Source organism: Macrotis lagotis, chromosome 1 (genome assembly GCF_037893015.1).
Source record: "Macrotis lagotis isolate mMagLag1 chromosome 1, bilby.v1.9.chrom.fasta, whole genome shotgun sequence".
In the NCBI taxonomy this organism is placed as follows: domain Eukaryota; kingdom Metazoa; phylum Chordata; class Mammalia; order Peramelemorphia; family Peramelidae; genus Macrotis; species Macrotis lagotis.
This window is the reverse complement of record NC_133658.1, coordinates 408,784,844-409,938,276: the sequence shown is the minus strand read 5'-3', so window position 1 is coordinate 409,938,276 and position 1,153,433 is coordinate 408,784,844. Positions and strand designations below refer to the sequence as shown.

The 1,153,433-nt window shown below is 37.2% G+C and overlaps 4 protein-coding genes, 5 long non-coding RNA genes, 1 other non-coding gene and 1 pseudogene across 19 annotated transcripts in view; 6 read left to right on the top strand and 5 right to left on the bottom strand.

Annotated features, from left to right (window-relative positions):
* Positions 1-12,104, bottom strand: part of SPRY4 (sprouty RTK signaling antagonist 4) — a 17,070-nt gene extending 4,966 nt beyond the window's left edge. The window contains exons 1-2 of the mRNA XM_074212719.1: positions 11,925-12,104; positions 1-496 (exon numbers count right to left, since the gene is read on the bottom strand). The exon at positions 1-496 is cut by the window's left edge and continues 4,966 nt beyond it. Of these exons, the coding sequence (XP_074068820.1) occupies positions 1-447 (447 nt within the window). The 5' untranslated portion in view covers positions 448-496; positions 11,925-12,104. The remainder of the gene's footprint in view (positions 497-11,924) is intronic.
* Positions 12,105-23,858: 11,754 nt separating this feature from the next.
* LOC141506187 (uncharacterized) lies at positions 23,859-132,818 on the bottom strand. Its single transcript, XR_012473788.1, has 3 exons — positions 132,703-132,818; positions 99,025-99,156; positions 23,859-24,088 (listed from the first exon to the last, which is right to left on the bottom strand). It is a non-coding gene; the product is annotated as an uncharacterized LOC141506187 (long non-coding RNA).
* LOC141510513 (U6 spliceosomal RNA) lies at positions 72,785-72,889 on the top strand. Its single transcript, XR_012474990.1, has one exon. It is a non-coding gene; the product is annotated as a U6 spliceosomal RNA (small nuclear RNA).
* Positions 132,819-166,814: 33,996 nt separating the features above from the next.
* Positions 166,815-167,156, top strand: LOC141504013 (pancreatic progenitor cell differentiation and proliferation factor-like). The gene has a single exon (XM_074208885.1). The coding sequence runs from the start codon at positions 166,815-166,817 to the stop codon at positions 167,154-167,156; it is 342 nt and encodes a 113-aa protein (XP_074064986.1).
* Positions 167,157-271,796: 104,640 nt separating this feature from the next.
* On the top strand, positions 271,797-307,583 carry LOC141518496 (uncharacterized). The gene is made up of 5 exons (XR_012477214.1): positions 271,797-272,229; positions 274,333-274,453; positions 288,568-288,645; positions 305,152-305,202; positions 307,410-307,583. It is a non-coding gene; the product is annotated as an uncharacterized LOC141518496 (long non-coding RNA).
* A 23,902-nt stretch (positions 307,584-331,485) lies between these two features.
* On the bottom strand, positions 331,486-481,814 carry FGF1 (fibroblast growth factor 1). 5 transcript variants are annotated; one of them, XM_074212718.1, is made up of 5 exons: positions 481,439-481,814; positions 471,864-472,167; positions 383,397-383,601; positions 358,964-359,067; positions 331,486-336,789 (listed from the first exon to the last, which is right to left on the bottom strand). In XM_074212718.1, exons 3-5 carry the CDS (start codon positions 383,563-383,565, stop codon positions 336,598-336,600), a joined length of 465 nt encoding a protein of 154 aa, XP_074068819.1. In that variant the 5' UTR covers positions 383,566-383,601; positions 471,864-472,167; positions 481,439-481,814; the 3' UTR covers positions 331,486-336,597. The 5 variants fall into 5 exon arrangements, with proteins under 5 accessions (XP_074068819.1, XP_074068818.1, XP_074068815.1 ...); XM_074212714.1 differs by having other exon boundaries at positions 331,490-336,792; positions 481,439-481,809; XM_074212716.1 differs by lacking the exon at positions 481,439-481,814 and adding an exon at positions 474,442-474,464 and having other exon boundaries at positions 331,490-336,792.
* LOC141506186 (uncharacterized) lies at positions 334,103-416,365 on the top strand. Its single transcript, XR_012473787.1, has 3 exons — positions 334,103-334,288; positions 400,641-400,754; positions 416,282-416,365. It is a non-coding gene; the product is annotated as an uncharacterized LOC141506186 (long non-coding RNA).
* Positions 340,011-340,626, top strand: LOC141506184 (prefoldin subunit 3-like; annotated as a pseudogene).
* A 124,110-nt stretch (positions 481,815-605,924) lies between the features above and the next one.
* Positions 605,925-1,110,884, top strand: ARHGAP26 (Rho GTPase activating protein 26). Of its 5 annotated transcripts, XM_074212711.1 has the most exons (25): positions 605,925-606,110; positions 747,090-747,185; positions 749,413-749,474; positions 752,952-753,023; positions 764,272-764,373; positions 777,019-777,129; positions 786,804-786,908; positions 788,632-788,761; positions 792,123-792,223; positions 795,940-796,034; positions 818,953-819,031; positions 878,721-878,757; positions 905,719-905,784; positions 909,776-909,850; positions 921,605-921,692; positions 925,417-925,475; positions 927,863-927,968; positions 982,596-982,755; positions 1,001,393-1,001,531; positions 1,017,321-1,017,474; positions 1,017,934-1,018,158; positions 1,086,402-1,086,512; positions 1,093,126-1,093,217; positions 1,105,202-1,105,256; positions 1,110,386-1,110,473. In XM_074212711.1, the coding sequence occupies exons 1-24, from the start codon at positions 605,957-605,959 to the stop codon at positions 1,105,222-1,105,224; spliced, it is 2,442 nt and encodes an 813-aa protein (XP_074068812.1). In that variant the 5' UTR covers positions 605,925-605,956; the 3' UTR covers positions 1,105,225-1,105,256; positions 1,110,386-1,110,473. The 5 variants fall into 5 exon arrangements, with proteins under 5 accessions (XP_074068812.1, XP_074068811.1, XP_074068810.1 ...); XM_074212710.1 differs by lacking the exon at positions 1,105,202-1,105,256 and having other exon boundaries at positions 921,617-921,692; positions 1,110,386-1,110,884; XM_074212709.1 differs by lacking the exon at positions 1,105,202-1,105,256 and having other exon boundaries at positions 1,110,386-1,110,884.
* LOC141506180 (uncharacterized) lies at positions 732,804-761,347 on the bottom strand. The gene is made up of 4 exons (XR_012473784.1): positions 761,240-761,347; positions 747,304-747,406; positions 736,383-736,590; positions 732,804-733,018 (listed from the first exon to the last, which is right to left on the bottom strand). It is a non-coding gene; the product is annotated as an uncharacterized LOC141506180 (long non-coding RNA).
* On the bottom strand, positions 788,585-839,129 carry LOC141506181 (uncharacterized). Of its 2 annotated transcripts, none has more exons than XR_012473786.1 (3): positions 838,995-839,129; positions 806,416-806,529; positions 788,585-788,821 (listed from the first exon to the last, which is right to left on the bottom strand). It is a non-coding gene; the product is annotated as an uncharacterized LOC141506181 (long non-coding RNA). The 2 variants fall into 2 exon arrangements; XR_012473785.1 differs by lacking the exon at positions 788,585-788,821 and adding an exon at positions 805,424-805,562.
* Positions 1,110,885-1,153,433: the final 42,549 nt, after the last annotated feature.

Below are 1,153,433 nucleotides of genomic sequence, written 5' to 3'. Positions count from 1 at the left end.
TTGGGGTGGCATCCCCTTCAGGTCCAGGGGCTTGCAGTGGATGGCCTTGGGCTGAATGCGCACTGCCCTTGGGGAAGCCTGGTCAGCCACAGGGGCTGGGGCCATGTGGTCCAGGAGCCTCTGGTCTGAAGATGTGCTGCTGCTGCTACTGATAGAGCTGGGCCTCCCACTGAAGGAGATCCAAGGATGGGTGACATCCTGGTCACATCGAGAAAGGCCTGGGGCTGGCTCAGGATACCCTCCCCGGGGTCGCTTAGAGCCAGTTGTTGGGGCCAGGCCAGGGTTGTCGATGTAGTCATTTTCTACATGGGTTGTCTTCATCTGATCAATGGGCAGGATAGTGAGTGGGTGCTGAAGCCGGCCATATGGGAGGCGGCTGTCCAGCAGGGGCTGGACCATGACTGAGCTTGGGCTGACAGGGATACTATGGGGGACTGGAGGCTCCATAGGGGCCAGAGATCCAGTACTGCTCCGAGAAACTTGACTTCTAGGGGTCCTAAAAAAAGAGAGTCAAGAGAAAGAGAAAGAGAGAAAAGAGAAATTCATTATCTCAATTGCCAATATGTTCATCAATTTTCTGATAGACTGGCATTATATATTGCCACTACCTTCTAAGGTAGATTTGTATTAATATAACTTGAGGCACATACAATTACTGTGCAAGTAGACCCTTCACTGGAGGGAGGCCCATAAAAGGAGAAGGTAAAAAAATATCATTTCTGACCTTTCTCCTCGGGGACCCAGAATATCAGTGTATACATACCACTCTCTATAATAGTAGCCCATCCCTTTGTGGCCATCTAATTCCAGGGGAATTACAATAAACTAAGGGAAAATCGAGTGTTACCAATTTCTAAACGCAGAGCAGAATAATATTTAGGATAAATGGTATTTACTAGAATAGCTAGCCAGACCTCACTTCAGTTTCTGATTTCACTGGGAGAGTGCAATTTTACATTGGAATGGGGCCAGAGATTCAACTGCAGAGCCTGACACGGAACCCCAGGAAGTAACTAAACTTAAATCAAAGAGCGGAAACTGCTTGGTTCAAATTTAGAAAGTGCACATTGTTTTCTATTAGAAGTGCAATTTCCTCGCCTGCTGACCTTTACTTTTGGAATTCCGCTGCAGATCAATTTAAAGTAGCAGTCGTTTGAGCATGAGTCTCAGAGACCTTTGCCCAAGGGACAGTATTTGGAATCCAAAAGGAAAAGGAAAAAAATGGCCCAGCCTGGGAAGATTCCATCCCAAAGTTCATGAATTCCAGGGAAAAGGGAGGGTGGAATGAAGAAATATGTTCCCCTAAATCTCTATTTGGACCAATGGTACAAGAGTTTCCCATACAAATTTTTTGGTTTGATTTTTGTTTGGGGTAGGGGTCTGGGGAAGGGAGAAGGAATCAAGAATCTGATATTATTTATATGCCCAGGAACCATTTCTTAGTACATCTACTCATCCTAACTTAAAAGGCAGTTTTCCTTCATTCACTTAAGTATCGAAAGAATGTTTGAAAAAGCTGTAGCCTTCCTGATGGTTGCTATTTTTGACAAGTCATGCCCATTTCTCTGTTCTTCAGGAGAACTGGCCACTTGGGTCCGGACATCCTCTGTCTATAGAGAACAATTCCAGTCCTTCAAAGGATAGGCCTTTTAGGTTATTTGTTTCCCCCTTTTAGATATTTTTACACTGAATACTTTCTCATTAATTCTTAATTAGCAACTGATCCTTTCTTATTCATGAGAAGAGCCTGGTCAGAAATATGAAGTCATCTAAAGATCAGCTCATTTAAAGAAGGCTTGAATAGAGTACTCAGACCAGAGATAGAATGACTTCCATTCCTCCCTAAAATCATCATTGAATCACCTCAAAGTGATTAATATCCCCATGTGGAAAAAAATGCTATTTCTATAAAGGAGTGATTAGGAGAAGACAATTTTTTCCCTTGCTAATCTATAGTCTAGCCAAAAAGCAATTATTTTGCTGCAGTCAATACTGGACAGATTTTACATTCCTATAGAGCATGAATGATCAATTAGCTTTGACAGTTCTACTTCAAGGAAATGGGATTTCTGTCAGAAAAGAGAAAGGAAAAGAAAATTGGGAGGAAGGATTCGATTCTGTTCAGTAACAGATTTCTCCCCAACCTTGCATTCATGTGAGCCCAAAGGCCTCTTTCCACCCAGAGAAATTGTTGAATTGACTATTCCTGGCAAGGGGAGCAGTTCTCATTTAAATCCCATTGCGCCTACTCTTACTTGAACAAGTTAGCTGAGGTCCCCAAGAGACCTTGAAGTCTCTAGGTTTGTGCTATGCAGTGGTTCTAGTTCTCCCAAAGTACTCAGGAAATAAAAGTACTGCTGGGGAAATGGTGGAGAAAGGGATAGAAAGAAAAACATTTCCTTTCAAAGGAATGAAGGATGGTGACCCTAACTAACTGAATCATGTATATCTATCCAATCTCAGTCTTCTAGAAAGTATGGTGCTTTTCAGCAGAGTTGAATATCTCAACAGAGTCTGGTTCAGAAAGATGCAAACTTCAAAATAGAAATTCAGAGTTGGGAGGGACCTTTGAGATCAAGTCTATCACCCTCATTTTAAAGAAGGAAAGAATGACCTGGATGGGCAGATATGAAACTGTCAGAGATGCTTCAGTTTTGAGTCCACTGTAGCACTAAAGTACTTTCTTGGGTCAAATACAAGAACATTCCTTTATGAACAAATACTTTATTTGGGGCTAGTGGACCTGAATTTCAATCCAGGTTTTTCTACTATGTGAGAATTGTTCAACTGTTAATCTTCAAACAGAAGACTGAGCCTATGTCAACCTCCCTGCTCAAAAACTTTCAATTGCTCCCTCTGACCTCTAGACCAGAAATAGAAACTGGCTTGGAAAGTCCTCCACAATCTGATTCCAACTTTTATCTTCAGATTTATTTAAGTCTCCCTCCTGCACTTTCCATTCCAGACCCAATAGCCTATTTGCTGTTCCTTGTACATGGCATCCATAGTCTACCTCTGGATGTTTACAAAGGATACCTTTCTGTTGGTAATGCCCTCTCTCCTTGCCTCTACTTCTCAGAAGGAAAGGTGCTGAATACATTTGATGAAACCAAGTTGAATTGGAAACATTTACTCTCTCCAGGTACCTGTGTCTCTAAATTTCTTTTGAGTATCAAATTTATAATACTAGTTATTTTACTGGTAAATTCAGCCCTTCAGCCTCAAAGTCCACAAAACAAATCCTGAAGGAAAAGGAAAATCTGAGTGAAACAAATTATTTCATTCTTTAACCCACTACTAAACTAAGACTAGACTCTTAAAAATTGCTACTTCTACTGAGACCACATATCTAATTACTATTGTATACCTGGCAAACTCTTGGATACTGCAACATAACTTTAAGACTCCAATCCTAGAATCATGGGGCACTAATTAAGTGGGAAATCCTACCAGGGAATCCTCTGGGTAAACAGCTTTTGTCTCAACAAAGTAACTTGTACAGGAGCTAGTAACATAGACACACAGAATGTTACATTTGGAAGGAACCTTAGAGTTACATTGAATCCCATCTCCTCACTTTGTAGAGAGAAATCTAGGCCAGCAAGAAAAAGCTATTTGTCCAAGGTCATATTATCTAATTAACCAGTTATTGGCAGAGCCTAGGTCTCCCTAATTCTTTCTTTGGTAAGGTCTTTCTGGACCATTAACCGAAGTCATGGAATTCAGCCCTGCTCCAAAATATTCTGAGTTGAAGGTAGAATGTAATATCTGGGATTAAAATGTAAACTGTGATATAGGTATATCTATCTGTATGTTATTCTTTAAGACAGGAACTAGCACCAACAGAAAATCTTAAGGTATACTCTTGTTCTAGCAGTATCATTTTCCTTAAGCTTCCTTCCGACAAGAAGATTCAGATTTTTTCATCATTTCTAATGCCTCAAACTTTCTCATTTGGTGTCATCCTTCTTCCTGATTACTGTAACCAAAATAGACAAAAATTAAAGAAACTTTCAATGAATCTGCTTAGGTCACACCATCTGACCAAAGATAACTTTCTTCTGTAGCTATTCTGTAGCTAATCGTTGGAGTTAAATGATATTTCTTTAATAAATAAATAAGCAAATAAGGCTTCCTTCATGTTGACCAGAAGATCAATGTCCCTACTTCTTGTGACACTATCTCACTGGATAGTCTGAAGCTAAACTAAAGAACGTAAGTGGAGTTTAATAGGTAAATTATTTCTCTACAAGGAGGAAAAAGATTTACAATTAAAGTAGAAAGTAGAGATTATGCTGCATTGGGGTTTCTTAAGGAGAGATTGTTTGCCAATTTGATAGATCCTGAACAGACAGTCCAAAACCAAAATTACATTTAGTCAGAGAATCCATCTTGTTAAGTTTTAGATAGTAAGGAAATGGAGCAGCATTAGCTAAGGATGCATGTACCAACCATTCAGGAAAACCTCCTTCAGAGAGAATGGCTACAATTTGCATTAAGGGGGAGAAAGGTAGAAATGGCCTCTCAGACTTCCAGAAACAATCAATAATCACATGATGAGGCTGAATACAGATTCAATACATTTTACTACCATGAATTTCCAATACTTCTTTATCTATCACCAAACCTGTGGACCACTGAATAGTCTATAAACTCCAAGGGCTTTGTATCCCTGAGCCTTAGCACAGAAATGTACAAATGATTTGTAAATGCTCCTTATGTGAAGTTGAGGTCATCCATATACCTGGATATGAGTCTCTCGTGACTTTGCTGTGATAAAGCAAAGGTTAATTAGTAATATAAACTCAATCAGGGTGAAACATGGTTAGTTTAGCTTTTCAAGAGGTCACCATATAGTGGGGGAATAAAGGAAAGGGGAAAAAGGAATGTGGCAATATGTTGGGTTCAAGGGAGCCAGATTGGTACATCTTTACAGGATACCTGCTAGGTTTTCCAGTATGGAAATGATGAGGCTTTCAACTCTCCTAGAAACAGGCTAGAGCTTTTTCCCTCCCTCTCAATAATATTGGGATATTAGAAAAAAACCTGTCTAAAAAGACTCATCAAATCAATTGTGTTTCCAAAACTACAAAATAATGAATAAATACTCATTTCTTTGATGGGCCTACATTCAGTTATCATGCAAACTTTTTTTTTTAGGTTTTTGCAAGGCAAATGGGCTTAAGTGGCTTGCCCAAGGCCACACAGCTAGGTAATTATTACGTGTCTGAGACCAGATTTGAACCCAGGTACTCCTGACTCCAAGGCCAGTGCTTTATCCACTGTGCCACCTAGCCGCCCCTTCATGCAAACTTTTAAAAGAGGAAAATTTTCCCCAGGCAACCTCAACTTTCCAAGGGCAGTGAAACCCAGTCAGCTGAAGGGACTATGGGATCATAGATTCAGAGTTGAGTTCAACCCCCTAGCCTTACAGATGAGGAAACTGAGGCTCAGCAATGTTAAGTGACTTAATCTCTCCAATTACATGATAGGGTCATAGAGATATTACTTAACTAGTTGAGCAAGGACCCAGGCCTCTAACCCCAAATCCAGTGCTCTTTCCACTTTCGAGGCATGGTGTCATGCTCCCCTGGAAGATCTATGATTCTTCAGGGCAACGTTACAGTCCAGCCAAGCCAGATCTCAACTTCATTTACCGAATCTAAAAAACTGAGTAGTCTTGAACTAACTTTCAGAAAAAGGAGAAATGAACATTAAAGTTGAAAATGAGAGTCACTGAGTGATTAGAATTCAAAGGAATTTGAGATTTCTCCCTTCCTTTCAAAGATGCCCTGAATGGCTAAGTGATTTGTGTCTAGTTAGGCAGCTGATTAGGAACAGAGCTGGAAACTCTTTAGTCACCCTACAATTCAGTTACCATGCAGACTTCTAAGAGAGGAAAATTTTGTTAGGGCATCCTCAGTCTTTAAGACTAAGCAGAAGGGATTATAGGATGAATTTTGAGCTGTAGTGGACCATAGAAGTAATCAAGTTTAACCTTCTTATTTTACAGATGAGGAAACTGAGGTTTAGCAATGTCAAATGATAATATCTTCTCTTTCCTTCCTCCAAGTCCTATTTCTACCACAGAAGGGCAAAAGAGCATTCGATATGAGTGTACAGGGTAGACATAGGTTCAGATCCTGACTTTGCCAGATACAAGGTGACCCAGGACAAGTTAATAAATATATATAATAAGAGTTAACAGTTTTATGACACTTTAAAGTTTGTCAGGCACTTTACATTTATTAGAGACAGCTAGAAGATGGTGTAGTGGATGTTATATTTGTAATAAAAAAAAAATCTAACTGAAACTTCTTGGGTAAGTCACAACCTCTCTGAACTTCAGTTTCCCTTATGGTAAAATGGGAATAATAGTTTCTATCTCCCTGGGTTGTTGCAAGGATCACATGTAAAATGCTTGGCAAACCTTAAAGCATTATAAAATACTAGAGCTATTATCATTACCTTCTCTTTGATTTTTACAATGACCTGTGAGGTAGATGCTAGAAACATCATTTTATAGATGAGGAAATTGAGACAGAGGAAGGTTAAATGGCTTGATGTACAAGAGGGTCCCTGAGGCAGAACTGACATATCTTCCTGTCTCCCCAGTCAAATGCTCAGTGCACTATGCCACCTAGTTGCCTGGTTTTATCTGTAAAATGAAGGGGTTGGATTAGATGACCTCTGCTATTCTTCCCAACTCTAAATCTAAGATCCTCTATTCTGGAGTGGTGTGGAAAATTGGATTACTCTGCTATAACTGAGAAAGAAGCCACTTGAGTCTAGAGGTAATAAGTTTCCTGTCACTGGAGAACTTCAAGTGGAGGATGGATGACCTCTTGTTAGGGGATATTTAATGGGGCATCCTGCTTCTGGTAGGCATTGAACTAGATACCCGCTATGGTCTCTTCCATCGCTAAGAACATAAACCTTTCCTCCCTCCCACCCAAGAATCACCTGTTAGTTAAGATAGAGAATCACAAGAATAATTTCATTTCAATAGTCAACTCTGTCATAGGAAGATGCTCCAAAGTCACTCCAAATTCATCTGAGCTTTCAATTAATCAGTTGAAAGAATGACAGAGTTCTGAGACTGCATTCCAACCCAAAACTTCTGACCCAGTCATTTGAATGGTTCTTAACATATGACTTGAAGTCTGCTCATAACTTTCAAGTTTTGTTATGCTAACCCTGCAGGTTATTTTCTTAACATTCACAAATTAAGCACCTAATGCATCCAGGGAAACATTGGCCTAAGCTAGGTTCAGTGTCTTCTTCAGTCAAAGAGCAAAGGCTCATCCTTTGAACAAGGGGTTGAGGGAGAAACCTAAAAGAATTTCTTTCATTTTTACTTCTCACCCCAGGATTAAAAAGATGATAAGGATATCACTGAGGCAGAAATATTACATGACTAAATGCTATCCAAAGAAAGCCACTTCCAGGGGGTGGTCCAAGATCAGCCTACACTAGGGCTATTCCATCAATTAGAACTGAAAATTCCCTTTACTTCCAGAACTAACTATCCTAGTCTGCTTCCCTAATTTCTCTGTGAGCCTGTATGCCAAAGTGAAATATGTGTAGTGTGGACCTGTGAATTTGCCTAACAGTAAATTCAATCTGCAACATACTTAGAGAATTGTCCTCAAACACAGGAAGATTAATTGACTTGCCCCAAAGTTTCAAAGCTATATGTCAGAGACAGGCCTTAAATCCAGGTCTTCCTGAAACCAAAGCCTGTCAGTCTTCTTTCCCGGTTTTTCAGAATAAGCCTCTCCATCTACCCCTTTCTTCTTTTGCCCTGTTCAAGTCTATAGAACAGCCTGAGGTCCCAGAGCTCTCCTGAAACAACCCTCTCCTTTTGCAGGATGATCTTTAGAAGCCTTAGACTTTGCCATTCTGGGGAATAAGAAGGACACTAAGTATCTCCCAGTGCTCCCCAGAGGTTTGGCATTAGCTGCAGAATCCCTTATCGTCCCCAAGGGGTAATAGTCTCCCCATTTTGCATATGGGAAAATTAAGATCTAAAAGTTAAGGGTCTGCCAGCATATAAACTGCTTCTTCCCAAGTCAGTACTAAGGAGTAATAAAGCTATTCCATCATTTCCTACTTCTGTACTTCACTAGAGGCTTCTCTTCAATCAATGACAAGTAAATGGAGCTATAAGACTGGCTCTGGATCACTTCCTGAGAAACCTCTATTGGTATGGCAAAAATAACAGCTAACACATACAGTGAGTTAAGGTTTGCAAAGTGCATGTAGTATTTTCTACCTAGGTCAGAATTCCTTCTCTATAAGACAGATCTATAAAAGATCAACAAAGTGATTATTTATGCTGATTTATTCTTCCTTGACAAGACATAATACCTAGGGAGAACCATTCACTCACTCAAATCAATGCCCCCAAACTTTCCCTCTCTCTTCACTGGGGATTAGCCTTCTCAGTGTGTCCAGGGGATTCAAAGCCAAGGTGCTCTAAGGCCAAAAACTAGCTAAAGACATCAGTTAATTCACCAGAGACTCCACAATGAGATTATCACTTGCCACTTGCTCAGATGGGGATAGGAACCCAGACCCAGGGGCAATAAATCTCCCATGAGTAATGAGGGCAAGGAGAAAAAAGCAACTTTCAGATGCAGATACTGGATAAGCTTTGAGTGCTATATCAATCAATCAATCAATCAATCAATTAATCAGTCAGTATTTATTATTACTATGTGCCAGGACCTATGTTAGATGGGGAGGAGGGTGGTGATTCAAAAACAATGAAACAATTCCTGCCCTCAAGGAGCTTATATTAATCCAAGGAAAAAAAAGGACACCCCTCCCCCCCAAATAGTAAAAGCATTTCTGATTCATCGTTCTTTAAAATCAGATGAATCTCTTAGTATAAACAGTGACAAAAATCTAGTGGCCTAGCCTTAAATTGAAGAAAATCTAAATTCAGCTGGAAGAAAAACTATAGATTTGCTTTTTGGGCAGCTTAAACCAGGAAGGAAGCAAAATCAAAAGGAAGTTTTTGCATCTCAAAATATTAGCTTCTCCAGCTTCCTTCAAACCAGCTGGGATTAAAAGGCCATATTATCAATTTATTTTAAATAAGAGTCACAATATTGGTTAAGTCAAAGGACCTGGGTTTAAATTCCACCTCTGACCCCTCCCCATATGATTTTGGACAAATCATGTAAACTCCAAGTCTCATTTCCTCATCTGTAAAATGAGAGGGTTGGGAAAGATGGCCTCTGCTCTTTGATTCATTAATATTTAATGACCATGGACTAGTCATTTAACTTCTCAATCACAGTTTTCCCATCTGCAAAATGGAGCCATTTTGATGCTTGTACGGGAAAGCTCAAGTGATAGGGCATAAAATGCTTATAACCTAAGTATCAGTTATTATTATTATTATTTATGTCATTCCCCCTTCAATTTTTTAAACTTATCTCTGAAGATGCTACAATTTCAAATGAGGAAAATTGAATAGGGAAAAGACTAGTTCAAAGCCATCTGAAAGGGAGAAATGATACTGGAGCTTACAAATTGATAAGAGCTTCGTTTCTTAAAGATATTCCCTCTATAAAGAACATTTGTCAGATATGTAGGATGAATTTCTCAAATCTAGTACCAAAAGGACCATCCTACTTGACCCAATCTTAGTGACTCAGCTTCTCAATAAAGTCCTGCTCTGTGGGGTCAAAGGGGGGAAATGCCTGATGAGTCCTGGAAATGGATTAAACTCTCTAGGGGGTTGGAAAAGAAAGGAAATGCTACTTCCCATTAGACACTTCTAAATATTCTCTCTACTCTTTTCCCCAGAGAACCAAATGTCAACCCTCTCTTGCTCTCTCTTTACCCTCTGCCTTAAAAAAAAAAAAGAAAGAAAGAAAGAAAGAAAGAAAGAAAAGAGAAGGGAAAAAACTGAGACCTCTCAGTGTTTGATGCTCTACTTGGGTGAAGATCCAGGGAACTCTAAATATTGTGAAATCTACTGCTGCAACACTGGAGAAGGCCTTCAGTCCGTATCATCTTATCAGAGGTTGATAACCCAACATTTCACAACTGATCCAGCAGTTCCATATCCTTTCCACCAGCTAGTCTTTAATTTACTGTTAATCTAGTGGAAGAAAGAGGAGAAGATCCTTAACTAACCCCTAGGGCCCAGGCACTTGGGGGGGGGGGGGGTAGGGTGGGGTGGAGAAGGAATGCCTCACAGCTTCCTAAAAGCCAGTTTCACATTTCTTAACAATACTGCTGGGCTTCTCTCAACATCACCTGTCTGCCCCTGTTTAACATGAAGCAAAGCTTCCAGAAAAGCATCAAAAAATGTCATCAGAGCTCCTCCTTTCGAATATCTCACCATTTTCCAGGCAGGGGGTGGGTGGGGGGACCTAATAGACTGGAGAATTCATGGGAGATCCGATTCACAAGACTTCAGCTCCACGACTTAATTATCAAGCCATCCATGAAAACATGGATTCCCCCCCAAATCAGCCGTGATATAGGTGAACTGGAAGCAGCCCTTCCACGTCTTGCACTTCTCTTTCCAACTCACCTCAAGCGAGATTGGGGCACGTCCAACCAAGCTCCCTCTCGCCTCTCCTCAACACCTGGGCCAGGAAAAGCAACAATTTTCTTCTCCTCAAGATCTCTTTCTCCTCACCTCTCTCCCCACCCCTTCCCAAGCTAAAGAGAATTGAGAAATCTCTTGCACAACAGAAGCTACTGTCTAAATGCTTTTTGATGGTCGGCATGGGAAAGGAGAGGAGACATGGAAACCCCTTCCCTAGTGATGCGGCCGGGATTTCTCCACTGGCTAGAACTGCCTAAGCCGGTGCCCCTGAGCTTCACCTCCAAGCCTTTCTCTGAGTTTTCCATTTCTAGATCAACTATGAATTTTCAGAATGTAAGGTCTCTATCCCTTTCTTTCCCCGGTGACGTCAAGACTGGTACCACCAAGAAAGCAGGAGGAAAAAAAAGCCTTATCTTTGCTACGCATGCAACCGTTTCCTCTCTGGATTTCTCCATCTCGGCATTATATAAACCTACTTCCCTCTCCACCCCCTTTACAGCATTGCCCCCCAACCCCACTCCTCAAAATCCAAAGGGAATCCCAGGGGCAAAGCAAGGCGACCAGAATCTAGAGAAGGGTGGGGATGGGGCCCGAGGAAACCGGAGCCCTACTCAGCCCCAAGGAAAAAAAAGGCGACTGCGAAACAGTTGCCCAGAATAAAATGCGAAGGAGCAAAGGTCAAACAGTAAAGATCTTACACGCTCAGGAGCCGAGATCAAAAGTGCCCCGGGAGGGAGACACCTTGGGAACCCTAAGCTCCGACGAGACCCACCCAAGGGGCTGGTAAGGGATCCCATCAGGGATCCAAAGGAGAAAAGGAAAAATATCTACGTCGAGTGCTTAGGCCACTGCAGTGGGGGAAAGAAAGTTAGGGCGAAGCGATCCCTCTCGGCAAAGGGCGACGGGGCGGGTGAACAGACCTATCCACAGGGAGCCCCCCAAGCCCCAGGAGGCGACTCCTTCGCCCCTGTCGGGCTAGGGGCAGATGCTAGCTCCCCGCGTCCGAGGCGGGCGAGCGCAGGGAGAAGGGAAGCGGGGGAGCCAGAGGGGGAGTTGGAGGAACGCGGAGATCCGAACACAGAGCGAAAGCTGGAAATGCCCCCTCTGGAACAGCGCATCCCTTGGCCGTGGACACTCGCAGCCCGGTGACCGGCAAGGATGGGAGGCTGCGGGAGCGGGACTTCCTCGCGGCTGCCTCCCAGCCGTCTGCGGGGACAGAAAAGTTTAGAGGGACGTGCACCCAAAAAGGGAGCAGGCAACGTTTGCCCCTTTTGGAGGAAGGGAATGGCCTTCAAGATCAAATTTGTCGGGGGAAGGAGTGGGATCTCAGATCCTTAAATCAGCTACTTACTTTAAGTAATCCAGTCAGGAGCATGTCTCCATAGGTACTTAATCCTAAATTCCAAACAAGTCAGTGGCTGTCCCTGCAAACCCCAGCCAGATGAAACAGCATTGATCCCGGCGACCTGAAACGCCTGCACAGTGCTGTCAGCTTTCCCCGCTCCGCCTCGGTGTTGCAACTACTGCCTGGGAAAATGGCTTTTTTATGAATGGGAGGGAAGGGGGCCTCTCTGCGCATGCGCGCCGTCCCCAATTCTATGAATGGGTGGGCACAAGAGACCCTCCAGGCGCATGCGCTGCTTCCCTACCCTCCCCCTCCCCCCTTTTTTATGAATGGGGGGCCGGAAAGGAACTTAACCCATCGTTGCTGGGGGCTGTCGCTCCTTACCGGGCTGTCGCGCCTTACAAAGAGGAATGATTGTTGGTCTTTTTTTTTTTTTTTTTAATGAATGGAGGGCGGCGGCAAGCAGCAGCTGCAGCTGGATCAGCTGCGCGTGCTGTACCCCACCCGGCCTGGGAAAGAAGGTAAAGAAAGCCTTCACGCCGCGGGCCTGTCCAGTACGTGTGCGTGTGCGGCTGAGCCCCGCGCCTCAGGCCTTGGGCCCCGGGGCCCCAAAGGGGTCGGGGAGTTGGGGAGGGGAAGGCACACAGAGCTCCATATGGAGACCTCCACCGGGCCGCGACGGCCTTCAGACAGCAAGACTGGAGAGGCCCTGGGAGCGGGGAGCCAGGGAGGAGGGGGGCACCGCCGGGCGGCCCGCTCGTCGCCTCCCGCGGAGACAGCGCTCTCTGGGTCTTTCTCCTCCAAGCCCCTCGGAGAGACCTAGCAATACTTGAATCCTACAGACCCACGTGGAGGACGTGCCAAAGTCTCATCCCTGTGTCCCTGTCTGCAGTGGGGACCGCCCTAGGCTCCTCGGGTGTGTTCAGTGGTGGGGAAGGAGATGCTTTGGCCCCTAGCTACCGAGCAGCTCAGAGGCTGATGAAGGAAGATGCAGGGATTGCGTTTCTCTCACTCCCTGGGTGACCTAGAGAGGCCTTCTTCCTTTGATCTGACGTTTCTCCTCTTTCTCAGTGAAATTACCGCAGCGACTTTCAAGTCCCTCAGGAGCATATCCCTAAGCATCCCTTTCCCACCCTCCCCCACCAGTCCCAGTAGGGTTCCCTGCCCTGCAGATATTTTTTGAAAACCTATAACCAAAGAGCTGGGGATGGGGGGGGGGAGGATTCCCGTAGAAGGTGGAGGGGCTACCATGAAAGGGGGATGGTGGTGGTGGTTGCCTGAGTAGGGTTGACTGCTCTCCTCTGCTCTGGGTGCGGCTCCCAGATGCTGCAGTGATGGCGACCAGATTGAATAATAAACAGGACACTTTGAAATCCTTTTCCCACCTTTTAAATCGGTGTGATTGTTAGAAATAAACCTTAAGTAGAGTTGGAGAAATGTGAGCCACCTCAGCAGATATTTTAAGATTTAATTGGCCCCTTCCCTCTTTTTTTTTTTTTTAATCTGACATCTGTAAGGCCTAAACTCACAAAGATTGTGGCAGTGGCTGGTGCAGTAAGAGATCAATATGGCACTTGCTGGTGGCCTTTCAGCTAGCTTGAATTGTAGAATAAGGTTAGAACAGTGGCCTAGGATTAGGGAAACTTAGAATCATAAAATCTAAAGTGGGAAAGGATCTTAGAGTTCATCTAGGCCATTCTGTTTTCTTGAACAGACTAGGATATGGAGAGGTTGAGTTGAAAAAGTCTACTAGTTCCAAAGAAAGACACCATGATCTTTCCACTATATGTGGTTAGGAAGCTACTTAACAAGGATCTGGTGTTCTTGCTAGTGGACCTTAGGAAAAGAGACTGAAAGGAATTTGTTAATGTTAGGCCACCCACTCACAAAGCAGAGAAAGCCTTGACCCAAAGAACAATTTTATATATAAATGTATATGTATATGTTTATTTATTTTTATTCAGAGATTCTCTCCTTGCTTTATGGATATATCTTTCATAAGGAAGTATGATATATATGCCAGGAAGACTCAGAAATAATTGACATAAAAATAACCCAATATAGCCTTTTTTCCTTCTCCAAATTGGTTACTTTAGGTAGACATTTCTTTAGTGCTTGCAGTCTAACTTGATTTGAAGTAAAACCTAGTCACTGGAACTAGGAAGAACTTTTAAGTTCATGTGATCTGATTCACTGCAGTTGGGTAGTAGGAACTAAGTATTAAAATAAAGAAAATAAAATCAACCATTTAAATCAATCAGTGAACAAATAAGTCACCTGACAATGGATGCTTTACATCCAGTCCTGTCATTCCCAAATTTTCCATCTTTTTTACTCTTTCTCTCTTTTGCCTATTTTAACCAGGGACAAAACCTCCCCGTATATTCCAAGTCTCCTATTCTAAATAGGGACTAGTCTCTGCTCCCTTCTTCTTAGAAGTTCCTTTTCTGTTCCTTTTGCTTGCCGACTTGCTCTCCTAAGGACCCTGACTTCTTAGACCAAAAAGGGCCCTGGCCCTCTAGGGAGTCTTTGTCTTTCCTTCAAGGCCAAGCCTTTTTCCTCTGACTAATAAACCTTCCATCTCTGCTCTTCGATGCTATCCCACGATGGAAACAGCTACTTCTCAGGTATTGCAAACAGCCATATTATTTCAGTATTTTTAACAAAGGAAGGAGGAGCAATTAATTTTCCAGCAGGTGGTTAACCCAGTTGTTCTTGCTTACACAATGAGAAGGTTAAACATAAATAAAATCGTTCTGGAGCCTTTCAGAAAAATGAGGCAAGAAGTTTTGTCTATAGAGTCTTCCTGATAGCATTTCCTCTATCAAAGGCATTAGCAAAGAAAGGGACAGAGATGATTCCATTTCCTGGTCCTTTCTCAGCTTTCGGAAGGAGGATGAGGGAAGCTCATGTTGCCTGCCCTCTGCAGTGTTAAGGATGAAGGAGAACATATTTCTGAGCAATAAATGTAGCAGTTTCATGATAGAGACACAAAACTGAATTTGTGATAGGGCTAAAGGTATAATACTGTGAGGAGGAAATTTTTGACATAGCTGGCTATTGGATAATGTTGAATATTATACAGATAGATTATAATAAAGCTAGACATATTTGGTAAATTAAATTTTAATAAATCTTCTGGATTTGGCATTTCCTGCCTACTCAGAGTAATTGAGAGATTTTATTTGGTCTATGATACTGTAATTCAGTTAAAATCATCCAGGTTACTGTTCACCCCATCTCTTCAGCCCAAAGCTGAAGACTCCTCCCCTTTCTGTATGCTTCTGAGGTAGAAAATTCTGTCCATTGATAGTTGATAGTGAGAAGGAAAAGAGAAAAATTAAGATATGTTGACCTTTTGTCACTGAATTATCAGCCCATAGCATAGTTCCTGGCCTTCTGTCAGTGCTCAACAAATTCTTGTTGAGCTCTACTTGAAATTGCCTGAGAATTTACCCTTATTTATACTTATATAAATCACACATGGATAACGTTGTCCATATAAATCACACATGGACAACACTGTCCCTCTTCTTTCTCTTAAACTTGAATGTGCTTCTCAGGAGAAGCTAAAAGAAAATAAATTCCCTAGGGTTGGAATTGGGAGCTTTGCAGAGCTAGAGTGCAGAGTCTCATTCATTCATTCGTTCACTCCTTTGGAGATAGAGAAGCATCCCACTTTACCTGCTTCACAATTAGTTCTGCTGTCCTCCCTGACCTTGTTACCCTATTAACTCTAAACAATAAGCTGACATTTATTTAATTTCTTAACCTGTGCAGAGTATTTTATATTCATCTTTTCATTTGAACCTCACAATACTTCAATGAAAACTACAGGTATTATTCCTATTTTACATATGAGAAAACTGAGATTCAGAGAGATCATAATCTTTCCCAGGATTACTCAGTAAATCTTAGAGGCAGTATTTGTGCCCTAGTGTTCCTGCTTCCTCATCTAAGCATTCCCTCTGTTCTGCCATCCTGCCTATCATCTTTGGCATTTGGTATCACAAAGGTTGCTAGCCTCACTCAAGGACAACCCTAGCTATAATGGAAAGAGCACTGAATTTCTTTTTAGCATGCTTAGATTCTACTCTGCAGACAGCTAGGTGGCCATTTTGGACCTGGACTCATGAAGACCTGGATTAATATTCAGCATTAGACATCTACTAGCTGTATGACCCTAGGCAAGTCATTTTACCTCTGCCTACCTCAATTTCTTCAACTGTAAGATGAAGAGAATAATAGTACCTACCTTCCAGACTTGTAGTAAAGAATTCAATGAGATAGTTGTAAAATGTTTAACTCTATGGCTTCCCTTCCCCCTTTTTGCTTTGTCATAGTTCACCTCTGTGATGTTGGTAGTCACCATAACTTCTTGACTCCTTAATTTTCTCTACTGTAAATTAAGTTGGCTTGTGAGAATGGTCTCTACAGTTTGTTCTAGCTCTGAATCCTTTAATGCCAAAAAGCAGTTTGATTAAATGTTCTTTAAAATCCCTTCCAAGAAACTCTCTTTGAGCAAATCTATCCTGGAGATGACATGAAGAGGAAGGGCTTTGAGATATACTTGTTTGCAGAGCTCTGATCACATTCCATGTGGGAACATTTAATAATTTTCCTCACTGTATACTGTCTGTTCAACCTGGTGGTACAGGCTGTCTAAGTCACTCATCGTGGAACCATGCATAAATATTCAGTTCTACTTTGTTTTTATTAATTACATGCCCACTATGTTCCTGTTACCTTCCATAACCATATGAACTAGCTAGACCTCAGAGTGTGTCTAACTTGACCCTTTCATTTTACTGAAGAGGAAATCAAGGATGTTAACTTCACTCACCTTAGACTGCACAAATAGAAAGCACCAGAGGTGGCATCTGAATCCACATCCTCCAACTTCATAGTACCAAATTACCTCCTTTATGAGAAATATCTATTATAGCATAGTTCTTAGCTTCTTAAGAGTCTATAATCTGTCATACCCATTTGATAGGGTATGATAGAGGAAAATGAGGCATGGAGGTGTTACAGTCTAGTTGAAGAAACAAGAGACAAAGCAGAGAACAATAGGAAAAAAATAATGAGCCTGAAATGTGTGGTAAATACCCTTTCTTAGCTTCTCAAAGAGATTTTTAGGGTTAGGAATTTTCCTCAGGGAATTTGGGACTGGTGGCATTGTAACTTACATTGACTATTGATTTAGTCCCTAGGTTGGGATGAATGATGCCTTAGTCAATCAACTAACATTTATTAAGCACCTACTGTGTACAGCATGCAGAGCTTTAAAACATTTTCACATAGCTAACCTGCTATATAAGTGAAAGTTAGGGGGAAGGGAATATCTTGTTTCTCTGCATATCCTCTATTTGACTGTTCTAAGTCTTTACCTGTCCCAGGATTCTTCCTGACTCTTTGAAGTTGTCTTGTTCTTTTTTTCTTTACCACCACATTTGTTTTTTTTTTTATTCATACAAACCACCTCTTTATTACTCCAATTGTACAGTCCCCCTCAGGCTGTTGTTGTGTGCCCTCTCCAAAGTGGTCAGACCAGCTTATTCACTGGATTGGTGTAGGTTGGTGACCAGGTCTGGCTGGCCTATTACCAGCTGATAGTAAGTAGTGTGCCCATTAGCCCAGCTGGGATCTAAGACAGGTGGAGGAGCTTGGTCTTTTAGTCTATATAAAGTGCCATATGCTTCTGTGCTGAACCTTGGGATACAAAGCTTTGTCAATAGGAATAAAATAGACAATAGATAAATATTTCTTGACTAGTCAGCAATAATTAGATATATTGCATTTATACAGTGAAGTTTTTAAAAAGTCTTTTTCTAAAAGACTATGATAAATATTAGCCTACATTTAATCCTGACAACAACCCCACGTGTAATGTAGGACAGGTTTTAGTTCCCTGTTTACTGTAGTTTATTCTTTCCCTAGAGGGGATTGGGGGAAATCTCATTTGTGGCAGATCCCTGATTTCTGCAAAAATCCCTTCAGTATTACTATCCATACAAGTAGTGTTTTAATTTTATTTCAAAGAAGAGGCAGCTGAAGTCATCAAGTACCTCACTTGAGTGAGAAATTCTAGAATTTTGAACTGGAATGAACCTCAGGGTGCATCTTGTCTAACCCTTACATTTTCGTAATTGAGAGCCTGGAGCTCAGCAATGTTAAGTGATATTTCCCAAGTCAGCATAGATATCACATACAACACAGTCAAGGGAATTTTGAGATACTCTAGTCCAAGTCTTTCATTTTAAAGATGAAAAAATTGAGGTTAAGAAGGAAAGTAACTTGTCAAAAGACACAAAGGTAATATAAATAGATATATGTGATTATGCTTAATCATATATACTATTTGTAAAATTTTGGAGGGGTGGGGATTAGGGTTTAGAGTATGTATCCATGACTATTGAGTTGATCCCACTATATTTAGAAGGTAGTGAGATGCTTGGGGGAAAACGCTGAATTTAAAATCGGTCTTAGTTCTGCTGCTGTAAGGCTTTTATATTCTTATTTATAAATGCAATGAGATGACCTCTAAGATCCCTTCCAGCTCTGAAGAAATGAACCTAAGATCCCGTGATATGATTAATGGTAGATTAGGAAATAAAATCCATGCTTCCTGTCAAATTTGGTAACAGAGGTGGGTGATAGCATGGCTCAATGAATAGAGCCTTGAACCTATAGATAGGTAAGACCTGAGTTCACATCTAGTCTCAGACACTTACTTACTTACTTACTGGCTGTGTGACCCTGGATAAGTCATGTCACCTCTGTTTGCCTCAGTTTTCTCATCTGTGAAATGGGGATAATTATCTCACAGGATTGTTGTGAGATTAGATGAGATACTATTTATAAAAGTTCTTCACAGGGGCAGATAGGTGGTGCAACAATAGAGCACTGTCAGGAGGACTTGATAATTACCCAGCTGTGTGACCTTGGGCAAGTCACTTAACCCAATTGCCTTGCAAAAACCAAAAAAAACATTTGTACTAAGAAAAGAACTATTATCTAAGATTTAGAATTAGAATTCAAAGATACTTCATGTTATCTAGTCTAAGTGTCACAGCGAAAAGAGTGGCAGGCCTGAAGTCAGGAAGATCTGAGTTCAAATCTAGCCTCAGATTCTTCATAGGTGACTTATTCAACTGACTGTGTGACCTTCAGCAGGTCACTTCAACCTCTGTTTGCCTCAGTTTTCTCATCTGTAAAATGGGGCTAATAATAGAACCTGCCTTCAAGGGGTTCTGTGAGGATCAAATGAGTTAATAATTGTGAAGCATTTAATATAGTGCCTAGAACACTGTAAGTTCTATATAAATATAAGTTGTTGTTGCTATTATCAGTAATAAATAAGGGGGAAAGCCCCAGAGAGATGAAATGGCTTGTCCAAAGAAGTTTGCCCAAGCAGTAAGTAATGGATATGGAATTGGAACACAGGTCCATTAACATCTTTCCCACTATATCTATCAACTTTAGACATAGCCTAGAATTCAATGACACCTGAAAAATACTTTCCCCAACAAGACAGGGAACTCTGGTGCCCTTCAAGAAGAAAAAGAACTCACATCTTGATCAAGCTGGAACGGTTTAAAAATTGCTTATTTTTATTCTGAACTGAAACAAATAAATAATAGAAGAGAAAAAGAAGATTATGTGTGAAACTGGTAGGTTTATGTGACATGCAGTTTTTCCTTTTGTAATATATAATAAAATTAACATGTAGCTTAAAGTGTCCTGCTGCATGAAGATCTATAATATGCTTTTCTCACAATAATCAGTACATGATTGTTAGTACAAGAATTCTTGTCTCCATTTTATAGTTGAGGAAACTGAAGCTCATTGAAGTGGTGGCCTTATTGGTAGTCACAGAGGAAGTGGTAAAGCTGAAACTGAAATTTCTAACTCCAAGTCCAGGGATCAAGTCATTCATGCACCTATTTCCTCAAGACAAAAGTACAAAAGGAAAATTTTTTAAATGATGAACTTAACAAAAACAATATGTTCTGAATCATTGATGATGATGATGATGTTTGTCATTTATTCTCAAAGAAGACCATGACATCAGGGGAGGGGATGTTATGAGAAGCATGAATTGAATTTGAGTGAGAGAGTGAAGTGCTAAGTCACCAGTCTCACTTTCTCCTCTAGAGCCATCGGAGTCTGGTGATCAGATATAACTCAGGATGACTGGAGATGGCCCTGGATTTGAGGCAATCAGGGTTAAGCAACTTGCCTAAGGTCACACAGCTAATAAGTGTCAAATGTTTGAGACTGGATTTGAACTCTTGTCTTCCTGATATATTGTGCCACTTAGCTGCATCATTAGACATATAGAAATTGATTAGTGAGGAATTCAGTTCTGTTTACAGTGAAATTAAAGAGAAAATTTACAAAGGGAAAAAAGTTCATAGGCTTTATCTATGTCATCCTGATGCCCATTTATAAGTAAAGGTTAAAATTTTGAGCACACAAAGAATGATAGATTCAAACAGGTCAGATTTATCTGTAAAGTGCATTAAAATTCTCTTTGGAATTGCGTGGGGATTTTTTCCCCCCACTGTACTCTATAAGATTGGAAATTTCAGTGAGCCAGAGAATAAAGAGCTCCAAGTCCACATCCCAATAACTTACCTGGGGCAAGAATCCTAATCTCAATTTCCTCTTCCAAAAAATGAGCACAGGATCTTTCCCTTGAAGATTATACAAAAAGTCAAAATCAATCAAGAAGCATTTATTTAATACCTACTATGTAATCAGCACAGCACTAAGTAATAGGGAAAGAATAAGAGGCAAAAACACAGTTGTACCTTCAAAGAACTCAGACTAAAAGGCAAGTAACTTGCAGATACATAGAAAACATATTCAGGAGGCAGCTAGGTGGCACAGTGGATAGAGCACCGATCCTGGAGTCAGGAGTACCTGAGTTCAAATCCGATCTTAGACACTTAATAATTACCTGTGTGGCCTTGGGCAAGCCACAGAACACCATTGCCTTGCAAAAAACCCTAAAAAATAAATTAAAAATTAAAAAAAGGAAAAGAAAACATTCAGTATAAATATGAGGTAAGCACAAAGCGTAGACATGGAACGAAGGGGAAAGGGACCAGAAAAGGTCTCATGTAGAATAACTTTTGAACCAGGTCTTAACAGTAGCCAGGAGGTCAAGTTGAGGCAAGGGAGATAGCCACTAAAAAGGCATGGAATTGGAAGATGGAACACGGTCAATTTATCACCTGGTTGTAGAGAATGAAGGGGGGCGGGGAAATTCGGCAAAAAGATCAGGAGAGTAGGAATGGACTAGATTGTGAAGGGTCTAAAAGCCAAACCAAGGACTTTTAGAGGTAATAGGGAGCCAGTAGAGTTGCCAAGGTGGTGGTGGTGGTGATAGTAGTGGTGGTAGTGGGTATCAGACCTTCACTTTAGGAAGTTCATTTTTGTAACTATGTAAAGATAGACTGAAAAGGGAAGAGACTTTTAGCTGGAAGATCAACCAGGAGGCTACTGAAATAGTTCACATGAGAGGTGATGAAAACCTGGACTAGGATGGGGACAGTGTCACGGGAGAGGAGGGAATGTTTAGAAAAAAAAATTGCAAAAGATAGAAATGACAAGACTTGGCAACAGATTGAATATGAGGGGGTGAGGAGGAGAGTGTAAATTGGAAGATGACACCAAGTTTTGGAGCTTGGTTGATTGCATGACAGTGATAGAGAAGTTGGGCAGAAAGGCTGGGTTTTGGGGAAAGATAATGAATTCTGTTCTGGATGTATTTAGATGTCCAAGAGACAATTGGTGATGTGAAATTGGTTCTCAAGAGAAAAGTTAGGTGTATGTGTGTGTGTATATATACATATTTACACATACATATATACATATATGTTTAGAGTTGGGAATCAACTGTATGGAGATGATAACTGAATTCTTGGGAGCTGATGAGATCACCAAAGAAGATAGTACAGAGGGAGGAGAGAAGAATTAAAAAGTAAAAATAACAGCAAAGCACTTTTCAAATACAAAGAACTGAACTGGCATAATTTGTCTAATATTATATGATATTAGGAGAAAGTATTCCATAGGAACAATGTTAGACTGAACTTCAGTGGCTCTCATCCATGAGGGCGGTTCCTTGAAATCTACATAGCACCATGGCACAGTGGAAGGAACATTCATTTTAGAATCTGAAGACCTGATTTTAGATACTGGACCTCAAATACAATTGATAAATAATATGTGAAAGAAATCTGTGTGACCTTGGGCTAGTCACGTAATCCCAATGGGCTAATTTTCATCTATAAAATGGGAAGTGGGGTAATTGGAGCTAGATGTCTTCTAAGGTCACTTTCAGTTCTAAGTATATAATCCCCAAATCCACCTAATCCTTTAAAATTCTTGACCACATGCTTTCATGTCTTTCACATATTATTTATCAATTGTATTTGAGGTCCATTACTAGGTCTTTTAATATTCTATGCAATCACTGAATAATTATGTTGCTTATTGAACCCTCCCACTTCCAGTTCTAAGTATGTTCTTCCTGGGTTTTATACAACTTTAGGGTGCAAGTGGCCATTGGTTATAGGTTCCTTAAAGTGATTCTTGACAAGTTTCCATAGGTATGCCATGAAATTTCTCCTCCCACTGTGAGACTTCCAACATTTACCAACTTCCATCTATCCCTGCACCTTGTGTCTTGCTCTTTCTGACTTGATGCTGGGAAGATCCCAGTCACAGCTCTCTCCCAAGAGGTTCAGAGCTGCCTCCTTTGCTGTGAGTTCTAGGGAGGTAAAGGAAAAAAAGAGAGAGAATGGAAGAAGGGAAGAGGAGGCAGAAAAGGGTCTTCACCAAGAGTCCAGGAACTCTTCTTTGTTTTGAACTTAACCACTTAGTGGACCGCCAATTCTTTAAAGAATATGTCTGGAGCTAAAAAAAAAAAAAAAAAGTTTAAGAACCTCTTCACTAAGATACTACTGGGGTCTCCATGAATGAATTACCTCCATTTTGATTCTTCATTGATTAAAGTGCTACATGATTCATTATCCTATAGGATCACTTGGAAGAATATTAGTGTTAAAAAGGTGTATTTTTGTATTAAGTAGTAGTTTGGGATGTTTGCAGGCTCTGCACGATTGATCTCTTCCTCTTTGCTTTTCCATGAATAATAACTCTTTGTCCCAGATTTTCTAGGCCAGACTTGGTTTCAAGGAAAGTAATCAAATTAATCAACATTTGTTAAAGCATCTGCAGTGTGCCATGTACTGTGCTAGACCATGGGTATAAAAAGACAAAAACACAGTTCCTGACTTCAAAGCTCAATGTTCCCTTACTCCAGTAATGTATTTGAGAATACCAGATCCTTTCCCAAGAACCATCTTTGACTACATGCAAATATATATCTATATATTATATATGACATATATAATATAATATATATTCTAGTGGATGAAACAATATGTAAACTAAACAATATGTAAACCTAAAAAATAAATGCAAAATATACACAAAGTAAATAATAAATAATCTTGGGGGGGACAAGCAGCTGGGGTGAATGTAGAAAGGCCTTTTGAAGGAGGTGACACTTGATTTGATCTTCATAGGGAGATAAGAATTTTAAGAGGCAGAAATGAGGAAGAAGATCCATGCTGCTCATGGGTGACATATGGCCTGTTCAAAGGTTAAAGGACAGAAGATAATTTACTAGATGTAAGGAATTGCCAGTAAGGCAGTTTGGTCATTTGTTGGTAATTTGCATAAAGCATGACCGGGAATAATTGAAAGGTAGGGTAGAACCAGGTTTTCAAACTCTTTTTTAAATATTTTATTTAATTTTTCCAATTATAAGTTATGGAAGTTTTTCAGCATTCATCTACTTGCCTTTTTATGTTACACATTTTTCTACCTCCCTCCCTTCCCATTCCCCATCCCTCAGCAGTCAACAGTCTAGTAAAAGTTGTACATGTTCATTTGTGTTTAGCATATTTACCTATTAATGATAATAATTCTTGTCCTTCATTCTTGAAGAAGACATCAGGTTGCTGATGCATAGTGGTGCAGTGGATAGAGCATCAGTCCTGGAGTCAGGAGGACCTGAGTTCAAATCTGCCTCAGACATCTACCTGTGTGATCTTGGGCAAATAACTTGACCCCATTGCCTTGTGCAAAAACTAAAAAAAAAAAAAAAAAAAAAAAGATAAAAAGCATAGTTCATGTTCTTTTCTAGAGATACTAGGGAGCTACTAAAGTTTTCTGAGTAGGGGAAAGCCTTGTCCAGACCTGTACTTCAGGAATAACATCTTGGCAATTGTATGAAGGAATGTAGAAAAAGAGAAGACTTAGATATAGACCTCAATTAGAAGACTGTCATACTAATCCAGGAGAGAGGACTATTCCTTTTCTTTTCTTTTTTTCTTTGCAAGGCAATGGGGTTAAGTGGCTTGCCCAAGGCCACACAGCTAGGTAATTATTAAGTGTCTGAGACCAGATTTGAACCCAGGTACTCCTGACTCCAAGGCTGGTGCTTTATCCACTACGCCACCTAGCCGCCCCAGACTATTCCTTTTCAATGGTTCTCTCTCCTCATCTCTACCTCCTGGCTTCTTCTAGGATAGTGGCAGAGTGGGGCAGAGAAGAGATGAATGTGAGGGAGGGAGTCAGGGCATATTGCAAAAGGAATATCTTTAGTCTGTGTATTTCAGGTTTTGTAATTATTAAAATAAGGACTTTATAGGTATAGTTTGTTGAGTACTCTTTGACTGCATGCAAATATATATGATATATATAAAATATATAGTTGTATTATATATGTCATATATAAAATAAGGACTTTATAGGTATAATTTGCTGAAGAAACATATATTTGTATATAGGTATAATTTGTGGAAGAAACAATATGTAACCAAAACTATGTAAACCTAAAAATAAATGCAAATATACACAAAGTAAATAAGGGAAGAATGGACAGAGGGCAAATGTGTCTGTCTCGCACACACATTTCCAGACCAGGCAGCAAAGGCTGTTCATATACTTTGTTCCTTACTCTATGATGGCCTATTCCCCCCGCCACTTGAGAGTATTTTGTTGTTTTCTAATTTTTAAATAGTTTTTCAACATTGATTTTTAAAAACATTTATTAATTATCTCAACTATATGAAAGGAAATTTTCAACATTCATTTTTCTTTGAAGTTTTGAGTTCCACATCTTTCTCTCTACCTTCCTTCCCCCCTTCCCTTGACAGTGATTAGACTGCTATAGGTTATACATGTACAGCTATCATTTTTTTTAGGGTTTTGCAAGGCAATGGGGTTAAGTGACTTGCCTAAGGTCACATAGCTAGGTAATATTAAGTGTCTGAGGTTGGATTTGGACTCAGCTACTCCTGACTCCAGGGCGGGTGCTGTATCCACTGCGCCATCTTGTCTCCCCTATCAATATTCATTTTAAAAAGATTTTAAGTCCCAGTTTTTTCCCCTATCTCTTCTCTTCCCCCACCTCAGGACAGCAAGCAATTTGATATAGATTTTGCATGTATAATCATGTATGTTAAACATATTTCCACATTAATCACATGTGAAAGAAGAATCAGATCAAAAGGGAAAAATCATGAGAAAAAAACAGCAAAAAAAGTGAAATTAGTATACTTCAATTTGCATTCAGACTTTATAGTCTTTCTCTGTATGTGGATAGTATATTATTTTGGATCATTGTTATTGCTGAGAAAAGCTAAGTCTATCATCGCATAGTGTTGTTACTGTGTACAATGTTCTTCTAATTCTGCTCACTTTATTCAGCTTTAGTTCATATAAAACTTTCTAGGTTTTCTGAAATGCACTGGCTCATCATTTTTTATAACAATAGTATTTCATTACATTCATGTACTACAACCTATTTAGTTATTCCCCAATTGATGTACATCCTCATAATTTCCAATTCTTTCTACCACAAAAAGTTGTTATTTTTATACATGTGGGACCTTTTCCTTTTTAAAAAATCTCTTTGTGATAAAACCAATAGTGGTATTGCTGGATCAAAGGGAAGGGACAGTTTTATAGCCCTTTGAGCATAGCACACAATTGCTCTTCAGAATGTTTGGATCAGATCAGAACTCCACCAATAATGAATTAGTATTACAATTTTCCTATATATTCTCTGACATTTATCAATTTCCTTTTCTGTCATATTAGTCAATCTGATAGTTATGAAGTGGTACATCAAAGTTGTTTTAATTTACATTTTTCCAATCAATAGTGATTTAAAGCATTTTTTCATATGACTATAGATAGCTTTAATTTCTTAATCTGAAAACTGCCTATTCATATCCTTTGACCATTTCTCAATTGGGAAATTTTATATTCCTATAAATTTGACTCAGTTGTCTATATATTTGAGAAATCAGGCTTTTATCAGAAACAATGGCTATAAAAATTGCTTCCTACCTTTCTGCTTTTGTTTTCTAATTTTGGCTGCATTGGTTTTATTTGAGCAAAACCTTTTTACTTTAAGATAATTAACACTGTCCATTTTGCCATTCATAGTGTTCTCTATCTCTTGTTTGTTCATAAATTCCTGATGTCCTATTCTTTTGATCTGTGAAATGGAGATGATAATACTTAAATTATCTTTAAAGTCAAGGGCCTGGGTTCAAATCCCACCTCATATAATTACTATGTAACTATAAGCAAAAATCATTCAAAATCCCTAGGCTGAAGCTGCTGCAACTATAAAATTAGAAGGATTGGGTGGCCTCTGAGGGCCCTCCCACCTCTACAGCAATGACCAGTGACTCTTCTACTCACCTCACAGAGTTGTTATGAGGAAAATGTACTTTGCAAACTTTAATAAACTCTAGAAATGTATTTTGTTTATTGTTGTCATCATTATTATTAAGATGAAACCAAGCCAAATTGTATCTGTCCATCCAAGAAACTCAAACAATTTCATTGCAGGAAGAGCCTTGGGTTCATCAATCCTTAACCTGCAGGTTGCCTGGTGAATTGTGTCAGGCATCAACTAAAGAATCAGCATAAACTTTTTGCCAAAAACTCAGTTGGAGAGGAGGGAAAAATGAGGAAGTGGAGGTCAATGAGCAAAAAAACCCCCAACCAAACAACAACAACAACAAAAAACAACCCTGCCTGATTTATAGTGATGAGACTTAAGGATAAGACATGAGGGATTGAGACAGATCTGAGGATGGAGGGGTCTTGAGGTGATTTTATAATTTTTCTGTTGACTTTTTTGCATGAAATCAAAGATCTTGTGAATGGATCTCATATTCTAAGGTGCATTATTGGAGGAAGGGGATGCTGATGGGACTTTGAAAATAAATAGTCATGCTTAGTGGCTTGCAAATATATTTTCATCCATGCCTTGATCCAGGCAACCATGAAGAGACTGTATGCTTTAGTTGTTCCCCCAGGTGCTGGGATGACCCTGTGCCAGGCTGTGTTGAAGAATAAATGATTGGCTTAGGATATGAAATGAGTCAGCAACAGTGCTACGCTTAGAGAATACTTTGATTCCTGTACTCAGTAGGCAAAAGGGTGGGGATATGGGAGGAAGGAGTAAGAGAACAGGTGTTGGATGTTGGGTTCAGACAATAGCCTCAAGTCATCAATGATGAAAATTCCCATGTTTGCCTCCTCCTGCTTTTGTACATATACACATATCTTCCTTCTCAGAGACCAGTTTTATCCCCTTTGCCCAATAAAACAGCTGTTGTTGTGTCTCATTAACCAAAAACCCATTTCCTTCCTTCCCTTTGGCTTCCTCAGGGTTACTTGACAACATGTCCCATTTTCAAAATCCCACAATTAAGTGGCATGTGAATCTGCTTCTGGGATTTCCCCCTCCAACTTCTAGAGCAGAAGAATCATGAAATATTGGAACTTCTTTTGAGCATGGATTAAAAAAAAAGCAGTTGAGAGGATTTTCTCCTCTCTAAGCTAAGAAGGGAGATGTATAGATTTTTTTTTAGATTTTTGCAAGGCAAATGGGGTTGAGTGGCTTGCCCAAGGCCACACAACTAGGTAATTATTAAGTGTCTGAGGTCGGATTTGAACCCAGGTACTCCTGACTCCAGGGCCTGTGCTCTATCCACTGCGCCACCTAGCTGCCCGGGAGATGGATAGGTTTAAACAGAACCTTGTACTAGGGTGCTATGAACAGATACAAAAGAAATAGAATACAGCGTTCTCATTCTCAGAAAGTTTACTTGGGGAGATAGACATGCCCATGTGCAAGTGAAGTGTATATGAAGTGAAGTGTTAAAATCAATCAACAAACATTTATTAAATTTCTTCTATGAACCTTCAGATACTTTGCTTAGTGCTAAAAAGCTTATAAGGTGCTGTAGCTTACAATTGCACTATTATTTTTGGTACACCTTATATAAAGACAATCAAAATAGTCCCTGGGGCAGCTAGGTGGCACAGTGGATAGAGCACCGGCCCAGGAGTCAGGAGTACCTGGGTTCAAATCCGGTCTCAGACACTTAATAATTACCTAGCTGTGTGGCCTTGGGCAAGCCACTTAACCCCATTTACTTTGCAAAAACCTAACTCCCCCCCCCCAAAAAAACCAAAACAAAATAGTCCCTACCCTTAAGAAATTTATATTTGATTAGGGTACAGTATATACACACACAACATATTTCCAGAAGAAATATGAGATAATGTTTGAGGGGGAGGCAATAGCAGCTGATAGAGTATGAGATATGATGGGGTGGGGGGAGATGAATTAAGAAAGACCTCATAGAAGAGGTGAGAGGAGCTGAGCTTTGCGGAAAAAACAAAGAATTCCAAGAGGATGTAGACTCCCAGCTCTCAAGTACCACTATCTTCCTCTACTATTATACTCCTTGAAGAAGTGATTGTTTATGGATAAAAGGGAGGTGGCAGTGGGACTGATGAATAATACTGGTTTATAATTAAAACACTAAATCTTCTTAAAGTCCCAGATTTGAAATTTGGAGTACTTATCAATCAATCCTCAAACACTGATTAGGTGCCTACTATATGATAGGTGCTATACTAGGTGCTAGGGAATAGAGAACCTGGGAAATCTCAAAATATTTATTGGGTAGCAACTATGAGCTTAGTCAGCATTAAGCTAGATGCTAGGGATGAGGATGGTGGAAACACAAGACATGATCCCTGACTTCAAGGAGCTTCCCTACTGTTGGGGAGCCAAGACTAAAACACTTCAAAGAATGATTTCCCAATGGAAAATAATGAAATTAATTAAAAAGACAATGTAATTAATTACTAACTTGAACAATACAGAATATCTGTACCGTTTGGAGATCAAGGATGGTAAAAACTAATGAGAATGGAACTATTCAAAGAAAACTTCATGGAATAAGAGATGGAATTGAACTGGATCTAAATGAGTGGCTAAAATGTTATAAGGCAGACAAGGTATTCCAGACACAGGCTATGAAAGGCTATTAATTTGGAGAGTGAGAGAACAAACTTGACCGAAAAAGAGGTGCATCCCAGGGAGTAGGAAATCAAGCTGGCTGAGTAGAATAGGATGAAACAAGAAAGGTCCTTGAAAGTCAGGCTAAGAAGTTTGGATTTGATGCTACGGAAAACAGGAAACCATGGAAGATAATACACTCACATATGTAATTATATATATATATATATATATATATATACATGTATACATGTATATACATTTTAAGATGAAAGTGATATAATGGTTGGGATATTTAAGGAAGTTAAATAGGGCAGTGATGTTTGGTGATGGCTTGGAGGCAGAGATACTAATGAAGATGCTTTTGTAACCAGAACATTGGCTCCATCTAGAAAATCAGCAAATGGGGAGACAGTATGGAATAGTGGAATGAACACTGGATTTATAATTAGATAACCCCTATTTGAACTTCAGTTGTGTTACTTAGTAATATCTAATAGCTAGCAAACACACATACACCCAGTACTACCTGTGAGACCTTGGGCATATAACTTAAATTCATTTGGGTCTTATTTTTCTCTTTTCTAAGATCTGAGTTCAAATATAGTTCTAGATACTTTTACTTGTGTGACTCTGGATTAGTCACCTAACCTTTGCTTGTCTTTGGTTCCACTTATATAAAAAGGAAATTATAATAGCACCTACTTTCCGGGGTGGTTGTGAGGATCAAATGAGATAATATTTGTAAAGCTCTTTATCATTGTTTTTATTTTTTATTAGAAGCTCTTTAATGGCCCTTCCAGCAGTTCTAAATACTGTGAGCCTATGAGAAGTGATGAGAGCCATAGTTTTAGAGTTGGAAAGCACATTCGGGTACATCCTGTAGAACTCCCCTCTTCCCCTCATTTTACAGATGAAGAAACTGAGGCCCAGAGAGAAAATTTGATCTCTCCATAATCATTCAGCTAGTAAGTGACATAAATGGGATTTGAACCACATGTCTTCTTACTTTTAAAGCAGCTGTCTTTCCCTAGTGGCACACTGTCTCTAAGAGACTTATAGAAGACCTATTTTTGAAGGGAGAATCAACATGATTTGATCTTTGACTGAATAGGAGAGATAATTCAAAAGAACTATAAATTTTCAAGTCTAGATAGAGAAAAGAATGTTGAGTCCATCGATAAAGATGGCTGGTAAGGGTTCTATTAATAAAAGGAAAAAATATAAACTCCTTGAGAGCAGGAACTTTTCTGTTTTTATCTTTAGATTTATTTCCCAGTACCTGGGAATAAACATAGTTGATATGCTTTTGCTTAGATTGAACTTTGTGCATGAGTGGTGTGAGAGAGGGGTAGATTAGGTTTTTTTTTTAATTTCTATCCTCTATCTTTCCAAAATAGATAAACCACTCAGCCTGAGCTCATTTTCATTTATAGTTTTCTCTGGTGACAGGCCTCTCCTCTGGATCTATTTATCACAACTTTGCTATGATATGCTCCTCTGAGTTTCTTCTCTACTATTCCATTTCCAGATCTTGAGCCTGGTATCTCCCAAGGGCATATGTCAAAATTGTTATTACAGGTCAAATATCATTATGACAAACATCTCTATATAAGGGAAAAAATTCCCGAGTTCCAAACTCTAACCTACTTTAAGAAGCATTCAATACAATAAAATTCCAGACTGATCAAAGAATTTGGATAGCTTTTTGAACTGTCTGCAGGAAGCTGTTCTGACCTATAATCATATGTACAATCACCACTCAAGAAGCTTCTGTGAGGTTTGAGGTCCACGATAGAAGGGCACCCCCAGGGTCTGGGGAGAGTTGGTTGGAGGGGCCAAGAATTTAAATGTCCACAGGTGTAGCCATATATGGAAAGCAATGGGGTGTGGTGACAGTTTCAAAGACAAGGAAGCTGTGTGGAATGAATCGTAGCATCACATTTCAAAATGACTGTCTTTCCCTCTCCATCAAGTAAGTCAATCATAGGAAGAACATTTCTAGCAGTTAAGCCCTGCTTACCAATTAAGTGCTAGAGCTGCCTTCCCTTGTGACTTCTTGCCTGCCAGCAACTAAATGAAAAAAATGCAAACACATATGGGGGAAACGTACAATGTGGCTGAGGCTCACTCCTCCTGAACTTTACCCCAGCTGGAACAAGTCAGGTTGTGAGTCTGTCTGGGTAGGTTTCAGTGGATTTGAAAGAAGTGGTGACTATTCCTAGAACATTTGCTTTCTTAATTGATGGATGCAAATTGGGGTTGAGGATGGAGTAAGGAGCCAGATGTTCCCTAGTCACAAGGCCAGGGAGAATATATGGCTTAAAACTTAGTCTAGGCTAAACATGTGAACTGATGGTTTTGCTACCCCTAGCATCTACTTTGCTTTATTTTGGCCTTGATCTGTGATTTCATTCATGTAGGACTCTCCCAGAGTGAAAAATCTCTTCCTGAAAGAATATCTGCTATTCTTCTGTAACTTAGAGCCCTCAAGAATTATATTGGACCCTGAGAAGTCAAATGAGATATGCAGGGTCACAAATCAGTGTATGCCAGAAGTGGGACAGTGATCTAAGTGTTCTTGTCTCCAAGACTGGCCCTCAAATTCTTTCCAATGGCAGCTTTGACATTTGTTTTACTAGTAAGCCACAGTATAATGGATCTTGAGCTGGAAGGCACCTTAGAGGTTATTTAGCTCAGTTCTTTCATTTTACTTTAAGGCCTAGAGAGGGAAAGTGACTTGTCCAAAGTCACACAAGTAATGAGTAGCAGAGCTGGAGCTGAAGGATTAATGCCACAAAGTTCAGAGCAAATTGAATACATTTTACTGTTGTTTAAGGCTTCTTGCCTACCATCAATAAAGGTGTTCCTTTTTTCCTTGGGAACTGGTAGAGTTTCTTCCCTACCCTGACCACCAGCATTACCCTCCTCATCCCCACCCCCAACCCCCGATGAATTTTAAATGCCACTGTAAAGGGTTGGCTGGTGACCTGGAAAATTCCAGCTTGCTTTGTTACTGTGTTAATGACCCATCAGTTTAAATCTTAAACCCCTATGAACCCTTCCCCCCCTCTTTTTTTCTACAGGATCTAAAAGTCTTTCCTGAAAAGATCCTTTGGAAAGGCAAAGGGAAAGGGAAAGGGAAAGGGAAAGGAAGGGGGAATTTAAAAGAGCTTTTAAAAAACTCTAGCTGATAGGGAAGTCATTCTGTATCACAGTATAGGGCTGCAAGGGAGTAAGGCCTTTAAAAATTCTTCTAAATGGTGTTGATACATTTTCTGAAGAAATACTATCATAATCTTGTGGATTTTAGGTTATTTATTGGGGGAAACTGAGGCACAGTGCAGAGGATTACTTTTGTCCTGTAATTATTACATAGCTTCTGAATCTTCAATCCTGTTGTAATTACTGAATCATCTTGGGACTCTAGAGACAAAATGCAATTCGAATATTGTACTCACCAAAGGCAATAGTGTGCTTCTGGAGATAAACAGTGGTCCTCCATGTCTGGAATGCAGGTCCTTCTCTCATGCTCCCATACCTTCCCTTTTTTCCCAAAACCCTGTTTCTGATCTCAGTTCATACACAAGGCATTCCTGATCCTTTTAACTGTTAGCACTTTGTCCTTATTTGTATTCAGTGTCCTGATCCATATCTGTCCCCTGGACCCAGAAGGTTTGGGAGGGGAAAGTGAAACTGGTGACTTTGTTCAGCATTCCCTTACTTAAATCCAGCTCATCTTAGCATCACTTCCCTGATGTCTTGGTCTTCTTTGAGAACAAAGGACAAACATCAATCAAAAGCCAGGTGCTGTTATATTTCCATAAGAGAATATAAATTTCTTGAGGGCAAGGACTATCAGTTTATTTGTCCTTGTATCCCTTAAGGGGACACAGTTATTTGTTGATTTGAATTGAATAAGAGCTAAATTCTGATTTTGGATTCCTGAAGCCAGGGTTTGATCATTGAACCACAAAGCCTCTTAACAAAATGAAGTGGGGGGTGGGGTGGGGAAGAAAGGAATGTTTATTAGATTTCACTTTTCTATTATAAAAACAGGAATCTGAAGTTTAGACACCAAGGGAAGACAGGATTTGGAGATGCTCTGCTACCCTGTTTGTATATATTACTTTTAACTTTTTTCTTACATTTTTTTTTCTTTTTTGGTGGGATAGTGAAATTCATACATCCATCTTCTCCAAGAAGAACCTGTATGTATGGTAGCTATAAAACCTAAAAAATAAGGTAAAGCAGCAGCAGAGCAGAACTACCAGAGGCAAATAGATGGGAGAGCCAGATTTATCTCTAGGGCTTAATTTCCTTGAAAATGAATTTGTTCCCTGGGTAATGCAACCACACAAAAGATTGGAACCATCTGCACTTGTCTAGAGACCCAGAAGCAAAGAGGATGCAGGTTGCCTAGCCTGAACAAGGCTTTCTTGGCAGGTCTACACACCTCTCTTTTCATATCTTTTCCCTACTGTATATATGCACTCCTAGGACCTATCCTAGATTCCAATCTTGGCCTGTTCTCAAGCAATGCCCCTGCCCAAAGGAAGAACATCATGGAGAGTGTGGCTAAAGGTGAAGGGAAGGACAGGAGTCAGCTGGAATGGCAGCAGGCGTTTCATGTGTCCTGCCCCCACTGATATTTGGGGTACATAGGAAGTTCATCCATTCTCGTTAGCAGATCCACCAAATGGTGCCTCTGTCTAGTTAATGCAAATACCCAGTGTTTTATGGGAATTATCTTTGAAAGGAACCAAGAGAATAAACAGAGAAACTGAAAAGGTGTCTAAGATTGTTTTCTTAACACATCAGTTTTAAGCATAAAATCCTTGCTTTAGAAGGGATCATTGGAGGTCATCTACTTCAATTCTCAAGGAAGGGATACCAACTGATCTGGAGTTAGGTGACCTAGGTTCAAATTCTGGGCCTGCTTACTGTGGTCTTGGACAAGTCATTTAATCTTTTGGAACTTCAATTGCTTTATCTGTAAAATTAAGGGGGTGGGAAGAAGGAAATGGTTGAATTAGTATCTAGATTCTTTCCAACTCTAAATAATATGAATTTTCCCTCAGTATTTAAAAGCTCAATAAAGTTCTTTCTTACTTCTAACCTCAATTGTTCTTGCTGCAGTTTGAATTTCCACAGATAAATGTGTCTGTGTATATATGTGTGTGTGTGCATACATTCAGATAAACACATGTATACATATGAAATATCTATAAATCTAAAGGGATTTTAGTGGTTACCTAGTCCAAACTTTTTATTTCAGAAATGAGAAAAGGGAAATAAATTACTTAAGATCCCACAGCCTGGGCAGCAGAAGTGGGTCTGGAACCCAGGGCTGGGAGAAACACTCTTGCTTTTCCCCTATTGGCCATGGCCCAATTCTTTGCTCTGTAGTGAATACATTCTGCATCTGCACAGCTTTTAGGACTCCAGTGGAAAGAGTATAGTTATGACTGGCTCTTTATTTTTATTTGACTGCAGTATAATAACTTTCATTTCTTTTATTAACCCTCCCTCTGCCCAAGGGATTTTTCTCCCTTTCTTGATCAGAGCCAAAGTCCCCAAACCATACACCCAAGTTCCTCACCTTGGGTCTGGGAACTTTCTTTTTTTTTTTTAATTATATCTATTTCACATTACTCATTTCCTTTGCAATCCTACATATTTTATGTATTTTAAAACATTAGTTTGAAAAGGGAACCACAAGCTTCATCATCTGGCAGAGGGGGTCCATGAGCTGAGAAAGGTTAAGAATCCTGGTCACAGAATTGCTACACTCCTATAGGGGAGTCCCCACTGCATTACTGACCAACTGCAGGTCCAATGATGCCCTCTGAACAGTGTTTAGCAAGAGCCTCCGCTGGCACTGGAAATATAAATATATGGCAAAATAAAGCTGGGTATGTCTGTCTAGATATATCCAGCATACACACACACACACACACACACACACACGCATATATATATATATATATATATATATATGCTGTCTATATCTATGTAGATATAACCAGTTTATATGTAAGGAAGCATATATATATATATATTATATATGCTGTCTATTACCTATCTAGAGATACCCAGCATATAGTTATTTTCTATATCTATAGAAAAGATGTATATATGCTTTCTATATCTGTCTAGATATAGAAAACACATATGTATATATATATACATATATATATATATATATATATATATATAAAGCTGGGTATATGTCTAGATATTCCCAGCTCACATATATATATATATGTATGTATGCATGTATATTCCCATCATTTTTAAAGGTTTACACATCGCTTCGTTTTTAAGACTCAGCTGTTTAATTGTGGAGTTCACAAAGCTCTGTATGTTTTGAGGCTGGAGAGGCAGCAAAGGAAAGGCAAGCTGTGACGGGAAAACAAAACACGGAACCCCCCAGGCAGCCGGGCTGCGCCGCTGGGAGGGGCCGCTGCTCCCGTTCGGCTCCCGCCTCGGGATGCCGCCCCCCGCCCCTCCACGGAGGATGGCCCGGATACTGCCATCAATCACGGATCTCTGCGGCAAGCTCTCCTTCGCCTCCCCCCTCTCGGGGCAGCGTTCAGAGGGAAGAGATGCGGGGGGACGAGATTCAGAGAAAGGAAGTGTGGGGGGGGTCCCCCTCCGTTTTGCTGCAGTGCTCATCCTCCCTCCCTCCCTCTCCCGCTGCTGGTCCTCCTCCCTGGAAGTCGATCCGACCTCATTAAGTTTTCGGAGCAGATGCTCGTGCGAAAGGGGGCGGGCGGGGAGGTCAGGCGGAGCCCCCTCCGGTCATTCTCCGCATTCCGGCTGCGCCCCCGGCTCCTCCTCGCCGCCCGGGGTGGGGCCGGGGGGCTGGCCCCCGCCCCTCCCCCGCCCGGGCTGCCCGCTCCGGGTTCCCGCAGCCGCCTCCTCTGCCGGCGGCGGGGCGGCTATGGCTTTAAGAGCCTGGGAGCTGCCTCCGCCTGGCAGGCGCCCGGAGCCTCACAAAAGAACAGGATGTTGTTGATTTGTCACCAAACCACAGAGAGGAAATGATTGTAAATTTCCTTTAAACATCCCCACCGCGCTCGGCCTCCCTCGCTTCCGCCTCCGCCTCCCCCGCCGCAGCCCGGGAGCTGCCTCGGCGGCCTCGGCCTGCCCTGGGGCCGCCGGCGCTGCTCGCCCGGCCGGGCCGCTCCCCCGCGCCTCCGGAGCCGGACTGGGCAGACCCCCCCCATGCCCCCCCTTTTCTTGTGCCTCCTTTTGAGGCAAAGACGCATCAAAGGCCTTAGCCCCTGCCGCCTCCCTGCATGTGCCTTTGTCTTTTTCTCTCCTTTCCTGCCTGCTCTTTCTCTGTTTCTTTCTGCTTTTTTTACATGTATCTACTCTCACCGTGTGGCCTCGAGCGAGCCACCAAACCTTTGGTCTCAGTTTCTCCATCTGTACATCGAGGTGAAGCCCCAGGATCCCCCCGACCCGAGGGTGGTTTGCGGTGGGAGCCTGTTGAGAACCTTCCTTTTAACATGAAGTGCATGTATGTGTGCACACACATCTCAAATGAAGCCTTTTCCTCTGAAACGTGATTCTCTACTCCTCGAGGACTGGATGGTGTCATTCCAGCGTTCCCCAGAAACCTTAGACTTTTACTCCATTTTAAAAAAAGTTAGTTGATTGAATGAATAACTGGATACTCTTTAAGAGCGTGATTAACACAATTAACCAGTATTACTCCTGTCCCTCAAGACCAGTCTTCTAAAGGAGTTGTCTTGGTTGGGGGGAAGTGTAATTCGGTGAGTCTTTAGTGTAAACGAGGGTACGACAGTGCCTTCAATTCCACACAAATAGCCCAGAGAACGCTCCCAAAGTGGATGTGTTTTTAAAAGCAAAAAACTGTAATGATCTCTGGGCCAGTTGTGGTGGTCTAAATGCAGCTGTCTGTAGCATTTCAAATCCGAATGCATTTGTTTATGGATTTCAGGAGCTGCCATACCCCCCCCCCCCACCTGTCCTTACCCGTTCAGCTTTCCTTTAATGCTAGTTACTGAGACACTAAGGCCATTTGAGTTTTGAGATCCATCTGTTTAATTATTTCCATTCTACCGTTAGGAGCCTAAGGCATCGGAAGGTTAAATGATTTATCTTTGGACACACACAGTTGGTTGGTCTCAAAGCTGGTTCCAAACCTTTTCCTTTTATTTATTGGTGATAAAGTAGGAAAAAAAGCCTGGGCCCTTTCCACAATGACCTGAGCACAATTATTGAAGGATCTTGTGTATTTGGGGATGGTTAAGCTCGGAGAAGAGATGACCTAGGGGACGAAAAATGAGCTGCCTTTTAGAAAAGGCAATAGATTTGTTTTGCTTGATTCCAGAGGGCAGGACTAGAATGAGTGAGTGCAAGTTGCAGAAAAGGATTTTTCAGTTCTATATAAGGAACTTATAATTAGGGCTACCTCCTGAGGTAATGGGCTCCTATATTATTGGAGGTCTTCCATCGGAAGCTGGATTCAGTTACTAGGACATCTTTTAGAGGGAATTCCTGCTCAGACTCAGGCACTCTCTCAAATTGCTTCAGGATCAGATATTCTGTTATTTTCAGTGGATATTTCAGTGATGCCTTTGTATATGTGTTGGGGGAAAAGAGAACTGTAATTCTCAAAACTGGAAAAACCCAGAAGGAAAACCCTCCATAAAAATATAAAGAGGAAAAAGGGTCACTGAAAATGGGCAAAAAGTTTTCTCTTTTCTATCTCTGGATTAGCCTTAGTGGTCAACTTTCTTTCCTGAGTAAATAGTGATCATCACAACATCTGGATTAATCAAATGAAAATTTAAAGGAAAACTAGAACAAATAGGGTGAATTTTGCATCCATGTTTATTATTTAGTCAGTTAGCTAACAATTTAGTTTTCTTGTTCTTACTAAAATTTCCCTTAAGAGGCTGTGAGGTATAGGTGAATTCAGTTTATGGACTTGGAGTCAGGGACACCTGATGTTATCTCTTGCTTCTAACACTTGCTGTGTGGCCCTGAGCAAGTTACATCTCAAGCTTCATCACTGAAATAAGGGTAAGAATAAGCATAACACCTATCCCACAGTGTTGTTGTGGGGATAACACAAAACAATGTATACAAGGCTCTTTGAAAAATCTTAAAGCTCATATAAATATCAGCTACTATTTATCTATTCTGTTTAGTTAAGCTCTTTCTCTTTAATTTTACTGTCTATAATTATATGGCCTCCAGTGTAGCAGCTCAGCAGGTTATGAAGCAATACAATGAACAATTTCCCTTTACCCAGAGAAGATATGAGTCTGCAAAATGGTTTCTGGAGGGAGTGGAGACAGTTTATCTTAGGCTGATGCTTTGTATCAGTCAGAGAAAGGAGCCTTCGAATCTCCATTGTGGAATGAAGAATTTCAAAGAACCAGGGTGGGAGGGGTAGGAGGTGGGAGGAGAGAGAGGACAGGAAACTGGGCCATTGCCCAACTTTTCTTAAATCAGGTATTCCCAGTGTTGCTTGCTTGTTTAGGTGGAAGTATCATGAATTCCCAGAATTAGACACACCCATATTCAAATGTAAGTGCAAAAACATACTCCAAAGCCAAATAAGAAATGATCTTTAGATTATCTACTCCTACCTTTTTAAAAATGTATGCTGGCTACTGCTGCTTTTCATTCATGTAGACAGTATGGTAGCCTGCAGTGGTTCTCAAACTTTTTGGTCTCAGACCCCTCTGTACTTGAAAAAAATTATATTTCTTTGTATAGATTATACCTATCAATGTTTACCACATTAGAAAATTAAAGTTTTAATATTATTATGAAATTAGTTTTAACCTCACAGTTTCCCTTAAAAGGTCTTAAGGATCCATAATGTTCCTGGAGCACATCTTGACAACTGCTGATGCAATAAGCAGAATGTCTGAGCTGTGGTTAGGAAGATCTGACTTCTTGTCCTGACTCCAGACTTACATTGAGCAAGTCAATCCTTCTGATTTTTTAAATCTGTGAATTGAAGGTGATAACAATAGAAACCAAGTCACATGCATGCAACATGTTTTAAAGCTATTAGGGTTAGCAATAGTGTAGTATTGAACAGTTAATATACCATCATTGTGGGAATCAAGAAAGGGAGGTAAAACAGAATTCAGATTATATGGGACTTCTTAGACCACCTTTTTGGTTTGGGGACATAAAATGGGAGACTAGGAATTCAAGTCAAGTGCACAAGGGTATATTTTTGAGTATGTATAAAGGATGTTTTGTAGTTAACATCCACTTCATAAATAAATAGGACAACAGAATTCCACATGCTCCTTACTAATCACCTGCTTTGTACTCTGCAAAATGGTAGGCACAGAACAAAAATTCCTGCCCTCAAGGAAGTTTCAGTCTATCTGGGCTGAGGGTGGTGGTGGTTCTTTTGGTGGTAATGGTAGTGATGGTGGTGGTGGTGGTGGTGGTGGTGGTGTGTGTGTGTGTGTGTGTGTGTGTACCTAGCATGATCACACATTTCTTATAGTTCAAGAAGAGATCACCTACATTTACCCACAGCCTCGTTGGCAGGGCTGCAAAAATTAACCTCTAAATTTCCTAAGCAGGTCACCCTGGAGTTTGTTGTGGAATAAAATCACAAAAGAAGTAAGATTTAGATTGAACACAGGTATCTGGGAAGTTTTTCTGCAGTAGAGAAATCCCAGAAGAGTGACTCACTCATCTAAGAGACCTCAGGAAGTGGCTATTTCCACTTCTTTAGCCGAGATAAACATTATCTGTGGGAGATATTGGCAGGCCTAAGGCACTGGGGTGGGGAGGGGGGTGGGTGGAGGGGAGGAGGAGGAGGAGAGGAGCCGAAGTCGGAAGTAGAAGAAAGGAAACATACACAGCAGGGCTAACTGTCACCAGTACATACAAATATACATACACACACACACACACACACAGATATATATATATATATATATATATATATATATATATATATATATATACCTTCAGTTATATTCATTTCTTGAAAGATCTTTTTAAAAGTCTTTAGCATATATTGCACTGCTATGTCCAATTATCTGCCAATAACACAGATTATTTAGAAAGAAATACATATATATGAGACTTTGGTCATGAGTCTTTACAGAGCTCTTTCATGTATGGGGCACTTGAAGATACAAAGAAGATATGATCCCTACCTTTTAGGTGTTTATGTTGGAATATATCTATTTTGGTAGCAAATCCTGCCCTGTCTGAAGGGCAGGGCCAGACAAGCAGTTAGTCCTTTTCTATCCCTGCTTCTTAGGATTCTCTCTATTTCTTCCTGTGCATTGTGGGACAGTAATCACCTCTCTCAATTTTCCTTTGATGAAAGAGTTTCTGACCCTGTAAGTGTCCTTCATCAGGTCCTGCCTTGGCAAGGGGAGCTTAACTCTCTGCTTCTCCCTTCCTCCCATCCCCCCAGTAGTTAACCTCTGCCTTTCCCGGCTAAGAACCCTTATCCCTGCTGCCTTTGTTGACTGTATCTAATGAAAATAATTGATCCTGTCTCCATTGATAACTGCCTGAGAACAAATAACGCCCTACCCCAGTCATCTGTCTCTGAACACACCCACTTGCTAAACCTTTCCTCCTGGAGCTTATTTAATAATCCTAGGGATCTAAAGACCAAATAGTTAAATAAACATTCACCAGTGAATAAATTAACTATAGAGAGTGGCTAACACCCTATTGGATAGGCTCCCAGTTGCTGAAGGGTTTGAGTCTCAGATATTTGGCAAAGAGAAGCTGGGGCCAAGGGGTACAGATTCTTACACCACTTGTTGCTATGGAGTGTTGGACCAGTCTTTATCCCCTTGGCTCTCCCTTCCCTACTGCACCCCCCCCCCATTTTGTTCTGCTGATGATACAAGGAATACAGTACAGACATGTTTCAAGAGTTACATTAAATAACTTTTTAAAAAATTGGATTGATATCTTGTTTTTACATTACTTGCATTTCCCAACATATCCTTCCACTCCCACCCAGAAAACCATTTCTTATAATAAAGAATAAAAAAGAAAGAAAAGCAGTTCAGCAAAACACATGAATCAAATCCAAAGGTATATACAGAATTTCACATCCATACCTCCTCCCTAACAAACCTCTGCAAAGAAGGGAGGGAATTGCATCCATTTGTCTCTTCTCTGGTGTTATAGAAAGAGGCTGCTGGAAAATATAATAGAAGAAAGCACTGATTTTGGAGTCAAGAAGACCTGAGTTCAAATTCTGTTTTCCTAATTATGTTAGAAGGATCAAATCAAACAACTAGTGAAGCACTTTGTAAATGCTAGCTATTATTATGTAATATAGTCTCTTTCCAACTGTTTGCATTCATAAGTGTGACAAATACAAATCTTTTAAAATTTATTTATTTATTTTTCCGACTACACGCAATGATAGTTTTCAGTAATCATTTTTTTCCCCTGAATCAATCAGCTGTTTATTTGGAGGTGGATAACATTCCAGTATGAGTATTTTTAGAATTGTGGTGGATCTTTGTGTTGATCAGAGTTACTAAACCTTTAAAACTTGTATATCTTCTTTTTAAATTTATTTTTATTAAAGATAGTATTTGAGTTTTACATTTCCCCCCCAGAAAGCACTCTGTCAGTCTTTACTTTGTTTCCATGTTGTATCTTGTTCCAAATTGGGTGTGATGTCAGTAATCATTTTTTCAAGGTTTTGAGTTTTACATTATATTCCTTCCCTCCCCTCTCCTATCCTCTGATAGAAAGTAATCTAATATAGTCTATACATGCATAACCATGATAAACATAGATCTATATTAAACATTAAAGAAAAAACAACAAAATAATAAGACAATTTTTAAAAACTGAACATGGTAGACTTTGGTCTGCATTTAAACTTCACAGTTCCTTCTCTGGATATGAATGGTATTTTCCATCACAAGTCTTTTACAATTGTCTGATTATTTTACTGCTGAAAGGAACAAGTCCTTCATAGTTGCTCATCACCCAATGTGGCTGTTAGTGTGTATAATGTTCTTCTGGTTCTACTCACTTCACTCATTCAGCGAATGCTATTTCCAGGCTACTTTGAAGTCTCCTCCCTCATGATTTCTTTTAGAACAATAATGTTCATCACATTCATATACCATAAATTGTTCAGCCATTCCCCAATTGATGTGCATCTTCTCAATTTCCAATTCTTTGCCACAATGAAAAGAGTTGCTATAAGTATTTCTGGACATGTGGGTTGGTTTTTTTTTTATCCTTCTTCATGATCTCTCTGGGATACAGACCTAGTTGTAGTATTGCTGAAAGGGTATGAAGAGTTTTATTGTCCTTTGGGCTTAATTTCAAATTCCAAATTAATTTCAAAAACTCCAGAAAGGTTGTATCAATTCACAACTCTATCAACAATGTATTAGTGTCCCAGTTTTCCCATATCCCCTTCAAGATTGATCATTTTCCTTTTTTTGTCATATTGGCTAAACTGATAGGTATGAGGTGTACCTCAGAGTTTTAATTTGCAGACAAATATGAATCGTTTGGATCAGTTAGGTCGTTCTTTCTTTCTTCCTTCTTCTTCTTCTTCTTCTTCTTCTTCTTCTTCTTCTTCTTCTTCTTCTTCTTCTTCTTCTTCTTCTTCTTCTTCTTCTTCTTCTTCTTCTTCTTCTTAATATTTCTTTTATGATAAAGCCCTGGCAGTGGAATCACTAAGTCAAAAGGTATGATCAGTTCTGAGGTTCTCAGCCTAAATTACCTTCTCAATTTCTGAAACTTGTTTAAATTCTCCCAAAACAATTTCAACAGACTTGCTAACACTAAATTTTGTTATTTTTGTCATTCTAGTTGTGATATCAGAGGCATTGTTCTGATGTACCTTTCTTTGGTTATAAAGTTTGTATTTCTTTTTGTTTTTTGTATTTTATTTTTTCCAATTACATGTAAAGACAGTTTTCTACATTCCTTTTTTGTAAAATTTTGAGTCTCATAGTTTTCTCCCTTCTTCCTTTCCCTCTGCCCTCCCCAAGACAGCAAGTAATCTGATCCATGTACAATCAAGTTAAACTTATTTTCATATCATTCATATTGTGAAAGAAGAATCAGAAAAAAGGGATAAAAACAGGAGAAAGAAAAAAAATTTTAAAAAGTGAAAATATGCTTTGGTCTCCATTCAGATTCTGTGGTTCTTTCTCTGGATGTGATTGGCATTTTCCATCATTTGTATTTCTTCTTGAACAAATTGTCTGTTCAACTCCTTTGACCCTTGTTCTTTTGAAGAGTGTAAACTATTACTGTTGCAAATATGTCACTTCTTTAGAGATTTTGGATGTTGGAGCTTTGTTTGATTTATTTACTTCAAATATTTTCCCCAATCACTTTGTCAATTTCACATTTTTTTTTTTTGCTGTGTAAAAATCTTTGTATAAGCTAAAGTATTGATTTTGTTTCCAGTAAATTTTTTTTAACTGATGAAAATATACCTCCTCTGAATAGATGAAGCAAATCTATTCCTCCAAGTTTGGGGTGTGTGTTTGTGTGTGTGTGTGTGTGTGTGTGTGTGTGTGTGTGTGTGTGGTTTGTTAATTATATTTAAACTTTGGCCAGTTAACAGCTTTCTGTGGTCCATAAATCCAAAGCTTATTCTTCCCCCCCAACTCCCTCCAATCCTCCCAATTCGCCTCCCCAATCCAAATCTATGTAGTTTCCTCAGTAGATTTTGTTGAATAGGGAGTGATCTTGTTCAAATATATCTTTATCATTCTTGGTTCTCTATTCTGTTCCAATATTTGTTTATTTTTTTAAGTACTAGACACTTTTTTTTATCATCAATGGTTTATAATGCAGTTTGAGATCTGGTAGGATTAGTCCTTTTTTTGTTAGTTTTCTTTTTATAATTCCTTTTGATATTTTTACCTATTTTTTATATATACATTTTGTTAAAATTATGTCTAGTTAGGTGAAATAGCCTCTTGCTACTTTGATTGGTATTGGAATAAATTTTTAAGTACATATAAGTATTGTTGCCATTTTTAATTTGTTTGGCTTTGTCTGTGAGCTAAATATACAAATCTGTTTGTTTAGTTCTTTTGTGATTTCTTTCAAAATCATTTTAAAATGATATTTAGAACTCTTGTATTCTTCAAGAATTTATTCTCCAGTATTTGATGCATTTTGCCATTATAGTAAAAGGTCTTTCTGCTTCTGAGAATTTTTTCTATTTTTGGTGAAAGCACGTCAAGAAAAACAAATAATTTTTGTGGGTTTATTTTCTATTTTGCTATTTTTAAACTAAAATCATTGGTTACTTCCATTAATTAATTTTGGGGAGTTAATTATCTTGTATTTCTAGGCATCTAATCATGCCTGCAAATAAGAGATTTTTAAACTTTTAGTATTTTTTCGTACTTTATTCCTTTTCATAAAACTGTGCTAGATACAGTGGAGGTGGACATCACTATTTAGCACCAGTTTTTAATGGGAATACTTTGAGTATTTTTTAAATTGTGCACAATATCTCATGGTTTCAAATATATTCTTTTGGAAAGAGCCATATTTTCCTATAATTTAAAATAATTTGAAGTCATGAAAGAGTACTACATTTTATGGAAGATTTTTTTTTGCTATATCTAGTGATATTTATTTGCTATTTTTTTTCCCTTTTGAGTAAGATCAATTATATTGAATTCCTGGTGTCATACCACCATTGAATTTCATTTTTATGTTTTTTTTGTTCATGATAAATTTTTAAATATTCCTCTATTCTTTTTGTGAATATTTTATTTATATCTTTGTGTTGGTATTCATTAAGATATTGATTTTTATTTTTTCTCTTTCAGCTTTGTTTTCCTTTAATTTATGTTCAAATTCTGAATTTGTCTCATAGGAAGAATTGGGCCCCCCACTATCTTTCCCCATATTTTGAATCTATCTACGTATTATAGAAGTTGGTGTTCTTTAAAAGTTTAGGGGAATTGTGCATCTGTCTGGACTGGATCAGGTTCTTGGTTTTTCAGAGACCCTCTGATAGCCTCTCTGATTTTTCTTTCAAAAGTTTTTCTACTTAGATTATCTGACCCTTTCTTTTAAATTCCCAAATTTATTAATTTAAGAACAGCATATGGTAGTCCCTGACAATATTCTGAAATCCTTTTGATTTCATTGTATTCACTCTTTTTCTAATTTCTAAATTTGATTTGGATTTGCTATACCTGAGGGGAAGCACCATGAAGGCACTGAAGCATAGAAGAGCATAGAAGCTCTTTGGTGCTAGAGTTTCCTTGATTATACTTTACCATTACTACCACTTTAAGAATATTAGTGTACTTTATTTATCTCCACTGGTATACCAATTTGTTTCCAAACACAACATTCTTTCTATATAGCAAATTGTCACTGGATTTCAATGACTTTGGAAGAGAAAGAACTGACAACTTTGTGTAACTCTATGTCACTTCAATCTAATTTAGAAAGCCAAGATATCACCCTATGAAGTCATTGGTCCTCTTCAAAAAAAGAAGGCCTGATAATAACAATCAATTAAATCATGAACTGGACTCTGGCCCTGAACCTCTTGGCCAAATACACACCAATCTTAAGGGCTTAATTCTTGAAACCATATTTGATTTTTTTCTCTGCTGCCGAGTGTTTTACTCCTCAAAGTCAACTCTGCTGACTAGATTACTCCTTGGGTCTCTTCCTTCTAGCATCTCCAATTAAGCTGCCAAGATGACATGACCAATAGGAAGAGAAAAGGAAGGAGAAATTCCTTTTTTCCAAGCTACCCTCAGGTAACTCAAGGGAAAAGGGCAACCCTTCTGAAGGTCTTGAATCTTTCTCTGTATTTGTCCTTCCAGGCTGAGATGAGTCACATTCCACAAAGTTTTCTTGTTTTTTATACTGTCTCTACAAGTGGCAAGTTACCAGTTCTAGAGATAGAATTTAAAGGCCATCTGGGGTAAAGCTAATCTTTGACTAGCCATCAACAAACCATCATACTAGACCAATGTGATACATCAATTTATCAGGAGTGTCCTAAGCAATACATACCCCCAAAGTTATATTTCTTTTTTCTTTTTTTTCCAAACATCCTTCTAGAAAAGTTCAGTGTGTTTCTGATAATTATTTCTTGGTAAGTGATTTTCTGCATTTTTTAATATGGAATTTCTTTTTGATTATCATTGTACTGTTAGAGCTTATCAATGATATATCTAGAAGTGTTACTTCTTAGATTCTTCCCTGGTCAGACTATGGCTCTTTTTTTTCTGGGTTTTATTTTATTTTTCTATTGTTTATTACCAAATCTTCTGCCTTTGCACATACATAGGCTGTTCTCATTACTGGAATAAAATCTTTACTCCTGCTTTGCATGGTTCCTAGATTCCTTCAATTCAAATACCACTTCTTATAGGAAGCTCTCCTATTGCCTTAGTTCAGTGATTCACAACCTTTAAAATTTTTTTCTTTTAATAAATAGTACAGCTTTCTTTGCATTGGAAAACTGTGGTACACAGCATGATTATAGGCAAATTTTGTTCGTTTTGAGAATTCGACATTTACTGTGTTTTATGTATTGTGTCAGTAAAAGAAACATAAAGCAGATCATCCTTCTTACCTGAGATCTAGTCTTAGGCTCACCTAAAACAAGAATACGTTCTTTTTTTCTTTTTTCTTTTTAAATTTTTATTAAAGATATTATTTGAGTTTTACAATTTTCCCCCAATCTTGCTTCCCTCCCCCCACCCCCTCCCCACAGATAGCACTCCGTCAGTCCTTACTTTGTTTCCATGTTGTACCTTGATCCAAATTGGGTGTGATGAGAGAGAAATCATATCCTTAAAGAGAACAGAATTCTCAGAGGTAACCAGATCAAACAATAAGACATCTGGGGGTTTTTTTTCCCCCCGAATTAAAGGGAATAGTCCTTGTACTTTGTTCAAACTCCACAGCATCTTATCTGGATACAGATGGTTACTCTCCTTTGCAGACAGCCTAAAATTGTTCCCAATTGTTGCGCTGGTGGAATGAGCAAGTCCTTCAAGGTTGAACTTCACTCCCATGTTGCTGTTAGGGTGTACAGTGTTTTTCTGGTTCTGCTCATCTCACTCAGCATCAGTTCATGCAAATTCCTCCAGGTTTCCCTGAAATCCTATCCCTCCTGGTTTCTAATAGAACAATAGTGTTCCATGACATACATATACCACAGTTTGCTAAACCATTCCCCAATTGAAGGACATTTACTGGATTTCCAATTCTTTGCCACCACAAACAGGGCTGCTATAAATATTTTTGTACAAGTAATGTTTTTACCCTTTTTCCTCATCTCTTCAGGGTATAGACCCAGTATTGGTATTGCTGGGTCAAAGGGTATGCACATTTTTGTTGCCCTTTGGGCATAGCTCCAAATAGCTCTCCAGAAGGGTTGGATGAGTTCACAGCTCCACCAACAGTGTAATAGTGTCCCAGATTTCCCACATCCCTTCCAACAATGATCATTATCCTTCCTGGTCATACTGGCCAATCTGAGAGGTGTGAGGTGGTACCTCAGCGTAGCTTTAATTTGCATTTCTCTAATAATTAATGATTTAGAGCATTTTTTCATATGGCTATGGATTGCTTTGATCTCCTCATCTGTAAATTGCCTTTGCATATCCTTTGACCATTTGTCAATTGGGGAATGGCTTTTTGTTTTAAAAATATGACTCAGTTCTCTATATATTTTAGAAATGAATCCTTTGTCAGAATCATTAGTTGTAAAGATTGTTTCCCAATTTACTACTTTTCTTTTGATCTTGATTACATTGGTTTTACCTGTGCAAAAACTTTTTAATTTAATGTAATCAAAATCATCTAATTGGTTTTTAGTGATGTTCTCCAACTCTTCCTTAGTCATAAACTGTTCCCCTTTCCATAGATCTGACAGGTAGACTAGTCCTTGATCTTCTAATTTGCTTATAGTATTGTTTTTTATGTCTGTGTCCTGTAACCATTTGGATCTTATCTTGGTAAAGGGTGTGAGGTGTTGGTCTAATCTAAGTTTCTTCCATACTAACTTCCAATTATCCCAGCAGTTTTTATCAAAGAGGGAGTTTTTATCCCGGTGTCCTGACTCTGGGTTTATCAAACAGCAGATTACTATAATCCTCTCCTGCTTTTACACCTAGTCTATTCCACTGGTCCACCACTCTATTTCTTAGCCAATACCAAACAGTTTTGATGACTGATGCTTTATAATATAATTTTAGATTGGGTAGTGCTAAGCCACCTTCGTTTGCATTTTTTTTCATTAAGCTCCTGGCAATTCTTGACTTTTTATTTCTCCATATGAATTTACTTACAATTTTTTCTAACTCATTAAAGTAATTTTTTGGAATTTTGATTGGTAGGGCACTAAACAGATAGTTTAGTTTTGGTAGAATTGTCATTTTTATTTTATTAGCTCTCCCTATCCATGAGCAGTTGATATTTGCCCAGTTATTTAAATCTGATTAATTTGTGTGAGAAGTGTTTTATAATTGTTTTCAAAAAGATTCTGAGTCTGTCTTGGCAAATAGACTCCCAAGTATTTTACACTGTCTGAGGTTACTTTGAATGGGATTTCTCTTTCTAGCTCTTCCTGCTGTTTCTTGCTAGTCATATATAGGAAAGTTGAGGATTTATGGGGGTTTATTTTATAATGTACAACTTCGCTAAAATTGCTGTTTCCAGTAGTTTTTTAGATGATTTCTTGGGATTCTCTAGGTAGACCATCATGTCATCTGTGAATAGTGAGAGTTTTGTCTCTTCCTTCCCAATTCTAATTCCTTTAATTTCTTTTTCTTCTCTAATTGCTGATGCTAACATTTCTAATACAATATTGAATAGTAGTGGTGACTATGGGCACCCTTGTTTCACCCCTGATCTTATTAGGAATGCCTCTAGCCTCTCCCCATTGAGTATAATGCTTGTTGATGGTTTCAGATAGATACTGCTAATTATTTTAAAGAAGTCTATTTATTCCTACACTCTCTAGTGTTTTTGATAGGAATGGATGCTGTATTTTGTCAAAAGCTTTTTCAGCATCTATTGATATGATCATATGGTTTAAGAATACATTCTTAACATCACTTGTAGGCAATCACCCGTGTTGCCTGGAAGATGGACAGGGAACAGAAACCTGTTAAAATCCCTCTTTGGAAGTCTCAGGAAGAGACTGTCAGTATTTTAAGCAACAGACACCAAAGATAGGAAAAAAGGGAAGGAAAATGATAGAAAGGAAGGAGTTACTTCTTTTAAACACCACTAAAAGGACTATTTTTTCTAGACCTATGCACTTTGTCACATCCCTTGGTCATTGAAACACATGAGGAAGAACCAAGAACCTCTGGTCACCAGAGTCCTTTGGGAAAGGGCTATGGTACAAACTAATCCTTGTGCTTACTCCATTGAATAACCTAAGCAGTTTGGGGAGAGGGGAGGTCCTGACTAACCCCAATACACATATATTTTGTATTTATTTTTCTGAGCATGTATTGTTTCTTCCCAATAGAATGGAAGCTCCTTGAGGACAGGGACTGTTTTATTTTTCACTTTACATCCCCATTGCCTAATACTGTGCCTGGGACATAGTAGATACTTAATATACATATGCTTGTTGAAAGGATGAACTCTGAGAAATTTTATTTGATGATTTCATGGAGTATTGTGTTTACTTTCCATTGTTTTAAATTTCCCTTGGCTGTCAATAATCCTGAGATTTTCCTTGTCATGATCTATACTCCAAGTCTATTATTGTATCTGATTATTTTCCAGTTATATGAATAATTCACTGATTTTTTTAACACCCCCCCCCCCACTCTGTGAAGTTTCTTCTGTGGTACTAAGTCAGCTGGTTGTTGCTCTAGAGTTGTGTGTCTATGTGTGTCTGTGTTTCTACTGTAGTCTCCATTTTGGTCATTTTCTTCATTACCTATCAAATCAATACATTCAGTCTGATTGTCAGTCATTTTTTCATCTATACTCTAGTTCTGTCCAATTTCTCATTGGACATCTCTACCTAGATAACTTGCAGGTATTTCAAACCCAAGATGTCTAAAACTGCCTTGCCTCTCTAATCCCAATCCTCCTTCTGACTTCTCCATTTCTTTTGGTCTCTGTACCATTCTCTCAGTCACCCAATCTATTTTGATTTTTCCCCTTTTTATGCTCTCAACCCCACCCCATTCACATCCACTTAATCTCTAAATCCTTTTGACCACCTTAATCCTGACTCTTACATTGTTACCCTTCTTTTCACTCACATTGAGATGGCCCTGTTTTCAGACCTTCATCACTTTTTACCTGGGCCATTGTAATATGAACTGTTTTAACTGTTCACCCTGACTCCAGTCTCTTGCAACTCTATTCCACCTTTCATCCAATTGTTAAAATAATCTTCCTAAGGTACAAACCTCACAAATCTCATGAACCCTCAGTGACTCCCTAATTGCCTTTAGGATAAAATGGCCCTTCACAGTCTGCCTCCAACTTGCTTTTTTGACCCTTGGTTCAAATTTTCTTCTTTATACATTCTTCATTCCTTCCATTGGAAACTGTATGCAATGTAGCATCTTCCATCTTATTGTTTACATACAGGCACATCCATGACATATGAACCATATCTGTGATTCATTGGTACAGGGGCTCAAGTAAGGAAATTCCCTCTCTTAATGAACTCCCTTTTTGTTTATATCTTTCAGAATTTTTCTCTTCCTGCAAGTCCCAATTTAGATGTTTTCTCCATCATTCTGTCCTCCTACCCTGTTTATGCCATATTGAATTTCCTAGAGCATCTTGCCTGGATTTCTACTTTTTCCCCTTTTAATACAGCACATTGTACTGAAGCTTATGTGTTGAACTTATCATAGACCTTCTCTTACCTGCCTCAGCCCAAGTAGAATGTAAATTTCTTGATGGTTCAGATTTTGGTTTTGATTTTTCTTGGGTTTTTTTTATCTCTGTGTCTTGCACTCACTGCAAATGATGATATTGAATTAACAAGCTCTTTAAAATTCAGTTTCATAACATTGTATTTAGGTGTTTTTATTACTGTTCTTAATCTCATACAATGGGCTTGTATAATAAATAGGGTCATTAAGGCAGTTTTATCATCACTGTTAGTAAGATATTTTTATTAAGCATGTAGTTGCCCAGGGGCAATACTTCCTGCCATTCAGGTTAACAGCTTAAAGATAGCCCCACTAGTATGACACCTAATATAGCATATAAACAGATGATTGACATATTAAACCAAAGGCATGAGTGGGCAAGAGGGGATTTACATCACTAAAAACTTATGGACAATCAAGCATTCAAGTACATTGGTCTGAAGAACCAGGAACAGTTGTGTACAATATGTTAGATGTGATCTGCTTAAGGTTATTTAATATAGTCTTCTTCATTAGGGGCAGCTAGTAAGTATAGTAACCCAATAGCCTGCTGTGTCCTTCACTTCAGGTAACTATGAAAAAGATACCTTTGAAGATTAGAGATAAAATTGATAAAAATGCTTATACTGGACTTTTAATGTTCATCATAGTGTGATTTCTTTCTACCTTTCCAGGATGCTAATATTTTACTTCCTTCAACTCACTGGAATAAGGAAGACTTATCTTTCTTAGTTCAAATCCAGCCTCAGGCACTTGCTGGCTGTGTGACCCTGGGCAAAGCACTTAACTGTTTGCTTCAGTTTCCTCAACTGCAAAATGAGCAGAGGAGGAAGTGGCTAAAAACACTAGTATCTTTGCCAAGAAAACCCTAAACAGTTCATGAAGAGTGGGTGTAACTGAAATGACTGAACAATAATTACAGCAACAACTTCTCCAGTAGAATATAAGCTTCCTGAGGGCAGGAAATGAGTTCCATTTTTTTCCTCTATTTTTTTTTATCCTTAGCAACTGGCCTGATACATATTTAAAAATGTTTGTTGAATGATAGAGCTAAAAAAAAATGTATTGGTAGAAGCATCAATTAGATCTATAACTCAAAAGGATATCAGTAGCCACCTAACCAATTATCTTACTTTATAGGTAAAGAAACTTAGTTGTTTAATTGATTTGTCCAGGGTCACACAAGGTAGTAAGCATCAGAGACAAAATTTGAATGCAGGTCCTCTGAATCTGGATCTAGTGCCATTCTTTGCTTTTTTTTTTTAAGTTTTTTTGCAAAGCAATGGGGTTAAGTGGCTTGCCCAAGGCCACGCAGCTAGGCAATTATTAAGTGTCTGACACCGGATTTGAACTCAGGGACTCCTGACTCCAGGGCCGGTGCTCTATCCACTGCACCACCTAGCCACCCCTCCAGTGTCATTCTTTACCATACTACTTCTAGTTTTGATTTTTGAAATCGGTTCCATCTCAATGACTACATCCAGAGTTCTCCCATATATTTAGTTATAGGCTGCATAGTTAAGATAATTTAACATCTTAGCAGAATATTTTTAACCCTTCTTCCAGGAAGAAGAGTCCCTCCAAATGTTTGGAGAAGATTGATGTGATTGGACCTTTCTTATTGCTCCTTAGAATTGTGGGATGGAGAGGATGAGATCTATACAGGCATGTGTGAGGAAAGGGTGGCAGATCAGTCAGAACTGAGTCTCACCTCTGATTGCAAAGGGTAGAGTGCATACACCTTGCACATCCCTGGATCTAGAGCAGCCCAGATTTAGATCTGGAAGGAATCTTTGGGACTATCTGGTTCAGTGGTATTCTCAAATGGAAACAAATCCTTGCTGACTGCATATTGACTTAGAAAACCACAGATTAATATTATCTATATTATGTTTTATTTTTATTTATTTTGTTAAATATTTTCCATTTACATTTTAATCCAGGCCCAACTTGGAAGTTTTACAGGTATTTGGTCAATTTGACACCTCTGAACTAGTTCAACTTTCTAGTTACGTTATTGAGGAAATGGAAACCCAGAGGTTTTGTGGCTTGCCTAAAGTCACAGAGATTGTTATGTGAACTGGGTCCTCTTATTCTAAATGTAACACTTTTTTTTTTACTCCATTATGGTTAATAGATGGCACAATATATAGAGCACTGGGCTTGAAGTCAGAAAGATCTGAGTTCAAATTTGCCCTCAGATGTTTCTTAGGTATGTGACTGTGGGCAAATCAATTAACCTTGTTGGCTTCAATTCCTCATCTGTAACATGAACTGAAGAAGACAATGGCAAATCACTTCAAGATCTCTGCAAAGAAAAAAACTCCAAATAGGGTAGAGAAGAGTTGGATATGATTGAACATCATTTTATACCTTAGAAATTAGCAAATTATAAATCAGAACTTGATTTATTATTTTGCTGATTGTCTAAACTTAAGAAAGTAATTGGGAAATTGTTAATGCATACTAAACTTAAAAGTTTGTCCTGTATATGTTGTAAACACTCACCAGAATACCCCTGGGGTTTACTGTGTAACTTCTAAAGCCCCTTCCATCTCTCAATCTTATAGTCCAAGAAGTCTTAGATAGCAAGTAATTTTTCTTGGGTTGACAAATGAGACCCTTAATGTAATCTTGTCAACTAGTTTCACAGATAATATATCATAACCTGCCTAACAGATAGATGCTGCAGCATCTATGTAGAGTTTTTAAAGTTTGCAAATTGTGTTACATTTTTTAAATCATTTAATCCTCACACAGCCCTATAAGGAAGGTATTATTGTTATCCCCATTTTACAGATGAGGAAACCAAGGTTGAGAGGGTAAGTAACTTGATCAGGGTCACTTAATTGGTAAATACCTGGGGCAGGAATTGAACATGCCATAGAAATTCTGTGCTCTCTACATTTCATTTACCTGTTCAGATGGGGTAGATCAATGGAAAATACCTGAACTGATGATTCAGTTCATCAAGGTGTAATTTATATGATATAGTGGAAAGAATGCTGGATTGGGAGTCAGAGAATAGAGCTTTAAATTCCATAGTTAATTCATATGATTTTTGGAAAGCAGTGAAAAAAAGAGATTAGATTAGATTAGCATTCTCATATTGTAATTTCTAAAGGGGATCCTTTTAAGGCAATCTGTGAGGTCATAATTTTCATCTTAATACCAAGATGCATTTGTCCATTTCACTCTCTTGCATTCATTGATATGGTTTCAAATTCTACATAACAATTAACTTTTAATTTACTTTTGGAAGAAGTATATACCAAAGAAGAAAATTCAAAATTATCAGTAAAATCTAGGAAAATACTCCTCTTTTTTCTATTTATGTGAGATTGAAATTTCCTTGTATACATCATCCAAAATAGTATATAATAATGAACTGAATGCACAAAGCAGACCTAAGAATCTAACTCTGTTCTTTTAAGCCAGGCATAAGGGATTTCCAGAAAGGTAAAACAATGCCACTTTTCTCAATAGAATTATTTTAGTTTTGGAAATGTATTTCTCATAAAATGTATTATTTATGTTAATATATATACACAATTATATAATAAATATATAATTTATTATTGTTATTTTAAAATAAATTAATGAATATTTTCAAATGCATCAGTTTCAGGGCAACTAGTTGGCACAGTAGATAGAATACCAGCCCTGGAGACAAAAGGGTCTGAGTTCAAATTCAATCTCAGATGCTTAATACTTACTTAGCTGTGTGACCTTGGCCAAGTCACTTAATCCCGTTGCCTTGCAAAAAAACAAATAAAATATATCAATTTTATTTTCCAATGTGGCAAATATCATTAAGAAGAAAGAACTTTGAGGTCCTCCATAATTTTTAAGAGTATAAAGGAATCCTGAGACTAAAAAGTTTGAGAACTGATGGAATAGAATAGATGATCTATAAAGTCCCACATCACGTTAATTCTCTGAAGCTAGATTTTATATGCATGAAAGATGGACCTCACATTGGAAAAGAGAGCTGTAGAAAGTAAAAGTAGAAGTAGAAAGTAAAAAAAAAATATTCTTTTTTTCCCTAATAATCTGGATTGTGGATCTATCATTTTCTGCAAGTGCATATATTTTAAAATTCATATAGCAGAAGAAGGTCCTTTAACAACATTCTACCAATATCACAGAACCCCCAGGAGAATAGGAATTGTGGCATAATCTAAATGTGCCCCATTTTGAATGGTTTTTGTGCTTAAAGAAACATAATAAAAATAAATAAAAATTTCTTTTATAATAAATGATTATAATGATTTTCACAGTATAAGCATTATAATAATTAGGAATATAATAATAAACTATAATTGTTGTTCAGTTGTGTCTGATTCTTCATGACCCCATTTAAAGTTTTCTTGAGAAATATTCTAGAGTGGTCTGCCATTTCCTCCTTCAACTCATTTTACAAAAAGAGAGGGAAACTGAGGTAAACAGGGCTAATTTGACTTGCCCAAAGTCACTGGATTTCAACTCAGGTTTTCCTAACTCCAGGTTTACCACTATGCCACCTAGCTGCCTCTAAATTTTAATAGTTATCTTTAGGTTTACAAACATTATACTATGCATATATTATGCATTATAATATATGTTAATAGTTTTTTACAATATATTATGTATTGTAATATATGTTAATGCTTGCCCTATATTCTATACATTATTTTATTTAATATCCAAATTATCTATAACAGCCATAGTGACTTTGCATCTCAGAGATCTCTGGATCTCAGACTCCTTATCTGTAAAATTAAGAGTCTGAACCAGATTATTTCTGAGGTCCTTCTTACCTCTCTAACTCTCTGATCCTGTTATCTTAAAGGTCATCCTATGAAATAATGCGATTATTATATCCCTTTTGGTGAACTCAAGAACTAGACCAGGCCCCCAGGACACCTGGAGCCATCCATAAGGATTTGTCTTCTGTGAAGCCACAAACTTCCTAAAGCCTCAATGAGTTTCAGCAAGTTGTTCTAGAGATGTGGTTTGTTAAGGCTTCGGGAGGGGGAAGCACCACTTTGGAAAATGATGGGACTGTATCATCCAAGTTATTTTCCACATGTATAGTCAGACCTGAGTTTTTGCTACAGTTACCAACCCGATCACACTTGAATGCACTTGCCCCTGGTGCTTCACCTTCTTATTCTCCCCCATCTGGGTTCTCTGGGACCAGGGAGAAAAGAAACAGCTAGAAGAGGAAAGGTGAGTAGTTCTTTGCAATAAAAAAGGAAGCCAGAAAAAACAAGTGTGTAAGATTGATGGCTTTGGGGCTTGTGTAGCTTAGACACGGACTCTCCCTTGAAATTATTGACATTCCTGATTGAGACTTACAAGTTGCAGACACTCCCAAGTGTGCTCTTAGTTCATGGCTAGCTGCCTTCCTAGATCTCTGCTATCCTAGTGGTCTTCATAGAGAGGAGAATCATAGGAGATTAGAGCTGGAAGGGATTTTGGAAATTATAATATAATTTCCCCTTCCCCCTACTCCCACTTCTCCCTGCAGTGGATGAAGCACTGGTCCTGGATTTAGGAAGACCCAAGTTCAAATTTGGCCTCACATACTTACTAGTTGTGTAATCTAGGACATGTTATTTAATCTCTTTTTGCCTCAGCTGTTTCATCTGTAATATGGGCATAATGATAGCACCTATCTCTCAGGGTTGTTTTGAAGATAAAATGAACTAATATTTGTAAATCACTTTGCTAACTTTAAAGTTCTAGCTATTATTATTATATTTACACAGTAGGAAACTGAGGCTCAGGAAAGGGAAATGATTTGCCCAAAGTCACACAGGTAAGTAAATGACTAAACTAGAATTCCAACTCGAATCTCTTGACTTCTAGGACTTCTCAATCCCTTGAATTATGAAGAGTGGCTCAGCCACAATATGAATTAGATTTGTTTTTCTTTCAGTCTCTTCTCTAAAACTTAAATGTCTGATTCTTATAGACTTTTAGCTAATAGCTACAGGATCTTAAACCTTCTATGTTATCATAAGAAGCCACAGGGTTGCCCTACGTGGTACTTTTTTCTTGGGTGGGATGTGAGTTGGAGTAAACGTTCTCTTTTTTAGGAGGGGGAGGTCTTTTGTCTTTTAATATAGCAAATTTAGGATGTTGCAACCACAGTTTCCTGACTGATTCCCTCAAGCTGTGTAATAATATTTATATACAAATGCTGACTCTGTCTTTCCACCGAGGAAAACATCAGATGCTATTGAAAATCTTTTTTTGTGTGTGACAGAAAGCAGAGGGCTGGGGCTCACACATGCCTGTCTCCTTAAGCTTCTCTGGAGAGTGTTCTTGGACTAGAAAGTGATTTTGATTTGTGTTTTTCAGTGACATCCCAATGATGCATACAGGCAAATAAAGAAATATTTCAGAGCCCAAAGAGTCCAATTCTGTCTAGAGGAGGCTCAGAATCATTGGTCATTATGGACTGAGAAAAAAATCCATTTTTGTGGGGCATTAGATTCAACCTCCTCTCAAACTATTCACATTTCAAATATGGAAACACAAAAACCTCAGCTGTATTTCTAAACAATCCTTTAGAATGCCAGTGGTAAATGGGACCTCAGTGACACTCTTGATTAACCCTGAAAGGAAAAGATTGGAGCCAAGACAAATAAAGCGCCATTGAGATAAATTAGTCAAGGGCAGACTGAATAATTGTTCTTCTAGTTGGCTGAAAGTAATACATAGGATAATTACTTTCATAACCAGTTACCCTCCTGAAATCCCACCTTCTCCAGGAAGCTTCCTCTATCTAATTGGGAGAGTGATGGTGATTTCCTTGACATATGACCCTGAGGCCTCCCCCTTCACTCACCACCCCACTTAATGCGTTTACTTAAGGCATTCATGTATTTAATTTATGCATCTGTTTAACTGTCTTTTCCTGGAGTAGACAGAGAGCTAGACTTGGAGTCTAAAGATTTGGGTTCTGGTCCCAGCTCTATTTATTAAATAAGCTGTGTGGTTTTAGGCTGGTTCCTTAAACCCCTCTACCTCACTTTCTTCATATGTAAGACAGAGATAATAACAAAACTACCATCAGCTTCTCAGGGTTGTGAAAAACTCAGGATATCCACAACCTATGATTTCCTTGGCATGGGATTTTCTCCAACACTAACCGTATCCTGTTTATGACTTAGTGGGTAAGTCTGAGGTATCTGACAAATGAATTGCCCAGGGTCGCACAGCACATAAATCTCAGAGGTGGACCATGATCCCATGTTTTGCTGACTACAGATCCAACATTCTAGACTGTCTATACACCAGCTGCTTCTCAATTGTGAGGGAAGTACTTTGCCAATATTAAATTTATATGAGTTATTATACATATATGTCTCATATATATATCATAATAAATATTTCTATATAATGACATATATAAATATATATATTTGATAGGACCTATGATTATATGATTGTAGGGCAAATTATGATCTTAAGAACTACTGGGATACTGAGAGATTAAGTAATTTACTCAAGGTCACACAGCTAGTGTCACACATGGGACTTGATCTCTCAGGTCTTTTTGACTACCAGGCTCTCCTGATCACCTCCACCAGGATTTCTCTGATTACTCCTCCTTCTCCTTCTTTCTCCTCTACCTCCTGATCTCCTTCCTCTTCTCCTTCTACTTCTTCTTCCCCATCCTCCTCCTCCTCATGATCATGTCCTATTCCAATTTAGCCTGCTTTTTTGAAATTAATTCATGTAACAGGGAAAGAGGCATGGAACTTGCAATTAGTTTTGCACTATGTCTATCAACTGTGGTGCAACAAACAGGTGCTTAATGAAGACTTCAATTAAAAAAACTTGTTGAGTCCCACCTCTGACACTTAGTTGTGTGACCTGGGCAAGTTCCTTCGTCTTTCAGTCTTAGTTCCCTCATTCCTAAAAAGGTGATGGAGATACTAGCTTTACTTACCTCCAGAAATGGAAAGAAAATGTTTAAGCCTATATAAATGTAAACTATTATGACAATATGATGATAGGCTAGGCCATTTGTAAAACTCATATTTAAAAATTTTGTGATCCTAAGGTCTTAATGCAGGTTAATTATTATCTGAGCAGAAATGCCATTTCTTACTTTCAAAAGTTTGTTACCTTCAGAGCAATCAGAATTTATCAGTTTGTTTTGTTGTACTGTGGTCTCCCTCCCTCCCTCCCTCCCTTCCTTCCTTCCTTCCATCCTTCCTTCCTTCCTTCCTTCCTTTCTTTTTTCCAAATGTTCAAAGGGCTGGGAAGAGGGACAGAAATCTTAGTGCTTTCCTCCACCCAATTTCACTGTCTTTTCCAGAGACATAGTAAGCAGCTAAAGCACTCTTTAATTTGTTTTCTCAAGAGCCTACTCCCTCCCCCCAACTAGAAAGAAGACATCCATTTTCTAATGGGCTCCCAGCTGTCTCCAGCAGCCGGAAAGGCATCCCTAGAGTAGTGGGTGTGAATTGGGTAGTTAATTCCAGGCCTTCCTGCCCTGAAGTGTCCCTGGGACTGGGGGCTTCACTGCATTCCCTTCACACCTGGCCTATTTGGGGGAAGGCAGCCTTTGAGAAACAGCCAGGTTGGTGGGAGGTGAGGAAACAGACAAATGCCCAAGTATTGTCTTCCTTTTACTTTTTTCTGAAATTTGATTGCCTTGTGTCCCGCCCCTCCACACTCCCCTCCTCACTCCACACCACCCCCCACTACCCCCTCTGTGGACAATTTGGTTCTATTATTCCAACTTCTTTCATTATTCAATGCTGTACTGCTTTCTACTGGAAGAAGATAGCTCTGCTTTAGTTAAATTTCATGTGCTAGCTATAATTTTGCCAGACTTCTAAGAGGGAGGGGAAAACAGACACTTATACATGACTGTGAGCCTAATAAATAAAAATAAAGATTATTTTTGTGTGTGACCTGTTGTATAATGCAGCAAACCTTAGAGGAAAATTGTGAAGCACACTGAAGTTGCTAGTCACGGTCCCTAATTGCCCCCATCTACATCCTTAGCCCCCTGAGGTTGCCACCCCCTGCTCTCGTGCTCTTCCCCCACCCCATCTTTCAGGAAAGGTTTTGATAAGCCCATTCACTGGGGTGTGTAAATGACTGTGAAGTCTTCCTGTGTTACCCCTCCCAGGGGTATTTGCATTTTAAAACCTTTAGCCAAAGGGAAACTCCAATACTGGAACTGGAGACTTTTTGGAGCTTAATGGAAGGAAATGTGTGGCAGAGGAGAGCTTGAGACCCCACACGGGCAAAGCAGTCCCCTCCATCATTTTTTTTTTTTTGCAGCTGGTCCTGCTTCTGAATCATCAACTCCATTAAAACCAGGACCATATCCCATTTCTCCTCTTCCACAATTCAAATCTGGCCTCAGATACGTATAAACTGTGTGACCCTGGGTAAGTCACTTAACCCTGTTTGTCTGTTTCCTTACTTGTAAAATGAGCTGGAGAAGGAAATGCAGACTACTCTAATATCTTTGCTAAGATAATGTGTGATGAAGTGTCAGACCCACCTGAACAACAACAAAGTGCAGTGCTTGCACATCATGGGCACTTTAATAAATGACTTTTATTGATTTATTAGTAGAAAATGAAATTGATTTAAGGCCTTAAAATTTCATCTTTTCTCAGGGGACTCTAGGAAGGCTGTATGTCCCTGGCCATTGCTGCTGTTACCGATGATAAAGATTTCACATCAAGTCCAATATTGTGCTCCAGCCCTGGATGAAGTTAGGGTCAGAGAAGTATTTATCCCACAAATAAACCCTTTTGAAGGAATTTCCCATTATCAGAAGTCTTGTGAGAAAAACCAGGAACCTATGGGCAGGAAACTTCTATACTCACATTTCCCCTAAAATTCTTTATTTTTGCACTTATTCCCTCCCTGCAAATCTATCCCAGCCTAGCCAAAAACTTTCATTTTAGTTTTGTCTTTGTTCTAATAGAATTCGTAAGAGAATTCTTTGTTTCTAGAGGAAGCATTGATGTGGTACAAGCCCCTTCATCCTCTCAAGTTATCTCTCATTTTCCTCTTACTTAAAAAATTGCCCTAAGGTTAACATGCCAGAATTTGGAGTAACCAACTGGTCACTCAACCTTAGCCCATAGCAACTTGACCAACACAATTCCCTGTGTCAAAATTGAGAAAGAAGTCAGAATACATATGTCAACTTCCTGGGGCTGACAGAAGCTGGTAGGAGAGTTGTTAACAGATGGGAAACTGGGGCTAGGTAGAATTATTTCATTTCCCTTTAATTATAGTTTCAAAAAACCCACTTGGAAGCAGATTGAATGTGGGAGGCCAGGTGAGCAGATTGAAGAACTGAATGAAACCTTCTTGGTTGGGTGAGGGGAAGGTATTAGGCTATGAAGGCCCCACTCTTGTTCCATTATTGGATTAGACCAGAATTTAGAAAGTCTTTTTCATCTTTCCACTTTCCTAAGGTTCTAGTGAAATGGTGCTGCATTAGGGAGAAGTCAAAATCAGTCTCTTTTTTCAATCTTTTTACTTTTTAATTAGCATTCATTTTCTTTTACTCCCATCCCAACCCTCCATTTAAAAGAAAAAAATAACAAACATGAATATTCAAGAAAAATGATTCACACATTGACCAAGTCCAATCTACATTTTGGATCCATCATCTCTCAAAATCTGTCTCATTTAAGAAAAATATTCCTATCATTCATCCATTCTCTTATTAGTTTTTTTTTTTTTTAGGTTTTTGTAAGGCAAATGGGGTTAAGTGGCTTGCCCAAGGCCACACAGCTAAGTAATTATTAAGTGTCTTGAGGCCCTATTTGAACTCAGGTATTCCTGACTCTAGGGCTGGTGCTCTAGCCGCCCCCATTCTCTTATTAGTAATAGTTTATTAAGTAGTTAATAGATACTAGGCAATCAGGGATAAAAAAATTCAAAAACAAAATAAATCAGGTCTTATCAAGAATTTATAGTTTATGGGAATGGGGGGAAGTAAATATAAAGTAATAGGTGTGGGCTCTAACAACTCTTGTGTGTGTGTGTGTGTGTGTGTGTGTGTGTGTGTGTGTGTGTGTTATGAATCAGGAAAGGCATGTACACTTGAAGCAAGAGTTGAAGAAAACTTGAAGAAAATGAAGGGTTGAGCTGTCTCAGGTAACCTAGTCTTTCTCAATTCAAATTTGACCTCAATCACTAACTCTGTGACTCTGGGACACCCTTTGGTCTCAGTTTCCTCATTTGTAAAATGCGCTGGAGAAGGAAATGGCAAACTACTCCAATAGATTTGCTAAGAAAACTCCAAATGTGATTAAGAAGAACTGAATATGACTGAAATGACTCAACAGCAACAAGGTTTCCAAGGGAGAGGTGTGAAAGAGGAACCAGAGGAAGAATTTGCTTTCCCTTTCCTCAACTTCCAATTCAGAAAAAGGGAGGAGATTTGCATAGTTTAAAAGAAAGGATATTGAAGGGCCTGAGAGTGGGAAGACCTAGATTTCAGTCCTGGCTGTGCCAGTCATTAGTTGTATGGCCTTGGGCAAGTCATCTCCATTTTTCATTTCCTTATTTAGAATAATGAGGGGTTTGGAGCTGACTTCTGACACTTTCTGCTTCAATGGTTAACTTTCCTCTTCCAGTCACATACCTGTCTTTGTAGTCGGAGTGAGTAAACACTTTCTAGAGGCCTCAGGGAGGAGGAAAGTGATCTAGTTTTAGTTTAGAAGGCCACTGTGTGGGAGAGCCACAGCCAGACCTACTCTTCCAGCCCATTCAAAGCAGTTTTAAATCGGATTAGCATTTCAACAAACATTTCTAGGTTTACCCTCCTCCGAGGGAATCAAAGGTCTGAGGAAGTGCATCAGCTATTTTGCTTTTCCTTTGTAGAAGCTGGGGTTGTTGCTATGGTCAGCTTTTGCCGCCTTCTCTCTCCAAGTTAAAACTCTTTTCACATGACCCTGTTGAATGTTTCAGAACTTGAGAGCTGAGGAGACATTAGAGATCTTGGGAGGCTGATACGATATTCTCATTTGACAGAGGGGGCGTGGTCTCAAGATCACACAGGTGTCACTGTGGAACCCAATCTGGAACCCAGGTCTCTTGATACACAGTCCAAGCAGGGCTTTTTCTACTGCTTTCCCATTGTGGTTTTCCTGGGGCAGAAGGATAGAGCCAGCTGCTCAGGTCATGAAACACAAGAATCTGTCTACAAGTCTCATTTCAACTTCTGTCCCTCAGCTCAGCTGTTTTGGTCATGAATGTGTTTGTGAAAGGAAAGATTGCTTTATCATGTGAAATAAAGGAGTCACCCTGGTGGCAAGCGGAAAGAAGGATGTGGCTCTGAAAGAAAACCCCTGGGTTTCAACCCAGGCTCTGTCATTTACTACACCTATGTGACTGGGTAAGTCCCCTCCTGCTTTTGCTCTGTTTCCCTATCTCTAAAATGAGGGGCTAGGTAGTTTTCTTCATCACTGGCCCTCTAGAATCATGTTTGGTCATTGGATTGATTTGAGTTCTTAAGTCTTGCAAAGTTGTTTTATCTTTATAATGTTTTTATTGTACAAATGATTCTCCTGGTTCTGCTCATTTTACTATGTATCAGTTCATACAAAACTTCTCAGTTTTCCTGAAACATCCCTTTTTGTCATTTCTTTTGGTAATGACAGAGTGGTGGATTCAAGATGCAGACATTCAAGGACATAGCTAATGTGGCAGTTTGCTTTTCTGTACTCTGCATAGCAAGACGTTTGTTTTCATTTTTTTTCCCCAATTGATGGGAGGAGATAGGAAGGAGGGAAAACAAATATCATTCATTAAAAAAAGCTTTAAACTTTAAATGAGGGGCTTGGACTAGATGACTAAATGACCAGCCATTGAGATCGTTTCCAGCTTTAGATCTATGAACCCTATATACTTAAATTATCTCTTGCCTCCATTTAAAAGACAGACAAATAGAACTGGCTTCCTTTCCCTAATGGAAGAGAAAACAATGAAGATGGAAAAGTCTTTGCTTAATGTTGCAGATTTAGATAGTTCAGGTGAGTGGTTACTGGAGCCAGGTCTATAGAAATATAAAGAAGGTTTATTTTCCTCCATCTTTTTGCTATTTCCCAGTCATTTTTGTGAGATGTTTTCAGTCTCATAATCATTGTTCTTAAAAAACAGCAGTACAAGATATTTATCACTATTGAGTTGAAAAAGATAGACTAAAAAAGATGGAAAAGGGAGTTTGGGATAAATAAGATTTGAATTGTCCTGGTTCTGCTAGTTGCCTTTCCTATAAAAATATTTTCTTCAGGCCCTAGGACTGAGTCAATTATAGTCTGTTTTTTGCTACCTGAAACATAGGATTGTAGATTGAGAAGTGGAAGGAATCTTAGAAGTCATATAAACCAACCCTCTCATTTTACAGATGAAGAAATTGAATCTCAGGAAAGTAAACTCTTCTTTTAAATTGGATTGAAGTCTCCTATCACACTTAAGCACAGAAAACACTAAAATGACCAAGAAGAACACAAGGCAAGTATATGCAAGTATAACTTAAACCCTTCCCATTTTATTTTCTACCCCTTGGATGATGCAGAATGACTGTTATTGTCTTCATCATTTATTGAACCAGGCTTTGTAAGTAACCTCAATTCCTTTGGAGTCTCCAATAATTGGAATATTAGACAGGAATGGCATAATCTTTGAATTCAGCCTTCTCTACTCTTATGAGCAGAGATCCCTTCTGACCTGGGACAGTATTTCCCTAAACTTCTAACGAGTTGCAAGATGCATTTTCTGTTTTCTACATCTTGTAGTCCAAATTTCCCAATATAGGCCTTCAACTGGTATCAATCATTCAGTTACATCTGGTAGGTGGGCCCTTCATGAATCTTGATTTCCTAACTGTTCATTGAATCTATCTTTCTGGGTTATCAGGGAATCTAACTCTCCCATGGAGGACAGGTGGTGACCTAGCTTTGCCTGGGGCTCTTATTTTGGTCAGGTAGATTTCTTTCTTTTCTTTTCTTTTTAGGATTTTGCAAGGCAAATGGGATTAAGTGGCTTGCCCATGGCCACACAGCTAGGTTATTAAGTGTCTGAGGTCAGATTTGAATTCAGGTCCTCCTGACTCCAGGGCTGGTGCTCTATCCACTTCGCCACCTAGCTGCCCCAGCCAGGCAGATTTTTCAATTACTTGGTATGGGTTGACCCTCCACTGGTCAGTTATCTTTCTATCTTTTATTTACTTTGAATATTAAGATTTCATAACAGGGAACTTCTGACAAAGATGGTTGCCAAACAGCTACTTCAGAAATCACCTACAAATTGTACTATACAAATAATGAATGATAAGCCTCTTCCATCCCATAATTTCATTAAAAATCAATCCAAAGCCCATAGGCCATAAGAAAGAGGGTTTTCTCCAAGGCCATCACTAGTACAGATGGAGCATGCTTGCAGTTTTCCAGTGAAGTCAGATATAGAGGAGAGAAGAGGGCATATTGGAGAGATATTGCAAAGAAGACTCTGGTAATAGCTTGGATATGGTGAGTGACAGAGTGAGGAATCCAAGATGACTCCTAGGTGGTGAACCTGTGGATCTAGGAGGATGTTGTTGCCCTTGACAAAGGTAAAGAGGTAGAGAAGGTAATTGAGTAAGCTTTTGAAAATCGGGCTCTGAAAGATGAAAAGAAGACAGAGCAACTAAAATCTAGTTTAAAGAGGCTACCAGGGAAGGTAGATGGGAAATATGAAAAGATAGCCTAGAAGTTGATCATTGAGGTAGGAGGGTACTAATAAATGGTTAACAACCAGCTCTTTAGGGGGAAAAATGTACCCAGGACAAACTTAAATTTAATTTGCATTATTAACATCTTCCTATCACTTTCTTGTTGTTCAATTGTGTCCAAATCTTCATGACCCTTTGGATTACAGCACTCCAATTCTGTTCAGGGGGTTTTCTTGACAAAAAATGCTCTTTGCCATTTCCTTCTCTAGTGGATTAAGGCAAACACAGGTTAAGGGAAACCCAGGGTCACCCATCAGGTAGGTATTTGTTGTCAGATTTGAATCAGGTCTTCTTCATGCCAGACCCAGTGCTCTGTCTAATGCATCATCTATCTAGCTGACTTCTAGACAACCAACAAAACATCGTGATTCATAACATTTGCTTAATTTCAAGGTTTTAATACAGTTAAAATTTAATAATTGCCCTAAAGCCCATACCACCAATTGAAAGAAAACTTAGAACCACAGAGGAATGAACTGAGTTGGTTAAGTCTCTTTGCCGGGGACTCAGATTGATGAGAAGGGCAGATTGATGGAGCAGAAAGTGTTTGAATGTGAAATGAAGAAAACTCAGAAAGAAAACAGATATTAAGATGAGAAAAAGCTACTCACTCAAGAAAGCCCAGACCTATGCTGAGTTTGCTGAGAGATCAGTAACGAAGCTGAAAAAAAAATTGATTACCAGGAAGATGATTTCTGTGTCCAGAAACAGAAGAATTAGGCCAGGGCAGGGGAATGTCCTGCTTGCAGGTGGTATAAGGCCCACAAAATCATTTGATCCAGTGGGACATGAAATTCAATAAATCTAGGAGCATTTTAGTGATGAATTAAATGTTTGACCAAATATAGCTAATTTTTAAGTTGATAATTTTGTATGACCCATGAATGATGTTATAAATATCCAAATGATCCTTGGCAGAACAAAGATGCCCCACCCCTGTATTAGATCATTAGCAAGAAAATGGGACAATGCCCTCAATGACGTGACCTCTGAGTAAGTTCTTACCATTTTTTCTGCTCTTTCTGGATTTGCCTCCTCTAACTTGAGGAATCCATCTGTCTCTGCAGACAATCCCCTTCCTTTATGTTCTTTCTGGTTTCTATCTCATTTGGCCTGAGTGGTCTCTTGGCATTGGGTCTGAAGATCACAGAGCAGTTTATATATTCAATCGCCTCCCTTTCCTACACTAAATAAAAATATTCAAATTCAAATTCAAATAAATATTCAAACAAAACACCTTTAGCTTCTTTTGATGGACTTTGTTATTGCTATTCTCCAGCCTCTGGAAAGAAGTCTTTTTGTCTGACTGAAAGAAGCAACTCTGAGCAGTGGCTCAGCAGCATCAAATCTGACTTGGACTAAAAAGGTCAACCCCCAATTGAATCCCAGTGACCCACACAGAGGGGTTTACCTGGAGCCCTTTAGGGTCACTTTTTACTATCTTAATTTAGGAGACATGGGAGCTATTCCCATGCTGATGGGTTACTACTACTACTAATAAAAAAATAACTAACAGTTATACAGTATTTACTGTGCTAAGTACTTTTTAATTATTTCATTTGATTGTCATGACAACGCTGGGAGGTAGTGAGTATTATTATCACCATTTTACAGATGAAGAAACTGAAGTTAAGTGACTTGTCCAGGAAGAGTCAGTCTTTTATGGTATATGTACCTCACAACCATGTGAACTTTGATTATGGCCCTTTGGAACAGCTTCTCCAACTTTATTCCCAAGGTCAAGATCCTCTTTCTCTCCTTGGGAGAGAAATTAGAACTTCATATAGTTGCCTTCAGAGGGCAGGTGGTGCAATGGATAGAGTACTGGGCCTAGAATCAAGAAGACCTGAGTTCAAATTTAGTCTTAGACACCTATTAATTGAGTGTCTGGGCAAGATACTTAACCTTGTTTGCCTTAGTTCCTCATCTGTAAAATAAGCTGGAGAAGGAGATGATAAGTCACTTCAGTGTCTTTGTCAAGAAAATCCCAAATGGGTTCATGAAGAATCAGACATGACTGAAAAATGACTGAACATCAACAGCAAAAGAGTTTATAGCATACTTTAAAATTACTTCAGTTTCTTCATTGTCACAGGCAGAGGGTACTTTCCAAAATGACAGTCCTTCATGAGAATCTAGATCTATGACTTGGACAAAGTTATTTCAACAAGGTACCACAACATTTAGCTTATGTTGATAGGACTAGTTAACACATTTTCTTCGGTAAACTTATCATAGGCATAACTATCTGGTACAAAAAAGTCCTGTACCTTTTTTTTTCTTTCTTGACACTTCCCTTCCCTCTCAGAGGATGTCCCCTAGGTTCAGCAGTAATGTTTAGGATTTAGACTGAGATAAGAAAATCCCATTCATCTTCTGACTCTAGGACCATGAAAATAACCTTTGGTAGCCCTGGATAGTGCTGGCAACATCAGAGGGTGGTGTTGTGAATTGAATTATTGCCAACACTCCTAGGTCCCAAAACTCCTTTTCATTCATAAAATGTTAGTGTTGGAAGGGAAGCTAGATAGCATTAATCCAACCCCCTATATCTTAAAGACAGGGAAACTGAGGCCTTAGGAGAATGATGTGTTTAAGGGCTCATTGAAAGTGAACTTTTTTGAACTTACTAAAATCTAGTGGTTGTAATTTCAGATATTCCCTTTCTTTGCTCTGGTACCTGACCTCATTTGAGCTGATTGCAACTCTGACCTGGGCAGGTTATTAAAAGTTAGTGTCTACAAAGTGGGACTGAGAAATCTGCAGAAACCACTGGGCAGTTCAGTAAATCCAGAATTCTCCAAGAGCAAAGTGGACTGGTAGGAAATCAGTGTCCCTTTCAAGCCTAGGATAGCTATTAACAACACTAACCCTACTGAGTTCTTTCAAAATCTTGTGCTTGTTGTATGGGTCCAGTATTATTTGGCAGCACATGGGCCAGAAAGTAGAATGGAAACATGCAGAGAGCCACAGACCATTATTCTCTTTGCATGCCAAGCCCTGTTGAATGTTGGAAGAAGAAAGAATATTTTTCTGGCTTTTCAGCTATTACATCCTGTGGGGGGATAGACTTAGAACAGATGGGGCCCTGAAGAATTTGTTTTTTTCTCTCCCCCCCTTGAGATTGTTTAACTTTATTTTCCTATTGAATATTATTCTCTAAAAATGAAATACTCTGGTAAAAATGTAGGGGTGAGAAGATACCACAGGGTTAGGAGACAAGAGACCACCTTTTTTTTTTTTTTTTTTTTTTTTTTTGCATTTTATTAGCCATACCAGTTTGGACACAGCTACTCCTCAGCTGGCTCTGTATTCTAGGGAGGGAACAGAAAAGGATGTGCAGGTAAAGTTGTAAGCTTGCTGATATGAACCTCCCAACAAAAGAACAAACATTGAAGGCAATGCATATGTGAAATGTTTACTGCTGCATCTGAGGAAGCAGAGACTAGGTCTTTAAATGGTTTTTAGAACCAGAACTCTTTGAAAGCAAACTTTCTGCTATTAGTATTGCTGTAGCTCATTGGCTCAAAAACCACAGCAAAGTATAGTCGACTTGATGATTCATAATAGCACACAATATATTTTCTTAACTTAAAAAAAGGTCTCTAATGAAGTATTATCTCAAATGGGAACCTCCCCCACCTGCCACAAGGCTATTCTTTTCCTACTGACTTCTTTTTTTCCCCCCTCCTAACTTCAAAATGAACACAGGTTCATTTTGTGCAAGAGATCTCTGGAGTGTGTATCCTCTCTCCCAGGAAGGAGATGTAGGTCTGGGAAATACAGTTGTACTGTAAGCAGCTGAGATAAACAGCTCCTGTGAAGTTTTAGGTTCTCAGAAGAGACGAGTGATTGATTGACTTTACAAAAGATCAGGGGGCTGTCTGATATTTTCAGATAGATTGTATGATCCTTTCTTTTTTTCTTTTTGGTTTAGATTTTTTTCACTCTGCTTTATCTTTCTTAAAGAGTCTCAGTGTTCCCAGGTTTGACTGGTTGAGAGAGATTAAGGTGGGAGTCTGAGAGGAATTTACTTCTTGGGATTTGGATAAATAATGATTGCTACTTGATTTGTTTGAATTACACCAAGTGGTAATTGGCAACTGCACATTGATACTCAAAGGGTTGTGTGTGTGTGTGTGTGTGTGTGTGTGTGTGTGAAAATCAGAGATAGCTATTTGGATATCTGGATGTCTCTATTAAGGTAGAAATACTTTTTCTTCTTTTAAAACTATTAACTCAGTTCATCTTGCAATATTAATGTTCTAATGAAACATATACAGCTTTTGAATATTTGAGACCATAAGATATTTCTAGCTGTATTTACACCATAGGGTTTCTCCACATGTCTTTTTACTCCATAGTCTTTGAAACTAGAAATTATGATTCAGCATTGAGTAATAGGTGGCAGCTAGGTAGCACAGTGGATAGAGCTCTGGACCTGGAGTGAGGAAAACTCATCTTTCTGGGTTCAGATCCTCCTCAGATACTTACTAGCAGTGTGACGCTAAGCAAGTTACTTAACTCCGTTTGTCTCAGTTTCCTCATCTGTAAAATGAACTGAAGAAGTAAATGACAAATTAATCTACTATCTTTGCCCCCCCAAAGTCGGGAAATAACAACTGAATAATAAAGGCAGGGAGAAACAACTTAATGTAGGGGGATATTCAGGATAAGGAGGAGGTAATCTCAGAAGGAAGGCACTGTCATTGAAGTCGATTTGTGAAAATTTCTCGTAGCAAGTAAAATTTTAGATGGAATTTGAAGAAGTTCCAGGAGGAGGAGCGTAGGAGCAAAATAGTGTATTTGCTATTCAGTTAGATTCAAATCATTATGTACAATGCACCTCCTATGTGCAAAGTATTGCATTAAATACTGGGGAGGCCAAGACAACCAAAAACAACCTTAATATCATAGACTTAGAACTGGTAGTAACCTTAGAGATAACTGATTCTTAGTTACCTCATTTTACAGATGAGGAAAATGGGATAAAGTAAGTTGACTTGTAAGTGATTATGGTCATTATAGTGGAGCAGGGATTTCAACAGAAGTCTTCTGATACTTGTCCCTCTGCCAGGAATGATCTATTCAAGTTCCTGCCTGAAGGCAAGGGCATTGGTTGGATGACCTATAGAGTACATTCTAGACCACATGCTTCACAGCCTATTTGCTGTGTGTGGGGTTTTCAATTCAGTGACATTTATCTGACCTACTAAAGAGCTGATAGATATAGACAAAAGGAGGTCTAGTGTAATTTTTCTGTACATTAAAAAAAAGGACAAGAGGGAGCATCATGGGTGGGGAACCATAACCTTTAACTTCAAAGCCTGTCACTACAGTGCCAAACTTCTAGTAGACAGGTAAGTCTTTTAAGGCTTGCTTGATGTGGATATAGAACTTTATTTGAGAAAGGTATTTTATCACATGACCAGTGGGACTTGTCTGTGTATATATCACAGTTTCTGGGGCATGCTGGTTCAGCCCAAGAGAGAAAAGCAAACTTCCAACAGAATGGTGGACATTTTTATTTCTGGGGAATGGAGCAGTAGGGGTCTTGATCCACAGTGAGAGAGAGAAATGATTCCCACCCCTTATCCTGAATAAACATAAATGTAAATAAAGTCCAGTTGGAAAAGGCCTTAGAGATTAGCTAGATCAACCAATTTTCCTGATAAGGGAATTGAAGAATAGATGGGTGAGTGAATGGACAAACTGCAGGACATACTGCTAGTAAGCAATAGAAGTGCCATTTGGCTGTAGAAGAACTATTATTAGAATCTAGGTCACCTAACACCTGGTCCCCCTCTTCTCCCCTCCTCTTCCTACATTTTATTTCATTTATAACTCCTCTGTCATTTCCATCAGGCTTCCATAATGGCCAAACAGGATTGTTGAGGCTAAATGATAGGTGTCTGCAGTCATCTGGTCTCATGGGCCCTTTGCCACAAGGAGAAAACTATTTATAAGCTGCATTGCAGGTCTTTCCAGAACGACTAGTTTTTCTGAAAACACCTGCTTCCCAGTCCCCCCCCCCCCCCCCCCAGCAATTACAGTTGTATGAGAACTGGATGCTCTTTAGGATAAAAGATTTAGAGGTGGAAGGAAACTTCAGGGTCATCTAAACCACCTGCCACATTTTATAGGTGAAGAAACTGAGGCCCACAGAGAGGAAGTTATTTGTCCAAAGTTTGAGGGAGGTGGAACCAAAGGGATTATCTTCAGGAGATTTTAAAACTCAGGTCTTTCCATCCCAGACGAGTGCCATGATCACATTTCTTCTTTTCAGTTTGGTAGATGGGGACCATAGGATATCTTGGGTCAATCTCTTGTTTTCTACATTAGTAGAGTTTTTCATTTCAGCAAAAGTAACTGAAGTTCTATAAACAAACTTTTCTCATTTAGAGGCAATAGTTTTTTGGTTTAAATAGAATTCTTTTTTTTTTTTAAAGTTTTTGCAAGGCAAAAGGGGTTAAGTGGCTTGCCCAAGGCCACACAGCTAGGTAATTATTAAGTGTCTGAGACAGGATTTGAACCTAGGTACTCCTGACTCCAGGGCGGGTGCTTTATTCACTACCCACCTAGCCGACCCTAAATAGAATTCTTAATCCTACCCCCACTTTTTACTTTCCTCAGAGAATGAGGTTTAAGGGAGTCTTTATGAACTCCTAGAATCATAGATTTAGAGTTGGAAGGGATCTTAGAAGCCTTTTGAGTCTACTGCTGTAATTTTACAGATGAGGCAATTGAGGGCAAGGAGGTGGTCGTGTAGCTATTAAGTGTCGAAGACAGTGTGTTCCCTTCAGCAGCACATATACTAAAATTGGAATTATACAGAGAAAATTAGCATGGTCCTGCACAAGAATGACATGCAAATTTGTAAGGATTCCATGTATTAGGGGGGCAACTAGATGGTATAGTGTGTAGAGAGCTGACCCTTAAGTCAGGAGAATCTGAGTTGAAATCTATCCTGAGACACTTGTTAGCTGAGTGACCTTGGGCAAGTCACTTAACCTCGATTGCCTGGAATCCAGGGCGATCTCCAGTTATCCTGATTCATACCTTGACACTGTACCCAGATGACTTTGGAGGAGAAAGTGAGGCTGGTGACTTTGCATAGCACACCTCACTTAAATTCAATTCACTTGCTTGTCATGACATTACCTCCCTGATGCCATGGTCTTCTTTGAGAACAAAGCACAAACATCATCATCATCAACAATAATATAGATAAATAATGAGACAGTATGGTTTAAAGTCAATCTTGGAGTCAGGAAGACCTTAAATCAAATCCTACTTCTAGCATATTAACTGTGTGACTAAGGCAAAATCACCCAACATTTCAATGACTTTTAGGCAATTTTAAGACCATAAATAATAGATGAGTTCCTGATTTATATTAATGAATGGAATTTCCACACCAGGACTACTCCAAATCAATAAAATCACAGTTCTAGACCAAGAGAAAAGGGGGGGGGGGGAAGGAAAAGGTTGAAATTTCATAGTACTTTATGGTTATTTTACATGCATTATTTCCTCTGATCCTTATAACATCCCTGTAATGTAAGTGCTATTTGTATTATGATCTCCAATTACAGAAGATAAAGCTGAAACTTATTCAAATTAAGTGATTTATTCAGGGTCACATAGCAAATTAAGTATCTGAGTTGGCAAGATATGAACTCAGGTCTTGCTGATCCTTTAACTAGCTCTATCCACTTATTCTATATTGCTTCTCAGGTATCCTTTATAAGAATATGTATTTGTGGGGCAGCTAGGTGGTGCAGTGGATAGAGCATTGGTCCTGGAGTCAGGAGCCTGAGTTCAAATTTGGCCTCAGACATTTAATAATTTATCTAGTTGTGTGGCCTTGGGCAAGTCAATTAACCTCATTGCCTTGCAAAAGCCTAAAAGAAAAAAAAGAATATGTATTTGTACTATATTTTGGTTTGATGGCAAGGGGGTCTCTAATTCTCTTCATGATGTACCTGACATAGTATGATACTTAAATTGACCCTTAAATATTTCTGACCCATGTGTTTGAATACATACATACACAGGCATGCACACATAAAATGCATATCCATTCACATGCAGCTTTCTAGATAAGTCATTTTAAAGGTGCTGTCTCCTAATATGCACTATCTGAATTGGCTTCATTTTAAAAATCACCTTCCTGAGTAATCTCAGAAACTATCCCCGTCTTTTTTCTTCCCATTCTTTATTTATCTCTGTCTCATCACCAGTGAGGATAATCCTAATGAGAATTTGACCATCATCTTGTCATTCAAACTGGTGCTTGAAGATTATAGTTTAGTGCCTTAGAGTAATAACCATCTGATAAGAATGGTGCTGATATCCCTCCTTGGTCCCTAAGGGATCACCTTGCATACCAGTGAGTAGCATCCCCTGGAGCAGGAGAGGCAGTCAGTCGGACCTCCCTACAGTTCTATAATCAGCAAATAGAAAAGTGGTACTTAAAATGAATTTATTCAGGTGGGAGCCATGTAAGGCATGAAAATAAGGCTCTTGAGTTGCTACACATAAACTTGAGTGTAAATGAAAAGCTTTTTATTTGGTTTCTGAGCCAGACTTTGAGAAGCCAGTGTGGCCGTGTGGTCTGGAACTAAATGTTATGGGCAGCAGGTCGGAACAGGGGGCACTTTGAAAGGCAAAGAGAGAGAATCTCCCTTGTACAGCTGGAAGAGCTGAAAAGTCAAGATGTTAGTAAATGCAGAACCATGACATGGAGGAGTGTTTCCCCACCCCCCCAAAAAAAGGAAGAAAGAGAAAATTCTTCCTTTAACTTGGTGTGTATTTAAGAAGGAAAATGCCCAAGTTAACCGATGTCGGCAACTTTTACTGCTTCCTCCTGTTGTATTGTGCATATCCCAAACAGGCTTGCATTTTATTTTCATAACTGAATGGGATTAGGGAAAATTCTCCCAACGGCTGCTTGGCTGGGTCTCTGCCAAGGCAGTGAGGTAGGATTTGCCTCAATGTCTTTCCAGTTCAGTCCTTATAAGGAGCAAGGCTACTCAGCCCAGTGGACAAAGCAGGAGGCCCAAGCCAAAGGACTTTCAAGGGGCCAAAGTGGGGCTGCCCTTTTCTTTTTTGTGGCTTGTTTGCTTTGACACTGTCCTCAAACATAAGGTGATTTTATGGTTGATGGTGGCTGGGAGGGAGGAGTGTTGCCACTGTGAGGAAGCCACTTTAGGAAGGAAGGAACAAGGCCTGGTAGTCTAAACATTGTTGATGGGATATTGAATAGGGACCTATACCCTAAAGAATTGAAATAGTGCTCATTTGTGCCCCTATTTGCTTTTCACCATGGTTCTTTTTATAATTGAGATGAATATATATTTGTACATTCCTGTTGTTTTTGTTTAATCTTATGATTATATATGTATATATATGTATTTATATGTGAAATATCAGCTAATGAGATATGTATATGATTTCAAGTGGAAGTCTTATATTGCTTTTTTTAGTACAGGAATCTGGAAAGAGCCCTAAACCAACAAGCGGGCATTGGACAGATGAGCTAACACTTTTAGGATTTGAAACTAGAAGGGAACCTAGATTTTCTGGTCCTACCCATGTTTTAAGGATGAGTAATCTAAGACCCAAAGGAGTACAATGACTTAAAAAATCCAGCAAACATTTATTAAGCATCTACTCTGGAAAAGGCATTATACTAGTCCCAGGGATACAAGAACAAAAATGATGTAGTCAGTGTTTAAATGCTTTTTGCCTTGATTTGTTAACTCTATTCCAGGAATTAGGCAAGGCACTAGAGGTACAAAAACAGTGAATGAAGCAATTGCTATTTGCAAAGAACTAATATTCTAATGGGGAAGACAAATCCATGTATAAGTATCTACAGAATAAATGTAGAAAATAATAAATACAGCTCAGTTTGAAAGGGAGGGCACCAACAACTGATGGGATAAGGAAACTCTCCATGTAGAAGGTAGTTTTTGAGAGTGAAGGGATGGAAGTTTTCATTGAGACAGAGGTGGCAGGGGAGCTATGGAAGACATCCAGTCATGGATACAGGAGAGAGTGTGAGCAATAGAGAGAATACAAGGTGGTCTGAATTGTTTATCTGTGGAGTATGGTGGGAAAGTATAATGGGGCTGCCTTGTCATTTGATTGACTTTATGCTTCTCTCAAAATATAACAAAACAGTCTGTGTGTATTTATGTATATGTATGTTTGCATAGATATATGAATGTCTGACTTATTTCATGTATTAATACATTTATCTAAAATAGGAAGTAAAGATGAATAGTGAGCTAAGCTTTGAACTGAATAGTCAAAAGAAAGAAGACAAGATTGCACTTGGGAAACTGTATAACATTTTTTAATAATCCCAAGCTGCACATCATGTGACAACTCCATGAATAAATATAGAGAATAATAAATACATCTCAGTTTGAAAGGGAGGTCATCAATAGCTAATGGAATAAGGAAACTCTTCATGTAGAAGGTGGTGCTTGGGTATGAAAGGGATAGATACACAAATCCAACTTTAACATAAATATATCTCCAGTGTTGCTATATGACTGAGAACCAAAGAATAACCAAACTAAACTAAACTAAGGAATCAAAATTGTGAGTTATCCAAATGGCAATGAATGACACGAAGGAGGGAAAGGTGGACTGCAGCATAGGACTAGTGTTGACTCACATGTGAGTTGGAATGTAAAATATATAGCAAATATATGAGTGCAAAAGGAGGTGAACCTATCATGTAGTGAGAGTGAGGATAATAGAAGATCAGCCTAGTGCTGTTCTAGTACCTGAAAGAGAAATGCTTCTGTCATGTTGGGTCATTTTTTTAATAGAAGATTTATGGCAGGATATGAATAAGAATTGCTTAAAATGAGAGGGCATGGATGGATTATGATTTGTACCATAGGAGAAAGAATTTACATGGATAAGATAATAGATCCATCAAAGGTGGAGGTAAGGGAGAGAAGGGAATATTTCTTTCAATGTACTTATAAAGACTTATATGTCATTATAATTATTTTATAGACCTATAACCTCCCTCGTATGGTTACTCCCTTCAATGGTGTAGGTGCAACTCCTCCTATGAGACTTGTATCCATTTCTAAACTATTTATAGCAGATCCTACATGTGTTGGGCTCCATGCTTTAAATCCCACTTTGCTATTGGATGCCACTGGAGTTTGTAGGCTGTCATGTATCCCTCACTTTGCTATATGACTGGTTGTTTTCCTTTTCCAGTCATACATCTTTTTGTTGATTTATTTTATTTCTTCTTACCAAGTTTTGGTTGTCTAGCTTAGTTGCAGCTGACATCCTATGCCATTCCATTGCCGTCTTGGTGTTCTGTGATGTTTAATCTTCAGAGATACTGATAATTCATGGAAGGACTCACAGCCATCTAGTTTCACCAGAAGAATATCAATGCCAAAAATGCTTTACTTCATAGAGAAACTTGGGGCATTAAAAAATCTGTTCCATTTCCCAAAGGTCATTCCCTTGCTTCCCTCCTGGGCCCAGTCTGTGATGTCCATAAAAGCAATAAATAAATAGATATGCATATATATATATGTACATATTCAGATATCTTTTTATATATATTCTTTCACAGACATGTATCCATATATTTATGCATACTTTTATACATATACACATACCTACATGTGTGTGATAGTATCAACAGAATAAGTATATAGATGAATAAAATGTAAATATATAGATAGATATCTGAAAATGTTATCCACTTATATTGATATATATAAGACAGATAGATGATACAATGGCTACTGGACACAGAGTCAGGGAAACTCATATTCTGAACTCAAATCTGGCCTCAGATACTTCCTAGGCAAGTCACTTAATTTCTGTTTGTTTCAGTTTCCTCATCTTTAAAATAAAATATAAAAGGGAAGGACAAACTAACCTATCTTTACCATGAAAACCCTAAATGGGGTCACAAAGAGTTGCACATAACTAAAATGATTAAAAAACCAGAAAAACTATACATATATAACAGTTCTAGAAAGATAATCTCTAGACTGTCCATCTACCTGCATATCATAGTCTTGACAACAGAAATTTTTTTTTCACTTTGTTTTTCCTAGATTGGTAGTTGTACAGATTTCATTTGAATGATTTTATGTTTCATTTAAAGAGACTGCTGTACTGCAGGACTTGATATAATCAACATAATGTCATCTGAAATATTCTGGAAAACTTCACCCTCTCTAGAGATTCCCACTTCTATTTGTCCTCTGAACTATGCATGTTCTATGACAGTAGCAAAAGCCTCTGATGAGCATGCAACTCCCTGTTTGACTTCTCACTTGTTATTTCATCACAAGACTTTCAGAACACACCTGAAGACAGACTCCATGTATCAGGATGGGAATCATTGATAGTGCTAATTGATCCCTTATTCACAGTTTGTCCTTAGGGATTCTATATCCAGAATCTGTCTTATTTCTCACATTGTCCTCTGGCTCTTTACTCTGTAAGACTTTGGTTTGAATCTACTTCTCTCCCTCATAAAGAATTTATCACTCTTTATGTCTTATCTATCCCTTAAATTCTTGTTTCCTTAACTATAATCTCCCATAGGTCATTTATTTTCACATGATCCTGGCTTCCAGGTCTTGCCTAGCTTCTTTCCTCAATTTCACGGGTTCTATTCTGACTCAAGGTCAGGGGAGTTGGTCAAAGAATTATTGTAGGAACTGGGGTAGTTTACCAGAATCTTACAATTAACTGCTGCTGGACCCAAGGAGATGGAATACTGCATCCCTTTCCCTCTCTGCTAAGGGTTTCTGCTCCAAACCCAGGCATTCATTTTGGATAGGGTTTAACCCTTGGTGGGAGTTCATCATAGTCACCTGGAAGAGGGACCAGACTCTTTGGTTCATCATCCCTTTACCCATTTACCCAGGTGAAAAATATTTAAAACTTAGGTTTAGTTCATGTCTAGGGTTCCCCCAAAGAGGGGGAGAAGTAGAAAGGTACTTGATGTGCAATGTGAATCAAGCAAGAGATTGATATTTATTTCCTTTATATAAGAAAAGCGCTAAACTCACAAGTGTTTATCGTTAGAAACATGATTTGGTAACTTATACTCTCGCAGAAGGTTGAGACTGAAATCTCATAAAGCCATTTGTAGAATTGTTGAATTAGACATTGTTGCTTTTCACCTAGATGCTGCATTTTCCCACCAGATGCCATGTCTGCTGGAAGGCCTTCAGTGAGGCCAGGGCTTGGACTCCTCTTGTCAGCAGTCAAAACTTCCTTTGCCTCCAGTCACAGGCCTCTAAAACCTCTCAAACCCACAAGTTCACTGGTTGATATTCAGTCATCTATACTCATGAAAAAACAAAACAAATCTTATCTAGAGCTCTGAGATCCAATGTCAGGTTATACTAGGTAAGGTGTATACTTTAGTTGCCATACACCAAAGTGGGGAAGAGATTGAGTTGTCTTTCATCCCAATTCTTGCCAGGTTCTGAGATTCTTGTTTATGCTCTGAGGATGGGAAGAGAAGAACTGTGGAACTTCCTTCTAGCTCTTACTCCATGATCTTAAAATCCTAAAACATAGCATCTTCAGAGCAGAAAGGGTAATGACTCCCCTTTAAAATAATCCTGAAAGAACTAGATTAAAGAGTCATCAATCCCTTTGTGATCAGTGGCTAAAAGGAGTATTGCTTTATCATCCCTTTTGAATGGTGGGAAGTAGACAGAGTGAGTTATGTGTGTGTGTGTGTGTGTGTGTGTGTGTGTGTGTGTTTGTGTGTGAATTAACACATTATGATTAGCTAGAATCAGGAAAGTCAGCTTGATTAATACCCTGATGGATGAAGAAGAAAAGATTTAGAAGAAATAAAATTGAGGAGGCACCATGGTATAGGATAGAGAATTCTAAGCTCTGCCAGTTACTAACTATGTTGATTTTGTGTGAGTAGCTGAATTTCTCTGAGCTTTAATTTCCATACCTGTAATATAAGTGAGATGAGCTAGATAATACCAAAGTTCCCAGTCATCTTATTTTTGTCTTAAAATATTCTAGAGACTTTCACTTGGAAGAGGTGGAATCCAAAAGCAAGAACTAGTACTCAGGAAGAGTTGGAAGTTTGAGGGAGTCATATCTAGTCAGCTTTCCTTTCAGAATTGTCTGGTGATAGAATTTTGTTGTCTTAATAGGCAGTGGATTTCCCATACTCAGAAGCATTTAAGCACAAACTGAATTAATCTTACTTGTTAGGATTATTTTAAAAGGGAGTCATTACCTTTCAGCTCTGGAGATGTTATGTTTTAGAATTACAAGATTATAGAGTTAGAGCTAGAAGAAATCTTAGAGGTCAACAACTAACTCCCTTGTCACACAGTAGGGGAAAATGAGGCAAGAAGGATTAAGTGACCCACCTAGGGTCACACAGCTAGTAAATGAGTAAGACAAGATTTTAATTCAGGTCTTCCTGACTCTAGTCAGGTTCTTGGCCCTAAATCACTGGTTCATACTGTCTCTCAGATCTCCCATTGTACCAACCCTCTAGTGCCTTTGAGTCATAAATATCTAATAACAGGAAACAAAATATTAGAAATCCATGGGGAATATAGGGAACATAGGGAATATCCACAGTGATCTATTTTCATATGATGCCTTCCAGAATAAGGGGGTCTTTAGTTTGTTTTTTTACCCTGAATCTCTTGGGCAGAGAAAACTTATAAAAAAATCACAAACTCGCCATATGATCAGTCTCTTCACTGCTAAGGGTATTTCATGTCTTACATTTCAATTCTACTTTTGGCTGTTTTTTCTTTCCTCTCTCCTTCCTTCTAGTTTTATTAATTTTTTTTTTAGATTTTTGCAAAGCAATGGGGTTAAGTGGCTTGCCCAAGGCCACATGGCTAAGTAATTATTAAGTATCTGAGGCTGGATTTGAACTCAGGTATTCCTTACTCCAGGGCTGGTGCTCTATCTATTGTGCCACCTAGCCACCCCTATTTTTTTAATAGAATAATCATTTCTGGATATTCATCTCCTCCCCTTTTCTTAGTGAGCTTTTTCTTGTCTCAAAGAAAAGCAGATAACAAAGACAATGGATACAGAGACTACATCTGACTAGATATGCAACATTTTGTTCCCTCAGTTTTCCACTTCTTTAATAAAAGATAGGAGATGTAGTCCCTCATTTCCTCATCTCTTCTAGGGACCAAAATTGATCATTCAATTGGATTTTTACTTTATTGTTCTTTTGGCTTACATTATTGTATTTTGTTTTTTGGATTTATTTTTCTTCTCATTCAATTTGTTTGTCTTCCCCAGTTTTATAGAACTCTTTATGTTCACTGTTTCTTATCCTTATATTATATTTACATATCAAAACTTGTTCATCATCCCTCAATCAGTGGGCAACCACTTTGTTGGAACTCACTTCTCTAGGAGTTTGGGATAAACAGAAAAGTCTAATTCTTTGTCCCTTTAAGCCTTTGGAGCCTCTTCAACTTAAGAAAAACAGATTTGTGGGGTTTTACAGGCAAAGTGATCTTGTTTCTTTAAAAAAAAAACATGGTTGAATATTTGACCCTTGAAGTAGCTGTACCTAAGTTTTTACAAGGTTTTGTACACATAGCCACGGGAGTGCAGTACAGTGTTGTTTCAAGCTGACAGATTTGCCCCCTTTCCTTGTAGTACATTTTTCAGAAATCCCAGATGTTTGTGCCATTCTTATTTGGCCTAATGGTTGAGTGTGTGTGTGTGTGTGTGTGTGTGTGTGTGTGTGTGTGTGTGTTTGTGTGTATGTGTGTGTGTGTGTGTGTGTGTTTGTGTTCCTGCTCATGCCTCTTGAACAGTTGGGAGCAACCAAATTCCAGCTGAAGCCCTGGGCCGCCCTGGAGCCTGGTGAATGACTCCAGAGCTCTGCAGCTGCACCTGGTTTAGTTGCCGTGGGGGTTGGGCTGAAAAGGGGGGCCAGGATGAGGGAATGACTAATTCACAGGGGTGTTGGCTGAAACAGCTGTGAGAATTAGGTCTGCAAGTGAAAAGGCAGGAGTTTCTAAATGGCATTACCGCCCCTAACCTTATTACTTGCTGGTTCCTGTCTACTGTTTCCCCCCGGGGCAGGGGTCTTGCAGAAAGAGGGGGCCCTCTATTCTCTCACAAGTGGCCCTCCAGGGTCTTGAGGAAAGGGGATGGAAGGAGGATTAATTTGGCTCCCCAGGGTCCTGTACTTCCTTAGCCTCACTCAGCAGAGGCAGATATTGTGACCTCTGGTATTCAGGGGCAAACAGCTGACATTTCTAAACATATGGATGGACCAGCCTGGGAAATGTGTGGGCCCATATGCTGGCAGGCCATGACCTCAGGTGAGGGCTAGACAAGGCCCAGACTTATTAGCTATTGAGTAACTCAACTTATGGAAATGGGTTCCAGGACTGAAAATTTTAAAAATGATTGGTATCTTTCATTTCCATCACCTTCATTTCTCAATATATCCCTTCCCCTTATTTTATTCATTCATTCCTTACAACAAAGAATAAAAAGAGAGGGGGAAAAAAAGTTAGCAAAACTAACCAGTTGAGTATGCAGTAAATGCATTTTCTTGCTTAGAAAGTTCATTCTCATTTCTTTATGTACAAGTTTGGTTTATATAATATGAATTTCCTTCCTCCCTCCCTCCCTCCCTTCCTTCCTTCCTTCCTTCTTCTCTTCCCTGCCCCTTTCCCTTCTCTCTTTGGGCAACATCATTGCATAGTTATTGTATATATTGTTTTCCAGGATTTAAATCTGAGATCTTTTCTGCTACTAGCTTAATAATAACAGTATGACCATAATGACAAAAAAGGAGAAATTTTTTGACATCATTGTCTCAGTACAAACCAATTAAAAAGTTTGCACAGAAACAATAAGCAAGTTCAGAGGAGGCCTATGATATCACTATTTGTGATTGACTTTGGATCTACTGGGAGCTAGATCATGACCCCTCCCCAAACACAGCAGCCCCATTCATTAAAAATCCTATATGATATCTAAGGTTGCTAGTTGTGACTTAATATGAATGGTTATAATTGGAAGATTCTTTCTATGTAATAGAGTTAAAGCAACTATTGAAACTGAGGGGCAGTAATATAAAGCCATGTATTTATCTGGACTATTAATTCTATTATATTAAAGTAGTACCAGTGTCTAGTGCAGTAGAAAAACATTCAGTTTTAGAGACAAGGTTCATAGTTAGAATTCTTATTCTACCATCTACATTTTTGTTTATTTAAAAATTAACAATTAAAAAAATCTTTATTTTCAAGAATATCCTTCCCTCCACCTCTTACCAAAGAGCCACTTATTACTTGTAACAGGGAATCAAAAAAGAGAGAGAAAAATAAGGGAAGAGCTAAACAGTTGTACAAAATGAGACATTCCATAGTCCCCCCCCCATCTCTCCAAGGAAAGAATTAATTTTTCTATCTGCTCTTTGGGGCTAAGCCTGGTCATTTGTGTGTGTGTGTGTGTGTGTGTGTGTGTGTGTGTATGGTTTTTTTTTGTTCTTTCCATTTATGTTTTAGTCACCCTGTATATTATTTTCCTTCTGTTTACTTCATTTTGCATCAGTTTTAATGTCTTTGATGATCTCTAGTTTTCATATGCATTATTTCTAATGGTATAGCAATATTCCATCGCATTTGGGTACCACAATTGGTTTAGCCATTCCCCAACCAAAATCTACTTTGTTTTCAATTCTTTGCTACTATTTAAAGTGCTACTAAATAATAATAACATTAAGAAACTACTGCTGAACCGAGCAACTGGGATACTGTGCCAATTCCCTCTCTCTAAGGGACCGTTCTCTTCTAGCCTATGAATGTGGTTGGACTAGGGTCAATTGTGAGGAGGGGGTCCTTGTTTTAATGGCAGTGGAGGCTAAGCTCCCTTTTCCCCACTTATTTAGCTTATTAAGTACCCTGCTTAGATATGAGTTACTATATGGGTAGTCCCCAAACAGAAGGAGGGTGACTAAAAAAGATTCTTGATGTAAAATATGAATCAGGTATGGTACATAATATATTTTTTTCCTATGTACAAAAGAAACATTAAAAATAAAACTGTATTGACATGATAATTTAAAAGAAGACCCAGTAACTTATAACTATGATATATTCTCCTGGGAGTTTGAGACTTAAACCCTATGAAAGTTCATAAAGTGGTTTGTAAGATTGCTGATTATGCCTTTTGGCTCTGCATTGTCCAAACAATAGTACATGTCTGATAGCCAGTCTTTGACTAGTTCTCTTCTTGTAACTGGTTCATCATTTTTTTTAGAAAGATTTTATTTATTTTGAGCTTTACAATTTCCTCCCTAATCTTGCTTCCCTCCCCCCATCCCCCACAGAAAGCAATCTGTTAGTCTTTACATTGTTTCCATGGTATACACTGATCTAAGTTGAATGTGATGAGAGAGAAATCATATCCTTAAGGAAGAAAAATAAAGTATAAGAGACGGCAAAATTACATAAGATAACAGTTTTTTTCTCTAAGTTAAAGGTAATACTCCTTGGTCTTTGTTTAAACTCCACAGTTCTTTCTCTGGATGCAGATGGTTTTCTTCATTTCAGATAGCCCCAAATTGTCCTTGATTGTTGCACTAATGGGATGAGCAAGTCCATCAGGGTTGATCTTTACCCCCATGTTGCTGTTAGGGTGTACAATGTTTTTCTGGTTCTGTTCATCTCACTCAGCATCAGTTCAAGTAAATCCCTCCAGGATTCCATGAATTCCCATCCCTCCTGGTTTCTAATACAACAATAGTGTTCCATGACATACATATACCACAATTTTTTAGGCCATTCCCCAACTGAAAGACATTCAATTAATTTCCAATTCTTTACCACCACAAACAAGGCTGCTTTGAATATTTTTATGCAAGTGATGTTTTTACCCTTTTTCATAATCTTTTCAGGGTATAGACCCAGTAGTGGTATTTCTAGATCAAACAGTATGCACATTTTTGTTGTCCTTTGGGTGCAATTCCAAATTACTCTCCAGAAAGGTTGGATGAGTTCACAGCTCCACCAACAATGTATTAGTGTCCCAGATTTCCCACATCTCTTCCAACATTGATCATTGTCCTTTCTGGTCATATTGTCCAGTCTGAGAGGTGTGAGATGGTACCTCAGAGATGCTTTAGTTTGCATTTCTCTCATAAGTAGTGATTTAGAGCAATTTTTCATATGACTATGGATCGCTTTGATTTCCTCATCTGTAAATTGCCTTTGCATATCCTTTGACCATTTGTCAATTGGGGATTGGCTTGTTGGTTTTTTTTTATTTGATTCAGTTTTCTCTCTAGAAATATTAGTTGTAAAAATTGTTTCCCAATTTACTACATTTCTTTTTTATCTTGGTTATAGTAGTTTTGTCTGTGCAAAAGCTTCTTAATTTAATATAATCAAAATTATCTAGTTTGTTTTTAATGATGTTCTCTATCTCTTTCTTGGTCACAAACTGCTTTCTTTTCCATAGATCTGACAGGTAGACTTACCCCTTGATCTCCTAGTTTGCTTATAACATTGTTTTTTTTTTTATGTCTAGATCCTGTATCCATTATCCATTTGGATCTTATCTTGGTATATGGTGTGAGGTGTTGGTCTAATCTAAGTTTCTTCCATACTAACTTCCAATTTTCTCAACAGTTTTTATTGAAGAGAGAGTTTTTATCCTAATAGCTGGACTCTGGGTTTATCAAACAGCAGTTTAATCCTTTCCTGCTGTTGTACCTAGTCTATTCGACCATTCCACTACTCTATTTCTTAGCCAGTACCAGACAGTTTTGATGACTGATGCTTTATAATAACTTTTTTTCATTGAATCCCTGGAAATTCTTAACTTTTTATTTCTCTATATGAATTTACTTACAACTTTTTCTAACTCAAGGTAATTTTTTGAAATTTTGATTGGGGGCACTAAACAGGCAGTTTAGTTTTGGTAGAATTATCATTTTTATTATATTAGCTCTACCTATCCATGAGCAGTTGATGTTTGCCCAGTTATTTAAATCTGATTTTATATGTGTGAGAAGTGTTTTGTAATTGTTTTCAAAAAGTTTTTGAGTCTGCCTTGGCAGATAGACTCCCAGGTATTTTATATTGTCTGAGGTTACCTTGTTATGTTTGGGTTTTTTAGGGTTTTTTTGGCAAGACAATAGGGTTAAGTGGTTTGCTCAAGGCCACACAGCTAGGTAATTATTAAGTGTCTGAGACCAGATTTGAACTCAGGTACTCCTGACTCCAGGGCCAGTGCTCTATCCACTGGGCCACCTAGCTGCCCCCATCTGAGGTTACTTTGAATGGAATTTCTCTTTCTAGCTCTTTCTGCTCTATCTTGCTAGTCATATATAGAAATGTTGAGGATTTATGAGGTTTTATTTTACATCCTGCAATTTTATTAAAGTTGCTAATTATTTCTAGTAGCTTTTTAGATGATTTTTTGGAATTCTCTAGGTTTATCATCATGTCATCTGCAAAGAGTGTTTTGTCTCTTCCTTCCCGATTCTAATTCCTTCAATTTCTTTTTCTTTTCTTATTGCTGAAGCTAACATTTCTAATATGATATTGAATAGTAGTGGTGATAATGGGTATCCTTGTTTCACCCCTGATCTTATTGGGAATGCCTCTAGACTATCTCCATTGCATTTAATGCTTGTTGATGCTTTCAGATAGATACTGCATATTATTCTAAGGAACAATCCATTTATTCCTACACTCTCTAGTGTTTTTTAGTAGGAATGGGTACTGTATTTTTCTTTTTTTTTAGGTTTTTGCAAAGCAAATGGGGTCAAGTGGCTTGCCCAAGGCCACACAGCTTGGCAATTATTAAGTGTCTGAGTCCGGATTAGAACTCAGGTACTCCTGACTCCAGGGCCAGTGCTTTATCCACTGCGCCACCCAGCTGCCCCATGTACTGTATTTTGTCAAAAGCTTTTTCAGCATCTATTGATATAATCATATGATTTCTGATAGGTTTGTTATTGATATAGTTATACTAACAGTAACTGGTTTATCTTATCAGATGAAGAAACTCACCTTGTTACCAGCAAGCTTCCCTTGATGGATTCAGGACCTCTGTACCTCTTGAACTCACAAAGTTTCCTCTAATATGGGACTCATACTCTTTGAGGTTGATCACTTGATTATTTATATAGGAAAATTCATACAAAGTAGAAAAGACAGGTCTGTGTATAAGGTCATTTAACTGAGTCCATAGAACATGGATGGACCTTTATAAACCAATTCAATCTCTTAAATCTATGACCCAGTGATCATGCTTTTTGGTGATAATCCTGAAGATAATATATCTAAAAATTTTCAATCACCAGGCTATTTCCTTCTCAGGGATCATGGGTTCTTTGATTTTTATTAGTGTGTTAGTTCTTTCTATTTGAACAGATCACATTCCTTTCATTTATGCATTTCTGAAAATACTAATTTTCTGGTGACCAACTTTCCTTTGATAAGCCTTTCCAAACTGAGCTTAGCTTGCCCTTCAGTTCAGCACTGGATCCATATTTGAAGACATTCCAGGTTACTTATTTGGGAACATTATGCCCTTCCATAAAATGTAAGCCCCTTTAGGGCAGGAACTGTTATTTTTTTTATTTGATTTCCTAATGCCAACACATTACTTGACTCAAAGCAGAGCTTAATGTTGGATTGTTTGATTGGTAGGAATAGTCAGAGCTTAGAGAATGGCCAGAGACTGGAGAAAGCTTACTTTTCCATAGTAAGGCTTCAGAAGAGGTCTTTAGTGGATGATCTCAATGAGAGTATTTTTTATCTTTTTGGAAAAAAATTATTGATGTCAAAATCATAGTAATTTCTGGTTATAGCTCCATTCTTTTTCCCCCATCCCCATCATTGAATTTTGCCTTATAGCAGAAAAGCAGAAAAGTATCTGAGGCTGAATTTGAACTCAGGTACTCCTGACTCCAGGGTCAATGCTCTATCCACTGTGCCACCTAGCCTCCCTTACATGTTATTTTTAAGTCCTCTATACTTCTGAGTCTGGCAAGAGACTATGTATGGAATTCAGTCCTGACTTTCCCAAGAACTTGGCACTCTTTCTCACCTTCATCAGTAAGTTTCAACATCTGTTTTCTGGAATGGATCATTATTCTAGCTTAAGCTTAAGTTTCCTTTATATTCCTGTGGCCATTCTGTATAGAAGGGTTCTACTTAGATTTCTCTGTATCAATTCACATAAGTCTTCCCATGTTTTTCTTATATTGATTTTTGAGGTTCAATAATAGCCATTACATAAAAACATCACAATTAGTTCATTCCTCAATCAGTGGATACCTACTTTATTTTAATTAAAAAAAAACTATTACAAACATGTATTACCATGAATACTTTGGTATAATATAGCAACTTTCTATCTTTAATAACTCCATGGTGGTTTTTGCCCTGCAGTGGGATTAGTCACTTTTCTGACACCATTTGAAATTTTATTTTAGAATTTCTCAAATTGAATAAGATCAGTTGATTGAGTAGGATAAATATTGCTGTAAAGAATTTATTAAGGATTCATCTGAGTTATTAATTATTGTGATAATAATACTATAGTGTATACTGCATCTTCTTAAAATTAAAAGCTTTTTCAATCCCCTGATTATATTTCATTGTCATCCCTGAGGAGGAGAGAGACAGGTAATACAAGACAACATGGTCAAAATGATGACTTTCCCAAGTTCACCCATCAACACTACAGGGGTCAGTTGTCTCCAGTGCAATAAATAGATTAGAGCTGATAAACAGAATCCTACCCAGAGGAATTAACACCACAAGTGTTCCAGGGTTAGCTTGTATCCTAGTCAGCCATCTTATTTACATAACAGGCAAGAGAAAGACATTCTAGTGGTGTTTGCTTTGATGTTTTAATGATATTATTATAAGAGGGCAGTAGTCCCACAGCACACGAGGTATATCTGTCTATTTCCTTGGCAAGCTTCTGTTCCTCAATACCAACAGATGGACCTCTGCTTTATCAGGAAAATTGGAAATACTGGAAAGGAGATTTGGACAAGTTGGCAACAATAATTATAGTACAAAGGACCTTGAAAGTCTCACTGTAGGATTCCAATATCAACAATTATTATGACATTTACCCAATAGCTGCTTTAATCTGAAGCAGCCCCAAGTGCTGGACTATTGTTCATACAAATGTAGGGAAGAGAGGTGAACTCAGAGAAACTGGAAGTCCTAGTAGCTAGGATTAGGTTATTGCATTCATATATTACTAAAGGATTTCCCTAAATCCTTGAAGGCTAAATGAGAGGAATACAAGTTCTGGCAGGTTTTTGCCAAGCTAAAAAGACTTTAGGTACTGGGTTGGTTTTGGAATTTGTGACTGGCTTGAGGGCATCCCCCAAGGTTTCATCTTGGGTCCATTCTCTTTTTTTTTTTGTTGTTGTTGTTTTTTCAAGGCAATGGGGTTAAGTGGCTTGCCCAAGGCCACACAACTAGGTAATTATTAAGTGTCTGAGGTCGGACTTGAACTCAGGCACTCCTGACTCCAGGGCCAGTGCTCTATCCACTATGCCACCTAGCCACCCTCCCATTCTCTTTTTTACTCTATACTATATAACTTTGTGATATTATTGGCTCCCACAGGGTCTATTATCTTTGTGCAGATGATTCCCAAAGTTATACATCCTGACTTAGTCTCTCTTCTGATACATAGTCACACAGAAACATGTCCAAAACAAAACTCATTATCTTTTCCCTCAAAATCTTTTCTTTCCAAACTTCTCTTCTTTTTTGAAGGTATCTTTCCAGTCACTCAGGTAGTCTTGGTGCCATTCTCAACTTCTCATTTTTACTCACTTCATACATCCAATCCATTAGCAGAACTTGTTTCTGACTTTACAGAAATCTCTTAAACATATCTCCTCTCCTCTCATACAGCCACAAAGCTACTTAAGGCTTTCATTATCCCTGGTGTAGACTACTGCAAAGGCCTTTTAAAAATACTTTATTACCCCTCCAATTATATGTAAAATTTTAATATTTATTGTTTTTAAAGTTTATAGTTTCAAATTCAATCCTTCCCTCTCTCTCTCCTTTCTTTCCTCTCTGAGGTAGTAAAAGTAAGATATAGGTTATATATGCAAAATCATGGGAAAACATTTTTCCATATTAGTCATTTATGGAAGAAAACTCAAAAGAAAAGAAGGAAGGAAAAAAGGGAAAAAAGTGGGAAAAAAAGCATGCTTTACTATATTTAGATACCATCAATTCTTTCTCTGGAAGTGGATAGCAGTTTTCATCATGAATTCTCTGGCACTCATTGTACTATTGAGAATAACTAAGTCATTCACAATTGTGTACAATATTTTTGTTACTGTGTACAGTGTTCTTCTGGTTCTACTCTGCATCAGTTTGGTTAAGTCTTCCAGATTTTTCTGAAGTCATCCTGCTTTTTATTTCTTATAGCACAATAATATTTGATAACTTGTTCATCTATTCCCCAGTTGCTGGACATCTCCTCAATTTTCAATTCTTAGTCACCACAAAAAGAGTTGCTATAAATATTTTTGTATATAAAAAGTCTTATTTAAGTTTTATCAGTCAAAAAACACTTATTTTTAATTTATGAAATAAAGCAAACAATTCCATAACATAGTACAATAAAAAGATAATTACATAAAATTGTAAGTCTGCTTTGCATAACTTGCTATTCCTTTCAATTATACAACAAAATCACCCAGATAGCTACCACTAGACACAAATAGTATATAGATATAAAATTATTCTTGTATTTATCAGTTTTCTCTCTGAATAGCATCTTTCTTCATGTCTTTTATAGTTAATTTGGGTAATTATAATAGACAAGATAGCATCTTCTCAAAGTTATCTTAAAACAATATTTCAATATCTTGGTTCAGCTAATTTCACTCTTCATTATTTTGTGCTAGTCTTTCCATGTTTTTCTAAAATAATTGTGCTCATCATTTCTTATAGTACAGTAGTATTCCTTTACAATCATATACTACAACTTGTTCAGCCATTCCTCAGTTGATGGGCATCCCTGAAATTTCCAGTTCTTTGCCACCACAAAGAGAGATGCTATAAATGCTTTAGAACATTAGAACATAATCTTATTTTAAAATAAAAAATTTTTTTTCTCTTCCTCCAACATCTTATACCTCTTTTGGAAGCAAACAAGAAAATAAAAGCCTTTGTAAAAGAGATGCATATTCAAACAAAAATGAATCCCTCTGTTGTTTATGTTCAAAAATATGCCTTATTCTTTAACCTGAATCCATAACCTCTACATCAGATGGGATGGTTGGTCTTGTCCTTCATTGTCAAAGAAGATCAAAATGACATCACTATATTTGAGACAAATTACAATGTGGCCAACTGTGACTGATTTGATCAATGTGAGTGAGCTCAGAATGTTCTACCACAGATTATACATAGTCCATGTGAACACTTCTATTTCACTGATGAGGGCATGCTATGCTGGGTTGTCCTGTGCCAGTGTCTCATACTACACAATCAATTCTAAAGTCCTTAAAAGAGATTTTCAGGGTGTTCTGGTATTACTTTTCTGACTCCCTTGTGAGTATTTGCCTTTGTGTAAGTTCTCCATAAAATAGTCTTTTTGGTAAACGTATTTTCTGGCATTCTAACTGTGCCCAACCCATTGTAGTTGCACTTTCTGTAGAAACTCTGAATGTTTGGCAGTTTAGCTCAAGAAAGGACCTCAATGTCTGTGATCTTCTTCTGCCAGGGGATCTTCTCAATCTTCCTAAGACAATTTTACTGGAAGCAATTCAGTTTCCTGACAGTCCTGGTAGACTGTCCAGGTTTCTATTCATTTGTATTCATACAGCAATGAGGTCAGCACAATGGCTCTGTAGACCTTCAGTTTGGTAGGCAGTCTAATACCTCTTCTCTCCCACACTTTCTTTTGGACCAAATACTGAGTTAAATCTGGCAATGTGTGAGTCAGCCTCATTGTTCATATGCACCTCTCTGGAAAGGACACTGCCAAGGTAAGTGAACTTATCCACAGTATTCAAAACTTCTCCATTTGTTGCAGCTGATGGTTCTATATATGGATGGTATGGTGCTGGCTGATGGAGCACCTGTGTTGTTTTTTTTTGGTTTTTTTTTTTTGGTGTTAATTATTAGGCCAAACTAGCACAAGTAACAGAGAATTGAGATTGCATCTTAGCTTCAGAGGCTGCATTGAGGCACAGTCATCTGCAAATAGCAGCTCATGTACCAACACTCTCCCCACTTTGGTCTTGGCTTGTAATCTTTTCAAGTTGAAGAATTTACCATTAGTGTAGTAGCTGACCTTGATAACTGTGTTCATCCTCAGTGAAGGCATTTGGTAATATGACTGAAAACTTCATGCTAAAAATATGGGAGCAAGGACACAGCTTTGTTTCACTCTATTGGTGACCAGAAAATCTCAAGAGCATCATCCTCTATCCAGAACCTGGGCAAGCATGATGTCATGAAATTGATGTGGATGTATGTTTGTGTATGCATATATATTTTTCCAAAAACTCTCATAACTAACACACACATACATCCACATCAATTTCATGAAGGCATGCTTGAGAACAGAAATCTGTATATAATGTTTGTAAATCTGACCAAGGCCTTTGAACTCAGGTCCTCCTGACTTCAGGGCCTCCTGACTCCCTGCCATGTCTGGCAATCTAAGCCAATGCTAGCATTAAAGTCACCCAGAATTATAAGCTTGTCCTCTTTTGGTACATCAATGATAAGAGTCTCCAGGTCTTCATAAAATTTTTCTTTGATTTCATCAGGGTTTGTCATGGTGGAAGCATAGGCACTGATGATGGTGGCATGGCATTTTCCTGCAAAGTGGTAATCTCATTGTCATGAGCCTGTCATTCATTCCTTTTGGTAGACATTCAAACTTGTTGACTTGATTTGTTTTGTTTGCAAAACTTACCCTAACTTCCCTGCAGCCACTCCAGAAGAACTTGTATCCAGCTCTAACTTCAGTAAGCCAACTTTCATTTTCTAGCCTTATTTCACTCAGGCCTGCTATTTGGATATGATACCTGCTAAGTTTTCTTGCAGCAAGAACTGATTGCCTTTCAGGTCTATTAGATCTTGTGTTGTCTGTGAGTGTGCACACATTCCTCGATGTGCTGATGGAGAATGGAATCTTCTTTGAAGAAGTTTTTGTAGATTTCTGCAGATCTTGACCATAGGGTGGGATCCCCATCTGCCGTGGTAATCATGTCAGGGTTGGGCAACAGACAGTTTTTAGGGCATCTTTTCTAGCCTCTTTCTCACATCAGGAGGTGAGCACCTGTATTTAGGCTTGTGACTACAGCTCCCAGTGTATCCACACCTGCTACTTTATCACTTGCCTCTCTCCCCATAGGACTTTGAGATAGTATGGTAGAGTGATATGGGTGATATCTTTGGATTCATGCATAAATTCAATTTAAGTGAAGCAGAGTTGCACAAAGTCATTGGCCTCACTCTCCCAAAGTCATCATGATCCAGTAGCAAGATGGAGTAAAAACAACTGGTGCTGGCTTTAGATTCAGTGGGTGACCTTGGCATCTTCAATGTCTAACTGAGCTCTAAGCGCTCCACTGTACCGACTACAGCTGTTGTATTCTCATCCACCCATTCGACCAGTGGAAGACTTCACATGCTTTGGATAGATGTCCCAGCCAACTCACCAATGAGTTTGAGATTCCCTTGGTTACCCTTAAATCTAGTTTAATCCAACTGCAGAAATGATTTATTGGGGGTGTAGTTGCTGTACATGCTACAGCTTCTTGGAGTTGTAAGTGAGAGTTAAGTGGCTTGGTGGAAATCAGAGGTGGAAAGCAGTCCTGAAAAAGGCTCAATAGATGCTAGTCTTCCTTGAACACACCCTCCCTCCTTCCCGCCAACCGCCCCCCCCCAGGTAATGGGTGGTACATTGTGTTAATCAGAACTCTTTAGTCTTTCAAAATTATGTCTTTATAATGTTATTGCTATGCATAAATTATTCTTTTGGTTTTACTCACTTCACTCTAGTTGATATAAATTTTCTAAGGTTTTTCAAATCTCTTTCATTATTTATACAGTAGTATAATAATATTACATTATATCCATGTAGCATAATTCATTCAGTCATTCCCTAGTTGATGGATATCTCCTTGTTTGCCATGACAAAAAGGAATTGCTATAAATATTTTTGTAGTTATGGGTCATTTTCATTGTCTTTTATCTCTTTGAGTCACAGACCTAGTAATATTAGTGGATAGTAAAATGATTTTGGGGTCATAGATCCAAATTCCTTTACAGAATGGTGGTACCAATTCATTACCCTGCAAGAAGTGAACTAGTATATCTGTTTTCTCACTGTCCCTAAAATATTTGCAATTTTTCTTTTTTGGTCAACTTTTTAAGTCTATTGGAATGAGGTGAAATCAGAGTTGCTTTAATTTGCATTCCTCTAATTATTAATAATTTAGAGCATTTTTTCATGTTTATTAATAGCTTGGATTCTAAGAAAATTGCATATATATATCTTTTGACCATTTATCATATTGGGATGGCTTTTTAAAAATACATTTGAATCAAGTTCTTATATAGCTTGAGCAAAGAGACCTTTATTAGTGAAACTTAGGAAGATTTTTCCCTCAATTCTTTTCTTCCCTTCTAATATTAGCTGTGTTAGCTTTGTGCAAATTTTTTTTAGGTTTTATGTAATCAGAATTGTTAAATTTATCTGCAGTGATCTCTTTTTCCATTGTCTGGTCATAAACAGTTTCTCCACATATAGATCTGAAAACTAATTTCTCCCTTACTCCTCTAATTTACTTATAATACCCTCCCTTTATGTCTAAAACAGATTTAGAATTTATATTGGCATTTAGTGTGAGAAGACATTCTATCCCTAATTTCTGCCAGACTGTTTTCTAATTTTCTCAGCAGTACTTTTTGAACGAGTTCTTTTCCTTGTAACTGGGTTCTTTTTTAAAATAGTTTTCTACTGTTTACTTCAAGTCTGTCTCTATTCCAATCCATCTTTCACTCAACTACAAAGGTAAATTGTTATGAAGTGTTGGTCTGATTGTTCTCCTGCTTGGTGAACCCCAGTGGTTTCTTGTTATCTCCAATTTAAAGTATTTCAAACTTGTTACAACCTGGTCCCTTTTCACCCTTCCAGTCTTTTTATACTTTTCTAGCTTCTATCCAATCTGCAATCCAGCTACATTAGTCTACTTGTAATTCCTTGAACAGGACAAATTGTCGCCTTCATGTGTTTGAATGAGCCATCTTCTTTGTCTAGAGTACTCTGTTTTATTTCCCCTCCTACATTCCCTTGCTTTCTTCAAGACTCATCTCAAATCTCACCTTCTGCAGAAGACTTTTTCCAGGTCCCCTAACACCTAATGTCTCCCCTTTCAAATTGTTTCCCTTTTACTCTCTATATATCTTGAATAGATCTAGTTATTTGCCTGTGGTCTCCCTTGTTAGAATATGAACTTCTTGAGAATGGGGACTATTTTCTTTTTATTTTAATTGTATCTCCACATGGCACAATTTGTGGCAAATTGAAATGACTTAATAAATGCTTGTTGATTAAAAAAAAAAAAGACATAATTAAGTGTGAGGAGGCTCATCACCAAAAAGTTTGGCCACCAGATGAGTTTACTGAACTAGAGATAATATGTGTAGCCCACAAGCAGTTTGCTTTACCAGTCAATCTTGTGGGGACTATCAAGAATGATAGAAAATGGGAACAGCTAGGTGGCACAGTGGATAGAGCACCAGCCCTGGAATCAGGAGGACCTGAGGTCAAATGTGACCTCAGACACTTAATAATTACCTAGCTGTATGACCTTGGACAAGTCACTTAACCCCATTGCCTTGCAAAAACAAAACAAAAAAAAGAATGATAGAAAACAGAGATTCTTTCAGTGAGTATGGAGGTCAAGGGGGATTTTGTAGTGATGAACACAAGGTAGATATATTTGTATCCCTCATGTGATTTCTATGAATCAATGGAGCACAAGTTGGTCACCTTCTTAATTTGAAGGTAAAAAAATCTGGAGAAATGTTTTTCTTTTCACTAGTTTATCAGAGAAAATGAGTATGTCTTGAAAGACTCAAGGATAAAGCAATAACAGAAAAAATCCATCACCCTTGAGTAATGGAATACTGATCTGTTGGGAAATTAAAGAGAGAAGGAAGAAGAAGAAAAAGAAGAAGAAGAAGAAGAAGAAGAAGAAGAAGAAGAAAGAGGAGGAGAAGGAGAAACTGGAGGAAGAGAAGTACTAAATAAATCACCCAAGAAAGTCATGAATGAGTCAGTGTCAACATCAATCAACAGTTCTTATTATAGGCCAGGCTGCACTAAGCGCCAAGGTTACATATGGAAAGAATGAAACAATATCTATTTGTCAGCGGCTTACATTCTAATAAGGAAGACCAGTTCATAAATATGTATTCAATCTGCAGAATAAATATAAAGTGAATAAAATACAAATGAATGCAAATAATTCATTAGAGAATAATTTGGGAGAATACTAGCTGTTGGATGAAATGTCTGAAAAGGCTTCAGACAGAAGATAATGCTTGAGCCTTGTTCTGAAGGAAGAGAGGTTGTGAAATGCCAACAAGCAGAAGGAGAGCACTACAGGCATGGGGACTGACTAATGGGAAGACAAAGAGGTGGAAGATGGAGTGTTGTGCGTGAGGACCATAGAGGAGTCCTAAGAGGTGATCAACCAGCCGGTGCTTAGAGCCTTTCAATGAAGGGGATGCTCTGGTACTGACTCCAATTATTAAATGTTTAGTATGAGCATTTGCACCTTGGAAAGAAAAAGTGCAGAGTCTAAGTTTCATTTATTCTTTTGTTGATTTTTAGGCTCAAGAAAGTGATGGAGAAAATGTTAATAATGCAGATTAAACTTAAATTGTGGCAAATGGGGGGGAAGCAGTTGTGAAATATTAACAACATATCCCTGGGGAAATTCACTATTTGCCAAGGCACCTCATTTCCTTTTTTGAACAATGCTTTACACACAGTGAGCATTTAATAAATGTTTGTGAAATTGAATTGAACCTTGAATGTGAGGCCCTGAACAACTGTACAGTCAGACTTGTTATATAAGTGACATGTGTGTAGCACTCAAATGCTTGACAGATGAATTAGCCAGAGTCACATGGTCTGGTGAGGGAAAGGGGAAGAAATGGTTCAGAAGGAAATAGAGCCCAAGGATGGAAGAGACTTAGCTAGAGAAAAATGAGAAAAATTTCACCTGAGTGGAAAGAAAGATGAAGGATCTGAAAAGTTGGGAAAGAAATGTGACATGGGAATTATTTCAATATGATTATATAGCAATTGGCTTTATTTTAGTGTTTTTATTTACATTGTTGTTTATTCTTCCTCCCCTTCTTCTTACGTAACTTCACATCAATTCATATCGCTATTCCTTTGTTTTTTTGAAGTCCTTACTATTTATTGTTTCTTACAGTTCAATGACATTCTATTTTATTCATATACTTCCCTTTGTTCAGTCATTCCCCAACCAAAAAAAGCAGTGCTTTGATTCTAATTCTTTATTACTGCAAAAAAGTGCTTCTTTGAATATTTGGTATTTAAGGGGCATTTTTTTTCTATCTTTGATCCTTTTGAGGCATATGCCCATCAGCGGAATATCTTGATCAAAAGTTATGAACAGTTTAGAATCTTTTCTCACATAATTTAAAGTTGTTTTCCAGAAAGATTGAATCAATCACAGTTTAATCAACAGAGTATTAGCGAATTTGTCTAAGTCTAATTTCAAGAAGCTTATGTCAGGGGTGGCTAGGTGGCGTAGTGGATAAAGCACCAGCCTTGGAGTCAGGAGTACTGGTCTCAGACATTTAATAATTGCCTAGCTGTGTGGCCTTGGGCAAGCCACTTAACCCCATTTGCCTTGCAAAAAAAAAAAAAAAAGAAGAAGCTTATGTCTCCAGACCTATAAAGAAGATTAATGAATGAATGCATTAATAAGCCTTACCTTATAACAATAATTAATAGTCACATCCCTTTATTATTGAGAGACATCAAGGAATAGTAGAAAAAGTGCTGAACTTAGAATTGGTTGAGACCTGGGTTAAAATCCCATCTATGATATCAATTCTGTGACCCTAGGTGAATCACTTAATTTCTCCAAGTCTCAGCTTTCTGTAAAATGGGACACTAATACATGCAGCACCTATTTATGCAGGGTTATTATAAAGATTAAATGAAATCATATATGTATAATAATAAATTGCCACTAACACAGGTAAGGTGGAGATATTCTTTCCCATAAAGGGATTCTGGGCTCCTAAGAGCTTAACTCTGGGGAACATGGCCTCTAAAAGGAGGTCACACTCCTTCTTGCTGTCTCTGGCTCATTATTCCCCTATCCTGCAGTAGAACTCTGGGGAAAATCACTTAAAGCTTAAGTTTGGCTTATGTTTGAGGTCTCCCAAAGAATATCAGAAAGATGTTTAGTACATCAGATATAGGACAACTATTTATTTCCCCCTCACAAAAAATGCTTAAAACACAAAAGACTCAACTATTCATTGCATCATCTCAACTATTCATCAACAAGACTTAAAACAAGAAATAGTTCTTATGCTTATGCTCTCTTGGAGGTTTGTGCTAAAAAACATTAAAATATGAGTGGCACCATTGAACTGCCATTTCACCTTACACTATCCAGACAACTCCCTCAAGTTCAGTATCTCCCAGTAAGCTAAGGCATGTTTGGGTTCACTCTTGATGTTAGACTTCTCTGAGGAAGGTGTGATTGAGAAAATTCCCTTTGCTTCAAGTCAGTTCCAACTGAGGAACCCAGAAACTTCAGTTATAAAGCTTGGCTTCAAGACTGGAAATGATCACCTAAGGATCATTGATCCATCACCCAAACAAAGGTTAAAAAAAAAACCCCATCAAAACAGAAGATACAACCAGGAATCTTAGGCTCAGGCTTACCTTGGTAGCATGTGTGCTTCTTGTCATGTGTGAACAGTCTTTGTAGTTGCTGGGGGTGGAGGAGGAGGCCCTTATCCATCCATGAGAAAAATTTAATCAAGAACTTCACAGGGTTCTCATATTCTTGGAAGACTAGAGAGATCATCAGAAAGAGGGTGGAATTACTCCTTTTAAGGTTTACTGAGCAAACTACTTTTATTGACTCATTAGACAATTCTTTTTAAAACAGCCCTTTTTCTTACTGCTATCACACAGATCAAAAGATCGTTATATCATTCTAAAGTCCTTCAGTGTTGAGCATGTGTCCCCAGAAATCCTAAGAGAAGGTCAGTTCATTTTCATGCATGACCCATCCAATGGCTTCTATTTCTACCACATTTGGAGTGACATAAATGTGGCTATGATTTGGGTTTAACATGTTCAGTCAGATTTTTTTCATATGGCTAAGTCCATCCCCAATAGTCAGTTTAACTGCCTTAAAATGGCACAATTTTCTCTTTTGAACTACTTGGTACTATTTTATTCAGTGCAATAGATGTACTTGGATAGTATTGTTAAATGTCATAAAAATGGAGAAACTCTGAAACTCAATTATGAAACAGTGGCCATTGATGGAACAGTCTTTGGGCAAAGTCTCATTTATGGTTCTATGGGGAAGACAAAGAAATGAAAGGCATGATATCTACCTTCAAAAAGCCGAGGGTTTAGGGGTAGCTAGGTGGTGCAGTGGCTAGAGCACTGGCCCTGGAGTCAGGAGTGCCTGAGTTCAAATCTGGCCTCAGACACTTAATAATTACCTAGCTGTGTGGCCTTGGGCAAGCCACTTTACCCCATTGCCTTGCAAAAAAAACCCAAACAAACCTAAAAAAAAAAGTCGAGGGTTCAGTCGAAAAAACAAGACAAATACTAACCAAACTCTCCTCCCCTCAAAACTTAATAGGCAACTAGGTAGTCCACTGGATAGTGTGCTAGATCTAGATATGACTGCTACTAGCTATGTGACCCTGGACAGGTCATTTAACTTTTTTCTGCCTTGGTTTCTTTATTGGTAAAATGGAAGTCATAATGGCTTCTATCTCCAAGTTGTTTTGAAGATAAAATGAGATAATTTTTATAAAGTTTCTTGCAACCTTAAAGCCTTATATAAATGTTGTCTATTATTAATAAGGGATAGCTAAATGGTACAGTGAATAGAAAACTGGGCTTAGAGTCAGGAAAACTCCTCTTCTTGAGTTCAAATCTGATCCGAGACACTTACTAGCTATGTGACTCTGGGCAAGTCACTTAACTCTGTTTAACAAAATAAATTGAAAAAGAAAATTGAAAAACCATTCCAGAATATTTGCTAAGAAAACATGAAATATGGTTATGAAGAGTCACACACAACTGAAATGACTCAACAGCAACAAAAAATTATTAATAAGAGAAAACTGTTTAACATAGCAAAAAATAGTTATCATAAGCCAATAAATAATTGACTGATAAATGGATGCCATATTGTCTTCTATTGTCTTTCTTAGTAGATGTAAAATCAGAAATGTACCAAATAAAAAATAGATAATTAAAAAATACAATTAGAGTCACATTGATCAGGAGAAATACGGCTTATCTCAGTAGAAGGAAGAAAGTTATTGGGCCACACATATGGAAATTCATTCCCATACAAAGCCCTTTGATTCTTATTTGGGGCACTATCAGACCCAAAATACAGAGAGGGAATAGGAAATCAGTAGAGCTTCAGGCAGAATTAGATGTCACTGTACTGAATTCAAATGGCTGGGATTTAATGGAGATGGGAGCAGAGCCAGGAGATAAAATGAGTCAATGCCTGGATTGGGAGAACTTTGATGCAGGGTTGGATAGTGGGGAAGGGGCAAGATTCTGAAAGCATGACCTAAAAGTCTCTCTGTGTAATGAACAGAAAATAATGGAGGGGTGAGATCTGAGACCCTCAAAGCACCTGTCTGAAGCTCCACAGCCAATAGCTTGTCTCTGTTCCAAGGGACCTCAAGTTAGCTCTGTGGGAACTCACAGCCATCAAGTTACCTTCATTACTCACTGAAAAAACTTCCTAGGTGACAGACTGCCTTCTACAGGAGTACTGTCCTAAAGTTAGTTATTTTATTGCCCTTTCTCTGAGTTTTTCTCTCTAGAGCAGAAGCACAAAGTTGATGGGCTCACTCTTTTGTTCTTTGAACATTATTCCCAACTTGTCCAGTCATAGCTTTTGGGAGGTGATAATTTGTTTAATTCTTCAGTCATTGTGGTTATGTCTGACTCCTCATGACTTCAATTGGGATTTTGTTGACAAAGATACAGAAGTAGTTTTACATTTCCTTTTCAGCTCATTTTATAGATAAGGAAACTGAGGCAAATGGGGTTAAGTGACTTGCCAGGGTCATACAGCTAGTAAGGTCTGAGACCAGTTTTAAACTCAGGAAGATGAATCTTCCTGACTTCAGGTCAGGCATGCTATCTTCTGACCCAACTAGCTGTCCATGGAAGAGTATAAAGACACTCCATATAAACTAGAAGTGTAGTGGTTTAAGTTTTATGCTTATTTTTTTTGTTTTGTTTTTTGTTTTTTAGTTTTTTGCGAGGCAAATGGGGTTAAGTGGCTTGCCCAAGGCCACACAGCTAGGTAATTATTAAGTGTCTGAGGCCGGATTTGAACTCAGGGACTCCTGACTCCAGGATCAGTGCTCTATCCACTGTGCCACCTAGCCGCCCAGTTTTATGCTTATTTGGCTTCAGTTTTCTGTCTTGTGAAATGAAGATGAGATTATAAATAAAGGAGGGCAGTCCTCCATACATAGGTAAAGGAAGGGAGTAAATATATGATCCTGCTTCTCAGAATCTGTGAAGAGATATTGTGCTAAGCCTAGATTGCATCAGGTAGAAGAGACAGTGTATGCTCTTTATAGTCATAAATGTTAGAGCTGGAAGGGACACTTGAATTCATCTAGTCGAACATTTTATAAATGAGGCCACTAAGGTTCTTAGTAGATAAGTGATTTACCCAAGGTCACATAGGTAGCAAGTGGACTCTGTTAGGGGTAGAGGAAAACCACAGTCTATTTGGCAAAATGATATCATGAGTATCTCTTTTCTATCACTGCCTGCTCTTAAGACTCTCAGAATTATAAAAAAAACAGACCTATTACCTCCCTTTAATGAACCTGCACTCTATTTGGGAAGGTGAATATTATGTCTCTAATACATGTTCCAAAGCAGTTCTGGATTTACATAGAATGGAGTTCATATCAATGAATCAACATTTCTTAATTGTCTTTTCTGTGATCTAAGTGCTGAGGATACAAAAAGAGGCAAAAAATAGTCCTTGAGCTTACAATCTAATGAGGGAGAAAACATGTAAACAAATATAGCAAGTTCTATACAGAATAAATAGGAAAAAATAACTGAAGTCAGGCACTAGAATTAAGAGGTTTTGGAAAGGCTTTTGGTGAAAGATGGGATTTTAGATGAGATATAAAGGAAGTCAGGAAGGTCAGCAGGCAGAACAGAGGAGGGAGAATGACTCAGGCATGAGAGATAGCCAAGAAAATTCTCAGATGGAGAGAAGCAAACCCATCAGCAGGCTCCTGCAATAGTCCAGGGATGAGGTGATGAGGACTGGCTATAGAGTGGTGGCAGAGTCAGAGGAAAGGGGAGGCATGTTTGAGAAATGTTGTAATGGTGAAATTTTTTTTAAATTGATATTTTATTTTTCCAATTACATACTATTGTAGTTTTTCATCATTCATTCATTTGCAAATTTATTAAGTACACATTTTTCTAATACTGTCACTTCCTCCCCTCTTCTCCTTGGCAGTGAACAGTTTGATAAAAGGTGTTCATGTACACTTGTGTTTAACATATTTACATATTAGTTATTTTATGTAAGAGGAATTAGAGCTAAGGGGGAGGAAAGAAAACCATGAGAAAGGGAGGAAAAAAAACATAAGGGTATTTTTAAAAAAGTGAACATAGTATATACATTCAAATTCCATGATCCCCCCCCCCCCCCCCGATGTGGATGGTATTGTCTATAACAGATCTCCCAGGATTGTCCTTGATCTTTGAACTGAAGAGAGGAGCTACATCGATCATAGTTTATTAACTCACAGCACTGTTGTTATTGTGTACAGTGTTCTTTTGGTTCTGCTCCCTTCACTTAGTATCAGTTCACTTAATTCTTTCTATGCTTCTCTAAAGGCCAACCACTCATGGTTTCTTTTTTCTTTTTTTAAGGTTTTTGCAAGGCAATGGGGTTAAGTGGCTTGCCCAAGGTCACACAGCTAGGTAATTATTATTAAGTGTCTGAGGCTGGATTTGAATTCAGGTACTCCTGACTCCAGGGCCAGTGCTCTATCCACTGTGCTACCTAGCCGCCCCGCCACCTAGACGCCCCAATGGTTTCTTATAGAATAAAAATGCTCCATAAATTTCATATACCATAACTTGTTCAGCCTTCCTCAGTTGATGGGCATCCCCTTAATTTCCAATTACAAAGGTGAAGTTGACAGACCTTAGCAACAATTTGGGTTAGAGATAGCAAAAAGTCCAGGATGACTTCTGACTTGTGAACCTGAGGGACTGGAAAATGGTGTTTCCCTCTACAGTGATAGGACAGGTAGGGAAGGATTTATGAGGAATTTGGACATATTGAGGTTAAGATGTCTTGGAAAATTCTCATTTGACTCATCTTGCTGCTAATGTACTGGAGACATGGAATGTCAGGCTGTTCGGGTGCAGGAACCCTTTCCCAGTCTCCCCTTTTGCTCCCTCTTTGCTTTTGATTCTTTATTCTTCTATTACTCTGAATAGACTGGAATTGGTTCCAATTAATGGTAAAACTCTGAAGATTCTTACTTAGATCTGGATATATCAAGGTCATGAAGGATTGAATGAAAAATAAATTAAGTGCTTTCTATGGGGTTTCAAATAGAAAAATAAGATAATCTATTTTCAAGGGGCTCACACTCTAATTGGGGAAGACAATCCTTATAGTAGGATTCACTCAACTACAGGGCAGATGGAAAAGTGCAGGAGTCTTTTAGAGTACATTGAAGTAACTGCTGCAAGGTGGGGAGCCTGGAAGATGATCAGCCCAACCCCACTGGGAAGAGTGGATCTAATGGTTAGAGTGGAACAGCGAAGTTGGGTTCCCTCCAATAAGGATAGGAACAAATTGAGGAAAGGAGAGTTGTCAGTATCTGGATAGGAAAGGAAAAAGTTGGAAGAGAGATCTAGGTAGCTTGAGGGAGGGAGAGTGGCACTAGCTCCTAGCTAGGATCTTAGCTTCTCACTAACACCTTCAGCTTCCTTTGGAAACTGAACATATGATATTTTTGTTTTTGAACTGGTCTGTCATTTGTTTCCTCCCCTTCTAGTGAGGAAGGTCCCTTTATCCATGAAGATTTGTATCACTTATGCAACATATGGTCTTAGTTGCCTGGGACACTGATGATTTGTCCAATGTCACACAACTAGTATGTGGCAGAATTCATGTCTAACTCTAATGCCAGCCTTCCATTCACTTTACCACCCTACTTACTTCATAATATATCCAAGATTTCAGTAGCTCTTACTTAGTCACAGGGCATCAACCCCTGAATGAATGAATAAATGCCTCAATTTATGCTTCAGATTTTCTTCATAAAGCAATTAGTTTAAAGATTTTCTTCATAAAGCAATTAGTTTAATACAGAAATATGTTTCACATGATTGCACATATATAACCTATGTCAAAGTGCTTACCATTTTAGGAAGAGAGGAGGGGAGGGAGGGGAAAAATTTGGAAATCAAAATTTTGTAAAAATGAATGCTAAAAAATGTCTTGACATATAATTCTATGAGATTTGATATAAAGTACTTATTAAATGATTATTATATGCAGGCACTGTGCTAAGTGCTAGGGATGAAAATACAAGCAAGCAAGATGGGCTTTGTCCTCAAGGAATTTTTTTGTGTAGAGGATGACACATAAAAGGGAATTAGCTGAAATCTGGAGAAGATGACCCAGTAGCATGATGAAAATGGAGAAGTTATGTGGAGGCTTGGTTCCTAGCAAAAATAGTGTGAAAGCTCATCTCTCAGAATCCAGTGTGGTTTCCCTAGAAAGGGGAATCTAAGATTCTGGAGGGGAGGAGGGGGGAGGCTTACTGAAGTGAAGATGCCATATTTGGGGGTTCACAGTCAATAAGTGAGTCCTAGTGGCAAAAACCCATGAAACTCTTCACAACTTCACTCATTTCTTACCCATTCCTTCCAGTTTTCTACATTCCTATCCTTGATTTTACCCTAGTCTTCATTCTCCCTCATATCACATATACAATGATTAAGTCTTTTCCTTTCTGCCTCTATAACATTTCTTGCATCCAACCTTTTCTTGCCACCTCTACAGCCTTCATTCTCACATGATTTGTGTAGTCCTGGGTTCCCCAGTCATTTCCCCTTTGACCCCAACCTTCTGTAGCAGACTTTCCATCCTTAGGAAGAAGTTAACAAATGTCTTTCTTTCCCCCAAGTGGTGATTAGAAGCATCACTTAGGCATCCTCTGTGCCTTCAATCATTTAAAAACTGTGACCAAGGAATGTTTTGTCTTCAGGATACATATAATGTTGAAAGGGCACCCCTGACATTCTCTTATACTGGCCTATGTTACTCTGTTCCAGTTCCTTGACATTCTTTTCTGGAAAGATGTGAATTTAAATCTGGCCTCAGACACTTAGTATAATTATGAGAAAGTCATTTGATCTCTATCTGCCTCAGTTTCCTCAATTATGAAAGGGTAATAATAATAGAACCTACCTCCTAGGGTTATTGTGAGGGTAAAGTTAAATAATATTTGTAAAGTGCTTAGCATAGCAATTGGTACACAGCAAATACTTAATGAAATACTTATCTTCTTCCCCTGTCTGTAGTATTTTCTAGTCAAGTAGGAAAGGTGTGTGTATATATGTGTCCTACTCTCCAAAATGGCCATAATTATCCAAAGTAGGACTTTTTGAATTATGCTGATTACTTGAACTTGTCCCTTGAACAGAGTCCCTTCCTCTGTTAGGACTGGAATGCTGATAGAAGACATGAGTCTTACTCTCCAGTAGTCTCCTTATATCTTTCACTAATAGGAACTTATATATCATTCAATAATTCATAGATAGAAATAAAGGAGTTTGTAATTAATTTCCAAATTTCTTCCCTTTCTGGGTTTCTCTTTTTTTAAATTTAAATTTAATATTTATTCTCATTTTGTACAAATGCTTTTTATACATTAATAAAATATTCTTGTTTAAGAGTAAGTGAAATACTCCCTCCCCCCATAAATATAGACTCGCTTGAGTGATAAAGTAAAGGGGAGAGAAAAAAATTAAAATTAAAAAAATAATAGTAATAATTGTAGGTATAGCTAGGTGGCACAATGGATGGAGCACCAGCCCTAGAGCCATGAGCACCCGAGCCCATATCTGGCCCCGTACACCCAACAATCACCCAGCCATGTGACACGCAAGCCACCTGAACCCCACTTCCCTGCAAAAACCAAAAAAAGAAAAAAAAGACCCAAAATAAAATAAAATAGTAATAATAATAGGGGTGGCTAGGTGGCGGACAGAGCATTGGCCCTTGAGTCAGGAGCACCCGGGTCCAAATCCAGACTCAGGCACCCAAAAATCACCCTGCTATGCGGCCCCAGGCAGGCTACCTAGCCCCATTTGCCCTGCACTCCCCCCCCAAATAATAATAATAATAAAAAATGTGCTTGAGTCTTTGTTCCAACACCAGCAACTCTGTCATGGGTGGCTCACATTCTTTTTTTTTTTTTTTTTTTTTTTTTTTTAGGTTTTTGCAAGGCAATGGGGTTAAGTGGCTTGCCCAAGGCCACACAGCTAGGTAATTATTAAGTGTCTGAGACCAGATTTAAACTCAAGTACTCCTGACTCCAGGGCTGGTGCTCTATCCACTGTACCACCTAGGCGCCCCCAATCACATTCTTTATGATAAGTCCATCACAAAAGTTACTTCCATATTTTTTCACTGTTGCCATTGCTGATTGCAACTCCCTCCTTTCATATTTCTCCACTACCATGTACTATATTTTCTTTCTCCTTTCACTCTGACTTTGCTGTAGGGTAGCTGAGTGGTGCAGCAGACAGGTCCCCAGCTCTGGGGCCAAGAGGCCCTGAGCCCCCATACCACCCCTTAGGCCCAGCATCCACCTGGCCCTATGGTCCTGGACAGACCTTCCAATCCCAGCCCCTTGCAAGAAGTAAAAAAAAGAAAATGTGTTATATCTGACCACTCTCCCCGCATGGTCCATCCTCTCCTCCATCACTCACATCACTCCCCCTTCTCCCTGTTCCCCCCTCCTTCTTACTCCAGATGCCTATACCCCATTGAGTATATATGCTGTTTCCTCTCCTAACCACCTCTGATGAGAGCGAAGATTCCCTCATTCCCCCTTGCTTTCCCTCCTTCCATATCATTGCAATAGCTCATTGTAATAAAGAAAAATCTTATTATATGAAATATCTTGGCCTATTCCCCCTCTCCTTTTTCCTTCTCCCATTACATTTCCCTTTTTTCTATTGACTTCATTTTACACCATATTTTATCTTCAAATTCAGCTTTCTCCTGTGCTTCAACTATAAAAGCTCCCTCTCCCTGCTCTATTAACTGAGAAGGTTCATATGAGTATTATCAGTGTCATTTTTCTATACAGGAATACATGCAGTTCATCATCATTAAGTCCCTCATATTTTCCCCCTCTCCTCCAATCTCTATGCTTCACCTGAGTCCTGTATCTGAAGATCAAACCTTCTGTTCAGCTCTGGCCATTCCAGCAGGAACATTTGAAATTCCCCTGGTTCATTGAAAGTCCATCTTGTTCCCTGGAAGAGGACATTCAGTTTTGCTGGGTAGTTGATTCTCGGTTGCATTCTAAGCTCTTTTGCCTTCCAGTATATTATATTCCAAGCCCTATGAACTTTTAATGTAGTTGCTGCTAAGTCCTGTGTGATCCTGACTGTAGCTCCATGATATTTGAACTGTATCCTTCTGGCTATTTGCAATATTTTCTCTTTGACTTGGGAGTTCTGGAATTTGGCTATAATATTCCTAGGGGTTGGTTTTTTGGGATCTCTTTCTCTGGGGGATCGGTGGATTCTCTCCATTTCTATTTTGCCCTCTGCTTCTAGAATATCAGGGCAGTTTTCCTGTAGTAATTCTTTGAAAATGATGTCAAGGCTCTTTTCCTGATCATGACTTTCAGGTATTCCAATAATTTTTAAATTATCTTTCCTAAAATCTGTTTTCCATATCAGTTGTTTTTTCAGTGAGATGTTTCACCTTTTCTTCTAATTTTTCATTTTTTTAGTTTTGAAGTATTGAATCCTGGTTTCTCATCAATTCATCAATCTCCCTGAGTTCTATTCTTTGTCTGAAGGATTTGTTTTCCTCAGAGAGTTTTCTTTTCTCTTTTTCATCTGACCAGTTTTGCTTTTTAAAGCATTCTTCTCCTCAATAACTTTTTGAACTGTTTTATCCATTTGACCTAAGCTGGTTTTTAGCATGCTATTTTCTTCAGCATTTTTTTGGATTTCCTTGAGTAGGCTGCTGATTTCATTTTCATGTCTTTCATGCATCTCTCTCATTTATTTTCCCAGTTTTTCTTCTAACTCCCTCATTTGATTTTCAGAGTCTTTTTTTGAGCTCTGTCATAGCCTGAGCCCAATTTCTCTTTTTCTTGGAATCTTTAGATGCAGGAGTTTGTGCTTCCTCATCTTCAGACTGAGTGTTTTGATCCTTCTTGGGCTCACAGGCAAAATATTTCTCAATGGTGTTCTTCTTCTTTCTCTGCTTGCTCATTTTCCCAGCCTTAGCCTGTTTTTGGGGTGCTTCCTGAGCTTTTGGGACACTCCCACAAGGGTCTCAGTGTGTGAGGCTCTGTCCTCTCTCCTGGTCTGTGAATGACAGACCATATGCGCCCTCCTCTGCCACGGGGCTGAGGTGGGGGGGGCCCTGCTGTTCTATGGGTGGGGCCTAGACTGCAATCAGGATCTGAATGTGGTCAGAGCCCCAGAGTCCTGTTCTCAGGGCAGAGAACAGAGCTCTGCAGTCTCTCTCTCTTCACTCCCCTCCCTAGGTTCAATGGGCTCATGCCCTGGGGGCTCCTGCTTACCAACTGCGCCTGCTTCTGTTTCCTGGAATTTGGCTGCTCTGGCCATGCTGCTATCTGTGTACCCTGAGGGCTGGGCTTCACATACTCACTCTGGCAGAGGTACCCCTGCTGGTCCCCCAAATTGTACCCGATGCTCCCCAGGGCATAGCTCAGGAAACTCCCCCGCTGCTGTGAGCCGTGGCTCCCAGTGCCCTGGGGCTGCCTCTGGGAGGCTGAAGTCCTTTCATTTTGGCTGGCCATCCCTGTGGTGGGCCGCTCCTCCAACCCTGGGGAGCAGAGCCTTTCTGCTCTTTTCCAGGTTACCTTGAGTAGGAAAACTACCTCGTTGGGTCCCTCTGTGGGTTCTGTCTCTCAAAAATTTAGAGTCCTTAGCTTATAAGTTTTATGAGAGAGCGCCTAAGACATGATCTGTTCTTGTTGCCATCTTGGCTCCAACCTTCTTTAGAAATCAGGGAAAGCTCCAGTATTCCAATCAGTCAATACAAATCATCAGCTGCATTATTTTCCCCAGTACTTTGTACTCTCACCTCCCCAGAAAAATCCATATTTTTGTAAAATCCACATTCATTGTAGGTCCCCCAAAGTGCCCATATCAAAATCTATAATCACCCCTTTGCAGTAATAGTCTTTGTTGAGGTTCTATATTCAACTCAGCAGTCATGCTGATGATTCAAACCAAGGACATGGTCATAGAAAGTTATAGAAGCTAAAGCCTGACTGATTGTTGACAAGGTTTACATAGAATAGTCTACTAATAATATAGTACTGGCAAGCTGAGAAATTCCTCCCACCCCCACCAAAAAAAAAAAGAAAAATCAAGTTTCTCAGATGATCCACTTCCCAATGAGAATGTAACCTGTGACCTAAAGGAATCTAGGACTTACTTAGACCTAATTCATTTCTTAGGAGTGTCTCAATGATTAATACTCTCATATAAATGGTTCATATCTTATCTCTATTCAAAGCCAGTCTCTCTCTCTCTCTCTCTCTCTCTCTCTTTCTCTGGGAATCTCTGAATTTAATTTGTTTCTAGGTTTTTTGACTTATCTCACCTGATAGCAACTGAGGCAACCAAAAAACATTTTTTTAGGTTTTTTCAAGGCTTTATTGCAAGGGTTAAGTGACTTGCCCAAGGCCACACAGCTAGGTAATTATTAAGTGTCTGAGGCTGGATTTGAACTCAGGTACTCCTGACTCCAGGGTTGGTGTGCCACCTAGCTGCCCCCCAAAAAACATTTTGAAAATAAATATACTTATTAGAAAAAAATGAAGACATAAATGGTACTTGGATCTGCATTCAATAGCAAGGATCAAACTCTCACCACCAGTACAGTAGGAAGGTAAGTTTCCCTCTTGAATGCAGTTGGTGCTTAGCATTCAAGTAAAGAAATCTGACGTTTACATGGCTTTCCCTTGGAGATGTTTTACTCGACTTTCTCTGCTTTCATATGACTAATCTGGGTCTATCAACTCCACTCAAGTCCATCCCAAGCAGCTGCAATTTGTCTATGCTCAGGAAGTCTCAGGCGCTAGTCCTATAATTCCTGTCTACAACAGCTGTTCCTTGCTAGTCTGTTCGTGGCTTCTGGGCATGTTGCTTGTTTTTCTCTTGTTGCATTCTCCTTCCCTAAACAGTAGTACCAGTACTCTGTTCATTATTCTGTATACCTTTGACACATAGTATTCTGGGAAATGTAGCTTTTGCTTTCCTCTGATCTATTTGCCATCTCCCTTGCTTCCATGAGAGGCTGGGTAAAGAAAAAGGAGTAAAAAACTCCCACAAAGGAAGTCTGCCATACTTTGTAGAAAGGTCACAAGTATTCTGATCTCACTTTTCCAGAGAGTTCTAGGGATATCCCTGAAGGGTTAAGGGTGATATTTAATGCTATTGACTCAAGCTCTTATTCTAATGTAGTTCTCCCCACATTTAACCACCAGTGACTAGTCCCTGATTTCCTTTTTTTGTTTTCTTATTTTTCCAAATTTATTTTATTTTTAATTTATAGGATAACAGGCATTTCTATAACATAGTATAATAAAAAGATGATTACATATGAAATTTCAAATCTATTATGTACAGTTTGTTATTTCTATTACAGGTATAATACTTAATGATGGAAATTTTTTTTCTTTCTTTTTTCTTCTCTACTTCCATTTTAGAGATGGCTACCATTAGACACAAATAGATATCTATATCTATATGTGTGTGAGAGAAATTATTCTATACATACTTCTGTTAGTTTTTTTTTCCTGGATACCGATAGTGCCTTTCTTCTTATGTCCTATTTAGTTAATTTGTGTATTTATATTAGTCAAAATTATTTGCTCAAAGTTGTTCTTAAAACATTACTGTTACTGTATACAATGTTCTCTTGTTTTGCTCATTTCACTCTTCATTATTTTATGCAAGACTTTCCATGTTTTTCTGAGATCATTAAACTTTCTTATAGCAAAATAATATTCCATCACTATTATCTGCCACGACTTGTTTAGCCTTTTGACCAATTAATATCACTTAGGTTTTTACAAAGGGATATACAGGGAAAGGAGGTGAAAAACCAATTTATTAAGTATGGGCTATACTTTACAAATATAATTTTATTTGATTATCACAATATCCTTGGGAGGTAGGTGCATTTATTATCCCCATTTACAGTTGAGGAAACTGAGGCAGAAAAAGGTTAAGTGCTTTGCCCAGGAAAACACAGTTATTAAATATTTTCCTGACTCTTAGCTGCCTTCGCTTGAATTATCCACATCATAAATGCCATGTGGATGTGGAATAGGGTCAGAATGAAGGGCAGATGGTCAGTCAGAGAAGGCTTTCCAGAAGATGTCCAGGAAAATATGTGGTAAAGGAGCATCTTTTCAGGGAGGAAGGAAAGAATAAAGTCAAATGTTCTTATTCTTTTTAGTTTTCTGTGACTTAACACGTGTGAGAAAAGAGACAGGGGCAGGATTCTATAAAGAAGAGGGGAAAAAGCAGATGTGGGCTTTATGTCAGACTTTAGTCCTCTTTCAGGAACTTTGCCTTTCTTTATTTTATCTTTTATGCATTTGATATCTGTCTACTTATGCTGCTTTTACATTCCTGGGCTATGTATCACTTCATTCTTAGGGGATAAAGTATCAGAAGTTTAAATAGAAGGCCCTCAAGTGAAACTTTTCAAAGTTCCCCTCATCAGCTCATCTTCTTTAGAAATATCTTTTTCCAGGGATTCCTTTTATGGATCTTCTGGCACACAGAAGAAAGGCTGATAATGTGGTGTTGATTATAGATCAGGACATCTGACCTACTTTTTGTGATCTTGGACAAGTCACTTGCCTATTTCCTCTTCTTGTAAAATGGCTATAATGATATCTCTGCCCTTATCTGTCTCTCAGAGGAATGAATTGTGAGATTTGATAAGTAAAAGAACTCTTGGTTCCTTAGAGGTTATACAAAGTCAAATCACTTTACAAGGAGCTCTGAGCTCCTAAATCTAAATTCTTTGGTTGTACTGTAATTCTGCTCTGTAGTGTATAGCTTAAAATAACAGTACCTAAAATTGTGTGGGTCTTAGAAATCCTGGAGTTGTACAGGAACATTGATGGTAATGGTATTTATTAAAACTGAAATTTGACCTGTATTTCTCTTCTGTTGAAGACTATTGTGAACATACCACATAGAGGTTTAGTAGTAACTGAATTCAATTCAACCTTGAGTCTGTGAAATATTTTAATTATTAGGGCAAGTGAATAGAGTGCTAGGTCTGGAATCAGGAAGACAAGTTCAAATCTAGCTTCAGACTTATTAGCTATTTGATCCTGAGCAAGTCACTTAACCCTTTTTGCCTCAGTTTCCTCATATGTAAAAATGAGTTGGAAAAGGAAATGGGACAGTATCTCTGTCCCAAGGAATCAGATGTGACTGGAAACAAACAACAACCACCACAATAGGCTACATCTTCACTCCAGGTCCAGTTCTCTATCCACTGTGCCAATGAAAGGATGATGGTACTATGGGCAAGAACAGGAAGGTTTTTAGAGGGATATATTTGGAAGGATATAAGTGAAAGATGCCTTCAAGATACTCAGTACAAAATGTCCTGTAGGCTGTTAAAATGGAAATCAGAAAAGAAATGGGGAAGTGGGGGTTTGGGAGTGGGCTAGATAGTAGGGTCTTGGAGTCATTTGTATAGATACGATAATTAAACCCTTACAGACTAATGATATGGAATGAGGCAGAGAACAAATATTTATTAAGCACCTATACTGTACCAGATACCATATTAACAAATATCATATATCATCTAGTCCTTGCAACAACCCTGGTGGTAGGTGCTATTATTATTATTATTATCCCCTTTTATAAATGAGGAAACAGACTATTAGAAATTAAATAACTTGCCCCCAGAATCACATATCTCAGGTCTTTCTGATTCCAGGCTCAGTACTCTATCTACTACACTAATCAGCTAACTCATTAAGTGAGAATAGGGAAAGAAGAGAATCAGATTCAAGTTAGACTTTTGGGGGTAAAGACATAATTGCACCCTAACTGTGGACAGTCGATCTAGCAAAGGAGATCTTGAAGGAACTGTCAGAAAGATAGGAGAAGCAAGAGATCCTCCTGGTTCTTAGTTTTTTCATTTACAAAATGAAGGGTTTGGATAAGACCAGGGTTCTTAATTGTAGGAGGATTTGATTTGATTTGATTTGATGTCATTGATTCTTTTGTCAGTCTGGTGAAGTCTCTGACCTCCTTCTTAGAATAATTTTTTAAATACATAAATTAAAATGGAAACCAATGATATTGGGATATTCTTATAAAAATACTTAAAAGAACAAGTGCATGGACCTTAGATTAAGAACTGTTGGCACCAGACAGAATCTGAGGTAACTTCCAGATCTAGCTGTTAATCCTTAGTCTTCCTTCATTAATCCGTCGAGGCATATAGGTGACTTTGAGTTCTAAAAGGATATGGTAGGAAAAGATAAACTCTGGCTTGTTGACCAGAGGGTTGGCGACTTCAGGGAAGAAACTTTTGGGGGGTATAACTCCCAAAGACATGTAGGGGTTTCAATCTGCAAAGATGAAGGAGTCTCAGTAGTTTTGAAATCATAAATATTGGAGCATAAATGTCAGAATAATGCTGTTCTAGTCTTGTTAGGGGCCATGAACTGCTTAAATTAAAAAAATGACTCAATCTCTACCCTCTGGGAGTTTACAATCTCCTCTAATTTTAGATTTCCTGCTGTTGAATTTCAGAAAAGGGATGGGCTGTTTTTCTTAGATTTTGATTGCTTGATTCCCTTTTTGGTATTTCTATTCTTTTCCAGGTTCCCTAAAGCTTTCTTTTTATCTGTCTATATCTTTGACTTCCTGCCTCATCTCACACATACTTCACTCCTTACCCCCCCCCCCCCCCCCAACTCTGCCCCAAGCCAGTTTAGGTGCAACTTGGTGGCAAATCAGAAGGAGTCCTGGGACTGGGATTAGGAAGACCTGAGTCAAAATCTGATTTTTAGCTATTTACTATCTTTGTGAATCTGGACTAGTCAGATTCACTTAACCTCTATTTCGAACCAATAAACATTTATCAAGTGCCTACTAGGTTTTAGGCACTGTGCCAAGAAAAGTGGGGTTAGAGGAGCATAGAATAATGTTATTCTAGCAGAGGACTGCAAGGATTAAAAAATAATATAGTCCCTGGCCTCAAGGAGCTTACAATCTAAGGGGGGGGGGAGATCACATACATACACACATTTATATTTATATAAATAAATATAAATATGTATAAATATATATATATATATATATATATATATATATAAATATATGAAATAAGGCACTAGAATTAAGAAAGATTTGGAAGATTACCTTTGGAAAAGGTAAGATTTTAATTGGGATTTAAAGGAAGTCAGTAGGTAGCTGAAGAGGAAGAGCATTGCAGATAGTTGTCTCAACTGTAAAATATTTCCCAAGGTTATTGTAGGGATCAAATGGGATAATTTTTGTATAAAGTGGTAGGTCTTCCTGACTCCAGGTCTTGCTTTCCCTTTTTCTCCTACTAACTTTTAATTATTATTTACCTTGTTAACATTTTATCTATTTCTAGACAACCACCAAAACATTCAGACAAAGCCCTGATATACCATTATCTCTCTATACCAACTGCCTTAGGCACACTTTTGCCTTCTGGTTTCCCTGAGCCATCCCTAATTCCCCTCCACTTTTTATGCATTTCCTCCCCCAGCCTCTCCTTTTTCTAGTATCCTTCCTGCCCGGGCAGCTGACATTTGCATCATTTGAAAGTGACCTAGTTTAAGTGAAATGTTGGATTTTTCAGAGAGCAAGAGAGAGAGAGAGCTTCAATAAGTTGGCCTGGCAGGCTGCCAGGAAGCTTAGGTCACCTAATGACTTGTGTCAATCCCCTTCTTTCCTGTCTTCCTGTTAGTAAATATCCCCAGGATGCACCCCAGAACAGCCAGAAAGGCTAGGAGGCCTGGGGAGGGAGAGATGGAAAAGGAAGAGAAAAGAAAGACAGCAGCCACAAGAGCTGGACCCAAAAGCCAGAAATGTACAGACAGTAGGAACAAGCCACCTGCCTTGGAAGTGAGGGAGGAAGACCTCCAGTGAGGTTTCTCTTGGGAGAACAGTTTCACTTTAAGAAAGGTGTAGTTTTAAAAAATATTCTTTTCTTCAATGCAATTCTAATCTCCTTTATTTTACCATTCATGCCTTTCTTTCCTGTTGGCTGTTTTTGAAGTGATGTTCTTTCTCATGAGCAGTTGTTGCATGCTGAGAATAATACCTGAGGCAGCCTCCTTCCTGGGGATCCAAGTATATTTTTTGGTAATGATCTCTCCCTCCTCTTTCACTTCCTTTACTTTTCTCTACAGACATTTTCCTAAAACCTAGCAGGAAAGGCTCAGATTGAGTGGAGTGGTGTTGTTGTTGTTGTTTCTTAAGATTACCTATCTTTTAGGGACTGCCTTTGCTAGACTCTTCTGAGGGCTATATCACACATTGGTTATGTCTGGGAGCCCCCCCAAATTGCTTTATATCCCGATGATGCAAGTTCCAATGTTTGCCTTTCATGTATAAAGGAGGAAGCCTGGATTAAGTGACTTCCCAGGAATATCCTTTGAGATTTGCCACAGGAGGTCAGGGCTCACCCTCCTAGGTGCCCAGTAATCTGCTTTTATCAAGGATCAGTTGCTTATGCTTCTAAGAAAAATGAACAGGGTTCATGATAAGCCAGGACAATCTTTTAATGACCATATAGGGTGGCTTCAGGGCCTGCTTCCAGGGGATTTGAGGATCCTCTTGACTGCCCTTTCTAGGGGTTGTTCAAGTTTACTTTGGCAATAATAACAAAAAAGATTGGATTTCTCTGCATGGATTTTGTTACTTCTGTATGAACTGAAATTAAAGTATAGGGGTCCAGGAAAGGAAGTGGAGAATGGGCCAAACAGTATCTAATATAGCTCTCCCTTATGAATTCATCTGTCAACACCTAGAGGCAGCCAGGTAATGCAATGGTTAGTGAGCTAGATTGTGAATCAGGAAGACTTGAATTCAGGTCCTCCTGACTCCAGTGCTCTATTCACTGCACCATCTAACTGCCCCAAGACCTGAATTCAAATGAAGCTTCAGATACTTACTAGCTATGTAGTTCTGCGCAATTCACTTAGCCTCAGTTTCCTCAACTGTAAAATGGGTCTCATAATGCCTATGTCCCAGGATTGTTAGATTGGAAGGGATTGGAATAGATGATTTCCAGGCCTAAAAGTGAAAAAGGATGTGGAGTGGTCATGTAGTAAGAATGAGACAGAATAGATGAACATTTGGAAGGAGAATACTGGTACCCTGGAGAAAACTAAAAAAATCAGAGGATGACCCAAAGTAGACTGAATTTGTGTTGTTGTTCAGTCATATTCCACTAACTGTGACCCCATAGTCACATGTGACACCAGGCCCTGTTCTCCTACACTGTCTCCTGAAGTCTTTCAGAACTCAAGTTCATTGTTTCTGTGATATCTCTCTAACTCATCCTCTGCTATTCCCTTTTCCTTTTGCCTTCAATCTTGTCCAACATTAGGATCTTCTCCAATGAGTCCATCTTCTCATTGTGTGGCTAAGCATTTAAGCTTCAGCTTCAGTATTTGACTTCCTATACACCTATTCAGTTGTATAGCCTGAATGAATTTCTTTAAATATTGGCTGATTTGATCTCCTTTCTTTCTGAGGGACTCTCAAAAGTCTGTAGATGGTGTAAGAGACATGGACAACAATCCCCTAAGAGAGAATGTTGGGGAAGAGTTGGAATCTGAAGGTCACCTGATATATGAACTGAAGGGCTGAATGCCCACTACATTGGTTGCATTGTACAAGGTTCATCTGTATACCCAGGAAGGTGAATCACAGAGTTTCAGCATTGGAAGGACTCAGAGAGGCCATTTCTTATAACCTGAATATAGATTTGATTTATAATATTCCTTGCAAGGGGTCCTCCAACCTTTGTTTAAAGCCTTTAAGGGAGGGGGTAGAACCACTTCCTAAGGCAGCCTATTCCCTTTTGAATAGTTCTCATTCTTAAGAGTTCTTATTTACATTGATTCCAAATTTGATTCTTATGGCCTATATTTTGCAGATGCTCCTCTATATCCTTTTTTCCTCCCTGCAAATAGGAATATTTTGTTTTATCTCAATGTCTCTGACTGTTCCACTTCTCCAAGAGAGTTCAATGTTTATTTGTTAATTCTGCCTTCTGGGACCTCTTTACTGTGACAATCCTTCAAGACCTTGTAGATAGTTCTTCTGTTCTCTCCTTTTAGTCTCTTCTTTAGGCTTAACATCCCTAGTTCATCCTCACATGTCCCCATTCCAAATCCCTTCACTATTCCCATTTCCTTTTGCTAGATACTCTGCAGCTTATCAATGTTCTTCCTAAAACTTCCCAGAACTAAGCAGAATACTCCAGAGATAGTCTGATTGGGGCAAGGAGTATGCAGGACTCTCACCCATCTAGTCCTGAACACTAGGTCTCCCACAGTGTACCCTAAGATCATGTTGGATTTTTTTTGGACTTGGTCATATACCTTCATCCAAATAATTGACAAAAATGTTTTACAAATTCTTGAATTTCTTGTTTGAAGAATGTTAATAACTACTGTTTGACCCTGACATTTGTCTAGTTTGGTATTTTCACCTGGCCCATTCTCCTGTATGCTAACAATAAGAATCAAATGAGAAACTTTGCTAAAATCTAGGTAACTATATGTCCAATATTTCTGTAATCTTCCCAACTAATTACCTTTTCTGAAAAGGATTTAGTGTTAGTTTTGCATGATATATCCATGAATACACTTTGTGATTACTGTTTGCTTTTCTATATGTTGAATAACATCCCTTTAATGATATATTCTGGATTTTTTCCTGGAATAGAAGTCAAACTTATTTGTCTGTATTTTGTAGATTCCTCTTTGCATCCTTTTTTTCCCCCCTTGAAAACTGGAATGTTTTATGCTTTGTCTCAAGGTCTCTGGCTCTGTTCCAATTCTCCAAGAGTGCTCAAGAATCACTGACAGTGGTTCAGCAAATAAATCTGCCAGAAGGCATAACCCCTGCCATCAAATATACACACTGGAAAAAGTAGAGAACTGAGCTATTGGAAATTACAAACAAGTTCTAGAGTGCCTTAAATAATCTGCATATTCTAGGTTTGGAGTGGATCTGAGCAAGAAAGAAAGGAAGGAAGGAAGAAAATAAACATTTGTTAAATATTTATGGGCTGAGAGATATCAGGGAAATTCAAGCAAAAAGACAATCCCTGTCCTCTAGGAGCTTCCATTCTATTGCAACAAAATAATGTACAAAAGAGGGTTGAAATGCAGTTGGGGCATAGTTTTGAAGTCTAAAAGCTAGAAACTATGCCTGGGAAGGTAATGGTCCAAGTAGTGTGCAGGTAGTCTAGATGAATGTCTCAGTAAGTGAGGTTTGGAGTTGCTTAAGGGCCAAAGAATACCTTATATGTGATATAAAATTTTTCACTTAATAATGCCCAACTTGTCATGGAACCCTCTTAGAATTCTTGTTTTAGTTGTATGGCAGGGGAATAGATTTTTATAGCAGAGTTTTTGATGATCTAGTTTATTAGGATTGTAAATTTTTGCCTGGAAGGAAACTTAGCAGTCATCTAACTCAGCTTTTAGAGTACCTAGGTGACACAGAGGATAGAGTGTGAAGCCTAGAGTCAGAAAGAGTCTCTCCTTCCTGTGTTCAAATTTGGCCTCAGACATTTATTAATTGGGTTACCCTGGATCAGTCATTTAACCCTATTTGCTTCAGTTTCCTCATCTGTTCAATGAGAGGAGGAAATGGCAGACCACTATAGTAACCCTGCTATCAAGAAAACCCCAAATGGGATCATGAAGAGCCAGACACAACTGAAAAGTCCAACCTTATCATTTTACAGCTGAAGAAACTGAGTAACAGAGAGGTGATGGGACTTGCTCAAGAGCTAGAATTCAAATCCACTACTTTTCCCCCAGGTACCACACTGCCTTGGCAAATGAAAAAGTAAGAACATCAACATCACTCTGTCAAGCTGAGGGAGTAGGTCAGATTTCCAGGACAGGGTCAAAATCTAGAAGGAAGTAAAGGTTTTGGTTGTCAGCAAAGTCAGGAATTGCAGATTTGAGTTAGAAGGGAAGGAGGAAGCACTATATTTCAGACTCACAGGGCAGAGATGAAGAAGCAATCAATCATTCAATCAAGATGTATTTATTAAATATTTACTGTATGTTGGGACTATGCTAAGTGATAGGGATATGAAGAAAGGCTAAGTAGTATCTGATCTCAAAGAGTTTATATTCTGAAGCATGTCATAAACTCATAGAAGAATCTCTGGGAACCTTGAATTTATTTCGCCACTTAATCCAACTTACCTTGAAGGTTAATGCCTGAGTACCTACCTACCTGTCCAGCTTGCTTCCCTAGGGTGTCCCAACATGAGGGAGGACCTCTCCCATCTCCCTTAAAGTCTGATGCTTGAGACAAAAGTTCCCACAGCAAAAATCTGGTGGTTTTGAGATCCTTGGTGGTAGGAGATTGTTTCGAACAGCAAAGACAAAGATATGCTTTCTCTTAAAGTTTGGGTTTCAGTTTGGAGCCTCTCAAGGCTAATGAGGGACAGAACTCTAATAAGAAGGAAAGGACTTCAGAAAACTAAATTTCCTGGATCCAGAGAACATGTCATGCAAATCTCACTTGCTCATCCCTTGCTGGCTATACTTCAAAGAAGAGTCCTAAGTTGAAATGCTCAGATAGAGCAAAGCTGTATCTTTTTTTTTTTTGGTGGTGGTGTTATTATTTAATAAAGCATTTGTTGTTCCAGGTTTGGCAACTGGACCAGAGTAGCTGTTCTAACAGGTGGGGAAGTAACCAGACCCAGAGCCCCTGATCATTGCATTAGAACTCCTTAGTTGATTCTTTGATATCATACTACAAGAGGACAAAAGAATGACATAGGACACTTCCTAACCCAAATGGGACCATGATATAGGACACCTGAAACAACAAGCAGACAAAAAGTTTCAAAGAGCTGCTCCAGGAATGCTTAGCCTCTGGCTCCCATATGATCAGCAAGAATTCTATTTTGTCTTAGTCCAGAAGCTTTTTGGGAGGAGGTGGATGAGCAGAACCAGGAGAGGGAGCCTAAAGGAAGCCCTGACGCAAATGAGCTCAGGCACAAAGATCTGAGCCTTAAAGGAATGTAGGCAAACTCAGGTATGTGTGTATGTGTGAATGTTAATGAGAATGGGAATATCAGTTCCTAGAGTTAGTGGGTCTGGACTCTTTCAAGCTTCAGTCTTTCACTGCCATGAGAAACATTATCCGCATAATATGAGCTGAGTCGGAAGGGTTGGTGGAAGGTCTATCTGAGGAAATTTTAAAACCTTTTCAGAGGCTGGATTTGTGTAACAGGACAAGGGTGGGTAGAGGAGAGGAATAACCTTATCATTGTACAATGAAAACTACTTGGAAATGATCTAATTTCCTAGAGAAAATCAAATAAAGATAAAAATTTTAGGTTGGTCTATATCTGAATTAATAATTTATTCCTAAACCTGTTTAGCTGGAGAACACTAGACTAGGAGCCAGGAAACTTGGGTCCTGATCTATAATTTACTAATTGGTTACCCAGTCTATCACTGTTTCATCATTTTATGTTGCTAACATAGTATAACATTAATGGTGAAGGTGTTAGACTTGGGACTTCAGGACAACCTGAGTTTGAATCCTGCCTCTGAGAGTTACTATGGTTACATTTATGACTATGGGTGGGGGGGGAAACAAGTTACAAACCTCAGTTTCCCTATTTGTAAAAAATAATGATAGTAATTTACAAGGTTTTCAAGACTTAAACAAAGCACTCAGTAAATGTCAATTGTCTTTGTTAATCATAGAGAGGTCACAGTGGGTACTATTTGTAAAATGGAAATAATCAATTCCTTGTACTACCTGCCTACTTTATGAGGGAGAACTGTCTATGTCTCCAACTTCAAAGTATTATTTTGAGAAATAGTAGAGGAATACAAAGGGTTAGGATAGTGAATGTAGACTGGTGGAGTTTCTGAGTTTCTCCCCAAAGAGGGAGTCTGGTACTAGATTTGAGTCCAGAAGTCCTGAGGCCAGATTGTACTTCTGACAAGTGTGACTCTGGACAAGTCTCTTAACCTTCCCTGTTCTTTCACCAACTCCTAAGGACTTTATGAGATAAGTTACACACTGGTTGCTTTGTGAGTTAGGGCTGATAAATACCAGAACCTTCTCTAGAGTCCCATGGGCCTTAAACAGAGGACAGTGTGGTGCTCTGAGCATAAGGACTGCCTTTGGTCTTAGTGCCAATGGACTTGAGAACCTTTTTAGACCTTATACTCACTGTGTGACCTGTAACAAATTATTTCATTCATGCAGGCCCCATTTTTAAATGAAGGAATTTAGACTAGGTGACTTCTGAGCTCTAAATTTATGATTTGCTGATAGTGCATTGCCTCATTTCCACCCACTGATTTCCTTTCATTTAATACTAGTATTAAAAGGTTATTTCATCATCATGGTCATCTTCTAGTCTCAGGATAGGGGGGAGGGTGCTGTAAATCTTCCATTTCTTGACTTCAAGTCTCTGTCTTACTGATGCTTTCTCCCTTGAAACCTACTCCAGGTCTCTCAAACTGGAAACCAGACCCTAGGCTCAAAAATAATCCTAATAATGATAATAATAGCTAAAATTTATATATTATTCGCTATATGCTAAGAACATGACAAGTACTTTACTATCATTTAATCCTCAAAACAACCCTGGGAGGTAGGTACTATCCTCATTTTCCATTTACAGATAAGAAAACTGGGGCAAACCATTTAAGTAATTTGCTCAGGGCATACAGTCTAAGGCTGGATATGAATTCAGGTCTTCCTGACTCCAGGTACTTCATCTACTGTGCCATCTAATTACCTCAAAAGAAAAGATAAAATAATGATGAATATAACAATTAGACTTGATTGGCTTGTGCTTTGATGATAGCAGCACAACAGTTCCCAAGTATTTTGTTGCCATCCCTATCACACATGCTGATACAGGGCAGGCAAGGCTGAGGCAAGTGAACTCTTCTGATTCTGATTCAGCAGCCCAAGGAGCCTCCTTGTGCTGAGAAAGATGTGGAAAGGAAAGAAAGCAGTATTGTAAGAGAGTCTCTCCTATGGTCTAGAAGGTGGAGCTGCACACATAATCCATTCCTTGAACTTCATGGTATGCTACTTATTTGATTCCTGTAGTTCATATATTAGCATATTCTTGATAAGATCCATCCTTCCTGGTTTGTTATCAGCCTTAGATTATAAACAGCCAGAAGGCAGGTTTAGGAACTATTAGTTGAGGTCCTTTAGCTCAATATCATGCATATAAGTGTTTCAGAATCTAAGGATATCAGGGCTTAAAGGGATTTTTGGAGATTATCCCATCTAATCAATTAATCAGTTGATAAGTATTCATTAAGCATGACTCCATATGGGCCAGATATTATGCTAGGGGCTGAAAATGCAAACACAAAAACAACACCACAGTTCCTGCCCTCAGGGAATTTGAGACATTCTGTTAGAGGAAAAACAGCATGAACACACATATGGAAATATAAAGGACATAAAAGGAAAATTCAAAGAAATTTCATGATAGGGAAGGCAGGAGCAATGGGGCAGGGGTGGGGGGAAGGAATCAGAAAAAGTTTCCAGTAGAAACTGGTACCTGAGCAGATCTTTGAAAAGGATTCACCTCTCAGCAGTGGTGAAGAGGGGAATATATTCCATTCATACAGTCAGTTTGGCTAGAGAATAGAGTTTGTGTGAGAGGGTATGATGTGTGATAAGCCTTAAAAACAGTCGATTTCTTTTATTTGACAGAAAAGGAGTCTAAGACACAAAGAAGGGAAGTGACTTATTTAAAGGTCAAAGTATGTCTAGTGGTAGAACCAGGTAGGGTGATTCTCCTTTTACCCCCATTCTAACATTTTTTTCAGTCTTGGCAGGATGAAACATGTCTGCCACTGGAGTTCTGTATACTGGAGTTTCAGAATACCAGCTCCACCACAGTGGGAGGCTCCTCCATAGGTAACTCTATTTAGAGGGAGAGAACATTATTAAGGGATCTCTTCCCTCTACAACAAGGTTTAGGGAACCTCTTCCATGATTGGTAGCTTATGTGATGTCTGAAACTTGAGATTCCTTTCCCTTAGGTGGCAGATTGAACTGGTCTGCCCTGGGCATCTAGTTCAGACTTGGAAGAAAACAGTAAGATGGAGATGAGAGAGTTTGTTGGAAGAATCTCTTAGCAGCAGAGAATATTTGAAAATCACTGGGCATTTCCTGCTCTCCTAAGGAGTAATGACACAGGACACCTGAAATAACAACCTCCCCTCATACCTTCATTACAAGTCACAAGCCCATTCTCCTCTTCATTTCTCCTCCTTCCCTCCCCCATTCTCTGGCTTCCATTTGTCAAGTTGGGAATTTGTGTGGAAGTGTGTGGATGATGGTGGAGGGAGGCACAGAGAGGAACAGGAGTTTGTTTTCATTCTCCTGTACCATGCCAAGTCTCTGCTAGAGACAGGAAGTTCTATAATCGGAAGAATTTTTCTTCTCTATTCCTTTGCCTGCTGAGACAATTAGGGCATTACTTTGTTTGAATAAATGTCCCTTTTTTTTTGTGGAGACCTGAGTCAGCCTTGATGTCAGCATCTCTTCAGTTCTGACCTTTGGAGTGTCTCCTTCCAAAATGAGCCAAGTAGAATCACAAGTTTGGGGAAGGACCTCTTAGGTCCTGAGACCAGTTTGGATAGGTATAGTCCAACTTGTACCTGTTGAAGAAGTTCTTTTATAGCATTCCCAAACCACGGGCCATTCAGGGTTCACTTGAATGAAGACCTCACTGCATTGTGAGATAGCTGGTTATGACGTTTTATTTTACTTAGTCTGGATCTTTGCAATTTCTACTCCATTCCTCCTAGATCCATCCTCTGGGGTCAAGCAGACTGAACAAAACTCCCTCATCCACATGAAAAGCATTAAAATACTTAGACACAACAATCATATTGTCTCTCTTTCTTCTCTTCTCCAGGCTTAACATTCTCCATTTCTTCAGCTGATCCTTGTATGCCAAAATGTTAAGGCCCTGCACCATTCTGGTACTGGACTCTCTGTAGCTTATCTGTGTCCTTCCTTAAATGCATTGCTTAGAAGGGGACTCGAGGTAGTCAAATGTGGTTTTACCAGGGCAGGATGCAGGATACCAGAGAAAGATACAGATAATACAGATTATCTACCCAGTACCAGATACTATGTCTCTTTTGGAGGCTACTATATCATGTTCTTGAATCACATTGAGCTTGTGGTCCCCTAAAGCCCCAAGATCTTATGTTTTACTTGTGTGAATGTGAATTTTTGAAAATATTGTATAAGACTTTATAGCTATTTTTGTTAAAATTTAAAATTGTTAAAAAATTGTTAAAATTTGTTAAAATCAGTGTTCTAACCTGTGGAGATTCTTTTGGTTCTTGATTTTCATCCAGTGTGTTAGCTATCCCTCTTTGTATCACCTCCTACTCTAGTCTTATGCATTAATCATTCATATAAATCTCATAAATTTGAAATCTTAAAGTATCCATACACTTTAACCCAGGGATTCCATTACTAAGCTGATTCCACAGGGAGGCTATTAAGGGTAGAGGTCCCTTATTCATCAACATTTATAATAGTACTTTTTGTGATAGTGAAGAATTGGATACAAAGTATATATCAGAAATGGCAGAAATGGTGCATGAATGTAATGAAATATATTGGTATTTAAAAGAAATGATGATTATGATGAATCCAGAAATAATCTACATGAACTGATACAGAGTGAAGTAAACAGAGCCAAGAAAACAGCATATACAAGATCTTTTACAGTGCAAGTGGAAAGAACAATCACAAAAATCTTAAGTAAATGTGACATTAAAAAGAACAAGCATGACTGGAAAGAAGAGATAGAAGAAGATTCCCCTTCCATAACTATTTGCCTTGGTGGAAAATCTATGAGGGTGGCAAATTACAAATATTTTTAGACATTTTTGATATATGTTGATCAACAATGTTGAATTTTATCCTTTTCCTTTTTTTTTTGTCTTAAAATATTTGTTATATATGATGGTTTTCTGGGAGAAGGTGGGAATACCAGGGAAAATTATGGTGATATAAAAGAAAAAAGTAATATCAATGAAATTATCTTGTTTTAAGATAATTTCCTAGGACTTTGCTCTTGGAACCAATGAAGGTAGAAGAAATATGAACTGTTTTTAGGCAATTCCTCTGCATTTCAAAAGTGAGATAGGCATCTTACACTCATCCATCATGTTAGCAAAAATAGCTAAAAAAATACAATTAAATGTTGTTTTTCAATCTTCAGTCTCTCCCTATCAACTAGCTTCTTTTTCTGTTGACCTCAAATGTATCCAGATTTCCCCCATCCTTTAAAAAACTTTTATTACCATACCCTCAAACTATCATTGTATACCTTCCATTTCTCTCATAATAAAACCGCTAGGAAAAGCTGTCTACAACCATTGTCACCACTTCCTTTCCTCTTATTTCTCATTCCCTTGTAATCTGGCTTCCAATCTCATTACTCAACAAAGACTACTATAATTGCTAAATTCATTGGACTTTTCTCAGTCAATAGATCATCAGTTTAGAGTTGTAAGGGACTCCAAAGACCATTTAGTCATACCTCCTCATTTTTATAGATGAGAAACTAAGACCCAAGTGGCACAAGCAATAAGTGACTAAGGCCTTAGATGAATTTATATCTTCCTGAACCAACTAGGTGGATTGAATATTGGACTTGGAACTGAGTTCATATTTTTCCTCAGGTATTTATTAGCTTTGTGACCCTGGATAAGTCACTTAACCCTGGTTGCTTGAGTTTCCTCATCTGGAAAATGAGCTGAAGAAGGAAATGGTCAACCACTCCAATATCTTTGACAAGAAAATCCCAAAATGGGGGTCACAAAGAATTAGACACAACTGAAAACAAGTGAACTACAAAACATTCAGAATCAGGGAACTTTCTATTGTACTTTCTATAGCATTTGACATTTTTTGACCAGACTCTCATCCTGAATTCCTCTTGTCTCCACATTTTCACATTTTTGTGGTACTATTCTTTTCTGATTCTCCTATTGTCTGCAGCATCATTGAAGTCCTGATCCCTAACTGTGGGTTCACACTAAGGTTTTGTCCTTGATCCTTTTCAATTTTCAATTTCAATTTCTCATCAGTTCTTAGAATACAGTTTTTATAGAGTTCCAGATCTCTATCAATTCAGTCCTAGTCTTTCCTAATAAGATATTCTATAGGTATCTCAAACACAATATGTCCAAAATTAAATTAATGCTCTTTCCTCTCAACCTAATCCTATTTCTAATTTGCCTATTTCTGTTAGTATTGATAAAAAAAAAAAGACGTATTTCTGTCTTTCAGGACACCAAGTTTTGCTGCTCTGAAGTTATTCCCAATTCTTCACTCATTCTCATTCCCCATATTCAGTTTGTTTTGTTGAGTTTTGTTGATTCTACCTTCATAAGATATCTCACACTAGTCCCCCCCCCCCCCAGATGGTCATTCCTTTGGTTTGGTTCCTCTGACTTAGACAATTGGACTAGCCTCCTAATTGATCTTCCTGCCTAAAAAGTCTCTCCTCTCCAGATCATCCTCCACATAATTTACCAAAGTGAAATTCCTTAGTATGGCTCAGCCCTGTTCAAAGTGCTTCTGTTACTCCTTCTTGCTTTTAGGATAAAACACAGACGCCTTTTTTGTGGCATTTAAAGCCCTTCACAACTTGGCCCCCAAACTCCTATTCCACCCTCATTACACATTCCTCCTCTTCCTGAACTCTGTGATCTATACAAACTGGTCTATCACAATTCTTTATAGATAGCATTCTATCTTCTGTCTCTATGTCTTTATACAGATCATTGGAATGCAATTCTTTCTCCCTTCTTCACCTCTTAAGAGCCCTAGTTTCTTCTGCTAAAGTATCACCTTCTACATAAAGCCTTCCTTAATTTCCTCCAGCTTTGAATTTCTCCCTCACCCAGGAAATAACTTTGTATTTATTTTTATATACATTGACTTTTAGGTATACACTATCCTCACCCCTCACCCTTATAAAGCGCAAGCTTCTTGAAAGCAAGATCTGTTTCATTTTTATCTTCGAATCCTCAGCACTGAAGACAAAGCTGGCTTGAGTGGGTGCTTAAAAGATAGTTGTTTTATTAATTGAAAGAAATCAGCCCTCTCTTACCTGTGTTTGTGGTATGGTAGGTTGTTGCAAGGATTTTGGAGAATGTTTTACCCATAGGCTAAAACAGACACAAAACTAATATTACCTTTTCATGCATTACTGGCACTAGACCCCACAGATATTAAAATGAAGAAAGATTCTCTATGGACGAAGATATTCACAATTGTTTTACATGAAATAGGAATAGATTTATAAATTTGCTTTTTAATAAATAAATAAATCCAATGAGAAGACTCTCTCAATACAGGTTTGTCCCTTCCTTGCAACTTATGGTCTAACCTAGAGCATTGAGAATTTTTAAAAGACTTGTTCAAGGTCACATAACCAGTACATATCAGAGAAAGTACTTGAATGTAGGTCTTGTGACTGGTTCTCTGTCCTCTATACCATGAAATCTTAATGTGATGATGATGAGGGGAAGGAGAAAGAGAATGAAGGAGGAGTTAAAGTGACTTGCTCAGGGTAACACAGCTAGTTTGTGTCTGAGGCTAGATTTGCCTCCAGGGTCAATATTCTATCTACTGCATACTCAGCTGCCCCATCTTGTTATTATGTGCAATAATAAGAACTTGATAGGAAAATTGTGGAATGACTGCATTCCTGATATTATTTTAGTAAATTGAAATGTTGCTATGTATTAAGTACAAAAATGAACAATATTTAGAAATTTAGAAAGATTCATACCAAATGATGCTAAGTGAGGTCAGCAGAATAATATTATATATATATATATATTAACCACAACTGTATTAAAAAACATAAAGCAACAAAATCTTCCAAGTTCACAGATGTATTCAAAGAGGGCCAAAGTACTAATAATATAGTTTATATTTTATTAAAAATCATGTCATTTTTCAAATATGGTACACACAGATTTGCTTTTGAATCTGTCCATTCTTTTTTGTTGTTGTTGAGTCATTTCAATCACATATGACTCTTTATGATCCCGTTTGGAGTTTTTGTGGTAAAGATTCTATAGTGGTTTGCCATTTCCTTCTTCAGTTCATTTTATAGACAAGGAAACTAAGGCAAGCAGGGTACTTGCTCAGGCTCACATAGCTAGTAATTGTCTGAGGATAGATTTGAACTCAGAAAGATGAGTCTTCTTGATTACAAGCCTGGCACACTATCCACCATGCCACTTATCTGACATATCCATTTTCCTTTTACCCAGAGGTTAAAAAACAGTATAAAGAGTTTATATGGGAGTTGATATTGGACTATTGTCCATATCTGCCTCTAAGGCAGAATCAAGGACTTCAGACCCAAATGAAGGAGAGGGAGCTACAACTGCAGTGAATTCAGAAAGATGGGTCTTTAAGACTGGGATCCTGGCAAGGGGTTTGATGCTGTTCTTCTAGGCAAATTATTGGTATATAACAAGGAGTTGAACCAAGATAGATAATATGGCCTAGTGAAAAAACAAACAAACACTGCATTCCGGTCTAACTTCTGCTACCAATTAGCAGTTAGACCTTGGACAAGTCACTTAACCCCTTGGGGTCTCATCTGACAAGTGAAGGGGTTGAACAAATTGATATTTAATACCTCTTCAAAGCTTTAAAGTTCTATAACTCTCCCTCTCTGATATAGTGTCACCTCGAATTCTGTGAATGGAAAATTGCTTTACAGAACAAAGGAGAATAACCTTTGTTAAGATCAATGCAATTGGACACAATTGCTGACAGATTCAATGAGTTATTCATTTCACATGAACCCTTCCTTCTGGAAATGACACTATTGATCTTGGGAGAAGACACTGAGCCTTCTGCTCACAATAGATATCTGCTTAGAAGGGTATCCTCTCAGAATTTAAGGGTGAAGAGCACTTTCTCATCTCCCTCTCTCATGCCAGTCACTGTACAGAAACCCCATTTTTAACTCCTTATAGCCCTCTGTACATTTAAAGCATCCTAATTGAAGGTGGTATTACAATTAATACTAATTTCATAAATGCCAGTTAATACAATTTGTTATGCAGAAGGTCTTTGTATTTGTCAACATCTTTGAAGGTTTCTTTCTTTCTTTCTTTTTTTTTTTTAGGTTTTTGCAAGGCAAATGGGGTTAAGTAGCTTGCCCAAGGCCACACAGCTAGGTAATTATTAAGTGTCTGAGACCGGATTTGAACCCAGGTACTCCTGACTCCAGGGCCGGTGCTTTATCCACTACACCACCTAGCCGCCCCATCTTTGAAGGTTTCTAATTAGATCCACCACATTTTGCTGTTGTTGTTGCATATAAAATAAATAAGATTTTTAAAATAAAAATTTTCATCTCTTTAGTAGATCTGATCCCATTGATTTGGGTACTCCCTAAAAATGGTATAGATAATAACCCATCTAAGCCTCATCTAGTGCAAAGCTTGTTCATGTACTCCCCCAAATCCTCCAAATGTACTCTGAATCTCCCTTTAGGTACTCATGGATACAAGGGTTGCCAAAAAAGTTATCCCTTATCCTTTTTATTTTTTAAGGTTTTTGCAAGGCAAATGCGGTTAAGTGGCTTGCCCAAGGCCACACAGCTAGGTAATTATTAAGTGTCTTGAGGGCGGATTTGAACTCAGGTACTTCTGACTCCAGGGCCAGTGCTCTATCTACTGCACCACCTAGCTGCCCCCCAAATTTTTTAAAAAGGATAAGAGGATGTGCTGGGTGGCACACCTAGCTGTGTGACCTTGGGCAAGCCACTTAACCCCATTTGCCTTGAAAAAACCTAAAAAAAAATTTTTTTTTGCAAGGCAATGGGGTTAAGTGACTTCCCCAAGGTCACACAGTTAAATAAGTATTAAGTGTTTGAGTTGATTTGAACTCCGGTCTTCCTGATTCCAGGGCTGGTGCTCTATTCTCTGTACCCACCTGGCTGCCCCACCCCTTATCTTGATTCTTGCTTCCTGATTGACCCATCTCCTTTTCTGTTTAGCATACTGTTTGGCACATAGTAGGTGCTGCTCTAATATCATCACTGTGCTGCTAATTTAAGTCTTTATTGTCATCCTTCCCTGAGTTTCTTCTCCCCTCTGTTTGAAGGGTTAGAGGGTAGGATGTCTAGATCACTGGATTTGAAACTAGGACTCATCTTTTTGAGTTCAAATCAGTCCTCAAACACTCTATCAGTTAAATAACCATGGACAAGTCACTTCAGTTTCTCATCCTGTAAAGTGAGAGGGAAATGGCATATTACTCTAGTATCTTTGCCAAGAAAACCCCAAATAGAGTCATGAAGAATCAGACATAATTGAGCAACAACAATACCAATGGTGAAATGCCAGACTTCTCAATGCCCTCCTTTATAGATAGAAAAAACAGAAAATAGATTCATCTCACTCTGCATCTGTTATTTTTCCTGGCTTCACTCCCATGGGAAAGGATGCCCCTCACTGGGTCTCTCTGATCTTCCATTTTTCTTTCTACTTTCCTGTCTATTATTTCCCTTCAGTAGATTGAAATCTCTTTGAAGGCAGGGACTGTTTTTTAAAAAAATAATTGCTTCCCCAGCACTTAGCTTAGTGCTGACACATAATGAGCATTTAATGAATGTTTATTGAACTGGATAAATTGATTGGTCATATATCTTTCTGATCATGTATGACCCTTCTGTATAATTCTTGGTTGATAACGTGTTGCAACCTACATTGTCTGCCCATTGTTCTCTGAGAAACTTTAATTCTTCAGAGACTGTGGTGTTTTATGACTTGAAGTCATGTAGCATCACTTGGAAAGATAGTGATACTAAAAATATGGGCAGGAAAAACTTAGATTCTATTACAGATACAATCAAAAATGCATCCTGGTGGGGCAGCTAGGTGGCGTAGTGGATAAAGCACCGGCCCTGGAGTCAGGAGTACCTGGGTTCAAATCCGGTCTCAGACACTTAATAATTACCTAGCTGTGTGGCCTTGGGCAAGCCACTTAACCCCATTTGCCTTGAAAAAACCTAAAAAAAAAATACATCCTGGAGTGGTTTGCCATTTCCTTCTCAAGTATATTTTTTACAGACGAGGACACTGAGGCAAATAGGGTTAACTGATTTATTTGCTCAAGGTCACATAACTAGTAAGTGTCTGAGGCTGGATTTGAGTTAAGGTCTTCTTGAGAGTTCTATGCACTATGCCACACCTAGTTCCCTCTATGTTTATATGTATGTATGCTTATATGCTTGTATGTATATTTACATATACACACACACATATATATAGTTATAGACACAAATATAATTATGTTTATACATCTTTTGGTTTGTGTGTGTGCCTGTAGGTATATATGCATATATCTATGTATATGCACATATATCTGTGTATATGCATATATATATATATATATATATATATACACACACACACACATATGTACACACACAAACCCCCCCAATTTTATGGTTTGTTCAAAGAGTACTGGACTTGGAGTCAGTGAGCCTGGATTTCAACCATATCCACAATACTTACTATTTAATACTTGGGAGAATCACTTGACTTCTTTGGGCTTTAGTTTCCTCATCTGTCAATGAAGGAATTAAGTTCCACAACCCCTAGGCGCCCCTTCAGTTCTAGGGCTACCTTCCCATGACCCCATGTGCATGGTTAGGGTGAACCCCAAGCGCCCTCAACACAAACTCACCTGAAAGAATGAGCCTCTGGAGGATATCGCCTTGTAGTGAATTTGTCTGCAGGAAATTTCTTTAGTTTCATATTGAATTAAATGTTAAAAATCTCATATGAAATGAACACATTGACCTTTTTGCTCTCCCCAATCTGGTGCCTCCCTGCCCTTCCTGTCTTATCTCATTCTACTCCCTTCCACATACTCTACATTCCAGCAGAACTGGACTGTCTCCTGTCCTCACCCCACACTTTCCTATCTTGTTGCCTCTGAGCATGATGTTTCCCGGTCCTGGAATAGCTTTCCCCATCCTCCACCCGTCCCTGCTTCCATGCATCTCTACCTCCAAATGCCCCCTCTTCCCATGAAGCCAATGACCTTCCTTTCTCCTGCATTTCACTCAGCACATGGTCTGTTTCTCTCTTATGTACTTATCATGGATTGTTTGGTGCCATAATTATCTGCTGTGAGTCTCATTAGAACAGGGACAATATGTTATCTAAATCATGGATCTCCTTCAGCATTAGGCAGTGCCTAGTACTGATCACTGCAGAGGAAACAATAAATATTCCTAAAATCACAGATTTAGAGCTTAAAGGTCCAAAGATATTACCCCTTCATTTGACAGGTGGGGAACTGGGTCTCAGAAGGGTTAAAGGATTTATGCAAGGTCACACAATTAATAAAATACAGAGGTGGGATTTGAACTCAGATTATCTTTGATTTTTCCTCCATTTTGTTTTACAGCATTCAAGATGTTTTTAAATATGTTTAGTTACATTTAAACCCCCATTCACTTTAGATTGTCAGCTTTTATCCTGGCATTTGGTTTACCCATTGCTTTTCCTAAGTCTGAGGGGGACTGGATGTGTTCCAGGGTTCTTTTAATCCTCCTTGGGCTTATTCCCTGAGGGAAGCTGCTGCTGCATTGACCTCTGGACCTGGGTCATTATTCATTCATATTGTCATTCATTCATCAAGAATATATTAAGCCCACCAGGTACCAAGCATTGTGTAGGCATTGAAAAATGACCAATGAGTCCTGAGTTAGTCTTCTGTCAGTCACTAGAGCCTAGGGGAAGAAAACTTAAATAAGTAATATTTCACAATAGCAATTCCCATTTCCATAGTGCTTAAAATAGCTGTTTTAACAGTTGTTTTAAATATTATTCATTATTAATATTAACTTCAAAATGGTGGTAACAAAAATAGTTCAATTGTTTCCATAACATTCTAAATTCTTTTATGCATTTTTTAATATTTTTATCCTTTTGGTATTGTTATTTACAGTTATCATCAGTAAATGTATTGTTTTAAACCTATTCTATTTTTTCTTAGTACATTAAGATTGATAATTTACTTCACTCTTTTTTATTTTTGCAAGGCAAATGGGGTTAAGTGGCTTGCCTAAGGCCACACAGCTAGGTAATTATTAAATGTCTGAGGCCCGATTTGAACTCAGGTACTCATGACTCCAGGGCTGGTGCTCTTTCCACTGTGCCACCTAGCCACCCCTAATGTACGTCACTCTTAACCACCAGGTGATGTGGTACAAATGGTATTTCTATTATATTGATAAGAAAACTAAGATCTAAAGAATCTGAATATGCCCTGAGTCACCCAGCTATTATATTTTGGAGCCAGGTCTTGAAACTAGATTTTCCAAGGTATTCTGAACAAGATTTCCTGATTCCATTCAGTTCAATCCATACCTGAAGCAAGAATTCTCTTTTTTGATATTCTTGGCAGATGGTCATCCAGCATCCCCTAGAAGACCTCTGGATCTTGAGTACTTACTAATTTTTTTTAAGAAGTCTTTCCATTGTCAGACAACTCTAAATCTTAAGAAGTTGTTTCTACCTTTCTTTAACTTTTATACACTGTACCCAAGCAACTAGGTAGTGTAATGGATAGAGAACCAGTCCTGGGATCAGGAGGACCTGAGATCAAATATGGCCTCAGATCCCTGACCCTTAGTAGCCCAAGTCACTTAGCCCTGATTGCCTCACATCTAGGGCCAACTCCCAGTCATCCTGATTCATGTCTGACCAAGGGACCCAGAAGGCTCTGGAGGAGAAGGTGAGACCAGTGACTTAGCATAGCAGCCCCTCGCTCAGATCCAATTCACGTGCTTATCATGTAATCACTTCCCCTGAGATCATGATCTTCTTCCAGAAAGGACAAACTTCATCATCATCCATTATATCTAGTTCTTTCTTTTGTGCCCAAAGAGAATGTGTCTTTCCACAATATTCATTTGGATGTTATCATGTCCCTTCAGGTCATCTCTTCTTTAAGCTAAACATTACAGTTCTAGATCCTTGTAAGGCATATTTTTTTAATAAATTTTTTTTTCAATGATCAAAAATCAATTTTATTCCCCCTTTCCCCTCCCTCTTCCATTAAAAAAGAAAAAAAACCACCTTTGCAACAAATATGCATAATAAAACATAACATTTTTTCTTTCACTATATCAAAAATCCTTATTTTCATTCTGTTCCCTGAGCCTGTCATGTCTCTATTAGGTGATGGGATAGCATGTTTCTTCATACATCCCTGGGAATCATGGTTGATCATCGCATTAATCAGAATTCTTTGCCTTTCAAAATTGTTTGTTTTTACAATATTATTTGTTATTATATAAATTATTTTCCTGGTTCTTCTCTCTACCCTCTGCATTGACTCATATAAGTCAGTCCAGGTTTTACTGAAACCACCCCTTTCATCATTTCATATATTTCATATAGTATTCCATTCCATTCACATACCAAAGCTTGCTCAGCCATTCCACAACTCATGGGCATTCCCTTTGTTTCCAATTCTTTACTATAATAAAAAGAGCTATTATAAATATTTTTTCTACATATGGTGTTTTTTCCTCTTTTTTTTTTTTGGATTTCTTTTGGCTATAAGCCCAATAGCTAGTGGCAAAGTCCTTTAAACATTTATCATTTTCCTTTTTAGACCAACTTTGGCAATCTAAATGTGATGTCGAAACTCAGAGCTGTTAAATTTGTATTTCTCTGGAGTACCTAAGGCACAGTGTTGAGTCCCCTTTGCCCTTCTGGTCCTTGAGGAGTAAGAGTAGAATTTGTTTCAGGAATAAGACAGAAGATACTTTACCCAGTAAGCATAACCTTCATAATAATTCTTAATTTGGAAGCCATAGATTTTTTGTTTCTTGTCAGTGTAAAATGCATTCTGGAATAAGGGCAAAAATGTTACTTTATTAGAATTGTCCTTGTCCTTAATTCAACACTGGACACACTGTATCTTAAAAAGGTTCCTGAAGCACAGAGAAAAAAATTAGGTTACATGAAATTAATAACCAAGTTAATCATCATATTTTTAAAGGAGATAGGAAAAGATTAATTCACCTGATGTTTACATTAAAATAGGGAATACAGGAATGAGCATTGGACTTGGCAGCACATCTGCTTTAGAGTTTTAATATTGATACTTAAATAGTTGTATGATTACATAGGCATGTCATTTTCTCTTTGAGTCTCAGTTTCTTCATTAATTCATCCATTTATTCATTCATTCAATAAACATTTTAAAATTATTTAATATCTTTACTTCCCCTAGTTATATGTAAAAGAATTTTTAATATTAATTTTTAAAAAAATTTGAGTTCTAAATTCTCTTCCTCTTTCTCTTCTCTCCCCACCAGTCTGAGATGGTAAGCAATTTGATATATTATACATGGACAGTCATGAAAAACATATTTACATATTAGTCATGTTGTGAAAGAAAACAGACTCAAAAAATTCCCAAGAAAAAATAGTAAAAATATATGCTTCGATATGCATTCCAATTCTATCAGTTTTCTCTGGAGATGGATAACATTTTTTATCATAAGTTCTTTGGAATTATTTTGGACCATTGTATTGCTGAGAATAACTAAATATTCATAGTTGATCATCATCTAATATTGCTTTTAATGTGTATAATATTCTCCAGGTTCTGCTTATTTCACCTTGAATCAGGTGATCATATAAGTCTTTCCAATTTTTTTCTGAGACCATCCTGTTTGTCATTAGTACAACAGTAAATTCATAACAATGATATGCCATAACTTGTTCAGCCATTCACCTTTGAAGACCAACCTCTCAACTTTCAAATTCCAGTTCTTTGCCACAAATAGCTACTGTGAGTATTGTTGTACACATAGATCCTTTCCCTTTTTATTATTTATTCTTTTCGGATACAGACCTGGTAGTAGTAGTATTATTGCTGGATCAAAGGGTATTTATAGGACAACTAGGTGGCACAGTGGATAGAGCACCAGCCCTGGAGGCAGGAGTACCTGAGTTCAAATCCGGCCTCAGACACTTAATAATTCCCTAGCTGTGTGGTCTTGGGCAAGCCACTTAACCCCATTACCTTGCAAAAAAAAAAAAAAACAACTGAAAAAAGGGTATTTAAGGTTTTCTAGTCCTTTGGGCATAGTTTCAAATTGCTTATTCAGAATGTTTGGATCAGTTCACAACTCCACTAACAATGTATGAATGTCGGGGCGGCTAGGTGGCGCAGTGGATAAAGCACCAGCCTTGGAGTTAGGAGTACCTGGGTTCAAATCTGGCTCAGACACTTAATAATTACCTAGCTGTGTGGCCTTGGGCAAGCCACTTAAATCTCATTTGCCTTGCAAAAAATACCTAAGGAAAAAAAAATGTATGAATGTCTCAATTTTCCCAAATCCCTTCCAGCCCTTGTCATTTTCTTTTTCTGTCATATTAGCTAATCTGATATGTTGTGGATGGCACCTCAGAGATGTTTTAATTTTTATTTCTCTAATCAGTAGTAGGATTTAGAATATTTTTTATATAACTATATATAGCTTTGATTTTTTGAAAACTGCCTGTTCATATCCTTTGACCATTTGTTAATAGGGGGAAAACTCTTTCAAAAAGCATTCATAAATATCCTCATATGCTAGGTACCTTGTTAGTCACTGCTAAAATCCTGACCCCATTAATGAATTATTTTGCATTAACTACTTAACTCTCTGGGCTGCAAGGTTTTTCATCTGCAAAATGAAAGAGTTGGAATAGATAATCTGTAATATCTCTTCTTCTTTTTTTTTAATTTATTTTTTATTCTCATTTTGTACAACTGTTTTTTTTTTACATTAATAAAATATTCTTGTTTACAAGTAAACAAAATACCCCTCCTCCCCCATGAATATAAATAGACTTGCTTGGGCGAAAAAAGTAAAGGGGAGAGAAAAAAATTAAAATTAAAAAAATAATAGTAATAATTGTAGGTATGGCCAGGTGGCGCAATGGACGAAGCACCAGCCCTGGAGCCACGAGCACCCGAGCCCATATCCAGCCTCGTAAACCCAACAATCATCCAGCTGTGTGACTTGCAAGCCACCCAATCCCCACTGCCCTGCAAAAACCAAAAAAAGGGAAAAAAAAGACCCAAAATAAAATAAAATAGTAATAATAGTAGGGGTGGCTGGGTGGCAGACAGAGCATTGGCCCTTCAGCCAGGAGCACTTGGGTCCAAATCCAGCCCCAGACACCCAAAGATCACCCTGCTATATGGCCCCAGGCAGGCCATCCAGCCCCACTTGCCCTGCACCCTTCCCCAAATAATAATAACAAAAAATGTGCTTGAGTCTTTGTTCCAACACCAACAACTCTGTCATGGGTGGATCTCATTCTTTATGATAAGTCCATCACAAAAGTTATTTCCATATTTTTCCACTGTTGCCATTGCTGATTGCAACTCCCTCCTTTCTTATTTCTCCACTACCATGTACTCTATTTTCTCTCTCCTTTCACTCTGACTCTGCTGTAGGGTCGTTGACTGGCTCAGAAGACAGATCCCTGGTCCTGGGGCCAAGAAGCCCTGAGCCCCCATACCACCCCTTAGGCCCAGAATCCACCTGGCCCTATGGTCCTGGGCAGGCCTTCCAATCCCAGCCCCTTGCAAGGAGTAAGAAAGAAAATGTGTTATATCTGGCCACTGTCCCCCCATGGTCCATCCTCTCCTCCTTTATTCACAACCCTACCCCTTCCCCCTGCTCCCCCCTCCTTCTTACTCCAGATGTCTATACCCCATTGAGTATATATGCTGTTTCCTAGCCATCTCTGATGAGAGCAAATGTTCCCTCATTCCCCCTTGCCTCCCCCTTCCATATCATTGCAATAGCTCATTGTAATAAAAGAAAATCTTATGTGAAATATCTTGGACCATTCCCCCTCTCCTTTTTTTTCCCTCCCATTCCATTTCCCTTTTTTTCTATTGACTCCATTTTTACACCATATTTTATCTTTGAATTCAGCTTTCTCCTGTGCTTCAACTATAAAAGCTCCCTTTACCTTCTCTGTTAACTGAGAAGGTTCATATGAGTATTATCAGTGTCATTTTTCTATGCAGGAATACATGCAGTTCATCCTCATTAAATCCCTCATATTTTCCCCCTCTCCTCCAATCTCCATGCTTCACCTGAGTCCTGTATCTGAAGATCAAACCTTCTGTTCAGCTCTGGCCATTCCAAAAGGAACATTTGAAATTCCCCTGGTTCATTGAAAGTCCATCTTTTTCCCTGGAAAGAGGACATTCAGCCTTGCTGGGTAGTTCATTCTTGGCTGCATTCTAAGCTCTTTTGCCTTCCGGTATATTGTATTCCAAGCCCTACGAGCTTCCAGTGTAGTTGCTGCTAAGTCCTGTGTGATCCTGACTGCAGCTCCACGATATTTGAACTGTATCCTTCTGGCTGTTTGTAATATTTTCTCTTTGACTTGGGAGTTCTGGAATTTGGCTATAATATTCCTAGGTGTTGTTTTTTTGGGATTTCTTTCTTGGGGGGGATTGGTGGATTCTCTCCATTTTTATTTTGCCCTCTGCTTCTAGAATATCAGGGCAATTTTCCTGTAGTAATTCTTTGAAAATGATGTCAAGGCTCTTTTCCTGATCATGACTTTCAGGTATTCCAATAATTTTTAAATTATCTTTCCTAAGTCTCTTTTCCATATCAGTTGTTTTTTCAATGAGATGTTTCACATTTTCTTCTAATTTTTCATTTTTTTTTTGTTTTGAAGTATTGATTCCTGATTTCTGTTAAATTCATCAATCTCCCTGAATTCTATTCTTTGTCTGAAGGATTTGTTTTCCTCAGAGAGTTTTCTTATCTCTTTTTTTCCATCTGGCCAATTTTGCTTTTTAAAGCATTCTTCTCCTCCATAACTTTTTGAACTGTTTTATCCATTTGACCTAAGCTGGTTTTTAGCATGCTGTTTTCTTCAGCATTTCTTTGGTTTTCCTTGACTAGGCTGTTGACTTCATTTTCATGTTTTTCTTGCATCTCTCTCCTTTCTTTTCCCAGTTTTTCTTCCAACTCCCTCATTTGATTTTCAAAGTCTTTTTTGAGCTCTGTCATAGCCTGAGCCCAATTTCTGTTTTTCTTGGAGTCTTTAGATGCAGGAGCTTGTGCTTCCTCATCTTCAGACTGAGCATTTTGATCCTTCTTGGGCTCATTTGCAAAATATTTCTCAATAGTCTTCCTTTTGTTTCTCTGCTTGCTCATTTTCCCAGCCTGGGACTGGTTTTGGGGTGCTTCCTGAGCTTTTGGGACACTCCTACAAGGGTCTCAGTGCTTGAGGCTCTGTCCTCCCTCCTGGTCTGTGAATGACCATAAGTACCTCCCTCTGCCACGGGGCTGAGGTGGGGGGGGGGCCCTGCTGTTCTATTGGGGGGGGCCTAGACTGCGATCAGGATCTGAATGTGGTCAGAACCCCAGAGTCCTGTTCCAGAGGCAAAGGACCTAGCTCACAGTCTCTCTTCACTCCCCTCCCTCAGCTCAATGGGCTCATGCCCTGGGGACTCCTGCTTCCTGGCTCCACCTGCTTCTGTTTCCGGTTCTGGGCTGTAGAAAGACCAAGCTGCTCTCTATATGCCCTCTGGGCCGGGCTCCACGTGCTCCCTCTGGCAGAGGTCCCCTGCTGTTCCCCACTTTGTGCCCGGTGCTCCCTGGGGTGCAGCTCAGGAGACTCCCCCGCTGCTGTGAGCTGTGACTCCCAGTGCCCTGGTGCTGCCTCCGGGAGGCTGAAGTTCTTTTGCTCTGGTGGGCCACCCCTCTGGCGGGCCGTCCCTCCGACCCGGGGGACCAGAGCCTTTCTGCTCTTTTCCAGGTTACCTTGAGTAGGAGAACTGCCTCACTGGGTCCCTTTGTGGGTTCTGTCTCTTGAAAGTTTAGTTAGGGTCCTTAGCTGATGAGTTTTATCAGAGAGCTCCTAAGACGGGATCCCTTCTTGTCGCCATCTTGGCTTCACCCCCTTTGTAATATCTCTTCTAACTGTAGCTTTTAAGATATTTGAATCTAAATATAAAGTGATTTCATCAGGGTTGCTAGAGTGAGCTATCACCTGGGAGGAATTGGGAAAGACCTCAGGAGATGGCATTTGAGTTGAAGGAAGCCAAGGATTTTGAGAGATGGAGGGGGGGACAAGGAAATATATTTCAGGTATAGGGGATATCCTGTTCAAAGGCAGAGGTGGGAAACCAAGACCTTTCCAGTATTCTTACACTTTACGTCTTTATGCATGACCAAGTATTCTATGATCTGGTGACTTTGGCCTATTTGCTGGTCTCCTTGCTTTTCCTTGAAGAGAGCTACATTTCTTAACTCTGAAAATTTTCTTTGTCTCCACTGCCTCTGTCTTAAAAAAATTTCCTGAACCACAGGAACTTTCCTTCCTCATCTCTACCTAGCTTCCTTGGGTTTCCTTCAAATCTCAGTTAAAATTCTACCTCCTGGGCAGCTAGGTGGCGTAGTGGATAGAACACCGGCCCTGGAGTCAGGCGTACCTGGGTTCAAATCCGATCTCAGACACTTAATAGTTACCTAGCTGTGTGGCCTTGGGCAAGCCACTTAACCCCATTTGCCTTGCAAAAACCTAAAAAAAAAATTCTGCCTCCTGCAAGAAGTTTTTCCTAGTCCTCCTTAATCTTAGTGCCTCCCCTCTGAGATAATCTTTCATGTGTTTGAATTGGATTTAAGTGAGGTAGAGTTACACCAAGTCATCAGACTCTTCTTTCCAGAGTTATCTAAGTCCAGTGGTAAGACCAAGGTCAAGAAAAATGGCAATGACTCTTAAGGCAATGAATGACCTTGGCGTCTTCTATTTCTACCAAGCTCCAGTGTTTCACAGAACCTGCTTCAGCCTCCTTCATGACCATTGGAACAAATTGTTCTCATCCACCTATGCTGCTGAAGGGGAAAGCTTCACATGCTTGATACAGATATCCCCTTAATTCACTAATGGATTTGAAGCCTGTTGATTACTCATGTACCTAGACAATATGATTACTGTGCGTATTACAGATTCTTGAAACAATAGATGAGAGTTGAGTGAGAGATAGACACCAAACGAGGATGCATAGATCTGAAAAGGGCTCAGAAAGCCTTTACACCAGAGGCACTAGTCCTTCTGATCACACTAAATGTCAAACCGGGAAGGGGGGGAGGGGGAGAGAGAGGGGAGGTAATAATACTGACTCTACCTACATCCCAGGGTTCTTGCAAAGAAAGCACTTTTTTTTGAAAAATATTTGTTTTATATTTATTGACTATTTAATCTATTTAAATATTTTCTTTTTTAACATCTGTACTTCCTTTTTAGTTGAATTTTTACACATATATTTTTAACTAATATTTTATTTGTTTTCCAATTTTATACAATAGTAGTTTTTACCTATAATTTTCTTTAAGGTTTTAAATTTTACAATCTTTCCTCCACCCTCTCTTCCCTCCCCCATCCCCCTCACAGAAGGTAGTCTGGTAATCCTTACATTGTTTCCATGCTATACACTGATGGAAGTTGAATGTGTTGGAAGAGAAATCATATCCTTGAGGAGAAAATAAAATATTAGAGATGGTAAAATCATGTAGTACATAATTAACTTTTTTATAAAAAATATTAAAGAGTAAATGTCCATCAATTGGGGATGGCTTAGCAAACTGTGGTATATGTATATCATGGAACACTATTGTTCTATTAGAAACCAGGAGGGATGGGAATTCAGGGAAGCCTGGAGGGATTTTCATGAACTGATGCTGAGTGAGCTGAGCAGAACCAGAAAAACACTGTACACCCTAACAGCAACATGGAGGTGATGATCAACCTTATTGGATGTGTTCATTCCATCATTGCAACAATCAGGGACAATTTGGGTCTGTCTGCAATGGAGAATACCATCTGTATCCAGAGAAAGAACTGTGGAGTTTGAACACAGACCAAGGACTATTACCTTTAATTTAGGGGAAAAAACTGATATCTTATTGTCTTATCTTGATATGTCTTATACTTTATGTTTCTTCCTTAAGGATATGATTTCTCTCTCATCACATTCAATTGGATCAATGTATACCATGGAAACAATGTAAAGACTGACAAATTGCCTTCTGTGGGAGGTAGGGGGAGGGAAGTAAGATTAGGGGAAAAATTGTAAAACTCAGAATAAATAAAATCTTTTTCTTTAGGTGTTTTTTGCAAGGCAATGGGGTTAAGTGGCTTGCCCAAGGCCACACAGCTAGATAATTATTAAGTGTCTGAGGTCAGATTTGAACCCAGGTACTCCTGACTCCAGGGCTGGTGCTTTATCCACTGTGCCACCTAGCTGCCCCTAAATAAAATCTTAAAAAAAAATTGAAGGTAACTTTGGTATTTGTTTTAACTCCACAGTTCTTTCTCTGGGTACAGATAGTATTCTCCATCACTGTGCTCTAAAATTGTCCCTGATTATTGCATTAATGGAATGAACACATCCAATAAGGTTGATCATCACCTCCATGTTGCTGTTAGGGTGTACAGTGTTTTTCTGGTTCTGCTCAGCTCACTCAGCATCAGTTCATGAAAATCCAATGACCTTTCTGGTCATTGGCCAATCTGATAGGTGTGAGATGGTACCTCAGAACTGCTTTAATTTGCATTTCTCTAATCAGTAATAATTTAGAGAAATTTTTTGTATGACTGTGGATAGCCTTGATTTCCCCATCTACAAATTGCCTTTGCATATCCTTTGATTACTTGTCAATTGTGGAATGGCTTTTTTTTTTTATAAATTTGACTCAGTTCTCTATATATTTTAGAAATGAGTCTTTCATCAGAAATACTGGTTGTAAAAATTGTTTCTCGGTTTACTACAGTTAAGAAAGTACTTTGTAAACCTTAAAGTACAACAGAAATGCAGGTTATTATTCAGTAAACACAACTAATTTATAAATGTTATTGCATTCAAGTGGATGTTTAGTGCCTGGGGGGAGATGAATAAGAAAGGACAAACATTGAAATACAAGAAAAAAAAAGAGAAAGGTAGATCTTATGTGTAAAGTCAGAGATAAAAGTTTTGCATTTTTTTTACTCTTAACTCTTACAGCACCCCAATCTTCTCTTGCCTGTAATCACTACTCTTATCATTATCTGTTAGCTATTGATGATAGCACTTAAACTGATCTTTGTCCAATATCTTCAATCTTCAGTAATCAGGTTATGAGAGGGATAGATACACTGAAGGGAGAAATTGTTCTTTGTATTACAGTGGTATTATCAGAGAAATATTATCCTAAGATATGAGTTTGGAGGACTAGCATTATAACTTCTATTCGAAATTACTTTTATACCATGACTCATTTGAATTCAAGAGGTTGCCAACCACTGGCAAATATAGCAATGATCTCTCAATTATCCATAAAGCTGAATATGAGTAGAAGAACAAATTCTCCATAAGCTATCTGTTATTAGCATTAGATGGTAAAAAGAGGAGGGAATGGAGGGACTTTTTTTTAGAAATGGGTTTTACTCAGGCTAATCCTCAAAATCATTTGAGCATACACCAACTGATGGTGGGAACAGATGACCCAAAAGCCTGCTTCGTGGTAGAGTGGTCTTTCATGCCTCCCTGCAGGATTTCAAAACTTTTCTGTAGAGAAGCCACAAAGTCATTTTCAATAGAAGGCATTTCCAAATAATCTCCCTGGCGAGCATTTAGACCAGGATCTTCTCACTCCTGCCTCATATTTCCTGTGGTTGCTACACTTTTCTCAGAAATCAGTATTCCTTGTTTGGAAGCTCAGAGGTTTGCCATGGGGGCAACCACTTCACTGTATACTCCATTCTCTCTAGGAATATATAGTATCCTGAGAAAGAGAGGGTTGCCATTCACATTCATTGCTTGGGTATCCTGACAAGGGGGGAAGAATAACTATGATTTATGAAAAAATCATTTTCAGGCAGTGGTCCCCAACCAGAGGACTGGGATCTACTGGTACATTTTTCAAGTCTCTGGAAACTCTCCAGACTGCTTTCCTGTTTTTCACCCCCTCTCTTATATCCCACTATAGAGGATTTTCCAGGATTCCCAACTGAGAGAGAAATAGCTGCTCTTCCTTCTCCTGCCCTGTTTCATTGAAAGTCCTGCCTCATCTCAAGGACTGGGGTGGGAATGGGGGGTGGGGCAAGATGAAAACTTGATTTCCCTCCCTTCAAAGTCAGAGGCCTCGCACTTTAATTTCTTCAGAAGAAGAGTGATATAACCACAAATCATCAGTCATATCATTTCCATCGTCACTATTAGGCATTCTAGATAATTAGTTGCTCTGGTGAGGGCTCTTTTCCAGTGAGAAAACATTGAACACACTCTAGGATGTCCTGGATTAAACCTACGGTGCCTTAGAAATAAAAGGTTTACTTAATGGGCTTAGCTTGATTTAGTCCTCATGCACTTTCTATCCCAGGATCTTGGAGTCACTTGGTGAGCAACTTAAGTAAGACTAGCTCTGGTCTTTGAGGCAAATGATTTCACGGGTTCACTTTAAGTCTGGAGAAAATTTAGGCCAAAGGGAAGTCTGATGCTGAACCAGAAGTGATTGACTATTCAGATGGGCAATAACCAGGCTTATCTTAATGCTGTCCAGGAGTTTTGATGACCCCTCCATCAGTGAATTGTTTAATATTAATTAAGCCTACTTAACTTTAAATAAAAAATAAAAAAGATAATTTTCAGTAAAAATAATATTAAAATATACTATATGATGGTTATTCTATGAAGCACTGGGGATTCAAAGAAAGTCAACCCAGGGTCATAACCTGGCCTTCCCCTACCTTTCTAGTGTTCTTATACCTTATTTCTTAACATGTACTTTTTGATCCACTGACATCCTTCTTGCTATGCTTGTCTCTTAGGCTTGGGCATAGAACACTCTCTCCCCTCAATTCTGCCTTGTGACTTTCTTCAAGACCCAGCTAAAAATCTCACAGGAAGCCTTTCCCAATCCCAATCTCTCCTAATTCCCGTTTCTCTCAATTAAATCTTAATTCTAGTGCCTTCTCTCTGTTTATCATTTCTCTTCTCAAAAGCCTTTATGTACATATTATTTGCATACTGTCTCCTTCATTAGACTGGTAGCTCCTCAGGAGCAAGGACTGTCTTTTGATTCTTTTTGTACCTGTTATGTTTAATACAGTGACAGGTTCAAAGTTGTAGATGCTTATTAAATGTTTATTGACTGATCGACTATGATCAAGCGTCTTGGCTTTTAGGCATTCCTCCAAGGGGTGGCCTTTCTTCCTCTCTCTTTTCCTTCCTTTCTCTCTTTTTTAACTTCTCCCCTTGGTCTTTGATGGGAATTTTGAAGTCAGATCCTTTAGCTAGAGAAAGTAGAGGAATCAGAAGATTCTGGTGGACTTTTATCCAGTCATAGGTTTATAAGGAAATCCCTGCTTTAGGATGGGTACCTAAGCTCAGTAGACTGAGTACTCAGGTGATGTTGGTCTGAGGATTGTCACAGGGGGCTGTCAGGGAGGTCTGGCTGACCTCACCTTTCTGTCTGACAAGGTATTGATCTGACCCATGGCCAAGGCAGGAAGGAAAGCCCTTAAGTCCAGTTTTTTGGAAGTGAAAAATAAATGAGGTCTGGGTCTTCTTGCTTCCTCTCTTTCTTCCTCTCTGTGTCTTTATTGACAAAGTACTCATGCCCCACCCCCACCCCCTCCAACTTGTTAGCATTGGCTTTCAGCAACCCTGACTCTAATCCTGGGAAGGTGGCAGTTCAGACAAAGTAGTAATATCATCAAAGAGAAGATCATGAATAAAAAACTGCTTTATGACATGTCTTCAAAGTGCCTTTTTAAAAGTTCAAAGGACAAAAGAAAGGAGAGAAGGGATTCAGAGAAAGATGGAGGGGGTTGGTAGACCGCCGAGCAATCAAATCTCCTAGGAATCAGGGTTTTACTTTCTCTTCCTTCCTTCCTTCCTTCCTTCCTTCCTTCCTTCCTTCCTTCCTTCCTTCCTTCCTTCCTTCCTTCCTTCCTTCCTTCCTTCCTTCCTTTCCTCCCTCCCTCCCTCCTTCCTTCCTTCCTTTTTTGCTTTTTCTTGTTTTTCTTTCTTTGTTCCTACCTTCCCCCATTCCTTTTTCTTCCTTACTTCATTTCTTTCTTTTTTTCATTTCTTTCTTTTCTTTGTTTCCTTCTTCCTTCCATCTTTGGATCTGCATCTTCTCTTTGGACTATAACTCACTATTGTGACCTTGGGAAGGAGAGTTCAGTGTTGCAGACAATTGATTATTAACTTATTCAAAAGAAATGAACCCCCCAGTCTGTGAAGAAAAAAAGGAACTCACAGCTCCATTTCTTTCTTTCTTTCTTTCTTTTTTTTTAGCAGAAGCAAAAAGGTTATCTAGCCTTAGCTAGGGATCCTGAAAGTTTGGAGTAGATGGAGAAAACATTAAGTTGATGGGTCATCTGGAAACCTGAGTCCTGCCTGCACAGGAACCTGTATGCAAGTGGGAAAGTCTTTATATTCTCTGCACTATAGTCTCCCAAACTTTATAATAGGGATAATAGAACAAACTCCCCATTAGCTGATTCATGAAGTCTCCTCTTGCTGTAGTAAGTGAGCTTTTCTCATCTCAATGTACTTTTCCCCATCTCCATAAAACCTGTTTTTAATATATTTGCTTTGTAATATCACGTGTTACAAAAATATGGATTAATAGTTTGTTCCCCTATTAAACTGTCATTCTGTGATTGAAAGGACTATCTCTGTTATCAACTTTTGTAGCTTCCCCACATAATGTAGCCTTCTCTCCCCAATCTTTCTTCCACTGGCCTCTTATTAAATGTTTAGTGAATGGGGAATCACCCCAGAAATAAGTGGTTTGCCCATAGTCACACACTTGGCTTATTTTTGGGTCCAGACCTGTGATTTCTTTGGTACAGGAAATTTCTAGTTTGGACATTCCATTGGGGTTATAATTGAAAATCTTCCCCTTGTCATCAGCACCTCTTCCTCATCAATGGCAATAGGGACTTTCCAATATAGTTGACTAACTACATAATATATATATATATATATATATATATATATACATATATATGTATATATACACACACACACACACACACACACACACACACACACACACACACACACATATATATATATATAATTATATATGTTAGAAATAAAACTTGAACACATAGTGCTGATTCCAAGGTAAGTTTCCTATTCAGGACATCATGCTGTTTTTCACATGTGAAACTATCATACACAGCAAAAAAGAAATACAAGCAAAGGTCTTTGTGAGGCCAGAGATGGAAAGATTCTCTGGGGTTCCAAAAAGAGATAACATTTGAATTGAATTTTAAAGACAAAACAAAGGATTTGGAGTAGGTGATTTCCAAGATCCTTTCCTTAACGATAGGAATTGAGGGACAGGAATTCACTGGGATTGCAGAGCAGAGGACATCCTTAGCATAGATTATGAGGTCTTTTAGGGCAGGGACTATTTGGGGCTTTGTCTTTTTATTCTCAGAGACCAGCAGAGGCTAGTGGGTGCTTGATAAATGCTTGTCGATAGATTGATAGAGAACCATCTAAGAGGAATAGTGGAAGGAAAACTCAGAATATTTGTTGGGAGGAAGATGAGTACTCCATTATGACCTGTATGTAAGAGAGAGTAGAATGGAATAAGACTGGAAGGCAAAATGGCACAGAATTGAGAAGGGTCTTGGATGCCAGGCAAAGGAATTTTGATCTTGACTTGGAGAGCAATAAGATACCATTGAAGGATTTTAATTAGAGGAATAAGATGACTTGCTTTATGCATGAGGAAAATTAGTATAACCTTGATGTAAAGGATGTTTTAGCAGAAGAGGGGGCAGAGAAAGGAAAATCTGGCAAAGACGTCACATAAAACTCATAAGGATAAGGGGAAAAAACCCTGAACTTATTTGTGAATTGCTAGTATGAGACATGAGCTTCTCTTTCTGCATAAAATAGGATTCCCAGAGGGGTTAGGTCAGGAAGTCAATTTCTAGTTCATTTGAATCTATATGAGAAAAATAGAGCATAATGACCGAAATGGAGTGTGGCAATGCCTTCCTGAGAGCATCTTGTGAAAGGTGCTGGGCAAGCATTCATATTCACAAATGCTGCCCCTCAAGTTTCCAAGTCTGCTTTCCCATACTAACTTCAGCAGTGCCATCCTCCAGGCTTACTACTTACTCTTGAGACAAAGGGGTACTCCTTCAGGACTTGCTAACTAACTTAAAAAGAAGAATCCCACCTAAAATGAATCATCCATCCCACTTCCTCAGCTTTCCTTGGTGGTCCCTTGCCCACACATTAACCACACCCAACTTGGCACTGACCAATGGGGTCAAAATTAGCTTCTGAGGCAAGATGAGACTCTTGGTCCAAAGTCCTGTGGGTAGTGGTTGAGACACAACCGGACACAAAGACATACAAGACCCAGACACTGATCAACTAGCTGTTTTTGTATGCTTAGAAATTTTTATACAAAAAATTAAATTTTATTTTTGACCCAAATCTACGTTTTATCACTCCCATCTTCCAATCTGAACAAGAAAAACAAAGCTCTTGTAACAAGTATGCTTAGTCAAGTAAAGCGAATTCTCACATTGACCATATCCAAGTGAGATATGTGTGTGAGTATGTGTGTGTATGTTCTAAGTGTGTTTGTGTATATTCCCCTCTATCTGCATTGAATTTATCTCCTTTCTGTCTGGTGGGTAACATGTTTCAAAAATGAATTCTTTGGAACTTTATTGCATTGATCAAAATTCTTAAATCTTTCAAAGTTGTTTGTTTTTACAATATTTCTATTATATAAATTGTTCTTCTGGTATACTTGACATCAGTTCCTAAAGTCTTCCCAGGTTTCCCTAAAACTTTCCCCTTCATTGTTTCTTACACAATATTCCATCATATTCATGTGCTATAGCTTATTTAACCATCCCCCAATTGAGAGGCATCTCTCAATTTCTCATCCTTTTCTATCACAGAAATTGTTGCTTTAAATATTTTTCAGCATATGGGTCCTTTTCCTCTTTCTTTGATTGCTTTTGGGTAGACTTCAGCAGTGGTATAGCTGAGTCAAAGGCATGTACTGTGTCAGTAATTTTTGGGGCATCATTCCAAATTACTTGCCAGAATGGTTGGACTAGTTTCATAGTTCCACCAACAGCTTATCAATGGTCCTTTTTTTTTTGCCAGCCCCTTCAACATTTGCCATTTTCTTTTTTTGTTCAACTTTTGCATTCTGATGGATCTGAGGAGGAATCTTATAATAGTTTTAATTTACATTTCTCTAAACAGTGATTTTAAATTTGGTTTTTGATAGCTTGGATTTCTTCCTCTGAAAGCTGCTGATTTTTATCTTTTGAACATTTTTTTGAATTGAGGAGTGGTTCTTATTCTTTTAAATTTGAACAAGTTTCCTATATATTTTAGAAATGAGAACTCTGCCATTTTGGAGAGAGGGCATAGAGTACAATCTCTAGCCACCCTAGACAACCAGACACATTTCTCAGAATACTTGGCCTCCATCTCTTCACTTTTTCTTTTATCATTCCTTTGTCAAACTGAATCTGGAATAATGGGTTCTGTTCTGAGCACTGCATTTTAGGAAGGCTGTTGAAAACCTGGAACCTTTACAGGAAGAGCAACTAGGAAGTTAGGAGAATAGAGAACTTATTATATGAGAATAAGTTGAAGGAACTTGGTGATGGGGCAGAAAGTAACCCATTGTACTTTTGGTCCACTCTTAATGACATAAACTTTAAACCTTTCACCATCTTCTAGTGGATCTTCTGAACAACTTTCCCTTTCCTCAATCTAAAATAGTGGTGCCTAAATTTAAGACAACAGGTCTGATGATGGCAGAGAGCCATGGGTTATCAACTCCTTTTTCCTTGAAGATATGCCACCTTTATTGAAGTCCCAAATCATATGAGATTTTTTGGCTGCTATATCACATTGATGATGCATATTAAATCTTCAGTCCATTAAGACTCCCATATTTTTGGAGAACACATCTCCACCATCTTATAATTGTGAAGTTCATTGTTTTGTACAGGTGTAAGACTTTACATTATTTTACAGTTAAGGAAACCTAAACCTGGAGAAATTGTCAAACCTCAATTTCAGCTTAGGTCTTTAGGCTGCAAATCTAGTGCTGTTCCTACTTATTTCACATGATGACTATGAGTAGGAGAGTTTAGATGAACCCAAAGAAACAAAGTGGATATGAGAAAAACCTTGAAAATAGCACTAATAAAGGTTAAATTAGAAGATGTAATTTATGATAAGAACATAATTTAAGCAATATTAATTAAGGTCTTTTTCATTTTTTAATTTAGGGCTTTGTCTGATTTATATGGTGTTTTGGGTAGGATAATTTTAAAAGGTGAACATGTGTATACAATTTATAAAGGATATAAATTGAGCTGGGAACCAGTGAAATAATACTTATAAATGGATATTTATATAGGTACCTACCCTGCTTCTAAGAGATATATAGATTTTATATATTTATTTTAGGAAGGAGGCAGAAAAGTAGCTGGAAATCTATGTGAAAATTGGAATTAAGTGATCATAAACAACTACATCATATATAGGAATCATTTTATAATATGATGTGTATATGGGATGTGCGATATCATATTTATCTTTAGTATCTACAGGTATCATTTATTATATATGTGATTAATATATCATATATTTATCATGTAAATATATAGATGGATATATATGTATATAATTTTATATATTTGGTATCTACATTTGTTTTTAGTATCTATTTTATCTATTGGTATCATTTCAGAGATATAGAATATATATTATATACTTGCATTTGTCTATCTTTGTACTAAAGATCAGAGTATCATAGATTTTGAATTAGAAGGTATCTCAGAGACTATCATCTAGTCTAACTCACCTGTTTTCCAGTTGAGAAGACAGATGACCAAAAACATTAAATGAATTGCCACAAGGTAGCACAGGTAGGAAGCATGAGACAAGAGTCAAACAAGTTCTAATTCCAGAGCAGTGTTCATCCTGTTTCTGTGTCTCCTTCTATGTCTCTGTATCTCTCTCTTTTTTCTTTCCACATCTCCCTTCCTTCCCACTCCCCTTTCTCTCTAGGTTTAATTTAATATATATATATATACACACATACATATATATATAGTATATAACTGTACTTATCTAACTGTGTCTATCTCTCTCTTTCCCTCTCCTTCTTCCCCTCCCTATCTTCCTTTCTCCCTCCCTTCCTCCCTCCCATTTCTCTCCAGTTTTAATTTTATATACATATACATATATATATACATACACACATACATATACATTATTATATATAATTTATACAGATGGTATATAACTACCTTATCTGTCAATTTATTGGCATCACTTTATATATTTAACATATAAGTATACACACATGTTTTCTAAACTCATATATATCTATATATGTGTGTATATCCATATGTATATGTGTGTATGTACACATAAATACACTCATACATACACATCCTTCTTTATGAATGTATATATATAAGTGCATGTAAATATACACACATGTATATAGCCAGATAACATTATATAGATATGTCATATAGCTATACACACATATATGCATATGGAGAGAGAGAGAGAGAGAGAGAGAGAGAGAGATATGTGTGTGTAGGTGTGTGTATCAGGAAGATATAGGATTATTTCTGACTCTGATCTGGGCAAGTGCTTCCACCTCTCAGTGCCTCATCTAAGTTTCTGAGCAGATGATGATCTGCATTAGTATGTGTGTATTCAATGATATGTATATATGATTGAATATTACCTTCTTGGTGCCCCAATGAAAGTCTTGGAGACTTAGGAAAGTCTTTGACTATAGCTCAGAGGGATAGGAGAAGAGAAGAAAAACGAAAAGAGGAAAGAAGGGAAAAAAGTTAGAAAAAGGAGAGGGAGAAAAGAGGAAAAAGGAGATTTCTCTAAAAGGAAGGAAGTGAATGGTGACCCCAACTGAAAGACCAGTGGGCAGTTGCTACACAGGTCCTGGGTAATGAATAGTGTCTGATGAGCACAGATCTACACACACAGATCAGAAATTGGGGAACTCTCTAGAGGGCTTGGGTCTAAAGACGAAAGGTATATAGAGAATGGGAGAGAAAAGTTCAACAACTGATGAAGCATCTACTTATTTCTACAATGCTTTAAGTGGGAAAAGCAGGATGATAAAATCCAGAACTGCCTCTATGAACACACACACACACACACACACACACAACCAAAAAGATAAGAAAATCAATATTTTGTTTTAAGGAAAACTTAAAATAATTATTTCTGAGTGGAAGGACAGAATTGACGGGGGCTAGTGAAGCTAGCTGTGATCTGATTATTATTCAAAACCTAGATCCCAAATATCCAATTCCCCAATTCTCTCTTAGGTGACAACCAGATACTCTATTTTCTTCTAAGTAAGTTCTAGTCACTAAAATCTTTAACATCATCAATATTTGGGCTATTTGGGGAAATAATCAAGTATAAACCATGTCTAGAAATCATAAATCACCTCTGAAAATAAAAAATTAACTTACACATATATTCTTATTGATACCTCTTCCACTGTCACCAAATTGATTTTCCTAAAATTTAGGACTCATTTTGTCATATACATCTCTCCCTTACACTAAAAAAAATCTCCAGTGGTTCCCTATCACTTCAAGGATCAAATACAAAATCCTCTGTTAGGTAGCCTTTCATAGCTCAGCTTCTCCTCTCTCCCTTGTTTCCAGTCTAAATACACCTTATATGTTGCTGAATACCCTTGGATTCTGTGATACCAGCTTCTTTACTGTTCCATGAACAAGATATTCCAAGTCTCAGCTCTGGGTATTTTCTCTGGTTGACAGCCATGCCTAGAATGCTTTTCTTACTCATTTCCACCTACCCACTTCTTTCAGGTCTCACCTAAAATTCTGCCTTCTTTAGTCTTTCCCAACTTCTTAGCTCTGATGTCCTTCCTCTTTTAATTATTTCTTATTTATTGTATATAACTTGTTTGTGAATATCTGTTTGCTTCATTAAATTGTGAGCACTTTGAGGGTAGGGACTGTCTTTTGTCTCTTTTTGTAACCCCTAACATTTAACAGGGTTCCTGGAACATGATAGAGGCTAATAAATGTTTATTGACTGACTGACCTCATAGCATTTTAAAGTTTACAAAAAATAACCAGTCTGCGGGATAGGTGGTACATGGATTTCTATCCCCATTTCATGGATGGAGAAATTGAAGATTAGAGGTTTGTCCATTGTCACATAACTGATAAGTATCAGCATAAGGAAGTAAGAAAGATTGGGGATGGAGGAGTGAGATATTTTAAGCCAACTATTTACTCTCAAGGATTCCTCACTGGCCAACATGTAATGATGATCTGCAAGGGCAAATGGGAATGAAGACCCCTGATGAGAATTCCAGAAGCCTCCAGGCTTATCCAGTCACAGATAAATAATTGAATGTTTAACTTTCTAGCACTACAGTTTGGTTCATATGCCTGACATATGCCAGCCTTGCTTATTAGCTAGAGGAATGCAGTTCCTGCATAGGGTCACATGGCTGTAGAATCAGATTTTTAGAGCTAGAATAGGTCCTTGAATTTATTTAGTTCAACTTGAACAGGAATCTTTTATACAACATCTCCAATGCATGCTTCTCTAGTTTCCACTTATAGACCAGGAACCCACATTCTAAAGCATCCCATTCTCCTGTCAGTTAAGCTATTCAGTTTTTTCTTACGTGGAGTTAAATTTACCTCTCTACAATTCTTCTTTTTGCTTAGTTCTTCACTAAGTGACCAGGCTTTACAACTTCTACATGACAACCTTGAAAACATCTCTTGTGTCCCCTCTAAGTCTTCTCCTCAGACAACTTCTCTGGCTCTTTTAGTCAGTCTTTGTATGACATGACATGGCACTTTCACCATCCAGTTAATCAATGTTCTTCCTTTGCATTGTATACAATGCAGAATGGAACACAATGTTATGGCTAGGATCTGACCAGGAGAGTTTTCTTGTTGTCTTTCAAGTTGTATCTAACTCTTTGTGACCCCATTTTGGGTTTTTTCAAGGACCTATTCTAGCTCTAAGAGAGTACCATAATAGAAATAAAAGTAATGATAGTAACTAACATTTATGTAGAATTTACTGTGTGGCAGTATTTACTTTGCTTAGAACTTTCCAATTATTGTCTCATTTGGATCTCACGATGATCCTGGGAGAGAGAGAGAGAGATGCTATTATTATCTCCATTTTATACATGGGGAAACTGAGGCAAAGAGAAGTTAAGTGACTTGCCCAGGGTTCCACAGATAGTGTCTGAGACTGGATATCAACTCAGTAATTTCTGACTCCAAGCTTGGCCTTCTAGCTTTTGTGTCTCTTAACTGTTTAAGCACAGAGGATATCCCTGGAAGATGGCAGCCACAGCTTGGTCAGTAAGGGTCAATTTAGAGGTGACCAGAGTGGCAGTTGCAAGACAAACTTGGGGATTCTACATGATAACTTTGAGAGCCAGAACCAAGAAGCAGAGAGGCTTACACAGAGTCACAAGAGGGGTTCCAGTTGTGATGTGACCCTCCTTCATCTCAGAGCATGAGTTGCCTGAAGAAGTGTTCCTCTCCTCTCAGGTAAGGGAGTCAGTCAGACATTGTACCCTCTAGGGAATGGGGGAAGGGCCCAAAAAGATTTTATTGCTTGATTTTTTTCTGTAATTTATTTTGCTATTCAGTCTCAGTTAAATGCTTTGCTTTTTGATTATGGTTCCTGTCTTATTTGTAGCGAATGGAACCATACACTGTTTTTGTATGATACTATTAGCCGTAACACTCCTTATTGAAGATGTGGGAATGGAGACTTCTCTTTTACTAAACATTCTGTGTGGAACATTGTACCTACTCAGAGAGGAGACACAAAATAATTAAAATATGGTCCATTGTGTTCCAATTAGAAAGTTTTGATTGGCCTTCTATTTTTGATCTGAAAAAGAAAAGCCTTCTGCAAATCTGTGGCTTCTTGTGCTTATTCCTGTCCTCTTCTTTTACTCTTAATTCCCCTCTAGGATTTTAAGTTGTAGACCTGGAAGGGACTTCAGGATCAACTAGATTTGAGGTTCTTATTCTTATTAATTTTGATAACTGCATTTCAATTTAATTGATTTCCTTTGCAATCTTTTGTATTTTATTTTATGAATTTAAAATTATCATTCTGAGAATGAATCCTGTTTGTCAAAGGGTTTCATGATATAAAATTAAAGCATCTCTAGTCTGGATCAATGTCCTTGCAGAAACTGAAGCTGAGGTCTCAGTTAGTAAGAGAGTGCACCATTCAAACTTCAGTCCTTGGACTCTATTTCTCCTCTTCTCTATTCTCTTCTCTGTGCAGAAAATAGTACCTTGGTGGTTTGAGTGGGAGGATGTACCAGTTCATTCCCACAGTTTTTCTGAAAGGACAGGAAGATCTTGGTGACTCATAAGCCCTAACAAGATGTTCTCTGTGTGTTTGTCTTTGTTGTTTATTATCTTTAATTTCATGGTTTTCCTACTATTGAGCCCAGTTTTATATTTTAATGTCCAACATAATTTTATTGGAACAAGTTTGTCTGTGGTTCCAAAAGCCCAAATAATTTTGATGGTTACTAAGAATACCATGGTTGTCTGCTGGTGCCAGCTCTTCCCACTAAATACAATACACAAACACACACTTACTCACATCACAAAAACATATCAAACACTTACAATTCTGTTCATCCAAATGATAAAGTGAAACTTTGGAGTTATGCTCAACTCATTCCTCTCCCTTACCAGTCCACATCCTATCTGTTGCTGGATCTTGATGATGGAGGCATCTGATGAAACAGTGGAGACTGTTTCATCCCTAGGAGAGTGGGAGTTAGAAAATCCAAGTGTGAATCAGATACTTCCTAGTAATATGACCCTAGATTAATCACTTTATCAATTTCTGCCTCATTTTTTCAATGGAAAAATGGGGATATCTTCCTCCCAGTGTTTCTGGGTGGATGAAATGAGATAATGTTTGTAAAGCATTTAGGACAGGGTCTGACACATAGTAGACACTTAATAGATGCTTGTTTCCTTTGTTGATTCTACATTCACAGTATCTCTTATATCAGCTTCCCTTTTTTCCACTCCTGTGACCACCTGAAACTAGTCTGGTCCTCATCCTCTCTTGTTTGGATTTTGACAGTAGCCCTTTGTTTCTGACCTTTCTATCTTTTTCTGTTCTAATACATCTATATTATATCACACATTGCTAGAGCCTAGCTCAGTATTTTGGAGACTCCGAAAGAAAGTGTGGGAGAGAAACAGTATTAGACTGACTGTCAAACTGAAGGTCTACAAAGCCATTGTACTGACCTCCTTGCTATATACTTGTGTGTGAATCCTGGACATCTACCAGCTTCGTGTCAGGAAACTGAATTGCTTCCATTTAAATTGTCTTAGGAAAATTCTGAAGATCACCTGGCAGGAGAAGATTCCAGACACTGAGGTCCTTTCTCAAGCTAAATTGCCTAGCATTCCAACATTACTACAGAGAGTGCAAATACAATGGGCTGGACTTGTTAGAATACCAGACGTAAACTTGCCAAAAAGACTATTGTTCTATGAAAAACTCATCCAGGGCAAGCGCGCTCTCAAGGGGGTCAGAAGATGTGATACCAAGACACCTTGAAGGTCTCATTGAAGAACTTTAGAATTGCTTGTACAGCATGGGAGACACTGACACAGGACTGCACAGCATGGCATGCCCTTATCAGTGAGGGGGCTGCACTCTATGAGGAAGGTAAAATGGAAGCAGCTCAAAAGAAACATGACATCTGTAAGTTTAGAGTACCCACCCCTGGTGTTCCCATGGACTATTTGTGCTCAACCTCTGGTAGAGCATTCTGAGCTCATATTGGTCTGATCAGTCACAGTAGGACACAATGTAATTTGTCTCAAACATTGTGATCATTTTGGTCTTCTTCGATAACCAAGGACAAGAACCAAATCATATCCATATGATCCTGATCAAGACTCTTGGGGTAGTTCCTTTTTGGTTTTTAGGATTAAATCCAAACTCCTCAGCTTGATGTTAAAATTCCTCCTATTTTGACTGATCAACCTTCCCCAAGATATTTCATATTATTCTCCTATTCCCCTAAATCAGGATTCTATTTCAGCCATGCTGGCTGCTGTCCCTCTCCTCCTCCATCTTTCAGAATCTTTAACTTCCTTCAGGGATCAGTAACATTGCCATTTTCTGGGAGAAACCTTTTCCCATTCCATCTAGGTGACAGTGTTCTGGAAAGTAGTTTATTAAGGGAAGTAATGTGAAATAAAACTATAATTGCAGAACAGAGCCAAATTCTGTAGTTTCTTAATTGACAAGCATTAATAAAAGTTGAATAATAATAATTAACATTTATATTTTGATTTATAAAAATTACTCATTTAATCCTCACAGAAAGCCTGAGAGTTAGGTGTTATTATTAATCCTATTTTATACATAAGCAAGCTGAGTCGAGTGACTTTAGTAGTATCTGATGTCTGATTGAATTTAGGTCTTCTTCATTTTAGATCCATCACCATTATCCCTAATTAATCAATCTTAGCTGTCAATTTTCAGCTTCTTTCTTGACACCAACATAGTTATGGCAAAAAATTACCTTTTCGTTATGTTGCAATCCTTTTTATTTGTTAAGGATCAAGAAAAGAAAGGTCAAAAAGAAGTCTCATGCCTATTTAACATAAATGCTTTTAAAAAAATATTAGAAACTTCAGAAGTGAACACTAAGTAAAAACAGAAATTGACTATATCTTAAAAGACAATGGCTAACTGACTGATGATGTGACAATCATTTTTGAATCATCTTTCTGTGTAAAATTAGACTATTTATTCAGAGCAAAGATAACAAATAATGAAACAGAGAAGAAAGGATAAATATGGCTTGTAATTAATATAGCTCAATCTGACCCATTCAACAATATAGAAATATATAAAATATTGGAAATGAACAAAATAATAGATATTAACAAGGACTGCCACCATTTCATAAGAAAGTTTAATAGATATAAATTAATGACCACAAAATGAAAGGCAATATAATTTAGAAATCACCTCAAGTTTATAACTGGTGAAGTGCAGAGACTTGGCAGTCAAAGACAGTAGTGGGTTATACTAAAAACTCATTTAAAAAACATATTTTTATAAGTGTCTCATAAAATAGAAGACAATCAGAGGTGAAGGAGGCTTGATGTAATATCCAATTAAGCCAGATCATCTCAACTTCATTTAAAGATAAAACTGGAAGGATGACAAATAGATGAAAAGTTGGAAAAGATGTCAATATTTCTCAAACAAAATGTTTTCTTTTTTCCATAATATGGTTTATTTCATTAAAATATTTCTCAATTACATGCAAAAATTTTAACATTAGTTTAAAAAAATTTTAGTTCTAAATTCTCTCCCTTCTTACCTCCACTCTTGTACAGCATGAAAAGACAAAGAATTTGATATAGATTTTATATGTGAAATCATGCAGAAAATTTTTTCACTTTAGCCATATTGCAAAAGAAACTTCAAGAAAAATGAACTTTAAAAAGTATACTTTAATTTGCATTAGGCTTCATCACTTATTTTTTCTGGAGGTGAATAACATTTTTTCATCATAAGTCCTTTGAAATTGTCTTGGGCCATTTTATATATATATATATATATATATATATATATATATAATATGTATATTATATATTACTGAGCTAAATTATTCACAGTTGTTCATTATATAATATTGCTGTTACTGGGTATGATAACTCCAGGTTCTGTTCATTTCACTCTACATCAGTTCATGTAAGGCTCTCCAGGTGTTTTTCAAAGCATACTGCTATAATAGTAATCCTTCACACTTATAAGCCACAACTTATTTAGCAATTTCCCAATTGAGAATTCCCTGTTTCCAAATCTTTGCTACAACATAAAGAACTGAAATAAATATTTTGAATATATAGGTCATCTTTTTGTATATATATATATATATATATATATATATATATATATATATATATCAGCTTCATCTTTTCTTTGCTCTCTTTGGGATATAGACCTAAAATTCATATTGCTGGGGTAAAGAGTATACATAGTTTTATATCCCTTTGGGTTTAGTTTCAAAATGCTCTTCAGAATGATTGGATCAGTTCACAACTCAACCAAGGGTATATTAGTGTCCTAATTGTTCCATTCCCTACAATATTTGTCATTTTCCTTTTCTGTCATATTAGCCATTCTGATAGATATGATATAATATCTCAGAGCTGTTTTAATTTGCATTTCTCTAATCAATAGTGATTTAGAGCATTTTTATATGATTATAGATAACTTTGATTTCTTTGTCTGAAAACTGCCTGGTCTTATTTTTTGGCCATTTACCAATTGAAGAACTACTTGTATTCTTATAAATTTGACTCTGTTTTCTCTATTTGACTCTGACTATATTTGTGAAATAAGATCTTTAACAGAGAAACTTGCTATAAATTCCTCCCTCTCAATTGTTTACTTTTTTCTAATTTGGCAGTATTGATTTTATTTTGTGCAATCCCTTTTTAATTTAATGAAATCAAGATTATCTGTTTTACATTTTATAATGTTCTCTATCCCTTGATTACTCATAATTTTTCCCTTATTCATAGATCTGCTTATGGTAATTTGCTTTGGTATCATCCTTTATGTCTAAGTCATGTATCCATTTTGATCTTATCTTAGTATATGTGTAAGATTTTGATCTATACCTAGTTTCTATTATACTCCTTTCCATCTTCCCAGCAACTTTTGTCAAATAATGAATTCTTGGTCCCAAAGCTTGGATCTTTGGGTTTATCAAACACTAGATTACTGTGGCCATTTATCATTATGCATTGTGTATCTAATGTATTCCACTAATCTATCACTGTATTTCTTAGCCAGTACCAGATTGTTTTGATGATTACTACTTTGAAAACAGTTTGAGATCTGGTACTGTCAGACTACCTTCCTTCCTATTTTTTTTTCATTGATTCCCTTGATATTCTTGATCTTTTATTCTTCCAGAGACATTTTATTATTTTTTTCTAGCTTTATAAAATACTATTTTGGTAGTTTGAAACTAAAGAAGTAAATTAATTGAGAAAGAATTATAATGACTCTTCCTACCCATGAGCTGCTAATATTGATCCACTTATTTAGATCTGACTTTGTGTGAAATTGTTTTATAATTGTGTTCATAAAGTTCTGGAGTTTGTCTTGCAAGTAGATTCCCAGGTATTTTATATTGTCTGCAATAATGCAGATAAGGGAATTTAAATGGAATTTCTCTTTCTGTTTGTTTCTGCTGGACTTTGTTGGAAATGTATAGAAATGGTGATGATTTATGAATGTTTATTCTGTATTCTGCAACTTTTCTGAAGTTGTTAATTATTTCAAATAGTTTTTTAAGTTGATTTTCTAAGTATATCATCATCTTATCTACAAAGAATGTGATAGGTTTGTTTCCTCATTGTCTATTCTAATTCCTTCAATTTCTTTTGTTCCCCTTATTGTTATAGCTAACATTCCTAGTATAACCTTGAATAATAGGGGCAGCTAGGTGGTGCAGTGGATAGAACCCCAGTCCTGGAGCCAGGAGGACCTGAGTACCTGAGTCTCAGACACATAATTCTTAGCTAGCTATGTGACCTTAGGCAAATCACTTAACCCCATTGCCTAGCAAAAAAAGAATTGAATAATAGTGGTAATAATGGGCATCCTTGTTTCACCACTGATCTCATTGGGAAGATTTGTAATTTATTCACATTACAGATAATGTTTGCTGATGATTTCTCTACTTATCATTTTAAGGAAAACTACATTTATCCTTATACTTTCTAGATTTTTTTATTCTTATATTTAATATTTATTTATTCTCATTTTGTACAAATAATGTTTTTTATACATTAATAAAATATTCTTGTTTAAGAGTAAACAAAATACCCCCTCCCCCCAAAAATATAGACTTGCTTGAGTGATAAAGTAAAGGGGAGAGAAAAAAATTAAAATAAAAAAATAGTAATAATTGTAGGTATGGCCAAGGTGGCACAATGGATGGAGCACCAGTCCTGGGGCCAGGAGCACCTGAGCCCATATCCGGCCCCATACACCCAACAATCACCCAACCGTGTGACGTGCAAGCTACCCCCAACCCCACTGCCCTGCAAAAACCAAAAAAAGGAAAAAAAAGACCTAAAATAAAATAAAATAGTAATAATAGTAGGGGTGGCTGGGTGGTGGACAGAGCATTGGCCCTTGAGCCAGGAGTACCTGGGTCCAAATCTGGCCTCAGACACCCAAAGATCACCCTGCTATGCGGCCCCAGGCAGGCCACCCAGCCCCATTTGCCCTGCACCTCCCCTCATAATAATAATAATAATAATAATAATAATAATGCTTGAGTCTTTGTTCCAGCACCAACAACTCTGTTGTGGGACCACATTCTTTATGATAAGTCCATCACAAAATTTACTTCCATATTTTTCTACCATTGCCATTGCTGATCGCAACTCCCTCCTTTCGTATTTCTCCACTACCATGTACTATATTTTCTCTCTCCTTTCACTCTGACTCTGTTGTAGGGTAGCTGAGTGGTGCAGCAGACAGATCCCTGTCCCTGGGCCCAAGAGGCCCTGAGCCCCCATACCACTCCTTAGGCCCAGCATCCACCTGCCCTATGGTCCCAGACAGGCCATCCAATCCTAGCCCCTTACAAGAAGTAAAAAAGAAAATGTGTTGTATCTGACCACTCTCCCCACATGGTCCATCCTCTGCTCCATCACTCACATCCCCCCCCCTTTCCCCTGCCCCCCCTTTCTTACTCCAGATGCCTATACCCCATTGAGTATATATGCTGTTTCCTCTCCTAGCCACCTCTGATGAGAGCGAAGATTCCCTCATTCCCCCTTGCCTTCCCCCCTTCCATATCATTGCAATAGCTCATTGTAATAAAGAAAAATCTTATTATATGAAATATCTTGGCCTATTCCCCCTCTCCTTTTTCTTTCTCCCATTACATTTCCCTTTTTTCTTTTGACTACATTTTTACACCATATTTTACCTTCAAATTCAGCTTTCTCCTGTGCTTCAACTATAAAAGTTCCTTCTACCTGCTCTATTAACTGAGAAGGTTCATATGAGTATTATCAGTGTCATTTTTCTATACAGGAATACATGCAGTTAATCATCATTAAGTCCCTCATATTTTCCCCTTCTCCTCCAATCTCTATGCTTCACCTGAGTCCTGTATTTGAAGATCAAACCTTCTGTTCAGCTTTGGCCATTCTAACAGGAACATTTGAAATTTCCCTGGTTCATTGAAAGTCCATCTTTTTCCCTGGAAGATGACATTCAGTTTTGCTGGGTAGTTGATTTTTGGTTGCATTCTAAGCTCTTTTGCCTTCCAGTATATTATATTCCAAGTCCTACGAGCTTTTAATGTAGTTGCTGCTAAGTCCTGTATAATCCTGACCGCAGCTCCATGATATTTGAACTGTGTCCTTCTGGCTGCTTGTAATATTTTCTCCTTGACTTGGGAGTTCTGGAACTTGGCTATAATATTCCTAGGTGTTGGTTTTTTGGGATCTCTTTCTTGGGGGGGATTGGTGGATTCTCTCCATTTCTATTTTGCCCTCTGCTTCTACAATATCAGGGCAATTTTCCTGTAGTAATTCTTTGAAAATGGTGTCAAGGCTCTTTTCCTGATCATGACTTTCAGGTATTCCAATAATTTTTAAATTATCTTTCCTAAATCTGTTTTCCATATCAGTTGTTTTTTCAATGAGATGTTTCACATTTTCTTCTAATTTTTCATTTTTTTTGGTTTTGAAGTGTTGAGTCCTGATTTCTTGTAAATTCATTAATCTCCCTGAGGTCTATTTTTTTTTGTCTGAAGGATTTGTTTCCCTCAGAGAGTTTTCTTATCTCTTTTCCATCTGGCCAATTGTGCTTTTTAAAGCATTCTTCTCCTCAATAACTTTTTGAACTGTTTTATCCATTTAACCTAAGCTGGTTTTTAGCATGCTATTTTCTTTTTCTTTTTTTTTTTAGGTTTTTTTGGCAAGGCAAATGGGGTTAAGTGGCTTGCCCAAGGCCACACAGCTAGGTAATTATTAAGTGTCTGAGACCGGATTTGAACCCAGGTACAACTGACTCCAAGGCTGGTGCTTTATCCACTACACCACCTAGCCACCCCTAGCATGCTATTTTCTTCAGCATTTTTTTGAATTTCCTTGACTAAGCTGCTGACTTCATTTTCATGTTTTTCCTGCATCTCTCTCATTTCTTTTCCCAGTTTTTCTTCTAACTCCTTCATTTGGTTTTCAGTCTTTTTTGAGCTCTGTCATAGCCTGAGCCCAATTTCTGTTTTTCTTGGAGTCTTTAGATTCAGGAGCTTGTGCTTCCTCATCTTCAGACTGAGTGTTTTGATCCTTCTTGGGCTCATATGCAAAATATTTCTTAATGGTGTTTCTCTGTTTGCTCATTTTCCCAGCCTAAGCCTGTTTTATGGGGGTGCTTCCTGAGCTTTTGGGACACTCCCACAAGGATCTCAGTGTGTGAGGCTCTGTCCTCCCTCCTGGTCTGTGAATGACCATATGCTCCCCCCCTCTGCCACGGGGCTGAGGTGGGGGGGGTCTCTGCTGTTCTGTGGGGGGGCCTAGACTGCAATCAGTATCTGAATGTGGTCAGAGCCCAAGAGTCCTGTCCAGGGGCAGAGCTCTGCAGTTTCTCTCTCTTTACTCCCCTCCCTAGGTTCAGTGGGCTCATGCCCTGGGGGCTCCTGCTTACAGGCTTGCTGTGTGCCCTGAGGCCTGGGCTTCATGTGCTCATGCTGGCAGAGGTCCCCCAGCTGTTCTTCCAATTTGTGGCCGGTGCTCCCCCGGGGTGTAGATCAGGAAACTCCCCCACTGCTGTGAGCCCCGGTTCCTAGTGCCCTGGGGCTGCCTCCGGGAGGCTTAAGTTTTCTTGCTCTGACCGGCCACCCTTCTGGCGGGCTGCCCCTCCAACCCCGGGGAGCAGAGCCTTTCTGCTCTTTTCCAGGTTACCTTGAGTAGGAGAACTGCCTCCCTGGGTCCCTCTGTGGGTTCTGTCTCTCAAAAATTTAGTTAGAGTCCTTAGTTTTGAAGATTTATGAGAGTGCCTAAGATACGATCCTCTCTTCACTTTCTAGATTTTTTAATGGGAATGAATGTTAGATTTTGTCAAAAACTTTTTCTGCATGTATTGAGATAATCATATTTTTTTGTTGGTTTTGTTATTAATATGGTCAATTATGCTGATAGTTTTTCTAATATTGAACCAGTCTTGCACTTCCTAGTATAAATGTCACCTACTCATAGAGTATGAACCTTCTTAAATATTGCTATAACCTCCTTAACTAGTATTCTAATTAAAATTTTTGAATCAAGATTCTTTATGAGAATTGGTCTATAGTTTTTTCCCCCCTCTTTATGTTTTTATTCTTCTTTTATTTATTTTTATTTTTATTTATTATTATTATATTATATTATATATATATATATTATATATATATATTTATTTATTTATTTATTTATTTATTCTTCTTTTATTCTTTTTATTCTTAGGTATTAGCACTTTATTTGCGTCACAATGGGAATTTGATAGGACTGCTTCTTTTTCTATTTTTCCAAATTTTGGAATTAATTGTTCTTAACATGTTTGATAGTATTCACTTGTGATTTCTTCTAGTCCTGGGATTTTTTTCTTAGGAAGTTCATTTATGGCATTCAATTTGTTTTCCTAATGGAATGATTTGAGTATTCTATTTTCTTTTCTTTTAATCTGGGTAATTTATATTTTTGTAAATATTTATCCATTTCACTTAGGTTGTTAAAGTTATTAGCTTATAATTGGGCAAAACAGCTCCTAATAATGGTTTTCATTTCATCTTAATTGGTGGCTATTTCACCCTTTGCATTTTTGATAATGGTAATTTGGTTTTCTCCTTTTTTAAATCAAATTAATCAATGGTCTCTCTATTTTATTGTTCTCCCCCATAAAACCAGCTCCTAGTTATATTTATTAGTTCAATGGTTTTCTTACATTCAATTTTACTAATTTCTCCTTTGATTTGTAGGATTTCTAATTTGGTGTTTAATTGGGAGCTCTTAATTTGTTCTTTTTTTTTTCTACTTTTTTTATTTGCATGTCTAACTCATTAATCTGTACTTTTTATTTTATTGATTTAAGTATTTAGTGATAGAAATTTTTCCCTAAGTACTGCTTTGGCTGCATCCCATAAATTTTGGTGTGTTGTCTTATTGTTGTCATTCTCTTTAATGAAATTATTTGTTGTTTCTATGGGTGAACTAATAAATAAAACCAGGAACTGTTTTATGAAAGTTTGCTCTTTGAAGACAGGATCTGTTTCATTTTTATCTTTGCCTAATACAGTGCCTTATTCATAAGTTGTATAATTAATACTTGTTGAACTGAATAATAAAAATTGACATTTATAAAATACTTTAAAATTTGCAAAGTTCAAAACCCAAAGAACTCTCTCATTTTTCCTTACTGTGGAATTTCCTATTGTGATCTCCTTTACAAATGGGCTCTGTGGCCTAGCACACCCTTCCCCTGAGCCAGGTTACTTGTGATTGTCCGCCCTACCCCTCTGCCTGACAAGGGGCTGCTCAGGGGTCAGCACTAAGGTTTACATCATCACAAGAAGAACAAGCAACATGGCAACAATCTCATCCAGCGGTTCACCTGTATCACCCCATGATTACTACCAAAGGCATCTGGGTTCCACTTCCAGCAACAGCTCCTGTAGAAGTGCTGAGTACTCTGGGGAAGTGATCCCCCACCATCCAGGTCTTCCTAAATCAGACCCAGGCCATTGGTGGGCAAGCTTCTTTGCAAAGTCGAATCATCCATTCATGACAACTGTATTAGAATCCCCAGAGAACTCAGGAACTTTCCAGGTTGCTTATGGCATGATCACCTGTGACCTGGCTCAGGAGGCCATGAGGAAGCAGCATGTCAGCAAGCCCAGTAAAACCAACAGTGGGCCTTCTGCATGAGCAGCAGAACCCTCCTTGCTGCTCCCCCCCCCCACTTCTGAAATGTGCTAGGCATCAGAACCCTTATCTCCTTCCTCTCCCCTCCCCTCCCCACCTCCCCTTTCCTCTCCCACCTATTCCCTTGGAATAGATGGGTTGTTTAAGTGTAGAAGTAGTTGTGTTGCGTGTGTGTGGTTTTTTTTTTTTTTAAAGGAAAACAAAAGCAAAACACCAAAAATCAGTAAAAGAAACCACACTGCTTTTTTTTTACTATCTGAATCACTTATATGCTTTCCAGCAGTCTACTTTATTCTCAACAGAAACTAATAAACTTTGAGCTGCCTTTTAATGAAAAAAATTTGCAAAGTTCTTTGACAGAAGTGGGACCTGTGGGGTTAGGGTAAGATGTTATATGAAATCTTTGAGGAGAAGAAGGAACCCAAAGTTATAAGTGTAACAAAGGTTAGGAGGCTGAAAGCTACATGTAGCAAGAATTACATTGTTGATTCCCTTCCCTTACTAATTCAGCCCACTCAATCTTCTACTTGACTCATTCTCATATCTTATCTCACCATTCTGTGTTCTAGGATAATCTAGTGCTATGTTTGAAAGTTGCTTCATTAATTACTAGAAGCATAACATGTCTTTCAATTAATTAACTAAACTCATAGCCCTCAACCCAGTACATCAACTATTCATTCCAAAACCGAGGAATCTTTCTTTTCCAATGGTACTTTCTAATATCTCTCCATATAGTAAATTCTTTAAACTCTTAGGAGTAAATGCATATTTTTTTTAGGGTTTTTTTCCCAAGGCAAATGGGGTTAAGTGGCTTGCCCAAGGCCACATAGCTAGGTAACTATTAAGTGTCTGAGGTCAGATTTGAACTCAGGTACTCCTGACTCCAGGGCCCATGCTCTTATCCACTGCACCACCTAGCCGCCCTCCTCCCAATTTTTATTTTTACACAAGAAATCAGCTAAAAGGATATCACTTAGGAAACATGACAAGAAATGGAGATGGGTCAGTCATGGGTTGGGAATTAGTCATAGAAGATAGATGGCTCCATGGTTGCTTTAGTATCTAGGATGTGTTTAAAAGAACTAGCCTAACTGGATTGATCCTCAGTGAAGGATCTAACAGCATGGACAATAGTTCCATAAAATGAGAAGGCATAGAGAGGTTTCAGTCTATGGTGGTGGAGGGAGAATTCCATGAGATCAGTAAGATCTCAGATTCATTCAAATAGTAGTGATAAGGCACTACTGGTCCAGGGGGAAAATGTCTTGATTTGGAGAGAGAGGACATTTCAACTTTGCCATTTTCTGCTTGGGTGACCTTTGGGTAACTGACTTAACTCTCTGGCTCACAGTTTCCTCAACTATGAAATGAAGGGGTTAGATTGGAAGCAATTTTGAGGTTGCTTCCAACTCTTAATTTAGATTATGCCAATCCAGACCCCCATGTCTTCTTCCTTCACATTGTTTGTTGAATCTTGGTAAAGATGTCAGCTACCCACTGTATGAGTAATTTTGGGTTGCTTACTCATCATGGTGTCTTAAGAAAACCAGATCTATAAAAAGCCAAACTTAAAGGCAGATAAATTTGGAGGTGGTTATTTGCATTAAAAAAGAAGTCAACACATGGAGAAAATCCCAGCCTGAGGTGCTATGGGACTATTAAAATTTCTGGAAAGAAAGTGAGATTCTAGTCAATTCCCTGCTCCACCCTGTACCCCAACTTAAACCAAGAGCACCTCTAAAGGCCCAGAAAAAGAGAAAAAAGGAACAAGAAAGGAAGAGAACAATCTACTCATCGAGTAGAATCATTGAGTGGAAGGGGACATATCATTCAGGGTTTTTAAAGGAGATCAGTCTTATGGTGAGATTCAAAGGAGAAGGCAACAAGTACCCACACAGGGATTCTGTTGTGGGAACTTTGAGTCATTGGGGATGACTCTTAGACATTTTTGCCGAAGCCCAGATGCCAACAATGAAAGAGTATGATGTAGGCTTTAAGAGTGAGGGAATGTATGACGTGTTTTGGAAGAAATATTTGGAAAAAAAAAAGAAATGAGAACTCCTGGCTTGATTTGGCAAGAAGAATACTAAGCAAGCCAAGCATTACATGTTATTCAGAAATGAAATGGATGCTTGAGAAGACATAATAATAATAATAGTTGACATTTATTTATAGGGTGTTTTAAGACTTTTACATATATTATCTTACTTGATTTTCAAAACAACTCTGTAAGATAGGTACTATACGAAGAGCTTTAACTTACTCAGAGCAACCAGGGCTTTGTTCCAGTGCATCCACATAGATGAGGAGGTGTACTATTTTCTTGGGAGAGTAAGTTTCCTTTCAAAGGTAACACATTAGTGTACTTTATTCAACATCATATATTGTACAGGTCCACATGCTACATTAGATATTAACTTTTCATGCCAATATACCTGGTCCCATTACCATGGGTGCCCTGCTCTCCAATGACCAGCCTCTCCCCCCTTCCCCATCTTCTTTGGGGATAGAAGCTGGATTCTCTAGAAGATGGGTTATATATCCTCTAGGCATGATCAACAGGGTCAAACTGCATTCTGGGCCCTGACTACCACTTCCTGCCACCTTCATTTCCCATACAATATAGTACTATGTACAATGATGACTAGTTTTGGCTGTGACTACTTGTGTTATTGTGTTATTTTATAGTTGAAAAAATTGAGATAAAGAGAAGGTAAGTGATAGTGAACATGAACACACAGCTAGCAGGTATCAGAAACAAGATTGGAACCTATGTCTCTCCTGCCACAGGTCAATACTCTTCCCATTACCTCCCTCTGCCTTTCTTTGTGGAATAATAGTCATAAACATATGACTGGTATAACAGTAATACTTAAAGGTATAAGTAAGACATTGGGCAGATTGAGGAAATGAGTAAGAATGGGAGATAGAGGAAGAGAATGAAATTGCCTTCTGGATTTTATTCAGGAAAATGATATTACAACAATATATTTATTTATGTAGCATATCAGGAATAGATACTTTGTGCTTTAGGTGTGAAGAGAAGCATATCATTTGTGTTAAGATAGAAAGAGCATCTTGGAATGATTCATAGGAGGATAAACTTGAAAGATACCTGTACAATATCTGATTTTTTTTATCTTAGTTCTCTCTTGACTCTGTAATCTTAGCATGCTTACTCTTAGCAGCTCAAGGGACTAGTACTGGGAAGAAAAGGGGAATTGGAAGTTGAGAAGTTGAATATAGGAAAGATGAGAGTATAGAGGAATCAGCTTTAGTTAGCAGTAAAATAATTTACCTGTGCAGCTTTGAATTGGTTCTTCTCCTCTGAAAAATAATTTGGAATTATATGAGAAAGATTGCCAAAATATCCAAGAAGTTTGATCTAGCAATTTCTTTGGTGGTTTTATATATTTTAGGAAGTCAATAAAAAAACACACACATATAAAACACACATATACAGATTGTGGCATGACAATATACATATATATATATATATATATATATATATATATATATATATGATAAAGACAATAATATAAATGAAGAGATTGCCAGGAAAATAACAAAACATCAGACATAACAGTGTTTATTAAAGTGTTTTTTTTCTGTCAACAATTTACAAAAAAGTGACATGTATTATTAGTTGTAATCACTGTTTTAAATGATTTTGATTAATATTTTAGTGGAAAAGTACTATGATGGGGGAGTTTTGGGAAGTAACTAATGAATCCAAAGAAAATATTTAATTTTTAAAAGTAGTGCTGACAAAGTAATATATAGATTCAGAAAGTTGAGAAAGACTAGTTTAGTTCCCTTATGTTCATAATGTACTATCTAAATTGTGATTCCCAGCATTGAATAAAATAATCGAGATGTAGTCTGCTTACAGTAGAGAACAGAAGAATATTCATTTCTTTTTTTCCCTTAAAAGTTATATCTTTTTGAATGTAGCCCAAGATTGCATTGGTTCTATTGACCATCAAATCAAACTATTGACTCATGTTGAGCTTGCAGTTCATTGAACTCTCTGATCTTTTTAGACAAATTGCTATCTAGCCATGCCTCCCCTATCTTGTACCTGCAAAGTTGATTCAAAAAAAGTAATGTTAGGACTTTGCGTTTATCTGTATTGAATTTCATCTTCTCAGGTTTGATAAGGTTTACAAACACAGATCCTGGAACATTGCCAAGTTGATACTGAATCATTAATGACTGCACATTCATCCAGCTCATGGTCATAGGTGCTGAACTGGAAGAGAACTTAAGAGGCCTCTAATTTTGCCTACAGGAAAACTAAGGCTCAAAGGGGTTAAGGAATTGTACAAAATTACACAAGTTGTCAGTGGTAGGGCTAATTCTTCAAGCTTTGTTATTCATAGTTTTAAAATATTATTTTAAAAATATTCTCAGTTTAGTAACATCAATGGAAAGGACATTGCCACACATAAAATAGAAGAGAAAAAGATTATATTTGAAATTATGAAGCTCTATTATGTACTACTTTTAAAACTAAAAAGATCAGAAATGTCAATTGACATGTTTTCTTTTTAAAGAATTTAGGTAAAGAGGCTTAAGTATTTTTATTTCATATTCCATGCCTTTTTTGAATCTTTATTATGTACACTCCTTAGCATCCTAAAGCTTTGAATAATGAAAGAAATAAAAATATGATTCTACCAACAAGAGCCAGATATATCAAATGATGAATATACTTTAACACTTTACTTTTCTTATAAATAGGGGGAATGTTCCAATGCTTATTTCTTTTCTTGAGTAATATTAATCTTTCTTTTGGAGCATTAGTAGAATCCATCAAACATTGGCTAAACTTTATGAATAATGTATCTGTGGAGTAAAATAAAATTTTATCTTTCCTTACATTTTCCACTATTTTTTAAATTTTTTTGCTTCTTCAGGTTTTCAGAATTTATAATTTTATTTATCATAAGCACTACATTTTCTCTGATAAAATGTCCACTTTCTGATGTTAGATTTTAGAAATAGTAAGTAATTTCCCATTTGATTCATCTGATGGTGAATTTCAGATGATAAATTTAATTATGTAAGTGATATAATTGCAAAGTGTAAGGCAAAGGAGGTGTATTCTTCAATTGATTCCAGTGAGTTTGAGTCCATAAGTAGAGTTAGTTCTACTGCTGACAATTGAAAAAGTAAAGAGAAATAGAGTTCTCATAGGACCTAAGTTTATAACAGAAGAGATAAAGAGTTACAATATCTAAAAAGTAAAGATAGTTCTTCTCAATAGGCTATAGCCTCTCAAGCAGTGCAAGGACACTTACAATAATGAAATATTATTATTTATTAGGTAAATATTACATTTTAATTTGGTTGTAATGCATATTCTTGACAGCCTATATCACAAGAAGTCCTGGTTCTTCTTTTAAAATTTTATTTAGTGACTCAATGCTTAGGAATATTCAGAAATGTACAAATGTTGAGGGACAATGAGTAAAAAGTTCATGTTACCTTCTAGTTGCATCTGACTTTTCATGACCCCATTTTGGGGTTTTTCTTGACAAAGATACTGGAGTGACTTAGCATTCTAGTGGAATGGTTTAAGTGACTTACCTAGGGTCTCACAGCTGGTAAGTGTCTGAGACTGGAGTCTTCCTGATTCAAAGCCCTGTGCTCTGTCCATTGTTCCACCTAGAGACCCACTGTCTATTACATTAAATGAATTAGAAAAGTGTATTGCTCTTATTGTTGCTCACAATATAATTGGTGAAAGAAATCTACCCATAAAATATGGAGAAGAGCTTCTGTGGGTGTTGTTTGTACAATAAAATGGTGCCATGCTATTGATTCCTAGATCTAATGAGATCTCTTTGCTTTGGTCTGAAAACTGAAAAGAAGTAAAAGCTAGCCCAGGAGGGGAAGCTAGGTGGCACAGTGGATAAAGCACCGGCCCTGGAGTCAGGAGGACCTGAGTTCAACTCCCACCTCAGACACTTAACAATTACCTAGCTGTGTGATCTTTGACAAGTCACCACTGCCTTGCAAAAACTAAAAAAAAAAAAAAAAGCTATCCCAGGAGAACTTTTTTTCCTGCATCCTCATTGTGGAATCCTTTTATTGAAAATTGTCATAAGGCCCTTATTCCTAATCTATGAATAATAGTTGTTGAGCAGTTGATGCCTTGGAAATTTATTCAACATATGCCAAATGAACCAAATAAATTTGGACTGAAATTTTGGTGGAGAGTAGTTGAGAACAAATACTTGTTTAATGGACTCTTTTACTTGGAATAAGATGACCTGGGAAGAAATGATTCTAGTGTCTGTTTTTTAGGTTTTTGCAAGGCAAATGGGGTTAAGTGGCTTGCCCAAGGCCACACAGCTAGGTAATTATTATGTGTATAAGACCGGATTTGAACCCAGGTACTCCTGACTCCAGGGCCGGTGCTTTATCCAATATGCCACCTAGCCACCTCGATTCTAGTGTCTTTACAGATGTAGTGTTGAAATTCATTAAACCAATACTATTCCACAAAGGTACCTTGTGGCAAGTATTTTACACTCCTTGAACCTTTCTTATGACTTGCAAAACAAAGGTGCAGCATAGTTGGGACTATGTTAGAATTGTAGAGAAATTCCTGAAGAAATGAAAACACATTGACCACCTGTATTTTGAAACCTCCAGAGAAACTGACAGTGATGCTGACTTCATGCCAGTAAGAAAGATCCACATCTGGAAATCTTATGAGTTACCCTCATCCAGATGTTCAAATTCTGTTAGAGACCAACTCAAAGCAAAAACCTGATTCTATCTTATTTTACAAGAAGAAAAAAGTAGGAGTAAACATTCTTGAGCAAATGTAAAGGTGTTAATGAGTGAAAGCAGCAAGGAGATGGCCTATGCATATTTTTCTACAACTTTCTACCTATGACACTCATTGGTACGTAGATAATATATTTTAAAAGTCATAATTCAAATATTAGCCTTTGAGAATGCATTCAAGAGATGAAGGAGGATCTTACTGGAGAGTTTCCAAATGGCAAATTAGAAGTTACAACAATCGGGGATGAAGATGTGAATACTCCTCTGGACAAAATTTGTGATAATACAAAATGCCAGAACAGGATCAAAGTTGTCAGCTTTATTTGCCAAAAAAACCCCAAAAAAACCTCTTTCTGTGGCAAATGTGCAACAAATAGTGTGCCAGATTAGATTCCTAAATAGGTGGTTATAAAGAAATGAATTTGATGAGTATGTTCTCTCTCCTTTTGGTACAAATATATTTTAAGTACAAATAACTAAAACAGATATATTTTGAAGTAAATTTTTTGATTCTACTATTTCTGTTTTCCTTACCTTATAGATTAAAAAAATTCTCAGCATCAGGGGGTGTAGCTTGGTCCTTGAGGTTCTACTTTTTAGTGTTAATTTACTTAAAGACTGAGCTTTGTTCCTGCTCCCCAGATACTTGCTTTTTGTGACACAGTTAAGTTTTCTGGTTCCCTTTTGTTCTTGTTCTTGATTAAACAATTCAGAGAATACACTGATTTCAGCAGGCTAGATCACCTTTCCTCATGGGTGACAGGATAGCTCTGACTCAAATTATATATAAGTATGAACCCTTTTTGGCTTTGGGGGATTTGCTGCAATCTGAGTCACCAGGCTGCCTGTGGAACTGAGGCAGTTATAGACACCCATCTACATTGTACTAAAGTGGCAGCTGTTCTCTTTACACAGCTGTTATCCTTGTATAATAGTGTCTCACTTTGAGAATAACTCCCTCCCCCTTTACCCTGAACTTTATAATTTTTTTTTTGTTGTATAAATCATTTTCCTGGTTCTGCTCTCTTTGCTCTGTATCGACAGTTCATACAAGATATCCCAGTTTTCTCTACAACTGTTCATTTCATCTTTGCTTATGGTAAATAATTCCAATACATTCATATACTTTATAATTCATTAAACCTTTAATTTTCAGTTCATTGCTACAACTAAAATAGCTTTTCAATTTTATGTAATTAAAATTGCCTATTTAATGAGTTATGATCTTCTATATCCTTTGTATGATGCAGTGGATAGCATACCACTGTTTGGAAGGCTCATCTTCCTGAGTTCAAGTCTGGCTCAGCTGCTACTTCCCAGCTGTGTGATATAGTTTCCTCACCTGTAAAAATGAGTTGGAGAAGGAAATGATAAACCACTCTAGTTTCTCTGCCAAGAAAACTCCAAATAGGATCACAGAGAGTTGGACACAAGAGAGACAAAAACTACAATGATAATATCATTTACCTGTTCATGAATTCTTTCCCTATCCAGTCTTTTCTTCTGTCTTCCTCTAATTTATTTATTATACAACCTTTTACATCTAAGTCATGTATCCATTTTAGATTATTGTAATATATAGTATGAGACATTCTAAATTCAATTTCTACCACACTGCTTTCCAGTTTTCCCTAGCAGTTTTCATCAAACAGTACATTCTTACCCAAGTAATTATATATAGTCTTTGTGTTTATTAAACATTATGTTACTGTATTCAATCACTTCTGGATGTTATATAACAAATCTGTTCTACTGGTTAATTTTTCTAATTTGTATACCCCCTTCTCATTGTATTATTTGAGTTCTGGTACTTTTCTTCTTTCTTCCTTTCCACATTTTTTCATTATTACCCTTGGGAATTTTGATATTTTGTTCCTACAGATGAATTTTATAATTTTTTCTAGCTCTGAAATCATCTTTTGGTAGTTCAATTAGTATGGAACTGAATAAATTAATTTAAGAATATTGTCATTTTTATTCTAGTGAAACAACTCTGCCTAATTATTTAACTCTATTTCTTTAAAGAATTTTTGGGAGTTGAATTCATATAATTCCTTGTATATGTGCTGATAAATGAATATTTTATAGATCCTGCAGTAAATTTGAAAGAATTTTTTTCCATCTCTTCCTGATGAATATGATGGGTAGAATATAGATGAATGTATGGTTTTTATGCATTCCTTCATATCCTGCTATTTTCCTAAGGTTATTATTTCAATTAATTTTTATGTGGCCATGTAGGATTATCTATATAAATCAACATGTCATCTGCAAAAGAAATAATTTTTGTCTCCTCTTTGACTGTGCTTATTCCCTTAATTTCTTTTCTTTAATTATTCATTAACTAGCCTTTCTAGCACTATCAAATAATAGTGGTGATGTTAGATATCTTTGTTTTGCCCTGATTATACTAGAACAGTCGCTGATCTTCATTACATATAGCACTAACTCTTGGTTTTAGATAGATAGTTGCTATTTGTCCTTCGTTTTTTTTTTTGCAAGGCAATGGGGTTAAGTGACTTGCCCAAGGTCACACAGCTAAGTAATTATTAAGTGTCTGAGGCCAGATTTGACCTCAGGTCCTCCAGACTCCAGGGCCGGTGCTCTGTCCACTATGCCACCTGGCCTTCATTTTTGAAGAGGACCAGTGGCATCATGGGATGATGTCTTAAACTCACACATGAATTGGATTTAAGTGAAGCAGAGTTGTGTGAAGTTGCTGACTTCCTTAGTTCTTCTAGAGTCATTAAAGTTTAATGACAAAACAAGAGTCAGAATGGTGATGACCTAGGATGCAGTGTATGACCTTGATGTCTTTGATGTCTGACCAAGCTCTAAGTGCATTCCAACACCTGCCTCAGTTGTCTTCATGGCCATTGGAATAAATTGTCTCATCTATCCATTCTGCTCTGGGGAAGTCTTTACATACTTGGAGAAGTCATCTTCTTAATTCACTGATCGGTTTTAGGCCTGTCTTTTTTTCCTCAAACTGGTTTAGTCCATCTACCAAGATGGTTTTACCAGAGCATGGTTGTTGTGCATGTTGCAGCAGCCACAGGAGAAACTTGTGTTAAGTAGACACCAAAGGCAGAGATGAGCAGCCCTGAAAAGGTCTCAGCAAGTCCTCACATCAAAGGTGTGATAGGATTTACTATAGATAGATAATATTTACCATATAATGGAAGGATCCATTTATTATTATTTTTTAGTATTTTTAACAGAATTGGATGTTGTATTTTATTTAAATTTCTTCTTCAAGTATTAATATGATCATATGATTTTGATTGTTTTTGTTATTAATATTTTATATTATGTTCATACTTTTCTTACTATTGAACCAACATTCTATTTTGTCATAGTGTATAATATTTATGATGTTTCATCATTTTTGTTAATATATTGTTAAAATATTTGTTAATATATTGTTAATATATTTTATATAAAAATTTTCATGTTGATAGCAGAAATAAGCATTTATTTCAGGTACTCTGCTAAGTATTTTACAAATATTATCTCATTGGGGCTTCATGACCATCTTATGATCTCCATTTTTGCTTTTGAAAAACTCGAGGCAGACAAAAGTTAAGTGACTTGTCCAGGATCACATGGTTAGAAAGTGTCTGAGACTGGATTTGAACTCATGCCTTCTTGTCTCTTGACCCAACCCTCCATTCACTTTGCCCCCTTAGCTGCTATAGGCTGAGAAATATATGTATTCCTTTCTGGTCCTATTCAGTAATTCCAAGGAGTTATCCTGTCTACTTTTAAAGAAACTTCTCTTAATTTTCCTCATATATTTTTGATCCATTGTTCTGGAAAGATTTCCGTTATTATAGTTTCACTATTTCTTGTTAAGTTGATTAATTTTCCTTTAGTATTTAGCTATGCCATTTGATGCATATATTAAGTATTTATATTGATATATTGCTTATACACTTCCTTTGAACATAACATAATTTCCCTATATATCTTTTGTTGTTCCTTGTCTAAGATCATAGTTACTATCCCTGGGCTTTTTTTAAAATTCTGAACTTAAGCATTCCCCAAAAGCATTTCCATGAACACCAAAGACAAAAAAAGAATTGCATATGAAACCATGAATCTTTATTTCACAGCACTTTGGGTTTTTTTAGAAATACATAATAAATTCTGAACATTAATTTCAAAGCTGTCTTGTCTATGCTTTCTTTTGAAATTCCTTCTGTACTCTTTTGTGCATTTAAAAATGTTTCAAAAGCCTTTTTTAAATTACTTTTGATAATTCCTTTCCCTCCCCCTCCCCCCACTAAGACCAAGAAAAAGAAAGCAAAGAATACTTATAGCAATTAGTATAGTCAAGCAGAAAAAAATTCTTTCTGTCAATTCTGTCAGAAGGTCAGGAACGTGTTTCATCATCGGATCTCTGGAGATATAGTTGGTCATTGCATTGCTCAAAATTCTCAAGCCTTTCAAATTTGCCTTTCTTTGCCATATTGTCATCCATAGATAAATTGTTCTCTTGGTTCTGTTCACTTCAATCTATCAGTTCATACTACCTAGGATTTCTGAAATCATCTCTTTTACATTTCTGTTTTTTAAACATTTTATTTATTTAAGGCAAGGGGGTTAAGTGACTTGCCCAAGGTCATACAGCTAGGTAATTAAGTGTCTGAGGCTAGAGTTGAACTCAGGTCCTTCTGACTGGTCCTCTACCCACTGCACCACCTAACTGCCCTTCTTTTTCATTTCTTATAGAACAATAATATTACATTTTATAGCCATTTCCCAGTTGTCTATATGGCAATTTAAGGAACCCCATTAAATTCTAGTTATTTGCTCTTCTTTTTGTTCCCTTTTAATCCCCCCATTCGTAATCAGCAAGTTTGTTTTGCTTGTAATTATTCCTCCATTAATATTTTCTCCATCTTAATTCTTCCTTTCTTTTGCTTATTGTTTTCCCAATGAGTTATACATATATATATACACATATACATACATACATATGTATATATGCATATATGTATTTTACACTAAACTGGAGTATATGTGTGTGTGCAAATTTAGATAAGGATGAGACTAATCTCATGCCCATTCATCCCACTCCCTTCTGCCATGTTTGTATAGTGTTCTCATTCATCCCAATTATGAGAAATAGTAAGCTCTAGTCCCTTTATCCTCCTTTCTGTATTGTATCCTTTTACCATCCCATCTTCAGACCCTCAGAACAGAACCAAACCACCCCAAGTCCTCCATTTTTCAATACAATGTAAAGAGATTAAAACTCAAAAAAGGCATTTGTTTTTCCCCATTCGAATTTTTGAATATCATCATACAATTTCTTATAATTTATCAAGAAAATTTACCTTACTAGATTTCTCTAAATGTTTGTGTTTCTATTTCAAAGTGCCTATTCAATTCTTATCTTCTCATCAGAAATGCTTTAAATCTTCTATACCATTAGAGGTTCATTTTTCTTTTCCTTTTGTAGGGTTACACTCAGATTTGCAGGGTAAGTTATACTTGATTGTAAGTTTATATCTTTTACCTTTTGGATAAAGTCTATAAGAAATGAGTTCAAATGTGGCCTCAGACATTTATTAATAATGTGATTCTGGACAAGTCACTTAAGCCTATTTGCTTCAGTCTCCTCAGATGAATTAGAGAAGGAAATGTCAAACCATTCCAGTAGTTTTGCTAAGAAAACCCCAAATGAGATTATGAAGAGTTGAACATCTCTAAACAATAACAATAATATTAAAAATCTGTTGTTTATAGAAGGAGACTTCCAGGTCTTATGTGATCTTAACTATAGTTCTTGTTACTTGAACTCCATTCCAGATGGTTGCAGTATTTTTTTCTTTATCACAGGAGCTTTGGATTTTGGTTATGATATTCCAGGGACTTTTTCATATCAGATTGACTTAAGGAAATCATCAATAGATGTCTATTTATTTTCACTTTGCTCTCTGGTTTTACTTATCTGAAGAGTTTTCACATATATTTTCCTTGAAATATAGTGTTCAGGCTTTTTTGTTATAGTTTTTTTTGTTATAGTTTTCAGTGATTCTTAAATTATCTCTACTTGACTTGTTTTCCAGGTCAAATTAAAAAAAATACCAGATTCCTTACATTTTCTTCGATTTTTTTCAATCTTTTGATTTGTCCTAATATCCTTTCTGTCTCATGGAGTCGTTGGTTTCTGTTTCATCTATTCTAGTTTTTTAGGGCATCCATTATTTAGGTAAGTTTTACTACCTTCCCAATTAAGTTATTTTTTTCTACTTCCTTCAGAACTTCCATTTCATTAAAAAAACCCAAACCAAAAATATCTTGCTTCATTTATTCTAAGTATTCATATAGACCTTGTAGATTAATTTTTTCCTATCATTCAATTCTATTTTGGGGATTTCCAGATTTACAATAATTTTTTTGATAATAGTTTGGTGCTATGTGATTTAATCAATGCTCCAGCTTTAGTCCCTGAATTGGGACTTTGTGCCAAAGGCTAGGCTTTGCCCCCCTTTCTACTTATGGACAGGATGGTTGTCTCTGCTTGGGCTCTGCCTGTATCTACTGGGTCCTTGTGCTGACCTTTACTTCCTGGGTTTAGCATCACTGCCATCCTTTACCCCACCCAGATAGTTTTAGTAAATTCATCCTGCTTATTTTTTTTAAATATTGGGACTAGGCTCTGTGCATTTCTTGAAATAGGGGTGGGTCTTTTTTAGTACTGATCTATATAATTAGGGGTTCTAGGTAATGAATGCCTTAGTCTTCAAGTACCTTAGGAATGACTGACCAGCATACTATCCAGTTGGGATCTACTCTGGGATCTGTCAGCAAATCAGGGCAATGTTTGTAGGTTACCTGTGGGACAGGGAGATGTACATGGTAACCTGGGCTTTGGGGGTATATATGAAATTTGTTTTGGAATGGAGGGTGCTTCTGGGGCAATCTCTGTAGGGAAAGTCTGTTTTGGGATTGTCTGACCCAGGACATACCCTTATTTCTGCCCTCCCAGGCTGAGCTCTAGTCTGTTGTCAGAGTGACACAGACACTTTGCTCCAAGCATCCTTAACTAGAACCTTACCTGAGTCCTGTGTTCTTGCCCTTGGTACAAAGTTTGACCCTAAACTTTCCTGGTTTGTCCTTAATCCCTGAACTGGAAGACCTCCATGACCTCCACTCTCAGGCTGGGCTTTTCTCTCTAGACCTCTTCCCTAGAATTCAAAGGCTTCTGTCTGTCTTATGTAGTTCTTTAGAGCGATAATTCAACTTATAATAAACTTCAGCTAGAAAAGATGATCATCAAAATCAGTCTTTCCATTTATTTATTCCTCATTTTTCAGCATCAGTAATGGTTTTGTTTAGGTGTGAACTTTTGTGTTTGCATCTAATGGTTTCTTTTCTTAATCTCTTTCATTTCTTCATTCCAAACCACATTTCCTTCCTTCCTTCCTTCCTTCCTTCCTTCCTTCCTTCCTTCCTTCCTTCCTTCCTTCCTTCCTTCCTTCCTTCCTTCCTTCCTTCCTTCCTTCCTTCCAGGAAAATCAGTCAATATGTTATCAAACTCTGACATTATATTCAACGTTCTACATTTATGGACTCCACACTTTTGCAAAGGAAGGGGGAAACTATCTTCTTGTATCTCTTCCACTCATAGGATGGCAAGCCAGCTGAACTGAAGCTGCAAATCACCCTGAAGGAAAGATAGGCAAATTAAACCACTAGCAACAATTTGACAAGACTTTATAATAGAGATAGCCTAGGCACCTGAACTCTAGTAACAATGCTTCCAACCCACCATCCACAACCATCTTCCTGGGAAGCAAATCCTGTGGACATAGAGCACCTTTTCTTGCAGGTGCTTCAGATACACTTATTGAGGATTTGGGGAAAAAAAGTTCTTTCTATCAAAGTCCTTGCTGCTGTCAAAAGGTTCAACATCAGAAATTGCTATGATTTTATTTGTGGAAATAACATTAAGAGGCATATTATCTGCTTTGATGCTGCATTTAAGAACCATAAAACTGTTTCATCTGACTTGTATCTGAAACCTTCCATATATGGCGTCTTTCCCATTAGAATATAAGCTCCACAAGAACAGGAATTGATTTGCCACAGTGCTTTGCACATAGAGCTTAATACATGTTTGATTAATTAATTCTTTGGAACCAGACTTTGAATCATTATTTTGTAACAGAGGGGTAGCCGTTCCAAACAGCAATTCTAAACCATTCTCATCTATTTCATTTATTCACTCACTAATCATCTGTTATGTGGCAGGTGAGAGGCAGTGTGGCATTGGAAAGTTCCATCTCTAACACAAACTGTCTTGTAAGACCTTGGGAAGGCAAGGCAACAACAGATACCAAGTACCAGGTGCCAAGCACTGACCTGTCTTGACTGAATCATTTAATATATTAATACCCCAGATAGTAAGTTTCAGAACAATTGCTTCTCTGCTTGGTAGAAGGGGTTTCCTATGGTGGTTCCTGACATTAATGAAATCAGAGTTACACACTCCATTCCATACCTCCACCCCAAGATGAACCATATGGAAGCTTTATTTAGAGCAGGGTATCTTACTTGGGTACCTGTGAACTTGTTTTTTTAAAATAATATTTTATTTTTTCTCCCCAATTACATGAAAATTTTTAAAACATTTGTTATGTTTTTAAAGTTTTGAATCCCAAATTCTATCTCTTCATCCTTATCTACCTCCTCCCTGAGATTGTAAGTAATCTGATGTAAATTATATACATATAGTTTTTGTAAGGCAGTGGGGTTAGATGATTTGTCCAAGGTCACATAGCTAAGTAATTATTAAGTGTCTGAGGCTGTCTTGAACACAGGTCCTCCTGATTCCAGGGCAGGTGCTTTGTCTACTGCTCTGCCTAGCTGTTCCCTTTAAGTTATATTTGTGATAAGATATAAAACATTTCCACATTAGTCATTTTGTGCAAAAAGGAAAGCAAGAGAGAAAGGAAGGAAAAAAGAAAGGGTGAAAATAGTATGCTTCTATTTCTCTGATAGACTTATGATAAAGAATGCTACCTATCCCAAGACAGAGCTGATGGTGTATGAATACAGACTGAAGTATACTTTTTTCTCACTTTATTTTTCTTGAAGTTTTGTTTTCTTTGTGTTTGAGGGGTTATGTTTACTTTTAGAACATGACTATTGTGGCAGTGTTTTTCAATGGCTACACATTTTTAACCTATACCAAGTAACTTCTTTCTCAATGAGGAGAGTAGGGTGGGAGGAAGGGAGAGAATTTGGAACTCAAGGTTTTGGAAGTAAATGTAACTTGCTTTTGCATGTAGTTGGGGGAAAAATTTTAAAATAAAATAATAATATGCTTCAGTCTGTATTCAGATAATAGCAGTTCTTTCTCTGAATGTGGATAGCATTTTTTTCATCATGAATTCTTCGGGATTGTGTTGGATCATTGCATTGCTGAGAAGAGCTAAATCGTTCACAATTCTTCATCACACAATATTGCTAATACTGTGTAAAGTATTCTCTTGATTCTACTCATTTCACTTTGTATCAATTCATGTAAGTCTTTCCAGGTTTTTTTTAAATCATCCTTTTTGTCATTTCTTATAGCACAATAATATTCCATTACAATCATATACCACAACTTGTTCAGCCATTCACCAATTATTGGGCATCCCCTCAATTTACAAATCTTAGCCACCATAAAGAGAGCTTTGATAAATATTTTTGCACAAATAGATCCTTCTTCTCTATCTCTCGATCTCTCTTTCTGTCTAAGTCTTTCTCATATTTCATTGGGACCCAGATCTAGCAATGGTATTGCTGGATCAAAGGATACGTACAGTTTTCTAACCCTCTGGACATCATTTCAAATTGTTCTTCAGTAAGAATTAAAAAAATTATATATAATTGATTTCCTAGGTGATCCTTATGAATTTTATTTTACTTATTTAAAAATATTATTCTGTCATATGCTTCACCAGACCACTCAAGGAATCCTTGACACAAATATTCTAAGAACTCCTGGTTTAGAGTTTCTTATTAAGTTATTGGTGGAATTTCCTTACTTTTTCATTCTTTGTAAAAGATGCTGGTACTTAAGCAGCAATTATCTTCCTGGTGGCCTTTTTTGTTTATGCTCATCATGTGGACTGTGAGGTTAGATGTCCAACATTCCTGTAAAATGGTGTTTCCTATTGCCTCTGTTTGTAAGATGAAACTTCACTAATTCTTTATTTACCTATCCAAGGAGAAAATGTGAGTCATCCTTTCATTTCATGTCAACTTCTTCATGTCTTCTGTTTTTATTTTTAGCAAGCTTGTCAATTTTCATAAAGTTTATTTCCTCCAGTAATGCATTAACATATGGGTCTTTGGACAAAGTTTTAACATTTAGAATTTTAAAGGTAAAATTAATGCTGGGAGATGGTCAGGAAATGGTGACATTCTTATCTTTCCTATCCTTTGTCACCTTTATTGCAGAAGCAGAAAGGGGCTAGATTGAAATGAGGCACATTTTATATTTTTTTTTCATGAGTTTCATGAGAAAAGAATTCATCACCTAGTGACCAATCTACTGACAAAGAGCCTCTTCTTAATCAGCTCAGCTGGAACAAGAGCGACCTTTCTGAGATTGTTATGGGGAACATTAGAGGAAACTAGGAAGTGTGATGAATAGAACCCTGGACCAGGAATCAGAAAGTCCTGAGTTCAAATTAAGCCTCAAACATTTATTAGCTGTGTGACCTTGGATGAGATACTATTTCTGTTTTCTTAGATTTTTTTTTATCTGTAAAATGAAGATGATTAAAAAGTAGCACCTATCTCTCAGAGTGGTTGTGAGCATTAAATGAGATATATTTGTAAAACACTTTGTAAATCTTAAAGGGTTATATAAATTCTAGTTACTATTATTATTATTTTCAAATTAGCAGAGTTAGAGAGCTGGCATAGCTTACAATAACCCCAGGTTCACAATAATGCTATAATGGGACATCAGAGTAAGACTTTTATTTCCAAGTATATTATATTGATTGGAGAAGAAGAAGCCATATTTAAGATGACCTTTCTGACACCCACCATCAATACTTCCTCTGCCCAAGCAACACTAACCCTAGAAGACTTGCCTCTAGACCCTTGCCCACTAGCCTGGCATCATCGACATATATGGCCACCCTATTAAAGGGATGAATCTAAGGAGGGGGAAATTGCCTACCAATGGGATCAGGGAAGAAAGAAATGAATCAGAAGAACAGAAGAACCTGGGTTTGTGATTATTCTGTTAAACGATAGTTCTGATAGGTTTTAAGATGAAAGGAATGTTATAAACTCAATATAAGTGGATATGTGTGAGGGAGTAAATAGTATTCTAGGAAAATAAAATAAAAATTGAAATTGAGGAATCTTTATAAAAATATATTAAAGACTTTATATTTGTGTTTGTTACCCCACAAAACAATTTCTAGTAAAATTTTTTTAAAAAACCTGATGATTTATATAACATAGGTGATACACTTGACTATTTTTGGAAGTTGGAGGTGAGCATTCAAGCCATCTTTGTTTTATTTTGTTACTGAATTAGCTTTCTACCTACAGAATCTAAGATTCTAATAATAGGTCTCGCCACTGAAATGGAGTGCAAATGAATTTGTGGACCATATCCAAAGTCCCACAGCATTTTCTCTGAAGCCCAGTAAGCTTCTATGATACTCCTCTAGGAATATAAAAACAATAATTTTAATACTTACATTCTGCCAACTGTGCACTGAGTTCTGTACTGTAATAAACTCGTTTAACATTTATGTAAAGCTTTCCATCTAAGCGTTACCAAATACTTGGCCAATATATTTGCTGGCAAATAGTATTAAGCTATTCTACAAATAGGGGAAATTTAGGTACAGGAAGTTTAAATAACTGATTCCATGTTATGTCTTGGGTCAGTGGCAAGGAAGGGATTGTTTTCTATTATTATTCTAAAACACCTTTTTTTGCCCCAACACCTTCAATACATAGCTATGAATCCTGTCTCAAATATCAATGGCTTTATCCACAAAGTTCAGTAGCCACAAATTAGTGATATCTCAATTGTAAGAAAGGAAACATTGTAGTGTCATTGAATCTAACCTTAGGTACTTCCTAATGGGTCATCATGGGTAAGTAGTGAAAAAATGACTAGATCTGGAGTCTGAGATTATACTGACTATGTGATCTTGAGCAAGTAGCTCTCTGGACCTCATTCTTCTCATCTGTAAAATAAGGGACTTGGGAGATGATGATGGTTTCTTTACCTCTAACATACTTTGACTCTTATTCACAGAGAATGGCAAAGCTGGCAAAAGATGGTCTATAGAAGACTCTTGGGAGTTTAAATAGTGGGCTAAATATCATGTTATTCTGTCCTGCTACAGAGTCAGTCATCAGTCAACTAGAATTTATTAAGTGCCTACTAGCTGCTAAGTGTGGGACAGACACATAGATACTGTACTTGGAGAATCAGAGAGGTCAACCCAGGCACCAAGAAAATGAGTTAAAGGGCAAGGACCAAGAACAAGAGTCATGAAGAATGAAAAATTGACTCCCAGTTCCCTCTGAGCAACTCCTCCAGCTGCCTTTGATGATTCTTTTCCTTTATTGTCAATTTGAGTTTTCACTGATATTGGCAGCACCCTACTGAATTCCCTCTACCAATGCAGATGGTCATGGGAAGAAAGCATTTATTCAGAACTGACTGTGTACAGGCACTGTGCTAAACGCTTTACAATTATTATCTTATTTGTTCCTTATAACATCCTGAGAAGTAGATGCTGTGATTATCTCTCCTGTTAGTTGAGGAAACTGAGGCAGACAGGGTTAAGTGACTTGCCCAGGGTCACAAAGCTTGGAAATGTCTGAACTCATTTCCTTTTTTAAAAAAATTTATTTATTTAAAGCAATGGGATTAAAAGTGCCTTGCTAAGGTGATTATTAAGTGTCTGAGGTCAAATTTGAACTCAGGTCCTCCTGACTCCAGGGTTGATGCTCTATCCACTGCACCACCTAGCTGTCCCTTACCTCAGGTTTCTTTGACTCTAGGACCAGCATTGTGCCACCTGGCTACCTCTGTGGGCATCATCTCTACAGCTTGGTCACTGATAGTAGTCGGAAGGGCTGAGAAATTAAGTGACTTGTTCAGGGTCTCACAGCCAGTATGTGTCAGAAATGGGATTTGAACCCAATCTTCCTGAGTCGAAAGTTAGGCTGATTTTCTCTACAATGCTTCCCTTTTTCTTGGTTCCTCCTTATTACATGTCAAGGGGTTAAATCATGGATCTAGGGAAATAAGGTATATAGTTAATTCCAGGAGATTATGGAGGGGAAAAAAAATCAACTTCCTTTTCAAGATTACACTCTTAACCTTCCCCTCCCACACAGGCCATATGCTCTCTCAAAGCCTCAGCACCCAGCCAGAAAAGCCCTTTGTGTTTTCTTGGCAAAACTCTGGCCCAATAATTAAAGTCCATATGCAAAGCTGTCTACATCCAGCCCACACTGAGTCTTTTAATTAGTATGTAATTGGTCAGAGAGGTACTATCAAATAGCTCCCAGTCTGGTCGGCTAGAAATACAGTGTTTGAAAAGTCCCAGACCAGAAGGGGATAATAAAAGCTTAAAGACCCATCTGTTGGAATGATTTGTTTAAGGTATGAATTTCAGTACTGTTTCTATTTTTAACAATTCTGCTTATAGCATTTTCCCCCATATTCTCTAATGACTACCAGAGCACATACACCTTGGAGGCAGAGGAGAGAATAAAGGGTATGAGAAGTGGAGAAGAGGAGAAGAGGAAAAAGAAAGTACGGGCTCTGCTAATTTTGTCTGTGTGATTGACCTGGTGACTATGCTGATTCCATACACTTATTCATAAAATCTTGACTTTAGATATAATTGTAGACTCGAAGGATAGATGGGTCAACTGCTGCAAAAGCTTTTGAAATAAAAAATTCCCATCCTACTTTGCCGTGTGGCTGAAAAAAATTGCACTTGGCCAAATGACACAGTTGGTCCTTTGAGATATCCTTTGATTCTGATCCTTCTAGCGCTAGTCCAACCCACTCATTGTATAGATTAGGAAATTGGGGCTCAGGGAGGTAAGCTGATTTGTCCAAGATCACACAGGTAATTAAGTGAGAGATGTAGAATTCAAACTCAATTCTTCAGAATCTAAATCTATTGTACCACCATGTCTTCTTGAGGCTGTCACTCAAAACTGATTGTTATCCATTTTGAAAATTCTGAAATAAATGATTGTCTTTTCCTTTGCACTGAGGTCAGTGAACCTTATTCTAGAGACTTTTAATTCACTTTACTGGGACATCTGGTTGGGTGGTTACACAAGCTACTTATAGGTAATAGTAGGTTGTATTCAGTGCCAAAGACCCTCATGGGACTGAATATGAAATAGTTAATGCCCCATCTTACAGTCAAACTCATTTAAATCAAAATCATTAAAATCAGATCTTTCACTTGAGAAAGTGAAATTTGGAGCTGGGTGAAGTTTGGGTTCTGAGTCACCATCAGGTCAATTTAATAGATTATTTTATATGAGAAGCAGAAATCCAATATCTCTGGAAGGAAATGAGTTCCCTGTCACTATAGAGGTCAGAGGATATTGTGGAGGGAAACCAGAGGACTAGGTGGTCTTTGAGACCCTTTTCCATTCTGAGATTGAATAAGACCCGATTCAATTTTTTTTTTTTAGATTTTTGCAAGGAAAACGGGGTTAAGTGGCTTGCCCAAGGCCACACAGCTAGGTAATTATTAAATGTCTGAGACCGGATTTGAACCCAGGTACTCCTGACTCCAAGGCTGGTGCTTCATCCACTACGCCACCTAGCCGCCCCGTCCTGGTTCTATTTTAATGGTTTTTAGAACTGGGGCCATGATTAAGAGGAATGGTCATATTGTGAGGCTAGAAGTGAAATTTTTGCACTGGCACAACATGGACCAGAGTGAAAGCATTTGCCAAAATTGTTTTCATTAATCAAAAGCAAAAGTTGGAGATTTGAAGATCAGATATCATCATAGTTCTAACCATAAACAACATGGACTAACAATCTGGCAGCATTATTCCCATGACCTTCCCAGCAGCTTCTGGGAAACCAAAGTTGTTGAGTGCCAGGGGAAGTATGCTGCAGAACTGAATAGAACAATTTAATCACTTAACTGATTAGACTATTGAGAGACAGGTTAGCTTTACCTAGCATTTTAAAAGAATTGTAAATGTGCTAGGCTGACAGACCATCAAGAGACAGTTTAGCTCCATGGAGTTGTCTCCAAAAATCATCAAACTGGTGTTATGCCCAGTGTTTCCGGAACACTGCTATGCCTCAGTGATGTGGGAGAGAAACCATATTCATAAGTACAAGGACTCCTATTGCATCCAGACATCATCAAAAGTCCTATTTCCTATCAAATCAGGCCAAGGGGTTCTGGAAAAGGCAATGAGAAGGATGTCGTTGCACCTTTCCTTCACCAAGATAAACATAATATGCAAGTCATGTCATCATATACATGAAGACATGGTCCTTTTTGATTATGAAAGATAACTACTAGACTAGACTTATGCTAAGGAACAAAAAATAGAGTGGTTAAAATGAGACGGCTCTACCATTTGAAGAGAACTGAACTCTGGAATTTTTTTGAAAGGGATCATCATTAGTTTTCTATTTCAACTTATTTTTGAAGCTGAATACCCATGACAACATACCTGGATAAAGGATCCTACAACTTCTATTTAAAAACTTCCAATGAGAGGGAAACCCTAATCTTCTGAGGCTGCCATTTACAGACAGCTCTAATTATCAGCAAGGGTTTCCTGACCTCTGGAGTCAAACAGAACAATTCTTCTGTGAGATTCCCTTCTATAAAATAATCTTCAAATCTTTGAACATGTCTCCACTACCATGTCTCCACTCTTTTCTCCATGCTAGTTGCCCTTCTCTGGACCCCCCCCCCTTTTTTTTGACAAGGCAATGGGGTTAAATGACTTGCCCAAGGTCATACAGTTAGGTAATTACTTAGTACCTGAGGCCTTATTTGAACTCAGATCCTCTTGAATTCAGGGCTAGTATTCTATCCACTGTACCACCTAGCTGCCCCAACACCATGGTAAAGTGATTTATTCAGGGCCAAACAGCTATTAAGTGTCTGGGTCACATGTGAACTCAGGTCCTCCTGTCTCACAAGGCCCATTGTGCCACCTAGCTGCCCTTGGATACTCTTTAGCTTATATAGTTTTATTAAATGATGGCATCCAGAATATTGGCAGTGTGACCAATATATATTTAAATATTTATATTTAAATATAAATTTCAGATGAGTAGCTGATCTATATCAGTAAACAGGAGTTTCTGTTTCAGGAGTCCCCCAAGCCAATGAAATCACAATTCTGGAGGCTCTTCCATACCACCACCCAAAACAAATAAACAACAACAAAATGATAGGAAATAGGAAGTCTGGGGTCAAAGAGACTGCATTGTCCTTTGGAAGCTAGGCATAGTTCTCAATGAAACCACATAATAGACATCGTTAGCATCCTGGGTCAAAGAGATCTTTGGTCTTAGGAACATTTGCTATACGGAAGTGGTGAGCACAGCTGACAGCTGGGCAAGGCAGCTGAGCAGAAATAGCTGTCTCTATGATATTGGGTGGTGTGTGGTGTGTGCTTTGAGGTAGGGAAGAGTCAAGGGATATTGGAAAAACCATCTGATGGCTAGATCAAAGGAAATGGGAAAAGTCTGGCTTAGAGACTTGATACACTGAACAATGAAAAGAATAAAAGCTTTCTTCAGGTTGGATAAGGAAAATGAAAAGAAGAGAAAATCTGTTGGCTTGCCTACTTTATTGTTGTTAAATTGATGAATAAGTTCAACTTCTGTAAAATTTCAGTTTATTTTCTATATAATATTTTCTTTTCCCCACTTATACATAAAACAATTTTAACATTTCTTTTTATTAAAACATTTTTATTTACAAATTTTTTCCTTTCCTCTCTTTCCTTTCCTCTCCTTGAGATGGTAAAGCAATCTGATATATACATTATACATGTGCAGTCATGTGAAACATGTTTCCATATTGGTCATTTTATGGTAGAAGACTCAAAAGAAAAGAAAGGAAGAAAGAAGGAAAGAAAGAAGTAAAGAAGGAAGTAAGAAAGAAAGAGAAAAATGATGTGCTTCAGCCTGCATTCATGTTCCATTAGTTCTCTCTGGAAGTGGATAGCATGTATCTGCATTTGAAGTTATTTTGTATATTATATTACATTATATTACATTATACCATTTGGCTACTTATTACATATAAAGTAAAATTCCAAATTCTTTGCCTGGTATTCAGAATTTTCCACCATCTGCCTTTTCTGTTTTCTCTCATGACTTCCTTCCCTACAGGCTATGCTTCAGTGAAACTGAAAAAAAAATTCTGTCACTTCTTTTTCTCTCTGGCTTTTACTTTCTATAATTCTATTGTAACCCATGTGCATTTGTAGATTTCCTTAATACAATTCTCATTCTCACAGATAAATTGAATCCCCAGAGTTTGATTATATCTCATTTTTTGGGTTCTAGGGGTACATCTGAGTGGTCAGAGTAGTTTCTCTAATGCCATTGACTCTAACCTACCTTTATACTATTCAAGACCCTAATATTTGTGCAATATCTTGGAAAATTCTCCAGTAGAATATGAACTCATTGTTATTAGAGACTCCTTTGTTTTTTATATCCCCAGTGGCTAGCAAAATATTCTTTGCACTTAGTAAATATTTGTTGGATTTGATTGGCTCCTTCTCTCCCTCCCCCCTCAGCCCCCCCAAGTTCTGGTCTCTATGCCTTTGTTATGCTAGAATGCTTTTCCTACCTTCTTTGCCAATTGGATTCCTATCCATTTTTTATATAAAACTTAAAAATCACCTCTTCCATGAAGCTTTCCTTGATCTTGGTTAACAGCAACCTTCCCACTCAGATATTGTGTAGCACTTTGGTAATTCTTGAATGGATTTTGGAAAAATTGCTGTATATTTTATTGTCAAATCATCTTAATTTTCCAATATATCCTTTTCCCTTGCTCACTCACAGAACCATTCTTTTTTTTTTTTTTTAGTTTTTGCAAGGCAATGGGTTAAGTGGCTTGCCCAAGGCCACACAAGCTAGGTAATTATTAAGTGTCTGAGGCTGGATTTAAACTCAGGTACTCCTGACTCCAGGACTGGTGCTCCATCCACTGCACCACCTAGCCCAGAACCATTCTTTATGAGAATATGAGAGAAAGAGAAAAAAAAAAAGACCACCAAAACTAAACAACCCATCAACTAAATCTAATAGTACAGAAGAATAACAATAATAATTATCATTTATATAGAAATTTGTACTTTATGAAGTTCATCTTAATTTTCTAATATATCCTTTCCCCTGCCTCACACTCAGAATCATTCCTTATAAGAATCTGAAAGACAAAAAAGCAAACGAACAAAACTAAACAACCCTTCAATAAATCTAACAGCATAGAATGACAATAATAATAATTATTATTTATATAGAATTTTGTACTTTGTGAAGTTCTTTACATATGTTATCGCATACAATTCTGTGCTTCTGTAAAAGAAGAAAGGAGATATATGGATTGAATTTACATATAGTGTTTTAGTTACCTCATTTCCCTACATCCTGTCTCATGAGATTAGGGACTGGTTTTATTTAAATTCTGGATTTTCCTAAGTACTTGCTAGAGTGATTTGTATGTAGCAATTAATTAATGAATACATTTTCTTGTTGTTTTTTGATGAGGTGAATTAGGAAAACAAATTTCTGAATGGAAGACTGAAAATTTTGTTTTCAATAATCAATCACTCATTTCATGTTCTAAACAAATAAAAGAAGATCAAAGCTGGGATTAGAGCAGGAATATACTCATGAATGTTTAACAACCATCTCTTTGAGGAAATATATCTGCTTTTACATTTAAAATTTAGTCTGCATCATTTGAGATTTCTCTATCATTGTGTAGTCTATCAACTGAAGAATAAATCTGACCTTAATTTGTAGTGTTGGCTTATTTCTGAGGAATAACTGCTCTTTTTATTATATAAATATTTTATTTGTTTTCCAATTATATGCAATAGTAGTTTCTACTTATCATTTTTTGGTAAGGTATAACTGCTTTTGCTGAAAATTTAGCTATCCTCTCTCCCTGGTTAGAGCTGATTCCAGTATACTCTTAGATCAAAGGCAAAGAATTAAAATTCCATAATGAAAACCCACCTTATAAGGAAAATCTTAGCTATCTCTTATCACAAATCAAATATTTTTAAGTGTCTACTTGGATCTTGACTGGAACATAATCCTGAAATTCCTTTGGTTGTAACAACAGCTGACAGCTCCCTAGGAGAGCTATTTATAATGCCTAATATTTTTAAGCAGCTAAAACAATAAAAGTGATCTCCTGATTTTTTCCTGTGTTAAATGAATGAGGTTGAGGCTTGTCTTATCGCTTTTAGGTCAGGAAGTTCTCAAAGGCTAAGATCTAAAGACACATATTTGTGTATCAGTTATAACTGTAGGATCTGAGCTATAGATGCATATTAATTTTAATTAATATTTAATGTATTTAAGATTAATTTTTGATATTACTAATATACTAATTAATTCTATTTTAATATGGATAGTAACATGCAAGATATATTCAAAGAAGCCTGAAAAGTATTCTGAAAAGGGAGACATTTGTAGCTGGAGGGTGGTTGTGGAGAGACTAGGAAAGATCTCTTACAGGAACTTTGAGCTTTTATCTGAGTCTTAAAAGAAACCAAGAAAATGGCAGATGCAGATAGAATATTGTGTTGGCAGAACTGTAAGGAGGCCAGTGCATTGATTGTGGAATGTGTGGAGGGAAATACAGGGCAAAAGGGCTAGAAAGTCTAAAGACTTCTTGCTCAGGTCACTGCTGTTCTTGTTTAGTCATTTCAGGCTCTCCCTGACCCCCTTGGCAAAGATATTGGAGTGGTTCACCATTTTCTTCTCTAGCTCATTTTACAGATGGGGAAATGGAGGCAAAAGGAGTTAAATGATTTGCCCAAGGTCATATAGCCAATAAGTGTATGAAGACAGATTTGAACACAAGAAGAGGAATCTTCTTGACTCTAGGTTCTCACTGTGGTCATTGTGTCACCTAGCTGTCTAGATCAGTATATGAAGTTTAATATGAAACCAATTGAGACAGTGTTATCAGGATGTATATCCTGAGTAGACTGCTGATGAACAATGAGCTGGACCCAGAACAGAATAGGAGAAAGGGAAGAGAGTGATTTGGTTCTCACTTGGGAAATAGTGAACTGTTTTAAGAGACCCCAGCTTCTCCCTGAAACAAAAAAAAAAACCCTTATTTTCTTTTTAACGAGAATATTCTTCTAGAAATGCTGTATGACTAAAAATACGGAAATATCTCAATCTCCACAGTACCAAACTGCAGATGATATGAGGAACAAAGGAAAGACATATGGCAGGAACAAATGGGCTGCAGCAGAGTACTCAGATGACCTATTGAGACAAGACTGTCTTGGTGTAATAGATATCATTCAAGAGATGAGCAAATGGCCATTAATGTAGTCACAGAGAAGCATAACAGATGGAGGGCCAACAGATTGCACTGGTACTCATGTAATATCAGTACTAAAAGACCAATGTAATCCCAATTCCCATCCTCAACCCTATCCCTACTATGTGCTTTAGATGCTTGTATGAAGGATTGGGGTAGCAGTTCTTTTTTTTTTTAATTTAAAGCAATGGGGTTAAGAGTGACTTGCTGTATTTGAACTCAGGTCTTCCTGACTCCAGAACTGGTGCTCCCCCCCCTGTGCCACCCAGCTACCCCGAAGTAGGAATTCTTTCAGGGAAATAGCCTGCATACTCCTATCTTCTCTTTCCCCCCACTGCAGGCCCCAGACACCATAAGGAAACCTTGAATGCTGTAGCTGGTGTCAGGTAGGACCACCCTCTCCTTTACTTTCTCTAGAATCTATTCTTGATCTCCTTGCCTGTACTACCTCAATACCATCTTCCCTTTAGATGTCCCTTTAGGACCTCTTAACTTTCCCTTTGTCCTATAGTTGAACTGTCCTTCATGGGTTATCTTTTCCAATTAGGATGTGAGTTCTTCAATATCAGGGGCCATCTTCTTTTTCCCATTGTATTCCCAGCACTTAGTACTGGCATTAAGTAAGCATCATAATTTTTTTTATTCATAGTTTTCTTCATTTATTCTTTCCCAACAATACCAGTATCAACTGCTGGACAACTGATCCCCTCAGGAAGAAAGGTCCAAGAACCCCAGGAATAGTATCCTGGAGATCACCAGTCCTACTTTCCATACCACTCCCTACAGCCATCTTTCAAGAGAGCAGTCTTTGGAAATATGTGACCTGGTGGCTGCCGTCTTTGCAGGTACTGTTATATCCCACCTTCTCAGCAATCATAGCTGAGAAAAGAACCATAAAAGAGAATCTTTGATCCTATTAAATGATCCAACATCATTTTTTATCAGTGGAAATACTATTAAAGAAGATGCATTTCTATCTGTTTTGCTGCTGGTCCCTAAAACCACCAGACTTTTCCATCTGCCCTACAAGTAAAACCTCCAATATGTTTGTATCATCTTTCCCTATTAAAATATACATTCCCGAGATCAGGATTTTGCTTTTCTATTTGTATCCTTGGTGCTGAGGACAGAGTTTTGCACATTGTAAGCACTCAAAAAATATTTTTTCATTCATTTAAGAGTTGCTCAGGATGAGAAGACATGGATAGGCTGTGATCTCCATGACTGAAGGGAATACAAACTCATTCAACCCCAGATCTATTGAACCATAGCAATATAGCCACACATATGCTCTGTCTTCACTCCAATGCAGTATCAGCACGATGTGAAATTCAAGGTAGGAAAAATAGCTGGTAGAAGCAGGGAAAACTTCCTGAAATGAGCTTTCTCATAGACAAAGTGTTTATACAGACTAGATACTTCTACTAAGTAAACCTATCTGAAGGGTCTTAAATTTCATTGACATATCTATTTGTAGTTGGTATAATGGAGAGAATGTTGGACTTGAAAACAAGAACTGACTTCAAATTCCTTCTTATATTCACAGAGAGATTAAGTGACTTGCCTAGATAATGAGAAGAGATTTGAACCCATGCCATGGTTTCCTAATCTGTCAAATGAATGGGGTAGGATCTAAAGTCTCTGGGAACTCCAAGAGATCATCTATGACCTTATAGATATGTTCTCTCTCTCTCTCTCTCTCTCTCTCTCTCTCTCTCTCTCTCTCTCTCTCTCTCTCTCTCTCTCTCGGTTTTTGCAAGGCAAATGGGGTTAAGTGGCTTGCCCAAGGTCACACAGCTAGGTAATTATTAAGTGTCTGAGACCGGATTTAAAGCCAGGTACTCCTGACTCCAGGGCCAGTGCTTTATCCACTGAGCCATCTAGCTACCCCTATCCATCTTTTTTTTTTATCAAGATGAAATTGGACAAGATAATGGAGGTGATATGTACTTCATCCTGTTCTCATATATTTTGGATTGGAGGGGAGGGAAGGAGAATTTGGTAAGTTTAATTGGATGAGCTTCATAGATGAATATTGTTTATACAAGTAATAAGAGAAGATTCAAGCTTGAAGCCTTCAGTCTTCTTTTAAGTTGTTGTTGCTCAGTCATTTCAATCATGTCCAATTCTTTGTGACTCCATTTGCGTTTTTCTTGGCAAAGAAAATGGGAGTGGTTTGCCATTTCCTTTTCCAGCTCATTTTACAGATGAGAAAATTGAGGCAGAAAGAGTTAAGTCACTTGCCCAGGATCACACAGTTAGTAAGGGTCTGAGATTAAATTAAAATTCAGATATTCCTGACTCCAGGACTCTACCCACTGTGCCTTATATATTTTATACTTGAGTCAAAATGTCATTTTGATATCATTGGAATAAGATGATACAGGTTGATAGAGCACTTTAATGTATTCTTTTTTTGATGGAGGGAGATACTTGATATCATCCTTATATACTGAATTTGATTTGAATCATTAAGATATTTTGTTCCTATCTTCTCTTTTGTGTAGAGAAACCATACTAACTTCTATTCAGAAAAACATAATACATTTAATATTAGGCAGGGCCATAAGGAGTTTAAATGCTTTCCCTGAAAAATAGCACATTTTATATGTATTGTGCTTGACATCATAGTATTAGTGGCATATTTTTTTCTTCATACATTTAAAAACTTTGAATTTTTTCAGGTTTTTTTTAAATTTATTTAAGGCAATAGGGTTAAGTGACTTGCCCAGGGTCACACAGCTAGGCAATTATTAAGTGTGTGAGGTTGGATCTGAACTCAGATCATCCTGACTCCAGTGCTGGTGCTCTATCCATTATGCCTTCTAGCTGCCCCATGCATCATCTAGCTTCCCCCAAAATGTTTGAATTTAATAAAAATAAACTAAAATGAGCACTTACTCTCTTCTGGAATAGCCAACAGAATGTAAAAAATAATAACAAAAGTAATCTTATCCCAGGACTATTTCTATTTGAACTATATTGAATAAGAAGAGAATAAGATGATGATGGTGATGGTGATAATTATAATAGTAATAAATTTTTAAATAAACTTTTAAAATTTTATTTTTTATTTAATATTTTATTTTTCCTCAGAACAATTTTTAATATTCATTTTTAAAACTTTGAGTACCAAATTCTTTTCCCTTCCTCCCACTCCTCCCCCACATTAAGAAAGTAAGCAATTTGATATTATAATATAGTCATGGAAAACATTTTCATAATAGTCATGTGAGGAAAGTTAATTATAGTACCCCCCAAAAAAAGTAATCTTAAGAAAAATAAAGTTAAAAAAATAAGCTTTAATCTGTATTTGGACACCATCAGTTCTTTCTCTGGGTTTAGATGGCATTGTTAATCATAAGTCCTGCAAAGTTGTCTTGGGTCACAATATTGCTGAGATGAGCTAAACCATTTATTGCTGATCATCCTATATATTATTGTTACTATGTACAGTATATTTCACTTTGCATCAGCTCATGTAAGTTTTTATAGGTTTTTCTGAGAACACCCTGCTTATCATTTCTTATAGGTGAATAGCATTCCATCTTAATCACATACCTCAATTTTTTCAGCCATTCTCCCACTGATGGGGGAGGATGCCCCCACAATTTCCCATTCTTTGCCATCAGAAGAGTGACTATAAATACATATAATTCCTTTTCCTTTTTGTTTTTCATCTCCTTTCTTTTCATCTCTTTTGTTTTTCATCTTCTCTACAAAATTGCAAGACATTGGGGCCAGATGAAATCTGTAATTAACAGTTTCAGAGTGATCTATGAACACTAATAAAGCATTTTACTCACTTTCTCAAGACTCAAGTCTGATTCTACATATCTTAGGAGAAGATAATAGGTATCTATTATCAAAAAATGACAACCCTTTCAAATATGAGCAGATTGTGAGGTTAAATTTTTTTACCTAAAATATTCAGAGCTTATCCCACTAAAAAAAAATCTCCAAAAAGAAAACAATATATTGCCTGGGGAGCAAAAAGCATGTGCCAAAAAGTTTCAAAGGAGAATATTTCTTATCAATTGAGTAATTATTGAACAAAACTGATCAAATACCCTATAGCATTTATCCTGCTCTTCTTAACTCTCCTTAAACCTTTGACTCAGTTCCATACTCATGGCTTATCCATAACCTGTAAATATATAAAATAAATCTTACTATAGTTAGAATAATAAAGCATTTTATATCTACATGAAAACTTTTTTAACTATTCCACCAATGGAAGGGATAAAATCCAAATTGGATAGCTTTGAAAAGAATATATTAAATTTATTATATGCTTAAAAAGAATTTTTTAATAATTACAGTCCATTAGACTGTGAGCTCCTTGAGAACAGAGACTCTTTGTCTCTTTATGTATCCTCATTGCTTAGCAAAGTTCCTAACAATAAATAAATATTTATTGTTTGATCATTTGAAAAGGAAAGATAAGTCTTACATGAAAGTGATTTGCAGTTTCATGTACAACCCTCTATTTTTTTTTTACTGTAAATGTAGAAATTGAGCTATGTGAATATCCCTACATAATAATGCTTGTTTTTCATTTTTGTAGGAGACCACAACATCAGGGAGGTGATGTCATGAAAAGCATTGAGTGAGGGGGATGCTGTGCTAAGTCATCAGCCTCACTTTCTCCTCCAGAGCCATCTGGGTCCAGTGGCCAGATGTGAATAAGGATGACTGGAGATGGCCCTGGATGTGAGAAAATCAGGGTTAAGTGACTTGCCCAAGTTCACACAGCTAGTTAGTGGCAAATTTCTGAGGCCAGATTCAAACTCCCATCCTCTTGACTTCAAGGTCAGTGCTCTATCCACTGTGACACCTAGCTGCCCTACCTACATATTTTTATATGACTCAAAGTAGTGGTCCAGGCTATTTCCTTCTTAATCTCTTTGATACTTCTGGGGATTTAAAACATTTCATAATTTTTTCTCTGATTCTTATTTAGCAGATACAGAGATATCACAATTAGCTTTCATGGGTTGGTTGGCCCCCAGAGTTGATGAATGGTTGTCCTAAAAAAAGGAGTGATCACAGAGAATCACAGAATCAGAAGAAAATTCAGAGATCATTTAGTCACAAACTCTAGCATTTATAATTAAATAGAATCTCAGAAATTATCCAGTTCAATTTTCTCATTTTATGGAGAACAGAGGACCAGAGAAGTGAAATGGCTTTCTTAAAATCACTTCAGTAATAAATAGTCAATAGATTTTAGCCCTAGTCCTCTATTCCACTTCAACTGCTTTTTCCACTGGTTAAGTGTGAATAGTTGATACCAGTGGTGACAATGGAAGACATTGTCCATTTATCTATTTAGGCACATTTCTAGATTGACTTTATTTTAAGAAAATATATTTCAGTATTAGTAGTAGTGGTTTATCATAGAGTACCTTTATGGTTATTCAGGCAGCATTTTTTTAGGTTTTTGCAAGGCAAATGGGGTTAAGTGGCTTGCCCAAGGCCATGCAGCTAGGTAATTATTAAATGTCTGAGACTGGATTTGAACCCAGGTACTCCTGACTCCAGGGCCGGTGCTTTATCCACTGCACCACCTAGCCACCCCCAGGCAGCATTTTCTTGGCAAAATTACTGGAGTGGTTTGCCTTTTCCTTCTCCGATGGAGTACCTGAGCACTTTCATATAATTTTGTAATTGAATAAGGAGATAGCAATAATTACTGAGATTAGAAATAATAATATTAGCAATACCAGGATAATTATGGTATTCAATATTCTCATCTTTATCTAAAAATCTTCATTAGGAGGTGAAAGAATAGACAACATTTTAATTGCTGGATAATATCAATATCTCTGTTTCATAAGTAAAACTAAGGGTAGAGTGACTCAGCCAAATCCACAGTGATGAACAGAAACTAGGAATCAATCCCATTACAGCTTTAATACAATTTTTTCTTTGTCTGAGATAATAATAGCCAGGATTATTGTGAAGATGAATTACTATTTGTAAAGCATCATATAGATGCTAGTTGCTGTTGTTGGTATGGTTTGAAGGACAACTGGCACGAAATTGAGTTTTAAAGTTAGTTTAAAGGTACCAGCATTCTTTCAAAACAAAGTCCCAGCCCAGAAAATAGAGGTAGCCATCATGAACCTCAGCATCCAATTGGAAGGTGGCCACCATAGCCTTGGAATGTATATGTCTCAAACAATCACTAATATATGACATATTTGACAAATATGTGGTCAACGAGCCTTTGCTTGAAGACCTTGAGTGGAAGAGAACTCATTTTCATTCCCATTCCACAGTTTTATTTTTCTGATTATTAGAAAGCATTTTCTTACATGAAGCCTAAAATTGCTTCTTTGCAACATCTACCTATGTTTCCTCAGGACCCCAATAGAGCAAATTTAATTTTTCTCCATATACAACTCTTCACATACTTGAATGCAGCTATCATGTCCCCTCCTAAGTTTTCTCTTTTCAAATCCAAGCATCTTTAGAGTCTTCAGTTGATCTTCACATGTCATAATTCAAGACCCTTCAGTATTCTGGTTGCTTTCTTTTGGATTCTCTCTAGCTTAACAACATCCTTTGAGGAAAACAAACATTTATTAAGCACTTTTTGTATGCCAAGTATTGTGATAAACACTTTACAAGTATTATTTTATTTGATTACCACAACAACCCTGTGAGGGAGGTGTTGTCATCATCCCCACTTTTACAGAAGAAACTGAGACTCACAGAGGTTAACTTACTTGTCCAGGGTCACACAACCTGTAAGGGTCTGAGGCTAGATTTGAATTACTGACTACAGACTCAGAACTCTATCCAGTGTGCTAACAGTTGCCTCTGGATGACTTTCATAGCATCTACAGATTACATTCATGTGTGACCTGATCAGGGCAGAGGATAATGGGATCTTTCTGTTCTGGTCATTTTCTCTATTATATCCTGTTATTTAATGTAACCTGAGATAGCTTTAGCTTTTTTGACTGATTGATTACATTGTGAATCATCTTGAACTTGAATTCTACCAAAAACTCTAAGTCTTTTTTAGATGAATGACTGTAGCTATGACTCACCTATCTTGTACTTTTTGGAATCCAATGATAAGATTTTATTCGCCTCTAAGACTGTTAGATTTTATTTTATTTGATGTGATAAGAAGGTATTGAAATGTTTTGGAATCCCAATTCTGTCATACAATATGTTAGTCATCTCTCCTACCTTTGTGTCATAGAGAAATTAGAAGGGTACTATTTATCCCTTTATACAAGTCATTAATAAAAAGGATGAATGGTATAGAGTGGTATAGGTAATTCCTCTGGAGACATTGAGCCAACTCCATTGAATCATGAGTCACTCCTCTCTGACCATTCCAATAGTTCTCATTCCACCTAGCAGCATTATTCTGCAATTCACATCTCCATCTTATCCAAAAGGGTGGTCTGACAGAATCTATCAATGTATTGTCTAAAATCTAAGCAAATTTTCTATAGAATTACCTTGACCTACCTTCTACAAGAAGCCTTTCCCAATCTCCCTTAATTTTAGTTTTTTCTCTTTGTTGATTTTTTTCCAGTGTATCACACACACACACACACACACACACACACACACACACACACACACATATGCATATATGTGAATTAAGCTTTCATGGGCTGGTTAATTATAAATGAGTGAATGAATGAAAGTTGATCTTTACATTGACAAATCTAGTAGATTTTTCTCAATCCTCAGCTTTTTTGACCTCTTTGCAGCCTTTGCATGGTCTATCAACTTCTCCTTGATCTTGTCTTCTCTCTAAGTTTTTGTGATTCTCTCTTCTGGCTCTTCTCTTATCTATCTGACCTCTTCTTCTCAGTCTTCTTTGCTGAATCTTCATTCAGGTTTTCACCTTTTAACTGTGGATATACAACAACATTCACTCCAGAGTGAGATACCCATATCTTCTCTTCTGTCTGTTTACTATTTCTCTTGGTGATTTCATCAGCTACCATGGATTCAACTATTATCTTTCTGCTGCAGATTCCTTAAATTTACTTATCTAATCCTAATCTCTCTAGTGACCTTAAATTTTTGCATCTTAGACATTTTGAACTCAACATGTCTAAAACTGAACTCATTATTCGACCCCCACTTCCACCTCCCCAAACCTCCCCTCTTCCTATTTCCTTATTACTATTCAAGTTATCATCATTTTCCCAGTCTAGGTTTACATCCTATATTTCATCTTTGATTCCTCATTTTCTCTCTTCCTCCTCCATATCTGACAATATATTACCCAGATTGGTCATTTTATTTTTTTAATATCACTCATATATGCCCTCTTCTCTCCTCTGATACTGCTACCAACCTAGTGCAGGCTCTCTTTAAATTGCACATAGACTATTGCAAGTTGATTTCATAGGTCTCATTTGTGTGTGTGTGTGTGTGTGTGTGTGTGTGTGTGTGTGTGTGTGTGTATTTGAAGGAGAGAAGGAAAGCAAGGGAAAGGGAGAGGGAAAGATAAAAAGATGGACAGAGAGAGACAGACAAAGGGGGAGGGAGAAGACAGAAAGGGAGAGAGAGAGAGAGAGAGAGAGAGAGAGAGAGAGAGAGAGAGAGAGAGAGAGAGTTTGTACAAGGTTGTTTGTGTAACTTCAAGCCCATTTTCCCCTGCCCTTTACAGGACCAAAGATCATTTTGCCAATCAGAGAAAAAAATCAATCAATTCATTTTAGCAAGTATTTACTATATGGTAAGCACCATACTAAACACTGAGTAAACAGAGATGAAGAAAAGCAGTTCCTGCCTTCAGTGAGTATACAATTCTAATTGGGGAGACAATATGAACATAAATAGATGCATACAAATTACAAATAGAATGGATAGAAAATTTGGATAAAAGAGAAAGCACTAGCAGCTGGGGAGACAGAGGACCAGAAAAAGTCTTGAAGAAAGTCAGGGACTAACTAAAGAGGCTGAGATGAAGAGGGAGAGAATTCCTGACCTGGGAAACAGCCCGTACAAGGGCACAGAGATAGAAGATGGCATGTTTTAAATGAGGCTAGGAAGCTGAACCAGAGGATGAAGGAAAGGAAGTAATATGGAAGAAGATTGGAAAGCTATAATGTGAAGAAACTAACAAAACCTATATTAAACATCTGTGCCTTCTCTCTCTCTTGTCTGTTAGCATCGAGTTATTCTCCATTTCTTCATCAATCTTAACTGAGACTTGGGAAATGACCTTGATTTAGAAAGGCCAGGGTCATCTACCGCATCCCAGTCCATCACAGTCATCTTGACTTTTGTCTTGCCACTGGACTTTGATGATTCTGAAGAGAGAGTGAGGCTGATGACTGTGCAATTCTTCTCCACTTAGATTCAGTTCACTTGAAAGTCAAGACATTACTCTCATGATGTCATTGGTCATCTTCTAAAAAAAGCACAATCAAAAACAAATTTCCTGTTTATCTTTATCTTTTCCTAAATACCCTAAAATAATTCCATTTTTTCATCCTTAGTTTTCTTTGTAAGATTCAGTTCATCTTGAGATTTCTTACCACTAATTTTATACCATGTCAAACTTAAAAAATTCATGTTCTGTTTCCTGTTCTTGATTTTGTGTTCTGAAAGTGAGTTTAAAATCTAATATGATCACTAAGTTACCTTGTATCTTTCCACATGTGTCTTTAACAGCTCCTTTTATTCCTCATCAGAATTGTTTATGTATCTTAAAAAGTACTTTTATTTATTTCTTGCCAAAATAGCTAACTGAATAGGAGACAGCTGTCTCCTTCACACCAACTCCAGTGGAATCTTGGTTTCCATTTGATTGAATAATAATCAGGAAATCCAATGAGAAATTACAGAATATGACACCAACCAGGATGGCACAAAAAAATCAGAAGTCCATTGACAATAGGAAAGGGACTCCCAAGTGACTGCTAGCATGAGGAGACATGTTTAGACAGTAAATCTCTTATACTTTCAGGGAGAAAGAGTTGAGGGCTCCCTTGAGAAAACGAAAGTTTGGGTGGTTACAAAGACCCAAGTTTATTAGAATCCCCAGGTGAGAATCTTGGGAGCTTCAGGGAGTGAGAAAAAGCAAAGATCAATCATGTGGCAACCAGTGTGTTGTCTTAACACTCAGATAAGAATAATGCAGACCTGGGGTCTCTGTTCTAAGCCTCCAGAGAGGACCCTGAAGATCCATTACTCTGTATCTCAAAGATCTAAAGGTGTTTAATCAAGAGGCAGTTGGGTGGTGCAGTGGAAAGAGCATTGGAGCTATAGTTAGGAAAACATCAGTTCAAATACATCCTCATTTACTAATGCTGTAGCCCTGGGCAAGATTCTCTTCCTCTGTCTGCTTCAGCTCCTCAACTATAAAATGGGATAATATCAACTACATCCCAGGATTGTTGTAAGGATCAAATGAGTAGAAATTTATAAAGGGTTTTGCAAACCTTTAGTGCTACATAAATGTTAGCTAGCATTACTAAATTCTAGTTTAATTCTAGGAAGTGGAAGGCAGCACAGAAACCAAGGGGACTTAGAATAAGATCAAATAGGACAGAATATCCCACCCCAAAGAGTTACAGGAGACAAAATCTGGTCCTGGGACAAAGCCCTAATTCAGGAATTAAAATTAAAAAGATGAGTTAATAAATTGACTACCATAAAAAATCAACAGATCTAAGTTTCTATCAATGACATATAGAGACTCAAAGAGGAAAAATGGATTTTTCATAAGCAAAACATAAATATCTAGAAGAAAGGAGGAAAGAAATAAAGAAAAAATTAAATCTATAGAAGAAAAATTGAAAGAACAAGAAGCTTAGAAAAGAAATTGGTAAATTTTACCCAAAGTCAAACTATCCCTAAATTCTAAAATAGAAATCCAAGACTCCATGGCAATAAGATACAGAGTCAATTACAGTAAGAAATATTAGAACAAAACCAAAAGATTCAATGCACAACTGACCTGGAAAACAGGTAAAGAAGAGATAATTTAAGAATCATTGAACTTGGGGCAGTTAGGTGGCCCAGTGGATAGAGCACCAGCTCTGGAGTCAGGAGGACCTTAGTTCAAATCTGGCATCAGACCCTTAATAATTACCTAGCTATATGACCTTGGGCAAGTCACCTAACCCCATTGCCTTGCAAAAACTAAAAAAAAAAAAAAAAGAATCATTGAACTCCCTCAATACCATGATAAGAAAAAACCTTGGATTCTAAATTTCAAGAAATCTTAACAGGAAATTCTCTAGATATATTAGAACCAGAGAGGTAAATAAAGATAAAAAGAATAAAATGTTCTTCTCCTGAAAGGAAGTAAACAAAGAAAAAGTTCCATGAACATCTTAGCCAAAATCCAGAACAAAGAAAATAAACTGCAAATACCCAGAAAAAAAATAGTTCAGGTACTGAGGACCTGTAATCAGATGGATCACATGAGACCTAGAAGCTTTTACCAAAGCTTGGAATCTTTTTTTTTTTGCAAGGCAAATGGGGTTAAGTGACTTGCCCAAGGCCACACAGCTAGGTAATTATTATGTGTCAGAGGTCGTATTTGAACTCAGGTACTCCTGACTCCAGGGCAGGTGCTCTATCCACTGCACCACCTACCTGCCCCCAAAACTTGGAATCTTGTATCTTGGAATACAATATTCTTTCTTTTAGAAAGATTTTATTTATTTTGAATTTTATAGTTTTTCCCCTAATCTTGCTTCTCTCCCCCCACTCCACAGAAGGTAGTCTGTTAGTCTTTACATTGTTTCCATGGTATACACTGATTTAAGTTGAATGTAATGAGAGAGAAATCATATCCTTAAGGAAGAAAAATAAAGTATAAGAGATAGCAAAATTACATAATAAGATAACAGTTTTTTCCCTCCTAAGTTTAAGGTAACAGTCTTTGGTCTTTATTTAAACTCCACAATTCTTTCTCTGGATACAAATGGTAGTCTCCATTGAAGATAGCTCAAAATTGTCCCTGATTGTTGCACTGATGGAATGAACAAGTCCATCAAGGTTGACCATCACTCCCATGTTGCTGTTAGGGTGTACAGTGTTTTTCTGGTTCTGCTCATCTCGCTCAGCATCAGTTCATACAAATCCTTCCAGCCTTCCCTGAATTCCTGTCCCTCCTGGTTTCTAATAGAACAATAGTGTTCCATGACATACATATACGGTTTGCTAAGCCATTCCACAACTGAAGAACATTTAATTTAATTTCCAATTCTTTGCCACCACAGATAGGGCTGCTATGAATATTTTTGTACAAGTGATGTTTTTTATCATTTTTCATAATCTTTTCAGGGTATAGACCCAGTAGTGGTATTGCTGGATCAAGGGGTATGCACATTTTTGTTGCCCATTAGACACAATTCCAAATTGCTCTCCAGAAAGGTTAAATGAGTTCACAGCTCCACCAACAGTGTATTAGTGTCCCAGATTTCCCACATCCCTTCCAACACTGATCATTGTCCTTTCTGGTCGTATTAGCCAGTCTGAGAGGTGTGAGGTGGTATCTCAGAGATGCTTTAATTTGCATTTCTCTAATAAGTAATGATTTAGATCAATTTTTCATATGACTATGGATCACTTTGATTTCCTCATCTGTAAATTGCCTTTGCATGTCCTTTGACCATTTGTCAATTGAGGAATGGTGGTTTTTTTTTTTAATTTGACTTAGTTCTCTGTATATTTTAGAAATGAGTCCTTTGTCAGAAATACTAGTTGTAAAAATTGTTTCCCAAGTTACTACATTTCTTCTAATCTTGGTTACAGTGGTTTTGTCTGTGCCAAAGCTTTTTAATTTAATGTAATCAAAATTATCTAGTTTGTTTTTAATGATGTTCTCCATCTCTTCCTTGGCCATAAACTGCTTTCCATAGATCTGACAGGTAAACTCCTCCTTGATCTTCTAGTTTGCTTATAATATTGTTTTTTTATGTCTAGATCCTATATCCATTTTAATCTTATCTTGGTATAGGGTGTGAGGTGTTGGTCTAATCTAAATTTCTTCCATGCTAACTTCCAACAGTTTTTTTTTTTTATCAAAGAGAGAGTTTTTATCCCAATAGCTGGACTTTGGGTTTATGAAACAGCAGATCACTATAATCATTTCCTGTTGTTGCACCTAGTCTATTCCATTGATCCACTACTCTATTTCTTAGCCAATACCAGACCAGTTTTGATGGCTGATGCTTTATAATGTAATTTGAGATCTGGTAAGGCTAAGCTACCTTCTTTTGCACTTTTTTTTCATTGGATCCCTGGAAATTCTTGACTTTTTATTTCTCCATATGAATTTACTTACAGCTTTTTCTAACTCATTAAGGTAATTTTTTGGAATTTTGATTGGTAGGTCACTAAACAGGTAGTTTAGTTTTGGTAGAATTGTCATTTTTATTATATTACCTTGACCTATCCATGAGCAGTTGATGTTGGCCCAGTTATTTAAATCTGATTTTCTTTTGTGTGAGTAGTGTTTTGTAATTGTTTTCAAAAAGTTTTTGAGTCTGCCTTGACAGATAGGTTCCCAGGTATTTTATATTGTCTAAGGTTACTTTGAATGGGATTTTTCCTTTCTAGTTTTTTTCTGCTGTATCTTGCTAGTCATATATAGAAATGTTGAGGATTTATGAGGGTTATTTTATATCCTGCAACTTTACTAAAGTTGCTAATTATTTCTAGTAGTTTTTAGATGATTTTTTGGGATTATCTAGGTATACTATCATATCATCTGCAAAGAGTGAAAATTTTGTCTCTTCCTTCCCAATTCTAATTTCTTCAATTTCTTTTTCTTCTCTTATTGCTGAAGATAACATTGCTAATATAATATTGAGTAGTAGTGGTGAGAATGGGCATCCTTGTTTTACCCTTGATCTTTTCTTTTTTTATCATTTTTTCTAAGCTAAAAATTTTGAAACATTTTTATTTAAATTTTGAGTTCCAAATTTTATTTCTCCCTCCCTTTCCCCTTCCCTTGGATAGTAAGTAATCACATATGGAGTATATATGTGCAATTGTGTAAAACATTTCCATATTAGTCATTTTTGTACAAGAGGACTCAAATAAAAGAAAAAAATGAAAGAAAGTGAAAAATAGCATGCTTCAGTTTGTATCAAGTCAATTTATTTCTTTTTCTGGGGGCAGATAGTATGCTTCTTCATCACTCCCTTGAGAATGTCCTGGATCATTGCATTTGTGAGAATAGCTAAAGCATTCATAGTTATTCATCACACAATGTTGCTATAATGTGTACAGTGTTATCCTGGTTCTGTTCACTTCACTATGCATCAGTTCTTGTCTTTCCAGATTTTTCTGAAATTAGCATTGTTATTTATTAGCACACAGTAATATTACATTACATTTCTATACCATAGCTTATTTAGCTGTTCCCCAGTTGATATACATTCTTTTGATTAGAAAGAGCTGCTATAAATATTTTTTTACAAATAGGTCCTTTTTTCCAGATATAAATGTAGCAGGTTTGCTAGATAAAAGGGTATGCACAATTTTATACTCCTTTGGGTATAGTTTCAAATTGCTCTCCAGAATGGTTGGATCAGTTTACAACTTCACCAATAGTGCATTAGTATCCTGGCTGAAATACAATATTTTTAATTAAATTAATTTTTTCCCAATTACATGCAAAGATAGTTTTCAACATTCATCCTTTTGCAAGCTTTTGAGTTCCACATTTTTCTGTCTTCCTCCCATCCCATTCACCTGCCCATGGGAGTGACCAAACTGATATAGATTGTGCATGTAGAATAGTACTTAACTTGTTTCCATATTAGTCATATGTTGTGAAAGAAGAATTAGAACTAATGGAGAGCAAAACCATGAGAAAGAATGAAAAAAGCAAAAGAAGTTTAAAAAGTGAATATAGTATTCTTTTTTCTGCATTTAGATTCCCTGTTTTTTTTTCCTCGATGCAGATGGCATTTTCCCATAACAGGTCTCTCAGGATTGGTCCTTTATCTCTGAACTGCTGAGAGGAGAGGCAACCATCATAACTGATCATCTCACAATGCTGCTTTTGAGTCCAATGTTCTCAACATCAGTTCATGCAAGTCCAATCACTCGTGATTTCTTATGAAAGTTCTCCATAGCATCCATATACTATTCATATAGTCATTCCCCAATTGATGAACATCCCCTCAATTTCCAATTCTTTGCCATTATAAAAAGAGATGCTATAAATATTTTTGTACATGTGAGTTTTCCCCTTTTTATGATCTTTTTGGGATATGGACTGAGTAGAAGTATTGCTGGATCAATTCCAAATTGCTCTCCACAATGGTAGGATCAGTTTACAGCTCCATCAGCAGTGCATAAGTGTCCCAGTTTTCTCACATCTTCTTCAATAATGATCACTTAACTTTTTTTGTCATTTTAGTCCTTTGATGGGTGTGAGGTGATACCTCAAAGTTGTTTTAATTCACATTTTTCTAATAGTTAATGATTGGAACTTTTTTCAAATGACTATAGATAGTTTTAATTTCTTTATCTGAAAACTTCCTGTCCTTTGATCATTTGCCAATTAGAGAATGACTGGTATTCTTATAAAGCTTGACTTAGATTTCTAGTTTAGAAATGAGTCCTTTATCAGAACTCTTTACTGTGGAAATTATTTTCCACCTTTCTGCTTTCCTTCTAATCTTGGTTGCATTGATTTTATTTGAGCAAAACCTTTTTAATTTAATGTAGTCAAAATTATCCAATTTATAATGTTCTATCTCTTATTTGTCCATATACTCCTCCTCTCTCCATAGATCTGACAGATAGACTCTGGAATTCAATATTCTAAAAGGCAAAAGGTACAGGATTACTATTAGGAATAATTTAACCTGCAAATCTATGTAATGCTACAAGGTTAAAAAAATGAATTTTTAGTGAAATAGAGAACTTTAAAGATATTCTGTGAAAAGAAATAAAGAATTTCGAAATAGAGGTACGAAAGTTCAGATAAACCTGTAATGGTTTCTGTGAAGAACTGAAAGGAGTTGTGTGATGATGTAGTGCTAACATCCTAATAGGGAAAAAAGGAAAAAATGGCCCTTAAGAATCTTGATGTTTTCAAATATTGTTGAGGTATGCATACAATATGCTGAAGCATATGAATGTAGTAACCTTGCATTCAACAAAGCCAAAGATTCCCCCAAACTATGAGAAAAACTGGATAGTCATCTGGGAGAAATTGAGTTCAAAACAACACATTTATGAAAATAAGCTCCAAATGATCTTTAAAAAAAAAAGATCTTACATTAAGATCTTACATGATCTTAAAAAAAACACATCCAGATTAAAGGAAAAAGGAAGAATTACCTTTCAGATCTATGGATATAGAAAGAGTTCACAACTATACAAGGGACAGAGAAAATCACAGAAGATAAAATAGATAATTTTGATTATATAAAATTTTAAAAGGCTTAGCAAAAGTAAAATTAATGAAGTTAAAATTTAAAAAAGCATGTAAGTAGGAAAAGTTTATTGTGGCAAATTTCCCTGATAAATATTTTAATTCTAACAAAAATAAGGAATAGATTAAACTTTAAAAGAATGAGAGCCATTCCTTAATTGATAAATGTTAAAAGATTATGAATAGGTAGTTCCTCAAGGAAGAAATAAGATACTATAAATACTAATAATTAAAGAAATGTGAATTGAATAAACTTTGAAGTTCTACCTAATACCCATCATTTTAACTAAGTTTGCCCAAAAAAGGTAAATGACAAATGCTCTACAGATTGTGAGAGAAATTGGCATTATAAATTACATTAATAGCTAATATTAATTTGTGATGCATCCTCTTCCTTCTATTTTTAATAAAACCTCACTCCTGAAAAAGTTAGTCTCCGACAGGCATAACTGAGTGATTTGATTATTTTTAGTCCCCAAGACACATAGTTGTTGCCTAGATTGGACTAGACCCCACCCAACTGGAAAGCTGATTTCTGTTTATGGTATAGAAAGAATCTAGTCTGGAGGAGTTCTATCCCTAGTTGAAAGAATTCCCTGTCCTTGATCCCTTCCATTAGAGTTTGGGGTAATTCTAAACTCATGAAGAAGAAAACTAGTGAGAGAAGTTTGGATGGAAAAGACTTCTCTGCCCAGACACCTTGAGGCTATTGCGAATCATGATCAAGTCATGTTTCAGCAGGTGAAACTTTTAGCCTACCTCCTCAATAAATATCCACCAATCAGGGTTGAGTTTCATTTGTTAGGAGAGTTCCCTCTTAGAAAATACACTCCTGATTTAAGGTGTTTCAGAGTCTCCCTTTATGTTTTTGATTGCCAAGAGAATTACTGGTCATTAATTTATTAATTATTGGTCAGATTTAATTTATTTAATAAATTAATTTTTTTCATTCCTGGATCTCTGGCTTGTAATTTTTATTTGCCATATATTGTGGGAAAATTAATTTACTCTTAGTAGAGTAAAAAGCAATTTGAAATCATGACCCCAAAATTACCTTATCTTTGTATGTAGTGCATAACCTTTGATCCAGCAACACCATAACTGGGACTCTTTCCTAAAGAAAAAAAGGGAAAAATCCTATACATACAAAAAAAATTTATAGCGGCACTTTTTTTGTAATGACAAAGAACTGGAAATAAACAGGGTACCTATTGATTGGGTAATGGTCAAATAAATTATGGTTTATAAATTTAATGAAATTCTATTGTGCTATAAGAAATAATGGAAAAGACAGTTTCAGATAAACCTGAGAATACTTGTATGAACTGATTCAGAATGAGGAGGCTTCTTTATTCCTTTGCCTTTTTCTAAAAGAAGCATCAGACTAGAATTATATGTATCTAATCCTTCAAATTTTCATAATATAGGGAGATGACTGGTTCAGAAGGGAAGTCACTTTACTCATTCTTCTTAAGGAGGAGCTTAGGCCTTAATTATACTTGCCAATTTCTCTCCTTAGTAGACAAAATACTATCACAAATAGTGAATAGAGAATAAACCCAAATAAAAGGCAAAAAGAAATTGGAAAAAACAGATTAGGATGTAACAAACAATATATAAGAGTATACTCTCTAGCTGAAAGTAAGGTGAGATCCCAGATTAAACCAAGTGAGAAGGCCTGAATTCACTCAAAGAGAACAATTCTAAGTCTCTGCAAAGACAAACTGGAAATTGTGGACATGTTGAGAAGCTGGTTTCCCCTACAAGTCTACTGTTTCTTCTTCTCCTAAAGAGTGGAACTCTCTCTCTCTCTCTCTCTCTCTCTCTCTCTCGCTCTCGCTCTCGCTCTCGCTCTCGCTCTCGCTCTCGCTCTCGCTCTTGCTCTCTCTCACTCTCTCTCGCTCTCTCTCGCTCTCTCTTGCTCTCTCTTGCTCTCATTTTCTACCAATCTCCTTCTACATATATAGCCATATGCAGAACATCCCAGGCTTGAATGAAAACTTGGTAATATTTTTTACATGGTATATATATTGTAAAACTTTATTCTGAAATAAATATACATCAATAAACATGAACATTTCATTAGAGAACAGAAAAGAGAATTGTACGTGAACTGTGTACTTCAGTTATATAACTTTTTTGAATTATACATTAAATTTAACATAATAGCAACAAAACCTCTCTGCTCTTCTATATTCTTCCTGAACTTTTCTCTGCCCTCTTCCATGTATTTTTAATGTTTCATTGATGCTCTTTTTCTTTTTTGACATTACTCTCTTCTTATCCCAAAAGATATTTTCCTTTATAACAAATTATTATAGTCAAGCAAAATAAATCAGTGCATTACTTTCATCTGTAAATACACATCAGTTTCTATATCAATCCATAAATCTACCAACAGTTCATTAGTGTAAGGAGATGAAACTCAGTTTCTTTATTAAGATTTCTCTATTAGTGATTTGGAACATTTTCATGTATTTTCACAGAACTGCTAATAGCTTAAATTTATTCCTTTGAAAAGTGCCCATTCATATTCTTTGGTCATTTATCAGTTGAAGAATGGTTTGTTTCTTCAAATTTAAATCAATTCCTTACAGAACTTGCATATCAGACCTTTATTGGACAAACTTGCTACAAAAATTTATCCCAATTAATTATTTCCTTGTATTGATTTGCTTTTTCAAAATATTTTCAATTTTATGGAATCAAAATTGCTAATTTTATCTTCTGTGATTCTCTCTATCCTTTACTTGGTCATGAACCCCCTATACATAGCTGTGGAAATCAATTTCTGCTTTGATCCATTGATTTGTTTATGATGTGAAATGTTACATCCATGTCACACAGTCATTTGGAGTTTAGTGTGATATATGATATGAATTCTTTGCCTAAATCTAATTTTTTTTTGTCAACTTACTTTCCAGTTTTCCCAGTAGTTTTCATCTAAATAGTGAGTCCTTACTCTAGTGTCTGCGGTCTTTGGATTTATCAAACACTGTGTTCATTTGCTTTAATATTCTGTATACCTAACCTGTTCAATTGATCAAATTTTCATTTTTTTAATAGCCAGTAGCAAGTGATTTTGATCATTCCTACTTTGTAGTATTATTTGAGAATTGATACTATGAATGTTCCTTCCTTCTTACTTTTTCCCCATGATTTTCCATCAAAATCTTGATCTTTTGTTTCCCTAGATAAACTTTATTTTTATTTTTTCTAGTCCTATAAAATGATCTCTTTAGGCTTGAATTACCATTTCTCTGAAAAGTTTGAATCTTTAGATTCCTTTTAAGTTTAGAGTACATATCAGACTATACCTACTTTTCTTCTTCTTTATCATAAATTTTCATATGGATGTGTAACTGTATCCAATGATGAGAAGTAGAGCTATGATAGACTTTCTCCTTAATAGTTTCTTCATCTTTAAAAGAATGAACTTATCATTAGAGCAAGTAAAGCATTCTGCTTTTGGCAGAAAGAGAACTCCAGAAGATTCTAAATAATTGAAGTCTCCCTGTTGTTTTAGTATCATGTCTTGGCTGTTTCTGAAAGTCATCATCAGTTTCTTCTTTCTATAAAGGTGTTCTCATCAGATTCCCTGGGTTCAATTATAGTCTCTAAGTGAATGATACTCAGGAAATCTGAAGTTCTTATTCTTAACTGTTAATTGGACACTTCCAACTTGATGTCCAATATGCTTCTCAAAGTCAATATGTATGAAACAGGATTCATTATTTTCACTTTCAAACTGCCTAACTTCCCAACTTCCCAAATGTTAATTATAAGTTTTAGTGATATAATTTGTTTTTATATATTCCCCCTCCAAAAAGTGACTCAACCCTTATAACAAAGAATAAAAAAGAGGGGGGGAAATGGTTTGGCAGAACTCATCAACACATTGGAAAATGTTTGGTATCATAAGCAGTGTTCTATACCCAAAGATTTGTATCTCTGTTAATGAATGGAAGGAGATCTTACTTCTTTTCTATGGTGCTGTTTATTATAATTTTATAGCATTCAAATTTAATTGTTTCAATGTTATTTTTCATTCCATTACTTGTTGTAGTGATTGCATATGTTGTCTTAGTTTCACTTACTTCAACTTGCATCAGTTCTCTGATCCTTCTTGCCCCAGTTCAAGGATTTCACCTCCAACAACACAGTATAAATGGTTGAAAATCTAAAAGTAAAGGTGGTACTGACAATTAGTTCATTAAGAGACAAGTTTGAATGTATTAGATTGTCACAGCCCTATTTTGCTGAAACATTACAGTGTCTTTTATTCAATGGGTTGCTATTTTGCCAACAGATATCACATACTGGCATTTTATCCAGCATGCCAAGGTGCCATGCCGATATGGGAGAGGAAACCATATTCAATGGAAGGGACTCCAACAACATTCAGATCATCACCAGAAGGCTTGTCTCCTATCAAATCAGATCATGGAAAAGGCAAGTGAGAAGGATATCTTTGTGCAATTCATTCCATAAACATAGTTGGCATGCTCTTCTTTGAAAGTCAAAGGAGGGGCAGCTAGGTGGCACAGTGGATAGAGCACTGGCCCTGGAGTCAGGAGTACCTGAGTTCAAATTCAGCCTCAGACACTTAAAAATTACCTAACTGTGTGGACTTGGGCAAGCCACTTCACCCAGCCCCACCACCATTGCCTTGCAAAAAAAATACAAGAAAGTCAAAGGACAGCTATTAATATCATCATCATCATCATCATCATCATCATCATCATCATCAGCAGCAGCAGCAGCAGCAGCAGCAGCAGCAGCAGCAGCAGTTCATATAAGTCTTCTCATACTTCTCTTTATCTCTTTTCATTGTTTCTTGTGGTATAGTAATTTTTTTTCACATTCATGTACCATAACTTAATTAGCTGTTCCCTATTTGATGGACATCTACTTTTCCCCCCAATTCTTAGCTACTATAAAATTACTACTATAAACATGTTAGTCTATGTGGAGCCTTTTTATTATTGTTCTCCTTGTCATATGCATCTAATAGTAGGGTCAAAGGATATGGATATTTTGGGATAAAGATTTTTCACTTTCCTAGCACAATTCCAAATTACTTTGAAGAAAGGTTGGATGAATTCACAACTCTACTAATAATTCATCAGTTTGTCAATTTTTCTTCAGCAGATTAAATTTGTGTGAAAAGATGCCTCAGAGTTGTTTTGATTTTCATTGCTCTTACTATAATTGATTTGTGTCATTCTTTCCTTTGTTTGCTAATAATTTGCTATTTTTCTTTTGAGAACCATTTATGTTGTTTGACTATTTAATTTTTGAGGAACGGCTTTTTGTCTTATATATTTCTGTTAGCTGTCCATATATATCTTGCATGTTGACATCTTAAAAATTTTTGATACAAAATCTTTTTCCAACTGATTGCTCTATTTTTTAATCTGTATAAAAATTTTTCAGTTTTATGTAATCTTAAATTATCTATTTAATGTTTTATGATCACTGATATCTCTTGTGTGGTTAGAAATTCATTCCCTAATGCTACTTGGCCTCCTGTCAGAAAGGTCATAGACTTAAAATTCAGAATGAGATACATATTTTTTAAACATTGCCAAAATAGGAATTTATTTTGCTGAGCTATGCATATTTGTTATGAAGGTTTTTTCTTTCTTCTTTTTTTAAATTGTTAATTGTCAATTTTTAAAATTGTTCAGTGAAGGGAAAAGAGAAAATCAATACTTGAATTTAAAAAGAGGAATTCATTCCCTATTCATAGTTGTGATACTAATTCTCTTCTCATTTTTAATGGTATTAATCTATTGCTGTTAAGGGCAGTACTGTGCCACTCATGTTTAAACTTCACAATTTTCCTCAATTTGTCTCTCAGATTCATAATCAAATCGTGTCCATCTTCTTCCTCAATGCCTCTTATATTCATCTCCTTCTTTTTGTTCATATGGCTATTAGCTTAATTCAAGGCTTATCTTCTTAGCTAGACTATTGAATAGCACATGCTCCTAATTGGACTCCCTTTCTTGTTTCTCCTCTCCAACCTTCCTTCACACAGCTGCCAAAATGATATTAATAAAGCATGTGCCTGACATGAACTCCAATGTTCAAGAAGCTTCCTTTACCTTTAGTTAAGACACAGACTCCTCTTTTATATTTTAAAATCTGTGTAATTTGGTATCAGCCCACCTTTACAGGCTTATTGCATATCACTCCCTTTTATCATTCTACAGTCTAAGCGAAACTGTTGCTCTACATTCACAAGGCTTTATTTCCTGTCTCTACACCTTTGTACAGGTTATCCTTTCTATCAGGGATACCCTTCCTCCACATTTTCACCTCTTAGTATCCCTAGATCTTTTTGAGTGCCACCTCCCCATTGTCTATCAGTATGCCTCCTAAGCAACATGCATTCCCTGACTTCACAATCACTTTTCCCCCTTTGTATACATTTTGAATTTACTCAGTTGTATAAATTTTGCTTGCCTGCAGCAGAATAAAAGCTCCTTGAGGGCAAAAACAATTTCATTTATCTTTGTATCCTCAGCACTTTGCAGAGTGCCTAGAACTTAGTAGGTGTTTTAAAAATTCTTGTTGAATGAAACTGAGTAGAGTGCATGAGGTTCACCAGAAGTGGCCAGGACATGCAGCTTAGCTGCATGGAGTGCATTCTGCCCACAGTACAAGTGAATGAATGCTGGGACAACTCCTCTTGTGAAAATACAATTTTAGTTTCTGCGTCTCTTTCCATCCCTCCCCAAACCTCCCATACTCTCCTTCCTCCTACTCTCTCAACTGAGAATTATTCCTCATAATTATAGAAAAAATTGAGACTAGTTGCTATAAGTTCCAACTTCTCTCCTCTTCTTCCTCTCCTATCACTCATATGCCTTCTGTATCTTCTTCTTCACCTTTTTACACGATGAAGTGGCTTTATTCTTTACCAAGGCTAATCTCTCTACTTCTTCAAATATCTTATTTTATTCCTCCATTAGATTGTCCCTTCTGTCATCTCTGTTTTTTCATTCCTTTTCCATCTCTTCCCTATCTATTAGTTCATATCCTACTGACCACAAACATGTGCATGCTTCCTTTTTCTTGAAAAAAACTTCACTGGATCCTTCCATCCCTAATAACTGTTGTTCTATATCTTCTGCCCATTGTAGATAAATTCCTTTTAAAAAAAAACCATCTGCAATAGATGCCTCCACTTTCCTCTCATTTTACTCTTTTTAACCACTTATAATCTAGCTTCTGACTTTATCATTCCACTGAAATTGTTCTCTTCAAAATTACAAATAATCTTTTAGTTGTCAATTCTCCTTGATTTTTCTGCAGTCTTTAACACAGTCTATTATTCTCTCCTCCTTGATAATGTTTACTGATTTATTGATTTTTACCCAAATACTCATTCCCTTTTGGTTTCTGCAGTCCTGACCATGAGAGTATCACTTACATATAACACTATGCCTCTTCCCCTATATGTGGTTTTCCTTTTGAATAGAATATACTCTTATAAAGTCATATTCCAGGAATGGGGTTCATTTAAACAATTCATTTAACAAGTTTCATTTTAACAAGATATCTAAGTTCAAATTTATCTTCTTGTATTAGGATCTCTAGTTCACCTTCAAAATATCCATCGTTGGTTCATGTACAGAGACTCTGTGTTTTCTCTCCATTTTCAAGGAGAATTAATGATAAGTCAAGCTTTTAGGGGTTGTCAACTTTGTAGAATCAGATCATTTGGGTTTAAAACCCAATGTCCAGTGACTTCTCTAGGCTAAGATGCAAGTTCTTCTGTTTAGCTTATTAGAGAGGCATACTACCAGACATACTACCCACTACTCCCTTTCATGCTCACTTTCCCACTTGCCATTCTTCATACATGGGGTATCTAGAAGGCACAATGGGTAGAGGGTTGCCCTGAAGTCAGGAGAACCTGAGTTCAAATCCAGTTTCAGATACTTACTAACTGTGTGACCTTGGGCAAGTCACTTAACCCTGATTGTTTCATATCCAGGGCCATCTTCAGTTGTCCTGGTCCATATTTGGCCACTGAACTCAAATGACTCGGGGAGAATATGAAGCTAATGACCTAGCACAGCAACCCCTCAGTTCAAATCCAAATCACATGACTGTCATGGCATCACCTTACTGATGTCATGGTCTTCAAAAATGAAGAACAAATATCATTATTATCATCATCTTCAAATTTCCATCTCCCATTTCCATGAGTTCTTTTACCTGGAGTGAACTCTTTTCTCATCTTTGCTTTATACCTAGCTTTTCTTAAATTTCAGTTCAAATATCACTTCTGGTACCCATCTAGTACCTTCTCCCCAACCTTCACCCATGTCATACCTTAATATTTACTTTGTTTTTATTTTAAATGTACTTTTTGCCCCACTTGGAATGTAAGCTTCTGGAGATAGGGATTTTTCATTTTTCTATTCCAAGTATTCCAAGTATCTTTGAGTTATTTATTTAATAAGTGTTCAATGAATCACTTACTTAGTTGGTCAGGTTTACTTATGCCATTCTAGTCTCATTTCTAGCAAGTCTATGTCACAATTTTGTGGCAAGATCTGGCACAGAATTTTGTACACAGTAGATATTTAGTAAATGTTTGTTGAATTTAATTCTAATTTGGTGCTTTGAAATGTGAAAAATGATAGAAATGTTCACCTGACTGAAAATTCTAAAAGACTTCAACTCTGTGATGGGTGGTTGGGGAAGTTTTTATGCCCCTGATTGAAACTTCTTTCATACTCTTTGCTTTTAAGAACTTTTCTTCAAAAGTTATCTACCCATAAGTTCTGGTAATATGCATACTTCACTAACTCTGAATATATATGTCTTCCAAAATACAATCTGAATGTACTTAGTACTCTCAAAAGGCTGGAGGCTTAGCATTTCTTGAAGTGATATGAGCTGGGATGGGGGTGGGGAGAGGAATAATTCCTTCTTATTCTAAACTTTCTGTGCCTTTTTGAAGTAAAATGCAGAACAAAGAGAAGTCTGGAATTTCCATCTCTTCTTTACCTAATTATTGGCTTCCTCCCTAGGGAGGCCTTTCGAGTCACTGACCCAGGACACTTCCAGCTTCCCAGAGGATGAACACTTCCTTTTATAAGTAAGGCAAACAAGAAAATAAGTTGACTTACCAATGAAAGGAAAACAGAGCCTGGGAATCTGCCAAGGGCAAGGAATCTTCCAAAGCTCTGGGACCAACAAGTCAGTCAGTCAACAAACATTTAAGTGCCTACTAAGTATCAGACTTAAACTGGGGAAACTACTGAGGATACAAAGAAAAACAAAAACAAAAATAAAAGTCTCTACTATCAAAGAGTTCACTATCTAATGGGGGAGGCAACATGCAAACAATTATGTTTGTTGTTTCAGTTGTATCTGATTCTTTGATCTCATTTGGGATTTTCATGACAAAGAAACTGTAGTGGTTTTCCATTTCTTTCTCCAATTCATTTTATAGATGAGGAAACTGAGGCAAAAAGCATTAAGTCACTTATCCAAGGTCACTCAGCTAGTAAGTGTGTGAGACTGGATTCGAACTGAAGTCCTTTTGATTCCAGCCCAGCATGCTAGAGAATCGGGCCTGAGTCAGGGAATCTCTCATCTTCATAACTGAATACAACAAACAAGATATATACAGGATTTCTTGTGAATAGCCTTAGAAAGAAAGAATTAAGATTAAGGAGAACTGGTAAAGGATTTTTGCAGGAAGTGGGACTTCAGCCTCAGCTTAAGGTTAAGCCACTTGAAGGAATCCAGGAAACCAGGAGATGGAGATGAAGGAGAACATTCCAGGTATGGGAGAGAGCCAGGGGAAATGCACAGAGCTGGCAGATAGAACATGGTATGTGAGGAACCAGGGATGTTGGTGTCATTGGACTACAGCATACATGGAGGAGAGAAAGATGAAAAAGGTCTGGAAAGGTAGGAAGAGGACAAGTTATGAAAGTCTTTTAAGGTCAAAGAGGATTTTATACATGGTCCTGAAGGTTACAGGGAGCCAATGGGATATATAGTTCCTTTAAAGTGGTGCAACTTCCCCATTGCTGAGTCACACCTAATTTCCCCCTCCTATTTCTTTAATACTCCAACATTTAACACAGTGTTTTTCAGTAAGCAGGTAGTTAAAAATGGTTGCTGAATTTAATTTTAGGGATAGGAATTACCTTTTATTTGAAATTACAGCAGTTTTTTTTTAAATGAGGATATGAGAGAAGAGGTGTGTGTATCTCTCTCTCTCTGTCTCTGACTCTCTCTCTCTCTCTCTCTCTCTCTCTCTCTCTCCTGTTTCTCTTCTTGTTTGTCTCTCCCTCCCTCCTTTCTTCATCTCCTTTTCTTTTTTATGCTCCTCTTTTCTCTTTCTCATTCTCTGGTGCTCTCAGAGAAAGTTTTAGCCAGTTAGTCAACAAGAACTTAAATATGGAATTGTAAATAAGCTCATCCAGGAGCTTCTGATCATCTGGAGAGATGTGATCAACACAATGTTTTGAAATAGTATGTACAATTAAGTTCTCAGTCTTGTCACATATTGAAAGTCCTTTTGGAGTTACAATAGAAGGATGGGTTTCCACTTTTATAAAAATGAGGTTACTATAGGGTAAAAATGAGATAAATTATGTAAAATATTTTGCAAATAGTAATCATCATATAAATGTAAATTATTGATAATAAAAATTATCAAATGGCCTATTGCTTTGTTCTATGGATCCAGATGATGCTGGGACAATTTGCTATCCTGCTATTATTCTTTTATAGTTAATGTTCCATGAACAGTTGTATAGGAGGACAAAATAACTGCTTTTTTGGTTGAATAAGAATATTAGGATATAAGCTCATTGTCTATAGACTCACCAAGAGCATCCTTAGTGTAATTCCAATAGTGGAAAGGAATGATAGAAGTGATATACATCTTATCCTATTCCCACAATTTTTGTTTTTTTTTTTTATGGAGGGGGGGAGAGGTAGGGATTTGGTAAGTTTTATTGAATGGGCTTTGGAGATAAGTACTATGCTCAGAAGGAACAAGGGAAGATTCAAACCTGAAACTTTCAGTCCTCTTTTTTTGGCATACATTAAATATTTTATGTGATATCATGATACTATTGGAGAAATATCTCACAACTTGAAATAATTTAATAGTTTTCTGATGTATGTTGGAGGGGATGTAAGGAAAATGAAGCATTAATGCATTGTTGGAGGAGTTGTGAAATGATTCAACCATTTCTGTAGAACAATTTGGAACTATTCCCCAAAGGGCTATAAAATCAAGCATATATATCTTTTGATTTAGCAGTTATGTTATGATTCTTCTTTCATAATTTGACTATTATGAAAACTTGTGGAACATGATTATACATGAATAACATATCAGAGTATTCACTGTCATAGGGAGAAGGAATGGAATGGAGGGAGGTAGAAACATGTTGAACTCAAAAACTTACAGATGAATGTTGAAAACTGTCCTTACATGTAATTGAAAAAATAAAATATTTTAAAAAGTTTTTTGATATCATCCTTGTTCACTGAGTAATTCATTAAGTGATTTTTTTATCATCTCATTTGGAAGTCATACGAAATTCTATATGTGGGAATGATAATGGATTTTCGGTTAGGTAAAGTCACAATGGGCTCTAATTGTCTCCCTGAAAATGATATATTTTATATGATTTGTTCTTAACATTTTTGCTTTGTGACATATTTTATTTTATTTCTTTATTCATTTTAAAAAATGAATTTAATAAAAATCAGCTAAAATGAGCACTTCCATATGCAAAGTAAAGCAAAAATCAATGAAACTTTCAAATGGACATAAATATTCTATTGCTCCAATTATCATTAGGTTTATTTTCTGTATTTAAAGGAACTAGATAAACTATGAGTATGGAACTGAGTCAAAAGTTTCATGAAAGGGGCAGCTAGGTGGTGTAGTGGATAAAGCACCAGCCCTGGAGTCAGGAGTACTGGGGTTCAAATCCGGTCTCAGACACTTAATAATTACCTAGCTGTGTGGCCTTGGGCAAGCCACTTAACCCTGTTTGCCTTGCAAAAACTTAAAAAAAAGTTTCATGAAAACTAACAAGAACAGCATTAAATGTTACGATGTTTTGGGCCATTTTTTGTCCAATATTTAATTAACTGATAAGTAATTGATTTTTACTTCTCTGAAACTTTTTGGCCACTTGCAAACTATTCTCTTTTTAAAATATACCACTACCCAAAGAGACCACAGACAGGCAAGATAGTTTTGAAATTAACAAATTGAATTTATTATATACTTTAAAAGAAAAGTAAGTTTTATATGATAGAGAATTGAAGTTTCATGTACAATTGATTTTTGTTTTGCTTTGTAGATTCTTTGCTACTCAGTCATTTTAATGTTTCTGTTTTTGTAGATTTTCTTTTTTTCTTTCTATTTATTTATTTATTTTTAGTGACAAAAGCTCTGAATATTTTGTGGAGGGGGAAAAAACCAACTTACATAATTCATTTATAATTAGAGGGATAACCAGTATTTTCATTTTCTGCCAAGAAAGATAGAATCAGATTTGCCTCTGTGAGGAAGCCAGTTCAATGCTTTTTTTTTTGGCCAGGCAATGAGGTTAAGTGACTTGCCCAAGGTCACACAGCTAGGTAATTATTAAGTGTCTGAGGCCAGATTTGAACTCAGGTACTCCTGACTCCAGAGCCGGTGCTCTATCCACTGTGCTGTCTAGCCACCCCAGTACAATGCTTTTTTAAAAAATTAATTTATATACCATTCTGAAGTCAAAAGTTATGGTTTATATCTGACTCCACTGTTTTCCAGTTTTGTATAGAAGCTAGTGATTCAGTCATTTCTCTTGATACAACTATTCTATCACTTTGAGCAACATAATGAATTGGAGAGAGCACAACATTTGTGTCAGGAGACCTGGGTCTGAATTCTGACTCTGACACTTAACTTGCTGTGTGACCTTGGCCTAGCTAAGTTACCTTTTTGAATCTCAATTTTTATTTTCAAAATATGGGGACTGAATTAAATTATGCTTCTAAGGGTCCCCCAAGACCCTTTCAGGAAGTCCGTGAAGCCAAAATTATTTTATAATAATAAGGAATTTGAATTTCTAATATTGTAAATAGTGGTAGCCATAATCCACAAAATAAAAACTCTTTGGAGAAATCTTAATAGTTTATGAGTGGGGAGACAGTGTCAAGATGGTGGGGCAAAGGCAGAGACTCAACTGAATTCTCCCTCAAACTATTCCAAATACCTTTAAATAATAATTCTAACCAACTTCTAGAGTGGCAGAACCCACAAAAAAAGACTGAGTGAAATAATTTTCCAGGGCAAGACACCCTGGAAGATCTGCAGGAAGGGTCTGTTGCACCAAGGTTAGAAAGGAACTGAAGTGCAGCCCAGGCTGGAACAAACTGGTCCCAACAGTCTAGGAAAAAAATGTGGGGTGGCTGGGTCCATGGTGGCAGTGGTGGTTTCCAGATCTTTCAGTCCAGGAACTATCAAGGACAACTTGGAAGGTCAGCAGGAAAACTCTGCCACACCAGGGTAAGAGTGGAGCATAGTTCAGTGCAGGCCTCAGCAGCACAGACCCCAGGCCTTGGGAGCCACTTCTGAAGTGCTCAGTTCATGAATGGTGGGGGGGTGGGGGGTGGAGTAGGAGTCAGGGGAGATTTCAGAGATTTCTTTGCTATCCCCAAGACAGGACTCTGTTGCTTTGCTCATACTCAGATCTGGGTCACAGTCTGGGGCCCCAGTCCCAGGGGAGCAGAAGCATAGTAGAGCTTACAGCCTTAGCAGAGCAGGGACTCTCCTCATGGTTCCAGGGTAGAAAGGAGTGCTTGTGGTCATCCAACACTGGAGTACAGGCTAAAAGAGTAGTCATAACCTCTCATAAAAGCTTGAAGGGACTGAAAACTTGCAGGTACCTGGAGTATTTCTGAAAACAGCTGCAAAAACTCTCAAAACCCTAGAAGCAGAACTGCACCTTAACAAAGAGTTAAAATCAAGCCATTGACTGGGAGAATGAATAAAAAAATAGAAAAAAAAAGTCCGATCATAGACAATTACTTTGGTCATATGGAAAATCAAATATACACCCAGAGGAAGATTACAAAGTCAAAGCTTATGCATCCAAAGTCTCCAAGAAAAATATGACTTGGTCTCCAGGCATGGAAGAGCTCAAAAAAGATTTTGAAATCAAGTAAGGGAGTAGAGGAAAAATTGGGAAGAGAAATGAGAGCAATGTGGGGAAATCATGAAAACCAAGTCAACAGCTTGGTGAAGGAAATACAAAAAAAAATTCTGAAGAAAATAATGTTAAAAACTAGACTGGGTCAAATGGAAAAAGTGGTTCAAAAGACCAATGAGATGAATGCCTTTAATAGCAGAATTGGCTAAATGGAAAAGGAGATACAAATGCTCTCTGAAGAAAATAATTCCTTAAAATATAGAATGGAGCAAAGGAAAGCTGATGATTTTGTGAGGAATCAAGAAGCAATAAAATAAAACCAAAAGAAAATATGAAATATCTCATTGGAGAAACAATAGACCTGGAAAACAGATCCAGGAGAGATCATTTAAAAATTATTGTACTTCCTGAAAGCCATGACCAAAAGAAAAGAGCCTAGATGTCATTTTTCTTGAAATTATTAAGGAAAACTATTCTGATATTCTAGAAGCAGGGAGTAAAATAAAAATCAAAAGAATCCACCAACCATTTCCTGAAAGAGATCCCAAAATAAAAACTGTTTGGAATATTAAAGCCAAATTTCAGAACTCCCAAGTCAAGGAGAAAAAAATTACCAAAAAAACCTAGAACGAAACAATTCAAATATTATGGGACCACAGTCAGGATAACACAAGATTTAGCAGCTTCTACATGAAGGGATCATAGGGTTTGGAATATTATATTCCTAAAGACAAAAGAGCATGGATTACAACTAAGAATCAACTGCCCAGCAAAACTGAATATACTTTTTTGGGGAAAAAGATGGATATTCAGTGAAATAGAGGCCTTTCAAACTTTCCTGATAAAATGACCAGAGCTGAACAGAAAATTTAACCTTCAAATACAAGACCCAAGTGAAGCATAAGAAAGGTAAATAGGAAAGGCAAATCATAAGGAACTTAATGATGTTGAACTGCTTATATTCCTGTTTGGGAGGATGTTATTGATAATTCACATGAACTTTCTCATTTATTAGGGCAATTAGAAGGAGCATTTACATATATTTATATATATGAAATATATACATACATATACATATACATACACAGGCAAGGCACAGGTGGGAGCTGAAATTGAAGGCAAGAGGGGAATTTAAAAAATGGAGTTAATGGGCAAGAAAGGAATGTAATGAGAAAAGGGAAAGGAGAGGTAGGATGAGATAAGTTATTTCTCATAAAAAAAGGTAATAAAAAACTTTTGCAGTGGAGTGAGTGAACCTTGCTCTCATCAGAATTGGCTCAGAGAGGGACTATTATATACACTCAATTGGGTATAGAAATTTATTTTACCCTAGAGGAAAGTAGGAGAGAAAAGGGTTGGGGAAAAGGGGGGAATAGGTGATAGAAGGGAGGGAAGATTGTGGGAGGGGGTAATCAGATGCAAAACACTTTTTGAGGAGAGAATAGAATAAATTGGGGGTGGGGAGAATAGGATGGAGAGAAATACAGCTAGCAATACTAGCTGTGGGGGGAAATATTGAAACAAGCTTCTGTGATAAAGACCTCATTTCTCAAATATAGAACACTGAGTCAAATGTATCAAAAATAAGAGCCATTCCCGTCGATAAATGATTAAGAGCTATGCTCGGTTTTCAAATGAGGTTATCATTGCAATATATTTAAATTATTCTTAAAAATGTCCTTCCTCATTATTGATAAGAGAAATTCAGGCTGTAATAATTCAGAGGTACTACTTTATACCTATTGGATTAGCTAATAGGACAGAAGGAGAAAATGTCAAAAGTTGAAAGTGATAAAAGAAAATTGATGCACTATTGGAGGAGTGGTGTGATGATTCAACAATTCTGTAGAGTAATGTGGAGTTATGCCCAAATGGATATAAAACAATGCCTACTCTTTGGCCTAGGGGTGCTACTGCTAGGTCTTTATTCCAGAAGAAAAGACTGAAAAAGAACCTATTTGTATAGGGATATTTATAGCAGTTCTATAAATATAGATAGCAGCAGATAGAGGGGATGCCCATCATTTGGGGAATGGTTGAACAAATTGTGGTATGCGATTGAGATGAAATGCTGTTCTGTTATGGGAAATGATGAACAGGATGCTGTCAGTAGAAAAACTTACATGAACTGATGCAATGGGAAATTTGCTGTTTATAAATAAGGTAAGAGCAATATTGCAGAATGATCAGCTGTGAATGACCTACCTTTTCTCAGCCTTGTGACCCAAGAGAACTCTGAGGGACTTATGATAAAGAATTTATTCATTTCAAAGACAGAGCTGATGGTGCATGAATATACATTGAAACATGCTTTTTTATTACTTTATTTGTCTTGAGGTTTCTTTTTTTGGCTGCGGGTTATGTTTACTTTTATAACATGACTATTGTGGTAATTTTTTCATGACTATATATTTTTAATCTTTTTATCAGGTAACTTGCTTTCTCAATGAGGGGGAGAAAGGAGTTGGGAGGAAAGGAGAGAATTTGGAACTCAAGGTTTTGGAAATGAATGCTGAAACTTGTTTTTGTATGTAACTGGGGTGGGGGGGGAGGAATAAAAGAAAATAAAGAAAAAAAGAGAAAAAACAGTTTATAAAAGTAGCCCTGAGATCCAGAAGTTTCAGACCCTCTGGATTAAATAAATCTCTGAAGACTCTTCTAGTCAATGTGTTGGTATGTTTAACAATGAGGTGCACAATCCTCCCAAACCTCTCCCTCCCAAATTAATGTAATTGTGACAATCTTTTTAGGTTAACCTGCATTGTTAACATTTTCTCCATCATTTTCTTAAATCTAGACTGTCAACAAAATAAGAAATCAAGTTCTGATTTGCAGCATTTGTTGATTTCCAAAATGTAAATTTTACACAGAAAATTTAATAATGAGCTCTCAAGAGCCAGTTGGAAGTGACCCCAGCACACTCCCAGGTTCAGCTATAAATCCATAAAACTAAGATTTATGTTTAGGACTGAGGGGAGTTGCAGAGAATAATTTTAATTTGGAATATGACAATGTAAGATCCTATGACTCCTAACTTCATACCAATAATATGCCATAGGCAGCCCATGGGAATAGAGTGCTTGTTCTGGAGTCAGGAAGATTCTTCTTTCCTGAATTCAAGTCTTACTTCAGACCCTTTCTAGCTATGGGTAAATCATTTAACCCTATTTGCCTCAGTTTCTTCATCTGCAAAATGAGCTGTTAGATGGAAATGACAAACCATTCTAAAATCTTTGCCAAGAAAACCTCAAATGGGGTCATGAAGAATCGGACATGACTTAAAAAGGACTGAAGAACAACAACAAATGATATACCATTCTTTCTGTATTATTGCTCATGAAAATCTCCACTTCTCTGATATGCATATGAGCTTGAGTCCTAGATCAATGACTCATTGTAGGCATCTCCATTAGTTCCAGCATCCCCTCCTTTCCCCTTGAGCATAAGGGAGGTTAATATGACACAGCAGCCAAGTCCAGGGTGACTATTGTTGGAAATAGCATTCTCTACAGTTACCAGGTCCAGGAAGTCATGGATCTTGTAGCAAATTGGGGGTCTCTAGAGCCCTTCCTTGGGCCCATCTTTTGTGGGAGCTGAGCCAACTGCAGCAGGTTTGGAAGGTCCAAAGAGGACCCAGGTGGCAGGCAGCCTGTCAGGAAGGTTCAGGCTCAGGTAGTTTATTTTCTGGCAAAGGCTTCCCATCCTGAACAAACACATCCTGTCTTAATTCACTTCAAAGGATGGAGACGAAAGGGCAATAGTTTGTCCTTGTTGCAGAGATAGGCAGAGATGCTAGGACAGGAGACTGATTAAAGGAATGCAGGAGCCCTGGAGCCCAAGTTGCATGTGGCTGAAGCCCTTGCCAGAGGATAGAGTGTGTTTTCAATTTCATGGAAAGGAAGTGACTCTGTAGGAGGCAATGGTATTCTGGCATCCTTTCCCAGGAGGGGTTAAAAGTCTTCCACCTTGCTGCTCTATATCTCTCCTTGCCTCCCAAGACTCCTAGGACTCTAAGCTAGTCCTATCTGCCTGAGTCAGATAGTGGTATAACCCCAAATAAATTGAATAGATACCAGTTGGTTTCAGGCTCCTGGTCACACAGATGTTTAGTTATCAGATTACACAACATGTGCTAATTATACCATATTATACCTAGGAAATAGTTTATTTATGATATGTCTAAAATCTGGGTATTTGTGCTGATGTGGCAAAATCAGAGCAGGCCAGAGTAGGCAGGGACCTAGTCCATCCCCCTGTCATTATTTTTATCTCTAGTCCTACCCTCCACCACTTCCTGCACGACCACATTGCAAACATAAGAGAAACAGGTTTTTACCCAATTTTTAGAGGAAGAAGAGTAATTCTAGTCTGCAATGTGCTTGTGTTCGACAAATCATTCAAAACTGATGAAATACAAAATGCAACTTAATAGCCTTTGGCCCCCTTCTGTCTTGTTTCCATTTTAATGGCACATAAGTTGAAAAGGGGACAAAGAATATTCAGTGTAAAAATAACTATATTTTTTCAGGTGTAGAGGATGCAACCAGAGGCACATTTCACCATTGCTTGTCCATGAGACACCATTAGCTGTTTTAACTCCTCACCTGTGGTTGTCTTATCTGTCTCAGGGCATGATTATAAAGTGTCTGAGTTCTCCAGACAAAGTAATAAATGGTGATGCAAACAAACAAACAAAGCAAGAAGAAAAAAAAAAAGAAAAAGTGTCAGTGAAAAAATACCCAGAAGAGAGTGGAAGGAAATTCAGAAGGGGAAACAGGCTGGAAGAGTAATATTGGTACTAAAGTTAAAATTAATGTATACTTTTAAAATAAGCTACATATGGTAAAGTTATATCTCATATGGAAACTTCTTTTTCTTCAGTCCTTTATATATATATAGAAATGTTCATGTTTATTGATGACTGTCAAGTGCATGATTTAAAAAAAATATTCCTTTAAAAAAATTCTCCAGCATCTGGCTTCCTCCCCTCTTCCTGCTTTCCATGTCTGCTATCCAGTATTGAGCAGACCACAGAAGGACTGAAACTCAAATAACTTGGCTACACAACTCTTGTTGTTTTTTTTTAAATGGTAGAGAAGATGTGGAAATCCATTATTTTAAAAGAAACTAAGGATTATCTATGGAAGTTACCTTCTCTGTCAAATGGTCTAGGGTATCTCTTAGCTCTAATGTAGTAGGGTTCTATGATTTCATTCAGTGCTCTTCCTACACCCTTCCTATGTTCTTGTTTAGCATGGATGATTAAAAAGTAATTGTATGCATTCATAGCTAGAAAATTCACATGGAAACTTGATTCACATGAAAAACTAGCATGAAACTGGGTGCTGAAGATCAACACTGTTTAAGACTTTTGCTGGAGAAGATGCTCTAATCTAGAAGCTTTTGTCCCTCAGGGTTCACTCCCTGGATTGTAAGGTTCCAGGACCACCCAGAGCTATTCCCAGGCTTTTAAAAGACCTTGGAGCAGAAGCAGGCCCTGGGAGAACTGAGGCCCTAAACTAGTAAGGGTTTTTAGCATTCTAACTAAGACCCTGAACCTCAAGGGAATCTAGTGCTTTGGAATCTGTCTGCCACCCCCATGGCAGGAAGCCTTCTCAGGAATGAGTTCTCAGTAAAATGTTTTCTAATTATAGAAATTGTTTTTGCAAATATTTTCCTCTGAAGAAACCATGAAGATGTGGACCAAAGAATTGATAGTGGGCCGCAAAAAGTCAATGAATAAGCCTGGAATCAAAATTAAATTGTATCCTTCCTTAGAATTTCAGTATAAAAAATGACCAAATTAGTTCAAAATGTAGCTTTCTTTTTATCTATTTGAATTAAAATGGTGGATTGAACTCTATTGTAATAGACTAATGTATTCACAAGGCTTCATCTATCACCCCTATGCACCTTTTAAATAATTCCAAATCCATGTAGTTATCCCACAATCAAATTAAAATTTTCCTTGGAGTCACTACAATAAGTGAAACAATGGGATGGTGACCAGTACATTCCATAGAAACTATGTTGTAAGTAGGTAGTTTGTTGAAAAACGTTATGGATGGTTTGGTAGTGTAGGTGGGCTTTAGTTATAATGTATTAATGTCATTACAATGGAAGACCATCAGTCAGGATAACATTTTTCAGGGAAGGTTCCTGTTTATAGTTTTACCTTAGGAACATACCACAATCAAATGGAAACAAAAAAAAAATCCCAAATCTACTATGGAAATATCTCATCCATGGAAATATTCAGTGTCCATGATGGGCCTAACCTAATAGAGAGGAGAAAATTGATATTTTTTGTTGTAACTTAAAAATAATAAAGATGAAATTTATGATTTTTATGAAATAAAAATGATCATTATGAAATGAAATCATTAAAAGGTCAAGAAGTCTTCTTTTTTTTCCCTGTCTGTATCTCTATTCTACACTCTCTCCCTCCTTACCACCACAATGTTTTTCCATTAGAATGAATTTTGGGGGCAGGCAGTGTAACAATATCTTTATTCCTTTATTGTGCTGCTAATGCCATCCTTTATCAACTTTTTAATTTATTTTATGAATACATAATCTGCAATATGGTTTTTTCTCTTTTGGATATCAACTCCTTGAGGGTAGAATCTGTTTCATTTTCGTCTTTTATCCCCAGTACCTAGAAAAGGATTTGGAACATAGCAGGTGCTTGGCTAAAGCAAATTGATTGAACTAACCCATCCTCATCCCTTTCTCTTATTTGTATATTTAGGCATCTCTTCTAGGAATAGAAGCATCTTTCAAAAACTCACATAGAACTTCAAGATTTACAATTACATCATATTTATTATTTCATCTAAGCCTCCTAACAACCCCTTGAGGTGGGTATCACATGTATTACTCTCCCCATTTAAACATGAAGAAACTGAGATAGCAAGAGTTTAAGGAATTTGCCTATAGTCACATAGCTAGTATATTTCAATCCAGATCTCCTTATTTGAGTTCTACTAAGCCATACTACTTTTCTACTTACTAGGCAATACTTTCTTTCCCTCATAGAAGGAGCTTCATTAATGACTGAAGAAATAATGAAATAATGGCAAGATGCAATTAATTCAGTCAGAGCTCTAAGAAACAATTTAATTTTACTGAGGGGTTCTAGCTGCACCAAGAAGAGAATGGAGATAAATTAGTACTTACCAAGATATCCAGAACCCCACTGATTATTTGGGGAAATAATCAGTTTCTATACTTGGGATTTACCTGTTCAATTCAATTCAACACACATTTATTAAATGCTTAATATAGGAAAAGTACTATGTTTAGTGTTGGGGATACCAAGACAAAAAAAAAGCTTCTGTCTTCAAAGAACCTACATTGTATTAGGAAGGGAGAAAATCAATCAATCAGTCAACAAGGATTTATGAAGTTCCAGGGATATAAAGAAAAGTAAAAAACAGTCCCTGACTTCAAGGACTTTACTTCCTAATCTAAGAGATAACATGACCACAAATGAAAACATATAAGATACTTACAGAGTAGATTGGAAGGTAATTTTAGAGGGGAGATACTGGCAACTGGAAGGGCTGGTGGGGCATGAGCTGAGTCTTAAAGGAAGCCAGGATTACAAAAGGCAGAGACAAGGAGGGAACACATTCCAAGTCATCAGAAAGACATGGATAGAGGAAATAGAGCATATTTTGTGAGGTATAGCAAGGGGGCTGGGATGGAATGGCCAGATTAGGAAAGGTGGGCTAGGAGAGTAATGTATATGAAAGTGACAGCAACTGATGACCACCTATTTCAGGCAAGGACCTTAGAGATTTTTTGAACTAAGTCTCTCATTTTATAGTTGAGGAAAATGAATCATAGAGATGATAAAGACTTTTGGGGTCATAGAACTAGTAAGAGTCTGAGGGAGGATTTGAATCCAGGTGTCCAATTGCAAGTGAGGGGTTTCTAAGGGAACAGATTGTGAAGAGCTTTAAATGCTAAACAAATGAGTTTATATTTGATTGCAGAGGTCATTGAGAACAATTAGAGCTCGTTGAAGCAGGGCAGGGTGACATGGTCACACTTGTGTGTTAGGAATATCACTGTCATCAGTGTGGAGAATAGACTGAAGAAGGGAGAGAAAAGTCAGGCAATACTCAGGTTATTGTGCTAGTCTAGGCAGAGAAGTGAAGGAGATCTTTAGATGGTATAGATACTCTTTGAGCAAAGAGAAGAGAATATTGTAAAGATAGAAACGACAAAGTATAAGATTGGATATATGAGGTGAGTATGAATGAAGAATGGAAGAAAATAATAATAGCAAAAATAACAGTATTTACATAGTATTTTAAAGCACTATGAAAACCTTAAGGTTCTCAAAATGCTATATAAATATTATATCAATTGATCCTTACAAACAATCATGGGAAGTAGGTACTATTATTATTTTCATTTTACCGATGAAGACACTGAGGCAGATACAGATTAAGTAACTTGCCCAGACTCAAATAGTTAAAATAAGTATTTTAGGCAGAATGACTTGATGTGAGCTTGGGTGACTAGGAGGAAAGAAGGGAAAATAAAACCTTGTATTAGTTTGGTGGTTAAGAGAAAGAGGGGGACATGTAGGAGACATATCTATAAAGCAGCAAATAAATAATAATGATAATAATAAAAAATAATAGCTAAAAATTATATAGAACTTACTATGTGATAAGCACTTTATAATCAATATCTCATTTGATCCTTAAGACAATCCTATAGGGGCAGCTAGGTTGTCCAGTGAATAGAGCACTGGCCCTGGACTCAGGAGGACCTGAGTTCAAATGTGAACCCAGATGCTTGATACTAGCTTGGGCAAGTCACTTAACCCCACTTTCTTGCCAAAAAACAAAGCAAAACGAAACAAGAGAGGGGAGAGAAGAAGGTCCAGAAAGATCAGAAAAGGTATGGCACCTCACCTGTGCCTTAAAGAAAATTTTAAAAAATGGAGGGCAGGCATTTTAGACATAGACAATGAGCTTGCCAAGACACGGAGTTGGAGATGAATTCTCCAAACTCATCTGTTTTTCTGTTTGTCTATCTATTTACCTATCTCATCTATCATCTATCTGTCTGTCTGCTGTCTCTATCTCTTCTATCATCTATCTGTCTATCTCTATCTCATTTATCTATATATACATATATATGTGTCCATGTCTCTATGTCTATATGTGTACATTTTCACATTTCCTTTGAACTCAAAGGAAACATGAGATGCACAAGCTTAGAAAACCTACCTTGGGTGTTCACATGGACTATTTGTACCCAAACTGTGGACAAACATCCCAAGCTTGTATTGGTTTGATCAACTACACATTGTAGCTTGTCTCCGACATAGTTGTTTTAGTCTTCTTGGACAGCAAAGGACAAGAATCAATCATGTGAATAGATATGTTTATATATAAATATTCATATAATATGCTAATGATGAACATAATACATACATATTTGTCTATACTTGTGTGTGTATATATACGTGTATATGCTGTTATTTGTCCTTTGTACTTGAAAAAGACCATGACATTAGGGAGGTGAAGCTATGACAAGCACATGAATTGGATTTGAGTGAGGGGTGGCTGTACTAAGTCACCAGCCTTACTTTCTGGGTCCAGTGGCCAGATTTGGATCAGGACTGGAGATGGTTATGAGGCAATGAGGATTAAGAGATTTACCCAGAGTCATAAAGCTAATACATGTGAAGCCTCTGAGACTGGATCTGAACTCAAGTCCTCCTGACTCCGGGGTTGGTGCTTTATCCACTGCACCACCTGAATGTCCATGGATGTATGTCTATACGTGGATGTATGTCTATACATGTATGTATTAATGGACTCTTCCTATCCTTCCTCTCCCCCCCTTCCATTAGACATAATTTATTTGGCTAAGCCTTTTTGTTCACAAACACATGTATTCTTCTTGTTAATAACAGCAGACATGGGACTAAGATATGGAGATGATCTTACTTGATCACTCTGATAGATAAACCAAGATAGGTAGAGAAAACGAGGGCTCTGAAGAGCACCCCTGGGGTTTTGGAGGGTGACTCCTTCATCTTATTCTAGCTAAGGGTTAAAGGTAGCCCACTTTTTTTTTTTACCTTGGGAAAAAAATCAGGAAAGATAATTATACCACCATCTATTTAGCTGCTGAAGAATTTACCATTCAAGGAGATAGGGTCCTGCTTCTCCAGAGCTGTGTAACAGTCCAACAATATCACATTACCCAGATTGTACAAAGAGTAGGCATGATTTCCGCTCACAGATATAGGATGGAGGTATCTCTTTACAAAGCCCCTACTTCAGGCCAGCTGAAAGCCTCAGCAACGTCTCAGAAATCCCGCAGTCCTAATCCCTTTAGCAACAAAGATCTGTTTCTTTGCTTAGCATGAAGTAGACCTCAGAGGCCTGTGTGTGTCTTAGCCTGTAGGCCAAAAGCCTCCTGTTTACAATTTCCCTATTCCTGTTTTTAATGTTGTTCTGAGAGCAGCCACAAAGGGCTAGTTTTGTCCAGTAGGAACAAGGGAGCTATTAGAGAAGGACGGAGGAAGGAAGGAAGGGAGATCCAAAGGGAGGAGTCCTGGAGGGATTAGCATACACAGCTGTTCCCTAAGGGAGAGAAGCTTTATGCTGTTTATAATTTCCCTCACATTTACATGTTTTAGTATCTTATTTCCTCCCAATCTCTCCCACCCCCCTCATCCCGCCACCTTAAATCTGATTTCTTGATCATCACTATTTTCCTGGACACTTTTAAAAACAAGTATCTGACCATTCCTACCAATGAGCTATAGATAGGAAATGCTGGGTCTTGGGTTCAGTTGAATATCTATATGCACCAGCTAGTTTGTGGGTCTCCAGCCTGTTTTTTTTTTTGAGACTAATATCCCCTGAACTACTAGGAGCTAGGAGAAATCAAACATCAGTGTTAGTTTCATAATTTCATAATTTTACATGTATATTTATATTTATATATACACACAAATACATATAAGTTTTGTTGTTGCTGTTCAGTTTTATCCAACTCTTTGTGATCTCACTTGGGGTTTTCTTGGCAGATGGACTGGAGTGGTTTGCCATTTCCTTTTCCAACTCATTTATAGATGAGGAAACTGAGGCAAATAGGATTTAGTGACTGGCAATGCTGAGAGTGTCTGAGGCTGAACTTGAATTCAGAAGGATGTCTTCCTGACTTCTAGGCTTTATTCACTGAGCCATCAACTGCCCTGGCACGTGTTAGCAGCGATGATAATGATAGTCACTGTTCTCAAGAAGTTCACAACTTATTATAAAAATTATTAACACTATTATTAATCATTAATTTAAGGTTATATTTATTATATAATATTATAATAATTCTTTATTATAAATAACCATTAATTTATATTATTGTTTTAATTATCACTACTGATCAATTAATGGTTATTGATAATAATATTGATAATAATCAGTGTATTATCCACTGATTTAATTATCTATTCATCCTTCTATCTTTCTCTATCATTTCTATCTCTATCTAAAATCTACCTTCTATAGGAACCTTTTTTTGATGTCCCTTCATTGCAGTGCCTTCCCCCTTTGATTATTTCAAATTTATCCTGGATGTGGCTTGTTTGTACATTCTGTTGATATGTTATCTTCCTCATTGGATTTTGAGTTCCTTGAGAACAAAATCTCTCTCTTTTATCATTCCTTGTTATTCCAGTGAGTAGCACAGTACTGGGGTCTAATAAAAGATTATTGACCAACTGACTAAACTCATATCATATTAATCTATCATCTATCTATCTCTAGCTCTCTATTTGAAGAGCTTCAGAGAAAGAATTGGTGATTATTTCACAGATCCAGCCCAATTGCACATTGCTACTAAAAGTAATTTTTCAGACTTTGTCATCACTGATATCCTTCTGACATAATCACTTTGCTGAAGAAATATTCTTAAAGACATTCTTGGACGCTTAGGAATATGCTACTATCTTCTTCAGAGGCCCAAGCTGCAACTAAGCCTGTTAAGTAATGGGAAGAAGGGGCAGTGATTAACATTCTCTTGACCTGCTCAGGGACCGCTGCTCCAAAGCCTTCCTTCCTGCCCAAAGCAGTAACTAGTTTTCAAGAGGAACTTTTTTTTATTGTTGTTGAGAAGAATATGGAGTTCTTCCAAGATTGCTCAATTTTTTTTTCAAATTAAAATAGTTTGAACCATATGCCAACACAAATGCACTCCCTCTGTAGTGCTTCCTAGTAGATGTGGATGGACCACAAGATAAGCTGCTCAGCCTTTGGAAGAGTCTTTTCTAGAATTGCCCAGAAAAAGTCACTTTCTCCAAAGCCACAATTGCAACTCTTTATGTATCATATCCTTTTTTGAAAGGAATCACACAGAAATTTTAGGAACCACAAGCTCCAATGACCCTCTGGCAACTCACTCTTTCTCCGGCACCAGCTTACTTGGCAAGATGACAAATCTGAGGCAGTGATTATAGTTTTTTAGGATAACAACATGCACTTTTCAGAGTCATTATTTTCAGATGAAATTTTAAAAAGACACTATCTCTTTCCTTTCCAAGAGTAAATTGAGGGGCTTGAGGAATTCTACAAAGTACATTTATTAAAGAATCTAGCATTATCCAATATTCATATCTCTTCAAGTGGGTTTTAAGCTAAAGAACAGGATGGTTTTATTAGGTTGTACCATATAGGATATGATACAAAGATGATGAATTTGGAAAGGACACATAGAAACCTTCTGGCTATGCCACTTAATTGTCAGGGTGACTGTGGGCAAGTCCTTTTACCTCTCTGGTCCTCGGTTTCCTCGATTGTAAAAGAAGAAGGGCTCTGGGATCTGCAAGCTCTAAATCTATGATCCTGTTTATTGATTTGGGATTGATTAGTTAAAGTCACAATTTAAATTAGGATGACATTTAAGCTCTGAGATAGTGTAGTATTGTAAAAAGATTAGTGGATTTGGAGTTAGGAGAGACCTAGGTACAAATCAAAATTACTTGTTCTGGAGTTAGAGGATCTGGGTTTAAATCCTATTTATTATGTGATCTTGAGCAAGTCACTTAATTTCCCTGACTCATCTTCCTCAACTGTACAAGGATAAGCATTGGACTAGATAGTCTGATGTTCTTTGCACATTTGAATCAGAATCCTAAGGATTTTTTTAATCCTGTCTCTGGAGCTTACTTGTTTTTTGATTCTGAGCAAGTCTCACTTTCCCCATCAGGAAAACAGGTTTAAATAATTTCTGTAATGTGCACCTTGCAGATGACAGGAGAGCCATCCTTAAGGCACTTGTGATTATGACAAGCATTTGGAAATATTTAGGCTCTAGAATCTTCCAGATTTCCAGTCTGCTGGAAAAGACTAGAATTGGAATGTTTTTCTGTATTGATTACTAAGGGGGAAAACTGTACTGGGGTGGCTCTTCATTTAATCTCTCTGTGCATTACAAATCAACACAGAGCCTGGAGAAGAGTTTACAGTAGGAAAAACCACAATGAACATCTGCACCCAAAATATTAACAGGAGTTGTTGAAAAATCTCACTGGCAATTTTAGCCCAACAAACTCTGTTGGAGGAAGCAATCAGGTGTGCCTTCTTATCAATGAGGTTATCATTTTATCAGTATGATATTGCACCCTCCCCTTAGATCATAGGTAAGGTTTTTGCTCAAGGCTCTTGTACAAAATTAAAACCATATGTGGTGATTCCTGCCATTCTGTTTATATCCAGTTCTAGCTTGTTTGTGCATGTGAAAGTAAAGAGAACTAAAAGGTGGGTTCTTCAGTCTTAACATGAACAGAGAGTTGTACCTACAATCCTTAATAGATTATCCTTTGTATTAATAAATTACTGCTAAATCATTTATAATCACAAGGGATAACATTGAGATGGTACAATGATTCCTATCATAACTCATTTTCATTTGTTTCAAAGCATTCCCCCAAATGTGTCCTTTGTGGCTAAAACTTTTTATACTTCATCTCAACTCAAAGGTGAATTTATTTTGGAAGTTCACATTAATCCAGTTCAGGGGGCTGGGAGTGATGTAACAAAGAAAAAATATACTTTTCTGCTCTTCAAATAAATGTGAGACTTTTTTTGGTCACAGCTAACTCAAGAAAAGCTGAACAATAAACATTGACATTTCATGTGAGGCTCTGTCATCTTCCTTGAGGAATGGAATCTGGACAAGATTCTTTCAGAAAACATCTCTTGAAATAAAGCAGGTTGAAGTGATTAAATACCCGTTTCCTGTATATGTGGAAGAGTTTGCTGCTTGTTGAAGTTATTAGATTTCTTACTGGATTATACAGTCAGAATATGAGACTTCTGGGCTTGGATAAAATGGGGAAGAATTGGTTTAGTTTGGACAAAGTGAAGTAGTTGAATATCTAAATGGGTTGAAAGTCTATAATTGTACTGGGAAGACTTTTCTCATTTTAGCTAGAACTCAGATTTCATTGGTTTGGGGAACTCCTAGTTAGGAAAATCTCTATCAATGTATATCAGTAACTAGTTATAATTTTAGAGAGCTGGTTGGGGGCACTGAGAGGTAAGTGACTTTTCCAGGGTGACAAAGCTAGTATGTATCAGGACTGGAATTTGAACGCAGGACTTCTTGATTCTGATACAAGCTGCTGCTCTACTATGTTAATTGACCTCTCTTACTCCATTTGAAAAGGAAAGAACTGGAAAAAATAACAATGTTCTCATTATGACTGTTCTGCTCAATCCTAAAATGTGATGACCGCCAATGATAGTCACCAAATAAACACCAAATCTGAGTTAACTTCAGAGGTCCTAGAATACAATTCCTATTTGTATATTGATCTCCTATCAAATATCTCTGTCCAGTGATACTCAGTCTTTAAGAGGTTCATGAAGGGGAGTCCATTACCTCTAAAAGCATCTGGTTCTACTTTTGGATTGCTTTAATTATTAGGAAGTTTTTCATTATTTTGAGCCAAATTTGGCTTCTCTGCAACTTTGATCCTTTGCTCCTGATTTTGTTCTCCAGAACAAATAGGGAAAGTTAAATCCCATACATCCACATGACAACCTTTCAAATATGGAAGGGCTGCCATCAGACTCACTCTTCCTTCCCTGCTCTGCATTTTCTTCTTCATGGGTAAATAACAATTGTTTTCTGCTTTGACCAGAGACACCAAGGGTTTTCTTCTCTGAGAATGAGTCTTTTGTGATGGTAAACTAGTCCATCTTCTATCTTAATTTTTACCTAGCCCTTAATGATTGCCTCAGACAAACTGAGACTTGGGAAAGACCCTAGTTTAAAAGGTCAAGGTCTCCCTTGGTATACTGGACTATTGCCAATTGTCTTGACTTTTGTCTTGATTCTGGACTCTGATAACTAGAGAATAGAGTGAGGATGATGACTTTGCACAGTTCTGCCTCATTTAAAGCCAATTCACAAGCAAATCAAAACATCACCATTATGATGTCATTGGTCCTCTTCCTAAATGAAGGAAAAATGACAAATGTTCCCTTTTCATTCCTTGTATGATATGATCTTCTGTCTCTTCACCATCTTAGTCGTTCTCTTCTAGTTACAACTTGGTTTGTTGATATCCTTTCTAAACTGTAGTTTACAGAATATGTAATCCTCCTGATGTGATCTGACCAGGTAGTTATCTCCCTTGTTACAGATATGATAATTATCAATGTATATGAATTTCTCATTCGTGCTATTGATATTAAACTTAGAGTCTACTAAATCCCCAAAATAATTTTTCAAAGGAACAGTTATTTATGCTTCTTCTTGTTCTTGTTGTTCAGTTGTATCTAACTCATGTGACCCTGCTTGGGTTTTTCTTAGCAAAGATACTGGAGTGGTTTGTAATTTCCTTCTCCAGTTAATTTAACAGATGAAAGAAATGAGGCAAACAGGGTTAATCAACTTGTCCAGGGTCATACAACTAGTAAGTGTCTGCGGTTGGATTTGAATTTATTTAGTTATGCCTTCCCAATTTTTGTACTTAAATATTTGACCCTCTGAACCTGAGTGTAGGATTGTATACATTTCTATTCAACTTCAGTTTAGTGTTCTCTTTCAAAATGTTGTTGACTCTTGATTCTGGCATCCAACATGTTAACTATCCTTCCTGGTTTCATGTTATTTCCAAATTTGATGAGAATTCAATCTATACCTTCACACATCATTGATAAAAATGCTTAAAAGTGGGGTGTCTAGGTGGCACAGTGGATAGAGCATGGGCCTCAGACACTTAATAATTACCTAGCTGTGTGGCCTTGGGCAAGACACTTAATCCTATTGCCTTGCAAAAAAATTTTTTTTTAAATGCTAAAAAGCAAAGTGCCAAGCACAAATCCCTGGAGTATTTCACTAAAGACCTCCCTTCAAGATGATATTGACCTGCTAGTGACTGTTTTTCTTTACATATGAACATTCAATCAATTCCAAAACCAATAAATTATATTACTGTCTACCTCATGTATCACAATTATATTCATAAGGTTAGCATGAGAAACTTTGTCAAATGATTTGATGAAATAGCAGGTATATTTTTTTCTACAGCATTGTCCAGATCCAACAGTCTAGAGTCTATCAAAAAAGGAAATAGGGTTTGTCTGATATGATGTCTTCTAAATGAAGCTATGTTGGTTTTTATTGATCATCTCTTCCATTTCTAAATCTTCATAAATCCCTTTAATATATTCTAGAGGTTTCCAGGAAAGTCAGGTTTACTGGCTTGTAGTTTAGAGGTGACTATTCCTTTTTTTATATAGATTGGGAATCTTAGAGTACTTTTGGTTCAGCAATTATATCTGCTGTTTCATTGGCAACAGGGAGGTTCTCTCACCACCCCTTTTTTTTCTTTTAGGTTTTTGCAAGGAAAATGGGGTTAAGTGGCTTGCCCAAAGCCACACAGCTAGGTAATTATTAAGTGTCTGAGGCTGGATTTGAACTCAGGTACTCCTGACTCCAGGGCTGGTGCTCTATCCACTGCACCACCTAGCTGCCCCTCACTACCACTTTTAACTTGACTATCAGTCCCTGTTACCCAATTTTGTTCTCTACTTGTAAGGTACCACAGTGTGTGAGAAGGGGAGTGATATATAATCAGGTTGGAAAGGTAAGCTGAGGCCAGTTTGCAGAGGATTTTAAAAGCAAAATGGAGAAGTTTATATTTAGTCTGAAATGTAACAGGGAGCCATTGAATTCCTTTATTCCACCCCAATTCTTGCCTTCATATTATAAGACTCTGCTATAGATAACTGATGCAACCTCAAAGCCCCTAACTTTCAATCTACTAGTTCTTCAATCTTCATTCCATTTTAGCTATACACAGATATAATTATATTGTTGATCTTGTCACCATTCACAGGTATTCCACCTTCATGTTTATAAACTCCACTGTATTCTTTGATCATTCCAATCTTCCCAATGCCTCATGACCTCTTATTACCTTTGTTTTTGGTCCTATTAGTTCCATTCCATTCTCACTGCCTCTCAGCTCTTTTCCAGCTCATCATCCTTTCACTGGTTGCCCTCTTCATTGCTAGCCCTCTTGTCCTATCTCTGTGCATTGCCAAACCCTGATCATTTATTATTGCAACTATCTACATTACTCACTCCTCTTCACCTGGTACTGAAGGGAACTAGAGAAAATCTGGAACTGATGTTGATTAGGTGCACTACAATTTGGATTATCTAATCTTAACTGAACCCTTAGTGCAATAAGGCCATCATTTTACTCCTCCTTAATAAATTTTCTACTTCACTCTCTACAGAAGTTGACCCAAACTTTTTCATCTCTCTTTAGCCTCCTATGCCATACTTCTCCATACCTTACCAGCTCTACTGAGAACCTTGCTTCATACTTCACTAAAGAAAAATTGAGGTCATTTGCAAGTTGCTGTTGTTCAGTTGTGTCCATCTCTTAATGACTCCATTTGGAGTTTTCTTGGCAAACATACCAGAGTAGAAAAAGTCTTCCAGATTATTTTACAGATGGGCAAACAGAGTTTTGCTCAGGGTCATCCGCCTAATAGTGTCTGAGGTTGAATTTGAACTTAAGACTTCCTGACTCCAGGTCTGGTGCTCTATACACAGTGGCACCAAACTGCTCATTTGAACAAGCCCCCATTTTTTGACTCCTCCTCAATTCTAAGACTTCCCCTTCTATTGCTTTCATCACCTCTTCTCACAGGAACAGGTGGCCCTTGACCCAATCCCCTCCTTTCTTCTCTAGTACATTGCCTTCATAATCCATCCCACCCTTTCAATTATCTTAAAATTCTCTCCATTTTTCTTGTTCCCTTCCTACTGCCTGTAAACATGCCCACATCTCCTCAGTCCTTAAAAAGTCTCACTTGGTCCTACAGCCCCTACTGTTGTTCTCTATCTCTCCTCAACTAAACTCCTTAATAAAGTTGGCTACACTGGGTCTCTATTCCTTCTCTTACTCTCTTTTAGACTCTCTACAGTCTGGCTTCTGGCCTCTGTGCTCTCCAAAGTTAATAATTATTACTTAATATCCAAATCTAATGCCTTTTCTCAATCCTCATCCTTCTTCACTTTTCCACAGCATCTGACACTGTGGCCCACCCTTTCTCCCTTGATACTCTCTCCTCTTTAGGTTTTCATGATACTGGTCTCTTTGGTTACTCCTGCAACTTTTCTGATCATTCCTTCTCTACCTCCTTTGCTCCTACTTCTTCTAAATGTGAGTATTCCATAAAGTCTTTCTCCTTTCTCTCCATAACATCTCACTTGGAAATCTCATAAACTTCCATGATTTCAGTGATCTTCTTGATACATATTATTACCAGATCTACATATTCAGCCTTGAATTCCAGTTCCTCATCATCAACTACCTAATGGATATTGCAAAACAGATGTCTCAGAGACATTTCAAACTTGCTCTGTCCATTATCTAAACCAAACTATGCCCTCTTCCAAATTTTAATATAACTGTTGTGGGCACCACCATTCATCCTTCCAGTTAGCCAGGTTGGCATCTTGGTATCATCTTGATGCTTCTCTCTAAGTCACCTCCCATATTCAGTTCATTGCTAAGTCATGTTGATTATACCTTATACTTCTTATATATGTTCCCCTTTCTCTTCTGACATAGATGCCATGTTAATTCAGGTCCCCATCCTGAATTATTACAATACCTTTCTAATTTGACTCTCTGACTTTTATCTTCTTTCCACACTCCAATCCATCCTCCACTTAGTTTTCAAAGTGATTTTTCTAAAAGTACAGGTCTATCTTATCTTGCTACCCAATAAACTTCAGTGTTCGCTGTCATGTGCAAGATCTTATACAAGTCCTCTGTTTGCCATTTAAATTTTTTCATAACTCAGATCCCTCTTAGCTTTTCAGTCTTTCCATACTTTTGTGCTCTCTTCCTTGTTACCTATGGCCCAGTTTCATTGGTCTACTCACCATTCCTATAATATCATTCACCTTTTTTGTTAGAGCTTCATCTCATTCATCCCCAGTAATAGTGGGTCTCCCCCAAGGCTCTGTCTTGTGTCATCTTCTCTTCTTCCTCTACACCACTTCACTTGATGATCTCATTAACTCCCATGGATTCAATCAGCATTTCTAGGTATATATGTTAGACTGTTGTTGTTCAGTCATATCCAACTCTTCATGACTCTATTTGTGGGTTTCTTGGCAATGATACTAGAATGGTTTGACATTTTCTTCTCCAAATCATTTGACAGATGAGGAAACTGAGGCAAACACAATTAAGTGATTTGCCCAGGGTCATGTGGCCAATAAGTTTTTGAGGCTAGATTTGAACTCAGGAAGATAACTCTTCCTGACTTCAGGTTAGCCACTGTACAGATGGGTTAGAATCTGGTTAGAAAGTAATTAAAGTCAGGAAGTTCATGAAAATATGGAAAGAAAGAATATACAGGAGAAATGGGTGATCAATATTGTCAAAAGCAGTTTTTTCATCTGTAAAGTAGGTATTTTAATGCTTGCATTACTTACCTCACATAGCAATCAGGAGTGAATACTCTGAAAAATCTTAAATTACCACAGAAATGTGTTATTGTTATAGTTATTTTCTCCTTCCATCAATTCATATTCAGTGGTCAGGGAGGTGGTCCAGTGGAAGGATAATAAGTATTCCCTAATGCAAAAAGAAAAGGGAATAATGGAATGATGGTCCAAAGATTCACAAAAAGCATTTGTTGTTGTCTTAAAAGGAAATAATTTCATTTACAAACAACAGTTCTGACTAGTTAACTTCAATAGGGATAGAAATTTTCCCTATAGTTAGTTATCTGAGTTCTTTTTTGAAAGAATTCACAAATTTTCATATAATCAAATTCCCTTTAGGCGTAAGGAATCTTGGTTCTTTACCTATTCAGTCTGCCTGGGCAATGCAAACATGAGAATTTTGGTCAGAAAATTTTATAACTCATTGTTACTGGGGATGACTGAGATGAAGTATATTTTCACCGAAGATACTGGATGATAATAGTGAAATAAGTTGTCTGCTCATTTTTCTTCATTCTTCTGTATGAAAACATATCTCACAGACGATCTTTGGTTTTCTACCACTAGACTAGGAGCTTCAAGAGGCCTGGAATTTGGTTTTTACTACAATTCAATCTATTATGTATTTGTTGGGAGAGGCAGTGGCAGAAGCAGACAGAAACCTGGTTTCTACCCGGTCCCATTGTCGACATTTACTGGTTTGTGACTCTAAGCAAGGTAGTTAACCTCTTAGTACCCTTCCAATTCTACAAGATAATAAATTACAAAGCAGGTACTAATTTGTCCTGGCAGAGAAAGTTTCCTACCAATGAAATTCCAAGCAAGGTTCAAAAAAAGAAAGAAAAACCATTGATCATTCACCATGCATTGACTAGGTAAGAGAGAAACAAACACCTACCCCAGTTAAATATTATCTTATGTAATCCTCTCAACCAACTTGGGAGGTAGGTACTCTTATTATCCCCATTTTATAGTTGAGTACACTGAGGCAGACAGAGGTTGTGACTTGCCCAGAGTCACAGTATCTGAATCTGGATTTGAACTCAGATCTTCCTGACCTCACATTTAGGGCTCTGTTCAACTGCATCACCTAGTTTCCTCTGAAAGATTGGCATTACAAACACAAAACCAAAACAATCCATGTCCTCAACCCTTACATCCTCTAAACTTTCCATCTCTTCTAGTTTCGAGGACAAAACTGTATGCATCCACAGTAGGTGCCCAATTAATGTTTATAAAACGTCTGGCCTAATGAAGACTTGGAATTTGCTCCATTTTATTCCTCCTACTAAAATGTCATTTTCTTGAGAAGAGGACCTGTTTCCCTTTTTAAGTTTCTGTTACCTTTCTGAATAGTAGTGCATTATAGATAGATGATAATTAATGTTTATTGACTTGGATTGCTAGTTGATGTTCTGTTCTTTCCCCATCTGCCACATAATGGTGGTCCTCTGAAATTATCCATTCTAATGACTTTGGCTTGGGATCAGTGATTCTAAAGTCATATCCTTCCAGCAAAACCTCAAGACTCAAGTTCAAGGAAAAACAGTCATTTCCACTTTCCAAAATTGGAAATTCCAGAGATGTGTCATTGATAGTATCTTTCATCTGGTCAGGACACACTGTACCTCTTCTACTTTCTAAAATGAAGTTCACTGACCTACCAATGTTAGAAAACTAACTTGGGAAGGGGATAGGGCAGCTAGCTGTAACCCTGGTTAAAGTGCCAGGTCTAGGGTCAAGAAGACTCATCTTAAGTTCAAAAATTGACCTCAAGTACTTACCAACTGTGTGACCTTGGGCAAGTCACTTAACCCTGGTTGTCTCAGTTTCCTCATCTGTAAAATGAGTTGGAGAAGGAAATAGCAAACCACTTCAGTGTCTCTACCAAGAAAACCCCCAAAAGGATCATGAAAATTCAGACATGACTGAAAAACAACTTAACTGAATATGACTTAAAGAAAAGGAAGAAAGAGGAAGAATTATTAGGGTTGTGTCATCACTGGAAGACCAGATGGAATCAAAACACTGAATATTAAAATTGGAAGTGGCCTAACAGATCATCCAACTCTCTCATTTTCCAGGGGGGAAATATGAGGTACAGTGAGGTCCAGAAAGGGGCACCCAAGGTCACCCAGCTAGGAGGAGGCAAAGCTGGGGCTTGAGACCAGGTCTTCTAAGTGCTCTCTCTCCCCTCTCTGGCACATCACTGAGGTCTGTTGCCTTCCCCACCCACATGCTATTATCTTGGAGACAGGCTCTTCTGACAGCTTGTCAAGGAAATGGCTTGTGGAATTATTTCAACCAACGGAGAGAGCTCTACAAGGTCATCCGTTCCATCCTACTGTGTCGGGGAGTGGTCCCACTATCCCCGAGCCTTCTCTAGAAACCCAACTGCAGCCAGCACGCATTGTACACCTGTCATGAGATAATGCGAGATTCCTGCCAAGGTTTGCACTTGGGTTCCATTAACAGGGCGGAAGAGATCGTCCAGTGAAGTGCATTGATTTTTAACCCTTTAATCAACCGGCCATTTACTTTTAGCAGAGAAATCTGCTCCCAAGCAAATCATCCCTGAATCTTTCTTAATTAGTCAGTAGGGTAGTATGTTTTTTTTAGCTTTTTCGTTTGGAACCAGGGAAGAAAGATGAAGGTGAATCGCATTAGACCCAAAGGAAATGTCTTCAGGACTCTTAAGCAAGTGAGAGTCAGACCACTACCTCTGTCCCCAAAGATTTTATTGGCAGAGATGATATAAAGCTGCAGAGAGGCCCAAATCACATTAATGTCAAATGTTTCCTTCCCTACAGCTGCAGCCAGAACAGAGCCCAGGAGTGAGTGGATGGGAGGCCTAGAGATCCTTTTTCTTAGAGCAGCAAAATAGCATTCATATCCTCTATTTCTATGTGGAGAGAACAAGAGATAGACAGACAGGAAAAAAAAGGCAGAGAGACAGGAGAGAGAAAAAAATTTACTTTTAGAACAGGAAGAAATTATTTCATCTTTGCATTGTGGGTTTATATTTTTAAATCTCTCTCTCTCTCTCTCTCTCTCTCACACACATACACACACACACACACACACACACACACACACACACACACACACACACACAAACACACACACCCCTTACCAAATCACATGTAGATTTGGGATGCACCTAAGTCTGCTCAATGCCAAAGTAGAGGAGCTGTTTGAATTAAATTGTAGAAATGCTAATGGATCTACAAATCATTCTACCCTCTAGAGTCATAGGCTATTTTGAAGAGACTTTAAGTCTACAATCCTGTGGGGGAGTAACTCAGATTACCTGCTTATCAGGGTGTTTAGTCACCCAGAGAGGGGGAACAGGATGAACAGGATGTCAGGATTGTAGACTTAATGCTTGAAGTCATTTAAATCAACTCTAATTTTTACAGATGAGAAAACTGAGTCCAGAGAGGTTAAATGATTTACCACAGGTATGAATAGCAATAGAAATGTTTATCATTCTCTAGATTTAACAGATGACTAAATGAGAGATAAATGAGAGAGCAGAATATAAACCAAAATTTTCCTATGCTTACTTTTAATCCCCTTGATATGGAGTTCTTAGAATTCCTAAGAAATGACAAGAAGGAATGTTATATTAGAGGAAGCAATATATAGCAGATAGAGTTGAAGACTTGGTATCAGGAAGATCTGAGTTTGAATTCTGCCTCTGACACTTATTAGTAGGGTGACCTTGAGCAAGTCACTGAAATTCTCTGAGCCTCATCTGTAGTCTCTGCCAGATCTGAACTGTTGTAAGGTTGAAATGAGAAAAGGAACACTTTGCAAACTTTAAGGTTCTGTGAAAATGGGATGGAGGAAATGCTGATAAATGTAGAACAATCTCTGAGGGAGGCGGGAGGATATATGCATAACACGCTTTTAATTTTAGTCTGCATTATCAACATTTTCTCTGCCACTTTCCTAAGTCCAGACAGTCAACAAAACAATAAATCAAGCCCTGATTTGTATCTTTTGATGCTTTCTGAGGTGTAAATGCTCACCCTGTCTGTAAGACTTCCCTTGTGGGGACCTGGACAGGCACTCTGGTTAAAATGAAAATTCTGACCTCCAGACAAGGAGAATTGGCTGCTGCAGCAAAACCCAATTATTTAAATTTGTGGGTTATGATCCTGCCCAATTTTTGAGTGGTGAAATAGGCTCAGGGATCCAGGGTATGTCCAAGCCAAAGGAGCTTGAGCATTCTCTCATGAATGACTTTTGACCCAACAGAGCAAGAGTTTGTCCTCTTTAGACTATAGGGCTGATTGCAGAAGCATTTTATTATAATATGTGGAGATTTCAGTATACAAATCATATTTGTGTCCAATTCCCCTTGACTTTTTAACAGGTAATGTGGCATAATGAAAAGAGTCTTAGATTTGGAGTCAGATGATTTGGGTTCAATTCTGACTACTGTCAGACTTTGGGAAAGTCCTTTCATATCTCTAGTTCCATTTCCTGTTCTGTAAAGTGATCAGATTACAATCAATGAACATAGTTAAGGCTCATCCCAGATATGGAGCCTATGAGCTTATGCATTTATTGTCGCCTGTCTGACCAACCCCTTCCACATTTCATTCTCTTCCAACTTAGCCTTGCTACTCTTCTATCTCAACGCTGTTAGTCAAGCAAGACCTCTTTATGTGGAGTTTCCCCAGGTTTTACAATAAAGCTTTTGGGCAACATTCTGACATTTTATGTACTAATGTTCCCCTAAGTCTCACAATTCACCAAAAAAAAAAAATCCCTAGGGACACTGCTTATTTTCCTGGGCTTATAGCCTCCCCAGCCATTTCTCTTGAACAATGCATTACTCTCAAACTAAATTTGCAACCTTCTGATCAGAATCCAATCATTTGGCTTTCTAGATTCATATTATATTGGACTATTAGAGACCTTCAAAAATCATCTGGTCCAATTTTTCCATTTTATAAATGAGAACACTGAGACAAAAAGGGAAGAAAGTATTTGGTCAAAGTCACCCAGAGAATCCTGAATCCTGACCTCCCAGGTGATTTTCAATACTTTTATATATATAAATCTATGTATGTGTTTATGTATGTATATATACATATGTATGCATGAAAACATATTTTGATTTCTGCTTTTGGCCTTCTTATCTCAAAGTTTCAGGGTTTGTCAAAGAAGTCATTTGTTACATCCTTTCCCTCTCTTTTGAATTTAATTTTTTGTCATTTTATTTTATTTTTAAATGTTCATTGCTACCTTTGGTTTTTACATCACTTTCCTTAACAAGTACATATCCCTCCTTGACCCAGTTTTCTCAGAGACTCATCCTTTGTTTGAGATTCTAACATTATTTTGTGAAATCTGCTTTAATCACTCTGGTCTCAATTCCTTTCTTTTCAAGGGTTGAGAATGAAGACATTTGCAGCCTTTCTGCCAACTTGCTGGCCATGTAATCTTCACACCACCAATCCTCTCAATACAAACCCTATGAATTATCCGTACATTAATACAGATTTCAACCCTTCCAAAGAATTAGAAGGTCTTTAGGAGTTGTTATAACCAGAAAATTCATCACTCTGAATCTGAGATAACTTGAGTTTTCCTTTCTGCTGTAGGCTATTGCTGGGCTCATATAGAAGATTTTCAGGGTTGATATTGGACCTGTCAGAGCTTACTAGAACTTTTGGGGGCCCAAGGGTCCCTTCCTGCAGGATGAGATACTGGAGAAAGACTTCAGTCTTTCAAACCTAGTCTTCCAAAAAAACAATAAAAAAACACATTTATGTTTTCATCACTCTTGCCTTTCTTAGTCAGACATAGTTCTACATAGAGGTACCTAAAGTGAGTTCCAAAGAAGGGAGTGGGGCAGGATCAGTTCTCCAAACCTTGTTTTCTGGCCAGGAAAAGATGTTTTGCCATACTGATATTCTGTCAACATCATAAAGGGCTATATTTTAGAGGGAAAGTGGTTCTCCAGCTGTGCAGGGTGGACACTCTCATTCCTTTGTCCATTTCTCAACAAGACTGGGGTGTATTTTTCCCCTGGGAGAAGATACAGATGGTCTGTGTGGCTGGAGCTGCTCACTTTTCCAGCTTCCTAGATGAAGAGGAATCTCAAATTCCATCAATCAATGGTCACTAGCAGGCCTTTGTACAACAAATGTTCCTATTCCTAGGTAGAGATCTTTTTCCATTAGGACTAGCCTTAAATATTAGGTGGCTTAGGGGCAGCTAGGTAGCGCAGTGAATAGATCATTGGCCCTGGAGTCAGGAGTTCAAATCTGTCCTCAGAAATTTTATACTAAGCTGTGTGACCTTGGGCAAATCACTTAACCCCATTGCCTTGCCAAATTAAAAAAAAAGATTAGGTGGCTTCCTATTGATAAGATTTCAGAGGTGAGAGAAAGACCTCATCTCCCTCCAAAATGGCACTCACACCTTGATTACTGATATATCAGCTTAATTATGGCAGGGTTACTGAATACCAATATGGAGGATAGTCTCTTCTTCAGAGTGGTCTCAAACCCCATTGATCCTTGAACTTTTGTCCTTTGCTAATTTTCCCAGTCCTTACCCCTTGCATATTCTCTAGTCAACCCTCAGAGGTCTATCATGGTGGAACCTCTCTCCCAGGGCTGTGCTCCTGCCTGCTGTTCTCTCCCAAAGATTGGGAGGTTGATAGGTTTTAGGGGTGGGAGGCTGAACGACCACCCTTTCTTCTCCAGTAATAGTTCTCCACTGTGTCACATAACTCTGAGATGTGCCAGATACTATAATAAATGCTGGCTCTTATGTCAGAGATCTGGGTTCAAATCCTATCTCTGATAGGATCTGAACATCCCTGGATTTGGATAAGTCACTTAATGTTCCCTCATTTTCCTTAGTTAAATTGAGGCCTTTGAACTTGATGGGCTTTGTGGTACAGAAAAAAAAGATCACTAGTTTAGGAGTCTGGGGATCTGGGTTTAAATCCTACCTCTTGTTTTTGCTATGAGACTTTGGTCAGGTTATTTTTCCTTTTGGGTCCTCAATTTCCTCATCTGGAATAGTGGATAGAGTGATGTACCTGCAATCAAAAAGAGTCATTTTTCTGAGTTTAAATCTGGTCTCAGACTTTTACTATTTCTGTGACTCTGGGCAAGTCACCTAACCTCTATTTGCCTTAATTTCCTTAACTGTAAAAATGAACTAGAGAAGGAAATAACTAACCACTCCAGTATCCACCAAGAAAACCCCAAATGGAGTCACAGAGTCAGACAGAACTAAAAACAACTGAAGAACAATTCTTCATCAGTAAAATGAAAGAGATCTTCGAGATGACCTTTAAGGCCCCTTTCCAGGTCTCCAACAATAATCCTAAGGAATCTTTGGGGGGAGCGGGTCAATCAAACAAGGTACCACCACATTGTTCTGTCTCTTAAACTAACTTGGTGCCTTTCAACTTCCTAACTGGCCACTGTCAGCCTGGCTCTCTCTGATTTTAGTTAGCCCCTTAGTCATAGCATCATATTTCAGATTGAAACTGTTTTCTATAGCTTCTCTAATCCCTAACATATAAATCTCAGACCATAGAGATAGAGCTGGAAAAGACCTCTGGCCCATTAAGTCCAACCTCTCATTTTACATTTGAGAAAACCAGAACCCAGAGAAGAAGTGACTTTTCAAAGGTCTCTTCCCATACCAAGTTAAGGGTCAGAGGTGGGATTTGAAACCAGGTCATCCTGCCAGTACTCCATGTACTGCTTCACACTGATAATCTTGCCTCTTTCTTTCCTGGGCTGGAGCTCCCCTGAGATTCTTCTCTTTTCCTGCTCTTGGAACTTTTAGATTTTCCCTAATGGCTGCTTCCTGTAGCCACTCATACTGTTCCCTAATCCAATTTCTCTAAAAACACATCTTCTATCTCTTCATATCTTCACCTTAATGGCTCCTGGTTGTTCTAAAAAGCTTCTATATTTCCTTTTCCTCATCTGCTAAATGATCTGTGAGGGCACTGCTAGCTCTCAAGTTAAAATGCCCCTTTAACCCACCCAGAGACATGAGGTTGTACCTTCTTTGGGTAACACAAAGCCATGTTCCTCTCCTAGACCAGTCTAGTCCAGCTCAATACAAATATTTGTATTTATGAAGCCAAATTTAAATTACAATTACTCCTGCCTCCTCATACTAGAGTATTCTCGTCAACCCACAAATATTTTAGTGAGGATGTTTTTGTTTTGAAACACAGAAAAAAACAGGATTACAACAGTCTCTTCTGACATCTACATTTTTAAGATGGCTCCTTAGGAAAAAGAAAAAGTCAAAGTGAAAGAAAGTGACTTGCTTTTTTTCAGCTAAAGAGGGGATAGGTGGGCAGCTAGGTGGCAGAGAGAAGAGAATGCTGGACCTGAAATCGGGAACACTCATCTTCCTAAGTTCAAATCTGTCTTCAGATACTTAGTGTGTCCCTGGGCAAGTCATTTAATAATGTTTGCTGCAGTTTCTACATCTCTAAAAATGAGTTGGAGAAGGAAATGACAAACCACTCTAGTATCTTTGCCAAGACAATCCTAAATGGGGTAGCAAAGAGTTGGGCATGACTGAAATGACTGAACAGCAACAACCAAGAAGGTACCATAGAGTAACTGGATTTGGCATCAGAAGTCATGGGTTCAATTTCTGGCTCTGTCATCATTACCTATGGGGCAAATCACTTCACCTTTATGGGTCTTACATTCCTCATATGTAAGATGGAAATTGTGGATTAACTGATCTCTAAGGTATCCTCTAGCTCTCAATCTTACTAATGGGTTTGGAGGACAATGATTCTGGTTTAAGTTTCTGAAAGAGAATTATGGAATCTCCAAGTGGGTACTGATTCACAAGAATCATCAATGCCAAAGGTGAGAAAGAGCAGGACCTCAGAGGTCAATGAATTTGTCCTGTACTTGAGTTGTCCCCTCCATAATCATCTAAATTTTTCTTGAAGGACTGCAGTGAGAGGGGACCCATTTTTATATTAATTCTAAATATTCCTCTTTGGAATTGCCATCCATTCCTATTACCAGACACACAAGTCACTCCCTCTTCCATAAAGTACACCTTCAATTATTAGGATATCATTATTTATTCATTTCTGTGACAAGCACATATTAAATTACCTATTATGTGCTTAGCTCTGGGGATCCAAAGAGGGAAAAAAAACAGTTTCTGGGAGAAAACAACACATTCACAGTTATTCTATGTATTCCCTAAGATTTTTCTTTTTTCTGGCTAAATCAATCCTCTTGTGGCATTAACTCAAGGCTCTCCACCACTTTTCCTTGTTACCCTCCTAAAACAGTACTGAACACAACATCCCATATAATGATCAGAGCTGAGTAAATGAAGTATGAGGGATAGTTACCTCCCTAGTCCCTGGATTCTAGGCCTTTCTTAAAATGCCTTAAAATTGCATCAGATTCCTTGGCTTTCATAACACACGATCATCTCATACTTAGTGGTATACTAGTGGACTACTAGTCCACTAGTATTACTGGATTTTTTTTTAAGGCAAATTCTATCTAACTGCATATTCCCTATCTTGTACTTGTGAAATTGCTTTTTTAGATCCCAAGTTCAAGAATAGGTAATTTAGTTCAACAATTAGCTGATTAGTATTCTCTTTACAGTATTCTTGACAAGTGGTGACATATTATGGTCTTTACTTGAAGTCTTCAATGCTTGAGAATTTACTATATATATCAGAGATACTTTATAAAATACTGACTGACCAATTGATTGACCTCCTGAAGAAGCCCATTCCATTGCTGGACAGCTCTCATTGTTAAGAAATTTTCCCTTATAGTGGAACAGGATTAATAATTTTAACTTCCTCTTTTTGGACCTAGTATTGCCCTTAAGGGCCAAGAATATAAAACCACATGAAAATTCTACATGATTACTGTGATAGTTGACTATAATATTTCTGCCATGTCATCTACCTCTTCACTCCCACACATTTTTAAGATGAACTTTCCTTAGTATCTTCACAGTCTTTGTATGATATGGTGTCTAACTCCTCCTTTGGGTGGTTAATAGGATAGGCAGCAGAGAGGGTCAAATTCTCATTTAATAGATGATTTTCCTGAGTCACAAGAAGTTAAGTCATTTGCCCAAGATCATATAAGTAGTAAGTACTAGAGTCAGGATTCAAACCCAAGACTGATTCTGAATCCAATTTGTTTGGAGGCGGTTTCATGGGCATCAGATCCATTTATCAGCACTCCCTACAAAAGAGAGAATGAGGGAGAAGTTAGGTGGCACAGTGGATAGAGCACAGACCCTGGAGTTAGGAGACCTGAGACATTTAATACTTACTTAGTTGTGTGACCCTGGACAAGTCATTTAACCCCATTGCCTTACAAAAACCAGAGAGAGAGAGAGAGAGAGAGAGAGAGAGAGAGAAAATGATACCTGAATGATTGGTGAGATTGATCTGTTGACTGATCCAAGTGGTCCAAGGCTAGAAAGTGTCTCTTACATATGATGTTGCAAATAAACTATATTTAAGATGATGAAATTAATCAGATAAAGTTTCCATCAAAACTCACTTATCTTTCAAATGTTAAATGAGAGAATATTTGTAAAGCATTTAGGACAGGGTCTTTCTCTTTCCCTTCTCTACTGACACATAGTAGTTCCTTAATGCTTTCCTTCCTTCTTTTAATCTTGAATTAAAAAGTAGTTGATGATTTCATCATCCTTGATTATGAATGGCTTCAGCTTTAGCAGTTGGCATGATTCTCTAAAGGATTAATCTGTGGAGCAATTCCCAGCTTTTCACTGACTTGTGGTAGGCAAACTATTAAGCATCTATGAGTCTCAGTTTCTTCTTCTGAGAAATGGTGAAAATTTTCTTCAACCAGATAATGATGTCTCAGTCACATCTCAGGGGTGAAACTTAATGGATACCATCTGTTCCATGCTTTGTAGAAAAGTGTTTTATGGAATATGGCAGAGAAATGCTTCTTCCTGAATGAGTGAAAAGGCAGAATTTCAATCTTGATGTGGCTTCCATAGCATTTTTATCTTTTGCCAAAAAAACTACCGATCAATCACTTTTCATAAATCAAAAGGGGAGACAGAGTGAGATGTCTCACATAACAAGACTTCTTTTTATCTAGGACTTGGGTCATCATTAGCCCACGTACCTTGGGACCCCAGTCTCTGTATTCCTCCTGAGGAGCTCAAGTTAGCCTGCTATGCTTTCAAGAGGCTTAGTGAATCTCTCTCTCTCTCTCTCTCTCTCTCTCTCTCTCTCTCTCTCTCTCTCTCTCTCTCTCTCTCTCCCCTTTCATCTTGGTCTCTGTATTTCCATGTGTATGTTTATTTTAATTTTTTTTAGGTTTTTTTTTGCAAGGCAAATGGGGTTAAATGACTTGCTCAAGGCCACACAGCTAGGTAACTATTAAGTATCTGAGACTGGATTTGAACCCAGGTACTCCTGACTCCAGGGCTGGCTCTTTATCCACTGCACCACCTAGCCACCCCACTATGTGTGTTTATACACATACATGCTTCTCATACTGTTTGAGAATCTGTCTCTAATCAGTTACTAGTCCTGGAAAATTTATCTATGTAACATCTATCCAATTTGTCTCCCCTTCTCTATTCCTACCCTCCAAGTCTAGGCCTTCATTACCTCTTGGAACAAGTACAATAGTTTCTTGGATTATCATAATAGACTTTAAGTTGATTTCCTTATTTCTAGTCTCTCTCCAATCCCCACTCCCAGCCTCCTTCATGCCAATGATAGATTCTTCCTCTGAATGCATAATTCTGATAATTCTGGATCTTGTTACTCTTCTGCTCAATAACCTTCAATGACTCCCCCTTTGCCCAACAAATGAAGCTCAAACTTTTTAGTTTAGTGTTTCAGATCTTCCACAACTTGATACTTCCCTTGCTTTCTAGCACAATAGTAATTATGTAGTATTGTATAAGGTGTCCTGAAAGTCTGAGAATAGTTTTAAACTTTAATAGCTTAAACTCCAAAATTTAAACTTCAATAGCTTGAAATTACTCGGTCTTTTGGGACAGCCTTTCTATAAGCTTATGCATAATATTCATCCCTGAAAGACTATAAGTTCTATTAGGGCAGGAACCATCCCTTAATTTTATTTTTGTATGTTTCTAAGCACTAAACCCCGAGTTTGGGAAATATCAAGTATAAGTGGTTGTTGAATAAATAATTGAATACATAATTATCATAGATAATAAAAGGATTTAAGAGCTCATATGTTATCATGCAATGAAATGCTGTGAAATAGTTTTATTTCTTTAGTTTTATTATCTTAATTTTCCAGATAATTCAACTGAGACATATATAGGAGTTGATGGAATTTAAGTGTCTTGCTTCTGCTCACCCAGTTAGGTAATATCAAAGTAAAAATTAAAACTCAAGTTTCCTGAATCCAAGTCCAAAACTCTTTTCAATATGCTTTGCTTTCTTCTCCCAGCACTTTATCAGGTCTCTGACTTGGGGAATCTTGTTTATCTTTTTTTTCTTAGTCCAGAATTCCACTCTGTTGTGCCATGATAAGTCAAGTCCCAGACATGATAAAGTCAACTTATATGAAACACATCTTTGCAACATCTCACTGATAAAGATCCTTCTTTCCTCTGACCCAGTCATCATCCTGGTTCTCACCCCTAGACCCGTTGGATGATTGCTTACCACTAGTCTCTCCCCACTACAATTCATCCTCCATTCAGCTACCAAAGTGATTTTCCTACATATTGTTCCAACTATGCTACCCGCCCCCCACATCAATAAACTCCTGTGTCTCCCTGGATCACCTCCAAGATCAAATACAAAATCTTTTGGGGGTCAAATTCCTTCATAATTTCATTCACCCCCCCATCTTTTCCAATCATCTTATACCTTACAATATTACTCCCCTCCACACAACACACACATATACTCATCCTTACAATCACACTGGCCTCTCTATTGTTCCTCTCTCAGCTCCTGCATCTTCCTTAACTATTCTTCAAACCTGGAATGTTCTTCCTCCTCATCTCTGCCTCTTGGTTTCCTCAGTTTTCTTCAAGTTTCAGCTAAAATTCCACCTTCTGCTGGAAGTCTTTTCCAGTTGGTTAATTCTAGTGACTTCCCTCTGTTGATTATTTTTCTATTTATCTCATATATTACTTGTTTGCACATAGTTGTTCACATGTTAGATTGTGAACTTCTCAAGGGTCTGCCCTTGCCTTTTTTGCCTTTCTTCAGTATGGCACATAGTAGGTGCTTAATAAATGTTTATTGAATAACACAATTCAAACATCCTTAAGCTCCCTGGCCCTATGAGGAACCCTAATGGGCAGAATTCTCAGATTGCTTGCTTCCAGAGACAGGACTGAAGCCTCATTTCCTAAAGAGGCCAAGCTGTGTCCATTAAAGGCCTGGGATGCACTGCATCTACCTCACAGGAAATAGATTGTTGATTTTTTTCAAAGCAGTGGAACTTTTAAAAATAGTTATAAGAAGTTGCTTCCTTATGGCTCACTTCCTCCTTTAAGTTAAGGCAGCAGAGTTGAAACCATGGTATGACCATCTTCCCAATCCTCCCTGGTGAACAATGAGTCCTCACTTATTTTTTTCTTTTAAGAGGAAAACAGTATTCCTCAGAAGCATGTATCAGGGCTGATATGAAATTGTTGAAGCTTTCATTCCTCTATTTATTCTTCCAATTAGAATACCTACAAAACCAAGATGTCAAAGCTTCTAGAAGCTGAAAATTTATGGAAAGGGGGAAAGGAAGAGGTTTTCAGGATGGGGGAATATTTTAAGAAGACTGAGCAGAGGTAAAAATCTCTTTGAGTATTATGGAAGGGACAGATATTTTTTGAGTCAGAAGGAGAATTTTGGAAATAAAAGAGGGTCTTGAGTTCATGGGAAACCAAGAGGGAAAGGTTACTTGTAAGTCTATTGGAAGAGAATAAAGAATCAGAGAAAAGTAGAAAATAGCAAAACCTTTCAGATAGTCAACCAGTCAATAAACATTTATGTGCCAGACAATAAGTGCTTTATAAACATGAATTGTTTAAGGGGATTCCTACAATTCTGAGACTGTCACTGTCAGACAAGAAGAAATGAAGTTCCCAGTTTTAGACTCTAATAAGTAAGATATTGAGAGTCTATATTTGATGAAAAAAGATATAAAAGACCATTGCAGAGATAAGTGAAATCTCCCCATTGTTGTATGGAAGATGTTTCATACAACTTCCAAGAAGAAGCATCTTTGGAGCATGTTAAAATTGTTGTCAAAAACATCCCCCTTGCATATATCTCTCAAAGACAGTCACATGGTTTATTTCTGATATTCTCTACCTTCAGCTCCTTAATCACAAAAATCATAGAATCATAACTCTACAGTTGACAGAAATCTCCGAGGTCATCCAGTTCCACCTCTTATTTTACAGTTGAGGAAACTGAGGCACAGAGTAATTCAGGGACTTCTCCAAGATCACAAAGCAGTGAGCTTCAGAAGTGGCAGCATTCAGGAAAAAAATGTAATAGGGTTTCCCTCAATTCAGGGGGATACAATTTGTATGTATGTTTATATGCATGCATATTGTCTTATCTTTCTGATAGATCATAAATTCCTGGAAGGCAGGAGTTGCTTAATTTTTTTATTTGTATTTCCTGAACCTAGCACAGTGCCTGTAAAATGGTATGAGTTTAAACATACTCGTTTAGGATTATGATTAGGAGCTAGGTGGGCAGTAAAGTGGCTCAGTGGATAGAGGGCTGGGCCTGAAATTAGGAAATTTAAATTTGGCATCAGATATTTACTAGCTGTGTGACCATGGACAAGTCACATAATCCTATTTGTCTCAGTTTCCTCATCTGTAAAATGAATTGAAAAGGAAATGGCAAACCACTCCAGAATCTTTGCCAAGAAAACCTCAAAGAGGGTTGTGAAGAGTTTACATGACTGAAATGGTTGAATAACAACAACAAATGATTAGGACTCTCATAAGAAATCCTTATATATGTCTCTAACCCAGGACAGTCTCCTCCCAGTCATCAGCCTGTTGATCTTGCTACACTGGCCACCTCTTTGGTAGAGATAATTAAATTTATTCGATTCATTTGTTGTCTCCTGTTATTGGTAGAGGCTAGCCTAAGAACCTCCTCTGATGTCTTGTCAGGATGTAAAGGTGAATCTGAATTCATGAAGTAGAAACCAGAGGAGTGGAAGCTCCTCCATATGCTATCAAAGTGCAAAGTCTGAGAATATGGATACTGTTAAAGATTGTGTGGCTGTCTTTTATGGATTAGACTAGCTAAATTCAGGAGATTTATCCCAGAAGCCTGGCTGCCAGGTGGGGAATTTCTTCAGTCACATCCCCTTCTACTAAAATTGAGAGACATTCAGTCTGCTTTGGGGGAGAGAGTATTCATTTTGATGAAGTCCTAGACCCTTAAAGTGTTAAAGTTAAAATGTAACAAGGTTAGACAAACACAAACCTCTCAGGTGAACATGTATTAAGCAATTTCTGTATGCTATACCAGACACTGTGCTTAGTCAGGAAAACTAGGAAAAAAAATTCCTTGCCCTCAAGAAGCCTACATCCTAAAGGTGAATAGAACATGTAAACAGCTAGTTAAGTATAACATATACACAGAGGAGATATAAGGTAATTTGAGAAAGGAAGGAGCTATCAGTGGATAGAACATTAGGCCTGGAATCAGAAGACTCATCTTCCTGAGTTCAAATTCAACCTCAGATAGCTGTGTGACTCTGGGCAAGTCACTTAACTCTACTTGCTTCAATTTCCTCATCTGTAAAATGACCTGGAGAAAGAAATGACAAATTAAGCTAGTATCTTGGCCAAGAGGACCCCGAATGGGATCACAGAGAGTTGGACATGACTGAAATTACTTAACAATGGCAACAACAAATCAGCTGTACATGTGGTGATAGACATCTTGCAGAAAGTGGGGTTGTACAGTGTCTTGAAAAAAATCCAAGGAAACTGAGAGGTGGGCGTCAGGGGCAGAGCATTCTAGACATGATGGATAGCCAGTGTACAAAGACATGGAGGCATAAAGTGGAGGGTTGTAAGGGGGAAAAAAGTAAGCCAGTATAGCTCAAATATAGTGTATATAGAAAGGGGAAGACTAGAAAAGTTTGTTTATTGAGTTGTTTTAGTTGTTTCTGACTCTTCATGACTACATTTGGGATTTTCTTGGCAAAGCTATTGGGATGATTTTCCATTTTCTTTTTTACAATTCATTTTACAGTTGAGGAAATTGAAGTAACCTAGTTAACTGCTTTGTCCAGGGTCTCAGGGCTGATAAGTGTCCAAGGTCAGATTTGAACTCAGGAAATTGTCTTCCTTATTTAGTTCAGGTCTGGCACTCTTTCCACTGTGCCACAAAGTCTCCCAAGGAGCTGTAATGCCAAACAGAATGCTTTCTATTTGATCTACTATCTGTTTACCTTGAAATTGCAATTTTCCAGATATGAGTATGGTTACTGACAGTCTACAACTTCATTTCTTATGAGATGCCTTGTCAGGGCATGGAGGTGAATCTGAGTTCTTAGAGTGGAGGCCAATGGAGTAGAAGCTCTTCCCTATGCTACCAAGGTGCAAAACCTGAGAATATGGATATAGTTTTAGGCTGCATAGTATAGGAATTTTGTCCTAACAATAAGATAGAAGACAGGAGGGAACTTGGATGTAGAAGACATCCAACTGGCACCTAGTAGGAAAAAGGGGACAACAACAACCTCATTACAGAGGTGGGAGGAACTATAGGTGCATACATTATCATACTCAGTTGATATTTTGACTGGTTTTTCTGAATTGATTTTTTTTTCTTTCTTATTTGCCAGTAGGGGATGAGGGTGGATTTATTTGGAAATGAAGGTTATGGAAAAACAAAAATAGATCAACAAATATGTTAAAATAAGGTCCCAGTAGAACTTGGATAGGGGCTTGATTCAAATAAAGTACATTTATCCAAATACCCCTCATCAAGCCCAATCTTTCAGAGTTGAGTGGCACTGGAGTCATATAAGTATTTGTTGAGAGAAGCCTTATGTGTTACACATGTCATGACTGAAGACCTAAGCCTGTTCTGTGTCTACATCAGGAAAGAATAATGATCCCATTCATTAATTGTATTTCTGCTTATGCTTCTATTCCCAAAGTTAATTGTTTAAGTAAGAGGTTCTATCTGGCAGATAGCCATTAGTAAATGGAAGTGTGTTTTAATTTCGACAAGTATATTTAAATTTCAAAAGTCTTACATTTCATAACAGGAAACTCATCCTTTTACAAACACCTCTAATCAAGGTACAAGGCCTTAGTTGGGCAAATAATTGGACTTCAGTATAAAACTGTAAGCAAAACTCAAATTTATGAATTTCCATGCTAGAGACATTAGCCTTTGTTTTGTTTTTAGTCAGAATCTGTATACCATATGCAGCATACAATAGGGGCTATGAATGTGAGATTTAGTTACTCCTTGTGGGATAAGAAAATAGGAGAATTGGTCACCATATTTGTTTCCTAGTGCAGATGTATTCCTATCATTCTGCCACATTCTTTCCTCATAAAATTATGCAAGAGGTGAGAGGAGAAGAGGAGAGAGGACAGGAGAGCTATCCTTTAATGTGACTTTTCTTTCAGAGACTTAGTACTATAGTAATCACTGAATGATGGACATCCTCAGTGGTAATATTATCTCTCAAGGTCAAAACATTGGCTTTTCTTTGAGATCTTTACTATCAGTCAGATCTATTAATATGACTTCATCCAGGTACAAGACAGAAACACAAATCGTTTTAGTTTTTCCGAGCTCATAAGACCACAGATTTAGAATTGAAAGAAACCCTCAAGGTCCAATCTCCTCAATTTACAAAGGAGGAATCTGAGACTCAAAAAGAGGTTAAAGGATTTGTCCAAGGCCACCCAAAGAGTAAATGACAGAGATGGTATCTGAACACAAGTCCTTTGATTCCAGGACTAGGGCTCTTTCTAGTTGACCATCCCAGTTTGGTTTTGTCATCATTGTTGTTATTCCTTATCCTTAGCCAAGATGATGAATAAATGTTATAATGTTGTTAGTAGTTTTTCAGGATTCTCTTGACAAAGATATTGAAGTAATTTGCCATTTTCTCCCCCAGTTCATTTTACAGATGAAGTAATAGAGGCAAACAGGGATAAGTGACTTGCCTAGTAAGTGTCTAGACTGGATTTCAACTGACAAATTTGATCTCAGAGCCCAGCACTTAATCCATTGTTTCACCTAGCTGCCCAAAATATTATAATGAGCCTTGAATTGATCATTGGATTGAGAGCTAAAAAGGACTTCAAAGGCTGTCTTGTCAACCCCTTCATTTTATAGATCAGGACACTGAGGTGTAGAGATCTAAAGTAATCTGCCTAAGGTCATATGAGGCAGAGCAGACGTAAAATTGTCCTATTCCACTTCTAAGACTCTCTCAACTACATCAAATTGTCTTTCCTCTGACTGCCTCTAAAATTCCAATTTTTCTTTCTGTGATTCATACTTCTTGCTGAGAACTTTCTGTAACTCATATTTTTTGCTGCCACTAACTGGATTTTTTCCTGGCCAATCTGATCTACTGTCTGACCTTTCAACACCACTTAGTTTCCTCTATCAAACTATTCTGTGGGCTTACTTTTGCAATTCCCTGAATAGGGGAGGAAGCCTCTATTCCTGGTGATTTAATTTTACATCCCTATTTGTAAATGTTTTAAATGGGAAAAAAATTTCCCTTAAATCAAAGTATTTTCTGTGATTGGTCTGTTTATACTTGCTAACCTTCAAAAAACATAAAAAGCCCGCCCCCCCCGGTGCACGTTATTCAGTTGAGTAGTAGATTTTTACTCTTGGTTTTGTGTCGAACTACTTGTTAAGAAGCCGCAGGCTGCAAATGATCTCTGGGTTTCTTTCAATGGAAAGACCAAATAGCTATCAGGCAGCAGTTTCTTCCTCCTGCTTTTCTGTTTTTGTGCTGTTGATGTATGAGCCAAGACTTGTGATTTAGAAGAAATTTATTTAAAGGGGCTTATGGGAATGCAATTGAGTAGAAGCCTAAACTTTGAGTTCTGGACTCTCCTCTTGCCCAAAGTACCTGAAGAATGTTAACCTATTGACAAAGCTGTAGCAGAGCACAGTGTCTAATTGGCGTCCTCATTTAGTAATTTGTCTGCTTTCTTTCCTCTTCCCCTGCTTCCTCTCCTCTTGTAAAGTGATAGCCCTTACCTTTCAAGGGACTGATAGAGATCCCCTGGGGAATAACTAAAGGGAGGGAGAGACCAAAATCCCAAGTGAATATTCATTTGAAAGTGTAACACACACACACACACACACACACACACACACACACACACACACACACACACTCGAGTTTTAAAATTCCTCTTTATCCAGTTTCTTCTTTCCTTCTTATCTTTCTCTTTTCTTTTTTCATTTTTCATTTCTTTTTTCCTATTTTCCCTTCCTATTTTACTTTTTTCTTGGAAAAATTGGTTTCTTTTCTTTATACTTCTTTATGCTGGTCTATTATTTTTTTATTTTGTCTTCTTTTTTTCTGATCTTTCTGTATTCCTTTTCTTTTTTCCTTCCTTCACTTGCTTCACTTCTTCCCTTTCTTCTTTCTTTATTTCCTTCATTTCTTCCCTCTCTTCCTTCACTTACATCCTTTCTTTCTTTTCCTTTCCTCTATTCCTCCTTTTCTTCCTCTTTCCTTTTCTTAGCCTCTTTTTCCTTAGTATTTTATCTGGTTCCCCCTATCCTTCCTTTTCTTCCTCTTTCCTTTTCTTTGCCTCTTTTTCCTTAGTATTTTATCTGATTAAGTCCCTGCATAATACAGGAAACACGACATGTGTTAAGGTTAGTTTAAATTTTTTTTCCTCTGAGGAGAAAATAATTAAAAAAATTACAGGCAGCACATTTTCTCTCTTCCTGGCACCCTCATTCTTTCAGATGCATGTGATTTGATTCTTTGGAACCTTAGGATAACTACATTTCTGGCTCCATTGAAAATGCAGATGTACCACTTGGAGTATAACCTCTGACCTAGAGCCTGGCTGTCTGGTTTCAATTAACAAGTCGTTTTTACTCTCCAGGTGGACCAATGATCATTCCAGAGCTAACTTTAGAGCAGAGCTCACTTGAATGCAGGAAGAGTCAGAATGATTATCTCTGGCCCTGAAGTTTGGGGAGGCCTGCAGAGCTGCCTCCTCATTTCTCTTGGCTTCCTCTTCCAGATGGGGATTTGGCACAACCCTCAATAGCAGTGGGGGAGAGTCCTCCCTCTACCTTCTGGATTCAGCAACAAATTCAGTGAAACAAACTCAATTTATTGAAGTGCCAATGATGTGTAAGGTCCTGGGGACATAAAGGTAGATACCCTTAAGGAATCAGTGTAAAAAAGTGGATAGAATGCTGTCTCCGAGTCAGGAAAACCTGAGTTCAAATCTTGCTTTCATCGTTATCTAGCTCTGGGCAAGTCCCTTAATTTCACTGAGCTTTAGTTTCCTCATTTGTAAAAATTCTAATAGTACCTACCTCTTAGGGTTATTATAAAATTCAGATGAGGTAATATATTTTGAAGCATAAAATCTAATAGGGAAGGGGAGGCTAGGTGGTGCAGTAGGTAAAGCTGGAGGAGTACCTGAGTTCAAATTCGACCTCAGACACTTAATAATTACTTAGCTGTGTGGCCTTGGACAAGCCACTTAACCCCATTTGCATTGCAAAAAATTCTTTAAAAAATGTTTACATTTAATTGAGGAATATTTAATGAAATAAGTAAATTTTTTTAAAAGAATAGGATTTTAAATATAGGATTTAAATAAAATAGGATTTTAAAAGAATAGTTAGAGAATAGGATATTATTTCTGGATTCATTCTAGGTCACATGAAATAATACTGAATAAGATAACTTTATTATCTTTTTAAAAGGATTAACATTTGTGCCTAATAGATTTGCAGTGTCATATATAATCCCTTTTTATTATGCTATGTTATGGAAATGCCTATTTTATTCCATAAATTTTAAAAAATGAAAAATAATTTTAAAAAAATTTTTTTAAAGATTATAATAGCATGTTGGGTAAGATTACAAAGGGCCTTCGGTTTTAGGATCAAAAGCTTGACCTTTATTTGGTAGCAATAGGGAACTGCTAGAGGTTTTTAAGTCAAAAATGATTTGATCAGAATGGTGTGGTAGGAAGATTACTAGGTAATAGAGATGAAGGATGAATTGTATTTTGCTCTCTTCCATATCCACTATTTTCTCTGCCCTTACTATCTCAGATGAGCCAGGGGAGGCTCCATGAATTATTTGTTTCTAGCCGTCCCTCCCTCACCCCTGCACAGATTGAAGGTCTAACTCAGGAGGGAAAGGGAGAGCTGCCTGCTCACCACATCTGTACATTCTGTTCTTCTTAGATACAATTTTCAAGTTGGCATCTAGGAGAGAGAGGAAAGGAATGCTTCCTCCTTTAACCATTGGAGATGTGAGTCCTTGCACTACTCCGAGCTATCCTAAACAAATGTTTTAAAATGGTCTTCATTGGAGACAATCCTGAAGAAACCAAAGAAAACACAGCCTGCTGCCAAACCCAGATTTCTGCCCGTGGTTTCGGAAGCATGTAAGATCAATTTTTGTTTAGCAAAACTGATTTCAAAGGTTTGGGGTTTAGGGTCTCTTTTTTCACCCTCGATGTTGGATTTTGGCTAAGGAATGGAGGGTAGGCTTCAGCATAAATCTTGTAAAGTGCTTCTCCAGACCCATGACTGGGCTCCAAAAACCCAGGCAGCTAGAGTTTGAAAAGAAATGCAGTGCCCTGGCACTGGGGAGAAGCATCCTCTAACTGGAGGTGAGGCAGTTAGCCTATGGGCAATGGGCCATAGGGTACATTAGCACCAGAGAGCATTGCTGGTCACGATTGCCATGGCAACAGAAGGCTGTGCCAGGAGATCTGGAGGAGGTATTAAAAAAAAAAGGAAGGAAATTGCTGGTACTCTTAAAAAAAATCAAAGGCAGTTCCTTGGGAATCAGTCATGTTTTTCTTTGACCTCCAGGGGAGTCAAGGTGACTGAACACAAGGATCCTATCTTTAAGGGTCTCCCTACTTTTTCCCAGGGAATGCCTTTCTGAGAAGCAATCCTCTCATGCCCAAATCACAGCTGCTGACCTTCCTGGTGGCCAGCCCAGGAATGAGGAACTCCACATCACTGGCAGCTACCAGGGACCATTGATAGCCAGAATGGCAGGGCTCTATCTTCCAGCTCATCCCACATCTGTTGAGCTCACTCCGATGGGACGTGATGACCTGGAAACTTACACACTGCTCTGTTTCAGAATAAACTGTATAGAAAATAAACATGTGGGATAAATAAAGCACGGGGCAGGAAGCAATGGTTTAAAAACGTTACCAGAAAAACCACGGGTGAGGTCAGAGGCAGAAAACCTACCACTCTCAGAGGCCATTAGTTCTGACATCACTCAAATTGCTCAACCCGGACCTCCAAGTGGAGCAGTTGCTTTTGGACTTGACCCAGCTCTGTACCAGGCAGAAGAGCTGTGACCTACTTTCTTCTCTTCTTCTTTTTTTAAAAAAAACTTTTGCTGCTTGCTGTGTGGCCATCAGTAGGTCTGGGAACTCTATAGCATTTGTCTGTTGTTGCATTATTGCCCTTCTATGCCAAATCCTCCAGACTCAAGAGAGCAAAGACATAGGGAGAAGAAAGACTCCCAAAGGGTCTGGGAGATGATAGGGTCAGAGTCAGAAAAACAGAGCTACTCTTTGGGTCATCTCCCTCACTCTGCCCTAGCTATTTGGACACCTTCTTTCAGCTACTTTCTCAGCTACATTCTTGCCACTGTGGAATTAGAAATTCTGAGTACAGGCTACTGCTTCTGCTGATGAAAGGAGAGGTCTTTGTAGGGATTGAGTCAACTTTCCAAAATGTCATCAGAAAATAGAGATACTGATAATTCATGACCAAGATTTTTTTTTTCTTGGCCCATTTGGTCTGATTGGAAACTCTGAGGAATCTTTCTTTCAAAGCTTGTTCCTGAGGGACCTTGGGCTAGATTTGCTCACCCAATGGGAATTATATAATGAGATTATCCTTTGCTTATTTTCAGTTTGGAGGTTACATAAAGTTGCTTGAGAATATGGCTTGTAAATGTTTCAAATCAAGATTCAAAAAGAGATGGAATCTTGACTAGACTGGATCCTGAGAAAATATCTAAACATTCAAGGGTCACCAGAGTCAAAGGCCACAGTGAATAGAACAGAGAAGAGTGTGGGTGGAAAGAGAAGGAAAACAGAAAAAGAGGAGGGAAAAGAGGAAAGTGGATCATACTTACAGTGGAGAGCAATAGTATCAAGGACTAAATAGGATCCAGGGTCCTAAGACTGATTTAATTTAGCCAATTTCTCCCCCTTCTAGCAGGTTGTCCTAAGTCATCCCCAAGTAGAATGGTATTCCCTCTCTTCTTAACAATTTGTAGAGAGGTGGATTTTGTCAATAATATAATATTTTAAATTAAAATTGATTTTTTAATCAATGAAAAATCTATCTTTTCTTCTTCCCACCTTTTCTCTCAACTCTCCCTCTTCCAATTGAGAAATTAAAAAAATAAATAAAACTCTGCTAAAACATGTGTGAAGAAAAACAAGGAAAAAGATTTCAAGAAAAGAAATTTCAATAAAAATTAATTCCCTTGTTTTCTATGTCCAAAATATTATATGTTTCAATTTGCACTTTTGAGTTAATAGGCTCTCTTCAGGCGGTGGCCAGTCTGTGTTATTTGATTCTTCATTGCTTTGATCAGAGTTTTTAAGTCTTTAAAATTTGTTTGTTTTTACAATATTGATTTATTGAATGATTTTTCTCTGAATTCTACCCACTCCACTCTGTATCAGTTCATAAAAATCTTTGTAGTTTTTTTTCCTAAAACAAATCATGCCCTTGATCATTTCTTATAGCACACCAGTATTCCCATTATATTCACATGGTATAATATGTCTAGAGTTTCCCTAGTCACTGGTCATGCCCTCAATTTCCAAGTTCTTTGCCACTGCAAAAAAGATGCTGTAAACTAATTTTGAGATTTGTTCATTTTGTGGATTTGGGGGACATTCTGTTTTGTGACTTCATGGGGTATTTTCTTTGCTACTTTTTTTTTGATAGAAATGCCTGATACAATTACTCTTATCCTTCATGAATATAGATAAATTTGAAGTTTTCTTGATTTTCTTCATATATGTTGCATGATCTGGTATTTTTTCTCCCATTAATGTCACCTAGTAGAATATAAGTTTCATGAGGGTAGGAACTACTTTTCACTTTCTATTTGTATCCTTGAATGGTGCCATTTAAATACCTTGAATATATCCAATTCTTATTGAATTTTTAAATCCAATTTGTTTCATTATAGCTGTTTTCATAAGCATAGATTTATTTAAATGCCACAGGTCTCTTTTCTCACACAAAAGTACCAGGAAAGATAAAAGGTTTGACTTAATCAAATATAACTGGAATTTATTAAGCATTCAAAGCTCCATCCACACAGCAGCACTGCACATTTAATTCTTGTACTAGTGAAAAATAATTGTTCTTCCATGTTCCAGAATCAAATCCCATCAGGACAAGGAGACAGCATTGTGTAAGTGGGAGAATACTGGTTGCCAAGGGCTGGGGATTCAAACCCTAACTTTGTCCTTTTCAACCTCAGTGACTTGTACTCTAGTGGGTATCAGTTTCCACATCTGTAAAATGGGAGAGTTGGACAAGATTTAAGATCTTTTGAAAGGCTCTTTCAGAGCCACAGACTTAGAGCTGGAAGAGACCCCTGAAATACATCTCAGAGAACCCCTTTATTTTATATATGAAGAAACTGAGACCTAGGGAAATGAAACAACTTGTCAAGGTCACACAGGTGACCTTCAAGAAGTGGGAACTGAAGTCAGGTGCTCTGATTCAAAAGCCAGCATTTCTTTCAGTTCATTTCAATACCCCCAACATCTCACTCTGAAGGACCAAGGTTATCCTGTGGCATAAGAGACTTTGCTTATATTTGGAACTTCATTGTGACTGACTTGGAAGAGTAAAGGTCAGAATATTTTCCAGTTCCTGAAGAGAGAGTTGCAATATTCCTTCTGCAACCAGGCTATTTGGCCATCTGCTGAACAATCACCAGGGCCCCCATAAAATGCAAGGGATGTGGGCTATTTGCTTGGCTTCAAAGTCCCAGGAGAATGAGCTAGAAATGGGGCCTTGTCCATCCTGTCCATCCGCTATGTCTCCAGGCTGAAATGAAGCCAAGGACAGGGAGGAAATTGGATTTTTTTCCTTCCCCATATTTTACCTCCCTTGGGGAGAAAAGATCATAAAATTTTATTTATTTATTTTTAAAACTATATCTTATAGGGTTCCTCAATCTTTTGTACAAAAAAAGAGAAAGAATGCAAATCTGTTCTGACACTCAGAGTCCCTTTGAACCTTATTAGGGAATTAATTAAGTGTTGGATCAGTTGTTTTACTTTGCTTTATTTTGGTTTTTGGTGTTCAGGCCTGTGTTTTCATAAGTGAGGGAAATTCCTAGTGTGGAAAGTCCCTCTACTTTTAAAACTCCCTCTGTACATGCAGATCAGAAATTCCTTTGTGACTTAGAGAATCATGGATTTAGCACTGGAAGGGACTTCAGAGGGCATCTAACCCAACCTCCTTATTTTACAGATGAGGAAACTGAGACCCTTGTCTTAAGAGTGGACTTCATTACATGGGACCATATCATTTTCCTAAAATTTACAAATTTAAGACTTGTCTGAGAGTACTATGAGATTACCAAGGTCACACACACACTTAGGGCAACAGCTAGAGGTGGGGAGTCAAGAAGACTCATCATCTTGAGTTCAAATCTAACCTCAGACACTTCATAGTTATGTGATCCTGGGCAAGTCACTTACCTATTTGCCTCAGTTTCCTCATCTGTAAAAACAGCTGGAGAAGGAAATGACAAATCACCCCACTGTCTTTGCCAAAAGAATCCCAAATGGGGTCATGAAGAGTTGGACACGATTGACAAATGACTGAGACAGTTAGGTTGGGTGTCAATGGCCAGACTTGAACATGAGCAAGAAAGTCCTTCTGACCTGGTACTTTGTATTGCTGCCTCTTTAAAATTTAGTATAATTGTAAAATGTACTACAGGGAAGCCACAAGGACAGGGCCTGCTCAGCAAATACTGGCTCTCCACTTACACTCTTAGATGGGCATGCATATTTAATGCGCTTATCTCCTCTCTACCCAGTTTCACTCACATGATACAAAATTTACTGCCATTCACTTTGACTGAAGACCTGGGAGGGCCCATATGACTCAGCAAACCAATTTTGTTTAGTTTACCTATGCCCACCTCCTTCCGAATGGTGTTTTCCATGGCTTCAGTCAGCAGCCTCTTCCCAGGGGAGGGGTTGGGTGGGCCTGTGGTCTGGGCAACTGTCTTGAGCTCCCTAGACTCCCTGGCACCACAGGAATGATGCAGCCTTTCATGATTCGGAGGCAGGAAGATTGAGTTTCTTATGCTTGTGGTGTGTTTGTGTGTGTAGGAGAGTTATCGGGTGGGGGCCAGCCCATGGATAAAACAAATGCTGCTAACAAAGAATTGTGCACTCAAGATCGTTAAAAGAGAGGAGGGAAGGAATACAGGTGCTCCCTTCCTGGGACAGGATGGAAGACCAGATGAAGCCTCTGGGGACTCCCCCCACAGTATTTGCTTTGGGGCTTGGGTAAGAGAGATGCTGGTTCTCATTAGGGGTGGTACCTTCCTATTGGAAGCTCCCTCTGCTGAATTGACTTGACAGCTTTCAACAGCTAGTGTGCTTTGCAGACTGAGGCGAACCACTGGCAGCCTTCTAGTCTTCACCCTCCTGCATTTGCAGCCTGATGTCAGGTCCAAGAATGGAAACAAAGGGGAATCTTGCCGGATGAATGTGTACCAGGAGTAAGTGGCCCTGAATAGCATTTCTAACAACCAAATGTTTTTGCTTCCGGCACTTTTCCTGTGACGGTGCTTGGAAAATTCCACCCTCCCCATTTTTGGGGGGGTGGGGTAGGGTGGGGAATGACACTTGTCTTTTAATAGATTTCATGGTCAAACAAAACAAACCCAAAAAACCCCAAAACTTCCACTTGTTTTCTTGGTCCTAAATATTATTTTTTGAGTCCTAGATAATTATGGCAAGGGGTGAAAAGTGATTCATTTATGCACAAGTATGAGTTTCTTTTGGGAAGCCACTTGGTAAAAAAACCCAGGAGAAAGGAACATTTTTTTAAAACAGGTGCATTTCTCTTTTCTCTCCCTTCCCCATCTCTGTCTTTCTCTGACTGTCTATCTCTATTTCTGTCTCTGGCTCTCTCTGTCCTCATCTTTGTCTCTGTCCCTCTCTCCCTCTGTCTCTCTTCTGACTTTTTCTCTATCTTTCTGTCTGCCTGTCTCTCTAACTCTGTGTCTTTCTTTCTATCAGTCTCTCTCTCTCTCTCTGTCTGTCTGTCTGTCTGTCTGTCTCTCTCTCTCTCTCTCTCTCTCTCTCTCTCTCTCTCTCTCTCTCACACACACACACACACACACACACACAAACACAGAGTTTCACTATCTCTGTGCATGTATCTCTTCTCCCTCTTGTTTAACTTGCTTATTCACTCTCTCTTGAGAAATTCTTTTCTATGTATTTACATGATGTTGACAATGTGGAGTGCACATCCTTGGCCACAGATAAAACAGAACTGCATATTGCTCACCTCTTTGGACTTTGTACATTGCCTGGACACTGATTTGTAAAACTTGGTGATCTTTTGGTGTCTGGAAGTCTTTAGATGTTGGCTACTTTTTTTCCACACACATTTAAATACTTAGTGGGGAGCTCAAGGCATGCTTATTCATGGCCTTTAGACTTTATTGTTGATATAAAAGTGATTACAGTATTTAATAACATCTATATGTGTATGACATATGGGAGTACACATACCATGTAAGAATGGAAGTAGACCACATCAGTGAGGTTTATAAATTTGTGTCAACCATCCATTAATGCCATTAGCAAGCATTAGTAAGCTCCTCTTGTAGCTCAAGTACCAGGGGTACACCCTGCCCTCAAGAAACTTGCATTCTTTTGGGAGATTAATATGCATATATCCATACAAAATAAATCCTAGGTGATTTCAGGGAGGGGGGAGGTCCTAGCGGCTGGGGGTGGTGGTAGGAGTCAGGAAAGGTAGGAGGTGGAGCAGATATAGGTGTTATGCTCAATAAACAAATCAAGCACTTGTGAAATGTAGTAGAACCCTGTTTTTCATATCTTCTTATTAAACAAGTTTGGATAGAGGTAACATGACCTAGTGGGAAGAGTTCTGTATTTAAATTCAGAGAACATTTGTTTAAATCCAACTCCAACTCTTATTTCTTATCTTGGACAAGAAATAAATGAAACAATCCCTACTTGCAAGAAGTTGGTGCCATTAGGAATAAGGAATATTATTATTTCTTATGTTATCTTAAAGTTTCCATGTTACATTATTTGGCAAGATAGTGTGGGTGGAGTGGGAGCGTAGAGGAGGAGGGATGACCTCCAAGGTCCTTTGTGCTCTAAATATGCAATGTGGTATACTGAAACATAAAAATTGCATTTTTGAAAAATCTATATGTAACATGTAGGTAATATGTAACAATGGCTCTAATGAATAGTAGTCTCATCTATATTTTCCCAGAATAACTCATTCTAAGGGGGCGGCTAGGTGGTGTAGTGGATAAAGCACCAGCCCTGGAGTCAGGAGTACCTGGGTTCAAATCTGATCTCAGACACTTAATAATTACCTAGCTGTGTGGCCTTGGGCAAGCCATTTAACCCCGTTTGCCTTGCAAAAACTTAATAAAAAAGAATAACTCATTCTATCATTCTGGATAAAGAAGAGACCTCAACAGTAAAGACTGAGGAACCTATTGTATTTTAATGTGTGTAATAAGAATGACTAGCATTTACAATATATTCAAGTTTGCAAAATACTTTATAAATGTCACCTCATTTGATACAATAATTCCATCTTACAGATGAGGAAGCTGATAATTGAGTGACTTGCTTAGCGACACAAGTAGCAAATTTCTGAAGTAGAATTGGAACTCGGGTCCTGCTGATTTCACTTCCAGCACTTTTAACAATTGCTTTACCCAGGTAAGGATGCTGCCTCAGACCAAAGTATTAATGTTGTTGTTCAGTCATTTCCATTCATGTCTGACTTCTTTTGGGTTTTCTTGGCAGAGACACTGGAGTGAGTGGTTATTTTCTTCTCCAGGTCATTTTACAAATGAGGAAACCAAGGCAAATAGGGTTAAGTGTCTTATCTAGGGTCACACAGCTAACAAGTGTCTGAGGCTGAATTTGAAATCATGAAAATAAGACTTCTTGATTCCAATGTCCTATTAAGTGACTTGCCCATGGTCACACAGCTAGGTAAATATTAAGTGTCTGGGGTTGGATACAAACTCAGGTCCTCCTAACTCCAGAGCTGGTGCTCTATCCACCTAGCTGCCCCCCCCCACAGTATTAATAATATCTTGAATGTCCTTCATTTTCAAAGAAGAACACAACACCAGGCAGGTGATACCATTACACTGAATTTGGGTGAAGGGGTGCTGTGCTAATTGAATTTGAGTGAGGGAGTGCTGTGCTAAGATACCAAGCCTCACTTTCTCCTCCAGAGCCATCTGGGTCCAATGACCAGGTATGAATTAGGAGGACAGGAGATGGCTCTAGATATGAGATAATCAGGGTTAAGTAACTCACCCAAGGTCACACAGCTAGTAAGAGTCAAGTGTCTGAGACTGGATTTGAACTCCTGCCCTTCTGAATCCAAGGCCAGTGCTCTATTCACTGCACCTTGATAAGTCTGGAAGAGGTCCTAGTGGGATATATGGTTAAGGCATTGCCAAATGTAAGGCATCTAACCATGATTAATAATATAGGCCAAATTCAGCTACAACAAACACCACAGAAATGAAAATCTCTAAATAACAAGGAGATTCTTAAGACCTAGACAATGGGCTATTCTTATCAAATTGTACTCAATACAACAAAACAGTTTAAACTGTCTCTTGAAAGTAGGGGAAATTAAATTTGAGAGGTCACCTAGATTCATAGTTCAGTTCTGAAAGGAAATCATTCTAGGAAATGAGATGAGACATTATTCATCAGTGGGAAGAATTTAAAATCAAACCCTTTTCAACTTGGAATCTAATCCATTTCACAGAATCAAAAATTCCAGAAGGGATTTCAGTCACCATATGGTCTAATCTATGCTTGAAAAGGAATTCCTGCTATGACATCCCTGAGAAGTGGTCATCCAGCTTCTGCTTGAAGACCAGCAGCCCATTCCACTTTTTTTTCTTTCTGTCTGTCTGTCTGTCTGTCTGTCTCTGGCAATTGAGGGTTAAGTGACTTGCCCAAGGTCATAGCTAGTAAGTGTCTGAGGCTGGATTTGAACTCAGGTCCTCCTGACTCTAGGGCTGGTGCTCTATCCTCACATTACCTAGCTGTCCCACCATTCCACTCTTTAGCTGTTCAATCATGTCAAGTTATGTCAGATTCTTCATGAGTGGGATTTTTGTGGCAGTGATACTGAACTGTTTTGCCTTTTCCTTCTCCTGCTCATTTTACAGGTAAGGAAACTGGGATAAATAGGGTTAAGTAACTTGCCCAGGGTCACAGAGCTTAGTACTTGCCAGCTTTGAAGGTAGATTTGAAAATTCAGGAAGATGAGTCTTCCTGACTCCAGGTAGACACTATCCATTGCACCAAGCAGATCCATTCCACTCTTAGACAAGTCTAACAGAAAGTCTTCCTAGACATCAAACTTATATTTGCCACTTTAAAATCTTCACCCATTGCTCTAGGTTCTGCCCTTTCAGATCAAACAGAACCAGTCTAATTCCGCTTTCATTTCATTCCTCTTTAAATATTAAAATCTAGATATCATGCTCCTTTTACTCCTCTCTCTCCATTCTCTTTTCTCACTCAAACATCAACTGATTCTCAAATGACATGGATTCAAGGTTCTTCTTCATCCTGGATATCCTTTTCTGGATGTTCTAAAGCTTATCAAGATTCTGTTTAAATGGTGTTTCTAAAAACTGGATAAAATTCTGTTGGTGTGGTCTGACCAGGGAAGAATGTAGAGGGATCTCCTTATTGCAGGAAACTAAGCTTCTTTAAATGTAGTACCATATCATATTACATTTTTAAATACTGCTTCATAATTTTGATTCTTAAGTTTTCAAATGCACTGAAATTCTCAAATGATTTTTAGATAAACTACTATCTACTCATGACTCCTTCATATTGAACTTAGTAAGTTGACTTTTTGAACCAAATGTAAGACTCCATTTATCCCTACTGAATTTCATCTTCTTAGATTCCAGCCTCTCAGAATACTTTTAGATCCATACTCTGTCATCTAACATGTCAGCTATTGCTCCCAGATTTGTGTCTTTTGCAGATTCAGTGAGCATGCCATATATGTCTTTCTGTCTTTTCTTTTTTTTTTAAGGTTTTTTTTGCAAGGCAAATGGCTTTAAGTGGCTTGCCCAAGGCCACACAGCCACACAGTGTCTGAGGTCAGATTTGAACTCAGGTACTCCTGACTCCAGGGCTGGTGCTCTATCCACTTCGCCACCTAGCCACTCCCATGCCATATATTTCTTACTCAGGTGACTTTATAGTAATGTTAAATAGCAAAATGCCAATATTCTTTCTAAAAAGAGATGGCTCTCTGGGAGGAGTTGGTGAGAAATCCTGAGAGAAATGCAATGCAAAAACAAAAGATAGTAATATTTTTTTCAAAAGAAAGCAAAAAAAAATAACAGAATAAAGCAATACCTGAGACACTCCATTTGAAATCTCCTGTCAAGTTGACATTGAACTTTTTGAACTAGCTTTTCAATCAGTTCCAAATTCAATTTCATATGGTCCAACCCATATCACTTCATATTTTCCTCAAGAATAATATTAGATACTTTATAAAAAAGCTTTACTAGACTATAGATAAATTATTCTACTGGTTTAAGATTCTTTCAGAAAGAAAATAAAGGAGGGAGAAAGCTCAAATAAAAAAAAGGAAATTCGTCTGGTATGACCTATTCTTGATAAAGCCACGCTAGTTGGCCATTTCCTTTTCTAGTTATTTACTTAACCTCTCTTTAAATTTCTATACTAGATTTTTTCCAGGAATCAAAGTCAAGCTCAGTGTCCTATAATTTGTTGATTTCCTTTTTTTGAAAACTGGGACATTTGCCATTCCACAGCCCTTTGGATTCTCTCTCATGGTCTTTCAAAGATCACTTACAATGATTCAGCAACCATGTTCATTAGCCCTTTCAGGATCCCTGATTTAGTTCATGGGTGCCAAGGGACTTAAATTCATAGAGGGCAGTTAAGATGCCCACTTGCTATTTCCTGATTTATCTTGGGTTTCAATTCTCTGCTAGTCATTTTTGTTTTAGTCATTTCCATTAAGAAAGTCATTTGTTGCAGAGAAAAGAAAGGGGAAATAAACAGCTCTACTTTTTTCTGTTCAGTCCACTTCACTTTGCATCTGCTTCCTGACTGATTTCAATAGCATAGCACAAGATACCCCTGTGCCCAGGTATCCTCTGATGTCTCCCCCACTTCTGTCTTCTTTTCTGTGTTCTCTCCCCTTTTAGATTGTAAGATCCTTGAGGGCAGGCAGGGACTGTTTTTCTTTTTTATTAACAGTATCCCTACTACTCACTACAGTATCTGCCACATAGTAAAGGTTTATTGAATTAGATTGGTCAGGTACCATATCCCATCCACTCCTTTCTTTAAATCTCTTCTCCCCCCGCCCCATATAACTTTTCTTAAAAATTCTTTTGAGTGACCTTAACTTTCCTTGCTAGGCTCAATTCATTCATAAACACGGCACTTTCAGCATTAATTTTGTAAGACAGTGCCACATTCTTGTCCTACTCCTCAACTACATGCCCTTACTTCTACATTTCTATGTATTGTTTTAAAGGTCTAAGAAGTTGATGAACTCCCTCTGAACCCATACTGATGTCTCCAACAAGCTCCCCTTTTCCCTCTTCATCAGAGTTGTTGTTTCCCTTTTCTTCATGAATTTTATCCTTGAATTTTCCATCTTTCCTAGACTGAATTTTTGCTGTGTAATTTTAGTCAGAGGAACTCTGCCTCTACTTCCTCTGAACACTTTGAAATATGTTTTCCAGTATTCATGACTTGGTCCTTTGTACAAGATCCAACTACTGAGTACTAGAACTGGAAGGGAAACTGAGGATTACATAAGTTAATGCCCTACAGAAGGTCACCCTTCTAGAAAGTGGCAGAACTGGGACTGGAGCCCAGGTCTTTTGGGTTCAGCTGTGATTCTTCCCATCTTCCTGGCTATTCGCTTTCCTAGGACTAAAGCCAGGGTGATAAGGGAATTTCCTAATAAGATAAGGTTGACCATGTGTGGAAATCAACAATTTGTTGCCTCTCTCTTTTTCTTGAGATTTTTTTTTTCAAGTTTCATTCATTTTTGTTCTTGGTATTTTTGTGTTTCATCAGGAATTACATTGAGACTCTGATATGTGATGGGAATCAGATCTTAATGGAAAAATTGCATCTGAATTCAGTTCCCAGGAGTCCCTCTTTATTTAGAACTCTGCCACTATGTCACAACTGCAGAGACAGAAATGGCCTTTGGAAGACTTTAGACAAGCTCATTCTCAATTTTGCCTCTTCACTCATATTTTCATTCATTCTTTCCACTTTTCCAGACAGAGTTAGCTACTGCTATGGAGAAACAAATATTTTAAACAACATAGAAAAAAGAAGCAAGCCCCGACTCCCTGTCTTAGATTTTAAATCTAAGAACACAGATGAGGCCTGGGATATTCTCGGCTTGTTTGACCTGGAACTAAAGTGGGATCAGAGAAGAGGCTATATGCCCTGACTCTGGGTGGGGACAAAATGCAATATGGAAAACGTGCCTGACTTGGTGAACACGGGCAATTACTGACAGCCTAGGGAAACCCACTGCCATTCAGGCCAAGCAAGCCTGGTGTGAGGCACTGGGTTGGATAAGATTGCTGGGGGAAGGAGGAACAGGCCTAATTCTGAAGGAAATAACAACTGAAGCCAGGAGGAAGAAGAGAGTGGGAGGAAGGGCTGAAGCTCAGGACAGCAATTTCCTCATGTGTTTCTGCCATCTCAGAGACTCAGGTCCCCAAATTCATCATAAAAACCATCATTTCCTCTCAGACAGAAATGCCTTTCCTCAAGATTATGCAGAAGAGAAAAGATGAGTTCAGGAATTGGGGGCACCCACTTCTTTATGTCAGCATTCTGAGATGATTGATGAACTTTAGTGATTATTTATTTAATAGGATAATAATTCAAAATTCTGCCTAATCTTTGTTTAGTAACTGGGAGATTGCATTGGAAGGAAAGTGAAGTACCTGGCACTTTTTGATCTATAGATCTCAGAGCCTTTTCCAAGTGTGATTAAGTCATTTCTTTCCTCCCTCACAACCAACAATGAAATGAGAATGCTCAAGGTTGATCCAAGACATGATCCAGACTGAAAACAGATATAACTTTTCAGTCTACATCTATACCTTCAGTTATCCAAAAGGCTCTAGTTGAAGTAGACTGTGTTTGATTCCCTCATGAAATTAGAGTAATATAGGAGAATTAAGAATACGAGTGCTATTAGGTTGTTGTCCTGCAGAACAATCTTTATGTCTTCTTTTCCAGGGACAGAACACTTGACTGACTGGACAAATCATTTTAATCCATTGTGTTATTTCTGATGTTTTTCAGTTATATGAATGGCTCAAGAGAGGCTACTTTGTAGATCAGATTTAGACACAGGAATAAAATTCAGTCTTACTTTTGAGTGCTATCTTTGTTTAACTTTGGAGCTAGAATTGGAAGGATCTTCAAGATCATCAAATCTCCCTCATTTTACTAAAGTGGAAACTGAAGTTTCAAGAAGGTAAGTGATTTGTCCAAGGTCACATATCTAGTTAGTGGCAGAACTAGAATTAAATCCCATACCTTTGGGGTCCCAGTCAAGTCTACTTTCCATAGATTCTCCAGTAGCTCTCCAAATTACTTTTCACTTACATAGCATATGTGTTATGTATTTACATATGTGTATATGTAATGTATATGTTCTCCATATATAGGCACACATATACATATACCTATGCACATACTCACATATGTATATGTATATATACACGCATGCAACACACATCTATGTATATTCATATAAGGTCTAGCTGGCTTATGGTATAGAATAGAACATGGATGTCCAACCTTTTAGCTCTTCTGGGTGACATCACTCAAAAAAAACTTGTCAAGGGCCACATATAATTTAATATTTATTTATGACTACAATGTAACCCATATTATCAATAAGTATAAAAATAAAATGTAATAATATTGCATGAACGGGCTTTGGGCCGCAGGTTGGACATACATGGAAGAAAGATGTCAGGACATAAAGGGTTAACTACATCGCCACAGAAGGAAAAGTAATTTGAAGGGACCTAGTACTGAGAATCAGTCTTTGAGAGAGCTGTACCACAGGAACAAGAATGAAAAACGGGTGAGAATGCCTTTTGGTGAAGAAGCCAAATGGTCAAGTTCTGAAACCTCAAATCCACCTAGGGGGTTTAGACTTTTATTTTGGTTAATAAGCAAGAAGAAAGATAAGCCAGTTGCTCTCAACCCAATGAGGTTTCAGCCTCTAAATAGTAAAATTGATCCATCTGGGGCATTTAGCCCCAGTTGCTGACCACTCCTCCTGGTGAGCAGAAAGGAAGTTAATTGGTATCCCTTGATATTCCCAACTTTCCTTCTCTCCATTCTCCTCCCTCAACTATTGAGTCTTTCTGCCTAAATTCCGATATAAAAGTCTTTTCAGCATGGACCTTGAATCTTTTCACTAAGCACCATTTAATTTTCAAAACTAATAGGGAGAACCTTGTAGAATTTATGGAGAACCAGATGGTTCTCACTATAGGGAAGAAGCAGTGGTATGATGAAAAAAGTATTGTCTGGAGTCAGAGGATCTAGGTTCGAATGCAAGTACTACTTTCTATCAGTGTAGAGAAAATTGGATTGGATTAGATTATTTCTGAGATTTCATCCAGCTCTAAATCTATGATCCCACGATGCACAGGACAGCAGAGGGAGGTAGATAGCAGCATCCTTGTGGGGAAGGTTTTGCCAGAGGAAGTAGGGACACGGAAAGTCTTCATTTTGTTTCCTCCTAAACACTTATGACTCTTTTTATTAGCAAGGAGGGGACCTGGCTCTGGCCCCAACTTTCAGAGCAGAGAGTGAAGATGGAAGTTCAAAATGCAAAGTCCCACAGTTGGGAAATGAGCTGTAAGACCTCAACACCTGAAAAATATTGACTGTTTCTTTTTTTAAGCTAATATTCCAAATTTCTTATGAAAGTCAACTTTAGACATCCAGGACACAGGAAGTAAGGAAGAGATTGACTGCCAACAACCTCTGAGGGCTCAAGACTTTTTTTTTTTTTAATAACATCCAGATGGATCCACAGAAATTGTTAGCATCTTAAAAAAAATCAGCTGCAGAAGAAATGAGATTCAAGTGGTTTAGGGAGGGCAGCCTGGAGGAGAAGTATATACTTGAGAGTCCCAAGGGGTCTGAGACTAAGTGAAATATAAAACCTGGTGGGGATGGGAAGACTACCTCCTAAGAAAACCCTGAAAAAGAGATGGTGCTATAGACAGAGGGTTTCAACTGGTAATGCTTCTAATGGTGAGGTTCTGTAGGGAGATGTAGCTAGATCTCTTTATACTTTTCCCACTTCTTTCCCCTGGAAGAGGAAGTGCCTTTTTCCTGGATGCTGTTTGCATGCAAATCCCTGATATAGAATCAAAAATGAGGAAGAGGAAAGGAGGACCCCCAAAACCTGTCTTAACTCTAATCTTCTCTCATCTAGCTGCCTTATTGTTCCAATGCAATTGGTCCTTGCAGTCCCAGAGATCTAGCCTCTCACCTGTGGTACTTCAAAGCCCATTAAGAATCAGCCATCTGACAGTTAGCCCTACGTAATCGGGTTCTGCTGCATTGTTTGCCTGTGACAACAAGAGATTAGAGCTGTAGGAAAGGAGTTGGGGGGTTGGGTCTGGGAGAATGGAGATAGCTTTGTTTTGCTATAATCCCATAGTCCTAAATCAGGAAATCTACGGGAGGAGGATGTGAACAGCTAGAGGATTCATATCCTGGAACTTCCAGCATGTAATGCCTGGGGCAGTCAGTGAAAAATATATTTGTATATCATTTGCACCCTGCTTACCTAATGTGGCAACCCAAGTTTCCTGCAACAAATAACATTACCAGAAAAAGACTTAGGGCCAAAAGGAGCCAGGACTGGTTATACAGCATTAGCCAGGTAAAGCCATTACAAGGAGTCATCTCTTTCCTTTGGGATTACACTGACATTTAAGCTTTGGCTTCCTGGTATTTCACTATAAGATTCTTCAGTGGAATGCAATGACTCTATGACAGGCTGCTTCTTCCTTCCTCCCAAAATGAAGCCTGCCTGGGTTATTGCAATACCAAATGAACATATAGTCCTGCCAAGTTAATAGTAAGTTAAAATGACAGTGTGGGTTCCCACCACTAGGGATGTTAGAGATGAAATGCCTAGGGAATAAGAAAAATTCCCCTTGTGAATTCCAGTCCTTGCTATTTTTATTTTCAGGGCATTGGATTTTCATTCAGCTTTGTGTGCAGAGAATTCAGTGTGGGATTTCCACTAACAGCTCTAAAATGAGCATGTGGCTTCTTAGCACAGCCCTAATGATCTAGGGAGGGAGTGAGGAGGAAAGGGAAAGCAATCTGGGCTTTGAGTCAAGTTTGTGTCCCAGCTACAGTGCCTCTTCTCTATATAACTGTAGGCAAGTCATTTATACCTCTCTAAGGCATCAGTTTCCCCATCTGTAAAATGAGGATTCCCACAATGGCTAACCTGCAAGTTTTATTTTTCACGTTATTTTTAGCCTGGTCCTAGGATGAGAACTCTCAGTGTGAACATTCTTTCCACCAATGCAGAAATTCTTCAATTTAGAGTATTGGAGAATTGCCTGGGGATATTGAAAGCGTCTTGACTGTGACTCCAGGACTATTATTCTTAGAATTTTCATAGAATCATAGATCCAGGTCTAGATTAGGACCTCAGAGGCCTTCTGGTCAAAACCTGTTTTTTTTTTAGAGAGGAGGAATGTCATAGGGTCAGGACTTAAAGCTAGATTTTTTTTTAGTTTTTGCAGGGCAATGGGGTCAAGTGACTTGTCCAAGGCCACACAGCTAGGTAATTATTAAGTGTCTGAGACTAAATTTGAATTCAGGCCCTCCTGACTCCAGGGCCGGTGCTCTATCCACTGCACCACCTAGCTGCCCCATTAAAGCTAGATTTTGCTAACTCCTCAGCCAGCCCTCAAACCACTTTGCCACATTGCTACTTAGCACTATAAACATGAGTCTTTTTTACTTAAACTATGTAAAGATTAAATCTCGTTTTTAGTAAATACATAAATCAGGTCACCAAGAACAAGTACTGGTATAATTAAGATGATGATAGCTAGCATTTATATGGTACTTTAAAGTTTGCTTTTATGTATTTTATTCATTCTATATGTATATATATACATACATACATAAATTATATATATAAATATGCCACACATATATTATTATCAAATTTGATCTTCATAGCAACTCTGTGAGTTCTTTACTATGTTTTAAAGTATTTGCAAAACTGAAAGTACTATATTAATGCATTATTATCATCATTTTACACATGAGGAAACTGAGGCTGAGAGGTTAAGTGACTTGCCCGAAATCATGCATCTATTAGGTATCAGGTCTATGTTAAAGATCTGAGATTAATTTCTATTTTTTCTAAAATGTCTCATGGAGGGGGTAAGATTTGACTTCAAGAGGAGAGATAAAACTTTGGTGAAATGTAACAGGAAGAACGACTAAGGTCTCAGAAAAAGGGGCAAATTATAGGAGGGGTCACTGGGTAACTATGGCCTTGAGGAAATAAGGAAGGTAAGAGTGACATTTAAATTATTGGCCTGTTTGGTGCACACATCGCAGAGGAAGGATGGTTCATAAGAGGAAATTTGCCATGGACATGTCACCTTGAGTTTGTGGGTATTTGATTCTGAACATCAGTGGTGTAGAGCACAGCCCAGGAAAACATTTGCTACAGCCCATTCAAGGGAGTCCCTCAAGGATGGAGGCCAAGTGTGAGGTCACTCTGCTGTCAAGCCCAGAGTCCTTGTGATCTCTGCCCAGATGTAAACTAGTAAGGTTGTGTGCCCTAATTTCAACATTTTGTGCTCAAGAAAAGTTTCAATGAGTTAAAAGGAAATCTTCTTTGAAATACCAATCCTCTGAGCAATATATAATTTGGTTATTTAGTCTATCTTGTTTGTCAGTGTTTTTCTGCTTTTATCTATATGCTTCCACACAATTTTATTTAGGAAAGAGTTTTAAGGTTATTTCTTTTTAAAAAGAATTGGGATCCAGAAATACTGTTGGGTTCTTTTGAGGTTTGAACATTGGGTTTTTTACTGTTAACACTTTGACCTTTTGGTTGGAAGACTTTTTTATATTGATATACATATGAGCTCTATACCTCCACAGAGACCTCTGATGATGTTTCATAATAGCTCACATTTAAACAATTATGGTTTGCATAGCACCCTACATACATTTTTTTCTCATTGGATCTTCATAACAAAGCTGAGAGGTAATTGTTTACTACCATCCTCATTTTACAGATGGAGTCACTGGGAAGCAGATAAGGTAAGTGAATTGGGATGATACAACTAGTAAGATTCAGAGAGAGGAGTTGAACCCAAATCTTTCTGCCTACATTCTATCCTTTAGTGCACTAAACCACATCCAAATGGAGATGACTCCGTGTTTGTCAAAGTTAATCAATAGAGTGAAAGCTCAGGTATATTGTACCAACTTGGAAAAAAAGTTCAGACCCAGAAAAAGGGTGAGGATGATACTAGTTAAGGCTGGAGATGCTCATCATCATATTGACTAAGGATGATGATTTTTTTTTGTCATGACAACTGAGTCTTCTACCAAGTCATAAGAGAGTCATAATTCACATGAATAGAGGGAGTACTCACACTAAGAAAATCCTTAGCTCCTTTCAGGACAGAGTTTTTCCATATTCTCCAACTATTAATACACTCCAAATTTCTTTGTATTTTTTCTGCATATATATTTAATTGTAGAAACATTCTTCTCTCCCTCATAGCCCCATAGATTATCAATTCCTTGAGAGTAAGGATTGCTTCATTTTTGCCTTTGTTTTCCTAGTGCCCACCATTGTCTCTGGCATATAATAGATGCTTAGTTACAGATCCTTCAGGTATTGAAGTATGTGGGTGAACATATATATTTATTTTAATTGATTATATAAAACACATCTATAATATCATTCATGCCTATATTCTCACATATAAAGAATGTGATAACTTGATCATTAAGGGCAGGAGCAGCAGAGGTAGTCAGCTGGCTGGAAAGAGATCTTTAATGGACCCCTAGACTTTGTTTACTTCTTATATAAATTGTATGTAGTTTGGTAGCAGGCACAAATGCCTGAAGGTCATGGTGGCTATCTTCCCATAATAGGGGTTAGTCTTTCCAATGACTCAGAACCTCTAAGACCGAAGTTCTTGGACCATCTTTGCTTCCCCATTCTGTGAGTTTCTATTTGCCTTACATCCTTTGCTGAATCCCCTTTCCCTTGAACTTTTAGATCCAGAGTTCTGTAGGCTCCTTCTATAATATAACATCCAGTTCATATATATAAATAGAATATTATCTCCTTGCAGGAAATGCTTTCTGATTTATTTCACAGGTGGCTTTAGCTATATTTGATATTCATTGAGAAGGCAAAGGCTCTGGCTATGAGAAAGATTATCTTAGTTCCCACCTCTCTAGGAGCTCTAGGAGTCTCTTTGGGTCTCAATTTCCCCTTTTGCAAAATGATGGGATCAAACAGATGACCTTAGGATACCTTTTAGCTCTAAATCTATGATCCAATGATGCGATCCATTATACTAGGGGTATTGGAACTGGCAGAAGGAACTGGAAGGACACAAGATAATGAAGCATCTGGCTTTCATTTAGCTGCAAATGATTTAGCAGGAATAGAGTTCTTAGTGATCCTTTTTATTTCCCAAAGCACTTTGTTAGGCATGAAAACTTGGCAAAATTCTCCAGTCTTTCTTTGTCCATGCCAGAGGCAGCATGGCATAATAGAAAGAACATTTGAATGGGAGTCAGAGGATCTGGGTTCAAATTCTGATTCTGTCATTCCTGTGTAACTATGGTCAAAGACCCTTCCCCCCTCTCTGCCTCTGTTTCTTTAGCTCTAAAATGAGGGTATGGGACTCCATGACCTCCAATGTCTCTTCCACCTTTATGGCTGGGATCTTATAATTTGCTAGAACAAGAGTTTCTTTAAAAATGAAAAAAAATGGTTAGACCAAGCTAACTTCTACTCTGATGTATTGTGAATCAGCAGTATTCTTTAGGGTGCCATTTTTGGCTGATATTAAGAATTACAGACCCAGTCTCTCCTGCCAACAGTGATTCATAGTCCCTGAAAGCCAATTAAGTACAAAATACTAGGGAAGCCATTCTCTGTATTAGGTGATATAAGGCACTCTACTTTCTACCTGAACACCAAAAAGCTAAAAATACTGAATGACTAATGAAATTTGTGTCCACCTGGCCCATCAGCCACCGGGGCCAGGTCTCAGCACGATGTACTTCCTTCAAAGTTTTCCATCTCTCTAATTTGAATTCTAGATATGAACTTCAGAATTAGAGACATGTCCAACTGCCGGAAAAAAGATTTGCTAGGAGGTTTCTATAGAACTCCCGAGGGCAAAACCCCTCCAAATTAGTCCTGCAATGCCTCTCAATGCCAGTGAAAGAACTTGCCACTCTCTCTGGCTGATTTATAAATTCAGGTTTCCATCTGGGCCAGGATTTGAGAACAGATTTATTTCTCATTCACTTAGTTCTTTTGATTTGGTAGTTGCTGCCCAGAGAAGGCATGGCCTCTGATTTTTAAAATGACAAATTGGAAGCAGGTATATAAAAAAGGATCAGCTAACTATATCATTATGCTATAATAAAAATATTGGACTTTAGATTCTTTATAATACATCTTTGAAAGATATGTGTTAAAGCATATCCCTAGGAAAAAAACAGATTTTCCCATTTTCCAAGATGGTAAAAAGCACAGAAGTAAGTGCTTTGCTAAAGGTCACACTGTCGGTGCTAAAGAGAAGTCTCCCAAAAGTTTTTCACAGTTGTTCTAAAAATGAAAAAGGAAGAACTTTGACTATTACTGGAATGGTATTGGAGGAATGCTGAAACTGGTGGTTGTTGTTTTCAGTCATTTCAGTTGTGTCCAACTCTTCATGACCCCAATTTGAGTTTTCTTGACAAAGACCCTGGAGTGGTTTGTCATTTCCTTCTCCAGCTCATTTTAGATGAGGAAACAGAGATAAACAGGATTAAGTGGGTTGCCCAGAATCACACAGCTAATGAATATCTGAGCTCAAATTTGAACTCAGGCCTTTTTGACTTTCAGCTCTGTACACTATCTATTGTATCACTTAACTGTCCTTAAGAAAATGGGAGCTAGTTCATATAAGGACTGAAAATTGTTCTTCCTCCAGCTCTTTTTTCTTCTCATCCTCCCTTTCTTCTTCAAAGAAAAAAATGTTTTGTTGATTTTCATCTTTACTAATTTTTTACTTTGGTGGTATTTCCCATTGACTCATATCTCATCCCCTCCATCCACTGAAACCCTCCTTTGTCACAAAGTACAGTTAATCAAAACAAATCAACACATAGACAATGTCTGATAATGTATTCCTCATTCTGCACCTGTAATCTACCACTTCTCTGCCAAGATGTAGAAGATATGCTTCATATGTGATCTTGGAAGTCACAGGTGATTACCACGTTAATCAGGATTCTAATTTTTCTTTCATTGTTGCTTTCATTTGCATTATTATGGTCATTGTGTTAATTGCTTTGATGCTATTTATTCTTCATCAGTTCATACAAGTCTTTCCAAGTTCCTCTGAATTCTACTTCTTTTTTCTTTTTTTTTTAACTGCAAAATAATTTTCCAATCCATTCAGTTACCACTCTTCCTTTTTCAGGGACTGCTCAAGACAATTTTGATGCTACCTCAACTAATCCCTGTTTCAGCTTCCATGCATCCTCTCAGAGTGCTCTGGGTGAGTATTTGGAATCAGACTCCAAAAATCTCCATTTGCAATCCAGATCTGTCTGCTTATATTTCCATGTTGCCTGAATCTTTCTGTGACTACTTGACTTTACCTGGCAGCACAATGTTGTACAACAAGGTTGTTGGTGAAGAGTATTTCCTTTCAAGCTGGCACAAAGAGGATGAATGAGTTTTGAAAAGGAAGTCTCCTGTTTGTACTTAAATCTCAGTCTCATTTCAAAAGCAAGCAAGCACTGCTGTGTAAGCTTCTATCTCCTCTGAACCGCTACTGTCTTGGAAGTAGGTAGCACCCTCTTCTGGGCTAAGTCCAAAGACCTTCTGTTTAGTTAGAAGGTAAACTGGGACAATACCAACAACAATAGCATCTTTCTCAGCTCTTCTGCCCTATCACTGCCCCCTCCTGGCTTACTGTTTGAATGCCACCCTGAAGCTGTCACAGGCACAAATAGTTAGATAGATGTCAAGGCTTGGGAAGTATTTGCAAGCTTAGTATTTATTTGAGTACTCTTTGGATGCAAAATGTGGGCTTGGGTCACAGGAGCCCACCAAGGAACTAAAAAGATTCGGTCCCTGAGGTGAGAAAGGGTAACTATCTATCACTGCCTCCCTAGTTGCTAGCAGAAACACAAAAAGCCATGAAGCACCCTGTAAACAATTACTGAGCAGACCCACAAAGGACAGGTGCTAAGTGCTGGCTATTTAATAGATGCTAAATTGATATATAAGGTCAAGAGTCTAAGGCAATGATGGGGAGAGAAGTTCAAGTTAACTATGTAAAGGACCATTGATTTAGAATTGAAAGGGATTTATTGAAGTCATTTAGATCAACTTCTTAATTTTGCAGATCATGAAACTGAGTCCAAGTAATTTGCATAAGGTCACACAGATAGCAGATGACAAAGATTCAAATAGTTCAGAGGCAGATAGACAATCACTGAGTGAATGGGGTACTGGACTTGGGTTCAACAAGACTCATCTCCATGAGATCAAATCTGGCTTGGATACTGTGTGATCCTGGAAAGTCACTTACCCCTGTTTGTCTCAGTTCCTCATCTGCAAAATAAGCTGGAGAAGAAAATGGCAAAGCAGTCCATATCTTTCCCAAGAAAATCCCTAAATGGGGTCCCAAAGACCAACTGAAAGTCTATTCCCCCTCTGACTACAAATCTTTCACATTTCCCCCTGAGACCTGTTGTTTTCCACTGGGAAAAAACCCTAAATGTTGAGCAAATTTCAAGTCATAGGATTTTAGTTCTAAAACTGGAAGGGATGTTAAATTCCTTAGCTTCCTAATGAGGAAATTGAGAGCCAGAGAGGTTAAGTGATTTGTCCAAGTGATTACTACAGTTAATGAGCAGTAGAGTTGAAATTTGAACTCAGGACCGATGAATTCAAATCCAACTCTTTCCACTCACCATGTAGCCTTCACTTGGACAGCCCTGGAGGGGAAAGAATGTTACCCATAATATGGCTATCAACCATATGACTGTGAAAGGAGGATGCACATATCAGGGAACAGAGATCCATAGGGTCTCTGCAGGCTAGTGCAACAAATACTATTAAGCATAGATAGTATTGGTATTTTAAGAACACACTACCTCCTTCATGTAATTGATTTATATTACCTTTTTTAGTAGTTCATTTATTTCAATCATATCTTACTTTTTGGGGCCCTATTTGGGGTTTTCTTGGTAGATATATACTGGAGTGGTTTGCCATCTCCTTCTCCCACTCATTATTACAGATAAGAAAACTAAAGCAAATAGTGTTAAATGACTTGCCCAGGGTCACACAGCTAATAGGTGTATGATGCCAGTTTTGAACTCATGAAAATGAGTTTCCTGACTCCAGATCTGGCACTTCATTCACTGCTCCACCTAACTGCCCAAGTCACCCAGCTGTCTATATTAGTTTACTCCTTTTTTTTTTAGGTTTTTGCAAGGCAAATGGGGTTAAGTGGCTTGCCCAAGGCCACACAGCTAGGCAATTATTAAGTGTCTGAGACTGGACTTGAACCCAGGTACTCCTGACTCCAGGGCTGGTGCTTTATCCACTGCGCCACCTAGCCGCCCCATTACTTTACTTCTTAATAAAGGTTATATGAAAAAAGAGGATTTGTGATTTTGATGGCAACTCCCCTCCTTTCTTTCATTTGTTAGTTCTTTCCTTCCTTCCTATCTTCTTTCCTTCCTTTCTTAATCTATTAATTCAGCCTTTGGAATAGTCTTATAAACATTGGTCTACATATATGAGTATAGATTTTAGAACTTTATGGAGATTCAGGAATGATCTTGGTCTAATCTACTCATTTCATTGAGCTTACCCAAGGAGGTTAAGGAATCATCTCAGTTGTAGAAGTAATAGAAACAAGATGCAAAGTCAAGTACTCTGTTATCTTTCTACCACTCCATATTGATTCTGTCATTGATTCTGTGTGCCATTCATTCCAAATAATAAAATAGGCATCATCTTTTTAAAAAATATTGGGATTTTTTTGTTCCTTGCATCACCTTCATAAGTAACATTTATGCCATGCTCCTTTTCCTCTAAAAAGACAATGAAAATTTCTTCAAAATTTAATTCAAGGATTAAGGCAAGAACTCTTGACTTGGTTTTCTTATCATCTAAAGCACAAAAAACTCAACACAGGAGTCAAGCTTCCTCAGATTTGACTGACCTTTAATTGCTGGAAAAAATCAACATACTTTTCTGATTTGATGTGTTACCATGGCAAATGTGCAGATGGTTGGACACTGAAAGCTGTGTCCAACCAAACTAACACTATTCTTACAGAATATCTTTTCTATGCTATTAATTAAAATTAAAAAAAATATTCTCCAAAGGTCTTACTTTATTCAAATTCCAAGCCTGTACCTTGTGACCTGTCCTGTATCAGGCCTGACCCACAACACTATTTCTCAGGAAATTCTTGGTGACAGCTTGGGAATCTCTGAGACATTTTGTTGGTATTGAACAACCTTGATCATAAGCATTGTTCCAACATTAGCAAATTGCCCCTGGTCAGCTTCTAACCATCAAACCATCATTCCCCATGTCTTTTTTTTATTTTGCATTTTCAATATCCAGATTCAAGTCCTCTCCCTCCCTCTACACTGTCCTACCATTGAGAAGGCAAGAAGTAAGATACCCATAACACATGAAGTCTTGCAAAACATTTTCTATTAACCATGGTGAAAAAAAATGCTTCTATCCATAATAAGAGTCTTTCAGTTCTTGGGAGGTGGGGCAGCTAGGTGGCACAGTCGGTGGCAGCTAGGTGGTGCAATGGATACAGCACCAGCCCTGGACTCAGGAGGACCTGAGTTCAAATCTGAACTCAGAAACTTAATAATTGCCTAGCTGTGTGGCCTTGAGCAAATCACTTGACCCCATTGTCTTAAATTTGAAAAAATCTATCAGTTCTCTCTAAGTGGTTTCCCCTAAGTATTTTTTTTATTGTGAATCCTTTGGGATTTATAGGATTATTATATTGAACAGAATAGTTAAGTCTTTCATAGTTGATTATCATTAAAATTATTTCTATAGCTATATATATATGTATATATACCATTCTCCTAGTTCTTCTCACTTTACTTTGTATCAGTTTATATCAATCTTCTAAATTTTTCTGAAACTACTCCCTTTATCATTTCTTACAGCACAATAGTATTTTTTACAATTATGTATACCAATTTGTTTAGTTATTCAGTTGATAGGTATCGCATTGGTTTCCAATTCTTTACACTATAAAAAGAAGTGCTATAAACAATTTTGTAAATATTTATCCTTTTCCCATTTATTTGCTCTCTTTTGGATACAGACTCAGTAGTGATATTGATGGGTCAAAGGGTATGCATAGTTTTATAGCCCTTCGGGATAGATCCAAATTGTTCTCCAGGAGGATTAGATCAATTCCCAATTCCAATAGTAGTTTATTAATGTCCTGGTTTTTTATATCCCCCCCCCAGTCTTTGTCACCTTCTTTTGTTGTGAATCAAAATGATGAGTATAAGATGGTATCTCAGAGTTATTTTAATTTGTATTTAATTTGTATTTCTCTAATTATTAGTGATCTAAATTAGTTTTTCAATAATTTTTAGATGATAGCTTTGTTTTTTTTCCTTCTGAAAACTGTTCATAGCCTTTGACCATTTATCAACTGGGGAATGGTTCTTATTGTTTTTCTTTTTAAATTTGGCTCAGTTCCTTTTATATATTTGAAAAAATAAACCAGAGAAACTTGGTGTAAAAATGTCCCCCAATTTCATGCTTTCCTTCCAGTTTTGTCTATATTAGTTGTTTGTGCAAAAGTGTTTCAATTTAATGTGATCAAAACTATCCATTTTACCTCCTATGAGTTTCTACATCTCTTGTTTATGATTCTTACTTTAACCATAGATCTGGCAGGTATTTTTCCCATGTTTTTATGGAAATCATAATTTTTTTTTAATATCATCCTTTAAATCGTGCCCATTTTGAGCTTAACTTGGTGTGAGGTGTTGTTCTATGCCATGCTTCTATCTCTATGCTTTCCAGTTTTCCCAGCAGTTTTGGTTAAATAGTGAGTTCTTGCCCCAATAGTTGAGATCCTTCGGTTTATCAAACACTAAATTACTATGGTCATTTATTTCTCTGTCATCTTTTTTAAAGAACTATATAATGTTGGGTGAGGTGTTTCTCTTTCATTTGTGACAGCAGCATTCTGGTAGGTTCTACCCAAAGTCAGTCAGTCAACTAACATTTATTAAGCACTTATTATATGACACACACCATGTTACATGCTAGGAAAATAAGGAAATTTTTTGTAAAAAGTCATTTCTCTCAAGGAACTCACAGACAAATGGGAGAGACAATGCTGAAATAGTAAAGACATGTACAGAATTATAGAGGGTACACATCAACTTGAAAGGGGATCAGGAAAGGCTTCCTATAGAAGGTAGAATTTTAGTCAGAAGCCAGGAGTTAGAAATGAGGAAGGAGAACGTTCAGGCAGGGGAACAGCTGATGAAAATGCAGACTATAGGGAGCCAGAGTATCTTGCCTCACAGGAGTGTCCTTGCATCTCAGCAGACCTGGTAGAGAAGTAGAACTTGAGCCTGGGGGTTGTTTGATTGACTCAAGGTGGTAGATGTTTCTTAGTTTCAGGAGCTCAAGAAGATTGGGATGTCAGTCCAGAGAATGCTGGCTCCTATGAGATCACTTATTTGTTGAAGTATTAAACTATGAGGTGTTTCTGAAGGCTAGGCCAATATGGCCTGGTTTCAAGAAAAGAAAATATAAGGAGGATTTGCAAAAACTGAATGTGAGGATGCAGTGTAGTAAAGTGGAAAATCACTGACTTTGGAGTCAGAAGAATCATGTTCAAATCCTTGTTTATTTATTAATTATCTGTGTGACTTTAGGGAATTCAGCTCAAAAAGCCTCTCCACTACAAAAAGAGTAAGGATGTGAATGACAGAAGCAAAAAGTAGTTCCTGCCCTCAAAGAACTTTCATTCTTCTGGGGGAAAAGTCACTTAACCCCTCTTTGCTATTGATTCTTGATTTATAAAATGGGGAACCTGAATCACTCACTAACAAATCTATAGAACTCTTTGAGGACAAATACTTTCATTTTTTACCTTCATGATCCCAGTCCTTCTTGAAATGCTCATACTAAGTGATTTTTCACAGATTGCTTGGTCAATAATCCTCAGTTTTGTTAAAAAAAAGTCAGCTTAAATATATATGTATGCATGTGTGTGTGTCTGTGTTTGTGTATATGTATGTAGGATGTGTGTCTTCTTTGTCTTCAGTAAGAAACCAGGGACCTGTGTTTGACCTCTTCTGAGATTTTTGCAATCAGGAAAGCTTAGAAAGGCTTACCAAGGTTTTCTTGCTTTTTTCTGAATGGAAGCATAAACCTCTCAGCCTCAAATTATACAAAAATCTGGGGGTGGGAAGTAGAGGAATTGTAGAAATGCAGCTAATGTAAAAATGGTGTTTCTTGTGGTTGATTCACTGCAACTCTAAGCAAACTGGGTGGGGGGGTTAAGAAATGTAAGCAGGAGGTCTGCAGTTTCTAGGGTCCTTTTCAACAGACTGACACTCTCATCAGATTGCTTTATGAGGGCAGCATCCTGCTTTTTTCCATATGGGACCATTCCTGAGAAGGCCATCTCTCCTTGCCTCTTAATCGCTCCCTTCCTGCCTTCATCCCACACCCTCAGGCACAGGAGACTTCCTAAGTCACTTTTGAATTGGTTTCAAGGGTTAGCACGGAGGGTGGCCTGCCAGGACCCAACTGAGTGATTTAGTCTAAGTGGCCTGTGACCCCCGGGGTCAAGGAAGCTTCCAATATGTTTGATCTCTTTTCCCAGGAGGCTTCACCAAGCCCACCCCCCTTCCACTACTCTCCTGATTTCTCCTGTGAGATTAGGAAGGGGATGGGGACAAGTCAAACTTCCCAAGAGAAGAACATCTTCCTTCCCTATGTTTTGGGGTGGTTACAGACTTTAAGGGATCAAGGCAGACAGGGTGGAGCCATGGGATTATTTTTCAAAAATATATTCTTATAGATAAGATCTTATAGATACTTTTTCTTTCAACAGATCATGTAAACCTCTAGTGTTCTCCCAATCAAAAACCTGGAAAACAGTTCTGTAAAATAATAGAAAAGAGTAACAGCCTCTAATATCCCGTGCATCTTTAGTACGTTCCCATTTACTAATAGAAACATTCAATTCAATAATCATTTATTAAATACCTACCATGTACTGAACATTATACTAGGTAATAAAGATAATTATAAGAGTAATGGTAATTATAAGAAAGAAAATGGTAATAATAATAATAATGATGATAATAACAACAATAATTTTAAAACTCCAGTCTCTGCCCTCTGGTGGCTTACAATTAGATATCTAACTGTCTTCATTGCAAAGGTTGGGGAAGGGAAAAAATCATGGGAGTGGAATATTATATATATATGCATATATATATATATATATATATATATAGTTAAAGCAATGAATATGTAACCTGGGTTTACTGAATTTTTTTAGTCTTTGTTACATGGGAAGACTCAGAAGAAGGAAGAGGGAAAGGATTTATTCAGAAATAAATGTGATGTAAAGATAAAATATATTCATTGAAACTAAATTAAATCAAGTTGTAAGCATTAAAAGAATAAATATCATTATTAATATTTATTAGTACCCTTCTTTTTCAATTTTTTATTTGAATTTTGTCTTTGAAAGTTGTCTTCATTTACAAAGTTTTAGTAGCTGTATATACTATTTTTTGATTCTGTTTATCACATCATATGATTCTTCTTACATTTCTTTGAATTCTTCATATTTGTCATTCCTTGCATATAGCATAATTCATTCTGTCATTTCCTATTCATTAGATGCCTTATTTGTTTCCAATTTTTTGCTACCATAACTCTGCTGCTATGAATATTTTCATTCAGATGTATCTTTTATTTTTGTCATTCACTTCCTGTAAGTCCAAACAATAAATACTGGGTAAAATGATAGGAATAATACCTTTTCTTGTAAAATTCCAAAATTATCTTCCAGTTTGGCTGTACCAATTCACAGTGGGGTAGTCTGTGACTTGGAGCATTCCAATGACTACCCATTGCTTCCAGAATAAAGGACAAACTCCTCAGCTGGATATTGAATCCTCAATCTACCTTTCTAGTCTCATTTATTCAGATTAAACAGCATCCAAATCAGTCTACAGCTTCTTTCCTGATCCTGTCTTGGTTTTCCAAGTTACATGTTTTTGTTCATGATGTATCCTATACCTGAAATCCCATTCTTGGAAGTTTCCCCCACATCTCTAGCTTTTGAAATTTTTTCCTTCCTTCAGGTCTAGCTCAGATATTGTCTCCTTTTTGAGACTTTTCTTAATCTCTCCAACTATATGTGGTCTGAAATCTCTTCTTTGAATCTTTCCTACTGTTAGTTTAGAACTCTCCCAAGAATTTTTGTTCAGTCATTTCAGGCATGTCTAACCCTCTGAGACCCTATTTGGAAATTCTAGGCAAAGAAATTGAAGTTATTTGCCATCTTCCCCATCTTATTTTACAGATGAAGAAACTGAGGCAAACAGGGTTAAGTAACTTGCCCAGGGTGGCAGAACTAATAAGTGTCTGAAATCAGATTTGAACTCAGGCAGATGAGTCCTCTGATTCCAAGATCAGTGCTCTAACCATTGCACTAGAGGATGCACAAAATTACAGTGCCATGAATTTACCATGTTACTTATCTAGTAGAGGATGAGCTCAATGAGGATTTAAACCTGGGAGCATAGACACTGAGTAAGCTTGCTCCTAGAAGTGGCTGATGACAGAATATGGGCAGTGATTTCTGTTCTGTTAATCATGTAGGGAAGAAAAGTTCGTTTGATTAGGTATTGAGCCAGAAATAGGTTTTCATTCTCTTTTTTTTTTTGTTGCCTGTGTAATGGAGATTTGACTCATGCCTGGATCACCTACCATGGAGGCATCCACTTTGGAGAATAGATACATGTATGGACATTCTGTGTTAGCTTGCTAACACATGGGTAGGGGCAGTCCTATTTGATTGATTAAATAGCTAGAATTATGTCTTTAAGCCTCCCTGAAACAGAATTTCTCTTCCCCAAGTGGTTCTCACCCCCTTTCTGTTGATATTCTGGATGAAGAATTCATTTGCTCACAGATGCAGCCCTGAGAAGTGGACTTGGAGTTTTGGTCCTTTTTTGTCCTTTTAAATTCTAGGTACAGGAAGTAGAATTTTGAACCATGAACTTCAGCCAATGGGACCCTAGAGCCCAGGATTCTAAGCCAGATGATGCCATTAGAGAGAGAGAGACAGAGAGAGAGAGAGAGAGAGAGAGAGAGACAGAGAGACAGAGAGACAGAGAGACAGAGAGACAGAGAGACAGAGAGAGACAGCAGACAGAGACAGAGGGGAGGAGGAGAAAAAATAGTAGAGAAGAGGAGAGAAATAGAGTCAACTAGCTACTAATATTTTTAGCTATGTCTTTTCCCACCTCAAGAATTTCTGAGGAAACAATTGAGGTGTAAGTGCTCTTTTCAAAAATAACAAATGGGGGTGGCTAGGTGGTGCAGTGGATAGAGCACTGGCCTTGGAGTCAGGAGTACCTGAGTTCAAATCCGACCTCAGAGACTTAATAATTACCTAGCCGTGTGGGCTTGGGCAAGCCACTTAACCCCATTGCCTTGAAAAATCTAAAAAAAAAAATAACAAATGATTCTCTTCATGATTATTTTAAATGTTTAGAGCACAGAAAAATGCTGAACATAACAAATCTGAATTGTCTTAGAAGATGCTGAAACTCCTCCAGAGGGATGTAAATTAGATTTCCAGGAAGGGAATAATCCCAATGCACCAAGTGAACCATACTTTGAGGTAGGTGCTTTGAGCAAGTCTCCAGGCTCATGTCATGGCATTTTTTTTGGTTGGGGGGTAGGGTGTTCTATTTTAAAATTTATTAGCCTGCCAAGTTCTCAAGCCTGAAAAGATCAGGAAAAGAAGCTTCTCTCATTGTATTCATTGTTTATAGAGATAAACTGCTGAGATACTGAAATTTGGTACAGGAAGTTGTTCAAAAATGCTGTCATAGACCTTTGGGTTAGACATGTGCTTAACACCTGTGAGTGGATATATGGTATGGACACTGTCTTTGTGCCTTCTCTAGAAAGAAATATTGACTCTGGAGAGTCTTTTTCATATTATATACCCTCCTCTGCCTCTCTGAAACACATGCCTATTTTTCCAGGGTCTGTTTTGGGAAGTATCAGTAAACATGCATAATTTGTTGAGTCTGAGATGGGGAAAGTCAGAGATTCTGGAATCACTGTCAGGGATCAGAAATTTACCTAGCATGGGGTGTATTGGCTCCAATATCCAGTTGGAGGAATAGATTTCCTCCCTAGGGAAGTGTCTGCTTTCTTTTGTTAACTTTTGTACCCATACCTCCCTTTAAGGTCCTCTAGTAGTGCATGGTACAGCTGATCCCAGACCATCTTCCTTTGCTGTACCCCTCAATCTCTATATGAATGCTTTAGGAAGCAGAGCATCCCTTCTAGTGTGATAGCAAATTCAGTTAGATGGCCCTTTATGCTGGCACCATCACACTGTTCTCTGGGCATGGGCCCTGCTCTGAACAGATGTTTTTTTATTCAGGTAAAAAGAGTTCCTAGCTGCAGTACTATTGGGGACTGGTATCTAGATATCAGAAAGAGTGATCTATTTTTAGAAATGTGGAGGAGTCTCAGTTCTTCATTTCTCTTCCATTTATATTTAGAAAAAGAATTCTCTCACACTAATCCTGACCCTTCATGATCTCTCTTCCCTCTACTCCAAGGCAATTTCTCCTTCCATGCCTCTCCATTAGATTTTGAATGAAAAACAGAATTCATCTCCAAATGAAGAAGAAAAGAAACACCAATTAAACAAATCCACTCTGTTGGTACAAAAATACTCACTGATGACCAGTATTTTTACCATTCATGGGCATGTTCAGGCTGTCTCTGAAGGATATATGAGCCAATTAATTCCAGATTTACATTCTTTTCTAACAAATGTCTGGGCTTCTGAAAGTTTATTTATTATAAAGGGCAATTCGAAAGTTGGAAAGGGTGAAGAGGACCCTACAATTCTGAAGGTTCCATGAAGCTTCATGTCACTCCTCTGAAACAAAATAAATGGAAAGGGAATGGAGATGGGGGAAGGGGTATAGTTTTGTCTTAGGAATCCCACACAAATTGGGTCTTTGATGTTTCTGATAAAGGGCAAAATCTGTCTAGGAAACTGATTACTTTTTAACTGTAGTGTTTATTTAGCTAGGTCATAGAATGAAAAATCTGCAGCTATCAGGAAGATCTTCTTGTCTAACTCCTTCATTTTATAGATGATGAGACTGAGGCCCAGAGAGAGAAGTCATTGAAACCCAAGTCTTTTGCCTTTTCTGTATTATGTATTACCATTGTCTCCTTTGATATTTTTTGAAAAACCACAAATATATTGACATATTGTAGCTGTGTGACCCTGAGGCAGTTATCATCCCTGAACTCTAGTGTACTCCTCTCTAAACTGGCAATGATAATAGCAATAATAGAATAATAGCAATGGAGTATAGTGTAAAAAGGGCAGACTCTGGAGTCATAGGATAGGACCCAGTTTAAATAACATCTGGGATACAACCTATGTGACCTTGAGTTTATCACTTTACCTCCAGGAGCCTTTAGTTTCCTCCACTGGAAAATGAGGGAGCTGAATGGTCTCTGAGGCCACTTTCAGCTTTAAAACTATGATCCTATGAGCATATAAATGAACATGTTTCATTTGTCTATCTCTGGTTAAGTCTCTCTCTCTCTCTCTCTCTCTCTCTCACACACACACACATACATACACAGAGAAACAGAGAGAGAAACAGAAAGAGAGAAAGCTTAAACAGAGAAAATACTTCCTAGTTAAAGGAGAAAAAAATAGGTAAAATGCAAAGTGACTGATAAAAATGGAAATAACAACCAACGAGAATTGTTCAGCACCTATTATTTCCTAGGCACTCTATGAGGTATTGAGGTTACAAATACACAAATTAAATAAACTATCACAAAGATGGTTACATTTGATAAGGGAAACAACATGGATACACAAAGCTGTACAAAATAGAGATGAAATAAAGACAAGATTATTTTAGTAAAGAGAGACACTAGCAGCTAGAAAGATCAGAAAGACTTTCTGTAGATGATGCTAGAGCTGATGTTTGAAAGAAGTTAGGGTTCTAAGAGGGCAATGAGAGGGCTGAGTATGTTCCAGGCATAGTAGAGTAGGGGTAGGGTAGCCTGTGCCAAGGCAAAGAGTTGGAAAGTGGAATGTCATCTGTGAGAAATAGCAAGGTCAGTGGCTAACATTTAATAGTGCTTATTGTTCACTAAGTATATATATATATATATATATATATATATATATATATACATTTATAGATGTCTATATATGTAAATATGTATGTTGTGTGTGTATGAATGTGCTTATTTAATCAACAAGTGGCACAATGGATGGAGTGCCAGGCCTCAACTCAGGAAGACCTGAATTCAAATCTGACCTGTCTGATCCTGGGCAAGTCACTTAATCCTAGTTGCCTCAGTTTCCTCACTTGGAAAATGAGCTAAAGAAGGAAAAGGAAAACTAATCTAGGATCTTTGCCAAGAAAACCTCAAAAGAGTCAGATCAGACATGACTGAAACTACCAGATTACAACATCAACATTTGTATGTATAAGAAAACGGAAGGAAGGAAGGAAGGAGGAAGGAAGGAAGGAAGGAAGGAAGGAAGGAAGGAAAGAAGGAAGGAAGGAAGGAAGGAAGCAAACTAGAATGATCCAGAACATATAGAATGTTCACCAGAGCTCCTTGGGAAATTCTCTGAATCAAAACATATTGTCTAGGAAAAGATGGGAAGCTAAATAAAAATGGATAGAATGGATAAGCAAAGAAGTACTGGAAAATATTTAACAATTGCCTCTCAAAAAGAAGTATGCAAACCACAATTTTAAGTTTAATTTGCATTTTCTTTTTTAATTTTTGGAATAAAACAAACATTTCCACAGCACATTACAATAAGAAAGAGGATATATATAAAACTGCAAATCTTTTATGCACAACTTACTATTCCTTACAAATATCCAACAAAATTATCATGTATTTTTTTCTTCCCTTCCCTCCCCTTACTCAAGAGATGGCTACCATTGGACATAAATAGATATTCATATGTAAAATCATCCTGCACATCTATTTTATTAGTTCTTTCTCTGGATGCAGATAGTGTCTTTCTTCATAGGTCTTTTATTGTTAATTTGAGTATTTAAAGTAGACAAAATAACTTATCTACTCAAATCATTCTTAAAACAATATTGCTGTAACAGTATACAGTGTTCTCTTAGTTCTCATTTTGCTCTTCATTATTTCGTACAAGTCTTTCCATGTTTTGGAGGGGTTTGTTTTGTATGACATTTATTTATTATTCATTCATTCATTTGTTTGTTTGTTTGTTTGTTTATTTATTTATTTATTTTAGGTTTTTGCAAGGCAAATGGGGTTAAGTAGCTTGCCCAAGGCCACACAGCTAGGTATTTATTTAAGTGTCTGAGATCGGATTTGAACCCAGGTACTCCTGACTCCAGGGCCGGTGCTTTATCCACTGTGCCACCTAGCCGCCCCTTATTTGTTTTCTTAACATAACTACAATAATCATGTTGTAAAAATAAACATAACCACCCCCCAACAAAAAAAGAAACATAGAGAAACGATAAAGTAAAAAAAAAAACATGGTTCAGTCTGTACTCAGATACCATCAGTTCTATCTTTGGGATAGAAAGCATTCTTTATCATAAGTCCTTCAGAGTTCTTTTGATCACAATATTGCTGAGAAAAGATAGGTCATTTATTGTATCTACTCATGTTAGTTTTTTACTGAGAACATTGTGTTCATTATTTCCTATAACAGAACAGCATTTCATTTCAATCACCTATCACAGTTTGTTCAGCCATTCCCCAACCAATGAATCCCCTCAATCTCCAGCTCACTACCACCAGAAAAGAGTTGCTGTAAGTATGCCTACACATAGTTTCTTTTCTTTCCATATTTCATTTCTTCTGGAATATAGATTGCTAGGTCAAAGGGCAGGCATGGTTTTAAAGCCCTTTGATCACAGTTGCAAATTATTCTACAGAATGGTTGAATCATTTCACAGTTCCTCCAATAGTGCATCGATGTCTCAGTTTCCCTACATTCCTTCCAACATTTGTCCTTTTCTCCTTCTGTTCTATAAGCCAATTTAATAGGTACAAGGTAGTACCTCAGAGTTGTTCCAACTCTCATTTCTCCTATCAATAGTGAGGTAGGACATTTTTTAAAAAATGTATTTAAATAAATTGCGTTGATAACCTCATCTGAAAACTGTTCATATCTTTTGATCATTTATCAATTGGGAAATTGCTCTTATTTTTTATTTGACTCAGTTCTCTATGTTTGAGAAATGAGATCTTTATCAGAGAAATTTATTCAATATTTTTTCCCACAGTTGCTATTGCTAGCTGTATTTCCCTCCATCCCATTCCCACCATTCCTATTTACTCCATTTTCTCTCTCTCCTTTCACCCTGTCCCTCCTCAAAAGTGTATTACATCTGACTAATCCCCTCTTCCATTCACGGTCTTCCCTCCCTTCTATCACCTACAAGGTGTTTGTGGGGGATGCGGGGAGAAAGCTTTCCCTCTATTTTTCTCTAGGGTAAGATAGGTTTTTATACCCAATTGAATGTGTGTGTGTGTGTGTGTGTGTGTGTGTGTGTGTGTGTGTGTGTGTGTGTTATGCCCTCTTTGAGCCAGTTCAGATGAGAGCAAGGCTCAGTCACACCCCCTCACCTTCCTCCTCTTCCACTCCACTACAAAAAGCTTCTTCCTTGCCTCTTTTATATCATTTGCATTTTCTCCTTCATTTTAAGTCTAGATAATTGGCAAATATTAAATCAAGCCCTGAGTGGTAGCATTTGCCAATTTTTGAGTTGTAGATGATTACACTGAAAATTTAACAACTGGATGATAGGTCCAAGCTTTCTCCAATATTTATTTCTGATGGAAAGTGAATTTTAAAGAGATGTTGTCAAAAGCAAGTTACCAGAAGGGTAGGAAAACTGGGACCTGGAGATAATGTGGAGATAAAGAAATAACAATCCTTATATGATTGGGAGGGCAAATAGTGTCAAAAATGAAAAAGGAGCTTCAAAATTTGGTTGCATGTAGTTGAAAGAAACCCAAGAATAAAAAAAAAATAGACAGTCTTTGGCTAAGGATATTTATTGCAATATAGGCCAAAACCACTCATAAATTGCATGAGACTGTTCAATTGATTTGGTTGTGCTGGAATTATGTGGTATTTAATATTGCTGGAATAAATGGCCACTGGTGGAGCCTCAATATTTTTGCTCTAATGACATTTTTTTGCTAACAGGATTTAAATGGTACAAACCCCACGACACTGTCAACTGGTACATGTTAAAACTCTTATGTTTGTGAGCTGGTTTGGGGCTGTCATTTTAGTTATTTTTCAAAATCATAATGAGTCAGTTAATCTACATTTTAGACAATCATAGAGAGCTTAAGTACTTGCATGAAATCATTCAGCAAATTAGTAATAAAACTAGACTAATCCTTCCAAACTTTCTATAAAAATCTATGAATGAGTGCTTAGAGACAAATATATTCAGCTGTAAATATACAACTGACATTTTAAAAGTTTTTATTGATATCTTTGTTTTCCTCTATCTTCATTGCCAAACATATCCCTCTTCTCTCTCTCTCACCCTAGAGTCAATCCCAGTCATAAAAATTAAGAAAGAACAGGCATGAGGTGGGGGTGAGGGCAAAGATCCAACAAAAGTAATCAACACATCTTCTTTTCTATGGTACTTAATGATCATCTAATCTGTTTCATATTATAGATGAGAAATTTGAAGCCCAGAGAAGCTGGAGGATTGTATAAAGGTCACATTAGATTATAAGCTTCTTGAGGGCAAGGACTATCTTTTGCCTTTTTTCCCCTATCTTCCTCACTTAACATATTGCTTGGTACATAACTGATGCTAAATAAAATTTATTGAATATAATTGAAAAATGTTCTGCTTTGTTGTAGTTGTTTAGTTGTTTCGATTATGTCAATTCCTTCTGACCCCATTTGGAGTTTAGTGGAAAAAATCCTGGAATGAATTGTTCTATTAGAAACCAGGAGGGACGGAAATTCAGAGAATCCTGGAAGGACTGAGTGAGATGAGCAGAACCAGAAGAACATTGTACACCATAACAGCAACATGGGGGTGATGATCAACCTTAATGGACTTGCCCATTTCATAAGTGCAGCAATCAGGGACAATTTTGGGGTATCTGCGATGGAGAATACCATCTGTATCCAGAGAGAGAGAATTGTAGAATTTGAACAAACACCAAAGACTATTACCTTTAATTTTTTAAAAAAACTCATTATCTTATTATGTAATTTTGCTCTTTTTTATTTTTTATTCTTTTAGGTTTTTGCAAGGCAAATGGGGTTAAGTGGCTTGCCCAAGGCCACACAGCTAGGTAATTATTAAATGTCTGAGACTGGATTTGAACCCAGGTACTCCTGACTCCAGGGCCGGTGCTTTATCCACTGTGCCACCTAGCCACCTCTGCTATCTCTTATATTTTATTTTTTTCATAAGGATATGATTTCTCTTTCAACACATTCAATGTAGATCAATGTATAGCATGGAAACAATGTAAAGACTAACAGACTGCCTTCTGTGGGGGGGTAGGGGTAGGGAAGTGAGATTTGAGGAAAAATTGTAAAATTCAAAAATAAATAAATAAATACATTTATTTTAAACATTAAAAAACTGACATTCCAAAAAAAAATATAAAGGAATGACTTGCCATTTGCTTCTCCAACTTATTTTTTCAGATGACCAACCGAGGCAAGCAGGATTAAGTGACTGCCCACGTCATACTGCCAGTAAGTGTCTGAGGTCAAATTTGAACTCAGGAATATAAATCTTCCTGACTTCAGACTTGGCACTCAATCCACTGTACCACCTAACAGCTATGGCTAAGTAAATCTTTTGTTAATTGTTGAATAAACTGAGAGTCTCATTTTGTTCCATTATCAAGCCTGACTACTAGGTGACTAGTTTGTGCCAGACTCAACCCAGAGTACCATACAATTCTTTTATTCACTAAATAAGCTTTAGTAATTCCCTTACATCTTGGACAAAGTATATACCAGTTAAAGCCCTTCACATACCACACTAGTGTTGCTGTCCCTCACATAGTACATGCTACCCTCCAATCCTTGTAGAATGGACACTGGAATGCAACTTCATTTCTACCTCATAGAATTCCTTACTTCCTTCAAAGCTAAGCCTATATATGAGACTTTTTTGTGATTCTCTCCAGCTATTCTTTAATCTAGGGGCTCTAGTGTTGTGTCTCTTCCTCATACTAGCCATTCCATCTCCCAGTTCTGGGGTACTTCCTCATATCTGGAATTCTCACCCTTCTCATCTCCATCTCCTGTCTCCTTCATTTCCTTTAAGCCCCAACATTCTCCAGTTCCCCTTAATATCAGGGTCTTTTCTCTATTGATTATTTCCAACTTATCATGCATATATTTTGTTTATTACTAATTATTTGAATGTTGTCTTCCCTGCTAGAATGGGAGAGTAAGGACTGTTTTTTTGCCTTTCTTTTTATATCTAGCATGCTTGGGATATAGTAAGCAATTGATAAATATTTTTGTTTATTTTATATAATTTTAATATCCTTTTGTAAAGGAGGTATTAAGGAATTCTTTACAACCCCACAAGACATAAAAAATGTGTGCTAAGGTGGTAAAGAGTTTACCTAAAACTTTTTTTGCAAAGTATGAAGAATTCTCTGATTAAATTAGAAAGAAAAAAACTTGATTGACTTAGCTTATTTCCTACATAGAAAAGGCCAAAAATGGGAAGAGAGAGACAGAGAGAGACAGAGAGAGAGAGAGAGAGAGAGAGAGAGAGAGACAGAGACAGAGACAGAGACAGAGAGCCAGAGACAGAGAAAGAGACAGAGACAGACAGAGCCAGAGAGCCAGAGAGAGACTGAGAAACAGAGAGAGAAAGAGAGAGACAGAGAGAGACAGAGAGTGAGCTAGAGAGAGAGAGAGACAGAGACAGAGACAGAGAGATACAGACAGAGAGAGAGACAGACAGGCAGAGACAGACAGACAGAGAGACAGAGACAGAGAGAGAGAGACAAACAGAGAGATACAGACAGAGAGAGACAGACAGAGAGAGAGAGAGAGAGAGAGAGATAGAGAGAGAGAGAGAGAATATAATATGGCAGTAAAGGCTTAGGTGCCCTTGAGGGGAAATCCCTTGTGGGGAGTGGGAGATAATGAAAGAATTAATACCCCCCCTATACATTGGACTCTATAGCAATACTTACCCAGAAGGAAATACTCCATCCCACAGTTCCAGATTTCATCAGTTGATGAAGATTCCATTTTTCCAAACCTAGCCTTGATTATAGTCCATTGTCATTGGAATTTAAATAAAGTAAGTTCCTTTGTCATTGAATCTTATCATTTATGTCCATCATTTCGATAAAGTTCCTAACTTTTAATTATGTTTGTTCTCCTCCCTTAAAGCACTACAAACTCCAATATTTTATTTTCTTTATTCTCATAAAACTCCTTTTCTCAAAAGGATATTGGATTATTTAAGTAAAGAATTTCACTGTCAAGTATGAATGATCAATAGGTGAGTATTTACATTCCAAAAGAGGAGTAGTTTAATATAAGAATCTCAATTTGGTGGAAATCTGTGGGAAATAATTCACCTTCACTAATATAGTAGAAGGAGCATTAAATTTATAGTTTGGGGTGTCCTGGATTTGAAGACTGATGCTAATACTGTGTGCCATGGAAAATGTCCCTCAATCTCCTTGGGCTTCAGGTTCCTCAAGTGCCAGATAGGCTTCATAATACTGCCTCTCTTACAGGATTGTTGGGAAGATAGCACCTTGTGAACATTAAAACATACAGAAACATAAGGTGCTGCTCTTATTTTACCTAATTCTGACTCAATTGGAGAACAATAGAAGAACAAATCTGAACTTGGGACTTATTGCTCAGGCCAATTGGACTACTAGATATTCCCTCAACATACTGTTTTCTGCCTCCAGGTATTTCTACAAGTCTTCCTGCCTTGAGTGAACTCCCTCCTCATCTCCACTTCTAAGAACTCTTAGCTGTCTGTTTTTTGAAAATAAAGGATGAACAACAAAAACTTCAACACTCCACTCAAATGTTACATCTTTTTTGAAGCTTTAAGTGATCTCCCTGGCTGATGTTGTTCTTTCTTTGCCAAATGACTGTATATATATATATATATATATATATATATATATATATATATATATATATATATATATATATATATATCTGTTTTATGTGACTTCCCCTTAGTATTCTGTAAGCTTCATGAGGGCTAAAGTTCTTGAATTTTTGTCTTTTTTTTTTATCTCAACCTAGCACAATGACTATAACAGTGCCACATATTTTTATTAGATTAAATTCTCATATATTACCCCTGCATTTGCATCTTCCCTTTTAATAAGGAGTCTCCCACATCTGAACTCATATAGTACTTCTGTTGCATACACATTTATTATATGTCACCTTGTATTCTAGTTATTTAATTTGTGTCCTATGGGTCAGTCATGTGCTTCATGTGGGGAAATATTGTATCTTATTTAATTTTATTTAATTCCTCTTGAATTCCTCTAGCAGAAAGAAGTATGTTTTAGTATGTATTCTCTGCATAATAAATATTCAGCAAAGATCTGTCAAAGTGAAATCATGGTTGTAGGAAATCAGCAAAGTCTCCTATAGTCATAAAAAACACCTTATAGAGTGAGAGGCCAGTTCAGTCATTTGAAGAGAGACCAGGTTTGGTCTTTGGAGGTTAGGTTTCTGAGTGCCTTGTCCTCTCTAGGTCTCCAAGCAAAGGAATCCTAGAAGTGTAGAAGGAACCAGGTTTTTTGCATAATCCCTTCCTTCATTCACCTTCAGACCAGACAGACTGACCAACTTGCCATTCCTTGTATGCAACATTCCTTTACTCTTCTCTGAACCTTTGTCCAGGCTTTTGTCTCTACCAATATATACTCTTTCTTCTCCTCTACCTTTCAAAAGCCCTAGGTTCCTTCAAGATTCATATCAAGTACTGCCTCTCCAGAGGGAAGGAAAGAAAGAACGACCAAGGATTGAGGGAAGAAATGAAGGAATAAGGGAAGAGAGAAAGAGGAAAGGAGGAAAATGGAGAGGGAGAATGAGACTGAGGAGAGAAAGAGAGACAAGGACAGAGAAAAGGAGACTGAGACTGAGACAGAGAACCAAACTTCCCTTTTAGAGACCATGGAAAGGTAGCAACTCCATCAAGACAAGCAACTCCTTGATTGTCAGTCAACCAATCATCTTTTAAATGATGATTTAAAGTAAGCTGAGTGGATTTTATAGTGAGGAGGAATGGGTTCCGGGCATGAAGATTTCCTTGCCAGCGCAAATGGGAGATGTGTGTGTTTTGTGTGAGTAGGAGAAAGAAGGCAAGTTTGGCTAGATAATGGAATGGGAAAGTTGGAAAGCTAGGTTGAGGCCAGGTTACAAAATAAAAGCAACAAACACTTAAGCTATGCCAGAAACTATAAGTGCTGTGGATACAAAGAAAGTTAACAAATCCCTACCCTCCAGCAGCACACAATCTCATGGGGGAGACATGAAAAACTATGTACATTCAAAAATATATATATATATATATAATGAATAATTTAGAGAAAATAAGTGTAAAGAAGCATTAAGGGGGATAGGAAAGACTTCTTGTTGATGGTATTTTAGTTAGAAATTAAAGGAAGTCAGGGAAGTCAGGAGATCAAAACTAGGGGAGAGAGAATTCCAGGCATGAAAGACAATCAGGAAAAATGCTCAGTCAGGAGATGGGGTGTTATGTGTGAAGAACTGAAAGAAAGCTGGTGTCATTAGATCATGGAGTAAATGTGATGAGTAAAATGTAAGAAGACTGAAAAGATAGGAAGGGACTGGGTTATGAAGGGCTTTGAGTACCAAATATTTTGGTACTCAATTCCAAATACCAAAGGATTTTCTATTTGATCTTGGGCCATTGATAGGGTAACATTGGAACTGATTGAATAAGGGGGTGGAGGAAACAATTTGATCAAATTTGCACTTTAGGTAGATCAGTTTGATAACTGAGTGATGGATGGACTGGAGTGGAGAGAGACTTAAGGCAGCAGACTATTGCAATGGTTCAAGTATAAAACAATGAGAGCCTGTATTAAAGTGGTGGCAATGTCAGAGGAGATAACAAGAAATATTATGAAGATAAAATCAATAGAACTTGGCAAAATGACTAGATAAAGGGCATGAGAAATAGTCAGAAGTTAATGATGACACCCAAGTTGAGTGTCTTAAGTGCCTGGGAGGATGTGGTATCTTTGAGAGTAATAAGGAAGTCAAGAAGAGTAGGCTTTGGGAGGGAAATAATGAGTTCAGAACCTATTGAATGTAAGATGTCTGTGGGACAGTTTGAGATATCCATTAGGAAGTTGGATATACAAATCTGGAACTTAGGAGAGAAGGTTGAATGAGGTGATCTGAGAATCATAAACACAGATACTGAATTCATGATAGCTGATGAGATAATGAAATAAAATAGTATACAGGGAAAAGAAAAGAGAGCCTAAGACAGCACCCTGGGCAATGCCCACCATTACCCAATATGACCTAGAAAAAAATTCAAGAAAGAGGAATGTTAGGAAAACCTAGAGAAAAGAGAGTATCAAGGGGAAAAGGATGATTGATAGTATCAAAGGTTACCAAGAGATAAAGAAGTATAAGAATTGAGAAAAGGTCATTAGATTGACAATTAATTCAAAAAAGATCCCTGGAGAGAGAGAGAGAGTAGTTTTAGTTGAATGATGAAGTCAGAAGCCAGACTGCAGAGGTAAGAAGAAAATGAGAGGAAGGAAGTGGAGGCATGGATTGTAGACAGTGTTCTCCAAAGAAGGAGAGATATGGGATGACAGCAGCAGGAATGGATAAAGCAAAGGGTTTTTGAGAGTGGAAAAATATAGGTTTGTTTGAAAACAGTAGGGAAGCAGTAGGAAGAGATTGGAGTCTTGAACCAATTAGGAGGCTGTTGCACCAGTCTAGGTGAGAGGTTGTACATATCTAAATGAAGACAATGGTTGCTCTAGTAGAGAAAAGGTGTGCATTGAGAAGTATCCCTCAGATATCTCCAAACAAAGACCCATGCCCTGAAATCTCATCAGATTGTTTGAAAAACTCATCAGATTGATCAGGGACTCCTCTGCCCCTTACTCTAACTGTATATCATTCTTGTCTACTTACTTGTGCTCATGTTATCTGTCTCATTTGAAATAATATAAACCCTCTGAATCTATAGACTATTAAATCTTCATCTCTGTAAATCCAGTATAGCAAATGTTATATAGGAAGTAGTCAATAAATACTTATCAAATGACTAAATAGCCAAACCTCACTAATGTAAGATTCTTCACAGATGAGAAAACTGAGGCCTAGAGAGAAGTGATATGGCCAAGGCAACATGTTCATTGTTGTTGTCCAGTCATTTTTCAATTTTTGTCTGAGTCTTCATGACCCTGTTTGGGGTTTTCTTGACAGATTCCAGAGTGTTTTGCCATTTCCTTCTCCAACTCATTTTATAAATAAGAAAACCAAAGCAAGCAGGGTGAAATGTCTTGCCCAGGGTCACACAGCTAGACAATATCTGAAACCAGATTTGAACTCAGAAAGATGAGTCTTCCAGACCCCAGGCCCAGCACACCATTCATTGTGCCATTAAGCTGCTACTGGTGTTCAAGTCTTCTTTATGCATTCTGCCACTTGTTTCCTGTGTGTGACAATGGGCAGGTCATTTAACTTGCCCATCCCCAATTTTCTCATTTGTAAAATGAGGGGATTGACTTTTATTTTTGAATTCCTTTTCAGCTCTATTATCCAAGTTTGTGAAATTGACAGAGAAAAAGATTTATGGAAGATTCAATACTGAGAAACAATGATATATATTTATTTTTCATTGAGAGCATTTCTTTGGAGCATATATTTTTGGTCCTCCAAATGAGAAGGGGCTACTTAAGTTATTTATAAAGAAAAGTACATCCTCCCCTACAACTGTAGTCATAATAGTAGTTGTAGTGGTAGGAATAGTAGTAGTGGTACTGGTGGTGATGGTGCTGATGATGGTAGTGGTGGTAGTAGTCATAGTGGTAGTAGTAACTTACATCTGTAATGTGTTTGAGGGTGTTGTTAAACTCATTTTGTAGATAGAAGAAATATGCCTATCGAGTTACAGATTTGGTACTTCAAGGTCAGTGACATGAGGTGTCAACACAGACTGATGCCTGTTGACCTTGGCTCCAGCCCAACGTGAATGGATTGACTTATGGATCTAATGCAGCATATAGGAGAGATGAGGAGATCAAAAGAGAAAAAAAGAAGTAAAAAAAAAAACAGCAATAGCTGATGATAGCAATAGGGAGAATGGACCAGCATGGCCTCATCCAGGTATCCACCTTGCTCAGCCTCTGGGTCTGGGAAGGCAGGAATCCCTTTTCTCACTCAAGGTGATAGAAGTATCTGTGTATGTGATCATTCCTATCCTATGGATCAGAGTAGGCAGAGGTTACCCAGCATAGGGAATCAGCATGTGCTGAAGCGAACCATTCTGCAGCTGTCTGAGTCAGATGGAGAAGCCTCCTCCCTAGCTGGTACATCCCCCACCTTAGTTTCAGTTCCCATAATCATCTCCAAAAAGGCTGGTCACCTACTTCCCAAGCAACTGTCCTAAGTGACTGTCAGCACCTCCTCCCCCACCCTTATCCTTCCTTTTTGATGTCAGGAGGCAGGAAATTTATATTAAACAGGTGAAATTCCTCATTTCTCTCTCTGCAGGGCAAGAACTACAAGGGAGTGGGCAAAGAGTGAGAATTGGGATGAAACATGAGTTCTGAGTTTTGTTGTATTTTCTGTTACTATGGCTACTCTGTCCCATTATGCCCTTGATTTTACTGATCAAATTAAATTGTCTATTCTACTATTAGCTTGAGGTTTGACTCAATTCTAATAGCCTAGACCTACAATGTTAAGATGATGATTTAATAATGATAATAACAATAAAGATTATAACAATAATTCAGCTAGTATTCATATAATGTGTCAAGGTTTGCAAAGCATTTTACAAATATTATCCCATTTTAAAGAGTGGCTAGGTGGCACAGAAGATAGGATGCCTGGTCTGGAGTCAAGAAGACTCATCTTCCTGAGTACAAATTTGGTCTCAAACCCTAGATGGGTGACCCTTGACAAGTCCTTGTTGCTTCCGTTTCCTCAGCTATAGAATGAGCTGGAGAAGGAAATGGCATAACTACTCCATTATCTCTACTAAAAGAAGTTCAAACGGGGTCATGAAGAGTCAGACATAATAAAAAACTGAACAACAGTAATCCCATTTAATCTTCACAGCAGATTTTGAAAGTGGGTGCTATTATAAGCTCCATTTTACAGATAAAGAATCTGAGCCAGACAGTGGTTAAGTGACTTTCTCTGGGTCACATAGCTAATAAATATCTAAGACTCAATTTGCTAAGTAACCTAGTAGGTTACTTGATAGGGAGAAATAGTAGGTGGGGGAAGAATTCTGAATGACTACTGGTCTGCATGTAGAACACAGCCCATTCATTAACATCATGTTCTGCCCATAAGCAGAACACACCTGCTATACAGATGAGGAGTAAAGTAAACTGAGTCTCCATTAGAATATGAACTCCTATCTTTGCCCTTTTTTATTTCATCCCTAACACTTAGCAATGCATCTTGCATATAATTATTAAATGACTGACTGAATAAAGTAACTTGTCTAAAGCCATACCTCTAGAAAATGGTTGAGCAGGGACTCCAAAGTCAGGTTTTCTTACTCCAGATCTCATACTGTACCTCTCTAAATAAAAACTAATTTATATGTAGCACTTTATATTTTTAAAAGCATTTCCCCATCTATCAGTCAGTCAATAAGCATTTATTAAACTCTTATTAAGTGTTAGTTAGCCAGTCAATAAACTTTTATTAAGTGACTACTATATATCAGGCATTATACTAAACTGGAGATATTTAAAAAAATGACAAAAGACAAAAAATGCCTTCAAATTCACAATCCCTTAGAGCACTATGTTGGGCTCTGGGGAAACAAAGTTAAAAAAGAAATAATCCCTGACCTCTAGGAACTTACATTCCACCAAAAGAAATAAAATGTACATACAAGATTTAGGGATATACAAAAATAGATTAAATTAGTTTTGGAGTTGGGAGGAGGGCACTAGAATCTGAGGAAATCAAGAAAAACTTCATGTATTTGTTTTGTTTGGCAGTGGGTTAAGTGACTTGTTCAAGGTCACACAGCTAGGTAATTATGAAGTGTCTGAGGTCGGATTTGAACTCAGGTCCTCCTGACTCCAGCTCCATGCTCTATCCACTGAGCCATCTAGCTGCCCCCCAAAACTTCATGTATAAGGTAGCAACTGAGATGAGTCTTGAGTCTTGAAGGAAACTTTAGATTTTAAGAAGACAGAGTTCATTCCAGACAAAGGAAGCAAAGACACAAGAATGAGAAATAAAGTGGCATGTATGAGGAATTATAAGAAGCCAAATTGCCTGGATTGCAGGGAGCATGATGGGGAGTAATGGATAATAAAGCTGAAAATATATGGAATGTTAAGTTGAAAAGAATTTTAAATGCCAAGTAGAGTTTATCTTTGATCCTTAAGGTAATAGGGAGCAAATTGGGTTCATTATAAAAGCAAGTGAAATAGTTATACTGGTACTTTTTGAAAAATCAGTTTGGCAGTAATGTGAAGAAAAGATTGGCTTGGGAAGAAACCCCTACTCCAAGAGAGAGTGGACAGAGAGGACAATTTGGAAGCTGTCCAGGGAAGAGGTAATAAGGGACTGAACTTGTGTTATAAATAAAAGAGAGGAAAATAACTATTAAACAATTAACATGTACTGAGCACTGTGCTAATTATTTTACAATTATTACATCATGTTCACATGACTAGTAATTGTCTGAAGCAGAATTTGAATTCTGATCTTCCAGACCACAGGCTCAGCACTTTATCCACAGTACCATCTAGAGGCCTCTAAAAGAAGAGGAGAAAGATACAAGAGATTAAAGATAAAAAGGAGATCTAGTAACTTGTTGGCTATAGCTAGGTGAGGATGAGTGAGGACTTAAGAATACCACCCATGGGTCTCATCTTAATAATAATAGATCAGGAAACCACAAAATGTTATACAAATTCAAATTGTCACTCAATAGAAGACCCGAGTTCTTGTTCCAGCAACACTAATTTCTATTTATAACAATCCAGGAGATTAGAAATTCTAGTGTTAGCAGTTTTACTTTACAGATAAGGAAACTGAAACTCAGAAGTAGGAATTAATATATTTATTCATACATATAGAAAACATCTGGCCTGGGACTCAAGGTTTATTGATATTGCAATAAACAAGTCATTCAAGAACTATTTGTGCTTGGAAATCAATGACTACCTTGAAAATAGAATGGAGAGAAATCAGTGTGGAAACTTTGTGAAGCCGAGTCTATAAGAGGTAGTGACTTGGGTGAAGAACTTATGGGATAAAATCAGTTGTGTTGCCAATGTACTATAAGCAGGCTACATGGAAAAGAACTGCTCGTTTAAGGAGAGCTCTTTTGTTGGACATGAGAGACTGGGGCCAATGATTTTATAGGAAATGGAACTGAAAGAAATTCAGGCCGAAATTCGGAGTTTGGAAAGTTATGATTGATGTTCCAGTAGAAGATTCCATGAGTATTTGAATAAATGTAGATTTCTGTACATGAGTAAATGTGGAGTTTTATATATGAATAAATGTAGATTGTGGAACATGAAAAAATAATAAGACATCCCCTGAAAATGAATCCTTGGGGCAGCTAGGTGGCGCCATGGATAGAGCACCAGCCCTGGAGTCAGGAGTACCTGGGTTCAAATTCAACCTCAGACACTTAATAATTACCTAGCTGTGTGGCCTTGGGTACGCCACTTAACCCCATTGCCTTACAAAAAAACTAAAAAGAAAAAAAAAAAAGAAAATGAACCCTAAAGCATCTTCTGGTAGCAAAGAGTACCCTCAATTGGAGTACCTATGGAAATCATTTCATCGTGGTATGATACCTAAATATGTTTATTGGTCATTTTACAGACTTATAGAAAACCTATTCGTCTCCATAGGAGTATTCTGTAGTAACAGTATGTCCCCTTTTGCTCAGAAAGTTATACTCTAGCATCAGGTTTCATTCTCAAACTCCACTTAAAACAGAGGTAGGGAGGGAAAGAGTTTTGACATGACAGTTCACATGAAATTGAAAGGAACTATGAATGAATAAATTAGTTAAAATATAAGCAAAATGACATAATTTTATAATTTTCCCTGAAGAATTTAAAAAATACCAGCTTTTAAACTTCTGGTAAAGAGTCAGGAGAGGAACTTTTACCAGTGGTTTCTAAATTGTTTCTGGAAAGTAGCCATTTTTGCAAATGAAATAAATACTTGGTTAATATAGGAAAGTTTCTTCACAATATGTTTACAGAGTTGTAGAATTCAACTCCATGAGTATCTTTGTCTAGACTGTAAAGAATGGTGTTGAAACCCAACTGCCCATTGCTGCCTTAGTTCTTCAGAAGAGCAGAAAGTACTTTGCAAAGGTTAAAGTGCTATGTAAATATGGGCTATTAGTAGAGACCTCACCAGCCATCTCATCCATCACTTTCCTGGCTGAGCATCCCTTTTGCAGAATGCTTAACAATCTAACCTCTGTTAGAGGTCTGATGAGTTCAGGACCTGGGCTCATTTTTTGTCATTGTTTCTCTAGCACCTAGCAAAGTGACTGGCACATGGTATTAATAAATAATGGTTGAATTGAATTGAATAGCACAAGAAAAAGAGCCCTAAAATGAAGCAAGGCATTGAGGAATTATAATGACCAATCTTGGCCCCAGATAAGAGAAGGGGAAGCACTACTCTTTACTTTCAGTGGAGAGTTGGGGCACTACAGGTATGGAATTTCATATACTCTCTCAGATATAAACACTGTCACTTGTCACTGTTTTTCTTTGTTACAAGGCAAGGTTCACTTTAGATGTATGAGTATATATATCTAGAAAAATATCAATAAAACCTTTTTTTTTAGATGAAGGCACTTCTATTTCCTATCCAAATTGTTAGAGGGAAGAGGAGAATTTCTATTGTGCAGTAAAATTCTTACCTTTTCCTGATTCTTACCTTTCCTCCCTCTTCCAAATCTCTAGCTGAACAACATGATTCTCCCTTCTTATTTTTGTTTTGAACTGGGCATTCAGGCTCATTTTCCTGCTGTATGTTTTAGCAAAGAGTTTGTGAAATGAAATCTCAGACATCCAGGCACAGTGCTGCAAACTTAAACTCAGGGCCTCCCAAGAAAAACTTTCAGCAAAGAAACTTGTTACCATTTATTTGTCCTCTCCCTTGAGGTTTATACAACAGGACACCTCTACTATGGACTGTTGTTAGTGCAAACAAGCTCATCCTCTCCCCCAAACTGGTTTTTCCTCTCAGCTTTCCTGTTTTTGTCACTGGTACCTGTTATCAAGGGTCAAAATCCTGGAGTCATTTTATAAAAATTATGTCTCCTTTATTTTCCCTTTGTATAATCATTTGTCTAAACTGGTCAAATCAAAATAATTCTCATTAGGAAGATGTGGTGTAATATAAAGAAATTAGTGCTAAAGGAGTTAGAAATGAAAATTAGTTCTATCCTTTTCTAGTGGTGTGAAATTAGACATTTTGTTGTTCTAGTTGTGTTCCAATTTATTTATTCAAGAAAATATTGACCTAGTTTCATTCTGAATTGATTTAATAAAACTCATCTTTCATTTCCTTTCATTTTCTTTCCTTTCTGTTCCTTTTCTTTCCCTTCCCAAAAGTTTTCTTTTTCTTTTTTTAACATAAATTTAGTTTAGTGTTCAGAAAACTCAGCTCAGCTTTTGGTTCACTGTTTGATTCATACCCCTGGTATCAACATAACTGTCATTATCAGAATTGCAATCATCTCCTCCTTCTTCTGTATTTTATTTATATGTTTAAACTACGGTTTATTGATATTTTTAATATTATTGTTACTTTCCACCTCATAGGACCCTTGAATAAAGAAGTATAATTTTTTCAAAAGTATTTATTGTCCATGTTTGAAAATATATGCCTTGTTCCATACCTATAATCCATGATCTCTGCCAGGAGGAAGGAAGCATGCTTTTCTATCAGTTCTCTAAAGTCATTATTCATAACTGCATTGATGTGATTTCATTTTATATTACTGTGGACATTTTTCTACTGGTTCTGATTTGCATTAATTCTTGCAGGTTTTTCCAAATTTCACCTAATTCTTCAAGTAATTAATTAATTCAATTAATAGGATCCTATTTTGCTTTCAGTAATTTGCTATCACAAAAGATGTTTCCAAAAACTTTTTTGTTTATAAGGAACTTATCCCCAGGTCAAAGGATTTAGTCATTTTCTATTATGGTTCCAAATGGTTTTTCAGAATAATTGAACCAAGTCATAACTCTACCATTAGTGTATAGGGTGCTTGTCGTCCTACAGTCCCCTCCACTTTTGTCTTTTGTCCCTTTTGCCAATCTGGTGGACAGGATATAAAACCTGAGTTCTAATTGCCTTCTCTATAAAGAAATCTAAACCTTCTTCTCTTCCATTATAAATGTTTAGAGAAATGGGCTACCTATTACTCTTATATTTTTCCTATCTATTTTCCTACTGAGGATAAAGACCCTATATGGAATCAACCCTAAATAACCTTCATATCCATTTGCCCCATTGCCCTAGCTTGTTCAAAACCTGAAACAAATCCTGTGGTTTCATTGGAGAATCGTTTCTCAGGCAAAGTGGTTACTGTTTTTCTCTTCTTGGGTATAAAGGATACATCTGAGGTGGTAATTCCCAAGTCTTGTGCTCTGAGCAGAAGGCCAACCCTGAGGTTAATGAGGTGTTAGAAGACAGCAAATCTACCTCCAGTGTTGTACTTTCCAACTTTTTAATTGGGAATTTGAATGTGTCAGTTATTTATAACCCCCCCCACATATACATACATATGTATATGTGTGTGCGCACGCACACACACACACACACACACACACACACACACACACACATTTCCTCTTGCTGAATGATACTCCAGGTCAAGGAGGAATAACAAACAAGTAAATGGTGAGATAGAGCAGGTCTGTCATTCCCTGTTGGTTTCACCCAAGTGTGTCCCAGCTCACATCTACAGGTTTGTGACTGCCATAAATAACATCTCAGGGTTTCCAGAGGCCAGGGCTGCCAACACAGCATGTATTACCAAGGAAACCTGAGATGACTGGAATCTTTCTCTTACCTTTCCCCCTCTTCCTGGAGCCTGTTGGTTCAGCTCCAAGGTTTCCCACAAATTTTCAGTGTGTTTATTAGATGGAGCACAGTTTTTGGCCTTTGTGAGGTTGGCTACCGCCAGGTGCTCCTGGTGTTTAAGTCCAAAGTGTTTTAGTGGCTATCCATCATTATTAAGCAATCTGAGTGCATCGTGCTGTGAGAGCCTTATTTCTGAGCAGATACAGTTCAAAGGTTAGAAGTTGGTATCCCTGGGATGGAACCCAATAGTTGCTCTTTGCTGCAACTGTTCAAGGAGTGTTCTTGTTGCAGTGGTGTGATAGGTGGAGGTTTATAGCATTTTAAAAGCTATAATGTTTTTTTTTAAATGATCTATAGATGTTTGAACAACTTATTTTAATTCCATGGGTCTTGGTTGTCTTTATCTATAAAATAAGGACATAAATGGCCTCTGGTAATATGATCATATACTCTATGTTTGTATTTCTCTGTCCCCTAAGTGAATATATTGTTAGTAAGGATGACTCAAGATGAATACAGTTGGGGCAGCTAGGTGGTGCAGTGGATAGAGCACCGACCCTGGAGTTAGGAGTACCTGAGTTCAAATCCGGCCTCAGACACTTAATAATTACTGAGCTGTGTTGCCTTGGGCAAGCTACTTAACCCCATTGCCTTGCAAAAATCTTTAAAAAAAAAGATGAATACAGTTGAGAAGCAGAACAAGGCATGACTTCTGGGAAGAGTCCAAGTCAGGACTTTCATTGTGGGTTTACAAAACAAGTTTCTTAAGGTTTCTGGACTACCAGAAGAAATGAAGTAAACATAGGAAAGGACTACTTCTGAGGAGGAAATCATTGTCAGAGATTACATAAGTGGTGTTGTTGGATAATGCCATTTTTCTTTTGTCCATCTCCACTTTGCTTTTCATGAACTGAGCAGAGGTTAATGCTCTCTCTGAGAGTTCCTAAAAGTTTTTATTAATTAAAGCATACATCTTACTGAAAATGTGGTGTCTGCTTTTGATTTAGGTTTTATTTAGGGAAGAAGGGACACAAATTATAAATAGTTTTGCCTTAATTTTCCTTGTATTCAATAGTCTCAAAGAAGTTGAAAAATAATTTCCTATTTTTCCCCATTAATCTCTATAATTCTTATTTAGGAAAAGAGTGACTGCAATTCTTTATAAGGAAAGAGAATCCATAGATTTGGTCAAAACCTGTCAATCAAGCTCTTCCCTATGTGTAAGGAAGGCACCTTCTGGGGCAAATTAACTTTAAACATTTTTTGTAATCTTATTTTTTACTAATACTTTTTATTTTTACATCACATTCATTTCTGAGGTTAATGCTATCTACCAAACCAAACACTTGAAGGAAAAAAGAAAAAGGAAAAAATAACAGATTGGCAAACTTATCAACACAATGAATTGAGAGTTTATGCAATATTCTATATCTGTAGTCCTCTATCTCTTAAGAGAAAGGATCTTGAGTATACTAAATGTTATAGGACATAGCTTTCACAGTGTGTGCCTAGGAATTCTATTCACAGGAACATTAGATCATAGATTCTAGAGCTAAGAGGACTTTGGAGACCATCAATTTACCCTTCTGCTCTGTCTTGTCTCATATCACTTAGGTAATAACTATCTATTTCAGAATTTGAACCCAGTTTCTTCTGACTTCAATCCTACTATTCACTTTGCCAGTCTGCCTCAATTCAATAAACATTTTAAAAGTACTATTTGATATAGTCAATCCTATCCAAACCAAGCCAATGCAACAATCATTTCTAGTTAGATCCTGATTAACACGAATGAGGAATCCCTTGAAGGATTCATATTATTGGAATTCAAGTTGTATACTTCGATTGGACTGGAATGAATGGTCATATTTTACATACTTATAATTTGAACCTGTGTAAATTCAAATCCATAAAACCACTCTATGGGATTCATTTTTACACTAATCAAAATCTAGCTGTATTGTTATCTTGTTATGTGCTTGACTGAGAGGGAGAGAATTGGAGAGACAGAACACAAAGAAACAGCCCTTTCCACAAAAATGTTTACATTCCATAAGGAATATGATGCATAAACCAATATAGACACACTCATGTGTATATTTGTATACACACAAGTGATTATAAATATATATGTATATATGTTCATAAGTATATATGTTCCCTAAAAGAATTAAGAAAAAATTGTTGGTATAAGTTAGAATATCAACTGAGTCTGGATGTTAATGAGGATGTGAGATGAGGAGGGAAAATATTCCAGGCATGGTAGATAATCTAAACAAAAGCACTGAGTTAGAAAATGGAATGCCAAGTTTTACTGACAGTAAATAGATCAATATGGCTATAATATAGAGGGCAGGAAGAAAGTGATAATAAAATAATTTTGAGAAGATAACTTATATTTTAAGTAATATTAAAGCTACATACTCAAATATATATATATGTATACACACACACTATATATATATATGTGTATATATATACATATATATATATATATATATATATATATATATATATATATATGCTTAATGACCAGGCTAGGGCTTGAGTCCAAAGTCCTTACAATGTTTATGCTATATTATGTATTATGTTATGTTGTGTTATATTAATATTAATGGATGCTCAGCCTATCTTGTTTGATTTGCTAGACACACCAAAACTTTTTGGGGCTCAATGAATATTTCCTTCTTACTCTTTTTGATTCTTTGATGAATCTGTCATCCCTTGAAGTAGCTTCTCTTTCTGACAAAGCAGATCATAATCTAGACATGCTTTCTCATCTCATGCCATTCTTGGACAAATCCTCCTGTAAATGCTCCATGGGGATCCATACTTGCTGCAGGTTTTCCTCTGAATTTCTTGACATTTCTTGGAATCCAATGAATCATATCATAACTTATTTCTTTGTAATAATTGGGACTGAAAGAAGATTTGGAGAAGAAAGATCAGTCTGAATTACATAACAATTGGAGAGAAGCTCTGCTTTGTAGTTGTTAAGAACATATTGAAACTGAGAGGCAGTGTGGTGCAATGATGGAAAAGCTGGATGACACAATGAATAGAATGCCAGACCTAGAGGCAGGAAGACTAATCTTCCTGAGAACAAATTTAGTCTCAGACATGTCCTAGTAGTGTGATCCTGACTGAATCACTTACTCTGTTTGTTTCAGTGTCTCATCTGTAAAATGGGCTGGAGAAGGAAATGGCAAAGCATTCAGTATCTTTGCTAAGAAAACCCCAAATGGGGTCATGAAGAGTAGGACACTACTGAAATAACTGAACAACAGGATGCATTGGCAAGACCTACATTCATATCCTGTCTCTGTAATATATTAGCTATGTGATCACAAGCAGGTATACATAGTGCTATAAATTAAAGACTAGTTCATGCAAATGAATTGATCTATATGAGTAAAGGAAATTTCCATTCTAGGAGTTTACTACATTTCTGAAATCACAAATGTAGACCAAAGCCTTTTGAAATTAACTGCAAAGACAATTATCTTTATTATAAAAAGTATATGTATCACATATGAAATTTTCAATGTTAATTTGTAAGCAAAAATTAAGATACTAATGGACTTAGAAATCGTTTCTGTTCATTGATACTCCTGAAATCTTGTTTGCATTATTCATTTGTTCAGCAAATGCTTACTTCAGAAAGTAAGCTTCAGTCCAGCTCCACAAATTTCCATTTAGTAGAGTCCAAGACAAGAAAGTTTCCACATGTAAGCAGAATTTGTGTAATTCAATATAAGAATGATGAAATGCTATTTTACCTCTAAAATATCTCCTCAACTTGTCTACTATAGAGCTGAAAATTGTCATGATTTAGGTAATTCCTTGGGGACCATAATTTCCAGAAATATAAGGGTTAAAATGTATATATGCTATCTGAAAGGAATACTCCACTAAACCATTAGTTTTACTTTTTACACCAGTACTCATTTATTTAACAAGTTATCTAGAGAACCCTTAGATGAGTTGAGATTGACTAAGTATATTGAATACCGAGAGAAGGGAGTATTGATTGACAAGAGAAAGCATTGAAGTAGAGATATTATTGTTCATTCTTCATTTTTGAAGAGAATCAGTGATATCACAGGGTAATGAATTGTGCATGAATTGGCATTAAGTAAGGCAGAGTTGAACAAAGTTATTACCCCCTCTCTTTCTTTGAAGATGCCAAAGTCATCCACTGCATTCTGTGTCATCGACAGTCATCTTGACTTTTGACTTGCTACTGGTTTTCAAAGACTTTGCAAAGGAGAATGAAACTGAAGACTTTGTGCAACTCAGGCTCATTTAAATCTAATTCATGAACAAATCAAGACATCACTCCTTGATGTCACTAGTCCTCTTCAAAACACAAACAACAAGTTATCAGCCTCTAACTTACAAGGTCACCCCAATCATCTGCAACTACTTTTTTCGATTTTCTTTGCTGTAATGTTTGATGGCACTATGGATAGCATGTTGTTTCTGGAGTCAAAAAGACCTGAATTCAAATTTGGTCTCAGATACTCATTAGCCATGAGACACTGAGTAAATCACTAAATCCTGTTTGCTTCCTTTATTGTGAGGATCAAATGATAATTGTAAAGAGTTTGGCACAGTTCCCAGCGCTATGTAAGGAGTACATAAATGCTTATTTCCTTTCCCTTCTTCCCACTTGTCCAAGGTCAGATAATAAATAACAGAGTTGGAATTAAAACTAGTCTTCTAAATCCACTGTTCTCTTTACTGCTCCACAACCCAATTCTTCGTAAAAGACTGCCACACTAGTAGATATAAGGAATGCTGGGGCATCATAACCTGAATTTCAGCAAAGGCATTTTTGACCAATCCTTCCTGACATCCTGAGAACAAGAAGAAAAGTGAGTTAAATGATAGTCCAATAAGGTGGATTCAGAACCAGGTTGAATGAATAGACCCCCCAAAAGAAATGATTAATGAATCCCTAGCAAGCTGAAGGGATCTTTAGTGGAGTGCTCTGGAGACTTGTACTTGGTCCTTTGCTGTTCAATCATTTATTAATATATGAATGAAGGCACAGTAATCAAATGACACAAGGTAGGAATCATAAACTAACAATATGGAATCAGTATCTAAAAATATGTCATCAAGTTAGTAGGGAGAGTTATATCTAATGAGGTAAAATTTAATCAAGATGAATCCTCCTATTTGTGTACAAAAAATTCAACCACACACATACACACACACACACACATATGAGGAAGCATAAATGAATAATAGTTTCTGTACAGAGACAGTTAGTTGCTACAATGAATGAAATGCTGAACCTGGAATCAGGAAGACTTGAATTCAATGTAAGTTCACCTTTACTACCTTCATGACCCTGGGCAAGTCATTTAGCTTTGTCTGCCTCAGGTTCCTCAAATATAAAAAGAGGATAATAAAAGCACCTATCTTCCAGGGTTGTTGTGAGGATGAAATGTGATAATTGCTTAAACTTTAAAGTGTTTTATTGGTCTTAAAATGCTATATAAATCCTAGCTATCATTTAAAAAATTATTTGCTGGGGATTTTAGTGAATTACAACATGAATCGCTATGTAACATGGTGGCCAAAAAAGCTAATCTAAAAAGATTGATCCAAGGCTAATGTAAAAACTAATCTAAGGTTACATTGAGAGGACTAGGGATATGGATTAATTTGATAAACTCTTTTTCCTAGAGGGGTAGGGGATATAAACAGGTAAAAACAACTAATTGTTAATAATTTTCAGTGGTGTCTGACTGTGACCCCTTTTGGGATCAAGTTATTGATGTAGTTTGCCATTCCTTCTCCAGAATATTTTACAGATGAGAAAAGAAGGCTAACAGAGTTAAGGGACTTGCCTAGAATCACACAACTAGGTAGTGTCTGAGGCTACATTTGAATTGTCACCCAGCACTTTATCTATTGTGCCACCTAGCTGCCCCTAATTCTGAAACCCACTGGCTATTTAATCTAGAACAAACCCCTTAACTTTTCTCTGTCTTCAGAAATTACTAAGACTTTAAGTTGCAGAACAGTTGCTAAGATGTATTAATAAAGAGAATTTCTTCATCAGTGCAATCATAGGTATGCATTCTTTCCCCCTCAAATAGAATGAAAATAAATGACAATTAATAAAAGTAGAGAATTCTCTCACAGAATCTGAGGGAATGGAAGTAGTCTATTCCCTTGTAATTTTTTTCTTTTATGGCCACTATTTGGAGAGAAAGTCTCATACAGCACTTTTCTGAAGGATGATGTGGATGAGTGAGTTTCCCTTCTTAGATGTATGTAAATATGTTCTCATTGTTCATTTGCATACCACCTCTATTAACATGGTAGGCATCTGGTCCTTCCCATCAACATTGCCCCTAACCCAGAAATTGGCACCAGTTCTAAAGGTTTTATAACTTGCTTCCTTGTTTTTCTGTTCAGAGAAAGATTTTTTAAAAAATAATAAACAAGTCCAAGCATTTGTTTTTGGATCAATTGATAGCATTGCTATCAAAACTTAGAAGAAAACTTCTGAATAAGAATCTCTGGAATTACAATCATTAAAACTCAATTATAATATGTTTATTAATGAGAAATTAATACACAATATCTACTCTACTTTTCTCTCCCCCTCACTTGACTGCTTTGGCAGTCTTGTGCTTTGGGCACAAGGGACTTCGTTGAGAATGAGAAGCATTTTCCTTTGCTCCACCTGCTGGACGAAATGAATAAAAGCCACTGGGAATAGTCCAAATATTAGCAAGTACAACCTTGGCCCCTAAAACTTCTTGTCTGGAATGCATTTCTCAGAGCCTATGAGTTGAGCAGGGGCCAGAAACGTGCACTTCAGTATTTATAATTTGTGTTCTTTGGCAGAATGTCTAGGGAAGTGCTATAATTCAGCTCTCTGTGTGTATGGGTGAGTATGTTTGCATTATGTGTAAGAAAGGGAGGTGAGGAGGGAAGAAGGAAGAGGAGAAGACCTATGATCATATAAACTGATTCTCATATTATATAGTCTCCAGATTTTTTCCATTCTGTTTACAGTCCTCTGAATAAACCCTAGTTTGCCAATGACCCTTCTTAAATGGAATATCAAGAGTTAAATATTTTTGATGTGATTGACCATTAGGACTATCACTTCCTTTGAGATAGATATTATATTTGTATTAATGTAAACAAACATTGTTAGCATTTTAGAAGCAATATTACACTATTGTACTTGTTACAATCAAAATGATTTTTTTTAAAAATGCAAATTTAGGAATTGTAAGAAATTTCATTCCATTTTTGTTTTTCCACTGAAAAGCAGCATGGTGTGGTAGATGGAAAGCTAGATTTGGGGTCAGGAAGACCTTCCCCTAAAATCCTATCTTTTTTTTGGTTGCAGTCTAGCTGGGTGACTATGATGAGCAAGTCCTTTAATCTCTCAGTACCCTCAGGTAACACTCTGGGAATCTAAATTACTGTTGGCCCATCTGCATCAATGGAAGGAATTTCCAACCAAGAGTTCTCTACACTGATGAAATCACAGATGCAGACCAAAAAAAAAAAATGTCTTTAAGGGAATATTACGAAGTTTCAGGTTGTCTTGGTTTTTTTAATTTGTTTTTGTTTTTGAGATTGCAAAAGTTCTCAGATTTCAATAGTACATCACTTGCAGGCTCTACCAATAGTGACCTCTAAGGTCTGTCCAGCTATGAATCCAGGACCAATCAACTAATAAGCATTCATTAAACACTACATTTACATGCCAAGCACTGTTTAAGACTTTGAATCCTATAATCCTATGAATTGATAAGGTAATTTTTTTCCCCAAAAGCTCAAAGCATCAAGAAAATATTGGCGGGAGGAGCTATTCACATTTTGGAAGGTAAATTAGTCTTAGAAGGTAGGATTATGAATTATTGTAAAGGTTCGGGCTATTTATTGTTCATACTTAAGAATGCTGGAGAGTACTAAGCAAAAAACTCTTCTCAAATACTAACATCATTTGGATCCACTACAACTCTAAACAATAAGAATAAAACTAGTTCAGGTCCTCACTACTGTTAATTATAGCATAATATATTTTAGGGGGGGGGGTTTGCAAGGCAAATAGGGATAAGTGGCTTGCCCAAGGCCACACAGCTGGGTGTCTGAGGCCAGATTTGAACTCAGGTACTCCTGACTCCAGGGCCGGTGCTCTATCCACTGTACCACCTAGCTGCCTCCATAATGTATCTTGATAGAATAAAGCATGGATGTCCAAGTTTAGCTCTTCTGGTCCTCATTGCACAAAAAAACTTATTGAGGGCCACATATAGAATTTAATATTTACTTATGATAACAGTATAACCCATATTACCAATGAATATAATAATAAAATGTAATAACACCACATGAATGGACTTTGAAGGTCTATGACCCAAGGGCCATGGGATGGACACACCCACCTCTGCTTATGGCAGAGGAGTGAATTTTTTTGTCTCTCTTCTTGATATCATTGGGGTTACAATTTCCTCTAGTATATAGCAGAAATAGCCACATTACTATAATTTCCCAGGACCATTAATATATTAGGGCCTTCTCTTGCAGATGTTCTCTTGTGTGAATACTTCAGGTTTTTCACTTTTTTTCCACTGGGAGTCCCTAAACTAAACACATTTGACTTTTCCAGGCTGTAACCATTCTTAGTCCTCTGTAAGCCTGGCAGGGTCACATAAAGCTTATTCTGTGAACTAGTCTGTTCTTACATCTCAGGGGACAAAATCACAGTTTTATTTCTATTTGGTTTATCAATGAAATACAAATTACATGTGGTACATGCACAGGAGAAGAATACAGCAATTGTAACTATCAGTTTTACCAGCCACTTCAAATCCCATCCATGTGTCCCACTCTGTGAGGCAAAGTGGTTCTTGATCTAGTTCCTGCCCAGGAACTGCTCCAGTTCTACCCAGAATTGCAGGTTGGATTTGAGGAGCCCCAGAATTGAGGGCTCATGCAGGTTTATAATAAAAGGAACTCTAGGTCCTTAAAGCAAAACAAAACAAAACAAAAAGTACCAGGCTGGATTAAATCTTTCTACTACCCAGCTTTTGAGTGTCAGGGTCTGAATTTAAAAGACTCATCAGTCCTTCTTGCTGTTTCTGCCTACATTGCTACTCTCTTCTATCAGGGGGATGGAGCTTGGGTCAATTGTACTAACCAGAAGCTATTCTATAGAATATTTTGAAGGATAAAGGGTCTGAGCTGATGCATACGTAACAGCAAAATTTCCCCTCTATGGGTTTCTGAGCCAGTCTTTAAAAGTGAATGTCAGAGACAGGAAATATATAAAACAGGGAGGGCTACGGTGAAATATATATCTGTTAAGTCATGCACAACATGCCTGCCTCTGTCTTTATCACCAAACACTGTGGCAGAGTAAAGTAAACCCTTAAATTTAACATTGGTTCAAATAGGGTGTGCCCAACCTTTAATTAAGGTTGATATAAAAGACTTCAAGGACATATTGAGGTTTCGAATGTTTATATAATAAGACAGACACCAAGTTTCAGCAGCTGAACATGTAAATTTAGCCTCTATGACAGTAGAGATTTAGAGGTAAGGAAGTAATTGGGGAAACAACTCTTCTCCACATTACAAACATTCTGGGTCCATTAGTGGACCAAAAAATAGGCCCGACAATGGAGTCATTTTATCAAGCAAACCAACTTTGTGGTTTTAGGCTATGATGTGATTTTTCTCTTTTAATTTTCTAACTGTGGCAGAAAACCAACAGGGTAGAATGTCATATCCAGTATTCCAGCCACAACATAACTACAAAGTTACAAAGAAAGCCTACAAAGTCTGTCTGCTTATTTCTCATGTAACCCAAGAAGATACTGTATGAATCACGAGGGGACAGGTGATGGATCAATGACATAAAAGGTCAAAGTCCCCTGAATAGGTTCAGAGGTAAGCTATGACCAGTGGTCAGGACAAGTTTCCTCCATGCTATGTCGGAGACTTAGACTTTTTTTTTTTGGATGCTGGGCTGGGAACATGGGGGAGGAAAGCGAGTGAGATGCAATTTCCACAGACCACTCAGTTAGTGGTTATCAATCCAAATGATAAAAAGCAGAATGTTACCATAAATAGTTTCAGGACAGGAGTTTTGAAAAACGATTCAAATCCTATCTCTCATTTACTAACGTTGGAGCCAGAGGTGACCTATATAATCTCTCTGAACCTAAGGTATCTTCCTAGGTCAGATGAATGACAAATCTGGAATGGTAAAGAAGTTTCCCAAGCAGATGAAGTCATAGATTCTTCATTTACACTCATAATTCAAACTGTAATCCTTGGAGATTTTCCAGTGAGAGACATGTTTACAAATCCTGCTGTTTGGTCAAGTTTTCCTAAACTGCATATATTTATTTTTAAGAAATAAATCCTATTTACTATTGAGAAGGCAGAAATATAGATTAAAAAATATGTATATAAGATAGGTTGAGACAGGTGACACTGACTGTTAAGCCTGGAGTCAGAAAGACCTGAGTTCAAATATAGCCTTGGGTACTTGCTAGATATATAATCCTAGGCAAGTCACTTAACTCTTTTTGCCTCAGTTTCCACATCTATAAAGTGAGTTGGAGGAGGAAATGGCAAATCACTCCAATATTTTTGCTAAGAAAATACCAAATGGGGTCATGAAGTGTTGGATGCTACTGAAAACAACTCAACAACAACTATATATGAAATGTGACTCTCTTATCCCAATCGTCAATGTATAAACCCTAAAGATGCAAGAGATGTGGGAATTTTCCACTCTGGAAGATGGCAGATCATTCAGATAAATTACCATGGTCACACTTTCTTTTCTTTCTTCATTTAGTGAAAAGAATCACCCAGAAAAGGGCAGTTCTATTTACCCCTTAGTCCACCTAAATTCTTGAGGCAAAATGAAATTTTAAAATTTGTTCAAACAAGATTAGAAATTTAAAAACCTGGATCATCTGTAGCCCCCTATAAGCGTGACTACTCTCCTTTGAGAAGCAGCTAAATAGACATCTTTCTATGACTAATTGACAATTTTCTAGAAATGGATTGTTTGAGATTGGGGTTTAGTACTTTCTCTTAGCATATGTGGAGAGTCTTCTATGCGTAGTTTAGTGATTATTTTCAAAAGGGTTTGGCAAGGAGGATCATGGGGATAAGGTAAGGATTATAAGATTGCAGATTTAGAACTGGAAAGGATTCCAACTATCAGCTAGTCCAACATTTTATTTTACAGAGAGTAGAAATTTGGGCCCAGGGAAGTTAAGTGATTTGCCCTATATCACACATTTAATAAGTGTCTGAGGCAGAATTTGAACCCAGCTCTTCCTGACTTCTAGTCCAGAATTCTATGCACAGTATTCATACTGCTGGAGGAAGTGGTTATAGGTGAGGAAATGGCATCCAAAGTTATGACTAGCAATGTTATGCCCTTAGGCAAATAATTTATTCTTCTAATAAACCTTGTAATCCATGATTTAAAAATAATAAAAGAAAAAATTAAGATAAATTCAATTGAAAGAAGTTTCAAGTGGCTCATAGGTGAAAGCATCTAGTAACTGAAACTAGTTTAACTAAACTCAGTTGTTTCTATAAGGTTTCTCCAAGAAATTCTACAAGTTCATAAATTAAATTTTCATGCTCTTAAATTTTTCTACCTTAGGACAAAGGCTTATTCATTCTTCCCTAGTCATAGCAGCTCCAATGACAATTTCCTATTTGGGGCTCTTCTATAAGGAGGATTTCAAAGCTTACGGGAGAGAAGTTGAGGAATCAGAAGTTTTAAAATAGCCTTCAGGCTTCCTGAGTACAGAATTCTGCTGATTCCAAGCCTGCACTCAGTTGTGGTTACTTATGGAATTTTCATTATTACATTCATTTTACATTATTAGTAGCAGATCAGGATGGCAGAATTGTGCTGCTGCTAACTTTAGAACAGATGGTTCCTGGGAAACTGGATGTCTTATCATCATGTTTGTTCAGAAACAAATTGTGGCTTTGAAAACACTGAAATACTGTGATGATACAGGATTGATCAGGCAAGGGAAGGGTGGGGAGAGGACTAAACCATCTCTGCTGGGAAGAGCTATTACTCAAGGCAATTTGGAAAGCTAAAAGAAAAATGTTATATCTCATATGTAGACAGCACCAAAACATATAATGTTTTCCAGTAGTACATTTTTGACCTTGTGGTGGTAATGGTGGTGGTAGTGTTTCCACTGAGTCATTCAGTTGTGTCCAACTCAATTAGACCCCCATGGCTCCCTGAAGTTTTTTGGACAAAGATACTAGAGTAATTTCTCACTTCCTTTTTCTTTGATTTGTGTACTTGAGTTTTACCACCACTTTGCCAGACATTGATATACTGTTCCATGAAGATCTGGAAAGAGTTGCGTGCAAATATTTGTTTACAAAGAATTTTGATTGGTTTGACAACTAGAAAGTTTGATAAGCAAAACATAACACTCCTTTACCCCCCCCCATAGATATATCATAATAGATTTTTTATTCACCTTTTAGTAAGTTGAATTCCCTTAGCTTCCCTCAAAGCACAAGTCAGGTGCCACTTCCTACCTGAGGTTTTTTCCCCTGAGCTTCTGAACAATAAGTTCTTTCCATCTTGAAATGACCTTTAAATATATTTTGTATTTATTTGTTTGTTTCCATTGGATTGCAGAATTAGAACTGGGAGGCTCCTCAGAAGCCATCGAGGCCAACCTCCTTATTTTATGGCTGAAGAAATTGAGTCCTGGGGAGGTTAAGTGACTTACCCAAAGTTTCAAAATAATGAACTTCAGAGTCAAAATTTGAACCCAAAGTCCTTTAGCTCCAGTATTGTTTCTTTTACCTCCTTTCCCCACCCTCAAAAAGACTGGAAACTCCTCAAGATCAAGGATTCATTTCTTCTTTTTCTTTACATCCCTTATTACCTAACATAGTGCCTTGAATACAGTAACTATTTAATAATGCATATTTGTTGATATGAATTAACTTGAAAGAAAAATTCCTACTGCCCTTTATTGAAACATGCTAATTTAAAGGAAATCTTGGTATTTTTGAAGGCATACATCAGTTAGTTCCTTAGGGAAGCTATACAGACACTGGTCATCCATACAGATACTATTCCATTGTGATAGGATTGATAATAAAAAGGAATGAAAGCTAGGCTGTAGGACTAATTTCTGGAGAGGGGTTTGGAGGGTGGAATATTCTTCTTGGGTCATTCTTCTTGTTGTTCATTTTTTCATGTTTCAGTCATGTCTGACTCTTCATGACACTATTTGAGATTTTCTTGACAGAGATACTAGAATGGTTTGTTTTTTTCTTCCCCAGCTCATTTTACAGATGAGGAAACTGAGGCAAACAGGGTTAAGTGACTTGCTCAGGATCACACAGCTAGGAAGTAAGGTTGGATTTGAAATCAGGTTTCCTAACTCCAGTCCCACTGGCTTATCCACTAGACAATCAAGGTGTCCTACTTCTTAAATCACAGATCCCCAAAGCCACAAATAAGAGATTCTTACTTTTCAATACATGAATGAAATTGAAAGAAAGATGTCTCAAAAGACATTTCTGGTCAGTGATGCTGAGGGGTATCCTTTAATGGGAAGCTAACTGGACATTAGATATTGGAATATTAAAGGCATTCTCAGGGAGTCATTCTGATATTGACCTTTTATTATCTTTGGTAAGATTCTGAAACATACAAAATGGAAAAGCACATGGGTGCAGCCCCTCAAATGAATACCAGGTATATTGCTAGTGAAGCCCTGGTCATGACTTTCATACCTTAATGAACTGTTAGTTTCCCATGATTAAAAGGAAAGTCTCTACTTTAGCTCCCTCCTGTTTCCCTAGCATTGGTCAACTGATAAGCTCACTGATGGTCTCAATGGGGTCACAATGGGAGAAAAAACTACAAAACAATGGAAAATCCAAGGGTTCCTGACAAGTAAGTAGGACAGTAGTATCAGACAATAAAATCATTAAATGGATTTACAAACAGGGCCACATTACATAAAGGCCACAGAGAAGGATACACATAAGGGAAAAAATAACAAACTAGAAAAAGTTCCAAGTAGAGCTGGGAAAGAAGGACCCAAATTGTAAGGCCACTAGGCTTTGGCAAAAAAATTTTTTTTGAATTAAAGCTATTTTCCTGGATTACTAACACAATTAACTGTTGATATGCATACTATGACATACTTTGACATCTTTTGGAGATCTGAAGGGACATTACATTAGGGGATAACATGAGGTCTTTTTCGCTGATGGAAGTTGTTCAATCTTTAGAGAACAGGATATCTGGTACTCAATTTCATTTCCTTAGCCAATTGAGTAAAATGAACGAATCAGGCCACTGATTTTTATATAACAGAAAGGAATGGATCTGCAATATGTTTCTTATATAACAAGCATCATGCCCTGGGAGAGCTCATAATGGCAAAATTTGGTGTTAGTGCATGATGACTCACTCCAGTCACAAACCAGCCAGACGACATGACTTGGCAAACAGGTACCAAATTGTTGTCACCCCCTTTCCCCATAGATTTCTTTAGTCATAAAAGTAAACTGAATCAGGTTATGGAAAAACTCTTCTTCTGTGCCATGGAGTCTCAGGTACTGGCAAAATGGTGTCATAGAAACAGTGGCCCTGGGTTCAAACCTCCATTTTTCTACTTCCTAAGTGTGGTGACTCTTGACCCCTCTGGGCTTCAATATGTCATCTGTCAAATGAGGGAGTTGAATTTTTTGGTCTTTCAGGTAACCTCCAGCTTTCATTCTTCAGTCCTAGGATTCTTGAGCCATAGCCTTGGAAAGAAGCGGTTTCTAGATTAAAAGTTTCTGTGACAATGAGGGTCTACCTCTAAAATGACAAACTCCTTTCTTATCAGTTAGCATAAGCAATTAATGGGGTTTTTTAAACTAAATTCAACAATAAATCATTAAAGACCATTAGAAATCCTTGGAATTCCCTCTTTGGATAACTTTTGTTCTGGTTGTGATATAATGTCCAAGAGATATTGCCAGGATTGCACTATACCTAGCTTCTTTATGAGGTTTGTTAATAGGATCAAATAGGATAATTGATGTGAAAGGATAAGGAGAGACCAGGGAAGGGAAAGGAGTGTAGAGAGGCATTATTAATTATAGTCTTAGTCATTTTATTTGAATTATTCAGCAGCACAATGACTTTAAACACCTTTTTTGGGAGCTGTAACTTTTCCTTCCAATCTCAATGTGAGAATTCTGTTGCTAAGGTATTTTCTCACTTCACATTGGCTCAGTTCTCTCATAAAAACCCGTGATCGAAGTTTCAGTCAGACTTTGTTCAAGGTCCATGAGACCTTGCTCAAATTATGGTATTGTCTCCTCTTGTCTCAGACAAGACACCCTTTTTTTTTCTGATAGGAATTCATAGTAGCACAGCAGAAAGCCAAAGACAAGGAAGAGAAAGATACCTTCATCTGTGAGTAAATGTACTATGAGTTCAAGAAAATTTACTATCTTATAATACAGATACAGACATCATTCTTAATGAGTGAATATTTAATGAGGTTTAATTGTAGGTGGTCTTTAGATAGTTTAAGTATACGATGAAAACATATGCTCTCAATAAATAATATGGAATAGTAAAGTTGTTAACAAGATACCAGTATTGTAAGTCAGAGATGAGCTACATTTCTACTAGCTCACTAGCCATATGGTTTGGGTTTACTTCAAGCAGAAAGCATATTAATAATAATTGAAATACTACTTTTCCTTTAGTAAGATAGTAGCTAGAGTTGTACCATTTGTGAAATGTACCTTTGTAAGACCTTGAGATCTGTCCATAGGGTATCATATCACCATTAGTGGAGCACTTAAAGTCAGTATTTTTTTTTCTAGAGCAGGAACTAGGAATTTTTTGTGCCTGGCAGAACTGTAATTAGCATGGAGTGACTAGGATTATCATCATCTCAAGACTGAGACATTCTTCTTATATGCCACAGATATCCCCGACCTATGCTCACTGGTATAGTTCCCATCCCTGTTCCTTCACTGCCTCCATTAATTTCAGCCTAATGGTCTTGTTACTCTAGATAAAGCTCTTCCCCACTGTTGAATCAATATATCTCTAACCAGGATCCATTGGGGGATAAACAGGAAACATGTATTTTTTGTAGTATATATATATACTGCCTCCTACCCATGCATACATATACTTTACTTTCCCACCTGCTGGAATTCCTAATTATATCTTTGAAAATGAGGTGGTGGTAGATGAGGCAGGGGTGGAAGCATGAGTCTGTCCTAGTCAGTGCAATCTGTTGTTCCTCAGAGATTCCGAGAGTGCTTCTACAATACGGTGTAGTGATATGGGGGAGTGAAGCAGAGAAGGGGCAGAGTGGTAAGGTATAGTAAAGGGGAAATGACTCCAAAAGCGGGCTGCCATAGCAACAACATCCTGGCAGGGGCCTAACCAGAGATGGAGAGTCTTCTGGACTGTTCTGTGAAAGAAGAATGACCCACCCCTGGAGGTTGAAACTCTATATTATAATTCTATTCTGTTACTTGCTTTGACTTTTTAACAAAGGCTTAAGCAGTTCCTTGGAATGGTTGGGGGGCCAGCTGAAAGCAAGAGTTCCCCCAAGGTGCATGACTGGGGCATTTTAAGGATGACTGACTGAAAGGGAGAGGGTCTCTTTGCAAAGTTTTGTTGAAATTATTCTGAAGCTCCACAACTCTCTTCTGCTCATTCATAGTCTCTTGGGGCTCCCAACATCTCTACATACTGAAGTCTGCAAACTACATGCAGTAGAAAGAACAATGAATTTGGAATCAGGAACTCAGATTCAAGTTGCCTCTACTCTTTACTAGCTAGTCCAGCTCTAGAATCTTATGACCTCTGCTCATAAAGGGTGAAAGGTTCCACTATTTATATAGTCACTTTCTCTTTTTGTCTCTTTTCTAGTCTCCTCCTCCTACTAGAAGGCTACCAGACCCTTTATTACAATCTGCCACTTAATTGATCAACTCTTGTTTTTCCTGCTTTTTCAAATCATTCTCCTCTTGTATCCAACCTAAAACCTTTCATTGGTATCTCCTCTTCTCAGCAACATCCTTCTCAAAACCTTGGAAGACTGAAGAAGCCTAAGGATTTCTAACAGTTGATTTTCTTCCTCTTCCTTTGTTCTTTCTACCTTGAGATTCTCTTCCTTCCAGAGTCCTGTTGGGGCCTTTCCCATTTGCAGCCTGTTCACATCGACTTGCTTTCTGTGGGTGGCCCTTCCCCTACCCCAATCTTGTAATAAGCTACTCTGCTAATATTTGTGGGGTGTTAAAAGGAAGAAGGCTTTGAGCCAGGTGTTTGGGGAAAAGAGCAGATGGGGTTTGCTTCCTCAGAGAGGAGTTGTATGCACTTACTAATGACTCATTTGGCATGACCCTTAACACACTTCATTTGGCCCTATGCATGCCCCTTTGCATTTGAGAGGCCCGTCCTGCTGCTGAGATCCACATAACAACGGAAAATCAAAACACAGCCTGGGACAGCCTGGCCGGTTGACCCTAGCAGCATTTTGGTCCATTTGTGCCAAGCTTTACTGGAGCAAACAGCTTTGCATAAGAAGGACTAGGAATTTAATAGCACATAGCTTGCAAATAGAGGTGGCTGTTGATCTCAGGGTCAGGCTACCCAATAGGCAAAGGGACATTTAGGGATCCAGAAGAGAGGGAAGGAGGTGTTTGAGACTCCTGGGATTATTCTGGAGTGGCCAACACCTGGTTCAGATTCCCTTACTCAGAGGACACAGGGAGGGGAAGGAACAGAATGGCTTTCTGGCCATAGTGAGTCCTGGGACCTCTTTTGCAGCTTCCATTCTTCTTGAGGCCAACAAACCAATTTTTCTCCGCATGCTTTTTTGATATGTAGGTATTGTAATGATTTTCCTCCAACCTCTCCAAGAACAAACACTCTTCAGAGGGTGTCTGCTATAAAAAACAAAAAACAAAAACAGAAATGAAATCCATTAGAAATGGTTCCTTTTCTATCTCTAGGACAAAGTGGACAGAACACTTAGGGGAAGAAGACTGTAGTATACAATAGTCCATGTTCTAATACTGGAATAGTTTACCATATGTAGCATTCACTAAGTGCAAATTTCAAGTCACTTTTGGAAGGAAAATGGTGAAATGCTAACATTTCAACGAGTTGATTCACTGAAACAAGGTCACATTTGTGTAGAACCTCAGGATTATTATTGTGAATATAAATACCCATTTTATACAAAACTGTAGACTTGGAAACGGCAGGAAATCTGACTGCATTTAATTCTACTCGTTTAGACCATGTCCAGGAAGTTACTTTCTAAAAATAAACCTCTGATATCATATTTTTCCCCTCTAACCTGACCTCTCTCCTGAGCCCAAACTTTCATTTCTATTGGTATGATGGGCTGACCCCTAAAATCCTTTCTAATTCTGAGATTTCAGGATTCTGTCTTCAGCTATATATATATATATATATATATATATATATATATATATATATATATATATATATATGTATATATCCTACTAACACCTTAAACTCAGCAAGTCTGAAAGCAAACTTTTTCTCTTTTCTGCAAAATCTGCTCCCTTTTGCCTTTTTTTTGTTTTTGTAGGGCAATGGGCTTGTGACTTGCCTAAGGTCACACAGCTAGGTAAGTATTATGTGTTTGAGGTCACATTTGAACTCAGATCTTTCTGACACCAGGACCAGTGCTCTATCCATTGTCCCACCTAGCTGCCCCTCCCCTTTGCCTTTTTAATAAAATGATTTTTAACCATGGTCTAATACATTTCTAATCCACTCCACCACCATAGAATACAAAGGAAAACAGGTCAAAGATGATTAAAAAGAAACCAAGTCTGACACAACAATCTGCACAAATAGTTACATACCTCACTAGAAAAGGAGGGAATCTTGTCTGGACCTAAAATTGTTCACTTCAATTAATCTAAATTCAGTTGTCTTTTAAGGTTGTTCTCATTTACCTGACTTTAGTTATTGTGAATATTTTTTAACCTAGTTCTGTTTACTTGACTCTGTCAGTTTATCCAAATCTTTCTACAAATTTTTATTATTTATCATTTCTTATAGCACTTCAATATTCCATTATGTTATCAATAGGTACCTAAATCCTCTCAAGTTAGGTGCTTTGTTTTGTTTTAATTTTTTGCTACCACAAAAAATGCTTTTATGATATGCTCACATATGTGGAATATTTCTTACTGTTTTTTTGTATCTAGGGGTACATATCCAATTATGGGATCGCTGGTCAAAATATATGAAAAATTTTAACAACTTTTCTTGAAGAATTCTAGATTTTTTTCTCCTGATTTTTAAATTGTTATCAATTGTACTGCCAATTACCTTGGTGGAAACTTTGATGTTACTGTAATCCAGAGATGCCAAATATACAACCCACAGACCACATGTGGCCCACACACTCCTGAATGCTGCCCGAACTAGATTAAAATGTAGTTGCTATCTGATTTTAATGTGCTGCTATAGTAATAAAAAAGAAATATATAAAGTGTGGTTTTCTAAGTCAGTGTGAAGTCCACAGGAATTTATATACACAGTTTAGTGAACCTGTTTCAATTTGACTTTGATACCACTATTATAGGCTCTTCATTTCTCAAGTCACCCACATGATAAAATTCAAGACTTGTCATATCTTGTCAACATCTCTCCCATCTTCCCACCTCCAGGCCATTATTGCTATTTACTTAGACAATTACAGTAGCACTCCAACCAGTCTTCTCATCTTCAGCTGCCTTTTTCTTCCTTCAAACATTGGCTAGATAAATTAATTTCATCATAACATGACTAATTTCAAAGTCCTAAAATGGATTTCTATGCCCTCCTAAGCAAGATATTTCAGTTCAGTAGGGAAAGTGTTTGAATTAGGAACTAAGTTCTAATTGTGTTCCTTTCACTTACTATCTTTGTGTGTGACTTATTGAACAAATCATTTATCCTATCAGGTTTTCAGTTTCTTTATTTGTAAAATCAGGGAGTTGGACTGGATGACCTTTAAGGCACATGTCCTAAGGGAAATTCAAAAGCCACATTTTAGAAAGGATATTGATATACTGAAGAGTATCCTAAAAAGTTCAACAGGAATGTCAAAAAATCTTGAATTTCTGCCATATAAGGATTGGCAAGTCACTTAACCCTTCCTCAGTTTCCTAACCTGTCAGAAAAGACAGAAAGAAATGGCAAACCATTCTAGTATCTTTGACAAGAAAGCCCCACATGGGATCATGAAGCATTGGACATGGATGACAAATCTAACTTTGTCAAAAGTATTGGAAAAGATTAAGAATCTTTAGACTATAGTAGAAAAGATTTAGCAGGCTGGAGAAGCAGGCTAGCTACCTTTAAGTGTCTGGAGGCCTGACACAAGGTCTCAGAAAACAGAATTGGGAGCAATGAATAGAAGTTAAAATGAGGCAAATTTAGGCTTGAGATAAGGAAAAACTTCCTAACAAAGATGCAAAGTGGAATTGGCTGCCTTGAGAGAGAGAGAGAGAAAGAGTTCCATCTTATAAGAACTTTAGTCAAACGCTGCATGACCATTTCTCAAGTATCTTGTGGAGGGAATTCTTATGAAGGTTTGGGATGGACTAGAGGGTCCTTCCTCATCTTCACCTACTTCTTCCCTGGCTTCCTTTAAGTCTCAACTATGGGGAGCCTTTCCCAACTCTTCTTAATTCTAGGGCCCTCCTTTTCTTAATTATTTCCCATTTGTTCTATATAGAGTTCATTAGTACATATTTGTTTCTCAATCCCCTTAGATAGTAAGCTCCTTGAGGGCAGGAACTTTCCTTGCCTTTCTTTTTGCCTTTCTTTGCACAATAGTTGGTTCATTGTAGGTACTTAATAAATGATTATCAACTAGAAAAGAAAGGCAAAAGTCAGTCCCTGCTGTCAAGAATCTCATAGTCTCATGGAAGAGACAACATGCAAACTATGTAGAAACAAGACATAAAAACCTATAACCAATATATCTATAACCAATATAGAGAGAAGTCACTAGAATTAAGAGGTTTGGGGAAAAATTTCTTGTAGAAAGCTGAGTTTTAGCTAGGAAATCAGGGAGTTCAGAAATTGAAAATGAGGAGGGAGAGGATTCCAATGAAAATGCTTGAGTCTGAAGATGGCAGCCGCCAAGGAGCACTCGGGGTCGGGCGACTCGGCGGGGGGAGTCAAGCGCCACGGGCACCTGGGCATCCTGGAGGCCATATTCGTGGAAGATGTAGATGCTTTTATGAAACAGCCTGTGAATGAGTCTGTAGATATTGTACTCAAGAAATTGGATGAGCAGTATCAGAAGTATAAGTTTATGGAACTTAACCTTGCTCAGAAGAAAAGAAGACTAAAAAATCAGATTCCTGAAATCAGATAGACATTAAACATTTTGAAATATATGCAGAAGAAAAAAGGGTCCACAAAGCCCATGGAGACTAGATTCTTACTGGCTGATAACCTTTACTGCAAAGCATCAGTTCCTCCTACAGATAAAGTTTGCCTGTTTTGGGGGGCCAATGTGATGCTGGAATATGACATCAATGAAGCCCAGGACCTCTTGGAGAAGAATCATTGCACTGCCACCAGCAATCTGGAGTCTCTTGAGGAAGACCTGGACTTCCTGCGTGATCAGTTCACCACCACTGAAGTCAATATGGCTCGAGCTTACAACTGGGATGTCAAGAGAAGAAGCCAAGATGAGTCCAACAAAGCCAAAGCGTAGCTCACCTCCCTGGGTCCTGGGGCTCAACGCACTTCCAGAGATCCCAGTGTTTGACCTGGGAGTAGAAATGCTTTTCAAACAAAAAAGACATTCTATCTAGAGCAAAACTGAAGGTAGTTAATAGGCATATGTTTTATTTATAAAGCTAAAACCTGGCTTCATTAAGAATGATCATAGTTGTTCACAGTCATACTGGAGGTGGACTCAGTTATCCCTAAGGTTAACTTTGACACTGTATCTATCAGGCATTGGTGAGAGTGGGGTGGGAAGGGAGGGGACTCGCTTTTCTATTATTTCTTATAGACATCCTTTGAAGAAGTGAAACCAGTGTAGAGGTTGGGGAAAAAAACAAAAAAAAAAAAAAGAAAATGCTTGAGTCTGGAGAGAGTACTTTGCTTGATGATTAGAGCAACAAACAGTGTCACTGAACTGAAGAGCACATGGAGGCAAGAAAAGTGGAAGGAGACTGGAAGAGTGAGGGTGTTGAATTATGAAGTGTTTTGAACAACAAATAGGGGGATTTTATATTTGACCCTGGAGGTGATAAGGTGCCACTAGAGTTGATTGAATAGGGAGGTGACATGGTCATACCTGTGTATCAGGAAAGTCAATTTGAGAGCTCAGCAGAGGATGGGCTAGAGATAGAAGAGACTTGAAACAGGAAGACCAACTGACATATTGCATGAGGCAATGGAGGATTAAAGAATGGAGAGGAAGTGACAGAGGAAAAATCGGCAGCCCTTTGCATCAGATTGGATGTGTGAGGTTAATGAGAGGAATTGAGGATGATACCTAAGTTATAAGCCTCAATGAAAATGATGGTATACTGGACCATAATAAGGAAGTTTAGAATACAGGAAAGTTGGGGAGGGGAGTGGAGAGGAAGATAATCATGTTGAGTTTAAGATGTGGTATATTCAACTCAAGATGTTCAATAGGTAACTGAAGGTGCAGGAAGCTGAAACTTCATGGAGGTGAGGAGCAAGTTTAGGAATGGATATGTAGATTTGAGAATCATCAGCATAAAGACAGTAACTGCATCTATGGGAACTGATGAAATCATTAAGTGAAAAATAATGAGGGAGAGGAGAAAAGGACCAGGAGAGAGCCCTAGAAGGTTCATAGACATATAGATGAAGATTCAGCAAAGGAGACATAGGAATGGTCATACCAATAGGAGAACCAGGAGAGAAAAGTGTTGTCAAAACTTAAAGAGAAGAGAAATAAAGGAGAAGATGATCAATTGTAGAAAGACTGGAGGCAACTAGTTGACTCATAATGCTGCTCCTAGAGTCAGAAAGACCTGAATTCATATGTGGTCTCAGATACTCACTAACTGTGTGAGCCTGGGCAAGTCACTTAACCCTGTTTGTCTAATGCTGGAAAAAGAAATGAGAAACCACTCCTATATCTTTGCCAAGAAACCCAGTCCAGGATCGCAAAGAATCGGATGTCTTAATGACTGAACAACAACAACAATCAAAAGCAATCAGAAGTAGAGCGATCTCAAAGGAAAAGAACTGAAGAAAAAAACCATTAGATTTGACTTAGATTAAATCCTTAATAACTTTGAAGAAAACAGTTTCAGTTGAATGATGAGGTTGAAAGCCAGTCTATGAAAAAGGAAGTTATCAGTATCTTTCTATATTGATTAATGGTATAGTAAAAGGACATCTTCAACAGGATGTCTATAAAGAGAACCATAACTACAACTGTCCTTTCCAACAGTTTCTTATCTTAACAGCCTCATATTGTCCCCAGCAACCTTGTATCCCTGGATCTCACCCATAATAAAGTTCATAGTAAATGTATCCCAAAAAATTGATTTAAGGATGCATTCCAGGCTACTGTACATCTTGTGTGAAATTTATTGTAGGTGTCAAAATTGCTGGCTATATGTCTACCTATATTGAAATTAAGCATCTACTAATATGGAAATCATTGAGGGCTCAATTATGTGAGGAACCAAGGTTAATAACCTATTCTTGGAGAAGAGTGCTCATTCATATTTTATATACATGTACATATATATGCACACATAACACACACATACATATATATATGCAATGCTTATGAAGTATATGAATAACACAATTCTTTCAGGATTTGAAAAAAGGCTCCTTTTCATCTGCATATCATAGAGCTATATCTAGATCAAAACTGATACTGCAAGGCACAATGAGATTGAGTTACAGAGTGAATTTGAGGTTAAAACTGGAAATAATCAACTGGTTAAGTACTGAGTATCTACATTCAGCACAAATCTAAACACATATTGGTTGATCAAAATACTAAAATATATACAAATTGATGTTGATGTCAACAATTTGGGTATTCCTCCCAAATATGCAGCTCATGCCAGGACATCCTATGTGACTCTTTCTACCATAAATTCAACACTGATGGACCACCAATTGTGCTGGGGGTCCTCCTTAAGTTCCCTGACATTAAAAGAACACCAACAAATCACACAATCTATTATTTTCATGCTCTAACCATGTGACTAAACCAACTTTTCTTTTAATTGTACATTTCTTTGATAATATCCTTTTAGATTTGTAATTAATTCCATTTTCTGAATGCCTACCATATATAGACTAGGCCTTGTGTTGGGGGCGGGGGGAATAGCAAGAAAAGGATGATACTCTCTTGGTTTAACACTCAAATTTTATAGATAAAGAAAAGGAGACCCACATGGATTAAATGATTTACCTAAGATTATACAAGTAATTGGAGAGAGCCAGGATTTGAATTAGGCTATCTGTTGTCAATTCCACCATTCTTTCTCCAGTATGATCCTGTGGTACTGAACCAAGTGTATTGATTCCCTCAACCAATATCTGTAGATGGGTGAAACTGTATTATAATGAAAAAAATCATTGGATTTGGAGTCAGTGTTGCTAGGTTCAAATCCTTTCTTTTGTTGTCTATTACCTGTGTGTCCTTGGATAATTCATTTAACATCTCTGGACTTCAATTTCCTCCTCTGTAAAATGAGATGTCTGCTAAAGTGTCTTCCAACTCTAAATCTCTGATAATATGATCCTTTGAGATCAGGTTAATAATAACTCCTAGTTGCATGGCATTTTCAGTTTTGCAAAATAATTGACAAATATTGTCTCATCTGAACTTCACAATCATCTTGTAAAACTGGTGCTATTATTATTATTACCATTTTATAAATGAGGAAACTGAGTCTGAGAAAGGATAAATGCCCAGGGTTGCACATCTAGTAAGTGACTAAAATGGGATTCAAATTCAGAGCTACCTAGCTTTCTGACTTAGATTACTATGACAAAGGGAGACTTAAGGGGGGAAAGTTACTAAGAGCATCAAACCTAAAAGAGAATTGATGATTTGGGAATGGGGGAGGTTTACAGGCAGATTGCATATTATTTGAGATGTCCAAGTTGTCTACTAGCATCATTTCCACCCCTTCTGTTCTCTGCCTGCTCACTCCGTTACTTCTTTGCAGCTATATATAACCCAGAATAATTTCAGATTCCCCTAATTCCCCTTGCCCTAAGGAGAGCCATTTTCCTCTCTGGTGATTTCATTTGCTGCACTTGCTACTGTGACAAGAGCATTAAGTCTTGGAGCATCTAGGTTGGAATTTCAGCTCTGTCACTTAATCTGGGTTTCAATATCCTCATCTGTGAATTGAGAAGTTAAATGAGATTCTCTCTAAAATTCCATCTGACACTTAATCTTATGACCCTAGGAAGCTTAGCAAGGAAAGGTTTATGAGGATTCTTTCATAATAAGCCAATCTGTTGATTTTTCAGAGGAAGAAATAGAAGCCAATAGAGGGTGTATGATTACCAGACTTCCAAGAATTTGTCATCAGGTCAAATACTGTCTTTTCAATAAACCCATTAAATTTGTTTGTTTGTTTGTTTCAAAAAAAGAATATGCATGTTAAATGCATTTTTCATTATTTATAATATACATTTTATAAATGGTAACTTTTTTGTACAATTTGTTGTTCAGTCATTCAGTCATGTTTGATTCTTCATGATCCTGTGGATCATAGTACACCAAAGATAATCATGGGATTTTCATGGCAAAGATATTGGAATAGTTTACCATTTCCTTCTCCAGTAAATTAAAGTAAATAAAGGTTAAGTGACTCATCCAGGGTCAAATAGCTAGTCAGTGTCTGAGACCAAATTTGAACTTAGGCCTTCCTGACTTCAGGTCCAATATTCTATCCACTGAGTCACCTAGCTATCTTCTTTTTTGTACAATGCATATCAATAAATATTTTGCTTTTAACACAATTAAGTACCCACCCTGATCTATAATGGGCAATAGGAATAGATAAAAATGAAATGGTACCTGTCATCAGGGAGATTACATTCTATTAAGGGAATAACATGCACATAAACTAGTATATGTAAAATATGTACCAAAGATGGGCGGGGGGGAGAATAGTAGCAGCTAGAGGGGAAACATATTAGTTGGCATTTACAAAGAGCTTTCAGATTAGCAAAGTGCTTTATACTTTCAACCACCCTGGGAATTAGGTGAAAATTTTGTCCCCATTTGACAGATACAGAAACTGAGGTAAAGAGAAGTCCAATAATTTGTGCAGGATCACACAGTTATGAAGTATAAGTATTTAGATTCAGATCTTCCCAACTCCAAGTCTAGAACACTATCTACTACACTACCTGGCACCAACTTCCTATAGAGGTTTCACATGAACAGAACTTTGAATGAAACAAGGGGAGGAGCTAAAGTATAATTATATTTCATTCTTGGGGGACAGAGTGCCCAGGGATTTGCTTTTTCTCCTTTGTTAAATAATTTAATCAATGATTTGAATGATATATTTATCAAATTTATAGTTGACATTAAATTGAGAGGAATAAGCTAACAAGTTGGATGATAGAATCAGGATCTAAAAAAAGATTCTTGCTAGAGTAATAGCAGAAAATAATGGAATGGATCTAATTTGAGCCATATAAAAGGAATAAGTTTAAGTCTTTTACTTGTGTTCAAAGAATCAAATCCACAAATATAGCATAATACTCATGTATGTTCTCATTTAATACCCCCACAACATCTATGAACTGTGTTAAAGAGAGATCTAGTCATAAAGTGGGGTATAAACACTTCATGATGTCACACTTGGGACCTCACACCTTTTGGCTACTGTGTCTAATATCCTGACTTCTCTATGGGTTCTGCTTGATCCTCTAAACTTGCTCTCATACTAGCAGGTCTACATTCTTAGAGATAGACCATCATCATCACATGGTTACATTCAAACTTTCTCAGGGTTCTAGAGAAATTCTAATAAAGGGAAACTAGACAACGCATCCACACAATGTATAAAATTCATACACTCACAATAATGTCTTTAAATCTTAAACACAGCCATTTTCTTAACAATAGGGCAAAAGAAATATTATAGATACTAAGTTAAATCAAAAATACAAATTTATATGTGTGTGTGTGTGTGTGTACATATTTGTGTATCTATACATACATTATAAAATGGAGCTGGGGCTGCAGTGGTTAGAGTGCCAGACCTGGAACCAGAAAGAAACATCTTCCTGGGGTCAAATCTGACATCAGACACTTATTAGCTGTGTGGTCCTAAGCAAGTCATTTATCCCTGTGTGCCTCAGTTTCCTTATCTGCAAAATAAGTTGGAGAAGGAAATGGCAAACCATTCAAGTGTTTTGCCAAGATAACTTGGAGTCATGGAGTTGGACATGATCAAAAAACTACTAAACAACAAAATGAATAATTAAAATAAACTCTAAGTAGACATGTGAACCCAGATAAGAGTCTTACTAATATACTCAATAGCTATGTAAAGGGTAGATACACATTTATAGAAACCTGACAGGGAAACACATGAGGAAAGAAAATTAATGTGTTTAAGATAACTCACAACTCTAGTCTGCAGGCTTCCATGTTATTAGTTCATTCAGGAACATCTGATCATACATGACAGTCATTACACATCACTTAGGAAAATCACCTTTTGTCTACTAAGGCATTAACTCTTTTTTTTTAGGTTTTTGCAAGCAATGGGGTTAAGTGGCTTACCCAAAGTCACACAGCTAGGTAATTATTGTCTGAGACCAGATTTGAACTCTGGTCCTCCTGACTCCAGGGCCAGTACTCTATCCAGTGAGCCACGTAGCAGCCCCCTGAGTAACTTTTCAGAAGCAAATCCCACTTTCCTACCTCATCTACTTCAGCCAAAATTCCTATTCCCTTGTTAACTGCTGCTGCCATAGTGCTTACCCTTCATTGTCTATGCTCAATGACATAGAGAACTTCCTGAATATTAATGACTCACTTTTCACAAGTCACAATTGATCCAATTTTCCTTATCAAATTTATAGTCTTTTAAAAAAATCATACTTCAGACTCTAAATATTTATGACCTCATTTTCTTAGTTTTATTCTTTTAAGTCACAAAATATGGATATAAAAGATGTGCAAATTATGAGAGGTACCTAATCAGTCCTTAATTCTGAAGTCTCTAACAAGACAGTGTATCTTAAAAATGTGTTTCTTTATGAAAAAAAAATTATTTAGGTTTTAATAAACAAACAGTCTTTCTCTGCCTCTTTATAAATGTTCAAGGTGGTATAATATATGGATTGTTCACCTTGAACTCATAAAGAGCTGTGTACAAATCCCTGCTGCAGATTCATACTAGCTATGTGATCCTAGACAAGTCACTCTGTGCCTCAGTTTTATTATCTGAAGGACTATAAAAATAATTTGCCAAAAAAAGTGCTTTACAATGTCATCTGACAAGAGGGGGAATCCCTATCCACAAGGAATCCCTTCCTGGTCTGGTTTCAGATCCTGATACTTATTTTCAGAGGGGCATTCAACAGTGTCATTTCTGTTGTTAGCTCTTTCCAGGAATATTGAATGACCTTGCTATATGGAAAATTGGATGGAAAGAGCATATGTTTTGTCCTGTGGAATTTAGTAATCAATAAACAAAATGAAAAAAACCCAGTGCTTTACAAACCATAAAAAGTACCATGTAAATATTAGTTATTATTATTATGGAGTAGTTAGGTATATAGTGAATAGAATTTGAATTTGAAGTCAGCAAAATCTGGATTTGATCCTGCCTCAGGCACTTATTATATGTGTAACCCTAAGCATGTCACTTAACCTCTCTCTCTCTCTCTCTCTCTCTCTCTCTCTCTCTCTCTCTCTCTCTCTCTCTCTCTCTGTCTCTCTCTCTCTCCTGACTGCAGGGCCAGTGCTCTATTCACTGCGCCACCTAGCCGCCCCTCACTTTCATAGTAACAGCATCTACCTCCAAGAGATGTTATGAAGATCAAATGAGACAACATACCTAGAGTGCTTTGCAAATCTTAAAATGTTATATAAATGTTAGCTATTAAAATATTCCCACCCAAGTGAAGCATCATTCTTCATTGTTAACAAAAGATCCAAATCTTTAGCTCCATACCACACATAATTTTCCTCTTGAAATTGTTCAAAATTCCAACTGAAAATTGTATTTCTTCAAATGCATATTTTTAAAATAACATTCACACTAGATATCAAATGTCCATTCATAAGAGTAACAATATCTTATATCCTTTGATAATTGAAATAAATCTTTTTCTTTACACAAAATCATTTTTTCTGCCCCTTTTATCATTAACTACTCTTCATGAAAAAAAGATCTTAAGGAGACCAAATGACTTACAACAACAAGAAAAAGAATAGCTAGACATTGTGTAGAGAAGAATTAGGGGGTTTTAGATGAGTGCAAATTCAGTGAGTCAGCAGTGTTATTTGACATTCAAAATATATAAAATGATCTTGGGCTCCCTTCAAAGAGAAAATGTGAACTGAATGATCATCCCAAAGTATTCTGCCCTAGTTCACCACATCTGGAATATCATGTTCAATTTACAAAGGTCATTGACAAAATGGAATGTGCCCAGAGGAGGGAAACCATGATAGTCAGGAGCTTAGAGACTACAACCTAAGAGAATCAATTAAAGGAGCCAGAACTGTTTGCCTAAGGAGGAGAAAATTTAGAGAGAATCCATGGAGTCAGTGCCTCAAGAAGCAGAGCTAAGAGTAATTGGTAAAAGTTACAGGAAAGCAAATTTAAATTTATTGTTAAAAAAAAAACTTCCCGACAATTAGAGGTGTCTAGAAATTAAATGGATTGCCTCAGGAAGTAATGAGTTTCTCTTCATTGGAGGTGTTCAAACATAGAATGAATGTTCACCTGTCAGGATTATTGTAAAGGAATTCAACTAGAAGATCCCTCATATTCATTCCCCAACTGAGATTCATTTCCTTTAATCCTGGCTCTAATATTTGCTAGCTATTGGTCCATAGAAAAGTCATTGTTGATTCCTGGATAGAACATGCTTTGACAAATTTCCATAATTATTTGGAGATAGTTTGTTAAAAGAAAGCTTCTATGTCTCTGATTATATAGTTATTATAATAATGATAATGTTCATCATCATCATCATCACAATGATAGAGAGGTGTATCTATGGGTGGACTCCATATTCCCATGATACTTGGGAACACAAAAGAACTTCACGTATTGGAAGGAAATTTTCAAGACTATACTTCGCAGAAGACTGTGTGAATCATAGAAATGCAATAACACCTGGAGTAGGATTTGTTCCAGTAAAGAAGGAATGTAATAGAGAAGCTATGAGTATCTTCTGGAGTCAGCGAGACTTTAGATAGCAATAAACTACAGGTGCAAACAGGTTCATTCTCTCCTTAAGATACAGAAAGACATCCACACTCTCAGGAGGAGGCTATGGCATGATCTGATAAAGAATAATTGAGAAAGAGTTGGGCAGTGAATGATGATCACAAACAACATCAAACCTTGTAAGTAGCAGTGTTCAAGAATGGAGAGAGGAGGGTGAGCAGTAGCCTACTCCAAGATATCTCAGATTTCCTCTTAAGTTTATAAAACATTTCACACACATACACATACACAAAAATACATACCACCCTGTGAATTAGGTAATCAAGTATTGAATTTATCTTATGAAATATGGATCTTTTCTGGAAGAAACTGCCTCCAGAGTAGGTATAGAAGAAGTCCTGTAACTGGTTCCTAGTGACTAGTGGTTGTCATGCAAATGACTGACAATTTAGAGAGGGTGAATTCTTCTTGGGGGAGCCTCTTTTAATTAAACCATGCAAATAAACTGTATATATAAATGCATCTATGAGGCCTGATCCATTCTTTAGAACTTCCCTTTCACCTTGCACCTATTCTTTCAAAATACTGCTAAGTTTGTTTTGGGTAACTTCTATCTTTGCCATCTCCATCAAGACAAGTTGATGGCTACTTGCCCCAGAAGCAAATAAAAGTAGTAAATACGTTTGAACATAAACCAAAAAAAAATTTAGAAAAAGAATGCCTCCACAGAGTTTTGGAGGCATCTTGGTGATATGTTTAACCTAGAATGAGGGGAAAGATTGAGCTTTTCCCAATATCACATGTGGCAGCAACTGGGACAGAGAGATTTCCTGCACAAATATGGCAGAAGCAGATATGTCCAAGTATATGTCTAAGTTTTTGTTGTTACCTTGTAGGCTCAAACGCTCTTGAGTGCAAGCGTTTGAGTCCTGGACCTTTAGAGAGAGATGTCCTGTTGTCATGGACTCCTTGGAGAAAGAAGGAAGGAAGGAAATAAGCATTTATTGAGCTCCTATTATTTGCCAGGAACTGTTAAATGCTTAATAAAAATTGTACCTCATTTGTTCCTCACAAAAACCCTGGGAGGTAGGTATTATTTTCTTCCCCATTTTATAGTTGAGAAAACTGAAGCAGACAAATGCTGTGACTTGCACACAATTACACAAATAATAAGTGTCTAAAGTCATATCTGAACTCAGGTCTTCTTGCCTCTGGGCTCAGTGCTTTATCCACAGTACCAACAGCCTGCAAGAGGATAGTGCAACTGGACCCTGTCCTGGGTCCAAGTAGAAGAACAAAAGCTAATGAGTTACTTAAACAAAATTGGTCCAACAGAAAGGGAATTATTTGTTCAGTAGTTCCATATTTATTCAACATACTTTAACATAACATAGAAATCACAGGTACTATGAGACTAGAAGGGATTGAATATGATGCTGAGGGAGAGAAGATTTTGCTATAGTGTCAGGGATTACCTTGAAAGTGACCCAAACTCTAATTCAATTCCCTTCTGAGACCTGAAGTGGGGCAAGAACTGAAGGGTTTCTTGAGGACTTTTTGTGTTTACATATCTCTTTATCTACTTTGGGACTTCTATGAGTTGTCAGTGGTATGCTAGCAAGTTTTTAACAAGTGACTTTTCAGGAAAAAGAATATATATATATATATATATCTCCATAAAACACTTTTAAAGATTAGTCACATTATTGACATTTTTATCCCTTACTTCCTTAAGTCTAGACAATCAACTAAACATTAAACCAAGCCCTGGTTAGTGGCATTTATTGCTCTCTGACAATCAGTGTGAAGTCACTGAGCTGACTCAGCTTCCCCCTGGTCCTCTACATCTTATGTAACTTACATGGGGGATAAAAGAAAAGTTTTGTCATGTCAGATATACATTTAGTACTAGGAGTTGCTGTGAAGGTGATGGAGAAACATAGATATGAGTTATATCAAGAGTATATATTTTGAGATTTTCCTAAAGCACTTTAGCTAAAGAAAAAAAGTGATCTTTTGAAATTAGGTCACTAGGATCAATCCTTTCTTCATGCACCAGTAGGAGACTGGTAGCTTTGAGAAAAGGGGATAAAATGTCATTCATCACACTAGATCTTCTGCCCAGTCTCTAGCTTCCCTCAGGAAGAGTAAAAACATAATTTCATTCCCTTTTAGGGAAGAGACAAAAGGTCATTCTTTCAAGTTTCTTACCTGATCTCCTGTCTTGAGGAATAACACCATTTCCTTCAGTTCTCAGCACCAGTACCTCAACTGACCTACCTAATGCCCTCAGAGAACTTTACCTTGAAGCAAAATGGCTATTGACAATGAAATTCTACATGAACTGATTCATTGATGATTATTTAATGAATAATAAATTCTCCTCTCATCAGACTTTCCCTATTTTAGTGATTCTAATCCCTCCAAATCTTATTATTCACACTTCATTTTCTATTCTCCTCTGTCTGCTCCCTTTCCCTCATTTCCTTCAATCCAATTCCCTCTCCTATAATGTCTCACCTTAAAGCTACCTATACCTTCTTCATTGCTCTTTTGGAATGCCTACTTGTTTTTATTTTAAATATTTTGGCTTTTATTACATCTTCCATCTTCTAACTCTCATTGAGACCTGACTTCCCCTTAATTATACAGCCTCCCTGGACTACCTTTCTAATTCCAGCTGCACATTCACTAAATACCTTGCATCCACCCATTTATTGATCAAGGTAGGCTAGTTAGACTACTCCTTGTTCCTCATTACCACTTCCCATTAGTTAATATCTCTCTCATTACCACTTACTATTAGTTATTATCTCCCAACCTCTATGACATTTCCCTTCTTTTCTATATGAATACAATTCCTAATTCACAGTCTTTCTCTCCTTTTCAACTTCAGCCTTCAAACTGTGAGACTTAAACATACATACATATCAATACTCTCACAAATTTTCTGACCTCACTCCCATCCTATCTCAGCTAAACATAAAGAAAATCCACCTTTTGTTCTAAGCTGTTGTTTTCTTTTCAGTATTTTCTTCCTAAACTCTAATTGCATTGATTTGTCTTTTTTTAGCTCTTCATCTCTGGATGAAGCTACTCTTTTTGTCCTTATGGCCAAGCCATTTCTTTTCTCTGAGATTCTTGTCATAGTTATTGTGGAGTTACTCTCTTCATCTGGGTTTACATCTTGAGCTCTTAACACATGTTATGTCTCCATTTTGCTTGGTGTTTTCTTCTGTTTACTCATATTGTCAGACCACTCCCCTCTGACACTCTTGGAGGGTCTTGTTTTTTCCCCACCCCTTTTTTAATGTGTATAACCTGAATGAAATAATAGAAACTTGCCCTCTACCTCAATTTCTGGTTACTATCTTAGTTTCTTGGTGATCCATTGAAGGTGCTTTATAACTTTATTTCTGTCTTTGCCTCCTTGCATTGTCCTTTTATTAGTTCTATGCAGTGGCCCTGATAGATCCCACTGAAATATTGGAGCTCAAACTCAACTTGGGCCATCCACACAACAACTTTTGTGTTAGTACCCAGGCATTGAGTTTTTTGACACAGCCTCTGTTGTATCTCCCAATGTTTCAAATAGTGCATATCTATATCCTGTCTCCCTGGGCAGTGAGCTAGAGAAGCTGCTTCTGTCCACTGCTTCTATTTTAGCCAATCAGGGCTGGAATATGGCTTCAAGTATCCAATTACTAGAGCTTCTGCTCTAGTCCTGCGACCTTCCTGTTCAGTGTCCAGGCTGACTTCTTTTCTGTTTGTGAGAGCTTGTGCTGTGGCTACAGGTATAGCTCTGCTCCTCTCTGGCTTTAGTCTTCTTAGCTGGCTTCTCTATCATGATCTTTCTCCCGGTTAAGGTTAGTTTCTGCATATGCCTTAGCTTTCCACCTTCAGTCAGCTTCTATCAGCTTCTGGTTATCTTTTTTTATGGAGTTTTGCAGTGGATAAAGGAATTTAATTATATTTCCTTATTATTGGTTTTTCTTGGGCACTTTTCATATATTTGTTGAGAGTTTTTCTTTCTTTTTCATTCTTCTTTCTTGGCTGAATGACTTTCCTCTACTCCCCACTTAAGCATTATGAAGTCTATCTTTTTAACTTTTTCTGCTCTGTGGATACCAATTTGAACTGTTATATGAATTGTGGGCTAAAATTTCCTTTAACTCCTACCATATCCCTAGAGAAGTAGTCTAAGTTGCTTTCAACTTGTCCATAGGACTTAGAGGCAGTTAGGTGGCACAGTACATAAAGACCTGGCCCAGGGGTTGGGAAGATCTGAATTCAATCTTCACAAAGAAAATCTAATTCACTAAGTCAGTTGACATGGTTTTCCAATAACAAAGGCAATGACTAGACTGATATTCCCAAAGACCAGGCAGCCAGGGACTCTTAACTGACTCCAGTTGGCCTCCATTTTAGACTTCTCTTTTATTTTCCTGGCTATTTTCTGCTCAGATAAACCTCCAATCTATCACTAAACTACAACTGCCAGAGTTGTTAGTCTTCTTAATCCAATGATTTCATAGACTTTCAAAATCTGTCCTTATTCAAGGTTTCTTGAAAAGATCAATCAGTATTGATTCTTCCAAGTCTCAAAACCCTCAAAACTCTGCAAAGTCCACTAATGTATTCAATTATTTATTGAATAAATAAAGGTTTACTCCCCTGCCTTAGTCCTATCAGTAAGGTTGTAGAGTCTTTCCATCTTTGTCTGCAGGGATCCAAAGGTTTTGAGGAACTCAAGATCTGCATACAAGACTCTTAGACAAATAAAGAGGACATAAGAGATCTTGATTCATCTCCTTACTAGAGGAGTATCACCTCTAGAAAGTAAAATATGACCAAAGCATGATTTGAAAGACTGTGGCAATTTGGAGAGGTACTTAATGAGAAAGGGATGGAGCAACCAAACAAGGAAAATGACTTTGACTGGTTCCTGGAAAAAATATAGAATACATTATTAGAGGAATGGTTAGTGAACCCTTAGAAAAGGAAGAAGTGGTCTCAAAGAGGAAGCTTCATCAAGAACAATCATGTTGGGGCATCTAAGTAGCACAGTGGATCCTGGAGTCAGGAGATCTAAGTTCAAATCCGACCTCAGACATTTAATAATTACCAAGCTGTGTGACCTTGGGCAAGTCACTTAATCCCATTGCCTTGCAAAATAAAAACAAAAACAAAAACAAAAAGGAGCCCTTTCAAATTAATCTTACTGCCTTTTTTTGAGACTACTAGGATGGTAAATTAGAAGTAAAGTGTAGCTATAATTTACCTAGATTTTAGCACAGTATTTGATAGAACTTCTAGTGGTTTTCTTCTGGAAATAATTGGAAAATGCTTCTAATATGATAGTATAATTAGGTAAATTAGGAACTTTTGAATGGATCAATAAGCATTTTCTAAGCACCAAGTATGACAAGTACTATGTGCCAAGTACCATGCTAATGACCCTATTTACATAAATATGTACAAAAAGAATACAAAATAACTTGGAGAGGGAGAGCTAGGGAGGAATAGGAAAAGTTTCACAAAGAAATTGAAGTCTGAGCTGAATATTGAAGGAAGCAGGGAATCAAGAGGCAGGGGATAAGAGGAAGAATATTTTAAGCCTCTGCAGACAGCAATGCAAAGACATGGAGATAGAAGACGGAACATTGGGTGGAAGTGGGTCAGTGTGAAGACCTTAGAAATGTGGAAGGCAATAATGTGTAAGAAGATTAGAAAGGTAAAATGAGAACAGTTTAGAAAAAACTTTAAATGCCATTAAATGGATTTAGATTTCATCTCAGAGATAATAAGAGATTAAATAGAGATAGATGATAGATAGATAGATAGATAGATAGATAGATAGATAGATAGATAGATAGATAAGACATTTATTAGGTACTTTACTGTGTACCTGGTCTGGTGCTCTATGCTGTGAATATAAATAGTAGCAAAAAAATAGTCTTTACCCTAAATTCTAGTTGGGGAAGATAACATACAAAAGGGAACAGAAAAATGGAGGAAATAAGGGAATCACATATAAAAATCTGGAGGGTCAGGAGATGAACCAGGAGCAAAACAAGCATGGATAGCCTCAGCATTTCCTCAAAACAGAAGTTCCAAACAGGAACTCACCAATCAAACAAGGGGTGGAGGCATCCCTGGAGTGAGATGGCAGTTGAGAAAGAAGCAGAAAAAGTTCAGAGTTAGGAAATTATCTGGGGGGAAAGTAAACATGAGAAAAGAGCCATTGAAGTTCAATGGTCAAGGAGACGGGTAGCATGGTTAGATCTAAGCTTAAGGAATATGAGTTTATTAGCTAGATTAATGATGGAAAAGACCAAATACAAGGGAAACAATTAGGAGTCTACTGTAAATGTCTAGGCAAGAGGTTGCTAGGACCTGACTTGGATACTTATAATATGAATTGGAGGAGAGGGGGATGCCAGGGTAAAGATACAAGTGATAATAAAAAGGTAGAATTAATAAGACTAAGCAATTGATTGAATAGGAAGAAGAGACTAAGAGTGAAGAGTTAAGAATATCCAAAATTTTAAATGAGAGTCACTGGAAGAAAAAAAAATAGGAAAGTAGGAAGGAAGAGTAGTTTTAGGGAGAAAGATAATGAGTCTGTTTTTGAATATGTTGAGCTTGAAAAAACATGTCACATTCAAATAAATATGAATAGTTAACACATCGGATAAAAGAGGGCCAGGTTTCAAAAAAGATCTTGATAGATTAAAGAAGAGATTAGTAAACTATGGTCCATGGACCAAATCCAGTCTACCTTTTTTTTATGAGACCTAGAAGCTAATTTTTTTTTACATTTAAAATACAATAAAACCTTATTTTTATTTAATACCATTTTAGCTCTCCAGCCATTCAAAAGCAGGCTCAGGTCAAATTTGATCCATGGGTCATATTAACCAGCTTTAAACCAGATGAAATCTAATAGGAATGAATGTAAAGTCTTAGATTTGTGTTCAAAAAACCCAATTCGACAGGTATAATATGGAAGAAGAATAGACAAACAGAATTTTATCTAAAAAAAGTTCTGGAGTGTGGTAGATGAAAGTTTCAATATAAGTCAATAATGTGATATGACAAGCAAGAAAGCTAATGCAATCTTTGTTATTTAGTCATTTCAGTCATTGCATAACTTGACTCTTCCCAATTATGGTTATTTTTTGGCAAAGATACCAGAGTGGTTTGCTATTTCCTTCTCCAATTTATTGTATAGATGAGAAAACTGAGGCAGACAGGGTTAAACAATTTGCCCAAGGTCATACAACTAGTAAGTATCTGTGGTTGGATTTGAATTCAGAAAGATTAGTCTTCCTTTTTCCCAGCCCATTTTCCTAGCTTTATCCACTGTGCCACCTACTTGCTTGATGCATGCTTAGGCTTATGAAAGATGGAAATAGTGTCCAAAACTAAGAAGGTCATTGTCCAAATGTATTCTGTTCCATTTAGACAATATCTGGAGTAACAAGTTGGCAATCAAATTTTTCAAAAAGTTATTGATAAGCCAGAAAAATGTCTAAGAGAATGATGAAAGGCCTTGAAATCATTCTCAATGAAAATTGGTTGAAGGAACTAGGAATGCTTAAGTTAAAAGATTTTGGTACAGGAAAGACAGTTTTTAAATATAATTCCAAATTTAGATTCATTTTGTTTGACCTGAAGGGGTAGAATTAGAAACAATGCACAAAATTTTCTAAACATACAAGCTATCTAAAAGTGGAATGAGTTCAAGAGATATTCACCCTTACAGAGATTTTTAATCAAAGAATGGATGACCCACTTTTGAAGTATGTGTAGAGTAGCTTCCTTGCTTAAGTAAGGGTAGCTTCTGAGTTCCCTTCTATCTCTGGCATTTTATTATTTTGTTTTTCTGTGAATTATTGGAGAAGGGGAGAGAAGCAAGGATAGATACAGAGAGAAATGTAGATGATGTTAAAGGAAAAATTTAATTTAAAAATCAAATGTATCAATAAAACATTTAAAAGAGAAAGCCATATGTAGAATAAGTAAGAGGGAAGTTTGAAGGAGGAAGAAATTTTATACAACAAATATATCCAATAAGGCTCTGAGAACCAAGATATAGAGATAATTAATACAGATATAGAATATAAAGTGTCATTCCCCACTGAATGCATAGTCAACTGATAAGGGATGGGGGGGAACACTTCTCAAAAGATTCATAAACTATTAATAGCCAACTAAAAAAGTTAATTCAAATAACCAATAATAAAATAAATACAAATTAAAACAATTATAAGGTTGCATCCAAAAAATTAACAAAGATGACAAAAGATGGAGACTTTGTTGAGGTGAAGCACAGTGCTATAGAAAGACAGGCACACTAATACGCTCTTGGTTGAATTCTTATTTTGGAAAGCAATTTGAAGTTATGCCTAACTGTCTCTGCTACTCCTGGGAAGATACACTGTCAGGAAGATAGACGAAATAGTTTTAACAGCAGATTTTTTTTTGCTATAGCAGCAAAGAATTGGAAACAAGACCCATTGACTGGAAAATGGCTAAATAAATTGAAGGACTTCAAAATAATAAATTATGTAGCATACAAAACAATAAATATAAAGAATACACATTGTAAAATATAAAATAATATATGAAAGCCAACATTGTTATATTTCTTACGATGTGCCAGGTACTTGTACTAAGAACTTTACATTTCATTTGATCCTTACAACAACATTTGATACCTTATGCAAATGAGAAAGCTGAAAGTCAGACTCAGTTGATGAAGTCAGTTGACTTTAGGTAATGTAATGGAACTCTGAACTAGATGTTAGGAAGACCCAGATTCAAATTCTGTCATATACATACATACATACATATATATATATATATATATATATATATATATATATATATATATTAGCAATATGACAACTAACCTTTTTCAGACTTAGTTTCCTTATCTGTAAAATGGAAATAATAATATGCCTGACTCAAAGGTCATTATATCAAATGAGATGATATATATAAAGTACCTAATAAACCTTAAAATACTACATAAATGTTCGCTATTACTATTATTATAATAAATGTTTCCTACCTCCCTCACTCCTTATCCTACCAATTTTTTCCCTTTCTTTTTTTGGTACAGGGCATGATTTGCATTGTAAAGAGGAGAGATATATTCAGAAATTAAGGTGGTGTGAAAATAAAATGAATCAATGTCAGTTTTTAAAAACAAAGAAAAGGATCAGTGTTAAAAGTTCCATGTTTGACTTTTAGCAAAATAGTCGTCCATCATGAATCTTGAAATTTATGCATGCAGAAAAGTTTAAGAGGCACATTGCTTAGGGAAATGGCAATATTACAGACAGGACGAAACTTTCCAAAAATGCTTGAAGAGTTGGATCATGCCCCACAAGAGAGTGACTGGTTAACGCTAACAAAAGCTTCCACCAAAGTTTCCTCTTCCAGATGTGCATGATAATATAGTTCAGGTTTTGAGACAATTCTGCAAGCTCTTTAATTTTTTTAAACCTAAAATAAAGCAGGGTAGGGGGGTGGGAATTCAATTGGAAAAATAACAAACAGAGACTAATTGTTGCTTCTGTGTTACATTACTCAATACTACAAGATTTCTGGAAACCTCAAAACTTCCCTGTGTCTGGTACCGTGTAAACCTCATACTTACTGAGCCGTATAAAAGTCCATCGGTGTCCATAGCCAAATACTGGCCAGACTCAGTACTCTTTATATACACCTCACCCACGCTTTCCGCGCTTAGTTGCAGTTGAACTGAAATAAAAATAAAACAAGAAAAGTAAATAAACACCTAGCTGCTACAGATATGGCCAAGCAGCAGGGACGGCGAGCCACGGAAAATTAGGCTCATTCATATCCCAAAACCCTTGAGAAAGAGACCCCAAATAATAAAAACATAGAAATACGACCTCTTTTCTTTCCCCTCCAAAAAAAACTGTCCTAGGGAATTAATGAATGATTCTATGCTAATCCAGAAACCTAGCAAGAAGATACTGAGCTTCACAATGATACCTTCCCTTGAGCTCCTCTTCTTTACTCCTCCCCAACCCCCAAATCTTGTAAATTGAGAGGTTGAAAGAAATGACATTTCAGAACTGACATTCTGATTTCTTTATAATCCCTTCTAACTCTGACATTCTATTCTAAAGATCCCTTCCAATGCTGAAGCTGTGTTCTGTGGTCTAAGGTACATGTCTTCCAGTTCCAACTCTATGTTCTAAGGTCCCTTTCAGTACTGACATTCTGTGTTCTTTGTTCTAAAGGATGAACCTTCAAGCTCTGACATTCTATGGTCTAAGGCTCCTTCTAGAGTTGACATTCTGTGTTCCATTTTCTAAGATTCCCCTAGATTTCATGACCCATATAGATAAAGGATGCCGAGAACAGCAAACAATTATGTCCCAGACAAGTTCTATTCCAATAAGTAGTATTTTATCTTTCGATATCTAGATTTCTATAGGTGTGGGATCAGGGATGGGGAGAGGAGAAGCAATTTTGATTTAACCATTATTTTTAAAAAATATGTATGTTTATTTTTTTCTCTAAACAGAAGGGGGTCCTACAAAACAGCATGAATCTTTGTACCTGGAACACAGGGAAACTACCCATCATGTGGTTTGGCTAAACGATAGTGTGTATGGCTACCTGGTTTTGATACAAGCAAGAGTGAAATGATTGAGTGGGAACAAGTAGTTACTTGAGAGTTCTTCTCTGCTTAAAAATGACACTTTGGGGCAATTAGGTTGCATAGTGGCTAGAATACTGGCCCTGGAGTCAGGAGGACTTGAGTTCAAATCCAGCCTTAGACACAATAATTACCTAGTTGTGTGACTTTGGGCAAGTCACTTAACCCCATTGCCTTGCAAAACCCCACCCCAAAAAATGATGCTTTGATTTGCACTGATTAGACATGCCTTAGGAACAGGTGTTGGATGCCAAATGGCTTTGTGTGCCATGGGTCCTTGCAATCTCCTTGGCAAACTGTAAGAGTTCAATATGTTTTCTGAATGAAAACCATAGAAAGGAAGTTTGAGGGAGTTTTGCATGTAAAGACCTAAATCAAACCTTAGTTTTTCCCACTCCTATTTTATTGATTTTCCTTAATAAAACATGGTACAAGGATATCTATCTACAGTGGGCCTGATTAGAATAGGCCCTTAACTTTTTTTAATAGACTTCTTGGGTATCTAGGTGGCACAGAGCACCAGCCCTGGAGTCAGGAGTACCTGAGTTCAAATCCGGCCTCAGACACTTAATAATTACCTAGCTGTGTGGCCTTGAGCAAGCCACTTAACCCCATTTGCCTTGTAAAAACCTAAAAAAATTTAAAAAAAATAATAAATAAATATTTGGTCACTAGATTTGGTCACTAAGATTAAATTTAAAACTTTTTAAAAAAAAATTGTATGTATTTATGTGTGTGTTTTCCAGAAAGATAACTATAAACATTTACTAGCACACCCCTAACTTTGATCAGAACTAAGGGAACGTAGCTAGGTGGAACAATAGATAGAGTGCCTGACTTGGAGTCTCCAGTATCTTTGCCAAAATAAATTCAAATAGTCAGACACAACTAAAAATTGATTGAAAAACAAGGAAGATTTTTGAAAAGGTAAAACTGAGATTCTCTTAGATCCCAGGAAATCTTGGCTACTAGAACTTAGGCCCCTTGCCTGTGTTTCTTTGAAAAGTTCATTGAACACAGATGAATGGACAATCATGAGTCTATTTTCTTCTTAGAGCATTATGCTAGTAGAAGTTCTTACTACAATCTCCACATTTTAAAGATGAGAAAAGTGAGACACCCAAAGAGATTAAGCAACTTGCCCCAAGTCACACAGAGAGTGACAAATCTGGGACTTAAATCTTTTCAAGCCCAAATCCAACATTCTTTCCATAGCATCACTTCTTCAACAATGTTCTATTAGGCAGGGGTAACAAAAAAACCTTCTTGCCATTATTAGACTAATATGCCATGTGGGAAATGAAACTAGTGACCAATAATAGGCAGAGTGTTTCCTTTAACTTGTACAGCCTATAGTGGGGATGAATAAATATGTGCTTGGACACTTTTTTGACCAATGACTATTGAGAGTGAAAGATACAGTTTGTGCCCGTGATATAGAGTAGAGCTTAGGAAATATGGTACAGTGACCAAAGCAAAGAATTTAGAATTTGAAGACTCAGGTTCTGGTTCTCTCTGTTACTTAGTAATATGGCTTAATCATTTTCTTCCTTCAGGCCTCAGTTTCCTTACATGTAAAATGAGAGAGATAAAATATCTTGCCCACTAAATTGGCAAAAATAGTCAAGAATTTAATGATATTTAATATAGGTTGGCTGTGAATAAACTCTAGTAATAATAATAATAGTAGTAGTAGTAATAATAATTTAAATTTCTATAGGACTTTAACTCCACTTGGACCCTGGATCAATCTTGTATGAGAGGCTCCTTTTCATTCTTTCAGGTGAAGAAACTGGCTTAGATGAGCCAAATGGCACTTATAGATAATTCAAACTCAAGTCCTCTGACTCCAAATCCAGTGCTGGCACCACAACTGCATCCAGGTAAATTAATTGACCACATTTAAACTATTAAGGCTATTCTGAAAATGAGAGTGATTGAGGACTTTCCCTTCAGGCTATTTTCAAAGAAGAGGCAAATAACCACTATTTAATAAAGCATTATATTTAGAGTCATAAAGACCTAAATTCAAATCCTGCTTCTGACATTTAACAGTTAGGGTACTTTGTAGGAGCTATTTAATTTCCATATGCCTCAGCTTCCTTATCTGTAAAATGGATAATAACAACAAAGTTGTTGTGGGAGTCAAATGAGATAATATATGTATTTTACAAACTTTAAAGTATTTTATTAATGTCAGTCATTTTTTCAATTGTATGAACAGCTACCTGGGCAGCTAGATGGCACAATGGATATTGAGGCAGTCCTGGAGTCAGAAAGATTCCTCTCCCTGAGTTCAAATCCGACCCTCATTACCTATGAGACCATGGGAAAGTCACTTAAGCAACAGTTTCTTCATCTGTAAAATGACTTGGAGAAAAAAATGACTAACCACTCTGGAATCTCTACTTAGAAAATTCCAAATGGGATCACAAAGAGTAGGACATGACTAACATGAACACATAGAAAGTTACTTGCAAACTAAATAATTAAATAAAATTGACAAGAATTTATTAAGTCCTATTGTGCCAGATAACAGGGATACAAAGAAAGGCAAAAGCCAGTCCCAGTACTCAAGGAGTTTACGATTTACTATTTTATTGTTTTAGGTTACATAAAGTGCATTTTAGGGTCTATGAGGATTCATGCAATGTGCAATAATATCACAGAGGGCCTAGAGTTTATTATCTTATGACAAACTTCTACTTAACACAACTCTGAACAACTATAGAAAAAAACTGCTTCTGCCATCCTGAGGATGACAACATTTCAGTTGTCCTGGGGTAGATAGAAGTTTACTAAGTCATGCCCAGTACCTTTGAGGACAATGGGAACATCTCAGGGAAAGGGAAAGGAGAGCTGTGGGGCCTGCTAAGCACATGATTCAGTGCCCAGACATGAGCTCCTCCACCAGGGTTATTCCACTGGCGAATGTTCCCTTAAGGAGTTCCCTCTGTAAATATTGTTTCTTCAGGATATCCAAGTTTAATAGCTCATTTTCACTGGGTTCCTTTCTGGCAAAAGTTTCCAAACATATATCCTTCAGCAGGCCTGGCTGGCAGCAGTGAGTGACACCTAGTCTGTGCTGTTCATGTTAGCTAACCATGTTTCCTTCCTTTTAGCATAACTGGAGTCCAGGTTTCCAAGCTTACATCCTTCTGCAGCTTTTGCTAAGGAAGAGTGGTTAGGAATGAAAAGGGAGTGTGATGTGGAAGAGGGCCAGAGAGCTTAGGAAGGGGAGGGGGTGTAATTTTCCCCAGTTCCTTGACTTAAAAATACAAATTGGGAAGCACAATTGAACCCAGAGGACCTGGGACCTGAGGACCTGAGTTGGGGTCAGTGACTTGTTAGCCTTCCTTGCTCAAAATCAATGATCCTAAATGTACTAAAACCAGGACCAAGGAAGAAGGTAACTGGGGTTCCAATCTGTCTCTGTGACCTCTTCAAACTTTTTTAAATCAGTTTCTACACCAGACTTGCACACAGTTAGGTGTTTTAGAGGCTAAGAGAAGATCAATAGATGCATCTCACTCTATTTTGCTCCCTCTCTGTACTTCTAACTGGAAAAATTGGAAGCATGAGGATCGAGATGGGGGGGGAGGGTAGAAAAGATGAGTCACTTTTTCCCTAGGCCAATGGAAACCTTAGAGATGAGTCTGGAGAAGCATCCATTGTAACCAAGGGTTCAAAAGATATTCGCATAAGCTTCGAAATACTCCAGTCACTGAAGACAATGATTTTTGCAAAGCAACTCACTGGAGCCCTCGAGTGCTCACTCTGTCTGTCTTTGAAGAAGTCAATGGTTAGCTAGTCTACCAGTCTGGTAACACTTCTCAAAAATTGCCAACAAGATGAATATACACTTTGCCATACAACTTTTGATAATCCTACAAAATTGAGTGGAAGATAGTGGATGATGTTTGATACCACCTATAAGGAGGTCCTTCCTGAATTCAACTTGATTAAATTCATTTTCATTTTTTAATCAATTAATAATGCCAGACTCTATACTGAGACTCTTGGATACAAAGATAAAAGCAATCCCTGCACCCAAGGAATTTACATCTCCTAGAGGGAAAATATAAACTCAAATTAATAGATGCATACATATAAACCCATATATGTATGTAGATAAATGTTTATATTCATAAGCATATAAATATAAAATAAATACTTGATAATAAAATTATTACCAGGTGATAAAAATAAATACTATGTAATAAAGAACATTTTAAAGGAATTGGAGAAGAGTTATCTAACACTAACATCTAGGAAAATCGGAAAAAGATGTGACACTGGATTCTAAGAAGCAGAGATGAGGAAGCACAGCCTTCTAGGCTAATTCTACTAATTTCCACTTCCACAAGCAGGTTGGTCCTCTAGATTAGATTAGATGACTTTTCCCTTCAAGGTTTTAGGGATAACTACCTAGTGTACTCCCATTAATAATCAACCAAATATCCTTTCCAAGCAGAGGCACACTCTTCCTACAAGTACATATAGTCTCATACAAGTACAAACAGGAAAAGTAGATGCAGGCTTAGAGAGCCAAGGGTTATTTTACAGATCTTGGGTGGATGGAAGTCCCTTTGTTGATCCCTCATAAAGCTTCCTGAAGTGTGAGTAGCTCTTTGATGAACTTTGAGTATTAGTGTCCTTGTATGGTCCTCAAAGCTGATAGTCTTTCATGTTTCTGGTTTGTTCCTGGCCCCTGATGTAGACTCTTTAACAGTCACTGCTGTTTTGGGGACACTGCTATAGGATTACAATGGTAAATCCAAATCTCCTGACTTTTTAAAATTCATATCATCCTCTGGTGGGGGAAAAAGAGATAGAGACTTCCTTCTCTCCACTCAAACAGTCCTCTCAGGGACTTAACTGGAGTTGCTTCACCATAAGACTAGTATAGTACAGGAATGTCAAAAGCCCAAATGACTTTGTGTTTTATCCAAACCTTAAAGGATATGACTGATTTTCTTTACCCGACTCTAAGACATTTCCTATTTGGTTTCATCTGCTTCCATTCAATTAGTTTCTACATCTCAGGGGTTAGGGGCATGGAGCCCCTGCAAACTGGAAAATCCATGTTAAACTTTTTGGCCCTTCCTTCATACCAAAGCAGTATGAATCATTATGTTATTAAAGGATAAAATATGTTGCTATTATATAATACCAACATCTATTTTATGCATGTCTGGGTTTCTAAACTTTTTCTGTGTTGTCTGCTGGCCTTCACATGTCATCTGTGGCTTTCGCAAAACTCCCCCCCCCCAAATTCCCATGTAATTTTTTATGCTGATATACAATATATCAAACCTGTGATGGGGAAAGTTGAGATATAGAAAGGATAACTGTATCTCATTTCTTTGATGAATAGATGGACTGATTTTATAACTCAATCAAAGAAGTATTCTAATAAAAGTAACTGCATACAGCATTGTTAATTATATTAAATGGGATTGAATCCAGTGGTATATCCCTTATACATGGGCAAAAGGGACAGGCCACAAAGACATGGAGGTAGGAGGTGGAATGTCCCATAAGGGGAACACCAAGTTAGCTAGTTGGCTAAAATGCAGAGTGTGTGATGAGTAGTAATGTATAGTTGGCCTGGAAAGGTAGAACTAGAACCAGACTGTGAGGGGTTTAAAAGTCAGACAGAGGAGAAAACTTGCCTTTATAGCTGTTCTGAATTGGCTCCTTTTTTTCATCATTAAATCAGGGAAATTTAAACAGAGTTATTGCCCAGACTCATGTAGATCATATCTTTAGATTGGATGGAAATAAATATGGAATGAAGGCAGTTTGACTATGTCCCCTTATGGAATCATAGTTTTGGCTTGAGAATGAGATCAAATATATTAAATATTGAAAAAAGCAGACATTTTAAAGATATATATATATATATATATATATATATATATATATATATATATTCCTTCTCTTGATTCTGAGCAATTTCTGTCTCCCATGCCTGGAAAGCTCCCCCCCCCCCCCGCCGCCATGTTACCTTCCCTGAATTCCTTTGAGTACAACTAAAATCTCACCTTCAATAGGAAGACTTCCTTAACATCTCTAAATTCCAATGCTTACTTCTCCTATTTCCTATTTATCCTTGCTTTTTATATATTTGCTTTCATGATGTCTCCCCCATTAGACTGTAAGCTCCTTGAGGGCAGGGACTATCTTTTGCCTCTTGGCATCTAACACAATGTTTGATACATACATACATACATACATATTTCAACTGTTTGTTGAATTGTTTAATTGAATTGCAAATGTTCTATATGTGTTATATCTATATATATACATACATGTACAAATACAAATATATGTATTTGTGTTTAGAGCAGATGACTTCAAAATTCCCTCCCAACTCTGTATTTTTGAACCTATGATTCCAAAGGCATATGATCCAATTAGAAGTAGCTAGGTGGCATAATGAATGGATTTCTGAGTTCAGAGTTAAACAGACCTGAGTTCAAATCCTTTCAGACATTTACTAGCTGTATAGCCCTGAACACATCATTTGATTTGTTTGCTTTAGTTTCTCAGCTATAAAATGGAGATAATTAATTGAATCTACCTCACAGTAATGTTGCATAGCTCAAATGAGATAATATTTGTAAAACACCTGGGTCATAGTAGGGGCTTCATTAATGCCTATTCTGTTCTTTCTTTTCTTTCCCTTCTCTTATAAGAACCTATGACTAAGGCCATAAAGACTCAGTTACTGTAAGACCCTAAAAACCAAGGGAACCTTGGTTTCTAAGGGGAAGCATATTAAAGAGCTGAGCCTCCTGAACTGGCCCCAGGCCCTGAGAAGAGAGCTCAGGAACCTCTGAAGTATGACATCCTGTTTCAGAGCACCAAGCCATCCTAGCATCTTCCTGTTCAGCCCCAGGAATATTTTTAATAAGGTTACAAGTGGTGCGCAGAGCAAGAAAAAAAAATGTGGTGAGAGGCTCCTGCTTTCCTCAGATCCTCTGCTGCCTCAGAGTTTGCTTTTCCACCTTCACTCCCTGAACAGGGGCCGAACAAAATTACGTGCCAGTTTATTCTGGGTCGGAGACTTCCCGTCCCTTGCCATGTTTACCCGGAGTGAGGTCATCTTCATTGAGTCCACTGTGAGGTTGTTTTGTGTCAATGGCATTTATAATTAAAATGTGGTCACAGATTGGACCTCATGAAGGAAAAGAAAAGGGAGGAGGGGTAATAAGTTTGGGAAAAATTCCAGTGGTTTAATATTTTTGTATTATACATATAGATATATACATACATTTTATATAAATTATGAAAAAACTGTCCTATGTAAAGCTGTCTATCCCTCTTTTAGGAGCTGGACAAGGCTGCTTGGAAAATTTGGTGTATTCCAAGAGTGTTTGAAAAGTGATTAAAAAGGCCTCCCTACTCTACACAATCAATTAGCTGGCATAATACCTCCTTTGGCAGAGCATATAGTTGAAGTTAGAGTCTTTCAGACTTTTCTTTCAGACTTTCTTCAAGAAGTTCTGGGCTGGGGGTGGCTAGGTGATGCAGTGAATAGAGCACTGACCTTGGAGTCAGGAGTACCTTGGTTCAAATCTGACCTCAGACACTTAATAATTACCTAGCCATGTGGCCTTGGGCAAGCCACTTAACCCCAATGCCTTGAAAAAAAAGTTCTGGGCTGCTTGGAATCTGTTATCCCCTCAGTCACCAGACATTCTCCCCAAATTTGCTTGTCATCTGAAAAATCGGTTCACTTCTTTTTAATCCCCAGTTGATATGGGAGTCAGAGTATCTTTCTACAACTTATCTAAGAGTTTTAAACCACAACATACTTAAACAAAACCCAAGAAAGGGACATAATGGAGTAGTAAAGAGAGAACTGGCCTTGAAATCTGGAAAACCCAGGTTGAAGTTCTGCTTCTGAACCATACTAACTGTATAACCCAGGGCAAGTCACCTAATGTCTTGAGGCCCCGGACATTTCTAAAATTATAGAATATAGATAAACTATCTATCTGCATAGGTAGAGGACATTTCCACCCTAGAAGGTACCAACATAGATGAAATCTAGGTCTTGTCCTCCCTAAAACAAAACAAAGGAACATAAATGGCAGAATTCCACATTTCATGAAAGAATTCAATGTAAGACTAACAAAAGACTCATAGAACAAATATGAACTCATTAGATGCAGAAGGGATACTTGTGTTTGAACTCATCTTATAGGATAATAAATTTAGAACAAGAAGGAACCTTAGAGGTTGGTTGATCCAAGACCCTCATTTCACAGTCAAGGAAAATGTAGCTTAAAGAGGGAAAGTGATGCCTGGAAAGATTAAAATTAAAATTAAATATTATTCCATGTTAAATGGCTCAGACTCTCAAAGAGGTATCTAGTCCATTTAATATATGATTCTCTTTGAAAATATGTGATCAATATGCAACTTTTCAGGAATTGATCTACAGCACAGAAGGAGAAGCAGTAGTTGTTGAATACAAAAGTATCTATAATGTTCTCCATAAAATTCAGAGTTTGGGACATTGGAAGGAATAGTGTTGAGTCAAAGGACCTTGATTAAAATGGCACCTGAGATTCAGTTTCATCACATATGAAATGAGGAGTTTGGAATAGAATAAACTCTATAGTCCCCTCTAGCTTTAAATCTATGATTGTGAGATCTGTTGAAATAGGATAATACTACAGCATCTCCTGCATCTGGTGGGTTTGGGGTTAATTTTGTGAGTTTTCAGTTATCATTGTTCATTGAGGAATTCCTCTTGAGGAATAAACTGTTTTTCCATACCCATCAGAGAAGTCCAGGATAACAAAATGGAATCCAAACGATTTCTTTGCCTTTCCCCACAACCAAGATGGGAAAACTATGATTTTTTTGTCACAGTGTTCCAATATCTAAGGTTTCTTCTTCTTGGTAACCCCCTGGTCCATGTGGCATAATCTTCCCTTCTTCATTTAACTTTAGGTTTTCTCCCCTTGTATTCCCAGAGCCCCATCACTATGATACCCCTCCCCTAAGGCTTCCTGCATAGTCTCATTTTTATACCTAGAACAAATTAAAAAATACTTTGAAAGAATTTAGAACTTTGATAAATGCAATGATGACCCATGATTAGACAGGACTGATAATATATTGAACATGCTATGTCAGAGAAATTATAGACTGAAAATTCAGAATAAGACATTTGTTTTTAGAAATGAATAAAGTAGGGATTTGTTTTGCTGGACTATGTATTTTTAGAGGATATTAGAGGAAGAGATGATAAATGCTTATAGAATAAGCAAAAAAAACCCAAGTAAAATAGATTTTTTAAAAAAGAATATAAGCTGCTTGAGGTCAGATACTACCTTGCTTGGATGTATTTGTATCTCTGATGCTTGACAAGGAAAATAAAGGACTTACTAGTAAATGCCTAATAAATTCCTTTTCATTAAATTCATTTGTTCTTTCATTCAATAGAGCATGACAACCTCAAGCTCTGGATAGCTGAGAAGCAGTTTGAAACAATCATGTGGCTAGATCTTAGTAATGAGATATCCCATATAGACCCTGGAAAAGGGGGAGAAAGTACTAAGTCCATTGATTTCTTTCTTTTTTTTTAATTTTTATTTATTTTAAGCAATGGGGTTAAGTGACTTGCCCAAGGTCACATGACTAGGCCATTATTATGTATCTGAGGTTACATTTGAACTCAGGTCCTCCTGACTCCAGGGCCAGTGCTCTATCCACTGCTCCACCTAGCTAACTGCCTTCACTGATTTCTTCCACTGTGGGAAGCTTCCAGTGATACTTGTCTTATCTATGGATGCAATATGAATTCAAGAGATCATGTTCTATGCCTATTCCCTAGTCTTTTCAAAGCCATGATCTATACTTTTGAGCCTGAATTTACCCTAATGTCAGAAATTTTTTTTTTCCTTCTGAGAATAGAGACATAGATGAGGAACAAATAATCAATTTACCAAGTCTTCATGAAAATTTGGATACAAGACCAAAAAAAAGTCTAATTAACAGGAATCATTATTTGGAGTCCTAAGAGTCATCTCTGTAATTAACTTGTACTTTCCCTCAGAATAACATAGCCTTCTGCACACAACAGTTTCTTCATAAAAAAAAGTAATTGAATTGAATGTTAGTATTTCTGTCCCACAGCTACATACATCCCTGTGCTTCCCATGATTTCTAAAGATTTTTTTATTTTGGCCATTTTGCTTGTTACTGGTTATGTTGAGTACAAGCAACAAACCCACCAGGAAAGATAATTGTGCTTTGTCTGTCAGCATGTATTGCAGACTGAAGGAGGAGGCAAGAAAGTCTATGAAGAACTTGAAAGAAATCAAAATATGCATAGTCAAATAGATAGATGACAGTTGATCAGGTAGATAATAAAGAAATTATCATTTGGAGGATAAATAGATAATAAGATTTATGATAGATTAAAGACAGGTGAATAGGTAGATTATATAAACATATGATTAGATTGATAATAGATAATTAAAGAGATGAGAGATAAATGGTCAGATGGATAATATATAAATGATAGTATTATAGACATATGATAGTAGGTGATAAATTATAGGTAGATGATATGATTGGATTAATGATAAATTATTATATAGATGATGGATTATTAGAGAGATGATTAGATAGATAGATATTCATTCAATGCAAAAATAGGCACAGAAGAAAATGATGAAAAAATGTCATAACATGATCTCAAATTAAAAACAAAAAAGATCCAAGACTTATAGATTCAGCAATTTAATGTCTATTTTTCAATATACTTTCTTTAAAAACAAGAGTTGGATATGACAAGTAGTGAATAATACCACAAACAAAGTGAAATGGGTTGATGTGGGCATCATTTCAAAACAAACTGTTAAATCACTGACTACTTCAAAGTAGAAAATCAATACAACAGTAGAAGAAAGGATAAGATAAGCAGATAATGAGAGCAATGGCAATTACTCCAATATGACCCATTGAAACAAATTATTGAATGGGCAATGAATTTTTAAGAAAGTGACTTTTTTTCTTTGGGTGGTAGGGTGTAGGTGAGGTCAGACCTATGATTGCTTTGGTGTGGGAAAAATCCCAATGAAGAAACACTCTACCAATTCAAATGAGCAACTATTCTTCAACTTGTAATCTTAGTTACTGAAAAACTAAGTGAATTGCTCAGATTCATGCAGCCTTTATGTATCAGAGACTAAACTTGAACCCAGGTTTTCCTGACTTCAAAGTCAGCATTCTAGTCATACTACATGCCTCTGACAACCATTTCCTACAGAAAAAATTTAATCAGTATAAAAGCCATCACCACAACAAGTAGTACAGGTCAAAAAAAAAAATCCCAGAAACTACATCAACCAGAAACCATTTAATCTCCTTGCCAAGAAAACAGACATTACAGCCAAGAACAATAGCAATTTCTAATATACATTCATTTACCAAATGTTTTGGAGAAACATGTGAGAGGTAACATAGAAGAGTGCTTAGAGAGCTTTTCCTGGACCCAGAAAGACCTAGGTTTGAGTTCCACTTTTAACACTTACTTCTCAGAGTTCTAGGCAGCTATCTAAGACAATAAATTGAATAGAAGATAAGCTGAATTGGTAAAGGTGGTTAACTAATCAGAAGTTTCCTGTCTCCCTATCATATCTCCTGTAGCTTTCTCTATGGAGAAAGTTTACAAGTAATGCTGCTTCACATAACAGCAAAGAATGACAGAAGGGAATTTGAATCTTCAGAAAGTTGGGTATAAACCTTTGCTAAATGTTAAATCATCCCAATAGTGACAATCATCCCAACAGTATTTACAAGTGAAGCTAGAAAGAAGACAACAAACCAATGAAAGAGACCACAACAGTAGCAACAAATACTAGTATTTCTATTAAACTTTTCTCATCATAAATGATAAATAAGGGGCAGTTAGACCTTAGGCAAGTCACTTGCAAAATAAAAAATAAAAATAAAAAAATAAATGACAAATAACCAACTACACTTGGATCTATACATGTCAGACTCTGATGTGCTAAGGAGGAAGTAGGAATGATGTTAAAGAAAAAGATAGGTAGTATATCTGGATCAGAGACAGAATACATAAGAGATATCCAAGGCAAAAGTGAGATAATTTTGAAAAAAAAATCCTGACTTATTCCCTATTTGTGGGGCTACTGTAGAGCTCTGTCCTGGGTCCTCTCATATTCTTTCACTACATTTTCTTTTGGTGGTCTCACATAGATCCATTATCATTTCTATATAAATGACTGCAAAATCTGCAAATCTAATCTTCATTTCACCTGAACTGTGATCCTGAATCTTCAAGTGCCAGCTAGAAATTCCTGACTATCCTATAGGCATCTCAAAATCATCACATTCACAATGAAATGCATTATCTTTACCCCTAAACTCAATCCTTTTTCAAATTTCCCTATTTCTTTCTAGAGAAAAATTATCTTTCTATTCACCCATTTTAGCAAACTTGATTTTTCAATCTCATTCAACCCTCAAATATCCAATCAATTGCCCGATCATTTCAATTCCACCCTCTAAACATCTCTTTTTCCAACCCCTTTTCTCTACTCATGCTACAATTCTATTTCAGGCCTTCATTATCTCTCACCTAACTTGCCATAGATTCCTAATGGATTTCTCTGCATATAGTCTCTTCTCTCACTAATATGCACTATTAACAATTGCCTATTTGATATTCTTTAAATTTAGGTATAATCATAACAATTCCCCAATCAGGAAACTTCAATGTCTCCCTGTTATGTCCTGGTCAAAATGCAAATTTCTGTCTGATATTTTAAAGCCCTTCACACTCTGACTCCAGGCTGTCTTTCCTGACTTACAAATTATTTCTCTCCAGGTATTTTATGCTCCAGAAAAACTGACCCACTTCTTGTTCCCAGTGCATAACATTCTATATCTTGCATCTCTGCTTTTGTAATGGTATCCCCTTTGAATGGAATGCATTTCATCCTTATCAGTATCTTTTAGAACCCCTAATTTTTTCAAGGCATGACCCAAGCACCATTTCCTTGAAGAGTCCTTTCCTAATTCCCTTAGTTGTCAACACCACTTACTTAGAAATCACTTCGCATTTTTAAAATATTTATGTAGTCCTTCAAAAAAGTCCTTATTGCAGTGCTTCATCAATGGTATGGAGATAATTCTCAAAGTCTCTGTCACTTGTGACAGGTTCTATCATGCTGCAAAAACTTCAAGTATGCCTCATTGACAAACAATGTTTTCTTTTTAAATTTTTACTTTTTTAGTTTTAATTTATGGAATAAAACAAGTATTTTCATAGCACTGTATAATAAAAAAAAGATCGCACATGAAACTGGGAATCTTTTATATAAAATCTGCTATTCCTTTGAACTATATAATAAAGTTATGTAAATTTTTCTTTTTTTTCCCATCCCTCCCTGTAATCTTTTCTCCAAAGCCCACTGTAATGAATTATGGAGAGGCACATAGCTAATAAACCGGCCACCTGGTGGTGATTTTTTTGGCCTTGTTAACTTATGAAACAAAGAAAAATAAAAATTGGTCTTCCATATTGTGAGACTTTATTCCACTTCCACTGTTATGCTCGCAGAGTGGAAGGGAAAGAGTTAGGAAGGGGGAGTTTTTAGGCCAGAAATAAATTTTAACTTGACCATTGATACTCAAAATGTAAAGTTGTTGTTCAGTAAATAGCAAGTAGACATTTTTTTCTAGAAGAATTGACTTGTATAAATCTTGACATTCTTTCTATAAAGGAAACCAGAAGAAAGAAGGATATTATAAATAAATGGAAGGATCATTCACAGGTACTCCTTGTAGAGGCAAAGGAAGGAATTGTTGAATGATTAATATCAATCTATGTTTAGCATGGTTATACATGTATAGCTTATCTTAGATTGCTTTCTGTCAGGGTGAGAGGGAGGGGAGGGAGAGAGGGAGGGAGAAAAATGGAAAATTTAAAACCTGACCAAAAAAATGATTGTTAAAGAAAGGAACTGTTGAAATGAATATGCACAGAAGCAAGAAGTAACATTATTTATTAGAATATCTGGGTCACTGTATATTGTGATTCTAATGATACATATTTGAAAAAAGACTTCCATGAAAATAATTGTAGCCTATGCACCATCCTGGGTTGCAGAGGATGAAGAGGCAGAGAATTCTGTGAAGATTTTGACATAACCTTTCAATTCAATGTCTATATTCCTGCAGCAAAGGTGGGAAAAGGTGTGAGGATTGGAAGAAATAAACAAGAAAGCATTGTTCAAGAAGGAGTGAAAGAGGTGAAAGACTTGTAGATTATGTAGAAACATCATGTCTTTTTTATCATGAATGAGTTATTCAAAAAATTGGTAGACATATGGATATAGTGAAACATCAGAATAAAGCACAAAATAGAATAGTTTTAAAAAGTAGGAAGAGATCTGTTATTAATGAGGGGGTTATCCATACCAACTTTTCAGATCTAAGATTAAAAAAAGATGGAATATATAATTGAAATGACTCAATTCTGAATTATTTAAACAAGTCATTGAAAATCCAAAATGGACAATGGACAAGAGAAATGACATTGACACCAACTATAATCATTCTATCTAAAAGTTTAACCAATATAAATTAATTACCTCAACAAGAAAACCAAAAGTGTTCAGAAAGCATCTTATTCTACAAACATCTAACTCCCTTGTGGCTGCCTAATGCAACTCTGGGATAGAAAATAAGTTTATTTGTAAAATCATACAAAAAAGATAATGAATGACTAAAAGTAGTTTTATAAAAACTACAAACTATCTCATAAAAAAGAGAGAAGCAGTTAAAACTAGTTTAAGGAACATTTGACAAGATATTCACATAAGCAAAATTATAACAATGGTATTCAAAGATGAAAATGAGAAGTCTACAAAGAGAAGAAAAATGGAAATGATTCGCAAAAAGAAATTTAACAAGTTTATTAATGATGATTAAGCTACTACCCTAACATTTAAATTCCAGATATGCTAATAAGGTAGAAATGGCACTAAGAACAAAAACAAGAAATGTAGCAGAGGCGATCTATACTGGAAACACTACAATACTGGAAATATTAAGGAGCATTAAGTATATATAAAGTAAATACTGAAGGAGAGGAAGATATCAAAGACATTGAGAAAATAACTGGGATTTCATTAATACTGAAAAAGGTAGCTAATATAACATCAGTAAGTATTGACCTCCATGCCTACTCTTACAATTAAATGAAATATTTTTAATAGCACTATTAATATTATCTAATAGTGCTTAATAAATGCTTGTTAATTGATTCAATAATGGTTTGATTCTCAAAACATCTGAAATATGCTGAACAATTGATAGTATTACTCCCAACCAAAAGACAAACAAAAGGATATTAATTATTACTGATCCGTATACCTGCTTTCTTTATAAAATCCTTATGAGAACAATTTAGATACCCATCGAAGACCCCCATTACTTTGATAAATATTTGAGAAGAAAACAACCAGGGTTTAATGGATAATTTTCCATAGAAGACCACTTATCCACATCCATGAAGTTGCCCGAAAAATGTAGAGATTTGCTATGTTTATCATTTGATTTTTTTAAAAGCATTTTGCTCACAAGAAAAAAAAACAACTAGAAAGACTTCTCCAGAAACTTCTTTCTCATCCAAACGGCTAAGATCATGGCATAATCTTGATCATATTGTCAAGATTCTTTTGGTAAATGTAACTAAAAACATAACTCTAGTCAGTTGTTTACTGGTATCAAACAATGTACAAAACAAGGAAATATTTCCTGACCAAAGGTGTTTGCCACTGCTGTAGTAGATAATCTATGCAGTGCTCTAATGAAGAAGGGATTCCATTCATTATGATGAACTCCTATAGGTGCTGTTATTTGCTGATGATATTGTGCTGATTCTATTAAGGTCCAGAATGCTACAATAATTCCTCAGTAAGATACGCAGTTATTCAAGAGAGACTAACCTAGCATTCTACACTGGAAAAACTAAGTATATTAAGAATATCTAATACGATGGGCAGCTACATGGAGTAGTGTATAGAGCATTGGTCCTGAAGTCAGGAGGACCTGAATTTAAATGTGGCCTCAGACACTGGCAAGTTGTATGACCTTGGGCAAGTCACTTAATCCTGATTTTCTCATATCAAGGGCTATCTCCAGTCGTCCTGATTCATATCTGGCCACTGAATCCTGATGGCTCTGGAGAAGGAAGCGAGGCTGGTGACCTAGCATAGCACCCCCCTCACTCAAATCCAATTCATGTAAATGTCACAGTATCACCTCTCTGATACCATTGTCTTCTTTGAGAATGAAGGACATAGGGGCGGCTAGGTGGCGCAGCTGGATAGAGCACTGGCCCTGGAGTCAGGAGTACCTGAGTTCAAATCCGACCTCAGACACTTAATGATTACCTAGCTGTGTGGCCTTGGGCAAGTCACTTAACCCTATTTCCCTTTCAAAAACTAAAAAAAAAAATCCTAACTGAGAATGAAGGACAAAAATGGCAACTCTTCTGAAACTTGGAAAGATACTGAAAATGGACAGTTAAAAAAAAGAAGGAAAGAAAAGAACACTTATTAAACTCAGTATATGCTAGGCATTATGCTGAGTATTGGAGATATAAATACAAGCAAAAAAGAAAATTCAAGAAGTTTACATCCAAATGAATGAAAGACAACATATAAATGTAGGAGGAGGAGCAGTGGGACAATGAAAGGAGAGATATTGAAGTCTAGAAGACAGAAGTAGGGTCCAGAATTCAAGAGCCAGAAGAAAAGTCTAGGTTGCATTTAGAATACTGATTAGTACTCTTAATAATCTCAAATTGAATCCTGATATAAATTCCATTTCTTTTTAACACTGATGTTCTTCCAGTGAAGCTTTATTGCTATTAATCAAGTAATACAATAATCTCTAAATAAATAAAATTGAAAGTGGTTCAAAAGGTAATAGAAAAACACATGGTGGCTGTAATCAGGGTTGCAGTACATGCTTCTTGAACCCAGGAAATATGATACAGTGGAAAGTGTACTTTATCTACAAGAACTTGCAATATTCCCACCTTGGATGTCAATGACTTGTGTTACCTTGGAAACATCACTCAATTTCTTGGGGCCTTAACTTAGACATGTGAAAGATGAGATATTTGGATTAGATCTTTGAAGGATCTTTTACCTCCTATGTCTATAATCCTTACATAAGTGGCATAGAAATATCCAGAAATTGTCTGATCAGGAATGTACTAGTCTTGTGATCAGAGTAAGGGATAAGAAATATCCAGATGAAATGTCTAAAGACTTAGAGAAAGAGAACTAAATGGATTGTTTATGAAGGATTTATGAAATATGATGAAAGCATGAGAAGATATGGATGGATTGCACCATTAAAGAGACTATCAACATCAATTAATCCAACAACCAAATATTGACTGAGCACCTACTAGCACTGTGCTAAATACTGGGGGGTATAAATATAAAGAATAAAACAATCCCTACTCATAAAGAGCTTAAGCACTAATGGAAGATACAAAAATACATGTGTAAATATAAGTAGCATAAATATGAATTAAATACAAATATTTACATAGTAATAAAATACAAAGCAATTTAGTAGGTAAGGCACTAGCATTTGGAGGGAGAATCAGAAAAGGCTTCATGCAAAACAATGGTGCTTGATATATGTAAAAGTCTGTCTTATTTTATTTTATTTTTAATCCTGCTGACCTCTTCTGAAGTACTCTCAGACCAAGGATTTGTGAAGTAAAGCACTGCTACAAATAAATGAGTTGGCTAGGGGCGGCTAGGTGGCACAGTGGATAAAGCACCAGCCCTGGAGTCAGGAGTATCTGGATTCAAATCCGGTTTCAGACACTTAATAATTACCTAGCTGTGTGGCCTTGGGCAAGCCATTTAACCCCATTTGCCTTGCAAAAAAAAAACCCTAAAAAAAATGAGTTGGCTGATAATCAAGAATAACCCAATGGCCAAGAAACATACTAAACACTGTCATCTTTGTTGGGTTTTGTTCAGTGCAACCATACAGAGATTTTTAGAGCTGTAAGGAAAATTAGAGGTCACTGAGTTCAAGGATATGCATATGAGTAAACTTCGATTTAGAGAGAGTAATCAATTTGCTCTTGGTCACAGAGCTAGTAAGTGTTGGATGGGATTAGAATCCAGGTCTTCCTGTTTCCAAGGTCAACACACAATTCCTTTTCTTGGTTAACAATGATGGGCTGATTAATAATGACTGCTACAGTTTCCAAAGATTAATTAATCCCTCTCCCAACTAGGAATTAGGGAAAGCTAAATGGCACAGAGGATAGAGTGCCAAACCTGGAGTTAGGAAGAATCATCTTCTTGAGTTCAGATCTGGCCTCAACCATTTACTAGTTGTATGACCCTAGCCAAGTCACTTAACCCTATTTTCCTCAATTTCTCATCCATAAAAATGAACTGGAGAAGGAAATGGAAAATTTGCCAAGAAAAACCCAAATGAGGTCATGAATAGTCAGGCATGACTGAAACAACTGAACAAAAACAAAAACTAGGAGTTGGCATTTGGTGGGGGGGGGGGGTTACCCTAATTTGCTCTTGCTCCACTGAGGGTAACCGTACACTTTCCTTGGAGGAAGTTGCTGAGTCTCTGAATGGGAGGTGCTGAATGTATATGACTATGGGTTTTTGATTTTGTGACCCACATCACACTCATTTTCCATCCTTAAATCTCAACCTAGAATGTTCAGTGAAAAAAAAAAAACTTGGTTTCTGCTCCCATGAACAAATTAAGTTGATGCATAAGCAATAAACTGTAGTGTCACAAAAGAGAATCCATGCCCAGGTGATGGGGGGAGGGTGGGAAGGAGGTGTAACAGAGCCATTTACTGAATTTAATACAGATCATAGAACTAAGGACCACAAGTGTATAACTGGGAGAGATATTAAAGATAGCCTAGTCGTCACTAGGCTTTGAAAGATGAGGAAACTGAAAACTAAAGAAAACAGTAATTTTACTAGTCACATAGATAGAAACAACACAGGCAAGTATGGAGCAGTGGATAAAGCACTGGCTTTGGAGTCAGGAGGACAGGAGTTTGAATCTAGCCTCAGACATTTACTAGCTGTATTACCTTGGATAAGTCACTTAACCCTGATTGCCTTGCATCCAGGGCCATCTCCAATCATCCTGATTCCTATCTGGTCACTGGACCCAGATGACACTGGAGGAGAAAGTGGGACCCCCTCACTCAAATCCAATTCACGTGCTTGTCATGGCATCACCTCCCTTATGTCATGATCTTCTTCAAGAATGTAGGACAAACATTATTAAATGTTTAACAATGTTTCTGCACAGTCATATACATATATATGTAAATTTAATGGCATCATTAGCCCTTAAATCTATCTAGATAATCAATTGTTTTATAAATCAAGTCCTGATTTTTCAGTAATTACCAATTGCTCCATTTCTAAGGTGTAAAGCACTCACACTAATTTAACATTAGAGCTGACTCTAGTGTAACCCCAGCATAGGAATTTGAGCCAACATGCTTTTTTCCCCAAAAAATCCAAAGCTCTTTCCACTGTACCATGTTGGTAAATGGCAATTTAGAATGGGAAGTAGCCTTAGAAATGATCTGGTCTAATTCCCTAATTTGACAGCATCACCAGACATTATACATTGAGGTATAATAGTAGAATAACCCCAGAGCTGTACCAGTATCCATCAAATGTTAAAAGCCCTAAAGGAAGGCCTCCTGGGCACAGGCTCTCAGCATTCCTCAGAGAAAGTCCCTAGAATTAGGAAATACCACAAATATTATCCTGGACTGAGTCGTGGAAAGCTGAGGTTTGCAGTTTTCCAAACTAGACCTGATATCTTAATTCATGCATGGATAACCTCGAACCAAAATAGAGGATCAGAAGCCTTAACATGCTGCCATGTATGGAGATCTTCAGAAATATTTATTATGATAAAAAAAAGAATGTAACCTATACAGAAATTTGATTCATTCCAGACTGCTGCAAGTTCCCCACTTTAAAGTTTCCGTATATATAGCTTAGCACCCTAAAACATGTGATCAAAGCAATTTCTTTCTCCCCTCCAGTTCAACAGTTAGAGAGTGTTTCTTTTTCCCCTTTTATGTCTTTGTAGTCATCGTGCTTAACATAAGACCTTATACATAGTAGATCCTTACTAATGTTTTTGTTTACTTGAATTAAATTATTTTCACCTGTTCCTGAGATTCACCTACTACCATTAAGTTATTCCCTAATTTAAGAGGAAGCAGGTCTTTTAGCTGAGAATACAAGCTCAGGGTCCTTATTCTTTACTTTCTTTACAATGCCACAGTCACAAAAAAAAAAAAAAAAACCTCATGGACTAGCAAACTAGATAGAACCTGGAACCTGAGCATCATTAATCTTATTCCCTCATTTTACAGATAAGGAAAATGAGTTCCAGTGAAGTTGTGACTTTCCCCAGATCACATAGCTATTAAGTAGCAGTTGCAGAATTGGAACCCAGATCATAGCATGATAGGATAATCTATAGAGCTAGAAGGGACCTTAGAGACAATTGAATCCAACTCCTTCATTTACACATGAAGAAATTGAGACCTATAAAACTTTAAGTAACTCACTCAAAGTCATCGAGACAGTAAGTGGAAGAATCAGAATTTGAACCCTGGTCCTCTGATTCAAAATGCTGCACCATATTACTTTGATCTACTATTCTTTTTTTTTTTCTATTTGATCACACGAATAAGAAATCTTTTGTAAAGACAGCTTTTGGAACAAACCAAATATTTACTTATCTCCAAAGTTACCTACTGTGGCCTCTACCCCTAAGCCAAGAATTAGCTTGGTGTGGGGGAGGCGGGGTTGGAATTAGGTGAAACAAAGTACCAGATTGAAGTCTTAATAGCCAGCCTCCATCCCTATCTCCCCAGTCAGTTGCATAGAACTTTATTACTGCTAAAGTGCCATAAAAATACAGGCATCATGAAGATATGCCATTTCTGAAGTATATTATTTCCTATCAGTGTGGTTATCAAGAATCCTTCTATAAATATTCATCACATGAATAAAGCCTTGATACCAAACTGAATTCCTTCAAAAGTCCATTACTTACTCATCTTTGTCTAGCTATATTTTCTACTCATTTCTTTTTTCTCTATTTTTTCCTTCCCCTTGGCAAGTTTATTTAGATAATAATTTCTTTAAGAAGAGACAAACTCAGGGTAGCTAGGTGGCACAGTGGATAGAGTACCAGCCCTGGAGTCAGGAGTACCTGAGCTCAAATCTGGCCTCAGACACTTAATAATTACCTAGCTGTGTGGCCTTGGGCAAGCCACTTAACCCCATTGCCTTGCAAAAACTAAAAAAAAAAAAAAAAAAGACAAAGTCTAACTCCAGCTTCTATAACTACCTTTGTTGTTCAGTCTTTTCAGTTGTGTTTCATTCTTCCTGATCCCACTTGGTGTTTTCTTGGAAAAGACACTGAATAGTTTGCCATTTCCTTCTACAGATCATTTTACAGATAAGAAACTGAGGCAAACAGGGATAAGTGATGCTCAGAGACACAGAGCTAGTAAGTTTCTGTGGTCAGATTTGAACTCAGTTAGATGAGTCTTTCTTTCTCCAGGTCCAATACTCTATCCACTGTACCTTCTACCTGCCTCTTCTATAACTATATATTATGTCAATACAGAAAGTATCTGTGATTTCATCACTACAGAAAGTTACTTATTTATGCACCAAGGAAGATTACCATTCTTCCTCTATATTAATATGTAAATCTTGCTAGGAAAGTTGTCTAAGGCTCAAGCAAGTTGAGGAACTTGCCCCTGGATATATGGAAAGAAATCTGCCCTCATACACTTACTATCTATGTGACCCCCGGAAAAGTTATTTAACTTCTATTTGCCTTTGGAGAAGGAAATGACAAACTATTCCAGTATTCCAGCCAAGAAAATTCCAGGAGTAGTATTGATGTGATATGGTCCATGGGATCACAAAGAATTAGACACAACAGCTAAATAACAAAAAAAGATATATAGGTAGACAAATGATAGATGATAGAAAGTAATGATAGATAGCTGATTGAAAGAGAGAGAGAGAGAGAGAGAGAGAGAGAGAGAGAGAGAGAGAGAGAGAGGTGATAGAGGACGAGGGTCCCCTTTCTCAAAATCATACATTCATTTATCAATACTGCCTAAGAGATGGTCTTGGGGGCAAGTTCCTGGCAGAACTATTACAGAGAATTGGCGGGAATCGTTACTGTTCTCCAGTTACTGCAGGTCTGGAGAAGTACTTTAACACTCTTAGTGACCACAACCACATTCTGCATGATGCGTAGAAGTAAAGCTGTGTAATTTATTATGTGTAAGGCTAGGGTTATAAACTGGGATTTCACAAATCAAACCCAGTGTAAGCATAGCCTGGACAGCCATACTTCCTTGAAATGAAGCCTATGTATCCACGCAGGAGTTACCTTCCCTGTCCCATCTGGCTTCTCATATTACGTAGTAGAATCTGGGCTGGAGCTAAAGCTGGATCCTTCGTTAGCTACAGAACCTTGGGACAAGGCATTGAGCTAGGGAGACATTTCATTCTGACCTGTTTTCTCCACCTTCTCAACTAGAAAAGAATGTCAAGTTTTATATTTTTCCATAAAAATCTTTCCAAACTTATCTATGTTCCTTATACTTATTGGTTATAATTACATTACAATCTATTACATTAATATGCCACAGTTCATGTAACCATTTCCCTATTATTGGACATTTTGAATATTATTTTGATTGCTTCCAGTATTTTTTTATAACTACACGAAGAATAATATCTTCACTAAACAGAATCACATGAGGAAATGTGAATGAGAATGAAAGGACAAAGAATCCTAAGAGAAACTTAGGAAAATGGACTAAAAAAAGTCTTTTGATACTTTGTTTTGAAATTATTTAATTTAAATTAAAATAGTTACTCAGAACATTTTTGTTCAATGTTAGGTTTCCAAGAAAACATTTATTAAGAGCTTGCTACAGGGAGAAAGTGCCCTGGATATGGAGTCAGAGATTTGGGTTCAAATCTCAATTTTGTTACATATCAGCTGTGCAACCTTGGATGAGTTGTGCTTTCCTGGCCTTTGTTTCCTCATCAGTAAATAAAGGGATTGGATCAAGTAATGTCTGAAATCCCTTCAATCTCTCAGTCTATAATCCAATCATCTTAATCCTAGAAGGGAAAGAAAGAAAAGGAAAGAAAAAAATGGAAAGGACAGAAAAGGAAAGCCAAACCCTTCTGTGAGCCTAAAAGAAGAGAAATATAAGATAGTATATTATAGTTGTGCTTACTGTGTTGATCGTTTCTGTCCCTTGTCCCATCCACTTTGCCATCAGGAAGGATCCTCAAAAAGTGGCCCCCATTGCTACAGTAGAGAAGTTTGGGCTTCTTGTAATTCCCCAGTGGCAGGTTAAATCTTTCGGTCAGGGCTGTGAAGGTTGTAATCTCCCCTTCGGCCATGTCTCAGTTGTTTGACTTTTACAGGCCCCTTCAAGACTGAAAGAAATTCAACAGGCTCATAGTTAGCACAGCAGCCAAAAAAATGGGACTTCTACAATTTAAAGGGCACTAGAGAGACTCATAGATATAGACTTTCTGATAGCCAGGGCTATCAGAGTTCCCAAGTGGCAAGTGGTGACAGAAAATGGGGCTTCTTTTAAGGGTAGCCTGTTCTCAAACGTGGGAGGGTTTCTCAGTGCATCTCACAGATCCCAATTGGACATAGGTTTGGCAAAAGAGGCATCCTTTTTTAAGCTTCAATTTTAATCATTTGGCCAAAGAAAAAAAAAATGTTGAGGTCCCTCCTTCTGATCCACACATATCCACAAATTAAACACCAAAATGGCACTAAAATAACACCAGGGGACTGGTTGAAAGCCACAAAAACCATTGAGGCCAGGGCTGAGGCTTTCTCCCTCCACCCTCACACTGTTTTGACTAGGAATCATTACAGCATCAGTGAACAGATAGCACAGATGGCCTTTGAGGCTTTGAGTCTCCAAGCAAAGGTACAGGAAGTCGTTTTGGTTTTGGAGGCAGTCTGGCCTTCCTTCAGTGACTGGGGAGGGAAAACCACAACAGTGAACCCTTTTATAACCTCTCAAATGACTGGAAAGAATAAAGAGTTAAGGCAGGAAGGACATACATCCCAGTTTCAGGTCTCAGGGGTCAGGAAGAATTCAGTACCAAGGAGTATTTGACTGACTAAGCACTGATAGAATGGAAGTTTCCTCAGAACAGGGAATGTTTCATTTTTATTTTTGTATTTGCAACACTTAGCACAGTCCCAAGAACAAGGGAGATGCTGAGTAAGTTTGCTGAATGATTATTTTTTTCATTATGAAGAACACCTCTGATTTAGTGCCTATCTTAAAAAAATCAAAACAAAACTTTACAGATATCTCCACAATACTCTCACCTAGAATGTGAAGACAAATGAGGTAAAATAAAAGGTTAAATGTCCCAGCATCCTATAGTTACTTAGTAAGGATATCAGGATTGGTCTCCTTATTCACTGGACTTTCACTGTTTCTGATGTTTTACTCCCTTCTTTCCTTCCTCCCTTCTTTATTTCCTTCACAAAATATAGAATTTCAAATATCTAGTCCTACCCATAAAGCCAGGAAAAAGTTTTGCTGAGATGGTTTTACTGGGGTGGGGCCTCTGTGCATGCCATAGCTTCTTGGAGTCACAGGTGAGAGCTAGGTGACAGGTGGACACCAAAGATAGAAAGCAGCCTTGAAAAAGGCTCACATCAGAAGTGATAGTCCTCCCTCAACAACTCCTACATCCCAAACCAAAAAAAAAATCTTCATTGCAATACCATCCAGCTTATGACTGAAGACCTTAAGAGAAGGGAGAACCAAAGTCTTCCTGAGGTTGCCTTTTCCACTTTGAGATAAATGCAATTGCTAAGGTTTTCCTTCTCAAGCCTAACTTGACTTCATTTGTTGCTTCTGGTTCTGTCCTCAGAAAAATCTATTTTTCACATGATTGCCTTACCAGTATGTGAACAAAGATATTATTCCCCCCCTTCTGAAGTTAAATATCTATAGCTGCTTCTTCTGATTCTCATATGACATGGATTCCCTGGCCTCCTTCAAGTCGCATCCAAAATTCCATCTCCTATGAGAAGCTTTTCCTGACCTCTTTAATCTTATGCCTTTATATATTCATTATCTCCCATTTACCCTGTGCATATCTTATTCACTGCTCATCCACTTCACCCAATGTGGTTCCAAGAAGTTATAGTATGTACCCCTATAAAACTGCCTCAACAGAAGGACCAAATCAGGTAACTGATTGGTTACAAACCCATTATAGATTAGAGCAGGGAGGGGTAAAGGGGAGCAGGTGTCTATCCCAAGCATGTGAATGGTTGAATGGGCAGATGAAAACAATTTTATTCCAATGGCCATGAAAGCACTTAGAACTTGGTCAGACATCAAAGATGCTAAGGTCATTCAATGTATCTTTGATCTTTGCCAGTTGTCTTAACTTTTGTCCTGCCATTGGACTTCGATGACTCCAAAAGAGAGAGTGAATCAGTTGGCTTTGTGCAACTCTGCCTCAATTAAATCCAATTCACTCATGAATGAATACATCACCCCATGAAGTCATTGGTCCTCTTCAAAATGAAGGACTAACAACAGTTGTTTTCACACAGTCTCTCCCATAGACCATGACTCCTTGAGATCAGGGACTATCTTTTGCCCTTCTTAGTATCCCCAACTTAACATAGTTCCTGGTACATTGTTGTTCTTATTCAGTCATTTTTCAGTCATGCTCAACTCTTCATAAATTGCTTGGAGTTTTCTTGGCAGGAATACTGTAATGGTTTTCCATTTCCTTCGCCAGTTCCTTTTACAGATGAGGAAACTGAGGCAGAGCGTTAAGTGACTTGCCCAGGGTCATAGCTAGTAAGTGTCTAAGGCCAAAGATGAGTGTTCCTGACCCCAAGTCTGGCATTCTATCCACCTCAGCACCTGGCTGACTTGCCTGGCATATAGATTTACTGATTTATTGATCGACTGCTTCAATGACTTTTTACTATTCAGATCATTCTCCTCACAGATTTTTCTCCAGTTTATCAATGTCTTTCCTATCATGGTTCTCTAAATCAAACAGCACTTCCTGCCTTCCCTCCAACCAGAGGTCAGAATAAAACTAATTGGGGCATAGGTTTTATTTAGTTCTAAATAATGCCAACAGTATATAATGGACCCTGGGTCCTAACACAATGATTGAATATTTTTCATGCCTTAAATACAAAGAAAGATGATTCACGATTCTATCTCTTCTTTATCTTTTCCTTAGTGAAAAGAGGAGCATTTTTGGAGACCTTCATAGCTATTATTCAGACACCACTGTGTTTACAGAAGATATTTCAGAGCTATAATTTAATTCCTGACATCAACACAAAGTTTTCTGAAAGTAAGGATGCAGGAAGCAAAGTAGTGAAGAGTTTGGAGAACTCCAGGGGCCAGATATTGTGCATTAACTAATAGAGCTTAAAACTGCACTAAGACTTTGGGGACATCTTGTAATAAAAACTAATTCCTTTTTTGTTTTAATCATATAAAGAATGAAGAGGGTTAAAGAAAAAAAAGTTATTTCTTAGTTCTCTGCCTTTCTGTCTACCTATATTTTAATCAACAGGCCAAAATTCAAGCCAATAGTTCAATTCAACAAGTACTTTTAAATACTTACCATGTGTCAGGTTACTCTACAATATGCTGAGGGTATAAAGACAAAAAAAATGAAACAGTCCCTATCCTCAAGGAGTTTACATCCTACTGCATTTGGAGAGTGGTTACGACATGTACAGAGGTAAGTAAATGTAAATTCCACTCAGAATAGATTCAAAATCATTAGAGCACTATAGGAGGTGGTCCTTGAGCTCACCTTAGAAAATGTCTTTAAAGAGTATACAAAAGTATTAAGAACTAATTAAATTTATGAAATCGTATAAAGCAGAAGGCAGCTAGGGGCACAGTGAATAGAGTACCAGGCCTGGAGTGAGGAAGACTCATCTTCCTAAGTTCAAATCTGGCCTTAGACACTTACTGTGTGTCCTGGGCTGTGGGACCCTAGGCTGGTCACTTAACCCTGTTTCCTCAGTTTCCTGAGTTTCCTCATCTGTCAAAGGAGGTGGAGAAGGAAATGGCAAACCACTCTAGTATCTCTGCCAAGAAAACCCCAAATGGGATCACAAAGTATCAGAAGCAACTGAAAATGACTGAACAGCAACAGCTTAAACAGAATGTCTACTATCTCCATGAGGAGAGTCATCAAACCAATTCAAACTCTGCCACTTAATGGATTAGCAGGTGTTATCTTCACCTCTCCATCATCCTGTCTCTGACCTTGGTTCATTTCCTAAAAGAAATCAAACAGCAGCCTATTAAATCTGTCACTTGTTACTGTTACCTTTAACTTTTTGTGGGCATTCAAGCTTGAGAGGAAGTCTATGCAAAATGCATAATAATATGACATATTTATTATCTTTAATAGGCCTAGTTGTAAAATAGTTGCAGCAAGAAGTAGCACTTAATGGACTGGTAAAATTTTTCATGAACCAGTGGCTTTTGTTTAACTTTTCTACAATTTCAAAATGAGACCTGCTAAAGTCTTCTTAGATTAGTTATACAAAAGCCCATGCTTTTTGACATTGATTATAATTCAACAAGCATTATTAAGTGCTAAATTCATATATGCTGCTGTGTCATTTGGATTCTGGAAGGCCACCCACCCACAGCTACCCAAGGAATATACTGTTAAGGGTCTAACATTGGACTGGAGGCAAACATTATTGGGAATCTTCCAAAGTATGGAATTGGTAATTCAAGTCCAACATACAAGTTATATACATACATACACGTTTTCTTCCACATTAGAATGCAAGTTCCTTGAACTCAGGGCTTATAAACTCAGAACTTGGCATAGAGCCTCACCCAAAATAGTTGTTTAATAAAAGTTGTCTGTATGATCCTGGGCAAGTCACTTAATCCTATATACCTTGGTATCCTCATCTATAAAATAGGATGGAGAAGGAAATAGTGAACCAATCCAATATCTTTGCCAAGAAAATCTCAAATGGAATCTAGAGTCAGACACAAATGAAGCACTAAATGACTAAATAATAACAAAAAGCCTTTTTTTGCAAAATCACAGAAATTTAGACCTAAAAGGAACCTCAAAGATCATCTTTTCCAAGCCCCTCACTTCATAGATGAAGAAACTCAATCCACAAAGGATACTTAAGATAAAAAAGGTAGTAAAGGGGGAAATGGGGGGAGGGTCAAGAATCACTCGACCTTTTTGCATATCATTTTCCTTACCTATAAAATGATGATATTTCCTGCCTTAACCACCTGTTAAGGGCACTTAACATCTGGTAGGTTCCATTTCCTCAGTTATAAAATAAAGACAATAATAGCATCTATTCCCAGTATTACTGTAAGAATCAAATAAGATAATATTTGTTATGTGCTTATCATAGCTTGATACATAGTAGGTGTGTAATTAATATTTGGTCCCTTCCCCCTTTCCCAATGAATGCAAAGTGCTTTGCAAAACTTAAAGTACTATATAAACTATTATTAGTATTAATAGAGTTTATGTCAAGAAAGGCTTATACAAATGCCTAATGATATAAAGGAGAGTGAAATAAAAGCAAAGAAAAGATCTGACAAAGGCCCCATGAGAAATTGAAGGAAAGAGAGATGTTATAGGAAGACTATCCTGCAGCCCTGCTTTTCTGATTAAAATGAGATATACAGATCAGTTCACTTCAAGTAGTCTTTAGATCAGCCTCCAAAGTGCCATTATCTGAGCCAATTTGACTTCTCTCAGAGTTGATCACTGGTATGAAGGGAAGCCCACTGCCTGAAGGCTTTCAAGCAAGCCAAATGAAAACCAGTTAGTCATTCAGACTTTATTGTATCAATTCTGCTGGATGAGGGGGCTACCAAAAAAACTGTCCCTAGCTCAAGGATCTTATTTTTATGAGGGGGAAAAACCAACACACACATATAAGTAAATACAGATAATTCAATCTCTGGAAGCAACACATTTGCTGTTTTTTTATATTGTCTATTTTCAGTAGTGTCTGACTCTCTGTGAACCCATTTGGGGTTTTCTTGGCAAAGATGCTAAAGTGGTTTGCCATTTCCTTCTCCAGCTTATTTTACAGATGAGGAAACTAAAGCATTCAGGGTTAAGTGACCTACCCAGATTCACACATCTAGTAAATGTCTGAGATCAGATTTGAAGTAAGGAAGATGAGTCTTCCTGACTCTAGGCCCAATATTCTATCCATTTCTCTACTTAGTTACCCAATAGTATATATATATATAAGTAAATTAAAATGCTATCAAAGATAAATATAAAGTAATTTCTGGGGTGGGAGTGGGAATAGCAGAGATCAAATGTGAAAGAAGGCACATAAATTGAGTTTTGGAGGAACCCAAGCATTATAAGAGATAAAAACAAGAAGGAAGTACATTCCATTGGGGGGGGGGGGCAGCATCTGAGTGCTTGATAGAAAGGTCAGAAGATGGAATGCTACATAAAGAGATCACAAGTAGGCTAGTTCAGCCAGAATATAAAATGTATAAAGAAAAGTAATATGGAAAAACCTAGAAAATTAGACCAGAATATACTCCAAAGAAGTCAAAGACAGAGGGAAAAAATCTCATATGAATAAATATATTTCCAACAATATTTTTTGTTCCAGATGAAGAAATTGAGGTAGGCAAAGGTTAAGTAACTTTCTGGAAGTCAACCAGTTAGTAAATGTCTAAGGTGAAAGTTGAACTCAGGTCTTCCTTACTTCAGGTCTGTAGTCTATCCACTAAGTCACACAGCTGCCTCTAATTTATATAATGCCCCCGGTAACATGATGAAGCATTCTCTTTCCTTGTCTCTTGGTAGACTGGTGATAGACTGGTGGTGTAGAAAGAGCTATATTTCAGATGTGGCTGCTGTGTTGATGTGTTTTATTTGACTCTATATATTTGTTACAAGGAAAAGCATTTATTGGGGGACCAGAAAGAGTTAGTAGGAAATAAAAAGCAAAAATACAAACAAAAAAGTATCAACAAAACAAAAAAGAAAGTAGAAAGAAGTTAAAAGTTTTATTACTATTTTGTTAAATTTAATATATATTTAAAAACCAAAATGTATATAAAAGAAGTTCATCATCTCACATATAATCTTTGTTTTGTTCTTTGTATTAGGATAGGGTTCACTAAATAAATCAGTCAAATTGCCCCATCCTCACTTCCATTAATTGATGATACCCAGATACTTTAAAGAGGTGAGAACAGGTCTCAATAAACCAATCAAATATTTTAAATTGAATGTAAAATGTCCTTGAATGAAATGGAATGACCCTGACAGAAGAGTATTTGACTCAGGAAATTTAGTCACATCCAAAAAGTTGTCTATAAAACAGACTAGTTCAAAATTCATTCAACCAAGTTAAAAAGGAAGCAGAAATCAGAGAAGTTATACGAATTAGAATATATGAAATAATTAGATTGAGGAAGCTCTACAGCTGAAAGAAAGATAAGATCTTAGCTCCCATAAAGAGTAAGAGGGCCCTGATCTAAAGTAAGAAAAGATTCTTTTTGGAAGTATACAGTCAGGCAAACTGAGAAGCAGAAACATGTTAAATAGCTAACTTCCTCAACATGTCTGCAGCTTCCAAAGTCTCTTTCTTCTCCCTGAAGTAATTTCTGGTCACATGTCTCTCTCCAAGAATATCTGGAACCAACTCTGTAAGTCCCTTATTCAGGTATATAAAATCAAGTTCACCATTCTCTTTCTAATATTTAGAAGTCACATTGTTTCTTTTCAAGTATTATACAACTGGTCCTCTCCCATCTTTCTTTGAGATGAGCCAAGTTCCAGTTATAAATTGGAATATTTGGGTTTGTTGATGATTGTTAAGCTCAAAATAAAATAAAAAACATAAAAAATAATATATAATAAAATATATATAATATATAATATAAATATATAAAATATATAATATATATAAAATAATAAAAAAACATAAAACAAAGTACACTTAGAGCCAGGTTGTGCCTGAAGAATTAGTATTTGATGTCAGAGATAAGTATGGAGCCACTATAGCTTTTTTAGTAGAAATGCAAAATAGATCAGTGCTTTAAGAATATCATTTGACAGATATGAGCAGAACAAAGTGGGAAAGAAGGAGTTGAGGCAACATGTCCAATTAGGAGGTTATTAGAATAATCCAGGTGAGGCATGTTGAGGGCTTGACAAAGAATAGTGACCATTTGAGTAGAGAGAAGGGGTACATATTAAAAAGAGATGTTAAAAATGATAAAATCTGCAGTTCTTGGCATCTGATAGCTATGGGGAAGGAGGAATGGTTAGTGAAAGTGAAGAGACAAGAATACTATAATATCACCATATTCTGATATGACATTAGGAATGATATATATCATTCTATATCATAATACATTATAATATTATATGTAATATATATGTTCTATATTTTATATATAACTATATTTAATAACACCAAGGAGTTGAACCTTGGTTACTCAAAGGATGGTGGTATTTTCAGCAGAATTAGTGAAGTAGAGAAGAGGTTTTGAGGGATAGATAGGCTCTGTTTTAGGCAAGTTGAATTTGAGATGTTTGTGGGATATCCAGCAAAATGAGCCAATAAGAAATTGATGATTTGGGACTGGAGACAAAGAGAAAGATGACTGATTTTCAGGGATGTTATAGAGTAGTATGGATATGGGTTGAATTAAACAGTTTCTGAGGTCCCTTCCAACTCTGGGATTGGGTTAAATGGACTTTGAGATCATTTCCAAGCCTGTTAATCTGAGATTCTATGATTCTGTGGATTGAGTTTTATAGGGCTGCTTGATTTTGGCTAGGGTTAAGAAACCCAATGGAATTTCAGATTTTGTTAACTCTGACAGGAAGTGTCAGGTTGGCAGAGAATCCCTCACACCCTCCAGTACAGGAAAGTTTGCCTGAATAGACAGAGACAGTGTGTTCTTCACTCTGGTCTTACTCCACCCTCATCCCATTGCCCTAGGCTTGAAGATAGGAATGTAGCTATAGTTGTCTGTCATGAGTTGCAGCCAACATGCCACCAAAAGTTATACAGTTCTGCTCTATGGACTGAAATGTTATCTGCTAAAAGATCCATGTACTCTCTACAGCTTTCCCTAAACTGTACAACTGATTTATGTTGGAATGAGTTGTGAAGCAGTTGGCAATTCCTGATAAGCAAATTAAAATTCCATGACAGTTTTTATCTGCCTTTTATTTGCAAGGTGAGAGAGAGTATAACATAGGATCTAAGGCTGGACTTAGAGCCAGGAAGAACTGATGCTTACTAGCTGTATTCAAAGCATGCCACTTTACCATTTTAAGCCTCAGATTATTCTTATAAGATAATATGCTTCAGATGGGTTACAGTCTGCCTTGGTGAAGGTAGAGTCTCCATACCAACAAGATCCTTGACATACTGACATATATATATATATATATATATATATATATATATATATATATATAAGGCTGTGCTGAGGATATATAGATCAAGAGGGGGAAATGGTTCCTATCCTCAAGAAGATTACAGTCTACTAGAGTAACATATGAAATATAAATTTTTCTCAGTAATGATGAGTCATCTGGAGAATTTATAGCAATTATCTTCTACTATTTGCTTAAGTGTATAACCTATTAAAGCCAGGATACTAATGGCAATAATAATAACTTAAATATTTTATAATGCATTGAGGTTTACAAAGGCATTTTCCTGACAATAATCCTGCAAGGTAGGTAATATACATCATTCCCATTTTGTTGCTATTGTTATTTAGTTCTATCTGCTTCTTCATGACCCTATTTGGAATTTTCTTAGCAAAGATACTGGAGTGGTTGGCCATTTCCTTCTTCAGTTTATTTTAGAGATCTATAAACCGAGGCAAACGGGGTAAGTGATTAGTCCAAGGATATAACTAGTCAGGGTCTGAGGCAAGATTTGAACTCAGGAAGATGAGTCTTCCTGACTCCAAACCCAGTATTCTATCTACTGTGCCACCTAGCTGCATTAATTCCCATTTTACAGATGAGGGAGAGGAAGACTCAGACAAGTGAACTATCATGATTCAAACTACCAATAAACCTCAAAGGCAGGAATTGAATCAAAATCTTCTGGAGTCCTGGTTCTAGAGGTTCTAGATACAGAAGCTCTTTTAGCTGTGCCTCCTGGTGACTTTTCTTGATATGTAACTTCAGTAAGACTAAAAGAAGTGTTCTAGAGAAGTAATAACACAAATTCAATGTCCTTTGCTTCCATTCTTTGACCTGGGATCCTTCTAATGCTATTTCTAGGCCACAGTGACAATAGACCTTCCTCTTACCATAGGAAGTAATTGCTCTCAAATGACCACTGTGTGCAGAAAAGGAAGAAGGAAAGGACAGCTCCTTATACAACTCAATCCAACTGGTCAAGAGAGGTTACAGATACCAAGAGAATGAAGTATATGAGGGCACTAAACACCTTGCAGACAGTTGAGGTTGATGAAATGATGTCACCTATGCTGCCCACAAGTAGAGTTGTAGAATTCTTTTCTGTGTATGGATTTTGTGGAAGTACTTTAACTTCTCAGAACTCTTTATGAAGTTAGACATAGAAAAAAATCTGTACTGATTTTTCATAGGATCCCAGTTCTGGACCTGGAAGAGACTTCAGAAACTATTTACTCAGCCACCCTCCCATTTTACACATAAGAGAACTGAGACCAGAGAAGTTAAGTAACTTGTCCAAGTTCACATATAGGTAGTAAGGTAAGAGGTATGATGTGAATCAAGCCCTTCTGGCTCTGGAATCAGAATGCTTTCCACTATACCATCCTTCCCTTTCTTTCTTGATTTTATTATGGGTAGTCAGTTCTTTTCCCATCTGGCCTCTCTACTCCTGGCATGCTCCCTAGCCAGAGGACATCATTCTATCAGATGTCAAGAATACTTAGTAAGACCTTAGAGAAAAACAGTCTCCCCTCTGAGAGAGAAAACAGAGATGCCTGGCTTGGCATGCTCGGAGAGCCCCAGTTTCTGTCTGAACTTTAAATCCAGTCCAGAGCTTCCCACAGGCTCCTAGCCATCATGAAAATCAGCACATATCACAAATGTAAATATTCTTTCTGCAGACCAATGTATTAAATCACTGGGGCTTTAAGCTGAATATAGAGTTATTATGCAGTGTCTCTGGCAGCCCCCTCTTTCTCCCCTTCATCTTACCTTCTTTTATTGATGTTCCTCCAAAAAATCTTTTGAATCTGTTATGAAAGTTACAATGTCCAGAACCAATGCAGGGAGCACATTCCTTTATCTATTTCAACAGACCTTCCAGAACATAGAAGGGGGTGATGTTTTTTTTTTCCTGCTCTCCCCCTGACCTAGACATTTTTTCACTTTTCCAAGACCAGCATTTGTGTGTCAGTTCTTGGGGAATGCCTGGGGTTTGTCCCAACATTGTATGTCTCAACCAGCAGCCTATTTTGGAACCTTGCATAAAGCAAGACTTGATTCACACAGCTTTTACTGAAGAAATGCATGAAAAATAGAGGAAGGGGAAAGAGGAAGAGAATGACCCTTTAACCAAAGTCAATCATTGACCTCCCTGCTCTTTTTATGTTCTACACTAGCCTGACAAATTTTGCAGCCACATCAGACACTTTCCAGGAGAGATTTGTTTTCTTTGAAATGGGGCCTTGAAGACTTCAAATCTCAGGAACTAAATTATCTCTTCCAGAGATAACGCCTCTGGGGAGGGAGGATTGAGTGGTATATTGCCTAAAACATCTTTCCTGGTGATCTGAACACAGCCCAGACATCTTCCCTTGGGCGACCCAACCCAGCATGGATCCACATTAGATCTATTTTATCATGGTTCCTCTTGAATCATGTCATACTAGAACAGTGAGATAACCTGGGTAAAGAGCTCAAGATAAATTGATGGTACTGAATGAGGGGTCCCACTTCAATCAGTGCTGTAGGAGACTAGTTAGCCTTGAGACCAGAGACCAGAGACTGTCCTTCTCTGGAACTGTTTTTTTGCAAATGAAGGAGTTGAAGCAGATGACTTTTTTCTACAGGTTCTGACAGAATTTTGCAGATTAAGTTGGAGCAAATAAACATTTATCAAGTGGTTATTATTGGTACAGTACAAAGTTTTGCAGTCCTATTTCTCACTACTCATTGTTAATTTACCAATTGCAAAACTACTGAATCATAGGGTCATTGAGAGGAAAGATCTTTTACCTTTACTCAGTCAAGACCCATTTCTCTGTGGGCCCTTGGTCATCACATCTATAAATTCAGGGTGTTGGGCTGGAAGATCTCTGAGTACTATCAGTCCTAAATGAATCTTCAATCTCCATCTTTGTAGTAGAATTGATTGGGCCTGTTTTTTTATTTGGCTTGGTATTTCCAGTCCCTAACACAATGCTTTGCTCATAGTAGGCACCTAATAGTAAACACTATTTGAACTGAACTAAGTGGAATTGAAGTCTCAGAAATGTGAGCTGTTACTGTATTTGCCCTTATTCTATGGCTAGTATAGAAAGGTCAAGTGCTTATGTTGAGACTACACAGCAAGTCTGTGCCATAAATGTACAGCATTTGTATACCCTGAGCAAGGTTTAAAAAAATGTGATTCCTGTGTGTTATTGTCCCAAGGCAAAGTCTTTGCACCTTTTCTGCAAAACAGACAACTTGACATAATAAAACAGAGACCTGCACACAGTAAGGAGTGGAATTATTTGTAATCAAAAATATACAAATTCATCAAAAATAAGTAATCCCCATCAGACAATCAAGAGTCACATATCCTACAAAACGGGAAGCTCACAAATCACAGAACTGTCCTTCAGGAAACTGCCTGCCCTCCTGGGAGAGAGAAGGTATTACAAGTAAAACCTGAAAATGTTCCTCCTGGCACTCCCTTTAATTTGCACCCTTGGCACCTGCCCTCCTTACCTACCCCTAGTGTCAGCTCTGGCTCTGTCTAAGCTGTCGTGTTGTTTCTCATCAACATTGTCTCTTCCAAGGGCCTTGTGTTCATTCCAAACTTTGAAATAAAGGACAAAACTCACATTTCTGCCAGACAGATTGTATCCAGGCTCCTCTGGAGGAGTAGCTAGCAGTCCTGGAGTGTGGTTTTGTATTTAAAGAGGCTGGATACCCAGAAAGAATCTAAAGTCCATCAAGCTATTTCACATGTCAGAGCCTATTCCAGGTCTTGAAATTGGGCCATGGAGGCCAGAGGCTTTTACCCAGAGAGCTACATTCCTGCTAAGGCAATGGCATCCTGTGCTAGACAGGAAACAAATGGGAGATTGGGGAGCTTAGGGCTGTGGCTTTGTAAAGATGGCCCAGGAGGTGTAAGAGCCAAATGGCAGAGAGAGAAAGCTGTCCTCTATAATTACCTGCCCAGAGACCTAAGCCTTTCTCAGGGATCGTTTTTGCAGAGCCTCTGTAAAGGAAGTGTAGAAATTGGTTCTTTATTTCACATCAGTTCTTTTTAAGGACTTTGGCTATTTTTAGAGGCCCCTTTGGCTTGCCAGCTGCCTTTGACTCTGCAAGAAAAGTTGAATGAAGACGACTTTTCCATCTGCATTGTTTTCTTTTTTTCCTGGTTCCATGGCCATTCTCATACTTCTGTGGCCTTATAGTTGGTATTCCACACACAGTTCTGCTCCCAGTTCTCCCTTTAGACAGTTGGCAAGGATGTACTGGTCTTTACGGGAATGAAAGGGAGAGAGTAAGAGAACGCCAACCAAAGACAACATGAAATGACTGATTATTTTATTTTATTTTTCTGGGTAACAGCCTAATTTTTTAATGATGAAATAACTTGGAGGGGAGATAAAATCTGCATCCAAGAAACTGAGCTGAGAGATCTGTCCATCCCTTGGTGCCTGGGTCCCCTACAAAGAAAACAGATTCTGAACCTAAGAGGAAACATATTTGAAATCCTGCAACAGTAACTGGTCCAAGAGTACAGTTCTGAGGACAGAATAAGTCTCATGTCTCAACCATCCCATCTCAAATCAGTTCTCTTTGTAACTGGCAGGCAGTTAAATGTTAATGCCACTTCACACCTTCTTCTCTGAGCTGACTTTTTCCCCAGTGTTTGCTTTTTATTTTTTTAACTGAGCTTTCCCTATCATTTCCATCACCCTTTTAGACCTGAATGAGTTTGTCAGGGTGATAGAAAACACATCAGATTTGAAGTCAGAAAACCTAGGTTCAAATCCCAGTTCTGCATTTAGGTCACCTTGGGAAAAATCACAAGAACTCTCCAGCTCAGTTTCCCCTCTGTAAAGTGAGGGGGCCATACTAGATGGCCTTTAAGATTCCCTCAAGTTCAATATCTAGGAGTCTATAAACTGAATCCTGTTTCTTTCTCATAGAGCAAAGACTCGATATGGGGAAGTCATATTAAAAATGTACTCTCTAGGATGTCAAATTCTGTAGTTCTATGAAGACATAGAAGAAAAGGAGAAAAGTCAGAGTGATTTCTCTTTCTGCTGTCATTTTGTCTACTTGGTCATGGTTCAGTGGATCCTTTAAAGAACTGACTCAAAGGTCAAGTGCTTCATTTGAATTGAGGGAGAGCATGAAAGTGGACATTTAGGTAGAGAATACGAGCATTCTGATTCAATATTCATATAGGGTCCTGTTGGGTTCAGATGTTGAAAAGGAAGTCACTTCCCTGATGTTTTGTTGCTATCTATTCTAGGTCCCCTCTGGCTTAGATAATTGATAGATGACTATATAAATGAGCAACTTAATGAATAAAAATCCATATTTATGAAAAATTTAAATTGCGTGCATTTGCATATGTGGTAAAAGTGGCATATCCATGGTAGATGATAGCTTTTCAAAAAGATTCACCATAGAATTCTTTATTAAATTGTGAATATCATCATGGACTTAAAACATGTTTTGATTTGTGAATTTCTGTCTTTACAGTACAGTGAAAGGAGAACTGGATTTGGAGTCTGAGGATCAGGGTTCATGTAAACATCTTTGTCACTATTTCTTGCATAGTATTGGGCAAGTCACTTTGGCACTATGGTTCTCATTTTTATCATTTGTAAAATTATGGAATGTGTCAGAATATATGGAGTTTTTGGATAGGATAAATCATTAGGTCTTTCAGCTCTGAATTTTATTTGTTGTTCAGACATTAAGGAAAACCACTCCTCCACTTCATTTCATAGATGAGGGAACTGAGGTGAACAGGCATAAGTGATTTGCCCAAGATCACACAGCTAACAAGTACCTCTGAGGTCAAATTTAAATTCAGAAAAGATAAATCTCCTTGACTCTATCCACTGCATCACCTAGCTGCCCTCTGAATTTTATGCTCCTTTACTTTTCTTAGGAATATGTCTTCAAGTCAGGTAGCTGTTGTGTAATAGATAGAGAATTGACTTTTGAGTTAGGAAGACATAGTTTTAATTCCTGTCTAGGAGATATACTAGCTATGGTACATATAAACTCCCAGTATTTGAGTCATCAAAAATTTTAAGTCACAGATCACGATTTTCTCACATCAGTCTAGGTTGGTAGAGGGAGTGTCCACACTGGAAGTCCTCTATACCAATGAAATAGCAGCCCTGGTTCCTGAAAAATTAATAATAAATCCAGGTAGCCCCATATCTAGTGCCTTGGATCTGGAAGCTTGTGCTTCCATTGAATTTAAAGAATTGAAAACCCTCATCCTCTGAAAATGACACATTTTTAGTGGCAGATTGTGATAAGGTAGATAGAACACTGGGTCTGGATTTCAGAAGACCTGAGTTCAAATCTTACCTCAGATATGTATTAGCTATTGACATGTCATTTTCCCTCTCTGAGTCTCAGTTTACTCAACTATAAAATAGAGCTCACAATATCATCTATTTCTCAGGGTTCTTGTTAGGATCAAATGATATAATAATTGTAATGTACTTAGAACAGTCAGTGCCTTGTACAGTGGTGGGATTCAGTCAGTTCACATTGCTTCAGCAGAACCAATACTTAATTTTATGTTGAGTTCGGTGAACTGGTTGTTAAAATGTCACATGTTAAAATGGATGCCTGGGCAGCTGTCCTATGTGGAATCAGAAATTTGTATCCCTAACTCTTTAACATTCATATGCTCCAAGGTATTTTTTATTCTGTCCATAGGTGAAAAAAATTGATGGAATTATACTTGTAATGTTTGTTTGTTTATTTATTTATTTAAAATAATATTTCAGTAATATTTATTTATTCATTTCTTAAAACTCATTATACCTTTAATGAAATACTGCATTTTAATTTCCTAGCTTTTGTTACTTGAGTAAACAAACATATAATGTAAACAGAAAAAATGTCAAACAACCAAAGGGTGACAAATTGTCATTTGTTTCTGATTTGTGTTACACCTGAGATATTATGAGTGTACTGGTGTTCCCTATATGGTGAAACTAATAGGAATCTGGGACACAGTGAACCAACAGAAATATTGATTTCAGGGTTATTGTATTGCCCATTTTGGAAACCATGGAAGTAGAAGAAAAAAGAGAATAGGTAGAATGAGTTTTGGTTGTGCATATGTTCCCAACATAGGATGTTATGGTCATGTGTCTGCTTTCACTCCATAAGGATATGTTTGCCAACTGTGAGTAATATAATCTAGTTTTGTATATCCTTTCTATTGTTCTTATTTGAATATTAAATGCATGAAATATTAAACTACCTTTTTGGTATGTCTTTTGTATACTTAAAATAGTCATTAGAGTAGAGAGCTGATTGTTAATTTGACTCCCACCACTGGTTTTGTATATAGTATGGGCTTAATAAACATTTGTTCCCTCCCTGTACAAGAAAATATATTTGTAGGCCAGTTTTCTCTACTGCTATACAATTTTTATTTTGGGGGGACAATTAGATTTTGACTAGCCATCTAGTAAGTGTCTGAGAACAGATTTGAATTCACATCCTCATAATTCCAGAGTTGAGATACTCTATCCACTGGGCCAACTGGCTATCCCCACTGTATATTTTAGGTATATATATATATATATATATATATATATATATATATGATATGGGGTATATATATATATATATATATATATATATATATATATGTCAAGAAGAATTTGCCAGATTGTTTAAATTCACTAATTTTCTATATGAAAGTTCAGGTAGATGATAGAAATACTTATCAACTTTATTAGGGCTTGTCATGAATTTTTCTCATTTCTGTTGTTTCAAAAAGTTGCACTCATGACTTCAAAAATGAAAAGACAACAAAATGGTCAAAAAACAGAATGATGAAGAATGGGGATGGTGTATAGGGGTTAGCATATATAAGATAAAGTAAAACAGTTTGAATAGAGAACTGGCCTCAAAACCAGGAAAATCTGGGTTCAAGTTCCACCTCTGACTCATAGTCCTTGATAAGCCACTGAATCTTTCAATGATCTCTCTAGGCAACTCTCTCTGGATTGCTGAGAAGGTACCAAATTGCAAAGGAAGCCTCCTCACCTGGAAGTTCTGTATAACAATGACATCACAGGCCTAATCCAGATCCCTTCCTTCATTTTGTAAGTAGGGAAAGTAATCTGGGAGTTAAGCATATAATGAGTGAACATGAGTCATTCATTGGTTGATTGGTTGTGTCTAGTGAAAGAGGCTAAACAATTAACTTTTTTTATTTGGTTTTTCTTAAATACTTTTTAACAAAGACCCCTTCAGCGATTTTCTCCTCCCTGTCAGAGTTCAAAAGTCATCGATTAGTCAACAAGTATTTCATGGGAAAGAATGCTAAATTCAAAATCTTAAGAAACTGGGTTCAAATTCCAACTCTTCTATTTACTTCTTATGTGACCTTAGAGAAGTCAAAGATTTATCTCTGGGAATAACCATAGTGGTCATAAAATCCAACCCATTATTTAACAGATAGGAAAACTGAAGTCTAGAGAGGTGAATGATTTGCTCAGTCACATAGCTAATAAATACTTGAGGTAGGATTCAAACTCAGATCTCAGAGTTTCATTAGAGAAGCATATAGCAAACTGCTCATTTCTTTGCCAAGAAAACACCAGTAATAAAATTATAATATAATTTTTTAATTTATGAAAGATATGATACCAGTAGATGAGTCCCTCAAGTGAAAAAGTGTTCAATATTGGTGAAGAGCAGAGGACAACTGCAAGTAGCTCCAGTACTAATGAAGCCACTTGTCCAAAGACTACAGGAAGTTAATGAAAGCAGTGTCATATTTTATATTCTTGGGTTCAAATATCATTGTAGATAGTGACTGCAGACATGAAATTAAAAGATGCCTACTCATTGGAAGGAAAGCCATGGCAAAGCTGGACAGAATATTAAAAGCAGAGATAATACCTTGCCAACAAAGTGAAAACTGTAGCTTTTTCAGTAACAATGTATGACTGAGAGGTAGACTATAAGGAAAGCTAAGTGCCACAGAATCAATATCTTCAAAATGTGGTGCTAGAAAAGACTTTTGAGAGTCCCTTGTAGATTTGAGATATTTAATGTGTTAACTGAGCAAATCTATTTGCTTTTCTTAATCTTTGTTTTCTTATCTGTAAAATATAGATGATAAAGCTTGTCTTACCCACTTCACAAGGTGGAGGAATGACAATTATCTTAAGACCCTTGAAGTCAGAGCAAGTGATCAAAAATAGGTCAAGAGACTATTGAAATAATCTAGAAGAGAGGTGATAGGGACCTGAACTCAAGTGGTATCTGTGTGAGTGAAGACAAGGAATCAGATAAGGCAGATGTTGTGAAGGTAGAAATAGAAAATTGGGCAATTGATTGGCTATGTGGGGTGAAGGAGAAATGAGGAATTCAAGATAATGTCAATGGTATTATTCAAGAAAATTTGATGGTAGAATATAGGTGAAGAATGAGACATACTTTTGCAGATATGGACAAGGTACTGATTTGTTTAATTAACAGTACCTTATTAAAAGCTCAGGTTCTGGTACAGTGGTTATGGGAAGAATATTTTGGAAAAAATAGCAATGTACATTTTAAAAACTTAATTAAAATAGGCAGGAAGGAAGGAATGGAGGAAGGAAAGAAAGGAGGGAGGGAGGAAGAGAAGAAGGAAGGAAGGAAGGAAGGAAGGAAGGAAGGAAGGAAGGAAGGAAGGAAGGAAGGAAGGAAGGAAGGAAGGAAGCCTAGAGTTCTTTATGCATCCTCCAAGTCTTGCAGACTTAGCTGCAATAAATTCTGTTCTGGAAGATGTGCCATGTTTGCCCAGATTTCATTTACAGAATAAAGTATTATACCTCCTGTTCATCTTTCTCCACCCCCTCATCCCAAAGAAAATCTGTTTAGGAAAGGAGAGGAATAATTATTGATTCTATTTTATCAAGTTTCAATTCACTATTGCCTCCTATAGAATCCCTGGTAACCACAGGAAATAAACACACTGACCACTTTAAATGCTCTTAGAAAACTAGATTTGAATTGATCTTCCTGTTGAAGGTTCTCCTGATCCTCAGACAATTTTTCCAAGTGAATCTAATGCATTCTTTAGGGCCCTTCTTCTCTTCTCTTCTTCACCCAATAGAATTTGATTGGGCACATTTAGAGTAATGTCACCAGGAAATGTTTTTCCTTACCCTCTCCACCTTCTATACCAGTTTACCTCCCCCTCTAATGCAGAGATTTAGAGTGCAAATAGAGACAGGAAATGATATGACACATTAACTTTTTGTTTGAGCTCATCAATAAACCTATAAACAGACATTTATTGAGTCATTATAATGTAATAGGCACTGTGCTCCTGATCAAACATTTCTTTATCCACCTTCTCTGTGACCTAAAGATATATATATATATATATATATGTATATATATATATATATCTTTAATCTTTGCATATATCAATATTTATTTATCTGCAGAAAGGCCACCAGGTCCTTGGTCTGAATTATTATCTTACCTATAGCAATTATCCATTTTATATCAATTAATACTTCTTGTAAACAGTCTTGTATTACTTTCCAATGTTTCATAGGTCTATGCACCAAAAGGGCTGTGCCCATAACATATATTTTGATATCTCTTCAAGTATACCTAGTAGATTGCTTGGTACATAGTAGATGCTCAAGGAATTCAGTGCTGATTAAGTTGAAATACAACTGTGGAGATGAATTAGCCTCTTTAGACTGGTTTCAGATAGCATTTTTACAAAAGACCTTTGAGTGTAGTTATCAGTGGGTCAAATTCTCATTTCTAGCATGGTAGGAGGAGGGTTAGCTGGATTGCAATCTACACCAAAGAAAGGAATTCTCACTTTGATGAGATCAAAGATCCACTCAAGTGTATATTTCCAATCTCTTGGGACCTAAAAAAACCATTTGATTCCTGGAAAATCACCATAGAATTCCTTAAATTTCTGGATTATTTGGGTATCACATCCTATTGATATAATCTATCTTTCATTGTATGTCAACCTTTGGAGTCCAAAGCTGATAGCATTGTATCAAGTCAGTGGAATGGGAGAGGGTGGATATCTACCTAGAAATGTTCAACTAAGTAGGGTGAGAAGAACGGAAATTAAATTACTTAAGCAAATTTGAAATGGCTAGTTTTTAATCCTAGTAACTCTCTCCCACCCTCCATACATCTCCTCATTTCCTTTTTGATTTAGAGGTCTACTCTTCAAGGTGCAGGGGAGTTTAATAAGAAGCCTTCAGAACTGCTACTTATGTACGGCTCATAAAAAGCTCTCCTTAATTGGTTTCATAGCCACCTCATAAAATGGGGCCCTGCTCCCCTCACCTGAACCTGCTCAGCAGACATAGCAGTATTTGTGGAATTTAAATGGTAGCTATTTAACTGTATGCTATGGAACTTCAGATAGCCAAGTGTAGCCTTAAAGATTATGAATATTTAATATTAAAGTAGACCTGTGACTCATGAGGTCGATAGAAGATAACATCCAGAACAAGGGAAGTGATAGCCTTTTTGTTCCCTGTCCAAATCACCACATTTGAGGAAGGACTTGACAGACTGGATTGTGTCCAAAGAAGGCTAATTGAGATAGTGAGGAAACACGTCAACTTGCCCAAGATTTGTTGACAGCACTGGGGATTAAGTAGACTGGAGAAAAGAAAAATGGAGATTCTGTAACTGTCTTCAAATATTTTCAAGGTCATCCTGTAGGAATTAGATTTGTTCTCTCTGATCTCAGAGGGAAGAATTAGAACCAATGGGTAGGAGTTGCAAGGAGACAGCTATGGCTTATCATTAAGAAAAAACTTTCCAAACCTCGCAGCTGTCTAAAAGTAGAATAGGTTTCTTTTGGGAGATACCAAATTTCTTATAAACAGTCTTGTATTACTTTCCAATGTTTCATAGGTCTTCTATGACATAGGACATATGACTAAATTACTTCAGAGGCCCTTTAAAAACTTTAAGAGTCAATGATTCTTTTACTTGAGCTATACAGACTGAATGTTTACTGTACTTGGATAGAACTTCCACTGAGTATGTATCTGAAGGTAACAAAATAATAAACAGATATTGTCAAAGTAAACATTGTATGAAAAAAAAGACTCACAGTCTAGAAATTGCCTCTGAACTTTTATTTATGCCTGTCATCCTCACCATCTAAGATGTCCTCAGATCTTTTCTCTAACAAGAATGCCTGCTTCCTCAATCAAATACCTGAGTAATGCCCTCTTCCTCTATGAAGTCTTTCATGATTTGCTCTCCAAAGATAGATTATTTAATATTGAACATTTATATTCAGTGTATGTGTCATTTCTGCAATAGATTTGGAAGCTCTTGGATGGCAAAGATGCACATAGCCAATCTCAAAAGATACTGTGGAATTGAAATCAATTCCAAATTAACTGAATTAACAGAATGCAGGAAACAAATCCCTTGCATTTAGCCTTGGGAGGTGTATATCTTTTATATTTTGAGAATTCAAAACATTTTTAAAGAGACAATGTATACGAAAAGTTTTGCAGATCTTAAAAGGAAATATAAAAGTGAATTAACCTAGAAACTACAAATTCATTGAATGCAGAGACAGTTATAGTTTTTTAATCTCTGTATCTCCAATGCCTAGTAAATAACAAGTGCTTAATATATACATATATATGCTTGTTGAAAAAACTGTAAAAGAATGAAATATCATTATAAAATTTTGCCTTTGCCCAGATGCTGGTCAAAAAATTTGTGTTTTTACTATATTATTATACTTGAATGTTGCTATTCATAAAAATTACAGATTTTGAACTGGAAGGGACTTTTAGAGGCCCTCTAATTTTACAAATGAGGATCTGAGACCCAAAGAAGTTAACAAAGGTTACTTATTAAAATCAGGATTTGAACCCAGGTCCTCTGACTCCAAATACTTTATCCCCTGATCATAAATATGTTTTTTTAGGCTTAGCTACAGTGTATAATACTAGCTAGAATGATAAATGCATTAACGGAAATGTTAGAATTGACAGGTGGCACAGTGGCTAGAGTGCTGGGTCTGGAATAAGAAAACCTTATATTCTTGAGTTCAGATCTAACCTCAGTCACTTACTGGCTATGTGATCCTGGACAAGTCACTTGACCTTGATTGCCTCAGTTTCCTCATCTTTAAAATGAACTGAAGAAGGAAATAGCAAACCACTCCAGTATCTCTGTCAAGAAAACACCAACCAAGGTCACAAAGAGTCTGGACATGACTAAACTGATTGACTTGTTGAAACTGGAAGAGATCTCAGGGAGCATGGAGTTGAACTCTCTCATTTTACGGGTGTGAAAACAAAAGTCCTGACAAAGCTACTTAGTGACAAAAGTAGGACTACGTCCATGTCTCTTGATTCCTTTACTGCCAGTACCACTGACTAGTTTCACAGTTCCAGGAAACCTTCAACTTTCCTATTTCTTTATCTTCTAGAATATAGACTATGGAGCTGGTGAAAGGGACTCAGAGAGAAAGCAGAGTGTGAGGTCCCCTCCTTCCCAATCCCCCAGAAATAGTTACATCTACTTGATTTGTTTTCTTTAAAGGCAGTGGCCCTGGGGATACTGCCCAGTTTGATATGTTTATTTTTTCCCCATTTCTTTCCATTACTCAAATTTCCTTTACTGAATTATTGTTTGTCCCTGTCAGCAGTAGGGAAGAGGAAAATAAACCATCTAGTGAGCAGGGATAAGTGGAATCTCTGCTTCTTTCTCACTGAGTTAGCTACACCCTAGGGTTGAAACAGGAGGGCTCAGTGTCTGAGCTGCTGGAAACTGAAGGAAGACAATCAGAAAATAGAGCCAGTTCCTGAGACCTTATTAGCTGGCAACCTTTCCCCCGAGAGCTCTCTGCTTGTCACAGTGACACCTGGTGGAGAACTCAAGCCTCACTGACCTCATTAAGAAATGAGTAGCTAAGGATCAAAGAGGAGTTCCAGTTTCACCATAAATGGTTATCCCATTGTGCCCTATTCAGATAAAAACAGATTTGAGAAGACATTTAGCTTCATCTTGTTCAGAAATATAAGGAAATTCATATCACTATTAGGTCTGTTTCCTAAGGTGATTAGGGAAAAAAGGAAAAGAACTTCTATATTCTAAAGTATCTAAAGCAGCTCTCTTAGTGTTGGCAAATAAGTGGAAGTTGAAGGGATGCCCATCAACTGGGGAAATGGATAACCAAGTTATGGTGTATGATTATGATGGAATAATCATTGTGCTGTAAGAAATGATGAGCTGGTTAATTTTAGAAAAATATAGAAAGACTGGCAAGAACTAATAATGAAGTTTAGTGAAGTGAGCAGAATCAAGAAAATGCTGTATATAAGAAAACCAATATTGTTTAAAAAACAATTGTGAATAACCAAGTTATTCTGAGTCCCATAAATACTCAAATCAGCTATAAAGGACATATGAAGGAAAATATCCACCTTCAGAAAAAGAACTGATAAATAGAAATATGCATACAATGGTTTTATACAAATTTATCTGTGTCAAATCGTGGCCTCTTTTGTGGGATAGGGAGAGAGTAAAAGGAGACAGTTTGGAACTTAAAATGTAACAAAAATTAAATTATTTTAAAAATGGAATATAATGGGACTCCATTGTATTCCAAGATAAGCCTCTGGCTTTCTTTTCTTTATGATGCTTTTTTGACAGTACAAGGGTCTCTGTACTCAACATCTGTAAAAAATATATCTGAATTTCCTATGGAGAATCAATGAATCAAAAATTCTCCAAGATGTGCCATCTCCTGGGGAAAATTGTAATTCATAAGCATCCTTGGCCTGTGCATCTATGTGACCTCGCATTAGAAAAAGATCCATAGCCAGGTGGAGAAAGGGGAAAAAATGGAACCTCAGTAAAAAAAAAAAAAGGAAAAAAGGAAAAGTAGGCTGTGATACATGGGGAAGAACTGTTGTATTTAGTACAGCTTCCCAGCCAATTTTTTTTGGCTTCCCTAGATTAATTGCTTTCTCTGTATGTGAGAGAGAAATATAGCAAGAACACGACCTTGGGAAATGGACTAAATAGGAGATTAAATGTTTAAGGCAATGACTTGGAATCATAGCTCTGAGCTTAAGTGGACTAAGTTGGATATTGAAGTCTTCTCAATAATAATTCAATAGTCATTTGCACTCTTGCCCATGGTTTCCCCTAGGAACATAAGAATTGGGTTTTATTTTTCCCTAAAAGAGTCCTCAGCACTATACTAAGACTAACAAAACATTGAATACAAGATAGACTTTATTACTGACAGAAAACACAAGCAATCATACCCACCCCCATAAATAAGACTTCTCTAGTAGTTTCTACCTCTCCCAGAGACCTTTATGTTTATTCCAACTTATAGTGACACAAGTTGAGGTCCTCTAATCATTTGAGTAAAGAACTAGAAGTTAGTAGGGAGTCAAAAACCCTTCCTTCTGGTGGATTCCACCTTGCCTTGGGACTATACAATTTACATGATTAGTACCATCACATGCATCAGTTTGGTTCTTACATGCCAGGCTTAATACACTGCTTCTCCTTCTTCTCTTATTGACTTAGGGAGATATTATGACCCCAGGACCTTTCTCTAAATATGTTTCTGTCTCTTCACCTACTTTCTTTCACTGAGATTTCAGCTCTTATTCCATATTTCTACCAGGCTATAGCCCTTCTCCCCACCCCCACCCCAGGAAACCATGTGAATTCACTGGCCAAGGAAGATTATGTATTATAGTTGTTCACAGGAGGTAGTGCAGTGTATCTTGATAATTTAGGATTCATTGATCTTCCATAGGAATATCAGAAATGAAACACAAAATAATCTTTCCTGGTGACAAATAATGGGGGGTCAAAATTCTCAGAAGAAATATAGGATGAGACATTAAAAAGCCATGACTTCTAGACTCAATTTTGTCCTGGACTCAGTGGCTTACTTGGGACAAGTCATCTTTCCTTCTCTGGGCTTAATACCTTTTCAATGAAAATAAATTCAATGTCTCTGAAGTTGGAGCATAATATTTCTACTTCCATACCTACTTCAAATCAATGATTTCTGAAATGCTTTATCTCAGAACAGAGATAAAACTGTTAAGAGTTCATTCCTTCTAATGTCTGATCAATTTATTTCTGGCTCCTGATCTCCCCTCATATTCTTGAATTAATGCCAATAGTTAGATGATAGAGGAATTTTTAAATACCTTACATTTTTGTCTTAATATATCACAATTTTCAAAATACTTTTACAAATTTCATTTGGTTTTTACAACCTTGTGAGGAAAACAAAGTTGACATCATCATAATCTTCACCACCACTATTTTAGAGATGGGAAGCCAAAGTTCAGAGAAGTTGACATACGTCCAAGGTCACACAGCATAGTCAATAGCATAGTCAGGATTAGAACTCAGGTCTCCTAGTCTTCCTTTTCTATAGTCTTTTAAAAATAGTTTTTCTTACCTTACCTTTCTTTTCTATAGTTTTTTTCATTATACTTTACTTCTCCATAGAAATACTATGTATAGTACCAAGGCCCTGACTAACTAGAACAATCTAATTGAAAAAAGAAGAGAGGGGAGAATATTATCAAATCCCATTATAAATCAGATGCTACTGGCTGTTTCCTCAGATGACAAAGGAAACATTATAACTAATGCGATAGTAATATGAACACTATAAATGAAGTTGATGAAGGCCATTTATTCAAAGAAGGAGGAAACATACTGATAGAGGGAGAGTGACTAATGAGTATCCAAGATTGTGGACTCTGATTCCAAAGGAAAACTCCTATCCCTGGTGTTTATTTAACTTTATCTGACAACTCAAGAGTAGCACATTTGTAAGAATCCTCAGTTCCCTTTGTCTAGCTCCATGGAAAACCACACAGCTCCTAACTTCTTCAGGCCATACACTGATCTGGCTGTTTCTATGTAGATTGGTTTCCTGGGAGTAATTGCTTTTGTAGCTTGATTTTACTGAAGCAGACAGACAAGGACATAGAGGTGACAGCAAAGTGAAATGAACATTGCATGAGTATTTTCACATGGTTTTCACGTTATTTTTCTAAAACTCTTAATTAATTAAGATAAACTGAGTATGAAATTTTATTTCTGTCCTCTGAAATCTAGGACCTGATTAGCACATTCATTTTATTAGGTAGATGTGTTCCTTACAAATATAAATCAAATTTATTTTTAAATGCACTAGAGGTTCTTGCTAATTAAAGAAATCTTATTGTGAGACCCTTTGCAAGATGAATAATTATTTCATTGGCAATCCCGGATTTTCAGGTATAGAGTTTGCTAAAAGGGATAAACCTACACATCATTATCATTTGGGGAACATGATTTTATATAAACCGATGGCATGGCAGGGTACTTTATAGTAAAATTTTGCAATCTCCAATCTTCTTTCTCTGGCTTATTCCTTATGTTTATTTCTTTCAATTCCCATTTCCCACCACTTATGAGAATAACATTTTTTATTACTCTACAGCTGTATCATGCCTGTTCCCAATCAAGTTAGAAAGATGAAATTGTGTAATATTTAAAGCATCTGAAATACCATTCAGTGTTCTTTCATCTAACAATTAAAGAAGGCCCTATAGATTTTTAGATGGAGCTCAAAAATCAGAGTCCAGAGTTAAAAGAGAAATGTAGAGCTTTCATAGCTCTCTGGCTATACCCAGCAGAAAGGACAGTTTGAATGATCTCTGATAGACATGATCTGCACTGACATCTATTTGACTTCAGGAAAACATCTGTGAAATGGGGTGATGGGAGGAGGTAGGGCAGAGGCCTCAGCAACAAAAGGGTTTCATGAAGGCAAGGGAGGAAACTGAAGAGAAGAGCCAGGTGTTTTAATTCCCTCTTTGCTGTAACTTATTAACTAAACTCAAGTTCATTTTCTTTGTCCCTTTGGACTGGGGTAAAGTTCTGAACATGACCGGAGGGGATATTTTTGTGGGGCCTTTTTGGGGTCAGAAAACACATATTCAAGGATCTTTGGCTGCAAATCCAGCTACATTATGTGAGGACTTTGACTGCTGCTGGCTCCCAATACAAAACAGATGTCTGAGGTCTTGTGTATGAAGGGAACACCCTGAGATCCTGCACTGATGGGGTTTTGTCTTGTTTCTTAGGAAGACAAGGAGATAGATTCTCCTAATGAAGTCCATGAAGAATCCATAATGAAAGAAACAAAAAGACCTCACTCATGCTCTCTGTCTCAGTAACCGCCTTGTGAGTTTTGTAGCATCTAAAAAGCAGTTTAAAAAAAATCAACCTTGGGGGCAGTTAGGTGGTGCAGTGGATAGAGCACCAGCCCTGGAGTCAGCAGGACCTGAGTTCAAATGTGACCTCATACACTTAATAATTACCTGTGTGACCTTGGGCAAATCACCTAACCCCACTGCCTTGCAAAAATCAAATGAATTTTTTTCTAAAAGTCAGCCTGCATTAATGACTCTTGGACCTCTAGATCCATGAAGGAAATAATAACAAAAATAATCCTTTTTATTCTAGAACCATAGACGTTGGAAGGACACTCAGTCTGTGCCCTCTACCTGAATCATGTATTTAATCTCCAGCATCCCTGACCAGTGGCCATATACTTTTTTATTAAATTTGGAAGAGTATGTGGTACAACTGAATGATTGCTGTTTGGAGAGGGAATTATATTAGTATATAAAATAAAGTCCTTTTTAGCGAATATTTTTTCTTCAATTAAGTGTGTCTAGGATTAATGATATTAGGGTAACTAGATGACACGGTAGATAGCAAGTTGGACCTGGGGTCTGGAAGATTTGAGGTCAAATTATTCTCAAACACTTCCAAGTTGTACGACCCTAGACAAGTCACATACCCCTGTTTGCTTTAAATTTATCATCCATAAAATAAGCTGGAGAAAGAAATGGCAAACCACTCGAGTATGTCTGCAAAAAACTCAAATGGGGTCATAAAGAATTGGATATGAATGAAATGATACAAGGAATAATGATTATTTATAATCTATTGCCCTTAAATAAGGCCATTTTGAAAATATTAATAAATGATTTCTATAAAATGACATCCCAAGCCACTTTTTAAAAAGAAAAACAATTAACTTGCTTTAAATTCTGAGTAATACAATGGCAATTAAACTATCTCTATCTTTTCTTGGAGAGGTTTAATTCTGTAAAATTGTGCTTTAAGCTATTTTAGGAAATTATAATAGAATTTCTATTTTACAAGCCAAATTGATTTCATAAATGTTTATTTACACATCATATATCTTAATTTTATATTTCTTAGCTTTTGAATTGAATATGTGTTTGCATACTCTGCCTAATTTTTCATCTTGAAAAATTTCATCATTAAAAAATTAAATTAAATTAAATGAGGGGTTTGAAGTAACTGACCTTTGATGTCTTTTCTAGTTCTAAATTTATGTTCTCATAAAGACTTCTAGTAACAGGGAACTAGCTCACTGTCTCTTGAGCTAGCCTTTGTCATTTAGGGATAATCATAATGGTTAGGAAAGTTTTCCTTATATCCAGTCAAAATCTACTTTCCTATAACAATAACTGTAACATTAATAGCAATAACAATATTCATCTATGTAGCACTTTAAAATTGTCCAAGTGCTTCACATAGTAGTATTAATTTCTATTCACTGATTCTATTTGCCCTCCCAGGGCTACCAGAAGAAAATGAAACACTCTGAAGATCAGTTATACACAGCTTTAAGACTTAACAAGCTCACAGCCCTTGTAGGTCAATAATAGGATTTGTTCCTATTTTTCAGATGAAAAGACAAAAATTCAAAAAGAAGGAGATGACTTTACCCAACACCACATGGCTAGTAAGTGGTAGAGCTGGGATGTGGATCAGGTCTACTGGCTCTAAGCCCAGAACTTTTCCTTCACCACCAGACTGGGCTGCCTTGAACCAGAAAATGGGTAGATGGTACAGACCAAGATTATGGTTGGAGCTCAGCCCAGAAATAGTTTTGCATTTTATGGGCTTGTTCTATTATTGATTGTAATGGAACTTGTGGACTCCAGAAAATCTACTATGTGATTTTTCTTTTTTAGACAAAAAAATTTGAATCTAGAAAGAAGAATGGAAAGGAAAATAGCTTTCCGTTACAATTTTACTTTGGCCTTTCTACGATGCATTGTACTCTTGATCATGTTGGTCTCTGAATACTTAAAAATACTTTTTGACTGCTTATTTGGCTTAATATAATGTTTATAAAAGACACAGTTTATACCCGACTCTCTTCTATGAAATGGAATTCTCAAGCATTTTCTAGAGATAACACATAGCATTTAGGAGTAATTGGTGCATATTTTCAGAATTGGAAGGAAATCTGATGAAAGTTCATCTGGTTCAAATTCATAAAACTCAACTAGAAATATGTGCCATTTATATATATATATATATATATATATATGTATATATATATATATATACATATATATATATGAAACAATACCTGCAGGTTGACTTAGTTTTAAATTTTAGCATTATCTGTATTTATTGTATTTTTATTTATTTTGTTATGTATTTTCCAATTTTTCCATCTGATTCAGGCCACATGCAGTGGCTGAAATTTCTGATCTACTATCTGATCCTCATTTTCAGATGAGGAATTGAAAAGGAGGTTGAGTGATTTACCTAAGGTCACAAAGATACTGATTCTTTGTGAGTGAAATTACTGACTTGAACTCATCTCATATTAACTGCCTATCTCTTTTTGTAAATCCAATTAAATATGTCCAAAATGAAACTCATTATATTCCCCCTGTCCACAAAAAAAAACAGTGTCCACAAAAAAAAAAAAACACAACACTGTCCTCTTCTCCAAACTGCCCAATTTTTTCATTGAAAACATTAACTTTGGGGCAGCTAGGTGGTGAAGTGGATAGAGCACTAGCCCTGGAGTCAGGAGTACCTGAGTTCAAATCTATCCTCAGACACTTAGTAATTACCTAGCTGTATGGCCTTAGCCAAACTTTTTGCCTTGCAAAAACCTAAAACAAAAACAACAAAAAAGAAAGCATCAACTTCAATTTAGTTACTCTGATCAAAACAATGATCCAATGCAATTCCAAAAAATCCATGATGAAAAATGCTATCTACCTCCAGAGAAAGAATTGAACTGGGTGCATATTAAAGCATACTTTTTTACTTTTTTATTTTTTGAAACTTCTTTTGTTTTTGCAACATGGATAATATGGAAATGTTAAAAAAAAGAAAGAAAAAAAGAAAAAGGAAGTACCACCCTCCTTCCATTCACCTAGGGTTTGCAACCTTGCAATTATCCTTGACTTTTCTTTGTCCCTTAATCTCTTTATTAAAATGGTTGTCAAGAATCATAGACACCAATTCCACAATATTATTCATATCTGGATCCCTTTTCTTCTGGGTAACAAATTTTCTATCATAGTACAGGTTTTCATATTCTCTTACCTTGACTATTTCTGAAATTTCTTCATAATCCCCCCACCTCTAGTTCTCTCCAATTCTTTCTCTTCATATCTGATACTCCAAAATCACAGATTCAATCATGTAACTGTCCTGTTGAAAAACTAAAGTTTCTTATTGCCTCTAGTATAGAATAGAAAATCTTTAGTGTAGCATTGAGCCGCATTCTGGCTCCTATTTGCCCTTCCATATTATTTCATAACTGTACTCTACACATTCTCTCTATTCTAGGCAATACTGTCCATTGTGACATTCTATCTCTGGCCTCCAAACCTAGGCATGAGGGTAACCCATGTCTGAAATAACTTCCCTTATCACCTTGGGATCATAGAATCTTTCATTCAAAGCACAATGTAGGAACCATCTCCAACACAAAAACTTATCTGATCTCCCCAGTTATTAGTGAACTTATACCATCAAAATTATTTTATATTACTTTGTAGAGACTGGAAATTTTGGTCTATGCATTACATCTTCCCCCTACCCCAAAGATTGTAAGCTCCTTATGGGTCAACATGGATTTGATTTTGTTTTTTTCATATTGCCATCATTTTGTCCATGTTGTTGTGGTGGTGGTGGTTATTTAGTTGTTTTAGTTGTGTCCAACTCTTTGGAGTTGTTTTTAGTAAAGGTACTGGGGTGGTTTTACAGTTCATTTTACAGATGAGAAAACTATGTGACTTGTCCAGGGTCACACAGATAGGAAGTCTCTGAAGCTAAATTTGAACTCAAGAAGATGTCTTCCTGACTCTAGATTTAGTATTCTATACATTGTGCCACCTTGCTTCCCCTTAGACCATAGAAAGTATTTTGAAAGTTAAACTGAATGAAATTTGGGGAACAGACAGCTCCAGATGCTATAGCCACATTAAGGATCAAAATAATATGATATGCTCTCTTTAAATACCACCCCTTTTTTACAATTTGACTTCTGAATGAGCCAATGTAGATCAGGACTATTAAATGACTGTTGAGTGGCCCTGTCTTCAGGACATAACCACCAGTAAAGGGTAAATCAAATAGCAGGCCATGTTATGTCTTCTATTTCTTTTTTCTGTCCCTCACTTTTCCCTTGTTTAATGTATCCAATCTTATTGTTTATGCTTTGTCTCAGTGTGTATATCTTCTAATCACCTCTCATTCCTGAAAAGATCATATCCATTAATGTACTACTCCAATGTCTCCTGAAACATAAATATACCACTTTCACATTATCTACCAACATAAAACAAACTCAGGAAGCCCCTACAAAACTGATTATCATTCAAGCACCAGCCTAGTGAGTAAGAAGTTCAGGGTCTGAAGGCTGATCTCTGAGTTTCCTTTTACCATAGTAATTCATAAAGACTGTGAACTGAGACCTAGAAAGGTTGTGGTCTGTGTCCTTGGAAGGAATACCACACTCATGAAACCAAGGATATTTTGATGTGGAGAACAAGGAGAGCATTTTTCTCTCATGACTTTAAGTATTAGAGGGTTCCAAAGACCAGATTAAGAATCTTGACCTCCCAACATGACTAAAAGGGATCTAAAAACAGGTAATCTTCCCATAAGACAGTGGTAAGCAAAGTCTTGGGTTTTCTAAGGATTAAGTTTTACTCAACAAGACAAATTCCTTAAACCTTCAATGCCTTCCCCAAAGGTTGGTTCCTCCCATTGAGCAAGTTTATACTTCCTTAAAATGGAGTTTTGTTTTTTGTTTTTTTGGGGGGATTGGGGTTCTGCCTCGAAGTTGTTTAGGCTACTTTCTGAGGAAAGTTGAGGATATCTGAGAAGGAACAGATACTGTGAAATTCTTCATTGACTCAAATTCTTGCTGAATAACACTTACTGCTCAGATCATGTGGTTAAATGTTGTACCAAGTCTTATTACAGGGAAGTCCATGATCATTTAAGTTTCAGCAAGATTTTTTTTTAAGTGTGGTATTGCCTTGAACTAGGGGAATGAAAGCTTGGCTGCTCTTGGGTTAGATGAGTAACCACTAAGGCATCCCATGACTTTAAATCCTGACATGTAATGCACTCATCTCCTTACCCTCCCATCTTAAAATGGAAAGTGACATTAGTCATGATGAAGAGTAGACAATATTCAAACATAGGTGGAGACCTACCACAATAGAATGAATCCTCTTTTGTAATGAATGAAAACTCCTCATTCTAGGGCACTCCCAGAACTGACAGAATGTCTCAGCTTGCCAAGGGTTTTGGAATACTTCGGTGAGTACCTTCATCATGTACTTCTTGCAGAAACAATACCATCAGCGAATAGCTAGGAAAGTGTAGTGAATTGCTTCTTGCAAAAGAGTGGTATAGGGTTGGATTTGTCTTCTTTGCATTTTCTTCCCAGTATCCTGTTCATTCCCCATCACTTTTTGTTTCAGATTCAGTCATATAAGCACCAAATGTTCAGCAATTGACCTCCATCACCTTCCTCAGCTCACTCTACTCTCCAGGTCATCTTTGATATGTTTTTCAAATGATCCTGTTTTCTTACCTCTTCCATTCCTTTTCCTCACATCCCAAATCCCCAGATTCTACTCCTGAAACATTTCATTTTACTTTTATCTATTTGAAGGATCATAGTATTCAATAGTTAAAACTGAAAAGGAAAATTATCTAATCTAATAAATTATCTAAATTTAAAATAATTTAATCAGTCACCAATAACTCAAATCTTATTCCTGGTTTAAATTTAAATTCAACAAGTCACTTAAGCCCTTGGGTCCTTTCTAAAATAAAGAGTGATGGACTAGGTTGCTCAAAAGTCTTCAAATTCTAGTGAACAGATTAAAGTAAAATGGGATAGGTTAAAGATAGGTTAAAGAGGTAATGAGTTTCCTATTACTCGAGCTCTTCATGCAGAAGCTCTATGACTGTTTGCTGGGAATGTTAGAACAGAGATATCTACTCAGAGAAGGGTTGGGCTAGATAGTTTCTGAGGTCTGCTTACAAATTTAAGATTCTATTGTTGACTTAAAGCCAAGGAAGAGATCAGAATTAAAAAAAACAGTTTCCAATATGAAAAACAAAATTAATCTTTCCAATGAAATTTCCATGTGTTTTAGAAAGCCACCTGAATTTGAAAAAAGGAAACATTTTGCTTTGAGAGTGGTGGCAGTATTGAAATTATGGATGATTCCTTGCTTTACAAAATGTTTTATTGCATGATTTCTTTAAATAAATCAATGCATTTAAAATTGTATCTAACTTGCAAAATTACATGCACACACAATTTTAAGGAACACATGCACTAACTAAAGCAAGTGTATATTTAGGATACTATTTAGAAAAAATAATGATTTATCCAGTGTCTTGCTAGAAGCCAAATATTCTATATCTATAACATTTTCATGAACTTTATCTCTAGGAACTCAATCACAAAAGAAAAACAAGGGCTTAGTGACATAACTGGTTCTTAGTGAAACCAAGCGTTTTCCTATTGATTGCAGCTATCCTTTATAAGTGCTCATAAATCATCTATTTAGGCTTCCATTCCAGAATTTTGACTAAAATTGCAACATTTTTCTAACTCTTGTCTTCTAGATATCTTCCTTTCCCCATGATTCCTAAATGAACATTATCAATAACTCAGTAAATCACATCTGCCCTCTTCAAATTCCATTAATTCTATAGGATATAATCTTTTTGGTGAATCTTTCAATAGGTTGTTGCAAAAGTCTTAGCTCAAGCTTTTCTCTTTCCATCTGTCCCTCTCAGTTTCTATGTATCATTATATAGATATTAATACAGATATACATACACATATATAGATCTACTAGATTAAACCTTCACTGAAAAGTTCTAATTTGCCTTGGATCAACACTTAATATGTGTCAGACTATCTTGAATCCAAGTTTTCATGATTCCAAAGCTAGTTTTCTATTTACTATACTTAGCCTGACAAAACAACTAAATGGGGACAGGATGGCTAACCAGCTATTTGAAGAGCTCATGTGGGAGAGGAAATAGTCTCATCTTCTGTTGCTACAGAAGGCAAAACCAAGGTCAATGAGTAGAAGTTACAGGAAAGCAAATTTTAGCTCTTTATAAGGAAGAACTTTCTAACAATTAGTTTTAAACAATGAAAGAGATTAGCTCATGAAATAGTGAGACTACAATTGCTGGACATATTCAAGTAGGGACTGGCTTGCCATTTATCAAAGATATTCAAATGTCCTGGCTCTTTGTAATCCAATATAAGTTTTTAATAGGGTTCTATTATATATTTATCATATATATGTAAACATAATATATGTTTGATATATCACATATGTTCCATTATAAATAAGTAAGATATATTACATAGATTTTATTATGTACATAATAAAATACATGTATATATTTGTGGTATATAAAGCATGTATCTGTATATATGTGGTATGTAAAGGTGAGCTCAACATAAGGGTTTCTCTCTCAGACATTTAGAATTTTACTATTTGAAAGGAATATACCTTATATAATTTGATATCTATCTAATTCTAAGCATAGAATAATGTAGAATAGAATTCCATATCGATATAAATATATATAAGTTTATGTGTTTAGAGATAAATTTATGTAATGTGTCTATGTGTGTGTGTGTGTGTGTGTGTGTGTGTGTGTATTTAGTTCAGATCTCTGAATTTTTCTTTTGCTATAGGAGAAATATTCTTGTACTAATGCAACTATACTATTATTTATTCCTTTAACTATTATTTTGTGGCATTTCTCTAAGCTTTGCACCTCTCCAGACTGCATCATAGTTTTCTTCACACTAATGTGCAGAGTGAATGTTTATTCAATTAAATTAAATGACATGATTTCTAGGCATTCATTGTACTCCACCACTACCCCAAGTTGCTCTCTTTTATAGATATATTTTCTTTTGTCAATGTCCTTTTTAAAGCATGGCATATGAATTAATAATGCTGTCTGATCAGCACAAGGTAGAATATAACTGTGAACTGGACTCTATAATTCATCATCATCATCATCATCATCATCATCATCATCATCATCATCATCATCATCATTCTCCTAAAACTACACTGAAATACTTAGGGCATCCCTTTTTAATTCCTTACTTTGTCTACATGACTGACTTGCTTCCTTTTTTCTATCATATACAAGACATCCCAAAAGTCTTAGTGCAGTTGTAGACTACAATAACTGAAATTTATAGCAAGACTTTTGGTATATAGGAACATTGCATATCTCCTTAATGATGAGTGACTTTTATTGTAATTACTTAATTTAAGAGAAATTGTATTTAGGGAATCACTTTTATGATAGTTGAGTGGGCAGAAGTTATTACTTGCAACACATTGCATTCTCGGGGTCCATCACTCTACCCATTGCAACATTCTTAGCTGCCCTAGGCATTCCCATTATTTGTGTCACCTGGACAAATCACTTCATCTCTGTGGCCCTCAATTTCCTTACCTCTAAAAGGAAGGGGCTAAATTAGATGATCTCTAAAGTCTTTCCTACCTAAGTTTTTATGTCAATTTGGAACAGAATGTCCAGCTATACATTTCTAGATATATATATATATATATATATATATATATATATATACACACACACACACACACACACACACACACACACACACACAAATAAATATATATATATATATATATATATATATATATATATATATATATAAATCTGAATGTAGTTGACTCAGAGAATTGAAAAGGGTCTTGCAGAGTAACTAATCAGATTTATAAGGGAGATTGAATTGTTCTTTGGAATCAAAGGATCTCTGTTTGAATTCCAAACTCTGCCATTCACTACCTGTGTGACCTTGAACAAGTCACTTAATCCATCTAAGTTTCTGCAGTTTCCTCTATAAAATGAGCTCTGATCCTAAGATCAAGGATGTGATGTCAAACTTGCAACATCCTTCCATATCTTCCTTCCTCTCCCCTTCTCCCCTCATTCATTTCCCTTTTGCCCTTCTCTACTCTTCATGAGGCATGCCAGCATAAGCAGCAACTGAACCACACAAAACAATACAAATGAACACAGGTTTGTTTTGGGTCTCTGTCGAGGTGTGGTTACCTTGGCAGCAAACTGCAGTTCCACACCTCATCCCACTCATGTCAATACACACACATTCATACAAGTAGAGTTCTGCGGTCTCCAACCTGTGCACACTTGTGCACGCCCCGTCCCCTTCACTTCCTTCTGCCGTGCATTTCCAGACAGAGTCAGAAATGGGCTCACATCAAATGAGATTTTTTTCCAACATAATTTTCCATTTATAGATAGCTTTCTCCTGGGAGGTGCCATCTGTCTTCCTCTGTCTCATTCTCTCTGTTTATTTGGGGACAAACATATAGTTATTTTTTAGTTCTTTGGTCAGCAACCCAGCCAGTGGATCAGAACAGCTTCATAAATCCAGGGGGTTAATATTTACAGTGGATCTTAGTCTGTAGGCAGCTAATTAAATCTATTGGTTTAAGAAGAGTTTGTAATTCCTCACCACCTCCTACCTTCCCTATTAATATAAAGGGTAATACCATTGCAAGTCCTTAGACTTGCAATCTAGCAGTCATGTTGAATTTTTCACTATCTTTCACTCTTACAATGTAAGCTGCTATCTCTGTCAATAGAATGTGAGCTCCATGTGAATAGAGATTGTTACATTTTTTGTATTTTTATTCCCACTGTTGCATATTGTTGTTATTCAGACGTTCAGAGCTCTTTAATCTTCATGATCCCAACTGTAGTATTCAGGCCCTTCTCTCCTCCATTGTCTCCTGACATCTGCCCAAACTTATATTCATTATCTTCATGGTACTTTCTATCCATCTTCCCCTCTGCCATCAGCTTTTTGCGTTCAGTCTTTCCCAACAAAATTTGTCTTTTCCATTGAGTGCTGTCTTCTCATTATGTGACCAAAGGATGTAGGCTTCAGAATTTACCTTTCCAATGAATTGTCTAAATTAATTTATGTATTGACTGATTTGATAACATTGCTGTCCAAGTGACTCTCAAAACACTTTACCACTTTGAACTTTCTTTTTGAACTTCCTCTAGCATATTTACATACTGGTTGAAAAGGGGTTTATAGATTATTGACTATGAAAAATTGAGCCAGGGAGAAATTGACAAGAATGATGTGGTTAAAAAGAGAAATTCTAGATGTCTGTCTCTCAGTATAAATGGAGGCAGATTTTCTGAGGAAAAGGAGTGTGCTTGGCAAAATATTTCTTGGGGAACTTAAGTACTTCAAGACAGACTTCCAAATATGGCTCATCTTGGCTGCCTTCTCAAGAAAACAGAGTGAAAGTCCACTGCAAAGTTTCAAATCCAGTAAACAAATTAGGGATATGGATGAAGCTTCTGACAGTGAGTTCTCTCTGTGTTTGTTGAGGTGGCATTGAACACCTGGTAGAAGGGTCAGATGAGAACAATTTGTTCCAATAGCCATGAAGACAGCTAAAGCAAGCACTTAGACTATGGTCAAATATTGAAGACAACAAGGTATTCCACTGTATAATGGGCTATTGCCAGTTATCCTGATTTTTTGTCTTGCCACTAGACTTTGATGACTCTGGAAAAGTGACTGATGACTTTATGCAACTCTGTCTCACTTAATTTCAATTCCAGCACAAGTCAAGACATCTTCTATGATGTCACTGGTTCTCTTTGAAAACAAAGGACAAATAATAACAATATGGCATAAAAGTACTATGCCAGTAATTTAGTCCATTAAAGCTACGTAATGATTCTTTGATTTCTGCTACAGGTGTTATTAGTAGGGTATTCACTGTTTCTGCATCATTTCTACCCACTCACTATAGAATTCTCTCACAGGCAAGTATATCAGTTCAATATACTGACCATGTCTAAAAATGTATACTTCATTCTGTCATTATCCACCATCCTTTTGCTGATAGATGGAAAACCTATTTCACAATTATTTCCTCTGGAGTTAAAATCAATCATTGTATTGATCAGAAATTTGAAATCTTTCAATACTGCTTTTCTTTTAAAACATTGTGGCCACTTTGTATATTGTTATCTTGGTTATGCTTACTTCATTCTGAATCAGTTCATACAAGTCATCCCAAGCTTTCTGAATTACTCATATTCATACTTATATGGCACAATAAAGAAATAGTTGCATGAACCTGTTTCATTACTACTAGTGTACTGGTTGAATTCCTATACCACAATGAGTCCAACCTTTCCTCAACTGATGGGCTTCTTTCTAGGTCCTTACAACTAACAAAAAAAAGTGCAACTATAAATATTTCTGTATAAAAAAGATCTATGCCTCCATTTTTGCCTCTTTTAAGTGGGTAGTATTGCAAGATAAAGGGACATACTTAGTTTAGTGAAATTTTTAAAGCACAATTTTAAATTGTTTTATAGAATGTTTAGGTTACCACTCTTTACAGCTCTGTCCCTTGGACTAATATTTGATCCCAGGTCTCTGCTCACAAAACTCTTGCATTCCTACTTTCTGTCCTAATGGATGATCAATCAATCCTTTCTTGTTATCTAGCAATCTACTGCTGAACCTCATAATTTGAAACTGTATTTTAGCATGTCTCCTTAAAGGACACAATTACACAAGCCTTGCAATAACTGTAATTCAATCCTATTTGAACATTTGTTAAGCATTTTCTGAGGACAAAGCAGTGCAGTGGGTCACCAAAGTTAAAGAAGACATGTTTTCTCACAGCTCAGTTTTTAGCCTAGCAGTAAATAAGACACAAACACACTGAACCCTACTATGCAATTTTATGTGAAGGAGAAAGGAACAAAGCTAAGTGTTATGGTGATGCTCATTGTCACCAGGAAGATTAGAAAAGATTTCCTGGGCGAAGTGACATTTGGATCAGACTTTAAGAGGCAGCTAGGTAGTGCAGTGGATAGAGCACCAGCCCTGGAGTTAGGAGGACCTGGGTTCAAATCCTGACTCAGACACTTGACACTTAATAGCTTTGTGTAGTTTGACCCCACTGTTCTACAAAGACCAAAAACAAAAAGAAAAGAAATGGATTGGGCTCTAAAAATATGGACAGGAATTCAATAAATGTTAACATTCTTAATAGAACACTATAATCCAATTCATTCCTGTTTACCTAATTTGTATTTAATTTGGGTTGCCTAAAGCTGGATGTCACAGTGAATAGGAGACTAGACTTGGAATCAGAAAGATTTATGTTCAAATCCTTACTCAATTTATAGCTTTGTGACCCTATACAAGTCATTTAACCTCTCTCAAACTCAAATTCCTTATAATAGAACCTGTTGTTTTGAGGACTGCATGAAATAAGATTTATATAAAGCTCTGTGCAAATAAAGCTCTATCTAAATGCTAGTTAGGAGGAGGAGAAGCAAGAAAAAGAACAACAAGAAGGAGAAGGAAGAGGAGAAGAATAGGAGGAGGAAGAAAAAAAGAGAAGGTGATGAGCTTCTATGGCCCCACTCATATCTACTTTAGGTAAAGAAAAGGTATTCCAGCTAAATTTGCATTGCCTTCAATACTGGTATACCATTCATTTTCAGACCAGTCTATCTTGGGCTAAGATTCACAGCTCTGTGTGTGGGAGAGGGAGGAAATAAACACCAGGTGAATCTGAAAAGCTTACACAGGCCCAGCTGCAGTGGTCTGGGTTTTGTCTCTGGCCCCCTCAGTCATTTCTGTGTGAGGCCCTAGCTGCTATCCCTCAGAGATGGCAATCACATATCTATGTTTTCCCAGGTGTGCCGTGTCTTGGAGTCAGGATATAGAGTCCATCTGTGTGGTGATTTGACCTGCGGATTTAACCTGAGGAAGACAGTCAAGCTCAATCCCCTTTCACTGGGGAACACTGACTAGCAACAGGTCCTTTTGTGATACAAAAGGCTATTCCTATAAAAATAGGAAACGTGTAAAATAAATGCATTGCCTAACCACTGCAATGTCTTTGATATTCTATATTTTGCCACTCTGAGCCCCCATATAGGCCTCCTTAAGTATTCTCCGGAACCTTCATTTCTAACTGGGTACACATATACTCTAGCCTCCTCAATAAGCTTTTTGTTCCATCCTTCTATCTCCCTATCCCTTTCTTAGTCTCACTATACAGACAAACATCTGGACATATGTGCGTCCCTACATTCATTACTGTTTATTGTTTGATGACCACATGATTTAATTCTCCCTCTGCTCCTGCCTTTAGCCCCAAGGAAGGTTGCTACTATAAATCACCCTGGGTTAGATATGGGGGTGGGATGGGAGGGTGATTCTTATATGTGTCTTAAATTTTCCAATGTATCCTATAAAAAGTGCCTGGAGGTATATTGTGATTTCCTCCTCAAAAGAATGCAGTGCATTTTCTGGGCAAGATAGGACTATTTTAAGTGCATCATTATCATTTTTTAAAAGACACAGTTGCTTATAACAATCAGATAACAGTGCAGGAGTGACTTTTACATTACCAATATATTATCCTATTATAATCATACATCCAGGAGTAGTCAGAAACAGGAGGCCTGTTTGTCTCAGGTTCATAGGAAGTTAAACGTCAAATTCTACATTAGGATTCAATTCCTGCATCCTTTGGTCTCATTTTATTTCTTTATCTGATATTGGACAAGGTTTCATATGAACTTTTGTGTGTGCTACTGTCTGTAGAACCTCCGGTCTATAAAACTAACAGCCCAAGCAGGAGGCACCTTTCCTTTTAAAGGGCCAGCCTTCTGCCCAGCTATTCCAACGACAGAGAGGCTTTAATGACCTGGAGGAAATCGAAATCCAAGTGAGTGGTTTTTCTCCCTAGACAAGAAGGAAAATGAGCGAGGGGGTGAGGAAAAAGTCTGGTGCTCTCTGAGTAGTATTTGTGAAAAAGGATGGTACCAGTAACCACAACTTTTTCACAAGCTAATGGACCTATCCTAGGCTTGGCTCACAGAGTTTCCAAGAAAAACAAGAAGTTATTTGAAGAAGCTGTTTTCTTTCATACCTCAGTGTCCTCCTTCTCCTCTCCATTATTATTATGGATTATGAAGATGTCCTTCAGAGAACTGAATACTCCCTTTTTTAAGGGGATTAGGCTAGAAACATTGCTATGTTCTAAGAACTTGATTTGACTAAAATCATTATTAGGGCCATGTGAAACATTCACATTTTGCATACCAAAGCATTGCTATTAGATAATAAATGCAGCTAAATAGAATGGGGGGGGGGGGATGTTGGATTAGGAAGATAAAACCTAATTCAAATCCAATTCCAGACACTTTCCAAGCTAGGTGACCCTAGGCAAATCACATAACCTCAGTTTCTTCAACTGTAAAATGGAAATAAAAATAGCATCAACTTCTTAGGATTGTTGTGAGAAACAAATGGGAAATATATCCATATAGCATTTTGTAAACCCTAAATGTTAATTTTTATTATTGTCTACAATCTACCCTTCATGGAATTTCAGAGCCCAACTAGGATTTAGACAGGAATAATATACTCAACCTAAGACATACAATGAGGGGAAGTTTCTTATCACCCAAGTGAGCCTGTTCCATTTTTAGACAGCTCTAATTGTTAGGAAGATTGTATAGCAAAGCTTAAATTTGCCTCTATGACTTGTTCTCATTGCTTTTAGTTTGGACAGGACACTAAATCTAAGTTACCTTCCACATAACAGTCCTCCATAGCACCGTAGAGTTAGAACTAGAGGGGGACCAGGGCAGTCATGTAGTCCAGTCCCCTTACTTCATAGATGAAGAAATTTGAGTACTAGAGAGGTTAAAGAACTTGACCAAGGTCACTTATGTAGTAAGATACTGAAGGAAGATTTTAGCCCAGGTCTTTTGATTCCAAAGTGAGTATACAGCCCATGCTGCTTCCAATACTCAAAGAACTCTAATAATCCATTATGATCCTCTTACTACTTTCCTTCTGATGATTACCTTTCCAACTTATCTTGATTATTTCATGTTTATATGTGGTTGTTTTTATGTTATCTTCCCCATTAGACTGCAAGCTGCTTGTGAACAGGGAGTGGTTTTGCCTTCCTTTGACATCATAAAACTTAGCACTGTGCCTAACACATTTGATTAATGTACTTGATGAATGCATGTTGACTTGCTTTACTTAGTTTGACTTACTTTGAACTTCTCAAGGTATTTTAAAATGAAAACATTAGGTTACACAATTGAGGAAGTTAGGTAATGAAGTGGATGAAGTGCTGGGCCTGGAGTCAGGAGGACCTGAGTTCAAATCTAGCCTCAGACCCTTAATAGCTATATGATCCTGGGCAAGTCACTTAATCCTATCTGCCTCAGTTTCCTCATCTGTAAATGTTGGAGAAAAAATGGCAAACCACTGCAGTATCTTTGCCAAGAAAACTCTTTCATGAAGAATTGAACATGACTGAAACTACTGAACTTTTAACAAACAGCAGCAAGCACAACTAAACTAGTTCAGTCCCTGAACACAATTAAATGAGATAGGATATCTCCCTAGGTATAAGAACACAATAGTAAATCTTGTATTTTTTCACAGGGGTATAAATTATGCTCCACTTTTGGTCAGACTCCACAAAGTTTATAGTCCAGTGAAGGTCTCAGTATGTGGCACAAACCCTGGTTTCTGTATATGAACTACCATCATGTGGAAGGGGTCACTGGTATTCTTTGGCCTTTATTTGCTTTTATATCTTCCTCTCCCTAATTTCATCATATTTCAGACTACCAGAATTGCTCCTGAAAATAAATATTGGTAAAACCTAAAGCCTGTTAGGTTAAGTCAGATTCAACAAGATGATCACTGGGGGAAAACTTTTGGGAAACCAGTAGCAGAGGACAAATTCTTAAAGAAAAGACAGAGCTCCCTGTGTGTCATAGGAACGAAACCCAAATATTAAAAAAAAAACCTTGAGGTTTTAGTGGCTCAGACAGAAGAAAGTCAAATAAGATGTGAGGATTTTAGAAGAGGAGAGAGCCAACCCAGCTTCCACATATTGAAAAATCTGGGATTTACTGCAGTAGAGTGGACTGGGGAGAGGTTGGTGCAGTTGAGCCCAAATCCAGGAGAGGGAGCTCTGAGTTAAGTTTGTTGCAAGACCCCAAACCTCCAGGAGCGTGGGCTGTTTTGATTAAAATCTACCCAGGCCTGCATCTTTTCACATAGTTTTTGAAGTTCTCTATAGAGGGAAAAAGAGAGGTTGTTTTGTTTTGCTTTGGTTTTTTTTTTCCCCTAAGCACCAAAGAGTATGCTTTCTGGAAATGGGATTAAACAAATCTGTGATTGATTAAATAAAAAGATAATTTCAACCTATTGTTAAAAGTTAAGAAAAAATGATCACTATCCTGCTTCCCTCTCTAAAAAATAATGAAACTTTTTTTATACCAATACAGTGAGAATATGTTTATTTATTAATTTCCTAAGGAAGGAAAAAGAGGGTTAGATTTAGAGTTAGAGAAACAGCTCCATCACTTATTATCCATGTAACCTTAAGCTGTCTACTCATCAGTTTCCTCATTTGTAAAGTGATGGGTTTGGGATAGTGATTTTTGAGATTCCTTGTAGCTCTAAATTTATGGGCATATGAATTCCAATTCTCCTTAGCCTGTTAGCTTTGATTCTTAGAGACTACTTAAAACAGAAAATAAGAAAACCCTTTGGGCTAGTTTTCTCCAGAGTAAAATTTGAATTACATTATAATTGTCCATACAATTAAGAATAACATGGATAAACCAGTCCTCTTTATACCTTTATTTCTTTTACATTAAGAAAAATTTAACTTTTGTTTTTACAATATCTCTACTTATTGACTACAATCTGATTTTAAGAAAGAAAGGAATGAGAGAGAGGGAAGGGAGGATGGAGGAGAGAGAAGAAGAAAAGGAATGGAATAAGAAAGGAAAGGAGGACAAAAGAAACAAAGGAGAGAGGGAGGAAGAAAGGGAATAAATGAAAGAAAAAAGGAAGGAAGGAAAAAAAGAAGGAAAGGAGAAAGGAAAAGAAGGAAGGGAGAAAAGGAGAAAAAGAGAAAGAAGACACGCATTTATTAAAAACCTACCCTGTGCCTGGAACTGTGAAAAGAAATTTATTAATATATTATTTGATCTTCTCAACAACCCTAGGGAATTGGTGATAATATCCCCATTTTACAGTTGAGGAAACTGAGGCAAACTAACCAAAAGGTATAGAGGATAGACTTGGATAAAAGAAGACCTGGGTTCAAATCTTCTTTCAGATACTTACTGGCTATGTGAACCTGGGCAAGTCAGCTTCTCCAAACCTCAGTCTGTAAAATGGTAATATTAATGGCACCTATTTCAAAGCCCTCCTGTAAGAACTGAAATACAATAATATACATAAAATGTTTTACAAACTTTAAAGCACTAGATAAATGCCAGCTAATATCATGAGAAGGAGCTTTCCAAACCTTGTCTGAAAACTTCATTTGGAAAATAAATTTTTCCCTTTTATTTCCTATCCCCATAAGAAGAAACACATTTTTTTAAAAGCTCTTTGAATGAAAGAGAAGCAATCAAATCATGTGAAACTGATCTAATTTTGCCTTGGACTGCATTTTAAATTAGGAAGGAAGCTGCATCTTAATCACAACCACTGGGTTTGCTGCTCAGGTTTTGATGGAATCAGTACAAATTAGGAGACCTTGAGTAAGACTTCCCAGACTTTCTTTGACCCGATTATCTTACTTGGTGATACTGTCATAACAGGATATGATGCCTTTATGAACATTCTAAAAGGGAAATAAAATGTAAACTATGTATAAACAAATTATATTTAGAATTAAAAGAAAATGATGATGTTTTGTCCTTCATTCTCGAAGAAGACCATGACATCAGGGAGTTGATGCCATGATGTGCACATTAATTGGATTTGAGAGAGGGGGTGCCTATGCTAAGTCGTCATCCTCACTTTCTCCTCCAGAGCCTTCTGGGTCAGTGGCCAGATATGGATCAGGGCTACTGGAGATGGCCCTGGATGCGAGGCAATCAGAGTTAAGTGACTTACTCAAGGTTGCACAAATATTAAGTGTCAACTTTAGTTTCAAATTCCTTTCCTCCTGACTCCAAAGCCTTTGCACCATTCACTGCACCACCTGGCTGCCCCAAAAGGAAATAATCAATTAAGGGAAGACATCAGAATTGAGGAATGGGGGAAGGTTTCCTGAAGAAAGTAGCAATTTAGCTGAGACTTAAAGAAAGCCAGAGAATCCAAACCAGTATTATCAGAATCAGACCTTGAACTCAGTCTTTCTGACTCTGAGGCCCACTTTCTAGCCACTGTCATACTACCTCTCAGAGTTTGTAACATGAGCTGTTAATAACATGTTAAAAAGGATACAATATCTCTCGATTCTAAGTTCAAAGAGCAAACCAGAAATGAGGTTTAAACTATTAGGTAGACTAATAGAGATGACCACTTTCATGAAACATGGAAGACATTAATCTTCTAACATTTAGAACATCTTATATTAGTAGGAATTTTAGACTATTTCTGTCCCTCAGGATAAGTTCATATGCTGAGAGCTCTACCCCTCCTGCTTCCTTTAGGCAAGTCAAGGGATAGGAAGGCAAGAGTGATAGACCAGAAGTGCCTTCATAAACCCCAAGACTCAGTGTAAAAGTGCTCATCTGACTGAGAAATAGAAACTTGAGAGGTAGTAATCTAAGACCTGAGACAAGTTGGTCAACAAATATTTATTAAGCACTAAAAATGTGACAACACACTGAGCACAGAGAACACAAAAAAAGGCTAATACCATTCATTAGATTATAAGCTCCTTGAGGGCAGACTGTCTTTTGCCTCTTTTTGTATTCTCAGAAGTTTGTATAGTGCATAGAATATTAATATTGATTGATACTACACAACTATTCAAACAAGAATAGATGGGAGATAATCTCAGAGGGAAACCACTAGAAATGAGAGGTCCTAGGGGTGGCTAGGTGGCATAATGGGGCACCTAGGTGGCATAGTACATAAAGCACCAGCCTTGGAGTCAGGAGTACCTGGGTTCAAATCCGGTTTCAGACACTTAATAATTACCTAGCTGTGTGGCCTTGGGAAAGCCATTTAACCCCATTTGCCTTGCAAAAAAAAAAAAAAATGAGAGGTCCTGGGAAAGGCCTCCTGTAGAAGGTGGAATTGGAGAATAAGTCTTAAAGGAAGTAGGTAGAGGTCAAGAACAGTACTATAAGGGACTGCCAGTGAAAAGCATAAACTCCAGAGATGGACTGAGGAATGATAAGATCCTTGAGGGACATCCACCATTAGTGGGAATGAGATGAACAAAGATCCAACAGGGTAGGCTGAGAAGAAATAATTAATTAGAAATAGATAACAAAGAAGAGAACTAAGGGAGGGTGGTGTCATAAAAACCTAGAGAGAAAAGAGTATATAGAAGAGGGTGCACAACAATGTTAAAAGTCTAGAAAGATTGAGAAAAGACCAATGGATTTGGCAATTAAGAATCATCTTAAGTGACTTTGGAAAGAACAGTTTCATTGAAATGATGAGGTCAGAAATGAGTTTACAGAGGGTTTAGAATTACATTACAAGAAGGGGGAAGTGAAACCAGCAAAACAGAATGGATAAAGATATAGGACAACATCTAGCAGGGATGGTAGAATTAAGTGAGAGGTTTTGTTGTTGTTTTTGGTAAGTGTGCGTTGTTTTAAGGATTGGAAACACATGGACAGCTAGGTGGTGCAGTGGATAGAGAGTTTGCTGGGTCTATAGTCAGGAAGTCCTGAATTCAATTCTGCATTCAGATAGTTACTAGTTGTGTGACCTTAGTCCAGTCACTTAACCTCTCTTTGCCTCAGTTTCCTTATGTGTAAAATGGACCATAATAGCATCTACCTCCCAGAATTGTGAGAATTAAATGAGATAACATTTTTAAAGCCCTTATCACATAGAGGGCACTATAGAAATGTTTATTATGTCTGTGATTATTATCATTATGCTTATAGGGAGCCTAGAAGGTAGGAAGAAAATTTAATATTAGAAAGTGAGGATGTTAGAGGAGGAATTTGCTGTAAAAAACCATAGCCAGATGGAATTAAGGATGCATATCAGGCCATACCCTCTCAAAGGATCTGAGTGAAGGAGAATATCATGGGGAAAGGCATCCAAATGATGAGATGAGGAGGAGGGAACATGAGGAAGTTCTTGTCCAGTTACCTCATCTTTTTTCAGCGAAATATAAGGCTATAGCCTCAGCTGAGTGGGTGTAAGGGTATTGTGGCAGGCCTAAGGAGGGGTGAAAAAGTTTGGAATAACATCTATAGTGAGTGGGCTCAGTAGGAAGCAGACAGTAAGGGAGGCTCATCCTCATCCTCACCCACCCAGTACACACAGTAGGAAGAGGCATAGTAGAAAACTCTCTTGACCCCTAATAAGGGATGCTCATCCTCATCCTCACCCACCCAGTACACACAGTAGGAAGAGGCATAGTAGAAAACTCTCTTGACCCCTAATATTCTGGTTATTTCTGCTCCCTTTCTCTTTTTTTCCCCCTTGTGGATTGATGATAATCCTCCCTCCAGCTTTTTTATTCATTTATTCATTCTCTGTGGATATAGATGTATGTCCTTTGTGTTTACATTAATATTAAAACAAAATAATTTTCTGTTGTGAGTCTTATGATCAAGGGAATTTTAAAGAAAACTAGCAACTGTTCTTGATAGGTTTCATCTGGATAGGGCAAAGAACCAGAGAAGTATGAGGTTTCCAAGGTGTTCCCAGTCCCTTCATATGAGTATTATAGTCACAGATCAAAACAACAGTCTCTTCTTACAGATCACAATACTAAGATTCAAAGAGATTAAGTAGTTTATCCAAGATCACAGAGGAGAAAACTTCAGATAGATTATATTTTGTGTTTTTAAAGAGATTTTCCCTCTTTCAGTGGCTCTGTGAAAAGGACAGAATGAAATAAAAGAGGACAGGTCAAAAAACAAAGCAACATTGCATCAAAGACAGAGTCATAAAGGACCTTTCCTCATTTTAAAGATGAGGATACTGAGATCCAGAATGGTTAAATAATTTATCCAATATTTTTCAGACAATCTTTGGGATAGTCCTGGGTAAGTTACAAATTCGGATAATCAAAAATTAGTAATCTTTCCATTATATGGTAGATAAGCAAAAAATTAATGATGAAGGGTTAGACATAGGAATGGTAAGAGTCAAATGAACTAGAAATTTTTAATGATTTTAAAACACTAAGGGCCCTAAAACTGTAAAGCCCTTAAAAAAAGGATTAAAACAAAATTGACAGAAAGTATAGATTAGACATGAAGTTTTATTCTGGAATTTACTAACCAAACTTTAAGGTGGAGGCCATTGAAAAAAAAGAAAAGACCACACTTGGACTGAGAAAGAGTTGATTTTTATACAGAAATAGATCTCCTTCGTGGCCTAACCATAAAAATTGCACAATATCTCTGCTCAAAATTGTTCCTCAAAGATTATTATCCTTGCTCGATAATATCAGGTCTCTTGTTGTCTATTCCTGGCAGGACAGTCTCCTAGCATTCTCCTCATTGTCCTTTTCCTAAGCTTGTAATTAACATAAGGAGAGATACCTTGGAGTCTTAATTTATTTTTTCTTTTTTTTTTTGTTTGTTTTTTGCAAGGCAGTGGATTTAAGTGACCTGCCCAAAGTCACACAGCTAGGTAATTATTAAGTGTCTGAGGTCACATTTGAACTCAGGCCTTGTTGATTCCAGGGCCACTGCTCTACCCATGATGCCACTCAACTATCCCAGAGTCTTATTTTCTTACCAGAATGCTCTCTAGAGAAATTAATCTAAAACTAGACTTATAGTTTTGAGAAATTATTTGCTTTGACTCCTGAGCTCTCAGCTCTCACTCAGTAAGGAGGTATAAAACTGATGAGAAGATTACAGGGATCCTTTGGCTAGCACTGAGGCAAAACCCTGTTACTTTGCCCATATGTAAATTTGGGTTGTAGTCCTAGGTGATAGTCCCAGGGCCAGGAAGAGCACTAGTACAACAAAACTTGTTCCATAAATGAAGCAGTAATCCTCCAGTCCAGGGCAGAAAAGAGTGCTTGTGGTCACTTACAGAGCAGAGTACAGGCAAGGAGAGTAGGAACATGTTGGAAGAACTGAAAACTTACAGGTCCCTACAAGTATCTCTGAATATGTCTGAAGCTTGGGATGGTTCCACTCTAGAAGCAGAACCCTACTTTAAAGAATGAAAATCAATTAATAGTCTGGGGAAATGAACAAACAGAAAAAAAAATTCTGTTCATAGAAAAGTTACTATGGTGACAAGGAAGATCAAAACATACACTCAGCAGAAGATAACAAAGTCAAAACTTATACATCCAAAGTCTCCAAGTAAAATATGAATTGAACTCAGGCTATGGAAGAGCTCAGAAAATATTTTGAAAGTCAAGAGGAAAAAATGGCAAGAGAAATGAGAGTTATGTAAGAAAGTCATGAAAAACAAGTCAACAGCCTGGTAAAGAAGACACCAAAAAATTGAGGAAACATCTTGGTTTTGTTTTTTTTGGTTAGGGTTTTTTGCAAGGCAATGGGATTAAGTGGCTTGCCCAAAGCCACACAGCTAGGTAATTATTAAGTGTCTGAGGCCAGATTTGAACTCAGGTACTCTGACTCCAGGGCCAGTGCTCTATCCACCGTGCCACCTAGCCACCCCAAGAAAATCACATCTTAAAAAACAGATTAGGCCAAATGATAAACAAGGTATAAAAAGTCAGTGAGGAGAAGGCTTTCTTAAAAAACAAGCAGAATTAACCAAATGGAAAAGGAGGCACAAAAACCCATTGAAGAAAATAATTCTTAAAAATTAGAATTGAGCAAATGAAAGCTAAAAACTTTGTGAGATATCAAGAAACAATAAAATAAAACTAAAAGAATTAAAAAAAGACAATTTGAACTTTCATTGAATAAAACAACAAGGGGGCAGCTAGGTGGTACGGTGGATAGAATACCAACCCCAGAGTCAGGGGGACCCAAGTTCAAATTCAGTAATTACCTAACTGTGTGATATTGGGCAAATCACTTAGCCTCGTTACCTCACAAAAAAGGAAGGAAGGAAGGAAGGAAGGAAGGAAGGAAGGAAGGAAGGAAGGAAGGAAGGAAGGAAGGAAAGAAGGAAGGAAAGAAGAAAGAAAGAAAAACAATTAAGCTGGAAAAAAGATCCAGAAGAGATAATTTAAAATTTATTTGTCTGCCTGAAAGCTCTGATCAAAAAAAAAAAGTATCTTTCAAAAAATAATCAAGGAGGGGCAGCTAGGTGGCTCAATGGATAAGCACTGGCCCTGGAGTCAGGAGTACCTGGGTTCAAATCTGGCCTCAGACACTTAATAATTACCTAGCTGTATGGCCTTGGGAAAGCCACTTAACCCCATTTACCTTGCAAAAAAAAAAAAAAAACCTAAAAAAAATCAAGGAAAAACCATCTTGATATTCTATTTCCAGAGGATAAAATAGAAATTAAAAGAATCTACCAATCACCTCCTGAAAGAAATCCCCAAATGAAAATTTCCAAGAATATTAGAGCCAAATTTCAGAGTTCCCAGATCAAGGAGAAAATATTGCAAGCAGCTAGAAAGAAACAATTCAAGTATTGTGGAGTCATAGTCAGAATAATATAAGTTTCAGCAGAAGAATAAAAGAGCTAGGGTTACAACCAAGAATCAACTATCCAGCAAAATTAAGCATATGGACATTAAATGAAATAGGGGACTTTATGACTTTCCTGAAAATCCCAGAGTTGAATAGGAAATTGACTTTCAAATACAAGACTCAATAATAGCATAAAAAGGTAAACAGGAAAGGGAAATCATAAGGGACTTACCAAAGTTAAACTATTAATATTTCAAATTATTAATATTTCATGGGAACATGATACTGGTAACTCATAAGAACTTGCTCCTTATTGGATATTTAGAAGTAGTATATCTATAGAGAGAAAAGGCACAGGAGTAAATTAAATATGAAAGGAAATACCTAAAAAAATAAAATTAAGGTGTGAGAGAAAGAGAAAGGGAGAGTTAGAACTGGATAAACTATCTTATATAAAAGATGTTAAAAAAAAGTTTTTACAGTAAAGGGGAAAAGAGTTAGCCACAGGGGAGTAAGTGAATCTTACTTTCATCAGGATTGACTCAAAGAGAAAAATAACATATGCACTCAACTGGATATAGAAATCTATCTTACTCTATAGGAAAATAGGAGGGTAGGAGAATAAAAGAAGTGGAGGAAGGAGTGAAAGGAGGGAGGACAGATTGGGAGAGGGAATGATCACAAGCAAAAACTTTTTGAGGAGGGACAAAGTGAAAGAAGAGATAATAAACTAAATGGGGAGAAATAGGATGAAGGGAAATAGTTATCAATGCTGTGAAAAAAAATTTAAGCAAATCTCTCTTGTAAAGGAGCCATTTCACAAACATCGTGAGAACAAAATCAGATCTGTAAAAATAAGAGTTATTCTCCAAATGTTAAATGATCAAAAGATATTACCAGTTTCCAGATGAAGTAATTAAAATTATCTATAACATATGAAAAAATGTTCTAATTCACTATTGATTGGAGAAATATAAATTAAAACAATAATGAGGTACTACCTCATACTTATTAGATTTTCTAACAGTAAAGAAAAGGACAATGATAAATGAAACATAAATGCATTGTTTTTGGTCATGAACTGATTCAACTATTCTGTAGAGCAATTTGGAACTATGTCCAAAAGGCTATGACAATCATGCATACTCTTTGCTCTAGAAAATACCATTACTAGATCTATATTCCAAAAGGTATATTATATAAATAGAAATATAAAGATATATATATATATATATATAAAGGAAAAGGACCCATATGGACAAAAATATTTATAGAAGATCTTTTTTGGTGTCAAAAAATTAGAAATTGAAGGAGTGTCCATTAACTGGGGAATGGCTAAACAAATTTTGGTATGTGATTATGAAGGAATACTATTGTGCTATAAGAAATGATGACCAGAATACTCCCAGAAAAAAACTAGAAAGACTTACATGCGTTGATGCACAGTGAAATGTACTGTGTACAAAGTGATAGCAACATTTTAAAGATGAGCAGCTGTGAATGATTTAGCTATTCTCAGCAATACAATGATCTAAGACCACTCTGAAGAACTTATGATGAAAAATTCTATCCATTCCCAGAGAAAGAACTGATGGTATCTGAATACATACTGAAATATATTCTTTTATTTTTCTTGAGATTTTTTTTTGGGGGGGGTTATATTTTCTTACAACATGACTATTATGGAAATGTTGCACATATATAACCTATATCAAATAGGTTTGCCTTGACAAGAGGGTTGAGAGGAGGGGTAAATGAATGGAGAGAATTTGGAACACAAAGTTTTAAAAATGAATGTCAAAGATTGTTCTTACATATATGAAGGAGGAAATAAAACATTAAATAAAAAGGAGACTTAGTGGCTAAGAGAAAAGGAAAGAGAATGTTTCAGAGAAATGAATAAACTTCCTTGGAAAAGAAACTGCCCTTTTTCAGTATGAAAAACTAAGGAAAGGAAATTCAAGAGGCCTGCACAGAAAACAAGGAGATAAGAGCCAAGATTAACAGGAAAAACCAAGAAGACCCAAATGGAGATATGAAACAGGAAATAAATCAAGTCTTTGAGTAAAATGTTGATGGTAAAAAGACTTTTCAGCTGGGTTCTTCCCCGTCCCCCCTCCCCCATGCACTCACAAGTCCTTTCTCTTACTTTTAGCCCACCATGTCAGTTGAACAGTCAGAGATTTTGGAAGACCTACAACAATAGGGAATGATAACTCTAAGCCAATAAGTGATGAAGGCATGAATAACTGTCTCAGACAAGGCAAGGTCAGTTTTTGTAGGATGAATACAGAGGTGGCCAAATAGACCAGGAAGATGTGGGAATAATAAAGTTCAAGGTCAAGGATGATGCTAGAGTTTCTGGTCTGGAGGAAAGCATAAATTGGACTTTGGGAAGAGGAATAGACATGTCAGAGAGACATTGGACAAAGAAGACTTGTTAAATAGAAGGGAAACAAAAACCAAGACTGAGTGATTCAGGCATGACCCGAATAGTTAATATCTTTCCAAAAGTTTCACCTGGCATTACAGCCAGAAAAATATGTCCCCAAAGACTGGGTGAATCTGAAACACAGAGTGAGTCCATGGTAGAGATGAGCAGTTTCTCCCTCTGCAGGAATGGAGAAAAGAAAAAAACATAAAGAACAAAAAAAAATCTTATATGCAAATAAACCTTTCCATTGTTGTTACAATGGAAAGAAGAAGGAATTAATGGCAAGGTCTACCCTTTTTTTCATAATTCTTTTGGTGATTAGATCTTGGCTCTTACAGATAACTAATGGTTTCCATATTCTCTCCTATTCTGAATGACCCCTTTCCCTTATTAACCATGGGATTCTGATATGAGAAAGTGGTAAAGGAACTCTGAAGTCATGTCAAGGGTCAACAGCTAGATACTGGTTTTCTTCCAACAAGAGGGAAGATATCTAAACTAAAATACTCTCTAAAGATCTCTTACAGTACCTAATTGCCCCACTATGGTACTTAGCTACAAATTACCCAACAGGCTCTACCATCCATGGCTTCTATCTCTTCTCCCCATCTTCTTAGTCCTTTCTTGCACATAAAGTTTTAGAAGTTGGTTTCATTGGAAAAGACTGTGACTCCATCTATCCCTGGAAGAAGACCTCTTCAATCCCTAGTTGAAGTTTTTGCCAACTATCACTGAAGTCCCCTCTCTTCCTTCCTAATCATTTTATCTTCCTGACTCCTGCTGTCTCTACTGGTTTTCCATTTGTTCTTGATAGTGATCTTAGCAAGAAATGTTTGAACTGAGAAAAGTGTCTTATAAATTAGCAATTCAGAATTCTGACTGCTTCTAGTAAATCATGTTAGTTAAATATAAATTTAAAGTTAAGGGAAATCTGAGAGTCCAGAAATACAGGTTGGGTATTGTAGCCAATGCAGGGAGAAACTCTGAGGAGCAGAAGTAGCACTAACATTAGCTCTATAATTGAATTTGTTGCAACTAATGTTTTGTAGAAAGTAAGCTAAATTGTGAGCCTAAACCATCTCATCCCACTCCCATAGTCCTAGGTGAGGTAAAAAAGATTATGTGATTATATTCTCAGGGTGCTAGGAGAAATTTTTGTGCTTATTCTTGCTACATTTTTGAAGTAATGATTCCTTTGTAAAAAAAAAAAAAAACTATCCATTGTTAAGTGGTGAAATGGAAATGGGCCACTAAATGAGGAGGTTTAAGACAACTGCAAAGAAAATGGACCTCCTAAAAGCCCCCGGTTTCTGAGAAGCTCTAGGGAGTAAGAAGTAACTGTAAGAACTAATTTAGCCCTCAGAGAATGGAACCAGAACGAACAGTCTTGTTACACGTGGAACTCAAGGATGTGGGAAGTTTGAACCAGAGACTCTCTAACTCTAGCTTAGTCGCACACCAGGATCTCTTTAATTATTTCAAAGAGTTTCACAACATTTTCTCTCTACCCCAAAATAAATTTTTCAATTTTGATTCATTTTCATTTGAAATCTAAGGATATTGCCACTTATTACTTTGAGGGTAGTCTGTAGCACTATAGGAGAGTGAGGAAGAATTTTGTACAATGTTGAAACTCCAAAGTGACCAGGAAAAACACGCTCCTTGGCATTTAAGACCTCTACAATCTGACACTCCCTGAGTTTTCCATTCTTATCTCCTGTTACTCCTCCTGCTCATTCTCTGTATAGCAGCCAAACCACAATCAATTCTGCCCTGAATATGACTTGTTCTTTCCTACACTTTAAGATGGACCTCCATCCTCCACTTTGCCTCGATTGAGTTCCTAACCATCCACTTTTTAAAAAAATTTTACTTATTTAAGGCAAACTTAATCAAATGATTTGCCCAAGGTCACACAGCTAGACAATCATAAAGTGTCTGAGACCACATTTGAACTCAGGTCCTCCTGATTCCATGTTTGGTGCTTCATCCACTGTGCCACCTAGCTGCCCCGCTAACCATCCTTTAAAACCCAAGTTAAATACCACTTCCTTCCCTATTCCTCCCTACACTCTACCTCCTTCCACTCCCTTCAACACCAAGCCCAATTTCCTTCAATGAGTAATAATAATCTTCTCTATCAGACCTTTGTTTTGTTAATATCCTCATACACTTATTTTGTAATAATGTGTATCTGCATTGGCATATTATCTTCTTCCCTCCATTCTTCACCTTTCATCATGACCACCAGCTGCTTGGGGTAGGTACTATGTCTTAATTTCCTGACAAAGTTCTCTGTACAATGTAATGACTTAACTAAATATTTGTTATTTTGTAGGAAAAGTTTGGTTGAAATAGCACATCAGTGGTGGCCTAGGTGAAATGGTAAATCTTTGGAAGCAGAAGACTTGAGTTGAGATTTAATCTTCAACAGCTTAGGGGGCAGCTAGGTGATGCAGTGGATACAGCAACCAGCCCTGGAGTCAGGAGTACCTGAGTTCAAATCCGACCTCAGACACTTAATAATTACCTAGCTGTGTGGCCTTGGGCAAGCCCATTTGCCTTGAAAAAACCCCTAAAAATATATATCAATAAATGTGATTGTTAACCTAATTCTGTTTTGGTTTTTCTTAAGGTCAAAACTTGTAGTAATGTTTGTCCTTGACTAGGACAAACTCAAGGAAAGTTAACATATATTCATTTTCAATAGGTCAAAACTCAATGAGGACTCCTCACTTTAGGGGGCATTTACACAAACCCTAGCAGAAAAGGCCATGGGATGGTTTGGAAAAAATATTAGATCTCTGTTCAAATGTAGCCCTGCCAGTTATGAGCTATGTAATCTTGGGGAAATCAATTAACCGCTCTAGGCTTCAGATCCTCATCTGCTCTTTCCAGTTCCAAATACATGATTCTATGATCCTATGATTTGGTGTTGAATCCTGCCCCAACCTCTTATGACCTATGTGACTGACCCCTCATTATGTTATTAAACTTCTCTGGGCTGCCAGGTTTCCTCATCTAGAGGAGATCATCTCTAAAGTCTCTTCTAATTTTATGATCTATGATCCATCCCTTCCTGGAATGGTTAATAAAGTTGGAATCCTGGCAGTAGGCCAATTGATGGTCATTTTGAGACTATGGGATGATTTTGATATCAGAATATAAATGCCTTCAAAAGACCAGGTTCCATGATCCAGCTCTGATTTGGAGACCTCTAAGACGACAGCTCTCTCCCTCCCCTTTGCCAACCTTTGGCTTGAGTGTGTGATTCCCAGGGCCTCTCCTAAGGAGAAAAAGCTGAAGAAGTGTCCCTGTGGATTATGTATTCATTTATCATGAAAAATTCCCTCTGTAACTAATTCTTCCTCTCTTCCAGCCATGAAGCTGCTGGCTCTCCTTGGCCTTCTTCCCACTTCTTCCCCTTCTGCCTTTGCTCTTCCTCCCCTGGCCCTGATCCTTGTTGACATGGTACTTTGCAGAGGGCACCATGCAGACTTGGAAACTGCCTGTCTGTATTCACAAAGGCACATCTGTCTGGAGCCAGGGAGGGCAGGGCCCAAAAGAGGAGGTGTGTGTGTGGGGGGGTGGGGGTTGAGTTGGGAGAGGGATCAGACTTAGCACCACCACCAAATCAAGGAAATGGACAAGCCTAGTTCAGAAATTGAGTAGAAAAAGAAGGAAAGAAAAAAGCCCCCCTCCTTGTTAAATCTTTTGTTTTTCAAAGTCTAGCACAAAGGCACTTATTGTATGAATGCAAGTGTGTTGAACTTAGACATTTGGGTTCTCCCTTTAGAATAGAAGGAGGTGTGTTGTTGGGGGGGGGGAACCATTTGGAGTCAAAAAAGAATACTGTTCAGTCCTTTGCCCTAAGATCAATAAAAGGATATTTGTTTTAAAGCCAAGTAGCTTAATTAAATAAAATTTTTAAAAAGATCCAAGAATTCCTCATACAGTAAAAACTCTTTGAGGGTGGAGACTGTTGTCTTGCTTCTATTTGTATTTCCACTCCTTAGCACAGTGCCTATCATATTCTTTGTTATTCACTCATTTTTCAGTCATGCCCAAATCTTCATGACCCCATTTGGGGTTTTCTTAACAAAGATTTTAGAGTGTTTTGCCATTTCCTTCTCCAATGGATCCATTTTGTCAAGTAATCAGAAGTCAAGTGACTTGTCTAGGGTCACACAGCTAAGAAATAAATATCTGAGGTTGGATTTGAACTCAGGTCTTCCTGATTTCAGGTTCAGTGCTTGATCCAATGAGCCACCAGCTCCTTGGAAAATAATAAATATTTAATAAATGTTTGTGACTTGACTCAACAGAGTCAGGAGGTTAATATTAATCCAAAGATTGTATCCTAAAAGTTACATATTATCAAATGGTCATAAAGGAATTTGGTTCTTTTTCAGCCTCTCAGTACCTCATGTGTTAAACAGAAGACCTAAATTCAAATTCGGACTCTGATATTTATTAGCTTTGAGACCCTAGGCAAGTCACTTAACTCTGTGAGCCTCAGTTTCCTTATCTATAAAATGAGGATAATAATAGCCCCTTCCTCACAGGGTGGTTGTGAAGATCAAATGAAATAACATATGTATAGTTCTTTGCAAACCCTTAAAGTAGAATACATATGATAACTATTGTTTTTAGTTTTTGTGGGGCAATAGGGTTAAGTGACTTGCTCAAGGTCACACAGTTAGTAAATATCAAGTGTCTAAGGCAGAATTTGAATTCAGGTCCTCCTGGCTCTAGGGTCAGTGTTCTATATCCACTGTACCACCTAGCTGCTATTGTTGTTATTATTTTCTATTAAATGGAAGCATCTAAGGTAATGGTGGTAAAATACTTGGTGTTCCTAAGAAATTACTGTAAAACTAGATTGGGGTAGTTGATGAAGAGGAGGATATCCTTTTCAGTGATTTTTTTGAGAAGACAGAATTATTAGACTCTTGTTTTTGGCCTAGAAATAAAAAGCTTGCCTGAAAGTTGTGATCTCATAATCAAGTTCATAATCTCCAGGCCTCTTTGTGGATATTTTGATCTTGAGGTCAAGATATTACATAGCTATGATCATTTGAACATTTCTAATTATTAAGTAATAATGGAAAAACTTGACCTAACCTTCAGAAGCACTTAATAATAGTGAAACTCAATGACTGTCATTTTTCACATCTCCTTAGGATTATAAAAGGCAGCCACAACTCAAAAACCTGGAAAGGTTGCTAGGTTTGGAGTCACAGGAGCTGGGTTTGAATTTTAGTTCTGCTACTTAATACCTGCACAACCTTAGGCAAAAATCTCAATATCTATAGGCCTCAGTTTCCTTATCTACAAAATGAATCAATTGGACTGATGACCCCTTAGGTCCCCTTAGGTAAAAAATATGATCCTAAATAGTAGGGGAAGATATTCCAATGCTCAGCTCAGAGCACCATTTTTGGCACTTTTTGAATCAGCTAATCTGCCCAACAACTTTCAACAATATTATAGTGGAAAGTGCAGGGGCAGCTAGGTGAGACAGTAGGGAGAGTGCCCAGCAGAAGACTTATCTTCCTAAGTTCAATTTTGACTTTAGATACTAGTTGGGTGACTTAACCCTGTTTGCTTCAGTTTTTTTAATCTGTAAAATGAGCTGACAAAGGAAATAGCAAACCACTCCAGTATCTGTCATAGAGAATTGAACATGACTAAAAAACTCCTTAACAAAATAGTGCAAAGTGCAATTAATTGCAGAGAAAATGACTGGCTATCTGTAACTTCTGTCAAATCATTTAACCTCCTAAAGCCTCAGATTCCCATCGGAAGGGGTTTAATTTGGGGAGTTCTAAGGTTTCTTTCCAGGATTGTGCTGTTAAATGTTTAAGTGTCTCTACACACACACACACACACACACACACACACACACACACTTTTGAGTTTGATCTGCATTAATAAAGTGTCCTCCATCTATTATTGTTCTTTAAGAAATCATGAATGGGGTGGCTAGGTAGCACAGTGGATAGAGCACCAGCCCTGGAGACAGGAGTACCTGAGTTCAAATCCAACCTCAGACACTTAATAATTACCTAGCTGTGTGGCCTTGGGCAAGCCACTTAACCCTGTTTGCCTTGCAAAAACCTTAAAAAAAACCCATGAATATTTGAACTCTAGAGAAGCATGGAACGAATTACAGGAACTGATGCTCAGCAAAGGGAGGAGAACCAAGAGAACATTTTACATGTTAACACCACCATTATGAATTGATCAACCTTGATGGATGGACAATGCTATCCCCATCCAGAGCAAAACAAAACAAACAAAAACCCTACAGAATCTGAATGAACACTGAATTCACTTTTTAAAAATTTCTCTTATGTATTTCTTTCCTATCTCATGGATTTCTTTCTTTTCCTTTAATCCTAATTCCTCATACAGAAAACATGTGAAACACAAATATGTATATACAATATTCACCAGACTGTTCACTGCTGGGGGGGGGGCAGAGAAATGAGGGGACTTACATAACTTAAAAATATGCAAATGCATGTGGATGAATGTTGAAAAACTTTAATAACATGTAATTGGAAAAATAAAATATCAGTTAAAAAAATCTTCTCTATCACTTAGACTATCAGCAAAATAATAATTCTTCCCTGATAGGTATTTGCTTATTTTCAAGTTGTGAAATCCCCACACTAAAAAAAAATCTAATAACCAACTCTCAGTAGTCAGTTTCATCCAGCACACTCCTGCCTCTTCTAACTCTAACAGATTATGATCTACATTAGAAACATTTTGATTTATTCATTGATAGTTTAGCTTTTTTTAAAGGAAAACATCATGTATTAACAGATTACTAGGGCATTGTTCTTGTCCAGTATCTTTGACTCTTTGTGATCCTATTTGGAGTTTCTTAGCAAAGATACTAGAGTTGTTTGTGATGTCCATCTCTAGCTCATTTTATACATGAAGAACTGAGGCAAACAGGGGTAAGTGACTTGCCCAAGGTCACAGCAAAAAAAAAGTGTCTTAAGTTGGATTTGAACTCTGATCTTCCTAACTCCAGTATTGACTGAGCTCTATCCACTGAGCATAAACAGTTTCTATTGAAATCTGGATCACTGTTGGTTTGGTATATATATAGTCCTTTTATGTTAACTAAAATGTTTTGCTATTAACTCAGGGAAAACAAATGGGAGTTTCAATGACATAACATCAGAGATCTAGAAATTTAAGACAGGTAGACTAACCCCTTCATCTTGCAATTCAAGAACTAAGACTCCGAGGGAGTTAAAAGACTTGCCAGGGTCACCCAAGTCATAAGACCTATAGTAGGAATTTGAACTTTGATCCTCTGATTTTTGATCCAATTATCTTTCCGCTGTAGTATACTGCCTTATGTATTCTACATGAGCCAGCAAATACTATTTCTAGAAAATAATAACAAACTTTGGTTTTTAAAAGGAAGAAAGAATAAAGTTCAATCCTCTAGGCTAGAGAAGAAATTAAATCACATGCAGATATAAAAGGCATCAGACCATCAGACTAAGTCTTTTTAACTCAGTCACTAAATCAACAGTTTTTAAATCTGAGGGTCAAAGATTCTTATCTCTATTTGGATAAAAGTATTCCCTTTTGTTACCTACTACATAATTCATAAGTTTATCAGGAGGGTGACCTTAAAATGCCATAAAAATGCATTATTAATATTTCCCAGACTTCTCTTAGCTAAGGTTCCTTAGATCCTGGACAGCTTTTCAGGAATGATTTCATTGTGTTATGTCTGCCTCTATAAACCCATGGAGAATACTTTAAGAGACAACTCATTGACAGGTTAGGAGCAGAGTCCTACTCCAAAGGGTTGACCCTTAAGTAGAATGATTCCTCTAACATAAAGGGAGATTGCATCAAGTCTAACCAGTCCCCTGCAACCCAGAATAAGGCCTACTTTCTCATAAAGACTTTTCTGATAATTCTAGACAAAATTCTTTGTTCCCTTCCCAGACCTCAGTAATCCTAGTTGGTCTCCTATTCTCAAAGGTTGCCCCCACCCTATTTAAAAACCTCTAGTGACTGTCTCTGGACTCTAGAATATAATCTGTACTTCTCCTATTTTTAAACCAGCATTGTATTGTTAATGTTTAAGAACCAGTTTTCTTGGGATGAGGCAGGATTGGAATGATTACACTACACACTTTTAAATTTAATCTGCAGAATTTACATTTCTGTCACTTTCTTAAATCTGATGTTCATCATTTTTCAATCATGCCTGATTTTTCAGAACCTCATGTGGGATTTTCTTGGCAAAGATATTGGAGTGGTTTACCATTTCCTTCCACAGCTCATTTTACAAATGAGGAAACTGAGGCAAACAGGAAGTATACGAGGCCAGGAAGATAAGACTTTCTGACTTCAGGCCTGGCCCTCTATCCACTGAGACACTTAATTGCCTTTTGTTAATCCACAAAATCCACAATCCACAAAACAATAGAAAGAGCCCCAATTGTTAGAGTTTGCCTATTTCTAAGGTACAAAGAAAATGTAATAATTGTTTCTCAGGAGCTAGTTTGAACTGGCTTCAGGTCAGTCATACTTATTGTTCTCTGTTACTTTATTGTTCAGCCACAATGACCTTCTTGTTGCATCACGTCTCCCATTTCTCTGGCTTTGTAAGGGCTGCCTGCCCTCAACACCTCCAGAATGTATACCCTCCTCATCTCTATTTCTCTGAATCTCTGAATCAAGTTAAGCTCAATTGAATTTACATGAGGCATTTATCAGATTCACATTCCCCCCAAATCATTCATTTCTCCTCAGAAGAAATAACTTTTAATTTTCTTTGTATCTACTAATATGTGGATACCCTATTTCTATTATTAGAATGCAAATTTGTTGAGAGCAAGAACTATTTTACTTTGATCTTTGGTATGCTCTGGTACCTGGCGCAGTGACTACATCATAGCAGGTGAGATGGTACATATTTTTGGCTTGATTCCTATAAACCCTCATTAATAATACTTCACTAGCCAAAACTTCAGTGAATCAGATTTTATTTTTATTACAATGGGATTTTATATCAAAACAAATGGCAAAAAAAGAAAGCTAGTTGATGATTTCAGGGATTTAACATATTTGTTAGATAATAAATTGAGAGATTTCTTTATTAAAGGTAGCTAGTGGTGCAGTAGATAAAGAACTGGGCCCAAAGTCAAGAAAACCTGAGTTCAAATCCAGTCTGAGATACTCACAAGTTGTATGACCTTGGGCAAGTCATTTTACCTTTGTTTACCCCCGTTTTCTCAAGTTATAAAATAAGGATGATAATAATAAAACCTACCCCTCAGGGTTGTTGTAAGAACCAAATGAGGTAAGAGCTATAAAATAACAACAAAAAACCCCCCATATCACAGTCCTTGGAACATAGTAGTCTTCCTACAGTGCTGATATATTATGTATAAAGGACCACCTGCCTTGAGTGGGAAGAATTTCTACAGAATGTTTCCCACTCTGATTAACTGAAATGTCATGAGGTTGAAATTAAATGAAATGTCATGAGGTTGAAATTTTCAGGATATGTCCTGTACTTAGCATACATTCAGCTATCTGAAATCATCTCTTTAGGATGTAGGAAGTTAGATTTAGGGGCAAAGCCATCAGCTTTATATCATAGGACCTAGATTTAAGTCAGGAAGCTCTCTGTGCCTTAGTTTGCTTGCTTAGTTTACTTAGTTTAATTTAGTTAAACTTAGTTTACTTACTGAGCCTAAGTTTAATTACATACTTTACATTTTTTAAAATGGAGAGTCTTAAATGATCCTATTCTATATAATATACATTACATATTAGAAATGATACACATACACAAACATATATCTATAATATGATTTTTATGCAGAATAATATTATTAATAGTTAACATTTATATAAAGCTTATTATGTTCTAAGGACTATACTAAGTACTTTATAATTATCTCACTTGATTGTCACAGTGACTCTGAGAGGAAGCTGCTATCATCCTCCTCATTTTACAGATTCCACTTTTAACTAAAGCAGAGATTTAGCAACTTGAAGAGTTAATGAGTGTCTGAGGCTGGATCTGGACTCCTATGTTCCTGACTCCAGGCTCATCACTCTATCCACTGAGCCAAAAAATTCTCTATTATTGAACCAAGATTGAATATATTCAATTCAAGTGCAAATTACTGATGCAGGAACATAGATTTAATATACTTTGTTTTTTTTAACCAGTGTTAAAATAAAAAACAGTCAGTTAAACAGAAATTTCAATTCATGAACTAGCCCCATTATTTGAAATATTGTTGTTGAGTGGTTTTGGTAGTGTCCAAGTCTTGAGGACCCCATTTGGGTTTTTCTTGACAGAGTTACTAGCCTGGTTTACCATTTCCTTCTCTAGCTCATTTTACAGATAAGGAAACTAAGATAAAGTTAAGTGAATTGTCCAGGGTCACACAGTAAGTATCTGAGGTCATATTTTAACTCAAGACAATGAGTCTTCCTGACTTCAGACTCAGTGTTCTATCCATTGTACCACTTAATTACCCATTTGAAATATTTAATCTGTGCTTCATTTTATATTGTTTTATGTTATTTCTTACATGCAAATCTCATCTCCCCAGTTAGATTGTAAACATTTTAAGAGTAGAAACCATGGCCTATATAGTAATGACCCATTTACTTGGTACTTAAACTTCTAGCAACTCACCAATTTCAATAGAGTTGAATTGTATTCTAGGGCAGAGGTTATTAACCAAAGTGTTTGAGAATAAATTTCAGGAAGTCCATGAACTTGGAACTCCAAATATTTTGGTACCAATATGTCAGCACAATTAGTTTCCTTTATAATTCTATTTATTTTATTTTATGCTTTTTTAAAAAACAGCATTCTGAGAGGAAGTCCATGGATTTCTCCATACTGCCAAAAAGTTAAAAGTTTCTGGTCTAGATGCAAGAAGAAATGACTCTGAGTAGTTGGATGACTGTTGCCCATAGAGTGGAGGTCATAAGTTGAATACCCTCTAAATCTGTTGAACCCTGGCCAGCACTATCTGACAAATGTGATATGCCCAGCTCAGGCAAAGGGGAAGTACTTGCAATTGCATTTCATCTATATTCTGTTTTCTAAATGACAGGTGATAAGAAGAAGCCAGATTTACTTAATCAAGTATTCAAGAATTAATTCCCCATTTGTTGTGAGGTGATAGATCTGGGAGGGACCTTAGAAGTTATCTAATCCAATTCCCCCTCCTTTCTAGATGAGGAATCTGAGACACAAAAAATTTAAATCATTTCCACAACATCATACAGGTAGTTAGTGAAAGAGCCAGGATTCTAATATAGGATTTACTCCATCTGACTCTGAATCTAAGTGATCTTTCCATTCTGACAAGCCAATCAGCAGAATTGTATTTATGAAGCTGGTATTGATTGCATTCAGAAATGAATGCTTAGCTACTCCCACCCCAGAAAAGGTTTTGAGTTCTGGGTTAAATGGCTCAGTTAAAAGCCAGTTTCTAGCAAGATTAGTGATTTTCCTTCCCCTGCCTTTTATGACTGGTTATCGTGTAAATCCCACAAGAACAGATTTGGCCTAGTGATTTTTACTCCAAAGCCGGAGCCAAAAAAAGTAGAGAGAGCCAAACTACAGTACGGTTGTTTTAAAAAGAAACAGGGTTTAGTTGGGGGATTTTGTTTTGTTTTGTTTTTACAAACTAGAGCAGAAGAGGCAAATATCCAGCAAAGACGACTTCATTGCCTAAAGGCATCATGGTCTACTAGATTAAAAAGAAGCCTGGATAACTGAAAACAAAAAAATTCCAATGGGCATTTATTAAACACCTACTATATACATAGTACTATGTTAGGTGCTGGGAGAGCTAACTATCAAATTTAAGAGAATGCAAACTTCATAAGAACAGAGATTATTTTTGGATTTTCATTCATATCCCTAGCACCTGGGAGGTGTGTTCTAAACTGAGAAAGCAGTCTAAGTCCCTGCCTCTGACAGTGGTTGTGTAATTCCATGCAAGCAACTCTTTACCATAAATTGTAGAATATTGTACTGATTGTTGATTGAATGAATGAATACATACTACTTAAGTATTTGCTACAAATAATACCCTTATTTAATTGGGCATACAAAAAGAAAAATCTTGAGAGTCTTCAAAAGCTCACACTTTCATTGGGGAAGGTAGGACATCAAAATAAGTTGAAGACAGGCCAGGTGTAAAGTGTTGAGGATCTTGAGAGCTCAGCCACAGGACAAATGGAAAGACTCACATGGCCTTGGGAGAGGGAGTTCCCTATCAAGAGGAGCTCCCTATTATACTGTTGAAATCACAGGACTAGTCAAAAATAATAAACAAAAACTCAAAAACCAGTGAATCAACAACTGTTTTGCAACTTCTTAGACTTGAAAATTTTGAGGTTTAATGTGTCAAAAGGTGGCACAGTGAATAGTGCGCTGGCCTTGGAGTCAAGGGGATGGGAGTTCAAATCTAGCCTCAGACACTTACTAGCTGTGTGACCTTGGCCAAGTCACTTAACACTGATTGTCACACATCCAGGCCATATCCAATCATCCTGATTCATTCATATCTGGTCACTGGACCCAGGGGATTTTGGAAGAAAGGCTGGTGACCTAGCACAGCACTCCCTCACTCAAATTCTTATGCTTTTCAAGGTATCAATTCCCCTGATGTCATGGTCTTCTTTGAGAATGTAGGACAAACATCATCATCATCATAACTTGAAGCCAGGTCTTACAGCTTTCAAGATTCATTTTCTATTATACCATGTTGACTCTTATCTGAAACAGTAAGGAATTAATAAACACTTGCTGAATAAATGAAAATATAATCATTGTCAGGAAGTTAAATAATATTAATAATTGCACTATTTCTAGTTTGTCATGATACTATAGGATATTGCAGTATAATACTTGCAAAGTATTTTACATATTTGATCTCATTTAATTCTCACAACCACCTTGGGAGGTGGTGCTATTATTATTATCCTCTCTATTTTATAGGTGAGGAACCTGAGACTCAGAAAGATTAAGTGATTTGCTCAAGGTCATACAGTTGGTGAACAGCTGAAGATTTGACTTTAGACCTTGCATTCCACCTAGATCCCTGTTAAAAATTTACAGTTGATAAGAACACTCACTGGTCCTGGAGTCAAGAGGACCTAAGTTCAAATCCAGCCTCAGACACTTAATACTTAGCTGTATGACTCTGAACAAGTCACTTAACCCCATTGCCTTATTGAAAAAAAGTTTACAAGTCTTGTAAAAATAATGTATAGTCAAGCAGCTCTTAGCTATTATATTAACTATCTGATTTTAGAACTTAGTTTTCATCTACTCCTGGGAGATACTGGTAATAACAGATTAAAGAGCACTTTGAAATGGTTGTGTTTGTCCTTCATTATCAAAGAAGACCATGACATCAAGGAGGTGATGCCATGACAAACAAAGAATTGGATTTGAGTGAGGGGAGTGCTGTATTAAGCTACCAGCCTCACTTTCTACTCCAGAGCCATTTAGGTCCAGTAGCCAGATATGAATCAGGATGACTAGAGATGACCCTGGATGTGAGGCAATCAGGATGAAGTGACTTGCCCAGGGTCACACAGCTAGTGAGTATCAAGTGTCTGAGACTGGATTTGAACACCTGTCCTCTTGACTCCAAGACCAGTGCTCCATCCACTGTGCCATGCTGATTAACTCTCAGGGTTTATTACTAGTGTTGTTGGCTAGTATATGGCCAGAGAAATACAGGTTGTGAGACTGGATAAAGAACCGAACGGGCTAGCCTGGGAATCTGGTTCTTCCTAAAGAAACTATTCCTCAGAAAGAAAATAGATTTGCCTAGAAGCTCAGTCTCATTTGGGCTTATCTCTTGGCAGATGAATGTGGAGAGAATGACCTGCTTGGGCCTAGTGCTACTTTTGCAAGTTTAAAAATAGAACTCTTGGGTGGAGCCAGAATCCTTTACAGTGGGCAAGAGAGAGAGAGAGAGAGAGAGAGAGAGAGAGAGAGAGAGAGAGAGAGTGAAAGGGAGAGAAAGGGAGAGATAATGAGAAACATGAACCAGTCAGCCCCAAGTCTGGCAGGATGTGGGGCTGACTGGGAAGGGAAGAAGATATTCACTCCTGGAATAGATTGACCCAAGGTGCCACAATGATCTGAGTAATCTAGGATTGTTAATTAGGCAAAGAACTTCCTTTTGTTTAGCCAACAAAGTATCCAACTAGAATATGCTTCTTCCAAGAATAAAAGGTACTTAGCAAAAAAAAAAATTTTATATATATATATATGTATATATGTATATATGTATGTATTTGTGGTGTCTAAAATGGGAGCACAGGGGCAGCTAAGTGGCTCAGTGGATAAAGCATTGGCCCTGGAGTCAGGAGGACCTGAGTTCAAATTCGACCTCAGACACTTAATAATTACCTAGTTGTGTGGCCTTGGGCAAGTCACTTAACTCCATTGCCTTGCAAAAATCAAAAACAAAATAAAGTAGGAGCACAGCAAAAATCGTGGTTTAGAATCAAAAGAGGTCTTATAGTTGCTTATATTTACTAACTGTGCAACCTTGGGGCATGCCTCAATCTTCTCATCTGTAAAATGGGAATAATAATAAATCTACTGGCTTCCCTATAGCATTATTAGCAGGAAGGCATTTTCTAAATTAAAAAACAGAATTTTGAGCAGATTAGCCTCTGAAATAGAGGAGGGAGCAGAAGGCCTCATGGAAGGAGCCTTAATAGATTAAGACCTCTTTGGCTCACCTACTTCTGACTCCCCTCAGGGCCTTAAAGGAAGTGAGAGCTAAACCCTTCCACCCAGGGTGAGGTCAGGCTAGGATTCCCAAGGTGTGGAGCTCTCCTCCCACTACTTCAGCAACTTGGCTTGTCTCGGCTCAGCTGCTAGGAGGAGTTGGGTGGGTCAGTGGGTCAGTAGAAACAACTAGAATATTGCCTTGGAAACTTCATCCCTTTAGTTTCCTTCTGTGGTGTCTTTCCCTTAAACTGGCTTGTATTGTATTCAGTCTTGATTGGATGAGAGGAACAGGGTAGAAGGAAGGAGGAAGTATTCTCATTCATTTGCTGGGCAAGAAAAAATTTTCAGACTTAAAAAACATACATGTTTTGAGCTCAACCTACATTGATAAATATTATTTGTCCTTCATTTTTGAAGAGGATCGATGACATGATTCATGTATTTAAGTGAGGCAGAGTTGCACAAATTCGTCAGCCTCCCTCTCTTTGCCAGAGTCACTGATGTCCAGTGGTAAGACAAAAGTCTAGAAAATTGGCAGTGGCCTAGGATACAGTGGATGATGACCTTTGTGTCTTTGATGCCTGACAAAGTTCCAGACCTCCTACTTCAGTCATTTTCATGCCTGTTGGAACAAATTGTTCTATCTGCCCATTCCATTGGGAAAAATCTTCATAGGCATAGAGTAGACAGACCCTTAAATCATTGACAAGTTTGAGACCCATGTTTTAGCCTGTCTAGTTGGTTTAATGGGGTGAGACTGCTGGGCATGCTACAGCTTCTTGGAGCCACAGGTTGAATGCCTGTAGAAATCACAGATGAATGAGCAGTCCTGAAAAGGACTCAGGAAGGAAGCCCTCACACCTTAAGTGCTAGTCTTCCTTGAACATATATCTAGCAAATTATAAGACTGATTGATAATACTCACTCCTCAAAAATAGTTACTTAGACAGTTTTCAAAACATATGATTCTTTGAGCTACTTCCAAATCATATGATCATCCTATGAACCCTTTATCATTATTTGACACAAATAAGTTTTCCATTCTTCCATTTTTCTTAGACCATTTTGTCTGAAATTTCCCTTGGTCCACTGCACAGGCTATATATTTTGAGTGCTCCTAAGCTTGTATCATAGTATACTACATCTCTATACATAGAATATCACTACAGTAGAATGTAAGTTTCTTAAAAGGAGAGATTTTTTTTTCAATTTTGTCCTTGTGCACTCCCAGTGCTTTATATATATTAGCTTTTTTTTTTGATTCGGCAATGTGATTAGATCAAGGAAGGGAATTCCAGGAGAGGGAACTCACAGATTCATGTAAATCTCTCTTGAGGGGTTCAGTGGTGTGACCATGTCTCTCATCAGAGATAAAACTTGAACTCAGGTCTTCCTGAATCGAAGGCTGACTTTTACATCTCATTGTTTGTCATTTTGTTTTTGTTTTTTGGGAGAATTACCTTAATCAGAGTTAAGTCAGGGTCATACAGCTATGTCTGAGATCAAATTTGAACTCAGGTCCTGACTACTTCAGAGTCAGTGCTCTATACACCACTCCACCTAGCTACCCCTTATTTATCATCCTGTACATGGTAGGCACTTGATGAATATGTGCTGGTTTGAAATCCATCGTTTTAAACTAAGTAAATAGCTCATTATTTGCTATGAATTCAAGCATAGAAAGCTCCATTACAAGCTGCTCTAGTCAGCATCTCTAATCAGCCCTTAGACTTCTTTCCTATGATTTGTTATATGCTGAAAAAGGTACTATAGGGTAAAGGTTTACCTTTGGAAAGAAAAAAATCACAATAGGAGTATGTCAGGGCAGCAAACCAGGGGAGATATTTAGAAAAAGCACTGATGCCTAGTATTAGTATAACATTAGCCAGTCTCAAAACTTAGTTTCTCCTCATGTGTGCAAAGATCGATATTGGCACCTCTGGGGCAGGTAATACAATCATCAGGTTCAGAAAAAAAGCCAGAAAATATCTGACTTCTCCACTATGTCTTCTCCCAGGAACTGGTGGTTATCGGTCTGTAACCTTTCTTTTTCTTAAAATAAGTAAAATGGTCTGCTCAAATATGATAAATAGTAATAATAATAATAGCCAGTCCTTATATAATATTTTAAAATTTACAAAGCATTTCACATACATTATCTCATTTGATCTCACAAAAACCTTTGGAAATAGGTGGCATTATTATCCCCATTTTACAAATGGGCATAAATTTTTTTCCTTTTACCAATAGGAAACTAAGACTCATAGAGGTTGACCTATCCATTGTCCCACAGCTAGAAAGTGTCTGAAGTGGGATTTAACTCAGATCTTCTTGAGTCCAAGTCAGTATTCTGTGATATGGTTTTATTTCTATATTAGCCTGTAAACTTCATAAAACCTGGGAAGAGTTGTGTGAAGATATATAAAGTGAAGTGAGCAACTTCACTTTGTATCTGTTCACATAAAAAAGGAAAACAACATCAAAAGAAATTACAGGGCCAGTTAGGTGGTGCAGTAAATAAAGCACTGGTCCTGGATTCAAGAGTACCTAAGTTCAAATCTGACCTCAGACACTTAATAATTGTCTAGCTTTGTGATCTTGGGCAAGTCACTTAACACCATTTAAAATATAAATAAATTTTTAAAAAATGTTTTAAATTACAAATTCTGATCAATGCAATGACAAATTTTAGCTCTAGAAGACAGATACTGAAGCAGGATCCTTACCACTTGCTAGGGTAGGTGGACTAGAGGTGCAGAATGAACCCAAATTTTCTGGACCCTTTGTTCATTTATGCTTTTACTAAGGGAGGACTTTCATCTTTAGGGGCAGAGAGAGTTGTGAAGGGAAGTAGACTAAAGCTTTAAAAATAAAACCCTAAATGAAACATTTAAAAAATATACAGAAGAAAGTAGAAAGAACTCCAGAAGGGGGCAGGAAAGACATTATGGGTGGTATTGTATTGAATTTAATAGACAATAAACAAGCTATACAACATGTATAACCTATGTCAGATTGCTTACCATCTCAGGGAGGGCGAGGGGGAACAGAGGGATAGAATTTGGAACTCAAAACTTTAAAAGAAGAAAAAGGAATGCCAAAAACTGTCTTTACATGTAATTGGGGAAAAAACAAAATATTATTTAAAGGATAAAAAATAAATAAGCAAAAAATAAATAAATAAACAGTACATAATAGAGATTGATGGTTTCATATACAATCTAATTTTCTGTTTTAAATAAACATTATAGACTAATATAAAAATAATATTAGCTCCTTAATAGCAAGGACTATTTTTATTCCTGTTTTCTCTGTCTCCTTACCACATAGCACAATACCTTGCCAATCAGAGACACTTGATAATTGTCAATTGAAGTGAATTAAAGAAATATTTCTGGCTGATCTGTGTGAAAGTAGTGTGATGATAATAATATGTTTCACTAATCTTAAATTTTATGTTTTCTTTCCTTACATGTTTTCCTTCCTTACAACAATCTTGGGAGTTGGGAAATATAAGAATTATACTTTTCAGTATGTAGTTTTGGAGTCTGAGTCTAGCAGGGAGAAATCTTCTATGTCCTTATTGGCACACTGATAGTAAATACCAGAATTAGGATATATACTCAGGCCTAAAGGCTTCTTCAATGAAATGTCCTTCAAGTGCTGTGAGCTAAAAACCATTTCATAATCACTTCTAAAAATGTTGACCAGTCAAGTTTTAAGGAGAAAATTTGCTTGTAAATTAAATTCTCTTCATTAGAGTTTTGTCCTATTGCTTCTTCCTGGCTTAGAGTTGACCCTGGATTCTCAAAGGCATGCTAGTGGAAAGTATTAGCCACTGATTAATCAATGCACATTGATTAATCCCATTAGTATAATTGCCAGCTGACTCATGGGAAATTTGAGGAGATGACTAATGGTGGAGCAAGCTGTGGGAGGTCCTGGGAAGTTGAAATTGCATTGACTACTGTTACAGTGACAGACTAAAAAGTCATCCAAGGACCAGTCTAGCTAAATTTAGAGTCTGACTATGTTGAAAAGTGATAAACTTAGTTACAGCAATACTCAAAGATCAATCAATCAATAAACATTTTTAAGCATCTGCAACTGCCCAGCATTGTATTGGATGCTACAGATACAAAGACAAAAGCTAAACAATTCGAAGCCTCAAGGTGCTGATATTCAAATTGGGATAACAAGCTATATATACACACACTCACATATGCATTCATATTTGAAACATCTACAAACCAGGTACAAGGTAACCTGAGTAGCAAAGACACTAACATCTAAGGGGACCATGGAACACCTAATGTGGAAGGTGGGGATGAAGCTGAAACTTGAAATAAATTAAGGATTCCAGTAGGTGAAGTTGCTGAGGGAGAACATTCCAGGCATGGAGAACCACTGACTCAAAATCATGGAGACAGCAGATGGCTGTTCTATGAGTTAGTGATGAGAAATCATGTTTAAGAAGTCTAGTAAAATAGAAGCAGATTATGGAGAGTTTTAAATTCCAAACTAAGAATTTTCTAAATGTTCCTAAAGTTAAATTAGAGTTTAATTAAGTGATGTAAAGGGGAGGAGATTAATATGTTAAGTGGTGTAAAGGGGAAGGGATTAATATGATCAGATCTGCTCTTTAAGGGAAAAAATACTTTGGTGGCTATATTGAAGATAAATTGGCAGCATGGGGAAGAAACTTGGGGCAGGCAAATCAGTTAAGAGAATACTGCAATAACCCAAGTGAGAGGTGGTAAGGGCCTTGACTAGATGACTATCTAAGTGGAAAGAAAGGATGTATTACAGAAATATTGCAGTGATACCAATAACAAGATATGACATTTAACAAGATATAAGGGGTTATATTTTGTAATTTTAGATTAAGTAACTATGGTGACAATATCATGGATCTTTGAAGTATTGACATTAAATATCACCAAAGACCAACTAAACTCAAGTTTCTGAATACAGATTTCTAGAGTTTCTGTTCAATGTAGAACCAACCTTAGATTTAGTTTTAACTTGGTTAAAATACATGACTTATAATCACCACAACCCCTCCCCCACCCCGCCAAAGTGGTTTCAGTCATGTCTGACTGCATGACCCCATTTAGGTTGTTTGGGGGGTTTTTTGGAAAAGATATTGGAATGGTTTGTCATTTCCTTCTCCAGTTCATTTTTAAATGGTTTGCCATTTGCTTCTCCAGATCATTTAAAAGATGAGGAAACTGAGGCAAACAGTTAAGTGACTTGCCCAGGGTCACATAGCTTTTATGTGTTTGTGTCCAGATTTGAACTCATAAAGATGAATCTTCCTGATTCCAAGCCCAGTGTTCTATCTTCTGAGCCACCTAGTTCCCCTCTCTTCTATATAACTTAAATTATCAAAATAATATTGTCAATTTTGGCCCAGATTCTACTTCTAAATAACTCACATAGCCAAGAAGAATGAGAAGAGTGTCATTTGCTAGAAGTTTTTTATTCTCCCAAAGGTATTGGTCTAGCACTCTGTAGCCATTGATTATTCAATGCTAACAGCATCTATAATTCCCATATGACTGATAGGGAAGCTGAGGAACTGACTTGACTGCCTCCCTGTACCAGAAATCTGGCCTACATCCCTGACTTCCTTTGCTCTTCATACAACCAAAAGAAGCTGTTCCTTTATAAATGTGAACTCGGATGTTTCTTATTTTAAGTTCTTACAATGAAGAGAAGACAAGCTGGTATCTCTAAAGCAGTAGGAGTAGCAAGGAATGAATTAAACAATATTCATTAAATGCTTACTATGGTAGCCTAACTTAGGCTGCTAACACAAAAGCAAAGACTCTTTATTTGATGAGCTTCCATTCAAATAGGAAGAAACAGCAGACACAGGAGAATTGTAACCAGGATGATACACTGGTCCAGAAACTCTGAAAGATGAGGTCATCTTAGAGTAGGCCTGACAGTCCAATTGAAAAACTTTGGACTGAATGTTTAAAAGGGAGCAACACTGTACTGGCTTTGTCAGATGAATAAAGTGAGTCACCTGTTGGTATTTGTGAGACATTTCCCAAAAACAGGGCTGGCACTACTTTCGGTATGACCTGTGTCCTGGCATAATATGGCAGGCTCAGGGAAAGACAGCAAAAACCATTCCCACTTTGTCACAAATATTTCGATCCTTCAAGCAAAATTTCTCTTCAGCTACCTTTTCCCTTTCCTTTTGGTGCTTCTTGGGCCACTTTCTTATCTTTGTTCCCTTCATTTTTTCCACATCCCACAAAGTTCAGTACTTCTTGCTGATCCTTGTCTGCCCTACTTGGGGGTTGTCAACTCCCCTATTTCCTATGCACCTAGCCTTTTTTCCCTCAAATTTAGTCTTATATACTATTTCCTTGAGGCCTTATTCTTTTTCTAGGAAAAGGATTTTAATGATTTAATCAACTGGGTTTGTGAGGGCTTTGAAGAGAAGCAAGCTGCTTATTGGAACAGTCACCTCCTTTTCCCTTTGGTAGGAATCAATTTGAGGTGCATGTGCAGGTTTGGAGACAGAACTCCCAGAGCATCGAAGTCCACAAAAAATGTGGGAGCAAGTCTGAGGACAAGCCGCCTTATTTTCTGGGTAGCAAGAAAGAACAAGAACCACTTTTCTGAAAGACACAATACAGTCTGAGATTTCAACAGGGAGGGAACTCCAAAATTGGAAAAGTCCTCCTCAGATAGAGATCTACAACTTATCTGAACCTTGTATGTCCTGAGGCACTTTTGCCCTTAACTAGTATGAGTCAGAGCAGAGATTCTAAGCCAGGTCTTTTGAATTCAAATTTTGCCCCTTATTCCCTAGGTCAGTCTTGGACACTTGTCTCCTGGATTTGCAAAATCATAACTTTGAGTGTTATTCAACATTCAGTAAATATTCAGTGAACAACCAATATAGGAACAGTGTGCCAAGTACTATGCTGCCCTGGCTTCATCAACCCATTAGGGAAATAATTCTGTCCCTATGTCAATTAATCATTTGTTAAATACCTACCTACCCTGTGCCAGATATTGCATTAGGTTCTGGAGATTCAAGTACAAAGAATGAAACAATTTCTACTCACAAGGAGTTTACATTCTAATGGAAGAGAAAATAAGTACATATAAAAATATATACCACAGATTCACAGCATAATTATAAAGTGGATATTTTTACTTCTGAGTCGTTTCAGTTGTCTATGACCCTCAATGACTCCACTTGGAGTTTTCTTGGCAAAGATACTAGAATGATTTGCCGGTTTTTTCTTCACTTCATTTTACATATGAGGAACTGAGGTAAATAGAGTTTAAATAACTTGCCCAGGGTCACACAACTACAAAGTGCCCAAGACTAGGTTTAAAAACTCAGGTCCTTCTGACTTCAGGGCTGGTGCTCTATCTATTGCACAACCTATCTGCCCCAAAGTGAATACACAAATACACACACACACACACACACACACACACCTATCTATCTATCTATCTATCTATCTATCTATCTATCTATCTATTCATCTAGAACTTTAGGGGAGGTGTGTGCGAATATCTAGGGGTTGGACTAGGTACTAGATGGTGTTTAAGATAGAGAAGGACTCTATAAATCAGAAGTAAAGAAAAATTTTTTCAGGTATGTGGGATGACTTTTTCAAAGACAAAAAGGAGGTAGAGTGTCACATGTAAGAAACAGAGAGCCGGTCAATTTGATTGTACTACAGAATACAAGAAGAGAATTTTGTCCAGTGAGGCTAAAAGATAATCTGGGTAGGGCTTTAAACACTAAACTAAAGAGTTCATATTTTATCTAAGAGGCAAGAGAAAACCACAGGAGTGGGTTGAATAGGGAAGTCACATGGTCAGATCTGTGCTTAAGGAAAATTACTTTGGCAGCAATGTGTAGGATGAACTGGAATGAGGAGAGACTTGAGACAGGGAGAACATTATGAGGCTATTACAAAAAATCTAAGAGAGAGATGATGAGGACTTGAACTAAGGTGGTAGTTGTGTGAAGGGAGACAAGGGGTCTGATGTGAAAGATGCTGTAAAGTTAGAAAGGGCAAGAATTGGCAACTGATTGGATAGATGGGGAGTGAGGGAAAATGAAGAGTCTGGAATAATGTCAAGTTTGTATTCCTGAGAAACTGGAAGGATGTTGGTACTTTCAACAGAAATAGAGAAGTTTGGAAGAGGTGAGAATTTAGAGGAAAAGATACTTAGTTCAGTTTTAGACATGTTAACCTTAATATATTTCTGGAATATCCAGTTTGAAATGTCTAAAAGACATTTAATTGGTAGGGTAGAAATGAAGCTTGGGGGAAGAGACTAAAATCTATAAATCTATATAAAAACTATAAATCTGGGAATCATAAGCATAGACATAGGTTAAACTCATAGAACTTGATGCAATTACCAAGAGAAAAAGAGTGTAGAAGAGAAAAGGAAAAGAGCCTAAGATAGAATCTAAAAGAGAAAAAGCAGTTGAAAAATATCATCAGTGACTTTTCCTAAGACCATCCATTTTTACTCTACTATCTCTTGAATGTGGAGATACAGAGGAAAAAATGAAATGACAGCTGGGCCTTACGGAATATATATTTTAATGAAGTTATACTATATATATATATGTATATAATCAATGAGTATAATGTAAAATTCTTTGAGGAAAAAAATTTGCAACTGGAAGGATCAAGGAAGGCTTCCAGGAGAAAGATATAGATGAGCTAAGACTTCATGGAAGTTAAGTAGCAAAGATAAGGAAAGAATGCATTCCAAGAGTAGGGGAAATGATTTGTGGGAAGGCACAGAGGCTAGAGGTGAACTACAAACTTCAAGAAAGAGCTAGTTGTACAGTTTGACTAAAATGGACCTTTTTTTGGTACAAAAAAATAATAGCCCATATCCCAGTTCATATGCTTCATAAAATCTCATTTTCATAAATTCATATTTGTTTTACTTAAGCCAGGGTATACACTTGTATAGAATGAATCGTAAGGAGTTTTACAGATGTCATGATGCCATCTATATTAGAGAATAGTTCTCTCAGTTTAGAATCAAAAGTACTAGATCTGGAGTTGAAGGTCCTGGATTCAAATCTCAGTTCTTTGGACAAAATAAGGCTGCCTGCTTCCCCACTATTATTTCACAATAAATCCAAGAGAAATTAGGAGGCATATACATAAATATACTTAGCTATGTGTATATAGAAATATGCACATATACACACAAAGGAAACTAACTTGTCCTTACTTTCCAGGGAATAAGGTAGTTTACTGAGAAAACCTGAGAGAATATATTAAGAAACTAAAGATAATTAATAATGTCAGTTAAATAGGTAGAGATACAAAAGAGCTCCACCTACATTATCGGTATTTCTATCCAGTACTAAAACTGGTCAGAAACTATAGTTCAGGGGCAGCTAGGTAGCACAATGGATAGAGCACCGACCCTCAAAGTCAGAAGGACCTGAGTTCAAATTCAACCTTAGATACTTAAGGTTTACCTAGCTGTTTGACCTAATGCAAGTCACTTAACCCCACTGCCTTGCAAAAAAAAAAAACAAGTTAAAAAACCCTAGAAATTACAGTTTGTCCTTTTGTTCTTGAAGGTGCCAATAGGAGTTATGAGATTTCTTAACACATTGGATTATGGGATTCTATCTCTGCCATTCTGGTCCTGAAAATGCCCTCCCAAGGGAAGGATGAGATGGGAATGCTTTCTAGTTCTGATAGGTCAGCCTACAAAATCAATTGAATCAACAGCAGGATAGTTGGTTAGACATTCCTATATTTCAATTTAATAAGTATTTTTTAAACACTTCCTATGGGCAAGTCATAAATAAAATGACAAACCCCTGGACAGATGGATTTATAAGTGAAATCTATTGAACTCTTAAAAAGAATTTAATTCCTGTGCTACACAAATTATTCTCAAAAATAGAGACAATGAACTCTATCAAACCCCTTTTAAGAGATAAATTGTTCCTGATATGCAAACAAGGAAGCAACAGAGCAGAGAAAGATAACTAAAAACCAATTTCAATACCAAATACTAATGTAAAAAATATAAATATAATTCTTTTTTTGTCATCTGTAAAATGAGGGAGTTGAACTTAATAACTTCTATGATCCTTTCCAGCTATAAATCTAGGACTCCATGACCCTTGCTGGGAAACTACAGCTACATAGCCAGAGAATAATTTACTATGACCAAATTGGATTTAAACCAGGGATGTAAGAACAGTCCCAGTTAAGGGAAAAATGAACATAATCATTTAAAGTACAGATAACAAAAAAACCAAAACAAACAAACCAATATTTCAATAACTGCAGGAAAAGCCTTAAAAAAATATATACAGAACTCATTTGTTAAAAAACCTAAATAGCATTTGCATGGAAAGGTCACATTTCTATTGAGTGCTTTTTTTAAGAGGGAGGAAATAATAAGAGAAAATACATTTTAAATGCATGAGATATTTAGGAACTAATCTACCAAGACACTCATGTAATATAGCTACAGCTACAGAGATTATATAAAAATGGGGAAAACAAATGATGATAGAATAGTTACTGCTTGGGTTGGGTCATTACACCATAACACAAATGCTGAAACTAAGTTAATATATAATTGGTGTTAGGTTAATCACATTGCCAAAGGAATACTTTATATAACTAGAAAAATAATATAATTCATTTAGAGGAGCAAAATTTCTAAAATCTCAAAGGGAAATGAGAAAAATACCAACAAAGTAGGCTGGGGTTATTAGATTTCAAACCACAATACATCAAATATTATCCAAATAAATACTTCCAATTTCAAGTAGTCATTAAGTAAGAAACAGAAGCAATCAAAAACAGTAGAATGGAGTGGATAAACCAAAAAATATGTTATCAGAGGAAGAGTTCCCTTTTAGAGGAAAAATTGCAGGAAAAATCAGATTTATCTCTTTGGCAGAAATCAAATTTAGACTAACATCTTTTACCATGTGTAATTTAAGCTTGCAATAAGTTCAAAATGAATATATAAACTGAATATAAATGGTCAATTATTTAAAAAATTTAATTAAAAATAAGTATAAGTACCTTTCATAACTATGACTAGAGGGAGGGTAGATGATGCTGAATTCTTAGCCAAACAAGAGAAAGAAAGGAAATAATAAAAGACAGATCAGACAATTTCAGCTACAAAAACTAAAAGACTTTTGCATAAATAAAATCAATAAAATTAGAACAAAAAGAGAAACTGTTAAAGTGGGGGAAATTATATTAAATATGATTGTTAAAATTTGATGTCCAAGATATTTAAGAAACAGCACAGAACCAAGAACCATTTCCAGTAGCCAGACAATATGAACAAATAGGTTTCAAATAATTGCAAACTAGAAATTGATCACTTGAAAACATAGTCCATAAGCATTATTAGTTAAGAGAAATGCAAATTAAAATAATACTTGGGATGTATCATGTCCTTCAAATTAACAAAGATGGCAAAAAGTAGGAAATCAATGATGGAGAAACTGTGGTATAACAGGTTCACTAATAAACTGTTGGTGGAACTGAAAATAGTCCAATCATTCCTTATATCAATTTGGAATTAAGAAAGAAAAGTGATTAAACCATCAACTATAGTCACTGATATGGAAATCTCTGCTAGCCATATATCCCAAGGAAGACAAAAGGAAAGGTCTAATTATATACCAAAATAGTCTTAGCTATTCTTTTTGTGGTAGCCAAGGAAGAAAGGGAAGGATAGGAGGGAGAGAGGGATGGGATGAAGGGAGGGAGGGAGGGAGAAAGGGAAGAAGTGCGGGAAGGAAGAGGAGAGGAAAAAGTGACTGTTGACTAGAGAATGGCTGAAAAAATTACAGTATATGAATACAATGGCATACTATTATGCAACAAAAAATGATTAATATAAGGAATACAGGGAAACATGAGAAGATTTGTATGAATTGGCTCTGAAACTTACTATCTGTGTGACCTTAGGCAAGTCACTTAAATTTTTAGAAGTTCATTTTTCTTCATCTAAAAAAATGAGGGAGTTGAATTAGATAGTGTCTGAGTTCCCTTCCAGCTCTGAATCAATGCTTCTATCATACCAAGAGAAATATGCAGAACCGAAAGAACAATTTGTGCAACAGGGTAAATGAAAAGGTCACTAAAAGAAAGTTAAACTCTAACTTGAAAATATAACAGAATTCATTAAGAACAGATAATATAATTTAGAACCTTTGTCCAGGTGAACACCAGCTCAAAAATTGTTGTATTATTCTCTTCATAACCAGGGAAGGTCCAAAAAGGAGCAAAAGAAAGAATAAAGGCATTTTTTTTTCTCTAGTGAAAATTGTGTTCCAAAGACAAAGGTATTAATAAAACTTTTTTTCACATGCAACTAAATCATTCATATGAACTAATTGCCCATGATCCAGTAATCCATTTCCTGGGTCTGTATCCTGAAAAGATCAAAGACACACAGTAAGTGCCATAGGTACCAAAATATTTATAGTAGTACTATAATATATTATATTGTATAATATATTATTAAATCATATAATAATATAATCTAGCAATTATAATTTATAATAATATAGTAGGAAAAATCTAGAAACAAAAATAGGAACTCAACAATTAAGACAATGGGAAGGGGAAAGGAAGAAGCATTTATTTAGCACCAGCTACGTGACAATCACTGTTATACAGTTTACAAATATCATCTCATTTAATCTTAATTGAATGGTTGAGCATATATTTTATGAGACTGTAACAGAATATTATTGTGCCATTAAAAAACATGAAAAATATAAAGGAACGTAGGAAGACTTGTATAAAATAATTCAGAACAAAATAGAATCAGAGGAAATAAAATATAGACAATAACTGCAATATCTCAGATAAAAAAATGTTAAAAAGTATTTAAACTTAGATTAAAGACAAAGACCAATATTAGTCACAGAGGTTAGATTATGAAATATATCTCCCTTTGCTCAGAATGAAATGGGTGAGTTTGGGGAGGGAAAGAGTACTACAGAATGTTGCATATATTAACAGAAACAGTTGCTATTCTCTATTGGTTTTGCTTAAATATTTTAATTCATGACAAAGAATTTTAGAATGGTCAGAGAGGAGGGGGAGGAAGGGGAAATATGAACACAGTGTTTTGTTTTGTTCTTTTTAGTTTTTGCAAGGCAATGGAGTTAAGTGGCTTGCCCAAGGCCACACGGCTAGGTAATTATTAAGTGTCTGAGGTCGGATTTGAACTCAGGTACTCCTGACTCCCGGGCCAGTGCTCTATCCACTGCGCCACCTAGCTACCCCCTGGCAGATATGAATACAATGGCATACTATTATTGTATTGTATACATATGCCATATGCTGCATGACCTTGGCCACATTATTTAACGCTACTGCATCACCCAGCAGAAAAGAAAAAGAAAAAAACCCTTTAAAGAATCCCTTTGGGGGCTGCTAGGTGGTGTAGTGGATAAAGCACGGGCCCGGGAGTCAGGAGTACCTGGGTTCAAATGTGGCCTCAGACACTTAATTACCAAGCCGGGTGGCCTTGGGCAAGCCACTTAACCCCATTTGCCCTGCAAAAAAACAAAACAAAACAAAAAAAAAACCTTGGGGTCTGGAATTAGGTCCAAATCTGACCTCAGACACTTACTAGCTATGTGATCCCAGGAAAGACACTCAATCCTGTTTACCTCAGTTTCCTTTTCTGTAAAATTAGTGGGAGAAGAAAATGGCAACCACCCCAGGACTTTTGCCAAAAAGAACCAAAGTGGGATCAAAAAGAATCTGACATGAGGGGCAACAACTCAACAACAAAAGCTATAGTCCTGATTTAAATCCTATAATCCTCTTTCACTTGGAAAATTTAGTACTTTATTTGTGGTTTGATTTGTATACAGTCCAAATGAAACCCTGATTCAATAATGTATATGAATTTCCAACAGAGACTGCTTTTAAGTTGAAATTCTTAGGAAGTAACATAAAGACAGCAAAGGAGAAGAGGTCTATGTCTGAAACTCAGAGTCTCCAAGGAAATCCACTTTGTTTTCTAAGAGATAAACATCAGCCCTAATAGCTGGCCAGTTCCTGTTAAACACTGCATTCCAAAGCTGACTTTTGGAGCCTTTGCCCACTGGCAGACTGGCTCATACCCAGACAGAAATGCTGACTCATCCTTCACAGAGATATCACCTATACCCGCTGCAGGTATTATAGCATCAATAATAAACATTTGCATTTAATGAATCACCATCATAAATGAAAGGGGAAATGCTGATCCGTTTGGGCAATGCAAAAAGTATTAAAGTAACCTGAAAAAGAATTGAATCCTATATGTGATCTTCTACAGATAAAGGGGAAAAAAAGAGACTTTAGCCCTAATAATAATAATAATTCATATTTTTATAGGAGAGCACATATTTGTGCCCTTTAAGTGTTTCAGAGTGCCCTAATCATAGCCCCTCCAAATTGTGACTGCAGTCTCATATTATTTCTTTTTACAGGTGAGGAATCTGAGGTTCTTTGTCTTTCCCACAGTCAAACAGCTAGTTTCTCACACAAGATTTGAACTCCAATCTATGTCCAGCATACTACCACCCCATTGCAATCAATCACTCAAAACTTAATAAATATTAATTAAACACCTAGTTAATTAAACCCTATGCCAGGTACTGGATGGGGATACAAGTACAAAAAAAATGAAAAAAATCTCCATTCTACATGAGTTTACATGACTCAATAAAGGCTGTTGCCCACAGCAAATTTTTGGTTAGTTAACTAAGGCTCCATTTTGGACTAGACAATGGAATTTCTTTTCTCACTCAAGGGTCATATTTCTCAAGTACCTCTCTCTCCAAGAGGCTTGTGCAACTTGGCATTAGTCCATGGGCACAGGCATTGATGGCATATGAGCCTGAGAATGTACCTGGTTACTAGATGTCTCTGCTCCTCCTCCATGAGAGCTAAGAGAAGTCTGGATTGCCATAAGGTATGGTTTTCACAGGTGATTTCACTTTGAACTACCCTCTGAAAAGGAGTTCTTCCTAAAGGTGCCAGTCTGATGAGAGGTAGCCTAGGTTACCTCTGGGTAACTGTGTTAGAACAATGTGTCATTCATTTAATCATCTGAGTTAAATGCTGGAAGCTTAGGTGTGTGCACCCAAAGAATTTATTTTTATTTTTTAAGGCAAACATTCATTAATTATGCAATCACTAAGGATGCAGTTTTTATTCATTGAACTAAAAAAACCTAAACCTTAAAGTTAATTTTAAATAGACAATTAAATTTTATTTGGGGATAGGTAGATGGTACAGTGGATAGAATGTCAGGCCTGGAGTCAGGAAGACTCATCTTTCAGTGTTTAAATCTGACCTCAGATATTTACTGTGTGACCCTGGCCAAGTCACTTCACCTTGTTTTCTTCAATTTCTTCATTTGTAAAATGAACTGGAGAAAGAAATAACAAACCACTCCAGTATCCTTGCCAAGAAAATTCCAAATGAGGTCATAAAGAATGGAAAATGACTAGATAGCAACAACAACAAATATTACTTACAAATATAAGTGGGTTTGCCTGGATATAACTGTCCATATGTGTTGGCTAGAAGTGATACTTAGTTTAGATAAGATATATGCCCTCCTGGAGCATTCAGTCTTTTAGTGAAAAGATATATACTTAGATAATTATAAAAATAATAATTATTATAGCAATAATCATAGCTACCATGTATTTTCACAGTGCTTTGCATATCATCTCATTTGAACTATAATATAAAAATAATATATAATTAATACATAGGAAAGATTAAAAGCAATGTGTTATGGAAATTACAAGGGGAAAGATCATTACTCACTTAGAGATAAAGGGTTGTCAAAGAGGGGTTCCTAGAGGTAGCTTGGTCTGTAGGTGCTATGACTTTTCCCCCTCATATTAGAGATGAATTTAGGAGGTCTTTCTGAGTCCTACCAGTTCCTAGGGTCTTCGTCTCTGAAGCTACCTTCCTTCTCTTCTACATTTATCTTGCATGTTGTCTTTCCTATTAGAATGTAAGCTCATTGGGGCAGCTAGGTGGCACAGTAGATAGAGCACTGGCCCTGGAGTCAGGAGTACCTGAGTTCAAATCCAGCCTCAGACACTTAATAATTACCTCGCTGTGTGGCCTTGGGCAAGCCACTTAACCCCATTGCCTTGCAAAAACTAAACCTAAAAAAAAAAAGAAGAAGAAGAAGAATGTAAGCTCATTGAGAGCCAGGACTGTTTGCTTTTTCTCTTTATCTCCAACATTTAGCACATACCTAAAATAGTAAATATTTAATGTATGTTTACTGATTTTCTAATTGTTTGTCCACACTATGTCACTTGGACATTCATCCCCTACTTTTCTCTTCTTCAAACTGAAATTTTAGAGCACTACCTGAAGTTCTATGCCTCTGCTCAAACATCAGTCCTGGCTGCCTCCCTATTTCCTAGAAGAGAAAGTACATGCTTGATGTTTAGGACCCTCCACCATGAGGCTCTAGTCTCCATTTCCAGTCATATTTCAAACTTTCCTCCTTTACATACTTTATATTTCAACTAGATTAGATTCACCAAACTCATTTTTCCCTCTCCTCACTTCTCTCCATATTGGTTCACAGGCTATTCCCCCAAGCCTGAAGCACACTTCCTCTTCAGTTCTACCTGTTGAAAGTTATCTCTTAACAGTATATCTCTTCTGAACTCCCAATGGAAGGATCTTTTCCTCAAATTTCCTCTTGTACCACATCTAATTTCTCCTTTTCTCCTTCTATCATATTCATTTGTATACATTTGTACCTCTCCTTTCATTAGATTATAATCTATGATACAACCCCAACTCCTTGAAGAGTACCTCAAGATAGCAAGTGCTTTTAAAAAAAATGCTGTTGTATTAAACTGAATTACATTAAATATGTAATCTATGTTGGTGGAAAAGCTGTGACCTATATGGCAAGTCTATTGAACATTTATTAAGTACCTACCATGTGCAACTCACTGCTAACTTCTCGAGGTTCAAAATTGAATTAAAATAGTCTTGAGGGGTGGCTAGGTGGCGTAGTGGATAGAGCACCGGCCCTGGAGTCAGGAGTACCTGAGTTCAAATCTGGCCTCAGACACTTAATAATTACCTAGCTGTGTGGCCTTCGGCAAGTCACTTAACCCCATTTGCCTTGCAAAATTCTAAAAAAAAAAAAAAAACAGTCTTGACCTTCATTACAGGCATGAAGTGAGAAGGAGAAAGAATGACAAACATCACCATGATACATTGCATTACATGGTTCATGCATTAGAGAGTACAAGCGACATGTTATATGAAATCTGAAAAGGAAGACCATTGCTGAACAGTTAATACATCCTGAAGGAGGTAATATTTGCTTCTGTTTTAATGGATAGGAATGTTCATTTGAAGAGAGCAAGGTAACCATTCCACAAATGAGGAGCTGCAGGGACAAAGATACAAAGCTAAGAAATAGGGCAGAGGGAGCAGCTAAGTGAATAGAGCACTGGCCCTGGAGTTGGAAGAACCTGACCTCAGACACTTAATAATTATCTAACTGTGTGACCTTGGGCAAATCACTTAACCCCATTGTCTTGCAAAAACCAAGAAAGAAAGAAGGAAGGAAGGAAGGAAGGAAGGAAGGAAGGAAGGAAGGAAGGAAGGAAGAAAGAAAGAAAGAAAGGAAGAAAGAAAGAAAGAAAGAAAGAAAGAAAGAAAGAAAGAAAGAAAGAAAGAAAGAAAGAAAGAAAGAAAGAAAGAAAGAAAGAAAGAAAGAAATAGGGCAGAGTCTATCAGAGAGTGAAGAAAAACCTTAAACTTTGTCTCAACTAACATTGGACCTCAGCTGATTTAATGGACTACTTATAAAGAGTCAATTTATATGAGATGTGGCCAGATAAAGAAGGTGAAGGTCCAATTTTAGAGTCAAGAAGAACTAGATTCACACTGTGTGACCCTGGGACTAGGGAGGGATCCAGGACTGGTTTTTGAAGGGTTAAGTAACTTAACTCCTCAATATTCCAAGAAATTCTGTTACTTATTGACCTGTATCAGTGAAGGCAACTCCCTACAAAAAAAGAAATTCAAAGGTCTAGACCAAATGATGCTGATGCTGATTAGAAAAATACTACTATAATAAAGTTCTAGGATGAGACAATGTGAATTGTGCAAAGAAAACCTTTTTCATTATTTAAGATGGTAATGTAAGTAACATGTCCTAACTTCCTAATTATGATTATTTTCTATTCTGAGGAGGTCCTCATTACATGGTAGAACCTTGTTTATCAGCTAACATCAGCCAAGCTGGTATAAATTATACCAAGCTCTGAGGAAGATTCCAGGAATCTAAAGTCACTCCTGATTCTCATTCTAGCATAGCACAGAAAGCTCAGCTTACCTTACGGGCTATTTGGGCAATTGTCCCATTGCCTCTGGGAAATTTAAACCTGCCTCATCTTCATTCTTGGCAAAAACCATTAGTTAAATTAATTTTCTCCAGTGTTGGAGCTCGAAAGAATGTCTGTTATCATAGTTCCTAAGGTCACTCCTAAGTACATTCATTCCCATTCCTTCCCCAAATTTGATGAAACATTTATTGGGAAAAGAAGTAAAGTGTGTATATGTGTGTGTGTGTGTGTGTGTGTGTGTGTGTGTGTGTGTGTGTATCAAACATTCATAGAATCATGTTTTGTAGCAACAAAAAATGATAGGAACAAAGTGAATGTCCATTAATTTTGAAAGGGATAAAAAATTGCAGATTGTGAATGTAATGGAAAATAATTGCACTCTAAGAAATGAAAAATATGAGGCAGTCATAGAAATTCAGGAAGACCTAAATGAACTGATACAAAGTCAAGTAAGAACCAGGAAAAAAGTATACACAATGGCAATAATTATGTAAATAAAAACAAAACAAAAAGGCAACTGAAATCAAATTAAATGCACTGACCAATATTAAATCCAGAGATCAGATGACTATGGATACTAAATTTAGCAGATGTGGATGAAGTTGTATTGGCAAATTTTGCTGTACTGTTTTTTGGTGTTGATGTTGTTACAAAAGGAAGGTTTAGTGGGGAGTGTGGTATAGGGGAAAATGATGTTAAAATACAGGCATTAATTAAAAATGTTTCAAGAACTTTTTATAAAAGGAGAGATGAAACAGAGAAGAACATGAAAAATATGGTTAACCCATTAATTTTTCTAATTGAAACTCAAAGGCATCCAGTAAAAATACTTATGGAGCTTCCAAGATGTCACCGTCTGAAGTTTGAGCAGGCATGCCAGTACCCACACACATTCCACACCTCCAGTAGCATAAGCAACACTGATAAATTCAAGGCATCCACAATGAGGGATGACTTTGGGGGAATGGTTGTCCAAAAGAGTGAGACGTGCATGGTAAGATAGTGCTGGCCAAACTCGCCACCGATCACAACCTTCTCCTGCTGACCAAGAATGACAAATAAAGTCCAAATGGGGAAGTTAAGCCAACAAGAAGATTCCTGCACCATTAATTAATTTTCAGTGACTCAGAGCTGGGGATGAAGTGATGATGACAATGCAATGACAATATGTTGCTATTCCTACAGTCCCTAAAAGAAAGGTTTACTTTGCCACTTCAGCCAGAGATCACAGCATAACATTTTTTCTTAAACCCGGCCCAAGCTGTGTCTTGCTCTCTACCAGCTGTCCACAAGTTTCTAAACATTAGCTGCCCTAAACACTGACAGCCAGTGGTGTCTGTTTACAACTTTAATAGCAGTGATTTTTCCTTTTCATTCATTCCCATCCTTTCACCCTCCTCCTTGATCTCCCAGATAACACTCACCGACACAGGCATTCAGAAACCAAGGTCAAGATGGAGAAAGAACTTTTTTCTACCTGCTGCCCAAAATAGCCGAAACCTTACCTGTGTGAGCAGGAACTAGGGCTGTTGCTCCAGTCACTGGGGAAGGCAGGTTCACTCAGTCGCTGTTTTCCTTTTTGCAGTTTCCCTCTGTCCCTGGGGTTGGGTGCTGCTGCTGCTGCCGCCGCCGCCGCCGCCGCCGCTGCTGCTTCAGACGTCTGCCGCCTCCGAACCCTTTGCTGACTTCAGAAACCTCTGGGTTATTGCAGCTCCTTGTGGGGAAAGGTGGCGAGCTATGGCATGCACATCAGGTTGTTGGAATCCCTCCAGCCAGTGCCACAGAGCAAGCTACCGGTCCCAGAACTCTCTGTGGGAAAGAGAAGCAGGATGAGGACCCAGTGAGCTCCCTGATTCTCTAGCTCTCTAGCTCTTGTTTATCTCTGGGCAAACAATTCCCCCCAGACAACCCTTCCCCCATGTACACACACACACACACACACACACACACACACACACACACACACACACAGCAAGCCCCCCCCCAGACAACCCACCCCACACATATACATACTGAGCAGTTCCAGATAACTCTTTCTTAGGCACATTACACACACATACACACACGCACATACCCCACTCTACTTAAGGAAATTTGACTGAGAACAGAGATGTGAAGTAACATTAGACTTTCATCTGACAGCAAGATCAGGGAAGCAGAGCAATGAACTGGCCAAGTGGACTGAGGGATAGGCAGTCACCAGGCACCAGTGGTGCCTGCTCCCACAAGGGTGTTTTTTTAAAAAAAAAAACACAAAAACGTGGTTTGTCTTAGGGCAGATGGCCCAGCTGAATGGACCACTGGTCTCAGCTGAGCAGCCTCCTGTTTATTTTGAGGCTTTGGTCACCAAGGAAACAGCAGGTCATAGCTCAGAAAAGCTTCTCTGAAATCGGCAAATCACAGGATGAAAGAGAGCTAGCTGTTTTCTTTTCTCTTTCAGATCTATCATCTGGTCAGTACACACGTGTGTGTAGGTGTCCTTCCGTCTGTCTGTCTGCTTGCTAAATCTCAAGGGAAATGGGATAATAGTAAGCAAACAACCACCCCCCCCTTCTCCACCCAGATGGGCAAAAGAAAAGGTGGGGTCAGGTCTGAGAGTTTCAATCATCCCTTACCTGAAACTTCAAATGAATTATCACAGAAATCCTAGATTTGTCCAATGATCAGCATGTCAGAAAAAAGTGGGAGCCTGTCCAGCAAGTGCCCACATAGCAATATTGGCCTTCCTAGAGCCCATCTGAATAGAAGGGCATGTGTGGGAGGCTGCCTGTACCAGAATAAGCCATTGACAGGAAGGTGAGAGAAGAGACCATGATGAAAGACACTGGTTGAGGAGGTAGTCTTGGAAAGGCTAAATGGAAATGTGGTTAGCAGTTTTCTGTAATTAAGGGAGGTTCTCTCCTCCTCAGAGAAATCTAAGGCCTGCTGTATGTATCTTTTATTTGTATTGGCTTGTTAGCTATTCCCTGCATGCAACACACCATCTCTCCCTTTCTATGTCTTTGCATTAGTGATTCCCGCATGACTGTAGCACACTATTTCCTCTCCTCTAATTGAAGAATCCCTAGCTTTCTTCAAAGTGAAACTCGAGTATCAGCTCTTCCTAGAAGAAGTCTTTTAAACATCTACCTTTTCCTTCCAATTAATAACATTCTCTTCCCCTTTGCATAAGACAAGATTTCCTTACTGGGGAATATATTAAATCCCCCAGGAAAATGTTAAGTTCCTTGAGGATAGGAATTGTTTCAAATTTTGGTCTTTATTATCTCCACAGCTTCACAGACATGATGATGATGTTTGTGATGATGATTTTTGTCCTCTGCTCTCAAAAAAGACCATAACATCAGGATAACTAGAGATGGACCTGGATATGAGGTAATCAAGGTTAAGTGACTTGCCTAAGGTTACACAGCTGGTAAGTGTCAAGTGTCTGAGGTTGGATTCGAACTCCCATCCTCCTGACTCCTGGGCCAGTGCTCTATCCACTGCACCATCTAACTGCCACTTGACACTTACTTGCTGTGTGACCTTGGGCAAGTCACTTAATCCTGATTGCCTAACATCCTGATTCTTATCCGGCCACTGGACCCAGATGGCTCTGGAGGAGGAAGTGAGGCTGCTGACTTAGTACAGCACCCCCTCACTCAAATCCAAGTCATATGCTTGTCATGGCATCACCTCCCTAGTACCATGGTCCTCTTTTCTTTGGGGGGGGGAAGGTGGCAGCTCATAGATATAGTACTTTGTGTATAGTAGGGGTTTTATAAATGCTTTTAGCAACTAATTATAGGAGTGCATGTGTCTGCCCAGTCAGCTATCCTATTTCTGATTCATTCAAGTTATAGACTGACCTGTCAGAACTAGAAAGCATTTCCAACCCATCCTTGACTCATGTGGGCAGCTGTCAGGACCAGAGTAGCTTTAGGGAGAAACTTATCATCCTATATGAAGGATTCTCAGAATTCTTCATGGCACATGAAAAGAGATATTACCTTTTCAAATTTAAGAAAGAAGGCTGAGTCCTTTTTATTAGTGCTGGAAGGCTCAAAGATTCTAAGGATAAGCTAACAGCATCAGACTCACCTGAAAAAGGGAATCCCATTATAACAGAGCTAGGCTTTATCAAACTGAACTCTCATTCAGTTGCTGCTTCTACATTTCACAAGATCTGGAAAATGAAGGGGTAGAACTAGATGATAATAGATACTCATAATAATTATCTTGGGCAATGAAAGTCCATCTGATTCATCTCAGAGAGACTCCATTGTTTTTGTTTAATTTTCTTATGCTCACATTTTTATATTCCACATGAGATAGAAACTCCAATGATATTTCATAAAATATTTGAGTTCAAAGATACCTTAAAAACAACCCAATCTTATAGGAAAACTCCCTTTTACAACCAAGGAAAACTGAGGCCCAGACAAGTGAAGAAGCTTGTCCAGGGTCACACAGCTACCATGTAATATGGAGTCAGAATAGAAACTTCTGTTTTTTTTTCATTTCCCAGCTTTTGTTTTGTAAAAATGATACCATTGCCTAACCATTCTAGATAAGAATTTTGTTATCCAGTTGTTTCAGTCATATCCTCATTTTGGGTTTTCTTGGCAGGGATAATGGAGTGATTTTTACTGTTCCTCCTCCACTTATTTTACAGATGAGGAAACTGAGACAAACAGGGTTAAATGACTTGCTCAGATTTATATAACTATTAAGTGTCTAAGGCCAGATTTGACCTCAGAAAGATGTCTTCCTGACTCCAGGCCCAGCACTCTATCCACTGTACCACTATCTGCCCAATAATAGAATTTACTATATCACTTTTATTATGTTCAATATGCCACAAAAGACAGCATAGATTAGAAGGTAAAAATTTAATGTTGGAGCCAGGAAGACCTGTCTTTAGGTCCTACCTTTGATCCCTACTGGCTATCACTTCACTTCCCTTCTCAGCATCTCAAACAGTTAATACTCTATAAGTTGCAGAGAAGTGCTGACCTAATTTGGTACAAGTATTCCCTTATACCAATGAAATCACATAGGTATGTGGCGATACTAGCCCAGAACCCAATACAGAAATGTAGACACCTGTCAAGACAATAGGAAGGGGGCTGGATTCTTGTTTGTATGACCAGTATTCAGAAGCATCACTTTATGAACTGGATTCAAACTGCAGTGAAGACTCAGCAGATAAGATCACAGATTTACATCTAGAAGGAATCTTGGAAGTCCAACCCACTCCTTTTACAAAAGAGAAGAGTAAAGTCAAAGAAGTAAATGATTTACCCAAGGTCATATCAGGTCATCAACATTACAGCTTGTGATCAAACTTAAGTCTGTTAATTCTGAGTTTAACATTCTTTTTGTGATATACTATATGGATCATTGAAATAGTAAATAAAAAGGGGAAGCTAGGTGGCATAGTAGATAAAGCACTGGCCTTGGAGTCAGGAGTACCTGGGTTCAAATCCGGTCTCAGACACTTAATAATTACCTAGCTGTGTGGCCTTGGGCAAGCCACTTAACCCCATTGCCTTGTAAAAATCTTAAAAAAAAGAAAGAGTAAATAAAAGATGATTAGTGAGTTATTAAAATGAAAAATTATTCCATTTTGATGCTCTTTATTCTCCACTTTTATTTCAACCCAAGTTCATATAGATAGATAGATATAGATATAGTTATAGATTTAGATAGATAGATATATAGACATATATTTGTGTGTGTATATTTTTTAAATGATGGAGATCAAAGAAGTACCTTCACGAATAATAGCTTGGATCTACTGAGTAACTAAAATCAGAATGAAAATCCTCCTCTGACATACTACTGTAACAGTATTCACTTTAGAGAAGAATTTGGTTTGCTCCAGGTTCATCTGTGACAAGCAGTTGGGACTTCAGGAAATATCAAAAATGACCTCTTTCATAAAGTCAGCATATATCCCTTAGAGAATGTTATAGTGAAACATCAGTAGACCAATACTTGCAGTAACTGCTTTTCAAGTATCTGGTCCAAAAATACTAAAGATCTACTTGGAACACATAAACTTCAGATTGCCTCACAGTGCATCCAGACCTGAGGATATTTGCAAGTAATTAAAAATTACTTGAGTTTTCCCCCAAGTTATCTCTAAGCAAATCAGAGAAGGAGAGAAAAGAATATGCTTTTGAAAAAATCAAAAGGCCTTCATTTTTTCCCTCTTACACAAAATGACTCTGGGGTTAATTTTCCAGAACCTCAAGAAAGGTGGAAGTAAAGTGCTATTTTGGGTTATTCTGTGGTCATGGCATCTGAAAACCTGTTCTAGAAATATCTCTTTCTCTCTGAGCCATCATGAAAAGCTAAGCACTGGGTTGAGTGGAGTTTAACAGGGAAATCTTTTTCATTTCTCTAATCCACAATTCCTCCCATTATTTGTTTATTCTTCCCTTTCTTCAGTCCTCTCTTTTTGTTCTAGACCTTCTAAGATTAACCTGGCTTCTGGTCCTTGACCCCAGAGACTGACTTTTTTGCATTTGCCTTAATTTTCTCTTTTTCTGTTGACATGTAAGCAGTTAGCTGGGAATACAAACCAGACATTCGGAATTTTCTTAATAAAATAATTTGGGCTTATTCTTGTGTAACACATTTACATGCATATTAGACAGACCTTTAATTTCATCTTCAAGCTCCCATGAGCCACACAGGCAAACAAATCCCAGACATACAAGTCAAAATGAAAAACCAGGTGCTTGATCCCTTCTCAAAGAACCCACCTTACATAGGTTATTTATACACAGATTCATATATAGCATTAACTGAAGCAAACATGATGATATTCTAAAAGTCAGTCATATGACTAAGAGGAGTGGATAGTCTCTGAAGATAATGTATACTGCCCTAAGATGATATGACAACTGTGAAAATAATATGATCGGCAATCTGTTTGCCTACTGCAAGACCAATTGTTATTGGCTCACAATGCAAAGGCTCCCTGGTGGCAAGTAAACCTGACAAATATTTAATTCTTCAGGTTCAAAGGATCATAGAAAATGCGATGAGTGTTTTAACCTTCAAAAAAGGTTCCACGGGGGCAGCAAGGTACAGTAGATAGAGCACCAGCCCTGGGATCAGGACCTGAGTTCAAATCTGGACTCAAACTCAATTACTTAGCTGTGTGACCTTGGGCAAGTCACTTAATGCCATTGCCTTGCAAACCACCCCTCCAAGAAAGAAAGAAAGAAAGAAAGAAAGAGAGAGAGAGAGAGAGAGAGAGAGAGAGAGAGGAAGGAAGGAAGGAAGGAAGGAAGGAAGGAAGGAAGGAAGAAAGAAAGAAAGAAAGAAAGAAAGAAAGAAAGAAAGAAAGAAAGAAAGAAAGAAAGAAAGAAAGAAAGAAAGGTGCCATAGAGAATAATATGTGTGAGAGAGACGAAGTAGAACTGCTTGTACTTTCTGGTTTAAGGAGATGCTGCTAACATGCATTCTATCTATCTATAACACAAGAAGTAGAAATGAGACTTTCAGAAATTATCAGATTACCAGCAGTATATAGGAATACCTCAATTTTGATGTAATGGGCAAATATTGCTAAAGAAAAACCCAAAACTTTTACAGCTCATGATTTGGGTTTTGCCTTTTGAATGGAAGTTTCAAAGAGACAGGGTTGGATTTGACTTAAGGAAAAATATCCTAGTAATTAAAGCTATCCAAAAGCAAAATTGCCTGTCTGGGAAGATGGTGGATTTCCCAATAATGGAGGTCTTCAAGCAGAAGTTGAATGATCATTTGTTAGATATATTGTAGAAGGGATTGTTGTTCAGGTAGGAGTTAGAATGAATAGCCTCTGAACTTCCTTCTAACTCTGAGATTCTATGATTCTGTAAACCTTTAAGACCAGTTTCTGGTCACTTTCCCAATCCTATAAACCACTCTACAAGGGAGGGTTGCCAGCTTTGGTCTTACCTCAGGCAACAGGGGCAAAGACACTGTGGACACATCTATGGTGCCAGCCAGCAAACACAGAGCCCCATCACTAATGATGTGTGTGTGGCCAGTGGCGCCTAAGGCTCACCCCCAAGCAAAGTTTAAGAAAAGACCACCTTAGTTATTAGCAAGTAAATAAACAGATAGACAGATTTCCTTTGGTAAGGAAGATGCACTCTGCACACATTCTGCTGCTTCCATGTCCGGTAATGTTCCTGGGCAGTGGTTGTACCCAACTACAGAGAAGCTCTAGGATACTTCCTGAGCCTTGGATGCGTGACCCAGGATGGGTGACCACCTTGTGGAGATCTTTGGGAATGCAGTTCTCAGAAGAGGCTGGGGAAAATTATCTCAGGAATTTCAAAGTATTTTTTTAAGACCTATAATTTAGGCTGTTTGTTTTGTATAATCAGGAAGCAGGAAACATCAGTGGTAAGTCCTGGATAAGTAAATACTGAATGGAAAGGGGGAATGAAGCTTCATAAAACCTAGAAATGTAAGGACCTTTAATAAGTCATCCAGTCCGACCTCCCTAAACCATTCAGGGCAAATGTCTGTCAATAAATTAAAAAGCATTTGTCAACTGTCTACCCCAATGTTAGGTGAGAATGTTGACATGAAAGTCCTATGCTTATAATTTTCCCTAGAGAAAGAGTACTAACTAATATATATGAGAAATTATGAGAAAACCACTAAGCACCCAACTATATAGTCTTACTCTTGGGGCAGTAGGATTTCAGAAAAGACAGAAGACAGTATGTGCTGGAGGAAATGTAGAAGACTTAATGGGGAGGTGGGGTTAAATACATACAAATGGGACTAAGGGACTAGGAAGGTGCCTTTGGCATACATGGAAATGGAGGGTGATACGAAAAATTGGGAAAGCATGATCAGGAAGGTAGGAGTGAGAGTGATAGGTGAGAGAGACTGAGTAGATTTGCCTGTTCCTTTTGGTTTTAAATTTTAATCAGAGTAGGAAACTCCATTTACAGAAGGAAATGGGCCTTTATCTATGATTTTTAATCTTAGAGAATAATCTGGGAACCCAGGCTTGCCTCCATTGATTTGCCCCCATGGTTTTGCTATTAGCCCATGTCAGTAGTAAGACTTGAATCAAGGTCCCTCTGACTAGAAGAACATCCTCTTTTTACTGTGCCACACTTCCCTTCTTTAATGACACCTCTCTCTCTGGTTGTTTTTCTTAATTTCAAGATTTTCAGGGATGAAAATTCTTTTTTTTTTAATTTTAGTAAGGTTTTATTTATTTTGAGTTTTACAACCCCCCCCCCATCTTGCTTCCCTCCCCCCACCCCCACAGAAGGCAGTTTGTTAGTCTTTACATTGTTTACATGGTGCATTAATCTAAGCTGAATGTTATGAGAGAGAAATCATATCCTTAAAGAAGAAACATATAGTATGAGATATAGCAGAATTACATAATAAGATAACATTTTTTAAAAATTAAAGGTAATAGTCTTTGGTCTTTGTTCAAACTCCATAATTCTTTCTCAGGATACAAATGGCATTCTCCATCAAAGATATCCCAACAGGGATGAAAATTCAATAATTTCTTGCAATAACCTGTTCTAGCCTTCAGGAATCATACTTATGAGTCATCTTTCTCTTGTATTAAACTGATTAATAACCTCTCCCTCATATGGTATAAAGTGGGGAGGGGGAGAGGAAAGAGGAAGGTACTCTGGGACAATTCTAGATGGCAAAGTAGTTATATTCAGAGCCACAAGTACCCTGTGCCCATTAGGGTTTTGACAGTCAATAGTCAACATGGAAATCCCTTGTCCAAAGCTTGAAGAAAGTCCCATTCAACAGGAACCATACAAGAGGCTATCTAATAAAATAACCCCTTGAATAGAATCCAGCTTGTGAAGGATTTAATGGGCACTCAGAATGAATTGTTCCATTTTCTTTATCAGAGCTAGAACCATTTTCTCTCCTTTTGAGAAAAAAGAGCAACATGGTACCCTGAAGGAATATAAGTCCTAGAGTGAGCTAGGTTCAAATCCTGACTCTTTCACTTACTAGTTGTGTGTCTTTGAATAAGTTATTTAATTTCTTTAAATAGGGCTAAGATCTATAGTACTTTAACTCATGTATTTGTTGTGCAGTTCAAATGAGATCATAGAATCAAAAACGTGTATCTGGCAAAGACTTTGGAGGTCAAGTAATTCAGCTCCCTCATGTTACAGATAAGGAACCTGAGATTCAGAGGGGTTGATATGAACTAAGGCCTTGCAGGGAAGAAGCATCAAAGGTAAGATTAGTGTTTTAATTCCAGAGACAATATTCTTTTCATTGAGCCCAATATATGTACAATACTTTTTAAACCTTCTGGTGCCCTGTAAAGATGTTAATATTTTTAAAATTAAAGAATTGAAGCCTTCTCTAAAGCATCCTCATAGAAACCTTGGCTAGTTCACATATTAATAGGCACAAATACATATGAAACGATGGATATGCAGAAATGTTTCTCTGCCATGTCGATAAACCCCTCCCACAGCTCTGAGCAATTCTCCCCAATAGACTATCTCAGTCAAAGAAAGACCTCTTTAGAGCAAATAAAGAGAAATAGATTTTCCGGGTCATGCAGGTGGGAGGTGGGTGAGGGGAGGTTATATGTATCCATTCACTCTCTTTTGTCCAGACGCTAAGGAGACAAATGACAGCATTTTATTTATTCCTCATTTCCTGCAGGGCTTTTTAAGAGCAGGCACTATCTCCCCTGTAATGGGATTGAGTTTAATGATTTCCTCGGAAATGGCTTCTCCTACATAAGCAAAGGTAATTCAATTGGCAGGAAGAACCTCCCCCTTCAGGAATCATAGCTCTTAGCTACAGGCCCTTCTGAGAGCAGATGAGTCTCGGGATGTGAGAATCAAGAAGCCAAGGTCTTTCATTGTCCATTCTTCCCATCTGCCTAGGATTATGTACAAATTTAATAGGATGGGAGTAAAGGGCTGGCTGGCCACAAGCACAGGGATGAAGGAGGGAAGGAAAGAGGGTGGATTTTGGAAACCTTTATATTGCTCTCTGCTGAGAAAAGAATTGAGAAAGGTTGGACTTCAGAAATCCCAGCTCCTCAGGGGGGTCATATACTCACCTCCTTCCTCTGTCTCTGACGTACTTTCAAGGTCCGCTTCTGTATCAAACTCTGAGCAATCAAGAACTAGCCTCCAAGCAGCAAGAGGAAGGGAGTCACCACTCACAATCAGGAGGAGGGAGTTTCCTTAAATAAAGAAAGACTGCTGAGGTCAAGGACTGAGTGGTCCACTTGCCCTCTCTCACACACAGGTTCCTGCTCTAACTGTAAATAGGGCTCGTGAGGAAAACTACTTAGAGCTCCCAGGAGGAATGCTGAGTGTAATACCACACCCCGACCCAATATCTGATGGAGTTCCTGGGTGGGGGGGCAGTCCAGCTGAGCTAATTGTAAAGGCCACAGTGGTGCGGCCCTGACAAAGTGTGGATGACGTCAGGGAGCCCACTGAGGACGCCGAAGGACAAGCTCTTGGGTATTTGTTTTTCCCCTTCATGTGATCTTATTTTTGGAGTAGACAGAAGAGCTATTTGGGGGCTGGAAATCAGCCAGATGAAAGGACAAGCATCTTATGAAGGCTGCCTCCCTTTCCCTTTCCGCATTATTTCAGGTTCCCAGTCTGGAAAGCCTCCACTCTAGTCCTCTCTGTTGCCTCATTGTGGCAAGGAGGTAATCCCAGTTATGGCAGGTGAAGAACTAATTCTGGTAAACTGAACTAGGTTAGAAAGGTTTTTAGGATGAATTTGTATGTGTGCTGTTTAAAGACTGACCAGACATTCATACATAGAGAGAAAGAAAGAAGGGAGGGAGGGAGAGAGAGAGAGAGAGAGAGAGAGAGAAAGGAAGAAGAGAGGGAGGGAGAGAAGAAAGAAGAGGAGGGAGGGAGGGAGAGAGGAAAAAAGAAGAGAAGGAGGGAGGGAGGAAGAAAGAAGGGGAAAAGGCATTTCTTATTTGATTTCTGGGTACAGTGCTCAGCTAGGGATGTAAAAACAAGCATATATGGGGATATAAAATAGAGTCCCTGCCCTCAAGGAGATTGCATTCTAATGGGGAAAACAACACATAAAAGGAAGTGAAGGGAATGGAGAGGAAAAGTAATCAAGTTGGAGCCCAGTAGTTAGTAAAGAGCTGGAAAAGTCCAAAGAGTGAGTCTTATAAAGAATGACCTAAGCCTTAGCTGCAGCTCCTCAAGAAATGCAGGGATCTAGAAAGGAGCAATGATAGGTTGACTATAGGAGGAAGAACTTTCAAATCTCAGTAACCCTTGAAATCAGGTTAGAATCTGTCAGTGGAGGCAGGAATCTTATTGATGAAACTATGTGTAGACAGCCTTCCTGGGTGAAAGGCAGAATTAAAGAATTTTAGAGATGTCTGAGATCTTGATGGTAATCTAGCCCAACTCAGATCCTGTCTCCAATAATTTTCACTACAATATGTCCATTAAGTGATCATCCAACTTTTAAGGGCAGACCAGACCGTCAGTGAGAAGGGAGTCTATTACCTATAAATTAGTCTATTCTGCTCTGGGATAAATCTAATTACTGGGAAATCCTAATTTTAATGTGTGGTTTTAAACCTAGAAAAGAATCTTCATTCACCATAGTACTTTTAAGGCATTCTTCTAAAGAAGGAATCTTAATTTATCATTATTTTATACCAATGTATTTTTTCACCTTACTTAACCCATTTTCACAAACAGAATTCAATGCGATAGTAAAAACAAATGAAATCAAAAGGCCTTCACACTCACTCAGCATAGAAGCAAGTGGATAGAAACCATGGACCCTGCTGAAAATTATATTCATCCCACCATTATTCCCTTTACCCATTGGCAGAAGCACACTGAAAGCTTCTACTATGTTTTGAATTAAGAAAAGACTCAGACTACCAACAAATTGCTCCAATCCTGAGGCCACTAGGTAGAATGGCAGATGGACCAGGAATCCAGCCTCAGACACTTACTAGCTGTGTGATCCTGGACGAATCACTGAACTTTTGTCTGCCTCAATTTTCTCAACTGTAAAATGGGAATAATATTTAGATCTTATGTAAACATATACCTAGTTTATTTTGAGGAGGATCAAAGGAGAGGTCAGCAGTCTGACTTCTTCCTAGTCCCTGAATTTGTTTGATAGAATTCATGATGATGATGATGATGATGACAATGATAATAATAATAATAAACATTTCTATAGCACTTGCTATATGACATACTGTACTAAGCACTTTACAAAAATTATCACTGAGAAGTTAAACAAAATCAGTTGATTTTTCACCTATTCTTCTTTCCTTAATATGAATTGGAAGTATTTAAAACCTCTGTTGAGAAGCTGAATATGTTATAATTATGATGACATATCTTGCCTCCTTCCTTGTGTTGAAAATATGAAGGACTGTGGGTGTGTATTGCTTTGAACATCATTGAACATGGAGCTGTTTTTCTTTGTCACAAGGGAAGGCTTATGGTGGGGGTGGGGTCAGAAGAAGATATCTGGAAATGTGGTATGGAAAAACAAAAGGCGTTAATAATTTTTTTAACCCATGGTTGAATCAGGACTGTGATTTTAATGCTACAATTCTTCCCCTAAATTAAATTTTTAACTGAGCTAAAAAAGAAGAGGAAGAAATTAGAATACTTTTCTATCCTCCCCATCTAGTCGGTGATTCTATATTCAAGATGAATTATCAATGAGATCCATTAGCCCTGGCGTTTATTTCCTAAAAGGAAGTCACTCTGCAAATTTATACACAGGAGGGGCTGGTCAGGACCCAACTCAGCTCTCAGCAGAAACTGAATTGCTTATTCCTTTCTCCAAGAGAAACCAAGAAGAATGTTTTCAACAGCTTGTCAAATACTGGCCCCTGCAGTCAGCCAGGCTGTATTACCCAAGACAATCTATTCCCCAGAAAAGGATGCTAAGCAATACTTCAAGGGCATCTGTAAAGTACCATGAAGGCCTTAAAAAATTGAATTTAGTATATGGGAAGCAGAATAATAATGAGAAATCTTGTCAAGAGGAAATTGTTTTTGGAATAGGCTTTTTGCCCTTGAGCTTCTTTGATATTCCAGTGAATTTGTGATTTTATCTATGTGGACCTTCAAAAAAAAAAACCCAAATACCTAAAACTCTTAACTCCATTGTATCAAACTCACTTGTTATTAACCTTTGTCTCACAGGAACATAGATTCAGATCTCTAAAGGATCTTAGAGCCCATTAAATTAAAATCTTTCATTTTTTAAATGAGGAAACTGAGGCAGGCAAAGATTAAAAGAATTCCCCAGAGTCACAAAGCTAGTAAAATGTCTGAGGCTCTCTCTAAGTATTGACTCTAAGCCCAGAACTCTATCCCCTATGCTATAGCCTCCTCAGTGGAATAGACTGAAACCCCCTATTATTTAATTCTATGATACTTTCATTCTTATCCCCCATCAAATGTTTTATCAGGAGGTCATTCAACATATAAGGGGATCCTCCTCTATCTATACATTCAATAGTTAGATCTCACTCTTATTAGATGACTGGATAGCCACCTTTCCTGGACAAAATTGTATATTGGTGCTAGAAGAATATTTATGTTAAGAAGACAGATTTTTTTAATTCAAGGAGAAGGCTAAAGGTCATCAAAAGAACTACTTTTCTCTGAAGGTGATTAAATATGGTTTATGTTGGTAAACATGGTGTAATTTGAGGACCACCAAGTCACCTGCTCAGAAATATCTCCTTCATACCAGATCCTAGTTATTCTATTTGGTCTAACATTCTCATCATTAGAGTAATTTAAAGTACCAATGTCTCCAGAAAACCACTAGTAAAATAGGCACAGACTGCCTCAAAATACTTTCCTACTTTCTTTTAAACAATATAGCATAATAAAAAAGATGATTATACTTGAAACTATAAATTTATTTTTGAACAACTTGCTATTCCTTTTAAATATATAATAAAGTTATCAGATAGATTTCTTTTTTTCCCTTCTCTCTCCCTGCCCTAGAGATGGCTACCATTAGACAAACAGTATATATAGTGTGTGCTTTGTGTTCATGTGTATATATAATATATGTACATTTAATATATATATGTACATAATTATTTAAAATTATTCTATATAGACCTCTATCAATTTTTATCTGGATGTAATTAACCTCTTTCTTCATATTTCCTTTATAATTATTTTGGATAGTTTTAAGTCAAAATGACTTGTTCTGTAAAAGTCATTCTTAAAATAATTTTACTGTTATTATGTACAATGTTCTCTTGGTTTTGCTCATTTCACTCTTCATTATTTCATGTAATTCTTTCCATGTTTTTCTACAATCATTGAGCTCATCATTTCTTATTGCACATTTCTTATATCACAATCATATGCCACAATGTGTTTGGGAGTAGGAGGTATCTTAGAAAATCCAAATAGGAAAGGGGAACCACTAAGCTGTACATAAAAATTCCTGCAGGCCACTTATTGCTATATGTTATAAACCACATGTTAACATGTTTTATTGTGTTTTATTTATTTTGTTAAATACTTTCAATTCTATTTTAATCTTCTTCCTACAATAAAGGGAGCATTATAAGTGGCATATATGTTTGACACCTCCTATCTAAGCAGTCCCTTATTTTACAGGTAAAGATACTGAGCCCTGAGGAAATTAGTCTTAGTAGGAATAATATTTATTTTTTGATAGGTAGCATGGTTTGGTAGCTAGAGGGAATCATGAGAATCTGGATTCAAGCTCAGCTTTTGACCCCCTTTTACTATATGACCATGGACAAGTCCCTTGAAATTTCAAATATCTCTAGGCAGCTTTCCAAGACTATAATCATAAATGAGTTAGAAGTATTTTCTACAATGGGAAGTTTACTATGCAAATGAAATTTTGGGGCCAGAGTTTTTAATAGTTATAATAATATTAATAAACTATCTTAAGATTTATCAATAACTTTCTTCAAGCAATCCTTTGAGGTAGATAAGACTAAATATTATTATCCCTATTTTATAGATAAGGAAACTGTAGTCCTTAAAGTTAACTGACTTTTCCAAGATCATATGTGTATAAAGTATCAGAACCAGGATTCTAACACAGATCTTCAGATTCCAAGTCCAGTGCCTTTGCTACTATGCTGTGTTCACTGAAGAATCTAATTGACACTTAAAAATTAAGGGCGGAGGCAGCTAGGTGGTGCAGTGGATAGAGCACAGGCCCTGGAGTCAAGAGGACTGAGTTCAGATTTGACCTCAGACAGTTAATAATTACCTAGCTGTATCAACTTCAGCAAGGCACTTAACCCCATTGCCTTGCGAAAACTGAAAAAAAAAAATTAGGAGCAGCTAACTGACCCAGTGGATAGCCTGTTGGGTCTGAAGTCAGGAAGCTCAACTTACTGAGTTCAAATACAGCCTCAGATAATTACAACTTTGTCACCTTGAACAACTCACTTATCCTTCAGTTCTTCATCTGAAAAATGAACTGGAAAAAGAAATGGCCAAACTCTCCAGTATCTTTGCCAAAAAACCCCAATTGGGGTCACAAAGAATCAGACACACTGAAAAACAATAAACCAAAGTAACCTGTTTTAGTTTGGGAACAGGGGAAAAAGTAATTTTATACCTCACTTACATTCAAAGACACCCCACCACCACTACTAAAGGAAGGGCAAAAATTCCGCTCTCTCTTCTCTCTCTCTCTCTCTCTCTCTCTCTCTCTCTCTCTCTCTCTCTCTCTCTCTCACACACACACACACACACACACACACACACACACAGAGTCTCATTGTCTCATCTGTCTCTTTCACTTTCTTGTTATTTCTCTGTCTGTCTCTCCCTCTGTCTCTGTCTTTCTCCTGTCTCTGTCTTACTTATCTGTCTGTCTTTCTCTCTCTAAGGAGTTAAGGTATTATTTTGCCTGTTTTAATTGACCTTGTCTGGTCTAGTACCTAAGTTTGGAGTATCAACTAACTGCAAAGAAAAACAAGGTATTTGTTCTTAAGGCTAGTGGCCGTGACCAGTCTCTTCCTTTCTCCATAGTGACACACAATGTCATAACCATGGTTGGTTTGTGGGGAAAAGAGCCAGGGAAGGGTTTTTGAAGTCTTCCTCTCCACCACATAAAGCAAACCTAGGGCTTCTGACTCTCAGGGCTTTGTGATAACTCAGAGGAAGCTTTAAGCAGGGGCTAGTTCTCAGAATTACTGTGGGGGCGGCTAGGTGGCGCAGTGGAGCGGCTAGGTGGCGCAGTGGATAAAGCACCGGCCTTGGAGTCAGGAGTACCTGGGTTCAAATCCGGTCTCAGACACTTAATAATTACAAATCTGGTCTCAGACACTTAATAATTACCTAGCTGTGTGGCCTTAGGCAAGCCACTTAACCCCATTTGCCTTACAAAAAAAAAAAAAAGAATTACTGTGAAGTCAGCAACGTTTGGGTTTGTGGACATTTCCTTTGAATATTCATATTTTGAATATTTGAATATTTGAGTATACTTTGTATTTGAGAATGCTCTGCCCAGTGCATTCATCTGACTTTATCTGGCCACTGGAGTCCTCACTATGGTATCTCTCCCACAGCTAAATAGGAACCCATTCTTGGAGGGCTTCCTTCCTCTTCCCCACATCAAAATGAACCTATCCTTGCTAATTTTTTTTCAGATAGAACTTGTATAAAAATATAGTTGTGAGGGGCAGAGCCAAGATGGTGGTGTGAAGGTAGCATTTCCCGGGAACTCCTTCCCCCCAAAACTCCAAAAGCCAACAAATTATGACTCTAGTCAAAATTTAGAGGGGCAGAACCCATAGAAAGACTGAGTGATACATTTTCCCAGTCCAAGATAACTTAGAAGTTCCACAGGAAAGGTATATTTCACCATAACCTGGAGTTGGAAAAGGCCCCAGTTACAGTGCAGCCCAGGAACAGCTTGAAGGGAGCGGGACAGGGAAAGAATTCTGCTATACCAGAATGAGTGTGGAGTGAGGGAGCACCTGCCACAGAAGCTGCAGTGAGAATCTGGAGAAAGCAGCCTGTACCCCCAAAGACAGTAAGGGGGTCAGAGAAGACTGCAGAAATTTCTCTGCTCTCCCTTGGGATAGGACTCTGCTAAAATAATTCTCTATAGCCCCATGGAAGAATAAAACATATACTCAGATGATGACAAAATTGAAGCTTCCATATCTAAAACCTCCAAGAGAAACAGAAAATGGGCTCAAACTATGAATGAGCTCAAAAAAGACTTTGAAAAGCAATTAAGGGAGGTGGAGGAAAAATTGGGAGAAGAAATGAGAGCAATGCAGAAAAATCATGAAAACCAAATTAACAGGTTGGTGAAAGAAATACAAAAATAACTGAAGAAAATGATATGTTAAAAATCAGTTTAGGCCTAATGGAAAAAAGCAAAACAAAAGGCAAATGAGGAGAAGAATGCCTTAAAAAGCAGAATTGGCCAGCTGGAAAAGCATATAAAAAAGCTCTCTGCTCTCTGAAGAAAATAATCCCTTCAAATGCAGAATGGAACTAAAGGAAGCAGATGACTTTGCAAGAAATCAGGAAGAAATAAAATTCTTCCAAAAAAGCCAAAAATTAGAAGAAAATGTGAAATAGCTCATTGGAAAAACAACTGATCTTGAAAACAGATCCAGAAGAAGTAATTTAAAAATTATTGGGCTATCTGAAAGCCATGATCAGGAAAAGAGCCTAGACTTCATTTTTCAAGAAATAATAAAGCAAAATTGCCCTGAGATCCTAGAAGCAGAGGGTAAAATAGAAATTGAGGGAATTCACTGGGCACCTCCTGAAAGAGATCCCAAAAGAAAAACTTTCAGTAATGTTATAGCCAAATTCCTAAACTCCCAAATCAAAGAGAAAATTCTAAAAGCTGCCAGAAACAAACAATTCAGCTACTGAGGCTCCATAGTCAGGATCACACAGGATCTGGTAGCATCTACATTAAGGGCTCTTAGGGACTGGAATATGACATTCCAGAAGGCAAAAGATCTTGGTTTACAACCGAGAATCAAGTACCCAGCAAAAATGAACATCTTCTTTCAGGGGAAAATATGGCCTTTCAACGAAACAGGGGACTTTCAAACTTTCATACTGAAACAACAAGAATAGAACAGAAAGTTTGATCTCCAAGTACAGGACTCTGGTGAACCATAGAGGGGGTAGATGAGAAGTACTAACTATGAGGAACTTAATGAGATTGAACTGCTTGTATTCCAGCATAGGAAGAAGATATTGATAACTCATATGAACTTTCTCATTTATATGAGCTGTTAGAAGCATATATAGACAGGACACAGGAGGGAGCAAAATATAATGGTATAATATAGTAAAAATATGGAGTCAATGGGTGATAAAGGAAAGTACTGGGAGGAAGGGAAAGGAGATGAAGAGGAAGCCAAGAAATTTCACATAAAAGTCAAGAAAAAGCTTTTTCAATGGAGTGGAAAGGGAGAAGGCAAGGGGGAATGAATGAGCCTTAATTCTCATCAGAAATGGTTCAAAGAGGAAATAACATACACACTTAATAGGGTGAGGAAATCTATCTTATCCTAGAGAAAAATGAGAAGAAAGGGATGGAATAAGGGGGAAGCGGGGCAAGGAAGGGGGAAAATAGCTGACAGAAGAGAGGGAAGATTGAGGGAGAGGGTACTCAGATACAATGCACTTTTGGACAGGGCCAGGATGAAAGGAAAGAGAGAGAGAATACAATAAATGAGAGTGGGGAGGAACAGAGTGGAAGTACAGCTAGTAATAGCAACTGTGGGAAAAATATTGAAGCAACTTCTCTGGTGGACTTATGATAAAGAAAGCAACTCACCCCAGAGACAGAGTTATTGGAATCTGAACACAGACTGAAGTACATTTTTTTTCTCTCTCTTTTTCTCCCACTATTCTTGAGGTTTCTCATTTTCTTGGTGGGGGGAGAGGGGGTTTATGTTTACTCTTATAGCAAAATTATTGTAATAATAGTAATAATAAATTAAGGTTCACTTGCAAAAAGAAAGAAACCAGGAGGGATGGGAATTCAGGGAAGCCTGGAAGGATTTGCATGAACTGATGCTGAATGAGATAAGCAGAACCAGAAAAACATTGTACACTCTAACAGTGACATGGGGGTGATGATCAACCCTGATGGACTTGCTCATTCTATCAGTGTAACAATCAGGGACAATTTGGGGGTATCTGTGATGGAGAATACCATCTGGATCCAGAGAAAGAATCATGGAGTTTGAAAAAAGACCAAAGACTATTACTTTTAATTTAGAGGGTGGGGAAACCCCATTATCTTACTATATAATTCTGCTATCTCTTATGCTTTATTTTTCTTCCTTAAGGATACAATTTCTCTCACATTACATTAAACTTAGATCAGTGTATACCATAGAAACATTGTGAAGACTAGCAAACTGCCTTCTGTGGGGGGAGGGGAAGGAGGGAAGATTAGGGGGAAAATTGTAAAACTCAAAATAAATAAAATATCAAAAAATACAGTTGCTTCCCCCCCAAAAAAAGAGAGATATAGAACTGAACTCCAACTAAAACAATAAATTCCAAGGGGTACAGTAGAGTGCTTAACTTGAACTGAGTTCAAATTCTGCCCCAACATTTGCTGTGTCCCTTGACAAGACTTTTCACCTCACAACCTCTACTTCAACTTTTAAATGGGGATGATAATAAGGATCTACCCCCGCCAAAGATTTACTTTATTATTACCTACTTATCCTGCATATAGCTTATTTGTATATATTGTTTGCATGTTGTTTCCCCATTAGATTGTGAGAACCTTAAGAGCAAGGCCTGTCTTTTTTTTCTTTTTTGTATCTACAACCCTTAACACATGGTAGCCATTTAATAGATGTTTATTGATTATACTACTACTGGGTCTATATACTGAAGAGATCATGAAAAAGGATAAAAATTCCACATGTACAAAAATATTCATAGCAGCTCTTTTTTAGTGACATAGAATTAAAAATTGAAGGAACACCCATCAATTGGAGAATGAATGGTTGAACAAATTGTGGAATATGTATGTGATGGAACATATAGTTTTATAAGAAATCATGAGGGACAGGATTTCAGAAAAGCCTAGAAAGACTTGCATGAATTGATGAAAAGTGAAATGAGCAGAATCAGAAAAATATTATGCATACTACAACATGGGATGATGATCAACTAGGACTGGCTTGCTCATTTCAGCAATATAATAATCAATGACAATATAATAATCAAAGATATGGCACTACTTTATTTTGTTACATGAGATACAGCTGTGGTGTTCTGAAAAAAAATACTGAACTAGAAACCGAGGACCTCTGGGTTCATAATCCCAGTTGGGTTTATAATCTGTAACACACACATACACACACACACACACACACACACACACACACACACACACAAAATAGTGAAAGTGCATATGATTGTGCCCTAAGAAATGACAACTATGAAAAATAATTTTCAAATGGAAAAACTTATATGAAAGAATGCAGAATCAGAACAATTTTGGTATTGCGTTAAACACACACACATAGACACATACACCAAAATCTGCAGAAAAAAATTCTGAGAAAAAACAAGAGTTGGGAATAGATAATTTTGTCACTATTTTGTTAAATTAATGTAAAATTTCAGACAAGTCAAATAATTTGTAGTGAATCACTTTTATTTTATGCAAATGATTTTTGTAGATGTTATTAATTAAAATTGTTTTAATACTAGAAACAAATTCAATAAAGGGAGCCTAGGGGAAAAATAATAAAACTAGAGGGTGGACTAGATGACCTCTAAAGTTCCTTTAAAAAGTTGGATAGCTAGGTGATGGAGTAGATAGAGTACCAGCCCTGGAGTCAGGAGAACCTGATTTCAAAACAGACTTCAGACACTTAATACTTACTTAGATGCGTGACCTTGCAAAAAGAATCTTTAAAACTCTATAAATTCAAGATAGATTGAGGAGAGGAAGGGAGAAAGATTAGATCTGTGATTTCTCAGTGAAACTCTATGTGTTAAAGACAGAACTTGTACCCGCATCTTTCTGGTTTTAAGAATAACTTTCTGTTTCACTACTGGTGGATCTCTCCAGCAATGACAGACCATAATTTATTTTCTAGTCATTAGACATGTCAGTTTATTGTGTTTAGCTCTTATAAATAAGGCAGTCATAAATGTGGTTATATAGAGAAAAGATTTTTTTCATCTTAAAATTCTTTCTTAAAATATAATCCCAGCCCTGGGATTGTCAATTCAAACATCTCATGTTACATAGTGTCTGATGGACATATTGTTGCCAAGTTACTAATGGGTGCCACTAATGGGTTAATATGCCATTCCTCTTAAGTAGCATATTTTATTCTAACTAAGTTCTCCTAGAAGTAATGCTTTAACCACCAGGAGTGACTAGGAGGAATTTCAGATGCTATTCCAAGCCCCTGGGAAAGATATTTTTAGTCAGACAGCTTTTCTGTAGTCAAAGGATCACTGCACATTAGTAAATGCTGCCTCCAGACTTATTCTGAGATGCTGCTGATAGGTTTATAGATGTAAAGCTTCATGAGGCCTTTAAAAACCAAAGAGCCCACACTCCATCCCCACCCCCACTCCAGGAAACTGAGGTACAGAGAGCTTAAGTGACTTGACCAAGGTCACAATAGCTAGTAACTTACCTGAGGTGAGATTTGAACCTAGGTATTCCAAATTACATATCTATTACTCTAATCATTATTATGTTGCCTAAAGTAGCATTCCTTACTCTTTGGGCTGCAGAACCAGGAAAGATTTTCTCTATCCTTTGGAAAAGTAGAACCTAAAAACTATGAGGCAAGGCAGCATAGCAATATTTTCCAATGTATGGAAAGCAGCACCAGAGAACTATTCAGAACTTAAGCTTATATAGAAGATCAAACCAGAGAAAGATAAACCTTAAACACAAGGGCTCAGTTGAGCAATCTTTTAGACCACTTAGATAAAGTGGAAAAGAGGGACAACTGGGTGGCATAATGGATAGAGCACCGGCCCTTGAGTCAGGAGGATCTGGGTTCAAATCCAGCCTCAGACATTTAATAATTACTTAGCTGTGTGACCCTGGGCAAGTCACTTAACCCCATTGCCTTGTCAAATTAAAAAAAAAGATAAAGTGGAAAAGAAATGCTTTGTATGAGGTCAAAACCATTTGTATACCTTGTTCCCAAACTCTTCCTTAGTCTTGGACCAGGTTGTCTTTTTTTTTTTGTTCTGAATCTGAAATATCTTTTTTGCATAAAATCATGCTTATCTGTTTCTTCCCTTCACCATATTAAACTTTCCCCAATCCCCTGCTGGTAGTCTTCTCAGACTTCATGTAGGACTGCTTTGCATCTGTTACCATAGTTAGAAAGGCAGTTTAATCTGTCCAAGAGCAGGAATGTGGCAGAGGTTACCAGTGTCCCATAGAAGTACACAGACCTTTCTCTCAATCTGAGGCTTCCAGTGGTAAGCATAGAAAAGAAAGAAGCGTCTGACCTTCTTGAAGTGGTATTTAAGGTAGCCCGTTGTCCTGTGATCTATTATAATTAAGAGACAGAGAGCCTGACAAAACCACATTGTGGTAGAGCTGTGTGGTTGTGGGAGAGTCTGCTTACCTGGATGATTTTTCCCATGTATCTGAGTTGTGTTCCATTCACTATGAACCATTTGAGGTTTTAGGAAAACAATACACCAAGGGACCAGGCAATGACATCTTTGTGTTCCAAAGTTTGACAGTTGGGTTCTTGACTACACCTTTAACCACATTCAAGGTTAGAATTGTTGATGCTACAGCAGGCTCAACTTCCCAAATAGCAATGATCAACAATCCTGTACCTTTGGTAGCCTTTTGAAGGAAACTGGCACAAATTTTTATCTGCCTTTGCTAAATATAGGAGTGTATAAATTGTACATATAGACATTAAAGTATACTTTTTCATTTTATTTTTCTTTCTTTTTTGCAACATGTTTTTTGGGAACATGGAAATACTTTTTGGCATTATTTTACATGTATAATTGATATTGCTTACTTTTTTGATGGATGGGGAGAAGCAGGAGGAAAGGAATTTAGAATTCAAAATTTTTTTAAATGAATGTTAAAAATAAATAAATTATAAAGTTCTTTTCAAAAAAATTAGGCATGTACATAGAAATAGCTAGGCTAAGTCCTTCAGGGGAAGGAATAATGACAATATTGGTCCTACACATGCAATAATGACTTGTATTGTGACTTTCAGATGTTAATCATCTAAATTACCTTCAGTTTTGTTTACAAAATGGGATCAGTGAGGTGAGATTGAAGGATTTGTTGTGGTTATTTAGAATGGAATAACTGCCACCTATGGTCATTGCAGATACACAATGATAACAAATTTGTGTGAAGCCAAAAGTCGGTGCTATGTGGTATCAAATGAAAGAACAGAATGGGGCATGCCCTTAATGAGATTTATACAACTAACATTGTACACTGATGATTAATCTTAATGAATGATGAGTTAATATTGGAGTACAAGAACAACACAAAATGTAGTGGACAGGAACCTCTATAAGGGATACAATCGTAATCAACATATCCTATCCAATACGGTGATATGATAGCAATCAATACATCCTATATAATAGGGTGTTCCATTTGATAAACTTGATAAAATGATGGAGTTTACTGTTAAAAAAGCATGAATATTCTAAGAATATATTGAAAAATAAAAGAAGTTAATATTGGTATGAGCCAGATCAAATTGCAGGAAAAAATTGCTGAGCCTCCTGAATGAGATCCACTATCACTTGAAAGAGTTTGGCTTTACCATCCATAGAGGAAAATTAAGGTTTCCAAATTGAAAATGAGGGAATAAGGGTGCTTATTGTTCAAACTATGATATTTAGCTGAATGAACAGTCTATGGAAGCATCACATCAGTGATGTTTATATTATATATTTATATTGAATAGATACAGCATATGAACAATGAGGAGTAGTGCAGATTGAAAGATCTTGGGAAATATAGAAGTTTCTTTGTATAATCTGAACTTCTCTCTGAAACAAAAGCCTGTCTTCTAAAGACCAGTAATCTTGCAGTTGCATGTCTGTGAAATTAAACTGAGACTCTCAAAGGGCAACAAAAAGTTATATGCTAATTGTAAACAAGGTATAGCACATTTCAAATAAGGAATTACACAGAAGAGTCATGAATTTTTAAAATAATAGATATTTTTGCTATCTACCTCCAGAGAAAGAACTGATGGAGTCTAAATGGAAATCACAGCATACTTTAAAAAAATTTTTTTGGGTCTGTGTTCCTTTTTGCAACATGTTTAAGATGGAAATATGTTTTATATGACTGCATATGTATATCCTATATTAAAGTGCTTGACTTCTAAAGGAGGGGGAGGAGAGACAGAATTTGGAACTCAAAAATTATTTCTGTAAATGTTAAAAAATTATTTTTACATATAATTGAGGAAAAAACAAAATAAAAACTTTTTTTCAAAAGAAAAATATTGCAGCAGCTGAGTGGCACAGTAGATAGAGCACTGGCCCTAGAGTCAGGAAGACCTGAGTTCAAATCTTCCCTCAAACATTTAATAATTATCTACCTATGTGGCCTTGGACAAATCACTTAACCTCATTGCCTTGCAAAAAAACTAAAAAAAAAAAGAAAAAATATTTTAAAAGTTTAAATTAAATAGTTTTTTTGATATCTTTTAGTTTTACATCATCTATAATTCCCCTTATACCAACACCCAGAGAATGATGCCTTATTAAAGAATTTGTTTAAAAGAAAAAATCAGTAACATCAATCAGACATCAAAAAATATGATGTTATATTTCTACAATCTAACATCTAATATGTTGTTATATTTCTGGGAGTTTTAAAATGAGGGAGGAAGCAATCACTTTCTCCTACCCACACAACCTGAGGCAAGCCTCTGACCTTCTTCATCTATGAAAGAAGGGATTAGATGAAATGACCTCTAAAGGAGATTCCAGCTTTAAAGCTATGATTATATCCTTTAACTATTTTTTTAGGGTTTTTTTTTTTCCAAGGCAAATGGGGTTAAGTGGCTTGCCCAAGGCCACACAGCTAGGTAATTATTAAGTGTCTGAGGTTGGATTTGAACTCAGGTACTCCTGACTCCAGGGCTGGTGCTCTATCCACTGCGCCACCTAGCTGCCCCATCCTTTAACTTTTGATGAGTGATTATCTAAGAAACCAGAATCCACAGTATGGAGGAGAGAAAGAAGTCCATGGATTTATTAAAGGATGTTTTTATACAATCTACTGGAAAGAGGGGCAGTTAAATTGTGCAGTGGATAGAGCATAGGGCTTAGTATCAGGAAAACTCATCTTCATGAGTCCAAATCTGACCTCAGACACTTACTAACTTTGTGACATTGGGCAAATTACATAACTCTTTTGCCTCAGTTTCCTCATCTGTAAAATGAGCTGGAGAAGGAAAAGGCAAACCACTCCAGCATCTCTGCCAAGAAAACCTCAAAGTAAGTTCACAAGAAGTTGGACACAAATGAAACAATTGTACCACAACTAGAAAGAAGGGGAAATGCTTCAGTGTTTCAAGGTTGCAACTAGAATGCGGAGTTAGAGGGATAGCTCTCAAGGATGGTTTGATAGCATGATGGTATGGTAGTGCCCAAGTGAAGTAGTACTGTGGCAGCTCCAGAAAAGCCTGCCCAATATTCTTCATTTTTTATAGAAAAAGTTCCATTTTTTGTGTGATATATATATTTACTTTTCAGGATCTTCAACAGGATGATTAATGGAGAAGCAACATGTTATCTGTTACCACAATATCCAGATGTATGTTTAAAAATTTTTAAGCACAGTATTTGCTTGAGGAGGCAGAAGAGAAAGAAGTAAAGTGGGGATAAAATCTGATTCATCCCATGGCTGACTTGAAGCCTATTTTCATAGAGATAGGAGCCTGTTCTTCATGGCCTTGGCTAAACTTCTGAGAAACACTCCCCTGCACAGGTGATCATGAGCTCATACATAGAAGAAAGGTACCCAAACTGTTCATGATCAGTATTTATGATTTCACTCTTAATGCTTCTAAAACAAAGAATTTTGTTGCCCCAGCCTAATAAATGGTATAAAAGGAAAGGAAAAAAATGAATTAAGCATTTATTAAATTAATCATATAAGAGATCATTTCATCTTATCCCTTATTTTATAGATGAGGAAATTGAGAGGTCTAAAGGAATAAGCATATGTGTTAAATACTTTTACAAATATTACTTTATTTGAAACTTATCTGGGAGGTAAGTGCTATTTTTATGCACATTTTACAGCTGGTAAAATGGTCACATATTTGGTAAATTTTAGAGGCCAGATTTGAACTCATGAGAATAAGCCTTTCTGACTCCAGGCCTGGCTGGCTCTCTATCCACCCACTTACCTCTAAAAATGTCAAGTCAACAAGTATTATTAACCATCTATTATGTACCAGGCTCTATATTAAGTGCCGCTGATTCAAAGAAAGGCAAAAACAATCCTTGTTCTCAAGGAACTCATAAAGTAATAGGGAGATACAACATGTAAGTAACTAGGCACAAACAAGCTTAGGGGAAAGGATTCTTGCAGAAGGTGTGATTTTTAACTGGGATTGGAAGGAAACCAAGGAAGCCAGGCTTAAAATAAGGATGATAAAGGTGTTATCAAAGAAATATGTGACTTGGGGGAAAATGAGTCAACCATGCATCAAGAGCAATAGAATAGTATTTATGCTCTACTCTTATTCACACAATGTAAAGAGAACTTGATGAAGGATCCTAGCACTTTAATTAGATGTTTGGGTCAAATTATTGGAGGATGGGGTATCAAATAGGAAGGGTAGACATAGGTAGGTTTCAAACTGCATAGTGGTAAGGAGTAGTGTCAAACTCAAATAGATATAAGGATCCCAGCACACATGTTTACATACCCTTTTTTTAAAATTAATGCATCAATACATTAAAATCAGAAAGGAGCTATATTTTAATCTGGTTCAGGTAGCATTTAGGAGAGTTACAGGTAACAGGGATTTAACACCTCTACTGCAGAGGCCATCTTGTTTAATGAAATCCTACATTCATTACATTGCAATATAACAAAAATCAATGTAAAAAGAGTTGTGATATACCACCCTCCTAGTACTTAAGCTAAACCATGTCCTAAAAACAGGGATCCCTTTTTTCTTAGCATTGATGCAGATAACAAGTCTGGAAATCTGTTATGAAGTAGGATAGCTTTAAGATGTTAATTAGAAAAGAATTTGCATTTTTCTTTAACATTATACAAAAGAGATCAAACTTGTAGAGGACATTCAAAAATAAGCCTAATTCTTTCTCTTTGGATCCCTCCACAAGATGCAACAATATATCAGTCTTCCAGAGCTTCAATGGATAAAGAAAGTCTTTCTTTCTGCAAGATGAGAGAGATAAATTTTACCACCCCATTAGTAAATTCATGGAATATTTTCTCTTTGTTAGTGTTCCCAACCGCAGTTTAGAGAACTGGACTTAGTGATAACCATGCCTTAGATTACATAGATTGCCATTTCTTCCAAGGACTAAAAGTGATTTTATAGGCTATATTTTTTCTTTACCTACTGTGAAGTAGGCAGAGAGAATTATTATTATTCTTATTAGTCCTTTGAAAGTCTCCCCAAAGTGAGGTGTCCTCACAAAGTTTTGATCTGTTGGAATTAAATGTGTTAATCATCCCAGAGTTTGGGACAAACTTTACCAGAAGTTTTGGCCTTAAGAAAGAGCAAATAGGAATTAGATTAACAAGTGCCAGATACCTGAAAACGGAGGCCTACTGTTGTACTTAAATAGCCTAGTCCATCAGAAGATGTGACTTGAAATGTCACCTCTGGCCTGTTCAATCAAAGAAAGGTAAGACCTTCCAACCTAAAATGGGTCTGAGGCAAGGTAATGGGATTAAGAAGGCAAACCTTCACATTTACACGCTTCTCAATTTCTAAATTAATTGATTGAAGGTATCTAAGTGAAAGCTAGACTTCACCTACCAAAACTGTTTTCAAATTTCTAATTTTATATACATATATATATATATATATATATATATATATAGAGAGAGAGAGAGAGAGAGAGAGAGAGAGAGAGAGAGAGAGAGAAATATTCAGAATCATTATGGAGAGAGAGAGAGAGAGAGAAAGAGAGATTGATTAAGTAATTTGCCCATAATTGCACAGTGAAAGGGCAGGAATTTTAAAACTATTTTTTCCTATTAATCAGTGCAGTAGTATTTTATACAGACTAACTGTAGAAATATTGGATAAATTATTCTTTAAATTCATATTAAAGTTTTTATCCCTCCAAGGTTTAGAAATCCTTTATGTTCACATTTCTAAAATGATCTTTCCCCAAAACCATTTTATGTAGATAATAATGAATTAAAGGTAGTCTCAGAGGAAAAGTACTACCATGAAGGGGAACTAGGAAAGCTCAGATTTTAGATAAGATCTGTCTAATTGGGAGGGAGGGGCGGGGGCAGGGAATGAGTCCATTATGCAATGAGAACAAAAGACATTCAATGGATACCCTAGAGAAATGGCAGGGAGGCAGAGCCAAGATAGCGACAGGAGATGAGCCTCTCTTAGGTGCTCTTTCTCTCAAAACTTATAAAATAAGGATTCTAACTAAATTTTTGAGAGACAAGGGATACCCTACATGCTCAATGGGTATTCACACAATGTAAGAAGAACTTGAGGAAAGTTGCAACATGGCTAATATGGAAATATGTTTCATATGACTGTACATGTATAATCTAAATCAAATTGCTTATTTTCTTAAAAGGGAAAAGGAATCAATAGAGGGAGAGTAGAATTCAAAATTTTTTAATTTTCAAGACTTAACTATGCTAATCAACACAGTGATCCAAGATAATTACAAGGAACTTATGAAGAAAAATGCTATTCAGAAAGAGAATTGATGAACTCTGAATGCAAAATATTATTTTTCTTGCTTTTTTGTTATATGGTTATTATGGAAATATGTTTTGTATGACTTCACACAATGTAATTAATATCAGATTGCTTTCATTCTCAATACATATTGGAGGGATGAGAGAGGAAGAAAATTTAGAACTCAAAAAAAAATTTTAAAGGCTAAAAATAGATAACAATTAACAAAAATAGCTCATTTTACTATATCTCCTGATTCTTCCAACTGCTAGTTCCAACTTCTATAACTCCCTTTTATTTGACTACTTACTATTTATACTGCATTTGCTCTCTTTATATTTGCCCAGAATATATATTGATACACTATAAGCTTCTTATGAGTAGGGATTATTTTATTATTTGCTTTTATATCCTCAATATAGTTTTTGTTTTAGAACTAAAGTTCTTAGCTCCTTTCAGCAGTTCAGTCAGTGATCAAGGACAATTCTAAAAGACTTGTGATGAAAAACACCTTCCACATCCAGAGGAAAAACTGGAGTCTGAATGCAGATCAAAGCAAATGATTTTCACTTTTTAAAACTTGTTTTATGGTTTTTTAAAATTTTTCTCATGGTTTTCATTTCTCCTCTAGATTTGATTTTTCTCTTATACATGAATAATATTGGTAATATGTTAAATATGATTATACATATATTACCTATATCAGATTACTTGTTTTCATGGGGAGGGGAGAGAAGAGGAACAGGAGGGAGAAAGAAAAATATGGAACACAAAAACTTACAAAAAGGTGAATGTTGAAAACTATTTTTAATGTTATAAAATAAAATAACATTAAAAAAGAATTAAAGTTCCACAAGATATCCTAGAATCTGAGAGTAGTATTCATAGCTGCAATGAAACCAAACTTTTCAATGGGAATACAAGTAGGGGAGTAAATAAAACCCATATTTGCTATGTATCTGTTTTTATCTGCATATGTGTTGTTCCCCCCCAGTAAAAAGGGTAAGTTCCTTAAAAGTAGATACTCTCTCCACTGTTATCTTTTTTAACTGAGGCAGTTAGGCAGTTCAGTGGATAGAACACTGACCTTGGGGTCAGGAGAATGGGAGTTCAAATTCAGTCTCAGACACTTGACACTTACTAGCTGTGGGTCCTTGGGCAAGTCACTTAACCCTGATTGCTTCACATCCACAGCCATCTCCAGTCACCAGATTCATTTCTGACCACTGGACCCAGATAGCTCTGGAGGAGAAACTGAGGCAGTTGAATTAGCAGCACAGTACCCCTCACTCAAATCCAATTCATATACTTGTCTTGGAATCACCTTCCTGATCACATAGTCCTCTTCTAGAATGAAGGACAAACATCATCATTACTATTTATTTTTTATCCCTAGAATCTATTACAGTTTTTTGACATATAGTAGGACCCTAAGAAAAAAGTCAGTTCGATACTGAGAAAGTTAGGTGATTCAGACTTCAATTTTGACCTCAGACATTTATCTGTGTGATATTGGACAAGTCATTTTACTTCTTTCTGACTCAGTTTTCTCGACTGTAAAATGGAAGGTAATAATAGTATCTACCTCCCAGGGTTGCTGTGAGGATCAATTGATATAATATTTGACAAGTACTTAGCACAATGGCTGACATATATTAGATATATATTAGACACAAATGCTTTCTTCCTTCCTTAACAAATATTTGTTAAATTGAATTGATACTCTACTAAATTTAATTAATTTATGTTTTAAAAACACAGTGACCATTAAGTTGCGATCTGGGTTCAATTTTCATTTTATGAAATATCAAACTAGGTGTGAATGCCTCAGACTAGTTTTCTAGTAAGTGTGAAAGTATGGGTTAGGCATTTTTTTATCACTTAATTTGCCTAGATATAGGCTCCTCAGAGTCAATGTTATTGATAAATTGCACAATCTCAGGTCACTTCAAATATGTCATCCATATAGTCTACATCCATGATGTAGAAGCAAAAATGTACCTCATTCCAAAATCTGATGCCAGATGGACCTAATATAATAGGATGCATAGACCTTAATCAGACTATAAATGACTGTATTGTAATTCAAGCAATTTTCTATTTGAGCCACAAGGGGACACCCTATACTTATCAACACCACAGACCATTCTAGACCTCAGAGAGAAGCCGAGAAATAAATTGAGCATTGAACTGGTTTCAATTTCTTTTCTCTTAGCTGTCTTGTTGAGTTTGGGCTCTGAGACTCTATGCTGTTGGTTACATGCTCCAAACTAAAATAAACTCCATTTCCTGATGTCATAACTCTGCAGAATGGGTGAAATTCAAGATTTCCATACTCCAGAACCTCAGCCTCTTCTTTTTTTTTAATTTTTATTGAATTTTACAATTTTCCCCCATCTCCCTTCCCTGCCCCTCCACTCCCCACAGAAGGCAGTCTGATAGTCTTTACATTGTTTCCATGCTATACATTGATCAAAATTGAATGTGTTGAAAGAAAAATCATATCTTTAAGGAAAAAATAAAATATAAGAGACAGCAAAATTACATAATAAGATAACTTTTTTTAATTAAAGGTAATAGTCTTTGGTCTTTGTTTAAACTACACAATAATTTCTTTGGATACAGATGGTATTCTATATCGCAGACACCCCAAAATTGTCCCTGATTGTTGCACTGATGAAATGAGCAAATCCATTAAGGTTGATCATCACCCCCATATTGCTGTTGGGGTGTACAATGTTCTTCTGGTTATGCTCATCTCACTCAGTATCAGTGCATGTAAATCCTTCCAGGCACCTCAACCTCTTCTTAAGGATATCTGAATGAGAAGTATAATAACTGAGACAGGTTTCTGTGCCCAATGATTCAATTAGCAAATAGTTAAAGAGAGGTTTGTTCCCAGGATTAGGCAAGGCATGTAAAGAGTGTGAGCAAATTCCCTGCCCTCAATGAATTTATAATCTTGTTGAGCAGATTGGCACAAATGAACATTTTAAGTGTTAATCCATATGGTATTTATTATATGTGTGAAAAGGGGGAAGGATACAGAGCTTGTTAGCATGATTTTGTTGTCGTTGTTTTGCAAACAATGGGGTTAAGTGACTTGGCCAAGGTCACACAGCTAGGTAATCATCAAATGTCTGAGGATGGATTTGAACTCAGGTCCTTCTGACTCCAGGCCTAGTGCACTATCTACTGTGCTGCCCTTGCTAGAGTGATTTTGAAGTATTCCATGAAAGAGATGGACCTTGTGGCTAGATCTTGAATGAAGAGCAGCATTTAGGTAAGTGGAGAGGAGAGGTAGTAAGTACTGTATAATGGAGAGAGAAATGAAATTAAAGGAGGTGAATTTGAATCTGGGATCTGTCACATCCTACCTAAATGTCCTTGTCATTTAATTTCTGTGGATCTCATTTTCCTCATCTGCAATAAGGCTATTTTGAAAGGTCTCTTCCTATTCTAATTTCTATGATCCTATATACTGAGAGAACATTTTAGGCAGAGTGTGGAAATTAGCATAACATTAGGGTCCTTGACTCAATAAATATTTATTCAATTTGATTCAGCAGTTCTTTAATGTGCATCTACTATTATTAACTCTTAATAAATGTAAGGTCCTATATTAGATGCTAAGGATACAAAGACAAAAGCAAAACAATACCTGCCCCTGTGGAGTTTACATTCTACTGAGGAGTATATATATATGAAGAGAATACTTCCAGAGGAGTTATTTGAGCCTTGAAGGACTTTGGGACTTTGTCTGAGTTAGGACCCCATTCCCAAGCATGAAAATAGCCTGTAGGAATCCATGAAGAAGGGCAGCTAGGTGGCATAGTGGAGCACACCAGCCTTGGAGTCCAGTGGACCTGAGTTCAAATTCTACCTCAGAGACTTAATAATTATCTAGCTGTTTGACCTGGGGCAAGTCACTTGATCCCAATGCCTTGAATTAAAAAAAAAAACAATGTAAGGAATGCATGAAGAGAGGAGGTGAGAGACAGTGGACTATGTTGTACAGAGTGATGAACCAGGACTCAGAAAGGCTTAACTTTAAACCCCTCAGTTATTTTTTTTAGTTAAATGACCCTGAGCTTCAGTTTTATCACTTGTAAAACAAAAGGGTTGTCGATGCAGCCTGTGGTATACTGGATAGATCACTGGGTCTGGAGTCAGGAGGATCTCAGCTCAAGTCCATCATCACAAAGGCTATGTGACCCTGAGTCTCTTGACTTATTCTGCCTCAAGATAAAGAAATGTCAAAGCTATCTTCCAGGTTTACTATTAGGATCAAATGAGGTAGCAGTTGTTTTAAAAAAATGTTCTTAGCACAGTAACTGACACATGGTGGGTGATATTTAAATGTTTATTTTCTTCCCTTCTCCTTCCTTTCACTGCCATTCCCCCTTGAACTCAATGATCTCTAAGATTTCATCTAGTTTTAAATCTATAATTCTATCATCCAAACAAATATAGAGTTCTGGGAACAGCTATTAGTTTAGTTCAACTGTAACATAGAGCACATAAAAAGGAATAAGTAATAAGAAACAAGAATAGAAAAGTGGATTGGAACCAGATACAGAGAGCTTTAAATACTGCACTAAAGTGTTTGTCATAGAGTTTATTGGGAGGCCCTGACAGCATTGGAACAAAAGAATGACATTGTCTGTTCTGTGTGTAGGATCTATGTTGGCAATTGTGTGAAATTTGGATTGAAAAATGCAGAGACCAAAGGCAAAAAAAAAGTCAATTAAGAGGCTATTTCACACTTGTAACAGATGCAGAGATATGAAGGCAAAAATCAAGAGTTGATATCTTGTTGCACAAAAGTGATGGAAAGAGAGAGAACAAACAGCTAAGTACCTACTAATGCCAGTCTTTGCATTAAGTGTTTTACAAATATTGTTTCATTGTAAGGAATTTGAATGAATGACAAAAATAGGAGAGTTGAAAAGGGTTTGAAGAAAAGATAATTTATTCTTTCTGTTTTGGCAGTGTTGAACTCGAGCTATTGCCAGATTTTCTAAGAAGAGATGTCCAGAAGTCAGTTGATGATTCAGCACCAGGTTTCAGAGAGAGGTGAAAGATAGATATAGAATTTAAAATCTGTACTAAGACTTTTGGGACACATTGTTGTATAGATTTGGGTCACAGCCATTAGCAAAAAGATGATAACTAAATCATAATTAATAAAGTCACCAAAAAAGAGAAAAGCAAAAGAAGGAAAGAGGGCCCATGATAAAGTCAATAAGAATACAGTTTAAGGGGTATTAATGACAGTGTCTAGTTATACAGAAAGGTCATGAATGTCAGTGAAAATGGAAATTCCCAAGATTGAGCAGTTAAAGGATCATTGGTAAACTCAAAGAGGATAGTTTCAAAAGAGTGATGGAGTGAAAAGCCAAGTTGCAAGGGATTAAGAAGTGAATGGGAGATGAGGATGTAGAGACAATGAATATAGGTGAGTCTTTCTGGAAGTTTGGCAAGGAAAGGAAAAAGAGGTCTATGATGATAATGTAAAGACAATAGAAGAGTCAAACAAAAGAATTTTCTTCTATGGCTGTTTGAAATATTTTCTCTTTGACTTGGGAGTTCTGGAACTTGGCTATAATATTCCTCTGGGTTGTTTTTTTTATCTCTTTCCAGGGGGAGATGGGTGGATTCTCTCAATTTCTATTTTGCCCTCTGCTTCTAGGATATCTGGGTAATTTTCCTGTAGAAATTCTTTAAAAATGAGGTCAAGGCTCTTTTCCTGATCATGACTTTCAGGTATTCCAATAATTTTTAAATTGTCTTTCCTGAATCTGTTTTCCAGATCAGTTGTTTTTTTCATTGAGATGTTCCACATTTTCTTCTAATTTTTCATTGTTTTGGTGTTGAAGTATTTTGTCTTAACTTCTTGTAAAGTCAACAGTTTCCTTTAGTTCCATTCTACATATGAGGAATTTGTTTTCCTCAGAGAGCTTTCTTATCTCTTTTTCCATCTGGTCAGTTTTGCTTTTTTAAAGCATTGTTCTCCTCAATAACTTTTTGAACTGTTTTATCCATTTCACTTATGCTGGTTTTTAACATGTTATTTTCTTTAGCATTTTTTTGGATCTCCTTGACTAAGCTTCTGACTTCTTTTTCATGTTTTTCCTGCATCTCTCTCATTTCTTTTCCCAATTTTTCTTCTATCTCCCTTACTTGATTTTCAAAATCTTTTTTTTTGAGCTCTGTCATAGTCTGAGCCCAATTTCCATTTTTCTTGTTAGATGCAGGAGTTTGTATTGCCTCATCTTCAGATTGAATATTTTGATCCTTCTTGGGATCACAGTCAATGTATTTCTCAATGGTGTTACTCTTTTTTTCTCTCTTTACTCATTTCCCCAGCCTGTGCCTGGTTTTGGGGGTGCTTTCTGAGCTTTTGGGTATTATTGGTACACCCCCCTAACAAGGATCTCCATGTGTGAAGCTCTGTCTTCCCTCCTGGTCTGTGAATGACCACAAGCACATCCCTCTGCCATGGGGCTGAGGTGGGGGGGGTCCTGCTGTTCTATGGGGGTCCTAGATTGTGACCAGGATCTTAATGTGATCAGAGCCCCAGAGTCTTGTTCCAGGTACAGAGGACAGACCACTGAAGTCTCTCTCCACTCCCCTACCTTTGGTAGGCTGAGCACTCAAAGCTCAGTTGCTTGGGGGCTCATGCTTACTGGCTCCCCCTGCTTCCTTTTCTTGGATCTGGTCTGCCACTGCCACCACTGCTTCCTGAGTGCCCTGAGTTCTGGGCTTTAGGTGCTTGCTCTGGCAGAAGTCCCCCCAAACTGATATTCCAAGTTGTGCTTGGTGCTCCCCAGGGTGTACATCAGGAAACTGCCCATGCTGCCATGAGCCATGGCTCCCAGGCACCCTGGGGCTGCCTCTGGGAGGCTAAAGTTCCTTTACTCTGGCGGGGCCACCCCTCTAATGGAGTCTTTCTACTATTTTCCAGGTTACCTTGTTCTGGAGAATTGCCTCACTGGATCCCTCTGTGGGTTCTGTCTCTCAAAATTTTAGTTAGAGTCATAATTTTATGATTTTTGAAATATTGTGGCAAGAGCACCTAAGAGAGGCTCTTCTCCTGTCACCATCTTAGCTCTGCCCCCCTCCCTCCAGTTAAATGTTAAAACAATTCTTAACATTTTTTTTAAAAAGCTTTAAATTTCAAATCTTATCCCTCCCTCCTCTCCCCCCTCCCCCACCCCAAATGGTAAGCAATCCAATAGTTTATACACAATCAGGAAACATCCATAGAACAAATTTCTTTTGTTTGACTCTTCTATTGTCTTTACGTTATCATCATAGACCTCTTTCCCTTTCCTTGCCAAACTTCCAGCAAGACTCATCTATATTCATTATCTCTACATCCTCACCTCACATTCACTTCTTAATCCCTTGCAACTTGGCAAAAGGACATAATTCAAATATTGTGGAGCTGCAGTCAGGATCACACAGGACTTAGCAGCAACTATATTAAAGTCTCGGAGGCTTGGAATATAATATTCAGGAAGGCAAAAGAGCTTGGAATGCAACCAAGAATCAACTACCCAGCAAAACTGAACATCTTCTTCCAGGGGAGAAGATGGACTTTCAATGAACCAGGGGAATTTCAATTGTTCCTGTTGAAACAACCAATGCCGAACAGAAAGTATGATCTTCAAATACAGGACTCAGGTGAAGCATAGAGAGTGGAGAAGAAGGGTAAAATATGAGGGACTTAATGTTGATGAACTGCATCTATTCCTGCATAGAAAAATGACACTGATAATACTCATATGAACCTTCACATTTAATAGATCAGGTAGAAGGAGCTTTTATAGATGAAGCACAGGAGAGAGCTGAATTTGAAGATATAATATATTGTAAAAATGGCGTCAATGGCTAAAAGGGGAGTAAGAGAAAGGAGAGGTGGAATAGGCTAAGATATTTCATATAATAAGTTTTATTTTATTATTGCAATGATATGGAAGAGGGAAAGGCAAGGGGGAATGAGGGAACCTTCACTCTCATCAGTGGTGACTCAGAGAGGAAGCAGCATATATACTCAATGTGGTATAGACATTTAGAGTAAAAAGGAGAGAAGGGGACGGGGGGGAGGGGGGATGTGAGATGGAGGAGAGGGTGGAGCATGGGGGAGAGTGGTCAGATATAACACGTTTTCTTTTTCACTTCTTGCAAGGGGTTGGGATTGGATGGCCTGTCCAGGGCTGGGTGGTTGCTGGGCCTAAGGGGTGGTATGTGGGCTTGGGGCCTCTTGGTCCCAGGGCTGGTGATCAGCCTGCTGTGCCACTCAGCTTACCCTACAGCACATTTTAGAAGAGGGATAGAGTGAAAGGAGAGAGAAAATATAGTATATGGTAGTGGGGAGGTATGAATGGAGGGGGTTGTGATCAGCAATGGCAATGGTGGAAAAATATGGAAGTAGCTTTTGTGATGGACTTATCATAAAGAATGTGATCTACCCTTGACAGAGCTGGTGGTGTTGGAACACAGACTGAAGCACATTTAAAATTTTTTTTTATTTTTATTTTTTTCTCTTTCCTTTACTTTATTGATCAAGAAGGTCTATATTTTTTGGGGGAGGGAGTATTATGTTTACTCTTAAGCAAACATATTTTAGTAATGTATAAAAAAAGCATTTGTACAAAAATTTAAAAACATATATAATGTAAAAAACATTTGACTGGAGGGAAAATAAAATATTGTACATGAAAAAAGAACAGAAGTTCCCTATTTCCTCCCCTACTTCAATGCATGTATGATCTTATTGCAAACATTCTCTTCAAAGATACAGATAATGACCCATCAATGTCTGTCCATCCTGTATGACTCTTGCTATGCCCTCTCAAATATTTATTGCAGGAGGTCACTGAACAAACTTCAGGGCCTTCTTCACATTCTATAAGCATCACAAGTGTAGAAGGAGAGTACATAGTTAACCCGTGCTTTCACCAAATGTTTATAAAAATTTAATTCACCCTCTTAGGAACACATCTATAGCATAAAGCAAGGTGTGTCTCTCCATTTCCCCTGATAAAGTGAGGATCTAAACTCTGAATATAGTTAGGTTTTCCTCATATGTAAATTCATAGAATTACAGATATAGAAATGGAAAGAACGTTATTGATCATTTGATCAAACACTTTTTACATATGAGACAACTGTGACCCAGAAAGATTAAGTGACCTGACACAGATCCCATCTCCACTTTTACTGAGTCATGCTCCAAACTCCCAAACTAAAGTAAACCCCTTCATCTGCTGTCTTTACAACTCTGCAGCGTGGGTGAAATCCAAGACGCCCATACTCTAGAACCGCAGCATATTCTTAAGGACTCCTGAAGGAGAAGCATCATTGCCACAATAAGTTATATAGTCAATGAATCAAATAGCAAATAATTATAAAATACTTTGTACTCAAAGTTATGATAATGTGAAGTGTGTGAACATGGTCCCTGCCCCCCCCCCCAAGAAATTTGCAAATTAAGCAGACTAACACATGTAAATAATCTAAGCCCATTAAGTGTTAATTGTTGTGTATGCATGGGAAAAAAACTACAGAAAAGGCAGGAATACAGACCTTGGGGCGGCTAGGTGACACAGTGGATAGAGCCCTGGAGTCAGGAGTACCTGAGTTCAAATCCGGCCTCAGACACTTAATAATTACCTAGCTGTGTGGCCTTGGGCAAGCCACTTAACCCCACTGCCTTGCAAATAAACAAACAAATAAATAAATGAATGAAGGAAGGAAAAAATGAATGAATGAACAAACAAATAAACAAACAAATAAATAAATAAAAGGAATACAGACTTTGCTAGGATAGTTTTAGAGAATACCATGGAAGAGGTGGAACTCTCTTTTTATTAAGAGTCAGGATTTGAACTCACATCTTCTCACTACAAATCCACTGTTCTTTGAAGATAACCCCATCCCTCTCCCTTCTACTTTTTCTTCTATAGCTGCCTTCTTCTCACTCCTCTGAAACCCTATAACTTTTATTTTATTTTATTTTTTTGCAAGGCAAATGGGGTTAAGTGGCTTGCCCAAGGCCACACAGCTAGGTAAATATTAAGTGTCTGAGGCCGGATTTGAACTCAGGTACTCCTGACTTCAGGGCCGGCGCTCTATCCACTTCGCCACCTAGCCGCCCCACTTTTATTCTTTATATAAGGGAATCTCCACCTGGAAGCTGTGGACACCCTGAGGGTTTAATAAGTAAGTGAATGTACTTTCTGTAAACTGAACAAAGACTATATTTCAAACATTTTGTATAGATTACCATTCTTCAAATGTATACAGATCCCATTGCAATTAAAAATAACAATAATAATGACTGAATTGAACAGGGTAGTTGGGAAATTGCACTGTTTTTAATGAACCCCAAATGTCCCTGGAAACAAAACCCTCTCTTCTCAATGCAATTGGCTTTTTTTCCTTCTGCTCCTGTTGTGTGGCAATGAGTCACAGAATAATGAAGTAGAAAAACTATAGTTGAGGATCCCACCAAGGGTCTTTGAGCTGTCAGTTCCCTCCACCCCTCATCACCTTGCCCTTGCCCCATACTAGATTGGAGGGCTATATCCTTCCTTGATTGGATAATCCAGAGGTGGTGATTCAGGTCACACCTTTGGATGGACAAGGCTGTTTCAGGACAACAGTAGCTCTCCATTTTGGGGGGTCTGGCTAGACCCATTCTCCCATGCCCACTAGTTAAGTCTATGAGAGAAATATCAATAAATGTATTATTAATCTAATCCTGTTTTGCTCTTCCTTAAGGTCAAACCTCTGGTAACATTTATCCCTGATTAAGTTAAACTTTGGGAAGGTTACCACATATTTATTCTAACAGGACAAAACTTGTGGTGAGAACCCTTCCTTTTGGGGAGGCAAAATTCACATATTTTTTTTAGGGAATGAATGGTAGAAGTTCTTAAAATTGTTTGATGTTAAGAAAAAAAGTTTTCCTTCTTGGAATGATTGGGAACCATTGGTCTATACCACTCATCTGGCACATGACATATGAGCATATGTTGCATTGTTATTTATCTCTTTAGGTATCTATCCTGTAGCACTAGTTGGGGAGTAGTATTTATGCAAGCATTTTTCATTTGCCTGTTCACATAGTAGGCAAAAATGCATCTTGATAATGAAAGAAATGAAAATAAATATTGGGGGGAATGTTCAGAGTTCTCCCCTTCTTCCAAAGTCTTGATTTTATAAGTTCAGATTCTTGAAGGACAATATTGATAATGAGTTGGACTAACTTTCTTGTTCAAGATTCGAGCCTGGTGGAAGCTATTATGTTCTTTTCAGGCTTGAGTGGGGTATACATTCTTTGAATAGGTAGCCCAAAAGTGTGGGTAGTCTGGTACAGAGATAGTTTCACTGCTAAGGATGGCATGCTGTCACTCTTAGGCTTCATTTTCATATAGCTCATATTCTATTATGTTATCAAATCAGAGTTGATTGCTATCTCTCAGAAACATCTTTGAAGAGTCCATAAATTGTCAGCCCTCTAGGCATGATTATCTTTTGTCTTAGAGAGGCAGCTAAATGATAATCCTGTTATTAATATTGTGCTGGCTTCATTAATAAAATGATTAAATTACCCAGAAACTATGTCTCTGGAAACTTTTTAATCATAACAGTATAAATTTTAACTTTTGCTTGTTTTGTTCAAGTGAACATGAGACTAGGTAGATAAGGTTAAATCATGGACAGTTTAGATTTCCAGACTGTTTCTATTGAAGTTTCTGTAGCTGGATTTGTTAAAAGTTTCACCCTAATTCAGAGCTACTGACATCAATTAATCAACAAACATTTAATTGTTTGTTTTATTCCAAAGACAAAAATGAAATAGTCCCTATTCTCCCTATTCTCAAGAACAAGCTAAGTTAATTGATATTGTATTGCATTGTATTATGTTGTATTTTGTTCTGCCATATCATATTGTATTTTAGATAATGCAAAATATATACCAAAAAAATAAGGTAAATTGAGGAAGAGGTCATGGGTAGCTTTTGACAATAAGGAAATATTTTATGTGGAAGATGAAACTTGAACTGAATTTTGAAAGAAACGTAATTTTAAGAGATGGAGGGGAAGGAATGGAATATATTATAGGCATGGGAGACAGCAAATTCAAGGGAGATGGTGTATCATCTGTGAGAAATAGAACAGTCTGGTTAGATGGCACAGCATAGGAAGAAGAAGAATATATAAAAAGGTTGGGAAGGTACATTGAGGACTGGCCTTTAAAAGTCAACAGGAAATATATATTTGATGCTAAAGACAATGGGAACTACTGTGGTTTACTGAAAAGAGGAGTAATATGGTTAAACCCGTGCCTTTAGGAAAAATCACATAAAAGAGTATTTGTAGAGCTCCCTGGTCTAACATATTACTCTTGTAAAACCCAAACATACTTGCTTAAACAAAATAATTAGTTTGGCTAATGGAAGCTAATTTCCAGTATAGAAGATCCTTGGGTTTTTTGGAAGACTTTGCCAACAGACTATAAATTCTGGCAAGTCCTAGGAAGCCAAAGGATTTAATACAAAGTGTTTAGAGGACCTGGGTTCAAATCCCAGTTCTATCCCTTACTACCCATAGGAGATTGAGTATATCACTTAACCTTTCTGAGTTTTGGCTTTGTCATGTCTGAAATAAAGGAGTAAGACTATATAGTCCCCAAGGTTCCTCTAATCAACTTTAATCCTACCAAGCTGGAAAGGTTTTGAGTAGGTCTGGATCCTGGGAAACAGAAACAAACTGTATGTTTATTATCTGAGAAACAGCCTAATTAAGTTTGGAGATATTCTTCACAGGAGGCCAGCCAACATGTAATAGATTTTCTTGGCCCTGTACAGCCTCATATGAACATATACTATCTATTAAACTATCTGGAGGCATTGTGATTCTTTTATGTCAAGAGATAGAGAATTCATATTGGTGAAATAATAGTTCTTTGGTAATATTGAAGAAATAGTAACGAAATAGAAACACCATTAATAATATGCTCTATAGTCTTCCTTCATTACAAACAATAACCTGAATAAATTTTTGACTTTGACAGAGACACAAAAATTAACCAGTAAAATTCCTCTTTGGGGGTATTGAAAGAGCCCTAGACTGCATTCAAGAGACCTAAGTTGGTATTTGATCTTGAATAAGTCACTCAACTTCATAAGGCCTCAGTTTTCTCATCCATAAAATAAAGGGGTTAGACATCCTGATGTTTCTTCCAACTTTAAGACCTTTGACTATGATTTCCTGCCATTCATGGAATCTAGTAGAATCTAGGATAATTTAGTGCCAAAGGTATTGCTTTGTCTTGGGAAGATTCTCTCTCCCCACAAAACCCTCATCATATCCAATTCAATCCTTCCTGTCTAAGGTTGGCATTGCAGGAGGGATGGTTCTGAGAAAAATGAGTTTCCCTAAAAGAAAGCTTGGAAACTCCAAGTCAGAATCAGTAACCTATGAACTGGCACCAGTGTTCCATCTGGTAAATAAAATGCAAGCCACAAACATTGTAAGTCATGGGGGCTACTGTTCCATTGTTTTATTTATGCCCAATGAAATTGTTGTGTGACAACCTCTTAGTTATTCATCCTTAACAAGCAATTTTCTCTTTTGTGAGTATTATCAACCATATGATCAGAAGGAAAGACTCTTTAAAATGATACAGTAATGCTTTATACTGTACAAACTGATACAAAAATGCTTTATATTCCACAGCCACTTTTGTTCTAGTATGGCAACTCAAAATCACATGAACTTTGTTCATTGCCCAGCTCCTCTGGAGTGACTTGTTTATTTCTCCCTTATTCTGTTTTCTTATATGCTTAGCTTATTATTACATTATTTATTACATTATTATTATGTTTATTTATTACATTATTATTACATTTCTTATATGCTTAGCTTATTATTACATTATTTTCTCTTATCCATAACTATGAAAAAGTATTTTCTTTCTCAGGCAATTAAGTGGAGCAATGGATGGAGTAACAGGTATGAATTCAAGAGGACCTGAGTTCAAATCAGTATTCAGACATTTACCAAAAGTGTGACCCTGAGCATGTTTTCTGTCTCAGTTTCTTCATCTGTAAATGGGAATAATAATAATAGTACCTACATTCCAAGGTTTTTGTGAGAATCAAATGAAATAATAATTGTGAACTGTGCAGTACCTAGAACATGGAAATTACTACATACATTTTAGCTATCATTATCATTAATAATTAGCATTTCTAAAGTACCTCTGTATGAGGATCAATTTCCTGATTTGTGATAAGAGAATAATAATAGCACCTACTCCCTAGGGTTGACCAGTTGAGATAAAGTATTTTGTAAATCTTAAAGTACTTTGCAATATACTATGTTCACTTTTTTAAAGCTTCTTTTATGTTTTTCCTTCCTTTCTCATGGCTTTTTCTTTCCCCTTCATTCTAATTTCTCTGTCACAATATGACTAATATGTAAACATGTTAAACACATATATCTACATGTCCAACTTTTACCTGACTGTTTGCTGCCAAGGGGAGGGGGATGGGAAGGGAAAAAGGTAGAAAATGTAGAACTCATCAATTTGCAAATAGATGAATGTTGAAAAACTCTCATTGTATGCAATTGGAAAAGTAAAATGAAATTTCAATTAAAAACAAAACAAAGAAAGTGCTTTACAATATTGAAGCAGAAACACCAATTAAAATTAAGTCACTATGCAATATTGAATTCAGCAAAAATACCAGATCTCATTTCCTTGAATATGACCAACTTCAAGATAACTCTCTTATCTTGTAGTTCTTATGTAAAAGGCACTCCCAGGTACAATTTGAACCCTTCAAATAATCTAGGAACTTTACTCTCTGTCACTAACCAATGTGATTATCACAATTTTCCTTGAAAGCACATGATTCATAAAACTCAAAGAAAGAACAGATATATTTATGGACTAGAGAAAACAGAATTCTGACTTACAACAGAATATATTTCCTGCCTTTTAGCAAACCTCCTTCAGAGAAGCACCAGTTACTTATAGTCACCAGGATAGTATATCAGCAAGTGTTGTTTCTAGTGTGGTTCATCAATACCTGCCTTCTACTGACACTCTTGTGATAACTTCTCATTGAGATTCCCTTCCAGGGTTGTTGCTCTGGCCATCTACCATTGCTCTTCATTTCTTCAAACTATATTGGGCTTCTGTTTTAATTTGTCCAGCAGATGGCAACATTCTACTGCACCCTCAGTGGTGATGTCCTAATGAGCTCTAGGGGGATGCTCCTCAGTCCTCTTCATGAGGACTTCACTTTGGATTTCTTTTTTACAATATAGTTCTGCTAATATCTAGCCTAAGAAATTAGGGTTGGTGGTTAGGGATTTACTAAAAAATTAGCAAGCATTATTAGGTACATGTTCTGTACTAATAACTGGGGATTAAAAAAAGCAAAAATTTTCTGCCTTCAAGGAACTTAACATTCGAATGGGAGATTTTATATACATATATATATATACATATATATATATATATATATATGAATTAGTATAAATAATATAAATGCAAAGTTTGGTAGAGCACCGACCCTGGAGTCAGGAGGACCTGAAATCAAATCCCACACTTAATACTTAGATTGTAACCTTGGGTAAGTCACTTAACCCTATTGCCTTGCAAAAACCAAATGTGTGTGTGTGTGTGTGTGTGTGTGTGTGTGTGTGTGTGTATGAATGCAAAGTTAGAGGAAAGTGGTATTAGAAGGCTGATCCTAGAAAACTGGGAGGATCAGTAAAAGAATCCTGCAGTTGAAACTTAAGCTGAGTCTTAAAGAAAGTGAGGCATCAGCAGAGAGAAAGAGAAACAATGCCATTCCAAGCATGAGGGACAGTTAGCATGAAGGCATAGGAGGTATGAGATTGAATGTAGTATATAAGAAAATAGCAAATAGTCCAGTATAGCTGAAAAACAGAGAGGCTTGAGGGAATATAATGTAACAAAACTGGAAAGGTACTTGTTGTGAAGAGATTTAAATGATAAAGGACTTTATATTTGATCCTGAAGGTATTAAGGATACACAGGAGTTAAGTGAGTATAGGAGTAATCTGGCCAAATCCATGCTTTAGGAAAGTCACTTTGGCAGCTATGTGAAGGAAAGATTGAAGCACAGTGATCAGTCAGATCACTATTGCAACCATCCAGGTGAAAGATGATGTCATACTAAATTAGGGTGCTGTTTGTGTTAGTGGAGAGGAGACATAAACTATAGAGAGAAAGAAATGTCAAGATGCAGCAAGTAAATAGAGGGAGTCATTGAAAGAGAGGATTCAGGATAACAACAAAAGTGTGAACCTGGGGGACTGGAACGATGCTACTGTAATCAATAGCAATAAAGAAGTCTGGAAGATGGAAAGGTTTGGAGAAAACAATGATGAATTCTGTTTTAGATGTGTTGAGTTAGAGATGCTTACAGGACATCAAATTGGAAATGTCCACAGGAAGTTAACTGGTGATATAGAACTGGAGTTCACAAAAGAGGGCTAGACAAATAGATCTGGGAATTATTTCCATAACTGATCATTGCACATAAGAGACAATGAAGTCACAAAGTGATAGAATGTGGAGGGACAAAGGTGTAGAGCAGAATCTTGGGGAATGCACCCACAGTTATTGGGCATGATTTAGATGAAAATCTAGCAAAAGTTACTGAGAAGGAAAAGTGAGACAGGTAAGAGGAGAAACAAAGACAGCAGGATCACAAAAGCCCAGAGACTTTGTAAGGGGGTGGGGGTGGGGAAGAATGATCAACAGTGTCATGTTAGAAGCAGTTAGGTGGCAGGTCCTCTGGCCTTAGAGTCAAGGGGACCTGAGTTCAAATTCAACCTCACATACTTATTAGCTATGCGATTCTAGGGTTTTTGCCAAAAAAGCAAAAGTACTGTTATATGTTACAGGGAGGTCAAGAAAGATAAAAATAATGAAGAGACCATTGGATTTGGTAATTGATGATATTTTTGTCCTTTGTTCTCAAAGAAGATCATGACATCAGGGAGATGATGCTATGACAAGCACATCAGTTGGATTTGGGTGAGGGGGTGCTGTACTAAGTCACCAGCCTCACTTTCTCTTCTGTAACCATGTGGGTTCAGTGAACAGATATGACTCAGGACAATAAGATGGCTGTTGTGAGGCTTCCCGGGTTAAGATTTGGTAATTAGAACTTTTTTTTTAGGTTTTTGCAAGGCAATGGGGTTAAGTGGCTTGCCCAAAGCCACACAGCTAGGTAATTATTAAGTGTCTGAGGCTAGATTTGAACTCAGGTACTCCTGACTCCAGAGCTGATGCTCTAGCCACTGCACCACCTAGCCACCCCAATCTTTTTTAATAAAGATTTTATTTATTTTGAGTTTTACAATTTTTCCCCTAATCTTACTTCCCTCGCCCACCCCCCACAGAAGGCAATTTGCCAGTCTTTATAATTGTTTCCATGGTATACATTGATCTAAATCGAATGTGATAAGAGAGAAATCATATCCTTGAAGAAGAAACATAAAGTATAAGAGATAGCAAGATCAGACAATATCAGGTTTTTTTCTAAATTAAAAGTAATAGTTTTGGGTCTTTGTTCAAACTCCACCAGTTCTTTCTCTGGATACAGATGGTATTCTCCATTGCAGACAGCCCCAAATTGTCCCTGATTGTTGCACTGATGGAATGAACGGGAGTTCATCAAGGTTGATCATCGCCCCCATGTTGCTGTTAGGGTATACAGTGTTTTTCTGATTCTGCTCATCTCACTCAGCATCAGTTCATGCAAATCCCTCCAGGCTTTCCTGAATTCCTGTCCCTCCTAGTTTCTGACATTGAGTCAGTTTTGAGCTATACTACATCAGAACTTAAAGGTCAGACAATGGCCACTCTGTCCCTGCCATCTGTTGGCACATTTGTCATAAATATACCACAGTTTGCTAAGCCATTCCCCAATTGAGGGACATTTACTTGATTTCCAATTCTTTGCCACCACAAACAGGGCTGCTATGAATATTTTTGTACAAGTGATGTTTTTACCCTTTTTCCTCATCTCTTCAGGATATAGACCCAGTAGTGGTGGTAATTAGAAAATCTTCACCCCTGTTTACAATTTTCAAAAGAATTTTCTTTTTTTTCATATTGAGTTGATTCAAATTGACTGCACAATCTGTGGTCCTTTTCTTCTTTAGTACCTATAAATGTAAAGGTTAAGTGAACCTCAATTTCCCATCCCTATTGTTCTGAAAAATTCTTGTGTTTAACTATGGAAAGTTTTTCCAAATTACCCTTTCCAAATTACCCAAGATACCTTTCAGTCGAATCTAAACGTTTTATAAAGTACTCCCTCTGGGTCAGGCATTGGGATATTAAAAAAAAAGAAAAGAAAAGATAGCCCCTTATCTTGAGAAGTTTGCCTTTTCTTTGGAGGGTAGGGAGGGAGAGTGAATGTGATTGGGTAATATGCAAACAGAGAAATTGGCCAGTTTTGATGGTTCTTGTGACTAAAGAGAATAAAAAGGCTTTCCTTTAAAATTGGCAAATTAGTGAGACATTAAATAAAGAATCTAGGTGTTCTAATAAGCTATAGACATCATTCAAGTCTTTTTGTTTTTTACACCATTCAATTCTTTTATTTCACAACCGGAATAGCTAAGTTAAAAGAGGTTTACCAATAGCTTCACCACAAAATGATGAATTTTTCACCTATTGTTAGTTGGGGCTTTCAATAGTATTCAATTCTTCATGGCCCCATTTGGAGTTTTCTTAGCAAAGATACTAGAGTGGTTTGCTATTTTCTTCTGCAAATTATTTTGCAGATGAGGAAACTGAGGCAAACAGGGTTAAGTGACTTGCTCAGTTAGTGTCTGAGGTTGGATTTGAACTCAGAAGATGAGTCTTCATGATGTTAGATACCGTATTCTATTCACTGTACCACCTAGCAACATTTTCATCTGTAATAATTTCCAAAGACCATTCCCAAAGGCATTAGAAGTAAACTCTCACATCAAGGAAACTATAGTTCCTTGAAGCAAACATTAGGAGATATTCTAGGGATACAGGATCCATTTTGGTAGACCACATCACAAGCAAATCTGAGCCCTGAGCCACTTAGATATATTACTTCTCTATAGTCAACCACTATGATGACTAACTACACTTAATAATCTGAAGTAGGATCTTCAGATCATAGAATCATCAAGTTCTAAAAAGGACCTTGAAATTCATCTAGTTCAAAATCCCTTCCCTTTTAGAGAGTTTTTTCACAGATGAGAAAACTGTGTCCCAGAGATCACATGGGTCATAAGTTGCAGAATACAAGTCTGAATTTATTTCTGGAGAAAGTGAGACTGGTGGCTTTGCACAGCACTCCTCACTCAAATCCAATTCATGTGCTTGTTATAGCATCACTTCCCTGATGTTACGGTCTTCAAAAATGAAGGACAAAAACATGAGCCATCCATGTATGATTATTATTCTGGAGTGAGTTGTTTAGGAAAATCCTCTCTCAGAATCCTCTCTTTATCCTTATCTCTCCCAGAAGGCAGCACAGACACATTGAGTCAGTTTTGAGCTATACTCCATCAGAACTTAAAGGTCAGACAATGGCCACTCTGTCCCTGCCATCTGTTGGCACCTAGGAAGTTAACCCAGATACCAGCAACTCACCCTTTGTATTAGACAGGCTTTAGAGTGCTTCTGTAAATGGAGGCCCAATAGACATTCTGGGATCATATACTCTCCCCCCTCCATAGGGCATTGACTTTTCCAGATCAGTTTGGTTGAAATATCTCCATTGTTCTCACCAGTAAGAGGCATTTTCTAGTGCTAATGGTCCAGAGATACTCTGAAAGTAAAGAGGTGAATTGCATCCTGAACCTGGAGTTAGGAAGCTCTGAATTCGAAGTCTACCTAAAATACTAACTAGCTATGTGACCTTGGGCAAGTCACTAAATCTTTGACTGTCAACTGTAAAAAGGGTATAATAATAACACCTACCTTCCAGGGTTATTGTGAAGATTCAATAAAGGAAACATTTATAAAGCACCTGACAAACCTTAAAGCACTATATAAATGCTAAATTTGTTGTTGTTACTATTAATTATTATTTGTCTTTCAGTGGAGCCAAAAGGAGACTTTGTGAAATGAAGGGATTTTATGTTCAATCAGGAGAACAGGGTACTTCAGATTACACCCCAGTCTATATTTCTTTTTTCTTTTGCAAGGCAGTGGGGTTAAGTGGCTTGCCCAAGGACACACAGCTAGGTAATTATTAAGTGTCTGAGGTTGGATTTGAACTCAGGTCTTCCTGACTGCAGGACTGGTGCTCTATCTACTGCACTACCTAGCTGCCCCCAAGTCTATATTTCTAATCCCCATTCCATTACCCTTGAGATGAATAGGAGACCACCCGGGCTTGCCAAAAAGTCTGATAAGCCCTTGTTAAAGGAAAGGACCAAGGAAAATATAGAAAAAGTCAGGATATCATTGTGACCCCACCTATAGAATGTTAGTCAGACAATTCTAGAGCACCTGCAACAGAGAATACCATCTGTATCCAGAGAAAGAACTATGGAGTTTAAACAAAGACCAAAGACTATTACCTTTAATTTTTAAAAAGTTATCTTATTATATAATTTTGCTTTCTCTTATATTTTATTTTTTTCCTTAAGGATATGATTTCTCTCTCAACACATTCAATTTTGACCAATGTATAGCATGGAAACAATGTAAAGACTATCAGACTGCCTTCTGTGGGGGGGAGGGAAAGGGGGGGAGAAAGTGAAAAATTCAAAGCCTTACAAAAGTGATAAGTAGAAACTATTATTGTATATAATTGGAAAACAAATAAAATATTAATAAAAATAGAAAAAAAATTTAGTCAGAGCAGGGGACAGGTTGTGAAGAATTTAATACTTTGCTCTAGAGCTAAAAAGTAAGTCGCTCATCCAAAAGAAATCAAAGCCCAGGGAGAGGGACCCTACTCCTCATTACTACAAAAGCATTGATCTTAGGGTAAAAAAAAATCTTATCCTTATATTTAATTTACCTTAGGGCAATCTACTTCACTCCTTTGGGTCTCAATTTTCTCTTCTATAAAATGGATGATTGGACCAGAGAGTCCCTCCAAAGTTTGACACTAGCTGCTCTCATAAAGGACATCTCATCTCTTTCTTTTGAAATTTTGCTTAAATAGTCCCTTCTCACCTTTACTCCCTCATGATATAGCTCAGGAACAACTCTACAGGAGGCTTTTCCTGATAGTCTTAGTCATTGATTCACTTTTCTTTCTAAAAATTTATTTACAAATTGTTTCCTCCTAGTAAGCAACATGAGGGCAGGGACTGTTCTTGGAATCCCCATACCTTAGTAAACTGCCTAAAACACAATAGGCACTTAATAAATGTTTGTTGAATTAAATTGAATCATATTCTACCCTTGTTTAAAGTCCTTCAGATTCCAGATATGTTTAATAAGAATTATAGTGAGTGAGACAGCTTGCTTAAGCGATGAGAGAAATAATTCTAAGGAGATTATTGCTTTAATGCTTGCTTAATATTATTTTCAAGCTACAGAAGAAGTGGGCCTCTACTTCAACTATATTCCTAAGCTATTCAGTTCTCTAGATTTTGCCATTATCCAATGCTATTTTGTCATTTCTTTACTATCCAATAAGCCCCACTTCTTCTTAAGACTGACTAAAACTCACACATGAAAAGGACAATTTCTACAGGATAATTAGCAAGCCCTGAAACAGGAGAAAATAGGGAAGAAAGTGTGCTAAGTGAGAATACCTGACTTCTCAGCTATGACCTTAAGGTCTCAGCAAACATAGAATCATAGATCTAGTGCTGGAAAGGAATTCAGAGGCCCCTAGTCCATACCAGATTATGAAACTGAGGTCCAGGAAAGCTAAGTGACTTGCTCCAATACACAAAGGTGGGAAGAGGTGGGATTTGAACACTGACTTGAGTCCACACTCCTCCTCCAGTACAAGTGTTTTTGTTTAGTCAGTCTCAGAAAAAAAAATAGGAACAATGATTCTTCTTCACAAGAGTCTTATTCAATTTAATGAACTAATAATTCCTGTATCCTATCCTAGATACTTTCCTAGTACAATTAAAAAGGCTCTTCAAAAATGTCTTCCTTTCCTTCTCCTCCCTGCTCCCAAACAACACTTGTCCAAGATGCCTGATCTTCAAGAATTAGAAATTCATTCCTTTGTGATCTTCTGTTTTATTATTATTATTATTATTATTATTATTATTTTAATTTTTCATTTATATAAGGCAATGGGGGTTAAGTGACTTATCCAAGTTCACACAGCTAGGCAATTATTAAGTGTCTGAGACTGGATTTGAACTCAGGTCTTCCTGACTCCAGGGCTGATGTTCTATCCACTGCACCACCTAGTTGCCCCCTGAATATCTCAAAAAAGAATAACCATTAAATTTACTTCCTTGGACAAGATTCTAATCTCAATTTCTCATCATATTGTTTCCAAACTGCCACAAGGGTTCACATTCTAGTGTAAGTCTATTCCCAATAGTGGCTCCCTCTTTCCTCTCTATTACCCTGTAATCATGCCTCATCAGTTGTGTAATCACTTGATCAAGCTGTGATGAATTTTTGTGTTCTTGAAGTGCAAATATCAGTCAGTTTGAAAATCATGATCATTGGAGCACATACATTACAAGACATCTTGAGTCCATCACCCCACCATTCAAAAACATTCTACAGACTGTTTTCTGATTCCAACTTATGCCCTCACTATACATGTTAGTAGTCTCTCTCTGGTAGATTTTCAAATGAACTGCTTGGCAACCAGTTGAATTTCTGAGTGTGTATTCAATGTACTAATGGTAAAAGAGAAGACTGTCACATTTGAAGAGATTCTTTTCTTACAAAGGTTAGTTTATATTCAAATGTTGCTTAAAATTAAGTGATATGTGCAAATGAGCTTTTGTTTTGCTTTTTTTTTTGGCAATGAGGATAAGTGACTTGTCCAAGGTCACACAGCTAATACATATCAAATGTATGAGAACAAATTTGAACTCAGGACCTCCTGACTCTAGAGTTAGCTATCTAGCTGCCTCCTGCAATTGAGCTTTAAATACATTTCTCATTTAAAACAATGCTTGGCATTTACCAGTAGAAGAGTAAATATTTTCTATTAAAATAGTTTCTCATGTTTATTAATTAGGTAACTAAAATTTTAAATGATTTTCCATCTCCCAGCAAGAGAATTTATAAAATCCTCCTACCATTTCCCACAAGTATGTACAAACATTATTCTTATTTTATGTCAATACAGGAATAAACAATGCAATAACAAATCTAAGATGGTTTGTCTAATATTCAGTCAAATTTCCAAATCTTTCTTCAAATAATAAAAGTCTAACGTTGAAAAGAACTTATGTATGATTGCTAAGTAATGATTGACATCTTTTAAGTTGTCATTTATTTCATGTAAACTTTATTAACATTCTATAAAATTTATGAAATAAAGAAATTTGATATTGTCTTGCAGGTAATAGTAAGTGTATGAGGTCTTGTAGGATTGCATCTTTTAAGTCTTATATAATATCCCATATTAAATACTCATTTTAATAATCATTTTTATAATTTTAGATTTAGAGTTTTCTTAATTACATATAGGATAAACTTTTTACTTCATAATTCCATAATGTAAATTTTACTTTGAAGCTTTTGGGGGCAAAATTATCATTGTAATTATTATGAACACTGAATAAATCTATAAGAATATTATGAGTAGCATATTAAAATCACTCTAGAGTTTCACAACACATTTGTTGTTGTTGTTGAAAGGAATTAAAAACCACCCTTGATAACTTGTAAACTAGAGGATTTCTAAAGTTTCTTCCAGCTCTAGTGTTCTGAGATTTTAGAGATCACAAATGCTTGTATATGAATTGGTTTCTAGATCATTTAGTGTGACAAGAGGGACAATAGGCAACTTACAAACAAGGAGTTCCTGGATAGGGATAGAAATGAGTCTTGGAATAAGGAATGATAAAAAGTGTAAAACAAGTAAATTGGAAGAGTACTGTAGGTCTAGCCTTACCTAGGACAAGTTCAGCTGAAAGAAAACCTTTTCCAGTACTTACTAGTATTTTCTGATGTGCAATTGGACTTTTCAAAAAATCTTTTCTAGTTGGTTGGCATTGAAGAAGAAGGATTTCCTCAGAAGGAAGTTCCCTTGCATTTGAATATTAATTTCCAGTTTCCATTCTTTCAGAGTGAGTCCCTGACCTCAATCACATAGAGGGGTGGGATCCCCCTTTGCCTGCTTTTCCTGACTCTTCTCTGCACAGAAGTCTGACCTAAACTCACCTCGTGGCCAGACTCAACAGAGACTCAGCCCAGACAGTTCTTACAACTGCTTTCTTCTCTCTTTTCCCCAGGCACTCTCACCCAGACCTCTGTATTCACCCTGTCCTCAAGCAGCTTACTTGAATCTGTGAACTTTGCAGGCTTGTGAAATAGAAAAATCCTGATCTTTTCTACCTCCAGAGTTAATGTGAGTTTTTCTCTTCAAGAACATTCATTTTTATGATGGCACCACCAATTTTTCCCCACATCACCAGAAGAATTATACCACACATTACCATTTGTTTCCATCTCTCCTATTTGATTATCACAACAATCCTGAGAGGTAGAGCAGGTTGTAGAATTTCCGTCCTACAGATGAAGAAACAAACAACTAACAAGGAGTCCAGTTGGAACTATTGCTCAGCAACTCCTTTAGAATATACATAATATGTGAGTTAACTAGAAACAAGTTAATAGCAAACCAGGGTCCCTGGGTCCCAAGTAACCTTTTTTTTTTTAGGTTTTTGCAAGGCAATGGGGTTAAGTGGCTTGTCCAAGGTCACACAACTATATAATTATTAAATGTCTGAGCTTGGATTTGAACTCAGGTACTGCTGACTCCGGGGCTGGTGCTCTATCCACTGTGCCACCTAGCTGTCCCCTAAGTAAACTTTAATGAAGGTTTGAGGAGGTGGAATGGAGAAGTGGGGAGGAGAGTAGTCTCTGCATAAGCACTTTTGTCCAGTCACCTTTTAAGGATGAAACCTAACCCTCTAGGAAAGGTCAGAGAAAAGAAATATCTACAAATCTTCACTTTAATGATAGCACCAGGAGTCCAGAGCACTGAATGTGTTTCTTTTGCTCTTGTATCTCCCTTATATAGGAAATCAGACCTTGTATATTTAAAGGAAGGAGAGTGGATATAAAAAAACAGAATAGGGTAGGGGAAAGGAGGAGGTATTTTGAACTTGTTCTAGAATCTGTCCAGAAAAATAGGAGAGGGATGAGCACAAGACCTGGGACCTCAACTGTAATGGCCTCTTCATTTGACATCTGAAGATGCTTCCTCAACTGTGAAGGAGTTGAACTGAAAAGGGTCCTTTCCAGATTTAAATCTGTGATTCTCATGAGGGCAAAAGATGATTACTTGACTTGTGCTCCCAGATGTCACTATAAATTATCTTTTATTTAAGAGTAAGAATATGTGACTTTGAACAAACCATTTAATCCCAAGGACTTCAGTTTCTTAATCAGTAAAGATGAGAAGTTTGGGTTAAAGTCAAGAACGTGCTCTTTTTAACATGATCCCAGGGTGTGGAATCCACTGGTTCTCAAAGAAGCACTTCCCACATTGGGGCAGCTTAATTGCTGATAAGTTCTTCCTAACAACAAGTCTAAAGTGTAACACTGCATCTTTCATCCATTGAGTCTAATATTGCCCTATGAGACCAAATAGAACAAGTCTAAACTCTCTTCCATATAAGTCCCTCAAATACAAAGGCAGCTGTCATACCTCCTCTCTTAGTATTCTCTTCTCCAGGCTAACAGTTCCTCGGTCTGATTTTCTTAAGCATTACAGGTATCCTTTCCACATTGTGACTTTCCCATCACTGTTTCAATAAACTGTGGATTGACATAAGAAATTAAATGGAAATTTTGGGGGAGTTTGATGGAAGCCATAAATGATAAGCAAAAGCCATCAGATAACACAGAGCCTATGATCAAATACTTAACCCAAATTTTACAATAAGATACCATAAACACTCCATAAAAGAAAAAAAGAAAAATTTCAGACTTCTCCAGTGTGAAGGGAGGACAAAATAATTTTACACTGATTTTTTTTTTTTAGATATGAGGGTACCACTTCCTTAATGCCCGAGATATGGAAGGAGTAACTATTTATTTGTCCAAACCTTGATCTCTAAGGATCTCATAAAGCTTCATGAGATTAATGATTTTTATACCATGCTTATCAGGATAGACTAAATGCTTTTGGGTGGAGGGAAATTTTTATATTAATCTATATCAAGTAAAGAAAGCAATTTTTTAGCTCCAATCAATTGTTTTCATTTCAGTATCGGCTGTTATTGAACTGGGTGCTTGTGGGGAGGATATGCCTTACAGGGACCTCCAGGATCTGTATGTCTATATTTGTATGTATTTGTATATCCTCACAGAGTACTGAGTGTTTGGATATCTCTACAGAATGTTTATTTGTTTTTAATAAAAGGCTGATTCATTGTCAACGGGGGTGGTGGTGGTGGTGGTGAATTTGTATTAGGCACTAATGGATACCAGGTCTAAGACTTGTGAACTCATAACCCATCACCATTCTGGTTGCTTTCCACTCCTCTTCATCTCTAGCTTCCTAAAATGTGGTATCCAAAACTGTACACTTCATTCCAACAAAGTAGAATGGTATATGTGTTATCAGAATTGTGTGTAATAGGTTTGGTTCTCCTTAAACAAAATAATCAGAAGACCTGGACAGGAGAACAGAAAAGAGTTTATTTGCTCTTCTCTGAGAAGAGGGAACAACCTCTCTAACATGAGTTACAGCTCTAGGAGGAGTACAAAGTGCAGAGGAGTGCATGCTCCTTTTATCCCAGTCCCTAGTTGGGTTCACAATCTTTCTGTCCAAGCCAATTGGCACAAAGCATTTTCAAACACTATTTGCATAATTTCAGATTCAGTTTTACCCTATCAAAGAGATTATCATTTTATTCTATCAGAGAGAGAGTTCTGTATCCTTCCATATTTGGGGGTCAATCAGCACAGTGCTGTATAATCTTTGTTACCAACTAACCTTGGGGAAGTAGCAATTTTTCAACTCTTGCTGATGTGGCTTTAGGAAAAAGGAAGATTCATTGAAATCATGAGGGAGGGTTCACTAGATTATAGTCCCATTCAGTGTTATTATTAATTCCTCTATTTCAGAATCTATGTTACCCTTAATATAGTCCAAGATCCTGTTATCCTCTTGGGCTGCCCACCATTGTTGTGCCATATTGAGCTTATGTTCCACTATGCATTTGAATCTTCTGCATTAATCATATACCGAATGCATATTAATTCTGATTACTTCTGAGTCATGTGAGAAATGATTATTAATAACCAATGATTTGGGGAAATTGAGATTTCCCCCTTTTTCTTCCTCATTTCAAGCTCTCAGTTTCTGAAAGTTAAGCTAACCTCCTCTAACCAGACCCCATTCAACTGGGGCAGCTATTTTGCTGTACTCAGATTTGTATGGGGATAAATTCTTTGAATAAATTGCCCAAAGTTGGGTCTGAGAAGTAAATGACATATTCAAATTTCAGGTTCAGCCCATCTTTATTATAAACATTCTTTCATTATTTTTTTAGGTTTTTTGCAAGGCAAACGGGGTTAAGTGGCTTGCCCAAGGCCACACAGCTAGGTAATTATTAAATGTCTGAGACCAAATTTGAACCCAGGTACTCCTGACTCCAGGGCCCGTGCTTTATCCACTATGCCACCTAGCCACCCCCCACTGTGCCACCTAGCCACCCCAACATTCTTTCACTGTTAATAAGAATTAAATGCCACCCTTGGGAACATCATACTTTTAATGGACATAGTCTTGATTGTTTTTAATCTAAGGAAAAGGTCAAATGACCCCCCTTTTATTAAAATGCTGGCATTCTTAATAAATTGATTAAATTATCCAGAAATTATATCTCTTGAACCCTTTTAAATATCACAGTAAAAAGTTTAGGCATTTTGTGAATGTAGGGAATTAGACCAGGAATAGATGGTTCAGTTTAACAAGGTTAAAGCATGAAGTTCTGGTGTTGGTTTTGAACATATGAAAGGTGCAGATACTCCACTTACCCTAAGACTTATGTCTCCTTTATTGATGTGGACATACCCATCTTTCTGAAATTCTAATCTCAAATAAAGACAAATATAATTCTTCAGATTTATAGTGCCATCCCTTTGGTTAGGGTTTGACACTAGGCCACGTAGTAAGAAGCCATGGAGAAGATGTGGAGCAGAGAGAAATAGACCAATCCTTCCTCCCAAAAGAAGGAATTCCATTGGTCAAACCCATCAGTACAATTGTTTTGGTTTATTTTGCAAGGCAGTGGGTTTAAGTGGCTTGCCCAAGGCCATAGCTAGGTAATTATTGTCTGAGGTCAGATTTGAATTCAGGTACTCCTGACTCTAGGACCAGTGCTCTATCCACTGCACCACCTAGCCACCCCTCCCCCCAATTCAGTTTTTTTCCTTTTTTTTTTTTTTAACATTATCCCAATACAGTTTTAAGGACTTCTTGGCCAAAACCTCAAACAAGTGGAATGGGTTTCAATCAAAATTTTCCTAGCAGCACTTTTATGTCTGTGTTAGCAAATGTAGTATTCCCTACAACCACCTACAGCCTCCTTTTGTTGTAGTGGAAATGAAATTTCTTAGTATTATTATAAAAATAGTTTTGATCTTTTCTGCCCCTAAAAGGAAACTGCTACGTTGACTTTGTAGATAAGAGTCCTGTCCCTAAAGTAAAGAAAACCTGAGTTCAAATCCAGTTTCAGACATTCACTAGCTGGATTTATGACAGGGAAATGGTGGTGCTGCCACAAAGATCAGGGTTCTTAGAACTGAAAAACTCATGACTAGCCCTGGAAGTATGCTCACAGATTGAACTTTTTCCTGGAGAGACAATAAATTGCTTGTGGTAAGGCTGAAAAACAAAGGTTTAGGCAAGAATGCCTGAGGGAAAGAAAAGGAAAACAGCCTTAAAAAGTGACTGGGAGGGGTGGCTAGGTGCTACAATGGATAGAGCACCAGTTCTGGAGTCAGGAGGCAGGAACCTGGAGGAGGGGTAGAGGGATGATCTGAAGTTGCTCTTATCTTGTCAAATTTACATTTAACAATGAAATTATATTGAACAACAGGAGGAAATTTATTTCTGATTGGATGTATGTAAGCACAATTAATATTTTCTTAATATTAAAAACTTGACAGATTTCTCCTTCAACAGGGTGACTCTGGACAAGTCACTTAACCTCCATTTGTCTTACTCCACTGAAGAAGCAAATGGCAACCACTCCAGTATCTCTGCCAAGAAAACCCCCAATTGAAGTCATGAGGACTCAGACACAACTTAATGACTAAACAACAACAACAACTCCCTGAAAGGTTGTGAACCCCCTCTCCCAGGGGTCACCAGACCACACTGAGAATCATAGTCCTCTGTCATGATAGCCTTTTCATAAAATGTAATTGAGGTATTCAAGCTGCCTACCCTTTGGAAGTAGAGTATAAAATATGAAAGTTGTATCTAATAGTTTTCTTCTTTATCTTTCAGTGCTTTTATCTGAAAATCTTGATTTTTTACTGAACTCTCATAACCCTTAAACAAAAAAACTTGAAATAAAGTGGGCATTCATTAATTTGGAACTGAGTAAGCAAGTTGTGGAATATGAATGAAATGGAATTTTATTTCACCCATAAGAAATGATAGCTACAAAGAAATAATGGAGCATTTATATGACCCTAGATGAGGCAACATGGTTTGGAATATAGAGAGGGGGCCTTAATGCTAAGAAGACCTGCATAGTTTTGACCTTTTCTACCCCTAAAAGGAAACTGCTATGTTGACTTAGTAGACAGAATTCTGATCCTGAAGTAAAGAAAACCTGAGTTCAAATCCAATTTCAGACATTCACTAGCTGGGTTGATGACAGGGAAATGGTGATGCTGCCAAAAAAGATCAGGGTTCTTAAAAGTGAAAAATTCATGACTAGCTTTGAAAAAAAGGGCGAGTTGTGATTGACAAGTGAGAAATTGAGAGTACATAAATGACAAAAGCAGGGAGATGGAAATCATAGACACTAGAGAGTTTCTGTCACATAATCAGCTGCTTCACTTCTACTCTATGCCAATCTTTCTAAGACTAGAGAGGTGTCAACCTGTACAGCATTTCCTTTTTTTTTTCTTTTTTTTTTTAGGTTTTTGCAAGGCAAACGGGGTTAAGTGGCTTGCCCAAGGCTACACAGCTAGGTAATTATTAAGTGTCTGAGACCGGATTTGAACCCAGGTACTCCTGACTCCAGGGCCAGTGCTTTATCCACTATGCCACCTAGCCTCCCCTACTACGCCACCTAGCCTCCCCACAGCATTTCCTTAATCAGGAGTTCTATATGTCATTTAAATCAAAGGGTAGATTATGAGTATAAGGTAGATTGAAGAAAGCAGTAAACAATATAAACAAAGACCATGTAAAAGAAACAACACATAAAGACTCATATGAATTTAGATTAATGTAATGATCAACCTTATTTCCAGATAATGATTTTAGCTTTACTGATTGCACCTCAGTGGCCCCATGGATAGGGAAGTGAACCTAGAATCAGGAAGACCTAAGTACAAATCTGACCTCAAGTACTTACTAATGTTGGGAACCTCTATTTCCTCAACTATAAAATGAAGATAATAATGGCACCCAGCCTCTTAGGGTTATTGTGAGGACTGAATGAAATAATATTTGTAAGGTATTCAGCATCATATGTGGAACACAGTAGTATCTATATAAATTCTAGTCACTATTATTAGATAATTGAATACAAAACACAATTTGCTTTTTTCCATTAAAGAGATTTGTGAATTGTGGCATAGAATGTTTCATATGCTGTCAGATGTGGTCAGTTGATGATTTGTTTTGTTTAATGAATTTTCTTTGTTACCAGGCAGTCAATGGAAGAAGGGAACATTACTGAGAATTGACAGTAATGTTTTATTTTAAAAACATTAATTAAAAAGGGAAAAAAACGAAAAGAAGAGTTCCCCTTGAGGTCCTGAAGCAACCCACCCACACCCCAAGAGAAAAAGAGTGATCATATGGCCTCAGAGCTGGAGGAGTAACAAGAAACTGATCCATGATATGGAGGTACCAACCCAGACTTGCCTTCATCACTACTGTGAGGTTCACTTACCATGAAGGTCCTAGGGGAAGGAGGCTGCTTTTCTAGTAACTTCAAATGTATTTACCTTCTTAGGGGGCTTCCATTGTAGGGTGGCACTGTAAATCTGGAGGAAAATATAGGAACCTGAGAGGAGAGATATTTGAATACTTTCACAGGACTGAGGGCCCTTTTACTTTTTCCTGTAGAGATTGAGTCAGGAACCAAATTTGAACCTGTCCCTAGGACAGGTTCTAAGTGGGGGGCATAAACCAATAGTGATGGCATTGAAGCACACCTCAAGATTGAACCCATTCCCTATATTTTCAGAGCTTTGAGTTCTGAGTCATGGATTACATGCCTGAAATAAATGAGATGTTGCTGCCACCTAATTTTTATATATACATATATATGTGTGTATGTATTATGTTTTATGTATTAAAATATATTTTATATATTTCTATATTATAAATATAATTTATATAATAAATTTATGTGAACATAAATATATTTACATATAAACATAACATAAATAGATATGTGAAAATTAGTAGTTTAATGTCGGCACCATATGCAGTTAACAAGCTTAGAACATTCTGCTAGTACAATTGCCATGATATTCTTATTCTTGATGGGTTTCTGACTTTCAATGACTTGTCCTTGTTAATTATATTTAATCACAGTGTAGATGCAACAATTATAATTAGATTCTCCTAGAAAATTTGACTTCAGCTTAGGATGTTGAAAATTCACTAAATGGCATCTGTTTTTGATGTCTGAAACAATAAGACATCCTCTCAAGAGGGTACTTTTGGGGCAGCTCAGCAATATTTATCTGGCAGCATATTTCCTCCTTCCTTCCTGTTTCTAGCTGCTGTTTGGCTCTGGCCACAGAGGCTGTGCAGTTTTAAGGGACAGGGGAATGACTGCAGAAGGCTGTTATCCCAGGTCAGTGATTTAATTGTGTGATCACCTCATGCATATAATGAAACTTCTCTAGTGAGTCTATGATTTCCTTCTCTCTGCTCTTGTCATTTATGTACTCTCTATTTCTCACTTGTCAATCATAACTTGCCCTTTTTTCAAGGACTATCTCAATTCTCACTTCCTCCACTGATGAGTCTTACCCACCCATTTCAACCCATATTTATCTTTCCACAAAAAGTTAGAGCTGAAAGGAGCTTTAGAATCTAGGGATTCTGAACCTGGGGTTGACCAACTTTGTATGATTGATAGATTTCAGAAGGGTTTATGAACTTAGAGGAAGGAAAAAGCACAACTTTATTCCAATATTATTGGTTTTCTTTGGTATCCTATATGTCTTATTTTATACACTTAAAAACAATGTTCTGAGAAGGGATCTAGGGTTCATCAGACTGCCAAAGGAGGTCACGTTATAAAAAAAGAACCCCTGATCTAGTCCAAGCCCTCATTTTAACAGAAAAATCTGATGGTCTGAGAGAAATATTTTTATAGAGGTCTTTTTTTTCCTGAATTCCTATGGCACTTATCTTCTGGACCACCAAATCTAGTGCTGAATTATTCGTGATCTATGATCTATTTTTTCCATTTGTCAAATTAAAATATTCTCTCCTCAAGTATCCTATAAACTCCCTGTGGGAGTTATAAACCTTGCCTTTGCTTTTTCTAATGTTGTCTTTAAGATCTAGGACAATACTGAGTACATAGTGACACGATTCTCAATGTCTCAGAGCATCCTTCTATCAATTATGAATGATTTTTTTTATCTGAAGAGGATTGTGTGTGCCAATTAAGAACTAAAATCTACCCCTCCCCCATATTCAATCTATTGCCAAAGCCTGTCAATTCTGCTTTCCTAACATCTCTTATCATAACATAATCTCATACCTGGACTACTGCAATGACTTTCTGGTTGGTCTTCTTGCTTCAGGTTTCTCTCCCATTGTCAACACCCTATTTTCCTAAAGTGTAGGTTTTAGTAGGTCAACCCCTCCCCACATTCAATAAACACTGATTTCCTATCACCACTAGGCTCAAATATAAAAATCATCTGTAATGCAAAGCCCTTCATAACCTGTCCCCTCCTATCTTTCGTCTTTTCACACCTTACTTTTCCCTATACATTCTCTATGATCAAGTGAAACAGACCTCCTTGCTTTTACTAGCATAAGACACACCAACTTTCAGTTCTTGACATTTCCACTGACTTGTCTTCCCCTGTCTGGAATTCTCCCCCTCCTCATCTTCACCTCCTGGCTTTCCTAGCTTCCTTCAAGTTCCACATAAAAATCTCACCTTCAATAAGAAACTTTTCCTAATTCCTGATTAATAAAAGCATTTTCCTTCTGTTGATTATCTCCAATTTATCTGAACACCTTATTTATATATAGTTGTTTACATTTTGTCCATTAAACTGTGAGCTCCTTGAGCCCTCAGTATTTAACATAGTGTATAGCACATATTAGCACATTCTAACACATTGTTAGAATTTTGAAAATGGCAGTGATGAAAATGAATAAAAATATGTATATTTCCTCCAACTATATTCCACTCCCCATCTGTAATACCAATTTCCTTTTATTCTACATCATTTTGTATTAACTTATCTTTGTCCTCTTTAATCTCCCAATTAGAATGTAAGCTCCTTGAAGGCAGAATCTATTTTTTTCTCTTTATAAACACAGATTCTCACACAAGACTTATAGTAAAAGCTTAAAAAATGTTTGCTAAAATTGAATTGAATTTTTGTTGACTAATGATTTTTGAATGTGATCATATATGCCAGAGCAGAGATGTTTTCTCCAGGTAGCACTTTCCCACTGAAGTAACAAATGGAAAATCTTGAGAAAAAAGATCTGTTATCCTAACAATACAAAAGGTTTCCAATAGTAACTGCCAATCCAGACATGCCCAAGTAAACATTTGTTTCTGAAACAGAGGTTTTATTTGGAAAATGTTTGCCAATGGAGTTTCAGCTTATATATTTTAAGGGCTATGAGCTCATTTGAAGGAAAATGTCCTGTAAATGCAAAGGATTAGGTGCTTGTAAAATATCGGAGGCTCTAGAGGTGAGTGGGACTCCATAGATTTAAGATATTATTGGGTCCGTGAAGACTGGGGTTATTAAGTCTCAGAATCCTAGAGATTTCATTACTTCCTTTCACTGGACTCTGTCCTCCAAGTCCAAAGCTTTATCATTGCCTCCTGTAAACATTTAGCTCTAGATCGATTGCTTGCCAAAGAATGAAAAAAATTTATTGGATTATAAGGGCTGATTTTATATTGTTCTTCAAGATGATCTATTTGCTTTCTCTTTTGTCTCTTCAGCCAAACTGTCATCTTTTTTTTAAAGTTCTGATATTGGCTTTATGGTTGCTTAAATCTAGGGGAATAATTTTTCTTATTTTGTGTGACTGTTGAGCTACTCTATCTGATCAGTCTTTGCTTGTCTTTTATTCTTTGAAAATATATTGATCTTTTCATTTTTTCATCACTTCAACTTCTTTTTTTTAGGTTTTTGCAAGGCAAATGGGGTTAAGTGGCTTGCCCAAAGCCACACAACTGGGTAATTATTAAGTGTCTGAGACTGGATTTGAACCCAGCTACTCCTGACTCCAAGGCCAGTGCTTTATCCACTATGCCACCTAGCCACCCCTATCACTTCAACTTCTAAATTCATTCCTCCAACCTCCTCTACCCAGAGTCAGCCCTTGTAATAAAAAATAAAAAAGACAACAAAGAGAGATTCAATAAAACAACCAATACCTCTTCTATGTCTGACAGCATATGTAATATACCATATCCATAATCCTCCAAAAATTTTCTTTCCCTAATGTACCAGGGGTGACCAGAGGAAACCTGATTGATTTATTGAGTACTTCCTTTTATTGGATGAGATTATAGGATGTGGACTTTTGTTTCATGGAGTTAAATATACACCCTTGTGCATTGCTTGAATGAAACAGGAGACTGACTGATGGCCTCCCGTGACTAGGGCCATGTGGGAGATGAGAGGCAAAGTGAATGCAATCTAGTCGGATAGCCCTTCTTACTCTGTGAAGTGAACTAGAAATGTCTCCATTCACTTTTAGACCCTTCTGTTTTCCCTAGGCTTTCTCTCCCTTGCACTTTTGGTGGAGAAGATAAGGGATTCTCCACTAGATCCTCCCTTGCAATGGTGACTTGCAACAGAAACACATGAAAGTAGTACATGTCTAGCTTCTTTAAGAAGTCCTGTATTTTACATTGAAAGTAAATATAAAATTGAGCAGAGATTCTCCTGATGACTCCAGATGATGCTATCTTAACTATTGCTGGTTTTGGTATAGACCAGTAGTGTCAAACTCAAATAGAAATGGATCCTTCTTGCCTCATATTGCCTTTTGTTATTTCTTGTTGCTGTTCAGTCATTTTTTGCAGTCATGTCCATATGTTTAGGGTTTTACTGACACAGAAATTGGAATGGCTTGCCATTTTTTTCCAGCTCATTTTACAGATGAGTAAACTGAGACAAACAGGGTTAAGTGTCTTGTACAGGATCATACAGTTAGTAAGTATCTGAGGCCAGATTTGAACTCAGAAAGATTAGTCTTTCTGACTCCAGGCCCAGGACCAACTAGTTGCCCATCCTATTGACTTAGAAAATCACAAATAAACATTCTCTATGCTTTGTTATATTTTTACTTCATTAAAAAATTTTCAATTACATTTTAATCTGATTCAGCTGTATTGAGGGAGTGCTGGCCACAAATTTAATACTTCTGTTATAGATTATCTGTTAAGTGTTCATTTTGAAAGTACAGCAGAAGGACCACTTTCAAAGGACAAAATGCTAAGCAAGTAAGGCCCTGCATCAGCTCTTTCTCTACAAAAGAATATCAAATATCCTCATTTCTCTTTGGTTTGGGTCATCTTAAATCTCTTCCATTTTAAGCAGTTTATTTTTTTCCATTGGAGGAATGAGAAAATGGTCCCTCTTTGTGCCGTGGCACTAATTAACTTTATTTTAAATTGTAGGGGAAAAAAAATCTTAACTCCTGTTTCCTGACCCTTGTTTCCTGGCTACTCCCTATCTCCTCTATTTCTTTCTCCATTAAGACACTGCCTCAGTCCTCTATCTCTGCTTTGTCCTTCTCTCCCCTAGCTTTTGTTTTCTCTTCCTGCATTGGTTTTGCTCTAATATCTGGGTCCGGGCCTCAGACAAAGCCGGCATCACTTTTCCCTTTCACAGTTAGTTGAGTAATCACATGAAATTGTCAAGGAGGGACATGCTCCCTCCCTCTTCCCTGCTTTTTTCCCCCCTTTTCTCTGTTTTTCTTCTGTTCCTTTGTTTTGCTTTTCTTTGGTTAACTTCCCAGGCTTCTCTCTGCAACACAGGAAGAAACAAAGCAGGTGTTAAAGGCCTGGTTCTGATCGGGAACACAGAGAAGGCCCTGACAGTGCCAGAACTAGAGATGATGTAATCCGTTTATTGCCAATATAATGAAGAAAAAAACAGAGCTCCAAGTCTCTATGTCTTGGGTGAGTAGACAGAGGCACAGAGGCAGAGTTGGCTTCATTTCTAACTCCAGCGAGAGTCACTGAACGTGGGTGAGGTATAGCTTGCTTGTAGTACAGCTTTTAAAGTAACAAATGATGTTCTATTGCTTTACTGGGAGGTGGAAATCTGCTTGCAAGCCCCCTGATTCCTTTGGGCAGTGTCAGGTCCTCCTAGTAGCTATTTCCTTTGAGACCATCCTGCAAGATTAAGCAGGTGCTAAGCCTCCTTCCTGGCTGGCTCCTCAAGGAGCAAGAGAATGAATTACATAGGGAAACAAATACTTGAGATGATGATGTATTCCCCAGCTGTGTTCAACTAAATCCCAGATTTCCCAGTCTCTCTTCCTGCTGGATATGTTGGATATTGAGGGGAGAGAATGTCATCATTCTTTGGTTTTTCACACTATTTTGGCCTGGTGGAAGGGTCCTCAATTAGGCATCAGATGATCTAAGTTCAGAAGATGAGGATTAAGGAGAGGGCATGGGGTGGCTAGGTGGCACAGTGGATAGAGCACTGGCCTTAGAGTCAGGAGGACCTGAGTTCAAATCCGACCTCAGACTCTTAATAATTACCTAGCTGTGTGGCCTTGGGCAAGCCATTTAACCCCATTGCCTTGCAAAAACTTATAAAAAAGAGGGCATCATATCTAGCAATGAAAAGAGCAGTGATAAACTAAACTTTCAGTTTAGTGATAAATTCAGAAGTTAGATTGCAAAAAACTGAGAAGAGAGGGAGTGGATCAGAACAGAGAATGAATATAGCTAATTTTCTTAAGGAGTTTGGTTGATAAAAGAAGAGAAAGAAGGTAATAGTTTAAGGCTATTATCCATATTATATATGCTATTAGTAGGGTGTTTTTTGTTTGTTTTAGATTGGAGGAGATTTAAAATGAATTTGTGGATAATAGAGGAGAATTGAAGATTAGAAACAGACAATGAGTGTTGGGGCAATCTTCCAGGGAAAATGGCAGGAAAGGCACATATAGAAGGTCTTGTCTTGGTAGAGAGAAGGGTTTTGAAATGTAGAAGGAAGGAATGATACTCACATTGAATGTTCTTTAAAGGGTGAGACAAAGTCTTTAGTTGAGTGACTAGGGGATGATATGGAAGGCTTAAGGAGAGAACCATCATTCAGTGTCCCAGTGAGCTATCCTTGTTCTTCCCAAGTCATTTTAATCACTGGTATAGGTGAAAACATAGAAGGGACAGACTTATACAATTTTCATATGATAGGAAACTGGAAAAAATAATCAACATATTGAATGACAGAATACAGATCCTAGGAGATCTTAATACTAGAATAAAAATTCATATCTAATTAAATTAAATGCAATAGGGATAAATACAAATGGACATAGATTGGAAAAAAAATAAGCTTCACAAGTTCAATATGGGGAAGGCATGTCTAAGTCCATGTGGAAAAAATCTAGGGGTTTTAGTGGACTACTAATTGAATGAGTCCACAGTGTGATATTAGAGCTATAAAATCTGGAGCTAGCTGACACTTTATTGAGAGAGAGTATTCAGAAGACAAGAGGGGGGCAGTTCCACTATACTCTGCCTAGCTAAATCACAAATACCATGCTCTTCTCAGTTCTAGGCACCACACTCTTAATAATACATTAATAAAAACAGCAAGGGCAGATGAGAGAGGCCAGGATAGTAAGAGGACTAGAGGTCAAGTAATAGATCAGTTGGTGGAATTTAAAGAATAAGAGCGTTTCTTCTTTGTCCTAGTATACCCATAACCTAGGACAGGGCCTGGCATATTATAGATATATTTTTTAAAATGTTCACTGATGTCAACTATCTTTAAGAATATAATTGGCTTCCATGGGGAAGACTTTTTTTTTGACTGACCCCAGAAAGAGCCTTCGAGATTTCTGATTCCAAATTACAGTGAAAAGTTCAGAGGTCATGAGTTACAGTGAAAAGGGCAATAGTTTGAGGGTCAGAGAACCAAAGGCCAAATCCCAGTTCTGTCACCCTATCTCTATCACTTTGGGCAAGTCATTTAATTCCTTTGGGTCACAGTTTCCTCACTTATAAAATGAGGAGATTGGATTAGATAATTTTTAAGGTCTGTTTCAGCTTTAAATCTGTGACCCTATGAACAAAGAATCTCAGGGAGTTCGTTAAACAATGTTTTCTAATGAACTTGTGATGGAAAATACTATCCACATTCAGAGAAGTAACCATGGAGTCTGAATGCAGACCAAAGCATATAATGTTCACTTTTTAAAATTTGTTTATGTATTATATTTTTTCTTTTGTAGTTTTTCTTTTTCTGTTCTGATTCTTCTCTTACTACATGATTAATATGGAGGTATGTTTAACATAGTTATAAATATATAATCTATATTAGATTACTCTCTAGAGGAAGGGGAAGAAGGAAGGGAGGGAGAGAGGGAGAAAAAGGTGAAACTCAAAACCAAAATTTGGTTTTAATTTTTGAAAATGATTTTTGAAAACTATCTTTACATGTAGTTGAAAATTAAATAAAATTTTATTTAAAAAACAAACAAAAATAGAATGGAGATTCCAGAAAGTTCCATGTAGGATGGTAATTATGAGACAGATTAAATAGAGTAGACCTGAGGAGGTCAAGGAATGGGGAGATGGGGAAAACAGAAGGATGGATATTTCATAATGCATGATAACAGATTTTAAGGAAATCAGAGGTCTTCAGGTAGGCTGACAGGCCATTCAAGTAGCAACAGAAGGGGTAGTATGGAGAAGATAGAATTTATCTCATAATTAGAACTTAGTTATAAGAATTTTTTCCAATGAATTCAAAAATAATTTTTTCACATGGTAATTACACTTTACATATGTGGAAACTAAGGTGGAAATATATCCAAGATACCTAAATTAATCATTGACAAGCTGGAAGTAGGATCCCAGCTGTAGAGAACTACTCTTTCCTTTAGACCACAATGCCTTTCATTATCTGAATAGAAGTACTTTAGAAGTTCATGGTCATGGTGAACTGCTTTTCTCAGCCCCCAGAGTGTCTATTCTATATAAAATCTGGAAAACAGATACCTTAACTTACACCTCAACTCCAGGGACTTAACTTGGCTAGCCAGAAACAACTTCTTAATTGTTCCAGTATCCAATTTCTCAAACTTCAGTGTTGAAAGATTGTTAGTTGATTTTTTTTTTTAGATTTGGCATATGTGTGTATATATAATTTGTTGTTATTATTCAGTCATTTCAGTTGTGTCCAACTCTCCATGACCCCATTTGGGATTTTCTTGGCAGAGATACTAGAGTAGTTTGCCATTTGCTTCTCCAGCTCATTTTACAGATGAGGAAGTGAGGCAAAAAGGTTTAAGTGACTTGTCCAAGGTCACACAGCTAGTAAATGTATGTGGCCAGATTTTAACTCAGGAAGATGAGGATTCCAGATTGTACACTCTATTCCTTGTGCCAGTTAGTTGCTTGTGTATATAACACATATTTTATATATAGACTAGACCAGTGATTTCACTCATATGAGGAATTTTTGACAATAAAAATTCATTTTATCAATGCCAGTTAACACTCTGTAAGTTATAAAACACTGTCTAGGGTCACAGAGCCAGTATGTGAGAGGGAAGGATTTGGGGGATTTACATTGAATTGAATCCAGATTTTTCTGGTTCTGCTGTTATCTTTCTTTACACTATGCTAATGCTGCCTCTGGTTATTTATATATATATATATATATATATATATATATATATATATATATATACTACACACACACACACACACACACACACACACACATGTGGGTGTATATATACCCATACAAATGAGAATGATAGTGTAGCATAGTGTATAGAGCCTGCTAGACTTGTGTCCTAACTGCTTGCTATATATGTGTATATATTTATATATATATAATATATATATGTGTACATATATATATATATATATATATATATTTTGCAAATATAAATTCACTACTCAAACATTCCAACTCTTCATTGACCACATAGCCACATTTTATTTAAGGGGAAGCAAACTCAGCCTAGGTCAAATTTCAACTTGTTCTATGGAAAATACAAACTATTACTAGCACAATAAACTTTATTTAATAAAGACTGAGGTGTTCACAAGCTGGAAGCAACAAGAAAATCAGTTCTTTGATTTAAGGAAGTTGATGGAGGGTTCTTTATTCCTAAGGGTTCTTACCCTATTAATTCCACATATAATAGAAAAACAAGGAGTATAACTTTTTTTATAGATAGTTTCACTTTGTTAACCATCCCACCTGGGGTAACTTTCACGAGAGCACTGGAGCAACAACCCTTTGAAGATTGTCAGTGGGACACTATAATGAGTCTAGGGAATCAGTGCCCCCTATAAAATACTATCCAGCAGTACACAAGGGCTGAATTTGACAAGCACACATTTATTTTGTATTTACCTTGGATATGATTTTTTTTTTTGTATACAAGGAAGTTTCTTGGTAAGATTTTAACTATGTTGGAGAAAGAAGTATTTTCTGAGGACTTGGTCCCTGTCTATCCAGACCTGAATATCACATACAATGGGATTTCATCTGTATAGGGGTTTTTAAAGAATTTTTTCCTGAAATTTCCAGTTCAGAATACTTCTTACTTTAATTTCTTGAAACAACTCTTTAAAATAATTACATGGTAATTTGTTGTATTGCTTTTTCCAAGTTTTGATAAGAATTTTTTTGGGAAAATCTTGTCTTAATATGAGGGGTGTCTAAACCTGTGCTCTCAGCAATATTAATGCTCTAACTACTAACCCTACCCCCCACACACACACACAATGAAATTGCTTTTTATTATTTGGTATACATGTTGTTGTGTGTTTTAATTTTTTTATGTTGTGTTTTAAAAATCAGTGTACATGTTGTTTCCCTGAGAAGATTGTAAGTGACTTGAGGGTAGGAACTGTTTACTTTTTCCTATATTACACATGTGTACTCCCCCAATACCTTTTCCTACTTCTTCATCTTCCCCCTCCATCAGTGCTTAAGTAAGCCTAATAAATAATTGTGTATTGATTTTAATCAATATGGGGAACTCTGTGCGGAAAATCCCTTTACTAATCCAGATCTGTAAACATCTGCAACTTAGAAACTAAGAATGTTCCCTGGAGTAAAATGAATTGCTGATGGTCCATAGCTAGTCTGTACCAGAGGCAGGATTTGAACCTGGTTTTTTTTTGCCACAATACCTCACTGACTTCCATTTTCTGGTGAAAAGGAAGCTGATTTAATCTAACCAGTTTGATTAAAGTTTTGTTTTGTGCCTTTGAAATCATCACAACTTAAGATTCTAGGGTCTTTAAAGAAGAAAATGATTAATTGTGTTTTGAATTTCTTAATGGGGAATTTCTTATACTCAAGATTTTTTTGCTAAAAAAATAAAGAAAAGCCAGGCTTTTTTTCTGGGGGTATGGAGCCAAGATGGCAGCAGAAGAAGAGCCTCTTCTAGGTGCTCTCTCTAAAAATATTTCAAAAATCTTAAAATTATGACTCTAATTAAATTTTTGAGAGGCAGAACCCACAGAAAGATCCAGTGAGGCAATTCTCCAGCCCAAGGTAACCTAGAAAATAGTGGGGAAAAACTCTGTTCCCCAGGATTAGAGGGGCAGTTCACCAGAGTGAAGAAACTTCAGCCTCCCAGGAACAGCCCCAGAGCACCTGGGAGCCACAGCTCTCTGCAGCAGAAGCAGTTTCCTGACCTGCACCCCAAGGGAGCATCAGGCAAAACTTGGAGGATCAGCGGGTTGACCTCTGCCAAAGCAAGCCCAAAGCCCAGGCCCTCAAGGCAGTCGCAGCAGTCAGTGCCCAGATCCAGGTAATAGAAGCAGAAGCAGCAAGCAGGAGCCTCCAGGCAACTACACCCTGAGAGCTCAGCCCACCGAAGGTAGGGGAGTGGAGGGAGACTATCAAAGTCTGTCCTCTGTCCCTGGAATAGGACTCTGGGACTCTGACCACATTCAGATCCTGGTTGAAGTCTAGTCCCCCCACCTTGGAAGACAGACCCCCCCCTCAGCCCCATGGCAGAGGAGTGTGCTTTCATAGATGTTACATTCATAGACGAGGAGAGCAGTCAGAGCCTCACACACTGAGGTCCTTTGGGGGGTCCCAATACTATTCAAAAGCTCAGGAAGCACCCCAAAACCAAGCACAGACTGGGTAAATGAGTAAACAGAGAAAAAAGAGGAACCAGATCATTGATAAATACTTTGTCTATGACCCCAAGGAGGATCAAAATACTCAATCTGAAGATGAGGAAGTACAAGCACCTGCATCTAAAGACTCCAAGAAAAATGGAAGTTGGGCTCAGGCTATGACAGAGCTCAGATAAGATTTTGAAAATCAAGTTAGGGAGATAGAAGAAGAACTGAGAAGAGGCATGATGCAGGAAAAACATGAAAATGAAGTCAGCAGCTTAATCAAGGAGATCCAAAAAATGCTGAAGAAAATAACATGTTAAAAACCTATTTAGGTCAAATGGATAAAAACAGTTCAAAAAGTTATTGAGGAGAAGAATTCTTCAAAAAGCAGAATTGGCCAGATGAAAAAGGAGATAAAAATGCTCTCTGAGGAAAACAACTCTTTCAGATGTAGAATGGAGCTAAAGGAAGCTGATGAGTTTATGAGAAATCAAGATACAATACTTCAACACCAAAAGAATGAAAAATTAGAAGAAAATGTAAAACATCTCATTGAAAAAACAACTGATCTGGAAAATAGATTCAGGAAAGATAATTTAAAAATTTTAGGGATACTTGAAAGTCATGATCAGTAAAAAGAGCCTTGGCCTCATTTTAAAAAGAATTCCTACAGGACAATTGCTCTGATATCCCAAAAGCAGAGGGCAAAATAGAAATTGAGAGAATCCACCGATCTCCCCCTGGAAAGAGATCCAAAAAAACCCCAACCCCCAGGAATATTATAGCCAAGTTCCAGAGCTCCCAAGTCAAAGAGAAAATATTACAAGCAGCCAGAAGGACACAATTCAAATATCGTGGAGCTGCAGTCAGGATCACACAGGATTTAGAAGCAACTAAATTAAAGGCTCGTAGGGCTTGGAATATGATAATCTGGAAGGCAAAAGAGTTTGGAATGCAACTGAGAATCAACTACCCAGCAAAACTGAACAACCTTTTCCAGGGAAAAAGATGGACTTTTAATGAAACAGGGTAATTTCAAATGTTCTGTTGAAATGACCAGAGCTGAACAGAAAGTTTGACCTTCAAATACAGGACTCAGGTAGAGGATAGAGAGCAGAGGAGAAGGGTAAATTATGAAGGACTTAATGGTGATGAACTGCATGTATTCCTGCATAGAAAAATGGTGCTGATAATTCTCATATAAGCCTCCTCATTTGGTAGAGCAGGTAGAAGGAGTTTTTATAGCTGAAGCACAAGAGAGAGCTGAATTTGAAGAAATAATAAATTGTAAAAATGGAGTCAATGGCTCAAAGGGAAATATACTAGGAGTAAGAGAAAGGAGAGGTGGAATAGACTAAGATACTTCATATAAAAGACTTTTTTTGCAATGAGCTTTTGCAATGATATGGAAGGAGGGAAGATGAGGGGGAATGAGGGTACCTTCACCCTTATCAGAAATGGCTCAGAGAGGTGGCTAGGTGGCACAGTGGATAGAACACCAACCCTGGAGTCAGGAGTACCTGAGTTCAAATATCGTCTCAGACAGTTAATAATTACCTAGCTGTGTGGCCTTGGACAAGCCACTTAACCCCACTGCCTTGCAAAAACCTAAAATAATAAAAGAAAAGAAAAAGAAAGAAAATTGTAACATCTATGAAATTGTGCTTGATTATGTTTTCCCCCTACCTATAGTTACCCAGTTTTATTTCCATTCTTATCTCCAAAATCATTCAATAGCTTCTTTATTATTCTTTTCCTCAAAGTTTAGGTTCCTGGGTAGTGAGAGATATGGAGAGATTGAGATAAGAGAATTTTCTTAAGAGAAATGAATAACTCTCCCAAACCCCAGGGACCAGGTTTCCTCTCTAAAGAACATTAGCACGTCACAAAGACATGCTAACATGTTCCGTTTCTAACCTTGGCTTCCATTCCTTAATTAGCTCTGCCAAATAAAACAGCAATTTCAAGGGCTGATTCATCTGACCACTAGTTACTGTGACCCTGGGTACTTAATCTCTATGGAACTCAGTTTCTCTAGTTTAAAATTAAAGGATTAAATGTCTTTTTTTAAAAAATTGTATTGATGGGGCAGCTAAGTGGCGCAGTGGATAAAGCACCAGCCCTGGAGTCAGGAGTACCTGGGTTCAAATCTGGTCTCAGACACTTAATAATTACCTAGCTGTGTGGTCTTGGGCAAGCCACTTAACCCCATTGCCTAGCAAAAACCTAAAAAAAAATTTCATTGATCTTTTGTTTCTTCTTCCATATTACAAGGAATAGCTTTTAAAGAAAATGGAAGAGAAAAGCAATTAATTATATTAACTATAAGATACTTAAGGTTGCAAAACATTTTATATGTGTTATTTCATTTGATCATCACAATCACTCTGTGGGGTAGGGGCTCTTTTTATCCCCTTTTTATGGATAAACTGAGTCCAGAAGAGAGTAAGTGATCTAACCAGGATCTTCCAGGTAGCAAGACAGTATTTGGTTTTATTTTTGTTGTTGTTGTTGTTGTTTTTTGTTTTTGCAAGGAAATGGGGTTAAGTGACTTGCCCAAGGTCACAAAGCTAGGAACTTAAGTGTATGAGGCTGAATTTGAACTCAGGTATTCCTGACTCCAGGGCCAGTACTCTATAGCAAGACAGTATTTGAACTAAAGAATTCCTGACACTAAGTCCAAAACTACCCATTGCACCACCTAACTTTATAGTAAAACCAATTCGAACATCCAAAAATCTGAATGAACAAAGCCAACAAGCACATGGAAAGATTCCAATTAACAATTAACATTAAAAAAATCTGAAATTATAGACAATCATTCATTCCTATGGATCTTCCTTCTCTGTAAGTGAGTGGGAAGATTGGCTACCTTATAATTCTTCTTTGGAGCCATGCTTATTCTTTCTGAGTTTGAAACATTCACTTTGTATTGTTTTGTGTTTATTGTTCTTTACTTATACATTGTTGTAAGTCATTGTTAATAATTTTTTCTTGGCTTTGCTTATTTTATTCCATATCAGTTCATAAAAATCTTTGCATAATTTATAATTATCCTCATAATTATAATTTCTAATAGTACAGAAATATTCCATTACATTCATGAATAGCACAATTAGTTTAGCCATTCCCCCAATTGATAAGCATCTACTTTATTTCCAATTCTTTGCTACCACAAAAAGTAGTGCTCTATAATTTGGAATTATGCCTAAAGGGTAATAAAACTGTGCATACCTTTAATCTAAGAATACCACTCTTGGTTCTGTATCCTGAATGGATCATGAAAAAGAGTAAAAATCCCACACATACAAGAATATTCATAGCAGCTCTTTTTGTAGTGGCAAAGAATTCGAAATTGAGGGGATATACATCAACTGGGGAATGGCTAAACAAATTGTGATATATGTGTGTGATGGAACACTGCCACTCTATAAGAAATCATGAGGAAAAGGATTTCAGAAAAGTCTGGAAAGACTTGCATGAATTGATGCAGAGTAAAATGAGCAGAACCAGAAGAAGATACACACTAGCAACAACATTGGGGTCATGATCAACTATTGTTCATTTAAGCAGTACAATAATCAAAGACAATTTTAAAAGACTTATGATGGAAAATACCATCCATATCCAGATAAGGAACTGTGGAGTTTAAATGAAGACCAAACCTTATTATTTTCAATTTTTAAAAGTTGTCATATGTATTATGTCATTTTTTCTCTCTGTTTTCTTTCTTTCATTTAAATTTGATTCTTCTCTCACAATAAGATCAATATGGATCTATGTTTAGCATGGTTATAAATATAGAACCTATATTAGATTATTCTCTGTCAGGGAGGGAGAGGAAGGGAGAGAGGAAGAAAAATGTAAAACTAAAAACTAAAAAAAATCAATGGTAAAAAGTCTGTTGTATGTAGTTGGAAAAACAAAATTTTTTTTAAAGTGCTGCTCTAATTATTTTTGTGAATATAGGGAGGCCTTAGGGTATAAATCTATTAGTGTAATGTCTGAGACAAAACATGTGAACATTTTACTCATTATATTTGTATAATTCCTAAATGATTTCCAAAATAGTTGTACTGATTCAGAACTCCACCAACAATGCACTGGTGTGCCTACCTTCCAATACAGACCATTTCCAGTTTTCATCAAATTTACCAAATTTCTATGTGGGAATCCTTAACTTGTTTGGATTTGTATTTTTCTTGTTATTAATTATTTGCAGCATTCTTTCATATATTTGTTAATAGTTTGCATTTCTATTTTTTACTTGTTTTTGGTTTTTGTGAGGCAATGGGATTAAGTGACACACAACTATTATTATGTGTCTGAGGCCACATTTGAACTCAGGTCCTCTTGACTCCAGGTCCAGTGCCCTATCCTCTGTGCCATCTAGCTGCCCCAATAGTTTACATTTCTGAGAAACATTTATACATAGCTTTTGATCACTTCTCTAATGGAGAATGACTTTTAGCTTTTAGTATTTCATATATATATATATATATATATATATATATATATATATACATATATACTTCGTTGTTGTTGTTCACTTGTTTCAGTAGTATCTAAGTTAACATGATCTCATTTGGAGTTTTCTTGGCAAAGATACTGGAGTGGTTTGCCTTTCCTTCTCCAGCTCATTTTCAGATGAGGAACTAAGGCAAACAGAAGTGACTTGCCCAGGATCACATAACTGGTAAATATCTGAGGCCAGATTTGAAGATGAATCTTCCTGATTCTAATCATAGTACTTTATCTACTTGGTACCTAGCCATCCATAATATATACTTAAGTGCACGTGTGCACCTACACACAAACACACATACATGTTAATTGACTATATATCTTGGATAGCAAACAAAGGTTTGGATTTCTAAGGTCTCTTCCAGTTCTAAATCACATGATGAATTTGCTAGAATGATGGAAAAATATTACCAAGTTCCTCTGGCAATAGAAAATGGTCATTTTCTGAGAACAATTTGGGAATGTTACAAAATTCATCTCAGATTTTATTCAGGAATTTATACAACCCTTCAGTACACTTGGATCTGAGGAAATTGCAATTAAAAACATAATTATCTTGTTCAAGATTTATACATGTCCCTGAAAGTCTAAATATCTATAGAAGTATAGAGATCTAAATAGCCCAGAAGAAGCATAGAAGAGGCAGTGTGAGGTAGTGAAATGAGTCTTAGATTTGAAATCAAAAGAATCAAACTTGAATCCAGATTCTGCTCCTTATTTGGCTCTGTGATTCTTTGCAAGTCCCTTAAACTCTATTGGCTTTAGTTTCCTCATTTGAAAATGAGTTTTAAACTTTCTTCTATCCCTGAATCTACAACCCTGTGACCTCTCCAGACTTCAATTTCCTTAACTACAAAATAAATGAATGATACAAGTAAAGAGTATACATATAATGATCAACCATAGTACAATAATGCCACAAGCTTTTCCAAGTTTTGGGAGATAGAAATACAAGCAAAAGACAATCCATGCCCTCAGGGAGTTTACATTCTAATGGAGAAAGTCAATACAGAAAAAGTAGCTAAAAAGCAGAGTAGAAAATCATTCTACTCCAAGGTTTGGAAATTACTGGGAAATGATGTTGAGGCTTGCTTCAAAGTCACCTGGGACACTGAGAAGTTAAGAGTCTTTCTTAGGGTACTTAGCCACCATCTGTTAGAGGTAGAACTTAAACCCTTCTTGGCTTCAAAGTTAAGCCAGTATCTACTACACCAATTCTCTCTTATGTATTTTGCCTCCAACTGTTAGGAATGGGAGGACAGCTCCCTCAAATCTTAAAGTTTATGAAACAGGACTTCCTAAACATCAGGTTGCTTAGCTCTCTCCCTCTCCTTCTCTCTCTCTCTCTCTCTCTCTCTCTCTCTCTCTCTCTCTCTCTCTCTCTCTCTCCATATATTAATGTGTGTGTGTGTGTGTATATATATATTTATATATATATATATATATACATATATATATATATATATATATATATATATATATATATATATATGAGTGGTTGATGGGAGAACCTCTAATCAAATTGTTGATTTTCCCTCCCTCGCCTTCATCAGATGAGATTACATGCATGGATCTTTCTTTTAAGGTGAAATCTTCCATAGATTAAACACTTACCCTAGCTTCTTGCTATGAAACATATTCATTTCTTTCTAGGAGCATAATTGGTCTTACTGAGACCCAGGAAGATGAACTTTTGTTGGAACAATTAACTTCCCTGTAACCTAACAAAGTGAGTTGTGAAACAGTTCTATTATACCTTTTAAGACTTAAGGTCCAGAGTTTTGTAGCAAGGGCTAACAGAAAGATTTATCCTGCCTTCCTCATCAACAAAAAATGGCATCTGGTAGCAGAAGCAAATAGCTTATGCTTATCTAGGCAATGCTAAAGATAGAGTCACCTGGACTGGTCCTGGCTGCCTTTTTTTTCCTATTTCATTTTCTGAGAATCGTTATTTGAGAAAAAGCCCCAGCTATCCTTCTTTTCATTACTTACTCTGACCTTCATCTTCTTGACAGTCATCTTGTCTATTCCCAATCAAGTATTTTTCATTCATTTATTTTTTTTTTAGGTTTTTGCAAGGCAAATGGGGTTAAGTGGCTTGCCCAAGGCCACACAGCTAGGTAAGTTATTAAGTGTCTGAGACCAGATTTGAACCCAGGTACTCCTGACTCCAGGGCTAGTGCTTTATCCACTACGCCACCTAACTGCCTCCCAAGTATTTTTCTATCCCTTTATTTCCTTCCCCCATCCCCCAACTTCTCAGTCTAAAACCATAATCCATGATCAGATCATCTCTCCCTTTGTTCCTGGATGGGTTGTGTCAATCTTCCTCTCTCTCCCCTCGAACTCCATTCACAACTACAGTAACTTTCTTGCTGACCATTCTTTTTTGTATGTTTTCTCCTCCATTTGAATACAAACTCTTTAAGGTCAGAGATTGTCTTTGCTTTTTTATATTTTTGGGAGGGAGAAAAGTGAACCTACTTCATTGCTTAACCTAGGTCCTGCTATATAGTAAGAGTTTAATACATGCTTGTAAACTTGCCTGGAAAATAATAGTGTTTAATAAATTTTTTTAATTGATTTATTTAAGACAATGGGATTAAGTAACTTGTTCAAGGTCACACAGGCAATTATTAGGTGTCTGAGGCTGAATTTGAACTCAAGTCCTGTGCTCTATCCAGTTGTGCCACCTTATTGCCCCTAATAAATGCTTTTTTAATCATTCATCCATTCACTGTTCCATCCATTTCACTGTTTGGAAACTAAATAATCCTGAGGAACTGTATCCAACCTTGTATCCTCTTGTGTTTGAAAGTTCCTGGCCATACATTGATGGAAGATTTCTTTAATAATATGCCTCTCAGAGAAGAAAAGGACTTTGAAAACAAGATCATGTTACTGAAGAAACAAAACCTTATCATGATAAGCTAGGAATCTAGGCTTTACTTACTATTTATGTTATCGCTGTGAGCTGCTCCAACAGCATAAATCTGAAGTGAATTTATTCAATGAAAGTATCTTAATCTTCTAGGGTAGTTTAATGAACAGACTATTTGGTTATCTTATATTTCTGTCCATTTTCACAGGTCCTTCTACATTCTTTGTACTATATATCTTTTGTGATAGAGAAAATGAAAAACTGTCTTATACCTGATACACATAATATCCTTTTATTCAAATTTGGGGAAGATCTAAACATAAAACATACCTAATCTTTGTTTTAAAAATTCCTCTGGAATCTTACTCTACTGTATATGGGAATAGAGAAAAAGAAGAAAATTCATACCCATAGGACCAGGTCCAGAATAAAACTGAGTCTTTGAGAGCCCAAAGTTTCTTGAGAAGATGACAAAAGAATACTAACATAGGTACCACTAACCTATTTTCTTAAAGGTGACAATGTTTAATCTTTAGTAATAAATTTAATCATATCCTATAATAGTAAGCTCTGCTCTGACCAGATGGACATAATTTTGTACTTCAAGTGATTTCATCAGTGATGAGATTCCCTATGCCAGTTCAGTATGTTCTAGGCCTTTGTAGAGAGTTTCATGAGATGTATTATCCCCTAGAATTCATTATGTGGGTACCAACCCTCTGGTGAGGAGTATATCCAGACATAGCCAAGTTGGTCTTATAACTACAGATAAACTGAGTATGTATTCAAAGCCTTTTCAGCTTACCTGGAAGAACATTGACTTTGCTGACATGGCCTTTAAGAACCCAGAGTCATCTTCACATCATGCTGAATTATTAGAATTAGACCTTAAAAGAGACAGATTAAGGGTTGGCTAGGTGGCGTAGTGGATAAGGCACCAGCCTTGGAGTCAGGAGTACCTGGGTTCAAATCTGATCTCAGACACTTAATAATTACCTACCTGTGTGGCCTTGAGCAAGTCACTTAACCCCTTTGCCTTGCAAAAACCTAAAAAAAAGAGATTAACACAATAAAGGAAAAAAAATAAAATGAGCATAGTTCTGGTAGGAGGAATATTTACTGGAGTCAAAGATGCTAATTGTGGTGATGCTTGCCTGAATTTGAGACTTCTTTCTATGGTACTATAGAAAGAGTGCTGTATTTGACTTCAAAAGTCCTGAGTTCAAAATCTTGGTCCTGTTACTACCTATGTGACTTGGGCAAATTATCTCTTGAGCCGTCAATTTCCTCAACGTAAAATGAGAGGCCAGACTAGATAACTTTAAATGTTCTTTCTTTTTCTAAATCTATAGTTCTATGATCTCCATATCCTGTAGCAATCTAACTAAGGATAAGCTATGTGAAATAATATTTATCACATTTTTAGAGCTGGGGATAAGAAATGGACTTGGAATTTCACTAAAAGTGAGAACTGATGAGGAAACTCTTTCTTTGCAATTGAGAAAGTTGCCTGGAGTTGTTGAGAAGTTGTGACTTGTGCAGGGTCTGGGAGTCCGTGCATGTCAGAGGTGGTACTGACCTGAGGTATCCCTCTCTCCATCCACTGTACCAATGTTGCCTCATGATCCCATATATCTGTATGTGTGTGTGTGTATGTTTGTGTATATATGTATGTGTATATATATATATATGTATATATATATATATATATTATATATATATATATATATATATATATATATATATATATATATGAATTTGTATGTCTAGAGTACTTCAACAAGCACCTGGGAGCTAGCCTACATGCGGGAGTACAAACTGAAACAAAAACATTCCTCTCTCCCCTCAAAAAGCTTACATTGTTTTTATTTAGTTGGAGAGACAGAGACAAAGACAGAGAGATAGATACAGAGAAATACAAAGAAAGAAAAAGTCAGGAAGAAATAGAGACGAGAAAGAGACAGTCAGAGAGACTTTAAAAAACAGAAATAGTGAGCGATGAACAGACCAATACAGCGAAACAGAAAGAGAAAGAGAGATAGGGAGAGGAATAAAGAGAAAGAGACATAGAGAGACTGGAACAGAGAGACAGAGAAAGGAGAGACCAAGAAACAGATCATAGGAATAAAGCATTTAGGCACTCACTGACGCTATGCTAAGCACTGGCTTTTCATATACAAGTCAAGAAAATAAAACCTTCCTTCATGGAGCTTACATTCTAATGGGGAAGATTGCGCATAATGATGTACTAGAAAGGGAATGAGGGTGTCTCCATAGGGATTTGGCAAGGAGACTATAGGAAATGGTATGATGTACTGGTTCCTAGCAAGAGAAGGCAAAAGTTTCATCTGTCAGATATGGGAGAGTCAAAGGTATTTACAAAGTGTTTTCCCTTAAAAATAACTCTGTAGTTTAGAAGTACAAACACCATGTAAAGAGAGTGAACTCAGAGAGGTTGATTTGAATGAGGCACCTTTGCTAGTAAATCTCTCTTTTAAGGATATGATGAGCAACCATATTGAATAAAATATTAGATTTCAAAGGGACTTTAGCAATTATCCAATCTCAATCCTCTCATTTTTCAGAGGAAAACCGAGGCCTAAGAAACAAATGATGCCCATAGTCATTTTCTTTTTTTTTTGTTTTGAATTGTTAGACTTTTGAACAGGAAAGAGTTCCAGAGTTGCAGAAATGGTCACTCAGATGAAACATGGAAGAATGTGGCAGACCCAGCCTTAGAATCTATCAAGGGCACATTCTGAACAATAATGCCCACTTTGATAATAGCAATATGAATGATGTTCCTTTGGCATTTGTAGTTAAATAGCTGTGGAGGCAAGGTCAAGAACCTAATTTACAAGTGACTTATTTGTGCAAATAATGTGGACAGCTTGGCGATTGTTCATGAGAACAGGGGATCATTCACCGGAATAGGGTTTATGTTCCACTGAAGTACCTTGAAGAGAAATGGGTTAGGGGAGTGTTCTCTGTACAAGGAGGCTCATAACCATGCATTACCATAAAAGGAAGTATGAAAAGGACTAGGGTTTGGGCTTATTTTTAATTAGTTCACTTCTACTTGATACCAGTCTTCAGTATTCACATTTTATTTTAATATCTTTGGTATTTGTATCACCATTTCCAGATATATCTCTTCCCCCCACTACCTAGAGAGCCAATCCCTATAACAGAGAATTGAAAAAGACACAAAAAATTGGTTGAGCAAAACTGATCAATACATCAGCTGAGGCTTGACAAATATATCCACTGTTTCACATCTATAGCCTCTAACTCTGCAACAAAGAGAAGGAAGTATGTTTTCTCAACTTTTCTGAAACCAAGCTTGCTCATTATAATTACACAACATTTGGCTTTTGGCTTTTGTCATTGGTCTTTTTTATCTTTATGATGTCTGCCAGGAGTTGAATAGATCTTTGAGGCAATGGGGAGGATAAGAAATGTACTTATCTATTCATTCATATATTAATACAATTCATTTCTTCCCTTCCTCATTTCACCTTCTAGGAAGCATTAGGAATACTTATTATAGAAATGTCTTCATGAATAGACATAAAAAAACTAAGATCACTTAAGGATTGGAAAAAAAATGAAGAAAATTGCTTTGAATCTCAAATTTCACTCCACCCCTTCTTCCTACAAGGAACCTCTAAACACCTGCAGAAACCACATCCTTCTTATTTCTTTTATTTCACGTGTAACACGTGACACAGTGTGATACGAGCAATAGGCAACTTGGTAAATGAATGGGGGATTTAGAGGCACCCTCAAGCACTGTTTTTGAGAACATGATGATTTAAGAGGACAGAGTTACCTTGGTCAAATCCTTAACCTTTCTCTTTTGGTGTCAGTTTCCTCACGTATAAAATGATACATACTGGTTGGCTTCTAAAGTCCATTCCAGCTCTGATCTATGATCCTGCTAGTTCATCTATTATTATCCTTTGCTCAGTAAAACCAGTTTAGTAAAGTGGGGAGAAAGAGGTATAAAAGATGGTCAACCCACAGGATTCACTGGGAACCCCTAGAAGTTAGAAGAAACCTAGAGAAATCCCCAGCATGTCAACAGGAAACCCAGAACAAACTGATGGGGCAATATGAACCAAAATTTCTCAGGATGAGTAGACATGGTATGGGGATAATCTGTATTGTTAGAGGAATGGATAGCCACACTGATGAGTTCATAGAGCATTCTGAATACTTAAGTTGACTAGAAATCAGTTTTTTCTGTTGATGGTGATTGACAACTTTTTAAGGGAAAAGAGCCATTTAAAAATATTCTTAGACTAATTTTTTTTGCAAGACAATGGGGTTAAGTGGCTTGCCCAAGGTCACACAGCTAGGTAATTATTAAGTGTCTGAGTTTGGATTTGAACTCAGGTACTTCTGACTCCAGTATTGGTGCTCTATCCACTAAATAACTGCATATTTTATATGCATGTGTGTATTATTTATTTATTTCTGACTGATGCTAGACTAATCTAATCCAAACAGTTAGCATGACATAATATATAGAGACCCTCTCTTGGAGTTGAGGACTTGATTTCAAATCTGTGCTCTGCAACATGCAGATTCTATGACCCTGGTAAGTCAACTTAACTTTTTAGTACCCCCAAACAACTCTCTAAAACTATTACTTGCAGAATAATAGTTGTTTCCTCCTCCCCTTGTCAGCATCCCAGATTTCCACCCTGAGGTACTGGGAGGGCCCCAGCTAAAATCGACTTTCTTAACTTCTTGGCAACTCCTTCCTCCCCAACCTTGCCAGAAGAAACTCAGAATCCTCTCTCCACTCTGTGAGCTACCTATGGGCAACATCTAAAGACTCCACAATCCTCCTCTGTGGCTGACTTATGTGAGATGTCTTCCACAAGTATAGTAGGAATTCCTTGCAGGGATTGTCTTCTTTTTCATTTGTATCTTTTGTATTCTTAGTACAGAGTAAACCACATATTCAGTTCTTAAATTCATTCAACAGTTGTTAATCTGCATTAGTAGAGAGAATTTTTTTTAACCAGGAATTCTTTCCTAAACTAATATGCTAATAATACCAAGTACTTGTTTGCATGGGCACACACACACATGCGCACACAACACACACACACACACACACACACACACACACACACACTTACAGAGTTTTTCACTTGTTCAGTCATATTCAACTCTTCATAACCCCGTGTATATAGTACACCAGTGCTGTTTGTGGTGTTTTCTTAGCCCAGATAATGGCAACATTTGTCATTTCTTTCTCCAGGGGATTAAGGTTAAGTTTAATATTAAGATTAAGAGGTTATGTGATTTGCCCAGGGTCACACATTTTTAAGTGACTGAGACCAGATTTGAACTCAGGTCTTCCTGACTCTGTCTCTGTCAGTCTGTCTCTTTCTTTGTATGTGTTTATGTATATATGTGCACATATGGTATATACTTCTATTTATGCACCCATGCATATCTGTATGTGAAATATATATCTATGTACATATATAATATATGTATTACATATATATTATAAATGTACATATATATCTATCTAGGTTGTTTAACTGATAGAATTCATAGATGATTAGAAAGATATCATCTGAGGCCTGGTCCAACAATGAGGAAAACCAAAAGTTAATCTTGAATGATAGGTCCTAATAATGTTCTTTCCTCTAGTCTCCACGTTAGGCTAGCATTATATCTATTTATTTCCCTCAAATATCTCTGGTCCAGAGGTCCAAGTCTTTTCAAGAGGAAAGTTGCTTCTTCCTTTGTCTCCTTTTAGGGGGAGAGTAGCCTTTAGTTTTTATTTACTGGCTTAACTTCTTCCTACCAACAACTGGTTCCTCAAAAGAACAGCATTAATAGTGAAAAGCATATGAACCCAAACTAAATAGCACACCAAAATTGAAAAAGTTCTACAGATTAAGGTATACCAAAAATATGCAAGAATAAGTGAACTCTATAGGACAGTGAGATGAAATTTTGACTTAGACATGGAAAGGAAGAACATTCTTATCCAAAGGAAGTTCATTTTAACAGTTTTTAGTATTTCAGCCAAGTTCAATAGAACTGCTTTCTATACACATCTGAAATTTCCAAACTTTTCTACTTGACTTTTATGGAATACTGTCTGTCTATGTACCTTTCTGGAACCTACTTGGTAAATTCTTCACAAAGATTTAATATAAGTAGATAATTCTCTCCATAAATCAAGAATCAAGTCTCCCTCCATATACATTAGCAAAATACTAAAGATTCAAAGTTTTTTTTAGAAGTCAGGTCTATCTATCTATCTATCTATCTATCTGTACAGATATAGATAGATATAGTTATAGATGATTATATATATATATATAATTTCTACTTGATACTAGAGAAGTATTATACTAAAGACATCAAGATTTCTAGTTTGTTAATGATTTAATTTATCTTCCACTAATATTCTATTCATCATAGCATGGAGGTGACCCTGAGTTTTGAAAAGCTCTATTGGTTGAGCACAAACAATAAAGGGTTGACAGTGGTTCCTGGATGGCATGAATCATGCTATTTTTGTCTTCCTGTTCCAGCACCTGGCACAGGGTCTGGCACAAAATAGAAGCTTAATAAATGCTTACTGAATTTAATTTGATGAATTTAATCTAATTTGAATTTAACATGATCAATGTCAGTGGAGGGAACATCCACACAGATGAAATCATGAACAATTTGATATATTGAAAATTTATAAAATCCAGGAGGAGGACCAAAAATTAATTATTTATTACCTCAAATGACCCTTGTTAGAGGGCACATGTAAAATCTGACAAATGTAGAGTCCTCCCTCCCCAGCTTCTTTTTCTACTAACATATCAATACAGTGAATCAATGGGATTGGTTCATTGTTACCTAAAATAAATCAAGAAGAGCCTGACCAAGAAGAAATAATAAATATGGAAACTGAGATGGCAAAATAATTGTTATTAAAATTTATGTAAATAGTCTTAAAAACCCACTATTATATATTCTCATTTAACCTCACAACAGCCCTGAGGTAGGCACCACAGGTACCATTCTCATATTTGTGGTGTGGTAATTGAGATTCAAAACATTGAGCTTGCCCTGGTCACAAAGCTAGCAGGCATCAGGGGAAGAATCTGAACCCATATCTTCCAGATTCCAAGTCCATCAATTGATCTCCAAATGACTTTCAACCTCCAAAGCCCTTTGCAGCAGTGAGCAGTCTGTGAAAACCGTGCTAGTTCTCATAAAACACTATACTCTACAGTTCGATGTCAGAAGTTCATTCCTTCCTCATCTCCATCTCTTAGAATTCCTGGGAACCCTTTCCCCCAACTACTATTATTATGGCATCCTAAACACTTGGAATTGTTTTTGTATTTATTTTATTTATATTTATTCTCTAAATAGGTGGAGGTCATTGAGTGAAATGATCAATTACTCCAGAACCCCTAAATAAGTGATAAAGTGATAAAACTTTGGTGAGAACATATTTTAATCAATCAACCAAAGACTTCAAGTATGAAAAGTCTTGAAAACTATCAGATGAACTGGAGTGACATTGACAGGGCACTATTCTAGTTAGTCAAGTGACCTGGTGGATTTGTGGGATTTGTAGATAAACAGGAGTTGGTTGAGAACTCTCAAGAATTCAACTGTCTGAAGGTAGAGAAGAGAAAAAGTCACCCAAGAAAAGTAGTCTCTTGGGAGGAGAGTATTTCAGGCTTGTCCTAGGTCTCCTACCCCTCCTTAACCAAAGAGGAAAAGTATGAACTTTGGAGGAATAGAGAATGATAACTTTTAATCAGCATCCTAGTAATATCTCTAAAGCATTGATTGATGACAGCACCTGCATCTGGGAGCCAAAGTTAGGCAGGATGTTATGAAGGATTGTGATGGCAAGAATCTACAAAGAACTCAGTCAAAGATACATATATCAGGGCAACATTTTTATGTTTGTTTAATATTTTATTGTTTTTAAGTAATAAGTTTTAAAAGTTAATCTTTGTTTCCTTTAACCCCAACTCTTGAGAAAATTAAAAAATAAACAAAACCCCAAAACAAATCCCTCAATTCATAGCTATATATTTGGCAAAACAAATTTCCACATTAATCATATCTGAAAATATATGAAGGACAGCTAGGTGGTTTAGTATGGATAGAACCCTGGAGTCAGGAGGACCTAAGTTCAAATTTGGCCTTAGATGCATATTAATTGTGAGATCCTGAGCAACTAATTCACTTACTCCAGGAGCAGAACTCAAACAATAAATATGAGCAAAAAACTAAAAGAGCATTAACCATAGAAAGTTGCTATGCAAGGGCAGCTAGGTGGCACTGTGGATAGAGCACCTGCCCTGTAGTCAGGAGTACCTGCATTCAAATCCGACCTCAGATACTTATTACTCAGCTGTGTGACCTTGGGCAAGTCATTTAACATCATTGCTTTGCAAAAAAAAAAAACAAACCAAAAAACAATACAAAGAGAGATGATAAAAATACCACCTCAGAAGGAAAAAAAGCAGGGACAAATTACCTGCTTAGGAAATCTAAAAGAAATCTATTAATCATTTGGAGATCAATTGATGGATTGATAATTAGACTCAAACTCAAAACCTCATAGAAGAGCTTAAAATGAATTTAAAAACCAAAGAAGAGAGGAAGAAAAAAAAAGGAAAAAAGCAATGAGAACCACCCAGGAAAATTATGAAAAATTGACCAAAGAAATCACCTCCTTTAAAAGTAAAAATAACCAACCAGGAAAAAAAGAATGTAACATCAAAAAATAAAATCGATCACCTGGAAAAGGAATGCAATTCATCTAAAACTCAAATCAACCAACTAGAAAAAGAATCCACTCAGCAAAAAGTAAAATTAACCAACTAGAAAAGGAAACACAAAAGCTAAGTGATAAAAATAAAACCCTAAAAATTAGAATTGGACAAAGAAACTAAGGAATCTATGAGAAAACAAGATTCCATCAAACAAAGTCAAATGACTGAAAATATTGAAGAAAAGGAATTTGGTTGGTTTATCACTGAATCAGTAAATTAATTTCAATAGTATTTTCATTTTTATCACATTGGTTCAACCTATACATAAATAATTAATACTTCTTTAAAGAGTGTTTCATAGTTAGATTCATATAGTCCTTGGTTGAATCTTGGTAGATTTACTCATAAGTAATCTTCTTCTTCTTCCATAGTTATTTTAAATGAAATCTATTTTTATAGCTCTTCTTACTGGGTTTTGGGTTTTTTTTAAATTATATAGAAAGAAATGCTGAAGATTTGTGTGTATTCATCTTATATCTTTCAACTTTGTTGAAATTATGATTTGGGGGACAATTAGGTGGCACAGTGAATAAAGCATTAGTCCTGGAGTCTGGAGGACCTGAGTTCTAATGTGATCTCAAACAATTATGTGACCTTGGGCAAGTCACTTTAACCCCATTGCCTTGCAAAAACCTAAAAATAAAAAAAAGAACATATGGAATGTTTCATTTTGTTAAAAATCTTCCCACATTTGACAAATTGTATGTTTTATTATTTTTATTGACATGATTTTTTATATTTATCATGTTCCTTATGTTGAACTAACTACATTCCTCATATAGATAAATACAATCTGGTCACTATATATATAAAATTTTTTCTACTATAGCCCACTTTCTAATATTTTACTTAAAATATTGCATTGGTATTTATTAGGGAATGCAGATTTATAGCTTTCTTTTTTTGCTTTGGCTCTAACTAGTTTAAGTATCAAGAAAACATTTGTATTGTAAAAAGGGATTAGAATGGTGCCCTTTTTAAAAAGCTTTATTAGTGTAAGAATTAACTGTTCTTTGAACATATGATAAAATTCACATGAGTCTATCTGGTTCTGGAATTTTTTTCTTTGGGAGTTTATTTGTGACTTTTTCAAGTTTTCTTTCTGATGCCTAAATATTTAAATAATCTATTATTGTGTTAATCTGAGTATTTCATATTTTTGCAAGTATCACTATTTCTTCTGTTTTTAGCTTTTTTTTAGCACATGATAGTGAAAATTTCCCTTCAGTTCTAGCAAGTTTTCCTTTTTCCTTTTTTATATAATTTCATTTTCCTCCTTTTTAAAAGTTAGATTACCTAATTGATTACCTACTTTGTTTTTTTAAACCAACTTTTAGTTTTATTAATCAATACAATGATCTTTTTATTTTCTGTTATTAATCTCTGCTTCAATGCTCATATTTTATTTTTTCTATTTTATTTTTTCATAAAAGATTTTTGATTAGTTGTGTTTTCAGTTTTAAAAAAATGATCCTCAATTCATTGACTTAATAGTTATCTTTTCTTGAAGAAAGTATTTAGAGAGGTATAATTTTTCTCTTTAGAATTGCTTTTTTCGGGATTCTATGTGGCCAAGATGGCGACAAGAAGTGATCCAGTCTTAGGCGCTCTGTGATAAACCTTGAAACTAAGGACTCTAACTAAACTTTCGAGAGACAGAACCCACAAAGGGACCCAGTGAGGCAGTTCTCCTACTCAAGGTAACCTGGAAAAGAGCAGAAAGGCTCTTTTCCCCAGGGTCAAGAGGGGTGGCGCGACAGAGCCAAAGAACTTCAGCCTCCCGGAGGGAGCTCCAGGGTGCTGGGAGCCATGGCTCACAGCAGCGGGGGAGTCACCTGAGCTGCATCCCAGGGAGCACCAGGCACAAAGTGGGGGAACAGTGGGGGACCTCTGCCAGAGCCCAGCCCTCAGGGCACACAGCCAGCTGCCCGGTCTTTCAGCAGCCCAGATCCGGAAACAGAAGCAGGCAGAGCCTGTAAGCAGGAGCCCCCAGGGCATGAGCCTATTTTGCTGAGGGAGGGGAGTGAAGAGAGAGAGATTGCCAAGCTCTGTCCTCTGCCCCTGGAAGACGACTCTGAAGCTCTGACCACATTCAGATCCTGATCCCAGTCTAGGCCCCCCCATAGAACAGCAGGGCCCCCCCCACCTCAGCCCCGGGGCAGAGGGGGGTGCTTCTGGTCATTCACAGACCAGGAGGGAGGACAGAGCCTCACACACTGAGATACTTGTGGGAGTGTCCCAAAAGCTCAGGAAGCACCCCAAAACCAGGCCCAGGCTGGGAAAATGAGCAAGGAAAGAAGCAAGAGGAAGACCATTGAGAAATATTTTGCAAATGAGCCCAAGAAGGATCAAAAATACTCAGTCTGAAGATGAGGAAACACAAGCTCCTGCATCTAAAGACTCCAAGAAAAACAGAAATTGGGCTCAGGCTATGACAGAGCTCAAAAAAGACTTTGAAAATCAAATGAGGGAGTTGGAAGAAAAACTGGGAAAAGAAAGAGAGATGCAGGAAAAACATGAAAATGAAGTCAGCAGCTTAGTCAAGGAAATCCAAAAAAATGCTGAAGAAAATAGCACGTTAAAAATCAGCTTAGGTCAAACGGATAAAACAGTTCAAAAAGTTATTGAGGAGAAGAATGCCTTAAAAAGCAAAACTGGACAGATGGAAAAAGAGATAAGAAAACTCTCTGAGGAGAACAAGTCCTTCAGACAAAGAATAGAATTCAGGGAGATTGATGAATTTACCAGAAATCAGGAATCAACACTTCAAAAACCAAAAAAATGAAAAATTAGAAGAAAATGTGAAATATCTCATTGAAAAAACAACTGATATGGAAAACAGACTTAGGAAAGATAATTTAAAAATTATTGGAATACCTGAAAGTCATGATCAGGAAAAGAGCCTTGACATCATTTTCAAAGAATTACTACAGGAAAATTGCCCTGATATTCTAGAAGCAGAGGGCAAAATAGAAATGGAGAGAATCCACCGATCCCCCCCAAGAAAGAGATCCCAAAAAACCAACCCCTAGGAATATTATAGCCAAGTTCCAGAACTCCCAAGTCAAAGAGAAAATATTACAAGCAGCCAGAAGGACACAGTTCAAATATTGTGGAGCTGCAGTCAGGATCACACAGGACTTAGCAGCAACTACATTGGAAGCTCATAGGGCTTGGAATATAATATACTGGAAGGCAAAAGAGCTTAGAATGCAGCCAAGAATGAACTACCCAGCAAGGTTGAATGTCCTCTTCCAGGGAAAAAGATGGACTTTAATGGACCAGGGGAATTTCAAATGTTCGTTTTGGAATGGCCAGAGCTGAACAGAAGGTTTGATCTTCAGATACAGGACTCAGGTGAAGCATGGAGAGTGGAGGAGAGGGGGAAAATATGAGGGACTTAATGATGATGAACTGCATGTATTCCTGCATAGAAAGATGACACTGATAAAACTCATATGAACCTTCTCAGTTAATAGAGCAGGTACAGGGAGCTTTTATAGTTGAAGCACAGGAGAAAGCTGAATTCGAAGATAAAATATGGTGTAAAAATGGAGTCAATAGAAAAAAAAAGTAAATGTAATGGGAGAAAGAAAAAGGAGAGGAGGAATAGGCCAAGATAGTTCATATAATAAGATTTTTCTTTATTACAATGAGCTATTGCAATGATATGGAAGGGGGGGGAAGGCAAGGGGGAATGAGGGAATCTTCGCTCTCATCAGAGGTGGCTAGGAGAAGAAACAGCATATATACTCAATGGGGTATAGGCATCTGGAGTAAGAAGGGGGGGACAGGGGCAACGGGGTGATGTGAGTGATGGAGGAGAGGATGGACCATAGGGGGAGAGTGGTCAGATATAACACATTTTCTTTTTTTACTTCTTGCAAGGGGCTGGGATTGGAAGGCCTGTCCAGGACCATAGGGCCAGGTGGATTCTGGGCCTAAGGGGTGGTATGGGGGCTCAGGGCTTCTTGGCCCCAGGACCAGGGATCTGTCTGCTATGCCACTCAGTGACCCTTACAGCAGAGTCAGAGTGAAAGGAGAGAGAAAATATAGTACATGGTAGTGGAGAAATAAGAAAGGAGGGAGTTGCAATCAGCAATGGCAACGTTGGAAAAATATGGAATTAACTTTTGCGATGGACTTGCCATAAAGAATGTGATCCACCCGTGACAGAGTTGTTGGTGTTGGAACAAAGACTGAAGCACGTTTTTTACTATTATTATTTGGGGGAGGGTGCAGGGCAAATGGGGCTGGGTGGCCTGCCTGGGGCCACATAGCAAGGTGATCTTTGGGTGTCTGAGGCCGAGTTTGGACCCGTGTGCTCCTGGTTCAAGGGCCAATGCTCTGTCTGCCACCCAGCCACCCCTACTATGATTACTATTTTATTTTATTTTGGGTCTTTTTTTTTCCTTCTTTTTGGTTTTTGCAGGGCAGTGGGGTTCGGGTGGCTTGCATGTCACACGGCTGAGTGATTGTTGGGTCTACGGGGCTGGATGTGGGCTCAGGTGCTCGTGGCTCCAGGGCTGGTGCTTCATCCATTGCGCCACTTGGCCATACCTACAATTATTACTATTTTTTTTATTTTAATTTTTTTTCTCTCCCCTTTATCGCCCAAGCAAGTCTATATTCATGGGGGGGAGGGGTATTTTGTTTACTCTTAAACAAGAATATTTTATTAATGTAAAAAAAAATTTGTACAAAATGAGAATAAAAAATAAAATTAAATGTAAAATTTTAAAAAAAAGAATTGCTTTTTCTGTGTCTATAAGTTTTTATACATTTCACAAAATGTTTATTATATAATGCAAAATTATATAGTTTATATACTTTTGTTTTCTTCTAATTGTCATTTTAAAAATAACTTTCATATTTTTCTTTAATTTGTTCTTTGATCCAATTGTTCTTTAGAATCATGCTGGTTATGCTTAGAGTAGTTCCTGATCCATAGGAGATGCTTAATACATGCTTGTTTATTTAATTAGAGGGCTTTATTAAATATAATTTGCATTATACTATGATCAGAAAATTACATGTTTAGTATTTCTGGTTTTCTGTCTTTATATCTCAAAACATGGTCAGTTTTTGTAAATGTGAAAAAAAATTCCTTCCTTTTTGCATTCAGTAATTGCCAGAGATCTATCATTTCTAATTTTTCTAAAGTTCTATTCTGGTTCTTAACTTCTTTTTCCATCTATCTTTCAGTTAGCTATATCTAGGTCTGAATGGAGTGCCTTAATGAGAAAAAGAAAACATCTTGAAGACTCCAAGAAAAGGATTTTCATGAACTATGAGTCAATCTTTTGCCACAAATGTCCTCTAAGTTCAAACTCACTTTCCCCTAGGCTCTGTGGATTTGTGAGAAAATATGTCTCAGATTTCTGGGGAGAGTGTTTTATATTCAATTGTTCTCATGGAATAAAATACATCTTTCTAAAATTAAGTAAGGAAATAAGTATTTCTAACAATTTCTACAGTCATTGAACTAAGAACATTACAAATATTACCTCGTTTGGTCCTCACAGTAGCCCTGGTGAGTGATTATTCCCATTTTACAGCTAAGGAAACTGTAGCAAACAGAGATGAAGAGACTTGTCCAGGGTCAGATAAATTTCTCACCCTGGGCAGATAAGAGATTGAATTTGAACTCAAGTCTTTCTGACTTTAAGTTGAATACTTTATCCAATATGCCACCTAGCTGTCTTTGATAGCTCACAAAATCTTATTTTCTAGTTGATATTAATTGATAATTATGAGGTGAAGCACACTGATAGGGGTTCATAAACTATAATATTAGAAAAACAATGTTACATCTCACAGACTTGCTCTAGAGTCCTGAAGGGATTCATTAAAGTGGTGAGAGTTAGGAGAATGGCTTTAGACAATGTAGATTGGTTGATTGGTTGGTTGTGGTCCTTCACTCTCAAAGAGAAACAGAATGACATCACTATGTTAGAGTCAAATTATAATGAGTCCAACTATGTCTATCAGACCATTATGAACTCAGAATGCTCTACCACATGTCAGACACAAATAGGCCATGTGAACATTGGGAATGGATTCTCTAAATTAGTGCAACTCCTGTTTCTTTTGAGTTTCTACAATTCTGCTTTGCTCATGCAGCATGGAGCCTTTTCTGATGAAGGCATGCTGGGTATCCTGTGCCAGTGTCTCCTATGTCACACAATCATTTCTAAAGTACATTACATGCCTATTCCTCTCCCCAGTTGAAATATAAACTTCTTGGGAACACCAAATTTTCTGTTCTTTATATTTGTGTCTCTGGCTTTTAATGAATGCTTATTGATTGATTGATGTCATACAAGAAGTAGCAGAGATAAGAAAAGGAAAGAAGCATGAAAGTAAGGAGAAAATGGGCTCTGTTGAAAGGAGGCAGTGACTTGAAAGGGAGGACACAGCATATCACTCCAGAGAAGGCTCTAGTTCCTTGAGGGCAAGGATTGCTTAGTTTTCATCTTTCCTTAGGACTTAGCACATTAACATATAAGAACTTAATCAGACCTTGTAAAAATGAATGCAAGGTGATAGCTTGAAAGTTCTACTAGTTTTATTATACCCACCCTCAAAAGAAAGTTACTGACTCAAAACACCATCACAGGGTCATTCATTTATTCTGGCTAACTGAGCCCAGATCCTTAGAGATCCATGTTACTTGCTTCCTATGTCCAGAGGAGCTGATCTCAGAAAATGTTGCTTTAGAATCTTAGATCTTGACATTTAATTCTACATTTAATTCTAAAAAAGAAAAATAATGGGGGCCACTGCTTTGTAGCCCCCCCTCCACTGTATCTGGCATATTAGGCACTTACTAAAATGCTTATTGATTAAATGATTAATTGATCTAGGTTTGAAAATCACATTGGGGAAACACATGGTATGAGTGGGTGCCCCCTCTTACTCTGATTGAAGCCAGGACATAACTCAATTTTTAGATCTTTCTAGAGCCCCAGAGACCTGGGTGCTTTAGTAGTTCTCTCTCTTGAAGGAGTGCCTCAGCTTTCAGATACACACAGACATGGGAGTCTTGCCCCAGCCTGAAGGCTCCAAAGGGCATCAGGCTCCAAGAACCTGATAGGGGAAGTGACTGTATCATGGCTCAAGTACAGGACATGAAGTATTTGTAATGTCACCAGTTGGCATTCTGAGAGCCACTGAGTCAGTACCAAACAGAGACAACATCAGGAATCAAATGTCTAGTCCTCTCCAACTCAGGAGAGGCTAGGGAAGGCAGTCCAATAATTCAAGTGACTTTGAGCCAAGAGACCTCAGTTTTCTGCCTGTCCTTCTGTGACCTTGAATCACCTTGGGATTGTACAAGACACACTACGTGCCCTCAATTCAGTTTTTCCAATCCCTTTTATGCCTTAATTCCTGTATAAGAAACCAACAATAAGATTCTTTTTTTTAAATCTAGGCTTTTAATTTTAGCAGTACAAAAAAAAATTCCTGGGATAGAGTTCCTTCATTGATACAAGTCTATATCTAGTTTTTATTTTTACATAATTGGAGAGTTGCCTTGAAGCATGGAAAAGAGATGTGTGACTTGCCAAGACAGGGACTTTGACTCAGGTATTCCTACTAAAAGATTCCTACTAAAAGATTCTCTATTTTTGCCAAACTTCCAAATATTTGTGATAATAAATTTCCTGCAAAAGTTAGGAGACTCTCAGGCCAACACTTTAAAAACATTTTTGAAGGTCTTGATTTAGAAATTTCTTTCTGTTAATAAATCAGCAAGGATTTGTTAAGTATCCAGTTGTGCCATCTGTGCCAGGCACAATTCAATCTATAAGGCTAGATATATTAGAAGGCAGATTATCTCTGTGTCCACCATTTAATGATATAGGTTTACTCACCCATCAGTCAAAAAGCAGGCAAAAATGATCTGGAATTTTGCTTGTTAATCAACAGTTAGAGTGATAGTTAAATTAGAGCTAATCTCCCTAAAAGGCAGGTGACCTTGAGACTTTGGAGTCATTTTGCTAGATTACATGCATATATTACATGCCTGGTTATTACATCCTGGTTATTCCTTCAGCGGGTCAAACAGCAGTTGAACAAGTTATCAAGGAGATTTAAAAACCTATTTTTTCTTTCTTTTTCCTTTGCCCAGATGATATAATTCTTGTAGTCTTCTGATCTTCCAGCTCAAGGAAGATAGTTACTAGAACATCACAAGAAGATTGCTTTTGCTGAAATTCCAGGCTCTAAAAAAAGGCTTTTTCTTCTCCTCCCCCTTTTTTCTCTCCCCCCACCTTTATTTTTTAATAATGCACAATCCCCCAGAGCAAGTGTGGTACATTTTTGAGTGGAAAATTGAAACCATCCCTGGGATAGGTTCAGACAATGGTCATAGAACGGGGTGTTCATAAACAGAACACATTAGACCACCCCGAAGGCCTTCTTCCCTTCCCCTGCTCATTCCTTCATTCACAAGCCATGAAAGGGTATGCACAGCTGTAAGGGTAATATCTCATATTAGCTCACTGATGAGATGCTAGAGATGAGCAAAGTCTTAGAGAAAAATACCTAAAGCATCCTGGCAAAGCTTTCTCTCTCTCTCTGGAGACTGAGTAGCCAGGACTCTATGTGCTGGTTTAAGGAGAAGGAGGAAGCAAAGGTATACGCTCCTGATTTGTCAAATTTAAGCATTTCTTATGAGAAAAAAAGTTAATAAAAACTGCTAAGGGATGTCAAAATGTTTTCTTCTTGATTAGATTTTTTTCCTTTCAAAGAATTTTTTCCAGAGGAATCTTCTCCCATTACCTAAACAACATTGAACCAACTTACTGACCTGCTACTCATATCATTTCTTATTCATAAAACATGTTTTGCCACTTGATTATATTTAGCATAGGACTGCCATAGGATTATAGTCTTGACAAAACTGAATGTCAACGTATAAAGACACCTCTGAAATCTTTTAATTCACTTAATCCCTCTATACTCTGACAACATCTAACTCTTCCCTGGGACCAGACCTCTCATTCATTTACAAATCATGTTGTCATATGTCCTTCCTCTTCTTTTACCTCCCCTTTATGTGTCATCTTCCACCAACAGAATGTGTCGGTCAACAAGCATTTATTATTATTTATTATCATTGCTTACTATGGTTGTCTTTGTCTAAGTTTAAGTTTATGCTTTTGCAAGAAGTCTTTCCAAAATATTCCTTAATCTTAGTGTCTTCCCTCAGAAACTAGATCCAGCTTGTCTTGTCTATATCTTATTTGTACATAGTTTGCATGTCAACTCTCCATTAGACTATTAGCTTCTTGAGAGAAAGGACTGCATTTTTGCCTTTCAGGGTTTAGCTGACCCTCATTGTGGTTCAGTTGGTTTGATTGTTGGATTTTTCAGTATTCCATTGGCAAGGATATTGGAGTGGTTTTCCATTTTCTTCTCCAACTCATCTTACAGATGAATAAACTGAGGCAAATAGGATTAAGTGACTTGTTCAGGATCACACAGCTAGTAAGTAAGTGTTAGAGGAGATTTGAACTCAGGTCTTCCTGACTCCAGGTCCAAGATTTTGACCACTGTGCTACCCAACTACCTGCCTGGTATTTAATAAATGCTAGTTGACCTAACAAGTAAGCACAGGGGAATACAAAAACTGCAAAAACAAAGCCAAAAAATTCTAAAACTACAATTCACAGTAACATATATTCCAATGGAAGAGACAACATAAATAACTCAGTAGATAAAATATTAGCCAATTAGGTAGTGCAAAAGATAAAGTTCTAGGTTTGTAGATAAGAAGACAGTTCCAATGTGACCTCAGACACTTATTGGCTGAGTGAACCAGAGTAAATTTGCCTCAGTTTCCTCATCTGTAAAATGAGAATAATCTTAGCTCTTACCTCTCAGTAGTAAGATTCAAATGAGATAATAATTATAAAGTACTTAGCATCTGGTACAATATAAATGTTTATGTTTATTATTATTATTATTATTATTATATCATTATTAATATGCATCTAGGTAGTACAGTGGATGTAGTCACTTAAAACTGTTTGCCTCAGTTTCCTCATCTGGAAATGAAGAAGGAAATAGCAAACCTGTACCTCTTCCAAGAAAATCCTAAATGGGTTCATAAAGACTCAGATAGGTGGCACAGTGGATAGAGTCAGGAGAACCTGAGCTCAAATCTGGCATCAGACACTTAATAATTACCTAGCTGTGTGACCTTGGGCAAGTCATTTAACCCCACTGCCAAACAAAAAACAAAACATAAAGACCCAGATACAACTAAACAGCAACAATCTTATTTTCATTCTTTTTTTAAATTTTTATTTATTTTATTTAAGGCAATGGGGTTAAGTGACTTGCCCAAGGTCACACAGCTAGGTAATTATTAAGTGTCTGAAGCTGGATTTGAACTCGGGTCCTGTGCTCTATCCACTCTGCCACCTAGCTGCCCCTCATTCTTATTGTTATTATCATCTCCCATAATGGATGTAAGAATTAAGTGAGATAATAATTGTAAAGCATTTAGCTTTATAAATGTTAGCTATTATTATTGTTATTATTTATCATTATATCCAGAATAAATAGAAGATTATTTGAAAAAGGAAAGACATTAGAATATAAGCTCCTTGAGGTTTTGTGTCTATTTGTCTCCCCATGCTTAACAGGTTCCTTGATACATAGTAAGCATTTAAAAAAGGCTTTATCAGTCATTCATTTTGAGTTGCAGGAAATTGCTGACCTGCTTTGGAAGATATAGTCTCCTTACTGGAAGGTGACTTCACCAATGGAATCAAAGGTCAATCAATCAGCTGACCTCCTGCCTATTATTACCAGGCTAGACAAAAGACAAAATTGAAATAATGCCTATTCACATTCTATCAACGGAAACAAACTATGCAAATATATAGAGCATAAATATCAGGTCATTTCAGTGGGGTGAGAGGGGGAAGCACTCCCTGACCCCAGGGGAGGAGGAGGGAACAGGCCCCTTTTAGGAGTTGTTATCAGAACGAGTTTTAAAGAAAACTAGAGATTCTGAAGGGTGCAGGGGAGGAGGCAGTACATTCCACAGATTCAAACTATGCAAAGGCACAGATATGTGAGGAAGAAAGATGATTTTACTGGATTATACATTGCACAATGGCGAGTAATATATAATAAGCCTGGATAATTAGGTTGGAGTCATGTAATAAGAGACTTGAAATGCCAAAGTAGTTTGTAATTTATTCTGGAGGTAATAGATAGCTACTGAAGATTTGAAAGGAAACAGTGGGGAGGAAAAAACCAATCACTTTAAAGAATATCAAAGTTGGAAGGAGTCTCAGCTCATCTAATCCAATTTATAGTGGTCTTTGCAACTTTCCCACCAAGAGATTATGAGATTTTTCACTTGAAGAATAGAAACCATTACCTCCTAAAGTAGCCCATTCTACTTCTGGATTACTCTAATTCAAAATTAGTTGGGTTTTTTTTTTAACATTGAGGTTTCCTGGAATTCCTATGAAGCTTCTGAACTTTGGCTCTACTCTAAGGAATGAGAGGGTTTAGGGTTTTTCCAATATTTGGTTCCTATTAATACATGACTGAAGGGAAAGCCCAGATCATATAGTTCAATGATTTCCAAAGAGGGAGACCAGATTCTTGGATGTCCCATAAATATCATGGCTTGACAAAGAGATGTGTGATAGCTAGAGGTCAGGAAGTTGGGGTATGTCTCACTCTCCTCACCATAGGTAATTTTGTGCTATTTTTCAACACAATTACTCCAACCCCTTCTACTGCTGACCAAGATTTCACTGCAGGTGGGTCCCTCAAGGCAATTTTAACTGAACCTGACTCAATCTTACATGGCATTAGCACAACTAACACCACCATCACCACTACACACTTTTTTTCCAATATAAAAGTATGAAAGGCACAGGATGAATAGGCACAGAAAATTCATGATTATATTGTCTTTTCCCTAAAGCCAACCCCTTTTCCAAACTTCTGTATTTCCACTTAGGGTACCCACCATTCTCCCAGACTCCAGGTTTTTGATGATCTCATTATCTTTGACTTAATTCAATTGAAACTGTTCTCTTCAAAGTTACCAATTCCCAAATCTAATGGTCTTTTCTCTGTCCTAATCCTTTTTGACTTCTCTGTAGCCTTTGACATTGTCCACTATCCACTCCTCCTGGAAATCTATATAGGAAACTAGGTGGTATGGTTGGGTAGAGCATTTGCTTTGGAGGCTGGAACAATGATATTTAAATCCCATCTCAAATAGCTTAACTAGTCATATGATCTTGGACAAATCATTTGAGCTCTGTCAGCCCTGTTTCCTCATGTGTGAAATAGGGATAACAATAACATCTTCTCAGAATTTTTTTCAAGGATAAAATGAGTGAATAGTTATAAACTTTTGGAAACCTTAAAATTCTATATAAATGGTTAGTTTCAAAAAAATCTGGGAAGATCTGTGTGAACTAATGTAAAGTGAATTGAGCAGAACCAAGAGAACAATCTACACAATAACAGTAATATTGTAAAGATAATCAACTTTGAAAAACTCAGTAACTGATCAATGATCTATCAGAATTCCAAAGGACTCATGATGAAACATGCTATCCTTCTCCAAATAGAGAACTGATGAAGTCTGAGTGCAATTTGAAGTATATTTACTTTCTTTTTCTTTCTTTCTTTCTTTCTTTCTTTCTTTCTTTCTTTCTTTCTTTCTTTCTTTCTTTCTTTCTTTCTTTCTTTCTAGGTTTTTGCAAGGCAAATGGGGTTAAGTGGCTTACCCAAGGCCACACAGCTAGGTAATTATTAAGTGACTGAGACTGGATTTGAACTCAGAGACTCCTGACTCCAGGGCCAGTGCTCTATCCACTGGGTCACCTAGCTGCCCCATACTTATTCTCTTTTGGACATAACTAATGTAGGAATTTGTTTTATATGACTATACATGTCAGTAATAGATTTTCTTTTTCTTGCCTTTTTATAGGGTGAGAGAGAAGGTAAGGTAAAAGAAAAAAATTGGAACTGAGAAAAGAATAAAAACTCCCATGGGTTTAATCCTCTATGTCTGAACTTTTCTATTTCTGCTGAGGACAAGTGTGGTTAGGTGGATAGAGCACTAGCCTTGCAATCAAGAGGACAGGAGGTCAAATTCAACCTCAGACACTTGACACTTACTAATTATGAGACCTTGGGCAAGTCACTTAACCTTGATTGCCTTGCATTCAGGGCCATCTCCAGTCCTTCTGATTCATATCTGGCCACTGGACCCAGATGGCTCTGGAGGAGAAAGTGAGACTGGTGACCTAGCACAGCACTTCCTCATTCAAATACAATTCATGTGCTTGTCATGGCATCACCTCTTTGATGTCCTTGTCTTCTATGAAAATGAAGGACAAACATTTCTGTTGAGGGCATCACCATCCAGTCACTTAGGTTCACAGTCTTGGTTTTATCCTTAACTTCCCACTTTCCCTCATCCCATATACACAATAAGTCAAGAGTGAGTAAACTCTTATTAAGTGCCTATTATGTGCCAGACCCTGTGCTAATTATTGGGATAGTGCCAAGTTAACCACAGTTAGGGAGCATGATATGGATGATCATTCAGCAAAGAAGACTGAGGAGCGATCAGATGTTCAGTCCATTTTAGTCATGTCTATATCTTTATGACCCCATTAGAAGTTTTCCTTGGCAAAGATACTGGAGTGGTTTGTCATTTCCTTTCCCAGTTTATTTTAAAAATGAGAAAACTGAGGCAAAACAGGGTTATGTGTTAAGCTAAGGGTTACATAGATAGTGTCCAAAGCCAAATTTGAACTCAGAAAGATTAGTCTTCCTGTCTTCAGGCCTGGTGCTCTATATGCTTCCACCAAGACAGAAGTATAATAACAACTCAAAAAAGGATTAATTATCCAGGTGAGAAACTCATTATTAAAGAGATTTCAGGGAATACATGGCCCCATCCTCCAACCAGAGATGGAGAGGGTAATGATGAAGTAGAGAACCAAGACTAATGAGATCTTATAGCTTGATGAGGCAATTTCATTAATCATCACCTGACAAATTTTTTTGTTAAAGTCCTCTATAACATGATCCCTTCCTACTTTTTTAGTCTTCTTACACCTAACTTCTCTGGAACTCAGAGACATTGACCTCCTTGTTCTTATTTGAACAAAACACTCCATCTACCAGTTACTAGGCATTTTTAATGATTTCTTCAAGCCCTCCCTACTTCTAATCATCTTCCAGCTTTTCTGGCTTCCTTCAAGCCTTCACCTATGTCCTATCTTCTTCAGGAAGTCTTTCTCAGCCAGGGCACTTTAATCTTAGTTCTTTGATTTGGAGCTTATTTGCATTTTTTAAATCCTTGAGAGTGAGGATTGCACTTTTTGTCTTTCTTTACATCCTCAGTGGGCAATTAGTAAGTTCCAGTTGACTGACTAAAATATTGTCATTCCTACCTTCACATCTATTCCCTTGTCTCTACTCCACCAATCCAGGACATGATCTCAGACTGTTATAAAAATCTCCTCATTGAGCTTTCTTCCTGAAAGTTTTTTCTTGTTCCAGTCCAACTTCCACACAGATACCAAAGTGATTTTCCTAAGACACAGATATGATTAGGTTACTTCATTTACTCAAAAAAATCTCATCAGCTCCTTATTGACTGTAGGAACCACTATCAAGTCTTGACTTTTTATCTAGGCCTTTTAAAATTTATATTTCCTGTGTAAATTTTATAATTTACATAATTATTAGTTTATTAGTTGTGAGATAATGAAAACTGGATTGATCAGTATGATCCCAGATCCCTGGATGCATCTATGCTAAAGTTTAACTGACCCAGAACATTAACAGACCCAGGTCCAGCTCCTAGATCTCTGCTTCCTGTAGCACAGTTGAAGTTATTTCCTGGGTCCCTGCCCCTCATTCCTCATTCTTTATTAAGCAACCCAGAAAATATCCTAATTTTAGTTCACTTATTGCTTGCATTTGTATTGCCCAAGAGCTAAGAATGGTTTTTACAGTCTTAAGAAAATGTAAAAAGGATTTTTTTTAAAAAGAAAATTGCTCTGTGAACCATAGTTTGCCAATGCCCTGTCTTGTCTCATGAGTGACAGGACAATTTTATATTAGAACCATGCCACCTCTTTTCCCAAAAGTTTTATAAATTTGAACCCTGAGAGCTTTGGGATCTTGGATCAGTGGGCATTTTGCTGCACAGTGTCCAAGTTGTTAGCCTGTATGAATAGTTGGAAGTTGGGGGTGGGGTGGGAAGGGAAGCACCTATATTGTTCCCTATTGTGGCATCTGCCCTTTTCTGATGACTTCCATCCTTGTGAGGCAGTATCACTCTTAAGGAATAGCTTACTCCTTTTTTACCCTGTGTTGGAAGTCAGTGTTGGAAGTCAGAATGGCTTTTTAGAAAAAAAAGATACCTTGGAGTGGGGAATGTTGCAAAAAGTTTGGTTAGTGATGGAGGTAAGACTAAATGCTTGGGAGAGAAGTAGCAAAAGTAGCTGTTAAAGACTTGACTGATGGGGGAATTGGGGTGAGGAGGCTGCAATTCTACCAGTATGCACAATACAGATAAGTCTTCAGTCAGTTATCTCCCCTTAGTGAAGCAGAATGGGGGAGAGAGGAAAGATGGCAAGACAAGAAGCCTGCTAGGGTAAAAGGGTAGGGTTACTTTTAGAACAAATTCTGATAGCAAGAAGTCAGGGAGCAGAAAGAGAGAATCTTGAAGAAGATCAGAGTCTATCCTTCTTGTGACAAAGGATGAAGAAAGTGATCCAGGTGGGTAGGCAGGAGAGGTGGGCCAAATCAGAAGGCTGGGATGAGGAGGACCCAGAAAAGGGGAGGTGAGTTGTCTCTAAAATAAATCATGAGGTGGGGCAGGGCACTCAATACAAGGAGGAAAAGCTAGTATAGAAGGTTTGTGCATTGGTAGGCAGAGATTTCTGGCCCCCCAAACCCATTTCCCTGTCTATAAGGTAAGGGAAAAAGACATACCTGAACTATCTGCCTAGTATCTCAACCTCATCTTCTTTGGCTCAGGCAGTCAGGGATACTTATCCCCTCCAAAGACCACCAGGCCTCAAGAACAATGGGAACAGAAGAAACAGGGAGCCTAGCAGCTGAAGAGCATATACATAGAAGGCAAGACCCTGTAGTCCACTGCTTACTGTGATGTAAAACTGATTGGCTCCTTCACTTTTTTCTCAGCATAATATTCTTTGATCACTATGTAATTCTTCTCCAAGGAGGGTTTGGGGTGCCCTGGGGTGGTCTTGTTAGGAAGGAGCTTGATTAACAGCAACAATGAGGGAGGTGTAAGTGTTTAACCAGTTCCCACCAAAGATTTGATATTCATTATACCCTTTGTGGGGCTTCCAGATGTGGGTTTTAGCAGCAGGAGACTGGGGGCAGCAGGCACAGACTTGGGTCTCCATTAGAGTTAGCTTCTGTAGTGGTCTTCTAGGAGAGTGGGTACAGCTTGGGCTCCCAATGCCAGCTGGGGATATTGGATACAGATGTGAGTCTCCCTTAGCAGTTAACTTCTGTAACAGGATACCTGAAGAGCAAATCGCCAGCTCACTGATTCTTTCATCATCTGCCTTACACATGCCTTACATGGGAGAACTTTTGATTTATATGATAGGAATTGGGACTGGGGTGGGATGGGAGGGGTGGAAGATAGTGGATTATAAACCAGTGAAAAATGGTTTGACTAGCACATTCCCTAACCAATAGGGATATGTATATTAAAACTTCACTGACCAGAAGCTAGCCACTTCCCACCTCAGTAGATGCTTGCTTCTTATGGCAAGATTTCCCTGGATCCCTGCCCTCATTTTCAGAAAATACTCTTTTAGGTGTTCTATGCTAGCCTAAGGCAGGTAGCTTGCTCAATTGAGAACTGGACTAGAGTCAGGAAGATGAATTCAAATCTGGTCTCACACTTACTAACTGTGTGACCCTGGGCAAGTCACTTAACCCTGTTTGCCTCAATTTTCCCATCTGTCAGATGAGCTGGAAAAGGAAATAGTAAACTACTCCAGTATCTTTGCCATGAAAATCCCAAAAGATAGATCATAAAGAGTTAGTCACAACAGAAAATGACTAAATAGCAAGGATAACTTATTGCCTTGCTTCATTGGTATTGGAGCAATCTCCTAACAGTGCTATGTCAACATTCTACATAAATTTGAGCCTTGTTGATACTGTAGACCAGAGGATTCATTTTGCTGAAAGTGTGAGCTACCAGTTTGCTTATGGAGCTGAAAGTCATCCAACTCTACTGTTTCCCTTTGACATCCGTCTTCCTCTCCTTGCTCCCTCCCTATGAAGCTGTGTCACTCTTCTGAAACAGCCCCCCCGTTTTTTACCTTGTACTAAGACTTGAATATAACATATCAATTAATACCTATTCATATATTGAAAGGGCATAGTCAGAAAATTTTTTTTACTGATGGGGACAATCAGCATTGTATAAGTAAATTAGAAAAGCCTGGAAACCACTAATGGATAATAATCCTCTCACTAAGGTTTGGAACAGAAAGGCCTGGGAAATGTGAGCTGGCTGACAGACAAAGGGAGGGATCTCTGCTTTTGCTCACACTACCAGTGAAGTGAAAGTAATACCTAATGCTTAAAACCAGAGGTTCTCAATGTTTGCTGTGAATTTCTTCTAAGTGTGCCATGGACTAATAGTAATACATTATATGTATTTGTATATGTAAGTGTGAATCTTGTGATTCTCCCTTAACATGCTTTGATGCCTTTGCCACAAAGAAAAAATATTTAGGAACCACTCTTTTTATTTTTGCAAGGCAATAGAGATAAGTGACTTGCCCAAGGTCCCTCACAGCTAAGTAATTATTAAATATCTGAGATCATATTTGAACTCAGATCCGCCTGACTCCAGGGCCAGTGCTCTAGTCACTTCTCCACCTAGCTGCCCCTTAGGAACCATTCTTAACTGACCTTAAGAGAAAAGAAAAGGGATGATGAAGAAAAACTTTCAAAGTTTTTCTAGGCTTGAAAAAGGTCTGAATATCCTCTTTAAAGCCCATCTTAAAATACTTCGTTATACATGATTTCCCCAGTCAGATTTCCCCAGATATTTAAAATACCTTCCATTCCATGACCTTCCCCCAAAAGGGCTGTATTCTGTACTTCTCTGATGTATTTATTATAAAATCATTCTCTGAGTCATTGAATTGTAGCATGCTGAACTTGGATTCAGCCAGATCTAGGTTTAGGTCTTAGGACCTGGACCACATCTTGCATCTGATATTTGCTAACTGTGTGGCTGGGCAGGTCATTTCAGTGTCCCAGGCAGCTACATAGGGCTTATCCACTATGTCAACAACAGACAGAGCTCCCTGTACCAATGGACTTACCATCCTCAGCTTATTTACTTTTGGGTAACATTTGGGTCATATCTCCCTGCTAAATTGAAAGATTCATGTTGGCAGGGGCTGTGTCTCAACTCTGGATCTCTACCAGTGTCTAGAAGAGTCTAATAGAAGTTCTTAGGAATTATTTGTTGATGAATGAATGCTCAGGAACCCAAAATCAAACCTGTTTTTCTCTCCATACAGGGAAACATACGCATACACCTCTCATATTTCAGGAAGAAAAAAAAATCTTCCCTTTAGAGTATAATGCAAAAGAGAGTATTTTCTTTTTTTTCTTTTTTTTTTTTTAAGGTTTTTGCAAGGCAAATGGGGTTAAGTGGCTTGGCCAAGGCCACACAACTAGGTAATTATTAAGTTTCTGAGGACAAATTTGAACTCAGGTACTCCTGACTCCAGGCCCATGATCTATCCACTATCCACCTAGCCATTCCCCCCACCCCCGTTTTCTTTCTTGACAGAGAGAAATAAATTAGAATACTGGAACTTAGAGCTGAAATGTATCCTGGATGACACCCAGTCCGAATCCCCTCCAAATGGGGAAACTGAGGCTTCAGAGAATTGAATTACTAGCCCAAAGCCAACCAGACAGGACACAAGACAGTAACATCCTCTTTTCTATTTGGAGGCAAGGAAAATGAAATGATTATTTGGGGAAGGGGCAAATTACATATTTTAGTAAGATGGCTGGATGAAACTGGATATTTTGTATATTGTTTTCTTCCTCACAGGCCCTGAAAGGGGAATAATTAAAGTACTGGGAAATATAGTAGCAGCAGAGATGTTGAAAATAACTAATAGCATCAGGATTAGATACACTGGGTATAAGGTAAAAAGGAATAAGCAGCCGCAGATATGGCATGTGAGGAGGCCAAAGCAAGGGTTGAGTTTGAACAGAGTGTACTGGTGGCGTTGGCCTATGGCCAGAGCTCAACAATTTGGCATTTTGGTTTCCAAGCCTAGGGGATAGAAGTGGCTTTGATCCAGTCCTGGCTTTAGTTATTAAAACAAACAGATGGATAGGTTAAAAAGAGCCAATTGTAGGTGCATATCATAAACAGGAAAAATCCAGAGGAAGCACTGAGGTCCAAAAGAGCATATCTCCCTTAAAAGGAAAGCTCTGGGTCAGAAGTTTGCCAAGTCATTTTGGACATTGGGTGCTGCAGTTGAACTGGCATGGCAAATCTAAACCCAATAAATAATGAGTTCTCAGGTAGCTGAATGTCAAAATATGGCTGGGGCATTTGATTCTCTGAAGAGAGGAAAAAAACTCATGCAAATAGAAACCAGTAAGAATCACATAAACTAGATTCCTCAGGTTTACTATTGCCTATCTGGGACATGATTAGAGTATTGTAGTATTTCACAATTACTCACCCCTACCCCCTTGTCAAATATTTCTAGAGCATCTTCTCTGTCCTCTCCTTTGCTTCCATTTCTTTTTATTGTTGTTGTTGTTGTTGTTGTTCACTCGTGGTCAACTTTTTATGATCCTTTTTGGTTTTGTTTGCTTTTTTTTTTTAGCAAAGATGCTGCCTGCAGTAATTTGTCATTTCTTTTTCCAGCTCATTTTATAGATGAGGAAACTGAGATCAACAGGGTTAAATGACTTGTTCAGGGTCACATAGCTGGTGAGTATATGAGGCTGCATTTGAACCTAGATCTTTCTGCCACCAGTCCTGGCACAATTACCTAGTTGTGTGTGTGGCCTTGGGCAAGCCACTTAACCCCATTGCCTTGCAAAAATCGAGAGAGAGAGAGAGAGAGAGAGAGAGAGAGAGAGAGAGAGAGAGAGAGAGAGAGAGAGAGAGAATGTGGTCCCCTTGAGAATAGGGCTCTGTTTTTATTTTATCCCCAGCAGCTTGCATAGTACTTTGCATTTAATAAATGTTCTTGATCTAAATTAACTTATAGTGAATGATTTTGTATTTAATAATGATTAACATAATGATTCTATATTTAATATTTGTTTAAATAGGTCACCTCTTCCATAACTTCTCTGCTGGGTGCCTACACCACAGACATGGCTTAAGGAACTTTCACCCTAGGATCCTATTCTCCTATTTGGTAATAACTTTTTCTTCCTTTCCTATTAATCTCCTCTGTGATTTCTTCACCACATATCTTCTGCTCTGCTCCTTTCCTCCCCACCATCTGCAATTCTTGAACAATGAAAGATTATCAGATTAACTTTGTCTTTGTTCCTGGACGGGGTGTGTCACTGTACTCTATGGCTCAACTCACCATTCATCTCAATAACTTTCTGGACCTAAGTGCTCTCTTCCTTGGTCATCAATTCCCTTTGTAGATCATTTTCCCATTAGAGAGAAGGGACTGTCTTTGCTTTTGTGTTTGTATCTCCACAAATTCATACTGTGCTTGACCCATATTAAGCCTTTATTAAAAATACTTTTTTTATTACATTCATTATATATTAAATATCTATTCAATTGTACCCACTGCTTTACATTAATATTTTATATTCATGAAAATAATCATAAAAGGAATAAGAATTATCAATAATAATTGATATAATAAAGAACATTGATTTTTTTTTTTTACTATCTTCTGTGCTGATATACATAAACATAGGTCAAGCCATTCCCATATTGCAGAGTAGTTCACCTCCAGAATGAAGTAGCCTCTCTTCATTTAGAATCTACCTGAAGCTCTCTTTTACTTAAATCCAGTTCAGTTGTAAATTGTAGCATCACCTTCCTGAAGTCATGGTCCTCTGAATGAGCACAATCTGCAACTTTAATTTAGACCTTTATAAATTTAATTTAGAAAACAGAAAAAAATTAGAAACATCTTCAATAACCACTCCACACATTAGTGCATTCTTGTTCTCTTCTTCTCCAGCCTAGCCCAGAGGGGAATTCCTCCTTATATAGTGCCACCTGTTAAATGTGGAAAATAACACGTCTTGGTAAGTATAGATCTGGTAGTTCGTGTCTGGTCACTTACTGCTCTAGGTTCTCACTCCACTGCATCTTCATCTATGGCATTCTGCCTAGGCCAGCTGACTTACCTCCTCATAACTGTCAGTTTATACAAAGACAAACTGATCCCCTGCACATATTTGGCACTCCATCCTTGGCAACTCAGCTGGCAGTCTGATTGTCTAGTCAGTCCTTAGCTACTGTTCTGGTTGGCTCAAAGAATCAAGACTTTTTGCCATCCCTGTTACATAATATAACTTCAACTTCCTCCTTTTAGCAACCTCTTCTCTATGACCATATCTCTTTGTCCCCAGAGAATTTAAAGTCTCTGTCTTTGCCATCAGGATCAGCTTGTGAGGCCCAAAGCATCCTGGAAAATGTAATTCCTCATGAGTCAGGCTTATTCCCTTGTTCTTAAAAAAAGTTTTGGTTTTCTCTTGTTTGACCCCTGTTATACCTACAAATGACTCACTAAGAAGTTTCATCTTGGATCTTAGAATACAATAATAATAGTATTTCATAATACTTTAGATTTTGACAAGTGCTTTAGAAATAATATCTTGTTTTTATCCTCATAACAACCCGGAGAAGCAAGTACTATTATTAATCTTCATTTTACAAATGATTCAGAGGTTAAGTGCCTTTCTGGGATCACTTAAACTTAATCTGAGGCTAGGTTTGGCATAAGAGAAGACCTCACATCAAATCCAGTGCTGTAACCACCTAGCTTTTCCTTGGGCGATGGGAAAAAGTTGGTTCGTTATTCAATAGCAAAGTTTAGTTTCTCTTTAGTTCCCATTACCACAGAACAAGATCTTCTTCCAATTTATTAATTTTTTTTCTCTCTGCATTCTGAACTTGGGCAGAATTAGGAACATGAAGAAGAAATTATATCTTTTGAAAAGTTTAAAGTTTTCCATAGGAAAAGTTCTTTTTCTTTTCACCTTTTTTCCTTTAACTGACCAGGTTCTGTCTGAAGGTATTTGCAAACTATGTTTAAGTTTTGATTGGTTAGTAATTACCTAAACTTGTGATGAAAAGAAACTGAACAATCAAAGCTAACATCGTTAACAAGTTTTAATCAGTTTGGGGACATACACACACTCATTAGTATTTGCTTACCAAATAAAGGGTACAGCTCATATATCTTGAGAAGTTGTTTACAAAGTTTGTTGCCAACCTGTACTACACAAATCGTTATCTTAGTCAAGAAAAATAACTTACATAATGACTAGTCATTAAATGGAAGCTTTAGGTTGGTGTTTTTTTGTTTTTTGTTTTTTTTGCAAGGCAATGGGGTTAAGTGGCTTGCCCAAGACCACACAGCTAGGTAATTATTAAGTATCTGAGGCTGGTTTTGAACTCAGGTACTCCTGACTCCAGGGCCAGTACTCTATCCACTGCGCCACCTAGCTGCCCCTAAATGGAAGCTTTGAAAGTGAAACTGCTTATTCTAAGTTCACATACATATTCCTACTATAAAGAATCAGTTGAATTTGATATAATCAGTTATCAGTAAGTTCCCCCACCTCTTACCAGTGTATAGCAAAAAGCAACAACTCGATATTCATTTAAAATGACCCTATCTTTATATAGCCATTATTGTTTTAAATGCAGATAAGCAGAAAGTAAAATTTAAAATAGCAGAAAGACACTTAGTATGAACTATGACACCAATGTTTATATGAACAAAATAAAAAAGAAACAGGGAATGGATTAAACTCGCTATATTTCCAAGTAGATATGATTCAGTCATTTTGCTGAATTCTCTTAATAAATTGAGCGCTGATCTAGGAAAAGTTAAAAGTTTCAGCTGGTTCAAGGCTTATATTCAATCTCCTAAATAATATTCTTCATCTACTGCTATTCCTGTTGTAGTAGAAAGTTCTACCTTTTGGTTTTGATCCCTCAGTAGCTTCTTCTCTTCCCAAACTGTGAATAAAAACAAATTGCAGGATCTTTAGTGGCATAGGATCCATCTCAGGGCTGCCAAAATGTTTTGTCAAAATGACTATGATAATGGTGTGAGTCTGAGGGCTGATTGAATCACCCCATCCCAAATGAATAACTAGTAAGATACTGTAGACATTGGAAAAGTTATGTGTCCTGAAGTTGGGAGGTTGTGAGCCCAAATCAGACCTCCATACTTACTAGCAGAGTGATTCTGGGCAAGTCACCTCATCTGTTTGCCCCAGTTTACTCATCTGTAAATGACCTAGAGAAGGAAATGGCAAACCACCCCAGTATTTTTGCCAAGAAAATCTCAAATGGTATCTTGAAGAGTCAACATCATAACAACATGCCACAATATGTTTATCATGTGAGAGAACCTATTTATTGAATTAATTGAGAAAAATTTAGTTGGAGAAAAAATAAAAGTTGGAAAGGAGTAAAATGTTTCCAGACATTGAATGGAATAGCATGATTCAAATTAGTTGGAACTTGGTGAGAAGATTCAATCATGTCCTATGGGACTTAACAAATTAGCAAAACCAATAGCCAAATCAGACTTCAGAATTGCAGTGGTTATCCAAGAGGGAACAGTTCCAGTAGAGTTGCTAAGAAGGAATTGCTTGGTGAGGGTCAGGGGCACAGAGAGGGAGTAGATGAGTCTCTTTCTCCTCTTCTTTTCCCTTCTTTCCTCAGAGGAAGACTGTGGGAATTATAGAGGTTGTGAAGATTTGGACTTACAGGTAGTTATGGCAAATCCAGGATTCAATCTCAGATCTTCTGACTCTCCCTAATGTCCTCTTTACACTGTACCAGTTCCTTCTTTGCTCAAAAGAAATGAAGTCAGAAGTTTTGAACTCAAATTCACCTGCTGTTATTTACTATCTGTGTGACCTTGGGTAAGTCTTAACGTTTCTCTGTGCCTCTTTGTTTCCTCATCTGTCAAATGCAGGGTTTGTACTAAAACTTTGGATCTGTGATTCTGGTTTAGAACAAACCATCATTTGAGTGTGACTCTCTCCAGTAACAGAATTTATGATAGAATGAAAATGATGATGAAACAGCCTCCTTGAGCAGCAACTATTTCTCCCCATTCTCATCTACAACTCCCAATTTCAATTCCAAAATTGTTTTTCTTCTGAAGTCTTGGATGACTCATTTTTCTTTCATGCTTCACTTCTCTCATATCTGCAACAGAAATAGGGATGTTTGTCTATCACATTGATAAGATTGTAGGAAGAATTATTTGGCTTATTAAAATTTCTTTAAGGCAAATATGCAATTGTATTAATAGAAACATCCCCAAAACTGTATTTCATAATAGATATCTATGAGACTTCTTATTTCAATGTCTTATAGCTTTAAGAAATAGTCAATGCAATAATGCTCACATCATCTGGATAGGGGGATTGTATGGCATAGGACACATTTATAAGCCAGGCAGAAACTGTTTGAAGTCAGTGAGTCAGGAATGACGTTAGGAATATAATTCAGACTTGAGTCCTTGTTCCAAACCACAGTTTATTCCAGCACCTAAAATGATCCTAATTAGATTCTTTCCTGCAGTAGTTGATTTAAAGGATTGAAAAACTTTCCCCATCAGTTAATTCTGTACATGAATGTATGTACAGTAGAAAATGGGGGAAAAACAGCATCGAAACTAGGTGATTTGGATTAAATTCTATCTCATCAGTTGACTAGCAAGATGATTCATCCAAATCAATCTCTCTGAGCCCATTTCCTCATGTGTAGTTGAGGAAACTGAGGCATATAGAGGATCAGCGATATGTCCTAGGTCTCCCCACCACCACTGTGGCAGACCTGAGATTTGAACCAAAGAATAGGATAACATAGAAGGAACTCAAAGAGCATGGAGTTCAACTACTTTATCTTATGAATGAGGAAATTGCTTCTAAGTGACTTCTGACTCCAAATTCAGGATATCTTCTACTGCATCTTGGATCAAAGAGAAATAAAAATATGGAAGCTCTCCCCAGAAGTTAATTTCTTCCTGTAGGTTTGGGGTGGAGTGAGAAGGACATTAATTTACTAAATAGCAGGCAGGCATTTATATGGGTTAAGCCAGACTAATGTTAGCTAAGATTAGGTCAGGATATCAATATTAGTTATATAAAATAGGTGCAGACAGATTTGTGTTTTCAGACAAGCAAGGCCAGGAATTTTGTATTGACAGATTTTTAGGTGGGGTAAGTACAATTAGCTCAAACATTAAACTGAAAGGTGTCACTTTCAGTGCCAGGGAGCCTTGGGAAAACTTTCTAGCCAGATTAAGATAAGGGGAAGATTGTTAGAAGAGTTCCAAGAAAGAGATGACTGGAATTTTCCAAAACATACCATTTATAGTTAAATAAAGGATGGGGAATGAAAGAAGACTCTAAAATAGACACCTGGGATGAAATTCCACGGAGGAGGTGAGATGGGGATATGAATTTCTTGCAGTTGAAAGAGTTTCTTATTCACAACCAATTGAGTCTCCTAAATATTATCATGGATTTGATACCAAATACTTTGAGATTGATATTAAAAACAAGGTGGAGCTGTCTACTCAAGCTAAGTGTTGAAGTATTCTTGTTAGATACTTTTTCTATATGATATGTCCCATGTCTTTATCCTGCAGCTTCACTCCAGCCCTTCACTCACTAGAAGGACCTTTAATCCTGTGACCTATTTCTCTGATTGAATGGTTCTTCCAAAATCTCCATTTCAAGATAGGGCCCAAGGGGTGGCTAGGTGGCACAGTGGATGAAACACTGGTCCTGGAGTCAGAAGGACCTGAGTTCAAATCCAGCATCAGACACTTAATAATTACCTAGCTGTGTGACCTTGGACAAGTCACTTAACCCCATTGCCTTGCCAAAAAAAACCCAAACCAAAATAAAGATAGTCCCCAGATCAGCTGTGTCTCTTTTCTCTCCAAGCTATATCCTCTACCATACTCTTGACTTGGGTAACTTTATCACACAGCTAGTAATTTCTGAGGCCAAATTTGAACTCAGATCTTACACACACACACACACACACACACACACACACACACACACACACACACAAACACAAACCCTTTTGTTAACTTTTGCATGACTGAAGAAGGCCTTATTTGGTTCCATCATTCAACCTGAACTAAGAAGGTATTGACTTGAGTCAGGACTACCCCAACAGACATATATAAGTATAAACAACACAAAATAAATAAATTCAAATATATACAAAATCGTTAACTACAAAGTGGTCTGGGAGAGAGGACCCCAGCAAGTTTATCCCAAAGAACCCTAGTAGCATCTTAAAAAAAAAAAAGGATTCTGTGAGGTACAAACAAGGAAGGAGTGCATTCCAGGTTTGTGGAATCTTTTGGGCAAAAATTAGACACAGGAGATGGATGTTACATATGAGCAACAGAAAGAAAGCCAGTTTGGTTGAATGGCACAATGTTGAAGAAAGATCCAATGAAGGTGGCAAGGGCTTCCTAGAGTTAATAGGGAACTATTAGAGGTTCTAAGTCTAGTTCTAACCCTGTTTCCCAGTCCATTGTTCTTTCTCCTAGATTGTATATTTTTCTTTAGCATCCCAATCCCCACAATTTTCACCTCTTCCCTTCTCAGAAATCTCAGAAAATCAGTTTCTCCTTTGCTTCAGGAGTGAATAACAAATCACACCTATATATTGCTTTGTAGTTCACAAAATGTTTTTCTCATAACCCTTTGAAGTAGGTAGTAGAAGAGTAGCAGGGCAATGGCCAATGAGGGTCCCTGCATTTTTAGAGCATAAGCATACATCCCTTCCTGGTGGATTAGTTGCATGTGCAACTTTAGGGAGCCTTTTTTATTACTTTGGGTGACTGTCATTTAAGGAAATTTTCTCATTGTCTTCAGAGTCAGAACTTAGTTACTATATTAAAAAAAAAACCCATGTGCTCTTCCCTTTTTGCATTTCTTTTTTTCCCCTGAGACTTCTCAGTGAAGAACTGCTATGAACCTCTAGATAAGAATAGTTGCCATGTGTTCCTGAGCATATTTTTGTTGTTTTTCTTCTTTTTTAATCTAGGATGAATGAATATCTGGAAATGAAATAGGCCAGGTTATAACCTTGTGGCCTTGGAGAGATCACCTAAGCAAACACAGTTGGAAGCAGCAGCAGTTGATTCAAATAGAAAGACATCCCTGAGGAACAACCTGGTTGACCCAGTTCAGTAGTGGATTCATCCAGCATCTGAGACATCATGTCCTGAAAGGAGATAGGCCATTGAAGCCAAGGAGACTCATCCATTCCCATGCCACACTCAGAAATGAACCTAATTGGTTCATCCTGAGGAGAGAAAAGGACTTGAAGACCAAGAGGTAACACTCAGTCACACGTTTCCTACATAGATGGTTCAGTAATTTTGTGCTTCAAGTTTGAACCCCCTTACCCTCTGTGTGTGTAAGAGAGGGAGAGCTCCCTCAGTTGGGGGTGGATGCTTTGTACCAGTCCCTTTAAACTTGAGCCCCCTCTCTATAGGGACTTGATTTAGAGAGGAGAGTTTTATTTTTTATGAAAGCTTACTACTTGAAATTGGAAGTGTAAAGTGAAGAGTTCATGACTAAATAAATGATAGAGGGGATCCCAGAAGACAAAATGGTCAATTTTGATTACATAAAATTGAGAAATTAATTAAAATCTATAATAAAAATCATCCCCTAATGGATAGGAAGATATGAATAAAGTTTTCAGAGGAAAAAAAATCTAACCTATAGTCATCTGAAAAAATACTCTAAATAATAATTAGAGAGATACAAATTAAAATAACTCTGAGTTTCCATATCACAGCCATTAGATTGGTAAAGTTGACAAAAATAGGACAGTAACAAATGTGGGAGGGACTGTTGAAAAAATTGGAACATTAATGCAAAGAATAGGAAGCTGAAGTAGCTGCCCATCAGTTGGGCAATGACTGAACAAGTGATAATACGTGAATGCAATAGAATATTATTAGGGATAGTTTCCAAAGCTGGGAAAACTTGTAAGATCAGAGTGAAGTGAGCAGAACCAGGAAAACAATCTATATAATAATAGCAATATTATTATATGTTTGTCTTTATTAAGACAAATAAGTTTGAAAACAATAGAAACACTAATTGCTATATTGACCAACCATGATTCCAGAAGACTCATGATGAAATATGCTATCTAATTCCTGACAGAGAAGTGATAAAATCATATTTCTTTTTTGTTTTCTTGCCCTTCTTTTTTAAAATATAATTTATTTATTTTTCCAACTATATCAGTGATAGTTTCCAACAATCATTTTTTTTGCAAGGTTTTGAGTTTCACATTTTCTCCCTCCTTCCCTCTTCTCCCCTCTCCCCCTGACAGAAAACAATCTAATATAGGTTAAACATATATAATTATGTTAAACATAAATCTATATTGATCATATTAGAATCACATTTCTTAACTTTTCAGTTGTTGGAGGAGGAGTGGGAGGGAGGGAGAGAATTGGAGCTCAAAATTAAAAATAAAAAAATTTAATGATACTTTTTTGTGAAAGTTTTTAAAAAGAAGACTCAGATAACAGATTCAGATGTATATTTTTTGGACAGGATCAGTGGGAGAATTTGCTTTGTTTGACTACATTTGTATGTAACAGGGTTTATTTTTCTTTCTTTCTCAGTATGGGGTGGGGAAGGAGGAAGAGGTGGGATAGAGAGAAAAACTTTCATTGATTGAAAAATAAAGCTTTTATTTAAAAAGATTAATTTAAAAAGCCCTTCAAGGTTATTGTTAGTTATCATCCTCTGTGACCCAACCAGAGATTTTACAGAGATACCTTAGAGGTCACTGAGTTCAACTCCATCATTTTAAAAGTGAAGAAAATGAGGCATAGAGAGATTAGTGGTTTTCCTAGGTTCACAACAGTTAATAAATGACTGAGGCAGCGTATGAATCCAGGTTTTCTGGACTCCCAAATCTAGGCTCTCTGTCCATTACTCCATTCTGCCTCTTAATTTTTGACTCCAAATCCAGGTTGCCTCTTAACAATACTTGTATGTTTTGGTTTTTTAAAATAGATTTTTACTGGTTATTTTCTGCTCCTTACTTCATCATAATATCCCATGTATCTTTCCTTTTCCTTCCTGAGAGTCATTCCTTATGACAGATAGTATTTTTTTAGAGAAGAAAAAACAAATCAGCACAAATGATTAATACATTGGAAGTTTGAAAACATGTACAATGTGTAACACCTGTGAACTGCCCACCTGCACAAAGGAGTAGGTTGGGAGTATACATATGTTTATATGCATATGTGTGTGTATATGTATACATAATTTTATATATTTAGCATTTTATGTATATAGAATTGTATATCTATATAAAATATTTGTATATATAATTGTAAAATCTGAGTAGCAGCAACTACTGTCTCCTAAGCTAGATTTAGCTAGAGTAAACAAAGATTTCCCTTCTTCTTTCGGTCATTGTGGCAGGCTGGGTTGGTATCCTAAAGGTTCTCTAATATATTGATGATGGCTATTCCAGAATTATGGAGGAAAACTGTCATCACATGATATCAAGCAGATATTTTGTTTTCTCTAACCCCATCAGAAATAATTAAGGGCATTCTTAATATAATACATATAATGCATTTTTATACAATAAACATTTATTAAACCATTCACTGTCCTACTATCTGGGAATATCAAGGATAACAAAAGATGAAACAAGGCATCTTCATTCTTAAATAAATAGTTTAGAGTCTAATGGGGGTTTTTTAGGAGGAGGGAATAGAAAAGAATATCTGTATCTTTGATTCTAGTCATGATTGTAAGTAAGTACTTACAGTAAGTACATTCAGTAAGTACTTACTAAGCACTAGGGACCAGGTAATATGTTAGGCAGGAATACAGAAACAAAAACAAAAGACTCCTTAACATCAAGGAGCTTGCACTCTATTTTGTAGACTGGGGAGAAGGGAAAAGTGTATTCATATAACTGAAGGCAAACCTTTTTGAGGAAGCTAGTTAATAATGGGGGGGAATGGGGGCAACTAGGCAATAATTGCCTAGCTGTGTGACCTTGGGCAAGTCAATTAATCCCATTGCCTTAAATAAAAATAAAAAAAAACTAATGGGGGGGAATCAAAAATCAGGAAAGTTTTCTGTACTGATTACAATTTTAGAGAAACATTGCAAGCAAGGGGGACAGCCTAGCCAAAGACATAGAGGGGGAAGGTTTGAAATAGCATTTCTAATTCTCTGTAATTTATAATTTTGGAAAGTTTCCTGAAGTCACTGCGAAGTTAAATGGCTTGCCCATGGTCATATAGCTATTATGCGATAAAGTCAGGAGTGAATAACAAATCACACCTATATATTGCTTTGTAGTTCACAAAATGTTTTTCTCGTAACCCTTTGAAGTAGGTAGTAGAAGAGTAGCAGGGCAATGGCCATCCCTTCCTGTTTTCCATATCAGTTGTTTTTTCAATGAGATATTTCACATTTTCTTCTAATTTTTCATTTTTTTGGTTTTGAAGTATTGAGTCCTGATTTCTGGTAAATTCATTAATCTCCCTGAATTCTATTCTTTGTCTGAAGGATTTGTTCTCAGAGAGTTTTCTTATCTCTTTTTCCATCTGGCCCATTTTGCTTTTAAAGCATTCTTCTCCTCCATAATGGCATACATCCCTTCCTGGTGGATTATATGGAGCATGTGCAACAGCTCTTTCTGACTTCAATAAAAGCTTTAAAATGATAATAATCACCTGTATATAGGACAAAGTACTTTCTTCACAAGAACCTTCTGAAATTTTATAATTAAAGTATGATTATTTCCATTTTTCAGAAGAGGTCACTAAGATTCATTGGAGTTAAGTGATTTGTTGGAGGCCACTTAATATCAAAATCTGGAATTCAAACACAAACATGGGATGAAAAATAGATAAATAACTCTTACAAAATAATAACATGATAAGTAAGTAGGAGAGAAGTGAACAGGACCAGGAGAACAATTTATACAACATCATAAAGATGAACAATGTTGAAAGTCTTAAGAACTCTGATAAATGTATTGATCAACCACAATTTCAAAGGATCAATGATGAAGAATACCATCTCCTGACAGGGAGGTGATGATCATCTCATTATATAGAATGAGACATACTTTTAGCCATGGCCCATGTGGGAATTTGTTTTGCTTGACTGTATATTTGAATAAAACAGTTTCTGGCCCCTTCCTCAAGGTGAGGGAGAAAAAATACTTTTATTATGAATTGAAAATTTAGAAAAAAATAAGAAAGGCTCATATAGAATGGCATAAAAGATGTGGAACAGGGGTGGAGCCAAGATGGCAACAAGAAAGGATCTCGGTCTTAGGTACTCTCTGATAAAAACTCATAAGCTAAGGACTCTAACTAAACTTTGGAGAGACAGAACCCACAGAGGGACCCAGGGAGGCAGTTCTCCTATTCAAGGTAACCTGGAAAAGAGCAGAAAGGCTCTGCTCCCCGGGGTCAGAGGGGCAGCCCTCCAGAACGAAAGAACTTCAGCCTCCCGTAGGCAGCCCCAGGGCGCTGGGAGCCAGGGCTCACAGCAGCGGGGAGTCTCCTGAGCTACACCCAGGGGAGCACTGGGCACAAATTGAGGGAACAACGGGGGACCTCTGCCAGAGCGAGCACGTGGAGCCCAGCCCTCAGTGCACACAGCGAGCAACATGGTCTTTTGGCAGCCCAGATCCCTGAACATAAGCAGGTGGAGCTGGCAAGCAGGAGTCCCGAGGGCATGAGCCCATTGAACCTAGGGAGGGGAGTGAAGAGAGAGAGACTGCTGAGCTCTGTCCTCTGCTCCTGAAACAGGACTCTGGGGCTCTAACCACATTCAGATCCTGATTGCAGTCTAGGCCCCCCCCACAGAACAGCAGGGCCCCCCCCCCCACCTCAGCACTGTGGCAGAGGGGGGCGCACATGGTCATTCACAGACCAGGAGGGAGGACAGAGCCTCACACACTAAGACCCTTGTGGGAGTGTCCCAAAAACTCAGGAAGCACCCCCAAAACAGGCTAAGGCTGGGAAAATGAGCAAGCAGAGAAATACGAGGAACACCATTGAGAAATATTTTGCAAATGAGCTCAAGAAGGATCAAAATACTTAGTCTGAAGATGAGGAAGCACAAGCTCCTGCATCTAAAGACTCCAAGAAAAACAGAAATTGGGCTCAGGCTATGACAGAGCTCAAAAAAAGACTTTGAAAATCAAATGAGGGAGTTAGAAGAAAAACTGGGAAAAGAAAGGAGAGAGATGCAGGAAAAACATGAAAATGAAGTCAGCAGCCTAGTCAAGGAAATCCAAAACAATGCTGAAGAAAATAGCATGCTAAAAACCAGCTTAGGTCAAATGGATAAAACAGTTCAAAAATTATGGAGAAGAATGCTTTAAAAAGCAAAATGGGCCGGATGGAAAAAGAGATAAGAAAACTCTCTGAGAACAAATCCTTCAGACAAAGAATAGAATTCAGGGAGATTAATGAATTTACCAGAAATCAGGACTCAATACTTCAAAACCAAAAAAATGAAAAATTAGAAGAAAATGTGAAATATCTCATTGAAAAAACAACTGATATGGAAAACAGACTTAGGAAAGATAATTTAAGAATTATTGGAATACCTGAAAGTCATGATCAAGAAGGGCCTTGACATCATTTTCAAAGAATTACTACAGGAAAATTGCCCTGATATTCTAGAAGCAGAGGGCAAAATAGAAATGGAGAGAATCCACCGATCCCCCCCGAGAAAGAGATCCCAAAAAACCAACCCCTAGGAATATTATAGCCAAGTTCCAGAACTCCCAAGTCAAAGAGAAAATATTACAAGCAGCCAGAAGGACACAGTTCAAATATTGTGGAGCTGCAGTCAGGATCACACAGGACTTAGCAGCAACTACATTGGAAGCTCATAGGGCTTGGAATATAATATACCGGAAGGCAAAAGAGCTTAGAATGCAGCCAAGAATGAACTACCCAGCAAGGCTGAATGTCCTCTTCCAGGGAAAAAGATGGACTTTCAGTGAACCAGGGGAATTTCAAATGTTCCTGTTGGAATGGCCAGAGCTGAACAGAAGGTTTGATCATCAGATACAGGACTCAGGTGAAGCATAGAGATTGGAGGAGAAGGGGAAAATATGAGGGCCTTAACGAGGATGAATTGCATGTATTCCTGTATAGAAAAATGACATTGATAATACTCATATGAACCTACTCAGTTAATAGAGCAGGTAGAGGGAACTGTTATAGTTGAAGCCCAGGAGAAAGCTGAATTCGAAGATAAAATATGGTGTAAAAATGTAGTCAATAGAAAAAAAAGGGAAATGTAATGGGAGAAAGAAAAAGGAGAGAAGGAATAGGCCAAGATATTTCATATAATAAGATTTTTCTTTATTACAATGAGCTATTGCAATGATATGGAAGGGGGGAAGGCAAGGGGGAATGAGGGAATCTTCGCTCTCATCAGAGGTGGCTAGGAGAGGAAACAGCATATATACTCAATGGGGTATAGGCATCTGGAGTAAGAAGGAGAGGGTGGGGACAGGGGGAAGCAGGGGGATGTGAGTGATGGAGGAGAGGTTGGACCATGGGGGGAGAGTGGCCAGTTATAACACATTTTCTTTTTTACTTCTTGCAAGGGGCTGGGATTGAATGGCCTGTCCGGGTCCATAGGGCCAGGTGGATGCTAGGCCTAAGAGGTAGTATGGGGGCTCAGGGCCTCTTGGCCCCAGAGCTGGGGAATCTGTCTGCTGCGCCACTCAGCTACCCTACAGCAAAGTCAGAGTGAAAGGAGAGAGAAAATATAGTACATGGTAGTGAAGAAATACGAAAGGAGAGAGTTGCGATTAGCAATGGCAATGTTGGAAAAATATGGAATTAACTTTTGCGATGGACTTACCATAAAGAATGTGATCCACCTGTGACAGAGTTGTTGGTGTTGGAACAAAGACTGAAGCACGTTTTTTTAATTATTATTTTTTTTGGGGGGGGTGCAGGGCAAATGGGGCTGGGTGGCCTGCCTGGGGCCGCATAGCAGGGTGATCGTTGGGTGTCTGAGGCCGGATTTGGACCCGGGTGCTCCTGGCTCAAGGGCCAATGCTTTGTCTGCCACTCAGCCACCCCTACTATTATTACTATTTTATTATATTTTGGGTCTTTTTTTTCTTTTTTTCTTTTGGTTTTTGCAGGGCAGTGGGGTTCGGGTGGCTTGCATGTCACACAGCTGGGTGATTGTTGGGTGTACGGGGCCGGATGTGGGCTCGGGTGCTTGTAGCACCAGGGCTGGTGTTCTGTCCATTGTGCCACCTGGCCATATCTACAATTATTACTATTATTTTTTTAATTTTAATTTTTTTCTCTCCATTTTACTTTATTGCTCAAGCAAGTCTATATTTATGGGGGGAGGGGGTATTTCATTTACTCTTAAACAAGAATATTTTATTTATGTAAAAAACATTATTTGTACCAAATGAGAATTAATATTAAATAAAATAAATAAATAAAAAAGAAAAATCACTTAAGTTTGATAAATACTTTTGAACATTCTTCAGAATATTTCAAGAAAAAAAATGATTTTCACTTAAAATATATTATCTTCGAAAGGAAAAGATTATCGTAATTTTCAAAGATCATTTTACAAGTACTTCACAAGTACAGAAAATAATGAACAGACATCCCTTAGGGACAATATGGAGGATATTGAAGCAATCAAGAAATCCTCTGTGTAACAGAGTAGGAAACAGAAGAATACACAAAATCAGTCCAAATTACCACATTGAAAAAATAGAAATATAGCATAACAACAAGTAATAACAACAACACAATATGGCATTTTAAAGTTTTTTTTAAGTTTAAATTTCAAAAAAAAAGATGTGGAACAGAAACAGGAATATTTCATGGAGAAGATAACACCTGACCTGGGCCTTGAAGAAATGGAAGGAGTTGAATAGATTGGAGACATTTCAGGCATGGGGTGGGGGGGGAATAGAATGAACAAAAGGCATCAAAATAGAAAAAGCAGAATGTTTAGGGAATTGTGAATACTCCAGTATGGCTGAAAGAGCAAGGTAAGTTGAAGCTGGATATGAGAGCTTCATATGTAAAACTGAGAATCCATATTCATTTGATAAACAGGAGGAAGACAATGCAGATTTCTTAATGTAGGATAAGGAAGATTAGTTTGACAGTTGTGTGGAGGATGACTTGGAGAAAGGAAGAGACTGGAGGGACTAGTTGGGAGATTGAAAGCAGGTGAAAGATGAAGATATAGTTAGGTAGTCACTTACAGTGTAAATGGGAGGTAGGGAGTGGATGTGAGAGATTATTTCTGAAGTAAAATTGATGGGTTTGGAAAAGAGAACAGGAATCAAAGATGACCCCAAGGTTTTGACCTTTGGTGCCTAGGAGAATGATGACATCAATAGAAATAGAAAATTAAAGGGAGGGATAGTTTTTGGGGAAGAATAATAAGGTTATTATTGGGGCATGTTCAGGTTTAGGTGAACGGTGCACAGAGGAAAATGGGAATATGAGATAGTGTAGTTTTGGGGAGGAGATTTATATGTATGTTTGTATATGAATATTCATACCCACATATGTTGCTTTTGTTATTGTTTTGTCATGCTGACTTTGTGATCCCATTTGGGTTTTCTTGTTAGAGATAATAGAATGGTTTGTAATTTTCTTCTTCCACTCATTTTACAAATGAGGAAACTGAGGCAAAGAGGGTTTGAACTGCCTGGTGCTCCATCCATTGTGCCACCTTGCTGCATGTGAATGTGCATGTATGTATATACACACATGAATGAGATAATTAAATTCATAAGAATGGAAAAGATTATCAGATAAGTAAGAAGAGAGAAAAAAGAAAATTCTCAAAGATGAAGCTCTGGTGGGGAGAAATTACATTTAAGGATGGCAAGTAAAAGAGGAACTGGGAAGAAAACAATAACAATTAGGGAAATGAGGGAAATCAGCAGAGTATGGTGTCATGACATACAAAGAAGGTAAGGGCATCAAGGAAGATTTAAATCAATTGAAGTATGGCTAAACAAAATGTTATTACACAACTATAAAGGAATATTGTTGCTCCACAAGAAATTTTGGAATTCAGAGAAACATAAGAAGACATATATAATCAGATGAAACGTGAAATAAGGAGAACCTAGGTAACAATATATAAAATGATTCCAACCATATAATTGGAAAGAATCAAAAAATTCCTTTAAAACTGTGGAATTAAAATGAATAACATTGTCCCTGAATAAGAAGAAATGTGTCTCCCTCTCTTCAATGTAGAGGTGGAGGATTATGCATGTGGAACATTGCATATATTGTCAGGTTCAGCTGATGTGTTGGTTAGTTTGGCTGAACTTTATTTTATTGGTTACAGAGTAATTGGGTAAATTACAGGTTGACTGAGAAGAAGAAGGACATAACAGGAAATGAGCAGGTAACAAAGTAAAAGATGTCAATAAATTTAACAATTAAAAATGAGGTGCTAATTACTGTCATCAAATGATGCAGAAAGATTAGGGAAAAGGAGAATTGAAATAAAAAGTCTTTGGTCATAAGGAAGTTGTTAGTGACTTTGTAAAGGAGTGTTTTTGACTACTGAAGAAGAAAGTCAGATTGCAAGGGAATAGCTCCACTTAAAGATAATTTAGGAAATATTTAAAGAGATTCCTGCTTTTTGTCCAATTTCCCAGCTGGATTTGATTGGGGAAAGAGAATTTAGTGGCTCAGCCCTGCAGCTAATATTTCAACTATTTGAACTAGAGTGCAAAATACCACAAATGCTTCCTAGCCTTATAGATCTCAAATTCAGTGTCTATTTTTTTCTTTAAAGGGAAGGGAAGGAATGGCACCTGTTTTATTCCACATGATTATATAATCTATATTGTGAGGCCTGGGTTTTAAAGCCAACACAAATTATGGGGGTTGCATAACTACTCACATTGGGGAATTCTTGAAGTACTGAAAAGATCCCTATTGCTATAGTAGAGGGGGACCCATGACTTTGTTAGTGAAGTGATATGTACACCCTCCACCAGTTCATATAGGGACAGTTTCATGAGTTCCTGTGTACCCCTCACTGTTTCCATCACCCAGTAGTCAACTCTTTCTGGTGATGAGCCTCATTGTGCTTTATTGACTTGGAGAGATTAACCAAAAGTTTTGTTTCTGTAAGATGTGAGTAGTTTATTTATTATAAAAGAAAGGCACATGCAGGTGGGAATTCCTCATACCTAGAGCAAAGGAACCTGCAATAAGAACCTTGGGTATTTATATATTATAAAGAGAACAGTAGGTTGCAGTAGGAGAAGGAGGGGAAAGGGGGAAATTCCTTAGAGTGGAGTCATGAGAAAAGCGAAGCATGGCTGAGGCCCCTCCTGGGAACTGCTAGACCATGAAGGTAGGATGTTTTTGCTTATTTCAAAAGTCTCTGCTACAGAAATGGTTTATCAGTCTGGGTTAGGCTGACCAGAGCCAGGCTTGTAGCTGATTCAACTTCATGAGTTCTGAGAGTTTGTTAGAGTTCAATTGTGAAAGTTTGGGAGGGGGATGTAGGGGGACCCTTCACATCTCCAGGGATTCCTTCATAGAAAACAGATATATCATCTGTCACTGGAAACTTCTAGATAACTTTTTGGGTTAGAAGGTCCTCCCCCTGAGCAGCCAGGTGATGTAGTGGATAGAGTACCAGACATGAATCAGGAAAACCTGAGTTCAAATCTGGCCTCAGTCATGTACTAGCTATGTGACCTTGGGCAAGTCACTAAATCCTGTTTGCCTCAATTTCTTCATCTGTAAAATGACCTGGAGAAGGAAGTGGCAAACCATTCCAGTATCTTTGCCAAGGAAATTTCAAATAGGATCACAAAAAGTTGGCTACTAAAAATGACTGAACAATAATAGAGCCTCTACAACTTGCATTGTTTTAAAATTGTTTTAGAGAAACCAGTGTCATTTTCATAGTGAGGTGCGCACATATATATATATATATATATATATATATATATATACACATATACATATATATATATATATGGCAGTTAAGTGGTATAACGGATATAATGGATGAAGTGCAAGACATCACCAAGAAGATCTAAATTCAAAACCTGCTTCCATTTTGTACTAGGTTTGTGACCCTGGCCAACTCATTTAACCTCTCTGGGCCTCAATTTCCTCACTTGTAAAAGGAGAGGACTTAGACTTGATTTCTAAGTTCTCTTCCCATTTTAAATCTATGATTCCTTTTATGTAAATTGCTTGGGTTAGTTTTTGTCTTTGTCTCTCCAGTGTCTCTCCAGTGTCTGGCACAGTTCCCTGGATATGGCAGTTCCTTAATAAATGTTTATGTGATAAGAACTATGCTGTGGTCTAGGGATGCAAATTCAAAAGTGATTCAGTTTCTGCCCTCAAAGAACTTCCATTCCAGAGAACAGTATACTTGTGATTATCAAAATATGTGGTAGTAATGTATTTATATTATTGTGGAATTTAAATTATTTTACCATTATTATAATGTTGCTTTTGGAATTTCAAAAATTTTCTTCTTTCTCTCAAATGGAGAAAGCTGTCAAAAATATCTAAGGAAAATTGGTCTTCTAGACATGTGTAGTATGACACTAAGGGGGAAGCTAGAATACCTAAGTTGAGTTTTTAAGAGTATGAATTTCAGTTTTTTAAAAAATATTTAACTGCAGAAATCTTCCTACTCAGATGCTGCTCATTTTTAGAACATATCTGGTTTTATCAGGAAAGTAGGTAAACTTAAGTGAAACTTAGAAATGTGTTCAGACATTTGGCTGACTATATGTGGTGTAAAATTGGCTGGGCCTCTTCCTGAAAGGGAAAAAACCCCAAACAACTCCCCTTAAGACCAACAGTGATGATGCTTCCTTTTTGCTGCTAATTAGCTAATGAGCAGCCAGTGCAGGGAGTCAAAGCCAAAGAAATTAATGACAGTAATTGCTTTGTGAGTTTGGAATCTTTGTCTAGGGTTCTGAATAGGGAGATAGGTGAATCAGTCCATGACTTCAATGCAGACTCTGGGAAGGAGAATACAATTAGCCTTAGTACACTCATCACCACTAGCAACAAAAGATTTTTGAATTATAAGGGCCTTAAAGATCACTTGCTTAGCCTTCAAACTATTAATACTTATGTACAGCGTCTTGATTCTAGGAGAGGTACAAAATTATTGATACGGGGACTAAGTTCTTGGTGCACTTACTGTTATCGGAGTCTGTCTAACTTCTTAGTTGACAGATGAGACAACTGAGGCTGAGGGTGGAGGTACAGTGACCTGCCCAAAACCATCCTGGCAGAATATGGCATGCTTGCTCTTTGCCACTGTTATTCTTTGATGAAGGTCTGAAAGACCTGGGCCATTTGTTTATATCAGTGATTGTTAGACTTACTGCAAGGGGTTAAAGTTTGTTATGGCATATCTTGTGAAAACTGCAGTGAAAAGTGTGTGTTTTTGTAAGACTTTTAAAAAAAGATTGTCTTTAATTTATGCATTAAACAATTAAAATGTGATTTTGTTCTTCCCTTTTATTTTGGTCACAGAATAGACTAGTAACACAATCACAATGCATAACTTGAATGATATAAATATCTATGGTCCTCTGTGTTAGTGCTTGGGCAGGAATTGAAGTAGGTGTGAAAACAACCTTTGCATCTGCTATCTACTGCCAACTTTTTGTAGAATCCTAGGCATAAATTGAAAGGGACATTAGAAATCAAGCTTATCTTCAGAAAGCCTTTTCAGATTCTCAGTAATTCTACTACCTTTCCCCTACTAAATATCTTCATTTAATCCTATATAGAGCTTATTTGAACATAGTTATTTGCCTGTTGTCTTCCTGTTAAACTGTGAACTGCTCAAGAGCCAGGACTGCTTTGCTTTCTTTTCTTTTCTTTTCTTTTCTTTTCTTTTCTTTTCTTTTCTTTTCTTTTCTTTCCTTTCCTTTCCTTTCCTTTCCTTTCCTTTCCTTTCCTTTCCTTTCCTTTCCTTTCCTTTCCTTTTCCTTCCTTCCTTCCTTCCTTCCTTCCTTCCTTCCTTCCTTCCTTCCTTCCTTCCTTCCTTCCTTCCTTCCTTCCTTCCTTCCTTCCTTCCTTCCTTCCCTTCCTTCCTTCCCTTCCCTCCCTCCCTCTCTCTCTCTCTTTCTTTCTTTCATTTTTACACCCCCAGCACTGACATATTTTAGGTGTTGATGAATGCTTATTTAGTAATGACTAAAAAAAACCCTACCTTTTTGGTATATTATGAAACCCTCTGGAAGTCTAATAAAGCCAATGGAATATGTTTTTAAAATTTTTTCTGGAATATTTTTTAAAAAATTCTTCATCAAATTAAATGCTAAATTTCAGCCAAAGGTTAGTAAAACTAAAGAGGTAATTTCCTCTCTCCTCTCACAACATTTGTGGATTCTAGGTTAAGACCCTTTGAGTTGGTCCAGTCTCACAATTTTGTTTTGTTCAGTCATTTTCCATTCAGGTCTGACTCTTCATGATACTATTTTATGTTTTCTTGGCAAAGATACTGAAAATTTTTTTTTCTTCTCCAGCTCAATTTACAGAGGAGAAAACTAAGACAAACAGGGTGAAGTGACTTGCCCTGGGTCACACAACTAGTAAGCTTCTGAAACTGGAAGATGAGTCTTTCTGACTTCAGACAAAATTGGTACCCTCTCACAATTTTAATGAGAAAAAGGACCTGTCATACCCTAACCACAAATTAATAATACAAAGTAAAAAATCATAGCAAAAATAATTGTGTTTGTTATCTTTTTATATTATCTTCATTTCTTCCTCAGAGATATTCCTTATAACAAAGAATTTTTTCATGGAAAAAGAAGTTAAACAAAAATAACCAACATATTCAAGTTTGATATTCTAAGTAGTTTCTCCCCATCTACTTCTTTTTGAGGGAGGTTGTTTTCTAATATTTCTTCTTTGGAGTCAACCTTACTATTATAATCTCAGAGCATTCAGTTTCATTTTTGCAAAAAATTATTTGAGATAGTCAAGTGACTTACTGGGGTGATGTATCAGAAAAGAACATTGGATACCCCCAAAAAGATCCAAGAAAAAGAAAAAGGAGTCATATGTGGAAAAAATATTTATAGCAGTTATTTTTGTAGTGATAAAGAACTGGAAATCAGGGGAATGACCATTTTGGGGAATGACTGAGCAAATTATGGTATATGAATGTAATAGAATAAGATTGCAGTATAAGAAATGATAAAAGGATCAATTTCAGAGAAATTTGGAAAGGCTTTGGCAGACTGAAGTGAGAATAACCAGGTGAACATTTTATATAATAATAACAAGCACAAATAACTTTGAAAGATAAGAACTTTAGGTAATTACCAACCATGATATTGCTTATCTATTGACTATGAGGTGTTGGATTCAACCTGCAGAATGAGTGATACTTTTTTTTTTGGACATAGCTAGTGTGGGAATTTGTTTTGTATGACTATGTATATTTGTAACAAGCATATTGTTTTTCTTTTTTTTTTTAATGGTAGATGAGAGAAAAAATAATACTTGTCATTTGAAAAAATAGAAGGGAAAAAAAGGCTTTATATAAGGTACATTCATTATTAAGAATGCATTACAATTTATTAAGTTTACCAGGTATTCCTTTTAAATATTTCCTTAGAGGGGCAGCAAGGTGGCACAGTGAATCTCTAGAGCACTGGCCCTGGAGTTAGGAGGACCTGAATTCAAATCCAACCTCAAACATTTAATTACCTAGCTGTGTGACCTTGGGCAAGTCACTCAACCCCACTGCATTGCAAAAACCAAAAAAACAAAACAAAACCCCAACAACTCCAAAACAAATTATTGTGAATATTTGTCAATTTAAGAATAAAACATTACCTATCATTTATATAGTCCTCAACTGTGCTAAACACTTTACAAATATCTCATTTGACTCACAATATTATCTCTATTTTACAGTTTAGAAAACTGAGACAAAGACAATTTAATTGATTTTACCTAGAAAGAGAAAGTGAAGCAGGTGATTTTCCACAGCTCCCCCTCACTTAAATCCAATTCACTTATATATCATGGCATTGCATGACATCACTACTGTCATGGTCTTCTTGTAGAAAAAAGGAAAAAAGGACTACCACCATCACCAGCTAGTAAGTATCTGAGATCAAATTTGAACTCAGGTTTTCCTGACTTCAGGCTCAAGTGCTCTGCACCATCTAGTTGTCTACAGCTAAAATGATCCCATCATTGCCTCAATTCTCTGCTTTACTTTGCATAGATAATTATATTTTGTTGTCACATCAAGGTATCACATCTCCTATACTCCCTGAATCCTTGCTTAGCTTCTGCCACAGGCCCCCCCACCCCAGATTGGTCAGGAAACTCTGGAGTCTTCTAAATATCTTCCTGGGGAAACTAGGAGGTGCAATAGATTGAGCATCTAGCCTGAAATAAAGGAAGACTTGAGTTCAAATCTAACCCCAGATATTTAATAATCTGAATGACCTTAGGTCAGTCACTAAAATCAGTTTTCCTGAGTTTCCTCATCAGTAAAATGGGTTGGAGAAGGAAATGGCAAACCACTCCAGAAACTTTACATGAAAACCTCAAAAATCAGGCCACAAAGAGTCTGATATGACTGAATAACAAGAACAAAAACCTTCCTGTTACCTTAATAGGCATACAGTATTTTAAAAATTGAGGTGATGTCTCTGGGGTGCCATTTAATTCTTTGGAGAAAAGAATAACTATAAGCATAATTAAAATTCTAGTGAAACAGCCAGGCTTCTAAAATCATTACCAGTCATTTCTTAACCTCTCCACCTCAGTTTCCTCTTCTGTAAAGTAAGAGGATTAGATTAGATGGTTTAGATTAGATTAGATGGTTTCTGAGATCCCTTCCAGTTCTAAATCTATGCTCTCTGCTCAATATGGATCTATGTTTAGCATGGTTATAAATGTAGAGTCTATATTAGATTGCTTTCTGTCAAGGGGGGAGGAAGAAGGGAAGGGAGGGAGGGAAGAAAATGTAAAACTCAAAACCTTGCAAAAAAATGATTGGTAAAAACTACAGTTGCAATGTAGTTGGAAAAACAAATAAATGAAATATTAAAAAAATACATCTATGCATTCATCTGCTTTGTTCCTTTACTTCCTGGTGATGTTTGTCTTTTGTCTTGAAGAGGAGCCCAATATCAGGGAGGACGTGCCATCACAAGCAAGTGAATTGTATTTGAGTGGGGGGGTGCTGTGCTAAGTCACCAATCTTACTTTCTCCTCTGGTACCTTCAGGGTCCAGTGGCCAGATATGAATCCAGATGACTGTAGATGGCCCTGGATGCAAGGCAATCAGGGTTAAGTGACTTGCCCAAGGTCACATAGCTAGTATGTATCAAGTGTCTAAGACTATATCTGAACTCAGGTCCTCCTGACTCCAGAGCTCATGCTCTAATCCTACTTCCAGGTAGGGTTGTCAACTAATTGACACATCATGAACTAAGACTAAAGTCCTGAAGCAAAAAAAAAAAAGAGTTTAGTAAGGACACTTCAATACTTAATTAACTGCAAAGCAAACATAAGAAGGGAAGAACTCAATCCAGACCTTGTAGGTTAGGAATATTAGGGCAACAATTACACATAATAATTTCTTTAAACTTCTGAGAAATCTATTATCTGACCACCTGTATGGGACTAGTAAAAACGATTTTCTTCAGACAGGCAGGTTAGGTAAAGGAACTGTGAAGACAAAAATGATTTCCTCCTGGCTAAGTAGGGTAACTCAAGACTGGAAGCCAGGTCACTAGAAACCCAAACCCAAGGTCACAAAGAAACCCAACCAAAGATGAAATCAACAGAACATTTGATTTTCTGCCTCTTTTCCAGGTTAAGTCAAGGTCATTCTTAGTGTTTGTATCAAGTTTCCAGAAGTTTTTCCCATCCCACTTCTATATTGCAGAAAGAAGCAAATCTTTTGTAGTAACACTTAAAGTTCCACTATTAACTGTTTATATATACATACCTATTTATAATCATCTACCTAATCTTCCTTAAATTCATAGAAAAGTAAAAGACCAAGGGCCTGGCAAAACTATTCATCTTGGACAAAAGAAGGAATAGCAATGGAAGAAGGATCATAATTAAATATTCTGTACTCATTATTCCTAGTCCTGCTATCCAACAAAGTTGCACAGATATAAAGAGACACAGTGGATTGAGTCTTGGTCCTGGAGCCGGGAGCAATTCAGTTCAAATTCAGCCACGGGCACTTAATAAGGTGTGACCCTGGGCCGGGCAAGTCACTTAATCTCTGTTTACCTCATTTTCCTTTTATGTAAAATGGGGATTATAATAGCAGCTAACTACCAGGAGTTGGAACAGATGAGATCATATCTGTAAAGTGCTTAGCAAAGTGCCCCATAGTAGGTAGCCTGTGAATGTTATTATTTTTAATTTCTTATGGCATAATTTTATTGCATTATATTCATATACTGAACTTGATCGGCCATTCTCCAACTGATGGTGAAGTCCTTTAGCTCATTTATAGATGAGGACAGAGGAGGGAGAAGGTACTTGTTCAACTTTCACATGACTATAGTAGAGGCAGACTCAGAAGTGGCAATCTTATCCTCACTACTTGTTTAACGCTCTCCCCAGACATCTAGATGGTCAGTTCAACCTGCACAAGAATTTATCTTGTCTATCAAGTGCAAGGTTGTGGGGATACAGAGAATGAATGAAAGATAAACACTTTTCCCTCTCGGGGACTTTGCATCTTGTTTCCTAATGGCTATCTGGCAATTTTAAAAATATCTGCGAGGGGGGCGGCTAGGTGGCGCAGTGGATAGAGCGCCGGCCCTGGAGTCAGGAGTCCTTGAGTTCAAATCCGACCTCAGACACTTAATAATTGCCTAGCTGTGTGACCTTGGGTAAGCCACTTAACCCCATTGCCTTGAAAAACCTCAAAAATAATGTGTTAGGAGGAGGAGGGGCCTTGGCCGTGCAGCCTTCCCCAATGACCGCTATGAAACGTAAGACTTTCTCACAGGTTTAGGATTCTCGGCGTTTTCTATTTTGCCCCACTGGAGATGGACCGACGGAATGGGAGCCCGGACTCGGCCGTGATCCGGGAGGTGGCTCGGTTCGCTCCTCGGTGAGGGAGGCGCTGGACCGGCGTCGGCATCCTCCGGGGTGCCAGGGGCTGTCCCTGACTCCCCGGGCCCGGCAGACGCGACCTGCCAGAGCTGGCAGGGCCAAAGGTCAAGGGCACGGGTCCAGCCGGGCTGCCGCCCGAGGGCTCCCCGCGGGCAGGGCAGGGAGGAAGGTAAACGTGACCCCTCGGAGGAGCCTTCGGGGCCGCTCCTGGGGGTCGGAGGCGGGAAGGCTCCCGCGGGGGCGGGGGTGGGGCACGGCGCCCCCCCCCCCCCCAGGCTCCCCGGCACCCGGACAGCCAGCTGCGTGGGCAAAAACAGGCCTGGGGCTGCGACCACGCCCCTCCTCCTCCTCCCCTTCCCCGCGACCCCTCCTCTCCGCTGTCCCCTCCCCGGGCTCCGGCCGCTCCCGCCCAGCCGGCCGCTGATTGGGCCCCCCGCGCGGAAGGGCTTCCCGGCGCCGGGCAGGGAACCCCCTCCTCCGCGCCCTCCCCGCGCGCCCATGGGCCGGGCGGGCGCGAGTGCCCTGATTGGTCCTGGCGGGATGAGCTCATGGCTAGCAGGTTCGGGAGGCTCAGACCGCGGCGGCGGCGGCGGCGGCGGCTGGGAGAGGGCGCTCCAGGCGGCGGCGCGCTGAATGGGCTCGGGAGGGCGGCCGGGCTGCGCCGCGCTGCTCCGGGGCTGCCGCTGGCTTCGCACCGCGCCCCCCCGCGCCGCCTCCTGCTGCTTGCGGGCTCCTGACCCCGCGGCCCCCGGAGTCCGCCCGGCCGGCCGCCCCCGCGAGGAGCCGGAGCCCCACCTGTGGAGGAGGTGGCGCAGGGCGCAGCCCGCGGGCAGGCGGGGCGAGGGCGCTCGGGCAGCGGCGCCGGGAGCGAGTGCGGGGGCCGCGCGCGGAGGAGGCAGTGCCCGCCGGGCTGGCCGCGGCGGCCGCCGAGCTTGGCGCGAGCATGGGGCTCCCGGCGCTGGAGTTCAGCGACTGCTGCCTGGACAGCCCGCACTTCCGAGACACGCTCAAGTCCCACGAAGCCGAGCTGGACAAGACCAACAAGTTCATCAAGGAGCTCATCAAGGACGGCAAGACGCTCATCTCCGCGCTCAAGAGTAAGGGCGCGGGGCGCGGGCGGCCCGGGGCCGGGGGCGCGGTGTACACGGCGGCCCGAGCGGGGCACAGGTGTCGGAGGGAGCCGGCGGGCAGCTGCAGCCGCCCCGAGCGCCGTCCTCGCCCCGCTGCGAGCCAAGCCGGGGGCGCCTTCCCTTCGCGAAGCAGCGGCTCTGCTTTTGTTTCTCTTGTTTTAGAGGGGCCATTCATCCTTCGTGTGTGTGTGTGTGTGTGTGTGTGTGTGTGTGTGTAACTAGTTGTGTGTGCATAACTATTTTGTGTGTGTGTGTGTGTCTGTGTAACCACTTTTGACTTCTCCAGCATTCCTTGTGAGGCAAGTGAGGGAGGCTGCAGGGTGTGCAGGTTCCCGCTGCTGAGCGGCAGAAGGTGATGCGGGTGGGAGGACTCCAATCAGACAGAGTGTTCCTCCTGAAAGTGTGGGTGAGAGTTTAAAAATAGATAAGCTTGCCTCTGGCTCTCTTCCATTACCTCTCTCCCCTCATCCCTCAGTACCGATGGACCCGAGCCAGTAACATTGAAGCCCTGATTGAAGAAAAGGACCTGGTGAGAGGGGTGGCTTAATAAGGTGGTAATCGCTGCTTATAAACTTTTTTTGTTTCGCAATGGGATGAAGTGACTCGTCCAAGGCCACACAGCTTAGCCGGTATGTCCTAGTGTCTTGGCTCGAATTTGAACTCAGAACCGCCCGATTCCAGGGCCAGTGCTCCATTATTCTCTGCTCCATCCTATATACTTTTATATCCTTTTAAAGTTTGCCAGAACAAACCCCTACCCCCCCCCCCCTTTTTGTATAGAAAAAATGCAATCTGAATAGAAAGCACAACCAGACTTGGAAGTTAGATCTGGGGTTGTGTCCTCTGGATTGTAAGTGATCTGAGGGTAGAGACCCTTTTGCCTCATTTTGTATCCCTTGCTCTTATCCGTGTGTGTAATAGGCACCTATAGGAGCAGTTTGGTAAATGTTTATTCATTGATTGAAGCATCATTTGCTATTGAGTGACCTTGACATCTCTAAGCCTCAGTTTCTTTATCTACAAAATAGGGGTTGATAACAATGTAAAACTGATTAATTTTGATTCTAGGGTTGTTACTGGTTGTAAGGACATTCTTACTTTCCTTTTCTGTGAAATGAAAAGGAAGAGATTGAACTATAATAATTAGAGCTTTCATTAGACCTTTCCATACCACCTGAGGCATAAATAATGAGTGCAACATCATTTTCCAGATAAGGAAATTTAGACTGAGTATAGTGACTTCCCTCAGTGACATAATTTATTATTGTATGATCTGACCTTTCAAAGGATCTGACCCCTTATTTACAGATGAGGAAACTGAGGTCAGGAGAGGGTAGATTTCTTGTTCAAGATCACATAGGTAAGGGCCAAATCCAGATGTTTTGATGCTAAGTCAGGGTTCTCTTCACTATGCCAGCTACATTTCTACATGAACTCCAAAGTTGATTCTGGTGTGAAAATTAAGTGATCTCTAGCTTTTTGGTCAGGCCAAAAGGGATTACTGCTTGCTTTGCACCTGTCTCTTCCAGTTTTGAAAAGGCAATACTATTCCAGGAAATAAAATAAATTTGGAATGAAAATGAAGACATCACTTAGGTCATCTCTATATAGAAAACCTATTCTGGCCTAGTTCTAGAGATCTGTTTCTCAATCTGGGAGCAGATTCAATAGGTCTTTGATCCAAGTTGCAGATGTTGCTGGTTACCTTTGGACCTCTATAGAGTAGTTTAGGGATCAAGGTGTTTCAAGATGAGCTGGCCTAAGAGTTCTGGAGCAGTTTCTTCAGGTTTTGAGATGATTTGAAATTACAGGGTGATACTGGAGGCACTCTTCCTCTACCTGGAAATGTATCTTAGTTTAGGTTTGCATTTTGAAAGTAGGATAGAATGGGGTTGGCCCTTCTGGAGGAGTGGGTAGAAATTAGAGTGAGGAGCCCTTTGTCTCATTTCCTCTTTTGTGTGTATCAGATTTCCTTGATGGAAGTAGTAGGAGTATGAGGAACCATGGCAGGAACTGTTGACTTTGGGGTCAGGAAAAACCTAGGTCCAAATCTTCTGATTTTTGTTGTGTAACTTTGGATAAATCACTTAACCTCAGTTTACTTCTCTGTAAAATGAGGGGGCTGGATTAGAAAAAAAAATCTCGTGAGGTTCCTTCTAGCTCACTGTCTATGATCCTGTGATTTCTTAAGATTCCTATCTTAGGAAGCTAGTAGATTGAGTGCCAGGACCTGATTTCATGGCCAGCCTCACATACTTGCTAGCTTGTATGATACTTACACCTTTATTTGTCTCAGTTTCTTCAACTGTAAAATGGATATAATTATAGCACTTAACCTCCTAGGGTCCTTAAGAGTATCAAACAAGGTAATCTTTTTAAAATACTTAACACAGTGTCACATAGTAGGTACTTGATAATTTTTTTTTTTCCTTTGCTTTATTGTTATTAAGTCCTGTCTGACTCTTCCATAACCCTATCTGGCATTTTATGGCCAAAGATGCTGAAGTAGTTAGCCATTTTCTTCTCCAGATCACTTTATGGTTGAGGACACTGAGGCAAACAGGGCAAATCCACTTGAGCAGGATCACACTGGCAGTAAGTGTCTGAGGTCAGATTTGAAGCCTGGAAGATGACTCTTCCTGACTTCAGACTCAGCACTCTGTCTGCTAGGTCATCTAGCTGCCCCCACCCATTTTCAGTGCTAAAATTCTGACAAACAGATAAAGTGATTTGACTAGAGTCATACAGAACACTAAATAAATACTGAACAAATAAATACTGAAAAAAAAAATAAAATACTGTATAGTTCCATGTCATTATCTCTTCTTTATTGCTATTTACTGGACAGATTGCTCATTATCTTAAGATACCCAAAGAGTAAGCACCTATCCATGAACAAGCTTTCTTCTCAAGATACAGTTGAGAAAAATCTAGAAAATTTAATTTAGAAATAGACATTAAATTTCCCTAAAGTGAACTGACTGATGAATCCTGTCTGAAGCCCCTTCTGGCCTTAAATCTAAAGAACTCTGCATTATGGGGGTGGCTTCTGGAAAGGTTGTCATATGTGATAATTGATTTACTTTAGTCTTATCTTTTTTTTTATTTCTGTAGTTCTCTCTTCTGAATAATTTGTGTCTCAACTGAGAGTGTCATTTTGTAAGTGCAGACTAGGAGAAACGTGATGAGAAACATCACTAGGCCATACCACTGACATGTGAGATAAGGAAATATAGTCTGAAGGGATTTATGAGCCAGAGTGGTCAAGTGTTTGCTACTTTAAGGATAATAGTTTGTAAAAATGATGTTAGTTTTGGAAGAAAAAGTGAAAGCAGGAGTGTTCTTTATGGTGGGTTGCTGACATTCTCAAAGGATGTTTGTACAAAGACATGGTTGAGGAGTATTTTGTCATTTAAGGCACATATAAAATAGACCAGTCATTTAAAAAAACATTGTCTACCACTGCCTCCCCCCCTCTAAACATCCCTTCTGTTTCTCTGGGAATTTGAAATTATAATCTAAAAGCTAGATAAACTCTACCCAATGTCTAGGACTGCTATATTTTCCCAAGTATAAGCTGAGTTTGAAGTCAGAGGACCTTGTTTATTTTGAATAAATCATTTTTCTTTATTTTCATTTTTTGAGGTAATTGGGTTTGAATGAGTTTTGAATTGGTTTGCTTAGGTGTGCAGTGGATAGAATGGTGTCTGGAACATTCATCTTTCTGAGTTCAAATCCCAGTTTCTTCCATAAAATGGGCTCAAGAAGGAAACGGCAAACCTCTCCAGTAACTATGAGCAGAAAACCCCATATGGGGTTATCTATGAAGAGTCAGATATGACTGAACAACTTGAGTCCAGATCCAGTTTTGTGCACTTTGCCACCTAAATTGCCATTTCTAGGTTAAAAGTTTGTGGACAATAAAACTCTAGTTACTGCTCTCAGGAAGCTTCATTATCCAGTTGAGGTAACTGGATGAAAGCTTGCTTTTTGTATAAAAATGTAAGCTTGTTTTGAGTGGTAACATTGTTTCATTTTGCAGTTTCATGTTTATACTTTCACACACTTCTGTTCTAATACAGTACTAGTCACTTAATAAATATATACCTTAAAAAATTAACTGATCGATTATTTATGCTAATTAATTAATATACTTAAAAAAATTGCCTGACTCTCTTATGGTTACCATCATTCTGGGTAACAATTATACCAGGCCTAAACAAAATGAATGAGATTTGTTTCAGAGTCTAGTTTAATCTGTACTTTTCACAGGTCTTCTTGGAGTTAGTTGCCACTGACTTTGCATTCTAGGCCATTAATCTGTATTTCTGATCTCTGTACTATCTCTCAATTTCAACAGTCACCACCATTCTCATCCCAGTAGCAACAAAAACACTTTAGGTGACAAAAATAGAAATTCTGGGTAAAACTGGAGACCCTTGGAGAGCAAATAAATAAACCAGACTCTTGAAGGATAAGAATGTTGATTTGTGATCAGGTAACAAACCTCTTCTTCTGGCTCTATTTTCTTCTTAGAAGGTGCTGAAAAGTTTGCTAAGATTATTGGAATTGTGTGCTCCCAAGCTTGAAGTTTTCATGTTGAAATAGCCACTGCTGGCCAGAGGGGACAATGTGAACTTTGCAGAATTTCCCTTGACCTTGTAGGTCAATACACTTTTTTGGGTCAGGACTGAGTGATTACTGGTGATTGTGGGGCATTCATTCTATTTAGACATGGATAATAAAGCATTGAATGGGAGGCCAAAAGGCTGGGCTCTGTTCTAGATATTGCTGCCTTGCCACTGCTGACTAATTCCTGTGACTCTGGCTAACTCACTTAAACTCTTTGTTCTTTAATCCCTCATCTAGACGAGCTCCTTTATCTCCCTAATGTATGGTATAGATTTTGTGAGGCTGAAATGGTTGAAACTTGTGTTTTAGCTACTTTCTATGTGACTGAAATAATTTCTGGGCCTTAGTTTGCTATCTTTAAGAGTTGTGATGATCTCTGATGGCTTTTCTCTGCTCCTTTTAAAAGAACTTGGTTGGTTAAAGACAGTTCCTTGTGTAGTTTGTTTGACTTTTTACTTCTGTTCTACTTTTGTAGGGGGGGGTATCCAAATCTTGCTCCCTCAAATGGTGTTGCTCCCTCTTCTTATTTGAAAAAGGTTGTAATTTACAAATCAACATTTGCTGGGCATATTTATTGAGGACACAAAACCTAGATTGAATGCAAATAAAGTTTGCAACTTTAAAATTTAGAAGGCCTCTTTCCCTCCCTTTCTTCCCTTAGCCTGGGCACCCAATTTGCTTTGTTTCCTTTTCTATAGGTTATCAAATCTTAAAGAAGAAAAGTTATTTTTAAACTGCTGCCATAATAAAAGACTTTATAGGGTGCTCTAGTGTTCCTATAAGGTTTTCACTTAGAAGAAAAACCAGTGGAGTTGGTATTTGATGTATAATCTGGCATCAAGAAATAAAAGAAAGTCAGAGGATGTTGGCCCTGAACTCTAATTATGACCTTGCTATTTACTTATGATTTTGAGAAAGTTAATTTCTCTTCACCTCATTTTCCCTATCTTTTATTTATTTATTTAAAAAATTTTAATTATTTAAGGTAGTAGGGGTTAAGTGACTTGCCCAAGGTCACACAGCCAGGCAATTAAGTGTCTGAGGTTGGATTTGAATTCAGGTCCTTCTGACTCCAGGACCAGTGCTCTATCCACAGAGCCGCCTAGTTGCCCCTTTCCCTATCTTTTAAATGAGAAGGTTGAATGAAATGATCTGAGGTCTTTTATAGCTCTAAATCCTATGGTTATTATGTTGTATTGAAGTATCTCATGTCATATCTATGTCTATATAGCTTCATATCTCTATTAATTATATCTAATTCAAAATTGTAGTGTTGGCTTATTACAATTTATTTATTTTAAGATAAACCAGGTTATTATGTTATTACTGAAAGACCAAAAAATACAGTTTTTCCTCATCATTTATCAGTTGTATTACCGTGGACAAGTAACTCAGCCTCTGTGAAAAGAGAAATGTTGTCTGTTGTTCTTCCTTACAAAGTTGTGAGACTCAGGTGAGATAATGCCAAAAGACCTGTAGTAGACTAGACCTCTTCATTCAAAATTGTGACCCATTACATTCCTCCAGGTAGCAAGATCAAAGAACTCCTCATGTAATGCAGCAGTTCCTTGGGAAGATAAGAATGATCTGGCCACCCTTTCTCTTCCTTTCCATATTTCTGAGGCATTGAACCCAGTTTTACATATTGTGCTAGGATTTCTGATTAGGCTCTTGTAAATCTTGATCCTGTAAACCAGTAATCCAAGGCAATTGATGGTCATATTAAACAACATATAATTCGGAACTCTCATTTTTGCCTAGAGCCTTCAATTTATTGGTAGACCTCTCCTTTGCACTTTTGTTAACAGCCATGGGCATGAGGTCTGTTTATTGATGCCATACCTTTGTGTTACCTTGTGTTACTACTTTAACTAATGAATATTAAGTTGTTGTGGTGAGCAACATAGAAGCATTAATCTGAGATTGGATGATTAGTCCCTATCTTATTTTGGCTTAGTTTTTCTTATGTTGAGAATGAGCCATCTTTTTTTTTTATTTACAAATATTTTATTTGTTTTCCAATTATATACAATTGTAGTTTCTACCTATCTTTTTTGTAATGTTTTGAATTTTACAATTTCCCCCCACCCTCCCTTCCCTCCCCCCTCCCCCCACTGAAGACAATATTTACATTGTTTCCATCCTTTACATTGATCAAAATTGAATGTGTTGAGAAAAAAATCATATCCTTGAGGAAAAAATAAAATATTAGAGATAGCAAAATTATGTAATACTTAAGACAACTTTTTTTTTTTAAATTGAAGGAATAGTCTTTGGCCTTTGTTTAAATGCCACAATTCTTTCTCTGGATACAGATGGTATTCTCCATCACAGATATCTTAAAATTGTCTCTGATTGTTGCACTGATGGAATGAGCACATCCATTAAAGTTGATCATCACCCTCATGTTGCAGTTAATGGTGTACAATGTTCTTCTGGTTCTGCACATCTCGCTCAACATCAGTTCATGCAAATCCTTCCAAGCTTCTCTGAAATTTCATCCCTTCTGGTTTCTAATAGAACAGTAGTGTTCCATCACATACGTATACCACAATTTGTTCAGCCATTCTCCAATTGATAGACATTCATTCGATTTCCAATTCTTTGCCACCATAGATAGAGCTGCCATGAATATTTTGGTACAAGTGATGTTTTTACCTTTTTTCATGATCTCTACAGGGTATATAGACCTAGTAGTGGTATTGCTGAATTAAAGGCTATGCACATTTTTATTGCCCTTTGGGCATAGAGGATGAACCATCTGGAATTAAATTGCAATGGACATATGGGTTGTTTAGCCTTTTATTCTTTAGGTGATCAAAGGATTGGTTTGGTTGATTTGCCTACCATGCCATTTTAGACTTTAAGCTTCTTATAAGTAAGTATTTTGTTCTTTGTCGTTTTTTTTTATCTCCAGGGCCTAACACTAGAATGGTGCCTAGTCTTTAGGTACTTATTGATTGGTTAGAATAAGCCACTTTTTCAAGGTCAAAGGTTCATAGAATGAACTCTTGATATCATTTGGTGTCAGCTTGTCATTTTAGCTATGTGAAAATAGAGGCCAAGAGGTGATGTGATTCCTGTAAGATCATATAAAGACTTGAGGCAAAGCTAAGACTTGACTTTAACTCTCATGACTCCATTTCCAGGTGCTGAGAAAATTGTTAGATTGACACTACTTTATAGTTACCATTGTATAAGTATGAAAAAAACAAAGTCTGGAGAGGTCAAGATATTTCTGATGGTGGATATGTTGAAACTGCCTTTCTCATGGATTAATTCTTCTTTACCTCAACTAGAGATGATTAGTGTTGTTGAGAGAATTTTTTGAGTCACTGTTGTCATTTTTTCTGAGATTCATCCACCCATTGTCTTATTCTAGGCCATACTGCAAAGAGGGTTAGATTTTGAATCAGGAATTCTATTTTTTTTTTTTGGATAAGGCAATGGGGTTAAGTGACTTGCCCAAGGTTACACAACTAAATAATTATTAAAGTGGATAAATATAATTCTTCAAAGAGATTGGATTTGAACTCAGGTCCTCCTGACTAGGGCTGGTGCTCCATCTATTGTGCCACCCCAGAAATCTTGTTTTCTAATTATTCTGGCTCAGGCATTTAGTGTCCATGTGATGTAGGGCAAATCATTTCCCATTTCTGGGCTTCTGTTCACTCCTTGTGAAATGTAGGGATTAAGTTAGATGTTCTAAGGTCCTTTTCATTGGATTTACAGTTATCCTATGAACTGATTTGTTCATAAACTGTCAGAGCCTACATTTGAATCCAGGTCCCATGACTAAATATAGTTCATTTTCCCCCACATTGCTTATGTCACCCCATCTGTTCACCTGGCATCAATGAAGAGCTTAGTGATACAGAGAAGTATCAAGGTGCCACAATGTGGTAATGGCTGAGGTTGTGTTGAAATCTCCAGCCTCCTACCTCTTGTTCCGCCTGTTTCAAAAAACCTTTGTAGATCAATAACAATTTCCTTAGTGTTGCTAGGACTTGAGGGATTGAAGGATGAAAAAAATCCAAAGCTGTGTGTGTGTGTGTGTGTGTGTGTGTGTGCGTGTGTGTGTGTGTGTGTGTGAGAGAGAGAGAGAGAGATTAAAAAATGAAGATTATTAGAAGAAAAAAATAGGCTAGCTGGTTAGGAAAGAAACCACAGCATTAGTAAATAGAGGAAGGGGGCCAAGGGACTGTTTACAAATTTAGAGTAGGAAGTGTTTACAAATTCCTGTAGAAAACAAAGCATCAGGAGAAGGGAAATAGTGAGGAAAACAGCTTGTGGGTATTGTCCTTTCCTTGTCACTATCTGTTTGTGCCTGGCTCATTTCACCTTGGTGGAGAGCACACTGCCCTGCAGAGGGTGTGAAGGGAGAAGCCCTGTGGTCAGTAGCCTACTGTTTAAGAAGCAGGATTACTGGTTTGTTCCAGATTGAGGAGAGTTTCTCATTTGGGAAAGGGGGAGCTGTAAGGCTGGTTCACTCTGGAGGAGGCAATGGCATTTCGGTGACCAAAGGTGCAGTTAGGACATTGGGTGCTGAAAAACAAAGCCCCCATGAAGTTAATTATTAAATTTTTTTCTGTGATGATTCCAGCTTAACTGTCAGCATACTGTGCAGTCCAGGCTAATAGAAAAAAAAAAGACCAACAAATCGGACCCTTCTCCATTCCTTTCCTTTCTTCTTCAAAATATGTGGACACAGACACCCTTTGGAATACCAAAGTCATGTCCATACAAGTGTGCTTGTGTGAGTGTGTATTAGTATGTATGTCTCTATCTCTATCTCTATCTAATCTACTTCTACCTTTCCTTATGCCAAGGAAGCCGTCTGTGGGGCAGCAGCAGACAATTCTTAACTTCCTGTGAGGGTAGTTGGAGGCATCAAATGAATACTCTTGAGTTGCTCTTTGTATAACCAGTTTGTTAAAAATTTGTAAACAGTATGTAAACTGAGTAATGTAAATCAAATCCTTTTTTAATTCTCCATAGATTTCTTAACCTAGGTTCTGTGCACTTGATTTAAAAATATATTTTGATAGTTCTTATTTCAGTATAATTGGTTTCCTTTGTAGTCCTTTGTATATTTTTTATCCATGATTCCAAGAGCCCCTTAGGGTTTTCTAGATTGCTAAAGGCGTTTTTGACAAAAAGTAAGAATTCCTATTGTGTTATTGAGTCTTTTCACTCATGTCTGACTCTTTGCGACTCCCTTCTCCAGCTCATTTTTACAGGTTAGGAAACTGAGGCAAATAAGTTTGAGTGTCTTGTCCAGGGTCACGTAGTAAGTATCTGAAGCCAGATTTGAACTTTGAAAGAGGACTCTTCCTGAACTCTAACTTCTACTCTACCAAGCTTCCCCTGTACTACGGTAACTCATTTGTATTGCTATTAAAAAAGTGTCTTGAATTCTTAAACTTTTAACTCCTTAAATATTTAAAAACAAAACAAACTTCTGTATTAGAACTTTGGGTTGAGCAAATAAGTCTTTCCTAAAGTAAGTTAACACCCTCTAATTTAGAGATGAACCATGGTGATTTCTGGGTTTTGTTTTCAAGTTCTAATGTGAAGGTGTGTACCTCTAAATAGGAATCACCTGAATACATACTCAAAAGCACTTTCATTGTCCTCTTTGTTTCTCCCTGGTTGCTCACTTATCTTATTTTCAGTGAAGCTGCTGTTACATTCTTACCTTCATCTGATCTTTGTGTAAATTATTCAGAAAGGTTGGTGGATGCTAAGATAAGGTGGAATTCACCTCGTGATTATAGTGACTGGATAATGAACCGGCCCATCTGAAAGAAAATGAGAACCCAATTTTGTACTACTTTCTTACTTCCTAAAGCTGCTAGGAGTCTTGGGGACTAACTAAGGGGCGGGGTATGTTGATTCAACATTTCATTTCTTGCTTTGAAGTTTAATATGGAAGAGTATAGTCAGAACCAGGGCTAGTGATTTTTATCATACAGGCAAGCTTCACAAAATGTAACTTCAAATGAAGTTTTTAAAGACAAGTTCATTGGAGAGTTGTTGTTCAGTTGTTTTCAGTTGTGTCTGACCCCTTTGGGGATTTTCTTGGCAGAGATACCAGATTGCCATTTCCTTCTCCAATTCATTTTATAAATGAGAAGACGGGGGCAAACAGGGTTAAGTGACTTACCCAGAGTCACACAGCTGGGAAGGGTGTGACATGAGATTTGAACTCAAGATGAGTCTTCCTGATTCTAGGCCAAGCACTCAATCTACTGTCACCTAACTGCTCCTTCATTGGAGAGAAGTGGGGAGAAATCTTAGCTTTGAGTAGAAGCATGCTAAAAACTGTGAGGTCCCTATTGAGAAGGTTAGTAGAGTTGGAAGAACGTGTCTTTTCTCAGGAGATGGAGATCATGGTGCTAACTTCTTGTAGCTTTCTAATATATTTTGTATTCTTGTTATATTCATTTGTTTCTTGATACTGAGAATGTAAGTTCCATATGCTCTAAATATCTGTGCCTTTGGGACAAAGTCCTAGTTGCCCTGTCCTAGTTAGAACTCTGAATGTGTTCCTTAGGCCTTAAAAAACCTGTCAGATGCTCTCTTTTTTGTTTTTCCTGAGGGAAATGTTGCCTTTATTGGTTAAAGGTAATTTTTGAGAGAAGAGGGAATACAAGCAATTCTAAAATTAGGGAGAATTTGCCTCAATATGCAGAAAACTTCTTGACTGTTAGAACTGTCTAGAAATGCAATGGTTTACTTAAGAGGTGAGGTACAATGGCCAGTTCCAGAAGAATGTCTAGTGTTGCTATTATTTTAGAGGGGATTTTTGTTCAAGCTGGTTTAGAAAGCCCCAGGATTCTTGCCTCTTCTAGGATTCCTTGATTCTGTGAAGCAGCCTGTGACAAACCAAGAGACATTTCCTGACTCTTTTTGTCTAAGCTTTTTTTTAGCCACATTAGATTTCCTGATTTGAAGGAAGTGCATGTGCAGTGTGAAAATTTACTAGCTATAGAATGAAGAGTTTTTTCAGGTGAGAGGATGTATACAAAGCCTAGAGCCAAGTTTTTTCAGGCTGCTGCTGTGGGGGTGGAGGGGAGTGGGAAAAACCCCAGTGTTGAATGTTTTGAGTTCTTTCTTTCTTATCCCTGCTCTGCCATGACTCCCCATATAACAGAGTAATTCACTTCATCTCCTTTGGACTTTAATTTTGTCAGCTGTCCAATGAAAGAATTCTGATCTGTGATTGAATGCCCTTTTTTGTGGGGTAGATAAAAGAAGTAGGAGATTTTTGAACTAAGTAGCATACTTGGATATGCAGAAGTAGATACAGAAAGCACTTAGATTAATCAATTAAAAATTTCCCAAATAGTTTCATATCTGTTGTCATATTTTTTTAGACATTTTCAAGTATATAAGCTAATGCACTGAAATGGTAGGTAATATACTGTTGGACTCAAGCTAAGAAGATCTGAGTTTTAAATCTCTCCTGAGGAAATTAGCCATCTGGGCAAGTCACTTTCCTTGCCTCAGTTTTGTCATCTGTAAAATGAGAAAAATTAATAGTATCTACCTCAAAGGGTTGTTGTAATGATTGAATGAATTCTTTTATGTAAAGCACTTTCTTAACCTCTAGTAACTGTAGAAATGTTAATTGTGATCATTCTAATTCCTTTTCAGATGAAGAAACTAGGAAAAATAAAAAGACAAGTCATTGTCAATGTCATTTCTAGGATTCACAGTATAATATCCATTGAAAATCAATAGGAATATCATCTGGTTGAACTTAAGTTATTTTTGAGGCCTGGAAAAGTCTCAGATGGAGTTAAGTACTAAATTAGAATTTAGATTCCGGGATCTTTTGCTACAAATCAGCACTCTAAATCTTAGCTGTCTCATCAGTATAATGGGAATGCTATCCCTTTTAGGGTTGTTGTGAGTGTCTAGTGAGATTATTTAGTGTGTAAAGTAGGTTGTAAGGTAGAAATGGTAGCCATTATGTCAGTAGTTCTAAACCTGGGGCCTGGGAACTTTTTTTTTTTTTGCAAGGCAAATGGAGTTAAGTAACTTGCCTAAGGCCCCACAGCTAGGTGCCTGAGGGCATTTGAACTTAGTTCCTCCTGACTCTAGGACCACTGCTCTATCCACTGCACCATATAGCTGCCTGGGGAACTTTTTTTTTTAAGTATTTTGAAAACTGCATTCCAATATAATTGGTTTTCTGTGTATTTCATGCATTTAATAAAACATTACTCTAAGAAAGGGCTCCATAGATTTCACTTTGTTAAATGTAGTAGCTTTATTCTCCTAAACAATGTACACATTTTTCATGGTTGGTGAAAGTCTCAGATTTTTTTAATCAATCAATAGACTCTTATTCTGTACCTACTAAAGTGCTAGACTTGGGATACAAGTTTAAAAAACTGAAACATTACCTATTCACACAGGAATTCTAATGGGGAGACAAGTGCATATAAAAATATATGCAACATAAATATTAAGTTGAATAATACAACAGCAAAGTAGTTAAATACAAAATGGTTTGGGAGAACATTCCCAATTGAGAAGAGGGGTGGAATAAGGAAAAGCTTAATGTGTCTTTTCACCAAGGGGCCTGTCTGCCTTTGGTATGAAAGGCTGGGTCACTTCAGCTATATTACTACTGGAAAGCTCTTAAAAGAAAACTTTTATATTCATGGTCTGTTAGAGGGTGTTTTCCCACAGAGTGTCTTTGGAACTCTTGTCAGGGTTAATGTCATTTGGGGTCAGAACCTATAACCATACTACACATTTCATAATAATATTCTGGAAACTGCCCGAGGAGGTTGGAGGCATGATGGGGAGGGGAGTCGAAGCCTAGAGAAGTTGAAGAAAATGACTTTGACAAGGGAGGTACGGAGCAATGAGTGCCCCCCCCCCCCCCCAAGGCAAGCCCTGGTATGATGTTCTGGTTGTCCTTGATGGTTGAGGGGGAAATGGGCCTGGTTCCTGTGCTGGCTTATCTTTGACCTCATCTTTGTCCCTTCTTATCATAGCTCTCTGGGATAGGGCAGGTGACAGCACAGCAACTGTTGATTCTAAGGATGTGGGCACAAGGATGCTAATAAGTACATGTTCTTGCTCTCTTTCTGGTTCTTTCTTTCTGTTTCTCTCTCTCTGTGCTTCTTAGGAGATGGATGTCAAACAGACTAGTTTTGTTTCTTTATGTTGCCTCTGGTGCTCTGAAGGACTACCCAGTCAAAAAGCATGTATTAAGTACCTTCTGTATAATTGATGCTGTGATAAGTTCTGGGGGATACAAAGTGGGCCAGAACTAGGATCACTTGTTAGATGTCACTCATTGGACAGTGTGACCAAACCTTTTTATGCTACTGGAAGATGTGTTAGGACTCCATACATTAAGGCTGAGTGCTGATCTGCTTCACTTCCTGTCTTTGAATTTTATCTCAATGGAGGTATCCTGATCTTGGAAAGAAGTTTGCAAACTGCCTTTCCTCTAAACTACATGTTAGTGTATGGTGGGATTATATGTTTAGAGCTGGAAGGGACCTTAGAAATTGTATAGCTTAACCATCTTATTGGACACAAAAGAAAACTGAGGTTGAATGACTTGTCACCCAGTGAGGAAGTGAGGCAAAAGTGGATTTGTGCCTGGGTCCTTCGACTCCAATGGACAACTAAGTGGTTAAGTTAGCAAACTGGTCCTGGAATCAGGAGGACTATCTCCCTCATCAAATATGGCCTCAAATACTAGCTGGGTGATCCTTGGCAAATCACTTAACCCTTCAGTTTCTTCACCTGTAAAATGAGCTGGAGAAGAGAATGAAAATACTCCAGTATTTTGACCAAGAAAATCCCAAGTGTAGTCATGAAGAGTTGGACGCAACTGAATAAACTATAACAACAAGGGCAAAACCTCTGACTCCATATCCAACATTCTTTTTTGCTGTATGCACTGGAGTGATTCTTGGATTAGGAAGAAATCCTATTTTCTCTCTTTCCCTAGCCAGCATGCACATTCCCTGTAGAGATGCTCTGCTTCAGTGCATGCAAAATTGAAACAGAAGAGATAGTGAATATTCTGCCTGAAGTCTTTTTGCTTTTTATATGCCTTTTGCCTTCTGACCATTCCCCTTCCTGCCTCCTCCCTCTTAATCAGCATTAAGTCAAACCATGTATGAGCTGCAACACATTTCTTTGAAGATAATTGAGAGGCTTACCTTCATATGTTTTATATATGAAACAGCAAAGTGGTGCCTCCTTGGGTCCCACACAATACTTCCTAATCCCGAATCCTCATAGGCATTGGAATAGTCTGAACCTGATTTTGGGGTTGCCCAGACTGTCTCTTATATCCCTCTTGTCCTGACTCCTAATGCTAGAATCTGGTTGATCGGGGCATGGATGAATGATTAGACCCAAAGAGTAGTTACTGATGGATCATTGTCACCTTGAAGCAAGGTCTCTGGGACATTGTCTCAGGGAAACATCCTAGATCCTTGGATTGGCTACCATTTTAATGAGTGACTTAGATCCTGGCATTACAGATGGAAGAAGCTGGAGGTGGGTTCATGGGAGATTGCTGATATATTAGATGACAGAATCTGAATCCCAAAAGAACAGTGAGGCAAATCTAATAAGGTTATATGTAAAATTCTGTAGTCAGGTTCAGAAAATCAGTTTTAGAAGGAGTGCATGGCTAGATGACAGTTTATGAGAAAAAATTTGGGGGACTTTAGTGGATTGTAAACTCACTGTGACTCAACAGCATGATGGGGGGGGGATCAAAAAACACCGAAACTAATACTATTCTAGACTGCATTAAGATAAATAAAATGTCCAGAACAAGAAAGATTATTGTCATTTGGAGAACTGGGCTCAGATCTGGATGCCACATTTTAGTAAGGTCACATACAAACTGTAAAATCTGTCCTTCACAGAGTGACTAGGATGGCTGGAAGACTTAGAGATCACGCTAATCTGAGCAGTATTAAAAAAAAAAAACTAGGAATGTACAGTTTGGAGCAGAGAGGACTTTGTCTGGGAGGGGAGAAGATAGGAGAAATGGTAGCTATCTTGAAATATTGAAATACTGTCAGTAGAAAAGGATTTGGATTTGTTTTTCTTGTTCCCAGAAGGAAAATAAGGAGCAGTGTGAAATTGTAGAGTCAGATTTAGGCTTACTATAAAGGAAAAAAAGCAAAACAAAAACAAAAGCAAGAATACTTAATCTTCTGTATTATTTAGGCCATGAGTCTTGGTTGCTTTTGACTAAGGAACCTTTCTCTTCCCCCCCCCCCTTCATATTCAGTAACTAGTTTTTCCTTTGCTCAGGTGAATATGCAATAGAATAAATGTCTTTGTGAATAGACAGATTATATCAGAACATTGATAATTGAAATTTTTATAGTGCTTCAGAATAGTTTACCTACATCATCTTATTTTGAGTCCAACAGATCTGAGATGTAAGTATTGAACTATTATTATTTCCTAGTTTACATATGAGGAATCTGAATGTCAGAGAGAGCAAGTGACCTCTGGTTACATAGGTAGGTAGTAAATATCAAAGTAGAATTTGTGCCTAGAATCTGCTTAATTCCAAATTCAAAACTAGATCCACTTCCTACTGCTGCCTTTCTTCTGGAGTAGTGAAGGAAGGAGATGAATGGTATAAATTTAAAATGAACCTTAAGTTTGGAGACTAGGACCCTTTAGCCAAGAGCCAAGAGGCATCACTACTCTGGCAGCCTATATTTACTGGTGTTAAATTCTTTCATAATTTTCTTTTGATCCCACTTAGATTTCTTTCTGCCTAGAATCAGTAGTTTTAAGTTAGAGAGATGCATTCTTTTTGTCTTCCCTCTCCTCCATCCTCACCCCCTTGCTCCCCCACTTTCAGACAGACATGGTGGTGTAATGGGTAGAATGCACACTGACTTCTTCCTGAATGTTGAGTCTGGGCCTCTCCTTTAATCCTTCCCTCTGTTCCCTTTTCCCTTGGGTCTTGTCTTCCTGGTTAGAGTGATTCCCAGGATGAGAGTGGGCAGTATTCAGGACCCAATTGGCAGATACATTGTTTTGAGCAGAATAGAGTAGAATTTTTGCTTCTGTGATGTTTTCCAGTTCCCTTCTTGGGATTAAGAAAACCAAAGCCAACTTAAAGGGAATTTAATTGATTTTTATACTTGAAATAACCTCCCCCGCCATTTCATTCATAGTTCAACTTACATGCCCTTAGAACTTTAGAAACATTTATGTTTATAGGTAAGTTTCTTATGTGTTAAACTTTTTTCTAATTACATAAAAACAAATTTTAACATTTCTTAAAAAATTTGAGTTCCCCTTTTCTCTCTTTCCTTCTCCTTTTCCCTCCTTGAGAAGGCAAGGAATTTGACATAAGTTATATATGCAATCATGTAAAACATTTCCATTAATCTTGTGAAAGCACAGACCAAAAATATCATGAAGAAAGCAAAAAAGGGAAAAATAGTATGCTTTTGATTTGCATTCAGATCCCATCAGTTCTTTCTCTGAAGGAGGATAGCATTTTTCATCATAAGTTTGTTTGGAATTGTCTTGGATCTTTATATTTCTGAGAATAGGTAAGCTAATCACAGTTGATTATTGTACAATATTGATATTACTGTGAACAGTGTTCTTCTGATTCTGATCACTTCACTTTGTATCAGTTCATGTAAGTCTTTCTAGGTTTTTTTCTGAAAGTGTTTTGCTTCTCATTTGTTATAGCACAATATAGCACAATAATATTACATCACAATCATATACCCAAATTTGTTCAGCCTCCTGCATTCTCCTGCATATTTTTGGATATATATATATATATATATATATATGTGTATATATATATATATATATATGTATGTATATGTATATATCCTAACCTTTTTTTTTTAAATCTCTTTGGTTACAGACCTAGTAATGGTACTATTGGATCAAAGAATATGCAGGCTTGGTTTTTAATCTTTTGAATTTAGTTCCAGTTTGCTCTCAAGGAATGGTTGGATTAATTCACAGTTCCATATAGGTGAATTTCTTAAGAAGGGATAGATTGAACCTAAAAAGGTCACATAATACAACTCTCTTATTTTATTTATTTCAACCCTCTTACTTTAAAATGAGGAAACTGAGTCCAAGAGAGATTAAGAAGTTACTTAATGGTCAGAAGTATACCTTTCTCCTTTTTTTCCCAATTCTTTTTTCACCCCTTCTCCCATTCTTCTACTCAAGTTTTTTTCCCTTCCCCCAATCACTCCAAATTCCTTGGCTATTCCTCGGGCTTGAATAAAGTCTTTATTTAATTCAATGGTGACATTAGTCTAAAAAGTCACTGTTTGGAGGTATATAGGAACATAAATTTTACCTGCAAGGCAGGGATTGAAAATTTAGTTTGGGCAGATACAGGATTTTATCTTTCTTAAGAATAGAAGCACCATTATATGATCAAAAATATCCAAGATTTGGTGCTGAGTTGATATAGCCACTGGAAACAGAGTGAAGGTGGGAAATGTAATTCTAAGCTGTGAGGTGGTTGGATCTGAGTAAGCAACAGGGTCTGGGGCCCTTCTTCCTTTTGTACTTCCTGTCTCTTGTCCCAGTATTGAAATGATATTGCTAAGGCAGGTCTAGTAGAAAGAATTCTGTGAACTGGAATTTGACATTTTGTTAGTTATATTGTTGGTTGGCAGGTAGGCCTCCATCAGTTTGATTCAATTCTACATCTAAGCAGACCTAATTTAGGGTTAAAGTTTGAAATTATAGCCATTAGTTGATGTATATTAGAGCTTTTTTTTCTAAAATGAGGCCACATTTAAAGTAATTTTAATTTTAACTCAACTAGAATTTTGGGACAGTGAATGGGAGCATACTATCTGGGTTATATGAAGAAGTTTGGAAATGTGTATTTATCTTCCTCATTTGGGTGGTTGGAGAAGCTTATTTGGGATGGCAAGTAGGAGATTTTATGGAGTAGGTTAAGGGACTGGTGTAAAAGAGTTTTTTATTTCCCTTTATTTTGTGGATGGTCTTGTGAAACTTGAATCAATAAGTAAAATACATTGGATTACTTGCCCCTGGGAATGCCAGCTGTTTGATCCATTAGCTTCCTCTGCTTCTAACTTCTAGGAAGCCTGTCCTGCCCAGTATTGCTTCCCATTCCCTCTAATAAAGCACATATTACCTACTCCTTATTTTCATCCTAAATTCTTCTCTAGGTCTTTAAGGATCATCTGATGACCTAGAAAGAGTCCTGACTGAATAGTTGGAGGACCCAATTTCAAATCCTGCCCCTGGGACTTGCTGCTACTAGGTGAACTTTCCTCCACTGTAAAATGTGGATGGTTGGATTAGTTGGTCTTTTTTGTTGCTGTTGTTTTTTAAAATAAGTTTTTTTTTTTTTGCAAGGCGATGGGATTAAGTGGCTTGCCCAAGGCCACACAGCTAGGTAATTATTAAGTGTCTGAGGCTGAATTTGAACTCAGGTACTCCTGACTCCAGGGCCAGTGTTGTATCTACTGCGCCACCTAGTCACCCCTATTTTTTATTTTTAATTTTAATTTACAATTTTATTTTGTTCTGAATTCTCTCCTTTCCTTCTTTCCTTCACACATGGAAAAACCAAGTAATGTTATATCAGTTATACATGTGAAACCATGCAAAACATTTCCATATTAGCCATATTATTAAAAAAATAAAATGAAAACATCATAGGGCATTGAATATTTTATCATTGAATAGAGTACCAGCCCTAGAGTCAGGAAGACTGGAATTCAAATGTGTCCTCGGACATTAGCTGCATGTCTCTGGGCAAGTAAATTAACCCTGGTTGCCTTAAAAAAAAAGAAAATAAGATATAATAATCAGTTCTTTCTTCAAGATGAATAGTATTTTTCATCATGGGTGCTTTGGAAATTGCCTTGGATAATTGTCTTGATCAGAATAGCTAAGTCTTTCACAGCTGATCATTCTTACAATACTGCTGTTACTGTGTACAATATTCTCTTGATTCTGCTTATTTGACTGCATCAGTTCATGGAAGTTTTCCCAGGTGTTTCTGAAGCTGTCCTGTCCATCATTTCTCACATCACAATAGAATTCCATCACAATTATATTAGATAGGGTCAATCACGATTGACCCTGTGATTTTCTTTAGTGTCTGGCTTCTACTCCCATACTTTGACTGGTTTAGCATTCATAGGAATTGACTGGGGAAGGGAAAGGATGGTTTAGCTGAAACTAGATGATCTAGGATCATGACTCACATTGTTAATATAGTGCTTTAGTATTTACAAAGAGCTTTACATACAATTATATTATCTGAGGGAGACAGTGTAAATATTTTAATCCCATAGTTTTTCTTTTAATCATAAAGAAATTCTAAGTTAAAGGTAAGAATACTGAATTCTGACTTGGAAGAACTGGTTTTAAGTTTGAGCTCATTGACACTTATTAACTTTAATTTTGGGCAAGCCTCTTGGATTCTCAGTATCTGTCTTTTTTTTTTAAGGTTGTTGTAAGACAAATGGGGTTAAGTGGCTTGCCCAAGGCCACACAGCTAGGTAATTATTAAGTGTCTGAGACCGGATTTGAACCCAGGTACTCCTGACTCCAGGGCCGGTGGTTTATCCACTGCACCACCTAGCCGCCCCAGTGTCTGTCCAAAAAAAGAGAATATCTGTCCTATCTTGTGTCTCAGAACTATTGTGAGAAAAGGGCCTTATAAAGTAAAGCATCCCATAAATATGAGTTGATAGTAGTTATTAAGAAGATGTTGGAGGTGATGATATTAAAGCTTACATCTAACATCAGAACTGGGACTAGAACTTAACTCCTATTTCCAAATTTGGTGGTTCTTTTTACTATACTAGGCTTTGATGAATCTCATTTGTATGGAAAAAATGAGGAAGGGGAGTTGATTTGATATATGAAAGAAAAGGTGCTTCTAACACTAGACAAGTCAATGCATCTGTAATGTTGATACTGTATTCCCTTAAACATATTTATCATCTGTTATAGCATTACTATAATTTGAGATTAACAGTAAGTATATTTATTATTCCACATTTGTAGTCTCTCCAACTTTCTTCATATAAGGCAAGGTTCTGCATTTTTTTCATCTCCTGGGCCAGGCTGAAACCATTATAATCAAAAAGTGCTTGGTTTAGTTTTTTTTGTTATTGTTATTTTCATTTGCATCATTGTAGTCATTGCTTATAGTGGACAAATTTAAGCCATTAAATAGAAGGTGACACTATTGGCCTCCATGCTTGGCTTATAGCTAGACAGTTCACAGAATCAAAGGACTGGGAGAGACCTTTAAAGATCAATCTAGGCCATTCTTCTCTTTCCAGGAAGGACAAAGATGTAAAGAATGTCTCGTATTGTCTTTTTGAGAAATTTCAGATTCTAACTTGTAGCAGTCTTGAGAATTGTTCTTGTTCATGTCTAACTTAAATCTCACTAATGAAAAATCTTTATCGTTTTATTTAGTAAAAAGTGAAATTAGAAGGCAGTTAATTTCTGACCTTTGCATATAATAATCTTTTAGGGACTTGAAATGTTGTAGCAGTTTATAGTATTTTATACTGTCTTCTAAAGTATATAGTATAGTAGATATACTATACATACATACTATATTTTATATACTTAGATATTATGTATTATATATACTATATATGCATATTTGTATCCATACAGATTTATGTACACACTCATAGATATATAGTATAGTATTTTATAGCATTGCTCTTCTGAATGTAACATAACCAGCTGGTTCTTACAGAAATAACTTGGTGAGACATTCAGTTTATCATGTTTGTGCTGTTTTGGTGTTGTGAGATCCTAGACAATGTCTGGCTCATAGTAAGTCCATAACAAATACTTGTTCACTAGCCAACTGGACTTGGCTACTATTCTCTGTTTCTTATGGTCTGCTTATATTATTATTTTTAATTTTTATAGATATCATTTTTTATATCACCTTCATTTCCATATGTCTCCTTGCCCCTCTCTAGCAACAAGCCATCCTTGATAACAAAAAAGAGAAGGGGAAAAAAGCAGTTTAGCAAACTCACTTATCACATCACTCATGTCTAGTGACCCATACCCATAGCTCCCCATCCTTGTAAGGAAAGAAGATGCATTTTCTCATTCTTTTCTGGGACAAGGCTTGGTGATTATAATTATACATACACCTCTCTTTTCTAAGGTCTTTTTATTTATACTAAGCTCATGGGAAATCAATTTTTCCAGAAAATAGAAGATTGTAAGGGAAATGGTGTTAGTAGGTAGGTTACTTCTCTCTTAGGAGTCCTGACTAATGGCTAAAGGAGAGATGTTAACATGCTTAGCCGCTGATAAGTAAAAGCAGAACAGAAGGGAAATATGCGAGGAAAAGTTTGTATTTTTGTTTTCTTTCTCTTGCTCCATTTTTATACATGCAGTCACATTTATGAGTAAGATAGCTTTATAGATTTTTATGATTTTATGTTTACATAAACACTTTACTCTCAACAACCCTCTGTGGTAGGGTGTGCAAAGTTGTTATACCTACTCTGAGGACATCAAAGCTTAGAGAGGTCACCTGGTAGAACTAGGATGCTTCTGACTCAGAAGCTGGTGTTGGGCACAAATGTGCCCTAGAGCAGGGGTGTGATAAGTTTGTTGGGCAGTGTGGTGCAGAAGAGCTAAAAGGTTGGACACCCTTGCCCTAGAGAGTCCTCTGTTAAAAAGTCAAGGGGAATACATACAATGTATCATGTTGATGTTTACCCTAATTGTGGAATTATGATCCTGAATCATGACTGTAGCATAGATAGCCTTGGAAAAAGGAAGTGCTTGGATGGGAATTCTGGGGATAACTTAAATTAAGAAAGATAAATGATAATGGGGGAAACTACACCTTAAGAGCATCTGAAAAATCAAGCAGTTGGTGAGGCAGATGAGGAAAGGGGGGCTGGAAATTGTGGGAAAGTCCAAGAAGTCCCAAAGTAGTACAATGAGATCCTCTGAGCTGAGCCCCCTTTAAAAAGTTTTTTACATTCTAATTTCAAAAGCAGAGGTTCTGTTAGATTTTATTATGTTTTAAAATCAAGTATGTTTTATTTTTCTTCCCAGTGCTTATGAATAGAATCCATGAAAATTGATTGAACAAACAGGAAATGGGGCAAGCAATTGATGAGTGCAGTAACTGCCTTGATTATTTTCTTCCCATCTCTCCTTCTGTTCCTTGGCTAGTTCACCAGACTGGAGAAAGGGAAGAAGAACTTGCATTTTAGCCTAGGATAGCCACATAAATAGCACCTTATTAATCCTGGATGTGCTGGTTAGGTGAAATACCCTCCTTGTTTTTAGGAGCCAAAGTCCTCCATGATCCTCATTCCCTGATATAGAGATGGACTTTGGCTCGGCTGTCATTCTGTTCTTTTTTTTCTGTCTCCCAAAAGTCTGAAGACTCCTTTCCTATGTCAAATGATACCTTATCTCTACCCCCCCCAAAAGCAGTGAACTTGGGGGCAGGGTTTAGAGGAGGGGAGAACCACTACCAACCAATTTCTAGGAATTCAGTTCAACAAACTTTATTGTTTGGGGAGAATTCCAGCAGGTGTAAATGAACACAGGTTTAGGTAAGACTTAGCCCCATTCCCCTAGGAGCTTGTAGTTCAGGGGAAAGATGTGTCAAATGATTAAAGTTATCTACTTTGCAGGGATTAGGGGTATGATACCCCGCAATCTGGAAAATCCATGTGAAATTTTTTGGTTCTCCTACCAGAGAAGAAATCTGATTTATTATGGTATTAAAAGATAAAATATGTTGACGTTATACAATACTATGCATACATTTTATGCATTCATCAGCTTCTGAACATCTTTTGTATCTTCTATTGGTCTTTATGTGTTGTCTGTGACTTAAAACAGCCTCCAAATTCCCTATATTGAAACCATGATGGGGAAAGTCGTGATGTAGAAGCTGTTTCTGTATAAAATAATAAGCAATAAACTTACTAATCAGGTACAAAGGCTTGGAAGGTTATGTGGAAGTGGTACCACTTGAACTGACTAAAGGACAGATAGGAATCTAGGAGGTGAAAAAGAGGAAGAGGAAAAGGGCCATTGTAAGCAAATTCCCCCCCCCCCCCCCCCCCCCCCGGGGAAGATGCAGACCATGTTCAGTTGGCTGGATTATAAAAAGGGAGAGAGGAAAGGTGTAGGGTGGCACCTGATTGAACTTTGAATAGCAGTCAAAGAAGCTGATCTTTGCTTGGTAGTCATTATGAAACTATTGATAATTTTTGAGCAGAATAACATGGTAGCAACTGGAAACTTCTGGTGATATTTTTAAAAAAAGATTATATATGAAAAAAATCCTCTTAAAAAAGGATGGATTGCAGGGAGAATAATGGACCTCATTAAGAACTTATGGCTAGGAGTTGCAGTGGATAGAGCACTGGCCTTGAAGTCAGGAGGACTGGAATTTGAATCTGGTCTCAGATACTTGACTCTTACTATGTGACCTTGGGCAAGTTACTTAACCCTGACTGCCTCACATCGGGATCCATCTCCAGTCGTCCTGATTCCTATCTGGTCACTGGACCCAGATGGCTCTGGAGAAGAAAGAGACTGGTGACTTACACGTTCCCCCTCCCTCCCACTCAAATCCAACTCGTGCTTGTCATAGTATCACCTCCCTGATGTCCTAGTGGTCTTATTCGAAAATGAAGGACAAACATAGTGAGGACCATAATAGGATGGGAGATTGGTGCATATGAGAGATCCTGTGGAGGTGGAATTGACATAGAAACTTAAAGGCAAATTGGAAGATGCCTTCCATTAACTACCATATTTACACAATGAATTCTTGGACAGATTTTTCTGTAAGAGATTATTCTTAAATTATGGAAATATTTCTAAGGCTTCATTCAGATATTTCCCTTTCAGTGATTCCTAACAAGAATAAATAATCAGATACTCAAATAACTCTATGATCTTATTGAATTTAGAGTTCCTGCCAGTATTCTAGATCTCATATCAGTTAGACTTGCTCATTCTGACTTATTTGTACTGCGATAGCTAGGTGGTGAAGTGGATAGAGTGATGGCCTGGAATTAGACAGTACTGAGTTAAAATCTGTCTGATTTTATTTACTAGCTCTGTGGCCTGGGGCAAGTCCCTTCACTTATGTTTAACTCAGTTTACCCAATAAATAATTGCACCTACCTCAGAGGGTTGACCTGAGGAAATAATTGTAAAGAGCTTAGCAAGTGCTTCCTAACCCTTAATAAGATTAAATGTTAGCTGTTATTATCATTATATTATTAATCACTAATAATAATTATTATTCTTTTCCTTCCAGATGTTTGCCTAGTGATGTTGAGTTAATTGTATCTGACTTGACTCTTTGTGATCTTATGGCAGGTTTTTTTTTAGCAGACATACTGGAGCAGTTTGCCATTTCTTTATCTAACTTATTTTACAGATGAGGAATTGAGGCAGACTGTGTTAAGTGAGTTGCCCAGGGTCACACAGCTAGTGTCAGGTGTCTGAGATGAGATTTGAATTCAGGTCTTATGCTCTCCACTGTGCTATCTGGAATGTTAATATTGAAAAGACAGACTTTTGCTTTCATGGGGAGCTTGGAGCCCATAAAGAAGGTTGGCAATTTCCAGAAGCAATCTAACCTCTTCTCCTCAGCTCTGGACCCAACTCAATCATCTATACTACTTGTCCTAGATATTCAAATTGTTGGATAAGAACTGCTTTTTGAAATCTGAGCAGTTCTCCATCCACTGAGTCTTTTTTGTGATGATGAGCCATCTAAATTTCTTTGATTGATGAGAGGTCTTTTCTAGTAAGTTATGTAGATTTGTGATGCTTATTACAGTCAAGATAGTTTTTATCCAGTTATGGGAAATATTGTCTCATAAAGTAGAGAGAAGCAGTGGATGGTAAAATCGGTTCAAAATCACTCCTGAAGGCTTTTAAGGAAGACACTGGGAGGAGGCCTATAAGCACAAGGACGAGCATCAAGGACAATGCAATCTCCACTCTTAGGCTCAAAGGATGTAATTGTGGAGGAGGTAGAAAAGACACTAATAGAATCAAAGACAAGAAAAGCAAGTGTCCTGGACTAAATGTATATATAGAGTTATGAGGATATTGAGGGACTGATAGATTTAGTATATTGAAGGAGGGGAAGATACCAGAGGTATGGAAAAAAAAAAAATTTCAAATCTTACTAATTCAATTCTCGCATGCTTTGTTTTGTATTGGCTTCTTGCTAAATGGAATTTGCACAATATGTTTGGGTGGAGGGGAACAAAAATGAACAACTTGTTTCAGAATTTGTACATACCTGGTTTTATGCTGTTTTCTTTACTCTTTCACCATGTCTTTTACTCTAAACTTTCACTTTGAAGGTTTATTATTTTTTCTTGATTCAGATTTAGGTGATAAAATTCTGTTATCTGGACAGATATGGTCTGGTGGATAGAGTGGTTTCTAAATTTCCTATTTAAATCTATTCAAAGAAAACTTGGAAACATAGCTAACTAAGCAAAATCATTCTGACGGCATTTAAGGATGACACTGGAAAGAGAAATACAAACAGAAGAAAAATGGAAAAGTTATGCCAAAAAATTTGGATATTTTTTCCTGGATTTTGTGACTTAATTGGTTTCCTAGAGGTAGTTTGTCAATTCATTGTAGAGTGGTAGAGGGTAGAATTTTTGGTTTTTAAAAAAAAGTGCATTTATAAAAAGTCATGTTTTTAAAAAGTCTTTTTTGTGTTTTCCTCTCCCTCGATGTATTCTGTTCTAGGTAGGCCCAAGTAGGACAACTCTGCTTCAAGTTTGAGAAATACTGCCATTCTTAGGATAACTAGAGTTAGATAATTATATGATTTAGAGTTGCACCTTAGAGATCATCTGGTTGAACTTCTTCATTTTAGAGCTCAGGAAACCTGAGGGTGAGAGGTGAGGTGACTTACCTAAGTCAACATAGGTTAACAAGTAGCAGAATTGGAATTCTTGTCCCCTCTATCCCCCCCCCCCCCCCCCCCCCGTTCTTTAAGAGTAATAACATTGACTGTGATCCATCTTTCTCTTTTACTCATCTGCACAGATGCCTTACTCATTAATGCCTTTCTGAATTAGGCAAAGAATACCTGGAAGCCCCAGAAACCTGTTGATCTGCTTCCTCTCTCCCTACTTGTCATTTGTACCCAAGAGCAGGATTGTGTGTCACTGTCATTTCTAAAATAGGGCGGCAAATTAAAGAAACCAAATCCCCATTGAATTCCTCAATTTGTGTGAAAACTGGGTCAGAGAAAGTGGGAGGAGGAAGTGTGGTCTCAAAGAATCACAAAACCATAGATCTAGAACTGGAAGAGTTCTCAGTCTAACCATGTAATTTTATAGATTGGTAAATTGAATCCCAGGGAAGTGAGCCACCTCGCCCAGGACAATTCACTTATTAAGTGTTTGTGGTTGAATTTGAATTTGGGGTTCTGACTTCAGAACCCTTGTATTATGCTTACTAGACTCTGTTGCCTCCTGAAACAGAAAACCCTCACCTGAGTTTCAACTTGGCATCAAAAACTCAGTAGCTGTGTGACCCTGGGCAAGTCATTTAACCTGTCTGCCTCAGTTTCCCTAACTGTAAAATGAAGATAATAACACCTGCCTTCCAGGATTGTGCAGATTAAATGAGATGGCATGGTGCCTATTAACTATTAATAAATGGCATAAATGTTAGCTATTATTGTCATTATCATCATCATCATTATTATTATTATAGCTTGTGTTAGAAACTTTGACAGGAAAGATGTCCGTCATTATTCAGCATTTATTCAACATAGGTATTTATCCACTGAGCCTTTCTTATGAGCACCACCCTGCCTTATGGCATTCACTCAAGTTGGTCATATCTGGAGGACTTTCACCTCTTGGAATCAATTCGTTTGAACTAATTAGTTACTCTTTAAAAATATACATACTTTTTATGATTTGTATTTTACTATGAATTTAATCAGTGGTTTCTTTTTCTGAATCCAAAATTAGGTCACTTAACCTGCAGATGGTTGTTTCTTTTGGAAAATCTTGTTTAAATGTAGGTTTCTGTTGTCAGGGAAGATCTGGATGCTGTTCATAGGAAGTTAAGTAGAATGTCTCTCTAGAAAATATCCTGAGTACACAGTGTGATGCTAGGGATTAAGGGTCCAAAGAAGTTGTGCTTGAAAGGGAGGAGGGAGGCAAATTTCTGATGGGTGGTTGAGATGAGTGCAGAGGGTGTAGGTAGTAGCAATAAAGAACCCAGGACTTCCCCAGTATCTGTCTCATTTCTTGATAATTTTTCTACCAATAAGACTGGACCTCCAATTTCTTGGAGATTATTGTCAATTTAAACAGTGTATCCATGGAGTCTGAGAGAGAAGTAGTAGAAAGAGCTCAGACCTGGGGAGTCAGAAGATCTGAGTTCAAATCCTAGCTGATACCTTGACCTTGGATGGGAAGTCATTTAAATATTTTGTCTAGGTTCCTTCCATCTATAAAATCGACATACATAGTATTTGCAGTATGTATCTTGATTGGTCATTGGGGAAAAATGTTTTTTTTGTAAACCTTACAACTCAATAGAAATGTGAATTAATTATTATGGCTATTACTATTTGCTAGGATGCCCATTTAATGTAGTAACTCATGTTGAAAATTGTTGACATCCTGATCCTGAATTAGTTGTTGTTCAGTCACTCATTCAGTCAGGTCCGACTCTGTGGCAAAGATATTGGAGTGGTTTGCCCCAGCTTATTTTATAGATGAAACTGAGGCAAACAGTGTTAAGTTGACTTGCCAAGGGTCATTCTGTTTTCCTGATTCCAGCCCTAGTATTCTCTATTCACAGAGCTTGATCGGAGATACTAGATTACTATTTCTTCCTCCAGTGGATTAAGGCAAACAGAGGTTACGTGACCTGCCCAGGGTCACATAGCTAGTAAGTTTCTGAGGCCTTCACATTTGAACTCAAGTCTTATTGACCCCAAGCCCAGTTTTATATCCACTGAGCCATATAGCTGCCTCACTGAATTAGTATTAATAATAATGCTTGGTCATACAGGAAGAGGAAGTATCATCTTGTGTTAGTCATTTCTTTCTACTGACTTGGCTCCATAAGAGAACTCAGTCTTGTCTGAACCTTATATTTCTTCTCAGGGCTTAGCACACAGTGGGTGGTTCATAAATGTTTGAGTAAATGAGTGAACCAGCTTAAAGTCAGTAGGATTCTATCAATAACTGATTTTGAGGAGTTACTTAATGTCTCTTGGCTTCTTTTCTTTTTTCCCCTGCCTGGAAGGGCCTCGTGAGGTTTCAGGAACTTGGTGCCCATCTCACTTTCATTTCTGGTCTATGAAGGAAGTGACTTGATGCTCAGTTTGTATTTGGCAATGGCCAAAATAAACTGTACTGCTTCTTGAGCAAAATGCAGACAGTGTGTATTGTTTGGCTTCTAGTTTGTAATTCTATCCCAAGACACTTATCTCTGTCAGGAAAGAGCCAAATCTATTTTCTCATCAGGGTCTTTCATTAAAACCAGAATTTTTTTTTAATCAGAGAGGGAATTCCAAAGCGTGGATTTTTTAAGTTTTTGGAGTTTACCTTTTTTGTAGTTTGGAGTTAGTGGACTGTTATCTGGCAGAGAGTGCTGTGCTGAATGAATTAGCTTCCATGGTTATATTCTTAGCCTTCCATTGCAACCTTCTGTTTCAATTGATGATAGAGGAAAAATTGAGAAAGTGCTGGTAGATACCATTCCTAGGTTTTCAGTAAACAACAAAAGATTGCTTTGCATAGTTTAGTATGTACATTTAATACCTGCTACTCCACCCTCTGAATAGCATAGTTAAAAAATGTTGATTGACTTTACAGAAGTTCCCATCAGACTTCCCTAAAGCAGAGTAGATTAGGACTTTCTCTAAAAACATGTTTGGATTGATCTACATTTAATGAAGCAATTCCCTCAGGAACTTAGTGAAGTTATATGTGATGTTCTGATAGGCCAATGCCTCAAATTATATGATTCTGGCTTTTTTCCCCTTTTTTTTTGATAATGTCAAAATGTTTTATGATCTACCAGCATATAAGGTCCATTGAAACTTAATAGATAATCTAAAAGTCTTAATGTAATTTTAATCATTAATAACTTTTGGGATATCCTATATTTTTATTCAGGTTTACTTGGAATAAATAATATATATATTTATACATTTATTACACTTATTGCTTATAATATATTTGTTTAGCTGTGTTTTTTTCCTTTTTTGTGATGGAATATATTTTTAGATATTGCTAGGTGAATAAAGATGGAACACTGAGAAAATTGACAATTAGATTAATATTGGAAAGTAGCCTAAAAATCTTTGTGATTCTTATTGACTCTGAGAGAGAAATAAAGAAATTAATTAACTTGGTTTCATTGTGAGTGGTGGTAATTTGTACTTTTCCCCAAGGTTGTTGCAGAGGTTGAAGAGGATTTCTGGGAAGAAATTGGCAAGTCCTTCCCAACAAAACCCCTATTTGTTTTGATGTTTGTGGTCTGGCCTTCCTTTCTTGTCTTCATTTCTGCCTCTTTAGAGGGTCTCTGGATTCTTTCAGGTCTCAGCTCTGGTGCTTCCCTCTTGTAAACTGGGCCTAGCCTGATCACTTCTAGTTGATGGGATTCTTCTCTTCCTCTTTGAAGTTATTTTGTATTTATTCATCTGTGTGCATCTTTCATTTCCCCAATAGAACATGAACTAATTGTAGTCAGGAAAATTCTCATTTTTGAATTTGTAACCCTCATATTTTAACACAAGGGGAAGTTAGGTGGTGCAGTGGATATAGAATGTTGGACTGGGAATCAGGAAAACTCATCTTCTGGCCTTAGACACTTAATAGTTATATAATCCTCTTTGCCTCAGTTTCCTCATTTGTATAAAGAATTGGAGATGGAAATAGCAAACTCCTTGAGTATCTTTGCCAAGAAAACCTCAAATGGGGTCACCTAAGAGTACTTAATACAATACTGAGAAGAAACTTTAACGCATAATGGAACAGTAGATGTTTTATAAATCCTTATTGACTAATAGTTTTATTCTCTTCCTCTAGAATATATATATATATATGTGTATACACACACACACACACACATATATATTATATATATATATATATATATTTATATAACTTTCCTGAGGTCAGGGGGTTTTTTGGTTTTTGTTTTTTGGTTTTGCTTGTTTGTCTTGAGCATCAGCTTGAGTTTGTTGAATTTAGAAAGTGAGCTCTAGAGTGGAGAGGTCTAACATCTGACAGACTATTCACAATCCTCATTTCATTTTTTTTTTTTGGTTTTTGCAAGGCGATAGGGTTAAGTGAATTGCCCAAGGTCACACAGGTAATTATTAAATGTCTGAGGCAGCATTTGAACTTGGGGCCTCTTGACTCCACTCTATCCACTGTGCCACCTAGCGGCCCCTTATGTCATTACAGGCAAAAAAATCCAGTCCAAATGGTATATAAGATATTGCTTTACCTAGTAGGTTCTTAAATGATTGAATGAATGGAGAATATACTATCATGCTATGGTTATTGTTTATTAATTTAAAGAGAATGTTCTCAAATACTTTATGCAGAAAAGGTTTAACTCATATGTAATAAAGTTGTGATGATAATTTTGATACTCCTACCTATTTAATTAACCCAATTTAATCAACATTTATTCAGTTCATTATGATTTGATATGGGTATCAGTATTAGCGAATAGAATTTAGTTTGAGGTTGTAATAAAAGTTATGAATGATTACTCCACTGTATATTGAGGATTATGTTAACTACATTTGATTTATTAGATAGATTCACATTGTAGTAAAGTCTGTCATAAGGAATTAACAATGCACTAACCTTACCCTCAACACAAACGTACACCCACACAAACAAATAGAGTCTGTGAATGGATCTTGTATAATATAGTTCATTTCACCCCTGTGACTCATTGCTGTCCACTTTTTAATGACTTTTGCTTCAAAACTACAACTTCCTTAGACCCTTGGATGCTGTTGGTCAAACACCAGGACTTTATGGCTTGTGGGTTGTTGAAAGGTTTCTTAATATCTTTGGAAAGTCCTGGCTGAGATAACGTGGAGTTGATGACCTGTGGAAGGTCTCATGACCTGTGAAAGGCCTGTTGACAGAGTGGTTATGATTGATGGATATTTCCTTTAGCCAACCATAAAATTACCCCATTTCTAAAATTGACTTATCAGTGCTTCCTATTTGTAATGCTCTCCTAAGGTCTAAAAGTATCTTGCACCTTGGGGTGTAAGACCATGAGGATGGTCTTCAACTCAATTAAAAAGGGACCACTGGACTCCCTTATAAATTGATTAGTCATGTTTGGAGCTGTCAGTGACTTTCATTAGAGATTGTAATTTTGTGGTTCACATGACAAATGTGACTACAGAGGATACTGCTTTATGATCCTTCAGTATTGATATCATAGTGTTCAACAAAGATTTGCTTTTCCTGAGGTATTTACCCCTGTAATGGAAAATATCCTTTGTAGGCTCCACACAAAAAATTTCCTGTTGATTGTAAGGTTTTCCAAATATTCCAAACTGCAGACCAAAATGTTCTCATTGAGGGCTAACATTCAGGCCTATTCAATAAGTATTTATTTAAGAACTGCCTTACACTATGCTGGGTGCTAGAGATACTAAGACAAGTCAGTGATGTGAAAGACATTAGCTAGCTGTTTTCATGGGAAAACTGGGAGTTAAAAAAATCATATATTGTTTAACTCATGACTTGTGGTCAAATAGGTATCTTGAACTGGATGCCTAAGTGAGAAGCTTGGAATTCTGATTGGATTTGGAAGATTGAGAAAAGTAATTCATCATTGAAATGGGTCTCAGAAATCCTACTTCAGCCCAAACCAGAACAGATATCTTTTTATAACCTCACAACAAGTAATACTAATTGTTTATGTTTATTTGTCCTTCCTTTTAGAAGAGGACCAGTGACATTAGGGAGTTTATGTCTTGACTTGCAAGGGAATTGGATTTAAGTGGGGGGGAGGGCTTTTCAGATTTTTGAGCCTCACTCTTAACAATGATGTTGTCCTTTGTTCTTGAAGAAAGAGACCATGACATCAGAGAGATGATGTCATGACAAGCTCATGAATTGGATTTGAGTGAGGGGGTGCTATGCAAAGTCACCAGCCTAACTTACTCCTCCAGAGCCATCTGGGTCCAGTGGCCAGATATGAATCAGGAGGACTGGAGATGGCCCTGGATGTAGTGGAAGACCTTGTCCTTTTTAAATTAAGATCTTTCCCAGCTCTAAGGCAACATTCATTCAATGATTAAGGCTAGGTTAATACCAAGGCAAAATAGACCTCTTTTACCTACTCAAAAAAAAAATCAGGGTTTCTGGCTAGAACAGAAAAAATTGCTCTTTACTCTTAGTTGAACCATCAGAACCTAAATAAAGACCTAAAGAGGACTGGGTGGGGATTTATTATTGATCAGATAGTGAGAGCTGGAGTGATTTGGATTTAACACAAATTGAAGTAGCTCCATTTGAATCCCAGTGGGCCTTAACCAAATGTGGCTTTTCCAGAGCTCTATTTCAAGAAATCCATATAGCTTTGGGCAGAGCATCATATGTACATGCATGGTTCCCTTTGTAGGCAGAGGGAGAAAGGATAAGCATTGCCAGAACATATTATCTTTTTTGCAACCTCTCTACAAATGATGATACAGGCCCTGCTTGAAGACCTCCTGAGATGGGGGGCTTGCTGCCAATTCAGACAGCTCACTACACTTGAACAGTTCTAATTAGGAAGATTTAATGATTTTGGTTCTTCATTTTCTTTTCTTTTCTTTTTTTTTCTTTTTCTTTTTCTTTTCCTTTTCTTATTTTTTCTTTTTATCTTTTTGTATTTATTTATTCTTATTTTATACAAATAATGTTTTTATACATTAATAAAAACATTCTTGTTTAAGAGTAAACATAATACCCCCCCAAAAAATATAGACCTGCATGTGCGATGAAGTAAAGGGGAGAGAAAAAAATTGAAATTAAAACTAAAAAAACTAAAATAAAAAAATAATAGTAATAATTTTAGGTATGGCCAGGTGATGCAGTGGACAGAGCACCAGCCCTGGAGCCGGGAGCACCTGAGCCCAAATTTGGCTCCATACACCCAGCAATCACCCAACTGTGTGATCCCATGCAAGCCATTCCAACTCCATTGCCCTACAAAAACCAAAAAAAAAAAAAAGACCCAAAATAAAATAAAATAGTAATAATAATAATAATAATAATAGTAGGGGCGGCCAGGTGGTGGGCAGAGCACTGGCCCTTCAGCCAGGAGCACCCGGGTCCAAATCCGTCCTCAGACACCCAACAATCACTCGGCTGTGCGGCCCCAGGCAAGCCACCCAGCCCCATTTGCCCAGCAACCCCCCAAAAAAGAATAATAATAATAACAAAAAATGTGCTTCAGTCAGTGTTCCAACACCACCACCTCTGTTGTGGGTGGATCACATTCTTTATGATAAGTCCATCACAAAAGTTACTTCCATATTTTTCCACCATTGCAGTTGCTAATGGCAACTCCCTCTATTCGTATTTCTCCGCTACCATGTACTATATTTTCTGTCTTCTTTCACTCTGTCTCTGCTGTAGGGTAGCTGAGTGGTGCAGCAGACAGATCTGTGGCTCAGGGGCCAAGAGGTCCCGAACCCACATACCACCCCTTAGGCCCAGCATCCACCTGGCCCTGTGGTCCCGGACAGGCCATCCAATCCCAGCCCGCAGAAGTAAAAAAAAGAAAATGTGTTATATCTGACCACTCTCCCCCCATGGTCCATTCTCTTCTCCATCACTCACATCCCTCCCCCCTTTCCCCCTGTCCCCCTTCTCTCCTTCTTACTCCAGATGTCTATACCCCATTGAGTATATATGCTGTTTCCTCTCCTAGCCTCCTCTGATGAGAGTAAAGATTCCCTCATTCCCCTTGCTTTCCCCCTTCTATATAATTGCAACAGCTCATTGTAATAAAGAAAAATCTTATTATATGAAATATCTTAGCCTATTCCTCCTCTCCTTTTTCTTTCTCCCATTGCATTTCCCTTTTATCTATTGACTCCATTTTTACACCACATTATATCTTCAAACTCAGCTCTCTCCTGTGCTTCATCTATAAAAGCTCCTCCTACCTGCTCTATTAAATGAGAAGGTTCATATGAGTATTATCAGTGTCATTTTTCTATGCAGGAATACATGCAGTTTATCATCATTAAGTCCCCCATATTTTCCCTTCTCCTCCACTCTCTATGCTTCACCTGAGTCCTGTATTTGAAGGTCATACCTTCTGTTCAGCTCTGGCTATTCCAGCAGGAACATTTGAAATTCCCCTGGTTCATTGAAAGTCCATCTTTTTCCCTGGAAGAGGACATTCAGCCTTGCTGGGTAGTTGATTCTTGGTTGCATTCTAGGCTCTTTTGCCTTCTGGAATATTATATTCCAAGCCCTACAAGCTTTTAATGTAGTTGCTGCTAAGTCCTGTGTGATCCTGACTGCAGCTCCATGATATTTGAGTTGTATCCTTCTGGCTGCTTGTAATATTTTCTCTTTGGCTTGGGAGTTCTGGAACTTGACTATAATATTCCTGGGGGTTGTTTTTTTGGGATCTCTTTCTCGGGGGGGGGGGGATCGGTGGATTCTCTCAATTTCTATTTTGCCCTCTGCTTCTAAGATACCAGGGCAATTTTCCTGTAGTAATTCTTTGAAAATGATGTCAAGGCTCTTTTCCTGATCATGACTTTCAGGTATTCCAATAATTTTTAAATTATCTTTGCTAAATCTGTTTTCCATATCAGTTGTTTTTTCAATGTTTCACATTTTCTTCTAATTTTTCATTCTTTTGGTTTTGAAGTATTGTGTCCTGATTTCTCGTAAAATCAGCAATGTCCCTCAGTTTTATTCTTTGAAGGATTTGTTTTCCTCAGAGAGCTTTCTTATCTCCTTTTCCATCTGGCCAATTCTGCTTTTTAAAGCATTCTTCTTCTCAATAACTTTTTGAACTGTTTCATCCATTTGACTTATGCTGGTTTTTAGCATGTTATTTTCTTCAGCATTTTTTTGGATCTCCTTGACTAAGCTGCTGACTTCATTTTCATGTTTTTCCTGCATCTCTCTAATTTTTTCCCCCAATTTTTCTTCTATATACCTCATTTGATTTTCAAAGTCTTTTTTGAACTCTGTCATAGCCTGAGCCCAGTTTCTCTTTTTTCTTGGAGTCTTTAGATGCAGGAGCTTTTGCTTCCTCATCTTCAGATTGAGTGTTTTAATCCTTCTTGGGATCATAGGCAAAGTATTTGTCAGTGGTGCTGCTCTTTTTTTCTCTGCTTACTCATTTCCCCAGCCTGTGCCTTGTTTTGGGGTGCTTCCTGAGCTTTTGAGTGTGTGAGGTTCTGTCTTCCCTCCTGGTCTATGAATGACCACAAGCGCACCACTCTGCCATGCTGACGGTAGGGGGGGGGCTGCTGTTCTATGGGGGGGCCTAGACTGCCATCAGGATCTGAATGTGGTCAGAGCCCCAGAGTCCTGTTCCAGGGTCAGAGGTCAGAGCTCGGCAGTCTCTCCGCTCCCTCCCTAGGCTCAGCACTCATGCCCTGGGGGCTACTGCTTATCAGTTTCTGCTTCCTGTTCCTGGATTTGGGCTGCTCTGATGTTGATGCTCCCTGTGTGCCCTGAGAGCTGGGCTTCACATGCCTGCTTTGGCAGAGGTCCCCTGCTGTTCCCCCAAGTTGTGCTTGGTGCTCCCCTGCTGCTGTGAGCCCCGGCTCCCAGAGCCCTGGAGCTGCCTCTGAGAGGCTGAAGTTCCTTTGCTGTGGTGGGCTTCCCCTCTGGTGGGCCACCCTTCCCACCCTTTGGAGCCCAGCCTTTCCGCTCTTTTCCTGGTTACCTTGGGTTGGAGAACTCCCTCATTGGGTCCCTCTGTGGATTTTGTCTTTCGAAAATGTAGTTAGAGTCCTTAGCTTACAAGTTTTAAGAGAGAGCCTCTGTCTAAGAGATGATCTTGTCCTGGTCCTTCATTTTCAAAGAAGACCACAACTTCAGGGAGGTGATGCTGTGACAAGCATATAAATTGGATTTGAGTGAGGGGGTGCTGTGCTAAGTCACCAGTCTCACTTTCTCCTCTGGAGCCATCTGGGTCCAGTGGCTATGGAGATGACCTTGGATGTGAGTCAGTCAAGGATAAGTGACTTGCCCAAGCTAGTAAGTGGCAAGTATTTGAGAATGAATTTGAACTCCCTTCCTCTTGATTCAAGGCCAGTTCTCTATCCACTGTGCCACCTAGCTGCCCTAAGAAGATTTACTTTCTGTACAATTGTAATAAACCTCTGTAACTTTTATTCATTGATCCTAATTCTGAATTGTGGGGCTTCTGAGTTGTAGGGCTAAGAAAATTATTTAACTCCTCCTTCTGTGTGATAAAACTTTTTAAGAATTTTGAGAAAGCCCTACTACTGTTTCTGTTCCCTGTCACCTTTCCCCAGGTCTTCTCTTTTCTCGGCCAACTACCCCTGTTTCTTCAGCTGATCTGCATTTGGCCCAGCCTTAGGTCTCCTCCATCACTTTGGTGGTGGTTCTCAGGATGTGTATCAGTTTGTTAACTCTCATTGGGTTATGGAACCAAACAAAAGTTACAGGTGTGTTTGGTCAAGGGTAGTCCAGTAGTAACTGATGTCCCTCATTCCAGACTTTGTACTTCTGGGAATGGACTCTGACGAAAACCCTTCAGGCCCATTTCACATTAAATGTTTTCTAATCAGTATCTGCCATCCTGTTTTTTCAAATTAATATATAAGATTTTATATTTGTCTATATTAAACTTGAGGGAGACTTGTGTCATTATTCTAGATAATGTGGCACTGTATTAAGAAGGTTGGATTCAAATGAGAGAAGACCTTGGGGAAAGGTGGCAGGGAACAAAAAACAGGGCTTTCTTCAAGTTCTTAAAAGCCTTAATGTGTAGAAGGAGAGTTAAGCAGAATTTTTTAACTTTGGGAATTCATAGGAATCCTGGTTCTGTTACCTGCTAGCTGCATTATTACCTTGGCCAAATTACATAGCTCTTTTGGCCTTACCTGTAAAATGAAAGGGTTGTACTAAGGTGATCTTCTAGCTTTAAATCTTTGACCTTAGGCTGCACAGATCCTTTTAGATGCTAGTTCTGTGTCTTGGTTAACCTTTCTTGCCATCTTCAAATTAGATAAATTCAATTATTTAGGTGGTTCCAAACTCTTTGTAACTGCCAAGGTCCATTTTTTTTTAATACGAACATTATCTAAGTTGAGGCTTTCATAGAATTTTTGAAAAACTCATATAACTCACAGAGCAGTAGAGAGGCACATACTAGACGTAACTAGGCTGGAGCATGTTACTCACAGTCCACTTAGATGAGAGAAACTGTATAAAGACATTTATTGACGATATGTGTGATCAGACTTAACTCTTGTTTATATAATACTATATGGCTTACAAATCACTTTGCTCACAGCCCTGTGAGGTTAATAATTATATAATTAACACTTATATTCACACCTATTCTATAGATAAGTTCAGAGTTAAAGTGATCTGCCCCAAGTTCATATAAGAGGTATCTGAGGGTGACCACTCCTAAATGTTGATTCCTGAAAAGGGAGATTCATTTATTTTCACATTTTTATATGAATATATGCATTTGTCTGTTTGAGAAGCTGTATGTGTTGACCATATGCATTTGTCTGTTTGAGAAGCTGTATGTGTTGACCAGAGGTATATGTATTAACATTTCTGGAAGAGTTAGCATATTTTTCATTAACATTGTCATTAATCAACTCAAATGGAAGTGTGGTGTAATGATGGAGTATCAGACTTGAAGTGAGGAGACTGAAGCAAACAAGATTAAGTTCCCAAGATCACACAGCAAGTAAGTGTCTGAGGTGGAATTTGAACTCAGTTCTTTTGATAAGAGACTCAGCAGTCCAGCTCTGAGTCATGTAGTTATTGCCCTTTCCAATATACTGTGTTGTTTTTAGGTCATCTGTAAAGAATGATAGTCACACCATACTAATAGGGAAGGCCGACTCTACTGTGTGTAGACCAATTTCTGGGGGTTGAGATACCTTCCTTTTCCCAGTTCTTCCCCAGATCCCACTGATAAAGATGGTTAAAGTGTTGTTCCCATAGTATTCAGTTAATTTTGTTGTCCTTACACTCAGAATTTTTGAGTTAGAATGGGCCTTCTGCTCTTAGAACTTGCCCTTGACCAAGAATCACTTGTACAACCTTGCCTGGTGATACTCAGCCTGTGTATGAAGATTTTCTGGTGACAGACAACCCACAACCTCCTCAGGCAGGGTGACTCCATCTTTGAACATTTCTTATTGGGGTGTGTGTGTGTGTGTGTGTGTGTGTGTGAGAGAGAGAGAGAGAGAGAGAGAGAGACAGACAGACAGACAGACAGACAGACAGACAGACTTGGGGCATGAGGTTGGGTAATAGGGATTGAAAGAGCTTTGGTGTGGCACACTTGGCTAGGTCCATGTTGATATTTTAATGGGGTTTTAATTAGGCCATCAGCTGGCACATTGCAACAGTTTAGGAAGTCATAGATTGCTCAAGAGCAGATTTTGAAAAGCAAGTCAGCCTGAAATAGAGTTGTGATGAAAGGATGCTTCATAGCATGGAGGAGGAAGAAGAGGAGCTAGCCCCTGTTACTTTCCTTCTTTCTTCTTCTCATCACTTTCATTGAATCTTAGGCTGAATTCAGGGCTAGCTAAGCTGTAGCTGAGTCTCCACTTGTGCATCTGGTCCCCAGTCTTTTCCCAGCTCTTGTCTTGGCTATGGCTAGTTTCCCACTATTATATGTTATTATATTTATATATACTTATATTAGACCCAATTATATACATTATATCTTTATATAAGAGAATATTTAGGTGTAAAAGGATTGCTCATTGGTATAGAGGGGTGAATCTAGGGGCAGAATCTTGATTCTTGATTTGATACTCAGTCCTCATTTCCTCAACTGCTTCCTGTCTTGGCTTTGTGTATGAATGCATTGCTACAGCAACATAGTTGAGGAGATTCCTGGCTATTTGTGCATACTTGCTTCAGCACAGCAATTTAATATGTTATGCTTCAGTGGATCTCTGAAACTCAGTGATAATGAGATTCCCTTCCATCAATTCATATTGTAATCCATCTTTGCCTTTTTACCTACATCTGTCCCTCTTTTCCCATAGAACTTCCAGAGGGGAGCTATTGAATATGTGAGGAACCTTCCTTTAGAGTATTTTGAATTGAGGATACCCTTTGAACACTTGGGCAGTGCACCTGCCCATCTCTTTTTCCAGTTAAGCTTTTCTTCCCTTCCCTTCCCTTCCCTTCCCTTCCCTTCCCTTCCCTTCCCTTCCCTTCCCTTCCCTTCCCTTCCCTTCCCTTCCCTGCCCTGCCCTGCCCTGCCCTGCCCTGCCCTGCCCTGCCCTGCCCTGCCCTGCCCTGCCCTGCCCTGCCCTGCCCTGCCCTGCCGTTAAGTGACTTGCCCAAGGTCACACAGCTAGGTAATTATTATGTGTCTGAGGGCACATTTGACTTTAGGTCCTCCTGACTCCAGGGCCTGTGCTCCATCTGCTGTGCCACCTAGCTGTTCCCACCCCCCCATTAAACATTTAAAAAATTTTTTATACCACTAAAAAAAATCCATCAGCTCCCTTTAGGGCTCCACTCAAATGCCACTTTCTCTATACAGCTCTTCCTGAATCTTTCCAGTTTTTAGTGTTCCTAAATTACTTCATATGTACTTTGTATATATTTCATATTACTTATTGTTTGTGTTTTTTTTCTTCTTAGTAAAATGTGACCTTGAGGGCAGCACTGTTCGTATCTGCAGTGCTTAATACATAGTAGGTACTTGGTAGGTAATTTTTAAGTGTCTGAGGCAGAATTTGAACTCAGGTCCTCCTGAATCAGGGCTGGTGCTCTATTCATTGTGCCACCTTACTGCCCGATAAATCCTTTTTTGAATGAGTATTTGTCATTTGTAAAGTGAAGGCATTGGATCAGACTTATTTATGACCTTTAATGTCCTTTTTAGCTTTACCTATATCCCAGAATCTTATTCCCTTCCTCTAATTAAACAAATCTCTCTGGGAAATCTGGTCAGGACACAGTTCGGCCCATTGAACCATCAGATGAATACTTTCAGCAATAGCTATAGTGAATAGTTTGTGGCACATGAAGCTTCTTCCTAAGGCTGTGCTAATTTCCTAATTTTCTTTTCATTTCTAGAGACAGTGCTTCTATTTCAGTTGATTCTTTTCTCCTCCAAGCTATCTTCTGTCCATTTGTAAATTCTGTAGGGAGTAAATCCATCTGTCCCTCTTAGATGGTTTTTCTTTGAGCCTATGAATCAGACAGCTGATTCTATTTGCAGAGCAGTGGAGGAGATCTTTGAATAATGAGTGCTCTCTGAGTGATGGTTGTAATTGGCTGCTGCATATTCTGGACCACTTGACTCAATAGTCTGACACAACAGGAGGCATGGTCCTGGGATGAGAGGAGTTGATTCATCACCAGAAGTCCTATTTTAAAGTGACAATCCGTTATCCTCCTCCTGCTACCTGTGAATGCCAACTCTGAGAGGAGAGCAAGCTTCTTATTCTCAGGGATGTCTAGTTAGAAAGCATTGATTACAGAATAAATAGCTGAGAACCTGACTAAGTGATCTAGAGATTTGTTCTGAAGGGAAGAGAAAGGGGTTGGGGGAGAAGGTTATGGAAAAGTCGCACCGCTTATTCACTTTATCACTTTCATGAATTGTTTGACCTCTTCTATCTTTTTTTGCTACAAATAAAAAAGAAAAACCATTGTATTGATTTTTGTCTTGAACACTTGACTACTTATTAGTTTAGTTTAAAAATGATAGCAAACTCTTGTTCTCTCATATACATATATTAAATATATCTGTATATATACAGATATATGCACACACATATGTGTTTAAGCAGTCTGAACATCAGGCTAGGTAGAAATGGTAGGAGAGGAGCAAGGCAAAGAAAGTCTGTCCCTTATCAAAGCCCATAGAATGCCCATCTAGCCTCCAATTCTACATGCTCCTTGATGGGCATAGTTATGACATAGTAACAGTGAGAAAGCACGTTTTCAAGAGCTGGCTTTACCACAGATATGGTTTCTTGAGATTCAAGTTACCCTTTACATACTGGGTTGAGTTGATGGTTATCTCTATCTTTCAAGTAGAACCCTGATTTTTTTTAAACTTCTTTGAGTCTAAAAGACATTTTTCTTTGCTTTGTCTTGGACCCCATAATTTTTGTAGAAGGGGTATAAACTGAGTTGTTCTACCCTCCTGTCATCTCCATATTATTTTGGTACTCCCAATGGGATAGTCTGAGCCAAGATGGAGAGCTGAGAGCTTGATCTGAACGTTGGATGATCCTTTTGTAAAGGAAGTTAAAAAATAAAAAGAAAGACTCCTTCCCCATCCCTGAGTGTGAGGCGATTGGCTGGGCAGCTGCTGTGGCATTTTCTTCCCTTTTTAGAACAGTTGCCAAGGAGATGAATTGCCTTCCAAAGCCAAATGTGATTAGAAATTTGACGGCTGCCCCCCTTGTGTTTGAAGAGCAGACTGCTTTCTTTGCTAGGGAGAGGAGTAAAAAGGCCTTCCACTGAGTTCTTTTCATTGTAGGTGATGCAGCCCTCAAGTCTTGGTGGGGCCTTTCTGCCTGGGATTTCTTTGGGGAAGGGGAGCTACCAGAGGAGGAAACTTTATGCCACATTTCTCTACTTAATTGACTACTTACTAGTTCAGTTAAAAAATCTCCTGTCATCTTCATGTTATTTTGATATTCAGACCACAGATTTTTGGATTTGAATGTGCCATTTCTTGACATGAGGACTGCTCTCTGTCCACCAAATGATCCATACTTACATATCCATTAAAAAAAAAAAGAATCAGTACAAATCTCTGCAGTTGCCCCTTTCCAAAGCTCAACCTTTTTTTGTGTTTGTTGTTCTAACCATTGGATGGAACAGTCACATAGACAAAGGAGAATTGCCACCAGAGGTGGATGGAAGTGGAAATAATGCTGGTTTTGATAGTTTCTGTCCACCTGTTTGATCTCTCTGGACCTTTGAGTTCTCATCTCGGGCTACTTGGCCTTTAAAGTTCCTTCAGCTTCCTGAACTAAGACCCACACTCTTTTGAATGACTGTGAAACAAAGTGGTGGTCAGTGTTCATAAAATCAGGCTCACAGATTTTGAGTTGGTACCTTTGAGACTGTTGAATCCCATCCTTTCATTTTACCTATGAGGATACCGAAGTTGAAATAAGATTTAGTGACTTGTCTGGGGCTCCACAGCTATGGGGAGGGGTGAGGCAGAATTTGAACTTCCTCACTGGAGTTCATAGAGGTAGAGAGAGCAGTCAGTGGTACCTCCTCAGCTATATATAAATATATGTGACATGTGTGTGTTTGTATGTGTGTGCATATTTGTATTTGTGAATGCATGTATTTGTATATGTAAACAAATCTAGAAGCCCAGCATAGATGAATATTCATGAGAAGTCCTTTAGTCCTAACAGTCTCATATAAGGATGGAGGTGCAAAATGATAGACAGCAATAGTAATCATTATGTCTCTCATTTATCTTATGCTTTGAAATTCAACCCACCCAGTAATTTCATGTTCAAATATGCTGTGCTCAAGACCTTGAGGTAGGTATTATTGAGAGAAAAGAGGAGATAATAAGGAAAAATAGAAACGAACCTTTCCCTCCAGGTACTTGTTACATTCATATGAATTGAGAGAATAAATGGACCAATGGAATTTCTCTCCAAGTCAGGGAGAAAAGAGTGATGGAGAAGATGGATTAGGTTTAGACAGAATTATGCCTATCATTTATTAAGGCCCCCCTTTGTATTACCTTCAGGTATTATGCTGGTATGGGACATAGAAAGCCAAAATATAGTCAACTGCTTGTCCTCAAAGAAACTGTTATCTAGATAAGTTAATACAAAGAAATAAAAAATAAAAACAAAATAATTTTTGATGGAAGGGGGAGAAAAGAATTAAGAAAAATCCCTTGTGAGCTGTATGTTTCAACTGAGCCTTAGGTATCAAATTAAACTGCAAACATCTTTCCTTCTGACTATAAATCTGATTTTCCTTTTTTTGGGGGGGGGAGAGACAGAAGTTGGAAAGTGTCTGAGAGAGTGTGCTGTGTAATTGAAAGGTTGTATTGGCTCCCAAGGCCTAAAAAAAGGTTAGGATACAATTGAACTTAAATATACCTGGGAATTTGTTATATTGATGGAAAATTGGGGAACAAAAACCCTGACAGACCATCAAATCTAACTCTTTTATTTTTTAGATGAGGAGAGAAGTTTATATGATTCAGTAACAGGCAAGTGGTTAAATGGTGAAAGTAGAATTTAAATCCAGGTGCCTGCTGGTGGCTCAGGAGAATAGAGCATTGGATTGGGAGTTAGGAAGACACACCACTAGCTATATGACCTTGTTCAAGTCATTTAGCCTCTGCCTCAATTTTCTCAACCGCAAGATTAGGATCTTATAGCACCTATCTCTCGGGGTTATTTTGTGGATCAAATCAAATGATATTTATGACATTTTAACCTATATAGTTTTTGGCACAAAGTTGGACATTCATATATACTTATTTCCTTCCTTCCTTCCTGTGGTGAGGAAAGCTCCACTCTTTCCATCAGACTATACCATTTCAACTGCAATTGACTTTTTTCTTTTTTTTTCTTTGCAAGGTAGTGGGGTTAAGTGACTTGCCCAAGGCCATACAGCTAGGTAATTATTAAGTGTCTGAGGTCGCATCTGAACTCAGGTCCTCCTGACTCCAGGGCTGGTGCTCTATCCATTATGCCACCTAGCTGCCCTGCAATTGACTTTTTTAAAAAAAAGTATGACCTATATTGTACTTACTTACTACAGGTTAATTGCTAGAGTTATGCTGTCAAAGTCTTTTTTTTTAAACATGAGCTTTATTTGTCAAGGTCATAGAATAGGAATACTTCATTTAATGATTTAACCTCACCCTTTCCCCTGATTAGAATCTTCTCTCTATGTTTGCCAAAAATAGTTCAAGGGCCTAAGTGTTTTTAGTTGGGATACATATGTGTGATTTATTGAGTCTACCCTAGAAGACCCTGTCCTCAGTTGTTGCCAGTAGAAACCTTTCAAACATAAGACTGTCACTGACTCAACACTGGTTACATAGCAACAAAACTCTGTGTGTGTGTGTGTGTGTGTGTGTGTGTGTGTGTGTGTGTGTGTGAGAGAGAGAGAGAGAGAGAGAGAGAGAGAGAGAGAGAGTGAGTGAGTTTCTGGTAAGGAAACCAGGAAGGGAGAACAGAGGTTTCCTTGAAGTTATTAACTGTTCACATTTTTAGAAGACCATTATTAATAGACAGTTGGGATGAAGGCCAGTGACATGGAGGTTCAAAATCTGTTCCAATATTGCTCAGTTTCATGATTGCAGGAACTCCAAACTGGGAAAGTATGGGATTGTGTTCACTTAGTTGAAATTGTCTGTTAATGGGTTGAAAATACCCTGTGGTCTCTAAACTGCAGTAAACCACTCCACTTTTCACTTGGACAGTAATCACCAATAAGATTTCCCAGTAAAAAGGTTCTGGCTAAAGGAATAATGACATTGTCAAAGTAACCCTGCCATAGTGTTTTAGGAAATGCCTGAACTCTCAGTATTATTGTTTGTTGAACCAATCCAAGAAGCATGTTCGTGGTTCGTGGTCTGGGCTATTGGGTTGCCTGGTGGCTACAAAAGTGTATTGACTTTTCAGAATACTTAATTCAGTTATTGGTAAGGAAATCATCTTGTAGCACTCCATAAACATAAGTGCTTCATAGATGCCAGAATTGAATGATTTGGAAAAGGTTTGATTGTCTTGTCTCTGGCCTTCATTCATTTAAGCAGTGTTTTTTGAGTGAGTAGATGAGTAAAAATAGTACATCAGATACCCATGTAACTGGCTCAGAAAAGACTGATGGATAGATAGCCTATGTGTTTCCTAGGTTTGCTCATGGTTTCACAAGAAGACAATGGAAGTCCCCAGTGTATTGGGTGGATCCACTTATTTTTCTTGGCACCATAGCATTTAACTTAAGTAATGGTTGAAAATCATAGGACAGACAGCTCCATATAAGGAAGAAGATTGGGTAGAGACTGGACTTGTGATTGAACTGGCATAGGAAACTCCCTTTCCCAGTGCAGATGGGTACTTTATCTACAATTTATATAGTCTTTAGAGAGTTACCTCAAGCAGTGGTAGCAAGCTCAAATAGAAAGTGTGGCCAATCAACTACCATGTATTAACATTATCTATTTTCTAGAGCATTTTTATTTATTTTGTTAAATACTTCCTAATTACATTTTAATGTGGTACAGGCAGTACAGAAAGTTTGCCCATAGCCATATAGCAATAAGTAGAAGAGGTTCCAGGACCTGAGGTCAACTCTTTCTACAACAGCATCTTGCTTGTCCTATAAAGAAAATTCACTTTATAATAATTGGAGATGTTTCCAGGCAGAATAGGATATTTGCTTTGGCAAGTGTAGGGTCATCCTTTTTAAAGCTATTCAAGCACAAGTTGGATGTTATTACAGAGGAATTTTGATTTAATATTGCATTAGGTTTGTATAAAGGGATTCATCTCTCATTTTTATTCCTGAAATAACCTCTTAATTTGGTGTTGCCCTAATAGGAACTGTAGTGGCATTATCTCAAGTGGTATATAATTTTCCAGTTGGAAGATGGGAAGACAGGCTGTATTCCACTTCTTCTGAGATAACCAATCATGGGATCTGCTTGCTCCATAACCACATTTATCTACCCTTTCTCATTATAGCCTCACACTCCCCTCTTCCAACCCCTTTTGCTGGGCATTGGCCTCCCTCAGAGTAAGTTGTAAGTGATGTTTTTGTCCTCTGTTATTGAAGAAGACCATGACATCAAGGAGGGGATGCCATGACAAATATATGAATTGGATTTGAATGAAGGGATGCTGTGCTAAGTCACCAACCTCACTTTCTCCTCCAGAGACATTTGAGTCCAGTGTTCAGATATGCCACTGGGTGACTGGAGATAGCCTTGGATGCAAGGCAGTCAAAGTTAAATGATTTGCCCAAGGTAATACAGCTAGTAAGAGTCCAGGGTCTGAGGCCAGTGGCTAGGTGCCCCTAATTATAGGTACCCACAGCAGCAGCTACACAGGTGCTGTTGGGAAACCATCCACAACACCTTATGGTTCAGTAAGCCCCCTCAGAATGGTCTTTACTCTTTAAGTGATCTGGTGTCAAGGACCTTCTCAATCATTATTTCCCATCTCCTTTCCACCCCATTTGATTGGAATAAATTCCTTGCCTTGCAGAATTTATTATATTATCTCCTCTCCCATTTGTCCCTCCCTCATCTGAACTTCCCTATTAATAATGGATGATAATAATAATAATAATGATAATAATAATTTTTACCAACATTTTAAAGCATTCACTCTGTCAGGCCCACTATACTAATAAGCATTTTATTGTTGAAGACACCCAGGTTCATCCATCTCAAAGTCATCCATAACATCTTTTTTCCCTTTTAATCTAAGCAGTTGCTACGTTTAGGTTTTTTTTTTTTGGTCTCCACAACACATTAGTCACATCCTTCCCTTCCTCTAAATTTAAGCATATGACCACCACTATTACTTCTCTTCTTATTGAATTTCACTGCTTCTCTTCTTCACTTCAATGGATTTTTGCCAGAATTGTTAATTAAAGTGATTTACTGAAGCATGCCTCTAACCATGCCTTCCTCCTGGCTCCCTATGGCCTCTGTAGCATCAGATATAAACTCTGTTTAGCATTTAAAGCCCTTTACACCTGGCCCTGGGTCTGCTGCTCCAGACTGATTATATATTACTTCCTTTCATATAGTAAACCTTATGCATGTACAAAAATGCAACAATTTATGAATTGAATAATTAAAAGCATATAAAGAAAAAGAAATAGATTTATATTCAATACTCTATCAAGCTGAAATTAGAGGGTACTGAATTTGGCTTTTTTTTCCTTTTAAATTTCATATGGTGAATATCTTTGCCATGGGAAACATTGACTCCTGCTAAAAAGCAATTCCGATTATGAACTGTTAGAACATATTTTATTGTTATATTGTGTCTTTAAATTAAAAAAATTAAAAAGAAAGGAATTTACTTTCTTGGCTAGCTGTGTTGATCAAATTAACTGAATAATTATGAACAACAACTATAAGTAATTTTTACAAGTTTATAAATCCTCCCTATGTACAGGGATTTTGCCAAAACGATGAAACAGATTTAGTCACATTCTTTTCAAGAGCAAATAAGTACTGTTAATAAAAACATTAAGTATGGTTTCATCTTTATGTCCTTTTTAATGTATGTTTTACAATATTCTTAGTATAGTAGTACAATAGTATGTGCATATGATTTATATATTTACCTATTTTGGGGGTGCATTCCCAAAATATTCTTACTGATAGGTGTGTGATCAATAGTTTGGAAACTACTGTCTTAATTGGTTTCAAAGTCTTTTTTTTCCCCCTATAATGCATTTTCCATAAAGTACAAATAAGGGGGGCAGCTAGGTGATGCAGTGGATAGAGCACCAGCCCTGGAGTCAGGAGGACTTGAGTTCAATTTGACCTCAGACACTTAATAATTACCTAGTTGTGTGACCTTGATCAAATCACTTAACCCCATTAAAAAAATGGTTTAAAGTACAAATATGGCCATGTTAATCCCGTGCTTGGAAAACTCTGGTGGCTTCCCTATTGCCTTGAAATTAATCTGGTTCCAGGCTTCCTTTCTATCTGTATTCTCTTGATCCCTTGATGTACTGTATGGTTCAGCCATATTTGCTCTTTCTTACCCATGACATTTCCTCTCCTATTTCCAAACATGAAATGCCTCTTGAAATTCCTAATTTTCTCCAAAATTCAGCCAAAGTGCTTCAGTAGCCCCCAGTTTTTTAGGCTCTTCCTACCTCCATTACTGAGTGTTCACTTTGATTCTAAATCCATCCAGGGCCAGAGAGTCAAAGTCTCTCACTCATAGCTTTTGACTTTCTACCTGACCTGTAAAAATCTGCTTCCTTAGCATTAGTGTGGTCCATGACAAGTCACTTTACCTCTTCCTGTCCCCAGTCGCCTCTCTGAGTCTTGAAGTATTGGTCTTGGCAGCTTTTCCTCTTCAGGAGTTTCTTTAGTTTGTTTTTTACATATTTTTTTGCATATGTTGTTTTCCTGTAAAATGAAAGTTCCAATCCTGAGTCTGACGCATAAACTCAATTGGGGTTTTCTTTGTTAAAGATATTGGAATGATTTTCTGTTTTTCTTCTCCAGTTTATTTTACAAATGAGGAAACCGAGGCAAACAAGGTGAAGTGACTGGTCCAGAGTCACATAACTAGTAATTGTTTGAGACCTGATATGATTTGGAATCAGGGCTTTCTTACTCCAGCCCCAGAGCTTCATTTACTGTGCCACCTAGACAGTGCTTATGATCATCTTAGGAACCTATTCCTATAGTCATAGGAACATTTTCCTATTGAAGCACCAGAGGTCCAGGAAGTTTTCTGTGTGACTTGCTCAAGTTGATTTATTGGTTAATTAGATAGTCAGTGATTTATTGGTTGATTAGCTGGCCCCAGAGGTCCTTATTAGCTTTAGATCTATGACCCTATGAATCCTTGGGCAAGATCCTGTGCCTTAGGCATTGTGAGGGGGAGACTAAGAAGAGATTAGACTTGGTTCTTTGCCCTTAGGAATCATAGAATTTAGAGTCTGACAGGGGATTTAGATATCATCCAGAACTTTTTTGTTTCTTGAGCCTCTTTTGCAGTCTGAATGTGTGTTGATCATTATGCAAGGTTGTCGTGGGTGGTGCTGGTGGTGGGGAGGTATCACTATTCACTCTTCCTACATTCAGGTAGATTACATTCTGCCAAGTGTAGCATGTGGGAAGGTTAAGTGATGCAAAATGCAAGATGGAAGCAAAAGAAAGTGTTCTTGGAAAATTTGGAGGAGGGAGACATGAGTAGAGAGAATCAGATCCACAGTTGTGGAGACCATGGGTTCTGAACTTAGGGGCTTCTGTTAGGAAGAAATTGGTCTGCAAAAATGCATGCGGGGGGGGGAAATGATTATGTTCTTAGAGGAGCACTCAGTAGTTCATTTTGACGGTCACATAATGTGCTTGGAAAGGAGCGATAAAGCTGGAAAGGTGAGTTGGAGGCCTTTGCAAAGGTCCTTTTAAACAAAGAGCCATACAAACATACACATATACAAATTCATATGCATCCATATACATATACACAAAACATACATATAAATATACACACACACACACACACCTATACACATATATACAAGCACACACATACAGAGGATAAATTAATCCATAGGCATCAGGAAGCCACTGAAAATTTTTGGACACTGGAGTGATATGGTTGGTTAGTGCCTTAGACAAATCTGTGAAGGAAGAATTGATAAGGAGAGGGAACAGAGGTGGAGGCAAATCATGTAGGAGGCTACTCCAGTAGTTCAAGTGAAGTAGGTAAGGTCTGTGAATGATGAGAAGGGCATCAATTAGTTACATATTGTGGTAGAATCAATTGGAGGTGGCAATCTGATGAATCTAAGAGTCAAAGATGGATGATTGGGTGCTTCATTATTTAGGTGGTTTGTGTTGGGAGAAGGGGTAGGTTTAAGGGAAATGATGATGAATTTGGTTTTGGACATTTTTAAGTTTGGAGGTATGTTTGGGACATCCAAATAATGGAAGCCCTGAAATTTAAAGGCATCCTCAGCAGATTCAAAACTGACTGAAAATAGCACAGTTTATGTTAATATGTATGAATCATATGAAAATATCATTGTTGCTCTCTTAGCTTTTTTTCATAATGTGGATTTGGTCCATGAGAAGGCTGCCTCAGTCCCTTCCCCCCTTGTGGAAGGAAGCAAGAACCTCCACTGAGATTTATTGTTTATGTCTTGAGGATTGTTTTTAAAAAATGGGAAGCCAATTGTACTTCCTCTCTTCCCCAGAACTCTTGACCACAAGAGCACCCCCACCCGCACCTCAGGTCCTGTTGTCCAGTGGTTGGATTATGATGAGGGTTGCTACATTGCCTTAAGGATCTGTTCAGGGCTAAGGGAAAAAAAAAGTCCTTAGTCTTATTTTTAGCTGTTTCTTCCTTGTGGAGGGGTGAGGGGCGGGGAATGGTTGGGGAGAGAAGCTAGTTAATAACAATGTCCTTGCTCAATGGAATAGTCATGTGATGACTATTGGCAAATACTTGTGGCACTAATCTCCCCTATAGCCTTTTGGTTCCTGTGCCACAGCTTGGCTCATTCAGAATTTGCCTTTGGTTTTTGATCCAAAATTCTCCAGGAGGAAAGAGTGGAAGAAGAGGGCAAATGTATTTAATGCCTAAAGACCCAGTGGTACAATCCAGATTTAAGGTGGTTGTTTCTGTTGCACAAGATTGAATTAATTAGTGGAAGGTGTTGCCTGAGCCCTACAAGGCTACCTTGATGTAGTCTCTCAATACTCCCTGGAATTTGCCTTATAAATTTTAGCTCTCATCAGACGTTTAAAGATTGTTTCTGACAGGAATTAAATACGATTCAATAAAATGCCAATTAACATATTCTTGCAAGATAAGCATTTTGAGAGATGTCTTTTAAAATTTCTTAATGTAAATCTCTGATAGAACTTTCATAAATAAGATAATGACAAAATCAAGGAATTGCCACTTGGAGTCTGCCTCCCTTCTTCCCTCTTCATGTAGACTAGATCACCCTTTTCTGACTTTTGAGTCTAAGGGAACTTTTTTTTTGACATCTGGAAGTTTTGTAGATCCCTACATGAAAAGAATTTTATAACTAGTATATGTTGATTGGCAGATTTCATTATGACAAAGAACTATTATGAATTTAATGACACTTTAAGTGAATTTATATTTTATTAATCATAAGATCATCTATTTGAAAAATAGGATCATAGAATTAAAACTGGAAAGGACCTTAGAGGTCATCTAGTAGTCCTTAGATTCTCTACTAAATATTAAACAACTACTATGGTCTGAGCACTGGTAAAAGTTAGGAATGAAAGCTATATAATGTTTGTCCTTCATTTTTGAAGAAGATCACATCATCAGGAAGGTGATGCCATGACAAACATGTGAATTAAATTTGAGCGAAGGGGATGCTATACTAAGTAACCAACCTCATCTTCTCCTCTAGAGCCATCTGGATAGGAATCAGGATAATTGGAGATGGCCCTGAATGTGGGGCAAGCAGGGTTAAGTGACTTGCTCAAGGTCACACAGCTAGTGAATGGCAAGTGCTGAGATTGGATTCAAACTCTGGTCCTCTTGAATTCAAAACCAGTGCTACTTAGCTGCCATGTATATCTATCTATCTATCTATCTATCTATCTATCTATATTTTTTGGGGGGGTATTGCAAGGCAATGGGGTTGAGTGACTTGTCCAAAGTCACACAGCTAATTAAGTGTTAAATGTCTGAGGTCAGATCTGAACTCAGGTCCTCTTGATACCAGGGCTGGTGCTCTATCTACTGTACCACCTAGCTGCCCCCTATATATCTCTTTCTTTCATATATATCATATATATAAATATATTTATATATATATATATATATATATATATATATATATATATATATATATATATATATGATAACTGCATGAAACAGGATGCAGAGAACTAGGTCTAGAGTCAGGAAGACTTACCTTTATGAGTCCAGCACTGGCCTCAGACATTTCTTAACTTGGCGACCCTAGACAAATCACTTTACCTGTTTGCTTTGATTTCCTCATCTATCAAATGAGCTGCAGAAGAAAATGGCAGACCGCTCTAGTATCTTTGCCAGCAAGATGTCAAATAGGGTCATACATAAATACATATGTACATACACATATCTGTACATAAATATACACACAGATAAATTTGGAGGGGGGAATACACCTAAAAACTGAAGTAGTCAAGAAAGCTCTCATGTAGGAGGTGGAGGTAGCACTGAATTTTGAAGGAAACTAGGGATTCTTAAGGTAGAGGTTAAGGAGAGAGAGGAGGGAGTGCATTTCAGAGTTGGGATATTATGTGTAATATATGCTTTGCAGTCTGTAGAAGGTATATTATCTTATTTATTATACTGAATCACTTAAAGAGATAAATTGCTTGCAATTAACTATTTATTCCTTGCTTCTTTCCCTGAGTTAGGAACCACTGTTTTAGACTTCAAAAAACTTAAGAGAGTAATTTATATGGGAAGTCTCAGGACATGCCAGACAGAAAAATCAAGGGAGTATTCAACTTGATGTTCTAATGTGGGGAACATGCAGTTACAGAACTGGCTTGGAATTGGACCATCCTTTTTAGATGGGCAGATACATGGGTAATATATATGCCTAGATGAATTTTAAGTGTCAGCTTTCCCTGGAGGTTTGTGGGAAGTAAAGAAGAAAGAAATCATGGAAGGAGAGGTCCTGTCTTGATTGGAGAGGAGAGCATTGTCTATGTATAGTTGGAGAAAGTTCCCAAAATTGCATTTATGATTTCTTTAACATTGGTTCAGCAGTCTTTTCATGCCTTAGAGTAATTTTTTATGTAACTGGTGGGAGACTTGGAGGTCTTTGAAAGGAAGTTTATATTATATAGTTAGGCCTACACATATGCACATAACTTTATAACATTTTCAAGAACATGGCATGTCCTTGATGATGTGCTGTGCGGCTTTTTAGCTAGTAATTTGTTGGGAATATTTGGGAAATTTAGGTTTTTTTTTAAATCATTTCAATATCCCTTCTGAGTAAAAAGACAAATTTATCCTGGGTATGAATGAAAATGTGGAAATAGTTCAGAGGGAACCCCATGATACATTATCTTGGAGATACCAAGGCCCATAATCTAACAGTGTTTTAGACAAATGAGATAATTTAATGATCATTGAATTGAATTTTTGTTGAAAGAGATTCACATTTTTATCAGTCTCTGCCAAGGAGTGAAATCCTAAAGTATATTTTTTAATTGACATAGAAATAATTCAGGGAAGCCTTCATTGCCAATAATGAGAGAAGCAATAATGATTGGGGCTGAAGCTTGGGCAAGAGCCCTGCTAGTTGTGGCAACAGCTTCACAGTATCATCTGGTTCATTTAGGCTTCTTGGGGCATGTTTCAGAGAAAGGGGTCAGGGTCATTCTTTAGGTAGGTGGCCATTTCCACAGCAGTTGAGTAGGGATTATTGAAGGAAGGGTGTGGAAAGGGTAGGAGTGAAAATTTCAGCCAAGTCTCTGAACTCTGTCAAGATTTGGAAAAACTAGAGAGGTTTCCAGTAATCTGAAACCCCTTGCTTCTTCCGGCTTTATTTACCATGAAGTTAGACTATGAGTAGGGTTTACGTCTGTTGATTTTGGCTGAATTGTGCACCTAGATGAATCATCCCTTTCTAATTCTTATACTGTTAGGATATTAATTATTTCAGTGGGAGGGTGGGGAGGGAAGAGTCAATGTTTTGTGGGAGATCAGAATCCTGAGACAGGAAGCTGTTTGCTAAATAGGGGTACTGAAATCTCTTACCAGTTTGTTTACTCGGTCAGATTGTTAGCATTTATATGTAAAATGAATATTTCCTTAATATTTTTTATTCCAATAAGGCTGGCGTTTCCCTTTTCCCCCTTTACTTGCATATGCCACACATTAAGCTCCAACTTTTAAAAACTGGGTCACCACCCTTATAGGTAAAGATGAGGCTCCTTGCCCAGCATTCTCACAGAATATATGCTGTTCATTTGAAGAAATCAACTCAGTTCCATAGTTGCTCACCCATCAACCTTAAGGTTATCTATACAAGCCACCATAAAAATGGGACCACATAGTTACAGGAGCAGAAGCATCAGATTGAGAGGCAAGCCAATTTGTCTTTTTCTGCTCCTTGCCATGTTCCAGTCCTTTATGGAAATGGTCTATTGTACCACTTAAGAAGGAAAAACTTCCATCAATGAGAAGGAAATATTTCTAATGCTTCCAAAGAATCAGGGACAGCAGGACATCTTAGACTGAGAGCCAGCCCTGAAGTAAGGTAGTCAGTACCACCCCCCCCCCCCCCCCATGACACATTGGGTCCATGAATCTGGGCAATTCATTCAAACTTTTTGCTTTCAGACACTTCTTTAAGACTAAATTTCAACCCATTCTAGCTCGCGCTGTAACATTACAGTTTGGGTCCCCCCAAATAGCATCATTGTTACATTGCTTCATATCTGATTCATTAAAGTAAATGCCAGTGAGTTCAGTATCATGAATTAAATCACTAGTTTATATTGCTTTATATATATAATATATTCTGCATCTTCAGTTCAGCCAGCATTTTTTTTTTAGGTTTTTTTGCAAGGCAAATGGGGTTAAATGGCTTGCCCAAGGCCACACAGCTAGGTAATTATTAAGTATCTGAGACTGGATTTGAACCCAGGTACTCCTGACTCCAGGGCCAGTGCTTTATCCACTACACCACCTAGCCGCCCTTCAGCAAGCATTTTTAAAGTGCTTATTGTATACCAGGGAATTGCTAGATGTTAGGTGGGGGGAAGGGACAAGCACCTTACTTTTTGGGAATGGGGAAGGGGAGACTTACACATATAAATATCTAAGTATTTATCATTTATCATTTTTTAAAATTTGTGTTCAACTTAGTGTAACCATTTGGAGTTTTCTTGATAAAGATATTGGTGTGTTTTACCATTTCCTTTTCCAGCTCTTTTGCAGATGAGGAACCCACGGCTAAGAATGTGAGGTCAGATTTGGGCTTAGGTCTTCCTGACTTGAGATCTGGTATTCTATCCACTGTGCCAAAGTATAGGTACTAGTTGATTTTTGGAAGGGGTGGTACTAGAGCTTGAGGTGGGGTATCAGAAAAAGCTTCATGTAGGAGAAGGAACAAGGTTATCTGATCCTGAGCTTGAAGGTAAAGTTGAGGAGGGAATATAATCCAGGCATGGGGGGCAGCCTGTGGAAAGATAGGAAAAACAATGTAGAAATGGAATACAAGGTCAGTTTGGACAAATCAAATACGAGTATCAAGTAAGTTATATAGAGTAAAACTTGAAAGGTAGGTTGGATCCAGGTTATGAAGGGCTTTGAATGATAAATGAAGGAATTTGTATTTGAATGGAGGAAATCATTGATAGAAGTGACATGTTCTGATTGGTTGCTTTTGGCACCTTATTTTGGCAACTGTGTGGAGAATAGCTTGGAGAGGGGAGAGACTAAAGGGATGGAGTCTAGCTAAAAATTAAGGCCCTGAACCTGAGGGTAGTGGTTGAGTAGAGAGGAAGAACTGGATGAGAAAAGTATTGTTAGGGTAGAAGTGCTCAGACTTGGCAACTCAGTATATGAGGAATGAAGGAGAGTGAGGACAGAGATGATTGTGAGGATATAAATATGAAATTATGGCAATTTCCTCAGTGGAAATCGTAAAATTCAGAAGAGGAATAAAATTTTTTTTTACAGTGCAATAGGGTTAAGTGACTTGCCCAAGGCCACACAGCTAGGTAATTTTTTTAGGTGACTGATATCAATAGGCATTGTATCACTTAGCTGCCCCAAGGAATGATATTCTTTTGGGGAAAGATAAGCTGTAGTTTGGTTTCATGCAGACCTAATTGGAAATTTCTCATGGTCTCTCAAAGAATCACAGAATTTTTGAGTTGGAAGGGAATCAGTGGTCTTTTAGTGCAATTCTGAGGTATTACTTAAAAGGAATTAAAGGAATTCTCAATATGGTGTACGTGTCAAGTGCTCATCCAGTCACTGTTTGAAGGCCTCCAATGAAGGAGACTTACCCATTCCATTTACAGTAGATAGCTCTAATTGTAAAGCATTGTTTTTGTTGAGTTTAAATTTGACTTTTTTTAAAAAAACTTCCATCCAGTGCTTTAGGCTCAACCTTTGGGGCCAAACAAAATAAGTCTTTTACCTCTCTGCCATTTAATAGGCTACAGAGGATAGCTAGCCTGTCTTACCATTTTCCAATATTTTTCCAAACTGTGGCACTCAGAACTTAATATAATACTTCAGATGTGGTTTGACAGGAGAGTACAGTGATGGGACTATTATCACCTTAATCCTAAGAAGCTAATGACTCTTTTAGCCCAAGATTAATTACATTGGCTTTTTGGAATATCATCAATTGCTAATTCATTGAATGTGTCATCCTCTAAAACTTTTTTTTTACTCCATTGCTCCTTCAGCCTCCACTCTCCCTGTGATGAGAAAATAGGTTTCCTTTTCCATTAATTCCTATAAGATGAGGAGAAAGTATGATTTACCAAACAAAATTTAGATCCCCTTGCCTTCCTCCCCCTCCCCCATGTCCTACCATTCTAGTTTCAAAGGACATTGACTTATTTAATGTAATTTATAGAGTTGTAGAATGAAGTGCTTCAATTCATTGTTTATAAAGAGTTGAGAACATGCACAATTTGTTTTGCTGTATTGAGTACCAGGAAAATATGAAGGCTTTAGGGTTATACATTACAGCACTGCTGTGTGTCATCTATAGGTAGGCATGGGGGGAATAAGCAAGCATTATTTAGAGTTGAAGACTTTACTAGGGATGTACCCAAAGGAACTCAGGGTCATAGAACTGGAGCCCAGGTGTTTATGGACTTCATTACTGCTATTCCTGATATTTTAAAATCAGAGCAGCCTAATTTATAAAGTAGGATCAATTTCTTACACATTATTTCAATGAGAGATATGAGTTAAAATGTGACCTGTGAAGGGACCATTTTCCTTGAGGTAGGGGAAATTGACTATATACTTCTCAGAAGAATTGTTTAGAAGATTTTAGGTATTAATGTGCATTGTCAACTTGGAACAAGGTATACCTAGTGGGAAAAAAAAGAAACCATTTCAAAACACCTGATAACAGTTAACATTACCATGTTTGCAGTTTTTCCGAAGGAGTATTGCTAAGTTATTCTAGTTTGTGATGAAATAATTGTCGTGAGGTTTTAGCTATAGTGGGCCCTACTCCAATTTCTTTAGTCAGCTAAAACAAGTGTTAATTTCCAGAATAGCTATATTATTTAATTATATAATTGCTAACTTTCAGAATATTTCTGCCAAGGTCAGTTTGGCCAGAAAGAACATGTGGAATCTGACCTAGTGAATTGATCATGAGATATATAGCTAAATAAATTTATGAACCCATAAAATGTAGTTTAGATAAGAGTTCAATATGAGTGCAACTCCTAGAAAATTATTTGTTCTTGAAGTAAATGGCATGTTTAGAAGATGTTATGTTGAGGTTTGCTTAAATATAAAAATTTTAAAAAGATATTTATTTGGTCTGAAAAGTAATTTCCTGTAGATAGGTACAGCAATACATTGGGATTCTGGGAAGTTTGGGAAATTTGAACTGCTTAGCTACTTTGTGTAAATAATGTATCTACAAATGCTCAATTTATGTATTCTTATGCAAAATGGTGATGTTTTAAAAGTTATTGTATAACAATAATAACTTCTCTCTATTGTTAAATGAAAAAGAAAGGAGAGTGCTTCAGTAGTATGATCACTGTAATGTAGTTTTATTATTGTCATTATTCTTCCCCATTAAAAAAAAACCCTATATGAGCTTTTTCAGATGTATCAATTTATAATCAGCCTTGCCATCTTGTAGTGATGTTGAATTTTTTTTTTAGGTTTTTTTGCAAGGCAATGGGATTAAGTGGCTTGCCCAAGGTCACACAGCTAGGTAATTATTAGGTGTCTGAGGTTGGATTTGAACTCAGGTACTTCTGACTCCAGGGCTGGTGCTCTATCCATTGCGCCACCTGGCTGCCCCTGATGTTGAATTTTTGAACCTTGTAAGACTTATCCAGAACATTTATGCCTATTGAAATTCATTATATTTTATTTAATTTTCAAAATAATTTTTGATATTGACAGTCATCCATTGTGTACCATCTATGCCTTTCCCTATCAAGTCATTGAAAAAAGTCATTGGCATAGGGTTCACATAAATTTCCCTGCAATAAAATGGCATGTGTACTGGGCTTAGGTGCAATTATATTTAGGGTTGATAACAGCTGTTTTTAAAGCAGTCTATCCTCCATAGAGACCATCTTCTAAGGGACACCTTTAGAAGGTAATTGTAGGTTATAGGAAGAAACTCAATTTTGAGCAATGTTCTCCATGCAAAAGGCAGAATGGTAAACATGGAAATTCTGGTTATTGCCTGCCTATTTTCCATTTTCTTCATCTTCACTCATTTTTTAATGATGGTAACAGCTGATATTTTGATTATAATTAAAATAATGCCCTGTATTTTCTTAAGATTTGCCTCTAAGTAATTTCCTATATGTCTAGATAACTTATTTGGAGCCCAAGAATACAACATGCTGAACTAAGAGTCAGAGGTCCTGTGTTTGAATCCTGGCTCTGTTGCTTCTGCCCCATGACTCAGTGCTAATTACTTATTCCATCTCTCTGACCTCAGTTTCCTTAGCTGTAAAAGCAGGGAATTGGGCTAGTATTATATCTAAGGTCATTTCTTGCTTCAGATTTAGTAGAGCTTCAATTTTGTGGGTGTATCTTTGGTGGGTGATAAATTGTTCCTATCTTTACAGTAGGATTTCCTTATTTTTAGGTTTCTATTGAGCAGATAAACTCTGAGGTTGATGTTGAACTTGAGTCCATTGTGGAACACAGATCAGTTATAGGATCAAAGAAAGATGTCTAGTGCAACTCTCATATTTTATAGATGAGGAAACTCAGATCCAGAGAGAGCAAATCAAAGGTGGGAATTTGAATCCAGTCCGATTTGAAAGATAGCTTTCCTTTCAGTCTACTGTATTTCCTTTATTCCTGTGTGTGTGTGTGTGTGTGTGAAAAAACTTAATCCCAGTGATACCTCTATATGGTATCAGGTTCATGGGATATAGTTTATCCAGAAGATGCTTTGAGTGCTTTGGCACCATACTCAAGGATGTAGATGTTGAAGCTTTGAGTCAAGCTCCGAAAGGATAGAGAATTTATTCTAGAAGAGAAAATTAAGCTAAATTCATATCATTTATTAAACATATCAACTCCCCATTAAATGAAAGATACTTTTATGGTCCTGAACTATGGTTCTTTTACTTCTGAACTTTGATAATAGTTTGTAAAAGTTCAAGTAGTCAGGGGAGGCTAGGTGGTGTAGTGGATAAAGCATTGGCCTTGGAGTCAGGACTGATACCAGGGTTCAAATCCGGTCTCAGACACTTATAATAATTACCTAGCTGTGTGGCCTTGGGCAAGCCACTTAACCCCAATTGCCTTGCAAAAACCTAAAAAAAAAAGTTCAAGTAGTCCTTCTTAGGATAATTGGAACTCTTACACAATTATTTTCTTAACATGTAGTTTTTTAAAAGGTGGCACATCACAAAGTAAGCTGATATCAATCATTTCATTTCTCTTCTACTAGAAAACACTGATGCACAGCCAGAATTATTAAGTATAAATTAATACTGACTATAAGTTGTCCTAAATAAACATCAAAGAAAAATTCATTTATGTTTATTATACTCCAGTACCAAGGCACAAAAGTTAATCCATTTGAAATGAAAGTTGAAAAAAGTTGAGCCAGATAATTCATTTAAATACAGTAGTCTCTCTCTCTTTTTTTTTAAATGGGCAGGGTTAAGCTAGTAGTGATTGGAGTGCTGAACCTGGAATCAGGAAAACCCCCAGTATAAATCCTATCTCTAATTTTTAAAAGCTTTGTGATTCTGGGCAAGGTATTTATTAACCTCTCTGTGGCTCATATAGGTTGCCCTACTCACCATTAGAGAGGAAATTAGCTATCCTTTGGAATTTTGCTATCTCCTGTTCTTTAATTATTGCAGTTCTGCTATTTATAGTTTGAAAGGTTGCTAGCTCTCCTTATCACTTTATCAGTTTAACCTCATCTGCAAATTTTTGCTAAAATATACAAATGCAACCATTAGAAGTTTCTTCTTGTAATCAGTTACCAGGTTCTTATAGAATGCATTAAGCATCACACATACATACACACACACACACACACACACACACACACAACTGGACAGGACCTTAGAATTGATCTGTCCAGCTTTCTCACTTTAAAATGATCAATCTCAGTTCTCTATGGTAACACCTAGGTGGTAAGTGGCAGAACTTGAATTTGATCCAGAACCTCTTTATCTATTTAGAATGCTTTCTCTGCACCCCACTACTCTGAGGTTATATGATCCTAATTAAAAGACTTAGCCCAGGTTTCATGAGAAAGGAGGAATCATGTTTGGGTTTATAGATAGTAGTGTCATATAACTGATATCACCCCTGGTAGTGAAGTATTAGTTGATATATTTTTTAATTGATCTAATTTAAGCAGAAGACCTCTCCTAGAAGTTAGGTTGTTGTCTTCTAAGAGCAATGGTTCAGTTATTGTTGCCTGATTCTCTGTAACCCCATTTAAGATTTATTAGCAAATATATCAAAGTGGTTTGTCGTTTCCTTCTCCAGCTCATTTTACAGATGAGAAACTGAGGCAAACAGACTTAAGTGACTTGGCCAGAGTCACCAAGCTAGTGAGTATATGAGACCAGATTTGAACTCAGATCTTCTTGATCCAGTTTTGGCATCACCTAGCTATCCCAGAAGTTTGGTTCAGAGTAGTGATCAAAGCCTCTCCTGTTGCTGTGCAATTTCGCTGGTTGTCCCCTCTACCTAGAGTGCTCTCCCTCCTCATCTTTGCCCCATAGATTAGTCAGGGAATTCAAGTCTCTACAAAAAACTTTTCATATTTCTTAATCTCTGTACCTTCTGCTGAGATTATCACCAGATTATCACCAGATATCACAAACATAATGTTTGTATATATTATCACCCAATCATACTAGTTCTTGAGGGCAGGGACTATTCCTTTCCTCCCCTCCCCCCATTTTCTTGTTATTCTCATCACTTAGCCCAATTGACTTGAGTCAATCTACAACTACTCCTATATACTTCCTCTACAGAAAATTTAGGTAATGACAAATGAATGATGTTCCATATAAAATTACAGGATGCAGGGGCAGGGGGTACAGGAGGGTGTGTGCATTAATATTGGGATGATTGTAGAATCTTCTCTTCAGCCTTGTGCCCTCAAGGACAAAACCCTATTCCTGTGTCTGCCTGTTACTTAGTGCAGTTACTTAAAGGTAAAAAATTGAATCCACATTCTCTGATGTCAAGTGTAGATAGCCAGGCACTCTTCCTTTACCCTACTTGTGTCTTACAGTTCACAACCTAATGGTGAATTTGCCTATTTTTGTCTTGGGGGAAGAATTGCCCTATAAACTACCTTTGTATCTGTTGGCTAAATTGGGAATGGAACATCGTGCCAACTCATAAAAGTTTTACAGCAGTAATTGCTTTTGGCAATGGACGGATTGTTTAAAGATAGACCTTTCTAGCCACTGCTCTGGGCAGAATAGTTTTTTGTGAATGAATCTTCCCTTCCTTGTACAACCTTTGTGGGTAGACATTCTGTTTGTACCCTTAGAAAAAAAACTTGGGCCTTTGGTTTGTAGATGGCGGATAGGGCTAAAAGATCAGTAGCCATGGTCTTTATCGTGTGACTTTATAGCCACTTGATTTTGATTCAGTCTTGTTCAATTTACTCAAGTTTCTGGACTCAAACTTTTTGTGTAAAGAACACCTGACTACTTCCTGGGTACTTTTATTTATTTTTAATAAATTTATTTTAATGTCCTGTAGGTGTTAACCTTTTTATCTATGGCAGAGCAAACTGGTTTATGAATATATTGGAATACTAGTGTGCCATTGCGCTGTAAGAAATGAAGGAGATGATTTCAGAGAGATGTGGAAAGTACAAACTGACAAGAGAGCAGAATCAGGAGAACAATTTATACTGTTGCATGTAGATTATAAAAATGAACAGTTTTGAATACTACTTACCGATGCCTGAAATGCAGTCTTTCCTCATCCCTGCCCTGCTGCTTGGAATATTTAGTTTTCTTCAAAGCCCAATTTTACATGATCTTATACTTTAAACCTTTCCTGATCTCACAAGCTGCAAAGTGCCATCTCTCCAGGATTATCTTTATGTTTATTTTGCTTATGTCTGGATGTGTGTTGATTCCCTAACTAGAACTTAAGCTGCTTTTGGGCAGGGATTCTTTCAGTCTTACCTGATTCTGTTTTAGTAGTTAACTTGGTTAGTGGATCGCAAACCAGTCTTGAAGTCAGGAAAACAAGGGGTCATTGAAGTCCTACGCCTGATACAGACTGGCTATGTGTGACCCTGGACAAGTCACTTATCTTTCCAATGCTTTCAGCAGCTTTCCAGGGCTAAGAGAAGAGAAGTTGTTAACTTACCCTGGTAGAAGTAATTTTCTCATCTGTTATTAATGAAATTAATTAAATTATTGGAAAATGGTCATTTTTTTTTCATTTACTTGTAGTCTTTTAATGTTGCTACTTGTGATTGTGGTCAGTGTGGATTTTTCTCCTGGTTTTGTTCACTTTGTTCCACTCCATCCAAGACTGCATCTTTCCAAATTCCTGGTATTTATTGTTCCTCATGAATACAGTTATATTCCTTTACATTCTTATCCTGTAATTTGTTGTCATTCCTCCCCCATTCCCCCACTCCCATCATTGGACATACACTTTGTACACACAATACACACATGTATGTATTTATACTTGTTATTTAGATATACATACAGCTATACACACATGTGTGTATATATATTCACATATTTAGACACCATTAAAACTTTTAAGTGCAATGATGTTTCAAAGAGGGAAAATAATTAAATCATTTAACAGTCAAGTTAAGAAACCATTTTTTTTTTTCAAGAAATGTGTAAACATATCTATACTCACATACCCATATACCTCTTCTCCTTTTAGTCTCCTATGGAGTACATGTCCAGTAGTAGAATTTCTCAGTCAAAACATGGTCTCCTGACTCCAAGTGGCCCATGGGAATGATTGGACTAATTCATACCATCATTAGCAGAGCATAACTGGAGCTTCTCCAACATTGTTTTCCTCTTTGATTAGCTTTGCCAGTGTGAAGAATATGATGTGAAAACATATCTTAGTTGTTTTAATTTTCATTCATTTTATTAATGACCTGGAACATTCTTAATTATTGGTCTTGGTTTAACATCTTTTGAAAACTGTTTCTTATAACTCTTATGTGTATTTTAAATCTTTGCCACTGCTGTTGGTGCCTTGAAGCTCCTGTCCTGGCTGGTATCACTTGTATTCTTGTATTCATCAGTTGGAGGGATCAAAGCTTGCTAGAATGGAATCTCCTACTCTGTTTCCTGGGTGGTGGCACTGTATGACTATTTAATGACTAATGTAGCCAAGTGTGAAAATGATGAAGGCGCAGTACCAGGTTTCTTTGCTGTTTCCTCCCTCCTCTCTGCACTCTCTGAAAGCCTAAAGTCTGTGCTGCTTGTTCAACCAGGACTTTAGTGTCAGCGATCCCTTAGTCTAACTGCCTGAGTTCAGGTAGATTAGATCAGCAGCTGCAGATTTAAGCCCCAAAAGTGGGTGTCCTGACAGGAAGTGTGGGCAGGTGATTTGCCAGATTATTATCCATGGGGGGGAGGGCCTTCCTTGTGTTTTGAAGGATTATAAAGGGAGGCTACATGCAGTCCCAGAGCAGAGCATGTCAGACTCCAGACTGCTAACTCTGGAATAAACTACTAACAGAAAGCTGTTTCGTATCAGGTGGTTGCCATTTTTAAGGTTGACATTGAGGCTTCTGAGGGATCCTGATAATATTAACACATTAACTAAAGTGCTGTGGTTGGTGGTGTAGCTTGAATAGTAATGAGTATATCATAGGTTTAGGGGTAGAAGTGACCTCAGAAGCCACTAGGTTCAAGCATCTCATTTTTACTTATTATGAGACTTTTCTAAGATCACACTGTTAATCATGGCTTCCAATCATATATCTTCTACTTGACTGCTGTTCTTTCCCGAATTATTTTGGTTATAATACATTTTGGGACTTTAAATATAGAGGTAAAATTCCCAAGAACTGGTTGTAGAAGTGGGAAAGAGAGAGTTGTGAAAATCTGTGAGCTAAATAGAGGAAACTTGTTTTTTTGCATACTGAAACATCTTTGAGCACATAATTTCCTTTTTAAAATATATATTTTACTTATTTTGTTGAATATTTCCTAATTATGTTAAATTTGTTTAATATTCATTTAGTTCCAAATTCTTTCTCCCCAACCCTTCAAATATTACACACACACATACACACACACACACACACACACACACACACACACACAGAGTACGTGCCAGACATAATTTCACATTTAGTATTTTAAGGGGGAAATTATTTTCCATTTTTCTCAAAGGAATCTTGCTGCTAATACTAAGGTTCTGGGGCGAGGATATCATTGGGGAAATGCTCTCTGACAGTCCTTGGAGCATCTGTTTATTAAAATGCTTTATCTTTACCTTGGATTTGAGTACTTGCTAGACCTTGGATGAGCACCTTTGGAATTTTTATTCTTAAGATGAGGATAATCATGCTTGCACTACTTATTGTTAATGAAGAGATTTGTAAGCCTTAAAATGCTGTGTATATGTGTATTGGTGGTGTTGGTACTATTATTAGTTTCTATTCTCTGTTAATAACTCTAATCAGGGTTACTTAAGACACAGCAGTGATAATGACTTTATAGAATCTTTCCTTCCTTTCCTCCTTTTCTTCCTCCCTTCTATAGAATCATAAACTTAGAGCTAGAAGAGACTTCATTGACATTACAAACCTGGTCTTATTTTACAATTGAGTGAACTGAGGCCTCAGTATATCAAGTGATTTGTCCAAGGTAATAAAAGTAGTAAGGGCAGAATTGGGATATGAACCCAGGTCTTTTGATTCCACACAAAGAGAACCATTGTTTATCTTGTAGAGCTGGCCTCCTGGGAATGAGATTGTATTTGGAATTAGTATACTGATGGGTGTTACCTCTTGCCAGCAGTATCAATAACTGAAAAGTTCTTCATCATAGTGGATCCACAGTAGTTGGGACTGGTATCTTTGCTTTATTTCTGTTCCTGGAGAATATGGGTTAGAGAAGAATATATTGACTAGTCTGCCTAATGGCTGCAGAACTGTTTTTTGTATCCTGTTTGACAGTAGAGGAACAAAATGTTGGGCAACTTTTTTTTTAATTACTAAATTGGTAAAGCTGGGTTAAGGGTTGTGATGAAGAGAGAGGTAAGGTTCCAGGGTCCTAAAATGAATCTTCCTGCCTTTGACAGATTTCAGCATAGAGGAGGAGGAGGAAGAGGGGAAGGAGGAAAATTTCAGGGTCAGTAAGTTACATTTATCTAAGTCCTTGGTGAGAGCTGAGCTCAGAATACAAGTGAAGATCTGCTTGTGACAATGTTACTTTTTCTTTGTCCCTCTCACAGAATATGCCCTCTTGGGGCATCCTTAGCAGAATTCTAGATTTAATGAGCCTGTTGTGATGTTGGCAGCCCAGGGGTGTATGTCCTATTTAGAAAGAACTGATTAGATAGGTAGGACAACAGTTTGACTACCTAGAAAGATGGCATAATCTTATCAGGAATCTGTAACTCAGTGCTGGGGGCTGGGGGAGGGAGAGATTAGTGAGGAAGTAGACTGCCCTAAGAAAGAACAATGGACTAGGCCTCCAAGATCCAAATTATTAATTCTAGTTCTGGGACTTATCTGGGTGACCTTGGGCAGATCACCTCACCATTGTAGGCTTCTGTGACTATAAAATAATTGGGTCGGACCCAATTAGGACCTGTGTGTGAGGTCACAGGTTCACTCTCTTCTAGATATTCTGAGGAGGGAGTTATAGGACTGTATGAATTACCCATCAGGAGATATAGTTCTCTTAACTTGTTCACTAACCCAGGGCAAGTTATTTCTTTGTTTTGTGATTTATTTAGTGTTTGAAAAGGAGAACTTTTGCGGAAGATGGTATAGAAATGTAGACTTTTATTCTTGGAAAGAGAGGTAGGATATAATTGGTATAAGGTTTCCCTCACTTGTGTATATTGGTGGATATGTTTGTATGGGAGAACAAGGACCCCTTATTTCTCTGGGAACAGCCTGACTAGGAGAGTTACTTTACACTCAAAGCTTAATAGGGGTGGTCTTTGGCAGCAATAAGAATTTTTAATGTGACAGTGTATTTCTAAGGACTTTCTAATGTCAGACCATTCTAGATTTCTGCCTCATTCAGGAAGGCAGATCTCTGTAGAGATCTAGATTGTAATCTTAAATACTTTTTTAAAAAAAAAGTCAGTTATAATCCAACTCTATCATAAAACTACAGATTTAAAATGCATTCATTCAGTTTATAAAAGTTTTTTCTTTTTTACAAAAGCATAAAGGCCCATTAAAACCTTCCCATAAATGGCAGTTCTACCTTATCCCCCATATCTGCATGCTTCATTTCGTGACATGTCGCTTTCCCACATCTTTGTGTCCCATCATAATATCTAGCACCGTGCCATCCTTGGGTTTAGGAGGTACTCGGGAAATACATTTTTAAAAACCATTTTTGCTAAAAATCTTAGTAAAATATGTTATATGCCTTCCTTTCGTATAACCCTTTTGGGGGTGACTTGAAGTCATCATGACAAGTAGTAACTTTTAGGTGTTTTACTGCAATCCTTATTGTTCGGTTATCAGACAGAAGTTTCTTTTGCTTTCAATGTGGCTGCTCTGTACTATTTTCTTCACTAATTTCAATTTGTCCTAGGCTAGTAAACAGGAAAAAAATCTTGTTAAGAATTATGTGTGGTAACATTGCATTGTTGGTGGAGCTGTAAACTGGAGAGCAATTTGGAATTATGCCCACAGAGCAATAAAAATGTGCATCTTCTGAAGAGATCATGAAAAAACCCCAACATGTATAAAATATTCTGAGCAGGGTCTGTTTGTAGTGGCAAAGAATTGAAAATTGAGGGGATGCCCATCAACTGGAAATGGCTGAACAAATTGTAGTATATGTATGTTATGGAATATTACTGTTCTATTAGAAGTCATTAGGGATAGGATTTCAGAAAAGTCTGGAAAGACTTGCATGAATTGATGCTGAGTGACATGTGCAGAACCAGAAGAACATTATATACCTTAACAACAATATGGGATGGTGATCAAACCTGATGGACTTGCCCATCAGGGACAGTTAGGGGTGGCTAGGTTGTGCAGTGGATAGAGCACTGGCCTTGGAGTCAAGAGTACCTGAGTTCAAATCTGACCTCAGACACTTAATAAATTACCTAGCTGTGTGGCCTTGGGCAAGCCACTTAACCCCATTGCCTTAAAAAAAATCTAAATAATCAGGGACAGTTTTAGGGGATTTGTGATGGAGAATGCCATCTGTATACAGAGAAGGAACTGTGGATTTTAAACTTTAAGACCAGAGCTTATTATCTTCAGTTTTTAAAAGTTGTCTTATGTAATATGTAATTTTGCTATCTCTAATGTTTTCTTTCTTCCTTTTGTATCTGATTCTTCTCTCCCAGCAAGTTCAATTTCGATCTATGCTTATATCATGGATGTTAATGTAAAGCCGGTATCAAATTGCCTTCTATTGGGGGGGAGGGAGGAGGGAGGGAAAAAAACTAAAACTGCAAAAAAGTCATTGAATGTAATTGGAAAACAAAAAAATTATATAATAAAAAATTTATGTGTTAAATGAACTGAAGATGAGTGAAGAGAGCAGAACCAAGAGAACATAGAACACATTAAAAACAACATTGTGAGCTGATCAACTATGCTGGATGCAGGTCTTCTCAGCAGTTTAGAAATCAAAGACAATCCTGACAGAACCGTTATTGACAATGCCATATCCGGAGGGAAAAAACTACGGAATCTGAATGCATACTATGTTCACTTTTTAAAAATTTCTCTTATGTTTTTCCTTCCTATCTCATGGTTTTCTTTCTTTCCCCTTAGTTCTAATTCCTCTTACTCATGACTAATATGTAAATATGTTAAACAGAAATGTACATGTACAACTTTTACCAGACTTTTTGCTGCTATGAAGAAGGGGGAAGGGAAGGAAAGGTAGTAGAAAATTTTGTAACTCAAAAAGTTGCAAATGGAGGAACTGTCATTGGAAAAATTAAAAAAAAATTCAATTAAAAAAAGAGTTATGTGTTAAAAAGTTATAAGGCTAGACCTTGGGGATAATTGAGAATTCAGAGGCCCTTGTTGAGTGTGGTATGACTGAGTGACGATAAAGAGGAGTTTATATAGACATTAAAGGCTTCCTGCTAAAATAGGATAAAGAGACACAGAATCGTGTGAGATGATATAGATCTTGTCAAAGATACAGGAAGTCATGGCCAGAGCTGGGATTGAAACTTGAGAAAGTATTAGATCCATTTCTTTTTTTTTTAAGATTTTATTTATTTTGAGTTTTACATTTTTTCCCGTAATCTTATTCTCCCCCCTGCCCCACAGAAGGCAATTTGCCAGTCTTTACAATGTTTCCAGGGTATATATATATATATATTGATCCAAATTGAATGTGATGAGAGAGAAATCATATCCTTAAGGAAGAAACATATAAAGTATAAGAGATAGCAAGATCAGACAATAAGATTTCAGGTTTTTTTTTCCCCCTAGATTAAAGTTCTTGGTCTTTGTTCAAACTCCACAGTTCTTTCTCTGGATACAGATGGTACTCTCCATTGCAGACAGCCCCAAATTGTCCCTGATTGTTGCACTGATGGAATGAACAAATCCATCAAGTTTGATCATTGCCCTCATGTTGCTGTTAGGGTGTACAGTGTTTTTCTGGTTCTGCTCATCTCACTCAGCATCCGTTCATGCAAATCCCTCCAGGCTTCCCTGAATTCCCATCCCTCCTGGTTTCTAATAGAACATAAATCCATTTCTTAAGTTCTGAGCTCAGCTACACTATTCCTTTCTATTCCTTTCTATTCCTCTGGTGAATGACCAGGAGTATACCACTATTTCCAGTGTATACCACATTTCCAACATGTACCACTATTGATACTATCATTAGTATTCTTCTTGTAGGTGTAGAACAACTGTGGCCCTGCAGGTCTCATAGTTCCAGTACCTCTGTGGTTGGCAAAGTTGGGAATTATTTTTCTTACAAGGGAATGTGTCATACCTGTCTTTATTATTCCACTCACCTGAAGTTTAGAGTTTAACTGCAGTTAGTCAGGAGGCACACACCAGATAAGGATTTTCTCTGTTGTAAGATGAGCATATTGGATGACATAACTCTGTAAAGCCATATTCAGCTACATATTCAGTGACTTAAGACCCAGTGGAAAAGTTTGTTAGATATTTGATAATTTGATATGTATTTTTGCATCTGAAATTTGGGGATTAGGGCATGTTTTCCCCTGTATATGTATATAGCTTCAGTCTATAAAACATTAGCAGTCTTTGAAAGTCCTGCTGTTTGTTGAGCCTATAAAAGGTAAGGGTACTCGCTCTTTGAATCTTTAAATGGAAAATACATATGCTCTAGTTTTAAGCAACCAAATCTGTTTCTTGAGCAAAAGAGTATAGATACACAGATAAATATTACAGATACATTAACATTGTTTAGAGAAAACAGGAAATTTCCATAGGGCCAGACACTGTGCTTAAGTGTTTTATAAATATATTCTCTTTTGATCCTCACAAGTTTGAGAAGTAGGTATTATTATCTACTTTTTACTCTTGAGAGACTGAGGCAAACAGAAGTTAAGTGATTTGCCTATAGTCACTCAACTACTAGGTGTCTGAGTTGTGGGATTTGAACCTAGGTGGTTTGATTCCAAATTCAGGGCTCTTTCCATTTTACTACCTGGAATCCTGGCTTTGCAACTTGCTGTCTTACCCACTTAATCTGTTGGCACCTTTAGTTTTCTCATCTGTAAAGTAAAGAGGACAACGATCTGAGAACAGTCCTTGCAGCTCCTTATCCTTTAACCTTAAGGCTGTGCTAGTGATTGCCCTGGACAGAATCTGGAAACTGACCAAGTGGGCCACAGTCTGGGTGGACCTCAGAATGACCCAAAGACCCAAAGTCAGCTGATACCAGTGACCAGGAGCATGAATGGTTCCAATGGAAGACTGTGTTACTTCAGAGAAGAGACATTTTACAATATTGGTGATCATCTGTGTCACTAATTCACTTAAAGATCATGTATCTAACTGCCCACCAGTCTTGCTCCCTTGCCCAGGATACTGGAATCTAGAAAACAGAAATTGAGCAACCTTCCCATCCCCATCCTAATCCTCCTCTCTCTCTCCCTTCAAAACAAACCAAAAAACCCCAACCCCTAAACAACTTGCAAACTGTGTGTAATGCTCAATTAATTTCACCTGTAAAATGAAAGCATTGGATTAAAATGGCTTCTAAGGTATTTCAGTGTTACAGTGGTGCTCGTATTTAACTAGGACAAAATGAAATAATTACATTGACATTCAATGCCCTTTGCAATCTTTGAACAGCTTTTAATATGTATAAAGTTTACCTTGACTTGGTATTGACATATTCCTTCAGGAAATCACACTTTTGTCACATTGCATATTAAGTATCTCTTCAAACAGTTCAGTTTCCAAGTCGTCTTGATTATATCCTTCTTTGAAAAAAAATTACATTTTATTTTTTAATTAATGAAAATGTGATTTCTCTTTTTATCTCATACCTTCCCCAGTGAAAAAGGAAAGAAAGAAAAGAGACCTTTATGACAAATATAATCAAGGAAAACATATTTTTACATTGGCCATGGCCAAAAAAAAGTTTCAGTTCATCATCTCTTTGACAGGAGATGGGTAGCATGTTTTGTCCTTATAGTTATGGTTAGTCATACAATGTTATGTGTTTTAAAGTCATTTACAATAATGTTATTGTCTAAATTGTTCTGTGTCTGTTCATCTATCTGCATTCCTACAAATTTTCCCAATTTTCTTTGAAATTCTCCTCTTCAACATTGCTTATAGCATAATAACATACAATTATCTTTATATACCACTGCATGTTCAGCCAATGCCCAACTGATGGGCTCTTCCTCAGTGTCCAATTCTTTGTCCTGCATAAAGAAGTGTTAGAAATATTTTTGAATATCTTATAATTGTCACTCTGGTCCCCATACCCGAAGTCTAGGTACAGTATGTAATTTTCATTCTTTCTTCTTCTGTATCCTTAGGGTGTTTTTTTTGGGGGGGGGGATGTGTCTTGGAGGAGGAGAGATTGCCATCGACTCAAGTCCCTTCCTATTTTGTATCTTCATTTTTATAAACTTAAGCACCTGTTTTTAACTGTTTTAATTGTTAGCTTTTGCAAAGGTAAAGCATACAAATATAACCCAGGGGCCACTCCCATACTTTAGTCTTAGCAGAGGTGACAGAGATAGGATAACTCAGTTCCTGCATAGCTTTAGTTGCACTAAATTTCAAATTCAAAGCTTCCTCTTGAGTTTCACTTTGAACCCTCAGCCTTGGCTTCTCAGGTCTTCCTTGTTGAGCTGGTTGCAACAACTGGCATGGAATCTCCCTGGCTTAAGCACCTGAGTTGGGGACTTCATTGCCTGCTCTCAGAACTGAAATTGACAGACAAAAACCAAATCTCAAACCTATTCCTTAGACCTGCGGCCTGGAGGCGAGGGAAGGTGATCCTCAGATACTTCTCTCTACAGCATGGTGTCCCTAAAGATCCACTTCTTTTAGAACAACAGCATCTCATAGTTTTGGGTTAAATCATTCAAATTTATTTGAATGCATTTCTCTATTTCAGTTAAATTTCTTAACCTTTCCTGATATATGGCATTGTGCATAGGTATGCTGTACTATTCCTTAGTTATTTGAGAATTTCTCTAATTTTTCTACCTCTTGGCATATTATTTGCTACAGTTCATCATAGAGGGCAGGTCAGTGGATAGAGCACTGCCCTTGGAGCCAGGAGGATAGGAGTGAAAATTCAGTCTTAGATATTTGACTCTTACTAACTGGGTGATCTTGGGCAAGTCACCTAACCTTGATTACCTCGCATCTAGGGCCATCTCCAGGCATCCTGATTCATAGCTGGTCACTGGTCCCAGATGGCTCTGGAGGAGAAAATGAGGCTGGTGACTTAGCACAGCACCTCCTCACTCAATTCCAGTTCAAGTGCTTGTCATGGCATCACCTCCCTGATATTGTGGTCTTCTTTGAAAATGAAGGACAAAAAAAATTAAAAGAGTTCATCATTCTTTTAATGGGTACAAGATTTTCAGGAGTACTGGAAGTTAAAATTCTCCAAAATTTTTTTTGGGGGGAAACAGAATGACTTTGATAGGATGGTGATATATACTATGAAGATGCCCGATTCTTACAGAGTCACCTGAACTTTTTCTGAGTATAGTATAGTTTGAATGAAAAATGAAAATGACCTATTTCTAATTTCATTCATAACCTAGTTCTCAGCAGACTTAAATAGCTTATTACTTTCAAGTACCTGCTATATACTTTACCATTGATTAAAAAAGTGTTGGCTTATGTACATTCAAAGACAGTATTTCAGCGTTAGTAGAGAGAGAGTGAGTTGACCCAACTGGTACTTGATACTTAGCTATACTTAACCTCTTAGTGGCTTTAATCCCTCCTCCCCAAAATTCTCTTTCCACTACTCCAGGGTGCCCCTCTCTCACATTCATTAATGATAGAATCTTAGAGTTGGAAACATCCTCAGAGACTGTTGAGTCAAGTTATTGAGGCAGTAATCTCTTCTATGGACAGCATGGTGCTCGTTCATCCTTATGTGATACTATTTGTATCATGCCTCATTCTTGCTATTATCCATTTGCACCCATTTTTCCCATTTCTTCTCTCTAGGGCCAAACAGAAAAAGGGTCATCTCTCTTTCATATGACAGTCCACCCCATATTTAAAGACTGCCCTCATGGCCCCTCTTCACCACCCTCACAGCGTGGCCATATTATATTGAGGACTCACTGTGCTTTCATTCTGGGAAAATTAGATTTTTTAAAAAATGGATTGTTCTCAGCCAGTTGGAGTCTCAGAAGTCTTCTTTTAATTCCTATCTGAATGATAACTTCCCCCCACATTGAAGTTAGCAAGTGTTTTTTTAAGCCGCTGTAATTAAAAACTGCTATTGGGGAACTCACTGCTTGCTATGGTAGTCTGATCCTCTTTGAGGATTGGAGGTTGGGATGAGGGTGGTAAGGATTTCAGGCTTGGGGTCAGTCAATATCAGATCATAGATACAGGAAATGAAGTAAAACAATCTGTAATCAGGGGATAGAAAAAAGACAAAAGGCATAACCCTTTCCCGTAAGAGCCTCTCATTTTAATGAAGGTGATCATAATGGTTAGAAAAACAGTGGTTTGTTCATAGGACAAATGAAATTAGTCACTTCTAGACCAAGTCAGCAGTTGAAATGAGATTTTATTTTAGTTATGTGAAATTTTTGGCATTCTTTGTCTTTTTGTCTTTGTCTTCTTGTCCTTGATCTGGAGACTTGTAGATTCTTGTAAAAACTTGTACATAGACAGAATATATGGAGAATAAATAGAAGGTAATTTTAGAGGGAAGACCCTGGATGGTAGAACTGGTAAGACCTCCTTCAGAGGGTCGAAGAGTGAGAGTGTCAGAGACCTGGGGACAGCCAAGGAAAATGCAAGAAGGCCAGAATTGTTGAGTATGTGGAGGGGGATAGTCTTCAGACTGGAAAGGTAGGAAGGGGCCTTGTGAAGGGCTTTAAATATTAAACCTCATCTCATATACAATATTGATGGTGATAGAGAACCACTGGAATTTATTGAGTTGGGTGCTGACATAGTCAGTGGCTTGGTCGAAGAGGAATAGGAGTGGAGGGTGTCATGAGGCAGGGAGTTAAAATAGGAAACTGTTGTAATAGTCCAAGAGCCCTGGGTGGGCTTTATGTGTGGAGAGGGGGATGCCTATGGGCATTCTGAAAGTGAAAAAAGTAAACTCAAAAGGTTGGCAGTTGTGCAGGTGAGTAAATTGAGGATGCCACCCCAGGTCGAGAGCCTGGGTTACTTGGAGGATAGGGGTCCCCTGGACAGTAATCAGGGAAGTATGGAAGAGAAGGGTCTTTGGAGGGAAATATAATGAATTCTGTTTTGAACAAGGAGAGATTGAGACAGGTCTGGGGCATCAAGTTCAAGATATTCAAAGGCATTTCAGGAGAAGTTAAGGCTGGGCAGCTAAGGCAGCACAGGAGCCCTCACTGGTTTGTTTTTTTTTTTGAATTATAAAAATTTTATTTATTTTGAGTTTTACAATTTTCCCCCTAATCTTACTTCCCTCCCCCAACCCCCCACAGAAGGCAATTTGTTTCCATGGTATACATGGTATACATTGATCCAAATTGAAAGTGATGAGAGAGAAATTATATCCTTAAGGAAGAAAACAGATAGCAAGATCAGACAATAAGATAGCAGTTTCCCCCCCTAAATTAAAGCTAATAGTCCTTGGTCTTTGTTTAAACTCCACAGTTCTTTCTTTGGATACAGATGGTGTTCTTCATTGCACATAGCCCCAAATTGTCCCTGATTATTGCACTGATGGAATGAGCAAATCCATCAAGGTTGATCATCACCTCCATGTTACTGGTAGAGTGTGTAATGTTTTTCTGGTTCTGCTCTTCTCACTCAGCATCAGTTCATGCAAATCCCTCCAGGCTTCCCTGAATTCCCATCCCTCCTAGTTTCTAATAAAACAATAGTGTTCCATGACATACATATACCAGTTTGCTGAGCCATTCCCCAATTGAAGGACATTTACTTGATTTACAATTCTTTGCCACAGTAAACAGGGCTGCTATGAATATTTTTGTACAAGTGATGCTTTTACCCTTTTTCATCATCTCTTCAGGGTATAGACCCAGTAGTGATATTCCTGGATCAAAGGGTATGCATATTTTGTTGTCCTTTGGGCACAATTCCAAACTGCTCTCCAGAAAGGTTGGATGAGTTTACAACTCTACCAACAATGTATTAGTGTCCCAGATTTTACACAACCCTTCCAAAAATGATCATTGTCCTTTCCGGTCATATTGGCCAGTTTGAAAGGTGTGAGGTGATACCTCAGAGAAGCTTTAATTCATATTTCTCTAATAAATAATGATTTAGAGCAATTTTTCATATGACTATGAATCTCTTTGATCTCCTCATCTGTAAATTGCCTTTGCATATCTTTTGACCATTTGTCAATTGGGGAATGGCTTTTCTTTTTTAAATTTGACTCAGTTTTCTGTATATTTTAGAAATGAGTCCTTTGTCAGAAACACTAGCTGTAAAGATTGTTTCCCAGTTTACTGCATTTCTTTTGATCTTGGTTTACAGTGGTTTTGTCTGTGCAAAAGCTTTTTAATTTCATGTAATCAAAATTATCTAGTTTGTTTTTAATGATGTTCTTCATCTCTTCCTTGGTCATAAACTGCTTCCCTTTCCATAGATCTGACAGGTAAACTGCTCTTTGATCTTCTAGTTTGCTTATAATATTTTTTTTATGTTTAAATTCTGTATCCATTTGGATCTTATTTTGGTATAGGGTTTGAGGTGTGGGTATAATCTAAGTTTTTTTCCATACTAGCTTCCAATTTTCCCAACAGTTTTTATCAAAGAGAGAGTTTTTATCCCAATATCTGGACTCTTTGGGTTTATCAAACAGCAGATTACTATAATCGTTGCCTGTTATTGCACCTAGTCTATTCCACTGGTTCACCATTCTATTTCTTAGCCAATACCAGATAGTTTTATGACTGATGCTTTATAATATAATTTTAGATCTAGTAAGGCTAAGTCACCTTCTTTTGCACTTTTTTTCATTGAATCCCTGGAAATCGTTGACTTTATTTCTCCATATGAATTTACTTACAACTTTTTCTAACTCATTAAAGTAATTTTTTGGAATTTTGATTGGTAGGGCACTAAACAGGTAGTTTAATTTTTGTATAATTGTCATTTTTATTATATTAGCTAGACCTATCCATGAGCAGCTGTTGTTTGCCCAATTATTTAAATCTGATTTTATTTTTGGGAGAAGTGTTTTGTAGTTGTTTTCACAAAGTTTCTGAGTCTGCCTTGGCAAATAGGCTCCCAGGTATTTTATATTGTCTGAGGTTACTTTGAATGGGATTTCTCTTTCTAGCTCTTCCTGCTGTATCTTGCTAGTCACATATAAAAAAGTTGAGGATTTATGAGGGTTTATGAGGATTTATTTTAAATCCTGCAACTTTGCTAAAGTTGCTAACTGTTTCTGGTAGTTTTTTGGATGATTTCTTGGGATTCTCTAGGTATACCATCATGTCATCTGCAAAGAGTGAGAGTTTTGTCTTTCCTTCCCAGTTCTAATTCCTTCAATTTCTTTTTCTTCTTTTATTACTGAAGCTAACATTTCTTATATGATATTGAATAGTAGTGGTGATAATGGGCACCCTTGTTTCACCCTTGATCTTATTGGGAATGCCTCTAGCTTCGCCCTACTGAATATAATGCTTGTTGAAGGTTTCAGATAGATATTGCTTATTATTCTAAGGAACAGTCCATTTATTCCTACATTCTCTAGTGCTTTTAGTAGGAATGTGTACTGTATTTTGTCAAAAGTTTTATCAGCATTTATTGATATAATCATATAATTTCTGATAGGTTTGTTGTTGATATAATTAATTATACAAACAGTTTTCTCAATATTGAACCAACCCTGCATTCCTGAGATAAATCCTACTTGGTCATAATGTATTATCCTAGTGATAACTTGTAATCGTCTTGCTAAGATTTTATTTAAGATTTTTGCATCTATATTCATCAGGGAGATAGGTCTATAATTTTCTTTCACTGTTTTAACTATTCCTGGTTTAGGTATCAGCAACATATTGGTGTCATAGAAAGAGGTAGGCAGAGTTCCATTTTGCCCTATTTTCCCAAAGAGTTTATATAGAATTGAAACCAATTGTTCCTTAAATGTTTGATAGAATTCACTTATGAATCCATCTGGCCCTGGAGATTTTTTCTTAGGGAGTTCAATAATGGCTTGTTGAATTTCTTTTTCTGAGATAGGGTTATTTAAGTATTTAATTTTCACTTTATTTAACCTGGGCAACTTATATTTTTGTAAATATTCGTCCATTTCACTTAGATTATTAAATTTATTGGCATAGAGTTGGGCAGAATAGTGCTGAATTATTACTTTAATTTCCTCCTCATTGGTGGTGAGTTCACTGTTTTCATTTATGATACTAGCAATTTGGTTTTCTTTCTTTTTTTAATCAAATTGACCAGAAGTTTATCAGTTTTATTGTTTTTTTTTTCATAAAACCACCTCTTGGATTTTTTTGAATTAATTCTATAGTTTTTTTCTTTTGATTTTATTAATTTCTCATTTAATTTTTAGAATTTCTAATTTGGTATTTAATTGGGGGGTTTTAATTTGTTTCTCTAATTTTTTAGTTGCATATTTCATTTATTGATTTCTTCTTTCTCTAATTTATTCATGTAAGCATTTAAAGATATAAAATATCCCTTCACAACCGCTTTGATTGAGTCCCATAGGTTTTGGTATGTTGTTTCATTATTGTCATTATCTAGGATAAAATAATTAATTCTTTCTATAATTTGTTGTTTGATCCACTCATTCTTTAAAATGAGGTTATTTAGCTTCCAATTAGTTCTGGGTCTTTATCTCCCTGGCCCAGTGTTGCATATGATTTTTATTACATTATGATCTGAGAAAGATGTATTCACTATTTCTGTCCTTCTGCAATTGATTATTAGATTTTTATACCCCAGTATATAGTCAATTTTTGTGTGTCATGTATTGCAGAAAAAAAGGTGTATTCCTTTCTATCCCCATTTAATTTCTGCCATCAGTCTATCATATCTAGGTTTTCTAACAATCTATTTACCTCCTTAACTTCTTTCTTATTTTATGATTCGATTTATATAAATCTGAGAGTGTGAGGTTGAGGTCTCCCACTAGTAGAGTTTTGCTGTCTATGTCTTCCTGTAGTTCTTTCAGCTTTTCCTCTAAGATTTTGGATGTATCCCATTGCTTGCATACACATTCAGTATTGAAATCACTTTATTGTCTATTGTCTTTTAGGAGGATATAGTTTCCTTCCTTATCTCTTTTAATGCCATCTATTTTTGCAGCTGCTTTGAGAAAAGAATTGCTACCCCTGCTTTTTTTACTTCACCTGAAGCAAAATATATTTTGCTCTAAACTTTTACCTTTACTCTATATGTATCTCTCTGCTTCAAATGAGTTTCTTGTAAGAAGCATATTGTAGGATTCTGGTTTTTAATCCCCTCTGCTATTCACTTACATTTAAAGGGAGAGTTCATCCTATTCATATTCAAGGTTATAATTAATAACTCTTTATTGCTCTCCATGTATCCTCCCTCTGTTTCTTTTCCCTCCCTTTACCCATATTCCCCAGTATTTTGTTTCTGAATACCGCCCACTTCAGTGTGTTTGCCCTTCTATATCCACCCCTTCTCTTTTCTTTCCCTTTTCCCTTACCTTCCTTCTGTTAGTTACCCTTTTTCTCCCCTTCCCTGTCTCTGTCCCCTCCTCCCCTTCCCCCCCCTTAATACTTGAAAGGTAAGATTTTTTTTTAACTTAACTGTCTATGTGTATAAATTAACTTTAAGCCAATTCTGATGAGAAGAAGATTCAGGTGTTTCTCATTTCCTCCCTCTTCTCCTCTATTACCATAGGCCTTAATGTAATGAGATTTACTCTATCCAATCCTCTCCCTCCTCCCATCTCCTTCTTGTCCTCCTTTTTTAAGGAGGAAGTTTTTTAGATCATTCTGAGTCATAGAAAATCCTGAGTATCCATCACTTCTGGCTAAGTATATTCTCTCTAATAGAGTTACAATTCTTGAGAGTTATTAGAGTTTTTCTCCCAAGTAGGGATATAACCAGTTTCATCCCATTGGGTAGCAATCTCATGGATAAGTCATGAGTGCCCATCATTTCTGGCTAAGTATATTCTCTCTGATAGAATTACAATTCTTAAGACTTATGGGACTCTTTTTCTCATGCTGTGATATAGCCAGTTTCATTTTATGGGTTAGCACTTGGTTTTTTTTTTCTTTATCCTCTCCCTGTCTCCCCTTTTTTAAACCTTTTTATATGTCTCTTGAACTTCCTGTTTGATGTCCAGATTTTCTGTTTAACTCTGGGTTTTTCATCAAGAATTGTTGCAAGTCTTCCATTTCGTTAAATGACTATCTTTTTCCCTGAAAGAGAAGGCTCAGTTTTGCTGGATAGTGAATTCTTGGCTGCATTCAAAGCTCTCTTGCTCTTTGGAATATCTTGTTCCAGGCCCTTTGATCCTTTAATGTTGATGCAGCCAGGTCCTATGTAATCCTTACTGTGGCTCCTTGGTATGTGGATTGTTTCTTTCTGGCTGCTTGCAGGATTTTCTCTTTTATCTGATGGTTCTGGATTTTGGCTACAACTTTCCTTGGCGTTCTCATTTTAGGATCTCTTTCTGGAGGGGATTGATGTATTCTTTCAATAACTGTTTTGCTCTCTCTGTTTCCATGATATCAGTCAGGGCAGTTTTTCATCACTAATCCTGTAATATTAAGTCTAGGCTTTTTTTCCCCTCTTTTCAATGTTTTCAGAAAGGCCTATAATTCTCAAGTTGTTCCCTCCTCTATTTATTCTTGAGGTTAGGGGTTTTGATGATGAGGCATTTTGCATTTTCTTCTATTTTTTGGTTTTGTTTAACAGACTCTTGCTGTCTCATGAAGTTATTAGTTTCCTCAGACTCCATTCATTTTTTAAGAGAAGAATTTTCTTCATTTACCTTTTACACCTCCTTTACCAGTTGGTAAGTTCTATTTTTGAAAGAGTTTTTCATTTGACCAGTTGAGGTTTTGAGAAAATTATTTTCTTTTTGCATTTGTCCAATTGTATTTTCCAATGATTTGTTTTCTTGTTTCAAGGTGTTACTCTTCTCCTGGGTTTCTTAACCTAAATTTTCCATTTGATTTTTAAACTCCTTTTCTTCAAGGATGTCTTTTTGTGCTGGAGATCAGATCATATTCTCCTCAGATGTTCTAGGTCTCTCTGAGTTAAGGTCTTTTCCTTCCAAGAATTTTTCTGTGGAACCTCCTTTCCACTGGTCTTTCTTCATTTTACTAAGACCTTGAGTTGGGGAGGGCCTGGTTCACAGAGGTTTGGTGTTGGGATCCGTAGAGGCTTTACCCACTGAGTGTAATTTTTCCAGCTGCCCAGTAGGGAGTGCTGGTTGTTTTCTCTGGAGTGTCTGTGACCTTGATTGAGGCCCTCTTCCTTGGCCTGGAGGGAGTGATTGAAGCTGTTAAATATTTTTGTCTTTGATCAATGGTGGGCTCTGCCCTGGAGTGAGGTGATGATTCTCCCTATTGTCAGCTGAGGTGGTTCTGCCTGGGGCAGAGGTAGTCTGTAATTGTGTTTGGTCTGAGAAGAGGCTTCAGCTGAAAAGGTGGCTTGGACTCTGAGTTCCTCCAGAGGAGCCCAAGGATCACTGTCTGCAGCTCTCCTGCACCAGAACTTTCCCTTTAGCCCGGCAGACAAACTCCAGAAGGTCAGCCCCACCACCAATGCCTCTGTTCCCTAGTTGACCCAAGTCGGGGTGGTGGACCAGGCTCCAGCCCTGCAGCTAATCAGGCTGATCCGTGGCTAATCCAGGCTCCTAGGCTCTCTCAGTCCTGTGCTCCTTACAGTCTGTGCCGGGACTCACCCACGATTCTGGAAGACAAATCCTGAGGGAGATGTTCTTTCTCCTGACTTTTCTTTCTTTCTTTTGTTGATCCAATTTCTGTTAAGAGCTTTGTTTTGTATCATATATGGGGGAAGATCAGGAGATTTTTAGAACTGTGTGTCTTCTCTCTACTCGCTAGCTTTAAATTCAGGAAAAGCCTGAGTTCAAATCTAGCTTCAGATACTCACTGACTGACTCAGGACAAGTCACTTAAAAAAAAATCTGCTTGCCTCAGTTTACCCTAATGTAAAATGACTCACAGTATTTCCTATCTCCTGGGTTATTATGATGATCAAATAATATAATAATAATTGTAAAGTATTTAGCACATAGCAAGTACCATGTATTGAAAAATAAGTAGGCTTGCTAGTTTGGGTCATAGAATAAATATAAGAAGACTGGAAAAAATAAAAGGGGGTCAGGTTGTGAAGATCTTTAATGCTAGAGGATTTTTATATTTGATTCTGGAAGGAATAGGGAACCTCTGTAGTTCATCAAACAGCAATAATAAAATATTCACTGAATAGTTAGTGAAACTGGAACAACAAATAAAGGAAGGACTGGAGGCAGGACAGAAACTTCATTATTAAAAGAATATGTGTTATCTCAAAAGGACTAGGAAGTAGAGAAAAATTACCCATTTAAAGTGAAGTGTTCACCCATATTAAAAATGCCTTTTCTGCTTTGTAGAAAATCTCATGTCCATCTCAGACTGTTAAGAAAAACAATGGCATGTTTGTGAGACTAGCAGAATTAGTCACTATCATTTATGGGCCATTCATACAGTTATCATTTGGTTAGTTGTCTTGAGAAATAATATATTTTAGGACACTCATTGATATCCAAGACTGGCAAGGTGAGATGATGTTTGCAGTGTGTGAGACTGTTTATACCATTCCTTATCTTTTTATTTTTTATTTTTGCAAGTCATTGGGATTAAATGACTTGCTCAAGATCACATAGCTAAGCAAGTTTTAACAGTCTGAGGTCGAGGCCAGCTTGGTGGCCCAGAGCACCATCCTTGGAGTCAGGAGTACCTGAGTTCAAATTCAGCCTCAGACACTTAATAATTGCCTAGCTGTGTGGCCTTACGCAAACCACTTAACCCCATTGCCTTGGAAAAAAATAAAAAAAAAGTCTGAGGTCCGATTTGAATTCAGGTCCTCCTGACTCCAGGACCAGTAAGAACTCTTTCAACTAGACTACCAAACTGCCCCTATTCTTTATCTTTTTGTTCCTCTGGGGATGGAGGTCAGTCAGATCTTTATTAAAATCCAGCCTCTTACACTTGAGTTCTTATATCTAGTGCTGGAAGGAATTTTCTAAGGTCAGCAAGTCAGTCCATTTTGTCATTTTACAGAGGAAGAAAGGAAGACTTAAGGATGGTTAAGTCCAGTGCCAGTGTCAAAAGAGACTGAAGGCCAGAAGCTGCATTCAAACTTGACTCTTGCAATCCTAAGGATCTCTTGCTGGTGTGCTCCTGGGCAAGTTGCCTATTCTTTTAGAGCATCTGTTTCTTCACTTGTAAAAAATGGGATACTAGCATTTGTGGTACCTACCTTAGAGAGTTGTGTGAGGATCAGATGATATGTTTGTAAATAACTTTGCTGTATAAATACAATGCTTTGCCTCCTTATAACATAGGGAAAATATTTTCTCGATGTTACAAGTATCTTATAAAATTAAAGTTTGATTGTTTTTTTTTAAATTAAAAGTAATAGTCTTTGGTCTTTGTTTTACCTTCACAATTCTTTCTCTGGATACAGATGGTATTCTCCATAGCAGATACCCCCAAATTGTACCTGATTGTTGCACTGATGTAATGAGCAAAGAACTCTGGATTTTGAAGCAGGACCTGGGTTTTTCTAATTCTTATAAATATCTGTATATAGTTTTGGACCTATCATTTTCCCCTGAGGCTTAGTTTGCTCAGCTAGAAAAATGAGGGGTTTGGATTAGATGAGGGCAGGAACTTTTTTTTTAAGTTTTTAAGTTTGTAAGCCCAATACCCTGTACTTAAAAGGCATTTGTTGAATTAGAGAAGGAGCAGTATGAAATTGTTTCTAGGCTTGGATTATCTATAGTTGGCAAAGTTGTTAATAGAGACTAAGAGAAATTTTTCAGTATTTTCATAGATTGAGAGATTCTTTAGCCATGTTTTGCTTAGTGATATTTTTGTTTCTCTGATTTTAAGAACTTTACTGTCCTCAAATTATCTGCCAAGTTATCACATGGCAATTCTGAAATGACAAATGGAATTTTTAATGTAGCATTTCAGACTTGGATTGTGTGATTCCACCCTTTTAAGATTTTCCTGTATGCTACAATACTGGTAATTCTCCAGAGGCTCATTAATGATTTAGTCATAGTTTTGGCAAAAAAGAAACAAGGTCATGTTTCAAGTCTCTTCAAGTCTCTTCTAATTTTTGAACCGAAATTTTTTCTCCATATATCTGAAATTATTGATCAGTTTCACAGCACTTCACAAACAAAGGAATTAATTTATTTCTCTGTTCCATCAAGATATTCTTTTCTTTCTTTTTCATTATAAGAAGCAGGGTATAATGACTGGGCTTGGATTTAGGAAGACTGGGTTTCAAATTCTGCCTCTGACACAAATTTACTCTGTGACTTTGGACAAGTCATTTAATGCTTTGCAGCTCCCAGAAACTTGATGGAAGACTAAATTGCAGAGCTGCTGACTTTGGGAGCTTGGAAGGTGGGGAAGGGAGGGAGTGGAACTTTCTTCATTGAGTGCTTCCTCTTCACTTAAAAACCACAGGTTTATCCCCAAACTTGACAACCTCATATCAAAAAATAGTGTGTATAAAAATCATTAGAAATAAATTTAGCAATGTCCATAAGCGGGGGGGGGGGGGGGGATGTTTAATTTTAGGAGTCCTTCACCTGAAGACATCGAATTTCTTTTTAAAAAAATGATTTTGTTAAACTGTATTTTATCATAATTGGTTTCTTTTTTTCATAATTGGTTTCTTAAATGTGTATTCTTCTGCATATACACATTTTAAATTTGCTCAAAGAGAGGGGACCTATAGACTTCACCAGAAAGGTTAAGAACCCCTGTTTAATCTTTCTTTCCATCTCCATTTTGCCACTGAGGGTCTTCCCAATGCACTGTCTCCCCCTGGGTAGTTTAGATCTGCCTCTTGGAAGGAAGAATTGTGTTGATGAGCTCAGTTTCATTTCAGGACATGCACACCTCCTTCAGAGGATATATTCCTGTGGTTTTCATTAAATTGTTAAGTTTATTGGTTTAAGTTAATTGGTTTGAATTTTATAATCCTTTTATTTATTGGAAATCCTTGCAAACTTAGCTCAAGGTTATTATTATATGTTAAGAATGTTAAGATCATAGCTAATGTAACCACTGGTAATTTTGAGCCTTTTTTTTAACTTAATCATGCCTACCCTTGAGAACTTGTGTATTGAGTGGGGCAAAATAGTTTGCAGGGTTGACTTGTTTTGAGGTATAGAGATCTGGATAGGAAGTAATATTTTAATTCTGACTCGGGTTCTAATATTGAATTAATGACCTTGTGATTTTCCCTGCCTCAGTTTTTCCTCACCTGTAAAGTAGCTCTTGTCACTCTTCCAAAGACCTAAATATAAATGCTGTTACAAGGTGCTTGGTGTCCAGTCAGGATTTATAGAATATGTGTACTCTGTCCTCCCTCCCTTTTCATTTATTTATTTTTTGCTATATATAGACTAGTGATAAAAGGAATAAAGAACCCATGAGATGTCATTCATATGACTCAGTTGTTGGAATCCTCAATAAAACATATGCATTTCCTAGTATTTTCTATCAGCAGCACGGGAACTGAGTGGTTTAAAAAAATTTTTTTTTGCAAGGTGGTCGTGTTAAGTGACTTGCCCAAGGTCACACAGCTAGGTAATTATTAAGTATGTGAGGTCTGATTTGAACTTCTGGCTTCAGTGCTCTATTTACTGAATCCCCTAGCTGACCCCCAAAATGTTTTCTTTTAAAAACAGCTTTATTTAAAGTTTTGAGTTCCAAATTCTTTTCCATCCTTTCTTCTCCCCCACACCCCTCCCCCAAGACAGTAAGCAATCAGATATAGGTTATAATATGCAATTATGCAGAACTTGTTTGTGAAATCATCTAATCCTGGAGTGTTTTCTTGGGAAGTTTATTGATGGTTTATTCAATTTTTTTTTTCTAAGATTAGGTTAAGTATTTAATTTCTTCCTCATTAATCTGGGTAATTTATATTTTGGTAGTTATTCATCCATTTTGTTGAGATTGTTAAATTTTGCTGGAATATAATTGTATAAAATAACTCTTAACAAATTGTCTTAGTTTCCTCTTCTTTGGTGGTGGTTCACCCCTTTCATTTTTGATACCAATATTTTGGTTTTCTTTACTTTTTAAAAATCAGATTAGCCTGGGGCAGCTAGGTGGCCCAGTGGATAGAGCACTGGCTTTGAAGTCAGGAGAATCTGAGTTCAACTTTGACTTCAGACACTTAATAATTACCTACCTGTGTGGCCTTGGCCAAGTCATTTAACCCTATTGCCTTGCCAAAAAAAAATCAAATTAGCTAATGATTTATCTATTTTATTGCTTTTCCCCATTAAACCAGTGTATATTTTTATTTTTTTAGTTCAATAGTTTTCTTATATTTTTATGAATCATTGTTATTTTTAGAATTTCCAATTTTTGTTTAATTGGGGAATTTTAATTTATCCTTTTTTTAGTTTTCTTAAAATTCCATGTCCAATTCATTGATTCACTGTTTTTCTTTATTTTAATAAGGTAAGTAATCAGAGATGCTTAGACTGCATCACTTAAATTTTGGTATGTTGTTTCATTATTGCCATTTTCTTCAATGAGCTTATTATTTAATTTTTCTGTCCAATGCTCATTATTGATTGTAATTTTTATTGGGTTATGATCTGAGAAGAATGCCTTTACTATTTCTGCATTTCTGCATTTGGTTGTGAGATTTTTAATGGCCTAATATATGATCAGTTATTGTTTGAGTGTCATATGCTTCTATTCTCACTCAGTTTTATCTTATCTATCTAATTTTTCAAAATATTTATTCATCTTGCTTGTTTTTTTGGGGGAGTTAGATTTATCTAGTTCTGAGAGGGGAATATTGAAACCCCCACTTTTATAGTTTTATTATCTAGTTTCTCCTGAGACTCATTCAAATTCATAAATTTAGAAGTTATATCATTTTTTGGTATGTATGTTTTTAGTATTGCAATGACTTCATTGTCTATGGTACCTTTCAGCAAGATATAATTTCCATATTTATCTTTTAATTAGATTTATTTTTGCTTTATGCTACTGCTGCTTTGTTTGCTTTAGTTGAAACATAATAGATTCTGCTCCAGTCCCCCTTACCCTGTGTGTATCTCTCTGATTTAAATGTGTTTCTTATAATAAACAACATATTGTAGGATTCTGGTTTTTAAGCCATTCTGTTGCATGCTTGTGTTTTATGAGTGAATTCACCCTATTCACATTTATAGTTATAACTATATGATTTGCATTTCTCTCCATACTGTTTTTCACTTGTTTTTCCCCCCTTCTCTAACCCCCCCCACCTCTTCCTTCATCACAAGTGTGCTTTACTTCTGATCACCACCTTCTCTAGTATACCCTCCCTTTGATCTGTTTCCCCTTCCACCTTCCCCTGTATTAGCCCTGTCCCTTTTTATTTCTTTGTAGTGTAAAATAGATTTATAGATCCAACTGAGTATGTATGTAATTCTCTCTTTGAACTAATTTTGATGAGAGTAAGGTTTAACCTTTCTTTACCCAACTCAGGGGCATTCCAGCAGAGACCCTATTTCCATAGCAATCCAATAGCAGGATCCCACCCCTGGGACAGAACAGCAACAAGATCTCTCTTCCAGGGCCAACCAATCAGAAATATCCATGGCAGCCCAGAAGCAAGGCAAGGTGGCAGCCCGGGACCAGGCCAGCTGCTAAACCCCACACCCAAGGTGGGGGGGGGGCAAAGGGAGGCCCAACCCGCCCCCCCGCCAGGACAAACCAGAAGGGAAGCCTACCCTCCAGAGAAAACAAAGTAGCTAAAGTAAAAGATGGGTGTAAGACTCAGGACCCCAGCACTAAAGATTGGGACAGTGGAGGACCAGAGCCCACCTCTCACATAAGAACAAAAAAAGGCAGAAAAATGAGCAAAAAAACAAAAAAAAGTTTGATGGCTGGTGGACCCCAGTGATGGGTTCTTGCTGTTGGCCATCCCTGGGAGTGTAGATCTTTACTAATGGGGTCAAGGTCTTGCTGATGGCTTGTGCTGGGGTTGGGATTCCCTGAGACTTTTAAAAACATCCAATAAGAAGTTTCAGAATAGTCCTGTCTAGTGCTCCTGGGTTATATTGAGCAGTGTATGTTGGCTTTTTACAGTACTTATTTGAGTATTCCTGTTGCTATTAGCATCCTCCACTTAACTTGGAAATCTTGGAGGACTTCTCCTTGGAACTCTGCATCCTTCGTGTTTAATCACTTGCAAAGTCCTATTTATCCTACCTCCGTAGCATCTCTTCTGTCTATCCTGTTTCCGTTTAATTCATGCAGACACCTCAGGTCCTCTCACCTTTTGCCAGGATCATTGGAGTAGTGTTCAGGCAACAAGCCTTCAATGGGCCTCCATTGATATTGAGACGTTCTCCAGGAATTCTAGGGACCCCCCAGTGACATTCCATGATCAGAGCAAATCACCATCTTCCCTCTCTCTCCTTCCCCTCCCTCTTCTGTGCACTTGTGGTCCCCAGTGTAAATAAATACTAGCTCCCCTAGTAAGCTCTTTCATTTCTGACTTAAAATCTTCACAATTCTTGGACATAATTAAACTTCAATAAATGTTCATTGTAATGAATTGATGCAGAGGGATGGATTCTGAGATTTCCTCTAAGATTCTGATTGGTTTTTGTTTACTTTTTAAATTTTAAAGAATTTTCTTTCACATTTTCTTTAATGCTTAGAAATTACTCTGATTGGGGATGCAAGAATACTGTGCTTTCCTGACCAAGACAGCCTTAACAGGATATGGGGTATCATACTTCTACTTTAAAGGAGTTTGTTCCCTTTGTTGAGTTTCCAGATATTGTGAGGTTTACATGTATCCAGGATGAGTTATATCCTTATATCCTCCTCTCCTCTGAATATATTTTGGCATATCCTCAAAAAACTTTTAATTTCACTGAAAGAAGAGCTTTCAGGCTGTGTAGCATTGCAAATGAGGAAACAGAGGGTGAATAGAACCTTCAATCTCTTTTTGTAAAGTAGTTTAGAGAATACTTGTAAAAATATTTTCAGTCAGAAATGCATATGGAAGGAGTTCTATATTTGGAACCAGAAGACTGAGTTTGAATCCCAAGTCTTCCATGAATACTTTGTGTGACCTTGGGTAAATCATTTGACAACTCTGTTGGTTTCAGTGTCCTCATTTGTAAAATTGGGGAGGCTGTGGTGATTGTACTAAAGCCCCCTCCAGCTCTAAATATACAGTGCTGTTTTTCTGTTGGTTTTTGCAAGGCAATGGGGTTAAGTGACTTGCCTAAAGTCACACACCTGAATATTATGTGTCTGAGGCAAGACTTGAACTCAGGTCCCCCTGACTCTGGGTCTGGTGCTCTATCCACCACCTAGCTGCCTCCTTTGTTTTTGTTTTTGCTTTTTTAAATCTAGAACACTGATAGTATTGCCTGGGCTTTGCTCACTTAGTTACTTACCCTTCCAAATATTCTAGGACTTGAGAACCTTATGCATGACTGCTTCTTCAAATTTGTAGTCTGTGGTTCAGGGAAGGATTTCTTCTGCCTCCTATTTTCATTTCTTCCGCCTCCTATTTTCATTTCTTCCTTGAGCTGTAAGGATGAAGTAATCTAGTTTGCAGAGTCCAGGATTAGTTTCTCTTTAAGTTGCTTGGCAAGAGAGAACAAAAGGGAAGACGTCATGAGAAAATTTCCCAGTGTATCTCCAAACTCTGTGCAGGAAGAGCTATTGGAAAGTTCTGTCCTTCCCAGGAGGGAAATTAAAAAGGGAAGAAGGATCCTGGAAACATACCCCCCCACCCCCATCCTCTGTCCCTGGTCTAATTTCAGGAATTCCAGTGTCTAAGCTTTCCACTGCCTCTGCCCCACCTTGTAGCTCATTCTACTGCATTAACTGGCAGACTATATATTGGCTGCTACCATGCCTGAGAGATTGATTTTTCCATTGTTCAATGAAAGTGAGATAACCAAGATCTAAATTGCATTTTGCACATTCATAGTTCATTCTGCTTTCCCAACTTTTTTTTAAACTCTCCCTTTCACCCCTTTCTTACTTCGTCCCCTGGAGGGAGGCATTTTCTTTGTGGGGTATAAGATGATGATTATGAGAGTGAAATCAAGAAGTGGATGTTTTGAATATTTTCCAGGTTCTCATATCCATTCTTATTGTCTTGGAGCCCTGAAGTAGAACTGGACAGAAAAAGCAACTTGGATTATCAAATTGAATAGGGAAAGATGGGGTTCTATCTTTCAATTATTGATTTGTGAGGTGTCCTATAATGGGAAAAATTTTGGTTTTTGAATCTTAAGTTTTTAAATCTCCCAAATAGGGGATTGGATTATGAGCTCGAATTCTTTTCCAATTTGATATCTATTGATATATGGACATAGTTAAACTTCAATAAATGCTGGTTGAAATGAATGCAGAGGGGTGGATTCTGAGGTCTCCTCTAATTCTTAAATTCTGATTTATTTTTACTTACTGTTTAAATTTTAAAGAATTTTCTTTCACATTTTCTCTAGTGCTAGAAATTACTATGATTGGGGATGTAAGAATAGTGTGCTTTCCTGACCAAGACAGCCTCACCTGGATATGGGGTATCATACTTCTACTTTAAAGGAGTTCATTCCCTTTGTTGAGTTTCTAGATAGTATGCAGTTTGCATGTATCCAGGATGAATTATATCCTTATATCCTCCTCTCCTCTTAATATATTTTAGCATATCCTCAAAAGACTTAATTTCACTGAAAAAAAGAGAGCCTTTTGATATTTGTATAGCTCACAATTTTTTAAAATTTATTTTTATTTTTGAGATAATATAAACATTTCCATAACATAGTTGAATAAAAAGATAATTGTATGTAAAAGTTACTAAAAACTTATTCCTTTTAAATAGATAATAAAGTTATGTAACTTTCTTTTTTCTTCTCCCTTTCCTGACCCTCCCTCTCCTATAGCTACCATTACACACAAATATATATACATATGTAAACATCATTCTATACATACTTCTATTTATCAGTTATTTCTTTGATATTAGTAACAACATGAAGTAGATTTTACAGGGACAATAAAAGAATTAACTTTACTTAGTGGTTACTGGTTTTCACACCTCCATCCTACCCCTTCATTTTCAGACAATTTAGACAATTTCTGAATTGTCATAGACAGACTGGCTGACTGGTAACAAGCCTTTTATTTTACTTTGCTATGTTCCAGACACTCTGCTTAGAACAGAGAATGCAAATACAATCATTCAAGTAGTTGAAATCCTAATAGGTGAAGATAACACATAAAAGAAAGATAAAAAGGGTGAGGGAGATGAAGGTACCAATGAAGGGGGTATTGTTATTGAATTCTGGGGACTTAATTGGGGGCAACTCCTCTGAACCTCTTTTTTTCTCCTGACACATGGGAGTTATTAATATATGATATTTATTTATATATTATTTTGACTATATATCCATATAGGGCAGTTCCTACCTAAAATAACAATCAATCAGTTTCATTATTGCCTATGGGAGGTCTTGTGCTATGTTTACGGTGGTGATACTGCTGAAGGTGGAGGTAGTGATGATAGCGGTAATGGTAGTGAGAAAATGAGTTGGGGTAATATTTCTAGATTTATATTTGGGTGGACAACATCAATTTAAAATATTATTCAGTTTTTATGCATCGATGGGTTATCTCTGAACTGTTGTCAGCAACTGTTTGGACTTTGATGATGGTTCAGTTCTCCAGCATGTTTTGAGATAAGGTACTAGAGGATTTCAGAGCTGAATGCCTCTAGCTATGTTGAACCCTACATTTTTGCTATATATGAATTCTTGTTGAGTAGTAGAAGTATTAGAAGTTACTAAACTTTTACAGTGTGTAGTATTTCACAGGCCTGCCATTTCTTTGACTGCTCTATTGATTGCTAAGTTCCTTAAGGATAATCCTTGGCCAATATAAGCTCTAGTGTGTTCACTAGTAGATCTATATTAATAGCTAAGTTCTTTAAGGAAAACCTCTTATGTAGTTTCTAGAGACAGTGATGAGGTCCTGAATTGCCAGTATAACCTCTGGTGTGTCCACAAGTAGATCTGCATGATTCAGTCATTTGTTCTCTTCTTCTTCAGCATGTTTCTTGGCCTGATTCATGTGAACATTGCCCATAAAAGACTTTTTTATTTCACCCATGACATTGTTTTTTTCTCACTCTCAGTTACATTCAGCAAATACTGATGTCTGCTTTTCCCACAATTATTTCTCTTGAGTTTTTTACCTGTTTATCATATACTCTTGAGAATGTCTATCAGTCCTTTTCCTTCTTTTGAACATGTTTATAAGTTCTTTTCTTCCTTTTGGGTGTGGAAGGGTTAATCTTTCTATATCAAACACAAATATGTACAATATTCAACTGACTGTTCACCACTGAGGGGGGAGAGGGGAAGGAAAGGAGGGTGGAAGGAAATTATGTAACTTAAAAATATGCATATACATATGAATGAATGTTGAAAAACTTTCATAACATGTAATTGGAAAAATGAAATAAAATATCAATTGGGAAAAAAAATTTCTATATCATTACCTTAGGGTGTTTGACCATGGGTTTTGCTAATATTGAATGATTGCTGTTAATTAAAACAAGTCAGGTATAGTCCACTTTACAATTTTAAAAGTATACATTAAGATTGGTTTGGTGTCTTTTGCCAGTTGCATTTTTCCATTTGGCTTTGTCTTTTGAATCTCAGCAAATCTCTTAATGTCTGCAGCCATACTGTTCTTTTTGATAGCTTTCTGTACAATGTGTCTTACCTAGAGAAGACAGTCCTAAGCTATTTATAAGGTATCTTAATCCACTGGTTCCATGTAATCTTTAGATTCACTCTTGGAGCCTTTTCTTGTCATATATTAAGAGTAAATACAATTATTATATATTTTTTCAGAACTGATAGTATTTGAAAGTGTGAAAGCTGTACTAGAAAAAGCTTTATTTAATCAGTTTTCTCCTCCTATTCCCAGCTTCCTCAGTGACCAGATTTGATTTTTTTTTTTGCAAGGCAAATGGGGTTAAGTGGCTTGCCCAAGGCCACAGAGCTAGGTAATTATTAAGTGTCTGAGACCGGATTTGAACCCAGGTACTCCTGACTCCAGGGCCAGTGCTTTATCCACTGCGCCACCTAGCTGCCCCAGATTTAATTTTCTTAAAGTGAAGTTCTGACGCTATTATACCCCTATTCGGTAAACCTAGTAGCTTTCTATTGCCTATAAGAGTAAATATAAAATTCTCTTGACTTTTAAAATATTTCATAACCTAACCCCTCTTTTAGTACCTTTCCAGCCTTCTTACACTTTGCTGTATTTCAAGGGGGTGCCTGTCTCCCAGCTCCACACATTTTCTGACTGTTCTCAAGCATGTTTTTATCTTTCTCCTGGCTTCGCTGACTTTTTTCAAGTCCAAATGAAATGTCATCTTTGCAAAAAGTCATCCTTGATGTCCCTCAATGGTGGTGCTGTCATTGTCTATTTTCTCAATTTGTACTATATATACATTTTTCTTATTTGTGCAGAGTTATTTTCACATTGGTCTCACCCATTTAGACTAAGATTTTTAGGAGAGCATTTCTTTGTATCCCATTTTTGCTCTCCAAAAGCTTACTTATTATAATACTATTATAGTATACCAGTTATAAATTTTAAAGGAAAATAAAATCAATACAAATAAAATTAAATAGATAAATGGAAGAGAGTTAAGAAGACAGTACCAGCAGTTGAGGGGATTCAGGAGAGGTTTCATGTAGGAACTGGTGGTTGAACCATATCTTAAAGGAAGGAGAGGGACTTGATGAGGTAGAGATGAGGAGGTGTAGGACATTCCAAGGTGTGAAGGCATGAAGATGAAGTGGGATGGATGAGGAACAGAGAGAAGTCTAGTTTGGATAGATTTCATAGTGTGAGAGAGGAGTAGTAATATACAATGAGGCTGGAAAGATAGATTATGGTCAGCTATTGAAAGACTTTAAACAAGATTTCTTTAAAAGAATATTTTATATTTTGTCACAGAGGAATTAGGAAGACCCTGGGGTTTATATAGTAGGGAAAGACCTGATCAAACTTGAAGTCTTGACAAGGCAGAGAGAAGAATTAGGAGGCTGTTGCAGTCGCCTAGAGGAAATTTGATGAACTATATTGTAGTCCAGTGAATAGAGAGAGGAAATTAGTGGTAGATGTGGAGGTAGAGAGGACAAAAACCCGACAAATGGTTGAATATGTGATGTTTGGGAAATTGAGGGGGTTACTAGTCGGGGGACTGGAAGAATGGTGGCATATTTGATAGAAATAAGGAAATTTGGAAGAAGAGTAGATTTTGTGGGAAAGATGAGTTCTATTTTAGGTATGTTAAATTTGAGATGTCTCTGGCACCCATCCAGTTTGAAATGTCATTTAAGAGGTTGCTGTTGATATGGGACTGAGGCTCAGGAGAAAGATTGGATGTATATCTATAGATATTTATATGAAGATACACAAGGCATTTATTTAGTGATGATAAAACATCTTATGGAAGTTGATATCACTGAAAGTGATGAGATGAAGGCCCAGAGGAGTTTAGACATGAATTATAAGCCAGCAAAAGAGATCTAGGAGTGGTTAGATAGGAAGGGGAAGAGCCAGGAGAGAGGGAAATAAAAAAAAAAACCCTAGAGAGGAAAGGTAACCAGCAGCCCTTTTATGGGTGAGAAAAGCCCATCTAGATTGGCAATGAAGAGATCATTGGCAATTTGAAGAGAACAGTTTCAGTTGAGGGAACACAGAAGCTAGATTTAAAAGAGTAGGTGGGTTTTTTCTTTTAATTTGGCTGAAGATATAGAATTACAGTTTGTGGATGGTAGATTCTAGGGGAGGTTTTTAAGGATGAGAAAACTTGGACAGTAGAGAAGGAACCAGTTTATAGGAAGAAGCTAGAAGTTAGAGAGAGACAGGGATGGAATCAAGGACACACTTGGCCTTGAAAAGGAGAAAGTTCATCTCATCAGAAAACAGTAGTGAGATTGGTGGAGAAAATGATTTGAGGCAAATTTAAAACCTCAGAGGAGGAGAGGTTTCTGACTGATGGCAGTTGATGGTGAGTCTAGTAGTAGTATCCTTGAGTTCCCCTCTACTACATGTGTGGGTTGGAGGTAAGGAATATAGGGGATGATGTTGAGTGGAGTATTGGGGAGTGGGTAATGCAGTATGTCCCTGGGTACAGTGTTGTTTCAGTGAGGGTGAGTGGGTGGATAAATGTCAGGAAAAAGGGGTTTAGAGGGAAGGGAAAGCTCTCTGCCGGGAAGTGGCTGGAAAGCATCCTTATCTTGGAGGAACCTTGTCATTCACATTCCATCACAGAAGAAAAGGATGTCACATTACTTGTCTTCCCAGAGCAATAGGCAAATGAAGGCAGTTTACCAAGTGTTGCCCTTGAGAGCAGAACCCAAAGGGACAGATTTTCAGGTGAGTTCATAAGCTCTCTTCTTGGGTGTAACCCATTCAGAGATTGAGATCAATTATGTTTAGCATGGTTATGGATATAGAGCATATAGTACATTGCTTTCTGTCGGGGGAAGAGGGGAGGGAAGTGAAGGAGGTAGAAAAATGTAAAAGAAGAAAATGATTGAAAACTACTGTTAAACATGTGATTGGAAAAATAAAGAAATGGAAACTCCCCTCCCCCCCAAAAAAAAGAAAAAGAAAAAAAGATTGAGATCAAATCATGAGTCATCCAGATAGATTGAATGTAGATTTGTTCTCAAAATTCCAGAGAAATTATCTTTATTCCCAAATGCTAAAGAGTTAATTTTAAGACAAATACAAAGAAAGAAATAAGTATTTATACTACAATGAAATCAGGATATGCAGTAATCTGAGGTTGAAACCAAAACTTTTAAAGAAAGGCTTATAAATTCATGGAGTTTTTTAAAAATCATTTAATACTCTGTAGCAGATCATATGAAGAAGAGAAACAGAGGGTACAATCTATGTGAAGGGGAGTGATTCTTTATAAGGATGGAAAGGTAGGTTCGAACCAGATTGTGGATAGATTTGAATACCTGCTTGCTTGGGGAAAATTAGGGGTGTTTGGATTTTTAGGATCTTAATATTTAAATTTCTTACATAACTGTGGTATCCCATATATACCTCTCTTCTTCCTGAGAGCCATTCATATAAGAAATAGTTTTTTTTTCTTTTAGAAAGAGGAAAAAAGTCAGCTCAACTGTTTAACTTAGTGAGAAAATCCAAAAACTTACAGTGTGTGTCACACCTCTGTTAACTCCATGAAGTTGTGGTTCTGGGTGTCTTCTAATATCTTTTTATTTGAATCCCATTTGATCTTTATAATTTTGTCCATTTACTGTGTGTGTGTGTGTGTGTGTGTGTGTGTGTGTGTGTGTGTGTGGTGGTTAGGATTATTGTATTTATTGTTTTCTTCATCTCCTGCACCATCTCTTACAGCACAGTGATATTCCATTACATTCTCGTACCACAATTTTATTTCTTTTTAAAATTTTTTTAAAATTTTATTTTATTTAAGGCAATGAGGTTAAAATGACTTGCCCAAGGTCACACTACTAGTGTAATTATTATGTAATTATTAAGTATTTGAGGCTGGATTTAAACTCAGGTCCTCCTGACTCCAGAGCTGGTGTCACTTAGCTGCCCTCTTCCACAATTTTATTTCACATTCCCTAGTAGTTGGTCATTTACTTTGTTTCCAGTTCTTACCTGGGTCATCTGTTAGAAAAGGAAGGGACCATAAAGACCTTCCTATTTTATAAATTAATAAACTGCCTTTAACATTTTCATGCATGGAGGGTGCCCTTTGCTCTTCCACCAAACCCTTCCTTGGTGGTGGTGTCAGAGACAGCATGTCAGGCCCTGGTGGAACATTGCTCTGAGTACGACAACATTTCTTATGTGCTTGTGAGAAACAAGTTTAGCAAGGAATTATTGTTATGAGCCAGGATATGTGGGTGGTTTTTCTTATGAGACAGAGGCTTTGTAGTCTCCAGCTTGTCACTGCCATTCTCTCTCTCTAATTCTAGGAGGCCATTGGTACTAGGAGAGCATTTCTTGAAGCAGTGACAGTCTGGCCAAATCTTACCTTTTCCATCTTCCACCTCAGGGCTCAGGGGCTGGGTAGGAATTGTTAATTTCTTGGCTCAATATGAGCTTGGGGCTCAGCCTAATGGCATGATGGGGGGGGGGGGAGATGTCAGAAGCCTGAGTTCATCTTGGCTCATAATTTGTTGGATGATGGTTGCTAGGAGACAGAACTCCATCTGTCTACATAAAGAAGGATGGGGCAGTTAAAGTGGGTGGAAGGAAAGGACCTTTAACTTTTGAAGACTAGGGGAAGAGAGGGCTTTGGACATACAGGCTTCTAGGAGTCAGTGTATATTTCTGTATGAAGATGTTTTTTCCTCTAATTGTGTCTGATTCTTTGTGACCTCTTTTGAGGTTTTATTGCCAAAGATATTAGAGTGGTTTGCCATTTCCTTCTCCAGCTCATTTTCTACAGATGAAGAAACAGGCAAACAGGGTTAAGTGACTTGGTCAGGGTCACGCAGCTATGAAGTGTCTGAGGCTGTATTTCATGGGACTTCCTGACTCCAGGGTCAGCACTTCATTCACTGTATCCCCTAACTACCCACAATGTATAAGTACACTTAGTCAGATCCACCCTAAACCAGAATGGGCTATGCTTTTCTAATCACTGATTCACAGGGTTTCTCTGAAATGATTCAGATACATGTTGGGCTAACTCTCTGAGTTCTCCTTCAGTTCTGATTCTGTTATTTGTGGTGGTTAAATCTTCCTGACTCTAGGCCACCTAGCTGCCCTTCTCATTTTTAACTCTTTAAAAAAAAATCCATCAAGCTTTCACCTTGCTGCTGTTCTTAGGGCATTCTGGCCTGCTAGTTATAACTGATAGTAACAGTTGACATTTATGTGAAAAGCACTTTATATTCATTGTATCATTTGAATCTCATGACCTTCGTGTCATGTAATTATAAGAGATATTATTATTCCCATTTTAAGAAGGTAAATACACACACATAATATAAGAATCAGAGGTAGGATTCTATCCCAAAACCTTCCTTGTTTCTCTGCAGATACATGTTCAGGTATTCACATATAATTCACAAATTTAAAAATAGGTTTAATAATTGAATAAGACTTTCCCTAGGAACAGTCTATGATGTAGAGAGTAAAGGTATTAACCCCATTTCACAGATGCAAAACCCGAGTCCTGGTTATGTTGGTTTCCTGTTGCCTTCAGTCTTTGACCATCTGGAGTGTTGTGACCATTTAATAAAATATTCTGCTGTACCTCATGAGGGGAAAGACTTGAAAAACCTAAACATTTGTTTCAAATTATTTTGATTTGTGTTAATGGGTTGGTTCCAATGTCATGTCTTGCTTTAAAAAATCTAATGGAGAACACTTGCAGGGTGTTTTGTCTTATGTTTTCCAAGTGATTGTCCCTCTTCTCCTCCTTCAACTATGTCTTCCAACTATTCTCATCAGCCTGTCCTCAAGTGTAACCCATGATAAAAAGCCATGATAAAATCTTGAAGGATCTCTGTGAACATTTATTTGTAGTTTGAGGAATTCTCTCCTCTCTTACTCGTACTCACAGTTATTTTCTCATTAGAAAGAGAGGAATTTGTCAGACCCACAAACTTTTCAATTAGAGCTTTGATGAAGGAGAAAGAATACTTTGTAGGATAAGCAAGATGTTTGTCAGAGTCAGATGTATTTGTGAACCAGGAAAATTTCTTTGGAACAGCTGCAAAACTTTTAGATATTTTTTAGAATGCTTGTAGTCAACACATACTGATAATTATATATACTTTCCTTTTCAATCCTATGAATTTTTTGTACATACTTAAAATATTATTCTGGGAAGCGGTCCATAGAGTTCATTGAACTGTGACCCAAAAAGGATAAGAAATGCTGATCCTGAGTGTCAGAATGGGGTTATCTGTGTCTCCACCTAATTCTTGAATGCATTTGTTAGAGTGACCACTCAGATTAAATCACCAGAGACTTTCAGAGATGAGGTAGAGGAGAGAAGAATTTTTATAGGCCACTACATTTTCTGAAGGATTACAATAAAATGTCTTGGTGGAAAGTATTGGAACTGAGCAGTTAGGGGAGCAGTGAAGGGTCCTGGGGATGGGAAGATGGATGGGAGAGCTATCACATCAAAATATTTATCAGCATTAAAAAGCCCTGGATTATCACCTACCTTTTTAAGGTGAATTACCTGCTTGTAGAGGTTATTTCATAGGTGGTATATTGAGTGGTTCTGAAAGGTGGATGATGGCAATTTGTGTTGTTTTTAGTGATAAAAGGGATATGTTGTTAGTGTCTGCTACAGTCTTGTTTATTGGGTTAGATATAAAGTTTCTAAAAAAGGCAAAGATGTACGCAATTTTCTGTAACCATTCCTTGGACTCTTGGACTTTGTAATGAGTCTAATCTGAAGCATTTCACCTCTCCTCCCTCCTGCTAAATCCTACCTCTCTCTGTGTCTTTTCTCATGGGTAGTCTTTATTTCATCAGTTATGTTGATTTTGAGTAACTTCTCTGTGATCAGTCATTTCTGATCGGTTCTAATTGGGCATTTCTTGGCAAAGATACTGAAGTGGTTTGCCATTTCCTTCTCTAGCTCATTTTACAGAAAAGAAAACTGAGGCAAACAGTGAAGTGATTTACCTGGGGTCACAACTAGTAAGTGTCTGAGGTCAGATTTGAACTCAGAAAGGGAGTCTTCCTGACTCTAGATCTAGCCTCTTTCTACCGTGCCACACCTAGCTACCCTGATGTGTCAAGAAAACCCAAGTCAGAAAGGGATCTAAGACTTGATTCTCCTTACTCAAATTCTCTTTTTTCCACTTATGTGGGTGAACCCCTACTCCATTTCTGACACTCATCAAGTCTTGCCCAGGTCATAGTCATGGCTTCTGAGTTAATCTTCCCTGTTTCCATTCTCTCTGTAGTCCAGTGATTTTCCTAAAGCCATTTAGTTACTCCCTTGCTAAAGAAGCTTTCATTGTTCCCTGTTGGCTCTAGGGTAACAGTGCTTTAAAATCTGTCTCCAGTGTCTCTTACAGTGCTGGTTACACATTAATGACCTACTTCCCCATAAAGGATAGTCCATTGGGGGATGCTCTGGAGTGCTCCCCCCCCTTCAAGGCTTAGCTCATTGGTCAGTTTCTAGAAGAGTCCTTAACAGTGTCTCACCCCATGTAAGCTTCTTGAAGGCAGGTAATATTGTTTTTACCTTTATTTCCCTTTCTGACAATGCAATACTTGACATATAAATAGCAGGAGTTTTATTTAAATGAATGAGTAACCCACAGCACCCACCTCCCCCCCCCCAACCCCCAGTCTACCAATAGATACTAAGAACAGTGCCAATAGTAATTTCTGACAGGAAGACTTAAGGAAATGACAGAATAAAGCAGGAGAAGCCCTGGTAATTTGAAAAATTTTTATCCCAGTTTTCTAGCATTCTTGCCTTTGGCAAATCATATTCCTACATTGGCCTGTAATTTGCTCACTTACAACATGAGTGGGCTAGACCAGATGCTTATAGTTAAGGGTGATAGGGTCTTGGAGACTACTTAGTCTACTCTCCTTATTTTACAGGTTACAAAATTGCATATGTGGTCCAGTCAGGATTTGAATTTAGGTCCTACTAATTTTAAGTCTCTTACAGCTCCAATAGTCTAAGGAGAACCTAATAGAGATCTTTTTTTTTATACTTTTTTTTTTTTTTTTGCAAGGCAAATGGGGTTAAGTGGCTTGCCCAAGGCCACACAGCCAGGTAATTATTAAGTGTCTGAAACCGGATTTGAACCCAGGTACTCCTGACTCCAGTGCTGGTGCTTTATCTACTGCACCACCTAGCCGCCCCCCTAATAGAGATCTTAACCAAGACTTTTCTTTATGGTCTGGATGTATTTAAGTATAAGAAAAGGTCCTCATTCAGTGCTTTTTAGAAGGATTTTTCTTATTCTGTGATGAGTATGTGAGAGTGTAATAAACCCTCCTCTTGTGATTTCCCTTTGGGCTTTGGAGATCTTTTCACATGTTAGATGATGCTAGCTGTTGGCTCTCTAGGACTGTGTGGCATCTTCCCAAGCTTTGGCTGACTGTGCCTTCTGGCTTCTTGAATATTCAGCTGGGGAGGAAGGCCCCCTATTCTGTAATGCACTTTGTAATGACATATTGAATTGGATTGTAGCCATTGATTGGGGGGGTAGAGTGGACTTCCCAGGAAACTCCTATCTTATAAGCCAGTTCACTCCATTTTCAGACCATTACAGCTGTTTCAGCATTCTTATATTGGTCTGAAATTGGTACTAGTTATTTTTTGGGGGGGGCAGTTAGACCAATAGCATGCGCTTTCAGACATTCATTTGGGATGATAGATCCATATTGATGGTCACCTTTCCTTGGGAGTACTAAGCAGCTAGTTTGAGAAAGGAGAAATTAGTTTATACTCTTGTTCTCTCAGCTCCTAGCTATTACATGAACAAGGCCAAGGTTAGGCACGTTATCAAAAATTCTCATTACAAAACAGACAGGAGAGCATCCAGAGTTTTAGGTACCATCCATGTTCCTCAGAATTCTTTATGGTTGTCCTTCCTTATGGCAGAGTAACATTCCATTATAGCCATATATCATATTTTATTTCATCCTTCTTGCTTAGGGCATGTATTATATCAGAAGGTTCAGACATTTTAACACTTAACCCTGAACTAGTGCTTTAGTGGCCTTTGTTATTCACATCTCCAAGAGGTTCAAGCATAGTTACATGAGCCAGACTTTTGAGGGTAACTTTGTTCCACCTGACTACCTGTTAACAGACAGATGACATGTGCTCACAGGAGACCTTGAATGAAGGGGAAGGAGTCTGATAAATATTTTCTCTGTATGGATATTTTTCTTGGAACTAAAACTGGAGACCTGTTCATTCACCCCATTGTGGCTTTGCTGCATCATTCTTGCTTCCTTCTTGCTACTTCCTCTTTATACTGTAGAAGGAAGACTATAGATTTGAAAGTTGTTAGGAGGAAAATACTTTTCAGACTGTTCTTTATAAATTTATATATATATATTATTGGGCAATCACTAGAAAGTCACTTCCTTAAGGTGCCTTAGGGAGGAACCTAGTTCCTGCAAAACTTAGAAAAACAGTTTCTGCATAGCTTTTATGTTACTTTACCAGTTGGATGACCTCAAATTCTTTCTGTCCCTCTTATGTTTTTGAGTAGCTTAGTTTTATGTTGTTTGATGATATTTAAATTTTCTCTTCTCATCTTTTACTCTTTCTGCTGAACAAATGGACATTGCTGTTCTTTTTTTTAAGGACTTTTCCAGTCTCATTCTTGAATTTCCAGAAGTGACTTTAAAATTATAAACTTAAAATTTATAGCAGATGCTAATTAACTCAATTATGTGAGAACTCTTCATCAAAGCTAGAATTAGATTCATTTTACTCATGGATCCTTTATTTCATTCATAGAATGGAATGGGAAATCATAATTTAAGTGACTGCTATTTTACATACATATCAAGGACACAGAAGGGAAAAAAAATAAAACATTTTCTGCTTTCTGGGAGCTCATTCTCATTAAGGAAGATAGTACTTACAAGAGATTCAACTTTAGGACAGACTGTGAGGTCAAGTGGATCACTGGACTGGTGGTCTGCCTTTTCCAGGAAAGATTGTTACTTACTGCTCATGTAAATCTGAATCTCTGACCTATGACCAGTGCATCCATAGTCAATGACTGTTGAGAAGATGATAATGTGGAGTACAGTCCTTGGTTACTTACTGTAGGTGTGGGATGGAATAGACTGAGGGGATTGGGTGAAGGTAGCGAATGGACACTGAGGTCTGTGGTGAGGGAAAAGAAGGGAACGTTTAGAGCTATGACCTTAGGAGTGCCTCAGGATCATTTTATGAAAATTTAAAAGCATTCATTCATTTATTTGTAAAATACCATAAGTTTTCGATTCTTTCTGGGTTTTTTGGTTTTTTAACATCATTATAGTTATCTTGAGTATTTCTTTCCCTCTACCTACTATATAACGATCCCATCACATCTGGTATTTTAAAAGACCGGAAAAGAAAAAAGGGAAAAAACAGAACTGATGAATGCATTGAAGAAGTCTGAAAACATGTACAATATTTGTTATGTTGTTGTTTTTGAGGCATTGTGGTTAAGTGACTTGCACAAGGTCGCACAACTAGTAAGTATCAAGTATCTGAGTATATAACACCTGTAGAACTCTCCTCCATGGAGAGGTGAGTTGGTGGTGTCTTCTCATAAGTTTTTAGTCTATTTGTGCTTGATGTTTATTTTATTACATTCAATTTTGATTTTTTGTGTGTGCTTTATCTTTTTTATATATGGTTGTAGTTACTGCAGTCTATAGATTTAAGACAAAACAAAGTCAATCAATATGCCATGCTTTCTTAACATTTCACTCCATTGAGGCAAAGTTTTGACATTAAGTGAATATGATAAAAATTCCCAGAACTCTGAACCATCAAGGGACTTCCTTATACTCTTGTATTTTTAATTTGATGGTTTATCATATGCTAAGAGAGGGGCAGGGTGGCATAATACTACCTTTGTGATCCATGGGCAAATGACTTGGTTTCCTTTTCTTTAAAATGGGGATGACAATAGTTGTAGTTGGATCTCACAAGTTCGTTTATGATGATCAGATGAAATAATTCTTAGCAAAGTTCAAACTTTTAAGTACTCTATGAATGCCATTTATATTAATAATAGTATAATCAAGGTTCTATTTCAGACTTTATTGTGTTGGGAAGTATCACATTGTCTTTCCATTTAGTGTTAAAAGATGTTTTTATTTCTTTGTTAATAGCGTTGTTTTGGCAAATTGTTGTACTTCATGTTAATCTTTTAAAACGTGAATGCCCATTATGAGTCCTCTTAGCTGATGGTCTGAGTGCAGAACAGAAACAGTAAAAAAGGGGAAGCATCCAATTAGAAATTACAGAAATAAGGAGAGAGAAGTTGAAACAAATATTTATCAAGGGCCTTCTTTGTCCCACAAACTAAACTAAGACCTTTATTGCCTCATTTGATTTTTACAATAACCCTGGGAGGTAGGTATTATTATGATCTCCATTTTACAAATAAGGGAACTGAGCCAAAAGTTCCTTCTCCAGGGTCACACAGCTAGTTTTGGAGCCAGATTAGTCTCAGATTCTTTGGGTTCCTCTGAGAAGTTGATTAGAGTTTTAGACCCTGGTTAAATGAGACCGATTAGCACAGCTGCCTGGAGACAAATTTGATTCTGGAGAAAACCTGGAAATTTAGGTTTGGGGATAGCCCAGAGAATTCAGGCGTCTCCCAACTCTTTTTTTTTGTTTTGTTTTGTTTTTGTTTTTTTGCAAGACAGTGGATTTAAGTGACTTGCCTAAGATCACAGAGCTCTTAAGTATCAAGTTTTGGGGAGCAGGTAGGTGGCAGTGGATAGATCACCAGCCCTGGAGTCAGGAGTACCTGAGTTCAAATGTGACCTCAGGCACCTAGCTCTGTGGCCTTGGGCAAACCATTTAACCCCACTGCCTTGCAACCCCCCCCCAAAAAAAAAGTATCAAGTTTTTGAGACTGCATTTGAACTCAGGTCCTCGTGGCTCCCAGGGCCAGTGCTTTATCCACTGGACCAACTAGCTGCTCCCCCCCAACCTCTCCAAACTCTTAACTCTTGATTTCAGTTTTCCTTTTGATTTCAAGGTTATTGATCATAGACACTGTAAAATTAGCAGCAAAAGAAGGAACGACCTTCCTTCCTTCCTTCCTTCCTTCCTTCCTTCCTTCCTTCCTTCCTTCCTTCCTTCCTTCCTTCCTCCCTTCCTTCCTTCCTCCCTTCCTTCCTCCCTCCCTCCCTCCCTTCCTTCCTCCCTCCCTCCCTCCCTCCTTCCTCCATTTGTTGGAGGAGCCATGCAAGACTTTTTCAGCTCATCAGCTTCAGTGAATGATCTTCTGTCTGCTGTTTGAAATATCAATTGGAATCATCCCCTACCCTAATTATCCATACATTGTTGATATTAATAGAGGAATTTTACAAAGGCAAATTAATAGCAAGTGTGAAAAATTCCTTCTGATCATCTTAGTTCTAGGAGCATGAGAACTTTCAGACTCAGGAAAACTCTGTTTGAAAATTATATATAATTGTTTGATTTTTCAGGCTAAATATGTCTTGTCCATATTTCCTTATCCTCCATTGCCAAGTTTTCACCAGTGTTAACTAATATAACTTATTGACTAAGTGTAGATGTACTCACTTTATGCAATGTTGAAGAATTTACAAATTTTTTACACAAGGGATATCACAGAATCTTAGGATAGCTAGGTGACTAGGATGTAGAGAACACTGAACTTGAAGGCATGAAAACCTAAATTGAATCCAATTTTAGGCAGTTGTGATTCTGGGCCATGGATATAGAACATTGCATGTTTTCTTTTTTTTTTTCAATGAAAGATTTTATTTTGAGTTTTACAAATTTATCCCTATTCTTGCCCCCCCCCTAGAAGGCAGTCTGTTAGTCTTTACATTGTTTCCATGGTATGCATTGATCTAAGTTGAATGTGATGAGAGAGAAATCATATCCTTAAGGAAGAAAAATAAAGTATAAGAGATAGCAAAATTACATAATAAGATAACAATTTTTTTTTCTAAATTGAAGATAATAGTCTTTGGTCTTTGTTCAAACACCAGAATTCTTTCTTTGGATACAGATGGTATTCTCCATCACAGATATCCCCAAATTGTCCCTGATTGTTGCACTGATGGAATGAACAAGTCCATCAAGGATGATGATCACCCCCCCTGTTGCTGTTAGGATATACAATGTTTTTCTGGTTCTGCTCATCTTGCTCAGCATCAGTTCATACAAATCCTCGCCTGTTTCCTTGAATCCCATTCCTCCTGGGGTTTTTTTTTTTTTGGTTAATATGATTTTATTTATATATTACTAATATATTCTTGTTTAAGAGTAAACATAATACCCCATCATCCACAAAATATAGAACTTCATAAGAAATAAAATAAAAAGAAAGAAAAAATGTATTTCAGTCTGTGTTCTGATATCATCAGTTCTGTCTTGGGTGGATCACATTCTTTATCCTAAGTCCATCACAGAAGTTACTTCCATATTTTTCCACAGTTGCTGTTGCTGATTATAATTCTCTCCATCCATTCCTCTCCCCTACCATATATTATATTTTGTCTCTCCTTTCACTCTGTCCCTCATCTAAAATGTGCTGTAGGGTAGCTGAGTGGCACAGCGGAAAGAGCACTGGCCCTGGGACCAAGAGGCCCCAAGTCCACATACCACCCCAGAGACCCAGCAACCACCCAGCCCCATGGTCCCGGACAGGCCACCCAATTCCAGCACCTTGGAAAAAGTAAAAAAGGAAATCTCTCCTGTGATCTACCCTCTCCAATATCACCCACATCTCTCCTACTTCCCCCTTCCCCCCTACTCTAGATGTCTATACCCTATTGAGTGTGTATCATTGTGTGTGTGTGTGTGTGTGTGTGTGTGTGTGTGTGTGTGTGTGTGTGTGTTTAAGTTATTGCAAGGCAAATGGGGTTAAGTGGCTTGCCCAAGGCTAGGTAATTATTAAGTGTCTGAGGCCGGATTTGAACTCAGGTACTCCTGACTCCAGGGCTGGTGCTCTATCCACTGTGTCACTTAGCCACCCCTATTGCATATGCTTTCAATATATTGTTTAGTTTTTCTTTATTTTTTTTAATTTTTTTTTATTTTTTAGGTTTTTGCAAGGCAATGGGGTTAAGTGGCTTGCCCAAGGCCACACGGCTAGGTAATTATTAAGTGTCTGAGACCGGATTTGATCCCAGGTACTCCTGACTCCAGGGCTGGTGCTTTATCCACTGCGCCACCTAGCCACCCCCAAGTTTTTCTTTAAAACAATTGTTTTTATTACATGGGATTACTCAGAAAGGTGAAAAAGATTAAGTGGTGGAAAAACAAGAGATTAATAAATTATATTTGAAGAGAAGTTTTAAAAAGAGAGATTAAACCTTTTTGAATAAAGAACCATAAAAGTCATTCCAGCAGAATGTCTTTAGGCCTATTAGCTTCTCTTCAAACACATTTTTTCTCCATCCCCCCACCCTTTTAATACTTTTAATAACTTTTTTATGATGTTAACAAAATAGAGATGCTCTTTCACTGGGTTATGGCTAAGCAAATTATCGATCATTAATAAAATGGAAAATGATTGTACTCTACTAATCTACAAGAGATTCAGATGAGTATTGGAAGACTTATGTACTGATGCATACTGAAATCACATATAGTATTATATGACTAAAAATTGTAAATGAAAATAATAAGTAAATGAAACTAAATACTATATAATTTGTGACCAAATTTGGTTCAAGGGAACAACTGAGAAAGTATACTTCTCTCCTTATTCCTAATCAAAATTAAAGGACTATTAAAATATTTATTCCAAAGTATCGCTTTCTGGGTAGTGGATAAGGAAGAGAAATTTAGAAATAAAAGACATAAATGCAAAATAAAATAATACTTGCCTTTCCAGTTAAATAGCAATTTCCTCCAGCTTCATCCAGAAATAAGAATAGCCTTTTCATTTATACCCTCTCAGCCACTAATAACACTTCTTAAAAAGGGGTGGGAAAGATACCTTTATAGTTCTTTTTTTTTTTTTTTGCAAGGCAAATGGGGTTAAGTGGCTTGCCCAAGGCCACACAGCTAGGTAATTATTAAGTGTCTGAGACCGGATTTGAACCCAGGTACTCCTGACCCCAGGGCCGGTGCTTTATCCACTAGCCACCTAGCTGCCCCTACCTTTATAGTTCTAATACAAATATACACACACATTTGTCTTAATCATGATGAATGTTGTGAAAGCAAAAAGTTTTTAATTTTCACCTAAATTGATATCCATTCACTTAATAATGAATACCACCAAATTAGACTGTCCTCAATCATTAGATAGCTTTTTTGGTCTCCTTGCCTGCTGTTGCCTTTGTCCTGGCTGTGCTCTCTTTTCCCTTTTTGGTTGGTTTCTTACTTATTTTCCTTAGCTCAAATAAAGCTTTTCTTGATCTACCTTCAATCTGTAATTATCCTTTTTGCCCCTCTGACCTCACATAGCACTCATCTATTCATTCATCTTATCTTTCTATCTGTGTCTATCTTGTCAATCATTTTTCTGATGTATATTTGCATAAATTATGGTTGTTCGTCATCCTATTATTGTATTGTTAGCCCTATAAGGGCAGGACTATTTTCTGTTTGAACATTGTTACCTCTTAGTGGCTAGTTTAACAGAATTAATGCAATCCAGTGGAGCTGAATTTTTCTTGGGAACTCAGGTAAGTTAAAATGCCTAGGAAGTTGTTTCCTGGGGTTTTATCTATTCTGTCATCTATTATCTGTTATCTGTTCTGTCTGTTGTCCTGGAAATCTTCAATGATGTTTTCAGTAATAATCTTTTTCCTTTTAGTTTTCACAGATTTGTGAATCTTTTATGTATTCTATTTTTTCCTTTATTTATTTGTACTTATTTATAAATATGAGTTCTATTAAGGTAGGAAACGTAACCTTATGTAACCCTGTGGGTAGGCATCCCTCCACCCTTCCCCCCATCAGAATGCTCTACATATTCTAAAACTCCATGACTATTTGTTGAAATTGGGTTTCTCAGTCAACTTTTAGAAATATTTTGATTTGTTTTTCCAACAATATGCAGCAGTAGTTTTCATCAGTTTCTTCCTTCCCTCCTCCCCTGACAGAAAACAATCTAATATAAACTCTACATGTGTAATTATGCTAAACACAAATCCATATTAATCATGTTATGAAAGAAGACTCATCCAAATGAAAGAAAAATGATATGATACATAAAACAACTTTTAAAAATTGAAGATAGTAAATTTTGGTCTGCATTTAAACTCCACATCTCTCTATCTGAATATTAATGCATTTTCTTTTGCAAGATTTCTGTTCAAATGAACATGTCCATCATAGTTGATCATCACTCAGTGTTGTTAGTGCCTATGATGTTCTTCTGGTTCTGCTCATTTCACTCAGCATCAGTTCATGTAAAGTCTTTCCAGACTTTTCCAAAGTCCCATCCCTCATGATTTTTTATAGAACATTAGTGTTCCATCAAATTCATATAATCACAATTTGTTCAGTCATTCACCAATTTCTAATTCCTTGCCACCATGAGAGAGTGTCCCAGCCATTATTGAACATCAGTGGTAACAAATAAAGTTCGAACACTTGATTTGCTTTCAGAATAGAATCATTCCTAGCAATTCAAAAGTAACTATGATTCACTAGTTATAACTAACAACCTCTTCCCCCTGCTACCACTTAGATCTGGTGAGAATTGTGCAGTGGAAAGTAAATTGTGTGTTTAAAAAAAACCCCAAAAAGCGTGATCTTTTGAATATTGTGTAATTATAGTCACCAGGCTTTATTATAGTCATCAAGTATCTGAAGGAAAAGTGAGAAAAAACATTTTTTCAACATTGGAGAGGTTGGAGGACATACACAGTCAAACTTGATGTCTTTATTAATTTTGCTGAATATTTTTCTATTCTTTTTTTTGTTGTATGAATTGCTCCTTGGGTAAGGGAGAGGAAAGGATATATTTAGAAATATAGATGATAGATTTCAAGGAAATGTAGGTGAATGAAAGCAGTAAAAGTAAAAAAAAATATTCTTAATAGTTATATTTTTCTGAATTAAATATCTTTTAGAAACAGGCTAAATTTGTATTTGTCAAACACTCATTAATGAGTGCCCAAGGAACTTACATAAGGTTTTAGACTTCAGAGAACAAGTGAACATGTCCAAATCCTCGAGACATTTATCACCTATCTCCTGCTTCTTTTCTCTCATGGCAGAGTAGTTTGTAGGGAAAGTATTGTTTGTGAGCAAATGAGAAATGTACCTTAGTCCAAGTGCCAATGCTATTCTAGTTTTCCTTGAGCCTCAGGAGAATTGTCAGGTGCCTTAAATCTGTGGGAGCTGATACAGAATAGAATGTATTCCCAGTCCCATCCCCCACCTCCCCAACTACAGATATTTAGCAATCAGAAAAAATGATCTCATTTAGATCCATTGAATGTTGGATCTGTGAGGGTCTTAGTGGTCAGTCAGTCCAGATGGAGGTCAGAAGATGCTTATCCTGATGGCTCAGGAGGGCTTTATTTGCGATTGGGGTGGGATCTTCTGGCCTATGAGTCTAAAGGCATTTCAACTTTGCAGCAAATCTGGACAGTATAATACCCATCCTTGTCACAAAGGTTGTTTAATGAGTATCTGGTGCTTTCCATTATATCATTATACTACAGGGACTTTCAAAAACTTCTCTCTGATCCCAGAAACTGGTAGAAAGTGCAATTACAAAAGAGAAAGCAAAGTTGATGGAAATTCTGGTATGGTATTATCAGCTAAGTAGATTCAGGAGATAAATTAATCAATCAATGTTATGTACCAGACTCTGTGATACCTCAATGACTTTTTTTTTTTTCAACAATGACTATTCAACAACTAGTGAAAATGTCCTCATTTACACTCATAGAATGTCAGATTTGGAAGGGACCTTGGTCAACCAGATCAAGTATGTGGTAGAAGAGAAAGCTGATTGACCCTATATATAATAAGATTCTCACAACAACCTTGTGAGGTAGGTACAGTTATCTTAATCCCCATTTTGTAGATAAAACAAAACCTGAAGCACAGAGAGATGAAGTGACCTGTCTGCATTGGAAGGTTTTTCTGTTTCCAGCTCTAGCATTTTATCTCTCCTGTGCTTTTACCTGTGACAAAAAGTTATTCATTTATCTATTGAGGGGTGCATCACATATAGGAATATTATTATTTCAAAGGATAACCTTGATGAAAATGAAACATGAATAGAGTTATAGTGTTATAGTGGGAAATGACCCTGAAAGATCTCTTCCAGCTGTAACCTCCCCAACCGCACCCCATCCCCCCATGTCTTTTCTTATTAAATGTTTGTTGATTGATCATTTGATGCCCAAAGAGCTTACATAACATTTTAGACTCCAGAGAACATGTGAACATGTTCAGATCCTCAAGACATTTGTCATTTATCTTGTTCTTCTATACCATTTTATAGTCTAAAAAATATACAGTACCATTTTAAAAGACATTGATCTTCTGAGTAGTGCAGTGTAAGGGCCATTGGATGTAGAGTTGGTGACCTGGGTATGAGCCTTAGACTTTCTCTTTACCCCATCTGTGACCTTGGACAAGTCACTTGACTTTCCTGGGCCTCAAAAACAAATGAAAGGGTTAGACTAGATGACCTCTAACAGCCTTATTAGTTCTAAAGTAAAACAGGCCACTGAGGTGGAACTTGAGAGGTGTATATTGGTAGAATCAGACTGTCAAACTGTCCTGGGAAGGTCTGGTTTCTTCTTTTAAAAAAAGGGAGAAGAGGAGAGAGAGAGAGAGAGAGAGAGAGAGAGAGAGAGAGAGAGAGAGAGAGAGAGAGAGAGATCCATTGATGCATTTTATTTTTTTCTTCATATTCAGGACCACTTTCTCTCACTCCAGATTCAACCCTCTGTTGTAGCAGAGCCACCCCCCTCAAAAAAAACCAAAACCAAAATCTGCAAAAATACAGTGATTTCCTCTGAAGATCTTCAAAATATTTTGTCTTCACAGTTCAGTGCTAGGATGAGGGAGATACGTTTCAAGCACTTTGTTTCCTTATGGAGACTGTCTGAGCATATTTATTTGGCTTTTCCCTGAAGTTTGTTAATTATAGCATCCATATTCCTAGTACTGATACCTATGACTGATAGCCACAAGGATTCTCTTCCCTTTCTCATATGCCTCATCTCATGTTGATGCCTTTTGCCTACAGTTTGATGCCATATGCACTTTTTGTGGCTATGATTTTGATGGTTATCTAGCTGTCTGTGCTGGAGAAAGGACAGCTGGGAAGACACTTTACTAGGGAGGGGAAGTGTAGTCTTCCCCTTCATGACAACCACAATTTCTCTCTTCTCTTCCAATTTTGCTCTGTTGTTTTGTGTTTTAAATGTGTTTTTGTTTTTAGCCTGCAGTCCCACATGGTCATAGATTTTGGGTGATTGTTGCCTCTAAATGACTCAGGGATTCGCCTGGTTTTTTTCTCATCTTTTCTTGGACCTGGAAAAATGTCAAATGTCATTTCTGCAGAATCATTCCTCCTACAGAGATTTGCTTTCTTGAGATCTTTGACTTCTTATTTCTTTAACTTCAAATTCCTTGATGGGGAAAGGTAAGTCTTTAGGAGTGACCCAAGGCCAGTGACTCTGTTTTTTCAAGGAAAGTATTGAACTGAATCTCAAAGGCTCTTCCTTCAGGAAGAAAAATGTATTAGGTCACCTAGTTAAGTTTCCCAGAGACTTGATAGAAGTTGCATGCTGAAGCACCCAATAGTTATTCTCATCTCAGTGCCCAATCAGTGCTCTGTGTGTTGGGGAGAGGCATGGGAGAGGGAGAATTTGAGCTTTTACATATATATATATATATATAGGAACATAAATATATATATACATATATATATGAACATAAATATATATATGTTCCTTGTAATTCTGAGATGAGACTTTTCTTGCTCAGCTAATTGGAATTTCTCAAATAAATACCAGGTATTTCCAGTTTTGATCATTTATTTTCTCTCTCCCCTTCCCCCACCTTGCAGCCAATATAGCACACACACACATGTGTGTGTGTATGTTCGTGTGTGCATGTGTGTTTGTGTGTGTGTGTGTATATATATATAGATATAGATAGATAGATAGATATAGCTAGATAGATAGTTAGACAGATATAGATAGATAGTGTTGTGTCTCTTTGTATATGTATCTGGAAAACATGTATCCAACCAAGTAAACACCTGTAAAATATTGAGTTTCCTAGAAAGATCCAAAGAATCCAGCAGGCAGAGAAGAGCCTCCAGCCATGAAACTGACTTATGGAATGTTGAAGAGAGGTAGGGAAGTCTAGTAAAACTATGCAGTGTGCACTACCACTTGGATTATCTTCCAGGTACCTGGCTAGGGTGCTGAGGCTAGAGAGATGAAAATGAAAATGGTCCCTGAATAAGGGGTAATAATAATAATAATAATAACAATAATAATAATAATAAATTATATAAGATTATAATTATAAGCATTAATGCATTTAAAATAACTTCAAAGAAAATTTAAAGTATTTTTGGTGGTGGTAGGAGAAGCAACAATGAACAATTGGGCATTTTTGGAGAGATCTTGCAGATGACATGGGGCCTGAGTTTTGAGCTAGAGATGAGTGAGAAGGGAGGTGGTACAGTTTGCCTAGAGTGCAGAATACGTGAGGGCAATCTTTTATCCTAGAGGAAGTAGGGAGCCTCTTGGAAGCTTTTGGATTAGGAGAGTGATTTGGACAGGTCTGTACTTTAGAAATATTTATTTGGCAGTTGTGTGGAGTTTGGATTGAAGAGGGGAAGGGGGACTGTAATAGAAAGACCAAATAGGTTGAAAAAATGCCTAGGAAGGGGGTCCTACCACCAATGTGACTATTTGTGACTTAGTGGGGCGCTAGAGGGAATCCAGTAAACACTGTTGGCATTTAAGAACTGGAAAAATAATGTTGCCGCCAGAGGAGCATATGGTAGGAGCACCAGGCAGATGTCTTCCGGATTTGGGGCAAGCTGCTGCCTGATTCATTAATGTTTTGAAAATGTTTAACCTGGGGAACAGTAGGGGATGTCAGCTAGGTTACTAATGTTCAGATGGGGTCTGACTGGCAGAATGTCACTGGAATAGGCCCATCTCCAAAATCCCTTTGGATTGAATTTCTTCCCTGCTCTGACTTTATCATGACATGCCAACATGCTTGTTACCTCTGAGAGACCCTCAGAGCAGTGATTATGCTGCTTTTGAATAGAGGGAAAGATTTGAGAGAGATTTACATGAGAGCAAACCAGGCTCTTGAAATGAGGAAAAAAATCTTTGTTGTTATTGTTTAGTTGTGCAGTAGTCTCTGTGAGACCCTGTGACCTTGTGGACTTTAGGCCCTTGTATCTCCTGCTATCTCTTAAAGTTTGTCCAAGTTCATGTTTGTTGTTTCCATGGCACCAGCCATCTCATTGTTTTCCCGCAAATTTTGTGTTTTCATTATTTAAGCTTTATCTTCAGTATTTGACATTCCAATGAATTAATATAATTTCTTTAAACATCAGCTGATTTAATCTCCTTGCTCAAATCTTCTCTAGCAGCAGTTTGAAAGGATCAATTCTGCTGTTCAGTTTTCCTTATAGTTCAACTCTCACAGTCATACATTTGCTAGTGGAATAGCTATAGCTTTGACTATATGGACTTTTGTTGGCAAGGTGATGTCTGCTTCTTGATTATGCTGTCCAAATTTGCTATGATTTTCCTTCCAAGGAGGAATCGTCTTTTGATTTCATGGGGGCAGTTTCAGTTTGCAGTGATCTTTGTGCCGAAAAATAGAAAATCTGATACTAATTCCATTTCTTCTCTTTGCCAGGAAGTGATGGGACCAATTGCCAAGATCTCAATTTTTTAATGTTGTTTCAAGCCAGTTTTTTACACCCTTGTCAAGAGGCTTCTCAATTCTTCTTTACATCTTACCATCAGAAGGGTATCTGAGATTGTTTATATTTCTCCTAGCACCCTTGATTTCCACTTTTGTTTCAACTGGCTTGGCATTTCACATGATCTACTCAGCAAATAAGTTAAATAAATAAGTTACCAATATACAGCCTTGTACTCCTTTCCCAATCAATCAGTTGCTCCATCTTTAGTTCTAACTATTGCTTCTTGGCCTGAATACAGTATATATATTCTCTTCATAAACTCCTCTTTCCTGCAAACTGACATAGCAAAGAACTGAGATTGTCATTTCTTTGTTTTTTCCTTTTTTTCTTTGCCCTTCATAGGCAGCAATAAATTCCCCAGTGTCATCTCTTATTCCATTCATAGAAAATCCTGAGACAAGAAATAGAAGAGTAATAATAATAATAATAATAATAATAATAACAATAATAATAATAATAATAATAAATGACACAACTCTGATAGAGTGGGTAGCCTGCATTTTGACTTAGATGAAGTCATGAGAATAGAACAATACTGATGAAATGAGGTATTAAGAGGATTCCTCTATCTGTCATTCCCTCTGTCACTACCCCATTTACAGAACAAGGCAAGTATCAGATGCCCAATGTTGTGAAGCCTGGTGTCTGGGAAATAGAGTAGAGTATAAGAATCAGTATTTGGTTATTGCTTGTTGAACTGAGTTGAATTCTGTGTATTTGTGTAAAGTGATTTAAGGCCCTGGGATGAACATTGAGGATGGGATCTCAGGGATGCTATTTGAGATCTCCTGGGACTATAAGATTATATATCTGGACAGAAATTAGAAGATATCTAGTCCAGCTCTGTGATTTTACAAGTCACCTAGCTAGTAAATGGCAGAGCCAAGATTTGACTTTCAAATTTGGTGGCACTTTTTAGACAATTGAGCATGTCTAAAGGCAGACCTAAAGATTTTTTTTGCATCTCCTAAACTGTCCACCCTGACTGGACCTCAGTGATGAAGGAAAAGGGGACATCAGAAATTGGAATATGATGGTTTTATAAGCCAGCAAGAGCCCTAGTTTTGGGGAAATGGGGGACATAAAGGAGAAGAGGTGACCTCAAGTGAGTTGATTGGGGCAATTTCTTATGTCAGGCAGACATAAGAATATAAGAAGAGATTGTGAGCATAGAGCAGTTAGGAAAGGAAATTTTGCTTCTGTGGGAAAGAAAGGAGAGGTTATAAGTACTTAAATTCCAGACTCAAGTCTGGTCTAATAGAAACAGGATACTTAAAAGATGCCAATAGAAACGTTTGTGACTGGCTGATCTGGTGCTGAAGCAATTCCTCTGGCCCAGGTATGCCATCCATCAGTAATAAAGAGTAAGGAGGGTCTCAGGGTGGCTTGAGACATAAAATTAATGACCTGAGCAACAATGGTCTAGGATTTTTTCCCCTAGGTTGTCCCTCCCTCCTCCCCCACTCTCTTCCTTGATATCACTAAGCCAGGGACTTTCCAATTCTACATTTTTCTTCCTTTTTTGTCCCCTTTCCCTTTCAGGGGATCAATGGAGCATAAATTTAGTTCTACAAGGCACCTTAGAAGTCAACTCTGCTTGTTTTACATAGGAGGAAGCTGAGGCCCAGAGTTAAATGTTAACAACAGGAATCCACTATACACTCCCTGCCCCTTTACTAGGGACATGCTCCATCTTCTATCTTATTGAACACAAATCTTCTAGAATTTGTCAGCATTTAAATCACATGTGCCTCTGCATACCCCAGTGTATTTTTATTGTAATTTTTCAGTGAGATTTGGTGCATCTGAAATTATTTTCCTCTTCTTTTTGCATTTTTATGTACTTTATGTATATAATCTACTGTGGTGCCAGGGCACCCCAGACTACATGGATAAAATTATGGTATCTCTATATATAACACTCATACACCTTCCTCAAAATCTACCTATATTTGCCTTTTTTGAAATCAATGTATACAAAAATGTTTGATCCATTAACCTTCAGAAGCTTTATAAGATTCTTCCCAAGAAGAAAGAAAAAAATTAATTTGTTTTTTGACTTAAGGGTTGAAATGGCATTTGGGCATTTTGGGTGGAATTGCATGATAGGGTATTTTTGATTTCCATCTCCAATAGTTCTGTTTCCTATAAATCAGGTTTTAGGTTGGAAAGATTCTGGTAAAGGCAAGTGAGAAGGATGCTTTGCATAGATTTCCCCTCACTATAATAAACATAATTGTGCAAGTCATACCTCCAGTCCTTTGGTTGGTAATAGTCCTCTTGAATTCCAAAGGACTAGCTGTAGTAGTGGTGATAGTACTAATAGTAGCAATAATGGTAATATTTTTATGAGATCGTACTACTTGCCAATCCAGAAGCATTTATTAAGTACCTGTTTTGTACCAGTTATTGAACACAAAATAATAGATGAAGTACTCCTTTACCTTCAGGGAACATTCTCTCTCAACATGTACACATATAAGTATATATAAAATATTATAATATAATTTCCCCATGGAATGGCCTTGGGGTGAAGAAAAGGGTGAAAATCAGGTGGAAGGGCAACAGAAAGGCTTCTGGTAGTAGTTTGTATTGAATTTTAAAGGGGGCTTAGATATTCTAAGACTCAGAGATAAGTTGCATTTCCTGCATGAGAGGGCTTGCCTCAATTTTATATCTCCCCATTACTTACTATAGGACACTCCAAAAAGTTGATCATTTTTTAAATGTTCATTGAATTGAATAAACTAACCTCAGTTTATCCACATTCTCTCTGATGTCCTGTTTTAGTTCACCATTTTCTGGTTCTTTCTCTGGCAAGTTTTTGCCTGCATTTTATGTGTTAGATTTATTAACCATAAGTGTCAGAAAAGATTCATTGAGCTGAGGCCACATTGGCAATTCTTCCTCATGCTTGTGGTCCAAGAGTACTCTCCTTCCCACTGAATTTGGATGAGTTGAATGTGAGCCATAACTTCCCTGGGGATTCTGGTTTCCGGGTGGGTGCCCAAGTCATAAGTCTGCCTGCCACACACCCTCTGGCTCTGTTGCCCTAAACTGAGCAAGTGTTTGCTGGTCTGTATATTTGAATTTTAAGAAGTTAAGACTTTAAAAAAAGAAAATCTTTTAGAATTTTGGATTTTTGAATTGATTTTTTTTTTGTTCAGACTCTCAAATAACATTTATTAAGTGCCATTGAGGACACAAAGAAGTAAAAGTCAATCCCCTGACCTCAAGGAGCTTACATTCTAATGAGAGCTAGAACATACAAGCAAATATGTACAAAGGAAGCTATTGGCATGGTAATTAAGAAATAAGTTACATATGGAAGACACTGAAATTGAGAGTGGTTGGGGAAGGTTTCCTGTAGAAGATAGGATTTTATTTGGGACTTAAAAGAAGCCAAAGGGTAGCCAGGTGACTGAGTGCATAGAGATCCTTGACTTGTAGTCAGAAAGACCTAAGTTCAAATCCAGCTTCAGATACTTATTATAGCTGTGTGATTCTGGGTAGGTCATTTCACAGTGTGCCTCAGTTTCTTTGTAAAATGAACTGGAAAAGGAAATGGCAGTGACTTTGACAAGAAAACCCCAAATAGAGTCCTGAAGAGTTAGACACCACAACAATAGTGCAAAGAATATTTTGATTTTTGGAGTTAGGAGACCTGAGTTCAAATCTTGGCTCTATCTCTTATTACTTTGATTGACCTTAAGCAAGTCACTTAAATTATTAGACTTGAGAGTTTTTTTGATGTAAAATTAGGGAATAGCAACAATAATGAAAAATTGCTGAGGGACTGGAAGATGATTTTTACCCTCTATAGTAATAGGTAACATAGGAGGGGTCAGATTTAAGAGGAAAATTTTTAAGTTCTGTTTTGAACATACTGAGTTTTTAAGAAGTCTACTGGATTACATCGAGTTCAAAGTGTCAGAAAGTTGTCATGAATGATGCTTATTAAATCTATGAATGCTGATGAGATCACCAAGTGAAGGAGTACAAGGGAAGAAGAGAAGAGGGCCCCTGAGGGGGATACCTGTGGTTAGAGAGTGGAATCTGGAGGTGAATCTGGAGGAGACAGAGAAAGAGCAGTCCTATAGGTAGGAGAAAGTGGTGTCTCAAAAACCCTAGCGAAAAGAGAGTATCAAGGAGTGGATAATCAATTGTCTACCTAAAATTGAAGGAGAATGAGGAGTGAGTAAAGGCCATTGAATTTGGCTTCTCCCCCCACCTGTTTCCCCACCTTCCCCCTGCCCCAATAAATCCCATAGATCCCATTCCAATAAATTGGAGCATAGGAAACTAGCTGGTTAAAAATTTGGGAGTCTGCCATCAGCACAGGCTGGTTCTGGAAAGCTCTTTCTGTGATCTAGAGAAAGCCACTGCAGATTTCATTTAGGACATGTTTCTGCATGAAAAGCTCAGATTTTTCTTAAAGCACTTAAAAGCCTATTGGAAATTGAATGCAGTCAGCATGGTGGAAGAAGTCTCTTCTGAACAAAGAGGGATGAAGGTGTTAGAAGTAGGATTCAGGAGGGAAGGAACCACTTAGTGAGGCTGATCTCCCAGCAGTGATATATAGAGTCTCCAGTTCAGTGTGGGGGGGAAAGAGCATTAGACCCTGGAGACCCTGTCTTGAGTGGCAGTCATCTGCTAATCTGTTGTGTGAGGTTGGACATATCTCTTCATCTCTCTGATTCTCAGTTTACTTCATCAATTATAAAATGAAAGGGGGTTAAATTAGATCACTTCTGATCCTTTTCAACTCAAAGTCTGTGAATCAAATACTGTTCCTTCTTATGGAAATCAGCTTTCCAGTTGGACAGTTGTAATGGTCCTCATTGTCAAAAAGATGTGGGTTCAAATTTTGCCTTTGACACAGATTCCCTGTGTGATCTCACTTTAAGCTCTTAATGTTCTAAGATTATAAGTTTCTGAGCAGGTGCTGATCTTCATTAATAGAGTAAGTATCCTTGCCAACAATTTTCTATACCAGTGAAGTCATGAGTTATATCTCCCTTGCCTTTCACCACCCTGCCCACCCCACCAAAGTAGATAGAGCCAGATGTCTAATTAAAAAAGAAGGTGCAATAAACTCTGGGAGTCCTGACTTAGGTGTGTCCCTTCTTAAGGGCTTTGCTAGAACTCCAGAGCAGCTTTGTTCTGAATTCCTGGGGACTTTTTTTTTTTGGAGGTGGGTGGGTGGGGGGGTCTAATTTAATCCATAAGGAGACAAGCAGATTTTCTTCTCTTGATTGAGCTTGTTTTGCTGCTGGGGAAGTGGTCCACCAAGTTTCAGTGGCATTAACTTTGAGGAGTACCTTCCTTGCTGAGCTGGGCTAAGGGATTATATTGCTTCATTTGGTTTTTAATGACATGCTTGGAATTGGAATACTGGTGAGATCAGTGGTGAGAACAAGAGGCATCTTAGAATCAGGAGCTAGAGCTGAAGGGGAACTTTAAGGCTCTTTGTAACATAGGCCAAGCCTCTCATTTTACCTGTGAAAAAAACTAAACAGGCCCAGAACAGATCAAGGAATCACAGATAGGGAACATCTCTGGTGATAAAAAGTCAATGTATCCTCATGGGTGGAAAAATAAATCTTGTTTAAAAATAATAATCTGAATGGGGGCCTGGAATTACAAAGAATAGGAATTTGCTTCTTCTAACCTAGGTACCATTACTGATGATCAGACTTCTAAGCAGAAGGGTGGCAGAGTTGGAACCCATGATTCCAACCTCTGTACCTACCCTGCCAGTGGAACCAACTAAGAACTGCAACCTGAATGCTTATTTTACTCATTTACTTAAGAAAGGCTCAAGAATGTCCTAGGTTTTCTTCTGTTGAGGCCCTCTAGTGAATCCATTTGAGGGTGCTGAATGTACATTTCTGTGGTCAGAAAAAACTGCAAACTCTGGAATAATATTTACTCTTTCCGTGTGTGTGTGTGTGTGTGTGTGTGTGTGTGTGTGTGTGTGTGTGTATGTTAGACAATTCTTAGACAACATTTCATAAAGCTCCTTAAGTCAGGGACTGTCACTTATATCATCCCTGTATCCTTAACAATTGACCAGTTGCCCACCCATTCAAATATGGGGAGGGGGTGGCAATCCTTTATTAAATTCCTATTTATTATTAAGTGGTCCAAATCCTTTCTTTGATATTGGACTTTGATTTCATTGAAACTCCTGGTGAAGAAATTTCCTCTACCTCTAAGCATGTGTTGGATTAATAAAACTAATGGAAAAGAGTATTACTTTTGAAATCAGCTGTAGATTTTTTTTTAATTTGCAAAAATCTTTATAATAAATCATAAGGTCATAGAGAATGGATAGGAAATTTTAAAGAAATGTAGTTCATCTCTCTACTCCTTCCCCATCTTATAGATAAGGAAACTAAGGTCTAGGAATGTTAAATGAACCTTGCCCAGGACCATACTAAGTGACTGTGCTCCAACTCTTAGGTTGGCCTCAGACATGAATGTTTTGGTAAATTTTACTAACTTGTTCACAAGAACTATAGAAGGACACATAAAAGGGGTAAAGCCATGCCATAAATTTGTAGCAAGAGTATCAGAGATAGAATTTTATTTCTAATAGGACTTAGACATTTAAGGCAGCTGGGGATAGTGGGAAAGAACATTTATGGGGTTTAAAGAGTGATAACCTGGGTTCAAACTCAGACCCACAGCCACTTTCAATCTGTGTGGCCTTGGGCACATCTCTCTGGTTATTTTCTTCATTTTCCTTTTCTGCAAAATAAGGATGTTGGACTAAATGACATATAAGGTTTCTTGTATTGCTAAATACTATGATCATGATCCATCCTTTATTTCCTCCCCTCTCCTCCTCTGGTTGCAAGCAAGGTCTCTTGGGAGTGAACCTTGTAGCAGGATAGCTTTTGGCTCCATATGCAATTGGCTTTCTTGTCTCTGTGGCTTTCTTTTTTTTCATCCTACTGGCAGGAAACTTTATTTTTAAACCTTATCCAAGGAGTTCTTTCTGCATATTGAAATGCTACTTTATGTTATGTATTGCCATAGATTTTCAGGTGGTGCCTCTTAGTCTTAATTAAGCTAATACATCATTTTATTTGGGGTATTAGTTGTCATGGTTATGTAGTGTGACCTAGGGAGTACAGTATTAGATAGTCCAAATACTTTCAGCTAACCATGGAAAGTAGCATGGTGGGTGAGTGACAGGTATGCCTCATTTTAAGAATCTTAAAAAAAATTTTTTATTTATTTATTTATTTATTTTAAGGCAGTGGGGTTGTGTCTGGCCCAAGGTCACACAGCTAGGCAAATTATTAAGTGTCTGAGGCTGGTTTTGAACGCAGGTCCTCCTGATTCCAGGGCCAGTGCTCTATCCACTGCACTCTTAGCTGCCTCTGTTTTAAGAATCTTTTTAAAAAAAATCTCAAGTATGAGTCTTCACTTTGAAAAAACAAATTCACAATAAGCTTCGGTGGAGTAAAGAATGCACTGGAGCAGTGGATGCAGTGGAAAACTCTTTAGTGACTGGTTTCTATTTGAGTTTGACATGATTGTACCCTTTTTTACCCTCTAATTTTGCGATCCTAAAAGTCCATTTCCTAAAAAATGAGAAAAATGCCTGTAATTTTAGATGTAGTTAGAATCATAGATTTAGAGCTCTGTGACTGGGAATTTCCTTATTTGGGAATTTATATCAATGAAATCTTGAGAAAGTGACAGACTCATTCACCTTTGTTTTTGTTTGGTGATAATCACAATTATCATAATGATAACTGACATTTATATAGGACTTAATGGTTTACAAAGTACTTAGCAAATATTATCTCATTTTAATCTTTACCAAAACCCTGAGAGGTAGGCACTATCACCCCCATTTTAACAGATAAAGAACCTGAGACAGACAGGTTAAATGACTTGCCCAGGGTCTAATTGATTTGAATTCAGGTTTTCTTGACTCCAGATGCTTTATTTCCTGGAGCACATAGCTGCCTATAGTAATTGGAATATGTTACTTGAGTATTATGTATATTGAATTAAAATAAGTTTTAAGTGGAAAGAGTAATGGATTTGGAGTCAGAGGACTTTGGTTCAGAGCATCCTGGATATGCTACTTTTTTTCCTACTTGTGTGGTGATATTGGGCAAGTCATCTCCAAGTCCTGTGAATTATTCAAATCCTATGACTCAGATCATACTGTTGGGCATTTGGCCCACAAGGGTCAAAGTCAGAGAGAAAGGTCCTTTATAATGGGACTCAGATTCTTTAATTTCCTGCTAAACCCTTTGTTGGTTTCTTCCTTTCCACCAACACACCATTTAACTTGCATGACCATCATTTCTGGTTTTCACACTTTGAACTATTCTTGACTTATTAATATGTGGAACATTTTTACTTGAGCTGCCCCAGCTGCCTGGAAATACCCTCTCCCTTACTTCACTCTTACATCCAAAAACATTTTTCTTTTTGTTAACTAAGCTGATTAACATTATCTTTTCTTGGAAGGGGTATACCTTGCGAACTACTGGTTATCATAGTGTTTACTAAGTCTTAAGGGTATTTCTTTAAAAACAGTTGTTTTTTCTCTTTCCTTCTTCCCCCCCTACTCATCCCCTAGTTTCTGAAATATCTTTTATATGAACCTCTTTGTTCTCTGAAATGATTTCTCATTTCAAACACATAAACTTCCAAAAAATTTGAAATGTTTTCAGTAATTTTTCTTTTGACATTGTCACTCAGTTTAAAAAGTGATGTTTTACACTTCTTCAAACTTCTATGAAGAGAAAAAAAACTTTAAATTTTGAGCAATTAGAATTATTTTCATATTTAAGTAACAGACATCTAGAAGTGAGGTTGTAGTTTCTGACTACAAATCAAGTTAGAACACAGGTTAAAAAAATTTTTTTGGTCAAACATTTTCACTTTTATGTCCATAAATGTCTACGGTATCATTAATTTTCTGGAGAGGAATATGCTTTTTCCTTATTCAATGAATATTTGCTTAAGAATTTTTTTAGTATGTTTTCATGTGTTCGGGAACTTTTGGTCAGCAAACTCTCTTTAAAAATAAATATCTGGGGGCGGCTAGATGGCTTAGTGGATAAAGCACCAGCCCTGGAGTCAGGAGTACCTGGGTTCAAATCCGGTCTCAGACACTTAATAATTATCTAGCTACGTGGCCTTGGGCAAGCCACTTAACCCCGTCTGCCTTGCAAGAACCAAATAAATAAGTAAAAAAAAAAATCAAGCAAGCAAGCAATCAATCTGTGACTGTTCTACAAAGGAGGGTTACAGATTATAAAAGTAGTATCCTCGGGAGTGATACAGTTTATCTATGTCAGTAGAAAACTTGAACTTAGATCTTCTTAACCTTTTTTGTGCTTTGTCTGCTTCTTTTATTAATGATTATATGTTTTATTGATGCCTTTCTCACTTCATTTTTCATTCTTTGTTGCAGCCTTATGTGTGAGAGTTCTCAAAATTCTTTAAAAACTTAATTTTGCCTTACTATTTTTCCAGTTAAGAAAGGATAGCTGATGAAATGGTCATAAACTCTTAAGGAAATGTAAAAAATGATATTTATTTTGTATAAAGAAAGATGCTGATCCTGGGCTACTGTCAACAGATATTAAATGGTCCTTCCCAGGACCAATGGTATGTAGGTGATTGTCCATAGGTATAGCTTGTATCTCAGGACTGTAAAATATATTTTTCCTTAGTCATTTAAAATCCTTCATAACCTACCTGTGACCTGTGTTTCTAATCCTATTTAGACTTCCTTCCTGCATTCTAAGGTCCACCCAAACTGTCTGTGCTTGTCCCTCACTTGCTACTTTCCATCTTCTTTCTCTCTGTTCCACATGCCTGGAAGGTTCCCTTTCCCCTCCCCTCTCTCTTAGGAGTCCTAGATTCCTTCAAAGATTAACTTAAGTGCTGTCACCTACTAGAAACCTTTACTGATAGTTCCTTGCCTTCTCCCACCCCTATCTCCACCCCCCATTCTAGTGTCCTTCCACCATCTCATGCTATTTGTTTGGTATATACTTAAAAGTGTTCAAATAATATGCCCCTGTAATATAAGGTCCTTGATTGAAGTTTTTACTGTTGTATTTCCCCAGGACCTGACACAAAGTAGGTGATTAATAAATGCTTATTAGTTGATTGAATGAGGTTATGTATTCCGTCAGAAGATTGTATATATAGCCTTATTAAGAACAAATATACTAGGGGGCAGCTAGGTGGTGCAGTGGATAGAGCACCAGCCCTGGAGTCAGGAGGACCTGAGTTAAATTTGATTTCAGACATTTAATAATTACCTAGCTGTATGACCTTGGGCAAGTCACTTAATCCCACTGGCTTCCAAAAACCAAAAAAAAAAAACCCCAAAACAGATATGCTTTAAAACATGTAAATAATAGGTGATGCCATGGTAAAAATTTTGGGTGCAAAAAAATGTTCTAGTCACTTTCTACCCCAAGACATTTCCATTCAACAATAAATAGGTAAAATGGAAGTCAACTGCAGCCTTTTATGAGAAAAGATGATGGAAACTTTTTCTTTCACCTCTTTCTTTTTGTGTAAAAAACCAAAAAACAAACCTGTTAACATTCCAGGTTGGAAATGTGAATAATCAGGGGTTGGAAATTTGTTTTAGGCACTCTCATTTCCTGTAGTACCTTTTAAGGTCTTAAGGTTATAATCTAAGTGGGGAAAAGCCTACAAACTTGTAATAAGCTCATGTTGGTCTATGGTAGATAATGGTGAAATGAGCCCCTTGCCTCAAGCAAGCAGTGACCAGATTTAGAAGGATTTGGGAGTTGCTCTTCTAGTCAGCAGTTGAAATGGGGATTCAATTACACATTGTTTGTGATTTCTAGAACTTTGCTTTCCTGCCCAGGACTTGAATAGATAAGGAAAGGTATACTTGCAGCCCCTCCCCTTCTATTTCCACCTCCTATTCCCACAGCATTAAACAAAGGGAGCAGAATTTTCTATCCTGGGAGATCTCCCCAGTCCCCAACACTCCAGGTAAGCCAGGGCCTTCCTCTTAGGGTTTTTTTTTCCACTTCAAATACAGAGTCCTTGACATAGAATCCATTTCTTTCAAATCTTAAGTGTAGTAGATTACCACCTATTGCTCATGGAGGAGAATAATATCAATATCATGGTAGACATCCATGGGGGGTGGGGGGGGAAGATGGCATTTTCAGGAAATTATGCTAAAAGAATCTTTGTTAAATCCAGAAGAAGCTACTTTACAGATTATTTAGTCCAACTCACTTATTTTATAGATGACAGTGACCCCAAGTCCTGGTAATAGTCAGCATTCTTTCTACCATAACCATCTGTATCCAGCATTCTTTCCACTGTCCCCCATGAGAAATATTAGGACATCATTTCTCTCTTTTTTCATTTAATTTGTTGAACTTGTTTTACATGCCATGAAATAGGGCTAGAAAGGACCTTTAAGGCCCTTCCTAATTTTAAATTCAAGGAAAGTGAGGTAAAGAGAAGTTTATTTACTTTCCTGTAGATGTCTGAGATGATATTTGAATGGGGCCTTATATCATATTTCTCTCAAAGTATCTAGGTATTCTAATATTTGCTAATACGAGAAGACAAATAATCTTTAATTCTGATTTCAGGTGGGAAATACTAGAGACAAAGGAAAACCAAACTTTTCAGCTTAATTTCGCCTTTTAAAAGATGGCCATTAAGCAATTATGGGGAACAGTTTTTAAACTACTTTGAAATTCTTCATTCAATTGGTTTAAAAACTGATTATTTTCAGCTCAGTGGTGTCATAGATAGGGCCCCCCCTCTGCTTTTTATTTACCTTCTATGGCCTTTGATGCTGCCTCTACTTGTCTACAATTTTATTTTAACTTTTTACTGTGTAATTGGTGTGGCTCTGATTTCTGTATGAATGACTCTGTGGGCCTTGAGGAGCTAGTGACATTTTTAAAATTCATAGCAAAATAAAGTTTTCACATAGGTTTTAGAACTTGAAAGATACCTTGGAAGAAGTAAGCACTTTGACAAATTTTATTTCATTTAAACTTCACTTGGGGAAAAAAGTGCTATTCTTACCCCATTTTACAGATGAGAAAACAGAGCCATACAAAGGCTTGCTCAGGGTCACATGGCTAATAAGTGTCCCAGGTTAGCTTTGAGTCAGGACTTCCTGACTTCGAAGTCCTGTACTTGATTCATTGTGTCACTTTATTGCCTGGAGGTCCCTTTTTGATGCTTTCCTATTACAGAGGAGAAAAGAGGAGAAAACTGAGGTTAGAGAGGTGGCTTGCCTAGGGTAATAAGTAACAATGTAAGTAACAATGTAGTCTGATTAAAAATCCATTTATGAAGTGCCTGCTAGATGAAGGAGTGTATTGGCAATAAGCAAGGAAAGAGACTGTCCTCAAGTCTGTTTATATGCTACGAGTGAGTAGTGGAAGCAAAGAGTGATAATTTATAATTTGGTAACTAAAATATGCGGTAGTTTGAGGTGAAAACATCAATACTTTAGAGGGGAGTGAATGGACTCGGTGAATTTGGAGAAGGTAATATCTGAGTGGAGCCTTGAAGAAAACTAAATATTTTCTTAAAGGAAGATGATTCAACATTTGGATGGAGGACCAAATCCATAGAACAGCTAGTAGTCAGGTCTGTCAAGAAAACAGAATGTATGAATTAAGAATCAGGTTTGGGGCAGGGTTAGCAGAGGGAGTAGGTGACTTTGATTAGGGAGAGGTTCATCACTATTTTTGTCAGACTTGTGAGGCATATAGACCTTTTCTCAGAATATATAAATGAATGCATAAAAGAAAATTGAAGTTTCAAGGGAAACTAATTATCTTGAAATAAATAAAGTTATCAAAATATTAAAGAATATAAAAATAGAATCAAATGTACAATCCTCAGTTTAAGATTCTCTCAATTGGAATCAAGTTGTAAAAGATCTTAATTTAAATGTCAGTATGAGGAAATTTTATTTTATCTCAGAGGCAACAGGAAGCCAGTGGAGAAATTTGAGCAGGTGAGTAACAAAAGTGAAAATTGTCTTAGGACAATAATTTGGCAATTTTGTAGATTGCAGAAGGGAAAGATTGGAAGTAATGATACCAATTTGGAGTTTATTACAAGCAGATCAGGATGTAAGTGGAGAGAAAGGGGGTAGATACAGAAATATTGTGGAGGTGGCAACTGATTTGGTACATGAATGAGGAGATGGGAAGAGGATTACTTTGTATTTAAAAGGCTAGGAGAATGATAGGATGGGATAGAAGTGCCCTTTATACAAATGGGGAAGTTAGGATTAAGAGGATCCTAATTTAGTCAAATTTGAGATTTCTATAGGACACTGAAGGGATGATGACTCTCAGGCAGTTGGTGATATGAAATTGGAATTTAGGAGAGGGATTAGTATTCTCTGCTGAGATTTGGTGGTCATTAATATGGTGATAATTAAACCCATTTTAAAGAAAGTATAAAGAGAGAAGAGGGCATAATTCACAAATCTTGACAGAATATTTAATGATTAGGTGATGGGATATGGGAGATGATTCAGCAATGAAGACTGAAAAAAAATTAACCAGATTAGTAGGAAGAGAACCAGGAGAAAGTGGTGTCACAGAAGCAATAGAGAGAAAAAAGAATCTAAAGAATTGGGAACCATCATTAGTATAAAAAGCTTCAGGGAGAGTAAGTAAATTATAGAAGAAAAGGCTCTAGATGAATTGAATTGATATGTAGATTTAGAAAAGTATATGAAGGGAAGAAAAGAAGGCAATAACTTTAGGAAATGACAGGATCAGGTCACAGTTTTTAAAAGCAAGTTTGAAGGAAGCAGTAGTCACTGTAGGTCATGACAGATGACTGAAGGGGGGAGGGGAGTGGAGAAAGGGGAGATTTGCTTGACTGAAACAAAATCGTCAGAAAGACATGACAAGAGGTGGATTCAAGAATATGGGAGTTAGCCTTGACAAGGAAGTAGAGCTACCTCTTCTTTTTTGTGTGTCACAGACCCCTTATTTTTTATTTATTTTTTTGGCAAGGCGATGATTGGGTTAAGTGACTTCCCAAGGTCACACAGCTAGGTAATTATTAAGTGTCTGAGACTGAATTTGAACTCAGGTCCTCCCAACTCCAGGGCAGGTATTCTATCTACTGTGCCATCTAACTGCCTCTACAGACCCCTTGTTAATCTGCTGGTGCCAGTGGACCCTTTCTTAGAATAACAAACAGGCATGAAAATAGATAGACTTAGAAAGGAAATCAACCATGTTAGAAATAGTTATTACATTTACATTTTTAAAAAAGTTCACAAATCTTAAATTTAGAAATCCTGAAATTGTTCAGATGGTTTCTAGGAGAGCTTATTAGATGACTTCATTTTCCTTTACTAAGAGGGAGGGTTAGGCATTTTAAGGAAAGAAGATTTGTAATAGTTATGGAGTGAAATAGTGAAGAATAAAAGGATTGTCAGACAACCTAAGTAATAAATGTGTAGTGGACCAGTCATATTGCTCTAAGAGGCAACCAGCAATTCTTGAGTAAGATTAACTGAGCAGTAAGATGTGGGAAGTGACTCATTCCATTATAATATAGCCAAGACAAGTGGGTAAGGGATTCAAGGACAGAGAATGGAGTCTATTTGAACTCTTTACTTATAAGGTTCAAGTAAGAGTGGGAATAAAAATCGGGTGACTGCTTAAGAGCAGTGGGAAGGGTGGAAGGATTAGAAATGGTGAGAATGAAGAATAGATTTAGGAGGAGTGAGGCAGAGGCATTTTAGATATTAAAATAATAGATTATAAGCAGGGGGAATTTCAGAGGGTGGGACAATGATGGATGATGATTACTTCTAAAGTATGATCATCTCTGTAGGTGACTGAGATGGGGTGGAAATATAGGTCATGAGAGTTGTGGAGGTTGATGAGCTGGGAAGCCAGAGTATTTGGAGATAACCTTGAGCATACCAAAGTCCTCAGGTATTGAGGACAGATTTTGGTGTGGATAGGAAGACTTGTCCTCCTGGTAGTTAGGTGCTACCCTTGCCTTCCTTCCTTGTGAGGGAGAGACTGGGAGATGATTGCAGCAAGGATCCATCCAACCTGAAAGAGTTGTTCAGGTTGAACTTCAAAAGAGAGGTTGCTGAATTGTGCCCAGGGAGGGACTGGAAGAATGATGGAGTGAAGATCTGTTCAGCATTTCAGGAGACAAGTAAAGAAAATGTACTGGGATACAATGTCTTTTGTAGAAAGTTAGGTTTTTCCTTTATACAAAGAAAATGGAGAAAGTGGCCTTAGGTCAAGGGCAATGTGTTTTATAATAGATGGAGAAGACAAGCAAAGCTGAATAGTGGGTAAGACAGGAAAGGTGGTAGTTGGGATTAGAGTTTCATCTCAGGAGAGGGTGATTTTATTAGAGATATTAACAGAAAAAGGAGAGTTTGATTTTGGGATTGGAGTATACATAGTTACTGTTGATCTTTCCCTCCTGGGTCATCTTCTCTCTTCTCAATGTAAAAATCATTAAGCCAGAAAGTTGGGGGTTGAAGCAGAGAGAGAGAGACAGACACAGACACAGACACAGAGATAAGATCAGTTAGTCCCTTACCAGCCTGGCTATGTTTACAAACACAGCCAATTCCTATGCTTCATCCTAAGATGGAGAATGATGCAGCCCAGGAAGATGGAAGATTCCTTCCTTGTGGAATGGAGGGCTAAGGACTTTGTCGATAATTTGAACCCAGGCCTTCTGTTTCCAATCCAGAATGTTTTCCTTTGTATCTGCTTGTCCCCTTGTTCATAATCCAACCTGTACTCTAGGTAAAAAGCGTCAGGAAAGGTATAAGTTTCACTGCTTTACTTTGTTGCACTTCACATTTTGTAGATCATTGTACATCTTGACAGGAACTCCTTGTAGGGGACCCTTTTGGGCTCTCCTTGGGACCTGGTAGGGGATTCTTTTTTAGTTGAAATTTTATTTTATTTTTCCAGTTACATGTAATGGTAGTTTTTCAACCTTCACCCATTTGCAAATTTATGATTTCCACATTTTTCTACCATTCTCCCTTCCCTCCCCCCTCCCCATGGTGATGAACAATCTGGTTAAAGTTGTACCTGGTATGGGATTCTTACGATAACAGTAACAGTAATGACAGATATTTAATCGTTCAACCTTAGTTTCCTCATCTGTAAAGTGGGGATAAGAATAATACCCATATCACAGGATTGTTGTGAATGTTAAAGGAAATCATGATGTAAGAAGAAAAACCCTTTGTCAAAAGTACAATAAATTATTTTTATGACTGCTGTTGCATTTGTGGTAGTGGTTGTTGTCATAGAGGGGCAGCCTCTCTTTAACTTGTGTAACCATTAGTCTTCTAGTGGTCTAGGTAACTAACATTCTGAGATGCTGAGAAAGTGTTGATCTGCATTGGTGGAAGGAATTTCCTCATCTGGGAATTCCTTACACCTGTTAGATCATAAATTCTCTCATTATTTATATATGGTTTTATGACTTGCAAAATGCTTTACACACATTATTTCCTTTGATCCTCCCCATAATCCTGTAGGTAAAAGATGAGGAAACTGAAACTGGACAGGTTAAGTGATTCTTGGGGTTGGTAAGTTTCATCCCAGGAAATCCAAATTCTATCCTCTCTCTCTCCTAACATATTCCCTTCTGATGACTTTACTAGAATGAAGAAATTTGGAATCTTTTTGAAGAGCACAATTGTGAAGATTCTCTGGGTTATCTCTGCTGTTTCTTTGCTTTTGTATATAATTGACTTTATATAGAAAATACCCTACTAGGTTATTGGGTATATGCTGGAAGTAGTCCTAAGAGTTTTTGGTATCCTTCATGTTGTAGACTTTTAAATTCTCTCAAAAATGAAGTTGAAGATAATTTTGACTGAGGTTTTCCCAGAAAGAGCTGGATAAAATTCAGCTAGTTTTGAAACTTCATTAATGTTTATTAGTTATTACTACTTTAAGCCATCAAAGTTTAAAATTTCTCTGGGACACCTGGTATTAAGGGATTAGTTGGGAGGTTGGTGCTGTTTTTGAATGATTGGTTTCCTGAAAAACTTTAAGTAAGAATGATGGGACCATATGGTAGTTCCTGGATACAAGACTAAATTTAACGTTCTGAGTGTCTCTCGGTTTTTGGTCATTGCTTAGAATGTATTTAATTCACAAATGCTGTCTGTAAGTGGACTTGTGCTCATAACTCAGAGAGTCGTTAAATCAATTCAGGAATTCAGCAAATATGCAGTAAGTATTATTTATACAGCTCTACACTGTGGGCATAGAAAATACAAAAAGATTATCTGTCTTATCTGCCTACCTACCTACCAGTCACATTTTAAGGATCTATTCATATTTATTATTATTTGACTATTAGTCATGGATCACTGACTTATCCAGAAAATTAAACTGAATAGTATAGAGAGGGCAATGGAAAAGGACTTGTTAGGTGTGAGCAGGCCATAATATAGACATAATATGTGCCAAGACTTATGAGATACCTTGTATAAACAGTAGGGAACTTTGAAGAAAAACTGTAATAAAATCTGTTATTGGGGAAAATGTATGATTAGAAGAAAAGATGGACTAGTCATGTGGTTAGTGGTTAGGTGGACAGCTTGAATATTCCATTTCTATATTTACAGTGTCAAGAGAAATTGAGGAAGGAGCCCAATGCATTGGGTAGGAACTTGTAGAAGGATCAGATCATGGAAGCATTTAACAATATAGGTTTTAATCAGTATTGATGGAGGGAATGTTCTAATGGATGAGATTGTAGATTATTTGGGTGTATGGATATATATTTATGATTAGTGCTGTCTTTTTGCCTGTTTGATCTAAAATGTCAGATTTGGGAAGTCTATTACCCTGTTCTTTGGAGAGAAGAGTCTACCATACACCCACTAAACAATTAGAGAATTGTGCAAGTTGGTATGGAGCCAAAGCATTAGATCCATGGAGTATGTAGGCAGTGATTTTAATTCAGAGAAGATAATGGTCTCATCTTCTTTTCCTTCCTTCCTTCCATCCATCCATCCATCCATCCATCCATCCATCCATCCATCCATCCATCCATCCAAACCTTTTTTATATCCTATCTTGTGCTTGGGTTTTGTGAGATGAACATACCTATATGGATTGCTGTCTACTTGAAATCTTTTTAAAGCACCTCCTCACTGTAAGATATCATGTTTGTTAGTAGGAATACAAATTAAAAATGAAATACAACATTTATGTTGAAAAAAATGTGATTCAAAGTAGTTTCAAGAGAGAAAGAGTAGTTAGGGAAGACTTCAGGGAAGGAAGTCCCCCCCCTTTTCTTTAGGTTTTTGCAAGGCAAATGGGGTTAAGTGGCTTGCCCAAGGCCACACAGCTAGGTAATTATTAAGTGTCTGAGACCAAGGAAGTCCCTTCTTGAAGGAAGCTAAAAATTTTAGAATTTAGATTTCAGAACCATATGTAAGTCTGAAGGAATGGAGTTGGATAGTTAATTTCAAAATACAACTAATATATCAGTTTGGCTTAAACAGATGTGAAAGAGGAGAAATATGAAAGAGATCTGAAAATATCAGGTAAAACTGGATGATAGAAGGCCTTATATACCATGCTCAGTAGTTCTCTGAATTTTTTTTAGTAAGGAAATGACATGACATGTATTTTTTGAAGAATATTTTGGTATCTTGTGAAAGGTGAATTGTGTGGTGCAGAGAAGACATGTTCTATCTAGCAGGGGAGATATTTATAGATCTGTGGATGGGAATTGAAGAAAAATACTTTGCCTAGGTTATTGGGTATATGCTGAAAGTAGTCCTAAGAGTTTTTGGTATCCTTCATGTTGTAGACTTTTAAATTCTCTCAAAAATGAAGATGAAGATAATTTTGACTGAGGTTTTCCTGGCAAGAGCTGGATAAAATTCAACTAGGTTTGAAGCCTCATTAATGTTTAGTGGTTATTACTACTTTAAATTTTCTATTCCAACAGAAGCATATGTCTGTTGACTTCAGTTAGCTCTGTTATTCCCAGTTTTCGATGGGAGAATTTGAATTGCCAAGGAAAAAAAGAGATACTCTTTTTATGTGAATGAAGAATGAAGCCTAGATAACTAGACCTCTATCTAGTTCCTTCCAGAATCCCTTCTTGGCTTCCTAAAGTCTCCTCTCCCTAGAGAGGTAGAGAATATTTTGGGGAAACAGATGCACATCCCTGATGCTGATAATTAACATCTTATCTCAGACCTGGTCAGGCTTCTGCCTTCCTAGCAACAGATGTTTCTGCCGTGTAAATATTGATTCTCCTTGGCTCCCCTTTCTGTGTGCTTGTGTATGAAGTTGGTTATAGGAGTGAGATACCAGAGAGCTTGGCCTGCTCCCAGCACTTCACCAGCCTCTCCTTTCCCTTTCTCTGTGGGGGAATGTCACTTTTGGGTTCTCAGAGTGAATGATAATTAGAATGGATCTGTCCTGACTGGGTGTCTGAGGCACATAAGATATTCAGGATATCATTAAAGCTCCATGGGTGTGAAAAGGAAAGTATGCTGTGTCCTCAAACAAAGTTGCTGAGGTCTTAGAAGCAGAAGGTGGCCTTGGGTAGACTTATGGACTTACTGTGAAGGCCCTTCCATCAGAAGGTCTGACAAAGGCCATGCACTAGAAGTGCACTCCTTGTTATACTGATAAGGGGTGTGTGTGTTAATTTCATATTGTATATTTCATGTATGTGAATATTCCTTGTATGTTTTTACATGTTGTATCTATTTCATGCTGGGAATATTGTGATAAAGAGAGATGGGATTCACATGCCACCTCATACTGTGTGATCACGGGCAGGCTATTTCACTTCTTAGTGTCCTAGACAAGGCTTTAAGATTATAAATCAGAGCAAGGGCCAGCTGGTATTGGTAAAGGGAGTACCAGTGAAATGATAGATTCAGGCCAGAAACACCCCCCAAACTCAAGCAAAATAAGCTACATATCATAACTAGGTAGTGAATCAGATTTCCCATTTCCTTTTCCCACCCTACCCTTGATTCTCCCATACTTCCACCTCTCCTTTCCAAAGCCTAGCCCAATCATTCTCCCTGAAACCCTCTTTATTCTCCTCCTCCCCCCACTATTGCATTGCAGGGAGGTGTGACTACACATTAGAATTTTAGATTGGGGTGACTGAAGTGGTTTTTTGAAATTGTGCCAGTTGGATGCCAAAGGTGAACTCAGAATGAAGAAATTCCATACTCATTGCTATTACTCTGGCTGATCACCTCTGTTGAGTAGGGCCCTGGGGACTGGTTCATGTGCAAAATGGGAAACATAGCTTGGGATGTTTCCTGTGAATACAAACAGACCTGCCTGATAAGGAGCAGAAAATTAACTACTAGGAGATACAAGAGATAGAGCCCCAAGTTTGAAGTTGGGAAGACCAGAGTTCAAATCTTCCCTAACACTTGTTAGGGGTGTAACCAAAACAACAAACAAAAGCAGCCACAACAACAACAACTAAAAACCCTCCCAAACTCCTGTTTGCCTCAGTTTTCTCATTTGTAAAAATTGAGATAAATAAAAATATGTGGTGAGGATCAAAAGAAAAAGTAATTGTTAAACATTATTAGCTTATTGTAGAAAGGTTGATAAAGGTTTTAAAAAGTCTTTATTGATATCATTTATTTTTATATCATCTTTATTTCTAAATGTACTCAGAAAGCTATTCCTTGTAATAAAGAGGGAAGAGGGACAGAAGAAAGAACAGCAATTGAACAGAATTTAACTATGTGTAGGGGCGGCTAGGTGGCGTAGTGGATAAAGCACCGGCCTTGGAGTCAGGAGTACCTGGGTTCAAATCCGGTCTCAGACACTTAATAATTACCTAGCTGTGTGGCCTTGGGCAAGCCACTTAACCCCATTTGCCTTGCAAAAACCTAAAAAAAAAAAAAGAATTTAACTGTGTGCCAAATGAATTTGCTGTTGTTCTTTGTCCTTCATTCTTGAAGTGAACTGTGACATCAGAAAGGTGATCTCATGACATGCAAGTAAATTGTATTTAATTGAAGGAGTGCTGTGCAATGTCACCAGACGTACTTTTCTTCTCTAGAACCATCAGGGTCCAGTGTCAAGGTATAAATCAGGATGACTGGAGTGGCTTCTCTCTATTGGCAGTGACCCACATCTATAGCCCCCCACCTGTATAAAGAAAAGAGGGAGACATATTTTCTTTATCCTATTTTTAGTCATTTGATTATTCTAATTGCAGAACATTCAATTTCCTTTTGAAGAAGCACATACAAGTTCATTCCTGTACAGTGTTTTATCTTGATTTTAATAAGTGTGGATCAGTATGCTCCTTTTTAGAAGCCAAGCATTTGATTTTTAAAAGAAAGTTTCTTTTTTACCTTGTCCCATCCAGGGCAACTGGCATCTCTGTCAGTCAGACAGAGCCATTGGCTATATAGTGACAGATAGGTGTGAGCTATGTGTTACTGGACAGAGAAATTGAGGTAACTTTTTGAAACATAGGCCTATCCATTTCAGACAGACCCTGTTGAAAACCATGCATGCTATTAAGTGGGTTCCCCTCTTAAAACAAAGTCACCATTGTTCATTCTATCATATTGGGTCCCCATTGGCAGGTGCTGCTGGCCTAGGAGCACTTCATGAAGATTCTGGATCCTTGCCCAAGCCTGGGTTTTATTTCACTTTATCATTTTGGCTAGGTTTATTATCAAACTGGAGAACTTTTGTTTGTATTTTTCTTTTCCCCTGTGATGGGGAAGCAGAGAATAGGTAGTGGGGGAGGCAGAGAAATGAATCTTCTTGTTACTTTTCTTCTCACAGTCTTTCCTTTGTGAAGCAAAGACCAGGGAAACATTTTTCATAAATTGAGAACTGGTACAAAGAATACCATATGGGTCAACTCAAGTGCTGTTTTTTTGGGGGGGTGGAGATAGTGGTATTGAGGATTCCCTGCCTTCCCTTTTGCTTTTCTCATTTTATTATCCTTTGGGTTTGTTGGTCAGTCATGGTGCAGAAGGGAAAGGGTGTAATATCTGGAGTCAGAGGTCTGTCCTGGGTTTTAATACTGTCTCTTCCATTTGCTGGCAAGTCTATCTCATCTGAAAAATGAGGTAGTTGGGTTGCATGGTATCTGCTATGATCCCAAGATCTTTATAGTTCTAACTTCCATAAAGATCTGTTGTAGTTGTTGTATGTTGTAGTTGCCCCAAGACCTGGCTACATTCTCTGAGTGATTCTTTTAGCCGTTGGTTAGTTTTGAGAGACTTTGTTAAATTTTCAAACTTTTGTTTGAGTGAAATCCTTGGTTTTTGACCAGTATGATAACAAACTGGGCTTAACCAAAGATGTGAGACTTTGAAGACATTTTTCTGGGTTTTTTCCCCATCTTTTTCTTTTGGTTTTGGTGTATCATCTTGGCACGGGGTGAAGCATGGCATTCCTCTGAATTCAGGGCTGATTTTAGGGTATTATTTGTGCCACCATTACCATCAGGATATGACTTTGATTCCTAAAATCGTAAGAATATTATTTTAATAGACAGTAAAATGTGAAATATTCCCCAAGCTGTTTGCAATAATAAACATTTAATAGAGAGGGAATAGCAAGATAATGACTTCTAGAAACATTTCTTGCCAAAAAATCTATTGGAAAAGATGAATAATATTAATAACAATTAATAATGACTCTAGCAGCCAACTTTGTTAGTAGAATGATGTTGATGATAATAATAGTTATGAAGCAAACCTTTATGGTTTACAGACCACTTTACTCTCTGAGGTAGGAAATGCTGGTATGATTTTTCATTTTACAGATGAGAAATCTGAGGCATAGAGAAATTAAGTAACTTGGTTCACACAGTTCATAAATGTAAATGGGACACGAATTGAAGGCTATTCTTATTCCAAGATTAGTGTTCTTTCCATTTGCGTTGGTTTTTGCCCACTGAGGTACATTCTTGCCAGCATCTTTGGAGTAGCCCAAATGACCCTTCTATTATTTTTTTTTAGTTTTTACAAGGCAGCAGGGATAAGTGACTTGCCCAAGGTCACACAGCTAGGTAATTATTAAGTGTCTGAGGTTGGATTTGAACTCAGGTACTTCTGACTCCAGGGCTGATGCTCTATCCATTGCGCCACCTAGCTGCCCCTTCTGTTCTTCTTTAAGAAGATGCTGCCCCAGGGAGAGAGAGAGAGAGTAATGATACTTGCATTTCTTACCTTATAAGACTAGAATCAAATAAGATGAATGCATGCAAAAGATTATCTAAAAGTTGAAGGATCATATTAATTAATGGCATTAGTAATAATATATAATATATAATATATATATAATAACAATAACATTTTAACTTATATACCGACTCTCCTCAGTCTCTGTTTCTACATGTGTACATACATATGTGTATACAAACACACACTTAAGAAAATAATCTACATTTACATCAAGGATATCCTTGGTGTGAAGTATGAGAAATAATATGTACCAGAAAGTGTGCTGAGCAATTTATAATTACAATCTCATTTTTTCATCACAACAACCGTAGATGGTTGAGGCTATTATAATCATAATTTTATAGATGAGGAAACTGAGACAGACAGAAGTCAATTGACTTTCCTAGGGTCTGAGGCTGGATTTGAATGCATGAAGATCTTTTTGACTCTAGACGTGGCACTCTATCCATTGAGCCACCTACTCACTCATAGTGAAAAACTAGGTTCCAGACACTCAATCCATTGAGCCACCTACTTGCTCATAGAATGAAAAACTAAGTTCTAGGCATTTATTAAGCATCTTTTTAGGTACAAGGAATTATCTTAGAGACAAAAACATAACGGCTCTTAACTTTAGTGAGCTTCCATTATTTTGGTGGTTAGCAACACACAATTAATTAGCATGATACCAACTTGAGATTTCTGGACTGAGGAATTAACACCACTTCTCTTACCCAGTCCTTCCAGTGATGGAATTTCTGTATACTAAGAAGCTCCTGAGGGCTGCATCTGGAGGGCTGTCATTCCCTTTCTCCTGGGGAGTTATGATGCTCTGGGCAAGTTGGAGCAGCTGTACTGAATGCAAGCCTTGCTGACAGGCATGCCTCATTTCCCCTCCCTGAGGCATTTAAACATAATGCCATTTCCCCAGAGTCCCTTGAGAAAAAGACGTGAAGGCAATTGGAGTGATTAGAGGCCTCCCTGGTAAGGCTGCACAGGCCACATATGGGATTGAGCTTGGAAAAGTCTGTGCTGAGCAACAGCGTCTGTCAGTTTCAGGTTGCTCAAAGTTAACTCAGAGGTTTCAGATTCCCAACAGAAGTTAAGGCGTTGTGAAAGATCATTTGTTTTTATTACTGCATTAAACAGAAGCTTATTTTTTAATCTTCCACAAGGAGCTCAGAGTACTTTATAAACACCATATGTGTACATGCATGCTCTCATACGGTACTCATTGGTTGCAAGAGCCTGGGACTCCAGTTGGCAAAGAGGAGAGGAACCCTTTGGAATTCAAGGTCAAATGAAATAATTCAAATTGACATCTGCCAGATCCCCAAGAGATGTCACTCTTAGAGGGGGAAAAAGTGTTCCATATTGTTTTTATTGTTTTTAATGTGGTCACTTAGTGATCTGTTGCTTCTATTTTACACTTCAGGAGGAAGAGGAAGTGTGAGGTCACCTGCCATTAGGGGTAACAGCAAGTTGGCCACATTTATTAACTAATGCTATGCCTTTTTTCTACATCTCTTTGCACAGTCTGAATGGGAAGATGGAATTAGATGGAGTTAGACCTGGTTTCTAGGTGCTGCCTCTTAGTAACTAAGGCAGCTAGGTGATACATTGAATAGAATACTGGGCTCATCTTCTTGAGTTCAAATCCATCCTCAGACATTTATTTTATGACCCTGGGCAAGTTACTTTAACTCTGTTAGCTTCAGTTTTTCATCTGTAAAGTGAACTGGAGAAGAAAGTAGCAAACCACTCCAGTGTCTTTGCTAAGAAATACTCAAATAAGGTTGGAAGAAGAGTTTGAAATGACTCAGCAACAAAAAAATGTCAGATTGACTTAGTATCTTTGACTTGGGGGCAAGCCACTCAGAGTCATTGACTGTTTCCTCATCATAAAGTTGGAGTAATAATGTGATTTTTTTTGCAAGGTAATAGGATAAAATGACTTGTCCAGGGTCATACAGCTAGGTAATTATTAATTGAGTCCAGATTTGAACTCAGGTCTTCCTGATTCCAGTGCCAGTACTCTATATTCTGCACCACCTAGCAGCCCCTATGGCGTAATATTCTTAGCATTAATTGTATTATAGGACTGAGACTCATATGAGATAATGTATATAAAATATTTCATTAAATATAGCAATGCCAGATGATTACATTCTAGTTATTTTTGAAGAAGAACTAGGGGATTGTTCTAATTTAAAAGAAAAAAAACTTTCGTGCTGAGGTCATACAAGTTATCCCTGATCTTAAGAGAACTTTCATTTTAAGAATATTATAATATATAAACAGTACAATTAGGAGCTTTAGGAAGGACTTTGTTTAAAATAAGATGTGGCTTCTGAACCTTCACAGTTATTTAACATGCTACATGACAATTACAGTTTTAAAGCTGCCAAGAATTCTGTTGGTGGTAAAGAAGGAGGACATTTGGGTTTGAGGCATGTCAAGAGCAAAGGCACAGAAGTAGGAGATGGAGTGCCAAATGCAGAAAATAATAAGGAGGCCTTTTCAGCTGAAATAGGGAAATAGTATGAAATACATCTATGAAAGGCCAAGCTGAAATATGTTTTATAGAGTTCCATTGAGGATTCTCCATTGTGAGAGACATGATCAGATTTATACCTTATAGAAAACTTAGTTTTTTGTGGCTCTGTAGAAAGTGACCTACAACTAATGAGATGGCTGTTTTAAGATGAGAGGAAGGAGCAGGAGAGATTGTGAAGATAATTAGTGATAACATTATATATAATGAGAGTTGAAAATGACTCCAAAGTCATTCATCTGGTTGACTGAAAAGATGGTAGTGCTTTCAACAGGAAGTGGCAGATTGAAAAGAGATTATAAAAGATAATTTAGAAGGAAATATAATGAATTCCATTTTGAATATGTTGAGTATGCATTTGTATTTGCAAAAATTCTATAGACATGACCCTCTTTGGAAAGACCTCTTTTGTGTTAAGTGAGAACCTCTATCAGTACAATGTTTGATAACCATTAGTAATTAGTTATGAGATTAATTAAGAAACACTCATATTCATTTCTTTTTCTTTATTTCTTGATAGATTTGTCTTCTGCTAAGCGGAAATTTGCTGATTCTCTAAATGAATTTAAGTTTCAATGCATAGGAGATGCAGAGACAGATGATGAAATGTGCATTGGTAAGTTGGGGAACTGGTAAGCTTAAAAATATTTGAGATACTTTGGATTCCATAATGATGCTTTGAGAAAGGATGTATGGCCATGGTTTGTTAATAGTATTTTACTTTTCATACTTACAGCAGTCATAGATTGTTCGATGTGGTTGACTTCCGAGGTTATCTAGTCCAGAAGCTTGGAAAATGTTGGGGCATCTAGGTGGTAGTAGATAAGAGTACCGGGTCTGGAATCATAAAGACCTGAAATCAGATTTTACTTCACACACTCAGTAGCTGTCATTTAATTCTGCCTCAGTTTCCTCATCTGTACAATTAGGTGGAGAAGGAAATAGCAAACCACTCTATTATCTTTGCCAGAAAATAAAGTTCCTAATGTTGTCATGAGGAGTTGGACACAGTTGAAACTACTGAAAAACAAAATGCTAATTTTTAATTTTTCTGATCTAGTCTAACCCCCATCTTATTTCATTCATAAGAGAAATGAAGCAAGAATTTGAGGGACTTGATCTGTAGTCACTCAGGAAGCTGTGGGGGAGAGCTGAGACTTGAATACAAGTTTCCCTGGATCCATGTCAGCTATGGGCAACTGAAAGGCCTTTTATTGCAGCAATAAGACATCCTAGGAAAGGAGTCAGGAAACCTGATCCCTCATCTAGGGTGTAGGGCATCTTTGTATGGTCCTATGTGGCCTCTCTCACTACCTGTAGCTGTCATGGGTCCACATGACCATGTCAAAAGGCCCATTATTGAACTGATCTTTTGAGATCTTGAGTGTTTTGGGAATGGAAGGGGGGGGGGCTATCATGTTTATAATTCTTTAGTCTGAAATTCTGTGACTTTTTCCCCCTTATGTCTGGAGCTTATAGTGAGAGTAAAAAATGAAGGGGATACCTGTATACAGGGAAGGTTGAAGAGAGACAAAATAAATGATTCAACAATTTGGCTTATACCAAATCAATTGACCCTGTACTACTCCTGCTTCTGCTTTGACTGACAACATTGAGGGAATGTGGTATTGCTTTGAGAGTATTTGATTTGAAGCCAGAATGACAGGGATTTAAAACCTGTCTCTAATAATTTACTAGCTTTGACCATAGGTGGGTCTTTGGACCTCACTTCCTCAATTGTAGAATGGGTGTCAGGACACTTGCAATTCTTCTTCACAGGATTGTTATGAGGATTAGTCATTATGATAATATATTCTGTGAGCTTTAAGTTCTGTGTTATGTTAATATAAAATTTATGTTACTATTGTTAGTACAATTACTGATATTATTGCTGCAATGATTTGATCAACAAGAATAGAAAAATCAAGAAGTTGTACTTTCCCTGGGGTAATACCAGCACTATTCAAACACCCCCCCCCCCCCCCCCCCCCCCCCCCCCAAGGAACTTAACCAACTTGGGAGGAAAAAAAAAGAAATCAAGAACTCAAACCATTTCAAAGACTGGACTATGATTCTATAATCAAATATAGACTATTTAAGTTCTGTTTAATTTCCACATGAAGAGATTTCAAATTAAAGCCCCTAGTTCTCTTAAGAGTACTTTTGGTCATCAGGACAGGTATACACACTTGTCTATGTCCCTTAGGGATGATTTAATGATGATCATGATGGGGTCCTACTCCACATCCTGTATGTTCATATGGGTCTTGCTGTTCATGGGAGCTATAGAAATCACTAGCTATTTGTTTTGTAGAATATGAAGGAAAGCCAATATTCTGATTTCTATTATCTCATATTGGGATCTCTCCTTGGTTGGTATGGTTGCTGAAGGAAAAGGCCAAGTTCCTGACACCATTAGAATTAACTGAGGCTGATGACAAAAGGTTGTGGAGGTCATTTTCCATACAGGAAATCTTTGAACTCCAAAGCAAACTGCTTTCTCCACAGCAAACTTCTTACTATATTTATTCCTATATTACTCCCCGCCCCGGATCTCATGGTCTCTTTTTCTTTCCATCCCTGATCTCCATATTCCTGGGTATTGTCACATCTTTTCCTTGAGGAAATCCTGCAGCATAGGATAAAAATACATTTCTAGATCATTTTTAATGGTGATTAAGAAAAGAAAAAAAGAAGACAGTCTGAAGATAGGACTGACTTTTGACCTCTGGCCTGAGTTGGAGAGTGGATCCCTTGAGGGAATAAATGGATAAAGAAAGGGAGTGGACAGTACATAATGTTGAAAGCTCAATTCTCTCCTTGTCATCTCCTGTCTTTTTCAGCAAGGTCTTTGCAAGAGTTTGCCACTGTTCTCAGGAATCTTGAAGATGAGCGGATTCGGATGGTAGGTATGATTGACACCTAACTCCCCTCTGTCCCTGCCCTTGTTCTGGGAATCACAGAACTGTGGTCTAGTCCTTGTGTATGTTGTCTCTCCCATTAGAATGAAAGCTCTTTGAGATTTTCTCTGTATTCCCATGCCCCAACTCATGGCATTTGCTTAAGAAAAGAAGATTGAATGGATTAATATGTACTTGCTTATGAGTTACTACTGATTTTTTCCTATCTTTTTGTTGAAGTTTAGCACATTAGCTTCACTATGTCAAATCTTTTCTTGGGTCCAGTTCAATACACTCATTTATTAAGTGTGTAAGGTGCTTGGAATGAAAAAAAAAAAACCCAAAATAAGAGCAAAATGAAAAAGGTCTTCTGGGATAGGGTAAAATCTAACATATAAGCAAATAAATATACATATAATAATATGAAGGAGAAAGAAACCTAAATAAGGAGAGACAGAAAAGGTTCCCAGTAGGATTTAGCATGAGAATGGAGTCATTGAATTAAATTTAGGATTATAAGGCAAGAGAGAGCATATTCTTTGGGTGGGGTGGGGGAATTGTGTACTCAAGAAATAGCAAATAAACCATTTTGGCTGGAAATGAGAGTCTGTGAAGGGAAATACATTTGAAGTTGTAGACTGGAGCTAAATTGTGAAGAATTACTTTAAACGCTAAGCTCAGGAGTTTTACATTTTATCTTATCAAAGAGGTTCTCAATGTGGGATCTGTGAACTTTATTTTTTTTTAAATTTTTTTATTTTTAGGTGTTTTTTTTTTTTGTAAGGCAAATGGGGTTAAGTGGCTTGCCCAAGGCCACACAGCTAGGTTAATACATTTAAAAATCATTGTTCTGAGAAGGTGCCCCTAGGTGTTATCAAATTACTACAGGAGTCAGTGACACAATACAAGTTAGGAAACCTTGTAAAGACAACAATGATGATTCTTAAAAAGGGGAGTCACATAATCAGGCTGGTGATTTAGGAACATTTGACAGCTTTTTGGAGGATGAATTGAAGTGGGAAGACACTAGAAACTGGAAGTCCCATTGCAGTAGAGCAGGTGAGAGGTGATCAGGGATTTAAATGTGAAACACATTCAAGAGTTATATGGAATGCAAATATTTGACAGGTGATATTTCTTTTCAGTAGCCTAAAAAGTAAATCATATTCAATGAATGAAGATGATAGCATATGTGAAGTTCTCTGAGCTCATGAGAACCAGGGTTATTATTTAATTTCAAGGATTAAAGACGACTTTCAACATTCTCCCCCCCCCCCCCCCTTGGTTGCTGATTTGCTGCCACTTTTCTAGTTTGGCAGTGTAGGGTTAGTGGATGATGGACTCTATAAAGTGTATTTGCCCGTTGCTCAGAATTCCTTAAATTCCAACTTAAAGGGTGGTTTGAAAGTTCCTTTTGGTGGTATGATGATCTCTTCGCTCATTGGGCCCTAGTCAAATATCCAAGGATTAGAGGGGATTTGGTTGCTGAGTACTTTCCTCCTCCTCCTCCTCTCTTTCCCCTAAACCCAGAGCCTTTGACCAAGCAGGTTGGCTAGTAGAAAAGACTTTTGGGAAGAGGTAGGAAAGGCTTGGTTCTTTCTTTCAGCCAGGATACTGCTTTTTAACTTAGTAGAGAATATGGTTCATACTAGTTTAGGAGATAATAGAAGTTTTACTCCACAGTGAGTATATTGTCTTCCATGGAAGGGTAGCATGCATGGACCCCCACAAAAGAGGGGTAGACAATTGCATTTCTCTAGACCATTTACCATGGGATATTCTGGGGAGAAAAATAGCAAGTTTGGAGTTGGGGAAAGGGAGGAGTTGTGTGGTAAGGGTGTTGAATGCATCTGGCCTAAGAGGGAAATGACTCCCTTGGGGTCTGGTTTTTGGCAGAGTTCAGTGTTGGGGGTGGGAGAAACAGATCACAATACGCTACTCTCCAAACTGCCTTGACCCTGTGTTAAGGGAACAATGACTGGCTTATTCTTTTCAGTCAGGCTATGAATTTGACTTATTAGTGTCAGTGAGTCAGGTTACATTAGTGCCTCTTATATTCCCTGACCCCATTTCCTGTGACAGGTTGCCTATTTATTTATTATTTAATTGACTAACTCCTATGTGCGGCTAAGTAGTGACAGGAACACTATTTGATAGAAACAGTATTGGATAGAGCTCTTGTACTCAAATAGCTTATAGTTTCAATTTTAAAGACAAGACATAAAACAAGTATAACTATTAGTGTGTCTTTGGATAGATCTCCTCACCTCTAGGCCTCAGTTTCTTCCACTAACTAGTAGCTATGATCCCTGACAGCTCTAATGAACTATGATTCAATGGACAGGGAATAATTGTCCACAGTGAATTAAATGGATTCAAATAATATTTCTGTTTTTAGGAACTGAAAGCATTTCCTATATTCACTTAAGCACAACTCACTATATAGGCCACTGAAGGCAAAAATCACCTGCTATCTGCCATTATATTGGTCCTCTTCCACATACTTGAATATAATGAACTAAGAAATTCAATTGTACATAAAGAACACTCTGTAATGGAAACACCTACTAATAGGGTAGGCAGACTTCTGACTTCCTCAAATGGAGACGTAGTGTATACAGTAGGTGCTTAATACAGCACTCAAAGAATGAATCTAAATTTAGACGAATTGGACATTGTGATGGTGAATTCAGTTGAGAGTCTGCTGAGGATTTTGTATGGTATGTTAAAGCAATAAAAATGTAAAAAACAATGAAAATAGACTTTATGAACTTCTTCACTGACCTGTTTGGGGAGTGTTTGTTAATAACAGAAACTTTGGGCAACTGAATTTCTTAAAACTCTTGTAGTCTGGGCCAGCTCCATGGCACAGTGGATACAACACTGGCCCTGGGGTCAGGAGGATCTTGAGTTCAAATGTGACCTCAGTCATATAGTTACTTAACCCCATTGCCTTACCAAAAAATAAATAAACTAAAACCAAAAGCCGAACTATTGCAGCCTACCATCTAGAAACTACCTGTTTCTTAATTTCTCTTTGTAAAAGTTACATTGATACTTAACTACCCAGGGCTATGATATATGGAAATTTTTCATATTTTTTTCAAAGATTTCTTTGCATCTGAGTAGCTGAACTTGAGACTGTAGCACTTGCCACATTACCAATTTAATAGTGTTGTTGTGAATAAATTGTAAACACCAAAGGGCTAATATAATAATGATAATGATATTAAAATCTTACCATGCTTAATGGATTGCAAAGCATTTATTATATTATTTTTATATTATATATTTTATTATTTTTATATTATTATTTATGTATATATTTTTTCTTCATAACAAACCTATAAGGTAGGTTATTATTATTTATATTTTATAGATAAGAAAACTTATCTATATTGAAAATTAAGTCACTTGTTAGATGACATCTATGTGACTGAATAGAAATCTCATTTCTCCTTTTTGCTTTTTTTTCTTTTAAGATCGAAAATGCCAGTGAAGTACTCATCACTCCTCTGGAAAAGTTTCGCAAGGAGCAGATTGGGGCTGCCAAGGTAAGAGCTCTCAGAAACCTGCTATGGTTTTGGAGAGTTTGAATCCTGCCAAGTTACCCTGTATATGAACAATCTCTGGGTTTCCCTTCCCAATCTATCAAAAATGAGGAGGGTTTATGTGTGAGGGGGGAGGTTGGATTCATTGGTTTCCTAAATGTCTTCTCTCAATCTTTGATACTATATATGTCTATAAGTCTGTGTCATGAACATTTCTCAACCCGTTTTGCAAAAAATTCTGAATGACATATAAATTGCATTTATATCTTTGATTGGAATTGTTTCATTATTTAATGTCTTAAAACTTCTAACCTTTAAGAAGCTTATATCTTTATGCTGTTTCATGACCTTGTTTCCGTAACATGATATGTATGGTACCTTAAATTAATATTTACAGTAGGCAATGTGCTATGTGGAAAAAACTTTAGACTTGCAGTTTAGAACAATTGCTTCCAATTTACTTTGGAATTCTGGGCCAGTAATGGTTACATTGTCAGGTTTCATTTCTTTCATTAGTAAAGAAAATGATAGCACTTGCCACATTTTCTATCTCCTATGGTTGTTGTGAATAAATTGTAAACACCAAAGGGCTATATAATAATGATAATACTGATATTAAAATCTAACATGCTCTGCTTAATAGATTGCAAAGCATTTTATGTATATTATCTTATTTTTTCTTCACAACAATCTGTAAAGTAGGTGATTATTATTTGCATTTTATAGATAAGAAAACTTGTCCAAAGTTAAGTGAATTGTCCACTGCTGAGGCCACATTCAGAGTCTTCCTAACTCCACCACATTATCTGATCATCTTTAACTTCCTTACAGACAAATGTTAATAGTTATTCTTATTAACAAAAATAATGATTATGATTCTTCCACTATAGTTCTATGGGGTAGAGATGAAGGTGGTACTGGATTCTCAGTCTTTTAACAAACATTTTATTATATGAGCCTGATACTGCACTAGTTCCTGCTATATGAAGACAAGTGTGAAACAGTAACTGCCTTTAGGGAGCTTGCATTCCTTTGAGGGTAGGGGGACATGATATATGAATGATATATGCATGATATATGAATGATATATGCATGTGCTTATATAAGAAAGTACACAGGTGTGTGCATGCATGCATACACACACACACACACACACACACAGACAGAATAATATTGAAGGGTTCTGGGAATGGGAGAGAGCACTAGCAACTCTGGAGATCGTGATAGGCCTCATTGGGAAACTGGAATTGAACCTTAAAGAAAGTTGAGGACTCTGGGAATTGGAGATCAGAAGAAAGAGCATTATCCAAAGTTGTACCAGGAGAGCGCAAGCCTTGATGGCTTCTACTAAACTAGAAGAGCTTCAGGGATATGCCTCCTGTAGGCTCAACCTAAGTGAAGTGAGGACTGGGAACTCTTGGTAGGAATTTTTTTAACTGAAGCAACTCATTAAGACTATCTTTTAGGGTCTCTCAGCATTAGTAAGATAAGTTCTCATAAATTACATCATAGTATTGACATAAGAATAATAATGATAATAGTAATGGTCATTGAATTAATTTGGGGATTAATAATAGAGTCCCAGATTCCTTATGAACATTACTGGAACATAAATTTGTAGTATGGGACAAAAAAACTTCTGAACCAAAGCTTCTTATAGCAAGGATGCTACTATTGTTGATCTATGATTATTAAATAATATGGACTTCACAGAAAGTAATTTCACTTCATCTTATTAGTACCTACTGTGTGCAAACCCCCATGTCTAAATAGAAATATAATATATAAATATTTAAAATGTAGATATATAGATAAAATTTATATACACATATATTTGTATGTATGAGTATGTTCCCTATATATATATGCTCACACACAAATATAATGAAGATAAAAGAATACCTATACACATTATCTTCAAATCAAGGGTTCATCAGTATGAAAAGATTCATCGAACAATGTATTATAAGTAAATTTAGGAAGATTAGAAATTACTTTCAGGACTCGGGAAGAGGAAGTGACATCCTAAACTGGGTCTTGAAAAAAAGAATGATTTTAACACAGGGGACTGGGAAAAGGAGAATGAGAGACAAAAGAGAGAGTATGAGGATGCTAATTTTGAATGGAGGAATGACATATTAGAATGACTTAGGCAGCATTATTTGGAGCATTTAGACCTTTTTTTAATATTAGTCTAGGCATAGGGAAATAAAAGGCCTTAATTACTGGGTTGTGGTGGGATTGGAGAGGAGGGAAGAGATATAGGGAATAGAACCTCATTTTCTGCTCTGGTTAATTAACTAGGAAACCTGTAGTGTCTTTGGTCCTTAGCAGTGTTTTAGAGGCCAACTGTGGGGAGATTATTAGATACCAATTAATGGGAGACTTGTCTTCAGGTTTTTCTCCTGCTATTAAAGCCTTTTACAGAATGGTCAATCCCAGACACAGCCAATAGCTCCATCTGCAGGTGTTCAGGGGCATATCACCTTTGTCCAGAAAAATTTGTTGTCATTTCGCTCTCCACCTGGGAAATACATTTTTAGGGTGAGATGAAATAACATATGAATATTCCATCCAGAGCAATATAAGGTCCTCTTATATGTAAAAACATCATACTTTTATAATATAAAGACAAAATGAAAATGTGTCTTTGCCTTCAGAGAGTTTGTTAAACTAGGTACTTGCAGTGTCCAAAAAGATAAATATATATACCAGATAAAGGAGGAGGTCATGAACAACTTTTCCAGTAATTGCCTTCTAAAATGAGCCTTGAATGAAATTAGGGACTTTTTAAAAGACAGAGATCCAGACAGATCTATTATTGCATATGGGGACTAACAAGTAAGTCATTTTGATTGTGACAGAAAATATAAAGGGAAAAGCATGAAATAAACTTGGAAAGGTAAACTGAAGCCAGATTGTGAAGGGTTTTAAATGCCAGACAGGGGATTTATTTATTTTCTCTGTACTATATTCAGTGATCAGCAAAAATAATTTTCTTTTGGTTCCTTATAAATGATACCCATCTCCATGCCTTTGCTCTAGACATCCCACATGCCTGGAAAGTACTTCTTCTGTATCTTCTTTTCATAGAAACTCTCTATTCCTTTAATTTGCTGCAAAAATACCCCCTGCATTAAACCTTTCCTGATTCCCCCAACTGCTCATCTTTTCACCTCCCCTTCCAACTGCCTTGTAGTTAATTACTTCATATATGTTTGTATTATTCACTTTATATTCAGTGCTTTGCACAAAGTAAATGCTAAATAAATATTTCTATTGTATTCTTTGTTTTTCTATTGTATTCTTCATTAGAATGTAAGCCTTTTTCAAACAGATTATTTCATTCTTTTTACTTGTACCTGGCACAAAGTCAGGTAAACAGTAGGTACTCAATAAATGCACGTTGATTAATGAAATACTTTTTGGTCTGCCTTTGGTATGTTAAATTTTAATCATATTGTGAGTCAGAGGTCCAAGATTGAGAAATGAAAATTCAAACTTTTTTCTATTAAAATTATGTTAAGGATTCACTTAGATGAAACCACAAAAACTGGCAAAGTGGCATCTAGTTCCTGCTGACAGCAGCCTTTGACTTGCATGAATATAGATCAGGTAGTGCTTCTTTTTAATTACAGATACTGGAAAAATCTGCTTTTTTCCTCCTCAAAAAAAATCAGTTCCATTTAGTGATCTTTTTAAAATTAAATTTTACTTTATTTTTCCAGTTAAGTCTGTTTTTTTCTCAGGCTCCTCCAATTTCAGGTGGAGATGTGGGAGGAACAGACCTTGTGATAGTATGCTTAGAAATGCAAAATAAATTCACACACTGACTGAGTCCAAAAATGTGCTTCATTTTACAAATTGCCAAAAAGTGGGTGGAATGCTTCATCTTCAGTTCTCTGGAATCCCAGTTGGTCTTACATTGATTAGAGTTATTAAGTATTTCAAAGCTATCTTTAAAATATTGTTTCTATTATATTAATTGTTCTCCACTTCTACCAGTGTGTATTTTCTAAGCACCCACTGTATGCAGAGAGCAAACTGGCATGATGAATGAATAGAGAACTAGCCTTAGAATCTTGAACATCTGAGTTCAAGTTTAACTTCTTCAAAGACCTACTGTGTGACTCCATGTATATCACTTATGTCAAAGAACCCTAGGGAGTTAACTCATTAAAAGTATGGTTTGCAAAGAAAGTGCAGATTTGTATAGTTTGGGGAGATTTCTTACTGGAACACCTTATGCCTATGCAATCACTGGAATGCTAAGTTGGGTTAATAAATTTTTATTAAGCATCTGAGGATATAGGAAAAAAAGAAAACACAGTCCTTACCCTCAAGAGATAAACAACCTAATAACCAAACAAAGTCCCCAAACTATGTGCTAGGTACTCTAGATACACACACACACACACACACACACACACACACACACACACACACACACATAAGAGAGTCTCTGCCCTGATTGACTTTGCGGTTGTTGGGGTCTGCTGAGCAGGTTGGAGTGGGGTACAGAGATATTGTCTCATGATGGTTTTGGTGACTAATTCATCTGGTAGTTTGTTTTTTCTTTGGATGCATAGATGCTTCCCCACAAACTCCGACTATCTGCATATTGCATATGCCAGCCCAAAGCATTGGTTTGAGGCTTACCACAGTTATCAAATGAGGAAATTCAGAAGTCCAAGAGACTTTCCTTCAGGTGTTCACTGCAGGAAGAAAATCTATTTTTTGGAGGGGGGGGTATCATATGAAATGAAGAAACAAACTTGAGAGGAATAAAAAAAAATACTTAGTTTTTTATAGTCTACTAGTGCTTTTTTTCTCCAAATTCTACAGAAGGAGACTTGGCAAGTTTGGACTTGATTTGTCACCCCCGCCCCACACACACACACATTGTATCTTGCTTTGGTTCTCTATCTTCTCCCTTCTATCACTCCCTCTCTATATATGTATTCCTGTTCTATTCTAGTACACATTTTAATGAAGGAAGCTGTGCTATCTAAAGTACAGTCTTCAAGTGCCAGCCAATGACACTGGGGATGCATTTGGAAGCAGCCAAGTTCTGTTTTCTGAATCCTTCCTCTACAGATACTAAATTTATCCCTTCCTTCTCCTCTTATATTCAGTTGCCATAACAACCTGTTGATACTTGTAAGAAATTGAAGTTAGAGAGCAAGTGTGAAGCCTAGTAGGGAAGAGGCTCCATGAGTTATTGTTATTTTTAATTTATACATATTCTGGAATAATAAGTTACTATAACAATAATAATGATAACTATTATTAACTTGAGGGGATGGGGGGGTCATCTAGTGCTACAAATTTTTGCTTTTACAGTTGAGGAAACTGAGAGGGTTAAAGGAATTTATCAAAGTCACATAGGCAATGACTAGCAGAATTGAATTTAGCCCTTCGTTTAGATAGATTACTTAAAACCTTTAAAATAATCTTCCCTTCTAGAATTTACCATCTATGGAGACCTAACAATAATAAGAGAGCTTTTAAATTATGATGATACCTGATATGAGTGCAAGAAGACATGTAGGACCAGCAGGAGGGGAAGAGAAGATGACTGTAAGCATAGTGAACAACTCTAGGGAAAGAAAACTTGGTTCTTAGAAAATGCAGAATATGGTTAGATGATGGGTAACCCAATTTAGTTGGAGTCTAAATAACATGGAGAGAAGCAGTATGAGCTAGGGCTAGGAAAAGAAGGATGTACCTCATTACACAAAGCCTTAAATACCTGACCAAAGAGCTAAAACTTTAATTATCATATAGACACCAAAATGTGAATGTATCATGAGAGATTGGCGATTATTCAGTCAGGGAAATGTAAGAAAGAAAAATATCCTGTGTCTTACATAAATCTCAACAAATTGGAATATTCCTCTATCTTTGGTCAAGAGCAAAGTCCAGGATCCAAGCATAACTGTCCTTATAAAGATCTTGCTCTTTTTCTCTGGGCAGAAGCTGGCTAATGTTGTCCTTATCTTTGGCTTTCCTCTTGGATGTTAAATTTAGATACCCTCTGTGAGTGGTTGGAGTATTGCAAAAATTTGGTACCATGTGGCCTATGACCTTTTCCCATTCTTGGCCTGTTGGAATGCAGTAAAGGGAGACTTCCCAAAGATCATAGATCCTCTAAAAAGAACTGCTAGCATGGGCTGGCCAGCACCCACACTGATTAGTTAAGTCACTGACAGAGAGGGACCTGATTGTTATATAAAACAGATGAGCTTTTTTGGAGAAGCTTTACTCACCAAATTTAAAAACAAAAACTGGCACAATCTGAGGACCCTTTTCCCCTGGGCTTTATGGTTTCTTCCTTTTCATCTGTTTTGATTCATTGCCTCCTTTTCAGAAAATTCATTATTTACCTGTGATGTACAGGGTTCTGTCAGGTACAGGTGAGGTACAAAAATGATTAAGACCTTGAAGAAGTCCTATATGTGGGATATAAATGCATTGTGTTAGGTTGGACAGAAAACTGGGCCTAGTTGGATCTGGCAAGCCTTGGCTTCAGATACTCAGTGACCTTGGGTAAATCACTTAACCTTTCTTGGCCTTGGTTTCCCTGCTTGCAAAATGACCCAGCTTTTAAGGTCCCTTTCAACTCTGGAACTATGATTCTTTGATTGTAGATAGACTCCTAGGACTAAAGCTGGATCAAGGTGATTGCCCAAGATCTTAAGGATAATATGCATCAGTATCAGGTTTTAATTCTGTAACCTCTGACTTGACTCCATTTCAATTTAAGCCATGGGAGAGGAAATGAAAATCATAGAAACCTTTGTGGAAAAGATATATAGCATTTGCTCTGGACTTGGGAGACTGATAACTGAAATCCCAAAGGAAGAGACATTCAAAACATAGGAAACTACAAAAGGATGGAGGTGGGAAAGGAAGTACAGATATGTTTAGGGAGTAGCAGTTGTTTGAAGTTCTGAAAGGAACTTAATTATCTAGCTTGTGTGATTCTAACATTTCAGTCTCAAGATCCTTTATTCTCCCTAATGAATTTTTGTCTATATAGGGTCTATCTAGGATCATGTTGGTTAATGTATAACAACTTGGTCTCTGGGAAAAATGTACACCTGATGCAGTTTAAAATTGAGTCTGCAATAATAATACTTTCTCCATCACTGAGATTTAAACAATCAATAAAACAATAAACCAAACTCTTATTTGTAAAATTTTCTAATTTCCAATGTGTAAATGCTCACACTGAAAATGTAATAATCAGATGTTATGAGCTAGTATGAACAAGCTCCAACACATCCCTGGTTATTTCTACCAAGATTTAGAGTATTGATATTATATGTAATATTCTAATGTATAAAAATTAAAATTTCTTAGTGTTACAATGAAGGTCATTTTGATCCTGTGAACCTTCTGCAAAGGGAATCAGGAACCCTCAGGGATCCTCTTAACCACATTTTGAGAATTGCTAATGGTCCAACTTCTTCATTTTATATATGAGGCAACTATAGGCCAGGAATGTCACCCAGGTTGTAAATGTCAGAGGAAAGATTTGAACCTCACTCCTGATCCCAGAGCGTTTTTTTTTTTTTTTTTTTTTTTTTTTTTTTTTTTTTTTTTTTGCCTGTACAGCAGCAGAGACAACTTGAGAGAAAGGTACAAAGTGGAGGAAAAGCAAATTTGGGTGAGGCAGAGATCAGATAACACTGCCCTACCAATATAGGCCAACAGATTAAAGTATAATTGAAAAATGTTTAACAAAATAAACCAAAATACAACATTGTGCTAATTTGTGGTTTTCTAAATCAATAAGAGACCTGCAGGTTTTGAGTTTGATACCTCTTATTTTATAAATTAATGAAATGAGACTCAAAAAGGTTGTAACTTGTTCAAAGGTACTTAAATAGCAAGTAGAGCTAGAATCCCATGGCTATGACCCTTGCTGAGACCCTCATGGATTATTTTAACAGACTTCTAATTGTTCTCTTTCCTTAAGTCTTTCTCCATCTTCCACAAAACTAAGAGAATGATAGTCTTTTTTTGGGGGGAGGGGCAGTCAAGAATTAGGTGACTTGCCCAGGATCACACAGCTAGTCAGCATCTGATGCTGAATTTGATCTCAGGAAGATGAATCTTCTTGACTCCAGGTCCAGTGCTTTCTCCCCTGGGCCACCTTGCTGCACTCCTTGTTCACATATATCTTCACACTAAAACCTTGCAATGTGACTCACCTAAGTGATGCAAGAGATAAAACTCTGGAACTTGGGGTCTCCTGACTTCATTGCATCCCCTTCTTGCCTGAGAAGTTAAGACACAGCTCTAGCAACAGGCCAACCCGTTGTTCCTCAATTTCAGAAATACATTTCCCAGATCCCTGCCTTGGCACAGGTTGCCCCTGAATATCTGGAATACTCTCCTTCTTTAACTCTTTAACTTCTTAGAGTCCCCGCTTCCCTTTAAAAGTCAACTCTCTTGTCACTTCCTAGAACTTCCTAGAAGAGGGATTTTTGGACCTCTCCAAGGTGGCTCTACTGTCATATCTCATCCCTAAATTATTTATCATTGTGCTTAAGCATGTTATTTCTGCCAGTAGAATATTGGAACTTTGGTTTTTGCCTTTATGGCCTCTGGTTCAAGCAGAGAAGCTGACACTTATTAAATTTTGGTTGGCTTATTATTTTATTTAAGATCTAAATGAATGGGCAGCTAGGTAGATGGATAAAGTGCCAGGCCTGGAGTAAGGAAGGCTCAAATCTGGCCTCAGACACCAGCTCTGTGACCCTGAACAAGTCACTTAATTGAGTTTGCCTTGTTTCTTCATCTATAAAATGAGCTGGAGAAAGTAAGGACAAAGCATTTTTGTATCCTTGCCAAGAAGACCCTAAATGGAGTCCAGAAGAGTTGCACACAACCAAAAAAAGCATGAAGAAGAAAAAAGGAATACATCTGGAATTGTGTAGCATGTCAGTGGTGATGATGATGACAATGATGATGATGTTGATGATGGAGGGAAGAGGAATGGAATGAGCATTATTAAGCACCTCCTAGGTGCTAGATTTTGTATTAGGTTCTTTACAAATATCTCATTTGATCCAGAGTCAAATGAAAACTCCCTAGAGACAGTTTCTAGGTAATTAAATCAGTTTATTAATTAGGCTAACGAGCAATCAGTGCAGTTCCTAAAACTCTTGCAGTCTCTTCTGAAAGGGAATGCCCCGACAAGTGAAACTCAACCCTGATTAGTGGAGGAAGTGGGCTAAAAGTTTTTTTGCTCCTCCTGCTTCAATCTCATAGCATCTTGGGCAAGGGGAAGCGGTCTCCATCCAGACCTCTCCAGTTAGTTTTCTCCTTCATTAACTGAGTTGCCCAGGACTGGGTGTACTACTCTTGAGTGGCATTTGCCATACCCTTTCCAGACTTAATTGATTTTTAGGAAATGCATTTTAATAGAAATAAAAGAGAAAAGGATGGTTCACAAATTAATAATTAGTTATCATTATGATAAGATATAAGTATAGTTATATATATATATATATATATATATATATATATATATATCAGTTTTTCTCAATCTTTACAACAAAGCTAGAAAGTAGCTGCTATTATTATCCTGAGGCAAATAACTAATAAGTTCCTGAGGCCAGATTCCAATCCACCTTCACTATACCACCTAGCTGCCTCGTTATTTTTAGATTCAGTAATGCTCATCCAGTTGATTATTAATTGAATAATATAACTATTATTTTTATTTTAAAATTTTCATCGACATTTTCAGTTTTGAATATTAATTGTTGCTCCTTAGGATGGACTTCATCTCATTTCTGAGTATTGTGGAGAATAAAGTTTAGTTTTGAGTTGATTTGGGAATTCTTTTTTACTTCATGGGCATGGAGTCAGTGGTCATTAAATAGAGAAGTGAAAAACAAAAATCTGGGCTTGTGCCCAAGATTAGTAAATGAATTGTTGGTTGCTGTGCCAGTGCCAAAATTTCAGTGCCTCTTGCTTCCTCCTTCTGCACATTTGGATAGCTAATGGTACTCGGCCCTATTCAATGAACATACCATTAAAAATGAGAAAGGCCCCCCTCTCCTAGCTCTATTTACAGAACCTGTGATTTGTTTGGTATCAGAAATTCACTTTACTAATGCAAATAGTCCAGGTTGCTTGGGGCAAGAAGAACTTGGGTGACTCATTCAGGACTTTTTTGTACATAGCCAGAATTGTATGTGTTGGGGTGACTGAACCCTGAAAGAGTCTTCTGATTCTTTTTCTGTTTAAATTTTTTTTTCTTAAGAGTCAATGAGCACTAAGTGACTCACCCCGGATTATACAGCTACTAAGTATCCAAGAGTGGATTTGCATTAAGGTCTTTCTGACTCCAGTACCACCTGAACCTCCTGCACCACCTAGAAGCCCCTTCTGATTCTTTTTTAAAAATATTTTGTGGGTCAGGTAGGTGGCACACTGGATAGAGCACCAACCCTGGAGTCAGGGCGATCTGCATTCAAATCCGGCCTCAGACACAATAATTATCTAGCTGTTTGACCTTGGGCAAGTCACTTAAGCCCATTGCCTTAAAAAAAATGACATTTTGCCCTGAACTGAATAAAATTAAAGAATGAGTCAGATACAGGTGGGCAGCTGGGTATCACAGTGGATAGCAGGCTAGGTCTGGATCTAGGATAACTCATCTGGATATTTGTGTGATCCTGATCAAGTCATCTAACTTGTTTGCCTCACTTTGCCATCTGTAAAATGAGCTGGAGAAGGAAATGGCAAATCACTCCAGTATTTCTGCCAAGAAAACCCCAAATGGGATCTTAAGGAATTGAGCATGGCTGAAATGACTGCTATGGTCATTAAACACCTGCTGTGGTACATTACAAATATGAGTAGGATTAGACTGAAAAACCAAAATTGTGACTGATTCATAGTAACAGATGCAAGTCCTTGGGTCCCTCCCCCCCCACTTACCTGCTTTATATGTGGAACCTTTGATTGACCATACACCTGTGCATCTGTAACCATAGAACACATTCACAGACTGAGCTTTAAGAAACCAGGGACTGTTTTTGTCTCCTTTTCTAGGTCCAGGTAGCATTTTCATGAACAGGAATCCAGTTTATAGAGCTTGGGGTTTTTGTTAATCTCCAGTGGTCTATGACATATCCAAGGTGGGTGGAAAGGGAGCCATAAAAGTTATAAGGAGAGTCAAGTGTTTATGGTAATTTTATTTCTGAAATTATCTCAATTTTTTTATTAGGATGCCAAGAAGAAGTATGATAAGGAAACAGAGAAATATTGTGGAGTCTTGGAGAAACACTTGAACTTGTCTTCCAAGAAGAAGGAAGCTCATCTTCATGAGGTAAGGCTGCTGTCTAGGCTTTCAGAGGAATAGATGACTTTGCTTTAGACTTTTTGAGGCATATTCTGACTTTCTAAAGGGAAGTCCTGTTAGATTTTTAGTGACATGAAAAGACCTTAATAAATATAAGAATTCTTATTTTCTGTTTTTCTCAAAATATGTTGAACTAGTATAACTTTATTAAAAAGTCAGATTTTGGGGGCGGCTGGGTGGTGTAATGGATAGAGCACCGGCCTTGGAGTCAGGAGTACCTGGGTTCAAATCTGGTCTCAGACACTTAATAATTACCTAGCTGTGTGGCCTTAGGCAAGCCACTTAACCCCATTTGCTTTACCAAAAAAAAAAAAAACCCTAAAAAAAACAAAAAAAAGTCAAATTTTGTGCCTTAAAACCATCTTCCTTTATGAGTCTTTTCATAGGGTCTCCTTTTTTTCCCTCCCAAGGATTATTTTTAAGGATTAAGTCAAATCCTCTAACAGAATTTTTTTTGAGAGCAATGATTGTTTAATATTTGACTTTGTATTCCTAGCACTTAAATGATGATTGATTGAGTTTCTACCCCAGATCAGTTACTGTTTTTTAAGCATTTTGATGTGATCCATGGGAAGTTACATTCCATGCATTCATTTAACAAGAATTTTCCTGTACTGTGCCAGCCTCTGTGGGGACAGAGATAAAAATGAAGAAAATTCTTGTACAGCTGTGGGGGTGTGAGACATAGGGATACAACATGTACATAGGAAGTTGAAGTTGAATAAATATGTTTAGAAAGGAGTTTCTGGGAGAACGTGGGTAGAGGGAAGAATCAAGGATAGGTTTCCTGAGTTTTGGTGAAGAAAGGATTTTTGTGACTTGGAGGAGAGGAGTGACTGCATTCTGATCCTGGGACACAGCCTGTGCAAAAGTTTGGAGATGAGAGATTTGTGTTTGTTGCTGAGGAATAATGAGCAGGCTGAATGTGTGGAGTAATATGTAATTAGCTGGAAAGATAGGTGGGAGACAGATTGCAGAAGTCTTTAAAAGCCAAATACAACAGGGGACTTTGTATTTTATCTTTTGAAGCAAAAGAGAGCCACTGGAGCTTTCTGAGAGCATACTTATACTTGTGCTTTTAGGGTAATTATTCTGGCAGTTGTGTGGAGGATGTAGTGGATCAAGGAGAGAGGAGAAGGGAAAAGAAAAGGAATAAATATTTATATAGTACCAGGCATTTTGTAAAAAGCTTTGTTAAAAAATGTATTTTATCTCTTTTGATCCTAAAAACAATCCTGTGAGGTAGCTGCTAGCATTTCTTTTCATTTATTCATTCATTTTAATTTTAATATTATATTTTCCCAATTAAATTAAAAAATGTAACTTTCATGTTTTTTTGCATTTTTTAATTCCCACTCCCCTCCCCCTTCATTGAGAAGGCAAGCAGTTTGATAAAAGTTATACATGTGCCTTTATGCAAAACATACTTCTGTATCACTCATGTTGTGAAAGAAAACACATACTCAGAAAAAAACCCTAAACCCAAGAAAAATAAAATAAAAAAGTCTGTTTCAATCTGCATTAAAATTCCACCAGTTCTTTCTCTGGAGCTGGATAGCATTTTTCATCATGAATCTTTCAGAACTGTCTTAGATCTTGTATTGCTGAGACTAGCTAAGTTATTCACAGTTGATCATCTTAGAATTTTGCAGTTGCTTTGTACAATGCTCTCCTTGTTCAGCCATTCCTTAATTGATAGGCATCCTCTTAATTTCCAATTCTTTGCCACCGTAATATTTTTATACAAATAAATTTTTTTTTCCTTTTTCTCTTCCTTTTTTTGTGGGGGGAGGAAGAAGAAATCTCTCTGGAATAAAGATTTAGAAGTTGTATGACTTTGGTAAAAGGTATGCACAGTTTTACAACCCTTTCCACATAGTTCACAGTTTTTCTCTAGAATGGTTGGCTGAGTTCACAACTCTACCAACATTGCAACATGCCCCTTGACATTTGTCATATTAACCAGTTTGATAGCGTGAGGTGATTGTATTTATCTAACGCATTTTGATTTAGAACATTTTTTTATATGACTATAGATAGTTTTGATTTTTTCATCTGAAAACTGCCTGTTTGTATAGTTCATGCTATAAGTATTCCTATTCTATAGATGAGGAAACTGAAGCAAACAGGTTTAAGTGGTCACCTAGGATCAGACACATATGCTGAAGATTGATTCCCATCCTCTTCTTTAAACTCTATTTTTCCTTGCAAGATGATAATTAATGATGATTAATTTTATCCTGAGAGATTTCATTAGAGATAGTAGGATTTCAGGGCTTGCTCAGTTCTCTAACTTTCTAACTTTCTAATTTTCCCTGCTTCCAATTTACTAAATATCCTTGAGCAAGTCACTTGCTTTATTCTTTAGTTCTTTTTTCTGAAATGATAATACAGAGAGTTGATTCAGTTTATGGAATGGTTGTATGAAATAACTAGCAAATTAAAGCAGGAATTAGGGCATCTCTTTGTCAGCTGATTGTATTCAGAGATTGAAATTCAATAGTAAGTTATGCCAGTAAGAGTTCATCCCCTTGATGTCTGCAGAACTGTGTTCAGATACTGCCTTTGATGCTGAGTGACCCCTGTGAATCACCTACCTTCTCTGAATTTAGCTATGTGTTAAAAGCAAGTATAACAATACCTGTGTTCCTTACTTTTGGGGGGTTTTCAGAGATTTTTTTGTAATATTTAAAATGCTATAGAAAGGGCAGCTAGGTGGCACAGTGGATAGAGTATTGGCCCTGGAATCAGGAGGACCCGAGTTCAAATTCAGCCTCAGACACTTAATAATTGCCTAGTTGTGTGATCCTGGGGAAGTCACTTAACTTCATTGCCTTAAATAAATAAAATTTAAAAAAAATACTATGGAAAGGTAAGTTATTAGCATTTTGGTTAACTTAGAATAGTAATTCTGTACCTGAACTATCCCTGCCTGCCTCCTTATGATTTCTGATACCTTAGAATTCTAAGATTCTTCAGGATAGGTGTTCCCTTTTTCTAAGGTGATTTGTTTGAAATCATGATCCTGCAGCCATCCAGCAAATGTAGAGCCTCTTAACATTTAGCTCAGGTGGCTCCAGAAGAGAGAATATGAGTTCAAAAAAGGAGGTACTTGAAAGGCTACTGACTTGGATGGTAGAGTCAGAGGACCTGGGTTTCTCTTCTGACTTTTCCACCTCTGTGATCTCAGGCGAGTAAATCCTGTAATCTCTCTTTTTTAAAGAAATATTTTATTTATTCTGAGTTTTACAGTTTTCCCCCCATTCTTGCTTCCCTCCCCCCACCCCCCACAGAAGGCATTCTGTTAAGTCTTTACATTGTTTCCCTGGTATACATTGATCTCAGTTGAATGTGCCTTAATCTCTTTTGACACCTGACTTCTCAAATTGAAGTAGCCAGGTGACCCAGTGCACCCAACTCTGGGCCTAGAGTTAGGATGTTAGGAAGACATGAGCTCAAATCAAACCTCAAAACATTTCCTAGTTATATGACCCTGTACACATCATTTAACCTTAGTTTGGATCACTTTCATCATATATAAAATAGAGATAATAATTAAATGAGGTAATATTCAACAATAACACTTGTGCTGATACACTATAAACACTTATTCCCTTCCCTTTTCATGTCTACAGGGAGAAGGGAGCAAAATGTTAAGTACCTACTGTGTTCCAGGAACTGTGCTTTACAAATATCTGATAACATAAATTATCTCTCTCAAATGTTCTTGAAAAAAAGTGCTTGAGGAACAAACATTCCCTAATTCACCTTATAGATTCAGTGGACCATATTTGTTTCTCTAAATTAATTAGTTCTCTAAAAGAGTCTGAACTGGTTCCATTTTGTGAGGATTAGTACTAAGAGTACTTGCTCCATTTTGTGAGGACTAGTACTACTCACATTCACCCATGGACTGACACTTGCCTAAACCCCTATGTTTTAATCCTAGTGGCTAAGTTGCCTGTGGCTAGATCTCTTTATTTATTTGAGCCTCCAAATCTTCTTCTGTAAGAAGAGCTTGGAGAATTTAAGTAGATGATCTTCTATTCCTTCCAGTTTCAGAGAAAAGAAATTGGGTAATGATTCTGGAATAATAATGACTAATAATAATTTGGTGCTTTTAAGGCCTACATAATGATATTTAAAAAAAAATTTTTTTTGCAAAGTGGTATTTACAAATATCTCATACCAAATTTGAGAGGTAGGTGCTATTACCTCCATTTTACAGATGAGAAAAATGACTTATTCAGGGGTTAGCAAACTGTTAAGTATTAGAGACAGTTGGGTATGAATTCAATTCTTCCTGTCTCTAGGTCTGGGGCACCATCTACTGTATCAGCAAGCAGCTCATGCCTGGCTACATCCTGGTCTTGAGAAAAAAATTGTGAGGAATTTGATCATTCAGAGTTCTCAGTCTATATTGATGAAATGAAATAATGATAGTAAAGCAATTCAGTGCCTGCAACAGTGTTAAATGCTATGTTGTCATTCAGTTAATAAACATCTATTAAGCACCTATGTAAATAAATTGATTATTTATTATTATTATTTTCAGAAATAGAAGAAATGTTCAGCCTGCTAATGAATTTCAAAGTGAGATTAGGTGATTCTTAGATGTTGATTGGTATGATTTTATTTCCTCAGGGCAAAACACGATAGAGAGAACTGTGTGTGTGTGTGTGTGTGTGTGTGTGTGTGTGTGTGATTTATGTACATATAAATATATGTATATAAATAAATGAATATACACATACACATGTGCTATTTTGGCCAGAATGCAATTAGAATGAAATTTACAGTTGGAAGAATTGCTATGGATTTGGTTGATTTGGCAGTATTGTTGGATACCACTGCCATCTAGTGGTGTCAAATGAAGGCATCTCATGTATTTCAATTGACTAGAATGGTAGAGAACATTGACCAGAATGGTACAGTAGAGTCACACATCCAATATAGGACTGGATCTCTGAAGTACATATTCATTCTTAAGATTCTCTCCCAAGCAGCTAGATGATATTTAGGGTAGGAGACTTGGGACAATCCAAGTTCAAATTACATACATCATGTACTTTAACTAGCGATGTGTCCCAGGGTAAGTCACTTAATTCACTTTCTCATCCTCAGTTTCCTTATTTGTAAAGTAGAGACAATACTAGCATCTTTTTCACAGGTTTATAGGATCAAATGCAAATTATTGTGTGCAGAACACTTGGCAAAACTTTGTATCAAAATTCCAGTATAATATTCCAGACACAGTATAGTAAAAAATCCTAGGACCCTAGTTTCAGTTCTTCATTGACTACTTATTACTAGCTGTTTAATCTCACTTGTTCTCAAATTTTCTCTTATGTACCATTTGTTGTATTTGTGAGAAGTGGTCAGACCAGATGAGAAATTTTTAACTGAAGTCTGTAAATGTGTTTTAAAACTATTTAGATAACTTTTGTTATTGTTCAGTTGTTATTCAGTTATGTTGACTCTTTATGACTCCATTTGGAGTTTCCTTGGCAAAGATACTGGATTGGTTTGCCATTTCCTTTTCCAGATCATTTTATAGAGAAGAAAACTGAGACAAACAAGGTTAAGTGAGTTGCTCAGGTGGTATTTGCATCACCTAGCTGAACTCTGGTTGATAAGAGCTATTATTTTCTTATTTTCCTTGTTGAAAAATCTGAGGTTGTCTCAGATCTGCCACTCCTGGTCCTCCTTGTTTGATTGAGTGTGGCACTTTATATCCATGGTACTGTTTTTGAATTTTCTTCCCACCTACAAAGTCAGTAGACTGAATATTCTCTGGGATTCCTCCCAGTTCTCACATCTGTGATGGAAACTATACTAGAACCTTTTGTGGCTCAAAAAACTGTACCAACAGGATTGGAGAAAGTTTAGAGATGACACAATCTCAGTCCTCATGGGGTTTATAGGTCAGTAGGGGAGAATATATACAAAAGACTATAATACAAATTTTTATGTGAGACAACAGAGTGACATAATAGATACTCAAACTCCTTTTCATCCTAAGATGGACAGAATAAAAATGGAATAATACCTACTTCCCAGTATTGTGAGGATCAAGTGAAATGAGGTATAAAGCTGCATGTCAATATTAGCTTTTATTATGGTCATTATTAGTAGTAGTATTTCATTAGAGTAGGGCCTGCAATATTCTAGATGAGGTTCAGAGGGAGAAGGATCATCATTACTATTTGGGGGATATCAGCAAAAGCTTTGTGGAAAGAGTGAACATGAGTAGAGCCTTAAGTATCTGAGGGAATTCAGTAGGTCATTGAAAGAAAGAAGAGATTACAGAATTAGGATCAACATAAACAAAGGCAAGCATGTGTAAGAGCACAGACCATCCTCTGATTTACCCTACTTATTACTATGGATCAGGGTGTTTTTGTTTGTTTGTTTGTTTGTATTTTAGGTTTTTTTTGCAAGGCAAATGGTGTTAAGTAACTTGCCCAAGGCCACACAGCTAGGTAATTATTAAGTGTCTGAGGCCACATTTGAACTCAGATACTCCTGACTCCAGGGCTGGTCATCTATCCACTGTACCATCTAGCTGCCCCTGGATCAGGGTTTTATATACACTATATGTAAGTTTGTATTTAAAAAACAATTTGAAACTGTATTTAAGTATAGTTTCTTTTGTGATCTTTATTTAAAAATCATTCTGAGAAAGGTTGGTTTTCACCAAACTATCAAAGGAATCCTAGGACACAATGAAGTTTAAGAACTGCTGTTCAAGATTTTGAATTGATTGAGATTATGGACTCTATTCTCTCCTTTTTTTTCTTTTTTGGTTTAGTGACTTGCCCAAGGTCACATAGTGAAGTATTGTGTCTGAGATTGGATTTGAACTTAGAGTCTCCTGTCTCCAGAGTTGGTACTCTTATCTATCCATCTAGCTGCCCCTTCTCTCCTTATTTTTCTTTTGTTTTGTTTTTTTTGCAAGGCAGTGGAGTTAAGTGACTTGCCCAGGGTCACACAGCTAGAGCATATTTCCAACTACCATAACCTGGCTTATTTTTAAAGCAGCTATTTTCTGGAAGAGCAGTCACTAGTCATTGGAAAGCTAGGATGAAATGAGAAGGGAAAAAAGATCTTTCATGGGATCTTTTTAAAACCTTTCATTCTAAGTTGACTTTGATCTTTCAAATCACAGTGGATTATGTCTCTTTTTGCTTACAGGACACTTCCTTATAGCTTCATCTCTGCAAGAGGAGGGCATTTCCCACTCTAATATTTAGCATTTTGCAAGTATGCAGAATGTTTAAAAAAATTTTTTTTCCTGGTGCCATAGTCAGCAGAAATAGTTTCAGAGGAGAGAGGGAGGGAAGCTGTACAGCAGAGGGGGTGTGTGTGCCAATAACTATGGGGGAATTGGGCTCCTACTGTGAAGAGATTAAAGACAGTTTTAGAAGATGTTGACTGAGATTGCAATGGCCCAGCCTCCAATGGCCCAACATAGTTGTTTGGGCCCTCCTGTGGGCTCTCATTCTGAACTTTGATACGATTCTCTTAAATATTTGTCTACATTAAGATGAGTTTCCTTTTTTTTTTCCCATAGGGTTTAGAAAAAGTTCTTAATTGTAGTAGAAGAGAAAAGAATCAGAAGTTGAGTCAGAAACCATGGGTTTGAATCCTTGCTTTACTTCTGGGTGACTTTATTTTCTCCATCTTTAAAATGTGGAGGTTGTTGTACTGGGTGACCTATACTCCCAATTCTATACCTGCAATCTTGTGTTTTGGAGCCAGAGACCTGGGATTGAATATTGAATCTGTTACATTTTAGGGACAGTGAGGTGGTGAAATAGGTGGAGCTCTGAGCCTGCATCAGGAAGATTTGAGTTCAAATCTGGCCTCAGATAAATGCTAGTTATGTGATCTTGGGCAGATCACTTGCCCTCTGCCTTGTTTCTAAAATGGCAATAATAATAGTTCCCAGAGATGTTATGAGGATCAAATAAGAAAAGAATTGTAACAGGCTAGCACATGGCTTAGCACATAGTATGATGCACCATATAAACCCTAACTATTTATTAGACTTTATTTTTTAAATTTATTTTTGAATTTTACAATTTTTCCCCAAATCTCTCCCCACCCCTCCGAAGGCAGTCTGATAGTCTTTACATTGTTTCTATGCTATTCTGATCTAAATTGAATGTGTTGAGAAATCATTTCCTTAAGAAAAAATAAAATATAAGAGATAGCTAAATTGCATAATAAGATAACAGGTTTTTTGAAAAATTAAAGGTAATTGTCTTTGGTCTTTGTGCAAACTCCACAATTCTTTCTCTGGATGCAGATAGTATTCTCCATTGCAAATACCCTAAAACTGTAGCTGATTATTGCACTGATGAAATGGGCAAGTCCATTAAGGTTGATCATCACCCCCCATGTTGCTATTGGGATGGGCAATGTTCTGGTTCTGCTCATCTAGCTTAGCATCAGTTCATGCAAATCCTTCCAGGCTTCTCTGAATTCCCATACCAGCAATAGTGTTCTTAATGTACATATTCCACAATTTGTTTAGCTATTCCCCAGTTGATGGACATTCACTCAATTTCTAATTCTTTGCTGCTATGAATATTTGTACAAGTGATATTTTCACCTAGACTTTATTATCGTTGTTGTTGTATTGCTTTGATGAAGTATGACTGAAGAGGCCAAGTTAAAGTGTATTGAATGGGGGGGAAAGGGGGGAAATAAAAGTAGGAAAGGATCAGATTGCCAAGGGATTTAAATGCCAAATGGAACATTCTGTATTTGATCATTGAGGGAATAGCTACTGGGAGGAAAAAGAGGGGGGAGAGAGAGAGAGAGAGAGAGAGAGAGAGAGAGAGAGAGAGAGAGAGAGAGAGAGAGAGAGAGTCTGTGTGTGTGTATGTGTGTAAGAGAAATGGTCAGACTTGTTTTTCAGGAAAATTCTTTTGGAAGCCAAATAGAAGATTTGGAGTGAGAAGAAGCTTGAGGCAGGGAGACTAGCCAGCAGGCTATCATAATTATCCAAGCATGAGGTGATGAGGGTTTGCCCCAGGTTGGAGCAAGTGGCATTCATTCAAGAACTACTGTAGACTACCAATAGCAGCAGCATGTGATGACAACTTGGTGGTGGGGGTAAAATGAAAGGGCTAAAGTAGATCATCTACGGTCCCTTCTGACAGATTCTCTGCTTCCCTAGCAGTTTTCCTTTTTATTTTTCTCAGCTGTTGTTCTCTGGTCCAGCCCTTATGTACAGATTCTTATTCCTGGAAGACATTGATAACATTGGGTTTTTTTTTTTATTTTTGTTTGACAATGGGGTTAAGTGACTTGCCCAAGGTCACACAGCTAGGTAATTATTAAGAACTCAGGTCCTTCGTGACTCCAGGACCAGTGCTCTATCCATTGTGCCACCTAGCTGCCCCCATTAACATTGTTTTAAGTGAGTTGAGCTCTTCAAGAAAATCAATGATAAACTCATTTTCCAATACATTCTTGAATTTATTATAGTAGGAGTTTTACCTCACACAGCTAGCCAGGTCATGGGGTTGGTATTTCTACAGAAGACTGTATTCTACTTTTGGGATTTTTCTTTGGCAAGACTGTGAAGGCCTAGCATAAATCATATAATTTTAACAAAATTGTTCAGATAAAATTTTATTTTCATTTCCCAATATAACATTTTCCCGTTCCCTACCTCTAGAGAGTTATCCCCCTTTTTTTTATTTTTGCAAGGCAGTGGGATTAAGTGACTTGCTCAAGGTCAAACAGATAGATAATTAATAATTGTCTGAGGTCAAATTTGAATTCAGGTCCTCCTGATTCCAGGGTCTGTACTCTACTCACTGTGCCACCTAGCTGCTCCAAGAGGCATCCCTTCTAAGAATAAAAAGAGGAGAGGGGAAGCAATTCAGGAAAATTAACCAAACCTATCAACAGAATCTCAGAATAAATGCAACATTCTACAACCTTAGTCACCCAGTCTAACAAAGCTGGGAGGTATATTTTTTCTCCTATCTTTTTTCAAGACAGACTTTATTATTATAATTATATGGTGTTTGGTTTTGATTTTTTGTTGTTCTTTTCATGTGCATTGTATTAGTCATTATGTCTTGCTTTTGCTCATGTTTACTTGACTTTGATCATTTCGTAGAAGTCTGCTTCTTTTCTTTATTCTTCATACTCATGCTTCATGTGGAGCAGTAATATTTCATTATAATAATGTACCAATTCTGGGCTACCACAACAAGTACTGCTATAAACATTTTGATATATTGATATATTGAGGATAATTCTTTTTGTCTTTGACTTCCTTGAGGTATGTGCTTAACAGTGGAATCTCAGAGTTAAGGGAAAAATTATTTTTACTTTTCTTTTCATCATGATAATGATAGCTAGCATTCATATTATGCATTAATGTGTACTCTTGTGATCTTCCCACCACCTCCTGAGGTAGTCACTATTATTATTCTTTTATCTTAGAGTCAAGGAAACTGACTGTCAAGTAAAATGTCTTGCCCAGACTCACATAGCTAGTAAGAGTCTGACACAGGATTTGAACTCAGACCTTTGGGACCAGCATTCTATCCTAGCATTTCCCACCTTGGTGTTTGGATCAGTTTAGAACATTGTTGTTAGTTTGCTCTTACACTAGGGATCTCTTTTATCTAATTCTTCAAAATACATTATTGAAAATACAATGGCTCACCTGTGTGAGAGACAACAAAAGTGAATTTTTTTTAATTTTCTACTACGAGAACATTAGTTTCTGTTGAAAAATGGCAATTTGACAGAAATTATTGTTGAAATGTAGTTTCAGTTCAATGGTATACATGGAAACAGTCAGGAAATATGGCACCAGAGTGCCTTGTCTGTTTCTTCATGGGACTTGCAAATTCTTCCCAGTTAGTGAGTGGATTTTATGCAGTTGACTCTTTTTGCTTTCTGTTTTCAAATCTTTGTGTAGCAGTTTTGTTATGCACATATCTGTATGCTTGTCACATGTATGCATTTGGTTGGACAGGTCATGGATTTATCTCCTTCCAAAATATATAGGGGGTCAGTGTGGAGTGTGGGCCTCTAGTTCAGATTTCACTTCTTGCAATAGTAGTATGCCCATGGGCAAGTAATTTTCATTTATCTTTAAAATGGGTATAATAATGCTGGTATTAGTTATTCTGGGGAGTTGTAATGCTTAAATGGGGGAATGGATAAAAAAAATCCACTTTGCATATTTCAAAGTCCTATGTATGTCAATGGATAAAATGGTAGCAAGTAGACATGGACACAGCTCAGTGTGCAAACACCCCCTACCCCCACCCCTACCCCTATCCCCCATACACAGTGTATATGTTCACAGTGGGTAAGGATATGTATATTGAATTTGTTTCTTTTTTATTATTATTATTTTTAGGGTTTTTTTTTTTTTTTTGCAAGGCAGTGGGGTTAAAGTGGCTCGCCCAAGGCCACACAACTAGGTAATTATTAAGTGTCTGAGGCTGGATTTGAACTCAGGTATTCTTGACTTCAGGCCTGGTGCTCTATCTACTGCACCACCTAGCCACCCCTTGTACATTGAATTTGAAAGTCAGGAGTTACTAGTCTTAAAGGAAAACTGATAATTTACCAGGTACAGCTTTTATTTATTTATAAGTGTATAAATAAATGCCACGCTGCACCATGCCATACTACACTCTGATAAATATTGGTTATATGACTCTGAGCAAGTCTCTTAATTCTCTAGGCAGCTCTTAATGTGTGTTCATGTGTGACTGTAGTTAGGGAGTGCAACTAAGTTTGAGAGATGCTAATTTGGAAATAATAGCTTAATATATTTTTTGCCTGAGAGAGCTATTAGTTTTTTTCTAATTGTGAGTATGGTACTCATATACTACACATATTGGGATAACTAGGTGGCACAGTATATAAAGAACCAGACCTGGAGTTAGGAAGACTTATTTTCCTGAGTTCAAATCTGCTCTCAAAATGTACCAACTCTGTGACCCTGAACAAATTACTTAATTCTGTTTGCCTGAATTTGGAGAAGGAAATGGCAAGCCATTCTAGAATCTTTGCCAAGAAAACCCCAAATAGGGTCACGAAGAGTCATACATGACTGAAAAATGACAGAATAAAAAAAAATTAAGGATCACAAAGCACTTTACAAACATATCATTTTTTCTTCACAATTTCTTTGGGATATAGGTGGTATTATCTTTTTATAATCTAGACATTCCCCTAGCATGTACATATCATGAGAGTTAGGGACATGGTGCTTTTGTGACAATTTTTTACCTCTCTGAACCAGAAAAGAAGTCTTAATTTTTTTGTGTTGTACTAAGTCATGAAGTACTCACCTGACATTGTCCAAGATAGTGTGGGGGGGAATCCACCTAGGTCCCTATATTCTGTGTTTGTGTGTGTGTGTCTGTCTGTCTGTGTCTGTATAGGTTAAAAAACTCCAGTCTGCATCTCTTTGTATTTCTTTGCACGGAAGAGTTGTAGACTGTATCTTCCCATTTTAATATTACCTTGTTTTTTGAGTTCCAGTCCTTGAATATTGCCTTTTTCTCTTGTTATTGGGGAATGGGATTGATTATGTCCTGTGATCTCTCTTCTTTGTAGGCAGACAGCCAGGTGGACCTGGTCCGGCAGCATTTTTATGAAGTTTCTCTGGAGTATGTCTTCAAGGTGCAAGAAGTTCAAGAAAGAAAGATGTTTGAGTTTGTGGAGCCTGTAAGTAAATCCATGGCTTTACAATTTTTGGGAAAGGTTGACTGGTAAATTTTCCCATCTTATCTTTGGTAACAGTGAATGAATATTCCAATTCAGGTAATTACGTTAACTCAAACTGATGATGATGTTCCTTGCAATAAGATTTTATGGAAGATTGTATTGTGGTCCTAGTTATGAGATAGCATAGCTGGACCTGGAGCTGAATAATTCTTCTCTTGCTATCAAGTATCCATTGCCCCTCAACTTCTTTCATGCCTTTCCCAACCTTGAATTCTCTTCCTTTGGTTTTTAAAAACAAAAACAAAAACAAGAAAACACAACTTATAATTTATCTCCAAAAGATATAAGAAGTAGAATGAAGAAAAGGGTGAAACATAAAAACTTTCCTTCTTTTTCTTAGAATGGATTTTCATTGCACTTATTTCACATAATAATTCATGAGAATAAGAAAATCTAGTTCTCATCATCCTTTAACTGGGAAATGTGATTTCTGGCAACGTATTTATTATGAACTGGGCAGTTTGGATATTGGGTAATGATGGATATAGTAGGATTTTTGCAATGATTGTATGCTTGAATGTAGTGTGGGTTGAAAACAATCCTTGGCCTATATGTTTCTTTAGTGTTTGTGATTTCATTGGGATGTAGCTCCACATAATGTACCCTTATTCCCAAATTCTATTCCAGTAATTTCCTTGAGGTAGGATCTTTTTTTTCTTAAATTTATTTATTTTTGAATTTTATAATTTTTCCCCAAATCTTGCTTCCCTCCCCCCACTCCCCACAGAAGACAGTCTGTTAGTCTTTACATTGTTTCCATGCTATACATTGATCTAAATTGAATGTGTTGAGAGAAAAATATATATCCTTAAGAAAAATAAAATAAAATATAAGAGATAGCAAGATTATATTTTTTTTAAATTAAAAGTAATAGTCTTTGGTCTTTGTTCAAACTCCACAATTCTTTCTCTGGATCCAGATGGTTTCTTCATTTGCAGATACCCCAAAATTGTCCGTGATTAATGCACTTCTGAAATGATGTTCTTCTGGTTCTGCTCATCTTGCTCAGCATGAGTTCATGCAAATCCCTCTGGGCTTCTCTGAATTCCTGTCCCTCCTTGAGGCTGGGTCCTGAAGTAATCATTGCAGTATCTTCTCACTACGGATTGTACAACCATCCAGCTAGATTGGGATTTCTGGTGCATAGCCTTGTTTAGCATATTTGTTCAAATGGTATCCATGTCTTCTGACCTTTATCAATCTGCCATGTCAATTTGGAATTCATACGCACAATAATTTCATATGTCAAGTAGAACCTTGGAGATGATGATTAAGAGATTATGAGTTATTTCCTTCATCAGATGATCTCTTGATCACATGACTATAGATATCTAACTTTGTAAATTACAGCCCCATCCCATCTTGTCAATTCTTGTTTGTCTTTCCACCCTGCTTAGGAACCTCCTCCAGATGTCTTGAAATTGCATGGACCACACCAGCTCTCTTTAGTTGTAACCTCAGTCCACCTCCTTTTGTAGATATATTTTTTCTCTAGTAATATGCTTTACATTGCTTCTTCTTTGTAATTCTTCATTGATTAGGTGTTGCAGCCTCTTTGTATAATCTTTGCCATTGTCCGCTGGATGACCTAGAACTCTAATTCTTTGGAGACTGTAGTATCCTTTCACTTGCAGTCATATAGTATGACAGGAAGAATATTGATGTTATAAAGATGGCTCTTTGTTTCAGGGAGAAGGTTTAGCTAGCAAACACTTGGTCTTCTTGCCAAGTTCAGGGATATGGCAGCCAAAGACAACACCATTTTAGAATATAAACTCTTCAGAAACATTTTATAGAGGAGGAAGGTGGAAGATTAGAAGCAGTTTTGTCTCATAAAATAGCGAGAAGTAATGGAGAGAAAAACAAATTCAAAGGAAGCTTGGTGAGGGACCTAGATAATCACTATCATCCAGATCTCAATCAAGAATCCAAGAGTGAAAATGGAAAGTAAGATGAAGAACAGTCCAAAAAACCAGGAAAGATCAAAAGATACTTAAATATTTCAAAGATGGACTTTTTTCTTCATCAATTATCAAGGAGCCAGCACATTCAGATTCTAAAATCACAATCAGAGATGTACAGCCTAAGGAAATAGAAACAGTCATAAAAGACAATAAGGACAGGAAGAGCAGATTTGAACAATTATACAAAAGAGAGGTCTTTATGAGTGATGACATGATTTTAAGGGAATTAGGGAACTTATTTTTGAGATAACTGAAAGAAGAAAGACTATCCAAATGCTTGGGGGGAAAAATCATGGAATTCATTATTACTACCAAGAAAAAAAAGACAGCCTAGGGAATATTCATCACTACTGACTCATCTGTATACTTTGATATTTCCTAGAAACTTTATGACAATTATCTGCTCACCCACTTAAAGGCATCCATGATTAAGGTATGAGAAAAGGACATGCTGGTTCTTGTAAACATCATATCTTTGTAGACCTATAATTAACCTTTTAAGTGAAAGGTGCTTATTTGTTGACTACAAAGAAAACCTTTTATTCATCAGACTTTCAGAGATGACAAGAAATAAAAATGACAACTGTTGTTCAGGAGAATAGGCACTGTTAAAAGAGCTGTGAACTGACCCAGCCACTCTGGGAAGAAATGTTGACTTTTATTCTCAAAGCTAAATTGTGAACCAGTAGTATCACTTTTGGGTCTGTGCCTCTTAAGAGATCAAAGAAAGAGGAAGGTTACCTATATGTACAAAAATATCTATAGCAGCTCCTTTTATGACAGTAAAGAAATAGAAACTGAGAAGGTGTCATATCAATTGGGGAATGACTGAATAAATTATAGTTTATGAAAGAGATGGAATACTGTTGTGTTGTAAGAAATCATGAAGGAGGATGCTTTCAGAGAAGCATGGAAATACCTATAAACTGATGCAAGGGAAGTGAATAGTTCCAGGAAAACAGTAAAAATAATACTGTAAAGACAAATAACTTTGAAAGACTTGGGCAGTGGTGGTGGGGACAGCCAGATGGAGCAGTGGATAGAGCACAGGAGAACCTGAGCTCAAAATTGGTCTCAGAAAACTTAATAATTACTTAACTGTGTGACCTTGGGCAAGTTACTTAATCCCTTTGCCTTGCAAAAACCAAAAAATAAACGTCTTAGGAAATCTCATTAGCAAGCATCATGTCTCATTCAATCTCAAAGCAACCCTGTTGAGATAGGGACTTCTATTATGACATTGTTGCAAATGAGAAAACTGAGGCTGAAGGCTGACTTAAGTTAAGTAATTTGCCCATTATGCACAGTTGTGAATATTTGTGACTGTATTTACACTTAGATCTCTCACACTCCAAACTTTTCCCACAAGGCCTCCTATGTGGCATTGCAAATCAATCAATCCATAGGTATTATCAAGCAACTAGTGTGTGGTTTTCTGCCATATGTATTTTTTCATTTGATCTTTGCAACAATTCTGGAATATAGAAGCTAAGGCTAAGAGCAGCTAAATAAGGTTCAGGGTCTAGGAACTAACAATTGTCTGAGGTGAAATTTGAACACAGGTCTAACTATGGCAACATCTAGTTGCCTTAAAGAGTCCACCCCACTGAAAAGGAAAACTTAGTGACTGAATAATGCTTATTCTCCAAATTATGATGTTATATCTGTAGTCCACCAGGGAATTATTTTGGATAGATACTATAAGAGAATAGTAAATTGTGCTTAGAATTTAATAGCAAAAAAAAAAAAAGGCAGAAGGGTTCTCCAAAATGTATACCCTTCAGTTTTATATCACCTTCTTTTCTAAATATCTCTTTTCCCTTGCATATAAATCCTAAATGTCTCTCTGGAGAAATCTGATGTCTCACTGAATGAATTAAGTTAAGAAATCAGTATTTTAGTCTTGACCATTTTATTTGGCAAGTTTCCTAACTCCGTTTTTAAGTTTCCTTATGTGACTTTTGACAATTGTAAAAAAACAATCTTAAAAGCAAAAATAACCCAAAGGTGTTTCAGTCACATTCCACAAGTGATATGATTGACATTCTGCATTCTCCCACAAACCTATCTACCTCTCTTCTGAATCAGTTTGAAGTATGGGAAGTAGATTTATCCATCAATAAACATTTCATAAGCATTTACTGGCATTGACAGTGCAGAGAGAAAAAAATAAAAAGATCCTGTGCCCAAAGAACTTAAAGTGATGACTTGTACAGATATAAATGTGTAAAAAATGGTTCAAGATAAATACAATGTAATGGTTTGGTGGGGAGAACACTAGAACTGGATGGAAAAGGAGAGGTTTCATGTAGAAGATTATGTTAGAGCAGCTGTGAATGATGGCAGAAATGAGAAGGAAATAAATGTATTCTAGGCATGAGAGAGAGCTGGTGTGAAGGGTTAGAGATGAAAGATAGGATATTACCTGTGAAGTGTAGAAAAAAGACCAGACAAACAACTGTGAAGGGTAGTAAGGCTAGTAATATGGAACGTGGAGAGGTGTGTTGGGGTCAGATTGTGAAGAGATTTAAATGATAACCGAAGAGTTTACATTTGATTCCAGTTTGTTGTGTAGGTGACATGTAAGTGATAATATTCAGACCCATTCTTTAGTAGAATCGTTCACTGACACAAAGCAACTTAAGAAATGGTTTTTGACCGACCTCAGCAGTTTTGTGGAAAATTGTCTGGAGTGGGGGATAGATGAGGCAGGATCATCGGCTTTTAAATCACTTGCAAATGCTTGTTAAGATAGAAAAGACAACATTTGACAATTGATTATTTGGAGATGTTGGAATTCAGGAATGATACTGACTTGCATGTGGATGACACAGGAAGTTCTGAAGGAAGGTAGGTTCTGGGGTAATGTGCAAATGTCAAGTTTAGGAAGCTTACAGGATATCTAGATCAAAATATCTAATTGGCAGTTGAACATACTGTCTTAGAGCTCAGACCAGGGTTGTATAAGAGAGTGATTTGTAGATAATTAAACTATTTAGTCACTAAATGAAAGAGTGCAGAGAAACCATCAGGACTGAGTCTTGGGAGACACTGATATTTAGGGGAACCGTGATCTAAATGACAGAGTAGGAGACATTACTGAGGCAACCCAGAAGAGAGATGGTCCAAGGAAGAGAAATTCAGCAGTGTCCTTACTGCAGAGAAATACAGAAGGAGTATTGAGAAAAATCCTTAAGAAAAAAAAAAGTTTAGTGATGAGTGATTGAGACAACAATTATTTATTAAGCTAATGTGCTAAGCATTTGAGAAGGAAATAATGGCAAAAGACAGTACTTTCTTAATGCCTGTGATGCTGTTCAAAGCCAGAATCATTTCTCAAGTGTCATTGCTATCTCCACAAGATCTCTTTCTCTCATCCTCTTCTTTTCACTCAAAAGACTACCCAGCATGGTTCACACTTTCCTGCTTCTTGCTAGAATAATTGTAACATTTCCATTCAACACATGATTTTTCTTTATATATTCTGTATCCTGGTCAAACAGGATTTTTTACTATTTCCCAGACACAGCTTTCTTATCTCATTGTATCAAGGCAATGAGGTTGCAACAGTTAGCTAGGGCTGGACCTAGAGTCAGATAGACATTTGTTTAAACATGGCCTCAGACACCATGTATGACCTGGGGAAAGTCATTTAACCTCTGTCTGCCTCAGTTTTCTCAATTTGTTGTGAGGCCCAGTTGTTTAACATAGTGCTGGCATATAGTATAGCTTATTCCATCTCTCAACCTATTTGACTATCCACATTTCCTGTCCTTATGACTTTGCACAGACTGTCTGGTTTCCATGCCTGGAGTATGGACACTGCTTTATATTCTTTGTCTTGTAGATTCTTTAACTTCTTTCAAGGCTTAGTACAGATATGCCACCTTCTATATGAGGCCTGTCTTGAGTCCTTCATCATTCCTAATTACTTTGGTATATACTCTTTCTCTCTGTCTCTTAGTGTTTCTTTATTCTCTCATTCTCTCTCTGTTACTCTTAACCTTTTTCTCTTTTACTTTCTCTTCCTTCCTCTCATTTTTTCTTTCTCTTTCTCTATTTTACTCATTTTCTTTCAATCTTTTTCTCTTTCTCTCTTGCTTTTTCTTTCTCTTTGTTTTTCTCACTCCTATTCTTTAACTAGTATCTTATTCTTTCTCTCTATCTCACTCTTTTCTCTCACTTTTTTCTCCTTTTCTCTTTCTCTTAATGCTCTTTCTTCCCGTCCTCTTCTTTTTCTTTCACTTTCCCTCTCTTCTTCCACACACACACACACACACACACACACAAACACACACACATGTGTTCATATTTGTTTTGTTATTGTTCTTAGTCTTTTGTACCTAGCACTTAGAAGAATTTCAGTATATAATAAGTACTTATAAATATAAATAGCTTTCTTTAGGAGTTTCACTTTGTCAGGGAAAAGAAATGTAGGATGCTGTCTTGGGATGGATAGAAGGAAGGAAAAAGCATGCAAATGATTTTTGCAATTCAGATGACACAGGCAATTCAATGTCCATGTCAACCAAGAGGTAGAAACAGTTTTCTTGGGTCACTCTTGTCTTCCCAGTAGACTTGCAGGATTTTGCTAATTAAATTTGCTCATTAGTGTTATTCTGTTTGTACTGCTAATTTCTTTCCTAGAAGTATGTAAAAAGGTAAGAAAGATAGCTCTTTTTTGTCTTTAGGGGAGGCAGGGAAGAAAACGAATTGTTCAGATTGTATTTAAAGTGGACTGCTTTGGACTGCTTAATTATCTGGTGCCATACTAAGCAAAATTTCAATATGGATACTCTTCTCTGCCAAGAGCTGTTATCAGTATTCTATGTCTCCAGCTGAATTTTCTGTGACTCTGATTGTCTTGGCTTCTGAACTTATATAGATAGCATCGTTTAATGAATTTAAGAGGAGGAAATAATTGCTCCTTCTGTTTCTATTCCTTTAATCTCCCTTTACCTTTCAGGATTGTTTGAAATGGAGAGAAGTAGAGGGGACTAGGCCTTAGTTTTTAGAAGTCTCTCCAGGGATGTAGGACTTGCCAAGTCAACAGATTGTAGCACTTATTTGAACTAATGGATTCAGAGTAGACTTAGAGCATGTCTGGGACATAACACAGTGTTTGGAAATAGGCAATTGATGCCTATTCTATAAAAGTAAGTTGAGATTCATTTTTTGTTATTTATTTTGGATTAATCATTTGGATGATTTGATGATGATAAGACATTTGTTTAAAGAATGGGTTCAACATAGTTATTGCTGAGTCCCAGTTAGTAGACAACCAGTCGAAGGTTAGTAGGAGTGGGAGTCATCTTCTGGAGAAGGTGGGAAAGAATGAGATCATTTTTGCAAGTAGATGCGTTTTCCTTGCAAAAAAGAAAGACCATCTCATTATGTGAGGTAGGAATAAAGGCAAAAGTAGTAGTAGAAGGTATCTGAAATGAAAATGTAAGAATTTATTAGGAAGTTATAAAAAGATTGTATCATAATGGTGAAGATTATGTAGCATAAATTTGGAGTGGATCTAATCACCTTGTTTTCCTGATTTTCTTTAACTTCATTCAGCATCATGTAAATAGGACCAAACATAATAGGTGGTGGTATGTAAGATTGATGTAAGACTTGTGATAGAATAAGGTGAGGATAGTGTATAGAATTGAAATTGTTGAAGATGGGTCAGGGAGGCATGTATAGCCAGTGAAGGGTTGATGGCTTGGGAAAGAACTTAGAGGTGAAGGGATTAGAAAATCACAATGAGGATAAAAGTAGTATTTGAAGTTGTTAATCATGGGGGAAAAGTAGAATGACCACAGATTGGGAGCAGATAAGGGGATTTTGGAATTCTTAAACATGAAAGGTAGTACATTTGTGGGTCAAGCTTATTCGCCTAGTTAGACATTGTTCTCTTTCCTGTTTTGAAAATGGGAATTAAGGAAGCCTGTTTGGGGGTGTCATAAAGTGATTCATCTCTTTCTAAACTAATTGAGATACCTATATTTCTTGGTAGAAGTTGTTTTCTGTAGCTAAGTCTCATCTTCTCCATAAGATAACGCTGTCCATCAGTGGCAAATTATTTTTTGTTGGATTTATATCAGTCACCAAGCATTATTAAACTCATGCCTTTTCCTAGGAACTGTCCTAAGCACTGAAGTTTTCAGAGACTTTGAATTCAAGGACTTGTCTATTTATTTAATGGATCAGCAATGTTGAGACAGTTGCCATTTATAGTCATAAATTAGGTGGATGCACAAAAAGTAAAACCCATTAAGAAACAAATATGCTTTGTCATTTACTAGTTGTGTCATTCAGAGCAAGTCACTTGAATTCTCTAGGTAAATGTATGGTTAGGTGAATACTCTCAAGCTGACTTTCTATAATCCTTTTAAGGAAGGGAAAGTAGCTTCAATAATCCACAATAAGACAGTTCTATCTTGCTGAGAGAGATCAGGAGGTAAGAGTGGGCCACAAATGAAATATAATTTGTTGATGTAATATATCTGAATGAGGAGCATGATCCTGTGAGATATCTCTGATGTAATCTTTGTAGTCTTGTTTAAGTTTTTATTATAATATGATATTCCCTTTTGGCATGTAACTCTGAAGCAAATTCTAGGTAACTTAAAGTTGGGATTTGGAAAGTCTGCAGGAATATTATTTAACCTGGAGAAATCAAGCCTGGTGGTAATTCACTTTGCAAATCTGGAAAGGGACATTTTGTTCATCATATTTATATTCACAGTTATGGTGTTCTATATTTGCCTTCCATCCTATGCTTTCTTGTTTTGTTCTCTCTTGGTTTTGCTCCTCTCCCCCTTCCCAGTGAAAAGATGCTGAAAAAAAAGGGTGGGCTTGATCCTAGTTCTCTAATGAAAATGCTCAATTTTTGCTCTTCTATCTTTGATTGTAGATTCTTTTTACTAGTTTTCTTTTACATTCGTGTGTATGTGTGTGTGTGTGCGTGCACACACACATGTGTAAAGATAATGAAAAGAGAATGAACAACATTTCTCAGAGAAAGAGATATTACCACTAGCCTATGAAAATTTAACTCTCCTTTAGTGTGGTTCAAAGTAAATTTTTTCATATCTACTCTTTATTTACTACACACTGATTAGGTGAACTATTCAATTCATTCTTCTTCCTCCTCATTATTTCCCTTGTAGAGTTCCTATTTACAATGAAGGTATGTTTTTTAATAATTGTGTGTTCTTAAAATAACAACCAAAAAAATCCTGATGCTGTCTTGTGTTCTTTGAGGACAGGACAAGACTTCACTTATATTTCCTTGTGAGAAATGGGTGAGAACTTAAGTTAGAAACATTAAAGTAGAATACAAAAAGGATCTTATGGAGTTGTTTATTTTTTCTGGAGGCTTTTAGAGAAGAATAAGCAGCTAGCCTTTTTTAAACTGAGAGATGGTTTTAAATGTCCTTGTTGTTTGAAAACATTCCCTCTCTTGACATTTATAGATGTGTAGTTTTCTTCCAAGTTAAAGGGATCTTTTGCATGCTAATTTGATTTTTGTCTTGGTATTCAATTTAAGAAGGCAGCAATTTTCTTATTCGAATTTCCTACTAACTTGTAAGTCCTTGGAATTGCTCTCCCTTTCTAAACCTGCTCATTTTTCCCTTTCCCTTCCTTCCCTTACAGCTGCTGGCTTTCCTCCAGGGACTCTTCACCTTCTATCATCATGGTTACGAGCTTGCCAAGGATTTCAGTGATTTCAAGACACAGCTGACCATCAGCATACAGAAGGTAAGTGGGCAAAGAGTCAAGACTTCGGGATGGGAGGGGTGGGCACCTCATATGGTGGTTTTGCCTTTTAGTAGGTGTATTTGGGGAAGGGGAAGCAGTTAAGGACAGTTGGTTATAAAACAAGACAAGATGAAAGGAAAAAGAAAAGAAAAAGAATGTGTCCAGCCTTGAGGAGCACTTCCTTGAAAACAATTGGTTGGTTGATTGGTTCTTGTCCTTCGTTATCGAAGAAGAACAAAATGACATCCCTGTGTTTGAGACAAATTACATTGTGTTCGACTATGGCTAATCAGCTCAATATGAACTTGGAATGCTCAACCATATTTGGGCACAAATAATCCATTTGAACCCCTGGCATGAGTACTCTAAACATAGGTATGTTCCGTTTCCTTTGACCTGCTTCAATTCTGCCTTCCTCATAGAGCGCAGCACCCTCACTGATGAGACCATGGGCTGTGCAGTCCTGTGCCAGTGTCTCCCATGCTGCACAATCAATTCTAATGTTCTTCAGTGAGACCTTCAGGTTGTTGTGGTGTTGCTTCTTCTTACCCCCTTTTGGCCTTGTTTGAGTTCTCCATTAAATAGTATTTTTGTCAATCTGGTATTCTAACAATGTGTCCAGCTCATTGTAGTTGCACTCTCTGTAGTTAAGTTGGAATACTAGGTTGCTAAGCTTGAGAAAGGACCTCAATGTCTGATATCTTCTTCTGCCAGGTGATCTTTAGAATCTTCCTAAGATAATTTAATTAGAAGTGATTCAGTTTCCTGATATGGAACTGATAGACTGTCCAGGTTTCACAGGCATATAGCAATGAAGTCAGCATTGACGGCTCTGTAGACCTTCAGTTTGACAGTCAGTCTATATTTCTTTTCTTTCATACTTTTTTTTGGAGCATCCTAAATACTGAGCTAGCTCTGGCAACGCAAGAGTGCATTTCTCTGGGATTACAGTTAGTCATTGTGATAATCAGATTTCTGCTGCCCTTTAAGTTTTATATAATTATAGTTACATAGATTATTTTCCAGGTCTGCTTGTAACAGTTTGTACATTTCATAGAAGAATTTCCATGAGTCTCTGATTTTATCATAACTGCCATATCAAACAGTGCAATATAGTATGGAGTTATAATCATATACCACTTTTGGCCCCAAGTCAATGGGCTTCCCACTTTGTTTCTAGTTTTTTTATATATATATGGGACTTTTCTTTGTTTGACTTCCTTACATTATATACCCAGATGTGAATTACCTTGTTCATAATTTCATTATTCTTAAACAGTAGGATCGTGAGATACTTGTAATTAGAGTCATTTGTCTTAAATAAATTAATGAAGCTTTTAGTATACCCTTCCCTTGTTCTTGTACCATGATTCTCTTTTTGCCCATGAGATCTTTATTTCCAGACCATAAAAATTTTACATATTGTGTGTCAGGCACTTTGCTAATCAAACCAATAAAGTAAAAAATAATTTAATTCCAAAAGGTACTAAGGAAGAGAACAGATCCATGGAATTAATTCCCCTCTCTCTTGAATAACTTTTACCCTAAATTTTTATTTTTATTCTCTCCTGTCTAATTCTTAGGGACCTGAAAGTTTGCAGAGTTCAGTGTTTGAAGTCATGCCCTCCTTCTAAAAAAGCAAAAACAGATTTAAGCACAGATTGATGGAGATAGGAACAAAGATTTATTTTTTCTAATTTAACTAAAATTTCTTTTATTATAGACAAGAAATCGTTTTGAAAGTACCAGGTCAGAAGTGGAGTCACTGATGAAAAAAATGAAGGAAAATCCTCATGAACACAAGACCATTAGTCCTTACACCATGGAGGGTTATCTCTATGTCCAGGAGAAACGTATGTGATTTTCACTCGACAGAGGGGTGTTGATGGTGGGTGGTGGAGGAGAATGGGACTCTGCCAAAGGAAAATTTTGAGTAATTGGTCACCAAAGTATGCAGGATGAGAAGGCCTGAGACTTAAGTTTACTTCTGGTCCTTTGTTTAGTTTGGTACCCTCAGACAGGAATGTGATATGAAGGAAGAACACATATTTATCAGTTTGGTTCTTATTGAATTATTATTCAGTCAAGTCTGGTTCTTCAAGACCCTTGGACCATATTGTCCATGGGATTTTCTTAGAAAAGATAACTGGAATGATTTGCCATTTCCTTCTTCAGTGGATTAAAACAAGTAGAAGTTAAGTGACTTACCCAGGATTACACAGCTAATAAGTAAGACCTGATTTGGGCTCCTCATTCAAGACCCTGCACTTAATTCACTGAGGTATCTAGCTGCCTTCTTAGCAAATAAGGTTAAGTGACTTAGTCAAGATCATACAGCTACTAAGTGTCTGAAGCTGGATTTGAATTCAGATCTTTCTGATTCCAGATCCAACACTTATCTACTGCCTCTACTTTAATACATATCTATTATTCAAAGCACTGGAAATAAGTATAAGTTAAAGGCTAGATATTTACTACCCTTAAGAAACTTACATTTTTACTTGGAGCAGGAGAGGATTCAATTTGTTCACATATAATTGTTGTAATGATGCACAATATAGAGCAATGGAGAAAGGAAGATATCAGAGATAGGGGTGAGAGTTAAGGGAATGAGGCCCCCACAGGATTGATGTCATTTGAGCTGTGTTAAATAGGAGATTTCTTTTTTTGTTGTTTTTTTAAATTTTTTAAAATTATTTTTATTTAAGGCAATGAATGGGATTAAGTGACTTGTCTGAGGTCCCACAGATAGGGAATTATTAAGTGTCTGAGGCTGGTTTTGAATGCAGGTCCTCCTGACTCCAGAGCTGGTGCTTTATTCATTGTGCCACCTAGCTATCCCAAATAGGAGACTTCTAAAAAGGAGATGATGCATTTCAGTCTTGGGACAGACTATGTGAATACAAAGAGGTAGAAGATACTCGAATTAGGAGAAAAGTCAATCATTTTAGAAGGGGAATTTCGTGAAATAAAACTGGAAAGGAACATTAGAGCCTCATTGTATTGGTCCTTAAATGGAATATTTTGAGTCAGAAAGTTTCCATTGACTATTTGTGTGGCCTTGGGCAGACAAAAATCACTTCACCTGTCTGGACCTCAGTTTTGTCATCTTGGAATAGAGGAGTTGAACTAGATAACCTTAATTTCCCTTCTGTCTCTACATCCATGCTTTATTATGTTTACTATTAAGGGAGGGAATACCTCCTCTGATTAGTTCATAGACATACTGAAAGGAAATATCATGCAGATATTTATATAGATTGCTGGAGAAGTGAGACCTTGGTTCAGATCCTGCCTCTCATGTTTCCTAGGTCTATGGCCATGGGTAAGTCACTTTATCTCTTTCTAACCTTTAGAACCTATTTTACATTTCCTCCAAGGCCCAAATGAGATACCCAATTTAAGCCATATCTAAGCTGGAGTATTATTCCAGTGGGAAGACCAGTAAGAAAGATAATTTGGAAGACCAGTAAGAAAGATAATTTGACTGGACTGTAAAGTGTATGTAAAGGTGAAGGATGTGTTAGCTGGAAAGATGGAGAGGGCCAGAGTGTGACAGCAGGCAGGACTTAAATGCCAAACAAAAAAGTTTATATTTGTGCCTGGAGCTCATGGGGGGAGCTACTGGAGTTTAATGTAGGGGTAGTGGGGACATTGGAGTTTTAGAAATTGCTTCAGTAGCTGTGTGGAGAATAGATTGTAATGGAAAGAAGCTAGAACAAGGCAGAGAGACCATTGTCAAAGTTATGAATACTTGTGCTCAGGTTGTGACCCTGTGAGAAATGTGAATACAGGGCCACTGACTGGGGGTAGGTCGGAAGAGAGAGGTGTTTGGCAATGAGAGATTCCAGGGATTTCCCAGAACTCCCAAATTTCCGATGATTTTAAAGCTCAGTGTGGAGGGTCAAAAGTTTCTGAGAACCACATTTGTACTAGGAACACAAGAGGGAGAAATCCCATGCAATGTGAGGTTGTGAATCTTGACAGATTTGAGTTTTTCAGTAGTGGAAGGAAGAAGATTTAGCTTCATGGCTTGTAGCTTCAGAGTTCTTTTTGAATTATTTTTCATATCTCTTTAAAGTCTCTTTAAAGTCAAGTGAAGTAGAAATTTGGGGTCAGGCTTCAGAGAGCATTTGTAAATATGACAACTGATGTTAGAGTATAGAAAATGACTGGAGGCCTAGGGAAGAACAATTGGGAAGAGAGCTGCATAATCCTAGCCCACCTGATCTTCTCTTTGTCTGGGCAGAGAATGAAAACTTGGGGAGACATCAATACTGAAATAATGTGCAACCAATAGTAAATTAATTTAATAATTTTGCAATGCACTAGCACAGCATCTGACACATCATGTGACTGTGTAAATGTTTGTTCAATGAATGAATGAATTCCCCAAGAAAACTTTAGTACTTTTAGATCTTATAAACCAGTTAGATGACTTGGAGGGAAAATCTTACATTGATCCCTAAGGATGTCTTTTCTATTTTTAGCTATATTGGAGGACATGGACACGAGTCATACAATATGGACAGGAATGAATGGGCTGTGATTTCCATTCATTGTGGAAGTGGGAGGCAGAGGCATGGTGGTGGTGGTGATGATGGTGATGATGGTGATGATGGTGATGATGATGGTGATGATGATGATGATGATGATGATGATGATAGCAACAGCTACCATTTATTCAATACTTTAAGGATTACATAGTGCTCTATAAATATAAGATTTCGTCTTCACATTTAACTTGTAATGTTGTCCCCATTTTGCAGATGAGGAAATTGAGGCAGGCGGTGATAAAATGATTTGGCTAGGGTCACGCATCTAGTAAGTGTCTGAGATTGAATTTGTAGATTTTTTCTGACTCTAGGCCCAACACTCTTATGTGTCATATGACTGTCTAAGTGTGTATCCACATTGAATATTATGTGTTGTGTGGAGTGGAAATGAAATCATCACCTAATTTGCTCTCATTTATATATCACCAAAACTTCTCTGATTCCAGGGACAGAGGGTTTTATGTGTGGGCATGAATAGGTATGTTTTCCTGTAAATGGTTTACAGTAGAGGGGTCACCTGTGGGTGTACAAACTGGCTTAAAATGTCACTGGGAAATGCTTATTAAAATAAATAGAGTACAACATAAATAATGTTAATTTGAAGTTTTTGGCATTTAGTAGGTTTAAACAAGATTTACAATAATGTGTTCCCTTGCAGGTCACTTTGGCACTTCTTGGGTGAAGCACTATTGTACATATCAGCGGGAATCCAAAAGGATCACCATGGTGCCCTTTGACCAGAAATCAGGAGGAAAGGGGGTAAGTTGTTTTGTTTTAAAATCATATTTACTCTTTGGGGTGGTGGCTAGTTGGCCCCCATGACCATGGATTCAATCCCTATGTAGGTTCTTGGCTTGGCCACCTGAACCTAAAGCATTTGCTTAAAGGATACTGGAAAGCAAAGCATCATTCCCATGCTTGGACTCAGCAAGTGAAAGCACATGTCTTATGGAAGGTTGGTCAATTGAGTCACCTTTCTGTATGAAGGACAGCATTATTTTTTGTTAGACCTTGGTAGAATATTTTTGCTTGACAGTCCACTATAAGGTTACTAATGATGTCAGAAAAATAACCTAAGGAGGGGTTGTAGTGAAGGTGGTGGTGGTGGGGTGGGGAAGGGTAGAAATTAACTTCCTATATCACTGAGTCCAAAAATGTGCCTTATTCTCTGACACAAAACTAGGTGACATTTTTCATCCTTGGTTCTCTGAAATCATGTTTGACCCTTTGCATCCATTAGTATTCTTAAGTCTTTCAAAATTGTTAAAATAGGCACATTAATGCACCTTTGGTAGAGCAAACTTTTTGAGGAATGGGGAGGTGGGTTTCTTTAGATCTGAAGTTTTTTCTGTTAATCTTTTATCTATAGATTTTTGGGTGGATTGTGAGATAACTGATAAACAGCTTATCATCATGGATAGAATGGGTGTTCACTATAGACTATAACAATAAAATAATCTGTATAACTTTTTTGTGGAGCTTAAGCAGATAATTTATTTAGCAGGAAAAGAAGTAACAGAAGTCTGTCTTAGGTAATTCTACTAAAAAAATAAAACTTGTGGGTTGTTTAGGAATGAGATGAAGTGTGTTTTCTTAGCAAGGTGTGGCAGAGGAGCAAAAAATAAAACTCAGAGGACATGTAGGTAGGAAAATTTTGGTAAGTCAAAAGAGGGTGCTAAGTGCACTTAGAACTCTGTGATGATAGGTTAAGGAATTGCTACATGCTTTAGAAAGCATGGAGATGAGCTGCTAGGTGGTGCAGTGGATGGAGCACCTGCCTTGGAGTCGGGAGGACCTGAGTTAAAATTCCACCTCAGACAAATAATAATTACCTAGCTGTGTGACCTTGGGCAAGCCACTTAACCCCATTGCCTTGCAGAAAACAAAAAAAGAAAGCATGTAGACCAAATGAAGTTTTGACTTGCTGTAGATGAGATGAGGAAGAATTATAGAATCATAGTGGTCATGGCAGGAATTTATAAGAAGAAAAGAAGGATTAATCAAGTGCCAACCATTGTTCTAAGCACTTTGCAAATAATATTAATTATAACAACCCTGAGAGGCAGTGACTGTTATATTCCTCATTTTCAACTGAGAAAATGGAGGTAGGCAGAGATTCAGTGACTGATCTAGAGTCATTCAGCTAGTCTGACTCTGAGGCTGGATTTGAACTCAGGTCTTTCTGACTCTTGGCTTGGCACTCTTCCATTTGAACTACCAATCCATTTATTGATTTAGGCAAACTCAATTTAGAATGATAGATCTTAAATAAAGTTTGACTTGCAGATTGTATAAGGCAAGGGGCTGAAAAGAAAGTTTACCTAGCTAGAGTAATTGGAATATGTACCCTGGAGTGGTTAAGCCAGGTCACAGAGTATGTGAAGTTTGGGCAGATTCAGGGATATATGAAAGGGAAAGGCTCTGATTTGGATTTGGAGGAATGAAATAAAAATCTAGGGGATGTGAATCCGTGTACACTTCTGTTTGTCATTTTATTTTTCCTTGGAATCTTTACTGCTGCAGTCCCATTACTCCATTGAATATATAGTATAATTCCCCTGCAGCGAGGAAGACCAGTAATAGTGTATAATTTCTGTAATGGTTCTTGTGAGCCCCTCAGTGAGGGACTGGTTTAATGAAAGAGTATGTTGAGGAGTCACTTATGGCTGATTATCTTTGGAATTCTTGCTTTTTTTCTACATCTCTATTTATCTCAAGTCCTGTATTGTAATATACTTTTCCTCCTGTATTAACCATTTCTGGCAAAAGAAGAGATCTATCTCTTTCATTGATCTTCTGTCCATTTCTCAGCTTAAGAATTTCTTAAAATGTCCATTTCTCTTGACTCTGTCAATCTTTTTTAGATCTCAGTGGATGAACAGTTCCTCTCTATAGCACTCCCCTGATTTGGTATATTCATCCTTAGCTCCCTTCATCCACCCACATTATATGCCATTTTTAGTTCTCCTATTTTCTTCCATTTCACAGGAATGTACCAAATGAGCCCGGAAAGTGGGAACTGTTTCTTGTCCATTGAGCTGCTCAGGCATTCAGCTTCACTTACTGAATCTTTTCTTTTAGAACCCAGGAAATTCTTTGTGGGAGTGGGAGGTATTTTCAGAGCCATTTAAAGAATTGCTAAGGACTCATTAAGAACCTTTTGGAGAAAAAGACTTGAGTTTGATCTTTACCTAATTCCATGTTTATAAATTCAATTGAAGAATTGATAATAAATACCAAAAAAAAGAAAAGAAAGTTTGCAGATACGTGCTGTCTTTTGAGTGCCTTCTTGACCTTTCTCTGTTTGAGTGATGTTCCTTCCAAAAAGTATCAAGGAATAAGTTTAAATTTTACCTTAATTTGAGTATAGTTTGTCAAAACTTTTTATATATAGTATCTGAAAATTAGGCTAGTGTGTGGGTATTTCCTTTTTGATTTTAGCACCCAGCCCTACTCTGTCCTTGAAAGTCTGTCCAATGTTTCCTTTCTTTGCTGTTAATTGTGTCACATACATTCTCTGTCAATCCCTTATAAAATTGATTTTCACCATTTATTTCCATATGTGCAGGGCCCCTTTGGTGGTGCAGTAACCACACATGGGCAGTGTGTGTCTCTGTATTATGTATAATGGTTTTCATTTGTGGTCAAGGCAACTTGAATGAAATAGAAAGAATAAGAACATGAGAATAGGGGTTTTTATCTCTAGGACTTACCAATGTGCTTGACATAATAGGTCCTTTTTATTAAGTTTATTAATTGATTGATTAATCTATTTTTTTTTTGGTTTTTATTTTCTGAAAATGAAAGCTTGTACTTTATACCATTCAGGGACACAATCAAGATAGCAAATCAATATTTATAAAATTCATTGAGTTCTAGAATTTCCGGGTGCTAGAACTAGCTTACAATTTCATAAATGTAGCTAGAAGGTGCTTCAGAAATCATCTTGTTCAACCTCTACATTTCACAGGTGAAGAAACTGAGGCCAGATTAGTTTTGTGCTTTGCCTAAATTCGTTGAAAGAACTGAGATTTGAACCAGATCACTCTTTTCTACTGAACTGTGTCCTTTCCAGAATCTTCTTGATCTTGCAGTTAAATTCTTAGTAAAGAATGATTCCCTACCAACATTTGAGAGATAGCATGGTATAGTGAAAAGAGTGTTAGATTTGGAGTCAGAGGCCTGGATTTGAATCCAACCTCTAACTTCTCTAGTGTCACTTAATTTGTTAATTGAGAGGGATTGAACAAGTTGATATTTTTAGATCCCTTTTTGCTATTTCCTTTCATTATGGCCCACAATTAAGGCCACTTCCACAGAAGATCTTTTGATCATTCATCTACTTGATATGTTTACATGAGTGTGTTTGAAAACAAAGATAAAAAGACTGCTCAGGTTTCTTTGTAGTGTTTATTTTAGAGAAGATGGGGGCCAGGATTTTCATCTAGTTTCATGTTCCTTATATTTTTTCCTAGGGAGAAGATGAATCAGTTATTCTCAAATCATGCACTCGACGGAAAACAGACTCTATTGAGAAGAGGTTTTGCTTTGATGTGGAAGCTATAGATAGGTGAGTAGTTGTCTCTTCTTTATGAGGTCCTGGTATAACTCAACATTTCAACTGTTTCCATTTAGTTAAATCTGCAAAGTCTTTATCTGTCCTCATTCACCCCTCCTTTCCTTTTACCTCCATCTGTTCCCATTGACCTTTTTTTTTTTTTGCAAGGCAGTGGGGTTAAGTGGCTTGCCCAAGGCCACACAGCTAGGTCATTATTAAGTGTCTGAGGCCGGATTTGAACTCAGGTACTCCTGACTTCAGGGCCGGTGCTCTTTCCACTGTGTTACCTAGCCGTCCCCATTGCCCTCCTTTTGCTTCCCATCCCTTTGTCTCTTTTCTTTTCCCTTCTCCCTCTATTTTCTCTACCTTCTTCCTTCATCTCTCCCTTTACCTTTTTCTTCTTCCTTCCCTTTCTCACCCATTTTTTCCTTACCTCTCCCTTCCTTTTTTCTCCTTCCCTTTTCTTTCTCTTTCCCTTCCCTCTTTCCCTTCTCCTTTCTTCATCTCTTTGTCCTCCCTATCACCCCTTTACTGTCTTCCTTTTTTAATCTTCCCATTTTTCCTTTTCTTTTCCCCATCTTTCTTTTTCCCTCTCTTACTTTCTTTCTCTTCCTCACTTCCTCTTATCCTAATCCAATTTGGAATAGCCTATCTGCAGCCTACTAGCCTCTATAAAACTATTCAACTTCCCCTAACTAGCAGGCTTAACCACTAGACATTTCCCCTCTCCTGCTTTGAGGTTCCATTCTTTGGTATGTATTTTACTCATGTACATGCCCCAAACAGACATTTAAAGAGAAGTGACCTGATTTTTTTTTTGCATGATTAAAACAAATTTTTGTGGTTTTGACTTGTTAATTTGAGAAAGAAGACATAGGGAAAGAATTGGACAATTCTTGGGTGTGAAACCAAGTTGTCTGAATCAGTCATAAAAACTGTATGTGAAAGACATCTTACTAATGTGCCACGTGCTCCTGATAAAGCCAAACCACTTTGTGGATTCTAAGACCCTTGATTGGGAAATCTTCAAACTGAAGATTCCTAACTTAAGCCACACCATTCCATAGTCTTAAACTAATCTTGACAACATTCCAATTCCTTAGGATGCTTTCCTTGGCAACTGTTAATTCTTTCAAGAAACCCCATGTGTTGGGTTTATTTCCTCTATATTTTTCAGCATGGAGATCCTTAACTATCCAGGGGCTTCTTATAGTAATTATACTCATACCAGAGTATATTTATTTAATCCTAACCCTCTGTTTACTTGCCACTCTGAAAGACTTTGCCCCTTTGCCAGGCAACCTGTTTAGCCCAGTGGTTTCTTTACATATTTGCCAACCTTTCCCAGTTCTAGAGAGTCCTTGAAACTGAAGGAAGATTGGAGCATGTTCCTGAGTATGCTTGCAGATTTTGGTATGCATTTCTTTTTGCATGCTTTGTGGTGTGACACTTTGCCTCTAAAGTCACATAATTATCAGCTTGATTTTTCTACTCAGCATGTCAAACTAACTTTTTGTACCTAAAACGATCTTGCACATTCTTTAAATGTGGTATGATTGAAGATGAAGATGAAAAGTAAATGCTTTTTGTAAAATGTAAAGTTTTTCCAATATTGTATGTGTGTGGGGAGGATTTGTTTGCTTGTTTGGTAGAGAGTGATAGGGCCAGAGAGTCTCCCCAAGACCCAAGAGCATTTGATTCTTCTTGCCTCGAAGCAGGTCTTAACTGATGGTTCTTTTTAATATTTAATTGTAGATAACTTTGTTTATTATGAGCATGGCATTTCAGAGTGGTTAATGTTGGAGTTTTTAAAAGGTCCTCCTTACATGATGTTTCTTAGCTTGACCAGTGAATGGCTTATTTGGCCAGATGTTTGAATCTACAATATCTACCAGTTCTCCTTGTGTTTGTTTGCACGGCTTTGCCCTCTGGCTCTTGGATGGGATGGAAGCCAATTGAAAGATGCTGTTCCGAGAAGAATCATTGTGTTCACTGTGTTTTCGTCTTTGAAAGTTGCCATGGCTTGTGGGGAGTTTTTTTTTTTAGGCAATTAAAACTCTGTGGCGCCTCTCATTTCCACCCATGCCAATCTTTCCTAGCACCTTCTCCCCTTCTCGAGTGCTTACAAGACTCATAAAAGCTTAGAATGCCCCAATTATAGACCAAGAGAAAAATGTGTTGCATTGAATAAATATCCTGGAGTGGTCTGGGAAATCCATTTTCTTCACTGAGCTCTCCTAGCAGTTCATGACAGGGTCCTTCAATAGTAGTTCAGAATGAGACTCCTTGTGTCCTCTCCTATTAATCCAGATGGAAGGATACAATTCTATGATAGATATCTCCTAGAATCCCCTATTTCTTTTTGTTTTACTCTCTCTTCCTTCTATCCCCTTCTGACTGTCCTGTATATTTTTGTAGTTTCCTCACATATTAGGAAGGGGCTAGGAAGCAAAAGACATTCCAACTGAAGTTGTCACTGGCAACTCTGGGTCCTTTTATCTTGTAAGAATCTAGTGTTTCCCCCCAAGATGCAATTCAGCAAGAAGGAGATGAAAGCTCCTTTTGTCTTCACCAGCCACTTGCATATAACCCCTGGACTTACCCTCAGAGATTTCTGACCAAGTTCTTTTTTATCTGTAGGATTTGATAGGAAGAGTTATTCAGTTTAAGAAGCCAGAATAAAGAGAGAGCAATAGAGGGAGAGAATATGAAAATATAACTGTTGTAAAGACCACCTTATCATTATCACCACATTATTAAAATGATCACAAGGGTACATTGATCATGTGAGATTCTAGCCATATTAAGTTACATTCGGATTTTTCACTAGTTATTTGTTTTACCACAGGGTAGTTGTTGGGAAAGCATTTTGTGTAGCTTCATAGTGCCATGATAGAAATAAAAATTGTTGTGGCAAAGTTAAAGTGGTGAACTTAGACATCAGTTCTGTTTGACTTCAAGGTTTCTAGTTTAAATGTTCTCTTTTGACCTTGAGGATTTAAGGTGTTCCTATTGCTTCATTTTATACGTGAGGAAACTGAGGTACAGACAAAGATCACCCAAGTAATAAATGACAGAGCCAGTATTCAAAACTAGACCGTCTGATTCTAAGACTAGTAAGTCATTCTTTCTCCTAACTGACATTGCCTTATTTACTCTGATTATCAAGTCCTGTCAAACTTGGGATCTAGTTACAAGGTTTCAGGACAATATTGCTTCATCCAGAGGAGGGAAAAATTAGTTATATAGTCATTTATTAGATTTTCAAGAGTATCATATTCATCCTTCTTGTATTTTAAGTGGAGGTAGAAGTTTATGTTAATTTTACTCTCCCATGTGGAGAAGAGTGATACAGTTTTTGGTGGAAAATTCCACTGCCAAGAATAGAAAACAGTGTGTGTGTGTGTGTGTGTGTGTGTGTGTGTGTGTGTGTGTGTGTGTGTGTGTGATGGATTTTTAAGGTAAAATCAAATGCTTTAGAAAGATATTTAAGTGGAAGATGCCACTCGACTACATTTATTCTAGAATTATCATTTTTGTGCTCATTTTAAAGATTACAAAATCAAAGTCAGGTGCCTTTCCATTGAAATCCTTTCAGTTTGTGATATGGTGGTAATGGTACTGACCTGGGTAACACTTGCATTTTGTAACCTTAGTTAAATACCTCTATTTTTAGTGTTAAATTTGCATTCAGATGGATCAAGCTGACACAGGAGAATGACATGGTTAGGAAAAAAATAGAGGGCGGAGAAGTAATTATATTGATCAATTATCTGCCTTATCTGTACTATAATACATTGTGTAATTCTATTAGGCTTTACTCCTTGGACCAAATGTGTGCATACCTTTTCAAGAGATTGACTGCCCTACTGAATGCTGTAGTTTGGGTAATAGACATCTACTGTTTGTCTAGTTTTCCCATACGGATAGATTAAGTCTGCCATTATTGTATCCTAGAGAAAATATAATTACAGATTATAGATCTAGCTGTCTTTGCATCCTTAGAGTCTAACATTCTTTGCATGTGAACTGGACCTCTAATTTCTTTGTTGTGTTAATCATTTTAGATTGGCAACTGCTCATGGCCTTATGATCTCTTTGAGCTGCTTAATACTTAGAGAGATTAAATGGTTTACCTGGGGATGCACAGCTAATTTATGATAGGAGTGGGACTAGAACCCAGGTTTTTGACCCTGAAGTCAGTCCTTAATCCACCAGATTATGCTGCTTCTCATAATTAGCACTTCATGATTGTTTGTTACATTGAATTTACAGTATTTTAGGTACAACAATAGAACCTAATTTCAGGACAGGAAAATTTGGAGAGTGTCAACATTTGTAGGAAATTTCTTTCATTCAGATATCACGTAGCATAGCCATCTAGAAAGTGGTGAATTCCTTTGGTAAAAATGTATCAGCCTCCAGTTGCCTGTTTTATTTCTGACTTGATAATAAAAATTGGAGGCTTACTGAACAGTTATTTACCTCTGGGAGACTCATATGACTTTAATGTATGCCTGAGAGACTTCTTGTTTAATCAACTATTAAGGTTGTTTTGCTCTATTGGGTCAAATGCTTCTAATCTTCTTCTTTTGTAATCAGCAAGCAGACACTACAGGGCAAGATCTTTTCAGACAGTTGTTTGAATATAAGGATGTGGTCTGTCTACTCTCGAGAATAATTAGCATTTCTAATCAGTTGCCAAAATCTTGTCCTTGCTACATCCTTACAGCACTTTTCAGTTTCATCGCCTTCACTCACATAGCTACCAACCTAGTTTAGTTACCTGTCTCCTGCATTATTTCAGAGGCCTCCTAGGAGGCCTCCTGTGGAATAGGTAGAGCCAACTTCGAGGCTCTCCTCACTCTAACCCACCTTCCTCAGTTGGCAATGACTTTTTCCAAAGCACATGTCTAGTCTATTTATTAGCCTAGTCATTAAACTCCCCTTTGCTCTTAAAGTAAAATCTAAAGCCCTGTGTTTGGCATTTAAGACCTCATTTACTTTCCTGTCTAATGTCCCCTTACTTTCTTACTACACACACCCCTATGCAGCCCACTTGGTTTTATTTTGCTTCATGTACAGCACTCATCTTTCTCCTTTGCATTGGCTCTTTTTCATACTGAAATATACTCTTTCTTTACTTCTGTCTCTTAGAATCTCTATTTATCTTCAAAGTCTTAACTCATGTCTCACTTTCTATAGGAAGCTTTTTTGGATCAGTCCCTAACTATGTGTACGTGAGTTTGTGTGATGTATGTATTTATGTGAATTGTAGACTGTAAAGTTTCTTGAGAACAGCAACTCATACTTTGCCCTTGTATCCACAGAGCCTTACATACATAGTGTCTGACATATTGCAGGAATTAATAAATTCTTTCTGATTGAGAGACATTTATTGTTCTTTTTATCACATTTTTGCTGTAATCACATTATCATTGATTTGGTTGGTCTGATACAACTTTTCTTCCTGACTGCTACATTAAATGCCAATTTAGATTCCTCCTATTAGGGTCCAAATGTGTTCTGTAGCTGCTGATGAAAATAGATTGTTAAAGAAATTTTGACAACACTTTAGCATTTTCAGTCTCCTTGATGGCTTCCTTCCAATTTGTCAATATCCTTCTTCAAATGTGGCATCCAGAATAGAACACTATACCCCAGATGTAGTCTTGTAGTCTGACTAATGCAAATATTATAGTGTAACTCTAACCTTACTTGATCTTCTACCTCTGTAGCCTGAGATACCATTAATTTTTTTGATAGTCATGTCACTCAAAACTGTTATTCTTTTTTGCAACTTAAAGGGAAGTATTCTTCTTGCTAGCAATATTTTGCTTATACATGTCTTAAATTCCTTTTGTGTTTCTCCAAAAGCATTTAGCACAATCCTCAACAAAGGGACTCTCAATAATAACTTTATTCTTATTAAAGATTGGACTTAGTATTTTTTTGTGATTGTATCCATCAGCCTAGTTTTCTAATCTATCACCTGGAATATAATTTGAAGGACTGGTCTCCATACAGTGACCAAGTGATTTTTCTAAAGAACGTATCTAGGATGTCCATTATTTCTTTATTCACTAAACTTCGGTAACTTCAAGAAATTCTCTGTTTGGCAATTAAGGTCTTTCTCCAAATAGAGGAATATAGACAGTCAAGATTAGATAGGTCCTTAAAGATTATTTAGTTTAGTGTTGCCTTCTCCAGAAGGGGCCCCTACCCCCCAATATTAAAGATGAAAAAATTGATGACCAGATAAAATACTCACTTAAATTTGAATCCAGGTCTTTTGACTACTCTTTGATTGGTCTTTCACTCTATCACATTGTCTCATGTTTCTTGGCTTAGTATAAGACAAAGCCAGAATCCAGAATTCTGAACTTCTCCCCCTCCATTTCCATTTCTTCAATACAAAACCTTTATATTCCAAAAGGGTTCTTTTTACTAAAGCAAACTTAGTAGTTCCTGTCCTTCACTTAATACATTGCCACCACATGTATCTGCTTTTATTTTGCGTAATTCAATCACTATTTAGTATCTTATGGGAATAATGACCATAATGTGGGAAAATATTTACTCAAGCTAAAGAATCAGGGGTGTAGCCCTCAGTCAACCTTGCAGAATTTGTTTATTTTTAAGAAACATCTCACAGATGTAAGTGACACATGGACATTTTCTCCCACATGTTTCAGGAGGGGCCACCAAAACCATATGTAAAATAATCGAGAATGCTCCTTTTTGATATATGGGGCACAGCATAGTCTCTCCTGTGTGTGGTGTTTATGGGAGTGAAGAAGGAAACAATTAGAGTTCTCTGCTTTCTTTTTATTGGACTGAATGATTCTGAAAGAATTCTGTGCTTGGTAAAGAGCTATAGGGAAAGGCAGATATTTGAGGCATTGAGGGCCTATATAGCAGAGGAAAAGAGAGGAGTCGTCCAAGCAAAGATTTTCCCCATCATCCCATTCTAATGGTCGTGATAATTGGAAGATTCACCACTAGTCTCTTTTGTCCCCTGGATTTTTGCTTTTTATAAAGCTAAACATATAAATCTTTTTATATATCTGAACTTTCTCCCTTTGTATTTTATTTATCTTTTATTGTATTCTCATTAAGATACCTTGAAACTGTGTTTCAACTCCAACTTCAATTCAATAGGATAAATGAAGAACTGTGAACTATCATCTTTGTTTCTCAACCCGTTTCCACTCTTGTCTCTACTCATCCACAAACAAATAAAATTTATAATAATTTTTAAGATGTTTTTCTTCTCTGACTTGTTCATAATTATCCTTGAACTCTTTGTCTAAATAGCTATTGTGTACATGTGGATTACTATCTGATGCAATAGAGAGAGTGCTGGAGCCAGGAAGACCTGAATTCAAATCCTGTCCTAGACACTACTAATGACTTCTTGACTTTGGACAAGTCACTTAATCTATTTGTCTCAGTTTCCTCATCTATAAAATGGGGATAATTATAGGACTTACCTTCAATGATTGCTGTGATGATTAAAGGAGATAATTATCATATGGAACTTAATATAGCCTCTGGAACATAGTAAATCATTTAATAATTGCTATTATTAGATCATCATCATTATTCTTCCCACTTCTTCTGTGGCTACTTTGTGTATTAATAGAACATATCATATGTGTGTCTATGAAGTTGTATGTGTATTTTCTAAATAAATAATATATCTTGTGCAGATACTTATTTTGTTTTTATGATTATATTTTCTAAAAATACCTTGTGTAGATATGTATTTTGTTTTCATATGTATATTTGTCTGTATAAACAATGTTTTGTGTATATATATTTTGTTTTATTATATACTATATAAACAATATATATTTGTTTTTATGCATATTTTTCCTATGTAAACAGATTTTTGTGAGTTTGAATATGTTTATAGACGTTAGTTTTGTGAGTTTATTTTGTTTTTTGTTTGTTTGATATATTATGCCAAAGCCTGAACCAGGTTCATTCTTTCTTTAGAGCGTATAATAAGCCTGGTTTCTACTTAAATTCAGAATAATTCCTTGCTTCAAAATTCTTCCAGTACATTTCTTTTTCTTCCTAGATTGTCTTTTCTGCTAAGCCTAGAAAGACTTAGTCAATGTCATTTCATTTCAGATTTACATTGCCTTGGATCGAACCCCTGATTTTTTTCAGTGTGGGAACCTTCCTTTTTGGAAATTGTCCACCAGTTTAGTTTCTTAAAACAACTTAAGAGTCTTCTCACATTTCCAGGGGCACTTGGAAATTGAGTTTACTATAAAGTTAGTGTAGTTCAGATGTGGCTCTTGAACTCTGCCTGGTCTTCTTAACTCCTAAGGTAGGCCTCTATCAATTGGGCTAGATTGTCTCTTACTTTAATTATTTATAAATCGAGTTTCAGTGTGAGTAGCTTATTCTACCTTTCTACTAAATTATGCATCTTACCCTTCATTGAAACATCTTCCTAAGTACTGCCTTTTTTTTTATGAAGACTTTCCTAACCAGAGAAGAGGAAATGATTTTTCCACTGACCTATAGTAATGTTAACCTTTATATCATATGGCTTTATCTTTACTCTAAAATTTTTCCTCCTGCAGCAGTATATATCTTGAATTATTGCTTAGTCAGTGTTCTGTACTGTATGCTTCTGTTCAGAAGAGCCAGAATAGGTGCCTTGTTCAGGGTCAAATGTGGAGTGACAGGTCTAGAATGTGAACCTATGGTCTCTTATTTCAAATCTCCAAATTCTATGATCTTTCCACTGCACCATAATACATTAAAAAACCCCTCAAAATAAAAAACAAATCTATTTACAATAGTAAGTACCTACTTACATATCAAGAACAGTCAAGCTTAATTTGTTATGGTAGTAAATTATCATAGTTTGGTTGATTAAATGTCTGCTAGGTTTAAGACACTTTACCAGATGCTGAGGACCTAAAGGGGGAAAAAGACAGTGTGTCTGTCTGTCTGTCTCTCTCTCTTCTCTCTCTCTCTCTCTCTCTCTCTCTCTCTCTCTCTCTCTCTCTCCTCAAGAAGCTTACATTCTAAAGGAACAGTTTGACCACTGTGTGCATAATCAATATTATGGCAGAACAGGGTTTCTTAGCCTTCACAGTAATATTGTGTAAATGCAAAAAAATTAAACATAGAATTACAGAGGAAATCAATTATTTTGAAATACAAAAAATCAATTTCATAGACCTACAGATTAATAGTCCCTTAAAGGCTAGTTAAGCTCAAAGAGAGAGACACAACTTTGTTTAGAGATGTTTGAGGCTTATGAGGGGAAAATGAAATGAAGATCTTCCTTGGTTCTTCCTATCCATGGTTGACTTGCCTCACTCAGTTCTTCATTTAGAATTAAGAAGCTGCTTTCTGAGAGAGAGAAAATATTATCTATCCCAAGGCAGGTGAACCTTACTATAGCCTGGGACTTCATTATCTTGATTTAGCTTCTGGAGACTCTTAATGGATGTCATGACTTTTTTCTTGTGGTGGCTGGCATTTCTTTTATATTCACAACTCTTCAGGCTTCTAAGTGGGCATTGAGGACAGGCACAAGAATAACAGAAAGGATAGTATGAGAAAAAATTTTATAATTATAAGCTGTGGTAGATAGATAGATGTCATATCAAAAACTGGTGTGGATCTTCATACCTATGAGGTCACAGTTCTAAATCACAAGGGGGAAAAAAGCCTATCCTAAAACAACAGTAACCACAGAAACGAATGACTAGACTAGCTAAAATTAAAAAAATTAAAGTTTGGGGCAGCTTAGATAGTAGAGCCTTGTAAAGACTCACCTTCTGAGCTCCAATCTGGCCTCAAGCTGTTACTAAGCTATGTAACCTTGGATAAGTCACTTGACCCTGTTTATCTCAGTTTTTCCCTCCTAAGAATAAGCTGGAGAAGAAAATGGTAGATCACACCAATGTCTTTGCCATGAAAGGTCCAGATGGGATCACAAAGAATCAAATATGGCTAAAAATGAATGAACAGCAACAAAATTTAAAAGTCAAAGTGGAGAGAACGCATTGCTGAAGCCAACACCTCCGTTTGCTTTCCCATCAGATGAGAATTTGAGCTCTCCAGCTTTAAGATCTTGTCCTACTTTGGAGGCTGGACTGGTCCTATGAGTGGCACTGGAGGATGATTTTTCCTCTAGGTGGCAGTTTAGTATGTGTATTTGAAGCTCTTGTAGGGTTAGACTGAGAAGAAATTGTCTTCTATGCTTTGCAATTTGAGAAACAGTGATACATAGTTTACTGGGGAAGAAATCAACTGTGGGCACTATTGTTTACAGAAAAAAAATGCTCTGAAAAATGAGTCATGCTTTCTCTTGAATTTCCTTTTGTTCCTCGTGATGGGTGGTTTTGCGTCCACTTACCTGAAAAATCACCTGTAATCAGTTGGTAAAGCTCCTGTTTGAATATATCATTTTATCTTGTTTTCCAGTGACTCAAATGTTGAGTCTTCTGCTCTGTCCTGAAAGGTTTTCATTCTAATAAAGGAAAAAAAAAATAGCTCAAACCTCAACCTCTCTCTCTCTCTCTCTCTCTCTCTCTCTCTCTCTCACACACACACACACACACACACACACACACACACTCTGCCCCCCACCCCCGACCTAAACCATTGTAGTTTTTAACGTGAGAAACATGGAGAAAATCAATTAGTTATCTCATTAATAGGCAAAAGTATGTGGATTATTGGGCAGCGAGAATTTTCCCCTGGGTTGTGTGCCTTTATCTCTAACAACAGATGAACCATTTTTCCTGGTTCTAAACTTCCCATCCCCCGCCCTCCTCTCCCTTTTTGTTTGGAATAATATTTGATTTTTCTTCCTGCCAGTTGGACTTGACCACTTGTCTCCAAGCCATTGACATTTAGAAAAGGAAATGGCCTTTTCCTTCCTTAAAAAGGGGATTATAGAGACCCAACTTCCATAGACTTTAGAAGGGGAATCTCATATTTTCTGATTTGCTTCTGGACAGTTTTCTTTCTAAAATGAGCCAGTGATCCAGTGTGAAGGGAATGCCTAAACTTTTCTCTGGTTTTATTACCAAGAATTTGGCAAGAAGTTTTCAAGTGAGAACTCTGGGAGGCTCTTCTTGTTTTGTTCCTATTTGAGAGAATGAGAAAAGGAATATGGACCCTGGGGACATTGATAGTAGGGCTGCATATTTATTTCATTGGTTAATTCCATGTTAATAAGCAATATAGGTTTTTAATGAGTTGAGCACAACTTTTAAATAGCCTGATGATAATTATTAAGATTTATATAGTGCTTTCCTTGAATCAGCCTTGTATAGAAAAGATAGCATATAGGTTGTATCTCAGCCAATTTTCAAAAAGGAGAAGAAATCACAACTACAGACTCTGGGCTGGTGATCTTAATATTGATCATTAACCTTGATTATTCAAACAAACAGTTTCTGATCACTCAGAAAGGAAAACAGTGATTAATATGATAGAGGATAAATTTGTTAAGGACAAATACTGTACAGCTAATTTTGTTTCTTCCTTCATTATTTGATAAATGTCATGAAAATAGCTTTTGTAAATTTCATTTTTTCTCAAGCTAGATTAATGACTGTATTGAAGAAAGATGTAGAATAAGTAATTAATTAGATTCAGAAATAGTTGGATATAAAGATGATAATTAATGGATTGTCAACCAAAAGGATGTCTCCATTAGAGGTCCATAGGTCTCTGTTCCTGACCATTTTTCTGTACAATAATTCATGTATTAGAGCTAGAAAGAACCCTAAGAAATCATCTGGTCCACCTTCCTCATTTAACAGATGAAGAAATATTTTATCAATGACTTGATGAAGGCAGATCAAATTCATCATATTTGTAGATGTCACAAATTTGATAAGAATAATTTATTTGTTGAATAACAGCATCAGAATCCAGGAAACCCTTGGTAGACTAGGTTCATGTATAAGATCTCATAAGATTACATTTATCTGGTATATAGGAAAATTATTTCACCTTGGTTTAAAAAAATGAGCTCTACAAATAGAGTAAGGAGATAGGTGAATAAAAAGCATTTTGGGTGTGAAAGGCAGAATGAATTAATATATTGCACAAAGGGCAAAAGATATACACACACACACACACACACACACACACACACACACACACACATATACATATGTAGAGGGGATTTTTTTCCTCTTTATTTTTGTTATATTTTAAGTTCTCTTAAACTCTCTCTATCCCTCCCTACTCACCCTGCACTTGAGAAGGCCACTAATTGTTGCAGACTTATAAATATATGTAAAACCTATTACGTGCACTTTTATTTATCAGTTCTTTCCTAGATGGTATTTAAAACTACATCATCAGAGGGTTGGTTGTGGAATAATGAAAAAGACAGTGAATGAAAGTTGTGCAAAGGATTGAGGATACAAATAAATCCCTCTAGGAGCTCATATTTTAAGGAGAAAGGCAGCACAGAGATCTTTGCTTTAGGATACATGAAAAACCCTTGAAATTCCTAGGGTCCGGCAGCATCTTCTCTAATGTTAAAGCCATTGATGAAACAATACTTCTTTCAAGTTTTTCAGGAATTAGGGCTTTTGAGCTATAGCACCTTCGGAATCTGTTGTCATGTCTTTTCAATATTCCCCACTGGGATAAAAATACTTATCAGAGGGTTACGCCCCCCCCCCCCCCCCCCCCCCGTAATCCCATGGTTGGGAGTTGGATTGGGGGTGGGGCGGACCCTGCTATTCCCAGAGCTCTTAGATTTATTTTCCCATTGGTAGCTGAATTAGGGCCAGTACATTGAGGTTACAGGAAGGCAGATTTCAGTTCAACACAAGGAAGGAATTCTTTTTAGAGTTGTCCTCAAAATGGAATGAATTATTTTTTGAGTAGTATATTACTCCCTTCTGAAAGGGACCAGAACTCTACACCAACCTTTTCATTTTAAATGAAGCAACTAAAATATTAAAAAGTTAAAAACTTCTTAAAAACAACTGGATCAAGGTCACAGAGGTAGCAAATGTCACCAAAAACCCACCTTTTCAAGTGGTAATTAGATAAGAACTTGTAAAATAAAATCTTTCATTCTATTTTATTTTTCAATAGATGACTTTTCTTCCCCTCCCAAACCCTTTCCCACCTAGTTTGAAAAAAAAGAAAAAATAAGAAAACAAAATTCTTGTAACTATGCAATGATCACACAGAACAAATTCCTACATGTTCAGAAATTTGTATCTCATTCAGCACCTTGAATCTATCACCTTTGACATAAGTTATTTAGAATCATGATTGATTTTGGCTTTGATGAGAGATCTTATGTCTTTGGGTAAGCGTATTTGGAGGATGCTCTCCCACCTTTGGGATATTGTGATTGTCTTCTTTGTTCTTTCCCAGTCAATTTAAGAATTCTTATTTTTTATTTTGAGGACCTGTTGGTCCTGTGTTTCTGTCATCTTAAGGGATATTTTCTCTTGGCAACCTGAAGAGACATTACAGTTCTTTTATTTTGCTCTATTTGAATTGGAATACTTAAGAAAAATTTTGTTTGACAATGTTAACCTATTAGAAATATGGAATGATATTAATCCTGGGGATTTTATTTTTTAAAAAGTCCTTTTCTTTTTTAGAGTTCAAGGCTGGACCCTTAGATTGCTGGATTAATAATCGTCTATCCTCTCTTCATCCAGATCAGATTTTTTTCCCAGATAATAAATAGCCAGTTCTTCTCTTCCCTCCTCCCCATCCCCCCTCCCCAACCCCAACCCCAGCCCCAGCCCCAGGAACCCCTACTCCCTAGAATTATACTGACTTTTCTGGGGAGGAAGAGAGTGAGTTGATTACCTTTTTTTTTTTTTTCTGGTTATAAGAAACTGGTGTCAGGACAGATTGAATGTGCATATGCATCTTATCACATAGCCATGTACTCATGGTTATTTAGGTTCATTATCTTTGTCCTGAAACCTAGTATTAATATTACCTTCCATTGCTCTGGTTCCTGAGTATTTGAGAGACCAAAGTAATTATGATTTTGTCATTGTCTCAGCTGTGCTGAATGTTAGGAAAGAAGGAATACTTGCAGGTATATTCAACTTACTATATTCATCTCATTGATTTTGTGAGTGTGTATTCTTTATATATACTGGATTAGTAACACTGGTTTTGTGGGTGTAGGTGTATATACATCCATATATAAAACACACACAGTACCTAGTTCACTGATTTTGCTTCAAACATTACTGCAGTTCTTGTGAATATTTAATCATCCTTTATGAAAGTGAAAGACTGTTCTTGCTTCTGTCTCTCTGAATCTTTTACAACTCTGTCTTATACTAGCTCTTGAACCATGACCAATGCTCGAATCTCAGATTTGGTGGTTGTAAAAATCTGTCTAGTTCATGAGGTACTGAGTCATTGGACCCCTTTACTTAGGAACTGGCTCTTAGAGCACCATAAAGAATCTCTATACCTATGCAATAGAACTTCAAGATAGACATGTGTTGTTGTTATTGTTTTTGTTTTTGGAGCATTTATTTTCTCCAATTTTTTTCCTCAACTTTTCTCTAACTCTAAATACTGATACTTTATTCCAACCATTAATTTGTGGGTTTTTTACTAAGATGTGAAGATGCAATTAGAAAAACTGCTAGTCATTTTATTTTGCCTCTACCATAAAGCTATTCTTGGTATTTTAGCTCATGGGAAAGAAAAAAATGAAAGTAGAAAGTAAAATATTTCCTATAGAAGCTCAAATACTTTGTAGTAGATTCTTTGTGTTTTTTAGTAGGTGGAGTTGATGCAGTTTCCTTATCCAATAGGAAATGGGTCATTTGCCAAACCACTGAGATCACCAATGTTGATGCTAAGAAGTTAAGATCCCAGTAAGGAAGACTGTCTAGTAAACTTGATTCTGGACCAGTTAAAGTTATTATTGACCACTGAATGCTGATGGATGAATTGTGAACTCTAAAGAGTTTACACTAGCAAAGTCTGTGTGTGTGTGTTTGTGTATATGTATGTGATGAAATAGATCTTGTTAGAATCTAAATTCCTTTTGAAGCCTTCATTACTTTTCAAATGTCATTTCATAAATTTCTCTGTGTAAATACAGTTTGAATGGCCTTCTAGGATCAATCTCTATCAGCAGACATCTCAGAACCTTTGTGCTTGGGACTGGGATGACAAAGATTAAAACAGAAGCAAACTAGCCCTCAGAAAATTTATGTTCTTTCAGGTCTACATATATACATATACATATACACACACACACACACACACATATAGACATCTAAAAATAAATACAAGTTTGTTTTTTTTTTTTGTTTTTTTTAGGGGGAAGGGTGGGAGTGGAGAGTACCAGAAGATGGAGCCACTTAGGGAGATCTTCATGTAGAAGGTGGCATCCTGGATGAATTTTTGAGTCAAATCAGATGTTCAAAGACACTAAATTGTGGAAGTGGAGTAAATTCTCAGTTTAGGTGGATGTCTGGTAAGAATAAAGACACAGCCAAAGGGAATAGAAGGGTTGTGTAAAAGGAGGGACAGAGAAACAGTAAGAGGACCATTTCATGAAATAAGGCTGAAAAGGTAGATAAACAGATACCAGGTGGGGAAGGGCTTTAAATGCCAGAAGAGTTTAATAGGAAGCAGTAGGGGTGATAGGGAGCAGCAGCTAGAGTTCCCCAATTTGGACTGGGGCAGAGAGAGTGATCAAGAGACTGGGATATGGTATGTAGGAGACTCCTGCTCCTTGTCAGGACTCAAAGATGTGACCAAGGACTTGCTCCAGGTCAGGAGCTGGGGTTCCACCTTGTAGTCCTATGAATTCCTTGCCAGAATCTATTGGCTGTTCTTTCCCCATTCTTATCACTTATCAGGCATTTAATTCCACTTGGAGGAAATGAGGCCCTTTGATACTTTTCAACAGGAGGAAAAAGGAAAAGGTCATAATATCAACATGTTCATTTTTTTTTCAGCTCTCCTGCTGTGCTTGCCTTGCAGAGGGCAGCTCTCCTATCTGAAAAGTCTGTGTTGGAGAATTGGTTCTTGGGTTGGGCGCTTAGATCTGGATACTAAGATCATTGACTTGTAGTCTTGTCCAAAGGTCAAATTTAGGGGTATGAGGGGAGAGGAATCCTCTGTAGGCCTTCAGGGACAAAGCTTCTTTCTCTAGGACAACTGCTTATTTGTATCACCCCATCCCAATCTGTAGTATGAATTTCAAATTGAAGGGGAAAAAAGTGTGACCCCATCAGAAAGGGACTGAAAACAGTATATTTTAGGAAGAATCAAAGAGGCGTTTTTTGTGTGTGTGTGTGTGTGTGTGTGTGTGTGTGTGTGTGTGTGTAGTTGACAAATACAACTTGAGTGAGTAATACTAATATGTAAATATTATCTTCTCATGTTTCTTGGCAAATAAAGATATATACTTTCTAAAAATATTTATGAAGAATAGCAATATTTTAATATATTTATGAATATAAAAATAAAGATATATTTAAGTATAATAATATTTAAATAGCAATTTCAGGAATTTTCAAATATTATTTCACATTCTCACAATATTTTTAAGAGGTAGGTCCCATTTTACAGATGAGGAAACTAGCTTACTCCAAGACTAGTAAGTGTCTAAGACTGAATTTGAACTCACTTTTTCCTTGCTGTAGTCCAGTGCTCTGATCTGTACTGATAGAAGATTTCTCAAAAGGTGTTTCCTCTATCCAATGAAATCATAGATCTAGACACATGTTTAAGTTGGTATTGTTCAGCATACATAGTTCAGCATGCCACCTTGAATATATGTTTTGGGTAGGGATCACTGTGAAGTGGAGTGTGACTGTGTGAGGAGATATGATTCTCAAATCTAAATGGGGGAGGAGGGTATCCTGACTTTTGAAAATCTGTATACATGTTAAACAGTGTGGAGTAGTGACTTAAATCCTAATGAGATGGGGCGGCTAGGTGGCACAGTGGATAAAGCACTGGCCCTGGAGTCAGGAGTACCTGGGTTCAAACCTGGTCTCAGACACTTAATAATCACCTAGCTGTGTGGCCTTGGGCAAGCCACTTAACCTCATTTGCCTTGCAAAAATCTAAAAAGAAATGCTAATGAGATATTTTAAACTGACTTGATTGTTGGCCTTTGTTCACAAAGTGGACCAAAGTGACATCACTATGATGGGTTTAAAGTACAGTGTGTCAGACTGTGGCTGATTAGACCATTTCAGGCTCAGAAGGCTCCTCCACAGGTTGGGCACAAATAGTCCACATGAACATTTGGAGTGGAGATGTCTCTCAATTTGTGCATCTCAAGTTTCTTTTGAGTTAATGTAATTCTGCTTTCCTCCTAGAGCATACAGCGCCTTCTTTGATGTGGGCACACCATGCTGGGAGGTCCTTTGCCAGCATCTCCCATATCATGCAATCAGTTCCAAAATTGGAAAGATCTTGAATGTCCTTGTATTGCTTCTTCTGACCTCTGATTAAATTATACTGAAGGGGAGAGTGGGAAGAACCAAGTGTATCCAAACTGAGTCAAGAGAAAAGAATTGGTGACTGGGGTGCAAAGATGACTTTAAAACATCGGGACTCATTTGGATAGTTTTCTTTCTGGTTCCCAGAAAACAAATCTTCATAGTAGCATAGGTGATCTTTATGATATTATTGTTTTATGAAATTCTACTCATGCATTCTTTAGACAATGAAGCCAGATTCACCTTTTCTACCCAGTTTTGTCCTCTTTCCTTTGTTGTCTCTTCTCCAATCAATTCCCCACACAGCTGCCAGTGGCTTCTCACAATCCAGGCTAAATATATCCCCAGTCATTAAGCTCCATTGGTTCTCTAGTACATCTATGATTCCATATAAAAACAGTTCTTTAAATGTCTTCAAAATTTAGTCTCTGTTTCTCCTCCTCCTCCTCCTCCTCCTCCTCCAGGCAATCTGGGGTTAAGTGGCTTGCCCATGGTCTCACCCAGCCAGTGTCACATGGCTGAGGCCAACTTTGAACTCCCCAGACTCCAGGACCAGTTCTCTTTTTACCTTTTGAGTCTTTTTACAAAGGATTCCCTTCCATGCATGTCTTCTTGCTTTATTGGTGCATGCCAGTGGTACTCTATCTTGCCTTTGAATTGACTATTCAATACTGGCTTTCCTTTGAAACTTAGCTTAAGCACCACCTTATTTTTTCCTTTTGAATCTATTGTATATAAATTCATCATAATATTTATATAAACTTATTGGTGTTGAAATCTAGGAATCTTGGGTCAGGGACTATGCTTATGCATAAATGTACATATGTGTGTGTGTTTTATACATACGTATGCATATGTGTTTTGCTATATGCAAATACATGGCTAAATAGATACATGTACTTATATATGTACATACACAGGTGGCTCAACAGGTAGAATTTTGCACTTGGAGTTAGGAATTTTGAGTTGAAATGTAATCTCAGATAGTAGTTGTGTTGCCCTGGACAAGTCACTTATGTTCTCTGTACCTCAGTTTCCTCATCTGTCAAATGGGAATAGCACCCATCTCTGACAGTTGTGACTGTAAAGTGAGATAATATTCGTAAGTACTTGAGCTGAAAGATCTAACACACAGAGACACTGAATTGATAATGAGCTCTCCCCCACTCCCCACTTTTCTCTACCTTACCATGAGACAGTTGAGTAACTGAATTGAAATGACAATTCCCAGAGTGCAGGGGCTCTCAGTACTCTAAATTGTTGTCACTTTATTGATATTATCCAGCAGGGTCAGATTCTATAGGATTCAATCTTAGGGACTTGTCCACCTCAAATCTAAGATGTGACTGGAGGATAGTCTGTCTGGGTCCCCAGCCTGACTTGCAGAAAGACTAAAGGAAATCACCAGGATGATGAAAGAGCTAATACATTGTTCCTACAGGAACTAAACTTTGCAAATGATGTGGGCTTTGGTTTGCTTCCTTCCAAGAGAATTCAGATTTTGCTTGTTTTTGAGGGAGGAAAAAAAAGGATAAACTCAAAGTCCTTTTTTTCTTTCTTTCTTAGGCAATGGGGTTAAGTAACTTGCCCAAGGTCACACAACTAGTAATTGTTAAGTGTCTGAGGTTGGATTTGAACTCCAGGGCTGGTGCTCTATTTAGTGCTCCACCTTGCTGCCTGGCTGAGTTCTAAGAATGGCAATTTCTGAGAAGCAGAGGGAGAAGGATATTGCCAGGTGCTTGTAAACAGAGGAGCTTCTGGCTTCTCTGTGGTAGTTTGGTGGAATGGCAAGCTTTACAGGAACATCTGCCATCTCTGTTGCTCTGAACCTTTTTTTCTGATTATAAGGAAGTTTGTGTGTGTGTGTGTGTGTGTGTGTGTGTTTTGGAGAAGAGGGATTGAGAGGGAGGGTAAAAGGTAAAGAGGGTGGATTCAACACTTAATGTTGAGCTAAGCAATAATAACCTAGTGCTTTATGTATTTGAGCTTTCTTATTTATACAGGCCTGGGGAGGGGTAACTACTACTGTTAAATAATTCTCCTTTTGTCTGAGTTACCTGAAAATGAGAGGGGTTAAGTTGCTTAGGGTTAAATGGCTGTCCAAACTTAACCCTACTGAACTTCAAGTCCTTTATTCTAATATATTACATTGCAAGCAAGTCATAAATAGGCAACTATTCAGAACAGAGTAATTAAGGTGCATGGAGGCACATGGGAGAAAATGCTTCTATTGTTTAGTCTTAATTGCCAAATGTATGTATAAAAATGTGAAAGTATGCTTCTGTGACTTACTACAGAATTTCAGATCTAGTTCTGAGGCATTTCACATATTAGTTGGAAGGGATTTAGTGTAATACAGGACTTTTCAATAGCAATTGAAGAATCCCGGGCAGAATAACTAATTGCCCAGCTCCAGATCACACCTTTGGGGATTGACCAGATGTAAGACCCATTCTAGATTTAATTCTGTTTCTACATTATATCAGGGTGTCTGAATCTCTCTAGGTCAGAGTTTAAGCTACTTGAGGACAGGGACTATTGTAGAATATATCTTTGTTATTTTCTTCATGTCTAGCATTTCCACAGTACCTGCCAATATATGTGCTTATTGATTCATTGGTTGATCTCTCTTTTAAGTTCTCTCAGACTATTGGGAAGGGAGAGATTTTAAAGATTTGACTTCTTTGGTACTTGAAACTCACAATTTTTATGTTTAATCTTTTTCTCTTGAAGCCTGTCTCTGTCTCTCTGTCACTCTGTCTCTCTCTCTCCCCCACCCTCCCTCCCTTCTTTCTCATTTAGTTCTGAGCTGTGTACCTGTGGGAACTTAGTTAAATGTTATTTGTTGGATATGTGTGATTCCTAGGAAACCTTTATGCATAACTTTAAAAAATAAACAGGCTACAAGTTCCTTTGAAGCTTGCTCAAATCGTTTTAAGGCAGTATTCTCTAAATTGTTTTCATTGTGTTCTTATTACAATAAGTTGTTTTCAGCATTCTTCTGTTTTCATTCATTTATACATATATACACACACACACACATACACACATATATATGTATACTACACGTTTTGATGGCTATATTAAGTACCGAAAACACATATAGAAATTTTTTAAAGGATATGATGAAATATTTAAACCTAAATATTTTATTTCTTAATGGTATATAACCTTTGCTCTCATAGAAGATATTATTAATACTATCTGGCATATGAACTGAGTGAAGACTAGTGTCAATCACCATTAATTAAGAGCAAAGTTTAATTTTTTTAATTAAAATATTTGAACCCCATTGTCCCCCAATTTTTAAAAACTTCTTAATAAATTAGAAAATTGCTACTTTTTTTGATGTCAGTAAACTATATTAAGTTAGCAAGTGTGATTTATTTCACTATACTGCAAAGGGAATACCCATTAAAACTCTTTGATTTCATTAAGGGAGAGACAGATTAGACATAACATATAGAAACATAGCATTGGATAAACCCAAAAACCACAAGTACTGGGGTAAGGAGTCACTTTTCAATAAAAACTGCTGGGGAAACTGGAAAGCATTCTGGGAGAAATTAAATTCAGACCCAGATCTTACTGAATATTACATTATGAACTCCTGAGGCATACAGGACCTTTATGTAATAGTGATATAAATTGGAAGAGCAAAGATTTATAAAAGTTATATTCTATATTCAAATATGTAATATTTATATTTATCTATAAGGGAAGGATTGCCATTGTTTTATACTTAAATATAAGAATGGCAGTTTTTGTTGATAAATGGTCAGTGGATGTGAGCAAGCACTTCTTAAATCTTAGCATAGCCATATTTAAAAAAAAAATTCCAAATACTATTAGAGAAATACAAATTAAAGTAACCCTGAAGTTCCTCTTTACATCAGATTGACAAAGTTGACAAGAAAGCAAAATGACAACTTTCGATGTGACTGTGGAAAAAACATTCATTAATATCCTGTTCATAGAATTAGTCCTGTAATTCTGAAAAGCAATTTGGAGCCATTCCCCCTAATCATAAAATTGTGCATACCCTTTAACCCAGTGATACCTCTATTAAGCCTCTGCTTCAAAGATCAAAGAAAGGAAAAGATCTATAAGTACAAAAATATTTATAGTAGCTTTTTTATAGCAAAGAACTGAAAGCAACTGGGGTTCCTATTACTTGGAGAGAAGCAGAGCAAATTTAGCTAGCTAGAATATTGTCAAAAAAACAAAGAAGAAGAAGAAAGAGGGCTATTAAAGTATTTTAAAAGAAAACTTTGAGAAGGAAGACAAATTTGAAGTAACACATTGAATTTTTATTAATGCCTTCAAAAAGTATATAACTTGAGTTTGTGATTTTATGAATATTCATGTTTTTTTCTTCTACTTAACCCTTACTGGGGAGACCACTGGTTTAGATCATAGGTTTTAGATGTCAGGAAATCTTTTCTTCTGTTCTTCCTCATTGTAACCAAAAAAATCCAACTCTTAATCTGGTGTTTGCTTACTGTGTTCCAGGCACCAAGCTAAATATTTTTCAATTATTATCTCACAACTTCCTTGAAACATAGGTACTATTAGTACACCCATTTTACAGATGAGGAAACAAGGAAAACTTAGGTTAATTAACTTGACTAGAGCAATGTAGCTCATAATGTTCTGAGGCTGGATTTGAACTCAAATCTTCCTGGCTTTAGGTCTGGTGCTCTGTCTATTGCAGCCCTGATCCATATCTGCCCACTAAATCCAGATGACTCTGGAGGAGAGTTGGTGACTTTGCATAGCACCCCGTCATTTAAATCCAACTTACTTGTATGTCATGGTTCTCTTCAAGAACTAAGGACAAATAACAACCACCACCACAATAACATAAAACATAAAAATACTTTTCTTGTGGGGTTATATTAAGTAAAATATGTTGACACGTCAATGTCATATAGAAATGTGAGTTGTTAATAAATTGGGGCTATTTGATTTGTTACTGTCATTTTTAGAGTAAGTGGGCTTATTAAGAATTAGCTGGGCAAATAGAAGTGCCTTTGTTTTTTGAGAATGTAAAGAGCTATTGGAAAGGATTAGACTTTTTAAGCTTTTACAGAGGAAGTTACAGCAAGAACAGAAGTCAATTTTTAAAAAATTTTCCCCAATACTTCTGGTGCATGCTCACCCCTCTGTCACCTTGACGTCTGGTGATAGCAGGTTCAAACTAATCCCAGTTTTCTACATAACTGGTGTGTTTAAGAATTTTGTAATTAGATTCACAAAGCCTTTATTTTGTTTTAGAGGTTTGGTTGGGGGAAAGATCATAAGGTCATAGATTATAGAGTGGTTGGGATCTCAGAAGTCATTTGGTTCTACTCTTGGAAACTGAGCCACAGAAAAAGGAACATTTCCTCTTAGGACTATCCTTAATTTTACTATTTCACTGTGTTTATTATTTTAAATTTATCTTGCTTTTTCCACAGGCCAGGGGTTATCACCATGCAGGCATTGTCTGAAGAGGACCGGAGACTGTGGATGGAAGCCATGGACGGCCAGGAACCAGTAAGTGGCTCTTTAATGAAATGGGGTAGGACTAAGTTGTAGCAGGTCTTTTTGTTACCTTGGGAGTATGATACAGTTTTGTAGATTAGAATTTAGAAAAGGAATTCCTATGATACTGTGTCACTTAATATTAATATTTAGGTAGCTGCTGGTAGGTGTTTAAAGTACCTGGGATATTCTGTGGACTAAAATGATTTAAGACCAAAGGTATGGTTGACTGATAATATCTCATGCTTTACCACAATTAAGCAATTATAGTAAAAAATTTTGTCTAAAAAAATCAATCTTGAACCTTAATAATTATTTGTAATTTTTTTAAACTACTCTAATTTGTTCAACATTTAAAGAAATGCGATAAAAAAGAAATAAAACAGATAAAGCACTGTACTTTTCTCACAGTTCATCAGCTATTATCATTTACTGTTTATCTTTATTCTTCCTCTAGACTTAATAGAAAAAAATTATTTAAACCTTTTCTTAGCCTCAAAAGTCCTTCAAGTTCAAATATGCAGTTCCCATATTTATGTTTTCTATGCTTTAAGGCAGCTGGGCAACAATGCCCTTTTTAGGCAGCTTTCTATGTAGTCTTTATTTTTCCCCCATGGCAAAAGATCAGATTCCATTTTAATTTGAAAGAGATGGTATTAGATTTTATTTTTTAACATTTTAAAACATTAAAAAATTTTTTTGAATCTCAAATTCTATTGCTACTTCCCTCATGCATGAGGAGGCAAATATATAAATTATACATGCAAAGTCATATAAAAACATTTCCATATTAACCATATTGAGAGAGAAATGCCAAAAAGGGTAAGAAACATACTGTAAAACATTGAAAAAAAAGGAAAATTTTTTTTAAAGTGAAAAATATTATGCTTCATTTGCAGTTTATCAGTTTTCTCTCTGGAAATGGATATTATTTTTGATCATAGATCTTTTACACTGGTCTTGGATTATTGTACTGATCAGAGTAGCTAAGATGCCTCTGGACCTGGAGCACTGGGCCTGGAATAAAGAAGACAAGTTTAAATACAATATCGGGGGTGGCTAGGTGGTACAGTGGGTAGAGCACTGGCCCTGGGGTCAGGAGTACCTGAGTTCAAATGCGGCCTCAGACACTTAACAATTACCAAGCTGTGTGGTTTTGGGCAAGTCACTTTAACCCCATTTGCCTTGAAAAAACTAAATACAATACTTAATAGTTGTGTGGCTCTAGACAAGTCACTTAACCTTGGTTTGCTTCAATCCCCTGGAGAAGGTCCTGCTTATCAAGGCATTCCATTCTATGTTTAGAAAGCTCCAAGTTTTAGGAACCCTTTCCTGACACCAAGCCTAAACTCCCTAATTGCTGCTACTTCTGCCTTCTGGAGCCAAAAGTCAATTGAATCCATTCTCCCCATGACGGGCCTTCAGTCATTTGAGGACATGCATCATGTACCCCCAGTCAGTGTTTGAATGACATGATCTTGAGGCTTTTGCATATTTCTGATGTTCTTCTCCTTCATGTTCTCCCATTTGTCCTTTCTGATGTTCCCAGGACTGAACATACTCTACTCTAGATGTACTTTGACCAGGAAAAATACAGTAGGATTATCACCTCTTTCATTTTGGATATTATGCTCTGCTTTTTTTTTTTAAAGAAAGTCTCAAGATTTTATTTTCCATATTAAAATTATTAAAATAGCCCCAGAAGGAGAGAACACTTGGAATTTCTTTTGTTATGGATTTCTATTAGACTTTTAGTAACATTATCTTAGAAAACATTACAAAGAAATTATTGAAGATGCAAAGAAATGGTATTCTTAAAGTGATAGCATTTTAGCTATTGTGTTTTTTTTAATCTTTGCTCATCACTCTGATTAAATAGCATACTTAGTTACTTGGAGTTCCTCTAATAATGATTCCATGTGAATGTAATCTAATATTTATTTTCTCTTTAATCATAATATACCACTTTTAATTTAACCTAAAAGCATTTTAACTTTTGGTTGCATATCACAATTGAAGAAAATTGAGGCTAATAGATTAAGGGACTTGCCCAGGACCACAGAGCTATGTCAAATTTGAACTCAGATCTTCCTCACTTGAGGCCAGATTCTCTATCCACTGCACCACATTAGAGAATTCTGTTCAAGTTCATAGAATTCTAAAATTGGAAGGAATTGTAGACATTGATGTTAGTTCTCATTGATTTGAATAATGAACTCTTGGCATTTGAAAGAGGTGAATCAAAAGACTGACTCTTTGAGGCTGATCATTCAACCAGTTCCAAATATAACTAATTATACTGTTTCTTATCTAGTCTACATTTCCATTTCCTATCTACAAGAATAACATCTGAGAGACTTGATCAAATCCTTTTCTGACATATAGGTGTGTTTTTGTTTGGCATTCTCCTAATCTCTCCTAGGTTGATAACTTTATCAAAAAACAAAAGACTTTACTGGTTCTTGTTATAGCCTTGATTAACTAAAGTTCACCTCCCCTACCCCCAGATGTTCAAAATTGCCCCTTTAGCAAACATCTTCGAACTTTATTTTTTTTAAATGGGAGTAGAATTTAAACTTATTGATCTATTGGATTCTACTATTTTCTTCATTTTGAAAGTGGCACCTCTCCTGTTTTCTCTTGATTTTTTTTAGAGGTTATGGATAGTAGTCCTGTTAATTATATTTTTTCCATTTGTATATTATTTTTTTATCTTGATTACTCTTTATATTATATTTATATTTCTTTATGACTGAAAATTTTTAGTCATCTTTATTCTGTCCTTTCCAATTTTAGAATAAAAAATTACTGTATATCTTCTTCAGTATATATAAAGCTTTCTTCTGAGTGTTGAGGATATAAAATAAAAACATGAAACCTTTTCTGCCCTTAAAGAACTTCTATTATTCTGGAAGCTTTTTGCCTCTAAAATTCAGAGAGAAGAATTGAATTATTCTACTTTCTCTCTTTTATGCATTATTATCCTATTTGCCATAGGTATAGGTATGGATCCCATCCCTTTCTCATAATTTCCTCCCCCTTTTTGGTGCGGGGAGGATCACTCATTGGTTTTTTTATCTGTATACCATTGCTTTGTCCTTATTAGTGCTCTAAATGATGCAGTAGATCAGTCTCAGAATCAGAAAGACCTGAGTTCAAATATGGCTTTAGACGCTTGCTAACTGTGTAACTCAGTTTCATCATCTGTCAAATGAACAGGCGAAGGAAGTGGCAATATCACTACCAAGAAAATCACAAATTGGTTCACAAAGTGTTGGTCACTATTGAAATGACTGAACAGAATAATAATTTTTTTTTTTATCAGCTCAAGGCTTTGGGAAGCTTTCATTATGGATTTTCTGTTTTCCTTTCTCTCTTCTGATTTATTTACTTCTCTGTTGTTCAGAGATTTCTGATCCAATTTATAGAACAGGGTGAGAAACCTCCAACTGGTCTGTGTTGGCATGGCTTTGTCAAGGCAGGCAGAACTGGAAATTCAACAACTCTAGCAACTTTTTAAGGGTGAATTTGTATTATAATATTAATATCCAATAATATTGTAATAATAATCCAAATATATCCAATATTAATATAATATTAATCCAATAATGTTACAAATGGACCTTGGCAGAAGAAAGATTCCCCCCCTCCTATTATAGATGATCTTGGATCCTTTTTCTTTAATGTCCCTCTGAATTTCTTTCTGTCAGGTTATTTTAGTGTTCTTTGAGGTGGAGACAAACTTCCAAGGAGCACAAATTGCTCAGGTGCTTTTTTTTTAGCCACTTTTTAGTTTTAGGTCAGAGCCAAAGTTCAGCATAAGGATTTTTAGTGGTTGATAATGATGGAGCTTTGTGTTGTGTTTGCTCAGGTTCTATTTGTTGTCTTAACAATGAAATAAAAATGACTGAGAAGCATTGTTAGGACAGCTTACTCTCCTATTGGAAACAATAGATATTTGCCTGGACCTTTCCCTTGCATTTTTATCATCCTCCCTTGTCCTCAATATCATTTGGCTTTATTATTAACCTTATTGTAAGTCATGGGATGTTAAGGTCAAATATTTAGCTGTAAGCAACCTTAGGGACTAACGCCCTTATTTTCCAGATGTTGAAACTGAAGTCCAAAGAGTTGTGACAGCTTACTGTAATAATTATGATAATAATTGGCAAAGACACTATTCAACTTTTCTTGTTTTTAAATTCAAATTTCTTCATTTCTATGTTGTATTTACTTCTGTACCCTCAGAGTCCAGAGCCTTGTATATAGCAGGTAATTAATTTAGTTCTGCTTGTCTTTAGTGATTGGCATCTCCAAAACAATTTCAGTCAGATTTCCTTTCCATTTTGCTAATAATGATAACTAAGATTTGTTTAACACTTTCAAATTTGCCTTTACAAACATCTCCTTTTATCCCTACAACATGCTTAACCTTGGAAAATAGAAGTGAGGGGCAGCTAGGTGGCACAGTTGATAGAGACCTGCCCTGGAGTCAGGAGGACCTGAGTTTAGCTCTGGCCTCAGGCACTTAATAATTACCTGACTGTGTGAACTTGGGCAAGCCACTTAACCCTATTGCCTTGCAAAGACAAAAAACAAAGGAAAAAAGAAAATGGAAGGGATTATTTTTATCTCCATTTTACAGATGATGAAACTGAAGCAGATGAGTTGTGTGATTTCCCTAGAGATACAGGACTAGTAAATGTCAGCGATTGGATATGAGTCAGGTTTTCTTGCCTCCAAGTCTAACATTCTTTGCATGATATCTATTTTTATTGTTTATGTGTTACAAACAAAGTTAAAAGAACATAGATATGTTTGATCTCATATAAGCACCTGTGGGTCTGGGGGCTTCCTATAGTATGTTGTGAACATATTTGCCTTTATAGAACATGAGCCCCTTGAGAGCAAGAATTATGCCTTTTATATAGTAGACAATTAATAGATTTTACTTGTTGATTTTTAAATTTGTTGGGACCTGAGTCTTCATATTTGTATTAAATAGATATCCCAAGACACAGAAAATTTCTATTTCCTATTTTATTTCCTGGCTTGAATGGCTTTCCTCATTTCTGTATGTAGTTGGTGATTTCTTTTAGTATAAGTAAATAATACAGAATCTATATTTGTCATGTTATCAAAGAGATGTTATTCAGGTGATTCAGTGGGAGGGCATTTGGAGAGCCTGGAACCTCAGAATGTGGTTCAGATTATTGGAATTGTTTTATAATCCAATTCTGAATAAATGGTTGTAGAATGATTGAGTTTTAGATGTCACAGGGCCTTAGTGATACTTCCTGGAGACACAGAAATACTTGCTTACATTTCAAAGTGATAAATGTATATTGGATTGAGCTCAGCGTGTCCAAAAGTTACAACTTTTTTTCATTTCTTTCCTTTGCAATTATTAATTGAATTTTTTGGAATATTTTGCTTGTGTTTCTATTTTTATCTCATAAATCTTCTCCTAAGCATGTGTGTATTTTTGCATGGGATATATAAATGATCATGATCTGCTGTATCTAGAGTTTAAAAGAAATTTAATAATCTTTGCCTCTTTTACCTTTTAGTAAAAAATCTAATTGTTTTTCTGTATCTATAGGGAACATATATGGAAAGGAGGATGATAGTTGTGAGATTTATCCATAGGAGATCAATGAAAGCTTTTTTCCTTCTCCACAAGTGGAAATGTTGATAAGGGGAATTATTTTTAAAGCTCTTGAAACAAGTCTGTGGATCATAGGTGTGAATTCAGTCAAAGAATCTTTAGGAATAATTACATCACTGCCTAACTCTGGCCTGCCCTGCTGCCTTAAGCCTGCTTTTATTCTTCCTCTTTGTCCTCACATTTCTACTTATATAATCATTTCCTCCTGCCAGCTGTAGTTGGGTAAAGATTGTTTCATCCATTTTCACAGTGGGCATCCTGAGGTATCATTTATCTGTAGCTCTTCCCTTAGTGCCTTAGCCTGGTGCCTACTAAATGCTTAATAAATCTATTGATTCATTGGAAAGAGCTAGTAATAGCAGATGTAGATTGACTTGGAAACTGAGACTTATTTGATGGTTGTTTTTTAGCTTAGTTTGCAAAAATAGTAATAGATTTTCACATGTCAGAATCAGATTCTATAATGTTTGCTGGGGACAGTACTTATGTAACAAAGAATACTCATTTTCATTTGATGCTCTTTGTTTCAGCCTTAATTTTTCAATTGTAGGTTCTTAGAGTTGGAAGGGACTTTAAAGGTCATCTGCTCCAGCTTTTCTGTACTATTCTTGATAAATGGTTCCCCAGCCTCACTTCTTTGTGTGATGACCAGCTTATTTTTTCCCTGAATCCGTGTTCCATTGTGGATAATATTAATTATTGGCAAGTTTTTCCTTATGTTAAAGTAAAATTTGTCTTCTATAGCAATATGGAATAAATCTATCATATTATTTTGAAAGATTATGTGAACAGTTCTCCTGTTCCCAACTCTTCCAAGCTGAACATTCCTAGTTCTTTCATTGATCCTTTTTGCCTTTTTTTTTTCAGGACTTGTATCATTCTACCTTCCTTTAGAAACTAAATACTTTTTCAGAGTCCTTAGTTATGCCTAGAATTGGACAAAATTCTAAAAATATTTGACCAACAGATTGTTTTATGTTATTTTAAACAAACTTATTTATTTTTATTGTTTTATTAATTTATTAATATTTGACATTATTAAACATATTGTTTAGTCATTTCAGTTGTATCTGATGCTCCATGACCCTATTTGGGGTCAGTTCTTTCTTCTTCTCATTTTACAGATGAAGAAACTGAGGGCAAAAGGATTAAGTGAATTACCAGGGTCACACAGCTACTTTGTCTGAGACCAGATTTGAACTCAGGTTTATCCACTGAGCTGCCCCCAAAATGTTACAACACAATAGTTTTAAGGCAGTAAATTGCCTTTGAACACTGGAAGTGCTCAGAAAGGAGGTAGATCACGGGCATCTAGGTTACACAGGAGACAGATGGCTGAATTTCAGCAAGCATTATAAAGTGTCCTGTATGCTGTGTTGGGCATTCCAGAAGAAATGAAATCAGGGCAGCTGGGTTGCCTAGTGGATAACTGGCCCAGGAGTCAGGAAGACCGGAGTTCAAATGTGACACAAGCTGTGTGACCTTGGGCAAGTCACTAAACCCCATTGACACCTCTCCCTACCAAAAAAAGAACAAATGAAAATCATTGCTTGAGGAACTTACCCAGTAATGTGCAGATAAGCACATTACTCTACTTTGCATGTCCCTCTTTTCATTCTAAGTCTCAACTCCAGAGTATGGTCCATGCACAGTGTTCCCTTCCTTCAGGATGAATCATTCCAAGTCGATGTGATCACTTTCTCCCAAAGGTCCTCTCACTTTCATATCACAGTTTCTTTCTCCTTGCTCAGAGTTCAATCCAGGGACCTAACTACTTCCCTTTATTGCTACTTTCCTTTTCTTCTGACCAATGAAATTACTGGAGAAGCAAGTCAGGAATTTAGCAGATGCTTTGCTAAAAGCAACTGAGACTTCATGCAGAGGAAGGTAGTTCATGCTTCCTGTTGATACTCTCATTTATCTCTGTGTCAATTTTTAAATTTTTATTAGAAAAATATTTTCCATTATGCTTATTACATTGGCATTATACTTCCATTACTATAACCTTCCTCACATACTTAACATATTGTTTATGTATTATTATATTATATGTGCATATATAATATACATAAATAGTATATGTACATATATTATACATATATTCTTAATATATAATATTACTTTTCCTTCTAATAGATGTTTCTTTTCAATTGTGGCTTCTAATTTTCTATTATATTGAGATTGTATTTACTTCATGAGAGGCATCCTGGCATAGCAGATAAAAACTAGACTTGGTTGTAATACTAGCTTTTTAATTATAGGAAGGTTACTCTCAGACTAAAATTTACAGATGAATTGCCTTTCTGCATTGGTGGAGAGAGTTTGCACATTTTGTGTGCAAATCTAATCTAAATAACATAACTAGAAAACAGCCAAATCCCCCCTCAAATTCACTTTCTGTTAAAATTTCACATGTATTTTATTACCCATATTTTATACTTTGATATTAGATTCTGTGGATACTTAATTTAACTAGTAGACACTATGCTAGACTCTGGGGTATACAAAAATAAAATACTTCTTGTCCTTAAGAAAGTAATATTCTACTGGGTAGAGGCCACACATATATAACAAAGTAAAGACAAATTGTAAATAAAATAAATATAAAATAATTTCAGTAAGGGGTGACATTAATTATTGGAGGTCAGAAAGACCTCCTGTAGGAGGTGGTGATTGAATTGAGTTTTGAAGGGATGGATCTCTCCAAGGTGGCAGTAACTTCAAAGCTTTACAATGTCTTTGATTGATTAGCTCTTCTTCAACAATTGGACCAGTAATTTGGGCACTATGGACTTCTTTCTTGTAGTGTATGAATGAGATTGGATTTTAATAGGGTTTATTTTTGTTCCCTCGCATCCTCCAATTATAGTGGAGGGAATCAGCAGCATATTTTATTTGATTTACCATATGAAAGTTGGTTAAAATGGTTAAACCATATGAAATGGTTAAAATGACTTCATAGAAGTCAAATCATTTATATACAATAGCTTGGTTCCAAATCTCAGAAAGCTATGATTTTTATCAGCAATATTATCAAGGATGGATTTTTAAATGTACTTGTATTGGTGACTGTATTTTTCAGTCATATCAGATTCTTTGGTCCTATTTGAGGTTTTCCTTGGCTAAGATCCTAGAGTGGTTTGCCATTTCCTTCTCCAGGTCATTTTTCAGATAAAGCAATGGAGGCAAACAGAGTTAAATGACTTACCCAGTGTGATACAGTTCCTGAGACCAGATTTGGGACTCGGATGAGTTTTCCTGACTCAAGGTGTAGTTCTATGCCAGCTGGCTGGCCTACTGTGTTATAGTTCTAGTAGGTAGATCCATGAGTTAAAGTAGATTGTTTCCTTCGTGTGAAGAATACAATGAGATAATGGTTGCAAGATCTGGAGTCAGTAGTTCTGTGTCCTTAGGAAGTCTTGTGGTCCCAGGAAAATTATTCCTAATGATGCTTTTCAAAAAAAATTCCTGTTCAGTGGATTTGGGAGCACACATTGGTACAAGTAAACATACCCCAAAACAGAGTAATTTCCCAACAAAGTTTAAATAAAGCCTTTCCATTTTGCTCATCCAGAAAATGATGTAAATATGAGGTCTAGTGGTTATAGTATAAGGTAGACCAGGGTTAGTGCTGGATCTGGGAGAGCTGCCCAAGCCAACCACCATTGCCCTCATTTGTTGTGTGGTCTTGACCAAATGTCCAGCATTAAACAAAATAGAATGGGGGAAAAAAGTGAACAAGGATTAGGGTAGAAAAATACTCTCTTGCATTTTTGACTGGTGGTCTTCAATTTAATTTTCCCAGTAAATCTCAAAAGAGAATCACTTCCATGAGATTGAGGAAATCACTGACATTCTCCATTTTATTGTTTTTTCCTATGGTTAAAATGAAGGTCTTTAAAAAATACAGCTCTTGAGCCTATTTAAATAGGCATGAAATACACTTAGCCAAAAATGTCCCTTTCTCCCATGATACTTAATTGTCTGTACTATATGTTTTGATGCTTAATCACATGTTGTAGGATTACCCTTTATTAGTGGTAATGTTATTAGATTAAAATTTTCTCAGAAGGCAACTGATGCCAAAAAAAGTCATATTATATACATGAAATGATATATAGAAGGATATTTAGGAGTTAACTTTATCAGTGTTTTTTTTTTTTTTTTACTATAGTGGTCAGATTATGTTCAATTTGATTTATAACTTGGGAGATGCTATAGTAGAGGTTAGTGATGTTAAGGTGAGTTAATGTATTAACATCATAATACAGCAAAAGTGATCTGGACAAGATCTCTTTTTCTTGAAAACTTATTTATCTAGTGGTACAGTGGATCAACACCTGGACCTGGAATCAAGATGACCCAAGTTCCAATCCAGCCTCACTTACTAACTTTGTGACACTAAACAAGTCACTTCACTTCTCTCTGATTCTGTTTCCTTAGCTGTAAAATGTGGATAATCAAAGCACCTACATTATAGGGTTACCTTCCAGCTCTAAGTCTGTGATTCTAGGTGGTAGATGTGCATTGTTGAAAGAAATTTACATGCTAGGAGTTCTCCTTCCTCAGGACATAATAGTTCTAGAATATCTTCTACTTCCAGAGGAGGGGAGGAAGAGAGAAGGAGAGAATACAGTGTATCTATGTTAGTTATCATAGTTTCTTCATCTGTAAATCAAGTTGCACTAGAGGCAATATGAAGGAGAACTAGGTTCGAGTCCTGGCTTTGTAAATAGGGATAATATAACTAGGACTACTTGCATCACAGGGTTGTTGGGAAAAAACCATTAAAGCTGTAAACTATTATTTTGTAAGCCATTATAGAAATGATTATCTTTTCTAGCAATGATATCCTTCTATAATTGTGTGTATTGTTTCCTCAATGAGGAAACAATTGTAAATTGTAAAAATATTGTAGGCCATTATAATAATATTTGTCTTTCATTTTTGAAGAAGACCACGACATCAGGGAGGTTATGCTATGACAGGCACATGAATTGGATTATGTGAAAGAGGGCTGTGCTAAGTCACTGGACTCATTTTCTATTACAGAGCCATCCAGGTCCAATATCCAGGTATAGATCAGGGTGACTAGAGATGGCCCTAGATGCGAGACAGTAAGGGTTAAGTGACTTGCCCAAGGTCACACAGCTAGTAAGTGGCCAGATTCAAATTCTCATGCTCCTGACTCCAAGTCTGTACCTGGTGTACCACCCTAGCTGCCCTGTTTTTATTTTTTTATTTGAGTATAGATATCCTGTGTCGTGTGTGTGTGTGTGTGTGTGTGTGTGTGAGAGAGAGAGAGAGAGAGAGAGACAGAACCTTCTGCAATGATGAAATTATAATAGGTGCTTGATAAATACTCAGTTTGTTCTCTGTGTTGATTGAATTGTAATGAATAGGAAAGGTTTCTTTTTCCCTCCCAGGATCACAGATTCAAAACTAGATGGGCCAACAAGTCCAACTCTTTCTTTTTCTTTCTTTTTTCTTTTTTTTTTTTTTTTAAGATTTTTGCAAGGCAATGGGGTTAAGTGGCTTGCCTAAGGCCACACAGCTAGGTAATTATTAAGTGTCTGAGACCGGATTTGAACTCAGGTACTCCTGACTCCCAAGACCAATGCTCTATCCACTATGCCACCTAGCTACCCCTAAGTCCAACTCTACAGATAAGAAAAATGAGACTGTCTTGACTGCTTGCCCAGAATCACACAGTTAATAGCTATTTAATGTCTGAAGCAGGAATCAAACCTAGGTCTTCTTGACTCCCTAGTCTACCACTCCATATTACTCTGGTCTACCATTCCATATTACTCTATGATATTCTGTGTTATTTCATTTTATTTATTTATTTATTTGCTTGCTTACTTACAAGGCAAATGGGGTTAAGTGGCTTGCTCAAGGCCACACAGCTAGGTAATTATTAAGTGTCTGAGACCGGATTTGAACCCAGGTACTCCTGACTCCAGATGTGTTATTTCTTGAGTCCTCATTCTACCTTAACATTATCAAGTTTTCCTAGGCATGTGTCTCCTTCCCCATGTGTAGTGCAGCTGCCATCAAGATGGTGTGATAATTAAAAAGTTTTGAGAGACATAGTAATTTAATTATGTTAGTACTAAGAACAGCCTGTTTATTAATAAAAGGATGTTGTCTATCTTTCTTAGACCCAAAGCGATCACGGTGCCAGCCTAATAGTTTTTGAAAAGTAGGTGTTCCCTTGTGTAGGAATCAATCTAGATTCATTAACAATTAGTGAGAAAATGAATTTTAAAATGAGAGGCAGACTGGGCTTTATTACAGCGAGGGTCTTGGGGTGTATATAACTTGGATCACACAATTCTTGGTCAGAGAAATATCAATTTCCATATCATTTGTCTGACAAAAGACAGAATCTATACTTCTATAGACATGTCTGAGCAAACATAGTGAGCAGGAATACTGCCCATATCTGGAATTTCTTTTACTAACTGATTAGATCATGAACTGTGTTAATTTTGTGAGATTTTCTATACTGATTGATTTCTGGATGAAGAAGCTGAAAAGAGGAAAAAATCTTGATCCTAATAGATCAATTAATTATTAAATAAAAGTGAGAAGTAATTAATTTTTCACAGTAATCACACTTTTAAAAAACTCTGAATGCCTGTAACTGATTGGAAAACATACAGGTGGATTAGTTCATTTTAGCTTCTTTTGGGCATCAGTTTGTAATGATTATACAAACCCAAGGAGTGAACTAGCAAATTGTACTTTTCTTTTTTCTTTTTTGACTCTTCTTGGGTTTACAGGAAACACATAGTTGTGGCCAGAGCTGTGGTTTCTAGTGGTCAAGCTTCCACATCATAAACGATACCATGACCACCGACAGTTTTGTGACCTGAACAAAGAAGTCAAAGGGCTGAGCAGACTTCAGCCAGATTTCAGCCAGTTTCCCACTCCCAGTTTTGGTCCTTTCATATTAAGAATCTGTATTATTAAATATGAGAGAAATGGTGAAGTAACTGACCTTGGCCCTAGGAAGGTTGGTTTCAAATCTGACTTGTTACAAACTAGATGTGTCTCCTCGCCCAAATCATTGAAGTGCTCTGTGACCCAGTCAACCAAGATGATAAGTGATAGAGAAGGTACTAATCTAGATTGGTTGAGGAAGTTTACTCATCTGGAAGTTCTCTTAAGTTAGAGCTTCGTGGTTTCAGGACCCTAGGGAACTCTGAGTCCCTTTGTGAGTTCAAAACCATTTCATGATAATACTAAGATGTTGTTTGCCTATTAAATACTACTTCCACTTCCAACTCCATATCTTTGTGAGGCCAGATTTTCTCCATATACTTTAATCAAAACAACATATCACAGCAAATTAAATGTAGAAGCAGATATGAGTCTTCTGTTAAGGCAGGTGTTAGATTTTATTAAGGCAGTTTTTTATTATTCTTTTTGGAAATTAAAATATTCACTAAAACATTTATGTGAACAAGTATTGGATTTACTGTTTAAGTGAATTGGTAAATACATTTTTATAAACATCAGTTTTGATTTCTAATAGTTAATATTTTGAGATATAACCTTTGGGGGTCCTGAAACCAAAAAGTTCAAGAACTTTTGAAATCAGTGAAATCTCATGTATAGTCTTTATCCCAATCCCCCAATATTAAATGTTATTACTAATATATATTAAAATATATTCTGAATTATATAATTGTATTAATTCATGAACCAGAATTGATTTTTAATGGAAGTGGTTGCCTAGTTGTTTTGCCCTAAGACTGCACATTTCTGAAGTAGAAAGGGCACTGTATATAAAGTCAGAAAACATGAGTTTTACTTCTATCTCTTCTGTTTGTGTGACCTTAATGTTATCAAATACTGTGCAGTCAGAAGGCATCTGAGATTTTTAGAAAATTGACTCAAATATATAATAAGCATTAGAACCCCAACAAAATGATTAAAGGATATGAACAGATTTTTCTCTAGGGAAGAAATCCAAACTTTCAACAACTATATGAAAAAAAGTTCCAAATCAAAAATAATAGGAATGTAAATCAAAACTAAATGAGTTGGATTATTTCTCCTCTGAAGTTCCAGAGATGACTAGATGTCATTGGAGATGAGCACACCCTACTTTGCTTTTTCTTTCCTTTCTTTCCCTCCTCTCTAAGCATAGATTGCAAATTCCAGTGCATATTAATATTCTTGAAAAGCTTTAGAGACTCCATCCAGTGTTAGTAGACATTGGGAATCATGTACTATTGACTAGAACCCTTCCCTGGCTCCCTTTTAAGTTAATGCTTGAATAACCTTAAATACAAATTTTTTTGTAATTGGGGGGACAGAGGAGAAGAGACTGACCTCTTACTCCACTGCCTCAGTATGGCCTAGAATTGACCTGGACTTGGCTATGACAATGGAGAGCAAACTCTAATAGAAGCCAGAAGCGGCTGGGAAAAATCTGGGCTTTTATCCTGGATTCCTACTCCCCTCTCTTCTCTTTCTCCCTCTCTTCCCCCCCCCCCCCCCCACCTCCTTCCCTTCCTCTTCATCCCATCCCTCCCCAATTTTCCTTTCTTCTTTTTGTCTTTATTTTTTTAGATGATACAAATATTTCAATTTATATCCACAGCAGTTAGCACAATATCTTGTCTCTTAGTAAATGCTTAATAAATGCTATTCAAATGACTTGACTAGTTTAAGAGCTGGAAATTAGAAATCTTCAAGTTGAATGCCTCTTTACAGATGAAGACACTGATGTAAAGAGATACAAAGTTCCTTCAAGAAGGAACTGGCATAGATAAGACTTGACATGTCTTCCAACTTCAAATCTTTTTTTAAATGGTGTGCAGTGGGGAAGCAGAGGATTTGGTGGAAATTGAATCATTTGGAAAGAAGAGGGTTTGAAGTACCCCCAGACCAGCTTCTAGATTGTGAATTACCTTTGTTACAATTTCCAAAACAGTTTCCATTTTTTCCTTAGAGCCAAGAAGTTCAATTGAACCTGAGTAATAATATCCTTCCAGTATACTTGGTCCAGCCAAGTCATGTCATTTTGGGAACTATAGAAGAATGTGGTAAACTCAGGGTCTCTGCTAGATGTCTCTTAGAGTAGTTTTGTGATTTAGATTCTCTCCTTTATTTTGTATCAGATTTGCTTTATTATTTTTGGTAAAGCAGTATGATAGTGAGCCCCCTTGTGCCAGGGTAGCATCTGGCCACCAAGATAGATTATCTTTTCTTTGTTTCAAAGACTCTTCTTTAACAAAATTGTCTAGAAAGGCCTTTTTAGTACTTAGTAGAAGATCACCCTAGCTAAGTGCAGAAAGGCTTACCCCCAGAAAGATGAATATTTTTGACTACAACAACTCATGGCCATAACAACTCCAGTAAGGCTTGAATCACTGGAGAGATTACCATGACAAACAAAATTATAGCTCTTTTGAAGTACCTGGTAAGAAATAAAATGAGCATCAGTTCTTGGCTTTGTTTTTTCCTGGAAATTATCCCTGCTTTGCTCTTTTTATTTCCTAACCAAAGAAGGAAAAATCTTTTCTTGATCTGGTCTTATTTTTCCTTCTGATATTATTTTTCTGATTCATCTTCCATTACTGTTACTAAAATATCATACACAGATTTTCTTGCTGTCACACCCAGTCTGAAACATTGGCCAAAGAATACCAATATGATGGTCTAAGAAAGTGTAAAAATCACTGACTATATATTCCAATTCTATTTACTCCAACCTGAAGAATAGACATTATGACTGATCAAGTAATTTGGAAGGAAAGGCAATAAGGGATTTCTTTCTTAAAACACTAAATTTTGACTGAAGAGGTAGTAGAGTAGGTGTTGAAAGATGAAAAGAAAACCAATGCTTAGAAGTATTTATACATACATATGTGTATGTATGCCTTGACACCCTACACTCTTATTCCTTTTATAAAATCTTACTTCAAGGCTGTAACACCTCCCCAATAAAAATTTCCCTGGTGAAGGCAGTCCCTGTCCCTCTCCATTTCCCCCTTCCTCGTACCTGTTCCCTCGCAACAAATTTCTTACAGAATGGATTCTGTCCAGTTTTGATGTTTTCTCCTTTCACATTGTACGTATTTATTTATATTAATATCTTATTTCTGGATCCTGTTGTGCAGTTAAATTTAAGATATATTTTGTGTAGGAAGATATTTATTTTGGAATTTTTAAAGAATGTTAATTCTTTCTAAATGTTGAAATGAAGCTAAAAAGATGTCAGGGTATCACTGCGAATTTAATGCTTTAAAAGAAAAATCGGGGCAGCTAGGTGGCTCAGTGGATAGAGCACCAGCCTTGGAGTCAGGAGTACCTGGGTTCAAATCTGACCTCAGACACTTAATAATTACCTAGTTGTGTGGCCTTGGGCAAGCCACTTAACCCTACTGCCTTGAAAAAATCTAAAAAAAAAATAAATGGGGCGGGTAGGTGGCATAGTAGATAAAGCACCAGCCTTGGAGTCAGGAGTACCTGGGTTCAAATCTGGTCTCAGACACTTAATAATTACCTAGCTGTGTGGCCTTGGGCAAGCCACTTAACCCCATTTGCCTTGCAAAAACCTAAAAAAAATCAGTAATGAAAATTGCAAAGATCAGATAACATTGGAGGGAAGGCAGTACATATACACTTACTCTTTCTTCAAAGGGGAAGAGTTTTGAGTCATGGCATCCAGGTTGTGTTTTAAATAGGTTTCAAGATTGTGTTGACTTGACTCAACTATTGTAAAAAGATAAGCTTTGTAAAACTCCTAAATATTTAGTTAGCTGTAATATGGGAAAGTCTTTGGGGTTCTGAAGCAGCCAGCACTAAAAATAAACCTGTAATCATATATGGAATATATTTAGAATAAACAATGTAAGCAGATTTTTGTCTCCACAACCTTCTCTAAACACCTTGTCTTTGGCATTGGATACTGATCTTTCGGAGAAGCAAGTAATGTTTTGAGATAAAATTAATCCCAAGATTTGCATTAAATTTTTTCCATGTTGAGTTCAGTGCAGTAAGATTTATTAAGTCTGTATTTACACAAGACTTTCCTGAGACAAAACCCAAGTCTTTGTCCTTGGGAAGATTAGATTTTGATATTATATATGCACAAGTTAATAAATATAAAGTAATTTGGGGGTCAAGGAGAACATTAACAAATGGGGAGGGAGAGTGGAATTTTCAGTAAAGGCATGGGAGGTATGACTTAGGACTTGAAGGGACCTAGGGATTCCAAGAACAGGAGAGAGTTAAGGCAGAGCCTCTGCAAAGGTGCTAAGAGATGTATGATGGGTTCTGGGAACTTCAGGCCCTTTTCTATTTGATTTAAACCTAGAGCACATGAGGCAGAGTGATGAGTGATGTGAGGTCAGTCTAGAAAGATTGATTGAAGACAAATTGTGTGTCTGTGTGTGTGTGTGTGTGTGTGTGTCTGTGTTATAGGGGTGTCTTTAAAAATATCAGAAGAGGGGCAGCTAGGTGGTGCAGTGGATAGAGCACCAGCCCTGGAGTCAGGAGTACCTGAGTTCAAATCTGGCCTCAGACACTTAATAATTACCTAGCTGTGAGGCCTTGGGTAATCCCATTGCCTTGCAAGAAAAAAATATCAGAGGATTCTTACCATTGAGGTCATAGTAGCCACTGAGATTCAGTGACATCTTCAAAGGATAGTTTTGTTGAGGAGTAATTGCTCACAAAACCTAATGGTTGGTGGCAGCCTCCTGAGCAAACAAGCCTAAAGATATCTTGAGGTTTTGTTTGCTATCTTCTAATCCTTCTATGAGTAACATTTAAAATTTAAAGGTTCTTTAAAAAAGTTAAATCCTATACTTTAGCAAGGTAGAAACATAGATCCGCATTGTTTAGAATTTCATAATTATTGATCGAACCAGGACTTGGCCAACTGATTCTCTATGTCAGTAGTAGACTTTGTTATATTATGTAGTTGCTTAAATATTTGTAATAATGATACATAAAATATCTAGACCTCTGACATCAGTCAATAAGCATTTTTTTAAAAGTGCTTACTGCATTCCAGACACTGTGCTAAACATTAGAGATACAAAGAATGCCAACAACAAGCTCCCACCCTACTCCTGGAGACAAAATAAACAGACTAATGCAGAAATGGGTTTTGCATGACTTCATTCATATGTAAGAGGTATTGTATCTCCTGCTCTTCTCAATGGGGATGAGAATTTGGAACTGAAAAAAAAACCCAATAACAAAAGTATTGAAGTAAAAAAATTTTAAAAACAAACAGGTATCTTCTCTAACATCCTTCCCCCATACATTATAAACTGACAACTTTACCAATACAGAACATTGCTCTGTCACTTGTTTTTGTGTATAAGCTCTTGTATTCTCCCTTTCTTTCTTTCTTTCTTTTTTTTTTTGGAGGGCAGTTAGGGTTCCATGACTTGCCTGGGGTCACACAGATAGTAAGAGTGTAAAGCCAGATATCACACTTTTCATTAAGAATACCTGGATTTCAGGGGTAGAGCACTGTCCCTGGAGTCAGGAGTACCTGAGTTCAAATTTGGCCTCAGACACTTAATAATTACCTAGCTTTGTGACCTTGGGCAAGTCACTTAACCCCATTTGCTTTGCAAAAACCTTTAAAAAAAAGAATACCTGGATTCAAAATCTTGTTTATGGCTCATTATAGCTATATAGCCTTTGGAAAGTCATTTAATCTTTTAATATTCTAAACAGGTCTCTAAAATTATAAATTATCAACAGACTTCTGATCTGTATTAAAGGTACTTTTCTATACCTTTTAAATACCTTTTCTATACCTTTTGATACCTTTTAAATCTGATCCAGAACTAAAAAAAGCCACATATATCTATTTTATTATACATATATAGACATATATGTGTGTGATATATATCTAAGTAGCTAACTGTTATATTTTAGGAAATTCCCATCTGTTACATAGTCAGCTAGGTCTGCCAAATAGTTGTGTTCCTGATTTATAGTTGTAATATTTGGATGCAAACCTCAGAATTACTTGCCAAAATCCTATGAGGGGGGCAGAGGAAGGAGGGAGGGAGGGAGAGAGAGAGAGAGACAGAGAGAGAGAGAGACAGAGAGAGAGAGAGAAAGAGAGAGAGAGAGAGAGAGAGAGAGAGAACACAAAAGAGTATATTTTCTTCCCCATTTTGTTGTTCGGTCTTTTCAGTCATGTCCAGATAACTTTAGGTTTACAAAGAACTTTATATCTATTTTCATTTAATTCTTATTTCCTAGTTATATGATAATATTTTCTCCATTTTTAGACATGTATAAACTGAGGATTAGGAATCTTAAGGATTATATAGCTACTATAAGTCATTTGATCTTAGATTTAGAGCTAGAAAGGTCAGAGATTATCCCCCCCCTCTCTTTTTTTATTGAGTCTCAGGTTAGTTGAGACCCAACTTCATACATTCTCTAAGTAGCAGATTTGAAGCCAGATTCTCTTACTAGTTTTTCAGTCATATCCTACTCTTTCCGACCCCATTTAGTGTTTTCTTGGCAGAGATAATGAGTGATTGACCAAAAATGTCCTTATCCAGCTTATTTTACAGATGAGGAAACTGAGGCAAGCAGGGTTAAGTGATTTGTTCAGCTCAACAGCTATTAAATGTCTGAGGCCAGATTTGAACTCATGAAGATAAGTCTTCCTGATTGTGGGCCTGGCTCTCTGTCCCTTGCTGAACCTCACTGTCTGTCTTTATTTGTTTGTTTTTTTTGCAGGGCCAGTAGGGTTAAGTGGCTTGCCCAAGGCCACACAGCTAGGTAATTATTAAGTGTCTGAGACCGGATTTGAACTCAGGTACTCCTGAATCCAGGGCCAGTGCTCTATCCACTGTGCACCTAGCCGCCTCCTCACTGTCTTCTTAACTAGAATACAAGTTGAATACTCATTGCCTTCTAAGATGTTAAATTATTTTCATTATGCCCGAGGGAGAAATTTTGAAAGATTTCACTCAAATATTAAAAATAATAATGTTTTATCATTTCAAGTCATCTAAAACTTTATTTATTGGTACTTAGTGGAACATATCTAATTCCTCAGTGATATCAGATAAGTAAGCCATTAATGATAAGATTATTACCCTGCTTTATTTGCAGTGTACTTAAATGATATTCAACCTTGATTATAACAAATAATTTTACAGCTCAAAACATGAGGTTCAGATTGGTCAAGTAGTATAAATAACACACAGCATAAATTTGATACAAATGAGATTAGAAAGCTCATTTTGGGAAATTCCAGTCTGCCATTATGTTTGCCAAGTAGTTAAGTTTCTGACTTACTGTGACAGTTGGGATAAAAACCATCAAATGACTTGTCCAAGGCCATATAATCTGTTGGAACCAAGATGAGCATCACTGATGTCTGTTGTTTTCAACTGCTTTTCTTTAAGGAGCTATATAGACCATTACTCTTTGTTGAAAATGTATTCCGTATATATGTGTGTGTGTGTGTGTGTGTGTGTGTGTGTGTGTGTGTGTGTGTGGTTTTTTTTATGACAAAATAATTAAACAAGTGACCAAAATTTTTTAAGTTCATACTCCCCACCCTCTCCTAAGTTTTTCTTCTAGGTGTTCCTCCTCAGATTTAGTGTTTTAATTTTCAACATCTATTATCCAAAAGTAATGACAGATTCATTTCCTGGTGGAAATTACACATCATTTTGAATTTTGGCCAGGGCCCTAACCCTCAGCATTCTTGCCTTTGTTATAAATATCATTTACCCTGTAAGATATTCATGTGGTTGGTGCAGAGAAATGAATTAATGAGGTGCTTCCGATATTAAACCAATGCCCTGGGATTGTAGATGTGGGAGAAGAAAGCAAAAAAATAAAAAGATTTGAAAGCAAAGAGTTCTGTGGGGATATATGCTGAATGAAAGACATCATTTATTTGTTTCATTCACCTCATAGCTTTAAATGAGCTCTGTTTTAAATGGGTCACTCAGTGAGAATTGTACCCAGATTAATTTGCCTCTGCTGAAGCCTCCTAACAGAACATTCTTGCCAAGTAAACAGGATTCAACAGTGTCATAGAAGGGTGGGGCCGTTTTCAGAAGTTTTTCTAATTAAAAAAAAACTGGAAGAGTTAAGATCCTTTAATGCCAGGGTTATAGATCAACAAAAGTGTTGAGTAGTAATGGTGATGACTGATATTAAGCATGCTTATAGCTTTGTTTTTTATTTGGTGATGGGCCTTCGGGCAAGAGCCAAGATCTATGAAGAGTTTTCTCTTTCTTGCCCAACAAATACAGTCTCTGCTGTTTCCACTTCTGGTGTCCACTGGGAAAGGAAAATTTAAGAAAATATTTTAATATTTGTAGCGATGGAGATAAAGATTGGATCTGTTATTTTGTTGGTATAGGGAACTCCCAGGTGAGGCATTTCCCTCCACTGATGCAGGTTGGCACCTTCTTTGCAATTTAGAGCTCTAAGAGATTTGGTAACTTGCCTAGAGCTTTACAGCCTGACAGTATGTGTCAGAAGCAGGATTTGAATCTAGATATTCTTGTCCTCTTTTCTATCTATGTAACTATCATCCATCTATCGGTCATTATATCTATCTCCTCATATACAATCTATACACATATACACAAATATAATATATAGATATGTGTAACATTCTAAAATAATTATGTGTTTGAAGTATGAAATTTCTGTTTGAAATGTTTATTAAATATATATATATATATATATATATATTTATTTAGTCTTTACTACTGGGAGTAAGCATTGGCAGCTGCCTCTAACAACAATTAAAGAAAGACTCCAACATTTCATGTATTCTTACTCGTCCTTGACCTCCTACAAGTTCACCACAGAGGGTTCATTAGAAGTGTTGGAAAGGGCAAGGAAATTGAAGTGCTTTTTCCAGACAGGATATCAGTAAAGTGCTTGTAGTGGCCATTTGTTATTCTTGTGGCAAGCCCCATTTTCTCTTTTAGTTTTTGGGCAGTTAGGTATCACAGTGGATAGAGTGCTGGTCCTGGAGTCAAGACTGAAGTTCAAATCTGACTGACACTTAATAGCTGTGTGACCCTGGGCAAGTCACTGAACACTGTTTGCCTCAGTTTCCATCTGTAAAATGGACTGGAGAAGGAAATGGTAATACCACTACATTATCTTTACCAAGAAAATCCCAAATGGGGTCATGAAGAGTCAGATGCAATCAAAACAAATGACATGTGCAGGAGTGGAGCAGGGAAGGCTTTGTGACTTAGTTTCCACAATTGTAAAAATGTGAATAATAATAGCACCTAATCCTCAGGGTTGTTGTGAGCCTCAAACAAAGTAATATTTGTAAAGTGCTTATTAACATAATGTTCCCTTTTAAATTGGTTGGTGGAGGGCATGTAACAAAGATAAAACAAATGCCTCTCCTCTTGTCCTCAAGCTGCTTGCATTTTACCTGAAAAGGAGACAAAGTGTAGGTATGTTTTTCATATATTTATGACCCCATTTGGAGTTTTCTTGACAAAGATACTGGAGTAGTTTTCCATTTCCTTCTCCAGCTCATTTTACAGATGAGGAAGATGAGGCCAGTTAGTGTTAAATGACCTGCCCAGGCTTGCACAGTTAGTAAGTGTCCGAGGTTGGATTTGAATTCAGGGAGATGAGTCTTTCAGACTCCAGGCCTGATCTACTGCACAATAAATTCAGGATAATTTAAGAAGTCTGTGTAGGAAAATGGGGTCCTTAAGAACCTTGACTCCCTTAGTTAAACATGATACTCAGAATTTTGGGAAGCTCCTCTGTCATCACTTCTTTGCCCATTATTCCAAGGCAGTCATTTGAGGTGATGATCTGTGCGTGAAAATCTTGTAGGATTAGTGCAGGCTGCCAGAATTCATTTCTATTCACTAAGCATTTATTATCAAACATTTCATTGGAAAAGGGCTCAGCTGTACTGCACAGTGTTGGACTGAGTTTAATACGCAGCTAGTCTGGCTTCTCATTTCCCTTATCTTTCTCACTCCATTTGCCATCATATTTTGGGCATTAGTTTCGTTTTAGAGAGATAAGTAACTCTCTAAGCTTAGAGGATTTGATTTCTGACTGGTGTTTTTTCATTAACCATATTGAGATTAAACCATATTGATTCAGAAACACTAAATATCCTTTTCTGAATGTAATACAATAATAAATACAGTTAAAAAGAACAGGCAACTCAGATCATGGGAAAACAATTTTAGATATTAGGATCTTAGACCCGGAGCTGCAAATGACTTGTTCCAGTCAATTAGCACAATATCAGAGAAGGATTTGAACCCAAGCACCCATAACTCCTGAACTGTGGTTCTTTACGCTGTATTTGAGAACTAATAGAAACTTACATATGTCTTGGATAATTAGTGACTCAATAAAATATAGAAATATTTAATAGCAATTTGAATGAGAAAGATGATAAAACAACCCATTAGAATTTCTGAGATGCAAAATAAATGATGCTCAGGGAAAATTGCATCTCTGGAAACATGCATTAACAAAAAAAAATTTTTAATCATGGAAGTATAAACTCTGTAATTTTGAAAAGTAGAAAATCAAAGTAAGTGCAAAAGAGAAAGTTTTAGGAGAAATAGATAAAAAAAACCTAACAATCAGTAAATCTTTAACCTCATCCAAAACCTATAATTAGATACTGGTAACTTTTGAACATGAATGGAGTTTGAATTATTGGAGTTAATGGAGTTTTGATATTAATAGGTCAACACATAATTCAGGACAGTCCCTCTAGTTGACTGTATTACTTGTCTCTTTGTTTATGTAGATTTTAAGTGTCTAGCTTGTTTACATTACCTTAAATTTTTAATGAGGAATTTAAGTTGTTAAGAGAGTTTTCTCTCTTTGGACACTTCACACTGTTTACATGGAAGATAGTCTGGGAATGCAAGCTGTTTTCATTTTTAGCAAATGTCATTAAAAAGAAAAAGTTGCTGTGAGTTGAGGTAAAAAAATCACAATTAACTTCTTGTCATCCAGAACCACTTCAACATTGCTTATTCCCATCCTGACCAATTTTCTGGGTGATTTGAAAACTTGAAGTTGTTTTAGTTTTTGTATCTCTTAGTGATTTGAACCAAATCTTTTTATTTGATTGGAAGCAATGTTTTTTAATACTTAAAATTTTTTTAAATAGTTTTCAGAACTATTTCTTCATTGGGAGAATGGTGTCTTTTGGTCTCATTCACTTTTCTGTGTTTTCTATCTCCTTTGAATACTAGATAACCTTATCAGAGATATTTGATACAACCATTTTTTCCTCAAACTAAGAGCTCTTTTATCCTTATGGCATTGATTTTGTTCATGCAAAAGCTTTTCAAATTCACATAATTAAAATGATCTATTTTATCTACAAAAGTAAAATATAAATGACTTTTAGATTATCTACAATACGCTTCCTCTCCCTCAGCATAAATAGTCAAGCATTTACTTTGTGTTCATGTATACAGAAGTGAGAGGAACATAAATACACAATCAGTTACATCTGTGTAGATATACACAGAAGAGGACTGGAAAAGACTGAACGGAAGGAAGCAGGTGGGTGTAGTCTGAAAAAGGCTTCGTGGTGAGTTTAGCAGAGGCAAAGGACATGATTTGGCAGGGAATAGTAGGTGGGGGCTTCTAGGCAAGAGAAATAGGATGATTTCTTTCTATTTTAGAGGTGGGATTAAGTCAAAGTATGCATGTGGGATGACAGATTGATTTGTACAGTGTTCATGTAGAGACAGATTAGAAAGAGGATAAAACTAATGAGACACTAATTTGTCACCATCTCTTTTTGTGGGTCAGGTGGATTCTTCTCAACCTTCCTTGCCAGGGCTATTATCCATATCATGTCTCCTTGACATGGGTGTCCCCCAGGACTTTGTCTTGGTCCTTCTCTATCTGTGCTCTTTCACATGGTGATCTCATTGGTTCTCCTTAATTCAGCTATCACATATAAGGTTGAAAGCACAATTCCTTCCACATAATAAGTGCTATTTTAGATTTAGTGTGTATACTCTATGTGTTTATACATATTATATCATGCTGTATATTGTGTGTGTGCGTAACTAAATAGATGCACAGTATATTGTTTACATTGTTCATTTCTTTTCAGTTATATCCAACTCTTTATGGGCCCATTTGAGATTCTCTTGACAGAGTTCCTAAAGTGATTTACCATTTCCTTCTCCAGCTCATTTTATGGCTAAGGAATTGAAGCTAACAGGGTTAAGTGACTTAATCAGGATTACAGATCTAGCATGTATCTGATACTAAATTTGAACTCATGAAAGATAAGTCTTCCTGAATCCAGATACTCTTAGGTACCACCTAGGTTTGCAGTTAGATGCAGGAAAAACATAAATACACAGTGATTTGAGTGGAAGTATGGTGAATTTACAAAGAGGAGTCTTTCCTACTCCTGACCTGGTACTCGATCTGTTGTGCAGGTGTGTGTGTGTGTGTGTGTGTGTGTGTGTGTGTGTGTTAATATGCATGTAACATGTCTAGGGGTGATATATATATATATATATATATAAATTCAAATATATATTTATTTAAATATATATGTGTGTATATATGTGTATACACACACACCTATTTAATTTTAAAGTGATTCTCATTTCCCTTTACAGTATTTTAAATTCCTCTGTTTGATGCGGAAAACCTAACACCACTTGTCTCTAGTCTATCTTTCTGAGTTAATTGCAGTTTCCTTCTCCTTCCACTTCCCTTGCCCTGTTACATCCACATTTACCTCATTGTTTTTTCCTTGTATATGTCATATTTATTCCATTTCCCCATAGTAGAATATATAAGCCAGCCCCAATAGAATATATAAGCCAGTGCAGAAGGACAAGAACTATCTTACTTTAATATTTACTTCCTGAGCTCCTATCACAGTTTCTGGTATAGAATAGAATGTTGGTAAATGCTTGATGGTTGATTTATTAATTGAAGTCCTTATGGAGAATGACCAGGAAGTCAGCAGATTGTAGCAACAGTGATAATTATTTCAAAATCATATCAACACTCATTTGTTTTGAATGATAGAGATGAATGGAGTAAATTTCAAAGGAAGAGAGGTTGTTGAATGTATTCTCAGAGATAAGGTCAAAAAGAAGCAGGATTAGCATTATTATATATAGTTTCTCTTCCTGGTCATTTGATAGGGAAGAAGAATAATCTGACTGACTGTGATGACCAGTGATTTAATTCTTTTGGAAGGAGTTGAAATACAGTGATTGCCAGAAGACAGAGAGGATATATAAGCAGGAAATGGAAGATGGAGGGAAATTTGTAAATTATTTAATAATAATCAGACATCCTTTGTAGAAATGTTGAAGTTTAATGGCCAGTATAAATTGGGATAAATTATCTCCCTTTTCCCATGTTACCAGTGTATTATTGTAGTATTATAATACTATAGTGCAGCACATACTATAATATTTATTGATACATCACAAAACCTCATCCCAAGACTTACTGACAAATAATAAAACTTCCAGTGACATAAAAATACGTGTGTGCAGCCAGATAGACACACACACACACACACACACACACACACAAACCCACAAACAGACACAAATTATCCCATCAGCTCCATCTCCAGGAAATTTGACAACACCAAGAATGCAATAAAAGGAGAGAAAATTATTTATAATAGTCAGATCATCCCTGTTTAATAGGTATAATTGGCAGGTATAAGAATGATCAATTCTTATTTAGTAGATAGGCAACAGATATAACAGCAAATAAATATGAAATAGTGCTTTCCTCATGGCAATACTTGGGGAATAGATGTAAAAGTTTTGCTATCTTCATTGAGATTCACCCAGTGTAGTTGACTTACCCATAGTTAGTAAGTATTAGATCAATCCCAGGTCTTTTGATTCAGTGCTTTTCCTGGCACTCTCGTGAAATAGCCACATGAAGAGGGAGAGAGATGGCTACTATGTGTTTTTGAAATATTAGCATTAATAACAAAGTGTCAACAAAAAAGCATGTAGTAAATAGAATATTGACCTTACAATCAGGAAGACCTGATTTTAAATACTGTCATACAATATTGTTTATGACATTATTATTGCTTATATATAAAGTATAATACCATGTGATATAATCAGTATTATTGATTACATTAGTATCATACTCCCAAGTTAGTTGCCTTTCTAGCCAGAGAATGGGAAATCATCTGTTTAATCTGTACATTTTTACTGAATCTAGAAGTTATTTCAATCAATTAGTAAAAAAGATTCTGTATATTTAATTCTTGGTGTTGTTACACCCTGGAGATGAAGATGCAGTGGGTGTACTGGAAATTTTATTAGAAAGTAAGCCCCAGAATTGATACTGTCCTAGATTATCCTAATATAATACCTACATTATACTCTGAGTTTCTAAACCATCTAAAACCATGGTGGCATGATCATTACTAACAGATACAGTTGTATAATAGTAAAAAATAAAAGCTTTGGGATGATCATGTTGTTTTATAATAATTTATAGACACACTTCTATAGCAGGATTAAATATAACTAATGCTTTTCTCTAATGAGTAAGAGAAGGAAAATAATGCTAGAAATTCATTAAATAAGAGAAAAGATATACTTGGAGCTTATCATCCTTCCTTCTTATCAACTTTAGCTCCTTTTTCTACTCCCATCCCCCCAGGAGTAGAAAAGTCAGTGTGATTTAGGAAGGTTGGTAATTGGGTTTTTGGGATGTTGGAGACTGGGGTGAGATGTATGATTGGTTGGACAGTGATTGCTACTTGAAGGTAGGACAAGTATTACATTACAAGTTCTACTCTCTGATCTTTGCAGTCTGTTTTCAAACAGTACACAATCAGTCAAGATCTTTTGCCTTTTAAAGTGACTTATTTATATATACAGGCATCTCAGAGAGCATTCATTGAACCAGTCCAATGCCATTTTCTAGATCATTTACCAAAATGTAGAAATCATTACTTTGTTAGATCAGTCACTCAGATTTGATTTATTTATGCAGAGTTTACTCAAGTCACAGGAAGGTCTGAGGTAAAGAAATAGGAACCAAAGGTGTTGGAAGGTTGCTACCTCAGATCTGCATCATTTCCAGAAGGAAATATTTGAGAATAATAGAATTTTTGAATTGAAAGGGTCTTAGAACTCAGTATAACCCCCTTCATTTTTATTAAGGGACTATTCTTTGTAGAATGCAGTGCCAGAATTTGGCGGATAGAACATTATACAAGACACTATCCTTGACTTTTGCAAAGAGTATAGAAATGTGTGAAGCATTTTTTTTGGGGGGGGTTGATCATACCTATTGTTCCACTGATGTAGGGGACTTCCATTAAAGAACTTATTCATTGGCACAGATCTATGAGTACCATCTTTCCACTCTGTAACCTTAATGGTACCTTAGTACATTAATAGTTTGCTTGGAGTCACAAAGTTTTTAAGTGCCAGAGGCAAACCTTGATGATTCTGAGGCTAGTTCTTTAACCCTTGTTTACTATTTCTAGTGAAAAATTACATAAATACCCTTGGCTTCCATTAATAGAACATTATCACAGATGATGGTGAAGAAAATGATTCTAGTAGTAGTAGTAGTAGTAGTAGTAGTAGTAGTAGTAGTAGTAGTAATAATAAATAATAATAATAATAATAATAATAATAATAATTACTATAAGAAATGTTTCACAAATTTTAAAACCCTTTACGTATATTGACGTCTTTGTTCCTAAAGAATGATTAACAGGCTACCATGTTTTCCTGTCTGAAGATCTTCTTGTTTCATTCCCCCCCCCCCTTCAATACTGTTATTTTTTTTAGGTTTTTTTTTTTTTTGCAAGGCAAATGGGGTTTAAGTGGCTTGCCCAAGGCCACACAGCTAAGTAATTATTAAGTGTCTGAGACCGGATTTGAACCCAGGTACTCCTGACTCCAGGGCTGGTGCTTTATCCACTACACCACCTAGCTGCCTCGTTGTTATTTTTTAAAGTTCTTTGTTTGGTCTCTGGGATTGTGTTCACAAGGGAGATCCTAGACAAAGGGTACTTAACTCTGTTTTTTAACATTGTCTCTTATGGTGTAAACCTGCTTCTGATTATTCCTTCATGTTATGTGATGGTCTTTTGCTAGGTGTTTATTTGTCTTTTGATTCTGGGCCTATATGTGGTATAGAATGTTGGCTTTAGAGTCAGGAAGGTAAGTATTATGTCCATAGTCAATAAACTTACCTTTTAGTTTTCAGGGATAAATATAAGATACTCTGGCATTTAAAACTCTTCATAACTAGGCCCCTTCCTGCCTTTCTAATCTTAAGCCTCCAAACATTTGAAGTTCAGCCTCTTTGGCCTTCTATCTGTTACTCATTCTCCATCTGGTGATTCAGGTGGACCTTCCCTCTGACTGTGCCTGAAATGCTCTCTGTCTTCTGCCTTACTTTTCCCCTTCCATTCCTTTTTTTTTTTTTGCAAGGCAAAGGGGTTAAGTGACTTGCTCAAGGCTACACAACTAGGTAATTATTAAGTGTCTGAATTTGAACTCAAGTACCCCTGACTCCAGGGCTGGTGCTCTATCCACTGTGCCACCTAGCCACCCCCTTCCATTCCTTTTTGAGATTATTTTTCACTTACAGTGGAAATATATGTGTATATATTGTTTATATGTATATGTATAGATGTGTATATATTTTTGTTGAATATATATGTTTGTTTATATGTATATATATGTATGCATATTTGTGCATATTCAAGGTTGTATAATCTGTATGTTTTTGGGTATGCACACATTGTATACGTGTATATAATCATATGTGAATGTTTAATTTTGCAAATGTGCGTATTAGTGCTGTATTTATTATACATTCATGCATGTATGTCTTTGTGCATACATTTTTGTTTTTGTTTTGTTTTTTAATTTCTATTTCTCCTGTTAGACTATGAATATCTTGAGGACCTCTCTTTGTATCCCCAGATCTTAGTGTAGTCCCTGTCACCTAGTAAACACTTAATAAATAAATGTCAAGTAATAGACTGACTAATGATTGATAGCTATTAACTTTTTGATCATAGAAAAGGTATCTAATTGTCTCAGCCCTCTGTGTTCTGATGAGCAAAATGAGACTAATAGCAAGCACCTCACAGGTTTGTTTTAAGTATCAAATGAGAATGTTAATGGAAAGTACTTCAGAAGCTCCAAGGTTACTACCCATGATATCCCAAAATTCTTACTGAATTAAAAAAAAAACCCTTTCTTAATTGTAACAGACTTATGGGACACCCTGTATAAATGTCAGATGTGCTAGTAGTAGCCATTATATTACTATTTCTGCTAATTTTTATATTATCAGGCAGTTGCCATTCTTTTCCAGTAAATTCTTCTTAAAACCATTGTAATTCTTCAATTAAGCATTTAACTTATGCTTTCCTTTTCCTCCTTTCCTTTATGTTTTACAGTGTTTAGAATCACTTTGGGCTTTTTTTTTTTGGCTCTATTTTATCAGTTCATTTTAAAATTTTATGTGTATTTTTGTTGCTGCTCATCATGTTCCCTTAGTGGTCTAATTGAGTGTATGGACTCTCTCCTTTTCTCTCTGTACCCTATTCCTATCATCCCTGTCATCTTCCCATTAAGTTTCTGGTTAATTCAATGTCTCTGACCCAAACAGCCTATTGAACTTTTCTTGAACTGCTGTGGTATCTGGCTCCCTTGTCATATCATCTGAAATGTCAACTGCTGAAAAAATTGAGGATGGGCTCTGTCTAATCTGTTTAACATAATTAGGTCTTGTTCTGAAGAAGGTGGAAACCCACATCAAACTTAAAAAGGAGCCAGTTCTCACACCATGTTTACCTTTTCTCATTGGGTTTGTATTAGACAACTACTGGAATTTTCAAAAATAACACTTGGGGTATTTTCAAAATGCTTTTGCACATATCACATCAGGAATTTTGTATTTACAATATCAAAGAAGTATATTTGAGTTGTTAATCCTTGTAATATAATAGAGAAATGTTGCTCAGTTAAATGATGCTTTTTTCTCAAATCTGACTAAGATCATCTGTATGCTAGAGCTGCAAGTCTGTATTGGGGAAATCTTGAGACTGGAGCAGAAGAACCTCGAATATAATATATATGTAATATTAGTATATTTTAATTAATATATTAATATATATATTAATATATTAATATATAATATATATTAATAATATATTAGCTTATTTTTCCCTTTTCCTTATTTTTGACATTCATTTAGAAAAACAGATTTATTAGCTCCTCCCTCCCTTCAACCCTTCCTTAAACCATTTGAAATTGTTTATTTTGATTGACTTTACAATTATAAGTTCCTCTTATTAAATTTCTTTGATTCCTGACTCATTAAATATCTATCCCAGTTTTGTTTCACAGACATTTTGACAAGCATTTTATCTATGCCTTTGTCATAATTATTATTTAAAATTGTTGTTTAATTATTTTAAAGTGTTAAGTAATTGAATCAAGCAGAGATCCTGGATCATGGCTTTGGAGACCTTATTCAGTGTTGACACCTGGCTTAATGAGTCAACCAGGTCCAGATCCACCTGAATGCATTATCTTTTTACCCTCCTCTCTATTTTGCCTTAAGAGACTGAGTTCTGGCAGTTTGGTGTGTGCATGTGTTGGACCTATGGTTAGGAGGTAATTGTTACTGTTCAGTTGTATGTTATCTGCAATATACCACAGAACCTCTAGCACATTGTTAATATTCAGTCATGTCTTGATTTTTCATGACAGCATTAGGGATTTTCTTGGCAAAGATCCTGAAGTGGCTTGCAGTTTCCTTTCTTAGGTCATTTTTCAATTGAAGAAACTGAGGGAAATGTCTGAGGTCAGATTTGAACTCAGGAAGATGAGTCCTCTAAGTTTTATAAAGTTAGACAAAATCCTTTAATCTCTGCCTCTGTATTCTCATATAACATCATGTTTATAAAACATTTTGCAACATTGACCATATAAATGCTTAGCATTGTTGTTAAACACTTTTCTAAAATCTCGGTCAGTTATACCTAGATATTGACTAACCTCTTAACCTTATCAATAAGCAAATGAATTCTGTAAAAAATCATGAGTGGTTGAACTTTAGAGTAGCTTGAAAAGACTTGCAGGAACTGATGCTGTGTGAAATCAGATGAACTAAGAGAACATTGTATTCCTTATTAGTAACATTGTGAGAGGATCAACTATGATGGATACAGATCCTCTCAACAGTTGAGAAATCAAAGACAATCCTTGAGACTCACCATGGACATTAACCATCCATATCCAGAGAAAGAATTGTGGAGTCTGATTGCAGAGCAAAGCATATTACGTTCACTTTTAGAAACTTCTTTGATGCCTTTTTTTTCCTTTTAGTTCTTTTTTTTTTTTAAGTTTTTTGCAAGGCAATGGAGTAAAGTGGCTTGCCCAAGGACACATGGCTAGGTAATTATTAAGTGCCTGAGGCCACATTTGAACTCAGGTACTCCTGACTCCAGGGCCGGTACTCTATCCACTGTGCCACCTAGCCATCCCTTTCCTCTTGGTTCTAATTTCTCCTTCGCAACATGACTAATTTGAAAATGTGGTAAATACGTACATGTACAACTTGTCAACCGTGGGGAGGGGAGAGTGGTAGAAAAATGTGGAACTCATAATTTTGCAAATAAGAGAGTGTTGAAAACTACCCTTGCATATAATTGAAAAAATAAAATAAAATTTCATTTGAAAATAAATAAATGAAAGGAAGTTAATGACATAGATTGTTCTTGATGAAATTATGCTGATAGCTCACTTAATTTTTGTTGTTCACTAATGAGCTCTTTAAGAAAATGTTTTAACATTTTTTCCTAGAACTTGACTGACTCACTGGACTTACCTTTTTGAGGATTAAAACAATCTTTCTTCTTACTTCTCGCTTCAGTTCCTCACATTTTTGTTTTATTTTTTCCAATTCAAAATGTATTTCTTTTGTAAGGAAAACAAAAGAAGCAAGAAAGTTAGGAAAGGAAAGGAGGACAGAACTAAGGACAGAGGGAAGAATGGAAAGCTGACAACTGCCATCTCTTGTTATTTTTGTCCTCGTCAATTTATATGAATGAAGTAGCTTCTAGGCTTATCAGTTATACCTGGCTCCATTATTATTGTGCTTCATATGCTATATTCTTTAAATACTATTGAGAAGCTTAGGAAGTATTAGAATATAAGCTTACTTTGATATTATGCTTTTATGTTATTATGTTTTATATTTATATACTCTTCAAGAATTTGGACATCATCAAAATTGCACTCTTTCTATATATGAATTCTCTCTTTCTAGGAAACCTTTCTGTTCTATCCCAATTCATAGTAAATCTTCCCTTCTCTAAATTCCTAAATTATTTATAGCTTGTTCCAGTCTTATGATATGTTGTAATGCCTTCTATTGTTATTTAACTACTCCTATATATTTTTGTCTTCTCAGCTAAATTATGGATCCCTTGAGCAGAGACCATGTCCTACACTTCTGAATTCTCTAATGTACCTTTTAATTCAATTCTGTTTTAGACATTGGCAATCACCCTCCTTTCCTTAATACTGTCTTCATTCTAAGTCTTCCTAATATCATTCTATCCTGAAATTACTCCTTCCTGCCTTCATCTTCTTAGTTTACTCTGCTGGATCTTCAACCAAGTCATGCTTACTAATAGTGGGTGTCCTTCAGGGTTCTTTTCTCTCTGATCCTCTCCCCTCTGCCTTCTCTCTCCTCTACCTCTCTTTCTCTTCCTTTTTCCTCTCCTCCCTCTCCTTACTCTTTATCTTCTTTTTTTCTCTTTTCCCCTTGTCTTATGTTTTCTCTTCCTCCCCTCCTCCCTCTCCTAACTCTTTCTCCTTCTCCCTCTATTTTCCTTCTCCCTCTCCACCTTCCTCTAATTTTCCTTCTTCCCTTCTCCCTCTCCTCCCTTTTACTTTCCTTGTTCTTCCTCTCCCTCTACTTCTCTCTCTCTCTCTCTTATCTTTCTTTTTCTCATCTTTTTCCAACTGCAATGATTTCAGTTATCATCTCTGTGCTAATGATCATGTCTAGACTACCTGTCTGACATCTCCCATTGCCTATTGGACACCTGTAGGGCTGGATGTCACATAAACATAGTAAACTTACTATGTCAGAAACCAAACTTGTCCTCGTTTTCCTAAAACCCTCCCTTCTTCTGAACCTCCTTATAGCTATTGAGTGTCCCACCGTCCTCATTACTTAGATGTCATCCTTGACTCCTCACTCTCTCACCACACCCACTCTCCACATCCATTTTGTCTTCACAGCATTTCTTGTATATACTCCTTTCTCTCCCCCCAACACTGCCAGCAATCACCTCATATTTATACTGTTCCAGTAGACTGCTAGTTGATGGGCTCCCTACCTCAAGGACTCTCCAATACATCTTTCACTTAGCTTCCTAAGTCTAGATCTGACCACGTCAACCCCTTCTCTGGGTCCTGTTCAGTAAATTCATGTGACTCCCCTTGACCTTCAGGATTAAATATAGCATTTAAAGTTTAGCATTTAAAGTTCTTTATTACTTGGCCCCGTCACTTATACTCCCTCCTCCCCCCACCCATCTTTTCAGTCTTCTTATAGTTGTACCAGTCTCTTTATCATTGAGTATATCCCTGATATAAAATAGATGCTTAATAAATGCTGAAATATTCATTTAACTTTTTTATTTTGTTTTTCTAATTACATGCAATGTTTACATTGGCAAGTTTCTGAACTCCCTATTTTTCTACAACTCTATCTTCCCTTTGTCCTCCCCATGGCAACAGACAATCTGGTAAAGGTTGTACATGTACAATTGTATTTAACATATTTCCATATTAGTCTTGTTGTGAAAGAAGAATCAGAGCTAAGGGGGGTAAACCAAAGTTTTAAAAAGTGAATATAACATGCTTTGCTCTGTATTCAGACTCCATTGTTTTTTTCTCTGATTGTGAATGGTATTTTCCATAACAGGTCTCTCAGGATTGTCCTTGATCATTGAACTGCTGAGAGGATCAGCAATTATTTTTTTAAGTGGCTGCTTTCTGTTGAGTACTGTGTTCTTGTTATTCATGGACAAATAAAAAAAGTTCATTCCTGCCCTCAAGAAGTTTGCATTTTATTGGATAGTAGAGCTATAATTGAAACTTGGTGGTGTTTATTAAGTATTATGGAGAAAACTGATTATTAAGAAGAAAAATGTATTGTTGATTTCTGTCAGGCCAGATTTCATTTCATTGTATCTGGAAAACTTTAAAATCTAGAGATTCTTTTCCCAAATCAAATATAGATAGAAAATGACCTGTCATGATGACATTCACTTCTGGATCTTCTTAACCCTAAAGTTTTTTTTTTTTTCTAAAAATGTAAAACTCACAGCTTCTATTGTTAATAGAGTATCTTTAACCCAGTCTCTCTTTCATTAATGGGATCCCAGCATGGTGTTGTGCATCCTGTCCCCTTCCCTAGGACTAGAGGCTAGATTCCTTGACAAGAATTTGATGAGGGACAGATTGTAATTAGGCTACCATGGTTTTGTTATTTGAATTTTTTTTATAGTAGAGAAATGGCACATAATGCAATTGGAATAACAAGGGGAATTTATTTTCAATGATACAAGAATTCTATACTAATTAACCAGCTATCTCCCTAGTCATTCCTTACCTGCTCTCTACAGAAATATATCAGCCTGCCCTACCTAAAACAAAAACAAACCCAAAACCCTTTCTTTGGTATCTTTTGTGGTGATTATTCTTTCCATTTACATTGTTTTGTTGATATGTGTTATTGTGTATATTTTATTCTTATCTCTGCTTAGTTCACTTTGCATCTGTTCATGTGACTCATTGTATGCTTCTGTATTCATTATGTTCATTGTTTCTTATATCATAATATTACATTCCATTTGTGGATCATAATTTGTTTAGCCATCCTTAAATGATCTATAAAGACATAATTCCTTGCTACCACAAAAAGTGCTGCCATAAACTTTGCCACAATCTTTTTCAAAACAATTTTAATCAGTGACCTTATTAAGGTACATTGAAATCTCAAGGCTAAAGAGTATGACATTTTAACCACTTCAGTTGCATAATTTCAAATTGCTTGCTAGACTGTCTATACCATTCACAGTCCCACTAATAACACCTCAGTGTTCCTGTCATTCCATTATCCTTCAGCACAGACTAGGCCCATCTTTTGTCATCTTTGAGAACTTGCTGATTGTGAGGTGAAATATTGTGGTTGTTTTGAGTTTCATTTCTCTTCCTAGTGATTTGGAGCATTCTTTCATATGGTTGATAATAATTTGCATCTCTTTGGAGAATTGTTTGTTTTATAACCTTTGATCATTCTATTGGGCAATTTTTTTCCCTTAAATAGTTTTATTTTGATATCCAAAGAATCCAAAAATTCCAAAATAACTTGGATATCAAAGCTTCATTAGATCAGATGCAAAGAACATGACATACTGTTACTGCAACAGTATTTCTGGAAGGAACAACAAAAAATAATGGCAACTTAATGTTGTGAAATGATAGAGAATTTCACCCTGGTCAGAGATATGGGAAAAAATATTTCTCCCTGTTTCTTTTCAGACTTTGCAGAAGGTAAAAGAAGAGATTGAGGGTGACATTTAAGGCAATGTGAAAATAAAAGATTAATCTTTTTAAAATGCTCAGTAAAAAGCAAAAGTGAATTTAAATGGAGACAGAGGCAAGCAGGGTAGTTTTTTTTTTACTGTAGTGTTAAATTACAACAGATTATATAACACTCACAGTTTTATAAATACATCCCTCTTTTTGATTCTTTGTATATTGACATACTCATATTTGTTGATGTTTGTGAAGTTTATAATAATATTAGAAAATAACCTTCAGTTGAACCAATTGTCCCTCAAGCTGTTTTCTCTCCTCCCCTTTCACTGCTAAACTACTATGAAGAGTTGTCTAGGATGCTCACTGCCTGAACTTCCTCACCACCCACTCACTTCTCATCCCCTTGCAATCTGTTTTCCCAGCCCACTCTACTGAAACTGCTCTCAAATGTTACTGATGATCTCTTAACTGCTAAATCTGCTGGTCTTTTCTCTACTCTCTTCTTATTTGCCCTTGCTATATCTCTCCATATCCTTAACCATAACTGCCTTCCGGATATTGTCTCCCTCATTGAATTCTGCAAACATTGTTCTTTTCCTGGTTTTCCTCCTACCTCTTAATCTGATCCTTCCTTCTCAGTCTCCTTGGCTAGAGAATCTAGGTGGGATATTGCAGAGAGTGCAGGGGCTTGGAGACTGGAAGACCTGAATTCAGATCCTGCTTCCCACACTTACTTTCTATGTGGACAAGGCAACCCTCTTTCAACCCTCAGTTTCTTCATCAGTAACATGATAGTAGTACTTCTCAGGATTATTGTAAGGATCAAAATTTGTGAAGCACTGTAAACATGGCTGAATAAAGAGTTTTTTAAATATTTTATAAATTGAGAGCTTAGCATATTGTTTTGCGCTTAATAGACTTTGGGTATTTTTTGGCTGATTTGCTTTGTCACTATTCACTAACTGGTCCATGAGAATATATCCTGTCAGCCCAACTAGATGGTAAACACTTTGTGGGTTGGTTCCTTGCCTTATGCTTGTCTGTTCCTCAAAGTACTCCACCACTTTTTATGCAGTCAATAAATCTTAGATGTTTGTATGAAGAAAATTTGATTCATCATAGAAAATGCATTAATTTTTTTCTGCCTCATGATGAGAGGAAAGGACTGTTTCTTTCCATTGCATTCCAATGACAATTCTTATTTTATTATTCTTTTGTGCTTTTTCTTAATTATATTATTATAAAGAAAATAAATTATAGGAGATGTTTTGTTTGGTTTTTTAAAATAAGAATCTGTGTTTATCAAATAAAAGTTGATAGTGGCCCAAGAGTCTATGCTGAAGAGTGAAATTAGATTGAGTGTTTACATTTCTAACAAGAGGGGGAATGAGGGGTTACTGAGAAGAGGTTAGAATTTCTTCCTGAACTTATTGTAGCCATGCTGTTTGCAAGCCAAGTTTTCAGAATGCCCAGCCAACATACTTTTTTTTTCAAAAGTAGGAGGGCTCTAATATAATTAAATGCCATTTAAAGCATAATGTAGTTAAGGATTTAGAAATATATCAGAATAAAAGAATATATTAGAAATATCCAGTTTTACTAGAGCACCCTATTATGAAAAGGCATTTTTAAATGATGAACTTCACATTATGCTTTGAATATTAATAATAAAGACTTAACTGAACTAGAATGGACAAACAGTTCTACCTTGGAAAGCATGAGTGATATCTGGTTCCTAATATGTCCTAATTCTACTGTTTTATAGTTCACTATAGTCATGTTGAATACAAAGACATGCAAAACATTGTTAAAAGCCTTGCTGAAATCCAGTTCAACAAGCACACTTTTTGTTAGGTGCTAAGGATCTGGGGACAAAAATAACATAGTCCCTGCTCTCAAGGAGCATACATACTAATAAGTGGAAACAACATATTAGACAAATATGTAGTAAGTAATTTGGGGGGAATGCAAGGGAAGTCACTGAAACTTGGAAGAAGTGAAAAAGGCCTCTTAAAGCAGATAACACCAGAACTGAGCTTTGAATCAAAACCGATTATGCTTAACTTTGAAATATCTGAAATAACATTGCTTTCTATTGACAGCTGACTGTTTTCTGTAAGAAAGAATGACCAGTCATCATTTTAGGGTCCATCTCAAGGGAATGATCTTTTTCTTTCCAGGTTAATTACATAAGCAAAACTGGAGCCATGTATTCCCAAGTTACAACTGTGTGCTAGACAATACTCTTTTCTTTTGGAAATGGTGGGGAGTAGGTGTGGGTGTGGGGTGGTTGGTCACATTTGTTTTCAAGTTTTCAAGTGAGAATCTGGCTTGGTGAGGACTAGTATTTTCTTGCTCTTTCCTTCTACCTTGGAGTTCCTCAGATTGCGTCTAGAAAGAAATGGGTAAGGGTAATTCTGTCTCCCTCTCAATTGTTCCTCCCACCACCCTTAAAAAAACATTAAAAAATCAGAGAGCCATGGGTGTAAAACAATTACAACAACAATGGTCACTTTTAAAGCTCTTTATAAATAAGAATTCATTTGATCCTTAAAATAATCCTGAAAAGGGTTGGGAATTGCTTAGAACTGTACAACTACCTCTTATATTTAGTAGCTGTATCCCTTGAGCTAGTCACTTAATCCTTTGATCAGGCCATTGCAGTAGGGAGTGGGGGGGGGTCATAGGTTCCTTTTCTTCCCTATTCATATTTTCTGGGGTTATGAAATGATCTTTCATAACTATAATGCCTGTCATTTGTTTGGGCTTTTCTTTTGAGAGTCTCAAGGAGCTTCACTTAAATTTGTTCTCTTTTATCCTTACTCAGTCCTTATGCCCAAGGTAAGAAATGCTGTCTTCATTTCATAGATGGACTAATGACTCACAAAGAATTGATATTTTCAGGGTCACCTAATGCATCAATAGGGGAGCTTGGACTTGAATCCTGTACAGGATACTTTTACCCTGGCCAACCCTGCTTTTTAATTTTTTTTTAATTATCCATCTCTCTCTCTTGCCAGTCATGGGGGTGAATGAGATAATGTCTGAGAAGTACTTTGCTCTCTTTGGAAAGAGGCCCTGTCTGTTCACCTTGGGAACCTTCCTGGTTTCTCAGAACTTAATCTGGATCATTCTGTGTTAGCCAAAAAAACTGGGTACTCTTGAGTTTCACCAAACCACTAAAAACCAGAAAACCAACATGAAGCCTTGTGGGCAGGAGACTTTTCCAGAAAAGGGTTATTGTTTTTTGGTTTTTCCTTTAAAAAAAGCCACTTGACATTTCGAGTATGTTCAGTACTGATATTCAGACTCCACAGTATTAATTGATATTGTTGTGATACCTCAGAAAAATCGAAGGGCTTAAAATTCAATCTTTGCTTACTTTCAGTAGCACCTTAGGCAAGTCATTTAATTTCTTAAGCCTCAGTTTCCTCATCTGTCAATTTGGTTGTATGGGTGGAAAAAGCAAGTGGACCTCTGAGGTCACTTTGGATTGCTTTAAATCTATAAATCTACTTCTCAGCAGGTTCAAGTTCCAGTCATCCCCAAGATTGTTTCACTACTTCAATATTTCTTTCATTGGAGTAAAAGTAAGTCTGCCCTTGATATTCAGTCATCATGCAGCAAGAGGATAATGGGGTGTGTTCCTCTTTACTGGGTTGTTTTCAGTAAGGACTTGGCAAAAGCCAATATGTCTCATGAGAGCTGCAGATGCCCCTGATGGGGCTGCATTCTCGAGGCCTGCTGCGGAAGACCAAGGGAAACAGCTTTGGCGGTTTGGGGAGTATTTTTAAATGGTGTTCCAAGATACACAGTAAAAATCAGAAACAGAAGCTCAGTTTTGGCATATGGACTAAGTTCTTTGTATTCGGAATAGGAGGTGTCTTGACTCTAGTAGTGGAGGAAACTGGCCTGCTTGAGCCAGATCCCAGGATATAATCCTCTTAAGAATTTTCCTTTATTCTCTCTAGTCAACTCTGACTGAACATATGAAAGGAAGATGGTGATCTAGGAATGTATAGCAGACCATGCCAATCTACCATTAGCAGTGAATTCAGGAGCTAGAAATGACTGATCAAAACTCTCTATTGGAAATTGGACATCTTAGACCTTCCATGGGAAGAGTATGGATGAGTTGCAGATTGCCACCAGCATGGACAATATCTCTCTCTTGTCCCTTCTCCCTATGTTTTATCCCCAAAACATGTATTTTGGTTAAAATGAACAGAAAGATCAAATTTGGAAGTTCCCTATCATGCAGTCATTTTTAGAGCCTTCTAAGGGTAGGCTTTGCCTTGGTATTGGTTAAATATATTTGGATTGATTACTTTCTTTGAAACTATGGGAGGGGTATGCTTTTCAACCTCATTGGTAAAGGGGAAATAATGATCCCTGTACCTTGCTGCATCATTGGGATGAAAGTATTTTGCAAACCTTAACACACTACATGAACTTAAATTGTTTCATATCATACCACAAGTTTTTTATATTAATTTATAGAGGAAGATTTATTTTATAGCAGAGCAACCTTTTTCCTCCTCTGCCTCCCATTCTAACTCACTTCTCAGTTCCCAGTTACCGCAGCACCTTGAGACCTTGGTTTATGTATTTTAGAACTTCATACTCTAGAATGAATCTTTTCCATTCTCTCTCATTTTAGTTAGACTGGCAATAAGACAAGTCTGCCTGTTGTTAAGACCCTGAGTGCTGAAGTCAGAATCAAAAGATTGGATTCAGAATCTAGCTCAGCTGTTTCTTGCCCATGTGACTTTGCCCAAAAGATTTCATTTCTCTGGACTTCAGTTTGTTCATTTGTACAATTATAGCAGGGGTGGAGAATCTCTGGCCATGGGTGTCCATATTGACCTGGCATTGCCAGGGCGGGACTCAAAATTCATTAAATCTAGTAGCTTTTGGGGCGGCTAGGTGGCGTAGTGGATAAAGCACCGGCCCTGGAGTCAGGAGTACCTGGGTTCAAATCCGGTGTCAGACACTTAATAATTACCTAGCTGTGTGGCCTTGGGCAAGCTACCTAACCCCATTTGCCTTGCAAAAATCCTAAAAAAAAAAATCTAGAAACTTTTTAGGGGTAAACTAAATAATTAAAATTGATCAAAGTAAAAAAATTAACAAAAAAGATTTTTAAAAATCACCCTAAATTATAGGATTGAACTGGATAATCTAATTCTAGCTAACGACTTCTAAATTCTGACTGTGCCAGTATATTGGGCATCTCGAAAGATTTTTTTTTTTTTACTAAGGGGAGGGGAAGGAGGGAGAGAAGTATACCTAGTTCAAAATCCTCCTCATTTTACTGTGGAGGCAACTGAAACCCAGTGATTAGCCCAAGGTTGCAAGGTTTATTCCTTTTAAAAACCTCGCGTACGTATTGTTGTGTTTAGAATTTGGGGGGAATATTACAAACTTCATGGGGCACAGTAAACATGGAGCACTGATGTTATCCATCATGTATGAGTGGCAAAGTATCTCTTCCCAGATTCCCTCTACCCGTTGTTGGCTTCTCTAGATCTATAAAGGCTGGTTTATTAAGGATGAAGTGTGAATTAATGTTTGAAAGGAGCTTTAAAAGCAACAGTGTGCTGCTGATACCAGTTTCATTACCAAGAGCTAGACCTTCCCTGTTTCTATTGACCAGAATTCCCTCAGGCTAGCAAAGTGGTCTTGGGCTTCAGGCAAATTTGAGTGAAAGCAAAGCTTGGTCTAATATGTCTTCTTAATGAAAAATCATTCATTGCAATTTGACAACATTAAGTTATATTTCAACTTGCTTTCATCTCTGCTTAGAATAGCAAGAAAGTCTAGAGAAGAAGAGGAGAAGGAAGATGAACTACTTTCTTTTTCTATGGTGGCTATTTCAGCTCCATTTATAAAACCTTAGTCCCTGATTAAGAAGTGTCCATTGATAAAACTTTTCTTCCTTCTACATAATCATTGATTAGAAAGCTGATTCTTTTCCTCAAGTGCCTGATTCATCTACCTGCTTTCTAACACCTTCCCTTTCAGTCTACAGTGTGTGTATATATTTTTGGGATCAAAGGTCAAGGTCACTCACTGCATCTAGGCATCTCCAGTTGGTTCCAAGGAAGGAAAGTGAGGTTGGTGACTTTGCCATCCCTTCTGCAATTAATGCATTAATCTTTGATTTCAAGGTCCTCTTTGAGAATGAAGGACAAACATATACCTTATATATACTTTGTTATTTACCTGTTACCTCCTTTATTAGAAAATAAGCTTCTTGAGCTTATAAAAAGAAAATTGGCTCTTTTTGGTTTTTCTTTTATACCCCTAGTAAAATAATTTATAAATGTTTACTGATTGCCTCATAGATAAGAATTTCTAATTAAAGAGAGGCAAAGTTTCTCTTGATAATTGAAATTGAAAAGTGACTTTTAGAAGATTTCACTACATTAGCTCCTCAGAAAACTGTTCAAAATCATTTGACCTTTGGCTAAGTTGTTGCTGAGATGGGGCATGTTTATCAGTATGAAGCCTGTAAAAGCTTGTTGCTGAATCATTCTCACGACATTCAGACACGGCGGGATACTTGCCTTAAGTCAGCTCCCCACCTTTTGTGCGCATTCCCCTCCTCTAACCCAAAGGTGGTGAGAAAACCCAGCAGGTTACATAAGTGAGCTGAACAGGCCAGATGGCTGGCGACTAGCCCAGATGAATTCAGCTTTGGATGCTTTTGGGAATGCCTGCACTTGTAATAAAACGTGGGCTCATTTTTAATGAGAGTAGTCATTCAGTTTAGCTGTGTTGAATCAGTTGAGCAAGACTCAAATTGAGGGCTTTGAGCCTCTAGGATGGTTGTTCACTTTGCCCTTGGTGGAGGTCATGGATTGGGAGGAGACTATGTCACTTCAGTTAAAAAGTGAACCAAACAAGAAAGAAAGGGATAGGAGAGAGCCATGAACAGGATTTAAAAAGTGGCTTATGACCCAGTCTTCCTGTTGGCCGAGGAGGAATATGATCCCATCAGCTATTTCAGCCCAGTGGCTTTCCCCACGGATAATAGGTACCATGATCTTAACACTGGAGGAATAGGCCACCTGTCAAGTCTACCTTTACCTTTCCTTTTCCTGAGATTCTGAAAGAATGTGGAATAGAGGATGTGCCACTTTCCCCATTACTCATCTAACCTCCAAGATACTGAGAAGTTTAATTAGCCCCACTGAAAAGGGATTAGCTTTTGACAGTCCTGACTTTTAAAAATACTCTGAAAGAGAGAAATCTCATGGAGATTGAAGAATTTTTTTTCACTCATTTTTTCATTTTATTTTATTTTTACAACATGGCTAATATGGAAGTAGATTTTGCATGACTTCACATATATAATGGGTATATATAATTGCTTGCCTTTTAAACATGGACTTAAAAGAGGGAACTGAAAATAGAGATGTGAAGTTAGAGGTAGAAGTGGAACATCTTCTGCTTCTTTCCTTCCATTTCATGTTTTCTTGGAATGTTTCTCAAAACCGGTAGTTTATTTTGCCTGAATTGCCCCATCATGCATTTTTAAAAATGATTTATTTATTTACTTGTATTTATTTCCTAATTACATGTAAAGAATTTTTTTTAAAGTTCATTCAAAAAACTCCACCCTTTCATCTCTGAGAAGGCAAGCAAAAAAGAAAAAATAAACTTTTATAAAAAAAGGATACTTTAATTGAAGATCATCAATTCTGTCTCTGGAGGTGTATAGTATTTTTCATTGTGGGCCTCACCATGCATTTTGCTAGGCAGAAAATGTGATGGATTTGGAGGTCAAAACTGCTTCAAATCTTGTCTCTATGGTTGAGTGACACTATGGGTGTCATTTAGATACGCTGGTCTCACTTTTCTCATTTGTAATATGAAGGGGGGTAGATTAGATCAGAGATAGTTATAAAAGAATAAGATGTAATTTGGAAATATTTAACCAAATTTTTAAAAATGCAATATAATATAATGTTTAATGTGTAGTTTTCTAAGTTAAAGTATTATGTAGTTTCTAAGTTAAACCTGCATGGATCATTATAGATAGTTTGTGTCCCATTTCTTCCCCCCCCCCCCCCCCCCATCCATTGGGTTAGTTGTTCTTTTCCAGACCTAAAATGTTGTGGTCTTAGGATTTTTTTTAAAGTCATAATGGGTTATCTGGTAGAAGAATCAGGAAACCTGAGTTTTGTTCTTGGCTCCAGGTCTGATGGCCTACCTCTATGATTTGGATCCTTATTTTAAATGAGAATTTGATTACCACAGTAACTGTAGACAGATGGCAGTTTTCATTTCCTAGGTCTGAAGAACTCTCTAAAACTTGGACCTAGCTTTCAATAACATAAGGTTGTTGGCAGATGGGGGTGGGGGGAGGGTTGGTTCTTTTTTAGGTTAATGGGGACTGCATTTATAATATGCATGGTCAGCGGTTTGCATGGGTTCATTTGTGCATTGTGCTCTCATCAAGAGACATTTAAAACAAACTTTAAAAATAGGAATGCTGCTGCTTCTGGGAGTGAGGCACCGACCAGGGTTTTCTTCTCTGCGGTGGCCCTGCTGACAGCTGACTGTCCCAAGAGCTGGAATTGGCTTGCCATGTGTTCTAGGCAGGCTCAGAACAGTTCTAGAGAATCAACTGGAGAGGCTTAGTAAGAAAGCTTCTGCTTTGCTTTAAAAAAAAATTCTAGCAGTTACTTGTAGAGTTGGGGTCGGCCTTGGGCAATATTGTAAAAGTAGGCAAATTTTGCTAGATTTCAGAAATATGACACTGATTGGTTCCAGTCATGGAGAATATTTAAAGACCCTCTCTCAATGATAGAACTCCTGGGGGAAGGTGGGCTTTTAAATTTTGCTATGGGGCTCTATACAATGTTCTAAACCAATTGCCAACTAATCACTGCTAAGCTGTTAATTTATAAAGTAACCCCCTCCCAATTCTAATTATATCTTAGTAGAAGGCTCTTGAGGAGCACAGAATCCTGGTCTAGAGAAGTTTTTTAAGACCTTCAGCAGGGGTTCTGAAATGGACCCTGTGAACTTGATTTAAAAAAGTTATATTTGATAGCTGTATTTTACTATAACATAGTTGCCTTTTGTTCTTTATTTCTATAAGAAAATTATTCTGAAAAGAGGTCTACAGGCTTCACCAGATTGCTTCAGGGGTTCATCCATAGAGAAAAAGGTTCAGTACCTTTTAAAGGTAAAAATCTTTTTTAATGTTAAATTCTTTATAGTGAGATTTCAACAGCTATGATAGATGATTTCAGAATTAATAAATTAATTCATCCAGTACACATTTATTTGGTGTATTCTCTATAGAATATTATGCTGGGAAAATGCAAAATTTAGATAGGGTGAGCCTTTTACCACATTTTGCTCAGAATCAGGTCTCTGTCACTTTCTGGTCACTATTTCCAAACCTCTTCCACTCACCTTCCAGTTTTCCAGCTCCCCATGCTATATTACTTGGCTGCAAATTGTCTGATTCTTTATTTCTCTGTCTCATGGGATTTCTCATTAACCTTAGAATTTCAGAGTTGGAGAGGACCTTGAATATGGCACTGTGACTCAGTGAGCCAGCATTGAAGTCAGAAAGACCTGGGCTTAGGTCCTTCCTCCAACATATGAACCTAAGCGGGTCATTTCACTTTTCAGAGTTCACACAGAGCTGAGGGAAGAGGGAGAGTAAATTATTCACAGTTGCATGACTAATTACATTTTCATGATAGGGAGCCCTGCCAGGCATTCCTTAGATCATGTCATGTAGGTGTCTAGCTGCTCCTAAAAGTGGCTCTGCTTGTATTTATATTTAGTCAAGGAGCTTAGTATGCTCTGTGAATTGTTAAAGAGAGAGAAAGAGAGAGAGAGAGAGAGAGTGTGAGTGTGAGTGAGTGAGTGTGAGTGTGTATGTCATCACTCTGAGTTGGGTAGCCAAGCAGTGGATTGAATCAACCCTTTCCCCAAGACCTAGAGAAGTTTAGTGAATTGTTTATGATCCCATAGGGAGCCTATACTGGAGCTCAGTAAGATGTTGCTTGCTCCATATTCCATGCTATAGGTTTGAAGTTTTGAACCTTTTTTTGTCTAAGGGACTTCTTTGACAGTCCAGTGCAGACTATGAACTCCCTTCTTAGAATAATTTTCTTTTAAATTCAGCATTGAAGAAAATACTAAATTTCAGTTTGAACTTAATTAAAATAAAAAAAATTAATTATCTGGGTTTGCATACTTTTAAGAAATCTATACACAGGCCACTTGGGTCTCCAGGTTAAGAATCCTGCTTTAGATTCAGGACAAGCTGCCTCTTAGGATAATCTTCTTTTTTTTGAGAGTATGGTAGTGTTCTGGACAGTTTGCAGTTACAAGAATTGAGACCCTTTATGTTTTACTATTGGTTCTGCCCCTTAGACAATTAGTCTGTGCCTTATAATAGACTCATTAGAAGACCAGATAGACTGAAGGAGACATGTTGAATTTTGCTTTACTTTCTCCATTTACAAGCATGTAAGTCTTGGACAAAACATCAACATGGACTGTACTTCACCTCTAATTGCAGCCATTGTTGGAACTGTAAACCTAGGAATTTTTGCTTCTGGGGCAAATATCACAAACTATCCCTTCATTTGAATCTCAGAAAACAGGGTAGAGTTGGGGAGGAGCTCATCTCATCCTGCCATCTGGCAACTTCTTATTTTAACTAATTATTCTTACTAACTAGATGCTAAACTTGGTTGTTTCTATGCTGGTAAGGCAGTGTGAGTGCTGTCATCACCTTCTGAATTTAGCTTCCTGGTCCAGAGCTCCAGTCATCCCACCTCAGTTATGGTTTTGACCATTATGTTCCAGATAATTCTAATCAGCTCCTTAGTATTGAGTATTCCTTCTCCTGTGAGGCCAAAAAGAACTCCATTAAAACTCACTCCTTTTTTTTTTTTGGTATTCCAGTTGGCTCATGATAATATATCAGCTAAGACAATATTTTTGTGTTCATAGTCACTAAAAAGCTTCTTGAAACTTACATTGGTGGCAAACTTGTGATATTCTCTCTTATTTCCCTTTTCCCTCAAGCTGGAATTCCCTGGAACAACATGGTAGGAAAACACTTTTGTTGGGTTAGAGTTAAGATTGTTCATAGATTTTTGTTCTTCCTTATATAAGTTAAAGATTAGAAACCCTTAGCCTTAAATTCATGAATCGCTTTGTTCCCCACCAGCATCCTACCCCCATTTCCACCCTGCCATATCTCTAGCCATGAAGATGCTCCATTTTAGACTTGCTGCCAAATGACAGTAGAGCATTGACTCTTTGAGGACAGAGATAACCAAAGCTATCTTTGTAACTTTATTGCCTAGCAAAATGTCGTGTGTGTGTGTGTGTGTGTGTGTGTGTGTGTGTGTGTGTGTACACACCAGGAAATTTCCTTAGACTGATTTTCTCCAAGATTTTCTGTAATGGTTAATTTCTAGATGAGAAGGTAGAAAAGGGGAAAAATCTTGGTCCTGATTCAATAATGAAGTCCTTTGACTGGACTTCTGATCTCCCTGGCTTTTTGCAAGTTTCAACTAAAATCACACCTTCCACAGGAAGGCTTCTCTGTGTGAATTATCTTCTCCTTTATCCTGTATATTATAGTTTGTTTTGTATAGATTTGTTTTCATGAGAGGCTGTTTTTTACCTCCTTTTGTATCTCCTGATCATAGTATACAGTAGATCCTTAATAAATGTTTATTGATTGCTTGATTAACAGATATAGATCTGTAATTTCTGTGTAGTTTATGTAGTCTTAAGAGAGTTGACTGAGACATTAAAAAGTTAAATGAGGGGTGTTCAGGGTCATACAGCCAATAGGCCATCCTTGACCCTTTGATTCCCTTGACTTTGAGGCTGCAACTATTTGACAAACTGTTTGTCTGCTTATCCCAGTACCTGGCCCCTAGTAGATGAATTGACAGTCAGTCAAGAATCAAATCCTCTCTTTGGCCACCCTGAATCAACTTGTCTCCTGAAAGGGGAATTATGAGGATTAATGAGGTAACAGAAGGGCTTTGAGTTTTAATTGTAGGTCAACCTCAAATTATAATAATAAAGACAATGTAAATATAAGTTGCATATAAATCTGTGGTGAGAAGGGGTGAGGAGGAAGAAGAAGAACTGTAAAGAGTAGTACAGAATTGCGTGAGTCATTTTCTGGCTTCAGCTGGGCAGGGCCCCTCATTGAGCCCCACAATCTCACAGATTCTTCCTTTTGGAAACATGCATACTGTACTGAGGAATTTTGGATTTGCAGCTTTTCAGAGTACTAAAACAACCCAAGGTTTTTCCTCCTGAACTGAAAATGTTTAACAGTTTCCAAAGGAAAAAAGTGAGATGGGTGCCTAAAGACATCTTCTGTTTCAAATTTCTGGGATGGGAGGGAGGGACTTTCATTCTCTTCCTCCCTTTTAGAAATTAGATGTAGAGCAACCAGTGAGTTTAAACCCACAGATTAACATGACATCAGCATGGAGTCAGGAAATGCTAAAGCTATCTAGAATACTCATAGCACTGCTAACTTACCACATCCTACATGTAATTCACTCTGAAGCCTTTAATTTGGGCAGTCTGGGTGAGCGACTGTCCCTCCAAAAGCTGTTATAAAATTTCTCTTTTGAAACTGGGGACCTAATTTTTTAAAACTGTACAATATACAGAGAGTGTGTTGAAGGGAGAGGGTATTCAGTTTCTGTTTTTCTTGGCTATCAATCTAATCTTGAGTTAAAAGCAGGGAAACTACTCATAGGGGTTTTGAGGATTTCTGAATAAGAAATGCAAGGAAATTGCCTAATGTTGCACAGTTTCCTTTTCTTGTTGCTTGCTTGTTACCCAAAATACACTGGTTCCTGCTAAAGCCTGAAAGAATTTGATAGGTCCTGCCCCTTGACAATCGGCTGTGGTTTATTTAGCCAGTTATCCTGACTTGAGTTTGAGGTTTTCTTAGGGTCAAACAACAAAGCTTCCTGTAATCTTAGCTATAGCAACGGTCCTTTTACAAATCACAAATCAAAAGGAATAAGGGGGAAAATCCTCTTCAGGCTCTATTTGTAAGACAAAAGGTATTGCATTCATACCTAATTCACCAGGCTTTTAAAAAAGAAAAAAAAAATGCAATAAATCATCCATTCACATTAGTTTTACGGTTTCACCTTTCCCTTATTGGATTTAGAACACCCTTAGTTAAATTTCTGACAGAGAAGATGGAGCAGAAGGAGCATTCATAACCCCTATTCTCAAGATCACAGGATAGAGCTAGAGAGGAAGCCTCAAGCCTTTCATTTTGCAGATGAGAATTGTACTGTGGTAATTGACAGAAATATATTAATAAAGTTTTAGATGTATTAGTACAAGTACAACTTGTCCAATAAAGTCACCCTTATCCATTCTTATTGACAGAGATAAGACGAAAGCAAAAGGTGTTAGGAACTCTGACTTCATGCCATTACCAATTTATATGAATTAAATTTAAAGTAAATAAATAATTAAAATAATAATACCCAGTTTTAGATAGCACTTTAGATTTTTGTGAAATACTTTATCTCACTTGATAATATTCTTGTGAGGTAGATATCATTATCTACATTTTATAGGTGAGGAACCTAAGTCCACAAAAAACTAAGTAACTTGACTATGTTTAATAAAAACTCCTGTGGTGGAATTCAAACTCAGGTCTTCTTTTCTCTATTGCACTCTATTCATCAAATACCTACCTATGTATTGCTTGTATCTAGTTCTATATCTGAAATGACAGATACAAAAGAAGTATAAGATTTCTACTCTCATCAGTCTTGTGGGGGAAAATGATATTTAACCATAGACATGTCAAAATATTAGAGTATATCAGCAACAGTATGGTTGACTTGTATAGAATGACTGATAAGTGAAATAAGGGGCCAGAGAAGGAAGAAATTTGTGTGCTCTGAAGTCCCCAAAGGAGGTTGATTGAAGGGAGAATGCCTTTTCCTCCTAGTCTTTTACTTTCACAGTCTTTGTCTTCTCCTCCTCTTAGCTCAGGCCTTCACTTACCTACTTAATTGAATCCTCTCCCTTTTAGATTTTTCTGAGCATTTAATCTACAGCCTAGGCTGGTCCCTCATTTGCTCCCTCTCTTGTAATTCTACTCATTTGCTCTCATAACTCCTCTCTTCCCCCGAACAATCCTCCCACACACAGTAAAATGTAAGCTTGTAGGGTAACAGGGTAGCAACTGCTTGTTGTATCTTAAAATTCTAGTACATTGACTGCCCCTTAATAAATATTTATTGAATTAAGTAGGAATAGGACTTGCCAGAGTTGAAGTCAGGGAAGGAGACTTTACTTTATTTTGGTAGAGTTCACTCTCCTCTCTCTCTCTCTTTGTTTTTCCCTCCTTCCCTTCCTCCCTTATTCTAGATCTTTCTATGCCCATCAAGTTCTTGCAGTTAGTTAGAAACAGAGATGGTAATGGTGTCAAAGATTCAAGACTGAATGGGACCTCAGAGACCATCTAGTTCAGCTTTGTCATTTTATAAATGAGGAAGCTGAGACCCAAGAGAGTTTTAAAAATTAATCAAATTCAGTAGTTTCATTTTAGTTCTCTCAGTATCTTTGCATAGCCCTGTGTCGGAATGTAATAGGGACTACCTTGACTTTTCTCTTTGTATTATGATTTTGTTTGTATCACCATTCTACTACTTTAGTGAGATATCATGAGCCATAGTAGTGAGTCTGGCCAATAGGTAACTTTAGGTAACTTCAACTGCTATAATTCTGTTTTGTATACTATAATGAAAGGCCTTTTTAACTTCTCTCTTAGGACCAGATTAAAATCTGTATATGGCAAGAAAGTTATTATTAATGCCTAGAGAGCAGAGGCAGAAAAAATGTTATTAATTTTTTCTTAATCATCAGGAATGCCCTTCCTTATACAACTTTTCCTTACCCCTGCCCCCCCTCAAATATCTGTACAATGAGGAACTACTGTCTCTTTGCCTGACAACATACCACATCCTTCCCCTTCTTTAAATTTTGGCCCCAGAGCCACTCCCTGCTGAAAGCATTCCCTGATTTTACCCCAGCCACTCCCTAATTAACTAGAACACTCTCAGCATAATGGAGTACACCTCTAAAGTCCATGTGGTCCATCTGTTCTTGACAAAAATATTTAGGGCTGATCTCCATCCACTTCTTTTTCATGAAAGGAGAACCAAATGATAGCTGTAAAGTGCTTTGAAAACCTTAAAAGCACTATGTAAATGCTAGAAAGATTGAATAACTTAATACCATGGATGATTAATAATTATTGCTGGGCATGTTGGCCAGATAACCAGAATGGGAGTGTTTAGTTATTTCACTCATGTCCCGCTATTCATGACCCCATTTGGGGTTTCCTTGGTAGAAATATTGGAGTAGTTTGCCATTTCTTTCTCTAGTTCATTGTACAGAAGAGGAAACTGAAGCAAGCAAAGTGAAGTGACTTGCTTAGGATCACATTACATTGCTAGTAAGTATCTGCAGCCAGATTTGAACTCAGATAGATGAGTCCTGACTCCAGGCTCGGCACTCTTTCCACTGGGATAACTTGCTGCTTTACAAGAGCAAGGAGGAAGAACCTAGAGCCACTATTTAGATAATCATCATTAGTTTCCCAAGCACCCAAAAGGAGACAAACCAGGACTCTTAAACTAAGAACCCTAGAATAGCAATGGCCTTCAGACTACCAGCTCAGATCCTTTTAAGCATTTTTGAGGGGAACTTCTATGAAGAAGGGGCCTGAGACACCTTTGCCATTATTACCACCAATCATCCATTGCTACCAGAGGGTAGGTAAGCCAAGGAGTGTCGGTTCTTTTAGGACCTACCCCGTGATCTATAACCCCTGAAAAACAATAGCGACAACAACAAAAAAAAAAACAACCCAGCAATCCTACTTCTCGTAGCCTCTGTGGAATTGTGAGTGGGAATGATATATTTTCTAACCCCCAATCCACCTATATTGTTGAAAAGTCAGTGGATAGGCAACAGCTCAACAGACAAAAATTTGGGACCCAGTTTTGCCACTTTAGATGCCAATGACTTTAGATGAGTACACAGTTTCTTCAACTGCAAAGTGAAGGAGTGGGATTAAATGGTTTTTAAGCCTCCTTTCCTCTTTCAAATTGTTTGAGGTCCTGTGGCTCTTTTGAACAAGTTTGAAAGACTTAAGATCTCTAATCAATATAATAATCAACTGTGATTACAAAATAGTCAATATAGAAGATTGCCACTTACCTCTCAACAAGGAAGGGATGAGACAGACATTTTGGGACCGGGTTAATGTGTAAATTTGTCTTGCATGATTATGCTTATATGTTATAAGGGTTTGCTTTTCCTCCCCACCCCAAGAGGGAAAGGAGTGCTTGAAAACTTTAAAAAAATAAAAGATTCTATTATTATTTAAACTCCAAATTCAGATTTGTACTATTTTGACTAGGCACAGAGAAATTAAAGCATATTTTAATTAAATACATAGGCTATGATCCCCAAGACTTAATACCAATGACCCCACACTAAGTTCTTATTATTACTGCATTTTTACTTCCATATTTCTGTTGTTTGTCTAATCTCTTCTATTATTTTGTAAATTTTGGGGAGCAGAGACCATCTGTTTTCATTTTTGATAGTATATGTCCTTTGTATTGTAGTATATCCTTCATTGCTCATTCAGTAAACATCTGTTGATGACAGAACTTGAACACTACAGTGATGATGTATAATGGGAGCTCAATACTCTTGATATGAAAGGATATGCTCTTCTCTTTCATTCTGTGACTCATTTTCTTTTTTATTGTTCTGAACCTAATCAATTCATAGTGTCTGCTGTGTAAAATATTGTATTAAGGGTGAAGGGACATGCAAAATCCTTATGGATTTCATGTATTCTGATGGGCACTTGGTGCAGTATCATTTGTCAAAAGAAAACTAGAATCCTTAGGGATTTTTCCTGTAACCTAGGAAAAATCCATTCATCATCACTAACTCTGGGTACTCTAAACCCCAGTGGTACTTTCCCAGTTTTGTGGAGCAGAGCCAATCTTGGGACAGGAAGGGGGGGGAGGGGCTGTAACCACTTTAGGACTTTATTTTATTTTTACATTAAGATCTGTGGCAAGTTATTTCTGGACTCCCTCATCCTTCCTTGGAATCCCTTAGGATTTCTATGGTTCAATGTGATCCAGGATTAGAATTTCTAATACAGGCTCAGAAACAGCTTGCTTTCTCCATTCCCTTCCACATCCTCCAGAGAAGGACCCTCATAATCTATCCTGGGTTGCTTTTCAGATCCCTGGAATTACCCTGAGATTTGAGAGAATAGGGACTAAGGGCTTCTCATAGCCAGCTTGCCCTTCCAATCAAGTAAGCACTTAATTGCTGTGTGTCAGTCACCAAGAGAAGTCCAGTGCTATGGAATGCCACTGGATATCTATCTCCAGTATTTAATACCTTCTCTTTTGTTCCTACCCTTCTCTTCTCTCCCTTCTCCCTTCTCTCCCATCTACACTCAGTGACATTCTCCCACCTTTCTAGGCTCAGCTCAAATGCTGCTTCCTTTGAGAAGCCTCAGGATTCCTCTTATTCAGCCTGCAAGGGTGTCCATGTTTATATTTCATCTTCCTTACAATATTGTAAGCTCCTTGTGACAGGTGATATCTGTCCCTTACCACCTATCACTAAGCCTTCTACATAGTAGAAATACATTTTTTAAAAATCTTGTTAATATAATATTTGTCTTCTAGTTTCATAATTCCTGATTCTATTAGCTGTTCACATAACAAGTGATAAAAATCTTTACCAATTCATATCTTAAGTGGCTCTTCTCTGTGGTTGACTACTGCTAGTTACTCAAATAAGATCTATTGCTAAGCATATCATAACTAATCTGCTTTATATACAGATGGCTGGGTTCTAACCAGACTTAGTCATTCTGCAGTACTTAATCAACTCCCACTGCATGTAGAATAAAAACACAGTGGAAAGACCGAAGCAAACAACTGACTTGGAGGATTCTGTAACTCTGAAATAAACAGAATAAGATGGGATCAGCTTTTTTCTAGTTTTGTTTTCTTCCGAGTTCTTTATTTTCTGAACTCTCTACTACAAAAGTAGACTTCATTTGTGCTCCAAACTCAAAATGTATAGGTGTCTAAACTAGATGCTCAAAGACAGTGAGAGATAATCAGGTAAAAACAAATGAAATTATTCTTAGTGTTATTTTTTTTGTTTCTACTTGAGCCCTTAGAATCTTAGGGAAGAGATTATTAGCTGGAACATGCAAAATTTCTGCTTTAATTTTAATTGGACTTCTAGACATGCTGCCAGTGAAATTATTTTTATCTTCAACAGGAAGATATTCCTTGATTGAGAGTATTTTCAATTTAATTATTATTAGGGAAAAGAATAGACATTTATTTAAAAAATCTCATCTACCACCATCTCAGACATAGGACTAAAACTCTTTACAATTATTATCTCATTTAATCCTCATAGTAATCCTGTGAGTTAGGTGCTGCAGTGATCTTCATCTTACAGTTGAGGAAACTGAGGCAAGCAGTCATACAACTAGTAAGTTTCTGAGCCTGGATTTGAATTTAGGACTTCCTGACTCCAAACACCTGTTGTTGCTACTGTTTGTAGTAGTTGTTTTTGTTTTAGACTGTTGATAGGTCCATCTACCAATGTTTGTTAATCCCTTCTCTGCCACTTATAGTCTTAGAGAGTTTTCTTAACCCTGAGAATTTATATGATTTTCCAAAGGTTAACCAGCTAATTTATTTCATAGAGGACCCCTTCCTGTTGTTTAGTAGGTGAAGTCCTAGAACCAGAAGTGGATCTGCCTCACTTGTATGCAGTTCACTTGCAAGATACCTTCTTTATGTCATTGGTCCAATCTGAGAATGAAGGACAACTACAATAACAAGAGCCATAGGAGTGGCAGTACCCCTGAAACTGCCAGCACTAGACCTTGAATCCAGGTCATCCGGACTACAGGGAAAGGTGTCAATATACTACATCAGCTACTATGATAAGAGCAATAACAATAAAATGAAAGAGATTATATTATTAAAATAGTAGTAATAATTATTCTTATTCTTTTAGCATTATTAAATTCAATTTTAAGGCAGAATCACAAAATTAATAAGTAGACTGTGCTAGATATTGAATAGAGGCAGTAGTCTGTGGTGGTAATTGACAAACATGGTTGATTGATTCACTTGTTCATTCATTCATTGAGCCACCATGTAATAAGTAGCAACAGTTTGCCAAGCACTGTACTCTAACCATCTCATTTCCTCTTTTTGGCCAGTTGCAAGTAGTACTAATAGGAAGGCTCCACAACTCAAACCATTTGTGGTCAGAAATGTCTTTGTGATTAGAGGTCCAGGTACCCAGCTCCCAGGCTCTGACATTCCACTTAAGTACAGGGTGTCTCTTGACTAGAGGACTATCATCCCTCCTCTTGAGACAGAAATTGGCATTCAGCCTAACCTCGATTCCCTACATGGTAAAGATTGGAAGAAACCATTTTATAAAAGAGTAGCCCTCATCTCCTACCTGGTTTCGTCTGACTCATTAACTTCTCTTGGCCAAAACAAGTCACAAATCTTTGATCCACTAGTGCCCCATAAGGACAAGATAGCATAATTCCCTTATTTTTGCCTTTAACTTACATATTTAAAAAATTCTTTAAAGTTTTTCTTTATGATTTCTTGGTAAATTCTTTGTAATAGTAATAAAGGTTACTGATGGAACTAAATTCAGAAACTAGAATAAGATGAGCCCTATCTTCTTTCTCTAGGGACATGTAAATTAGATTGGTTAGGCTATGAACAAAATTTATTGCAAAATCCAGAGTTAATGCAGAAGAAGCATATGAATAGTTTCTACTCTCTTGTTTGATTTTTTCCAATTATATTCCTATTGCAGCTTCTGGGTGATAGCTTAGAAAATTGCAGTTCACTATGATTTGTATCAGAGGAACAACCTGTCTGCCCTTCTTTTTACCTTCAGCACCAGCTTTATATTCTTTTTCTTCTTGAGGAGTATGACATGATTTCCCTTAGTTCAATGCTAACTTGAATTGCAGTTTACACATCTCAGCTTGGAAATTGGGGCCTATTCCGAATCTCATTGGTATAATTTTGGGCAAATTGTTTATGTTAAATGCTTCATTTTCCTCAGTCACCCCCTCTATCTCATCTCTGCTTTTATCATCATCAATCAATAAATCAGTCAATCAATCAATCAATTAACATGCTTTATTGAGCACCTTCTAGCTCCTACTAGTGATATTAGGTAGATATTAGTGATATAAAGACAAATTTGAGGCAGTCCCTGCCCCAGGAAGCTTTCATTCTATCAGGGGAGACAGCATATACACTAAATACATATGTGAATATGTATAGACTGTATCATTGTCATTAAGTTTCAGATATGCCAGATCCTGAACCTCAAATAAATAAGTTCTGCCCTTTAGAAGCATATACTCTGAAACAAGATTTATTATACTGATATTCATATATAGTAACTAAATATGATAAAAATGAATGACTTTTTAAGAGAATCAAGTTAAAAAGAAATAGATTGAATTCTAACGTATGTTTGCCAGATCCATTAGCTATACTCTAGGTCAAGTCACACATTTGGGAAGATAATGCTTCAGGGTATTCTGAAAAGAATACCAAAGCATACCTAAGTACCTGACTTGAAATATGCTGAGTCAGCATTTTCCTAGTACACTGAAAACATTAAAGCTTCTCAGACAAAGGCCCATGAATTTGCACTGGAGTACAGTCCTCCTCATGTTCATGCCTCCAAATTCTCAGCTTCCTTCAAACAGGAACCACTTCCTTCTGAGTCCTTTTCTGAATCCTTCGTTCTACATATTATTATATTCATCTTCTCTGTTTCACTAAATTATTCTATATTAATTGGCATAAACTAAAAAAATCTGTTTCTTTTGTGAATCTTTCATATAACAAGTCAGAGGCTGACTTTATTTTTAATTTTATGTCTTTGTTTTCCTACTACCTAGTTCACAAACTTGAACAGAGTAAATTATGAATAAGTGGAATTTTGTTTTTGTTTTGTTTTTAGAGTGAATCGATTTTTGATGTTAATGATAAGAAAATCATGGTCAAGAATCTTCTTTCCTCCTGAAATATAGGAGTTGTCATTTGTGCTCGTATTGAGCCTGCTTGTAGGCATAATGAATGGAGTATTGAACCTTGGAATAGTGATGATCTGTATTCAAATCCTGATTTACATGCTTACCAGTTTTGTGACACTGTTCAAGTCATTTATCTTCTCTTACCTTCATTTTCCTCATCTTTAAAATGAGGAAAATAATAGTGCCAATTTTGTAGGGGTAGTATCAGAATAAAACAAGATATATTTGTTAAACTATATACTAAAGTAATGTGCTTACAAACACAAAGAGTAGTATAGTTAATACTAGCTATTTTGTAAATTTTGTGAACACTTGCTATTTTTATTAGCCTCAAAATTCAGTTTACTTCAAAACTTCTTAGCACATCGTTTTGGCTCTCAGATTCTCTATTTAACCTCATAGAAGAAATTCAGAGACCTTTAGACTCTTTTTCCAGGACAAATTACTTGCCTTTCTTCAGAAAGTTCTGATTGATACAGAAAACTTTTATAATCCTTGGCCAGCAGTCTTCATTTGTTGAGTCTTTGGATTTGTCACTGTTTCGATGATGGCAACAAAAGGAAGAATATCTAGAGGTAGAATATCCCCTTTGGAACTCTTGGCATCATTGCTAGTGGTCTATTTCTCTGCTTCATCATCTCAGCCTAACCATTCACTTCCTGTCTTGCACACTTTGTGAGCTCCATTTCAAAACTAATTTTCTTTGGTTTATTTACCTAAACTGGACATAGATTAATAGCCTAACTATTGAGGACCCAAGCTCATCTCTCTCCTGAAGTTTTCAGCTCACTGACCAAGCTTCTTTTACATCTAGAATATTGGTATATTCCAAGGTGGAGGTCAAGGCACAAGCAGTCTCAAAAGGAGAGTAGCTCATTTCCTAATTAAATCCTACCCTAAACCCTGTATTTTTTTTAATGACTAAAATAGCAATGGAACTTAGGAGCTCAGGAATGAAGTCTCTTATTGAGTAAAAGAAGCCCTATCTAACAGATAAAGTGCCCGGAGAAGGCAGGGAAAAAAATCTAAGAACTGTTCTCTTGCCCAATAAAATTTTGAAGATTAGTGAGACTTGATAACCAAGGTTTCCTTTCTCATAGTCTTTAGATGGAAAATATGCCACTATTAGTTTCATTCCTTGCATTACTGATAGAAATGAGCATTTCCATTCCTGACTTAATAGGATAGCAAGGGAAATTCCCAGAATTATCAAGCAGTTGATTTTCTTGTATGCCAGCCAATCATCTAGGGAGTTTATGATAGTAATATATAGATACAACTATATTTTTAGCTACATAATTTCTAGGTATATGTATATATTACACCAATATGGATATGAATATACCTATTTATTCTGCTGGAGCTTTTTAATTTGTCAAAACTTACATTTACATTGTTGTAAATTCTCTCATTAGGGTTTTGGGCAATATAGCTATTGTCCTCAATTTTTATATGAGAAAATGAGCAGGATAGGGCTGGTATATAACAGAACTAGGACCAAGACAAGTTCTCTCTTCTGATTTTTTTTGTTGTTGTTATTCTCTCTACCACACGATGCTCATGGTCCCTCGAGAAAATCATTTTGATTTAAACAAAATCCCTAGTACTGCCCAGAATGTTGTAAGAAGTAATTGGGAAATGTTCAATAAAATAAATAGAAATACAGCATAATATACAATTGTTAATTCGTGGTTTTCTGTGGCTGCCAGGGATCCATTCTGTTTAAGATCATTGTACTGATGTCTATAATTGATTTTATTTATTTAGATGCTTAATTTGAAAACTGTCTGGGAGACCATGTAAATAAGGCCTTATAGGGGAATTACTGGTAGAATCAGCATCTAATGCCATATAGTGATTCTTACAGGTCAAATAAGGACCTCTAACTACCATCCTGTATAACTTTCTCTTCCATTATATATCTCTTAATATTTTTGGACAGAATATTGCAAAGCCCGCTTTTAAAGACTCTATAGCATTCTGAAGATGTGCTCATAAAAAAGATGGCATTTACATTATCCACGGTGAAATTCATACTAAGTATGGCAGAGAATTGTCTGCAAAGTAATGAAGCTGGTGGGGGGGGGGGATAGATAAACTGTAAAGGGTTGATACTTTGTCTTTGACCGGTGAATGCAAACTTGTATATCGAATCAAAATAGTTAAGATTTTACTTCTCTCTTCTAGGTCTACAACTCAAACAAAGACAATCAGAGTGAAGGAAGTAAGTATGGCATGTTTGGAAGTATTTTGTGGTTTGGGATTGGGGTGGCTATTGATAGAATGGCTGCTACTCCCAACATGGACACCAGGAGGGGCAGTGAGCTTGCCAAATTTTGCTCTGACGCATTTTTAAAGTATTGAATATTTCTCTTTTCTTTTTTCCTGTTTGTAATATCAGAGAAGCAGTAGGAAACATACTGAAAGGCTCCACTCACCACTTAACATCTCTTAATACATTAATACCTAGCTCTCAGGATTCCTTCCCCACGTCTGAAGTCCAGACTTACTGCGTCTTCTGCATGGCCTTATTCCCAAGATCAGGAGAAGAAATAATAATCCACTTAGTTGCATAATAATTTTCCCTTTTTTTTAAAGTGAGGAGAAGGAAGTATGGAGGTAGAGAATTATGTTATAATAGATATGAATCTTGAAAGTTCCTTCATTCTAGTCTGTAATCTCCTCCTACTTTTTCAATTTCCCTTGCTAAACAAAATTTCAAAGGACACTGAAATCCAGTTAAAGATAATGGATTCAGTATAATCATATAGTACCTGGTATGCGTTAGGTGTCCAGACTACCAACTCAGAAGCAAGTGATCCAGATCTCACAGATAGAACTTGAAAATTTTGTTTTCATTTTCTCATAAAAATTCCTTTTATGTTGCAAGACTTTAGAGAAATATCCTTCTCTCTCTCTCTCTCTCTCTCTCTCTCTCTCTCTCCCTCCCTCCCTCCCTCCCTTTCTCTCACAGACCTGAAAATCCTTTCCCCATCAAAAAATTTAAACATATAATTTTCATGAATTTAACCTCTGTGGGGAAAGCTGGCAGAGTAGTGTGTTCTTTCCTTTCATAATTATTGGAAACATGTTAGCTATTCTTTTTGACAGTCTTGTGTGAGGTAGAACTCCCTAATTTTTAGCCTTACAGAATGTCAGGACCAGTAATAATACTAATTAGTAAACATGCTTCCTCAAATTTTTTTAGAATGGAATTCAGGTATATGATTATTATCCTAAAAACCAGGTAAACATCTCTAAATTTAGTTATATTATTTGCTTTAAAATTTCCCATGTTCCTTTTCTTCCTCTCATGGCTCAGGACCATTGCTGCTAACTGCCAGGGACAACCTGCTTGGGGTTCGTGGTTAAACTATGAGGAGAGATGGTACTGATAGAGATGGAGATGGAATAGAAATAGACAGGAAAAGTATGGAGGGGTGGAGGAAGCAAAGTATTTGAGTAGATAAGTTAAATCATTCATACAGACAGGGATGCTTCTGTAATAAATAAGGACTTGGAGAAAAATGGGAATAGCTATGAATAGATGTCATTAACCAGAAGATCTGTGCCTATGATTTTCTGCCACCTCTCCTGAATCTGCAGAAAGTGCATTATAATAATAGCTACCAATCATATGGTACTTTAAGATTTGCAAAGCATTTTACATCTATTATCTCATATGAACCTCACAACAACCCTTTTAGAAGTAGAGTCCTTATCAGGCCCATCCCCATGAACATCTAATTTTCTAATACTGTGTACACTTCCCTAAAGTATCTAAACCCTACCACTGACTAGTTATGGGAATATGGGCAAATCACTTGAGATTTAGTTTTCTGCTCTAAAAAATGAAAACAGTACTCCATATCCTACCTGCCAGAGGATTGCCCTGGGGAAAATATGTATACTTCAGAGTTTTATATAAATTTGACTTATTATTATCATTATTGTTTCTCCTTTAGACTATCATCTCTCATTTGCTTGCAGATCTTTTGCTAGCTCAAGAGGTGGGGGGAGATAAGGGAGGAGTGTTTTTAAAAATGTCCCATCTACTTTCAGTAATCACAGAAATAAAAATTGTTGTGAGGAGCTGTTTATTATTAAACAACTATTGCTTTAGGATGTGATCTATATACATTCTAGCTAAGCCAAAGAATCTTTCTTCTTGTTTTTCATGGGTAGTTTCTCTCCCATTTACACCCACTCCACCTTACTATAATCAGAACTCTCAGAGGTAAAATGTCTGTGACATTTACTGCCTTTTCGGAGATTCTTTGCTTTTTCCCCTTACGAAATTCCAAGAAAGGAAACAACAGTGATCTGTCTCCTATGTTTATTGCAGAATCTCTTTGTTTTTGTTGTTATTGTTCAGTGATACAGCCATGTATCTCTTTATGACCCTGTGGATTATACCATCTATGTGGTGTGCTCAGCAAGGATACTGATATAGTTTGCCATTTCCACCTCCTGTGGACTGTGGTAGATAGAAGTTATTTGACTTGCCCAGGGTCTTATGGCTAGCAAGTATTTGAGTCTGAATTTGAACTCAGGTCCTTACTCTAGGCTCAGTGCTCTGTCCACTAAACCACCTAGTTGCCTCTCTCAATCTTTGAAGAAAAATCACCTAGATTTAGATTCCCAAATTATAGTCTAAATTTGCTTCTCTTTATTTTGGGGTATATTGGGGGGTGGGGATATTAAGTGAGAGAGAGAGATAGGGAGAAAGATGGTGTTAGGAAAGGAGTCTGTTGAGTATTGATCCCAACTACCAATAAGAAAATGACACCATATAATTATATACACAATCTGAGGAGAACATCCCCCTCCCCATCCACAAAACAAAATAGGCCTCTGTTGCCACTACTGTCATCCTTTCACCAAGAGGATCAGTCCATCCCAGGAGGAGTGTCTGGGGGAAAAAAACTGGTTCTTAGTGATTTGTCTTCTTCCTTTTCATTTCCTCCTAATTCTTCTTTATCTCATTCTAATTATTCTTCTAATCTCAATTAGTCAAGTATAATCACCAAACATTTTTGAGGCATCTACTATGTGGCAGGCATGTTGCTATTTGGTAGCAGTAAAGAGAAAAACAAAATAATCCTGTCAGTCAGGGAACTCATGATCTAATGAAGGAGGTTGGAAGCCCCTGGAGGTCAGTCTGAAGTTCACCATCTTTTGTATCCTCAGTGTGTAGTGCAGCATTTTGGTCCATTGTAGATATTCGAGACATATTGAGAATAGGTTAGAGATAATTTCAGAGGACAGGGAGGCTGGAACAACTTACCACACTGAGAAAAGAGGAAAGGTATGATTTTCTGTTTCCTAAATCTGTCTCTTTGAAGATACAAAGGACTTTGCTTTCTAGACACTTAAGTCATCTGGTAGCTGCCATTGTTTTTTGGTATTTTTGCTTCAGAGAAGCACAAGACTGGACTTTGGTTAAGAATCCCTGCATTCACTGCCTTATTTGTTACCTTATTACACTGTATCTTTAAGCTTGCCTTTCCCATTTTACTCAGATAGATACCTGTGTGAGGATTAGACTGTTCTGTTTGTTTTTGTTTGACTTTGTTGTTAATTTCTTTTCAAAATAGAGGATTGGGAAAAAATAGGAAGGAAAGAAGGGACTGGCCACCAGCCTGCTGTTTTCCTTTAAGACCATGTGAGGAACAGTCATAAGGCTATAAAAGTTTTCAAAGAGGATAGGATTAATATAGAAGAATTAGGAAAGGGCAGACTAGCCTGAGGTAGAGTTCCTTCTAAGTCTTAGATTTAATCAACAAATAAAAGTCACAATCTTCTTATCTGTTAAAGTTTAGTTTGATTACAAAAATGAGTGTCACAAACAGTTGCCCTCCTATAGATTATCCTGCTGTGGAAAATCTATATCCATTAGTCCCACCTTCATTGCTTCACTTTTTAAAAATTTATCCTTATTTTTTTATTGTTTCAATTACATATAATGAAAGTTTTTCAACATTCATCCACCTGCATATTTATAAGTTACATGTTTTCCTATCACCTTCCTCCCCTCAATGAGGAACAGTCTGAAAAAAAGTTGTACATGTACATTGGTGTTTAACATGTTTACATCTTAGTCATTTTGTATTTGAGGAATTAGGACTAAGAGAAAAGAAAGAAAAACATGACATAGGAAGAAAAAACATAAAAGAAGTTTTTACAAAGGGGAACATAGTATCCATTCAGATTTTTTTGTTTTTCATTTTTTCTTTTCCCCTGGATGTGGGTGGTATTGTTCATAATCAATTTCTCAGGATTGTTCTACATTTCTGATCTGCTGAGAGGAGCTATATCCACTATAACACTATATCCACTATAATGGTTGAACTTTAGAGAAGCATGCAAAGAATTATACAAACTGATGCAGAGCAAAGGAAGCAGAGCCAAGAGAACATTGTACACATTAACAACAACATTGTTCAACCATTCATGGATTTTTGGGGGGGTTGAGTTTTTTGGGGGGGTTGCAAGGCAATTGTCTTAAGTGACTTACCCAAGGTCATACAGTTAAGTATTAAGTGTCTGAGGCTGGATTTGAATTCAGGTCCTCTTGACTCCAGGGTCGATGCTTTATCCACTGAACCACCTAGCTGCCCCATTCCTGGTTTCTTACAGTAGTATTCCGTCACATTCATATACCATAATTTATTCAGCCATTCACCAGTTGATGGGTATCCCCTTAATTTCCAATTCTTTGCCATTACAAAAAGAATAGCTTCACTTGCTTTTTTTTTCAAATTCTTTTTTATTTAAGGCAGTGGGGTTGAGTGACTTGTCCAAGGTCATATAGATAGACAGTTATTGTTAAGTGTCTGAGGTCAGATTTGAACTCAGGTCCTCCTGACTCCTCAGCTGGTCTTCTATTAACTGTGCCACCTAACTGCCCATAGCTTCACTTTCAATGCAGGTATTGACTAGAATTCTATAGCTTAAGCCTATTCCAGTTCATTATTCCTTTAGGGGCCAAGCTCAACCAGGTACATTAAAAATAAACACTTTGGGGGCGGCTAGGTGGCATAGTGCATAAAGCACCAGCCCTGGAATCAGGAGGACCTGGGTTCAAATCCAGTCTCAGACACTTAATAATTACCTAGTTGTGTGGAAATAAATAAATAAACAAACAAACAAACAAATAAATAAAGTGCATGCTTTGTAATATACTTTGTTTCTATTACTTTATTTACTCTTCCATTTATCCCACTACTTAGAATTTTTCAGGGATAAAAATATAATTATCTTTACTTTCCTAGGTCTTATATTTCCAAGCTTCTATTAAACTACTTTTAGGAAATGTATGTCATTGTGCTACAGTCAGGGCAGTGTATCTTACATGATAGAAAGTTTTTCTCAAAAATAGGTAGACCTGAATTCAAATCACACCTCTGACTTAGAATGGCTCTGGGACTTGATTTGAGTTTCCCAGGCAACTCTCAAAAAAAAAAAAAAAGCTTGATAGGGAGGCCCATGACAGTCTTCATTGCTAGAGGAAGTTTCTTTCCTGGTAGTTTCTTGATACCAGTGAAATCACAGGACTAACCAAGCACTGACTCAAAACAAATTGGGGTATGTTATGATAAAAATAGTAGGACTATGATGGGCAGGTAGAAGAAATGATTCTGTTGATCAAGACACTTCAGGCCATCTAAACACATATTCACATGCAGGGAGATTCTAAAATTTTAATTAATTTAAGTATGGGTCCAAAAATGTTAGTCTCAGTCTAGGTTGGGATAAAGTATAGCAAGACTCTTCTCACTTAGTAGCTGAAAATGCAGCTTTACCCATCTCTTCCATTTTTAACACCTCTTTTCTCTATGTGAATTTTCATTTTAGATACAAATTCCAGAATAAGAATTTGTTGGGCATGAAAAATTCTGAGAAGCTCATTGAGTTTTGTTAACACACACTCTCTCTCTCTCTCTCTCTCTCTCTCTCTCTCTCTCTCTCTCTCTCTCTCTCATCAGGAAGAAGAAGCTGAAAAGGGGGAGTGATTTGCCTTAATCTAGCCTGTAAAGGAACTAGAATTGGCTGTGTGATCTTTTTTTGTCAGTCTTTGTCTTTATATCAGATCCACAGGGCCATGCACATTCAAAGGAACTGCTCACCATGATCCCCAGATTTTAGAGAGGAAAGAAATTGATAGACCAATAATATTTGTGACTTTTTTGGACTTCCATAGCATACCTTAGCTGTGTACTATACATGCCCAGACTCAACATGTCCAAAGCTGAATTCACTATCTTTTCACTAAAACCCTCCCTCTTCCCAACTTCTCTTTCACTTTCAATGCTGATGTAATCTTCAAAAACCACTCCAGAAGTGACCTTCCTAAAATGCTAATCTGAGCATCTCAGCTCTGTCATCTCCAATGGCTCACTATCATCTCCAGAATCAAGTGTGAAATCTTCTGTTTCTCTTTTAAAGCCTTTCACAGCCCTGTGCCTTCCTACCTTTATGTTTTTCTTACAGTTTACCCCCCCCCCCCCCCACTACCTACTGTATGGTCATTGACACTGGCTTCTTTTTGCTCAAACACTCCATTTCTCTAGTTATTTTCTTTGGCTGTCTCTCTATCTGGAAGGCTCTCATTTTTCATCTTTGTTTTCTGGATTCCCTGACCTCCTTCAAATACCAACTAAAATACCATCTATAGGAAAGTTATTTAAATGTTGTCTCTCATGAGACTGTGAATTCTTTGAGGACATGGACTGTTTTTGCCTTTCATAGTATCTTTAATGACTAGCACAATGGTATATGGGAAGTTCTTAGCAGTGTTTATTGATTGATGATGTAACTGATTGATTAGAAGATTCATCTTCCCTTGAAGTCCCCTTCTCCATTTGATGAGGTCCTTCATTCCTCTTCAGGCTCTAACTCACTCCTGGCCTATGGACTTCAAGAGGCCATTCTCTACATTAAACCCCTTTTGAATGTTGTCTTCCTCCATTAAAATATAAACTCAAGAGTAGGGACTTGCTTCCTTTTTCCTTGTATTTGTCTTCGTAGCATTTATCAAAGTGTTTGATAAATTGGCTTATTTTGACAAGGTCAAAAATTCTCTCTGTCCCATTCAGGTAATTAGTCATGCAGCTTTCAATTAAAGACTTTAAATAAGGGTGAACCCAATAGTTCTGAAAGCTAGTCATACCACTTTGGGGAGATTCTTATTGTAAAGAACCTTATCCTCATATGGAACAGAGATCCATCTCTCTGCCACTTATAAACAGTGATCTAAGTTCCACTTTCTGATGTTAAACTCAAGAAAGTCAATTCCTTTTCAACATGCTATCTCTTCAAATGTGTGGACATAATCATCATTTACCTTTTTTCTCTTCTGTGCTAAATTTCCCCCAGTCTTCCAACCTTATTTTTAGACAGCATGGTTCCAAGTTCCTTCTCCATTCTAACTTGCACTATGAATTGTTCTTGTCAAAATGATGTTCTGATCATACCATATACTTTTAAATCTAGTTATTTTCTTCTAACACCTTGCCTAAGTCAATCAGTCTTGGTAGCATTTTATTCATACTTCCTTAATAAATTATTTTTAAAATTTTTTATTTATTTTTTCAACTACATAGGCAGATCATTTTCATCATTCATGTTTTGGGAAAGATTTTGAGTTCCACATTTTTCTCCCTCTTCTTCACTCCTGCCTCCCCTTGATGGAGAGTTATCTGATATAGATTATATATGGATAACTATATTAAACATATTTTCATGTTAGTCATGTTGTAAAAGAATAAGAAGAAAGGGGGGAAAATCCATGAGATGGGAAAAATAGCATAAAACAAATACAGTATAGAAAATAGTATGCTTTGGTCTACATTTAGACTCTAATTCTTTATCTGGATGTGGATGGTACTTTCCACAACAAGTCTTTAGAATTTTTTTTAATTTTAATGATCTTTTAATAAATGGGAAAAGCAATGTGGTTAGAATCATTGGATCTATATTCTAATCCTTGTTGTAATAAACTTCTCATATGACCTTGGGTAAGACACTTAACCTTTCTTGGCCTCTATTTCTTCATCTGTCAAATGAAAAGGGTAAAGTAGAAGACCAACAAGGTTGTGTCCAGCTCTAAATCTATATGAACTGATGTTACAGTAACAAAACCCTTGCCCTAAACTGGGGGAAAATTCAATCCTTTCTTCCTTCCTTTCCCTGGTTGTGTATTCAGGAGTCACATTTCTGTATTTACTCTCTGGTAGCAGCAGGTTCAGAACCTTAACTTGGCCTGCAGCAGTCCCACAAGGATTAAGTAACAAAACAAAAGCAATTTTATGGAGTGTTTCTGTAATGCACACTTCTCTTTTCTAAGGCTGTAATTTAGGGCAGCTTTATCAGTGACATCTTCTGAGGGCTGTTTCCTTTATAGAGGAAGGTTAAGCTGGTTCAGAAGGGGAAGATGATCAAAATTCTCTTATATTTCATGTTAGTTTGAACATTGATCTACAAAAGCATCACTAATCAAGGTGTGTTAGTTTACCCTATTACTTTAAAAAAAAAGAACTCAATTCTTAGAGATCTTTGGAAGAAAGAAAAATTTTAAAGTCCCCAAATTCTAAAGTCCCAAAGTACCTCCCAAAGGACTGATTGGGACATTTGACTGCCATGTGAGAGTGGTACATAAGAGAAGAAAAGAAAGAAAAAGTTTCCAAATTTATTTTTTTTTCATACAGTTATATTCAGTCCTTCTTAGGAGTCCTATCACAATTAGGATACCATTGATTTAAAGAGGAAAAGTGGGGAACACCATGGATAACTAGGATCCCTTTGGGATCATAACCAACTATTTGTTGCCAGGTCCCCACTGGTTCGTGGTTTATAAATAGAGCATTTCCCCCTTTTAAACCTGAGAAGGAGTGAAGGCATTAATAGGCATTTTCGTCTGGCCTCCCATACACCAAGCTTCCTTGGCTCTCAGGGCAGTCAGCTGAACATCCCTTCATCTTGCACTTTCCATCTTTGTCTGCCAGGACTGACAGATAAAACAGCAGATGACTTACTCCTCCTCCTGCATTATTTCTACCCCCCCCCCTTTTCCCTTTCTTTCTTTGCTATTTTTTTTTTCCTTCCCTAGGAAAGACTTCTGTGACTGTTACTTTCCTTAAGAGCCATAGACAAGGTGAGCTGGGGTAACTCTAGCTTCCCATGACCGCTAACTTTCTCAGCCTTGTTTTCTCTGTCAGAGTCATGTGTTCAACATAGCTGCCATTGGCAGCAGTGATCTTGAAATATATTTAGTTGAGAGGTGACACCCTCACTGAAGAATAGTCAGATGGTGTGCTCTCACCTCTGAAGGGGCAGAGGTATTCAGTATTTTTCAAATCGGATTTTCACAAGAATTCTCTTGCTTCTCTTTGCCATTTTGTGAGGCCACTGCTTAGAGGTGGCATATGATTTCCCTAGGTAATCAAGAGGATTTAGATTTGTTATTTTCCCCCATTTTACAGGAAAGGAAACTGAGACCAAGAAATTGTTAGAGATCATTTTAGGCCCCACTTTCTTATTTTATAGAGACAACAGAAGACTTGACTTGCCAAAAGTCAGACAGTAAATAATAGAACTGGGATTTGAACTCATAAATTCTGACTTCAAAACCTGTGTTCTTTCCCTATTTTTTAATTATTATTAAATATTATTTTCCAGACTTCTCTTAAGTATTTCAACTGAGTCTTTTCTTTTGCTTGCTAGTCCACCATTCTAAGACCCCTTAAGATCCAACAACTAGAAAAATGGGACAGCACTGTACATGGCTTGGACATTCCCAATCCCCTTTCTTCAGTTACATAGCTAGAAATGCTTGCCTTTATAATTGAACCCATTGCCAGCTGTTTCCTGGCATATTTTACTCATTGAGGTGTAGTCCATACTCTAGCACCCCATGTTGAGTTTGGGCCAGTGACAGGGCATAGGAGCTTACTGCTTCTTTGGCAGCTGAACCTTGGTGGAAGGGAGGTGGTAGGGCAGATTTTTACCCCCAAAACCACCAACTTAGAGAATTTCAGTCAGGTTTGATACTAACTTTGTACTTGCAAGAGCATCAAGACGCTCCCTTCCCTCAGGACATCTGAGATCAGTGCAATTAAAATTTGGCCTATGAGTCTTATGACTCATTGGAGGCTAGTTAGCCCCCAAGATTGTTGTAGGAACCTCATTGGCCATGGCCAATTTATAAAACCTGATTCTCATGTAAACAAGTGACCAGTTCCCTTAGGGCAACTTGAAGGGCAGAGAACAACTAATAGCAGAGGACCTTGGTGTTTAAAGTGGATCGAAAGATCACTAACCATGTACCATTTTCAGAGAAATAGGAATGTTCTACTTTAGGTTGGAAAATCAATGCAGGCTGTCCAGGCCGGAAGGCAGGAGGGAATTGAGGCTGCTGCACTGTAACTCATTCTCCAGATATTTGCCATCCTGTGTGAGACAAATGGTCCTGATTAGACTGGCTGGAATTACTGTGGTGTGCCCTGACACTTCTATTTCCTGGCTGCTTCTTATCTGGAAATTTAAGGTGGATTGGCTGATTGTGGACCAGAGATACAAGATGAAAAATATCATGGAGAAAATCCCTCCAAAATTTGCCCATATGCTTAAATTTTTCAACAGAAACTTTCTCCCCTACTAAACCCTAACAGTAATCTGTCATACCTAATGAGGAGTGAGTAGCAGTATAAATTTTACAGTGTAGCATAGAATTGAAAAATCCTTTCCATTTTGACTTTGGAATGTATCGTGACCCCACTACTTCATTAATATTTTCAGCAAAATTAATTATTTAGTTGAATCAGTCAAGTAGGAAGCACCATCTAAGTGGGGCTATGCCTTTGAAATGCAAAACCAAAAAGAAAATAACTGATCTCTCAGAAAACTACATTCTTGTGGTGGTGGGGGGTGGATAAGGGTATGCAACATGTATAAAAATGAAAAGTAATTTCTTTGGGGGAAGTACCATCAGCTTGAGAATGGGGTTCCTGTAGGAGATAATACCTGAACTGGTCTTGTGTGGGAGCTAGGGATTTTATAAAGGTAAAGCGAGAGGACCTTCTAGACAAGGAGGTGGGAAATGGAATATCATGTATAAGGAAGAGCAAATGATCAAGTTTGCTTACAGTGCATAAAGAGAAATAATTGTTAATTGGAGCCAGATTGGGAACGGTTTTACATTCCAAATAGAAGTCCCTATTTGTACTCCTATAGCCAATAGGAAGCCCCTGCAGGTTTTTGAGGAAGAGAGTGACACATTCAAATCTGTGAAGGATGAATTAAAATGCAGAATCTTTAGGCAGTTTTGAAGACTAATTGAGTAGTGATAATATTTGAACTAGGGTGTAGGCCATATGAGTGGCATTATAAAGGACAGACATGAGAGAAGGAGAATTAGCAAAACTTAGCTACTGATTCATTAGAATAATAACTAGGGGGCAGGTAGTCAGCACAGTAGATAGAGCACCAGCCCTAGATTCTGGAGGACTTGAGTTCAAATATTTACTAGCTCTGTGGGCAAGTCACTTAACCCCAATTGCCTTTTTTTTTTAAAAGAATAACTGCTAAAGTAAAATAAAACTCTCTGCAAACCTAACACTAACTACTAGAACGTAAGCTCATTGAAAGTAGGGATTGTTTCATTATTTGTACCTGTAATCCCAGCACCTAGCACAGTGCCTGGGAAATCTATCTATTTAATAAGTAATTTTGATGTGTGGAGTGCATAAGAATAAAAATTTAGGAATAAGATAAAGCATTTGTGAATTTGGATGGAATGTTAGGGGGGAGGAAAGATGATGAATTCTGTTTTGGACATGTGTTTGAAATGCTTACTGCATATTCATTTGAAAATGGGCAGGTGGTAATTGCAGACCTGCAAACCCTGGAGAGTGACTTGGGTCGACATATAGATCTGGAAGTTGTATAGAAGGGTAATTTAGCCTGTGAGGACTGGCAAAATTCATCTAGACAGGCATTTTTGATGAGGAAGAGAGCCCAGGGCAGAACCTTGGGATGGAGAGTGGGATATGTTGGAGAGGGAGGTGTGGCCAAATAGGAGAAGAACATAGAACCCAAAGTGGAGTCAGTCAGTCAATGAACATTTATTAATAAGTACTTCCTGGGTTCTAGGCATTGTATTTATTAAATGCTGGGGATAGACCTATAACCTCGAGGAGCTCACAGTCTTGTTCTCGAGACAACTTGCAAATAAATATGGACAAAGAAGATATGTACATGATGAACTGGAAATGACCAGCAGAGAGAAGACAGTGGAATTAAGAGGAAGGGGGAAGTTTTAGCTGAGACTTGAAAAGAGACAAGGAAACCAGAAAAAAGCATTTCAGGCATGGGAGACAGACGTGAAAATGACTATCAGGAGATAGATTGTTTGTGCAGTAGGTGGAGGGGAGGAAGTTACTGCAAAGATAGGAAGGAACCAGGTTATGAAGAACTTTAAAAGCCAAATAGAGGATTTTGGAGGAGTGACATGATCAGATCCCTTTGACAGCTAAATAGAGAGATGCATTGGAGAGTGGAGAGACTTGTGACAGGGAGACCACCCTTCAGATTCTTGGGCTTAACCTGATTAAGGGGAAAGTGATTAAGCTATTGCAATGGTTAAGGATAAGGTTATGAAGGCTCACATCAGGGTAGTGTGTCAGAGACAAGGAGGACTATACAAGGGTTGTTTGAAAGGGATAAAAAGTATACAGGAGGAAATTGTAGTCAACACTGTCAGATGTATCAGAGAATTCAAAATGGATGAAGTTGGTCACTTTGGAGAAAAATAGTTTTATTTGAGTGATGAGGGTAAGAGTCAGAGAAGAAGGTTGAAAAGCAGAGAAATGTCAGAGAAGTTAATATAAATAACTGTTGATAGAACTTTGCCATGAAAGCAAGGAGAAAGTAGCTTGAGCTCTATAGCTTGAATTTGTGGTAGATTCAAATGAAAGGTTTTCAGCATGGGGCAGGTAGATCTGACTATGTTTATAGGTAAAATGGAAAAAAAACTAATAGAGACTGAAGATAAGAAATGAGGTTGGGGGGGGTATGACTTGGGGAAGCAATTTGTTAATGGAGATAAAAGGGAATAGGTCCAAAGGATTTGAGGATATAGAGTAGGGAGAGGAGAGAACTCGAGGTGAATGAAATCCCCTCAAGAGAATAGAGAGAGAATGTGGTTGGAAACTCAGAGAGAAGATTTGAAACAACTAGTTTAGAAAATTTAATAGGGAAGAGTAAAAGGATTGTCTTGTGAAAATAAGGGCCTGACATTAGATAACATAAATTTGTAGTAGATCCAGTAAGCATGTGAATGTGATTTTCTCAATCACTGTTCAGCATCAGTACTGTAGGATAGGAGGCAGTGGATCATGGGGTAAATTCACAATGGTTTTGGCAAGCCATGAACAGCTCCAGAAGCAGGGTTGATGGACTGGGTGAGTACTAAGAGATATTGGGATTAGAGGTAATAGTGAGGACAAAAAAAATAATTTTTGGATTAAAGGATGCATGGAGAAAAATAGAATCATAGGCAGGTCTAGACAGATTATGAAATTGTGAAGCTCTTGATCAAATATGAATGTTATGATAAAATCAAGATTATTGACCATTCCTACATGTGGCTGAGCTGAAAGTCATGGAAGCTGAGGAAGTTGATGATCTCAAGGTCAGGGTATTTGAAGGAACATCTATATGAATATTAAACTCTATTCATTTAAGGGATTGAAATTGAAGTGGGAAGAAAAACTGAACTGTATTAAACTTGAGTAAGGAAGAAGGAAGCCTGGGTATCTCATTGACTCAAAAATTGAGATTGGGTGATATATATTGGAGGGAACACATTGCAAAGGAATAGAGATTACTGAGTGATCCTGCCAAAGGGGCATTTTAAAAGTAGAAAGTGGCAAGTAAAAATTAATTCTATTTCTCCTTTTGGACAAATGTGTTGGGAGGCATGAAAGAAGATGAATCTACTACTGGAGAGGTAGGGTAAGGATATTCTACCATGTCTTCATTAATTCCAGAACAAGGGAAGTTTGTTAATGACAATCATGAGAATTCCAAAGGAAACAATGGAAAGAGCTAGAGTTGGGTTTGGGAAGGAGAAGTGTTGGCATGGATGGGATTGAGAGATAAAGAAGTTTAGCTGATTAAGGGTTATGCATTCCTGGCTTTTGAGAGAATGTATGTACTTTTTTTTCTTAGAAAGATTTTATTTATTTTGAGTTTTACAATTTTCCCCCAGTCTCACTTCCCTCCCCCCACCCCCCACAGAAGACATTCTGTTAGTCTTTACATTGTTTCCATGGTATACATTGATCTCAGTTGAATATGATGAGAGAGAAGTCATAAACTTAAGTAAGAAAAATAAAGTATAAGAGATAGCAAAATTACATAATAAGATAACTTTTTTCCTAAATTGAAGTTAATAGTCTTTGGTCTTTGTTCAAAGTCCACACTTCTTTCCTCTGGATTCAGATGGTATTCTCCATTGCAGATAGCCCAAAATTGTCCCTGGTTGTTGTACTGATAGAATGAGCAAGTCCATCAAGGTTTATCATCACCCCCATGTTGCTGTTCAGGTGTACAATGTTTTTCTGGGAGAACTTAATTACTTTCTAAGAGACAGAACTGGAAGCAAGAAAAATAATAGGCACAAAGGAGAATCTTACCAAAGAAAGCATTGTGAACACTTCAGACTCCTAGGCTTAACCTGATTAAGGGGAAAGTGATATAAACCCATCTGCTGCTCACTGGAAGGGTTAGAGGATTGAAAATCCACTTTCCAGGTGGATTCTGTATTCGATTAAATGTGGGTGTTTTTCATTCTTTTTAATGGTACTGAAATCGATTAAATGCAGAATGTATGAGGAAAGCCAGACTGTAAAAAGCAAATCACATTGGAAAATCGATTACATTTCTGTAGTGAGAACATGCCCCTGGTGATGACCAGGGAATGGCACCCCTGTTTAGAGCAGCTGTGAACTATTTCCTATTCTAAATCCTTTCTTTTAAGATTGAACATTAGAATTGAGGCAGCATCTTCCTGTGCTGATGGCCCTTCAGTTTTGTTTTCTTTACTGAGGCACTCAGCAGTTCCTATGGGCTTGGATTATTCCATAGCTAAAAATAAATAAATAAATTGAAGAAAAGTGAATAAAATGGTTCCATGAAAAGCATTTCAAACAGGAAAAACCTGTTGGAGCAAGAGCCTTAGGGAAGTGGTAATCATTCCCATAACTTGCTGAGACCCATTCAAGGGGCCTTAGTCTTTCCTCTGGTAAAGAATATGTCTGCATACAGATTCTGTTTTAGAGGTCATGGCATGCATATGAGGGTAGCTGTTGATCATGGCACAGACTGGTGTTCTTCTAAATGGATTATCTGTCAGTTTTTTGTGTAGACTTTGGTGTACAACTTTCTTCAGAATGGGATATATGTGTAAAAATGATGGCCAGGTTCAGTCTTTTCCATTTGGAGACTATTTAGCATTAAAGAGTTGGAAAACTGGCTAGTGCAGAATTGTGTTAGGCAGTTGTTGATTTGAAGTAGGTTTCAAGTCTGTATTGCAATGTTCTTGTTTCTATACAGGTAACCACTTTTAACTCTAGGAATGGGGATTCTTAAGTTCCTCTAAGTTTGAATCCAAAGAGACTTTTTGGTAAGATTTCAACTGTATTATTGTCTTGAGGATAAAATATGGAATCTTTAGTCTGGCATTTTTAGCCCTCCATTCTGGCTTACATCTACCTTTCGATCAGTTTTTCATATTACTGCCTTCCACTCTCTTTCCTTTCCAGGAAAAATGACCAGCTAGTTGTTTTCTGAATACAACATTGCATCTCCTACCTAGGTGCCTTTGCACAAATGTTCCCCCATATCTGGAATATATTCTCTTCCCATCCATCTGATGTAGGATTCCCTTCTTTCTTCAAACTATAGCTCAAATACTGCCTCCTCAATCAGTCAATAATAATTTTTTATCTAATCTATGACTTTTTTGAAATTTTCCATAATAAGATATACAAAAAATCTTTTCAAATTTATTTTATCCTCAAAACAATTCTCTGAGATGTGCTATTTTTAATTCCCATTTTACAAATGAGGAAATTGAGTTAAATAAATTACTTGGGGTCATTACAACTAATAAGTGTTTGAGGTCACATTTGAAGTTGGGTCTTCCTGAGTCTAGGACCTGTGCTTTATCCTGTGTCACCTGGCTCACCTTTGTATTTACTTTTTCATGTACTTGTACTATCTTCTCCCTACACTCTCCCCAATTTTAATGTAGTGTTTTAAGGGCAGGGATTGTTTTATGTTTACTTTCATGTCCCTAGCATCTAAGCACATAGTGCCCGATAAACTGGAACCATTATATATTTGAATCTCATTGAATAAGGAAGCAAGATCTCAAAGAGGTGTTGTGCATTAACCAAGTCATTCACAGCTCTAGGATTCAGACTCAGGTTCTTAAACTCCAAATCCAGTGCTCTGTCTTCTTTTTGGTATGTTTGCCTATTTTGAAGTTTAGAGAGTGCAGATTTTTTTTTTTTTTTGTAGTTAGTAATTCCTTCAAGTTTCAATTATATTTTTCTCCTTGGAAATCTGTCAGATCTCAGACCTATCTTTCAGCCAGGGTGGTCAACTTAGAAGAATTAATGATGGTTGAATGTTGTCTCTACTCTTCTCCCTCCTCCTTTCCTCTACCTGACCCCCAAAGGCCTCCCACCATGCAGCCATCTTTTATATGCTCCATGGTAAGAATTTGCATTTAATACACTGTTCCTCATTTGAAGCAATTTTTTGCCCTATAAAAATGACATTTTTATAGGACTCTATAGCATTCTAATGGTCTTGAGTCCCAAATTAATCATCCCTTTTGATGCTTTTCCTGCCCTTTTGTGCATCTGAGGACATCTGGTTATCTGTATTACTACTATGCTATTTAATATAAAAACACCTTATTCATATAACATTTTTACCCTTGCATCACTCTTTTTTTGAAAGCAGTTTAGATTAGTGAACAAAAAAACAGTCTGGACGACTGAATGTCCTCTTGCTAGACATGCTGTAATGGAGATATCTTCTTGGTTATGGATTGGACTTCTGAAGTCCCTTCCAATTCCGGTATTCTGTATTTCTAAGATAAATTTTCTCTTCTGATATTGTTTTATTGTGTCTTGATTCCTCACAAAGTCATCAGCTTTCTTTAGCTCCATCCTACATTTGAAGGATTTCTTTTCCTCAGAGAGCTTTCTTATCTTCTTTTTCATCTGGCCAAGTCTGCTTTTTAAGGTGGTATTCTCATTAACTTTTTGGACTGCTTTTTCCATTTGACCTAAACTAGTTTTTAACATGTTGTTTTCTTCAGCATTTTTTTTTGGATCTCCTTCACCAAGCTGCTGGCTTTATTTTCATGTTTTTTTCCTGCATCTCTTTCATTTCTCTTACCAATTTTTCCTCTACCTCTCTTATTTGATTTTTAAAATCTTTTTTGAACTCTGCCATAGTTTGAGCCCAACTCCTATTTTCTTAAATGCTTTGGATACAGAAACTTTGTTTTTTCATCTTCTGAGTGTATGTTTTGATCCTCCATGGGACCAAAGTGATTGTCTATGCGCCTGTGCCCTGGTTTTGGGCTGCTTCCCAAGCTTTTGAGTATTATTGGGACACCTTCCACAAAGACTTCAATTCCTTCAAAGTCTTAGGAGAGGCTCTGACTGCTCCCCTGGCCTTTGGTTTGGTCTGTGGATGACCACAGTAGAACTGTGGAACTGTGAGGAGGAGGAGGGTCCTTGCTCTGCTATGGCAGTATGTGGGCCCAGACTATAACCAGGGTTTGAATATGGGCAAAGCACCAAAGTCCTGTCCCAGAGACAGAGAAGAGACCTCAACAGTCTCCCTCAACCCCCTTACCTTTCATGGGCTGATAAATTTTCTCTAATGAAGGAAACATTTGAGGTACATTATATGTGGTAGCTATGCAAGTACTGCAAAGTTACCGTTTCCAAATCCTAATTTCTTCCATTATAAAGTGAGACCTTTTTAGGTCTGAAATTATGGTTCTTGCCTTCGGTTGTTTTTCTTCCCTCCCATTTCTCCCTTCTTTCTTATTCCTCCCCCCCCCCCCCCATTTACCTTTTATTTTTCACCCTTAAGCATTTTTTAAAAAGTAGTATTGCTCTTTGGTTCTTAGTACCACTGTACAACAAGCACAAAATTTAATACTTAGGTTGGGGGGGCAGAAACCCAGAGAGATGAAACAATGCTTCTAATAATACAGAGAAATTCAAGGGACAGATAAATAGGTTCATATATCCTAAATTAGTTTACTGTCTGTCTGTCTGTCTGTCTATCTATCTATCTGTCTATCTGTCTATCTATCTTTGTCCTCAGATCCTAGCATAGTGCCCAGCACATCTTACAAAATGTAAATGAATAAGCACATCAGCCTCTGAAATAATATGCCAAATTCCTGGGCATAAAATAGCTAAAAATCTCTAATTTAGAGAAGACAGAATAAGCCTGCTCCCCTGTCTTTCTCTTCTTACTCTAGTCTGCCATAAAATTCTTTGTCAGCTATTCTTCTATCCAATTCAATTTTCCTCATGCTTTCCAACCTTTCATTTTTGATCACATCATTTAATATTTTCCCCTCAGAAATGTCTTAAAATTTGAACTTTGCCCTAACTTGTTTTATTAATCCAAGAATGGGGGGAAGGGGGAAAGATTATGAAGACCTTCCTGGTTTGAGCATTGCTTCACACCCAAGAACCTTCTTTTTTGATGCCTTTTCCATCTTCCTTCTCTCCAGTGTTTTGCCTCTTTTTGCCTTAAATCAAAACAACAAACTTAATATATTTAGAATTCCTTACAGAATGCTAGGGGTTTGAACCCTACTTTGAAGACTAGTTGGAGATGGGAGTTGGGGGAATGGGTAGGTTGACTAAGGCTGAAGCAAGGAGGGCACTAACTCATCATTTTCTTGATGTGGGGAAATCTCTCCACTTTATACATATTGCAGCCCATCCATAACTTTGTAGAGAACTCTTAAGAGGTTTTGAGACTGTGAAAACTTGTCATTGTCATAGGCATCATTTGAAATCAGGTCCTCCTGATTCCAAATCTAGCCTACCAAGCACTCTGCCAAGCTACCTTTTTGGTTACTAGTGTAGATAGAAAATATATACAGGAATCCATGGAAAGAACCTAGGGTGATGGTGATGATGATAGTGAAAGTGAATATTTATATAGCATTTACCATTTGCCAATGTGCTGAACACTTAAATATCCTCTCATTTGATCCTCAAAATAACCCTGATAGGTAGCTACTATTATTTATCCCCATTTTACAGTTCATTTCTATTATTATCCCTATTATTTGAGTTAAGTAAAAGTTAAGTGATTTGCTTGAGGTTACACAATTAGTAAAGGTCTGAGTCTGGATTTGAACTCAGATCTTTCTGACACCAACCCACTGCTCTCTCCAGTGTACCATCTAGCCACAAGTGCTTCATGTGGTCTCAGGTTAAGGTCTTTCCTTATTCCTTTAGGCATCAACAAGTTATTTATTAAGCCCCTTAATGTACTAGGAGCTAGGGATTCAAAGAAAGGTTAAAAAAAAAAGCCAGCCCTTCTTACTGAGCTTTTTCATTTTTCTGTAGACTATGAATGGCTTTGGTTTCTGCCCTCAAAGAATTTATTATCTGAGGGTAGAAAAAAGAAGATTAGACAAGGAAACTGGTAACTCTAATATGTATCAATAGTTCCACATAGTACATAGGGCAAGTTTAACAGTTTATAGATTCAGGGAAAAAAATTTCTGATAAAGCAACTTCAGGACTTTAGACTTTGATAATTTTGCTAATATACCCAGTGCTAGCAAACTTCAATTCAAAACTGTTGTGGTTTTGTTTGTTTTTTTTTTGGTTTTGGTTTGGTTTTGGTTTTGTACCATAATAACTACCATGGAATGTATATTTTAGATGTTTAGTAAGTGCTTCTTGAATTGAATTTTGAAGAACTGTTGAGATTGGGAAAGTCATATCTTAGACTTCCTTCACCCCCATGATTAACAAAACTTTATCAAATAGTATTCCTTAGTCTCTTAGTCTTGGGTTAAATTGGAGTTGATCTTGAAATAGGGAGAAACGTTTCATGTTAAAAAAGGGGGGAGGAGAGCTTATTTGTGTTAATAGATTTAGAAATGGAAGAGAATTTGGTTACTCATAACTTATATCTTAGTCCAGCTCTCTCATTATAAAAATGAGTAAATCAGATTGAGAAGATGTTACATCACTTATTTTGAACCTTGCTGCCCTACCTGGTCTCCCAGTTCCACTGCTCTTTCCAGTGGACCACATTGAATATTAAAACATCAGTTCGTGGAGAGAATTTGATTTCCTGCAGCATCATGTTAAAACTGGATCTTTCCTGGGTTGGCAGAAGCATGTGTCCTGACCTCCGTGAAGGTTGTGGTGTGAGGTGTGTTAATGATCTGGCCACATCAGAGGCACACATCTCCTGCAGAAAGAACTTTGCCTGAACTTTTGTAGGCTACTTGGCACAGGTCCATAGTCAGATTAAGTGTAAAGACTTACTAATGACAGGTGTTCCCCTTTATCCTCTGGGCCTCATCCTTTCTCATCCTGTTGCAAAAACCTTGGCTACCCTTCTTTGGAAAGAAATGAAGTGCTGAGGCTCTAAAATGTGAAAAAGGGAAAAGAAGTGGGAATGGTTAGTTAAGTTGGGAAGGTGTTGACATCCTATCCTTCATCAGAGGTACCTAGCATGAACTTTATAGCAGCTGATCAAACTCACCAATGTGGTTAAAGTCAAGACAGATCTGGGCATTCTATTAAGGGAAGGCGATAAAGCTAACTGTGTTGGTGGACTTTGTGCTTTGAAGTTAACCATACCTATCATGGCTTCTTGCAAGTCAAGTGAAGGAATAAGACAACCTGATAGATATTTAACGAGAGATTATTTCTGGTGATTATAAGGATACAGAAATTGCAAATAAATCCCTGACCTTTCCTGAGCTTTGGATCAGTGAAAGAGCTGAATCACCTGCTAGTGGGGATTAAGTCCAGCTGTTTCCATATGGAGGGATTGTTCAGACTTTGTCTGTTATTAGCAAAGACTGTCCATTGGTGGCATTCTCCTCCCTTTAAGTTAAAGGGAGGCTACTTTCCTTCCTCAGGTACAGAGTGGGAGATGAAGCCTTATCTAACTTGTGAACCCCTTTGAGTGGAGGCTGGTCCTACTTGTCCAAATTTACATGTGCTCCAGTATTTATTACCTTGTTCATATTTGTTTCTTATAAAACCTACTAATCAATAGCACTCAATGTTTAGAAGGAAACTCAAACAATGACTCTGAAAGCCAAACTCCATCCCTAGGATGAGGGAGGTAATAATTTGTAACAGTGATAACCAGTTAACTGATCAATAACAGCAATAATAACAATAGATATTTGTATAGTTCATAATAGTTTGCAAAATACTTTACCTGCATGATTCCATTTGAGACCCACTTGAGACTAACTAGTAGGTTCCATGGAGAGTCATGAGTCCCATTTTATAGATGGGGAAACTGAAGCTTAGAGAAATGAATTGACTTACCTAAGATCATATCACTGCAAAATATCATAGGTGAATTTTGAATTCAAATTTTGCCAGTTCTCAGTCTTCTACATGATGACAAAATTTGGAGTCTTGTTTGTTGGTATTTGTTTGGTTTTGTCTTTTCTGTATTCTTAAAGGAAAGTGTCATTTAAGAGATTTTTCTGTATGGGTGGAGAATGATTCATATTTTTAATGTAATATTTTAACTTGTTCTATGGTGAAAAATACTATTAATCAAGAAATTTCCCCAGTTTTTATTTATTTGTTATAACTTGAAGAGAACTTAATTACAAATAACTTAGAGAAAAATAGTACTTCCCTCCAATCTTGGGCGGGGGGAAGTCAGCCACTAATTTGTGTTGATTTTCTAGATTGATTTTTCCCTCATGAAAGTGGTCTAGTGCTTTTTTCCTCAAAGTCAAGTTTGTATCCTTTGGTCCATCAAGACCTAGCCAGATTTCCAAGAATTTTGTTTTGTTTAACTCCTTATCTTTTTTTTTGGTAAGGAAATGGAGTTGACTTGCCTAAGGTCACACAGCCAAGTAAGTTTTATGTGTCCTAGGTTGGATTTGAACTCCTCCTAATTCCAGGGCCAGTACTTTATCTACTGTGCCACCTGTCCCATAGCTTTGCTCAGGGCCTAGGTTTGGGTTCATTTGAACCAAACATTCTCTTGTAAAATAGTTAAATGGTTTAATGGACCACCTTGCCTGAAAGGTGAGAAAAAATATTCTGGAATTTTTAACCTGGAGTTTAACCTGGGACATGTGATAAGATGGTGGCAGGTGAGGTGGAGCTGTGCCTCACCTTTGATTGCGAAGGTGAGACTCATCTCTCCCTCACTTGGCCACCCCCTCATTGCACATCTCTGAGTTTTAACTACTTTTATATATAAGCATGCGCGTGCATGCATGTGCACACACACACACACGCACACACACACACACCTTGTGTCTGTGTATAAACAAAAGTAGCTTTTCCATTCAAACTCCAAATGTAAGGGGCAGCTAGGTGGTGTAGTGGATAAAGCACCGGTCCTGGAGTCAAGAGTACCTGGATTCAAACTCCAAATGTTCCTGTCCTTAGACAATCCAACTTTTCTTTGTTCAAATAAATCTAAAAGACTTCATTTAGAAATTTTTACAGTTATGAACACTATAGAAAACTGAGTTAAGTCTTAGAAATAATTTTTCCCCTTTCCCCTGCACAAACCATAGGAATGAAAATTCACTCAGTTCCAGCAAGAATTCGACCAGTATGTTATTACTTTGTTTAAATTAAATTTGAAAAATGGCAGTGCCACAAGTTAATTGAGTTTTATATTAGTTAAAAATGCCTTAGATTTTACTTTTTAGGTTCCAGTCAGAAGCCTTGAGACATCATAATTTGCCCAACTTAAATATTTCATTTCTACTAAGAAAAGAACAGACTTGAGTTAGCCCCTTGCAACATGCCAGAGTAGAAAGAAGAATTCCTTGAATTGAAGGTGGCCTAAAGGGAAATGAAGATTATTTCTTTCTCTTTTCAATCTTCAAGACTAAGTGCCTTTATAATGAGAACACATGTTTTTCTTTTTTTCTTTGAGATGAGAATGGTTCTTGGAAATTTGCAGTTTCTTTTTTTGTTGGACTTTCAGAGTTAACAGACATTTTCGTGGTTTTTATCTTGGACTTCCCAAATGTGGCAAGTTGGGATGAAAAAAATTAATTTGAATTTAATAAAAGATCACTCTAAATTCTGCTTAGAGTTTTTTCTTTAAAAAATGAATTTATTGTCTCTGTGATGTCAAAACAGTGACAACCATTCTTCTCTTAAATCATTCGTTTAGTAGTCTTATCATAAGCCCATTAAATTTTCAACTTTGTCACTGAGGGTGTTTCATGTAGGTCATGACACTCAACAATCAAGTGTAAATTTATAAAGATCACTTTGTGTTTTCCTTGATGGAAGGAGACTGTTGGATTTCAATGGTCATCCACACCCTAGGAATGAACTCCATGGGGGTGATGGTGTCAATTTTGTTGATTATTTTCTGAATGACATTGGAGGCTCTGGAAGCAAGATAACAGGAGTTAAAGATCTTTTAGTATCAATTCTCTCACCTGGCTTGCCCTGGCCTCTTCTTGGTTGTCTTTTCTTGGTTACCTCCTCAGGTTAGCTGAGGTGTTCTGTGGTACTTCAATTTCCCTCTGGTCTTTTTTCCCTTTTCTGTCATCTGAGGAGAGTTGTCTGCCTCTCTCCTCAATTGGGTATCATGTAGTTCTTTTGTATGCCTCCAGCTAGATCTTTTTATTATTACTTCTCTTTCATTTCTGAATCTCTCTCCTGCAAGGAAGCCATCCCTTTTAAAAAAGACTGAACCAACACAAACACAGGGCCTGTATTTTATTTTTTTTTGTATGCTCAGTGATTTAACACAGGCACATAGCATGTACTTAATAAATATTTATTTACCGATTGATTGACTGACTGAAAGAGAAAAGCTTTTGTTTTTTAAATGAAGAAAAGAGGGGAAATGATTCAACAAACTCAGTGAACTAATGAAGTGTGTCGTGGTTTATGTTATATTCTACTCCCATAGTTCCTCACCCTCTGCAAAGAAGGACAAGCGAAGGAGTGTTTTCTCAACTCTTTCCAGGAATCTTAATATTTCCTTTCCTTTTTTTCCCCTGCAATTTTAAAGTGTGTCTTCTCACGAGTCTTTGAATTCTGTCTATTCAGGATATTTTATGGTACAGTGCTATTCTTTACATTCATGCATCCTACTTGCTTTAGCCATTCTTCAGTCTTTGGACATTTGCTTTGTTTCCAGGTCTTTTCTGGTTTGTTTTTGCCACAAAAAAAAGGTGTTGCTTTAAATATTTTGTTATCTATTCTGCATTTCTTTGAGTACCTTGACTACCTAACAGCATACCATAAATTATTATTTTTAAAAGATCTTTATCAATATCTTTGGAATTTTTAAAAAACAATTTTATATATATATATATATATACACTTTTAACTTTGTTTTTTTAAGTTCCAAATTCTCTCCCTCCTTTTTTCCATCACAATCATATACCATAGCTTGTTCAGCCATTCCCCAATTGATGACATCTGTTCAATTTCCAATTCTATGCCACCAAAAAAAGAACTACTGTAAATATTTCTGTACATACAGGTCTTTCTCCATTTAAAAAAAATTTCTTTGAAATAAAGATCTAGTAAGACTATTGGTTTTATAGTCTTTTGGGTATAATTCCAAATTGCCTCTAGAATGTTTGAATCAGTTCACAATTCCACCAATAGTATCTTAGTGTTCCAGTTTCCCATATTCCCTCTCACATTGGTCATTTTCTTTTTCTGTCTTATTAGTTAAATTAGATAGGTGTGATGTGATGTCTCAGAGCTTCTCTAATGGTGATTTAGAGCACTTTAAAATTTGACTATAGATAGCTTTGATTACTTCATCTGAAATTTCCTGTTCCTATCCTTTAACCATTTATTGGCTGGGAAATGACTCATTTTTATAAATGGGACTTAGTTCTCTATATATTTAAGAAATTAGACCTTTATCAGAGAAACTTGCTTAGAAAATTTTTTTTACAATTATGATTATTATTTTCCTTTATCCTATTTCCCTCTGTTTATTCTACTCTCTCCTTTCATTGTTTCTTCTCAACTTTTTTGCTTCTGATCAATCACCACTTCCCTCAGTCTATTCTCCTCTTCTCTTTCTGTTTCTCTTCCCCTCCCCTCCCCTGGCTTCATGGTATTTGACTTTTTTTTCTGACTGAATGCAATATTTTCTCCCTTACCTGGAAACTCTGGGTTTTCATCTTGGGATCTTGTTTAATAGATGATTAGTGGATTTTTTCCTTTTCTTTTTTATCCTCTGGTGCAGGGAAATTTTTCTTGATAATTTCTTTTAAGATGTTGACCACACTCCTTTTTTAGGTAATCCAATTATTCTTAAATTATCCCTCCTGGATCTATTTTTCAGGAGAGTTATTTTTCCAATGAAAAATTTCACATAGTCTTCTTTTTTCATCCTTCCAGTTTTATTTTATTGTTTTTTTGATGTTTCATGGAATTATGAGTATCCATTTACCCAATTTAAGGAATATTTTCTTTAGGTAACTTTGTACCTTCTTTTCCATTTGCCAAGTCTACTTTTTAAGGAGCTTCAGTCAATTTTTCTGTCTCTTTTATAATTTGACCTCTTCTGTTTGTTAAGATATTATTTTCTTTTGCTTCTTTTACCAACTTGTTGATTTTTTTTTGCATCACTTTCATTTCTTATTCCTGTTTCTCCTCTTTTGAATACTTGCAGGAATTCTTTTTTTATTAGCAGTTATGATTTCTTACTATTGCCTACCATTCTATTTCCCCTTTGTTTATTCTACTCTTAAGTGTTTTTTCTTCTCAAACGTGTTGTGCTTCTGTTCACCATATCCCTCAATCTACTCTCTCCTCATTTTCCTGTAGATAGATTTCTTTATTACAAAGTTAAGATAGGATAAGAGAAGAAAAAGAAAAAAAAATAGGAGGAGAGGTGCAGTCACTGTTCCCCTGGCATGTGAATGTGACACATACTGGCATATGATCAGCAGCACATTTTTCCACACTGGAACTAGGACCAACTGTATGCTCTAGTCTTCTCTGGCTCCTCTTCACCCTAGGACTGTGTCCAGAACTGTGTTTTGACAATGCAGTGGAGTCCTGCACTCACCATCAAGGGTTCCCCTGTAGAAGCCACATTGTAGATTTAGTAGCTCTGAGGCTTGTTGCTGGCCCATGGAGGGTGGTCTGTACTGGACCAATGTTATCCACTCTTAACCTCTCTGCAGACTGTCTATGGGTTGATAAATTGTTTTGGCTCATGCTTTTTTGATTGTTCTGCTCTAGAATTCTCTTTAAGGCATTATTTTTAAAGTTGTTTGGAGGTCAGCCTAATGGAGTCCTTACCTATACCCTAGTAGCCTTTGTTTTTAACATCACCTAGATTTCCCTCTTTATCCCCCCCCCCCCCCCCAGAGAGCCTCCCTTATAACAAAGAATTTCATCTTGGGTTTTTTTGTTTGTTTGGTTTTGTTTTTTCAAGACAATGGGGTTAAGTGACTTGGCCAAGGTCACACAGCTAGTCTGAGACTGGATTTCATCTGGCCCTCCTGACTCCAGGGCTGGTGCTCTAGCCACTGTGCCTGCTACCTAGCTCCATTACCAAGGGTTTTTAATAAATAATACTCAGTTATTAAAAATGAATGAAAGGGAGTTTTCAAGTTGAAAGCCATGTTAATGAATGCTGACTTATATCCCCTCTCTTTATTGGGAAGTTAAATGTATTTTATTTTTGAATAGTCTGCCAGTAAACTAACATTTATTAAATACCTATCTGTTTGCTAGATACTATGGATTACAAAGAAAGTTAAAAAATAGTTCTAGATCTCCAGGAGTCTATAGTCTGATGGGGACTAAGCAGAAATCACATCATGATATTGGTTCCAATAGCTGTTTAAAAAAAAAAAATCTTTCTTTTTTTTTTTTATTTTCAGCTGCACAGTTGGATACCATTGGCTTCAGCATAATCAAGAAGTGCATCCATGCTGTGGAAACCAGAGGTAAAAGAGCTTAACAGATGGCATTGTTCTCTATGAAGGTTGCACAGTTGTTTGTAGCATATTACCTGCTACCTGCTGTTTCCCAATTTTAAGTGATTCGTTAACTGCCAGAATCACGACATATATCATGGAATTTCAGTCCATCTAGTCCAACCATGCCAGAATCTCCCCCTCATTCCTCCTCAGTCCAAAAGTAACCGTCTATCTTTGGTTTGAGCACTTCCACACTGGGGAATCCATTACTTCCCAAGCAAGCCCATTCCATTCTAGGACAGCTATAGTTGTTAAGAAGTCAGTCTCAACACCATTGGCCCTCATTCAGGAGGATGCTCTTAAATTGTGGTACCCAGTTCCAGACATATGAATACTGCAAGTAGAGTTTGATCATGGCATAGGACCATCACCATCTTTTATGAAAGCCAGTTTAGTCAGCAAGCCATATGTCACCATATTAATCAATACAAAAAAAGACCACTTCTCAGAATGATAATTTTACTACAAATTAAATAAAGTTCATAAAGTTACAAAAGAAATCAATTATTTTGAAACACAGCTATGAAAATACTAACAACAGAAGTTTATAGACCTCAGCTTAAGAAGGCTCATACTAGAAAGACCCAAAGTATCTGGTATTGGAGGAGAGATTAGAGCATGAAATCATTCAATGAACCTTGTACCCTAGCCTTTCTGAACACATTGTCAACTCTATAGGTTCTAATAAAAATTATCATTAACCCATAAGATCTGGTACTCTATGCATTTTGGACTAGAATATTAATAAACAAAGCCCATTAGTAACAAAGCCTAATAGAGTGGTTTTGAATGAGTGACTACATATCTAGTTATTCACTTCTTCTTGACTTTGTTTTACTCATCTCAAATGAGACACAGTATTGCCAAAGAGATAGAAAGAAAGGAAGGAAGGAAGAATATAGATTTATATGAAATTTTTGTTTTCTTTTTGGTAAGACAATTTGGATGAGGTGACTTGCCCAGGGTCACACTGTTAGTGTCAAGTATTTGAGAATGTATTTAAACTCAGGTCCTCCTGACTTCAGAGCTTGTGCCACCTAGCTCCCCTGATTTTAAAACTGTGAAAGGAAAAAAATTGATTTTTAATAAAAGCTGCGGGAAGACAGTCTCCACTTTCAAGGATTTTACATTCTAACAAGGAAAGACAACATAGGCACCTGGAGAACAAGGGTTGGGGAAAGGTATGTCTGTGTGCCCACTGAAGAAAAAATCTGTTTTGGGAAAGAAGTGAGCAAGACTGACAGGCTTTCTTAAAAAATGATTCTAGGCCTTTGGAGAAGATGACACTGGGATGGAGGTAGAATATGAAGATTGTGAAGGAAAGCCAGGCAATAAGAAACTGGGCTATTAATCTTATTATTATCCTATGTAGTAATTCATTATTTCCCAAATTATTTGACATCATTTTAGAAATACTAGTCATAGAGAAAAGAAAAATTAAGGAAATAAACTTTGGCAAAGAAGAGTGTAAACTATCACTTAAAGGAACATGATGATATTAATTCAAGGTCTTAAACCAAAAAATAAAGGAAAGAAATAACTTTATTCCTATTCCTTACTTTGTTATGATAAAACCAGGGGAGAAAATACGTATTTTTATATATTGCTAATAGAAACAAAGAGAAATATTTGAAAAACATGCTATTTATGTTCTTTTTAATAGTGTAAAATTGCATAAAACAGTTGGAGTTAACCTAACAAGAAATTGTAAAGCCTCTGTAAAAACGATCAACTCTGAAACAGTTTTGAGAGAATCAATATATACCTTTTGAGCCAGTACTCTTCAAGATAGGTACTATTAATATCGTTTTTTTTACAGTTGAGAAAAGTGAGGCAGACAAATTATATTTACTTGCTCAAAGAGTCACAAAGCTAGTATCTGAAATCATATATGAACTCCAGTCTTCTTGACAACCCCCTAACTGACTCTGATGAGTGAGAAAACAAATGAGATCATCAAGCAGAAAAGTTTACTTTCAAATCTCAAATTATTTTGGAAAGTGTTAACTATAAAATTTCTAGTACTGAATTTTTAAAAATAGAAAAAATAGATCATTGAAACAGTATAAAAATCCAAAATTAGAGCCAAAGGCAACTAATGGGTAAATGTTTTATACAATTTACAGGACAGCATAGAAATGAATTTTGACTTCAAGGAAAAATTTGATATCTGGTCAAAAATAGAATTAGGCCAGTACTCAATAGCATATATATAATACATATATATGTGTGTGTGTGTGTGTGTGTGTGTGTGTGTGTGTGTGTGTGTGTGTATATTCCTGTCATTTTGGAATCTATCATATTTAGGTTGGAGCTGTGGTTTCCTACAGTTACTTTAGAAATTGGACTAGTCAGGATGGTTGACTGGGTGACTCCCCCACCCCCCTGTTCTTTGTATCTGCAGCAAGGGCAGCCCAGTGTCTGGTATCTAGTAGGAACTTCATTAATGCTTATTAATTGATTGTCTCAGAGACTATAGCCCTGTAAAATAGTGTCACAAAATTCAGTGACTATCACTCCTTCCGTGAACTGAGGTGAGTCACTCATTGTATCTTAGCTTTAGATTCATCTTCTCTGTAGTTGAATGGGTTGGAGTCTAATACCTTTAGTAGCTGCAGATCACCCTATTTTACCCATATATTTTAGATACCCATAGCTCTTGAAGGGTCTGTGACTCTGGAATTTGCTATTTGAAAACTAAACACATTAATGTCTTAATACTTGCATCTTCTAAGACCCTGTCATTTTTGGCCATGATGTATCTTCCATTGACTCAAACATAATTTATTGCTATGCTCTGAAATGTCTTATAGATAGATAGACAGACAGAAAATAGCAGAGACTACAACTCTTGGTTAAAATTCTCCTTCTCTACTAAGTAGAACCATGACTATTTTTTACTCTTCCTGCTATAAACATCTGTTTCTTCAAATGTATAGATATAAATGAATAAAAAGGGACTAATATTTGTTGAATCATTTAGATAACCATTTTACAATGAACATCCAAAAGGTAAATAAAATAAAAATTATTGAAATCCTTTCAGTAGAAATAGGGTTGTGCTCTCAGAATGTTGAATGCACCATCAGAAGATAATCGTATTTTTCCATTCTAAGGCTGTTGTTGATTAGTTGAGATTTGTATTTCTCTAGTTTGTTTTGCTTGATTTGTTTTCTCTTTGAAGGAGTTCAACTGGAAGGGGATTATATTTTTCTGTGGTTTAAAAAAATCCAAAAACAAAAAATCCAAAGACATCAATCAATTAAAAAAAAAGTAAACCCTAAGTAGTTCTTTCCTGATACTGAATAAAAAATAAGGTGATATTTTCAAAGTTCTTAAATATTATATAGGCAAAACATTTATATAACAAAGGTATAGATTTCCTGACCACTAAGCTAAGTTCTTAATAAGTTGTTTCTTTTAAATACCCAACTATATATGATTTGGCCACCATTTGCAAAACTGAGCATGTCATCACCATTAAGTATTTCACATCCTGGTATTACAGAATGGCATCATAAAAATAAAAATGTAACTCTTTTTACTTAACACTGTTGTTGACTGCAGATACATATATATTTATTTATAATATACACATAGGAGTATACGTGCATTCTTATATATTTGTATAAATAATACACATATATTCTTGCTATTATTGCTGACATCTTTCAGCTTGTCCAGATGCTACCTCTGGCAGGGGAGGTTGGAGATCTCTTTCACCTCTGATTACCAGGCTTACACCAGGGTTATAGCGTGTAGCCCATCCATGAAATTCTAGACAGCTGTACCAAATCCCATCCATCCCTTCCCCAGCAGCAGGGCTGAGTGACAAGATGCTTTAATTAGAGCAGCTATTAGGAAGGCTGAGGAAATGAAAGAAATGCATTAGGTTGCATTAGCCTTATTTGTGCATTGATGGTCCTCTAATTAAATCGGAATCTTTTTCTTTTCCCAGGGATCAATGAGCAAGGACTCTACAGAATTGTTGGCGTCAACTCTAGAGTCCAGAAGTTGCTGAGTGTTTTGATGGGTGAGTGCCATAGCCGCTGGCTCTGAGCAAAAGTGGCTGGTAGGGTTGTTTTGGGAAAGTATGGGGAGGAGGGTGAAGAAGGGGAAGAACCCAACCCTTCTGGGATGAAATATTTATTGATTGGAAATCAGGGCCTAGAGGGGGATGTAAGCAAAAAAAGAAACAAAGAAAGAAAAATGAAAATTGTGTCAGGTTCCTGGCCCCCTCACCCCCCCACCCCCACCCCTCCAGCTCTCCTTTTTGATAGCTAGAGAGGGCTTTGGCTATGAATATCTCTGGTTATTCCCAGCTGGTCTTGCCATAATTTCTGTTACAGACTTTAAAAACATGCCAGAGCTTGGATTCCTTTTTTCTCTCCCACATTAGAGCCTGGGGACATAGACAGGAGTACCACACCCTTACTGGTGGAAGACAGCTGCCCTTGGCCTATTGCCTTTACCATGGGATCCATAGCCCATATGGCCCCTCCCTTCTTTGTCTTTAATTGGCTGTGACTCCTACCTATGAAGTAGATCAGGTATTTATTGATTCCACAGTTGGTGCCTCAGCAAGGGGATCAGTGTGATAAATTAATCAGCATGCCTTTATTTTGTGCCTTCCTTCTGTGTTCCAAGAAGAGGCAAAACGCCTTAGTCCCTGTCCTCAAGGAACTTTCATCTTGGAAAAGAAGAGCTACTCCTATAAGTAGCAGAGACTGCAAACTAGATCTTCTTGGTAGGGAGGGGCACTAGCACCTTGGTCATAGGATGACCAGGAAAGACTTTATTTCATGTAGGAAGGAAAACTTGAGCCGAGCTTTGAAGGAAGCTATAGAGTCTAAGAGACAAAAATGAGGGGAGGGAATCTAGGCATGGGAGACTACCTATATAAAGGCAGATATGGAGACTGGGATGTGCACAACAGAGGAATAATATATAATATTGTGGCAAGCAGCAGATAGAGAAGGTCTTTAAATGCCAAACAGTCTAGAGGTAAAGACATTGGTGCTTCTTGAGGAGATCAATGACATGCTTATTATACTTATATTTTTGGAATATCACTTTGACAGAGGAGAGCAGAGAGTCTCACTGGGCAGGGCAATTAGGAGGCCATTGCACCAATTTAGTCAAGAAATGGTTAGAGCCTGTTTGAGTGGAGCAAAGAGGATGTTTCTAATTACAGGAACTATTTTTTCACAGAATAACTTTACTGTCCTTTAACTAGTGAGATTCTATCACATAACTGCAAAACTGAGTTTACTTCAATGGATAATCCCTTTGACCCCATCTCCTAGCCTACTACATACTCCTCTGTAGTGTAAGCAGCAGAACTCAACCTACATTTTCTTCTTCCCTCCTCCTCCGCCCCGTATGGATAGCAAATAGCAAAACAAAACCTTCATCCCACTCCACATGTTCAGTATTCAAATCAGAACCCCAATGAGCTAACGGGCCAAATGTGCTTAGGCTGCAGATTTCCTATATTTTTAGACATGAATGCAGCCAACACCAGTGAATAACAGATTTAAATGGCAAACAGATCAGGTTTCCGAGATTGTTGACTGTGATATTCTTCAGTATAAGCACTTTTACAGCAACACTTTTATAGATGGCGCTGCTGCTTATGGTCCTAGTTTGATGCTCTAGGCAGGGACATACCACTTATGTCAGAATCCCTCACTCACTTTAGTGAAACAAATTCTGTTGGGGGGAAAAATCATGGTTTCTTATTGTTTGTGTCTCTCATAATGGGCTAAATTTACCTCTCCTGTCCCTCATCTCCTCACCTAATATACTTCCCTCTTTTTAAAGTAAAGTATTCAATAAATAAAAATATTGAAAATATCACTTCCCTTTCCCATTAAATCCTTCCTTTCTCTCCTAGAGAGGCTAACCAAAAATAAAAAAAAATAACCAAATAAATTAGCAAAACCAACACTGAAAAGGCTTGACATTCTCCTTCTATGGAAAGAAATGGGAGGAGGTGCTTTCCTAGATTTCCTTTGAAACTAAGGTTAGTTATTAAGTTCCATTTGTTTACTGTGATTTAATTTACTTTGTTGTCATTGTATATGTTGTTTTCATGTTTATGTATCACTTTTTTCTGCAGCTCAGTAGAATTCCATCATGTTTAGCTATTCCCCAATCAATGGGCATCTACTGCGTTTCCAATTTTTCACTGTAAGCCAAAAAAAAGTGTAAATGAGGACTTTAAAAAATATCATTAACCTTCTAGTGGAATATGTCTTGCGATAGTATCTCTGAGTTAAAGGATGAATATTTTAGTTATTTTTGTCATATAGTTACAAATGGGTTTCTAAAACATTTGGACCATTTTTTCAGTTCCACCAATAGTACATTAGCATGTTTTTCTTTTCACAACCCCTCCAACATTGACTAATGCTTCCTATCTTTTGTCCTCTTTGCCAATTTACTTTGATTTGCAATTTTCTTATTAATAATTTGGAGCATTCTTTCATGTGGTTGTTAATAACTTTCAATTCTTTTTAGAAATGTTTGTTTATATCCTTTTATTACTTATTTATTGAGGAGTGAGTGTTTAGTGTTTGCTCATATCAATTTCATATCACATTTATTCATTTCAAAAGTCCTGGTAAAACCCTATTCTATCATTAATCTTCAGTGAAATTGATGTTTAAACCATAACTATTCCTTTATCTTAGAAATTTTAGTTCAACTTGTAGGTGTTGACTTTGAGAAATTTTAATGGTAGCCACTTGAGTAGCTAAGCCTTAGTTAAGACTCTTTGCAGGGGTGAGGAACTTTGGCTTTTTAGGCAGTTCCATGACATGTGTCAATCAAGGGTAACTGAAGTCATTGAACTAAACAAGAACAGGTGTGTGAAAGAACCTTGTTTCTCTCACTGATATTCTGGTTGAGTCTCAGACCAGGTATTTGTCTACTATCTACCTCAGAATGATTAATGTAATAACTTGCCCCTCTGAATTGTTGTGAAAAATAAGCAGTAACTAGCTGGAAAACCCCTAGTGAACCCAACGTGTGAATATCAAGCATCAGAGCATCATGAGGACAGCTGTGCTGAGCTGACAGCTAAGCTCCCTCATCTGCCTGGTCTCTTTCTCATTTTCTATAGCTCTAGGCAGCACATCTCAGATCATAGTCTCAGATGAGGATTAACCAAAATTCACTTGGATCACCAAAACTAAAAGGTCAATCTTTCAGCTTGTCCTAGGTTTTCTACAAATGGGTATGGTGTGTGACCCGAATCTATGAGTAGCATACTAACAAGATATTTCAACCCAAATTTAGTCCTTACTTGTGACTTTTTCTCAGGATTCTCATCTTGACTCATAAAGGGGAATTTCTTGAGTGGAGGCGAGTATTATCTTTTTCCATTCTGATTGAAATTTTCTAATCCAGTGCACCTTTACCATTTCTTCAGAATACTTTTTTTGTTGTCTACATTCATAATTGAAGGAAATAATAAATTTCAACTAGAAATTAGTGAAAATAAAGTTGTAATTTTATTTTTCTAAGTGGACATGGACCCCCTAAAAATCTGTATGGCTCCTGAAATTCTTGATTTTGTCTAGCCAATTTCCTCATTTTGTAAATTGGAAATTGAGGTCCAGAAAGGTTAGTGATAACTAATAAGCCTAGTACTGAATCCACCTATAATCCCCCTATCTGCCCAGTTAGGTTGGCTTTGCCTGAGATCACATTGGAGACTGAATAGGAATGCAAATCCATTACTCTTTCCTCTTTGCCACCCTTCCACCTCAGTACCTTCAAGGTTTGAACATGTAGCACTCTTACATGAGACATAATTTAATATGGTTCATTCCATTCAGGAGCATTCTCTTCACATGCTGTTCTAGGACATTTCGACATTCTAATGTTCATGATGTTGCTTTAGAATTTTGATTAGGAACACACTTGGATTCAGTACCTGATAGTCTCAAAAGAGTTAGCAGTACATTACTCTTATTATTTCATAATAGGTTTTAATTAAGTAAGAACCAACAATCTGTTTTCTATACCCACATAAATTTGAGGACATTGCTTGGTAGACACCAACAAAGGCTACATACGACGAGAATCTTACTAAATATTGAAACTCCTCAGGAGATTGTGGTAGAATTTCTAGTAAATACAATTGTGGTCTCTTAACATACTAGTGTCAAACCAAAAAACTGACCTTTGATCTGGTTTCCGAGCAACAGAGGTCAATGGTCTTTAGAGACTGTAAAGGAGGGGGAAAGACTTCAAAATTCCTAGAAACAGAGGTTCTCTTGGGGACAGTTTTAAAACTTTGTAGATATAATGGAAAATGACTTAGCCAACATTCAATTTAGAAAATGTGTTTTGTAAACCAGCTGTTATCCTGTCCTAATGTGTATGTACCCAGACAACACATCTAACATGCAGTGTATACAACTTAGGCCAGTGTTTTCTTTCTTTTGCCATTGATTAAACTAATTAATGCTGAGAAGACAACATGGAAGGTATTAGAATCAGGAAATGCAGTGCTTTATAAATATTAACTTATATTAACATGCTTTCCCTTGCTCCATTTCCTTTTAATCAGACTATGGGCATCATATAGTACAGCACCCAGGGATCCTTTGGGTCTTGGCTTTTTTTTTACTACCTTTTTTCCAAGAATTAGCATCTGTGAGTCAACGTGGTCTAGTTAGAGAACTTTAGATTTGTAATTCGGAGATTTAGGTTCTGATCTGGCACCACCAGAGACAAGGAATATTTAATATTTTTGAATCCATAAAATAAATCTCTAAAAAGGGATAATACCACTATCTTCTTGGTTGTAGGGGAAATAAATGTTTGTTATTGTTAATAACTGAAACCAACTTTACATAATAGAGAACCATAGAGGAAATCATAAATTAGAGCTGGAAGGGAACTTTCCTAGTCATCTAATCCAACCCCCTCATTTTACAGATGAGGAAACTGGGATTCTCTCTAATAATGACTGGTTAATTAGGCAATCTTCATGTAGCCACAGCCAAATGATTGTAACACTTTTCTAAAGTGGAATAAATAACAATTACTTTCTACCTACTTACCTTTTAAGTCTTTCCCCAACTATTACTAAGAACCAAGTGTGGATTTTGCATTCCCTTCTCCCTCTTCCCTGCTTCTCTCCTCTGTTTTTGTTCTCTCTTCTAACTTTGCCTCTCCATTTCTTTCTCTTTCCTCCCCCCCTTTCCATTGTTGTAAAATATTCAGGGAGGTGGGTAATGGAGGAAAAGGAGATCTGAATAATATACAAACTGGAAAAATCAAATCTTCCTCCTCATTTATTTCTATGTTTGCTTATCTATGTACACCACCCCAGCTGAATGTAAGCTCTTTGGAAGCAAGAAATGTTCTTGAATAATCAATCGATTTGAAAATTCCTTGCAGTCATTAATATTGCAGACATTTGACCTTGCATTGCCAGATGAAGGGGAATTATACAAGAGCATGATTAAAATAAATGTGTTTTGCTGTGCCTAGGTACTGGGAGTAGATATACAGTTCAGACAAGCCGGGGTCCCTGTCCAAGTATTATATGGTAAAGGAATTTTATTGTTCAGTTGTTTTTGTTTTACTTTTTTTTCAGTTATTTCTGATTCTGTGACCTCATTTGGGATTTTCTTGGCAAAGATACTGATGTGGGTTGCCATTTACTTCTCCAATTCTTTTTACAAATGCTGAAACTGAGGCAAGCAAGGGTAAGGGACTTGCCCAAAGTGACACTACTAGTAAATATCTGAGACCAGATCTGAACTCAGTAAAATGAAATTTTGCATTTCAAGGAGTAGATGGAGATCAGGCAGCCATACAAGTTCACTTAACTTCTGGTTATCCATTATATTTCCTTATAAAAAGGAAACTGGGTCATTGGTGACACAAAAGAGGAAACCCTCTCTTGTCATACTGGTATGGGTCTTGGGGGGAAGTATCTCTGGATACTGATCTTACCTGAATTTGAAGGAATAACTTTTTTTAAAAAAATTACATTCAAGAGACATCTATTCGGGGCAGCTAGGTGGCGCAGTGGATAGAGCACCTGTGCCTAGGCACAGGAGGATCCGAGTTCAATTGTGGCCTCAGGCACTTTATAATTATCTAGCTGTGTGGCCTTGACCAAGCCACTTAACCCCATTGCCTTGCCAAAAAAAAAAAAACCCTAAATAAAAAAGAAACATCTATTAAGTGTTTGCTGTTATACCAGGCACCTTATATAAGAAATAGGAAAAAAAGCCAATCTCTACCCTCCAGTAGGTTGTTACTTGTCTGAGCCTCAGATCCTCTATCTAATTACATGATTTCTCTACTGAGATATCCCACTGGCACCATAACACTATAAACATGCGTCAAATTGAACTTGTTCTCTTTCCCCTAACCCTAATCTGAACTACTAAATGGCTGTCTTTACTTCTCTCTTTTCCCTTACTTCTCATATTTACATTTAATCATATCCTCTTGCCACTGCTACCACTGAAGCAAAGTTAAGTGACTTGCATAGGGTTACACAGCTAGTAAGTGCCTAAGGCCAGCTTTGAACACACATCATTGAGTTTTCCTTACTCTGAGACCAGTTCCCTATCTACTGTGTTACCCTAGCTAGCCATACTGCATAATTAGACTCAGTGTAAAGAAAAACTAACAGTCAAATTCACTCCAAACCAGAATAGATTACCTCGTATGATTATGTGACCCCCATCATGGAATCTACTTAAGAAGGGTTTTCTTGAAACGATTGCAATTCAGGTACGTGTTGGGATAAATTTCTAAGCTCCTTTGCAGTTCTGAAATTCCAATTCTGTAATTTGTGATGGAAAAAAGGAAGGGAACTCTACCAGTAAGCATTTGCTAAGCATGTACAGAGTCCTGAGTGAGATCCCTGATCTTAAGGGGCTTATATTTTCTTGGGAGAGAAGCGAAGTGCCTCCTGGCCAATACACTGATGGGGTAAAAAAACACTGAATTTGAGATGAAGAGTAGATTCTGCTTCATTTCTCATGGGTCTACTTCACTTAGGCCTTTCCCTACTCTAGCCTCCATTACACTGTCAAATTATTTGTGTGAATCTGACTGTGATACCCCTTCTATTTACTAAACCCCAGTGACTCCCTATGACCTCCTGCATCAGATTTAAAATCCTCTGCTTTTCAGTCCCTTTTCAGACTTGTCCCTGCCTGCTTTTCCAGTCTTCTTACCTTACATACCCCCTCCCTTGTATTCTGTAATCCAGTGACACTGGCCTCATTGCCTTTCCTTTCATATCAAATCCAGTCTCCCATTACCTTCAAACCTCTTCCACTGGTTGTCTCCTAATTTTTCCTGTTTTCCCTGCTTTCTTCAGTTCAAATTCTACTTCCCCCCACCTCCACCACCACAAGGCTTTCTCACCTGTTCCATCCTCTTCCCTAACTGATATTGCCTTCCTTCCCAATAATATTACCTCTCATTCATCCTCTGTATATTTTGTTTGCATGTTGTCTCTCCTAGTAGAATGTGAACTCCTTGAAACCAGAGACCATGGCTTCCCCCCCACCAATTGCAAGACTTTAGACAAATGCTTATTAATTGAGTGATTCATTTGTACCTCCATGAGGACATGGAGGTACCTCTGGCTTTCTGGATTGAATACCATTGCCAGCTAGTTATGAGAAAGGTATAAAGTAGGAAGAAAGGGTCTAAAGTCTGGAGAATGCCATAAATTCACTCCCCTCCTATTCTAGGCACAGCATATTCAGCTGCTTCTAGAGGCTTCAAAATGTCAAATGCAAGTTTGGGCCTTCAGCAGGGAGGTGTGGAAATTGGCAGCTCCTTCTGAAAAGAAAGTAGCTCAGGAGGCCTGGGTTTGGGCTGTATCGAAAATAGGATGAATTAAAATGCATGTACTTCAACCCTGAAGGATCCTTGCCTCATCAGTGCTATAAAAAGCCTTTTGGCTGGACTGTTATTTGAGTCTTGACTGTGATGTTACACTATATCCCTATGGTTGCAGTCCCTTTTTAAAGTGGATACTAATTGTTACTTTGCTAAATGTGGTTCAGTGAATAGCTCTGAGCTCCAAAACTTGCCAACTGGTTCTGTTTATCGTTGTTTGCTCTTCTTGAGTTGAAGCTCATTTGTTCCTCAGAGAAATGTACAGTAAGATTTGTCTTGAGTCCAGGACCAGCTACACTCCACAACCTGGTCGGGGGTAGGGAGTGACTTGTTTGAAGGAATATCACAGGCTGAATGAACTAAGCCCTCTGGCCCCCCCTAAATAAGTAAAGATTAATTTGTAAGAAGTATGAGATGGCAATTTGTGAGTGCAGAGGAGGGCTGATTTTAGGATCAGACCAGCCATGATATCTTTAAATTTCACAAAAAGGAAAAGAAAGGGTTCTTGTTCTGGGCTGTGTTTTTCTATGGCTCTAGATTGAGTTCTATCTCTTAGGCAAAAGTTGAAACTCTTAGGCAAAAGTTGAATCCCAGATAGGTTTTTGAAGAACAAAGAAATTTTTTTTAGGGTTTTTTTTTTTTTTGCAAGGCAAATGGGGTTAAGTGGCTTGCCTAAGGCCACACAGCTAGGTAATTATTAAGTGTTTGAGGTTGGATTTGAACCCAGGTACTCCTGACTCCAAGGCCAGTGCTTTATCCACTACACCACCTAGCCGCCACCAAAGAAAGTTTTATGGCACAGATCTCTCCCTGTTTGTTTTTCCCTGCTCAGGAAGAAGAAATTAATGGAAATACATACAAATACATGTTTGTAATAAGTTCTTATTGTTTATCAAGCTAAGTCAGCTCTGCAGAATCAAGTACAAAAATCAAAACAATCTCTGCTTGTAAAGAGCTCACCCATTTCCATGGGTGAGGCAACATATAAAAGAATTTTCATGTGAAGGATATATTGAAAGGCCTTGAACATGTGCCCAGCCATTGGGGTGAATAATATGGTCCAAGGGTCCTTGTCACCAGAATAGATGAGAAGATAAAAATACAGATTTTTTTTTCTGTCTGTTCTTGAAAACTCTTTAAGGCTCTATGTTTCCAATGGACTAGCCCATTTTTGTTTCCCATTCACTCTATAGTTCATCTCTTGATTGTGTGTCCTTGCACAAACTATCCCTTCCACCTCTACCTTTCTCCTTTATTCATTCATCCTTCTAGACTCTCTATCATCTTTCCAGGTGCTTCCCTCTACAGGAAGCCTTTCATTATGCCCCTCAGTTAAAATTGCCTCTCTTCAGATGTCTTTGTATTTATTTCCTATATTTTCTGCTGCTTCTCTTGTGTCCCTGTTGTCTCCACTCCTATTCCTTCCCCTTACCAGAATGTAAACTTCTTGAAGGCAAGAAATCTTTCATTTTTGTCTTTTTTCTAAGGCAGCTAGCACAGGACCTTCAGCATAGGTGTTTGTCCCCAGAGAGACTGGTGCTGTTGAGGGAGGTTTATTAGTTCCTTCATTATCCACAAACTGATCCAAACTTTCTTTAAGCCAACTGAGAAAAGTTTTCCTTGATGAGATTTAGTTGTTTTCCCACCATTCCTCATTAAGTTGGAAATTAAATGCTTTAGCAATGGAAAGAAAATTAGAGAATCAGGACCTAGGTCTGAATCCTCTCTCTGGGCAAGCTACTTAATTTCTTTGAGTTTCAATTCCTGCTTCAGTGAAATGAAGAGATGGAACTATAATAAGGACCTTGCTAACTCTAAATCATAAAATAATATAATTTTTTTCTGAGCAGGTAGATGGCCTGGAGTTAGGAAAACCCATCTTTCTCAGTTCAAGTCTGGGCTGAGTTCAGATACTGGCATGTGACCCTGAGCAAGTCACTTACCCTACTTGTCTTAGTTTCCTCATCTATAAAATTAGATTGCAGAAAGAAATGGCAAACCTCTCTAATATCTTTGCCAAAAAAACCCAAAGGGCATTAGAAAGAAGAACATGACTGAAAAAAAACTGAACAATAGCCTTATTTACTCCCACGTACTCTTCAATGCAGTGACACCATCTATCTTCCTTTGAATCCTACACGTCACTTCTTTCCATTCTTTACTGGATGCTCACCCGGGCCTGGAATGCTCTCCCTCTTCTTCACTTCTATGTCCCAACTTCCCTGGTTTCCTTTTTGTCCCAACTAAATTCTTACCTTCTACCAAAAAAATTTTGTCCTGGTGTGGTGCCTCTCCTCTGAGCTCATCTCCAGTTTATTCTGCGCATGATTGTTTCTCACTTGTCTCCTTCATTAAACTGGGTTCCTTATTAACTCTAGCTTTAAAAAAATGACTTGAAGTACAAAATGAAGCTTTCTCTTCCTTGTTGTTACCTAGGTTATTTTGTAATTAGCCAATCCCTTCTGCATGAAGACATTTAGTGTCTTTGAAAAATACTACTCTCTTTCCAGGTAGCATGGGATCCAGTTTTTATTTAATTAAATATTTCCCAATCACATTTAAATTTTTTTAAACACTCTTTAAAACTTTGAGTTCTCTATTCTCTCCTCCCTGCCTCTTGGAAGACAAGCAATATATTGACTATATATATAAAGTAACATGAAATGTATTTCATATTAGTCATATTGCAAAGGAAAACAAAAACAGAAGAAAAGTAAAGTGAAAAACATATTCTTCAGCATATATGAGTTCATCAGTTTTCTCTCTGCAGGCAGATCACGTTTTTTCAGCATGGGTCCTTTGAAACTGTCTTAGACCATTGTCTTGATCAAAGTCTTTTGTATAATATAGTTGTGTACATTTATCTCCTAACAATCCATGTTTATGAAGTCTTTACTCCTTGGCCCTGGCAGAGCATGTAGTATGGGGAAAGGTAATGTATAATATAATCCCTGCCCACAAGAAGTTTGCAATCTAATTAAGAAGATGAGATTTTTTTCCCCCATTATCCTTCTGCTCTTGTGTCTTTGCTCTGGACGGGGAACAAAGGCCTACTGTGGTAGAGTAAGCAGGCTACCCCATATTCCAAAATAGGAATTATTTTGGAATTATTTGAACTGTCTTGAACACTTTACATTTGATCCCATTTATTGCTGTCAACAATCCTGGGAGATGGATGCTATAATTATCCTTTATGTTGAAGAAACAGAAATTAGTGACAGAGAGCGACTGTCTCAGTCAGGATTTGAACTCAGGTCTTTCTGACTCCAGGCCCAGCATTCTATCTACTATATCACCGAGATACCTAGAAAACACAAAAAAAGCCTTCATCAGAAATGCATGAGTGGTAGAAAAGATTGTGAGGATAAATGATGAATGTGAAGGCTGACTGATTATTAGACTGCATATTCTTTTGGTACCCTGGTGATGTCAGAAGTTTGTTTGCAAAAGACCTCCTTGTATATGGACATGGCCAAAAGTCACACAGGATAGGTTGTAAAAAAAAAAGAATAGGAACACTCAATGTGATAAGATGTTAGATCCCTTTGAAAATTTGAGCGATGAGATAAGCCACAAGCACAGATGATCCACAATTTCACATGATAAGTACACTAAAGAGTTCGATGAGAATTGTTGAGGCTACAAAATAGCCATTCTTTGAGTCAGGCCAAGAGATAAATTCAATCATAGACTTTGGGGAGAAAAAAAGAAATAAACACAACCTCTGAATGCAATCTAGAGATAAAGATGAAAGCTTCAAGTGATAAACAGGCTTACTTCAAGAGGAGAAAATGGTTTTTATTTTGTTTTACTTTTAATCATTTCTCTCTCTCTCTCTCTCTCTCTCTCTCTCTCCCTCCCTCCCTCCCTCCCTCCCTCCATTTTTTTTTAGACCCCAAAACAGCCTCCGAAACAGAAGTGGATATCTGTGCAGAGTGGGAGATAAAGACTATTACTAGTGCACTGAAGACTTACTTAAGGTGAGTCTTTCCATACATGGCTTCTGTTACCATGCATGTAGGAAGAAATGTTCCAGCCTCTGGAGAAGGCCTGGTTGATTGTTTATAAGTTGGAAACAGTTCTTGCATAAATGCAGTCAATTGCTTGGTCATATCAGTAGCATAAATTATCTATTGAATCACAGAAATTGACTTGTTTTTATCCTTCAATCTTTATAGCCTTTAAGTAGTGGTCTCATGTAGTAGACCCCTTAATTAATGTTTGTGAAGTTGGTGCCACAGACCTTAGCAGTCAAGTCAGTAAGCATTTATTGAGTACCTACTGTTTGCTAGGTCCTATGTTAAGAACTTAGAGATAATAAGAGGTGAAAAAAGTTCCTGATCTAAAGGAATTCAGAGTCTCATGAGCTAAATAGCATGCAAGCAACTATGAACAAGCAAGGTTTAAACAGTATAAATTGAAGATAAAGTCAGAGAGAAGAGAGAAAGATCAGGGAAGACCAAGAAAAGTTTCTTGCAGAAGGTGGGACTTCTGTTGAGATTTGAAAGAAGCCAAGGGATGCCAGGAGGAAGAGGGTTCTAAGCATGGAATCAATCCATGTTGGGAAGTTGAGAAATAATTGTGTTCAAGAAAACAGCAAAGTTACCAGATCAAAGGGTATTGATGGGGGGGGGGGTAAAGTGTGGTATGAGAAAACTGGAATGGTAGGCAGGGACTAGGTTACGAAAAGTATAAAAAGTCAAATGTTAATTTTATATTTGATTCTGGAGTGTTAAAGTAGTGAAATCAGATGGGTAAGGTGGTTTAAAAAAACTCATTTTGAGGCAATTTGCATTTAAAGTGATAGTCATCTTATCTTATTAACTGAAACTATAAAGAGCAGTCAGACTAAGGAATAGATATTTGGGGATTCCCTAAGAGAGAGGATGGTATCACCTTTATATCCCCAGCACCATGGACTGATAAGTAATTCTGAATTATGTGAAATTGTTATTTGCTGGATAGAGTTGCCAACAGTGCACAATCCAGGTCAGTTTCAAGAGAAAATGTTCCAAAGACAATTTTACAGAAAGGATGCTGTGTCCTTTTCAATCAGTCTCAAAAATAATTCCCCTTTGTAAAATATGGTAATCTTAAAGGGGTTACCTTTAGTGAGTAGTATTATCCTCATTTTTCAGGATCTAGAAATTGAGACTCTGATACCTGCCCACTGTTCATCCAACATTAGAGGCAGGAGTGGAACCCAAGACTCCATCACACACTTCTATTACATTGATATTCTCAGAGGGAGTTACTTGATTTATTTCTGAACTTGCTGTCCTTTTTTTATTTGTCATCTCTAATGAACAAAACATAGTTTTCCTATTCTCACATGATACTACTCATAATTTGCCTTCATATGGTCATGTCTAAAGTGTCATTCTGAGAGAGAGAAAGCATTACTCTTCTAGGTGCAATATTTCTTCTCCAGACCTTTTAATAGTGGTTTTAGGAATAAGGGGCAGATTTACTTCTTACCCACGAAGAAACTCTTTAAGGAGGGTATGAAATAAATGATAGGATTGGAAGGATAAATTCTGGCATGTGTTGGGTTTCTAAATGCAGAAGAAGTCTGAAGCTATGCTTAGTATAACTAGATAATCAAGCCCAGTGAAGATATGCTGAACTTCTACAAAAAAAAAAAGTCAGAAACTGAATTACTCCTGTTTCCCAGCCTTTTATCACGTATTTATATATTTAGAACTCGAAGGGTCTTCAGAGTTAGTTTTAGCTTCCTCATTTTAAATACCCTTCAAATTCTCATCCAGTTTTTGTTTGATGCTCTTCAATGAAGGGAAACTTCCTACTTCCTATAGCAGCTTTTTCCATAATTGCATGACATTATGAGGATGACATTATGTGAATCCTAAGTTTGACTTTTTACACCATTCACTCATTGCTTCTAGTTCTACCTTCTTGGGTCAAGCAGATTTAAGATTAATCTCTCTTTCATAGGATAACCACCTAAGTTCAACAGCATCCATCATATCCTTATACCAAGTCTTCCTTTTTTCAAAATGAACATCACTAATTCCTATGCCATGGATTCTTAATGATTCTAGTTGCCCTCTTTTGCATGCATCTAGTCTACTGATGTCCTTAAAAGGCAATGCCACAACCTAAACTTGATATTTCTTTTGTGGTCTGATAAGGTCCTCCTTATTTGAGCAGAGGAGTAGAACTATTGCCTCTTGATACACCCAGTCTGTTACAAAAAAAAGCACATTGTTTGGAGTCATATGCTTAGATTGAGTGCAGGCTGAACAACTAAGAGAATGACAGTATAAGTAAAACACATGTGCCATTGAGAATAGTATATAATAAAAACCAGGAAGAACAACACATAGTCTGATCAAAGGACTTAAATATAGGGTAACAAAATCTACTCAAGAGTATTCAAAACTGAGACATCTTTGTTTATCTAAGGGAAAATATAATAAAATGATAACAATAATAATAACTTTATTTGTATAGTGCTTTTAAGATTTACAAAATACTTTTCCATATATTATAAAGAATATATAATACAATGCTTAGCACTGTGCTTGGGACTTAGTAAGTGTTAATGTTTATTGATTGATGGTATTATCCATTTTGAGTCTCACAACAGTACTTTAACAGTACTTTAACATTTTACAGAGGTGGAAACTGAGAGAGACTATAAGTGACTTTGTCAGAGACATGCAGCTAAGGTAGTACCTGAAGCTAGAAGTAGACCAACCTTCTGCACATGCTCACTGAATCCCCTAGATGCCATGCAAAACATAGATTATTGGGGGCAGCTAGGTGGCACAGTGGATAAAGCACTGGCCCTAGAGTCGGGAGGACTTGAGTTCAAATGCGGTCTCAGACACATAATAATTACCTACCTGTGTGACCTTGGGCAAGTCGCTTAACCCCATTGCCTTGTAAAAAAACTAAAAAAAACCCATTGATTATTGGCAGGAATATAAAAATATACAATTAGACTTGAAACTGGATCTAAGTCCCAAGCTTGACATTTATGAAACTGTGTGACCCTAGGAAAGTCGCTTAATCTTTTAAACCTCTGTGGCTTCAATTGCAAAAACGGAATAGTATAGTAATATTGGTACTCTTTATTTTACAAGATTGCTGGGAGGACAATTCTTTGAAAACCTTAGACCTTACATATATACATATACATACGTACATGCATACATATGCATACACATGTGCGTGTGTGTGAGAGAGGAATCAACTGCTATTATTATTATTATTATTTATTATTATTATCTCTTACTAGAAAATAACCTAATAACCTTTTTATAGTGTTTATTGACTTTTCATTTATTCCAAATTGATAAGAATATTTAAATGGAGGTATGAAATGTCTCCCTAATTGTCTTGTTTTTGTGACATATTTTAATGGGTTGTTGTGATGGTCTTGTCAGGAAAGAGCTTGAGTTGAACCAGAATTTTATATTTGTTCTTTTCTTTCCATGATCATATAGAAAATTAAACTGGATATTAGTTCACTTCAGAGATCTGGGGTGTTGGGAGGGGATCTGAAAGGAGGTTTAGGATTTTTCTGGTTAGGGAGTGTTGTTGAGTTTCTATTGCTTCTCTAGGCTGTTTTTTGCTTGAGGAAATATTATGCTATGGGGACAGTGCCTCAGCTGCTGATGATTGAGGATTGATTCTTTTATGGTCAACTTCATCTTTTTTTGTCTCTTTGTTTTCCAGAATGCTCCCTGGACCACTCATGATGTACCAATTCCAAAGAAGTTTCATCAAAGCAGCAAGTAAGTTTTATTTTTGTTAAAAATTTTGAGGAGTTTGAAAATGGCAGAGACTTTTTCTTTGAATTTTGAAGAAAACACAACATTCAAAATTACATTTTCTGTCCCCTGGAACACTGCTCCTAAATTATGCCCATGTAGTGCTAATAAGCCTATGATCCATAGGCTCAGACTTCAGATGCTGCTGCAGGAGCAGACAACAAAGCTATAATTGCAAATTTTAATTATTGAAGTTCTGATGCCTTAAGTTTTCCTAGCCAAAGCAATACTTTACAGAATGAATCAGATACTGCACGTTATGCAGATCAAGCCTGGGATGCTTTTCCATAAATATGACACCCATTATATAACTTCATAGATTTCTTTCCATGAGATCTTCCATTCACAGCTTATGATCATTCTTTGGATGTCCCGTCCAGGTTTCAAGCGTCATGTTACTGGTATAAAAAGTACATAGGGATTAGGTGCAAGCCATTCCTAGTACATTGGAATCTGACTGCGTGGAGTGAGTGAGTGGTATGTCTGTAATGGAGCCTTAAGATTCTATATCAGATGAACGTCTGGCCTGAATCGTCAACATAGTTACAGCATCAGCTGCTGGTACAGCTTTCTGGTTTTAAAATTCACTGATTATTATATCTATTGCCAGTTTTTAGGGGTTCTCATTCTCTTTCCTACACGGAAGGGTTACCTTTGATGATTGTCTTTATTTTGTTGCCTCACTCACTACTTTGAGACATTGAAATGGTAGCTAAGATTCAAATCTAGAGTAAGGACGACCTGGGTTCAGGTCACAGTGCATTGACCATGGGCAAGTCATTCAGTCTTTTGAGTGAGCTTCAGGCAGCATTCCCCAACCATATGAATCATTAAGTAATTTTCAGTTTGCAGGCTCTGTGTTCAAGACCAAAAACAGACTCTACCCTTGGGAGAAGCTTAGATTGTGTCTGCTTGTGGTCTTCTCCATTAGATTGATTTTTTAAAATTTTTTAATGTTTAGTTTTTTTTTTTTTATTTTTGAGTTGCAAATTCTCTTCCACCTTTCAGCCCCTCTCCTCATTAAGAAGGCAAGCAATATGCTGCCCATTGTACATGTGAAGTAATGTAAAACATTTCCATATTAGCCAAACTCCATTAAATTATGAGCTCCTTTTTTTTTGCCCTATATCCAATAAAGTACCTGTCACAATAGGTACTCAATAAATATCTATTGATTTGTCTGATAGACTGGAAGTTATAGATAGGTTGTGATTTGTGTGAGTGGACTAGATTCCTTACACTGATGAAATAGCATGTGCTTTTTTGTAATTTGCCTTCTGTCCTTTTGCCTGTTCTGTCCCTGTTATATTTATTGCAAGAGAATCATGAAGAAAAATCCTTGGAGATCTCATCCTTTATGAACTGTTCCCTGAAAGGGAGAAGAAAGAAACAAGTAGAGAAGGAGAAATGAATTAGGCATGAAAATGGGATTGCACTGGACCTTTCTGAGAGGATTTCCAAGCAACCATTCTCTGATTCAAACAGCCCAATAGCTCAGGACAATATGAATGATAGTGCCTTGGTTAATTAGTAATAACTTTCTTTTAGTGCTGTAATACTTAAAAAGTGCTTTCCATATTATCCAGTGAAAAGGGGAGTGTGAACAATTTGATCTTCCTTTTACAAATTAAGAAACAGAGAAGTTATATGACTTCCCTTAGAGTCATTCTGTATTGAAATTCATATCCCTCCTGACTAAATCCAGAATTCTTTCTGCCACACACCATTGCCTGTCCTTCATGGGAAAAGTACCCATGGGTCCAAGAAAAGATGGCATAACAGAGACCAAAGCCAAGGTTGGGGGAAGAAATTGAATTCCTAATTCCTGTGTCCTTGGTTATACCAAGTTGTTTGCTGCCTTTTCTTTGAAGGTAATTGAACACTTCCTCCATCTTCACTAAAATTACATGGAGGTGCTATTTTGATATATGACACCCTCACAATGTTCATGCTAGTTTGTTTACCACTTATCCTAGTGCATAAAAGTTCCTTCCATCTTTAAAACTAATTAACCATGTGAGAGAGCTAGTACTGCAAGTACAGTTGACTCCTACTTTTTGTTTCATTATTTTTCATTGTCCTATCTTGAGTTCATATTCATCATGTTTCCATGTTACATTATAGGGTCTTCCTGGTTAACAGGACCTTCTTAATCTAGACCTTTCCTTAGCACAGGTAGGTAGTTTCATAGTGTACAATAGTGCCTGCCAGGCCTGGGGTTAGGAAGACTCATCTCCCTGAGTTCAAATGTGACTTCAGACACTTATTAGATGTATGACCCTGGATAAGTCACCCTCTGTTTACCAAGAGGAGTTCCACTTTGACACATGTTTTGCACTCTTCCATCACAGAACTAGAGAATCAGGAGTCTCGTGTCTCAGAAATCCATGCCCTTGTTCATCGGCTTCCTGAAAAAAACCGACAAATGTTACAGTTACTCATGAACCATTTGGCAAAGTAAGTTTTATAATTGTTTTATGCTGCCTCTTTTGTTTCTTTTTGAAAGTTTGTTTCTTTTTTAGTTCTGCGAACTTGCTTAGACACATTAGTCATGTTGAACAGTGAGAAAGGTGTGTGTGTGTGTTTGTGTATATGTAATGTGTATATAATGTATATATAAAATAACTGAAACATGATGGGAAGCAAGACATGAATTATGTAGTCTTCACTAAAATGGCTAAACTGTCCCAAGTTATTAGGTCAAATTTCTAAAGGTGATAAGTCATTACGATTCTTCTCATAAAAATTCAAAAGGGGAGACATCTCTGGACCAAGAATCACAAAACCTGGATTCTGTTCTTGTTTTTCTTAATAGCTGTTTTTCTATTTTTCTTTGTAATTAATTTTTTAAGTTTATTTTTTCTAATTATATGTAAAGGTAATTTTTCAACAGTTTTGTAATGTTTTCTCCCTCCCACCCTTTACTTTCCCCACCCTTGCATAGCAAAGTAATCTGACATAGCTATACATGTACAATTGTGTTATATGTATTTCTGTACTATTTACATTGTAAAAGAAGAATCAGATCAAAAAGGGAAGAGAAGAGAAAATAAAAAAAACACAATTAGAAAAGTGAAGATAGCATGGTTTGATCTGCATTCAGATTCCATAGTCCTTTCCCTGGATTGGGATAGTATTTTGCATCACAGGACTTTTTAGAATTGTCTTTTGAGTGCTGTATTGCTGAGAAGAGACTAAGTTCATCATAGCTGTTCATCACCCAATGTTGCTATTAAGGAGAATATTGTTCTAGTTCTGCTCATTTCACTCAGCATCAGTTCATGTATTTCTTTCCTGAGGAAAACTGTATTCTAGATTTAGCTTTCCACCAACTAGCCACACGTCATTGAATTGTTGATCCATTCTGCCTCAGTAACTTCTTCTGTCAAGTTGAAATAATACCTGGCCTACCTAACCTTAGATGCTGGTGATCATCCAATGAGATCAGAGCTGTGAAGAGAATAGAATGCTCTGTAGATAACAATGGATTATTATTAGACAAATGTATAGTTACACTTAGTGAATAGTCCTAGACCTGGAGTTCAAATCCTGCCTCCATTTCTTAATTGTTGTTTGACTCTGAACTTGTCATCTAAATTCTCTGTGCCTTGGTTTTCTCAATTCTAAAATGATGGGGTTTGAACTCTATGACCTCTACGGTTTTCTCTGGGATTATTGTCTGATTCTCTGCTCACAACCTGGTTTTCCTTGCTTGGATTTCTATTATCCATACCTTTAATGCTATGAGATATATCACAGAAGACCCTAAAGAGTTTCATTCTTTCCCCCTAGCCCTCCTTTAGTTAGAGTGGCATGTAGTCTTCCCTTAGGAGGGTGATAGGGAGCTTAGAGAGGCCACATAGTACAGGTTACTCTGAGCAATTAGGTCCTTGATGGGTGTCCTTCTGACCACCTTGTGGACAGAATGGCCTTTGTGTCTGGCCAGACTCATGCTTCAGAGATTTAGTTCCTTCATGGGGATAAGCCAGTATCCTACTGAGTAGGGAAAATGAACTGGTGTTGAGATTTCTGTGAAATGCTTGACTTTACCTCCTGGAAAGAGTGTGTAAGTGTTGCCATAATGATTTCCATGTGTTTGAATTTAAAAGCTTGGAAAAGCCCTCTGTGCTCAGTGAGAAGCAATAGGGAGGGTTCACAGGCAACTGCTCTTCTGGCCGGGATGACATGTTCAGAAATAATTAGGAAACTGATTAGAGATATGCAGGTTAGCAGTGGGAATCCTGCCTTCTCTCCCTAGCACCGCACCCTCACTCCAAACAAAAAAAGGGGGGTGAATGGTCGAAGAAACCTGAAGTACTGGACTCAAAATAATTCCAGATGATTTTGAATGATCATTTTCTATCTCTGTTCCTTTCATTGTCTGTGAAGAAATTTTTAGAACTGAAAAGTGGGTTTAGATTTTGGTTTCAAAGCATTGCACATGCATAAGGGGGAAGGTGCCCATAGAAGGAAGAAGTTTCAGGTACATAAAACAGCAAAGTAAATGTGAGGAATCTTAGGACCATGGCGTCACTATTAAGAATTAAAGATATCTCTGGGCCAGCTGAGAGCAGCTGGAGAAGAAGGGAAGGAACCCAGCTGGGAGAAGAGTTCAGTTGAATACTTTGGGAGAACTTGGAGAAATGGAAACTGAAGGACGTCAGTGAGCTAACAGAGGGCACAGAGCCTGGATTGGATTTTCCTTATTATTAAATAGTCCCCAGGAATGTCAGGAATCAAAAAAAAAGAATTTTGATGAATAAAAATTTTTGCTGGAACTTTTCCTTCTCTCCAGCTTCCATTAAAGTCAGTTTCTCCTTCTCTGTGAACCAGGGATCATGACAACTGTAAGATCTCAAGCTGCAGCTGTGACCTCAGTTGTTTGCCTGAAACACATCCAAGCTAGTTTTTAAAAGATTTTAAAGAGTATTTCTGAGGTCTATTACACTTTTTTGCCTGGTTTTTCCCCTATAATTATTCATCCTTTTCTGTTCATGAGTTTTTGTCATTCATGCATTCTGTTGAGCATAGAATCATTTGAAATTCTATATTATGAAGAGCCCATGGAAGCCAATTATTCCAACATATCCCTTCTGTTATCCCATCTCTGCTTACAGTATGGTATTGTTGGAAGATCACTGGTCTTGGAATCTAGAGTAACCTGGGGACAAATCATGGCTTTGATACTTTCCCAACTTTATAAAAACTTGGTGACAGACCGACCACCAATTCTGTAATCCTGAGACAGTCCTTTTAACTTTTCTAAGCCTCATTTCTCTCACCTAAAAAATGGAGATTGATAATCTTTGTGCTTGCTGCCTTTCAGGGATGTTATAGGGAAATTTCTCTTTGTTTGGATTTCTTTTTAATATTATGTGGAACTCTCCCTTTTCTCCCTCTCCTGAGAAAACTCAAGGTTCAGATCAGTAATTTGTTCTAGGCTTAAGTAGTGGGTGATCAATCAACAGTCAGCCTTGACTTAAGTAAGCCTTTCTCTTCTTCTTCCCTCTCTCTCCTCTTAGTTCTAGAACAGGCATAGATCTTTAAAGATTGCTATAATGCCCAAACTTCTTCAAAGCAGTCATCTCTGTATCTTTAGATCATTTTCCTCTGATAGGATTTCCTATGCTCTTTGTTGTCACATTCTGGCTGCTTTCCAACCTACTTCCTAAATTGAGTACCCCAAAAGTAAACATTCCCAGTGTGATCTGACTATAAGACAATATGAAACTATGACCTTCACATTTTAGACCCTGAGATTTTGTTCTTGTTAGTGTTCTTGATTACTACATCACACAGTATAGCTTATAGATAGCTAAAACTCCCAAGTTTTTATTGTTTTGTTTCCATTTCTTTCTGTGTTATATCTTAGTTATAACAATAATTCACGTGTACATACTAATATAAGGTATATGAATTTTTTAACAAAAGCCATACAGTTTAAATAGTATGAGTGAGCATTATTATCTCCCTATAGAATGTAATCTTTCTTGAGGACTGGGACTGTTTGATTTCTTATCATCATAGGAGGAGTTTTGGCAATATTTGTTGATAGATTGATGTCAATTTTACCAGTAAGGAAACCGAAGTTTATACAAGTTACGATGTCTTGTTCATTGTAGCATATGGATCTTAAACCTAAGTCTTCTGTCAGAATTTAGTGTCCTGTCCTGTTCATCAAGGGCAGCTAGGGGGCACAGTGATTAGAGTGCTGAGTTCTGTATTCAAATTTAACCTGAGACACTTCCTAATTGAGTGTACCCAGACATGTTACTTAACCTTTTTTACCTGTTTTCTCACCTGCAAAATGAGCTAGAGAAGAAAATGAGGAACTCCAGTGTCTTTGTCAAGAAAACACCAAAAGAGTTTGGACATGAAGAGTTGGACACAGCTGTAAACTTTTATATGCACTTTTCAGTGAGGTCACAACAAGCAGTACACTATGTGACATCTCTGATCTAAAAGTGTTTTTGTGCAATTGACTTTATGGAACCGAAATATTAAACTTTAAATTTATCTCTGTTAAATTTTATTTTGTTTGAATCACATGTTTTTGGAAATTTTTAGTACAGAGAAGACAGATGACAGATGAAAGACCACAGTAAGAGGCAGAGCAGGAATTAAAAATCACAGCTTAGTTTCCAGGGTAATTTTCAATACTATAAAAGTTGAAATCCATAAGAGATTGTATGAAGTGAAAGCTATCTTTTTTTAATTAAGGGTAATTTTTAAGAATTCCTTTTTGTGGCTACTTGAAAAGATTCTGTCTTCATTAAGCTACAATGCCCTTGCTTTCCATTCCAGGATTGAGATCAAGGTGTCTTGAGACAAGAGGCCTCTCTTTGCCTGAGTTATCATGCCTCCAACTCTCTTCTTTTCCTTCCTAATGATCCACTTCCTTCCTAAGTTTCAGTCTCACTCTTAATGTCCTACTAGAAAACATGCTGTATTGACTTTCTTCATTACCAAGGGTATTTGCCCTAAGCTTATTAAACTTGTGGTTCAAAGGAAAAGATATTTAGTGTTGTGTATTTTGAAAAGGAATCTTTGAAGCACTTTCCAAAGCCCATTTCCTTTAGCTGCAGAAGGAGTGTTAAGACATGGTTAATCCCAAGTAGATGTTCAAGAGAATAAGGAATTGGAGGGGGGGGAGGGGGAAGATTGTGTACACACATTTCTAAATATCTAAGTATGGAGTTGGATTTGTTTAAAATCTAAAAATGTACATATATTAAAATGTATAAGGGGCTATGCACATATCTTTGCTGTTGCTGGGATGAGCTTTAAATCATAAAATATGAGAAGTAACCTGGCCTAGTTGATCAAGTCCTGCCTTGGAGACAAAAAGACCTGGGTTTAAACTCCACCTCTGACATTTTCTGGCTGTGAGACCCCAGGCCAGTTATTGCTTAATCTTTGTTTACCTCAGTTGCATGCTTTGAAAAGTGAGAATAATAATAGCCCCTATCTCCCAAGGTGTTATGAAGTTCAAAAGAGATAATAATTATAAAGTGCTTGGTATAGTTCCTGGATCAGAGTATGCAGGATATGTGTTAACTGTTTATTATTGTTATTAAAAAATAAATCTGTTCATAGCATATTGATATGATGTATAAGAAAGTTTTATTCTGATTTTTGTTATTTAGATGTTTTTCAATCACGTTCAATATTTCAAGACCTCATTTGGGGTTTTCTTGGCAAAGATACTGGAGCTATTTCCCATTTTCTTCTCCTGCTCATTGAGGAAAATGATTTGCCTAGGGTCAAATATCCTTCACTTTTTTAAAAATTTAAGGCAATGGCATCAAGTGACTTGCCCAGGGTCACACAGCTAGGCCTTTATTAAGTGTCTGAGCCTGAATTTGAACTCAAGTCCTCCTGACTCCGGGGCCTGTGCTCTATCCAATACGCCACCTAGCTGCTCCCACTTCTTATAAACAAAAAATGTTGTATGCACTTTCCAGTGAGGTTACAACAACATGTATACCATATCGCAAAGGATGGGCAAGTGACTTGCCCAGAGTCACACAGCTAGTAAGTGCCTCTGACGGATTTGAACTCATGAAGATGAGTCTTCCCAATTTCACTTCCTGGTGCTCTGTCCATTTTGGCACCTTGTTTCCACTTATTCTGTTAGTAAGTTGGTATCTTCAGGTTCAAGAATGTGGCATAGAACCTTGGAGAACGGATCATGTGGTACCTGAAGGGACAAAACACAGGCTGAAAGGTACACAAGACAATAGACTAAGGCAGTGGGAATGATTTGGAGGTTTAACAAAGGGAGAAACCTTTTATGCCTTTTGCTAAAATTATTGTATTATTACATAATATCAATAATAAATAGAATATTAATATATACATGTAAATCATATTATTAATTATATAGAGTTGACCACTGCAAAGTTAGTAGTTCAGCAGAGGACACAGAGATCACTTGACTAATATTTGAACTCTATGTTCATTATAATTAATGTAATAAGATATATGTATTTAAATGTATTATTAATTATGTAAGCAAATGGCTTGTAATACAAGAATGGAAAGCAATAAAGGTGACTTGTTGTACTGAATATTGAGTGTTGATCTTAGTGTCAAGAAGAACGGGCTTGAAATCTCACCTGAGCACAAACTAACCTTGAGCCACAATCTTCACATCTAGAGAATGAAGACAATAATAGCCTCTATCTCACAGGGTTATTTTGAGAATCAAATGAGATGATGTATATAAAGTACTTTACTGACTTTAATGTGCTATGAAATTAATATTATTATTGCTGTTAACTTTTTTCAGCATATCCTCATGTAAAACTAGAGGATTTCATTCTAGATAATTCTCAGATCCAAGAAGCAGAAATCGAAGAAAATGAACAAATCCATATTTAAGTATTATAGGAGAAATACTTGAGATCCTGGGCCAAGTTTCTGAACTTCATTTGAAATGGGTGTGAAATTGATTGCTACAGGACCTTCCAGATTTACATATTATGATCCTATACAGAGCAGGTGTGTTGTGTGGAGGGGTTTCCTGTTACTTGTCCTATGGTTACTTAGTACAGTGAGGCTGTGTATGTTATCTATCCTGTACATGCTATCCATAGCGGCTCATTGTTTCTTCACCCCAGCCTTTATGGCTCATTCCAGTTGGCCTCAGAGTTTCAAACATCAGCCAAAGGCAGGAATCATCCTGTCAAACTTCCAGCCAAGGATGCTGAAATACCATCAAGGGGAGTGACTTCTCCAAAATGATATGCGTGGAGTTAGAACTTAGGAGTAAAACAGAGGCCTTGATTGCCTATCCATGCTACCTATGACAAAGAGTGGGCTTTACCAGGCCTACTTTTTCCTAGCATGTTTTTCAGTAGTCGGGTGCTAGTCTGCTTATTTTCTCAGACTGACCTCTATGTCATCTTTTTGGTCTATTGTCCCCTATTAGACAAACATCCCGGGAGAACAACTCCTTAGTTGAACTGTTGTTGCCAGAGATGCAGAGCTGGGCATTATTCCCCAGAAGAGCTGGCCATTGCACAGTTAGCAATTCAGCAGAGGGCACAGGGATCACTTGGCCAGCCTTTGAACTTCATGTTTTCTTTGCAGGGTCTGACGGTCAATTAAGGTCAATCCTGAGGGCACAGTCAGTTAATCTGGGTCCCAAGCACTTATAGACCAAATTCAAAGTTTAATAAAAATAGGACCCAGGGGTGGGGATCTACTTTTGTCCATCACCTCTTGCCAACTCCTTGTTAGTATTTTTGTTACTCAATATTCTGCCGTTTTTTTGGAGCATCTGGTAAACATTGCAACCTTTCCATGTAGGGACAGACTGTTGGCCACAGCGATTTTGATGAAGCATGTAGAGCAAATGCTTATTATGAAAGCCCAATTTAAACAGAATCCATTATCTTAATTCCACCTGATCCAGAGCAGAGGATACACTGACCTTCCACTCCTTTCCACCAACCTTCCTCCCCTCCCCAGCCCCCCTTTCCCAATCCCTCTTCAGTGCATTTCTCAGCTTTCTCTTCAATGTTAATGTTTGGGGTGGAGGAAAGGTCCCTATCCTTGCTGGAATCTTCAACCTTCCCTCTGGAAGTCAGAGATCTTAGGAGCTAAATAAATCTGGTTTGTGTGAAAATGCCTGTGGTCATAGAGAAAAAGTCACCACAGGGTGTTGGCTCGTGGTTGGGGCCAAACCCTGGTGAAGCAGGAAGAACCCCTGAAGTCCTTACAGGGAGGCCAGATGGAAAGGAAGTCACCAGGGCCTAGCCAGAAGCATGGATTTATTGGATATTGCAGTATTTCTCCTTCCTCTCCCCCACCTTCCATACAGATGAAATCCAACTCATGACAAACAGCTTTCCAGATCAGAAGAGCCAGTTATTTCCTTGCCATTGAAAAGGTCCCAGACTTTAAAGGGAAAAAAAAAGTGGAATTTTACAAAGTGGTTTTAAAGTAAATAGTCCTTTTAAGACTACCTCTGAAAGGGAGAGCTCCCCACACACCTTCAGGTGTGAAGGGTTCTTTGAGGAAAGCCATATTTAATTTTTCTCTATTTCCAAGTTTTTGCAGAGTTTTGTTGTAAATTTAGGACATGGGTTTTGGATAACTGTTTTGTGTGACATAGACCCCTTGGTCAGTTTGATGAAATCTATCAACCACTTCTCTGTGTTTTCAAATGCATCAAATAAAATATTTAGGATCACAAAGAAAACCAAAGACTAGGGAAAATAAAGATGTCTTCTTTTTCCTATTCTAGTTTATAGCCCCCCCCCCCCCCGAAATTTGACCTGAAACTCAGAGCACCTGCTTTTGATATTTCAGCTCAAGATGTTGGGTATTCTTTACTAGAGTGTGTGGGATTCTTTCTACTCCTTGTAACAAGATCAACCCAGCAAATATGTGACAAGTTGTGAGGTATCCTTAGACCTTTGGAAGTACTAACTTCTTATGAGACAGATTTGCTTTTTGTAAACCCTACTAGAGGATATTTTGAAAAATCATAGGAGAAGAAGGTTGGGAGAGATACTTTCTCAGACCTACATGTGAGAACGATCAAGGCTCAGATCTTGCTTCTCCTTTGCCTGACTTTTCGGGTCATTAAGTACTGCTGGGGGATTATTGCAGTCTCAAAACTTGACATCTTGTGTTTTATTGAATGACTGTTAAGCAGAGGGAAGATGGGAACCAATGAAAGAAAGCTGTCAGAGTTCTTAGTTCTAGGGAACAAAGACAATTAAAACTCTATGAGGGCATATACATATATATATGAAAAATATAATTGATTATGGTAATATGTTCAGAGAAGCAATGGAATCTTTTTCTTATACACTGTGGATCTGATTATAATGTATATGCTTATTCCTCCAAAATACTAAGTGTGACTTCATTTAGAGAGTAATTCTTAATCATGTATGATATTCAGACAATGAATGAAAGAGAGTGTGGTATACTGATATCTAGTCCTTAGATTCATGAAGACAAAATGTTAGGGATACTTACAGGTAACTGAAGGACTGTCCTGTGGAATAAGCAATCTTATTTCTAGTGTTACGTTTACCATATACCTACCCATTGTCAGCCATTTAAATTAGTGCCACTGGCAGCCCTCAGAGTAAGTTACAGAATGATTTTAGATGGGCATTGGTAGAGTAAATTTGTGAATGAACCAGTGAAAGACTGCTTAGTTCCATCAAATACAATACAGAATACTATGTTTAACTATGAAACAGCTTGCAATTAGTCTAATAGGAGAGAGAAATATAAATGACCCTGCCACAAAGAGGAATGTGATAAGTGGAAAGGGAAAATATAGGCAAAGTCCCATTAGGATATTTAAGGAAAGCGAGATCTTTTTCTGGGGAGGGTCAAGTGAGAATTCATGGCAGAGACAGCACCTGAGTTGGACCTTGAAAGAAAAGAAGGATTTCAAGGGATGAAGATGAGAGGGGAGTCCTTTCCAGGTCTGATTAGTTAGTGGTAGCAGAGATGAAAAAATGGGAATGAGCAATATGATTGTGATCTGGGACTGGAGGAACATAGGATAGGCCAGTTTTGTTGAAACAGAATATATACAAGGAGTAGTAGTAAGAGCTAAAGGTAGAAAGGTTGTTTGAAGCCAATCTGGCCATAATTAAAAGCTTTATAGGTCATTGGGAGTCAAAGAAAAACCTTATCAAGATGAGTGACTAGCTCATTCACTCAATAAACATTGTAAGTGCCTAATAGATACTAGACATTGTGCTAAGCATCTGGGATGCAAAAAGAGGCAAAAGGTAGTACCTGTCCTAAAGGAGTTTTCGATCTAAAAAGGGAGACATATAGACAAATATATCCAAAACAAGCTATCTATAGGAAAGGTAGGAAATAATTAACAGAAGAAAATCACTAGAAGTAAAGAGGTTTTGAGAAAGACTTCCTATAAATGAGATTTTTAGTTAGAATTTAAAAGAAGCCAAGTAAATCAGAAGGTGACATTGAGGAGGAAGAGTCATCAGGGACATAGCCAGAAAAAATATCCAGAGTTAAGAGATGGAGTGTCTTGTTTGTAGAATGACCTGAAGGCCCATGTTACTGTATTGAAGTGTACTGGTTTGGGGTTTTGGGGGGGGGGGGGCGGTGATAAGGTATAAAAAAATTTGGAAAGGTAACAAGGGATAATTATGAAGAACTTCATACAACAATTAAGATTTTTGTATTTGATCCCAGAAGTGATAGGGAGTACTAGAGTTTATTGAATAAAAGGGTGCTATCGTCAGGGATGTGCTTTAGGGAAATCACTGTCATGATTGAATTGGAGAAGTGGAGAGAGATTGGAGGCAGCAGACCCATAAGCATGCTGTTGTAATAGTCTAAGTATGAAATGAAGATCTAAACAGGATAGTGGCAGGGGAAAGAAGGGGTTGTATTCAAGAGATGTTGAAAGTGACATCCACAAGCTTGGCACTCTGGAGTCAAAGCTTTCTCTTTCCTGTGATGACAAGTATAGCCCAAATTATAATGGAGCATAAGAAGATGACTTGGCCATCGTAAGGAGAATGGACTAGAAGGGTAGAAAGACTGCTTAGTTCCATCAGGTATGTCCAATCTGTGGCTTGTGTGCAGTACTCAAAGCCCATTCAGGCAGCATTATTACATTTTATTATTATAATCACTGGTAATATGGGTTACATTGTAGTTATAAATAGACAGTAAATCCTATAGGTGAGAGGTGAGTTTTACATATATACACACACACACACACACACACACACACACACACACATATACATACACATATTACATATATATAATGTGAAATTCAAGATCTTGCAAAAGTTGAAAACTGTTGTTGCATGCAGTTGGGAGACTAAATAAAGAAATTTGAATTTTAAGATGTTCTCTTTGTGAGTCTTGACAAATTATTGTGGGCAGAAAAGCTAAAAGGTTGGACCCCCATGGGTGAAAGGAGATCAGGGTCTGAACCAGGTTGGAAGTTCATACTTTGTGCAGAAATCCTAAACATTCAAAAACCATAACTGGGGTCCAAGGGAAAAGTGTTCTGTGGAGAACCATGGAAGGAAATTGTGGAATGCTTGGGCTTTTAGATATCTCAGAGAAGCAGCTCTGTATATCTTGGTATCATGGGTGCATTGTTTTTTGTCTGGGCAGGGGTTGGCTTTGTGTTGAGATGCTAGTCAATAAATATTTATTCAGAACTTAACTTTGTTTCAGGAAGTATCAAGAGTATCTGGGATACAGCAGGAGCTAAATAAATGCTTATTCCTTTTCCCTCCAAGTTCTAGGAAATGCAGAAAAAGGCATCCCCTACTCTCAAGGAGCTCCCAGTCTGATGGAGAAGAAAATATGCCAAGCAAACTATATATAGAACAAATTGAACATTATCAGCAGAGTGAGGGCACTAGAATTAAGACTGATTATTCCACAGGACAGCCCTTCAGTTAACCTGTAGCTATCCCTAAAATTTTGTCTTTTATGTATTAAATGTCTTATTTCTTCAACTAATTTTGTATAGCTTATTCTTCAGCTCCTTTATTATCCAAAGAATTCATCTTTGTGGCCATTTTAACTTGTATTTACGGAGGTAGGTTGGACCTAAAAAAGAAAATGCACCTTGTTCCTAGGACCATACTTTGCTTGGCAAATATCAGAACCCAGCCTTCAAAAAATGCTGAAGATTAGAATCAACTGCAGTTTTAGTTGTAGTTCAGAATATCTTATCCCTTTAGACTCTTCGGCTACGGGATGACTCCTCCTTGCCTTTCCTCTAAACTCCACTGTTTAAAATCTATTAATTTTTGCTTGGCATTATGCCCGTCATAATGAATTCTAGACTAAGATAATTCAGATACTTTTTTCTAAGTATGGACCACAATTTGGTCCAGTATAGCAGTTCTTACTGTTTCATCTTTTGAATGATGGAAGTATCATTAAGCTAAATTTTGCTAAATGACCTTCCCAACCCCATTCGAGTCTGTGTTACATCACACTCTAGATTTCTCATTCTGAAACACAGACCTGATCATCTCACAACCTTTACATAACTTCCCTTTGCCTATCTAATACAGCACTGGCTCTTTGTTTCATATCCACTGTCTTCCATGTTTGTCTTTTGCCTCCCATTTTAACCTCATTTTTATGATACTTTCCTTTACTCACTCTATATGGCAGCCAGCTGGTCTACCTGATCTCCAAATATGATGACCCATATCTGTCTGCTTCTACACTTTTGCTTAGGCCATTCTCCTCTAGGAATATTCTCTAACATTTAAATTGTACTTTAAAGTTCTTGGTCTCTGCCTTTTAGAGTCCTCTTCATCCCTCACCATCCATTTCAAGTAGCATCTTTTTCAGTAAGTCTTCCCATATTTCTATAGCTCAATGTGCTGTCTTCTTTCATTGAATTCCCATTATGCATATAGCTTCTAATGTGCTCTCCACTGTATTTTTGTTCTGTCTCTATGTTGTCTGTCTGATATATCCATTTCAGATGATGAACTCCATGAGGGCAGAGTCAGTGACAATCGTAACTTCTGCCAGTCTTTCTTTATACATGTTAGGTACTCAATAAATCCTTTTTGTAAGTGAATAAACCAACTCAAAAGAATTGAAGAAGCTGCTTCTATTTATAGATGTTATAGATTTAAGGTATTAATGTCTTTTTCAGCTTTTTCCATCTTGAATTAATTTAGAAATGGGAAGAGCCTTTTGGCCATAGTTGGAGAGGTCTATGCTGTAGGAAAGATAATTTAAAGGACTGTTTGTCTGTTTTCTTGAGGGTTTTGGAAATTTAAAAAAATATGTAATAGACACCCCAAAGAAATTTATTCAGCTGTGGTGTTCTTTTTTCCCTTCAGAACCACAGGGAAATATACTTAAAGAGGGAAAAGGACAGATGCATCTTTAAAAATAAATATAAACCTTTATTCTAATGAAAACTCAAGCAAAGGAGCAAAATTTCTTCTACTCTCACTTTACTTGATTTGGGACAATTCACATGACTTTGGACCATCCAAATTGTGTAGTTTTTCCTTTTCTCACAACTAAGTTGTGAGTTCTATCACTGGGTCTGTTGTGGGACTTAAGCTAGTTAGAAACTTCTAACAAAAGTTCTTCCCTATACTTTCTCATGTTATTTGTCAGGGGAAATCAAAGACATGTTTCTTATTGGTTTGGTCATTTGAAAATTTTCCCTTTTTGTTTTTTATGGTTAAATTAAGGACTGAAATCTCGTGCTACCATCCCTCTCAAACCACATTTTCTGAGAAAGGAAATGTTTGACTTCAAGCTGTTGATGGCAGGGGAATTTTTTTTAAAGCTCCTTTGTTTTGAGTCTGTTATTTGTTTGTTCTGGGTTATTATACTTTTGTTCCAATTTATTTTTCCAATGACTTTCTTTCTCCCTTTCTTGTGATACTGCTTTCTCTTTTGAGATGTCACCCAAGAAGTTCCCTTTCTAATTAAGGAAGAGGGTGTGGGAGGAAATAAGTTGACTTTCTTTTCTTCCTTTCTTTGTTCCTCTTTCCTTCTTTCTATCTATCTTTCTTTCTCTCCCTCTCCCTCTCTCCTCTCTCCTCTCTCCTCTCTCCTCTCTATCCCCTCCCTTTTCCTCTCTTCTCTCCTCTTTCTCCTCTCTCCTCTCTCTGTTTCTTTATTTCTTGGTTTAATTTAACATATTTACTGAATGCCCATTATGTGCAAACAGTAGAAATACAAGACAAATGTTGTAGAGGAACTTATTAATAGGTACACAAAAAAGTAAATATTTAACTAAATGAATATAAAGTAATTTGAGGGGTAAAGGACTTGAATTGCACAAGTTCTTGGGGAGGAAGCAGGGGGAGAGCAGGAAAAGATTAGTGACTTGAAAGAAGCTTATAATTCCAGATAGTGAAGATGAAGAGGGAGAACCTTCTAGGCATAGGGGACTGAGACAGGAAATGGTATGCCTTGGTCAAATAAACATATATAGGCCTGTTTGGTTGGAAGGTACAGTGCATGATGGTAAATGATGTAGAATTTTGTTAGAAATGTGTACATAGAAGCTAGATGGGGCTTTCATTGTTTAATGGTTTACAAAGATTTTTCCTCATGACACCTTGTGGAAAAGGAAGGTTCTGTTTTCTCCATTTTTACAGATGAGGAAACTGAGGCCTGGAGAAAGTAAATAATTTTACATTGCTACACTAGTAATTAGTTGCACAGCTGGGATTTAAGTCCAGGGCCTCTAATTTCAAGTTAAAATTAAATTAGAGTTGAATTGAACACTGCTTTGTAGCCAGTAATTAGTACAGTACACACATATAAAAAAAGGATTACTTTTGCTTGAGCCAGTTACCAGTTGATACAGTGTTACCAGTCTGGCCACAGAAGTAGTTTCTTGCTGCATGCAGTGTGGTAGGAATCATTTTCAGCCCCCCCCCCCCCCTTAGGGTCCTGAATTGATGATTTTCTCAGCAGTTCTGCCAGGCCATAAATGGTCTAAGTGTCCAAACACAGCAGGTCCCTCCAGGGCAGCTGGCAGGCTTCTCATTGGTAATTATCCAGCAACACAGAGGGATCATCGAGTGGGAGAAGGAAAAGAAAGCTACGGGGATGGGTGTACAAGGTAGGTAAAAGAGAGAAGGGGGAGGATTCTAGGAAGGATGGAAACCCCAACAAGAATAACTTATCAATAACAAAGAATCCATGGCCTATATAGACCAAAAAATAGCACAAGAAAAACTTACCAGTTTTGGAATGGGGAGAGAGACAGAGGCAGAGAAAAAGACAGAGACAGACAGGGAGTGTGTGTGTGGGTGTGTGTGTGTGTGTGTGTGTCTGTGTCTGTCTGTGTCTGTCTGTGTGTGTGTGTGTCTGTGTCTGTCTGTGTCTGTGTCTGTCTGTGTCTGTGTGGCCATATTCAGGTTGGTCTTGCATTTTATCTCAGCAAACTTTTAGTTTTCGACCCCTAAGTCTGAAGACTTTTAACTTACCCTTTGGGAAACAGGATGACATAAATTGAGTAAACATCCCAATAATTTCATTTATTAGATAAATTCATTAGACTATATAAAGACTTATTATATTCTCCTGCAATTAATATTTATCAAATGCCCACTCTGGGGGGATACAAAAATTAAACCACAAATCTTGCCCTCAAGGAGCTCTCAGTCTAAATGGAAGGAGATGAGATGCACATAAATCATTTTAACGCGAGGCAGAGTAGGACAAGCTGATCCAAAAGGGCCTTCATATCTGGTTTCAGGTCATGGTCTGCTGCAAACCTCAAACTTCCCTGTGAGTTTTCCAGACTTTCCGTCATTTAAAAGACCTTGCTAGTAGTGCACCTGTTCCCCTGTAAGAACTCTAGAGCATATTTACTTCGGATGCTATCTTTTTTCCTTCCCTCTCCCCTCTTGTACCCACCTCCTGACCCAACCAACTGCAGCTGCTTCTTGCCCTTGCAAGACTGAATTGATCCCTCTACCAGCTGTCTTTGCTGCTGTACCCTGGCAACTCTTAATTTCCTGGAGGTATGCATTACTTCACAAAGAGTAGTCTTACTCAGCATGCTCTGGAAATTTCCACTCATCTTTATGGTTGTTGAAACAGTTCCGTGTGTGTGTGTGTGTGTGTGTGTGTGTGTGTGTGTGTGTGTGTGTGTCTGTGTGTCTGTGTGTGTGTCTGTGTGTGTGTGTGTGCGTGTGTGTGTGTGTGTGTGCTTTTCTTTCCTTCTTCCTCTTCAGCTCTCTCCAGACAAGAGATGACCATGTTATCTAAAAAACTTGCAACAGAAATGAGAACAGTGTCCTTCCCTGCGTACTGATCATTAAATTCTGCATATGTATTTCATTCCAAGCCCTGAAATTCATTTTTAGAGAATTTCCTACACTTTAAAGACCTAACAACTTTGCCTCTTGCCCTTTCTTCATGGGCTGTGTGTGTGTATACACATATATATACATATATATATCTCAAATTTTTAATGAAGAGTTAAGAATTTGAGAGCTTAGCTATATTGATGCTTTTTTTATATCTAATCCAGGAGTGGAATCTTAAGCTTATTAATTTTTGAATGGACTCTGGAGATCCTGTCACTGGAGTAGTTAAGGCCCAGAGAGGTTAAGTAACTTGCCCAGAATCATACAGATATTAAGGAACAAGGTCAGTATTTAAGCTTAGGTTTTCCGACTCTTGATCTGTTCACTTTCTGTTGGATGACTGCTTAAGGCTTTGTCCTAGCATATAGCAGGAGTCCTCCAGAAATGTATAGATATAAAACCCAAACATATGGCACAGATTAGAATTACTAACATAAAGGCAGACTTTCAGCAAGGAAATTCTACTGTGCCCAGGATCACATGGGAAAATGAATATTTGCTGTAATGCATTTTTTAATCTCAAAAGAAAAGGATCCTTTTCTCTAACAAGGAAAATTTGAGGTCTTGATCTAAAAATAGATTGAATGTCCTCAACTGAGTGCCTGGAGTATCATCATCCTGTTATCTAGGGAAGACCCAATTTACTAAGCATTATTAAGTAGCTAAACCACATATCAGTGCTGGCACTACAAAGTCAAGGAAAAACGAGAAAGAGTGAAGTTGCCTTTCTATTTTATTTTGACACATAGTTAGACATGCAGTGAACTGGAATATCTTCTCCTTTATAAGTTTCTTTCATTTATGATAATTCTGAATTCCCTCTTTGTGGTGAAATTAAAACTTAATTTACTTTGTGTGGTGACCCATTCTGTTCCTAGCCCCACCCCACCTCCACAGCCCAGGTAGCTACTGAAACAAAGGGAAATAACAGTGATAAAAACCCTGCTCCTCTCATCATGTGACTCTTGAGATGAGTCAGGAAATCTTCTAACTCTTAATAGACATATCAGATATTATTTTAACCATGGCTAAGGTCTGATTTGACTCACTGAAACTTAAGACAAACTGTATGTAAATTAAAAGGATGGTTCTAATCTTGTAAACATGTCTTCTCCCCAGCAACACTTATAAAAATGTTTTTCTGTACCAACAACAACAACAACAACAAAATCACTACTTTGGAGTCCATGATAGTGACATCAAAAAGAGACTGCAGAGATGCACCAGTAATTCAGGAGGTATATGCCAGCTGACTGTGAGGAGGACCATGTTGAATAGATCTTCTTTGGAATGTTTATAAAAAGACAGAAACAAGAAGTACAAAAAGATGAGTTGTGGAGAGGTTTTCCTTTGCTGATCAATAATTTAATTGGTCATTTAAAACAGTGATGTTAAACAGGGATCATTAAACTGTATGTGAGGATCACTGTTCATTGCATATTGACTTAGAAAACCACATATTAACATTATCTCTGGTTTGTTTATTTTGTCAAATATTTCCTAATTATATCTTAATCAGGTTCAGATCAGGCCATATTGTTCAGACACCTCTCATTTAAGTGTCCCATCTTCTTACTCCTTTCATGTACTCATTTTCTGCCCAGCTCCTTATGCATTTTTCCACCAACTTTTCTAGTCAAATCAACAATTTTTATTAAATAGTTAATCAGTACTATGTGTCTCAGGTACTGTGATAAGTCCTAGAGATACCCAGAAAGGCAAAAGGAGATTCCCTGAGGATACAGAGTTCATCCACTATGTCCAAGCAAGAGATACACAAGATAAATTAGAGGTAATGCAGAAAGGGAAGGCATGAGCATTAAGGGGGATCAGGAAAGGTTCTTTCTAGAAAAAGGAATTTTAGCTGAGACTTGAAGAAAGTCAGAGAAAGAAGATAAAGATGAGGCAGAAAAGTCCAGACATAGAGGACAGTCAGTGAAAATGTCCAGAGTTGGGAAATCCCCCCCACCCCCATCTTGTGCAAGGAATAGCAGTGAGGCCAGCAAAGAAAAGTGTAAGAAGATGAGAATGGTAGGAGAGGGCCATATCATGAAGGACATTGACTGCCAAAAAGATTTTATATTTGATCCTGGAGGCGATACCATGCCAACAACTGGAGTTTGTTGAGTGATTGAGTTGAGGCAAGGAGAGCCAGGGTTGGCATGGTCAGATCTGTGTTTTGGGAAGATCGGTTTGACAACTGAGTGGAGGATGAACTGGAGTGGGTAGAGACTTGTAGCAGGCTATTGCAATCGTCCAGGTGTGAGATGATGAGCGCCCATAATTAGGCTATTGGCGCTGTCAGAAGAGAGCAGGAGGCGTTTAGAAGAAACAATAGGATTTGGCAACTGATACAGAGGGTGAGAAAGAATGAGAAATTGAGCATGATGCCTTACTTGCCATGAAGCATATATGATTCACTTACCTTGAACTGGTTCCTTTTCCTCAGGAAGTGACAAGCTATTATGTCCAGAACTGTGGCATTTTGAGGCTTTTCCATACAAATGAGAAGAAGGTGAGGGAGAAAGAGGGGGTGATAAAACATGTGTGTAGTTTTAGGGGTTTTTTCCTTGATCAGTGATTTCACCAGAATGTGACATCAAAGCTTCCTCTACCTCTTAATTTAATTTTGAGAGGTTAGGAAAGTTATTTACACATGGTCTCACAATTAATGTGTCTCTATGCCGTTGGCCCCAAGTGTTCCTGACTCTAAGATTGCTCTTTATGTCTGTGTGTGGAGGGATGTGAGGGGGCAGCAGTTAATTTTATTTATTTTCTCTTCCACAATTCTACCTTCAAGAAATAGCTTTTCCAAGTTCATCAGGTTGATGAAGCTAAACATTTGTTCAGTCATGAAACTAAAATACTTAACTTAAAGACATTTAAAAAAATATTTATTGCCATCAGGGTTTTTTAAATTACTTTTTAAAAAATTAATAAAATTTAAAAATTATATATCTATTGAAAATAATACATCTGCATTAGGCAGACAGAACCTAATTGCCTCTTTAAGGCCAGTAGCAAAAGTGAAGTGCTCTCAGGAGCTTTATGGCCAGGTAGGGGATAGATGTTCTGTGTGTGCTTAAGTTGATCAGCAGCAGAAATGCTAGAGATAAGGCTTCACTCACTAGTGAGCATAGAGGCTCTTTTTTCAACCAGTATCCCCAGTCTGCCTTTAGACTAGCAAAGGTATAAACAGTAATATTTCAGGCAGATACAAAAAGCCCTTTCTTTCTGTATCTGCAGGTATTCTACTTAAAAATATTTGCAACAGTTCATTTGCAAACTAGAAAACATTGAGTCTGTTCTATTGTAGCTAGATAGAAAAGGAGGCTTCCTCATAGCATACACTTCCAATATAAGACAGCATAAATTCTTGAACAGTCTACATATGTGTGAGTCTTTTTATGGTTTCCTTTCTTCTGCTGCTTGGACTTTGGTATTGCCAGAAAGATAGAACTTCTAGCAAAAGGCTGCAGCATATTGAGTTCTTCTGGGATTGAAATAGGTTCCCCCCCCCCATAACATAGTATAGTATAAAAGATGATTTCATATGACATTACAAATCTACCATGCACAGTTGCTATTCCTTTCAAATATACAGCAAAATTATTATGTAAAATTCTTTTTTCTTCCTCCTCCCCCACGTAGCCTCTATCCTAGACATAAATAGGTTGTGTGTGTGAGAGAGAGAATTATTCTATAACTATTATATTTTCTGTATATGATATTTATGTATTTATTTATAAATATTTATATATTTGTATAGAATCTAGATATTATTTATGTTCTATAAATTTAACATTTCTATCTATGAATGCAGACAGAGACTTTTCTTTGTATGTCCTTTATGATTAATTTGAACATTTATAATAGTCAAAATTAATAATGGTTGTCCTTTATTCTTGAAGAAGACCATGACACTAGGGGGGGTAATGTCATGATAAGCACATGAATTAGATTCAAATGAGGGGGTGCTATGCTAAGTCGCCACCCTCCCTTTCTCCTCCAGAGACATCTGTTTAAGTGACCAGATAGGAATCAGGGGATTGACCCTGGATATGAGGTAATTAAGGTTAAGTGACTTGTCCAAGGCCACACAGATAATAAATATGTGAGAATGGATTTGAACTACTGTCCTCCTGAGTCCAAGGCCAGTTCTCTATCCACTACAACATCTTCTCTCAAATTTGTTTTTAAAACAGTATTGCTGTTACTGTATACAATGTTCTTTTTGGTTTTGCTCATTTGGTTCTTCATTATTTCATACAAGCCTTTTCATGTTTTCCCAAATCATTGAGCTCATCCTTTCTTATATCACAGTTGTATTCTATCACATACACCACAATTTGCCAATCCATTCCAATATAATTTTAAAATATTAAAATAGAGCAAACTGAGAAGAGAATAGATCTTAATGGGGTGAGAATTAAGGTGACTAGAATTTTTTTTTTTATTTTCTGATATAAACTCAACTTCCCCAGCAGTAGGATGGGATGCTTAAAACCAAAAAATAGCTCTTGGTTATAAGAACAATAGCAAGTTGGGGGGTTGGGGGTGGGGAAATAGGATTCCAAATGCAGCCTCTGCCTTGAGAGAGTCACTTTTCTGTACTGTTAAACTTTAACTTGGATAATTGAAAACCATTTGCCATTGACACTAACAATTGAAAATAACTGTTACCATCATCTCCAAATGGAAAAATTGTGACAGGTGCATTTGATTTGCTTAAGATTTGAAAGACTAGCTTTTGAGTTTATCATACAAGCCATACTTCCAGGCATTGGGGGAGACCTTAGAAATTTTGTGAGTGTTAGAGTTCACCAAGAACAGAACTCATACCATGATTTCATGGCACCAAGAAAAATTGTGATGGACTATAAGAAAAGTTCCTGACATGTGATAGTATTATGATTAGAAATGATTGAATGTCTTACTGACTAGAGGGGGGAGTTAGGAAGGGGATAAAGTTTGGAAAGGGAAGAGGGAAGGAGGGAGATATTTTTTCTTGTAAGAAATGCCAAAAATAGTTGATAAAAATGGTTTCGCAGTATTTGCCCTGCCTTCTGACTCCTCCCATTCCATCTTGCAGGCAGAAAAGTTTGCATGCTGCAGAGATGGAATTGATTTGGAGGGCAGGAGAGGTAAAGCCAAGGTGGGCTTTTTAAAGTACATAGGCAATTGAAAAAGAGTCTGAATTAGGTAGAATAGTAACATGAAAATGCTTTGTCTGGACATGCTGTGAACTTAAGTATTTTCTCATGTAGGTCTGTGAGGGGGCAGAAACCACCACAAAATATTCTTTTCACCCTTTCACTCCTCTCCACACCTGCTTGGCACACAACCACAGATGCTTCATTCCTCCCTGAGCCCCCCCCCCCCGCCCCCAACAAACACCTCAACATTAGCTGTCCTTCTCTTAAGAGTTATGGACTAGACAGTTTGGATTTACAGTGGGAGTGGAGATCACCCGTGAAGATTAGTTTGCAATTTCAGAGTTAACTGTTCTGCTAATTTGATTATCACATTTAACTGGAACCACCTGCAATGACTGTGAAGCCAAAGTACACCCAGGCAAGGGGTTGTGGGCCCCCCAGACCTACCCTCCTCAGCTGTCAGACTGGATTAAGCAGACACATTTTTAAATATATGTGAAGTGATTATGCCTTAGAGTTAGCACTCTGCCTTCTTCTTCTACATCTGTGTGAATCCAACTGGAGGAGAGGGAGGGCCAGGGTTTTCTTTGGGCCTCTTTTCTATATGGGCTCTAGCATCATGGGGTAGTTGTTAAAGTCTTGGAATCTGACCTGACCTGCAAAAGTTGTTCTCTTATTCCCAGGTGGGGAAAGCTCTGTCCTGAGGTAGCCCCATGAAATAGTAGTTAAGCTTGGAAAGGTTGGAAAAAAGCACCCCACAAAAATATTTTGTGAACTCATATTGCTTTCTCTCCAACTTCTTGTAAAAGCACGTAGAGGCATTCTGTTTCCAATTGACTTAGACTCTTAAGGACATGGATTTAGTGACCTCAAATCATCTAGACAAGTCTCCTCATGTTTCCAATGAGAAAACTGAAGCCCAAGGGGTTAAATGTTTGGGTCATGGACATAAAGGGGGTAGTGATTCAAATCCCAGTCCTGCTGGTTACCCCCTTTGTTGGGGGGATCTCACTTTTGGTGGTGGATCTATCTCTTCTGACTCAAGGAGTTGAGATCCAAGAATCTCTCTCCTCAGTGAACACCAAAATTTATTTTGTCAGTTGGAAAACATTTATTAAACACTATCAGACATTGTGCTGAGTGTTGGGATATGTAAATATATATGTTCTATAATATATAAACTTATATTAATATATAAATATATATATATATATATATATATTAAAAGAATAAAGACAATCTCTGCCCTCATGGGACTTACAATCTAATGGGGAAAGATCACTCACAAATGGAAGCTAAAAAGGAGGGAAGGGAGGCACCCAATATAGAGGTAATGTAATGTTGCCAGATAGGAAATGAAGATGTGGATGCCCTGGGTGCCTTCCTTAATTGGAGATTTTGAGAGGAGCTCACCCCTTCTCCCATCTTGCCTTTCAGTCAGAAAGGTCCCAGGGGACAAAAGATATTGATGAGGTATAAGTGTCAAGGCAGTTGTGATCTTACAGGTTTCTGGTGGCATGACATATACATTAGGAGTGTGCCCAGGTGGGAAATGAAGAGTGTATTGTTTTATCTCTTTAATACACTAGACTAGAATATTTGTCAAGCCTTGGAATTTATCATGAAGACCTGAGTTCAAGTTTAATCACAGAAATTTATTAGAAGGGTGATCCTGAATGTTATTTGACCTGTTTGTTTCAGTTTCCCCATCTGTAAAATGGGGATAATAACAGCACCTTACATCCCACAAGTATTGTGAGATAATAATTAATTATAAAGCTCTTAGCATGGTGCCTGGCACCTAATTTGGAGCTTTATAAATGATAGCTATTATTATTTTCATTATTATCATTATTGTGTAAATTTGCATCTTTTATTGCACATAAGAGTATTCGCACAGTCTTTTTTCTGATTGTGGCAGTATAGTGACCATCTTATCCCTGAAATGGAGCATCTCTCTTTTCCTTCATTTCCTCTGAATTTCAGGTATTTTGACTAATTAGTGCCCCAGTGGTGAGCCACCATGGAGAGCATTACAAATGGACTGTCTTTCAAAGATGGACAAAAGCTCAATTTAAGAAGTACCATGGGCTTTGAAGAATAGTTGAGAAAACGCACCTCCTTCTGTAGTCTTTGCAGAAGTGGAGAAACTAGTTGTGAAATATCATTTATATCATCAGAGGTGATGGATATGTTGGTAGGTTTGATTGAATGTCTTTTCTCCCCCTTGCTGTTCAATCATTTTTCCTTTAATCAATCATACCTCAGCAGGTAGCAAAATGTTCAATAATGAATATGATTCTGTGGTCTGAGTGTTGTCAATCAATCAGTGAGTAACTATTAAGTACCTGCTATATATCAGTTCCTTTGCCTTGGGATTGCAAAAGGAGTCAGAATTCAGTTTGTGCCCATAATGTGGGATTATGATGAATTATAGTCCCATGATTTCTTTGGTATAGGGGACATGAAATGAGAAAATGCTTTCCATAAATTAAAATTGGTATCTTCTCTGCAATTTCTAATCTTAGAAAATAGCCTTGGGGTACTAAGAGGTTATGGGATTTGGTACTGTCACAGGGGAGCAAATATACATAAATACATATACATATATATATATATGTATGTTTATATGAATTGGAAGTTAAATACAGGTCTTCCTGATTCTAAGGCCATATGTCTAATGCCACATTGCCTCTGAAATATGTAACAACAGAAAGCATCAATAAAAATATTACATTTGTTCATGGGCTTTTTTTAAATGGGACGTTTTCAAGGAACCTAAAATTTCTTTCATTTCTTTCTCTTCATCTTTTCTCTCTCCCTTTCTTTTTTCTTTCTGTTTTTTCTCTTTTCTTTTTCTTTCCTTATTTGTCTTTTTTGTCTTTCCTTTCTTTCTCTTTCCCTCCTTTCTTTCTTTCTCTTTCTTTTTCTTTCTTTCTTTCTTTCTTCCTTCCTTCCTTCCTTTTTTTTTTGCAAGGCAAATGGGGTTAAGTGGCTTGCCCAAGGTCACACAGCCAGGTAATTATTAAGTGTCTGAGACCGGATTTGAACCCAGGTACTCCTGACTCCAAGGCCGGTGGTTTATCCACTATGCCACCTAGCCACCCCACACTACGCCACCTAGCCGCCCCATGCTTTCTTTCTTTCTGTTTGTCTGTCTATCTTTCTGTCTTTCTGTCCTTCTGTCTTTCTTTGTCTTTCTTCCTTACCTTTCTCTGTGACTGTTAATCATTTCACCTTTCCATGTCCCTGTATCATCATCTCTAAAAATGAGGATAATACCTATAGTTTCAACTCATAGAAAGGTGGGGAGATGATAATAATGGTGGTGATATGTAAAGCATTTTGAAAACATTTAAAGTACCATACAAATATCCCTCTTGGTTCCCAGACCTGTATGATCTGTAAATGTCAAATGTTATTATAAATATCATGATTATGAAAAACCATTAGAATAAGAACTTCACAGTCTGAAAATAAAGATCTTGCTATAATATTACCCAACTCTAAGGACAGATTAATTCCTATGGAGACTTTGGATCACAACCATGATCAATATACTCTTTTTATTAAAAACTTAATCCTTTGTTTTAATATGAAAAACAAGTTTCTTGGTTCTTTGCCATTTGGATACAAGAAGCTAGACTGAGGTTAGTATTAGAGCCTTATTACCTTACAATAATTGATTGAAAATGACTGAAAAGAATGAATTTGAAATTAATTGAAAAAATAGTCATCTTTTTTTCTGAGTAATTAATGATCAGTTTATTAATTATGGCTAGCAAATAATAAGATGAAATCAGTGGTACTCTCAGACAACAAATGTCCCTTCTGATTTTTTTTAAATGATGTACCTCTAGCCTACAATATCAGATGTGACAGAAGGCAAATAAAAAAGGAGGAAAAACCCCTGATTTGGGCTTTCCTCTATGAATACTTTAAGGTAGCCTTGTATCTTCCATTTTACATTTAAAAAGTCAGCATCCAGCCTTCCTGTAGTCAGATCTTCATCATGCTGCATTTGTGCCAGTCTCAGAGATCAGACTTGGCAGATTCAGAGCTCTCTGAAATGTGCAGTTAAGTAGAGTGTTTATCTACTGAGGTTAGAATTGAGAATTGAGTGGGGGCCAGAACTTAGCAGAGGATTCCCCTCATTCTCATCCCAAAAGTTGCCTGTAGGTATTTTTTGACCTTGTAAGGAAAAGAGACAAGTGCAGAATTTTTTTTTCCTTAACTAAAAGAGTACACTGAAATTAAAATGCCTTGGAAAACTTCTCAGTTACCAAGCTACTTTCTCTCTTTTTTTTTTCCTTCTCCCTTTGTTTCCTGTAATGTTTAAATTATTTTGGCTACACTTGTCCCAGTTTTGCAAGGGAACTTCTAACTTCACAAGGCCTAATAGATTATTTGTGGTTGATTTTCTTAGAGAAGCAAGCCTGGATTCTTGTTTTTATACTAGACTTTTCCTGTTAAATTTGGCCATTTCAACCTCCATATGGTTTAATCAAATGCTGCTGGTGCTAACCATGAGAGCCCAGGAAGTTGATCGTATCTGTGCTGGAAGATTTTTATCTTAGAAGGATCTTAGGATAGAGTTACAAAGCCAGATTTATCTCTTCAGAGAACTGAGATATTTTCAGCCCCTCAGGCCTAGGTAAAAATGACACAGGTTTTATTGTCCTTCATCCACGTAGTTAGTTGTCTGTGGTGCTGATGAATCCCATAGACTACTGCCTTAGTTTTGTTACCCCCTAAGAACATATAGCTTTAGCCAAAGCACCTGGATCCCTGAAGTGACAAGGGAAATTTAGAATTACCTCCAAGCCCCATAAATTCAAGGTACTAGGTCTTCTCTGTTTTAAACATTTTAATCTTAGGATTGAAGTACTTATTGCTTTGGAATTTATCAGTTAGAAATTGAACCAGTAAGCCTTGCAATAATCTACTGTTTCCTGCTGCCCTTTTAAACTCAAGTCACTGGCAGGATACATCTTTCTGACAGAATCCACCTCGCTCGTGATTGGCCATAGATTCTATCCTTTTGCTTGGGTTCTTCATAACTCAGCTTATTTGCAGGAAGACAGAGTAGCTACATTACCTGATTGTATCTCTCTCTGATGTTCTGATGCTGATGAACACCCAAAAGTAAATTAAAGTTTTGGAACTTGCTCTCTCCTTTCGAATATTTATTGATATTTTCTATTTGCTCTAACTCCACACTGAATTCTGTGACATTTCCCAGGTTTATTGGATTTTGCCCCAGGGAGTAGGGAGTGATAACTTACCCAGAAACGTCTATGGTTTTCATGGAGGGAAATGGCATAAGAGTTGGCCTTGTACTTGGAGCTTATGGTGTCTTAATACATACTTTTCAAGTGGCCAGAATGTCATGTGTTTGGCAGGTTCTACAGGTACTAGAAAACCCCCTGGCCAGTTAAATATGATTTCTTTATCATACTCAGATTAAGGTATTACAAAACTACACTGTTGTCTCCTATTGCTGGGAAGCAGTAGCTCATGCCTCTTATGTTTTTCAGAATTTTCTTTCATCAGAATCAAAGGAATTTGCCCTTTAGCAACTATACAGGGATGAGGATCTCACTGATGTTTGTTTGTTTTAAAAGTTAATTGAGTGCCAAAAAGGAGTGCCAGATTAAAAGGACAGGAGACCAAAGTCCCTTTTTAATTCCTCTGCTTATCCCTGTTCAGGTTTGGCCAATAGAAACATTGAGAGGTCTCTCACCCCAGCCATAAGTTGCTGCTGTTTCATTTAATTTATTTTCAGGTCCAAATTCTCTTCCTTCTACCTCTCCCCTCCCCTCCTCTCATTGTGACAACAAGAAAAACAAAATTCATTGCAAACATGTATTCTCAAGAAAAACAAATGCCCGTATTAGCCGTTGTTTTTTCATTCTCCCTCCACTCCCACCCACCCCCATTTCTATACTCTGTGTTCATCTGAGGATGAATAGTATGTTTCATTATGTATCCTTTGGAATTGTGATTGGTCCTTGCATTGATCAGAGTTCTGAACCTTTCAAAATTACTTGTATTCACCAATATTGTTACTGTTTGGATAATTTTTTCTGATTCTACTCACTTCACTTTTCATCAGTTCAGATGTCTCCTTCAGTCCTTGTCCTTCACCTTTCTAGCAACATGTTTGATCATTAGTCCTCATGGGTAGTCATAATGGTGATCAGAGTTCATAATTCTTTTAAATTTGTTTGTCTTAAATATATTTTTGTCATCTTACAAATGGTTTTCCTAGTTTTATTCAATTTACTTTTGATCAGTTCATATAAATTTTCCTAGGTTTCCCTGAAACCATCCCTTTCAACATTTCCTCTTCATCATTTCATACAGTACAAAAAGTATTCATTCATATTCATTTGCTTTCAATTGATAGGCCTCCCTGTCTCCAGTTCTTTGCTAATACAGAAAGGTCTACTATAAATATTTTTGTTCTTTTTCCTCTTTCATTCATTTTCTCTTCGTGAAATAAATCCAGTACTATTATCACTGGAATAAGGGCATATACAGTTCAACAGTTTGAGGAGCATCATTCCAAATTGCTTTCCAGAATGCTACAATTACATTTTAATTTGGTAATGACCAATGCTGTTGGGAAGTAAGGCTGTAAATATGCACACTGGGGTCCATACTAATTTTTTTAACTAGTTAGAAGTATATGATCAAAATTTTGATCATATTCAGTGGGCTAAGTAATAGTCCATTTGGAATTTAGGATTTTATCTATTTTAAGAATTTCTATCACCCAAGACAGAGTTCTCCACATTGCAGGTACCTAATTTGTTAAATGATTATATGAATACACCATTATAAGAATTGAAATAATCCCCTATTAGTCTTATGCTACTTCTAGCTCAGCTATTCTCTAGTGGTTCTGTACCAGTTATGCTTCCTATCTCATTTATTTCACTAAGTGTTAAGTTTAGCTACTAGAAAAGTAGAAGCATTTAAAAAAATGCTCATTTGTTCTTCAAGTTACATGCACAGAACTGTCCGGTTTTTGAAAGAGGGTTTTTAAATATCTATATGCTTGTTGATTGATTTGTTTTATTATTATCCATTCTGGTAGAGTAAAATGAGTTTTTTAGGGTTGAATTTTTTCTAAAATTTTCTAAAATGGGAAAAAAATGGAGTGATTCATGTCATTCAGTCCAGTTTATCAAATTAGAGACTTTATGGTGAATGAAGCTGACTGTTCTGGTAAAACAGTTGACTTGTAATTTACTCCTTCATTTGAGTTGGGAGGACTGTCAGTGGTTGATATACATTCCTCCTTAAGCATCACTGGGAGTCATTTGGCAAGACACCACCAGGATCTTAGCATCATGAACTATGCAGCCAGGAGGGGAGCTAGGAATCATCTTATCTTTCTGTTTCATTTTACACAAGGGAAGTTGTGGCCCAGAAGGGGCAAGGGAATTGCTGAAGTTCGCACAACCAGTAAGTAGTAGAGTTGGGCTTCAGACTACAGTTTGGCTTTCCAAATCTGATGCTCCTTCTACTTCGTCATGGCTTGTGATGAATTAAAATACTTGTCAGAAAATCTCATGTCTGGAATTGAAATATTGAGGGGAAACAAGGGGGGACCTGCTGCTAGCTTAATTAAATGATTTTTTATTTAAGCTCAAAACTAGAACAATGTATTTAAATAATGGTGGAATCTTAGATATCAAGATGGTTATATTCCATCACTTTACAGATGAAGAAACTGAGGTCCCCAGACTTACTCAGTCTTACTAAGTTTCTACTTAATGCAAAGCATTTTCCTGAACACAAAAGAATTCAAAAGTAAATCAGGTTTTCTAATCACAGGGAACGTACAGTTTAGTAGGGGAAATAAGACAGAGACATAATCCCCTATTAATACAAAACATAGGATTATATGGCCATCTACTTTGGCATATTTTACAAAAAAGGAAACAGAGTCACAGGGAGTTCAATGTCGTTTGGTCTGTCTTTCTGTCACATACACATTTGCAGAGATGTTTAGAACCATTATCTTTTGACTCCTCAGCCAGTGTTCTTTCCATTGTGCTGCTTTCCCCAGGAGTGGGGTAGAATGTGCTATACAAGTCATTTTGACTCTTATAAATACCCAAATTAAAAAAAAATGACATATGAAGAAAGACACTGCATCTAGAGAAAGACCTGATAAATAGAATTATGTATAGAACAATTTTACACACACACACACACACATATATATATATATATATATATATATATATATATATATATACACACACATATATAAACACACATATTTATGTCTAATGGTGGTTATCTCTAGGGCAGAGTGAGAGGAGAGAAAAAAGAAAAAAGAAATTTACGTGATAACTTTGAATTATATGGATAGAATAACTAGTTGTTCATGTTACAACTTTTTTATTGTACTGTTATAGAAATGTTTGTTCTGTGTAAAGAATAAAATAAATTTTTAAAAAGATATTTAAGATGGGTAAACACCTTATGTGGAGGGAATTAAGTAGGTTTTGTGAAGAAGTTGGGATAAAAGTGCTTTGAAGGATAAGTACAATTTCACTAGATGGAAGAAGAAGGTGTCATCTAAACATAGAGAACAGTGTGTACTAATGCATGATGGTAGGAAAAGGTAAGAGAAGTTCCAGAGATGGTAGGATGGTGCCATTTGTCATGATCCTTGAGGAATAATGAGATGCTGGCTGAAAGATACATTTCAAATAGATTGTGGAAGAGTTGAATGACAACCCAAGAATTTCATCATTTATTCACTGGAGAGCATTTGAAGATTTTTGAGAAGATAAGTAATATACTCAAAGCTCAACCTTAACCTCTTGTTTTTTGGGTAGAGAATCAGTCTTGCGTAGCATAGTGGATAAATGCTAGTCATGAAGTCAGAAAGACTCTTCAAGTACTACGTGTGAGATACATTGACTTCTAACCACGATCAGGGAATTTACCTTTCAGTGCTTGAAGTTGGTCATTAAGACAGACAGATAAGAGTCCATCTGCATTTAGTCAAGGGAATTTCTTTCCTTGGAGTTCCTTATACCACTTAAGACACAAGCAGCAAGAGGGAGAAAGAGAAGGAGGAAGGGGGGAAATGTGGTTTATTCTCTCTGTCCCATCCACTACCCACCCCTCCAAGAAAAATCCTACATTATTATCTAATTTTTTAATGTCAGGGCTCTAATTAAAGTGCTGGTATTTTCCATTTCTGATATTGCATACTTTTCACAGAAAGTAACTAGATAGAGGGGGAGAGATGCTGGGGGGAATTGGTCATGAAACATAAAAGCTGGTTATTTTCATAATGGCTCAGAGTGTGGGGGAAAGTCAGCTGCCATGGCAACAAGGACTGATTTCCTAGGGGGGGCTGTGGTGGCTCTAGTAGAGTAGACAGGAGCCCAGAGAGTTTGAAACAATAACCAAGAGCAGCATAAGCTTCTGGTTGGCTTTTATGAAGATAGGTTATTTTTAATAATTGAAGGGTTTTTTTCAGCCCCACAGAAAGCAACACACCATAACTGTCAGTGAAGGGCACCAGCCTGTCTGGTAGGAGCTCAAGAGTGAGCACCTACATTTGAATTTAACCTGGCCATTCAAGCACACAAATGGGTCCCCTTTTCAGATTTTCTTCCAGCCTTTGACTTAGCTTTCATTCTCAGCAAACAAATTTTTAAGTTCCATTTGTAAAGGGCCTTCTGTGAGAATGCCTGTGTCTTACCTTCCTTATCTGCTCCCTGGTCACCCTTTAGGTTGGGGAGCATGTAGTTATAAATTGTTATGATTGGATTTGCGTGACTGCCTCCCATGAACCTCTCATCCAACTGTACTAAATTTATTAACTTCTTAACTTACAATAGTTTACATGCCCCTATATCTGGTAGCTTAGTCCAAAAACATGGGCCATGAAGCTTTTTGGACCTTCTTAATCCTTTTAAGATAAAATCTCAACACTATGCTAAACATTAGAATTAGAGTATCATGGATTTAGAGCCAGAAGGAAATTTAGATGTTATCTGGTCCCTGTTTGAAAGAAGCAGAGGGCTAGAGGGACAGCAACCTGTCCAAGATCTTAAGGTTCTATTCTGTCCTGAACACTAAAGGATGTAAGTTCTAAGTGCCTACAGCCTAGTAGAAGAGATAAAACAGACACAAATCCTTCAATACAGAGCCTAGGATTATATTTTCGTATTGTGTTTCCCCTGCTCCCAAGGACATTGATTAAACTATTGTTTTAGTAATAATACTTATTACCTCTAACCACCTCGTAAGTAAGGATTTCATTTGTTCTATCATAAATCTGGTATGATTCCCTGATCCTGATCGTGTCCTTCAAGGACTTAAAATATCAGTTTTTGTTTCTCTTTTTGGTTTGTTAATCAGATGTCACTATATGGGAGAGATAGGGATCATAGAGTTCAAATTCTTCTGACTTTTGCTGAATGACCCAAGAAAAGTCCCCTTTCCTCTGTGGGCTACTGATTAATTATCTAGCTAATTGCTAGAATTTATCAGCTAAGTCACAAATAGATTTCCATTTATATTGGTAATGATGATTTTGCAAATTGCCTAACATCATCATGAGTTTATTTTTTATATAAATACAAGCATTTGTGCAAAGTGTAATAATAACATGAGTGTTTTCTACCTGTGTTGAACAGCTATGTCATGGTCTAAAGACCAAGATCTGTGAGTTGCTGGGCATCCTCTTCCTGCTATTTTCTATTGATTTTTTAGTTTTCAAAGCTCTTTAATAACGTGCTTTACCTTCTTTAACCTTCCCATGAGGTAGGCAGGGAAAGACTAGTATCTTTGTTTCCATATTGCAGGTGAGGCCTCAACAGCATTTATTGAGTGCTGATTCTATTCAAATCACTATGGTGGGTAGGACCAAAGTCCTTTAGAGCATTGATTCTCAAACTCTTTCCTTACACTTAAAAATGATCAAGGATGTCAAAGAGGTTTTTTTTATGGAGGTGATAACTTTTGATATTTATCATATTAAAAATTAGAACTGATAAATTTTAAAATATAGTCATTGCAGAATGATAAACACACTACATGTAAACATTTTTATGAAAAATAGTTTTTTTAAATGTATAAAATGAATGACCTTGTTTTATGTATTTTTGCAAATTTCTTTAATATCTAACTTAATGGAAAATAACTCGTTGGATTCTTACCATCTTTTCCCTTCAATCTGTCATGATCTGTAGCTTTGGTTGAAGTATCTGCTGCTTTAGTTGTGCTTAGAAAATAAAGAATATTTTAGCAGAGAAATAATGTCTTAGTATTTTCATGAAAGATTTTTACCTTCACAGATAAAAGATCAGAGTCTCAAGTATCCACAGTGCTCCATGGATTATTGTTCCTTTAGAGTATATGCAGTCGATGAGAATAGCAACTTCATTTTCCACTGAGTTGTTTGTGCACCTACATACCTACACCTTTCTTTTTTTGTTTTTTTTAATTGATATTCTATTTTTGAAGTTACATGTTAGGAAAGTTTATCAACATTCATCTACTTGGATATTTATAAATTTCACATTTTTCTATTACCCTTCTTTCCCACCCCTGTCCCCTCAGTGGCAAAGTCTGGTAAAAGTTGTACATGTACATTTGTGTTTAACATATTTACATATTAATCATTTTGGGTATGAGAAACTAGAACTAAGGAAAAAGAAAGAAAACAATGGAATAGGAAGGAAAATCATAACAGAATTTTGTAAAACATGAACCTAATATCCATTCAGATTCTTAGGGGCAAGAGGGTAGTTATTTTCCCCTCTCTGGTGTTGTCATAACAAGTCTGGCAGGGTTGTCCTGTTCATATCCTGTCACCATTTATCAATTGGGGAATGACTTGTAACTTTATAAATTTGATTCACTTCTCTCTATTTTAGAAATGAGATCTTTATCAGAACCACTAGTTGTAAAAATTGTTTCCTAAGGTTATTTTTTTCCTTCTAATCTTTGCTGCATTGATTTTATTAGTGCAAAAACTTTCAAATTTAATACAGTCAAAATTATCTATTTTGCAATTTATAATGTACTCTATTTCTTATTTGGTCATAACTTTCTCCCCTTTCAATAGATCTGAAAAATAGCGTATTTCTTGACCTGTTAATTGGTCTATGTGTGTCTTCACCTTTCAGCAAATTAATAATTTTTATTTTTCTCTTGAACTTCATTGCTTAGGTTTAAAGAAAAAGAGATTCGAGGCATTTTCATTGCTATAGTATGTAATGTCTTTAATTGGGACATATTTCAGTGCATTTTATTGAAGTAGAACTAAAGTCCGAATTTGTTAGTTGACAATATGATGATGAATTCTTCCTGAGGAACCAGAAACCCAATTGCTTCTCTCTTTACCACAGACTATGAAGGATGTGTGATACCTTTGAGTAAGGCATTTGTTTTCCTTACTTTGGTAGCTAATCTTAAGATTTAACATTTTCAGTGCCAACACTGAGTATAAAACTGTCACAGATTTCTGAATATGCCCTCATTTTACCTTTAGGATATGGTGATGCTTCAACATGGTTTACTATCAATAATATTCTTAGAATAACACTTATGTTGAGGTGATAAAATGCTAGGAAATTCACTTTTTCCTGGTGTATTGGAGGGCAGCTAAGTGGCACAGTAGATAGTATTAGACCTGAAGTCAGAAACTTCCTTTCCTGGGTTCAAATCTGACCTCTTACACTTTAGCCTATGTGGCCCTTAACCCTGCTTACCTCAGTTACTCATCTGTAAAAAATGAGCTGGAGAAGGAAATGGCAACCCACTCCAGTAACTTTGCCAAGAAAACTCCAAATGTGGTCACAAAGAATCAAAATCTACTCTAATGACTGATTGAACAATAATGGAGGAAACAAGCTGGTTTTCTAATAGCAAAATGATGATGATGATGATGATGATGATGATAGTAGTAGTTCTTGTTTTGCTTATTAGTTTTGCATTAAAATTCTTGTTGAAAGAAAGATGAACATGAATGCATAGTTCTCATTTTCCCTAGGCATTTCTCCTTGTTGCCCTTAGTTAATAGACATGTGTTGTTTCCTCCGGACTCTCAAAGCAAGTTATTCACCATAAAGTTTTCAGGAATAGAGCACCTGGTAACATTCAATTCTGTTTAAAGGAATATTGGTACTCTTTCATTTTTGTGTTTACATTATTGCTTAGAGAGAGAAGTATTTAGCCCCATATCACCTATGGGTGTCAGTGTGACTCTGTTTTTGACAGTGTTCTCTTTGCTGTTCTGATGTGAATTCACCTAGACCTTCCCCACACCTTCCATCATGCATGGGATATGGATCCCACAGGTCAGTGCCTAGATCAAAGACAACAAGACAACCCTCCCAAAGCAGGAATTAGAAGCATTCTTTGATTGCCTAGGTATCTATTGGTGATGAGGTAATAGAGTATTTTTTTAATGCAGATTATTATTTTATAAGATGTTATCAAGTAGAGAATAACATTATATAATGAATAAAGGAGCTGGTCTTAGAAGCCAAGAAGACCTGCTTTCAAATTATCCATCTGACATGTAATGATTGTATTACTCTGGGCAATTCACTTAACTTTTTAATGCTCTTTGACTGGAGGAAGTTTCTCCCTAGGATCTGCCTATAGAAATGAAGCCACGGGATTTGCCTCTATTGCTATTTGAGACCAAAAGCCATTCCACAGTGGATAGTAGTCAAAGGATATGAACAGCCAGTCCTCAAAAAATTGGCAAGCTTTTAACAGCATTATAAAAGATTGCACTAAAACACAGATACAGAGTGACTAGAACTTAACATAGCACTAAGACTATTGTGTCATTCATATTGAAAGAAAAGAAAATCAAAGCTGCCATTTGACCAGGATTTCAAAATGGGGGAAATTACAGGGATTATGGAAAGATATGAATGCAAATAACTGTTGATAGGTTCCAACTTTCTTGAAAACAATTTTGAATTAGGATAAGAAAATGACTAAAATATCCATGTAAGAGATCTTGATTGTCAAGTAATTTTGCCCCCAAGGAGTTCAGTGACCAAAAAAAAAAGGGGAGGGGGGTCTCATATAACATCAAAATTTTTATAGCAGTCAGTAAATACTTGACTCTGTTAGTCAGATCTATGCAAATTGTCAGTAATTCTTTTGTTATTGTTATTCAGTCATTTTAATTCTGTCTGACGCTTTTGTGACCCATTAGGTTTTTCTTGACAAAATTTTTTTCTCCAGCTCATTTTACAGATGTGGAAACTGAAGCAAACAAAATTAGGTGACTTGCTCAAGGTCAAACAGCTAGCAAGTGTTTGAAACCAGATTTGAAACTAGGATCTTCCTGACTTCAGACCTGGCAATCTGTACACTGCGCCACTTATCCTATAGTGGAGAGAAAGATACAAAATACAGCCCTTGCATTCAAAGAACTTAAATTTTGATGGGGGAGACCATAAGCAAAAACTCTGTAACTATAAGATATATACAATATAATGGGAAGAACTCTTGGAAGAAACCACACTTTACTATGTAAAAGCCTGAAAAAGGAACAGATGCACATAGCTTGAGGAATAAATATAAGAAATTGATTGCACATGAATGTAATAAAGGAAAAAGTTAAGAAAAATATATGAATACCAAGAAACATGAGAAAACTTGCACAAATTAATAGAAAGTAGTCAGCAGAATTGGGAAAATAATATATTCATTATCTGCAACATAGAAGGGAAAGAACAAGAAAAACAATTAAAACTAAATGCTGCAAAATTGATGTGTCCATGGTTAACCCCAAAGATGAGATATAGAAATGTATTTCCCTGCCTTATTTGTAGTTGAAGAAGACTTTGAGTGTGGATGTGCTATACAAAATGGTTGGGTGATGTGTCAGCTCTTTCTGATGACAATTTTTTTAATTCTTTGTTCATCTTTGCTTTAAGGGATTATAAGGGATATAATCTTGCCTCCAAGAGAGGCAAGAAGAAGAGAGAGAGAAATATATTGGAAAATGGAATAGCTTTCTGGGGAAGAGGAATATATTGTCAAACACATATAAAAACAAGAGAAATCTTAATAATTTTTTAAAAGATATAACACTTCTCTATGAAAAATTTCTCAACTCTTATAACCTTTAGCTATTTTCATGGGTCAAATCCAATACCATATTTTACATAAACTTACATAAACTTTTCCTGATTCCTTTTGTTTTTAGTAATTTTCCCTGCTCACCTTTCTCCCATTACTTTATATTTACTTTATTTATATGTTTTAGATTTAACTGTGTTTTCATGTTGTTTCCCCCAAATAAGACAAGATTTTTGACAGCAGAAACTATTTTGTTTCCTTGTTTTTATTTATTTCCTCAGTACATAGTACCTAGTAGACTCTTAATAAATGCTAGTTGATTTAAATTGAATTGAAAAACAGAGATAAGGAAAAGAATTTCAGCAATCTTTCAGTGTGGTTTGATGGAGGCCAGGCTTCCAGCCTTTGCCAAGTGTATTACATACAGTGTAATCTGACTTTCAGAATGCCCTCCACTAATTGGCAGAGACACTGTACTGGAGCTGTCCTCAGATTACTTTTACCCCAGTCTTTCTAAGGCTTTAACTATAGAAGCTTATTCTCCTGGTTTGGTCAGTTAACCTCTTACAACTGAATCCAGAAAACTAGAAGATACTAACAGAAATTGCAGCAAGATTCGTATCCTCATAGATATATTTAGAATCATACACAGGGAGGGCGTCCTATCATCCAACTCCCTTGGTTTACAGATGAGGAAATCGAGGCCCACCTGAGGTTTAAAAGACTTACATGAGATTACCCAGCAAATTGCTATCAGAGTTCAGCTTTCTTGAATCCGTCTAGTGATTTCTTTAAATTGGGTTTTATTTTTTCCTTTTTTTTTTTGATTCTTTTTTGTTTGTTTTTTGCAAGGCAGTAGAGTTAAGTGACTTGCCCAAGGTCACACAGCTGGGTAATTATTAAGTGCTTGAGGCCAGATTTGAGGTCAGGTCCTCCTGACCCTAGGGCCTGTGCTTTGTCCACGGTACCACCTAGCTGCCCTTGGGTTTCATTTTTTTTTTGAAACATTTCCTTGATTTGTTGTTATTATTGTTCATTAATTCAATCATGCCCCTGTAGACTGTACTGTCCTTGGAATTTCTTTTGGCAAAGATATTGGAGTGTTTTGCCATTTCCTTCTCTAGCAGGTTAAGACAAACAGATTAAGTGACTTACCCAGGGTCACACAGCTAGTAAGTGTCTGAGATTAGATTTGAACTAAGGTAAGAAAAAAGTCTTCCTGACTCTAGGCCCAGTGCTCTATCTTCTGAACCCCATCTAGCTATCTCTTTCTTTGATTTACTTGATAATAATTACAAATATCTATGGCAATTTCACCCTGAATACACTTGATTTTGTCTGATAATTCTTAGAAATATTGTATCTTGTGTTTCAAGATTTGCAATGTGCTTTTAAAATATTTTATTCACAGCAATTCTGGAAGGAGGTACTTTTATTGCCCCTGTTTTACAGATCAGAAAACTTGGGTAGAGAAGTTAAGTTACTTGCCCCAGGGTCACACAGCAAATAAGTGGCTGAAATCACATTTGAACTTCTCTTTCATTTTGATTCTGAAGCCTTTGACTCCCCCATTTTCATCTTAATTAATGTGGCATCATTTTTCTTCCTTGCCTGATGAACCCAGTAGAATAAGATAGCTAAGATTGTTATGATGTAGTTGGGTAATCTAGAGTTTATGTAACTTCACTATTAAGAAATATTAGTCTCCTCTTTGAAAAGTGCTATATTTTTATCCTTTTTGTGTTATTTGTTGATAGTGTTAACTTGTTTACAGGTCTCAATCTTATCCCTGCTGTCTTAAATCATTGAGTGCTTCTTGATTCCAAGCTTATGTCTTCTAGCCTGTCTTTCAACAAGTGCTTGTTCTTCCCACTTTAATTATCTAGCACTTCTCTTATGTTATGGTACTTTAATAAAATTCCATCAAAATGGCTTTAGCTGATTTTTGAGCCCTGGGGTTCCTGAGAAGATGGGGTAATCAGGTTTTCCCTGACCCAGCCTTTGTTAGCAAACACAGTGAGACAGTTTAGATGCTGCTCAGTTTCTTTTTTCCCCCCAACATATCTTGTTACATAGTTCATTTGAGCTGGGCTTAAACTTGTCCCCACAGTCCTCTTTGGATTCCAGTATAGACAATTAACAATTTAGTGTTGGGAAACTGAGGCTAAGTCTGGCCAAGACCTTAATAAATCTCTAGAAGTACTCAGATGTCAAGTGCTTGTCTAGTCATGTTTCTCTCTCTTTCTTCCCTTTTATGGAAGATGATAATTATCTTTGACTTTTAAAAATAAATTGTGTGCTATTTTCCAACAGCTGATATTGATAAAGTGGCTGTTGAGCCATCTGAGGAGTATCTTGGACTCTTGTAAACTACTCTTCAAACATCCTACTAGCTTTCTTATATTTCCCAGTTCACCCTTGTCCTCATGTGGTGTGTTGTTAACTTCAGTTGGTCTTTTTTACTATCTTCATATTCAAAAGTCAGACTAGTGAAGCACTTCATTAACCTTAGAAATGACCAGGAAGGGAGAGATTCCTCAATTTTCTTAAAGAACTGGTGTTTGAAAGGGCAGCTAGGTAGGTGGCACAGTGGATAGAGCACCAGCCCTGGAATCGGGTGGACCCGAGTTCAAATGCGGCCTCAGACATTTAATAATTACCTGTCTGTGTAACCATGGGCAAGTCACTTAACTCCACTGCCTTGCAAAGGGAAAAAAAAACCTTACCAAAAATGATTGTTGAAAACTATCTTTGCATGTAGTTGGAAAAATAAATAAATGAAATATTTTTTTAAAGAAAGAACTGGTGTTTGGAATTTCACTCTTCAACATACTTGGTTTCTTCATGTGCTCACAAGCCAAAATGAGTTTTGCATCTCATGGAGGCAGAAGCTATGATTTGGAATCACACTTCTGCCTCTGATTTGACTGACTTGGTTGTTGGGAAGGTGCCAAATGGCCAGAGGCCAATCTCTTCACCTTCATTCAGCCTCTTTTTTCCTGTTTCCTCATCTGTAAATGGGGAGAGTAATACTGACCTGATTCAGAAGGATACTGTTTGTATTAACTAATTGATGTTTGTAAGATGCTTTAAAGTACCCAATGCTCTGTAAATGTTTAATGCTTACATTATTCATGGGTGACTGATACCTCAGTTGCTGGCAGAGGATAAGAGTGGCCTTGCTTATTCAGAGCCTTCTCTTGAGATGTAGTGAAGAATTTTTCGTTGTCATGTAACTTCCCTGTGGAGATTCTATAAATGACTAGAGAGAAGTTCCATTCTTACTCAAGGCCTAGCACAAAGTAGATCCAATTAATATTTATTATGTTGAATTTTTTAAAACCTATTCAAATCAACCAAGATTTTAAAATTCTCTATCAAATTGGGATAAATAAATCAGTGATAATGATAATGATTATAGCTAAGGTTTGCAATGTGTTATCTTATTTTGATCCTTACAACAACTCTGGTAGGTTGCTGCATTTATCTTCATTTTATAGATAAGGAGACTGAGACAACAAGAAGAGAAATCACTATTTTGTGAGTATATAGTCTAAATGTTTTGAGGCACGGTTACTTCATGTCCACCAAATAATGCTTCAAGTGTAGAATGATCTGAGAATGTAGGAAAGGGGGTGGGGGTGGGGAAGAATGAAGGAAAGGTTTATCTAAGTGCTTAAGAAATTTGAAGGAGAGATAGTTTCCTGGGAGTCAGGTGACTTTTGGTGGTAGGGGTGGAGATGACACCTGCCTAAAAGGAAAGCAGAGACCTAAGCAGATAGAGAAATGGTCCATACCATGCTTGGGAGAATAATGTGAACCAAGGCATGGAGATGGGCCAGGCTCTGTGCTAAATGCTTTACAAATAATACCTTATTTGATCCTCACAATAACCTAGAGATCCCTGGGAGGGAGGGTAGAGAGGAGTAAGCTAGATTTTAAAAGACTCAGTGATGTCAAATTCAAATAGAAACTGTCATTAAACTTTTTATAGGATCCCTATGGACTTCATATTGCTTTAGACATTAATGTATCTACATTTAATTGTATTTTTATTTGCTAAATATTTCCCATTTACATTTTAACAATCTGGTTCTGACAGCACTCTAGCCAATATAAACTACTAACATCTCTGCCATAGGTAGCTGTGTGACTGCAGAAATCAGTTAACCTCTGTTTAGTATAGGACATGATCCCTAGTAGGTTAAATACTTATTCTCTCTCATCTTTTACCTTACATACATCCTATCTTTCCCTGCAACCCATTGTCCCCCAGTAAACATTCACTCTGTTTCTTAGTACTGGACATTTTCTCTGACTGTCCCCCAAGCCTGGAATGTTCTCTTTCCTCATCCTCTGGATTCCTTCAATTTCAAGGTAAAATCCAACCTTTTACAGAGAGCCTTTCCCAATACTTCTTATTTTAGTATCTTCCCTTCAATAATTATCTCCTCTTTTTTTCTTTATATCGTTGCTTATTTGTACGTACGTAATTATTTGAAAGTCATCTCTCCCATTGGACTGTGTACTCCTAGAACAAGCAGGGGCTGGCTTTTGTTTTTCTTCTTATCTCCAGTGCTTAGCATAGTGCTTGGTTTATTATTAAACCTTGACTAATAATATATAATATATTAGTATGTATTAGTATATAATATATGTACTATAATAATAATACTTGACTAATAATAATAAGCTTCTTGACTACCTTATCAGAAGAGTATGAAGACCTACCTTATCTTCAATGAAGATAATAAAATAATAATTCTCTACTTTTGTACCTGGAAAGGATTTGTCAATCCATTCTACTATTGGTTCCATTGGCATAGTTCCTGACTCTCTGGAGTCAGGAGACCCAAGTTCAAGTCTAGGCTCAGACACTTATAACTATTGATCCAATTAAGTCACTAATTTTTTGTTTGCCTCAGTTTCTTCATCTGAAAATGGGATGCATGATAGAGCTTACATCTCTGGGTTGCTGTAAGGATCAAATAAAATTATATGTGTAAAGCATTTAGCAAGGGTCATCACATAGTACATACTAACATGTAGACAATTTTTTTAGAATTTTTTTTAATATTGCTTCTCCATAGGCTTCTTGTGAAAAGAGATTGTCTATCTCTAGATAGTTAGACATATATATATATGTGTGTGTATATGTATATATATACATGCATATATGCATACATATATATATGTATGCACATTTTATTTTTTAATATTTCTTCTCCATAAGCTCCTTGTGGAGAGATTGTCTGTTTATCTGTCTATCTCAATATAGATAGATAAATGAATCATCTATCTATAGATCTTATTAGATGTATATCAATAATTCGAGAGAGCATGTACACATAATGATTAAACATTTTTGCAGAAAGACATTTAAATCACTATATAAATGTGAATTATTCTAATAGAAAGATAGAGTGGTATAAAGAGGCAAAGATGGAGAGCATATGAAAGAAAGGTGACAGGGAAATGTAAATAAAGCTTAATTTAAAGACAACCCCTGGCTCTCTTTTGCTCACCATCTGCTACAGACCACTTAAACACCACGGTGTTCAGCAGTAATTCATACACAGAGGCACAGTGCCTAGAGCTTGTCGCAGTTTGAGATGACTCTGATGCCAACAAGCAGTTATCCCAAATAGTGTCACATAACAATGAGGCCAGTGCCAACAATGAGCCAGGAAGCCTGCATTTGGACCCCCCTCTGGGAAAGATAGCAGTGTACTACAAGAATAAATAGATTTTCTACCTAGCTGTATGCCAAAGGAGAAGTGTGACAGAGAAGAGGGGATGGCCTTGGAATCAGGATAAACTGGGTTCAGGTCTCACCTCTGACATACACTTACTAATTCTGATCAGTTTGGTTAATCTCTCTCACAAGTTTGCAACATGTGTTGATTTACCTTTACCACTGATAAAATTATAGGGCCAGACCATTTCTCACCTTTACCCCGCAAAAGCTTTGAGCAATCAAGTCTTTTGGGACTTTTTAAAAAAAAAGCCTATGAGGTGTTTCTGAAGGCAGTTGATTAAGAATTAGAGGGAACCCATGTTTACTTGAAGGAATGGAAAGTTTTTCTAAAGTTGAAAAGTTAGAATAGCACAATGTGGGCAAAAATGTTGAAAGTCAGTGGAGTCAAGGAGATCTGAGTTCAAATCCCATGTTGAACGCCTATTGATTATGTGACTCCAAACCAGTTATCTCCTTTTAGACTGAAATAGGAATACTGAGAAACACTTGCCTTATAAGGTTATTATGAGACTCAAATGAGATAATGTATGTAACTTACGTCACAAATTTTATAAAATAATTATTATTATTTCTCATTCTTCTCATCCTCATATGTAGTTGGATTTAGATTCAAATGATCCTAGTACAATTGTATACTTGCTCTCATTCATTTGATATTTTGCAAACAATTGACAGGTTGCTAAATAAGAATGTTGGGGGGATGGGTTCATCTTGTATAGACTCATAGAATATTTTTTTTTATAACTCTTACAGCAGATAGGATGATGGGTCTAATATGTACCTCTTCCTATCCCCATATCATTTTACATTCTTCTTGTAAAATATCTATATTTTGACAGCCTTTATTATTTCATGTTTTAGAAATTAATGGTAGCTAGTTGTTTCTTCTGTTTTTGTTGTTGATGATGAGTTGTTATTGAATTCCATCTATGTTTGTCCATGACATAAAGATAACCCTAGTTTCCAACAGACTGTACTAGAAAAATATGAGCTGTAGCAAGCAGAAAAGTCTTTATATTAGGGCCTAGGAAGCACTGACTATCATGAAGGGATCAGCCTAGGGTTAGATCAGAGAGGTTCACCTTTGGAGAATTGGCTTCTAGTTGGTGACTTTTATAGTCCTAGCAATTCATGACAATTATCCACTAAAGTCTCACAGTGTTTATGATCTGAACCAGTGGAGAGAAGAACCCATTAAAAAATGACAGATCTTTTCTTCCAGGACTACTATGAAGTTGTCTCTTTTCTGTATCTAGTAAAACAAAAGGGGTTTAATCTTGTAAGGGGTATGATTGTAGTCCCCCTCTCTTTAGAGGGGGACAACTAAGTATTCAAGGTATTTCTTCAATCATTTTCCTTTTCTTTGTAGTTAAGTTAGTATCTTCATATAAGAGTCGATATTGTGTCCACAGTTTATTTTCTTTACACTATTCCCATAAAAGTCTTATCCAAAATAGACTGATTAGTTAGTGTTGGGCTGCTCGTGGTTTTATATTTATTTCCCTTCCCTATTTGTTTTGTTTAATGTCCCATTCCTATTGGATTATGTTCACACATTAGGACACTACTTTCTGACAACATGGATCAGCTAGAAATAGAATTGCATTATATTTAGAGGAGTTTTCATCATTTTTGTAATTTTTCAAGCATGTAACTGTTATTCAGGGCATGAAATGAGGAACAGATTAATTCCTCTAGAAGAATGTTTCTCTTAAAAGTTAAAATAGGGGTGGTAGGTGTGCAGTGGATAGAGCACCGGCCCTGGAGTCAGGAGTACCTGAGTTCAAATCTGGCCTCAGACACTTAATAATTACCTAGCTTAACCCCACTACCTTGCAAAAACCTAAAAAACAAAACAAAGCAAAAAAGTTTAAAGTATCTTATTTCATGCATGATACCTCTGTTGGGTAGTATTTATAAATCTTAAATTAACCACTTCTACCTTCCCTCCATCCCCCTCTTTGCTCCTCTTTATGGGGCTGCCTTATTGGCAAGTCATAAGGTGGTTTGATATCTATGTTGAGCAGCAGGCTTATCTAGGTTAAATGAATCTGATTTTGAGTCTTGACTGTAATACTTAGTAGTCATGTTACTGGACAAGTCACAGGTTCATAAATTTAAAAGTGAAAAGGATCTCAGAAATCACAGTCAGTCCACTCCCCCATCCCCCATTTTGCAGAGGAGAAAACTGAGACCCAATGAAGTGAAGTAACTTTTCCAAAGTCACTTGTAACTGGCAAGACTGGAATTAAAATCTAGGCTCCCTTCAACTCTAAATTTAGACACTTTTTATCTCTGAACTTTGGTATCTTTGTCCATAAAATGAAGGTAGTAATACTTACACTACTCTTCCCTCTGCCCCCCATTCCCGTCCACAATGTTTTATCAGTCTTGCAACAAAGTATTAATAGGAGTTGCTGAAATTATTTTGCTTGTGGCCAGGCTTATTTTTTGCATTCAGGTTCTACCCTGGATAACTCTTTCTGGAAACACAACCAAAACTAGCGTCTGGTGAGATGGGCCCAGCTTGTAGAAAGGACAGCTTGTTTTATAGCGATGCCGGGAGCAGAGCCCTCGACTCCCTTCCTGGTCAATTCCAGAGAAGTGATATTTACAGCTGTAATGTGCTTACATTGCACGGTGGCCTCCCCGGTGTCATCCACTTACGTCTGGTCCTGCCACGTGGCCAGCGGTTTCCAGGCAACCGAGACATAATCTGACTTAACACAAAACATGCAGCATTGCTTTTTTGCTTCTCCCCCCCCCCCCCATTATATCCTAAATATGAATTTGGAGCTGGTGAAAGGAGTCAGATTAACAGCCCTGGAAAACTGAAGTCATCTGGTTAACCACAAAATAGGTACAGGTCTAGTGACAGTATTTGCAGCTGTTCTCCTTCATATTCATATTCATTCTCATTCTCTCTCTCTCTCTCTCTCCCCCTCCCTCCCTCTACTCTTCTGTCTCTTTCTCCTTTTTTCTCCCTCTCTTTCTCCCCCCCCCCCAACTCAGGGCTTTTTTGCCTGTAATAGAGGATAGGAAAAGAAGGAAGAATCCTTTAGAACCACATGGGTTCTTGCGCCCAAAGGGCAACAAAAATGTGCATACCTTTTGATCCAGCAATACCACTACTAGGTCTATACCCAGAGGAGATGAAGAAAAAGGGTAAAAACATCACTTGTACAAAAATATAGCAGCCCTGTTTGTGGTGGCAAAGAATTGGAAATCAAGTAAATGCCCTTCAATTGAGGAATGGCTTAACAAACTGTGGTATATGTATGTCATGGAACACTATTGTTCTATTAGAAACCAGGAGGGGTGGGAATTCAGGGAAGCCTGGAGGGTTTTGTATGAACTAATGCTTAGTGAGATGAGCAGAACCAGAAAAACACTGTACACCCTAACAGTAACACGGGGGCGATGATCAACCTTGATGGACTCACTCATTCCATCAGTGCAACAACCAGGGACAATTTGGGGCTGTCTGCAATGGAGAATACCATCTGTTTCCAAAGAAACAACTGTGGAGTTTGAACAAAGACCAAGGACTATTACCTTAAATTTAGAATAACAAACCAATATCTTATTGTCTGATCTTGCTATCTCTTATACTTTATGTTTCATCCTTTAAGGATATAATTTTTCTTTCATCACACTCAATTTGGATCAATGTATACCATGAAAATGATGTAAAGACTGACACATTTACTTCTGTGGGAGGTGGGGGGAGGGAAGTAAGATTAGGGGGAAAATTGTAAAACTCAAAATAAATTTAAAAAAAAGAACCGCATGGGTTTTAACTCATCTGACTCTTACACAAGAATCTGCATTGCATCAGGGAATGGACACTAGGCTTGATCAAAAAACCTAATCTCTGGTGCCAACTGTGGCACTTTCATGATTGAAGATTGTAGGCAAATCATCTGACCTCTTTGAGCCTTACTTTAATCATCTATAGAACAGGGATCATTACATGCCAATGATTTAATGAGATTTTTATGTGGGAAATAAATTTTGTAATTATTTCAAATATTTAGATAACTGAGACATTATTGAAATATACTTATTAGACTCTCCCCATTAATTTTAATGGACTTATTTAATACGGATTTTGTATTTAGTTATAGTTATTTGTTCTTGTTGGTCAGTTGTGTCAGTTGTGTCTGACTCTCCATGACCCTATTTGAGATCTGTGTTCCTCTGAACCTACTATGTACCTGAATTAAGCACTGAATAATATACTTTTTTTTGAGATTTTTTTTTCAAGGCAGTGGAGTTAAGTGGCTTGCCCAAGGCCACACGGCTAGGTAATTATTAAGTGTCTGAGGTCGGATTTGAACCCAGGTACTCCTGACTCCAAGGCCGGTGCTCTATTCACTGTGCCACCTAGCCACCCCTGAATAATATACTTTTTAAAAAAAAGAATCCCTATATCCATATACATGTGTCAGTATATACATATATATGTGTTGTTTTTTCTTCATTTTCAAAAAAGAGGGTACTGTTTTGATATACTGATATAAGTGAGGCAATTTGACACAAAGTAATCAGCCTTACCCTCTCCCAGAGTCATGTACAATGGCAAGATAAAAGTCACAATTATTAAATGTACATTTTAAAAGTTTCCAGTCCACCAAGGGAGAGAAGACAGGGCAACTATAGTAAGTATACAGGTGCTCATGGTAATAGTTGCCATTGATAGAATTCTTTTGCTCCTTCCAATGATGTCAGTATGTAGGACAGAAATTCTTTCTTCTTATTATAAGATAAGGAAACTGAGAGATGAGATGGGTTGCTAAAAGTCATCTCTAGCCTTTAGTTAGTTTTTAGGTCTTCTCCTATGAAATAGAATAATATTTATACCAGAGCCTTTGTATTGCTGCCTTTCTCTTATGTGCCTCACTGACTATAATAATAATTCACAATTATATAGTACACTAAAGTTAACAAAGCAGTTTTTTCATAATAACTTTGTGAGTGCTGCAGTGAGAGAACTTGGAGCATTAGATTTAGCATCAGAGAACCTGGATTCAAATCCTGGCTCTGCCACTTACTTATATGACCTTGTGGAATGTCTTAAACTCACTTTGCTCAGCATCACTTTCTGCATATGTAAAATGAGCACATTGGACTAGATGACTTCAGAGGTCTCATCTAGCTCTGAACCTATATTCCTACAAGGACTTTAGAGGAAAGAGGGAAAGAGGGAGAGAGGAATGGATAAATACATAGAACATTTTGTTACCTGCTTAGAAATTGTGCTGAGTACTGAGAGACAGCATATAAAGCTGGCATTTATAGATTATAAGGTTTGTAAAATATATATATATGCAGATTGTCCCAAAAGTCTTAGTGCAGTAGTAAACTTTGAAATAACAATAAGAGGGGTATATTGTAAGTTAGTACAAAATTTATAAATCTTTACAATGTAACTCGAAAGATACAGAGAACTAGAGATGAAGACACAGAAACAGAGTGAAAGAGGGAGGGGGTGAGTTCTTTCACCACAAGTCTGCCAAGTAGATACTACCAATTTTATTATCATGTGAAATATTATCATATTTCACAGATGAGGAAATGGGGAAGTAAAATGACCTGCCCATAGATACAACTTACAGCATTCTAGATTAGATTTAAACCATGACTTACGGATTGCAAATCCAGTGTGCTTTCCTTATTCTGTAATAATTTTCAAGTACAACAGGTTTTTGGAGAAGGAAATGTCTCCTTTGGGTTGGAATAAGTCAGGAGGGAAAACTTCACAGAGTAGGCAGAATTTGACTGGACGTGAAAGTATGAGGAGGACAGACAGAAAGAATAATCAGTAATGGCAGCTCTGGTGAGCAGAGCTTCTTAGGGGAGTAACAACTAAGTGCAGAGAGTAAATTTGAATAAGAAGACAGGGCCAGATGATGGAGAACCTTCTTAAATGATGGAGACATTATATAGAAAGTCCAAGATCTACTTAAGTCCTTTCATTGTGGCCACTGAGGTTGATAAGAGTTTTCTATTTCATATAGGAAAGCATAGAACAGGAAGAGTTTGATAGACAGAGCCCAAAATAATATTATGACTCTTGACCTTGACTTCCAATTCCTGGCAATGTTATAGAACCTGTGATTAAAGAGTTGATTTGTGAGCACTCAGGAAAGGAAGTAGTGATTACTATGAGTCAGTATAGGTTTATCAAAAACAAGTAATTCAAAACTAACCTCATTTCCTTTTCTTTTTGAGAGGGTTACTAAAATGACAGATAAGGTAAATTCTGTAGATAGAATATCTAGATTTCAGGAATTCAGTACAATTTAATAAATATTTATTATGAATCGTCTATGTCTAAGGAGCTCTATTAGTTGTGGGAGGGTTGGAAGATGCAGGCCAAACAGCTTGTGTCCTCCAACAGCTCCCATTCTATTGGAAGAATTATCTTACACACACACACACACACACACACACACACACACTCTTAGGACAAAGAAATGTGAGCGGAAATGATGGAGGGAGGATGAGGACTAGGCAAAGCTTCATGGGAAAAGGGGTACCCACAGCCCTTCATTGTTGATTAAAGACAAGGATTCAGAGATGAGAGAGCATAGGGGATAATGGCTTATATAAATGTATGGACGGTGAGTAATGTAGTGTCAACTTTAGAGAACAATGTGTCTGGATCAGAGAGTTCTTGAAGGGAAAAAATTTATGAAATTAAGTTAGGAAGGTAAGCAGGAGTCAAATTTTAGAGTAACTTAAATGCCAGCCTAAAGAGCTCATTTTATTGTTTAGTCATTTTCAGTTGTGTGTGACCATTTAGGGGTTTCTTGGCTTAAATTCTGGAGTGGTTTATCATTTCCTTCACTAATTCATTTTACAGATGAGAAAATTGAAGCAAACAGGGTTCAGTGACTTGCCTATTTCATACAGCCCATAATTGTCTAAGACCAGATTTGAATTCAGGTTTCCCTGATTCTTGGCTCTCTGTCCATTGGACCATCTAGCTACCCCTAGGTCTCACTCAGCACACACAGACACAAACATATGGAAATAAGGAACCATTGAAAGTTTTAAATAAGGGCATTTTTTCCCCTGGTCAGGCCACATCTATGTTCAGTTCTAACTATCACATTTTAGAAAGGGCAAGGTCAATTTGATCGGTTTCCAGAGGAGGTTAAATCAAGCCAGTTAGGGGACTTTAGAATATGCCATCTAAGAGCCAGATGAAGGAACTCCACAGAGGTTTATTATGGAGAAGAGAATGCTTGAGGTAGATAGATAGAGGTGTGTCAGGGGAAAGAGCACAGGTTTCTTCAGGTAATTGAAGGTGAACAAAGTCTGAATGAAATGTTAAAGATGTTTAAGGAGAGGTAGACTAAGTGGCTGCTGAAGTTCTTCCAAGTCTTGAGATTCTGTGATTCCTTCCTATGGAATGACAGAATTTGGTGCAGCAGATCGTAGGGCACAACAATGGATTTGACCTTGATATAGAGAAAAACAACCTAACATTTAGAATTGTCCACAAGGGATCTAGACTATGTGGAAAGTTAGCAAGTAGCTGCATGGCCCCTAGAAGTCTCACATTGGAGCCTGGATGGCTTCTTGGCAACTGTGCTATAGAAAGGGTTTCTGAACACTTGTAAGTTTAAATCAGGTAGGTGACCTGAGGGTCCTGTCACTGAATCTGTGGGCCTTCATTAGCATTTAGAAAACTCTACCATCTAAAAAGTAATTCTTCTACAGCTGGGAGTTTTAATTTGGAAATTTTATCTCAACTGTGTACTAGGAGATGAAAGATTTCCACTGTAATCATTGAATTCCAGACTTATGCTCCACTATACTGATCTATTAAAAAAACAAATGTCCAGGTCTTCCTTGAATTCCAAGGAATATCAGTTTACATTTCATATAAAACATTATATCCAAAGTTGGTTTGGAATATACAAAACAGAGTCTGACTGCCCCAACAAACATCATTGGAAATGGTCCTTTAGAAGCACAGAAGAATTACAATTATCATCAAATTCATCTTTTCTTTTAATCATCAATTTCATCTCAAAGACAGCAGATGCCAATGCATTCTTCAGTGCCCACAGATAGAGACTGAATATGATACCTTCATAGAGTCTAGCAGTAGGACTTTGCAACAAGTTTCTCTCTAGACCCCTTGCAAAGAAACCTGCCTATATTGATCTTTTTCTTCTAAGTGACATAAAGAGCATATGGAAAAGATGGAATGTTAAGGAAGTGAATCACAGGCTCTCTGGTCTGGCACACACTTGGGCCCATCAGCCTTCTGTATCGAGGTGCTAAGTCAAGACTCAACATGACATAGGATTTGAATGAGGAAGCCCTGGAGCAGCCACTCAATTACCAGTACAGCATGCAGCCTTTCTGTCTTTTATAGACTTTGCTAATGATTGGCTCCAGAAACCTGTTTGCACTCTCCAGTGCATGGTCTTGCCAATTCGTGGGTTTACACATCTACATAATCTGTCAAGTCATTCTGTATAACCAAAGCTGTCATAGCACTGAAGCCTGTGATTTTAATTTATGGGGTATGTTAAAATCTCAACCCATTAATAATCTAGTCTGGAATAATTAACATAACTATATAGAGTTGTATGGTAATAATAATGAAGTGACAGAACAATTTATTATTTTAAAGTGCCAAATGATAATCTAACAAAAGGAATTTCTTTTTTTCCCCCTCTGCAAATTTCCTAAGACATAGAGCTGGATCATTAAAAGTGCAACGAATTATGCTTGTTATTTTCAAGGCTTTTTATATTTGAAGTTACTATAGTTCTATAGTTTTACTGCAAATGCCTTTGGGCTTTGATTCCTGCAAATCAGAGCATTTATTACTTATCAGTTACCTCTAAGCTTTGGAGTGGGAGGGGGAATCCTAGAGTTTCTAAAAAAGGTTTGATGTTTTCCAGATGCATACGTAGAAAAAGGAGTAATATTTTGGAGATTTTATATGTGTGTGTGTGTGTGTGTGTGTGTGTGAATGATAACTTAATTCTTAGTATTTATATGGCACTTTAATTTTTGCAAAACATTTATATATATATATATATATATGTCATTTTATCTTCACAACAACTCTATTATTATCATCACTTTTACATAAGTCTCACATGTCTGTTGAGGTGAGGTTGATTAAGTATAGTCAATATTCCATTGTACAAGAACTGATAGCAGAGGGGGGTGTGTCTGGTAGTATTTAATATGCTCCACAAAAGCACTTCTTTGTGGTAGCTAAAAACTGAAAGCCAATTGGGTGCCTATTAATTGAAGAATGATCAAACAAACTGTGGCATATGGATGTAATGGAATATTAATTTTAGAGAAAAGCAAGAGGACCACAATTAAGATAATATAAATGAAATAATTCTTTTTTTTTTCTTAGTTTTTTTTTGCAAGGCAAATGGGGTTAAGTGGCTTGCCCAAGGCCACATAGCTAGGTAATTATTATTAAGTGTCTGAGACCGGATTTGAACCCAGGTACTCCTGACTCCAAGGCCGGTGCTTTATCCACTACGCCACCTAGCCGCCCCAAATGAAATAATTCTTAAAGAAAAACACTGATTTGTTGTTTTTAATTTTTTATGTGGGACACAGATGATTGGTTGGGTGATGGGACAACCATTCACTTCTGCACTGATTTCTTTTGATGACTATCATTGTGATGTCTTTATCCATGAGATGGAGTATTTTGTTCAGTCTTTTTTTTTTTTAATTTAAAGAATTAGGATTAAGTGATTTGCCCAGGGTCACACAGCTAGGCAGTTATTAAGTGTCTGAGGTCAGATTTGAACTCAGGTCCTCCTGACTCCAGGGCCAGTGCTCTATCCACTACACCATCTAGCTTCCCCTGTTCAGTCTTTTCAGTCATATTCCATTTTCTGTAATCCTCATTTTACAGATGAGGAAACTGAAACAAATAGAGTTAAGTGATTTGTGCAGGTTCACACAGCTAGGAAGTGTCTGAGGTCATATTTAAATTCAAGTATTCCTGACCCCAGGCCTAGTATTCTCAACACTGCAGCCACGTAGCTGCCCTAAGATATATGATATACAAATGACATCATATCTATGTATATATCTAGGCACCCCAGATATAGGGGGCTTTAACTACAAAATTTTGCATGCATTATCATATGTGGTCCTGTGTTTTGGTTAGTTTTGCTGGACAGTTTATTACAAACCAGAGCTTCTTCTCTTTTAACTGCGAAGCAAGTGACTTTTTCTTTTACAGGGTTGGTTATAATATTCATCCTAATACTTTTTATATTTAAAAAAAAGGTATTGTAAACAACTACCTTTCCTTTAGGTACAGTATCTGGAAGATAATATAGTTATTGTCATTATTATTATTATTATTATTATTATTATTATTATTATTATTATTATTATTATTTTATTGTCATATACCTTTGTGTCATTCAGGGGTTTTCTTTTATGGACTCTGTTCCCATGAGCTGTAGTGTGGACATTGGTGATAGGTTCCATGCTTATGGACATTGCTTGGAATCAGATGGCAAGTAAGGCCTTGAGAAAATCTCTGCTGCAAAGCCTCCTTAGATTGATGACCAAACACCATACTTATTCTCTATCACTTTCCTACCTACCATCTTCAGTGGTTTTCATCATTTCAAGTAGCTTTCTTGGTTGACTGTAGGTGTTTGTATTAGAAGTGCTTTAATATAATTTAATATTGAACATCTGGCTGAACTAACTACATCTAAAAGAAGTTCCTGATGAGAAATTTCCCTTCACCAGTGCTAAATTACCTGGAGAGTTTAGAAATTAAGTGACTCTTGTCCAAATTCACACAGCTAACATCTCCAAAAATGGGACTTTCTAAGTCTAAAGCTGGCTATCTACTCATTAGACCAGGCTGCCTACACCAGTGCTATTGTGTTTTTGTATTTTCTGTTTAAATTTTGTATACTATTTGTATTTAAGTAAGTTCATTTATAGACATAAAACAGAATTTTATTAGTGGAAAGACTTTTTAAACTTCTGCATTACCCCCTCAAAGTCCCCTCCAAAACTCTTTGTTTCTTCTCATTCACTTTTGCTCTTCCATGGTCATACCTATTGTATCTTTTCAGTTTTCATTCTGGATTCTGAAGTATTTCATCAAATTCTTGTCATATTTCTCTATTTTTTTCTCTTAGTTTTTAGAAGTAATTTAACTATAGTATTCCATTACATGAATGCACTGTAATTTATTTGTGCTTCCTATAAGTTGTCTCTAATTTTTAGTCATTGGATATAATGCTTCGATGAAAAATCTGCATACATTGTCAATAATGTTGAGTCAAAGAGAAGAAAAACAGTGATATAGTAGATAGTGTTACACTTCAGCTTATGAACCCAGGTTCAGATTTAGCTTCTGATATTTACAAGTCTCTTAATGTCTCTCTTATCTGAATTGTTTCCTTATCTTTATAATGAAATAAATCATACCTGTGATGCCTCCTCAAAGGGTTATTGAAAAGCCCAAATGAGATTTGAGATGATATACGTCCAGTAGTCTTGCAAACTTTAAAGGGCTGTATAAATGTCAGTTGTTGCTAATTATTCTAACTTCTATAACAAGCTCCAGGTTGCTCACCAAAAAATGTAATTTTAAAAACAGTGAATGACTGTACTTGGTTCTTTACAATTCTGCCAACAGTGAATTTTATGGCTTTTAATTGCATTTGCCAATTTGATGACTTTGAAGTGTATCTCAAAGTTTGGTTTTATTTTTGTAACTTGTAACTCATTTTAGGATAAATGAGAATGAGCATTTTTTTTCATGTGTGTGTGTGTGTGTGTGTGTGTGTGTGTGTGTGTGTGTGTTTAAGGTTTATTTGTTGCTTTTGACTATTTATCCATTATGAACAGGGAGGGGTGTTTGAATATTTGTATTTACCTTGTCAGTAAGTGAACAGTTATGGTTTACTTTGGCTCAAGTTTGGGATCAAGGTAAATACTTTGAAAATAGGCATATCTATCCATAGTCTCTCTGTTCTGATGATTCAAAATATTTATGACATTGACTCTGATTACAGGAGAGTAGAAACTCCCTTCCCACAAGGTAGATCTACAATTGGACATTTTATTACCACTTATGTAACTCTGGCTTTCATTTAATGCATGTCATATGTGCAAAATGATGGAGCTTATTATTACTGTGGGAAAACAAATGATTTGTTTTCTAACTTGTTCTTAGATTTTTTCATTTTGTCCATTATGAAAAATTGGGTTTTATTTTCCACTTATGTTTGCAAACTTGTCCCATCTGTGGAATGTGTTGGAAGATGGTGGTTGCCTATTGTCAAGAGTATTCATCTGCATCAGAAACAGTAGATGAGAAACTTTTGAAGTTGCCTTCTCTCCCAGACAATGCAGGCTAATGAGTAAAGTATTCAGGTTGGATCTTCTTTAGATCAGTGGAAAATGGCAGGATGGAAGTTTGTGCTTTTCTCCTTGGAATGATATCATCAGCTCTATGATTCATACTCATTCCTTTTTGTCAGACTTCAGTACTTTGGATATGAACACACAGCAGGACAGTGGGTTTCTTCACGGTGACTCTTTGGCATCCTGGGATGATATGGGCGCTTTTTTAATGCTGAATAAGAAGGGGGAAGATATGGGTCCAAGCAAGGAATTTTCCATTCTGCACATTTTTTCTATCATCTCTCTTCTCTTTTTTATTTCCTTCCAGTGTTGCTAATAACCACAAGCAAAATTTGATGACCGTGGCAAACCTGGGTGTGGTATTTGGACCCACACTCCTAAGACCACAAGAAGAAACAGTGGCAGCCATTATGGATATCAAGTTCCAGAATATTGTGATTGAGATATTAATAGAAAACCATGAAAAGGTAATGGGTGTTTTTGATTCCTTATTTTCAGTAAAGAATTTGTCTAATGAAGTGATTTTTTGAATGAATGCGTGGGGAGCGGAGAGAAGAAGCTTCACGCAAAGTGCTATGCTAAACTAAGGGTTTTGAAAATAAGTAGAAAATTATGATAGTCTTTGTTTCCAAGGACTTCATATCCTAATGGGGAAGTCATACAAATCTGTTGGAAGAGTCCTATGATCCTTAGAGCATAGCAAAGAAGCAGGCAGTGATGATGCTTCTTCTTAATATCATATCCATTGTTAAAGTCATATTAGTTTCTATTTGAGAAAAACTTGGAATTTAAGTACAATCTCCAGCAGACAGTATTTTGAGTAGAGACTTGTTTTGTGAGGGGAGCACTTGATTTGCAGTTAAAGGATTTGGATTCAAATCCCAGCTTTGTTACTCACCACATTTGTGTCTTGGACAAGTACTTTGTCCTCATTTGACCTTGGTTTCCTCATCAGAATAATGAGAGCCTGGTTAGGAAGGGAGTTGATTCCAGACTCTGCCACTTTTGAGTTTTTTGTACTTGACCTTGAATAAGGTACCTCCAAAAACTGATTTCATCATCTATAAAATGAAAAGGCACAGGACTATTAAGTTATTGGGGTTTTTTGGTAAACCAGCATTTATGAAAGGTCCTACTGTACTAAGAGCACTAGAAGAAAGGAATAAACAATTATATAGCACTTAATATGTGCCAAGCATATGTCTTATAAATATTATATTTTTGATTCTCATTCCAGTCTTGGAGGTAAGTTCTATTATAATCTACATTTTTCAAATTAGAAATCTTGAGGCAGGGAGTTGTTAAGTGACTTGCCCAGGGTCACACAGCCAGTAAATGTCTGGTTTAAGTTCAGGTCTGTCAAGTCCAGTGTCATCTGTTCTACCTGGTTGTTGATAGCCGTTACATAAAATAAACTATATAGGAGAGCAAATAAAGTGCCATATCAGGTCTGAGATGGAAAAAAGTCATTGTGGACTAGAGATATCAGAGGCAGTGACACTTGAGTTGGTCTTTAAAGAATGGATTTACCCAGTGATCTGTGTTTGAATGAATGATAATTTATTAAATGTATTTATTATGTACAAGATACTGGGGAATAAACAAAGAAAAAAAACAGGTAGTCCCTGGTCTCAAGGAATTCTCATTCTAATGGGGGAGATTTCACATATAGGAGGTACAGGGCCTCTGGAATAGTACCATGGTCCTTAGGGTGCAGCATCAAAGTAGATGGTAATACCTCTTTGACTAAGTCATGAAATCCTATCAATTTCTTTTTGGTGCAATCCCAAATTTGTGTTGTGGCCAGCATGGTGGGAGGGAAATAGGACAGAAGAGCAAGAGCATTACAAACTTAAGAAAAAAGAATAAGCCAAAGAAGGGAAAAGGGAAAGGAGGACAAAAGAGAGGTCTGGTTTAGCACATTGCACTTTGAAGGGAATAGCATGAGGCAAGGCCCAAGAAGTAGAAGAATATCAGATTATAGAGAGACTTGAATGCCAGCCAGTAAGTAACCTAACCACTGAAGTGTTTGGGGCAGAGATATGACATGGCTTGATCATGCACAAGAAGATTAATTAGGTTGTGGTATTCATAATGGTTCCTTTTTTTATTTAGCTTTTTGACATCCCTCAGGGCTCTTCTCCTAGAGCTTCATTCTCTCATCCAAAGCCACCATCTCTTCCTATTGACTCCCTGTGCCAATTGGGACTGAGTTGCCATTTATTTTTCATGTATTCAAGTCATTTTTGCTCATTTATCTAGTGCATCTTAATATCCATTTTTCAGAAAAATGGAAGGAGAAAGGTCTTAGTTGACATGTGTATTTATGTGTATTGCTTATATCGGACATTTTGAGAAATACAGATTCAATATTATATATTTCAAATACCCACTGTGTTAAAAAATTGGGTACAGTGGATGGGGGTAAAATACTTTTAAGAAACCTAATTAAAATAGAAAATACTTGCACATAAACATCTAAATATGATACAAGCAGAATGTGTTAGGGGAAAAACAGATATCCCAGCAAAGTGCTTTATAATTTTTGATAGGGAAGAAGATATTTATAGTGCTCAGGTGTTCATTGATGACTTTTTGGAGGATGTGGCACCTGAGCTAAGTTTTGGAGGAAGAGAAGAATTTCAGGAGGTAGAGATGAGAAAGTAGTACAAAGATGAAAGCCAGGGTTGAACTTTAATAAAAGACCAGTTCCTTGAGTTTTTGAAACCATATCCCTAAAAGATATGAAAAGCTTCATAGAAATGGATACTTATTGAGTAGGGAGAAATTGTAGAACTTCTGCCAAGCCATCTATTTTACAGATGGGGAAACCAATACTCAGAAAGATTCAACTCAATTCAGTAATTATTTAAGGGTAAGGCATTGAGGATGTGCAGAAGAAAGATGCAAAAAAAGTCCTTTTTTTTTTTAAAGGTTTTTGCAAGGCAAATGGGGTTAAGTGGCTTGCCCAAGGCCACACAGCTAGGTCTTTATTAAGTGTCTGAGACCTGATTTGAACCCAGGTACTCCTGACTCTAAGGCCGGTGCTTTATCCACTATGCCACCTAGCTGCACCTAGTCCTCTTCTCTTAAAAAGCTTACATTATACTTGGGGCATAGAATATTAATGAATATGAAGTAATAAAAAACCCATATCAAGAATTAGCTCTAAAAACCAGGGGGAAAGGGCATTATGTGGGTACTAGCACTAGGACTGGTCCCAACATCACACTTTTTTCAAGTAAAAGAGGAGGTTCTTCTGGCCCCGGGGTCCAGTGTTCTTTTCATTAGACCAGCCTCCATCTTGTGACAATGAAGTGTTATAGTATGCTGAATATTACAGTAGAATTTTGCTCTCTCTCATCTTTGACTTGTGTTCAATACATAGTGGTGCTCATCATATTTTTTTCTAATTATTTAAGGCTTTCTTTCACTTTCGATGTTATTTTTTCTTCTCCAGCACATACCTCAGGCTGTTTTTTTTTTTTCAGACTTTTAAGTCTATTCTATACGAACTTTGCTGTTTTGGCTATAGTATGTGCAAACTCCTCCTATAAAGGTATAAAATCTGAAAGATTGCTTTTCTCCCCATCCCTGCACCCCCACTCCCTCAATAACAGCATTTTTGAACAAAGAAATAAACATCAGTGTTGCTTTTACCTCCAGATAATTTTGTTGTTGAATAAATAACAAGACTCCCTTTTCCTTTCACTCCCCACAAGGTTCTAATCAACTCCAAATATTTAATTCTCCAGTCTCCTTTATGAAGCCCTGTTTATGAAGGATTAACATTAGACTATCAGACTATAGAACTCAAAAATGAAGATCATCCAGCTCTGGGCTCATCCACACATACCTGAAGATTGACAGTGTCTGACTTTCAATACAAAATCCCCTACTGAAACTGTCTTTTTCACAGAGAGCCCACACATATTTCCTTTTATTGAAGCCTTTACAAATTCTATGTATACAAACCGACACTTGACCAGGCTAACCAAGAGCATTAACCACATGCCACAAAGGACACAAGAGCAGAAGAAGCTCCATCATTCACCTATACAGAGAGAGACACAGGAAATTAAGACTATTCTGGCACTGTTCTGTGGAATCAGTATATCCAATTGGGCAAGCCATAGGAAACAGTGAAGGGAGGCAACGGAAGGAGCAGCTACAGGATGCTCCATTATGTGAATTTCCAAAATTAAAGGATTTTTGCTTTATTCTGCTTACCTTTTTGTTGTGAGATGGCACAGTGGATGGAACACTAGACCTGGTGTTGGGAAAACCTGAGTTCAAATTCAGTCTCAAATACTTATTAGCTTTGTAACATTGGGCAAGTCACTTGGTCTCTGTTTCATTTTCCTCAGCTATAAAATGGAGATAACAATAGCAACCTATCTCCCTGGATGGTTATAAGAATTAAAAGAGGTAATTTTTTTTGGTTTTTTTTGCAAGGCAATGGGGGGGGGGGCTAGTTAAGTGACTTGCCCAAGGTCATATGGGCAATTATTAAGTATCTGAGGTCAGATTTGAACTCAGGTCTTCCTGACTCCAGGGCCAGAGCTCTATGCACTGTACCACCTAACTGCCCCCAGAAAGGTAATATTTGTAAAAATAAATGTCTATGTTCTTCCTTATTTTAGACTCTCCAGACTTTTACCATTGATTCAAAGAGAGAGATAGGGACCCTTATGCCTCTTAAGTATTATGATATCAGCTCTGAATACCTTGATCAATGTAGGTTCTTAAATGTTTGCTGAATTGAACTAAACAAGATAGTTAATGAGGATAATAATAATAGTGATAGTATAGATTTATACAGTGCTTTAAGCTTTACAAAACACTATATAGTCAGTATCTCATTTGATTCTCACTGTAACCTTTAACAGTTTTATCTCATTTTATAGAAGAGTAAACTAAATTATAAAGAGCTAAAGTATCTTATCTAATAGTTCAGTAGAAAGCTGATTATTAGTAACCTGTGGATTATAGGTGGCTCTCATAATTGCTTCAGAATATCCTCCACGGTCCACAACCAGGGATTCCTTAAAGACTGGTATTCTGTCATTCCAAGCTAATGTTACAGAGCTAGTTTTCTTACTGCTTTTTCTTAGAACTACAAGTGTGACAAATTATCATATGTGTCAAATATTGTATATATTGTGCATTTTCTGTCAGGAAAATGAAATCTTTAATAAAATAGGTCTTTAGGTAATATATAGTCTTACACCCTCAGCAGTTTAATCAATAAATTAAAAAAAAATAAGAACTTAAAGTGTGGTAGATGGGTGAACATGTATTAGCATGTGATCCATATTCTCTCTCCCAGAATTACTTCAGTATTTATTCAGAGTATAAATAGAAATTTTAAACTAGAAGCAGCCTAAAGGAAAAAGATGAATGATTGAAAAAAGGTCAGCCATTCATATTTCAAGACCAAAGAGTAACCAGAACACTTCTTTGGTACCCACAAAGACCTAGAGAAAAGCCTAGTATGTTGAATTCACCCAAGCAGCATGGCATAGTGAATAGGGCATTGGACTTGGAGACAAGAAGACGTATACAAAAATCCTATCTCAGCTACCTAATCACCATGTGACCCTGAAAAGTTGCTTTACCTGTGCCTTAGTTCCTGAAAATGGTTGGTCTGGTGGCCTCCAAGGTCCCTTTCAGTTCTAAAATTATGATCCTATGAATCTGGATACAGGAGGACAGACCTCAAAGGGTTGTAACTTGGCAGTATTTGAAAGAGCTTCTACCTCCATGAGAATGTGGTAGTTTCATCATCACTTGCCTCTTCAGGACCACAGGACCAATAAACCAGCACTCACAGAATTTGGTAGTTAGCCTTAATCAGTGAATGGACCTTACATCAGTCAGACTGAGACCTGTTGAAGATCTTGGCTTAAAATGTTCAAGCTCTCTGAGGGGCAGCTAGGCACAGTGGAGAGATCACTGGCCCTAGAGTCTGGAGGTCCTGAATTCAAATGCAGTCTCAGACTCTTGGTATTTACTGTATACCTTGAGCAAGTCAAGAAAAAGAAAAAAGTCCCAAGTTCTCCTACTGCATCCAGGGCCATTTCTAGTCATCCTGGTCTTATCTGACCATCTGGAGGACAAAGTGAGGCTGGTAACTTTGCACAGCCCTGCCTCAGTTAAATCCTTGTCCTCTCCCTGATATCATGGTCTTCTTTGAGAATATAGGACCAGCTTACATTTGTTAAGCAAATTTTATAGATAATACACTTGGGGGAACACTGGACCTAGAGCTATGTGTTCCTGGTCAAGTCACTTAACTTTGTTTACTTTTGTTTCTTCCTCTATAAAATGAGCTGGAAAAGGAAATGTCAAAACCACTCCAGTGACTTTGACAAGAAAACCCAAATAGGGTCAGGAAGAGTCAGACTTAATTAAACAACAACATGAATATTTTATACAAATGAGTCCTTTTTCTGTGATCTTTTTGGGATGGGACTGAACAACAGCAATATGTGTGAGTGGTTATAACTGGAGCTGGTGATGCAAGGACAGTTTCTTCCCTCAATGAGCTTAAATTTTAAGATTTTCTTAGAAAAAAAAAACCAAATGTATGTTTTGTTTTTTTTCCTCATCAGGATTTCTTTTTTAACAAGCCACAAAACTCCAACCCCAAATGTTGCCTTGATCTAAGCTAACCCCAAGCCCGCAGATGAGGTGATTTCAAGAAACAAGAAGGCTTTTTTTAGGGCCAGCTTGTCAGGATCCGTTGAGCAGTTATGTCAGAAAAAAAGAAAGTTGCTCATCACTTGTTTTCCCAGGGTTGTGTACAAATCAGACTGCAGTCCACAAGAGATGTTTTTATATCTCACTTTTAAGTTCAAGCACGTAATAGTTGGGTAGAACCCAGATGTTCTGTAACAATTTGTGGCTTGTCTGTTGACCTCAGAATGCTTTCTTTGCCTGAAACAGGATGTGTGGAGTATTGGGGTAGGGTGGGTGTGAAAGGTAGTGGGGGAGGCAGAGGGAAAGAGAATGAAAGAAAGAAAAAAGGGGTGGGGGGACAAAGAAAGGAATAGAGAGAAGAAAGTACTAAAGAGAAGGGGTAAGAAAGAGAAAGAGAAACCATATGCTTTTACCAGGATTGCTTTTTCATTAGTGGCTATTGATTTTTCACAAAGTAAGTGTTGATGATTAATCTCCCAATCTGTCAGTATCTGGTCCTACTTTGAAAGAATTGAGAGTGTTAGTCCCTGAGCTGTAAACCTCTGAGACTACCAAAACAGCAGTGCTCCTAATTTGTCTCAACTTCATTAGATTTCTCAAGGTGAGAACGGTAATAAAAATAGATGGTTAATAAATTTTTGTTGAATTGAATTGAACAAGCATTTATTACACAATTGCTAATGTGCCAAGACCCTAGACACCAGAGATTCAGAGGCAAAAAAGAAAATTCCTTATCCTCAGGGAGCTTAAATGTGAGGGATGAGGGTGTTGGAGGGCAAGAAACAATATGTTAGTAGAACACTAGATACAAAATATTTACAAATATAAAGTAATTTTGAGGCAGGGGTGGGAGGAGAATGAGACAGAAGAGATCTCATGTAGGAGGTGGCTTCATTTAAACCAAACCTTAAAAGACTTTAAAGAGGGAGAATATTACAGGGATGAGGGGACATGTGGTTTGTGCATAGAACTGAAGAAAGAAGATAGGTTGTGGACTGGAAATAGCAGTTTGCTTAGAGAGAGCAAGAAAAATGGGTTAAAGCCAATGAGTCTGTAATGCCAGCTGAGTTTGTGATGTTTCCTAGAGACAGCAGTCCTGTGCTTTAGAAATATTAGTTTGGCAACTCTCTATAAAATATATTGAATAAGAAGGAGAGGGGGGAGGAAGAGAGATTTATTATAAATTGTCCAAGTGACAGAACTGATAGTGATGGCTATGAGAGTAGAGAGAAGGGGATGGATGTGACTATTCTGGAAATATAATGAGACTTGGTAATTGATTGGATGTGGAATGTAAGGAAGAGGGAATCATCAAGGAGCATTTCCCTCATTTTTCTGAAAAAAGGAGTTGTTAAGAAGACATTTGGAGATTCCTTAGAAAAGATGATGCATGCAATCTACCTTCTGATAAAGAGATGAGCATTCAAAATGAAGAATGAATAGAGAAACTAGATGGTGCAGGAGATTATATATGACTGACCTTGGAATCAGAAGGACTTGAGTTCAGATCCAAACCTCATACAGTTAACTGGTTGTGTGACTGGAAAAGTCACTTAACTCTGACTACCTTTAAAAAAAAAGTCCAAAAAAAAGAGATAGAGAATGAAACATACTTTTTTTTTTAACATGGCCAATGTGAGAATTTGTTTAACTTAATTATGTATATTTGTTGCAAATTCTTCCCTCCCTATATTTGGAGAGAGAGAAAATATTTGTTAATGGCGGGGGAGAAGAAGAGAAAAGGAAGCATGAAAAGGGGGGAGTTTTAAGAGGAATCTGAAGAGATGTATTTTAGATATTGAATTTGAGACACTTTTGGAATTTCTATAAAGCAATACCCAGCAAGGCACTTAGTGATACAGAAAAATAACTCGGGAAAGAAATGAAGGCTGGAAAAGAAAGTTTTGGAGTCATCTGCATGGGGATCATTGAACCTTTAGTTAATGAGATCACTGAGGGAGAATATAGAAACAGAACAGGCCTCTCAGAAAAGCGGTTGAGTATATGAACTCTTATGGACCAAGGCAAGAATGCTATGAAAACTGAGGAGCAGTAAAATAGGTGGAAGGAGAACAAGGAAGTGGCCCAGAGATAGAGCTTTGGACCTAGAATCATGAAGATCTGAATTCAAATGCAGCCTCAGATACTTGCTGACGGTATGATTCTAGACAAGTCACTTTAACCATTCTTAGCCTCAGTTTCTTTATCTGTAAAAAGAGGATAATAATGACACCTTCCTCCAAGGGTTGTTGTGTGGATCAAATGAGATAGTAATTATAAAGTGCTTTGCACATAGTAAGTACTATATAAATGCTCACTATCATCGTCATCATCATCATCATCATCATCATCATCATCATCATTATTATTATTATTATTATTATTTATAAACTGGGGGAAGAGAGAGTGGTCAGCATTACAGATGGGGGTTGGATGAGGACTGAGAAAAGACCTTCAGTTTATCAATTAATGAAATTGTAATTTTAAGAGAGAAAATCTTAAGCCTCCCTTTTAAATATGGTAGTGTCTCCTTGGGCATGCCACAGCAGAGCCGTTGATTCTGCTGGTCTCAGTGATTAGGGTAGTGCTCCTTGCCCCTTCACACTGATTGAAATAGCATAAGTTCTTTTCATGTACATGTAGCAATAAAATGCAATTGACTCCAACATCTTTGGCAACTGACAGGTCTTTAGCAAATTCTATTTCCATGGCCCATAATGCTTTGAGCTGCTCTCCAGTAATAACATTGCAGGAGCCATTTTTCTTCTCCCCTCCCCTTCCCCCAAAGTCCTGGGTGATGATGTCATCATTCCGCTAGTCATTGGCAGGTTGTCTGCTCTGGGGAGCTGAGCTGGTTCCTATTTTGGAGTTTTCATGGTTTGAATTTTATACAGACTTGTTCTCTCCAGTTGTTTCTGTGACCTTTTTGTTTCCCCCAGCCCGTTTCCTTGTTTGAGTTTAATACAAGCCAGGAGTGAATTTTTTTTGTTTATTTTTGCTGAACAGACAGGGATGCCCAGTTATTGGAATTTTTTTTTCTTCTTTAGTGAAAATGTCCAGTAACCTCTGATCTGTTCAATGACTGTGGATTTATTCTAAATTTGTTTCTTTGCCCCAGCTACTTCAGAATAGACCCTTGGATATATCACTGTCTGTCCCATTTGGCAAGTTTCTGATGGTCCTTTAGGATCAGTGTGGGATTTTTTAAATCCATTTTCCTTTTGTCTGCAGAGTTATAGAAACTGAATCTCCCCACAATAGTTGGTCAGTAACAGTTTAGATTGCCAGAGCTTTCTGCAAAGACTCCCAAACTGCAAATACAGTTAATTCTACCTAAGAAATCTTGAATAAACTTTCAGAGCTAAAACTATTGATGCCATTGTCAGCAGGCCAACATCCACAGCCTCCTGAACTGCCAGCTTTGCCTTCATAAAACCTCTCTGTATACGACAAAGGTTATGAACACAGCTGTGTCCTCCTGCCTGACAGAGATTTGGCTGGTTTGGGGCAGGGCAAGGGGATATTTAGAAAAGTACTGTGGTGAGTGGGTTTTCTTTTTTTTTTAAGCATATCTGATCTGGATCAATTGTTTCCAAAATAGTATAATATCTACTTTGTTCCAACGTGGTGTTATGAAAATGTGATCAGTATGTAGGTCAAATAGATTATATCTCTACAGTCCTTAGACCTCCTTAGCAGTAGGCCATCAATCTCAAAACCACCACTCAGATTTCTCTTTTTTTTCCTATTGTACCTAGCCATGAATGTGCACAGTTGCCAGTGCAAAAACAAAAGTGAGGTTACTAATAAAACCGCTCAAATGTTTAAAGTTGTTAAAGTTAAACACTCAAATGTTGAGGATTGATTGTATATCAAGCCTATTATGTATCACACAACCACAAATATACATATAGCTACATATTTGTATATGTATATACATATGTGTTTTTCATTTATATGTGTGTATACATATATACATACATTCACATACATACATATATATATATATATATATATATATATATATATATATATATATGTAAGATAAATTAGGGAGAGGGGACTGGGAGATTCAAGAAAAGTCCTCATGTAAGCATTAACAGTGATGTTAAATAACTCAAAAAGTTTGTGTTGTTTGACTGGTCTCTTTGATTGTGGTCTTCAATCTTAAAATGCGCCTTTTCTGTCATCTTGACACTTTTATACTTTGTAGTTATTTGTACACTTCCCAAAAAGAAAGGATGCATCATTGCCTTATTCTTTTATTTTATTTTATTTTTTTATTCTTTTATTTTACTTGTGTTTTATGACCTTACCTACTGTAGAGGCAAGCATTCCAACATCACCTCCTATTCTTGAATTGCTATGATGCAGTTCATGTCATTCGGCTAATTTTGGTTGTAATGTTTCCATCTGGAGTATTCTTCCTATTGTACATTTTTATTAAGGACTCCTTATTTAAAAATTGCATAATTATTGGTAATATGGTATGCAGCACAACATCATTTCCCCACAAGATACATAATTTTCTACCACAAGGAACTGGTATAAAAGTCACATTAATTGAGTTTTAAATTGCATTAAATGTTACAACAGTTTCACTTTTTAATCAGCATGAAATTTTGCATCATTTGAATTCATTAATCACAAATTAGCTGTATACCAAAGAAGCCCTCAGGTTGTCATTTCTTCAGTTATCCCTCTCTCACACAGTGTTTTCTTTGATACCGTCTATTTCACTTCTCCTTCATAATTCTCTTTTTGTAATGTGTCACAATGTGTTCATCCCATAATTGATTATAATGACATTCTACATGCTAAAGTTGATGATCCACGTAGGTGATATTTGTTCTGAGTTTGGGATGATAAGAGTGCTGTTTTACATTTAATAAAATCCCATTAATTCAGACTTGCTTAATTTGACTTTTATAAGTAACTTTTATAAGTTGAACAAGTCATTAAGGAAATAAGTTACAGGGAAAATACTTAAATTTAAAAAAAACTATTTCTTGGCACAGTGGATAGAGGGTTGCATCTACAGTCAAGAAGACTCATTTTCCTGAGTTTAGATCTGGTCTCAGATACTACTATCTATGTGACCCTGGGTAAGTCACTTAATCATGTTTATCTCAGTTTCCTCATGTGTAAAATGAACTGGAGGAGGAAAGGCAAAACATTCTAGTATCTTTGCTAAGAAAAGTTCATATGGACTCATGAAGTGTCAGACACAACTAACAAATGACTGAACAGCAACTAAAAATATCAGAGAACTTCTTATATATTTATTTTTAAGAGTAATGTCAGACTTTTCATGACTTCATATGGAATTTCCTCAGCAAAGAGACTGGAGTGGTTCCTTCTCTAGACCAGATAAATACATGTAGGCTAATTGGATGTGATTCTTATTAAAAAAAAATTTTATAGCAAGATCTAGTTATTATATATAATGGGAAGTAAAATAAAATTGACTTTCTTTCAAACTACTTGATAATTCATACTTTTTGCTATTTTAAACTGAATTTTATCTCAGTTCAAATTAGTGAAGTTTCCCTAAACTTGGAAGCTTTTACCATCTGATTCTAATGCGCAAATTGATCAATTGTATTAAATATCAGAAAAAGATTATCGTTATTGACTTTCCTCCAATACTATACTTTGGCCACCTGACAGGAAATTGGTTCCTGTCAGATCTTCCTATTATCAGTCATGTTGGAAAATGATTTAGTTTTAAATCAGTTTATTATACCATAGTCAGAGGCAGCATGGTGTTATGGTTAGTCCTTGTCCTCATAAATCTTACCGTTTGAATTCATGCCATATGTAAGATGCTGTATGCAGCCTGCACTTTGAAAGTGATGGCAATTTTGAATCTCTCCATGCATGCTTATTAATTACTCTCAAGCTGATTTTTAAAGCACTCTGAAATACACTCATAGACATCAATTAGCAAATAATGGGTTTTGTTGTTAATATTGTTATTGATATCGTTGTAACATGCTAATCCACATAGCATTTTTGAGGATGGGGAAATTAGCTGTGCCAAAATAGGCAAAGGACTGGCAAAAATTTCAAAGATGAAGAAACTGTAACTGATGAAAGTTTATGGAAATTTCCTATTAAAGAGCAAGAAGCATGATGTTATACTTTGTATACTGTGTCATTGCTTATTCAAATGTTAGAAAGTTATATTTGAATTTCTTAGAAAAAAATATAAGAAATAACTAACTCAGTATATAACAGGAGTTATTTTTGCATTTTAGACATACTCTTTCCTCTTAAACCATTGGTCAAGTTATTTTTTGTAATGTAACTTAACACTATTCTGCTTTCCCCTTTCTTCTTCTCTTAATACAATCCTTTTTCTAATGCCTTAATTGGTTTTTTTTAATATATTCACATAAAAATCAACTTGTAGGTCAACTTATTCTTGTGTGGAATAGAAAGTATCATGAAATTTTAATAATATTAGTATAGCTCTTAGTAAATGGAATTACATGCCTTTATAGTTGGTGTAGTACAAAACATCTGGGGTTCATAGATGGCTTAAACTCCATAAATGAAATACTTCTATATCAAGTGATAATCTTATCAAAATGTATATCAGGTGAAATCATATTCTTGTGCTCTTAACAGAAATTTCACTTGAGAAATTTTACTTGATTCCTTTACTAGAAAAATTTTACTTGACTCCTTTGATGTTTTGTCAAAAATTCCCTGAACCTGTAATTCCATCTCAATGTCTCTTTTGTCCAGGCTTTCCCTACATGTTTAGAGTATCTACTCCATCTCCACTCCTATGTTTTAGAATCCTTAACTTTTTTCAAGCTTATCTCAGATGCCATCTTGTATTGGAATCCTTTCAATTACTGATTTCTCTCCTTTTTCAATTTTTCTTTACTTAACCATGTAATTGTAAGCTTTTTGTGGAGAGACACAATTTTCCATTTTTTTTAGTACCAGAGTTTTATCCATATATATAATCAGTCTAGGTCCTAGTTGTTGAATTGAATCTGTTTCTCCTTTAGCTGAACAATAATGAAATAATTCAGTAATTCATGAAAGATCATTTCCCTGGCTTTGATCTCTCTTCCCACAGCTCAGATCTGACCTTTTTATACTAATTTGTCAACCTAAGGAACACATCATATGGGGGGGGGGGAAGATTGATATTTTTAAAGGCACTGTCTTCAAATTGTTGTATAAAATTTAGAAATATTGTTAATTTCCCAAACTTTCAGGCAAAGGTTTCTTTTTTAAAAATATTTTAAATTTTATTTATTTAAGGCAATAGTGTTAAGTGACTTGCCCAGGGTCACACAGCTAAGCAGTTATTAAGTGTCTTGAGGCCAGATTTGAACTCAGTCCTGACTCCAGTGCCAGTGCTCTATCCCCTATGCCACCTAGCTGCCCCTCGCAGTAGTTTCTTGCTCATTTTCAAAAGTAAAGGACTTTCTTGGGTGCATCTTGTATGTGTATTTTTTTAAAAGCTATGTGTTAAAGATAAGCATGCTAACTCATTGCTGTTTTGGCTGTGATTTGATTCATCTGCAAACAATTTAAAATGGTGCTAGAGACATTGCCAAATTGTTTATATCCTCTGACTTACATATTCTGCCACTGGAACTGTTCTCCCATGGGGGTCACTGACAAGAGAGAAAGATCTTCTAGGGACAAAAGTGTTAACTTAATGATATCAAAAAGCTGGAAACAGAATATGTGCCCAGCAAGCATATTGAGGCATATGAACACAATGCTATTAATAGTCACTGCCACATAAGTGAGAATCGTGGGAAGACTTGTATAAAGTGGTATAGAGTAAAGAAAATGCCACCAAAAGACCAATAGATATGACAACAGCAAGATAAAGTAAATATGGTAAATATTGATGCTAACTGTAAGAATTAAAAGATATATCATTCCTGTTTATCTGGAGGTATAATCCCTGTGGGAGAGTGTATCTTGTAAAGTTCAAACAAAATGTATTAGTAAAATTTAGAGATTTATATTTAGTTCCCATCCTCCTCTTCCCTCCTCTACCCCCACCCAAAGCACTCTGTTATAGATTCATTGATCCCATATATACAGGGGGGTTCCAAAGGTCTTAGTGAGGCTTTCATTATTCTATAACTATTGAAGTAGAAATGGCTGCAGGAAGGCTTTTGGGACAATTCACTGTTTTCAAACACATTGCTTCATACTCAAACTAATCCTTTAAAAGACGTTGGATATGTTGTGGATAAATAAATGAAAAAAAGACAGCCAAGTGGCTTGGGTACTAAAATGACAGAATCTATCTCACTAGATTCCTGTTCAATTCAGGAAAACCTTATTAAAAGACATTGACATCCATTCCATATATAGGGAGAACAAAAGTATAGAAGAGGGTCAAAGAAATTGTCGAATTGGTTAGAATTTGGCCAGGGCGGCGGGGGACAACAACATCAGGCTAGAAAGATTGATGCTAGACTGTGGAGCTCCTTGGATGGAGTTTAAACTTTTTCCATTAGTCAACAGGGTGCTACTGAAGGTAACTGAGTAGATGAGTGAAATCTTCATGTCAGTCTCAATACTCTTCCCAGGAAATCATAAAGCTGTTGGAATATGCCATTAGGCCAGGTTAGGAAAATCAGGGAATTTGTCAAGATTTGGATTCTATTTTATCATGAAAATGCCCTTGAATCTTTTTTTTTCCCTTCATAAAATTTCTGAAGTCAGCACAGATAACTCCCTAGATAGGAATTTTTCTTAATTTTCCCTGGGAAAAGCATTTCATAACTCCAGAAGGAGACATTATGGCTCAAAGTTAAGAGCATTAACGAATGAGACTCAGACCCAGACTAATAGGCTGTGTCCTTTTGTAGAACTCATTTCATTTCTATTATTTTATTTTTCATTTGCATAAACAAAGTTGCTTCTTACAATACTAAATAATAGAAGAAATGTTGTAACCAGTTTTTTCATCGTAGAAAGCAAGAACTTGTCTTTTGCCACACAGTAAGACAGGATGTAAACTCTTGCAAGTAACTATTGAAGATTGTGTCTGAGATCATGGACAGAAAGGAAGCTACTAGAAATGCTCATTTATTGTATTTCTTGGATATTGAAGGTCTGTAATTGTTTAAGACTGTGTGATGGAGTCCTGGATTAGGAACCAGTTATGTTTTTAGCTCTGTGACCTTGAACAAGTGTCCTTGAGCAAGTTGTATCATCTATCAAATAAAAATAAAATTCTTTTTCATACCTGACCTATATTGCCCTAATTAAAGCATTTGTAAGCTTCCTCTAACTTTGTAACTAAGATGTTACTACTGTTTCAGCTTAGACAGCATCATTAAGAATTTCGAAAGAGAGTAGATTGCTGGGCAGGTTAGAGCAACTCTTGGGAAATGGGTGAGTGATTCTGGAGTCTTTGTACAATAAGAGTAAAGATTGTAGAAGGGATGAAGGATTGAAAAAGTATTGTGCTGGGTGCTATGTTAAGAACTGGGAAAGTTAAAATATAGAGAAGTCATCTTTGCCCTCGAGGAGCTCATACTTTAATTGAGGAATACATGAGTATTGACCAGTGAAGGGTTAGTGAGGGAAGTATTGGACAATCAATTGACGTGCCCCTTCCAGAAGCAAAGGGACTATTGATTTGATTTCTGCTGTGCCTGGTTAAGAGGTAGAAAATGAGAGCATGTATGGGTGCATGCACGTGTTAATGATAAGGAATTGGAGGAAGTCTGGGGTCGATATGTTGCTTCTGTAATACCTATTGACCAATAACCTCTTCTCCCTCTTTTTCATAGATTGACTAGAAGCCCTAGGTGTTTGTCCTATTATGAAATAATTTACAAAAAGTTTTATCACCTGAGAATAGAGTGGGAGTTTATGTTTGTTTGTTGGGTTTTTTTTTTATTTTTGGTTTTGGTTTTTGGGGGGAAAATTTTGGGGGGATTTTTAGAGGTAAGGTTCTACCGATGTTAGTTTGATTCATTTTGTCAAAAAATTCCAGTCCTTTTAGGAAAAATATGCTAATTCCATTTTCAGGCAGCTGTGTTTGGGAGTCAGGATGATTTCACAATCTGGCTGGTACTATTGGGATTTGAAAACCTGCCAACCTATATGAAACAGCTGTTCTGAGGGAAATTTTTATAATGTTAAAAAAATTAATTTTTCTCTATCAACTTTTGAGTGTTGCTGGTTATTGTTGGATGTATATATGCTATCTGATGAGAGTGAAATATTAGAATACATGGTATAATTTGCTATACAAAGGAACCACATCCACCAGCTAACCAAAATCATTGTAGTTGGTTTACCCTTTCAACAAGTGGCTTTTTCTGTCCTTTTGTCCATTTAGACTTGAGTTGTGAAGAGAGGGAGGGAAGAGGCAGGGATTAAATTAAATTGAGAACTCTCCGATTAGTTAACGTCTTTACCATCATATATCTGCAGCTGTCCCACAATTTACAGTCTTTGGGAATTTTCTCAAGACCCTGAAAAGTTATATGATTTACTCAGTCACACTGCTAGTCTTATGGCTTGCATCATCCTGATTTGGAAGTGGGTTCACTATCCTTTTTGCCAATGTCTCATTGTTAGTAGTGAAAAAATGATAATCATATAACTAGCCTATAGGGCAACTAGGTGGAATAGAACACTGGACCTGGAATCAAGATAAACTGAGTTAAAATTTTGCCTCAGACATTTCTTAGCCAAGTGACCCTCAACAAATCATTTAACTTGGTTTGCTTCAATTTTCTCATCTGTCAAATGAGCTGGAGAAGGAATGGCAGACTACTCTACTTCTTTGCCAGAAAAACTCCAAATGGGGTCATAACGAATTAGATATGACTTAAAGGACTGAATAACAACAAAAAGTAGTTTGCATTTATGTAAATTTACAAAGCAAACTTCTCACATCAAGCCAATGAGGAAAGCATTGTGAGTTGTTAGTGTGAGCATGCCTATTTTTTGATATTGTTAAGTCTTTGTGACCCCACAAACAGTATTGTGACTTGCCCAGGGTTATACAACTAGTGAATGACAGATCTGATTTGAACTTAGGTCCTCCTGATTCCAAGACACTATACACTGAACCCCACCTAGCTGCCTGCTAGGCAAACAGGGTTAAGTGATTTGCCCAGGTTACTTAGCTAAAAAAATGTCTAAAACCAGATTTGAACTGAGAAAGATGAGTCTTCCTGACTCAAGACTGGGCTTTTTATCCACAGAATCACCCAGTTGCCATTTTGAGTCAGAAAATGACAATCAGAGAGATAAAGAAGATAGTATAGAGCCAGTCATCTAGCAAAGCAGGTCTAAAACTCCTAAACTAGTTCTCTTTTATACTAGTGGTGTGAAATTCAAATAGAAAAGGGGTAAGGGACACTAAACTGTACCTAAGACTCCCTGCAGGCTGCATATTGACTTAGGAAACCATATATCAGCATTTTCCATGTTTAATTGTATTTTTTTTAATATTTCTCAATTTCATTTTAATTAAGAGTGTTACGGGTAGTATATTTGCCGCCTTTGCTTTATACTATCCCACACTTCTCAGTAACTAGAAAGGTTTTCAGGATATTTAACCTGGAAAGACTGTGAAACATAATACTTTGGAAAGACACAGATTTGTCAGACTTCTTTTTCCTTTTAGAATATCTCAATTCTTCCACAAACTTCTCAAAATGGAGCGATTAGAGAGGGAGGATTAAAAAACATGAGCTGTGCAGACTAAGAAAAGGAACTACTCATTAAGTTTATGTTTTATACACACACACACACACACACACACACACACATTTTCATGTGTGTCTTTGAAAGAAGGGATTATTTCATTTTCCTCTGGGCTTAATACAGTGTCTGCTATGTAGTAGTTGCTTAATAATGCTTGGTGATTGATCAAGTAAAAGATGGAGAAGAGTCGTTTGTGGGGATCACAATAATTCCTTTAAGTTTGTGAAGGCTTATGAAGCATAGTTATTTTTCCTTTTATACTTTAAAATTTATTTTAAATTTTAAATTAAAAAAAACTTTTAAAAAAACAAACATTGACTTAAATATTGGTGGGAATTGTGGAGATAGAACGACTGTACAACCCCTTTCCCTAAAGATCTTTTACGATGTATTTATTTGAAAGCAGGAAAAAAATCTAACCTTATAGCCTTTTTCCCCCCTTAGAGTTTAAATATTTATTTATCTCATTTTTAATTTAGGGAATAATATGAGTATTTCCATAGTATGATTCAATAATAATTAAAAATATGACTACATATGGAACTGAACTGTGAATTGTTAGCCTTCCAAGTTCCCTTTTCTCTAATTCCCAAAGTCCCCTGAGTGGTAAATCACATAGGTTTAGCTATGCATTTTTTTCCACCCATTTCATAGCATTATGACCACTTTCTTTTACAGATATTTAACACAGTGCCTGATGCACTCCTCACAAACACCCAGCAGAGCTTGTCTTGGAAGAAAAGCAATGACTCGAAGCCACCCTCCTGCAGTGAGAGGCCACTGACGCTCTTTCACACAGTACAGACAACAGAAAAACGTAAGTCTCCACTCTTTGTGTGATGGGCTATTCAGGGGCCTCCTTCTTGGCTGCTTAGGATGTGCCTGTGTGGGCTCTTTTAGTGGTGACCAGGATCTCATACTCATGAAATATATTTATGTCCATGTGCCTTCTGGTTCCCCTGCTGAGTCACCTTGGTAGGCCTGTATTGCGGAGAAGAAAGACCTGAAGTTCTCTCTTTATTGCCTAGACTCCTTTGCTTCTCTGGGGCATACACCTTTCTATTTCTCTATGCAATGAGAATAGTGGTGCTACCTGTATCTCATGGCAATGTCACATCACTCCCTGAACTGTGTGGGCTGTACCCCCTTTGATCTGAAGATATCAGAACTCTATGCAGAGATCAAAGAAGCAGTGGGCCCTGCTGTGTTTACCACAAGGTAAACAGTATTATTCTTGTCTTATCAAGGAAGGAGCAGAGCAGTATTAGAACTTCTCTATCATACACACACACACACACACACACACACACACACACACACACACACACCATTTTAGTCAAAAACCTTAATTCTTATTACCAAGGTCTTATTCTACCTGTATCAGACTTTACTTCCATTTTGAAAAGAGCCCTAGTAGGTCTTAGTGTCACCTAGAAGACTACCTGTGGTCTTAACTCTGTAGGTGTTGCCTTCCTAAATTTCTTAGAACTGAATAGTCTTCATAAACATTTGCTTAGAAGGACAGTACATTAAGGTGATGCTTTTTGGGCACAACTGCATCATCCGTTGTTTTGTCTGAAGTATTGTGCAGATCAGCCTCCTGTCTTGCTAAACAGCTAAGATTCTTAACCTGGGGGTTCATTATCTGTGAACTTTGAAAAACGGGGGGGGGGGGGTTACATCTTTATTTTCACTTATCTCAGCCTGAAATGTAGCATTTCCTTTAATTTTGTTGACAAGCATTCTGCTAGTGAATCCAGTCTTCACCAGACTGCCAAAGGGCTCCACAACACATACACACGCGCGCGCACACACACACACACACACACACACACACACACACGAAAAGTTAAAAATCTCTGTTCTGAACCTTGAAATACCCTTGTAGCACTCATTAAAGTGAAGTTAGCTTTAGAATTTGAGGCTTCATATTGCATGTGGTCCATGGCTTAGCAAGGAAAGGAAATTCTGGGTGTGCACCAAAGTGAAATTGGAGATTTAGGAAAAGAATCATTGAAATTGCAGAATCACAGATTTTTATTTGGGATTATTTCTTTTATCCTAGGAAGAAAAAAATTGAAGTTAAAAGGTGTGTGAAAGCAAATTAGTCTTAGGCACATAGAGAAGAGAAGATTAATGTGTTTTTGTGTTATAGTCTGCAGGTTGTGAACAGTGGTTCAGTGAAACTGACATTCTGGGGCAATATGTTTTTCACTTTATGTTAGGAAATGTTGTCTGGAAATAGAATTAAACTTCTCATATGCAGTGATATTTCTGGGATTTTTCTTCTCCCCCAGAGGAGGAACATTTTGATTTGAAAAGACAAAAAGTATATTTGATTAATTTTGGAAACTTAATTCCTGGGGAAACTAGAATAGAGTTCAAGCTGTCTCAGACCTCTCAAGAGGAAGAATAGGAAAGTCTATTTTCTTAGTTAGACCATAGTACCATGACCTCCCCATCACCATGTCAAGGGTTATAGTTGCTGCCATGCCCAAACTCTTATAGAAGCTATTATCTAAGAGCTAGATTAACTTGTGACTTTCTCTTCTAAAGAGCTAACATTTCTTCCCACTGGCCTCTCATGCTCATGACACAACTTTGAATCCTTTGATTTTTAACTGTCCCATTAGCCATTATATCATGATGTGCTGAAGTTGCTCCATTTTGAGAATTTCTTAAGAATGCTTTGATTATTTGGAAGAACATATATAGACTTGAAGCATAGACAAATAAAGGCAGTTTTTAATCCAATGCATTTATAATTCATAATTATATATATGGTTTTTGTAAGGCAAATGGTGTTAAGTGGCTTGCCCAAGGCCACACAGCTAGGTAATTATTAAGCGTCTGAGACCGGATTTGAACCCAGGTACTCGTGACTCCAGGGCCGGTGCTTTATCCACTGCGCCATCTAGCCGCCCCAATTATATTTTTCTTGATCTTTTACTATAGTGTCTCTGATGCCATTCATTTCTTCAAAATAATTCCAAATGCAACTTGTTTATTTCCCCAAGCCTAGAAGCTGCCAGTTGCTCATGTCATATCCCAAACTCAGCATTAGTTTGGCCATAATCTTATATCTCTCCAGGTTTTTGCCTCTGACTGAAATTTCTGCACACTTCAAACCAACACCAAGATTTTTTTTTTAGTGTTTTTTTTGTTTTTTGTTTTGTTTTTCGCAAGGCAATGGGGTTAAGTGGCTTGCCCAAGGCCACAAGGCTAGGTAATTATTAAGTGTCTGAGGCCATATTTGAACTCAGGTTCTCCTGACTCCAAGGCCAGTGCTCTATCCACTGCGCCACCTAGCTGCCCCCCCCCCCTTTTTTTTTTGGTGTTTTATTTTTCAAGATTTTTAACCTCACCTTTTTCTAATGAGAGACAACTTGGCATAGTGGACTGGCCTTGGGACCAGGAAGACCTGGGTTTCAGTGCTGCCTATGTTTCATCTTAGCTTGTGTGAACCTAGTCACTTAAGTACTCTAAGACTATAAATTACAAGAAAATGCTAACCTGCCTTTGGTAGAAGGTATTTTCCTTTTTCTTCCATTATGGAAATTACAAATTCAATCTTGATCCCAATCCTTAATGTCATTCTATGTTAATCCCATCTGCATAATCTCTTGAGGCCAATTATGCTACTGGTTACTGAAACACTTTCCAAGTTAGCATAATCTCTGGATTTTTGTTCTACATTCTTTGCTTTTATCACTTATTACAATGTTTAATGAGGCTGAAGTTCTCTTAGGAGACCATTTAGTGTCTAGGGTTTAAAGTTATAAAATTGGGGCTTTTTTCCTGATAGGCCATACAATATGTGCTATTTTTTTCTTGAAACATTACCTGAACTTTAAAAGTTGGCATCTTTAACTCACAGTGAAGACCCAATTATTGTATCATTCTTTTAGAGATAGAAATGACCTGACAGGCCATCTAGTCCAATCCCTCTTTTTTAAAATTGAATTTAATTCCCCCCCCCCCCCAGTTACATGTAAAAATAGTCTTCAACAATGTTTTTTTGGTAAGATTTTGAGTTGTATATTTTTCTGCCTTTTTCCCTTTCCTCCTTCTCCCATGACAGCAAGTAATCTGATATAAAATATGTTCAATCATATTTAACAAATTTACATAAATCATGTTGTGAAAGAAGAATCAGAACAAAAGGGGGAAACCATGAGAAAGAAAAAAAGCATAAAACTAATTTTAAAAAGTGAAAATAGTATGCTTTTGCATTCAGATTCCATATTTTTTTCCTCTGGATGTGAATGGCATTTTCCATCACAAGTCCTGGAGAATTTCTTTGTTCACTGTACTGCTGAGAAGAACTAACATATAGTTGATTATCACACAATCCAACCCCTGTTTTTAAAAATGAGAAAACTAAGACTCAAAAAAGTTAAAAATGATTTGTGTGAGTAATCATTCATATAGTAAGTACCAGTACACCAGGGATTTTAAATCAGATCCTCTAGAATTCTTTTTTCCCTTAAATACAGATGTTCATATACACACACACACACACACACACACACACACACACACACACACACACACACAACACACCCCCTCATTAAGAGGTGGGAAACCCATTCTTACCAAACTTATTTAAGATAGTTATTTGCCAACAGGGAGACACATAAAGAATGTCTACCTATAGAGCATTTCAGTAGTTATCAGGAGGGAAAACATTGGCCTTGCTTTTAAGACCTAAGCAGAGTACAGACCAAAAAGAATTAAAGGTGTTGGCCTTGGCAGGGAGAAGGAACTCTCTCTTCTCAGAGGCTAGAATAAAGAAAGAAGGAATAGGGAATGTTGCAGAGAGACTTTGAGATGAAGAGGAGGGGAGCAGAGAGCCCTCTGGCAAAAGATCTCCTTTTTCTCAGTAAAGTAGGAGGTGTGATCTTCAGCCAAGGAAGTATGAACTATGTTATTTATGCAATCAGAGGTGTAGGATCAGATTTGATCCATTAGGAAAAGTTTTCAGGATGAGGTGAATTTTAAACTTACGTTAAAGAAGAATGGCAAGAAGAAACAAGAGTGTTTCAGGTGTGTGTGTATAAATAAAATAAAAGTAGCATTTATAAAAATATAATCTCATTGATCTTAAGGACTTGAGTCATTTTCCCCAAGTGCCTAGCCCAGTATCTTTTCCATAGTTGGCTGTTGATAAATTTTAATTTAATGAACAGGTTGGTCAGAAATCAACAGGACATTTTTTTCCTTAGTGTCAAACAATCATAGTATCATTAGCAAAGTAACCCATTTTTCCAGCTCATTCCAAGTTCCAAAGTATCTTTTTTTTTTTTTTTTACAACTCTTTGAAGAAAAGTAGTGCAGGTCTTGCTCTTTGGCATTTCCTCTAGCTGTAAATGCTATGATTCCCTCATCCCTATTTTATAGCTTAAGAAACTGAGACTCACAAAAGTTAAGTGATTTGCTCACATTCATATAATTACTCAGTGACAAGGTTTGAGTCTGGTGCTCTTTGAACCTGACTCCCAAGTCCAGGGACCTTTCCAGTCCACATCCTGCCAAAGGTATTTTTAAGGGAGTACAGGTTGTTCCCTACTTGTATTCCGTTTACCAACCACTCAAACACATGTATGGTCTTTCCATGGCCTTTCCCTCCCTTCCCCCTACTAATCACATACATACAAAACCTCCAAGTGACCACTTCTAACAGAGTTCAGCTATTCCTGCTTTTAAAACCAAAGCTCCTCCTTTTCTGAGGAGTTGCTTCTCTCAAATCTCCCATCCTTTCTTATCTGGGGAAGACTCTTATCCCTACTATGGCTTTACAAGAATAATTTCTATAGGAGCCCTTGCCTACTCACCCCCTCTAAACTCTGCAGAGAAAGATCTTTACTTCTAAGAGGTGCTTCTTAGCTCCCACTGTCTGTTCCCCTAACTGCTAAAGACTTGAGGGCTCCTCTCACTCAAGGCCCTATGCACCAACGCTAGTGGTTTTTTTGAAAAATTCTTTTGGGTTGGGAATTCTGAATATAGGAAGAGAAAGAGAACATATTCTTAGAAAATGTTGAAACTGGAAATGAGTTTTTTCCATGGAGAAGGTAGGAGTATGGTTCACTTATCCTACAGTTTACATGAGGTATTTCAACTGACAAAGAAATAATAAGGGGATGACATGACAGTTGATTTCAGGTTTTTGCAGTGTTATCCCATAGGTTTGTTCATGGGATCTAGAGCTGAAAGAGAAGGGACCTTGGAAATCATATAATCCAACCCAGTCATTTTATAGATGGAGAAGGTTAAAGTGATTTATTTGCACAAGGTCACATTAACAAAACTGACATTCAAACCTTACATCCATGTCTCCAAACCTAGCACTCTTTTTAATACATGCAAGTTGTATAGAGACAGATTTTGTCACCATACAAGGAAAAACTGTCCCAGAATAAATGAAATGCTTGGGAAAGTGATGATCTCACCATCATTGAAGGTCTTCAAGCAAAAATTGGTAGGCCACCTATTAGAGATGACTATTATAGGTTATAGGTATGGGTTTATCTTGATGACTGTGTAAATGGATCTACTTTACATTTCTGGGATTCTATGATCTGTGAATGCTAAACAATCAGATTCACAAATGAGGTTTTTGGAATAAAATCCAACTCATTTTAGTACATTTTAATAAATATTTTTTGAGTAGCTGCCATGTAGATCCTGTTCTTGATCATTCTGGAAATATAAAAATGAATAAGGTGTGATCGTTGTCCTCAAGAAGCTTAGGGTTCAGTTAGGGAGATAGGACAAGTACATCAATAAGTATTTTGTTGTTCAGTCATTTTCAGTCTTGTCTGATTCCTTGGACCCCATTTGGAGTTTTCTTGGCAAAGATACTAGAGTGGTTTGCCATTTCCTTCTCCAACTCACTTGACAGATGGGGATACTGAAACAAAAAGGGTTAAGTGGCTTTTCCAAACTCATGCTGCTTAGTGTCTGAAGTCATATTTGAACTCATGAGGATATGTCTTTCTGATTCCAAGCCTAGTAGTACTCCATCCACTGTGCCACCTTAGATGCCTCTCTCAAAAAGTATAATATGCTACCTAGATGCCTCTCTTCAAAAAATATAATACAAGGTAAATATGGCCTATGATTTAAAAGTCCTAAACAAAGTTCTGTGGAAATCAGAGAGAGCATATCTATTTGGGATGGATCAGGGAAAGCATCATGGAAGGGATGGATGGATGGATTAAATTTCAACAAAGAGTTGGAGAGGGGAAGAGGGAGATCAGGCTAAACAACAGGTTGGTTGCATTTTATGATAGATAGATAGATAGATAGATAGATAGATAGATAGATAGATAGATAGATAGATAGATAGATAGATAGATAGAAGGGTATGGGGGTGTGTATGCGTATGTGTACATTTCATTGTAAACTCCATAAAGCAGACGCTCGCTTTTGCCTCTCTTTGTATTCCTACCATAATACACATGGAGGATGATTAAATAAATGTTTATTGATTATTGATTGTAGAGATCCAAGAAATCTAGACATTATACTTTATACAGAGAAAAGGGAGGTTGTGAAAATTTTTGAGTGGGGTGAATGAACACAGCTTTGTTTTAGAAGGATTAAGGCAACTGAGAGTCTAGAAGATGAAACAAAAAGGAGTGGACTAAAGGTAGGAATTGTAACATGTATACTGTAGACCGACTGTTATGAGAAATTAAATTACTAATGTGAAAGGGGAAAGTTCAATTTGTAGTAAGCCTTGAAGGCCAAACTGAAGTGTATTTAATAGAAGTAAGTGTGTGTGTGTGTGTGTGTGTGTGTGTGTGTGTGTGTTTAGAAGTATATATAATATATAATAGAAATCCCTCTGTAGGTTCTCTAACAGACAATGAAGAAGCCTCAGTTCTTTATCTTAGACACTTTTCAAACCTACAGAGAAAAATTATCTGTCCCTACTTCTATAACAGTACACAGAGCACCACTATAAGACCTGGATTTGGAGTAGTTCAGCCATTTGCTTATCTGTGTCCCCATGAACAACTCATTTAACTTCCTTGGTCCTCAACTTTCTCACCTATAAGAATGAAAGAGAATTGAATTGCATTGTTTCTTTGGTATTTATCTGTACACAGATAACTTTAAAATTTGACTGTTTTTCTCTTTTGTGATCTCAAAACCTGTGAAACAGGAGATATTTGTCTCATCGGTAGCTTTCCCTATACATAGTACTTAACAATCAGGGTACTGTGGGTCTCTTTCTTGTCAGTCCTCTAAGTGACTTGCATCATTACCTAAAGGAAATATTTTTCACTGAATTCTTTCTCTTTGCTAAGAAAAACAATATTAAGTCACCGAAGAAAAATCAAAGAAAATCTTTTCACTGATTTAATTTTCTACTAAGTAAATGTCTATAAAACAGAGGTCAGACTTCATCTTTAGTCTGTTTTTGTCAAAAGATCAGAAGCAGCATGATATGATGCAAAGAAACCTGAAAATTAAGTCAGAGGCTCCAAGTTTAGACCCATTTTTCTTGCTTATTTATTTTGAGATCTTGATCAAGTCACTTTTCCTGGACTCAGTTTTTCTCAATAAAATAAAGAGGTTAAATTAGACTAGGGGATCTTCATCTGTAGTAGCTCATGGATAGATTTCAGGGGGATCACTTGAATGATAAAACTGTGAACATTTAATTTCACTAATTGAAATTTATCATTTCTTTCATTTAAGAATTATCAAGAAGTAGTCTGTAAGGGGCAGCTAGGCAGCATGGTGAATAGAGCACTGGCCTTGGAGTCAGGAGTACCTGGGTTCAAATCCGACCTCAGACACTTAATAATTACCTAGCCGTGTGGCCTTGGGCAAGCCACTTAACCCCATTCCCTTGAAAAAGAAAAATATAAAAAAAAAAAGTAGTCTGTAAAGCTTCAACCAGAGTGTCATTAGGAGTCCAAGAGGCCAATGAATGAATGAATGAGTGAATAAATAAAAGGGAAGCCATGGATTGATGAAGTCTAAGATCCTTCTCTTTATCTCTAATTCCATGATTCTGCAATCTGTAGTAAATTCGGAATGGGAAAGCACAATGCAAATTCACCTTAGTACTGATTGGAATGTGGGCATGAATGTAATGTTGGGCGGGTACTATTTGCAGAAAGCCAAAAAAATATAGTTTCCCAGCTTTTTAATTTCAAGCTTCCCATGCACTTGGGTGTTTCCCAGAGATGGTAAACTTGGAGATTGTTATGCATTCATCATTTTTATTGCAAAATTCATTAAGCTGCTGTGCTGTTATCATCATATCTTGTTGGGATGATATATTGCAGACCTTATTGCAAAACTTTAACAAGAGAGGAAGAGCATACCTCTTTCCACCAAGGTTCTTAAAAGCCTCTGGGTGTTTGCTTCTGTTTTTCTGCTGCTTGCCTTGCTACTCTAGCTACTTGCTACTACTTTCTCTTCAGATTTGACGTTGCTTTGTGAGATGACTAATAAAGATCATTGGTTTTTGATTTATTGACTCAGACATTCTGGATTGAGCCTGGCTGTCACTGTGAAAATCAACTATGAATCAGAAATATACAGTGGAATCCATCAGGCCCTCTTCTTTTCCCTCCCTCTTCCCTTTCAAATGATGCTAAAATCTTATTTCTTTCTTGTCATTCATTGCTATTCAGGCATTCATGCAGACATGTACAGGCATGTCAAGATATTTGAATTTGGCTTGGCTGTGCATATAATTTTCCCCCAGCCCCTTTTAAGAGAGAAATCCTCTAGTATTTGAAGGGGGAGCTACCATTACAGGGAGTGGGAGACAGTTGGTAAGTATGAAAAGTGGGCAAGCTCCTGGATTCCCATGGCAACCACCTGAACAAGTACAATGTCACCAAAATTATTCTGTATTTGTCTTCATTTAGTAGTGGTAAATTGCTCTTCTGTGAAAAGATCACTGTTATCTTAATATAGGCAGAGACATATAATATAAGGCAGTTTTAGAAAGGTGCATGTTCTACACACACAAACACACACACACACACACACTCTCATCAGTTTTTGAGTTACAAGACAGATTCATTAATTGTTCTTGTTATGTATACTTTAAAGTGTCAGTGTCAGTGGTTAGAGCTCTAGATTGTCTGGACAAGCTTCAGTGTCCTCATATATAAACTGGGAATGATAGTAACATCTGTAATATAAGATTTTTCATGGATCACATGAAATAATATATCTAAAGTACTTTTGCAAACCTTAAAGCACTGTGTTATTATTGATTATATTATTATATTTATTACATGACATCCTATTCATTATATCATATTTTATGTGACATGTTATTATTATATATCATTAGAGGTAGGAATATGGATAGAGATTAGATTTGTAATTTCATTAGTATAGGAAACTCCAGAGTGAGAAAACTCTTTACAAATTCAGGTCAGTACATTCACCACAACTTAAAGTCCTGAGAGCTTTCCAGAGTTATGAGAGGTTGTGACTTGTCCAGGGGGTCACACAACCAGTATGTGTATCAGGGATGAGATATGAACTCAGCCCTTCCTGGCTCCAAGCTCTGTATTCATTAGGCCTTGTCTGTTGTTACTATTTTTTTTCTTATATCTAGGATTGATGGAAAGTGACCTTTGCAGAGCATAGTTTATAAGTGTAGAATTAGAATTATGTTGATAACCTGTGGTTGTATCTTATTTCAGTCTATCTGTTTACTCTTTATTGAATCCCAGAAATGTATGAAGAACTCTTCTCTAACTCCCTAAAGCTGGTTCTGAATGTTTGCTAAGTGTTTTGACTAGTACACCCTGCAGAATGGCCTTGCCTTCTGGAAGTTTGCATTCTGATATATCTGATAGACACACTAACTGGTATCACATATACATGTAGCAATATCCTTACAGACTTCTTAAAGTACTTCAGAAATCTGTGGATTATGATTTTGATTTGTTATTGTTTTTGTTTTTTTTTCCCTCATATTCCTCCACCAGTATAGATCACCACTCCTCCTTGTGTCTTAGTGAAAAGTAGCTTCTGGAACCAAATAATCAACAAGCATTTATTAGATAACATAGATAGTAAGCTTGTGTTGGAGACAAGAAAAGATTCTCTGCCCTCAGGAAATTTATAGGAAAGACAAAGTGTTCATTATATAGAATAGAGAGCAGGTGACTGGAGTGGGGGAAAGAACTAGTGGGGGTGTCAGGAGGGGGGATGGGGACTTGGGGGAGAGAGATTGAAAAAGACTTTTTGTAGAAGGGAGTGCTGAAAGGTTGAACTTTGGCTAGAACTAGAGACTGACAGATAGAATTGGGAGGAGACTCATTCCAACAATGGGAGGCAGAAGGGTTATGCATGAGGAGCATTTTGAAGGCCAGTTTGGCTGGACTGTAGTGGGCATGGAAATGTAACGCTATGTAATGAGGCAGGAAAAATTCATCCCCTCTTGACCTCTGCTTTAGTCATGAGCATCATCCAACTTAAGAAAGTTCCTTCTCAGGTAACAGACATTAGAGTCTGTCACTGGGTCAGTCATCAAATCCACTTCAGGCCATTGGGGTATCCTTTAAGAACCCAGAGTCACTCCCCAAAGTGGCAAGGTGATGAGTATACCCTTTTCAGGGAGCTGACTCTGACTTTTTCTTTCTTCCTTGATTTCCTGTTTCTGGGTACATGTTTACTGCAGATATCATGAAGGGAGAGTGATGTTGGCGGAGATGCAGGGAGGAGGCAAGTTATTGCACTCTCCATGACAGATCTAGGAATGTACTTCCTCGTTGATGATCTGTTGCTTTAACACCCTTTAGCACTCTCTGTGATCTCATCAGTTCGCCCTTCAGTTAAAATGTTTTTAAAATGCCCATTAGCCCACAGGTTTTTTTCCCCTCTAGTTACTAGCTTTTCACCAGCCCTTCCCACACAGCTTGATGCCAGTATCAGAGTTAGAATGAGTCATTAGTAGTCTTAACAAGTCTGGCATGATCCTGTGAACCTAAGCTAGGGTAAGATTTTCTTCTTGTTGTTGCTGATTGTTTGGGTTTTCTTTTGGGAGTTTTTTTTTTTTGAGGGGGAGGGGGTTGAGGAATAGGAGGAGGTTAGGTTAGCATTTTTTGATGGTATCTATTCTGCTTCCTGTCTTTTGCCTGTGAGTACATGTAGATTTGCCTTTCTGACCAGGATTTTGCGGTCTTACTCAGTGACTTTCCTGATTAATTGTTTTTTTCCCTTGATTTTTCTTCTTGTTTTAGAAATCATTACCTGTGTGACCTAGGCTTTACTGTTGTTGTTTCCTTTGTTTTGGTTTTTGGGGGGAGGAGGGGTTGTAGTTGCTTGATTTGGCATCACTTTTATTCTCTCCCACAGCTTTATAGTAATTTCACTATCTTCCCAATCATCCTCCATTAATAATTTTGGTATTTTAGCATTTGTTTGGTTCAATAAATAGTAAGCATCTCTTCTGTGTAAGGCAAAAAAATCCAGTGGTATAGTGGATATGTGTATGTTTATATGTAGGTACATAGGAGGCAAGAAGACCTGAGTCAAAATTCCTCCTCCACTAGCCATTTCATTAGAGTTACTCAGTCTACCAATGCCTTCAGACAATTCTCTAAGACTGTCCAAGATCTTTGTATTGGAGGTACCTGGTAGGAATTTGCAAATGAGGAATATCCCACATGGATGAACTCATATCCTAAAACCAACCCCAAATGTGCAACATACAGGGCCACCTCACTGAATCTTTCCATTGGTCATTCTGAGTCTAGATCTATTAAATTTGAAGTCATTTTCAGTTGGCTGCTTTTACTCCATGGTATGTCAATGTTTTATATATCATTCACCATAGAGTAAGAGTTGACCATTATGTCATTGACTAGAAGACAATAGATGTTTGCCATGAATGCTTTGCTGCCTTCTTGAAATTCTTGATATTCATTTGCTTCGTGTTTGCAGTTTAGCTTGTAAGACAAAAAAAAAAGCTAAGAAATTCTTTTTTAAATTATTAAAAACAAAAAAGACTAAATGCCTATATAACCCAAAGAACTTGCAAAGTAAATAGAAAGAACAAACCTTTATACTCTGCTGGGTATAAGCAAATATCTGTTTTATTCTGATTTTCATAGTACTGAGAGGTACAATCTGGGTCATCATTGTTTTTCTTTATCCTGTGGCACAGTGGATAGAGAACCATCCTCAAAGCCAAGAAGCCCTAAGTCCTAGCTCTGACAAATAATGGTTATGTGACTTGGAGCCAACTACTTATACTCTCACTGCCAGTCATTCTCTAAAGTGTCCAAATTGCAGAGACAGTGATGAGTTGACTTTGCACTGATAGAGAGAATTTCTTCATCCAGGAGATCCTCATCAGTGAAAACACAGATTCATCACCTATCCTTTTCTCTATTTGATTTCTTCCAGATATATCTTATGTTGCCATTGTATCTTATCCTGCCTTCCTCTCTGCTCTTATATCAATATCACACATGTTTCTAAAAAGTTGCATGTAAACCAAATTTCATATAATTTGTCCTAAGGAAGCAGACTAACAAGTCAGTGTTTGTCATTAATCATTTATTAAGTGTGCTATGCAGTAAGTACAAAAAAAAAAGACAGACCCTGTTCTCAAGTCTAAATGGGTCAACATGAAGACAGCTATATATACTAAGAAAATATAGACAAGATAGATTAGATATAACCTATGAAGGAAAGATATTAAGATTAAGAAATATCAGAAAAAGCTTCTTGCCAAAGGTGACATCTGAGACTTGAAGAAAAGTCAGAGAAATCAGTCAAAAGCCTTCCAGGGCCCCAACCCTATTGCATCAGTGCTGCAAAACTTCATTTATGTGGAGGGGCAGACAACCCATAGAACCAGCATGGCAGCTCTCTGAGGGAAAAAAGGAGGAGTTCAGGTCACCATGTATGTGACTGTTATGCAGCATTCCACTAAGCCTGAGGGAAGAGCAGAGTATCCAACTGGAACCTGTTCTACTACTCAAATCGCCTGGGGCAGAGATCTGGTCTGGTGAACCATGGTATGGGAAGAAGCTGAAAGGAAACTAATCAGAAAAGATGGAGTCAGAAAGCTAATAGTAGGAAATGAGAAGCGAGGAAAGACTGAAATGACCAAAGATCTCTGTAAAAAAAAAAAAAAATCTTGAAAATAAGCAGATAAATTGACAGGGAAAATAGTAACAACAGAAGAAATATAGACTCCATATCTAGTAACTGACTTCAAATATCCATAAATAAGTATTATCCCAAAAAGAAAATGATCCCACACTTGATAAGATTCCTTGTGGGAATTGAAGGAGAACATGAATCCACAAATATAATGTCTCTGGTCTACTCCAACAAAATGCCAACTTCATATTCAGTTTAACTTTTTTAGACTTTATGATGCTTCTTAAAGGTATTTTATTGTTTTCAGTATGACTAGTTCATGCAGAAGGAAAACTTTACTCAGACTGATTCATACTGATAAGTGGCACATTCATTCTCTCTGTGAACCCCTAATTATATAATTTTAGAGTTGTTTGCCTTCAACAGTAGCAACATCCAATATTGTATAATAAATGACCCCCGTTACTCCTCCCACATCTTGGCTTAACATAACTTTTGTGGTTTCTGTTCCATTATTGATTCTCCCTTCTGGGACTCAAGGCTCCTAAATGAGTGCTTGCTGAATATTTCCAAATTTCAGAATTTTATTTAATATAAGGGTTGATGAACTCCTAGGGTAAAAATGCTGTGTTTTCCCAAAGTTTTTGACCTTCTTATAAGCTTTTTTTTAGGGCAAAGTCTGTTTCATTGTATCCATATCCATATACATCCTGTTCCTAGTATGCATTTAACATTTGGTGAATTGAATTAGTTGGGAGTACTGTGGTTCTTAATCATCTCTTCCTGGGGCTTTGTCTGGATCTTAAAGAGGGGCACATGGGGAAAGACTCCTATGTCCTTTGATAGTAGAAAATTCAACAGTGATATTTTACTATTAAATGATGGCAGAGACAATATGGTATTAGATTTGGATTATGGAAATTCTATATGAGACATAATAATATGAGACATAATAATTACTTCCCTGTGTTGCTGTGATTCTTAAATAAGATAACACAAATAGAATGCTTCACAAAATTTAGGGTGCTATATAAAATCTGATCACTTGTACCCTCAGAAATTCTTTTTTAATGGACATGACTCATATAAGCATCTTACATCTTTATCCTGGCACCTTTCCTTCTTTAACTGAAAAAGACTAAGGTTCAAAAACATGGGATTGAGTCCACAATAGAAACAGATATTGACCTCATCACTTCCTTTCCAAATGACATTGTGCCCTTACATATGATTTTAGGGATAAAATAGTACTCTATGAAGGAATAACAAAATTGTTGTGTGGGGAATGATCAGGTTCTCTGCTAGGTTAGACTTGGTATAAGGTATTCTCCTGACTACTAAGATCATTGCCAGAAAGTTATATGAATCTGAATGTTCTAAGTAAAGTGTCTGCTTGTCTCCCATTTATTTAAATTGGGTCTCCCTATTAAAGCTACTCTTAGGGTGCGGTCCCAGTACCCCAATTGTGGCTCAGAAGTCCCAGCCACAGACTTAGCCTCAACCTCTCCAGTAGCAGCAGTTTACAGGCTTTTATCACCATGTCTTATTACATCTCACTTCCAAGCAATTAATTTTTTTAAAATTATTTTCTGTTTTTAGAAGATACCTAGAGAGTATAGATGAGTATGACAGAGAAGATAGGGAGCTGTCCTCAGTGATTGAATGACTTTGTCAAGTCAACATCTGGGTGACCCAGTTAATTCTCTCAGTCTAGGCTAAAAGTTTCAGAGTAGCTGCTGTTTTACCTTGGTAGAGGGAGTTTCCTTAATCAGGAGTGAGTTGATAAAATCATAGATCCCTACAAAAACAAACATAAAGTATTCCATAAGCTGTTTTGAATTCTATAAACTCAGGCATTTTTCCCTGGAGGTCCCTTTCACAAACCAATAGACTTCTTAGGACTTGGACTCATTTTGCCTTTAGTAACACCTCTGTAGCAAATGGTAATCTACTTTTCCTAGTTATCATGAGTCAAAACAAAATGAAAAACTGTAGAGAGAGTATGGAAAAGGGGAGAGCTGGGCAGAAGGGATTGGATGTCCAGTGGTGACATGCAACAGAAATGAGGCGTAGGTGTCTGGGGGATATTTAAAGCAGATTAACCATTGTCTTTTTAAACTTCTGATGACTTCAGAAGTGAAAGATGTTATCTGAGCAAGGCAGAAGCTGGCCAGGATTGTGAATAGAGCACTGATCTTGGAGGCAGGAAGACATGAGTTCAAATCTTATTTTCTTCACTGAATTGCCAGAGGAGTCTAACACACACACAACACAAACACACAACCCCAACCCTAGAGGATTTACTTAAATCCAGAGAGTTTCAAGACTTCTTTCCATTCCTTTTTGCCTTTTCCTCTTTATTTTTAACATTCAGTTGAGTATATATGGTTTTTAGGTTGCAGGAGAACCCCTCAGATCCTGATGCTCATTTTGTTCATGTATTCTAATATGGTTTGTCTTAACAGAGTAAACTAACTGTGAGTTTATACCATCTTTACAGAAGAACAAAGAAACAGCCTCATCAACTCCAGTCTGGAATCTGTCATCTCTTCAAATGCCAACAGCATCCTCAACTCCAATAGCCCTCTGCAACCCAGTGTGAACTCCAGTGATCCCGAGCTGGAAGTGATGAAGCCCACCAGGCCCACTTCACTGTAAGTATGGTCCTCCTCAATTTGTGTCCCCCCCTCCAGTTTTCTGCTTTGTCACCCTGCCTCTCCCAGACTTGTCTGTGTTGGAGTTGCTTATCTTAAGAAACAACTTAAATTTTGTCTTAGAACATCCTGATGAACCTTTCCCCATTGCCATTTTCCATTTTTAAAAGCTTGCATATGTATTCTTGACACACTACTTCTTACCACTGGTGATGTTTTATTTACTAGACTTGCACTAACAGCAGGAGTCCTGCACAGATGCCTCTAAGGATGGCTTTAATCAGCCCAGGCTTCTGGATGAAGAAAATGATTTCTTTCTACTGTTATGAGATTGCAGTGAGTTCAGCAGGTCCATGTCTATAACTATGTATGTGCCCCTTGCTCCATGTTGTTTCATCTTCCTGTCTCATCACACTCCCCCACCTCCCTCTCCAACATGACCACATTGGGAAATTTCAGAACCATCCTGTGTCCAGTCCCAAAGGAGGAACCTCAAGTGGTAATTTCACCCTCCACCTCCTCAGACCTCAGGATACCTGAGGTCTCACACCAGTGGCTTGGCTGTCAAAAAGGAAATGCCTCCCTGCTGAGGTCCTCAGGAGTCTGTGTGCCCACAGAGAAGGAAGCCAGCTTCAAGACTGGCTCAGATGCCCCATGGAGATCACACAGCACCATGCACCTCAGGTCAGGACACTCCCCCACTTTGTGGATCTCACCCCAAATTTCTCAGTCTGCCCCTACAGACCACTCCTTAAAATATGTCCCTAGGAATTCTTGTATGAAGAGAGGAAAATGAGAATTAGAACAGCTGGATTCTCAGATGACAGTTTTCTAAAGGCCAGGAAAAACTTGAATTTTCTCTGTTCTCCTGGTCTTGGGGAGAATGTTGCAAAGTTCAGATGCATACACAGAGAATTTTATTCACAGAACATAAGCTATCCTGGTGAAGTGAATGGAGGGGGAGAAATCAAGATTGCAAGGCTTTTCCAAGCTTCATCTATGATATAAATCCATGGCATGATGCATCTGTAATATGTAAAATTTACCTCAAACCATCAGCCTCATAGGAGGGATGGTGAATGGTAGGGGGGAAATGACTCAGAGGGGACATCATAATGCAAATGCATTTATTCTAAATTAATTCCAGTAGAAAAAATTAGAATATTATTTTGTAGTAGATCTGACTTCTCCCTCTGGTTTCTGTCAATGAAACATCTTCATTCTTAGCTTGAGAAGGTTTTAACTTGCCAATTATTGTACATATATATTCCTTGATTAATGGGTAGAATGAACTTTCTTAGTTTTAATCCCATTCATCTCTAGACAGTAAAATTCTTCCATTTCTCCACAGCCGGGATTTTCACAAATAATTCAAAATTCACTCTGCCTCACTCTATCTGTCTGTCTGTTTATCTGTTTATCTCTCTCTCATTTGGTCATGTTCTTCACACTTGAATCTTCTAACCCTATTTGGTACTCAAGTGAGAAATTTCTCTTCTGTTTTCTTTCTTTGTTCAATCCTCTGTGCCTAGCCATTGATAGCATTTTATTGCTCAGTTAGAGGCTGAATTCCCAATCCATTTTACCTAATATCCCCTGATTTGGTCCAGTCAATACCAACTAATAGACTTTAATCTTTGCCTGTGGTCGCAGGGAGCAGAGTGCCCTGGGAGCGTTCTGTTGAGTACAGTGTGTACAAAAAGGCAGTATTACTAGCTCAGTGGAGGACAGGGACATAGGTTTTAAAACATTTCTGAAGGTTTTTATTGTGGATGAATGGGAAGGGAATTTTGGCTTATATGTATTACTCTGTGTGGCTTGCATTTCATAAAACACAAGGGGGTAGAGGGGAGTGGTTTGGCTTTCTTTGAGTTTTCCAGCTCCATTTTTCCTTATACCACAGTGTTCCATCCTTATAAGAGTCACCATTGCTATATGCTAACCAAGGAAGGGATGTCTTCACCAGGCTTCAGTGGGCAAACCAGCTCTTACCTGCCCATCACAAAATGTCAAGACCTACTTGTCACAAGTGAATACAACTCTGAACTTAAAAATTAGAAAGAGGGGAAGCTAGGTGGCACAGTGCATAGAGCACAGGGCCCTGGAGTCAGGAGGATCTGAGTTAAAATCCAATCTCAGACACTTGATAATTACCTAGCTGTGTGACCTTGGGCATGTCACTTAACCCCATTTTCTTGCAAAAAACAAAACCCCCAAAAAGAGTCAGGAAGCTTGAGTTCAGATCTTATTTCTGATACTAACTATATGACAATAGCAACCTCTTTAAAACTTATTTGCCTCATCTATAAAATGAGAGGGATAATACTTGTCCTTCTTATCTCACAGGTGTATGGTATAAGAGAGGGGGGGGAGAGAGAGAGAGAGAGAGAGAGAGAGAGAGAGAGAGAGAGAGAGAGAGAGAGAGAGAGAGAGAAGTCAAAGTAATTGCACACTTTAAAGTATTCCATCAATTTTACCTCTCAAAATCTTTACTTGTTAGAAGGCAGAGCTGAGAATTAGCTCCATTTGTTTACTTTGTCAAGAGCTGGGAAGGAATTGAACAGTTATTTCTCTCTAATCTTGATAGTATCCAAATCCAGTCCAGTCTAATCCAGCAAACATTTATTGAGTGCCATTTTGGGCAAGGTACTAGGTTTAGTGCTAGGGTTACAAAGGCAAAAGAAAAACCATCTGCTCTCATTGGGTACACACACACACACACATACAAACTAAGTCAAGGAAAGCATACTCTGGATTCCAAAGGAATGATAATCCCAGTTGTTCCTGTCAAATCTCAAGACCAGAGTGGAAGTCTAAGTTTTTAATATCAGTGACTCTCACCTAAGGTTCCCAATGAGGGATTCAGGGTTTTCTTCATATTCTGAATGGTGAAGAGCCCATTCATCACAAGTATCTTCCCCTCATTTGTGATCAGTCTTCTCTAACTATGACATGCTGAGTAGACAGTAGATCTGAATTAGCATTTACTCTATGAGAAGGTATTTATCAGGCATAAGAAATAGATACAAAATACTATTTGGGATATTTTATGTTCATTTTCAGTTGTATATTTTACGTGAAACTCTGCATGGAAATTTTTGTATTTAAGTGTTACTTTGCCTCTTGATCACTTGAGTTTATCCCATGTTCTAGAGACTTAATGTTACCCATTCTCATTATTCCTGTTTAAATATTCTATTAATAAGAACATAATTAACCAAGTAGCTCACATTTATTGAGCACAATATGTTTTACAGAACACTTTTTTTTATAACTCAGTACACTAGGCAAATATGATTATCTCAACTTTTCTAATGTAAGTGATTTGCCTAGGCTCTGGCGTTTGTTTTGGCATTTGAAGCAGGGTTATCTAATTCTAAGATCAGTGCTCTCTTCTTTACCACATACCACCTTCCCCATTGGTAGTTCCAAAAATGGAGGCAGTCATTCAAATAAAGTCCAAAAGATCTCCCAACCTGCTTGATTGTTTTCTCTACAAGAGAAATTGTAAAAAACAATTGAAAGTAGAAGAGAATTTTAGGGAAAACAAGATGTCTACATCTTTCCTTTTGGCTTCTTCTGCCAAAGAAAGAAGGTCACTGCAGAGCCTGGGGTGACCAGTGAGGCACTAGTGGACACCCAGGGATCATAACAGAAGAATCTCATTTTCCCACCATCAGGGTTTAGGTACCTCAGGCACATGGGGGAATGGCTTTTTCCAAGACAGCAGGAAATCTTTCTAATAAATACCCTGAAGGTGATCTTGTTCCTTTGACTTCAATGGTCTTAGCACTACATTAATTGGGAAAGGTAAAGGTGGGTTTCAATTCAGAGCCTTGCCCTAAAGGTACTGCCAGAGGCTCCACAAGCTCCTTAGAAAATATTGGTAGCCAAATAACATTCCAGAACAGTTGCCATTCTGAGGAAGACAGAGGCATACTACAGTCATGTATCAGTCTTAAAATCAAGTCATCTTATCATTACTGAACTTCTGTTGTGCCCCAGATGGTCTGTGTAACTGAAGGTCTCGGTTCGATTCCAGAGTCAAGTATTTACTAGCAATGTAACCCTAGGCAAGTTACTTAACTTCTCTGAAATTCAGTTCATTTTTAAAATGGGTTTCATAACATTCACAATTCCTTGAGCTTGTTTTGAGTAACAAAATGAGATAATGTGTGTAAATCCCTTTGCAAAGTTTAAAACATAGAATAAATATAAGCTGTTTTTATAGTTTATTCTTCTTTTCCGGAGGAGACCAGAGATGTTTGGGGCAGCGAGTTGGTACAGTGGGTAGGCCACTGGACCTGAAGTTAGGAAGGTCTGAGTTCAAATTGAACTCAAGGTTCTTCCTAACTGTGTGACCCTTGACAAGTCGCTTAACTTCTGTTTGCTTCAGTGGGGTTTCAAAAGAGCACCTTTCTTCCAAGGATATTATGAGGATCAAATGGATAATAATTATAAAACAATCAGTACACTGTCCTGTCCTTTACATAGTATGTGCCATAGAAGTATTAGCTGCTCTCATCATCATTATTAAAATGATTGCAATAGTTTTTAAAATTGTTTAGCACAATATATGGAATATAGCAAGCACTATATAAATGTTATCTCTTATCATCATTATATTCTTGCACATAGTATAAACATAAATATTGACTTCTGTTATGATTATGATTATTATTATTATTAGTTGGCATGGTTCATGCTTTCAAAGAGATAGTCATTTTGATGGAAAGATGAGGTATATCTGCATGAAACCAAGGAAAAGCAGGACAAACAGCCTGTTTCAGTAAATACTAAGTTAGACTTGTGCAGATTATGAGTTTCCTGGAATTCAGAGAAATGAGACCCTTATTGACCATAGTAATTAGGGTCCACATGACTTCTGCACAACTTGCTGCCTATTTAACCTTAGGAAACCAAAGTGATTTTGTAAATACTTCCCCAATCTTCAATTAGTTCCTCTTCCAAATGAGGGATTATAGGCTTGGTGGTATCTCTGAAACTTGAGGGACTTTGTGGATGGATGAGGTGTGCTAGGATTTGATAGATCCTATTTGAACAGAAGGCATCCCAGAGAAAAACTGCAGTTGGAACAAATATATGGAAGTGGGAGTGAGTTTGACATGTGGTGGGCAGGAAATGAGTAGAGGTTTGATTTAAGATAAGACTGGTGGCGAGTTGTTTTATGATTTTCAGAATCTCCTTTTAAGGCAAACATCTCATAGTTCAGTCTCTAAAACAATGAGAAACAAACAAAAATTCATTGCTATTGACTGAGATAAAGTGGAAGATGACCCAAAGCTTGTTACCCAAAGGAAGAAATCTTTGACTCTCATCCTATGCCAATGCTGACAGGCTTAGACACTTAAGCTTCCCTTTTTGTGCCCATTAATCCTTTCTGCAAATGGAAGAAATGGGGCCAGCCTACCTCCACACTCCAGAGGGTGTCTTTGTGTTTGCTTTCTATAAAGATGAAAATAATTTTATGGCATAGTTCATATTTATAACAGCTCTTTTGGTAGTAGCAAAGAATTAGCAAGTAAGAATTAGCAAGTCCTTCCATTTGGGGAATGACCTTACTAATTACATTATATGAATATGCTGGATTACTATTATGCTATAAGAAATGATGAGAGGAATGATTTCAGAGAAACCTGAGAAAACTTGTATGACATGATGATACAGAGTAAAGTAAGAAAAAACTAGTAGAACACTTTATATAATAACAAGTGCTGTGTTGTATAGATAAACAATTTTGAAAGTCCTGAGATAGCAGTGACAAAATCAGGTGTTGGATAAAATATACTGAAAACGAGATATGTTTTTGGATATGGCTGATGGAGGAATTGTCTTGCTTTATTGTGCATATTTGTTATAAATAAAACATAATTATATTACATAGCTCTACTTTTTTTTAAGAATTATCATCAAACCCCTGGCCCCTCTCTTTCAAATTCTGATTAAAATTAATTGGAAAAGCCATGAAGTTCAACCTCCTCATTCTTTCTCAGATGAGGAAACAGACCTGAAGAGGTTAAGAATTTTCTATATGTACAGACCATAAGATAAAGATTTTTTTTTAACCTAAGAATCTGATTTCAAAACATAATTTGCTGTCTCCCCCCCCCCCCCAAAAAAAAAATCATGGGATTGATTTTTAGTGGACCCTCAGGTTCTAGTCTTGGACTCACTACCTGCTAACTATAATCTCAGGCCAATTGCCTCATCTTTGTGACTTCACTTATCTTTTCAATGAGCATGTTCTGACCTGATCATTGAGGAATTCAAGTAGGGAGCTAAAGATCTTTTTTCATAAAGGAGCATATGAATTATGTTCTCTTTACCTCACACTCCAAAATTACTTTTAATTTTAAAATTACTGCATTTACAAAGTAGTTTGTGTTCAAGGTATACAACCTGTTACCTCCCAACAAAATGTAATCTCATAAGGGCAGGATGGATCCTATTTGAACAGAAGGCATCCCTTTTGTCTTCTTTATCTCCTAGAATAGCTTTTGGCACTGGATAAGGACATATTCATATATGCTTGTTGAGCTGAATGTTAAATGAATGAATAGACAAGGAAAAGAATACCCTATGCTGAGAGACCCAGCCTGTTAGTTCTATCAAGTCATAGCTCTCTCCTTGTCTTTCCTTAATGAACCCCACCCCAAGAATTGACTACTCCACAAAAAAAACAGTAATCATCCTTCTTGCCCCCACCCCTACATCTCCCCCCACCTCCTGAACACACACAGAGGCATTCTCAAGTCATTTCTGGTGACCTAACTGGTCAGTCTGCCAAATTCCTGAATGGTCTGCCAAAGCCAAACGTCCCCTCACATCTCAGTGGTCAGTGAGCTGTTGCAGAGCAGCCTCGGGAATTTAGTGGATAAACAAGGCTTGATTCAAGTAAAAATTGTTTCTGTGTTTTAGAATTCTCCTGGCTCCTTTGAAGACTTAATTTGACTTTTCTCCTATTAAACCTTTGGAGAATTAATTGCCTGCAGAACTCTACATAAAACTTGATGAACAGGGAGTCTGAAGTCCCCTTTGTCACCTGGTACTTACAAAGTTTGGGGATGAAATTTTGTTTAAAAAGTCAACAGTGTTTCTAACTCTGTGATTTAGTTTGGTTTTACTGAGATCTTCATATTTTGGGGGTAGCATGCTGAAGCTTTATTTCTCTTTGAAGATGAATCAGGCTGGGGCGGCTAGGTGGCACAGTGGATAGAGCATTGGCCCTGGAATCAGGAGTACCTGAGTTCAAATCTGGCCTCAAATCTGGCCTCAAACACTTAATAATTACCTAGCTGTGTGGTCTTGGGCAAGCCACTTAACACCATTGCCTTGCAAAAAAAAAAAAATGAGGGAGGATGAATCAGGCTACATATAGAGTTGTAGCATTGGGCTTCATTTCCTTCATTTGTAAAATGAGGGAATTGAACTTAATGACTACCAAAGTCCCTTCTGTTATCCTAAGGTCTTAAACCTAGCTTCTAGTCAGTGTGTGGAAATTCTTCTCTTTCTGATTTAGGGAGCATGATTCAAGATCTTTAGGTTCCTGAATCTGTCATAGTGGATGCTTCCTAAAAAAATCTTGATAAAAAAGCATTATCAATGAATCAGATCCTTTAGGTGGTACTGAATCTGAGTTCAAAACAAAGGACTTTATCCTATTTCTTATCTTGCACAATGTCAAGTCTCAGTTCTATTTCAGTTCTATTGTTTGCTTTTTGTATTTTGAAAGATCCTGACTTGACTGGCTAGAAAAGAAATTAGGACAGTACTAAACTTGAAAGCAGACCTTTAAAAAGAGTTGAGAACACACACACACACACACACACACACACACACACACACACTTACAGTGGTTGCTATTGTCATAAAGCTAGTATAAAAAAACAGATCTGAACCCAGGCTTCCTGACCCATCAACTGGAACCCCTACCCCTTACTTTAAAGAGGTGTTGGGGGGAGAAGTATAGGTGTGGGATTTTGTACTGGTCAGTTGGTTCTTCTGAATTTATTTTCTCTTTCTTTTTTTTATATTTTCTGTGAGAGATGACTTGCTAGTAGGAGGGAAGATGGCTTAAAAACAAAAGATGTTAATAAAAAAAATTTTAATGTTAAAATTAAGATAAATATTTAAAAGTACTGTTTCTTTATTAATAAAAGTAAAGACTAGTTCAGCTCTCTCTCTTTGCAAAACTTACAAGAAGACTTCTCAGTAAACATGAAGAGTTGGGAACATTGTTCTTAAAAAATGCCCCAGTGCCCACAAAATACAAATGCATAGAGCTGTTTGCTGTGCTTGCCCTTATAAAGCCCCTCCCAAGTCAAGTCAGACAGTAGCATATTGGAAGAGGAAAGACCTGCAGCCATAAGACCCTTATGTGCAAAACCTAGTTTGACACCATCTTTCCTAGGATTAGAATTTAGGGAACCTGAGAGATGTTCTGGCCCAAATCATTTATTTTACAGATGAGGAAACCAAGGTTCATAGACATTAATGGACTTGCCCAAGATAAAGGTCACTGGTTTTGAGAGCTGAACTTTGAACTCAGGGTCCTCTGACTCCAAATCCCACAATTTTCCTACTGTACCACCCTGGTAAATAAATCAAGAGGTCATGACCTTCCCAGCTCTCATCATTTATACTTACTTATAGTACCACATGATAATTTTGGAATTAATAAATGCACATTAATATTTGTTCTAAATTTTATTTAATTTCAGTAATAAATTCTAAACATGGACATCCCAATCTTTAGAGTTTGTGCCTCCAGTATTTGTTTACTTACAATGTAAATGAAGAGAAATTGTTGCCCTGAGGGGAAGTGGTGGGGAACTCTGTAGATGTGAAAATCTGTTAGTTCCCCAGTGCTATCTGAACTTAAGCCACCACCAGAGGCAATTTTCTATAGCTGGTTATCAGAGAGGACTTAAGATAAAAATAGCTTCTCACTTTTCCTGATTTCCTTGCCAGAAAAAGTTTGTTTTAATACTCCTCTTTTCTAGTCCACTGCAGTCTTTGTAGCTAAATAGCAACCAGAAAACTTGAGAGGCAGTAGAAGAGGGAATCTCCAGATTTGCTAGAACTGGAAATGACCTTGAGTCAGCCACACACTCCCACTTCCTCATTGGCCTGGGTCAAGCTAAACTCTAAAGGAGGGTGCCCAGCTTCCCAAATTGCTTCTGCTTTTAAAAACAAATGATGAAACAAGAGTAAAATAGACAAATGGTGTCTATTTTTTAATAGTGATGGTGCTGAGATTAATGGTCCTGCCCAGTACAGACCTTTGAACTTCTGAAGTAGTAATGGAAAAGTGAATGATACTATTTTGATTGTAAATGACTTGTGAATACTTAGTTCAGATTGCTTAAAATGGTTTTTATTAACATATTTTAACAAAATGGCTCACCTTCTTCATGGTAGGAGAGAAGGGCAAGAAATCCCAGAAATGGGAGGTCTTTTATGTACTTTGAAAGGTTTCGTTCCTGCCCCCTCATGTCAATCATAATCTGAGGTCACAATCTAATTGATACATTGACTCCCATACATCTCCCCCCCCCCCCCCCCCCCCCCCCCCCCCCCGCCCTGCTCATTATACTATTGAGCAAGAATAGCTAGATCTCCTTGAGCATGTGTAAAGGAGAAAGTCAAGACTAGGTTAACTTAAAAACAGATGGGGCAGTTTTTGATCAAATCTTTTATCTTGACTCAGTACCTGCCCATACACACACACACACGTACACATACACGTACACATACACACATACATACACACACACACACACGTATGTATATAAATCCAACTCAAGGAAATCAGTGAAGTTTTCACTTTAGAAATAGGCCTTTTTGGCCTCAGTCTTTTTCAGATTTCTTTGACTTCATCACTTGCAGTCAACTATTCTAGTCCTGTTCATTGATGCTCAGTCTGTGGTTTTGCACTTCTTTCCCAGACACATCCCTATTCCAAGCTACATGGGGCGCCCTGAGCCCCATAAGCATCTTGGGAGTTGTCTAAGTCTCAACTTCACCAAGTAATTCTGAGCTGCTTTCACTCTGTGTCTTTGGAGAGTGTTGTTATTATGAGAAATATCCTTCCCCCACCACTGGCTCAGAGTTAGCTTCCCTGGTTCTAGCCAAGGCCTCACTCACCAATCAGGAACTTGACAAGCCTTTCACTTGGTTAAGGCTCCAAATTCCTGCATGATGACCAATCAGATCTTTATGTGTTTGCTTTTTAGTGGTTCTTTTTTTTTCTTTAATGGAAAAACTGCTCTATTTGACCCACACACTTCATGAGTCAGCAGGGTTTCTTTCCCATGCCAGATGTCTGTCAGTAGAACTCAGTGGGAGAAAAGGATGGGAGATGAGGGTGTTTACAAATGAAGGTTCACTATTCAGCATAATGAAGATCCCACATGGAAAAAAAGGGTTATTCCCCTTCCCCATTCCCCTTGCACACACTATTTTTTTTTTAATCCTTATACTCTAAAGATGAGGAATATCATGGCCTTCCTTGGAGTCCAGTCCTACTTATGATACATTATGGCTATTTGGCCTCTCAGGACTGATTATTTCAGAGAAATACAATCAAATAATCCCACATAGTTCTCTAGAGGTTACAGATGAATTGTCAGTTTGCATTGGTGGATTTTCATATTGAAAACTGATAGGATTATAAATTTAGAGCTAGAAGGAACTTTGATGAGGAAATGGAGATGAAGAAAAAATTAAATCACTTGCTCAGAGACAAAGTTAGCCCTCCCTCCTACTCCTTATCCTATCTCTATCTTATCCTTATCTCTATCAGGCTACCTCTCTAATGAGACCATAAACCCAGAGCAAAAACTCTAAAGTTATTATATTACTATTTAACCAACTACACCTACATTTCAAATTAATGGACCGCATGGAATACAGAATATGTTCTAACACCCACCAACTATCAACAAACCCACATTTCAAATGAATGAACCATATTTTCTGATGGGGGGAAAATACTATCTTGATGATCTTAGATTCCAAGGTTTAGGGTATGATTCTTGAATTTTGTCTCTTTTAGCACGCAACTTCATCATTTCATCATGTCCTGTCCTTTTGAGAATTTTTTCCAAAACATATTTTTTGAGGAAGTTAAGTACTGAATGAGAATGAATTCAGATAAATAAAGGTCATGAAAAATTGTATTAGAATTAAAATGTCTCTAATCACTTTTTAAAATATTTTTTGTTAGGAATTTACATGACCTTGAGCAAATGACTTAATCTCCTAAGGCCTTTTCAATCATCTGTAAAATGAGACAATTAGATTTCAATGATCTCTAAGGTCTTTTTCAACTGTAAGATACTATGATCTGTGAAGAAAGCAGATGCTAATTTGTGGGATGAACAAATGTAGCTCCAAACAAAATTAGGGCTTCAATTGAAATCTGTGCTGGCATGAAGCCTATATAAACAGGCAACATCAATTTCTTTTTAACTTCTTTCTATTAAATTGATCTGCCAGACAAGGCATGGGATAATGGATCTCATAGAATTAAAATTTCTGAAGCTTTCTCCATATTTAAAATATACTCATAACAACTTAGAATTCCATTTCCTTCAAAGTTCTACTCAAGTGCTTCTGACTCCTCCCCATAATGTATGTATGTGTGCCCCCCAATAGAACATAAACTCCTTAAGGGTAGAAACTGTTTCATTTTTGGCTTCATTTCTCCACTCTGTATCTTAATTTAAGTCTTGCCTGGCCCATGGTAGGCTGTTAATAAATCCTTGCTGATTAATTAATTTAGGCAAGGGGCAATCTCATTCAGCATCTTGTGGTTATTGTTTGTTACAAGGGTGATATCTTGACTTGAATTGGATTTAAGTGAAACAGAGCTACCCCATAATCATTGAGTTCAATGGCAGGACAAAAGTCAAGATGACTGGCCATGGCCTGGGATGCAGTGGGTAACCTTGACCTTTAATTTAATTTAGAAAGTCTTTCCCAGGTCTCAATTTGTTTGAATTGATTCCTATTCCACAAAAAGGGCTAAGTAAGAATTGAGACAAAATATGGCTTAATTTATCATCACAAAAATAGCAATCTGGGAGGGGAAATCCCTGAAATTTTCTGGTCAGATTGCCTAGTATATTTATCAGCAGTATTTTTGATAATTCAGGTCAGTTCATCCACCAGTATTATACCAGTCCCTGGTGATTAAAAAAAAAACACGTGTTTATGGGTTACTAAACTTGTTTATGGGTTAACCTATCAATTGGAGAGAGAGAGAGAGAGAGAGAGAGAGAGAGAGAGAGAGAGAGAGATTGATTTAACATTTTCCTAGAGGATGTAAGACAGGATTATAGAGCTAGATCTTGAAAGAAATCCTAGAGTTCTTCTAGTCTAGTTCCCTCATTTTATAGACCTGATCCAAAGTGATACAGATAGTGCTGGGGTGAAATTTGAACTTGGGCTCCTCTGACTTCAGAGCCAGCAGCCGAAATTACACACATCAATATGAAGTGTATACACAGTAAATTCAAAGTACTTTTAGGAGGGAGAAAGTATAAACAGTTGAGAGGATCAGGAAGGGCCTCTTATAGGAAATAATACCTTTTTTTCTCAATTACATATAAAAGAAGACATTTTTAATACTCTTTTAAAATTTTGACTTTCAAATTCTTCCTCCTTGAGAAGGTAATTTGACATAGATTATACTTGTGATACCATGCAAAACATTTTTTTCATATTGGCCATGTTCCAGAAAATATAAGTTAAAGAAAAGAAAAAATTAAGCTTTGATCTGTATTTAGACTCCAACAGTTCTTTCTCTGGAGGTAGACAACATTTTTTTGTCACAGATAGGAATTTATTCCAAGAGACAGAGGTGAGCAAGGAGGTCAAGAAGTAAACCTGTACTAAACAGGACTTTGAATTGGGAAATAGAAAAGCCAACAGGACTCTGAAATCTGCACATGTTATATGTTTCGTCAAAAGAATGCAAACTCCTTGGGAATGGAGACTGTTTCATCTATATATTGTATAATGCTCAGATAGACTTTCTCTTTTACTTGTCTGTATTCTCTAAGATCTGTCAGAGTTCATTTGACTAGTGCAAGTAATGTTAAAGTCAGAGCTTTGATATCCATGTGGGTCACATGTCACTCTATATCTGAAGGATACAAGATTTCATTAGTAAGTATATTCCTACTATAGATCCAAATAACTCTTTCACAAAGTTAAAGGATTAAAAAGTTGTCTGTGGCTGAAAACATGTAACACTTTCTGGCCAGTCTCTTAGTAACGAGCATCTCTACACTTGGCTGATGTGACAACTTTAAATAATCCATTTCTGGGTCTGAAACTTTCTAGTTTATTAGAGTTTGTTAATTTGTTTTGTTAATTTGACATAGCATTAGAGAACCCATAATCACCTCCATCTTATGAGGCATTAGTGAGAGATATGATGAATTAATATATTAAAAAGATGTATCTCCTGTCTGTGGATAAGCTCATACTTCTCTATAATAATAATTTTTTAAAAATCTATGAATAGATAGAACCACTCAGAAGCATCATAGATAAAGGAATTGGTTCCATCATCATCATCATCATAGTATTTATATAACATTTAAGGGTTGACAAAATGCTTTACAAATCTCTTATTTGAACTTCAAAACACCTCTGAGAGATAGGCAAGGAAACTGAGACAAGACAGAAATTAAATGATTTGCCCAGGTCACATTGCAAGTAAATTAGTGAAGGTCACATTTGAACTCAGGTCTTCAAAGCTCTAGGCCCAGAATTCTACCCATTTTGCCACTTAACTTATTGTTTATTGCTTAATACCAATAATCATTTGGATATATAGTAGAAGGGAAGGGAACCCTCTCCCCATGCAGAGGTAGCATCATTATAAAAAGGGTGAAAAAAAAGAATTCTTTATTAGGGCAGAGATACTCAATACTTTTCTTTCAGTACCCTTCTTGCTCATATCAGCTTCAATTCTTTAAGGCCAATTAACCATTATCAGAATGCTAATATATTCTAGAGAAGCTCTTTCTTTCTTTTTTTCTTTTTTGTTTTTTTGTTTTAGTGTCTCAGGTCACATTTGAACTCAGGTTCTCCTGACTCCAGGGCTGGTGCTCTATCTACTGCACCACCTAGGCCCCCCAAGAACCTCTTTCTAAAATATAAAATATTCAGGAAATCTTTGGAAATCCAGAAAATTCACTGAGAAATAGGACATCCTTGCATGTGTTAACTATGAGAAGCCTCTGCACTGTGAATTAACTTTGGTTGTGTGGACACCACAGATGTCCTTTCCAGCTGTAGATTCTCAGATGTCTATGCTATTCATTATTTATGTATTCAATTTATGAGACTGACCTTTGAGTGAGAGGAAAACACCCAAATGTGGGAATAACAGTACATCAAGATAGATCCAGCAGAAGTAGCAAGCAAGGATATTTATTAAATCAGTAAAAAGTACTGATTTTAAAAGACTGTGACCATGCCTGGAAGGTCAGCAGGCTGGGGCAGTTGCTTCAAGGAATGCTGCCAAGACCCAGTCTGTTGCTTCCTTTATGGGTGGAGCTGATTTGAGCAGCTCTAATAAGACCAGTCTTCCCAAGATTTCCCAATTATCACCTTTGAAAGAATTCAATTTCTATAAGTTAAGATTTTTTAGGGATGTCTCAGTGGTCCTTTTGGATGCCCTGAATTAAATTCTTTTAATCCTTTTTATTTATGATCTTTTAACAGTGTATCAATCAATAAGCTTATTTTTTTTTCCTTAAGCACATGCAAAGTCAAGTCAATATGACAGCATCATACTAGGTCCTAAGAATACAAAGACAAAATAATCCTTCCCCTTCATGACTTATAATTCTTTCAGGGGAAGCATACTTCATTTCCCTCTGTCTAGCTAATGGGACTTAATCCACAGATTATAAACTTACCTATGCATATACACGCACATACATATTTTGCACATGAAGAACTCCATATACCCATCTCCAGCCTGCAAAATGAATGAGAGTTTTCAGAAGATGATTGAGATGTATTATGACTATAAAGCGAGGTATGATTTGGACATGGCTTGTTGATGTTTGTTTTTTTCCCCTAGCAATTTTCTTCTTCAGGGACTATCTCTTTTCATGCTTCCATATGTGTATTAAGCTAGAAATTTCCTTTATGTACCAGGAAACACATGTCCCTTAAGCTGAAAGAATTATCTCTATGACCTGCTAATGCTTTCTCTCCTAGGTGAGGACTGGTGGTTCTGGTACTTTTCAGCGAGTATGTCAGAAATGCATAACCAAGTGATACAGCAGGTGTTTTTAAAACACCTTTTTGCCCCTGGGAAAAAGTCTGCTTAATACCCATGGTATCTCTGAGGACCAGATTACATGTGCCAGAGAGATCTATACAGGAGGGGGGCACTTTCCTCCTCCTGGAACCCAGCCCCTTATCTACCCACTGAAGGCTTCTTCACATGATAAAACTTATGCTTTTAATAGGCCGGAACCCAAGGGAGAAGTGGTTTTGTTCAGGGGGGAAAAATAAGGGATAAAAAAGAATGTTCTTTTTGGGGTCTTTTAACTGAAATTGGAGTATTTCAAGTATTGTTGTAGTAACCCCATGAGCTTCTCTCCTTTGTCTAATCTTCTCAATTCTGCTAATGCCCACACACTTTAAGCTTGTTTTTATAAATGTGCTAACTCTTGGAGTATCAGAGAATGTCCATTTTGGAATTAAACTCCCTCTCTCCAGTATCAAAGATAGAATGTACCAAATTAGATGCCAAACACTTGAAATCTTTTTTTTTTTTTGAGACCACATTTCTGGTTGAAGTTGTTAAGCTCTAACATGGGAAACTAGTTTCATATTTTTATGACAGCTTTCCAAAGGTTACAATGTGCTTCTCACCAAACTACACATAAATTGCCCTCAGGAATGCAAAGTTCAGCTGACTTGAGCTATATTTAGTTTTCTCGCCTAATATTCATCTCTCACTCTTAATCCCTTGAGCCCCCTCCCCTCTAAAATGCTCCATTTACTGCAGAATATAGATTGAGAGAACCTTAATTCTTGCATTTCATGGTCATATGTGACTTTGCTAGGGTTATTCAATAATAATTAGCAGTTGTCCTGGCAACCTCAGACCCAACACAGAAACCACCTGCACTCATATTACCATCTTCAGCTTTCTATCCAATAAGCCCAAACAATTTAAAGGCAAACACCTGTCAGTGTTAATGAGGAAAAAAAGACTGTCTATTAAGTAACCTTCTCATCCTTCCTTCCAGTGTTCTATTACTGATAAGACATAGCAACAGGAAATCATTGGTGATTGGTTAAATTAAATTTTGTTAGGCTTTGAAGTTAAAGAGGGAGAATAGAAATCTTAGGTTTAGAATGTGAAGAAAGATGTTTTCTATAGCCTGTGCTTACCCCAATACAAGAAATTTTAATGTCAGCAATGTGACCAATTCATATATTATTTCAGCTCCTAGAGACTGTAGTATCAGCTTCAGGGATGAAAGGAAAGGAAATTTGCTCCTCTGGAGAATCTTAAAAGATGAGAGAAGTTGGTGAGATGGTACAGAGACCTAGTGTCTTCAAAATAATGAAAGAATAAAAAATTATTTATTAATATGTACCAAGTTCTATGCAAAGTGAGCCAGGAATACAAATGCAAAAGGAAATACCATTTCTGCCTAAAGGAGGCTACATGTTAATGGGGAGAGTGTCCCACATGTAGGAGAGAGAAGACCAAGGGGGTCAATTTTGGTTTGAACAAATTATCACAGGGATGGTAAGTGGAGTCATAGTGGAGTAGATAGACACTCCCTTTCCAGGAGCAATGACACTTAATTTAGTAATGGTTCCAGAAGGAGTGGAGACATTCTAGAGGCAAAGGGGTTGCTAAGTTCCTGGGATTGAAGTGAGGCATAGCCGAAGCCAGGTCTAAATGTAGTTGGCAATGTGAGATAACCATCATTGAAGAAAAAGATGTGGTAGGGCCAGAGCCCAAGATCTGAGGGTGTATTTGATAGGTTCTGAAGTAGGAGAGGTCATAGCTGAAGAGGGGTCGATTTTACAACATCCACAACAGGTTCTTATCAGACTTCTCTGCTGGAAGACCTCTGGTATTAAGAAACCTGCATTAGTGCAACTCCAAATATCTTTTTCATCAAGCTCAAATCTATTAGCAGGTCCTGCTTGCAGGTTCTGCCCTCTAAGGATAATCAGAACAAATCTAAATCATCTTCTTTTCCAGAGCCTTTAAAATACAAATCAGTGACCTTTGATACATAATTCTCATGTAATCAATTATCTAGTTTCTCAGACCACAGCAGATTAGAAATGATTACTTAGGAGTGGGGAGCCAGGGAGCCAGAGTATGTGGATCAACAAGGCTATATTCCACATTGATATAATAGCCTAACAGCAAGAGAGCAAGCAAAAGAGCTTTGAAAAGGAAGTAGTTTAGAAAACTCAAAAAGCATTAAATTCATAGTAGAGGGGCAAACAGTCCTTTGTACATTGGCCCCAAAGGATACCACCATAGGACAGCATAATATCATCACTAATGTTTATAATTATGAACCTAAAACATTGAGGAAGGATTGTATCCTAGTTGATAGAATAGAATGAAAAGTAAGATACTGGAATTGCACTTAAAGAACTGCATTCAAATTCTGGCTATCTTGCTTACTCCCTGCCATGTCCTTGGAGACCTCTAACTCTAACCCTATTCTCTCTGCTTCATCTTAATCAGCAAAAACAACAATGTTGGAAATCTCTAAAATCCCTTCCAAATCTAAGTCTATGATCCTGTAATCAGAATTTCAGAGTTATTTCAATACTTGATGGCTTTTAAATCTCATCTGTGTGTGTGTGTGTGTGTGTGTGTGTGTGTGTGTGTGTGTGTGTGTGTAGGTATGTGTAGATACACACACACATACACAAACATACTACCTCCTTCAGTGTAGATCCCAACACATCCATAGAGTTTATATGCTGTGAACAAGATAAGAGGTAGGACTTCTGACTGTTAGCCTGGTATCCTTTGTCTTCCATTATTGCTGTCCTCAGGTTATGTTTATGCATGTTATTGTTGTCATTTTTTTCAGTCATATCTGACCCTAAAACCTATTCACAAATTCCTAGGGTGCTGTCTATGGACCCCTACATGAGAACTACATTCTTTTCTCCCTTCTTTTTATGCTTACCTCAGATATGGCTCAATGGCCACATCCCACTTGTACAGAACTAATGGATTAATCCTGTGACATGGATATAGTATTTGAATTTGGAAAAAACAATATACTAGCAGCGAGGTGCCAGGTTTCTTTATAGCCTAGACTTACTTCCCTTATGATTTTATGTAGATCATGTCCCTTTCTTGGATTTGTTTCTTCCTTTTCCAATGAGCAGGAAGTGGGGTGTTGTGACTCTTCATGACCCCATTTGGGATTTTTTTTTTTTTTGGCAAAGATACTTGTAGTAGTTTGCCATTTCCTTCTCTAGCTCATTTTATAGATGAGAAAACTGAGGCAAACAGTATTAAGTGACTTGCTCAGGTCACACAGCAAAAAATATCTGTGACTGGACTTGTCCTCAAGAAGATAAGTCTTCCTGATTCCAGGAAGATGACTTTTCCAACACTGCTCACTGTGCCACCTTGCTGTCTGTGTTTATGTATATGTAATTATATATGTATACTTGGCTTCTTTGAGAATATTAGCCACCACCATCCCTACGATGAAAAAAATATCTGAGCTCAAAACAAAAGCTAGAATTTCTATATTTCCCTTTTTCAGCTGCCACCCCTTCTTTGGCCTTTCTCTTGGATAAGTGAATCCTTGTTATGCTCTGTACTTTATTAGTTGGATGTAGAAACTAAGGAACAAACATAACCTTTTATCTTTTGTGATCTTTGCCTGGGACTAACTCATTTTTTAATTGTGTCTCTCTCCTCAGGCAACAGTTAGAAATACCTTGCCTTCCAAAAAGGAGAAAATCAGTCTTACATTTTAATGTCAAGCAGTTTCCATAGGTCACTTATAAGAATAAGAATGAGCATTCCCAAATAAACTCCAGGCGTACTTTAACAATTTTAACTCAAACTGGCCCTTCCCCAGGTTCTCAGATCATTGAGCCCTATAACATATCTTCCATTGTTTTTATCTGGTTTGAATTGACTTTTTCCTGAGAGTTTTCAATTTTTCTATTACACAGTATTGCTTCAAGGTTGAACACATCTCACCATTTGAGAAAAATATTGTTTCATTGTTCAAATTTTCTTTTGGGAAGAGAATTTGTTTTCATTGGTAAGTATCACATAGAGCCCTAAAATATTTCATTTCATTTTTAATGCTTAGCTTTTTTTTTTACTGTAGAATGTAGATAAAGTAGCACTGTGTGGCATTCATTTCTCTTAGTTGTATTACACCCAAGATTATCCAATACCTTCTGACTCCTTCAGCTTTCAACAAGAATTGTTTACTTTGGACTCTAGCTCTATCTCATTGCCACTGAAGCAGCAGCTAAAATGGAACTGCTGCCTAGATCCGAGGGACAATAAAGATGGATCAGACTTATGTTGAGCTTATGATGGGCAGTGTATAAATAGAGATCTCATACACTTACAGAAAAATATCAGCTTTGTTTTTTATTCCTTTGATATAGTTCTATTTTTAGTGTTTGATTACTATACTTTGGCTAACCTGTGAAAGTAAGCCCAGTGTTTATTTTTGTTTGGATCAGTGATCTTCATTCTCCTTCCTCTTGTAAGTGAGCTCCCCTGGTATTAAAAGAGACTTGACTGTCCCATTGTCAGGAAGCATTGTGCATTTTTCAGTGAAGCACCCAGGAGTTACTTGCATTGCTATTAGAGTTTTTTTGGATTCTAGGCTGTCTTCCTTTATTTCTTATTCCTAGCTCTTTACATGTTACTAGAAACCAAACATTTTAAGTGAAATTGTTTTTTCTTTAATACTTTTCTTCCTAAATAATCAGAATTATTTTTTTAAAAGGCTAGCATGTATATAAGAATTAATGGACTTAAATACAAGTGACCTGAACTTTTTATCTCAGCATCTTACAATGAGATTGACTTCTTTCTCTGATCAGTGGAAAATTAAAAAACAAATAATAATAAAAACACTTTTTTTTTTTTTTTACTAAGGAAAATGACGGTGATGAGTTTTAGTTACAACTTAACATTGGCTTATCTTATGTCAGTATTCCTGGGGTCTCTGATTTGCTTAATTTTACTAATATAAATCATAATTTTTTTTTACCTTTGGCCACAGGTTCTTAACTTGGGTCCCTGAATTTGTCTTTTCTTAATATGTTGATTGATATATTTTAATATAATTGGTTTCCTTTGTAATCTTAGAAACTTTTTTTTCCTGAGAAAGGATCCATAAGTTTTACCAAAATGCCAAAGAAGAAGGTAAAGTCCACAATATACATAAAAAGTTAAGAATCTCATCCTTTGATCACATCTTCCCTGTTGGGGGGGGGGGCATTGGAGGATTATTACTTAATATCCTTCTGATCATAAATTTTAAAAGGATTTTAGAAGTCCTTTAGACTAGCCTCCTCATTGACTTGCCACATAGTCACACAGGGAACAAGAAGCAGAACCAGAATTGGAACCCAGATTTGGCATACTTTCCATTGTACCATCCAGGCTCCAATTTCTTCAGCTTCTGTCTTTGAGACTCCAGAGTCATCTCCATGCTTTGATGAGGCATCAAAGTAGAATTTTAATAGAGGAATAATTAGGGAATGAGGGGATAATCTATTCACCTCCTTAGTATTCAGTTGATTCATTGAAGAAACAAATTTGTGGGGATAGACTCTTGTTATCAGTCCCATTAAAGACTTTTAAACAATTTATAGCAAACATGAGTGTGTTGGGTTTTGGCCCCCATTCATCAAGTTGACAACTGTTGAAAAGAGTACATCTTAGAACTTGATTAAGATCCCCTTTCCTTCCCTCTAGTGACATCCATGAACACTAAAGAAAAATTCATTTTTCTTACTCTGGAGTTTTGAAGCAAGCTCCTCAGAAGAAAATTATGTGTTTCTTGGTAGTTTTCCAGAATTTACATGGGAACAAACCAAGCAGCAAACTCTGGGCCCATACATGCCTCTGATATGCTGGTATGTTATGCATGTGAGATCTGAATATAATTCTGTCCTTGATGCTTGAAATTTCCTTTGTCTTCCTGAATATAGGCTTCTTGTTGTTGTTGTTGTTGTTGTTGTTGTTGTTGTTGAGTTCAGTTCATTTCTCTTTTTCCATCTAGAGTATCAAACTTCTTAAATATATTGACATAAGTAGTAATTTCTCCTGAAAAGTTTTATGACATTTTTGTCTCAGGTAAGCAGTTTTCTGTCACAACGTTGTTTTTTTTTTTTCTCACTTTTTTCTTTTATTATTTTGGGGGGAGCATTACTCATTTCTCCTTAAGAAAAAGAAAGACAAAACAATACAAAATTTCCCCCAGAGTAATCAATTCATCTTCTTCTCCAAATTAAAGAGATAAAGACAGGAGACTTGGAAGGATCCCACTTAGTCATAGTGCAGCTACAACCATAAAGCCCACAGATTGCATTTCTGATTTTCTATTAGGTTTGTGATTTGGGAACTAAGCTTCCTATTTATTTTCCTCTCCCTGTTTCCCTTCTGGTTTTCTCTTCTAAGCCAGGTGAAGTTGTCCCCCAAGGCCCTACACTGATTTACAGCATGCTTGCTGAATAATGACTTTAGAGTTTGTTGCTTTTTTTCTCTCAGAATTCAGCTACACACCTATCATATGCATCCCTACATCCCCTTGTTATCTTCTGCTAATATCATTAGCTCTGATTTTCAGAACACACAAAAAAATTGTTTCTTCTTTCATTTCTATTTGGCTGGTAAATTTTTAAAAATATAATTGGTTGGCAGTAGAATCACAGCAGAGAAGTCAGCCTGGTCCCACAGAAAGAGCTTCACTCTAAAGTCCTGGGTTCCCATATCTGATACTTGAAACCTGTGTGGTCTTAGGACTAGATGATTTCCCTGGGCCTCAATTTCCTCATCTATAAAATGAGGGGATTCAACTTGATGGTCTGTAAGGTTTCTTTCAGTAGCTCTGGGTGTTTGATTCTACGCCAACAGAAACAATTTGGGTCACAGGATTCTACACCAACAGAAACAATTTGGGTCACAGGAGCTCAGTCTAAAAGTAGTTTACATATTCCCTCTAGATGGTCAGAAATTACCATATTTCCTAAGATGAGTGATGGTAGCTTTGTTTTTGATTTTAATGTTCAGGCATGGAATAGTAAATATCCAAAAGATATTCCATATCTGCCGTTTCATAATCAGGTGATGTGAGATTTCTTGGTATTATAGACAAATGAGACATTAGCCAGATAGTCGACTCCTACCAGGCTGCATCTGGATTTACATGTGGGCCAGCAAGGAATAAACTTTTAAATAATGTGCTTTTAAATCTGATACCTACCTACAGGTGAGTACTTCATAGGTATGAGTTATTCCTCTGATACTTGTTATGTCTATGCCATAGACAAACAGACTTAAGGGCCAATCGTAATGCTATCCAGCTATAAAACTGAGTGAGAGCACTGAGTTCATATACTTAGGTTGAATCTCCTGTTCTATATATAAACTAAAAATCACTTCAAGTTGAATTTTTTTCCTCTTATATTTAAGGAATTCTGATCATGTTATTGTGGGTGTGATTTTGCTGTTTTAATTTCCCTTTATTAAATATGTTTGACAGTTCTTATGGAAAATATGCTAGTTTCCTGTTTTCAGACACAGTGGTCATTATACACATATCAACATACAAACACACAGAGAGACATACAGTTCTGCCTAGCATTATGTAAAAATATCAATGTAATATTTTTATGGTTACTCCTTTTTCATTTTTGTTTCCAACTAATACATAAAAATCTCCAATCCAGAAACCACATGATGCTTATGAAATTCTTTCAATCTCTCCTAATTCTACTTAAATGTATATTTGCTTGTGCTCTCCCTTCCCTTCATCTGTTTCTTCCTTCCTTCTTTCTTTGCTTCCTTTCTTCCTTCTTTCCTTCCTTTCAAGAAACAATTTTTATTTGACTCATTGTATTTACTTATTTGTTTGTTTGTTTATTTAGCTCTTCATTGATCTATACTCAGTCCCATTCCTTTCTGGACTATTAGCACACCATCCTATCTGTAGATATCTTAAATCCTTTCTCAATAAATCAGTCAATCAAACATTTATTAAGCACCTACTATATTAGAGGCATTGTGCTAATGTAGAAATAGGCAGTCTTTCAAAGTTTCTGTGACCAGTGCTCAGGTCTCTCTACTATGTCCTTGTTGTTTGAGAAGAGCACCATTGACATCAGAGCAGTGAGTCTTGACTGGACTTAAGAGGGGCATAGCCAAAGTGCATTGGCTGGCCCATTACCCAGCCTAGAACAACCTCCCTCCTCACCTTCACATGCTGGCCTCCTTCACTTCTTTCTACTCAAATCTGCCCCCAACAGAAGGCCCTTCCTGCCTCCCTTTCCCATTAGTGCCCTTTCCTCTTACCTTCTACTTACCTTGCTTATTATTTATCTACCTAGTTATTTACTTGTTTCCTCCAATGGAATTTGAGCTCCTTTAAAGCAGAGATGATATTTTTGCTTTTTTTCAGGCATCCTTAGTACCAACAAGCACTTAATACTTTTTGAGTGACTGACTAACTTGACTTTAAACTATCCAAGATTAATCCTTGGATGACAAACATTCAGTCCATCACCAACTTTCATGAAAATCCTTTACATCTTGGGATGGCCTGCCTTGTCCCCATTGGTCTCCTTTTCCAAAAGCATCAGAAGACTTTTTATTTAGATGAAAACTGCCAAAAGTGTTTGTGTCTCCAGTTAGTGTTATCTGACTGTTGGATATGTTAACTCTCCTTTGTTGTTTCATCAAATAGCTAAGTGGTGATGGTATTTTTTTCTTAACAAGTTAAGATTTAGTCATCCAAGGTTATGTTTGCATCTGGCAACATTTTATAAATTTTTAATGATCAAAGGAGTTGACAAATCTCTTTAAAAACCAGCTCATGGGAAATAGGAGCAGCCTGCTTAATGGAGCTTACAGAGAGATCACTTTGATGCTCAGAAGCGATGATTGACAGAGATGTGCTTAACAGGGTCGTGTCTTTGAGGATCTCTATCTTTACAGGATTTCTATTTAGTCCTCTATAGTCATTTTAGTGTTCATAGAAAATACCCCTTTTGATTTGTTAAAAAGAGATTTTTTTTTAAGATTACTCCTAGTGTTTTCTGAAAAGGGTTTAAGGAAATTGCATAGTTCACCATCAGAAGGGATATTTTAGGTCTTCTGGTCAAAAGGAAACATCCATTATTTGGAAAGGTAACCAAGATCCAGGAGCTTCCAAAAAGAATAGAATCTTCTTTGCACAGAATCAAACACCTGGATGAGAGGAGGTTGAGGCTGTGGGTATGTAAGGCAGATTTCATTTTCCTCTTGTGGTTCCCATTTTGGGGCTTTGAAGAAATAGCTCTTTGAGTTTTCCTCATTTTTAAAGTTCCTTCTTTTAAGTAAAAACTTAACTTAAAACGGAAGCTGGGTCTTTTTATAACTTGTGTACCTTCTTCCCTAAACCATAGGTAGAAGGCCTTGCATTTTTCCCTTAAGAAAGGTGAAGAAATCTGAGCAAAACATCTGCTGTTCTACATAATTTGGAAGAGTAATTTCCCTGTTAAGCATGTTATTTATGAACAGAAGCTTTCTTCTTAGGCAGTGGGAATTAATGTAGAGTGGTACTCTACTTTGAAAGCATCACTTGGGAAATTAACCTCTATTTTTGACAGGTGGGCCTCTCTAGGCAAAATATTGAATTCCAACTTCTGTCATATATTTCGTCAAGATTTCTCCTCTTCTCTCCTGGTGAGGCTTATCAGCATATCTATTTCACCTTGCACATGCTCAATTAAAAGCTTTATGGTTCAAGTCTTCCAAAGCTGACTGAAAGGAACCAAACTAAAGTGAGAAGTTAATTTAACTCAGCCTTAGGGTAGCTTAAAGAAAGCCTTTAAACTTTTATGTCAGAAAAATCACTTGATAAGACAACTTATTTTAAAGCTTGAGAAAGGGAATTCCTTGAGATGTTGGTTTAATATAGGCTGACTTAGAGAACCATCAGACAGCCTGAATTTTAATAAGGAATCTACATTGTAATGTTCTGTATTGAAAAGACTAAATCATCTTCTTCCATAATATAGTGTTCAGGTCACACCTATAGGCAGTTACCTTGAAATCTAAAGATGAAAATGAAAATCATTTCAGGACTTTGGAGAGGGAAGGGAAGTTAAAGATAGGATAAAAAAATTTAGAGTGGACTTCCAAGGGTATCCAATCCAGTGCAAACCTGACCAAGAATTCCCTGGTTTGCAATATACCTGACTGGTGCTCATCTCACTAATTTGTGAAGATTTCTAATGAGGGGAAGATCTCCTCTATACTAAATGTTAATTAGCTGTTTCACTTTTAAATAGTAATAACTATTTTCTTTTATTTAATGTACAATTGCATCTTTGAAACTTTCACCCAGTTCCTTGCCCCAATTCCTCATATGACATGATCACAAGGACTTGGAGAAAAAGTCATTTTATCCTGATCACTCTCTCCCAGACATTTTTCAACTTAAAAGCGTCCCTCCTAAAAAAGTAATGCCCTGAGCTGAACCCCAATACTGCAGAATTGGGCTTAGCTGCTGTCATTTTATTAGTTTTGGACAGTATGCCTCTTTCAGTGAAGCCTGAAATTGCTTTGGTTTGTAATTTTTGCTTTGTGGATTTGGGGGAAAAGGAAAAGGAGAAAGATAGCTGCCTCATTGCACTTTATTTTAGTCACCTAAAATCCACAGATCTCTTTCCAGATGAACTACTACACCTTGAACATCATATATTTGAAATCAATTTTTTTGATATCATGTATAACATCCAGTCATTAATGAATATTCTTTGAGGTTTGTCATCTTAACATCTCTCCATCTTGTCTATAAGAATAACATGGGAACCTTTATCTGAAACTGCCAAACTCTGAGAAAGTTATACTTATAGTGTAGCGTGTATTCCTTTGTAACTACCATAAAAGAAAATCTTACATGACCTATTCATGTTAAAGCCATATCAGCTCTTTGATTGCTTCTTCCTTTTCCAGATACTAATATTCCTTAAATGATATTATTTATAATTTTTCCAGGAATATGAATAAATTCACTTATGATTTTCAATTTTCATTTTCATTTTTTCTTAAATTGGAATAATTGTCCTTCTCCAGTCCTGTGGTACCCCTTTCATTCTCCACGGTTTTCCAGAGACCACTGCCAACAACATAGCAGTCAGATCTGCCAATTCTTTCAGTATCTTGGAATGCTATTTGTCTTCACCTAGTGACATGAACTCAACAGCGCAGTTATGTGCTCTTTTAACAGCCTTCCCACTTGTCTTGGATTTCACCTCCCTCCAGTTATTTCTTACTTTGTCCTTTCCAATTCAAAAATTATTTTCCTGACCAGGAAAGCAAACAATATAAAACTTGGTTGGTATGTTCTGCTGATTCTATTGTCCAGGTAGTTCTATCTTTTCTTTGATTCTCTTTTCTTCAGTAATAATAATTATAATAATCTGTTGTGCTTTCTGCAACACTTTCTGTGAATTATAAGCTTCTGAACTTTTGACACTAGTTTTATAGTAATGTGTCAGACTTAAATAGCCATTCTCCATTGCCTACCCTTTGTAGTTAATGAGCTTCTAAAGTATTTGTCTTATGTACCTATCTTTTAAAGAGTGACTTATTTTGCATCTACATTCTTCTATTTACATATCCCCCTTCCATATTGAAATTATTTTTTTTGTCTTAAGAATTTCATATTTAAGAACTCCACACCAATCTTGTGCATATTGCTCATATGGAATTTTTGGCCATGAGATCTGATCTAATCTTCCATTAAATCATTTGAAATTTATTCTCCAGAATTCTAGGATTTATGTCTAACCAAGATCAGTTTTCCTTTCCTAACACAAATTATTAAAGGGTCTTGTCTCTACACTTCCCACAATATCCATTCTAACTTCTAGTTCTTTCTTGCTGGAGTCTTCAGCCCAGAGTAATTCCCCTCGTTACTACTTCTATCTTTCAAAGATTATCACTATGGCAGACCAAAAATCTATTAACTCTAATGCATTTTAACGCGCAGAGAGCTCCAGTAAAAATCCAAATAATTGAAGTCCTCTTTCAGTGTATCATGCTTTCAGTTATAGTTTTGTGACTATTTATCATTTATTTGATCTTTCTATCTAAGACAGAGTTGGGGAACCTCCAGCCTGTGGGCCATATTGGTCTGGCCTTGCTAAGATGACTGCACGCCAATAAATTTAGGTGTTTTTTAGAGGTGAATAAAATATTTGATCAAATATAGTCCATAAATAATGTTATAAATATCCAGATGGCCCTTGGCAGAAAAATGGTTCCCCATCCCTGGCTTTAAGGGATCTTTAGTATATTCTAATACAATAGCTCATCCATTTTCTTTTGTTGGTATTTCCTCATGTTTTCCTCCTTGTACCTCTCTTCTGTTCTTAGATTTCCTTCCATGAAATCTGTATGCACATATTTTCTCATTCCATAGTAAGTTCAACCCAACTCCACCATTTTTATTTATCCTTTTATATATGAATAATGTATATCTCTCCAGAGCCATATTCAAGTCATATCATCCTGCTAAGTTTCAGAGACATCTTTGATGTAGAATTTGCTTCCTTATGTTAGGAACTCTCATCTACTTTGCTCAACATGGGCATACTTCAATTTATTGCACCTTTGCAAATATTTCATTCTTTATAAATTGAAAGTTTGTGGCAGGTCTGCTTTGAGCAGGCCTCTGAGCACCATATTTCCAACAGCATGTTCTTCACGTCTGTCATAATTCCTACAATATTTCAAACTTTTTCATGATTATATCTGTTAACAGTGATCTGTGATCAGGGATGTCACTATTGTACTTGTTTTGGGGTGCTTTGAACCTCATCTGTATAAGACTATGAATTTAATCAGTAAATGTTGCATGTGATCTGACTACTCTACCAACTAAGCTAACCAGTTTCTCAACCTCTCCTCTGACCTCTTTATCCCTTGAGGTACAATAATATTGAAATCAGGCCAATTAGTAATCCTACAGTGGCCTCAAGTTCAAGTGAAAAGAAGACTGTTAATGTGACATATTTCATTGTTGTCCAATTTTAAGAAATTGCCACAGCCACCTCATTCTTCAGGAGCCAGCACTTTGATTAGTCAAGAAGCCATCATCATCAAGACAAGACTCTCCCTCCCCCCACCCCAGCAAAACCTGCTGAAAGTACAGATGATAGTTGGCAATTTTAACTATTTTTTAAATTAAAATATTTATATTTTTCTGGTGGTTTTGCCTAGATTTTCTTTTGTACCATCTTTTATTCCCACATGATCAGAAGTGAAGAGTAGTCCCCAGATTAACAGTTGTATTAAGTAGAAAGCAAATATGTCAGATAGCCAGCCATGATAGATGGCAACAAGGTTCCTATACCTCATTAATGCTTTTAGAAAAGAATTCCTATTTCTTATTTATCCATCTAGTTCAATTCAATGAAAATGAAAGAACATTAAATTAAGGAGACCTCGACCATTAATTGAGTAACCTTGGATAAATCACTTAGCTTTTCTAAATTAAGAAAACTGGTAGAACTTTGGTCGAGCAACATTAAAGCAAAATATCTCGTATGAACTTATCTGTGTACATATTAAAATTTTCCAGTAAGGTATAAACTCCTGTAGAAAGTCATCCTGTTTAAATTTGAATACATCCTAGCCTTCTGTTGGACTTAACTAGCCTTTTTAGCGTGTAACCACAATGAAGATACTCATTGTCTGAAACTAGAATGATCACTGAGTGATGCTCAAATACTTATTGATTCTAACCTGGTTTCATTGTACAACTCAGAATAAGAAGGGCATAAAATAGTCTTTTACTCTGGCGGTGATGGTGATGGTGATGGTGATGGTGGTGGTAATAGTAGAAACAGTAGCAAACCACCTTACAGATATTTTAATCTTTATGCAATAACCTTGGGAAGTAGATAAGTACTATTCTTGTTCCCATTTTATAAAAGAGAAAATCAAGGCAGATAATGGTTAAGTGACTTGCCCTGTGTCACATAGCTAGTACGAGTTGGATTTGGAAATCTGCCTAGGAGATGCATGTATAAACTGAAAACAAGAGTTTCAGGTTTATTTTTTTTTCCTTGGTCCAGATCTGTGAATATTATAGGGAACTCCCAAAGGAGAAAACTCCCTCTACCATTTCATATTGGTAAGTATTCTCTTAGCTCTGGGAGTCTTAGAATTCCCTGGGGCACTGAGAAGTGACTTGCCTAGACATAATGCATATTATCCATGTAAACCTCTTTAGCCAATCATGAGACCACCTAGGGTGTGTTGTTTTTAGTTCCTGTGGTCTGTTTGGTGTGACTTAATATCCTGACTGCTACCTATGGTAGCTTAAAAGAGACTAATTGAGTTATGGTTCAAGTTCATCACCCAGTGATTCATTCTCCCCAAGCCTGGGTGGGACTTACTGGTAGCTAGTTATAGCTTTAGTTTTCTAGTGGTTGATGGTTACTCCCAAAAGTACCTAGAATATTGAAATCTCCTTGGTATTTTTGTATTTAAAAAAAATAATAACTTGAATGAAAAGGCTTCTCTTGACCCAGGTTATTTGCTCTAAGTATCCCAGGGTCTTTTTATTTCTCATAAAATATCTTTGAGATGCTTCCAGTTGGGTAAAAAAAACAAACAGATAGCTTCATTGTATTGCAGAGACTCTTGTGTTGTGGCTTTTAATCTTGATATTCCAGGATTAAAGTCAAAGCAACCATGAATTTCAGTAGGAAGCATTTTTTGACAGTGAGATTTTTGAAAGGATTGGATTTTTGGTCCTCACTCTAGAGATGATCCTCTTGGGGGAGGAAGGATTCATTAGACTAGAGCTGGCAGATAGTGCTAAGAGCTGCTGCTTGAATATCTCTAAAAACCCTAGGCTGTGCAAGCCAGTCATTTCAGTGACAGATAATGACTTTGGATTTGCTGACACCCTAAGAGCCCACTTTATAAACCAACCAGGAACCTTGTGGTACATCTGGCTTGATTTTACATCTGGCTTGATTTTACATCTGGCTTGATAATTTTTCCTAGCAAGAAATTCACGTGACATTTGGGTTTATCAACTCTGAGAATTACAGGATCAGACCTGGGTGCGCTGTCCCAGCCAGACCTTCTGTAAGGGTTGCTGGTACATCTCATCTTGTATTCAGGGAGACCAGTACTTGGACTCACTCAATCAAAACTAGCTTATGACAATCTTATTGTGTCCAGAAATTCTCTTGCCAGGAAAAAAATGCAATTTTTTTTTCCAGAATCTGGTCTTTGGTTCTAGTAAACTCCAATCGGTAGTTTCTAACACAGGCTAAGAGCTGTCTTTATAGGTAGCTCTCTGGAGTTGACTGGTTTGCTTCATGCTAGCTTTTCTTTTCTGTCCAAAAAATTAACCTTGGCGATTTGATCTTAGCTTCTTTTTTCCACTTTCAATACAGTATAAAAGTGCTTGTATCAGTTACTATGTCTCTGTGACAGGTGTAAAATTTTATTGTAACCTTTATATCATATACACTGTGGCTTTGTGTAAAATTTGTGAACTGAGTAAAGTGTGCAGGGAAGGAAAGGCAAGAGGCCATTCATTGTAGGCTCTGAGTAAGATGTCAGTTCCCCAGACCCTGTGCTTCAGATGTTCAAAGACATAGAACTGAGCTGACGCTGCTCCAACTCTTTCTTCACCTCTGGAAAGCATACTTCATCCTGTTGCTAATTCTAGGGGGTTGGCACCCGCTACACCCCACACATTTCATTGAATTAATTAACCATGATTGACACCCATCCTTCTTGTTTCCTTCACCTTTCCACACAAACTGCAGGTTGTGGCATAGCTCCAATACAGATAGAAATGTCCCTGAGTGGAAATTCCCCACTTGGCTTCCACTGAAGCCAGTGACTGCTGTCCTGTTTAGTCCGACAACTTAGGCAGCAGCTACAGGACGGGAGAATTCATTGCCTCAGAGCCAGCTTCTGAGCTCACAATCAGAAAGACTTGTCCTTTGAATGCTAAAGGAAGGATATTATTCTGAGATTAGCAAAAGGGCTGCAGCCAGTGTCTCCTTTCGCTAACATTAGAACAAACCTCTTTGTGTGGAATTTGTTAGCTTGGAGTAGGAGAGATTGTATTTGGGATGGGGAAAGGGGGATACTTGCAGTTCTATTTAGATTGGGTTGAGATTGGTTTGGGATTTGTTTTTGAGGGGGTATTGCAAAGGGAAGATGAGAAGTAGAGGATAAATAGGAAGGGTACCATGGTGTCTCTGATTCTGAAGCAAGGGCTGAGGTGTTTAGAATTTGGAGGTGTGGCATCCCAGAAAGGGGTTCAGAGAAAAGACTGTGTATATATGTTTACCACTGCAGTTCTGAATATCATCTATTTCAACAAACAACCCTTGAATCAGAAAAACCCATTAAAAACAGAGATGACATTGATTGTTCATTGAGAATTTGCCAGCTTTGAAGTACCAGCTGCCCATTCCTGCCAACTAGGAATGAAAACACTTCTATTCCACAAGCTTAAAATCATCATTATGAACATCAGAGTCTCCATCCTAACTCAATTTATTGCTCTTTACCATCATCTCTTAATTTTAATAGGTATGGTTGGGAGCATTTCTCCTTTGATTTTTACAAGGGTCATTATTTCTTGTCCCCCCCCCTCCTTTTTTTTTTTTTTTGCAAGGCAAATGGGGTTAAGTGGCTTGCCCAAGGCCACACAGCTAGGTAATTATTAAGTGTCTGAGGCCAGATTTGAACTCGGATACTCCTGACTCCAGGGCTGGTGTTCTATCCACTGTGCCACCTAGCCACCCCAAAGGTCATTATTTCTGCCAAAATTTTACTAGTGACTCTACTTAGAGAGATAATGTGGGGACAGATAGGCTTTTGTGTGAATGCTTTGTGTTACTGTGGTAGACAAGTTATTCAAGAACTATTTTTCAATTTTCATAGTCCCTGGTTGAAAGACATGGAACCAGAAATATGGTTCAGAAGAAGCAGCTGGAGGAGAGGCAAGCATCCATCCCTGCCCCAACCACTTTTTTTGTGTGCATTAGCCCCCCCCTTTTAAAAATTTATTTATTTATTTATTTTGAATTTTACAGTTTTTCCCCTGATCTCACTTTCCTCCCCCCACCCCCCCACAGAAGGCAGCTGTTAGACTTTACATTGTTTCCATGGTATACATTGACCTAAGTTGAATGTGATGAGAGAGAAATCATATCCTTAAGGAAGAAAAAGTATAAGTGTATATACATATATATAAAAGTATGAGATAGCAAAATTATATAATGAGATAACATTTTTTTAAAATCTTTGATCTTTGTTCAAAGATTCTCCATCACAGATATCCTAAAATTTTGCCTGATTGTTGCACTGATGGAATGAGCAAGTGCATTAAAGTTGATCATCACCCCCATGTTGCTGTTAGCATGTGTAGTATTTTTCTGGTTCTACTTATCTCACTCAGCATCAGTTCATCCTTCCAGACTTCCCTGAATTCCCATCCCTCCTGGTTTCTAAAAGAACAGTAGTGTTCCATCACATACATTTATCATAGTTTATTAAACCATTCTCCAGTGGATGGACACTCACATTTCCAATTCTTTGCCACCACAAACAGGGCTGCTATGAATATTTTTGTACAAGTGATGTTTTTACCCTTTTTCATAATCTCTTCAGAATTTAGACCCAGTAGTAGTATTGCAGACCAAAAGGTATGCACATTTTTGTTGCCTTTTGAGCTTAATTCCAAATTGCTCTCCAGAAAGGTTGGATGAGTTCACAGCTCCACCAGCAGTGTTTTAGTGGGGCAACTTGGTGGCACAGTGGATAGAGCACTGGCCCTGGAGTTAGGAGGACCTGAGTTCAAATCCAACCTCAGACACGTAATAATTGCCTAGCTGTTTGACCTTGGGCAAGTCACTTAACCCCCTTTGCCTTAAATAAATTTTAAAAAAAAACCCAATGTATTAGTGTCTCAGATTCTGGGATATATTCTGGCCATATTGGATGTGAGGTGGTACCTCAGAGATGCATTAGCCCCTTTTTGAAGAAACCCTTTCTTAAAATCATTTATCCTCAAATTCAACAAATTCTCTAGACTTTTATTATTAGCAAGGCAACAAAACAGTCACTAAAATTACAAAGAGAATCACAGCTCTCAAAGAGCTTCCAAATTTACACCATTCTTTGCATCAAGTCAGAACTTACTAAGTCCTTGCTAAACTAAGTCAGTTTAAGGGGGGGGGGCGTTTAAAAGCGTGTCAAAATAACTTATTAAAGGGAATATTTGATGATTGCAAAGGAAAGGTCTAGACATAGCACTGTACAAAATTTGAGGCAAGAGAGCGTAGAGGAGTCTAGGGAGTCATGAGTTTCATAGAGGAGATGGCATTTGGACTACACCTTTTAGGAAGAGCAGTGAATGATATTGTGGAGAAATTCAGTGCTAACTATGGATAATAGCCAATGCCAGTACACAGAGGTAGAATCCAGTAGCTGGGAAACAGAATTTGACTAGAGTTTACATTTGATTTAAATCTTAATGTAGCTGAGTCAAAAGCGGAGGCTTGTAGAGGAGGTGATTGATAACTCTCTCTGAGTAACTGAAGGGTTGTAATGTATACAAGGAAGGAAGCAGCAGCCAGCATGGTATTTAAAAAGAAATTGGAGGCAGCTAGGATGGATTCATTCACACTGGAGTCAGGAGGTCCTGAGTTCAAATACAGATTCAGAAACTTGATACTCACTAGCTGTGTGACCTTGGGCAGTACCTTGCAAATAGTTAAAAATAAAAATAAGGAAAGAATATTGGAGTTCCAGCCCAAGGTGTGACCATGGACAAATCATTGAATTCTTGAGATTGATTTTTCATCTCTAAAATAAATTAACAGGTGTTTATTAAGGGCTACTAGGGCTAGCTACCACGCTAGGAAATGAGGATATGAACACAAAAGTGAGACAATCCCTGTCCTTGGAGAGTTTTTATTCAGGGAATGCATTATCTTCACAAATATGCAAAAGTGAGAATACATACTGTACAAAATAAATACCCAGTGATTAAGGGGGAGAGGTACTGACAACAGAAGACATTGGTAAAGATCCCTTAAATGGTTACCTCTGAAGTCCATTCTAATCCTAAATCTCTGATCTTCATAGAGGGGTTGTATTTGACCATAGAGAGAAGGAAATAGAAAAACTGAACAGAAATTAGTGAGGCAGATTTTAGGCTTCATTTAAGAAAAAATTCTTAAGAGTTAAAATTATTCAAAAAAATGGGGAAGTAGTAGATTCTCCTGCAGTTGTTGGTCAGCAAGTAAAGGCTAGATGATGGCTCACCAGGTATGTGTTAGTGTGGATTCTTACCCAGGTTCAGACCGGACTAGCTGGATAATGTAGTCCCCTCCACCTTTGAGATGCTTTGAGTACATGAAAGTCATTGAGTGCTGACCAAGTAGTTCTGCTTTCTAACCATCTTAGCAAATGTTGTTGAGAGTCTTCATCCTACCTTATCTTGTAATGAATTCATACAATTCATGACACTGCTGATACATCTGATGACAGTCATGTCCAGATGACATGATCCATTCAGTGCTTATCTCCTCATAGAAATTGGGTTGATGTAAATATGAAATGGTAGTGCTTTGGGGTTCTTAGGTAACCATCAACAGGAGGAAGATTTCTAATCCAACCATACCCCTCCTTAATTATGGATGTTGGGTGATGGTTAATTATGACCCTGCTTTTTTACGTGCCTTCCTTTTCTCTCCTTTTTCCCTGTTCACAATGTCCCTGTTTTTAGCCAGATCCAGTTTCCCAGGGAGAAACCAACAGCTTTTTCTTGATAGGGCAAAAAAGGAAAAATAGAAGCCTGCATGCAATCAAAGACAATCTGTCTGGCCTGAAAGAAGATCCCAGTGTTTAATTAAAGTCTCTAAATTAGCCTGAGCTACTTCAACATAAAATGTGGTGCTTTAAAAGTAATTTGATATTTCGGAAGATCTTGTTAGCCATTGTCAAGGAGCTTGGACACCGGTTCATTTGCCTCTATAGTTTTTCAGTGGGACAGCTTGCAGGTTGGGAAGAGTTGATGTGCTTGGCCCAAGTGGCAAGGCTGTGTTAAGCCAGGAAATTAGCAGGGTCATAGAAGTTCCTAATTCTTAAGGGATGGATGGCAGGATTTTTTCTCTGGCATGGCAAAGGCAGGATTTCTGACTTTTATCTGCTTGCTTCTGCTCTGATAACCTAAGCACTCTATTTTTTTTTCAATTAATTAATGAGCATTTATTAAGCACCCATCAGAGGTAGGGTCCTATGCTCAATGCTAAGGATATAAGCAAAATGACAGAATATCTGCTTTCAAGGAGCTTATGTTCCATTGCTGAGAATAGCCACTCTCTTTCTCTGGTATTCTGCTATGATTTATATACATATCTCTAGAATTGGTCCTTCAGGAATCTACTTTTCACATATAAGTACAAAAATGATTTTTTTTTTTAAATTAAGACAGTAATTTTCTAGAGCCAGTCAATCAGCTGAAGATACTGAGGGTTGACCAGTAGTCATTGTTGCCATGGTAATAATGGTAGTAGTGGGAGATGCAAAATCAAAAAGTGGTTAAGTACTGATCTTGGAGTCTGGAGGACCGGGGTCCTCTCTGACATATGATGGCTATGTCACCTCTGGCAATTCACTTAAGCTCAGTGCCTCCAAGAAATTCTGTTAGATTATGTTTCAGAGAAGTTTGGCAATGGTAGAAATGATTTATCTGCCAGAAATAGCCAATACTGGATCCAGACCAAAAACAATTTCTACAACAAGAATTATTATTATATAACATTGTGATAACATAATAATATTGTAACATGATGTTATAATAATTTAATTGCATAATGTACATTGCACTTTACAAAGGACATTTCATCTCTTTTGGATCATATAATAGAACCATGAAATAAGCAGGGAACATAGAGTCCTCATTTTGCATATAAGGAAACTGAGGCTTTATTAGTCTAGCAAATTCAACTCTTGTTCCTTATCTGTTAACAGAGAGCATGTGCTAATTCCCCTGTGAGCCTTTCTCTTTTTCCCCCCATCTTAAAAAATCTCTTTTCCCTTTTCAAATTTCCCTAAAATATTTTATCTAGATCACTTCCTTCATGATCTTTTCCCTCAAAATTGCCTTGGATTTATTTTGTATATGCCTAAATAAATGTACACATGTCTTCTCTAATTAGAGGCAGCTGGTAGCTTAATAGACAGCACTAGACCTAAAGTCAGGAAGACCTGAGTTCAAATTCTACCTCAGATGCTTAATACTAATTGGGTGATCCTAGGCAAGTCACATAACCCTTTGTTTGCCCCTGTTTCTTCATCTGTATAAAATGGGAATATTAGCAACCTCTCATCCATTTGTTATAAGGATTAAATAAGATGATATTTCTAGAAGTGCTTTAAAGGTACTTGGTGGGTGGTAGAATACTTAAAAGACTCCCCCTTCCTCCAGTATAGAATATAATCTCCTTGAGGGTGATTGTCTTTTTACTTTTATTTCCCCAGCACCTGATAGAGCATAGGGTGTATAGTATGCCCTTAATAAATAGATGCTGAGGGGAAGCTAGGTGGCATAGTGAATAAAGCACCGGCCTTGGAGTCAGGAGTACCTGGGTTCAAGTCTGTTCTCAGACACTTAATAATTACCTAGCTGTGTGGCCTTGGGCAAGCCACTTAACCCCATTTGCCTTGCAAAAACCTAAAAAAAAAGAAAGAAAGAAAAGAAAAAAAAATAAATAGATGCTGAAGGGTCAGTGGTGACACAATAATGAAATTTCTTGTAGAATACTCCCAGGACCTGGTCTTGACCTGGTACCATTTTAACACCCTTGGATAACAAATAAGTGGTGTTTGTGCATAAACTTTGCCATAGGCTCAAATCTAGGAGTGATAGGAAAGCCATTCAGTCCATGAAGAAAAGGAGTTTGGAATTAAACTTACTATTGGACATATGTGTAAAGTGTAAAGGCTTGGGTACAAAAAATCAAATTGATAAATATTAGGTGGGGAGAGGCATGGAAAGACAGTTACTGCTCTGAAAAAGATTTAGGAATCTTAGTGAATCACTAGCTTAGTGTGACACAGAAGTGTGATGTGGCCATCACAAATGGAAATGTGAGGCTTGGACCCCTTCTTGAAAAATGATTTTTATTTTTTGTTATTATTCCATGTTCAGTATTACTCATGACATATTCCCTTTCAAGAAATTGGAGTCATATTGCCTCTAATTGTTCTCAAGGCTATATTGTCATGATTCATCAGCTAGTAAGTTGCTACTGTGGGGAATACAAAGACAAAAATGAAACCAAAAAAAAGTCCTTCCATGAGAGGATGTGAGGAATTAACTATAACCAAAAGATTAGGAAGGAGAGTGACTCCTCTAGGGGAAAAAAACGGGAAGATATTTTTTTTGTCTGCACAAAAGGACCATATTAGTATATTTTTTTAAATATGGAGCTTGGATCTTGTTGTAGAAGGAAACAGAGAATTCAGGCAGAAGTAAGACTTCTTAAATGCTTCCCAAGATGATTTCATCTGTGTATATGTCTTTATCATTGACCTTTCCTTCAACAGCCCCTTCTAGTTGCAGTGACCAAAAGAATTCGCGGCTATGGTGAAGTTGTTCACGTATAGCTAGACAAGATGATGTAGTAGATAGACAGACTGCTAAACTTGAGTCAGGAAGACCAGAGTTCAAATTCTGCCTCAGATAGTTACTAACTGTATAGTATTAGGCAAGTCACTAGCTATTATTGCTTAAAGATGACTGTCAGTTCTCCAGAGCCATTGATGTCCCAGGGGTTCCAAGCAGTCCGTGTCTTTACTGCATTTTGAAGGGGAAGTAGGCACACATACTTTTGAGTTAGGACCTGCCAGACAGAAAACCCAGGGGCACCCTTTCCTGTTGCTGAAGGACCTTAGTCTAGGGTGTATTCAGCATCAGTCTAGAAACATAAATATATTAAAAGAGGCAATTAACAGAATATTCTCCAGGTAGGGAAAGTTGGAATGATCCCTAAAATGAAATGTTTGATCCAGAAATCTGACCGGAATCAAAGAAGCCCTGACATTTTTAGAGTTTGAAAACTAGACCATTCTCACAAAAGAAGAAAAGCCCACGTTGTCCCGCTCTGTTGGGGGAGGTTTATGTAACTGCTTGCCTCTACCAGAGAACAAGCGCAGAGATTTCATTTGAAAGGTAGGTGTATGTCTACCCAAGCAAAATGATGTTTTATCTCTACCAGGAAACAATTTCTTGCAGGAAAAGTATGTTTTGCTCCTACCTACCCCTCAGTACTGGGAATTCTGCTGCTACTTAGCTGGGGCTTATTTATGGAGCTCTGCCTTTCCTACAAAATAGGTCCATTTCCATTAAGGACACATGATATTCTGGGAAAGAGCTCAATGAGCAGCTTTGAGAGTGCTCAGAGTAGAGGGAGAAATGATGAGCTTTGTTTTGTTTTCATCCAAAAATGGTTAAATTTTCTTAAGGGTTCAAGAGCCCAAGGGTGCTAGACAGCCTATGTTTTATGGTATTTTTTCAGAAGAGAAAGAGAGACAGGGAAAAGGGGAAGAACCAAATCCAGAGGTTCAAAGTCAGAATGTCTTCTCAAAGCACTCTGTGCTGAATGAGAGTTTTAATATGGCCATTTAGATCCTTTGTAGAAAGGAGAATTACAACCTCTTCAGAAATAACAGAGCCAAAGAGAACAGGTGGCTTTAAAATTTTCCCTTATAGAATATTGGTGATGGGCAAGATTTTTGGGTATTTGAGTCTAGAAAACTGCTAAATTGGGAGCCCAGTGGGTTAGAGTCTGTCACTTCAACGGTATAGGGATTTCCAACGAGAAAATGAAAATCCATACTAGTTCTAGTGATACAGTTTATTACTTACCAAGAATACTGAGTGAATAAGTGACAAGGGTCAGTGACACTCAAATTCCAAAAGACTCTCATTGTGGTAGGCCCATCTTGGAAAAGCACGTGTTCCTGAGGGTGCTAATCAGCTCGAATTGATTGACAATGAGAAAATGAAAATTATAATGATATGTAGGCTTATTATAATGGGAATTTGGGGGGGTTCATGATTTGGATCATCTAAAGCTTTGCCAAATAGACTTTATTTCAATACACGGATGTGTATACATACATATATGCATACACATATGTATGCACATATATGTTTATGTATATGTATATACTTGTTTACATATATCTGTACACACAAACACACACACATATACATATACATGAAGGAATCCACTTCTACCCCTGTCTGACCAAATACAGGAATGCACAGGAAATTCTCTCAGTCTGGTTTTCTTCAAGATTTCCTATAATGGTTGATTTCTGGATGAGAAAGTAGAAAAGGGGAAAAATCTTGGACATGATTCAATAATTAATTTTTTTTAAGTACAAGAGAGAAATAATCATTTCTCTTAGGAACATTTACCCATATCTTTTTAACTCTGAGGCCAATTTTCTATCCATTGCCCCACAAATGATGCTGCCTCTCAAATGTTAATTTTAGTTTTTGAGTGCACGTAGATCCCCTTGTTAAGTGAAATACAAGGATGGCAGACAGAAAGAGAGGGCATGGATTGTGAATGATGTGGAAATGACAAATGTAGTGGAGAGAAAGGACCTCATGTCTGTGACTAATGAGTCTGAAACATGAGTTACTCTGCGTAGTGTGGGAGCTGTTTGTGTGCTTGTACTCATGAAATGCTGACCTCATTTCATTCATTTAAAACTTCCCTCTCGGACTTCTACGTGGCTCACCAACCCAAGCATGACTTTACCTATCATGGTCCAGAACTGGTATATTTCTCAGAAAATTTCAATTCTTTTGATTTCATTTCTTTTGAAAGCCAAAGCCTGTGTTATTTCTTGGCACTGCTACTCTGTATTGATAAAAGGAGCTGACAGTATGTCAAGTATTTTACAAATCTGAAAAATGCTATAAAAAAGTATTTTATGGACATCTAGGTGGTCCAGTGGATAGAGTACTGGACTTGGAATCAGGAAAGCCTGAGTTCATATCCAGCCTCACATACTATCTGGTGATCCTGGAAAATTGACAACCTGTTTGCCTCAGTTTCCTCATCTGTAATATAGTACTGTTAGAGTAATATAGACCCTGTTAGAGCATACCTTCCTGGATTGACATGAGGATAAAATAAGAAAAGTGTAATCTTCTTTACAAACTTTAAATCTATATAAATGCTAACTATTATTGTTGTTGTTATTATTAAATTCTTTTTTCTAGCTATCACCCATCTCTGGAATGAATTTCCTCTTCACTTTAGCATCACAGTTTTCCTCTTTTCCTTCAAGCACCACTTTGTGCATGAAGCCTTTCTTGATTCCTCCAACTATTCATGCCCTTTCATTTAAATACCTTATATATGTTCTCTCAACATTTATTCTCTTTGTGCTTATAAATGTACTTGTTTAACATTGTTTAAATTGTTTAACTTGTTTAAAATTAAAGAATATTTCATTTTCTGTAGCTTTATCCTTTAGTACCCAGAACAGTGTTTGATGTACAGTAGGAACTTAATAAGTATTTGTTGCTTTATTTCTATAGGCATAGAATAGCAGGATCATAGATTTAGAGCAAGGATAGACATTAAAGCTCATTTAGATTGATGGCTTTCATTTAAGCAGCTTGCCCAAGGTCAGGGTAGTGGTTAAATGAAGAAGGGGTTTTGAATTCAGAGTCTCTGAATCCAAATCTGGCCTTCTTTCCACTATATACCTAGAATAATGAATTATTTAATATTTTTATCTGATTAATATTTTCAACATCGAGGGCCTGGAGGGGCATGATAAACACCATCAAGCATTTTAAGGGCTGTATTTTGGAAACTATTAGATAACAGAACTAGGAAGCTCTAGCACAAGAGACAAATTTAGATTGTATGGGTCCATGTCATAACAATGACAGCTTATCTCAAAGTTACTGGGGCTGCCTTAGGATGTTGTGGTACTCTTTTCTCTAGAACTTTTCAAACAAAGGTAGCACAACTACTTTCTGGGCCTGGGATAATAAAAGGTATGAGGAATAATAGAAAAGTACTTGTTTGTTAATTGATTGTCAGTGATGATGATGATGATGATGATGATGATGATGATGATGATGATGATGATGATGATGAACAACTAGCACTTAAATCATAATTCAAGTACTTTATACATAGGATGGCTCATTTGATCCTTATAACAATCCTTTGAGATAGATGCTGTGTCTTTATCCCCATTTTTGCATGTGAGGAAACTGAGGCAGAGGTTAAATAACTTATTGAGGGGTGGCTAGGTGGCACAGTGGATAAAGCACCGGCCCTGGAGTCAGGAGTACCTGGGTTCAAATCCGGTCTAAGACTTAATAATTACCTAGCCATGTGGCCTTGGGCAAGCCACTTAACCCCATTGCCTTGTAAAAAATCTAAAAAAACCAAAAAACTTATTGAGAGACATTCTGCCTATAATAATGAGTATCATATATCAGGAGCCCTAAGAAGATTTGTTTTATACTTAATGTGTAAAAAAAGAGTAATAGACAATGATGTAGAAATATAAATTGTGAAGGACTTAAAAAGTTAAACAGAGAAGTTTTCATTTTATCCTAGAGAGCATAGGGAGTCATTGGAGTTGATTGAGTGGATGAATGAAGATTGCTTTGGCAGCTTGGTAGAGGATGGACCAGAGTGGTCACTCACCACTGAAGGAGGGAGAGCCATCAGGTGCCCATTGCAATTATCTAGATGAGAGACAAAAAAGGCCAAAACTAAAATAGTGGCTATGAATTGGAAGGAATTGGAAATGATGTGGAGGTAGAAATGGCAAAATTTGTTAACAAATTGGATGATATACACAGTAAGGGAGAGTGGAAGTCAAGGATAATGCCAGAGATTATAAATCTGGTAGACTAATAGTCCCTTTGACAGAAAAAGGAAAGTATAGAAAACATACTTTGAGTTTTTGTTAACACACATCTACAGAAAAGGTAAAACATTGAGACTGGGAAAACAGAAGGATATCCTTTGGGGTAGGTTGGGGCAGGAGATTCAGTAATGTGCATTGTTGGTGGTGTTTTTATGCTCTGGACTTAAGGGAAGCAATGAATATGTTGCCAATCTATCTATGGCAGTGTAGTACTTGCCAAGGAATCTCCCAGAGAAGCCCAGGATAACTCCTTGGAGTGCCTATGAACAGTGGGGCTATGGAAATTGGGCTTTCTGAATGTGTTTCCTTTGCTATTTGCTTTGCTGATAGACCTACTCTTATGTGTTCATTAGGCACCATGTCAGACTATGCCCCAGATAGTTCAATATTCCAGAGCTCACTCAAATAGTTGCTCATGCAGAGAGAGGACTGCATGACATCTATTAGAAATGACAAAACTTAATTATCTACTTCCCAGGGTCAGAACTATATTGCTACCTCTAATAATAATAGCCAACATTTATATAACTCTTGCTATTTGCTAGGCACTAGGGTAAGCACTTTACAATTATCAACTAATTTGATCCTCACAGTAACTCTTCTGCTATGTATCAGAAGCTGGAGGTGATTGACAGATGTGGAGTACCTTCAAAAAAAAGAAGAGGTCAAACTTTATCCAAAGATAACCACAGGACTAGATGCACTATGTGTTACAATGAATAGTTCAAACAGATTGCTTCAAGAATAAGAGGAGGAATTCTCTTTCAAGTTAAGGGAATGAGGAAGTATTAGAAATACCTTTTGAAATAAGTTTAGGCCTCTGAGATGGCTAAAATCTATGGAGGATACACTGGAAAGTCTGTTGGACTTGTGAAGGGAAAAGAAAGAAAAATGATAAGAAATGAAATCCTAAGAGTAAAAGAAGGCTCCCTTGAAAGAACCATTGTACATGTTCACCAAAAATGAACCAACTCACCAGAGTGTGTTAACAACTTCTTTTTCTCCTCCCTCCCCCACCAAAAAGAGCAAATTAATGAAACCACCATTTTTTTTTTGACTTATCTAGCATCATCCCTTACCCCAGGCAAGTAGGCAAGTGACTATTTTTAGAGCTGTCATGGCAACACTTCATTGATGGCCGTTTGGAGATGAGACACCAGCTGTTCTGACTCAGCAATGGCTGTCTTCCCCAGGTAACAGAAGCCCTAATGTGAGTTTCCAGTTGACTGTGTTTATTCTTCCTTCTTTCCTTTCTCCTTTTCTTTTGACCCTAATGATTATTTAAAAAAAAAATTAGACATCTTTTTTCATTGGAATTTTATTTTATTTTTCCAATTACATGCAGTGGTAGTTTTTCTATATTCATCTGTTTGCAAATTTATGAATTCCACATTTTTCTATCACCCTCCTCCCTCTCCATGGCAGTGAACACTAGTAAAAGTTGTACTTTTGTGTACAAAAGTTGTACATTTGTGTTTAACATATTTAGATATTAGTCATGTTATGAAAGAGGAATTAGAACAAAAAGAAAAGAAAAAACCATGAAAAAGGAAGGAAAAACATAAAGAAGTTTTTAAAACGGGAACATAGTATGCATTCAGAAATCATTGTTTATTCCTTTGAAATGTGAATGGCATTTCCCCAGCAGGTCTCTCAGGGTTGTCCTTGATCTCTGAAATGCCTAAGGACCTAAACCATCGTAGCTGATCATCTCACAATGTTGGTTCAGCTCGCTTCACTCCACTTCAGTTGATGTAATTCTTTCCATGTTTCTCTAAAGTTTAATCACTCATGGTTTCTTATAGAACAGTAGTACTCACAGTATTCATGTATTAAATTGTTCAGCCATTTCCCAGTTGATGGACATTTCTCAGTTTCCAATTCTTTGTCACTACAAAAAGAGCTGCTATAAATATTTTTGAACATGTGAGATTTTCCCCATATTTTGTGATTTCTTTTGCATATAGACTTAGGGTATGATCAGTTTTATTGCTCTTTGGATATAGTTCCAGATTGCTCTCCAGAGTGGCTGGATCAATTCACAGTGCCATCAGTAATGCGTTAATGTCTCAATTTTACCATATCCTCTCCAACATTGATGATTTTTTCTTTTTTGTCAACTTAGTCAATATGATAGGTGTGAGGTGGTACCTCATAATTATTTTGATTTGCATATCTCTATAATCAGTAGTGATTTGGAGCATTTTTCATATGAATACATATAGCTTTAATTTCTTTATCTGAAACTTTCTGTTCAAATTCCTTTGACCATTCATCAATTGGGCAATGACTTGTAATATTTTAAGTAGACATCTTCAAAACCAGGTCATATATACTGACCTTAGAATTTCTAAAATTATGAAATAGTAGGACTGGTGAAAGTCCTAAAGATTATCCAGTTAAACCCTCTCATTTTATAGATGAGATAATTGAGGTTTTAGAGAGGGGAAAGTTTACATTAAAAGCAAACTCTTCAACCTATTAAGAATAAGAATATTCTGAATTAATTGGATTCTTCATCCTCTTTTAGTGCAGTTTAGAAAAGAGAAGTGGATAAAATAAAGTAATTAACAAACATTCTGTAAATGCCTACTTTGTACCAAGCTTTATATTAGACATGGAAGGTATTTAAACAATAAAACATATCCTCAATAGCTTACATTCTAATGGAAAAGATGGCAAGGAGAAAGAGATAGGCAAATGGAAAAAAAAAGAGTATGAATAAAAAATTAAGAGAAGAAGAAAGAAAGAAAAAGAAAGTGAAGGAATGAGGAAGGGAGGGAAGAAAGGAAAGACTTCCAGTATGACTGTGACCCTGAATCTCAGTTTACTCATTTGCAAAAATGAAGATGATGCTAATTATACTTCCGTTACTGAATTGTTGTGATGCTCAAAGCAGATGGTTTATAAAGTGCTTTGCAATCATCATTCATATCCTTAGTTAGTAGCAAACTAACCACTAACAACCATTACCAAGGAGAAGTTCCATGGGGATTTTTAAGTAACAGACTCATTGGTAATTAGTACTTTGCATGCAAATACATGCTGTATTTTCTAAAATGGTTTGTTCTTTCTCCAAGCTAGGCCAAATAGTTCCCCAAGGAAATCTTGTTTGCACTAGGAATTTAAGAGTTTACATTTATGTGGCACTTTGAGGTTTGTAAAGTTCCTTCCTCACAACCACCCGTTAAGGTAGATAGTGATAATAATTCACATTTATTTGGCACATTTATTTTAATGACTGCAAAGAGCTTTTCTAAGAAGAATCCTTCCAAGGAAGTAGTACAGGTATCCAATTTGCAGATAAAAGGCCCTGATAATCAAATGTTCTGCTTAGGTCTGGAAGCATCTAAGTTGATTGTGTGGTCAATACCACAATGGTCTTTCCATTGGACCAGGCTGCTTGAGTAAATACTTTCATATAGATGGCTGCAGAAAAAAATTTCTGTGAACCTCAGGCCCAGTGAATTGTGTCTCTGAATATGGAGGATAAGAATTAATACAATTTCACTGTAGTTGATTTTTTTCACTCATTTTATAGTATGGGGCAGGAAAGCATATGGTTCAATATAAAAATTCTTTCACTGTAGGTTGTTTTCATTCACAGATGTTAAATCTGTTTTCCAGTGGAAAGGATGACTTCCCTGGAAAATCATTTGAAAAGGTTTTTCCAATAGAGTCCATGTGCTCTACTGAACCATATGAAAAGGGGGAGGAGGGGACTGCAGCTACCCTGAAACCCAAGAAAGAGTTCTTTGGTGGGCAGAGGAGGCGGGGAGGTGGATTTTGTATACAGAGTCAGCAAAGAAAATCATTTAAATGGTATTTTGGGTGGTAATTAGTAAATTTTTTTAATGTCCCATATATTTAGACTAGACTTAAACATACAGACGAGAGGGGGAAAATCAGACATTTACCCAAAGAAAACCACCTGAGGGCTTTTACCTCTATCTCAGATGCCTTTCATGGTCATCAAATACAAATCTGTATTGTGTTGTACCAGATGTTTGATTTAATATTTTTAGACACTATTTTAAACAGAGTTACTTCTGTTGATCAGAGTTCTTGATATGGAAGAATATTTTTAGGCTCCTTATTCAAGGAATTCCCTTTCCCCATGGTTGGTTGTTAAGCGGAAAGCTAACATCCAAGCCCTTCCCTTCTGTTTTAGTTATTCCTTTGTTTTCAGGAGTGGACAGTTTGGAATCTTAGGGAATTCTTTTTGTAACACCCCTCACCCCCACCCGGCCTGAGTCCAAACAGGAAACAGTCCTTTGCAAGGAGACATTATGGAAAAAGGACAACAGATGGCCAACAACTTTGAGTCCATAGAGTTAAAGAATGGTCCAGTTTATCCCAGATCCTTTAACAATAAAGGAGTCCCCTCTGGTATCCTTTGCCCCAGAGAAAGGAAGGAACTGTTGCTTGGGAAGGATGGTTTCTTTGATTCTCTGCTTATTTGAAAGAAATACCCTCTAGGATAGCTAAGATATTTGTTCTGTCACCCTCAGTGACCAGATGTTTGAGAATTTGAGAATTCAATATAGGGATTGTAGACTTCATTTGGAGGTGTCTTGGAAGTTGTCTAGTTCAACTCCCTCATTTTACAGGTGAAGGACATGGAGAAATTAACAAAGTCACACAAATGATGGTAATGTTGGTGAGGGGAGAAGGAGGGGGAGGAAGAGGAAAGAAAGTAAGTTCTTCCCTAAGATTAAATGTAGTTTTGTACTCTCCTAAGGTCCTATCCCTTCCCCTGTTTCTCTGTTCTCCTACAGAGATTGCCACCCCCCCCAAAAAAAAGAAAACACCTTACAGTTATATAGTGCCCTAAAGTTTAGAAAGTGTTATGTGTATGTTCATACATGTGCAATTTAGACTTTGCTAGTTTAACACTGCAATGAGATTTTTGGGGATACCATAAATGTGGAGACATACGCACATACACACAAATATATTTCTACATTTGTATATGCATGCATGTGTGTGTGTGTGTATTCACATTGAAAACCAAGTAAGTGGTTAAAAACTAAGTAAATGGTAGATCCAAGATTCAAATTTAGGCTCTTTTAATTGAAATCCAGTGCTCTTTCGAATCACTTTCCAATCAATCCACAATCCATTTTTAAGTATCTCCTATGTGCTAGGCACTGTGCTAATTGATGGGATAGAAATGGAATAGTCATTGTCCTCAGAGGGCTTACATTCTTTCTGGAGTAGACAACTTGTATGTATTTAAGGACATAAATAAATACAAGAGCATTTGGATTGGGGGGGGGGGACTCTAGAGGGATCAGGAAGAGCTCTAAGTAGAAGAAGAAGAGTTGAGATATGAAGGAAATAATGGATTCTGTTGGATGGAGTAGAGGATAGTGCATGCTCCCCAGATACTGGTAATAACTACTGCGAAAGCATAGAGACAGGAAATAAAGTGTGAGCATCAGTAGCAAGATTAGTTTGACCTCAACCATAGGGAGCAGAAAGGAGAATGAATCTAATGGGGAAAGGTAGATTGGAACCGACTTCTAAAGGGCTCTGAAAGTTAAAAGGAAGAGATTATGTTTGTTCCCATAAGCAGTAGGGAGCCAGTGGAGTTTATTAAGTAAAAGATGGATAACAATCATATCTGTGCTTTAAGACAATTAAAAAGTCAAAAAAATAGTTTTGCAAAAGGTACTGAGTTGCCATTCCTGAAAAATCCATTTTTTATGAAGTTTTACACACCTTGTTGACTTTCAGTCATTTTTAAGACTGAATAAAACAGACCATATCTTGGTCAATAATATACAGTATAGATCAATGGCTTGAGAATTATTTTTGAGAACTGGCATAAGAATACTAATAATAAAACAACCTCAATGTCCAGCAAAAGAGAAATAGTTATAGAAATTTTGATAGAATACTGTAATGAAATTAATACTGAATAAGTATAAATAATAAAAAGAAATCTAGAAGGGCTTTTATAACATATTGTAAAATAAAAAAAAGACAAGTTAAATTCATAAGATAAGTAAATAAGAATAAACAAAAACTCCTGATAGGGACTTCAGAGAAATGATTGACATAGTGTTATATTTAATGCTCTGAAATTCACTTATTTTAATGTAAATAATCATTAAGCAAGTTAAATTATTTATATGGATGTTTAATATTAAGAATTGGGGGGGAGTGGTTATTTTTGGTTATATTTCTGGTTTTGGTTTTTGGTTTTTGCTAAACCATTAACATTTAAACTTAGTAAATCATAGTATCACACTAGAAGTGTGGAACAAAAAGCTTCTTCTGTGCAATTAAACATCTTTATAAATACCATGACAAAAATATACCACTCATGACTTCCAGTCACAAAGTGTTTTGCCTACATTATGCCATTTGCTTCTCATGACAACCTTGTAAATACAGGTAGTATGGTAGTCTCACTATTTTATAGATGAGAAAATTGAGACTTAGAGAGGCTAAGTAATTTCGAGATCTCATAATAAATAAATAGTAGAACTAAAGTTCAAATTCAAATCATATGATTCCAGATCTATAGCTCTCTGCATCCTATACCTGATAACTAAAGGGCTCTGTATTGTTGCTTCACCACTACTCATCTTTTACATGAAGTGAAGCAACAATACAGAGCCCTTTAGTTATCAGGTATAGGATGCAGAGAGCTATAGATCTGGAATAGTTTGTTTTTGTTTTTGAATGAAGTAACTGCCAACTGTGGCCCATTTAAAATAAACTTGTGATTGATTCAAATGAGATTGAGGTTTCTGGGCCAAAATTCAGCCCTCTCAGCAGGTACCACCAATTTCCCCCTTCAACTGGCCCAGTAGCAGTAGGCCACCCTTGCTTTTTATTTCTTGGCTTCTGCTCATTGCAACATGATTTTGTGACAGGATTATGATTTGTGAAAAGCAGAAGGTCCTCCCACCCACCTCCAATATGTGGTTTAAATACTTTTTGAATCTTTTACTGCTTTAAGAATTCCTTGGCAACTTATAAATCTGTTCCACGATGTCTCATATCATTGATTAATTTTCATAGGAAAAGACATCTTGAGTAACTCTTAAAAAGAGACTAAGGCTTATTTCTTGTTCAACTATTAGGAAGTGTAGCTAATTAACTTTATTTAAAAAGTCTAATTTTGTCCACGGGATCAGAGGGGCAGCCCGCCAGGGGGTGGCCCTCCAGGGCAAAGGAATGGCAGCCCCAGGGCACTGGGAGCCACGGCTCATAGCAGCAGAAGCAGTTTCCTGACCTACACCCTGGGGAGCACCACGCACAACTTAAGGGAAAGGGTTGGGGGGGAACCTCTGCCAGAGCAAGCCCGTGAAGCCCAGTCCTCAGGGCACACAGCGAGCAGCATTGGCCAGGGTAGCCCAGATCCAGGAACCAGAAGCAGGCAGAGCTGGTAAGCAGGAACCCCCCAGGCCATGAGCACATTGAGCCTAGGGAGGGGAATGAAGAGAGACTGATGAGCTCTGTCCTCTGCCCCAGAACAGGACTCTGGGGTTCTGACCACATTCAGAGCCTGATCGTAGTCTAGGCTCCCCCATACAACAGCAGAGCCCCCCCCACCTCAGCCCCATTGCAGAGAGGGGTGCTTATGGTCATTCACAGACCAAGAGGGAGGACAGAGCCTCACACACTGAGATCCTCTTGGGGGTGTCCCAAAAGCTCAGGAAGCACCCCAAAACCAGGCTCAGGCTGGGAAAATGAGTAAACAGAGAAAAAAAGAGAATTGAGAAATACTTTGCCTGTGATTCCAAGAAGGATCAAAACACTCAATCTGAAGATGAGGAGATACAAGCTCCTGCATCTAAAGACTCCAAGAAAAACAGAAATTGGGCTCAGGCCATGACAGAGCTCAAAAAAGACTTTGAAAATCAAGTGAGGGAGATAGAGGAAAAATTGGGAAAAGAAATGAGAGAGAGGCAGGAAAAACATGAGAAAGAAGTCAGTAGCTTAGTCAAGGAGATCCAAAAAAATGCTGAAGAAAATAACATGTTAAAAACCAGCATAGGTCAAATGGATAAAACAGTTCAAAAAGTTATTGAGGAGAAGAATGCTTTAGAAAGCAGAATTGGCCAGATGGAAAAGGAGATAAGAAAGCTCCCTGAGGAAAATAAATCCTTCAGACAAAGAATAGAACTCAAGGAGATTGCTGATTTTACGAGAAATCAGGACTCAATTCAAAACCAAAAGAATGAAAAATTAGAAGAAAATGTGAAACATCTCATTGAAAAAACAACTGATACTTCTGGCCAAGATGGCGGAGAAAAGACAGGCACAGTTCTAAAGTCTCCTGATCGTTCCCCATCTATCACATGAAACAAACCTCTTAAAAGAAATCCGACCCACAAAACCCAGAAAGAAAAGCCAGGAGAAAGAACATCTACCTCAGGATTTGTCTCTGGCAGCAGCATTGGCCAAATTCGGGCAGTTAAGTCTGAACTCAGAGGGAGGATCAGCCCCAGATCAACCAGATTAACAGCTGAATTGGAACCAGGAATCTGAGAGCCCGAGAGCCGGACCTGCTGGATCAGTGGTGGGGCAAGACGGCAGGGGCTTGAGTCAAGTAGGGAGTAGAGGCACTGGTGTTGGTGTTGTCCCCCGTCCCCCGGGAGCTTGCAGACAGGGCTCTGGGGAGAGTTCCGGTGCAGGAGAGCTATGGACACCATCCCTGGGCTCCTCTGTTCTGAGGTCAGAGCCCAGTTACAGCTCAGACCTCTTCCCTGAACAAACAATTGCAAACTAATTCTGCCTCAGGCCCAGGTGTGTGAGGAGAAGAACCAGCCCAGCTGACAAATGACCTCAGGCCAAGTTAAAGAGCACCATTGACTGAAGGCAAAAGAATTCAATAGCTCCAACTCCTCCCTTCAAGCAAAGGGAGAAGGCCTCAATCAAGGTCACAGACACTCCAGAGAAAGCAACCAATACCTCCTACTGGCCAGCCAGAGAAATTGCACTCAGTGAGTAAAGACTTTAACGATCCCAAGCCCCTGTGAACCAGCCCCTCCCCAACTCAAGCAAAATGAAGAAGGGTCAGTGGAAAGGTGGATCCATAGAAGAATTCTTGGAAGGGAAAGACCCTAACTTAGAAAGACCTAGAACCTCTGAGGAGAATACGATCTGGTCTTCAGCACAGAAAGACTTCCTTGAAGAAATAAGGAAGGAGCTTAAAAATTTGGGAGAGACAATTAATACCTTGCAACAAGAAAACAAAACCTTGGAAAGTACAATTGGACAAATACAAAAGGAGAATACATCTCTCAGATCATCAATTGGACAAATACAAAATGAGACTAATTCTCTCAGATCCTCAATTGGGCAAATGCAAAAAGAAAATAATTCTCTCAAAACCTCAATTGGTCAAATGGAAAGCTCTTTCAAAAGTAGAATTGACCAATTGGAAAAGGAGTTGCAAAAGGTTAATGAAGAAAACTCCTCCCCCCAAAAAATAATGGAGTCTACAGAAACTAATGACTCCATGAGACAGCAAGAGTCAGTTAAACAAAATTAAAAAATAGAAGAAATAGAAGAAAATGTAAAATAGCGCATCAACAAAACCACTGACCTAGAGAATAGATCGAGGAGGGGCAACCTGAAAATTATAAGACTGCCTGAAAACATTGAAGAGAAAAAAAGCCTGGACTTAATATTACAGGATCTAGTGATGGAAAACTGCCCTGATATCATGGAATGGGAGGGCAAAATAGTTATTGAAAGAGTGCATCGATCCCCACCAGAAAAAGATCCTAAAGTGAAAACACCAAGGAATGTTGTGGCCAAATTCCAGAAGTATAAGATAAAAGAGAAAATCTTGCAAGCAGCCAGAAAGAAACAATTTAAATATCCAGGAGCCACAGTAAGGATCACGCAGGACCTGGCTGCATCAACATTAAGGGATCGAAGGGCCTGGAACAAGATATTTTGAAGAGCAAGGGAGCTTGGAATGCAGCCAAGAATCTACTTTCCTGCAAAGCTGAGCCTTCTCTTCCAGGGAAAAAGATGGACATTTAACGAAATGGAAGAATTCCAAAATTTTCTGATGAAAAGACCAGAGCTAAACAGAAAATTGGGACATCAAACAGGAGGTTCAAGAGACACATGAAAAGGTTAAAAAGGGGGAGGGGGGTAAAAGGAAAAAAACTGCAATCCAGTAAGTTGAAACTGGCTATATCCTAGCATGGGGGAAAAGATTCTCATAAATCTTGAGAATTGTAACTCTTAACAGAGAGAATGTACCTAGCCAGAAGTGATGGACATTTATGACCTATCCATGAGACTGTTATCTAAAGAGATGTAACTGGCTTTAACCCCACTTGGGAGAAAGACTCTAATAACTCGCAGGAATTTTGACTCTATTCAATAGAATATACTGAACTAGAAGGGACAGACAGAATTTTCTATGACTTAGATAGAATGATCTAAAAAACACTACCTCCTTAAAAAGACGGACAGGAAAGAGATAGGAGGAGGGAGGGGATTGAATGGGGTAAATCTCATTACACTAAAAGGTACAAAAAACCTATGGTAATAGAGGAGAAGAAGGGAGCAGATGAGAAACACCTGAATCTTCTTCTCATCAGACTTGGCTTAAAGTCAACCTACACATACTCAGTTAACTTATAAAACATCTAACCTTTCAAGTATTAAAAGGGGAGAAGGGGAGGGAGGGGACGGAGAAAGGGAAGGGGAGTGGGGGGGAAGGGGAAATAACAAAAGGAAGGGAAGGGAAAGGGGAAAAAGGGAAAGGGGAGGGTGTGATATAGGAGGGCAAACACACTGAAGGGGGTGGTATTCAGAAACAAAATACTTGGGAATATGGATAAAGGGGGGAAGGGAGAAAATACAAACAGAGGGAAGACAGCATGGAGGGCAATAAAGAATTAGTAATCGTAACTTTGAATGTGAATGGGATGAACTCTCCCTTAAAACATAAGCAAATAGCAGAGCGGATTAAAACCAGAATCCTACAATATGCTGCTTACAAGAAACTCATTTGAAGCAGAGAGATACATATAAAGGTAAAAGGTTAGAGCAAAATATATTTTGCTTCAGCTGAAGTAAAAAAAAAGCAGGGGTAGCAATCCTTATCTCAGACAAAGCAGCAGTAAAAATAGCATTAAAAGAGATAAGGAAGGAAACTTTATCCTCCTAAAAGGTACCATAGACAATAAAGTCATTTCAATACTGAATATATATGCACCCAGTGGGGCAGCACCCAAATTCTTAAGAGGAGAAGCTGAAAGAACTACAGGAAGACATAGACAGCAAAACTCTACTTAGTGGGAGACCTCAACATCCCACTCTCAGATCTATATAAATCAAATCATAAAATAAACAAGAAAGAAGTTAAGGAGGTAAATAGATTGTTAGAAAAATTATATATGGTAGACTTATGGAGGAAACTGAACGGGGATAGAAAGGAATATACCTTTTTCTCTGCAGTACATAGAACTTATACAAAAATTGACAATGTACTAGGACGTAAAAACCTAATGATCAGCTGCAGAAAGGCAGAAATAGTGAATACATCTTTGTCAGATCACAATGCAATAAAAGTCATATGCAATATTAGGCCAAGGAGATATAGACCCAGTACAAATTGGAAACTGAATAACCTCATTTTAAAAAACGAGTGGACCAAAAAACAAATTATAGAAAGAATTAACCATTTTATCCTAGATAATGATAATAATGAAACAACATACCAAAACCGATGGGATTCACTCAAAACGACTCTGAGGGGATATATTATAGCTCTAAATGCTTACATGAATAAATTGGAGAAAGAGGAAATCAATGAACTAAACATGCAACTAAAAAAATTAGAGAAAGAACAAATCAAAAATCCCCAATTAAATACCAAATTAGAAATTCAAAAAAGTTAAAGGAGAAATTAATAAAATTGAAAGCAAAAAAACTATTGAATTAATAAATAAAACCAAAAGTTGGTTTTATGAAAAAAACAATAAAATTGCTAGACCTCTGGTCAATTTGATTAAAAAAAAGAAATAAGAAAACCAGATTGCTACTATCATAAATGAAAAAGGTGAACTCACCACCAATGAGGAGGAAATTAATAATTAGAAATTATTTTGCCCAACTCTATGCCAATAAATTTAATAATCTAAGTGAAATGGATGAAGAGTTACAAAAATATAAGTTGCCCAGGTTAAATGAAGAAGAGATTAAATACCTAAACAACCCTATCTCAGAAAAAGAAATTCAACAAGCAATCATTAAACTCCCTAAAAAAAATCTCCAGGGCCTGATGGATTCACAAGTGAATTCTACCAAACATTTAAGGAACAGTTGGTTCCAATTCTATATAAACACTTTGGAAAAATAGGGAAAGATGGAACCCTGCCTAACTCTTTCTATGAAACCAATATGGTGCTGTTACCTAAACCAGGAAGAGTTAAAACAGAGAAAGAAAATTATAGACCTATTTCCCTGATGAATATAGATGGAAAAATCTTAAATAAAATCTTAGCAAAATGATTACAAGTTTTCACTAGGATAATACATTATGATCAAGTAGGATTTATTCCAGGAATGCAGGGTTGGTTCAATATTAGGAAAACTGTTAGGTTTAGAAATCATATGATCATATCAATAGATGCTGAAAAAGCTTTTGACAAAATACAGCATCCATTCCTATTAAAAACACTAAAGAGTGTAGGAATAAATGGACTCTTCCTTAAAATAATTAGCAGTATCTATCTGAAACCATCACCAAGCATTATATTCAATGGGGAGAGTGGGGAGAGGCTAGAGGCATTCCCAATAAGATCAGGGGTGAAACAAGGGTGCCAATTATCACCACTACTATTCAATATTGTATTAGAAATGTTAGCGTCAGCAATTAGAGAAGAAAAGAAATTGAAGGAATTGGAATTCGGAAGGAAGAGACAAAACTCTCTTTGCAGATGACATGATGGTCTACCTAGAGAATCCCAAGAAATCACCTAAAAAAACTACTGGAAACAATTAGCAATTTTAGCTAAGTTGCAGGTTATAAAATAAACCCTCATAAATCCTCAACTTTTCTATATATGTCTAGCAAGCTACAGCAGGAAGAGCTAGAAAGAGAAATCCCATTCAAAGTAACCTCAGACAATATAAAATACTTGGGAGTCTATTTGCTAAGACAGACTCAGAATCTTTTTGAAAACAATTATAAAATACTTCTCACACAAATTAAATCAGATTTAAATAACTGGGCAAATATCAACTGCTCATGGATAGGTAGAGCTAATATAATAAAAATGACAATTCTACCAAAACTAAACTATCTGTTTAGTGCCCTACCAATCAAAATTCCAAAAAATTACTTTAATGAGCTAGAAAAAAATGTAAGTAAATTCATACGGAGAAATAAGAAGTCAAGAATTGCCAGGAGCTTAATGGAAAAAAGTGCAAAAGAAGGTGGCTTAGCCCTATGTAATCTAAAATTATATTATAAAACATCAGTCATCAAAACTGTTTGGTATTGGCTAAGAAACAGAGTGGTGGACCAGTGGAATAAACTAGGTGTAAAAGCAGGAGATGATTATAGTAACTGGCTGTTGATAAACCCAAAGAGTCCAGCCATTGGGATAAAAACTCCCTCTTTGATAAAAATTGCTGGGAAAATTGGAAGTTAGTATGGAAGAAATTTAGATTAGACCAACACCTCACACCCTTTACCAAGATAAGATCCAAATGGTTACAGGACATAAACATAAAAAACAATACAATAAGCAAATTAGAAGATCAAGGACTAGTCTACCTGTCAGATCTATGGAAAGGGGAACAGTTTATGACTAAGGAAGATTTGGAGAACACCACCAAAAACCAATTAGATGAATTCAATTACATTAAATTAAAAAGCTTTTGCACAGATGAAACCTCTGTAACCAGGATCAAAAGAAATGTAGTAAATTGGGAAACAATCTTTACAACTAATGGTTCTGACAAAGGACTCATTTCTAAAATATACAGAGAACTGAGTCATATTTTTTAAAACAAAAAGCCATTCCCCAATTGACAAATGGTCAAAGGATATGTAAAGGCAATTTATAGATGAGGAGATCAAAGTGATCCATAGCCATATGAAAAAATGTTCTAAATCATTAATTATTAGAGAAATGCAAATTAAAGCTTCTCTGAGGTACCACCTCACACCTCACAGATTGGCCAATATGACCAGAAAGGATAATGATCATTGTTGGAAGGGCTGTGGGAAATCTGGGACACTATTACACTGTTGGTGGAGCTGTGAACTCATCCAACCCTTCTGGAGAGCTATTTGGAACTATGCCCAAAGGACAACAAAAATGTGCATACCAGCAATACCATACTGGGTATATATCCTGAAGAGATGAGGAAAAAGGGTAAAAACATCACTTGTACAAAAATATTTATAGCAGCCCTGTTTGTGGTGGCAAAAAATTGGAAATCAATAAATGTCCATTTGGGGAATGGCTTAGCAAACTGTGGTATATGTATGTCATGGAACACTATTGTTCTGTTAGAAACCGGGAGGGATGGGATTTCAGGGAAGCCTGGAGGGATTTGCATGAACTGATGCTGAGTGAGGTGAGCAGAACCAGAAAACACTGTATACCCTAACAGCAACATGGGAGTGATGATCAACCTTGAAGGACTCACTCATTCCATCAGTGCAACAATCGGGAACAATTTTGGGCTGTCTGTAAAGGAGAGTGCCATCTGTATCCAGATAAGCAGCTGTGGAGTTTGAACAAAGTTCAAGGACTATTCCCTTTAATTTAGAAAAACACAGATATCTTATTGTCTGATCTTGTTACCTCTTCAACTTCTTGTTTCTTCTCTAAGGATATGATTTCTCTCTCATCACACCCAATTTTGGATCAAGGTACAACATGGAAACAAAGTAAAGACTGACAGATTGCTTTCCGTGGGGGTATGGGGAGAGGGAAGTGAGATTGGGGGGGATTGTAAAACTCAAATAATATCTGTAATAAAAATTAATTTTAAAAAAACAACTGATATGGAAAACAGATATAGGAACGATAATTTAAAAATTATCAGAATACCTGGAAGTCATAACCAGGAAAAGAGCCTTGACAACATTTTCAAAGAATTATTACAGGGAAAATTGCCCTGATATCCTAGAAGCAGAGGGCAAAATAGAAATGGAGAGAATCCACCGATCTCCCTGAGAAAGAAATCCCAAAAAACCAACCCCCAGGAATGTTATAGCCAAGTTCCAGAACTCCCAAGTCAAAGAGAAGAAGAAGGACACAATTCAAATATCATGGAGCTGCAGTCAGGATCACACAGGACTTAGCAGCAACTACATTAAAAGTGTTTAGGGCTTGGAATATAATATACTGGAAGGCAAAAGAGCTTAGAATGCAACCGAGAATCAACTACCCAGCAAAACTGAACATCCTCTTCCAGGGAAAAAGATGGACTTTCAATGAACCAGGGGAATTTCAAATGTTCCTGTTGTCATGGCCAGAGCTGAACAGAAGGTTTGATCTTCAAATTCAGGACTCGTGCTAAGCATAGAGAGTGGAGAAGAGGAAAATAGGAGGGACTTAATGATGAACTACATGTATTCCTGTATAGAAAAAATGATACTGATAATACTCATATGAACCTTCTCATTTAATAGAGCAGGTAGGAGAAGCTTTTATAGATGAAATACAGGAGAAAACTGAATTTGAAGATATATTGTGGTGTAAAAATGGAGTCAATAGATAAAAGGGAAATGTAATGGGAGAAAGAAAGAGGAGAGGAGGAATAGGCTAAGATAGTTCATATAATAAGATTTTTCTTTATCACAATGAGCTATTGCAATGATATGGAAGGGGGGGCGAGGGGGAATGAGGGAATCTTTGCCCTCATCAGAGGTGGCTAGGAGAGGAAACAGCATATCTACTCAATGGGGTATAGACATTTGGAGTAAGAAGGAAAGAAGGAGGAAAGGGGGAAGGAGGGGGATGTGAGTGATGGAGGAGAAGGTGAACCATGGGGGGGATAGTGGTCAGATATAACACATTTTCTTTTTTACTTCTTACAATGGGCTGGGATTGGATGGCCTGTCAGGGAACATAGGGCCAGGTGGATGCTGGGTAAGGGGTGGTATGTGGGTTTGGGGCCTCTTGGCCCCAGGTCTGAGGATCTGTCTGCTGCGCCACTCAACTACCCTACAGCAGAGACAGAATGAAAGGAGAGAGAAAATATAGTTCATGGTAGTAGAGAAGTATGAATGGAGGGAGTTGCAATCAGCAATGGCAACAGTGGAAAAATATGGAAGTAACTTTTGTGATGGACTTATCCTAAAGAATGAGATCCACCTGCAACAGAGGTGTGTTAGAACACAGACTGAAGTACATTTTTTTATTATTATTATTATTTTCTGGGGGCTGTTGCAGGGCAAATGGGACTGGGTGGCCTGCCTGGGGCCGCACAACTGGGTGATTGTTGGGTGTCTGAGGCCAGATTTGGACCTGGGTGCTTCTGGCTCAAGGGCCAGTGTTCTGTCTGCCACCCCTACTATATTATTATTACTATTTTATTTTATTTTGGACCTTTTTTTTTGGTTTTTTGTAGGGCAATGGGGTTGGGGTGGCTGGCATGGGGTCACACAGCTCGGTGATTGTTGGGTGTCTGGGGCTGGATTTGGGCTCAGGTGCTCCTGTCTCCAGGTCTGGTGCTCTGTCCACTGTGCCACTTGGCCATACCTACAATTTTTTTTTTAAATTTTTTTCCTCTCTCCCCTTTATCATTTATGCAGGTCTATATTTTCTTGGGGGGCATTATGTTTACTCTTTTTTTATGTTTTTTTTGCAAGGCAAACGGGGTTAAGTGGCTTGCCCAAGGTCACACAGCTAGGTCATTCTTAAATATCTGAGGCCAGCTTTGAACCCAGGTCCTCCTGACTCCAGGGCCAGTGCTTTATCCACTACGCCACCTAGCCACCCCTATGTTTACTCTTAAACAATATTTTAGTAATGTATTAAAAAATCTGTTCAAATTAAGGATAAATAAATAAAAAATTAAAAATAAATAAAAATAAAATGTCTAGTTTTGGGAGGGTAGAACCAAGATGGTGGTATGAAGACAGTATTTCCTGGAACTCCTTCCCCCCCCACCTCCACAAAAACAAAGAAATGATGACTCTAGCCAAAATTTAGAGTAACAGAACCCAGAGAAAGGCTGAGTGATACATTTTCCCAGTCCAAGATAACTTAGAAGTTCCATGGGAAAAGTGTCCTTCACCAGAACCATGGTTTGGGGAAAACACTGTTGCCACAGCACAGCACCTCACAGCCCAGAGATCACCGGTAACATCTTGAAGGGGGTGGTGAGAGAACTATGCTCTACCAGAATGAATGTGAAGTGAGGAGTGCCAGCTGCAGAATCTGCAGCAAGAATCGAGAATCAGAAGAAAGCAACCTGTACCCCCAGAGACTATAGGGGAATTCTGCAAAAGATTTCTCTGCTCTCCCTGGGGCTTCCATACTAAGATAGCAGGATCTCTCCTTATAGCCCCAGGGCAGAGGGAAGTAGGAGTGGGGGAGGGGCATCATCTATATATCAAAGCACAGGCAAGAGAGTATAAGACCTTGGAGGAATAAAGGTCCCAGTGGGGTGCCCCCTCCCCAAAAAAACAAACCAAAGCCTTGAAAGTGCTGTCTTGGGCTGAGGAAATGAGTCAACAACACAAAAAGAAGAATCTGACCATAGAGAATTACTTTAGTCCCATGGAAGATCAAAACACATACTCAGATGATGACAAAATCGAAGCTTCTGTATCCAAAACCTCCAGGAGAAATAGAAAATGGGCTCAGACTACGGATGAACTCAAAAAAGACTTTGAAAAGCAATTAAGGGAGATGGAGGAAAAATTGGAGAAGAAATGAGAGCGATGCAGAAAAATAATGAAAACCAAATCAACAGCTTGGTGAAAGAAATACAAAAAAAAAAAATACTGAAGAAAATAATGTTAAAAACTAGTTTAGGCCTAGTGGAGAAAGCAAAACTAAAGGCAAATGAAAAGAATGCCTTCAAAAGCAGAATTGGCAAGCTGGAAAAGGAAATAAAAAAGCTCTCTGAAGAAAATAACTCCTTCAAATGCAGAATGGAACTAAAGGAAGCTGATGACTTTGCAAGAAATCAGGAAGAAATAAAACTCTTCCAAAAAAGCCAAAAATTAGAAGAAAATGTGAAATATCTCATTGGAAAAACAACTGACCTCAAAAACAGATCCAGAAGAAATAATTTTAAAATTATTGGGCTATCTGAAAGCCAGGACCAGAAGAGCCTAGACTTCATTTTTTAAGTAATATAGAAAAATTATCCTGAGATCCTAGAAGCACAGGGGAAAATAGAAATTGAGAGAATTCGCCAGTCTCCTCCTGAAAGAGATCCCTAAAGAAAAATTTCCAGTAATATTATAGCCAAATTCCAAAACTCCCAAAACAAAAATTCTAAAAGCTGCCAGAAACAAACACTTCAGCTACCAAGGTTCCATAGTCAGGATTACACAGGATCTGGCAGCATCTACATTAAGGGCTCTTAGGGATTGGAATATGATATTCCAGGAGGCAAAAGATCTTGGTTTACGACCAAGAATCAACTATCCAGCAAAATCGAGCATCCTCTTTCAGGGAAAAAGATGGACATTCAATGAAACAGGGTCTTTAAAACTTTCCTATTGAAACAGCCATAGCTGAACAGAAAGTTTGATCTCCAAGTACAGACTCTAGTGAACCATACAGGGAGTAGAAGAGAAGGACTAACTATGAGGAGCTTAATGTTATTGAACTATTTGTATTCCTGCATGGGAAGAAGGTATTGATAACTCATATGTACTTTCTCATTTATAAGAGCTATTAGAAGGAGCATATATAGACAGGACACAGGAAGGAATGGAATATAATGGTATAATATCATAAAAAGATGGAGTCAATGGGTGATAAAGGAAAGTACTGGGAGGAAGGGAAATGAGATGAAGAAGAAACTAAGAAATGTCACATAAGAGTCAAGAAAAAGCTTTTTCAATGGAATGGAAAGGGGTAAGGCAAGGGGGAATGAGTGAGTCTTCATTCTCCTCAGAAATGGCTCAGAGAGAAAATAATATACACTTAATAGAGTGAGGAAATCTGTGTTACCCTAGAGAAAAATAAGAAGAAAGGGACAGGACAAGGGGGAATGGGGCAGAGGGAAAGGGGGAATAGGTGATAGAAGAGAGGAAAGATCGTGGGAGAGGATACTCAGATTCAACACACTTCTGTACAGGGCTACGATGAAAGGAGAGAGAAAACAGAGTGGGGAAGAATAGAGTGGAGGTACAGCTAGTAATAGTAACTGTGGGAAAAATAGTGAAGCAACTTCTCTGGTGGACTTATGATAAAGAAAGCAACTCACCCCCAAGACAGAGCCATTGGAATCTGAATACAGACTGAAGTACAATTTTTTTCTCTCTCTCTATTCTTGAGGTTTCTTATCTTCTGGGGGGTGGAGGTGGGTTTATGTTTACTCTTATAATACATTCAATTTACATCAGTGTATGGCATGGAAACAATGTAGAGACTATCAGAAGCCCTCCGTGGGGGAGGGGGAAATTGTAGAATTAAGAGCCTTGCAAAAAATGATGGGTACATATTAGTATTGCATATAATTGGAAATCAAAATGTTAAAAAAAATTTAAGTCTAGTTTCATAGCATTTTTGAGATTAGCTGTAAAACCTTTCACCTTATTGCCCATCTCTAAATTGAATCTCCAGTTTGTTTTTGTTGTTTCTGTCCTGCCTTCCCCCTTCAGTTTCTCTGATTTTCTGATTAAGTGTTTTTCTGAAAGAGCAAATTTAAATTTGTATACCTACTGTTTGTAGAGCCCTCCATTAGGTGCTAAAAGGAGATAGACAGTTTAGATCAGTGGTGCCAGACAAATAGAAACAGTGGTCACTCAGTTGTATGGGAAGATTCCTGTGGATTACATATTGACTTTGTAATGTATCATCCATGCTTTGTTCTGCTTTTCCTTATTTTCTTGAATATTTATCAATTACGTTTTAATCTGCTTCAGACTACATTTGAAAGTGTAGTAGGTTGCATGCTAAGTTCTTGACAGACAGTAGCCTTCTCTACTGAAGAAGATCATTTAGGAAAATAGAGAAATAGGGGAAAGGGATGTACAGGGAAGAGCCCAATATCTAGCTGGCACAAGTTCTGTGTCCTACAAAGTCATTTGGAGCAGAGCTCTAGATTGTGGAACTATGAATTGCCTGACATAGAGGAAGGTGAAATGCTTTGAGATTCAGTCTTTTTCAGTACAGAGGAGTCAGAAAGTGAACAGTGGGGGGGGGGGGGGGGAAGAAACTGAAATTACAAAAATCTCTGAAAGAAAAAAAAACTCAGAGACTAAACATAAGCAGGTATACAATAGGGAAAAATTAACAGCAAAAGGAAATACTGCTTCCAGATTAATAAACAAGTTTAAACATCTATGAATAAGTACTGCAAAATAAAGGGAAATGATCCAATACTTAATGAGAGAGGACCTTATGGATTTGAAGGGAAGAGAGCCACAACACAGTTCCTGAGTGGTTTAAAAGGGAAACGAGAATAACATAAGAATATTCTGTAGCTGCCAGAAAATGCAGAAATAAATAAAATGTGTTCTGAAGAGCAGTAGAACTCAGGATACAGTTCAAGTGACCTACCCTATAAATTTAAAAAAAGGAAGGCATTCAATAATAAAAAGGCATTTAAAACATTCTTAGAAAGAAAACTAGAACTGAAGGAATCATTTGCTTCTTGAATGCCCCAGATAACAGAATGCAAAAGGGATGAATGAATGCAATAGCCAAATAGAGAGAAAAGGAAGGGACATCTTTCTAAATATACACAAGGAGATGACGGCAGAAGTCAGATAGAAGAGATGATAGAGAGGTGAGCTTGGAGCATTTTAAACAGAATCTGTTTTCTGTGAGATTACATTACAAAATAGGAAGGTACATAAGAGGGGAGCAGAGGGATAGCAAGAAATGTGTGGTTTTTCTAGGCCAAATCAAAGACAAGCAAAGAGGGGAAGTAACCCTTGTGTTTTTCAAGACAAGATGACCGGGGGGTGGGGGGGAGGACTGAAAAAGATGGGGATAAGAGGAAGGCCTTGCTTTGGTAGTTGGGGGGGTGTCACTGACTCCTATGTGTGATGAGAGATTTTCTGTCAAGGGAGTTGGACCGTTGAGCTGAGTGTAGTCTGGGGAAATTGGTGTTTGAAAAGATCACTCATTCTTTGTTGCAAGAGGAATAGTTGGATTCCTGGAAGTAACTTGGTATCTGGAGAGGGAGAAAGGAATGGGAATGCTTACTGAAATTTTTGTGGTGTGATGAAAAAGATATTAACGTTTTGTTTTTTAGGTAAGGTTGAGTGATATCTGGTTATAGAAGACTTTGCCACACAAAGAAATTTAAACTTTATTCAGCAGACAATAGGGAATCGCTAAAAAAAATCTGATCAGAGAATTGATGTGAGGAACCTTTAATACCATAAAGGAATACTTTAAAAATATTTTATTTAAGATGAGCCTGCTAGAGTAGGATTTTAGAAGGTCCTTGTAGATCTTTCCATTCATCTTTTCATCAATCCTGATTCCTGCTATGTCCATGAGCCTTCCTAAGGACCCATGTGCAACTACAACCCGAGAAGAGTACAGTGAAAGTAAAAAACAAGGTGGACAAGTGACTCAACACCATCAGCTAGTTGCCTGTTAAGACTCTCCTTATACAACCATTCAATTCTTTCTTGTCTAATCTCTCTACCTTCTCTGCCTTTCATCAATTAGCCAGTTTCTTGATTTCACTGAAACCTCAATTTTTTTCTGAAGACACCATATCTCTTAGCACTGTCTCCAAAGAGGATTTCTCCTCTCAAAATCCTCAGCACAGTTCTAAAAGGAGCAGATGCTTCTTCTGCCACCATCATGCAGTAACCACTTCTCCTCCATTTAAATTCATTTCATTCTATCCATATCCTATCTTCCATCATCAATGGACCTGTAGATTATTTCCCTCCATAATAAATTCAGTACCTGAGTCTTAGTTTTTTCATCTATAAACATGGAATAACTTTGATGGCCTCTGGGTTAACTCAGTTCTAAATCTTTGTTCCTGTCAGCTGGGATGCTCCCCTTAAGAAGATATGGTACAGGGTGGCTAGGTAGTAGAGTACTGGCCCTGGAATCAGGAGTGCCTGAGTTCAAATTTGGCCTCAGACACTTAATAATTGCCTAGCTTGTGTGACCTTGGACAAGTCACTTGACCCCATTGCCTTGCCCAAAAAAAATGGACCAAAAAACCCATAGCATACTCCAACTAACATGTTTCCCTTTAATTTCCAGTTCCTTGCCCTTATGAATAAATATTTTAAAAAGAAGATATACATTAAAAGTCTGAGCTTTTGTTTTTAATGCCAAACTCAACCAACAAACAATCCTTCCATGCTTTGAGTTTAAATTTTGTTGTTTGACCTTGAAATGGGTGTGGCTGGCAGAACCCCAAAGTTTATGTACTGTTGAGCTCATTCTAGGATTATCTGGATAGAGAATGGTTTTCCCCCTTGCACTCTGGAAGGAATGCAGGGGTCATCCATTCCCAAGTACCTCGTAGCAGGATTGCTGATTTTTATTAAATTTTTAGTGCCTTCCTAAATGTCTGTTTTTAATGATCCTATGATTATGAACCTATTTTCTCTTCATTTAGCTCTTTGTTTTTTTATTATCCTTTGTTCTAAATAAGAAAGGAAATAAAATTATACAGATGTTAAGGAAAGGTATCAAAGGCAAAAGGAGAGCAAGTCTTGGTAAGCTAAGTTTTATTGTTTTAAAATTAATCTACAGTTATGCATTTTTGTAGTGAAAGGAGCTTTTAAGCTGAAGAAAACCCTTCCAAGGAAGTAAATAAAAACAAAAGAAAAATTCATAATCTTCATAATGCATGATGGATCTCCCAGTAACATCTTTTTTTATGGATGTTTAGCCAGAGTAGTTTGCTACTTCTAAGATCCATGTTAAAGAAAGCTCCCTGCCCCCCCCAAAAAAAATCTTAACGCCCCATAGATCCCATTTGTTACCACTGAGCCTTGGGGATATGGGGGGAGGGGTAGATTATCTCTGGACTCTGGGCAGGGCCATCCATAAGGAGCTTCCAATTGGTCTTGGTATGAGCTTGATTCCCTTCTGCCAACCCACAGTTCAGTTGTTGCTGCCAGGGCTTCCTTACTGTATCATTATACAGAAGAGAAGGCTGGGAAAATGAGTTCTCTTTCAGGAGCAGAGCCAATTGCAGCTATCTGGTCCCAAGGGAAGAAGCTGTGGACTTTGCAATATGAAGGAGAGGATAAGATAAGCAATCCAGTTTAATGAACACTTCTAGAATACCCACTATATATTTCCTTCTGGGAGAACAGAGACCAAAAAACAAAACAAAACCAAAAACCATTCCCCATACTTAAAGATCTCACTTATCCTGGAGGTTACCACACCTCTACAGAGATACTGTATAACACAATACACAACAGTTTGTACAGGGAGACATTATTAATAAATTAAAGTGAGAAATTGCCTCAGGGCAGAACCTTGAAGAAAGCAAAGAGTCCTGAGAGGTGGAGAGGAGCTCCTGCCATGGTCCTTTTCACATGGGAAACTATTACTTGCAAGAATTGATTCCATAGAAATGAAAATGAGCTTTGGAATGGAAAGAACAGCTAGTTAGGAGACCAGTTGAATTATGAAAGGTATGAAGTAGAGTAATGTGAAATAAATTTAGAATGCTAGACTCTTTTTTTGGTTTTTGTTTTAGCAAGGCAATGGGATTAAAGTGACTTACCCAAGGTCATACAGCTAGGTAATAAAGTGTCTGAGGTTGCATTTGAACTCAGGTCCTCCTGACTCCAGGGCTGGTGCTCTATCCACTGCGCCACCCTATTGATAGACTCTTAAGCAGAACAGTAATAAATGTGATTTCATCTCTGCCCTCCAAAGAAATTTCAGAGAAACATACCATTCATTCTAAGAGATAGAGACTGTAATATGGTATAAATGATCAACCTTGGTTTACTGGTTTGTTTGATTTTTTAAAATATTTTATTTATTATTAATTTATTTTTTTCTAACTCCATGCAATGGTAGTTTTTACCAATCATTTTTTTAAGTTTTACAGTTTTCTCCCTTCCCTCCTCCTCCCCCTGACAGAAAGCAATCTAATATAGGCTCTACTTTTATTATGGTTGATGTTTTTAAAAAAATATTTCGGGGTAAAGAGGGGTTTATAGGGAATGATCATTGAAGGAAGGGATTAAGAGAAAATGACTTGGTGTAAAAACAAAAGACAATAATAAAACTTTTAAAAGGAAGATAAAGTAGCGATAAATTGTAGATTGAATTTAGTTTGACTATAGATATAAATACAGGTTTAATACCAGACTGCTTGATTTGAATTTTATCCTAGAGATAATTGGGAGCCACTTATATATTAAGCACATGCTCTGTGTCCTATATAGAGCATATCCAAGTATAAAAGAGTGTATTTTAAAAGGATCTGATATTATTTTTCTTTAATGAGATGTTAGTTTTGCTGAACTGTTCCTCCCTACCTCCCAGTTCCCTTTTTATTTAAAAATTATTTATTTATTGCAAGGATTGATTCTCAGTTAGGGGGGGTGTTATATTTTTTAAATGAGGTTGATCAAAAAAAAATCAGTAACTTTTTAAAATTTTAAGTTAATAATGAAGACATCAGAGGGACAGTGGATAGCGGGCCATTTGGTAATTGTATATATTGTCATATATGTCTATTGTAGTTTTTTTTTAAATGTACTATATTTTGCTGGCATTGTTATCTTTTTACATGTACTATATATCTTGTCTTTCATGCATATATATATATACGTATATATATATACGTGTGTATATATATATATATATATATATACATACATATACATATACATATATATTTTTTTTAAGCTTCTTGAGGTTAGAGACAAGGGCTTATGTTCTTTTCCATCCCCCAGAATGTTTGGCATTCTGGTGCTCAATAAATATTTGTTAACCCAGTAATTGAAAAAGGTTAGTAAGCAGCATTTGAAATCAGTCTTTTCTTGCCCCTAGCAATGAATACAAAAACCAAGTTAACAGAAGATTGAAAAGAGAACCTCTAGTGTTGGGAATTTTCTTAGAGATGTGAATCTCTAGGTATTGAGTCTTGGGAAATCTGTTAGAATTTCTTTGTTCCCCACTATTTTTCCTCTTTCAAATTAGGTGGGCACCTCTAAAATGAAACAGAAAAATAGATACTTGCTCTGTTCAAGCAAGTACCAGAGTTATAACATTATTAGTTTTTAAAAGCAGTCTTGGCAAAGGGCACAATATAAATGACTTTCTGATGAGTGTAGAGGTCAGATCTTAAGACTTTCAGTTTATCCAAAATTCAATTACATTTCCATAGTTTGTTTCATTCAATGTCCCCAAGAGTAGAATCTGATTCTGCATCATCATTTTCATGTTATAAATATGAATCATTTGGGTTTAGCCCAGGAGGGTCCAGATAAATGGTAAAAAAAAAAAAGCCTCCTTTAGATGGTACATTTAAACCAGTGAAGTAGTTACCTAAGCCACAAATAATAGCCATCTATTGGTTTCTTATTCATAGTACATAATTTCATCATTTCCTTAATATCTACTTGCATTATCTGACATTTATCTTTTTGAAGGGTTTTATTAATATATGCTGGTTATCAGTGATAATGAAAATAGGACATGGCATCACATGGATATAAGTTCATTTGAAATCCCAAACAGATATCATAGTACCAATCTTTCTTCACTTTAGATTTCTTATTTTAAGGTGAACTCAGTGCTTTGCACTCAAGATTGGTTCAACTCCTTGTGCTTCCACCCTACTTCCAGATGGAGGTTTCCATATTGTTCAGGATTCCAAGAAAGTAAAGAAGCTTTATATGATTGATTTCCTTGCCCTTGTTGATAGTTGTAGCATGTTGATGGTTCATCTCTGCTCCACATCATCTTTCTTCTGCTACTCTAGTCCATATCCCAGTATACTAGGCCCATTTAGTAAAAAATGTAAACAGGAAATTGTTTTCTGGCTAACATGGATCATGGCCCAGAGAAAAGTCATTTCTGCTGAGAAGCAAGTCAGGGTGAGGGGGACCAACCAGGTGGGACCAAGGGTTCATGGACCTGCAGTGAGTTGAAATGAGGTCAGCAAGTATTGTCAATGTGTGGTAGGTATGGGAGGCCATGAAACCAATCTGGGACATGTTGCTTTAGCATAAGAATGTACAACTGACTTCCATGAAGGAAGATCCTATAATCTGGTAAAAAGTTGCTCTACAGGGTAAAGGTATGTGTTTTTATCCTCCAAAGAATTGCAACAGGTATGACTTGAAAGGACCTATTAATTTAATTTGCAGATTCAACACTGACATCTTATTCCCATTTTTCAGTGTTCTTTCTTCTCTCCCCCAGGATCCCCCTCCTCCTTCCCACACCTCACTCTCTTGTATTGATGCCTCAAGATTCTGTTTCTTTTTCCCCTGTGTGTTGCTGATATGTGTTCTGGTTATGTTTTGCAGCCCCCCGAATCCAAGCCCAACTTCACCCCTCTCACCGTCCTGGCCCATGTACTCTGCGCCATCCAGTCCTATGCCCACCTCATCTACGTCCAGTGACTCATCCCCCATCAGGTCTGTGGCAGAGTTTGTTTGATTTCATCTTGCTACTGCTGTATATTTTCATTTGCTTTGTCCTGCTTTCACTTGTTATTTTGGCTCCTGCACAGGTTTGGTCCCTACAACCCAAACCTGAACTTGTGTACCATGAGCCCCCAAAGTATAAATAGGATCACAGAAGGCTTCAGGACAAATTCCTGGATGTTCAACTTCCTGTCAACCTAGTAAAAGAATGTGTGAATAGTGTTCCTAATTTATGAGGATGACTTTTTGTAGGATGTGACCCCTTCCCATATTATTACTGTCAAAAACAAAAATCCTGAGCTTGAAGGGATATTTTAACCTTAAACCCCAAAGGATTATTTCACATCTAACTTTCCCTGTACTATTTGTGGTATAGTGAAATTTGAAGACAGTGCTCTGAAATGGAATCTCAGAGGTAAAGTTCTCTTATTGGTCATTACCTTTTCTAAAGGCCTTCAGAGCTTTGGTATACTACCTGTTAAGAAGAAATAACTTTGAACAACACCTTCCTTTTTATGTCTCTATCCCTTGTTAGGATCAACTTAGGATAACTAAGGGGGTTATGGGTATGGACACATGGAAGATTAAACATCACCACTGCCCCCTAAGGAGCTTATAATCTAATGGAGGAAACAAATAGATTTAAGCAGGCCTTAGGGCAAAATAATAGTTAATAGATGCTTGACCAGTGATTAATGAAAAATTGGCCATATCTGAAATTTGCTCTCGACAGTTCAAAGTGGCATTGTGCCAAGACAAAGACTACATTTCCCTAAATGCTACTGGACAAAAATACTAAATTAGATGGACAACTGGTAATAAAATACATTGGGTCAAAGACTAATAGTGTTGTTGGTGCCCTGGATGGCTTCATTTCCATTAAGCATCACATGTCATCTGTAGTGTGTCATGCCTCTTTCCCATTGGTGAGCTGAATGAGCTGTTTTCTCTCCCCCAAAATGATGACCTTGTTCCAGTTTTTCATTTTTGACTTCCAGATTTAAGTTTTGTGATCCATTTTACCTGAGCCCTTCAGAGGGAAGGAACCATCTAACCTAGAAAATGAATAAGGCAAAGGCTACAGACTATCTTGGTTGCCTTGGACTGACTACCTTCTGTGTGCTCAATGTCACAACCCAAGTCTTCTGATCACAAGTCCAGAACTCATGACCTTGTCTCACAGCTGTTAGATTTTTGATCTTAAGAGACTTAAGCAATTTAGTCCTCACTTCATTTATCTTTTGATTCCTTTTTTTTCCTCCATTAACTGGGCCTAATTAAATATAACCTTAATGGAAGTTATCTAAGCAAATGTTCCCACAAAAAGGAAGTCCCATCAAGTAATATGATTGACTAGCCATATCATATATGCATTATCATATATTCTTACAACATATATATAACATTATATACATATAAAATGTGCACATATCACCTTTGTCATTTCATTATATTCTCACAGTAGTTATATGAGATTAGTAGACTCTCTGGGACTCTTCCTATCTTACTTGTGGGAAGTTGAAGCACATAGATCAGGTAATATACCTTGAGATCATGTAAATTAATTAGATCCATAAAGGGCAGCTAGGTGGTGCAGTGGATAGATCACTGACCTTAGAGTCAGGAGGACAGGAGTTCGAATCCAACCTCAGACACTTGACACTGACTTAGCTGTGTGACCCTGGGCAAGTCACTTCACTCTGATTACCTCACATCCAGGACCATCTCCAGTCATCCTAATCCATATCTGCCCACTGGATCCAGATGGCTCTAGAGGAGAAAGTGAGACTGGTGACTTAGCACATCACCCCCTCACTCAAATGCAATTCCCTTGCTTGTCATGGTATCTCCTCCATGATGTCATGGCCTTCTTCAAGAATGAAGGATGAACAAATTAGATCCAGGACTTCTCATTTTTAACTCAGCATTCTTTCTTCTAAACCAGGTCTTCTTAACCTGAGGCCAACAAATTTGTTTTTGTTTTTAATATTGAATAAATAATGAATAATGATATTCTAACTATATTTCAGATTAATTTATTTTTTAATCGTATGTATCAATTTTGTACATTTCATTACATCTTGAGGAGTTTATAGCCTTCACTAAACTGTCCAAGGAACCCATGACACAAAAAAATTAAGAATTCCTGCTTTAAACTGTACTACTTCAGCATTTGACTGCATATCTTAACTTTGGAGACAAACTTGATCCTATAGATCCCAAATACAGCAGGGTAGTTTCTTTTTATGTGTATTTTTTCTTATGGTTTCCATAGCTCTACTATGATGATATAAAAATTAAGCTACCAGACTCTCCTATTGCCCAAGTCATTTTCTAGAAATAAAATATGGACCTTAGTATAAATAAACTCTTTTATTACTCCTCTATGGTCTTATAGTGTGTTACTTAACTAATTCCTTCCTACCTCTTAAGTCAACATGAAACAACAAATTTTGGAAGGCAGACTAGCTTATTAGAACTTGGGAGTCATCAGAGCTGGATTCAAGTATAGCTTCTGCAACTTGTCAATGGTAGTCACAAACCTGGCTGGGCTTCCATTTCTTCATCCCTCAAATGGGAGATTATGTGTACTTCTCAGATCTATTGGGATGAATGTAATTTCTAATCCATAAATTTTAATATAAATGTGAAGTGGTAATAGTGGTTTTAGAAATACTACTAGAGAATTTTGCCTTCCATAGTTCTAAATAACTTGGGCATTAGAAAAATCTGGTTCCTAAATTTTAATAAAGGAGTATATGGTGGGACGTTGGCTTCTAGGTGAAAGGCACTGACAGATTGAAGGCAATTATACTTTCAGCAGAAATAACAAAGTTATGCCCTTGGATATAATTTATGTGTGTTCTCCTCATACGTTCACTGAGATTCAGCAAGCCCTTAACACTGACTCAAATTTTTCATTCCCTTTTCCCCTTAATTCAGTTCTTTCCAAAGATTATGAGAAGGTTAGGAGAATATTATTGGCAATATTCCCAACACAGCAATATATTTGCAATGGAAGAACAAGAATTTTCTTTTGCTCAGTAGTGACCCACCTGGCCAATACTGGAGCAGCACCCTTGGCAGAAGGCCAGAAATAAATATGAAGCTGCCATTTTGAAACGCCCAAGGAAGAAATTGGACATCAAATGAATAGGGCTGATCCAAGTCTGTGTGACCCTGCACTGTCAAAAATAGGTACTATCTTGGGTCAATCAAAAGTGACCCATTTCCATAGGTCACAAATGAATAGAATGCCTCCTTGCTATTGCAGCATATAGCCAAAAGATGGTGATATCTGCCTATTCTTCATTTCCTGTAAGGCCTACCAAAACACACACACACACACACACACACACACACACACCAAAAAGACATGGAAGTTCAGATTTCTTTCCTTGGGGAGAACCCTTAAAAAATAAAAGTAGTAATTCCATGAATTTCTTTAGTCTTTCTAGTATCAGCATGGTCTGCTGTATATTTCCCTCCTCCCTCTCATTTTGGTGTTTATTATTGCATAAATAGTTCTGAGCATCAAAAAGATAACCACTTATAGTTTCCCAGTAAAGAGATATTGAACCTGAGCAAAGTTCACCTCCATCCTCTCCTTTCCCTTAAGATGTCAATGCCATATTCAACCCTTGCACAATACAAGGGTTACTTGGAGGCCTTGACAGAAAGATCAAGTCAATCTATCACACAAACCTGACCCAGACCCATGGGTCCCTGACAAGGGGAAAGTGTATCATCATTCTGCAAGCTTGCAAGGGCACACAGGGGAAACTCCACTGAGTGCTTTCCTGGCCTCTTGCCATGCTCAGAGGCAAAAATTTAAAATGAACCAGCAGATCCCAAGCCTAGTTCATGTCCTTGAAGCCCCAGCAGAGCTTTGAAGGGCACTGCTACAGGAGTAATAGGGATAACCCTGTGTTGTTAGTGCCACCCCCACTCCTGTCAAGATGTCACTGGGGAGAAAAATGGAAGATGGAGGGAGGAGGCAGGAAGGGTCCAAGAAAGAAGCCCTGGGAGATTTTTGAAAACTCAAGAAATCAAAGACAAACCTTTGAACGTGACTTCAGATGATTGGATTTTTCCATATGGGTAAGAACCTAGTGATCTGTTTAGGGATAAAAAAAAAAGTGTGGAGAGAAGGTGGGGAATGGGAGGGAAGAGATTCCCTTCACCATCATAATTACAGTTACATTGGGGCAGATGAGTGGGAGTAGAGGGATAGAGGAAGGGGAAGAGAAGATGGGGAGAAGGTCTCTTGGGGATGTGGAGATGTCTGGTAGGAAAAAAACCAAACAGGACCATTTTATAGTCTAGTGGGAGCTTAATAAATGTTGATTGATTGATCTAACCTCTCTGCCCGCCAATACTCCCTTCCACCCAGAAAGCACAAGGTAACCGTTCTTTCACTGCCTTAAATTAAACAAACAAAACAAAACACTGATTATCATCTCTTTTTCATTATCAACTTACCCACCTGGATTTATATGACTTTCTAACCTTCCAGATTCCTAACTGGCAATCCTCCCCACCTCCCACTAGTGATTTTCTTTACCTGCCTTTTTTTTAAATTACTTTTTTAAAAATATGGTTGATGAGTAACTTCTTTGAAAGTCTGGTCTGTGAAAGTGCAGGCCCTCCCTTGGTATTCTCTCACCACCACACTTTCCTCCATGTCTTTTTCCCACTTGTGCTGTACCTCCCCTTCCCCCAGGGCAGGGCGCCAGATTGAGAACCTGGTATTTAAGGCATTGGCCAACCTGGGAGGGTTCTCTGGGCTCTCTTCAACTACACACTGTGCCTTGTTGTCAGTCACATATTTTTTCCACCTTCTTGGCAGTTTCATTCTCAGCTATTTCAGCAGTTTTCACAACCGGATTGCCTAGTCTGCCCTATAAAATTTGCTCTCCCCCCGCCATCACTACCACCACTACCACGTTACAAAAAAAAAAAAAGGAGCTAATTCATTTCTCCCTGGGAATATATACATTTTTGCATTTAGCCCTGAGCTGTCAGGCACAGCCCTGGTTTAGATCACAGGGGATAGTTAACCCCTTATCTCATAAATCTTTTGCTTTTTTAAATGATACTCATAGGGAGAGTTCTCTTCAAGTTGGTGCTTGTGAATTTTTTTAAGGGTTTCCCTTCCTATCTGCCCTCAGCCTCTCATCCCATTTTCACTCTCCCCTGAACAGTACTTAGATACTGAAACAATCAAAAAGACAATAGTAAACTGTCCTGGCAGCAAAGTTGGGACAGCCCATCTGCTCTGACCATCCAGCTTTTTCAGTATTTTTTTTAACCTTGTCAGTTTGCAAGGCCCAGGGATTTTAGATAACTAGCCGTACAACAGTTCCCACCCCTCAACAGCCACCCCTTTCATCCAGTCTCTTCCTTTCCTAAGGAATAAGCTAGGGTTAGTATTTAATAGAAAAATACAGCTACAGTTGTCCATGAAGTGTTCCTGAAAATGATCTCTAGGGGTTGCCCATGCTTAATTCAAGAGAACTTGTGTCACTAAAAACCATGTTACATTGGACCCTGATTCACAGTTTATCCACAAATGAAGATGACTGTCAAAATGAACTCTGATGTAGATAGGTGGAAAATACATTCAAGCCCTCTGCTGCATGTAGGTTTGGGTCAACACCAGTATTATCTCATTTTCCATGAGTTCCCAGAACAGATTCTTTTTTTTGAATTTTGGCAATTAATGGACAGATTCTTGCAAGGAATATGAAATTTTTGTATCACCTATGCACCTGACCCCAAATGATTAATTTTACTCCCCCTCCCAAAGGATGGTTATCAGTCATGAAGCATTATTTGGGCACTATTTTAATGCTCTACAAGAGAAATTCATAATTGGCCTAAAAGAATTGGTATATATCCTCAAAGTACTTGGCTTTGCAAAACTAATACTGATTATCTTTAAAACAAGACAACCAAGGCTTGTGCAAGGAGGGGAAAGCCCTCTGGAGTCTTAATAGATCTTGAATGCCTCCTCTTCCTCCCCCCACCCCCAATAAATGTTTTTGGTTTTGATTTTGATGTTTTTTTTTTAATATGACACATCAACCTGGGTGTCCTAAAGGGAGACCTAGATATTCTGGAATTTCTTCTTTCTGACTCATGAAACATTCCCAAATTTCATCAACAACCTCTCCAATAGAATCTGTTGAAACGTTCCTGACCCAGCCTTTCCATTCCCAAGACTACCCCCAGGTGCTCCCATTCTGAAGTCCTTGTAGCATTGATACTCTTTAGTATTTGTTTCTCATGGTAAGTTTCAGGGTGGCACAAGGGGACCTCAGAGGAAGAATAATTTCTCAGAAAATGTTGCCTTTGAATATTTCTCATTTTTCTTCCCTGAGCTATGCAGTTTTTCCATCTCATGTCTTGACACCTGGTAGTTTTCTCATGTCTTCTAATGAGAACGAGACAGAGAAAAGTAGGTGGCTTGAAAGGAGGAGAGAGGGCAGAGGTGCAATATTGTGGGTTTGTAGAGAGGTTGGTTTGTGTGTGTTTGTTTGTCTCACTTGGGGATTTTGTTTTGTTAAGTTGAGACCCACTAAATAAACTCCTGTTTTCACAGCTCACCATTCCGAAAAGCCAAAGCCTTGTATGCCTGCAAGGCTGAACATGACTCAGAGCTCTCCTTCACAGCTGGCACTGTCTTCGATAACGGTGAGTCTTCCATTCCTCCACAGGAATGGAGGCAAGGGGGAGCCCTTCACACCCTTGTAGAGGCCCTATGGGAATGGTCAGAGATATAGAAACAAAGTGGTTGAGTCCCACTTACTTGTATTTTTTCTCACTATATGACATAACAATTGTGGGCAGAGTGTGGAGAAGTACTGAGTCAAAAAAACCATCACCAGCTAGTGGATGGGGCCGTTCTTCCTCCATCCTCGTTTCTGAAAGCCCGGACCCAAGATTGGAAGGAGAGAGATGGAGACAAAGGAAGTGAATGACAGAGAGCAGGGGAATGCTTAGAAGCATGGATAGGATGTCCAGGGTCAGGAGTTTCGCCACTTGTTGGGGTGCCCAGGGGCTCACCAGGTCCTCCCTGCATTGCATCTCAGGTTCAAGGATTTATAGTCTTCACAAAACAGATGGGCATATGCTCAGCATGCCAAGGCTCATGTCCAGGAGCAGCCAGATATATGGTAGCAGATGCTGGCCCCTTCTTTAGCCCCAGGATAAGTTGCCAATTCCCTGAAGAGGGGAAACAAATAAGAATTTATTTTGTTTCTATTTAGGGCCAGGCACTGTGTGATAAATACTTTTTACAAATATTATTTTATTTGATCTTCACAATAACCTGGGAGGTTAGGTGCTGATATTATCTCCATTTATATTTGAGGAAACTGAGGCAAACTGGTTAAAGTGACTTGCCCAGGGTCTCCCAGACCCAGCACTCTATCTCCTTCCTGTCTTCCTTCACCACCCAACTAAAACTTCAACTACATGAAGACTTTCCTGTTCATTCTCACTTAATGCTAATGCCTTCACTCTGTTGATTATCTCCATTTTATACTGTTTCTTGTCTATAAATAGTTTTGTCTGTTGTCTCTTGCATTAGACTGTGAGGCCCTGGAGAACAAGGACTGCCTTTTGCTTTTCCTTGTATTTGCAGCATTTAGCATAGCATCTCCAGAGAGGGCTTGCTGAATAATTAACAAGGCCCTGTCCTGTCTCTGACTTCCACTCCTGCCCCCAGCCACCAAAGACACCCCAGCTTCAGAAGCAACAGGGAAAACTGAGTGCTGAGTAGAGCCGAGGAAAATATTGAGCCTGTTTAGATCCAAGTCCTGCCTTTCCAGGCCAGCTCATAGGATAATGTAGCTTTCAGATTGCCTTGGGCCGTCCAGCCTAGTGATTCTGAGTCTCTCTTAGGGCCCTCTCTATGTCTGTTCCCCTTTCAGATGATGTCCAACCCAGGGTCCCCCCAAACTTCATTGGTTTGGTGCTTCTTTTTATTCTCTTCATTTTTTTAATTGATAAGTATTCATTTTTTTCCTGTTTTCATTTATTTGTTTGTTTTTCCAACTCCATTATTCTCTTTATTTTTAAAGAACACAAAGTAATTTTAAGAAACACAGTGAAGCAATCCCCCATTCAGAACCAGTCTGGTCTTCACCCTGACAGAAAGTCAGGTTCTCTGGGAATTTTGACATCTCCTCCAAGTGTGGGTTGTCTGAAGTTGTTCAATTGATGAGGGTTATCATGCTAGCTCCACACAGGGGCCTGGTAGGATGAAGTGACCTTCAGGCAAATAAACTCAAAGTGTCAGATTTTCCAGGACCACCAGGCTTTCTATGTATGCAATACACATAGAGGTTGGAGAGAACAGGGCCTCTGCATATGGATGCATGGAGAGATTTAAGAGATTGCAGTATTTACAAGTAGATTCAGAGTTTAAAGGTTCATTTGCTCCAAGACTTAGCTCACAAGGGCGAGGGCCCCTACCAGGGCCAACTTGGTCTTTTACTCCAATAAAACACAATGACCCTAATACTCAGGGCTGTATCATGTAGCTTACACAGATGGGAAGTGTGTGTGTCTTAACATTATTTTATATCTCTTAAATGTAAATATATTCCATCTGTAGACTGCACAAGGAAGCCTTTTGGGCAAAAAGTTTACAGTGGGGATTGAAAGATCATACACACATACACATACACACACACACACACCAGAATGCTGCTGCACCCTGTCTGCTAATGTCCCCCAGGTCAGAGGACAATCCTGTATCCTGGACACTCTTTACATGCATCTTTCAGCAGTGGCAGAACAATAACATTTCTTAGGATGGAAAAGACAAAGGCTTTTTTAGGTCTGTTTTAGCTAGTCACAAGCCTTATCCAGGAAGCCTACAGGCTGCCAGATTAAAGGTAGGGTTCATCAGCAAGCTTCATTCAACCATCACAGGCAGTGAAGCTTACTAATTCCTCAAGGAGGCAAAGGGATAAAGTAAACAAACGTTCAAGAAGAAACTCCTCCTGTTGGCTAAGCTGCTGTGAAAGAAGGAACAGATAAGATATGGATCTAACTGCTTCTGTTGAATTCTATTCTAGGAGTTAAGTGCTGTGTATACCTCTTCTTTTTATTAATCTGTCATTTCACCCACACCCACCCCCTTGAATTATAGCATTTTAGAACTGAAAATTGCCTCAGAAATCATCCGATCCAACTCCCTCATCACAGATGAAGAAACCTGTGCTCAGAGAAATTAAATGACTTACCTTTGGTCACAGAGCTAATAGGTATCAGAGCCAAATTGTAAACTCAGTTCTACTGATTCCAAATCCAGTGGTCTTTTCACTGTACTATGCTGTTGGGGAGGGAGGGTCTTTTTCCTTAAACCAGGCTATATCAGTTCATTGCTAAAAATAATAAGGGCTGGTTAGGTTGGATTCCATAAGTAGATTAAAATCAGCTAGAAATAATCCCTCTTTCCTTGAAATCTCTCAAACCATTCTATTTGATCTGTCCTATGTACTTAATCATTTTTAATTTAATATTATATTCATCTATGTACATCTTTCTTTCCCCTACTTCTCTCTTCCTGTCCCCTGTAGTCCCTACACACACACACACACACACACACACACACACACAGGTTTCAGTGTTACATGCTTATGTGGTTTCCTTCCCCAAAGCAAATGAACAGAATGAATTGTAGAAAAAGAGGGAATAAAAATTTGAGGGGAAAGTCTGTGATTGCACAATAATTACTCCAAAAGGCTTTTGATTCCAGCTGCCTGGCTTTGAATTCAGAGTCATTGCTCCATCAGCTTTTGAACTTTGTGCTTGGAGGGAGAAATGGGCAATACTCAGAAACTAACTTCAATGCCAGCCATTGCAAATCTACTAGGAAACTGTCCACTTCACCATGTGCACCTCAGATAATAACTGGAAAGAGAAATGGTCCACTTTCTTGGGAACATTATTCATCTTTCAGCAATATGATTAGTGATACCTGGAAAAAAGTCATGTGGTATTCAATAAAATTAGGTTCTAGGGATACTTTTATCAAGACCTGAGATCAGCAAGATGCATGGACTCCCTCAGTGTGAAATAACAACATGATAACAGCTACACCCACTTTTTTTCCCCCATGGCAAAAAGCCATCCTCACCCAGCAGAACCATTGATTACCTGAGCCCTGTGACTTCAGTATACTATCTCAGGATGAAGAGTCGGGATCATTCAGCCAAAGTTCCTGCTGCCATGCCAGCTGGTGCCCTCTTGCCTGTGGGGCATCCAGTAATGGTGATTCTTCCATTATGGAAGGCACTGTGAAAAGGGAAGGGGGGAGGGGAAGGAAATTTTTTTTTTCCTTTGTAGTATCTACTTTGTGCAAAGCACTTTTTAAAAAATAACTCATCTGACCTCCTAGCAGCTCTTCCAGGTCTGTGAAATTATTATCCCCTTTTACAGTTGAGGAAACTGAGGCAGGTTATGTGACTTGCCCAGAGTCTCACAGATTCCAAGTCTCTGATGTTTGAATTTTAGGTTTGAATTTAGGTCTCTCTGTCTCCAGTCCCAGTTTTCTCTATCCACTATTCTGCCAGCTACCTTGCCAGGTATGTTATGGAAGCAACACTGGCTTTGGAGTCAGAAGACCTGGGTTCAAGTTCTGGCTTGGACAGTTATAAACATATATCTGTGGGCAAGCCAACTTTTGAGCCTGTTTCATCATCTATAATATGACACTTTTAGTGGTTCCATTGATCAATCATGTCTGGCTCTTCGGGACCCCATTATGGGTTTTTCTGGGCAAAGATACTGGAACATTTTGCCATTTCCTTCTCCAAAAAATTATGCTAAATAGAGTTTAAATGACTTGCTCAGGGCCACACAGCTAGTACATGTCCAAGGCTAGATTTGGACTCTTCCTGAATCCAGATTCAGCCTTCTTCTATCCTTTGAACCATCTCACTGCCTCCAAAAATGATGCTCAAAGGGTAGCTAGGAAGAAAAATTGCTTTGTGAAACTGTAAAATGTCCCATCATTACTTACTTGGGTGATGGCAGAGGTTGCAGGAACATTGACATTGATGAATCATGGCTCCCTTTGGGTTTTTCTACTTTAAGCCCATGAACTTGAACTAGCACAGACTTTGAAAGATAATGGCTTGCTTTTGTATCTGCACTCACAAAGAGTCAGGACTGAACAACAGCAGCTACATTTTTAAGCCCAGCACAGGGATCATCTTTCCTGGTATATATTTTCCCTGATCCTCCTCCAGTAGAATTATCTCTCTTTCTTTGAATTGTTTGTAGATTTAGAGTTAGAAGGAAACTAGAAGGTCATTAGACACAAAACCCTCATTTTAGTTAGGCCCAGAGAGGCTGAGTGATTTACCTACAGTCACACAGGTAGTAAGAGTCAGAGAGAGGACCCAAAGCCAAGTCCTCTGACTCCAAATCCATCGTTCTTTCTCCCATAGCACACTTCCTAGGAAAAGGCATAGCTTATTCTGATGGGGTTGGAGGAGCCTAGTAGGAATCTTCTGGGCACCTTCTTCCACCTGGCTGCTTGTTGAATCCATCGGATGCATATACATCGATGCCTAGCGTTTGTTTTGGAAGTGTGGCTGCAGTCGTTAGGGAAGAGCCTGGTGTCAGCAGCAGCCTTCAGCATTCATCATATGTTTGCTGTGCTGGAGAGCTGCCCAAGGTTATGCCTACAAACACCTCATGTACATAAATAGAATTCTTCCTCCCTCAGACGTTAAGTGTTTATTGGGTATCCATGAGGTGCAAAGCTAGAAACAATGGATGGTCCTGTTTGTACATTCTGTGCTCCATCCAGACTGTTCTCAGACCTCACGCTGCCTCCCCCACCTCCATATTTTCTTACTCACTGCCCTCCATCTCCCCCTCCCTCCAGACCCTTCAATTTCAACCTACTAATTTTAATCCTTTTCCCATGTCAGTCTTCTTGCTTTGTGGAAATGTAAACTGCCCATCAGTGCTTTGGTGATTTCAATTGGTAGATTTGGAGATTTTTCCATCTTCTTGGTTGGCAAGAACATCAACATTGATGGGATCACAGCTCTCTAAAGTTCCAATCCAGGGATCATTTTCCCTGGAATATATCTTCCCCGGGCCCTCCTCAATTAGAAAGGAGTTTTCTTTTTTCGAACATCTTTTGGAAAGGTCTCATGCCTCCTGACCTCTGCATAGAATCATTTTTTATTCTTGGATATTATAGTTATTTGTATACATCTCATTTGTCCACCAGATATAAATTCTATGAGTTTTTCTCTTTGTGATCCTAGGTTCAAATGACCTGTAGGAAACTGGACAAGGCCCATTAAACTTGAATGATATTTCCTTATATATAAAATGAGGAGAGTTGGTTCACTGGGCCTAGCATCAGGAACAACTGAGCTCAATTATAGTGGCATGAACTTACTAGTTTGCCTCTGGGCAAGTCCTTTAACCTCTGCCTCAAGTTTCCTCAACTCCAAAATGCAATACAGTAAAACCAACATCACACTTCTGAACCTCCTATTTTCTTCTGTGTGTGGGGTTTTTTGTTTTTGTTTTTGCAAGGCAATGAAATGAAGAAACTTAATATGCACAAGGTCACACAGCTAAGTGAGTATTAAGTGTCTGAGGCCAGGTTTGAACTCAGGCCCTCCCCATTCCAGGACCAGTGCTCTATCTACTGTGTATGATTTAAATATTTCATTACTATCCATACTATCACTATCCATACCCTTTATTCCTTTAATAGCATTCCCTCAACTCCCCAAAACAACAAAAAGCCTCCCTCTAACAAATAAGTAAAATACATGTCACATCCTAAATCTTACTTCATCAGCCTCCTAGGGTAGTGATTGCTTCTTGAGGCTTTCACAGATCCTGTCCTTTAGAGTTACAGTGTTATATAAATTTGTGCTCTTAATTCTACTCTTTTCACTCTATGTATTGCCACACATCTTTCCAAATTTTACTAAATCCAACCCCTCCATTTCTTTCTTTCTTTTTTTTTTAAGATTTTTGCAAGGCAAATGGGGTTAAGTGGCTTGCCCAAGGCCACACAGCTAGGTAATTATTAAGTGTCTGAGACCAGGTTTGAACCCAGGTACTCCTGACTCCAAGGCCGGTGCTTTATCCACTACGCCACCTAGCCACCCCAACGCCACCTAGCTGCCCCCATTTCTTTCATATAACATTCCTTTTCATTCATGCTCCATAATTTGTTCAGCCATTCCTCACCTGATGGGTGTTCACATTACTTTTTATTGGTTTGGTTTTTTGTTTTGTTTTGGAGAGGGTTGCTGTAAAAAAGGGTACTACATTAAATATTCTTGCATCCTTTCTCTCTGTCTTTAATCTTGTTCATGTCTGATGCCATGTGACCCCATTTTAGAGTTTTCTTGGGAAAGATTTTGTAATAGTTTGCCTTTTCTTTTACCATCTTATTTTATAATGAGGAAACTCAGACAAATAGGGTTAAATGACCTTTCTAGGGTCATATAGCTACTGCCTAGGGCCAGATTTGAATTCAGGTTATCTTGCTGCCAGACTAAGTACCACCCCTGTCTTTAATCTAGCTGAAGTATATATCTAGTAGAGATGTTACTGAGTCAAAGTGAATTCACAGTTTAGTTGCAAACTGCTTTCCTTGGTGGACTAATTCATAATTCTACTAAGTAGTGCATTAGTGTGCTAGTTTTCCTATGGCCTCTCCAAAAGTTTATTTTCTTTTTTCATCATCTTTGCCAATCTAATAAGCATGAGGTTTTTGTTTGGATGTTCATTTCCTCTATTAATGATCTAGAAGTTTTTAAAATATTGTTGTTGATAGCTTGCATTTCTTTTTTTTAATGAGATTTCTCTATGGCAAAGTGATTTTTTAAATTTATTTTTATTAAAGATATTATTTGAGTTTTACATTTTTCCCCCAATCTTGCTTCCCTCCCCCCCACAGAAAGCACTCTGTCAGTCTTTACTTTGTTTCCATGTTGTACCTTATTCCAAATTGGGTGTGATGAGAGAGAAATCATATCCTTGAAGAGAAGTCTAAGAGGTAACAAGATCAGACAATAAGCTATCTGTTTTTTTTCTAAATTAAAGGGAATAGTCCTTGCACTTTGTTCAAACTTCACAGCTCCTTATCTGGATACAGATGGCACTCTCCTTTGCAGACAGCCCAAAATTGTTCCCGATTGTTGCACTGATGGAATGAGCAAGTCCTTCAAAGGTTGAATATCACTCCCATGTTGCTGTTAGGGTGTACAGTGTTTTTCTTGTTCTGCTCATCTCACTCAGCATCAGTTCATGCAAATCCCTCCAGGTTTCCCTGAAATCCCGTCCCTCCTGGTTTCTAATAGAACAGTAGTCTTCCAATGACATACATATACCAGTTTGCTAAGCCATTCCCCAATTGAAGGACGTTTACTGGATTTCCAATTCTTTGCCACCACAAACAGGGCTGCTATAAATATTTTTGTACAAGTAATGTTTTTACCCTTTTCCCTCATCTCTTCAGGGTATAGACCCAGTAGCGGTATTGCTGGGTATGCTCATTTTTGTTGCCCTTTGGGCGTAGTTCCAAATTTCTCTCCAGAAAGGCTGGATGAGTTTACAGCTCCACCAACAGTGTAATAGTGTCCCAGATTTCCCACATCCCTTCCAATAATGATCATTATCCTTCCTGGTCATACTGGCCAATCTGAGAGGTGTGAGGTGGTACCTCAGAGAAGCTTTAATTTGCATTTCTCTAATAATTAATGATTTAGAGCATTTTTTCATATGGCTATGGATTACTTTGATCTCCTCATCTATAAATTGCCTTTACATATCCTTTGACCATTTGTCAATTGGGGAATGGCTTTTTGTTTTAAAAATATGACTCAGTTATCTGTATATTTTAGAAATGAGTCCTTTGTCAGAATCATTAGTTGTAAAGATTGTTTCCCAATTTACTACATTTCTTTTGATCTTGGTTACAGTGGTTTTATCTGTGCAAAAGCTTTTTAATTTAATGTAATCGAAATCATCTAATTGGTTTTTGGTGATGTTCTCCAACTCTTCCTTAGTCATAAACTGTTCCCCTTTCCATAGATCTGACAGGTAGACTAGTCCTTGATCTTCTAATTAGCTTATTGTATTGTTTTTTTATGTCTATGTCCTGTAACCATTTGGATCTTATCTTGGTAAAGGGTGTGAGGTGTTGGTCTAATCTAAGTTTCTTCCATACTAACTTCCAATTTTCCCAGAAATTTTTATCAAAGAGGGAGTTTTTATCCCAATGGCCAGACTCTTTGGGTTTAATCAAACAGCCAATTACTATAGTCATCTCCTGCTTTTACACCTAGTCTATTCCACTGGTCCACCACTCTGTTTCTTAGCCAATACCAAATAGTTTTCATGGATAGCTTGCATTTCTTGATTTGAATAAATTCCTTTTGACCATTTGTATTTTGGCTCTTTTTCAGTTGTATGGATATCAGGACTTTATCAAAGGAATTTACCGCAAAAAAAAAAATTGCTCCTAGTTATTTGTTCCCCCTCCCCCCCAAAAAAAGAACAACAAACTTTTCACTTTTATATAATCAAAATGGTCCGTTTAGGTTTTTTTATTCATTCATGTCCAGACAGATAATTCTTCAATTTACAGAGACAAAAACTGAGGTCCAGAGAAAGAAAGTGACATGTCCAGGTTCAAATAATAATTAGGATAGGTTGAATTTGAAGATATACCTGTTCAGTTTTCTAGCTACCCCATAACACAATGCTTTTTATTTAGGACATGTTTACATTGGGATATTGTTGTAGCATAGGTTATGAAATACCAGTCCAAATTTCTCTCAGCATGCATTCCAATTTTCTCAGCAGTTTTCATCAGTTATTCTTTACCCCCAATAAGTTAATCTTTGGGTCTGCTAAAACACTGTGTTACCTCTGTGTTCAGTTGCTTCTGGTTATTATGCTCCTAATTTCCTGTTTTTTTTTTAAACTAGTACCAAGTTTATCATTTTTGTAAAATATCTTGTTAAGATTGTAGTCACATTTTTTTAATTCCTAGGTTTGCTGGTAAGTGACTTTTATGCATTTCATAGTAATTTTGCTTTTTCTACATTTCCTAGGGTTTATTGGTAATAGACTAATGTTGCATGTGAGAGCTTATCTTCTGTCTTGAAGTAATTGTTTTTGGGATTTAAAAAAAAACTCAATCTATAGGATTTTTTTTTTTTTGCAAGGCAAACAGGGTTAAGTGGCTTGCCCAAGGCCACACAGCTAGGTAATTATTGTCTGAGACCAGATTTGAACCCAGGTACTCCTGACTCCACGACCGGTGCTTTATCCACTATGCCACCTAGCTGCCCATATAGGATTTTCTAAATAAAAAATCAGTCATATACATAAAACCAAGTTTTAGTGCCTCTTGTGTTTATTCCCTCCATTTCTTTTTATCTTGTTGCTGTAGATAACATTTTTAGAACTATATTAAATTACTTTGGTGACAGTGTACATTCTTGCTTTACCCCTGATCTTTTTGGAAAGGTCCCTGAGAGCTTTTCTCCATTACAGATAATGCCATTTAGAAAGATACTATTTACCAAAGTCAGGAAAATTCCATTTTTCCTTTGCTTTTTATTTCACTGGATTAGGTAGTAGAAACATAATTTTCTCTAAAATGGAGATGATAGAATAACATTTTTTACTCTCACAATTTTTGCAAATAGTTTATATAATATTAGAGCTAATTGTTCTTTTGGGAGTTCTTTTGTGACTTGTTCAGTTGCTTTTTCTGAAATTGGGCTAATTTGAATTCTCCATTTATTGTGCCTTTAAGCTTAAGTATTTTCTATTTTTCCCCCTAATTCTTCTGTTAAATTACCTGTTTTCTTTGCATATTTGGACAATGATTTTTAAATTTTTCCTTTATTTTCTCTTCATCTGTTATGAATTTTTTACTATTTTGATTACTATTTTGACAAATTCCTTCTCTTTTTAAAATTAGAGAATGTGTTATTTATTAGTTTTTTTCCCTTCCAAAAACTAAGATTTAGCTTTATTTATCAATTCAATAGGTTTCATTTTTGGTTTCAATTATGTTTCTCTATTGATTTTAGAATTTCTATTTTTGGATTTTTTGAAGTAGAATTGTGTCTTTTAGGGTTTTGGGGGGGTTTTTTTGTTTATTCAGTGATTAGTTCTTAATTTGAATTCTTCAAGTGCCCTTGTTGATAGACGGGTCTTTTAATGTATAGTAGCTGATACAAACATATTTAATACTTCTGCTTTTCTGCAATTGTATATAAAGTTTTGTATCTTTAGATCCTGATCAGTTTTTGCAAACATGCCATGAGTATCTGAGAAATATGTATTCTCTTTTGAATTTCCCTCTTGAAAAAAAAAAAAAGAATTTAAAGGAGAGAAAAAGTCAAGCAGGATTAACCCAACACATCAGCTGAGTCTGACACTATTTACACTATTTGATACTCATAGTCCCTGACATATGCAAAGAGGGGGAAGGAAGTACAATTTTTTTTCATCTCTTCTTTGAGGTTAGTTTCAGTTATAAATAAATATACATCAAGTAAGGTAGAAGCTGTAATATTTTACTTTATAGTTATATGAGTGTCATGTCCTCAACAAACATTTATTAACCCTCTACTATTTGCAAACTATTACTCTGGATTTGGGAGTTGTGTCAAAAATCAAACAATTCTTGTGTACAAAGAATTTAAATTTTTCTTTCTAGAAATTCTTCCCTTCCTTTATTTTCTTAGCACCTTCACAATCAAAAGCCCTCTTCTTCCTCCTTCCATTGAAATGTTCAGAATTAATCTTCACATCACAGTATCACAATCTTCTGTGACCCTATCTGGTTTCCATCAACTTTTCAGTAGGCAAGGAAGATACATTTTAATTTGTAACATCATGATCAAACTTTATGGAAGCCACTGTGAGAATGAAAAGATTATTATGGAAACTCTGTTGAATTAACTCAACCTTGCATCTCTTGGAATCCCTATCTTCTTTGAAGACTCAATGTAGGAAGACTTTGCAGACTCTTCTGCAGGAAGATTTTCCTAGCTCCCTCTCCAACTACAGCCTGAGGCTACCTCCCATTGAATCTTTATTGATCTTGTATGTACTGAGGTTATTGTCTGTCTCCCCCTTTAGAATGTTTGCTTTTCCTTTATATCCTAATCCCTGAGCATAGTATTCAGTCCACTGAGCACAATCCAGACCACTGTAGATACATAATACATAGGTCATCCATCTGCTTTCATAGAACCTAATCTGGTTGGGGCATCAGGATGGCTGAGTGGATGGAGCCCTGGGCCTGGAGTCAGGAAGACCTGAGTTCATCCTTAATTAGCTGTGTGACCCTGGGCAAGTAACTTGTTAAGTTCAGTCACTTGCAAAATGGAGGTCACATAAGGTTGCTATTAGAATCAAATGAGATAATATTTGTAAAAACACAATGCCTATCTCATAGTAGATTACTATATAAATAAATGCTTGCTTCCCTTACCCCCCACATAAGGCAACACTCAAGAAAAACCTAAGAGCAATACTCATAAATGACTCAATGCTAAAATGAATGAAAAAGATGCAGCTGAAAATGACATTCTCAGAATTATAAAGAAACTTTGGAGGTCATCTTGTCCAATTCCCTTATTTTACAGATGAGGAAATGAGACCCCAGTGAAAAGAAGCAACTTGCCCAAGGTCACCCAGCTAGTAAGTGACAAACCCAAGCCTGGGTACCAGGCCAAGTACTTTCCCCTCTGCTGCCACTGTTTCTCTTAAGTGTTATAGGAATTCAAAAAAGGAAGATGGAAGATGGATTGGAATCACAAGGGACAGTTCCGTGAACTAGGCAGGACATGAAGGATAATAATTATGATGACTAATATGCATAAAGTGCTAATCATGTACCAGATACTCTGTTACAATTATTATTTCCTTTGATTGTCAGAAAATTGAGGCAGATAGAAGTTAGGTGACTTAGCCAGAGTCCCACAGCTAATAAGTGTCTGAGGCTGAATTTGTACTCTGATTTAAATAAAAGATGGGCAAGATCAGGAGGAGAAAGATGAGGGAAAACTACTGGGAGCCCCCCTCTAGAATGTTGCCATACCAAGATGGCACCTGTTAAAGAGTCATCTGGTATTGGTGCCACTGTTTGCATGCTTCTTGGTTGCATGGTCGTATCAGCTCCCTCATCTTTATTGTTAATTGGCATCTTAGCTGTGCCTTACTGCTACTTTCCAAGCTCATCTATTGCATGATTTCTCCAGGGTGCCACCATATTAGCAATAATGTCTTTGAATAGCTGTATTAAGGATATTGCCCTGCATGATATGATGGAAAGAGCACTGATTTGAAGAACTTGAGCTTGAATCTTGACTTTGAAAATTAGCTTCCTCTGTGGGACTTTGGATAATTAATTGTTCTTTTCAAAAATGAAGGGAGTGGGGGTGGCTAGGTGGCACAGTGGATAAAGCACCAGTCTTGGAGTCAGGAGTACCTAGGTTCAAATCTGGTCTCAGACACTTAATAATTACCTAGCTGTGTGGCCTTGGGCAAGCCACTTAACCCCATTTGCCTTGCAAAAAAAACAATGAAGGGAGTGAATTAGATGATTTCCAAGTCTCACTCCAACTACAGTCTTGAGATCTTGAATCTGGACAAAAAGTTTTGTCGAAGATTTTATTATTTGAGAGTTTAAGATTTCTTGAAGTTGGGTTGGACCTAGGGTCTTCCCAGATTTTGATGATAAAATGAAGAGTGAGGTATTAGGTTAAGAGTTATCCAAAAGATGGGAATTGCCTTACAGTGCAAGTCGGAGGTGAGTACTTAAGTATTGGGAGAAATCTGGCATCTGAAAGATTTGGGTTTCTTTCTAAGTTGTAAGGGTATTGGTCTCAGGGGCAGTTTTTCAGCTGCCAGATGCTATATTGTGGTATAGAGAGGTATGGATTGGATTTGTGTATCTTTTTCATTGAAGCTCTAGATCACAAAAGATATTTAGTTAGGTTCAAACTTTTCTGGTGAATTCGGTTAAATGACCTATTAAGTAGGGCCTAGTTTTAAGAGCAAGCACATTGTGCTTGGGAGTAGTGAAAGCAAAAAAAAAAATTTTTTTCCATAAGTTTTTTTTTTTAGAGGTTTAGTGTTTTCTTTATTGTTTAGTGTTTTCTTAAAGTATTTTTTCCTACTTCCTCTTTATAGATACTGACAAAGGTCCAAAGCCCAGCAGCTACTTTGGAGCTTTTCCCAGAGTTCAGTATCTGAGCATTGTGCAAGGAAATTGATGGCATAGTCACCACAGGAAGGAGATAGAGGGAAAAGCTTTGACCCTCTCTCTTCCAAAGAGGAATTTAGGTCTAGAAGAGGGCTGGGATAATTTTGATCTTATAAATCTGGGTGCTCCTCCACCTCTCTTTTCTTTTTTTTCCATTGTCTCCTTTCTGGACTTCTTGCTCCATCCTCTTCCCAGTCCTGAGCCAGGTTTATATGGTAGCTCACTAGTGGAAGTAGTTTTCTAAAACAAGTACAGGAAGTCACTTAATTAGCTTGGGGAGGGGAGTAGGGGAAACTTAATTCTCTCAAAACAATCTTAGAAAATTAGAGTTTCCCTGATAGACAAGAAATGAATGCCCTTGCTCTCTCCCCAGAGTGAGACTTATACAATCAGTGTTGAAACATCAATATCCCTTTCACAGTCCTTCCTTCCTTCTTTCCTTCCTCCAGCTTTTGGCTACTCTGCAAATTCAACAAGGCTTATATAATCCTTTCATCACCACAATGGTTTCCATAGAGACTGATTATGATGTCAGAAATGAGACTGTATCTTCTTTGCCTGTTGAAAAGTCGAAGCCAACCAAATAAGATCAAGGAAGGTTGTGACCCTGAGAAATAAAGACTAATTTTGAACTTTACTTTGGAAGAAGGAAGAGGAGGGCTTTCAGTTTGTGAGGGTGCCAAGGAAAAGAAGGAAAGGAGGAACTTAGAGCAAAAGAGACTCCTTGAGGACAGGGACTCTTCATTTTTGCCTTTGCATTCTGAATACCTTAATACAGTGGCTTGCAAATACTTGGTGTTTAATAAATGCTTGTTAAGGATACAGTGTCAGCAACATAAAAAAACCAACTCATGAATATATATGTGAATATAAAACCAAGATTGGCTCCAAAGAAGAAATGAAAAAAATGCACTTTCCTCCCTTTACAGAGGAGAAGGTAGTGAAGGGTAGATTATTACACATACTATCAGACTCATTTAATGAGTTGCCTAGTTCCATTAAATTTTTGCCCCCTTCCCACCTAAACCACCCCACCACCACTGACTCTCTGAATTGGAAAGGGATTTATATAGAATTAGAATGTATAAAAAGAGATCAAAAGAAATTAATTGAATGAAGTTCAAAAGGAAAAAAATGTACCAGTGTAGAAAACTAGAAGGGAATTTGACAATAGGGGTAAGGATTTAGAGAAAAATGAAATGTATAACCAGGAAGAAAACCATGGAACTGTAGCCAGACTAGTTGTTAAGGTTTATTGCTCTAAGGTTCATGCCAAAGAAAGAATACCTATATAATTTCATTCAGTAAATCTTGGTTTGAGGAAGGTATCTCAAAAGTTTTAGTGCAGTTCTAAGCTTCCCAATTAATAAAGTTTATTAAAACCATAACAGACTAAACCCATACAAAGACTTTTGGAACACCCTTCATAAATAACCTAAGTAACCTCTAACCAGAACCATTCTTGAAAGTAGAGGGAACCTTTTGAAACTCAACATGTACTGACTAATATAGAAATATGTTTAAGATGATTGTACATGTGTAACATATCAGATTACTCGCTGTCTTGGGGAGGGGAGGGAAGAGAGGAAGAAAGAAAAATGTGGACCTCAAAATCTAACAAAAACGAATGTTGAAAACTGTCTTTATGTTTAATTAGAATTAAAAAAAAAGAAACAACATTTCAAGCTTGGACTCATCATCCTTCCAACTTTACCCTAATTTCTCTGGGAAGATTGGTGGTGCTATGTATAAGAAATAAACATTCAGGTTTAGAAACTAAGAGTCATCTTTTACTCTCCCTCAGCCCTCACATCCATTTGCCAAGCCCTACAGGGTCTACCACCATAAGCATTGCTTATGTTTATCTCCTCTCCATTTACTCTACCACCATTCTGCTTCAGACCCTTTTCTTTTGTCTACCCTTATCTAACCAATTGTTATTGTTCAGTAGTGTCCATCTCTTGATGACCCCATTTGTGGTTTGTTTTGTTATGTTTGTGTTAGGGTTAAGAGATTTGCCCAGGTTCACATAGCTAATAAAATAGCAAGTGTCTCTGGCCGGATTTGAACCGAGGTCATCCTGACTCCAGGGTCAGTGCGTTAATCCACTGCACTACCTAGTTGCCGCTGGGATTTTCTTGATAGACATAATAAAGTAGTTTGCCATTTCCTTTGCTAGCTCATTTTACAGATGGCAACTGAAGCAAAAAAGTTAAATGACTTGCCCAGGGTCACACAGGTAGTAAATGTCTGTGACCAGAGTTGAACTCGGTAAGATGAGTCTTCCTGAGTCTAAGCCTGGCATGCTATTTGCCTGGTTGCACCAATTAGCTACCCTCATTTAAGCAGTAACCTCCTCCTCATTAATATTCCTATCCCTATATCTTCTGTATCAGGCTCACCCTTTTAATAAATTTTATTAAAATCATTTTATTGAGAACTTAACCAATACAAATATTTTTGATATGTACAGATAAGAAAATAAAATTAGATGGGAAACTAAATTCCTTTTTTTAAAGAAATTTTTGTATCTATATTAAATTTAACATGGCAACCAACAGAATTGTTCTTTCTTTTCCCTTTCCAAATTTGATTTTGCATTGTTTAGTATGGTTTCTATTTTTTATATCATATTTTTCAGTTTTATAATAAATTCAGATAATTTAGTTTCAACACTAGCCTGTTTGGTTTTATCTCTTTCAGAACTTCCTTTTGTTCTTTTTTGTGGACTTTTTTCCTTTTTTTTTTTTTTGTTATGCAAACATAGTCAAGTAAAACAAATACAAGCATTGGACAAGTCTAAAAATATGTCTTCTTTGCATTTTAAAAAATGTTTTTTTGATGCTTTTTTACCCTTCACATTTATCACTCCCCAGTAACTCACTCCTCACTCTTTAAATATAATCCCTTCCTTGTAACATCTTTCCCACAGCTACTAAAATTAACTTCCTATTGCAAAAATCTGGCCATCTCCTTTACTCCAAACCCTATTGCCTACAGACTAAAGTGCAAATTTCTTAGCCTGACTTGTAAGGTGTTACCCAATCTCCCTCCAACCTATCTTTCTAGATTCATTTCTTATTATTACCCCCACTTCATGAACCTTATGTTCCCATTATGATAACCTTTCCCCATACTAGGAATCACTCTTCCTCTTGTCAAAATCTTCCCTTTCCCTCAGTACACAATACAAGTATCCCTTCCTCCTTTGGATACTTTCTTATTAATAAGTGGAAGCCAGTTTTTTTTTGTTTCTATCGCAATCTATCTTGCATGATAAAGTGTTTGCATACATGTTACATTCCTCTTCCCAAAAGATTGCAAGTTCCTTGAGGCCAGAATATGTAGTTTTTTCATTTCTGTGTAAAATGCTTGCTAGAACATTTCACCAGGATGATTAAAGTATAAGCATCTTACAGACTTATATACAGTATCCTTTATCTCTCCTATAGCTCTCTGCACCTAGTACAATGTATTTGGACATAGTTGGCCCTGGACAAATGTTTATTGGGGGAATTAAACCATTAATGTTTCCTCTTTTTTCTTTTCCCATCCTTTACAGTTCATCCATCTCAGGAGCCTGGCTGGTTAGAGGGAACTCTGAATGGGAAGACAGGATTAATCCCAGAGAACTACGTTGAGTTTGTCTAACTTTGGACACCCGAGCAATACTGCTGAATGTTACATGGTATCCATGACAACTGCCGATCAGGGTGCAATAGATCATTTCTCTCAGGTGTGGAGAAATGCAGGGCGATGGACTCTTTTTCCTCTCTGTCAAAATGAATGTTTCTGTAAATCTTGTGTCCCTGTTTCCTTCATCATCTCAGCTGATAGGCATCAGTGCTTCAAGTGATGGAATCAGCCTTGCCCAGAAGATGGCTGGGGTCTGTGACATTGATGGACAGCTTTTAATGAGACCATTTCCTCTCAAACACTCCAAGAAGAAAAGATCCATTCTCTTTCTGGGGTAATCTGAGCATAGAGCTCCAGGATAGACAGATAGATATAGTTGTCCCAAAAGCCCAAGAGATGGGGGAAGGAGACTAACTGGCCAGAAGCAGGGGGGGGGGTGTCTCTTTCTCTCTGAGGGTGGGGATGGGCTTCTGCTTTTGTTTACAGTAAGATTTTTCTTCATTCCACAAGACCCACTCTGCTCATGGGCAAGCTACCATTTGTCTGACCTTGGGATGGGAAGGGGTTAAGGTATTGTTTACATAATTTCCAGCCACTCACTATTTCTGTAGCTGTTTGCCCATCCTTAGCCTAACTCTGTCCAATCTTCTCACAGGAGGGAGCACACACCTCCTCCGGCAAAGCCCTATCTCTTCAACTGAGGGTTGTGGATCACCTGGTAACCACAGCAACTTGGTCTGCTGCAAAACAAACAAACAAAGAAAACACAATCTCTAAAACATATTATTCCCCTTCATTTGGTCTTTTCCTTCACCCCCAGCATTGGTATCTTTTCCTAATGATTTTAAAGAACTACCTTACAGTAGAGGAACTTGAATGGTCTTAACTGGGGTCAGGCATGAATGGCAGCAGCTAAGATTTGCTCCCTTTCTGGCTGAGCAGCAACAGTACCAGTATATATTTGTAATATTTTTGAGATTAGATTGCAGCTAGGCAAAACATTTGGACTGGGATTCAACTGGCATTTCTTCTCTGGGGGACAAAGGTGCTGCTCCTAAAATATGACTTATTCTTTTTGTCTTTCTTCTTGTCCCATATTCTGAACTTTACCCTTTCATTTCCCTCAATTCTCACTTATCAAATTTGCCTGCCAGAGTCTTGAACTTCCATCTTTGGGGAGTGGACCCAGTTCAAGTCCCCATTCCTCTCTTGGTGGTTTTCAAGGATATAGCCTGTTCCTACCATGTGACCAAGATGCCGCATCTATTCACTGCCTTTAGAATGAAGTAAATTGTTTTTCATTCCACTCAAGTATTAGATTGTGATTCTAAAGGATATCCTCCCTTCTCCCCCCCCAAAAAAAAGGGTAGAGGAAAAGTGGTGCTTTTTTGAGAAAAATATTCTTTTTGCAAGGAAGGGTAGTTTACTTAAGGTAGGGAGGAAGGGGCCAAAGTGAGACCATTTTCTGAATCAGATTGTAGTGTTAAGGGTACAGAGTTTTACTACTTTGAACAGTATCTCATTGGCTGAAATACTCAGAAAAGAAAACTGCTAAGCTGTCTGACTGCCCTTTTGGAATAAGCATGTTTGTATCAGAGAGAATTGCCCTCTCCATACCCTGACCCTTGAACTCAAAACTCCTGTGGAATTAATTTCAAAGAAAGAAATGAAACCTGAGATGGTGAATTATTGTATCTTAATTTTTTATTGAAGAAATTAATTTGTAAATAGAGAAATTTGAATATTCTATGGTAAAGTTTTTATATTTGATATTTTAAGCTGAGCTATAGTGACTGAGCTACTCAACCCATATAAAGCTTGTTTGGTGAGGAAAAGAGAAGAGAAAAGTATGATCAAGAGACTTCAGCCAGGATATCCCTGACAAAATCTGAGTTAACCTCAGTTGCTTCTGGTTTGCTGATATAAATTGATTTTGCTCACTTTCATTGATCCAGAAATATTAACTAATTCTTTCCCAGGTCTTGGTGTCAGAAGGGTTTAGGTAAATACAAAGTCCCACTGAGTCATTGATCAACTTCTAGAAGAGTGAGGTAGGAAAGGCAGAAGTGTGTTTCATTGGCCAGTATCCATGGAGGGAAAGAGCCAGGATTTTTAGTTGATATTTTCTTGAAGGTGGTGCAGGAATCTTACCATGTAAGGAGGAGATGGGACAAGTTCTTGGATCTTTATTCCTTACCTTCCCCCCCCCCCCACATCTTCCAAGATCCACTAGTTCAAATTATCTCTGAAGGGATCCTTTTTTTCATACTTCCTCCCTCACTGCCTCTACCTCCCATGCATCTTTCTTCTGGCTGTCAAAACAGGAGGTGAGTGAGTATGCCCTTTCTCATTGGCATGGAAGGTTCTAGCAACAATATTATCAGGGCCAGTGTTTCATTTTCATCCACAGTTAATGCAAGTTTCCCCTTGTCATTTTGTCACAGCTCAAGGATCAAGCAGGCATTTTCTAGTAACCCATTCAAAGAACAATTCTTCATGAACAGAAAGAAAGGACTCAAAGGGGTTGTTGGCATTATCCCAAGGAGACAGGATCCATAGGCATAAGTCCTTGGAGCAATGAGAGGAAGGGAGGGATCTCCCAAAGGAATAGTTACTTCCCAAGGGTAAACAATTTCCAATCTTGTACTTTTTTTCAATAGAAAGAGTCAAACCAAGGGTTTTACTACATTTGTCATGTTTAAGTAGCAATGTACCAGTCAGAGCTAAGTGTTTGTGGGCTCTGTGCACTGACCAAGAGAAATGATGAGCCCTGGCTAAAGAAAGTTTCCCCCTTTGCTTTCCTGTGGTCGAAAGCATTTTTCCTTGGAAACTCTTTCTTCAGTCTACCACAGGGAGTCTTGTTTTGGAACCAGAAAGAAATAGAGCTTCTGTCTTTGGGATTTTCCAACCTTAACCTCATCCCTTATTAGGCTACTCTAGGCCAGTGACAGATGGCTCTGTTTCTGCTTTTCCAGGTAGCTTCTCTTCAAACGTATTAGTTCTAGACCAGGTTGAAACCCACTCTGAATAGGAGCCAGGGAGAAGAAAGACATTTTCCTTCTAGCCTTCGTTTTCAATATTTCCATTATTTTTTTCTCCCAATTCTCCATCTTTCAGCTTGACTAGAAATGTAATGTAGAGGATGGGATGATAACTATAGAGAAATACTTGAGTAGAGAAGCTGGTCATTGGTAAATGTAGATGTAAATGTAAATGTTCACCCTAGAACCTGATAGTTCTTGTAAAACCTGATGGACCCTTTATTTTGGTCAAGGTGATGAAGACCTAGATGACTTAAAGAACCTGAAGAGTGGAGTCAGCTGACACACCTCCCAGCATCTAAGAGATGACCATTTTAAAATTTTTTTTTTCAGGTCTCTGAAGATAGCAGTTATGCAACCCAATCTCCTTTTGGTCTCCCAACCTTACGCTTACCCTTTCTTGGGTGAAAGTGTTCTTCCTTATCTCTGACCAGATTCTCATTTCAATGGTAATCCACTCTTTGCTTGGTGTTCCACAGACACTAAAAACAAATGACGTATTTGTGGACAATAATGGCCTTATTGAAGGTCAGTTTGGACACTTACTTAGGACTCTACTTTTAACAGAGCCCAGGGAGGAAAGAACTCTAACCCCTCTCTAAATCATAAATTTTGAAATAACAAAAATATGGTTCTAATTAGTAGAACTTCAGGTGACCTGGAAGTTCATTACCTTTGAGCATTTTTTCCCTTTGGGGTGCCATTTCTTCTTAAAGATTTTCTTGATCACTTAATACTCTGAATCATTCATTGGACAATTATACATAAAGATGCATTGGGAAGACCAGTTCCTCTTAGACCCATACAATTTAAAATGGGCCTAAATGTGTTTGGGAAAGAAAACCTGTTATAACCAGAAAAACAGCCAGTATTAAAATTTACTGCCAGATTAAAAAAAAAATGTTACCAATATGTTCCACTTTAGGGAGTTAACCATTATCTCTGGCTAACTTTCCTATAATCAGTTACTTTGACAGACCTGTCTTGAACTCCCCAGTAAAGTCAGCATCAGGGTAATTCACACCCTTTGCTGGTGTTTAAAAAAAACTCTCCATATGTTTGGGAACTATATTGGTCCTCTGGAAAGGCTCAACTACTCCCTACTTGTAGAAGAAAAATGACACCAGTAGCAGTGAAATGAACCTGACTCTTAACCTGTGATGGGACTCTTTAAAGGATATAATTAACTTCTTCCTTCTTCACCTATGGTTCACAATTAAAGAAATTCCAAATATGAGGTGAAAAGGCAATTAGGAAATCTAGTAGTGAAATGAGGAGCTACCCTAGAGATCTCCTTATGGGATGAAGGAACTACATCTCTCCATGGAGCCATACATCATAAGGCTTTTACCAGATGGGAAATGTGATATGATAAGCCAGACTCCAGAGAATACAGTTCTAAGCCCCTGTGTGTAATGATTTTAGTATTGTTTCCCTAGTTAAAATTCTCCATAATATTCCAATTCAAGAACTAGAATATTAGAATAAAAATAGAGAAATCAACAGAATGTCACAGCATCTAGACTACTCAGACCATGCCCTAGAAGTATTAAGTGATGATACCTTTTCCACCTTGCTATTACAGGTGTCTTTCTTGGGCATTTCAGTGCCCATCCTCACAGGCTCATCACATCCAGGGTTGGTTCTATACCTGTGAAATGGAAAGATATGAGCAGTCAATATGTATATGTATGAGTATGTGTTTGTGTATATGTATGTACATAACATATATTTACATATATAGCTATATAGACAGACACCCATAAGCAGACCCACAGAAGCCTGCAGTCACTGAGCCATTGTAGATTTAAAGATTCAGGGGTTAGAAAATATATTAGAGAGGCAAGTTATTGACTCTAAAAAATGATCAGAGATGTTAAGTGCCATTTTAAAACTTTGTTCATATTTATAAGATGTTTACTATCTACAGCCATGTTCTTTACTTAATCAAAATTATGTTGAAAAATCACTTCATTGATTGTAGTAACAAGCTCTCAGCTGCCACATTCAGAAGCATTCTCAAATATGTCAATATTTCAGGAAAGATTATGCATGTTTAATTATTATTTAGGCCACCTTTGAGTGTGCTATAAAGTGCTGTGATGTAATAAATATTAATAAAGTACTTAAAAATGGCACCTTAATGTTAAAAAATTAAACAACATAAATAATGCACTATCTTAAACTTCAACTCAGTATTTGGTATTGACTGGTGCGTAGAATCCAATACAGTAATTACAAAGTTAATTTGTGGTTAGAGTGCAACTCACCCCACACACAAACCCCAGTTATTAGTAAAACAGGTTTTTTATTTTGTTTTGTTTTGCCATGTGCGAGCTTTTTTTAAAATGTGCTATTGCTTTATTCAACTGCAACTATGGAGACCAAGCAATTTCTGTCCATGTGGCCTTTGAGCCCTGTGAAAAGAGTGAAATTTTGATTTCAAATTAAATGCCTTTTCCATCTGGTGGCATGTCTGTTTCTTTGATTTTTAATATGTATATGTCTCCCAATCAATATAGAAAAGGGTACTCTGTTTATCCTGAACTTTTTGTACAATTCCAATTATTTCTTACTGGATAATCTGATGTTGATTTGAAGTTACCTATAGACATCTAGAGTTGGAAGGGACATCAAGGGATCATTGGGTCCAATCCTCTCATTTTGCTACTAGTTACCACTAATAATAATGATGAAAATAACTGGCATTTATATGACCCTTAAATTTGCAAAATAGTTTTATATTCACTATGTCTCTTGGTTCCTACTTGAGTCCCAAAGGGGTTCAAAGAGTCCCAGAGTCATATAGCCTATAACAACCTTAAGAATCCATTCTACTTAACTGTACTGCATCTGAACCTACCAGATGAGCACTTGTGGGAAGACCTCCCCTGAAGGAGAACTTTAATGGTTTCCAAGGTAGCATATTTCACTTTCAATAAGCCTAATTGATTGTTTATTCCTCCTCCCTGCACCCCTTCCTTTTACTTCTACCCCATGGGGTCAAACAGAACATTACTAATCCCTCATCCTTTGAAGCATCCTTATTTCTCATTCTCCACCCTCTGCCACCTCAAACTTTTCAATACTTAGACTCCTAATTCTTTCAAACATTCTTTATAGGCCATGGAAGCTAGTTCCTGTGGAATAAAGGAAAGATTTTGATTGCCCTCTACTACATTTTTTTTTTACATGACACTAAAAATGCTTACAACAGCAATAAAATGACAAAGGCATAGACAATGGCTAAGAGGAACTACATTTCCCCATTTGCAAGCAATCAGATAATTTACTTAGAATAACCTAGGAGATCAGCATAGTATCTGAGATGATTACTATAACTTAAGGAATATAAGATTCGATATAAATCTGAAAATTTTCAACATTTCCTTGTGTAGCAACAACTCCATGAAGAAATAATATAAATTATAAATATTAAAATGTATAAAATATTTACCAAGAAATGTAAATGGCTTAATATACAAAGCACTCTTTAAAAACAAAAAATATCAAGTAATTGGCAGAACATTCATTCATCATGGTTGGGCTTGTTAATAAAAAATTATAGGATTACTCAAACCATTTTATAGATTTGGTGTAATACCAAACTGTCAAGAGGGTAATTCATAGTGCTAGACAAAATAGTGGCAAAATTCATTTAAAACAGCATGAAGTCTTGAATTTCGAAGGAAATAAGGAGTGGGATGTAGTAAAAGTGAAAGAGGAGTAGCATTTCCAGACTCCAGTGAACTATAAACAATCAACCAGTAAAACCATATGATGTTCATTTTTTAAAAACTAGAAAAGTTGGTCAATAAAACATCAGATTTTTGAGAATGGGAAGAAATGTCCATGGGCCAACCCTTACCTGGAAGGAATTTCCATCAAAACATAGCAGATAAGTTAGTCATCTAGATACCACTTGAAAAGGCATTGGAAAAGGAATGCCACCTCAGGGTAGTTCATTCTGCTTTTGAATAATTCAAATTGTTTGGAAGTTTTTCCTGGCATTGAAGAAAATGAATAACCCATCATAATACTCAAATGCAATTATGTCTCCCCAGAGTCATCTCTAAGTTAAAATAGCTTAGTTCCCTCAACCAACTAGAGAAGTACAGGAATCCAAATAATCCAGGGCTTGTTCAGCTCAAGAATATAAATTACTTAGGGGAGAACTTTATACTCAACAAAAACTACTGAGAAAATTGGAAAGCAGTTTGGCAGAAATTAGGTTTAGATCATGATCTAATGACATAAGCCACAAGAAACTCTAAATGAACATGTGACCTGAACACTAAGGATCACACTTTATAAAAACTAGAAGAGAACAAGATCAGATAGATTTTCTTATAGCCCTAGCTAGGAGTGGGGGCTGGCAGGGTGGGAGGGGGAAGGTATGAAGGAAACCTAGTGAACAAATAGATCTTCCCACTCTTCATTCACATAGTCTGAGCAAGGTCTGGTAGCTTAAAATACTCTAAAATACTATGTTTTTGAGCTTTACCACAATAGAGCAGTAGTAGGAAACATAATCCACAAGAAGACATGCTCTGGGTACTTCCCTAGCAGTCCTGTAGAGAATGAAGGTAAGATGCTGACCAACATTTGGATGAGGGGAGGGAAAGGGGTCCTTTTCCAAACTGAGTTTTCTGAAATGCGACCATTATAAATTTCTAACAAGTCTTACATGTCAGAATCCTGTGAATATCCCTCCTTCATTGGCCACCCAGGAATTGTCATCACAGCACAAATGAAGGAAAAGATCACAGAGGATAAAAAGGGATCAATCTTGATTACATAAAATTGAAGACCAACACAAAATCACTGCATTTAGAATTAGAAGGAAAAACTCAACTGGGGGGAAATATCTTTACATTCTAGAGAATTAATACAAATGTATGACTTTATTTACAGTGTATATATGGCCAAAAGACATGACCAAACTTGTCAAAAGATTAATTGTAAATTAACAACCATATAAAAGATAGGGAAAATCACTAATAAGATAAATGCAAATCAAAACAGGTTTTCTCTAACACCTAGAAAATTGGTCCAGCTGACAAGATGGGAATGTGAAAGGCAAGTACACTGATACACTAAGGTATTGATCTACACATTCTATAAAGCAATTTACAATTATCCTAAGATGATTAAAATGTCCATGCCCTATGATCCAGAGATCCCACTTCTAGATTAATATCCAAAGGAGTTCAAAAGCATGATACAACAAAATATTCATAGCACACTTTTCATGGAAGCAATGAATAGAAACAAAGTAGATGCTCATCAGAGAATATCTAGAAGAAATGTAGCACCTGAATATTATAAAATATTACAGTGTACAAGTGAGAAGATATGAAGTTAATTTTTTTAATGCTATCTCCCATGTCCTGAAATAGTGAATTTGCAGTTTCAAAGTGTATAGTAAATTACTAAAGACATAATATAACTGAACTATATGATTCTAGAAGATTTACTCATCATTTCTGACATTTTCTGAGAAGAAATATTTCTGGCATTCCAATAAAGTAGAACAAAAGTGAGCAGACTTGTGAGGTGATGAGCTCTCCTTCTCCCAAAGTGTCCAAGCAGAGTCTAGATGGCTACTCATGAATATTGTAGAAGAGATCCCAATATCCAATAGAACATGACCTGGGAAACTTCTCAGGTCAGAACCCTAGTTTTGATGAAAATATTTGAAAACAGGCTCCTTGTATGCCAAAATAATTTCCAGGAAGCCTAAGTCCATAGGGAATGTAAAGCTTTGTTAATGTCAAGCCTGGGAACAGATAAAGATGTAATGTGATGAGGTTATTGGTACCTCTTCTACTCACAATCCATTCTCAGATGCCCACACAGCTCCCCAAGACAGTCCCAGGGATTCTAGCCACAACCTCATGCTGTGGCTACAGTTCCTGAGAGGCCAGTGGAAGATGAACATGAAGGGAATGCTGATATGTAGTGCTTGCTGGAAATTTATAATGGACACATTTCAGAAAAATCAGATTTTGGTAAAGGACCCCTTTCCCAACCCTCACCCAGCTGCTGTTCAGCATCTGATCTTCATTATCTATAGGCTTGCCAGGGAAGTCCCAGAGTATGTCTTCTTGTATATAATTTGGTATTTCCTACTAATTATTTAATATGCTGGAGCTCAAAAACCATAAAATTTTAAGACATTTTAAGCTACTAGAGCCTGATCAGACTCAATGAAGAATGAGAAAGTAAAGGTTTGTCAACACTTTAGTCAAAAGGCTCATAAAAGGATAGATGGGAAAAGAAGACTCATGCTATGGAAATTTCCTTCAAATGAAGAAAAGTCATAGAATTTGTTTAGAGCTAGATGATACTTAGAAGTAATTTAATATAACCAATTTATCTTACAGATGGGGAAATTTAGAACCGCACACAGAATTTGAATAATACCCAAAATCTTATAGCCAGCAAGAAGCAAAATGGGAATTAGATCTCAAATCCAGGGTTCTTATGCTCTGACTCAAAATCTAGGACTTTGTATTATATTGCCTCTATAACATCCAGTCTCAGAAGAGAGAAATAGGTGATTTTAGGTTTTAAAAAATCTTCAATGTAGTGAAAAGTACCTAAGAGACATTTTAATCATTTCTGGCTAGGGAGAACAGTCTTGGCCTGGCATCCTGAAGTTCCAGTCACATAAAAATAAAAGTCCTCCAAGCTCCAACAAATTGGATCAATGGTGACAGATGTCCTGTGACAGAACTTTGTCTTTTTTGGTTTGGTTGATGAAGTCATCACAGTAAGTACTTACCAGCCAGAAAATACAAAAATGTCTGGGTCACCAGTGAATGACTTTGCAGTTTTGCTTTGTTGATTCCTAACTAGTATTTACCATCTCAATTTAGGTTTCTCCCATCAGAAAACCATTTGTCTGTTTCTTAGAGTTTTAATGTCTATGCTTTTCCTAATAAAATCACTTTGTGGACCAAGTATGGAACAATATTAAGTATAATATGATAGGAACAAACTGCCCCTATCCAAACAGCTATGAAAAGATCATATGAAAAATTCAGGCAGTAAATTTCAAACCTAGAAGTATTAGGGTAGGTTAGCTTTCTCCTATTTATCCCCAACCATCAGCAAGACTATTACTTTCTAGACTAGCAGGAAAAGATAAAACCTTGAAGGATAGAGTTTTACAGACCTGGACCCTATATGAACAACTGTATAGATAAAAATCTAAGAACGATTCATTCATAAAGGCCTTTGCTAATGTCCTTTGTCAAAATGGCACCTCAGTACTTTGGAATTCTGACAGAACAACCTTGTGGTAAGTTGCAATAAACAGAGACAGTCAATCATGCCAAATTGTAAAGTTTAAAGGGGACCCCCAAGTAGCGGGGGGGGGGGGGGGGGGGGGGCACATACATATAAAAGGCCTCCCAGAGCACAAAGATATTCTCACACCCAGGGGCCACGCCACACCCAGCCCTGCTAAACTGTCCAGAATGCAAGACAGATAAACTGAAGTGTCCCTTATTTGGGGAGGGGCAACACTATTAGAAGCCTGGACAAGGGACTAGAAATATCTAATCAGAGGCACAGTAGCAATCCTTTCCTCCTCCTGCCCCCCATGTACAATTAACTTTTTCCCTATTTTTCGTTTTGTCTGAAAAAGGCCCCAGATTTTATAGCAAGTTACTTTTAATCCCAATTATTAATATTATTCACATGCCAGATCCATTCTGTTGCTCTCCCTGATAGAGTAATGTGTGTAGGGCTTTAGTATTTTATACTACTCACCTGCTTCCACAATGTGTGTCAAAACAACCCAGAGAGCTAGGCAGGGTAGTGTCATTTCCACTTGTAGGTAAGAAAGTCATTTGGCTAGTATTAGGCTTAAGAAATCTTAAAAGCTGACCAACCCTTCTCTGCTTCTCCCAGTATGGATGAGAAAATTAGGTCAAGACACGCCAGAATAAAGTAGAAGAGTTGGGATTTGAACCCAGGGTCTCTGACTTCAATGCCAGCAATCTTTCTAAAAAGCTCTGACAACTCCAGAGCAAAATAGGAAAAAGGAAACAGATATTCTCACCCTCACCTTTTAGTCCTATGACAACCTCAAACCACAAAACACTAAACAGACCACTTCAAGAATCAGACAAAACTACAGCCCAGGGCAGTGTCCTTGCCACCAGGAGAAAGCACAATATGATAGAATAATAATAATAAAATAGCTTAATAATTATATAAGACTTTAACATTTACAAATGCTTTATAAATGTCCTTTTATTTAATCTTCATGATGCATGAGTTCAATAATTATACCCATTTTGAGTCTAAGGAAACTGAGGTGAAGAGAAGTTGTGACTTGCTTACCCAGGGTCACATACCTCGTATCTGAGATAGGACTTGAATTCCAGTATTCATGGTCTAAAGGCCATGAAAGGCCTGAACTTGGGTCCTGGCTCCTACATTGAGCTGCTGCAAGATGTCATGTTATTTTGCCTCTAGGAGTGTCCTCTTTTAAATGGAGGTTATAGGGTTCAGACCTGGAAGGGTCCTTAGAGGTCACATCTAATTCCATTATTTTACAAATGAAAAAAATGGCAAAGGGAGTTAAGTGGCAGAGCAAGGGTTGGAATCCTGGGCTGCTAACTACAAATTTAGCATGATACTTACCACCTCTCTTATCTGCCTTACAATAAAATTATAGACTATAGATTTTCAATCAAACAGTCATTAACTATTTAGGTGTCTATTGTCAGACTTGGTATTGGGCATTTATGTTCTGTTTGAAACGACTCTTGAGATCATCAGGTTCAGGGTCTTTCATTTTTATATTTGAGAAAACTAAGGCACAAGAAGTTAAGTGGCTAGACCAAGGTCATACTAGGTATAGGGGGCAGAGTCAGGATTTGAATCCCAGGTAGTCTAAATCTGGCAATTTTTCCCTCTGTTCTATGCTGCTAAGTGTAGAAGTAGGTAGAGTGCAGGGCCTGGAGTCAGGAAGAATCATCTTTCCTGAGCTCAAATCTGGTCTCAGACACTTGCTAACTGTGTGGTCCAGGGCAATTCACTTAACCTTATTTGCCTCAGTTTCCTCATCTGTAAAATGGTCTGGAGAAGGAAATGGCAAATCACTCCAGTATTTCTGCCAAGAAAAACCCAAATGGGGCCACAAAGAGTCTGACACGACTGAAAAAACTGAGCAGCAACACCATGTTGTCAATAATAAATGGAAAAAGGGGGCGGCTAGGTGGCATAGGGTGGCTAGGTGGTGTAGTGGATAAAGCACCAGCCCTGGAGTCAGGAGTACCTGGGTTCAAATCTGGTTTCAGACACTTAATACTTACCTAGCTGTGTGGCCTTGGGCAAGCCTCTTAACCCCATTTGCCTTGCAAAAACCTAAAAAAATAATAATAATAATAAATGGAAAATGAATGTAAAGGAATATTACTGTGTCAGAATGAAATAATAAATATAATGAAGAAGCATGGAAAGACATGAATAGATGTGAGGTAAAAAAAAAATTGAATGGGTGAAAGAACATTCACAAAGACCATACAATGGAAATGGAAAGAATAGCAAATAAAAAATTACAACAAAATATTATAAAATGATAATGACCAAGTTTAGTGCCAAAGAATAGGTGTAAGAAAGCACCTCCCTCCCTCTTTTTTGCAAGTTGGGAGGGGACTGAATATTGTTGAGTCTGGGATAAGGATAGAATGTTGGTTACTTTTTGATATGTTGATTCCTTTTTTTTTTTAAACTTTTTCCTTCTCTTTCTACTTTAAGAGATGACTCTCTGGGAGAGAAATTGAAAAATATAGGTAATATTAAAACAAAAAATACAATTAAAAATAATGAATGTGGAAGTTCTTTGAAAAGCAAAAACACTAGGATTAGTAAGAGCATTGCTGCTAGGACTAGAGAGTCAATGTCTATCAAATATCCTTTTTAGGTTGTTTGTTCCCCAGTGGAGATGATTTGCATGAATCTATCTTCATACTCACATTAAAGTTTTTCACACACTCCTTACAAACATCATGGTCAAAGTCTAGAGGGCACAAATTTAGTTTGCTATTGTGATTACCTTCCAAACTACTCTGAAAAAAGGAAAGGAACTCAGTGGATGATGTAGGCAGGACAACAAAGAAATCTTACATCTTAGCTGATGATCTTTCAAATGATCTTGGCCTGAATGGACTTCCATTTCCTACTCTAAGCTCCCCCCCCCAAAAAAAATTTGAGAATGACTTTGAAATTGGAGGGAAAGATAGAATTTAAGAGTGAGAAAATTAAGGAATTTCCTCTAGCAAAACAAACACCATGATGGATAGTAGTGTTGGCCTATCAGTACTCAGACAATTGACTTGGGAAGCAGTTAGAAGTGCCATCTGGGAACAATACCTTCCAGATTCAGCCTTGGAATAATAGCCAGACCTGACCCAGCTACCTCCACCCCCGACCCCCACCCCCTGAGTCATCTGTGTAGCTAAAGTCACACTGAAAAATCCCAATTCATGAAATATTTTAGGGTTAATTTGATATTGACACCATGCCCTTTGCTAGACCCTTGGAGGGTCTAGAGGTTTCATACCGGGGGGAGGAGGACTGCAATAGAATTCCCATTTAGAGTTGTTTCTGTCAGGAGCTCCATGGAGATATTGGCATTCTGGTATTAAAAAACTCTTCTCCAAGCCAGGGAGTCCTATGGGTTGTGAATCAACAGCTGGCTTTTGTTTGTTTGCACTGGTTTTAGCTAGAGTAGAGATGAGGGGTTTGGTGCCCCTCCCCCTTCAAAGAGACTTCTCAGGACTGCCAAGAACTATGTGGATATACTGTATATAGGAATACTTGGTTGGTGAGTCATTCCTTCTGCTCCTCAAATTCAGCTACAAAACGGAGAAAGGGCGTATCCTGTGAGATACTGAATCAGCCACAGGGAGAGCTGTAGTCCAATTCCCCAAAGGATAAGTAGGAACTAAAATTAACCATTCCCAAGTCTGGCTGCCTCCCCTATTCCAATCCTATAATTACTGTTTGGTTTGTGATAACTTCAGCTAAAGGCCAAATGATGATGTTTGTGTAACCCCCTCAGTTATTTAGCAAAAGACTGGAAAGGGAATCATATCAGTCAATGGTCCTGATACCATTCTGACACCATAATTGAGATCAGAGGATTTCTTAATACTTCCTTAATTCAACAAGTTAGATGCTCTTCAGGAGAGCAATTTTCAGGGTTACCTACTTCTACAATTATAATGCAGAAAATGAATTGCCCCCCTTTAGCCATTAGATGTATATTGATGATTTGATATACCTCAATGTAAGCAAATCTGATATTGAAAACTTCAAATTTACTTGAGACAAATTTGGAGTGATTCTTCTCTTTATAAAATATTTTTCTCTTTGTGATCCCCTAATTAATTCCAAATAATTTGATTTGTGACAACAATTTACATAAATTTCCCTAAAATTCTTATTTCAAGCATTGATGTGGTACAACCACCATGATCAGGAGAGTCTGGCTGCCTAGAATAGATCTTGTAGGACTTTGGTGGGGTCATTTCAGTTCCAGGTCACAACTTCAGCTTTAGGAACTGGATTTCATCAATTCATCTAGATGTGTTGAGTTTGAACAAATCCTGAACTTATTCTTCAGTTTCCCTTTATTCCCCTAGACTCTCTGATGACCAACCTCCTACATTTATTCCATTTTGGAGATATCTTAGCTTTGCAATGGAGGTTTGGGCAGATTACAGGATTTAGAACCAGAAAAGAACTTAAAATTATCTTTTCCCATAACTATGGCCCAAAGAGAAATGAGGGTCACAGGGAGTAACTGAATCAGCATTAGAGCCCAGATCTTTTGGCTCCAAACCCAGAACCCTTTCTTAGATGCCTTAATTTTATTAGCAACATATTTATAAACTATCCTAGGATGAACAGTATCTATAAGTGACTAATCCCATCCTTTTTGTATTGATTCTTATTTTTTTTATTGGTATAAGGAATTAGAACCTTATTTGCAGTTCAACATGTTCTCCACAATTTACAGAAAAGTGGCCCTCAGAGAGGTTAAGTGACTTGTCTGAGATCACACTGCTGGTATATATCAAAAACAGGATTCAATTCTAGGTCTTCCTGGCTCCAAGACCAACTCTCCATCCATGTTATAAGAAAATCATGTAGTTATTTTGTATCTATTAAAAATAATCATGGATTATGATGGAAAATGCTATCCACATTCAGAAGAAAAACCTAATGGGTCTGAATGCCGAGCAAAGCATCCTTTTTTATTTCACTTTTTAAACCTTGTTTTATGGTTTTTTCTTTTTCTCATGTTTTTCCCCCTTTTGTTCTGTTTCTTCTTTCACTACATGAGTTTTATGGAAATATGTTAAACATGATTATATGTTATTATATGTTAAACATATATAATCTATATCAGATTACTCACTGTCATAGGGAGGGGGAGAAAAGGGAGGGAGGGAAGAAAAATGTGGAACTCAAAAGCTTTGCAGATAATTGATAAAAAAAAAATAAAATACCACTAAAAAAATCAAGTCAGTCAATAAACATTATTAAGCGCTTATTGCGGGTCCTATGCAAAACCCTGGAGATTTCTTTAAAAAATTAGGTATGGTTATGTATTTTAATGTAAATATAGTGTAGATATACATGTTTAGTGGGCATAATCTGGATGAAGATTTTACAAAGGAGATTAAGAAGGAGCAATTAGGTAAAAGAAGAACAAAGAAAGAATATCTATAACTTATTTACAGACCAATGAAAGTTAGACCTCTAATGGTCAACGATTATGATTGAGCAGTTTTCAGAGAAAGAAATTCAAGTTACAAATATCCATACCAAAAAAATGCTCTACATTACTAATGATTAGAGAAATGCAAATAAAAACAATTCTAAAGTACCACTTTAGCCCCATAAGATTGGTATGGTATTGGTATGGTCAAAAAAAAATTACAAAGGCTGCATGTGTTATAGGAAAATAGGTATATTAAATTCACTTTTGGTAGAGCTGTGAATTGAGCCAACTGTTCTGAGAAATGATGGGAATTTGTGCTTTTAAAAAAGCTATTAAACTATACATACTCATTGACCTACTATGTTCCCAAAGAGATCAAAATAAAGAGAAAAAGGACCCACATATACAAAAATATTTATAGCCAATCTTATGGTGGCAAAAAAAATTTAGAAACTAAGAGTATCAACTGGAGAATGGCTGAATAAGTCATAGCACATGACTTGTTCTATTGTGCTGTAAGAAATGATAAAGAAATGATTTTAGAGAAATTTGGGGATTCTTGTGTGAACTAATACAAAGTGATATGAAAAGAACCAGGAGAACAAATTCTACAATAACAGTAATTCTATAAAGAAAAAAAACTTTGAGAGATTTAAGAATTAATCAACAAAAGGACCAACTATTATTTCAAAGGACTCACAAAACATACTAACCACTTACAGATACAGTTGGATTCAATTCAAATTGTGATATTTTTGGACATTGTCAATGCAGGAATGCTATACATATATGTAACAACATTTTAGATCCTTCCTTTGAGACAAATTAGGTGGCACAGTGGATAGAGCACTGGACTTGAAGTCCGGAAAATTATTCATCTTCATGAATTCAAATATGGCTCAGATACTAGCCGTGTCACCCTGGACCAGTCTCTTAATCCTATTTGTTTCAGTTTTCTCATCTGTGAAATGAGCTGGACAAAGAAAAGGCTAACTCCGTTTGCAACGAGTTGAAAAATAACTGAAATGATTCAACTACAAGAAGTCACTCTCCAGAGCCCCTTGTTGACTTGACAATAATAACTCTTTTCTAAGGGATTTACTCCTGAAAATACATCTGCTTGGTGGTTTCTGCCACGCCTTAAAATACAGTGCGTCCTCCTAGGGACCTGAATAGACCATTTCCTGAGTTGTCAGTCATTCTCTCTACCTTAAGAATAACTAAGTAGTCCAAAGAACATTGAGACTTATAGAATATTTTATTCTTTTCACTACAGCAAAAGATCAGGAACCAAAATGTTAAACTTTTAAGTGTTTCACCACAGATCTTCTCAGGGCAGATTCCTAAGATAGGAACTGGTTGCTGTTCATCTTCAGATGACTGAGAAGTCATCAAAAGAGCATTCTGATCTAATGTTCACCCAGTCCACATCTGGTACTATCTTCCTCAAGATAGTCAGTGTCCATCTTGGGGGAGGAGGGGTCTCATTATATGTTTTGCAGATTGCACAAATTCCCAAAATATCAGGCACTGAGGCAGTTAACTTGTCTCATTCCTACTCAACCTTCATTAACTAACTCTAGCCTTTGTTGGTCTCTACTTTTTGGGATCACCTCTCACCTGATTATTGTATACTTTTTTTTACTAGACCTTTGATTTCATTGATTTGGAAAACAACTCCCTCAGAAAGACACATGATATAACATGCAGAACATCTTGGATAGTATGTGAGAAAGACAGGACCTGAATCCAGGTCATCCTGAATCTACGTTTCTCTCCCTTAGGCTGCTCTGCCTCTGATCATACCCTGTTTTGTATTTTTGCCTCCCTACTTTTCCACAAATTCCACCTAACCCAACTAGAGAACTAGTTAAGGGATACAAAAAGGAGGCATTAGTGATTTAAGCCAAAAATTCTCTTGAGAAAAGAGGTGTTTTAAAAATACATTACTAAAAGCAAACAAAAAGAATAAGGTTGGTAGAACTGGGAATTGGACCAGGCATTTTGGAAATATTTAAACAAATCACTAAATTTCTCACATCATAACCCAGCAATTCTACTGTTAAGTGTGTATTTCAAGTGGTAAAAGACAAAATATTTCTATTAAAATATAAAATATATTAAAATAATAATTTTGTTCATATTATCTGTTGAACGAGGAATGAATGACATAGCCATATATGAATGCAGTACAATATTTTCTTTTTTCCAAATTTTTAAAATTTTAATATTTTTGACTTATTTTTCCAACTACACACAGTTAGTTTCCAACAATCATTTTTATAAGGTTTTGGGTTTTCATATTTTTCTCCCTCCCTTTCTTCCCCCCCACCCCAATAGAAAGCAAACTAATAAAGGTTTTACATGTGTTATATCCATATTAATCATGCTGTGGAAGAAGAGTTGAATCAAGAAGGGGGAAAGACACGAAAGGGGAAAAAGCCATAATTCATTAAAAACAATTTTAAAAATTGAAAATATTAAGTTTTGACCTACATTCAGACTTAATAGTTCCTTCTTGGGATGTCGATATTTTCCCATCACAAGTCCTTGCTGAGAGCAAGTACATCATAGCTGATCATCAAATAAGGTTGCTGTTAAGTGTGTATAATGTTCTTTTGGTTCTGCTCACTTCCTTCAGCAACAATTCATGCAATTCTTTCCAGATTTTTCTGAAGTCCCATCCCTCATGATTTTTTTAAAATTTTATTTTATTTTCCCAATTTTTTGCAAAGGTAGTTTTCAACATTCGTCCATTTGCAAGTTTATGAGTTCCACATTTTTCTACCACTCTCCCTTCCTGCCACCCCCCCCACCATGGTAGCAGACAATTCGATAAAAGTTGTACGTGTATACTCATGTTTAACATATTAACATATTAATCATATTGTGAAAGAGGAATTAAAACTAAGGTGGAAAAAAATGAGAAAGAAAGAAAAAATCATGTTATTCACAATTGAAGTTACAATTACTAACATTTCCCTCTATGTTATCTTCCCCTAATTATATTTTTCTCTTTACTTTCCCCTTCTCTTTACTGCACCAATGTTTTGCTTCTGATTGCTGCCTCTTGATCAGCCCTTCTCACTTTCAGTTCTATTCCCTTTCATTCTCCTTTCCCTTTTCCTTTTCTTTTTAACTCTAACTTTAACTACTTTTATTTTTACTTCTTTTTATAAGCCTTCTTCCCTTTTCTTTCCCCTTCATTCCCCTATTTCCCCTGAAGAGTAGAAGAAAATTTTAAACCCAATTGGAAATGTATGTCATTCCCTCTTTGAGCCAAATCTGTTGAGAGTAAGATTTACTTAGAACTCACACTCTCCCATCTTTCCCTCAATTTTATTAGGTCTTTGTGCCACTTCATGCAGTGTTATTTATCCTTTAATATATCACTTTCTCCTAATATAATCCTTCTTTTCATGTCTTGATTGTTTTAAACCTGTCTTGTACCCATAACCTCTATCAAGATATAGTCTTTTATCTATCATGATAGAAGTACAGTTCTCAAGGTTTAACTGATTGATTGATATATTTATAAGCAAAATTACCTCATAGTCAGTTCATACCCAGAGCCTCCATCTAAACATACTCCCCTCAGTTGTACCATTAGAAATACAGTTTTCAAGAGCAATAAACATCATCAAATTATAATCAATTTATATCATACCCACTTTCCAAGTACTCTTTGTAGAAATACAATCCTCAAGAACTAAAGTATCATGTAAAGCAAAATCACTCAAGAGCTAAAAGTGTGATCTCATTAGAGTCATTTTATAGCCACTCAATTGTTTAAATATATTGCCTTCAGTTGTCCTAAGAGAAGTACAGTTCTCAAGAGTTAACATTTCCCCTCTTCTGTTTACCTTTTTATACATCTCTTGAGTCTTATATTTGAAGATCAACTTTTCTTTTCAGTCCTGGTCTTTTTATCAAATGTTTGAAAGTCCTTTGTTTCATTGAAAAGTCATCTTTCCCCCTGAAAGAATATACTGAGTTTTGCAGGATAGTTGATTCTTGGTTGTAATCCAAATTCCTTTGCTCTCCAGAATATCATATTCTAGGTCCTCCAATCCTTTAATGTTGAAGCTGACAAATCCTGTTCAATACTAACTATGGTTTCCTGCTATTTAAATTGCTTCTTTTTGTCTGATTGCAGTATTTTCCCCTTTAGCTAAGAATTCTGAGATTTGGCTACAATACTCTTTGGAGTTTTTATTTTGGGGTCTCTTTCTGGAGGTTGATCTATGAGGTCTTTCAAGGGATTCTTTTAAGGACTATTTTATTTTCTTGTTCTAAGATCTTAGGGTAATTTTTCATGATAATTTCCTACATGATATTGTCTAAATTCTTTGTATGATCATAGCTTTCAGGTAGACTAGTAATTCATAAATTATCTCTCCTATATCTATTTTCCAAGTCAGTCATTTCCCCCAAGAGGTACTTTTCATTTTCTTCTATTTTTTTCAGTCCTTTGGTTTTGTTTTGATGGAATTTTGGTGTCTCACAGAGGCCTTCATTTCCATTTGTTCAATGCTAATTTTTAATATTTTATTTTCCCCAGTTAGCATTTTTGTTTCCTTTTCCAATTGGTTATTCCAATTGGTTTTATTTTCCAGCTGGTCAATTTTACTTTTCAAATTATTTTTTCTTCAGTTAAATTTTCATAATTTTCCCGTACAACTTTCATTTCTTCATTCCATTTTTCTTCTTTGGTTTTTTTTTGGGGGGGTTTAAGTTTTTGCAAGGCAATGGGGTTAAGTGGCTTGCCCAAGGCCACACAGCTAGGTAATTATTAAGTGTCTGAGACCAGATTTGAACCCAGCTACTCCTGACTCTAGGGCCATTTCCTTATCCACTGCATCACCTAGCCGCCCCATCTTCTTTGGTTTTTTAAAATCCTTTTTGAGCTCTTCCAAGAAATCTTTTTGGAACTGTAACCAGTTCATCAGCCCCTTAGAGGCTTCACATGTAGACATTTTGTCATAGTTTTCCTCTTCTGAAATGGTGTTTTTATCAGAATAGTATCTGTAGTAACTGTAACTCTAGTGGTTGTAACTTTTTTTCTGGTTATTTTGTCAGTTGAGCTCTTTTCCTATGGTATAGGGTAAATAGTCCTAAATTTTTTTCTACTGGGCATCGGGATATGCCCCCTGACTTTTTTTGCTCTGGTGTTTCTGGTGTTCCCAGTTTGTTCCCTGCACTTGGTCTCTGAACTGGGGTTGGGACCCTTATTGCTGTCAGAGCTGCACTGGGACCTTAGCTATGCTGTGGCTAAAAGTCTCTTGCTGACTTCCCAGCTCTCTTGCCTATACTGAGCTATACCCTCTTTTACCCATATGACAGACCTTTTCCTTAAGTTCCTCCAAGATATCTCACTGAAAAGTTGTTTCACTTTTTTTTTTAGTGGGTTCTATCACTTTAGGATTTGTTTAGAGGCTTCATTCAAAGTTTCTTTGAGAAAAGTTCCAGAAGCTTCCTAGGTTCACATCACTATCTTGACTCCACTCCAGAAGTCACATTATCCTTCCATCAAAAAAAATCTATGAAAATAAATTCAGAGCAACATGGAAATACTTGTATAAACTAATTAACATCATGCAAAAAAAGCAGAACCAGTAGAAGACTATACACAATGACCAATAATGTATGTGAAAAGATCAAAGAAAGTTGAGCACTTTGAGTAATAATACTGACCAAACTGTATTCAGGAATATAGATGATGGAACTGAGCTTCCACACCTTGGCAGAGAGATGGGGAAACTATGATTGTGTAATGTTAATATGCCACCATATATGGTGATTGTGCCTATGGATCTTGCTAAATTGCTTTTCTTTGATAGTAGAGATGGTTCAACATGAAGATTTTAGAGTAGTATTATTAGGAAATGACCACCATGTAAAAAGAAAAGGCATCAAAAAAACTCCAAACAAAAAACATCCCAACAAAACCTTAATTTTAAAAAATATAGGACATATAAAATGTAGTCTTTACCTTAGAGTAGTTTACTATCTATTTGGGGAGGTTAAAATGAACATACAGTACAAAATAATGTAGGAGAAATGCCATCTAACTTGACATATTTTCTTATAAAACCTATGATTTCCTCAATGTAGGGAACCCCCTGTGAGGAAGCTCCCTTTACCACATCAAATCAGCAGCTGTTCTGAAACTTATAGTCATAAAGTTGCCAGCAAAACTGGGAAATTGTCACATAGCCTTACACATAGTTAAGTGTTAATTAAATATTGGATTCAATGAAATAAAGCACTGAATTGAAAGTAGGCTAAGATTACTTTTATGTTAGGCAATCAGAGAAGGTGGGATTTGATCTAGGCCTGATAGACTGATAAGATTTCAACTGGTCAGAAAGGCATTTGAAAAACCAGGAAAAATAAATTATGGGGAAATTCAAGGTGCATTACAAAGGTACTAAAACAAAACAAAACAAAAAAATTCTATGTTGGCCAGAGTAGGGGAATACAGGGAGAGAGGTCTGCAAAAGTAGAAAGGGACCAGGTCAGGGAGTTCCTTGACTGTCTAAATTTGATTGTTGAACAATAGAAAGCAGTTGATAATTTGGAAGAAAGATATTCCCATATGAATCAAGAAGCATTTTAAGATTATTAATCTGGAGCCAAGGTGGAGGAATGAGGTAGGGCCTTGCCTGAACTTTCTCAAATTCTCCTCAGATAACCTTAGAATAATTCAAAATCAACTTTGGAGTGGGGAAACAGTTTTCCAGCCCAGGAAAGCTTGGAGGATCAGCAAGAAATATCTATCTCTCTCAGGTGGGAGGGGAGCATGGTCTGAAGCAGGCAGCAAGAAGCCAGCAGCCGGTCACACACTAGGGTGAGCCTGCAGTAACATCCTGAACCCTGACATAAGCTACTTGGTAGAGTGTTGTCTCCAACGGAAAAGCAGAGCATAACTTCACCATAAAATGAAAAACCACAAAATAAGTTGGGAAGAAGAGTAAAATAACAACCCCCCCCCACCAAAAAAAGGACCTTACCATAGAAAGTTACTATAGTAAGAGAAAGGAACAAGGCACAAACTTAGAAAAGGACAACAATGTCAAAATGGCTACATGTAAAGCCTCAAAGAAAAATGTGAATTGCTGTCAGGCTCAAAAAAAGAGCTCCTGGAAGAACTCAAAAAAGGACTTTTAAAAATAAAAAGGGAAAAATAAAGTAAAAAAAAATAGGGAAAATAGGGGCAGCTAGGTGGTGCAGTGGATAGAGCATCGAACCTGGAGTCAGGAGGAGCTAAATTCAAATCTGACCTCAAACAAGTTAAAAAAAAATCCATAGCTGTGTGACCTTGGACAAGTCACTTAATTCCATTGCCTTGAAAAGGCAACAACAACAAAAAAAGAAAATTTGAAAAGTAACAGAGTAATGCAAGGAATCCTGAAAAAAGTCAATAGCTTCATAAAAGAAACACACAAGTTGGAAAAAATATACAAAAATTCAATGAAGAAAAGAACTCATAAAAAGAACTGTTCCTGGGCACAGTGGATAGAGCACTGACCCTGGAGTCAGGAGTACCTGAGTTCAAATCCGGCCTTGCAAAAACCAAAAAAAAGAACCGGTTGGGACAGCTAGGTGGTACAGTGGATTGAACATGGCCCTGGAGTCAGGAGTACCTAAGTTCAAATCTGGCCTCAGACACTTAATAATAGTCTAGCTGTGTAACTTTGGGCAAGTCACTTAAATTTTTAAAAAAATTACAAAGAACTGGTCAAGTGGAAGAGGGGGTACAAAAAATTCATTGAAGAAAATAATTCTAAAAAATTAGAATTAGATAAGTGAAAGTTAATCATTCCATATGATATCAAGAAATAATGAAAACAAAATCAAAATAAGGAAAAAATAGGAGAAAATGTGAAATTTTTCATTGGATAAACAACTGACAAAATAATTTGAGAAAAGATAATTTTAGAATTATTGGAAGCTTTTGATGAAGTATATCACTCATTTCTATTAAAAGCAAAATATATAATTGGATTTTTCTTTAAATTGATTTTTAAAATTCTATCTAAAGCAATTAGGAAGTATTCATTGTAATGAAGATAATTTAAAAGCCTTCCAAAGTAAGATTAGGTGTAAGATAAGGATTCCCACTGTCATCAACATTATTCAATTTTATATCAGAAATTTCAGCGATAGTAATAAGAAAAGAAAAAGAAGGAATCAGAACATGTAATGAGCTAATAAAAACTATCTCTTTTTGCAGTTGTTAAAATGGTAGGATCAGTTCACAGTTCAATGAATTAGTGTCCCAATTTTTTATAGATTTTTACAAAGTTCTTTATATATTTGATGAAAATTTTATCTAAAATGCTATTTATAAAATTCCCCCTAATTTATTTGTAAAATATTTTTAATTTCATTGAAATTATCCATTTTCTATCCCATTCTGCTCTCTATCTCTTATTTATTCACAAATTGCTCATCTATTCATAAGTCTGGTGATAAAATAATATGTTCTATGTTCTTCTAATTTTCTTCTAAAATGTCTCTTTATATCTAGGCCACACATCCATTTTGACCTTATCTTGGTTAGTGGTGAAAAATATTGGTCTTTGCCTAATTTCTGCCATACTTCTTTTCAGTGTTCTCAATTTTTTTTTACCAAATACTGAATTCTAATCCTAAAAATCTTATATATTTAGCCTTGTCAGATACATGAGTACTATATTTATTTGCTACTAGAATTTGAATGTTCCATTGATTTACCTTTCTATTTCTTCTCCAGTATCAGATAATACCAAATCTTAAAACTATATTATAAGGCAATAATTGTCAAAATTATTTGATATTGCTATAAGAACACAATTCAAATTAATAGATGGTCAAAGGATATGCACAGTTAACAATGAAGAAATCAAAACAATTTATAATCATTTGAAAAGATGCTCTATATCATTATGATTAAAAAATGCAAATTAAAACAACCTTGAAATATCATTTTATACCCATCAAGTCATCTAAAATTATTGAAGGGGACAGTGACAAATGTTGGAGTGTGTGTGGAAAAATTGGGATACTAATTATTGTTGGTTGAACTGTGAATTGATCCACCTGTTTTGAATTATAACCTAGAATTATGCCCAAAGGATTATTAAACTCATTTTATACCCTTTTGATCATGCAATATCAGTTCTAGTTCTATTTCCAAAGTTGATTAGGGAATAAAAGGGAAAAACCCCCATATGTTCTAAATATTTATAACAACTCTTTTTGTGATGGCAAAGAACTGAACTGTAGAGAAGTTTATCAGTTGGGGAATGGCTAAATAAGTTGTGGTATATGATTGTGATAGAATACTAATGTGTTATCAGAAATGATAACCTCTATGAGTTTAGAAAAGTATGAATAGGCCTGCAGAAAATGAAGTATGAAATGAGCAGAATCAAGAGAATTATATACAGTAATATCAATATTATTTTAAAAATAACTCTGAGCAAATAAATCATTTTAACTGTTATACAAATTAACAGCAAATGACTTAAAAGAAGACATAATCTGCATGCAAAGAAAACTGATAGATATAGAGAATTTTATTACATATGCAAATACAAACTTGTATATAATGGTAGTAATCTCTACTGAGACATGTAAGGGAGGGAATTAAAAAAAAAGGAAAAAAGAAATTTCCTTGATAACTTTATTATATATTTAAAAGGAATAGCGAGTTGTACATAACAGATTTGCAGTTTAATGTGCAAGTATATTTTTATTATACTATGTTATAGAAACATCTTTTTATTTCAGAAATTAAAAACAAAATAAATAAAATATTTTTTAAATTTTTATTTATTTAAGGCAATGGGGTTAAGTAATTTGCCCAAGGTCATACAGCTAAGCAATTATTAAGTATCTGAGGCTGGATTTGAACTCATATCCTGCTGACTCTAGGGCTGGTGCTCTATTAACTGTGCCACCTAACTGCCCCTTATAAAATATTTTATAAAAAAATTATTGGACTACCTGAAAGCCATGATTAAAAATAAAAAGATTCTGACAACATATTTCAAGAAATTAACAAGGAAAACTTCCCTGATGTCCTAGTACTAGAAAGTAAAATATAAATTGTAAGAATCCACCAATCACTTCTTGAAAAAAAATTCCAAAATGAAAACTCCCAGGAATATTCTAGTTAAATTCCAGAACTCCCAGGTAAAGGAGAAAATGTTGCAAGCAATCAGTTAGAGAAAATTCAAATATCATGGAGTCAATCAATATTACTTAGGATTTGGCAGTTTCTACATTAAAGGACTGGAGGATTTGGAATATAATATTCTGAAAGTTAAAGGAGCTAAGATTACAACCAAGAATCACCTACCCATTGAAACTGCATATAATTTGTCAGGGGAAAAGTAGACATTTAATGAAATTTAGGACTTTCAAACAGTCTTGATTAAAAAGATCAGAGCTGAGTAGAAAATTTGATCTTCAATAACAAGTCTTAGGAGAAGCATAAAAAGGTAAACAGTAGAAAGAAAACCAAAGAGATTCAAGAAAGTTAAACTCTATATATTCCTATATGGGAAGATACTACTTATAACTTAAGAATTTTATCACTATTAAAGCAATTAAAAGGAATATATATATATATATATAGATAGATAGATAGATATGTTTGTGTGTGTGTGTGTGTGTATACACACACACACACACACACACACATATATATATATATATACAGAAGTCACAGGTATAGAGTGGCTATGATAGAACAAAATCTAAAAATAAAATTAAGCAATGAGAAAGAGGAATTCACTGGAAGACAGGAAAAGGGAGAGGCAAAATGGGGTAAATTATCTTACTTTAAAAAGCAAGAAAGTGTTTTTATAATGGAGGGGAAGATGGAGGATTTGGGGGAAGCACTTGAGCTTTAGTCTCATCATAATGGGTTCAAACAGGGAATAACATATACATTCAGTTGGATATCGAAATGAATCTTACTTAGGGAAGTAGGAATGGATGGAAATAAGAGAAGTGCGAGATAGGGAGAACTGATAGAAAAGGAGTGAATTGGGGCATTTGGTGGTTGGAAGTAAAATACAAGTGAAAAGAGAAAAGGTAAAAACAGTGAGACAGTAAACATGAGAAGAATAGGATAGAAGGAAGCAATTAGTTATTACACCTGTAAATTTGAAGGGGACAAACTCACCCATAAAATAGAAACAGATTAAAAAAGCCCAATGGATAAAAAACAACCAGAATCCTATTATTTGCTATTTTCTTTTCTTTTTTTTTCTATATGCTGTTTTCAAGAAAGATGTGAAACAGAGATACACATAGAATAAAAGTAAAAGGCTGGAGCAGAATCTATTATGATTCAGTTGAAATTTAAATAAAGCATGGGTAGCAATCATGACTCCTGGCAAAGTGAAAGTAGATATAATTAAAAAAGATAAGGAAGAAAACTATATCTTGCTAAAAAGAACTATAGACAGTGAAGTCATACCAATACTAAACATCTATGCACCAAATGGTATAGCATACAAATTTTTAAAGTTAAATGAGTTACAGGAGGAAATAGACTACAAAACTGTACTAGTGGGGGAGCTCAACTTCCCCCTCTCAGAAGGAAAGATAAATCTAAAAAAAAAAAATTAAAGAAGTTAAAGAGGTGATTAGAATTTTATAAAATATATGCTAGAACTGTGAAGGAAATTGAATGGAAATAGAAAATAATAAGGCATCTACACACAAAAAAATAACATTTATTAGGGCACTAGAAACCTTATAATCAAATACAGAAATAGTAAATATCAGATCATAATGCAATGAAATCACATTCAGTAAAAGACCATGGAAAGATGGATTTAAAATACTGGAAACTAAATAATCTAATCCTAAAGAATTAAGTGGTCAAAGAGAAAATCACAGAAATCATCAATGATTTCATTAAAGAGACTGTCAACAATGAGACAACATACTAAAATTTATGGGATGTAGATATATCAATAAAAGGGAAAAATATCTATTTCTAAATTTTTATGTCAATAAAATTAAGAGCAAATTAATGAACTGGGTATGCAACTAATGTAAAACCAAAAAAGAAATAAATTAAAAATCCCTAATGAAAGCCCAAATTGAAAATCTTGAAAAACAAAGGATTAATAAAATTAAAAAACCACTGAAGTAGGAATTGGTTTTATGAAAAAAAACTATCAATAAAATAGAAGAAACCCAAATTTCCAGCATGAAAAATGAAAGGGGTGAATTCATCACCAATATTAGGAACTATTTTGTAAATATATGCCAATAAATCTGAATATTTACAAAAAAATAATTCTCCTAGATTAACAAAAGAGGAAATAGAATATTTAAATAACTCCATCTTAGAAAAAGAAATTAAACAAGCCATCAATGAACTCCCTAAGGAAAAATATCCAAGGCCAGATGGATTCACAAGAGAATTTTATTAAATATTTAAAAAACAATTATTCCCAATACTGTGTAAACTATTTGTGAAAATGGATGTTCTACCAAATTCCTTTTATGAAACAAATGTGGTGCTGCTACCTAAATCAGAAAGAGTCAAAGCAGAAAAAGAAAGCTACAGACCAATTTCCCTAATAAATATTGATGCAAAAATTTTAAATAAAATAACAAAAGGGAAATTATGGTAATATACCACAAGAATCAAGTGCTACGATAGGGTGGGACTATACCAGAAATTCCAGGCTGGTTCAATTTTAGGAAAACTACCAGAATAATTGACCATATCAGTAACAAAACAAACAGAAACAATATAATCATCTCAATAGATGAAGAAAAACCCTTTGACGTAATACAACACCCATTTCTATTAAAAAAAAATGTTAGAGAACATAGGAATAAATGGAGTTTTTCTTAAAATGATAAATAGTATCTATCTAAACTGTCAGAAAGCATTATCTATAATGGAGATAAACTAGAAGTATTTCTAATAAGATCAAGGCTAAAGCAAGGGTGCTCACTCTTACCACAATATTATTTAATATTATGCAAGACATGCTAGTCATAGCTATAAGAGAAGACAAAGATATTGAAAGAATTAAAATAGGCAACGAGGAGACAAAACTAACTTTCTTTGCAGGTAATATAATGGTATACTTAGAAAATTCTAGAGAATCAACTAAAAACCCTAATTAAAACAATTAACAACCTTAGCAAAATTGCAGGATATAAATTGGAGGATATATTGCAGGATAATTCATCAGCAATTCTTTATATTACCAACAAAGTTTATCTACTTATTCAGTATCACACTAATAAAACTATGAAAATCATTTCTTGAGCTAGAAAAAAATAGCAAAATTCATCTGGAAGAACAAATCATCAGGAATATCAAGGGAATCAATGTAAAAAGTGTGAAGGAAGGTGACCCACCTGTACCATGTCTCAGACTGTATTATAAATTGGTAGCCATCTGGTACAGACTAAGAAATAGACAGGTGGAATAATAGAATAAATTAAATACACAATACATAGTAGAAAATGATTATAGAAATTCAGTGCTTGATAAACTCCCAATTCCAAGGTTTTGGAACAAGAACTCACTATTTGACAATTACTGCTGGGAAAACTGGAAAGCAGAAAGTCAGAAACTAGGTAAAAAACATCTCAAACTGTATAGCAAGGTACTGTACAAATGTGTACATGATTTAGATATAAAAGCAAATTAGGCAAGCATGTAATTATTTACCTTCTATATCAATGGATAAAGGAAGAATTTAGGGCCAAACAATATATAGACAGCATTACAATTATAAAACATTTGATCACAATAAATTATATTGATTATATTAAATTAAAATGGTTTTACACAAACACAATCAATGTAACCAAAATTAGAAGGAAAGCAAAATGCTAGAGGAAATTTTGTTTATAGAAAACTTCTCTGATAAAGGCCTCATTTCTCTAATATAGTGAAAGTCAAATACATAAGAACACAAACCATTATTCAATTAACAAATGGTCAAAGGATATAAATAGCAGTATTCAGATTTTAAAAAATCAACTATTAAAAATGCTCCGGGGTGGCTAGGTGGCGTAGTGGATAAAGCACCGGCCCTGGAGTCAGGAGTACCTGGGTTCAAATCCGGTCTCAGACACTTAATAATTACCTAGCTGTGTGGCCTTGGGCAAGCCACTTAACCCTATTTACCTTGCAAAAACCTAAAAAAACAAACAAACAAAAAAAAATGCTTCAACTCATTATTGATTAGAGAAATGGAAATTAAAACAACTCTAAGATATCATACCTGTCACATTAGCTAATATAACAGAAAAGGAAAATGAAAAATATTGGAGGGGATATGGGAAAGCTGGGATACTAAAGCTCTGGAGAGCAATCTGGAACTTTGCCCAAGGGCTATAAATTATGCATTCATAGTTTTAAAACTTTGATCCAACTACTACTACATTTGTATCCCAAAGAGATTTTTAAAAAAAGATGGGGAAAGGATCTATTTGTACCAAAAAAATATTTATAGTAGCTCTTTTTGTGATGACAAAGAATGGAAATTGAGGGGAAAATGGAAGATGATGGAACAAGTTATAGTATATGATTATGAAGGAATACTATTGTACTATAAAAAGTGATAAGCAGAATGATTTTAGAAAAAATTGGAAAGACATATGTGAACTGATACAGAGTGAAGTGAGCAGAAACAGGAGACAATTGTACATTAATAGAAATATTATATAATGAACAACTATGCCTGACTTAGCTGTTCTCAGCAAGAGAGAACATTATCTCTCCAAGACAATTTCAAAGGACTCATGATAAAAAAAAAAAACAACAATGCTATATGCCTCAAGAGAAAGAACTATTGGAGTCTGAATGCAAACTGAAGCATACTGTTTTTTACTTTAATTAAAAAAAATTGGTTAGTTGTCTTCCACAAAATGACTAATATGGAGATATATTTTACATGATTGTATAAGTATAACTTATATCAGACTTCTTACCATCACAAGGAGAAAGGGAGGAAGAGAATTTGAAACTGAGAATTTTTTTTTTAGGTTTTTGCAAGGCAATGGGGTTAAGTGGCTTGCCTAAGTCACACAGCTAGCTAATTATTAAGTGTCTGAGGGCAGATTTGAACTCAGGTACTCCTGTCTCCAGAGTCGGTGTTCTATCCACTGCACCACCTTTCTTTTAAAGAAAGATTTGATTCATTTTGATTTTACAATTTTCCCTCTAATCTTGACCCACTCCACAGTAAGTAGTCTGCTAGTCTTTGCATTGTTTCCATGGTATACATTTATCTAAATTGAATGTGATGTGGGGGCCGCTAGGTGTTGTGGTGGGTAAAGCATCGGCCTTGGAGTCAGGAGTACCTGGGTTCAAATCCAGTCTCAGACACTTAATAATTACCTAGCTGTGTGGCCTTGGGCAAGCCACTTAACCCCATTTGCCTTGCAAAAACCCCAAAATAAAATAAAATAAAATAAAAAATAAATTGAATGTGATGAGAGAGAAATCATGTCCTTGAGGAAGAAAAATAAAGTATAAGAGATCGCAAAATAACATAATAAAATAATGTTTTTTTCCCCTAAATTGAAGGTAATAGTCTTTAGTCTTTGTTCAAACGCCACAATTATTTCTTTGAATACAGATTGTATTCTCCATCACAGATACCCCAAAATTGTCCCTGATTGTTGCACTGATGGAATGAACAAGTCCAACAAGGTTGATCATCACCCGCAAATTGCTGTTAGGGTGTACAATGTTTTTCTGGTTCTGCTCATCTCACTCAGCATCAGTTCATGCAAATCCTTCCAGGCCTCCCTGAATTCCCATCCCTCCTGGTTTCTAATAGAACAATAGTGTTCCATGACATGCATATAACCACAGTTTGTTAAGCCATTCCCCAATTGAAGGACATTCACTTAATTTCCAATTCTTTGCCACCACAAACAGGGCTTCTATGAATATTTTTGCACAAGTGATGTTTTTACCCTTTTTCATAATCTCTTCAGGGTATAGACCCAGTAGTGGTTTGCTAGGTCAAAGGGTATGCACATTTTTGTTGCCCTTTGGGCATAATTCCAAATTTCTCTCCAGAAAGGCTGGATGAGTTCACAGCTCCACCAACAATGTAATAGTGTCTCAGATTTCCCACAACCCTTCCAACATTGATCATTGTCCTTTCTAGTCATATTGGTCAGTCTGAGAGGTGTGAGGTGGTACCTCAGAGATGCTTTAATTTGCATTTCTTTAATAAGTAGTGATTTAGAGCAATTTTTCATATGACTATGGATTGCTTTGATTTCCTCATCTGTAAATTGCCTTTGCATATCCTTTGACCATTTGTCAATTGGGGAATGGCTTTTTGTTTTAAAAATATGTCTCAGTTCTCTGTATATTTTTGAAATGAGTCCTTTGTCAGAAATACTAGTTGTAAAAATTATTTCCCAATTTACTACATTTCTTTTTATCTTGGTTACAGTGGTTTTGCCTGTGTAAAAGCTTTTTAATTCAATGTAATCAAAATTATCTTGTTTGTTTTTAATGATGTTCTCAATTTCTTCCTTGGTCATAAACTGCTGCCCTTTCCATAGATCTGACAGGTATATCACTCCTTCATCTTCTAGTTTGCTTATATTGTTTTTTATGTCTAAATCCTGTATCCATTTTGACCTTATCTTGGTATAGGGTGTGAGGTGTTGGTCTAATCTAAGTTTCTTCCATATACTAACTTCCAATTTTTCCAACAGTTTTTATCAGAGAGAGAGTTTTTATACCAATAGCTGGATTCTTTGGGCTTATCAAACAGCAGATTACTATAATCATTTCCTGCTATTGCACCTAGTCTATTCCACTGATCCACCACTCTATTTCTTAGCCAATACCAGATAGTTTTGATGACTGATGCTTTATAATATAATTTTAGATCTAGTAAGGCCAAGCCACCTTCCTTTGCACTTTTTTTTCATTGAATCCCTGGAAATTCTTGACTTTTTATTTCTCCATATGAATTTACTAACAGTTTTTCTAACTCATTAAAGTAATATTTTGGAATTTTAATTGATAGGGCACTAAACAAGTAGTTTAGTTTTTTAGTTTTGTTTTCTTTTTTGCAAGGCAATGGGGTTTGCAAGGCCACACAGCTAGGTAATTATTAAGTGTCAGAGACTAGATTTGAACTCAGGTACTCCTGACTCCACAGGGCCCTGTGCTCTATCCACTGTGCCACCTAGCTGCCCCAAGTAGTTTAGTTTTGGTAAAATTGTCATTTTATTATATTAGCTCGACCTCTCCATGAACAGCTGAAGTTTGCCAAGTTATTTAAATAGGATTTTATTTGTGTGAGAAGTGTTTCGTAATTGTTTTCAAAAAGTTTTTGAGTCTGCCTTGGCAAGTAGACTCCCAGGTATTTTATATTGTCTGAGGTTACTTTGAATGGGACTTCTCTCTCTCTAGCTCTTTCTGCTGTATCTTGCTAGTCATATATAGAAATGGTGAGGGTTTATTCTATATCCTGCAACTTTGCTAAAGTTGCTAATTATTTCTAGTAGTTTTTTAGATGATTTTTTTGGGATTCTCTAGGTATACTATCATGTCATCTGTAAAGAGTGAGAGTTTTATCTCTTCCCAATTCTAATTCCTTTGGTTTCCTTTTTCTTTTCTTATTGCTGAAGCTAACATTTCTAATACAATATTGAATAGTAGTGGTGATAATGGGAATCCTTGTTTCACCCCTGATCTTATTGGGAATGCCTCTAGTCTATCCCCGTGGCATATAATGCTTATTGATGGAAACTCAGAATATTTTTAAAAATGAATATAAAATTGTTTTCTGATGTAATTGGGAAAAATTGAAATACTATTAAAAAGAAAAATGTTTGATGGGGGTGATGAGCAACCTTAATGGACTTGATCATTCCATCAGTGTAACAATCAGGCACAATTTGGGGGTATCTACGATGGAGAATACCATCTGTATCCAGAGAAAGAATTGTTGAGTTTAAAAAACAAAGACTATTATCTTTAATTTTAAATAAAAGGTTATCTTATTATGTAATCTTGCTATCTCTTATACTTTATTTTTTTCCCTCTCTCATCACATTCAACTTAGATCAATGTATACCATGGAAACAATGTAAAGACTAACAGATGGCCTTCTGAGGGGGAGTGGGGGGAGGGAAGCAAAATTAGGGAAAAAATTTTAAAATTCAAAATAAATAAATAAATTTAAAAAAAAAGAAAAAGAAGGGGCAGCTAGGTGGCATAGTGGATAAAGCACTGGCCCTGGAGTCAGGAGTACCTGGGTTCAAATCCAGTCTCAGACACTTAATAATTACCTAGCTGTGTGGCCTTGGGCAAGCCACTTAACCCCGTTTGCCTTGCAAAAAAAAGAAAAAGAAAAGAAAAGAAAAAGAAAAATATTGAGCTAGGTACCATGCAGATACAACCTTGCACATTCATTCCTTGTTTAAAATAAACATGAGTTTTTAAAAGAAGAATATTACTCTGGCAATTGAATGGGATGACACAGAAAAAGGAAAGGGACTAGAACAAGAAGGTCAGCTAGAATTCAGACACTGGAAAAGAGAGTGTCTTCCTTAATATTATTTGTGAATGGCTAGTAGAAGATTTTATTTCATTCCTCATATTGAATTTTATGCCAATCATTTCTATTCTGTTTTTGTTATAAGCAGAAGATAGTTAGTCACTATCATATAGGGGGTTGTTCTTTTAGTTATGTTGAACTCTATGACTACAATTCAACTTTTCTTGGCAAAGATACTGGAGTACTTTACCATTTCCATCTCCAGATCTTTTTACAGATGAAGAAACTGATATAACAAAAATCAAATGATTTGCTCAAGGTCAAAGTTAATAAGTATCTGGGACTAAATTTGAACTCAATTCTTCTTGATTTCGGACCAGGAATTCTATCTACTATGTCACCTAGCAGCCTACTGTTTTATGGGTCTGTCAGCTAATAAAGAACAATTGCCCTTTGAAGAAATGACCATCTGATTAAAATGCTTTCTTTATGCAGAACAAAAAGAGGTTTGAAAGCTACTGGTGAGTTTTTGTTTATGTAATTCATTTTCTATTATTTTGAAAACCATTTTCCTTCATTGACTCTAACTGAAACTTTCAGAATCTTAGAGTTGGAAGAGATCTCCAAGGTCATTTCATCCAGCCTAATTTGATAGAAAATAACTTCAGCAGTATACCTGACAAGTGTGTATCTAGCTTAAAGATTTCCTGTGATGAGGAATCCATCACCTCCCATGACAACCTATTTCACTTTGAGACAGCTCTCATTGTTATGAAGTTTTTCCTAACATCAAGCTGAAATTTGCCTCTCTGTAATTTGTACCAACTCCTCCTACCTCTTTCTCCCTGGGTCTATTTTCCTTTCCACATAAAATCTCTTTAAAAGTATCACTAAATCTTCTCTTCTCAAGAGTTATCACGCTGAGATCATTCAAAAATAATAGATGGCATTTATATAACACTGAAATTTTCAAAGTGCTATATATATTTATATGTGTTTATATGTACATATATGTCATATAATATATATATATATATTACTTCTCATTTGATAGTATATAACAGAGAGGAGTTGGGGGTCTGAGAGTGAGACTTCAGAAAAAGCTAAAGGTTTAAAAGACAAAGTGAAATTCCAAGAGTACTAGTAGTTCTAAATATCACCAGTGACATCTAAGAAAGAGAAAGAGGATAGCTCTTTTTATATGACCAAAAAGTTAGAAACTAACAGAATACCAATCTATTTGGGAATAGTTAAACAAATTATGATATATGGATGTAATGGAATATTATCAGGCCTTAAGAAATTACAAAATGAATGGTTTCACAGTGAACTGAGAAGAATCATAAGAATATTGTAATGAAAAACATCTTTAAAAAGACTTCAGAACTTTGATCAATGAAATTTAAAAACAAAAGTAAAAATAACAACATGATTCCAGAGGACTAAAGATTAGAATGAGACATGCTGCCTACCTCCTGAAATTCAGGTGATAGATTCAAGATGCAGAATGAGATGTATTTTTGGACATGACTAAAATGGAAATTGCTTGACTTTATAAGTTTATTATGAGTTTTATTTTTTATTCATCTCTGTTCATTTTGTGAAGGTAAGAGGGTTGTTTATATTCCACCATGGGGAAATGATACATGCAACTCCTAAGAAGTTAGATGGTGTGTACTTAGGAGGTGTGTACATAGACAAAGTGTATGAGTGTGAGTTAAATATGATGGGATGATATGTAAAATAAATAAAATTAAGGGAGAGAAAGAGAAATGCATTGGGAGAAGGGGAAAGGGAGAGATAAAATGAAAAAAGTAAAGGGGAAGATAGAGAAACTGGAGAGGGAAGTGCTTGAACCTTTTTCTCATCAGAACTGGCTCAAAGAGGAAATAACATACACACTTGACTGAGCAGAGAGCTCTATCTTACCCTAAAGTAAAAGAAGGGAATAAGATAACGGGGGAAGACTGGATAGAAGGAAGGGCAGATTGGGAAAGGTGATAGTCAAAAGCAAAACACTTTTGAGGATGGACAGGGTAAGAGGAGAAAGAATAGGATAAATGGGGGGGGAATAGAATACAAGAAATATAGAATTAGCAATCATAAATATGAAAAGATTAGCCTATTTCTCTGATAAAGTTCTCATTTCTCAAATATGTTGAGAACTATATATATATATATATGTATATATATTTATATATTCTTTTGAACCAATTGATAAATGGTCAAAGGGTATGAACAGAGTTTTCAGACAAAGTAGTCAAAGTTATCTAAAGCTATATGAAAAAAATGCTCTAATTCACTATTGATTGGAGAAATGCAAATTAAAACAACTCTGAAGTGCTGCCTGACACTTATCAAATAGGCTTATATGGCAGAAAAGGAAAACAAAAAATGCTGAAGAGAATGTGGGAAAATTGAGATACTAATGCACTGTTGGAAGAGTTGTGAACTGATTCATCCATTCTAGGGAACTATTTAGAACTATGTCTCACAGACCATAAAACTATGCATATCCTTTGACCCAGAAAAACCACAACTATGAAGACATCCCCAAGAGATTAAAAAAAAAGGAAAAGAACCCATATGTAGCAAATATATATTTATGGAAGTTCTTTTTTGTAGTGACAAAGAATTGGAATTGAGGTGATGCCCATCCTTTGAGGGATGACTGAACAAGTTGTGGTATATGAATGAATGGAACGGAATATTATAGTATTATAAGAAATGATGAACAGGATGATTTCAGAAAAACCTGGACTTACATGAACTGATACAAAGTGAAGTGAGCAGAAACAGGAGAATTTTGAGCCTAGTAACAGAAATATTGTATGATGAGCAACTGTGAATAATTTAGCTACTTTCAGTAATATGATGATCTAGGACAATCCCAAAGGACTCTTGATAAAAAATACTATCTGCTTCCAGAGAAAGAATTGGTGAAATTTGAAAGCAGATAGAATCAAATCTTTTAAAATTGTCTTTCTTTTTCTTTCTGCTCTGTGCTTTTTTTTTTCGCAGCATGACTAATATGGAAAGTTTTGCATGATTACACATATCTAACCTATTTAAAATTGCTTACCTTCTCAATGAGGGGAAAATTTAAACTCAAAATATTTTTTAAAATGAATGTTAAAAATTATTTTCATATGTAGTTGGGAAAAATAGTAAATGGACAACAAGAAGGAAACTTCTTGGTGAAGTTGAAAGAGGAAACTGTAAAAGCCTGGCTTGAAATTTAACATTTAAAAAAAACAAAGCAAAGATCTTGGCAACTCATCCCTTCACTTCCTGGCAAATAGAGAGAGAAAAATTGGAAACAGTGTTAGATTTTGTATTCTTAGGCTCACAAAATCACTGCAGATGGCTACTATAGCCATGAAATTAAAAGACACTTGCTCGTTGGAAGAAAAGTTATGGCAATTCCAGACAACATACTGAAAAACAGAGACATTACCTTGCCAAAAAATGTCCTTATAATCAAAGCTTTGGTTTTTCCTACAGCAATGCATGGTTGCGAGAGATGGACTACGAGGAAAGTTGAACACTGCAACATTGATGCTTTCAAACTATGTTGCTGGAGAATATTTTCGAGAGTTCCTTGGACATCAAGGAGATCAAATTAGTCAATACTTAAAGAAATAGTTTCAGACAATTCATTGGAAGCACAAATACTGAAACTGAAGCTTAAATACTTTGGACATATAATGAGAAGGAAGGACTCATTGGAAAAGATCCTGATTTGAAAAGATTCAAGGCAAAAGGAGAGAATGGTAGAGGATCACATGGATAGATAGTATCACAATAAAAACAAACATGACTTTGGACAGATTCAGGAAATATTAGAGGTTAGAAAGGCCTACCATATTATATTCCATGGGGTCATGAAGAAGTAAATGAGTGTCTGAATAACTTTTCTGCCCACAGAACAGTGAAAACAAGGAGCCTGACAAACCAGCTCATCCTACAGAGACATTGCTCTATGAAAAGAGACCAAGCAGTTAAATGATCTACACAGTCCAGCCTGGTAGCAATGACCCAGCACCAGAATGGCCTTCCTGTATCTAATTGGTGTTGGCAAAATAGCCAATCTGACCCAGTCTAACAACAGCCAAAACTGGTGAGGAGCCAGCACAGCTGCCAAGTGAAAAGTCTGATCCATTTCAAATTGATTAGTCTATCTAGCCAAGACACCATGTCCTATAAAGAGCAAGTCTTACTGAGCAGCAGAACTTGTTCTAACACCATACTAACACCATACCCCACATCTATGGTTCCAGAGTTGTGAGTTGCCTTGGCCATATGTCTTCCCTAAATGTACAAATTACTACAATTATACTTTAAGTTCCCCATTCTTTCCTCCACAAACTTACTTTGTATTTGTGGAAGAACACCATTGGTGTTGGGGAAAATGCTTCACATATATTTTTGTGATTTAAATAAATATCCATGTTAAAGAACTGAGTTTGATGACTGATTGCTAAGGGGGAAGAACACCAAGGGGAGTTCCTTAACTAGTGTTAAGAGAATAACCACCAATAGGAGTTACTTCTGAAAAATGGTAGCAGCCATTCTTCAGTCCAGTACCTTCCTATGTGAGGAAAATGAGGTTTGCAGAAGGAATGTGACTTATTCAAGATCACAAAAGTCCTAATGATATCTTAACCCAGGGCTTCTAATTCCAAATAACCATGTTCTTTCTATTTTATCACATTTTTATTAGTAATACTCTGGGCAATATTCAAAATTTGGGTTGTTTCCTCAAGTGAAATGCTGAATGTTGTTTTGCTAAAGATATTTGAGGACCAAGGGGCTGCAGGGAAGTGGGTTTGAGGGTTTTCAATCCATATGCCTGCTTAAAAATAAGTGGGCTTTTTTGCTTGATGTTCATAGCCTACTGTCCAAGACCTAAGCAGTTATTGAGATCTCCAGCTAGCTCCAGATAGTCAGTTTGCCCAAAGGGAAGATGTGGTTTCCCGCAGGCTTGAAAATCTGGGCTCATCCCCTCAGTTGGTGCTTTTATTCAGAAGAACCATAGCAGCATACATCAGTCTGTAGTGTGTAAGTCAAAAACAAAATGAATGTAAATGAAATAAAAAAATAGGCAACTTAGGTGTTGATTTTTCCCACATTTGGTCATGTTTTCACCAGCTATTTCCATCCAGGGTTAGACTGACCCTGTCACTCATTAGCAGTTCTCATTCTCATTTTTTCCAGGCAGAGATTCTGTCCAAGTTTCAGGGAACTTCATTGTTGGAAAAGAACCAAGGTCCCAGAGTTGGCCCAGCAAAATCAAGTCACATTGACTTCTGAATTTCTGATGTGTAAACCCCAGGCAGGGTTTTGAGATTTATCAATTTTTTTTTAATCAAACATTGTTTGGGATGAGTATATTTTGAGTAGGTACAACCATGGGTAGGAGACTGGAACCACAAGATCTTCCTTAAGAAATTTTAAATTCCTTCTCCTTTCATTTTTCTCTAGCTTAATGACTCGTTGAGAAAACTCAGATCCTTGTGCTTCAGGCAAAGGTTATTGATATACCTCATCAGCAGCTCAGAAGGAAAAGTACTATTTGGAATACCACTGACTGAAGATCAAGAGTCAGTTGAGTCATAATATTGTCAACATGCTTCAGAACCACCTACCTGCTTCTTGAAATATGGTAGTATTTCTTTATAACATGACATCATTAACCAGTGGGATAGACCATGAGCCATTGGACTTTTTAATATAACAATAACAATAAACATTTATCTGAACTTTATCTCATTTGATTTTTGTAACAGTACTGTGAGATAAATACTATTATAATTTATACTTTATAAATGAGGAAACTGAAGTTTAAAGGCATATATGACTTGCTCACAGTCACTCAGAAAATAAATGTAAGGGGAAGCAGGGATTCAAACTAGGTCCTCCTAGTTTCAAGTCTAACATTCTTTCCTCTATAGCACAATGTCTGATACAATTACTACATACATTGAAATTCCACCTGAGGGGGCAGCTAGGTGGGACAGTGGATAGAGCACTGGCCCTGGAGTCAGGAGTGTCTGAGTTCAAATCCGGCCTCAGAAACTTAATAATTACCTAGCTGTGTGACCTTGGGCAAGCCACTTGACCCCATTGCCTTGCAAGAAACTTAAAAAAAAAAGAAATTTCATCTGAACAGTTATCCCCCTTAAAAAAGATGATTGTCCTATTCCCCAAACTCTAGGAGAATTCCCATATTTGTCATCAGTTTAAAAACTTAGTCTATCATTGGTCAGCTTCAAGCTTAGTTTAATTCCTTTATGGCCCTGATAAAATGACAGAATCTCTTTTAAGTTTATTTATCATTGGCCTTTCACATTTCCATAACATAGAAGGAGGCACAGCTAGATGTTATAGTGAATAGAGCACCAGCCCAGGAGTCAGAAGAACCTGAGTTCAAATCTGGCCTTGAAACTTACTAGCTGTGTGACCCTGGGAAAATCTCTGAACCTTGACTGCCTCCAGGGCCATCTCTAGTCATCTTAATTCTATCTAGCCACTGGACCCAAGTATCACTGGAGGAGAAAGTGAGGCTGGTATCTTAGCATAACACCCCCTCATTCAAATCTAATTCACATACTTGTCATGGCATCACCTCCCCAATGACATGGTCTTCTTTAAGAAGGAAGGACAGACATCATCAACATAAAAGGAGCAGAAAGAAACATCCATCTGCTACCAACTTGAAGAAGTTTCTTGCTCTAGTTTGGAGGGGGAGGGAAGGAGCAGAATTATAGCACTCTCCTGGGAGTCATCATAGACCCAGGGCCAGATCCCTTCCCTGAGTTTACTAGCTGGGTGACCTTGGAATTAATCTCTCTAAGCCTCTGTTTCCTCATCTGCAAAATGTAGATAAGAATAACTATAGGAATGTTTAGAGGATGCACAGAGAGCACTGAAAACCTTAAAAGGCCATATAAATGTTGCTACAGATGCCTTCAGAAGATTATTTGAAAATGTACTCCTTTCTTAAGTGCTAACCTTTACCATTAGGACAGCAGGCTGAATTAGTTGATCACATGTCTAAATTGCTGTCTTGGGCCCTGGGGGAAGGTGGGGTCTTTTGGATCTGAAGGTCCTATTGGATGGCTCTTAGAGTCTCTGCACAGCAACACTGCCCAGCTGCAATGGCAACAGACAGAAGGGTGTGTTGGGAGACTCCCCAAAGACCACCAAAGAGCTAACCCCTAATGAACAGAGCCAATAGCAAAATAACTCCACATGAGGCAGGTCAAAGACTAAATCACACACCCCGGATGTCACTGTAAAGCTGCTCATTTGGCAAGGATGGATGCTGCCACTCTTTCCTTCTATTAATCCTGATCCTTATTCATTCCTAGGAGATCTATGATGCTGGCTCAGAGACTGTGAAGAAACTTTCCACAAAGATAACAAAGGAGACTATATTCGGGTTTTTTTGAAGGTGCCCCCCTACCAGCTTCTTCATTTGGTAATCCTACTTTGTTCACCACTTTTTTTTTCAGATTTATGTCACATTGACATGTTTTACAAGTTTTATTTGTGCCTTTTGTTTTTTTTATCAGATTTATTTTCAGATAGTCTCTCTTGAACTCCTCTTATCCTTCCCCATTAACTAGTGAGCCTCACTTTAAAGCAAAAAACAAAAACAAAAACAAAAAGCAATAAAAAATGTAGAACCAATTGACAGTTAACCTTGCTTATCCACATGTTAACTCACCTCTTTAGGAAAACCAAAAATAAGAAAGAAATTCATCTTTCCCACCTCTCCCAAGTCTTTCAGTTCATCTTCACTTAGTTTAAATTCTGCCCCAAATCAATGACAATCTTTCTCCACAACAAAGTCCAGAAGACAGCCACCAGTTCCCCAAGTGATCCACAGTCACTCTTCAAAATAAGCCTTTTGAAACAAAGTGGCATTTTTCTTCAATAAATCTAGTGACAGTCCCTATTGCATGTCTGCTATGACCTATACCATCTCATCTGCTCTGACCTTTTCAGAGATGGGGTTTCTGATTCTCCTTTATTAACATGTACAGAACACTGAAAGCTACAGTGAATAGGACAAGAATTTTTAATTCAATTTCATTCAATAAGCAAATGGACAGGTACTGTGATGGACAGATGACAATATATGAATGAAAATGGCCCTGTCTTCCAGGGGCTCACATTCTCTTGAGGAGATGCAACAGGTATTCAGATAAATAAAACACATGGACATCAATTAGAAAAATGAAAAGCACTAACAATTTGATGAAGGGGAAACTTGAAGGGCTTAATCTAGGAGAACCTGAACTAAGCCTTGAAGTATATCCAGTATTCTAAGAGATAAGAAGAATGAATATTCTAGGCATGAGAGACTAGGGATTCAGGGAAAAGCAGAGAGTCAGTGCATAGTATCTTATTTACAATGAGCTGCAAGTAATCTAATTTAATTAGAACCTAAAGAATACAAAGGAAAGTCACGTGAAATCAATCTAAAATAGGCGTTCTTAACCTGGGGTCCTTGAACATTTGTTTTTAATATTTTAATGACTGTATAGCAATATTATTTTTTAATCCTTTGATATTTTATTTTATGCATCTCTTATGAGAAAGAGTTGATAGGTTTCACCAGACAATCAAAGGAGTACATGACAAAAGAAACCT

What these genes read in the sequence shown, in the direction of transcription:
- FGF1 (XM_074212714.1), bottom strand. Translation starts at nt 383,565, where the DNA reads ATGGCCGAAGGGGAGATTACAACCTTCACAGCCCTGACCGAAAGATTT. An exon ending in GGACAGAAACGATCAACACA is followed by an intron (nt 359,068 to 383,396) that starts GTAAGCACAACT and finishes TTTTTATTTCAG; the next exon opens with TTCAACTGCAACTAAGCGCG. An exon ending in ATGGACTTTTATACGGCTCA is followed by an intron (nt 336,793 to 358,963) that starts GTAAGTATGAGG and finishes TGTTTTTTATAG; the next exon opens with CAGACACCCTCTGAAGAGTG.
- LOC141504013 (XM_074208885.1), top strand. Translation starts at nt 166,815, where the DNA reads ATGGCAACAATCTCATCCAGCGGTTCACCTGTATCACCCCATGATTAC.
- ARHGAP26 (XM_074212709.1), top strand. Translation starts at nt 605,957, where the DNA reads ATGGGGCTCCCGGCGCTGGAGTTCAGCGACTGCTGCCTGGACAGCCCG. An exon ending in CTCATGAACCATTTGGCAAA is followed by an intron (nt 927,969 to 982,595) that starts GTAAGTTTTATA and finishes ATTTCCTTCCAG; the next exon opens with TGTTGCTAATAACCACAAGC. An exon ending in TAATAGAAAACCATGAAAAG is followed by an intron (nt 982,756 to 1,001,392) that starts GTAATGGGTGTT and finishes TTTCTTTTACAG; the next exon opens with ATATTTAACACAGTGCCTGA.